The sequence below is a fragment of the Hyaena hyaena genome, unplaced genomic scaffold, assembly GCF_003009895.1.
Source record: "Hyaena hyaena isolate Hyena2069 unplaced genomic scaffold, ASM300989v1 scaffold_231, whole genome shotgun sequence".
Classification (NCBI taxonomy): domain Eukaryota; kingdom Metazoa; phylum Chordata; class Mammalia; order Carnivora; family Hyaenidae; genus Hyaena; species Hyaena hyaena.
The window spans coordinates 651913-1767638 of record NW_024080862.1 but is presented as its reverse complement, the minus strand read 5'-3'; the positions used below and the strand labels follow the sequence as shown (position 1 = coordinate 1767638).

General features: G+C 49.1%; 30 protein-coding genes and 4 non-coding genes across 69 annotated transcripts; 17 read left to right on the top strand and 17 right to left on the bottom strand.

The window, feature by feature from the left end:
* The first annotated feature begins 21675 nt into the window (after window positions 1-21675).
* TKT (transketolase) lies at window positions 21676-47653 on the top strand. Of its 2 annotated transcripts, XM_039243644.1 has the most exons (14): window positions 21677-21883; window positions 31904-32021; window positions 32922-33035; window positions 33820-33917; window positions 37709-37900; window positions 39990-40108; window positions 41557-41750; window positions 42611-42775; window positions 43875-44031; window positions 44162-44292; window positions 45170-45253; window positions 45360-45453; window positions 46557-46679; window positions 47373-47653. In XM_039243644.1, exons 1-14 carry the CDS (start codon window positions 21777-21779, stop codon window positions 47546-47548), a joined length of 1872 nt encoding a protein of 623 aa, XP_039099575.1. In that variant the 5' UTR covers window positions 21677-21776; the 3' UTR covers window positions 47549-47653. The 2 variants fall into 2 exon arrangements, with proteins under 2 accessions (XP_039099577.1, XP_039099575.1); XM_039243646.1 differs by lacking the exons at window positions 46557-46679; window positions 47373-47653 and adding an exon at window positions 46142-46550 and having other exon boundaries at window positions 21676-21883.
* A 19259-nt stretch (window positions 47654-66912) lies between these two features.
* On the bottom strand, window positions 66913-96570 carry PRKCD (protein kinase C delta). The gene is made up of 19 exons (XM_039243653.1): window positions 96365-96570; window positions 92691-92804; window positions 80467-80600; window positions 79153-79352; window positions 77777-77837; window positions 77444-77606; window positions 77322-77353; window positions 75924-76009; window positions 75503-75632; window positions 74733-74833; window positions 73935-74022; window positions 73598-73695; window positions 73261-73434; window positions 72971-73062; window positions 72299-72361; window positions 71138-71276; window positions 70787-70975; window positions 70107-70235; window positions 66913-67633 (listed from the first exon to the last, which is right to left on the bottom strand). Exons 3-19 carry the CDS (start codon window positions 80579-80581, stop codon window positions 67475-67477), a joined length of 2019 nt encoding a protein of 672 aa, XP_039099584.1. The 5' UTR covers window positions 80582-80600; window positions 92691-92804; window positions 96365-96570; the 3' UTR covers window positions 66913-67474.
* Window positions 96571-125751: 29181 nt separating this feature from the next.
* Window positions 125752-161305, top strand: RFT1 (RFT1 homolog). The gene is made up of 13 exons (XM_039243596.1): window positions 125752-125855; window positions 129584-129669; window positions 131995-132111; window positions 133222-133411; window positions 134206-134307; window positions 138454-138591; window positions 145850-145928; window positions 148946-148996; window positions 149944-150074; window positions 151206-151350; window positions 155135-155240; window positions 160121-160370; window positions 160931-161305. Exons 1-13 carry the CDS (start codon window positions 125793-125795, stop codon window positions 161096-161098), a joined length of 1626 nt encoding a protein of 541 aa, XP_039099527.1. The 5' UTR covers window positions 125752-125792; the 3' UTR covers window positions 161099-161305.
* Window positions 161306-192163: 30858 nt separating this feature from the next.
* Window positions 192164-320397, top strand: SFMBT1 (Scm like with four mbt domains 1). Of its 3 annotated transcripts, none has more exons than XM_039243693.1 (21): window positions 192164-192200; window positions 263377-263531; window positions 274263-274357; window positions 283193-283433; window positions 291626-291714; window positions 293894-294140; window positions 295037-295131; window positions 295621-295722; window positions 297183-297333; window positions 299640-299722; window positions 304141-304267; window positions 305293-305406; window positions 306307-306349; window positions 307864-307928; window positions 311337-311476; window positions 312218-312327; window positions 313059-313234; window positions 317095-317273; window positions 317457-317702; window positions 318747-318875; window positions 319724-320134. In XM_039243693.1, the coding sequence occupies exons 2-21, from the start codon at window positions 263504-263506 to the stop codon at window positions 319862-319864; spliced, it is 2601 nt and encodes an 866-aa protein (XP_039099624.1). In that variant the 5' UTR covers window positions 192164-192200; window positions 263377-263503; the 3' UTR covers window positions 319865-320134. The 3 variants fall into 3 exon arrangements, with proteins under 3 accessions (XP_039099624.1, XP_039099625.1, XP_039099623.1); XM_039243694.1 differs by lacking the exon at window positions 192164-192200 and adding an exon at window positions 192641-192870 and having other exon boundaries at window positions 307879-307928; window positions 319724-320397; XM_039243692.1 differs by lacking the exon at window positions 192164-192200 and adding an exon at window positions 192641-192870 and having other exon boundaries at window positions 319724-320397.
* A 6830-nt stretch (window positions 320398-327227) lies between these two features.
* Window positions 327228-381885, top strand: STIMATE (STIM activating enhancer). The gene is made up of 8 exons (XM_039243666.1): window positions 327228-327504; window positions 363938-363986; window positions 365778-365873; window positions 369479-369600; window positions 374182-374294; window positions 375347-375424; window positions 376191-376340; window positions 378204-381885. The coding sequence occupies exons 1-8, from the start codon at window positions 327345-327347 to the stop codon at window positions 378318-378320; spliced, it is 885 nt and encodes a 294-aa protein (XP_039099597.1). The 5' UTR covers window positions 327228-327344; the 3' UTR covers window positions 378321-381885.
* A 1337-nt stretch (window positions 381886-383222) lies between these two features.
* On the top strand, window positions 383223-385191 carry MUSTN1 (musculoskeletal, embryonic nuclear protein 1). Its single transcript, XM_039243667.1, has 3 exons — window positions 383223-383500; window positions 384588-384720; window positions 384889-385191. Exons 1-3 carry the CDS (start codon window positions 383492-383494, stop codon window positions 384993-384995), a joined length of 249 nt encoding a protein of 82 aa, XP_039099598.1. The 5' UTR covers window positions 383223-383491; the 3' UTR covers window positions 384996-385191.
* Window positions 385192-387517: 2326 nt separating this feature from the next.
* On the top strand, window positions 387518-403324 carry ITIH4 (inter-alpha-trypsin inhibitor heavy chain 4). Its single transcript, XM_039243597.1, has 24 exons — window positions 387518-387613; window positions 389138-389298; window positions 391351-391455; window positions 391587-391749; window positions 391888-391998; window positions 392469-392594; window positions 393186-393302; window positions 393565-393733; window positions 393835-393960; window positions 394154-394335; window positions 394431-394616; window positions 396704-396843; window positions 397096-397250; window positions 397524-397550; window positions 397828-397881; window positions 398041-398097; window positions 398360-398488; window positions 399067-399201; window positions 399321-399347; window positions 399434-399550; window positions 400588-400762; window positions 402278-402432; window positions 402549-402645; window positions 403106-403324. The coding sequence occupies exons 1-24, from the start codon at window positions 387524-387526 to the stop codon at window positions 403173-403175; spliced, it is 2874 nt and encodes a 957-aa protein (XP_039099528.1). The 5' UTR covers window positions 387518-387523; the 3' UTR covers window positions 403176-403324.
* A 2801-nt stretch (window positions 403325-406125) lies between these two features.
* Window positions 406126-420400, bottom strand: ITIH3 (inter-alpha-trypsin inhibitor heavy chain 3). Its single transcript, XM_039243725.1, has 22 exons — window positions 420308-420400; window positions 419695-419715; window positions 418390-418556; window positions 418204-418308; window positions 417158-417320; window positions 416636-416749; window positions 415556-415681; window positions 415151-415267; window positions 414732-414900; window positions 414032-414157; window positions 413609-413790; window positions 412187-412372; window positions 411884-412023; window positions 411009-411163; window positions 410321-410338; window positions 409241-409264; window positions 408944-408979; window positions 408671-408784; window positions 408057-408261; window positions 407026-407198; window positions 406706-406817; window positions 406126-406370 (listed from the first exon to the last, which is right to left on the bottom strand). The coding sequence occupies exons 1-22, from the start codon at window positions 420398-420400 to the stop codon at window positions 406241-406243; spliced, it is 2676 nt and encodes an 891-aa protein (XP_039099656.1). The 3' UTR covers window positions 406126-406240.
* Window positions 420401-424021: 3621 nt separating this feature from the next.
* On the bottom strand, window positions 424022-437184 carry ITIH1 (inter-alpha-trypsin inhibitor heavy chain 1). Its single transcript, XM_039243726.1, has 22 exons — window positions 437071-437184; window positions 436789-436809; window positions 436322-436488; window positions 435795-435899; window positions 435275-435437; window positions 434611-434724; window positions 433178-433303; window positions 432977-433093; window positions 432139-432307; window positions 431925-432050; window positions 430784-430965; window positions 430317-430502; window positions 429105-429244; window positions 428364-428518; window positions 428251-428265; window positions 427895-427915; window positions 427427-427507; window positions 427224-427337; window positions 426108-426309; window positions 425146-425318; window positions 424434-424545; window positions 424022-424301 (listed from the first exon to the last, which is right to left on the bottom strand). Exons 1-22 carry the CDS (start codon window positions 437182-437184, stop codon window positions 424172-424174), a joined length of 2733 nt encoding a protein of 910 aa, XP_039099657.1. The 3' UTR covers window positions 424022-424171.
* A 5364-nt stretch (window positions 437185-442548) lies between these two features.
* On the top strand, window positions 442549-484164 carry NEK4 (NIMA related kinase 4). 9 transcript variants are annotated; one of them, XM_039243674.1, is made up of 15 exons: window positions 442549-442808; window positions 444796-445062; window positions 445993-446190; window positions 446373-446480; window positions 448143-448297; window positions 450024-450165; window positions 452472-452849; window positions 459559-459708; window positions 460496-460642; window positions 461106-461172; window positions 461981-462090; window positions 463696-463784; window positions 465244-465449; window positions 465906-466039; window positions 482750-484164. In XM_039243674.1, exons 1-15 carry the CDS (start codon window positions 442716-442718, stop codon window positions 482840-482842), a joined length of 2337 nt encoding a protein of 778 aa, XP_039099605.1. In that variant the 5' UTR covers window positions 442549-442715; the 3' UTR covers window positions 482843-484164. The 9 variants fall into 9 exon arrangements, with proteins under 9 accessions (XP_039099605.1, XP_039099604.1, XP_039099603.1 ...); XM_039243673.1 differs by having other exon boundaries at window positions 460490-460642; XM_039243672.1 differs by having other exon boundaries at window positions 459559-459729.
* A 2885-nt stretch (window positions 484165-487049) lies between these two features.
* Window positions 487050-488993, bottom strand: SPCS1 (signal peptidase complex subunit 1). The gene is made up of 4 exons (XM_039243643.1): window positions 488604-488993; window positions 488242-488301; window positions 488052-488138; window positions 487050-487543 (listed from the first exon to the last, which is right to left on the bottom strand). Exons 1-4 carry the CDS (start codon window positions 488637-488639, stop codon window positions 487418-487420), a joined length of 309 nt encoding a protein of 102 aa, XP_039099574.1. The 5' UTR covers window positions 488640-488993; the 3' UTR covers window positions 487050-487417.
* Window positions 488994-489171: 178 nt separating this feature from the next.
* GLT8D1 (glycosyltransferase 8 domain containing 1) lies at window positions 489172-500629 on the top strand. Of its 4 annotated transcripts, none has more exons than XM_039243642.1 (10): window positions 489172-489297; window positions 493645-493698; window positions 493784-493882; window positions 496007-496220; window positions 497983-498100; window positions 498596-498680; window positions 498857-498969; window positions 499544-499710; window positions 499829-499941; window positions 500109-500629. In XM_039243642.1, the coding sequence occupies exons 2-10, from the start codon at window positions 493683-493685 to the stop codon at window positions 500297-500299; spliced, it is 1116 nt and encodes a 371-aa protein (XP_039099573.1). In that variant the 5' UTR covers window positions 489172-489297; window positions 493645-493682; the 3' UTR covers window positions 500300-500629. The 4 variants fall into 4 exon arrangements, with proteins under 4 accessions (XP_039099573.1, XP_039099571.1, XP_039099570.1 ...); XM_039243639.1 differs by lacking the exon at window positions 489172-489297 and adding an exon at window positions 491192-491305; XM_039243640.1 differs by lacking the exon at window positions 493784-493882 and having other exon boundaries at window positions 489196-489297.
* Window positions 500630-500741: 112 nt separating this feature from the next.
* On the bottom strand, window positions 500742-507758 carry GNL3 (G protein nucleolar 3). Its single transcript, XM_039243638.1, has 15 exons — window positions 507640-507758; window positions 506977-507035; window positions 506486-506623; window positions 506269-506382; window positions 505970-506053; window positions 504614-504746; window positions 503750-503865; window positions 503389-503512; window positions 502884-502971; window positions 502280-502454; window positions 502015-502157; window positions 501689-501825; window positions 501422-501603; window positions 501055-501118; window positions 500742-500970 (listed from the first exon to the last, which is right to left on the bottom strand). The coding sequence occupies exons 1-15, from the start codon at window positions 507650-507652 to the stop codon at window positions 500888-500890; spliced, it is 1653 nt and encodes a 550-aa protein (XP_039099569.1). The 5' UTR covers window positions 507653-507758; the 3' UTR covers window positions 500742-500887.
* LOC120239450 lies at window positions 502513-502589 on the bottom strand. Its single transcript, XR_005530430.1, has one exon. It is a non-coding gene; the product is annotated as a small nucleolar RNA SNORD69 (small nucleolar RNA).
* On the bottom strand, window positions 503626-503706 carry LOC120239451. The gene has a single exon (XR_005530431.1). It is a non-coding gene; the product is annotated as a small nucleolar RNA SNORD19B (small nucleolar RNA).
* LOC120239455 lies at window positions 504496-504572 on the bottom strand. The gene has a single exon (XR_005530434.1). It is a non-coding gene; the product is annotated as a small nucleolar RNA SNORD19 (small nucleolar RNA).
* Window positions 507759-507916: 158 nt separating the features above from the next.
* On the top strand, window positions 507917-625228 carry PBRM1 (polybromo 1). 6 transcript variants are annotated; one of them, XM_039243633.1, is made up of 32 exons: window positions 507917-508008; window positions 510371-510510; window positions 512553-512705; window positions 514892-514989; window positions 525122-525269; window positions 531251-531394; window positions 534106-534222; window positions 537930-537998; window positions 541006-541104; window positions 543570-543655; window positions 544401-544496; window positions 545132-545223; window positions 548057-548270; window positions 551972-552113; window positions 553223-553320; window positions 561501-561777; window positions 563611-563716; window positions 567943-568585; window positions 573195-573406; window positions 586813-586998; window positions 588115-588272; window positions 589683-589946; window positions 594885-595030; window positions 597367-597524; window positions 609115-609298; window positions 609864-610074; window positions 610697-610898; window positions 614278-614442; window positions 617812-617967; window positions 620995-621065; window positions 621176-621392; window positions 622834-625228. In XM_039243633.1, exons 3-32 carry the CDS (start codon window positions 512568-512570, stop codon window positions 623004-623006), a joined length of 5070 nt encoding a protein of 1689 aa, XP_039099564.1. In that variant the 5' UTR covers window positions 507917-508008; window positions 510371-510510; window positions 512553-512567; the 3' UTR covers window positions 623007-625228. The 6 variants fall into 6 exon arrangements, with proteins under 6 accessions (XP_039099564.1, XP_039099565.1, XP_039099563.1 ...); XM_039243634.1 differs by lacking the exon at window positions 510371-510510 and having other exon boundaries at window positions 512556-512705; XM_039243632.1 differs by lacking the exon at window positions 510371-510510.
* A 3735-nt stretch (window positions 625229-628963) lies between these two features.
* Window positions 628964-632887, bottom strand: SMIM4 (small integral membrane protein 4). The gene is made up of 2 exons (XM_039243616.1): window positions 632452-632887; window positions 628964-629258 (listed from the first exon to the last, which is right to left on the bottom strand). Exons 1-2 carry the CDS (start codon window positions 632600-632602, stop codon window positions 629167-629169), a joined length of 243 nt encoding a protein of 80 aa, XP_039099547.1. The 5' UTR covers window positions 632603-632887; the 3' UTR covers window positions 628964-629166.
* Window positions 632888-635191: 2304 nt separating this feature from the next.
* On the top strand, window positions 635192-643883 carry NT5DC2 (5'-nucleotidase domain containing 2). 3 transcript variants are annotated; one of them, XM_039243614.1, is made up of 14 exons: window positions 635192-635488; window positions 639248-639432; window positions 639574-639648; window positions 639888-639943; window positions 640063-640156; window positions 640335-640463; window positions 640575-640635; window positions 640715-640817; window positions 640946-641047; window positions 641248-641329; window positions 643003-643089; window positions 643161-643301; window positions 643383-643447; window positions 643526-643883. In XM_039243614.1, exons 1-14 carry the CDS (start codon window positions 635257-635259, stop codon window positions 643785-643787), a joined length of 1674 nt encoding a protein of 557 aa, XP_039099545.1. In that variant the 5' UTR covers window positions 635192-635256; the 3' UTR covers window positions 643788-643883. The 3 variants fall into 3 exon arrangements, with proteins under 3 accessions (XP_039099545.1, XP_039099543.1, XP_039099546.1); XM_039243612.1 differs by lacking the exon at window positions 635192-635488 and adding an exon at window positions 636217-636435; XM_039243615.1 differs by lacking the exon at window positions 635192-635488 and adding an exon at window positions 637481-638333.
* STAB1 (stabilin 1) lies at window positions 643743-670568 on the bottom strand. 2 transcript variants are annotated; one of them, XM_039243610.1, is made up of 69 exons: window positions 670452-670568; window positions 666534-666670; window positions 666076-666191; window positions 665774-665859; window positions 665635-665704; window positions 665204-665299; window positions 664785-664895; window positions 664115-664311; window positions 663743-663873; window positions 663434-663561; window positions 663052-663140; window positions 662700-662837; window positions 662417-662560; window positions 662166-662228; window positions 661772-661885; window positions 661634-661687; window positions 661316-661396; window positions 660709-660867; window positions 660286-660348; window positions 659967-660062; window positions 659690-659776; window positions 659088-659199; window positions 658468-658654; window positions 658264-658357; window positions 657997-658155; window positions 656359-656454; window positions 655419-655514; window positions 655220-655267; window positions 654912-655042; window positions 654646-654757; window positions 654189-654266; window positions 654008-654106; window positions 653777-653875; window positions 653499-653630; window positions 653229-653357; window positions 652984-653040; window positions 652574-652657; window positions 651857-652052; window positions 651659-651754; window positions 651524-651569; window positions 651346-651422; window positions 651015-651140; window positions 650765-650838; window positions 650547-650621; window positions 650174-650296; window positions 649824-649871; window positions 649533-649610; window positions 649273-649419; window positions 648797-648937; window positions 648634-648693; window positions 648097-648273; window positions 647926-648012; window positions 647668-647817; window positions 647507-647563; window positions 647229-647430; window positions 646782-646931; window positions 646588-646692; window positions 646307-646414; window positions 646043-646236; window positions 645797-645941; window positions 645583-645716; window positions 645328-645493; window positions 645128-645237; window positions 644915-645034; window positions 644675-644824; window positions 644492-644596; window positions 644256-644402; window positions 644053-644169; window positions 643743-643968 (listed from the first exon to the last, which is right to left on the bottom strand). In XM_039243610.1, the coding sequence occupies exons 1-69, from the start codon at window positions 670530-670532 to the stop codon at window positions 643912-643914; spliced, it is 7722 nt and encodes a 2573-aa protein (XP_039099541.1). In that variant the 5' UTR covers window positions 670533-670568; the 3' UTR covers window positions 643743-643911. The 2 variants fall into 2 exon arrangements, with proteins under 2 accessions (XP_039099541.1, XP_039099542.1); XM_039243611.1 differs by having other exon boundaries at window positions 662417-662557.
* A 2170-nt stretch (window positions 670569-672738) lies between these two features.
* Window positions 672739-705900, bottom strand: NISCH (nischarin). 3 transcript variants are annotated; one of them, XM_039243618.1, is made up of 21 exons: window positions 705781-705900; window positions 703551-703634; window positions 702781-702963; window positions 694625-694673; window positions 693487-693650; window positions 693027-693122; window positions 691578-691673; window positions 690043-690195; window positions 689317-689385; window positions 688627-688812; window positions 687898-688026; window positions 686647-686760; window positions 686171-686282; window positions 681868-681992; window positions 680756-680805; window positions 678465-679865; window positions 676328-676760; window positions 675667-675823; window positions 675042-675170; window positions 674385-674546; window positions 672739-673969 (listed from the first exon to the last, which is right to left on the bottom strand). In XM_039243618.1, exons 1-21 carry the CDS (start codon window positions 705874-705876, stop codon window positions 673359-673361), a joined length of 4599 nt encoding a protein of 1532 aa, XP_039099549.1. In that variant the 5' UTR covers window positions 705877-705900; the 3' UTR covers window positions 672739-673358. The 3 variants fall into 3 exon arrangements, with proteins under 3 accessions (XP_039099549.1, XP_039099550.1, XP_039099551.1); XM_039243619.1 differs by lacking the exons at window positions 672739-673969; window positions 674385-674546 and adding an exon at window positions 674628-674951; XM_039243620.1 differs by lacking the exons at window positions 672739-673969; window positions 674385-674546; window positions 675042-675170; ... (3 more) ...; window positions 680756-680805; window positions 681868-681992 and adding an exon at window positions 684525-685591.
* A 1770-nt stretch (window positions 705901-707670) lies between these two features.
* Window positions 707671-710589, top strand: TNNC1 (troponin C1, slow skeletal and cardiac type). The gene is made up of 6 exons (XM_039243715.1): window positions 707671-707694; window positions 709221-709251; window positions 709458-709604; window positions 709870-709984; window positions 710224-710360; window positions 710445-710589. The coding sequence occupies exons 1-6, from the start codon at window positions 707671-707673 to the stop codon at window positions 710474-710476; spliced, it is 486 nt and encodes a 161-aa protein (XP_039099646.1). The 3' UTR covers window positions 710477-710589.
* Window positions 710590-715754: 5165 nt separating this feature from the next.
* SEMA3G (semaphorin 3G) lies at window positions 715755-733203 on the top strand. Of its 5 annotated transcripts, XM_039243601.1 has the most exons (18): window positions 715755-715900; window positions 717659-717819; window positions 717920-717982; window positions 718244-718363; window positions 718638-718728; window positions 718850-718966; window positions 719195-719340; window positions 719544-719658; window positions 719752-719821; window positions 720113-720257; window positions 720535-720766; window positions 720878-720969; window positions 721640-721681; window positions 722605-722833; window positions 723099-723238; window positions 724621-725001; window positions 726301-726345; window positions 733036-733203. In XM_039243601.1, the coding sequence occupies exons 1-18, from the start codon at window positions 715786-715788 to the stop codon at window positions 733051-733053; spliced, it is 2322 nt and encodes a 773-aa protein (XP_039099532.1). In that variant the 5' UTR covers window positions 715755-715785; the 3' UTR covers window positions 733054-733203. The 5 variants fall into 5 exon arrangements, with proteins under 5 accessions (XP_039099532.1, XP_039099534.1, XP_039099529.1 ...); XM_039243603.1 differs by lacking the exon at window positions 726301-726345; XM_039243598.1 differs by lacking the exon at window positions 733036-733203 and having other exon boundaries at window positions 726301-727358.
* A 2575-nt stretch (window positions 733204-735778) lies between these two features.
* PHF7 (PHD finger protein 7) lies at window positions 735779-747841 on the bottom strand. The gene is made up of 11 exons (XM_039243617.1): window positions 747209-747841; window positions 745920-746032; window positions 745149-745198; window positions 744673-744764; window positions 739392-739493; window positions 738918-739042; window positions 738297-738456; window positions 737627-737733; window positions 737050-737166; window positions 736517-736641; window positions 735779-736308 (listed from the first exon to the last, which is right to left on the bottom strand). The coding sequence occupies exons 2-11, from the start codon at window positions 745961-745963 to the stop codon at window positions 736082-736084; spliced, it is 1149 nt and encodes a 382-aa protein (XP_039099548.1). The 5' UTR covers window positions 745964-746032; window positions 747209-747841; the 3' UTR covers window positions 735779-736081.
* Window positions 747842-748069: 228 nt separating this feature from the next.
* BAP1 (BRCA1 associated protein 1) lies at window positions 748070-757332 on the top strand. Of its 2 annotated transcripts, none has more exons than XM_039243669.1 (17): window positions 748070-748336; window positions 748436-748465; window positions 748617-748671; window positions 749889-750021; window positions 750400-750519; window positions 750978-751039; window positions 751123-751265; window positions 751508-751586; window positions 752097-752166; window positions 752459-752606; window positions 753105-753289; window positions 753788-753921; window positions 754481-754959; window positions 755067-755227; window positions 755492-755584; window positions 755706-755778; window positions 755958-757332. In XM_039243669.1, the coding sequence occupies exons 1-17, from the start codon at window positions 748300-748302 to the stop codon at window positions 756089-756091; spliced, it is 2136 nt and encodes a 711-aa protein (XP_039099600.1). In that variant the 5' UTR covers window positions 748070-748299; the 3' UTR covers window positions 756092-757332. The 2 variants fall into 2 exon arrangements, with proteins under 2 accessions (XP_039099600.1, XP_039099599.1); XM_039243668.1 differs by having other exon boundaries at window positions 748071-748336; window positions 752043-752166.
* A 444-nt stretch (window positions 757333-757776) lies between these two features.
* Window positions 757777-831816, bottom strand: DNAH1 (dynein axonemal heavy chain 1). Its single transcript, XM_039243684.1, has 77 exons — window positions 831481-831816; window positions 830395-830467; window positions 829050-829224; window positions 828273-828429; window positions 827217-827349; window positions 824474-824635; window positions 823644-823896; window positions 808440-808597; window positions 807462-807673; window positions 806049-806347; window positions 804533-804683; window positions 803956-804149; window positions 803635-803860; window positions 803024-803143; window positions 802566-802648; window positions 801302-801443; window positions 800754-800909; window positions 800173-800371; window positions 799840-800093; window positions 799068-799280; window positions 797367-797531; window positions 796519-796640; window positions 796313-796418; window positions 795651-795830; window positions 794869-795009; window positions 793881-794044; window positions 793578-793691; window positions 791762-791950; window positions 791362-791467; window positions 790536-790649; window positions 789937-790086; window positions 788469-788555; window positions 788173-788359; window positions 785778-785869; window positions 785429-785583; window positions 784186-784363; window positions 783184-783378; window positions 782977-783096; window positions 782548-782706; window positions 782282-782389; window positions 781080-781220; window positions 780768-780928; window positions 780193-780350; window positions 779443-779616; window positions 778870-778908; window positions 776621-776799; window positions 775434-775664; window positions 774578-774774; window positions 773968-774103; window positions 772845-773053; window positions 772583-772754; window positions 771667-771858; window positions 771017-771127; window positions 770020-770205; window positions 769415-769606; window positions 768070-768237; window positions 767786-767977; window positions 767532-767663; window positions 766880-767005; window positions 766141-766260; window positions 765879-766028; window positions 765600-765760; window positions 764566-764791; window positions 764235-764430; window positions 763753-763904; window positions 762891-763087; window positions 762508-762652; window positions 762058-762216; window positions 761843-761974; window positions 761289-761459; window positions 761027-761206; window positions 760774-760950; window positions 760014-760184; window positions 759728-759858; window positions 759027-759378; window positions 758513-758747; window positions 757777-758004 (listed from the first exon to the last, which is right to left on the bottom strand). The coding sequence occupies exons 1-77, from the start codon at window positions 831814-831816 to the stop codon at window positions 757883-757885; spliced, it is 12801 nt and encodes a 4266-aa protein (XP_039099615.1). The 3' UTR covers window positions 757777-757882.
* LOC120239452 lies at window positions 807119-807225 on the bottom strand. Its single transcript, XR_005530432.1, has one exon. It is a non-coding gene; the product is annotated as a U6 spliceosomal RNA (small nuclear RNA).
* Window positions 831817-858369: 26553 nt separating the features above from the next.
* GLYCTK (glycerate kinase) lies at window positions 858370-863922 on the bottom strand. The gene is made up of 5 exons (XM_039243718.1): window positions 863887-863922; window positions 861135-861550; window positions 860757-860908; window positions 859954-860129; window positions 858370-859617 (listed from the first exon to the last, which is right to left on the bottom strand). The coding sequence occupies exons 2-5, from the start codon at window positions 861509-861511 to the stop codon at window positions 858751-858753; spliced, it is 1572 nt and encodes a 523-aa protein (XP_039099649.1). The 5' UTR covers window positions 861512-861550; window positions 863887-863922; the 3' UTR covers window positions 858370-858750.
* A 22543-nt stretch (window positions 863923-886465) lies between these two features.
* WDR82 (WD repeat domain 82) lies at window positions 886466-905480 on the top strand. The gene is made up of 9 exons (XM_039243652.1): window positions 886466-886938; window positions 890960-891057; window positions 894471-894537; window positions 899151-899250; window positions 899751-899867; window positions 900091-900246; window positions 900700-900769; window positions 901555-901697; window positions 902690-905480. The coding sequence occupies exons 1-9, from the start codon at window positions 886778-886780 to the stop codon at window positions 902717-902719; spliced, it is 942 nt and encodes a 313-aa protein (XP_039099583.1). The 5' UTR covers window positions 886466-886777; the 3' UTR covers window positions 902720-905480.
* A 2368-nt stretch (window positions 905481-907848) lies between these two features.
* On the bottom strand, window positions 907849-912919 carry PPM1M (protein phosphatase, Mg2+/Mn2+ dependent 1M). 4 transcript variants are annotated; one of them, XM_039243720.1, is made up of 11 exons: window positions 912370-912440; window positions 912097-912194; window positions 911573-911696; window positions 911191-911445; window positions 910614-910726; window positions 910189-910273; window positions 909964-910082; window positions 909739-909802; window positions 909401-909508; window positions 909143-909291; window positions 907849-908778 (listed from the first exon to the last, which is right to left on the bottom strand). In XM_039243720.1, exons 2-11 carry the CDS (start codon window positions 912117-912119, stop codon window positions 908634-908636), a joined length of 1185 nt encoding a protein of 394 aa, XP_039099651.1. In that variant the 5' UTR covers window positions 912120-912194; window positions 912370-912440; the 3' UTR covers window positions 907849-908633. The 4 variants fall into 4 exon arrangements, with proteins under 4 accessions (XP_039099651.1, XP_039099650.1, XP_039099652.1 ...); XM_039243719.1 differs by lacking the exon at window positions 912097-912194 and having other exon boundaries at window positions 912370-912919; XM_039243721.1 differs by lacking the exon at window positions 912097-912194 and having other exon boundaries at window positions 911573-911682; window positions 912370-912403.
* Window positions 912920-921374: 8455 nt separating this feature from the next.
* On the top strand, window positions 921375-939202 carry LOC120239421 (twinfilin-2). Of its 3 annotated transcripts, none has more exons than XM_039243665.1 (9): window positions 921375-921530; window positions 925091-925168; window positions 927427-927605; window positions 927981-928076; window positions 928288-928392; window positions 928553-928678; window positions 930446-930596; window positions 930739-930860; window positions 935706-938842. In XM_039243665.1, exons 1-9 carry the CDS (start codon window positions 921506-921508, stop codon window positions 938796-938798), a joined length of 3975 nt encoding a protein of 1324 aa, XP_039099596.1. In that variant the 5' UTR covers window positions 921375-921505; the 3' UTR covers window positions 938799-938842. The 3 variants fall into 3 exon arrangements, with proteins under 3 accessions (XP_039099596.1, XP_039099595.1, XP_039099594.1); XM_039243664.1 differs by lacking the exon at window positions 935706-938842 and adding an exon at window positions 931265-931866 and having other exon boundaries at window positions 921378-921530; XM_039243663.1 differs by lacking the exons at window positions 921375-921530; window positions 925091-925168; window positions 927427-927605; ... (3 more) ...; window positions 930446-930596; window positions 930739-930860 and adding an exon at window positions 934723-934811 and having other exon boundaries at window positions 935706-939202.
* A 5506-nt stretch (window positions 939203-944708) lies between these two features.
* On the bottom strand, window positions 944709-957994 carry ALAS1 (5'-aminolevulinate synthase 1). The gene is made up of 11 exons (XM_039243658.1): window positions 957849-957994; window positions 956656-956875; window positions 953660-953887; window positions 952726-952875; window positions 952081-952303; window positions 950750-950934; window positions 950047-950226; window positions 949545-949709; window positions 946953-947221; window positions 946112-946274; window positions 944709-945023 (listed from the first exon to the last, which is right to left on the bottom strand). Exons 2-11 carry the CDS (start codon window positions 956852-956854, stop codon window positions 944863-944865), a joined length of 1923 nt encoding a protein of 640 aa, XP_039099589.1. The 5' UTR covers window positions 956855-956875; window positions 957849-957994; the 3' UTR covers window positions 944709-944862.
* A 25465-nt stretch (window positions 957995-983459) lies between these two features.
* On the top strand, window positions 983460-1054474 carry POC1A (POC1 centriolar protein A). 2 transcript variants are annotated; one of them, XM_039243723.1, is made up of 11 exons: window positions 983460-983806; window positions 986545-986629; window positions 987587-987758; window positions 988125-988304; window positions 989213-989320; window positions 990243-990358; window positions 998465-998598; window positions 1008857-1008925; window positions 1011365-1011463; window positions 1035851-1035994; window positions 1054269-1054474. In XM_039243723.1, the coding sequence occupies exons 1-11, from the start codon at window positions 983789-983791 to the stop codon at window positions 1054365-1054367; spliced, it is 1224 nt and encodes a 407-aa protein (XP_039099654.1). In that variant the 5' UTR covers window positions 983460-983788; the 3' UTR covers window positions 1054368-1054474. The 2 variants fall into 2 exon arrangements, with proteins under 2 accessions (XP_039099654.1, XP_039099655.1); XM_039243724.1 differs by lacking the exon at window positions 983460-983806 and adding an exon at window positions 983860-984068.
* A 16988-nt stretch (window positions 1054475-1071462) lies between these two features.
* On the top strand, window positions 1071463-1078811 carry DUSP7 (dual specificity phosphatase 7). Its single transcript, XM_039243697.1, has 3 exons — window positions 1071463-1072113; window positions 1073595-1074029; window positions 1076723-1078811. The coding sequence occupies exons 1-3, from the start codon at window positions 1071597-1071599 to the stop codon at window positions 1077028-1077030; spliced, it is 1260 nt and encodes a 419-aa protein (XP_039099628.1). The 5' UTR covers window positions 1071463-1071596; the 3' UTR covers window positions 1077031-1078811.
* Window positions 1078812-1115726: the final 36915 nt, after the last annotated feature.

Here is a 1115726-nt window from a genome sequence, read left to right as displayed (position 1 = left end):
TGTGTAACTTAGGTGAGTAGACAGCTAAAGAACTTCATTTACTCTGCTGTGGTTTCCCCAGACACAGGGTATGATTTTTTTTTTCCAATTTTTTATTTAAATTCTAGTTAGTTAACACACTGTACAATATTGGTTTCAGGAGTAGAATTCAATGACAACAACCAGTGCTCATCATGATAGAGGCTACACTTGTTTTTGTTGTTTTTTAGAGCAAGTGCAAGCAGGGGGAGGGGCAGAGGGAGAGAGAGATTTTTCCTTTTTTTAAAAAAATGTTTATTTTGAGAGAGGGGGAGCAGAGAGCATGAGTGGGGGAGGGGCAGAGAGAGAAAGGGGGAGAGAGAATCTCAAGCAGGCTCCAAGCCATCAACGCAGAGCCCATCATGGGGCTCAATCTCATAAACTTTGAGATCATGATGTGAGCCTAAATCAAGAGCTGAACCCACTGAGCCACCCAGGGACACTGAGAGAGGATCTTAAGCAGGCTACATGCTCAGCATGGAGCCCTCCTAAGGGCTCTATCCCATGACCTGGGATCATGACCTGAGCCGAAATCAAGAGTCGGCCACTCGACTGAGCCACCCAGGTGCCTCTAGGTTACACTTGTAATCACAGCCAAAAGCACTGTTCTGTAGGAGACTATGATCTGGGTCAGTTCCCACGTTCGCTCCAATCACAAGTACCGAGCTATCAGGTGCCAGGCATCTAGGATGGTAAGAAGGGAAAGAGAGGGAGGAAACTCAAATACAATCATTATAGGAAACAGAGAAAAGTTTAAAGAGGAAAAATGGTTAACCATCCACCTCCCTAACGACTATTAACATTTTAGTAATCCAAATGAAGTTTAGTTTAACTAAGTTGTCAACAATTTAGTTTCCAAACAAAATTCTCCATAAAATGTTTGTTATAAGTGCCTACTTAGGGCAGAGGATAAGTAAGCCTGTGCTTTATGACTGTTTTTACACACACACACACACACACACAAACCAGTCATCACTGACAGCCACATGCTTCTTCAATACTTAAGGATTGCTGTTCCATTACTTTACTGATCTTCACAGTGAGCCATTTTAGGGAGAAGGAACCTGAGAGCAACTGAGGTATGTGCCAAAGGTCGCTTATTAAGCCAGAATGGGGTCACAGCCCTGAAGCCAAGCGGGCCAGAGAGCTGGTCTATAATTCTCTTCTGGACTCTGTTGTCCCCGTGATCAATCATCCTGGATTGCTTTCTGTAGTTTCTTCAGTCTTGTTACCACTTGTGCCAGTGTTGATTAAAAGCTGCTGGTTTGCATTGTGTCAGCACCTAAGAAACCAGGTAACTAAGTTCGTTGGAATTTTTTGGAAAACTAAGTTCAGTGGGTCCTGAATAAGAGCTGAAGCAGGTAAGTTTTAAGTTTCTTGGTTGTCTCTAATCACGTTTGTATCTTTGGTTTTGGGGGTTTTGTTTTTTGGGTTTTTGTTTTTGTTTTTGGCAGAGGCACTGGCTGTGCTTAGACTGACATCAGTCCATCAGTCAGAAAAGGGCCCCAGGATGTCGAGCCCGGAAGGCAGCCACAGTCCACAGGAACTATTTTCTTACCAGGTCCCTGTCACTCCAGAAAACCGAGTCTGGTGCTGCCTGAGCCCTGGCAAAGCCTGGGTGGCGCCCTCAGCCAACCCCCCTCCCCCCCCACACACACCATCTTCTATGAAGTCTCTCGAAGATTTGGCAGCGGTGTCCTGGTTTCTGAAACGGGTGCAAACCCAACCCCTGGACATGTTGCCACCCAAGCCCCACTTTGTTGTTTCCCTGACATGTCCCTGCTCCTAGAGACTCTCCTCGCCAGACCTCTCACGGGCAGGGGTCTCTCCCTGAACAGAGCTGGACACCCCATTCGTCCTGCTGGCACTGAGAAGCTTTCCCGACGGAGGCCCACCCCCCACCCTTCGCCAGGCCCTCTGGGTGGGGAAGGGGAGTCTAGCAATGGTGTGTGGGCAATCGCCCCCACTGAATGTGAACGTCCAGGGGCTCCACCCCAGCAGGCACCTCGCTTCCTTTTTAAACATATTTTGTGACTCCTCCTTTACTATCCTGACCTGGAACTCACGTAGAATAAACCTATGCCTGCACACACAATTTTAAAATAATACCCTGGGGCACCTGCATGACTCAGTCAGTTGAGCATCTGACTTTAGCTCAGGTCATGATTCTCACACATTCATGAGTTCAAGCCCCAACATCAAGTTCTTTGCTTTTAGCATAGAGCCTGCTTTGGATCGTCTGTCCCTCTCTCTGCCCTTCCCCTGAGCGCTCTCTCAAAAATGAATATTTTTTTAAAAAATAAAATAAAATAATATCCTAATTGTGATATAAAGGAGAAATTTTAGGGGTGCCTGGGTGGCTCAGTTGGTTAAGTGTAGCTCTTGATCTCGGCTCAGATCTCATGTTTTGCAGGTTCAAGCCATACTTCAGGCTCTGTGTTGACCATGCAGATTCTCTCTCTCTCTCTCTCCTCCTACCCTGCTTGGCGCACACACACTTTCACTCTCTCTCAAAAATAAACAAAAATAAGTAAACCTCGCCTCCTTTTTAAACATATTTTGTGATTTTTTTTAATTTAAAGGAGAAATATTTAAGCATTATAAAATTCTCCATATTACGTAAATGTTTGGGCATAAATACACACATTCCCAAAATTTGTAGAGAAGCCCTGCTTCACTCTGACATTTCTCCCCACCCCACTCAAAAGACGGCTACTCTCTGGGCACCTCTGGCTCAATGGGTTAAGCCTCCGACTTCAGCTCAGGTCATAATCTCGTAGTTCATGAGTCTGAGCCCCGCATCAGGCTCTGTGCTGACAGCTCAGAGCCCAGGGCCCGCTTTGGATTCTATGTCTCCCTCTCTCTGCCCCTCTACCACTCATGCTCTGTCTCTCTCTCCCCCTCCCTCTCTCTCAAAAATAAATAAGCATTTGAAAAGTTAGATAAATTGGATCACCTGGATGGCTCAGTTGGCTGAGCGTCCAACTTCAGCACAGGTCATTATCTCAGGGTTTGTAGGTTCGAGCCGCGCGTGGGGCTGACTGCTGTCAACCTGTCAGCAGGGAGCCCGCTTCATATCTTCTGTCTCCCTCTCTCTGCCCCTCCCCTGCTTGTGCGCTCCCAAAAATAAGTAAATATTTTAAAAATCATCAAACAATCAACATCTTCAACACATTTTAAAAACCAAAGATGGCTGCTCTCCCACAGCCACAACGGGGAGTGGCCAGAGCCCGCACACCTGGGAGTCAGCACGCCTGGCTCTGCGCCTGTCCCGGAAAGGAAACCCAGGAGCCGGAGAGCGCGGTCATAATTAGCACTCCTGGAGGACCCTGGAGTCCTGGACCGCCCGGCCGGGGCCTGGCTGCCGCTCTCCCGACCAGCCAAGCCAGCACCTCCCCAGGCGCGGTCGCAGGGAGACGGCACAGGAAGGTGGTCAGAAAGGCGGGAGAACGGCACACGCGCCCACGCTGCATGTTAGTCCTAATCTGAGCCTCGCGGGACGGACATCTGCTCTTCAGCCCCAGACGCCGAGCTTGACACCACGTGTGCGGAGGCGCGCACACCCACGCATGCGCACACACCCACGCATGCGCGTGCCGCTCCCAGCACACCGCGGCTCCCTGCGAACCCGCACAGCTCCGGCCCCTCTGCGCCCACAGGACTGCGCCCACTGTAGAGGTGCGTGTTCCAATTCGTGGGAATGGAGTGGATTTCCCCCTTAGGACCACCTGGGAGACGCAGGTTGTTACGTCATTTTTCCGATGAGGGAATTGGTGATTGAGTCATTTGCTTAAGGGAATCAGCCCACGTTCACCCAGATAGAGGGCAGCAGAAGCCAGAGTTGAACCCGGCCTGTGCACGCCACCTCCCTCTGAGTCAGTGGTTTGTGGAGAAAGCCATGGAGGTTCCTAGACCATTGAGAAGAGCAGTTTGAAATGACGGTGGCGTTGCTCCCCCTGACAGGGGCCGTTTATCTGTTAAAGGACTGCTTCACCTGTTGTGATTACTCCCAGTCACCCTCACACATGTGGCTCTCTCATAGGGCTTCCTCAGCCCTAGGCCCGAAGAGGACAGGGCAGGCCCAGAGGCATCCTGTCAAGACAAGCAGGGAAACTGAGGCCCAGGGCAGGAGGCGGGTGTAGACCCAGTCTGCTTTGCCCCTACACAGCCATTGCTGCTTTCCAATTCAGTGTTTTAGAATTTGAAATGGGTTTACTGTGTTTTAAGAAAAAAAAAAAAAAAGGCACAAAATGGAGTTACTTGTTTAAGCCCCAAGTCAACAAAGTCAGGACTTAGTACCTAACCTCCTTGCGGATTCAACTTCTCCTGGGAGTGGAATTTTATTTTTGTTGTTGTTGTTGTTGTTTCAAATTTTTATTGAAATTCTAGTTAGTTAGCAGACAGAGTAATATTGGTTTCAGTACTGATTGTTTTTGCCAGGAATGGAATATCAAACCAATCAGTCTGGAATCAATCAACACTGGTAAAATAATTATGATAGACCTCAGCCCTCTCCCCAGAGGAAGGTGACCTTGCCTGAAATAATCCTTTGTTTTGTTTGTGACCTCCTTGTCCCTGCCCACTTTGCCTAGAAAAGCATTTGACTTTGTACAGCACCTCTATGCTCCTTCTCCTTGCTAGAGGAGATGCTGCCCCAGTCATAACCCACTAGATCTCAAGTGCACTCCATTAAATTTTGTTTTTTAAGAGATTTGGTGGCAGCAGTGGGATCTAGGTGAACTTCCACCAGCATTTGGGGATCAGAAACACAGGTGTGGTACCCACAGGAACCCTGTTTTGATCCTCTTTCTTGCCATTTCTGAGGGCTATGGTAAGTTCTTCTTGGTCCTGAGCTCTGCCCTCTTTGTGTTGAGGACCTGATCTAACTGGCTTTCTAATACAGGGCTGATAAGCTTGAGCTGGCAGATGGTTCTGCCTGGAGCCAACCCCCTAGCTTTCAGACCAAACTCCCAGGTTTCTGAGTGGAAGACCCTCAATTGTTAGTTCTGTCCAAAGATCCACACAGGAACTGTTAGTGTCACACACATTTCCCCATGCAGGTGCAGCCCGAGGTCCACAGCTTGGATCTGGTGGTTCAGGGCGCCATAACTCCTACTGCTTCCCTCTGTCCTCCTCTCAGTGCTCAATCTAGTAATCCTCTGTCCGAATGGCCTTTCCACGTTTACTTATCTTTTGAAATAATACCACCTGACCACTACAGGGGAGCCCCTCAGGCATCTCTCACTCCTCAGTCAAAGGCCAATCTAAGGGCTATGGCCATGTTGTCCCTTCATTTCCAAGTCCAGGCCACTGGTTATTGATCTTTGTGGGTGACTCTAGATCTTATGAAGACGATATTTTCTGCATCTTCTTTGAGGTTGCCTCTTGGGTCCATGGGATTGTTTAATACTGCCAGAAATACTTGACATTTTGTAACTGAGTCCAACCTGGTTACACTAGATGCATGAGAAGGCAGTAAGTAGAAGGGCAAGATATTGGGGTAGGGAAAGCCAGCAAAACCAGGAGATGGCAGACTACTGTCCCAAATAACCATTTCCCCTGGGCATGAATTTTGAGCTTCTTTTTAAGTCAGAAGGAAGGTGGTGGAGTCAAAGGTGACTGGCATCTGTAGACATCCAAGGGAAGTCCCGTAATTTCTTTCCACCTGTTCATTTGATCGTCATATATAGGAATCTGTTCATGTCACTCCTGTAAATATTAAATATTGCATAGTCATTTCTGTACTTCCTTATCTCCTTGAATGAGGCTGATTTCGGGGAAAAAGAGACTCTTGCAAATGTCAGCTGTAAAAAAAAATTCCTTCGATGACTAACATGCATATGTGCAGGGCTAAGCAGAAGTTTCCAAGCTCTATGTCACAGCAGCCAGGGGAACGGAAGCAACACGGAGTCAGACATGCTAAGTTTCTCCCTGTGACAGTTTGTCCCAGCTAAACACTGACAAGATATGTAAAGAGCTTTGTAAGTCTCTGTGGTCAGAGGTTGGCCAGGTTGGGGTCCTTATTCAGAATCTGGTTAGAACTTTTTTAATTAGGTCTTTTCCCCTAAGCCTAATGTATCCCAGAGGGGAATAGACATCCCAACACAGGTGGGTGGGTGTGTCCATCCTTTGCTACCATTTAGACAGTAACACAATTCTTTGAGGAAATAAAAGCAGCAGCACTTGTGCTTCTAATCTAGTTACTGTGTGAGACCAGAGGTGTGGCCCAAGAAACAGTTCAGAGTCCACCAATCCTTTTTACCAATCCCAAACGTCCCCTATTTATCTCAAAAGCCTAGTCCTTGTGCCTTCGGGATGCAAATATCCTACGTGGTCTTCTCCATGCATGTTCATGTGTGTCCAACATAAATGTATGGGAAATGTATGGAGATTTATACTTCCAGGTGGTATTGCCAAAATTAATTTGTAGAAGAGCTCTATTTTAATTGGCTTCAAGAAAATTATGTGCTTACGTATAGGAGGATTAGGAGGAACTTGACGGAGGAACAAGGGGGAGAAGAAGGGGGGAAATGGTGGGGGAAAGGGAGAGAGGCAAACCATGAGAGACTCTTGAATGCTGACAAAAACTGAGGACTGATGGATGTGGGGGGGAGGAGGGACGGGCATGGAGGAGGGCACTTGTGGGGATGAGCACTGAGTGTTATGTGGAAACTAATTTGACAATAAACTATTTGTAAAAAACAAAAAAGAAAAAAGAAAATTATGTGCTTAAATAAGTTAAACTCTTAGAAATATAAGAGAAACTTAATCCAAATGAATTTCTGGGTCACATGATCTGGGAAATTATTTGGTATTAAAGCTGGTTTAAGTTCGCTGGCTTAATTAAAACAGGCATGACTTTTTTTTAAATTATTTTTTAATGTTTATTTGTTTTTGAGAGAGCAAGAGTAGGGGAGGGGCAAAGAGAGAGGGAGACACAGAATCCAGAGCAGGTTCCAGACTCTGAGCCTGTCAACACAGAGCATAACCAGGACTTGAACTCATGAACAGTGAGATCATGACCTGAGCCAAAGTCGGATGCTCAACTGACTGAGACACCAGGAGCCCCTAAAACAGGCATGTCTTTAGAGTTATCAGCATTAAATATAATACTTTTTTCCTACCCAGGTTTCCTAACTGGTCAAATGTTGTATTTGTGTAGGTATATTTTGTCAGTGTTCCAAAAACCGTATGAAATTCCTAAAGTCTGATATGTCCTGGCATTAATGTTATCATCATAATTTCAGTTATTTTAAAATACTGTGTTTCACAGAAATCACCCAATTTCCTTTTCAACTCCTTAATAATGAATTCTCGTCAGATCTTTAACAACATACATTTCTATGTCTTTGTCATTTGCAAAGAGCCATTATTTTACTCTGATGCTTTGTGCCTGCAAAAGTATTCCATCTCTGGCAGACTCATGAAACATGCTCTAGAGTACAGGTTCTTAGTAGCTTGAAGATCATAAAACTGAACTGGTAAGAATTTCCAGGAGGGATGGAAAACCTGGATCCAAGGAGAACAAGAGTTAATAATACGAGATTGAACTGAAGAGCCTGATTACAGTTGTTAGGACACACCTGTAATTGGACAGAGTCCTGAATTCTAGTTTCCTCTGTCTGGCTCCAACTCAGCAAACTAATATTTCCAGTTTTCTCCCATCCTTCCAATTTGGAATCACTAAAAACAAAGACTGCACTTAGGTCTCCTTAGAAGGGATTACATCAGGTCCTCCTCACCACCCAGATGGGAGCCAAACTTCAGGAACTTGATACACTTCCATTTTTTTTCTTTAAGATTTTTTTAAAAGTAATCTCTACACACAATATGGAGCTCGAACTCACAACCTCGAGGTCAAGAGTCACACACCACCAACTGAGCCAGCCAGGTGCCCCCCACTCAGATGTGCTTCTCACAGCTGAAGGAGGCTCCACCAGACACCTGGTCCTATACGGACCTGTATCTCCAGATTGTTGCTAGGGGGGCTGGGGGGGATAACCTTTCAGACTGCTGGATTTGTCTTCAAAAGCTCCAATCTGTCCATGATGCTAGGGACCTTCTGGTCTGTTTCCCTATATCTGGTTAACAGCCCCAAACTTGGGGAGCATTGTATCCTAGCTCTATGTAAAAAAGGACACAAGGGGAGCGCCTGGGTGGCTCAGTTGGTTGGGCGTTGGACTTCGGCTCAGGTCATGATCTCACGGCTCATGGGTTTGAGCCCAGCGTCAGGCTCTGTGTTGACAGCTCAGAGCCTAGAGCCTGCTTCAAACTCTGGATCTCCAGCTCTCTCTGCCCCTCCCCTGCTTGTGCTCTCGCTCTCTCTTTCTCTCCCTCTCTCAAAAATAAATAAATATTAAAAAAAAAAAAAGACACAAGGAGGGGTAACCCAAACTGCCTGTGTAATCTACTGACCCTTAAAATTATACAGGCCTCCATGGCTGTTACCTTTCCAGTCCTGACCCACAGAGTTAAATGGGAATTACCCAGAGGTATTCATGATTCAACTTTCACTTCTTTTGGCAGGGGCCTTGCTTCCCTAGTTAGGAGTAAATGCAAATGAGGCTATAATCAGGAACATCTCCTTTTTTTGTTTGTTTATTTATTCCCATGAGTCCTGAGATCATGACCTGAGCCAAAGTCAGAAGCCTAACCCAACTGAGCCACCCAGGTGCCCCAGGAACCTCTCCTTCATTCTCGAAAATATTACAGAATCTGCTGCTTAAAGCAATAGCTGTCCAACAGAAATCCTTAGACTGTCTGACCAAAGTTGTCTTGATATTTTTTTTAATATTTTTATTTATTTCTAGGAGAGAGAGAGAGACAGCGTGAAGGGGGGGGGGGGGGGGAGAGGGAGACACAGACTCCGAAATAGGCTCCAGGCTCCGAGCTGGCAGTCAGCACAGAGCCCAACGCAGGGCTCAAACCCACTACTGCGAGATCATGACCTAAGCGAAAGTCGGACGCTTAACCGACTAAGCCACCCAGGCGCCCCAAAGTTGTTCTTGATTACAGGATAGCCCTTGACTGTCTTTTAGCTGAGCAAGGAGGGCCACGCTGGGGCCCACACCACCTGCTGCACACAGATTAACACTTTTGGGAAAGTTGAAACTCAATTACATAAGATCACTTAGCAAGCTACTCAGTTTAAAAAGGTGACTCCTGGGGAGCCTGTGTGGCTCCAGTAGTTAAGTGTCCTACCCCTGATTTTTACTCAGATCATGATCTTCTAGTTGGGGAGTTCAAACCCCATGTAGGGCTCTGGCAATGCGCAGCTTGCTTGGGATTCTCTGCCTCCCCCTCTCCCTGTCCCTCCGCCGTGCATGCGAGCATGCGAGCAAGATCTCCCTCTCTCTCTCTCTCTCTCTCTCTCTCCCTCTCCCTCACAAAATAAATAAATAAACATTTTTTTAAATGTGACCCTTCAAGGGAGGTTGACTTATTTTATTTTGATTGCTTTGAGTCTCGGCTCCTAAGTACACTCTAGATGTTGGGACTTATCTGTTTATAATAGTCATAGTTACCTCCCTGGCACACTGTATTCTTGCCAAAGCTTTAAATGCACATTTGCAGCTGCTAACCACCAAGCCAACAAACTCCCTAAAACTGGAATTTCAAGAAAGGAATAAATAAAATAACCAACTAAAAACTTGTGAGCCTGAACTCATGACTTATGAACCCTACAAAATCCAGCAAAAAAACAAAGATGTCATGACCTGTGAGTGTCTCCCAGAGGGTCAGGAAAAGCTAGAAGAATCGCAGAGCAGTAGCTAAGAGTGGCTGGCTCTGATGTCATAAATGTGGAGCACATCTCCCTCAGGCTGAGATTTTATCAAAATGGGGGAATTATTTTTTTAAAAATGACCCCAAATGGAGTAATTTGTACTAAGCTTCACATCAGCAACCCAAAACTTAGTACCTAAACTAATTGTAGATCCAGCCTCTCCTGGGAGTGGAATTTTAAAGCAGCCTGGAATTTCCTGACCAGCACTAGTGAGGTCACCTTCATGATAGATCCCTGGCCTATAACCTGGCCTTCCTGTTCCCACAAAGGAAAGTACCTTTTCTGAAATACTCCTTTCTTTTGTTTGGGGCTTCCTTGTCCTGGCCCCCTTCTGCCTGCAAAAGCCTTTCACTTTGTACAGCTGTTCTGAGCTCCTTTCTACTGCTAGATGGGATGCTGTCTGATTCCTGACTCCTCGAATAAAGCCAATTAGATCTCCAAATTTACTTAGTTGAATTTTGTTTCTTAACAATTGTCTCAATCGCCAACACCAGCTTGGCACTGGTACTTTTTTTTTTTTTTTGCAGAGAATATTATTATTTCAAAACTTGCTGTCGATGGTCACCTCTTCCTTCGTGCCTTCCTTGATCTGCAGCCTCAGCAGGCAATTCTTTGTCCAGATCACAAGACAGGTGCATGTATGGCCCCTGCTAACCTGTGACATCCTCAGATCCAAATGCAGAGATAGAATCACCTTCCTTCTCGGAGCCCCTAGCACAGCACCAGCACATAGGCCTGGGTACACGGGAATGAACGAGTGAATTGGTGAGTGAATCGCGGGCCAGTGATGGCAACAGCCCTTCCTGTCCCACTGGGCATGGCTGCAGCTGCGCTTCTGGTTTGCACAGGAGCACAGAGCGAATGCTTTCCGAGGCCTCACCTAAGTCACCAGAACAGGACAACTGACTGGGTGCCTGGGTGCCGTTGCTAATTCTGGGGAGAGATGGTAGAAGGCCTTGTGTTTGGGGGGCTCGGGACGTTATCTCCTAATCCTCCCACTCCACCCTCTGAGGGAGGCCCTGCTAATGGGTTCACGTTTCCTGGGAGGAGCTATGGCTCAGAAGAGGAAACAATCCATCTCCATGCCTTTCTCCAGAGAGCTTTGGTCCTGCCCTAAGTAACCATTCACTTCAGCTAGTCCTCAACACCCCCCAGGACAACATCCACTTAATCTCTCCACAATTAAACAAACACAGTCATCTTTAACATCCGCGGAAACAGTCTGGCCACCTCCTCCAGCCTCCTCACTCAGGAGCCAGCAGAGAGAAGGACAAGGCTGAGTGAGGTGCCTGCAGACCATGCAAGGCAGGGCCCAGCTGCCCTAAACGTGCCCTGAGTGACAACAGCGCTGCCCTAGCCGGGCCTGGCACTGTGCCCCTGGGAAGGAGCTGACGGAGACTGTTGAGGCAGCTCCCTGCTCCCCACCCAGGGAGGCGCCCAGGCACTGCCGTTCACACTGCAATGACTAGGCACCTTTCCTTTGTGCATGAGGAACGTGGGCCTGGCGGCGCTTGGCTGGGCTCCACACTGGTGCTCACCTTTCATCAGCACCAGGTCCCTCCAGCCCCAGGCCTTCCTGGGCAACTCCCAGGGTCAGCCCCCTGGTTTAGTCCTGGGATTGGCCAAGGAGACACAGGGCCCGGTCTGCAGGAGCAGCCAGAAAAAAAGCCTTCTCCCAGAAGCACAGTGCTGGCTAAAGGCAGAGCACAAGTATTGCCCGTTACACTGTGAACCCAGGAGCAATGCAAGCATCCACCCAAAGGGGACAGCAGCTGACCTTCCTCTGAGCCAGTGACAATCCTGAGTGAGAAAAGCACGCAGACTCTGTGGGGAAAGACTTAAGATGCACAGTGACGAAAACAAAAGCAAGATGTATAAAGGGTTTGAGACCTTTTTCAAGTGCAATTTTAATTTTTAATTTTTTAAATTTTTTCCAAGCAGGCTCCATGCCCGGTGCAGAGCCCAGCATGGGGCTTGAACTCATAACACTGAGATCAAGATCTGAGCTGAGATCAAGAGTTGGATGCTAACCTGACTGAGCTACTACCCAGATGCCGTCTTATTTAATTAAAAAAGAAATTGTTTTTATTCAGTAATCTCTGTGCCCAACGTGGGGCTTGACATCGTGACCCCAAGATCAAAAGTCAGATGCTCTACTGACTGAGCCTGCCAGACACCCTGTGACCTGGGGTGGAAAAAGAGGGGAAAAGGAAAAACAAAGAGACTGGAAGGAAATACACAAAATGTTGACCGTGATGATCTCTGGATGGTGTGATTATGGGGGATTAAGGGACCCTTCTGTGTGTGTATCAGCCAAGGTCCAAGGAAACAGAACTCAAAGGAGATCTGTATTAAGAGCTGTGTTGCAAGGGACTGGTTTATCCATCGTGGGCACTGGCTTATCCATTATGGGCACTGGCCAGGCAAATCGGAGACATGCAGGGCAGACACTGGGAAGGGCAGCTGGGCTCTTAGTCACTGCTGCTACAAGCACAACAGCTTTTTTTTTTTTTAATAAGATTTTCTTTTTTTTTTTTTTAAAGCTTATTTATTTCTTTTGAGAGAGACAGAGACAGTGCATGTGGGGGAGGGGCAGAGAGAGACGGAGACAGAGAATCCCAAGCAGGCTCCACACTGTCAGCTCGAAACCATGAGGTCATGACCTGAGCTGAAATCTAGAGTCACTCAACTGATTGAGTACCTAGGTGCCCCTTAAGATTTTGTTTTTAAGTAATCTCTACACCCCAACACAGTGCTTGAACTTACAAACCCAAAATCAAGAGTCTCATGCTCTACTAACTAAGCCAGCCAGGTGCCCCACTTTTTTTCTTTAGCCTTTCAACTGAATGAATTAGATCCACCCAGGTTATAGCTACAATAATCTCCTTTACTGAAAATCAACTGATCACAGACTTTAGTCACAGCTATAAAATACTTTCATGGCATTATCTAGTTATTGTTTGAATAACTGGGAAACTATAGCCTAGCCAAAATGACACATAAAAATGGACCATCACAGTATTTTTGTTAATTTTCTACAAGGAACATGTGTTACTTATATAAGGTGGGTGTTGTTTTTTTTTTTTCTGAGAGAGAGAGAGAGAGAGAGACAGCGTGAGCAGGGTAGGGTCAGAGAGAGAGGGAGACACAGATTCCTAATCAGGCTCCAGGCTCTGTGCTGGCTGTTAGCACAGAGCCCTATGCGGGGCCCGAACCCATGAACCGCGAGATCATGACCTAAGCGAAAGTCGGACGCTTAACCGACTAAGCCACCCAGGCGCCCCCCAATGTGGGTTTTTTAATTTTTTTTAATTTTTTTTCCAATGTGGGTTTTTTTTAAAGCAATAAATGACTACCACGAGATACCACTTTGCAACTACTAGATGGTTAAAATTTAAAAAAACCTGGGGTGGGGCGCCTGGGTGGCTCAGTCGGTTGGGCATCCAACTTTAGCTCAGGTCATGATCACATGGTTGGTGAGTTTCTGAGTTTGAGCCCCACATTGGGCTCACTGCTGTCAGCACAGAGCCCACTTCAGATCCTCTGTCTTCCTCTCTTTGCCCCTCCCCCATTCTCACACACACACATTCTCTCTCTCTCAAAACTGAATAAACATTTATTTAAAGAAAAAATAAAAAAGACACAATAGACCCAAAAGGAGTCATTTGTGCTAACCCCCACATAAGCAAACCAAGACTTAATACCTAACTTAACTGCAGATTCAGCATCTCTCACGAGTGGAATTTTAAACCAGATCAGTCTGGAATCTCCTGACCAGCGCTAGTGAGGTGATGTGTGTAAAAGACCCCTTCACTCCCTTCCACCACGAAGGCTGAGCTTGCCTACAATAATCCTTTGTTTTGCTTATGACTTCTTGTCTCTTACCCCTTCTGCCTGTAAAAGCCTTTTCTGCTCCTTTCTACTTGCTAGGTGGGATGCTGCCCGACTCATGATTCGTCAAATAAAGCCAATTAGATCTTCAAATTTATGCAGGTGAATTTTGTTTTTTAACACAAGTAGGCATAGAATTGCTGTATAACCCACACCTAGATGTATGCCCAAGAGAATTGAAAACCTATGTCCAAGGGCACCTGGGTAGCTCAGTAGGCTCAGCATCTGACTCTTGGTTTTGGCTTAGGTCATGATCTCATGGGTTCATGAGTTTGAGTCCAGCGTCGGGCTCTGTGTTGACACTCTGGAGCCTGCTTGGGATCCTCTGTCTCCCCCTCTCTCTCTGCCCCTCCCCTGTTCATTCTCTCTTTCTCTCTCTCTCTCTCTCTCTCTCCCTCTCTCTCCCTCAAAAAATAAATAAATAAACTTAAAAAAGAAAATATCTATCCACACAGTTTTACGTCACCATTTAAAGCAGCATTATTCATAACAGCAAAAATCTGGAAGCAACTCAAATGTCCATCAACCCATAAATGCATGAACAAAATGTGGTCTGTCCCTAAAATGGAAAATGATTCCTCAATAAAAAAAAAAGGAATAAAGCACAGATTCGTGCTACATACAACATGGATGAGCCTTGAACATATGAAGTGAAAGGAGTCATTCCCCCAAACCACATATCGTAGGATTCCATTTATCTGGTACATCCAGCATGGGCAAATTCATGGACACAGAAAGTAGAGGTAGCCCTGGCCTGGCAGGGAGGAGTCAATAAGGAGCAACTACTAATAGGTGTGAGTTTCTTTTGGGGCTGATAGAAACGTCCTAAAACTGGATCGTGGTAACCATTGCACCATTCTAAAATTCTATGATTGCACAATTCCAAAAATCACAAAATTGTATACTTTAAAAGGGTGAATTTTGTGATGTGTTAATTATATCTCAGTGAAGCTATGGTTTTTAAAAAGAATTACATGAGAAAGCAAGAAGCCACGTGTGTCTGGGTCCAAGCAAAGTCAAGGAGCTGGTACATTATGTCCTGTCTCCAGGTTCCCTTTCCCATCCGTGCCTCCTTCCCAGGTGGCCAGGGCCCCAGGGTCTGCAGATATTCAGGAGAAAGCCATCTGCAAAATTCAATTCAGAATTCTCTTGTCTCACTGATCTTCCCTTGGCACATGGGCCACGTGGGTCTAACACCTCTTACTGCCGGCGTAACACGGCCAAGAAGAGCTCCCGAACCTGTGAAAAAGACAGAGCCTTGCAGCCCTGCTAAACTCACTTGAATTGGCTTCCTGCAGGCAGAGAGTAGTCCCACAGGGCTCTGACCAAGCACTCAGGGCCTGGCACAAAGGGGAAGCTCAGCCTCTGTGTTGCAAGAATGAGCCCATTTCCTAGATGTGAGGAAATTGAGGTCCCGTTCAGAAGGGCAGGGATCCACCCAAGGCCATGCTGGTTTCAGATTCCCTCTTCCACTGTCTACCCCGAGCACATGCTGGGACATCTCCAGTGAGAGACAAAGGTGACTGAGTCACAAAACCACTTTCTAGAGGGCTCTTGCCAAATATGTATCAAGAGCTCTAGAAGGGTTGCCACCCTCTGACCCAGTATTTTCCTATTTAGAACTCTGGGTTCTGGAGATAACCTGCCAGGAGGACAAAGGTTAGGCACCAAAATGTTCTCTGCAGGGTAATATAGAACGGTGAAAATGGACACACTCCAAATGCCCATCGCTAAGGGGCGGCTAGTAAGTGCAGACGTCGCTCTATGACAGGACAATACACAGCTAGTAAAATTGAGGTCTTGGAAAATTTTTAGAATGCTAATGAGAAAATGTAGGGGAAAATCGCAAACTGTATACGATTCTGACAATGTGTTAAAAATAATAATTTTTAAAAAGAACCCACTCTACTTGTTTTCAGCCTCACCTGATACCTCGGGTCCAGATGTGCCCTGTTCCAACTCTCCAGCCCCTCTCCAGACCTTGACCTTTGACCCTGTTTTATTTTCTTCAGAACAATCCAAATAAATCAACATTCCTCAAATGAACGAAGAACGACTTTTAACAGTGGGCTTCTTTAGGTGGACTTATGCATCATTTTAGTTTACTTTTAAATTTTTCTATACCTTCTAGGTGTTTTTTTAACTAATTAATCAATTTATTTTAGGAAGTCTCCATGCTCAAATGGGCCTTAAGGCTGAGAGTCACGTGTTCTACCAGCTGAGGCAACCAAGTGCCCCTATACCTTCTAGGTTTTTACCCAAAACATGTTTTACTTTTATTTTTATTCATTAAAAAATTTTTAATGTCGGGGCGCCTGGGTGGCTTAGTCGGTTAAGCGTCTGGCTTTCGCTTAGGTCATGATCTCGCGGTTCGTGGGTTCGAGCCCCGCATCGGGCTCTGTGCTGACTGCTGGCTCAGAGCCTGGAGCCTGTTTCAGTCTGTGACTCCCTCCCTCTCTGACCCTCCCCTGCTCATGCTCTCTCTCTCCTAGAAATAAATAAAAATTAAAAAAAAATTAAAAAAAAATTTTTTTTAATGTTTATTTTTTAGAGAGAATCAGAGCATGAGCAGGGGAGGGGCAGAGAGAGAGGGAGACTCAGAATCTGAACCAGGCTCCAGGCTCTGAGCTGTTAGCACAGAGCCTGACATGGGGCTTGAACTTGTGAACCGCAAGATCATGACCTGAGCAGAAGTCAGACTAAGCCACCCAGGCATCCCAAAAAACTGTTTTTAAAAAGAAAAACAGGGGTGGGGCGCCTGGGTGGCTTAGTCGGTTAAGCGTCCGACTTTCGCTTAGGTCATGATCTCGCGGTTCGTGGGTTTGAGCCCCGCATCGGGCTCTGTGCTGACTGCCAGCTCAGAGCCTGGAGCCTGTTTCAGTCTGTGACTCCCTCTCTCTCTGATCCTCTCCTGCTCACACTGTCTCTTTCTCTCTCTCCTAGAAATAAATAAAACATTAAAAAAATTAAAAAAAAAAGAAAAAAGAAAAACAGGGGTGCCTGGGTGGCTCAGTCGGTTAAGCGTCCAACTTTGGCTCAGGTCATGATCTCATGGTTTGTGGGTTCGAGCCCCACGTCAGGCTCTGTGCTGACAGCTAGCTCAGCCTGGAGGCTGCTTCAGACTCTGTATCTCCTTCTCTCTCTCTGAGCCTCCCCTGCTCACCCTGTCTCTCTCTCTCTCAGAAATAAATAAAACATTTAAAAAAATTTTAATAAAAAAGAAAAAACAAAAACAAAAGTCAACTAAAAAAAAATCAGAGTTTTCATGAGTTGAACCTTATGTGATCTCACCTTCCTGGGGGCAACATTATCAAAAGAAGCATTTTCCCAAACATGACCTCCAGAAGGAAATTTGGGGCGTTGAGAGGAAAGATGGCTTTATGAAAACTTAATCAATCTACAAGCCTCTAGAAAATGCCCACAGTGGGTCCTCTACCTGACCTCGGCAAGCATGCTCACATAGGAATTATCCCAGGCCCCTGCAGGCTGCAGCCCTGGCTAGGAGTCCAGGGAAGTATCTGGAGGCCCCAGACTCGGATGCTGGCTCCGATGCAAGCCCAATGCCAGTGCCAGCCCAGGCGTGCCCCTGGAGCACACACATGGGCCCAGAGCTGCCAAAGCGATGCCCAGCCCTGTCACTCAGGAATGCAGCTGCTTGGGACTGTTCACGCCTCATCAGTGCCTGCTCAGCGGATGTGCAGGAGCACATCAAGGCAGCTCTGCCCCGAGCTGCACGCGGGGAGCAAAGCAAGGACAGGAGGGTGAGCACCCACTGCCTGGAGGTGTGCTCCCAACCCCCAAACAGCCAGGGCAGCAGCCTGCCTTATGAAACACAGGGGCAACTTTACATAATCATGGGAAATCATGAGAAAGTGTGTCTTCATGAAAAGGCATCCTCTGACCTCAACAGCATTTTTTTCAAGGTAGAATTTTGGTTCGCTTTTCTTGGATTAGCAAAGTCGCCCATGTTCACTGGCACTAAATCCCTACAAAAGAGAAATCTGCACGGTACAGACGGAGAGTCTACCTGGCCCTCTCTGCCGGCTCTCCATGTCGTCCATGCAAATTTACAGCACGCACATACAGGGGCACGTATGCACACACATGCTTTTATCTTTTTTAAAAAACTTTTTAAAAAATGTTTATTTTTGAGAGAAAGAGTGTGAGCAGGGGAGGGGCAGAGAGTGGGGGGAACAGAGGATCTGAAACGGGCTCTGGGTGGATGAAAGGCAAGATCATGACCTGAGCTGAAGTCAGATGCTCAACTGACTGAGCCTCCCAGGCGCCCTGATTTGTAATGTCTTTGAATGAAGTAGGATTACGCTCTACCTGCTGTTCTATAGCTTGCTTTTACTCTGTTACCAGCATATCACAACTTCCCCGCACGTGCTGAAATTTCAGTGCCTAACCGGCTGTAGTATACTCAGCCCTAGAGGGCACCTGGCAAGGCACCAGGTCTGTTCAGCTCCAGAAGCCAAGTCCTAATGGTTTTCTCGATGTTTTCCCCTGCAAGCTCTTAGAACCCTAAAACAGAATTGCCTGAGAATCTTCTTAGAATGGCAGGCCCCACCTCAGAGACTCTGATGGAGAAGGTTACATGTGGTACCCACGGACCCTCGAGCTAACTGCTTCAGGCAATTCTAACGACCTAGCCACCTAGGGGACTGCCAGGTCTGGTCGCTGGGGCCATTAAGGAGCTGCATTTCCCCACAGGCCCTCCCAGTTTTAGTCCCCAAGTCAATATACTCTGGGTAAATGAGTAAACCTATTTCTGAGGAGGTTCAGTCTTCATGCTGATCTGGTAAAATGACCGCTCAGGCCCCTGCCAGCCCCTGCCCTCTGTTGCCCAGACCTGTTTGCAGCTGGGGTTTCCGTCAGGACCATCTCCCAGGCCTGGAGCCCGCTGCCTAAGGACGTGAGTGTTGTGGGAGGCTTTGTGCTGGGAGGGCTGGCTGGATGCCATGGGCCAAGCAGCAGGAGGAGCTGGGCCTTGGCTCTGCCCTGTGCCTTACTTAAGGCACACGGTCTATACCGGGGGCCCTGAAGGTGCTGTGGCGGTGCCGCCTGCACTCTCCAGGGCAGGCAAGATAGAGGGCAATGGCTTGTATGAGTGTGTGTGTGTGAGTGTGTGTCTGTGTGTGCGAGTGTGTGTGTGTGTGTGTGTGTGAGAGAGAGAGAGTCACATGGTTGTGGCCATCTCTACCCCCTCTCGCCTGGGCCTGGCTCAGCTCCCTGCAGTACCCAGCAGAGGTGGGAATGTGCATGCCTCACACTCCCAGCCTCTGCTCAGCAGTGCTGATTTCCTGCCATTTCCTTCTGAAATGTAGCTCACAATTCTGTGGTCAACATTCAGCTCCAGGCAGCCATCACAATCCACCAGCACTGTCATGGTGACCAAAAGCCACCCCCAAAAACAGTGCTAGGCTGTATGTTACCCCTCAGCAAAACCCCCTTTCCCTCTCAAGCCCCTCCTGGTAATCCTGGAGGTCCCTGGGGAGCCCGCTGTGGAGACTCCGATGGGGACTTGCACTCCCCAGGCTGCCCCAAGAGTGCCCTTCTCCTCAGCTGCTGTGTGGGTCCTGGGGATGGCTCAGCCTCCTGCGTATGGCTCTGCTTTCAGGTCGCTGTGGCCTTCTGCTGACACCTGATGCTGGCAGCAGGACGTCAGTGCCACCTCTTACCTCCAACAGAGCTCCTTTGCGTCCCAACTCCTGAAAAGCCAGATTCCCTGCCCTGATGTCTCCCCAGAACACTCTTTCCCTGGGTGCAGCTCTAGCAGTTGCTGGCCTTGGATAAATCATGCAACATGATATTTTCGTTCCACAAGCATTTACTGAGCACCTACTGTATATGAGACACTCGTAGTCCCTGGAACAGAGCTCTCCAGGAGATGGCAGAGGACACCACAGATGGGAAGGAGGGCTGCTCTAGATCCAGGGTTCAGGAACGGCATTTCTGGCTTGGGGAATAACATATGCAAAAGCCTCTAGGTGGAGTGGGCTTAGTGTTTTTTAAGTGTTTCAGCCTATGAAAGGCTGAAATGTGAAATGGGGTGGGAGTGGGGGCACCTTCAGAGGACAGGGGAGAGAGGTGGGAGGAGCAGAGCATGCAAACCACAATGAAATGTGTTTATTTATTTAATTTTTAAAAAATGTTTATTCATTTTTGAGAGACTGAGTGAGTGGGGGAGGGACAGAGAGGGAGACACAGAATCCAAAGCAGGCTCCAGGCTCTGAGCTGTCGGCACAGAGCCTGATGTAGGTATTGAACTCACAAATCGTAAGATCATGACTGGAGCCAAAGTCAGATGCTCAACCTACTAAGCCACCCAGGTGCCCATGGAAATGTGTTCTAAGGGTGGAGGGGGAACACTGGGAGCTTAGCTGGGAAGCAGCAGGAGTTCTCTCTAACAGCCCCAGGGAGCATAACTGGGAGTCTGAAAGAGGATGGGGGTGGTGGGAAGGGAGCAGAGGAGCAAAATGGCAGCCTGAAGCCAGGCATAAAGCTGTGACCAGCAGGACCCAAGGTCTCCCTCCCGATTGCTATGCGATTTATGAGATGCTTGTGGCTGAATAACGTGACTCAGGACCTGGGGACAGGAGTACCCACCCACTTGGACAAACACCTCCAGTCAGCCCAGGATTCTGGTTCTGAAGTGGACCCTGGGAAAAGCTAACAGCCTCTGAAATATGACTGAAGCCAGGATGAAACAGATCTCATTCACCTGGACCCAGGATGAGAAGCTGCCCCCAGGGGACCCTAGAGCCCCATGGCAGGGGCGGGGAACTCCATCACTACTGGGTCTCCAGAGCCTCATTGAGTCTCCTGCCTTCATCAGAGACCAGAGTGGGTGCAGAGTGGCAAGGATTAGTCCCATCAGGCAGATGGGGATACTGAGGTTTGGAATAGGAAACCACTGCTCTAAAGGAAATAGAGTTGTAAGACACAGAGCTCTCAAATGGTTTCAAAGTCATGTCCTCTTTTTAAAAACTCTTTTAATGGTTATTTATGTTATTTTGAAAGAGAGTGCAAGTTGAGGCGGCGGGGGGGGGGGGGGGGGTGGGAGTTGCTCAGAGAGAGAGACAGAGACAGAGACAGAGACAAAGAGAGAATCCGAAGCAGGCTCCAGGCTCTAGCCATCAGCACAGGGCCTGACCCAGGGCTCCAACTCATGAACCTCGAGATCATGACCTGAGCCAAAATCAGATGCTTAAGTGACTCAGCCACCCAGGCACCCCTAAAGTCATGTCCTCTTTTATCAGACTCTGCCAGGCCTCTGACCATGATATACCCTGGTGATATCTCCCCCTGATCCTGCAGCCCTTAGGCCCTAATAATTTGTGAAAGGCCTGCCACTTGTAATTTCTTAGTTAATGTCAGCTGGTACTATCATTACTACTACTGTTAATTCTCATTTTCATAATCTCCATTTTATAGGCCCCCAAAGCCCTGGGGCTGGATCTTGTAGACGGAGTCATTCTGCTAGGAAAGACCTTCGCATCCCCCAGCCCTGTGATCTTGGCTGGTCTCAATTTGCTCATCTGTAAAATGGGTTACCAATGAGGCCTCCCCTCTCAACTTCACCCAGAGCTGTGTAGAGGAAGGAGACTGAACGTCCTGCAGTGAAGATGTGAGTCAGGTAAACTGAGCTAAGCCTAGAACCTGGAGTTATTACTATTACCTGTGTGTATAGTTAATTCCGGCAGGGCAGTTGTGTTTCAGGAGCCTGGCAGCCCCAAGCTGCCAGCAAATGTCTGGGTCCGAGCAGGGGGAGCGGGGAGTCAGGCAGGTGGATAGAGTGGGGCTGGGTCCCCAGGAGTCTGGGACAACAGCGGCCTGGGGTTCCCGGAAGGGGGCCGGAAGGCTAGGGGGCGTGGCGGGGGCGGGACCAGGCAGGCCCTCCGCCGCACAGCGGCCTGGGGTGATGCCGGCGCCCCGCCCTCGTGGGCGGGTCCGGGAAGTCTTAACTCGCCCCCTCGCGGCGCCGGGCCTAGGCTGCTGCCAGTCGCCGCTGGAGCAGCAGTGCAGCCCTTGAGTCTTCGCGTCCTCGTCCGCCGCATCCGCCTGCCAGGCCGGCCGCGCCATGGAGGGCTACCATAAGCCTGACCAGCAGAAGCTGCAGGCCCTGAAGGACACGGCCAATCGCCTGCGCATCAGCTCCATCCAGGCGACCACGGCGGCCGGCTCGGGGTGAGTGCCAGACGCGTGGCCGGGGAGGGCGCCGTTCCGGAGGCCGCGGTACCTGTGGGCGCCCCGGCTCCGTGTCGCGCTGCACGAAGCCTCCTCGAGGGAGACGGCCGGGGCTCGGTCAGAGGGCGGAGGCGCGCCCCTCGCAGGGCCCGGGCCGGAGGCGCCTTCCGCCGCGGCGCGGGCTCTCGCACCGGCTTCCATGCGGTGGGCCGCGGCTCCCGCTGCGTCTCGGGCCGGCCCTGCCCCTCGCCGGGCGCCGCCTCCCTCGCTGCTCCGCGGCGCGGGGACTGCGCTCGGGAATCCTGAGCCGGGAGGGCCACTATTGTGGCGCTGTAGCCGAGAGCCCAGCCCTGTGCGATGCGCTCGGCGCGCGCGGCCCTGTGTGGGCCCCACCGCCAACGTTCCACCTTGCGGATAGGGAAACCGAGGCCCCGAGTTTGAGTCAGTTGCTCAAGGTGACACACGGCGAGAGCTGCAATTGAAATGCAAGCTGCCCTTCGCGAGAGCCTCTGTTTTAACCCTTCGTTTTGCAGGGTGAGTGGGGCCGGGCCCTCTCTTCGCCTCACACGACCCTTCCCTTCGCCTCTTCACGCCACCCTTGCTTTTGGGTCTGATTCTGGAGCAGGGGTCTGCTGAGATGCAGAGTGGGGAGAAAGTGGCCACGTGGATGCAGAACCCCGGCGCGCGGCGTGCAGGGGAGGTCTAAGACGTGACCTGCGGGCTGGAGGCGGGAGGGACGGGGAGGGGAGACTTGGAAGGCTGAGAGAACCGAGGATTGAGGACAAGGTCCCAGGGCATGGCCAGCCGCCAGAGGCAGGGGCGGGAAGCCCATCCCCCAACATCCTTTCCCGCCAGCCTTTCCGGCCGAGAAGGTGCTGAAAGGCTGCTGCTGATCCCAGGGAGCCGCCTCCCCAAGGTAGCAGGGACAGTGATAATAACAGGACGCTGTGCTCGCTGAAGGCGGTCAGTGAGGTCGTTGAGGGGGTGGGCCAGTGAGTTTCTCACTCTGTAAAATGGGAACAATGGTAGCTCTGCACTGCGTGGTCTCAAGGATTCCAGCGGCTCCCCTGGAGCCTGGCTCGAGGCTGCAGAGACTGCCTTGTGCTGAATTGATGAAGTTGATCTTGAGGGTCGGGTAGGGGTGATTTTCCAGGAATCTCTCCAACCAAGCTGTGTGCTTAGATCACAAAATTCTAGCTTCTGGCCAGTGTGATACATTAATGAGTAAATTCCTTTTGACTTTCAGGATGGGTACTCACTCACCTTTTATCCCTCCAGATATCCAGTCTCAGAAGGGATTAGACCTCCCCTGGTGGGCAGCTTCCCCTGCCCCCCGTGCATTGGTTCCATTATTTCTATCAGGTTTATGTCAGACTTACCCATTCTGTGTGGCATCCCTTGCCTAGGCAAGGATACGGCTTACTCGCAGCCCAACACACAGTAGGTCTGCACACCTTGTGTTGCTTGTTTGCTGGGTACCATTAGGTCTCCTTCCCTTGACCGTTTCAGCGGGGTCATTCACCCTGCAGGGCCGTATTGAACCCTACTGTGTGCTAGGACCAGTCTAGCCAGGCTCTTGCGGATCTAGCTGGAGAGACAGCAGTTACTCGACTAAGTAGTGTTACAGGGCTAGGGCTAGCTGCACCCAAATAGGTATCCCTGGCGTGACACAGAGCATCCTTTATCGCTAATATTGTCTCATGCATTTCGAGAATAACCGTATGAGGTAGATGCAATTACCTTCACACTTTACAGATGAGGAACCTGAGGCTAGAATGTTAAGTGAGTTGCCCAAGCTGGTCATTGGTGGCTGGCTATTCTGTGCTGCCCAGTGAGGGGCTTGTGTTGATAGGAAAACTAACAGGGCTGGCGGGGAATGCCAGGCTGGAGAACGGAAGTTGGGGAAAGGAGAAGGTTAGATGCAGTAATGGCAGGTGTCAGTCAAGTCAGTTTAGAAATGAAATAACATTATACTGGGAGGGGGTTCCCAGAGGGAAGTTGGAAAAGGGAAGATCAGGTGCAGTGATGGCAGATGTCAGTCAGTCTAAAAGGATCGGCGGGTCTCCTGGGTCTCTGTTGCATAGTTAAACACCTGCAGGAAGAAGATACAATATGTGGCACTGAGCGATATACCCAAGTTTACATTGTAATGCCTTTTGGAGGAACTCCTTGAGCTCAAAAAGTGTCCAGTTGCCAAAAGGAAAAAGAGCGTAGTAGACATGATTCCTGTGTTTGTGAGTGTGTAAAGACGCAGGAGAGACTGAGAGAACACGTCTTTTTCAGAAGGAAGTAACACAGCTACACAGCCCCCGTCACGGGGGGTGTTTGAGGGTGTGTGCTGAGCTCTGTGTGCGCACAAAAGATGGCAACAGAGGCCTCGAGGTCAGGGCAGTGTTCCGGTCCCTGGATGTTCACCTTGAGGCCCTACCCGCATCCCACAGGGAGTGCGGCCCTGGCCCAGTCTGGGCAGCAGCCTCAGCCTGAGTGACCATCCCTTCAGGACACCCCTGTTCTGGGGAGCTTGTGCCCTGGGGGAGAAACAACGCTTTGCCCAGGTCTTTTCATGCCCCCCACCCCCAGCTTTCCCATCCCTGTGCCATCGCTGACCCCATGTCAGATCCCCAGGCCCCAGGAGGTAAGGACACTGGCCTCTGTGTCAGAGGCGTTGAGGGACAGAGCCTCACAGAGGGCTCTTTGTGAAGGCAGCTTCAACAATGGCCAGGCTTCTCTGGGGTCCTGTCCCTGCACATGCTGAGGGAAGTGTGGCAGGGGACCAGCTCATCGAGGCTTTAAAAAAGTGAAAGCCGGTGGCCTTGTCAGGAGTGGCCTGGCTACTGAGGCTGGTGAGGAAGACTTTGTAGTTCTCACTGACCGGGGCTCTGGGCTGTGGCGTCATCCAAATAGCGCTGAGTGTTGTCTGAGGACACCTTTGGAATTAGGCCTGAAGAAGGGGGGCAGCGGGGGATGAGCTATGCTGTAGGGAATCCCTGGGGGCTCTGACCCACAGTGTTGGGAGGGATACCTGGGAATACAGTGTCTGGCCAGACATGGCTGGTGGGCACAAGGAGACAGGAACATACCCCTGGCTTTGTTCTGAGCATCTGTGCCCTTGTCAGAGAGGCCTTTCCCATCCCAGGGAAGTTTCCCCATCTTTAAAGGAGAAGTCCTTGGTTTGGTGGTTTTTTCAAACTGGGTTTTTTCAACCCCTCAGGAGCAGGACTGGGGGAGCGGACTGAGCAAGCTCTGGCGTCCTGCCACCTGCCGTTATGAGCTTCACTTTCTGGTGGTCCCTGTGACTTTGAAGTGACAGGAAGCACATTCCTGCTACCCAGCTTTGTCTGAGTGCCCAGAGGGCCCCTTCATGGCCCCGGGCCCCTTTGAGTCTCTGGCCCCGTGTAGGCTCTGTCTCTCCGGGCAGAAAGCTGCTGCCTGGGCTTCCTCCTTAGGGGCTGCTTTCCACCCTCTCCTGTCACTGACTGAGGCAAGAGTGCACACAGCCCGTTGAGATTTCCCCAGCAGCAGCATTTCCCAACTCGGTGTGAAAACACCATCCGAGAGTGACTCAGTTCTTTGCACGAGTGACCTTTGAACTCAGCAAGGCTGATGGTCAGTGTTTCTTGAAACCAGGAACCAGCTTAAGGTCTGGCCAAGATGTCTCATGGTTGGCCATCAGCTCTGAACGCATTGTGGCCCCCATCACAGCCCTGATCCCCGGGCTTTATTTCCTTAGGCAGGCCTGTGGTCACTAGCACCTGGTCCCTCAGCATCCAGAACTTCCACGGCTGTCTGCCCTGGATGCCTGGAGCCCTCCTGCCCTGAACAGTGATGCAGAGTCTGCCCAGGGTGCTTGTGGGGGTCTGGGTGACTGACTCCAGCACCAGGCGGCCCTGGCTGGCTGGGGCCTGCGTGGTTTGGACTTCTTGCTGAGAAGTTGTACTTGTGGCCTGAATGAGTCCCTGCGGGCTGTGCTCCGGGACAGGGGAATGTGGACATTCGAGAACTTCCCCACTGGGCACTCCCCACCCTTTTCCTCCTTTGAAAAACAAATCTAGGGGCACCTGGTGGCTCAGTTGGTTAAGTGTCCAGCTTCCATTCTGGTCATGGTCTCTCAGTTGGGGAGTTTGAGCTCCACAGCAGGCTCTGCGCTTCTATTAGTAAGAAGCCTGCTTGGTACTCCCCTCACCCCTGCCCCCACTGCCTCTCTGCCCTTCCCCTGCTCACTGTCTTTCTCAAAATAAATAAATAAACTTAAAAAAATCTGCAGCAGCTCTATTGAGGTATAATATGCAGATCATAACATTTTAAGTGTACGGTTCAATGGCTTTTTAGTAAATTAACAGTGATTTACTCTGTTTTAGTGAATCTACCACGTACAATTTTTAGGACACTTCATCACTTCTGAAAGGTCCCTCATGCTTGTTTGCACTCACTCCCAGCTCCCAGGCAACCACTAATCTACTTTCTGTAAATTTAATTCTTCTGGACATTTCCTATCCATGGAATCATACATAATGAGATCTTTAGGGTCTGGTTTTTTTTTTCCAGTTAGCATAATGTCTGGAAGGTCCTGCATATGCTAGCTAGCTATTTTTATTGCTAAATACCCCATTATGCTGATATACCACATTTTTTCTGTTTATCAGTTTCTATTAGTGTTTAAAAAAACATTTTTTAACATTTATTCATTTTTGAGAAACAGAACGTGAATGGGGGAGGAGCAGAGAGAGAGAAGGAGACACAGAATCTGAAGCAGGTCCAGGCTCTGAGCTATCAGCACAGAGCCTGATGCAGGGCTCAAACCCACAAACCACAAGATTATGACCTGAGTGGGCGGCCTGAGTGGCTCAGTCGGTTAAGTGACCGACTTCAGCTCAGATCATGATCTCAGGGTTCGTGAGTTCGAACTCCATGTTGGGCTCTGTGCAGACAGCTCAGAGCCTGGTGCCCGTTTCAGATTCTATGTCTCCCTCTCTTTCTGCCCCTCCTCCACTCACGCTCCGTCTCTCTTTCCTTCAAAAATAAATAAACCTTTTAAAAAAAGATTATGACCTGAGCTGAAGTTAGACGTTTAACCAGCTGAGCCACCCAGGTGCCCTAATTTTCTCTTAGCAGTTTGCGTTTGTCCTAGCTCTTCTGATGGTAGACTTTGTGACCTTGGGCAAGTCACTCCCCTTCTATGAGCCTTAGTGGTTCCATCCTCAAAACGAGGAAGATGTTAGACTTCATCTCTGATAGGTTAAGTGCAAATATTGAACAACTGCCATTTTTCTGTACACTGTGCCAAGCTCCTTACACATATACTACCTCATTCCGCGAGCTTCTCTTAACTATCTCCGTGTTTACCAAGGCTCAGGGAGGTCACATCCTTAGGGGCTCAGAGCCAGGGTACATCATTTATTCATTTGTGTCCTGTGTGTCGGGCTGTTCAGACCCGAGGATACAACAGTGAAAAGGCTCAAAGTCCCTGACTTCATGGAGCTTGTGCTGTAGTAAAATAGACAGGCAGGAAATAGGCAGATAATGCCAGGTGGTGGCAGTGTAAATGCAGGGAAGAAGAGATCTTTCTACTTTATTTAGAGAGAGAAAGTGGGAGGAGAGGGAGAGAGAGAATCTTAAGCAGGCTCCATACTCAGCACAGAGCCCAATGCAGGGCTTGCTCTCGACCCTGAGATCATGAGCCAAAAACCAAGAGTCAGACGCTTAATGGACTGAGCCACCCAGGCACCCTGAAGAGTTATTTTTAGATAATGTGGTCAGGGAGGGCTTCTCAGAGGAGGTGGCATGGGATAACGCTGGGAAAGTCTGGAGGCAGAGTCTTTCCAGGCAGGAGCCAGCTAGGGCAGTTCTAGGAAGAGGAAGGACTGCTTCCAAGATTCACTCCCACCTTCCATCCTGGGATTCCCTCCTGAGTATTTTTGTTGAAATAAATGTATGCCTAAAAAAGAATATAAATTGGGGCGCCTGGGTGGCTTGTCAGTTAAGCGTCCGACTTCGGCTCTGGTCATGATCTCACGACTCGTGGGTTCGAGCCCCGTCAGGCTCTGTGCTGACAGCCTGCTCAGAGCCTGGAGCCTGCTTCGGATTCTGTGTCTTCCTCTCTCTCTGACCCTCCCCTGCTTACGCTGTCTCTATCTCTCTCTCTCAAAAATAAATTTAAAAGTTTTTTAAAAAAAGAAAATAAAATAAAAAAGAATATAAATAATGCTGGGGCACTTGGGTGGCTCCATTGGTTAGGCGTCTGACTCTTGATTTTGGCTCAGGTCATGATCTCAAGGTTCATGAGAAGGAGCCCCACACTAGGATTCTATCTCCCTCTCTCAGCCCCTCCCCTCCTCCAAATACATAAACATTTTTTTTTAAAAAGAATATAAATAATGCACATGTTATAAATAATACACTGTACGTATCAACCACCAGGCTTAACAACTAGGACATTACAGTGCTTTAAAATTCCTGGGTGTCCCTCCTCCAGAAAGAGCTACACCCTGAATTTTGCATTTTCATCCTATTATTTTCCTTATTGCTTTATAACATTTGTATATCTCTGTAAATAGGATGGTCTTCTCTGGTCTGCAGATCCTTCAGTCGTATACTTTGCTCACATGTGGGTGTTGGGTCTGTGGGTGGCCTCCAGGAGTGGCCATTGCAGACACAGCTCCTGCGTTTCCTAGAGCACTCGGTTTGCTGGGGGACTGTCTTACCAGTGGGGTTGCTGGGCCTTCTTGAATGTGCATCTGCAGCTGCTGATTGGTCCCTTTGTAACAGTTCAAAGATTACTTGAGTTTTCTATTTCTTCTTGAGTCAGTTTTGGTAAGTTATTTTTTTTCCTAAACATTTTCCGTTTTGAAATGTATTTGCATCAGGCTGTTTGGAGTCTTGTATCATCTGGTATGCCTGTCCTTCCATTTCTGACACTGGCCTTCTCTTTTTCTGGATCTTGCCTTATCAGAAGTTTACTAAATTTGTACTCTTGTGAAGAGCCATCTCTTGGCTTTGATTTTTTTTTTTCCTTATTGCATATTTGCTTCCTACTTTATGAATTTCTGTTCTTTATTATCTTTCTACTATCTGAGCTCACTCCATTTTTCTAAGCTTTTAAGTTGTTTCTTGGCTATGAGTTTTCAATGCTTGTGATTTTTACTTCATTGAGTACTTCCTTTCTCTTTACAGTAGATGACTTTGTACTTTTACACCTTGGGGTCTGCCTTGGTGAGGCTGTTTGGCATCCTGGTTTGTTCATTTGCTCAGAAGCCTTGTGACTGCTTGTGATTTGGCCCAGCTTGAGTATGGCAGGAAAAGGGTCATTTTTATGGAGACTTGAAGCCACGTTGATAATGGAGAGCAGCCTAGCCAGAGAGGTGAGGGACCTTCCTGCACTTTAACTGCGGGGGAAATGGTGAAGAGGTAGAGTGCGTGCTAACGGGAAGAGAGGGGGAGCAGCTGGCAGAATGTGTCTTCTGCTAAGTGGGACCACGGAGGCACTTATTAGGCCTTTCTCTAAGCAGCCAGTACCCCCTTCATAGATTGAACAAAATGAACCTGAAAGTGGATTTTTCACTTTGGACAAGCTTGTAGCCTGCATGCATCACAGAGAGTAGGATGTCAAGTCCCCTACAGCCTACCCAGGGCCTGCCCTACCCCCCTGTCACTAGCCAGTTGCATCCCTGGGTGTGTCACAACCCCAGAGGGTGGGGCCTCCACCCACAGAAGTCCTCCCCAGGCAGGCTGGGGTTGCAGGGAAAACTCAGGCCCTGAAGCAGACTCCATACACTTTCGGCCCTGGAGTGCCTGTAGGAGGTTGAGCTTACAAGTAACCATCTCCGGTGTGCTCAGCGCTCTACAGTTTACAGCCACGTCTCAATCTTTGGCTTGTTTCTTTCCTCCTACCTGCCCCACGGTCAGCAGGGTGTCACGGTCCCAGCCAGCGCGTGAGGAGTTGGAGTGGCCCTGAGAGGTTTGGCATCGGGTCTTCCAGCGGATGGTGTGGCCAGTGGTGAGAGATGCACTGTCTCACCCGGCCTCCCGGCGCCCCCCTCCCCCCCCCCAGCATCCCTGTTTACAGGCCAAGGAGCTGAGCCTCAGAGAGGCGAAGCGCTTGTTCTGTCTTTACTCTGTGGGCACAGGCACACGGCCGGCAGTGAGGCCAGGATGCAGGCTTGCAGGGAATAACACAGCAGGCTCGCTCGGCATGGACCTAGCAAGGAAGGGTTAAAATCAACTACTCTTCAACTTCTGGTGTCTCTTCCTGGCTGACCTTCTGCCTCCATCCGCCTCTACTCTGCCCAGGCCTGGGCATGATTCCACCACTTGTGGAAAGGCTTGTGCCTCACCGTTCATCCCTGGGGGGCCCCCTCCCCGTGGGGAACGTCGCCCCGCTTCACATGGTGGGTGGGGCGGGTGATGTTCCTGCACCTGCCTTCCTTCCTCCTTCTCTGAGAGGTTGGCTCACTCTCCACCCACCTCCTCCCCCAATTCCTCATCAGGGGGTCATAGCTTCTGAAACAGGGGTCCTCAGAGGCCTGGCCGCCCGCCCCCTGGAGTCAGCCTGACTGGCGGTGGTGGGGATATCCTCCAGCTGAAGTTCGGCGAGGAATGGGGAAGCGGGGTCCCTGCCGGGCAGGGCAAGGTTTCCTATTTACATCTCCGCACCTCCCTCTTTCAGGCCTAGTGTCTTTCCCCCATGACCAGGAGTTCATAGAGATGGCTAAGTATAAGACGGTTGTGTGCCGGGGATGTGGTACTAAACCAGCATGGACAGTTCTCGGTTTCTCTACTAATGTGTCTGCGCTGGGAGTGACTCACCCCTAACCCAGTGGGGGGAGCCGACAGGCAGGGGAGGAGGGAGGCGTGCGTGAACTCCAGGTGTTGCATGTGCCCTTGGGTTTGGCATTGGGCATGTTTCCTCCGAGCAGCATCAGAGGGCTATGCTACGCTGCATGGAGCGGGCGGCTGGGGGGCACGGGCCCTGAGGCTAACATATTGACAACTGTGGACCAGGGAGGCGTCAGGACCAGCCAGGAGCTACAGCATGTCCCCCAGTCTCTAGCCCCAGTGCTAGGGTGATCGTGTGGGTCCTAAAGAGACCCGAACAACTCTCAGCTAAGATAGAAACTTTGCATTTTCTGTTGTTAAAGCAAGTTGTTGTTTCCTCTCTCAAGTAACTGTATTTAATATAATAGAGCAAGAGGCTAAAGAAAGGGGAGACCCCTTGACCCCACCACTCCAGGGCCGCAGGGGCAGTCTCTTGCTTCCGTCAGCGCCCCTGCAGCCCTTGTCACAGAAAGGGTTTCCATTTTTTCATGACCTCAGCCTTTGTGGAGATGAGATTATGTTTTGCCTTTTAAATTCTGCACAAAGGCTTGGCTCCTTTGCCAGCCTTTAGAATGCCTGTTGGAAAGCTGCCAGGTAACCAGTGATGTCTTGGAGAGCCCGAAGCCCCACTTTTCCGACTGCGGACCCTGTGTACTGAGGCTGCTGGGAGATTTGGGTTCATTCTGTGAGCCTTGCTCCCTCACCCCCTGCCCGTGGCCTGGGAGAGCCGGCATGCCTGGCCGCCTGCGAGGGCAGGACACCCCTCGCGAGCGGGCACCGTCCTAAGCAGTGCCTCCGGGACATAGCTCATGGGTCAGACATACAGGGGCCACTGCTTCTGGGCTGCTGAGTCCTCCCATCTGCTGTTAGGAGCCGTGAGGCAAGAACTAGGCTCTCCCTGCCAGCCTCGACGCTGCCTTGCACCGGGTCTTCTGGGCCCAGTCTCTGGGGTCCCTTCTTTCTTCCTCTAGTCCGGCCCCAGAAATACTCAGTTGCTGTTTCTCTAGGGCTCTGGCCTGCTGAGCCCCAGGAGGGTGTGACCCTGTGCCGCCCGCCCAGGAACAGGAGCCTGCGGCTCTCGGATTAGCCAGGCCTGCGACTCCTTGGCACACGCACCCCTCAGGTCCCCGAATGAAGGCCTGGGGTGAGTGCTTTAGGTCAGCGGCCCAGGGCCATCCATGATGCGTGCGTCTCTCTCCTGGCCCACAGCCACCCCACGTCATGCTGCAGTGCCGCGGAGATCATGGCTGTCCTCTTTTTCCACACCATGCGCTACAAGCCCTTGGACCCCCGGAACCCTCACAACGACCGCTTTGTACTCTCCAAGGTAGGAGCCCGGCCTGCCAGCCTTCACCTGGGCCAGGTGCCTCATGGGCCCTGGAACGGCGAGAAGGTGCTCCCTGAGGGGACCTACCCCCTAATGTGAGCCTGCCCCGGCCCATGCTCTCGGCCCACGGGCCGGTCTACCCGCCGGGCTCACACTTACCCCCCACGCTCCCTGCCCACGCTCCCGGTCTACTGGCTTGGCCCACGCTCCCGATCTACCCGCTCGGCGCAGCCGGCCTCTTCTTGTCTTCGTCTGTGCTGACCCAGCTGGTACACTTAACCCAAGTTAAGAAATAAACAGCTGAATCAATAGGGGATCGTGAAAATGATCTGCCAGGTGCTCTCCCCATTTCATGTCGACAGGCAGGACTCAAGTCCGCATCTGGGGTGCAGCTCTGTGGCTTTGTGCACACACCTTTCTGTGGTGGGCCAGCGCCCCAGGGCCACTGCGTGCTCCCTGAGGAGTGGTGCACCAGAGCAGGGTTTGGGATGAGCCACTTCGTCCTGCCACTCATGCACGAGAATCACAGGCACAAACCATGGCCCGGGCCCCTGACATCCACCTGTGCCCAGCCCTGGCTCAGCGGTCTCTGGGCTCCCAGGGCAGGCATGAGAGCTTAGAAGTCTGTCCAAGTCTGCTCACATGCCAGAAAGCAGGGATTAGGGTGGCCTGCTGCCTGCTGGGGTTTTGGCATCGGCCGGCCCCACAGCTGTGCTGCCCCTGCACCTGTCCCGGGCCCGCTCAGCCTTGGCTGTTGGGAGCTTCGGGCTGGAGTGGGACGAAGGGGGATGTGGCCTTCCCTTGCTACTGCCCCGGAAGGGCCGCTTTCAGTGCGTGGCAGGAACGGTCCGTGAGTCTCGGCTCCGCAGCTGACGCCCCTCCGCCTTCATCCCCTGTCAGGGCCACGCGGCCCCCATCCTGTATGCTGTGTGGGCCGAGGCCGGCTTCCTGCCTGAGGAGGAGCTGCTGAACCTGAGGAAGATCACCTCGGACTTGGACGGGCACCCTGTTCCGGTAAGCAGCCCCCACCACGAGCAGCCCAGTCCTCTGTCTCCACTTCCTATTCTTCAAGGCATGTGGGAAAGGGGGGCAGGGTGCTCACTGAGAATCGGATGGTGTTGAAAGGGGGAAGAGGGCTTTGAGGTGAAGACGGAAGGAAGTGGAGTTTTCCGGGGCACACTCTTCACCCCAAGCTGGTCCTGACGGACGAGCAAGGCCTTTTGAGGCCCCAGCCCAGAGGTCAGCTGCAGAGAGGACCTCTCCTTGGGCACCACACATCCAGCCTCCCTGCCCCACTGGGCTTCCCTGGCTGTGTAGACGGGTTCACCGGGAAGTCAGTGAGGGGGGTCACAGCAGGACGCTGGTGACACCCCAGGGAAAGGTTCCGGCTTTCTCCTCGAGGTGCTGGTCCCTGCAAATGTTTGGAGTTCATGGGTCACCATGAAAACTTGCCCGCGCCCCTCCCACTGAACCAGGCACCCACTAAGGCCAAATGTTTCATCCGTCTTTTCATGGACTCTTCCGGACACTGTGTAGTCAGGCGGGTGATGTGGGATCTTGAGGTCACACAGCAAGCTTGTGAGCGGGGCTGGTATTTGAAGCACACCCATGGTTACCGTTACGGGAGAGGGAGAGGTCACACTCTGGGTGGAGGTGGCCTACCCTGCACACCGGCTGCACCTGGGTCACCTGGATCAGCGGGGAGGGAGGCCCTGAGGCCACGTCCTGGGAGGGTAGTTGGGAATTGCCATTGCCTGCTCTCTCCCCCATGAGTGACTGTGGACCTCTGCTGTGACAGAAACAAGCTTTCACCGACGTGGCCACTGGCTCCCTGGGCCAGGGCCTTGGGGCCGCTTGCGGGATGGCCTACACAGGCAAATACTTCGACAAAGCCAGGTAACACTCCCACTCCCCTACCTTACCCTCAGTAGTTTTGGGAGGGGTCCCCGGTGGCCCAGCCTTAACTATTGCACCCAGGTACCTCCCCTTGTGGTGGGGACTAGAAGCTGAGTAACCATACCTGTGGGACCGGGACCGGCCCCATTTCCAGATGAGGAAATAGCCTCATAGGAGCAGAGACTTGCCAAGCGTCCTCTCCCAGTGACAGCAGGGCCAGGAGTTCACCGAGAAGTCTCAGAAGGCCCCATCCCCCCAGCGGCTGGCCACATGCCTGGGTTTGAGCCACGTGCCTTCATCGTAGGGAAGGAGATTATGTGTCCTACAGGGTTCTGGGCATCCCCGAGCCCCACCTGCCAGCCACCTGTCAACAAACACTGGGGAGACTGACCTGCAGAGGGTGGGCAGAGAGGTTTGCCGCTGCGGCCTGGGGAGGTGTGGAAGAGAGCCCCCTTGTGGCAGGGCTCAGTCACAAGGCTGTGCAGTGTGGCCGTCGGGGGCCCGCAGACTGGTGTCTTTATGGTAGGAGGGGGCAAGAGTTGGCTGCAGACTCAAGGAAAGGATGCGTCGGGTGGTTCCTTCGTTCCTTTACTGACTGGGACCCTGGGCTCTGTGCTTTCTAGGGTTTCACTTTGACAAGTCCCCTATGGGCTGGGTGGTCACATGACTACATTTACCCCTCTCACAGATGGGAACACTAAGGTAAAATGCTTTCCTGGTGGTGGTGGCGGCGGCAGGATTTGCACCCAGGACAGGCCCCGGGCAGCTCTGAGGAGCCCAAGGAAAGCAGATTCTGGGAGCCCATGAGTGGGAGGAGTCCCCGAGGAGGCACCTCCCAGCGGCCTGGCAAGGCCAGGACGGCAGCCGGGGCAGTCAGGAGGGTGCGGTGGTCACTGTGGGCCCAGGGAAGAGAGGGGATGCGGGGAGCCTCACTGGATGTGACGCTGCGCGCGGGGAAGGGGCGCCCGACACCACTCTCCGGGAGGTGAGCTGAGGTGCTGGGGGCCTTTCAGACCCTCTTGGGGCCAAGCTCAGCTCCACCAGAAGTGATTCACCGTGAGGTGAAGAAAGGCACAAAGAAGGGGATGTATGTTTAAGAGTATTTTATTTGGCCCAGAACCAGAGATGTGAGTTAATTATTCCCTACAGATGCTTGAAATAATTCCCTGTGAAGGGTCATTTCCTGACCCTCACATAATGGAACGAGCCAGGGTAGAGAGAAGGGGTTTAGCTGGGTTCCCAGAAGCCAGGGTTGGCTAAGGCTCAGGCCCTTGGACTGTACCTTGTCGGGAGGGGGCGGGGGCGTCAGGGGAATTACCGGCTCCCGAACCGGTGGCCTGCTAGAGTAGGATCTGGCCTCGGGTCACGTCTGTCCCACCATCCGACCAGGAAACATACATCAAGTTGGCTCGCGTTCATTTCTCTTTTAAATAATTTTGTTTGAGTTGTCGAGTACAGTTACAGCTCATGTGAAAAATATAGAACAGCATTAAAAAGAAATGAACCGTTTTCCTATTCTCAGCTACGTCCCATTTGAATCTCATTTAATGTACCCTATTTCTTTCATGTTATTGGGAGAAGGAACTTAGAAATTTGTAATCCTAGTATGCGTACAATTTTGCATTCTGCTTTTTAGAAAAATCTAAGCATCACGAACATTTCTCCCTTAACTATCAAGAGCTAGTTTTTTTCTTTTTAATGTTTTTATATTATTTTTGAGAGAGAGACACACACACAGAGTGCAAACAGGGGAGAGGCAGAGGGAAAGGAGACATTCAGAATCCGAAGCAGGCTCCAGGCTCTGAGCTGTCAGCACAGATCCTGACATGGGCTTGAACTCATGACCTGAGCCAAAGTCGGACGCTTAACCGACTGAGCCACCCAGGCGCCCTGAGAGCTAGTTTTAATGACTACGTAATGTCCTGTTTTATGGATATAAACCTGTTAGGCGGTCCTGTTGTTGGACATTTGAGGTGCTCTTCAGACACCTGCAGCAAACATAGATCTCTCATTAGAGTTCCTTCTCCTCGGTAGTTCATGACTGTGGGCATTTGCAGCCCCCTCTCCAAATCCAGCAACTTGGGTACAGAGCCTCAGGGTTAGCCTCAGCTTCTGCGGGGCCGCTTTCCTGCTCACAGGCCTCCCCCGTGTCTCCTCAGGACCTTAGCACGCCCTCCTGATCTAAGCCTGAGGCTGCGCTCCACCCTTGGCCCGATTTTGACTTCCGCAGAAGTGGGTGTGGGGTTGGGCAGGCAGCCCAGTGCTTCCCTGCAGTCTCCTCTGGGGGCAGTCAGGTTCCCTGCAAGTCTCCATCAGGCTACTCACTTTTGGGGCGCTGCGGTGCCAGGGGCAACCCCTGCAGCATCTCTGGGCCCCCTTGCAGCCCACAGAGGGGACAAGAGACCAGCTTGGGACAGAATACGGCTTCCAATAGGCCCCTTCGAGTGTGGGCCCCGAAACCCCTGCCTCCTGTCCCAGGACCCAGTGGCCTAGCCTGCTGGAGGCCATAGAAGGGAAGGCACGGGCTGCGGAGGATGCAGGAGCCGTCCCTGACCTGGCGGCCGCAGAAGTGCTGAGTCATGCTGACAGCTCACCCTGGCCGTGCCCGCCTCTTCCAGCTCCCCCGCCTTAGGCCTGGAAGTCAGAGGCCCTGGAGCTAGAACAGTTTAGCTGCAGCGGGCTCCAGGGCTTGTCTGCTGCAGTGGCGGGCAGCTGGGGGCCCTCTGAGCCTGTTGGGCACAAACCTCATTCCCTGGGGCCTCACAGCTGGACGCTGGGCCCGGAAAGTGGCAGGTCTCCATGTGCTATCACTGCTCCATCCGTGTACGCTCCTAGACAGCAAGGAATGGACAGTGTGGGCTAAGGGCCCCAGCTGCATGACCTTTAGACAAGCCCCTTGACCTTTGAGCCTGCTTTCTTGTCTGTGTGATTTGGGGACAACAAGGGCACTTACCTCAAGGACAGGGCTATTCAGTACAGAGAGCCCCTAGGTGCCACGCACAGGCCCGTGGATGACGGGGTCAGTGGATCTAACACCTGTGGCCCCTGCCCCTCAGCCAACTCCATCCCCTCCCATCTCAGAGTCTCTGAACTGGCCTCCCTTCCTCTAGCCTCATCCCCTTGGCTCCACCCTCCCCGGGATCCAAGGAGGGCTCTGTTTACTAGGTAACTTGCCTCCAAGTTCAGTTCTCTTTTTATCAGGTCACATTGCCTTTGAGGCCATCATGGTTGCCTTGTCGACTCAGGACAAGGCCCCACGGGCAGAGAAAGAGCCAGGCCTAGCATGAGTCTTGGGGTGAGAAGCAGCCTTGGAGCCTTGCAGAGAGCTCATCCTGGGAGGTGCTGTCCTCACCATGGTCCCGGTCCTCAGATGCCCCTGTTAGTGACCCCTCTCCCACCTGACAGGTTGCCCTGGTATGCTCCTGGTGCCATGTCTCGGCCTCCCCAGCCTGCCCCTGGGATCGAGTCCCCAGGACTCCCCAACACCCCTAGTTCCTGGGCAGGTGGAGAGAAGTAGACCCACCCCATGCAGGTGTCGCAAGCCCCGTCCCCCCAGTGAGAGTAGTTAACCCCACCAACTGTTCATTAACTCACCCCCTGACAACCCCTGTTCTTGTGGAGCAGAACTGGGTGTGGCCCCGGGTGGGCAGCAGGGGCCTGACTGAGGCACTGTTGGATGTCTTGCATGGCCGCCGCTCACTTGTCTGGGGACAGGCTCTCCGGGAGGGACGGGCTGGAGCACGGTGCCCCCGGTGAGAGGGGCCATCCTCTGACGCACTTCCTGTCTGCAGCTACCGCGTCTACTGCTTGTTGGGAGACGGGGAGCTGTCGGAGGGCTCTGTGTGGGAGGCCATGGCCTTCGCCAGCATCTACAAGCTGGACAACCTGATCGCCATTCTTGACATCAACCGCCTGGGCCAGAGCGACCCCACCCCGCTGCAGCACCAGGTGGACGTCTACCAGAAGCGTTGTGAGTCCTTTGGGTAAGTACGGGCCTGTGGCTTGAGCACGCTCGTGGCATAGGAGCCGTGTCAGCTGGAAGCTTTTCAGGCTCAGGGGCTGAATCAGCCACAGGCCAGGCCCCGTCTAAAGAAGGTGTCTGTTTTTCAGCATTCGACTCAAAATTTCAGACTTAAAGTGGCAACCTAGGCCGCCAGCCTGGAGTTGTGGGCTGAGGCCCAGTGTAAGTGCTTTCCTTTATTGGTGAGACTGTGGGACACGATAGTTCTCGAGGAGTTTGAGCATCTGTGTGGTGGCCACTACCTGTGTGTGGCCCTAGCCAGCCTGAAGGGCAGAGACAGCCCCCCTCTCCTAGTGAGGTGGGCAATAGGGTTTTCAGATTTCCTCAAAGGGCCGTGAATGGTTGGGAATTTGGGGTCACATGCTACCAAGCAGGAAGGTCATCTGGGTGGGTGTTAGCCGGGGACCCCCACCTCAGTGTCCCTCCCCTGCCCCAAATGAAGGCTGTGCTGCAGTGAGGGTCTAGGGAACCCGGGCCCCCACGCTCAGCCTCTGCTGAGGAGCCTGAAAGACCCTGGGCTGAGGCTGCACAGGGTTCTGGGGGCCGAGGGCCTCCAGGGCCACCCTTTGTAGTGGAGTCTGCCTGGCAGAGGTCAAGGTGGGATTGCAGTCGGGGGGGGGGGGGGTTACATAGCAGTTGCAGATTGTTATCTCTGATGACTGACCTGATAGAGGAGGGAAGAGAGGAAACACTCTGTTGGACAGAGGAGAAAACTGGGCCTCCAGTATCTCAAGAGTCTCCCCAGGCCACGTTGGCTGGGGACTTGGAGCATAACACAGGCAGTGGCCCTGGGTCTGTGTCCATAACCTGTGTCCTCAAGTCCTGGTTGTATCGACAATTTGCATTGAGAACTTGGGCAGGCTTGTTCCATCCTCAGTGCCTCAGTTTATGTATCTATAAAATGGGAGAAACAGAGCGCCTGGGTGGCTCAGTCGGTTGAGTGTCCAGCTTTGGCTCAGGGCATGATCTCGCAGTTACTGAGTTTGAGTCCCACGCTGGGCTCTGTGCTGACAACTCAGAGCCTAGAGCCTGCTTTGGATTCTGTGTCCCCCTCTCTCTCTGCTCCCACCCCCTGTATCTCTCAGAAATAATAAACATTAGGGGCGCCTGGGTGGCTCAGTCAGTTAAGCGTCTGATATCAGCTCCGGTCATGATCTCACTGTTTGTGGGTTCGAGCCCCGCATCGGGCTCTGTGCTGACAGCTCAGAGCCTGGAGCCTGCTTCAGATTCTGTGTCTCCTTCTCTCTCTGACCCTCCCCTGCTTATGCTGTCTCTCTCTCTCTGAAATTAAAAAAAAAATTTTTTTTAATTTTTAAAAAAAAGGAAAGAAATAATAAACATTTTTTAAAAAGTCTTTTAAAAAAATGGGGGAAACAACAGTGCCCAGCTCAAGGGATTGTGGCAAGGGTTTGATGTGTAGTGCTCAGCCCATGCCCACCCAGAGCGGGCACTCAGTGCACTGAGTGCACGTTAGCCACTATTTTACTGGTACTAATCTGACAGAGTCCCAAAAATGATGGCCTGAAAGAGAAAGTTCGCCCTGCGCGGGCTTCTTCCTGTCTTTGATAGCCTGGCTTACGTTGTGAGTGTTTCCAGCACCACATCTAGCATCTGTGTGGTAGTCACATGTGTTCCCTGAATAAGAGTCAGGCCAACAGCAGACACATTCTAGAACAGTGCTTTGGCCCCAGTGCAACTTTCAGGAAATGAGTGGATTTCAGGGAAACAGCTAGATCAGAAGCGAAAGAGAAAATAAATGGACCAAGCTTTGCATTACTTAGGAAAAAAATCTATTCAGAGACAAGTAAGAGGAAGTAAAAGAATGTGTACAAATGAGAAAGAAAAACAGAAAATAAAACCAAAAGTGGTAACAGAAACTCTAAAGTCTTTTTTAATGTCTATTTTTGAGAGAGCAAGTGGGGGAGGGGCAGAGAGCGAAAAGGAGACAGAATCAAGGGTCGGGCGCCCAATCGACTGAGCCACCCAGGCACACCCAAAATTCTTGAGTGCTTCCCGGCCCTCACTGCTCACTCTCCTCTCTCTGTCCCCAGCTGGCACACCGTCATCGTGGATGGGCACAGCGTGGAGGAGCTGTGCAAGGCCTTTGGCCAGGCCAAGCACCAGCCGACGGCCATCATCGCCAAGACCTTCAAGGGCCGGGGGATCCCAGGTCTGTGTGCACACCCTGCCTCGCTCACCCCACCCCTGGGACTGGGCCCTGTGGCCAGCGGAGGCAGTAGGGCCTTCCACGGCAGGGAGGGGTCTCTGAGGTCCTGTGTCTGGGGAAGTACCAACCCTTTGCCACCTTACACCGCGTGCACCAGGCTGGGGAAGGGGGTCCAGGCGATGCTGTGCTCCGTGTAGTACTCAGTGGTCAGTGTGGCTGAGCCATGATTGGAGCCCAGGTCGGGCAGGAGGAGAGGAGGGCCTTCAGGAGGACTCATGAGTCACACAGTCCCCCCCACTCTTCCTGGTCATCATCTGCACTGCATCCTTGGCAGCTCCAGCTGCCTGTCCCGAGCGGAAGGGCCGGCGCAGAGAGCCCAGAAAACCTCAGAAGACCGGGGAAAGTGCTTCCAGAGTCCTACATGGGCGGAGAGCCTGGAAGGGTCTGGAAGATGGTTCCTGGCTGGGCCTGAGAGCAGGACGCAGGTGTAAGCTGCTCCTCCCCAGCACCCAGGGCCCTGGGGCTCCAGACCCCTAGGGCTGAGGCAGCCTTGGCCCGTGGTAGGCGTGGGAAAACTTGCCAGGGGACCCGGGGCGTGACTGCCGACCCTGGGCCAGTGTCCCTGCGCCATGTGCCGTGGCGGCCCACCTGCCCACGTGGACTCGGGAAATGAGGATGAGTACCGCTGTGTGGCAGAAGGTGCATGGGGTCTGGAGCCTTCCGGGAGGGGTGGACGTCGAGGAGAGGGCCCTTGGGTATCCTCATTGCCCTGGTGCTGCTGCCTGGCACTGATGCCTCAGGTGTTACCACCACGTGAGATCTGGAAACCTCAAAGCTTCTGTGGGGATGCTGCATGCTACGTGGGAGGGTCAGTCCCTGGCTCTGCCTGGGTTGCAGTGACCTCTGAGATGACCTCAGAGGAGGGGGCTCTTAAGCCTTGCTGGTCCTCACACAGCAAGGCAGCGTGGTGAGGGACGCACCTGAGTGCCCTTGCGCTGCACACCAGTGCATTGGGTGACCTTGACCGTGCTTGCTCTGCTCTGGGCCTCAGCTTCTCCTCTAATGGGCAGCCTTCCTCCTGACCAACCCATTCAGCAAACTGAGTAGGATTTCTACAACAGATCCCTCCCTGCGGGTCAGGAGGTGGTACAGCGGCCCGTGCGTGCTCCCCTCCCCACTTGGCTGTGAACTCCTGGAGAATAGGAAGCTGTTGAGTGGGTGCTAGGCCTGTGGACTCCTGGTCACCATGACCCTCCTTTCCTGACCCCCTTGGCTCCCAGCACGGGGTTCTGCTTCACTGTGGCGAAATCATACCTGCCCCGTATCTCCCCATCCAGGGAGGCCTCTCGGCCTGCCCTCAACTGTTGGAGAGTCAGGCCCCCGGAGCAGGTTCCTGGCCCCCAGGAGCTACTGCCTTACTGTTCCCTCTGCCCTGCTCTGTCGCACCCCAGGGATAGAGGATAAGGAGGCGTGGCATGGGAAGCCCCTCCCCAAAAACATGGCCGACCAGATTGTCCAGGAAATCTACGGCCAGATCCAGAGCAAGAAGAAGATCCTCGTGACCCCGCCGCAAGAGGACGCCCCCTCGGTGGACATCACCAACATCCGCATGCCCAGCCCCCCCAGCTACAAAGTTGGCGACAAGGTACAGAGTTGGGCCTTTTCTGGTCTGGCTGCGCGGCCGTGGTTCTCGGGTTTTCAGAGCCCGGGGCGGAGATGTATCTTTGGGAGGCTGGGAAAGGGATTCGTTCAGGGTGAGGAGGAGCCCCGAGGTGTTGGTCCTGCCAGCGCTGGCACTGTTTCCCTGCACGGGCTCAGAGAGGACCAGAGACCTGCCCACAGCACACAGCAAGCTACTGGCAGTGCTAGGATCAAAGCCCACAGCACCTGAGTGGAGTCCCCGTCCCTGGCCCTTCAGCCTGAGTCCCCTGGTATCTGTCCTTCTCTGCCTGACTTACTTGACGTGGCATAACACCCTCGAATTCCATCCACGTTGCTACAAATGGCAGGATTTCATTCTTCCTCACTGCCATGTAGTATTCCATTGTACAGATAACCTACATCTTCTTGACCCATTTGTCATTGATGGGCATTAGGCTCTTTCAGTTATTTGGCTATTGTTGAAAGTGCTGCTGTGAGCATTGTACCCCAGGCTTCCTGACTCCCAGGCCCTCCGTGCATTGCTGTGCAGAGTGGGGCGGGTCCACGGACCCCTGTCACAGGGGTGGGGGACCTGGGGTGTTAGGACGTCTGCAGCTTGGAGGGCTCACAGCTGGGCTCAGGACAAGAGGCTGCAGGCACTTCAGAGATGCTCCATGTAGAGGTTCTCCTTGGCAACCTTACGGAAGTTATGTTTCCACAGGGCTGTGTGTTGCTGGGCTTCCTTTTTCTGCCCCTATTTTCCTCCTTTTCTTCCCTAAAAGCTGCAGCCCCCCGAGGCCGAGCCAGGCTTCAGGCCACATGCCTACCCCGGTGCTCAGAGCCCTCATGCTGTGTCCCCCACAGATAGCCACCCGCAAGGCCTACGGACAGGCCCTGGCAAAGCTGGGCCGCGTCAACGACCGCATCATCGCCCTGGATGGGGACACCAAGAATTCCACCTTCTCAGAGATCTTCAGAAAGGAGCACCCAGACCGATTCATCGAGTGCTACATTGCTGAGCAGAACATGGTGGGTGCTCAGGGTGGGCAGGTGGGTGCGGGGCCAGCCACAGCCTTGGGGCTGAGGCCCCCCCATTCCCCTGGGGTGGTTATGTTGTCAATGCCAAGTGCCTGCTGGAGGCCAGCCCAGGGAGGCCACAGGAACTGCTGGGACCCAGCGTTGGCCTCCAAGAACTATAGTGACAAGGGAAAGGAATGTGTGTGTGATCGTTGGGTGCAGATGTCCTGGGTGAGCACACAGACTGGAGTGGCAGGCGGGGGGGGGGGGGGGGCTGCAGGCGCACACAGGAACTGCTGTGTGGAGGCCATGAGTGCTGGTGAAAGGTGTGCAAGGGCCTGTCCTCTTGGGTAAAGGGCCTTCCAAGTGGTCGGATAGGCACAGTCACAGGCTAGAACAGAACAGGTCCTCAGGCCGAACTACCCAGCCTGCCCTACAGGCCCCCAGCAACTGGGAGCTTCCTCTGTCTGAAGGCCATCTGGCTCTACCATACCCAACGTTCTTTGTCCAGCTGAACTTGAAGTTCTCCCTGGGGCTTCTAATCTTGGCAGCTGGAGGGTCCAGACTCCGCTGGCGGGGTGTGTGGGTGAGGGGGGCCCAGGAGCTGGGGCAGGAGGGCTCACATCAGGTGGCAGGTTGTAGAGCCTGGAGGAGGCACCAGTTTGGAGCCACTGCCTGCATTCGGTGCTTCTAAGCTGGGATTTGGGTCTGGAACTTCCTCAGGCATAGAGAGGGGTGGGGAGGACCAGTCTCCATAGAGGGCTGGGGGTTGGCCAGGAAGGTGGGGACTGGGGTTTTGCAGAAGCCTGGGAAGGAACGAACATCTGTGTCCAAACCTATTAGCCTACTCTGTGCAAGGTCTTGCTTATTTGCTAGGAAAAAAAATGATCTCCTGGAAAATAATTTTAAGAGAACTTTTGATGTGGATCTTTCAAGTCCAAGGAGTTTGATGTTCAGAAACAGACTGGAATCCATGGGTACAGGAATCTCTTGCATGGGGAGAGGAGACTTCACTTACTAGAATGACCAAGGGGTGTGAGGTTCTGGGCTCTCTGGCCACCCTCTCCCTCCTCTTTGGGGCTGACACTGACTCCGCCCCACCGCCTCACAGGTGAGTGTGGCGGTGGGCTGTGCCACACGCAACCGGACAGTGCCCTTCTGTAGCGCTTTCGGAGCCTTCTTCACACGGGCCTTTGACCAGATTCGCATGGCGGCCATCTCTGAGAGCAACATCAATTTCTGTGGCTCCCACTGTGGTGTGTCCATCGGTGAGTTGAACAGGGCCAAGACGCTTGCACCTGTAACTTCCCCGGACTCTCAGACCAGGAGGTTGGGGGTGCGGGATCCCATTCCATGGGTGGGGGGCTTGCTTCAGTTGTATCCTTTTCCACACCCCAGGGGAAGACGGGCCCTCTCAGATGGCTCTGGAAGACCTGGCCATGTTTCGGTCAATCCCCACTGCAACGGTCTTTTACCCAAGTGATGGTGTGTCTACGGAAAAGGCAGTGGAATTAGCAGCCAATACAAAGGTTGGTCACATAGCTATTTTTTTTTTTTAATGTTTATTTTTGAGAGAGCTTGTGGTGGGAGAGGGGCAGAGAGAGTGGGACAGGATCTGAAGTGGGCTCCATGCTGACAGCAGACAGCCTGATGCGGGGCTCAAACCCATGAACCACGAGATCATGACCTGAGCCAGTCACTTAACCAGCTGAGCCATCCCGGTGCCCCGGTCACATGGCTATTCTGTCCCGGGGTGGGGGTGGTGTCAGCATGCCAGCCAAGAGCTGGTCTGGTCATTCACTGTCTCACAGTGGTGTCTCCTGATCTTGCCACTGGAGTTTGTAGCTTGTAGAGGTTAGATCAGGAAAAACAAGATCTACACGCCCCTTCCTGCTGTGTAGCAGACATTGCTAACGCATCCCTGTACCCTCTCCCCACTGAGAATCTGCAGCCTCTGCCCCATCGAGCCATCTATGCCTGTCTGCTCTCTGAGCTGGGCTCTTCAAAACCGAAAGAACATAGTCTTGACCAAGAGCCGCAATGCCATAGACGAGAGTATCCCAATGGGGCCCCTTCCTTTGCCAGATGCACTCTGGGGGAACAGCCCCACTCAGAGACCAGCCTGCCTGAAAGAAAAGCCATTGTCTGTCTGAGGCTTGGGGCGGGCCAAGCCGCTGGGCTGCTCTCGCTCAGGAGGAGTGGCTGGAGAGGTCCACCCTGTTGAGGAAAGAGTCCCGTTTCCTGCTTGAGGGGCAGCCAGTATGAGGTGGCCTGTCACACGCCTGTGGAGGGGCGGCGGGGTGGAGATTCCGCGAGTGAGGAGTGCTGGCCTTTCTAGAAGGAATCCACTCCCTGAGGTTGGCTGTGCCACGCCCTATAATCCTTTGTCCCTCTGTTCCGTTCCAGGGTATCTGCTTCATCCGGACCAGCCGCCCAGAAAACGCCATCATCTATAACAGCAATGAGGATTTCCAAATCAAACAAGCCAAGGTCAGGGCCATTCATGCCCCAGTGAGACCCCCAAAGCGTGCCCAAAGCCAGGGCTCACCCCAAGCCACCAACCCCTGAGCCTCATTGGCACCCATGTCCTCCCCAGGTGGTCCTGAAGAGCAAGGATGACCAGGTGACTGTGATTGGGGCCGGGGTGACCCTGCACGAGGCCTTGGCTGCTGCCGACCTACTGAAGAAAGGTGAGGGGGGAGAGGCCCAGCAGGTCCTAGATCGGGCACCAGTGGTGCCCTGGGTCTTGGTGGGGAGAAGAAGGCCTATCTAATGTAAATGCTGGGGCTGCAGTGACCGTTGGCCCGGGGCCACGGGGCAGGACTTGAGGTGCCTCAACACGGTTGTCAGATCAGAGGCCTAGAGCCTCCCATTAGGCCTGAATCGCCACTTAGAGGGGCACTAGTTATTAAGCATCACCATGCCTCAGTTTCCCCATCCATAAAATGGAGATACTGTCACCTTCCCAGTGGGGCTGTCCTGAGGATTTAATAAGTGTGACCTAGCAGTATTGTGACCATCACCGCAGGCTCACAGATGTTAGCTACTGATACGCTCGGGGAATTAGGCCACACACAGCCCACAGAACCACAGCAGGGGCCCCGTCGTCGCCGTGCCGAGCAGGAGGGAGAAGGCAGGCGTGGGTGTCCTTAGGCAGATGACCGCAGCGGTGGGTAGGAACTGATAAGCCGAGAGGGCAGCAGAGAGGGCCGGGCAGAAGGAACAGCGTGTACAGAGCTCCAAGCTGCTGGAGAGAAGCCCCGCCCTGTCAGGGACGGAGAGCCAGGGGAGGGCTTGAAGCAGGCACGGGGCAGTGTGACTTGTCCTTCTGAGGCCATTCTGCTGGGCCCCCGCCTGACCTGGCACCTGTACCCACAGTCCCCTGACCCCGCCCCCCGTCACACTGGAGCTGCCTCTGGGAGGATGGTGCGAAACTACAGGCCCTGCCGCGCCACTCCATGTTCTTCGATGCTGCAAAGGCCAAGATCCCCCGGCCCGGGATATGAGGGGAGGGGGGGGGCGCTTCTCTTCCCTGAGACCAGGTGCTCCCAGGTCGGGGGTGCAGGATGCCAGAGGACGTGGGCGTCACAGATGAGCAGCGACAGCAGTCAGGCCCCGGAGGGTTGGCAGACCCTAGCTAGGTAACGGGAACAGGGACAGCGGTCTCCCCAGGAGAGGGAGCAGCTGTGCAGTGACTCTTCGGACACCTCCGCCTGTCCCCACCTGTCAGAGGACACCCCCAGCACCCAGGCCTTCCCCCCCAGCCACGCCCTGCTGTTTTGTCCCCTCACAGAGAAGATCAACATCCGTGTTCTGGACCCTTTCACCATCAAGCCCCTGGACAGGAATCTCATTCTTGACAGCGCCCGAGCTACCAAGGGGAGGATCCTCACCGTGGAGGACCATTACTACGAAGGTAACAGGCCGTGGGCTGGGGTGGCGGGGCAGATGGCTCAGGGAGGGCCAGGGCCCCAGGACCACAGTCAGAGGGCTGGAGTCCCCCCATCCCCCGCCCCAGGAAACCCAGAGCCGGCCCATTGAGCAGCTGGGACTCAGCCTCTTACCAAGCCCCGGGCTTGGCAGGCGACCCGGCCCACGCAGCCCCTCCCACCCAGGGAGCCTATGAGGCTCTTGACCTTGCCTCTGAGAGTAGGAAAGGTGGCTTGCATCGCTGACGTAGTTGGCTGTTAAGGCTGTTGTACGAGATCAAATTGGGAAAGCAACACAGAATTTCTGTCTCATGCGAGTCCTTCGCGAAGCAGCTCATTGCTAGCACGCCCCATCTGTCCTCCGGGGCAGGCCCCAATCTAGGGGAAGAGATGGGCCTAGCCTCTGGGTCAAGTGCAGGTGCTCATTCATTTATGACAGCTGCCCAGAGGAGGGTGTTAAACTGATCCAGAGGCTACATTCAGGCTTATGGAAAACCCCAGTATCGTGAGAGATGGACCATGTCTGCTGTGGCCACAGACCTGGGGGAGGGTGGCAGGTTTGCTGTCTCTGTCATCTTTGCGTAAAGCAATAAACTCAGATCAGCAAAGGGCCGTGGAGGAGGCGTCCCCCACGTCCCCTGCGGCCACATCACCTGACGCACCTTCTTCCCCTTACCCAGGTGGCATAGGTGAGGCGGTGTCCTCTGCCCTAGTGGGTGAGCCTGGCATCACCGTCTCCCGCCTCGCTGTTGGAGAGGTGCCACGAAGCGGGAAGCCAGCCGAGCTGCTGAAGATGTTTGGCATCGACAGGGACGCTATCGCACAAGCTGTGAGGGACCTTGTCGCCAAGGCCTAGTAAGGGTGAAGTGTGCAAAGGGTTCTACACATTCCTGAGATCTGGCAAAGGTGCTCGAAGATGCAGTGAGAGGAGTAATAAATTTATGTTTTGGGAAAAAATGAATCGTCCCTGAAGTGTTTATTTGGCGTGAATGCAACCGTACTGGTAGAGGGCGAGGTAAGGCATCTAGGTCTTGGTCAGTCTCCCCCGGGCCAGCATCTGTCCCCAGATGCCACCAGATGACGTTAAACCACAGCCTGCCTTCCAGCCCAGAGGCTAAAACCCAGTCTCGCCTCACCCTCAGCCAGTGAGCCTCCTCATGGTCCAGAGGGCCCCTCAGGGCCAGCTCCCCTTCCTCATGGCCACCCCCCCCTTCCTCAGGCCCTGGGGTCAGAGGTCTCCCGGGAAGTGAGGTGCATTTGCGTATTTTCCCAGCTCCTCTCCTCTTAACCAGTAGCCTCAGGGAAGCAGAGAGAAACAGGGCAGTTGCTGTCCTGGGGAAGGTGACCCCCTCAAGTTGGCCTCAGAGCGGGGTGGTGAGGCAAATGAGGAGGCTCAGCTCCTACCCAGCACCACAGCCAGAAGTTCTCAATCCTGGGTGCAGATTTGTGAGGATGCAGCTTCCCAGGCCTGGCCTCTGGGGCCTGGGATTCCATCTGACAGCGGGTCCAGCAGCCTGTTATCACCTTTGGAGAGCTGCACAGACCTATGCTCCAGGTGCGCCCCGCCGCTGCCAGAGGATTATCTCCCTCTACCAGCCTGAGCTCAACTGGCGGGTCCAGGCACTGCAGAAGGCCCATGTGGGGGCACTGGGAAGCAGTCTAGCCCCCTCTTCCTGCATGCAAAGTTGGGGTGGGGGATAGCTCTCAGCCACAGCTCTGGGTCTTGATACAAGTATGAGGCCCCTTGTATAATCCAAGATAAAAACAGCAAAACCATAGAACAAAAATCACAAAGGCCTGCAGGCAGCAGCCCGGAGAGAGGGAGAGCTATGGTAGGTGTGCCACCTGGTGGCCATGCCTGGTACCGCGATGCCTTCGAAGCACAGGGAAATTCACAGAGAGCTGGGGTGGGTGTGCCACCTGGTGGCTATGCCTGGTACTACCCGGCTGTGCGAGGACGGCTCCTGCCTGGAACCAATGAAAGGCCCTCCCAGCCCAGCTGGCAGAGAGTAAGCTGGAGACATTTCTAAACACCACACAGTCATGCATGTGACATGCCTACAGGGTGTAGGGGGTCATTTACACAGTCCACAATCTGCTCAAAGGAGGCTGCAACTTGCAAGCCTGGCAAAGGGGCAGGCAGGGAGGCGCAGCCTCAGAAATCACCACAAACCAAAACCCTCTGGTGTAAGAAACCAGAGACCAGCATTCTGTTCCCACCTCCACCACCCTCCACTCTGCCACTGGGGGGTCATCTCCCCAAGCCTCAAGTTTCCTCATCTTTGAAATGGGAATAATGGCAGCATCTCCTAATAAGGCTGCCATGAGGATGCAGTAAGGGATGCAGGAATACCATCAGTACTGTGCCAGAGAGCTGAGGACAGTTCCAAGTCAGAGCGAGTCCTAGGCAAGGGCACCAGCTCAGACAGTAGAATGGGCACTGGGCTACGTGTGACCACAGACATGTACTGAGGACACACAGGGTTCCACCTGCTGCAGCGCATGCTGGTTTCTGACACCTGTTGGGTTTTCGCGGCACTGTACGGATATACCATATTTTATTTATCCATCCATCAGTTAATGGATACTTGAGTTGTCTATATACATATATATATATATATACACACACACTCAGGATACAAGTTCCTTATTAGATTTATGATCTGCAAGTATTTTATCCTATTCTGTGGATCTGTCATTTTTAAAAAATCTTTTTTCTTGGGGCATCTGGGTGGCTCAGTCAGTTAAGCGTCTGACTTCGGCTCAGGTCATGATCTCACAGTTTATGGGTTCGAGCCCCGTGTCGGGCTCTGTGCTGACAGCCAGCTCAGAGCCTGGAGCCTGCTTTGGATTCTGTGTCTCCCTCTCTCTCTGCCCCTGCCCTGCTCACTCTCTGTCTCTGTCAAAAAACGAATAAACAGTAAAAACAAATTTTAAAAAAATATTTTTTCTTTTGAATTATAGATTTACAGCAAGTCACCAGAAAAGCATAGCTGTCTCTTGACCCATCACCCAGCTCTCCCAATGGTGGCAGCTGATGTAACTAGCGCATTACCAAACCAGATAATGGACATTTTCACATTGTCTCAAGTGACCGCAGACTGACTCAGATTTCCCAGTGTTCATGTCTTTCTCATTCATAGGACCTAAGGGTTTTCCCTTCTCCTCTTTTCGGTGAGAAGGATGGTGAGACAAGACTGTGAGATGCATCATTTGCAGTTCCGGGGCAGGGGGGCCAAATGATCACACAAACACACACACACACCACACACTCACACACATGCACGCTCACACTCCGGCCCAGGCACAGAAGATTCTGAAAGCCCTGAGTCCTGCAGGACCTGGACGGACGGACAGACGGATAGACACACACACACACATATACACACACACACCCACACACACACACAGCTGGACGGACGGACAGACGGATGGACACACACACACACACACACACACACACACACACACACACACCTGCTTCCCAGGGGCTGAGATCCACACAGACGCCCCTTGCTGCAGAGCTGGGGTCGTCACCGTGCCGCCTGATCCCACCAAAGACTCCCTCCCAGACGGGGCGCTGGAGGTAGGGACCCGGGTCCTGTCACAAGGAAAGCTACCACCTCAGTCTATCCCTACTTCCCAGGCTCCCGGCTCCAGGGTTTGGGAGGTATTACTTTTATAACTAAAGCAGTTTAGAAACAAGTTCCAGCCCCCCCCCCCCCCCCGCCGAATATGGCCCACCTGGGGCTTCCCTATGCGCTCTCTGTCCCCCTCCAGGAAGGGGAAGAGGTAATACGAGATCAAGGGGACGCCAGACAAATGCCTTGGGCAGGATTCCAGAAATCACTGACCCTCGGGGATCTGGGTGTTAGGGATACATGGATTTGAAGTATGGATCACAGAAAATATGTAAGTGCGGAGAGTGGGAAGAAGAGGGGACCACCATAGGGCTCCTTCCTCTGCCCCAAGTGGCAGCTCAGTGGGGCCCCCAGCAGGGATCCCGCTCCCACCGCCCACTCCAGAGAGGGGGGTCAGGGGAAGAAAGTTTCCCCGGAGCCGGGTCCATGTTGGGAGCACAGGGTCTGTATCATGCTGATTTTGTGCTGACATCCTCGAGGCCAGACGGGACTATGGGAAGAACGAGCCTTTGGTCCAGCTGGCAAGGCAGGAAAGCGCTGGGAACTTTCCATGGCTGTCCTCAGGGTAGGGGATCCTGCTGCTGCCTATGACCCCGGCCTCACACGGGGTATCCTGCTCCCAGCCCCTCTGGGAACCAGGAGGGACAACGTCAGTGGTAGGGAGGGGCCCAGAGCTGCGGAAGGCTCTAGGTCAGTCGGCTCGGGCGACCACAGCAAAATCCCACAGGCAGGTGGCTTCAACAACAGAAACTAAGTCCTCACTGTCCCGGAGGCTGGGAGGTCCCAGACTGAGGTACCAGCCAGCTCCTGGTGAGAGCCCGTGTCCTTCTTCCCTCCACGAATGCGTGGACACAGCGTGTGACCTGGGGCCTCTTCTCATAAAGGCACCAGTCCCACGGGCCAGGGCCCCACTGCTCATGACCTCATTTGACCTTTAGGCACCTCCTTAGAGGCTCCACCCCCAGATGCAGTCACACTGGGCTTAGGGCTTCAACCTATGAATTTAGGAGGGACATAGTGCAGCATGTAAGAGCCTCTAAATGGGCCAAGTTCACAGCGTGCCATCTGTTTCTGCCCAAGTCTCCATCAAGGCCCCAAGGGGGAGTCTGCTGGTACGCGAGTTACACGTGGCCTGTCTTTATGCTCCTGTCTGTGACTTTGGATCTGAGCATTCAGTGAATACGCTTGTCACATATTTTCTTGGAGGGGAGGGTGGAGGGCAGCTGACCAGGATTTTAACAGAAACTTCCTATCCACACCCCACACCCTAAATTTGGGGGGTTTCCGCCTCTGCTCCTCCGTGCTCAAAAGACAAGAAACCACTACCCAATTCAGAACTGGAAGAGAAGCTTTCTCCCCACAACAGAGTATTTGGAGACAAGCCAGGGTCCACCAGGGTAGACGTCGGGGGGAGAGGTCTAAAGTCGAGACCCTACTGGAATTGCACGCTAGCTGATCTAGGGGACACAAGTCTCGGCCGCTTGCCAGTCTGGCCATCAGCAGAGGCCCAGGGTGCATATCCTGGAGGAGGAGACTGGACTGCCTCGCACAGGGCCAGGGTGGGCCGGACGGCTGCTGCGGTGCCTCCAGGCAGTCACACAGCACGGAGACTGCGAGACACCTGCTGGCACGGAGAGGAAGCTTCCAGGCGGCCTCCAGGAGACAGCACAGGGCTCTCCCCCACTACCCTCCAGGTACTATAGATCTGACTGCCTCCATGACCCTGGTGTGCACCCTGCCTCACCCTAGTCCAGAACTCCATCGCCTCTGCCTGCTCAGGTGACGGTCAGTGGCCTCCAACCACCTCTTGACCTCTTTCCATCCCCTCAGCTCTTTCTCCATGCGGCAGCCCAAGGAACCTTCTAGAACCTGGTACAAGCACTCTCCTGTTCAACAGCCCCCATCCCACGACTCCCACTGGGTGAAGCCAGACATTGGCTGTGGCCCTCAGTGACCTCCTCCTTCTCCCTGCCCAGCCTCCCTTCAAACCATCTTCCCCTCGGTGCCCAGGCCCCAGTTCCAGCCAAGTCTCTCTCACGTCTCTCCCACTTCCTCTTCTGCCTCTTACCCCTCCCCAGTCTGGGCTGGTGCTGAAACACTTAGGGCTGAGGAAAATACAAAGTCAGTCTGGCCCAGGAAGAGAACAGGGACCAAACAGGAAGAAGCGAGAGACTGGTGGGGGTGGAGGGTGCGATCAGAAGAGGCTTCTGGGAGGAGGTGGCATCCAGGAGACAGCCTGGATCCTGACAGAGTGGGCTGTGTGTGCACCAGGGGCAGGCGAGGGCGTTCCAGGAGGAAGGCGCAGGCTATCTGGGCGACAGCAAACATCTAGCTTGACTGGAGCCCTCACGGAGCGGGTGGAATGATGTGGCCTTGAATACTTCCGATTTTGCTCTTGCAGAAAGAGGAGCTTCTTTCTCTCCTTCTTCAGTTTTTACTGAATGCTTTCCACGCCCAGGCTCTGTGCAAAGAGGAACCCAAAGGTGAGCCAGCCCCAGTCCACGGCCTCTAGGCCTGTGACTTCCCAAAGCTGGTTAATGAAGAGACAGATTTCCTTCCTCAGGGGCCAAGTCCCAGGCCCCAGGCAATGCCTTCCTGGGGCTTTCCTTAGCAAGGACAATGCAAGTGACAATTCTCAAAAAGGGGTTTGCTAAACCAAGAGGAAATAAACACAGGGGGTACTTGCAGTCTGAAATTAAATTCTAACTAATCAGACTTTCCAGAAGTTCCTCAACTTCCCAAACCAAAATATCATCTGGCTCTCCGTTTACACCCCCCACACGCAGGAGAAGTCTGTGCACAAAGCCCAAGTGCGGTCATAATCTCCGAGGCCACTCACCCTCCCAGCAGCCTCTGGAGATAGTTAATCTAGACATCTCAGTGGCAAAAACGATCTTCCCCCACTCTGCTGCCTCCCCGACTGTGCTCATGTCCCCCCTCTCTCCTCCCTTCTCAAATAACAGAAGGTGCAGGGAGGGGAGGATGAAGCAGAAAGAGAAATTTTAATATTTTAACCCAAAATTTAATCTTTAAATTTTTAAAAATATTTATTTTTGAGAGAGCCAGAGAGAGTGTGAGCAGGGGAGGGGCAGAGAGATAGGGAGACACAGGATCCAAAGCAGGCTCCAGGCTCTGAGCTGTCAGCGCGGGGCTTGAACTCACAAACCATGAGATCATGACCTGAGCTGAACTCGGATGCTTCACCGACTGAGCCACCCAGGTGCCCCAGAAATTTAATATTTTAATAAGAAGTTGTCAACCAATGACAAATAAGATGCAGCCTTTCTTCATTAAATATTTTTAAGTTCTCAGGGCGCCTGGGTGGCTTAGTCGGTTAAGCGTCCGACTTTCGCTTAGGTCATGATCTCACGGTTCGTGGGTTCGAGCCCCGCGTCGGGCTCTGTGCTGACTGCCAGCTCAGAGCCTGGAGCCTGTTTCAGTCTGTGACTCCCTCTCTCTCTGATCCTCCCCTGCTCACGCTGTCTCTCTCTCTCTCTCCTAGAAATAAACAAAAAACATTAAAAAAAAATTTTTTTTTAAATATTTTTAAGTTCTCATGCTTCAGAGGGTTACCTAGAAAATGGCCTTCCTGAGATCTCCGGCTAGGAGAAATTTCTTCCTCCCTTCTCCTTTCATAAGGGAATTCTATTTATTACCTTCTATCAAAGCAATATGTTCTGCATGGTAAAATCCTTAAAACCTGGGTAATTTTTTGGCTCAACTTTATTTTCTCCATGTAGCCAGGACCATGTTTTTGTACAGGGCAGATGTCACACGAATGGCTGTCCAACAAAGTGGGTAATCAAGAAAGGAGTGGCAAAGTAGTACATCAGCCTGAGAACACTTGTGATGGTGGAAGAGTTCCATGCACAGACACAGGGCTGAAGATTTCCTGCGGTTCATCGTCTCCACAGAAACATAGGAGCGCGTCCACTCCTACAGCGGGAACAACTTTTACTTTCATAAAGGAATGTTAAATCATGTGACCTGTGGGAGGGGTTTGCCTGCCTATGCAGCTCCAGGTGAGAGGTGCTGAAGCTTCATTACTGTGCCAGGGACCCACATGGTCATGGTCGCTGGTGTTCTATGTTCCTTGGTGTGGATCTATATTTCCATGTGGAATAATTTTTCTTGTGCTTGAAAGTCTTCCTTTAATATTTTCTACACCTGCTGGAGGTTAATTATTTTGGCTTTGGGTCTGAAAAACTTTTTTTTTTTTTGGTAAACTCTGCTCCCCAACATGGAACTTGAACTCACAACCCCCGGATCAAGAGTCACATGCTCTACTGAATGAGCTGGCCAGGTGCCCCTGAAAAACTCTTTATGACACCCTTGCAGGCCATAGAATTCTGGGTTGACACTGTTGGGTTTTTTTTTTCTTCCTTCAATATTTTAAAGATCGGTCCTCATTGCCACCTCACTCACATTGCTTCCAAAGAGAATCCTCTTGTTTTTTGGCTCCTCTGTAACATGAGGTTTTCTCTGGCTACTTCAAACATCCTTATCCCTGGTTTTTAGCAGTTATTTATGTAATTCATTGGGATGTGCTTTGGTGTGGTTTTCCTTCTGTCTGATGTGCTTGGGTCCATTGAACATCTTGGCTCTGGGGGTTTACAGTTTTTATCAAATTTGGAAATTTTTCTGCCATTATTTCTTCCAACATTCTTTTCTTTTGCACCATCATCCCCTCCTCCTCCATAGGTTTTATGTACATGTGTGTGAGATTGCTTGAAATTGTACCACAACTCAGTGGTGCTCTGTTCTTTTTTTTTTTTTTAATTATTTTTTTCTCTGGGTTTCATTTTGGTTACTTTCTATTCCTGTGTCTTCAAGTTTACTAATTGTTTTATCTGCAGTGTCTAATCTGCTGTTAATCCCAACCAGTAGGTTTTCCATTTGAGACATCATGGTTTTTCATCTCTAGATGTAGGATTTGGGTCTTTTTATATCCTCCATCTCTCTTTTTTTAACGGGCTATAATCTTTAGAGCAGTTTTAGCAAAACTGAGTGGAAGGTACAGAGATTTCCCATATACCCCCCATCTCCACGCACACACAGCCTCCCTCACGGTCAACACCCGCACCAGAGTGGTATATTTGAATCAATTGATAAACTTACACTGACACGTCATTATCACCCCAAATCCACAGTTTACATTAGGGTTCCCTCTTCGGGTTATATATTCCGTGGGTTTGGACACACATACAATGACGTGTGTCCACCATTATACTATCAGAATAGTACTGCTGTCCTGTGCTCCTGCCTAGTCATCTTCTGTATAACTTTAGAATATGGAATATAGTTATAATAACTTTAATGTCTTTGATTATTCTAATATTGTGTTGGTACTGGGTCAGGTTTTTAAAAAATTTTTAATGTTTCTTTATTTTTAAGAGACAGAGAGACAGAGTATGAGTGGGAAAGGGGCAGGGAGAGAGGGAAACACAGAATCCAAAACAGGCCCCAGGCTCTGAGCTGTCTGCACAGAGCCTGACTCAGGGCTCAAACCCACAAATTATGAGATCATGACCGGAGCTGAAGTTGGACACTTAACTGACTGACCCACCCAGGTACCCCTAGGTCAATTTTTTTTTTAAGTTTATTTTGAGAGAGAAAGACAGCGTGCAAGCAGGGGGTGGGGTGCAGAGAGGGAGAGAAAATCATAGATAGGGTCCACATCAGCGCAGAGCCCAATGTGGGGCTCGAACTCATGAACTGTGAGATCATGACCCGAGCTGAAATCAGGAGTCAGTTGCTTAACTAAGCCACCCAGGCACCCTGGTTCTGGGTCAGTTTTAATCGCTTGATATTTCTCCTGATTTCTTTTCCTGTCTGATTACTTCTGATTGGGTTTCAGACATTGTGAATTTTACCTTATTGAACACTGGATATTTTCTGAATTCTCAGAAATTATCAGGCTTTTTTCTAGGAGGTACTTTCTTGGTACTTTATATAGTAACCCCTGAATCATGAGGTTCTCCAGTCTGGCTTCTGGGAACAGGGCCTTTCTAACCCTGCGGGAGTTCTGAGGATTGTTCCCTGTGGTCCACACAGAGGGCTCTCTCCTCCAGCCTTGGGTTTTTTCCTTGCGTGCACGCACCAATGGGCACCCAACTGAGTACTCAGAGAGGACCCTGGGGAGCTCTCCTGCCTTCTCTCTCCCCCCTCCCCAGCCACCTCAGCTACACTGTGAATTCCAGCCACCTCGGCTTCCCTGAACTTGAGGAGCACCACCTGTGTTCCCCTCCCTGTCCTCCGCCCAGAGACTGTCTCCAGGCAGCAAAGCCAAGGCAGTCAGAGGGCTCACGTCCTCTGTCCCCATCTCTCAGGGAGCACCACCCTTCACTGCCTGATGTCCAACATCTTGAGAACTGTTGTTTCATTGATTTTTTTTTTTTTCTTGTGTTCTAGTTTTTTCAGGCAGGAAGGTAAATACAGTCCCTTTTACTCCATCTTGGCTGAAAGCAGGATTCTACATCATTTATTTGGATAAATAAATCATGGTGAGTTTGTAGGATGGAATAAACATGCATGGAAAGGAATGCTTTAACCAGTCACAGGACTACATATTGCACGATTCTATTTATAGTAAATGTCATGAGAAGCAAGTCTACAGTCAGAGTCAGTTAGTGGTTATCTAGGGTTGGAATGTGGGAGAATGGGGGGGGGTGGAGGCTAAAGGGTGTGGTGTTCTTTTCTGGGTGATGAAGCTGTTCTCACCATTATTGTGGCCATAGTTCCACAACTCCACAAACACACGAAAAACCATGAACTGCGCACTTTAAATGGGTGAATTTCAAAGCACTCACAAACAGAAGAGAAAGGCATGTGAGCTACAAGACTTGGCAAAAATCAATTTTGAAAAAATGCTCAGGGGATATCCAGGGGCAGAAGGGTCCTCAGGACACACATACTGTTTGTATGAAGCTTAAACACAGGCAAAACAATTCCCTAGATTGAGTCCAGTGATACCTATCGGCCTGTGGGGTGGAGAAATGATCCTCATACTAAAAGTGGGTTCTGGTCCCTCTGGAAGAATAGAGAGGAAATGACAGGGGTGGGTGCTGGGGAGGGAAGTACAAAGGGGGCAGTTTTATCTCCAATGTTTTATTTCTTAGGGGTGAAATCTTTCTCTATCCTGTATGCCTTAGAGTTTAAATTTTTTTAATGTTTATTTTTGAGAGAAAGAGAAAGAAACAGAGACAGAGCACAAGCAGGGGAGGGGCAGAGAGAGAGGGAGACACAGAATCTGAAGCAGGTTCCAGGTTCCAGGCTGTCAGCACAGAGCCCAACACAGGGCTTGAACCCTCAAACCGTGAGATCAGAAGTCGGAGTCAGAAGTTCAACCAACTGAGCACCAGCTGAGCACCCCTGAGAGTTTTCTTAATAGGATCAATTACTCTGCATTCCCCCTGCCCCCCATACTGTGCCCCCAAACCCTCCCTCCTCCCAAGTTGGTGCCCTGCTTCCTATATAGTCAGTCCAAGTCTCTCTCCTGCGTCTGACTTCCCATCGCACACAGGTGCAGAGAGAACACCAGGAAGTTTAAGAACCCAACCTTTTCCACCTGAAGCTTGTTTTTCTTTCCCCCCGAGTAATGCAACTTTGCCATCTCCCTTGCACGTACCGCGTGTTTCCCCACCTCCCGGAAGTCCAGGAAAAAGCCGACCCAGCTCCTAAAGACAGCCCAAGGGGAACGTGTGGAGTGCTCCTCTGCACCACCACCCAGGGATGCTCTGCCCTTCCCCCATCAGTGCAGCCACACACACCCCCACCTCCAAGAAATGCCAGGCCCCTAGTAACCCCCACCTTTAGGCCACACGCCCGGCAGGCACTGCTTGAAGGACTTCGCTGAAGCCATCCTCTCCTGCAGCTGCTGTCCCTCTCCCTGAGAGCTCACTTTCCAGCCAGCCTCCTGCAGCCTTGGGGCTGAATCAGGCCTAGCCCCCAGGGGCCATGTGGGGAGAGGAGGGCCCAACCCCAAGTAGGCGGGGTTGCTACTCAGGGGACCAAGTATCCCTAGGAGACCTGCATACAGGGCTCTGACCAGCTCCCAGGCCTCTGCTCTCACCCTTGCCTGAGACTGCTTCTCTGTCCCCCAGTCTCTCACCTGCTCATTTTTTTTTAAACTTAAAAACTGAAAGGTCACCTTCATAAAGAAAAGCACATCGAACAGATAAACAGTGTGACAAATCATTATAAAGAGATACCTGGGTAACCAGAAGTCAAGAGACAAAATGCCTTTAAAAATGACGATACATTCTGAACATAAAGATAGGCACAGAGTTTAAAGCAGCATCCACAGACCCTCCCCTGAGTTCTGTGAGCCTCTAAAGGTTTCCCTTACACACTTAGGATTTGTCTTAAGAGGCAAAACATTACAGATGGAAGCTGAGCCCTTCAGGTACGCCCCAGACCCCAGGCATCTCCCTCACCCCCAAGAGGTGGCCAGTGTCCTGGCCCCACATTCCCACATCTGGGCTGTGAACGTGCACTTCACAAAGAACTACAGCCTGAACTCCACGCAATACGATTTCATCGCTTCACACTTACCCTTCCACACTGTGCTCGGCCCTCAGCTGTGGATCTGAGATTTCATCAGTGTTGAAGCCTTGAAGCCGGTAGCTTTCCCCCCCGCCGAGAAAGTAGATGAACCAGTATTCTGCCGCAGGAATTCACCTGCAGTTCTTGATCTAGGCTCCTGTTGAGGACATTTGGGTTGTTTCCAACTTTGTATTTTATAAACCACGAGGCAATGAACATTCCTGTGTCTGTGGCTTTCCATGTCCCCACCAAGACTTTCTCCAGCAGTGCAGACTCTGGGTCCTCAGCATTCCCAAAGAGCGCCAACTGCTTTCCAGGGGAAGGGGGACAATTTACAGTCCCACCCTTGCTAACAGGGACCCACTGCTTCCCATTTCAGCAATTAGCAGATGGTAGGTGTTGCGGGGACCTACTCATTCTTTACACCTCCAGATTAGAGGGCTCCTCTTCCAGAAGGCCTTTCCCAGTCCCTGCTGCTCTCCCTGGAAGAGGCAGCACATCCTCTGTGTATCCACAGCCCAGCAGGCGTCCCATCCCATGCCCTCCCCACCCCACCCCTGCAATTGTCTGCTCACACACCTGCCTCCCGAAGGAGACCAGGAGGCCTGTTCCTTGTTTGCACCATCCTCCTCCTACCATGCAGAGCCCCTGACATACAGTCAGTGCATACTAAATGCTCACAGAATGAATCGGCCTTCATCTCGGAGTCATGACCACAAGTGTACTAGAAAAGCCACCCGTGCAGGATCTGACCTCCGTAGCTACTCTGGACATCAGTGTCCCCTGCAGATCCGGCAGCCCAGATGCTACCAGCAGGGGGTGCCGGTGGGGGCCTCCAGGAGGTTCTCCAGCTCTGCCTCTACAACACCCTGGGGGGGAGGGGGGTGCTCAGGAGGCTCGAGGAGGGATTACAGTGCGGGGTGTAAGACCACACAGGAGGGGGCAGGTTTCTGCCGCAGCCATAACCTTCAACAGAATTTCGTGACAGTGGTAATTACCGCCTTTCAAATCGCTTGGTTTTAATTTGTGCCAAGAGCGGGGGCATTTGACATTCAAATTTTCTTCTTCATAATTTAAATCCACACGAGACCCACTCACCGTTCATATCAGCCTTAGACCCTCATTTTCCTGCTGTCGAGCTAACTCATGGCTCAGAGCTCAGAGCGAGGGCGGCAGTGAAGGGCCTGGAACCCGCTCCTGACCCACAATCCACTGCTCTTCACTCCCGACCCAGGAAAAACACGACTTTTCCCTTTCTATGGGCTTCCTGGATGCTACCAGCCTGGGCTTGTACTTAGAGCCTTGTTAGAGGCCAGCATGCAAGAAGTAAAACATTCACCGAGCTCATCAGAATAAATAGTGCTTGATCCCTGCGTGCTTCCCACACGTGGAGCTGCGGGATGGCTTCCGTGCGCCAGCTTCACAATCTTATCAAGAAGGTGCTGTTATGCACAAGCTCCAGGTGAGGAAACGGAGGCTCAGAGCAGCGGAGCGGCAGCTGGGGATGGGTCAGGCAGGTGTGGACCTAGACCCAGCTCCACACCTGCATCCTCTGGTTTGGCCATTAGCACTGCCACCTTCTGGCACATGTTAGGCCGAGTATGAATACGAGCACAACACAAACAAGGGCATTTGATATCCAGCCATTGACAAACCTGAATGAGGATTTAAAGACAATCCTTTTAAAAACTTTTTTTTAAGTTTATTTATGAGAGGTAGAGACAGCATGAGTTGGGGAGGGTCAGAGAGAGAGGGAGACACAGAATCTGAAACAGGCTCCAGACTCTGAGCTAGCTGTCAGCACAGAGCCCGATGCAGGACTCAAACCCACAAACCTCGAGATCGTGACCTGAGCCGAAGTCAGATGCTTACCTGACTGAGCCACCTAGTCGCCCCAATCTTTTTTCTTTTTATACATGTATTGTTTTCAGGGCACCTGGGTGGCTCAGTCAGCTGAGCGTCCGACTCTTGATTTTGGCTCAGGTCATGATCTCATGGTTTGTGAGATCAAGCCCTGCAGAGGGCTCTGTGCTGACGGCGCAGAGCCTGCTTAGGATTCTCTCGTCCTCTCTCTCTGCCTCTCCACCCTCAAAATAAAGAAATAAACGTTAAAGAAAAATAAAACCACTGGTACATTTAGAGGAATAGCTTTAAAAAATACATTGTTTCCAAACAGGGCATTTGAGAACATTTAAGCTTAACAAAATCCATTTTTAATTCAAAGCAAGGCTTTTATGAAATGCATTATTTTTAACTTGTTATTTGATGCAAAGTAGGCTTAATTGTTTCTGAACTCATGATTTAAAACCCAGGAAGTTGCTTGAGAGGACTTGCCAATATTATTGAGGGAAGGTTCCTACCGGTGTGACCTGTCGCAGCTGCCTTGCCCTTGAACAGGGTCCCAACCCTCAGCAGAAGCTCTGGGCTGATGTTCATCTGGTGGACATCACCTTCTGAGGTCCCTGTGCTTTGGTCACCTGCCGCTGCTAAGGCCACCAGGCAGGACTGGCAGCCTCCCCTGCTGGTACCTACTTACCCTTGGCCCCTCCCTATACTGGGGCAGGGCAGGGGGGCAGAGAGGGAGGGGCAGGACAGTGCTGGGGCTACAGCACTTGCTCAGTGGATGCTTCATGCTCACTTGTGTTCATTCATCAGCGTTTCCTGACTGTCCGCTGTGTGCCAGGCTCAGTGTGAGCCTGAGTGGGCAGAAAGGAGGAGGCACGCTGCTGCCCTATGGGAGGGAGAAAGTTGGGGACACAACTGACTGCCCCCCCCAGGGTGTGCCTTTGTCCCAGCTTCTGCCTCCCTGTGTGATCCAGCCCGGCTCCTTTCCGTTTTTTGGGTTTTTTTTTTTAAATGTTTATTTTTGAGAGAGAGTGCAAGCAAGGGAGGGGCAGAGAGAGGGGGACAGAGGATCTGCACTGGGCTGCATGCTGACAGAAGCAGGCCTGATGCAGGGCTTGAACTCACGAACCACAAGATCATGACCTGAGCCAGTCAGTGGCTCAACTGACTGAGCCACCCAAGTATTCTACCCCTTTTATTCTTTAATCTCAGTTTCCCATCGTGAATCCACAGGGATCCCCACTGAAGATCCACGATCTCTGAGGGTCCTTCCAGCTCCCAGGCAGCTTGCCCATGCCTCATCCTAGCTGCCCTCCACTGTCCCTGCCTGTCACCAGGCCCACCTACCCTCTTCCTAGAGCCTCTGAGGACCGGTGCAAGGGCCCCATATGCTCTCCCTGATGTCTCTTGAGCAAGCCCTGGAGATGTGGGAGACCTCTTGTCTCTGCAGAAAACATCGCAACAGAGCCCCCAACCCAGAGCCCCTGGGCGAGTTGTCCTTAACCTCTCAGAGCCTCAGTTTGCTGATTTGTAAAATGGGGAGACTACCAGTCTTTTCCTCATGGGGCTGTTATGATTAATTGCCTTCAGTGACATAGGGAAAGCTTCAAGCACAGTGCCGGACCCAGAGTGCCCCTTCCTGAGCTCCTAAAACCCACCCAGTGAGTGCTTGAGCAGCCCTGGTGAGCGAGAGCTCCAAGTGATGCCTGCTGAGCTCCCGGCACAGAGCAGGCACCCGTTCTGGGTTGGAATGTATGAATTTGGTATCAGAGCCCCAAACTGCCATGCCACCTACAGCCCATGTGCATCCGCCATCACAGGTGAAATCAGTAGAAAGCTAAACTCCCCTCTCAGGAGAAGAAAAAGGAAAAGTATCTTCCCCAGAAGACTTGCAGCTGTGTATGGTGCGCAATGTGGGCTGAGCAGTAAATGGCAGGTCTTTCAGAGTATGCATTTCTCAGCAAGGAAAGAGAATAAATTCGGGGTCTTCTAAGGTCACTGAAAAAGCCTGATTTGGGGACTGGTATTAAAGTTTCAAAGGCTTAAATCAATGAGACTACAGAGGGTTGAATTCAATCATGTGAAAGACCCAGGGAGTGCCTGAAACCTCACAGGTCTGGCCTCACCTGAGCTGTACTGACTCAGGCCTAGATATTGCTTTTGAGGGTCTTCCTTTGCCCCTCTTCCCCTCCTCTGCTCCCAGGTGCCATTTTCAGTGGTATTCATCTCCCCTTCACCAGAACCAAGGAGACACGAAAGTGCCTGGGAAGGTAGTCAGGACTCAGAGGAACCAGCCTCTAACCCCACACAGGGTAGTCTGAGGTCACCTGCTGGGCACAGTCAGGCTGTAGGAGGGAGCCAGAGGTCCTATCCAGCTTGGAGGGGTCAACGAGAAGGCAGGTGCATGGTGGGCTCAGAGGTGCAAACCCCCAGCCTGCTGGAATGAGGCCAAGAGCATAAGTGGGAAGTCCTGGACTCACTAGCTGCTCCCACCCTGGCAAATTCGACACACCTTGTTTCCTGCTATCAAAACCTGCGGAGAACAGGAACCTCCCAGCTCATATCAGCTACGCACACCTTAATAAGGAGTAAATTAAGGAAATGTGACTGTAATGTTGGGATGGATGCCAGAAAATGGGTTACAGATATGGACTAGCCCCAGGTTCCTCTCAAAGGTCAGGGCAGACGTCTAGAGGTATAACTTTTGCATAACTGAGTCTCTGAAAAATGGTCCTCCAGCATCTCCTTGCTGGAGTATTTCCCCAGGGACTAATGACATGATGTGGGTTAGGAACTCAACACAGTATCTGGCACAGAGTGGGTCCTCCCTGGCCTGAGCTGGCAACGGAGCCAGCCATCAGGGGCCAGTGGCCACCACCAGAGAGCGCTGTAGCACAGCCAGCTTCAGGCTTTCTGGCCAGAGACCTCCTGGGCTTGGGGTCCCAGCGGTAAAGGCTGGTGACTTCACCTTCCAGGGTGTGGCCTGTTCAGAGCAGAGTTTCCTTTTTATTTTTTTTTTAATGTTTATTTTTTGAGAGAGAGAGAGAGCAGGGAGGGGCAGAGAGAGAGAGGAACAGACGATCCAAAGTGGGCTCTGCGCTGATAACTCAGCTGGTTTCAGGCTTGAACTCAGGAGCCGTGAGGTCATGACCTGAGCCAAAGTCAGACTTTTAACCGACTGAGCCATCCAGGCTCCCCAGAGCAGCGTTTCCTGACTTCCTTCAGTTGACTGGGCAAAATGCAGATTCCTGGCTCCTACCCAACTGGCTCCCAATCCTGATGCAGGTTGGACCCTCCAGAGAGCTTTAAAAATACTGATACCCGGTCCTTCTCCAGAGAGCAGCATTTGTATTAGACCACAGGCAGCCTGGGCACGGGGCTTCAGTGTGCTGTCAGTGCTGAGACGCGCTGCTTAGAACTTGGCAGGGTGGCCATGTCTCATCAGTACACGCTGCGCGCAGAATTTGACAGCCTTAAAGGGACTTGTGGTCTGGGCAGTCTGTTCATTCATTCATCACCCTCTGTAGCCCCGCCCTGTGCTCCCAGGCCTATGGAGGCCTTTGTAAGTTGGCACATGGAACTCCAAGGTGGAATCACTGAATCTTTCTAACTTGCTCATTTCAGTCTCCTGGCCTTGTACCACTTTTTATGTCAGGAAAGCATTCAACCAGCTCCCCAGTCGCTGGGCTTTCTGCTTACTTCCCAATCAGTCCACGCAGTGCCAGGCATGCCGGGCCAGCCTCCTGGGGCCTGTGGGTGAGGTTTCTCTGCACAGCTCTGCCTGAGAAGGGGGATGCTTGGGACATGGGGCGGGTGCGTCTTAGGTGTTAGTCGAAACTGCCAAGTTGCCCCCCACGGTCCAGTCAGAGGCCCAAGAATTCAAACTGCACGTGCAGCTGGTAGGTGCTCTGTCCTGATTGAGGGAGTGGAATCACAGTGGCAGCTGTCGACTAAGCCTATTTTTGTGTCCTGAGTCCACGGGGAGCTCGTACAGACCTCGGTGTCACTCACAAGCAGCAGCATGGTTTTCCCCACTTCACAGAAAAGGAGGCTGAAGCTCCAGGAGGTTGTCACTCCCTGAGGTCACCAACGAGGGACAATTAGGAGTTGAACCCAGAGCCATCTGATGGCAGAGCCGTGATCCTGCCCCCAGGCCCTCCTGCATCTGGGTTACCGTCCCTGCCCAGCACCGAGTTCAAGGCCTGGCACACATTGTGGGCAGGGTGCAGCGCTCCATCTGGCCCTTGTGGGAAGGGGGGGGGGTGCCCGAGCTCACTGCTCCGTTTGCACACCTACTTGGTAGACGGGAACAGCGTGCCTGCTTCTGGACCCCCAGGTTTCAGTGTAAGTGTGGGTCTGGGCCCAGCCCCGAGAGGCATTTCTGGAGGCTGCCGGGTCAGGCCTGGCACCCACCCAGCTCTGAGAACAGGCCAGGAGCCGCATGGCCTCTGGGGAGTTTGGCAGTCCCGTGGCATTTACTTCCCCATCCCAGGCTGCTTGAGGTGGGCCCCACAGGCCCAACCCCTGCCCTTTCCTGGGCTCTGCCTAGCCGTGTGGGGCACCAGCATCAGTCCTTAAGGGGCTCCCCAGAGCCAAGAGCTCCTCAAAGCAGCAAGATTGTCCCATTTTACAGATAAGGGAACTGAGGCCTGATGAGAAACCTTGTGGATGGCAGAGTGGAACTCGAACTCCAGGCTCCTGACTCTCAGTACCACGTTCTTCCCACCACCCTCTGCTGCCTCTGACCCGTAAACCACTCACCCCTGCTCCACGCAGGAGGGAGCTGGGGCTCTCCGTGCAAGGCTCTGCCTTGGAGCTGCAGAGCAATGGGGAGACTTGGAGTTCACACACCAGCCATACTTTTGTTCTAAACCTACTCTGGACAGCCCCACGGGGTCTCTCGGGGCCTGTGTGTATTGCAGCAGAGGTAGGGGTCGGGGTCCCCCAGCACAGCCCATGCCACGCTCTCTTCCACCAGCCCATGAGACCAAGGGACAAGGCTTCCCTTCTGGGGTTTTCACTGCTGTTCAGCAGAGCAGAGATTCAACAAGTGCTTTCCAGAGAGGACGGCTGGTGGATGGAGAGGAGAGGTGAGCTTTAGTCTCTCTAGGGAAGAGTTTGCTGCTCCCACCCCCGCAGCCCCCTCCCCTGGCCAGCACCAGCCCCACCTCATCCCACCTCTCCAGCCTTGGAAACTTGTACCTCAGCCCAGAAAAAAACGAACTTGCTGGCAGTCAGCTGCCTGGCTGTCAGGGCCAACCAATCAGGCACTGGGGCATTTTGCCCACCTCCAAGGATGAAGGGCCAGGGGCTGGACCAGAGGGGCTGGAGGGCAGGCGCTGCCTCAGGCCTGTGGCCCGAGATGGGGATGGTAGAGAAAGAGGGAGGAGTAGGGAAAGAGGCTGAGAGGAAGAAATGGGAAGCCAGAGAGCGAGAAACACTGAGGTGGCGAGAAGGGAGGGCTGCCCATGCTCAGGGGTCACTGGCCGCCACCCTTGTCTCTTGGAGCCTGTGTCCTCACTACACCGCGGGCACCCTGAAGCATGGCGCTCAACCCCCACGCAGCTGCTCAGCATTTTCTCAGTCACCTTCTCCGGCCCTGCCTCCCTCCCCTTCCCCAGGCAGGCAAGGACTCTTGAGAGGTAGATTCTAGAACTCTAACAAAGGCTCCTCTGTGGCAGGGACAGGGGAGATACGGAATTCCATCTAGTATCATCTCGTCTTGTCCCCATTTTACAGATGAGGAAGCTGAAGTTTAAGATGATTAAGTGGTATGCCTACGTCTTTCGATACTCTGGGGTTTGAATCTAGATGGGCCTGAAGCCTCAGCCCCATTTCCTTCCTCTTCTCTGTCCTTCCTTCCCCAGTCTGGGCCAGCCTCCAAGCCTTCGCTCATGTCTCTCTGCTCTTCCAGACTGGCCCTCACCCCCTTGACACAGTCTGCAGCGGGTGTCACCTCCTCCCATTGCCCCACACATTCAGGGCTCCATTCAGCCACCCAGGAAAAAGGCTCTGCTTTAGGCCCAGGGCCTTAGAGGCACAGGAAACCCATAAATACAAACACATTTGCATGAAAACCCAGGGGTCTGTGTCTGCAACTAACAGCTCTGTTAGCTTCCAGGATAGAGCTTCCAGAAGCAGGAGCAGCAGCTACCAGCTTTCCTGGGACAAATGTGTCCCGACAGCCAGGTCAGTACCATTTGGTGTTTATTTAGACACACAGATAAAAGAACCTGGTGGTTCAAACAGCTTGTGCTCTTTTTTTGTTTTTGTTTCTGTTTTTTGGTCACATATATGTATGTGTGTGTATATACGTTTGTGTGTATATATATATTTTTTCTTTAAATCAATACATCACCAGTCCCTCATATTTCTTCTCTACTGAGCAATATATACAGCCTATTATATATATGTGTGTGTGTGTGTGTAATATATTTTTTCAATAGATAACTACATTCAAGTAATGAAACACAGGATTTACAATTTCCCTCTGATGGCAGAGGAAAAGCAACTTCACACACAGTTCACAGAAGTACCGTAAGAGCTCAGCCAGACAGGAGCTGAGGCCCCTCCTGGGGGGAAGGGGGTGGCAGCAGCAGAAATCAGACAATCACACTGTTGCTTGCTGTTGGGGGGGTTGGGCAGGTGTCGGTGAAGGTGCCTAGACTGCTCTGCCCCAGGCTGGGTGGGCAGGCCGTGCTGGCTGACCCAGGCTCCCCTGCTGCGGAGGGTTGGGGGCATGTCTGGAAGCCTCACTTTTCCAGGAGCCTCTCAAATTTGGGGTTCACGAAGGAGAAGCCAGCAAATGCTGTTTGGTCCATGGAGTCGATGAGGTTCTTGTCAGTGTAGGAGAGGCGAGCCTTCTCGTTCAGGAACTCCTGGTCAAAGTTGCTGTAGTCTCCAGGGGACTTCTGCAGGCAGAGGGCAGGGGAAAGTGAGTGGGACCCAGGGGTGGCCCTCCAGAGGTCCCTGAGTTCCCAAGATTGCGTCCCAAACACCTCAGAATCTCCATGGTGTTGGGCCAGACCAGAGCCAGCCTGTTTGTTTGTTTTTTTAACGTTTATTTACTTATTTATTTATTTTCAATTTCTTTTTATTTTTGAGAGAGACAGAACATGAGTGGGGGAGGGGCAGAGAGAGAGGGAGACACAGAATCCAAAGTAGACTCCAGGCTCTGAGCTGTCAGCACAGAGCCTGATGTAGGGCTCAAACTTGTGAACTGTGAGATCATGACCTGAGCTGCAGTCAGATGCTTAACTGACTGAGTCACCCAGGTGCCCTGAACTGGCCTTATTAAGAACAGAAAAGGGAGTCTCTCCCAAGAGCCTGAGAGGGTCCCAGCTGGACAGTGGGTGCTATCTTCCCAGGGAGATGACGGAAGCCTCAATGAGCTCTGGGCCTGGATAAGGAGAGGTGGGTGTCGTCCTGAATGGGGTTCTAGCAAACTACAGACTACAGCCCGTGAGCAAACCCACCCACCAAAAGCTTTAAGAATGGCTTAAAAAAAAAAAAAAAAAAGAATGGCTTTCACATTTTTAATGTTTAGGGAAAAAATCTAATGGAGATTAATATTTCATGATATGTACAATTTAAGTAAAATCCACATTTCTGTGTCTGTAAATAAAGTTTTATTAATACAAGACTATCCCCATTCGTTGACGTATCTTCTATGGCTGCTTGAGACTGTCTGGCCTGCAAAGCCTAAAATATTTAGCACCAACCTGTTCCAGGAAAAGTTTGCCAACTCTGCTTCTGGGAATACAATGGAATGATACTAGATCTCAGGCTGGTGGCCTTCAGGTCAAACTGAGCAGGCAGGTACGATATTTTGACTAGTACTGGGTTTTAATGGGATTTGAGCCAATTATTTCATTTATTTTTAAAAAGAGATATATATATATATATATACACGTATATACATATATATAATGTTTATTTTTGAGAGAGAGACAGAGCATGAGCGGGAGAGTGGCAGACACAGAATCCAAAGCAGGCTCCAGGCTCTGAGCTGTCAGCACAGAGCCCGACGCAGGGCTCAAACCCACGAACCACAAGGTCATGACCTAACCATGAGTTGGATGCTAAACACACTGAGCCACCCAGGCACCCTAGCCAATTATTTTAAAATTGGGCAATTTGACAAAAAAAAATCCAGATTTCTGGCTACTTTTGAAAACCGGCAGAGCAAGCAGCCTTGGGCCAGCTTCCCGGCGTGTCCACTTTTGGCACTAACGCCCCTTGGACAGCTCACCAGAGGCCCCAACCTTCCCACTGACCGGGGCTGTTGACCTGCACACTTGCCCTGTGTTTTTTAGTGCAGAGGAAGAAATAGGCCCCTCTTTTCTTTCAGAGATTTCTTTCAGAGACTGAAAGCAGGCTGTGTGGTTTTCCTATAGTCGGCCTGGCTTGGTAATAAGGTGCCCAGCCCAGGGGTCCCCCAAGTTTGAGGTCCCTAGAGCAGGGGCGATGCTCTCTGGTGACAAAACACAAATGTGGGCACATGACACCTGCCTGGTGGGCAGTGTGTCCTGACAGAGACAAAGGGAGCGTGAGGGAAGGGCTGTGGTCAGAGAGGGGCCGCAGAGTCTAATTTCTTACTGAAGAATTCTGGCCCCAACCTGCCTCTGCTCTCCAGCCGGCTCCTAGGGGCCTCTGTAGGTTCTGGGCCTTCGTGCGAACATTCCTCCTCTGTCTGGAATGTCCCAGCTGCCCTCTGCCCGGCCTAGTCTCCCCACCCTGCCCATATCTCCCTTCTTCTCAGACCCACTCTGTTCTCTGCATCTGGGCTCCTGCTAACAGACCTCCCACACCCACCCAGTGACAACTGGTCACGTATGGCCTTGTGGCAGCTCTCGTATTATATTCTCCTATCACAAATGATCAAGTTTCATATCTCCCCCGGGGGCTGGAGCTCCTCTGGCTCCTCTGGCCCCCCACTTTGCAGTACAGCTCAGCACAGTGCCCAATAGGCACTCAACAGGCACCCAGCAGGCACCCAGCATTTCCAGTATTTCTTGGAAGATAGATGGGATGGAGGGATGGAGGGATGAGGGATGGAGGGATGAGGGAGGGAGGGAGGCCTTAACCCTGCTTCCCAAAGCATAGTCGCCTGCATACAGGGGGCCTTAAAGAATGTCTGTTGAAGGATGGCTGGATCCACTGTTTGTTGACTGATTGAGTGAGGGAGAGATGGGGGAAGAACACAAGCATAGAGGCCATGACTGAATGTGCCGAGGAGGCTGGGGAAGCAGGTTTGCTGGCAGAATGGAGAGGAGGAAGGCATGTAAATGAAGCGAGAGGGAGGCAGAGCAAAGGACATGCCCACCAGGAAGGCAGTGGAGGGCAACGTCAAATCGGGGCCCCCATGGGAGAGGGATCACCTACCACTTTGGGCTTGAAGGGCGGCTCCACGGCTCGTTTCTCCAGCAGAGTCCAGTTGATGGTCTTGAAGAAGGGGTGGATTTTGATGTTCCCTGTCACTCCCAGCCTCTTGGTTGTATCCCTTTCAAGCAGCTGCAACCCAGCAGGGGCCCTTGTTAGCACCTGAGGGCTGCAGGGAAGCAAGAGCCTCCGCAGCCCCCCCGAGCAGGCCCAGGGGTACAGCCCAGGCACTGCTAGGCCCCTCAGAGACGACCATCCATGGAGTAGGCTTGCCAGGATGCCCTGCTGGTGGGACCATGTGTAAAAGCAGTGGGGCTCACTGGGTGTTTACTGTCTGCCTGGCATGGGGCTTAGCACCACACATTTACGGTTTTTTTCCCCAAACTCTGAGAGGCAGGCTCCCCTATAGCCTCCATTTTACAGATAAGGAGACAGACTCAGAGTTGAGCTTCAGGTCTGCCTGTCTCCTGACCCTAAGCCCATAACCACTGTACAGGCCGACTTAGCGCTGTGGACTCAGGAGCCCCCAGGAATGTAGAGAGACAGCGATAGCCCCCACCCCCCACCGAGTGTTAGGGCCGGAGCACCGGCGAGGCTACCACTCCAGAGATGAGGGGCTTCGGGCTGTCCCGCAACCTGAATGTCTGCTGACCCTGCCCCGGCCAGCCGAGCCGGGCCCCCACCTTCTCCAGGATATCCTTGGACTCCTTGGTGACCCAGCGGGGATAATGTGGCGTGTCCACACGGATGGACTCAAACAGTTCGTCTTCATCGTCACCGTGGAAGGGGGACTGACCAATGAGCATCTCATAGAGAAGGACTCCGAAGGACCACCAGTCCACAGAGAATGAGTACTTCAGGCCCTGCAGGATCTGGGGCAGGAAAAGGGGTGCCGGAGCTGAGAGGCCCCCCCAGGCATGAGCAGCCCTGGCCAGGCCTCTTCACCCTCCTGGCTGTGGTTCGGACATCACTGTCCCCACCCCACTGAGACAAGGTGTCTCACTGGGCTGGTGGCTGGGAGGGTGCCCTCTCACCTCGGGGGCGATATAGTCAGGGGTGCCACAGAAGGTGCTGGCCTGCTTCTCCCCGAATATGTTCTCCTTGCACATCCCAAAGTCGGCAATTTTGATGTGACCATCCTGGTCCAGCATCACGTTGTCCAGCTTGAGGTCCCTGAGAGGAGGGTGCAGGAAGGGGAGTCATTAGGGAACAACCCCCCTTCCCTCCCCTCAGCCCCCATGGCCCCACTTCCAACCCTGGAAGCCTAGGAATCTCCCCAAGGGGACATGGGAATGACAAAGAGGAAAGGATGCAGATGGAGAAAGATGTGCTAAAAAACAGGTGTTTCCAGCAAAACACCTACTGGTGTGCTACATGCTGGATATACACCATCCTATCCTACTTCCTAAAGCCTGAATCGAGGCTCAGAGAGGTGATGTCCCTCACCCAGGGCTGCCCAGCTGGTCAGCAGCGGAGGTGGCCCTGGGCTTGGTTTGGTCTGACTCCACGAGCACAGAGACCATGCTGCTCTACACAGTTTGCAGTCTGAGGAGATACTTTACGCACATGGTAACAAGTACTAGGGAAGCACAAACAGCACAAAGTCCATTCTCACTAACCTCGATACCCAGCGTGACCCCAGGCATGGACAAGCACATTACCATGTGCAACTCGCCCCCATCTCTTAAAACCTGAACCCTAATATTCAAGGCACACTGTTCCACGGATTCATAATCCACTAGGCAATGTATCTTAGCCCTGCCCTACACCAGTGCACAGAGCTTAGCGTCAGCCCTCCTGATGGGTCCTCACTAACCCACTGCAGGATGGGACTGTCATTTATTGGGTGAGAATTGATGGAACTTGTCCCTACTGATGGAAGTTTACACTGCTCAGATGGGGCAAGATGGTTGCTCCAAGGAAGGGAGACACGACCAGGTAGTGTACATGTCTCCCAGTGGTGCCAAGTATGGGCAATGAGCCCCCAGTCCCTGGAGCTGGGCCAGCCTCAGTTGAGGGGCCACAGGAATCCCAGCAATGGAGTAGGAGGTTTAGGCGAATACCCAACTAAAGACAGACTCCAAGCAGAGATGGGGCCATGGCTGGGCTGGGCCTCACTCAGAGCATGGTGGGGGATATGATGGGGTTGCAGCTTTGCCTCCTAAAAGCCTCCCAACCACTCCCCCTCCTTGTACCTGTAAATGATCCCTTTGTTGTGTAGAAACTGTAGCCCACAGACAATCTCGGCCGCATAAAACCTGGATGACAGAGAGAGACAAAGTGTTCTGGGATTTCCATGACCAGTTCCTGCTTCTTCCTGGGCCCTCATCTCTACCCCCAGGGATAGAAAATGCTGCAAATCACCCCATGGACCACCTGGGTCTGATTAAGCACATCTTGTATCAAGCAAGAGGGGGAGAGGGGGCTGGCAACCAAACAGAAAATTATGAAGGAAAAGCTCCAAATGAGACAATTCTGTTATGAGTGTATGTATACATTTATACAGCCATACATATGTGTGTACAAACACACACACACCATATACACACACCACACACAGTGTCTGGGAAGGGGTACATGCCAGTCTGGGAGCCACACACCAGGGTCCTGTGTTGTACAGCATTACCATCTGCAACGCTGCCCAGGCGGAGGCTCGAGGTGGGGGACAGGAACCCAGCACGCCTGTGCTGTGCTGCCAGCCCGAGCTCCCTCACCACCCGTGGCTTCCCATGTGGTGGGGACAGTCCCAGGCACCCCAGATCTCTCCAGCCCCAGCTCTAGCCTAGGCTGCCTTCTCCAGGCACAGGAAGAAGGAGCAGAGGGCAGACCGGCAGCGGGCTCTTCCCCCCCACAGGGCCGTCACATACGTGGCACGGTAGAGCTCGAAGCGGCCTTTGTCCTGGATGTGGTACATCAGGTCCCCCCCATTGAGGAACTCCATCACGAAGAACAAGTGGTCCTGGGGCGGAAAGCGTGGTGAGCAGACGCACAGAAAAGGACAGAAGCAACTCACTGAGGGCCCCCAGGGGCAAGCCCCAACAGGAAATAGAAAACAACTCTGTGTTGGAGGACGCAAGCAGGGGAGACATGGCCCTGCTGGGAGGCTAAGGGGCGGGGCTGTGGCTCCAGAGGCAAGGACAGTGCGAGGGCTGGGTACCTTGGTCTGGAACGTGCAGAAGAGGTGGGTGAGAAAGGGATTCTCCCAGGCGAGTGCCAGCACCCGCTTCTCCACCATGGTGCACTCCACATCATCATCGATCAGAACCACGTCCTTCTTGAGGGCCTTGACCGCAAAGAACTCCTTTCTGCCCTTCAGCTCTGCAAGCAGCACCTGATGGGTGGGCAGGACGCTGAGCGGGGGGAAGGCCAGGCCAAAGGCCAGGACACCACGACCCCACCCCGTCAGGCAGAAGCCGGGCAGGGCGGAATGCAGGTGCCCCTGGGCTCCTGGGTCCAGGTCCACGGAGCTGCCCCAGGGCCAAACAGCCCCTTACCTTCCCAAAACTGCCTTTGCCCAGGACCTTGTGGAAGGTGAAGTTCTCAATGTTGCACCTGGTGCTGCCCTCCCAGATCTTGCCGTAGGTGCTGCTGTCTGCCCAAGAGATGGCACTTTAGACTCAGGTCTCTGTTTGCTGAGTCCCCTCCCCTGGGGCCAAGAGGTGGGGTGCGGTAAGGGGCCTCAGTGAGGCCTCAGTGAGGCCTCAGTGAGGAAGGGACTCCCTCTCCAGGGGTGGTGTCTCTCCAGGTCTCAACCGGGGAGGGAGGTTGGGCCCCATCTTGGTTCCTTGTGGGGAGTGGGAACGTTCCTGGGGGAAATGGGCCCAGCTTTACCTGGGACAGTATCTCCAGAGATTTCTGACTTCTTCTCAAAATTCTGGTAGATCCCAACAGGCTCTGTTTCTGACTTCCGGGTGGGTCTCTGGAGGAAGGGACAGAGGTTGGGGAGCCAGCCAGTCAGTCATACCATGATCAGAACTCCCAGGCACGAGGGAGGACCCCAACCATCCATAGCTCCACTCTCAAAACCAATGGGGGGACAGCAGGGGCAAAGCCCAGGACTCCAGATAGTGTGTGTCTACACACATCTGCGTATACACACACACACACACACACACACACACACACACACACACACACACTCCGTAGCACAGGGATACCTTGATGGCCTGGAAGGCACTGAATGCAAAGAAAAGTTTTATACACTGAACCCTCCTCACCACTTACTCAATGGATTATTTGTGTTGCCCTCACTTGTAATTGATTCTAGAATTAAAGTTTTATGGCACTTCTCAAGCTCCACCCACACCCAAACACCCAAACATACACACAACACACAACATACACAACACACAGAACATACACACAACAAGGGCTCTTAGTTCCCAGCATCCCAACCTCATGGCCCTTCAGGCTCACCAAGTACGAAGCCGCTTGAATAATTTCTTATATGAGAACGAGCCTACGACTTTGTGCTAATTCTTGGACCAAATCTTCCAGAAGTGGGGTCTTGAATACAAATGCTGCCCCCCGCCCCACCCCTACCCAAGGGTTCCCTAATAGTAGCACGAGCCCTGACAGCCCGCCCCCAATCCTGCCTCCCTGTCCAGGGTTCCCATGGTGTCTGCCTACCTGGCTCACTTGGTTCAACGCCTCAGCCAAGAGCTTCTGGTTAATGCCGCAGAGGTTGGCCACTTTCTTCTGGCATTTATGGTGAACGTTCATGCCGCAGTCTGAGGTGAAGGAGACACAGGGCCATCAGGGTCCCCGCTCAGGCAGGGCCAGACAGGCTGCCGGCAGGCTCCGGGAGAACTGTCCCCATTCCCCCAGGCTCAGCCAAGTGCAGGGAGAAGGAGAGGAGAGAGTAGGAGGAAGCAGGGCTTTGGTGGGGTCTGCTGGGTTTCCAGTCTTTAAAACAAAATGCATCTGAAGCCAGCATGAGCACTTTAAATCTTTCATTATTTAAAGAAGAAAAAGAAAAAAAAGGCAGAAGATAGGAGACCTAACTCTAAATCCTTCAAAGAAGGTCTAGGACAACCTAGACAAGCCACTTTTCCTCTCGGGGGTCTCCTGTTTCTGCCTCACCAATGCCTGGAGCCGGAGAAGGGGTCTGTGAAGCCTGTTTGCTCAACACCTTCCGCCTGCTTGTCCCCCAGTGATTCTCTGGGCCCTACTCTCCCCTACCCCTATCTTACACTGAGGACACTGAGCTCAGAGCGGTGGGGCGTCCTGGTCACACAGCAGTAAATGGGAAAGCCAGTGCGAGGGGCCATCGAGGCCTTCCCCAGCAGCGGGGCAAAGGCAGCATTAGTTAGCAGGAGTTTAGGAGGTCCAGGTGGGTAGGCACCAGCTGGGGGTGCCCTCCTGCCCAGCCCTGGGCCCCAGAGCTGGGTAGCACGCACCTTCACATTTTAATCCCTGCTTCACCAGCCCCCACAGCAGGCTGCCACAGTGGTCACAGAAGGTGGGGCTCATGTAGTTGTAAACCTTGAATCGGTGAGGCATGTCGATGTTGAAACGTTCTTTCTGGAACTGGGAAGGAGGGGTGTCACAGGTTGAGGGTCACAGACCAGCTCTAGCTCCTTCCTCAACCCCTAGTCCTCCTCTAACCTAACCCCATGCATGGCAAGATGCCCAAAAGGTCTCCACTGAGCCTGTTGAGGGGGGAAGGGCAGGGGGGGGAACTGGACAATCTGGAAGTCCAAAGAGGTGACCAAGAAAAATGGGGAGAAGGGTAAGCTCCACAGGGAAGGGGTAGGGAGAACCCAGATCCCTCCCAGCTGGCCAAGCCCCCCGGGTCCCCCACCCTGGGCCCGGCCTCACTATGGTGTCCCGGCTGTTGGCTGCGGTGCCGGTGCACCGGCCGATGATCTTGTCGATGCATTTCTTGTGGATGGCAGCGTTGCATTCTTGAAGAGGCACAGGCCAGGAGGGGGATGGGGAAGCACCAGGAGGGGCAGGGCTGTGAGCTGGCGTCCGCTGGCCCATTCCAGCCCTCTATACAAAGCCACTGTTCTCCCTGCTCGCCCACACCCTCACCCCACAGAGGCCTGAGGCCCACAGCTTGCTTTTTCTCTCCTCCTGCCTGCCCTCCCTCACAGGAGGGGCCCAGAAAGGGTAGAGGCAGGGAGGGCAGGCCAATCGGAGGATCTCAGAGATTAGAGAAGGCTCAAGGGGTCCTAGCGGGCAGCAGGAGGCAGCAGTGAGGGGCACAGAGTATGGCAGCGAGAGGGCTGTAGGCAGAGAGCCCCTGTCCCTCTGCTATGCTTGGGACAGCAAACAGGTCCTAGACTCTCATGCACATGCACGTACGTGCGCGCGCGCGCGCACACACACACACACACACACACACACACACCACCAAAATATTCACACGGCTGCGTAATGACAAGAGGCTCCCCATGTAAATGCTTACTATGTGCTAGTCACCTAAAATGCAGCTTTATAGATTTTATCCCATTTGATCTTCATAATGGTTATTATCCCCATTTTACTGAGGCACAGAAAGGTTAAGTCACTCTAAGGCCCTACAGGTAGGAAGTGGCAGAGCTGGGATTCAAACCCAGGCCATCCAGCTCCAGAGCTTGTGTTCAATTTTCTTTTTTTAAACGTTTGTTTGTTTTTGAGACAAGGCAGAGCGTGAGCAGGGGAGGGGCAGAGAGAGAAGTAGACACAGAATCTGAAGCAGGCTCCAGGCTCTAGCTGTCAGCAAGGAGCCCACCATGGGGCTCGAACCCATGAACCGCTAGATCATGACCTGAGCCGAAGTCGAACACTTAACCCAGTGAGCCACTCAGGCGCCCCCAGAGCTTGTGTTCAGAACCAGCATCAGTGTGCTCTCTCTCATGCATGTGTGTACTAATACACACACGTCTAAACAAAAGCACATGTGCAGCCATGGGTATACCATGTCTAAGAGCCTCTCCAGGGGAAAAGAGCCGTGATCTGCAGCATTGGCTGGTTTATGTGTCCATACTGCACCGAGGCTGGGAAAAGATGCAGAGAACTGGCTTTCATGAGCTAGACCAAGCCCGCTCACACACCCACTGAGCGTGGCTCTCCTATGTATACACTATGACATGGAAAATCTCACATGCGCACACACAAGCACACAGGGTCTAGACATGGGGTCCCTGCGCAGGGACACGGGCTTTCCTGAGAACGCACACGGGCACTGGCAGACACATGTGTGCAAACAGACCGGGCAGCGGAGACACTTACGCCTGCATTTGTAGCCTTGCTTGTTGAGACCCCTGAAAGGCAAATCCCCAGGGAGGGTGAGTTCTGGGTGCAGGGCCCTCCCTCCCCAGACCCCACTCTCAGGAGGCACAGCCAGCCCTCACCAAACAAAGTCTTTGCATACAGAACAGAAGGTGGGCTGTCTGAAGAAGGTGGCAATAAACTCATGGTTCTTGATGTAGTGGATCTTGGCCTGCTTGATGGCTCCACGGCGGTTCATTGTTGGGAACTTGGCCTCGTCTTCACTCCGCATAGACTGTTTGCAATCTGGCGGCCATGGAGTAGTGAAGTCAGCCCCAGCGCCAGGAAGGATAACATTCCTGTAGTCCCTCCCAGGGTGGCTCTGGACAGACTGACGATAGGGACTGCTCCCCTAAGCTTCCATCCTGGCTCTGACCTCTGAACCTAATCCCCAGCCCAGACAGGGAGGGTCTTACCTATGTCTTCCAGGAAGTACTGCACAGACATCAACACCTTTGCTTGGGGTTGCAGGTCCAGCTGCAGGTGAGGGTTGGGAAGGGGTGGGGGGTAGGGGTCAATGAGGGAGGGCGGGCTCCAGCCATGCTGGATTCAGAACCCGCCCCCATGGTTGGTCCCCCATGGCCAAGGGAGTCCTGGCAGCCTAGCCAGACACATGCCTGCCCAGTGTGGGCACGGCCCCGCCCTTGAGCTCCGCCCCCACCCCCTACCCAGGGGTATTATTACATTTGAGGAAGTGAAAAGATCCAGCCCACACCCAGCCGGGCCACATGGCCCAGGAACAGAGTGGGAAGGGAAACTCCCCACCCCCACTCCTGGCTGACCCCTTAACAAGGGTCTTAGAATGCCCTCCTGCACCCCAGGCCCTGCACACACAGAGACACTGACACATGCATGCTGCCACACCCATGCTGGCTCTCTCTCTCCAGTCTCTGCATGCCTAGTCTCCTCACACAGACTGGCTGGTTCTGAGGGCATGACCTTCACCTCTCCCAGGATCCATGCCTGGTGACTGATATTGTTCCTTGGTGGAGTAGACAGACAGCACAGCAAGTATCTCTGCCTTGACCAGCCAATGATTGGTACAGCCCTAGGTCAACTTCTCTCCTGGCCCCTTCATGCCTCATTGGAGGCTCACCAGAGTCCCTCATGGTCATAGGGTCTTTTCCAGTGGGGACATCATGACTGCAAGAGCGCACATGTAACCCCAGGGGGCAAGAGGTGCTCTGCCAGCACTGACATCCTGTGGCCATGAGGGCCACATGGCCACATGCATGTGCGAAGTCCAGGTTTCAACAGGTGAGCAATGGCCATCATCCTTCCCCTTCTCCCACCTGCTCACTGTTGAAGAGTCACTGTTGAAGACCTAATGGTTGCTGGGGCCTAGGATTCCTATGAAGGTTCCAAACAGAACTTGGAACGATGGGGCCCGCAGAAGGGGATGCGGTGCCTGGTGGTGGGGCCAGGACATACCCTTACATACATTTTGAAATGTTATACCTTGTGCATATCCCGCTTTTACAAAATTAAAAGGGAAAAAAGTAGTGGCGATGGCAAGGATGGCTCCCTTCAGCACCTACTATGTGCCCAGTGCTACAGTAGCCCTTGGCATCCAGTGACTCATTTCACCTGAACAAGTGACCCTGAGGTAGGGGCTTTTGCTAGCTTCTCCATTTACAGATTCAGAACCAGGTTCAGAGGGGCTGGGATCTGGTAAATCACAGAGCTAGCACGGGTCGCAGAGCTGCTCTGGTGGCCAGACAGGACCCGCACCCTGCAGCCAGGCTCACCCAGGGGCCCACGCACGTGCCTGCTGCAGCCCTCGCATCCTCACCCAGAACTCGGCCTTGCCGTTGTTCTTCTTGCAGCGCTCGGCCAGCACCGACACACCCACTGTCACCTCGGACATTGGCTCTTCGGCTGCCCGCATCAGCACAATCTGGATGACGCGGCCCTCATAGATGTGGGCGTCGAATGTGGACTTCCACTCGGGGTACATGGTGGGCTTCTTCTGCACCAGCGTCTTCCCGCGCTCTGCAACATGGCAAGGCAGGCAAGGTCTGGCCAGGGTCCCTCTGTCCCTCCTGCCCCCACCCCCACTCCCAGACTTCCTACAGCCTTCAGCCTGGAGAGAATCTGCTGGGCTCTTCCCCTGAGGATATTTCCACTCCTCAGCCTTCACAACTGTGTTCTCTCACGTCTCCAGCCTCGTGTCATTCCTAACACACCCCAGACACAGAACTGTGTCTGGCCCCTCTAGGAAGCTCTGCTAGGTCCCACCTCCGGGTCTTTGCTCCTGCTTTTCCCTCTTCCTGTGACCCTCTTCCCTAGCCCCACTTAGCTGTCACCTCCCCACATGCACTCAGTGAACACATGCGGAGGCCCATCATGCCAGCCTTGGCATTTGGAGGTGATGAACATGGTAGAAAGAAGAGTGAAAACCAGTGCCTGACTCCCAAGAGTCCAGGGCAGAGACATGAGCCCGTTCATCCCTCAAGTAAATGTTAAATCACAGCTGTGATGAGACTGAAAAGGGCAAGGCCAGGGCTTTAGACCTGCTCTGGGTCATGGTCCGGTGGCATGACCCCCGCCTAAGGGTCAAGAAATGCTTCCTGGAGGAAGGATCAGCTCAGCAGGGACCTAAGGGATGAGCCAGGGGCTCAGCAAGTGAGGGCAGAAGCAAAGAGGAATGGTGTGAGATGTTTGCCTCTCCCAGGAGGACCCTGCTGAGCCCAGCCTGGGACAGCGCCTCCTCTGGGCTTCCCCATCACAGTTCGCATTGTCTGGCTCCCACACCTGACTGTGAGCCCCATGAGGGCAGGGCCAAGTCAGCTCTGGAGCATGGCAGTGTCCCCAGTGCCAGCACAGAGGCTGGCACAGATGGGCATGAGGAAATTACTGGGTGAAACCACCAAAAGGGGAAGAGCCAAAGGCCTCCCTCCTGCCCCTCAAAGCTCACCCTGGAGAAGATTCTACACAGCCAGTGCTAGAGACTCTACAGGCACTCAGCGGCCTCCATGGTCCTGCATCCACAGCTGGGCTGGGCAGGGAGGTGAGGACAAGGAAGAGAAGGATCCCTCGGAAGTTCTAGAGGAATAAGGCATGGGCCGTGCAGGGCCTCCCACCGAGCCTAGATTCTCAGTCCTACCTGTGCTGAGGGCCTCCTTCATTTTCACGGCACAAAAGGGCGGGCTGGCATCATCTGCGGGCTGCAGGGAGCCGAGCTCATAGGAGGTGAAGGCGATACGCAGGAACGGTGCCATGCTGGGGCCTGCAGTGTGGCTGTACAGACAGAACAGGTGAGGCCAGGCAGCAAGGGACATCCCAGGAGGTGCTACTCAGGTGCCCCTGGAGAGCACTCACCTCACTGAGTTTGGCCCATTGAGTTAGTGTTCACAGGGCACTAGTTCTAGTTGCTGTTGTTAAAACTGAGTTTTCTGGAAGTCTGGATTTGTGGCATTCCCAGTAAAACTGGAAGATTTATTTCATTTATTTGGGGAGTCATTTAAGGTCTCCTTTAAAACCCAATTCCTGTGCACCTACTATGTGCTGGGCACTCAGTATGTGCTGCGCTCCAGCATTTCAGCGCCAGCCAAGATGGGCCCAACGGTACCCCCGCCTCCCTGCACCCTTGCAGATCTCCCTTGCAGATCTTCTTGGTTTTCAAAGTTAGTTTTTTACTCACAACTACACAGGAGAAGAAATAGGGCCAAGATGACCACCCCCACTTCAGATGGAGAAACGGAAACCCTGAGGCTGAGCCAGAAGATAAAGTTGAGATTCCACTAATTAAGCACCCACTTCATTCAGGGACGGGGGCAGGGAAAGGCCCCGCCCTCACCCCTGACCTTCTGAACCTGAGCCCCTCGGGTCAAGTGCCTCTCACCCTACAGAGGTTGCCTGCACTTTCCAACTAATTTTTTCCAAATATAAAGCTATTTTAACGTTGAATATAACACTGAGTTTGTTTTTTTAAACCACACGGGTCAGCCCCACATCTCGCCCTTTTCCTTGCTCTTCCTCAAATCAAGGGTCAGTAAAGGAGGTGACTCTGAGGGTCTTTCGGGTTGTCATTCGTGGAGGAGGGCCACATGTGCAAGCCCACAGGTGTGTCTCATATACCTGCGTGGACACTGGCTCTGGGCCCCACACACGAGGATGCTCCATAAACGTAGTTGAATGAACACTCACTTGTGTACATGCACGTACATACGTACTCACTCCGTACTGAACGCAAGCCAGCATGGCGGCAGCGTCAGACACGTGCCCCTAGCCCCCCACACATACACATGAGCATGCAAGAGCTGCCCTGGCCCAGGATAGTCCCCCCAGCTCTTCTGCAAGGCAGCCAGAGTAGCCACTGGGGCTGCGGAGAGCTCCCGGCCCAGATGAGCTCACAGGAAACACTGACCTCAGCCTGCAGCCCAGCCCTGGGGCCCCACCGGCCTTCTGAGGCCAAGAGCCAGAGGAGAGGGGAGGGGCGCCAGGCGAGGCAGACCACCACATCTCCTGCCCAGGCCTGGCTCCTACTCAGAGGGAGCAAGAATGTGTGTGTAAGCTCACATCCGAGCCCAGGTCCCAAAGCCTTCAGCCTCAGACAAGCCACGCCAGCCGCCATTACCTCTGGGCAGACGAGGAACAGGAGCCAGACGTGGGGAGCTGCTGGCTCCTCCCTGGACTCAGGCGTGTGTGAGTTGGTGTGTATGAAGGTGTGAGCAGGTGGCACATGGTGGGCACTGAGCTAACGTGGAAGAAAAGAGAACAGGCTGCATGGGTCTGGCTCTGTGGTGTTTGTGTGTGTGTGTGTGTGTGTGTGTGTGTGTGTGTGTGTGTGAGAGAGAGAGAGAGAATCTGGGTGAGTGTCTCAAGCTGTCAGGCAAAAAGGACATCGTGCCCTTCCTGAGGCCACCCTGCTGGGCCTGGGGATCCAAGGTGTAGAGCACCCGGCTGAGTTCTCCCTAGGGGGTCCAGAATGATCAGCAGGGTCCCTGCACAGCACATGCTTGCCACATGTCTGCATCCACACTCCCCAGGCCTGACCCCAGCAGACATGCTGGGCTCTGTGCTTCCCAATAGGATAACCCTGGGAACCAGGGTGGGGGCACTGACGGGCTTTCTGAGTGTCTCAGAGGATGAGGGCTGAGTGGGCACACAGGGACAAAGCAGTGATAGTCATGCTGCAGGGGCCTGGGTTCCTGTGAGAGAGCGGGTCAGGGTAGCCTAGGTGACAAAATGATCTGGGCATTTGGGGCAAGTGGTCAAGCTGCCTCCCCACCGCCTCCCCCTGGGGCCCAGTCCAAACGGTCCCCGGGCTCCATGACCTCGCCAACCTCTGTGCATGGGGACCACTCCAGAGGGCTGCATGGAGGAGATGGAATCAGAGAAGCCTGAGAATATGAGGCAGAGCCCAGCCCTCCAGGCCGCCATCCAGCTCTCAACGGTCACACTCAGAGACTGGCTGCTGCTCAGTTAGAAGCCACTGGAGGGAAACCACAACCACAGCAAGCCCCAGCCCTGGCCCCAAGCCTGTATGGCCAGGCCACAGTGCCACGAGAAGGGGGACCCCTGGGGCTACCCGGCAGTAACTCTAGGATTGGGTCCCCCAAGCCCCAACTTCCTAGACTAAAACTAGAGCATGGGCCCTCCACTCCAACTGCACTGGCCAGACCCCAGGGGGGGACAGACACCATGAGCCAGGGTCCTCTTGCCATGTGACCCTGGGACAGGTGCTGGGCCCTGCACAGTGGAGCCTGTGCTGCCCATCTACGTTGCACGGTCTGAACACTGGCGGGGAAACCAGGGACTGAAGTGACGGCACAAAAGCAAGGTGTGCCAATTATTTATAGCCCCCATGCAAATAGGCCCAAGCCCACAGGCCCCAAAGAAGGCCACTGGCTCAGCCTCGCTGCCGCTCTGCAGGGCCATGAAAGTGGTGAGGGCTCGTCCCACGCAGACCTCCAGGGGGACCAGCCCCCCCCGAAGCCGCCTGAGGCCAGCCAGGCCTTTCCCAGCTAGCAGTGGGCTCTTAATCTCTATCCTCTCTCTCTTCAGCCCATAGCAGAGGCAGCCCTATGAAGCGGGGAGCACTGGACACAGAGTCAGAGGATCTGGGGGTGAATCTCAGCACCCCCACTTGTACAAAGGATCATCTTTCCCTAAGGCCAACACATACCAGATTAACCTCATAATGGCATTAGCTCACTTCGTCCCTGTGCTGGTTCTGGAAGTGGGTATTTTACTGATAAAGAAACAGATCTGGAGAGGCTAAATGCCCTGCCCAAGCTCACACAGCCAGTAGGTGGTAGAAGGATTTGAATCCAGGCTGCCTCATCTTGCAGCCCAGACACTGAGGACAGAGGAAACAAGGAGCAGGGTAAGGGCGCCCCTCTCCTGGTGCCTTAACCAGAGTCTGTCCGCCCAACGCCCTTTGGGCCGGTCCTAGACCAGGCCATGAGGACCTCCTCCTTTTCTGTACGAGGGTGGGACAGACCCCTGACCTCTGCCTCCCCTCCGTCCCCACCCCTTGGGGCAGCTCTGGTGCTCAAAACCTGGGGAGGGCCGAGCCACACTAGATTCCAGTCCCAAGGCATGGGGGCCCACTGACTCGGCTCCCCAGACCACCCCAGGCCGGCCACCCAGGGGTAAGGAAAGGTGGTGCTGGGCAGAACCAGAGCAGGCAGGTCACCTCCTCCAGGGCAATGGAAACGTGCTCCTGGCCCGTCCAGGGCAGTGGGCGAGGCCAGCCTTGAGGTGAGCAAAGTGACCGCACTGACTGGAGCTCCTGGGGCACAGAGGACAATGAGTGCTGCACATCCACATGTGTGCCCGGGAGTGTGCCCCAGCAAAGGGTGTGAGGTGGGAGACATGGCCCAAGTGTGCCAGCCGGAACAGAAACGAATTTTCTAACCCTTCTACAGCAATCACGTCTAATTTGTTTGATAACAAAGGCGCTAATAAGGTGAAAAATAAAACCCATCAAGTCAAAACGTATCCAAGAGATGGGTCTTTCTATAGAGACTGACCTGCCCGTCTCCTCTTTGTAGGGAGGGGGAAACCAAGGACAAGGTCCCGCAATGAGAGTCTCCAGGTCCCCAGATCCGACCCGATCCCCTCTACCCCAGCCCTTCCCTAGCACTGGATTCTGCCTCACAGGCCACAGGGTCATGCCCACTGGCCTGAGGAGCAAAGTGGGGCCCTAAGAAGAGAGACCTGGCCAGGTCCTTGGGGAGTGTGTGCAAACCTAGATGGAGGCTTCCTCAGAAAATCTGCCAGAGAAATAAGAGGGGGCAGGCTGAGGTCAAGAAAGGCAAGCAAGCAGAGCTGGGGCACCTGCTGGGCCTACAGACCCTAGGGGGCAGAAGACGCCCCCCTCCCATGCAACCTTTTCCCACACATATCTGCCCAACCTTGGGGCCAGCCCCTGTCGCCTGCCCATGGAAGGCACCACCTGCTGTCGGTCAAAGCTGGGCGGTGGTGGCTGCAAAGTGGAGGCAGTGTTGGCCCAGGCTCTCCTAGGGACACAGACCTGGCCTGTGGGGTAGTTCAAGATCTAGCCCACTTGGGCCTTGAAGGATGAATGAAGGAGGGAGGACACATGAGGCCCAGAGAGTGGGAGGGACGGAGGGAGGGTAAAACGCAGTGTGATCAGTAGTATGCAGCAGGGTTGGCTCTGCCAGAGCCGCAACAGGGCAAGGGGGCTGGGCTTGGCAGGGAGGCTGGCCTCCTCAGATGGCCTTCCCAGACGGAAGCAAGGCAGGGAGGCCACGAGGGTTTCACAACCCAGGAAATGGGCTCAGCAAGAAGAGAAGGGGGTGGGGGAGGGGAAGGGCTAGCAAGGCCCCTTCTAAGGCCCTGCCCACCAGATCCTGTGCCCCAGCCTCCATATGACCTGCCTTGTCTTGGAGGCACAGCTACGATCTCAGATCATGGCCAAGTCCCAGAGCAAGGGATGCTCCAGACACTTGCTCTTAACCCTCAACCCCCACTCGTGCTCCTTCCTGCCCGGCCCCTCACAGACCAACCACTGCAGTGGACTCTCCTCCCTTTCCCCAGCGACCCCTCCCAGTCACAACCAACCCGTGAAACCTCCAGGGCTCCCACTGCCCTTGGAGAAACCCCAGACCTCAGCCTGGCCCTGGGCTGCTTCCACCTCAGATCTCACCTCTGGCTCTTCTCTGAACTCCTGTCTCACTTTTAGGCCCCCCTCTTTTGCGTATGCTATTCCCTCAACCAGAATGTCCTGAATTTCTACATATCTTTCCAGACAGTTCTAAAGGCCAACTGGGGAATCATTCCCCCCTCCCCAGGAAGCCAGATCTTCCCCCACCGCATGTACTCCCTACAGGTACCCTGTGCAGTTAGTTGTTTGGGAAGTGCATGCCGAGGACCTGGTCTGTTCTCTGGGCACTGTCTCGGTCCCTGGCTCGGGCTTCTCAGCCCTGGCCACACATATGAATGTCCTGGGGATATTAAAAAATCATACTGCTGGGCTGACCCAGCCCACAAGGGATCCACTGGGAATCACAGGTGAGGCCCGAGCAGCATGAATGAAGCCTCTGCAATTGCAAAAGGGGTGGCAATACCCTGAGAACCAATGAAAGACGTGGACTCTCTTCCCAGGAAAGCACATACAGGTGGTGACATAATTCTGCATATGATGGGGTGGGGGCTTTAAGTCCCAAAGGCCCAGCCCAGCCCTCCTTAGGCCCAGCCAGCAGGCACCACAGTGACAAGACACACCAGGCCATGGAACTCACAGCTTGGAAGGTGGGGGACAGTCACATGAATATGTAATTACAGAGGAGGATATGACGGCTGCTCAGGCAGTGAGTGGAAAGGAGTGAGAGGGGCTGGGGTAGAATGGGGATCAGGACGGGCTTCAATGTGAGAGGTGTCCAAGGAGCAGCTAGTCCAGCCAGTCAGAGGGTCTGGAAGGGTCCAAGGGGCAGGACTTGGGACCCTGGCCATCACTGGCTCACACTCACTCCTGCCAGCACTTGGTAAGGGGAGGGATGAAAATAGGATCTTCTTGGGGGCATAGTCCACACCAGGCTCAGGCCTTGAGTCACTCAGCTAGTCCTAGGATCAGGGAAGCTTTGGGCTCAGTCCTAGGGAGAGTTCCAGGTACCCCCTGAGGAAGAAACAAAAGCCCTTTCATGGCAGGACTGAGGACAAGGGGGCCTCTGTGAAGAGCTGGGGTGGGGGGTACATCAGGGCCTCTCCCAGAATAACCACACATGTGTGCACACACGGGCACACCCACCAACCCAAACACACAGCTACACATGGGGGACCCTTCTTGCAGTTAGACACACGCAGATGGTTGTAACCACAGGCTCCTAGGATGACTCAGTGACACACACTGAGAAACACCTCCCCACCACAACCGCTGTCACCTGTGGACAGACATCAATACCCCCGTGCTCTCACCAGCACAGAGAGATCTGTGTGCACACAGGGTACCACCAGCACGGTGGACAGACACGTAGATGAACACACAAGCCTGGAAGCACCCACACACGTCTGGCTGGGGTCTGACACCAGGGAAATCCACACGTAGCCTTTTCTACCACAGTCCTTGGGTCACAGTGGCTAAGGAGGGAAATGGCGGCTGGGTGCCAGGCAGGCTGGGCCTCCCCACGGAAGGAGGCAGAGAAAGTCCCTCCTGGCCCAGGGCAAAGTCCAAAGTGCACAAAGGAAGCAGTAGGCCAGTCAGGTACATCACTAGGCAGGCCTCCCCGCCCACCTGAGGGGACAGCAGAGGCTAAGGAAAAGGCTGGGGGTCAGAGGTGGCAGCCCTAGGCCTGGCACAAAGGAGGAGGGGAAGACTCACACCTGTCAGGTGGGACAGCCATGCCAGGCAGCCCACACATGACCTCCACTGAGCTCCAGGCTCACTGAGCAGAACTTAACAAAAAGAGATACAGCAATTCACCCAAAGCCGCAAAGCCAATGGGGCAGCCCCCGGGGGGAGGCTGAGGGGGGCCCTCCAGCTCTAACTCTGGAGCTGGCTACCTGGCCTCCTGTGGGGTGAGGTGACGGCATGTCCGTGTGCCTGGGGTGGGAGGTTCCTCCACCAGCTGCCACAGAGGTGGGCCCCAAGTCTACTTCCTCTGCCTTGTCCCTCTGCACCCACAGAGGCCTCCTTCGAACATCCCATGGTTCTCCCCATTGTTGACATTAATCTCTGTGTTTGGGAAAAGGTAAGATGGGCGCCTAAGGCTTTTGCCACCCATTCCCACAAGGGGAGCAGGGCTCAGACGATGCTTCCCCACTCTGGGGATCGGGAGAAGCTGGGAGAAAGGCAGGGCCATGGCGTGCCATCCCATGGTGGGCCATGGACACAGGACTTAGGAGTGGGGTCCTGGGTATGGGTTGGACAGGTCTAGTTCAGACCTGGTCTGTTCCTCGGTGCCCTGTGAGCCCGGCCAAGTTGCTCTGGCATCCTCATCTGTTAAAAGGGAATGATCTTGCCCTGCCTCGGTTGTGCTGAGTGTAAGACCTGGGACCATCATCCGTTTCACCACCTCCATCCTCACACCTGGCCCTCTCCGCACCTGCCCCACTGCCCATTTCCAGCCGTCCTGTAACCATAGGTGACCCCTTGGATCAGTGGAGGAAGGAGCTCTCTCAAGCCTCCCACCCCTGCAATGCCCTGCTCTGGACTGCTGCTCTGGGAAGAGACCAGGCTGGACAAAGGCAGTCTGAGACCACTGACAGACCCTGGGCTAGCTGCTCTCTCTGCTCTCTCTCTCAGGGCCTCAGTCTCCCTGTCTTGATAATTGAGACCCTCAAGTTTCTCCAGCCCTAGTACCGGAAGGCCCTGTAATCCTTCGGTCCCCCTCCACCCTGGTCTGCATTCCCAGCCCCTGAAGCCCACACCAAGCAGCATCTGATCCAGCCGCTCTACTATGCCTGTTTACCCAACAAGCCAGTGACATGATCCAAAGCTTCCAGGGCTGTTGTGAAAACAGTGGCTCAGCCACCACAAGCCTGCCCTCCTGAGCACCTCGGCAGGGACCTTCGAGGGACAGTCATCCCAACCCCGTACCCAGGGCCTCTTGAACTTTCCCACCAAAGACCCGCCAAACCCTGCTCTCCCAAGCCTGGGCTTGCATGCTACCTCTTGACTCCCAGGTCTCTGCTTTCAGCCTAGCCCCCCGAACTCCAGGCCTGCCAGTGGGCCCGTCTGTCTCCCCAGCCTCACCACGCTCTAGAGGCACTCAAACGCACCCAAGCCAGGCTTCCTCGTGTCCTCCATGCAAGTGCCCCCTCATCTCCTAGCAGGGCCAACACTGGCCCCGTGACACCAGAGGAGGTGGGCGGGTTCACCCACCCCTTCCTCCCCACATAGCATCGCCGTCAGTTCTGCCCTGCATTCTACCCTGAAGTCATTTCTTCTGTCCACCACTGTCCCCATCCTGGCACCCCATCACCTCCCCCAGGCTCTGCACCTGCTTGCTCTCCATCCTCTGCTCTGACCCCACAGTCCCTCTGTCCCAGCAACTAAGAAAGATCTCGTCATTCCCTGCCCAAGTCCCCAGTGGTTACCTTTTCCTTCCCAATAAGCCTAAGTGCCTGCCCTGGGCCTGACCCACTCAACCTGCCCCCATTACCTCCCTGACCTCCTCGGCCGCTGCCTTCCCCTCACTCCTCTACCCGGGGCCACAGTGACCTCTTTCAGTTCCCTGAACAGCCAAGTTCCTTCCTGCTTAGCAGTCTCTGCACTTGCTGCCCCTCCTCTGAAACACACACTGGCTCCTTATCATTCAGGTCTCAGATGGACAACTCCTTGATCTTCCCATTTTACAGATGAGGCAACTGAGGCTCAAAGCAGTCTAGTCCCTGGCTCAAGAATACACAGCCAGTAAACATCAAGTGAGAATTCGAAACCAGGTCTGTCTGATGCTTGCAGAGGTCTCGCTCCTAAGCGTTCAGGATATGCCCTCACTCAAACTCCTAGCCCAGGGCCCTGCCAATCTCCAGCCCTCCAGCCTTCTGGTCTCCGCCTACCATACCACCATCATTACCACACCAGCACCCGAGGTCCCCAGCCTCTGAGCCCTGAATAGCAAAGGGCTTCCTCTCACTGTCGCTAGCACAGGCATGTCCCTGCCACCAACTGCCACGTGTCAAGGATATATGTATGGATATGTGTATAGGGGGACTTTCTATCCCCAGATGTCTACCCCCTTCCCAGTCCACAGGCTGACTCCAGGGGTCCAAAGGGTAGGCAGTTTGGCAGGAGGACTCACCACCCACCCTTCACTGCCAGTGTCAGTTTCTCCAAGCCCAACGTCCTGCAGGGGACCAAAGTCAGGGAAGGGGCCCAGGGGAGGCCTGAGGGGGCAGCAGGCAGCTGCCTTTCTCTTCCCTGCATCCATTTGTCAGGAGATCTATTTTCCTCCCTTTGAAAGGGAATGAGGGGGCTGGGCTGCTGAGTGGGCACAGCTGCTCCACCCTGGCGCTCCTCTCCTCAGAGGACGGGGAACAAACCCTCCCCACCCTGCAGCATCACCACCGGGAGGCAGAACGGAGGGGGAGTGAGGGAAGCTGAGGCCTGGCTTCTCAGCCCGGCTGTGTCAGCCACCTGGCCCTGTGACACTGGGTCAGTGCCCAGGCCTTCAGACAATAATAACCCCACCATCAGAACCACTTGCTGTTTTAGGAGATAGTTACCACAAACTGAGTGCTAAGTGCTTTACATAACTCCACTTTTTACCCTTTAAACGCTAATAAAGTGCCAGGCAAGATGCTAGCTACTTTGCATACATTATCTGTAGCTTCCAGCACAACCGCAAGAAGACGGATGCTATCATTGTCTCATCTGTCAGAGAAGAAAGATGAGGCACCAGGCACCAAAGCCACTTGTCCAGGTTCATTCGTACAGCTTGGAGCCGGCTAATCCCTGAAACGCAACCCAGCCGACACCAGTTCACGCGAGGAGGCTCTGCCTGCCAGAATTAGCGCCTGAGCCTCAGGGTACAGCTTAGAGGAAAGGAGGAGCTGGGGTGATGGGGGCTGCAGGGGACTTCATAGCCTCAGCCCCCCGAACCCTCTCCTTGGACCTCCGTCAAGGCCTGGTCAGCCCTGGCAGTGGGAAGCCTGGTCAGTCAGCCTAACCCACTGGCCAGGCACTGCTCCCCTCACAGGCAAGGCTGGGGCGGGGCAGGCCACAGCCGGAGGGCTGGTCAGTCCCACTCTGAAACCACTTCCTGGGCAGCCCAGGGGAAGTGAGCCTCCGGAAACACCTCGGATGGACAGGCCTCTCCCTGGGCCCAGGCCTTGGAAAGTGTACAGACCGCCCTGGGAAAAGTACCCTGCTTGCCTCCTGGCCGCCAGAGCCCAACAATTCACTTCCACTGGGCACTGACACTGCGGGGGACAGAGGAACTGATTGGACCCCCACCCACCTTCAAGCACCTTGGCCCCATGACCACAGGCAGCCCACTTCCTCCTTGCGGCAGCAGCCACAAACGGTGCCAGCACAGCTGACGTCCCCCCATCGTCCTTCCCACCCCACCCCCATACCAAGTCCTGGACAGCCTGGGGGTCTGGCCCAGGTGAGCAGGATGGCTGGTGAACGCCTGGGCAGGCAGCGCCCACCTCCCAGTGTGGCCCAGCCCGCTGGAGCACCTGTGGTCACAACCACACCTCAAACCTCACCCTCAGTGCCAGACACAGGCTGGGCCGTGACCCTGACCAAGGACCCCGCTTCCTGACCCAAGATGGGCAGTGTGGTGTGTGTGGGCAGGCTTCTAAGTGCAAGGATGGCTGGCCGAGCACCTGCATGCGTGTTTCAACATGCCTGTGGATGTGTGCATGCATGTGTGGTGCCCGTGTGGGCACTTGAGGGTGTGCAGGCCTGGGCACAGAGGGCAGCTTGGTTTCTGTATCCCTGTGTGAGCACACCTACGTCTGCGCCAGCTGGGGAGCTGACGTTTGAGCTTTGAAAGTGTGCTGGCTCCCAGACTAATTGATTGAACTTGTTAGGGAATGAGGCTTAGTGCTGGGAGGGGGTGGGCCCCAGACCTCAGGTAACAGAGGCTCCCAGCCAGGCAAGGACATGTCACTTCCTCCCCACACCAGGTTTGACGGTAAGTTGAATAAACAGCAGACCCAGTGATGACCCTGCCCTTGTTCAGCCCCCACTCCCATCCCCAGGAGCCAGGGCCCTGCCCTCCTGCCGTGCTTCCCCTCTGAGTTAAGCTCTGAGAGCCCAGCCCCCACTGATCCATTCACCACCCCCACCCCCACCGTCCCCTGCAAACTTATAGATACCAGTAGGGGCAGGAGCAGGGCAGTAGGGGCAGGAGCAGGGGTTGATCAGGGAGGCCTCTGGGAGGAAAGACCACCTTTGCCACCCCTCCCCACTGTCACCACCTAGGTTCCTGGTACCCTCAGCAACACCCCCACCCCAATTGCACTCCCAGAATCTTGTCCACTGAACTTTGGACACTAGAGGGGTAACTCTCAGGGCTGTTTTCATTATAATGAAGGCAAAAAGAAGGAGGTCTGGCCCCAAAAGAAGGAATCTTTAGCTTTAGAAGGAGCCTGAGAGGGTGCAGCCTTCCCCAGCATTACTTAGAGACTGCCTAACTCATCTGGGGGCTGAGGAGGAGAATTCTGAATCTCTCCTCTGCCCCAGAGAGGCTGGGCAAATGAGGGAACTGGGGTGTGGAAGAGAGCGCAGGAGAAGACTTCATTCCATTCTCGGCTTGGTGTCCAACCCACTGTGGGGCCCAGGGCAAACCTCAGTTTCCCCGTGTGATGACGGTGACAGCCTGAGACAGAGACAAGGGGCCACAGAACAGTGGATACATCCACCCTCAACCCTTGGCACCTACCCCACCTTCTTTTTTTAAAAAAGAAGAGACAGAGAGAGACAGAGCATGAGCAGGGGAGGGGCAGAGAGAGGAAAACACAGAATCTGAAGCAGGCTCCAGGCTCTGAGTTGTCAGCACAGAGCCTGACGCAGGGCTTAAACTCACAAACTGTGAGATCATGACCTGAGCCGAAGTCGGACACTTAAGTGACTGAGCCACCCACGTGCCGTGACCCCACCTTCTTTCTAACTAACCAGCAAAATGTCACCCCTCCTCACCCCAGACGGCTGGTGGGCTCCAGGCCTCTGAGCGCCAAGGCCACAGTCTTTTCTGGGACAAAAGCCAGTGCCAGGCAGGGAGCCCTCATCAGCAAGGCCAAGCACTGCCCCTTCTGGGCACCCAGGCCCCACACTCAACCCAAGGACTTTGTGTGACCCTCCTCCTAACCGACCTAACCCATCCCCAGCAGATGGGGAAGAGACAAAAGAAGAGGGCTATCCTTGCACACTGTCCATATTTCCGTCTGTCTAGGAGGATGCAGTCTTACCCAGGGCTCGCGGCTCCCCCTTGCCCTCAGTCCTGGCTCCTGCTGCGGCCACCGCCACACAACCACCACCAGAAGTCGGCCCGCCGCCTTCACCTGGGCCAGTTCCAGGCAGACCTGCAGGAACAAGGGAAAACAGCTGAGCTGGGAGGCGCTGCCAAACAGGCTCTCCCCACCAGTCAGCCCCAGAACGGCCAACATGGCCCGGCTCAGCCCCGTCTGGCTCTGAGACCTCAGCCTCTTTGGACTCAGCTTTCTCTTCTGTGAAGTGGGATGTTGGGCCCAACTTCTCCGGGGCACCGGCCCCATGTCCTCTCCATGCCAGGGGCTGGATCACTGTGTCTCAGCCCTCAGAGCATTTCCAGACTACAGACGCTGCAAAAAAGCGACGGCTGTCTGCAAGAGGTTGCCCTGTGACTTAGGAGACCTACCGGCAATGGGGGGTGGGGGCACTGCTCTGTGGCCTGAGGCAATTTCTCTGAGCCACAGTTTGTTTTATCTTTAAAATGAGGAGAGTACATCTCTCCAGGCAGAGGCCCCAGTGATGTGGCACAATATAGCTCTCCTGCTGGACTCACCTTGGGAGTACTGAATGAATAGTGACATTTTTAAAAAAATGTTTATTTATTTATCTTGAAGGAGGGGACAAAGAGAGAGGGAGAGAGAGAGAGAATTTTAAGCAGGCTCCATGCTCAGCACAGAGCCCTACAAGGGGCTAAATTTCTGGACCAGGAGATCACGACATGAACCAATATCTAAAGTTGGACACTCAACCGACTGAGCTACCCAAGCACCTTGTGACACTTTTTTATTCCTTGTTTTGCACCTTCTAGTTCAGGTGATTCTCATATTAATATTGTGCCCATTATACAGCTGAAAAAAACTGAGGCCCAGAGAGATCCTAGAAGGAAGGAATGGCAAAGACAGCAAGGTGTCCCAGGTCTCCTGGCTCAAAGACCTGAGTGCTTTTCCTGCAGGCCAAAAGATTCCTCTCCCCAGATGTGAGCTCCTCCTCCCCGCTGAAGACCTCCTCCCCCCACATCACGTCACTGCTCCCTAGGGACTGAGGCATCCTCAGGCTTGTCTGTACTTTATTTCTAATTTTAATTTAAATTCCAATTAGCTGTGGCAGCTAAATGGTGTCAGCACCCTGCAATCAAGCTCCAAATCACCCCCCCCCCACCTGCCTTATCTCCCCCACCAGTGCTGCTGACACTGGACAGGTGTCAAGTGGGCTGAATAAGGCTGCCGGTCTCTGCCCACCCTTGGCCCTCCCGCAAGCAGTCTGGTCAAGGGCATGGGAGGGGGCACCAGACACATCACTAAAAGGAAACTGGGTGGGGGACTATCTGGGCTTTTATTAGCCCAGCTCCCAGGAGAATGGAAACCAGAGAGTAGGCAGGGGGGAGTGGTCACCAAATAAGACTTAGCATGTGTCGAGCTCTGACTGTGGGCCAAGCAAACCTGTGTTAGAGGGCCATTGACACAAGACCTTGAGCCCCCACAGCAACTTTCTCTCTTCTGCAATTAAGGGGACTCAGCCTTAGAGAGGCCTAGCTCCAGTCTCCTGCCCTTAAGAGGCACAGTGAATATTTGAGCCCATCTTTCCTCTGGGTCCAGAGCCCTAGGTCTTGGTCACAACACTGCAAACCCAAGGATTTGCCCTCAGGTACCCTTCAACTTGGAGAAGCAGAGGAGGGCGAGAGATGGAGGCCTTCCCCGCCTCCCCAGGAACCTGGGCTGGCCTTGAGGTGCCCGTGCACATCCACACCCTCACAGTCTCCCACATTATCACACACCAGGGGGCTCTCACCTTCCCTCCCAGCACTGTCACCTCAGGGGGTGCAGGCACCACACTCTCGGTTCCCTGCAATCAAGGGACTCCCAAGCACACAGACTAGCAGTTTCATACAGTCAGACTGAGTCTCCCACTAGTCACACACTCACCAGCCAATCTCACCCAGCCACAGTTCTAAACACACCAGATCTCTTATACCAGCCTATGGCCAGGTACAGCTGTCCAAACATCTGTACATCTCACACACACACACACACACACACACACACACACACACACACACAGGGCTGCCCTCTACTGGCCTGTCCACCGCACCCCAACTCAGTCCACAGCAGGAACGAGGAAACTCAAGGGACCAGTCCCCTCCCTCAATGACCAGGTCAGCCTGGTCACAGCGGCTCAGTAGCAGAAGGAGAGGAAGAAAGAATGTACACACATTCCCACACTCAGACACACACATGAGCCTGGTGGGCTAACACAGGCTCTCAAAATTAACAGCTCAAATGTATATGGCCAGTGGGTCACCATGGCACCCTCAGTGTGCAACATAGGACAGTCCAGACACACAAGGGACACAAAGGCACACAGACACACACACACACACACACACCGCAACACACAGATGGGAGTCTGGTCATAAAGAACACACCAAGACATAGTACACACATCCTTGCAAAGGGCACACAGAGCCTCAGGACACACAGACATACACACGTGTATACAAGCAAGTCACACATGTGGGAAAGGACCACAGAAGCAAGCCCCAGACACCGTGACAAAGAACACACACGCAGACAGGAACAATGTACCTATATGTCCAGATACAGGCGACTCGTTACAAGGAGTCAAGTCCAACCATACACAGTAGGGACCAGAGGAGAAGAGGATGCCCCTATGCACACCAAATCCTTCTGACCAGGTGTGAGTGGGGGGCTTAGTGGGGATCTCCCTTCCCAGACGGGAGGAAATGAGAGAGTCTGGGAGGTAGAACAGTTCTGATGGTGCCCACCTCCAGCCTCTTCACCCTGAATCTCCTCCACTCCCTCCCCTCACCTGGCCGGGGCCCCACGGGGCGGGACGGTGGCCTCTGAATTGCTGAGGGGCTAGGACCGACGGGACCTGGAAGTGGCCCCCAGGAGAGGGGGGCTCAGAGGGGCGTAGGGGCGGGATGGTAACGGGGGGGGGGGATGGTGGAGACTGGAGCCACGCCCAGCCGGAGACAGATGGAGAAAGACCGACGGAGACACCCAGACTGAAAGGAGAGAGAGAGCGAGAAGGAGGCGCCGCTCGGGCTGGGCCGGGCAGAAACCCAGGGGCGGGCGGCGAGGCAGGGCAGCCGGCCTGGCTTCTGCTCCGCGGTAGAAAAGGAGAGGCGGCCGGACCGGCAGGGGGCGACGAGCGTGGGTTGGGGGCGCGGCTCCGGGAGGACAGGATCCAGGGGGCGGCGGGAGGTGCGGTGGGGGTGGGGCACGCGGAGGGCTAAGGATAGACAGATTGAGACTAGGAAGACTCGGACGCGGGAACACAAGAGGGGGTGGGGACAGATGGACCGACCGAGGGCCCCAGGGATTCGAGGGGGACGGGCGGACGCTCGGAGGGTCTGGGGACACTCAGGCGGGTAGAGGGGCCGGGAGCGGACCCACAAGAGGGCCTCGGCCCGTACCGCTGAACGGAGGGACAGACCGACGGACGGGGGACGGAGGCACCGACGGACGGGGGACGGAGGCACCGGCGGGTCTCGGAGCGCGGCGGGACTTTCGCTGGCCGCGGCTCAGTTTCTCAGTTTCGGAAACGGGAACCGGATCGGAGAGGGGGAAGGGAGGGGCGGCGCGCCCTGAGGGTAGCCCAGGTCCCTCGTCCGGTCTCGGCCCTCACTCACCTCCCGCGCACCGCCAGGCGCCAGGGGTCGCGACGGCTGGGGTCCAGCTCCCTGCGCGGTTCCGGGGCGCGCGCGCGGACGAAGATGGATGCGGGCCCGACCGGGACAGGCCCGTAGGCCGGTGAGTCCCGTCCGGGCCTCAGCGCGGCGGGCGGATGCCGAGGGTCGCTCCGGGGATCCCGGTGCCGCAGCCTCCCTCTCACGAGCCGCTGCACACGGAAGTGCAAGGGGGCGGGGCGGCGCGACCTCACCCAGGTGCCTGCCCCGGCCCCGCCCCCGCTCAGGGCCCGCCTTCACAAGGGCCAGCCCCCCTAAGGCCCCGCCCCCGCGGCGGAGAGGAGGGGGGTCCCGGCCCCGCCTCCCGGTGGCGGTCGCTCTCTGCGGGTCTCGGCGTGCCTCGGCCCCTGCCAGACCTCGGCGCGCGCACCAGCCCTCAGAAGGGGCGCCACTTTACAGAAGAGTTCGCTGAGGCCCGCGGGAAGGGGGCGCTCTCTCAACCCCTTACCCCACTCTCCACCCCTTGCACACCGTGGCCAGGGAGGTGCCGGCGGGGCTTCCCCAGCTCCCAGCGCCCACGCCCGGGACTCCCCACCGGCCAGCTGGCCCGCCGCGCCCGGCCTCTCTCTCTTTCTCTTTCTCTCTCTCTCTTCCTGTTGGAGGGAGTGCGGACGCGACCGGGCCCGGTGCCCGCTGCCAGGCCGGCTGGTCCCGTCCCTGGTCCTGAGAGGAGCTGAGGAGGCTCCGGGGTGGGAGGCTCTAGCTGGTCTGTCACTGCTGGTCGAGCGATTTTGGAGCAGCCTCTATCTTCATCCTGCAGGCTTCTGTTCCCACCTTCCAGAGCTCCCCACCTCCCCTAACAGGCGCCTGAGTTTCCTTTCCATACTTGAAACTTGGGTGTCAGGTATAACTCATTCACTCATCTATTCACTGGGTACCCTCTGGGCCTAAAGTCTGGGGATGGAGAGAGACCCAAGGAGTCCATTCCCTGGCCCTCAAAGCTCAGAAAGGAAAGAGCTGATGACTGCACGCTCCAAAGAAATGTCATTTTCCAGAGGCAAAGAAGAGGATTCCAGGTCCCAGGCCTTCCAGTGGGAGCCTAATGGTTGGTTGGAAACGGGGGGCAATTCCTGAGGAGGCCCGAGTTGACGTAAGGGGCTTATGGCAGAGACTTGGTTTTCTCACGGAGTAGGTAGGGCAGCTGTTACATTGGAGTGGTCTCCTGGGAGAATGGATGCGGACAGAGGGGGTGCCACGTTGTGCAGGTGGGAGGGCCCTGGGTTGTGGAAGATGTGTGGGGAGAACGGGTCAGACCAGGTGGGTCATGGAGCTGTGGGTGGTTTGGGAGGAGGAGGGGTTTAGTGAGACCTCTTGGGATGGAGAGCCCTGGCAGACATGTGGATCCCAAAACTCTGTTTGAAGAGGGGTGGGGGACTGGGCTGGACTGGAAAGAGAAAAACTACAATGATTCTTTTCACCACAGAGCAAAAGGGGACCCTGATATCCTATACCTGGAGAGGAGGGCTTATTTTGAAGACTGGTTTATGTCCACGTTCCTAGACCTGATGCCCCACTGGGGCTGGCTCTTCCCACCAAGCCGGATCCCTCTTGACCACACTGGATAGCATCTGGAAAATAAACCTTACGCCTTACCCCTCACAACTGGATCTTTGAACATTCTATTCCCTGGGCTCCAAATGCCATTTCCCACCCACCCCCATGTCTCTCTACCTGTCTTGGTTGTGTCCACTCACAGGACACTCCTCCCTGATGCCCAGCTGTGAATCTATGGTACTTCCCTGAGCTAAGGGACTGTATTCATTAGTGTGTTTTGTGTCCTGTTTCTCTCACCACCACCCCACCCCCTAGCCCATGGCTTCCCTGGGGTTGGGCTGGAGGGAAGATGAGCTTCAGGTGACTTTTGTCCACCTGGGATCAAGTTTCCTTTCCGGCTCCTCCCTCCAGGTCTACCGCAGCTAAGTAGTCTCTCCCTCAGCATCAACAGTAGGCCCACCCTGTACCAGGGACAGCTGGAGGGAGGGCAAAGGAGGGTTGACCCTTGGGGATCTCCAGATCCAGCCACCAGAATTTTGCTCCCACACCCTGCGGTTCACCTTAGAAAACGGAAAGGAAGAATAATGGCTATCACTAATGGTGCTTCCCCAGTGCCAGGCCCCATGCCCGCTATTAGATTCAATTCAATCAGTTCTCAAGACCCCATAAGGTAAGGGCCACTGTTAGTGTCACTTAGGATGAAGAGCAAACTGAATCTCAAAGAGAAGCAAGGCCACTTGCCCAGGGGCACACGGCTAGTGAATGGCAGAGGCAGGCTTTAAACCAGAGTCGGCCTGGCTCCCAAGTCCAAGTTTTATGTCAAGTGTTCTCAATCTCAGCACTACTGTCCTTCAGGCCAGCTAATTCCTTGTTATGAAGACTGTCCTGTTCCTTGCAGGATGTCTAGCAGCATGCCTGCCCTCTGACTAGATGCCAACAGCACTCCTCTCCCTCAAGTTGTGACAGATAAAAATGTCTCCAGACACTGCCAAATGCCCCTGGGGCAGGGGGAGCAGGCAAAATCACACCTTGTTGAGAACCAGGGCTTTAGAGCAGGGCTGGTATGTGGGAGCAAGACAGATTGAAATTAGACACCAGGAAGTACTTTCTGGGCCCTCAGGATTAGGCAGACACATGGGCTCAGGGGCTGTGAGCATACACTGACTTCAGCCAATCTTTCTCTTCTGGAGACTTCACGGGGGAGTCTGATAACCCAAAAGGGGCAGAGAAGCTAAGGCTGTGCAGGCCATGCTGTGACGAGGGGAGAGGAAGGATGCAGAGACAAAGCTTGAGACCAGGGGCCCCAGGGAGAATCGGTTTGTGTGGGATCCAGGGAGAATAGGCTTGTGTGGGGTCCAGGAGTCCAGACCAAGGTCAGCTGGAGCCACTATGCATGGTGGAACTATTCCTGGATGCCACACTGGGTGGGCCAGGGCAGGGTCTACACGAGCTTCCCTCATAACTTGCCTGCTCCTGGCCTTCGAAGGGCCTACTGAGGCCTGGGAGCTAGCCTGGGCGCTAGCCTGGGATGTATCACATGCTAACTGTATGACCTCAGGCAGGCAACCACACCTCTCTGATCCTGAGTCCTCACCTGAGAAAGGGGCTGATGACAGACTCACGTCAGGGGCTGAGTAAGGGTTAGGTGAGATGATGTGCGGGAAACCTCAGCCAGGGTGGACGCCTGGTGAGGGCTCAGCTCACACTGGCCAGGGGCACAGGTATCATCACTTTGCTGAGTCACAGGCTGTCAGCCCTGGAAGAGCCCTTGATGGCCTCTCATGACATGGGGTGTAAATCCCCAAGCAGGGCTGGGCCCATGGCAGTCACCAGGAAGTGGTACTTTCTCTTCTTCCTCCTCCGGGTTTGCAGCCAAGGAAACAGGCCCATCACAGATAGTGGTGGGCAGCTTCCAGTCTCCTACCCCCAGCACCCACCCAGGGTTCTTCCTCTCCGGGCTCCCTGGAGGGTTTGTCTAGAGGAGGGCTAGCATGACCAGTGCACCCCCTACCCAACCCATAGGCCATGAATGCTGGGAGGGCCCCAGGCCCCTCCGCAGGAAGTCCAGGACTCAGCCAAGCAACATGGAAAAGACCCGAACCTTCCTCTGTCCCTGGGGCCCACCTAGCTGAGGGAAGGATGGGGTCCCCCCACCCTTGATCTCTGCCAAGAGTTGGTCCTTGTCCTCGCCTCTCTGCCTCTGGCTCTCTGTTCTGCTTCTTCGTATCATCATCCTTGTCCCTGAGGCTCTGGCTGCCAGCACTATCCTCATCACACCCAGAGTGCTGGCCTGGCCAAGGTAGAGTCACTCATGTTTCTGAAGCAGGGGGCCCAGGCCAGCAAGGATGTTGCACCTGGGTGATTTCTGGGGATGGCAGAGCTGTTGGGAGATGCAGGTTGAAAGGGAACATGGCACATGGTCCAACCTGTGGCTATACTCCAGGCCACCAAGAGGGTCATGAAATCCCTCTTTTCAGCTTCAAGCACTGGGTAGGGGGCAAGTAAGGCAGTGGGGCTTTTGGGAGCAGCGCCACATGGTAGGAGAGTGCCAGGCCAAGGGCTTGAGGGGCCAGGTTCACATCCTCATCACCTGTGACTTAACTGTGCCTCAGCCTCCTCATCTGTGGAATGGAGATGATAAAGGTAATACTGGCCTGGTGGGTGGTTGGGAGGATGGGAGAGACCAGGCTTACAGGCACTAGGCATGAGACTCGGCCTATGTTGGTGTTAACTGCCAAACAGAATTGATGAGGCCCAGCTAATAGTCCCCAAATTCAGTACTCAATACATTCGTGTTCAGGTGAAACTTGCGAAATACTTAGGGTAGGCAAGGGGCAGGTATTTTCTGAGGGCGCAGGACACAGGGATTTTCTGGGGCTTTTACAGTACACAGCCCCTGGCCTGCCCCAGTCCTAACCTTGACCATGGCACAGCCCCGGCCCGCCTGAGTCCCCACTTCCAGCTCCTCTGCCCCTCTACCCCCAAAGGGGTGTGGAGGGGGCTGGATTGACATCGGTGCTGTCAAAGGCAGAATCAGAAAGAAGGTTTTTCCCTGGCTCCCAAGGGAGCCCCCAGCTCTTCTCCACCACCACCTCCCCCACCCCCATCCCGCGCACACGCAACAGCACCCTTGCTCTGATCTGCTATATCTCACACTAGGTTCTGACACCTGGGAGTTTGAGCAGCCCAGTCACCCACAGAGCTCGCTAGCCCCCTGGCCTTCTGGCCTGCCCATGCCTCAGTTGCTCCCCCGCAGCGCGTAAACCGAGCCATTTAGCCCGTAAGGATCTGGGGCGCAGTTTCTGCGCGGGCCAGCGGCCCTTCAGGTGGGCAGGGGAGGGAAGAACCGGAGGCACAGCGGCGTCCACCTTGCGGCACACACATCCCATCAGCACCCTGACAGCTGCACAGGCCCCCGCAGGCACGTCTCGCGCTCGGGTACCCACTCCCGAGCCGGCCCCGCCCCGCCCCGCCCCAGGGAAGCCTTTCCCAGACGGGCCAGAGTCCCCGCCCAGCCCCGTGACGCACGCCCGACTATAAAAGAGACGGCTCTATTCCGGGTTGGGCAGCCACCTGGAGGCTGAACTGGCGCCGACACCTGGGCTCGGGCGCCGGGTGGCGCCTGCTTCTCCTCGCCCTTCCCCGCTGCCGTCTCAGACCCGGAAAGTCGGGAAGACCTGAACACGCCCATTTCATGGGTGGCGCAACTGAGTTCTTGGGAGTGAGGGTGGTCCAGCATCCTGCCCCCTGGGCTGAAAACCTGTAAGAAGATCGTGAGGACAGGGGTGGATAGGGGATAAGCGATAGGGGGGAGAGAGTCACAGAAACCTAGAAAAGTAATGATATACATTAACTGTTGCTGATGAAAAACAGAGCAAATAAGGAAAATAAAGACTAGCTTTCAGAGGAAAGTAGAAATCTCCCATAATTCCTCCAATAACTTAATCTCCCCGGACAGACCTACCTTCCATGCTGTGACTGTATGTTAGAAATTGTTGTGTTGGAGGTCCAAATCAGGGCAGGCTTTCTAGAGGAGATGATAGAGCATTCTGGGGCTCAGGACCCTTTAGTAATTTTGCCCTGAGATCAGGATTGGGGGATCCTAGGCTCCTGACCCAAACTTCACCCAGAGTTTGCCAATAGCTCTTAGCATGACTGTGAGCAGGGCCTGAAGAGAAGTGGTTGGGCCAGTTGGACCAGCAGAGCTTGAGCAAAGTGCCCACACACTCCCAGAGCCAGCACCCTCTATCCCAGGTCCTCCAGGGGTATAAGAGGCCCTGGGGCACCAGGACACCCCAGCCAACCCACTCACCTATGTCCCCCCCCCCTCACTGTTCATCAAAACCCCTGCCTCTCCTCAAGCTGTGCTTTGTCCCTGGAATGCCATTCCATCAAGCTCTTTAACCATCTTAACAAGGACCCCTACAAAAAAGTCCTCCTCCAGGGAGCCTCCCAGATGTCTGTCCCCTAACCAAGGAGGTCCTCTGCTTTCTATGAGCTCTCCCCTCAGCTCTACGCACTCCACCCACACTGTCCAGGGCCTCTCCTGAGGCACCAACCACATGGGGCAGAGGCTCCAGAGTAGGAAGAACTAACATGCAGCCTCCACACTAACTGGCTATGTGACCTTGAGTAGCCCCCTTGGGGCTCCCTTACCCCTTAGGGCTGCTCTGAGGATGGACTGAAATGTTGGGAGCAGGGATGCCTAAGTGGCTCCGTCGGTTAAGTGTTGGACTTTGGCTCAGGCCATGATCTCGTGGTTTGTGAGTTTGAGCCTGGCTGCTGGCTCTGTGCTGACAGCTCAGAGCCTGGAGCCTTCTTTGGATTCCGTGTCTCCCTCTCTCTCTGCCCCCACCCCTCTTGTGCTCTGTCTCTGTCTCTCTCTCAAAAATAAACATTAAAAAAGAGCAGAGGACCCAGCCTGTGCCTACGACTAGAAACAGACTGCTGGGCTATCCATGCCCAGCTCTCCAGATTGTGAGCTCCCTTGGCCAGACAAAGCTCTGACCCCATGCCCAGCAGCCTACAGTGGGCAGAGGCAGAGGTTAACCTCCCCAGGGATTAGGGTCTCGCCCTCAGTCTACTGCCCACCCCAGCACCGTCACACGTCTGAGCCCTGCCTCTACCCACAGGCTTCTGTGGGCACAGGCTGTGGCTACCTTGGCCACAGCAGCTAGGCAGGGAGCCAGGCCGCTGGGCAGGCCTGGGCAGCAGGAATGGTGAGCCCTTAGGGCAAGAGACACAGGCAGTTCCCAGGCCAGCCCCTTGGGGCCCGTGAGCACTGGGCACTCATCCCAGGGCAGTGGAGGAAGGGGAGGAAGAAGGCTGAAGTTTCTGGATAGAGGATGGCACTTGGGTCAAGGGCTGGGGTACACAGTCTAAGCTGTCAGACGGATTTCATGTGGGGCCCTTTATACTTCCACTCTAGGCCAGTGGGGTGAAGACTTGGGGTAGCCGAGTACAGCTGCACCAGGCTTCCCCAGGGTAGGCACTGGAACAGAGGCCTCAGCCTCAGGTACCAGGCCCAGAATCACAGGAGCTGCCAGGTGTGGGGGAGATCTGGAATCACGCTTGGGGGCCTTGCAAAGAAGATGAACTAGACTTTCAACTGGGCCTCAGGTTTCACAACCTGGAATCCCGAGCAGTTCATGCTGGTGTCTGCTCTAGTTCCCTCATGTTACAAAGCAGCCATACTGGTGTGTCCTCTGGGCTGGGAAGGGTAGCTCCCCTGGGCCTGTGTGTGTTTGGGCACCACTCCTCTCCAGGGTAAGCCAGGAGGGGGGATGAAGCAGGAGTTGGGGAAACTGTGAGTGGGTCTGAATGCTGGGCCTTCGGGGCTGTGGTGGGAGTGCTCTGTGGCATCTGACTTTGGGTTCTTGTGTATGTACCTAAGGGCCAGATGGGGCGTGTGGGGGTGGGTGGGTGGAAGGAAGGGGGGCGGCAGAAATGCCCAGTTTTCCCTCCTGTTCCTCAAGCTCCCTCCTTCCATACCATCCTCATGAAGCCAGTGGCATCTAGAGAGGAAGGCCCCAAGGAAGCCTTCACACACCCCCCAACCCCCAGGCTTTTGAAAAGGCAGATGGTAGCCAAACTTCAGCCACTGTTGGAGGTGGTGGTGGGGGGGGCTGGCACAGTCATGCTACAAAGTAGAAAACAAAAACAAAAACAAAAACTTTTCTTCCCTGAGGGAGAAACGTTGTTCCAAAAGAGGGGGAAGGGAGAAAGGATTCCTGGAGGCTGGGATGGGTTGAAGTGGGCCTGCATTAGGCAGCCTCTGGTCCTTCTCCCATGTTCATTTTCCCCACACACAGTGGTCGCCACCCCAGCCCAGCCCATACAGGTATGTGGAAGCTCATACAGGTGTTTGTCCCCTTGGAACCTCAGTCTCCCATTCTGACTTCTCACATTCCTTTGTCCCCACTGTTGCCATCCTGGCCAGGGCCACCAGTGTCTCTCATCTGGCCATCTGCAGTCTTGTCTACTCAGAACCCTACTGCCTCACCTCCTCAATTTTTTCTCCTCACAGTAACACAATCCTCCTAACATGTCAAGGAGTACACACTCCCCAACCTGAAGGATCTCTCAGGACAAAAGACAAAGTCCACACATGACCACCAGGCCTAGCATGCTTAGCCCCCGAACTCCAGCGAGAGGAAGCTCTTTCAGCTCCCACCGGACGACAGCCTGCAGTTTCTCACCTCGGGCATTTGCCTGTGCCATTCCCTTTGCTTGGTGCTCCACACCCAGCTACCTCCTTCTCAGTCTCCGGGCAGGTCCTCCTCCAGGAAGCTTTCCCTAACCACTTGTACCCAGTTAGGTAGACCTCAGCCGTCAGGGCAGAGTGTGCCGTCTATCCCTGGGGAATACCACCACCCAGGATTCCTTCTTCATCCATCCCTGTCCAGCTGCCAAGCCCCAGCCTCATCCCTGAGGTCTCTGAGGAAGAGAGAATAGAGTACAGGGAGAAGTAAAGGCAGGGGACAGCCAGGGGGCCTCGGGATGACTCCTGGAGCCCTGTCCCATCTGCCCTATAGAGCCTCACCTGATTGCTGGTCCCCCAATGATCTCCCGAGTCTGCTTCCACCAGAGCTGCCAGGTCTTGGGTTACCTGGACCTCGGGGTCCTCCCTCACTGATCATAGTCCCCTAGCTGAGCCCCAGCTCAGAGGAAACCCTAGTAGCCGGGGGCAGGCCTGGCATCCTGTGTCTTGTCTCATGGGAGGCAGGCACAAGGTAAAGCCTCTGGAGAAGGACTAACCAGGGGTGGAGCCGCGGCAGAGCTGAGACTAAGGTGGGCCCCCAGGGGACACCCATGGGGAGATGCCTGGGCAAGCACCACAAGGCTAGGGGCTTGGCCTGCCATGCCTCTGACTCTGGCTAGCTGCCCGATCCCAGCAGGCCCTGCCCCTCCTGGCCTTGATGGCTCCAGCTGTATAGGGAGGGGACAGCATAGTACATATCGACTCGTCACTAGGATGATAGTGGGCCCTGCCATTCGAAACAGCCTCTCGTTTAATGCTCAGGGCAATCTGCCAAGTCAGGGTAGCCCCAGTTTATAGGTAAGGAAACTGAGGCTCAGAGAGGTGAAGCCAGTGCCCAAGGCCATTTGGCACATTAGGTGGCAGGGCCAGGCCCCCAGTTCTGTGTGAGGCTACAGGAGGCTCTCAGGAGGATGACCTGGTGGCTTTAGAGGTAGGAGCCCCTAGTGATTAAGCCTGAGCCCCAGGCAGCCAGGTTTCCCCCCAGTTCAACCCTCACTGGCAGGTAGTCCAGCTTCTCTGAAACACAATGGAATGACCACGAGAGACCTAGTTTTCTGTGGCCACAAGGATTAACTGACCAAGGGAGGAAGGAGGAAGATGATTTCTGCCTTCCCCATCTCAGTCTCTCCCTCCTTCCCAGGTGTGCATGAGGTCTGCCGGGGGCACAGAGAGGAGTGCAGTTTGAGAGGTGCAGGAATCCTCTGCAGGCTCCCCCGCCTCCACTGAAAGCCCGGTAATTGCTGTGTAATGGCCTACACCTGAGTCGAGCAGGCATTCTGATCCTCTTCCACAAGTGAGGAAACTGAGGCTTGGATGAATCCCTGCCTTAGGCCACACAAGTTACTGGAGGAGACTGGGGCAGGAGCCCAGGGCCTGGTTTGTCCACCTGTCCTGCAGAGGGTCCCTGGTCCCTTCCCTACCCAAAGGATGGATGCTGAGGTGGGGGCAGGCTCTGCCACCCAACAGGTGGTTCTGACAGGGGCATGGCCAGGACAACTTCTTGGGAATCTAGCAGGATTTAGGACCAGGCATCTGTTTCCCTATGGCTGGCAGGGGTCCCAGGCTGGAGCACCCCTGCTGCCAAATGCATGAGTGACTGCCCTCCAGAACCTCTTTTTCCCTTCTACGTGCCTATGGGGTTCCCAGCTCGCAAGGCAGCCAGCCCCTGAGCCTGAGCCTCCTGAGATCATGGTCAAGCATTAGCAAAAGGGCCTATCCTTACAGCTTAGGATTGGAGGGCAGTGGCTAAGCATAGGAGGCCCTGGCAGGAGATCGGGAGCCCCCTGGGATGACGAGGGCTGGCCTTCTTGCAGGGAGTTGAGCCACTGAGCTGTGTGACCTTGGACAAGGCACCTCCCCTCCAGGCTTCAACTCCCTTATCTATAAATGGGGCCCTTTGTACCCCTCAGAGACTCCCAGAGTGTGGACCAGACAAGGGTCTGGCAGTGCCTGGATCAGATGCATTCTCCGTAAATCACCGTGACTTCTGCTATATGGTTTAATTTTGTTATTATCAGGGTGTATTGGGGGATGGGCAGGGAAGTTTCCATAGCCTGAAGCCTCTGCATAAAATCTAAGGTTCTTAGAAGCTTAATGCAAGCCATTTCATCCAATTCTCATCTAGCACCGTGTCATGGGAGACCAAGTTCCCAGCAAGCAAAGTGACTTTCCCAGGTTACCAGCAACAGACTCCAACAGAGCTGAGAATAGAACACAATTCATTGTTCTTTCCTTCCTGCCATCATTTCACGGGCATCTACTGTGTGATAAGCTTTGTACTGGTGCTGAGGAAGCAGGGAAGACTTCACTGCAAAGGTGCCCCTGGCCCAGGCCAGGGCCAAGGAGGTGGGGGTGACGAGGCAGACAAGGCACGCCAGGCAGAAGGGACAGCTGGAGCAAAGACTCAGAGCTAATGAACTCACTACATCCAAGGCCAATTCCAGTAAACAGGGAGGTAGGCCTATGGGGCTTGGACAGGCTAACTCAAGGGTCAGTGTGTGGGGTGGAGGGAGGTTCACATTCTCAGTGTCTTGGGCACCATGACAGTAAGCCTGTGCTGAAGACAATGGGAAATGAAGCCTTGGGGAAGGGGTTTCCCAGACAGGAATGAAGGGAGAAGATCAGGAGAATAGAGCTTTCTAGGCAGAGGACACAGCAAAAGCAAAAGCCTAGAGGCAGGAGTGGCTGTGAGAAGCACCTTTAAATGAATAAATGGATAAATGAAGGCATGACCTTTATTATTCATATTCATACTGCCTGGCTTTCCTGGGGCCCAAGGAGCAGGGACCAGAGTGCCCTGCCCCATGCTCTTAATGGCCCTGGCCCAGTCAGGGTGGAGACACAGAGAGAATTCTACTTGCTCAAGTGCCCAGCTCCCCTCCCCCAAGGCAGTGCCTGCAGCTGACGACAGCCTGCTCTTTGAGCACAAGCTTTGGCTACCTGAGCAGGCTACCTGAGTGGGTGTGAGTCCAAGGAACCCTCACCAATCTTTGCCCTTCTGACCTTTGCTCTGTGAGCTCAGTGGCTCAGCCCTCACCAAGGGCTGCTGGAAACCTGACCAGCAGCTCGACAGTAAGGGTGTGAGTGTGTGGAGGGGGCTCCTGGGCCACCTCAAACATGCTTCCTTTCCTTCACTGTTGATCCTGGAACTTTTGTCCATGGGTCTCCGACTCCCTGGTGCCCCCATTCTGGCATATGACCATCTTGGGGCCTAAAGGGCTGCAGGGTCACTCCACTGAGGGCCATGTCTTCTGCTCCTGGTTACTCTCTATGCCACCACCATGTGGCACCACCCTGTGAGTGCCAGAGACATGTAGTGACACCAGAGACATGTAGTGAAGACCAGCTTTCCTGTGGTGGCAACCCCCCACGCCCAGAGACGCGGCTCAGAAGCGTTTGTCCACCACACGTTTCTTGGCTTCCCCAGCTCTGTGTCTGCCCTTGAGGCACCCCTACTCCTAGTCACCCCAATGGGAGTCATGCCAGCATCTTCCTGCATAAGACCAAAGCCTGGGTGGCTAAGGGGCAGGTGGGGGAAGGGGAGACCAAAGGAAAGGGGACAAGGACAGAGAGTCTCCTGTGAGTCCCTGGCTCCCCAGGCCCGACACTCTGGCTTTACACTGTGTCCGGGAGTGCCCTGGGCGCTCCCCATCAGCTTTCCCAAGTGCCCCATGCTTCCCAGAGCAGGGGTGAGTCTGGGGAGACGTGGGCTCCTGAACCCTTGCACCCTGAGAAGTCACCCTTTTTTGAAGGGCCTTCTTCCCAGATAACTCAACCTTTCTCCATATTAGGCGATGGCCGCTGGTATGGGGCGGCCCAAGAGCACTGTCTGGGCATCATAATAAAACTTGACAGTAGCTGCTCTGCTCAGTGTCCCAGTGCTCCTGCACTGACCCTGCTAGTAACCTGTTAGTGCTGGAAGAAGACTATAAGTGGCCTGGGGTGGCCGACTACCCACGGCACAGGGCCCGGCCAGCCCAGGGGCCCTGCAGCCGCAGGAAGTCCCTGCCTGCCTCATCTTGCTCTGCCCCAGGCCTTCGGGTTCAGAGCATCCCAGGTCCTCAGCACCAGGGCCTGCCACCAGCCTGCACACCTACCAGTCTTGGAAGTGGTCCCCTGGGAGTCTGGATGGAATCTGGACTCTGCAGAGGATGTGGAGAATGTGAACTTGGTTTCAGATTAGAATAATAATAATTCCAGGCCCCACCTATCAAGTGCTCACAAATCTACCAGGCCCTGAGCTAACACTTGTTCTTTAACTGACAAGCCTCTCACGGAGCCTTTATGATGTGGGTACCATCAGTAGCCCCATTTCATAGGAGGGGACACTGAGGGCCGGGGATCCTAAATGACATGCTCAAGACACAGCATAACTGAGCCTCACACCCCACACTGCTCTGAATTCCAGGCCAGAGCTCACACCCATAAGGCCAGGCGGCCCCTAAAGCCATAGGAGCAAGGCTGGACAGTCGGTACCTGGCCGGGTGGAGCCAGACAGGAGGCAGGTGTGGAGGCATTGGCAGCTGGCAGGGGGAGTACAGAGCTCCCCTTCTAGAGGCTTCTTCCCCAACTATGAAGGCCTGCGCAGATGCTGCCTGTGTGGCCCCATAGGGTGAGTGTCCAAGGGGCAGTGCGAGTTGGGGGAACCAGGATAGCACACACTGTCTGGCAGCCTCACAGGTGGCCCTCTCGATCCTTCTACCTCTCTCAGGGGTCCACCCAGACTTTCTCAGCCCAGAGGGGACGTCCTGCCCATCCCTACCTGCCCTGATCCTGCTAGATTCTTCCCCCACAACTTGGAAAACTGTGTGAGGGCAGGGCTCACGCAGGAGCCCCACCGGACCCTGTGTGCCCCTCGTACGACCTGGGCCCAGGGGGGATGCCTGGGTCTGGCAGGCATAGAGAGCTGGGCCTGCTCCCTGCAGCACAAGGCCCCAGCGCCTGGCCCTTGTCTGGATTATCTCTGGAATTTGCCTTGGAAAACTCTTGGTTCCTGCTGACTGATGAGGGCAGAGCCAGGCCTGCCCTTGTCCCTGGACTCAGGGGCTCGGTCACATTGCCAAGAAATCCTTATGAGCATCTGACTTCTCACTTGCTCTCTGCTATTCTCTCCCATTCTCTTCTCCGTGTTTCCTTCCTGGCTCTTCCAGATACACTGGCAAAGAGACCATGCGTTCATATGTCCATCTCCATAAAGGGTAATTCCAAATGACTTCTGCACTGACCTTGTTAGTAACCAGCAAGGAACCCACCACCCTTCACTTTGTCCTCCTCTGTGCAGAGTGCTGGGGAGAAGTCAAATGAGGAAGCAAATTCCGAGGTGGGCTAGTGTGTCCCACTCTGCTCGTGGCAGGTATTAATAATTGATCTCAGCACTTCTTGCTGAGCCTGGAGAGATACAGCTCCGAATCCTTCTTTTATATGTGTATATATGTATATATATATATATATATATGCACACATATATATAATATAATTTAACATTTTATATATATAAAATAAACAATAAAAAATTTTAATTTAATTAATAAAAATTTTTATTTATTTTAGTTTTGAGAGAGAGGCAGAATGTGAGTGGAGGATGGGGAGAGAGAGAGGGAGACACAGAATCTGAAGCAGGCTCCAGGCTCTGAGCTGTCAGCACAGAACCCGACGCGGGGCTCAAACCCTTGAACTGTGAGATCATGACCTGATCCAAAGTTGGACACTTAACTGACTGAGCCACCCAGGTGCCCCTAGAATCCTTCTTAACACAGCTTCAGGGAGCCATCAGCAACCAGCCGGAATTGACACACAGGTCGAAACCAATTTACCCACCCTTCTGCCGCCCACCTCCTGCTGAGGATTGAGGCCAGGGTCAGGCCAGGGCTACTGTGCAAAGGTATCCTTGTCCTGTCCCACCTTGCGCTGCCGGTGCCCTAATTTCTTTGTCCTCGTTCTCAGCGCCTAACACAGGATGGGAAGAGGGCAGACAGGATCATCTTTCTTCACGTGTCAGGTCCCTGGGAGGCAGTGACGGCCTGGTTAGGGACTTGGCCCCAAAGCGGTGAGTCCCAAGGCATGTGGGCCACCGCATCTGAGCACCTTCCACAGTCGCCTCCATCTGGGACCCTCTCCTGACACAGTCGTTCCCAGGGCTACCCTGGAACCCAGGAAACACAGGTCCCGTTGCCTGACCTCCTGCTCCCCAGGCCCACACTGTGCCTTCCCGCCCAGGTTGAGGACAAGGTCCTGACCATGGCTTGCCTTTTGTAGTCTTTCAAGTCTTTCATACACATAGATTAGTCCCCACTGAATGTCAGAGCCTGTGGCAGGAGTCAAGGGCCTCCCTGAGCAGAAACAGAGGATTTCTGACTCAAGGAGCTTGAGGTGTGCAAGGAAAAGAGGTGTGTTCCCAGATGGTGTTTTTTTTTTAATGTTTTATTTATTTCTGAGAGAGAGAGAGAGAGAGAGAGATACAGCGTAAGCGGAGGAGGGTCAGAGAGAGGGGGAGACAGAATCTGAAACAGGCTCCAGACTCTGAGCTGGCTGTCAGCACAGAGCCTGACGTGGAGCTCGAACCCACGAACCCTGAGATCATGACCTGAGCTGAAGTTGGACGCTTAACCGACTGAGTCACCCAGGCGCCCCTGGGCCTCAGTTTTCTTGTGTGTGACATCGGATTATAGTAATAACACAGTAACACCTGCCTCGTGGATTTATTTAAGGATTGAACAAGATAACATTCCATCTTTCAACATTATTTGTTGAGCACTTCTGTAGGCCAAGCCTTGCATTAGACTCAGGGGATGTGATTGCTCTCTTAGAGCTGGCAGAGAGAGAGCAGGCAAATCACCAGGAAAAGATCTCACAGAGTGAGCAGAGCCCAGATGGGGGAAGCCTAGGCACTGTGAGAGCCAGAAGAACCCCTTACCCACCCAGAAAATCAAAGAAGGCTTCCTGGAGGAGGTGACTCCTGAGGGAGGAGGATGAATAGCCAAACTTAGGAGAAAGGTGTTCCAGGCAGAGAGAGCAGTGTGAGCAAATGCTAAGCAGTGAAGATAGTGCATAGGAAAGTGCCCAGAACTGGACTTCAACCTTTGTTTTAAAAATACAAGGCAAGAGACTTGCCCAGACAGAGGCTGGATGTGGGACAGATGAACTGGGTTGAGTGTGTCCAGGGAGCTGCATTATTTACTGTCCCAGCTATAAAATATTTACACGGGCTTCCTGATGATTTATGGTGTTTGCTTTCCTACCTCCGGGCTCCTGGCAGGTAAACCATGTGCCCTAAAGCTCACCCTGGGAGGAGTCCCGAGGCGCTGATGCCAAGCACCTAACTGGGCCAGGAGGAGGGCTCTGGGCCAGCCAGCCAAGCTGTTCAGCGGCTCTGAGTTCTAATGAAATGTGAGCCCCACAAGCCTGAAACCCCCGCCCCCAGGTCCCCAGGGCAGAGCCAGGAACCCAGGGCGACAGAGGTCCAGGCTGCGGGGAGAAGCAGACCCAGACGGTGGCCCAGGGCTCACTAGCTATGTGGTCTTAGACAAAGTGCTGGACATTTCTCACCTGTTTTCTCCCCTGTAAAATAGGGTTAATAGTAGTATGATATTTTGAGTAGATTGAGATCATGTGGCACAGGATGTGAGCTCAGTGACAGGAAGCTTGAAATTCCTACATGTTTCACTAAATGTCTGCAATGTGTAATATTAGGACAACTTGTCAAATGCAGCACTCTTATAAAGTGATTCAACAGTGTTTTGTGATGTGGGAAAGTGGGTTGAGAGCTGAGCCTGCAGAAACCTTAGAAGGGTCTGACCTCAGTTTTCATGGGAGGGAGACCAGCTTCCTCTGCTCCAGCTCCTCTCTTGGACTCTTTCTAGAAAGTGGCCCAGCTTCCTGCTCATTTCTGGAAAAGAGGAAAGGAAGAGCCCCAGACAGTGGGAGGGCAGTGGGGTAGGAGCCTCAAGTGGACCTCTGTCTAGGCCAGATGGTGCCCCCTTTTCCTTTAAGGGGAAGTAGCCTCTCAGCCAGGCAGAAGGCGGAGCCCTGGATGGCTGGAATCACTCCTGGCCCTGTGGGTGGGAAGTCTAGACCAGGGCTGATGGACTCTCAGGCTTATGCAGATAGGGCGACAGGGAAAAGTGGGCACAGGACCGGGTCTACTCCAGCCTGGGACAGCAGGATGAGTGGGACATTAGGTGAGGAGGGAGGGTGAGGTCAGTACATTCCTGAGAGGGGCTCCTGGTGAATCGTGGCCCAGTTGTGGACATGGATCAGGGTTTTCTTTCAGGGCCCTCCCGGACCTGTCTGACCAACCTCCCCATTGAGCAGATGAGCATGCCAAAGTCAAAGAGAGAAAGGATCAGAAGGCCACACAGGATCAGAAGTGGGACCAGAACCCAGGGAAGTCACACCCTTGCCCTAAGAGTCACAGATCTGTGGACTTTCACAGGGCCAAGGTCCTCAAGGACCATCATTTTCTGATCCCTTGTCACAGCACACAAAAGAGGAATGTGCACATCCTAGAACTGTCAGCCTTTCCCATCTCTGATCTTTGTCAATGGAAGGGGCCCAATCTTTTCAGGCTGCATTCCCCACACTTCCATGTGGCTTGGTTTAGCCTGTGGGGGTCTTATGGGGGAAAGTGGACCAAGACAGGAAGAGAGACACCTTAGGCAATGTCTCCAACTGTGGTTGCATCTCCTTCATGCCCTCAGACCCCCTGGGCAGACCCAATGAGGCTTTAGCTTCTTCTGGATGACACACATATCAATCAGTAATACTTTAGTGAGAATCAAATGATAGGTTCCTTAAATTCAATGTCTTTCCAGACAGACTTCCATAAAGCAGAGAAGCTGGCACAGAGCTGGGATGAGGAAAGCAGATCTCCAAAAGGAGAGGGGGCTGAGGAAGCAGAGATTGGGCTGCCACAGGCAAACCCCTTCATGCTGGGCAAGTAGCCTCACCTCTCTAGACTTCAGGGTCTGGCCGAAAAAGAGAAGCCACTCTAGGTACTTCAAACAGATGGAATTAAATGTAGGGAATCCATTACACAAGTCATGGAAAAGTGGAGACGTTGTACAGGGAATGGAAAGGCAGCCCGGAGAGAAGCATCAGCAGGCAGGCACCACTCACCCCAGTGTAAAGGGACAAAGGATGAGGCGGTGGTGTGCATGTGCTAGCCCTGGAGATCCCCTCCCCAGAGCTCAGCAGCCTGTTGGATTTTCCCCATCATGTTTCTCAACCGGGGTGTTTGTGGCAGCAACTTCCCCATTTTGCACATACTTCCGTCCCTCGGCTGCAGCTCTAGGGCACATGGTCTTCTGGAAAACTGCTGCTTCATCTGTCCAGCTTGTCTGGGACTGGGGAGGCTGTGGTCTGGGCATCACTCCTCCAGTGCCCAGAGGGGGTCTGCTGGGCCTTTACACCAGGGACCCCGGGGAGAGAGCTGAAGATTGAGGCCCTCTGATGAGCAAGGCCCTGGAAACCCAGAGAGTTGAAATCTCCATTCCACCATCTAAATTCCAAATAGCACCAGCCCCTCAGGATCTTGAGGCCAATGCTCCATCAGCCAGTGGACCCACAAATCTTTACTGAGCACCTACTGTGAGCCAGGCATCTTTATGTCACCTTGGTTTTACCTGACTCCGAGCCTGTGAGATGGGTATTATGATATAAGCCCATTTTACAGATGGGGAACTCGAGCCTTGGAAGGGTTAAGTCACTTGCCCAAGGTCCCTACACTAAGATGAGGCTGTACTACTTTACATTTATTCCTGTACAGCCCTGAGGTACAGACGTGGAGAGCACTTGGCATTCACCATTTCAGCGTGAGGGGTTTCAAGTGTTTAAGAGTAACCGCAAAGGCCAGGGATTTTCTGTCATTCGTGGCATGGCTGAGGCATGGATTTGAACCTTGTATAGGTCAAGGCAGGTGATGGGAGGCTTATTTTGAGGATTAAGTGAAGTGAAGCAGGCTGAACTCCTTGCCAGTACCCTGTGAGAAGGCATGGGGGCTATCAGGCTCTGGGGTCAGGTTACCCCCCACTCCCACCCCAACTACAGGTTGCCTGTGATCCTCAGCTGGAAGATGAGATACATAACCCTGACCTTGAAGGGCTCTTGTGAAGACTAGGATCACATATGTAAATGTCCTGATGCTCCGGGCACAGAGTAGGGGCTGCGGGGATAGTGAAGTTGATGTGGCCTTGTGGCCTAACTCGTGGCTCCATTGCAGGCCATAAGGCCTCAGTCAGAAGGAGCTCCAAGGCAGCCAGGGTGATTCTAGGGGTCAGGGAAGTGAGAAGCATCCATGCAAGTGAAACGTGGAGGTCAGGCAGGCAGGAGGGCCTGAGGTGTGTGCTCAGAGTCTCTGGCCTTGGGGATCACAAAACCCCTGGGTACAAATGGCGGCTCTGCCCCTTCCTGGTGGTATGACCTTGTGCAAGATGCTTTAATGGGGCCTCACTTTCTTCTGTAAAATGAGGGTGTCCTCAATGCCTATTTCCTAAGGTATGTTGAGGAAGTGAAATGCAATAATGTACCTGAAATGCCCAATATGTGCCTGGCGCATGCTAAGGGCTTTAACTAACATTGATAATAGCTGTTATTTAACATCCGTGGTTACTGTTATTTTCATGATGACTGGACAAGAGCTTCAGGGCATGAATAGATGGAGACTGTCCTCCATGGCTCCAGTGGTATTTCCTGGGTCCTGAGGCCCACTGGCTTCTCGGCTTTGGCCTTCTCTGAGGGAGCATTCCTCTGGTCCCCATCACTTCCCATCAGACTCAGGCTAGGGAAGTGGCTGAGGCACTTCTGACAATTTTACCTACCCCTACGAGGTCAAGGTCACTTAGGAAATGGATCTGAATACCTGACTGTGAGTAGCTGGCTCCCTGCCCTGGTCTTCGCACTAATGTCACTCTGCAGAGGCCCTCCCTGACCACCCCACTGAAGGAGGCCTCAGATCACTTCACCCTGCCTTCCTGACTTCAAGGCACTTATGGAGATCTGGAATTATCTTATCAACATGCATACTGGTTTGTGGTCTACCTCTCTACACTGGGAAGAATGCTCCTTGAGGCAGGGTCCTTATCTGTAGCTTAGCTCCCAGTTTGGTGTGTAGCACTTAGTGGGTACCTGGGAAGCACTTGCTGAATGCACGGATGAGCGATGACAGGGAGGCAGAAGGTGCACCTTGCCGGAGGCATGAGAAGAACACTGGACAGAGGCGAGAAGGCCCGAGTTCCAAGCCCAGCTCTGCCTCAGCTGTGTGGCCCTGGGCGACCCCATGTCCATCATGAAGTCTTTGGGAAAAGGAGCTCGGAGATCCTTTCAGGTTCCAACATTTTATGCCTCCAAGGGGCGTCTGCCAAACTGCAATTCAAGGAGGCAGAAGGTGCACCTTGCCGGAGGCATGAGAAGAACACTGGACAGAGGCGAGAAGGCCCGAGTTCCAAGCCCAGCTCTGCCCCAGCTGTGTGGCCCTGGGCGACCCCATGTCCATCATGAAGTCTTTGGGAAAAGGAGCTCGGAGATCCTTTCAGGTTCCAACATTTTATGCCTCCAAGGGGCGTCTGCCAAGCTGCAATTCAAGGAAGCCTCCTCTGCCACTGGGTAACAGGAAGTCCCTATGACAAATGCAACCAGGCCCATATTGAAATATGCTCTAGGATTGGCTATGTCTAAGCTCTGAGTGACTAAGTCCAAAGAATTCTCCCTCTCCTCAGGGCTGCTTTCCACAGTGGGTGGCTTGAGGCGCCCACACACAGGAGCACATGCACACACACATTATTCACACATGTGCACAAGCTCACGCACCCACACAGGCACTCACATAATCTGTATGCACAACTTTTACACCTGCACATACATACTCATGTATACCTGTTCACACACATGCAGCACACAACACAGGCAAAAACCCACATACGTGCTCTGTACATGCTTACTCAGACACGTTCACACACACACGTACAGATGCTTACTCACACATTTACATATACCCTCTCACACCTGCACACTCACACACACACACACACACACACACACTCACATTTGCTGTCACACATGCTTACTCACGCAGTCAGGTACAAACTCATTCAGCCACATACACACGCACACACTCATACACAATCACACACACCCTTCTGTTGCACAAGCCCAACCCCCACCTGTCTGGCAGCTTGTCCTTCTAGAACTGCACAGGCCTGGCCTCGTCTGGTGGCTGCTCCCTCCTCTCTTTTCCTTCTTGGTTCTATTTATTTTTCTTAGTCATGATGAGCATATTTGGAGAAGGATCTATTTTCACCCTATCTGGACACGTATTTCCCTTTGGCCATGAGCTCGGCAGATTAGTGAGAAGGCTCCAGCTGCCATGATGTAGGCCAGGAGGGCTGAGGCAAAGCCAGGATGGAGACCAGAGAGCTCCAGAGGCTGGAGGGCTTCCTGGGGTGGTCTTTCTGCCCAAGCTGGGGCCCTAACTCTGAAATCCCTTTTGCGTGACTCTGAACTCAGGGCACTCGCTTCGCATAGAGGTAACTGTGGCTGGGGGAGTCTGGCACCCTCTTTGCTTCTTCCCTCTGACCTGGGGGTCTCCCTAGCTCCTTATCAACCTCTCTTTTCTGTAAGGGAGTCAACTTTAGAGATCATCTTGTCCCTCACAGTTTCCAGATGACAAAATAAAGAACAGGAGTTATATTTAGTGAACATTTCCTCCGCCCCAACCTGTGTAAAGGCCTTTGCACGCATCATTTCATTTCAGCCTTACAACCACGTTGAGAGATGGGACTAGTATTTTCCTGTTTCACAGATAAGAAAACTGAGGCTCAGAGAGGTCAAGAAACATGCAATAGGCACACGGCATTGGGGACAGAGCAGGGTCCTTCTGTCTTCCTATTGCTCAGGCCTCAGCAGCCCCACTGTCACCAGCACCTACCCTGCAGAGCTGCCTGGAGACGACCAGGGGCTATGTGGCTGGCCGTGGCTGGGTAGTAGTAGGTTTAAACTGAGAATCCCTAAGGAAGTGAACTCAGGGGGTACCTGCCACTCCAGTCAGCTTCTGGCTGCACGGTATTAATCACACGGGTGTCAGGTGTGGCAGGGCAGCCAATGGGCAGGGGAGGCCACTGGGAGGGTGCATTGCATGAACAGAGCCTCTGAAACCCGAGGCCCTTGTCCAGTCTGTGCCTCCTCCCCTTTTAGGAGTGGTGTCCCTTCCTTCACACACATGCTCCAATGTGACACTCCTGGGAGACAGAGCAGGGCAAGCCTTCATGCCCCGAGCAGAGTCCCTAAGTTATGTCAGCACAGAGCAGGTGCTCAGTAACTGTTGGCTAAAATAAAAAGCATTTTAAAATGGGCAAAGGATTTGAACAGACACGTCTCAAAAAAAAAAAAAAAAGACATGCCAAATGGTCAATAAGCAGATGAAAAGATGCTCAACATCATTAGTCACTAGGAAAATGCAAATCAAAACAACGAGATACCACTTCACACCCACTAGCACGACTATAATCAGAACATGGACAGTAGTAAGCATTGCTGAGGGTGTGGCGAAATCGGAGCCCTTCGGTGCTACTGTTGGGGGTGTAAAATAGTGCAGCCACCATGCCAAACGGATTAACATAGAGTTAGCACAACCCCACACCCGTGGACCTACCCAAAAACTGAAAACATGTGTCCACACAAAAACCTTTACACAAATGTTCATAGCGACAGTATCCACAATAGCTAACAAGTGAGAACAACCCGAAAGCCCATCGTTGGCTGAGCAGATAAACCGCACAATGGAGTATCATTCAGCCAACAAAAAGGAGGGACGTCCTGACACATTGTGCAACACGGATGATTCTCACAAACATTATGTTAAGTGAAAGAACCCAGATGTAAGAGACCTCGTTCTGTATGATTCCATTTATATGAATTACCCAGAAAAGGCAAATCCAAAGAGAAGCAAAGTAGATTTGTATCTGGGAGCTGAGAAGAAGTGGGAAAGAGAAACGTCTGCGAGTGAGTCTGGTGTTCTTTTTGGGAGTGATGGAAATGCTCTGCATGAGATCATGGGTGACAGTTGAACAACTGTATGTACACTAACACACACTAGATTGTACACTTTCAAAGGGGTGAATTTTCTGGTACGGAATTATGAAAATAAATTATATTTAAAAACATGTAAATAAGGCTAACTAAAAAAAAAGTACAAAAGAATCTCTGTGGGGGTGGGAGATGGAGGTCCAGAAAGATTCAATGCTTTGTCAAGGTCACAGGGAGAAATGATGTCAGCCCTGTTGTTGCAAATCCGGTGAAAATGTCACTGATGGCTCCTGTTTGTCAGGCACGCTCATTCCGTGTGCCTGGCGGTGTGGCGGCCTCTCCACGCATGACCTCATTCAGTTCTCACCGTAACTCTCGGGACAGAGGCTATTATGACCCGCATTATACAGATGAGGAAGGGAGTCTCAGAGAAGTGAGATGACTTGTCTCAAAGACATTGGAACTTAGATCAGCCCAACTCCATGTGGTAGGGAAAATGACTGGGGAAGACCCTTTCGTGTGTTGTTGTCTGTTTTATTTTATTAAAAAAATTTTTTTAATGTTTTTTAAATTTATTTTTGAGAGTCAGAGAGAGACAGTGCCAGCAGGGGAGGGTCAGAGAGAGAGGGAGACACAGAATCCAAAGACCGGCTCCGGGATCTGAGCTAGCTGTTAGCACAAAGCCCGACGCGGGACTCAAACCCACAAACTGTGAGATCATGACCTGAGCCAAAGTCGGACGCTTAACTGACTGAGCCACCCAGGCGCCCCCGTTTTGTTTTTTAATGCGGCAACCTGCATTCTGCCTGCAGGAAGAAACACAGGAATGCAAGTCGGTGCTGCTACAGCTATCAGGCTGCTAGGGCCCAGGGAGGGTCTGCCCTGCTTCCCGGCTCCACACTGGTCCCCAGTCGGGATCCTGGCCTTCTTCAGCGGCAGGTGCTGCACAGCAGCCTCCAAAAAAACTAGCATGGTGGAGTCTGGGACAACTCTCCATGCTGGGCTGCTGTTCTAAAGAGCAGGACACACCACATTGCTCAGACTAGGGGCCTCTTGCTGGCTCCAGCCCAAATTCTTTGGGGTTTTGGATAAACAAGGGGTGCCCCATTTCACCGCTGTGTGACCTTTCTCCATGTGTAGCCACGGGTCACAAGAACCAGGCCCCAGGGACAGTGCCTTCCCACTTAGCCCATGAGTAGCCCTGGGTATTTGTGCCACATCCAGGCTGGCTAAACGCCAGGGCATCTCCTCACCAGGAACTTCATGACTTGCTCAGCAGCAGCTTGTAGGAAATGGCAAGGGGAGGGCCTCTGGGGTCCAACAGCCTGGGCTTAGCCTTGGTTCTGCTACCTGCTGGCTGAGTAACCCTAAGCAAATCACTTGGCCCTCCTGGGCCTCCACTTCTTCATCTGTAAAATGGGGATAATAACAACTGAGATTATTATATAACTACTATAAGCTCACCTCATAAGATTGATGAGAGGATGAATTAAAGTGATGCATAGCAAATGGGGCCTGATCCTAGGACTTTAACCGTTATTACACTCATGGGGGCTACTGCTCTCTGGGCCCAGCATGTCCCTCTGTTTGACCAAGCTCTCTTGTCCTTTCAGGCACAGCTTGAAAACAGCCCCTACCAGAAAGCTTCCCTGATGCCCCAGCCAGAGAGATCTGTACCCTCCCCCTGAATTCCCCTGGCCCGTTTTTTCCGTTTTGTCACACCTGTTTTCCTGGAGAGGGACCCTGGGGTTCTGAGAGGGCGGTGGTTGTGGCTCATTCGCCCCCGTGAGCAGCACAGGGGAGGCAGCGACTCTGAGATAGGGGCTGTTTTGAACTGAACCACAATGAGCATGACAGGTTACCCTCCTATCTCTTCACAAGTCAATGCCCAGAGGAGCCAGCAAAATCAGGGTCCTGGGGCTGCTCACCCTCAACCCATGGGCAAACCCTGGGACCCCAGTTCTGCACTGTACACCCTTCCTGGCATGGAATACCTCCAAGGCCCTCACCTAGGCGCTGCCTGTAGCCCCCGCTGCCCTGCCCACTGACCCACAGCCGAATCCTGACAGCAAAACCCCTGCAGGCTGGACAAGCCTGGAGACAGATCTCAGGACTTGCTTTGCCGGCTTTAAGCGGACAGACTCTCAGCTCATCAAAGGAGGCAGCTTTTCCAGGGTGCCTGAAGAACTGCCCTTAGGCAGTGCTTCTCAGAGTCTGGTGCACTGTATCAGAACCATCTAGGGTGCTGGTTAATGCATGTATTCCCAGGCCCACCCCAGCCTTCTTGAATCAGAACTGCTGAGGAATCAAGTATTATCAATAAATACTCTAGTTTAGTCCTGGTTTGGGATCTGAGAGCCATATCGCCAGGAGCAAATTCCAGCACCACCATTTACTAGCCCTTCGGCAAGTCCCTTAACCTTGCCTAGCTTCAGTTTCCTAGTCTGTAGATTGGGGATAGATAATATTGGTGCCTACCTTGTGGGTCTGCTGTGGGAGTAAAACGAGATCATGAAAGCGAAGTGCCTGGCACAGTGCCGGCATGGGCTCAACAAATATGGACTATTAGCCACACAGCCCCGTTCTCAAGCCTGGGACCTCTGAGTGAGGGGCAGAGCCTTGAGGTTTTCCTATAGGGAGGAGACCCTGGGGGAGGCCCTCAGCACATGCAAAAAGCCTTGGTAGAGCAGGGCCCCATTCAAGACCCCTGCCACCTAGTGGCTGGTGTATGGGACCGTGCCCAGCTCTTCAGTCTGCAGAGGCCCGAGGCAAGGCTTGCCCTAGCTTCTCCCCTGCCTCACCACCGCCTGGCAGCCCCCCTCCCTACCCTGCTGCCTGGGGAGCCTAGCTGGCTTGGCATCAGCCCTGGCACTCCCTCTAGCCTTGTAATAAAATAGCCTGCTTGGGTCAGCTTTCCCTGTCAGGGAGGCGACCTGGCACAAAGGGCAGGATGGAGGGCGAAAGCCTGGGGAGACAGCTCCTTCAGTGACCCGCGATTATAGTCTCATATTCTCACTGGTTCCTCAAATCAGGTGACCCAGGGAAAGAACCCTTCTTGTCTTCCTTCTTTTTCTAGAGCTTCATCATTCATTTATCCGTGCATTCATTCATTTGATAGCAAAGTGCCTCATGCATGTCAGGCACTGAGGCTTGACAGTGATCACCAGGATTGGCAAACTTTTTCTGTAGAAGGCCAGATAGTAAATATTTTCAGGTTTTTGGGTCACACTATTCTGCTCTTGTAGCAAGACAGTAGCTGTAGATGGTGTGTAGACAACTGGGTAGATGTGGCTGTGTTCCAATAACACTTTATTTGTGGACATTGGAATTTGAATTTCATATCATTCTCATGTGTCATAAAATATTCTTCTTTTGGATTCTCCGCCCGCCGCTCCCCCCCCATGATTTGAAAATGTAAAACTGATTCTTAGTTCACAGGCTGTACAAAACAGGCAACAGCCAGCAGGGAGCAGTTCTCCGTCCCTGAGCTTAGCCCTCCACCCAAAAGCCATGGAATATGTCATGCCCTGTGGGGCCCATGCTGCTAGGACGGGCGAGGCCTGTGGAGAGGCTCAGCTCGGAGGTGAGGGAAGCTCCAAGTCCACTGCCGCTCACCCACTGCAGCCCTCCCAGAGTCCATGCCCTCAATGCCACATAAGTTCCCTGGGGTTTACATATGCAGACTCTTAGGTCTCCTTTGGGACCAGAAGCTTTTTTTTTCTTCAAGTTTATTTATTTTTGAGAGAGAAAAAGCACAAGTAGGGGAGGGGCAGAGAAAAAGAAGAAGACACAGAACCCGAAGACACTGAACGAGGCTCCAAAGTCTGAGTTGGGAGTGCAGAGCCCAACGTCGGGCCCTGAACTCACAAATCATGAAATCATGACCTGAGCTGATGTCAGACACTCAACTGACTGAGCCACCCAGGCACCCCTGAGACCAGAAGCTTGCTGAGGGCAGGAACATCTTCAAGCATTAAGAGTCAGAAAGCATCTGGGTTCAAATAGCAGCGTGACTGCTCCCCAGCTGAATGACCTTGGTTGGGTGGGTCACTAATATTTGTGTGTTTCATTGTCCTCATCTGTAATATCCACCCCTGAGTTGTTGAGGGGATAAAGGCGTTAAACTACGCATGTACAGTGCACACAGTGAGTGTCTGATATGGAGTCGGTGGTCAGTGCTCACTGACACTGAGCACAGTCCCTTCCTCCACCCACTCCAGCACCCAGTATGGCTCTGGGCACAAAGTGTGTGCTCAGTCTCTCCTTACTAAGTCCTAACTTCCAGAGAAAAAGGCCCCCAACTCCATGCCCAGGAACTCCTCAGGGTCTGTATCATAGACTCCCACGGGGCTTTGACCCTTGGACTTAGCTTGGAGCATTTCCCTTTTGGCTTCTTTGCCCCCAGCAAAATGATCTCCTTGTCTCTCCTAGACCTGCCCAGCAGGATGCTCAGGGTTTGGCATACGTGGACATGAAGAGCTCTTGGTTGGTTCTGCTTCAGGGATGAGCTATAGTGGAGGTGGCTGCTTGGCTGGGGACAAAGGGAATGGAAGCCTATCTTGCCTGCCAGCCCAAGGCCCATGGGGGTGGGCAGGCTGCCCAGGTCAAGCCCTTGGGCATCTCAGCCATTAGGCCAAATATCCCAACCCCCTAGCATTTTTGCCCTCTTTCTAGGTACACTCCTCTCCCAGGTGGGTGCCTGATTTACTCTGCCTTCCAGAATAGCATCCTGTCTCCCCCTCCAAAAGCCTCTATTACCTTACTTATTTCATTTTTCATAGCATGTATCATTATGTGAAATTTTATTTTTGTTTATTTTTTAAAATGTCTATTTATTGAGAGAGAGAAAGAGAGAGAGAGAGAGAGAGCAAGCAGGGGAAGGACATAGAGAGAGGAGAGAATCCCAAGCAGGCTCTGCACTGAGCCCCACATGGGGCTCAAACTCACGAACCTTGAGATCATGATCCGAGCCAAAATCAAGAGTCAGACGCTTAACAAACTAAGCCACTCAGGCACCCTGAAATTTTATTATTAGGACTTTTCCAGTATCCTTTCCACTAGAATTTAAGTTCCTTAAGGGCTGGACTTTTGTCTGTTTTATGATTACCTTCAGAGAACAGGTGGAGAATCTCTCTTATTTAATACGTGAGCATACTGGGGCACCTGGGTGGCTCAGTTGGTTAAGGGTCTGACTCTAGCTCAGGACGTGATTTCATGGTTCGTGAGTTCAAGCCCATGTCAGGCTCTGTGATGACAGCTCAGAGCCTTGAGCCTGCTTTGGATTCTGTGTCTCCCTCTCTCTCTGCCCCTCCCCTGATCATTCTCAGTCTCTGTCTCCCTCTCTCTCAAAAATAAATATTTTTTAAAAATTAGTAAGCATAATGAGGTCACCAGGTTAGTGAGTAGCAGAATGAAGATTCAGGGCCAGGTCTGTCTCATAGTCAAATACATTCTGAACCTTTGCCATAAGACAGAGCTTGATAAACCTGGTAAGATGGAGTGGGAAGGAGAAGGCATAGGCCTTGAGTCCTGTAGTTTGTTTCAGCTATAAGAGGGCAGGAGGCATTTACGGAACTTCTAGGAGCCTTCTCCAGCACTGTTGCAGGAGGCAAAGTCAGGTGGGCTTCACTCTTGCCTTCTTGAATTCAGATCATGGGCTGTTTAGACAGAAACACACTTTCTAGCCTCTTCACTGCCAAGCAGACGGTGCTAGAAGCTATAAAGGTCAAAAAGTGCTTTCCAGGTGCTGTCTTAGTCTGCTTAGACTGCTGTAACAAAATGCCATGACTAGGTGGCTTTAACAACAGGGATTTATTTATTGCAGCTCTGGAGGCTGGAAAGTCCAAGACAAAGCACTGGCTGGTTTGTAGGTGGCTGCTTTCTTGCTGTATCCTCACATGGCAGAGAGATAGCATTCCTATTCCTCTTTCTCTGATCTCTTCTTACAAGGGCACTAACCCCCCATTCATGAGGGTACCACATTCATGACCTAATTACCTCCCAAAGGCCCCTCGTCACTTGGGGATTAGGCCTTAAACATATGAATTTGGGAAGGGCCCCAACATCCAGTCCACAGCAGGTGCTGACTGTATTACTCAGGAAAGCCTGGACAGTGGGGTCTTGGAGAGTGGCTGCTGTGGGAAATGCCGTCAGGGAAGGCACTTTGGGCAGGGGGCAACAGGAATAACGGCCAATGAGAGTGAGGGCCTGTATAAAGAATGGTAAGGGCTCCCACGGCCAGGTATGTAGAGTGCTGGGGAATGGCAGTGATGGTGTGAAAGGTGGTTCAGAAGGTAGGCTGGAGTCAAATTACGGAAAGCCTAAAAGAGACTGAGAAAGTCCGCTTCCTAGGGAGCATAGTAGATAAGAACAAGGACAGAGCAGCTGATGCTATGTGTTAGGTGCTTTACGTTTAACAAAGCAATTTCCAGACATTCCTCTGCCCTGTCCTCACAGCTGGAAGCATGCAGGCCAAAGCGGCAAGTTTAGGATCAGGAGCCCACGGCCCGCTCCATTCAGGCAAAAGTTGTGCAGACTTGAACAAGTCACCTCGCATCTCCACGTCTCCCCTTACTCCTCTGACAACAGGGCCCAGTTCTCAGAAGTTCAGGAAGGATTACACAAGACCATACACGTGAAAAAACAAAATGCTGCATTTATCTTCTGGTCCTCAGTCCTTTCTTTGTAAAACGGGTACAATTCCTGTCGTGCCTAATTTAGGTGGCTGTGGCGCAACTTTGTAATCAAGGCCAAAAGGGAAGAATCTTATTAACGAGGCCAGAAAAATCAGTGTTTCTTGGTTAGCAGGCTGAGAGCCTCAAGGAAGACGCTTTTGGCTCGTTTAACAGCTTCTCTTAACTTATTTGGGACTGGGAGGAAGAGCACAGAAACCGCCTCAACTCACACAAAAGGAGAAGAGATGCGGCGCTGAACACTGACGTCACTCAAGCCTCTCACTTAAAGGGCCAGAACATTTCGTGCTCCGTCTCCGCCTCCCCGAGATAACCAATCAGAGAGCGAGCCGGGCCGTGACGCTATCTCTCCGCGACGAGGCCGGCTGGCGGCGGCGTTTCCTGGTGACCGAGGCGGGGCGCCGAGGCGATGGGCAGCCGAGAGGTGCTGGGCCAAGCGGCCCGGCTGGCCTCCTCCGGTCTGCTCCTACAGGTACTCTGCCCGGCCGGCTGCAGACCGACCTGCAGCCGGACCCGCAGTCCGGAGGCGCGAGGAGGTGGCCCTGGGGCCCTTGAGAGCGCGCTTTCGGGCACACCCAGTCCCGGCGTGGACCCCACTACTGAGGGTTCAACAAAGAGGCGGTGGCGGTTGAGAACGGGCGCCTGGGCAGGAGTTCAGAGTCCTGACTGGGAGACTGCAAACATGTCGCTTTCCTTATGAGCGTTATATTTCCCATATGGTAGTAGGAGAGAATTAGGTGGCAGGGGCGCCTTCGGTGCTCTAGAATTTGATGTTCTTAAGGCAAGGGGTTCACACCTCCCCCCACCGCTGACCCTCAGACACCTTCTTCAAGCTCTCGGACTCTGAGTTCACAGAGACAAGATGGCATAGCTAAGAAAAAGATACCTGGGCTGCCTAGATTGGAAACCCGGTTCTACCATATGTTTTCTGCATGAACCAGGACAAAGGTTTTCTCTAGCTAAGCCTCAGCTCCTCATCGGGAAAATCAGATGAGTAATTGTACCTCGCTCATAAAGTTTCTATGAGGCTTGACTGGAGTCATTCAGATAATCGTATTTAATGGTGTACCTGGCTCTTGGTAGGCACCTAGTAAATGTTAGCTGCATTTTCCGTCTGGCTATGTGACCTTGGATAAGTCACTTGCCCTTCCTGGCCCCAATTTTCATCATCTGTCAGATAAGGTACATGCCAGTTGGGCCAAATGGTGTTTAAAGATTCTTTTAACATTAGGAGCTCGTCATTCTAAGTGGCTCAGTTTTCCTGTGTTGCACTCTTGAGCCATTCAGCCCTTATTCAGAAGAGTCCTGAATCCACCCACCCCCTATATTTTAGAGGCAGCATTTCACTTGGATATTAGGAGAGACAACCAGGCACACTTGAGCTCAAGTTTGGTCCTTGTCACTTGGTAGTTCCTACTCTTGTGAAAATCGCTTTACTTCAAGTATCAGTTTCCTCATCTTAAATGAGAACATTAATACAACCTCATAGGGTCATTAGCAAGATTAGATGACGTGCCTGTTAAGTGCCTGGTGCATTATAAGTACTTAGTGAATGTTAGGTATTTTTATTATGGTAATAAGGATTTTTTAAATGGTCATTATAGGAATGGAATGAAACAATCTGCATAGAGCATGTAGAAGAGTTCCTTGCACAAGTTATATGCTTAATAAACATTCACTTAACCCTAAATTAGCTGAGCTGAACTCTGAATGTACCAAGTTTTTTTCTTCTATCCATGACATAAAAAATGGAGTTCAATGCTTTATCCACAGTGCTGATTGTTCAGGTGTTGATGATACCTTACCGCCCAGATTGGCTTCAGAAAAAGAAAACAAGTGTTGGGACACCTGGGTGGCCCAGCTAGTTAAGTGGTCCAACTTTTTTTTAAAAAATGTCTTTATTTTTGAGAGCCAGAGACAGAGGGAGTGGGGGAGGGGCAGAGAGCGAGAGAGAGACACACAGAATCTGAAGCAGGCTCCAGGCTCTGAGCTGTCAGCACAGAGCTTGACGGGGGCTCGAACCCACAGACTGTGAGATCATGACCTGAGCCGAAGTTGGACACTTTAACCAACTGAGCCACCCAGGGGCCCCTAAATGTCCAACTTTTGATATTGACTCAGGTTGTGATCCCAAGGTTGTAAGGTCAAGCCCCATGTTGGGCTCTGTGCTGTCAACATGGAGCCTGCTTGGGATTCTCACTCTCAGTCCCTTCCCTGCTCACACGCACATTCTCTCCCTCTCTCCAAATAAATAAATACTAAAACAAAAGAGAGGGAGAGAGAGAAAAAACAAGTCTTAGCAGAAAACATAGTGGACGAGGAGTCAGGTGGCCTACCATAAAGCCAAGCTGGGTCATATGATTTTTATGTGACATCGGGCAAATCACTTTGCTCTGAGTCTTAACTTACTTCCTGTGCATTTATCCAGTTGCTTTTAAGGATCAAATAATTAACAGATATGAAAGAGCTTTTTTTAAACTGTAAAGTCCATTACAAAGTTAAATGAAGACTGTGTTGCTACTAAGGGCCACTTATGTGGAGCAAATACTAGGTCACATGAACAACCTCAGAGCTTCATTAACTCAACCCTTTCTTCAAACCAATTAGGTTTAGACCATGATAACTTTGACAGTGAAGTTAACTAAATGTATGTATGTCATTTTTTAAAAACAGCCATAATCTAGGCTTTCTGAGTGTTTTAATCTGGTTTTGGATGTCTCAAATTACAATGCAGACATTTGAGGTAGGTTTGCAATTGTATTGTATCCTGCAAGAATTTGAGCTGGCCATAGTGAAAGTATTAGTCCTTTTAATTGTTTTTTAAGTTTATTTATTTATTTTGTGAGGAAGAGAGCTCATGACCGGGGGGAGGAGTGGAGAGAGAAGGACAGAGAGAAAGAATCCCAAGCAGGCTCCACACTGTCAGTGCAGAGCCCCACATGGTGCTCAGTCCCGTGAACTGTGAGATGACCTGAGCCAAAATCCAGAGAGGCTTAACCAACTGAGTCACCCAGGCGCCCCAATGCCTTTCACTTGTATGCATTTTATAAAAATGCTTTCACCTCTAAGATCTTGTTTGATGCTTATTATCAACCTATAAGATAGGTAGCCTCATTCAACAGAAGGAAATTGAGGCTTATAAGAGTTAGGAGACAAGGGGCCTAACAGCTAAATGGTGATTTGAGGCTCTCAGTTGAGTGGTTTTTCCATTCAGGGCTCCATGAATTGGCTTCAAATGTCTAAATTTGAGTAAAACAATTGGTAAGTAGGTGTGTATCTGCATGATTCCAAGGAGAACTAGAGTTTTCATCAGACTCTCAAAAGGCCACCTTTGACTCCATACTGCGATATCTTGGCTTTGGAGACCTTGATGCTCTGACACTTCAGGGACAGTGTTAAAGTGCACTCTCCTTTTTTGGTCCTACCTTTCCCCAGAGATTTTTAGACTGTTGTGGTCCATTGGCATATTTTGATTGAGTCTTTCAAATTGCAGCTCTTCACAGAGACCTCGGAGTGATTTGTCATTTGCTGTGGATCACACTGTGCAGTTACACCTGTTGTGCTTCCTGGCTGCAGAGGGGCGCTGAGGTTTGCCCCCTGCTCAGCATCCACATTTAGCATCCCCACTTAACGCCCTGTTCTTTGTCTCATGGAAGAATTCCTTGCTCAGGTGGTTTTCTTGCATTGACAGGTTTGAAGTCTTGGGATATATTCCTTTCAAATGGCAATAGGTGGGAAGAGATTAAATGTCATTATCAGAATCCCCAGATATTGCTAGGCAGAGAAGAGAGATTAGACCTGTGATTCCTAGAGACTGACATTCCCTGCAGGCTCCCACTTGCTAAGTGTGTGCTATTTCTAAACAGGCTGGAGGGAGGGCCAGTGTGAAGCACTGACTAGAATTCTCTGTCTCCTGAAGTGCCTGACTTCGAGCCCAAAGAATTCACCATGTCAGGGCCTCCCTCTTATCAGTAAATTAGATTTCCAAGTGCCTTTGTGGGCTCTTCTACCATCACACAGGAGGGCTGAGGGACCCCCAAGGAATGAAATTTCACCAGAAACACAGGTGGAGCGTTTTCAGGAGGGTCTCTGTGGCAAAGCTGCTGTATGTCAGTGGGTTATTAGGAAGAGCAGCCATGTTGTTTTCATTTCAACAAAATAGATATTACGAACATAATGTATTCTCTTCTTTCTCTGTAGGTGTTGTTTCGATTGATCACCTTTATCTTGAATGCATTCATTCTTCGCTTCCTGTCAAAGGAAATCGTTGGCATAGTGAATGTGAGGTAAGAAGGGAGTACCCTGGCATCGCCCACAACTCACGTTCCCAGTCAGGGTACCTGTGTGTCATCCTTCGAGTTTAGAAGCGTGGACCTTTACCAGAAGCAGAGTGTTTTAGCAGTGGGCTGAGGAAAAGCATGCCGGGGTTGGGGAATGAGCAGGCAGAGCTGCTTTTAATGGATCCATGGAGTGTTTTCCATTAGCAGCCTCCAAATGCACATTTCTCTGCCAGCTGTTCCGGTTTGTCTGCTCTTAGAACCCAGGAGAGGAGTGGGAGTAATTCGTTGCAAACCCTGTCTCAGGTATAATCCTGTGTTCTCGTCCCGCTGACAGCAAAGGAAGTGGGAATCCTGCAGCCGGTAAGGATGTGCTCGGTAATTACGCGGCTGGAGCAGCCTGCCTGCCCTCCTTAGTGACTTTTATAATCAGAAGATGGTCGTTAGGGTGAGAGTGTGTGTCCTGGTCATGAGTCCCTTGGCAGCTCTTAGAAAGCTGCCTTGCTTTGTCTTTTAGACTTCATTTGTTTCTTCTGCTCTCCTTTCTGTTCAAGGGCACCCACGCACATTCTGTGTTCACAAATGACACGGAAGTATACGAAGTGATGTGAATGCTCAGGATAGCTCCACTTCTCAGGTGTATCTTCATGTCCTGATAAATAAGACAGTATGTTCCAGACAGCATTTTCCATTGAATATCCACCAAACATATGCTCTGGGCTCTGTCCTCAGAGCTTAGAGAAGGTTCTCACCGACGGGCAAAGGAATCATCTGGGGGAGTTTTGCACTGGGCAAGGCTGAGAAGGGATCCAGGAATCAGTATTTTGACAAGCTCCTTAGGTGATTTTGAAGCAGGGGCCATATTTTGAGAAATACTGTTTTAAAAGAGAGAAGGAGGGCACGTGGCTGGCTCAGTGGAGTGTGTGACTCTCTGATCTCAGGGATGTAAGTTCAAGTTCCATGTTGGGTGTAGAGATTACTTAAAAATAAAATCCTAGGGGTGCCTGGATGGCTTAGATGGTTGAGCATCTGACTTTGGTTTGGGTCATGATCTCATGGTTCGTGGGTGTGAGCCCCACATTAGGCTTACTGCTGTCAGCACAGAACCTGCTTCAGATCCTCTGTCTACCCCCTGCCCCGCCCCTCCCTCTCTGGTTCTCTCTCTTCATCTCTCTCTCTCTCAAAATAAATAAACTTAAAAATAAATAAATAATAAAAGCAGGAAGGAAGAGGACCAAATCTCTTAGGTGCTCAGGTTTGAAAGCAGTTTGGGCCTCTTGCCATCTGGTTTTCTCTAGATTGGCGGTCTCTGCTTAGCATATGGTTCAGTCTCCTCCTTCCCAGTGTTGGACAGAAGCACTGGATAGCAGCATGATCCTTGGACGTCCTCAGAGAGACCTTAACCCTGGGCTGTGCCCATGCTGGCTTCATCACCCATGGCCTATCGGTGAGGGAAAACCTCAGCTACTACTCCTGCAGGTGCAGGAGGGTCCACCTAAATATCGCCCACCCGGGAAAGATGGAGACAAGCCTTGCTGACCTGGGCTGCAGCGGCCTCTGTAATGGCCCCAGCCTATTACCTATTACCTATTGCCTATTGCCTGTCCTGAGATGCTTTTGCCCAGGGCTGCCACTTAGAGCCTCAGTTTCTGTCATAAGAGCTGATCGGTCACCAGTCTCAGGGGGACCTAGAGGTCCCCTTGCTCTGTGTGGTCATAAAAGCAGGAAGGAAGAGGACCAAATCTCTTAGGTGCTCAGGTTTGAAAGCAGTTTGGGCCTCTTGCCATCTGGTTTTCCCTTTCTCCTCCTATTGTCAGAGCTGTACCTCTGCCTATAGCCGTGAGGCCTTAGGCTTTGGGGGCCACTGGGGCAGTTTTTGTCCCAGGTATGATGCCTATAGACACACACTCTGGTGTCCCTTGTTTGGTTCCTAACTCTGTTATTCAAGTGAATCAGACTAGTACCAGGGCCGTGTAAAAACTCACTACCCTTCACATCACCACCAGTGATATAGGACCACAACATTTTCTTCCTGTCGCTGGCAAAATCTCAGAAATTCTGTCTATGAAAAAAAATTAGAGTCATTATTGATTTCTTCTTTTTTTTTAATGTTTGTTTATTTTTGAGAGAGAGTATGAACAGGGGAGGGCCAAGGCGGGGGAGGGGGGGTGCAGAGATATCCAAGCAGGCTCCAGGCTCTGAGCTGTCAGTACAGAGCCCAATGTGGGGCTCAAACACATAAACCACGAGATCATGACCCGAGCCAAAGTCAGAAGCTTAACCTACTGAACCACCCAAGCGTCCCCATTATTGATTTCTCCTTTTTCTTTAAAGGCTAACACTGCTTTACTCGACCACCATCTTCCTGGCCAGAGAGGCCTTCCGTAGAGCATGTCTGAGTGGGGATGCCCAGCGAGACTGGAGCCAGACCTTCAACCTCCTGTGGCTAACGTGAGTTGTGTTTCAGCAGGAGACCATGCAAAATCAAGTGTCCTAAGTGTTGTGAGTTAAACAGCAACACTTACCCAAAGCTAAATTATCTCCAGTTTGGGTTTCTGGGACCTGAGCAGGGGATAGGAGGGAGAAGGCATCCATGTGGAAGGAGTTTCTTGGCTGCTTTCTCTCTGGATGGCCAGGAGCCAGGAGGAGGCTCTGGGTGGGGGTTTCAGGGCCAGGTTTCTACCCTCTTGGGAGGTTGTTTCTGCCGTTCCTGATGCCCACTCTGGGCCCCAGTGGGCCTTTACTGTCTTCTTTATTCCTAATCTTCCCCCCTCCCTGTGGTCTTCTCTGAGCTTTTAACAACCACTTAGAATTTTTTTTGAAAACCTTTTAGGGCTTTCATTATATCTTTCTTCAATTTTGTTATGCTGATTTCAGTTCTCAGCCCTTTAGAATATTCTTGAAGATCAAGTACATCAGCTAAAACTTGTAATGGCTTTTCTGCAGTTAGATTCCTGCAGGGAGGGCTGGTGCTTGAGGTTTTTTTTTTCAGTGCTGCCTTCCATAACTCCTTTTTGCCTCATGGAAATGACTGTCACGAGGCTGGTAGGTGTTTGTTTTATTACAGGGATAACTATTGGCTCCCCTGTCATTTTGAAGTGCTCTGTGCTGCACATGCTAGGGGATACTGTGCATTGGGCTGCTGTTTATTTGGGTACAAGAACTGACCTTATACACTCTGTTAGTCATTTGTGGTGCAAACAACAGCCACATACTTGCCGGGGTTTTTGTTTATCTTGTCAGTGTAACACAGTGCATAGGAGTGTAGCCTTATGAATTAGATGGGTAGTGGGTCCTGCTTCTGCCCTTGGCTAACTGTCCATGACCTTGGCCAAATTCCCCAGTGCTTGTCAGCCTTAGTTTCCTCATCATTTCAATGGGGATAATAGCAAGATCGTTGTGAGGTGTCTGTGAGGTAGAGGGGGTGGATCTGAGGCCTGGCATGTAGTAAGTGCCTTAATAAGTGGCAGCTATTTTTTAAATTCTACTTCTTTCTGTTCAGTGTTACTATTTTACTATTTTTATTTTTAGCATATTAAAAAACATTTTTTCTTTTTCTAGAGTCCCCCTGGGTATGTTTTGGTCCTTGCTCCTGGGCTGGGTGTGGTTACAGTTGCTGGAAGTGCCTGATCCTCATGCCGTCCCCCACTATGGAAGTGGAGTGGTGTTGTTCGGTCTTTCAGCTGTGGTGGAGCTTCTGGGAGAACCCTTCTGGGTCTTGGCACAAGCACAGATGTTTGTCAAGCTCAAGGTCAGCATGCCTTCTGCTTTGATGGGAAATGCGAAGAATAAGGGAAAGAGTGGTTTCTGAAGAAGATCTTCTAGGAGTGATGATTTTTTCAGATTTTCATTTAAAAAGAAATTTCGAAAAAGGTAACATGATCAGTTTAATTCATTCCCTTGAAATTTGGCAGATGGGCTAGGCTTTAAGTTTACATCTGCTATACTATTAATGCAAAAATAGGTTTACTAATAGGGAAGTCATTTGCTTAGATAAGAATTTAAGAGGACTGTAAAGGTTTTTCAGATTTTCTAGTGATTCTGTTCTTAATTATTTACTAATTAATTTTCATCTTTTAAAATCTTTTGTTTAATATGTACAAAAGAATATACGCTGTATGCGTAAATCTTTTTTTTTAAAGTTTATTTATTTATTTTTGAGAGAGACAAGGACAGTGTGAATTGTGGAGGGCCAAAGAGAGGGTGAGAGAGAATCCCAAGCAGGATCTACACTGTCAGTGCAGAGCCTGATGCAGGGCTTGAACTCACAAACCCATGAGATCATGACCTGAGCTGAAATCAAGAGTCAGACACTTAACCAACTGAGCCACCTGAGTGCCCACTGTATGTGTAAATCTTAAAGCATGATAATACTGAAAATCCTTGAATTTACTACCCAGCCCAACTAGAACATTATCAGTGCTGTCTGACCACGTGCCCAACCCCCACTGCCAGGGTAACCACTATCCTAGATTTCTATTTGTCATTCCTGTGCATCTTTAGTTTTTAATAATGTAAAGTACACCCTTTACTACATATTTGCAGGTGATTGCCGAGAGCCTGTCAGTCATCCTCAAGAGTGTCCTGACAGCTTTTCTTGTGCTATGGTCGCCTCACTGGGGGCTATACATTTTCTCTTTGGCCCAGGTAAGAGTTATGGTTTTTCACTTTGGTATAATCTGTGTTTCAACATTTGATTTTTTCTTTTTTTCTTTTTTAAGTTTAGTCATTTATTATTTCTGAGAGAGAGAGAGAGAGGGTGCGTGAGCGCACAAGCAGGGGATGGGCAGAGAGAGAGAGGGAGACACAGAATCCAAAGCAGGCTCCAGGCTCTGAGTTGTCAGCACAGAGCACCACACAGGACTCAAACTCAATAACCGTGAGATCATGACCTGAGCGGAAGTCAGACGCTTAACTGACTGAGCCACCCAGGAGCCCCTGATTTTTTTTCTTCTTGTTCTGTTAACTGTGTGGTTTACATTTGCAGTATTCGTGAGTGTGAGGCAGGCTGGAAGCTCTAGTAAGATGGTCTTGACAGTTCTTTTCCTTTGGCTGTCCATCCTACTCCACGTGCTGATGCTCCTGGTTTCCCCAGGGGCCTGGTGAAGGCCCTGCACTTGGCCTCATTGTCAAACATAACAACTCTTTTAGATGTTCTGTGAGCGAGCCAGACCAAACTCACCTTTGATTGTCTTACTGTCTTAGGGAGGAGGGAGAAGAGCAGTGAGGGAGTGCGGGGGTAACCAAATTGCACGTGTGTTTTTTTTTCCCTGGATTTTAATCAGTTGTTCTCAGAATAGGAAGAAACTCTGCCAAGCCTGTTTGAAACTTGCATTGAAATCTTACACAATGCAGAGCATATGAATTGAGTCTTAGTGGGCACATTCTCACTTTCAGAGGCTCCGGCCTCGTTGCCATACCATTTTCTAGTTCTAGTTCGTGTCTGGAGCTCAAATAAAAGTACGACTAGAGTACAGTGCTCATTTTAAAAACAAAACCTAAGATTAGATAGTTACCAGAACATCTTATAGGACAAAGCAGTTTGTAATTTTTCCTAATGTATAGCAAGATAAGTTAAAATTCTTAGTCACAGTTTTAGTGAAAATCTTTCCTGTGTCCTAAGTAAAAACAGCAAATGTATTTATGAACACAGAAAAAGCAGATTTAAAAATAATACTATAAGAATGAAAATTACCTCCCCAAAGCAGTCTGCAAACAGCTATATATTTTAGAGAAGTTATTTGTGATTATTTTTGCCATGTTTATTAGATCTGGGACTACAGTACTCTGCATTCATCGTGTTTTTGATATATTCTCCCTAATAGAACAGGAGGCCATGGAGACGCCTGGTTATTGGTTGGCCCTTCTTGGGAAAGGCACTTGCATTATGACTTTCTGATGGTCATAGCTCCCACTCAGGATTCATCATAGGTCAGCAAGGCCCATTCTAAGTTTACTTGCTTTCTTATGATAAGACTTCAGAGAGCTCTTCTCTGCTACGTTCTCTGTCAGTGTCTGTGTGAGAGGCCTGAGAGCCAATAGCACCTCACCTCAGCAGGTGATCCCTGCCCAGGGCTCTGGGATTCCCCTTTGTCTAGCTTGCCTCTAGGTTCCTCCCTAAACAGCCCCTTACCCCATTATATATCAAGTAAAAGGGTCATTTCAGAATATGTAAAAAATTCTTACAACTCAACAATGAGAAGATAGACTACCCCAAAAGTGGGTAAAGGACCCGAATAAACATTTTTCCAAAGAAGATATACAAATAAATAGCCAATAAGCACATGAAAAGATGCTTAATATCATCAATCACTAGACAGATGTAAGTTAAAAACAATGAGATGACTACTTTATACCCATTAGGATGGCTGTTATCAAAAAAAAAACCCAAAAAAACCCACAAACAAACCCAGAAAATAGCAAGTGTTGCTGAGGATATGGAGAAATTGGAACCCTCATACCTTGCTGCTGGGAATATAAATGGTGCAGCCACTGTGGAAAACAGTTTGGCAGTTCCTCAAAAAGTTAAAATGTAGGGGCGCCTGGGTGGTTCAGTTGGTTAAGTGTTGGACTTCGGCTCAGGTCCTGATCTCCTCCATTGGGCTCTCTGCTGTCAGCACAGAGTCCTCTTCAGATCCTCTATCCCCTCCTCTCTCTGCCCCTCCCCTGCTTGTGCTCGCTTGCTCTCTCTCTCTCAAAAATAAGCATTAAAAAAAAAGTTAGATGTAGAACAGATGCATGCCCAGTGGTTTGACTCCTAGGTACATACCCAAAAGAATGAAAGAGTGTGTTCAAACATCCTGTACACAGATGTTCATAGCAGCACTGTTCACCACAGCCAAAAGGAGGAAATAACCCAGATGTCCATCAGCTGATGAATGGATAAACAAAATATGACATATCTATGCATGGAATATTACTCAGCCATAAAAATAATCACGTGCCACAACACGATGAACTTTGAAAACATACCAAGTGAACGAAGCCAGACTCAAAAGGCCACCTATTGTATGATTGCATTAATATATAATGTCCAGAATAAGCAAATCCATAGAGACAAAGCAGATTTTGATTGCCAGGGATGGAGGAATAGAAAGTGACTGCTTAATGGGCACAGAATTTCCTTTTGGAGTGATGGAAATGTTCTGGAATGAAACAGGGGTGGTGGTTTACAGCACTGTGAATGTACTAAAAGCTACTGAATTGTATATTTTAAAATGGTTAAAACAGTCAACGTCATGTTGTGTGAATTTTTCCTCAATGGAAAGGGGGGAGGGATCACGTAGCTGGGATTCACTGCATGAAGACTACCCACAGGTTGTCACTGCCTCCCCAGGCACTGCTGTTTGGGGAGATGAAGGGAGGTGGGGAAGGGGCCTCACGTCACAGAGGATGTTGCAGCTGGTGCTGTGGCTCACAGCAGAGCTGCCGTGTCTTAAAGGGCTTGAGGCATGAAAGAAGGACGGTGGATGGCGGGCTCTGTCCGCCGGCATGGATAAGGGTGGAGAGCTGAGGAGCCTGAACCCTCTGGACAAGACTTCCCTTTCTCCTTGCTCTGTGCCTTTGCCACAGGAGCAGGCCTGGCATTACTGGATTGAAAGCGGGGCCTGGAGGCCCTGTTGCTTCCTGAGCTAGTGCACTTTGCTGTTCCCAGCGGGGAAAGAAGGGAGAAAGGAGCTGTGAAAGGGGCTGTTTGGATACTCCTCCCAGCCTGCAAACAAAACCCCAGGCTGCTGCTCCTGGCCAAAAGCCACCCTTTTGTCCTGGGTGAGTGGAGGGAAGGGTGGGCCCTCTTAGCGCCCCCCTGACTCCCTCCCCTGCCCTGTAGTAGCTCTGGCCCTGCCCGCACACCGGGCCAAGAGGAGGGAGCCAACAGCTCAGGTCTGCTTGTAATCACAGTGTCACAGGCTTCCTGGGTTTATGGAAAAGCCCCCATCCTAAATGACGGCAAGTCCCGGATATTAGCACAGCACACATAGGTGGGTCCTCACGGTGTGCTGTCTGGGCAGGAGCCTCGTTCCTGTAGCCAACTGGAACATTTGGAGAACATATGTGACATTGCTGCGGTGGTGGCACAAAGGAATGTCTGTCATGGGAATTACATTCTGCCTGCCTGGAAGTACTGTTCTCCCAGTCAGCTCAAGGGTTTGGAGCACTTTCCCCAGAGATGCCCCAACAGTGCTGGCTCTTTGTGAGTAGTGCTCCTTTCCAGAGGGTGGGGCATCACTCACTAGAAGGTACAGTTAAAAAAGACAGGTCTAGGGGCGCCTGGGTGGCTTAGTTGGTTGAGCGTCCGACTTTCGCTCGGGTCATGATCTCGCGGTTCGTGGGTTCGAGCCCCGCATCGGGCTCTGTGCTGACTGCCAGCTCAGAGCCTGGAGCCTGTTTCAGTCTGTGACTCCCTCTCTCTCTGACCCTCCCCTGCTCACGCTGTCTCTCTCTCTCTCCTAGAAATAAATAAAAATATTAAAAAAAAAAAAAAAAGACAGGTCTATTTCCCTCTCTCTCTTTTTTTTTTTTTTTTTTTTTTAAGATTGATTGATTGATTGAGAGAGGGAGAGAGAGAATCCCAGCTGGTTCCAGACCATCAGCAGAGGCTGATGTGGGACTTGAACTCACGAACTGTGAGATCATGACCTGAGCCAAAATCAAGAGTCAGACGCTTAACTGACTGAGCTACCTGGGTGCCCCAAGACATTTCTTGATGGGCCTTGGAGGTCAAATTCATAGGTATATCTTAATTCTGCCTATATTAAAACTGTGCAATTTAAATCCACTATTTTCTTTTCACAGCTTTTTTATACTGCAGTTCTGGTGCTCTGCTATGCTATTTATTTCACAAAGTTATTGGGCTCCTCAGAATCAACCAAGCAACAGACTCTTCCTGTCTCCAGAATGACAGATCTGTTACCCAGTATTACAGGAAGTAGAGTAAGTAATACATTCAATCTCTTATCGTTTTAATCACAGATCCTGATTATCCTTGAAAGAAAGAAACCGTTACTTTGCTTATTGCTATAATAGCAAGGACAGCTTCATAGCTCATATTTATTGAGTGCTCACTATGTACTAGGCCAAGGTTTCTCAGCCTTGACACTGTTGACATTTTGGGCTGGATAATTCTGTGTTGTGGGGCTGTCTAGTGGATTATAGGATGTTTAGCAGCATTCTTGATCTTAACCCACTAGATACCAGTAGCTACCACCTCTCAGCTGTAATAACCAAAAATGTCTCCAGACACCAATGTCCCCTGGGGGGTAACACTGCCCCACCTTGAGAACCACTTTGCTAGCCCCTATGCTGTTGCTTTACATGCCTTATTTAATACTTATACCCACTCTGTGAGGCTGATGTTATTATTACAATTTTAGGGTTGAGGAACTGAACCTTAGAGACTAACTATGTGGCCAAGGTGAGGTTCAGAGTGAGGGCAGGAGCCCAGAGTGGCTTGATTCCCCATAGAGCACAGGCTGTAACCACCGTGCGCCACTCTCTATGTTCTGCTGTGTCTCGGTGTTTCCCAGGACTGACCTCCAGCGCAGACAGTCCAGCATGCTGACAGAGCAGGGATGGCCCCAGCACAGCTCCATTACCTAGTATCGGGCCCATCTTTCCGGTGACCCACTTTCCTGTGTAGACCACTGAGGATTCTAGCTGCTGATGTGTGGGAGTGAGGAATAACCTTTCTCTTCTTTACTCTCCAACTCTCAGTCCATTTGCCTTTTATTTCCTAACTCTGGTGGGGTCAGTGCTCTGTGTGTGGCCCCAGAGTTGCACACGTGATAATATGCCACGTTGCCTCTGCTCAGATGCTTTGTGAGCTGGGCTGACTCACTTTCCCTCACTTTCACTATGTGTTTGCTGCACGTAGTGGAGGTGAGGCTTCAGCTGGACTTCTCCTTATGCCTCTGTTGTGATTAGTTGAGAAAATAGGAAAGTATTTGAGATATAAGTCTCAGAACTTACGGAATCCTGTTATACAGCTTTTCAAGACCAGATGTTATGTGACAAAGCCAGATATGTTCTCATTTGTTAGATAAGAGCTCTCCATTCTGATCACACAGATCACCTCTAACCTAAATCAACATGGCAGTTTTGAGATACCAAGCTGCCTCATCTGCGGGCTTAGTGGGTAAGGACTTGGGGTCACTTCTCCTGCCTGGCGCGTCTGCCACCTGCCCCCAGAGTGGCTTTTCCTACTGTGCCAGCCCCTGTGCCCAGCAGTATTTTGGAAAAGAGCATTTGGACTATTAATACAGGCCAGGAGATAGAGGGTAATGAAAAGAGCCTCCGTGTGTATTTAATTCTGTGGTGGGCTTACACAGCTCTCACACACACATCTGAGCTGCAGTTTCCGTATCTGTCAGATGGGGATACTAAAAGTACCTTTCTCTTAAGGTGCTTGTGGGAACGGGATGAGACGCAGCATCTGAATACTTAATACCATGGCTGGCGGAGGTAGGTGTCCATAAGTGACAGGTGATACCGTGCTGCTGCTGCTCTGAGTAGGGTAGCGCCACCGGCACATCCTAACGAGGCAGACACCAACAGCATTGGGGTGGGAACCCAGTGGTTCAATCTGGCACTTGTCCAGAAAGCACCCAGGCTCATACTTCTGGACAGAAGTCTTGACCATGAGAAGGTGTGTGTCCCTGTTACACACAGTGGCGCTGTTCCTGCTGACAGAGCACAGTCCTGTGCCAGGTGCCGTCTGGGATACCGACATGTAAGAAGGTGATTGCTGGGCCTCAGGGAGCTTCTGTGCTTTTGGGAGGAAGTAAGTGCTGATGGGAAGCCTCCAGGACTCTCCAGACCTCAGGGTCCTTTTTTATTTATTTATTTATTTTAATGTTTTATTTATTTTTGAGAGAGAGAGGCAGGGACACCTGGGTGGCTCAGTCGGTTAAGCCTCCGACTTCAGCTCAGGTCATGATCTCTTGGTTCGTGGGTTCGAGCCCTGCATCTGGCTCTGTGCTGACAGCTAGCTCAGAGCCTGGAGCCTGCTTCAGATTCTGTGTCTCCCTCTCTCTCTGACCCTCCCCTGCTCAATGCTGTCTCTCTCTCTCTCCGAAATAAATTTAAAAATTTTTAAAAAAGAGGGGGGGGGCAGAGAGACAGAGAGAGAGAGAGAGAGCATGAGTGGGGGAGAAGCAGAGAGAGAGGGAGACACAGAACCAGAGCTGAAGTCCGACACTCAGCTGACTCAGCCACCCAAGCTCCTCTCAGGGGCTTTATTTTTTTATTTTTATTTTTTTAAATGTTTTATTTATTTCTGAGAGAGAGAGACAGCGTTGAGCAGGGGAGGGTCAGAGAGAGAGGGAGACACAGAATCAGAAGCTGGCTTCAGGCTCTGAGCTGGTTGTCAGATGCTGGGCTTGAACCCACGAACCGTGAGATTATGACCTGAGCCGAAGTCAGACACTTAACCGACTGAGCCACCCAGACGCCCCTCAGAGGCTTTATTTTTAAGGTGAAATAATTAGTCTGCAAAACCTGTGAGGCCCCCTTTGAAGACTTAAAGAATTGTGAAAGTATTTGAACTTCAACAAAGAACCGTTTATAATAACTGCCACTGACTGCATGCTTACTCTGAGTGGCACTATGCTAAATACTTTACATGGACTTGTGGGTTTATTTTTTTTTTAAGTTTTTTAAAAATGTTTTATTTATTTCTGACAGAGAGAGACAGCATGAGCATGGGAGGGTTAGAGAGAGGGAGACACAGAATCTGAAACAGGCTCCAGGCTCTGAGCTAGTTGTCAGCACAGAGCCCGACACGGTACTTGAACCCACGAACTGTGAGATCATGACCTGAGCTGAAGTCGGAGGCTTAACCAACTGAGCCACCCAGGCACCCCTGGACTTGTGTGTTTAAACCTCCTAATAACCCTATGAGATATTGTCTCCATTTCACAGATGAGAAAACTGAGGTTCAGAGTAGTTAAGTCCCCAAACCAAAATCACACATCTGATTTTGGACCCACTTCTCTCTAACTTGTGTCTGTGGACCAACCTTAGTCTGTGTGTTTAATCTCCCTGCTGTGTAGTCTTCCAAAAGAAATTGGTTTATTGTCCAAAGTAGTTACTTGTTGACTTCATGATTGGGAAAGTCTAGGTGGAACAATTCATTATTCAAGTTTATTTTTTTTTAAAGAGAGGAGTGAGCTGAATCTGAATGCAGTGGATGACTTTACCAGCAGCACCGTGTGCCTGCCTTCACTCTTGGAGCAGCTCTCTGCACTGTGGGTTCCCGCATACAGAGCTGGTCAATTCTACTCATAATCAATTTGACCAGATTTGGAGATTTATTTCCTGTACTTGTAGAATTCCATCTTCTCCAAAGAGACTTATTTAGCCTTAAAATAAATAGGCAATATTTCATATAATGGATGCCTTTAGATCTTTTCTATTTTTTGACACTTCTGAGTGCTTTCATATGAGAGATTTGCTAACATTTAAGAAAGGCTGAGGAACTTAACACAGCAAGTATGTCATAAGCAGTATTCTGTGTTAAGCACTGTACCAGGTGCCCTGAGTGGGGTCCCCGCCCTCAGAACTTGCATTGTGATGGCAAGGTAAGACGTGTACTCACCTAACCATTGCAAGATAGTGTGCGTGTAGTGTTAACAAAATAGAAGCACAGGGAAAGGACTGATGAACTCCATATAGGAGCATTGAGGAAGGCTTCTTGGAGGAAGCTACTTTTGAACTGGGGCTTGACATATGGGTGGACAGAGATGAATGGGCATGTGTGGTAGAAATGCTCATTTATGGCTGTGTGAAGAAGATGTTTGCTTGGGACGCATTATCTCCCCATCACTGTGTTGGCATTGGGATTGCAGAGGTGACTGGGGTACTTTGGTTTCCTCTCCCCTCCTCCACTGTCCAGCCAACCAGTTGGAGAGGAAACAGGTGGAAGGAGGTTGTGGCTTGCTGGGTGGCCTTGGTGCTATGGAGTGTGGGCTCGATTCAGGGGCAGCAGCACCTAACGAAAGGTTTGCGAACAGAGCCGTGATCCAGATGCCTGTGTTGAGGCACCTACATCTGTTTCAGATTTATCAGGTGTCTTGTTTTCTCTTATTCAGTCCTCATACCAGGAGATAGGACTCCTTATCCCATTTTGCATATGAGAAAACTGAGGCTTAGCACTAAGAAGTGGGGAGCTGCAGTTTGAGCCTCAGTCTCTGAGCTTGACTCCAAAGCCCGGACCCCTCAACAGAATGGGCTAGAGATTAGGTCGGAAGTGAAGCAGCTCACGAGGAGGCGGTGGCAGTTGTCCAGATGAGAAGCGATAAGGACAGTCGGAGGACATGTGAGCGTGAACACATCTGGGGCCGAGGCCGTAGCCCCATAGCAAGAGGGAGAGGAGAGGGTGCTGTGTGGGATGTGGAGGTGACTCGGAGACAAGACCGTGACTGCAGACTCCCCAGTGACTCTTGTCAGTGCGGGAGTACGTGGCTTCTGGACCATCCTAAGGCAGAAGAGTTTGGGAAGGGGAACAGTGACTCATATTAAAACATTGTGAGCCCCCAAGTTCAGATTGCAGGTATTCCCCTGTGGTTCTGCACGTTACCTTTTGCCATCCACGCCTCCATTTCTCCATCAGTACAGAAAGCAACGGAATGGCTTTTTCGTCAGGGGATTCCAGAGAAATGCACTGCCACATAGACCAGCTAAGCAATACCAACCTAGCTCTTGTGAAAGAGGCCTCTTTGACCTCCTCCCAAGTGACGTATCTGTTCTAGACAAAATGGTAAAAGCCCAAAGAATGTGCTCTTCTTTTCTCCCACTTCTCAGCAGAGACCACTGAGAAGAAACCCATTCTGATTAAATTTCCTGCCTCTGTGTCCTGAATGAGCATTTAGGAGATAGTAAGCAGTGGGACCATTCCTTCTAAACTTCTAAACTTTAAATTCCATTTAAATTGAAGGCATTAGGAGAATGGAATGCTTACGTGTGAGCTTTCAGGTCAAATGCACTGTCAAGATTTCACTCTGGTAAACAATCTTTTAGAGAGCTAAGTCATCTTCCCAAACCCGTTTACAACCTCCTGACACATAGGCTTCACAAAAGCCCATGGGCAGCTGTGACTGTTCGTTTCCTTTGAAAAGAGCATAGGCACTGCTGTGCAACCCCCCACCTTCCCACTCCCAGCCAAACAAGACCACCTGGAATTGGGGTGCTGGCGTGCTGCCTATGGCTCCCCTGGAGCTAAAGGAGGGATGGATCAGTGCTGTGGACGTATGGCTCGCAGTGCCCCCTAGTGGTGGTATGTGCTTTGGCGGTCTTTGTTCTCCGAAAAGGAGGTGCCCAATTCCCAGGATTGTACTCCTGGACTGGAGCTCCCCCTGCCATCTGCTCCAGGTCCAGGGATGCTCTGAGGGCAGCGTGGCTTGGGAGATTGAGGCCTGTCCTCACACCATCTAGAGAAAGGCTCTGAAACGAAGGGGTGAAGAGATTTGAAGCCTGAAATTGACCCTCGTTTTTAAGGGATGCTCTAGACTTCCTCTGTCCTGGACAGTGGCCACCTGCTGCATGTGGCTGCAGAGCCCTGGAAATCGAGATGGGCTGTAAGCGCACCATAAGCACCAGATTTCAAAGACTTAGTATTAAAAAGATAATTTGGGGGCACCTGGGTGGCTCAGTCAGTTGAGCATCCAACTTCGGCTCAGATCATGATTTCACGGTTCGTGGGTTCGAGCCTGGCATCGGGCTCTGTGCTGACAGCCAGCTCAGAGCCTGGTGCCTGCTTCTGATTCTGTGTCTCCCTCTCTCTCTGACCCTCCCCTGCTCATGCTGCCTCTCTCTCTCAGAAATAAATAAAACATTTTAAAAATTAAAAAAAAAAGATTATATGAAGTACCTCTAATATTTTTTTACATGTTGAAATGATAATATTTTGGGTTAAATAAAATATATTAAAATAATTTTATTTTTCTTTTCCTGTTCATCGTGGCTGCTATAAAATTTAAAACTATATGTTTAGCCTGCATTGTATTTCCACTGGACATCAATGCTCTACATAGATGGTCTTTGGGCTAAGGTCAGGGGCTCATGTGACTGGGACAGTCTCCACATCTCCCCTTGGGCCAACTTCCATAGCTGTAACTGATCTTTTGGAGAGGTGGAGTGGACGTGGCCTTTGTGATGCGCCCCTTTCCTCCCAAAGAGTCCCCTGAAATCCTCCTTTTCAAAGGCATTACTTTGAGTTCATAAGAATTTTTCTTTTTCTTTTTTTTTTTTTTTAATGTTTTTATTTCTGAGAGAGAGAGAGACAGATCCCACGAACCGTGAGATCATGACCTGAGCCGAAGTCGGAGGCTTAACCGACTGAGCCACCCAGGCACCCCCACAAGAATTTTTCAAAAGGCAGGTGTCTGAGATTAAGAACCTAACACCTAAACTGATCTCTGGGATCTCAGGATGCCTGAGAGAGAAGGGGGCCTCCAGAGGGACCTGAGGGAGATAGAAAGGACAAGTCACATCCAGCCAGCTGCCTCATTCCTCCATTTGGTGGTCAGCAATCTGGCCTTGAGACTGCCTGGCTCTTACAGGTTGAACTCTGCCCTTCCTAAGCATTTACTTCCTCTTTACCCTCCTTGTCCTTAGGAAATAGGCAGCTTGGTGCCTCCCTGGGGGGTTTTGGAAGAGCCATATCAGAAGTTTGGGTTTGTTTTTTCCTTCCCTCTGTCATAACAGTTTTGAGTGGTTTGACTGACCTGGGAAGCCTGGCTCCCTTTCGAAACACACAAGCAAAGCTTATATACTTTGTATAAAGGAACCCTTATAGCATTAAGATGTGGTGTGTATGGAGCAGAATTTGTTCTGCAGCTTGGCATGCTTCAGACATATCTCCAGGAGATAAAGGCCTGTGAGCTGCATGTTAGATATGGGCAGCTTGCCGTCTGTGCAACAAAAGGACAGCACAGTTCCTTAGTGGTCTCAGTGAAGAGCCTCTACAAGAGAGGCTCTTTCCACCTAGGACTTTGTCTTCATGTTTAGCAATGGAAACTCTTTGCCAGGATTTGTTGGATGCCTTCTGTGTGCTTAGCATTAAATGAAAAATTAGTGGGGACTCTTCAAATAGGGATTTAGGGACCAAAATGAGTTTCCCTCTCATTGTAGCATTATTATACTCTTAGACTTGCAATGCCTGGGAGCTTTTGCTATGTTTTGTTTTCTTTTCTAGGCTTTTGTAAATTGGAAAGAGGCTAAACTGACTTGGAGTTTTTTCAAACAGTCTTTCTTGAAGCAGATTTTGACAGAAGGTAAGTGAAAGGTCACTCTGAGCAGTCTGGACACCATAATATATATAAGTGAGGGAATTTCATAGAACTGCTGATTACGTAGACCCAGACCACTTGTTTTCTAAAGGCCCCTGTTCAGATGAACCTCAGAAATAGGAGCTTTTTAAATCAGGAGAGGGACAGTAACATTTACTCACTGATGGTCAGTGCCATTGTATAACTTCTGTGGTGTCCTACAATAATGAGGAACAACTTAATTTGAATCCAAAATCTCATTATCCTGTTCTGACTTTTTAGACACTTCTTTTGAATTTTTTTTTTTTTAATACTGGGTTTTCATCATTTTATTTTCTTAAACAATCAGAGTCACTCTTATAGTTTGGCCAGACTTCCAGCTTCTTAAAGCCTTCCAGTTTAACAGTGACCAAGCAGTGCAGGCAGAGGGCTGGCGCAGAGCTACACATACATCCAGATTTTCTGCGTGTGTGTTTTGGTTTATTTATGCCCAGCTATAGTTCAAAGAATGAGGTTGGAGGCAGCTGGAAGCCGGTAAAGGCAGTGGTTTCTCGGGGCACCTGGGTGGCTTAGTTGGTTAAGCGTCCGACTTTCGCTTAGGTCATGATCTCACGTTCGTGGGTTCGAGCCCCGCATCGGGCTCTGTGCTGACTGCCAGCTCGGAGCCTGGAGCCTGTTTCAGTCTGTGACTCCCTCTCTCTCTGACCCTCCCCTGCTCACGCTGTCTCTCTCTCTCCTAGAAATAATAAATTAAAAAAAAAAAAAAAAAAAAGGCAGTGGTTTCTCTACACATAAATGTCATATGTCTGTACATCCACATGTTTGTGACTGCACCTATTTTTTTTTAAGTCTTTTCAAAAGTTATCTTTTAATTATAAAAATAATATAACTTATAAAAGTTTTAGAAAATAGAAGAAAGTTCCCTATAATTCTAGCATTCTAATATAACTATCATTATTGTTATCTCATTATTTTTCTTTTCCCCCATCTTTATTTTTTTTTAATTATGCTTCCAAAGGGAAGTAGCTCCCCTGAGCCCACTTTCACCATCTGTGAGTTAAGGCATAGAAACAGGAGGGTTCAGAGGGCTCTTGAGCCTTGACAGTACTTATTTCTGGCCTGACTCTGTAACGCTGCCATTACCAAAGTGAAACTCACTCACAAGACTTCTGGGAGACGTAAGGTCAGAAGCCTTTGGAGAGCTGAGTGCAGGTGCCTTACCTCTGTGTTTCTTGGGAGCAGGATGTGCCGTTCACCCACCATCTCCCCAGAACCCTGCTGGGGCTAATTGTGATCAGTGTTCAACAAATCCTTCTTGATAAAGAAAGGTATCTGTAGTGAAATTGTATATTGTGATAGTTCACATAGTTAGAGCAGGAAAATCAGTGGAGGGAGTTTGGAAAGGGAGTTTGCTTTTACGTACTTTCTTTTCCTCCCAGAGTTTTGAGAGCAGTTGAAATGAGTTAAGGAATGGATCCTGTCCGAGCAGCGGCCTGGTTGTCTGGATTGCAGTGGCCGGGCATGTGTTGGTGGCAGCAGGTGTTAGTTAGCCAGGCCTGCACGTGGTGCCGAATGCTTGCTCACTCCACAGTTGGGTCGCCCTGGCCTGAGTGGCACAGGGCTGTTAGGAACCTCTCAGGGCTCCCATCTTCATGGCTGTGAAACAAAGAAGTGGCTGGACAAGGACCACCCCCACAAGGCTCTTTTTATCTAAAAACTACGACTCTAAACAAAGTTGAAATCATTCATTGTAATAGCAAAAATATATATGCTGTTACCTTCTGCCCCCACATTTCCTGAACACTGTGTGCCAGGTGCTGAGAATACACAGATGAATGAGTTACAGGCCACAGCCTCAAGGAGCTCATTCTCTCACCAGAGACACAAACATTTGTGTGGTTAGCTTCGAACCGGGGCTGTGAGAGCTATACTTGGAAACATTAGCTCTTTCGAGTGCCCTTGCACTTCCTGGAGCTCTGCTAGGAAACCAGGGACAGCAAGCTGGGGGAGATGTGGTTCCTGCCCCCAAGGAGCTTATAGAGTTGGGAAGGAGAAACCAGTTGTGCCAGAACACATAGAGGTTCCTGTGGAAAAGCCAGTCTCGGTGGGCAGCATGCTTAGAGCCGAGGCTGAGAGCAGGAGGGGCCCAGCCTGAAGCAGAGCAGCTGGAGGGGCTCAAACCTGGTGGGGTGAAGCAGAGGATGACCATGTGATGGTAGGTGGGGATGAGGTTGGTGAAGGAAAGGCAAAAAGATAGCCTGGGGTCAATTTACAAAAGGCCTCAGAGCCTGGACTTTCTGTAAACATAAAGAGCCATTTAAAGGTGTGAAAGCAGGGAGTCGCCTTAAGATCTGTATTTGCAGAAGCTGGGACTGTTCACAGTGAGAATGGATCAGAGCAGCGCAGAGACATGGATAGGAGCTAGCGATGGCCCATGGTCCTGTGCACCGAGTCTGAGAGGGTGCAGGGAGGACCGAAGGGAGACTTGAGAGAAGGTCCTCACCGCTTCTGGTCTCTGAGTATCACTTTCCTTTTTGAGCAAGTTGCTAGGAGGTGAGAACTTGCCCTTTACGGCTGTGGGCACTGCTCAGAGCTCCGTCCATCCACAGTGGGCCACGCAAGGAGGGCACTTGGTGCTGTGCACATAATTATGGACCTTTCATTTCACAGAGCATATACTTCAAATTTGGAACATTTTTATTGTTAACATTTTAGTAATCCTACCCTTCCACCTTTTTTAAAGTTATTAGACTGGTTTTATTGATTTTGTTTTTGTTTTTAATTTGACTGGTTTGGAGATTTGCTGTCAATAAATCCCCCATCATTTGCCCAGTTGTTACTGTCTTGAGATTATGGGTGGATCTTATTTGAAATCAACATTAGGACCAGGTCTTTAACTGACTGTATAATTTCTCTCCTTTGAGGGTATTTGCCAGCTGGAAAGTTAATAGTCGATAAGAGAAAAGGAAACAAGAAAGTAACGTGCTCTTGCAATGCTAATTATTTTGCTTTTCTGTTTGTAGGCGAGCGATATGTAATGACCTTTTTGAACGTGTTAAATTTTGGCGATCAGGGTAAGATGAAATTCTGTCATGAACACTGTTAATAGATAATTTGTAAGTTTTTTTCTGAAGTTTTAATACATTTAATGAAAAATAAACCCAATGATTATAAAAGACGAAGATTGTAAAAAAAAAAAAAAAAAATGATTCCTAAAGATTGAAAGTTGTTGGTCTCTGTAAATACATGCAGTGTACTGACTGCTGCCTCTCGTGTGACTCGGGTGGCAGGTCCTCTGTTGAGACGCCCTGGTTCCCGCAGAGCTCTGGTGCTGTTCGGGGTTCGGGGGTGCGGAGAGCAAAGGGAGCTTGCCGTCACAATCACAGATCTGCCCTGTGATCGTGTGGCTGATAGGTCTCAACATTTTCTTCATATTTATTTTTGACTATAATCCTGAAGTAGTGGGAAGAAAAATTTTTATTTTTTTTATTTTTTATTTTTTTTAAATATTTTTATTTATTTCTAGGAGAGAGAGAGAGAGACAGTGTGAGCAGGGGAGGGTCAGAGAGAGAGGGAGACACAGATTTTGAATTAGGCTTCAGGCTCTGAGCTGGCAGTCAGCACAGAGCCTGACGCGGGGCTTGAACCCACGAACCGCGAGATCATGACCCAAGCGAAAGTCGGATGCTTAACCGACTAAGCCACCCAGGCGCCCCAAGGGAAGAAAAATTTTTAAAAATCAACTTGGCATTAATGATTGTTATAAAAAAGTGCCGGAGCTGGAAATATCCTGTCTTGACCGTGTCAGTGTCCGTGTCCCTGCTGTGGTGCCGTGCCCTGCTCTCACAAAATGTTACTCTTCGGGAAACTGGGTAATGGAGCTGTTATTTCTTAAAACTACATGTGGATCTATTATTACCTCAAAAAGTTCAATTAAATTAGAAAAAAAATGTTAATGGTGCCTTGAAAATTCAAATCGGAAAACCAGTAAGATTGTTGTTTCTTCTTTTTTGTCTTGTAGGTGTGTACGATATAGTGAATAATCTCGGCTCCCTTGTGGCAAGATTAATTTTCCAGCCGATAGAGGAGAGTTTTTACATATTTTTCGCCAAGGTGCTGGAGAGAGGAAAGGATGCCACCCTTCAGAAGCAGGTAGTCTTGGTTCTTAGGTCATTGTCTCTCCCGTGAATTCTCCAATAGCAGGATAAACAGACTGAAATGTGGAGCAGCCAGTTTCCCTTCTGTTTGATCTGAAATTTCCTTCTAGATTTCATTTTTCCATCACCTTCTGAATGATGGCAGGACTCTGAGCTCACTTCTTTTGAAGTCTCCTCTCTTTGCCCTGCCTGGCCCCTCCCTTCTCATTCTTAGTCCTGTGTAAGCTCACTCTTGATCCACCCTCTCAGAACTCTTGCAGCATCCCCAGTGCAGTGCATACCCCTCCCCCGGTCTAGGCTTAGCTGGAAGAATTAAGGTTGCCTCCTCCATCCTCACATCCTCAAGAACTACAGGTGAGCTGAAGGATGCAGAGTCTGGGGCAAGGCTCCCATAGGGCGTGGGGAGGAGAGGATGTGGTCATTTGGTGTCACTCACCACACCAGTTGTTGAAGCTTCTTAAGGACCGTGAAGTGCCCAGAGCTACACTCTTACCATGAGCATATACATGTTCCTAGTGATAAATAACAGAAGAGATTTTAATCCAGGCGTATTTGGTTGTCGCAACTTCCCTTTTTCTAAAACCATCGAAAATGTCTGACTTATCTTAGAATTGAAAGGAAGCTAAGTCACGCTCTTACGTGTCTTAGAAGACATTTGCAAGATGCAGTCTATGCACGATATCTCAAATAAACTATTCTGGTTCTCAGTAAATTTAAGAATATTTTCCTAAGCATACTTTGACAGGAACATTAGGATTTGGAGACATTTGTCGGGAGAAGCATACGGACAAAGCTAGCCTGCTAGCAATGTAAAAACTTGCTGTCCATTTAAAAATAAATATCAGAGAGGAAAGTGAATGTTCCCTAAGCAATCTTTGACATAACTTACCCTGACTGAGTTAAAAAACCCAGCCTCCCCTGAACTACCTAAGGAGGCACAGATTGTCTTTTTTTCCTTCATTTCCTTCGTGCTAATTGACATGGAAACAGCACCGGCTGCAGAAAAATAGCGACGCCTCTCAGCAGGTAAACGAGTGATCTGTAAGACAGCGAAGAGAGGAGGCCAGATGTGAAGTTGTTCTTGAGCTCATGATTTCCCTCTCCCTTCCCTCTCCCCGTGACCCAGGAGGACATGGCTGTGGCCGCCACGGTGTTGGAGTCACTGCTCAAGCTGGCCCTGCTGGCCGGCCTGACCATCACCATCTTCGGCTTTGCCTATTCTCAGCTGGCTTTGGATCTCTATGGAGGGGTCATGCTTAGCTCTGGATCAGGTATGCGCAAGAGTTTTGCCAGATTCATTCTAATTTCTGAGCAGAAATAGAAGAGTCTTAAGAAATTCAAAAACTTGCACACATACAGGTTGATACCTGTCTGTATAGGAGATGTTGTCAGCGGCTGGAGCTCTGAGGCCGTTCCCCTCACACAAGGTCAGAAACAGCTGGGTACCGTTAGGGGGCTTTGGCACCAGATCAGTCAGTCCCCCAACTTCACTTAGAGAAGCCATTATGAATCCTTGGCTTTCCTCCCAGGCTTAAGATGTGTTTTGCTGGGCGCTTCCCTGTGCACCCTCTCGGATGAGGGAGGAAGGCAGAAGCAGGCTCTAATGAGTCTCCACTTGATACTAACCACATCTGAAGGTAGTAAATGCCACATAAATCTCATGGCCTGATGCATGAGAGCCTTGGAAGGATAACTCAGAGCCATTTGCAGAGAATAAAATTGATCTCGGCAAGTAAAATGGTATATTTAATCCAGTGACTCTTGGTTTTTGAAGGACAAAATTATCGAACGTGTCTAACTTTGAAACACCTAGTGTCCAGGCCACAGCACTTGCTAGGCCCTGGGGGACTTAGCAATTTCAAAATGTGCTGGGCCACAGGCTGGCAGCCCACTTGCAGTGTTTCATCCTGGGTTCAGCAAAGAGGTTTCAGTTCCTCAGGTCACTCGACAAGAACTGTGGGGTCTTCTCTCTGCTACCCCATCTCAGTGTAAAGTGCTTTGTCAGATGCTGTTTTACAAGTTCACCGGCATGTTTTGGTCTCCACTACAATGGGCCCAAACTTTAGGTATTAGGGGAGGAGGGGCCACGTTTCTACACGAGAGCAAAGGTCATTAAGTTTGGAGAAACACCTGCTGTGAACCCAGTGAGGTGGTTTGCAGCTCCCTGGGCTTGTGCTGTGAGATGTGGGTTTCAGTCGCACAGGCAGGGAGGCCTCATTAGGAAGCCGTTAATATAAGTCGGTGTGCAGAGATGAGGGGCTCGACTATTTCACAGTAGCAGGGCCTCCTTAAAAAAGGTAATCACCTGGGGTGCCTGGGTAGCTCAGTCAGTTAAGCATCCAACTTCGGCTCAGGTCATGATCTCATGGTTCATGGGTTCGAGCCCCGCATCAGGCTCTGTGCTGACAGCTAGCTCAGAGCCTGGAGCTGTTTCAGATTCTGTATCTCCCTCTTTCTCTGACCCTCCCCTGCTCACACTGTCTCTATCCATTTCTCATTAAAAAAAAAAAAGTAATCACCAAGGAACAGCTTTTATTGTAATGAAATCGCAGGACATTTTCATGAGGAGAAGGCTGTCCCATCAATACAGTGTTCACCTGGTGGAGTAATTAGTCATAGAAGATACAGGAAGAGTCTGCTGTGATTGTGTAGCCCTTTGGCTCAAGTGAGAGGCTGGTGACAGTTTCCAGCATTGATAATAGATTTATCAGTTAAAAGGGTCAGTGTTAGTTGATTTCTGATGTAATAAATTCTGTTTCTAGTGGCTTATGTCAAAGTCATTAATAATTTTAGATTCAACATGATGAACACTGAGTAATATGTAGAATTGTTGAATCACTGTATTGTACACCTGAAACAAATACAACACTGTTAAAAAATTATAATTTTAGATTAAAAAAGATGTTCCTTTGGTATCTTCAGAAATAGGAGAGTCTTAAGAATTGTCTGGATTCTCAGTCTCTGAAAACAGTGTGCTGTTTGGTGAATCAGGACTGTTGTCATCTCCTGCCTGGCCCAGGGTTCCATCAGTGCCACTGTCCCAACAAGGTCTCTTAGCATTTTTCTCCTCGTGGTAGCTGTCTCTCACATTGACCAAACTTCCAGCGCTCTCTAACACCAATGGTGGCTTCTGGTAGTACGTCCCCAACCTTGGCCCCTGCTGGCTTTCCTTCTCTCATCTCCATGCCACCCTCATCTCCTTGCTCTGCTCCTGACTCTTTGGACTAGTGCTGTGGATCTGAATGCCTTTCCTGTGCCAGAAAACATGAGCACTGTTTTTCTTTGAGTGGCTAAGTTATTGAGGCCTAATTTACATAAAGTAAAATTCTGTACTCTTAAAGTACAATTTGATGAGTTTTGACAAATACATACACCTATATAACCAACATCTTGGTTGAGATATACAACGGTTCCATTACCCCAGAAAGTTCTCTCAGTATCCTTTCCAGTCATCTGCCTCCCTCAGAGGCAACCACTGTTCTGATTTCTATCACTGTAGATTAGTGCTTTTTAAAAAATGTTTATTTTTGAAAGAGAGAGAGAGGAGGGGAGGGGCAGAGAGAGAGGGAGACAGAGGATCTGAAGCAGGCTCTTGCTGTCAGTGCAGAGCCCAATACGGGACTTGAACCCACAAACTGTGAGATCATGCAATCAGCTGTGCCACCCAGGCGCCATAGTATTGCTTTTAAAAGGGACTTCATACAAATGAAATCACCTAGGGACGCCTGGGTGGCTCAGTTGGTTAAACACCCAACTTTAGCTCAGGTCGTGATCTCACAGTTCATGAGTTTGAGCCCCACATTGGGCTCTCTGCTGTCAGCACGAAGCCCACTTTGAATCCTCCGTCCCCCTCTCTTTCTGCCCCCCTACTCATTGTCTCTCTCTCTCAAAAATAAACATTTAAAAATAAATAGGAATTTTAAAAAAGTAAATGAAATCATAAAGCATGGACACTTCTTTCCCTCAATATACAGTTTTGGGGATTCATCCATGTTTTTACATGAATCAGTAGTTTTTTTCTCTTTGATTGCTTCTCTGAGAAGATTCCTTTATATGGATGGCCCACAGTTTATTCTTTGTCTTGTTGATGGTCAGTTTGGGCTATTACGAGTAAAACTGCTATGGATGTTTTTGTACAAGGGGTTTTGTGAACACGTACATTTATTTCTGTTGGATAGATATTTATGAGTGGAATTGCTGGGTCATAGGTTGTTCTATTAGAAGTTGCTTGGCTGCGGGGCGCCTGGGTGGCTCAGTCAGTTGAGCATCTGATTTCAGCTCAGGTCATGATCTCACGGCTGGTGGGTTCAAGTCTCATGTTGCTCTGTGCTGACAGCTCAGAGCCTGGAGCCTGCTTCGGATTCTGTGTCTCCCTCTCTCTCTACCTCTCCCCTGCTCATGCACATGTGTGTGCGCACATGTGCGCTTCCTCTCTCTAAAAAAAAAAAAAAAAATTAAAAAAAAAAAAAGTTGCTTGGCTGCCTCTTGGCAATGGCCCTCCTAAAAGAGGGGATCAATTCCATTTTTAAGGCTCCCAGTCTTTTGTCAGCAGATTTTTCCAAAGCGTGTTAGTTAGCTATAGAACATCACTATGTTTTAGAAGAAAATAACATGATAGTAACTCCAATTTGCCCTGCAGATTTGTGGAGGTGTTCTGTCTCTCGTTTTCTGCCGCTCCCGAGCCCTGGGCTTCTCCCCAATGTCTTTTGTTCAGGACCTGTTCAGCCGAGGTTCTCGTGCATGCAGGGCCACTAGTGGCCTTGAGTGCTCAAACCAGCAGACCTCTGTGCAGATTTACAAAGTGAACTGCTTCCTGGCCAGATGAGAATGTAGTTGTTAAGAGAGATTTGTAGGCTTAATCTTAATTGCTCTTTCATTTTGAGCTGTTTATTTTAAGCAGTGCCATGGAATACTGGGAGGCCTTCCAGATAGTCAAGGCCATAGGCTCGAGCACGTGTCCGCCGTCGACGGTACCGGCAGGGCTCCTGAGCCAGTTCTGGGACATGTGGGCCTTCCGTATGGGCTCTGGAGTCTCGCTGGGCTGTTTCCCCATAGGTCCTGTTTTGCTGCGTTCCTACTGTGTCTACGTCCTCCTGCTTGCCGTCAACGGAGTGACCGAGTGCTTCACGTTTGCTGCCATGAGCAAAGAGGAGGTCGACAGGTAGGTAACCTGAAAGACCCACCTCTAATCACGGCCTTCGGGCAAGTTGCAGTGACTTGCACTTCCTGCAGAGCAGAGCCCGCACAGCACTTCCTGCAGAGGTAGCGCCTAGCACTAGCGTGCCGCCGTGCCCGGGCTCTCCCGTGGCTGCGCACGCACCATCCGGCTAGTCCCCCCACGCACGGCCGGGGGCAGCAACCGCCCTTCGCCTCCCTTTGGAGGAGGAAGAAATCTGGGCCCACAGGGCAGTGTTGGTCCAGGTTTGCAGAGACAGGCGCAGGACCAGCTCTGCTCCCCCACCGCCTTGCCCAGCAGCCCCGTGTGTTACCTTGGAAGCTTCTTCAGGGTGCAGAGTCCTCCACCTGAGACTGATTTGTAGGCCTTGGAGAAACTCAGGGGTGTGTGACCTCTTTCCTCAGAGAAAGGCCCAAGTGCACATACCCATTTGCCAGCTTTTTCCCATCCATTGACCCCAGATCAGGACCTCTGCTCCGGAGCTTCACACTCGTTCTTAACACTGATCCTCAGTCAGGATGCCCCGTGGAGCTTGTTAGATGTGCAGATTCCTGTCCGCTCTTCTTCCTCCACTCACTCCTGGCACACTTACAAAACCAGCGGCCTCCCGGCATATGTTTTTTTAAAAGCTCCTCAGTGATTCTGACACGAACTCCTAGTTTAGAGCTCCCGACCCTCACGCAGCATCATTCATCTCCTGTGTCCCAGATGCCAGAAGCAGCATAGCAGAATCCAAAGGCCTCACTACAGGACCAGGTTGAGAAGGGTAAAACTGATAGGGGAAAAGGGAAAGATGGCAGAGGGGTGGGTGCAGGTAATGAGGCAAGTGGTCCTGGTGATTCCCTTGTCCCCTGAGGCCTGGGTCCCTTGTGGGAGGTCTTGTACTGCCTCTCCAAGGCCTTGAGCACCATCAGAAGCCCTGAGGCCCAGTGGTGGAGGTGGGACAAGAAAACACAGCTGAGACTCCGGGAACCGGCCTCTAGTTCACAGCAGCCTCTCTACGCTGCAGGATGCAGAGTCCTCTCTGTGCTTCCAGCCTGGGGCTGTCTCACAGGGAAGCTTGGCGACCTTGCCATCCTGCAGTTGAGAACTGGAGCCCAGGGCGGCATCTTAGCCCGGCCCCCCCAGAGTCCCCTAGGAATTCCAGCCCCGCCTAGATCAACTGAATTAGCACATAAGAGGCTGGGGCCCGGGAGTCTTTCATCACATAGCTCTGGGAGATTTCTGATGGATGGCTACTGCCTTAGGAACCACTGGCCCAGGCCAGCTTCTTAGTAAACACTACAGTGAGCACTGTGACCCTCTACATATTAGGTAGACATGACTGAGTGAAGCCTTCACAAAACAGTAAATACCCCAGTTATGTGCAGGACCCACTGATAGTTCTTAATTCTGTTAGATTTCATTTTTCAAACTGCCATGTCATGACCCACTAAACTGATTTCCCAGCCTACTTTTAAGTACAACCTGCAGTTTTCAAATACTGGTCCCGATAGGGTTTTTACTTCAGATAGTTTAATGTGTAGTGATAAAACTACTCAGAGTCCATCCTCCTCACCCTCTGTTTCCCCATGGATGAAAAAGTCTATTTAAGTTTAATTTTGAAATATTGTGTTTTTATTTAAAAGGTGCTTCAAACGTGAAATAATTTTTAGATATAATGTAAAATCTATTAAATGAGGCACTGGACTGCAGTGGAAAGAGCTCTGGACTAGGAATCTATCTCTTTGGAAGGAATTTTGTTAGAATAATTTCAGCATTAGTGTTGAGGGGGAGAGTCAGCACTAAACCTGCTTAAGATGTTAAAATGTATCTTACAATCAAATCCTGAGGGAATATAGACAGTGGCTGGCTGCTTTCTTTCCTCTTACATTGCAATGAACCAAAAGAAACAGCTTTCTAAGTTCGTTGTGATGGGATTTTGATGATATATAAACATCTGGAAAATTATTTTCATGGTATTAGTAGTCAGCATAGAGACAAGACAGAACCAGAGCGCCTTCGAATGCAGTTCTCATCTGTGGCAGCGCACTTCCCCTAAGAGTGAAGTGTGTTCTTCCTGCGGGGATTAAACCCCGCAGCTGGTTCTGCCCGGGCCATGGCCCAGCCCCCAGCCCTTGCGTGAGCGCATGGCCCCCGGCCTCATCACAGACTGTGGCTTTGTTATCTCTGTGAACTTAACAAGACGCAGAACTCCAGTAAGGATCTTATAGTGGGATGGGGCAGCTCAGTTCAATGTTATGTTTGATTTACATTGAGCGTTTTAGATTCTGAATTGGAAAAAAAAAATCCTGTATTGATAAAGTCCTGGGCTTTTACTTAAAACTTTAATCCCTGTTTTTCTAAATTAAAATAGGGCATTTGATGTTGGACCTGGAATATTAGAACATCCTTTGAATTCCAAGTTGCTTTTTTGTTAATAACCTCATAATGTATATGAACTCTGATTAATAGCTTTTTCATCTGCCCTGTTGAAGAATTTTTGTTCTGTTTTGTTAAGGAGCTCTCCATTTTTTTTCATTTGGCAAATGCTGCTTGAGCATTTACTCTCTTAATAGGCACCGTGTTAAGCTCTGGGAATACAGCAATGAAGAGACAGATGAGATCTCTGCTCTCCTGAAGCTGACAGTGGGGGAGGCAGACAGCAGACACGCAAATAAATAAGGAAATCCCATGCAGCTCAGATAACTACAACAGGGTTGTGCAGAGAGAGTGGGGCTCTTTTGGACAGGAGGCCCCCCTGAGGAGGCGGCATTTAGCCTGAGGCTGGGGGGCCAAGCAGAGTCTGCCGTACAAAGATGGGGCAGAGCCTGTCAGGCACAGGGAATAGGGACACAAAGGCCCAAGACTGACGGCTCCTTTGTCTGATTTCTTGGCCCTTGAATGTCCAGCATAGAGCTGGACTCCATAATTGTTGAGTAAAGGATGAGTGCCGTCTTCTCCTGTTGGCTCACGAGAGGGCCTGGTGCCGTCCTTTTCACGGCTGTGGAGGCCACGTTGATGGCTGTGCCTTGATGTGCTCAACCAGTGCCCACGGGGGGACACTGCAGCTGCTGCCACAGTCCACATTCTTGACCATCTCTCTCTTTATAAGCATGATTTTAAGCCTACTATTTTCTTGGGCCCATGAAGAAAATCAGCATTCACAAAGAATTTACTTCATGTTAACCAAACCTTATAGAATAGTCATTATTGTCACTAATTTTGAATTGATTTAAAAAGCAGTATTTTAACTGCATCTTTAAATTTTCCTTTTTTTCCTGAAGTGGATTATGCCTTTAAGGCTCTAGACTTGTGGGTTCTGGAAATTTCGACAGCTGCAGAGCCGTCTTCTGATGTTGAAAAACAGTGGACCCTTATCATTAGCTTTTCCCAGTGGCCGCACCAAAGAAGCCACACTGTTGAATTCATTCCTGCTTGGAGTAGCTACTGGTTTCATTCATTATTGACATTTTACTTGGAGTTGGGTGAGGATGACTTTGAAAGTTTTGGAATCTCTTGCCTCAACTCCGAGGATTCGTGTAGACTTGTCTGAGATATCTTCTGGGAGAAAAAAAAAAAAAAAAAGATTATATAGATCTACCTCTTTTTGGAAAAGATGTCATGTAACTGGTCTATGACGGTCCCCACTTTCAGTGGCTTGTTATGAAGTTGGCCATTCTGATCATTGATCAGTAGTTACTGAAAAGTACACCTCCCCTCCCCTGTTGGAGGAGGAGGTGTGTGTGTGTGTGTGTGTGTGTGTGTGTGTGTGTGTGTAGTATTCTTGTCACCTCTTCTGATAAAGTATATCTCCATAGCCCCTTGGGCTTGGTAAGCCTGAGAACCAGTACATGGGCATTCAGCAGATATAGTGGCTTTCTTACCGCGCCTTGTGTGCTGAACCTGAGTGGCCTGTGAGGTGTCCTAACCCAGTAGACCTAGCTGTAGGCCTAGTGGATTGGTTCCCTCAACAACTATGTACCTAGAATGCCTGCTGCTCGCTAGGCAGAAACCAGATGCTGGAGAGGTTTGTTGATGACTGTACAAGCCTTTTGGAAGACTACAGCAGCTCTTATCTTTGCTAAGACTCAGTGGCCCTAGCTGAGACCTCAAGGTAACTAAGCTTCATGCTGCTTGAAGCCAGAGAAGTGGAAGGGCAGCGTAGTCCATCCAGTCAGGAATCCAGAGAGCTCTGGCGACATGAAGAGCAGAGGGAAGGATGAGAACACTGCAGTGATTCAGGCCTTGCTCCCTGTGTGTTTGTCATTTTGGAGGCTGATCACAGGTCCCTTGTGGGTAAGGTCCCCTGGCTAAGGTCACAGGGCTTCTGCATTTCCCAAGGGAAGTGGTATTCGTTTCCCTAAGTGTAGGGCCCAGAGTCAGGTCACTCCTTAAGCAAATTACTCAGCCTCTTTGTGTCTGGTTTCCTTGTCCATAGAATGCATCGAAGCCTCAGAGCAAGGGCCACGTGTGTTCACTCACCAGCATATCCCCGCACCCCTCACAGTGTCTGCCACAGAGCTTGCGTTCATATATCATTACTACCCTGTCATATTCTTTGTGCCTCACATTGAAGACTTGGGCTGAACAGGATTTTTACGTGTTTTGATCACGACGTGTCACTTAAGCTAATCACTTGTCCTTAAAAACCATAAATATCTTAAATTGTTCATTTTCTTACTCTTCTATTCAGTGAGTGAGGGGGGTGGGACCGTGACATTTCCATGCTATCCATATAGCGTTCACAGTTACAAAAACCAGCTGGGTCATGGCAACTCGGAGGCACTTTATGTGACCTCATGTTCACAGCCACTTGTTTTGGAGCCGTCTTGTCTTGGGACAACATACCCACTGCCCCGCTTTGCTTGTCTCCCTCTCCGCAGGTACAGTTTCACAATGCTGGCCCTGTCCTCTTCATTCCTGATGTTAGCCTACCTCCTGACCCAGTGGTGTGGCAGTGTGGGTTTCATCTTGGCCAACTGCTTTAACATGGGCATTCGGATCACACAGAGCCTTTGCTTCATCTACCGCTACTACCGGAAGAGCCCTCACAGGCCCCTGGCAGGCCTGCACCTGTCACCAGCCCTCCTCGGAGCATTCGCCCTCAGTGGTGGGATTACTGCTGTTTCTGAGGTGAGAGTCCCGGCAGCCTTCACGCTACATGATTTTGCAGGCTGCCCGCTGTCCCTTGCTCTAGGCTCCCCCTTCCTGCTCTTCCTGAACCAGCTGGGCAAGTGCAGTACAACCTTGGTTTGCGAGCATAATTCATTCCAGAAACATCCTTGTAATCCAAAGCACTTATATTAAAGCAAATTTCAAGAACCATTAGCTCAGTTGTGATCATGTGACATTCGTTGTCACATACTAGTCGTTTTGTAAGTCATAGCTTGTTTATCAAGTTAACATGCATTAGAAATGTTTGCTCGTCTTGCGAACACTCGCCGAACAAATTACAATCCAGGGTTCTACTGTATTTGCCACCCCGTCCCCTAAGCCTCGGGGATAGCATCTTATGATACATGTGGCCAACCAGTGTTACCAGTGAGAACAGAGAAGCCCCCCTCGGCATGCGGTTGTTACCCCTTTTACCTGACCTGAAGCTGGAATAGTAGGGCCTCCGCTTTCCCTGGCCGACCCCAGAGGAAGGTCGTGTGGATGGCGGGCCAGGCGATGACCATGGTTTCTTTCCACAGGTGTGGCTCTGCTGTGAGCAGGGCTGGCTGGCCAGGCTGGCGCACGTTGCCGTGGGGGCCCTTTGCTTGGGAATGACTGTTGGGACAGCGCTCCTCACAGAGACCAAGCTGATCCACTTTGTTAGGACTCAGTTAGGTGTGTCCAGACTGGCTCACAAAACCTCGTGACTTCAGAGGCATGGACACCTGTGGCACCCAGACCAGCCGGGGTTTTGTGGGTGCAGAAGGGCCCTATCAAAGGTCTGCAGTGGAGTAGGACCCACCCAGGCAGGTGACACGTCAGAGAGCCGCCGGACTGAACGCCATCCGTTCGAAGCCTCCCACGGGAAGGAGCTCCGGTTCTAAGGGAAGACCAAAAAGCTCTTTTAAAATCGATACATTGTTTTTGTCACCAGTTTGTTCTAATCAGTATTTTTTCTTTTGATTAATGTATTCCTTTCCGGTGTGATTGACCTAAGGCGTTACACACACCAACAAACTATCTCCTGGATATTACAGTTAACAACCTGGCCCGGAAACAGATGTAGCCACTTTACCCTTCACGGGAACCTGGAACTTACTGCGTAAAAGCAGGAAGGAGACCTGATGTTATGCACTGAGTTGGAACAGAGGTGGCCCTGGAGTTGTGGCTTTCTCCATGTCAGCACTGTGGTCTGGGTTTTTAGGGAGGGAAAACGCGTACCTCAGTGAGAAGTCCAAGAAATGAAAACGCAGGCTACACTTCCCAGAGTTAGCTAGGGGGAGCCTTGTACCTCGTCTTAGCTGCTGAGTACCCCGGACCATGTGCTTTCCCACCTCGACGTAGGCTGGCTCGAGACCACGGCCTGGCCACCTGCAGGGAAGCCCTGAAGGAAGCGGGGAGCCAGCATGAGCTCCTGAAGGGAGCATTGCGCTCGTGGAGACCGCACAGGCGGCAGCTGAAGCGGAAGTGAGGTATTTTTTCCCTCAGAACAAAACAGGCACTTTCTGTGTGGCAAGCCCCTTCCCCCGACGCATTGCTGGCAGCACTGCTCAGTAACCCTGAGTGCCAGCTTCAGGACGAGAGTGGCAGGCCTGGGGGTCTTGTCCTCCAGACCACGGGGTGAGCCCTGGCGTGAGCCCCACGTCCCACACCCTGCAGCCAGCAGGCAACATCGTCAAGCCTTGTTCTTAGGTGGCAACGCATTTTTCTTCTTTCCTTGACGTATTAATTCCTTGTGGGTATCATTGACACAAACTGTATCCTGGGTGGTAATAGTGATCATCTGGCTCTGATGTCCCACACTTTCCGTTTATACCTAGAGAGCAGGGCAACTTGCGACAGGTGGTGGTTTGCCTAAAATGCACCCCTTTGATGCACACCCAGGGGCTGAGGATCAAGACCCACAGCATGTGGAGACTAGTGCCAAGTCACTTAGACTCAAAGGGAGAATGCTTTGCACTAATTGGAAAAGTAGCTACATGCAGGGTGCCATTGCCCAGAGGCTCTCCAAAACCGTGGCCTTGGTTGTGCTCTTGTAGGGCACGGTCAGGCTAGCTTAGAGCTGACTGTCCCATGGGGTAGGGGTTGGCACGCACTGAAGCAGTCCCCCCTCCCTCCATGGACTTACTTTTGTCTCGAGTGCACAGAAATGGACCTTCAGATCTTACAAGTTCCCCCGCTGCCCTTGGCCACCACTCCCTCCCCTGGAACCCTGTTGCCCACCCCGTGCCCACTTGACCCCACGCTCCTAACATGGCCCTTCAACTACCTGCCTCAGAGCCGCCTGGTTGCACTTTCGAAATGCAGCTTCCCAGGGCCCACTCCAGGCCTGTGGAACCACCATCTCTGGGGGCAGGGCACTGGGATCAGCTTTTTTGCAAACCAAGGTTGGCACACCCCGTCGTCCTCACCCGCATCAGGGCTCGGGACCGGTTGTACCCAGGTTCACGGTGTCCATTCTCTGCTCCAGGAAGAGCCACTGTTGCCACAGCAACATTGCCGACTCTGCAGCTCTCGGGAGCAGGCCCGCCAGGTTTCCGCTGTGCTCTCAGGCATGAGGCCGTGCCCGGCAGCCGGCGCTCTGGTCTCTCACCCCTCATCCCAGCACGTGGCCCCTGCTGTCAGGGCCAGCTCCTCTGGTTTTTTTTTAAGTTTATTTATTTTGAGGGAAGACAGAGACAGCACAAGTGGGGGAGGAGAGAGCCCAAGCAGGCTCTGCACTGTCGGCACGGAACCTGACATGGGGCTCGAACTAACAAAACTGTGAGATCGTGACCTGTGATGAAACCAAGACGCTTAACTGGCTGAGCCACCGAGGTCCCCTGGGGCCGGCTACTCTCGAAAAACTGATGCCTCCTGGTCCCTGCCTCTCCTCTGCACCACCCTGTCACAAAGGGGGGCCTTGGAGCAGGGCTCTGATGCCGTTAGAGCAGGCAGCGAGCAGGGACTGATTAAGACACGACTGCATTAGTCACATTGGACATGACAGCTGAGCAGCATGGTTCTGGTTCGTGTCTGGGAGACCCTGACACCCTTTTCAATTATGTGGAAGTAATAGTGTGTGGCTTCCACACGGCCGTGCCTGGCGAGGGAAGAGCGGTCTGGAAGGAAAGCGTGACTCACTGTGGGCTGCGCTGGTTTGTTCCCAGCTCACCTGCTCACTTTGCACTTGCTTTGGTAAATCACAAAAGGTGACGCAAGGGCAGAATGGCATACAGGGCGCCAGAGGGCCTCTCCCGGGTGGCCTCTTCGTTTCCAGCCTCGTCCCAGGAGAACTATGACACGACTCCGGGGACGCGTGTGTGAACCCCCCGGCCGCCCCAGCCTCTGAGCACTCTCGCCCAGCCCTATCAGCCTGGCATGGCCATGCAGGGGCAACCATGAAAACAGGAAGAGCGAGACTGTAGCCGTGACAGGAATGGGAAGGTTTTCCTCCACGCGTAATCCCAGCCAAACTAGGGAATGTTGCTGAAACCGCTTTCTGTCTCCCCTCTGGCATTAACACAACAGTGTTAGGAACAAACCAGATGAACAGCGCGTTTTTTATGTTCCTGAACTACAGCTCAATTCTTTCTTCCTCCTGTAGCTCATGAGATCCCTGAGTGGCATCTCTCCAATGACAAGAGAATGTTCTGGCAGGTGTGCAGATGTCAGGCTGTGGGGGGTCAATAGAAGGGACAGAGCTCCTTGCCATTTTTCCTTTTGTACCCGTGAGTGAAATCATGTGGCACTCTGGCTCCCCGGCAGGGCTGATGGCATGATGCCCAGGCACGCTGGCGACTTGTCCTCGCCTCCTCAGCACTCCTGCAGCAAACCTGCAAACACAAGGCTGAGAGCCAGGCTCTGGGCGGCGTCTCTTCCATCCTCAGGGTCACTGAGGAAACCCACTTGCGTCCATGTCTGCCTTCGGAAGCACACCAGCAGGGTTTTGTTTTCCAAATGGCATTTGGTGATGGACACATGCTGTCGGTTATATGCCAGCCTGGCTGCCCTTTCCTAACTCACTGGGTGACCTTCAACAAGTCTCCTTCACTCTGCCAATTAGGGAGCACTGAGCACGTGCCGGGTACTGGGTGACCACACACTTGGTATGTGTTAGCGGTTAGACCTTTAAGCTGCCCCATCAGTTGTCTGCGTGTTACAGGTGAGGAAGCTGAGGCACAGAGAAGTGGCCTGATTTGCCCTGGGCCACCTCGCTAGGAAGAAGGTGACAAGGGGCGCCTGGGTGGCTCAGTTGGTTAAGCGTCCTATTTCGGCTCAGGTCATGATCTCACAGTGTGTGACTTCAAGCCCCGCGTCAGACTCTGTGCTGACAGCTCAGAGCCTGGAGCCTGCTTCGGATTCTGTCTCTCTCTCTCTCTCTCTCCCTCCCTCTCTCTCTCTGCCCCTCCCCCATTCGCACTCTGTCTCTGTCTCAAAGATAAATAAACATTAAAAAAAAATAGAAGGTGGCAGAACTGGGCCCTGCGAGCCTGCTTCATGAGCCCTGCCCTGGACTCCGGCCCCACCTCCCTGATGTGTGGGCCTGAGCGGGTGCCTGCACTGACCTATTCCTGCTCGTGTACCAGTGGGGCCAGCACTACTTTTATTCGTTTTGAAATTTGGGGTTAGCTTAAGAGTTTGCTTGACAGAAAAGTTCTTTTTGTTAAAAAAAAAAAAAAAAAAGGAAACCCTGAAATCCACAGGGTTTGATGTTTGAGAGCTCTGACCTTCTAGGGCTCATTTTCCCCTGCAACTCCTCCCGGGCCTCAGCCTTCCTTTCATCTTGAAGAATGTAAGGTCGTTGCTTTGCACAGCCATTAGCATTGGCTTGAATAAGAAATATCTGGGAGAAATAAATCTGGCCAAAAAATGACACTGCATTACAAAGAAAAAGCTCTCTGAAGCCCACGGCCCCCTGTCTATGGGCGTCCTTAACCCCGGGTGACGCCACCAAGGAGTGGGAGGGCAGCTGACTTTGGGACTCCCAGGCCACTTCCTCACCAGGAGATCTTGCTCTCTGTCATCCTTCACTAGCCACCCCACAGGGCCCGGCGGGGGGGGGGGCGGCGGGGGGCCGGGCATGAAAGAACAGAGGCAGCTCGGAGAGCTGGAGAGCCGTGGGAAACGAAATGGCCCACAGCAAGGCTTCCTAAACACCGCGTGGTCCGGCCTTTCTCTTCTGCGCTCCATCCCCTGGCCAGGTTCGCTCTCTGGACACCCCACCCGCTGGCGTGCCCACCTAGGCTCCACTCTCCCACTCCGTGGACCCAACTCAAAGGCCTGTTTCTGGCCTAGCTAGCAGAGGAGAGAGAAGCACAGGCGTTACACCCTTGAAGTTCACTGCTTTTCCTTGCCTCTGTGGCCCACAAAAGGCATTGACCCAGAATGCACGGTATTATAAACACAGCCCGCATCCCTTTCCTCGGCTCCTGCCCCGGCTGATGGGAAGGGCGCCCGGGGGAGCCCAGCTGCTGTCTGCATCTGCTGTCCGGCCTCCAGCCCTCACACCTCTCCTTTCCTCCCCGGCTGCTGGCTCCTTGCCCTGGTCAGGCTCAGGTGCCTGTGCTTCTGACCTTCCATGCTGCTCTGTCCCCATCCCTTGCCTTTCCCTTTCTTCCAACAGTCCTGTTTTCCTTCTTCGGGTTGTGGTGGGAGTTCCAGAGAGGGGCCTGGAGGCAGACCCAGCCCCACTTCAAACTGTGTGACCTTGAGCAAGGCAGTTTCCCTTTGAGTCTCAGTTTACTCATCTAAAAATGGGCATAAGAGCACTTGCCACATAGGGTGTGGCAAGAAATAAAGGAGAGGCTGCAGGGGCACTGAGCCAGGGTGCCCAGCACCAGCCTAGTATTTGCCCTGTGAGTGGAATGATAAGTCTACCAGAGTTAGTGAGGAACTGTGGTCCTGGGAGCATGTGTCACCCCTACCTGCTTCCTCCTCCCCATCAAACCCCAGTCCACGGAAGCTACTTGTGGTAGCTTGTGCTTGTGGTTGAGAGTCCTTTCTTCCTTAAATAGAAATCTTTCTTTCCCCTTTCCTTGAAGGCAAAGCTACAACCGAAGAGGAAGTGAAAGCTCTTTCTCAGCCCAGCTTGCCCGGAGGGGCTTACGAGGCTGAGACGTGGGTCAGGGAGACTGTGCAGAGCCAGGCCTTAGGGCCCCTGAATCTTGGTGAACTCTGGTGGCCAGGACCAGAGAGGCAAAGCCCCATTGTCCGGGGAACCCAGACTGAGCGGCTCCTCCGAACAAGAGGGGATGCTTCAGAAGCTTGTTAAATGATTTTCAGCAACTTAAGAAATTGCCTCAGCTGGTTGTTTAGATTTCCCTGCAGCCTTAGATTAAAGCAGAAAGAAAAAGGGCCCCTGGCGATCAAAGAGAACGTGGCTTTGTCCCAGGAGGGCCAACCACTGTTGGCAGCTCCTAAAGAAGAACGAAGGGTCTGAGTTGGTCCTTCCCTGTGTGTGGGCGGCCACAGGCTCTGGCTCCTGTGGCCTCAGCTTTAGGCCTGGGCCGTGGCACCCCTACACAGCCTCACTCACCAGTTTGCCAGTGCCCTCACCTTGAACCCACTCATCATTGGCTGATCTATTTTTTTAAATTTTTCTTTATGTCTATTTTGAAAGAATCAGAAAGCGAGCCAGGGAGGGGCAGAAAGAGAGGGAGACACAGAATCTGAAGCAGGTGCCAGGCTCTGAGCTGTCACCACAGAGCTTGATGCGAGGCTTGAACCCACAGATCGTAAGATCATGACCTGAGCCAAAGTCGGATGCCCAACCGACTGAGCCACCCAGGTGTCCCTCATCATTGGCTGATCTAAAACCTGGGGCCTGGATGGCTCAGTTGGTTAAGCGTCTGACTTCGGCTCAAGTCACGATCTGACAGTTTGTTGAGTTTGAGCCCCACATCGGGCTCTGTGCTGACGGCTTGGAGCCTGGAGCCTGTTTCAGATTCTGTGTCTCCCCATCTCTCTGCCCCTTCCATGCTCATGCTCTGTCTGTCAGTAATAAATAAACGTTAGGGGCGCCTGGGTGGCTTAGTCGGTTAAGCGTCCAACTTTTGCTTAGGTCATGATCTCTCAGTTCGTGGGTTCGAGCCCCGCGTCGGGCTTTGTGCTGACTGCCAGCTCAGAGCCTGGAGCCTGTTTCAGAGTCTGTGTCTCCCTCTCTCTCTGACCCTCCCCTGTTCACATTGTCTCTCTCTCTCTCTCTGACCCTCCCCTGTTCACACACACTCTCTCTCTCTCTCTCCTAGAAATAAATAAAAATATTAAAAATAAATAAATAAACGTTAAATTTTTTTAACAAATAATAAAATCTATTGAGTTCTTTCTCCTCACCCTATAAAAACATGGAAACCAAGCACTGTCTCTGCAATCAGCCCATCATACTTAATCTCTGCAAACTCCATGTTTGTTTCTTGTTGTTCCCTTGCTGGACTGAGAGGAGGGTGCCAGGTGCAGATCAACCAGGTTTCTCCTTCTAGAAGCAGCTGGGAGGAAAAGAAAGGCCAGTTGTTGGGGGTACACAGCGGGTGCTGTCTTGAGCACTACCATTAAGGGGTTTCCTAAGAAGGGACATGTGTTCTGGCCACAGTTAGGGTTGTAGACAGCACAGAGGCACCAGACGTGTCTGGCCCTGGTGCTGATCCTTGGGGAAGGAGTAAGGCTGTTGACATTCAGTATCTGGGTCATATCTGAGTCGGGGGGTGGGGGGGCGGGGGCATCAGGCCTTCCTTTTGTTCCTCTCCCTCCGCTTACTCCTCCTCAAAGAACTGTGACCTGGGCGTGCCCGACTGTGACTCACACAGCCGGACGCTCCACACCCCCTATTCCTGTCTGCCTCTGTGAACACCTCCTCTCACCTCTGGTAGAGCTCCTGTTGCCTGCACAGCCTGGGAGACGTTTTGGCCCTGGGACCAGCTGTTGATCCAGATACCCAACAGAACCAGAGAGCCTGAGAATCACATTCGAACTCCAGCTCTGCCTTTGTTTCTTCATGAGGTCCTGGGGGTTAACTCAACCTCTTCTCCATCTCCAGAAGGTTCTAATCCCTGCCTTCTATTGCTCTGGGGCCATCATGGGAGCCAAGGAAAAGTCACTGTGCAGCATTTCCTGGGGGCTGGCGAGGGGAGCCGGAGAGTGGGCAGGCCTGTGCACTCCGACACTGAAGCCCGGGCTGTGTCCGGGCAAGGCAAGCCGACTGGAGTCATGTCTGCATGCACTCTTTGTCCTGTTTAGCGAATGATTTTATGGGCCGCCTGGGTGGCTCAGTCAGTTAAGCATCCGACTCTTGATTCTGTCTCAGGTCATGATCTCATGGTTCATGGGTTCAAACTCCATGTCAGGCTCTGTCCTGACAGTTGTGGGGCCTGCTTAGGACTCTCTCTCTCCCTCTCTCTCTGACTCTCCACTGTTCATGCTGTCTCTCTCTCTCTCTCTCTCTCTCTCTCAAATTAAAAAATTTTTTAAATGATTTTATCTCCTCCTACTATTATGTATTATGTATTTCATAATATTAAACTGTAAATTATAAATTATGCTGGGGCGTTATAAATTATGCCGGGGCAGTTGGGGCCCTGTAGCCAGTTAAAAAACCTGCATCCTGTCCATGGTCTCTTCGCTTTGCACGTGGTGCACTCACCTTGCCCCGGTCATATTGCCCTCTGCAATGCTCCTCCTTACCTCACAGTGTACAATTGAAGGCTGCCTGTGGGTTTTTGCTGTTATAAACTGTATAGCAGTGATTGTCCTGATGTGGAGACCTCTAAATAGCAGGCCGCCTTCTGCATTTTGCCTGCAGATTAGCCCTGATAGTGCACTTACTATAGCAGAGCAGTCACTGTCTCTCGGCACTAACCTGGGCCCAAAACCTGGAAGCCCGGGATGGAGAGAAGACTGCCTGGGCCACGCCGAGGTCATGATGGACCATCCAGCCTGGAGCCCCGGACTCAGGACCTGCCAGCCAGTGGACCAAATCCCTCCTTTCACTTGGGTTCCATGTCTGGAAAGGGCTATGCATGATACCAGGCACCCTGCAATGGTGGACATTAACTGTGGTGTCACGACAGCCTGTCATTTGGTCATTCAACCAACAATTGCCAAGGCCAGGAAAACCCTGGAGGAGCAGCAGGACTTGCCGTCCCTGGTGATGGCAGCCGGTGACCGGGACCTGATACCAGGCTCCACCGCACCCTTGGCCACAGACAGAAGGGTGCAGTGGGCTCAGTGCGGTGAGTGTGCGTCTGTCTAAAGGAATCGCTCCCCAAAAAGTGTCAGGAAAGTCACTGATGCCCCAGTTCTCCTCTCTTTAATCTGATTAATCAGCCTGGCTGAATGGGGGACTTGGGGACAAAAGCCACCAGTAAGCAGAAAGAAGGCGGAACAGCCTGGGAAGGCATCTCTGCCCCCTGCTCCCACTCTACCTTCTGGATGACGTGTCCTCCACGGGCTAGTGACTTTGGACCTTGTCTCCCTGCCCAGAAGCATGGCGTGGATCCCCTTAGGCTTGAGGACCGTTTTTGCAGCCTTTGTGGGCGCTTAGTGAGCTGCCCAATCCATAGATTGAGTCCCTAGTCTTGACAAGGTCACCCCAAGCTCTTGTGCCTTTGGCCACAGACCCGAGCGCAGTGCTGTCCCCTGACTCTGTGACCCTGGGCAATTACTCCCTCTTGGGCCTCAGCCGCTATCTAAACCCTACCCGTTTTTATTTTCAATTTTTCTTTTATTTCTCGATGTTTATTTATTTTTGAGAGACAGAGAGAGACAGAATGCAAAGAGGAGACAGAATCCGAAGCAGCTCCAGGCTCCGAGCCATCAGCACAGAGCTGACGTGGGGCTCGAACCCACGAACCGCGAAATCATGACCTGAGCTGAAGTCAGACATGTAACTGACTGAACCATCCAGGTGCCCCTTCAATTTTTCTTTTGATCAGAATAATACACATCCAAAGTTAAACGTGGGACAATATTACAAGGCTGATAGCCCCACACTGGCAGGTTCTGCCCACCCCCAAGTTCCCTCTCCTTTCTGTTCTGCTGGCCATTTCTTCTTCTGTTTCCCTTCTTCTTTCTCAATTTGCTTATATTGCTATTTCTTTTTTTTTAATTTTTATTTTTGAGAAAAAAGGGGGGGCACATGAGTGAGGGAGGGGCAGAGAGAGGGGTACAGAGGATCCAAAGCGGGCTCTACGCTGACAGCAGAAAGCCCGATGTAGGACTTGAACTCACAAACCGTGAGACCATTACCAGAGCCAACGATGGATGCTTAACCGACTGAGCCACCTAGGTGTCCCTATATTGCTATTTCTTGATTTCTCCCCCTTTAGAATATAGACCCCAACATATGGGAAAATGAGCTCTGATAGTCACTTCTCCAAACACTTCCCTCCCATCCTTCCAATGTCACAATCTGAGGCAAACTGATATTCAGTGTTTATGTGTTTAAAACTGTGTAAACATTGTTCTCTACTAAACCAAGTAGTACACTATTTCCTTTCCCTATAACCCATTGTTTTTCCTCAGGCTATTAATTATCTCTTTTTTTTCCCATTTGCTGCTTCTTTGTGTGTGTGTGTGTGTGTGTGTGTGTGTGTGTGTGTGTGTTATGCTCTCCCTTACAAAATCAGAAAACTCTGACCAAACACCATAAAGCTGTTCTCAATGTGACGAAGCCCTGCGGTATGGTGGATCAGTGGATCGCATGTTCTCCCCAGAGACATTGCCCCATTCCTCACTATCCCACCCAATGGCCCTCCTTCCCCAGAGGGAAAATACTGCGACTAAAACAAGTTGGGGACATAGCCTGACGGCATAGAGGTAGTAAGATCGGGTGGACATGGGGGCCTAGACCAGGAGACAGCCTCTTGTGCGAGGCTGCCACGGCCCAGTGGGGGTGGCGGCTGCGTCCACGGAACCTCGCAGAAGGTTTAGCATGCAGCAGGACTGCACACAAGTCCTGGGTGCGGAGGGCAGAGGCGGTCCTGCTGCTCATCCTGAAATGGCCCTTCCTAGGAAGGTGCCCTGGACCCGGGCAGACTTGACCATAGGTGAGGCCACGCCTTTCTCTGACCACCCTCTGGCTACCTTCCCTTAAATCCGCCAAACCAGGCCCCATCCCACTGCTAGGCTGAAACCGTGGAGAGTCGTGGCTGCCTTCCAGGAGCTGGGGATTCAGCATGAATGAAGGGGGCCTGCCCAGCCCCGGAGGCAGCTGGTACCCAGGGTAGGAGGTAACCCATGACAGCCCAAGTCCTCTGGAGAAAAGGACTCCATGCACGTAATGCCCCCACCCACTGCTCTGCATGCCTCCCAGGGCCACCAGTACCCTCCTCATCCCAGACAGGCCCATTCTTTCCCACCCCCAGGTCTCCCTCATCGGGGGATGATCTCTGACCCCATTCCCACCTTTGCTGGGCAGAGTGGGCTAAGGTCAGCTCTGGGGAAAGCGCAGACGTTAAAGTCATGCTGGGGGCCTGTGGGCCTGCTCATCCAGTTGTTCACACAAAGGCAACTGCCAGCCATGGCTGTCCAAGCCCCTAAAAGCAGCACACGCCCCTGAAGGGGACAGAGAGAGCCTCCTGAGTCCAGAGCTCTTGCCAGAGCCCATTGTCTGGGCCATGGTTGGCGCTGACCAGCTTACCTCAGAGGCTACACACCAGATGCTGTGCATGTGATCGAGCAGGTGGGAAGCCAGGTCTCAGGGGTCTGCCTCTGGGCCAGGACCACCCCAGGGGCACAGGAAGCAGTGCATGGCATGGCTCCCCTGCCTCAGCCATCAGGAAACAAGGAGTGGGTGTCAGAGGCACTTGGGAAATTGAATGCATAGATCTCTCGAGCAGCCACATGCTTTCTAAACAGACAACTCACCAGGATTTAATCTGCAACTCAGATTCAATCTGCTAAGTAGGAAAGAAGAAGGTGTGTGGTTGTCATGGCAACACCAAATTGCCCAGGACTGGTTGATCTCTAAGGTGGGGAAGGGAGGGGAGCAGAGCCAAGTCTCCCTGGCGGGGATGTTCTGGGGAATGGGGCCCTGGCTGGGCACATCTGCATTCTTCCCATCACCCCAGCTCTGGACTGAGGGTCTGAGCCGTGTGGTGTGGCACAAAGGGGGCTGGCTGGCTCAGGGCACTCACTCTGGGCTCTGACTGATTGAGGGAACAACGGCCTCGCCCAGAGAGTGCCAACCACAGCTGCACAGAGGAGGTGGGGTTGGTCTTCTAGTCACAAGCACACCATGCTGCCAGCCTGGCCTTTTCTTCCCACCAAGAACAAAATGGAGCCAGCCCAAAGGGTTACCAGCATGGTCCATGCCAACCTGGACTCAGGCCTGTTCCAGTGGCTGTTCCAGTGAAGGGGTTAAGCACCAGAATCTTCCTTCCCTGAGGCCCACCTTATCACTGGTCTGACTTAGACCATCCAGTGCCCTTAGGATGAGGTCCTGGCCCTCAGCTGGCCTCAAAGGCCCTGCTGATAGCCACATGTCATCTTTGTGGTTGCAGGGCCTGGACATAGGAGGGGCTCAGTGGACACTTAATGCATGAATGAGTGAGTGAATAAATGGATGGATGGATGGTTGGATGGATGGGTGTGTGAGGACTGGGAGCAGAGGAAATAAGAGTCCAGGTTGGGGTGAGTAGCTGGTGCGAAGGCCTCAAACATGAGGCTGAGAGGGGGCTGTTTGTCAGGCACCCCCCATCCCCCAGCTTCTGCTCTAGCCCTGGAGAAGCCCCCACCTTCCAAAGGGACCACTGGGGTCCCTGGCAGATGATGGCCTTGTCACTTGATCCCCCCTCAGAGAGACAGGGACCCTAGGGTCCATCCCCCAAAGCCTCACTCACCTGGCCTCTGGTGCAGCCTGTCTCCCTTGGACCCTGCAGACATGGCTGCTTTTGCTGCACACTCTGTGAGCTCTCCCTCTTGTCCAATTAGTGCTAATTGGGAAAGGAAGTGGTGGGGGGGGCACTCTGATGTCCTTGGCACAACCTAGAGGCTTCCTGGAACAGGCCCCTCTTCAGAGCTGCGGGGTCTCCTGTAGGACCCAAGTGAGATCATACCAAACCACATGTGCACAGAGTCCTTCTGTCCAGAGGGCTTGGGCTGTCCGGGCCACTTCCTAGCTAGGGTGCCAGCTGCCCCTGGGGCTGGGCAGGCCCACCTCATCCATGCTGAATCCTATGCCTGGCACCATCCACGACTCTTCAGCTTCAGACTCTAGAAACAAAAGGTAGAAGGATTCAGAGCCTGGCATGGAGGGGCTGGAGGCTCCTGAAGCTGAGGTTCTAGCCTCAACCCATGGCTCAGTAATGGCAAAGAAAGCCTTGCTTGTCCTGCCCAGGCACACACTCTTGCCTCCCTGGAGAGGTGAGACTTCCCCTTAGATTCTCCTCCTCCGCCACGTCCCCTGCCCACTTTCTCTTGGGGTGGAGATGGGGGTGTCCAGAGGCAAAGTACCTTTTGTGTCAAGCTGTGGGCTAAGTTCTCAACTCCAGTGATACTTCACCCCCTACAAGCACTGGTCACAGCCTGATGACAGAGGCTACAGTCGGGGAAGGCCCCACTCCAGCCTGGACAGGAGCACACTCCCCATTCCAAAACTAAGGCTCTCCTAACCCCTGGGGTGCTGTGTTTACCGTCTGTGAGTGCCTGATGCCTCAGGGCACAGGCAGGCATCCCTCATAGTAGACTTATTACACCCTGTCACCCTAGGACCATTCAGGGCCTTAGGCTGGGGGGCTCATATCTGGAAGCAGGCCCCTCAGGTCTCAAAGGTGCTCAGAGATTAAGATTCCTGGTATCTGGCTCCAGGGACCAGCTTCAGTTTCCAACCCTATGAAATGGGCTCATTCCTGTGCAGTAAGCAGGCACTAGAGAAGGCAGAGGGGGGAAGTTGGGCTCCTGTGAGGCCCAGGAGCTGGGGAGAGGCCCTGCCACCCGTGGCCACTAGAGGGCAGAACCTTCCCATGTGTTTCCTCCAGAAGGCTAGTGAGTGGGTGAGCGGGGCTGAAGGGAAACAATGGCCAGCGGGCCCCTGGATGCAGACCCCTACGCCATAGGCCGCTATTAGGTTCCAGCGGAGGCTGGGATGCTGGCCAGAAGGCCACCTAGGGCACCAGACCCCATAAGACCTCCCTGTGCCTTTAGGATTTCACTTCCGGGGGCGGCATGGGGGAAGGCCAGTCCTGAGCCTGCCCAGTTGGTCTCCCCTTCAGTGGGTGAGGAGCAATTAGAACAGACCCTCTAGCTCCTCTGGGTGCATTAAGGAAACTGACCCAGGGAAGGATTCACCTGACTGCATCCCGTCGTTTGGGTTGGGGTAGACATTTCCTGAGGGCTGACCCTGGGCTACGCAGCCACACAGTAACTCCTCGGGGTCAGTGCTGTTAGAATTATCCTACTTTTGCAGATGAGGAAACTAAGGTTCAGAGAAGCTTTCATTTGCCTAAGCAAGGGTGGTATCCAGGTTCCAGCCCAGGCAGGGTAACAGCAGAGCCTCTCTTTGAGCCACCACATGGTTTTGATCAAACAGGCAGAGACACCCTCCCGTAACCCCCCTGACATGAGTATGTGTCTGCATGCCCATGGGGCCCCTGGTAGCTATGGCAGGAATGGGTGCCTCTCCCAGCCTGAGGCATCTGCCCTCATCTGGACCTGGCCAACAGTGAGGCCAAGGAGCACTGCCTCTCGAGCATCTGCTCTGTAAGGATGTTCCCCACCCCCACTCCCCTGGGCAAGAAGCTGCTCCGTGCTCTGACCACTGCTCATTTAGGGCCCCTTGGTGCTATGCAGAAGTGGGTGCCAATTAAGGGAACCAATGGTAGGTTGCTGATTTCCTAAGGCTGTGCCTGCAGCCACAAGATCCAGGACCCACTTTGAGCCCTTTGCTTGGCCTAGCTCCTTCAGCCAAGCTTGGAGCTCTCTGAGCAGGGCAGGGGATGGGTAGCTCCTGGCTCAGGCAGCCCCACTTCTTCCCTGTGACAGAGAGGGAGAAGCCCTCGGGCCCTGGAGCTGCTGGGCATCAGATCCCTAGTGAAAGCCCAAACAGGAAGCTGCTCCTGGCTGTTCCAATTCTGCCAGGGAGCACTGGAGATCGAGTGTCTTGGGGGTCTGTTAGTGGAGCCGTTGCCATGTTGTGGCCCCTAAAAGCTCATGAGGTTGATTTGAATGGAGACCCCAGCGTGGCTGCTGGGTTGGAGTTCAGGGCCCTGTCAAGAGCTGGGGTCTGATGGGGAGGTAGCCCTGAAACCAGATCTTTCTCTACAGCCTAGACTGGGCCCTGATGTGTTAAAACCATAAGCATCAGGCAGGCCTGGGAGGGTAGCTCTACTGGCAGGTACAAATGAGGACATAGAAGAACCCTGCTCCCCAGCCAAGTATCTGGAGAATAAACGCTTCAGACTACAGAGTGCACCCCCATTAGTATAATGGTCCTCTCAGCAGCTTCAGGGCTCACAGGAGTCAGTGTTCCCATTTTACAGATGAGGACACCCTGGCTCAGTCTTCACCACCTTTTGGCCAGCAGCTTCTTCATGGGTCTCCTGGGCTTCAGTTTTTTCTTTCTCTTCCTTGTTTTCAGCTTTCAAAAAGAAATTAACTTCTAAAATTAAATAGTTTTTATTATATAAAAAATACACAAACATATCCTCATTTTAAAAATATAGTACATGGGGCGTCTGGGTGGCTCAGTCAGTTAAGCATCCCAATCTTGATTTTGGCTCGCATCATGATCTCACGGTCATGAAATTGAGCCCCACATTGGGCTCTGTGCTGACAGGGCAGAGACTGCTTGGGAGTCTCTCTCTTTTTCTCTCTTTCTCTCTCTGCTCCTCCCTTGCATGCTCTCTCTGTCTCTCAAAAAAAAAAAAGAAAGAAAGAAAGAAAATCAAAAAGAAAAGAAAAAAATGCATATGCATTGTGATCATCAAGAGAATCAACATATCCATCACTTCACATAGTTACCTTTTTGTGTGTGTGTGGTGAGAACTTAGGGTCCACTTTCTTTTTTTTTTTTTTTTAATGTTTTATTTATTTCTAGGAGAGAGAGAGAGACAGCGTGAGCAGGGGAGGGTCAGAGAGAGAGGGAATCACAGACTGAAACAGGCTCCAGGCTCTTAGCTGGCAGTCAGCACAGGGCCCGACGCGGGGCTCGAACCCACGGACCGCGAGATCATGACCTAAGCGAAAGTCGGACGCTTAACCGACTAAGCCTAGGGTCCACTTTCTTACAAAGTTCAAGTTCACAGTACAGTATTGTTAACTACAGTCACCATATTGCACATTAGATCTCCAGAACTCATTCATCTTGCCTAAGTGAAACTTTGTACACCTTGATCAACATCTCCCAATATAGCCCTTCCCCCAGACCCTGGTAAGCATTCTCCTCCTTGCTGCTGTGAGTTTGATAATTTCAGATTCCACATGTAAGTGAGATCATACAGTATTTATTTATTTTTTTTAATGTTTTATTTATTTCTAGAAGAGAGAGAGAGAGAGAGAGACAGCGTGAGCAGGGGAGGGTCAGACACAGAATCCGAAACAGTCTCCAGGCTCTGAGCTGGCAGTCAGCACAGAGCCCGACGCGGGGCTCGAACCCACGAACTGAGAGATCGTGACCTAAGCGAAAGTCGGACGCTTAACCGACTAAGCCACCCAGGCGCCCCATACAGTATTTATTTTTTGACGTCTGGTTTAATTCACTTGGCATAATGCCTCCAGATCCATCCATCTCTCCAGTGGCAAAATTTCCTTTTTTTAAATAGCTATATAATATTCCTGTGTGTGTGCGTGCACCACACTTTCTTTATCCACTTATCCATTGATGGACACTTCGGTTGTTATTGGCTATTGTTCAATGCTTGCATTGAACCTGGAGTATAGATGTCTCTTTAAGATCCTGATTGCAATTTCTGTAGATAAATAAGTACAAGTGGCATTGCTGGGTCATATGGTAGTTCTGTTTTTAATTGTATGAGGAACCTCCATGCTGTTTTCTGTATGGCTATGTCATTTGCATTCCTAGCAACAATGTATCAGGGTTCTCTTTTCCCCACATGCTAACCAACACTTATCTTTTTGTTGTTGTTGTTGTTGTTGTTGTGAAATAATAGCTATCCTAATAGGTGTGAGGTGATATCTCATTGTGGTTTTGATTAGTGATGGTGAGCACTTTTGCACATACTTGTTGGCTATCTGTCTTCTGTGTGTCTTCCCCGGAAAAATGTCTGTTCAGTTTTATTTTTTTGCTCACTTCTTAATCAAGTAATTTATTTTTGTTTTTGCTTTTGAAGTGTTCAAATTCCTTCTGTATTTTGGATATTAACCCTTGTCAGATACAAGGTTTGCAAACATTTTCTCCCATTCTGTACCTTGTTTTTTCTTTTCTTTTCTTTTTTTTTTTAGTTTTTAAAAATTGTTTATTTATTTTGAGAGAGAAACAGAGAGCATGAGCAGGGGAGGGGCAGAGAGATAGAGGGAGAGAATCTCAAGCAGGCTCTGCACTGTCAGCACAGAACCTGACCCGGCGCTCCATCCCATGAACCATGAGATCATGACCTGAGCCAAAATCGAGAATCGGATGCTCAGCAGACTGAGCCACCCTGGTGCCCCTCTAGGTTGCCTTTTCATTTTGCTGACTTGTCTTTTCTAATTTAGTGATCACTTTTATTTCCTCTTTTTAAAATTTTTTTAAGTTTTATTTATTTATTTTTTGTCTTTAAGAGAGAAAGAGAGAGAGACAGCACAAATGGGGGAGGGACAGAGAGAAAGGGAGATAGAGAATCCCAAGCAGGCTCCTCACTGTCAGCATGAAGCCAGATGTGGGGCTCAAATTCAGGAAATCGTGAGATCATGACCTGAGCCACAACCAAGAGTCAGACTGAGCCACCCAGGTGCCCCAAGTGTCCGTTTATATCCATGGTCCATTCCTCACTGTTTTTATCTTTCTCTTCCTGATCTGTAGCACTATGCATGAGGGATTTTAATCTTTTGTTACACATGTGGCAGGTGTTTTCTCCAGCCTTTCACTTGTATTATAACTTTGCTTATGGTGCCACTTGTAACACAGACACATACTTGCTTTCTAAGATGCATGCCTGACCTTGTGTCTTCCTTGCACAAATTCCTGGCTGTATCCACAGAGTGCAGTACAGGCCTGCAGCCTGTCGGGGGAGCTCAGGGACTGAAAGCCTGGGGCTCTACTGCTCGTTCACTGAGTTCACTGAGCCTCAAGGATCATCGCCGTCAATAGGGCTAATGACAGTCCCTGCCTCAGGCGGCTGCAGTGGGAAAATCACAGTGAGAGTGAGCCCTTGGTACCATCAGTGTCAATATCATTACCATTACCCGCATCGAGGCTCTTTGTGATCAACCCCCCAAACCATTTCCGGTCTTATCTCCTGCACTCCCGCCAGGGGCACCGCTCACTGTTCCCTGCACCTGCCCACGTCCCTACATCCAGACCTTGTCTCCACAGGCCTCATTCTTCTCTGTCCTTCCCTTCCCCAGGACTCTCACAATTTCTTAGTCTACCCCCGCTAAATATCCATCCCCCCGCCATTGGCTGAGACCTAGCTCCTTCACCCCACCCCACTCCAGGACCCCTCCTACTTTTCTCCCTCTCCTGAGGCCCACCCCCTGCTCTTGATCCAGAGCTGCCACGTTTGGGGCCCAGCTGGCCTTCCCTTTGATGATGCTCTTCTCAGGGAGGGAAGCTGGGTGTTAATCATTTCTGTTAGCCTCCCGGGCCCATCTGAGGATCTCGCTGGGGCCTGCAGCCTGTCGTGCCCTCTTACCTGAATTACCGAACCAAGGAGGTGCCTCTCACACTCAGCTCACACGGAGGCGCAGGGGGAGGTCACCCTAGGGTGACTTCTGCCCAACCCCATGGGATGTGCCCAGATTACAGAGATTGGAGACACATGGTCCCAAAAGTCTTTGTGCCTGCTGAGGCAGGAGCTGTCTGGTAAGACCTCTCAGGAAGCACAGCCTGCCTGCTCCTGATCTCGGCTCCTTCCCTGAGCCTGGGGGCCCCTGGAGACTGGGGTCAGCTGCTTGAGGGGGCCTCTCCTCCAAGCTGTACCTGGACTGCACCTTGGCCCCAAGTTCTCTCTGACATCTGACCCCAGGGCTGGCTGAAGACGCGGCTGGCATGGCCCTTGCTTGGGCCTAAATGTGACCCACTTGGAAAAGGTCAACCTTTCCTGGACCTCTGCCTCTGGATGAGTAATCTCATTGTCTCTGGCTTTACTTTCTGCCTCCAGAAAATGGGGTGAAGGGGCACTTGAGGCAGGAGGTTGAGAGGCTTTGGGCAGCTAGAAGGTTGGGCCTAGGTCCTGGGAACTCAGTGTGGATTCGAGGTGCCGGGAGAGGCTCCAGTGTCTTGGACCCTTCTCACTCTTTTCGCAGTTCCTCCCTGAGCTCGCTGGCCCTCTCCTGTGCCCTCCTACGGACAGCGCTTCAGATGTCTGGCTAGCCACCAAGGGCCCCAGGGAAATAGAGGGCAACCCCAATTGTGATAGAAAAGCATGTTCTTAGGAGGTCCGGACTCACTTCCCTTTGACCAAAGAAGGCCCTGAGTGGGAGGGGGAGGGCAGGGGGAGGGCGGGCCGGGCCTTCCTCCTACTGAGGCGATTTGGAGGTTATGTTGGAGAATGTCTGAGTAGATGGCTCACGGGCAGGTGATTGTTCTCTGAGCTTCTGTTTCACAATCAGTCTGTAAAGGTGGCAGGGGGCCTACTACCTACTTCCCAGGGCTGCGGCGAGGACTCAGTGAGCTGGCACAGGAACGGACCACGCGGTGCGGTGCTGCGCATGTACGATGTGGGCCACACTGATTGCTCAGCCGAAGTTGCCCTGGATTTAGTAGATCAATGCCCAATCCATGGTGACTTCTATCCTGGTGCCAGTTGTTAGTGGGGCCATGTCTGCAGCCCCCACGCACCCCTGTAAGTCCACACCTGTTGCTGTGGGTCCTCCTGGGATGTGTGTGTGTGTGTGTGTGTGTGTGTGTGTGGTCTGTTTCCATGTGAGGACAACCGTGTCTTGGGACAGATGTAAGTGTGGATCCATAGGGATCATTTCTCCTGTGGAACCAACGCTCAGAAGGCAGCAGGTAGGGGGCAGTCTGAGGAAGGCTGGTGCATGGGTGGAGGGAGGAGGGGACAGGTCGAGCTTGGGGAGAAACAGGGCAGGAAAAAAAAAAACAAAGACAGGTCACTCCATTTTGGGTGCTGTTGCTGAGGTCTGTTAGGCGCAAGCCCCGTTGCCTCCTATACCAGGGTGGACCCTCGGGAAAGGGTTGTGCTGAGCACCGCCTCCTGGCAAAGTTGGCTAAGTTGGCTTCCACTGGCCCTGGTGATCCACCCCAGCCACTCAGTCCAAGGGCCTCATGGAAGCAGCAGTGAAAGGTGGTCCAGCTCACTCGAGGGTAGGACATGGCCTATCAGGCTGTGATCTGCTGGCATGCCTGCGGTAAGAGCCTTCAAAGTCTCCATGCTGTTAACCCTCCAGACGTTTCTGAGCTCCTTTTCCAGCCAGTGGGCTAGATGTTCAGTTGTGACAGATACCCAAGCAAGGAGGATGGGTTCCCAGCCAGGGTCCTGCAGGATGGGGAGGAAGGCGGGAACACTAGAGTGTGGGTACAAGCCACCACCTGCTTTTCCCCACAGCTGCCCCTTCCCAAGGGCACACCCTGGAGGCTAACTTTTCTTATTGAAGAATAACTTCCATTCGGTAAAGTGCACTGATCATAACTGTACAACTTGATGGCTTTTATATAGACAGACACCTGTGTAACTGTGACCCTGAGCAAGATTCGTCATTCCAGAAAATTCCCTTGTGTCCCTTCCCAGGCAATATGTCTTACCCCAGAGGGAACCACTATTCTGACCTCTGTCGTCAGAGATTGGCCTTGCTGTCCTAGAATTACCAAGTAAATGAAGTCACACGGTATGTTTGTTTTTGGGTCTGTCTTCTTTTGATCAGTATAATGTTTTTCAGATTCGTCCTTGCTGTCATGTGTAACATTCACCCATCCCGTTTTATCACTGGTAGTGCTCCATTATATGGGCATGCCAAAATTTGGGTCTTTTTTCTTCTGTTGGTGGGCATTTGGGTTGTTTCCAGTTTTCAGCTATAATGAATAAAAGTGCTCTGAATGTTCTTGTGCAAGTCTGTATGTGGACATGTTTTTTTTTGTTTTGTTTTGTTTTTTTTTTAATGTTTTATTTATTTCTAGGAGAGAGAGACAGCGTGAGCAGGGGAGGACCAGAGAGAGAGGGAGTCACAGACTGAAACAGGCTCCAGGCTCCGAGCTGGCAGTCAGCACAGAGCCCGACGTGGGGCTCGAACCCACAAACCGCGAGATCATGACCTAAGCGAAAGTCGGAAAGTCGGACGCTTAACCGACTAAGCCACCCAGGCGCCCCTATGTGGACATGTTTTTATTTCTTCACCTATGAGTGGAGAAACTGGATCACAGGGTACGTCTGTGTTGACCTTTGTAAGAAACTGCCAATAGCAATGTATGCAAATTTCAGTTTCTCATCCTTGGAAGTTCTTCTGCTCCAAACCCTCAGGTGCCTCCAAGAGCCTGCTCCCTGGCCCCATCTGGAGATGAGCCTGGCTGCTGGAAGTGGCAGACATCCTCCAGGGACCCAGAATCCTGCTGCACTAGAAGGGTCTGGCTGACGTGGGCAGGTGAAGGTTACACCTTCTGAGAGGGAGAAGGGAACTCACATTTGGTGAGCACCAACTAAAAATCAAGCACCACACGAAAACTTTTAGGTACATGATCTTATGGAATCATCTGGTTGCTGGGGTCCTGTGAGAAAGGGCAGATAAGACATTTGCTGTTTGAAAACAGCCTGCCCCCAAGGCTGCCTGTCCCTAGCAGCCCTTCCCCTGGCACCATATTTGATATATTACGTGACCCATCACAAAGGCACTGAGAAGGTCTGTAGTGCCTCTCTCCAACCTGCCCACCCACCTCCCTGCACAGAGGAAGAGAAGGCACTGAGAAAGAAAGAATTGAGCCCCCAGAGTAAAAGCAGAGCTGGGCTGTGATTCAGATTTCCTGCTTCCTTCTCAGGAGAGGAAATTAGGCCTCCTCCCTTGGAGAGAGGCTTTTTCTATGCCTCTCTGTCATGAAAGCAACCCTAGGGAGAGCTCCACCCAGCTGGGAGCACCTGTGGGGGCAGGGCATGTTACAGTCCTGTCTGTGAGCATCAGTCCAGCCTGCACAGGCACACAGCAGGTGTCAACAAGAGGAAGGATGGATGAGTGCTTCAGTCTGGCTCTGCTGCTTGGAAACATGCTAGAAAATTCCTTCTTGAAATAGTCACAAGTGTGTTCACAGCTCAAATCCCTAATCTCAGAGCTGAAGACATCAAGTTCAGTGCTTTGCTTTCAACAGCCCAGGTGCTACCAGCCAAATTTTGAGGATAAAGTAATTGATATCAGGAAGTGAAGTGACTGTCTCAGGTTTTGTACTCCAGACCTGACTGGATGAAGACAGTGGAGAATGGAAATTGGAGGCCTTAGGAGCAAGATCCAGCATGAATGGAGATCACACATCTCAGGCAGTACAGAGTAAGTAATGAGAAAATTAGGATTCAATTGACCACACTCCATTTTGTATAAAGCCATTGGGTAAAGCAAAGGCCGTTGGCATTTTCCCAAATTATGTCTATATTATGCAGAAATCTCTTTCCTCCCAAATCTACCCAGTGCTGACAGGCAGAGACCAAGTTGAGGGCCTAGAGGCGGCACCATGCTTTTGGCTGGTGAGCCCAGCAAGGTAACTGTGAGGCTTTTGTTCATCAAGGAGATTAAGCCGCACTGTTGCTATAAGAGGCATCAAAGAAACATATTAATTGCCTTTGTTAATATTTTATGGATTCAAACCAATATGCTAACAGTTATTGTTTATAAGCTATACCTTAATAAAAAAAGGAAAAATGGCAGAATGGGAAAGGGTGGGGAGTGGGACACAGGTCTGTGACAGGTGAGGACTGTGGTCTCCAGTTACAGCAAGCAGGCAGGCTATGGACACACAATCCTGAGCATCAGAGGGATTCAGGCTATGTTTGCCCAAGCCCAGCAAGTGGCTCTGGCGAGAGAATAGGAGGGTCTGTGGTCATATCTCCCTTTACCTTTTCCTCCCCTGGTGGGCTTGAGGTGCTGACTCCTTTTCAAGGGCCCAAGAGCAAGTTATCTTCACAAAGGTCCTATCTTTGAACCTCCAAGAGGTCCATGATGGTCTGTAGAATGTTCTATGGCTAAGCTGGCTCTGCTCCCTACTCCTTCCCGGCCCTTGGGCTGCAAGCAGCCAGAGGTAGGAATCTTGGCCAGCACAGGGACACTTGGTGTCCTGGTGTCAAATGCTAGTCTCTCAGTCCCAACCTGACCCTGAGGTCTTAGGATTTGTCTTTCTAGGGTGGAGCCTGGGTGACTGTTTCTTTTCAATGTGCCATCCACAGGGAATGGGTAGAGGACCACAAGGAATGGGGACTAAATGGCCCATTAAAGACATAAAAATTAAACAAAAGGGTATGTTTATATATTTACATATATAAGTGCATGTGTATATACGTGATATGCATGACTGTAAATAAGGCATTTACGTATTGAATGTATTTAATACATATTATATTGTTATATAATACAATTATAGTACATACATTATTATAAAATTACATTATATTTTCATTTACATATTACATATTTCACATTACATACACAGATTCAGTTAATACTTTACACTACATTTTATTATATATTATATTTTCATAATTATGTTATGTTACTAATCAATAATTGTATGTTCATAATAGCCTTAACTGGAAAGAACCCAAATGCCCATCAACAAGGGAATGGATGAACAAATTGCGGCATATCCAGACAAGGAATACTACTCAGCAAGAAGAAAGAATCAGCAGCTATTACATGCAAAAGCATGAAAGGATCTCAACATCATGCTATATGAGAGAAGATAGGCAAAAAAGAGTACCTATCATATAATTCCATTCATATAAGATACTAGAACATGCAAACTAATCTGTAGTTAAAATTTTTTCTATTTTTAAATGTTTTTTATTTATTTATGAGACAGAGAGAGAGAGACACCATGAGCAGGGAAGGGTCAGAGGTGGGGGGGGGGGGGGGGGACACAGAATCCGAAACAGCCTCCAGGCTCTGAGCCAGCCATCAGCAAAGAGCCTGACACAGGGCTCAAACCCACAAACCATGAGATCATGACCTGAGCCGAAGTTGTATGCTCCACCGACTGAGCCACCCAAGTGCCCCTCAAATATTCTATTTTTTTTTTTTATAAATAGTTTATTGTCAAGTTGGTTTCCATATAACACCCAGTGCTCATCCCCACAAGTGCCCTCCTCCATGCCCATCACCCCCTCCCCCCCACCCCCATCAGACCTCAATTTGTTCTCAGCATTCAAGAGTCTCTCATGTTTTGCCTCTCTCCCTCTCCCCCACTATTTCCCCCCTTCTTCTTCCCCACAGTCCTCCGCTAAGTTCCTCCTAATCCTCCTATACGTGCAAACATATGGTATTTGTCCTTCTCTGCCTGACTTATTTTGCTCAGCATCACACCCTCAAGGTCCATCCATGTTGCTATGCATGGCCAGATTTCATTCTTTCTCATTGCCATGTAGTATTCCATCGTATAGATAAACCACATCTTCTTGATCCATTCGTCTGTTGATGGACACTTAGGCTATTTCCATGTCTTGGCTAGTTAAAATTTTTTTTAATGCCTATTTATTTTTTAGAGAGAGACAGAGACAGAGAGACAGAGACAGAGTGTGAGCAGGGGAGGGGCAGAAAGTGAAGGAGACACAGGATCCAAAACACGCTCCGGGCTCTGAACTGTCAGCACAGAGCCCGAGGCAGGGCTTGAACCCACTAACTGGGAGATCATGACCTGAGTCAAAGTTGGAGGCTTAATCGACTGAGCCACCCAGGTGCCCCAAAACTAATCTGTAGTTTAAAAAAGAAGACCAGTGACTGCCTGGGGTGGTGATAGAGGGAGAGATAGATTGCAAAGAGATGTGAAGACATTTCTGGAGATGATGAAAATATTTGTTTTCTTTATTGTACTGATGGTTTCATAGGTATGGTTGCATGTCAAAACCAATCACATTGTATAATTAAATATGTGTAATTTATTGTATGTCTTCATATACTCAGCAATTTTATTTATTTTATTTTATTTTTTATTTTTTTTAATGTTTTATTTATTTCCAGGAGAGAGAGACAGCGTGAGCAGGGGAGGGTCAGAGAGAGAGGGAGTCACAGGCTGAAACAGGCTCCAGGCTCTAAGCTGGCTGTCAGCACAGAGCCCGACGCGGGGCTCGAACCCATGAACCGCGAGATCATGACCTAAGTGAAAGTCGGACGCTTAACCGACTAAGCCACCCAGGCGCCCCCATACTCAGCAATTTTAAATAAGCATTTTCAAATCATTTTTTTCTTTAGTGATATCATTAATATAATTTTCTTTAATAATCATTGAATATAATATTCAATATTTTCTCAACTTCCTTTAAAATATGTATTTGCATATGTTTTATAATATATGTGATATTTTACTAGAATAGTATATATGCATAAAATAATATGATTTAATCATAAATGAAGGGGCACCTGCATGGCTCAGTCAGTTGAGTGTCTGAGTCTGCTTAGGACATGATCTCATGGTTTGTGAGTTCAGGTCCAGCATTGGGCTCTGTGCTGACAGCTCAGAGCCTGGAGCCTGCTTCAGATCCTGTGTCTCTCCCTCTCTCTGTCCCTCCCCTGCTCATGTTCTCTCTCTCTCTCAAAAATAAAGTAAACATTAAAAGACATAAATAAACATACTGGAGAGTATGTACTGAAAATGTCACTGGTGTGAACACAATATTTTGAAGACCAATAGAATAAAAAGCTGCTGAACTTCCATTCCTTGGGCATTTGGTATGATTGAAATAATATTATTTAACCTGAAATAAAGGAGTGATGGAACATTAGAATAAAAAAAAAAAAAAAGGAATCATCAGGGTGCTTGCTGGCTCAGTCGGTACAGCATTTGACTTTGATCTCAGGGTTGTGAGTTTAAGTCCCATGTTGGGTGTGGAGCCTACCTAAAAAGAAAAAATAATCATCTTCTGACTGTGGGTGAATCTCAAAAACAGACACAAAAGAGTACTACTCTATGATGAATTTTTAAAAAGCAGACAAAACTTATCTATAGAGATAAAAATCAGATCAGTAGTTGCCTGTGGATGGGGGAAACTCTGGAATGGGATGTGAGGAACTTTGTGGGGTGATAGAATGTTGTATCTTTTTTTTTTAATGTTTATTTATTTTTCAGAGGGAGAGAGAGTGTGAGCAGGGGAGGGACAGTGGGAGAGGGAGACAGAATCTGAAGCAGGCTCCAGGCTCTGAGCTAGCTGTCAGCACAGAGCCTGATGCAGGGCTCAAACCCCCAAACTGTGAGATTATGACCTGAGCCGAAGTTGGACACTTAACTGACTGAGCCACCCAGGTGTCCCCAGAATGTTGTATCTTGATTGCGCTGGTGCTCACCTGTCAGCACTTAGAGAATTGTAACCTATAAACTGCATGCATTTTATTATATGCAAAGTATATGTAAAAAAAAAGAAAAAGAATATTGTGAGCAACCTCACTGTGCTGCCCAAGCAATGTGCCACACAGGCCACATCTGACCCAAAGGTTACCAGTTTATGTCCTCTGTGACATTCAATTTTGACTGTCTCATAGACTTTTCTCATACATTAAAAATTTTTAATGTGTATTTGTTTTTTGATATTTACTTATTTTTGAGAGAGAGGGAGAGAGGGAGGGAGAGACAGAGTGTGAGTGGGGAAGGGGCAGTGAGAGAGGGAAACACAGAATTTGAAGCAGGCTCCAGGCTCTGAGCTGTCTGCACAGAGCCCAGTGCAGGGCTCAAACCCATGAACCATGAGATCATGACTTGAGCTGAAGTCAGATCCCCAACCGATTGAGCCACCCAGGCATCCTTCATAATTTTTTTAAAGTAAGCTTTCTGCCCAGTATGAGGCTTGAACTCATGACCCTGAGATCAAGAGTCAGATGTTCTACCAATTGAGCCAGCCAGGTGCTCCTCTCATACAATTTTTAATTGAGATCTTAGTCACATGCCATAACATTCACCCTTTTAAAGTGTACACTTTTGGTTTTTTTTTAGTATATCATGAGGCTGTGCAACCACCACTGTATCTAATTTTAGAACCTTTCATCACCCCAAAGAGAACCCCCAGCCCTGTTGCCCTTGCATTGCTGAGTGTCCGTGGTCTCCCCTTTGGTATTGTGAAGTCTGGTTAATGGATAAGAAGGTGAAGGTGCAAAAAGCCTTAAGAAAATACAGAGTCCAATAATATAAAATTGAGACCATTGTGCTCATTAATTTATTTTTCCCCATCAATTGAGAAAAAAGGGGTGGAGGCAGAGGGGCCCCTGGGAATGAGTGCAACATAGCCTTGGGCTTGTAGCGCTCAGGGATAGAAAATGGAGTCCTGAGACCTGTACCTTTCCCAAGATAGGTAACTGAGGAGAAACAAACGAAGTGACTTAGGTAGACAGAGAAAGAAATGGAGAGATCCTGAGAGGCCTCCTGGAGGAGGTGGCTTTGGGGCTAGGCCAACTATTTCTCATAATTCTGTTGTGCTTTATAGTTTGCAAAGAGCATTTGCAAACATTATGTCCTTGGATTCTCAGGACCCAGGCAGACAGGTGTCTTTATCCTCACTTTACAGAGATAAGGAAACTGAGGTCCAGAGAGGTGAAGGCTCCCGTAAAGAAAGTCCTAAAAAGAAGCAGTGACTAAATCTGGACTTGATCCCAAGCTGTCTGCCTCCAAGCCCACTGCGTTTTCCATTCCAACACAGGCTAGGAAAGAGGAATGTCTAGTGGGGGCATTTGCAGTCGCTAAGACGTGGCGGTGGAGCAGGGCAGGTGTTGGGGGAGCATTGGCAGTAGCCTGTGCCCCCGGGGCAGCAGGGCCAGCAAGCGGACCAGGCCTCCGTGGAGAGTGGCATGATGTGAGCAGTGGAGAGTGGCATGATGTGAGCAGTGACTCGTTGGTGGTAATCACCTGATCACTTGGGTAATTAGCCACGGGGAGTCATTATGTGACTTGTCTCACTTGGGCTGATTAAAGGGCGCTGGCTGCCCAGTAGCAATGGAGGACTGCTGATTGCTGACAGGAGAGCCTGGCAGGCTTCGGAACTTAATTAAGTTTTTCTGGGGTTGAAAACAGCCCCAAGCCCTGGTTGAGGGCTCTATCGGTTCCCAGGGTCCTGGCCTGGCCCTCATGTTCTCATTTGGAACAAGGCCCTGGGTGGATATACACCCACAGAGGGCAGGCAAGCACTCACTCCTTGGTCAGTGGGAACGGGAGGCATAACCTCTACCCCACAGAGCCAGTTGGAAGTAGAGACAGTGTTAGGAACGGCCAAGGTGCTTAGGGGTGTGCCAACCTCTGGTCTTAGATGCTGCCGGCTGACCTGGCAGTGAGACAGCCTCTCATCCACCCACTGCCAGTCAGGGAAAGGGCTAGCTTCATCTCCGCCCTCAGCGGGACTGAGATCTGCCTATGGGATTAGACAAGGTGACAGAAGCCAAACAAACGACAAATACAGAGGCAAATTATAAATACCAATTGTAAAGAAACAACTAGGAGGAAGGGAGGGAGGGTGAGAAGAGAGAGAAGACCTGATTACATGGGGTAGGTACGGAAGTCTTCTCTGAGGACACCACCTTGTTAAACAGATACTGGAACAATGGGAAGGCACCGGCCATGTGAAGGTGGGTGGAGGAGGAGAAATGAAGAGTGTTCCAGGCATTGGAAAGGAGTGTGCAAGAGCCCTGTGGTGGGAAGGACTTTGGCATACTTATGGGGTGGAAAGGAGATAGGCACAGTTGAACCTCAGCAAGCCAGGCAGTTGAGTGGTGACTGCTAAGTTTGGAGGGTGGGCAGGGCCAGGCTCATAGGTCAAAGTCAGTCTTTTGGACTTATTCAAAGTGCGATGGAAAGCCCTGGGAGGCTTTTAGGCTGGGGTGTGCCATGACCAGATCAGTTTTCTCCCGGCTCTGCTACGGGCTGCCCCTTCTGTGCATGAGTCCCACCTGACACTCCAAGCCGCAGAGCAGTTGAAGAGCGGGCGTACCAGGTTAGTGGCCTAGCTCTGCTGCTCAAGAGCGACTTGGAAGTTCTTGGTTTGCTCTTTGTCCACAGGGAGCACTATGATCTACCCTGAGGGACGGTGAAGGGTTAAAGAAGATTTTGTGCATGTGTACCCACACCCATAACCACGCCAGCCAGGCACAAGGCAGACTCTCCAATGGGAGGTTTTAAGTCTTCCTTGTGGCTCTCCTCTCTTCATCATCCTCGGGGGTCATGAAGTGGGGAGAGGAAGGAGTCAACAAAGAACCTCATTTCTGAGTTTTAAAATATTCAAATAAATTAAAACATAGCACATGTCCTGGTTGGGAAGATGAAATATTATAGGATATTTGATATGTTTAAATGATAGGTTTAATCCAACTCCATGCAAAAAAATCTGTTTTTTTTTTAAGAACTAAAAATATCAGTAACAACAGTTGACATTTACTGAGCATTTACTATGTGCCTGGCATTGAGCTTGTGAAGCAGGTATTACTTTTATCCCCATTTTATGTATTCCCTAGGCCTAGATGGGATAAGTAACTTGTCAAGGTCACAGAGCTGTGTTAGATCTGGATGGTCCCATCTTCAAAACCAGCATTCTTAATCCCTATATGTTAACTATAATGTATATGGACACAGAAACCAGTATGGTTACCAAGTGATATTCTGAATAACAGAAAATTCTATGAAGGGCAATATAGCCCTGTTTGATGTTAGAGCCTATTCTAAAGGACTGATAGTTAATCCATATGGTATATGCTCAAACTGAGGTCTGTGAAAAGAAATGAAGAATTCAGAAACAGATCGACCCAATCAAAAGCCTACCATAAAAACAGATTTTACTAAACAAAGGGTAGGGGAAAATTATTTAATAAATGATGACTGCATAAGCAATAAAAGCTGGTGATGTTGGTGATGAGTTGAGTCCATATTTTACTCCACACAGCAAAAGAAACTTGTGATGGATAGTCATCAAAGAATTAAATACAAAATGAAATTTTAGAAAACTAGCAGAAAATAGACCATCGGATGGAAGAAAGCTCAATTTGTCAGCATTCAAGCAATAAAATAAAAAAGGACTAGAATGACAGATTGAACATTAAAATAAAACAAAAAAACAGACTGGAAAACACTTGTATCATCGATGACACAGGAATAATATCGATAATATGAAAAATGCTTATTTAAAGTTAGAAGAGGTTCACGCACCCCAGCAGATGAATGGATATGAACAATCACTCACAGAAAGAGGAATGGATAGTGAATGATGAAGAAAACAGTTATTTTTAAAGTCATCTACAAAAGGCTAAAGTAACCTTGAACTATTAACAGACGCTAGTAAAGTAGGAGAATAAAAGGTGGTACCCACTGCTTACAGATGTGTACCACACATCCTACCATTCCTTCCTGGGAGGCAGTAGTAGCATGAGCCCTGCAACTCTTTGCAAAAGTTCTAGGGCACTGTGGAGCAAAACCCCTCTGCCTTGCTTGCACCTGGTTATTCAACAGCCAGGAATTTGTCCCAAGTGCAGAATGAAAGGACATATTAACCAACAATGGTAAAGAATCCAAATATACATTTTAGGAGACTGAGTGAATGCATGAAGATACCTGCACACCTTAAGAATGAATCGGGAACAAAAGAAAATGTTAAGTGATAGTAACAAACACAAAAGAAAATGTGTGGTTGATTGCAACTATGTAAAGACATGTATATAGATGGAAGGTTTTATTCTCTTCCTAGTATTATGGATACTTTATTTGTACATTTTCCTTTCTCTTGTTGTCAGTTGTCTTTCAAGTGGAGATTTAAAAAAAAATCTGGATTCAAATCCAGCCAGCAGCGGGACTTTGGGCAAGTTTGTCTGTAAAGTGGGGTAATATTTCCCAGCGCGGTGGTGAGGTCAACGGGAAGTAGCCTGAGACCGCGTTTGGGACCTCAAACCTCGTTCTTGCAGTGGGGGCGCCTCCTCCTTCCTGAAAGGTAGAAGACGTCAGCGCCCAGTCAGAGACCTCCCTGGGCCCGGGAGTCCGGGCACTCCTGGGTCTCTGCGGCAAGAGGACTCCCTTCCGGAGGGAACTTTCCATGGCAGGAGGGGAGGGGTCTGTGTGCCCCACGGGGATCTGCGCTCGCTGGGGAAGGGGCGAGCTCGGAGAACATAACAGCCTGTGGACACCTCGGGTTGCGAGTCCAGCCTGCAGCCCCCTTTGAGCTTCTGTTCCGACCCCGGGCCCCCAGCTCTCCTGCCCGAATCCGGCAGCCGTCTTGTGCCCCCTCGCTGGGGCCCCGAGCGGCTGGAAAACTCGGATTTACAGGGCGCCTCCTGCGGAAGCCTGGAGAAACCCAATGCGCTTGGGGGACCGTGCCGACTTCGTAGACAAGAGGCACTTGGGTACCCTTCCAGGTCTCGAAGGACGCACCAGATCCCCGACGTGGGTCAGGCGGGTGGACGCAGCCCTCTCCAGTGGCGACACACGCACACATCTGGGATCAGCCGCGGCTCCGTCCGTTCCTCCGCTAATGCCATCTTGCCCAAGGCGGTCACGTGCAGACGACAGCGGCGCGCTTCGCCCGGCCCGGGAGCCAGGACCCACCCGCGGACACCACTGGGCTCCCTGTACAACCCGAGGTGAGACGCGAGGGCCCTTCCCTCGTGGGTCGGAGAAGGGACAGGGTGGGTGATTGGTCCCTGGGTCGCGTCTCCCTGTCGGGGCCCGACCGCACGGGGTCGCCGCGCCGTCGGGGGCCGGAGGCGCCGCCGCGTGCCCTGCGCCACGGCCTCGAGGATGTCCGTGGCAAGTTGTGGCTCGGGGCACGAGGGGCGGGGGTAGCAGGCGGCGCCCGACCCCGGCCCCTCACTGCCCGAATGCCTCGCATCCCGCGCGGCCCGGGCCGGGCTGGAAGACTCGCGGGCCGGCTAGGGGAGGCCCGGCCCGGGGGCGCCACGCGCGCGGCGCGAGGGGCGCGGGCTGCCGGGAGGAGCGCGGATGGGGGGGGGGGGGCGCGGGCGCATGCGCCCTGCACCCGTGCCATATTGGAATGAGTCGGAGCGCGGAGCGCCGCCGCCGCCGCCGCCGCCTCCGCCGGAGCGCGGGTGGAGGGGGGCGGGGAGAGCTGCCGGCCGCCCCGCTCCGCCGAGCCCAGCAGGAAGGAGGGCGCGAGCGGGCGAGCGCGGGCGGCGCGAGCGGAAAAAGCGCCCGCGCGGGGAAGCGAAAAGAAGGAAAGAAAGAAAGAAAACGAGCGCGAGAGGACGGAAAAGCCAGCGATCGAGCGAGGGCGCGCGCGAAAACTCCCGGCAGGTAAAAAAGCGGGGCCGCCAGCTGGGCCTTCCCGCGCGGCGGCCTGAAGGGGCGGCGGCGGCGCTGGGGCGGGGGACCGTGGGGTGCCCACCTCGAACGGGCCGCGCAACTTTGCCAACGAAAAACCGCCGAGAGCCGGCGGGCGGCGGGCGCGCGGGCTGAGGCGCCAACGGGCGGCGGCGGCACGTTGGGGGCGGGGGCGGGGCGGGGGGGGGGAAGCGCGGCGCCCGCGCACGGCCTCGCGCGCCCCCGCGGCCCCGCGCGCCGGCCGGCCGGGCTGCAGGAGCGCGCCTGGGCGTCTCGCCGCGGCGGCGAGCGGCGGCGGCGGCCGGCGGCCTCGGAGGACCGCGCTGAGCGCGGCAGCCCCGGGGGCGTGAAAGGAAAGTGGCCGGGCGGCGGCACCGGCGGGCGCCCAAGTTCCCCGGCGCTCTGGGCCCGCCGCGCGCCCCTCCCCGCGCGTCCCGCGCTCCCGCCCGCCGAGCCCCCGCGGACCCGCCCCCCGGGCTCGCTCCGGGGCCGGGGCGCGAACCCGCAGCCGGAGCCGGGGGCGCGCTGGCCGCGCGGCGGTCCGAACTTCCGAGGGCCGAGGTGGCCGCTGCGCTGTGGTGGAGCGTCTAGCGGCGCCCGCAACCGGTTGCTTCGGGCCGGCGTGGTGGAGTGCGTCGGGCCTCCCTGGCGCCGCGCGCGAGCGGGCAGTGGGCTCGCCGGGCACCCGCCGCCCGACCCCAGCCGGACCCGCTCGCTCGGGGCCCGGACCTGCGCTCCGGAGGGCCGTGACCGTTTCGATTTCTGTTCTTAAAGTCTCATTTTGAACCGTGAGGAAGAGGCTGTCGAGAGGCGAGCAGAGTCCTGATTCGCAAGGCCTGCTCTGTGGGGAGCAGAAACGCCTTGTGAGAACAGAAATAAATTCCCGCGGAAAGGTTGTATGTTAAGTTTTTAGCAAGATGTCAGCTGTTCACTGGGCTCTAAAACTAAGCTGTAAGGCACAGGTCACCTGCAAGAGTTGTTATGTGCAGGGAGCCGAGTGGACACCCCAGGCAGACACAGAATTTTTGTTTAGTGGGTTTTTTTTCCCCAGCAGGTCACTCAGAGCTGTACTCCTGAACGACCCCAAGTGGTATTTTCATGAGTCCTACTTAGTGATACAGGTCTCAGAACCAAGTAACCATCAAAGAGATTTGAAAGGAAATAGGATGGATTTTGCCAATCCCTGCATATACCTTTTTCTCTTGAACCAGATTTTAAAGATGTCACACTTGACTGCATCACAAGAAAAATGCTTGCCTGCAAATATGATCAATTGTTTGCCAACTGTCCTGAGAGGAAGATGAGTGTGTCTTTGTGTATACACTTTGGGGCCTGTTGGCCTGGTGTTTTGAAGGCTGTGTTGAATCCATCTAGGCCACAGGTAGATCCAGACTTCATATTTGTTTACAGTGTCACAAAAGTAACGGCTTGGTGGAAACCGAAGTGACTCAAGATCAGGAAACAGTTCTATTACTACTGTTGTCATTGACTAGCTGCCTTATCTCTGTATGGTTCTTACCCTCAAGATTTGGTTTTCCTTATTTGCAAAATCAGAGGATGAATAGGTCATCTTTCTGCATGCTTTCGGATCTCAAATTTGGCAACTTTCTAAAATGAGAGATTAAAAAAATCATGGCCTGTGTGTTGACAGGTTTTACATAAAAGTGCTCACAATAAATAGATATTTTATTAAAATGCATTTGGAAAAAACATCTTAGTTGCTACATCTAGGATTATTTTATATCACTTGTTATTTGAACAGAGACATTTACAAATTTATTCAGTGTGTTCTAAAAATTCTATTTTTTTTTTAATTGAGGTCTGATTTACAGTAAGACCTTAAATGTGTATGTATATGCCCTGGTAACCACACTCAGATGAAGATTCACAGAATTTTCAGCCTCCCAATGGGCTCCCTTTACATTCCTCTCATTGAGTAAACACCTATCGCCTCCCTAAGGGGACACCGCAGTTCTGACTTCTGGCATCACTAGTGCATTTTGCTTCGTAACAGGACCCTTTTGACAGTAGGAGTTATATTAAGCTAAAGGACAACAGGTGTGTAAATCTGGAGCTCTGATCATTTTTGCCATGACCCTAAATGCTTTTATAAAAATTCTTACTGCTGTTTACTACCTAGAAAAATTAAAAATTCTGACCCAGGAAACTTCTTAGTCAGAAGGCCATTTTTCAGCTGAAGCCAGGCTTTGCAGATTTGGATCTGTGGTTGTGGGGCATCTTTGTGGTCACCGGCCCAGTATCAACATGTTTCTTCCCATTTTTGGAATACTGATGTCTTTCCAGACAGTAGGTTTGGAGGATGGATCATGAACTTTCCCAACAATTCAGTGTTTACGGTGTTAGTAGATGAATCAGTTCCTTAAAGCCTACAATTTGCTGAGAAAATTGAATGAAAATTGATTTTTTAAAGTTCAGTGAATTAAAGAATGTGGGCATAAAGCTCTAATAACCTTTTAAATGACAGCAATTAACTTGATTTATATATGCAGGATATTTGCCTGTTTATCAAGTCATTAAAACTTTAGTGATGAAAGCAAAAACAAAAGGTAACTAAAAATTATGTCAAGTGTGATTAATTTTTTTATTTCAACATGATTAGGATACCTTTTTAGCCCTCTAGGAAGTTGTTTGTTTGTTTGTTTTTTTAAATTCTTCACTTAAGCAAGTACTTCAGCAATTTGCTTATTCTTCCCAAATGCCTTTTAATATATTCCCGTACATTTTCTTGTTTCTGCTTCTGAAGGAGAGGAGTTAGAAATTGTAAGTGAATTCTTGTTGGCTCTTCACAGTGGTCTGTGTTTTTTATTGCAAGGATGTCTGTGTGATACAAAGTTGGGCACTGTCTAAGGCCTGTGGTAGTGATGTATGGGGGCATAGTCCACAAGTTCAAAGAAGTTCTTTGAGGGGTCTGGGTGGCTCAGTCGGTTAAGCATCTGACTTTGGCTCAGGTCATGATCACATGGTTTATGGTTTAAGCCCCGCTGGTGGCTCTACACTGATAGTGAGGAGCCTGCTTGAGATTCTCTCCCTCTCTCTCTCTGTTCCTCCCCCACTAGTGTGTGCACACGCGCACTCATGCGCTGTCTCTATTAAAAAAATAAACTTGAAAAAAAGATTTTCCTTTGTGAAATGGATTTTGCTGAATAATTGTTTTCTGTGACTAAGCCAGTCAATTGACTAGCCAACAGCTAAGCTAGATTTGGTTACTCCAAGATTCATAGCATCATTAGCTAAGACAGTAATTCATCACTTGGTAAATTGATCCACTGCTTGGTTGTGTGCACCACCTTTTTTTTTTTTTTTTTTAGAGATTTCTTAGCTTAAAATTTTTTTTAATGTTTTATTTATTTCTGAGAGAGAGAGAGACAGCATGGGCAGGGGAGGGTCAGAGAGAGAGGGAGATACAGAATCTGAATCAGGCTCCAGGCTCTGAGCTAGCTGTCAGCACAGAGCCCGATGCGGGACTCAAACCCATGATCTGTGAGATCATGACCTGAGCTGAAGTCAGACACCCAACCGACTGAGCCACCCAGGCGCCCTGAGATTTCTTAGCTTTTACATGATCAGATATTTAACTTAAAACTTACTAAATTTTGCAAGTCGTAACTAAAGATGCAAAATGACAATACATATGAAAGGTCATTTCCTCTTTTGATATTTGTTTCTTTGAATTTTAATTTTTCTCTTTAAAAATGCTTTTCCTGTCCATAACCTTGCTGCTTCTGTAGGATACTTTGGCTTTCACAGTGGTGATAGACTGGCCTTAGCTGCAGAATGAGGGTATAGATATAGGTATCATTTGACTTTAAAGTCTATAGAACAGGTGAACTGTCAAAACTTCATTGCCCTTTTGGTTAAGACTTCATGTTATGCTCAGGTTAAATAAATGAATATGATCCAAAAAGCAGACCATTATGTAGGCAGGTATTTTGAGTGCCAAATATTTTTATATTTCTATATATAAAGAGCACATGATCAGTAAATGGTGTAGCTTTGTTAGGGCAGGGCAGTTATCTTTCTGTAAGTAGCATTTGTTATCTAACTGGGATGCTTTGTAATTGAAAAAAGATTTTTCCTTATACATAGTTGTTAAATTGGGTGAAAGTCTTTGGAGGTTTTGGTTATAGAGAGATTTTGAACCATTAGATTTTAGGGAGTGGGATTTTGATACGATTCTGTTTCTTCAGGTGGTACCAGCCCCATTGGAAAGGATTTAAAATAAAAAGGAGGTGGTCAGGTTGTTGCCAGTTTTTTAAAAATTTCACAAAAGTAGTAGAGGATAAGAACTAAGACAAGTTAATAGAAAAATTATGACTTCACTGCGGAAGTTTTAACAAGTTTGAATGTAAACCTTTGCCTTTAATTCAGATGCACCTGAAGATTTGTGTATAATTAATTTCTAGTCTCTTATCCAAGAGGGTGTTTTTAACTTTATGGAGCTCTCTTAGTCTTTAGGTGATCGCTCAGGGGTGTAATTAAAAAACAAAAGACATAGTCTGTATGTTGTGCTAAAAGATATTAAGTACCACACTTTGTGGTTTGATAGTTTGGTCCCGTCAGAGCCAGGCATTTGGCTGTGCAGGGAGAGGCTAAGAGGGGGCATTTCTAACAGTGTACAGTGCTGGGTGTAGGTTTCTTCTTGACATTTTTGCTTAATTTCAAGAAAGGTTAGTTGCTATAGGAGCACATGCACCCCAATGTTCACAGCAGCACTCTCAACAATAGCTAAAACATGGAAAGAGCCTGAGTGTCCATCCACGGACGAATGGATCAAGAAGATGTGGTTTATCTATACCATGGAATACTACATGGCAATGAGAAACAATGAAATCTGGCCATGTGTAGCAACATGGATGGACCTTGAGGGTGTTATGCTGAGCGAAATAAGTCAGGCAGAGAAGGACAAATATCATATGTTTGCACGTATAGGAGGATTAGGAGGAACTTGACGGAGGAACAAGGGGGAGAAGAAGGGCGGAAATGGTGGGGGAAAGGGAGAGAGGCAAACCATGAGAGACTCTTGAATGCTGACAAAAACTGAGGACTGATGGATGTGGGGGGGGGGGAGGGATGGGCATGGAGGAGGACACTTGTGGGGATGAGCATTGGGTGTTATGTGGAAACTAATTTGACAATAAACTATTTGAAAAAAAAAAGAAAGGTTAGTTGCTAAACTGGTTGGGCAAAGGGCATTTGAGAGTGCCTGTTTGGTCTGGGAAAGTTGGGTCTGGTCTGAGATGACATTTGGAGAGGGTCTTAGATGAGAGATGGAAGGTGGCTTGTCGGCAGTTGTAAGCGCAAGACAGTCATATATTTGAAATGACAACATGAGATGGGCAGAGAAATTTAGCGATTATTAAAACACCTCAAGAGCCTTTCCTGCTGGCATTCATTTGAAATTATTAAACAACAAATATTTTGATTTGAATTCCAAATTATTTTTTTACCCTGAATAGTTTTTTTTTTTCATTTTTAGGTTTATTTATTTATTTTGAGAGAGAGTGCAAGCAGGGAAGGAGCAGAGATCAAGGAGCTGAGGTAAGCTCAAGAGTCAAGGAGGCTCAAGCAACTGAACCGCCCAGGTGCCCTTGGATAGTTTTTTGTTTTTGTTTTTGTTTATTTATTTATCTTGAGAGAAAGAGCATGAGAGGGACAGAGAGAGACAGAGAGGGAGAGAGAGAATCTGACTCAGGGCTCCATCCCATGAATTGTGAGATCATGACCTGAGCTGAAATCAAGAGTTGGATGCTTAGCCCACTGAGCCATCCAGGTGCCCCATTACCTTGAATTGTTTTTGTTTCTGTTTTTTTACATTTTTTAATGTTTATTTTTGAGAGGAGAGAGAGCACAAGTGGGGGATGGGTAGAGAGAGGGGAAGACAGGATCTGAAGCTGGCTCTGTGCTGACGGCTGAGAGCCCGATGTGGGGCTTGAACCCACAAACCATAGGATCATGGCTGAGCTGAAGTCTAACACTCAACTGACTGAACTACTCCATGCCCACACCCCATACCTGCAGAGTTTTAAAAAAAATATTTGAGGTGGTCGCTGTGTATAGCATCTCCTCAGCGGTAAGGCTACCTGTGAGCTACTGCTAGTTTTCTCATTCTTTTCCCATTAATTTGCTGCCCACATTAGAGTGCTTTTTGGCTTTGAGTCTTTGCTAGTTGTCTTTCTTATGGGTTATTTCTTGTAAAGCATGCTTTCTCCATGTGAAAAACAATCTATGGTAATTTGGAATCATAATTTTAAGGTACTATTTTGGCTCATTTTTGCTTGTTTCTAAATAAATAACCTTGGGGTAACTGGATGATGAAGACACAGACTCACTTAGCACGTCGTGTGTCTCGAACATAGTGAACACAGTGAAGAGGTAAATTGTCATTCAGTCTTTTTGGTTGTAAAGTGCACATAACATAAAATTTAGCGTTTTATTTTTTAACGTTTAATTTTGAGAGAGCATGGGTGTGAGGGAGGGAGGGGCAGTGAGGGAGGGGAACAGAGGACCCAAAGCCAGCTCTGTGCTGTCAGTAGTGAGCCCTATGTGGGCCTTGAACTCACTAACCACGAGATCATGACCTGAGCTGATGTCAGAGGCTCAACCTAATGAGCTCCCCAGGCACCCCCCCAAATTTATAATTTTATTTATTAATCTTTTTTTTAATGTTTATTTTTGAGAGAGAGCATGAGTGGGGGAGGGGCAGAGAGAGAGGGAGACACAGACAATTCCAAGCAGGCTCTAGGCTCTGAGCTGCCAGCACAGAACCCGGTGCGGGGCTCGAACCCACAGACCTTGAGATCATGACCTGAGCCTAATTTTGACACTTAACTGACTGAACCACTCAGGTGCCCCCTTTAAAAAAAAAATTTTTTTTTTGAGCAATTGTCACCACTATCCATTTCTAGAACATTTCCCAAATTGAAATTCTGAGCCCACTGACAGTAACTCCTATTTCCCTTTCCCTGCTAGGCCCTAGAAAATATCATTCTACTTTCCATCTTATGAATTTGACTACTCTGGCCACCTCCTATATGTTGAATCGTACTGTATTTGTCCTCTCATGAGTGGCTTGTTTCGGTATAGTGTCATTGAGGGTCATCTTTATGTACTGTAGCATGTGCATCAGAATTTCCTTTTGAGGAAATACATTTTTTTTTTTTTTTTTTACAAATAGTTTATTGTCAAATTAGTTTCTACATAACACTCAGTGCTCATCCCCAAAGTGCCCTCCTTCATGCCCATCCCCCCCTCCCCCCCACATCCATCAGTCCTCAGTTGAAATACATTTTTAAAAAGATTTTCACAGCGTGTAAAATAGAGGTCGCAGAAATCTCTAGGTTTCTCCACTAGGAACGTTGATCTCACGTGGAAGAACTCTGTGGGTTGCCAGCAGAGCTGTGAGACCAGGTGCCTTTTCCTCAGCTGCAGTCCTGACACACTTGGTTATTGGAACGCCGCAGAGGGATGGAAGCAGACTGTGCCAACAAGGTGGAAGAAGCAGGGGTCGCTACAGTGTGGGGTCTCACTTGGGTGGGGACAGAGAGTGTTGTGTGTCTTAGGATCACATCTTACTGTGTAATCACTGGTGTTCCCAATGTTGGTCTGAGTCAGAGCGTCTATCCAGAACAGTTAACCAAAAAAGTTTGTGTATTCAAAGTTGTAAATAAGCTTTCAGCTATCTGAGAGGCATGATTAGTCAGTGACTCATTGACCAGCTGTTCCGGTTAGTTGAGGTTTTGCCATATTTAACATCTCATTTCTGTATTAATGGAAAACTATTGAGTGTTTAAAGAGCCTCAGCCTACTTAATAATGATACTACATAATTAATGCTTTATATTTTATATTTATTATATTACTTTAACTTTGCATTTGTAAGATACAGGTATCCAGTCATAGAGGGAAAGCAGGTTTGACAGAATTGAGGATTACATGTTGAACAGTTCACACTTTCAGAATGGCTAAAGAGCTGTATGCTTTTTTTCTCGTTATTGTTTTAACCCTTATTGTTTTAACACCTGTATTGGGGTAGTAAACATGGGGTGAGTCTCCTGAATACTCTTTGTTACTGGAAGAGGGCAGATGGCTTTGGGGCATCTCTTGATCACCGCTTCCACCACTACCTTCTTGACAAGGCTGCTTTTGACTATCTTTCTTGAAACCGTTGAAAAATTGACAATGGCATGAAGTCTTTTTTTTTTTTTGGTGCCTTAACTTACTCCTCAGTTCTTAAGGAAATCAGAGTGGTTAGTTGCTTTCTAGTGTTAGTAAGGCTTTTCAGAATGTGTCAGTTTCTTTGGCAGATACCGTCCCTAGGACACTAGTGAGCACCTCTTTTACACCATTCTCGCGCCAGTTTGGGTCATTGATGCTCCTGAATTGTCAAGATATTTTCAACATACCAGAGTCAGTTTGTTAATTTTAAAATAAACATTGGTGTTTGTGAGTAAACTGTTAGATGAGACATTCTTTTTTTTTAAGTGAACTCTCTGAGATCGAGATTCGCAACCCTGAGATTGAGTTGTATGCTCCACCAACCCAGCCAGCCCCATTCTTTCCTTTAAAAAAAAAAAAAAAATTAGTAGGTAGGGGTTCTTTCCTGGAGTGTGGTTTCCTTTTGATCTGTTTTCATTTTTATTATTGAGCAAAATGGGCAGGAGTAGGTAGTCTGGTAACTAAAGGTAGAAATTTGAAAAATGAAGTGTTTTGTTGTTGTGATTATGGTCATTTATGATATCTGAACCCCTCAATTTCTCAATGTAATTAATGTTTGTTATTTCCATTTTGCTTCCTTTTTAAAGCTAGTTTCCTAGTCTTCAATCATGAGTTATATTTTCATTTAAAATGTACATAGATTTTATTATTAATGCAAATGACATTGTACACAAATTGGGAAGCAGACTTAGATCTGCTCCTAGATATTATGGGGTGTGGGAGTGCCTTTTCCTTAAGGATACACAGGGTCTCCAGGGTGAACTGAGAGCAGCTTTAAATGACTCTCTTGCCAGATCCCGTTGCTGGTAGTGGGCACGACAAGGGAATGGAGAGCTGGGTGGGCTCTTCCAGCCTTCCCTTGTAGGGTGGGTCTCCCTTCCTGGCAGTGAGTGCTTGCAGAGGGTTGCATGACTCCTGCTGTCAGACCCAGGGCCTTAAGGCACAACAGGGTTCTGAAGACATTGTCCCAATATCCCCCCTGTCAGTCTTTACCCTGATCTTGGCTTCCTATTAGCTCTAAAAGGAGCTCTTTCCAGAACACCTTTACTAGTGAAATCTTAGATTCTGATGTAGTATTTTTTCTACAGCCTCCTCAAGAGGCTTCCATACTTCCCCATCTCATCTTGGACCTCATTGTGATCTCCTTTTTCTCTCAGAGTTCCAGCCTCTTCAGACCTGCACCCATTGTCCAGTCTTCCACTTGCTTCATAGCCAACACCCTTACTCTTACCCCCTTGCCCTTCTATAGCCTCAGCTTTGTAGAATACCACCTCCAACCAGACTAGCCTGCGCCCTTTCTGCTCCCGGACACAGGCTACCCCAGATTCAGGGTCTCCTTCTAAAGTGGCCCTGTGTGTGGCTGGCCCCACAGGGTCCTGTCTTGTGGAAGACCTTTTTGTTTTTGCTTTCCATGACCTTTTCAGACCCACTCTTGTTTCTCTGTTTTATAGCTCTCTTGGTGGATTCATCTACATTTAGACCTCACCGAGCACTCTTAAACCTTTCTGTTAAATCTTTGTATCCACATGTCCTTTGCTATCTGGTCCTTTCCAATTTGAATGCCCCACTGGCCCCTCAAAATCCACAGGTCCAAAACAGTTCCTCATTCTACCCCGAAGCTGCCCCGCCTCCAGTAGGTCTATCCGCTGAGGCCTCCTTCTCTACATTCCTCCTCAGTGATGGTAGTAATGCTGTTTGTTTCCTCCTGAGGCAACTCTCCTGTGGAACTCAAGTCTTCTTTAATTGCCAGCCTCTGACTTAAGAACATTCATGCAGTTCAGACTTGTTGCCTTTCAAACATTTTTAAAGCTATGGAAGCCTTTGTTCAAATGAAATCTTTCTAGGAAGCCCGATATGTAACATAAATGAAACTAGAGGTCTCCTGGGGGAAAAGAGTAAAGGGCCAGCATCCCAGTGCTGCCTGCCTTCTCCCCCGCCCCTCCTTCTCCTCCTCCCGCCTCCTTTTCTCCCTTTCTTTCACTCCCTTCTTTTCCTCCTTTTCCCTTTCCTCCCTTCTCCCTCTCCTCCTCCTCCCCTTTCCCCTCCTCCTCCTCCTCCTCCTCCTCCTCCTCCTCCAGGCAGATTTGGCACCGGGCCCCTGGACTCTGTACACAGAGCTCCTGGAGTTACTTCTAGTACTGCCCTGAGGGCAGTCTGTATTTGAAAATTGCTTTATGTTTTGCACCCCACCTCTTTCCCATTGGTTTTCCTTTGGAAATTTTTAATTGTGACTGATAAACATAAAATTAATGCCAGTGATGAATCTTGCCAAGGAAAAGGAAAGCCACTTTGGAAAGTGAAATTAGGTATTAAAAGAGCCAGCTCCATTAAATGCTGACACCATCAGAAGTGCCCAAGGGGTTCCTTTCAAAATTTACATGTCTCTTCTGACTGTACCTTTCTGTCTTTAAAGCTGCATTTCTATAACATGAACATTCAGGATAATCTTAGTTTAGTTTTACTATTTTTGTTTTGTCCCTTTACCAGTGTAACAGGTTTATTCAATACAATGTAACTAAAATGTTAAATATTTGCAGTGAAAAATATAAACATTGTTCTATTGATTCTAAATGGTCCCCCGTCTTCCCTGCTCTCCAGTTAATCTGACACACTGTGGCCAGATAGAGCTTTCTAAACAAACTTGATTTTATCATGCGGAACTCTTACTGCCAGTAGGGTGAAGTCCAGACTTCTCCAGAAAGCATGCAGAACCTTCGAGGAGCTCATCTTGTGTGACCTGTCCCGCTCAGCTTCGTCTCTCTCACATGCTTCCTCCCGAGCTGCACCGAGACCCTGCTCTTCTGCAAATCCTTTTCCATGGACGTCCCTCTGTCTAGAGTATCCTTCCACTAACACAGCACTGCTGAAATGTCAATCTTGCCTGTACCACTTTCACACTTTTTGTCATATTCAATTATCATAATCATTATTTTAATATTAAAAATTTGACTTTTAAATATTTGATTTTTAGCTTAAATTTTATAAAGTATTATATTTAAAAACGAAAAATAATGAAATACAAATAACAAATCTAATGAGTTTATTAAAATACATTCCTTCAGTAAGGTTTTCAACAAAGCCCTTTCTTCATACTTAAATACTTTTATTTATTTAATTATTATTTTTTTAATGTTTATTTTTGAGAGAGAGAGCATGAGTAAGGGGGTCAGAGAGAGAGAGAGAGAGGGAGACACAGAATCTGAAGCAGGCTCCAGGCTCTGAGCTGTCAGCACAGAGCTTGACTCAGGGCTCAAACTCACAAACTAAAAAAACTCCCACAAACTGCGAGATCATGACCCGAGCCTAAGTTGGACGCTTAACCGACTGAGCCTCCCAGGCTCCCCCGGAATTGTTGATTATTTTTCTTTTTTCTTTTTTTTAGGTGTGTTAATGGCATTGTGATTATATAGGGGAATGCCCTTGTTCTTCGGGGACTGCAGCTGAAGCATTTAGAAGTGAGGTGTCATGATGTCTCCAACATTTCCGAATAGCTCAGGAAGTGTACGTATATCTGTACATATACACAGATAAAGCTAATCAGGAAGTTGTTAATCATTTTTTAATCTAGGTGAAGAGTATTTGGAATTTTTTCTTTGAAAATTTTGATGAAAGCCCTTTTTTGCTGGGGATGGGGAAAGTAGAAAAATGGCTGCAAGAAAAGTTGGTATTAATAAAAATTTTAAGGGCACCTGTGTAGTGCAGTTGGTTGAGCATCTGATTCTTGATTTTGGCTCAGGTCATGATCTCACAGTTTGTGGGATCAAGCCCTGCATTGGGCTCTGCGGTGATGGCATGGAGCCTGCTGGGGGTTCTCCCTCTCCCTCTTTCTCTGCCCTGCCTCTCAAAATAAGTGAATAAACTTAAAAAAAAAAAAAAAGCAAGTTTTTAACCTCAGCTCATGTTGAGTAACAGACACACACACACAGAACACAGAAGTGACATGTGGACTGCTGCATTTTTGTGTGGTGGGAACACCACATAATTAAAGTTCTTTATAAAAGATAATTAACTTTAAAATTGAAGTACAATTGGCATGCAACATTGTATTGGTTTCAGGTATGTAGCATAATAATTCAGTATTTGTATATTTTGGGGATGGTCACCACAGTATGTCTAGTTAACATTCTTCACTATCCACAGGTAAAAGTTTTTTTTTTTTTGTGCTGAGAACTTTTAAGATCTTCTCTCTGAGCATATATGCAGTACAATATTATTAACTATAATCACCGTGCTGTCCATTACATCCCAGGACTTAATTTATTTTATCATCAGAAACTTGTGCTTTTGAAGTTTTTAATAAAATTTTATTTAAGCAATACCTGTGAAGTTACAGTTGCAAGTTTTACATATTAACATTCTCCCACCTTCATTCCACCATAAAAATCCTACATACTATACTTTAAAAAGAAGAGTCTTTACAGCCCCTACATTTTCTTATGTCCCACCAGTGGCTTGGGTATTGCATAGAGGGGAGTGCGCTAAGGAAAGCCCTGCTTCCCTGTAAGACTCCAGTCGGTTGGGGTTGGGTCGCGTATGAGGTCTCCCTTCCTGGGCTCCTCTAGGCCACATTAACTACCCTCTACCCTGGGTGCTCCCGTGCTAGTATTCTACTCTTACAAGCATTACAGTTGTAATTATGTGTTCAGTGTTCTCATCTCTACCAGACTGGGAGCTCAAGGTCACAGACCCTGTTTTACTCCTCATTAGTACCTTGCACACAGCCTAGCAGAGAGCAGGTTGCGGAGAATTGCTGCTGCTGGAGGCACACAAGCGGTGCTGCAGTACTGCCGTCTGTAACATTCTTCCCACGTGAAAATGCATTGTGTTCAAAGCAAGAAGCTCTTATGTTTAATCAGATTCCCTCTTGTCACTCCTAGGCCTAGAGCCTGCTAGTGACTTTCCACCGTCATTACAGTAAAACCCAAACTCCTTTTGTGGTCTATAATGCCCTTTGTGATTTGTCCCCTGCCTGTCTCTGCCACATTTCTACTGCTTTCCCACAGTACAACCACATGTTTTTCTGTCCCTCCAAGCAAACCAAGTTTGTTAGAGTTAGTTCCTTTTCATCACAGGGGCTTCAGCTCAGCGGTGAAACTTTCCTCAGACATCCTTACCTTCACTCCAGGCACTATTTTCTCATTATTGTTTGGTTTTCTTTATGGCATTTATCACTGGATGAGATTATCTTATTTTCAGCTCATTTTAGTATTTAAATGAAAAAATTTTAAATTATTATATATGCTCTGAAGGCACATTATAGAGAATATTAAAATCTACTCCAATGATGTTTTTCCTTATTGCTTCTTGTGAGAGAACTAGACAATGCCCTGATGCGTTCTTTTGTTTACTATTGTGAACTTCATGAAGACAGTAACTGGGTCTTTTTTTAAAACTAAGTTTTCAATTTTAATTCTAGTATAGTTAACAGTGTTATATTAATTTCAGGTATACAGTACGGTGATTCAACACTTCCATACAACACCTGGTGCTCATCACAAGTGCCCTCCTTAGTCCCCATCATCTGTTTCACTCCCCCCCTACCCCATCCCCTCTGGTAACCACCAGTTCTCTGTAGTTAAGAGTCTGTTTCTTGGTTTGCCTCTCTCCCCCTGCCCCTACTTGCTTGTTTTGTTTCTTAAATTACACATTTGGGTGAAATCATATGGTATTTGTCTTTCTCTGACTGATTTATCTCACTTAGCATTATACTTTCTAGCTCCATCCATGTTGTTGTAAATGACAAGATTTCATTCTTTTTTAAGGCTGAGTAATATTCCACTGTCTATGCATACCACATCATTCATTTATCTACTTATCCATTCATCAGTGGACACTTGAGCTGCTTCTATAATTTGGCTTTTGTAAATAATGTTGCAATAAACACAGGGGTGCATGTATCCATTTCAGTTACTGTTTTTGTATTTTTTGGGTAAATACCCAGTAGTGCAATTGCTGGATCATAGGGTAGTTCTATTTTTAACTTCATGAGGGACCTCCACACTGTTTTCCACAGTGGCCGCACCATTTGGTATCCCCACCAGCAGCGGAGGAGAAAGTATAGGATCTGTCTTACTCAGCATGACATGCCCACTACTGAGACAAATACATCTATGTTAAATGGAGGTGTGAATAAACTGCCGACCTGTAGATGATCCAGGGAGTCATTTTCCCCCCAGAGTGCAGAGATTTTTGCACAGTGTTATAGTTTAATTATGGATGTTTTGAAATTTTTTTATGAAAAGTCAGTATTTTGTCATATTTTGCTGCTTAGAGTGTCTATTTTGATTAATGTCTTAGGTTAGCAAAAATTTTTCCCTTCATTATCATCTCAACTTAGCAGTTTTTCCTAAGATAACTGCACATCTATAGATCTTCAACAAATATATTTCCATTAGTAAAAATCCAGTTGAAGGGCATTAACTCCAGTCGATTGCTTTAACGTTTCTGGTAGTAGTTGTAGAGGTTGTGAGCAGTCTGGTTCTGTGTGGGTGTGGGTGTGGGGTGGGGCCGTGCCACCTGCCACTTCATTTGCCCAGGTGGGACTGATGCGAGCCTGTTACTCACAGGTGCATGAGCCCCGTGCTGAGCTTCTGAATCAGATTGAGTGGCTCCTATCACTGTTGTTAACCGAATCGGTGCTCTGGGGGTGTTCTGGGGTTCTGGGGACCAGGAGACGCATCTACAGAGGTAGAGGAGGTTTGGACACGCTTACTGAGGCCTTGCCTGCATTCCCTCTCCCCTGTCCTGCTTCGGAGAAGCTTTGGGAATTTTGAAGCTCTAGGGAGAAACCCTCTAGTGTTTTACTGAAGTGACTTTTGACTGGGGTGAGTAGGAAATTTGGACTCTTCAGTAATTCTGAAGTTCTTTGTAAGTTTAGAGACAAGAAGATCTTCTGTGAAACTGTTTCCTCATAAAATCTGATTGGAACATGGTATTAACATATGAAATGTAACTGATTTTATTATTGACTTACTAATGTATTTGAATTCTTGAGGGGCACCTGGGTGGCTCAGTCGGTTAAGTGTCCGACTTCTGCTCAGATCATGATCCCACGGTTTGTGGGTTCGAGCCCCGCGTCGGGCTCTGTGCTGACAGCTCAGAGCCTGGAGCCTGTTTCAGATTCTGTGTCTTCCTCTCTCTCTGTCCTTCTCCCACTCATGCTCTGACTCTTTCTGTCTCAAAAATAAATAAACTATTAAAACATTTTAAATTTTGGTCACATTAGAGCCAGACATGTAAGAGATTTTTGCGTCTTGGTTTGAGAAGCAAGTGAATTTTTTTTTTTTTTTTTTTTTTTTTTTTTTTTTTTTTTTTTTTTTTTTTTTTTTTTTTTTTTTTTTTTTTTTAGCATTATGGCAAGAAATTGGCTATGGCTTTGGAGGAGGAAGGTTGACTTCTATACCTCTCTATATCCACTCCACACCTGTTTAGATAAATTCAAAATTTTTCCACAAAGAATTTAGAGATAGATGAGATTGCTTATTATTATTTTTTAAGATTTTATTGTTGAGTAATCTCTACATTCAACATGGGGCTTGAACTCACAACCCTGAGATCAAGAGTTGCATGCTATATTGACTTAGCCAGCTGTGTGCCCTGAGATTGCTTTTAATAAGCAACACTTTTTCTTCCATTGCTTTAATTTTATCATAATCATAGACTTAATTAATAATTTTTTTTTACAGGGATCTGTGTACCTAGTAAAATTTTTTTTTCTTTTCTTTTTTTTAATGTATTATTTATTTCTGAGAGAGAGAGAGAGAGAGACAGTGTGAGCAGGGGAGGGTCAGAGAGAGAAGGAGACACACAATCTAAAACAGGCTCTAGGCTCTGAGCTGTGAGCACAGAGCCCCACACAGGGCTGGAACCCACAAGCCATGAGATCATGACCTAAGCCAAAGTTGGACACTTAACCAACTGAGCCACCCAGGCGCTCCTAGTAAAATGTTTTCGATTGTGAAAGAGTATATTTCCAGAAAAATTCTGTTTGTGTAAAAACAGGTATTTCTGTACCCACTTAAAAATGATTGGTAGTGGTCTTTTCACTTATTTTTTATTTTTTTAAAGTTTATTTTCCTTTGTTTTGAGAGAGAGAGAGAGAGAGAGAAAGCAGGAGAGGGACAGAGAAAGAGGGAGACAGAATCCTAAGCAGGCTCCGCACTAATGGCAGATCATGAGATCATGACCTGAGCCACAACCAAGAGTTGGATGCTTAACCGACTGAGCCACCCAGGCACCCTTTTCATTTAAAATATCTGAGGTATATCAATGTACACAAAACTCTGCCTCATTCGTTTAATGATTGCCTAGGAGTTTGTTATATGGATGTACCTTTATATTTTTCTTCCTCTTTTTCTTTTAAAGTAGGCTTCATGGATGCCTGGGTGGTTCAGTCAGTTAAGCATCTGACTTCAGATCATGATTTCACAGTTCATGAGTTTGAGCCCCACATCAGGCTCTCTGCTGTCAGCACAGAGCCCACTTCAGGTCTTCTGTCTCCCTCTCTCTGTTCTTCTTCCGCTCTCACATGCTCTCTCTCTCTGAAAAATAAACATTAAAAAAAATGTTTCTTTTAAAAAAATAATAAAGTAGGCTTCAGCCTAGCATGGACTTGAACTCATGACCTCGAGATCAAGAGTCTCATACTCTGCCTACTGAGCCAGCCAGATGCCCCAAGGATGCACCTTAATTTATTCAGTCAGTTCCCTATTTGTATACATTTTGGATTATTTCCAGTTTTTTTATGCTACAAAGAGTACCATGGGTTAATGATAACTGAATGTACTTGGATTAAGATGAGCTTTCTAATATTTAAAGTTTTTTTTCTGAGTTAGTGTATTTGTAGAGAAATGTTCTCCAATCTGTCCCTGTCCACCAAATCCAGAGAAAAGAGGAAGTGGGCACAGTAGAGTAAGGAGACTAGGAGACAGAGGCCTGTAGAGGCCTTCTGCCTGCCCCGCCCCTCTCGCCCCTGCCCCCCACTGCAGGAGAGGCGCTGCAGGCCGAGTTCCTGAAGTGTCTACAGACTTCCACGGACGTCTGACGTGCAGACCAGGCCTGTAGAGCTCAAGCCCTGAATGCATGCTGCTTGTTACAAATTTAGATAATTTGTTTTGGTTTTTGGTTTTGAGACAATTGCAGTGCGTGGATTGGCTAACAAATTATATCACTATTTGGAGATGCATTTGTCTCTTTGCTCGTTTGGCAGATATGTACCTAAATTAAAAAATGAAAACCAGTTGATTTTTATTTGAGCTACTTGGCAAGAAACTTTAAACATGATGCTTTGGTTGCAATGCAGCAACTTCTGAAAAAAACTGAATTTGGAATTTTGAGGCATTCTGTAGTTGAAGCCTACAGTATTATGTACCTCAGTAGTCTGAGTTCTTAGTTATGATGCCTCAGAACACTACTCAGAGCACAGATCCTCATCCCCATCATTGTCTCCTCTGTGGACTGCTGTTGCTTCTAAAATACTTTCCTCAAAACACGTGTGACAGTTCTTGGTAGTGTCTTCTTTCTCTTTGGGTTCATATAGTCGTAACCCATGACTATTGTTGTGTGTTCAGAGGTCACGCATGCTGAGCCAGTGGTGGGCGGGCATGTGCTAGTGGTGTGTGGGCATCAGTGCCCTTGCCCGTAGTGGTGCTCAGCCACTGAGGTGCTGCTGGGTGTTCCTGAGCCAAGTGTGTTTGCTCTGATGTGGCCTTTCTGCCACTTTGTGTTCTAGTGAGTAGTTCTGTCCCATGGAGTTAGGCAAAAGGATGTGTAGACCTGTAGACTTGGGTTGTGGCAAAGAAAGTGCCACATAGTATCACATACTATGTCAGAAGGCAAGTTTTATGGTTTGATAAGGTGCCTACAAGGAGGGATATGAGAAGTATAGAAGTCAGTAGGTTAGTTGGATTCTGTCTTGTGAAAGGCTTTATAAGACCACAGGACAGCCCTGTGAGTTGGATCATCAAGTGTTTAAAGAACAGGTGGAGGAAGCGGTGGCTTGAAGACATATTTTCACTTGAATTTGAAGGGCAAGCAGATTACTTGTGGATAATGCCTGATACATTTATACAGGGACTCTGTTTTAATGACCTCTCACATCTTCCCTTCATTCTGGTTGAGAAAGGTGCTCCTGATTGCGCACACTAGGGTGAGTCCCGGGTACTGACCCGAGGCAGACGGCTTGCTTTCTCTTGTGAAAGTGCCATGCTCCTCCCTGGTAGCAGGAGTGTTAACTGCTGTCTTAGAAAGTTGTATTTTTTCCCCTTAGTACCAAATCAGAGGTACCATGATACTATGGCTAAAGAGCTATGAAGTGAAGCATTGGTGCCGGGCGTTTAAGGAATGCAAGGTGGAGTGAGCTCCCTGCCCTGGAGAAGCTTGCAGCACTGTGGTAAGACAGGCCACAGAACAGCTGGTGTTTAAGTGCTGTCAAAAAGCTACAGAGTGCCTCCTGGAATGTATTTTGACAGGGGTGTGGGAGGGGCTCATGTCTTACAGGGTATTGTTTTGGGAAATAAATTTTTGTGGGAGTAAAGGTCAGGGAATGAGTGATCAGGGAATACTTATACATTGTATTGCTAGTGTAAGACTTTCTAATAAACTAAATTATTTTGTTTTTAGTGGAAGAAATGTCCAGTGTAAAATAAGAAAATAACCCTGAATTTTTCCTTTACAAATCCTTTTCTGAGCCTTTATCTTTAGTGCTGCTTCCTCCTAAAGCTGTTTAACCCTGGTGAGATTCCTTCTAGCTCGTTCTTTTTGAGAGTAGGAGAGGAAGCAAAGAGCTAGCTCTAATGTTTCCTGGGCTTTTCCCATCTGGAACTTAGGCAGGCCTACAGGGACCACCTGGACCTGGAGGAGTGGGTAGAAGTCAGGACACGGGAATGGGGGGAAAACTGTCAGCTTCTGGCCATGAGCACGCGGCGTGGCGAGAACTGTATTACACCCTTAGCGGGCCCCAGACTTTTTACTGTATGTTATCCGTTGAGCTCTTGTATTTGCTTTTTAATTGCTGAGGGAGCTTATTATGTTGAGTGCTTATGTCTGAGTCATTTACTGTTCTGATTTATGGTTCTCCATTTTTGTGAATTTTCCCTTTCCAATACAGCTTAACCCTAAACTTTTTTTATTATTAATTTTTAAAATAGTTTGGGTAGAATGGTTGTAAATGGACCAGAAATGTAAGTGTATGTCAGCTGACTAGAGAATTTTGGTGGGGTAGGTTGTAGATGAAAAGAAGTGGCGTTTATTAAAGCTTGTTACTTTCCTATTTATACTTTTTGGATGTTTAATTTATTTTTAAGAGAGAGAGAGGAGAGAGAGAACACCCATGTGCATGGGGAAGGGGCAGAGAGGGAGAGAGAGAATCTCAAGCAGGTTCTGCACTGTCAGCATGTAGTCTGACTTGGGGCTCGATCCCATGTACAGTGAGTGATTATGACCTGAGCTGAAGCCAAGAGTCTGATGCTTAATGGACTGACCCACCCAGGTGACCCTTCTATTTATATTTGTAAGCTCTTGTTTGAGAAGGAAGTATTACCTTGGCAATTTGCTTTTTTTTTTTTTTTTTTTTTTTTTTTTTGAGAGAGAGAGAAGGAATGAGTGGGGAGGGAGGGAGGGAGGGAGAGCGAGGGAGAGAGAGAGAGAGAGACAGAAGACAGACAGACAGACAGACAGTATCCCAAGCAGGCTCCACAGTGTCAGCCTGATGGGGTCTTGAACCCATAAACCGCGAAATCATGACCCGAGCTGAAATCAAGAGTCAGATGTTTAACTGACTGAGCCACTCTGGTGCCCCAGCAATTTGCTTTTATATGTGGTGGTATTTGTAGTGTTAATCGTCAAAAGTTAATTTTTCTGTAAATAATTTTAAACTTTATGCTTTCTTAGAAGTGATGGATTACATTTGGGGGCAGAACTTTTTCTAAAGGACTGCATACACTTTGCCTCTCCAGCCATCCTTTTGGGAGCAAGCTTCATTCCCACAACACAGCCCAACACCTTGAACAAGTAAAATCTATTTTTAAGTGCTGGCAATAATTGTTATAAAGTTTGTGTGCCAAAGCTGATTGTTTTTCTTCTTTGGTTCTTCTCTATTCTCACTTTTGTTTATGAATGGGTCCAAACTAGTTTCCAGTCTCCTGTCAAGTAGACCCCTTCAGCGAGAGGACTATGAGTGGAGATTGTCAGGGCTGCATAGTGGTGGCAGCAGTTAGCAAAACCCAGCATTACTTTGAGGCTGGACATAAGGGTTCTTTTGAGAGGCTGGAGTTATCAAGGAAAACTGAAAGTGTGTTCGGGACACTCACTCTTAAAGAGATAAGAAAGTAAAAATATATTTCAAAAACATCTCCATCCACTGTTAAAATATGTTTTGGTGCTTAAAGAAGGGCCAAGCTTCATTTATATCTGGGCTTGTTACCTTCATCCAAAAATGAAGGGAATGGGACTTTCAGATTTCTTCTAGTTTTAAAATTCCTCATTGCAGGCACTTGGTTGGCTCAATCAGTTGAGCATCTGATTGTTGATTTTGGCTCAGGTCTTGTTCCCAGGGTTGTGGGATTGAACTCTATATCAGGCTCCCCACTGAGCATGGAGCCTGCTTAACGTCCTCTCTCTCTCTCTCTCTCTGTCTCTCTCTCTCTGTCTCTCTCTCTCTGTCTCTCTCTCTCTCTGTCTCTCTCTCTCTCTCCTCCTCCTCCTCATCCTCCTCCCGCCTGTCTCTGGCTTATGTACACACTTATGCACTCTGTCTCTAAAAACAAACAAAAAAAAAGGAAAGAAAAAAAATCCTCATTGCTTTCTAGAAAATTTACATATGATTATTTTCCTCTTAGAAATATAGTTATTAATGGGGCACCTGGGTGGCTCAGTCAGTTAAGCATTTGACTTCAGCTCAGGTCATAATCTCATGGTTCGTGAGTTGGAACGCTGCATCAGGCTCTGTGCTGATAGCTCAGAGCCTGGAGCCTGCTTTGGCTTCTGTGTCTCCCTCTCTCTTGGCTCCTCCCCCACTCACACTCTGTCTCTGTCTGTCAAAAAAATAAACATTTAAAAAAAAAGAAATTAGTTAATAAGGTAATACTTTAATCTGGTCAGCTAAATTCATAGGTACTATAAATTCTATATTTCTATATTGATTCTTTACATTTCTATAAAAATATTAAAAATTTTATAACCCTATCATGTTATATATTAGCCTTTCCCTATATTGACTATTGCAGAATGTTAATTTACAATTACTTAATTTTCTTTGGCTAAAGCAATTATTTTCTCACTATAGAAATTTCTGTTGTGTGAATTCCAGCATGATTCATGGACCAGCCCTTGACTTTTTAAGGATCAGGTAGGAGTTCACAGTCTGTTCAGAATTTGCTCAGCATCCTCATTGTCACCACCTTGGTCCTAGCTATCATCCAGTCTCATTTGTGCTATTTCAGTAGTCTCCTAATTGGTCCCCTTCTTTCTGTCCTTGCCATCTCCAAGTCTGTCCTTGACAGAGGGATTCTGTTGATAGGTAAGTCTTATGATGTCACTCCTCTGCTCAGAATCTACTACTGTAGCTAATGTCTTTACTGTATCCCACAACGCTTTGTGGCCTAGCCCCCCACCTCTCAGATTTCCCCCCTTTATCTGTTCTGGTCACCTAGGACTGCTGCTTTTCTCTGTCAGGCAAGGGGGCTCCCTCCTTAGGGCCTTTGCATATGTTCCCACTGCCCGGAATGCTCTTCCTCTAGATATGTGCATGACTAGCTCCCTCACTTCCTTGGGCTCTTTTCCTAGAAATTATCTCCGTAATCTATGTATCTAAAATTTCAGCCCTCCTCCAACATTTCATATCCCTGCCCCTGCTTAGTTTTTTTTTCCTCCTTTGCATTTATTATCTGACACTGTGTATTTTATTTATCTGTGTATTATCTCTCTCTTCCACTAGAATGTAAGCTCTTTGAGGACAGGGATTTTTGTTTGTATTGTTTACTACTCTATCTCTAGCACCTATAACAGGGTCTGGCCTCTGGTAGGTGTGCAGTAAAAATTTGTTGAATGAATGAGTATTTCTTAGCACAGAAATAGCATAGATTAACCCTGCTCTGTAAAGTATATAAATTCTGAATTCAGTGAGCTGTCAGTCAGTGTCTAGTTGGAAACCACTCCAGGTGCTTCAGTCAAAAAGGGGTATAACTCTAGGAATTAGATAGAAGGGCTGGAGGAACAAAATGGGAAATGCGGTATTACTTAGAGCCCACACACCGCCATTTTGCATTGATGCTGCTGGGGTTCACTGCCACTAAGCAGGAACCTGTACTCCTGTCAGGGCTGCTGCCAGAGCCTCGTGGGAGCCCAGCTACAGGAGGCTGGAAATACAGATTTCAGGCCTGCTGATTCAGAGACAGTCTCGAAGGGTAGGCTTAGGGCTAAGTAGTGACACAAACTGTCCAGCACAGGGGGTATTTATTTAATTCATTTGGGGAGATAAACTTAGATGTGGGACAAACTAAATTGAGTAGTTTGGGCTGTGATGCCAAATTAATAGCACAGGGTGAGATCTGAGATCATGAGTGAAACATTAGAAAGCTAAGAATTAAATCCCAGCTTAGCCTAGTCACATCCATGTGTTGAACCACAAAACTGAACTCAGCCTCTAGAAATGGAACATGACAGGAAACATATCTTTACTGTGGCCATGATCTCTTAGCATGATTAAGTGCTCATTTCCGTGAGTTCAGTAAATCTGTGTTTAGGCCCAGTTGTGTCCCAGATTAGATCTCTGTCACCTAAAGGATCATGCTGGCCTCTCCTAATCTGATTACAGAGTGCTTACTCAGTCTTGCTGTCATGTACAGGCCTAGGATGTGACAGCCTTGTATTTATGGTACCTCTGACCAAGTGCTCCTTTCTTTGCTGCTGAAACCATCCCTAGCTCCCCACTCCCCAAGATGAATTGCCAGTATCTTGTTCCTCTTCTCCCTTCCTTTCTCTTCTGACTTTATAACAAGAGCAGCAGAGTCTAAATATATTTGATTGCTAACCATATTCATGTTCAGTATTCATCAATATTTATGACATTGATCTATCAATAATAACCTTATTTTTATTAGGATGATAGCATTTTTAAAAGTTTATTTACTTTTGAGAGAGAGTGAGCAAACGAGCAGGGGAGGGGCAGAGAGAGAGGGAGAGAGAGAATCCCAAATCTGCTGTCAGTGCAGAGCTCTACATAGGGCTCAAACCCATGAACTCTGACTGAGCTCATGACCTGAGCCAAGATGAAGAATCAGACATTTAACCAGCTGGGCCACCCAGGCAGCCCAGATGATAGCATTTTTAATCTCTCATGATGTGGAGGGAGAAAATAGTGGAAATGGTAGGAATTGATGGGACCCCTGTTCCCTTTGTCCTTTTCCTCACTACCCTAGGCCCCAATTAAAACTGGCCTAGGGATTTAGGCTGAGTGAATGTTTCTTAGATGTGAAATTTGTTGTTGATAGATGAAGAAAGTACCTCCTCTATCTGTCCCGCCCCCCAACAAAATGAAATCCTATGTAATAGTTATAGCTATAGATTTGGAACTCTACCATTCGTTTTTTATGAAATTCACATCCTTTTTTTCTTTAACTGAAATTCTAAGGTATATTAATGTGTTAAGTCTCTTCAGAGAATAATTTATCAGGTTTTTTGATGAGTTCAATAATTTATGTTCAAGTATCATCTTATTTCATTCATCAGATTATTTTGGATTTCTGTAATGCTGATTACTTTTATTTGAGGATAATCCTATGCTACTTGTAAACATAAATTAATGAATCTTTCATGTGCTGATTTGGATCCACCTCGTCATGTTCATGGATTCACTTGTAAGCATGTAATTGATCTCTTAAAATTGTACCAGTTGCAGTCCCTAACTTTGTAATTAAGTTTAAAATTTAAGATTTAAACATTTTAAATTTTAAGATTTAAAAATTATTTTCTTCATCCAAACAAACTGAAAGTAAGCTTCTGTTATTTTTATTTTCCCGCACACCAGAATGATTTCTATAGCAAAAAAAGTAACCACCAGAGCAGCTTAGGTTGTTGTGTGCGTTGTGTCACCCAACAAATGAAGGCTTAATATTTGCGCCTCTACCGACAGCTGCGGCGTTTATTGAATGCTGTAGAGCTGGAGTCCTTTCAAGGGAGGACTATGCTGAGGGGTGGGAGGGACGCTGGCCCCTGCTGTGTTTGCCTGTTTAGTCTTCTGAAAGTCCCTTTCTGAATATGAAACACCATATTAGAACTATTACCTCATTAAAATTCTATGAGAAAAATGTTCTATTTGAATTTAAGCAAAAATCATGTATTTTCCTCTTCTGCGTGCTTCCACTACTTTCCCCTTTTAAATGATTTTATTCCTACCCTGAACTTGCTCTGGTTTTGAACCATGGCTCTTGGAGACTCTCTAGGAAGGTGCTGGGCTGACAGTGCAGGAGCTGGGAGGCTGTGACCCAGAGCAGGTGGGGGGCCAGTCCTGCTTTCCTATGTCCTCATGTGTTCTCAGATAGTTGATGTCTTATGACAATACCTGTAGAAACTGTTATCAGTTCACTTAAATTAAATCTCCAAGTGGCAAGAGAGTGCACTTGAGCCACGAAAATATCTGTGATCCAGAGACCCTTACTCACTTTTGACTTCTTTGAGGCATTTGCTTTTATTTATTTCACTTTTTATTTGGGGACTTTTTAAATTAAGGACATTTTATTTAATTTCATATTTTTTAAGTTTATTCATTTATTTTAAGGTGGGGGTGGGGCAGAGAAGGAGGGGAGAGAGAATCCCAAGCAGTCTCCACACTGTCCGCACAGAACCCGATATGAGATCATGACCTGAGCTGAAGTTGGACATTTAGCTGACTGAGCCACCCATTTTATTTTATTTTTTTTATTTTATTATTTATTTCTAGGAGAGAGAGAGACAGCATGAGCAGGGGAGGGTCAGAGAGAGAGGGAGTCACAGACTGAAACAGGCTCCAGGCTCTGAGCTGGCAGTCAGCACAGAGCCCGACGCGGGGCTCAAACCTATGAACCGCGAGATCATGACCTAAGCGAAAGTCGGACGCTTAACCGACTAAGCCACCCAGGCGCCCCTGAGCCACCCATTTTAACATATACAAACAAAGAGATAGTAATATAATGTATCCCCATTTACAGATCATCCCACATTAATATTTTGTTACTTTAGAGACATTGTAATGAATTTAGGCATAAAACACTGGGATTTTATATTATCTTTTCTTCTTGGCATTGTGTTTTTAAAAAAATTTTTAAAGTTTATTTTGAGAGAGAGAATGTGCGTGTGTGTGTGTGTGTGTGTGTGTGTGTAGGGGAGGGAGCTGTGGGGGGTGCAGAGCGAAAGGAAGAGAGAGAATTGCAAGCAGGCTCTGCACTGCAGAGCTCAGCCCAGGACTCCATCTCACAAACTGTGACATCATGACCTGAGCTGAAATCAGGAGTCAGAATGCTTAACTGACTAAGGCACTCAGGTGCACCTCTTGGCATTGGGTGTGCCCTAGTAACTCCTGTGGCTAGTTATAGAAAAGCAGTAACTGAGCTTGATCTTTGAATGAATAGAAATGCACTGAGTATGAAATAGATTGCAGCTAGAGCTGTACTTTACGAATAGGTTAAGTTACATACAGAATATTACTGGTAGGCTCAACTTAGCCAACGAGGAACCTCTGCTTTCAGTTACAGTATATAAAAATTTATGTTGTAAAACAGGTAGAACCTCAGTATAGATTGGAAATGTTTTCTGTCCTACTTTTTCTATTTCCTCTGTCCTTTGTTTCTTCTTTCTGCCACTCATTAAACAGATATTTATTTATTGGCACTGCATATCCAGCCTAAACAAAGTAGGAGCTTATGCTGTGTGAAAGTTGGGAGATAATGAGCGAGTAGGGACGTAAATAGAATCTGGTATTTGTGTAAGTACGTGGCAGGTAGACTGAGTGATATATTAGAGAATAAGACAGGAATGTGCTCAGTAGGCTGATAAGAAAAAAACTTCATGTGCTGGTGATTTTACACAAAGATGTGAAGGGTGAGAAACAGCCCTGAGGAGAGCACTTTGGGCAAGGGAATAGCACTTATAAAGGCCTTGAGGTAGAAAAGAGTCTGTGCTGAAGTAGGAACCAATAGAGGGAGTATGAATGGAAGCAAAGTGGAGTGGGACCAGTAGGGAGCAGATCTTGCAGGGCCTTGTAGGTCTTGGTAAGGAGTTTGGAGTTTATTATTTAGTTAGCTACTGAGAGACTGTAAGTAGGATTCTAGCAGGCTCAGCACAGAGCCCGATGCTGGACTCTAACTCAGAAGCTCTGAGATCATGACCTGAGCCAAAGTCGGATGCTTAACTGAATGAGCCACCCAGGCGCCCCACTGCTTTGCCTTTTAAAAAGATATCTGGCTGCTGTGTGGATAACAGATTTCTGAGAGTGAGAGAAGAGACATTTTGAAGGCTACTGCAATAGTCAGGCACCTCGAATTAGGATGATAGCAGTGAGAAAGGAGAGAAGTGGTTGATGGTCAAGGTTTTTGTGGTGACAGTAGTCTCAGTAGGATTTGCTAACGGCTGGGGTGAAGTGAAGGGGCCATCGGCAGTGGTTAGTGTTTGGGCTTGGTTGGTTGGTTGTGTAGTACCGAAGTGGGGAAGCCAGGAGAGTTGAGTTTGGGAGAAAATTAGAGCTCAGCTTTAGTTGTCTGTGCAACACTGAGGTAGAGATTCTGAATGAGTACTTGGACATACATGTCTGGAGCTCAGGGAGTAAGTCCTCATACTATTGGTAGTACTCCTAGCCATGAATTTGCAGGACATCACCTAGGAAGAGAATGTCGGTGTGTGGGGGGGAGAAGAGAGAACTCCCCAGCTCCAAGGAAGTCCAGGGTTTAGTTTGTGTGGTTCTGGAGGAGCCAGCAGACTGAGGCCTGGACTGAGGGGAGGACGGAGAGCAAGTCACAGTCGCTTTGATGATAAGGGACAGTTTACCTTGTGGAGAGACAGTTACTGTGTTGGGGGCCTAGATTGGATTAGCTGAGTGGAAGGTCACAGTGGCCTGGCCAAGAGCCATGTAAGTGTGTTAGGATAGATGGTAGCCACACTGGGGAGGAAGTGAAGAGTGGCACGTGTGGACCAGCCTCTGAGAGGAACACTTCCTGTGCAGGAAACAGAGAAGGGCAGGAGGGTGATAAGAGGCTTTCTTTTCTTACCTGCATGGAGCATTAGGGTGCATTCGCCTGTTGCTCTAAAGGCAGTACCAAAGGGATAACTGAAGGTTTTGTGTTATTAAGTGGGTGGCCAGGGTGGAATTTAGAGCCTCAGGGAAGGGATTTCCTTTTGTCTGAAGGATGGGAGCGGATGCAAGCAGGTGGTGGGAAAATAAAGGACGTTCTTGGCACCCTCACATTACTCTGCATAAATAACTTTATTCTTTCCTAGCTCTTACGCTCTTCAGTGTTCTGAATATGCATAGACATCCAATTTGTATTAAAGAAATGAAGTAGCAGAAGTTTATTGCTACTTATTGTACATTGAAATTCATCTTTTTTAAGGAGAGGAGAAGGGTTTAGAAATAGCGCAAGATGTACATAGATGCTTATGAGGAGCGAAGGTATAAGCTGCAAGAGAAGGGAAGAGGCATGGGGATGCTTTATTTCATATGCATGCTGGAATTTTTCCAACTTGCTATTTTGGTTCAACTTTAACCTTGACAGTGAACATGTTGCAGTCCTGTCCTTCTGCCCTTTGAGGGGGTTTTCTTTTTTAAATGTGTAATCCTAAGTTATGTGGAAGGGACGTGGGAGATTGCTATGAGCAGGTTAGATTGTAATCCCTCCAAAGACAAAGACTTTGTTTTATTCACCACTTGATAAGTGTTAATGAATGAATGAATTAGTGAGCTGTTAAAGTAAGCATCACTATATTAGTAGTGGACAGTAAAATAACTACAGCATTTTCAGATTTTTAAAAAATTTCATTTTTGGGCTAGAGATCAAATTCTTATATAAAACATGCAAATTAGAACACAGTAAAATACCATTATGCACTCACTAGATTTGCAAAAATGTTTAAATCTCACTGTAGGAAGTAGGTATGTGGAGCTGTGGGAGATTTCTTCACTGATGGTGGCTGGGTGTGAGAGGTACAACCACTTCGTGAAAGTTGGACTCTGTCTGCTTTTCAGAGCGCACACGCTTGCCCTGACCTCCACCGGACTGTGACTGGAGGCTGGCTCTGCCCTCTTCAAGGCTGTGACTTTGGGTTCCTAGAGTCCAGAGGCCGTGGGGTCTGATGCTGAGTGAGCAGGAGCTAGGAGTGTGAACTTCAGAGTTCTAGTACTTTTTCTTCCATTGTCCTTTAATTTATTAATGACTGTGTTATGTATCTTAGAATGTTGTATATTTTCTTTTGCTGCTAAAGGTATGACACTAAAAAAGACAGCAGTCTAAGAGAAAAAGTTATATTGGTTTTGATGAAATAAATCTTCCCTACTGCATACCTTATCATCTGAGGTAGAATATTAAAAGACAAACAATTGTAGACTTTGTTTTTTCTCTTATTTTAAAACGTTTTATTGAGATATGATTTACATATCATAAAGTTCAGCTACTTATACAATTCACTGGTTTTTAGTATATTTACAAAGTGTGCAACTATCATCATAATCTAATTTTAGAACATTTTCATTATTCTAGAAAGAAACTTTGTACACATTAGCGGTTACCTCCTGGCCCTGCTGCGTCCCCCCCCTACCCCCCCGTTCCTCATCCAGAGCAACTTCTACTTTTTATCTCTCTAGATTTGCCTATTCTTGATGTTTTGTATGAATAATAGATGTGATCTTTTGTGATTTGCTTCTTTAATTTAGCATGAAGTTTTTGAGGTCCATCCATGTTATAGCATGTACCAGTGTTTTATTTCTTTTTATTGCTAGACAATATTCTACTGTACGTATATAATATATTTTGTCTACTCATCAGTTGATAGACATTCTGGTTGTTTCCACTTTTTGGTGTTATAAATAATGGTGTTATGTACAAGTTTTGTGTGTAATATTTTCTTGGGTATGTATCTAGGATAGACCTGCTGGGTCACATGGTAACTCTGTGTTTAACTTTTTTAGAAATTGCCAAACTGTTTTTTCAAGGTGGCTACTAGCAATATGTGAGAATTGCAGTTTCTCTGTATCTTTGCTGATATTTGTTACCGTCCGTCTCTCTTTCTCTTTTTGTTTGCAGCCATACTTGTGGCTTTAATTTTTTATTATTATTATTATTTATTTATTTCTAGGGGAGAGAGAGAGACAGCGTGAGCAGGGGAGGGCAGAGAGAGAGGGAGATACAGACTCCGAAATAGGCTCCAGGCTCTGAGCTGGCAGTCAGCACAGAGCCCGATGTGGGGCTTGAACCCACGAACCGCGAGATCATGACCTAAGCGAAAGTCGGACGCTTAACCGACTAAGCCATCCAGGCGCCCCTACAGCCATACTTGTGGCTTTAATTGGGGGAATAGAGATTAAAACACAGTGAAATGCGAAGAAAAAAAAACCAGACCATACAAAGAAGAAAAAACACAGTGAGATGCCATTACACAGTCATCAGGCATGCTAGTAGTTTTTTTTTTTTAATTTTAACATTTATACATTTTTCAGAGACAGGGAGGCGGGGGGAGGGAGGGGCGGAGAGAGAGGGAGACACAGAATCCGAAGCAGGCTCCAGGCTCTGAGCTGTCAGCACAGAGCCCAACGCAGGGCTCGAACCCGTGAACCCACGAGCAGTGAGATCATGACCTGAGCCGAAGTTGGACGCTTAACCAAGTGAGCCACCCAGGTGCCTCTGGCATGCTAGTAGTTAACAGTTCACTGGAAAATGAGTAGATGGAGGTCTCTTAGTTTTTATATGACTCAAAGATGATTTTGGTTTTTTAAATAATTATTGAGGTGAGGTTGTTTTATTTAAAATAATTTTTTTAAAGTAAACTCCATACCCAGCATGAGGCTGGAACTCGCCACCCCAAGATCAAGAGTCTCAGGCTCTACCAGGTGAGCCAGCCAACTGAGGTTGTGTTATGTTTTCATTTTTGGGGCCCTCCCACTTCATAATTTCTCTCTGCTGTATTGAAGTTGATGCAAGCTGGGTCTGTTCATTGACGCAGTCACTCCATCAACACTCAGTGAAGGCCTATCTCCTCTCAATAGTCCAGTCCCAAGAGAGCCTGGGACACCCCTGTCAGCCACTAGGATGTCTGATTTTGTGATTTGGGAGTAAAGAATGTTGTAAGTGGCTGTACAGTTATAGAGTAGGCTAGATGTGCTGCTGTTCTTCAGAACTTTTTACCAAGAAATACCTGTTACCCATGACAACTCTTAGATGGATTTTTAATTTATTGTTAAATGATTCATTGGTGGTGGTTCTAAAAACTTTCTACAGAGTGGTCTGTATTCTTTTCTGAATTGGGGCTTTAGAATGTGCGGTAAAATATCTAAGAGGAAATGACAGAGGATGAGGAAATCCATTCTGGAAAAAGTTTATGTGTGAAGATTGATTTTTGAGTTGTAGCCTGGTATGTGGAGAATGAACTTAGGTTTTAGATTTGGCTGTCACTTACTGGTTGTATAACCTTGGGCAAGTTAAAAACTTCTTTAAGCCTCAATTCCTTACCTTTAAAATGGGAATATTTCAGGGGTGTCAGGTTAGCTGAGTCGTTTAAGCATCTGACTTCGGCTCAGGTCATGATCTCACTGTGGGTTTGAGCCCTGTGTCAGGCTCTGTGTTGACAGCTCAGAGCCCGGAGCCTGCTTTGGATTCTGTGTCTCCTTCTCTCTCTGCCCCTCCCCCACTCATTCTCTGTCTCTTTCTCTCTCTCTCTCAGAAACAAACATTAAAAAAGTTTTTAAAAATAGGAATATTTCAAAGGTGGTAGAATGGATGGGGTATCATGGTGTAGCGGCTTATGCTGGGTGTCATAAGGTGTCAGCTCAGCTGTCTTCTTCCTTCACCTCAGGAGAGTTTCTACAGAAAATGACTCTTCATAAATAAGCCATGTTCCTTCATGAAATAACGATACTAATTAGCTGATTGTTCTCTAATAGTAACAACATTATGAGAAAGTTTTGGCAAAAGAAACCAAAGTAAACACAGTAATATACCTATACTTACTTATAAGCATTTCCTAGCATATGACTAAAATGATGCAATTTTAAATCGTTCTTAATTCTTAGAAGTCATGCTGTTTTTTTTGTCAATTCTAGATTCTTCTATTTCAAGATATAAGTCATTAATTCTTCACAGAAGATTTTTAGAAGTCATGATTATATTCTAAAATAAAATGCGTTTTTTTGCGACAGAAATTTGTAAAAATGTTTCTGATAAAAGGCAGAGGGAAACAATCATCAGTTCATCCTTTTCCCCCCATTCTTTTGTTGAAAATCGTTAATATGTCTTTAACTAAGAAGGCATCTTTAAGGTAAGATGGTATCAGATCGTTTTGTAACCAGTGAGGTTTGCATCCTGAGTTCACGACTCATTAAGGATAGTGAATGTCTGTTATAGTTTGAATGAACTTAAGAATCTGCAAGGAACCTGTTATCTGGAATTCTTGTATCTGGTGGCATGGTTCTTGCACTGTGTTCAGTATTATGACATTTTGAAACAGTGGTGGATAGAAAGGTGAACTTAGCGGAAGGCTTGCCTCTGGTCAGCTCTGAACAACTCAGCTGTGTATGCCCCTGAGAGTTGTGCCCATGTTGCCACATCCTGCCCTTTCTTGGTTTAACTGTTAGTTATGATGACCCCTCTGTTAGAAGAGTTTATTCTTTAGGTAAAGGACTGAAGAAATGAATAATTTCATTATTTTGAGTACAAATTAACACAAGAGTTATAACTTAGCATGTTTTGTAAATGGGTCAGACTATCTCCACTTAAGGCTGTGTACTAACAGCAGGTGAAAAAAGATTTTCCGTTGAACCAGTGGGTGTTTTTGCCAACATTATAATCAAATCCTATAGAATTTTCTAGATTTTTAAAAAGATTTTATTTTTAAGTAATCTCTATACCCAACATGAGGCTTAAACTCACAATCCTGAGATCAAGAGCTGCATGTTCCACTGGCTGAGCCAGCCAGGTGCCCCAGCAAGTTGCTAGATGATTTTGATTAGTCTTTTGGATGTTTTATTTATAATAACATGATTTAGGATTTGGGAAATGTAGTATAAAATATTTAATTTCTTAATAGCATAACAATCTCTGTGTTTTTGTATTGGTCTCCTTAGCACTCCTTTTTGAGAGAGGTTAGTTTTCCAACAGTTAAGCAGACGGAATATGCTCTAATCAGTGTATGTTAATTTATTGTATTGATAGCTGTACTCTATTTGTCGGTCATGGAGTTGAGCTTGCAAAAATGAAAATGTGCCTGTCACTTTCCTTTAGTTTGAGCACCTTGAATAATATGAAGTGTGGGCCCTAACTCTTGACCTTTGCACTTAGTGGTCAGTGTTTTCCTGGTTACTAAGATAAACAAAGGATTGTGAGAACCGCACAGCACGCTGTCCTTTTTCAGTGGCAATTAAGCCTTGTTCACTTGCTGCCCAGATACCTAAATATACTCTTACCTGCCATTCATTGAATTCACTTTGAATTCACTCGCTCCTCAGCCACTCACATCACAGCCCCTGTCTCTACCAGGCAGCAGGGGACCTTCCGGAGGGGAGTTTGCCTGCGGTCTTCACTTTGGCAAGACCAGTGCCCTTTTCTCAGTCTTCATTCTCCCTTGAACTTCCTTCCTACTTGGCTTTGTTGGTGGCTCACTCTTGGTGAGAGGAAGTTTTCTTGCTTCTTACCTCTTGATTTCTTGATTTCTCCGTGTAATGTATACAAGTTAATGAGTCGTCTAGTGGCTGACAAAGTGTTACTTTCTCACCCTCTTCTCCCCCTTATTGTTATATCCTCTTCTTCATCCTTTGTTCACTCCTGGAGATTTTGACACCCAGCTACCTGTGCTCTGCCGATGGACTCCTTCACCTGCAGCTCAGCCTCGAGTTCTGTCTGCTGCCAGCACTCTGGCTTTCAACTGCTTCTGGGATTTTCCATCCGGATAGTGTCCCAGTGGAGAGCTTCAGAGTGCTTGCCCATGCCCCACTCTCAAATCTCAGTTCTTCTTCGCTGTTTGGCCTTTGACATGATAAAACTTGGAGTCGTATTTTGAATTTTCTCTTTTTTCCTACTTTGAAATGTCTCTCAGGCTGTCTTTTCCTTGCCATTCTGAGGCCTGCTTCTCTGTGCCAAGAACTCATCCCTGGGCTAGTTACTACTTTCCTGCTGGTCTGCCTCTAGTCCTAAGTGCCCTATAATTGTGTGTATGTCAGGTGACAGATAAACTTTAAGATGTAGCACTCTTTAAAAATGTAGTCCTTCCTGCTCAGTGGCTTTTGTGGAGTATACAGCTTTTGCATGTTATATACACTCTTCTTTGTGGCTTTGCTATTCTATATACCAGGAGACTGATTTCTCCTGCCACCTTTACATGCAAGCATATAACCCCTCCTCCCCAACCCCAGCCAGCTGATGCCAGCCTCATGTTACTTTGCTGGCTTTTGCATGCAGCTTGCTCTGTTGGGAATGTCTTCTACCCTTTCCTCTAGCTTTCCAAGTTTTTTTCCATCTTTCAAGGTGAAGCTCATGCTTTGATTTTGATAAGCTGTTTGTAGCTATCTTGACTCACAGTTAATGCTCTTTTCTCTGTCAGCTACTTCTCTAATGTCTTGCATTTCAAAAATTCCCCCAGTGGCTCTGTCACTAATTGTAAAATCCTTTAGGGCAAGGCAAGACTGAGCTTTGTAACTTGTTTGGCTACCCCTGGGGTAGTGCCAGGAACAAAGGAGATGCTCATTAGTGGTCAAAGGTAAATTGTGAGAATGGTCAAGAAAACAGTGTAAACAGGAGTGCCTGGGTGGCTCAGTTGGTTAAGCACCTGACTTTGGTTCAGCTCACGTCATGATCTCACAGTTCACGAGTTTAAGCCCTGTGTCAGGCTGTGCACTGATAGCTCAGACCCTGGAGCTGGCTTCGGATTCTGTGTCTCCCTCTTTCTCTGCTCCTTCCCTGCTCACATGCTCTCCTTCTCTCTCTCTGTTTCTCTCTCTCTCTGTCTCAAAAATACATAAACATTAAAAAAAAAATGTAAATGTTTTGGTTTCTAATTGTGTTGGTAAATATTGGGAGACTTCTAAAGACAAAGCTATGAAACATGTTATAAGTTTAATTGTCTTTGCCTAGGATAGTTGTATCTTTTACTTGGTGTCCTTTTGTTGATAGTATATAGCAAATATTATGGGTTTAAATGTCAGTGGGAGAAACTTTGAGCACATTCTGTATTTAAATATTTTGTTTTATGAGTTAGGTTCTGTATATATTGACAGAGGCCTGTTTGTCACTTTCAGAGTCAGATACTGTAAAACAAATATTATGTCATTAGGCAGGCAGTACTGTATTTTGGTTGACAAATTAAGTGAAAACAAGGCTCCATGTACCCCCATGTGTATTTTTCCTATTTATGCAAAGAAAATTAAGCAAATTTCCTGTGTAAATTCCTTTCCCTAAACCATGTTAGGAATAGAAAGGACTGGGGGTGCCTGGGTGGCTCAGTAGGTTAAGCGTCCAACTTCGGCTCAGGTCATGATCTCGTGGTTTGTGAGTTTGAGCCCCGCGTCAGGCTCTGTGCTGACAACTCAGAGCCTGGAGCCCATTTTGGATTCTGTGTCTCCCTCTCTCTGCCACTCCGCTGCTCACACTCTGTCTCTCTCTCAAAAATAAACAAACACTAAAAAAAAAAAAAAAAGGAATAGAATAGAAAGGACCTAACAGCTCAACAGAGGGTTGAATGGGGACCCTTGCGCTGTTCCCTTGGCTGGACAGCCGTGTGTAGTCACTGCCTAGCTGCTCCCTCTTCATATCTGTCTGCCTTTGCCTCCCCCCCCTCCCCTTGCACTCCAGGCTGTAGGAGCAACTGAGATCTAGCATAGTTTTCTCATTCTTCTCCCTTTCCCAAATGTGCCCTGCTTGTTCATTTGGCCAGAATGAAAGAGTCCACTGAGCTCAAAGGTTTCTACTGTCCTTCTCTTTTAGTATTTAAGTTATTCTACCTTGTTACTTGCTTCTGTCTTCTCTTCCATTGCAAAAGAATGTTCATCTCTGTAGTTGCTACACAATAGAGCACAGTAAAGGAACCAGAAAATATTGTTGAATGAAACTCATGTTGTGTTTAAAAGCCAGATTTACTCACAGAGTAAAGGATTATATTGTCCGGCACCAAACTTTCTTTCCTGTATTCTCTCAAATTCTCAGGAGTTAACAGCTTTGTTGTTCAAAACTAAGGGTTCTTAAACTTTTTGATATTCATGTACTCCTTTGGTAAACTAGTGAAGTGTGTAGACCTGTTCTCAGGTTAATCGGTTTAAATACACAAAATACATAGGATTACAAAGGCAATTAGTCATATAGATCTGTAACACCTGTAATGTGATATGAAACTATCTGTTCTTTCTGTGGTGACAGAGATAGTTACTGTTAATGTTACTATAATTTGTTGCCTACACTCATATTTGAAGGCAATCTTTGGCACTCCTGAAGGCAATCTTAACTTTAGTTTGAGGTGTTGTAGCTTTCTTTTGTTCATATTCTTGGACCCCTGAATTCTCTTTGTAGACCCTAGGATTCCAGCTCAAGAACCTTGCTGTAGGGACACCTGAATGGCTCAGTCGGAAAAGCAATGCAACTCTTGATCTCTGGGTTGTGAGTCTGAACCCCACATTGGGTGTAGAGATTACTAAAAGAAAACCCAAAAAAAGGTGGGACTAGGGGCACCTGGGTGGCTCAGTCGGTTAAGCATCTGGCTCTTAATTTCGGCTCAGGTCATGAGCTCATGGTTTGTAAATTTGAGCCCCATGACAGGCTCTATGCTGACAGTGCAGAGCCTGCTTGGGATTCTCTCTCTCACTCTTTCAAGTGCCTCTCCTCACTGCTTTCTCTCTCTCAAAATAAATAAACTTTTAAAAAAGTGGGAATAAGAGAACATATGAAGGTAGGAAGACATTTTAAGAAATTTACCTATTTTAGCACTGTTGCTGATTTTCAGTAAAAAGTCTGAGATAGGAGAATGAATAAGATTATTGTAAATTGCTGAGAACGCTGATAGATTTAGGGCTTAAGTAATTTCTGTTTTACAGTGATAACATTTTGGGAACAGTGGGAGTAAAGGACTAATAGCTTGAGTCCATAGGGCATAGAAAAGCTTTTATTTGTTTATTTAGAGATTGAGAGGATAAATGGGGGAGGGGCAGAGGGAGAGAGAGGAAGAGAGAGAGAGAGAGAATGAATCCCAGGTAGGCTCCACACTCAGTGCAAGGCTCTGAGATGCAAGGCTCAGTCTCACAACCATGAGATCATGATCTGAGCTTAAATCAAGAGTCAGATACGTAACTGGTTGCGCCATCCAGGTACCCCCAGAAAAGCTTTTAAACTTATGCATGTGGTATATCTCTTTCTTTTTTAACGTTCATCTATTTTTGAGAGAGGGGGAGACAGAGGATCCAAAGTAGGTTCCATGCTGACAGCAGAGAGCCCAATGTGGGGCTTGAACTCACCAGCTGTGAGATCATGGACAGAGCCAACCAGGCGTCCCTGCATGTGGTGTCTTTCTTAATCATGTTTGGAAATAACAGAGATGGCATATAGTGGGAAATTCATGAATTCCAGAGTCAGAATTCTGAATAAGTTTCTTAATCTTGCTTGAGCTTTGGTTTCCTTATCTGTCCAATTATTATAGTATTTGTGTACAAGTTCTGTGAAGATGAAATGAGAGCATATGCAAGTGCTCGGAGCTCCAAGCCACTGCTGGTTTCTCTGTGATGGGAGGTGGTTCGCCTCTGCCTAGCAGGAGTCAGGGTCTCATTTCCTTATCTGTAAAGCAAGAGTATTGGAATAAAGGGATCTTTCATATCCCTTTGGCTTAAAAAGCTGTTTGGTGTTAGTAAGCCTACTTCTCAGGTTTACCAAGATGCCAGCTTACCAGTTAGACACAACTGTGAATCGATTGCTTGGCGCAGGAGAGAACTAATTAGTTTTGAGTGCTATTAACCTGGAAGGCACTTTCAGACATGCCATCGTATTTCAACCTCAGAGCCACTCTACAAAAAGGTGGCATTCCCACTTTATAGCCTGGGACATTGAGGCCCAGACAGTGAAAAATCTTTCAAGGTCATAAATTTGTATGTGATGAACTGGAGTTTGAAGGTGGGGTTACTATGTGTAAAGCCTGTTCTTTATCATGCAGCACTATTTCACATTACTTCACTAGTAAGTGAGACTCACTGTGTACAGTTCATACAAAGAGAATCCTTTGTAGTTAGAATTCTTTCCTCTGCTGGAAAGAATATGTGTATGTGTATATATATATATATATATATTTAAAAAACCACATATATTGATATATGTGAAACCTACAACTTACTGCTGAAAGTTGGAGAGGTGGGGAGGATTTCTCTAGTGTACTTAAAACTTTTCTCTGCTTTTTACTGTTTCAAAAATTTTTAAGTGTTTTAAAAATAATATCTCTCCAAAATGAAAGTAATAAATATAATCTTCATATATACACATATGGGGCACCTAGGTGGCTCAGTTAGTTAAGCATTCAGTTCTTGTTGGTTCAGGCTCAGGTCATGATTTCATGGTTTCTTATGATTTCCGTGGGTTCAAGCCCCATGTCGGGCAGTGCAGAGCCTGCTTGGGATTCTCTCCCTCTTCCTCTCTGCCCTTCCTCTGCTTACACTGTCTCTCTCAAAGTAAATAAACTTTAAACAACAACAACAACAACAACATAGGGGCTCCTGGGTGGCTCAGTTGGTTAAGCATCCAGCTCTTGATTTCAGTTAAGGTCATGATCTCACGGTTTGTGGGTTTGAGCCCTATGTCTGTGCTTGCAGCATGGAGCCTGCTTGGGATTCTCTGCCTTCCTCTCTCTCTGCCCCTCCCCTGCTTGCACGCGTGCTTTCGCTCTCTCTCTCTCAAAAATAAATAAACATTAAAAAAATAAACTCAGGTTATGAATCTTTGGCAGGAATATCACAGAAATGGTGCTGTGTCCCATATCTTATTGGTAATTAGTATTTTGTGAGTATTTTGAAACTATCTTATTCCTCATCAGTCTTTAAATTTATTAATTTATCATAATTTGTATTCAATATGGACTCATTTTTTTCTATTCTGTTCAATGAAGCGTAATCTTGCTCTTCTCATTACTTAAATTGTTGTGTAAATTATCCCGGTTTTGGCCAGTGGGAGCCCTCTCAAGCACACTTTCCATTCTTCTCTGGAGCATTTTCTTGCTTTCTGCCGCAAGTGTTCTAGGCCAGGGTTGCTCACCTCAGCACTGTCAGTGCTCATGTGTATAATTATTTATCTTAGTATCCAGTCCATTATGCAAGACAATAGAACATTTTTGAAAAAATAACTACCCAAGGTCAACCTTTTTTGTATTCTTAGTAATATATCCCTTGGAGTGACTTACTGATAACTTCTGTGAAGGTGGGAGAGCCTGCTTTTGTGCATTTTTTCTTTCCCCTTAAGGGAAAAAGAGGTATTTTAAGAGGTACGTAAGGAAAAAGTATTGTGATTGTCAAAGCCTTTTTATTGTCAGAACAATCATTTGAAACAAATCAGAACAAAATAAAAAACATTTTTGGTTGAAAAAGCATTTCCATGTCATTGGAACAAGAGTAGAATAAGGAATATGCTCTTCATTTGCTGCCTCTTCTATCACATATGTCGTAAAGATCTATTGGAGGCAGGCTCCAAGCAGGGCCCTTTGCAAGGCAGCAGGCATACCAAGCAAACAAAACCCTACATGATCCCTGCAGTACCCTCATCGAGCTTACAGTCTAGTGGTTAAGATATAAGTAGTCACAGAAACATGGAGTGACAAACAGTCCTCAAAGGAAATGCTCTGAACAGCAATTCTTTTTTTAATTTTTATTTATGTCTGAGAGAGAGAGGGAGAGAGAGAGAGGGAGAGAGTGTGAGCAGGGGTGGGTCAGAGAGAGAGGGAGACACAGAATCTGAAACAGAGTCCACGCTCTGAGCTAGCTGTCAGCACAGAGCCTGATGCGGGGCTTGAACCCATGAACCATGAGATCATGACCTGAACTGAAGTCGGACGCTTAACTGGCTGAGCCAACCAGGTGCCCCTGAACAGTGATTCTTATATATGAAAGGACACATGGTCCACTGCAGATGTTCTGAGGGTAAAATGAGAACATTTAAGCAAAAGTTCTTTGTGAATTGTAGATGTGTTATGAAAATGAAGTATTTCTGGGTCACCTGGGAAGCTCAGTCACCTGAAGCGTCCGACTTCAGCTCAGGTCATGATCTTGCAGTTTGTTATTTCGAGCCCCGCGTCAGGCTCTGTGCTTCCGGCTCAGAGCCTGGAGCCTGCTTCAGGTTCTGGTGCCTCCCTCTCTCTCTGCCTCTCCCCTGCGTTCTCTCTCTCTCTCAAAATTAAATAAACATTAAAAAAATTGAGGTATTTCTTTCCCGTCACTTCCCCTTCTCATATTTCTGGTCTTCTAGAATTACTAAGGAATCATCCCCTGAACCAGTTTCTAGGCTCTTCCTGTCCATCTGAGCATCACTTCCTGTCTCTCTGGGTGCACACTACCACTTACTTTCAGGTCACTTAGCCTTGTTCACAAACCTTGAGTGTGCCCGTATTTCCTTCAGATTGGAGTCCAGCCTAACTTTCCAGTCTTGTCCTGACGTGTCTGGAAGCCCTCAACCCAAACCAAACTGGTCAAGATGCTGTGTCTGAGACACCATCACACTTTCCCTTCTCTGTGCCTTTGCTCTTATCCTTTGCCTGGAACTGTCTTCATCTTGCCTGTTTTTCAAGATTACATTCTCATTCTGGACGCCTTTTAAATCCAGGCCTCTGTGTACCTTTACTCGTCATATGTACAGTCTCTCCTGGGCGGTCCCCCGTCGTGTGTGCGGCCTCTCCCGGGCGGTCCCCCGTCGTGTGTGCGGCCTCTCCCGGGCGGTCCCCCGTCGTGTGTGCCGTCTCTCCCGGGCGGTCCCCCGTCGTGTGTGCGGCCTCTCCCGGGCGGTCCCCCGTCGTGTGTGCGGCCTCTCCCGGGCGGTCCCCCGTCGTGTGTGCGGCCTCTCCCGGGCGGTCCCCCGTCGTGTGTGCCGTCTCTCCTGGGCGGTCCCCCGTCGTGTGTGCGGCCTCTCCTGGGCGGTCCTCTTTGCCCTCTTTTGCTGCTTTTAGGATTTTCTCAGCTGGCATCCAAGCCCTCAAAGTATAGGGACCATATTCAGTGTGCTTTTTTCTACTTGATAAGGAAAGTGGTCTGACTACATTTAATCCCACTCCCAAGAATTTAAAAACAGAAACACAAAATCTGAATTTGCACTGAAAAAAAAAATACTACTCTGTACTAATACTGCATTTTGTTAAGTCACAGCACATCTGACATCACTGTCCTTTTGCCTCAGCAAAAAATGAATACCTTAGTGCTGTGAGTGAGTACCTTGTCAAGAAACTGAGACAGTTGTGACCCCTTTTGTCCCTCCCTTTGACCCATTTTGGTATCGGATGGATCGCTTCAGCTTAGCAGACACATGGAGTGGCTGAGAGATCGAGTTGGATGTTCAGTGTGGTACAAGTGAATGATTATGCTACTCAAGGCTTGAGTGGCTTAAGATCCACGTGAGGGATAAAGAAGTTTGTCTTAAAACCTCAACAATTTGCTACTTGATTACCTACCATAATTAAAAATGAAAAGCAGGGGGTGCCTGGGTGGCTCAGTCATTTTTAAATGTCTGACTTAGGCCCAGGTCATGATCTCACAGACCTGATTCAGATCCTCTGTCTCCCTCTCTCTCTCTCTGCCCCTCCCCTGGGCGCTGTCTCTCCCTCTGTCTCTGTCTCTCAGAAATAAACAAAGATAAAAGAAGTTAAAAAAGTGAAAATCAGGATAAAACTATCTAAGTCATTAAGGCAATTCATTAAAAAAGGAAGTAGAAAGAAATGCCCCCTGAGTATTATGAAGGAAGAATGTCCCATGCAATGAGAACATAAAGCAGGAGGAACAATGAATTTCTGTTTCATTAACTAAATGTGAGCTAGCAGTTGGTGATATTGCTTCTTTTTTAGTTAAAATCCCATATTTATAACTTCAAAAGATGGATTTCCAATGATAGGCTAGTTTTTTTTTTCGTGCTATTCTAGCTTCAGCATTCATTGTTGAAAGAATAGGTGTTTGTCCAAAATTGGAAATAGCCACATAACAGTGATGATCTTTTAGTCAATACATACTTGTTAAATAGCATTGATTTTCCAGAAAGATCACTAAAATACAAACTGTGTTTTGGGTATAGTGCAGTGTAATTTGGATGTTAGTCCTGGGAAACACCTGTCTCATTACTCAAAGTGCAGCAGTCTTCTCCAGTAGGGTAATAGCACTGTGAGTATCACAATGTCACTTAACACGTACTCTTTTCACTTCTGTGTTTAAAACAATTAATGGTCATGCGGCTGCTGCTTTGTTGTAACTTCTGAGAAGGCTGACTTACCAGTATAATTTTACTTCATGATTTACTTTTTATTATGGCAATATTCAATATACAGAGTCAGAAAATCCCATTACTGGCTTTCCTCAGTTCTCAACATGTGGCTGGCTTATTTTATGGATACTTTCCTCTCTGACAGGTACACAGTTTTGCCTCCTTCATTGCATCATTTTGCAGCAAATCTTGAGTATTACATTACTTCATAAGGAATTCAGTATTTATCTCTAAAATTATGACTTTTTAAAACTACAACACCCTTTATCACATGTAAAAATAAGTTAATTTTTTAAATAGTATTAATATCCAGTTGGTATTATCAGTATTTTAAGTTCTTTTCTGTGTGAAGATTGCAATTTGATTTGTGGTATTGGCGGTTATGCAGAACCTATAGAAGTTTTTTCGTTTGAAACTAAGATATAAAAAGAATAGCTCTGTTTTGGAATGAAAATGTAATATATTTTTGTAAAATATTTTGGGCAAAGACTCAAACACACTCACATACACGCACACACACACAACCAACTACTGGAAATCTACATATAAATCATAATTCTGATTAAACTTGAATTATTTTATTTTTTTACTGTTTTTGTACTTAATAACATGTAACTGGAGGGGGGAAGGGGGAAGAGGAGGCTGTTTCAAAAATTTTTGCTCTGGGTTTAGCAAGCTGGTCCTGACTAGGTGAAGAATTTGTAAGGTTCTCAGTGGCAGTCAGTGGTCTCGGACTGTGGGTTTAGGGCCCTTAGGACAGGCATCAGTTTTTGCCCCACTTATTCAGTGCAGGGCATATCACTTAAATGAGCACTTACTCTATGCAAACTAAACTGGAGAGAATACCTCCTAACTACTAAATATGGAGTTAGTTTGAAATAATTCTCTTACTTTTGTTATAATTCAGAAATACATAATGCAGTTAATATTTAAAACTTTCAAAGAATTGGGGCACCTGGGTGGCTTAGTCGGTTAAGCGTCCAACTTTCGCTTAGGTCATGATCTCGCGGTTCGTGGGTTCGGGCCCCGCGTCGGGCTCTGTGCTGACTGCCGGCTCAGAGCCTGGAGCCTATTTCAGAGTCCGTGTCTCCCTCTCTCTCTGACCCTCCCCTGTTCACGCTGTCTCTCTCTCTCTCTCTCCTAGAAATAAATAAAAATATTTAAAAAAAAAAAACTTTCAAAGAATAAACTGGACAGTGACACAGAAAACAAAGCTTAAAATAGGTGATGTCTTCTTTTCTACACTCATTTCCTTCCTTAGCTAGAACAGTAGTGTGGTTCCTGTGTTAGGAATGCAGAGCTGCTCCCTGGTGAGAGTGCAGGGACTGTGAGCTGCCAGTCACTTTCTATTGGATTCAAGATGTTTGACTGTGAGAGATTCTTCTGCTCAGGATGACTAAAGGATTTAAGAAAAATTGAGGTTTCTGCAATGTTGATATAGATATGCAGCTGTTTAGGTGTTATAGAACCCCTTTCTCCATGTTGATATTATTAATTAAACTAAGTGTAATTGATACAATCATGCAATTATCACCACAGTTCAGTTTTAGAACAGTTCCGTCACCTCCCAAAATGATCTTGTGACCATTTACCAATAACCCCTGCCTATGTCCTGGCCTCAGGCAACCACTGATAGCTTTTCCTCTACAGTTTTGCTTTTTCTACAGATTTCATATCAGTAGAATCATTCAGTATGTAGTCTTTTCTGTCTGGCATATTTCATTTAGTGTGATGTTTTTAAAATTTATCTCTGTTATTGCAAGTATCAGCAGTTCATTTTATTGCTGAGAATTATTCTGTTGTGTATGTTTTCACTAATAGATGGCCATTTGGGTCATTTCCAGTTCATAGCAGTGAGTACTTGTGTAAATGCTTTTTATGAATATATATATTTTTTTAAGTTTTGTTTATTTTGAGACAGTGAGCGTGAGCAGGAGAGGAGCAGAGAGACAGAGAAAAAGAGGATCAGAAGCAGGCTCCACTCACTGTCAGTGTGGAGCCTGATGCGGGGCTTGATCTCACGAACTGTGAGCTCAAGGCACCAGTGTTGTGTGAGAGCTGCAGTCTCTTTACATCCTTGTTAACTCTTGGTATTGCTTTGCTAGTCATTCATTTTAGCCATTTTCATTGGTATGTAATGATATTTCGCTGAGGTTTTTTTTTTTTTTTAATGTTTATTTATTTTTGAGACAGAGAGTGAGCAGGGGAGGGGCAGAGAGAGAGGGAGACACAGAATCTGAAACAGGCTCCATGCTCTGAGCTAGCTGTCAGTACAGAGCCCAGTACAGGGCTCAAACTCACAAACCAGGAGATCATGACCTGAGCCGAAGTCGGATGCTTAACCGACTGAGCCACCCAGGTGCCTCTCGCTGAGGTTTTAATTTGTTTTTCTTAATGACTAAGGAAGTTTCTTTTCATATGCTTTTCATATGCCATTCATACATCTTCTTTGTTAAAGTCTCTATTCACATTTTTTGCCTGTTTAAAAAAATTGGATTGTTTATTGAGTTGTAAAAGAGCTTTTATATGCAAATCTTTTATTGTTAGGTAAATGTTTTGGAAAATTTCCCCTAAAGTTTGTGACTTCTTTTTTTAATAGTTAATATTTTATTTTATTATTTTGTTTTTACCTTTATTCATTCATTTTGAGAGAGATAGAGAGTGAGCGGGGGAAGGGCAGAGAGAGGGAGAGTGAGGAGAGAGAATCCTAACCACGCTCCACACTGCCAGACACGGTGCTCAGACTCAGCAAACCGTGAGTGAGATCATGACCTGAGCCGAAATCAAGAGTCCAGAGTTGGCTCAACCAACTGAGCCAATCACGTGCCCCTTGTCGTCTTCTTAATGGAATCTTTGAATAGCAAAAATTTTTAAACTTTGATACAATCCCAGCTTACTGAATTTTCTTTATTATTTCTGCCTTTTAGGGATCATATGTAAAAATATCTTTGGGGTCACCTGGCTGACTCAGTCAGTAGAGCTTACTAGTCTTCATCTTGGGGTTGTGAGTCCAAGCCCCACACTGGTATGGAGCCTATTGAAAATAAAATTCTCTTTAAAAATAAAAACTAGAAAATCTTCACCAATCCAGGTCAAAAAGATTGTCTCCAATTTTTTTTCTAGGTATTTTATAATTTTAGCTCTCTCTCTTTTTGTAATTTTAGCTCTTACATTTAGGTTTATGATTCATTTTGAGTTTTTATATATGGTGTGAAGTAAAAGTTGAGGTCACCTTGGTGACGTTTATCCTGTTCCTCTGACTTCTCAGTTGGATCTAGAAGCTCCATCCATCCAGTTCTGGTTTGGTTCTTCCCCCCTCCCCAAGACTTTTTCATAGTTGGTGGTGTATTCTTTCATCGGGGGGACACGTAATGTTTCAGGTTGTCTTTTGTGATTAATGTAAGCTGTTATTGATGGTCAACACTTAGCTCTATTAATTGATTTTATTTGAGATTCTGTTATCCCCTCATCATTTATTAGTTGGATTACTTTTGTTAAAAGAAACATCTCCTTCTCTTCTATTTTGTTACCCAGTGGTATAGTTGCATATAATCTCTTTAGTTACAAATGCAGTGACTCTTAACAAGTTGTTTGTAGTAGGTATTTTTTCTAATGCACCGTTTCCCAGTTGAATTGGCAAACAGTTGCAACTAATTAGCAAGTTGAAAGTTTTTCTCTTCTCTCTGCATAAATGGCTTATGAACAAACCCTTCTGTTGGAAATTCTGTATAAGAGTGTCCTTCTTGGCTTCTTTATTTGTAGGCAAAGACTGTATGTATGCTGAATTATTGCTTTATAAGAGCAAATTACAATCTCGACCAAATTTTTTGCCAGCATAGTTTTTGTAACGAGCATATAGTAATTGGTTGCTGCTGCTTTTTTTTTTTTTTTTTACAGGTTTGGTTATGATGCTTCTGTCTTTTATGCTGCTTTATTGTTATGAAATGGTTTTCTGTTCCTTCCTTGATTTTAACTATAAATAAGAAAAGTTACAAAGTTGATGTAAATTTGATTGTACTTTTACTACTTATTACTTTTCTCACTTTTTGTATCTTAGCCATTAACTCCATTTTCACAGTTCGTCCCAAATGGGATGATTTTTTCCCCTTCTTTTGGCTGTCAGTATATCTGTTTTAAACACTAATCTAATGTGACAGTAACTTTATAGCATGTTGTAAGTAGATAAACTGTACTTTGAATAAAAGGAGCAGATGCTCAGAAGGGGCAGAGCTAAGTGAATGCAGGGGGACAAGAGTGGAGAAGGTTTGTGATCAGCCAAGAATTAGCCGTTGAAGGTGTAGAAGTTGAGTGCAGCACAGAAAGAGCATGTGTTTGGTAAGTAACTGCTGTGAATGTAGCAGATATTAAAACAGTGCAGTGGAACAGCTAATCTGTGACACACTGTAGAGTAGGCCAGGTTTTAAAGTAATTTGTATTCAGGTAGACTTTTATATGTTACGTAATGTATCAGATGATGTAACAGCTTTGGCACAAATAAAAAATACTGTCAAAGCTGGGTACCCGACTAACTCACTTAGTTGGAAGAGCATGCAACTCTTGATCTCAGGGTCATGAGTTTGAGTCCCACATTGGGTGTAGAGATTACTTAATTTTCAGAGTTGAGATGCTTTTCAATGTTTAGTTTCTTGGCACTTTTTAAGTTAAAGGATGATTATGAGAAGTATTGAGAATAGAGACTGGGATTCCATCTGAAAAGATAACAGAACTATCCCCATTGATTTTATTGAGCAGACCACAGATTGAACGCTTATGGCGGCCAGGCATGGCACCAAGCCATAGAGACTGGGGCAGCAGTGGGCCCTGAGGTGCAGGTGGGCTGGAGTGCTCCTCTAGAAGGGTGCACAAAGTGCTGTGGTCATTTTTAAGGGAGAGAGTTGAATTCTGTAGGGAATGTGTGTTTAACTCTTTTCCCCTTCACGTTGTAGGGTGTTCAGATCTACCTATGATTTTTCTTTATTTTTTACTTTTTTCCTATGATTTTTCTTAGTTTCTCCTGAAAGGTACAAAATGATTGTACCTTTTCTTTTTAAAATGATTGGCAGGTTTGTTGTTTTTTTTTTTTTTTTTGAAAGGCAGTGCTCAGACTTGGGAATCTGAAAATTTTAAAATCACAAACCAGCAGCCACCTTAGATCACTTGAGAATTGGCTCCTTTTCCTTCTGTGGCCTTTGTCATTTCCATCCAGTTCCCTGCTTCTACAGTTATAACCTCAAGATGCTAACTGAGATCCTGCCAAGAGAACCAGCTTCTGCCAGATGCTGGGACTAATCTTCACCCCAGAGGAGATACATAAATGAATTGCTTGAGTGTGGCAATAACTCACTACTGCAGCCTTACTGTTGAGTCTTTTTTGACCTTGGTAATAAGGTTTCCAATAACGGGATCCTTGCCGTTTCCCCTAGTTATATAATGATTCCATTGTTGCTTTAGACTCCTGAATACCAGTGGCTAAATTTTGCTCTTGAAACTTAATTTTCTCAATATTTCTTCTAAGTCTCTACATAGGCCACAAGCCTATTTGCTTGTACCTGTTTATTATTTTGCATTATCTTGACCTGCATAAATTTTACTTTCTTACACAAAACAAATCTTTTCGCTTTGGAGTTCTTATTCCATTTTTCTAACTTCCAAACATATGTTGAGTATCTATTTGGAACTGGGCTAGAGAGAGAAATTAACCACATCCCTGACTTTAAAGAGTAACTGTGGGTATCACTGTCAACATTCCTTTTTACTCCAGTTTTATTGAGATACAGTGGCTTATAGGATTGTATTAGTCCAAGGAGTACAATATAGTTATTTGATATATGTATATATTCCAAAATGATGACCACAGTAAGGTAACATCTGTCGCCTCACATTTTTGTTTCTTATGACAATAACTTTTAAGATATACCTTCTTAACAGCTTTCAAATATATAATACAATATTTTGTTAACTGTAGTCACCATGCTGTATGTTACATCCCCAGGACTTATTTACCCTTTAACTGGGAGTCTGTATCTTTTGACTATCTACCCATTCACCCATTCACACACACCCCTCCCTCACCTCTGGCTACCACCAGTCTATCCTCTGAATCTATGAGTTTGGTTTTTTATTTAGGTTTTATTTTATCTTATTTTTACGTATTTGAAAACACTTTTTAATGTTTATTTATTTTTGAGAGAAAGAGAGAGAGAGACAGAGTGTGAGCAGGGGAAGGTCAGAGAGAGGAGGGAGACACAGAATCTGAAGCAGGTTCCAGGCTCTGAGCTGTCAGCACAGAGCCCAATGCAGGGCTCGAACTCCTGAACGATGAGATCATGACCTGAGCCGAAGTTGGATGCTTAACCAACTGAGCCATTTAGGCGCCCTGTTTGGTTTTTTAGATTCCACATACGAGATCATACAGCATTGTCTTTCTCTCCTTTCATTTAGCATACTGCTCTCAGGGTCCATCCATGTTGTTGCAAATGGCAGGATTTCCTTTTTTTTTAATGGCCAAAGAGTATTCCTTTGTATAAGTATAGTATGTTTTCTTTATCCATTAATCTATTGTTGGTCACATAGTTTGCTTCCATGTCTTGGCTATTATAAATAATGCTGCAGTGAACTTGGTGGTGCGGATATCTTTGGAGGTAATGATTTTGTTTCTTTCAGATACTTAGAAATGGAATTGCTGGATCATATTGTAGTGTTATTTTTAATTTTCTGAGGAAACTCCTGACTGTTTTACATAGTAACAGCACCAGTTTACATTCCCGCCAACAGTGCATATTGGTTCACTTTTCTTCACATTCTCCTCAATACTTTATTCTTTCTGTCTTTTTGATAATAGCTATGCTAACATGTATGAGGTGATATCTCATTTTGGTTTTGATTTTAATTTCCCTGAAGATTCATGATGTTGAGCACTTTTCCGTATACCTGATGGCTAATTATATATCTTTTTTTGGAAAAAAATATTTAGTTCTATGATTGGTTGACTTTAAAGGAACACATTGAGAAAGGAACCATTCTTTGTTCCATTAAGCCTGATTACCACTATCTCAGGATCAGGGTCTAATAAACTGAGCATTTGAAATATTAGCTTAGCTAATATTTCAAACTTAGCTTTGAAATATTTTGCCTGGTCACATAAGTAGTAGGCTATTTAGAGTGAAATCACAGGAACGCCTGGGTGACTCAATTAGTTAAGTGACCAACTTCAGTTCAGGTCATGATCTCACCATTCCTGAGTTTGAGCCTTATGTTGGGCTCTGCACTAACAGTGCAGAGCCTGCTTCAGATTCTCTGTCTTCCTCCCTTCCTTTCTACCTCTACCTCTCTCTCTCAAAAATAAATAAACATTAAAAAAAGAATTCTTTAAAAATATAAAATGAAACCATAATCATTTTAAGGCTTTCATTTATTCTTTCGTGTCCTGTTGGAATACAGATAAACTGAAATGTGTTTCAGAGGAAGTTCAGGATGGTGAGGGAACTTAGGACCTGTCTTTGGAATAACTTGTTAGTTCTCTCAGCTGTGTGAAGGGCTTTTGTGTGAGCAAAGGTACAGACTCATTGTGAGTGGGAAATACCTATGGGTAGAAGCCTTTGGGACTGGGGGCAGTTGAACGGATAGACTTTGTGGTTGAAGCAACTCCCAAGTGGAATAGATTGTCCCAGAAGGTATTGGTGGGAGTTTTTTGTCACTGTGTCATTGGTGGTGTTTGGCATAGAATAGACAACTTCCTCCTCAGTGGATAACTTCTTCACTCAAGGATGTGTCGATAGTTTCTCCTCAAGGAACATGCTAGAGAATAGAGAAGCACCCTAGGTTAATAGAGAGGAGTTATTTGTGGAAATGTTGGGGCATGAGAATGGTGGATAGATAAACACAAAACTGTGAGGATCATTGGACTAAGTGCTATCTATTAAAGTTTCTTCCAGCTTTTATTTTATTTTTTTAAATTTTTTTATTAAAAAAAATTTTTTTTAATGTTTTATTTATTTCTAGGAGAGAGAGAGCGTGAGCAGGGGAGGGTCAGAGAGAGAGGGAGTCACGGACTCTGAAACAGGCTCCATGCTCTGAGCTGGCAGTCAGCACAGAGCCCGATGCGGGGCTTGAACCCACGAACCGCGAGATCATGACCTAAGCGAAAGTCGGATGCTTAACCGACTAAGCCACCCAGGCACCCCTCTTCCAGCTTTTAGATTCACCAGTCTCCGTTGTTTAGTGAAACAAAGAAAGATTTTTTAAACATCACCCAGGCAGTTGCATTCATGCACATGAAGGTGCAGTGTGTGGTGTAGTTCCTGGCGGTACTAAGCAAATATCTGAAAACAAGAGTGATGTGAGCATAAGTTACCGAATTATTGGGGGGGGGGGGGTGGAAATTAGCAAAAAGGAAAATGTTTATGTTACTCATCATTTGAGTAAAGTAGGAAAAATTTCCTCTTCATCCTTCACCCCTCTCCATCAAGTATCCCTCTGAAATTGCAAAGTTGGCTGGGCAGCCCTGGGGCAGTCATGTCTGTTTGGTAGTTTTAATCATTTGCTTTATAGATGTCTGTGTTTAAGGCAAAAAATCCATGGTGCTAAGTCCTCACCATAGTGTTTGTTAGAGTTGGGAAAACTGTCTTGACAAGACTTTTTCATTAAGGTGGCTCTTTGACATCTAACTGGCAGTCTGAATTTGACATTTTGTTTAAGATTCAGGTTAGGAGTAGTGCTGTGCTGTTTGAATGGCTTATTGGTACTTTTTTCCCCTTAAAACATAGTTTTGAGTGGAATTTGAAGTCAGCTTAAGACTTTTTGTTAGTTAGATTTGACATAAAACCTCCTCAAGCTCTGGGTTTCCTGGTCAGCAAGGATTGACTGAGAATCCTTCTCATCTTCTGGTTGGAGGCCATGAACTTCCAGACCTGATGTGGCTAAGCTTGTGGTCATCTTCAGTTTATCATTTGGGAGGGATTTCATGTGAGTTTAGATAACTGAATTGAGTTTTCTTTTATACTTTATACTTTAATAGAGAATAGTACTGCATTTACAGTCTCACATCTTGTAAGAAAATATTGAGGAAACACATTAATGATTTAGAGTGTGTGCTTTAAGTTGTGATGATGATGTTTTTCCTGGGTGTTTTAATGAACTAGCTCATTTATTTTCTTGACAGTTTAAATACAACAATTAAAATAATAACCTTGTTCTGCCCTCTGCCTCCTCCATCCACACTTTGGAATATAACTCAGAAGAATTTTCTTTCTTTCTTTTTTTTTTTTACAAATAGTTTATTGTCAAATTGGTTTCCATATAACACCCAGTGCTCATCCCCACAAGTGCCCTCCTCCATGCCCATCCCCCCTCCCCCCCACATCCATCAGTCCTCAGTTTTTGTCAGCATTCAAGAGTCTCTCATGGTTTGCCTCTCTCCCTTTCCCCCACCATTTCCCCCCTTCTTCTCCCCCATGGTCCTCAGTTAAGTTCCTCCTAATCCTCCTATACGTGCAAACATATGATATTTGTCCTTCTCTGCCTGACTTATTTCGCTCAGCATAACACCCTCAAGGTCCATCCATGTTGCTACACAAGGCCAGATTTCATGGTTTCTCATTGCCATGTAGTATTCCATGGTATAGATAAACCACATCTTCTTGATCCATTCATCCATGGATGGACACTTAGACTCTTTCCATGTTTTAGCTATTGTGGAGAGTGCTGCTATGAACATTGAGGTACATGTGCTCCTATGCATTTCTGTATCCCTTGGGTAAATTCCTAGCAGTGCTATTGCTGGGTCATAGGAGAGTTCTATTGTTAGTTTTCTGAGGAACCTCCACACTGTTTTCCAGAGGCGCTGTACCAGTCAGAACAATTTTCATAGATGGTGCTGGAAATTTGCTCCTCTGAAATAGACATCAATACCCATTGACTTGCCTCAAACCCATCCTGTGTTAATTTGCAAATAACAAAGGTTTGAATTCTTGTGTTTTACAATGTGTTTTACAATGTTTTAAATACATTGTAAGTGTATTTAAGTTTACTTAAATAATTAATGGTAGGAAAAAACATTGTTTTTAGAGAAAGAATATAAAAGTAGAGGAGGAGACATTGTTTTTTGTTTAAAAGGAGCAGACTTAAGCAAAAATTTCTGTGTCTTTAACATAAGCACTTTTAATTCTCAGAGGAAGTTTACTGTATAGGTTAATAGATGTGGGTATTGAACTCTACAAAAGCAAATGACAAGCTGTAACTAAATTCTAATACTGAATAAACCACAGGCTGCCCCGCCCCCTGCTGAGCTCTAGAGTAACAGGTCAGACTGTTCTGCTGGTGCAGCGTTTGGTTTTACTTCTTACGTATGAGTTTAATTAGTTCCCTAATAATCATAATTTAGGCTCTTTTCCCCTTATGCCTATTTAGCTTTTTTGCACTGAATTATTTTACACATGTAACATGTTCCAGTTTATCTCTAGTAGTAAACAGAGGTTTATTCCTTTCCTGGAAGCACTTATTTTAAAAGCTACTAAAGAGTTGTTTTGTTTTCTGGATAACTTATGCTTTTTCTAAATACTTAACCCTTGTTCCTTGCATCATCAATATTAAATGTTCAACATGCTTCTTAGGTTTGTGGAGCATGACCTGATGGCCCGAGTTTTGAAGTAGACAGTCGCCACACAGTTTCCCAGGGATGCCCCAGGGGCGGCAGCATTGCCCAGGAGTGGGGAGACATTCCCAAGGCACTGGTTTTTATCTGATCTGATCGTGCCGTTACTAGGTGTGTATCGTGATTTTGACGGGTAGTAGCCTATCCAAAGATCCTTGGCATTTACAACTGATGATCTGCATCTTTTAGGGCCTTAAATGTCTTAAAACATCCTAACGAATTAATTGTACAGCACATGTAGTTGTAGTCCAGGAGTCTTTAAAGTCTGACATAAAGCTTCCAAAAATACCTGTGTGCTTAATACAACAAAAGAAAGCAGCGGAACCCCCAAAGCATCCTGCCTTAACATCATGCCTGTGGTTGAAGGCTTTGAGAAGAGTGAGTAGAAGTTTAAGTTTAGTGAATGGTGAATGAGATTGGACAAAAGGCAGCCTTCCAGGGATCTGGAAACATTAGTCACTGCAGCTTGCCTGCCACTCTTCTCCAGGCCTCTGGGGGTAAGGAAGAAGCCTCTTCACTCCCTTGGGGACAGAAGCTTTGTTTATGTGCTTTCCTGCTGATTCTAAGGTTTTTGATGATGGTTGTGTTTATCACACTGATTTTTTTTTTAGCCTTTTGACTGTTCTCTAAACTCCATGTCCTTCCATTCTATCAAATAATTAATAAAACAATGTACATTAATTAAAGAAAAGTTACTGTAGAACTTTGCTAGGAAGAGTTAGAAGGGTATGGTAAGCAAAGTGAGAGTATTTCAAGTACTGAAGGGTTGAGAATCATCCTTGAAATAGTATCTTCATTCTTCTACTAAGAGGTTTTGTTAAAGCAAAAATAGCTAATCTGCTCTGAGAGGTAATGGTGCCATTAAATTTTACATGCATTAATTGATTGGATATTCAAATAACTATGAGATAGGTGCCATTGTTAACATCTCCATTTTATAGATGATGACACTGAGGCATAAATTGGTTACACAACTCATCCAAGGCCACACAGCCAGCACGCCGTGCACCTGGAACTCATAGCCACCAGTCTGGCTCCTGAGGCCTCATGCTTCCTTATCAGGACTGTCTAGTTACTTTTTGATGTGGTGTTGATCATTCCTACACCTTGGTTTTCTCCCCTTTAGAAGACTAAGTTACCACTTAAATTTTTTTTATTAAACATCTGTACTTTTGGTTCAGTCACCTCTAAAATTGACGACCCCTTACTTCCTTAGCTGAGAGGACACAGTTGTATGGGAATATGAAGCTTTAGACATAGTTCTAATACTCTAATGAATAGGATTTATTAGGTGCCTGCCATTTGTGTGGTCCTGTATTCTGTGTAAATTATTAGTCTTCACAGCTGCTCAATTTATGTCTGTTTCTGTGTAACAGCTAGGGAAGCTGACTAGCAAAATTATGGCCTGAGGAACTTAGCAGGGTCTCCTTTTTATGGTTTGTCTAGTCCACTCTTGCTATTTGCCGTTCCCCAGCTATGGGTCTTGTCCACTGTTCAGAGAAGCATTTGCCCAACCAACGAAGACAAAGGCACAAAGTCAGAGAGACCTGACTTCCCTTCTGAGCACCCTTCTGGTTTTGTTCAGTGATCTTTTTAAAGATATTTACTGTGCTGAACTTTGGGTAGAATAAATTTAGTTGTACTCATTATTCAGCTTCTGTTGATTCTCATTCTCTTCAAGAGAATAGTCTGCTTTTAATGAAATATAATTGGCTTTTATGTTACTTCCAACAGTTCATGTACCAGAGAATTTGCAATAACATATCACATCTGAGGCCACTAGGAATTTAGAGGGAGAGAGAAATGTGGGCTGTCACACTGAGGTTTGTTTTAGCCTCATCTGGTGCAGGGTTTTTTTTCCTGGAGTGTGTATGTGTACTTAGTCTCTCCTCTCATTGACCTGCCTTTCCGATTTCTAACGTAGTTATCAGGGAGTTTTCAGACCCTCCCCCTTCCCCTCACAGGAGGCTGCCTATAATGAGATGAGCACATGGGTAGCTATTTGGGAGGTAAAGACAATTAAGTAACTTTCTAGGCTTGATTTGAACTTTTGGATCTTTTTGGTTCATGTTGATTCCTTAACCTTGAGCTAAGAATTTCAGAAACATTTGGAGGGCTTTATTTCAGGTTTCTGTTTATTCTGCCTGTAGCTGAAATCAACAGTTAAACTATATTAGTATTTCTGGTCTCTTGATGATCCCTTATAAGTATTAATCTGTCCCACTGCCAGATTCTCTTCTAGCTTAATGTAAATTTGATCAACTTTCTGGGAGTTTTAGGCCACCTTTACCAGATGTCCAAATTACAGTCATGTTCTTCTTGGTCATGGTAATTGGAAGGAGAATAGGGGAATAAGGAGATCAAAATTCATGAATAATTAAAAATATTATTTTGTTTCCAGCTCTGACTTCCCCTTTTTACGTTTCACAGTAGCTTTTTTAATCAGATTTTGAATTCTGATTTACTTATTTTTTTAAGTTTTTAAATTTAATTTTATTATTAAATAAAATTTTTTAATGTTTATTTATTTTTGAGAGACAAAGCATGAGCATGAGCAGGGAAGGGGCAGATAGAGAGACACACACAGAATCCGAAGCAGGCTCCAGGCTCTGAGCTGTCAGTCCAGAGCCCAACGTGGGGCTTGAGCTCATAGACCGCTGGTTTATGACTTGAGCTGAAGTTGGATGCTTAACTGACTGAGCCACCCAAGTGCCCCTTATTATTTTTTTAAATTTAATGTTTTTTTATTTTTGAGAGAGAGAGAGGGAATGAGGGAGGGAGACACAGAATCCAAAGCAGGCCCCAGAACTCTGAGCTGTCAGCACAGAGCCCAATGCAGGGCTGGAACTCATGAACCATGAGATCATGACCTGAGCTGAAGTCAGATGGCCAACTGACTGACCCACCAGGCACCCCTGAATTTTGATTTAACTTTTTATTGACTACTTCTCTTTAAACATATTCCTTAGAGGCATAGCAAAATTAATACTGAAGGGACATTTTCTCTTTCAGTCAGCACACACACATACACACATATATATTTTATTTTGAGAGAGACAGAGTGAGTGGGGGGGGGTAGGGAGGGAGGGAGGGAGAGAGAGAATCCCAAGCAGGCTCCACACTGTCAGTGCAGAGCCTGATGCAGGGCCTGAACCCATAAACCATGAGTGAGATCACAGCCTGAGCCAAAACCAAGAGTCGATGCTTAACCGACTGAGCCACCCAGACGCCCCAGACACAAAGTTTTTGATGAGACACTGAAAATTGTTTATAATAAGTATGATTGCCTGCCAGTACTTTTTGGATACAAATTCTTTGGTATCAAAAAAAGAATGTGTGTGTGTGTGTGTGTGTGTGTGTGTGTATTCGACTATATAGCAAAAACTGCTTGGTCTAGAGGTACAATATATACAATTATCTGAATATTAGTTTCCATTAAACTTACAAGTTTTACAACTTAAAAATGGTTCTATCAAAGTTTTGGTTCAGTAATTGATCATTTTAATTTGCAGTTTATTCAACAGATGTTGAGTACCAGCTATGTTTTAGGAGCACGGACATTATTAGTCTGATTTGTTCATTACTCTGCTGCCCAGCACAGAGCCTTGCATCTGATTGGCATTCAGTAATATTGACTGAATGAAATGATGCATGTCCTCATGGAGTGTACATGCTGGTGTTACACCCATATCTAGCACTGAAAGAGTCCCAAGAGAGGTAGAACATGTAGTCTGTATTTTAAAACTATCTTGCTCCTCTCATTGGGAGTGAGCGTTTGTTTCCCAGAAGCTCCCCAGCAGGCTTTTTCTTTGTTTGTAGCCAGGATCAGGTCCCACAACCATACAAAGGCCCAGAGCACAGCTATCTGACAGCAAGGCGTGGACTGACTGAGTGTGGTCCATAATGTGGAATGGGGCTTTTCCATGCTGAGCAGATACATGATTCAGTGCAAGTTAGAGAGATGGAAGGACTTACTAGGCTACTAGGAGTGTGACTTTCAGAATTGGAGAGGTGAATGTGGACTGGGCTTAAGTTTGTGCAGAGCTGTGAAGAAAGTGGTTTCTTGGTGCGTACAGAGGTAAACTGGAATTTTAACTTATTCATGAACAAACTTTAATCTTAACGCTTGAAGCAAAAAAGTGTTATAAATTAAATAAATTTAAATTTATTTTATAAATTTCTTTTAAATCCTTTTCTCTGGAAACACTTCAAGATTAGTTTATCATGTGATGCCTGGGTGGCGTCCGACTTCGGCTCAGGTCATGATCTCACGGTTTGTGGGTTTGAGCCCCGCATCTGGCTCTGTGCTGACTGCCAGCTCAGAGCCTGGAGGCTGTTTCGGATTCTGTGTCTCCCTCTCTCTCTGACCCTCCCCTACTCACGCTGTCTCTCTCTCTCTCTCTCTCAGAAATAAATAAAACATTTAAAAAAAAAAAAAGATCAGTTTATCATGTCATTTAAAGAATAAGGACCTTCTATTTTCTTTTTACAAGTATTCAGTAATTCGGAGATTTTGTTTTAATTAGGCTTTTGTTCTTTCATATGAACTAATCTAGTTTAAGGACCTATTAGAATAACATTTCAGAAAAAGTTCATAAATGGCAACGCTTAGGTGCCATCCAGACTCCTGGCTATTCCTTATTCTGCTAGAACAATGTAGAACTTTGTAGTTGAATAAATAACAAATGAAAGAACTAGAGTATAAATTATGTAGAGCCATCATATTATGGTACAGGAGACATACCTCACAGTTACCCTCACTGCCTGATATCTGAGAAAAGCCTGTAAGTCTAGGGGAGTTCAGGCTCTGGGGTCAGACTGGGGCAGTCACATGCTGCCCTTGCTGTTTGCTTATTAAAAAAACCTGACAGCTTATTTCATTTCTCTGAGCCTCAGTTTCCTCATCTGTAAAATGGGGTTATCATGTATAGAATACATAGAATGGTTAGGATTAAATAAGATAGAATTTGAAAATAGTTAACACTTATGCATACCATATATTATTGGGCAGTGTTTTATTTACTATATAACATACAAAAAGTGCTAGGCACATACCTAGTAGGTATTTAAATAGAACTTCTTTTTTTTTTGGTAAATGGTTAACAAGGATTTGTAGAGTTGGAATGATCTGTCATTTGATGTGAGAAGCCTGAGAAACAGCTATTATGAAATTGCACAATAATTTCAAGCCTTTTTTATAATGAACATAGTCTATTTGTGTAATCATTTTATAATAATATTGGGCATTGAAGAGGGACTTGTTGGGATGAGCACTGGGTGTTGTATGTAAGCCAATTTGACAATAAACTATGTTTAAAAAATTAAAAAATAATATTGAAATCAGTACATTTTTGGCAATGTTTATGTTGGTGAATTAAATACCTCCTTATTTAATCAGAACAGAGACATACGGACTATTTCTTTAAAAAAATTTTTTTTAATGTTCATATATTTTTGAGAGAGAGGCAGTGCGTGAGTTGGGGAGGGGCAGAGAGAGAAGGAGACACAGAATCTGAAGCAGGCTCTAGGCTCCAAGCTCTCAGCACAGAGCCTGACGTGGGGCCAGACCCACGAACTGTGAGATCTGACCTGAGCTGAAGTCAGACGCTTAATCGAATGAGCCACCCAGGTGTCCTGAGACATATTGACTATTTCAGCATGCACTCATGTAACTGGTTCCTATAAATGAAGCCTGTCATCCATGAAGAATGTGGCAATATTTGTACTCTAGAACATCGACTGTTTCTCCAGCTTATAAGATAATATAGGGATAAAGAAATGATTTTGAAGTGCTTCTCTCATATCTTGGCACAACGAAAGATCATGTCAGAACTATGATTTAGTGATATTGGTATGTGGTGTAGGGAGTACAAATATGGTCACTATTAGCAATTTGTGAGGAAACAGGGCTGTGAAGTGGGCCTACTTACAGCTTGAACCAGGAATTTATAAATTGGTCAACATGAGATTTCCAACATCATGATAGTATAAAGTCAGTTTTTAAAAATTATTTATGCTTGAAATTTTTGAAAGACATGTATTAAAGCAGGGTTAGAAAAGTTGACATTTAGGTGGTTTTAATGGAAAATTTATGGGTGTTGAAATTACCATTTTAAACACTAAAACAGCATAAGTTACTAAATTGGTGTGATGAAATGCCTTCATGGATGACAGGTCAGTAAACCTAATGGAAAGAAAGGTGAAATATGAGAATGGGGACTGAAGCTTCCCATACGAGAAGGTTCCCAAGTTGTGAAATAAAGATTGAAGCCATTCTAGTTATTTTAAAGAGTTTTTATTAAACTTGAATGAATTATGGCATATGAGAAGAGCTCATAAATTGAGAACACTGTTCATATAAGGAGTGTTAATAATTATACTTTTGTTGACTGAAAAAAATTTTCCTGGAAACTCAAAGAGTGAACCTTTAATAATGAAGAAATTAATCATCCTGCCCGATTTTCCATTGAAACCCCTGATTTTTTTGTTCTCAAACCATTACTCCTTCAAATGTTTCCCCTAAGTGGCAATTTCATCCTTTCTATGGCTTAGGCCAAAAACTTGGGAGTCAACCCAGATGCTGCTCTATCACGCCGCATGTACAGTTTTTCTACCCTTTTCAACCTTTTCACCCATGCTCTAGTAGATCTGGCCACTGACATGCTCACTCACGTTGTTCCAGGATCTTTTTTATTGGTCTTCCTGCTTGCTTCTGCTCTTGCTCACTGCTCAGTCCATTCTCCACACGGTTACAGAGTGATCCTTTTGAAAGAGAGGTCAGATTATGTCCATTCTCTGCTCAAAGCCCTCCAGTGGTTTCCTTAAAACCAAGATCTTCACAGCAGCCTGCATGTTTGTATATAATCTGGTCCCTGGTACCTTTCTGAGCTCATCTCCTAGCATCTTTGCCTTGATTGTTCTCCTTCAGCAACAGTGGCCTTGAAAGTGCCACACAAGCTCCCACTTCAGGATCTTTGCACTTTCTGTCTGGAATGTTCTACCCCAGGTACCCACTTCCTTACTTACGTGGGTGTTGGCTAATGTCACCTCACCACTAAGGCCTTGTTACTCTTTTGAAAGTAGTAACTCTGTGTCCTTCCTTGCCTTATTTTTGCTCCTAACATTTATTTTCATTCAGCTTACTATATACTTTCTTACCTATCTCCCCACACTAGATTGTGAGATCCATGAGGGCAGCTCCTCTCATTTGTTTACCTAAAACAGTATGTGGCAAATAGTATGTGCTCAGCAAATATTGATTGACTAATTGCAATTCCAGTGCAGTTCATTAGTATCACTGCTGTTGATTCATAGAGCCTTTTTATTATTTTTTTCCATAGAGCCTCTTTAAACAAAATCACTGATAGTATCTGTTAATATAAATTATAAAAAATGGTAGTTCTAATTCTAAACACTCATATTTAATGGTTGGAAGTACTGCATTATGGTTCCCCACTTCCCTTATAGTTAGATGGGGTCATGTGATTTTAACAATAGAATGTGTGTGGAAGGACTGGATGGAGACAACCTATATGAATGCTCCCTATGCTTGATAGATATGGGGAGGCTGTGTTGAAGATGCAGAGCTATGGGCAGAAGGTGCTTGGCTCAATGAATTACCATGTAGAGGAGAGTTGCCTACTCATCAGAAACACTTATATGGGCTTTCTCTGAGTGAGAAATAAATACCTGTTGGATTAAGCAACTGTAATTTGGAATTTATTGATTAAATCACAGCATTACCTTAACTAAAACAAACCAATGACAGATAAATTCTCCTTGTTCTTGTTGGATATCCAAATGGTACCCAGATTCCTTGTTTCTTTTTGTCATTGGCTTCTGTATTTGTAAATGGAAATAATGTTATTTTAAAAGTTTATTTTTTTAAGTTTATTTTGAGAGAGAGAGAGAGTGCATGCAAGAGGGGGAGGGGCAGAGAGAGGGAGAAACAGAATCCCAAGCAGGCTCCCTACTTTCAGAGCAGAACCTGACGTTGGGCTCGAACCCACCAATCATGAGATCATGTCCTGAGCCAATATCAAGAGTTGAACACTCAACCGACTGAGCCACCCAGGCGCCCCCACAGTTGTGTTGTTAATACAAATAACTTTATTTTTTTGCAACTTGATCAATATAGATTTCACATACCATAAAATTCACTCATTTAATGTGTACAGTAGTGCAGTGTTTTTTTATTATTGAAGTATAATTGATATACCATGTCATATTAGTTTCAAGTGTACAACACAGTTGAATGGTTTTTATTCAGAGTTGTAGGGCTCTTGTGACAATCTAATTTTAGAATGTTTCAGTACCCCCAGAAGAAACTCTGTACAGTGGTAGTCTTTCCCTCTAGCTCTTGGCACCCTCACTACTCTACCTTCTGTCTCTCTGGACTTGCCTGCTCCAGCCATTTTATACAGGTGGAAGCATGTAATAATATGTGGCCTTTTGTGTTTGACATCTTTCACTTGGTATATTTTCAAAGTTATCTAAATTACAGCATGTATCAGTACTTTGTACCTTTAAAAAATTTTTTAATGTCCATTTTTGAGAGAGAGAAAGTGTGCATGTGTGTGCACAAGCAGGGGAGGGGCAGAGAGAGGGGAGGACAGAGGATCTGAAGTGGATTCTGTGCTGACAGCAGAGCACCCAACCCAGGGCTCTCACTCATGAATTGAATTGTGAGATCTTGACTTGAGCTGAAGTGAGTCGCTTAACTGACTGAACCACCCTGGTGCCCCACTTTCTTTGAAAGTATTATGCTACAGGGTGTCTGGGTGGCCCAGTTGGTTAAGTGTCTGACTGTTGATTTTAGCTCAGGTCATGATCTCATGGTTTGTGAGATCAAGCCCTGCATTGGGCTGTGCACTGACAGTGAGGAACCTGCGTGGTATTCTTTCTCTCTGCCCCTCCCCTGCTCATACTCTCTCTCAGGATAAATAAATAAACTTTAAAAAAAATGTTATGCTACTTATTTCTTTATTTTCAGTATTTTAATTTTTTTTAATGTTTATTTTTGAGAGAGAGGGGGAGACAGAGCATGAGAGGGGGAGGGGCAGAGAGAGAGAAGGAGACACAGAATCTGAAGCAGGCTACAGACTCTGAGCTGTCAGCACAAACCCTGACATGTAGCTTGAACTCATCAGCCACAAGATCATGACCTGAGCTGAAGTCAGATGCTTAACCAATTGAGTCACCTAGGTGTCCTTTCTTTGGGTATTTTTCTGAAATAGATATTGGAAATGGAATTGCTTGGTTTGTAGAGAATGCAAGTTAAGATTTTTGGTGGAATAAAATTTCTCTCTAAAAGGGTTATATCCATTTGTGCCCTTCAACTAGTAGTGACAACATCCATTTCTCCATAATTTCACCTATATTGGATGTTATTAATTTTTTATTTTTGTCAGTCTGAATGAAAAATAACTCATTTTAGCCTTTGACATTGAACATATTTTCATATGCTTATTGATCATTTGCATTTCTTCTCTGAAATTCCTCTTCATACCTGACTTTTGTTCTCCATTAGGTTTGGCCTTTTTTTCTTTACTAATTTATAGATGCTTTCTACTATTAATCTTTTGTGTATTATATATGCTGGAAATATTTTCTTCTAGTCTGTGGCTTGGTGTTTATATAATTTATTTTTTAAATGTTTATTTTTGAGAGAGAGAATACGAGTGGAGGAGGTGAAGCGTGGGGGAACAGGGGATTGGAAGCTGGCTCTGCACTGACAGCAGCAGCACACCTGATATGGGACTCGAACACACGAATCAAATTGTGAGATCATGACCCAAGCTGAAGTTGAAAGCTCAACCGACTGAACCACTCAGACCCCCTGGGCTTGGTTTTTAAAATTGTTTATGCTGTCTTTCTACCAGTCAGAAGTTTTAAGTAATTTTAAATGTTCCATTTTATGGCTTCCTTGCTTCAGGATGTCTATGCTGTCCCAGGGTTTGTAACCATATTCTCTTATTATTTTTTAAATTTGTTTGGAGTCTTGTTTTTCATGTTTTGCTTTTAATTCACCTGCAATTTATTTATGTGGCAGCATGAAGTAAAGATCCAGTTTTTTCCCTCTCAGACTGGATAGCCATTCTTTAATTCCTGTTTTACTGATGTATTTGTCTTTTCTTGTACTAATACCATACTATTTTAATATTTTGATAGAAGGAACTATCTCATCATATATCTTTTACAAAAATGTAGCTAGGTTGTACATTTTCTCCTTTAAATACATTTTTAAATTTGCATTTTAAAATAGAATACCCTTTTGGGATTTTTATTAAAAAGAAAAACATTTTTCTAACACAACTTTTAAAACAAAATTTTTTTAATGTTTATTCATTTTTGAGAGACAGAGGCAGAACGCAAGCAGGGGAGGGGCGGAGAGAGAGGGAGACACAGAATCTGAGGCTCCAGGCTCCAGGCTCTGAGTTGTTAGCCCAGAGCCCAGTGCGGAGCTTGAACCTATGAATCATGAGATCATGAGCTGCAGTCAGATGCTTAACTGACTGAACCATCCAGGTGCCCCCCTAACATAACTTTTAAAAAATATTTATTTTGAGAGAGAGAGACAGAGAGGAAGGAGGGAGTGAGAATCCCAAGGAGGCTCTGCTTTGTCAGCACAAAGCCCAGCGTGGGGTTCAGTCTCACAAACCATGAGGTCATGACCTGAAGTAAAATCAACAGTCCGATGCTTATCTGACTGAGCTACCCAGGTGCCCCTTCTCTAACACAACTTTTAATTTTTTTAAATGTTTTTAATTTATTTCTGAGAGAGAGACAGCATGAGCAGGGGAGGGTCACAGAGAGAGGGAGACACAGAATTTGAAACCGGCTCCAGGCTCTGAGCTAGCTGTCAGCACAGAGCCCGATGCGGTGCTTCAACCCACAAACTGTGAGATTATGACCTGAGCCGAAGTTGGACGCTTAATCGACTGAACCACCTCAGTGCCCCCTCTCTAACGCAATTTTTTTTTTTAATTTTTTTTTAATGTTTTATTTATTTCTAGGAGAGAGAGAGAGACAGCGTGAGCAGGGGAGGGTCAGAGAGAGAGGGAGTCACAGACTGAAACAGGCTCCAGGCTCTGAGCTGGCAGTCAGCACAGAGCCGGACGCGGGGCTCGAACCCACGAACCGCGAGATCATGACCTAAGCGAAAGTCGGACGCTTAACCGACTAAGCCACCCAGGCGCCCCTCTAACACAATTTTTAATGGCCATGCAGTATTATATTGTATGCTTATGCCATATTTTACTTAAATATTTCTCATCATTAGTCCAAAACCACACTTAAAATATTGCCTCATAATTTAACTTTTTAAATTGAGATATAATGTTGTATTAGTCCAGGGTGTACAACATAATGATTTAATATATGAATATATTGCAAAATGCTGATCACAGTAAATTTTGGTAATATTTATCACCACATACAGTTACACAAGCTTTTTGTCTTATGATGAGAGTCTTTAAGATTTACTGTCTTTTGAATACAGTGTTGTTAATGGTAGTCATCATGGTGCACTTGATATTTTTAGGACTTATTTTTTAACTGGAAATTTGTGCCTTTTGACCACCTTCATCTATTTTGTCTGGCAATCACCAATCTGTTCTTTGTATGTATGAGTTTGGGTTTGGGTTTTTAAATTTTTATTCCATGTTTGAGATCAAACAGCATTTGTCTTTCTCTGTTTGACTTATTTCACTTAGCATACTGCTCTCAGGGTCCATACATGTTGCAAATGGTAGGATTTTCTTCTTTTTTATGGCTGAATAATATTCCAGTGTGTGTGTATGTGTGTGTATAACACATTTTAAAAATCCATTCATCCATCAGTAGACATGTAAGTTGCTTCCATGTGTTCTGTATCATAAATAATGCTGCAGTGGATATGGGAATACAGATATCTTTTTGAGTGTTTTTGTTTCCTTTGAATAAATATCCAGAAGGGTAATTGCTACATCATATGTTATTTCTATTTGTAATTATCTGAGGAACCCCTATATGGTTTTCCACAGTGGCTGCACCAATTTACATTCCCACCAACAATGCACAAGGGTTCCCTTTTCCCACATCCTTGCCACTGTTTGTTATCTTGTCTTTCTGATAATAGTGTTCTAACAGGTGTGAGGTGATATCTCATTGTGGTTTTGATTTGCATTTTTCTCATGATTAGTGACGTTGAACACCTTTAAAAAATTAGCATATTCTTGAGTTCTGAGGTTTGTTTAGGAGTTTTATTGGTTTTATAAATTCATTAGTACTGATTTGTTCAATTGAGATAGACATGCCCTGTGTTGGGTTTACATAATCGTGGAAAAGTTCAATTAGGGTCAGATTTAATTTAGATGATGTGAGTGGCTAAGATTGACTTTTTTAGACTTAATTAGTTTTTAATCTCCCTAGTTAGACATGGAACAGTGGGTTAAAAACAACAGGAATAAACAACTTAATGAAACAGTGGAAGATTTCTATCTTTAATAATCAAATTACATTGACATTTGACAGATGGAAGCAAAACATTTAATTTAGGTATCCTGTCAGATAAGATGTATACAGGGTCAGGGAGTGATGATTGACTATTGTAGAGAGTAAAAAGCCAGCAGGAATCTACATCTGTTGGGGAACAAAAAAACCACAGTGACTCTACCACTAACATTTGCTGTCAAGGGCATTTACTTTGCAAATATGCCCAAAATGGAGCATCTAATTTGCTGAATTGTTTGCATATACCATATTTAACAGCATAGTTGAAATTATTACTGGACTTCTATCTGTTAAGCTAAGGGATAGGAGTGAAAATTCAAACATCTCAATGGGAATTTTCCTTTTTACTATCCCATAAGTACTTACTGAATTCATTAAAGTATTTTCTTGTTGTTGTTGCAGCTACTATACATATTGGATACATATCTCTGGAATCACACTGAGTTCCTGTCCTTCTTCCCAAGTGCTTTAAGAGTTATTTATGTTGGATTTGTTAAATCATTTAGCTGAGGATCCATCCTATAGAAATCTCTCTTGCATCATTGTAACTTTTCCATGTAATAAATGCTCTTATTCAGTGTTTAATCTTAGCCTTTAAAACAAGGTGCATTACTGGGTGATAGGGGAGTTCTATTGTTAATTTTCTGAGGAATCTCCACACTGTTTTCCAGAGGGACTGCACCAGTTTACATTCCCACCAACAGTGTAGGAGGGTGCCTGTTTCTCCACATCCTCACCAGCATCTAGAGTTCTCTGATTTGCTCATTTTAGCCACTCTGACCAGTGTGAGGTGGTATCTCAGTGTGGTTTTGATTTGTATTTCCCTGATAAGGAGGGATGCTGAGCATCGTTTCATGTGTCTGTTGGTCATCTGGATGTTCTCTTTGGAGAAGTGTCTGTTCATATCTTCTGCTTATTTCTTCACTGGATTGTTTGTTTTTCAGATGTGGAGTTTGGTGAGTTCCTTATAGATTTTGGATACCAGCCCTTTATCTGATATCTCATTTCAACTGTCTTTTCCCATTCTGTCGGTTGCCTATTAGTTTTATGCATTGTTTCCTTTGCCGTGCAGAAGCCTTTAATCTTGATAAGGTCCCAGTAGTTCATTTTTGCTCTTGATTCCCTTGCCTTTGGGGATGCATTGTTAGGAATTTACCCAAGGGATACAGGAGTGCTGATGCATAGGGGCACATGTACCCTCTCATAGCAGCACTCTCAGCAATAGCCAAAACATGGAAAGAGCCTAAGTGTCCATCAATGGATGAATGGATCAAGAAGATGTGGTTTATCTATATGATAGAATACTACATGGCAATGAGAAAGAATGAAATCTGGCCATGTGTAACAACATGGATGGACCTTGAGGGTGTTATGCTGAGCTAATTAAGTCAGTCAGAGAAGGACATTTATCTTATTTTTGCATGTATAGGAGGATTAGGAGGAACTTAACGGAGGACCATGGGGGAGAAGAAGGGGGAAAATAGTGGGGGAGAGGGAGGGAGGCAAACCATGAGAGACTCTTGAATGTTGAGAACAAACTGAGAGCTGATAGGGGTCGGGAGGGAGGGGAAGGGGGATGATGGGCTTGGAGGAGGGCACTTGTGGGGATGAGCGCTGGGTGTTATATGGAAACCAACTTGGCAATAAACTATTAAAAAAAAAAAAACCAAAACAAAGTGCATTAATGTGAAGCCTGGTAGTAGTGGCTTAGGGTGTGGGCTGCATGTATAAGCTAAAATAAGATGAGAGCTGTTTGTTGTTCGTAGGACTTTTAGGTCTTTTAAAAGAGTGTTAAAAGGGAATTATTGCATGGTTTTATACTGATGTATCTTCAAAAATGAAATAGTAAATTCAGTTTCGTTTTATTCTGCCTGGGTTTCATTTTCATTTTTGTTTTTGTGTGTGTGTGTTTGACCTCAAAGTTTATTTTCTACCCTTAGCTTTGCTTTTTAAAATTTTTATGTATATTTCTTAGAATATTTCAAATTTTAGTATGCCTCATACTGATAGTACTGGCTTCAGTTTGTCTTATTAGAGCCCTCTGTAAATATCTAGGCACTGTCTATTTCACTGAAATATTCTATTTTTTAATGTTTATTTATTTTGAGAGAGAGTGAGAGAGAGAGAGAGCATGTATGTGAGCAAGGGAGGGACAGAGAAAGGAAGAGAGAGAATCCCAAGAAGGCTTCATGCTGTCAGTGCAGAGCCTGATGCCAGGACTCTACCTCATGAACCATGAGATCATGACCTGAGCCGAAATCAAGAGTCAGATGCTCAACTGACTGAGCCACCCAGGCGCCCCTCACTGAAATATTGTAAATAAGATTAGCAAGGTTCAGATCAGTTAGTTCATGGTAACTTATTTAAATGCATAACTCTAATGTGTTCTGGTCACCAAAAGAGGAATTATCACCAAAACCAGTGATAAAATAAACAAAGACAGTAAAACAATTTAATACAAATAGGAAATAACTGAAATAAAAGGAAATAAATGAAAAGTGAGTTAAATTTCCATTTTCTAAGCTCCTGGATATTTTACTGTTTTTTTCCCCTTCATTGCATAGAAAGCACACTAGCAATAAAGAAAGAGATTTAACAGATGTTCTATGGCAAAAAGCTTCAGCAATTTCTCATAATCCTATTAAGATGATGAACTGATTGTTCATTGGTTAAAATCTTAGTGATGCTGTGAAATTGAAAAAAATATCACAGCCTTATCTTTCAGCTTCATAAGACTTGTGGTTTCCACTTTCTCTTGCCTTTTTTGATTATTATATATTTGAATATGTTATATATTCAATATTGCCATATATATTATAATTTTGCACTAGGTGGCTCTTTGCACGAAATGTGCTGGCATATTTCAAGAGTTTATGAACATAAGCAGTGGGTGACACCTTCAAAGCAACAGATATTTACATAGCACTGGCTTTGCCATGTCAATCCCATGATGTAGTAATGGGGTGTTCTGTGTAGAGATGATGCACTAAGTGCCATAGGAACTCGAATCAGGCAATATTGTATACAGTTAGTATTAGCTTGGTATTTGCCATTGCTCTCTGCTGAGTGCTTTTCATGGATTGCCTTACTTATCCTTATAGCAACCCTCTGAAGTAGGTACAGAACTAGTCTCCTTCTTTTACAAGTGATGCCTTTGGCACAAATGAGTTAAGTCATTTGTTAAAAGTCATGTAGTCGAGTAAACAATGGACACAGGATTTTAAAAAGTTAATATAATGTCCTTCACTTGATTTTTCCTCTCAGCAGTATAGACAATATTTCCATGTGCTTTTCTGAGTCCACCTAAATTCTTCTAATGATTGTAGACAATATCCTAGTATCAGTATATCATAGTGTATGTGGCCATCCCATTCCCATTTGGTAGACATATAGGTTGTCTGGTTTCTCACTGTTAAAGATACTGTGGCAAAACATCACTGGTTATGAAGCCTTCAACACATGTGTTTTGTATGAAAGATTCTTTTATTTTTTTAAGTTTATTTATTTTGAAAGAGAGAGAGAGAGAGAGAGAGATGGGGAGGGGCAGAGGGAAATGGAGAAAGAGAATCTCAGGCAGGGTCTGCACTCTCAGCACAGAGCCCAGTGCAGGACTTGAACTCAAGAACCACAAGATCATGACCTAAGCACAAATCAAGAGTAGGACACTTAACTACCTGAGCCACCCAGGCATCCTGAAAGATTCTTAATACTGGAATTACTGCTCAGAGAGTTTGTGTCTTTTAAATCTATATAGGTCAAGTTAGTTTTCATTAAACTTGTCTTCAAAAAAGAGGTACAAATCTGTACTCCCAAGTTCTCCCATTCATCTACCTTACTTGCCAACAAGTTTTTTAGTTTTAAAAATTTTACCAATCCGAAAGGTGAAAAAAATAGTATATAATTAAAAATTATTTTCATTGCTGCTAATGAGACTGAGCACATTTTATAAGCTTTAATTCTTTTTTTTAAAATGTGGATTAGTTACATATTTTGCTCATTTTTCTTTTTTGATGTTGAATTATAGGAGCTTGTATGTAGAAATTAGCCCATTATATTTTCACCCATCTCATTTGTCTTATTTATTTATTTATTTTTAGTAAAGTATAATTGACAAATAACATTCTGTTAGTTTCAGATGTACAACATAATGATTTGATGTTGATATACATTGCAAAGTGATGACTAAACTCAGTCTAGTTAGTTTCAATCACTATACATAGTTACAAAATTTTTTTCTTGTAATGAGAACTTTTAAAATATACTCTCTTACTTTTGAACTTTATTTATGATATCTTCTTTAAAACAATTTTTAAATTTTAGAGAGAGAGTGATCAGGGCAGGAGGAGAGAGAGCGAGAGAGAGAATCTCAAGCAAGCTCCGTACTTGGTATGGAGCCCAATGTGGGGCTCGATCCCACAACCCTGAGATCATGACCTGAACCGAAATCAAGAGTCAGATGCTCAACCTACTGAGCCACCCAGGCGCCTCATTATTTATGGTGTCCTTTGCCACATGGAAGTTTTATGCTTGTATGTTGTCTTTGCTGTCACTCCCTATGGTTTCTCTATTTGGGTCCAGAGTGATCTTTTGTAAAACACAGATTTGATCATTTCCTTTCCACAGTTAAAGAAACCCTCAGTTCTTCCTGTTGAGAGGGGGTAAAATATAATGTTCGAGGACATGGACTACAGACATTTTGCTTGGTTTGAAACCTGGTTCTGCCGCTTCCTAGTTGTTGGGCCTTGGGCAGGTCAGGTACTTTTCTGTGCCTGAACAGAAGTGAGAATGGAGTTTTTTTCATGGTAATAGAAATATTCTAAAACTGGATATAGCGGTGGTTACACAACTCTGTAAATTTACTAAAAAACTGTGGAATTATACACTTAAAGTGGGAAATTTTGATATGTGAATCATATCCCAATAAGGTTTTTTAGAAAGAGAATACATTGGTTCAGGGCTCATTTTGGAGGCATTCCCTTGGTAAGTGTAACTGTAGACTAAGGTAGTTGATAAGTTTTGGTTCTGCGTAATATTCTCGATAAATGGAATGGAAAACTAGATAAAGTAATATATCCTTGAACTTATTCATTGGGTAAGATAGAACATTGAAAGCTACCATTTTTCCCTCAGGCATTCATTAGGAATTAGAGTTTTTGTGGGTAGGAGTCATGGTGCTAAGCATTATAATCTGAGTTTAAAGGGTCATGATTCATATAATGTTAATTTGTTGCAATTTTTAGATACCAAGATCTTGATAGCGCTATCTCTACGTATACACAGGTACATTCACACCCACACATACATTCTTCAAAATTAGGGAAGGTATCAATTTTTTCTATAATACCATCTCTTCTGCCAATGTGTTTCTGTTTCATGTGCCCTCTTAACCGACTGGGGTGGCAGGTCTTAGGAGTGAGTAAACACACTGGGGCCTTAGACTGTTGATGTGTTCTTTTTTATTTTTCAGCACTTTCATTTGGACCCTTGGATGCCCATTGAACAGATGCTTGAGACTGGCAAGTAATTTTCAGACCATAGCAGAACCATAAAGCCTGTCCTCTGTGTGGGGAGAAGATAGCCCATGTTCTGTGGAAATGAACGGGGAGCAGCAGCTTGATGCAGGTATTGGTTTTGCTGAGCAGAAATCATTTTTATAGTGCGTAGTGCAGAGTTGTATTACTTACCTGTACTATATTGTCTGACTTGTCTTTCTGCCAGTGAACAGAAAGCTCTTTGAAGGTGTGAGTCATCTTTTTCTGTACCTAGCAGAGAACTCATAATGTTTGCTGGAAAAGCAAATAAATTTTATGAACAGACATCTTAAATTTTTTAAAAAATTTTGATAGTTAATATTGAATTATTTTGAAATAGTAATAGATTCATGGGAAGTTGTAACGATGGTACTAACAGGTCCTGTGTACCCCTCACCCAGTTTTTACCATTTGTTACATCTCATGTAAGTATAGTACAATACAAAAGCCAGGAAACTGACATAGGGATAAAGCATATGTAGTTCTCTGTCATTTTATCACATGTAGATTCCTGTAACCACCACGTCCATCAAGATACAGAACTATTCCATCACCACAAAGAGCTCTTCTTTACTACCCCTTCATAGTTACGTCTCCCCCTTACGTTCCTCCAACCTTCTCTAACCCCAGGCAGCTGTTAATCTGTTCTCCATGTCTGTGTCGTTTCAAGAATGTTACATGAATAGAATCATATTGTATGTGACTTTTTTTTAATGTTTGTTTTTGAGAGAGAAAGTGTGTGTGTGCGTGTGCATGTGTGTGCATGCACAGGCACCGGGACAGGGCAGAGAGAAAGAGGGACAGGGGATCCAAAGCAGGCTCTGTGCTGTCTGCAGAGAGCCTGATTCGGGGCTTGAACTCACGAACCATGAGATCATGACCTGAGCTGAAGTCAGACACTTAACTGACTGAGCCACCCAGGCTCCCCAGTATGTGACTTTTTGAGATTAGCTTTTTTCGCTCAAGATAATGCTCTTGAGAGCTCTCCAAATTCTTATGTGTATTAGGAATTTGTTCTCTTTTATTGCTCAGCAATATTCCACTTACTACAGTTTGGTTAACTATTCATCTATTGTAGTATGTTTTGTTTGCTTCCGGTTTTTGGCCATTACAAATAAAGCTGCTGTGAGCAAGCCTGTACGTAAGAGTTCACTTTTCTGGGATAAATGCCCAGGAGCACAATTGCTAGATCATATGTTTAATAAAGAAATGGCCAGGGCGCCTGGATGGCTCAGTCGGTTAAGCGGCTGACTTTGGCTCAGGTCATGATCTCACAGTCAGTGGGTTCGAGCCCCACATCGGGCTCTGTGCTGACAGCTCAGAGCCTGGAACCTGCTTCAGATTCTGTGTCTCCCTCTCTCTCTCTGCCCCTCACCCGCTCACACTCTGTCTCTCTCTCAAAAAATAAAATAAAAACATAAAAAAAAAAAAAAAAAGAAATGGCCAAACTACTTTCCAGAGTATCTGTACATTTTTACCAGCAATGGATGAGAGATCTCACATCCCTTTTGCCTTTTGGTATTGTCACTGTTTTTCAGGTCATTCTGATAGGTGTGTAATGACAGCTTTCTGGTCTTAATTTGCATTTTCCTAATGGATAGTGATGTTGAAAATGTACTTGTTTGTCATCCTTATATCCTCTTTAGTACAGTGTCTTCATGTCTGACTCATTTATTATGTTGTTTCTTTGCTTTTTAAATTAATAATTGCTTTTTTTTTTACTATTGAGGTTTTTGAAAAACTTTACTGAGGTTTTAAAAAATTTTTTTTTAATTTGAGGGAGAGAGAATGCAAGCAGGGGAGAGGGGCAGAGGGGAAAAGAGAGAATCTTAAGCAGTCTCCACATTCAGTGTAGAGCCTGACATGGAGCTCCCTCCCAGGACTCTGGGATCATGACCTGAGCCAAAATCAAGAGTAGGATGATCAACTAACTGAACCACCGAGGCACCCCTGTTTTTGTTTTTTGAGATATAATTCACATACCCATTTAGAGTACACAATTCATGATTTTTAGTATATTCACAAAGTTATGTGACCATCACGGCTAATTCCAGAATCTTTCATCTCACCCAAAGGGATACTGTTAGTAGTCATTTCTTATTCTATCCAGTCTCTGGCAACCATTAACTTACTTTCTGTTTCTATGGATTTACCTATTTCTGTTTTCTTTTTTTCTTCCCCTTTTGAAGTTAGTTAGTTTGTTTCTTTATTTATTTATAGAGTGGGGAGCGGCCAAGAATGGGGGGAGAGAGAGAGAGAGAGAGAGAGAGGGAGAGAGAGGGAGAATCCCAAGTAGGCTCCACACTGTTAGCGTAGAGCCTGACACAGGGCTCAGACTTATGAACTGTAAGATTATAACCTCAGCTGAAATAAAGAGTTGGACACTAAACCGGCTGAGCCACCCAGGCACCCTGGCCTATTCCTGTTTTCTTTTGATTAATGTTTACATGATATATTTTTTCCATCCTTTCATTTTCTACCTATGTCATTATGTTAGAAATTTCCTATAAAACATACACCCATTTAAAAGAGTTTTAGTCTTATGTTGGTGTATTTAGACCATTTACATTTAATGTAATTATTAGGACTCAGGCCTGCTGTTTTTGTTTATTGTGTTTTTTTTCTTTTTTGTTTTTTGTCCTCTCTCTGCCTTCTTACGGGTTACTTCAACTTTTTTAGAATTCCATTTTGATTTGTACGTTGTGTTTTTTAATGTATCTCTTTGTGTGGCTTTTTAGGGGTTGCTCTAGGTATAACACTATATATACATAATTTATCATACTTTGCTGGTGTCATCATTTTATGAATTCGAGCAAAGTGTGGATACTGTGCCTCCTTTTATATTGTTTCACCTTTATAATTGTCTTAAATATTTCCTCTGCATACTTTGAGAGCCACATCAGGCACTGTTAAAATTTTTACCTCAACTGTCAGACATAATTTAAAGTCAGGAAGAGAAGGAAACTGTTTTATATTTTCCAATATTTTTACCCTTGAAGTTGTCCCTTATTCCTGATTTTCCAAGATTCCTTCTTTTGTCATTCTATTTTCTTTTTATAGAATTTTCTTAAGCCATTTTTTTTTCTTAACAGTTGATCTGCTGGTGAAAAATATTTTACCTTCCTATGACAGTGTCTTGATTTCGCTGTTCATCACTGAAGGATATTTTTGCTGGAAATAGAATTTTGGGTAGAACAGCCTTTTTTTCATCTCTTGAAAAGTACTGTGCATTCTGGCCTCCATGGTTTCTGAGAAATCTGCTGTCATTGGAATCCCCTCTCCCCCATTCATCTTAAGAGAGGTATTGTTTCTCTTGCTGCTTTCAAGATTTTTTTGTCTTTAGTTTTCAGAAGTTTGACTCTTGGTGTATCTTTGCACATATTTCCTTGGGTTTATCTTGTTTGAAGTTTTCTTAGTTTCTTGAATCTATAGGTTTATTGAAAAATTTTTTGCCAAAATTAAAAAATTTTCAGCCATTATTTCTTCAAACACTTTTTCAGCACTGTCCTCTTTCTCTTTTTCTGGTACGCTGCTGGCACGAGTGTTAGATTTATTTTGTTGCTATTCTACAGCTCCTTGACACTCTCGTCATTTTTTTCAGGGTTTACTTTCTGTTGTTTAGATTGCTCTGTTTTTAATTTTAATTGTTCTTTCCTCTCTCCTCCTTATTCGGCTAATGAGTTTACCATGGAGTTTTCTTGTGGTTAGTATATTCAGTTCTGAGCTGAGGAGGGATGAGGAATGGGAATAGCCCTGGTTTAAAAAGCCACAACCCTCCTCTTCTAACCAGGTCCAGTAACTTGTCTTGAATAGTTACTTTCAGTTTGTTGTGTGTCTTCAGTTAATTTACAACTTTGAAATGGTTGATTGTCATTGTTGAGTCAGTAATTTTGATATTTTTGTGGGAGAGTAGGTTCACTGAGGTACTCACTGTGCCATTTAGAAAGTTGATTTATCTTGTTTTATTTATTTTTTTTTTAATTTATCTTTTTTAAATGTTATTTTTTAAAAAAAGTTTTTGGTCTTTATTTTATTTTGAGGGAGAAAGAGAGTGAGTGGGGAAGGGGCAGAGAGAGAGAGGCAGACACAGAATCCTGAAGCAGGCTCCAGGCTCTGAGCTGTCATTACAGAGCCCGACATGGAGCTCAAACCCATGGACTGTGAGATCTTGACCTGAGCCGAAGTTGGACGCTCAACTGACTGAGCCACCCACGTGCCCCTTAAATGTTATTGTTAATTCATGCATTTAAAGCACACATGCATGCTTCATGCCTGTGCACGTGCACGCACACACAGACAAATTTGATGAGTTTGATTCTATTGCTGTCATCATTCATTTGATGATCAAACTGCCCATTCTAGAGCAATGTGAGTTCTTTCAGATTATTTCCTGTGTTCTTTTGATATGATGTCATGTATCTGTGATAATTCTAGTTCTTGCTTTCTGGTGTAGATTTCCAGGTACTTCTTGAAAATTTTCTACCCCAGGCTTACAATCTGCCATTTCTCTGGGGAACTATTTTTTCTTTTGGACAGTGGATATGATATTTAGAGATCATGGTCTGGGTGCTGAGGTGCCCAGTGATACTAGGTTATCATTTCTTATAAGCCATATCCATAGACATAGCTAGAAACTACACATCTTTAGAAAAGGTGGCTTCATTTTATAATTATAATTTTATTTATTTTTTAATTTATTTAATGTTTATTTTTTGAGAAAGAGTCAACATGAGTAAAGGAGGGGTAGAGAGAGAGGGAGAGAGAGAGAATCCCAAGCAGGCTCTGCACCATCAGCACAGAGCCAGATGTGGGGCTCGAACTCAGTGAACCACGGGATCATGATCTGAGCTGAAATCAAGAGTCTGATGCTTGACTAAGCCACCCAGGCACTCCTATATTTACAATTTTATTTTTTTATTAAAAAAATTTTAATGAGTTTCTTTATTTTTGAGAGAGACAGAGTGCAAGTGGGGGAGAGGCAGAGAGAGAGGGAGACACAGAATCTGAAGCAGGCTCCAGGCTCTGTGCCAACAGCTCAGAGCCTGACACAGGGCTTGAATCCACTAACTGTGAGATCATGACTTGAGCCAAAGTTGAGTGCTCAACCGACTGAGCCACCCAGGCACCCCCTATATTTACAATTTTAATATAAAATTACACTAATCGAAAGTTACTTCTTTGATTTTATGCTTGCATCTATTTTCTTTTGGAAATGTGCTTCATAATGATGTTAATATCATCACTTATTTTTACCCTACCATATTTTTTATTGTTTTTTAAAATGTTTATTTATTTATTTTGAGAGAGAGAGAGTGTGTGTGTGTGTGTGTGCGTACATGTGCATGTGTGCAGGGGGAGAGGCAGAGGTGGGGGGAGAAAGAGAATCCCAAGCACACTTTACACCGTTAGTGCAGAGCCCCATGCAGGGCTCCATTTCATGAACCTCAAGAACAGGACCTGAGCTGAAATCAAGAGTCTGACACTTAACCAACTGAGCCACCCAGGCATCCCTGCCCTATAATATTTCTATATTTTTTTCAACAGTACCAGTATTCCAAGTATTAGTAAGATAACAACGTGAGGTTTAAAGTTTCTTTATGGTTTTTGCCTTTAAATATATTCCCCTGGGGTTTGCAGTCAAATGCTGTATTTTAATATGATGTAAAGTAATCCTGTTTTCCTTGTGGTTTTGCCACCAACAGTTAGACATATTTGTTTCAGTTCATTTTCATTTGGAATTTTTTTCTTTTTTCTTTTTTTAATGTTTATTTATTTTGAGAGAGAAAGAATGTGTGAGCAGGGAAGGTTGCAGAGAGGATGAGAGAGAACTCCAAGGAGGCTCCATACTGTAAGTGTGGAACCTAGTGGAGGGCTTGATTCCATGAACCATGAAATCATGACCTGAGCGAAAATCCAGACTCAGATGTCTAACTGACTGAGCCACCCAGGTGTCCCTAGAATTTTTTTCTTTTGATGTAAATATGTTTCTAAATTATAAAAATATCTACATAGTTACATATAATGCATTCTGATACTATTCATCCTTCTTATTCTTTGTATACACAGCTGGTTTTATTACTTTATTACTCATTTTAAAATTATAAACAAGTATGTGTGTATGTACATATATATTCATATTCATATCTCTTCTATACTAGATATTATTCCACATCAGTATGTGGTAATCTTTCTCATTCCTTTTTCCAACTGTATAGATGTATCTACCATATTTAATTCAGCCAGTTCCCTGCTGGTGGACATTTGGGTTGATCCCAGTCTTGGTATTACAAATAGGACTGTAATGAATAGCTTTGCACATATGTCTTTTTGTATTTTTGCTAACATATCTTTGGGTTAGATTCCTAGAAGTGTGGTTGTTGGATCAAAAGGTAAATACATATGTATTTTGCTAGATATTGCCAAGTTCTCTTTCACTAGGGTTGTGTCCTTATGCTTTACCTGCTTAACTACAGCCTCATTGTAGAGAAGAGTATGTTGTCAAACTTTGGCATTTTTTTTCCAATCTGATACATCAGTGTAGTTTTAATTTGCATTTCTTTTAAAAAGCTGTAAATTTGCACAGCTTTCCATGTTTAAGGATCACCTGGCATTTCTTTTCATGTATTTTGCTCATTTTTCTTTTTTTAAAGAAAAATTATTTATTTTGAGATAAATAAATTATTAATTTTAAGAGAGAGTGCGTGTGTGTGCACAAGCAGGGGAGGGGCAGAGAGAATTCCAACCAATCCTGAGGGGGCTCAATCCATAACCGTGAGATCATGACCTGAGCTGATAGCAAGAATCGGTTATTTCCAACCAGCTGGTTGCAAGCCAGGTGCCCCTATTTTGCTCATTTTTTGATCAGATTATTAGTTTGTTTCTTCTTGGCTTGTTAAGGTTTTTAATTATGAGAGGTTTTAGTTCTTTAATTCATTATTTTTATTATTTTTTTAGTGTTTGTTTATTTTGTGAGAGAGAGAACGTGAGCTGGGGAGCGGAGAGAGAATCCTATGTGGGCCCTGAGCAATCAGTGCAGAGCCCAACACGGGACTCGAACCTACAGACTGAGATCATGACCTGACCCGAAATCAGGAGTCAGACACCCAGCTCTCTGAGCCATCCAGATGCCCCTTTTGTTGTTTATTTTTTATTTGTAAATTAGCATGCTGTTTGAGGGAGTAGGTCCCTGGCTAAGGACCATGAGTAGTCAGCCTTGTTATGTTTTAGTAATGGAAATTGAGTTTCTACTGACCCATGCTTCCGGGATGCTGTCCATGTAGTCTTTGTTGGCTTGTTACGTTTCTGGTGAAAAATTTCAAACATGTAAAAACAAATGGAAAACAAGATAACAAACATCATGGATAAACATGAGTGGAAGACAATGTAACAAAGACCTGTAGGGCCTACTGTGAAGAATTAATGTTGTCCAGTATTTGTTTCCATTTTTTTTTTTTTTAATATTTTTATTTCTAGGAGAGAGAGAGAGACAGCGTGAGCATGGGAGGGTCAGAGAGAGAGGGAGTCACAGACTGAAACAGGCTCCAGGCTCTGAGCTGGCAGTCAGCACAGAGCCCGACGCGGGGCTCGAACCCACGAACTGCGAGATCATGACCTAAGCGAAAGTCGGACGCTTAACGGACTAAGCCACCCAGGCGCCCCGTTTGTTTCCATTTTTAAAACTGTTATAAAAAGTCCTTAACACAGAGTTTACTTGTGAATCATTTTTAGGTATACAGTTGGTGGCATTTAGTCCATTCACACTGTTGTGTGTCACGGTGGTGATCTCCAGCCTTTTTTTTTTTTTTAAGTTTATTTATTTATTTTGAGAGAAAGAGAGTGTGTGTGTGCATGTGAGCAGGGGAGCAACTGAGAGAGTGGAAGAGAGAGAATTCCAAGCAGGCCCTGCACTGTCAGCGTGAAACCCGACATGGGACTCAAACCCACAGACTGTGAGATCATGACCTGAGCGGGAATCCAGAGTTGGACACTTAACTGACTGAGTCACCCAGGTGCCCCAGTCACCACTTTTTCATCTTCTCAAACTGTAACTCTGTACCTAGTACATAATGATAACTCCGCATTTCTCTCTTCCCCCAGTCCTTGGGAACCACCATTCTGTCTGTGTCTCTGTGGATTTGAGTACTCTAGCTATTGCATGTAAGTGGAATCATATGGTATCTGTCCTTTTACAAGTGGCTGACTTCACTCAGCGTCACATCCTCAGGTTCATTCATGTTGTCATATGTGCAAGGATTTCCTTCCTTTATAAGGCTGAATAACATTCCATTGTATGTAGACACCACATTTTGTTTATCTGTTCATGTGTTTATGGACACTTGAGTTGCTTCCACCTTTTGGCTATTGTGAATATTACTGCTATGAACATTTGTGTACAAATATCTGTTTGAGCTCTTGCTTTCAATTCTTTGGGGTGTATATCCAGAAGTGGAATTATTGGATCACAGGGTGATTGTATTTTTAATTGTTTGAGGAACCACTGTGTAGTTTTCCACAGTGGCTGCACCATTTTACATTCGCAGATCAGCAGTGCACAGATTCCAATTTCTCACATCCTTGGCAACACTTATTTTCTGCTTTTTGGGATAATAGTCATTCTAGTGTGTATGAGGTGGTATCTCATTGCGGTTTTGACTTGCATTTCCCTAATGATATTGAACATGTTTTTATGTGTTGTTTCCATTTTTTTAAAGAAATAAAGCCTAATAGAGTTTAAGCCTCTTTTGAACTTCCATTCCTGTTTTCACCTCTCCATCGCTGAAGGTAGCACTGTTGATATATATCCTTCCCACCTTTGTTGTTTTTATACTCTTATTAATATGCATGCATTTATAAACATTTATACTGCAAAGTTTGCTTTGAAGCCTACACTGTATCTTGTGCTTTTCATTCTGCACTTGCTGGTTTTTTTGATGTGGGGTATTTTGTTTTTTTTTTTTTTTGAGATTTATCTATGTCAACACTAGTTCATTCATTTCAACGGTGACATAGTACTATTCCATTGTAGAATTGCCATAATTTATCTCTTCTCCTACCAGTTCCTCTGGTATGTTGCTGTCACAAACAGTGCTATGGTGAGCTTCCTTGTACTTGCCTCCTAGTGTGTGTGAGACACAAGGGGTTTCCTAGGGTGTATTCATTCAGGAGCTGTTTATTGTGAACTTGCTGGTGCCCCACATTGTTTTGGGCAGTGGGGATACATCAGCAAACAACACCCTGCTCTTAGAGAGTTTATGTAAATTGGGATTTGGATTTTGAATATTTGAATCTTTGCTCACTCAACAAAAATTTATTGAGTCTGCCGTGACAGCGATATAGGAGTGACCAGAACAAAGTCCTGTCTTGGTAGATCTCTTTTCTCATGGGGAGGATAAAAAGGTGTATGGAATACTGTCCAGTAGTGCTGAATGCCTGTGAGATAATGGAAGCAGAGTCTGGGGTTTCTGCTGTAGAGAAGTAGCGATGGGAGGCCTTTCTGGAAAGAGGACATTTGAGGAGAGGCTTAAGTGAAATGAAGCTGTGAATGACACTGGGGAAGGAGTCTTTGAGCTGAGGAAATCAATGAGGAAAGAACATGTTTAGAGAAGAATAGTAAGAATCCCAGGGTCACTTGAGTGCAGTGAACACACAAGAGGCTGCTTGGGGATGAGGTGACAGGGAAGATAGCTAGGGCTCAGACCAGGTTGGGCCTTCACAGTCTTCCAAAGAGTTTAGATTTCATTATAATTTTGATTAAAAGGTGAAAGGATATAGTGGTTAGGTCTTGGGCTAGAGAGGGAGCAATAAAAATGGTAGGAAGTGATTAGATTTGGAATGTATATTAAAGTTGATACCTACAGAGTTTTCTGATGGTTTTGATATATCTGTAGATATGAAAGGTTGGAAAACAAGGATAACCATACATTTTTGGATTGAGCAAAAATATGGACTGGTGGTATCTTTTACTCAGTTGGAAAGTAGTAAGGAAGAATCAGGTTGAAAATTTAAGTTTGAGATGTCTTTTAAGGCACCTTGGTGGCTTAGTTAAGCGTCTGACTTTGGCTCAGATCATCTCACAGCTTCTGAGCTAGAGCCCTGTGTCAGGCTCTGTGCTGACAGCTCAGAGCCTGGAGCCTGCTTCAGATTCTGTCTTGACCACTCTCTGCCCCTCCCCCCTCACGCATTGTGTCTCTCTCTCAAATATAAATAAACATTTAAAATAAAGAGAAATGCCTATTAAGTATCTCGAGTAGTTGGCATTAGATACTAAGTTATAGTCCAAAGTGATTGTTATAGTTACACTCTCACCAGCTTTAATGTGGCCCATTTGGGTGTCTCCCTGATGGATCCCAGGAGACAGCATGTCACACTTCCATGTTGTTGAGATTCATTGATCATCAGTGCACAAAGGGAACCTGCCATTTAAAACAAACATGTGAGGGGCACTTGGGTGGCTCCGTTGGTTGAGCATCAGATTTCAGCTCAGATCATGATTTCACAGTTCATGAGTTGGAGCCCTGTGCCAGACTCTGTGCTGACAGCTCAGAGCCTGGAGCCTGCTTAAGATTCTGTGTCTCCCTCTCTTTCTGCCCCTCCCCCGCATGCACTTCGTGTGTGTGTGTGTGTGTGTGTGTGTGTGTATGTCTCAAAAATAGATGTTAAAAATTAAAAACTAAACAGATGATTATTTTGTGTGTAAAATCAAATCAATTAATTTGATGTGAATTAAAGTGTGTAAGTTAGGGTTACTAAGTTTACTTTTTATGCTTTGGGTTTTCTTTAATTAGGCCCCACCTGTTTTCTTTTGTTCTGATTTTAATTCCAGATGCTGGATCTGGTGTGGAAGAAGTGGAATTAAGCTGGGAAGATTATCTAGAAGAGACAGGGTCCGCTGCAGTACCCTATGGATCTTTTAAACATGTAAGCAGTACCTGTATTTGTTTTACTGACTACATGTTGTTCCTTTGACTTAACAGTACCATCATTAGAGGGTTTAGAGTTATTTTAAGTTGGGACACTTGAAAGGATTTGAGTGCTTTTTCCTTTTCTCTCCTTCTGCCACCTTTGTTTAAAAAAAAACTGGACACAAAGATTTTATTTTTAAGTAAACTCTACACCCACCTTGGGGCTCGAACTGACAACTCTGAGATCTAGAGTTTTTTTAAAGTCTTTTTTGGTTTTGTGTATTTTCTGCCACTCGATGCAAGACTTTTTCACTAGTCATGAATATTCCTTTATTTCTGTTTTTAAAAACCTCATAAATTGAAGAAAATGGTTTATTTTCTTATACTTTGTTTTATGACTGTTGGTTTGCACATTGAAAGTCATTCAAGTAAAGTCATTATGTTCTCTCATGTTGAGCAGAAACATAATATCATCAGTAGGCCATATTCGTGGCTGGGGCAGTATAGTTTATGTCCTAATAGCTCAGTTTAATGCTTAATCCATTGGCTACATATTTGCCCTATATGACGCCTTTAGAATGTAAGAAAATAGTCCAAATTTTATTAATAATTTATATTCAGACCTAGTTTTTGAACCTTTTCAAAAGGTTCAAACAGAATTATTGATCTATTGATTTCACGTTTGTCTTAGTCTATTCAGGCTGCCATAGTCTGGGAGGTTTGAACAACAGAAGTTTATTTTCTCACAGTTCTGGAGACTAGAAGTCTGAGTTCAGGCTGCCAGCAGGGTTAGGCCCTGGTGAGGGCTCTCCTCCTGGTTTGCTGACAGCCTCGTCACTGTGTCCTCATAGGGCAGAGAGTGAGTCAACTCTCTGGTGTTTCTTCTCATGAGGATGCTAATCTTGAATCAGGGCTCCATGCTTAGGGCCTCATTTACCCTTTACTACCTCCATAAAGGTGCTGTCTTTAAATACAGTCACATTGGGAGTTAGGATTTGAACATACGAATTTTGGGGAGACATAGTTCAGTCCATAGCAGTGTTCAGCAGGCCATGGTTTCTTTGTTCTAGGATTTGGGAAGACACAAATGCTCACTCAGAATTTTGTGAGGTTAAACTGTGTTCTTACAAGTGTTATATATGCCAAAGAGTCTTGCTATTTTCAGTTTGTGTAAAAACTCAGTCATAATAGTTGACCTATCTGTTTTTTAGTTCACTTAGGCCTTTCTTAAATTGAAGTGGTGAGAACTACATTGTTTAAGTAAGGATTTCATTTTATATTCCATTGACTAAGTATTTTCTTAACATGGGAAATCTATTCATGATCAGTACCTTTAGATTCTTGTTTTTAGTGTTGTTACTAATCTGATGGGTATTTATACACACTTATTTATTTATACTAAAATGAAAATGGGGGATACATTTCCTGACCAAAATCCTGGATCTAAAAAATGTCACTTTAACATTTTTTTTAAAAGTTTATTCATTTATTTTGAGAGAAAGAGCGCAAATGGGGAAGGGGCAGAGAGATGGAGGGAGAGACAGAAAATCCCAAGCAAGCTCTGCTCCAGAAGTGCAGAGCCTGATACAGAGCTCGAACTCATGAAGCATGAGGTCATGACCAGAGCCAAAGTTGACAGTTAACCAACTGAGCCACCCAATTGCCCCCAGAAATGTCATTTTAAAGAGATAGGTTCCACCTCTCCTCTTTGAATGTCAGAGCAGCAAGGAGAATGAAAAATAGATGTATACTTTCTGATCATCAAATGTAGAAAATATTTGTAAGCTTTAATCAGTATATGGTGAAGGACTGCCACATACGGAGAAAACCAAGCACAGGTATATGAAGATGATGAGGAGTGCCTGTAGCTAGCCAGTCACAGCCAAAGCTGCTGGAACTCAGATCTCCAGCATGTGTGAGCCGCTGGCAAGTTTTATAGTACCCAGTTTGGAATGAAGAAGGGAGGGAAGGCGGGGCTGAAGAAGAATTAGAAGTAAACCACATTTGCAAGGAGGGCAGTTTTATGATAGTAAAAAGTTTTCCTCATAGTACATGTCTGGTGAAGGAAACAGCACAAACTATGGAAAAGACAGTAAGCTTTACCTGAGTCTTCTAGAACAAAAGCTTTAAGCTGCTAGGGGAAGGAATGCAAACCTTTTAACCGCCCCCCCCCCCCCCCCCCCCCCCCGGGTGCAGGTGAAGGTCCATTGCATCCTGGGGATAGAACAGAAGAAATAAAAGCCCTCTGTCCCTGGAGAGGGGTAGGAATACATGCTAGAGCATTAAAGGCCCCCTACAGTTGGGAGAGGGGTAAGATCACTGAGAACTTTGCACTCAGGACACAGAACCTGAGACTGAGGCTGAATCTCAGAGAGTGCCCCTTCCTGCTTGTCTTTAACCACTGAGTTAGAAAATGTTGGGTAACAGAGGTCTGTTTGTAAGGGAGAAGCAAGAGTGTGGAGATAGATGGTCTCTGAGATGCAGTCACAAAGAGAAGACGTAAATCTCAGGGTGGAGCAGCAAATATTGAGGGGGAAAAAGCCCTCTGGCAAATGAGCCTATACCCTCAATAGAAAATGCTAATGTAGTTTGGAGCCTCTGGTGTACTATGTATAATCACACAACAGAACCCAAACCCAGTTGCACTCCTCACTACATTGACTTAACCTTGTCCCTCAAATTTATGGCCTAAAAAGAAACATGCCCATGTCCAGGCATACATACTATTTGCCTCAACCTCAGTTACTATGTACAGGATGTCTGGCTTTCAGTGAAAAATTATGGGACACACGAAGAAGCAAGAGAAAAACAGCAAACTGTCAATAGACAAAGCATTCAACAGAACCAGACTCATAAGGCCCAGATACTGGAACAGCCAGAGAATTTTAAATAACTATGAGTAATAGGTTAAAGGCTCTAGCAGAATAGGTGGACAACATGTGTGAACAGAAAAGAAAAGTCAGGGGTGCCTGGGTGGCTCAGTTGGTTAAGCATCTGACTCTTGATTTTGGCTCAGGTCAGGATCTCATGGTTCATGAGACCAAACCCTGCATCAGACTCTGTGCTGAGAGCACAGAGCCTGCTTGGGATTCTTTCTCTCCCTCTCTCTCCACCCCTTTGCTACTCATGCACTCTCTCTCTCTGAAAGTAAATAAACTTAAAAAAAAAAAAACAGTGATGGACACTGTTAGACACACAGTCAAGTGGAAATCGTAGGAATGAAAGACATGGTAATAAGAGATGTTGAATGCCTTTGACAACCTCATTGGTCATCCTCACACAGATGAAAAAGAGTCAGTATACTTGAAAATAAGTCAATATAAATGGCCCAAACTGAAGTGCAAAGAGGAAAAAAAGAGTGGGAGAAGAAAACAGATCAGAACGTCCAACAGCTGTGGACAGTATAAAAAAAGTCTAATGCATGTGTAGTTGGAATCTCAGGAGAAAGGAGAGAAAGTGAGGAAGATACATTTGAAGAGCATAATTCACTCTAGTAGTAGAATAAAAGAGAAAAACACATTATCACCTCAATATAGAGAGAAAAACAATTGGTAAAATTCCATACCCACTCATGATAAAAACTCTTAGCAAACTATAGATGAGAATTTCTTTAATTTGCTAAAGGATATCTATAAAAAATCTACAGCAGACTTTATTAATAGTAATATGATGTATACTTTATATATGGAACAAGATAAAAATGTTGGCTAACCTAACGGACACATGAAACGATGCTCAGCATCCCTCCTCATCAGGGAAATACAAATCAAAACCACACTGAGATACCACCTCACGCCGGTCAGAGTGGCTAAAATGAGCAAATCAGAGAACTCTAGATGCTGGCAAGGATGTGGAGAAACGGGCACCCTCCTACACTGGTGGGAATGTAAACTGGTACAGCCCCTCTGGAAAACAGTGTGGAGGTTCCTCAGGAAACTAACAATAGAACTCCCCTATGACCCAGCAATAGCACTGCTAGGAATTTACCCAAGGGATACAGAAATGCTGATGCATAGGAGCACATGTACCCCAATGTTCATAGCAGCACTCTCCACAATAGCTAAAACATGGAAAGAGCCTAAGTGTCCATCCATGGACGAATGGATCAAGAAGATGTGGTTTATCTATACCATGGAATACTACATGGCAATGAGAAACCATGAAATCTGGCCTTGTGTAGCAACATGGGTGGACCTTGAGGGTGTTATGCTGAGCGAAATAAGTCAGGCAGAGAAGGACAAATATCATATGTTTGCACGTATAGGAGGATTAGGAGGAACTTGACGGAGTAACAAGGGGGAGAAGAAGGGCGGAAATGGTGGGGGAAAGGGAGAGAGGTAAACCATGAGAGACTCTTGAATGCTGACAAAAACTGAGGACTGATAGATGTGGGGGGGAGGGGGGGTGGGCATGGAGGAGGACACTTGTGGGGATGACCACTGGGTGTTATGTGGAAACTAATTTGACAATAAACTATTGTAAAGAAGAAAGGAAGGAAGGAAGGAAGGAGAGAGAGAGAGAAAGAAAGAAAGAGAAAGAAGGACGGACGAACGAACGAACGAACGAACAGATTTCAGGGGGAAAAAATGTTGGCTAACCTGACTTCTGTTTGATACTGTTTTAGAGGTCTTGCTAATACAAGAAGGTAAGAAAAACAGTTAAAATGTGTAAGGATTGGGAAGGAAGGAAAAATGTCATTATATAAAGATGAATAAAATAATTTACAGATATAGAATTAATGAGTAACTTTAGCAAGATTATTAGGTACAGGGTAACATAAAAATTTATTTTATTTCTATATACTAGCAACAATGAAAAGTGGAACTGAAAGGTGTAATTTACAATAACATAAAAACATCAAATGACTAAGAATAAACGTAACAAAAACCTGTGAAGTAACTTCAAACCATTATTGATATAAGTTGGGGCGCCTGGGTGGCTTAGTCGGTTAAGCGTCCAACTTTCGCTTAGGTCATGATCTCGCGGTTCGTGGGTGCGAGGCCTGCATCGGGCTCTGTGCTGACTGCCAGCTCAGAGCCTGGAGCCTGTTTCGGTCTGTGACTCCCTCTCTCTCTGACCCTCCCCTGCGCGCGCTCTCTCTCTCTCTCTCTCTCTCTCTCTCCCTCCCTCCCTCCCTCCTAGAAATAAATAAAACATTAAAAAAAAACCCATTATTGATATAAGTTAAAGGAATATGCCTTGTTTATGTAATGGAAGACTCAGTATTGTAAAGATGACAGTTCTCCCAAATAGATCTATAGAGTTACTGCAACCCATGTCAAATACCAAAAGAAAATTTAGATAGAAATTGACAGTCTGATTCTAAAGTTCATGTGGAAATATAAAGGAGCCAGGATAACCAGATACAGCTAAAGAATAAGACAAAACAAGAAGACTTGCTGTACTAGATTTCAAGCTTAATTAAGGCACTGTAGTGCTACCCTAAGGAAAAACAAATCAGAAACAGATCCACTTTTGTGGGGACCCTTGACTTATAACAAAGGTGGCAATTTCCAGTGTGGGGGGGAAGGTCAGTTGTATATGCATCTTCAAACAAATAAAACCTGACTTCTACCTAATACCATACATGGAGAGTAATTCAAAGTGGATATTAGTTCTAAATATGAAAGACTTATGAAAAATAATGCATCTTTATGACTTCTAGGGATAGGGAAATTTTGTTTTAAAAAAAAGGAAAAAGCACTAACTTTTTATTTTTTTTTATTTTATTTTTTTTAAATTTTTTTTTTAATGTTTTATTTATTTTTAGGAGAGAGAGAGACAGCGTGAGCAGGGGAGGGTCAGAGAGAGAGGGAGTCACAGGCTGAAACAGGCTCCAGGCTCTGAGCTGGCAGTCAGCACAGAGCCCGACGCGGGGCTCGAACCCACGAACCGCGAGATCATGACCTAAGTGAAAGTCGGACGCTTAACCGACTAAGCCACCCAGGCGCCCCAAGCACTAACGTTTTAAAGGAAAAACATTGATAAATCAGAGTACATTAAAATTAAGAACTTCCGTTCATCAATCAAAACCATCAAGGAAGTGAGGTGATATTTACAACATAAGTAACTGACAAAGACCTGATATCCAAAATATAGACTTGACCCAAAATACGCAAGAATCTTAGCCATTTCCCAAAAGAGAAATGTAAATGGCTAATAAATATTAAAGGTTTCCATCTTCTTAATAATGAAAGAATCCAAATTAAAATCCCAGTGAGAGGGGCACCAAGGTGGCTCCATTGGTTAAGCGTCCCACTCTTGATTTTGGCTCAGGTCTTGATCTTACAATGGTGAGATTGAGCTCTGGGTCGGGCGCTGTGCTGACAGCAAGGAGCTTGCTTAGGGTTCTCTCTCTCCTCTCTCTGCTCTCTCTCTCTCTCTGAAAATAAATAAATAAACATTAAGAAAAAATCAACTCACAATGAGATACATAACACACCTTCCAAAATGGTTAAAATGAAAAGGACTGAAAACAGACAAATGTTAGCTAGAGTGTTGGAGCAAAAGGATTTTTTATATTACTGGGAGAGTAAACTGGTGCAACCACTTTGGAAATGGTTTGGCCGTATCTGTTATTGCATTCCATGTATATATACACCAGAGACACAAAAATATTTGTGTTGTCATGACACTATTAATTATGGTCTTTGAAAGCTGCAAACTTTTCACAGTGTCTCCTATTTGTAGCATTAGAATGGATACATTGTGGCATATTTGTATAATGGAATAGTAATACACCAGTGAAAAGAAATAGATTGTTAAACGTAACATGAATGAATCCATAAGCAGTGTTGGGCTGGAGAAAAGCCCACACAGAACAACATTCATACTGCATAATTCTACTGATACAGTGAGGAGTGCACCAGGGCAGTTGATGGAAAGGGCAGGGGTTTTTGTACAGGAAGTAGGACTTTCCCTCCCTGGCTGTCTTTCCAGGACTCCCCTCACTGCCCGGTGTTTGTGATTGCTGGGTTGCATTTCTTTGTCAGGTCTGCATGGTCTCCCCTGGTGTTTACTAGTTCCTCATTCCTTCTTTATCTTTCATGGCCTAGGCATTTTGAAGAGCATATAATGTATCAGTTATCTTATAGAATATTCCTCAATTTAGATAACTCATAATTAACTTGAGTTTATGCAGATTTGAGAAGAATTCATAGAAATAATATTGTGCTTTTCTTGTTGTATGATATCAAAGGTGTTGATACAATTGATGTTTTAGAACCCATGATGTTAACTTTGATCAGTTAAGATGGTGTCTGCCATAGTTCTTCACAGTGATGTTACTGTTTTCCCCTTTATAATTGTTAAGAATTTTATAGGAGACCCTTTGAGATTATGTGAATATCATAGTCATTTTTGCACTGATCCATGATTCTTGCCTGTAGTGTTTATTTCTGTGTTTTTTCTAATGATGGTTTTCTGTTTCTATCATTTTTCTCTATATTAATTGGTCTTCTATTCTAAGGATGTATCCCGTCTTCTCTGTTAAATATTTTTTTTACAGTGTGGACTCAATGGTTATGGTTTAAGTCTATGGGTTATAATCCATTAGTCTTATTATTTACTTTATTGTTCAAATTATCCCTAATGTGACCATTGGGGGGATCCTTCTGGTTGGCTCCCATGTCCTTTACAAATGCCCTCATCGTTTTTGGAGCATTTCCTTATTTTCTGGTATCACAAGATAATTCAAGGCTCTTAACTATGTTTTCTCTACCCCAAAATTGGTATCACTTATTTCTCCATGGAGCCCTTGTTCTTTTTATTGGAGGATAGCATTTGGGAATCAAGATGTGTCCAATGAATTTGCTTATTGTTGATGAGTATCGTTACTTCCAGTTCCTGTCAGTTCACCGAAGTGGGAGATGTGGGAGATGTTTTCGCACACACATACATACACTTCTGTACTATTTTCTGTCATTGTGATCTTGTTCCGATACTGCTGATTCCAATTCAACACAAGTTTCATTCTAGTCTCCCCTTTCCCTGTTTGTACCTGGCTCTCATTTCTCACAGTTTATGTATGTACTTTAATCTTAGTATACTCATGAAGTAGTTCACCCATGCCTTTGTGACCATATAATTTATGATCTAAAGCAGCCCACTTGAGAGAGAAACAGGCCACTATTAAATATCACTCAAGGATAACAGGTATAAACAGAGACTGTTTCAGGGAAACTGGGTGGTATGGGTCTCTAACATATGGTACGTATTATACTAATTTATTATCTATTATCATCATAGCTTATTTTGTCTTTCTCCTTTTCTAGTATCATAAAAGTTTTTGGAATGATCTAGAAATCACTCTTGAAAACATAATGTGTCGAAGGCTATTAAAATAGTGAACATTTAGTGATTTATGTACTTAATATAAAACATTTTCTGTAATCATAGTAGACTGCTTTGGTGAAAATATTGAGTTCTATTAAAATTCGTTCAGAGTCGCCTGGAACTGCTGTTCCTTGTTTTATTTGGATCACTCCTGTGAGGTAGAATTGGAATTTCTCAGGTTTCCCTTGAGAAGACTTCATTGCATTTAGTGCTTCAGAATTGTAAGTCTTAGAAAAGAATGGTGGAAGGGCCCCCTGGGTGGCTCAGTTGGTTAAGCAGTCGACTCTGGATTTTGGCTCAGGTCATGATCTCACAGTTTGTGGGATTGAGCCCCGCATCTGGATCCGTGCTGTCAGCGAGGACCTTGCTTGGAACTCTTTATCTCCCTCTCTCTGCCCCTCCCCACCCTCAAAATAAATAAACAAACATTTAAAAAAAAAAAAAAAAAAAGAACGTTGGCAAAAGAAATACTCCTTTAAGATACTTATCTGATGGTTAATAAAATCTCCCTGCTTAGGTGGATACACGCTTGCAAAATGGATTTGCTCCTGGGATGAAGCTGGAGGTGGCTGTGAAAACAGACCCTGAAACCTACTGGGTTGCCACCATCATTACTACCTGTGAGCAGTTGCTGCTGCTCCGCTATGATGGCTATGGTGAGGACCGGAGGGCAGACTTCTGGTGTGACATCAGGAAGGCCGGGCTATACCCCATTGGGTGGTGCGAGCAGAACAAGAAGACCCTTGAAGCCCCGGAAGGTAATGAGATACTTGTTATCAAGAGATGATACACTGCTGCCATGGCTATGCCCTTGAGGTTTTCATTCTCCCCTGCACATAGCTTTTTCTAACTTTTTGGGTTAGCATTTTGAATAAAAATATTTATAAGGAATAATGCACATTTCCCTATCTTTAAAAATTATTTTCTGGGCCTCACAAAGCCTTGCGTTTTTTATGATACTCATTGGGAGTGTCAGTTGCTTATCATCCTGTAAGACCATGAGGCTCTCTGACTTTGGGACTTGTACGTCTGTGTGTCTTTAAGTACATTGATTGGGCCAGATTGCTATGATGTTGATGCTCAAAATCTTCAGAGTTTATTGCCCTCCCTCTTCTCACCCCTAGATTGTCTGGGACCTATGAACTCTTAAAATGAGTCAACTGAAGTTCCTTTCCAGGAAAGAGCCTTACTGAGAGTAGAATCCAAATTAAGTACAGAGACAGTAGGGCAAAAGGAGGAAGAGGGTCATGTAAAGGTAGAGAAAGGGAAGAGAGGCTTCAGGCTTCAAGAAAATACCAGAGCTTATATGTTTTTCTTTACTTATTTTGATAAAATTTTAGATTTACAGAAACGCTGCAAAAATAGTATAGAAAATTCTTAGAGACTTTTTGCCAAGTTTCCCTAAATGTTGACATTTTACCACACTTAACATTGTCCTTCCTTCTCCCTCCATCTCTCTCACTCTCATACACACATACCTGCATGATTTTTTAATGAATCATTTGAAAGTCAGTTATAGACATGATGCCCTTTTACTCACACTTTTAATGTTCTTTTAAAAATAAGGACGGGGCATCTGGGTGGCTCAGTCAGTTGAGTGTCCAACTCTCAATTTCAGCCTACGTCATTATCCCAGGGTTGTAGGATCGAGCTCTACCTCTGGCTCTGCACTGGCCATGGAATCTGCTTGAAATTTTCTTTCTCTCCCCCTCTGCCCCTCTCCTACTAACATGCACTCTCTCTTTAAAATAAAAAAATAAATAAATTTTTAAAAAGGTTATATCATCTAATAAAAATTTTTTTTAAAAAACCAAGGACATTCATTAGTACAGTAAATAACAAAATAAGGAAATTAACTTTGATTTAATACTATAATTTGTAGATCTTATTCAGTTTTTACCCAAAATGTTTTTATAGTAAAAGGAAATCCCAGAGCATGTATTTTATTCATTTGTCATGTCTCATAAGATTCCTTTAATCTGGATGTTTCTCAGACTTTGTCTTTTGTGACTTGGACATTTTTGAAAGTTATAGGGCAGTTTTCCCAATAATGTTGATTATGCCTTGTTTCTTTTCCTGGTCCAGGATTCAGTCCAGGAATTACACATTGCATTTGACTGTCACGTCTTTTTACTTCTCTTAACCTTTCTTTGTCTTTCTTGGTGTTGATGTTTTTGAAGAGTACAAGCCAGTTGGTCTTTTGGAATATCCCACAGCTTGGGTTTCTCCGATGTTTCCTTAGACTCAGATTGTGCACTTTTGGTAGGAGACCTGCAGAAGTGACACTGTGTCCTCTAGGGCATCACTCATTATTAGGAGACACATGCTGTTGGTTTGTTCTGTAACTGGTGGTACGTTAACTTTCATCGCTTGATTAATTTGGTGTATTTCAAGTTTTTCCACCCTAAAATTACTCTCATAGCTTTTAATTAATAAGTATCTTGTAGGAAGATACTTTGAGGTAGTGTAAACACCTCATTGCTCTTCACTGTTACCCACTATTTTTAGCATTGATCGATCATTTTTATCTGAAACAGTTATTACTCTAATATTTATCAAATGGTATTTTCTAATTCTGTCTACATTTCATAATTGGCTTTCTGCAATAGAAAGAGCTTTCCTTTCCCCCCATTTACATACATATACTTAATGTATGTGTGTGTATTTATGTATGCATGTATGTCAGTGTAGACTCATGATTCTTATTTTACTCAATGGGTTATGATCCTTTACTGTCATTATTTATCTTGATGCTCACATTATCCTAGATTTGGCAAGTGGACACTCCTTTAAGCTGCCACTAATGTGTCCTTTGTTATGTTCCCATCATTCTTTGAGTAGTTTCTTATGTTTTAGTTCAAGAAGCTTTTCTCTGCCTCAGCACTGAAATCAGTCATTTCTCCAAGAAGTCCTAGTTTCCTTTGGTGAAGAATGGTATTTTGAAATGAATATTTAGGGGGTTCCTGGGTGACTCAGTCAGTTAAGCATCCAGCTTTGGCTCACGTCATGATCTCGTGAGTCCCATGTTGCGCTCTGTGCTGACAGCTCAGAGCCTGGAGCCTGCTTTGGATTCTGTCTCCCTCTCTCTTCTCCTCCCCCACTTATGTTCTCCGTCTCTCTCTCAAAAATAAATAAACATTTAAAAAATTTTTGAAATGAATATTTAGGTGTTAGGGTTCTTGAGGATCTGTGGGCTCCTAGCTGCCATATTTTTAAATGTTTTGTGAAAAAAACAGCAGAAGGAAGCTCTAGAGACATGAAGCTACCTGGCCCATCATCTCATCTTGAGTCTAGGAAAATTCATCTAATTTAAATGATTTTAGTTGAATACAAGGTTATTATAATGAGAGAGAGAAGGATGGAATAAAATACCTCTGGAGAAACATAACCACAAAAGAGATAAATACTGTGTCACATAAAAACATTTCAAAACAATCTAAGAGAAAGTAGCAACAATAATAGAAGCAGTGAGAAAAAAATATAAATAAAATTATAAAAATTCAGAAATGAGATGATTGGAGAAGAGAAAGAGAAGGTGAAAAGGAAGAAAATTTGTAAAATAAAAAAGAAATGAGCAAAGACGGGGTAAAGTCCCTAAAGAAAACTGCAACAGAAAAACAATAAGATACTATAAACTGTAATTCACGAAAACTTTACTGAAATAAAATAGGACTTGAAATACATCTAGAAAGGGCTCACTATGTCCATAGGAAAATCCAGTGAGAACAGCTACATCAAGATGTGTTGTAATGACACTTGGACTTCAAAGTAAAAAATAATCCTAGGCAAAAAGTCTAAATTTCTTAAAAAGGAAGGAAAACAAGATTGTCATCAGACTAATTGACAATAGTGCTTTTTGATAAAAGATAGTAGGGTAACATAGTTAAGAAATTCAGTAAAAGAATCTATGAGACAAGAGTTTTGCATCTCGTCACACTGAACTTTAGGTGTGAAGGGCATAAGCACACCGTTGGGAAGATGTGAAGACTCAGGTTCCTTTGAGCCCTTCCTAAGATATCCACTGGAGACTGAAATTTAGGAAAACCCAGTAAATGAAGAAACATCAGCCTAAGAACTGTTACTGAAACATTAAATATATGTGTAGCTATAGTACTTGGAACTAAGTGACAGGTATGAAGGAGACAGTGTAATATATAAGAGTTACACACTGACCTGTAGATAGTGTCACTATACAAATGTGGGACAGCAGAGTAGGGAGGGCACGTGCATAGAGATAAAGCTCACTCACTGCCTTTTTTTTAAAAAACGCTTTATTGCAGAGTAATTTAACTAATTGTTTTTTTTTTTTAACTAATTACCTTTTAAATGTTAATTGAGAATAAAAGGCTGTTGCCCGAAATGAGATGGTAAAGAAGAGGAGACAAAATAAGTTTTGGCTACTGTTACTACTGTTTATCAGACAAAGAAGTAGAAAATAGTCCAAAAAAGAGAACTAAAGTGTTATATAAAGGTATTAATATAAAGGGAACTAGGAGAATAAAAACACAAACCTTTCTAATTGCCAAAAGATAAATTTTAAAAAGAAAAAGTATATGTTCAAATAAAATAGATCACATAGTGAAAGACTATGTATACATACACACACATACCAATAATTGATAAGGTATTTAACAATATGACAGAATTGAGGCCATACCTATTGGTAATACCCATAAATGTTAATGGGCTTACTCTTCTATTAAAAGTAAAAAGACCGTTCATGTTAAACCCACTTTTGTGTGGGTTTTTTTATTAATTTTTTTTTTTAAATTTTTTAAAAAATGTTTTATTTATTTCTAGGAGAGAGAGAGAGAGAGAGACAGCGTGAGCAGGGGAGGGTCAGAGAGAGAGGGAGTCACAGACTGAAACAGGCTCCGAGCTGGCAGTCAGCACAGAGCCCGACGCGGGGCTCGAACCCACGAACCGCGAGATCATGACCTAAGCGAAAGTCGGATGCTTAACCGACTAAGCCACCCAGGCGCCCCAACTTTTGTGCTGTTTTTAGGAGACATATATAACTGGAGATATTCTGAAAGGTTTAAAATACAAGGATGGACAAAGATATATAAAACCAAATCAAATAGAAAAGAAAGTAGGAGTGTATTTCACAAAGGTAGAATTCAGATTAGAAAGCATTATAAGACACAAAAGGATACTCTACATGCTAAAAGCTGCAGCACATGGTAAAAAGAAATGGGGACCATCTACCTACAGGTGGGGAGTGTTCTCCAGGATATCTTGTTTTTTTGTTTTTTTTTAAATTGAGTTCACTATTTTTTTTAATGTTTTTTTATTTTTTTTTATTTTTTTTATTTCTAGGAGAGAGATAGAGACAGCATGAGCAAGGGAGGGTCAGAGAGAGAGGGAATCACAGACTCTGAAACAGGCTCCAGGCTCTGAGCTGGCTGTCAGCACAGAGCCCGACGCGGGGCTCGAACCCACGAACCGCGAGATCACGACCCAAGCGAAAGTTGGACACTTAACCGACTAAGCCACCCAGGCGCCCCCAGGATATCTTGTTTTATGAAAAGAGAAAATGTGTACAGAAATGAAGGAGGGGGAGAACATATGAATATATGTGAAGTTCATTTTTTGAAATAAAAGGATAAATCATTTAAAAAAGTTACCTTTGGGGAAACAGGAAATGTAATGAAGTGGGGACAAGGATAGAAGCCAGATTTCCTGAATGCATCTATTTTGTAAATTTGAATTTTGAACAATGTAAGTATTTTATATAACTATAAAACAAATTTTAAAGAAATTTCTTTTTTTTTTTAATTTTTTTTTGAAGTTTTATTTATTGCTAGGAGAGAGAGAGAGACAGCGTGAGCAGGGGAGGGTCAGAGAGAGAGGGAGTCACAGACTGAAACAGGCTCCAGACTCTGAGCTGGCAGTCAGCACAGAGCCCGATGCAGGGCTCGAACCCACGAACCGCGAGATCATGACCTAAGCGAAAGTTGGACGCTCAACTGACTAAGCCACCCAGGCGCCCCTAAAGAAATTTCTAAAAAAAAAAAAAAGGCAGAGAAATGTAACTATGTATACAGGTCAAGAAGTGACCTCTCAGAGAACTATTTCATTGGCTTTCAAATATAGTAATTTAAAGGTACATTCCTAATAGGGATATAGTGTAACAACAACGAAAGTAAGCTATTTTTAGTAATCATTGTTGATTGCAAAGTTGATATTATTTTGAAATAATATTTGGGTATTATGGGATAAAGTCATAATGAAATGTATAATTAAGAACTAGGGGTTTCAGCAGGAGAGAAAGGAAACAGAGCTTAGATATATGAAGTTAAGTAGAAACAATGTCTTCATGAATTTGTATTGGAAGTGTCCATATGGACTCCTACAGTGATATATGTCTTTAAAAAAAGATCTTTCTTAGTTCTAGATACTGAAAAGAACTAGAAACACAAGCTTAGTATAAAGAATATTTTTAGAACACAAGCATTCTCAGCACCCTAATTGTGAACTCCAGATACCACTTTCACCCAGACAAATTCAAACTCCTTGGAGAAGGAGCCAGTTCTTGTACTGGGGCAGGAAAGGTACAAGCTGAGCCTGGGACACCGTTTATACCGAAAGTAAGGAAGATGTCAGTGACTATTTACTTCCCAAAAGAGACTGCCTCTGGTTAAAGACAGGACAGTGTGAGCATCAGGACAATAGCTGTGATGACCTGAAACATATCGTATGTACTTTAGTCTATAATTTTCTAGTGAGGCTTTTAAACAGAACTCTCCTTGATCACCTTTGGAGGATGCTAGGGAAGCCGCTGATGATTTTGAAAGCTGGAAAATACAGGGAAAGGTAAAGAGAATCAAACATGTATCCTGCTTTTTTTCCTGTGAACTATAACTCAAGGTAATGAAGTAGTTAAAGAAGAGAAATTTTTCTTTATAGAATACTTTTTGGTTAGTATACATGAAAGAGATGATGGGAAAATCACCATTTTTAGCCCCTGATGAATCAGTGTATCTGTGTAGTAACCATTTAAAAAAATTTTTTTTAATTTTTTTTAATTTTTTATTTATTTCTGAGAGAAAGACAGCGTGAGCAGGGGAGGGTCAGAGAGAGAGAGGGAGACACAGAATCTAAAACAGGCTCCAGGCTCTGAGCTGGCTATCAGCACAGAGCCCAACGCGGGGCTCGAAACGCTGAACGGTGAGATTATGACCTGAGCCGAAGTTGGACACTTAACCGACTGAGCCACCCAGGTGCCCCTGTGCAGTGACCATTAAAAGATGCTAACACCATAAAAGGAGAGACAGCCAGACTGAATCCGCTTCTTGATGGAAGTGATGGAAGACTACCACTCCACTTATGAACAGTTCTTGACTCCCCCTCAAAAGAGTCAGATCTGAATTTTGGCTGTAGCTGTAAACACTGATTTATATGGAATACAGAGGTCAGTGGAACAACCAGCTACCACCCACAGGGAGGCTACCAGTAAAAGCAGACTCAGAAAAACACTAAACAGACTAAAGGCTCTTTTTCAATAAATACGCTGCTAGAAAAAGAGAGAAGGGGGAGAAGGAACATATACATTAAAAGAGACTTAAGCAATAAATCAACCATTTGCAATATATGCGTCTCATTGGGATCTGGATTTGACCAAACAAATTGGAAGAAACTATTTATGAGACATTTGGGGGTATTTAAACATGGACTAGATATTTGATATTAAAGAATTATTGTTAATTTTTAATAGTGTGATATTGTGCTTATATAAAAAGTTATTATTATTATTATTTTTTTAGAAATACATACTGAGGAGTGCTTGGGCAGCCCCGCTGAGCTTCCGACCCTTTTTAAGTTTATTTATTTTGAGAGAGAGAGAGCGTGTGTGCATGTGAGAGAGAGCAGGGAAGAGGCGGAGACAGAGAATCCCAAGCAGGCTCCACACCCAGCGCAGAGCCAACATGGGGCTCGATCCCACTACCGCAAAATCGTGATCTGAACTGACATCAAGAGTTGGACGTTTATCTGAATGAGCTACCCAAGCACCCTGAGCATCTATCTGACTCTTGATTTTAGCTCAGATCATGATCCTAGGATCATGGGATGGATCCCTGTGTCAGGCTCTGGGCTGAGTGTGGGGCCTGTTTAAGATTTTCTTTCTCTCTCTCTCCCTCTGCCCATCTCCCCAGCTTGTGTGCTGGCTCTCTCTCTCTCTCTCTCTCAAAAAAAAAAAAAAAAACCACTGAGATTATATTGGATGAAATTATATGATATTATATGATACAAATATATCAGGAATTGGATTCTAAATAATCTGTGGTTGGGTTGGGTGGATGGTGTGAAGGTATAGACCAGGGATTGGCAGAATATCTGACCAAACGGTAAATATTTTCGGCTTTACAGGCCATGTAATCCCTGTAACAGGGATCTACCTTTGTGGTGTGAAAGCAACCACAGATGATATGTAAACAAATGGACATGGATGTGTTCCAGTTAAACTTTATTTACAAAAGTAGACAGTAGGCCAGAGTTAGCCCAAAGGTAGTTGTTAGCTAACAACTCCTGGTCTGGATGGAAAGATTGACCATGACGTGACAATTGTTGAAGCTAAGGTACATGGAGATTCATTATACTCTTTTCTCTACTTTTATATATATTTGAGAATTCCCATCATAAAAAAGTAGTGGGGCACATGGGTGGCTTAGTCAGTTAAGTGTCTGACTCTGGATTTTGGCTCAGGTCATGATCTCACAGTTGGTGAGATCAAGCCCTGCATGGGCTCTGCTGAGAGTGCAGAGCCTGCACTCTCTATCTAGTGGGGGATTTTTTTAAGCTCTGAAAGAAGTAATACGTTGGACTCAGATATTAAAAGTACAAATTACCTCTAAACCACTTTCAGTGGTTTAACGTCTGTGTATTAGTTTTTGTTTCTCTGTTCTGCAGCTGACACTATGAATAATCACCCATTTATTCCCTCTTATAGGCATCAGAGACAAGGTGTCTGATTGGGATGAGTTCCTGCGGCAGACCCTGATAGGAGCGTGCAGTCCTCCCGTTCCCCTGCTAGAGGGCGTGAGTATTACCGCTTGCGGAGCCAGTGTGCAAAACCATTCTCTTCAGTGATGTTTCTTGTCCAAGGAGTCTTAAAATTGGTTGCTCGTTTAGCACTCTAAAGCAATAAGCAATATTACTACAGGCACAGATGATAGGTATTCTTGGGTATAAACTTATCCTCAGAAGTTGCCAACTGGCGCCTTACTTAGCACCTAAAATGTTCTGAATTAGTTGCTAACACGTAAAAATCTAGTTTTCCAGAATCTTTCATGAAGTCAGAAAATGTGGCCTTTTGGGGCTCTCTGTAACTGAGCAGGTATTGATTCTACTTCAGGAATTTGTTTCCTACCCCTGCTGACTTGAGACCCCTTTTCTTTCACTCAGAAGACCCTGGACCTATAATATCCTTACCACCTATCTGCTTTCAACAGTCCTTTTAAATTAGGGTAGCTTCTGAGCTTGTTAGTGAATATAATACAGATTTCTTGTTTCTGTGAAATCAGTTTATTGGTTGTGACATTTCTAAGTTATATTTTGTTGCTTTCTGTCATAGCAGTTACATGCTTTGTGGCATATGTGAAATGCAGTGTATGGATGTTCCAGTTTCTTTACATCTTTGCCAACACTTGTTAATCTCTTTTGGTTATAGCTATGCTAGAGAGTATGAAGCAGTATCCAATTTTGGATTCGCATTTTCCTAATGACTAATGATGTTGAGCATCTTTCTCTGTACCATTTGCCGTTTGTATATCTTTTTAGACGAAGTGTCTTTGCCCGTTTTTAAATTGGATTTTTTTATTATAGAATTGTAAGAGTTCCTTATATCTGATAACAAATCCAGATCAGATATATGATTTCCAGATATTTTGTGGATTGCCTTTTCACTTTCTTGGTAATATTGTTTGTAGCACAAAAGTTTATTTTGATGTAGTCCAGTTTATGTTTTGCTGCTGTTGCTTATGCTTTTGGTGTCGTATCTAAGAAGACTTTGTTTAATGTAAGGTCACAAAGATTTACTGCTATGTTTTCTCCTAAGTGTTTTAGAGTTTTGACTCTTAGGTCTAATTCTGTGATCCATTCACATTCCCCTTCAAAACTCGATTGGTGGATACTCTGTTTCCGGCTGATCTTTGTATTTTATACTCAGACTCATTTCACTATGCTTAGCCAGGGCCTGGCACATATACCAATAAACAGTAAAATTTTGATGAATGTATAGAATCATGAATGAATTAATAGATACCCAACTCAACATTGACCATGATTCTGACATCCTAATATTTAGCTGTGAATGTGTTCCTCCATTTGTTCGTATGTTCTTTTGCACACAAATGAGTATGTGAGCACTGTCATAGAGCAGTTCTTATTAGGGAAAAAAAAAGTTAGTTTGAATATTAAGAAGTGTCTAAGTGATGATATTGGAATCAGCATTCTTTTTTATTCTTTATTGTAGCTTTTAATATATTTCTAGAGTAATAATTATACTTTTTCTTTCCAGCAGCATAATCAAAACACTGTGTTCATAGGAACATTGTTGTGAAATGAGTAAAAAGTCAGAAACAACTGAAATGCCATCAGTAGATAAATAGATAAATTACTGCCCACTTATACCACAGAATATCAATAAAACAGTATAAAATAATGAAGAGGACTTTGTATGTATTATAATAGGAAGATAGCTGTGGTGTACTCAGTAACAAACACAAATTGAAAAAGCGTATACAGCGCTCCCATTGTTCAGAAAATACAAGACAGCGAGACAGACACAGGTAGATATTGACTTGTGTGTTGAAAACCCAGTGTCCGAGTGGGTGCCAAGGTGCTTATCGTGGTTCTTTCTTAGAGGTGATATTGGGAGAAATTTTGACTTCTGTCTGGTTTGATTTTTTGTTTAATGGTGGTCATAATTGCTTTTATAGTCAGACTGAGTAATGGTGATATTTTTAAAATTCTTACTAGATGAAACTGTATAACATAGTCTTAGAAATCTGTTAGAGTAGTCTCACTGCCTTGTAAGTAAGATTTTCTGGAATATAAACATTTTCATGCCATCTAGAAACAATACTGTAGATACTTGTGTGATATTACGCCATTCAGTGACATGGCTTTGAGTGGATAAAAATATAAAGGCTCATTTGAGATTATTTAAAACTTGACTTTTAAAAATACTGTGTTAACTTCTTGTCTGTACCTACAGCTCCGTAATGGGAGGAACCCTTTAGATCTCATTGCCCCAGGCTCCAGGCTAGAGTGTCAAGCTTTCCGGGACTCATTGAGCACTTGGATCGTTACTGTAGTCGAGAACATCGGAGGAAGGCTGAAGCTGCGCTATGAAGGACTGGAAAGTTCTGACAGTTTTGACTATTGGTTGTATTACTTGGATCCATTTCTTCATCACGTTGGTTGGGCTGCTCAGCAGGGATATGAGCTTCAGCCCCCATTAGGTGAAGAGTAATAGAACATTTTTCCTTTAACTGTTACATTATGGTTATAGTATGCTTTTATTAATGTTGATAAGACTGAAAAATGCATTATTCTACATATTATGACAGCCTTTGTGCAGTGGAGAGATTGTAAAAAATGTATATGCAGTTAAGTACCTATAGTTTTTTTCAGTTTATTAACTTAGTAATTTGCCACACATATTGATGTACTCATGGACTCCTGCCCCAGCTCATACTGACCCCTTACCAAAATTGAAGAAAAATTCTCTAGGTAGCATTTAGGTAGGTATAAGAGTAGGATAGGTCTTGGTTCAAAATGAGTTAAAGTGATTAAAAGAAATAACAGTGAGATCAGAACGGGACTTACTGTTAAGCAAGTTTGGATGTTCTGTTATTTTCTGGCCTACAGCAATCCTTATAATCTACCTGTAGGTATTTTCACCAGACTTGCTACTCAGGTCTGAATAGAGGAGACAAAGTACTGAAGTTAATTCTCAGTGGGTTTTTCTTGTTTTGTTTTTTTAAAATGTTTTATTTATTTCTGAGAGAGAGACAGCATGAACAGGAGAGGGTCAGAGAGAGAGGGAGACGCAGAATCTGAAGCAGGCTTCAGGCTCTGAGCTAGCTGTCAGCACAGAGCCCAACACGGGGCTCGAACCCACGAACCGTGAGATCATGACCTGAGCCGAAGTCGGACGTTCAACCGACTGAGCCACCCAGGTGCCCCCAAAGTACTGAAGTTAAGATGCAAGTTCTTTGAATGAAGATGGTATAAGTGGGCTGGAGTCCTTTCTTTTCCCCGGGGAAAGTGACTTTTTGTTTACCCAAGTGCTTTCAGAAGTTATAAAGTGTGTAAGTTCTCCTCATTTAAAACATCCTGTCTTGTTTTACTAAAGCCATTCAGCATCTAAAGAATGAAGGTGAGTGGCAGGAGATCCTGGCCAAAGTGAAAGAGGAGGAGGAAGAGCCATTGCCTTCATACTTATTTAAGGTAAGAACAGAAACACGGTGGGTAGCACTTAACTTCTCACAGTGGGGTGGAGCACAGGGACCCCTGGTCCGTGAGCTGCTGTGATGCTCCGAGGAGGAAAGAGGTTTGAAGGCTGGAGTGATGGGCGGCCTGTTTTTCTTCTAAGGGTAGTCTAGGTTTCCTCCCAGAGCTCTCTTCAAGAATTTGTCTTTTCCACTTGTAACTACATAGCCCCACTTGTTATAAAATAAACTTGTTTTCCTCCAGATGGCCTTTGTGTGCCAAATAGGGAGAGTAGGAGTACTTCGTAGGCTTTTTTTTTTTTTTTGGAATAATTTTTTCTGAATAATTTTTTTTCTGAATAATTTCTTCCAGGACAGAAAATTATAGGATTAAATTATTTAAGTTGGACAGTTATGTTATTTTAATTAAGAGTAGTATTTTATACATGAGTATAAAATTACTGTGAAAATACTATAGTTTTATTCCCTCTTGATGTTTACATTTCAGGACAAACAAGTGATTAGCACTCATTCATTCTCTGTAAATATGAAATTGGAAGCTGTGGATCCCTGGTCTCCTTTTGGGATCTCTCCTGCTACAGTTGTTAAGGTAAAATGGGGGCAGCTCTCTTGGTAAGAATTCCTGTCAGGGTGACTGGTTTAGGAAAGTGGTAGTGTTTTGATCTTTAGGCTCTACTGATCTGAGCCATGTTTTTCCTAAGCTGTGAGGCTAGAATGACTTTTGTGCATATTCTGCATTTGCACCGTCCAGGTCTCTGTGGCCCATTCCTTCTTCTGGGCCGGGTCACCCCAGCTAACCAAAGCTCGGGTGCCAGAGTCATGGGGCATGGTCTTGGGAGCAGGGCTTGCCGTGCACTAGAGGGGGCTTCACATGCCAGGCAGCTTGCAGGGTCTGAGAAGTATGGGCACAGGCATCGGTGTTGGTGTCCACCCAGGTGCACGGCTCACTGGGTGAGGGATGTTGGGGGAGCAGGTGGTCCATGGCATGCGATCTGCCCAGGATTGCTCCAGCCTGGAGTCCAGACTCAGACTTCAGTCTTTCAGAAGGTTGACCGAAGTAAGGCTCTGGTTGAGAGTAACCACAGGAGCTGGGCAAGTTATCAGGCCCTGGCTACTCAATTACTGGAACCGAGGCCCAAGAGAAGGGGTTAGTTCAAGACTGGAGCAGAAGCCCATTTACCCAGAGTAGAACCAGAAGACTAGCATGACTAGTGCAGAAGTTGCTTGGATGCTGAATTGTTTGATAGGTTGAGATTTAAATTGTTTAGCTTTAGGAGAGGATTATTTTTAGAACAGGAAGGGATCCTCAACCTACAGTGGGGTCAGAAGGCCCAATCTGGAGTCTAAAGGGCTGTGGGGTGGCCAGGAGCCAGAGAAGGTTAATAAAACCTTTTAGGCATTTGAAACTCGGCTAGGATCCAAAAATCTAATATTCAAGTGTGGCCAGCTCTTCACTAAACTTAAACTAAATTTTGTTTGGAGCCCAAGTACTTAGATTTGAGCCCAGGTTCTGCTGCTGCTTTGCTGGGCAAAATGGGACAAGTTATTTAACTTCTTTTTAAATCCAGCTTCCTTATCTACAAAATGAGGTTGATAATGGTACCTACCTTATTAAGTTGTAAGGAAGATTAAAACTGAATTGATGTGTGCAAAGCATTTAATTAAAACAGTGGCTGAGGGTGCCTGGGTGGCTTAGTCGGCTCAGGTTATGATCTCACAATTTATGAGTTCAAGCCCTATATTGGGCTCTGTGCTGACAGCTCAGAGCCTGGACTCTGCTTCAGATTCTGTGTCTCCCTCTCTGCCCCTTCCCCGCTCGAGCTCTGTCTTTCTCTCAAAAATGAATAAACATTAAAAAAACAAAACAGAAAAATAGTGCTTGACACGAAGGTAACATTTATTGAGTGCTTAGTGTTATTACTCATACCCACCGTGGCTGTAAAGTTTTATAATGTTTGTCCTTGCTGAGGAATGACACACGTGTGTGTGTGTGTGTATACATACACATAAAATCATTTGTCTGTGTTGTCTGTTCAATTGTACGTACAGGTTTTTGATGAGAAGTACTTCCTGGTGGAAATGGATGATTTGCGCCCAGAGAATCATGCACGGCGATGTTTTGTGTGTCATGCTGACAGTCCTGGTCTTTTCCCTGTGCAGTGGAGTCTGAAGAATGGTTTACACATTAGCCCCCCTCCTGGTATGTAGCTGGTCTTTTCTGAAATGCCCATCAGGGGTTTCTTTTTGAAATGGCATTTATCAGATGGCATCACCTGGATCTTTGTGCTCTCTCTCTGTCTCTGTCTCTCTCTGTCCCCTCATGCTCCAATGTCCTTATAATTTTTGGGTCCCAAAACAAGTATAAGTGAAGGCCTTGATTCCATGTATTTACATATTTGCAAGTTTTAAGTTAAGCTAAATGATTAAGTCAAGTATGTTCTGTCTGCCTACCTTGACAAATATATCTTCGTAACACCTGGGGTCCCCTGCAGGTTCCTGGTCGGCCCCTCCTGCGTGTGTCGTGAGGGCACAGAGGAGTGAGAGTAGGACGCGCAGGGAGTGTCAGCTGGGAGCTGGCAGAGGAGGGAAGGCCTCAGAACCAGAACTGGGAGGCAGGCGGCAGGTGTCAGATGACTTTTAGGTTTCTGGGCATCCCCCTGGAGTGAGGCTCTTCAGACTTGAGAGGGAGATTTATAATTAAGAGTAGGGCTCAGAGAGGCTGTAGGTAGGAAACCAGCAACTCATTTTCCTGGTGTTTGCAACTTTGCAAAATATCTTTGATCCTTTAATCAATGCTCTTAAATATGACTTTGTTGAGCTTGACTGAAATTTTTATTCATTCTAGCATATAATATCTGGACGTGTTAAATGTTCATCTGCTTTTTCTATTAGCATATCAGATTTCTTGATTGGAAGTCTATGGAAATCTATGTATCCTTTATAGTAGACTTGTGGTAAATACAGCTTCACTTCCCAATCAGTGAGTGCTAGAATACTGAGCTGGAATCGCTCTTGTGTGTTAACAAGAGTCAGAAACTCAGAATCTTTTGCTGTTTATTCAGCCTTCATTTATCCACAAAACATTTATGGAATGTTTGTTATGAGCCAGGTATTGGGCTGGTCTGTCACTGGGGAGACACAAGTGAGTACGATGGTTCCTTCAAGGAGCAAGTAGGTGAAACAGTAATGGGGCCTCCCAGGTTCTCTCATCAGTGAACAGACAGTGGGCACACCTGCCTGGTGGTGGTGGCAGAGGGGGACACGCCTACAGGAGGAAGTTCTTGCTTTGCTGGAAGACTCTGGACATCCCAAGTTATTTATCTTACCTGGTGCCTTTGTGTGAAAAGGAAAAAAACCATTATTAAAGACATAGGAGCTTTCAGCTCTGTTACAGACAACTCACCTGTCTTTGTAAGTAGGAGGAAGGTAGTGGGTTATGTAACTGAAAATGGCAACTAGTTTGCTGTGAGGAATAGAGGTGGAGGCAGAGCGGGAGCGCGGTGCTAGTGTGAGTTGAGCAGAGGAGGGACCACAGGGGCTGTGTGGCTATATGGTGGTGTGGTATGGTAGCCTGCTGTGTGCTCAGCTCTGCGCGGCGGAGAGCCAGTCCAAAACAATGAGGCAATTGGGCAGATGGTGTTGCCGGGGCATCAGGTCTCAGAGGCTTCTACCAAGAAGCATGGTGGACTTAAGCAGGCAAGTAAGCTCAACTGTTTTCTTCTGAAATGAATTCATGATTCAGGTTACAAGATGGTGTTGCAATTCTGTAGAACATGAATCTGAAAACAGTGCTGAGACTTTTATGTCAGGAGTGGCTAAGACGTTTAAGGACGTAGCTTCATAAGAGAAAAAAGATTATTTGCTCTCCCTTCCTTTAAAGCCTAAGTTGGAATAGAATGGATAGTAAGACTGAATTTATTAGTACAAATCAAATCCAGTCATAACTGTCTTAAATTCTTTTGGTAAACTGCCAGCAGCTAATCATATAAAATATTATTGAAAATAAATGCCTAATTTGAAACTTGAAAGTTTAAAAATTTATTCAAAGAGGTGCGCCTGGGTGGCTCAGTTTGTTAAGCCTTGTGCTCTTGATTTCGGCTGAGTTCATGATCTCACGGTTCATGAGATGGAGACTCACACAGGGTGCTGTGCTGACAGCAAGGAACCTGCTTGGGATTCTCTCTCCCTTTCTGTCTCTGCTTCTCCCTGCACCCCTCTCTCTCTCTCTCTCGCTCTCACTCTCACGCTCTCAAAATAAATAAATAAACCTGAAAACAAAATTTTTAAAGTTTATTCAAAGAATTTTATTGTATTGCTATAGTTTGACCAAAGTTGCTCTGTTTTACAGCATGACTGACGCTTTTGATTTATTGGGTGTTTTTCCTCCTCCCTAAGAAGAGCAAAGTCCTCACATTAGCCGATGAGAAGTTGTGGGTGGGCGCCTGGCAGAATGGAACAGCCGGGCAGGCGTGTGTGGTACGAATCTGCTCTTCTGTTCTTGCCTAGGCTTCCCGGGCCAGGACTTTGACTGGGCTGACTACCTCAAACAGTGTGGTGCCGAAGCTGCTCCGCAGAGGTGCTTCCCTCCGGTGAGAACCCCGCTCCCCCCATCGCTATGCTTTGGGGCCGCCAGGCTCGGCTGCCTCGTATTCATTCCCCTTGCTCAGCTCCAATAAGCATCTCATTGATTGTAATACAGTGGTCCAAGGAAAATTCATTCACTGTGGAAGTTAATTTGTTAATTTAATTAGTTTGTAAAGTTTCTCAGGTTTTTTTGTTAGCTGAAATCGTGAATTTTTTTAGTTCATAATTATTTTTGCTTGCTTAAAAATATGAAAAAGTGCTGCCTAAGTGGAAAGAAATGGTTAAACTTATTTAAAAATACTTCTATGAAAATATTACATGTGTATCGTTTACAATGCCAAATAGCAGTAAAAAGCTTACAGCATAAAACGATAGGTCCCTGCTCTATCCCTTTGCATGGTCTCCCTTCCCGGGAGTATTCGCTCACATTGTTCTCACTGTTATTCTCATATTTATACTTAAATCATTTTCAAAATAGTATGCTGCCATCTATGAGTCATTAATTTTAGACATGTCTATGTTATGGTAAATGAACACTTAACTATTTTATATTACCTTTCTCTTCTGTCTTACCCACCTCTTTCTTCCTACAATTTTTGGTTAAATCTGAATTGATTATATACACTATGATACGTATTCAGGTATTATTCACAGCTGAGCACTGCAGTATTTTATGGTTTTCTCTTTTTTATTTATCCTCAAGTTAATAATTGCCTTATTTTTTATGGCTCAATTTTCTCCGTTTCTCTTGGTAGTTGTAACTTCTCCTGTTTCTACAAAGGCAATCACATCAGGAAATCTGTCATCCTCCCTTCCTGCCCCACCTTTATGAAACTTACAGTTTATTTGAGGGGTGGAGGAAACATTATATATGCAGAAATTCCCTTACCTGACTCTGTCATTGAAAGTCATCTAAATCAGAGAGTCATCCTTTGATGAAGCAGTTTATTTTACCTTAAGATGTATAAATCTGCATGCATGTGCTAATCTTTTGGTAAGGCTTTTCCCTTGCATATGAACTGTCATCTAGTGTTTCCTTGAGTCTTTTCCTAATATATACATAACATATACCCTATATACCCATAGACATAACATGCATCCTAGGATTTTTAGTACAATGAGAACTCTGATACTTTGAAACAATATGAATGCAAATTTCTTCTCAATTTTTTCATTACTTTTCCTTTTCCCCGTCCTTTCATACTTGTCTTGCCCACCCATTTTGGCAGCAGTTTTCCAGTTATTCCCATGTATTATTCTCAGTAGCAGCTATAGCTATGTTTGTGTGTGGTGGAGGAAGGCAGCTGTCTCACTCATAGGAGCCCAGGAGGACCAAGAAAAGGCTCTGCAACCAGCCACTCATGCCGGCGTCTCCGGTTCTGCCGTTAGCACACGTTGCTTTCGCTCCATCCATCTCAGGGGCGGGCCCTGACCGAGAGGAATGTGAGAGGCACGGGCGTTTGTGCCTGGGTCCTAGCTCCATGTTTAGAGCCAGAGGCTCACATTGCCACCCTGTAGCATTTTCCAGCAGTCTCTTTGGTCCATCTAGACCTGTGTATATTTTTTCTAGTTAAAGTTATTTCTTTGTATTTTAGGGTAGAAGGGTTAAAATACAAGATGTTCTCTAGACATGTTCTCTATTCCTCATGTCTATGACCACTTAGATACCCTGATGTAGGAACTTTGTCATTTCTTTTTTGTTGTAGTTTTTAATTTTGTTTTAATGTATGGGAGAGAGAGAGAGAGAGCCCGAGCTTGAGCAGGGGAAGAGCAGAGAGACAGGGAGACACAGAACTCAAAGCAGGCTCCAGATTCTGAATTGTCAGCACAGAGCCCCATGTGGGGCTCTAACTCAAAGTCACAAACTGCAAGATCATGACCTGATCCAAAGTTGGATGCTTAACCAGCTGAGCTACCCAGGTGCCCCGGAACTTTGTCATTTCTAAGATTTTTCCGAGACACATCCCTCTTAGCAACCTTCATTCTCTCTCTTTCTTTGGACAGGTTGCTCACCAGGCTTGCCATAAAATTTTAATCCTGGGAACTGCCCATCAGTGTCACCCAGGGATTTGAGATTCCTGTTTTATATGTCTAATGGCCTCCTCCCTCTTTCTTGGTTTATTCCCTTGTTTGGTTGGAGTCTATCTCCCAGTAGCTTCCTGAAATGGAATACAGGAGAGGTAAATTTTTGTAGTCTTTGCATGTTTGAAAAGGTCTTCGTTCTATTAACTTGACTGATAGTTTGGCTCAATGTGGAATTTTATGTCAGAAGTTACTTTACCACAGAATTTTGAAAACACCATTGAGTTATTTTCTACCTTTCTACCAGTGTAGCTATCAAGGGGTTGATACCTATCTTTATTCTTGATCTTTCATAGATGTCCTGCCTTTTAGTCCCTCCCCTCCCTGGGGGAGTTATAGAATCTCTTTGTCACCATGTTTCATAGCTAAGCCATGGCATGGCCTGTCTTCATTCACTTGCTGGGTTCTCAGTGAGCACATTCTCTGTAGATCCTTGTTCCTCTGTGCTGGGAAGTTCTCTTGAATCTCTTCTTTGATTTCCTTCCTTTCATTTTCTCTCTTCTCTTTTTCTGGAATTTCTTTTATTTGTATATTAGCCCTCTGGGTCAGATCTCTACTTTTCTTACCTTTTTCTCTTGTTTTCTGTTTCTTAGTCTTTTTGCTTTGCTTGATGAAAGATTTCCTAAACTTTATCTTTCAGTCCTTCTTTAGAGTTTAAAATTTTTAATATCACATTTTGTTTTTTTTTTTATTTTCCAGAACTATTTCTGTTCCCTGAATATTTATTTTTAATGGCATACTATTCTTGTTTTAAGGATGTGATAGTTTTTCTGATCACTCAGGGGATGTTAATTACCCCTGCCTTTTGAGAAATTTTCTTCTTGCATAAGAAGTTTTCTCCGTGTTGCTTGTTTTGTCTATTTTGATCCCTAGCTTTCATATTTTTAGATATCTGGTAATGCTTGGTGGTTTGCTTGTGTTTAAGAATGGGGGACTAATCACTGGGTGTTATGTGGAAACTAATTTGACAATAAACTATTTGTAAAAAAAAAAAAAAAAAAGAATGGGGGACTAAAAAAAGATAAAGCTGATTGGAAGTTCTGAGCATGTGGGTGGCGCTTGTCAACCCTAAAGTTCTCTTTAGGTTGGGGTCTGGCTGGCCATTTGCTGGGGACTCCTAACATATCTTCATGTGTTTTTTCCTGGGCTTCTCATATTACCATAAGAAGTCTTTTCCAGTCCTTGCCTGGAGGGTAGAGGTGAGGGCTGGACCTCTCAGTATCCCACATGCAAACCCTTGTTTTGGGTGCTGCCTGCATGCCCTCAGAGGTTCCTGTCCTCCTGCCCAGGGGTCTTGTGTCCTGTCTTCTCTGAATGACAAATCTCATTTTATATACAGGAAGGAATGGGATAGTTGCCGTGGGGTGTGGAGACATGGCCTAAGTGCTTCTTAAATGTTTTCAACAAATTAGTTATACATACTGTTCTGAATTTTAACTTCTTTATTTTAAATTTTTTTTTTATTGTTTTATTTATTTCTGAGAGAGAGAGAGACAGTGTAAGCAGGGGAGGGTCAGAGGGAGATACAGAATCTGAAACAGGCTCCAGGCTCTGAGCTGGCAGCACAGAGCCTGATGCGGGGCTCAAACCCACAAACCACAAGATCATGACCTGAGCCGAAGTCAGACGCTTAATCGACTGAGCCACCCAGGCACCCCTAAATTTTAACTTCTAAAATGCTGCTGTTGTCTCCTGTTAAATCCATCCTATAGATTTATGTAAAAAAACAAAACAAAACAAAAACCCCACTTTAGTATTAGTGTCAGAAGGAAGAGAGAACAATCAAATACGGAAGTTCAGTTTTCCATTTTGACCTAAAAGTTGAAAATTTTCAAAACGCATATTTTCCATCTGTTCATAAGCAGTATTTATCCTGACTGACTTTTATGAAATATACAGAAATAGGAACCAGGCAGCTGATTGTGTGATAAAGCCCTTGGTGAGGAGGGAAGCAAACCAGCAGTGGGTGAGAGAGCCAGTTGGTTCAGGGCACAGAGCCTTAGGTACTTTATTTATTTATTGAAAACTCATAATAACCTAGTGAGATAATGTTCACAAGGTCATCTGACAGATGATTAAACTCAGGCAAAAAGAGGTTCCACAGCTTGAGTGATGTCACACAGGTAGCAGTGAGATGGTTATACCTGACCTTAGAAACCATACTGCTTATAACATCAAAAGAGACAGACATTTTTCCTTTGCTTCTTTAAGAAACAAAGCAAAATACATTTATAGCTTTAAGTGTTACTCTAGAGTTAAATAATACTTGGAACAAGTCTCTCAGATGAGTACATGAGTTAATACTGAGTATGTGTTTGGATTTGATTCATGTATTTTCTAGTCAATTGCTGAGCATGAATTTAAGGAGAATATGAAGCTTGAGGCAGTGAACCCTCTTCTCCCAGAAGAAGTGTGCGTTGCCACCATTACTGCAGTGAGAGGCTCCTACGTATGGCTCCAGCTGGAGGGTAAGTGCCACATCCCTGAGAAGCCTTCCTGTGGCCCACTTTTCTGAGCCTTCCTGTTTACCCCTGTGATGTAACTGGTTAGACTTAATCAATTAGCTAATAAATAGGGGCTTTGCTACAAGTCAGAGACTTGTAATTTGAAATGCAAATTCTTAGCTAAAAATTTACCTTCCTGTCCTTGAGTTTCAAATTTTAAGAAATGAATGTAAATAAAAAGCTTTCACTTCAGATTCTCCTATTTTCTTCAAGGGAAAGTATAAGTCAAGTGGCATATGTTTTGATGTCACAGAATATATGAGCTTGAGCATTCACACATAGCTTATTTAAGAGATAATATTTTGTTTGCTCTAACCGATAGAATCAAAAAGTATGTAAAATAGAAAAGACATACTAAAAGTAACATTCAATGATTGGACAGGTTTGTGGCTGGAGAGCATTAAGCAAGTACCCAGCTGCAGTTAGTGAATATGGCCTGGGTTTCTTTCTTGTTTGGCTATGAAACAGTCAGACTGGGTACCTACTGTTTCCAGTTTGTAGATCTGACATTTAATGCAGATGTCAAAGATGGTGTTTAATACAGACTTTTATGCAACCCCTGCTGGGCAACCTCACTTCCTAATTGGAATCCACTGCTCTGCCTGGCTTGTTCCCAAGTACCAGAACCAGTGTTCTCATTGTGTAGAGCTGCCACTGTCGCCTTTTGTTTCCCAGTTACTTCATGGAATTGAATGTATTTGTCCATCTGAATGATATTACTGGTAGTTCCAGTTGCGTATTTGTTGGTCTGTAACTAGGAGTCATTCTGTGTATTCACTCCCCACTTTCATTTTTATACAGCTATGTATAGAGCATAGTTTACCTTTTTTTCTTAATGTTTGTTACACATGAAAAAGTATGACTTCTGTGTAAAAGGAACTTACTGAAAGACTTTGTGTCTGCATTATTGCAACAGTAGACTGTTGTCCAGGAAGTAGTTTATGAAGAAGGCTATTTAATGGTCTAAAAATTTTTTTTAATTTGAACAGGTTCTAAGAAGCCTATACCTGAATGTATTTTGAGTGTGGAATCCATGGATATATTTCCTTTGGGCTGGTGTGAAACCAATGGCCATCCCCTCAGTGCCCCTCGCCGAGCACGAGGTAGCTGTCTGTTTCTGGGCCAGAGGGTTGATTGTTAAGTAATCTGTCATGTGGCTGCCACCAATTAGGATGAAGCTGGACGTTTCAGAGAAAAGCAAAGTGGTGTTCTGGTTGTTTATTCCTATGTAGGACATCACTTATTACAACCTGTCTGGATTGTCTTAACGGTTTCTGTGGGTCAGGAATGTGGACACGACTTAGCTGGGTGCTTTGTTTGGATCCAGGCCCCGCATGAGCCTGCAGCCGAGGTGTCAGTCATCTCCGGACTCAAGGCAGCGAGGCTCTGCCACCAACTGTACTCAGATGATTGTTAACAAGATTCACTTACTCATGGCTTTTGCACTGAAAGCCTCAGGTCCTCGCTGGCGATCGGTGGGAGTCTTCCCTCAGTTTCTTGCCATCTGGGCCTCTTTGTAGGGGAGCCCACAGCAGGGCAGCTAGCTTCCATCAGAACCAGCTGGGGAAGAGGGCAAGGTTGAGGAGGGTGGAAGCCAGGGTGTTTTTGTAACCGAACCTTAACAATGACATCCCACCCCATAAAGTTCATTTATTTTTGAGAGAGAGAGAGAGAGCGAGAGCGCGTTGTGAGCACTCCCGAGCAGGGGAGAGGGGCAGATAGAAAGGGAGAGACAGAACCTTTTCCTGTGTAAAAAATATTCATAGGAGTCAACTGACTTGGGAGCCTTGAAAATATTATTTTTGGTCTTTGTGTAAAGATTCCTTCTACCCAGAAAATGTGCCTCAGTCTAGATATTCAGACATATCAGCACTTAATTCATAATACTAGTTAAATATACATGCAACCGGGTTTTTTAATGTATTATTATTAGCTTAATACATATATAAACTTGTCCTTTGTTTATTTTTCTTGACATTTATAGTTTTGTTTTCTTCCTACAGTACACAAACAGAGGAAAATTGCAGTGGTTCAACCAGAAAAACAGTAAGTAATAGAATAGTATAACAGTATGTTTAAATAATTGACATTTGAAAATTAGAATATCTAGAAAAAGAAATCACTATTTCAGAGAGTATATCTTATATTTTCTCAGGTGAAAGCATAATTCTTTAATTCAGCTTTTGTTAGATTACATACTTTTCCTTACAGCACATGCATTTTCTAAAATGGCATCATATACAGAAGGGTAAAATGCCTTCTCAAGATGTTCCCCCAGTTGGGTCTTCTTTGTCTTTTAAAGCCTGAAGACATTTGAATAAGAGAAGAAATAGAATCTCTGTGCTATTATTTGTTAAGGAAGAGCAAAAATTATAAATTAGGATATGATTTGTCACAGTGAAAAAAACCCTGAGGTGGAAGGCAGCAGCTGTGTAAGAAAAGGTACACTTGGGGTGCCTTTGCATCCCATTGAGAAACCCTTTGTAGCATACCTCCATACACAGCTTTTGGGAGACATTTAATTAGTGGGGCCTTAAAAATACATGTATAGGCATATATTTCCAGATACCTGGTTTTCAAGTCTCTGTTAGTTTTCTCAAGCCGCCATAACATGATGCCATGGACTGGCTCAAACAACAGAAATTTATTTTCTCCCAGTTCTGCAGGCTGGGAAGTCCGAGATCAAAGTGCCAGCCCGATTCCAATCCTGGCTTGGCTCTCCCTACAGACTGCCAGCTTCCCATGCGTCCTCACGTGGCAGCACCAGCTGGAAGGGAGAGCCAGCCCTCCTCGATCAGAGTCATGCCGTTATTTACCTCATAAGAGCTCTATCTCCAGACACAGTCACAATGGGGCTAAGGGACACAACAGATGAATTTTAAGGGGACACAATTCAGGCGATAGCAGATTTTCTGTAAGTTATGGCTGTTTTTGTGGCTGTGTGAGTAATAAAATGGACAGCAAAAGTGGAGAGAAAGGCCACAGACTTCAGTCCCAGGCAGAGAAGTGAGATAGCAGTGTCAAAAATCTGGCCTTGGACATCTTGACTTAGTTGTCAAGATGGATCCAGAGTTTTAGTCGGGAAATATTCCCAAAAAGATAAATTAGCCTTTTTCATTGATTGGTGAATATAGAATAATTCTCTGATTTTCAAAACATAATTTGTTTTTAATTTTGAAACTGATAAAAGAAGAAAACAGACCCTTACAAGGAATGTTTTTGTCCTTTGACTATTGAAAAAAAATGGAACAACTTACTTATGGTTTGAGAATCCCAGAAGGAATTGTATAATTTGTTGTTCACATGAATGAAGGAAAGTTGATTTCAATATGCAGTATTACAGCACTGTCTGCAGACTGTCTTTTGGCTCGTTAAACCATGTACATAGTTTTAAAAACAATTGTTAAAAAAAAAAAAAAGTCTGAGCAGGGAAGCACCTTCTGTTATACATTTTGCAATCTGCCACGTTTGCTTTCTTCTTAGATCTGAAGGAAACTAACCTTTAAACTTCACTGACCATAGGGATTATCTCACTGTTTTGTTGTGTTATATTGACCCAGAATACCATCCTCCAGGACTGTCCATGAAGGTCTGAAGAATCAGGAGCTGAACTCCACAGACTCAGGTAGAAGTATATGCAGTCTTACGGAAGAGAGGACCTCTAGTTTCTTGTAATGGCTGTATTTTAAACAGTTTATTTGATTTATAGGATGTAGCGTCATACTTTTTTTAAGATTTTAATTAATTTATGTCTTAAGTTTATTTATTTTGAGAGAGAGAGAGAGAGTGAACACGAGTGGGGGAGGGGCAGAGACAGGGAGAGACAGAATCCCAAGCAGGCTCCATGTTCCACGCTGAGCCTGACCTGGGGCTCAATCTCACCGCTATGAGGTCATGATCTGAGCCAAAATCAAGAATTGGCGCTTAACCAACTGAGCCACCCAGGCACTCCAAGATCTTATTTTTAAGTAATTGCTACACCCAGCCTGGTGCTTGAACTCACAACCCTACGATCAAGAGTTGCATGCTTTACTGAATGAGCCAGCTAGGTGCCCCCAGAATGTAGCTTCCAAGAGGGGTCTCTCTTTTTTTTTTTTTTTAAGTTTATTTATTTATTTTGCAAGAGTGAAAGAGGGGCAGAGAGAGAGCATCATAGGCAGGCTCTGCACTGTCAGTGCAGAGCATGATGAACCCACAAACCGCGAGATTGTGATCTGAACCAAAGTCAGACACTTAACCAACTGAGCCACCGAGGAGCCCCTTTAGAGGGTTCTATTTTAGTTTAGTTTAGTTTTGAGAGAAAGAGCGTGAGCAGGGGAGGGGCAGAAAGAGAGGGAGACACCGAATCTGAAGTAGGCTCTAGGCTCTTAGCTCTCTGCACAGAGCCCGACACAGGGCTCAAACTCACAAACCTTGAGATCCTGATCTGAGCTAAAGTTGAACATTAACATTACTGAGCCACCCAGGTGCCCCAGGGGTTCTTTTAATTGTGACTTTAAAGGCTTGTAATTGTCCAAGGTGTATCTAGTTTAATAACTGTCTCTAAGATGATATTTCTGTCCATTTATGACTATTCTCTAGTAATCATTTGGGTGCCAAGATCTCTGGAGGTCAATATTCTCATCCCTGAGTTTAGAGAAAGAACCAGAGGCTTTTCAGGCAGTGAGCTTTCTTAAGCTGTGTGGTTGGGAGGTAGATGTTTATTGTTCTTTAAACCTTTTTTGTGATACACATTGTGTGTATATATTTCACAATTAAAAAACAGTACTGGAAAAACAGATTGTCCCAGAGGCAATGCCTGATAAATGAAACAATTTTGCTGGAGGCCAAAGCCTGTTGTCAGGGGGTCTCTCCCTGGAATTGTTCTTGGCTCAACCTCTGCTGGTTGTATGCGTAGCATCTTGGCTGTGTGTATTCTAGCACAGATTATGCATTGGATGGTATTTAGTAAATGCTTAGAAAAGAAAAGAAATCAAAGCTCAAAGAGGCCACACAGCTTTATGAATATAGATGGGTCAAAAATATAACTTGGATCTTTCTTCATTCAAAACACAGACTTTTGTCTTTTCCACCCACTGCCTTCTCATTATGTCACTTACACATAAAAAAGTAATTAACTTTAGTATAATAACCACTTTACAATGCTTGCTTACTTTTATTTCCTTATAGCTCCTTATAAGACTTTTCCCTCTGTTTAACAGACCTGGTGATAGTGGCACCATTGTTTTATTCATATTAAAAAAAATTTTTTTTAATGTCTGTTTATTTTTGAGAGAGAGGCAGAGAGAGAGAGAGAGAGAGAGACTGAGCATGAGTGGTGGAGGGGCAGAGAGAGAGGGAGACACAGAATCCAAAGCAGGCTCCAGGCTCTGAGCTGTCAGCACAGAGCCTGACGCGGGGCTCAAACTTGTGAACCGTGAGATCATGACCTGAGCTGAAGTTGGATGCTTAACCAACTGAGCCACCCAGGCACCTGTATTCATAATATTAAAGGGAAGGTATTAAATCTTTCTCTATTATATAGGTGACTGGCTTGTAACTGCTAAAGAAGTTCCCTTCTACTTCTGGTTTTCTAGGAACCTTGGTCATAAACACATGTTCACAGTTCACAAAATAATTTTTCCTTAGCCTTGGATGATCATGTGATTTTTATGTCTAAGCTTATTAATGTAGTGCATTTCAGTGATAGATTTTTTTTTCCTAATGTTGGATCATCCTTATATTGCTTGCTAGGGTAACTCTTATTTGATCATAATGGTATCTTTTGAGTACCCAGTAGAATAGCATTAGTAAATATCTTTTTTAAAATTACCCATTTTTTATTGAGATGTAAGTGACATATAACATTATATTAGTTTTAGCAGTGCAACATAGTGATATGATATTTACATATATTACAAAATGATCAACACAGAAAGTCTAGTTAATACCACATAGTTATACATTTTTTTTCTTGTGATGAGAACTTTTAAGATCTCTCTTAGCAACATTCAAATGTACAATACATGGGATTATTACTACACTCACCATGCTGCACATTACATCCCCAGGACTTATTTATATTTTATAATGGGAGGTTTGTACCTTTTGACCACCTTCATCCATTTCACCCACTCCCTGCCCCTGCTCTGGCAACCACCAGACTGTTCTCTGTATCTGTGAGTTGTGGTCTTGTTGTTGTTGTTTAGATCCCACATGTAAGTGATATCATATGATATTTGTTTGAATTAGTCTGTCTGAATTAGTTCACTTAGGGAGTGAACTCTGGGTCTGTTCATGATGTCACAAATGGCAGGACTTCCTTTTTTTTATGTTTTTTTGTTTTTATTTTGAGAGAGAGAGTGTATGCATGGGAGCAGGGAAGGGATAGAGAGAGAGAGAGAGGGAGAGAATCTCAAGTAGGCTCTACACTGTCAGCACAGAGCCCGACGTGGGGCTCAATCATGATCTGAGCCGAAATCAAGAGTTGGCCGCTTAACCGACTAAGCCACCCAGGTGTCTCTGGACTTCTTTTTTTTTAAATGGTTGAATAATATTCCATTCTGTGTCCATTCATCTATCCATGGACACTTAGGTTGCTTTCATGTCTTGACTGTGGTAAATAGAGCTGCACCGAACATGGCAATGGTAGGTGCAGATGCCCTTTCAAGTTAGTATTTTTGTTTCCTTCAGATAAATTCCACCCAAAGTGGAATTGCTGGATCATATGATAATCCTATTTTTAACTTTTTGAGGAACCTCCATACTTCTTTCCGTATTGGCTGTACCAATTTACATTCTAATGGTGTACCAGTGTTCTCTTTTCTCCATCACCTTGCCAACACTTGTTATTTTTATTTTTTTAAGGTTATATTTTTAAGTAATTTCTACACCCATCATGGGGCTTGAACTTACAACCCCAAGATCAAGAGTTCCATGCTCTACAGACTGGGGCCCGATGCCCCAACACTTGTTATTCCCCCCAGGAACCCAACTTTGGAAGCACAGAGTGGAAAATGACTCTTGTAAACATTTGTTTCTCTTCATTCCCCAGTTATGATCAATGGAAAATATTGCTGTCCAAAGATATACTTCAACCACCGTTGCTTCTCAGGGCCATATCTGAACAAAGGAAGAATCGCTGAGCTGCCTCAGTGTGTAGGACCTGGGAACTGTGTTCTAGTCCTCAGAGAGGTGAGGTTCTTGCCTTGGGCAAGAGAACTTGGAGGTTTCAAGGCAGCCTCAGAGACTCGTGCACACAAGGGTCCACACATGTGGCAACTCTGGGGTTACTGGAAGCAGCTCGCTCTTCTTATGAATTGTTCCACGAATCGGACACGTCATTACTTTTGCTAACGAGGGACCATCACCTAAGCAGTTCTCCACATACAACAGCAGGTTCACTTCTGTCAGCATAGACAGCTTTTTTGTCAGAGGCCACCTGGGAGCTGGGCAAGGATGAGTGGAGGCGTAGTCTGGGAGTCAGGCTGTGTGGCGCTCATGGGGACCATGAGACGGCTGCTCGCTGGCTGGACCTGCTGAGCTTTCCAGCCAGGTCGCCGCGCACTGTGCTCAACAGCTAGAAAGACTGTCGGGGTTTTTAGTCCATGGGGTGACAGGGCAGGGTCTGGGGAGGCCGAGCTTCTGTGTATACATGACTGGCAAAGGATTTAGAAGCATATGCCAGAGTAGTTTTTAATTCATGGTGCCTCTTTCTTCCTGACCATAATGTTTTGAATGTCTAAGAGGGTGTGGTTATTGTCTTATTTGCAACTTTGGTCAGAAGTTATATCTTCAGTGTTTTGATTTCGTTAGGATATATTAATTAATATGATTAGAATTAATTTCCTAAATGACATTCTGGGGGATAGCAAGATTCTAATGGTCTGCTTTTCTCATTCAAACCCATATTTCTGCTTTAAAAACGGAGCACAGGTCCTCACTTTACTTATCAATGCAGCCTATAAACCCAGTCGTGTCCTTCGGGAGCTGCAGCTGGACAAAGACTCTGTGTGGCATGGATGTGGGGAGGTCCTAAAGGCCAAGTGAGTGCACTTTTCTATCCTTTATTCTTAATTTGTCTTTAACAGGCCACAGAATCCCTTCTTGCATGAATAATGTTAGAATGGTTATGTTCCCTCCAACAGTTCTTCAGCTGTTTGTGGTGAACGACCAGGTTTGTTTTCTTTTTTAAGTTTCTATCCTATTGTGGGCCAGCACTGTTATAAAATATGGTAAAAATGAGTTGCAAGAAATAGGAAATTTAAAGGACATAGAATGCAAGAATAACTTTGTGTTTTTAGATTTAAGAGCCATGAAATTACTTTTGCAAATTACTGTGAAAGTTTAAAAACACTTGCTCTTGTTTTCTGACCTGGTCTTGCCAGGCATGGATGGGGGACAGTTGGCAGGTCAACCTGGTCCATGACTACACTCTAAGGATCACTGCCCAAGGGTAAAGAAAGACTTCCTAGAAGTCACTTTGCTTTTAGTAGTTAGTGTAGAAGTACCTATTTGAAAACCTTAAAATGACGAACCAGAAACCAAGAGCCTTATTTGCTACTGTAAAAAATTCAACGCTTAGCTATCATAGCTACTTAGGTGATAAATTTTATTTAAGTCCAATATGCATAATCTCATATTCAGAATCTTCAAACTATAAAGGGCATAGACTCTTCTGAAGAGCAAAGATACTTTTCACGTCTGTGAATGTATTTGATTTTTTCTGGGTAATCATTAGCCGAGTAAACTCTGTGTCTGGCATCTTCCATGGCAGATACAAAGGAAAGAGTTACCGGGCTACCGTTGAGGTAGTGAAGACAGCGGACCGAGTGACCGAGTTCTGCCGGCAAACCTGCATCAAACTGGAGTGCTGTCCTAATCTCTTCGGCCCACGGATGGTTCTGGACAAGTGTTCTGAGAACTGCTCTGTGCTTACAAAGACCAAATATAGTGAGTCAGGTTTTTCAAACTTGTTAACGGTAATAGCTGGCCATACGTTATATCTTGGAAAGTTTTTATTCTGCAGACATTCACCTATAGCAGAGGTATACAAACTGTTTCTGTAAAGGGCCAGATAATGAATATTTTAGGGTGTTAGTCATATGGTCTATGCTGCATATTGTTGTCTGTTTTATTTTATTTTTACTTTTTAAAGAACACTTTTAAAGATGTAAAAGCCATTTTTAGCTTGAGGCCATGGGCCAGATTTGGCCCACAAGCTCAAGTTTGCTAACTTTCACATACAGTATGTATATAAATTAGCTATTGCATTGAATAGGATATGTAATTCATTCATACAGTGTGCAAGTATTTATTATGTGTCCACTGTGTGCCACCACTGCCCTAGCACTGGGATTGGGATGCTACAGTAAAGAAAAAAATTCCTGTTCTCATTGAGTTTTCCTTTTAGTGTGAGAGACAGATAATAAACAAGTGAGCAAATAGAGATGGGTACCGTGGAGAAAAGTAAAGCAACTTAAGCAAGCAAAGTAGGGGTGTGAGGAAGGCTAGGAGGTGGGGTGCTGTTCACAGATGGTTAGAGAGGTCTCCGTGCCAGGTGACAAGCTGAAAAAAGCAAGAGAGCCAGCTGTGCAGACCGCAGGGTGAGAGTGCTCTGGGCAGGAGGTGCAGGAGCGTGCCTCCTGTCGGCCGGGAGCAGCACAGCAGCCTGGGCGGTTGACAGGCATCAGTAACAGGAGAGGAGGTAGCTGTGGGCCTCACTCAGAACTGTCACAACACCCGTTCCCTCTCATTGCTTATCTTCTCCTGTGTGAAACTGCACCAAAAGAAAAAAAAGTAAAAAAGTCATACAAGAGGAAATTTCCAATTTGAAACCTTGTCACAGCATTGTTGCCCAAAGACGAAATTCTGATCCTACACTTCCATAAATTTTACAAGCCCTGATATCACTTGGGAGACTTAATACAGAGAAAGATTTTACCTTGTTAAATTTGAGTATTTCTTTTAGGAACCTCTAATCCTGTGCCTCTTAAGCTTTATCATGCATGCAGATCAGTTGATGATCTTGTTAAAGTGAAAGTTCTGATTCAACAAGCCTGTGGGTACCTGGGATGTAAATGTGTCTGCTTTTCCAACGAGCTCCAAGACACTGTTGACGGTGCTGAGCTGAGGTCATTTAGCATGATGAGCTTGCTAATCACTGTTTGAATCACAAAATCATATAAGAGTCCAACCTTGTAGTTTCTATTTGTATGTGTTGGATTGTAAACTCTTTAAAGGCAAGGATTGTCTTAGCTCATGATTGTGTCAGATTCAACACTAAGTTTAGCATATCGCAATTATTAGTATCTAAGTTAAGTATACTGTTCTCTAAACACATGATGTCACTTTGAGCTTATGGAAAATATGTGGATTTTATTATGCTTTTCCTCTAAATTTATTTTTCATAATGATATAAGCCTAGACTTTGGAGAGAGTGTTTATAATTTTTCCCAGTTAGTAATTTGAGTAATATCAAATTGATTTATATACTTTAGAATTCATTTTTTAAAATTTTTTTTAAAGTTTTATTTATTTCTGAGAGAAGGAGAGAGAGAGACAGCATGAGCAGGAGAGGGTCAGAGAGAGAGGGAGACACAGAATCTGAAGCAGGCTCCAGGCTCTGAGCTAGCTGCCAGCACAGAGCTCGACGCAGGGCTTGAACCCAGGAACCGTGAGATCAGGACCTGAGCCGAAGTCGGATGCTTAACCGACTGAGCCACCCAGTGCCCCTAGAATTCATTTTTTACAAAAAATTACATTCTACTTTGTTATTATTTTAATATGTATCATATATATATATATATATTTTAATATTTTTATTTATTTCTAGGAGAGAGAGAGAGAGACAGCGTGATGAGCAGGGGAGGATCAGAGAGAGAGAGAGATACAGACTCTGAAGTAGGCTCCAGGCTCTGAGCTGGCAGTCAGCACAGAGCCCGACGCGGGGCTCGAACCCACAAACCGCGAGATCGTGACCTAAGCGAAAGTCGGACGCTTAACCGACTAAGCCACCCAGGCGCCCCTGTATCATATATATATTTAGAGCTAGAATATATATGGTTCATTTTTGGAATTGTCTTTATATTCTAAAATTTATATGAAAACCCACAGGATCTAGAATAGCCAAAACAATCCTGAAAAAGAATAAAGTTGGAGAACTTACTCTGACTTCAAGTTTTACCATAACAGTAGTGGGGTATTGATTAAATAGTTACACGCAGTGATGGGACAAAACATAGGACCCACACATAGACCCAAATTTATGTGGTTATATGATTTTCAGCCAAGATAAAAAACATAACAGGGAAAGGAAATTCAACACATGGCACTGGTACAATTAAGATTTCCAAATCAGAAAAACAAGAACAAAACTCCTTGGCTCCTACCTCACTGTATTTGAAAACTAATTCAAGGTATATCACAGACCTAATGTAAAAAGCTAAAACTATAAAGTTTCTAGAAGAAAACAAGATAGCCTCAAGATCCTGGGGTAAGCAAAGATTTCTTAGATTGGACATAGAATGCACTAACATGAAGGAAAAAAATCACCAAAGTTAAAAACTTCTCAGAGAATTCCTCTCCAGAATACAGTAAGTACTCTCACAGCTCAGTAATAAGAGAAGTATGACAGCCACAGAGAGCTGGTAGTTGTATGACACTGTGAGTATGCTAAATACTACTGAATTGTACATTTGAACACAGGTTAATTGTATGTTATGTAACTTTTACCTCAATTTTTTAAAAATCAAAAAGAAAAAGAAAATGTTCTGGAATTAGATAGTGGTGTTTGTTGCACAACATACTGAAGAGTGTACTTTAAAAACCACTGAATGTGTACACTTTAAAATGATGAATTTTATATCATGAATTAGATCTCAATAAAAAAAGAAACAAAGAGAAAAACATTTTAAAAATGAATAAAAGACTTGAATAGGCACTTCACAAAGAGATACACACATGGCCAATAAGCACATGAAAACGCGCCAGTACCATTAGTCCAGGGAGATGCAGAATTGATCTATTATGAGAAATTACTGCCCATCCAATAAATTGGCTAAAATGAAAAAGACCTGATAGTCCCACAAGTTGGCAGAGGTGTAGAGCAACTTATATAGTGTTGGTTGGGATGGCAAATTATGCAACCCTTTTAGAAAACTGGCAGTTTCTTTACAAGTTAATCATACATCTGTGGTATGATCCAGCAGTTTTACTCAAGGAAAGTGAAAACATGCCCACTAAAAGCCTTGTACAGGAATGTTCGTTGCCACATAATAACAGCCAAAACCTGGGAACAGCCCAGATGCCTGTCAACAGGAGAATAGTTAAATTAGTATATTCTATGCAATGGAATGCTGTTCATCAATAGAAGGGAATGAACTATTTATACACACTGCAGCATAGGTGAAACTCAAAAACGTTATGCTGAGTGAAAGAAACCTTGTCCAAAAAGTACCTACTGAATCATTCCATAGATGAGGCAAAGCTGATCCATACACATGAAAATTAGAATACAGTTGTGGTTGCTTCCCGTGAGGGGGACTGACTAGGAAGGGACCCTGGGAACTTTCTAGGTTGATGAAGACATTCTGTATCTTGGTAGGGGGAGGGTTAATTCAGGTTTATGCATTTGTTAGTACTAATTATACTGTACATTTAAGATCTGGACAGATGAGATTACTCCACGGGACAGAGTTTAACCTTAGTTGAATACACTGCACCTGTTCTCTGCTGTATTAGTAGAATCTCTTGTGGTTGAGGTGTACAGAAGTCATGAAGTTACCTCATTTTTCTTTGTCATTCATATTTAGCACACTATTATGGAAAGAAGAAAAATAAGAGAATTGGAAGGCCACCTGGTGGGCATAGTAACTTAGCATGTGCCCTGAAAAAAGCCAGTAAGAGGAGGAAGAGACGGAAAAATGTGTTTGTCCATAAGAAGAAACGCTCCTCTGCATCTGTTGATAACACCCCAGCAGGCTCCCCGCAGGTATGAGATCTGTGATGTACCCATCTTGTCTAGAAGCCAAGATTGCTGTTCTCTAGTACAGACACAGAAGGGACACCTGCAGGCCTTTCTAACCCAGATCCCTGCCCAATGGAAAGTGGTTTTGTGGCCTGGGAGCTGGTTTGTCTTGAATTTCAGTAAGACTTTTCTCTCCATTTCCTCTAGGGAAGTGGAGGTGAAGATGAGGATGACCCAGATGAAGGGGATGACGATTCCCTAAGTGAGGGCAGTACATCTGAGCAACAAGACGAGCTACAGGAAGAGTCAGAAATGTCTGAAAAAAAGTCATGCTCTTCCTCTCCCACCCAAAGTGAGATATCTACATCACTGCCTCCAGACGGACAACGGAGAAAAAGAGAGCTTCGCACTTTTTCATTTTCTGATGATGAGAATAAACCTCCTTCACCAAAGGTACCAATTTTAAAATGCACTGTCATTTTTTTCTCTGTCTGGAATTGCCCTCTGAGGAAATCATTGTTAATGATGCTGGCATTCCATTTATTTCAGTGGCTGCTTGTTTTAAGTTAAAAAAAAAAAAAGTTTCATTACTATTTTATCTGTGGTAGCCTGTTATTTAGTTTAGGGAAAATGGCCTTTTTTTTTTTTTTTTGTATTTTTTATGATTATATGGTCCTATAGAAATAAATTATTTTTCCTTTTGATTCTTATTATTTTGTTTGGTATAGTTAACAACGTATATATATATATATATATTATATGCATATTACATAACATACACACTACAAGAATGGCAGTTAAGTTAGTATTTTAAAACTGGGTTGTAGGTGTGCCTGGGTGGTTCGATCGGTTAAGTATCTGACTCCTAGTTTCAGTTCAGGTCATGATCTCACGGTTTGGGAATTCGAGCCCCGCGTTGGGCTACACACTGACAGTGTGGAGCCTGCTTGGGATTCTCTCTCTCTCACTTTCTCTCTATCTCGATAAATAAGTAAATAAATACATAAAATATAAAAATAAATAGGTAAAATAAATATATTAAAAAAATAAAACTGGGTTGTATTTTAAATGTATTGCATGAACTGAGGCAATAAATGATTTCTCCTGATGATTAGTTAAGCCTTTTCTCTTCCCAAGTAGCATCGTATTCGCTTCAGCACCCTACCAGAGACTGAGCTGAAATAGACCAAGGAACAAATGAGAAATTTAAAAACCATTTTTCTCTGTTAAGTTGTCCAAATTATTTGTGCTGAAACTTTGAGATAAATTCTTCCCCATTGATATTTATTATCAAGGACAGACATTTCCTGAGTACGTAACGTATCTGGACCTTGGCCATCTTTGCTGGGAGAAATCATGCCCTAAAGCCACTTTAAGTCTTGCCTCAAAGGGTTATAAATTTATAGAGAGAGACTTTTTCTTTTCTTTTTTTTTTTTTTTTTTAAGAATAAAATAGCTCTGACATCTTTTGGTTTGTTTTTGTTATGGGGAATGCAGGAAATAAGGATTGAAGTTGCTGAAAGGCTTCATCTGGACAGTAACCCTCTGAAGTGGAGCGTGGCAGACGTTGTTCGGTTCATCAGGTCCACCGACTGTGCACCATTAGCAAGAATATTTCTAGACCAGGTAATTTTAGAGACCTTTACTTTTTATTAATTTGTCTCTTTTTTGCAAAGGACTATGGATGTAACAGTAATTTATTTGCAAGTCAGAAGAAAAATACTTCTATCCAAAAGGAAAGAAATGTATTTCCCCTTTTAGGAGTAGTAGAAAGATGATTTTAAAAGGTTATTGATCTGACTTGTTCCACAGTTGAAGCAGATTATCATTGCATTGCCATTTTTCCTAAGACTTTGTTTCCATCCCCCAAATGTTTAAATGGCTTAAAATGAAGCATGCCATGCTTAATTGTGCTCTTCTTTTCCAAAAGAATGATTTGCTTCTTTTTTAAATAATTAACATCTGTAATGTGTTAGGCTTTAAAGTGGTCATCGGTTTGGAGGCAAGTTTTCTGAAATGAATAGTCTTTGACCTTAAATAAATACTAAAATAAATTTTGTTTGGATAATTGGGGAGATTCCAAACTGAACACCAGCCTTTTTTTTATGAATGCTACAGAGTAGGAAAATGTTAAAGTTTATAATTAATATTTTCTTTCAGGTTTAGAAAGAGTTCTCTAAAAAGATGCTTCTTTTGGCACATCTAGTTGCCAGTTACAAAACTAGTTTGTTTCTGTGGAAACTTGGAATGGATTCTTATCCTTGGTAAAAGTTTGTCATTAATTCTGAAGACTCATTAGTGTGGAGGACTATGAGGGGCACTTACAAGAAACTGTGTGATACTTGTTTCAAGGGAAAAAGTTATAAAGGAAAGCACAGGGACTCCGATTGTGGCACAGCCAAAGTGAAGGCTGACTTGATGGAGCTGCCATCCATGTGCACATCACAGATAATTTGTATTTTATGCCTTAACAGGAAATTGATGGGCAGGCCCTATTGCTCCTTACCCTTCCCACTGTTCAAGAATGCATGGACTTAAAATTGGGCCCGGCCATCAAACTCTGCCATCACATAGAGAGGATCAAGTTTGCTTTCTATGAGCAGTTTGCCAACTGAGAAGGACAACCAAAGTGAGCTGTGTCTTCGAAGCACAAATGCATCAAATCCTTCTCCCCGTTCTACAAGTGGCGCTGACACGGTCTCGGGCTCCGGGCCCTGCAGAGGTCGGCTTGCTCTCTTTGCACTTTCAGGGAAGGAGGACCCACACTGAGGAAGCAAACACCACATGGAAGTGGCTCTCCTGCCAGTGGAGAATTGGGCATCTGTTGGTCAGCAGATTGCAGTTTGGAAAAAAAAAAAAAAAAAAGGTTGTGAAGAAAAGACTCCCATAAGAAGCATAAGCATTTCCAGTGGCGTGGCCTGAAAACGAAGAATAATCTAGGCTGCTGGAAAGCACCCTTATGGTTGTTTTCTTTTTGTTCTGTTCCTTCCCATTGTAGATTGAACTTTGTTCTCTGCTTTCCCTTTCTTGGAAAGAGAGGACATAGCTTTAAGTCAGCACTGATTTGGGACTGTGCCTAAGGCACATCAGTGCTTCATTGTCATTGTGTTTTTAAGCTTTTTTAAATTAAAACTGTTCATTTTGGGGATGATTACGTGGCTCTAGGGTTTTGAATGTACAGTCACACTTTGATCCATTTTAAAATCTATTCTTAGGAGTTTCTTTGTTTACTACCTCTGTTGATGATTGAGCTTACAGCCATGTATAGGTTTTTTGTATGATGCCATTTTTAAGCAACATGAACACTAAAACTATGACAGAAGCTGGAGGGGGGGAAAACAACAACAACAACACTGTTTGCTTTCTTAAAAATCATATGTGAGCACTTACACGGTTCCTGACCTGATCTGAGAACGCTGCTGTCATTGTTCCCCCATCTGGACCCAGCATGGGCTCCCTGTTTTAGGTGGTTTCTCGAAGATTGTGGGCATTTCCAGTTAGTTGCTCTCTCCCCATCACAGGGACTTCAGTGGCTTTTAATTTATTTTTACCTTTCTCTACAGTTGTCTGTTTCCTTTCTAGAGCCTTCACTTTGGGTAAAAATCAGTAGGTGTTCCTTGGGCCCACAGTAAGCCCATCTCCCTTTCTTTCCCGGGGTCTCTGGGCAGACAGAGTAGAAGCACAACAGAGAAAACGTTTTAGGGGGTGATGCAGCGCATGGAATTTCTGTAAGATGGTGTTCACATGTCCTCAGTAGCTGCATAACGATTGAGAGGTGGTTAAGGTTTCTGGAAACCTCTTTCCCTAGTCACATTTACATGTCTTTTTGGTTATACCTTTAAATTGAATGTAATCTACAAGCTGAGGGTTCCTACTCAGCAATTCAACAACGTGGTTTTCTTTTAAGTGTTTCTCTTGGCCCAGCTCAAGTTAACATGAAACTACAGGCAAATTTTCACTTAAGATCGTACTGCTAGCTACCCTAGAGTAACAGCGTTTGCTGTGCCGTTCAGGCTGTGAGGAATGAGGAAAGACACGCACACAGGTTGCTTCCTTTAAATGGTTTGCATTGCCGAGTGTTTTGTTTTTTAATTATCCTAGTCACCTGCAAATTTATACCTAATCATCTTCAGGATTTAAAAATGTTTTAAAACTACAAAACTGAATTTACAGAATTCTCAACAGCTAACCAAATAGAAGGTAATGCTATAACAAATTTAAACAGACTGATATTTCCTTTCTTCCTCTGCCCCCCCCCCCCACACCAGTCTACAGACATTGACAGACATTCTATAGTCTGTAACCCTGTCTTCATTGGATCATTTATGAACCACCTTAACTCAAGCCTCCAACCAAATCGTATATTAAAGCATCTACTCTTTGCTTAGGTTACCACCAGGTAGACCTCGAAAGAAGCTTCATTTAAGTAAAAGTTAATATTTTTGAACTTACTTAGAGATCTGAGTTCTAAAATTTTAATTCTATGCCCATGAAAGAGATGTGTATATAAAAGATGCTTGGGAACAATTAGTATTAGATAGATTCAGGGGAAGGAGGCGTATCTTACATAATGAAATTTCTGGAGAGCTCAGCAATTAAGGCACTAAGGCAGAGGAGGTTCCTTAAAGATCTGTGGGAAAAAAGAAATCTAGACTTAATTAATGATGTTTTATTTAGGGAAATGAGATTTACTTCCTATGAGAGGAAATTTACCAAATGCAACAATGATTATGTTATATTGTCTCTCTTTGCTTTCTCCAGAAACCATAGGTGAAAAGGGGGGCAAAGCCCCTGGAAAGATGAAACTCATAGCCCTGATTGTCTTGGATCTGGATATAGTCTGGGCTCAGCTGGCTTGTCTATACCACGATTCTTCAAGCTTAGCTTTCTCTTAGAAGCCAACTCGAAGATGGGTTTCCCTTAATATTTCTTGTGTTCTCATAAGTGAGATATAGTTTCTCAGGCAACTGCATTAAAGAGAATTATATACCCCTACCCCACTCCTAGGTATTAAATGAGAGGAGAGAAGATAATTGTTTTGGAATTTGGTCCAGGGCTTTTATTATTATTATTATTATTATTATTGTATAAATTTAGACTCCACTTTCCTTTACAAAGCTGCTGGGGCTTGGCTGGACAACAGTGACAGTCTGATTCCTGTGATTCTGAAACAGATTTTAAACCTGATGATAACTCACCATGTTTGGATAAAATGTTTGTATATTGCACCATGTGCATGGTACATGAACTTTGTTTTTTAAAGCTTTCAGCCTCTTAAATTTATGAGAGGCACATTGTGAGGGGCTACATTTGTCTGAATTTCACCTTCAGTTGGCCCCGCAGCTGCCCGGAGTCAGAAAGTTTTCCATGATCCACTTTTTGATCCTGAATTGACAAGCTCACAAACAGGTGAATGGACTTTTAGCAGCCCCCTGGAACTTGACCACTATTAGCCCATGTTAGTGTGTTAGGGAATGCACATGAAAATTTGCTGTTACGTTTTGACTATTTTGTGGGCTTCTGGGAACTGTGCTCTTTTCCTTTGTAAAGTGCCCTCATCCTTCTCAGCTGAAGGAGAGTTGAGGTGTCTAATGCAGGGGATGCATTACTGGGGCTTTACCTATCTGCCTGTCTTTAGCAATGTACGTGACTCCCAGCATCTATGTTGTAGATACATGAGATCAGGGAAGGGTACCTAGCAACCTCTGGAAGAGATGGGCCTCTTGATAAATGTTTATTGGATTATGATAGAGGCAGACCTGGAAAACCAGTTCAGAGCTCGGCCTTTATATGCCTCTTCTCCTGGAAGTAAAATTATTCTCACTGTGAGAGAGAGGGCCTTGGACCAAAGCTTCCTGAGGACTTGAATATATTTTACTCACTCTTGTATTAATCCTGTCACTAATGTGACATCTGAATACAGATTAAAAGCTTTAGGAGGCCTTAGGTAGAATGGGACTCACAACCATTCCCCTCTCTCAAGCCAAAAAGTAGTTCTAGGGGACACACAGAACATCAGGGAATTGTTAACAGTAGGTAAGAATTATCTAGATGGGAACACTGGGAAAACTCACAGATGCTTACATTTACTTAGCACCTATCACCAAAGATTTATATTTAGGACACCATTCACTAGTTTGATTGATACCCACAGCAGCTCTGAGAGAGATGTTAGGAGCTGAGTCTCAACAATGGAAACACATACTTGGTTAAACACTGGTCCTGTATTCTAGGTAGGTAGGTAGGTGTGTGTGTGTGTGTGTGTGTGTGTGTGTGTAAGTTCAAAAGTGTTCTGTGCTATAATTTGGCCTTATGAAAATGAAGGAGAAGACATCACTAACAAGTGAAGTATAAATCTTGGTGGGAACCAGGGACCCCGTTTTAAAGTTTGAATGTCTTGGACCTGGGTCCACTGTAAGTAACCGTGTGTTATGGTCATGGTGCTGTCTCAGAAACTATAGAACAAAGCCTCCTGCGAAACCAAAAAAAAAAAAAAGTCCATCCCTTTCATGCAATTATAATCCTTTCATGACTTTATTCACTTTACAATCTTTTGTTAGTAAATTTTATGATTCTCACCCCTTGTGTGAGAATGTATGTACTTTGGAAATTTGAATCTATCCAAGGAAGCCACCGGTGGACTTGGAGTTTTTGCAGAAGAGTTCTAAACTCAAAGCCCAGTCCATGTGCATCTGGTTCCAAGCTTTCCCACTTGGAGATTCCTCCATACTTGTTCCAGACCACATAGGTACCCTTGTTTCTGAGGGCTGCCTTTGGGATAAAGGTATAGAAAAGGTGGTGGGCACTAAACGCACTGGAGGTTTTCTTGCCTCTGGTGTTTCAGAACTCTTGGATTTTTCACAAGAACCAGCAAAACCAGGAGATGGGGGAATGGAGAAATAGGCCTAAAACTCCCTCCCCTTACATCTTTCCTGACTTAACACACTGGGTCTGTCCTGGTGCTATGGCCTATCACAAAGGACTGTTTTAAAAGGAAAACAATCTACAGCCTTGCCGGATAAGTCCTCAACACCAGCAGTCAAGAATGGACCCTGAGCCATGGGAGGCAAGGGTCTCTATTTTGGGGACAAAGGGTAATATTGACTAGTGAAATGATGCCACTGTTGCTGATGGTGCCTGTTCTCAGGGTGTGTGGGAGCTCAGTCCTGAGAGGTTTCTACATGGTTTAGTCAACCCAACTGCGTGCCTGGCTTGACCAAACGGAGGTGGCCAAATAGTGCTTGAAGGATGAGGGTAGGCTTTAGGGGTAAAATCAAGTCACAAGGCAGATGATGAAAGAGCCCCTACAAAGCTGAGACAGAGTTAACACTGGACAGTTCCTTATCTCCTTTTGCAGAAAGTTTCTAGGGAAGTGTAGTTGAATGTTTCTTTTGAGATTTTAAAGCACTCATTTCTTTTCCTTTCTTCCTTTTTTTTGGTTGAATATTCTCTAAAGACAATCAGAGGCCTGCCAGGGTGGGACTTCTGGCTGGTTCCAGCACTCTCCTTAGGTCTCTTTCTAATAGTAACTTGTTGGAACTGATGCACTTTGTTTAATGTATGCTGTCCTTTTTTTTTTTTTTTTTAAGCTGCTTGTTTGGAACAAAACAAAATGCATATTGCATTGTATCCTTCCTGCTTGCTGTTTTTCTCTTAATTTTAAAAGTTATGAGTTGAGGATAAAGTATAAATAAGGAGAAATATGCACAAGAATACCTATTAAAATAACTCCCGTCAAGTTTGATGGGTTTAACTTCAAGGGATTAAAAGATAACTATTTTGGATTAATACTTTGCGTGGTTTTTTTTGTAATTAAGAGTGTATATAAACTCGTGGTGTGTTATGGCAGTTTTAAGTGGTTGTAAGAACATTAAAACAGGTCTTAAGCTGTGTTTAACTTCATTTGACAGCAAAGAAGACATCTTGGCCAGAGTAAATCCAAAACTCTTTCCAGTGGGGCCTCAGAATCATCTTTGGAAGGAGGAGAAATTTCCTTTCTACTTTAATAAAATGAACCTTTCCAGAATTCTCCCCCTTCTCCTGCTGTCTAACCTTTACCCTCTGGACTTAGGGGCTTTTTAATTGCAGGTCAGGAAAGGTAGGAAGAGCAGAATTTCCCCCCACAGCAACCTTGCTCCTGGCATTGGGAAATCTGCCCCTGATCTTGGAAGAATGCTTCTTGTCTACATTTGTCTTGGTACAGCAGCAACAGGCCTTAAGGATCCCTCCACATCTGGAAGTGCAGAGCAGTACTTTGTCAAAAACATCATTCTTCAGCTCTTCTGTGCAACTTTCCTTAAGCTGCCTATATCTTCAAGCAATTAACAGTCTCCTTATACCCAGCCCACAATCTCTTCTGCTTTAAGTACACATCCTCTTGTTTGATTCCCTCTAAACATGGACTGTAACTGTTGAGCATCCCCATAAGAGACCTTCTTAGATTTAAAGGCAGTAATGCAATTTTCCCTTACCTATTTATTTTCTTAACCTGATTTTCTGTATTTTCCCATGGTCGCTACTTGTGGAGAGTTTTAAATTTTATAAATTAAAATTCAATTTAATTTAAAAAAAGTGTTGCCATGTTCTGTGTGCCAGGCGCTATGATGGATATACAGGTGAATAAAAACCAGTTCCCGCTCTGGGAACTCACATAGCTGTGTGAGAGAGACATGTAATGCCATCTAATTTAGCAGTATGGAAAGTTCTAGTGAAGCAGTATACACAAGGTAGTGTGGAAGCCCACTGGAGAGGGAGGTCAGGCAGGCCTTCAGCATGAGTAGCAGTTCATTCAGCAGAAAGGGGAACGAACAGTAGTACACGTGGCTAAAATGCCATTTACGACCAAGAGCTATGAAATGCATTGTAAGAGAAGGGCTAGAGAATTGGCTCTAAAGAACCAACAGCATTTCTCTTCTCTGGATAATCAGGTTAGTATTCCTGTTAGCCAAGAAAGCTTTTGTGTGGCATTTAGCTCTTTTATATAATTGGAATTTGCTGGTGACTATCTTTTAGCGAAAGTTTCCCTAGATCAGTATTTATTATTCCACAAATATAGCCCAGGGTCTATTGGAATAATACCATGTGTATGTGGCCATTAAGTGGAAGGCCAGCAGGAAGGCCAGGGACTTGAGAGCATCGACAAGAAGTATCTGCAGAAAAGGCAGAGGCGCTGGGTGGGTAGATGAGACAATAGGAACTAGAGGCCCTAGTGGATAGCTCCTTGCAAGGAGTCAAAGGGTTAAGGTGGTAGTAAGCGTGCATGTGTGGAGGGAGGCGTTAGAGATTCAGAGTTACCCAACAACTTGGCTTTATGAAGCACGTTCAAAATGAACAAGATGGGGATATGTTCACATATTTTCGGTATAAACGACCACAACTGGATTGAAATCACCATTTACATTATGTTCGGGGAAGGGGGAAAAAAGTCGACCCAGGCAGATTGAGGACTCTAAGATAAACTCTTGGCCACAATATTCGTACTAAAGGAAAATAGTAGGATGCCGAACGTCTGAGCTGGAAGGAATATTCCTGTGTGCAGAGTCTTGGATTGTTTGGCTCACTGCCTCCTTCGGAATAATCTAGGCCGCTTGCTGAAAATGCAGATTATTCCGCTGGGTCTCAGAACTACTGAATCGGAATCTGACGATGGAATCCAGGAGTGTTTTTAATAAATTCTGCAGGCTAGGAGGGCTTTATCTTGGAAAGGAAAAGAATTTAGTCGCAGACGATCCCTGCTCCTGCCTTCCCGACCTGGAACTCACGGTCCCGGGCTCACCCTGGTGCGTGCATCCCGGCTCACCTGGTCCACTCTACCTGCGGCCCGGACGCACGACCCCGCCCCCACGCCCGGCCGGAGCCCCGCCCATGGAGGGAGAGGGCAGGAGCGGCCGAGGCCCGCCCCCACGCCCAGCCGAGCCAATCGGGCGCTGCGATCTCAGACGTTGGGTTACGCGCGGCGGCGAGTGGGCCGCTGGGCGGAGGTACAGCTCCTATCTCAGGTTCCCGGCCCGGGGCTCGGCGGCCTGGCCCCCGCACGCAGCGAGCCCGGGCGGGCGGGCTGGCCGCGGCACCCCGCGCCCTTCCGCCAGGCCCGCCATGCAGGGCCCCGCCGGGAACGCGAGCCGCGGGCTGCCAGGCGGGCCACCCTCCACCGTCGCGTCCGGTGCGGGCCGCTGCGAGAGCGGCGCACTCATGCACAGTTTCGGCATCTTCCTGCAGGGGTTGCTCGGCGTCGTGGCCTTCAGCACGTTGATGCGTGAGTCCCGGACCCCCACCCTCCTGAGGCCCTGTACGACCACCGTAGGCCCAGCCCCTCCTCAGGGACCGTCCTGCCTCCAGAGTTAAGGCCTCACTGGGGTTCCTTCTGCCCGCGAGCCCGGGCTGAGCATTCCCAAACTAGAGGAGGCTCTGGCTCCCGACCCAAGGTCCCGAGTCCCTCGCCTTATCGCTGCAGCCTCTAGCCAGGGTTCACCCCACCTCTCTCCTATAGCTTGCACACGCCTCTCTTCTGAGATACCTGCCTAAAACTCGCGCCCCTCCTCCCCCGCTACCCTGTCATCGCGAATTAAGGCTACTCCACTTTCGGGCCCCAGGCCGTGAACCTCCAATTGAAACAGTCCTTTGTGCCCCCTCTTAGAGTCTCTTCCTAGCCTCCCCTTCTCACTTTTAACCCTCATCTCTAAATCCCCAATCTGATGCTGGGCTTTTTCCTGCTCTTTCAATCCTCAAAGATTTGCTGTCTCCTTTCGGCTTTAAATCCCGCTACTTTGCCATACCTGGATTGTAAGGCCGTGCATTCCCTTCCCAGTACTACTCCTGCCTCCTCACCTTTTCCCCCAGCTTTATTTTCTGTTTTGGTTGGAGCAGGACCCACTGAGACTGCCTTCTCCCCACGTCTCCTCTTTCCCCTCCTTCCTGAACAGGGCCACCTGTTCCGCCCGTGTCCCAAGCTTTCCTAATTAAGTTGCTTCTCAAGCCTCCCCGGGCTGTTCCCTTTCCCAACCCACTTCTGTTATTTGTATTTCAAGTGTCTTTCCTTTCCATGAGACTTGGACAACCTAGTTGCTTCACGAAGGAGGAGGCTCAGAGGGTCTGGGGAGGTCTCGGAATCCCTGTACTAAGTCCCAGTTGGTTCTTCCTTGAGAGTTTCCTGATGGGGAAGAAAGCCCCAGGTGGCCCTTCTGGAAAACTAGAAGTTCCACCCTGTTGTCATGTGTGCTGTGTGTCATGGGTTTGTCTTGTTTTCTTGGCACACATCCTTCCCTTTATTCCAGTAACAGGAGGCTTTGGTGGGCTGTAGGCCTAAGAGTGCCCCTGTGATTGCATTTTGGGGGAAGGAAGGGTTATAGCTATCTGTACAGAGGCATTAATTCCAAAATGACTGGTTCTCAGAACTTCCCCACTGTGCTCACGTGGGCAGAGTGGGAAGTTTCTGCAGAGTGTGCTTCTTAGCACTGGGGAGGGGTCCAGCCGTTGTGTGCGTCTGTCCTATAGGATGGAGTTGCTGGAGTTAGAGTTCTGCTTCTTGTAACACAGGGCTTATTTGAGTGAGTTACCCCAGGCTTCAGGTAACCCTGAAGAGGCTGTTCTTGCGTGCTATTTTCTGCTGGTTGCCTGGCCTTGATAAATCTTACATCAAGTGCCCGATTGCATATGTTTGCCACTTTTTCTTTCCTTTTTAGTCTATACTAGCCTTGCTGTTTTCCCTGCTGAACAGATACCCACTTGTTTCCCCCAGGAATAATTTGTGACAACTTAGCCCAAATCAGCTGCTGACTTGGGTGCATGAACTGTATGTGTGTGTTTTCAAGACATTGTGCGTGGGGCTCCGCTCCCCTCCCACTTCGGCCACCTCCGGCTGGTTCTCCTTTTCTCTCTGAAGGAACTACAGGCTTACTTTGCACTGTGGTCCCGAACCTAAGATTTCCTAGCCTACCTCTGGCTATTTCCGTGGATTTGATTAATGCTGATGGCCTGATTTCTTCCTGAGGGCTTGATACTTGTGGTTGAGAGAGTGAAATGTAATTATGACGGGGCAAAGTGGCCCGCCGCTGAGAAGTGTGCCAGGTTGCCTGTGTTCAGAGTGATGGCACTGGCCCCGAAGCCTTCAGGGACACACTCGCTTTGCTTAATCTTCTGTGCGAACACGTGTGCAAACCCCACTGCAGTTGGTGCTTTCTGTATGCAAAGACCGGACGACAGCGTGGCCTTTTGCTCAGCGTAAGTTTGGACGTGGAGGGAGCTTGTGGAAATAGACGCGGGGTCCTGGGACAGTGAGGAGGAGGAGGGACGGGGAGAAGAGGTGGAAGGGCAAGAACTGTGTCTGCCCCAGCTCATCTCCCTAACTTGTTGCTTCTGCCCAGAGAACTGTGGGGCTTTTCCCTCTGGCCTTGCAGGGGTGGGGAGGCGGTCTCAGGGGGGCTGCCTTACATTCCGCAGTGACTTTGCTGGGGACAAGGAAAGAGGGTGGAGGGGGTCTCAGGGAAGTCCATCTGTGAGCAGTTTGGCTCTGCCCGGGCTTTGTCTTCCCAGACACGGCGTCGGTTCCCCAGCCCGGCAGAGCTGCTCACCAGAGTGCCAGGCTCCCACGACAGGGGCGTCCACCTTGCGGCCCTTGCGGGAGGTCTTGGTTTGTGAAGATGAGGCCACTCCATCCTTCACCATCAATTCCATTGTTTGTTTTATCAAGCATATTAAAAATTTTTTAAGTCTTTTTGAGAGAGCGCATAAGTGAGCCCAGGAGTGGGGGATGGGCACAGAGAGGAAGAGAAAGAGAGAGAAGCCCAAGCAGGCTCCTGTGAGCGTGGGGCCCGAAATTGGGCTCGATCCCACTAACTGTGAGATCACGACCTGAGCCGAAACCAAGAGTCTGATGCTTAACCGGCTGAGCCACCCAGGCGCTCCATTGTGGAGCATATTTTAAATAGCAGCCTAACAGTCCCTACCCTATTTGGGGTCACAATCTCTTCCCTCCTGAGTGCTTTTGTCCCCCTCCGCAGTGGGCTCCCTGCCTCTCTTCCCTGACGGGTCCCCAGCTCTGCGGGCAGGTACTGTCCCATTTTCCTGTCAGACCAGCTCTGTGCTGTCAGCCGCCACACAGGCTGAAGGACTTTTCATCACTTCACATGCTTGACTTTGGTGCATCCTCAGACCACTGTCTATGTTTCTTTTCCTACCCAGATCGCCACTTCTCCATTTACAGGTTGTTGTGTTTTTTACCTGGAGGGTTTTGTCCTGGAGGACAGCCTCTGATATATATATATAATCAAAATCCTCCTGAGATGTTAATATATATATTAATAACAATATTATATATAATAATATAAAATATATAGTTTATAACATTATTATCATATATGACATGTTATAACAATATATGGATTGCTACACAATATAATTATTATATTAATAATTAATAACATTATAGTATTATGTTAACATCTCAGGGGAGGATTTTGATCCTCAGATCTCCCATCGCAGTGCTTGGCTCTGTTGTGGGAGTTTACAGACGGTCTCGGCCCAGACGGTTGAGAGTTTGAGTGCCAGGTGTTGCATGCAGCCTTTCTTTGGGCTACACCAACTGTTACGGACCAGCATCCACAGGCACGTTTCAGTGTCAGCAACGCCTTGCTAAGTGGCGAGCTTTCCAGAGGCTCCGCCTAAGCTACCCTCTGTATGTGAGGAAAGCTGAACACACTCAGAGGCAAGCTTGTTAAGGGACTTCCCACTCCAGTTCTCCTGGGACGTCACTGAGAAGCCTTGGTGTCTGAGTAGAAAAATATGCTTTCAATGAGGGACTTGGTGGGGGTTGGGGGAGAGGAGGGCACCTGTTGGGATGAGCACTGGGTGTTGCATGTAAGCAATGAGCCATGGGAATCTACCCCCAAAACCAAGAGCACACTGTACACTGTTTGTTAGCCAACTTGACAATAAATTATATTTTTTAAAAAGTCAAAAATAAATAAATAGATGAGGGACTTGTCGTGACCTGCCTGCTGAGCAGTTACTCATGTTTTGGTGGCTTTATCTCCAGCCTGTGACTCGATGAAGTCACTCAGCCCAGAGTCACAGCTGAGCAGAGCTGACAGTCCCAGAACTCAGCACACAGGTCTGCTGCAGGACAGTGGCCCAGCTGCCAGCCAAAGGTCAGTGTTGACCAGTGTGTGTGTTGGCATTTGGGAGTGTTTACTCCCAGGACGTGTGATGCAAAGCAAACGCAAGCCTCCTTCACTGCGCACAGTTGAAGTTCTCGGCTGAAGTATAGACAGAATTGGTTTTTAGCACAACAAGCATTTTGAGAGCTTGGATAAATCTACCTGTGCCCCTTTTTGTGTTACAGATGTGAGGACTAGCCAGCTGGGTGAGGGTGTTGGTGTTTTACAAAAGCACTGCTGGCACTGAGAAATGATAGTGTTCCTGAGACTCAAAGTAACATCACAAACCAGTCTGCGCAGCCTTGAACTCTTAATCTTGTACAAGAGCCCCTGGCATTTTCTCACGTGGTGCACAGCCTTCCTCTGTGCTCTCTTCACATAGACCTGCTGGGACCACCCCTTCCTGGAATCATGTCTGCCTACCCTGTTCCAGTTTTATCGTGCAAAATGTCGAACATGCAGCAAAGATGGAAACTAATACAGTGCTAATACCATATCTGCCCTCTACCTAGGTTCAAGAAACTGTTCGTGTTTTGCCACATTTGTTTTCTCTCTTGTACTTTTCTTTTTTCTTTTTTCTTTTTTCTTTTTTTTTGGCCAAGCCATTTGAAGATAAGTTGCAGCCAGGATCATACTTTACCCCAAAAAATTTCAGCTGAGTCTCCTGAGAATGACAGTCTTCTACATAATCACAGTTTCACGATCATGCGTAAGAAAATGGATAACTCCACAATATCATCTAATATCCAGTCCATGTTCACGCTACCACACACGTCACAAATCTCTCATAGCTGGAGGTTTTAAAAACTGAGCCGGTCATGTTCCACACGTTCCATTTGGTTGTGTTTTGAAGTTACTTTAATGGTAGAAAAATCTCCCCCTACACACACACGCTCTCACACACAGTGTTGTTGTTTGTTTGTTTTTAATGGCCTTGCCATTTTTAAATTTTTTAATGTTTATTTTTGAAGGAGAGAGAGAGCACGTGCTTGCAAGTGGGAGAGGAGCAAAGAGAGAGGGAGACACCGAATCCAAAGCAGGCTCCAGGCTCTGAGCTGTCGGCACAGAGCCCAATGTGGGGCTCGACTCATGAACTGTGAGATCATGACCTGAGCCAAAGTCGGACACTCAACCGACTAAGCCTCCCAGGCGCCCCTTCTCTCTCTCTTTCTCTCTCTCTCTTTTTTTTTTTTTTTTTTTTTAAATTTTAACAGTGCAGGTGCATCATCATGTGCAGTGTCCCACATTCTGCAGCTTTCTGGGTGTTTCCTTGTGGTGTTTGAGCTGTTTCACTGACCCCTGTGTTTCCTGAGTTTGGTCTGGAAGAGGTTTTTTTTTTTTTTTTTTTTTAAATTTTAACAGTGCAGGTGCATCATCATGTGCAGTGTCCCACATTCTGCAGCTTTCTGGGTGTTTCCTTGTGGTGTTTGAGCTGTTTCACTGACCCCTGTGTTTCCTGAGTTTGGTCTGGAAGAGGTTTTCAATTAAGGTAACCTTTTTCTTTTTTTTTTTTTAACAGCAAGAACACTTTGTAGACATGGCTGTGTGCTTATTACACTGCACCAGGAAGCATGTAACATCAGGCAGACTTGCTATTAGTAATCATAAGGCTGATTACTTGGTGGAGGGGTGAGGTTTCTGGATCTCTCCCTTGTAAAGGTACATTTTCCACTTTGCGATGAATAAGTTTTCTCTGTGGTGGTGATGATATGTTGAGATGGCATGAATATCCTATTCTGTGGTAACTGTTCACTCAGTGGTCACCTGGTAAGATAATGAAACACAGTGATGGCTGAACTGGAGCTCAGGAGAGAAGGCACCTGTCTCTGGGCCTGGCACTCAGCACACACTCAATAAACACTCAATAAATATCCGTTTCCTTTCCTCCCTCCCGAGCGCCAGCCAAAGCTAAGGAAGACTTCCCTTTTTCTTTCCCAAGCTGGTATTGTGCCCACAGGGGAAAGGAGGACGGCCAATGTTAGTGTGGTGGCCGGTTAGGAGTCTTTAGTTTTAGAAAGTTTTCAAGGTTTCTAAACACTGATTTATCTGGTATAGCGTGGACCCATAATGGTGATCTACTCCTTTATTTATAGTAAAACTTAATTAATTTGGAGTAAAATCTGGGCAAGAGGGAGTTGTCTGAATTAGAGGACAATCTGAGTTGTAGAATAATTTAAAGAAATGCATTTTTTTAGCCTTTTAAATACATCTGTTTGTCAAGCGTTGCCCTATAGGGGCCTGTAAAGCCTCTACTGCTTTAATCTGTTTAAAATCCTTTGCAATTAGTATAATATTTGCATGAAGATAAGTCCCTTTGAAGGAATTTTAGGGGTGGTTAAAAATAGCAGGATCCCTGGCTCTAGAACCAGTCTGACCTGGCTTCCACGTCTGCTTCTGCCACACTGTGCCCTTGAGCAACCTATGTATGTTTCCCGAAGGTTCCCTTTGCTCCCCAGTAAGAGGAGAATCAGTTTTCTGGAACTGTGGGGATTGGAAAGAATGTCTGTAAGGAAGCTGGATCAGTTATCAGGCTCATGTAAGGGGCGGGGGGTGGAGTCATCCCCATTGTTAGTACACTATTTGCACTCGTGAGTCCCATTGAAGAACATTTCACAAGTGCTTGAGTAACTCGTTTTCTGAATTAGGTTAAAAATTTCCCTTGCCGTCTTGTTTGCACAGCATCTTTACCTTCAGCCCTATTTTCATAGACTGCACAGTGGTAGGAAATGTCAACACAACCGGCACAGAGCTGGTGAATTCCAAATTAGCATGTACCCGAAGCAGGTGGCTAGAGTTCAGGTAATGTTCTCCTTTCATCACCTCGCCCTGCCCTGTGTTTTCACCTGCAGAGCCTCACATGGGCCTGGAGAGGGCAGTGGATGGAATGAGGCAGCCCGGTTACAGGTGGTTAACCTGTGTCCAAGTCCCTGGCGGTAAGGTGTGATCCTGTGGTGGCAGGTGGTGGCGCCGGCCACTAGAGCCGATGTCTTTCCTGCTGCTTACTCTGTACTGTGCTGGCTCTTCTGCCCAGCACTTGATGGACCTCCCAGGTGCTCTGGAAGGAATGGGGACAGTAAACAAGGTCCTGGTTAGTAGCTGTAGAGCTGAAATGTAAGCCCGATCCATCAGACTCCAAACCCCCTTAGACGCTTCCTCTACTCCAGCCTGCCTTCTTCTGGCCTCTCTTTCCACACAGGCGCGCCCTCTGATTCCCCTAACCCCTGCCTACTTCGCCTCGTTTTTTTCCTGTTTAAACTACTCTGATTTTCTTTCTTAATAATTTTTTTAATGTCCAAAATGTTATCGGGAACTTCAGGCTGCTTTATGGCCATTGATCTCATGAAAATATACATTTGAACTGACTTAACCCGTCATCTTGTGCACGTACGAGTTACATCCAAGGTTTGCTTTCCCAGCCCGGGCCTTCGTGCGGGTTCTCTGTGGCTGCGTGAGGATGGTGGTCGTACCCAGGGACGGAGCCTCCCGGAGCCCTGGGGAGGGGGTGCCCAAGTCCATTCAGGAACTGGTGAGGAGGAGGCCTATCCACAGCCCTCCTGCTGTGTTTCCCTGGGGCCTAAGGAGTACGGCTAATACCCTTGAGTTAGAGATAGCCCTAAATTCTCCTCTTCCTCACATGTGCGTAGAAGTAGCCTGTGAGTCTCTCAGACACTCCACTACTGGAAAGGTACCCGTCTAACCCAGGGTGTTTCACCTTGACACTGTTGACATTTGGAGCTGCAGGGGTTGTCCTGTGCATTGCTGGCTGTTCAGCATCCCTGGCCTCTGCCCACCAGCTGCCAGTGGCACCCTCCTCCCTCAAGCTGAGGCAGATAGAACTGTCTCCAGACCCTGCCCAGCGTCCTGGCGGGGAGGGTGCACAGCTGGCCCTGTTAAGAACTGCATGTGACCAGTTTGTGGATCACTCAACGAACTCTCGGGGGAGCCCAGGAGAGCAGATTTGGTCAGTATGTTGCCCCTGAAGGATGAGAACGGTGCACCGTCAGGGCTTGTTGAGGGCCTGGGTGCCACGTGAGGTGCTGGGTGCTGCCTCGACAAGGGACTGCGGGCACCCACACCCCGTCCTTGGGGGCTTTTGGCTGGAGTGGGCTGTGGCCTGGACAGGGCCAGGGGGGTCATGGAAGCTTCGGGGCGGGAGGGACAAGGGGTTCTGCCTGCAGCTGGAGAAGTGACCCTGGGGGAGCCCTGCTTGAGCTCAGCGCCAGGAGGGAAGCAGTGGGAAGGGAACATGTGGCAGTGAAAGCCGAGGTCCAGAGGAAGTTGTGGGCAGGGCCGTCCTGGGGGCTGGAGAGCACGGGACACAGGCTCCCAGAGAAGGTGGCCGAGTGTTCCAGAGGCTTCTAGACAGCTTTCCTTGTTCGGCTGTGGGCGTCTTTCCCTATAGCTTGCACTTAAGAAGGAGGGTGAGTTAAATTATTGGATGACAAGTCGGCTTCTGCATTTACCTCATGCTCCATTTGGACTATTTCTCGGAGAACCTTTCTTTTGAAGCAATTTTATCATATCCCAGTTATTTTTTATTTTTGGTTTTATTTTTTTAATGTTTATTTGTTTTTGAAGCAGAGAGAGAGAATGTGTGCAGGGGAGAGGCAGAGAGAGACACAGAATCCAAAGCAGGCACCAGGCTCTGAGCTGTCAGCACAGAGCCCAATGTGGGGCTCGAACTCACAAACTGAAATCATGATTTGAGCCAAAGTCAGATGCTCAACCGACTGAGTCACCCAGTCGCCCCTGGAGAGAGATTCTTAAGCAGTCTCCACGCTCAGTGTGGAGCCCAACACAGGGCTGGGATCATGACCTGAGCCGAAATCAAGAGTCAGTCGCTCAACTGACTGAGCCACCCCTGCTCCCCCATCATGTCCCTTTTGGATCTCATGGGGTCCCCCTGAGGAACAGGCTGTCCAGCTCCAGAGACCTTGCTTTTAGCTAATAATCGAAGCACTTCCTTGTTGTTAACCAGCTTTGTTGGCTGTCCACCACATTCCACCCAGGTGTAGAGGAAGCAGGCATGGTCCCGGCCTTGATCCTGGACAGCTGCCAGGTGTGGCCGCAAGACTGATGTCAGGGCGAGCATGGTCTGTGAGCATGGTCCCAGGTTTTGGTGGGCTTGGGCTCTGCTAAAGAATGTCTTATGAGAATGCCAGTTATCGGTACATTCTAGAAACCCTGTACCTACCACAGAAGGGTCATCAGTCACTGAAACCACCTCTGTACCTATGACAAAAAGACTTTGAACTGGAGTTACTGCAGTCCTGTCTTAGCATCTGACACATCCCTCCCACCTCTCCTTTCGTGTAGAGTGTCCTCTTCATTCTAAAGGCCACGTCGTGCTGTAGTCATGCCCAGAGCCGCTTCGTGTGAGGCTGGGCCTTACCTGGGGTGGGCTTTCATGTGGGGGCAGAGGAGTGGCACGCGGGTAGGGGAAGAAGTGTCACTCGGTTGGCTGGGGCACTCGACCAGTGTTTTTTCTTGACTCTAAAATTTCTTTGAAAGACTTGGTGTTGCGTTATCTATGGCTTTTCCTATCCTCAGTCAGTGAGAGGTGTCATGCTTTGTCTTTAGTTTTCTTTTTCATGGACAAAGTTGTATGCACAGTAGTTCAGGACACAGACAGGACCAGCCTTATATTTTTCATATGCTCACTTCTCTCAAAATGCTTTTCTGCCCCCAGCTTTTGTTCTAGTCCATGGACTTCTCTAGACTCTTTTTTTTTTTTTTACATTTATTTATTTTTGAGAGAGAGATAGAGACAGTGTGAACAGGGGAGGGTCAGAGAGAGAGGGAGATACAGAATCTGAAACAGGCTCCAGGCTCTGAGCTAGCTGTCAGCACAGAGCCCGACGCGGGGTTCGAATCCATGAACCGTGAGATCATGACCTGAGCCGAAGTTGGACGCTTAACCGACTGAGCCACCCAGGCGCCCCAGACTCCTCTAGACTCTTAAGCTCATCAGTGTTCCTCATGGGCTTTTCTGTTTTCTTAGAAGACATCTTAGTAACATGAAAAATGATGTAGAGCACGAGGTACTGGCATCGTCCCAGTTAAGCGACGAGCTCAAGAACGCGCTCCTGCAGGAGCGAGGCACATCGCCTCTCTTGCCCAGACCTGAGTGCCGTGTGAGCCTCTTGACGGAGGGGGCGGCAGAGCGCCAGAGCGGGTTTTCTATCTGGGTGATGAGTTTGGGCCCAAAATATTTGCAGGTCGTCCTGAGGCAGCCAACTTGAAGATTATAGGTCTGCTGTTTCCACTGCTGTTCCCACCCTCTGTCTGAGTTCTGTAGGGAATGGGGCTCCAGAGCCTGGGAAAGAGAGAGGTGGCTGTGGAGGGTCCTGCAGACACAGTGGAGGGGGCCTGGGTAATTCTACCCCAAATTTCTCTGAGAAATCTCATCAGTTGCTGGGAAAAAGCAAAAACAAAAACAAAACAAAAACATGAAATGAGAGTTAACAAGAATGTTGTTGCCTTTCAGTCCACTGAGCAGATTACATACGGGTTTGTTTTTTTCTTCAGTGTGTTTAAGTAAATAACTTACCAATACCCCTGCTGTAATAGGTAACAATCGTCAGTGAATACAGCCGGCAAACACACTGTAGTCTTGCTGTGGACCTCCGTAGTTCAAGGGCCACTGCTATGGATGAGACAATATTCTGCGTACAGCTTTTTTATACTGATCTTGTTCCTCCCAAAACGGACATGCTTGGGCTGGGCCACTGTGGACGTGGCTTAAGCTGAATTTTGGTCTGTGGTGATGCGAGGGACGAGGGTGAGGAGAGGTGATGGGGGGCGGGCAGTTGCCGTCTGAAGGTGTTCATAGCTGGTGAGCCGCTGAACCATACCAGGGAGCCACTTTGTCCTCATTCACGCTGCCCATAGGTGCCAGGACTGTTATGTCGCAGGCCCTTCTTTGCCTTGAACTCAGGTGGTGTGACGTCCTGGCGTCTTGCAGGACAACTAGGCTCCTGGACCTGGGGCCCCATACTCCCTTTTCTGAACTCTTTCCATGCTGCAGACAGTGCAGCCACCGTGGTCTGCCCTGTAGCCTAAGCCAAGAACAGTAATGCTACCGGACACTAGGAAGCAGCAAGATGCCCCGGGCCGCACTTCTCCCAGCCCCTGCACCTGCCAAACCTGTTCCTGCCTCTTCCCCTTACTCAGAGCCTTTCCCCTGAATGCTTTTCTCCTTCCTTCCCACCTAGCCACATCCTCTCCAGCTTCCAAGAAACCTCCCCCTAATGACCTTTGCTCATACTGGTCTCCTTTGAAGTTGCAGGACAGTCATTGCTAATCAGGTACCACCTCCATGTGACTCTGCCTCTCATTGGGCCTCGGCCGGCTTACCGGCCAGGCTCGGGGCTGGCAGGTGCTGGTGCTGTGACTGGGTGCTCCCCACCCAGAAGCTGGTCAGGAGGACAGCAGTGAGACTTAGGGCCCATAGTCTCTTTTGGTCTTAGACTAGACCCTCCACCTTTCTTTGTTTTTCTTGGCCTTGACACTTTTTTAATTAGTTAATTTTTTATAAGTTTATTTATTTTTGAGAGAGAGAGAGAGTCTGCAGGGGAGGGGCAGAGAGCAAGGGAAAGAGAGATCCAAAGCAGACTCCACACTATCAGCACAGAGCACGATGACGGGCTCAAACCCATGAACCATGGGGTCATGACCAGAGCCAAAACCCAGAGTTGGATGCTTAACCAACTGAGGCACCCAGGTGTCCCTGGCCTTCATGTTTTTGAAGAGTACGGGACAGTGGTTTTATAAATGTCCCAGACTAGGTTCGTCCGATGTTTTCTCCTGGTTACATTCCGGTTGGGTTTTTTTTTTTTTTTGGGGGGGGGGAGGGCGGGCGGGAGGGTTGCTGCATAAGTGCTGTTGTGACCCCCTCAGTGCATCAGAACTTGAGGCACCTGACGTGGGTTTACCCCAGCTCTGGGGAAGTTCTCATGATGATTTGAGGAATGTGGTCCCTCTAGGTCTCTCCACCGAATGAAAAATGTTTCCCTCTTGTAATTAATAAGTAAATTGTGGGGAGGTATTCTGAGACTGTGCAAATGTAAGATGTGTTTTCAGTCTTGTTGTAAAGCCTCCCCTGCTTGGGAGGTCAGAGCACAGGCTCTGAAGGTATTTTGGCCAAAGGTGCTTTGGCCAGTGTTTGATCTGATGACAATACTGAATCACATTTTTTAGTGCTTCTTATGTGCCAAGCCCTGTAAGTACCATAAATATATGTTAACTCATTTATTTCTCACATTAGCCACATGAAGCAGGTACTCCTGTTATATTGTATACCTGGGGAAACCGAGGCACACAGAGGCTGAGTGAACTGTCTAAAGTTGTGACAGCCACTAAATGGAATCCTGGATTTCAGACTGGTGGGTTTCACCACATTGTGGGGACTTTCCACTGCTCTGCCCACCCGTTGTGTGCAGTGTTCACGTGTAGTTCATGACATGGGGACACTGCTTTCCTAACCTCTATGGACTTCCTGTCTCCTCTGCACATGGAATTCCTTAATACCATTCAATTCCCATTGTCTTTCATCTGCTTGGTTTTCCTTTGAGAGCATCATTGGAATCATTTTTGTAGTCCTGATAGGTGTGCCAGGAAAAAGCCATAGACTTTTCCTTTTGAGATTGGAATCCTGTAGGGCTTGTCATTGAAGTCTGAGGACTCTCTCCCATGTGGGTAAATTTAACATTTGAGCCTGTACAAAAGTGGGTAAAGAGACTTTTGCCAGTGAAGGAATCACTGGTATAAAGCTTGCCCATCTTCTGTAAGCAACCAGAAAACAGACCAAAACGTGTGAAACAGCTCTTTGTAGATACTGGGCAACAGGCAGCTCAGGATAGGGGTCCCTGAGAGAAAGAAAATAATGAGGTGAGAGCCCTGTGGTCTTTATGCTGGAGGCAATTTCCAAATCCCAAGCAGAAACCCAAGCAGAGCCAGCAGCCTCGCCAAGTTGAGAAAACAGAGTTGAGGAATGCAAGCAGTTGGAATTTCCAGGGACAATGTGGAGAAGAAAAGAACTACGTAGAAGAAAAGCTCTAGACATTTGCTCAGGGGTCTCCTCAAGTCTCTTTCTGAACATTGATCTGTGCGTGCATGAGGTAGAACTCATGCGGTAAAGCCAAGAACAGCTGCTGGGAAGCTGTAAGCTCAACTGTTTCTAGGGCTGGGAGACGTTTTTCTTCCCAGTTAGGTAAGAGGCCTTGTTGAATGCTGGAAGCATTGGGTGGACACCTTAGAAAGATTTTATCTTATCTGAGAAAGTTGCTTTGCATACTTAACTGCCAACCCGGGAAAGGGCACAGAACTTAAAAACAAGCCTGATACCGTACACAGAAATTGACCGGCAATATATCACAGATCTGGATGCAGAAGTAAAATCTCTGACACTTCTAGAAGGAAACATCAGAGAATGTCTTTGTGACCTCGGTATAGGCAGAGAGATCGTAGGACACAAAAAGCTTGAACTTAAAAAAAAAAAAGAAAAGAAAAGAAAGAAAGAAAGAGAGATAAGTCAGACTCATCTAAATTAAGCATTTCTGACATTCAAAATAGACTGTAAAGAAAACAGAAAGGTAAGCTGTTGACTGGGGAATAAATATCTGACAAAGGACTTGCATCTAGCATTGGTGAAGAATTCTAACAACTCAGTTAAAAAGCAAACAGTGTTATTTAGTAATAGGCAAAGGATTGGAATAGGCATTTTTCTGAAGATGTGCAGGTGGCTAATAAGCACATGAAAAGGTATTCATCAGGGAAATGCACATTAAACAACGATACCACTGAGTACCCACAAGGATGGCTAAAATTAAAAAGAATGACAATACCAAAAGCTGAAGAGAATATGAACTTTGGCATCCTTGTATATTGATAGTAGAAGTGTAAAATGATACAACCATTTTGGAAAACTGAAAGTTTTATTAAGAAAATCACACCTGGCATACCACCCAGCAATGTCACCCCTAGATGTTTACTTAAAACAAGGCCACAAAAAGGACTTGTACATGAATATTCATAGCAGCTTTATTCATAATTGCCCCAAACTGGAAACCATCCAAACGTTCATCAGCATGTGAATGGGTAGACAAATTGTGATCTATCCGAATGAGGGGATATGGTCAGCAACAAAAAGGAATGAACTACTGATTCGTGCAACAACATGGATGACATGCTGAACGAAAGATTCCAGCTCAAGAGAATACGTCCTATGTGACTCCATTGATATGAAATTCTAGAAACAGACTCTATAGTGACAGCAAGCAGATTAGTGGTTGCCGTAGAGTGCCAGTGGTGAGACCAACCACAAAGGAACAGGAGATAACTTTTGGAGGTGATGGAAATTACCATATTGGTGGTAGTAAGGGTCACATCAGTGTATACATTTCTCGAAATCCTTGAACTGTATTTAATAGGGGTGCATTTGGATATATAAATTATACCTCAGAATTGATTTAAAAGAGAGGGGGGAAAGGGGTTCCTGGGCGGCTCAGTAGGTTGAGCGTCCAAATCTTGATTTTGGCTCAGGTCATAATCTCACAGTTTGTGGGCTCAAACGCTGCATTGGGCTCTATGCTGACAGCACAGAGCCTGCTTGGGATTCTCCCTCCCTCCCTCTCTCTCTCTCTGTCTGTCTGTCTCTCTCTCTCTCTCTCTCTCTAACTGCCCCCTCCTCATGCTGTCTGTCTCTCTCTCAAAATAAAAAAAGAAAAAAAAGAGAGAAGGGGCAGAAGCCTCAGAATGATCGAACTGTTTTATAGACCTAACTGCTTACTGCAGCAACCTCGGTACTCACTAAAGGAAGGCCACAAAATCCAAATACTTAACAATGTGGCAATCATAATATATAGCTTCTAATCAAAAATTACGGGACAGATGAAGAAGCAGAAAATTATGACCTATAATCAGGAGAAAAGTCAGTCCGTGTAAATGAACTAAGAATGGAACACAGGAGGAAGTCAAATAACAAACAGAGCCCCAGTGACCCATGGGAAAATAGCAGAGGGCCAACCTGTAATTGGATTTCTAGAAGAGGCAAAAGAAAGGGCAGAAAAGATATTTGAAGACTAATGGCTGAACATTTTCCAAAGTTGATGAAAACTGCAAACACAGATCCAAGAAGCTTCATAAACCCCAAGCAGATGAACCACAGAAAGTAAATGACACTAAGCCACATCGTAATCAAATTGCTGACGAACAATGACAAAAAGAAAATTGTGAAAGCACCAAGAAGAAAAAAACCTCAGTACAGAGAAACATAAGAACTGATACATACTTTTCATCAAAGTATTCAAACCAGAAGACAGAGGAACAACATCTGTAAAGTGCTGAATGGAAAACCTTGTTACCCTAGGATTCTCTGTCCAGGTAGAAATAGCTTTCATAAACAAAGGCAGGAAAGGGGCGCCTGGGTGGCTTAGTCGGTTAAGCGTCCAACTTTCGCTTAGGTCATGATCTCGCGGTTTGTGGGTTCGAGCCCCGCGTCAGGCTCTGTGCTGACAGCCAGCTCAGAGCCTGGAGCCTGTTTCAGAGTCTGTCACTCCCTCTCTCTCTGACCCTCCCCTGCTCACGCTGTCTCTCGCTCTCTCCTAGAAATAAATAAAACATTTAAAAAAAAAAAAAAAAAGGCAGGAAAAAAAAACGGATGAAGGCACTTTGATCCTTCCTTACCCAAAGCAAGTGACCCCAGTCCTTACATACTATCTTATCAACTTAGCTCTTGGGCCCTTTTACAAATTTTGTCAACTCCAGTTGTAATCTCAGGAGCTATGTCTGATGGTAGGAATTATATAAATTGGGGAGAAATTGAGTCACTTTCCTAATTTTAAAAAATCACCAGTACCACACTAAGAAGAAGCAGTGCAACAGTGTGGCTCTGGGCTCCGAGAGGCCATGTGGGAAATTACAGTCCCAGTGTCTCCGTTTGTGGTCAAATAGTCTGCCCTGCCCTGCTCAGCTGACGCAGGCCATAAGTGCCAGGACCTCGGCCCTTCTTGGTACCCCTCCCTCCATGGGAATATTTGGGTCCACACTGCCCTAGTCAGCAGACTTCATTGCACTGATTGGATGCCCCCTTGTTTCGGCAAGCGAGAAGCTGAATTTGGCTGAAAACACCTTTTTGGTTGTTTTTAGTAACTACCAAAGGGGAAGGGAAAGCTCCTGTAGGGTTGGACAGAAACACTGGTGATTCCTTCTAGTGCCTGGTTCGGTTTTCCTTCCTTGGAGGGTGTTAGCTAGCCAGGGCAACAAAGAGCATGAGTGTGTTGGCAAAGATGGAATTGAAAAGTAAAGGAGCAGCTTCCAGGTCCCCCTGAAAATGTTCATCCATTCCACATTCAGTAAAAATTTCCTGCGAACATAGAAGGGCACATGTGGCAGCCAGCCTCCACAACAGACCCCAGTGATCCCCACTCCTGATATTCACACCCTGTGAATATCCCACATCGCATCAGGGTTAGTCTCTGTGACCAATAGAATATGGCAGAAGTGATGGTATATCACTTTGGAGGTTAAATTTTTAAAAACTGCAACTTTTGTCTTGGGTGTACTCCCTCTTGGATCATTTGCTCTGAGAAAAGCCAGCTGCCATGTCTTGAGGACACTCAGACAATCTTTGGAAGGACCCTTGTGGTGAGGAGCTGAGGGGCACATCCAACAGCCATGTGTGTGAACCTTCTTGGAAGTGGCTCTTCCAGCCCCAGTCCAAGCTTCCCATGCTTTGTAAGTTTGCAGCCTTTTAAGAGATCATGAGCCAGAACTACCCAGCTAAGCTGATTATAAATCTTCAGTGTTTTAAGCCACCAAGTTGTAGAACAATGTGTCACATAGCAGTGTGTAACTAATACAGTGAAGATGTATGTGAGAAAAGTTTAGGAGACTTGATCCCTGTTCCCCAAGAGTCTGTGATCTATTTGGAAGACAAGTCACTTGAACCAAGTAACTAATAATTCCAGACTTCTATGCTGAGTGGCCAAAGAGGGTCAATTTTGGTACATCTCTATATTGGGTAGATAAGTGAGAGCGTATTGATTGGATTTCATCTTGGTGAGTGGGCTGAGCCCTCAGAGGTGGTTGAAGCAAGCCCAGAGACACCAGTGGCTATCTCATCCAAGACAAGAGTTAGCTGCTTCTATAACCTTTCTTTTAAATTTTTTTTCATGTTTGTTTATTTTTGAGAGAGAGAGAGAGAGCTGGGGAGGGACAGAGAGAAAGAGAGAGAATCCCAAGCAGGCTCCACACTGTCAGCACAGAGCATGGAGCTCAGTCTCACTAACCAAACTGAGATCATGGCCTGAGCTGAAATCAAGAGCCAGATGCTCAACACACTGAGCCACCCAGGTGCCCTGGCTGCTTCTTTAGTCTTAAGAGCCTCAGAGAAGCAACTTGTCACATTTTTCTATTTGCCAAGCCAACCTGCTTGCTCACTGCTTGTATTTTAACTGGTAGGAAATCAGAATTTCTTCAGTCCACACAAGATTATTGAACAAGATACATTTCAGACTAATTTGTATAATGAGCCTCTAAGTTATGTGTGGGAGGAAAACGGACTAGTAATTGAAATGGAGCCTATTCGTTCTGTGTTCACAGTGACTTTTTACATGTGTTCAGTCTTCTCAGTACCTTTTTTGTAAGGACACAGTTGATGGATCTTCCTTTCCACCCCTCTTCCAAAGATACCAGCAGCTCAAGGAATTCATATTTCAATGCTGAGAGAGAGGAAGTGCTAAAGTTCTGGCTTGTGTACAGTATAGAGCTTTGTTCTGTAGAGTCTTTCTTTGTATAGAATGTTTGTTCACTGCCCTGAGACCTCAGTAAGTCTCTTCCTAGCCACCTGCTCTTCCCTTGTCCCCAGCATATACATAGGCATGGTCACCTCTCTCCTGATACTTGTGTCAGGTTATTTTGGTCATTTCCTGACAGAGCGTTCTGCTTTCTCTGGGTTGTGTACTTGCCCACCCACGTGAGTGGCACAGCCACTGGTGCCTCTTGCGTGGCCTCAGATGTGCCAAGATGCTTATCATTTAGGTCTCCTGCAGGTCGCTCAGTGGACCAGCAAGCCCAAGGGAAGCATGCTCCCTGGCACTATCGCTGGGTTGGAGAGTCTGAGGACAGGTAGGGCCCTGTGCCTCCTTTTCTCCCAGCATCTCATGAATTGTGTCTGGTCTTCCTGATAAAGAGCTGGCATAGGCAGGCCTGTTCGAAACAGCGAGTAGCCAGTCCAGGGTGTTGTGATTTTCTGAGATGGGTATTTATGTTCGTTCTAGACTTCTGAGAAGGTGGAAGGCAGATGTGTTGTGAGTCCCAGAACAGCACCCAGCAAGCCCCTCTGTAAAACCCAAGCTGCTCAGACAGCTTTCCCTCACTGCCTGTGGCTGTAATTTGTTGCCCCTCCTGCCCCAGGAGAAAGATGGAAGCAAACCTCCCTTTTGACTTGCTCTTCATCCAGGCTGTCTGCCTAGCCTGCATCCCTGCGGCCACTCACTCTGCAGTCTGTGTAATGGGACGATTGCAAAAAAAATTTGAAAGTGCCTCTTGTGACCATCGTGCCACATGATGGTAGTTTGTTAGTATCCTCATGGAAGAATTGGAGGGATCCCACTAGACAGGTGGACAGAGTGAACACTGGGAGTTGAGAAATGCTAATTTGACTCAGATCCGCCTTTCTTAGGGCAGCCCAGCGCTCCTGGTCCTAAGAGTCACAGTCCCTTTACGTCCTTCCTCTTCCTTTACTGGTGTATGCACTGCTCACCTGTCCCTCTCACCCCCTCCACCTGTTGTTCTACATGGAGAAGAGGAGAGATAGCTGTGAGCAGAACCCAAGGCACCTGCAGCATCCACCAGACCACTGTGGACAGGATCCCCACTGCCTGCCGAGGAGGACTTCCGATGTTGTAGGTGCTAGGCGCCTGATGACCCAAAAAGTAAGGTCTCAAGCATCCTTGAGGTCAGCTTATTATTGCAGAGTGAAGTCTCCTCAGCTGCTCTCTTCCCTGCTGACTTCCAGGCTGTGGGACTGGGGACATGAAGTCTGTTGCTTCTCTTCTGCTGAGGTTCTGGCTGGTTACACACCTTGGATTGCTTGAAAAGAGATGACTCTGGATACTAATTGGCCGGGTTGAGAAGCCAGGGAAAAGGCCTTAAGTGTAGCTTTGTAACTCTGATATCAAGAGAAGAGCCAGTCTCCTATTAATTTTTCTGCTGCGGGTGCTTATTAACTCACTTCCACTAATAAAATTCAAAAGTGAAGCCCAGTGTGAAGTCCCAGTGTGGCCCAGACAAAGTCTCATGCTGGACAAGTGCATGGTACTCTCACAGGAGACGTGGTGCCCCTCACGACTGCCATGTGACATTACAGCTGTGCGACTTCATCCCCTGAGATTGTTTCTTGTCCTCAGCGTGAAGGAGGTGGTTACCTTTTTTCTTTTTTTTCTTTTTTTTTTTTTTAATGTTTAGAGAGAGAGAGAGAGAGAGAGAGCAAGTGCACAAGCAGGGGAGGGGTGGAGAGAGAATCCCAAGCAGGCTCTGAACTGTCAGCACAGAGCCTGATGTGGGGCTTGAACTCATGAACTGTGAGATCATGACCTGAGCCAAAATCAGCGGCCACTGGAAGGTGGCAGAGAAGTGTGGTGATGGAGGAGGGGGGTTGCACACTCGTGGTGGCCTGGGCGGGGGGGGCTGCACATGGTACCTCTGAGAAATGCAAGCTCTGGGGCCACGTCTTCTTCTGTTTGATTAGCCATGAGGTCGCAGAGGCTGAGGTGTTTTTTGTCCTCAGGGAGTTCTGCCTGCTGGAAGCTTTTCTCTCAGAAGGAGGCTTGCTAATGAGTTAGGTTTGAGGAAGGCTTTTAATGACCTAATGTGCAAAATTGTAATTTTGTCATTTTTTAATTCTTGTTTTTTCCCCCCAAGTAACCTTTTTTAAGACTTTTTTTTTTTTAAACTACAAAAACAATGCATGCTCTCTGTCAACAACTAAAACACTATGGAAATAAATACACAGCATAAAATGTGAAAGTTCCATGTAATGCCATCCTCTAGAGAGCTAACCATGGTTCACAGTTAATGTGTGTGCTTTGAAATTTCTGTTTCTATAAATTACTTAAAAAAATAAAAGTAGGTTCACATGACACAGTTACTGCTTTGGTGGCTTGCTTTTTTCCCCATTTAACAGGGGCATTTTTCCATATCAAAGCAGATAAATTTATCTGACTTTTTAAGTGGTTTTGCTGAGGTGTAATTTACATGCCATAAAATCTACCCATCACAAGGGTAGGGCACGCTCTCTGCTAACTTTTTAAATTTACATTTAACTCCTCCCCATCAATGGACATTTAGGTGATTTTTAAATCCTCCACGCTTATAGGCAGTGCTGTAGTACACCCTTTTACGCAGATTTTTGGGCATTTGTGTGAGTGCAATTAAAAAAATTCTAGGAGTTGGGGCGCCTGGGTGGCTTAGTCGGTTAAGCGTCCGACTTTCGCTTAGGTCATGATCTCGCGGTTCGTGGGTTCGAGCCCCGCGTCGGGCTCTGTGCTGACAGCCAGCTCAGAGCCTGGAGCCTATTTCAGAGTCTGTGTCTCCCTCTGTCTCTGACCGTTCCCTGCTCATGCTGTCTGTCTCTCTCTCTCTCTCCTAGAAATAAATAAAAATATTTAAAAAAAAAAAAATTCTAGGAGTAGAGCTTCTGGATCACAGCATATAAATAGTTAAAGTCATAATAGATATTCCCAAAATACCTACTGCAACTTTTCAAGTGATCTCTGGGTCGATGGGGGAAAAAAACCACACACATCTCCATCTGCTGTGAGATCAAATTAAATTCCTACATTTACAGCCAGGGAGTATGGGTCAGCAGTGCAGGGACAGCTCAGGGTGAGGGCAGGTACAGCATGTCTCCAGGTTCCCCGATGCTGGCTCGCATGTAGGGTCCTTCTCAGACAGCCCATTTCCCCTTGGTGCCTCCATCAGTGTGGACGAGGAAGTTACACTGACAAGGTGACTTGTCTCCCCCTCCTGCTGGAGGCGTCGGTCCTGCCACCTCCAACACATCCCCAGCTCCCAGAGGGCTCCCTTCACTGGGGCCACCCCAGCACCAGCCAAATGTTCCCTCTCTGGGGACCGATCACCAAGCCACTCCCCCACACATCCCAGAGGTCGTACCATTTACCTTCCCACCAGCAATTTAGGAGCCCCTGTTTCCTAATATCCTCACCTAGTGTTTTTGTCTTTGCTAATCTGGCCGAGGGTAATTATTAATTCACAGTTTTAAAGCCCACCTTATTGGGGTTGCATATCTTCTTGTGTGTTTATCAGCTATTCCTATTTCTTTACATCACACAGAGCCCCACGGGATGCTCACACAGGGACAGTGCCCCCCTCAGCCCGGCTGAGGTGTCATCATTGTCAGCAGATGGCGCCACTGCCCTGCTCCCAGGGGAAGCTGCGGTCCTAAGGAAGCCCCGTGTTTAGAGAGCTAAGCATATTTATTTGCTACACAGTTTGGTTTTTTTTCTTATTTCTTCCTCAGCCTTTGGTAGAACCCCCACATAGGAGCATTAAAGCCAGCTAACTGTGAACCTTGGCTTCATCTAGTCCTTACCAAAAAATGTTCATGAGCACTTCAGCTGTTTGCAGACCCAGATTGTCTGGTTCTTGCATCTAGGGCAAAGGAGGGAGACCTTGACGGGCTGGTTCTCCCTGCCCTGTGGCCGGTGAGGAGGAAGAGAGGTTTTGCGTGGCTGTCCTTTGGGAGTCTTGTGGGCAGTTTACTTTGTCCCAAACCAAAGAGCTAAGCAACTTTGTCCTATTGCAGGACGAAGGGCTTGCAAGCTAAGTTTCAGCGAGAAGCCGTCATGCAGATTCACAGACCTTATTGAATTAAAAATAAATACCCGACAGTGTGCTAAATATGTCTGAGGTGACAGACCAAATGAATTCCTTTGTTCAACAGATTGTTCAGCTACCTGTTAAGAGCCAGGCAGCCTCTAGATGCTTAGGAATATGGGGGCAAACAGAACCAAAGTTCCTGGTCTTGCAGAGCTTCCTTTCCAGGGGGAGAAAAAAGATAGTAAAGAGATGAGAAGGCTAATTGTGGGAAAGAAAATAGAGCAAGGAAATGAGAGAGAAATGGGGGCAAGGCAGGATGTGCATACCTGGGCGTGAGGTGATTGGGAGGGGCCTCCAAGGAGGTGACCTGGGATCCAAGACACAAATGAAAAGAAGGAGCCGCTGGCTGGTTGGCAAACTGGGAGAAGAGTGTTCCAGACCGAAGTCCAATGTGAGCCGGGGTGCTGAGGTGGGATGCAGCTTGGTGTGTGTGGTGCATGGAGAGGAGGCCCATGTGGTGGTGGGGGGGAGGGGGGCCAGAGGCAGAGTCCTAAGTCATACGGTCCCTTGGCCAGGAGAAGGAGCCTACATTTTATTCTAGCTGCTGTAGAAAGGCACGGGAAGGATTTGTGATCGTTTTGTTGTTAAATTTTCTGTGGAGGTATCATTTACATAAAGTAAAATGCACCCGTCTTCAGTGTAAAGTTTGGCTTTTGACACATTTATGTGTCATGGAAGTTTTAAGTGGAGCAGAGGGTGACATAATTCTGTTTACATTGAGACCTCTACCAGCACCCGTGTGGAGGATGAATGGGCAGCTGGACAAATGGAGCAATTAATTGTGTCTTACTACATAAAACATAGTGTGAGTCTGAGCAGGACGTTTTGGGGCCGAGAGCCATTGCAGGTGGCCTCTGAAGCCCTCTTCCTCCGCTGGCCCTGCTCCGGGAAAGGCTAAGGGGCCGATGTCAGGCCGGGACTGCACAGTCTGTGCAGCCTCACACTCGCTCCGCCCACAGGCTCTTCGGTTCCCCAGTGTCATTAGCAGTTGCTTCTGCATAGACGAGGCCCTTGTTGACTGTGTGGAGGAAATCCAGCCTGATGTCTCCTCTACTTGGACCCAGCCTTTTCTCTGCCCGGGGTAAATGTCAGTCCTGTAATCAAAAGGCTGTGGTGCCGACCCATGGGTGTGATTTTTGAGGTCGCTAGAAAGGTCTGTCTTCAAAGATAGCTTTTGCATCAACCTTTTTTGGCACCTGAAGTTCCACCATTTAATGTCTTGGTTTTAGAAACAACAGGCGTAGGTGAGAATGTGGAGAAAGGGGAACCCTTTTGCACTGTGGGTGTGCATGCAAACTGGTGCAGCCTCTCTGGAAAAGTGTGGAGGGTTCTTACAAAGTAAAAGATAGAACTACCCTATAACCCAGCAATTGCACCACTAGGAATTTATCAAGAGAGTACAAAACCACTAATTCAAAGGGATACATGCACCCGATATTGATAGCATTATCTACAATAGCCACATCATGAAAACAGCCCAAGAGCCCATCGATGGATGTATGGATAAAAAAGAAGGGGTGTACACACACACACTCACACACACATACACAGACAGTGGACTATTACTCAGCTATAAAAAAGAATGAAATCTTACCATTTACAACAACATGGATGGGGCTAGAGAGTATAATCCTAAGCAAAATAAGTTAGAGAAAAATAAATACCATATAATTTCACTCATGTGGAATTTAAGAAACAAGTAAAGGGAGAAAAATGAGAGAGGCAAACCAAGAGACTATAGAGGGCAAACGGATGGTCACCAGAGGGGAGGTGGATGGGGGGGATGGGTTAAGTAGGTGTTGGGGCTTAAGGAGAGCACCTGTGATGGACACTGGGCAACATATGAAAGTGCTGAATCACTATACTATACACTTGAAACTAATATTACACTGTTAACTAACTGGAATTTAAATTAAAACTTAAAGTCTACTCCCATTTGAAAAAATTTTAAATATCTTAATTTTGAGTGTGTGAAGCTACTCCCCAGTCTGACAGGGATGGTGGTAGTTTTTTTTATTTGCTTCCCAGTGTAACAGTGGAAGGGAGCAAGGTGCAGGGCAGGCGGGTTAGGTTTGGGGACTGGGAAGACCCTGGGCCTGCGGCCCTCTGTCCACGTGAGGGGCTGGCATAGAGGCCAGGAAGGCCAGAGTGTGCAGGAGTGCTGAATGGTGCCGGATTCTGGGGTGCCCGTCATCCTGCCTGCACGGGCTCCGACCTGCTCCTCCTCCTGGATCACAGCCTGGTGGCAGGTGTCATGCCTCGTGGTATTTCTCGAACCAGTGCCACATCGGTTCTAGTTTTTTCCTGACACTGATGATAGAAGAAACTCTGCAATGCCCGGACTTGATTTCCCAGTGTGTCTCTTCTCACCAGCTGAGAGTAGTACGAGGTAGGACAGGAACCAGCCCTGTCCAGCCAGTGGTCTTCCGAGCCTTCACAGTTGGTCTTGAGCCCCTCTCTCGCCAGCTCTTAGGCATTTCTGCACCACCCCTGGGTCCTGCTCTGCGAGGCGGGAGGACAAGGCTCGTGCCGTACCACCCTGCCTGAGTCATGCCTGTCACTGCTCTTGTATGCTCACCTCGGAGAGCCCCCACACTTGGACAACTCTGAGTGACCAACCTTGGGGGCCGATAGAAGCTGACAGAGGGAGCAGAGCACAACCTGACTGGGCTTTGTCCTGCTCCCACCTGGGACGTATAGGCCCGGGGGAGCTTTGGAACCAGAGCTAAGGTGTTATAACAACCAATGGGCTTGGTTGTATTCAATGGTTACATTTTAGATACTTCTCTTTAGTTTCCAAACTTGTTACAGTGATTTATAACCTAAAAGGAAGGAGAAAGACTCTAGGGATGCACAGTTTATACTCTGATGTGTGCTTTGCTGCTCTCTGCTCTGGGCTTTGTGCCTGAGGATGGCCTCTTCCTCCAGCAGTAACAGTGCAGCTGCTCCCTGCTAAAATGTGCACGGTACTGGTGAAGTACTCTAATACATTGTCCTATTAATACTCGTAAGAGGTGGGTACTCTGATTTCTTCCATTTTACAAAGGGCAGATTACGGCCCAGAGAGGTCAAACAACTTTCCCTGGCACCGCAGTAAGTGTTGCAGCGAGGTTTTGGAGCAGAGGTTGCATTCCCCACGCTAAGCTATTGCCTCCTCTGACTTGTGCATTCTTTCAGTGTGTTCTGCTCCATTCGTTCTGGTTAGTGGTTAAGTGCCTGCTTCTTTCCAGGTACAGGGCCAGGTTCTGAGGTTAAAAGTGTGATTAAGAGAAGGTCCCTATCTGCTTCCTTAACCTAATTGTCTGGTGGGAGAGACCGATGGATCCTCAGTTTTGCATGGGAAATGTCAATACAGAGGTATGTGTAATATGCATAGGAAACTTTGGGGAGCCACGCGGGTGGACACTTAGCTCTACTGCAAAGGAGGAAAGTCTGAGAGCGGCCAGAACTAAATGTGGATGGTTGCTTAAGTGTTGTCTGGGAGAAGAAATGTGAGGGCCCTCCCAAGCCAAAGTGACTGTGTGAGTGACAGCATCAAGGAAGGTGTCAGGCCCTGGGCACAGCCCAGTTTGTGAGCCCAAATAGCCTGAGTTGTGTTCCCTGAGGAAGGGGAGGTGGGACACACACTGAAAGGCTTGACCAAGGCGGGTATCAGGCTCAGTTCACTCCAGCTCATGTGAGGGAGGGTTTAAGGGAAGAAGATTGGAGTCAGGAGGCCTCCCTGTTGAGGGGATGGAGATGGCCCTGGTCTCAGGAAGCCTCCAGGGCACCAGAGCGATGCCCTTTCTGCCCTACGGCTCATCCACACCAAAACCTTGGTTGCCTTGTACTAGGTGTCCTCAACACCATGGGGGTAGACGTGGGCTTTACAGTCAGACGGCCATGGATGTAGACCTTGCTTGTGCCATTTTTGACCTTTCCTATAAAATGAAAATGATTGATACCTTTCAGGGTTGTCATAAACGTTAGAAATAATGATGTTAAGTACCTGTCATGTAGCCAGTGACAGTGGCCACAGCTGCAGATGTTTTTCTCCCCACATTGACCCTCTTAAGTAGACAGTTGAGGAAACTGAGACCCAGAAAAGTGACTTGCTTAAAATAATAACATTTTTCATAAGGCAGGGACTAGATTTCAAGGTAACCCCAACTTGACTGCCTTTAGTTCCTTGCTATAAGAATCACTAGGCCCCTCATTTCTCCTTGAAAAGTGATCCACCCTGTGTTTAACACTCTTGTAGGCTGGGACTTAGTCCTGTGGTCACCCCCAGCTGCAAGGTCGGCCACAAGGTCACAAGGTCATTCCCCCAGCTGGGAATGTGGTTTGTCAACTGTGCAGCTGAGTTCTTAGGAAGGGAAGGAGGGAGGGAGGGAATGAGGGAGGGTCGAGGTTTTGGGGAGGCAACCATCAGTCTACCTCAGTGACTTTCTGGGACTTTTCCCTGCCCTAAAGAAACTGGTACCTCTGGGGTTTTCCTACCACTGTGGGTATTAAGGAGGTTTGGGATAGGGCTTGACTGTGTATAATTTAGGGAAAGTAAAGAAACATTTTCCTTGATTGCTGGTTCTGCCAGTGAGGGTGGATTTGGTCACCACCACACCGGACAGTTTCTTTCATTTTCGAGCACTGGGGTCCTGGGCTTACAGAACCAGCAAAGTGTGGCTTGAGGTCTCTGGCCCAGCCATGGCCAGTTGGAGGAAGAGGCTGGCTCAGGTGGCTTGTATGTCCTCCCAGGTCCACTACTAACTACCTCTTGATCCTGGACAGACCACCCCTTTCCCACTGTTTTCTCCACTCTTTACACAGGGGGTGTCAGACCCTCAAAGACCCTTCTGACTGACTTAGAATCCAAACTGCCTACTTTATGAACCAGTCCCTCACTGGCATTAGTGGCAGCTGCTCTGCTGTGGACTTGCTGTTGAGCTGGGGCTGGGCTGCTTGCCATTCACCCTGGTGAACAGTCTGTCAACCTCGATGGAAGCCCGTCTCGGACAAGACACTGGCCTGTGGTACACCTTGAGAAAGGAGGCCATCAGGTCCAGGTCAGGGGTGTGTGGGTAGAGAGAAGGCTCCAGAACTGCAGGGTTTTCTCTGGCTCAGGCCCATTGGAAGAGGGATAAGCAAGAAAGCACATCGACTTCTGGCATGAGCTCATGGTCTCTGGGGCTCCCTGATCCTGTGGGGTGGGCATCCTGCTCACATCCCCAGACCAGACCCGTGATCTCACAAAGGGACCAGTGGTTTTGCGGCCCCAGTGAAGAATATGTGTCTCTGATTCCCTGAAGCCTATGGGGCAGAGCCATCCAAGATGCCTTCTGTTGTATCACGTTTTGAAATAGAAGCTAACGTGGCCACAGTGTGGTCTGTGATCACCCTCCTGCTTCAAGATGATACTTTGGATGCAAGCAGCACATGAACATTCCACACATTTATATTCCATAAGTAATTGGATTGCCTCCGTGGATTTTCACAGCAGAGAGTAGTTCTGTGCGAAGAGCACTCCTGGGGTCAGGAGTCTTCCTGTGCCATATCCACAGTGTGGGACAATCTTCCCTCCACATGCTGGTGTGGGAAATGCCCTCAGGTCAGGAGAGGCGCAAGAGACCGCCACCGCCCAGTAACGGAGTCTGCAGAATCCCTGTTAACCCACCTCCATTCAGCCACAAGCCTCTCTTTCTCTCCCCCTGATGACTAAGCAGCCTCTTACTTATCTCTTACATTCCTGGTAACTCTGCTTCTCTCGGGCTGTGCCTGACATGGACCAAATGGCTCTTAAATTATGTGGTTTAATTTCCAAACAGTTGTGCTTTTTATGACTCGGTTTCTAAATAAGACTACATGGTAATTGTTCCCCTCCTAACCCCCATGATTTTTTTAAAATATTTTATTTTTTTTTTTTAATGTTTTATTTATTTCTGAGAGACAGAGACAGTGTGAGCAGGGGAGGGTCAGAGAGAGAAGGAGATACAGAATCTGAAACAGGCTCCAGGCTCTCAGCTGGCTGTCAGCACAGAGCCTGACACGGGGCTTGAACCCACAAACCATGAGATCATGACCTGAGCTGAAGTCGGGTGCTTAACCAACTGAGCTACCCAGGCGCCCCTAAAAGATTTTATTTTTAAACAATCTCCAGTGCCCAACATGGGGCTCAGACTCAGAACCCCTGAGATCAAGAGCCACATGCTCCACCAGCTGAGCCAGCCGGGTGCCCCCATCAAGCCCACCTCCTAGGTCTTCCTTTTTTTTTTTTTTTTTTTTTTTTTTTTTTTTTTTTTTTTTTTTTTTTTTTTTTTTTTTTTTTTTTAAAGATTTTTAATGCTTTATTTATTTCTAGGAGATAGAGAGAGAGACAGTGTGAGCAGGGGAGGGTCAGAGAGAGAGGGAGTCACAGACTGAAACAGGCTCCAGGCTCTGAGCTGGCAGTCAGCACAGAGCCCGACGCGGGGCCCGAACCCACGAACCGCGAGATCATGACCTAAGCGAAAGTCGGACGCTTAACCGACTAAGCCACCCAGGCGCCCCTAGGTCTTCCTTTTTTTAACACCACCTCCTAGGTCTTCCTCCTTGTGACATGAAAGAAAACACCTGTATGTGAAACTCAGCTGTCCTCTGTCACACAGCAAGTCTGTGGGGGCACCGCAGGCAAGGCTATGAAAGGGAGAGCGAAGTGGGGCACCTGGTCCCCACCCTGTAGATGCTGGCTGGGAGAGGTGTGAGCAGAAGCAAGCGACAGCCCTGTGTGAGCAGTGAGTGTGCCGGCTGCTGGGGTGGGCCAGACCCGCGGGGTCAATTGCCTTCCCGTGGTGTGGCACCAACAGCGCAGAACTTCTGCAGGAGGGAGCACTGTGCCTTGTCCCCTCGAGGGAGGCTGGGAGAAGGGGGTGGATGTGAGGGAAGGGGGCAGGTGGGGCCTTGCCCCCACGCAAGGTGCTGGGCGGCAGCGAGCCCTGTGGGTGCCTGGGCACCCACATGACCCGCTTAGTACACGCTGAAGCCACGTGGACACAGCCCATCCGGCGACCAGGTTAGTGAGGTTTGCTGCTGCTCCTCGCGGGCACTTCTGGGACTTGCCACACCCCCGCAGAGCTGAGTGACAGAATCAGCTGCACGTCTGCCTCGGGGCATTCACCCACGTGGGCGTGGGCGGGACAGGCCTCAGCAAGGACGTTCACTGTGTGTTCACTGTGTGGTGCGCGGCCAGCCACGACATACCACGGAGCCACGGGTGCAGGAGGTGACATTTCGGTGAGAGCGGCAGGTGCAACGTGTGTAAAGTCTGGGGCTGTCCGTGTTTCTCTAAAAAGAGACGTGTGTCCGTCTTTGGTTTCACATGGGTCTGGAAGGCTGTGCAAGGTCTGGGTGACAGTGGCTGGCTCTGAGAAGGGAAACAAGGCCTGGGATGTCAGACGGAAGGGGACTTCTCACTGAGTATGTTTGTACTCAGATTTTCTTTGAAAAGAAATAAATGCTTTATTACTTTACTAGGGATGCCATACAAATACAAACTTCTTGGCTTAATGCAACGGAAGTTCTCTCCTTTCTGGAGCCCAAAGCCAAGAATGGAGCTGTTGGCCGGGCCACACTCCCTCCGCTGAGTCTGGGGGTGAATCCTTCCCCATCTCCTCCTCTTCAGGGGTTCCTGGCGTGCGGCTGCAATGCTCCAGCCTCTGCCTCTGTCTTTACCAGGCCTTCTCCTCTCCATGTGCCTTCTCCTCTCTCTCAAGGACACTGGTAATTAGATTGAGGGCCCACCTCATTAATCCAGGATGGTCTTCTCTCATGCTCTGTAACCTCATCACCTGTAACAACCCTTTTCCAAATAAAATACATTCACAGGTATTGGGGGGGGGGGGCGGGGGTCAGGATTTGGACATCTTTTTGGAGAAACTATTCAACCCAGCACAATTGTGAGCCAGATTTATGGGAGAAAGCTCACCTATATGCTGTTTCAGTAGACCCACCTTAAATATAATGTTGGAAGAAAAAAAAAAAGAAATTAAAGATGATAGACCATCCAAATACTAACCAAAAGAATGTACTCTGAAGTTTGTATACTTTCCATATGTTTATCTCTTCCAAAAGATATATTTTAATTTAAAAATGCATAAGAGGGGCACCTGGCCCGTTCAGTAGTTTGCTCGTCCGGGACTCTTGATTTCACCCCAGGTTATGATCTAGGCCCGTATCAGGCTCTGCACTGAAAGCCTGCTTAAGATTCTGTCTCTCTCCCTCCCTCCCTCTCTCTCCGTCTCTTCCCTCTGTCTTCCCCCCTCCCTCCCTCCCTCCCCCACCCCCCTCGCCAGCCCTCTCTTGCCTTCCCTCTGCCTCTACCCCATGTGCTCTCTCTCTCTCTCTCTCTCTTAAAAAATGTGTAAAATTAGGAAAGAAGGGAGCAGTGTTTCAGGCAAGTCAACAATGATGTGCAGTGTTATGGATGGAAAGTTCCCTCAGGGCAGGGACCTGGCTATATTGTCCAGTGATGTGTCCCCAGCACAGTTGGTGCTCAGTGTAGGTGGAGGGACGCACAGGTGGGGGTGGGGGAGCAGAAAGCCCTGTTAGGAGGCATCTGCTTAGCACAGGAAAGCGGTCCTGAGGCCCTGACTACTTTGGTGCTAGAAATGGGGGAAAGGACACGTCCCGAAGACTTGAGTTGCACAGTTGGCAGGGGCGAACGACAGTTGAGTGGGGGAGGAAAGTAAGGAGCCCCAAAGGGGAGGATGCATCCGTTCTGTGAAGCCATGGTGAGGCCGGGCAGAACTGGGGAGCCATCACCCTGGAAATCCTGGTTACAGGGGAACCTGTGGAAGGAGGACAGAACCATGGGGAGGCAGAAGAGAGATGCCGGGGAGGACTCAGAGCACTGGGGCGTCAGCCCGCGGAGGACAGCAGGGCTGGGGAGCCCTGGGACCTACCCAGCGTTTAGGCCCCTGTGGGGAGGTTGGGCAGATGGCAGACCCAAGGTCACATGCTGCTCAGGGACCCAGAGACTCAGACGAGGTGGCTCAGCCCCAGGCCTGGGGAGAGTAGACACCGAGAGGAGGAATGGGAAGGCAGGCCAGGGCAGGGACCCCTGGGCGCAAGTCACTTTCCTGAGCATGTGTCTGTGCTAGCATCTTCCATCTGTTTGTTCTCATGGGATCCTGACACCAACCTGGCAGCACCCCTCTCCCCGCCTCCCTCCCCCCCCCTTTTTTTTTTTTAACATAAAATCAGTTGGCTACATAGTAGCAGAGACAGAACTCCAAGCTATATCTGTCTGGCTCTTGGCTGCTACTCCTTTTCAGAAGTGACAGGACCCCATGCCTGTCTTCAGGACACACGTGCGTAAACGCAGAGCACCTGCTTAGGAGCCCACCGCAGCCTGGAGGTGGTGGTGCACAGTGTCGTCCGAGGAGTGGAATGGGGCCTGTGTGCCAGGTCTCAGGGACAGCCCCTCTCCTGCCCCCACTCTCTGCCCCCAACTCTGCCCCTTTCTTTTCCTACTGGGGGCTCTTTCAGGCTGTCAGCCTGGGATCCTGGGGTCCCGCCTTCAGGGCCCTGACCTACCCTTGAACTGTGCTCTCCTTCCCGACCTCCTTCCCCAGGCTGTGTGGCGGATGTTAGGGTGGATTGTGCTTTGCTTTGGCTTCTGGCCCCATCTGAGTTCTCTGCATCCTGCAGAAGCACCATTAATTGAGCAAAACTCAGCTGTCCTATGACACTGACAATGAGGTACTCTCTGCGTGAGCCTTTTTGTTCATGGCTTCCCAGGGAGCAGCTGCCGGGCCCCTGCAGGGAACGGGCTTGTTTCCATAGGCCTGGTGCCTGGCTCACCGTCCATGAGGGACTCGGGGGTGGCCCTTTGTTTCTTGTGCACAGAAGTCTCGCGTCCTCCAACCAACCGGAAATGGGCAGAACCACCTCCAAGTCATCGTGGATGCATACCGCATCCGCCTTGTCACAGGCTCTCCACTGAAGGCGCCGTGGGCTCCGCCTCTGCTTGCGCTCTGGTCCACCACCCAGGCTGGGTGCCCAGTCACCCAGGGGTACTGGCGTGGCCTAATCCGCCCCTCTGTTCCCGCCTTGGTGCCTCAGGCCGCTCTCAGCACAGCAATAGTAGGCCACAGCCCCCCTGCCCTGGCCACCCCCACATCCCCCTGGCCACGAGGCCTGGGATATCTGACCTTGTGCCCACATTCCCACCGCTCACTGGTCCCAAGCCGTCCACCTGAGGGGTCTTCCGCAGACACCTGTGATTCACCCCTGCCTTTCTTTGGACTTTGGCTCACCTTCCAGACCTGGTCTACAATCTGCAAACCCATCCCCAGCCTACTCTCTTTTCCCGCTTTGATGTCACAGTCTCTGTCCTCCGCGTAGCCTCTCCCCTCCCCGAGAAGGCCAGGAGTGCAAGGATTGTGTCGACTTCGTCTCCTGCTGAATGGGGCCTGTCATGCCGCAGGCCCCTCAGTATACCATGACTGCATGGCGGAGCAAGGTTTCCAGAGTTTCCCTGCCACGTCAGATCTGAAGGAGCTCTTCTAATGTTTCTTCTGCCTTTAATTAAAAAATAAAAAGATTTTACGCTCTGAAATATTCTAGGGGGAGGGGATGGCAGACGGAGAGAAAGAGACAGGAGTCACACTGCTCCGTTCTGGGGAATCCAAGTGGGTTCTGAATTCTGTCTGAGGTGCTCCCGCATGAGGCTGCCACCCTACCCGCGAGCATGGTCAGCACGCACATACATTCTTTTCTCTTCTTGTCCCAGAGGCCCCCGTGACCCACACCACATCCCCCCATGCCCCACTTTGCTGTATTGGCACAGGTGTCTGACAGGTTTCTTTTATTTTTAATTTATTGAAATAAAAGCAGTGTGAAATTAGAAGAATGTTTCAAACCATTCAGAATGATGTAGAAAGTCTGCTCCCCTGATCGATAATTCCTTTCACCAAAGGCAGCTCTCCTTAATAGTCACATACCCTTCTAGGGAAAAGACATGCGTAACACCGACATAAATGTATATCCTTTAAAAATGATATGAACAGGAGCGCCTGCGCGGCTCGGTTAAACGTCTAACTTTGGCTCAGGTCATGATCTCGCAGTTCATGAGTTCAAGCCCCACGTAGGGCTCCGTGCTGACAGCTCAGAGCCTGGAGCCTGCTTCGTATTCTGTGTCTCCCTCTCTTCTGCCCCTCCCTCCCTTCTCTCTCTTTCTCTCAAAAATAAATAAACGTTAACAAATTTTTTTAATTTTTTTTTAAAAAATGGATATGAACATGGGCACATGGCTGGCTCAGTAGAGCACGCAGCTCTTGATCTCAGGTTTTGAGTTCAAGACCCATGTTGGGTGTAAGGATTACTTAAAATCTTGGGGCACCTAGGTGGCTCAGTCAGTTAAGCATCCAGCTTCAGCTCAGGTCATGATCTCACAGTTCATGGGTTCAAACCCCGCATTGGACTCTGTGCTGATAGCTCAGAGCCTGGAGCCTGCTTCAGATTCTGTGTCTCCCTCTCTCTCTGACCCTCCCCTGCTCACGCTGTTTCTCTCTCTCTCTCTCTCTTTCTCTCTTCTCAGAAATAAATAAAACATTAAAAAAAAATCTTTAGGGTCATCTGAGTGACTCAGTCAGTTGAGCTCCCAATTCTTGATTTCAGCTTAGGTCATGATCTTAGGGTTTGTGAGTTCAAGCCCCGCATCAGGCTCAATGCTGATGGCACGGAGCCTGCTTCAGATTCTGTATCTCCCTCTCCCCTCCCCCCCCCACCCCCCCCCCGCTGTACTCTCTCTCTGTCTCTCTCTCTCTCTCTCAAAAATATATAAACTTTAAAAAACCTACCCTCTTAAAAACTAAAAATAGTCTTTTTTAAAAGTTAAAAAATGGATATGAACAGAATCGTAGTAGGCATATTATTCTGCAATTTATTAATATAATTTGGAAATCTGTCCACATGAGTCCACACAGATTACCTTATTGTTTTCAGTGACAGCCTAATGTTGTATCGTGCCATGATGTATGTACCCAACCGCATACTGACAGACATAGGTCTCTTTCCAGGTATTTGTTAGGACAGCATTACAGTGAAGACCCCTATATATCTTGGCACATATTGTAATAATGCCTGTAGAACACACATCTGGCAGCGCATTGCAGGTTAAAGGGGTCTGGGCACTTACAATTTTGATTGATATTGCCAGATGGACCTGCGAATGGTTGTACTAGCGTATGCTTTTACAGTACGTTTTCCTCTCACCTTTTTATTACAGAAATGTTGGGGCACTCAGTCAGTTAAGCGTCTTTCTTCGGCTCCGGTCTTAATCTCCCGGTTCGTGGCTTGAGCCCCACATCAGGCTCTCTGCTGTCAGCATGGAGCCAGCCTCAGATCCTCTGTCTCCCTTTCTCTCTACCCCTCCCCTGTTCATTCATTCTCTCTCTCTCTCTCTCTCTCTCTCTCTCTCTCTCTCCCTCCCTCAAATAAACATAAAAAATTTTTTTGAATGTTCAACCTACAGAAAAGTCTAAATAGTAATTTAATGAATACTCAAATACCCTTCATCTGGGTTCTCAGATCACTGTGTTGCCGTAAAGCACCACAGACTGGAGGACTTGAATACCAGAAATTTCTTTTCTCAAGGTCTAGAGGCTGAAAGTGCCAAGTCAGGATGTGGGCAGGGGTGGATTCTTCTGAGGCCTTTCTCCTTGGCCCTCAGATGGCACCTCACATGGTCGCCCCTCAGTCTGTGTGGGTCCTAATCTCTTAGCAGGACACCAGTCATGTTGGAATAGGGCCTCATTTTACCTAATTACCTCTTTTAAGATTTTGTCTTCAACTACAGCCACATTCTGAGGTGTACCCGGGGTTAGGACCTCCCCCAGTGTGAATTCAGGGAGCAGGGACACGATTTGGCCCATGACACCACATTTGCTTCCATTCATATGTTATATATCATATTAATGTAATAGGCTTATTATATAATTACTGAGATTGTATTTATTATGTTATACCCTTTATAATATACAATTACTTTATACGATTATATAAGGTATAGTTTTTTCCCTAAACTAACTGCTGGTGAATTGCAGCCATTCTGGTCCTTCAGCACTTGGCTCCTCAGACAAGGAAGCACGGCTCATCAGGACAGGTTTATTGTACACTGATGAGGACAGGTTCCCCTGAGGCAGAAGCACAGATGCGCCTGAGATGGCTCTGGTCCGAATTGGGGGCTTTCCTTCCAGACTGCTTTGTCCTGGCCCAGTTTCCTCTGCATCTCCTTCCTGAGCACCAGGCCCTCAGTGAGACTTGGATACTCATGGGGAGGAAGCCCCCTGCCTTTGAGGACCCTTTGGGCGAGCGGGACCTCCTGGCCCCACCTCCAGATTCTTTGACACTGTCGATACTTTGGATGTGTGATGTATCAGCAGAGTGACAGACCTCCTCACATTTCCTCCTGCTTGTTGGTCTATCAGAATGTCTCTCTGAACCCCAGACCTGTTTTCTTTCTGTGGACAGACAGTCTTTGTGTGGCGAACTGCAGACAGCCTGTTTTCATTTAAAGATAGGGTCCGGTGATTCAGGCACAAGTTCTCCCTCGCTGTGTCCTCCTCCTGCGCCCTCAGTGGCAGCTCGGGGCTCTGCTATGGTTCTCACGCACTGCCCTGGTAACATGCTCCCTCGTGGGCTTGCGCTGTTGTGTTTCATCCTTGGTACTTTTGTGAGAGGCGGCATCACACATGCAGCACTTGCGGTGTTTGTGTTAGCGGACAGACTCGTGGAGACCGTCTGCAGACCCCAGGTGAAGGTGCCAGTCTGGGCAGTCCTCTGCCACCTGAGGTCAGCCTGCTGGTGAAGGAGCGCCCCACCCCTACTGGCTATTCTGTAGCTGGGGACACCCCTGCCTGGTGCTGGGGCTCAGCCAGCATTTTCTCCAGCCCCAAAAGCTCACCATCTATATGATTCGGAGCTGTTTTTCTAAAACACAGTCCCAACCATGTCTTTGACTCTGCTTTGACTCTGCCCTGGCTTTTCCTTCCCTATGGGATTCATTCCAGACTCCCTGGTCTGTTTGCTCAACTTTTACCCAACCTTCAGAACCTGGCTTGGCCACCTCGCACCAGTGAAGCCTCTCCTGACCAGGGCCCTCCCTGGCAGCCGGACGTGGTCATCCTTCCCTCGCGCCCTCACTCTGCCTGGGACATAGTTCTTCCCTAGCACTTCCTCACTATATGGTGGTGTGCCTGCCCTCCCGCTGGGCTGCTGCCTCAGCCTTTGTTTCAGTGCCTAGCTAGGAGGGGGCACTAAGCGAATGTTAGGATTTGTCGGTGCATAGAGCGGATTCTGACTTTGGAGGTAGCTGCATTCCACTTTGTGGTCTCCAGGCCCTGAGAGAACCTCGTCATGAAAGAGAAGAAAATACAGTTTTCCACACGTTGTGAGGAGTCGTTCTTCCTAAGTGTCCGGTTCTGAAGAGTCTGTCCCAGTCAGCAGCCAGTGCAGGGCCTCTGTGACCCTCACAGCTTATTGTACGTTGGTACATGTTAAAAGAACGAGTACCTTAACTTAGTAGTGTCAGCCCCAAGTGTACCACTAACCCACTTGTTGAATGCATTGTGCTTCATTGTCACTGTGGAAAGCCACTGAATGGTGTGTGTTTTCTTCCAGTCAAGCGCTTCAGAGAGCCAAAGCATGAGAGACGGCCGTGGAGGATATGGTGCGTATTTAAATATTAACACCTTCCTAGAATGCCATGGGCTATTTGGGGTTTAGTTGCGGGGAGGGGGGCAATGTGAGAGTTTCTCCAGAACATAAAGTGTTAGGATCCCTTAGTTGAATTAATCATCAGGAACTATGAAAAATATGAAAGCCTTCTATTTCTCCAGCTAACATTCAGCTCTGCCTTTATTCTATCACCACACCGCTGTCCAGTTTTAGAAAATGGAAGATTAGATACATCAGCGTGTGCTGCAAGCTCCTTTAATTATGTCTCCTTGGTGTTAGATTGTGATCAGTCCTCAGATTCTGTAGTCTGTGTGTGTGAGCAGAACATTATCTAAATTTGGAGATTGCTCAGATATACCATGTATATGCTTCTCTCCCCCAAGCTAGGCTTTCCTAGTCCTGGGATGACCCTGTGGTAGCAGTTTTTTCTTCATAAAAGGCTGGTAGAGCTTCAGGCACAGCTTCCAAAGACAGCCCTCCAGAAAATGAGGGGACAGCCAGCTGTTCGGGACAACATGATGTCCACAAGAAGCTGACTTTCTTGGGCTGCCTTAGGCTTGCAGCTCTGTTAACAAAATAGCCCTTTTCCCTCCAGAGAAGACTTCAGATAAATCACTGTGATAAAGGCCCTTTATAACATTTTAAGCATCTCCTTATTGATCTTCAGTGCATTATTTGTGAATGTTGATCATTCTTGTTTTTATTTTCCACAGTCGGTTTCTCTTGAATCTGGGTTTCTAGCTTGGGCCGGGGAACCTGGGGAGGGTCTGGAGCTGGGGCACTCTGTGGGGTACATGTTCCCCTTTGGGGGGCGGGACTTCTTCTTTGCCATTATTTTAGGAAATGATTTTCAAGCTTCAGTCACAGGGTTGGTCTGGATAATCTCCAAGATCTGTTCAGCCCTAAGACCCCAAGGCCAATTACCCATGCCTATGTGGCCCTTCACACCCCCTTCAGTGGCCTGGCCCAACCCGGGATGCCCAGCCTGGGAGACCAAGAGAGTTGGCCACAATCCAGAGACCACCTGGTTTCCAGGTGTTCGTGACAGAGGAAAAACTAAAGACCCCTCGTGGATGGGGCAGTGAGGTGTGTCCAGAGTGAACACCCTGCCTTCTAGCCCAAGGGTTGGCAGACTGCAGCCCACAGGCCCAATCTGGCGTGCTGTCCATTTTCATAGTGTTACAGGAATGGCGGCCTCCACAGCTGCTCTCACCCTGCAGTGCCAAGGGGTGACCAATTGCTGCAGAGAACAGTGGCCTGCAAAGCCTACAATATTTACTCTCTGACCTCTTACAGGAAAAGTTTGCCCATCGCAAGCTAGCCCGGGGTGTAAATGCAGCCAGAAGTCTTCAGGGTTTTAGCTGCAGTGCTGGATTTGGGTGTCTCGTTAGTCTTGCATAGCATTTAGCTCTTAGTGAGGTTGAATGGGAGCTCTTTAATACGGAGACCCCTTGGACTTCATCACACAGCTGTGATCAAGCATTTCATTTTGAAGTAACAAAAAATGAAAAAGTAAACACATCTAATTTAAATATATGTTTAAATATGTGTTATACATCAGTGGCCTTTTAGGGATTTCAGATGCAGTGTTATTGAAGGTTTCAGAAGGTAGCTGAGATGCCAAGCCTGAGTTAGTGTTGATGCCAGAGAAAGGGGTGACCAGTACTGGGGAGGTTGAGATCTCGCTGCTAGCTTTCTTCCCGTTTCAGACTTCTCATTTTCCCTAAATTGGATATTACCCTCTGGTGAGGGCGATAACAAGTGCCGATCCTATTTTGTGCAGGTTTTTAGACACTTCGAAACAAGCCATAGGAATGCTGTTCATCCACTTTGCAAATGTGTACCTAGCAGATCTCACTGAAGAGGACCCTTGTTCACTGTAAGTGGCCCATATTTGAGTACAGACATCACCCACCCATACACTGAAATTGTAGGCTGGTCTTGCTTTCTGCCACCGGTCATGTTCCCTCTAGCTTGGGGAGGGAGCAGTCCCCCGTTGTGCGCTGTGCTTCCCCACATGACCATATTCTGTGTGCTGCCTGTGGTTGCTCAGACACAGCTGTCAGTTGACTGTTGGGGCTTTGCCTGCTTACGGTTGCCCTGTGTGTTGGCTTTCTGCTCATCAGAACTCTGGCCCTTGGTGTTCTGGCACTTTTATGCCTCCTGGCAGGGAGCAATCCCTAGCAGGACAGCATCGTGCCCTGAAGGAGTATCTCTGCTGGAACTGGACACACAAGGGCTCCTCTGTGGTGCCACTCGCTCAGGGTCAAAGCCATTGTTGACTATCATTGACCTCTTTGACCTGAAGACCACAGATTGTTCCAGCTCATCCCTGCAGTGTACCTTCCACACAGTCCCCCACCCCAGGCAATCTGACTGAATCCCCCAGCGGCGCCTCTCCTGGCAGATGGAGTGGAGAAGGAGGCTTACCGGCCCTATCCTGGCTCCATCTCCTAGCTTCCTGGCTCAGACTTACTCCAGCCAGTGCTGTGCTGTGACCCTCAACCCCACCAGCTACCTCCTGCTTCTGTGCCTTTGCTCATGCTGCCCTCTGCCCTTTGTGGTCCCCTCTGCCCCACCCCTGGCCTGCCCTGCCTCTGGGAGAGCAGGGCAGATGGCTGGTGAGTCCCTTGCCAAGAGGTTTAGTGTGCATTTAAGATCATGTGGACTGGAAGATTCTTTTATGCCTCCTTCCTTGGTGACTATGTAGATTCAGATTTCAGAAGGAAGTTGTGAAGTCTCCCAGAATCTTTTTCTAAGATCTGGACAGGTTGTGATGTGTTTGGATGTTTGGGTGTATGTAGCCCCAAAGTGGAGGAGTGGAAAGTGTAGGGGAGATGGTAAGGAAAGGGCCTTGTCCTTCCAACTCTTGCCTCCCCAGCAGGCTTGAGTCATCCTCTGATCTTGTTAATCGTCTTGATGTCATTGACCAGGAGAGACTGAGAGCCAGCTGCTTGCACGGGAGGCTCTAACCTCACTCCTGGCATAGCCTTGGCCATGTGGCTCTCTCTTGCAGCGCTTCCATTGCTCGTCTACAAAAAGAAGATTATACAGCTTTAAGAGGAACATTGACAAACTGAATCACAGCCAGGATGGAGAAAGGGCTGTTGACAGATCTTGAGTGCTCAGCCTGGAGCAGAAAAGACCCAAGATGGAGCTTGGTATGGTGAAGGCACTTGACTGAGAGGCCAGACTGAGCCATAGTTTGCTCCCCTGTCCATGTGTCCTGCCACATCCCCAGGATTCCCGTGAAAGTTTAAGGAGTTGATGGGTATAAGCGCCACTGGAAACCAACCACGGGGGCACTTCTCAGTGAGGAAGTTAACAGTTCAGTTAGAGGAAGTTGTTGTTAAAACTTAGGAAAGGCATGAGAGCCCCAGCAGCGGGTGCAAGAGCTGGTGGTGCTCAGGGAGTAGAGGGGACCTGGGCCCTAGGAAGGCTGCATGTGCTGGGGTCTGTTCCGGGGCCTGCCATCCTTGTTCTGCCCTGTGACTTTTTACAGGTGGGGGCTGGGCTGGGCTGGGCTGGGCTGGCCCTGGGGCATCTTGGGAGTCTGCAGACCGGAAGGGAAGCCAGCCTCAGCTCAGGGAAGAGAGACACTTACAAACAGAAGGAGATGAGCTGCTCCCTGTGGCTGCAGGGATCCCTTGTGCTGGGGACTCTGCTCCTTGCTCCAGACAGCTTTGCGGGGGTAGAGGATTGTTAAGCTTTTGTGACTCTGAGGGGCTATGATTCAAAAACACATTTGTATAGCATCTGCTAGGTGGCAAGCACTGTTCACGTGTGTTGATTCATTTGATCCTGATAACAGCCCTACAAGTTAGATACTTTGGTTATCCTCATTTTACAACTTGGGGAACTGAGGCACAGAGAGAGGATGTAAGTTAAGTTCACAGGGCTCAGTAGTGACGGAGTGGAATCTGAAGCTGGCCAGTCTGGCTCGGGGCCCACTGCTGTCTGCTGGTCTCATCTGTGTTGGATACAGAGTATGGAGCTTTCTAAAGTCTTTGTTCCCAGGGCCTGGAGCGCAGTAGGCATAAATATTTGGTGAGGGAATGAATGAACTGACGTGTGTATGTGTATCAGGTGTTCTTGTTATTTTCAGGGTGAGCCTCAGATGTGAGAACCACTTGAAACCAATTAGACGTAAGCATCCAAGAGCAGCTTAGCTTAGGGCCAGCTGTGAACTTGGAGAAATTGCCTTGGCAGCAGCAGTTGCTATGCCTTGGTCTCTGGTCTGAGAGTGACCCCTTGTGATTTTAAAGAGGAAGGGCAGGCAGCAGAAACCACCTTTCACCACTCCAGGGCCGCCAACTGGGCCCTGAGCACAGAGGAGCAGGGCATCCCTCCGGTTTCAGTGTGCTGTGTGTGTCGCTAAAGCCTGGGCCTTATCTTAGGGTGTGGGTTGTGAGTCTGCATAAAATATCTTAAGCCTCAGAAAGTAGAAAGTGCCAGTTGATCTGTGGCATCTGGAACTACTTTGAGGGCTTTCTGAGCCACTTGGCATCCCAGAGGGCTAGTACCTGACCCAGTGGTGGCCTGTCTCCTGCTTTGTGTGGAGAACTGGGGTCTGTGGTCAGGGTGCCCAGCAAGGTCTGGGTACGGGCCCTCGAGGGAGGCCCTTTCCTTGGTGAGGGGAGAGGCACGTATCAGACACATGGGAACAGACCTTACAAAAGAGCACATGATCAAGGTGGGAGTGCTCTTCCAACCCTCCCCTCTCTTCCCATCATCGTGCCTTTTCCATGGGAGTAAAGCTGTCTCCTTAGAAATATTTGTACTTGCCTCAGGGCACCTGGGTGGCTTAGTCGGTTGGGCGTCCGACTTTCGCTTAGGTCATGATCTCACGGTTCGTGGGTTCGAGCCCCGCATCGGGCTCTGTGCTGCCTGCCAGCTCAGAGCCTGGAGCCTGTTTCAGTCTGTGACTCCGTCTCTCTCTGACCCTCCCCTGCTCACGCTGTCTCTCTCTGTCTCTCCTAGAAATAAATTTTAAAAATTAAAAAAAAAAAAAAAGAAATATTTGTACTTGCCTCGATGGTAGGCTCTGAATCTGAAACATGGGAAAGAAGAAGGGCCACATGGCCCCGACCTGTTTGGTGTAAGAAACCCCAGAAACCATTTCCTGAACTGCCCTGGAACAGGAGCACTGAACTGGACCGTCAGGATGTGAACAGTGTCATGGAGCAGACTTCTTTTACTGAATTAAGTTCTGTTTCCCTGTTGACTTCCTTGACTACTTCCAGGCACTCTGTCTTGTGTCAGGTCTTCATTTGCTGGGAGTATTTGAGGTCTCCCAAGCTTCTTTGTCCCTGATGAGTGTCAGCACACTGTCACAGGGAGGCTTCGCTAGGGTTCCTGGGAGTGAGCCCCACAGCCTCTTGCACCGGCCCCCAGAACAGGCCAAAGTGCTGGGGCATCAGGCCTGTAGTCAGCCCACCAGTGGCCCTCGCTTTCTGACAGTACTGCTGTGTCCTCTCCTCCCAGGTACCTCATCAACTTCCTCCTGGATGCCACCGTAGGCATGCTGCTCATCTACGTGGGCGTGCGTGCTGTCAGCGTCTTGGTGGAGTGGCAGCAGTGGGAGTCTCTGCGTTTTGGCGAATATGGTAACGTAGCACGGACATTGGTAACACAGCATGGAGTGTGGAGGGGGCTTCTTAGAGGGGGCTCTGCTCCTTCTCCTGTACAGCCCACTGGGCCTGTGGATTCAGGGATTCAGGAGCCAATGGCTGTCTCCTTTGTGTGCTTGCGGGGCCGGTTCTGGTCCCCTGCTAGCGTCCAAATCCACACGGTCTGAGGTGTGTAGGTACACACTTTACTGCCACTTGACAGCAGGAGCCAAGAGCCCTGGACACACGGAGGGGCACGGCATTGGCCTCTTCCACCAGAGGGCACCGGAGGCCACACCTGCCGCTCTAAGGCCACCTCACTGTGCTGAGCTTCCCACAGAGTACACAGAGTACACACACCTCCTTAGAGAAGGGCCGGCTCCAGGTTTGGGAGGTGCTCAGTAGGGAGCTGGCCCTCTTTCTGCTGCATGTCCGTACATGTCCTGTCATTGGGCCATTTCACTACAGGGGCTGTAAGGTCAAGGCGGAGGATCTGTCCCTCCCGGGGCCAAGTTGCCTTGCTGTCTCCTGACAGTAGGCTGGCCCCCCACTAGTGTCTAGCATGTACAGTCACCAGGGACACCGGGTCCATCCTCCCTCACAGAGACATGGCTTGAAACAGGTGACCTGTGGCTGCTGGCTCACCTTTGACCCAGTCCCCTCTCCTCAGACCCCAAGGACAATAGCCTGGGCAGGAAGTTCCCCTTCACACTGTCTTCCAGCACAAACGCATCACCCTTGACTTTGTACTCCCAGAGGAGCGGCCGGCTGTGGCCTGAGCACGGCTGCCATGATAGGTGCCTCCTTGAGGCCTTGCCACACTGTAGGAGTTCAGGACCACCTTCACAGCTGGCCCCTGCTGTCTGGGAGCAGGGGCTCTTTGTCTCAGTGGGAACAGTACCAGCGGGGCCTTGGACACATAGGGGCACACACAGAACAAAAGGGAAGGAATTCTGGACCTCCGCTCTCCTTTCCTACTCACACCTTCTACAGAGCTCATGGGTCTGGGCCTCAGGGCTGGTCACTCCTAGATGACTGAAGACTCACAAGGCACTAACATGTAGAAAGGAGCCGATTCTTGGAGCCGGCTGTGCGTCCTTGGGTATTTCTAGAAATCTTAAGTAATTGTTTGTCTCTGTTGAGGGGAGATGAACTCAGGGGAGGGCTTTTCTTAGCCCCGTTACTCAATGCCTGATGAGTCACGGACTTAAAGATAGTGTCTGACACACAGTGTGTGCTCCTTTGGCTCAAGGTAAGGCTTCTCAGAAGCCCCGAGTCATGACACCTCAGCTTAGAGGACGCATACAGACCACAGCGGTGCCATCCTCATAGGCTCATGCCCAGAGAGCTTAAGTGACATGGGAAGCCAGTGCACAGCTGGGATAGAGGGGAGGTGGTCTCCTCTCCCACCACTTCCAAGGACAGTGCTGCTCACTGCTTGCCACTGAGACCCATCCTGGAAGGCAGGGCTCTGGTCTGCGCTGTGGTGACCAGTGCTGTCGGAGGTGCATCCACAGCCCCTCGGGGACCCGCAGGAGGCGAGGCCAGGCTGGTCATGACGCAGCAGGCCCTGCACCCGTCCCCAGTGCGTCACGGAGGCAGCGGCTGCTTGAGCCACTTGCTTCCATGCCACCCTGTCCTCCCACCACTGTGTTTAGGAGCCAGAGCCTTCAAGCCAGGTGTCTCCAGATGCAGCTGCCCTTTATCCAAGACTGTCCTGAGTCCTCCCTCAGCCTGGGGAGGGAGCATGTGTCCTGTTACCTCATTTCTGTTTTTGTCCACGTTACCAGTTTCTGTCAAAGCTATAAAAAGTTGCCACGAAATGAGTAGCTTCAAACACCACGGATTTCTTGCCTTACAGTCATATAGTTCAGACGTCCCGCCTGCATCTCCCAGGGTAAAGTCAAGGTGTCAGCAGGAATGGTTTCTTCTGGAGTCTCTAGGGGGAGACCCATATCCTTGCCTTTTCCTGCCCTTAGAGGCTGCCTGCACTGGCCCCTTCCTCCCCCCGAGGGGCCCGCAGCCGGCAGCTCCTCTCACACACTTTCATGCTGACCTTCCAGCACCTCCTTCCAGTTTGAAGTGCCCTTGTGAACATGCTGGACCCACCCGGACACTGCAGGGTACTCTCCCTTTCCTAGAGTCAGCTAGTTAGCGGCTTCCTCCCCTCAGCCAGGTCACCTGCCACGTGCACAGGGTCCTGGGACTAGGATGCAGTCGTCTTGATGGGGTCGTTGTTCTGTCCACCACACGTGTTGGCCAGCCCCACTGCTTGAGGCCGTGTTTCCATGTAACCCCCAGAGCTCTCTTCTCAGCTAAGTGAAGAAGGGCTTGTTTTCTAGGTGCTTCCTTTGTCCCTAGAGGAGAGGGTGAACTTACTGACAAGCACATGGGACTTGAGGAATCAGCCACAGGCCCTGAGGAGCGAGATGAGATGCAGGTGACAGGTGTGCTTGCCTGAATGACCAGGCAGCTTCTCCCCAAGCAGAAGCCATGAAGGCAGGGTCTGTGCCCCCCGGGTGTTGTGGTTTGTGGGTTTTGCTGCCTGCCTCTGTCCTAATGCTTCCTTCCTGAAGCCTTGAGAGACAGACATGTTCTGTCCGTTTGTCCCCTATTCCTATGATTTATCCTGAGGAAATTATTCAACAAAAACAAAACACCCATGTAGGTATCTGAGGTTGTCCAGTGTGGTACAAAGCAGGACACATCGAGAATGCCTGGCGTGTCTGTCCTGAAACGATGAGACAGTGGGGAATGTCTGGAAGGCTCTCAAGTGAAACAAGTCTGAAAAACAAACGGGCACATGCGTCCATACCAGCTGGGGCTGCATGTGGTCCGGACAGAGCAGAGGAAGACATGTGGGAGCAGGTTTGCACAGGGTTTGTTTTTTTTTTTCCCCCACCACGTTCTTTATTAAAGCGTGTAAATGAAACAAGCCACAGCTGCGGCTAACCTTCACAGGGCAGCACGAGGGGAGGGAGGAAAACACGTCCCCCTTTGTCAGTCCCCTCAAGCCGAAGGGCAGAGGGAGCAAACACACGGAGCAAGTAGGTTTTCTCTTGACATTAAGTGTGGGCCCTTGTTCAGTTGACTCTAAACATGCGGTTGCCATTCAGAGATACTGCCTGCTAGTGTTTTCTGCCTGTTTCCAGTCTTAATGATTTTTAACAAACATTTTGATTGGTTATTTCTGAGAACTTTTCTCAGTAAGGTCACATAGTTTACTGAAGGGATTACAGAACTCCATTAAAAGTCTGGCTAGGAGAGATTGTGCTTCTGAAGTGGTTTCTTGGCTCAGATGTGTCTAATCCCAGAAGTGAAAGTAGACAGGACGAGCTCAAAAAAAGGCCCTTTGGCTTTCTGCATGCTTTCTGCACCCTTCTGCCGAGGCTTTCCAGAAAAGGGAATGGCCTGGTGTTGTGTCCATTACAGCTGCGTGAAGGCATTCACTCGCGCTTCTACTGTGTGTCGTTGGCAGGGCTGGGGCCTGTGCAGGGATGGCTACAGGAACCGTAGACTCCGGCATGAAGCTGGAGCCTTCTCTTTGGGTCACATTCTCTTCTCACTGCCTAGTGTGGGGCCTTTGCCTCCTCTGGAAAGCTACCGTCCACCCCGCTCTTCCGGCCAGCCAGCGGTGGTCACGCCAGTGCAGGAGAGCTCCCAGAGCCGGCCTCAGGGGGACCCGCCCCACTCCCTGCGTCTCCTGCTTTTGTGAGGCATGTGTGGCTCCCCGGGGGCCCATCCCTTGGGTTCTGCCTGTCCCTGAGGATCCAGATCCTTCCCTGGGGCTGGACTCCCACCCTTCCTTCTAGTCCCTGTTGAAACATTCTGGAGGCCCTCCAGGCCCTGTGTGTGCCCCAGCTTGGACTGTTGGGATTTCTCCATTTCTCAAACACAGTGACTGATGGGGTCACAGATAGACCCTTGGCACAGCCCCAAGGCACGGCCCCTCACTGCTGTCCCCTTGCCACGAGGGCTGCCCACTTTTCTTCTTTGTCCCCAGCCAAAGCTGTTTGGGGCTGCTCCGTGTAGACAGAAACAGAGTCCCTCCAGTCCAAATTCTGCTTTCGGGGCTGAGGACGGCAGGGACAGCGGGGAGGGTGGGCGGGGGTAGCAGATGAGCAATGAGGTTATCTGCTGCCATCACAGTCCCAAACATGCCAGGCCACAGATGGAGGAAGGGATGGATGGCACCACAGTCACTGGAAAAATCAACAATGGATAATAATAGCAGCCTTGCTGCACACAGCTCTGCCAGTGGACAAAAAGAGCCAACTCTCTGAGCCCCAGCAGTGAGCACTTACTAACTTTAGTTTTTTTTTAATTATATCTTAGAATCTCTTGAAAGAAATGCCACTCTGGTATCTCCAAATTAGGAATTCTCTGATTTTGTCTTAAAACACCCACAATTGTCTACTTGGGCTGAAGTGATTCTTGGTGCTTTGAGGGCTTATTAAGTGGCTTTAGAGCCAGGGTTCTGGTGTGGGCTGGGGGCATGAGGGCTCACAGGAGCGGTGGGTACGGGACGGGGGCGTGGTGTCCGGGCCCCACGTGACAGCACACCCACTGTCCCCGCAGGAGACCCTCTGCAGTGTGGAGCCTGGGTTGGGCAGTGTGCTCTTTACATTGTGATCATGATTTTTGAGAAGTCTGTCGTCTTCATCGTCCTCCTCATACTTCAGTGGAAAAAGGTTTGCTCTTGTCCCTTCTTTCCCGCTCCTTGGGACACCAAGCAAGACAGTACTTTTTCCCCTACCACCCACACACTCCCAGCCTTATTAGAAAACCAAATTCGTTGTTTCTTTTTTACTTCCATGAATGCAGCCTGGATTCGGTGTGATAGGGCCGCCTGTCGAGAGCATGAACTTGTTTTTCCGCTTAGCCTCCATCTCCTTAAATCACGTAAACTCTGCTCCAGGTTAAGCCTTGGGACACATAATGGAGAGAAGAGTCCCTGCCCTCGAGTTGCTTACTGGCTGATGTGGTCTTCAGGCCTCATGACTGTAACTGTCAGGAGGGTGTTCCCTTCATGTGCACGTGTCCTCACACACCCCTCTCTGCCAGTGCTTTAATTGAGCCCTGTGGTGGCACAGGAAGCTGCTGGTTGCTCGTTGCCCCCGGGATTCCCTCAGCCCTGCCCTCTAGCCCCGGTGCCACTGCAGACTAGCCTCAACCCCCATTTCCTCCACGTGGCCACATGAAACCAACCAAAGAGCCTTCAGAAACGAGTAGCTCAGAACTTAGCCTTCCTTTGGTTTTATTTGTATCTGAGTTTTATTTTTTAAGAGAATAAACCAAGGCTTTCCCGAGCTATTGTCTGTCCCTCAGGAGGTGGTTGGGGTGCAGGATTTCTGTTAGAAAGCGGCCTGGCGCCTCAGTGCTAGTGTCTGTAATGAGCATCCACTGACTCTGCTCCCTCTAGCTCCCCAAAGCGCCCACCCCCCCATGCCTCCTGGTGGGTGGTCGTAAGCCCACTGCACTTCAGGTGCAAAGCCCTGAGCAAGCTGTGAGAGCCCTGACTGCTCCGGGTGCTCCCCCGGGGCTGCCTTGTTAGCAGCCACACCTGGGGACGGCTGTGCAGCCCCAGAATTAGGGCGCTCTACCCATCCAAGTTCTGGGGCCTGTGGTCTAAGCTACGCTGCCCTGCTCAGGGCTTCATGGGTTGATTCGTGCTGCCACCCCCACCCCCAGGTGCCTTCCCTGTGGTCTCTCCCTACCTCACGGAGTCTGCTTCTCTTTACAGGTGGCCCTGTTGAATCCCATTGAAAACCCAGACCTGAAACTGGCCATCGTCATGCTGATCGTCCCCTTCTTTGTCAATGTCAGTGCCATGTTGCATTTTCCTACCCCCGTGTGCTCTCTGGCTTCCAGTGTCCTGTTCACAGTTCAGAGTCTGACAGAGAAAGGCCCTTACGGCCCCTACGTCCCTCTGTGTGAGCGTCTGCCCCTCCCCATCCCCACTCCAGACGAGGAGATGGCAGGATCGCTTTCTCAGCAGACCCTGTGCTCCAGGCCCCCTGTGCAAGATGGAGGATCCGGGAACTTGGTCTCACCCTCCCTGCCAGGGGACCTCCCACCACACACATAACAAGGATTTCTAGATCAGGAAGTCCGGCATCCATCTCTGTCATTTACACAGAACTCCAAGAGAAGCTCACAAGCACACTGGCTAGAAGTTAGGAAATTGTGAGAAGAGATGCTTCAGGCACCTGGGGCTGACAGACATGGCTGACTGTGCGGGCCAGCCGCTCAGCCCATCGGAGGATCCCTATCCAGGAGCCTGGAGACCTTGCTAGTGGCTAAGGCAAAGGCTCAAGGCAGGCTGTCCCCATCAGTTATCACCACTCGGGGTGAAGAGGGCCAGGGCTTTCTTGCTGGTTCTCTGATAAGAAAGTAGAAGCAAAGGAAGTAGAGAGTGGGCCTCTCTTTGAAAGCTTGTGACAGAGAGCAGGGTGGGCTGGATGAGGGTTTTCTTCCCCTTGTTCTGGACGTTGTAATCTGGAGCGGGTGGGAGGGGTGGCGAGGAGGTCCACTCTGCTTTCACAAATGGCTTATCCCAGGGTAACACACAGGTTTCCTCCCCACAGGCTTTGATGTTTTGGGTAGTGGACAATTTCCTCATGAGAAAGGGGAGGACGAAAGCTAAACTAGAAGAAAGGGGAGCCAACCAGGACTCGAGGAATGGGAGTAAGGTCCGCTACCGAAGGGCCGCATCCCACGAGGAGTCAGAGTCTGAGGTAGGGCTGAGCCCCCGTGCTGCCACCTGACCCAGGGAGGTCTCTGGTCTCTCTTTGCATCTGGTCTTGTCAGCCAGGGGGAGGGAGAGGAGGCTGACAGCTTCCATCCCGCAGGGACCTATCCCCGCAGCCGCTGGCCTTCCCAGGGCAGGAAGGTGGAGCACCCAGTGTGGTGGGAGCTTGCCTCGGACAGTCCGTCCCCAGGCCCTCTGCCAGTGGAGGAAGACAGGAAGGGAGGGGCTGCCTTGTTCCAGGGAAGCTGGCAAGGACTCTCCGGGGCCTGATCCTTGACCTTTAAGCACACAGGTGTTTGAATTCCTGCCCACCACTACAGAGCAGTGGAAATGTTGGCTAAGCCCGCTAGAAACGTCTAAAACGTAGGGGTAGCCAGACCTTTCCAGGGAACCTCATCTCCCCATATTTTCAGGTTTCCTAAGTTCAAAGGTTTGGACTTGAAGGAGACTGGTAGTCATAACTAGGAGCGTGGAGGCAAAGTTGTACTCCCTGGGCACCCGCCTGTGTGCTGCGGGGTGAGACCAGGGCTGCCTCCTGAGCGGCCTCGTCAGCCACCATGGTGTGCCAAGCTCTGCACTGAGGGTGGGGCCACAGAAATGGCTGAGGTAATGTCTTCCCTGAGAGACCTTCAGACTAGATGAGGGGAATGTGAATGTCTGAAAAGCTGCCTATAAGACTGATGATTTTGAGATTGAGGTGTTAACAAAAGCCCTGTGAGGACTCTGGAACAATTTGCTTAACTCCTGGGGGCATCCTGGAGGGAGTTTTGAAAGCTGGGTAGAAGAGCAGGACAGAGGGTAAGCCCGTATCTTCTCTAGATGTCCCTAGGATCCGGCCTGGGACCGGGCTTGTCGTGCTGTACAAGCCTGGTGAACATTAAGTGAATGACAAACAGCACAACAGGCAGAAGCAGTGACTCATGAGCAGTCGTGGTCATGTGGTGCGGCATCTGGGTATTGTGAAACCCTTCATGGCCAGAGCGGCCTGTGTTCCTCAGGGTAGGACGGGATGACAAGAAATGAGGTACAGGCAAAGGTCTTAGCATGACAGGCAAGGTGCTTTGTGATTGGGGTGCACCTATACCAGCAGTCGGGAGCCAGAGAGAAAGTTTAATCTGGGAGCCCCAAGGGAGTGGTCCAGGGAGAGGTGATGTCCCCATCCTGCCTCCGGGAGGGCATGAGCTCATGGTCCCCTGTACAGATGCCACTGTCCCTGTCTTTCCATGGTACCCAGAGGACTGAGGTGTCAGGTTGGCAGTGAGTGAGTGTGTTTGCCCGGGATCCCCTTACTCCGTGGCTGAGTCATTCCACGGGCTCAGAAGAGTGAAGGGGCTCCCGTTTGTCTTCACAGGTTACAAAGTTGGTTCAAAGCAGCTGCTCTGAAGCCCGCCTGCCTTGTGTGTGGTCCACAGATGTTCTCTTTTCCTTTTGAGCAAGGGGGCTCTTTAGTTGCTCCTGCTGTATTTAGGGCAACCTCAAAGACCTGTGATGCCCCTTGTCAAGATTGGGCTTTTTTGCCAGGATGACCTTAGGGTGCAAGTCCTTGCTGAGTTTGCTCTGCCTGGGGTTCCGTTCCAGCTGGAGGTTGGGTGGAGAAGGGAGCGCTCCAGAGGGGCGGGCATGTCACCTGGATGCTGGTTTCAGTAGCCGTGAATACACTGAGAGTAAGTTGAGTCTGGGGTGGTCTCACTCTGTAAAGGGGTCTCCCCATCACCCTCTCCTAAAGAATCACGAGACCAGAGGCCTCCTACAGGGGTAGGCACCCTGGTGCCGGGACCAAGGGAGGGCAGAGGAAGAAGGCACGGCTGGCGGTGACTCAGGCCATGCCCCTCCCCACCCCCCGCCTCAGATCCTGATCTCAGCCGATGACGAGATGGAGGAGTCTGACACAGAGGAAGACCTGCGCAGACTGACCCCCCTGAAGCCCGCGAAGAAGAAGAAGCACCGCTTCGGGCTGCCCGTGTGACACACTCCTGTGCTGGGGTCAGGTTTGGGGGCCCAGCCGGCTGCCGGGCCCTTCCTTCCCTCCTCTCTGCCCTTCCTCTTCTACCTCCGCCCCTCTTGCCGCCTCCGCCCGCTCCCAGACTACTGTGACTCGGCAGAGGGAGGGCGGGCCAGCGCCGAGGGGTTCGCGGCAACCGGAGGCTCCCACTCAGTTGCACTACAAACACTGACCAAATATGCAAGTGAGGCGTTTTGTCTGTCTGTCGTTGTCCCAGACGGTGTCGCGAGGGACCCAGAAGCCCCGTCCTGTGTCTGGCTGGGTGGCATTGAGGAGGGAACCGTGTGTGCACACGGGCTCTGGGCAGAGCCTTTCCGCAAGGCTCTGGGCGCGTGGACGCATAACACGTTTTGGGCTAAAAGTCACTCATTGACCAAGTTGGAACCGCAATGCTTTCTTACTCGAAATGGCTTTGTAACTACTGATTTCTAAAGCCAGTTTTATGAGCTGTCACAGTGTTAATGTTTTTTGAGTATGTGTTTATTTCCTATGGGACTAATGGGCAAAACATAGATTTTTAAGTCTTCCGTATGCTGTTGACTTTTATATTTTTAAGTTATATTTTCATACTATTGTATTTAAGAACTCTTTTTAATCCCCAAAGAAATGGGTTTGTTTGCCTTCCGTGAGATGTGAACTGGTGGGAAGAAAAAGTCAGGAGTTTTTTTTATTTGGAATATTTTTAGGTGATCTGCGATAAGATGAGGTAAATGGTCTCAGCAGGAAGGGAGATGAGGCCTTATCTGAAAGGAACAAATCCAGTGGGTCTGTGTAACTCAGGCCTGAGCAGGAGGCAGCTGGTCTGAAGGTCGACCTGGGGCCCCGGTGCATGTGGGACAGGAAGTGCTCTGTCCACTGGCTTGGCTTTCTGCTGGCAGGTTGAAGTTTTGGTTAAATGTGACCAAGAAAAGAGCCTAAGAGGTCTGTGTCCAGAGAAACTGCGACCTCGAGGCCACCCCTGTGTGTTCCCTCTCTCAGAGCCTCCAAATCTGTAGTTTAAAATTCAGTCTGGGCCTCCGCGCCTCCCACTGGTACAGCCTTCAGAACCAGCTGCTGGACCAGCCCCTCTCAGGCTGCCCTCTGCCTGTCATCTTACTGTCACCCCCTTGTTTTGCACAACAGTCTGAGGAATGCCTGTCTGACCAGTGATCCTGTTTCTCATGTCCTCCAGAGTCAGGGCAGCCAGGGACGGGGCAGGCCAGGCGCTTCTAAGCCCACGTGCCCTCCCTGGGGAGTGGCCCCCACTCCTCAGCGTGGCCACCAGCCCCTGTAGCTTTGGGAACCTGCTGACCACCGTGGAGTGCGTTGGCCCGAGCACTTGCCCTGCTGTGGAAGCAGCACGGTGGGGCAGCCAGTGTTTTATCACAGCCCAGAGGCAGCCACAGAAGTTACGGGAACAGAAAACTGCACCACTAAAGTGCAAGCTAGAAGTAAGATGGGTGCAGGGAGCCCACCTGGCCCAGAACCTTCCTTTCATACCTACATACAAACATGTTGCCCTTAAGTAGATTGGGTCTGAATTGTAGCATGGGAGCCAAACTGTTAAGTGCAGGGCCTGCCTCACCTCTCAGAATCCCACCCAGGGGCAGGGCACGGGCAGTGGGCTTCTCAGCCCTTCTTCCCCTGGGAGTCTGGAACCAGAGGGCTGAGAGGAACGGGGACCTGTCACTGCTGTGGGCCACAACTCTGCAAAAGTGGGCATCTGCAGCAGGAGGAGAGATTGTGTGCAAGACTAGAGGCCGTGTCCGCTTCTGCCCTCATTTAGGCTCTTAACCCCCTCCCATCCCTGCCATGGTGGGGTGTCTCCCTGGAGAATCAGTGCCGGGGGAGACCAGAGCTGATGTTGTGCCTGCCGTAAGTCAGCCCCTCGGGGCATTGCTGGCTCTGTACCTTTCCCTTCTGTTCCATCTTGTCTAAACAACCTGTGCCCACCGCTGTTTCCTGCACCCTCCTGAGCTCAGAAGCAGAGATGTCCTTTCACCCTGGAGCTCCAGGCATAGTGAGTGGGGGAGCCACAGTCCATGAAAGGTGGAAAGTAGGGGTTGTGTAGGCCTCGGACAATCTGCTCATCTGAAGGCCCTTCCCAGTGCCTGCTAGGCAGTGGGTTTAAGGGGCAAAGTGGTGGAGAGTGAGTGGTGGTTTTTCCCTATATCCTGATTTTCAATAAGGGCTTTAGTCTCTGAGCCACAATCGTAGAGCTGGCCGACTAAGGGATGAGTGTCTAATCATAGAGGTCCTTGTGGTATGTGGGACTGGACAGTGTAGCCTTGCCTGTTTGGCCTTATCTTCCTGTGTGTATGTGCACGGGTGTATAACACACACACACACACACACAGTTTGTATTCCCTGGAGTGTTTCCTGTAGTCACTGGGGTTTTCCTGTGGTTAGTACACGGTCTCAAGAGAGACCAGATGCAGAGGCCATGGTCAGAACCTCCTCCTGAGCTGTCCTCCCTCCATGGGATGAGTCTCCTCACCACCTGCCCCAAGGTGCCTTATGAGGTACAGCTCTTTACCCGGCCACATGGCAAGTGTCACTGTGCTTGAGAAACAATGGGACACCAACTGGACACTGTGTGCTATCCATCTGATCTGTCTAAGCGTGGACCTTGGCCGAGCCACACATGACGAAAGCTTATAAGTCAGGGTCATGAACAAGTTTTTTGTAACTGATGGAAATAACTTGATGAGGTAAAACGGTCACATCTCAGTGGAAGGAATCATTGTTGGCCTTATTTCCTTTTGTTGTCAGTGGGATGTGGACAGTGGCAAGCGGGGGTGGGGGGATGTTGGTGAGATCCTGGGCGGCAGTGGTTTGTTGGTCTGCTCAGAAGACCTTCGAGATAAGGGCCTGTGGCCCATCAGTTAACTCACAGGCATGCTGGTGGCCTCCTGCCTCAAGCTTTAACGCATGCCCCTTCCTGGAGACGGGGAGTCCTAGGCGAGGATTGCCCTGTCATGTCTTTAAAGGGAAAAGATAAGGCTCGAGTCCTAGGCAGTGTAGTCCTGTGGCCTGCAGCACAGCCCCATCTTCCAGCTGCCCAGGAGCCCACTCTGCCCTCCAGATAACAACTCCCTGGCCTTTCCACAGCCAGGCCAAAACAGACTGCTCTAGGAACTTCTTGTTGGCCAAAGCAGTCACCTTGTAGAGTGTAGGGTTGGCGTTTAGATGTTGCACACACTTCCAGCCAGGAGTGGAGAGCTTCTGCTTTGCCCTGTGCGGCATTGGCAGCTCTGAAGGGCTTTGCTCTCGGTGAGGAACTTCCGGTCCAACAGCCGTCAGCTCCTTGAGCTCCTGGCTGGGTGGGTGGGTTGGTTTCATTTGATTTCTCTTTTCATGAGGTTTATTAGAACTCAGACCAATGTGAGTGAGCCATGGCCTGTTTCCACTGCCCTTCTGGTGGGGGTGTTTAATCAGTGACGACACACAGAAACCCATTTTTGAACTGAAAGGGAAGATGATGTACTTAACATTGTACAATGGTTTACAATAAAGTTTCACATCTTAATACATTTTTTAAAAAAACAAACCATCACTTGTGGTTGTTGGTTGTGTGTTCTTTGGAGTTGAAACGGCTTAATGGGGTCAAGAGAATTTCCAGTGAGTTAGAAGATTCTCCCCCAGGAAGCCAGGTGTGAATGAGCCCACATCGCCTCGGGACAGGGACACACACAGGAGCCAGAATCAGCCAAGGGGACAAAGTGCTCTTGCCTTTTCCACCTACCTGCTAAGGCGAGTAGGAGCTGCTTTACCTCCCCCTGAGGAGCAAGTGGTGCTGGGAGGATGAGGGGTGAGGAGCGAGGCCACGGGGCTGGAGGGCAGGCACCTCCTTGGGCAGAGCTGGCGGGGGGTGGGGGGCAGTGCCAAAGCACCTCGGTGCCTCGGCCCCTTTTTGCAGCCCTGGGTCTGTGCCCCTGAGCACTGGTCTCAGATGGAGCCTGGCAGTCCTCGCATTGGCCTCCTGGGGCTTGGAGGGGGGATTGGAGACATGACAGCAGTGGCGTGGCATTCAGGATAACCAAATGTCAGTGCCTGGGGTTCCGTCTGCCTGGAGCCTCCAAGGATAAAAATAGTCTTCATCACAAACTGACAAGGAGCTGGAGTGTGGGTGACCTCCCACCCACACCCGTCTCAGGTGGGGAGGCCTGCCTTGCGCCCCGAGGGTCCCCCCTTCAAGGATGGGCTATTAGGGGCTAGCAGAGAGCTAAATGACCTTCAGGAGAGACCCCGGGCCTGTCCCTCTCTCCAGAGCTCAGTGCCATGGGCTGGGAGATCGCCTACCTGCTTTGAGCAACCTAAATGTCAGGCCAGGCACCTTTGGGTGACCTCGTCCAGTCAGAGGCTCTGTGCCCTTCCCTGCCTGCACTCACCGGTGCCCTCACCACAAAGCAGGTTTCCTTCTGGTCCTTTCTGGGCACTTTACCCCCTGCCTCTTTGTCCCTTGGCTAACCTTGCACTAGGAGCCAGACAGAGGACAGGCACAACAGCAAAAACACAAGCGGCTCCCTGAGCTTCTCTCTCAGCCTCAGTCGCTCACCTATGAACTGTGAGAGGCTGTGCTCACTGTGAACAAATGCCCCCGAGTGTCACACACAGGAAGCCTCTACCCTGCTGCGGTGCAGGGATAGAAACTCTCTTTCCTCTGGAATACAGGGAAGGGTAGAAGAGAGAGAAAAACAAGCTGAGAGCCATCCAGCCCGGCCCAGGGCCCTCCCTTTCCTCTGGGACACCCGCCACATTGAGATAGACTCTCCCAGGTGGGCAGCTGAGGCTGCCACACACATTCCAGGATCCATGCTCATGAACACTCTGCCCACTGCCAGGGCCGGCACCTCCCGCCTGCATACAGCAGCTGTTCCCGAGGCCACGGGGTCTCCCCAGCAGTCCTCTTCCACCAGGGCTGCGGCCCCCAGGCAGCAGTGCTCCGCAAGCCCCTATCATCTCTAAGAATAAACTCTGAAGCTACAGGCTGTGTGGACCTGAATCATCGGGAAGCCCGTCGAGGAGGGGAGTGGCTTTCCAGGGCAGGCAAGTGGACTATATAAGCCCCGGAGGGCCGGCGCTGCCCCATCTCTCCCACCAGCTTCTGCCTGCCAGGGGGACGCCTTTGGAGCAGCTCTTGCAGGACACCCACCATGTCCCAGGTAGGAGGGCCCGGCACAGGCTGGGTTGGTGTGGGGGGCAGGATGGGGGCAGGGATGGACAGCTGGACACTGTCATCTCTGACAGTCGTGTCCTGAGCTGAACTGCAGGCGTAACAAGAAGCTCTGTGAGCCCCTGAGAGACTGGGGCTCAGGAGGGGCAGCCCTGGCCCCAGCTTGCCGGGGGTTTGGCGGTATTCTGTGGCTTGTCTGGAGGGTAGAGACAACATGTATGATACTTTGAGTCTGCGTATACCCCTGTGTGTGAAGAAGCTGACTGTAGGACTTGTTTGTAGCTGTGTGTGTGTGTGTGTGTGTGCATGTGCGTGTGCGTGAGCGTACACCTCAGGCAGGATCTGTGGGTGCACAGCTTCCCTAGGCATCTCCCTAGCAGGATATATCTCTGTGCAGGGGGTGTAGTGTGCTGCCCCAGGAGCCCAGCCCAGACTCAGGGACCAGGAAGTCCCTGCACCTGTCCCCAGGGCTTAGGAAGGAATGACGCCCCAGACTCATGGGCGCCTGTAGTAGTCCTCAGTGTAGGACGAGCACTGAGACTGAATATCCCCAGTACTGGAGGGACAGACAGACCAGCCTGCCAAGTGGAGGGTTCTCCTTGCCTGCTCCATGGGTGGGTACTGACTTCCGAGTGACTTCACGGGCATCTGATTCTTCTACCATGTTCCCACCCCAAAATGCACAAGGCAAATGCTGGCAGTTTGGGGGAGACCGAGGCAATCCCTAAGGGGCCTTGCCACCTGATGAAGTCTTGGAATTCACCCAAGGAAACTCCACTCAAAACCAGTCCCTTTCCCCTTTGCCCTTTGTGCCCAGGCCTGAACCTGGCTAGGCAGGCAGTGTCAGCCACAACAGCCATGGTCCCCACACTCCCGGTCTGTGGGAGACGTACAGAGAGACTTGGAGGTAGGGGTGGGACATGGTTGGGAAGGCTTCCTGGAAAAGGAGTGGGGCCTTAAATTGGCTGGAGTTCAGTGACCAGTGAAGAGGGGTCTCAGGGCCAAGGCAGTGAGGTAGGAAGGGGCTTTCAGCCTTGAGGCCTCAGGTTGTAAGATGAGGTTCTGGGGTCTCCGAGGCTGGTGCTCAGGATGCCCCCGTCAAGAAGAAGCGCCCCCCCATGAAGGAGGAAGATCTGAAGGGGGCCCGTGGGAACCTAGCCAAGAACCAGGAGATCAAGTCCAAGACCTACCAGGTCATGCGGGAGTGTGGTGAGTATCCTCCTGGGCAGTGGGTGTGGAGGGCACGGGTGGGTGCCAGTGGGAGGGGGGGATGGGGCGAGGGGTCCCAGCATCCTTTCCTGAGGCTCCAGAGCTCCTGAGCCCAGAGGGGCGCTCCCCACAAATGCCCCTGCCCACACGCCCCGATCCTCCCCACAGAACTAGCTGGTTCCACCGCCCCATCGGTGTTCAGCGGTACCCGGACCGGCTCCGAGACCGTCTTTGAGAAGCCCAAGGCTGGACCCGCCAAGAGTGTCTTTGGCTAAGAAGGGCACACCATTCCTCTTGCCACTGCCAACTCCTACATGCAAGAGCCTTTTCCCAGAAACTTTTTTATGCCAGAATGCACCTTCTCACCTGCTGCCTCTGGGACTGCTGCCTGCCCCTCAGAGCCCTGGCCCCTCAGCCCAGGGACTCTGCACCAGCACCTGGGGAACACCAATAAAGAGGATGTCCGGTTGACCCCAGCGTTTGGAGGGTGTTGGTTGGTCACTGGACATGGCTACTAAGTGTAGGGGAGGGGCAGGTGGGGTAGGGAGTGGGGCTTGTTCTGTACACTTTGGGGGCTTTTGAGAGGTCCCAGAGGATAAGGCGGGTGCCATTATGGCCACTGCCACATGCTAGAAAGTCTTGGACGTGGTGAGCTGGCTCTGAGCTGTGTGGCTTCAGACCTGTCTCCACCGTTCTGAGCCTCAGTTTTCCCTCCCACTTGACAAGGGGTTAGAGCTGGAGCCAGTTGCATAAAACGGGCCAAGCAACGCTGCTCCGAGTGAAGCAGGTGGGGGCCCGAGGCCCACCCCTGGCCCTGCCTTCCACAGAGCACTTTGAGATGCTTCAAAGGACCCCAAGGCTCTGGAGGACCAGGGACCTCAAAACCCCTTTTCCCCAGGCCCTTACTTGCACCACCTCCTTGCCAGCTCACGTCCCTCAAAGCCAGGTCGAGGCCCCTCTCTGGCCAGCGGCAGTCTGCTTACTGAGCTGCTCCTCTCTCAGAAGCGGGGTGAGCCTCCCCCTCGCCACTCCCACAGCTCCGCCTGCATTGTGAGAACTCCAGATCCTTGGCTCTGGGCAGTTCTTCCCTCCTCAGGCTTCAGTGTCCCCTGTGTGCGTGCAGCTGTCAGATCCCGGGGACTGCAGAAGTCTGTCCCGCTGTGACGGCAAAGCCACAGGCGGTCCTGCCTGCCTCCTGCAGGGAAGCCTGCCTGTCCCCTGGGCACGTGGGACTGGCTGCTTGGAGCCTTTCCCACGTTCTCGGCCAGGATGGCGTCCTTATATAGCTGTCTTCAGGCTGGGCCTGTGCTCTGTGCCCCAAGGAGCAGGCCTTCTGTGGGACAGGGCCTGGGCCTGCTCACTGGGCTCCTTGGGGAGGCTCCCTTCTCAGAGTGCTGACGAGGTGTGACGCCCCGGATGATCCCAACCATATTCAGAACCAAAGGGCAAGCAGTATAGACGCGCACAGAGATGCTTTCTGGAGGGAAGCATTGACTTGCAGCTGGAGACAGCTCCAGAGTCTCTGCTGATCTTCCCCTGGGCTGGATGCTGCTGGCACTGACGGAGGAGACCCTCAGAACCTTGTGTGGGCCCCCAAAATAGCAACTCCCCTCCGCACCCCCACCGACCAGTGTCACCAAGTCATCCTCCTCCTTCAACCCAGGGTTTGGCACCTGGCCACACTTTCCTGAAGCAACTTGACCTTATCTCTGGCCAGACTCGGGAGCTGGGCTTTTCCAGAGCTGCCAGGGACACAAGCACCAGCTGCGTCCAGATCCCCTCATATTTATTCACTTTATTGCTATTTGTTATAAAAGCAGCATGTCAAGTTTATTAAAGAAAAATTGAAAAAAGCTACTGGTAATCCTACCCCAGGCCCTCGGGTGCATTCCTGCGGGTCTGGGCTCAGGACAGTGGCACTGCCTTGGTGTGCTGATAGCTGGGTGTTCTGCACTTTCTCACGCAAGCAGTGACTCATGGGCTCCCATGGCACGACTGACCTCCACAGGCCACCTGAGTGCACACACCACCACAATGAATCACCCCTTCAGGACTTCTGTTGCATGCTTTTCTATCAATAAATTACCCGGAAGGAGACTTCCGGGCCACAAGGTGCAGGCATCTTTTTGGTTCTGTTTGTATTGCCAAAGTACGGGCCTTGTTCTGGGGGCCTTGCTGGAGTTGAACCAAGAGCTCAAGCTAGCTTAATGGTGCCTGGCAGCAGTCGAGGACCCAAGGAGAGAGAAGGGGACTCCTGGACCCAGCCCCTCCCACCCCAAAAATGAAGTGTCTCCATCCTGTGTTGGCCCCAGCAGATCTTGCCCAACTCAGACGCTCCAGGGGCTCAGAGCCGTTAGGGCCCTCACTGCCCTGTCACATCAAGCTGGCCTCCAGCCCCCCTGCCTCCTGGAAGCCAGCCCCTAGCCCTCCTGTCCTGGGCCATCCCTGTTTCCCCCAGGCTGGGCTTCTGGAGCATATCTCCCAGACCTAAGGAACTGACTGGTGCAGTGGCTGCTGTGAGGGGTGGTAGTGGCCTGGGGTGGTTCTAGACCTTTCAGAAGGGGTGCCATACCCAACTCCCCAACTCCCACCTGAGCTTGCTTTTCCGTAGTACATGTTCCTGCCCCAACCAAGGTCCACAGGACACTCACAGTTTACTTATCTGAGGCAATTGCAGTTTTTGGCTTGTAGATCCCAATTTCCCAGAACCTGCCCCCACAGGGGCGGGACAGCAAGCATGTTATTAATTCATTCCCCACTTCCTCTCAAGTTCAGAAGCAACCTGCCAGGCATTGGAGCCAAAATGAAGACTTCAGCGCCTGGCTGCACCTGTGGTATCGCTCTGGTCCTGCTCTCGCTGCTGGCTGTCCTTCACACCACCACCGCCCAAAAGGTAGCGGGTGTCTGTGGGTTCCTGAGTGTGAGTGTTGTGAGCTGATTAGCAAGGAGAGCCTCTGCGTGTGCAAGCATATGCGCACAAGTGAGCGTGGATCAGTGTGTGTGCAAAGAATTGGTGGTGACCATCCACCGGGCACTAGCCCAGCCTGTATGGTTCCTCTCTTAACAGTAGAGAGATCTAAATCTAGTCCCATTTTACAGGGTGGAAATGCAGCTGCTAGACTTGAGTTGCTGTTAGAGGCTGGCAGTGGGGTGGGGGAGGCGGGGCGGGATGAGAATGGGCTTCACAAGGGGCACCCTGGAGACTCAGGGGGTTGGGCTGTTTGGCGTCCAGCTCCGGCTTAGGTCATGATCTCAGTTCATGGGTTTGAGCTTTGCGTTGGGCTCTGCACTTTTGGTGTGGAGCCTACTTGCAATTCCTGCTCTCTCCTCTCTCTCTGACTCTCCCCCACTTGCACTTTTCCTCCCCCTCAAAATAAATAAATAAACAGCAACAACAAAAAATGGGCTTCATGAGCTCAGGTCTACCTCTCCCTGGCTGAGTGGCCATGAAGGAGTTATTTATTTAAAGTTTATTTATTTTGAAAGAGAGAAAGAGAGTGCAAGTGGGGTAGAGGCAGAGAGAGAGAGGGACAGAGGATCTGAAGCAGGCTCTATGCCAACAGCAGAGAGCCCGATGCGGGGCTCAAACTCACAAATCGCAACATCATGACCTGAGCCAAAATCAAGAGTCAGAGACTTAGCCGACTGAGCCTCCCAGGCGCCCCAGGAGTTATTTATGTACTCTGTGTCTGTTTCCTCATCTATAAAATACTAAAAAGAAAAGCTATTCAAACCTGTAACATTTATAAAGAACTTAGTACAGTGCCTGCCACCCAGCAGACACTCCCGTGTGTACATAAGCCACCCAGCCACTCACTTGTCTCTGTGCTAATCTGCATGTGCACCTGAACATGCCATGTGCAGGCAGCTCACATGCACACAGATCTGGAAGAGAGCATATGCCTGGGGACAGTCCATGGCTGTGGACTGTCAAGGGGGCAAAGAGGAAGGCTCCCAGCAATTAGAGACTGGGTCCTCGTCACCTCCAAGTTCTCCTAGCTCCTGTGAACACCTGGTGGGAGACAGGCAAGAGGCTGCTTTTCCCAGTTTCCATGAGGCCACGGTCACCAGAAATCACAGGACTTATTCACTACCTTTTCGGTGGACAGAGCTAAGATCAAATATGAAGCTTCCTGACCTTTCCAGGGCTCTCTGACCGAGGAGTAATTGAGAGTTGCTTCCCAGACACACTGGGGCGCAGGCTCCACCATCGTGGCCCTGGAGGGCGGGGAGCAAAATACACTGCTGTCTCTTACATGAGGCTGGTGCTCTCATGCGAAGTGCCTCGGGTTTGGCTGGAGGCCTGGTCAGTGGGTCAGTCGGGGATGGGGGCCAGGGCTTGGTCTGGGACTCAGAGTGCTGCCTTGAGCTGGGCTGGCACTGAGCCAATCCCATCCCTCCTCCTTCATTGGTCCAGAATGACATTGACATCTACAGCCTAACTGTGGACTCCAAGGTCTCATCCAGATTTGCCCACACGGTCGTTACCAGCAGGGTGGTCAACAGGGCCGATGTTACACAGGAGGCCACCTTCCAGGTGGAGCTGCCCAAGAGAGCCTTCATCACCAACTTCTCCATGTAGGTACCTTCCTGCCCTCCTCCTCGTCCCCCTCTCCAGCCCAACGTCATGACACGAGCTTCCCTCATGACGGCCGATCAAGAAGAGCGACCCTCTTCCTGATGTGAGGTGTGCTGTGGATGCCTTAGGGATGTGTGTGTGTGTAGGCAGCACAAAGACCCGGGGGCTTCAGCCACAAACTTCAGTGTGTTCTCAGAAATATTCCATACCTCCACCCTCCACCCCTCCCTCCCTCTGTCTATCCCACCATCCATCTCTCTATGTACGATCCCCAAATGCTTCCCAATTGACAGGTGGAAAACCACAGCGTCTTGGTTTCTTTGCCTCTGAGGAGTACAGAGTTGGGGCATCCTGAGGCCCAGGCCCAGCCAGAGGGAGTCCCCAAAAGGCAGCGTCCAGCTCAGAATACAGAAGACTTCCTAACTCCAGGACTGCCCCGCAATGGAGCAATGCCTTGAGGAAGGGGATCTCTTGGTCACAGGAAGTTCCAAGCCAGGCTAGTTCCCTCCCTCCCACCAGGGATACTGCAGAAGGCATTTCTGCTCTGGGCCAGCGGCCGAGAATTGGGAGGCCCCTGGGATTCCTGTGGACTCTGTGGCTCAGTGCCGATCCTCACCTTGTCCTCCTCCACCCTTCCCGAATATTTTGCAATGTTTGTTCAATACATGAGAACCCTCTCCGTCTGTCCCTGTCTCCACCAGAGAGGCAGTGATTGAGGGCAGGCCAGAAAGAGGCTGATCCCAGCAACTCGGGGGGAGCTGCATGGGGCAGAGAGTGGGCTCAGCCGGGGTCCCCAAACTATCCTGAGACCTCTGACAAACTACAGTGCAACCTGAGTCCCTGTGCTCGGCTCCTTCCTCTCTCTCTGCCACTGTCATCAGCAGCTCCTGCTTCTCCTAACCCTGGGGCCTGTACTATGTGAGCACCTGTGCCGTGTGAGCACTGCGTGCTGTGTGAGCACTGCAGGCAGCACCCAGCCTCCCACGTGGGCGCCAAAGCCAACAGGCTGCCGGCTTCTGGGCGCATCACATTCACTGAGAGCCCTTGGCTGGCACTGCTCTCTGGGCCCAGATCGTGTTGCTGCAGGATATAGGGAAGCAGGGGGCAGGGTGCCCTGCTCCTTGACCTGTCTGGGAGCCCCAGCTGGGCGTCTGGGAGGAGGAGCCCTGTGGCCCACTCAGCGGCCCCATCCCTAGCCCAGGGTTAAATTATGACCAGGAAGGTCAGGAAGGTAAGGAGGAGGGACACTGGGTCCTAATGCTCTGGCTATCCCCTCCCCCTCTCCCCTGCACACCCTTTCAAGCCACCCCCAGGTGGAGCAGGGCTGTGTTTGCCTGACACATCCCTGCTCACCTCCCAAGGAGGATCTGGAGTAGTCATTTCCATTCCAGAGGAAAAGCCCTGGTAGTTCTTTCTAGTCCCAAAGAATAGCCGGACTGTGGGACCCACACCCCTGGGAGTCCTTTCCACTAGTTGTCCAAAACCTACTTCCCCAGAGGCCAACCTCTCTATAGAGCCCCCTCTGCTGTCCTGGTAGTGGGAGGGGTCAGAAGCTTCCGGCACTGCATTTCCCACTGCCCTGGGAGCCCAGCATCTCCCTCCTCCTCCGTCTACCCCACACAGCTGCACACAGGCGCACCCCAGAAAGCACTCACTGGTGACTGATCAGTTCTGGGAGCAGGCTGTGAGGTGGGAAGGAAAGCTGGGATGTGGGGCCAGACTGCAAGGGTGAAGAGAGGCGGGGACTTAGCTCAGGCCTGCCCCCTCTGCAGCCTCCCTCCTCTGTCTGTTCAGTAAATGCGTATTTACCAACACTGCACACCTCAGGGAAGATAGAGGCATGACATAGTATGCAGAGCTCCCCTTCCCCATCTGGGGTCCTGCACAGAGTTGTATATAGTAAGTACATAATAAACAGGGGTGGACTCAGGCAAAGACAGGAGTCACTTTGTTAAGAGGCACACCAAGTCGAGGGAGGCTCCCTGGAGGAGGTGGGATTGGAGTGGGCTGCCCCTATCAGGCCTTCCCCAAATCCTCCCTTCCTGATGCAGGATCATCGAAGGTGTGACCTACCCAGGGAACATTAAGGAGAAGGCTGCAGCCCAGGAGCAGTACAGCGCGGCCGTGGCCAGGGGAGAGAGTGCCGGCCTCATCAAGTGAGCCGAAGATGGGGGAGGGAGGACCCCCAGGGCGGTAGGGCAGAGGCTGCCTGGCCTTCAGCCCTTCAGCCTCCAGTGGCCATACCTGCCTGGCCTGGAGGGACAGACGTGACATCCTTCTCTCCCAGGGCCACCGGAAGAAAGATGGAGCAGTTCCAGGTGTCAGTCAATGTGGCCCCCTCTGCCAAGGTCACCTTCGAGCTGGTGTATGAGGAGCTGCTCAAACGGCATCTAGGAGTCTATGAGCTGCTGCTGAAGGTCCAGCCCCAGCAGCTGGTCAGGCACCTGCAGGTACTGGCACTGCCTTTTCCGGAGAGGTCTCCGGGAACACACCTGCTGTGCTGAGGGCAGCGCCTCCTTCCCCCTCTGCCTCCCTGGGGGACCAGCCCCAGCTCCCTGCCAACCCAGTGACCTACTTCCTGCCTCCAGATGGACATTCACATCTTCGAGCCTCAGGGCATCAGCCTTCTGGAGACAGAGAGCACCTTCATGACCAACGAACTGGCAGATGCCCTCACCATCTCACAGAACAAGACCAAGGTGGGCATGCCATTTTCAGCAGGCAGAGGTACCAAGGGGACTATTGTCCCACCAGCCTTATAAGTCTGTCCAGAGAGAGGGACCATGGGCAGAACCTCTACGCTGGAGGGACTCACGAGGTCTGGTCTTTGTCCATGCTGCCGCTCGGCAGAGGTGGAGGACGAGGCCCAGAGAGGGGTGGTAGGTGCTGGTGTGAAGCCCGAGATGGGGAGGAGCCTGAGGAAGGGCCCCATGGGTGGAAAGGGGCAGCCAGCTGGATCACGCACATCCTGAGCCTGGCCCCTGCTGGTGCAGCTCTAAGAGCAGAGGTTCACTCCCCCACTCTCCTATGGAGAGTCATTCTCTCCAACAGCTCAGTCTCAGGGAACATTCCCTGGACTGTGGCCCAAGGCCATATCCTGGAATTCTTGCTTCAGATGGGGTGGGTGTGGCCATGGGGCTCCTCTCAACCCCAGCCTTTCCTTCCCCAGGCTCACATCCGATTCAAGCCCACACTCTCCCAGCAAAAGTCCCCAGGGCAGGAGGACACAGTCGTGAATGGCAACTTCATCATCCGCTACGATGTGAACCGGACCCTCTCCGGGGGCTCCATTCAGGTGTGTGGGCTCCAGGCGAGAATGGGGGTAACCAGAAAATCCATCCACGCTCAAGAGCTTGAGCTTTCATGTTCTAGAAGGAAAGGCAGAATAACTACCTCTACTCTTCAGTGTGAACCAGTGGCAGCACAGACCAAAAACAAGCAATTTTATTATGTTGTCCCTAAAACAATTTTCTTTTGGAGGTGCTAAAGTTTCATCTCTGCTAAAGAGAGGACTTGCAAGATTTCACTTGTTGCCTTGGCTGCCAGGAGGCTCACAGTTCAGTTTGATGTTCAATGGCAGTAGTTTCTTTCATATAAGTTTCTTTGTGCTGTCCCTTTACTCTTTTGATGGGCCTTTTTTTTTTTTATATTTTTTTACATTTTTTTTTTGAGAGAGAGACAGACACAGTGAGTGCGGGGGAGGGGCAGAGAGAGAGGCCTGGACTGAGCCCAAGAGGATGGTGAAGATTTGAGGAAGTTAGCAGTGGGACAGAAATGGATGGGGCTGCATGAAGACAGGAACCCAAGGATTAAGGTGAGAAGGCTGGTTGGGGGCAGGTCAGGGCTCCAGCTCTTATTACCTGGGTTTGTTTCACTCTGATCACAGATTGAGAATGGCTACTTTGTGCACTACTTTGCCCCTGAGGGCCTACCCACAATACCCAAGAATGTGATCTTTGTCATTGACAAGAGCGGCTCCATGTTCGGCAGGAAAATCCAACAGGTGGGTCCCGCAGGTTAAGGCCACAACTCTGGAAGCCCACACATGCCTCACGCCATCACCTCTGGCCTAGTAGGCAGATACTCCCTCCCCCATCTTCCTGGGTATGGGGAACCTGGGGGTTGAGATTGGTCAGAGTATGGACAGGTCCTGCCTCTAGAGCATCTACCGCGCAAGTCCGGGAATGCCAGCCCTAGTACACAGGAGGTCAGCCCCAGGGGGGTTCCACTGAGACACCCACCTTGTCTCCCATCCTCCTGCTCAGACCCGGGAAGCCTTAATCAAGATCCTGGATGACCTCAACCCCAGAGACCAGTTCAACCTTATCAGCTTCAGCGGGGAAGCAACCCAGTGGAAGCCATCACTGGTGGCAGCCTCAGCTGAGAACGTGAACCAGGCCAGGAGCTATGTGGCCGGCATCCAGGCCCAAGGCGGTGAGTGCCTCTGCAGCCCTGCTGCAGTGTGGGGGCTTCCGGGGCACCAAGCCCAGCCTGAGGCCCTGGGCTGGAAGCCACGCTGAGTATGTGCCCCCCAGGGACCGACATCAATGAGGCCATGATGATGGCCGTGCAGCTGCTGACTAACGCCAACCGGCAGGAGCTGCTGCCCGCGGGGAGCGTCTCCCTCATCATCCTGCTCACTGACGGCGACCCCACTGCGGGTGAGGGCACCACCGGCAGCTCTGGGGCACACTGCCCAGAGGAGGCAGCTGAGGCTTTCCCCTGGCTCGCTCTGGAGCCCGAGGCGGGGTGGGGGTGGGGGGTGCCGGAGGCAGCGTTTAGAATCCTGAAATCCCCACTGAACAAAGCACTGTTTTCTCACGCCCCACCCCCTTCCCACACTACTGGGCCCAGGAGAGACCAACCCTGCGAAGATCCAGAAGAACGTGAAGGAGGCCATAGCTGGCCAGTACAGCCTCTTCTGCCTGGGCTTCGGCTTCGATGTCAGCTATGCTTTCCTGGAGAAGCTGGCACTGGACAACGGTGGCCTGGCTCGGCGCATCTATGAGGACTCGGACTCCTCCCTGCAACTCCAGGTGCCCGACTGTCCCCGCTGAGCCCCTGAGTGAGGGATGGCCGAGAGAGACAGGCGGACTCCAGCCCTGTACTCGTGACACCCCCCACCTTGCAGGACTTCTACCAGGAAGTGGCCAACCCACTGCTGACAGCAGTGACCTTTGAGTACCCAAGCAACGCTGTGGAGGAGGTTTCACAGGACAACTTCCGGCTGCTCTTCAAAGGCTCTGAGATCGTGGTGGCTGGGAAGCTCCAGGACCAGAGCCCTGATGTGCTCTCAGCCAAAGTCAGAGGCCATCTGGTGAGTGTGCCCAGCCATTCTGCAGGGAAAAGTCCACTGGAGCAGGGAGTCAGAAGGGCTGCGCTCAAATCCCAGCCCCACAGGCTCCAGCAGTTGACCTTGACAAGTCACAAAGTGCCCTCTCCCACTTAGAGATGACACTCAGTAGTCAGTCTGTGCTGCTGCTGTTCCTGAGAGAGCCAGGTGCCTGGCATTCCATCCTGTCCTCACACCACCCTCTGAGGTTGCAGTGGGGCAGAGAGGGCTGCTCCCAATTCACAGATGAGCAGACTGAGATCCAGCAAGGCAGACGACTTGCCTTGGGCCCCTCTGCAGCCAGGTCAAGAGCCTGGCGCCTCGCATGATGCTGTCTCTGCCCAGCCTTCCCTGCTTCTGTCACACAGGAGGCCCTGTCATCTACAGAGAGAAACAGCACCTGCTCTGTGCCAGGTCCTTCTCTAGGCCCTGGGGATACTATCCTCACGACAGTGACAGTGACAGTGCATGTAAATCGTCACACAAACAAGGAATTGCGGGGTGGGATGTCCCTGCCACAGCAGACTTGGGAACTGAGGGAAGCAGCCCTGGGATCCCAAACCTGGTCTGGGAATCATGGAGGGCTGCCTGCCCAGCTGAGACTGAAGGACGAATAGAAAGTGGTAGAGGCCAGATGGTGGAATGATGGAGGAACATTCTAGGCTTGCATGGCAAACAGGCAACATGTGTGGGAAGAACAGCAGGTGCGTGAGTCAGAGGGGAACGGGGGGCCCCAGGCCTCGCCTCAGAGGAAGTAGCCAAGTATTGGAATGGACAGTGCCTGACCTGTGGCCAGCCTGCCTGGGTTCAAACCCAGCTCTGCCACCTCCCAGAGGTGAGTCCTGGGCAAATCACTTAACCTCGCTGTGCCTCAGTTTCCTCCTGTGTGAAAATCAGTACAGGTCACCGCACCCACCTTGTCAGGCTGTTGTGAGGGTTACAGTCTGGCCCCACTGTAAACACTTCATTCATGTTAGCTGCTAATACTAACCTAAAGGCCAGGCATTCCCAAAGTGTAGGACCACGGTGACTCAGGGTCGTTCACAAACATGTTTGTTTTAGTAGTTGTGTATTTATTTGAATGTGTTTCCTGAAAACTAGAACTTGAACCTCAGACCTAAGATTTCACAGGTATTATTGCTTGAGACAGGGCCAAATAAATAGTATTAGTCTATTTAAAGTTCATTTAAGGAAAATCATCAAACAAGTAGCTCTATGTGTGGATAGGGCAAAATTCATGCTGGTGACCTGCATGTGACAGTGGGGCTGGGGGCGAGCCAGCTCTGGGTGAGAGACTGAGGAGGTAGTTCTAGCATGGGTAGGGGGGATCTGATCCACACTGTGAAGGCCTTTGGCTGCTGTGGGGAGCAATGGGGAGAGGGGTGGGGTTTTTCTCTGTTCCCCGCCCTCCTACTCTGCAGGCTGCGGGCAAGCCAGCCAGACCGGAAGGCCCTTCCCTTGGGAAGGACGCAGCAGTCACCCAGAGCTCGGCACACGCCCTACTGTCACCATCCTGCAGTGCCCAGCCCCAGCAGAGGGCACCAGCTTGGGCGGGGACAGCTGGTTGGGGTGGATGGGGCCCCAAACCCTATCAGGGCCATGACACCTGAGTCCTCTTCTCAACTCTGCCACTGACCGCTGGGGAAGGCTCTTCCCTCTTGGTCTCCTCGAGTCTCCATCTTTGGGGGGAGCATGGAATGCGTCTGGGGACCCTTTCTGTCTGCATACCACACTTCACTTCCATCCTGCTGCTGATTCTACACTGGCCTGGGGTTCACATCGCATTCTCATTTCCCTTTCTCTGGAAGGGTCGGGCTGACCTGAGCTCCCAGCTCTGTGTCTGCCATGTGGCACTTGGATAGTTTGCTACCTTTTATCTCTACCTCCCTCTCATGTTGGGAGGCTCTGTGACCGAGGCTCTTGGACCCCAAACTCCCTCCCCACACCCCACTCTACTCAAAGGTAGTTCAGTCCTTGCATGGACTGCCCCAGCTCCAAGCAGGTTTCACGTGGGAGCGCTTGGAAGCCCCAGGCCCTCACAGCCCCTGCCCCGGCCGGGCCCCTTTTTCCAGCACATGCAGAACATCACCTTCCAAATGGAGTCCAGCATAGCGGAGAAGGAAGGAGAGTTTCAGAGCCCCAAGTACATCTTCCACAGCTTCATGGAGAGACTCTGGGCATATCTGACCATCCAGCAGCTGCTGGAGAAAATGTGGGTAGCCCACACCTTCGAGGGCCCAGCGGGACAGCCACACATAGCCCGAGCACCTTCCCAAGCTTCCCGCTGGGAGGGTGGGAGCTGCGGGCACAGGGTATCTCCCAAGCACAGAGGGAGGGGTTTGTGGCACCCTGTGTGAGCTATAGACTCTCCCAGTGGAACCCTCTCAGAAGGGTCTGGAAGGGAGGGGGGAATCTGACAAGGCACCCAGGGGCCTGCTGAGCCTGTAATGTCCTCAACCTGCAGGATTTCTGCCTCTGATGCTGAAAAGCAGGCCCTCGAGACCCGAGCCCTGAACTTGTCACTGCAGTACAGTTTTGTCACACCCCTCACGTCCATGGTAGTCACCAAACCAGAAGGCAAAGAACAGTCCGAAGTTGCTGAGAAGCCCCTGGAAACCGGTGGGTATGAGAGGAGAACCCCAGCCTCCTTGGCAGCACAGCCTTCCCCTGTATCCCAACCAAGACCCCGACCTTGCCACCCCTAATCTCCCAGGAGCCCCAGGAGACACCTCCCATTTCATTGATATGGCAGCTGAGGCCAGGTCTCCTGACCCCAGGGTTCACTGCACCTATTTAGTGCTGGGGTTGGAAAGCAAGGTTAAGTACAAGCATGTCAGATTTATCAAAATCACTCTAACAGTGTCTTTCTTTCTCTCTTTTTGTTTTATCCAGAAAACAAGCACAAGCAGTTCCAGTTTGGTAAGGGCCTCAAAGGCTGGCCTGGGGGACGGTTGACTGACACAAAGCCTAAGGCACCAGCCCCGTGAGGTTGCGGGCCCGGGCATCTCCAGCCCCACCCCACTGCCAGCAGGGGGCGACATCTGCCTAAGCAAATGGGTGCATTTAGTCACTCGTTCATTCAGATACTGGCTGCCACTTGGGTCCTGCCCTGGGCACTAGAGATACAATCCCCATTCAACTGCAGGCCCCAGAAAGGTATGTCTAACAAGCAAACCCAGGTCCCTCTGATTTCCAGGTCTTCCTCTCTCCAGATTTCGTACCATGGGAGACACAAGGTCCAGAATAACAGGTGGCAAAGGAGAGGGGAAAGGGGAGAGGGGTGGGAGAGTGACAGAACGGTGGCCCTGGCCACAGACTGGGCTCTGCCCTGGTTGTTGGGGGAGTGGCTTGCCTGGCACACCTGGCTGGCTGGCAGCGCTGGGAGTCAAGTCCAATTATGTCTGATTAGGGAGCAGCTATCCAGACCCCTTCCTTACCGAAAGAGGCTTAAGAGGACCAAGACCAGGTAATTTGAGTCGGGGACGGGGCGGGGGGTGGGGGGGAGCTCAGTGGTGACAGAGGCCAAGGAGTTCAAGAAGGGCCCTTTGTTCCCACTTTGAATGTCTTCTGGCCATGGGAGGAGAGGCTCCCAGAGTGAGGAGTGCAGGGAAGGGAGCCATCGGCCCTCTCTGCATCTCTCGCCCAGGAGGGGGTGGTCTCAGAGCCCAGGCTGTGGAGGACCCATAATACTACTTCAGAGAAGACTCCATGTGTCCATTTTTCCAAAGCTGGACCTCTCATGAAGGTGTCTAGTAACTCAGGGAGACACGGACCCCAAGGACCTCCTCATTCTCCTCTTCCTCCTCATCTAACCTACCTTGGGGTTAGGGAATCGCTGCTGCCAGAAGTGTGGTTAGGTAAGCCACTTTCTGACCCTCTAAGAGTCTAGTTTCCTTCAAATGATCATTATATCTGCCTGTAGAGTTAGAGAGGTAAAGCACCAGCACAGAGCCTGACATGGGGCTCAAACCCATTAACTGTGAGGTAGTGACCTGAGCCAAAGTCAGACACTTAACCGACTGAGCCACCCAGGTGCCCCAAAGTAACATGTTCTTTATTTTCGCTGGATCAGATTCATGACACTCTGGAGGCTGGCTGAGGATGGAACCTTCTAGAAAGGGAAGGCTTCCTCCGTTTCCAAAGCCAACAGTAGTCCCTTGAGCTATTTCTGATCCCAAATCTGGACTCAGAAACAGCACAGAGCCAGGCTAGACCCTATGTCCTCACATTTTCCCTAATAGCATGCTCTCCTGTTTGAAAATCTCATTACAAAGGCTCTTCTAAGTTGGATGTATGTATGCAGGCGTTGTGGGGCTGGGTGGGTGGCGAGTGGCAGTGATGGCTGGAGGATGTGAAGATTGCCCTCAATCCTGACTGCCTTCTTCCTTTCTGTTTCTGGCTGCCTCTGCACTAATGCCCGCTTCGGCACCATCAGCCCCCTCCACTCCTGATGAAATGTTTCGTAATGTGGATTTAAGAACTAAGGCCAGAGCCCCTGACACACCTTCTAACACTATGACCCAGAGACATCAGGAAAGGAAACCCTCGGGGAGCTCTACGGGCTTGTCACGTGGGTTTCCCAGCATTGCGGTTGAGAGGGAGCCCTGGCCCCAGGCGTCCACTTCTCAGTCCCTCCCCTGCCACTGCCCAGGAAGGGGCTGTCTAAACCCAGCCTTTTTCTTCTTTCAGAGTCAGCCAAGACAGACTCACCCCCAGGTAAGTCGCCAGCCCCCCTCAGCCCCCTTCCTGCCTTACCTCCCAGCCTGCTCTGCCTGCTCTAGGAACGACACCTGCTGTCCCAGCCCCCATCCAGGCACCTTCTGTCATCCTGACACTGCCCGGACAGAGTGTGAACCGCCTCTGTGTGGACATCAAGCACTCTCAGGGGTCAATGAACCTGCTCTCAGACCCTGACCAAGGTGAGAGGTGCAGATCCAACCATCCACCCAGAGAAACCCAGACACCACTCCCCACCACTCACCACCCCAGAGACAATGATGAGACACCCGCCCATGGAGACATACCTTACCCCGTGCGGGCCTGTCTCAGACCACAGTGTAGCCATGCCTCTGAGCACAGACACTTGCACTTACAAGTCCACCCCACAGACTTTGCCCTGAGCATGACATACGCAGGTCTGGGTGACCTGGGCACTCCAGGGAGACCAGATGTGGACTTGTCCCCGGCACTGCCATACTTCAGGGGTGGGGGGCATACATAAGCTCAGAGGCCCATAGTCAGTGCCCAGAGTGATGTGGGTGATCCCAGAGGAGGAGACAAGAGCTGTCTGAGGATCGGGGGGCTTCACGGGGTCATACAGGAATGACTGGGCCTTGGCAGACAAGTGGGGGCCCCCTGGGCAGAGGAAGGTACTGATAGGACTCTGGAGGGTGTAGAGCAGCTGAATGGGAGGAGGAGGTAGGTGTGCTAGCCAGGCCTGCATTCCCAACCCCCGGAAGGATCTTACTGGCTGAACCGAGCATCAGGTCAGATGTGAGGACACTCTGCCTGCACAGCACGTGGGGATGCCTGCATGTGCCTGCAGAACCACCCAGAGCCAAGGAGCACCCGCGGCTCCTCATTCCTCCCAGCACCACGCAGTCTACCACTCATCTCACCAGGCTGTGGCCTGTTTGCTCCCACAGCCTGGGCATCACTCCTTTTCCATCTCGCTCTCGTGCGGCCAGCCACACTGCAGGGGCTTTATGAATATTTGTTGATTTCAGACAGGCTCTGCCTTCTCAAAGGGCTCGTCTTGAGGTGGCCATCACTGAGGATTTGGGGGCCTTCCAAAGCCATATGAAACCAGGGGGTCAGGGAGAGTTTGTGGGAGGAAGTGTTGGGAAAAGGGGACTAAGAAGGTGAGCTGGTGAGAAGGGGTTTGGGTGGACCTCTCATCCAGGCCAATGCCCCACTTGGGCCATGGCCTTGACCTCTCTGCTCCTGGCCCTCTCAGGGGTTGAGGTGACTGGCCAGTATGAGACGGAGAAGGCCCAGTTCTCGTGGATTGAGGTGACCCTGAAGAACCCCCAGCTGCAGGTCCGCGCCTCCCCTGAGCATGTGGTAGTGACTCGGAACCGAAGAAACTCTGCCTATAAGTGGAAGGAGACGCTGTTCTCGGTGATACCCAGGTAGGCCCCTGGCTGGGTACCTCTGTGGCTACATTAGTTCGCTGGTGACAGTGCTGACGGGTGACCTGGGCCCATGGGCCTGGGGATGGGGTGGCTGAACGTGAGTCTCTTGCAGTGGGACTGGGCTCCGCAGGAGGGGCTGAGATGCGGAGAGCCCTGCCCTTACCCTCCTGCTCTGGAGGGCACAGAGGGGTCGTGCTGGGACCCAGCTGCCCTCACACCTAACACGGGGTCGCTACCTGATGTGGGGCCCAGTGTGGCTTGGAGCTGGCTCTATGGCCAGTCCTGTGTGACTCTGGGCAGGCTGCTTAGCTCCTCTGTCTCCTCACTCATAACCAGAGGGCTGAGGAGAAGGTCCAATGAGACGATATGATCCAGGAGTACTGTGCCCGTTGGACAGTGTGGTGTCCACTGGGTACCGTGGAGGGCCATACTGTCTGTGTGGTGAGGCAGTGATGACAATAACGAGAAGCTGGAGAGTACTGTCCCCTGGGTGAGGCTATGAATGTCATCCTTAACATACTCCTGGAGCTGTGACAAGACAAGTCTATCTGGCATCAAACACTGGGCAGCTGGTGGGTAATGGAGGTGGATGACCACCTCTTCTGGGTGAGGCTGCCCCACCACAGAGCTTTCCAGAGGCAGCCTGCCAGCTCTGGAGGCCACCAGGGGCCTGAGAGCAGGGCCGAGGAGCCTGGCCCTCTCTGAGCAGTGCACAGACCCCCAGCCTGTACTGAGTACAGAGAGCCTTGCCCTCTGCCCTCTCACTGTGCCGCACTGTAGAGACTGATTTCCACTTGACAAATGAGTGGGTGCCTAGGAAACCTGAGGGGCTCGCCCAAAAACCATCCAATTTCATGAAAGATCTTAAAAGTTTCCTATTATCTGATAAATACACGAACAATGACAGAGTTTGTGTGCCTTAGACATGCACACTAGATGGTAGAATAAAGAATTTCTATCACCTGCAGTGAGGGAAAGTCCAAATACTTTCATGAGCTACAGAAGATACACCTCAGGGAACACAGACCACATCTTGTACATTGAATCAAGGACAGTGTAAATTTAAGGCAGTTCCATTTAAAATAACCTCAGAGGTTATTTTAAATAGCAGGGCCCTATTCAGCATGCTTACAGGGGCCTAACATTCCTAAGAAAACAAAAAAGGTAAGAATTTCAAAGATTGTCTTAAGTAAAAAAGGACGGGATAGAATGAAAAGGGACCTGCTCTTCTAGACATAAGTAACACTGACCGTCAGAAGGAAGTGACACTAGCTATAAAAATGAAAGGGATAGAATGAATGTATCAGACAATTGCCTAAATCATATAAAACTAATTTATAAGAAACTAATCTAAGAAAACCAGGGAGGGAAAGGAATCCGTTTTATTTTATAAATAATACGCCAAGATGGTCCCAGTTTACCAGTGAGGAAGGTGAAGCCCAGAACATTTAAGGGACTTCCCACCCAAAGCCACTCCCACCTCAGTTGCTCAGGACACGGGTGTCCCCACAGCCTCAACATGACCATGGACAAGACGGGACTCCTGCTGCTCAGCAGCCCAGGCAAAGTGACCATCGGCCTGCTCCCCTGGGATGGCCCTGGGGCAGGACTGCGGCTCCTTCTGCGGGACACCGACCACTTCTCTAGCCACGTTGGTGGGACCCTTGGTATGTTGCCCATGGCTCAGGGCACCCTCAGAAGCCACCTCTGCCTGCGCCCTTCACCTCTGTGTGTCTCCCAACCTCCATCTTTGTTCTTTGCTGACCCACCCTTTGTGTCTCAGGCCAGTTCTACCAGGACGTGCTCTGGGGGCCCCCAGAAGCGGCAGATGACAGCAGGCGAACACTGAGCGTTCAGGGCCGTGACTACTCTGCTACCAGGTGACTCCGCGGGCAGGCCGCTGAGCCTGGTGGGGTGTGGGGGCTGGGAGGCCAGGAGCTGGGCTGGGCGGGCGGTCCTACTCCTCTGTCCTTGCCTGGAAACTAGAGACAGTGAGGGCAAAGGCTGATACTTTAGAGATCTCTGACCCGGCCCTCAGTGACCTCACAGAGGACAGTCAGCTCAGACTTACTGAAAGTACCCCAGCCCAGAGATCACTAAGGTGAGTCAGGGGCAGTAGGGAACTCCTCCCGAATTCTCAGAGCCCTGGGCCCTGAAGACCGCACACAGCTGGGTCCACTTGGGTGACCGGGCCTTGTCACCCTGTGCTGGAGGAAATTTTAAGGCCCCCCCAGACTCTCTACCCTCCACGTTCCTAACCCCAGCCGCCTCCGTCCCTTCCCACCACACCTGAGATTTGGTGACCACCTATCTTTCTGTCTGTCCATGTATCCATCCCAGAGTGCTCAAGCTGGATTACCAAGAGGGCTCCCCAGGAACAGAGATTTCCTGCTGGTCCGTGGAGCTGTAGTTATGTGGGAGGGGTTATGCCCCTCCCCCAGGTGGCACAGAGAGCTGCCACCCTATGACTAGAAGACCGCCTGTGTGGGGCCTGGACCGTGATGGGGAGGGATATTCCTACTCATTCCAAATAAAGGTGCTGCGAGCCCAGGAAATGGACATCTGTGGTTGCGTCTGGCCACATCCCCAGGCCTCAGAATCCCATTAGAATCTTCCACTGTGAGCCCCTCGAAGATCTGTGGCCAGTAAGGCCCATGAAGAACTTTCAGTCCAATCTCTTCATTTTACAAGCAAAGAAACTGAAATTTAAAGAGATTAAACCACCCATTTAAAATGTTACTGCAGCCCTCGGCTGGGAGTCTGGGGCAGGAGAACATTCTCTGAGAGCAGAGGTTTAGTCTGCTTGATGGTCACTGAGTCCGTGAAAACCAGTTTTGACTGAAAAAACAGAAAAAGAAGAAGAAGAAAAAGCGTGAAGTGGGTAGAAGTTCTTGTTAGAAACACAAATGGCCTTGAGTGGGCACAAACTGGGTAGCAGTTCTTTACAGACCAACTCTCCAACTTCTCAGCAAGCTCTTGGGCCCCTTGGTGATGGGATTTGCATGACACAGTTTGATCTTCACACCCGTGCTCAGGATCAGGCCTGTCTGCTCACCGCCTGGTCAAGAGGCTAGCACTGGTAGATGGGGGAGACAGAGATGAGGTCCTGGGCCCAGGGAGGAAGCAAGCATCTGTCCTCAGGAGCCTCGAGTCTCATGAGGGTGCTCCAGAGCCCTGGGCTGCTGGGGGTCTGCTCTCCCATCCATGCTCCAGGGGTAGGCACCCCAAAGATTTCACCCCGTTCCTGCACAGGCAAAGCATACCTAAACATTTACAGTTCCTCCACCTACTTCTTTAAAAATGACACATGTCTTTGGCTTACAAATAAAAAGGATGAAGAGAACAAATGCAAAACCATGAGAAAGAGAACAAAAAAAATAAAAATAAAAAAAAAAACCAAGCAGGGGAAGAGCTAGATCACAGGCACCAGGGTAAGGCAAGCTACAGCAGCACAAAGCTTTGTGCTGAGCTTCCTGGCAGCCAGGAGAAAGGAGAAAATGAGCTCGCTTGCTTGCTGAGAGGAAACAAACTAGATCAGTGAGGAGAGCATTCTTTTCTCAGCTCTAGAGCTTTATAGGATGTGTGCAGAGTGGGTGTTTCTAGAAGGATCAGGGGAGAGCCCAGTGGGAGGGGTCTCCAGCTACAGATTTGCCAAATACACAGGAACACTCCCACTGAGTCACTGCATCTCCACGGAGCCTGGGGGGCAGTTTGGGGTCAAGGCTGCGTCGCCTTGTGAAGGTCACTCAGAGGGTCTCAGACCAGGGCTCTGATAAACTGGGTTGCAAGATGAGTACCCACCCCAAACTCACCCTCCAGACCCCAGCAGCTGGGCTGGGCTGTGGAACTGGTGAACACTGGAGGGGTCATGGGCAACTTTCTGGCCTGGCCCCACTTGCAGGGCAGGTATCCTCTGTGAACAGGTGAATGGAGCTCCGTACCCTTTGCTGTTTTGTTCACTGCCATCTGGCAGGATCTTTCTCTCCATTTTACAGATGTGAAAACTGACTGGTTTAAAGTACATGGTTCCTCAGTCAACCTAGGACCCAGTGGGGAGTGGGGCCTGGCCACTTAGATTTTTTCCTGGACTGGCCTCCCCAGTACTCTCTGCCAGGCCCCCAGACCCTGGGGAACTCTGTTCTGACTCAGGCAGATGGGACCCTGGAGTGGGAGGTAGGGGAACTTCCTGGTGACCCATCGCCAGATCCCCCCCCCCCCCCCCCCGCCCCCACACCCGCACTGGCATTTGTGGCCATTCCCAGTCTAACTCAAACCTCATCCAGGAGGTTGTGGTCCCTGCTTTGCCATCAGGCAAAGCTGCCCACTGCTTCTTGCAATGGGTGCCCTCTGCCTGGCATACCCATAGCCCCTCAGGCAGTGAGAACTGTGGAGACAAAGGATCTCGGACATGAAGGGCTAGGTTCGTGGAACTGGAAGCAGTCTGTGTGTCTGGAACCCTGAAAGTGAGGGGAGACACCTGGTATGTGGGGTTGGTAAGGCTGGACAGGCCATAGGTAGGACAATGGCCTTTCTCCTGAGATCAGTGGGTGAGAGGTGTCATTGATAGGGTTTTAGGCAGGGAGTGATGATCAGTTCTGCTCTACAGAGTCTTTCTGTGGAAGCAGGGAGACCAGAGAAGGGCTGTTGCAGTTGCCCAGGTGAGAGAGGGTTGTCTAGGCTGAGGGCCCTGAGAGCCTCTACTCTGGGAATCTCTAACTGACCTCCGACCTCACCCAGGACTTACCGTTGGGGTGGAGTGGGCAGTCACCATGATTGGAGGATCTTAGGGATTTCCAGCCTAGCCGCCGCAAACTTGGGGCGCCGACGCAAAGAGGAAATGGTCACTAAGCTGTGTGGCCCCAGATTCTAGCCCAGAATGTTGGGTTTATCTGATGAATGGATAGATGGCTGGGTGGCTAGTGGACTGGTGGGTGGGTGGGGGTGGATGGCTAGATAACGGGAAGATAGAGGGCTGAAGGACACCTGTCATGAGCTGCAGGCCATGTCTGCCCCAGAGCACTCCCTGCTTCTGCATCATAGAAGGATCTTCAGGCCTGTGGGTCCTGATGGGGGCTACTAAGCCTGACCTCTGACTTTTCTTATTACCCTCCTGGACTCTGAAATGCACTCAACTCTTCTCCACTTCTCAGCCCCTTCACACCAGTCCATTTTTGTTTTTTCACTTCCCAAACCATCATACCTGTGGCTCCCCAAAGTGCCAACCAACCCCGTCTTCCACCCACATCCATGGAGAGCCCCAGGGAACTGCCTTTCTAGAAGCCAGCCCCTTACTTGAGCTACCTCGAGGCCCAACTGCCTGATCCCTGGAGCCGGGGCTCAGAGAGGCATGCAGAGGCCGGTGGCTGTGTCCTCGGGCTTTATTGTCACAACCCTCCCTGAGACCCTGGTCCATGTCCCTGTTCCAGAGGCCAGGTGAGCTGGGCCAGCTGTCTCAGCAGGAGCTGGCACGTCTGCTCAGAACAGGTCGGGGACAATGTAGTCACTATGGACACCGTCAATCAGCCCTTGCCCGTTGTTGTGGACAAACCAGCAGGCGACCTTGGTGCCGACGCTGACATCCTTCCTGTAGTCTTTCTGGGAACCCCTGGGAAAAAGGAAAGAGACACTGTGATATATCCAGGGTGGGCAAGATGGCTGCTATGCTCAAGGACCTAAGGCTGGAAAAGGGCATGAGTTCTGAGTCCAAAACTCTTTGGTCAAGAAAGAGATCAAATGATTAACTCCCTCTGGGGGGCCAAGTTTGGCCTTTTCCTGATTAGGAGGAGCCTAGAGGGGGCGAGGAGGTCAGGACCCCAGAGGGAAATGAGAATAGATGCCCCACAGGAGACAAGAGACTTCCAGGCCAATGTGTATGGGTGGAGAGGGCTCTCTCCTCTTGTCTTGTTACTGGGCAGGGTGAGGATGTCAGAGTTCTGTCACCTGGTGACCGTCAGCCGATGGTTCTTCACCACCATTGTGGCATCTGGCTTTGTGGGGTCAGAGCCTGCGTGGATGTTGGACACTTTAAAGTCCAAGGGATGGAAGAATTGTCCTGGGAACAAAAACATTCACTCTGTCAGCCCCTGCACACTGTCAGCCTCTGCCATCACCATAAGTATGACAGCCACTAGCCTTCCGGGATTGATGCAGAGGCTGACTGGGTGTTGCGTGCTCAGTCCAGGGCAACTAGGATAATCTTTCATGTGGCTTTTCCCCTCTACCATGTGTCCTGAACAATCTGAAGCTGGAACATTCCATACCCAGCAGCCCATGTGTTTGTGCCGACATCCGGTGACTGTCCACCACATAGAAGCCCAGAAAGTCTTGGTGGACAGGATGCTTCTTCCACACCTGGTGCAGGACAACCACAAAAGTAACCCCATCTCCAAAGGATATCACCATATTCTTTTTCCTGTTGATTGTCACAGACAGCCTAGGAGAGAAGAAGAAGGAGGTCAGCAAGTGGGGCCCAGTGGCAGCCATGATACCGGGTATCTGAACCAAAGGCATCTCGATAGGGCCTTCTCCTTACATGGCACCTGAGCACACACACTCTGGAAATTATCTCAGAGGTGTTGGAGAAGAGATGCCTCACGCGTGTTGACTATGCCCTCTACTGAGTGGATCCTTGTTCTTCCGTAAGCAGAAGACAGGGCTGTCCTGGGAGTCTGGAGGCATGGGATCAATCCTCAGCTCAGCCACTGGCTTCCTGTGTGACCTGGGGTAGGTTCCACACCTCTCTGAGCTTCACTGGGAGTAATGCCCCTGCCCTATCCACTAGGCTCCCAGTGACTTGAAGACCTAGGAGAGGCTGAGCAGTTTAGCCAGAGAAGTTGAAGATGAAGATTAGTGTGTTATCAGATTGTAGGTAGGTCCCCTAATGCTTATGTCCACACAGCCCTTCCCTCAAGATCAGTCCTGTGGGGGCACCTGACTGGCTCAGTCAGTTAAGCGTCTAACTCTGGTTTAGGCCTAGGTCATGATCTCACGGTTCGTGAGACTGAGCTCTGAGTCGGGCTTTATGCTGACAGTGTGGAGCTGGCTTGGGCTTGGGATTCCCCTCTCCCTCTTTCTTTGAAGATAAATAAACATTTTTTTTAAAAAGATCAGTACTGTGAACTGTCCAGCTACCACTTCTGGCTGGGGCCATTGCGGTCACCCTTCCCTGGGCAAGGGCTGAACTCTGAGGCCACCAGTCTCTCCTGTAACCTCTGTGGGTCTTCTGTCCTGGGATTTGTCCAAATCCCTCAGAAGCTCCTTAGACCTCCGAGATCCAAGAGCGGGGCTATACCCATCTTGTGTGATTGTGACCGTGTCCAGCCAGCTGAAGGTGCTCTGTGCAGCTCCATTCCACAGGGTGATCTTCTCCGGCGTCACCTCCATCTGGAAGTCCATGTGAGCATTGGCAATGCCCAGCTTGCCAAAGTAAGTCTTTCTGGTCTTGGAGTCAGAGTTGCCTCCCTTCTCGCCAATGATCTGCCCGTTAACTGTGAGGCCTGCCGGAGGGATGGGGTGGTGAGGGGCCAGTGAGACCTTTCTGCGTCCAGGCTGGTTTTTAGGATGCACTTTCTCCTCCAGCCAGACCTGCTGGGGGTGGGGCAGAGTGGGGTCCCCAAGATGAGACCTGGACTTCAGAGCCAGCCCTCCCTGTTCCTAGACAGTCCTGGGTCCCGCTGGTAGTCAAGGGCCTGAACTGCAGACCTGTGTGTTCAGAGCAACACAACTTCCTGGACACAGGCTTCACCTGGGCCACTCTCACCCCTAACCATCTCTCCAACACCACTGGGTCCTGGGGACTTGGTGAACCTGTGGCTACAGGCAGCCCCTCAAGGAGTAAGCCACACAGAAAGAGGGTACATCAGGGGCAGAGTGAGGACCGCCCCAGCTCTGGCCTGCAGTCCCCACCTGTGATGGGGTCCTGGATGAGGCGCAGCACTGTGCCTGGCTCCTCATCGATGTTGAAGCAGATGGCATCGTCCTTCTGCGGGACTTGGATGATGAAGTGGGGGTCCCCATCCACTGAGAGCACATCAGAGAAAGGGCTGGCTCCCCAGACCTCTCACTGTTCCAGGGGGTCCTCCCCTGCCCTCTTGGCCCCTGTGGATAGACTCCTAACAGGTAGGAGGCTTGGGGCTCTGGGGCCTGGGTCTCACTTTGGGAGGAGCCAGGGGAACTCACCGTAGTAGTAGGGCGTTTGAGGAGGCTGGTAGCTGGCTGTGGACCCAAAGGGAGAGAGGCCGAGCTAAACAAGCAGGCCTGGGAGGCGCCAGGACCCCATCAGGACTCGGGTTCATGCACCTTCCCTTCCCGCTTCCCCATACTCTCAAACCAACTCCCATCTCCTCGGGATCCCAGCCATCTGCCTGTTGCAGAGAGTGGATTCAGGAAGGAGTCTGGAGGAGAATGCGCAGGGGGCCACTCTCTGGGCAGATGCCCTGTGGGTAGGGGGTGCTGGGGCTGCTGCCATATACTCACTCAGGTAAGCCATGGAGCGGGCCACTGAAAAAGGCAGCAGAAGGGCAGTCATGAGCTGGGTCCGAGGGCTCCCTCTCCCCCAGCCCCATGCCTTCTACCTGGCTTGGGGCTACCAATCTCCAGGAGAGCCCCAACCCGGGCAGACAGAGGGCTGGACTGTGACTCCTCATATAGGCTTTAGAAATGGGAGCATGCCCAGGGAGTTCCTTTCTGGGGCTGGTGGTAATATGGATGTCATTTTTATGCCATGGGCATGGCATTGGGATGTGCTACTAAGTATGCCATGAGATCGTCTGCTTCCCTGTCGTGAACGGTGTTCATGGCAGACACCATCCTATACCCCGAAATCCCGCTCTCCAGTTGGGGGTCCCAGATGGGGTGAAGCTCACAACTGTCTGTTGTCCTTGGTAGTAACCCACACACACACATACTCATGCACACATGTGTGCACACCATGACTACATTTGACAGGGCTGTGCTGAGGGAAGAGCAATGACCTGGTCCATATGTGCTGCTCGGATTGAACCACCTATCAGTGGAGGTGGCCCAGGCTGGAAGGGGCTGGGAGGCCCTGCCTGGTGGTCGTGGGCTTACTGGGGGGCAAGGATGCAATTTGATAACAAGAGATGCACAGAGTGCTGTGAGTAGGCACAGGCGCCAGGCTGCCTGGGCTGAAATCCCAGCTTGGCCACCTGCTGACTAAGTCCTCGAACAAATAGACTTAGCCTCTCCAGGCCTCAGTTTCCTCACTATAAAGTGGGAACCATGAGAGGACTCCTTTAGAGGGTTGCTCTGGGATTAATGGAGTGCCAGTGTCTGATGTGAGAATTTGCTAATTTTAAAGGTCACAGAATGGTCTCATACTGATCGTCCCTCCTTAGTAAGGGGAAGCCACCTCCAAACAACTGATGAGAACCTGATGAGGCTCAGAGAGGGCAGAGCCTGGACCAAGGCACCTCACAGGTTGGTGGCAGACCAGGACCTGATCGCAGGGGTCCTAAGGGCCCCTCCCTGGGATGGGCAGTTGGTTCTCTTGTCCCCCTCCTAGGACACCCCTTCCAACCGCTGGCTGAAGCTCACCTTCTGTATCTGCAGGCCCTGTGTGGGAGGAGGAGGAGGAATGTGTTAGGAGCCACAGACTCCTGGTGTCGGCATCAACGCCAGCCCCAGGCTGTGGGCCTCCCAGCCAACAGCAGACCCCCCACCCCCAACAACTGTGTGTCGCCTGGAGCCAGGAGCTCCTACAGGCCAGAGGCTGGGCCTAGACCAGCTCTTTGGCTCCTGTCCCTGCCTGTGCCACCCCCCGGCTCCCCGGGCCCCGGTACAGGGATCCTTAGGAGTCCCCTCTTGGAGTCCGGTTGAGCAGGCTGGGGCCAGCCCCCAGAGCACAAGGCCCTTTCCTCTCACAACCCCCACGCGCGTGCTCTGGGACTAACTTTCAAGCTGCAAAGTGCTGCTTCCGGTCTAACTGAGCCCTTCCAGGCTACAGCCAAAGTCTCTTTCCTTGAAATGACCCTGAGCAAGGTGTCCCGTGACTCACATCCCTTTAGAGACCCAGAGGCTCCTATTCCCACCCCCACTCACTGTCCACGCCGATGGATTCACCACACCCTTCCCAGCCCTTGGCCACATCTCCCTCTGGCCCCCTGGACCTGCCCCTCTTCTGCAGGCCTCGGTCTCAGCAGCCTGGCTCATTCCTCTTCTGGGCACTCAAGGCCCCGGTGGCCTGGAAGCCCTTCAAGTTCTGGCCTCCACTCTCCATGCCCACCTTCTCCGGGCTTGTCAGCGATAGCTGTCTGGTCCTCATTGTCCTCAGGCTTGGTCACCACCATGGAGGTCAGCGGAGTCACAAAGTGGTACTTGAGGGACAGGTCCAGGGCCTGGGCTGTGAGGTTCTCCTTCTCCTCACCATGGGCATTCTTGCTGTGGGGAGGGGCAGGAGAGTCAGTCCAAGAACCTTTCCCTGCCTGACCCCCTCTGCTGTGACTCCCAGAACCAGGACAAGAGCCCCAGAGGCAGCCTGGGAATGCCTTTCCCTGGGGTAGAACCCACTAGCACTGAGAAAAAGACTGGTTCACCAGCTCCCTGGGACAGATGGACAGGCTGTGTCTGAGGCTGGGCCTCAGTTTCCCCACGATAAGATACAAAGGGCATGAAATGGTATCACAACAATCACTCATGATAGTGTCCGTGTCCTGTGCACTCAGCGTGTGCCAGACCCTGCACCAGGGGCGTTAGAGGCAAATCCCACCTAAAGGAAGGCTGACATGGTGCTTGCAAATGGACCCAAGCTCTGCCTTCTGGGGACTGAGGGCAAGGCTCCAAGCCTTTAGTTGTGCTCAGCCTCACCGTCATTGTGGGCCCATGCCAGGTATGGAATACAGGGTGCTGAGGCCCACCCCTGCCCTCAAGGTGCTCCCGGGGTGCTGTTGAGCCCCCAGTGTCAGGCTGTGCTGTGCCTGGGAAAACGTTCTGTGGGGCTGGGCTGAGGAGAGGGCAAGGCAGCTGGGATGGGTGAGCCTGAGTCTTCCTCCTCTTGTGCTCCCCCAGAGCAAAGCCAGCACGGGGGCAAGCACAATAAGTGGTGGGGCAGTGGGGAGGCCCAGGTGTGGGGCCTGGCTGTGTGAAGGTCGCCAGGATCACCGTTTCTCCAGCAGCTGCTCAATAGTGAGGTAGGCCCAGAGCCGCTCGATGTAGTTCCCAAAAATGTAATCCTGCTCCTTCAGGGCCTTTTCCATCTCCTTCATGTCCACCTCCTCTGTGAAGGTCAGATCATTGATGGCCTAAGGTGGGGGTGAGAGGAGGCCAGAGGCTGGAGGGCTGGAGGCCTGGACCGGCTGGACCCAGGTTGGGGGCCGCCACCGCTGGACCCTCAGGCAGGAGGCTGAGGCCCATGGGTGCCGATCCCCCATCCACAGCACTCGTTCTGGCCCTGGCCCAGCTCACCCCGTGGCCTTTTACATCCGCCTTAAAGTTGTTCATGTCCTCGTCCAGCAGGCGCCCAGCCACCACGATCTCAGAGCCATCGTAGAAGTGCTTGTAAGCATTCTGGGTGAGGTCCTGGATGGCATTCTCCGGGTACTCCACCTCCACGCTTGTCAGCAGTGGGTTGGCCACCTCCTCATAGAAACCCTGGAGTCCAGAAGAGGGACCTGGTCATATCAGGCCACAAGCAAATCTGGAGAGGACGGGGTAGGCGGGTGCCCACTGGCGCCTCCCTGCGCGTTGAGTCCCCCAGGCTGGGCCAGTCGTCGCTCCTGATCTTCACTTCCTCGTGGCCCTGATGGTGTCCTTCAGTTAGTGGGAGCCTTCCCACCCCCCCTCCACCAGGTAGAGCCTGGGAAGAATAGAAAGGTAAGGACCTTGTTCCTGGCATATAGAAAGTGCTCGAGAAATGTTTGTTGGAATGAAAGTAAAAAAGAGAAAAGGAAAGGAGGAGAGGCCGACCAGAGGAGCAGGAGCACAGAGATTAAGAGAGACAGGCAGAGGCACAGAGTCATGGGGGGAAGGGGGGGGTCCACTGCAAAGGTTCAGCCACCGTCACCTGCACTGGGGAGGAATGGGGTTGCCGAGCTTCGTAGATGAAAATACAGGACGTGCAGCTGCAGCTGAATTTGAATGTCGGGTAAATAACGAATTAATGTTTAGTCTAAGTTTGTCTGTTATGAGATGAATTGTGTGCCCCCAACATACATGTTAAAGTCCTTCTCTCAAGACGTGACCTTTTTGGGGATGAGGGTAGTGACAGAGGCGATCAAGTTAAAATGAGGCCTTTGGGATGGGTCCCCATCAATATATCTGGTGTCCTTAGGGAAAGGGGGAAACTTGGACCCAGAGACAGACAGGCCCATGGGGAAGATGATGGGAAAAGACAGGGTTGCCATCTACAGGCCAAGGAGAGAGGCCTGGAACAGACCCTTCCCCCCCAGCCCTTAGAAGGAAACAGCCCGGCTGACAGGGTCAATTGGGCTTCTAGCCCCCAGAACTGTGAGGCAACAATTTCTGTTGTTGCAGTCCCCCCACCCACCACGAGCATGTGGTACTTTGTTATGGCAGCCTTGGCAAACTAACACAGCATGCTATGCAATATTTGGGTGCGTGCTTACACTAAAAATTGTTCACTATTTACCAGAAACCCATATTTGGCCAGGTGTCCTGTATTTGATCTGGCAATCCCGTGGGGGAAGCAGGTCTATTGTGTGTAGCCTGAGGACGAAATCAACCACCACTGATGGATAAGAGGGAGCTAGAGGTAGATTTCAGCCCAAGAGGAGGCCCTTTTTAGCAAGTGAAATGGTCACTCGGTGGAACAGCTGTCTGAGGAAACAATGAGCTCCTCGTTCCTGGGGGTATGCAAGACAAGCATACCTGCAACTGCAAATTGGCATCGGAATCTTCGTAAATGCGCCGGGCCAGCCCATGGTTCTCCAGAGCCATGCTCTCCAGGAAGTTATAATTCAGATTGTTGCCAAAGCCCAGGTTATACAAGGGGAACTTGCCCCCAATGGCATTGCGTACATTCTCTTGGATTTTTTCGGGTCTGCTTTCACCTGCAGGAGAAAGGGGTGTTCACACCCCAGCCCCAGCCCCAGCAACTAGCTGGATCGGCTCTGTTTGGAGATATCTGACGTCTGCACGGGCCCAGCTGGTGTTTGGGTCAGGGGTGGTCCTTGGTAGGGAGTGGCTGTGCCCTTGAAGGGTTCACAAGTCCCCATGGGGGACTGTGGGGAGAGCGACCCAGAATCTTGCAGCACGCTGGCTTTGGTTCAGAGCCGCACCCGCCTGCCTCACCAACATTGGCATCCCCGTCGGTCAGCATGATGATGATGGAGGTGCTCCTCTCGGGGACTTTGTGTTCCTCCCGGGCCTTGTTCAGCATGTCGATGCCCCTCAGCAGCCCATCGTTGATGTTGGTCACTGGCACACAGACAGACAGAACAACGGGAGGGTGTCCTCAGTACCAAGGTGGAGGAGATCGGGACAGCAGGCCCTGCTCTTGGGCCTGAGGACCCTGTTAGCCAATGAGCCCTGGTACTCAGTAGATATTGATGGAGTGAATCAGCAAGTGGTGAATCACTGGGGACAAACGGACCAGCCTGTTGGGGCTGCCGCAAGGTGATTGTAAAAGCAGTTTGGAAAACTTATCAGGTGAACTGCCAGGCCCGCTGGCTGGGAGGAGAGGGGAACAGTGTTGATGTCATTTGTCATTTTCCTTAAGAAACAGCCCAAGATAAGGGTACTCTGTGGCATTATCTTGCCAGGACCAGTGGGGCTCCAGGATCATGGATTAGAGAAAGGAAGAATGGACTCCCCTAGACCGCAAAGAAGACACCCCAATAACAAGCCTGAGCCGCCCCCCATCCCACCTCTACCCCCAGCTGAGGTCTGCAGGACCTAGACCAGGAGAGGCTCTGTCTCAAGGCACAGGGGAGGCAGACTGCTCGGGCCAAGGGGGATGACAAGATGCGTCTGCCCTTCCCTCCACTCATACTTCCTCGATCATCAATGTTCTTCACAAATGCCCTGGCCTCCTCGATGTTCTCTGGGGTGGCTTGAACTAAGGTGTCTTTCCAGGTGGTCACATCCCCACTGAACAGGATGAAATTCAGGTAGTCATCCTCTCTCATATCCTCCAGGATCTTGAGGAGGGCATCCTTTGTCTGGGAAAGAGAAGGGCGTCCAGACAGGAAGCTGGGAACGAGCCGCGGACGGCCAGCTGTCTTCCCGCGCGGCTGGCGCTGGGGCCTGCGCTCTCTACAACCAAAGGGGCCAGATGCTCTGTGTCCCCCTTTTTAAATTTTTGGATCCTGTCCCTCTTCCTCCTCTTTCATTGGAAATATCAGCTTCCTCCACTTACAGATAAATATGTCTCCCTCCCCCTGCCACCCCCACTTGCAGTGAGAAGCACACCTGCTCCATTTTCCGACCATGCATGGAGCCACTGACGTCAATCACAAAGACCACGTTCTTAGGCACCACGGGAAGGCCTTGAGGTGCAAAGAAATGCACAAAGTAGCCATTGACTATCTGGAAAGGGGAGAGAGAGAGACTGCAGATAATCTGCTTTTAGCAACTCTTGCAAATAGAAGCCAGACATTTACCAGCTCCAGAAAGTGCTGTTCTTTCCCACCCACCATGGGATGCCACGCAAAGGCCCTGGACTGTCCTCCATCCCCAGGCTGCACAGAAAACTTGGTCTTGGGCAGAGAACGGGGGTCTGGGGACAAGAGGCAGCTGCAGCTCCTCCCACACCAGTCCTCACCCCATCGGGGTGATGGAGAATCAGCCATCCCGGCAGAGCCAGTTGGCAGGTACCTGTATGTTGGCCGGAGACTCTCTGTTCACGTCGTAGGTGATGATGAAATCTCCGTTGAGGAGGGAGTCTGTGCAGGTTGGGCACGAACGCTGTTGGTCCATGCTGGGCTTGAAGGACACGCGGCCCTGCGGGAGGTGGTGGAGGACCTCGCTCAGCGTGGCCAGGGCCTGTCGACTCTGCTCTGCCCTGGGGAGTGAGGCCAAGCCCCCACAGGAGGAGCCCGCAGGTAGGCGCCTGGGCAGTCCTGCCGCCAGCCGTCATGCTCTGGCCTTTCGGAGCACCTCTCTCCCCGTCGGACCAGGGGCTCCTTGGCAGGCAGGGATCTTGTCCGGTTCAGCCTTTGTCTCTTCCTGTTCACTGGGCCCCACAGGCTCCTCAGCTCAGCACCGAGAAGCCACTCAGGGAGGGGTTTGCACCATGAGGGGGAACTTTGTGTTGGGTGGTATTGCGTGTATTGGTGGCAAGAAGAAGGGGAGGGGAAAGATGGGGGGCAGGGGACCCAGGGCGAAAGCGCTGCCCTGCAGAAGCCAGGAGCCATCTGTGCTGTGCTCCTCTGGCTTCCACTTGGGAGTCCTGAATGACTAAGGTTTGCTATTCTTGTAAACATTTATTCATTCACTGCCCACAACAAACAAGGCGCCTGAAACAGCTGGGGACCTCGGGAACTGGAGCCAACCACCTGCGCCAAGAGATTCCTTTTCATCTGTCACCCCTCAGAGTGGCGTCAGTAGATCTACATGACTCCCCCTGGCCTCAGTGTCCTTATCTGTAAAATGGACAATAACTTGCCCCACCTGCTTCCCAAGGTAGAACAGGATTGGGCCTTGCAAACGATCCCTCTTTCTCTGCGGTACAGATGAGACCCCAGTTCCTCTGGCAGATCGACAGCTAGCAGCCCCTGACCCTCACTCCTGACCAAGGCGCCCCAGGAAAAAGGAAATGGCTGCGGACATTTCCCCCGCCCCCTCTCACACACACACTCGCCTCGGCCAAACCCCAGGGTTCACACTGTCCTGTTAGCATCAGGCTTCCTGCCCCTGCCCACCACCCCCCACAGGCCTGAGAGGCATCTCCACTACCTTTTTCCCTGAGAAGGACTTGGTGAGGGCGCTGCCCAGGAGGTCATTGGTGATGAATGAGGCCTCAGCGTCCAGCGTGCTGATACCCTGGGGCTCGAAGATGTCTGCCTCAATCTGGAGTGGGCAAGAGTAAGGAAAGGAAGGGTCACTCAGTGACAGTGTAGAGGCCAGCCTCCAGGCCAAGGCCAAGGCGACTGAGATGGTCAGTGAGGGCGACTGAGATGGTCAGTGAGGGCGCAGGGACAGCCTCCAGACATCTCATGAGGACTAAGCCTGGTGTCTGCCACCAAGAAAATGGCCTCAAGAGTTATAGATGGGTCTGTGACCCCAAGGCTCTTCCATCACCCGCCATATTGCCCTCCATGCCACCACTAAAGTGTGATGGCCTTCAGCATCAAAGCTCCTCAGCCATGGTGGGGCCGGACTTCTGTGTTCTTGACCCTGCCCTGGGCTCTGCCCCAGGGCCCTTCCCTACCCCCACACCCCGGCAGATTCAGCAGGGGCTGCAGGGTGGTTGATTACCTCAAAGTGCTTGACCAGTTGCTTGGGCTGGACCTTAAGGTACATCTCGTACTTGCCCTTGTGCCTCTTGAGCAGCTCCTCATAGGTTAGCTCAAACGTGACCTTGCTGCCCGCTGCCACATTGACCGAAACTGTGAATTTCTCCAGCTTCCTCCCTGAGGCCCTGAATGGGAGTGTAAGACAATGGCTGCCCTGCAGTCCTTCTCAGGCCCTCGGTTCAAATCCCCGGCCCTTGGGAGAGACCCTACCCTCTCTGAGCCTTGCTTGCCTCCACTTCAAAGTGGGATAATGTTGTAAGAATTATGGGCACCTTTTCCTCTGGAAAACAGTGTGGAGATTCCTCAAAAAATTAGCGATAGAACTCCCCTATGACCCAGCAATAGCACTGCTAGGAATTTACCCAAGGGATACAGGAGTGCTTATGCATAGGGGCACATGTACCCCAATGTTCATAGCAGCACTCTCAACAATAGCCAAATCATGGGAAGAGCCTAAATGTCCATCAACTGAAGAACAGATCAAGAAGATGTGGTTTATGTATACAATGGAATACTACATGGCAATGAGAAAGAATGAAATCTGGCCATGTGTAGCAACATGGATGGACCTTGAGGGTGTTATGCTGAGCGAAATAAGTCAGGCGGAGAGGGACAAATACCATATGTTTGCACATATAGGAGGATTAGGAGGAACTTAACGGAGGACCATGGGGGAGAAGAAGGGGGGAAATAGTGGGGGAGAGGGAAAGAGGCAAACCATGAGAGACTCTTGAATGGTGAGAACAAACTGAGGACTCATGGGTGTGGTGGGGGAGGGGGGAGATGGGCATGGAGGGGGGCACTTGTGGGGATGAGCAACTGGGTGTTATATGGAAACCAACTTGACAATAAACTGTTTGTAAAAAAAAAAAAATTATGGGCTCCTTTTGCTATAATAATGAAATAATAACAGCAATAATAATAATGGCTCTTGCTGTTGTTGTTTGCATCTCTGAGAGCCCTTGTAGCCCAGATGTTCTTCCCTAAGTCCGGAGCGCCCACACTTACTTGACCAAGCCGGCTGTCTTGCCCTGGGACACAGCCTTTTCATACTGCTTCTTGGCGACTTCCTTCTCCTTGACATTCCCAGGGTAGGTTACACCGTCGATGGTCCTGTAAGAAAGGGGAGTTGGGGGCTCATGCTGAGCCAGACTCCCCTCCCCACCCAGGGCCAGCTGCCGTGGCGACACCCACAAGGTGAAGTTGGTGATGAAGGCCGTCTTGGGCAGCTCCACGTCAAAGGACACCTCCTTGGCAGTGTCTGCGCGGTTGACAGCCCTCGTGGTGACAACATTGTGAGCAAAGCGAGAGGTGACCTTGCAGCTGATCTTGGTGCTGTAGACCTCGATGCCATTGACGACCTGCAGGAGAGGGCGGTGATCTGCTTTGGGGGAACCAGGCCTTCATCCTGGCTGCTCCCCTTCCAGGCTCCCTGAGCACAGCCCAGAACCCCTGCCTGGTAAGTGGCCCCCCAGTTTTCCAGTCACTGTGTCTAAAGCCTGGGCAGCATCTTCCATCCTCATGTTCAATCATCTACCCTGGTTCTGGAATTCTCTGGCCTTTCTGAGCACCTCTCTCCCCCTTGGAGAACAGGGGCTCCTTGTTGGGCGGGTCCCTTGTCTGATTCAGCCTTTGCCTCTCCCTGTTCACTGGCCTCACAGGCACCTTAGCTCAGCCCCCCTTAGAGCTCAGCACCAAGAAGCCACTGGGGGATGGGGCTTTACACCGTGAGAAAGAACTTCATGCTGGGCAGTATTGCGTGTGTTGGTGCCAAGAGGAGGGGAAGGGGAAAGGGCTGGAGAGGGAGGGGGCCCTGTTCCGCCTCCTTAACCCTGGGTCTGTTTACACAACATGAAGCAAGCTGTAGTGGGGAGATCTGCTGCTCCCCATCCCCCTTAGGACGGTCTTCTCCATGGCTCTGAGGTCCTGCAGGCAGGTCCTGGCTCTCTGATCATCTGTGCTCCAGCCACACCAAGTCTCTGGCCCTAGAGCACCCTAGCTCCTCCCGCTCACCTCCGCTTGGAAAGAAATCACTTCCGCACACGCCCACCTTCCTCTCCTTTGGTAATTGCCTCATTCTGTCCCCAGACAAGGGGAGTGTGTGGGGACGACCTTCATGCCCCCAACACCTTCTCTCCAACGCGGACAGTGGACTGAGGGAAGGTCTAGGGAGACATCTGGCAGGATATAAAGATGCTTCATGAGGACGTGTGTCCTGTGCACAGGCCCTGGTACCAGCAAGTGCTGGGTAAGCATTTGTGGAGGGAAGGGCTGGTGGAAGAGCGGTCCTGTGCTGTATCCAGAGGGGTCCGAGAGCGTGGTTCTGTGGCACTCTCTCCCAGGGGTCTTGAGTCGCCTGGGGGTCCGACAGGGCAGGGGGCTGGGAGCTATTTGTCCAGTGTCAGGGACCTGCCATTATGGCCCACCCCTTCTGCTATTGGGCAGCCAGCTCTGTCCTGCCCTGACTCACCCCTCCCCATCCCTGGTGAAAGTTCTCACCCCTTCCGGGAGGCTCCGTTTCTGCAAAAACAAAGACAAACACAGGGATCAGGCCAAGGCCAGGCTGCCATGGCCTGGGAGCAGGCTCTGGGCTGAGGGGCCCACATACACACACCTCTTGAGGGGCCTCTGCACATAGGGCCCACACAGAGCTACTTCAGAGTAGGAAGGGCTCTGAGTAGATGGGGAAACTGAGGTTCAGAGAGGGCTGGTCTCCAGGTTCCTCAGAGGAGCAGGGCTGGGAGAACTAAACCAGCTCTCTCCCTGCCCCACGTACCCTGATCCCTCTGCCTTGCCCTTGGCCCAAAGCCCCTGAGGCCTTCCCCCCAGACACCCCTACAAGGCTCAGCTCAGCCTTTCCTGGAGTCCTCTGCCCTTGTCTCAGATGTGGACCCGTGAGCCCCTCAGTGAGGTGAGCAGTTCCTGGTGCATCACCCATTTAACAGGTGGGGAAACAGAGGCCCAGGGAAATTTAAAAGCCCAACACCTAGCCCTGTCCCCTGTTGCTCACTGCCTAGCCTTCTGCTTCCTCCTTGCCCCACATAGAGGACCATCTGTCTTGTCGCCTCTGCCCATGTGACAAGCCCAGATGGTGAAGAGGGGGCAGACTTACCCCCAGTGGCCGGGAGGGGCTTCTTGGGAAGCCAGAGGCCGCTGAGCCGGAGAGCAGGGCCAAGATGAGGCAGGGCCACCAAGCAGATGCCATCGCTGAGCACGCGGGCCTGGCCTGAGTTCCTTATATGGTGAGCCTGGTGTTTTCCAAGCGGGGTCAGTGACCTGCAGTGTGGGATGGGAGGAGAGGAGGCGGGGGGCTCCCCCGGGAACCCAGCTTGTGGGTGGAGTAAGAGGCCCTAGATCTGCCTGTACCAAGGGGGCCCACGGGGATTGTCAACAGTGTTGGGACGGGGAGGCTCCGGGCGAAAACAGAAGCTGTGTGTTGGCAAATGGGCCCGGGGCTCCCTGGGTGGCGGTGATGGTGACAGAACGTGGAGTCCCATTGAAAGTCAATGGCAATGTTAGCCATCAAAAAGAATGAAATCTTGCCGTTTGCAACAATGCAGACGGAACTAGAATGTATTACACTAAGTGAAATAAGTCAGTTCTGAGAAAGACAAATACTGTATGATTTCACTCATATGTGGAATTTAAAAAACACAACCTATGACCATAGGGGAAGGGAAGGAAAAATAAAATAAGATAAAAACAGAGAAGGAGGCAAACCATAAGAGACCCTTAACTACAGAGAACAAACTGAGGGTTGTGGGCAGGAGGTGGGTGGGGGATGGGCTAAAGGGGTGGGCTTAAGGTGGGCACTTGCTGGGGTGAGTACTGGGTGTTAAGTGATGAATCACTTAATTCTACTCCTGAAACCATTGCTACACTGCATCTTAACTAACTTGAATTTAAATAAAATCTTGGAAAGACAAAAAAAAAGATAGCCAAAGGCATCTCAGCACTGTTGCCTGTTGTCTGTTACCTGCACCACCTACATGGCCTTGAGTCTGACCTCCTGGACAGAAGCCTTCCAGCCTTCTCCAGGGAGCCAGGGCGCAAAGCCAGGCCAGTCACAGTGAGGTTCAGACCTCCATGACCAAACACCTTGCTCATTACTCTTCTTGGGTTCTCACGGCCCCAGGGAAAGGACAAACCCCAGGTCTTGCGCTCCGGCGCTCTCGGTGATCTGGCTCCAACTTGCTTTTCCAAACTTCCTCTCTTCCCACTGGCATGCCCTGCCTTCTCTGCACTCGCACCTCTCGCCCTGCCAGCCTGATATCCTGTCCCAGAAGCCATCCTGTTTTGTCCCCTAGCTGACCCCAGGCAGCCCTGCTCCAGGCTCCATCTTACCTTTTGTTGAGGCTTATATGCCTGGGTCTGATTGCCCCTCTGGAGTCTCAGCTCCGGGAGGGCCAGGCCATGTCACATTCATCCCTGTGTTCCTGGGGGACGGCATCCTGGAGAGTCATTCTCCTAAGAGTCTCCAGTGAGGCTGGAGCTCTGGTCTCCAGGACAGTGGGAGCTTCAGAGGAAGAGTCCAGGCCCGCCCTGGGTCACACCAGGGCCCTGCCAGCTCCCAGACTTTCCAGCGTGGCCGCCATGTGCCTACCATATACATGCTCTTCTGAGCAAAGTGACCAGTGGCTCTCCCGCAGGGCCACCACTGAACAGTGTTGACGAGGCTGCCTAGGCACAGGGCAGCTAATTTGTGATGTACTATGGCCTTGGCTGAAAGCTCCCCACCCGACTGTGAGTTTTACAGAGAGAGTTGACTGCCTAGGGCAGAGAAAGAGTGAGAAGGTGGAAAGAAGACTCCATGAGGCGGCAGAAGCCATGAGGAAAAGTGGACTAGCGGCTGGAGGTGGCATGAGCCACGGAAGCAATGATGGTTGCCAAGTCGGCAAGATGACATTGGACCAGGTGAGCCAGCCGCTGAGATGGTCACCACCTGTGGGGGAGGCCAGCGGGGGTGCCTGTGCTCCCCAGGCTTCTGGAATCCTAGCACGCCCCCGCTGTCAGCTGGTGAGCTCAATGCTGACCCCTGGAGCAGAGCGAAGACCCCCCCTCAGAGCTGGGCTGTGGCCTAGCCACGAGGTTCCTGGCTTCCAGGACATCTCATCCATGTGGTCATTCTTAGGGCCCATGGTCACTGACTGCTGGGTGACGGGGACTGTGGCAGAACTGTTGTCCTGACAGCGGTATCTGGTGGCTCTTCGTGACCCCGCAGCTGCCTGGGGAGCCTCCCAGCTTTTCCTCTAGGTACCACCCCCTCCCCAGTTACTTGGAGTTTTGTGGGAGGGACAACTCGAAATAGGACTTCGGAAGCTGCTCAACAGGCACCGGAGGGACAGCTGGGGACTTGGAGGGACCCAGAGTCACCATGCAGACTTGAGAATTAGACGGAATCTAAGAGATCTTTGGGCTCCCCCCTTTTCCACTCTACAGGAGGGCCTTGCTCAGGGCAGCCAGCTATTTGGCAGCCCACAGCTCAGCCTCGAGAAGCCCAGGATGCTCCAGGTGGTGGCTGGACTCTGAGACTGTTGGCCACCCTCCCCCACCCCCCACCGCCTGCCACTGAGGGCTCTATGTTCCCTGGGCCCGGGGCAGCCCTGGATCTCAGCATTTGTGTTACTTTAAAAAAAAATTTTAATGTTTATTTATTTTTTGAAGGAGAGAGAGACAGAGCATGAGTAGAGGAGGGCCAGAGAGAGGGAGACACAGAATCTGAAGCAGGCTCCAGGCTCTGAGCTGTCAGCACAGAGCCCAGTGTAGGGCTCAAACCCACAAGCTGTGAGATCATGACCTGAGCCGAAGTTGGACGCTTAACCAACTGAGCCACCCAGGCGCCCCAGGATTTGTGTTACTGATCTGGGTCCTCAAGGGCCTCCGTTGCAGTGGGAACTGGAAGAAGTCAGCAGAGAAAAAGTAGAAACCTTTGGAAAAGAAACACCCATCAACCTTCACCCAGAGAATTAGAAGCTCCCAAGGTATAATATAGACTCATCTTTCTGCACCCTGTGACATTGAACTTTCACGGGGTCCCAAGGTGAAGCCAAGGGAAGGAGCCCTGAAAGGATCATTCCAGACATCAGGATGGGGAGCCAGTGGGCTGCCATTACTGGCTCCCTGAAATCACAGCTTCTGGGGACTGGCTGTCTCAGCCTTTGGAAAGTATCCCCAGTATCAGGGGTTGCAAAGCCACAGTTGCAGAGTCGAGCTGAGGGGGAGGCCCTGTGCCCAGAGGTACAGCGGACAGCTCTCAGCAGGATGACCTTGGGACCCCAAGTCCATATATGGTTTATGCCTTTCTTACGTTCATTTTGGTGATGCTCTGGAATACCTAGAATCCAATCCCAAGGGATTGCGGCCATCAGCTGCCAGCCTGACGGGAGTATTCACAGTGGGGTACGTAAGCACACAGATGCTGGCACCAGACAGCATGGCTTCAAATCCCAGCTGGGCCACTCGGGAACAATTTGGGACAAGTCACCTAACCTCAGCTTCCTCAGCTGTAAATGGGCATAAGAGTATCCCCCTAGGGCTGTAGGGAACGTACATTTAGTTAATTCAATGAAGGCACTTAGAACAGTGCCTGTATAGGCTGCCAGTGTCCTTTGGGCCTTGGACCTCTAGGGATAGCTGTGTGCAGGGGACACTCCAGGCACTCAGAGGGCACGGGGTCAGGCAGCTGCAGTGAACAGGGTGGGGCGGTGGTGGAGTTGGCACGGGCTCCCTCCAGCCTCCAGGTCTGCTGTGACCGCTGAGCCCTTCCTGGCGGCGGCATCTTGGATTGCCTCCCCGCCATCCTCCCTCCCAGAAAGCAGCCGGACTGGACTGGACATAGCCTCTCTTTAATGGAAGTCATGGGTGCTTTGACACAGTGGGTCAGCTTGAGCAGCAGGATGTGGCCTGAGCAGTGGGTCAGGACGCTGTGCCCCACTGCCGCGGTCCCAAGGAAGGACAGGCGTGTTGGCCAGGGGGCTCAGAAGATGTCAGGGACGATATAGTCAGTGTAAACACCATCGATCAGCCCAGCCCCATTGTTGTGGACGAACCAGCAGGTCACCTCAGCCCCGTGCCGGGGGTCCTTGCTGTAGTCTTTTTGCAAGCCCCTGGGGAGATATAAATCAGCTGGGGTTACCTTTTGGACTCAGCAGGGCTGCACCCCCTCCGGGAAGCCCAGTCCATCTATGTGACACCCAGAAGAAGGCCCCAGCAGAGATCTGGGAGAGCCACCCACCCACCTGGTGACCGTCAGCTGCCGGCTCTTCACCACCATTGTGGCATCTGTCTTTGTGGGGTCGGAGCCTGGGTGGGGGTCGGACACTTTGTAATCAAAGGGGTGGAAGAACTGTCCTGGAAAGGCACATTGGAAGCAGCAGTGACCATCAGGGGGCCTTGCACTCAGCAGGTGCTCACGGGAGGGTTAGGGTTGCTTGGAGGTTTTTTCTTAAGGGCATGACTATTTCCATCAATACATTTTGGCATCAAAAGCCTCCTTTAGTTTACCTGCTCCAGAGAAGCAGATATATGGGCAGGTGGTTGTAACTCCTGCCTTTTTGGACTGATGCCAAAGGAGTGTGGCTGGGGAGAGAGGGCTGAGGGGGAGGTGCCCACAGAAAGCAGGGTCTGCAGGAAGGTCCCTGGGGGAAGCAGTGTTGCCCAGTGACCCATCACACCCAGGAGGTCCTAGGGAGCCTGGTCTGTTTGGACTCTCCTGCTAGTTGGACCCCTCCTGCTCGCCCTCAGGTCCACTTGAGCCTTAGTTTCACCTTGTGTGTGGTCACCTTTCTGAAGGATGAGACCCTCCCTAGGAAAAGCCCTCTTTGGACCTTTGAGCCCGATGGCCAAGTTGGAGGGAAGTCTGCTCTGGTGCTCAGCTGCAAGTCTGACCCGCGGCGAGCCCGCTGGCTACAACAGCGTACCCCACAGCTCTGCCTGCCTAGCGGGTCGTACCCAGCAGCCCGTGTGTCCGCGCCGACATCTGGCGACTGTCCAGCACGTAGAAGCCCAGGAAGTCCTGGCGGATGGCACTCCCCTTCCACACCCGGTGCAAGACGACCTCAAAAGTGCCCCCGTCCTCCACGGACACCACCAGGCTCCTCTTCCTGTTGATGGTCACTACCACCCTGCAGGGCCGGGTGGCCGTGAGTGCAGGTGCAGCCACAGTACACCTTTCTCCGTTCAGCCACCCTCGTCCTCTTGGACCCGGCTCCCATGAGCTCCCCACCCTCGCTCCCACATGGTGGGTGTTACCGGCTGCACGCTCCTCCTCACGTGTTGCTATTGTGTGTGGGGCCCCTACAGGGTGCTAGGCCCTGTGCCACGCCCTCCCTACAGACTGCATCAGGCAGTTCTCACTCTGATCCTGTGAGGCTCAGAGAGCTTAAGTAACCTGCCCAGGGCCACACAGCTGGAAAGCGGTAAAGCCAGGACGTGGACCCAGCCTATCTAGTATCAAAGTCTGTGTCCTTTGACTGCCACTCATCATCTGTGTCCTCCACCCGGGACTCTGCCTACCTCTTCCTATAGCTCTCTGCCCCGGGTCAGGCTCTGGTGCCTAGCAGAGTTTGCTGAGTGAATGAGTGAAGGAAGGAACAAACACAAGGCAAGGCATGCTAATACAGGTGCTGAAAGAACACTCTGGAGTGTCAGGGAACAGGTAGCCTTCACGTAGGGCCCGGGAGGTGAGTCGTCTTTCCTGGCATGTCCGGGATCTGAAGGAAGTGCGTGGAGTGCTCTGACCACATGTCTGCCCAGATGACAGGGAGGCCACATGGATGTCACTCACTGCCATGGCTCAGGTGACCGGGGCCCGGCAAGCTCAGGCAGCTAAGCTGGCTCTGGGGCTTCATGCCGTGTCCCTCCCCACCCCAGCCCTTGCCTCGCCACCCGGTCCCCGGGCCCGGCCTGGTTACTCATGCTGCCGCACTGAAGCCTGGTCCCTCCAGGAGAACACGGGTCCGCCCAAGCCAGGGTTCAGCGTAATGTTCTGAGGAGTCACTTCCAGCTGGAAGTCTGTTGCGGGGTTTGCGATCCCCAGCCGCCCAAAGTACGTGCCCTCATGCTGCCCGGGGCTGCTGGCCTTGTTACCGATGAGCTGCCCATTCACTGAGAAGCCTGCAGCCGGGGGACAGGCCGTCCGTGTCAGGGAGGGGCCCGCTCTTGCCAGAGCCCCACCAGCTTGCCTTTGCTCATGCCGCCCACACTCCACCCGCCTGGCACCAGCTTCGAGGGGCTCCCCTCCTGCGGGGACTTTCAGGATTGGTGGAGGCCACACAGTACCACTTGGCTCCCCTCCCCTCCCACCACACTACCTGCCACTGAGCCCTCGCCTCCAGGCTGTGAGGAGGTCTTGCGGGACTTGGGCCTGCTCCTTCTCTGCGGCCCTCATCCCTGCCACAGTGGCCTCCTCTGACCTGAGCAGCCCCAAAGCCCCCTCGTCATCTCCCCTTCCCTAACACAGCATGCCTCATGCTTTGAGGCTGTCATCTCAGAATTTGCTTGTCTGTCTCCCTTCCCGAAACTCCACAAGGTGGGGACTTATTGCACCCATGGCCCCCAGGAGGTACTCAACGAATCCTTGCAGACGGCCTGACTGGACTGGGAGGGGGCAGGAGAGACAGAGTGGCCAGAGCACTGTCAGGGGATGGACTCAGAGGCCCCCTTGGCGTGGCTGAAGGCAGGGCAGGATCACTATGTAACTTGTAGATCTTGGTACAAAATGGAAGTAAGGGGCCCCTTGTTCAAAAAACATTAAGAATTTCAAAATAGTTAGAGCAGAGTATTAAACCAAGCATGGGCCCTTCTAGGCATAGGGTCCTGTGTGCCTGCCCTGGGCACACATCCATGAAGCAGGTGCCATCTAGGGCAGGTGGATGGGAGAGAAGGAGGCAGCTGAGCCCCACCAGGTGACTGGGGCACAGGCTGTGGGAAGTGGCGGCCACTGCCTCTGTCCTATCTGTAGCTGCACACTGAGGGCCGAGGAGTCCAGGCCCCACACTGTCTGGCAGAGGTAGTGATGTCACCCATACCTGTGTCGGGGTCCTGCACCAGGCTCAGGACCACACCAGGCTCCTCGTTGATATTGAAGCACAGGGTATCCTCTTTCTGGGGCACGTGGATGAGGAAGTGGGGGTCAGTGTCCACTGGAGACATAGCATGGAGTCTGTTAGATTGGGCTGGGGCCGGCCAGGAGCAAGGCGGGGGTGTCCCCCAGGCCCTCCCCAGGACTCACCGCCAGTCACTCGGTTTGGCAACTGCTGGATGTTGGAGCTGGGTCTAGTCGGGGAAGGCTGCAAGGCCGATAGCACGAATGCTGGCAGGGAATGAATGGGAGTTAGGAGGATGGCACCCCACTTCCCTGGGGCCACTGCCTCCTTTTCCCAGGCCCCTCCACCCAGGTGGCCGGCCTGAAGCCACAGGAGCTGTGACCCCGAGCCCCTGATGCCTCCTGGTGTGCTGGCCCCGGGTCTGCTTCCTTCCATGGGCGCCTGATGGAGTTGCTGGCATAAGGGGAGGCCAGGCAGGGCCAGAGGGCAGCTCCGAGGAGCCCAGGAAGAGGCAGTGAGGAAGCCTCAGGCAGGGTGTCATTTGGTCCTCAGGAAAATAGGGGCTTCGCTCAGGACTGAATGCACCGCCTGAGGGACAGCAGCACGAGGAGGAGAGAAGCGGAGATGTGTGTCCGTGGGATGCCGCCACTTACTCTTTCTGTGTCCCAGCATCTCTGTGGGGGACAGCGAGAGAGGACAGCATCACCCTCAGCGCCCTACCTCAAAGGCATACTCCCCAAGGGCACCCCAGGCCCAGAGGCCAAGCAGGCCTGGGCTCCCAGGCCTCCCCTGCCCCCCCACCCCGCCGCCTGGCAGACACAGGCTCACACGGAGGCCCGGATGGAGGAGGCTGCACAAGGGCTCCCCAGGCACACGGGCAGCAGCTGGTTTGCGGTGAGAGGCTGGAGGACGTGGAGCAGGGGATATGCGACCGGGGGCTGGAGCACCAGCTGCTTGCCCGGCCCCCGGGAGCCCCTCCAGAAAAACCAACATGATTGAAAAAACTCACCCAAAGGCAGAGAATCTGAAAGGGAGAGAAAGGGAAGAGAATCAAAGCCCAGGAGGGTTTTGGCCCTCAGAAGCCTCTGCAGACCCACAGCCTCCCCTTTGCAGAGCCCCTACCCTCGGGGGGCTTGTCAATGATGGGCTCCAGGCCGTCCTCATCCGTCATGCCTCTCATGATCATGGAGGTCAGCGGGGTCACAAACTGGTAGGCCAGCGACATCTGCAGGGCCTTGGCCGTCACGTTGGCCTTCTCCTTCCCCTCCAACTTCATCCTACAAGGCACACAGCAGCTGCAAGCCCTGCAGCCTGGATGACAACGGACTTGCACTCCCGGATCCTTTTGCTCATTTGTTCACTCACTCACTCATTCAGCAAACACATACCAGGCACCTGCAGTGCCCCTGTTCCGTGGCTGCCTTCAAAGCCTCGTGATTTCAAGCCCCCCCCACCCGGAAAACCTGGAGATTTGGCACGGTTGGGGGAATGCGCTTCAGAAAGACACAGGATTTAACAGCTGGAAGATTCTGGGCCAGTGGTCTAACTTCTCTGAGTCTCAGCTTGCTCATTTGCGAAACAGGGATAATGAGGAAATTCCCCTGCAGGCTGTGAGGATTACACAAGCGTGTCTGGACGCGGAGGCCCCCGCAGTAAAGGGCAGCCTCCCCCCACACCCGGCGGCTCAGCGGGGGCAAACCGGGTCCTGCCCACGCTGTTGACTAACTGGTTGATATTAACTCAGCAAAGCCCAAGGCCAGTCAAGCTGACCTGCTCCCGACCTTGAAGGCCCAGCACCACCCCTTCTCCTTCACCTCATTGGTGCAGAGGCCCTGCTGTCCGCCCCAGCCGCAGGGGTCCTACCGCTTGGCCAGCAGCTCCTGGACGGTGAGGTAGGCCCAGAGCCGCTCAACGTGGTTCTCCAGCATGTGGCCCCGCTCCTGGAGCAGTTTCTTCATCTCCTCTTCATCCACCAAGCAGGTCGCCTTGAACTCTTGGCCCTCCTGAGGGTCGTGATGGGGAGAGGGGCCGTGCACCATGAGGGGCACGACCACTGGCTGGTGCTGGAGGGTCCGGGGGCCCCGCGATGTCTGGGCTCTGCGATTCTTTCTGAGCACCGCCCTTCCCTGAGTCTGCTCTCCTCACCCTCACTCATCCCTTCATCCCACACATGCTTTCTGGGCCCTCTCAGTGAGCCAAAGTGGCCTCAGCTCTGGGGATCCCAGGCTGGGAGGATCAGACCCTGCCCTCCTGAAGTTACTCTCAGTGGGAGATGCCGTCAGGCATTCAGCTACTTCCACCATCTAGCTGCTTCCACCATGTCCACCCCCCCACCCCCGGGCTTCAAATGCCCACTGCGTCCGCACCCGCAAATGCTATTCTCTCCCCAGCTACGATAATGGGGACGTCACTTCCTGAGGGCATCCTGAGCTCCAGGTACTGCACACATACATTACACAGACTATTTCACTTACTCCACAAAACTCTCCAGTGCAGTATTACCCCATGGTACAGAATAAGAAACTGAGGCCTGGAGAGCTGGACTCATTTGCTCAAGGTCACCCAGCTGGTCAGGGTAGAGCCAGGGTCTGGTGCAGCTTTCCTCACTCAAAGCCCTCGTTCTGAACACTTGACTACATGGCAAGGTTTGAAGCTACCCCCAGCAGGGCAGCGTGCATGTCTCACATGCCTGTGACCCCCACAGCGTGCACACGCACACATGTGCTTGCACTGTGACACAAATTTGGGTGTTTGGGAAAAGACTGTCAAGTGAAAAGGAAGAGGTCGGCCTCTTGCTCTCTCTTGGCTTTGGGGAGAACGATGTAAGGAGTAACAGGAGATTCATTTTGGACCAAGGGACTAAACCCAAGGCTGGGTTCCATCCCAGCCTGTCCCCTGGATGCCTACATGGAGGAATGTTCTGGCCTGGGGTATGTGTGCCATGGTGCAGGGATGGGACACTGCTTTGGGGAAAGAGAGGCCTGGGGGCAGGGGGGACAGAGGTGGAGACCAAGTATGGATTTGGAGCCTCTGGGAGCTGCCTGACCTCTCTACCTTCCGCAGCCCACTGTTTACCCCACGGGCCAGCACGTCGGCTTTGAAACTGCTCAGTTTGTGGTCAGCGATGCGCCCAGCCACCATGATCTCCGAGCCTTCATAGTACTGTTTATGGCGGTGCTGGGTCAGGGCTGAGACGGTGTCCTGGGGATAGAGCAACTCCACATCCACCAGTAGGGGGTTCGCTACCTGGTCGTAGAAGCCCTGCAAGGGGGTTGGGGAGCACAACCTCAGAGCTGATGGGCCACCAGGGGCACCCAATGGGGAAACCCCCTCACAAAGTGGAGTATTGGGACCCCCATTTTATAGATGGAATTGCAGATTCACAGGGGTTAAGTAACTGGTTTGAGGTCATGCAGCTGATTCAAACCGCATTCCAGAGCTTTATCTGTCCTCTGGATGGATGGGCAAAAGGCTGCTAAGACCCAGCTCCCCCATGGCATGCCATTGGTGGTGCATTGGGGGCCAGGGGGGTAGGAGGAGACCTGTAGCTGCTGGGTGGCATCATGGTCCTCGTAAATTCTCTGTGCCCTTCCATTGTTCTCCATCGACATGACCTCCAGGAAGTTGAAGTCCACATTGTGGCCAAAGCCCAAGTTGTAGAGCGGGAACCTGCCCCGGATGGCGTTGCGGACGTTCTTGAGGATTTGGGAACGGTCTGTCACCCCTGCAAGCCACACACCCATGCAGTGACAGGATACCAAACACAGGCATGTAGGTGCGCAGTGGGCCTTTGGGGCACACTCCCTGGGGGCCAAGCCTTCTATCTCAGAGCACCCTCATCCTCAGTCCCCACCAGCGTCTTGAGGCAATGTCTCTCACTGGCCCCCAACCACTACATCAGCTCCTAACAGCCTCCCAGGGAATTGCCCAGGTATATGGCTCTATCATAAGGAGATCGGATTCTGCTCTAAACCCTCCCATGGGTCATTGCCATGGCCTGTGAGGCCCTGCGACCTTCCCACCCTTGATTCCCCTATTCTGCACTTTGCACTTGCTGTCCTTAGGCAGGCCCTGTCATCGCACAAACTTTTTTTTTTTTTTTTTTTTTTTTTGCTCAAGCTTCTCCCTCTGCCAGGGATCTCTTCCTGCTCCTCCTCTCCTCCTTCCAGCCTAAGCTCATGGGTCACCTCCTCCAGAGAGCCTCTTGGGACCCCGCCTGGGCCAGGTGCCCTTATCTACAGTCCCGCAGCCTCCTGGCACCCTGTTCTTTCAGGGCCCTCGGCAGAACTTCTGTTCCTTGGTCAGCCTCCCCCAGTGAACTCTGTGCTCCTTAAGGACAGAGACGAATCTGGTTCTCATGGTATCTCTTCTGGGTCCCTAGTGCTATGTTTGGCACACGGTCAGCGCTGAATACACAGTTCATTAAATTCCATCTAGGAAACCTGCCTGTCGTCCTGGGGTCTGTGCAACCTTGGGTCATATAGATACTTCTCCAATTTCCCAGCTCAGCATAGAAGTATGCCTTCTCTCTCCTGCAGACGTTATAGTCTGAACTCTGTCTTTAGACCAAGCTTGACTTTGCCTGGAGCCTTTCTGCCCCGCAATAGCACCTCCAAGCTCAGCTTGAACGCCTTCAGTCGCAAAGAGATCACCACCTCCCACCACGGCCCTGGAGGTGCTTACCCTCTGTGGGCTCGCCGTCTGTCAACATGATGAGAACTGAGGCGTGATTGCTGGGTTCCGGGACGCTCCTGTGCGCTTGGTTCAAGATCTCGATTCCCCGGAGCAAACCTCCATTCAGGTTTGTGGCTGCAAAGGAAGGAAAGTAGGCCAGCGTATGACCTCATTCCAAGGAGACAGAAGCGACTCCAACGTGGCCCGAGACCCCTGCCCTTACCCCCAGCCAGGAGGAAGCGCCGCACAAAGTCTTGAGCCGCGCGCAGATTGGCGGCAGATGCCTGCACCAATGCGCCCCTCCATGATTGCACTTCAGACCCAAAGAGGACCAGGTCGAAATAGTCCCCTGGCCGCATGTCCCCCAGGATTTTAAGGAGCGCCTCCTTGGTCTGTAAGGAGAGGACAGTAGTCAGTGGAGGAACAGCCCCAGGAGAGTGCCTCCCGTCAGCACCAGATGCCCCTTTGAGAGATCCCCAAGGCAGAGGTACACAGTGGACAAGTGGGGGGGTGGACAGGCCAGCCAGGTGGTCCCGGGAGAGGAGTGTCTCTGGAGCCCTGGGGGTGGATGGGGGGATGGAGAAGACAAGGGACCCAGCATGGGAAGAGGAAAGACCCAGGAGCTTGAACAGGGCAGGATCAAGAAAGAGGACCACAGGGGGCTCAGTCTCTGACACTCAGCCATGGTCTCCCTGCACCGTGGGCAAGGCACTGGGTGGGCTATTCCCTGCTGCGAGACTCCTCGTGGACAGCATGCTTGTCCCTGGCACATTCAGCAGAAGGCTTCATCTTCCCAGCACCCTCATCTCCAGACTCATGACCCCATGGGCATTGCTTTCCTTATTTTGCTACCAAGAAGTGAATGCACTTGCCACGGTTGCACGGTGAGGGGGTGGCTGATGCCAGAGCCCCCACCGCGGGGATTTCCTGTGAGATTGCCCACCTCTGCCTCCAACGGAGGGACAGAAATCCTGAACCCAGACTCTGGCAATAACACCTTGGGGTGCATGCCAAAGGTGAAGAAGCCTCTGCTGGCTGAACTGTTTACAGCCACAGTTTACCTGCTTCACTTTCTGGCCTTCCATAGAGGTGCTAATGTCAATCACAAAAACCAAGTTCTTGTTCAGGTTTGTCAGGTTTTGGGGGGCAAAGAAGTGGGCAAAGTGGTTATTGGCAACCTAAAACACAAAGGAACAAGTGAGGCCCCTGTGACAGCACCCATGCCTGCCCTCTGAGTCTCGGGTCAGTAGCTTCAGGCTCACCAGGAGGTCACAGAGTTTGTCTCGATTGACATCGTAGGTCACCTTGAAGTCCCCATTCAGTAAGGATGTGGAGCACGTGGGGCAGGACTGCTGCTGACCCACAGTAGGGCGGAAAAGCACATGACCCTGGAACCACAGAGGGTGTGAGGCATTACTGGCTTGTGCAGCCTGCAGCCGGGGTGTTCGCAAGCACAACATAAGGTGTGTGTGTGTGTGTGTGTGTGTGTGTGTGTGTGTGTGTTGCATGGGCATAGAAATGAGTCTGGTGGGCCCTCTGTTTCTTTGCTTACATGCTTCTGATTCACTGGGCTTTTCTACAACAAGCATCACCACTTTGGGTACAAAATAATAGCAGTAGAGAACACGAGAGACATCAGTTAATGCAAACTGTGGAGTACGGAAGCAAGACTATAATACTGTGCTGGAAAACAGGGCCCCCGCCCCCTGCCAGGTAGACAAAGAGGGGAGGCTGGGAGGAAGGACCCAGGGCAGAGGCTGAGGTCTGGTTTGACTTGGTGTTGGTGCTCAGGGAAATTAGGGATGGTTTTCACTCAGTGCTTTTCTATACTTTTCTAACTTTCCATTTTTCCTTAAATACTTTAAAATTTTTACTTTGTATTTGTTTGTTATAGAAGTAAAATATACTTATCAAAAAGCCCCCACAAAACTTGAAAAGGATTGTTAGGGAGACACAGACCCACCTCTTGGTCTCCTACTAAAAGCAAGCATGTTGGGTAACAATCTGGGATATCCTATTTTATTTAAAAACAAACCCCTCCAAAACTGTAAGAAGCATTCCTTTTATGTGATTATTGTGGGGTCACTACCAAAGGTAGGTGAGGACTAAAGGGCTTGTTCCTGGCTCCAGTTGAGGGCAAGTTAGAAAGCAGGGCACTAGCTGGGCATCACCCACGCAGATGCCACACCCCTCTGGGACCTGGGGAGGGGCAAGCAGGAGACCGTGCGGAGTCCTGCAAATGGGAGGTGAGTGCCAAGTGGTAAGTGGCAGGGTAGCCCAAAGGCCTTCCCAAACTTAGTTCTGTTTCCGAGAGGCCTGGAGCTTGGACTCCTGACTACAGCAGCACATGGGATCTCCTCATGGGCCCTATGTCTCCCTGAATGCTTTCCCAAGCATGCAACACCGGCGAAGGGAAAACTGAGGCTCAGGCAAGTCAGCAGCACACCCTAGACCCTGTAACCAGCATGGATGCCTTCCCCAGCTTCATTCAGCACTTGGGATTTTGCTAAGTCACTGGAAGAACCAGCAGTGCTGAGTTCCCCGGGGTTCCAGCCATAAAATGCCTACCTTCTTCACCCCTAGGGCAGCCTGCAGCCCCTGGCTGGTTCCCAGACCAAGCCTGACACTTCGTGAGGGGCTGGACCTGGCTGAGAAGTCTTGGGGGCCCGCCACCACCCCCAGACATGCCACACACCTTTTTCCCCGAGAAGGATTTCGTGATGAGTTGGCTCGCCAGTTCCTTGGGGAGGAAGGACGCCTGGGCATCCAGCTTGCTGATCCCTTGGGGCTCAAAGATGTCCACGTCGATCTGCATCATTGAAGCACCCAGGCTCCCATTCGGGCCACCATCAAGTCTCAGCCAAGAGCCAACAATGTCCTGGCCACCTACTGTGGGCCACACCCACCCAGCCCTCAGCACAGGGCCTGGCCTGTTGTACACACTCAAAAAATATTGGCCAAACGAAGGTGTGTGTGCCTGGGCCTCTCAACTCGGCCACCACTGAGGTGCCAGCGATGGTCACAGCCCCTCAGGCTGCTGGGGACTTCCTAGATACCAACCACCTGGATATTTAATATCTGTTGTGACCCTTGTGGCAGCTCTGGGGCACACAGGAAGCCCCATTTAACAGATGAGCAAGCCGAGGCTCAGAGAGGAGGAGGAGACTGGAGGGTTCAGGTAGCTTCCTGCCCATGAAGAACCCACTAGAACCTGCCCAAGAAGTCAGTCCCTTTCCTATGTGCTCAGGCCTGGGATAGCACACAGTGGGTCCTGAGCCAGTGCTCTGAGCCATGGTGACAGAGAGTCAGGACCCCTGCTCCAGATATGGTTCCCCTGCATACAGCCACCTGCGATCTACCTCAAAATGGTGCACCAGCTGCTTGGGCTTGACTTTGATGTCAATGTGGTATTGTGTGAGTCTTCGCTTCAGCACCTCCTCATAGGTCAGTCGGAAGGTGGCCTTGCTCCGGGGACCGATGGTGAGGTGGATGGTGAATTGTTCCATCGTTCTCCCCGAGGCCCTGCACATACCACCAGCAGCCATGACACACAGACAAACGGTGAGTGACATGTGGGTTCTTGTCACCTAAAGCACGGCCCTCAGAATCACTTTCTCTTACATTTATGCTACTCCCAGATTTCTTTGCCCTTCACCCTAGTCTTAGCTGGCTGGCCAGGGTCAGGGCTCAAGGACAGGGTCCCCTTCTCTCAGAGGCTGGACTGGGAAGATGGGCAGGTCAATGCCAGCCTTATCCGGTGCACCTGTGCCAGCATCTGGGTCTGGGCAGTTTGCTCACCTCCCATCAGCCTGGGGCTGCTCTCCACCCAAGGCTGAGGAGGACAGCACCAGAGACAGGGCAGCAAGGCCCACAACTCACCTGACAAGGCCAGCATTCTCTCCTGAGACGGCGGCTTTCCGGTACTGCTTCCACGCAGTCACTTTGTCCTTTATGTCGCCGATGAATGCTTTTCCATCTGCTGTGCTGTAGGGAGGAAGAAGCCCTCAGGGGAGGTGCCCCGCCCTTGACCACTCAGTCCTTCATCTTGGAGGTGCTCCTAGCCTAGGCCCTGAGAAGGCCCTGTCTGGGTGAGTGCTCATGGGAGGCTCCTCCCACTGCCCACAGAGGTGTTCAGACGCCCCACAGCAGTGAGGTGAGCAGCCAACAGCTACAGAATCCAACAAGAAGCCTCGGTGCCTGCCTTTGGTCCCTTGGCCCTATGCTGAAAACATACTGTCAGTGGCTCCACTTCACCTCCAAGATGGAAGACCTAGAGTGCCGGGGTTGGCCTGTGGCTCTTTGGGACAGAGAAGATGGTCTGCACCATCCGGCCACCCTGAGCTGTGGTTTGGGGCTGGGCTGGTGCACGGACAGCTCTGCGTGTGGGAATCGACCAGGGCACGCACATGGCAAAGTCACTGATGAAGGCCGTCTTGGGGATTTCCACATCGAACGCCACTTCCTTGGCTTCATCGGCATTGTTGACCACTTGGCTGGTGATGACATAGTGGGCGAAGCGAGAGGTGACTTTGCAGTTGACTTTCAAACTCCGGATGGTCACGCCGTCGACACTCTAGAGTGAGATGTGAGGGGCTGTGGCAGTGATGGGGGGTGGGGGCTTTGAGCCAGTGAGAGGCCCCCCATGTTGTGCGGGGGCTCAACACCCAGCTCAGATGCCAGGTGCCCAGAGAACAGACCAGATCTCCTGGGAAGACCCGTTCTGTCCTCTCTGCCAGAGACCACGCAGTGGGGCATGAAAGCCCCTGTTTCTGGGAAATCGAGTCCCTCTGCCCAGGGCGCCCCCTGAAGCACGAGGGTAAATAGGCTCTAGTATGGCCCCACCACAGACCCCTTTGTAGAGACTCTCACTCACTGTGTCCACAGTCTGTCGCTTCTGTAAAACAAAACCGGGACAAGTATGAGTGGGAATGTGCAGGGGACCGTAGTTATCGGCCAAGGGATGGGAGTGGGTCACAGCTTGTGTCCTCCACTCCTTTGCCTCACCTTCCCTGAGCTGCTGGGACATCACCTCTCCACTCAGCGGTGGTCGAGGTGGATGGGGGTGGCCCTGGCCCCCGGGGTAAGGGTCTTGTGTCCCTCCCGGGTCCATTCTGGCCCAGCTGCCTATTTCTGGCCTGAGGGTTTACCCACATACCTTGCTGACTTTGGGCCTGCCTGGGGGTGAACCCTGAGTGGGCATGGCCTGCGGGATGAGGAGGGAGGCCAGGCACACGCACAGTAGCACCCGCAGCCCCACAGTGCCGTCCATGGTCTCAAGGCTCCTGCTGCCTTGTCACTTCCCTCAGACCGTTAATCAATAAGGTGCTGGATAAACATGGATTAAACATTAGACAAGGTGAAGGCAAATATTATAATTTGGAGGGATCAACATTTAGCAGTGAGGTCTTTCTCCTTGGGGGGATTCCCGGCGGTGGAAACTCCTGATCAGACTCAGACCGTGTCCTTCATACAGAGCTGCGCTCCACCACCGTGAATGCCAAAGACCCCGCGGGCTCATCTCATCCTGGGTCTGGCTCGCGCAACACTAACGATGGTGACATGTGTCAAGAAGCCACAGATAAAAGTGGACTTTTGAACTTTGTTATGTGTTACTTTCAAAATTTTTTAAGTATCAACAAACTTCACAGTCACACTCTGGCCCAGGTGGCAGATGGTGCAGCACAGACACGGCCCACACCCACGTTTCCAACAGCGCCAGCGCTAGTGTCTGTCCCGCCAGAGGCAGGCTGGCCAGTCCTGGGGACGCGTTGTGGGGGACCCATGCTTTAGGACGGTTGCTTCATCCCTCTGGACCTTCTTGTCCAGATTTGGAAAGAGGAACAGAAGCGAGCCTCACCACTCCTCCACCTGGGCAGGGATGCCTGTAGGTGAAGGGGAGACGAAGATGAATGCTATGTGTTCATGATGGAGGGCTGAGTATGCCTTTTGATCTAAGCCTTTTATCATCTCATTTATCCTCATGGTGGTCCTGTCCCTGGGATATTGGTCCTGCAGCAGATGAAAGACAGGTATTCAAACCCAGATCTTTCAGACTCCAAAGCCCAAGACTATCACATAATGACAGAAATGCCCTCTGCATTATTAGGAAGGAGAAGTAGTTGAAACCCCAGGGAGAGCTTTGGACCTTGAATTTCTTAATTTTTATGCCCAAAATGTCCCTGTCTCCCACAAGCCACAGCACACAGGGTAGACATGGTCCCGGTCAATCCACTCCATGGCCCTGGGTGGGATGTGCTGGCCACTATGACCCTGATAAGGTGAGGGGGCCCAGAGGCCACTTTGATCTCTGTTTGCTTGTCTTGGACTTTGTCTCACAGAGCAGATTCTGGGAAAAAGTTTATCATCCCTAGGCCAGAATGACCTTCTGGTCTGTTTTCTGGCCTTTGTGGAAGATGAGATGGATCAACATGAAATTGCATTTGAGGCTCTGTTGATTTCCTGCACCAGTATCAACCGAGCCCCATGGTGGGCTGGGCATGGCACCAGGCACCAGAATACCACAGTGGTGAACTCAAGTGCTTCTCTGTGTTCAGTGAGCTGATGTGTTGGGAAAAGGAGCCCGATAACTCAAAGGAAGCCCAGTGAGTGCCAGGAGGGTCAGAACCTAAGAGGAGCACGAAGGGGCTGTAGTAATCTGGACGTGGTAGAGCTCGCTCTCACGGAGCTCCAGGGAAGGCTCTTGGAGGAGGTGCCTGGGAAGCAGAACAGCCCTTGGGCAGGGGGAGGAGAAAAGAGAGGGAGGGAAAGCAGATGGGTAGGTGTGAAACATGCTTGGGAAAGGTGCAGTTGTCTATATGATGAAAGCAGGACCTAAAGAAATGGGGTGGGGGGAGAGGCTGGGAAGTGGTTTGGGACCAGCCTGGCCAGGAAGTAGCCAGTCTTTTTGGAAAACCCTAAAGATCTTTAATACAGAGGTGTGGTAAGATCAAGACTGGACTGTTGGGAGACGAACAGCACCAAACTTGGTCCACAGAAGGTTCGAGAAATACATTTATGTGGCCTGAAGGGAAGGAGAACAGAAACTAGCGTCTGGCCCACATCTCAGCATCTGTGTCCTATCTCACGGAAGGAGGATGGTGGATACTGTTATTCTCCCCCTGTTACAGAGGAAGAGGATAGGTTGACTCACCTTGTGGATGTGGAAGGTGGGGGATGGATGGACAGGAAGCAGGTGAGGTGGCTGAGGGTTGAACCTGAGGGCCTGAGAGGGGGTTTGTGCTGCTGGTGCAAAGGGATGAGACATAGGACACAGGACACCCCAGGCCTGCTCTGAGCTCCACCCACACGCCAGCTGCCTGCCTGATTTGCTCAGAGCCCCTCCACCTGACATATCTCAACTGAACTCATGACTTTCTTTTCCCTCCTGCATTCCACCACCAAGCCTGGTCTTCCTCTCTTGTTGTCTACCCCAGTGAAGGCCACCACCATCCATCCAGGCATCCAAGCCAGAGTGCTGGGTGGTATTGAGGGTGGCTTCCTTCCCTAGACTCCCCACCTCTCATCCCTCACCTCTGACTCTCTAAATATCTTTCTAATGCATTTACTTCTCTCCAAATCCCCAGTCACCACCAAGTCCAAGCCACCCTCATCCCTCACCTACATGACTGCCCCCCCCACTTCCACTCTACTCCTACAGTCTACTCTCTGGCAGCAGCCAGAGTCATCATTTTAAAATGTTGATTTGCTTGAGACCTGTCCTCATCTAAGTTCTGAGTGGTCTGGCCTCTGCTGACCCTTCCATCTCACCCAGCCATGGCCCCCATGAGTCTCTCAGCTTCAACCATGGAGACTTTTTCCCAATCTGTTTAGGCAGGTGCTTTTTCACTCATTCATTCATCAGTCCCCACTTCATCCACTCACACTTGCTGTGTGCCAGCCCCACGTCAACTGCTGGGTTTGGAGTCTTGAAGCAGGCAGGCCTGGCCCAATGCTCAGAGAGTTCCCACTGCAGCGTGGGGGTAAAGTCACAAAATAAGTCCATTGGATATTAGCATATGGTGCTCCCTTTGCCTGAAAAAGTGTTCCTTCAAACTTCAGTTCAAGCAATGATTGCTCGGGACAACCTCCCCTGGATGGCCAGGCTGAGCCTGGTGACTTTTCAGCATGGCACTGACCTCAGTTGATAACTCTCTCTCTCTTCAACCCTAAGTCCCCCAGGGGCAGGGCTTTGTCTGTCTTTTTCACTTTGTGCCTCCAGGGCAGGGCGCTAGTCTTGCAGGGTGCAGGCTCATCCTAAATGTCTGTAGACTGAATGACAGATTTGAGGAAGAGCAAGTTAGAGGAGGCAAAAGGTAGAGAGAAGAGTAGAGAACCTTGGGGAGCCTCAAACCAGAGGGGATCATGAGAAGTCAAAGGGGGGAGCAGGAGAACCAGGAGAGTTCTAGAAACCAAGAAAGGAGAGGATTCACCAAAGAGGCAAAGGGGAAGAGGGATGGAAGAAGACTAAGAAAGTCATCTAGAGAATCTGAGTCATTTTTCAGGAAGCTTTCTCGAGGGCAGGTGTGACCAAGTAACTACAGGGATTTTAGGAGTGAGCAAGCCATAAGCCATATAGAATGTTGTTTTGCATGTCGACCAATGAAAGAGAAAATTGCAAGCTACGAAATAAAATGTGTGTGTTTATTTGGGGTTTTATGGATTGCAACCCAGGAGACACAGATTCGATCAAAACTGAAAGCATGCTCTGGAGAGACAAAGGAGTTCAGAGCTTTTTAAAGAAGAAAGAGGATTTACATAGTCGTTTTGAACAAAATGTAATTTGTGCTCGTATAGCTATAGTTACACTAATATCTATGTGATTGCTTGCTAGGGCTAGTGTTAGGCAGAAAGCCTATTTATGTCCTTTTAATATGTAGCAGGTGCCTTGGCTTTTAGCTGAATTCAGCAAAAATTGCAAGAATTTGAGACAGAAGACATGTATAGGCTCCACATCCTCAACATCTTCCTGGTTCCATTTTTAAAAATTAATTAATTTATTTACTTATTCATTTTTAAAATGTTTAAGTTATTTTTTAAAATTTATTTAAGTAATTTCTACACTCAATATGGGACACCAATCCATGACCCCAAGATCAAGAGTTGCATCCTCTTCCAACTGAGCCAGCCAGGTGCCCTGATTTTAAATGACCCTCTTAGCAACGCTGACTCCATTTTAGTCTCTCCATTAGCATGAGTTCCCTAACTTCCCAGAGGCCCAATTTTCTTAACTGTAAAATGGCGATGATAAAAGTATCAGCCTCATAGGGTTGATATAAGGATTAAAGGAGCTGATGTATTTGACTCTAACAGGGAAGTGGGGATTAACTGGGGGAAAGCATGAATTAACTTTCTGGGGATAACAGTATTATTCAAAAAGAGACAACAAGCCCCAGATGGTGTCATTCACCCCCTTCACTGCCCCCACCAGCAAACCAAGAATTAATTACAGTTTCAACCAAACCCAAGAATGTGACCTTCTACCAGTCAGCCTGAAATTTTTCCCAGATCAGCACTCTGAGATAATCTGTACAATTAAAAACCCCACCACTCCCTTCCTCACAAAAAGGATGTCCTGGCTTGAAACAATCCTTTCTTTCAGTAATAACTTCCTTGACCTGTCTTACTTCCAGTAAAAACCTCCCCTTTTGAACAACTCCTTAGAGTATCTCTCTACTTGCTACATAGAATGCTGTCTGATTCATAAATTGCTTAATAAAGTCAATTTGATCTTCAAATTTGCTCGGTTGAATTTCTGTTAACATTACCCATTCTCAACAGGGGCGATATTGCCTCCAGCTGCGCAAAAATTGGTTCTTGAATGTAGGCGAACTTTACATTTCAAAGGGATGGATTTCAGGTCCCTGAGAAAGGTGCTCCTAGGTTGCCGGAGACACCCATGTATCTATCTAACAGGAACGTAGGAAAGATTCACAATTGTGATCTTTTAGGTAAATGCTCTAGGAAAGGGAAGGGAGGTGTCGGCTGTACCAAACAATAGATTCTTTTGGCAGCTTTGAGCTTTCACACACGAGCCTTTTAAGGAGGGTCCTCAAGCTGTTAAAAACCATGTCAGAATTTGGTCAAGTCACAGTGCAGGGGTTTGGATGGTTATGAGAGTTATTCGCATTTCTTTTTTTTTTTTTTTAATGTTTTATTTATTTCTGAGAGAGAGATAGCATGAGCAGGGGAGGGTCAGAGAGAGGGAGACATAGAATCCGAAACAGGCTCCAGGCTCTGAGCCAGCTGTCAGCACAGAGCCCGACACGGGGCTCGAACCAACGAACCATGAGGTCGTGACCTGAGCCGAAGTCAGACACCTAGCCGACTGAGCCACCCAGGCGCCCCGAGTTCTTCGCATTTCTTAACGCACAAGCTGAAGTGTTTAGGGGCGAAGTGTACTGGTATCTTCAATTTCTTTTGAAATGGATAAAACCAAGATGTATCCCTAGATGCATATATTAACGACCGAAGCCGAAGGTGCGCGCAAAGACCAGCGGAGTCGCTCTGGCCGTCCTGGGCCTGGGCTCTATGGCGGGTCCTCCCGGATAGCGGAACCGCTCTGGCCGCCTGGCGCTTCGGCTCTGTGGTGAAGGTTTCCGGGCCGCCGGAGCGTGCGCGGTGCTGCGCTGGCTGGGATCGCCATGGCAGCGGCGTCGCTGTGGGCCCGGCTTCCGTACTCGCATCCGGGCCCGGCCGTCTCCGCAGTCTCCAGTACCGCGGCCTTTTGGGCATGAGCGGGGTCTCCCGCCGCGGCCCGCTACCCTGGCCGCCGCATCCCAACTTTGGGCCGGCGCCGGGAACATGCCCCTGGCCGCCTACTGCTACCTGCGGGTCGTGGGCAGGGGCAGCTACGGGGAGGTGACGCTCGTGAGGCACCGGCGGGACGGCAGGCAGGTCGGCGGGGTTGGGGCCCGGTAGGGGGTGGAGGGCAGGCGGCGACCGGTTTGCGGAGGCCGGCGTTCAAAGACTAGGCAAGGGATGGTCTGAAGGGGACTCACCTCGATGCCATTTCTTCAGCGAAACCGTCCCATACCACGAAGAGTAGGCCAGGCTGTACTGTGATATGCGCCCCAAACTGCCTGTAGTTCTCCTTTATAATATTAATTGTTGTGCTTGGTCTACACACCTTCCCCACTCTGACAGTTCCGTGAGATCATTCATTCCCAGGATCTCACACAGTGCCTGGCGAGGATTTCTCTTTGGATGATGGACCCCCATACATCTGACCTGGAGACTTACCGGACTCACTTAAAACTCAGTTCATCACCTTACCGCCAGACCTTCTCCCATGGTCCCCATTTCAGTGGGTGGCACCACCAGCCATCCAATTGCCCAAGCTGGCCATACCCAGGCGTCATTCTTGACACATACCACGGCCACCGTTCATCTGCCCACTAAGCCAGCAGGCTTGTTCTCTCTCCACTGGTACCACCCCAATCCAGGACATCATTGTCTTCAGTTGAGTTGTGGCCATGGCCTCCACTGATCCTCCCTGCCACATGGCCTACTCTTCAACCCATCACTCTCATTGCCATCTCAGTGATCCTTCTAAAACTTACCTCTAACGTTGTCACTACTTCCTTTAAAGCACTTTGTCCCCTGACCCTCAGGATAATGAGCCAGTTCTTTAAAGTGGTTTATAAGTAGGGTGGCCATATAATGTATCATACAAACTGGGACAGTTTTGAAACTAAAAGGAGGTGCTCTTAATAATGACACCAGGACAGGGGCAGTGCCCCAGGCAAGCTAAAAGAAGATGTTCCTTCAAGTATAAGGCCCTCTAGCCTATTCTGCCTGGTGTCAGGTGCTGGTAGCTCTGCCTGGAACACACGCTCAGGCATAAGAGATTTATTCAGTAGAAATAGGGGAGGTGGGGGAGGTCATTAGATTTTTTGAGTGGAGAATGGGGTATTGGTTGTAATGACAGCCCCTCATATTTGAGCGGCAGTTTACGTTTTACAAAGCAAGTTTGTTGAATAATGAATTATATGGACTATTAATTGGTCAAGGGCAATGTATTAGGTGTCAGAGGATACTGATTTTTTTTTAAATGGGAATAATTTTTAATGTTGAGAATCAGTGATTTTTTTTACATTAATTTTAATGTTTATTTATTTATTTATTTATTTATCTATGTTTATTTATTTATTTATTTTTTACAAATAGTTTATTGTCAGATTAGTTTCCACATAACACTCAGTGCTCATCCCCACAAGTGCCCTCCTCCATGCCCATCCCCCCCTCCCCCCCCACATCCATCAGTCCTCAGTTTTTGTCAGCGTTCAAGAGTCTCTCGTGGTTTGCCTCTCTCCCTCTCCCCCACCATTTACCCCCTTCTTCTCCCCCGTGGTCCTCCGTCAAGTTCCTCCTAATCCTCCTATACGTGCAAACATATGATATTTGTCCTTCTCTGCCTGAGAATCAGTGATTTTTAACCTTATTAGGCCATGGATCCCTTTGATTATCGAATGCAGTCTGTGGACACATTCTGTCTGCAGGTGTATTTTCAAGCCATATGTTATATACTTTTGTAGGGGAAACTTAGAGGTTAAGGAATCTCTGCCACAGATTTTATGACGAATGCAGTTGTATGTTCACATGGACCCATCTTTTATCCATTAATGAAATTATAAAATGCAGATTGGAAGTATAACTTTTTTGTCACCCTCCAGCCTGCTAGAAGTCTAACCTATTGAAAGTATTAGTAAGTGACAGCAAATCTTTTTCCCAAGTTTGCACTTTGTGAATAACAAAATGAATAGGTTATCTGACAGACTCCGGGAGGTTGGTTTTGAGGACATTCAGGAGAACCCTTAAATACTCCTAAACCTATAAAACTGTATGCTTATTTGCACCCTGTAAAATCATGTTTTCTCTGTAGTACGTCATAAAAAAGCTGAACCTCCGAAACGCCTCCAGCCGAGAGCGGCGCGCTGCTGAACAAGAGGCTCAGCTCCTGTCTCAGTTGAAGCACCCTAACATTGTCACCTACAAGGAGTCGTGGGAGGGAGGGGACGGTCTGCTGTACATCGTCATGGGCTTCTGCGAAGGAGGTGATCTGTACCGAAAGCTCAAAGAGCAGAAGGGGCGGCTTCTGCCCGAGAGTCAGGTGGTGGAGTGGTTTGTTCAGATCGCCATGGCTCTGCAGGTACTATCCCAACCCTGAGCATTCCACTTGCTCCAAGGTGACAGGCAGATGGCAGGTGGATTTTAGGAAAATGCTTCATGAAAACCGAGAATGTATTTTTTAAAAACTCCATTTATGAAGTGGACCCAGTCCCTCTCACCATAGCATTCGAGTGTTTCTGAATGAGCCATGTCTCTGTGGAAGCGGATGTGGACTTCAGTTTGCGGGGGATGCCAGTTCTTTGTTCATTTACTGTTCATAGCAAAGCCAATTTTAAGGGCCCTGAGTCAACAAAGAGCAAAGAATGACCGTTTCCGTTATCAGCTGGTCGGCTGTGGCATACTGAAAGGTGGTTGGGCTAATTAATATGCCGAAACTGGGGATTTGGGCTTTAACCCTGCTGTGGCACAGGGAATAGAAATGCAAAACATGTTTGTGTTTGAATATATGCATAGTCAAAAGTAAGACTGTTTATGAAATACTACTTTGGAACTGAGCAGACTGGTCCAGAAGTGATTGACCTTGTTTAAATTCTAAGATACTCTCTTTAAACAAAAGTGATCTTGTTATATTTGAAAATGTTATTAAGCTGAAGATTGCATGAGTGTGAGGGGAATGTGTATCTGACTCTGTACAAGCTGTCTTTCTACCTTCAGTGAGAATTTGTAAGTGTGTTTTAACTGGATCCATTTAATGCTAAATGGTAAAATTGTCAAGATATCCTAGAACGATTTTGAAGACTATTGGGCGAACTATGCATGGAACTTAATTCCTTGCTTTGGGAAGTTGTGAATCAGACTTTTTGTTTAGAGATTATAAAACAATAGTGTTTTGTTACCTAGGTAACTGAGACTCTTTAACTCATGCAGTTGTTGCTGGTATATAAGAAGACAGGAACAAGTAAGTAGGTAAGTATATTTATATTTAATGAAGTTTTATTTCTCTCCTCAGTATTTACATGAAAAACACATCCTTCACCGAGATCTGAAAACTCAAAATGTCTTCCTAACAAGAACGAACATCATCAAAGTGGGCGACCTAGGAATTGCTCGAGTGTTAGAGAACCAGTGTGACATGGCCAGCACTCTCATTGGCACACCCTACTACATGAGCCCTGAATTGTTTTCAAACAAACCCTACAACTATAAGGTAGGATTGGGCGTATGCCAGTTCACTTTGTCTCTAGAACAGTATTTGTCACTTCAGAACCCTTCAGATAGAAGAATTATGTGTGAATTGGCTCAAGGAAAGTGTTTTGGTTTTGGTTTTTTAAGGGGGAAAATAGAAGTAAAGCATTCTGACATTTAACTTATACTGTTTTTCTTTTCTAGTCTGATGTTTGGGCTCTGGGATGCTGTGTTTATGAAATGGCCACCCTGAAGCATGCTTTCAATGCAAAAGACATGAATTCTTTAGTGTATCGGATTATTGAAGGAAAGGTAAAAAATATTCTGGAACTAATTGTTTTTAATATTTGGAGCAAACTTAATGCACTTTTTTAAGTAGCTGTTGGCAAAAATGAGTAATTGATGTCGGTTGGATAGGGAAAAATGGTAGGTCCCTTCTATGGGGAAGGTTGAACTAGAAAGAGACAGGATTAGAGGCATCTGGGTGGCTCAGTCGGTAGTGTCCGATTTTGGCTCAGGTCCTACATGATCTCACAGCTCATAGGTTCAAGCCCCATGTGGGGCTCTGTGCTGACAGCTCAGAGCTTGGAACCTGCTCTGGATTCCGTGTTGCCTTCTCTCTCTCTGTCCCTCCCTCACGCATGCTTTGTCTGTCTCTCCAAAAGAAAAAAAAAATATATATATATATATATATATATAAGAAAGAGAGGGGATTCATATTTTTTAATATTAATTTGTAAAGGTGGCTTAATTGTTCTGAAGAATTGGCTTTTTGAAAGCCTCCACCTTGTAGCCACAGAATGTGCAGGTGCCCTGAGATGATATTGGAAGCATCTTCTAAGCACTTTTGGTTAAATGAACCCCATCTAAAATAAGTCTCCTCCAGGGGCGCCTGGGTGGCTTAGTCGGTTGAGCGTCCGACTTTCGCTTAGGTCATGATCTCACAGTTCGTGGGTTCGAGCCCCGCGTCGGGCTCTGTGCTGACTGCCAGCTCAGAGCCTGGAGCCTGTTTCAATCTGTGACTCCCTCTCTCTCTGACCCTCCCCAGCTCGCGCTGTCTCTCTCTCTCTCCTAGAAATAAATAAAAAAAAAACATAAAAAAAAATAAAATAAAATAAAATAAAATAAGTCTCCTCTGGGCAGAGGTACCCATTCCATTCCCAGCTTGCTCTGTACCTGCTGGTTGGAAGACACTTTGTAACAATGCAAAATAATAATAATAATAAATAAAAATAAAGTGAGTCTCTTCATTGAACATTGAACATGTTGCTCCTCTGATGATCATCACAATCACGAGCAAGCAGTTAAGAACTGCAGAAAGCAATGCGTGTGATATAGACAACCTTCTGTGTCAGCTCCATGAGTCTGGTTGTCCTCTAGTGTCAGGCGTCTGTACACACCATTAAGTTTTAAAGCTATAACCCACTTACTGATTTTAATATTACGCCAAGACTCAATTTCTTAATTTCAAATATTGAAAACACAAACAAAAAAGTGAAATTTGCCCATAATTCCACTACTTAAAGACTCGAACAAGAAAGGAGTGAAATTGCCCTCTCCTTCGAGTCTCTTCTACCCTCTGGAGCTAACCATTACTAACAATTTTGTGTGTAGCCTTCCTAGCATTTTCCTGTCTGTATGAAGACATACATGTCTTTATTATATGTGCACATTCACACACAGGTACTTTTATTTTTATTTATTTAGTTTTTAATGTTTAGTTTTGAGAGAGAGCGCATGAGTGGGAGAGGGGCAAAGAGAAAGTGGGGCCGAGAATCCAAAGTGGCTCTGCGCTGACAACAGAGAGCTCCATGTGGGGCTTGAACTCATGAACTGTGAGATTATGACTTGAGCCGAAGTTGGATGCTCTTGTGAGTAATAACTTTAAAGAAATATTGGGAAACCTCTACCTTTTCTTTCAGACTTTCCTTCACAAGACCGTAGTCGTAATTGTGATATCATTTCTCTTTGTAGCTGCCACCAATGCCAAAAGACTATAGCCCAGAGCTGGCAGAACTGATAAGAACAATGCTGAGCAAGAGGCCTGAAGAAAGACCGTCTGTGAGGAGCATCCTGCGGCAGCCTTACATAAAGCGCCAAATCTCTTTGTTTTTGGAGGCCACAAAAGCGTAAGATACTTCCCTTGCAAATTGGTGGCTAGATACATGGAGTAAAAGAAGGTAGCTTGTATAATTTTCATGTTAGAATTTATGGGGATTTTTATATTTTTATTTGTTATTTTCCTAAGTTTATTTATTTTGAGAGACAGAGAGAATGCGTACAAGTGAGCTGGTGAGGGCAGAGCGAGAGAGGGAGAGAGAGAATCTTTGTGCTGTTAGCACAGAGCCCAACGAGGGGCTTGAACTCACGAACCTTGAGATCATGACCTGAGCTGAAATCAAGAGTCATATGCTTCATGGACTGAGCCACTCAGGTGTCCCGGTGATTTTTTTTTTTTAAACATGAAAGAAAATTGTGTGCTTAGGGCATGTGTTGAGGTTTATTTAATTGCTAAAATCAGAAATCTAGAGAACCATTTAGAGAATGACTTTAATAGTCCTCAGAGGATTCTAAGACCTATCAAGTATAATTCTTTCAAAAGAATATATATTTTAGAAACCATATGAAGGTGAGATTATGTAAGAAGCCTGTTACATTATGTGCCATGTAAGATAATAGTCATGTTTAAAACTTAGCACTCAAATTTGATCACTTTTGTAAGTTTCCATCTTCACTCATATAAATTTCCCAACAGAAAAATTTCTTTCTTTGACTGGCAGGTGTTACCCTCACTAACCAGCTGTTTCAGGATCTAAGAGTTAGGGCTGGACAAGAGCTTCATGAGCTCTGCCTTGTGACATGTTAGATTTGAGAGCAATACTAGAGAGGCCCCAGGGGAGAAAGAAAGACCATCTTTTTATTTACATTGTCTGTAATTTTCCATCAAACAGACCTTTGGCCTTCCACAGCACCGGTCTCACCTCCCATTGAACTCTCCGAAGGGTTAGGTAGCTCAGTTGTAGGACTGTCACGCTAAGAGTTGGGGATATAAATCCTATACACTTCTATTCTGTAAGTCCAGGCTGAGCATACCCTCAAACTTGGCAAAGCAGTTATGATTTAGTCACAAACACATGAAACTTGAAAATTATGCTGGTTCTTTTGTACATGAGGTAATTTCTCAAAGATTTTTTATTTTGGAATAGTCTTGTCTTTATAGACAAGTTGCGGAGATAGTGCAGAGAGTTTATGTATACCCCTCGCCCGGTGTCTCCTGTCATAGACATCCACATACCATAAATGGCATCAGTGCCTTACTGTTGACTGAACTCCAGACTTCATTTGGCTTTCACCAGTTTTCCTACTCAAGTCCTTTTTCTATCAGGATTCAGTCCAGGACCCCACGTTACATTTAGTCCTCCTGTCTCCTTGGTCAGCTTGTGTCTGTGTCAGTTTCTCTCTTTGTTTTTCATGATCTTGATTGTTTTTGAAGAGTCGGTGAAGCATCTGACTCTGGATTTTTGCTCAGTTCATGATCTCGTGTTTCGCAAGATTGAGCCTTGCATTGGGCTCTGCGCTGGCAGCACAGAGCCTGCTTGGGATTTTGTCTCTCTCTCTCTTTCTCTCTCTGTGCCCCTCCCCTGGTTGCAGTCTCTCTCTCTTTTTCTCAAAATAAATAAATAAACATTAAAAAAAATACTGGTCAGGTGTTTTGCAGAATGCTGCCTGGTTTTTGAAAGACTATTCTCTCTAAATGGAGCAGTTCTTTGATTCTTGCACACATTTCCTAATATACATAAAAACCTTTAATCTTCACTATACTAATAATAATTTTTTCTTTTCTTCTTCATAAAGAAAAACCTCCAAAAATAATATTAAAAATGGTGACTCTAAATCAAAACCTGTTGCTGCAGTGGTGTCTGGAAAGGCTGAATCAAATCATAAAGTCATTCCCCTCCAGCCTCACTCTTCTGAGAGCTCCAAGACATATGTAATGGTATGTTTCGTTTTAAAGGGTATGTGCTTTAAAATAGTGGGTATTCAAAGCAAGTTATATAACATAAAGTTAACCATTTTAAAGTGAGCCATTAGTTGCATTTAGTACATTCACAATGTTGGGCAATCACCTTTTCTATCTAGTTCCAAAACATTTCATATCACCCCAAAAGGAAACCCTAGACCATTAAGTAATCATCATCATTTCCCTCTTCTGTTCAGCCCCTAGAAACCACCAGTGTGTTTTTTGTCTCTATGGATTTGCCAATTCTGAGTATTTAATATTAATGGAACCATATGGGGCGCCTGGGTGGCTCAGTCGGTTAAGTGTCTGACTTCAGCTCAGGTCATGATCTCACGGTTTGTGGGTTCAAGCCCCGCATCGGGCTTTGTGCTGACAGCCAGCTCAGAGCCTGGAGCCGGTTTCGGACTCTCTGTCTCCCTCTCTCTCTGACCCTCCCCTGCTCACGCTGTCTCTCTCTCTCTCTCTCAGAAATAAATATAACATTTAAAAAAAAATAAATAAATGGAACCATATAATATGTGGCTTTTTGTGTCTGGCTTCTTTCACTCAGCATGATGTTTTTGAGGTGTCGTGTGTCAGCACTTCCTCAGTTTTTATGTCTGAGTGATAATTCCATTGTATGTGTACACCAGAGTTTGCTTATCCATTCATTCACTGGTGGGTATTGAGTTGTTTCCACCCTTTGGCTATGGGTGTGAACATTTGGGTACAAGTCTTTGAGTCCCTGTTTTCAGTTCTTTTGGGTATATATAGAGGAATGGAATTGCTGAGTCATGTGGGAATTCTGTGTTTACTTTCTGAGCAGCCACAGTGCCATTCTCCAAAGTGGCTGCACCATTTTACTTTCCTACCAACAGTTCACAAGAGTTCTGGTTTCTCCATGACCTCACCAGCTCCTGTGATTTTCTACTTTTCTGATTCTAGTCATCCTAGTGGATGTGAAGTGCTGAGTGTAGTCTGGATTTGCATTTCCCTGATGACCAGTGGCATAAACTACCTTCCCATAAGCTTCTTGGCCATTTGTATTTCTTCCCTGGAGAAATGTCTCTTAAGCCCTCTGCCCATTTTTTAATTGGGTTTTTTGTATTTTTGTTGTTGAGTTCTGAGAGTTCTCTCTATATTCTGGATACTAGCTCCTTATCACAGGTATGATTTACAAATATTTCTTCCCATGCTATAGGTTGGCTTTTCACTTTTTTTTTCCACTTTATTTATTTTGAAAGAGTGAACACGAGCAGGAGAGGGGCAGGGAAGGAGGGGTGAGAGAGAGAGAGAATGAGAATCCCAAGAAGGTTCCACACTGGCGGTACAGAGCCAGATGTGGAGTTCGAACTCACAAACCGTGAGATCATGACCTGAGCCAAAATCCAGAGTCAGATGCCTAACCGACTGAGCCACCCAGACACCCTAGCTATTTTACTTTCTTGATAATGTCCATTTATGCACAAAAGTTTTTAATTTTGATGAGAGCCAATTTATCTTTTTTTCTTATGTTTCTTGTGCTTGTGGTGTCCTATCTAAGAATCCCTTGCCAAATCCAAGTTCATGATGATGTATGCCTATGTTTTTTTCTAGGAGTTTTATAATTTTAGGTCTTGTATTTAGGTTGTTGATTCACTTTTAAATTAAAGTTTTTTTTATTGCGGTGAAATATATATGAAAGAATATGCCATTTTGAACCATTTTTAAGCATACAATTTAGTGGTCTTAACTACATTCACAGTGTTGTGCAAACATCACCACTATCTTCCAAAACCCTTTCATCGCTCCGAGTAAGCTCTATACTCAAAAAGCAATAGTCCCCCCATTCCTCCTGTTTCCAGGCCCTGGTAACCTCTAATCTACTTTCTGTCTCTATAGTTTGCGTGTTCGAGATAAGTGACTCATACAATATTTGTCTTTTGTGTCTTGCTTATTTCGGTCAGCATGTTTTCAGGGTTCACCCATGTTGTAGCATGTGTTAGTACTTCACTCCTTTTAATGGCTTTATACTATCCCATTGCATGTGTATACATATTTTGTTTATCTATTCATCTGCTAATGGACATTGAGGTTGTTTCCACCTTTAGGCCATTGTGAATAGTACTGCTCTAAACATTGGTGAGGAAATATCTGAGTCCTTCCTTTTTGGTTCTTTGGGATGTTTACCTAGGAGTGAGACTGCGGGTCGTGTGGTGATTGATTCTGTGTTTAACTTTCTGAGGCACCTGCTGTTCCTTTTTGACGTAATTTTATGGGGTATGAGGAGTGCTGTAATAAATTAGAAGCATGTTTTCACTCAGGGTGAAGACAAATGTTTGTCCCAGGAGAAACCTGTGGTTATTGGCCCCTTGAAGACACCAGCAAGTCTGAAAGGCCACACCTCCAAGCTGGACGTGAGCAATACTGCAGAATCACTAGCCACGATCAGTAGAGTGAACATTGACATCTTACCTTCAGAAAGGAGGGACTCACTGAGCGATGGCTTAGTTCAGGAGAATGAGCTAGAAGGTAAATGCAGCACTTCCCAAGTGAAGGAGAAGCTGCAGGATGGCACGAAGCCCAGTGCTCACCCCAGAAACCTGATTCCCACATGGTCCTCTGATGATGTCGCTGTGGGAAGGAACGACCCACTGACTCCTCTGCAGCCCCTAAACACAGACCAGAAGCCAAAGGACCAGGTGAGTGCTACGTAGGGGGTGTTAGTTTCAGAGAAAAGACCGGAAAGTGCAGTTACGCAGCTGCGGGTCGTGTTCTTTGTCGTGCTCTAGTTGGTGTTTTGGGAAAGTCAGTTACTCTGTGTACCAGTTTAAATGTTATACAAACTGGGGCGCCTAGGTGGCTCAGTCACTTAAGCATCTGACTTCGGTTCAGATCAGGATCTTATGGCTCATGAGTTTGAGCCCCATTTTGGGCTCTGTGCTGATAGCTCAGAGCCTGGAGCCTGCTTTGGATTCTGTGTGTCTCTCTCTCTCTGCCCCTCCCCCACTCACACTCTGTCTCTCTCTCTCTCTTTCAAAAATAAAAAAACGTTAAAAAATTTTTTTTAGATAAGCATTATACAAACTAAAGGATAGGACTCAGGGCTTCTTAGATCCCTTCTGTGTCCTGGCATAGGGTATTAATGGGAGTAGGGTACTTGTATGTTTTTTCCCATTGCTTTGTCACTCTTCCTTAGACCTCCACATGGATGGGTATTCCAACAAGTAGGTAACATATTTCTTCTTGGAAAGTTAGTGATTGATCTGATTTCTTAAGAATAAAAAAGAAATTTATGTGTTGGAACCAAAGGGGAAGGAAAAGAAGAAAAAAAGGAAATGAGCAAAAGGATTTTTATACTAAGAGACTATTCTGAGTAACTTTAAAGGTTAACTTTTTTTTTAACATTTACTTATTATTTTTTTTTTTGAGAAACAGAGACAGAGTATGAGCGGGGGAGGGGCAGAGAGAGAGAGAGAGAGAGAGAGAGAGAGAGAGGGAGGGAGACACAGAATCCCAAGCGGGCTCCAGGCTTTGAGCTGTCAGCACAGGGCCCAGTGAACCCACAGACCTCAAGATCATGACCTGAGCTGAAGTCGGACGCTCGACTGATTGAGCCACCCAGGTGCCCCAAAGGTTAACTTTTACTTGAACTTGGAAAGAAGCCTGAGTTAGGTGAAGCATGGTAATAGCTGAGGATTAGAGAGAAAGCCAGAACGTTTGGTGAACTTTTCATTTTTATGTGTAAAATACTCTAAAAATATATTTAAGATGTATATTGACTAGTTTTATAATCTATGTTAAATATACTTAAATTTGATATATTTTTGTATTTGATAAAATCTTTTACATAGATATGTAAAACTATTTTATACACTTATATTCAAATTTTTTAAATAAGTTTTTATTTTTGTGGGAAAGTCCAAGTATAATGCTCTTGTCACTTAAAGTCATTGGACTGAAATCTTAAGCTTTCTTTGGACACTGGAATTCTTAGTACTTTGTAGATAAAATTATGTGTGTTCTGCTTGGCTCTCAAATTATATTCAGGTACACTTATTTTTTTCTAATTTTATAGTACTAATTTAACGTTCTTAGTCTGTTTATAGAGTTATACAGTCATCACTGTCTAATTCCAGAACATTTTTTGCAATGTTTATTTTCTTTTTTGAGAGACAGAGAGCACATGGAACCAGAAGCAGGGGAGGAGGGGCAGAGGGAGAGAGAGAATCGCAAGCAGGCTCCATGCTCATCATGGATCCCAGCTCAGGGCTTAATTCCACCACCAGGAGATTGTGACCTGAGCCGAAATCAAGAGTCAGAGGCTTAATGGACTGAGCTACCCAACTGCCCCAGGAGATTTTTATAACCTGGGAAAGAAACCCTGTACCCACTAATAGTCACTCTCTATTCCTCCTTGCTCTCAGCCCCTGGCAGTCATTATCTGTATGGATTTTCTTATTCTGGGCATTTCATGTACAGGCATACTTCAGAGATATTGTGGTTTCAATTATAGGTCATTGCAGTAAAGCGAATATTGCAATAAAGGGTGTCACATGAAATTTTTGGTTTCCTAGTGCATATAAAAGTTACGTTCACACTATAGTCTAACTGTCATCTGAGCTTTTAGGAAATCATAATCTTTTTGCTGGTGGAGTGTCCTACCTCAATGTTGATGAGTGTTGATGAGTGTGAAGTATGATGCATTGGTCGACTCTTCCTTTACTTGACCACTTGAAGCCATTATAGGATTAGTAATTGGCCTAATTTTCATACTGTGTCTCAGGGAATTAGAAGTCCCAAGAAGATGGAGAGGTGGGGGAAGGGCCAGTAGGTGGAGCAGTCAGAACACACACATTTATCAATTAAGTTCGCTGTCTTTTGTGGGCAGTTTGCGGTGTACCTGAACAACTACGATAGTACCATCACAGATCGCTGATGACTGTAACAAATATACTATTGAAAACATTTGAAATATTGTGAGAAGTACCAAAATGTAACAGTCATAAAGTGAGAAAATGCTGTTGGAAAAATGGTGCCTTAGACTTGGTCGTTGCATAGCTACCACAGACTTTCCATTTGTAAGAAATACAGTATCTGTGAGGTGCAACTGAGTGGAGTGTAATGAAATGAGGTAAGCCTAGAAATAGGATCGTACAATTTAGGGCCTTTTGTGTCTGGCTTCTTTTACTTAGCATAATGTTTTCAAGATTTCTTCATGTTGCAGCATATACTAGTGTTTTGTTCCTTTTTAAATTGCCAAATAAATTCACTGTCTGTATAGACCATATTTTATTTGTTCATTCGTCAGTTGATGAACGTTTGGGTTGTTTTCAGTTTTTGGTTACTATGGATGATTCTGTTACGAACATTCTTATACATAAGTTTTTGTGTGGATATATGTTTTCAGTTCTCTTGGGTATGTATCTACTAGTGGAATTGCAGGGTCATACATACGCTAATTCTGTGTTTTACTTTTTGAGGAACTCTAAAACTGGTTTCCAAGGCAGCTGCACCATTTTACTTCCCAACAACATACGAGAGTTGCCATTTCTCGACATCCTCATCAATACTTGCTATTTTCTGCATTTTTTCCCCCTAGCTTATCCTAGTGAATGTGAAGTGGTACATTATTGTGGTTTTGATTTGCATCTCCCTAATGACTAATGGTATTCAGCATCTTTTCATGTGTTTATTGGCCTTTTATATACCTACTTTGGAGAAATACGTTTCGGATCCTTTACCCACTTTTTAACTGGTTTATTTATCTTTTTATTGTTGAATTGTAAGAGTTCTTTATTCTAGATGTCAGTCCCTTACCAGGTATAAGATTTGAAGATACTCTCTTTCTGTGAGTTCTCTTCATTTTCTTGATGGTATCCTTTGAAGCACAAGAGTTTGTAATTTTGATGCAACCAGTTTTGTCTATTTTTTCTTTTGTCACTTGTGCTTTTGGTGTTATGGACACCTGTCCCTATGCTTTCTCCTAAAAGGCTATAGTTTTAGCTCTTACATTTAAGTCTGTGATCCGTTGGAGTTAAATTTTTGTGTATGGTGTGAAGAAGGGGTCCAGCTTCATATTTTTGTATGAATATCAGCTTGTCTTAACACCATTCATTAAAAGATTATTCTTTCCCTGTTGAATTGTCTTGGCATTCTTGTTGAAAATCAATAGACTATAAATGTAATGGTTTATTTCTAGACTCTCAGGTCTGTTCCATTGATCTGTGTGTCTGTCCTCTTGTCAGTAACACAGTCTTAATTACTGTAGCTTTGTACTAAGTTTCGAAATTGAGAAGTTGGAGTCTTCCAACTTTTTTTTTTAATGTTTATTTTGGGAAAGAGGGTGTGCGCACATGTGTGCACACATGCAGGGGAGGGACAGAAACAGAGGGAGACAGAGGATGAAAAGCAGGCTCTGTGCTGAGAGCAGATAGCCCATACAGGGCTCAAACTCACGAACCATGAGATCATGACCTGAGACAAAGTCAGTCACTTAACCGACTGAGCCACCCAGGCACCCCCACAATTTTATTCTTATTTTTCAGTATTGCTTTGGCTATTTGGGGTCATTTGCATTTCCCTATGAATTTGCAGCTTGTCAGTTTCTGCAAAAAGGGCTGAGATTTCAGTAGGCATTGAATCTGTAGATCATTTCCAGTATATTGCTATCTGAATATGTAAGGCTTACAGTCCATTACATGAGATGCCTTTCTATTTATGTAGGTCTTTAATTTCTTACACTGATTTTTTGCTGTTTAGTGTACAAGCCTTGCACTTCTTTTATGAAATTCATTTTTAGATATTTTATTCCTTTTGATACCACTATAAATGGAGTTATTTTAGTTTTATCTTCATAGTGTTCTTTGTGTATAGAAATACGGTTCATTTTTTAATATTGGTCTGATGTCCTACAGCCTTGAACTCATGTATTATCTATTCTAATATATTTTTTTAATGTTTATTTAGAGAGAGAGAGTGCAGGCACAGGAGGGGCAGAGGGAAGGAGAGAGAGAATCCTAAGTAGGCTCTGTGCCGCCAGCACAGAGCCCAACGTGGGGCTCGATCTCACAAACCTTGAGATTATGACCTGAGCCGAAATCAAGAGTTGGATGCTTAATGGTCTGAGCCACCCAGGCGCCCTTGAATTTTTTTTTTTTTATAATGAACTGTAGAATTTTTTGAATATAATATCATGTTATCTGCAAATGGAGATAGTTTTATTTCTTCCTTTCAGATATGGATGCCTTTCTTTTTCTTGTCTCATTGCCCTGGCTAGAACCTCCCGTACAGTGTTGAGTAGAAGTGGTGAGAGTGGACATCTTTGTCTTATTCCTGATCACAATCTTTCTTTTTATATATCACAGGGGTTTCTTGTTTTTCTGATAGAACTTCATGTCCAGCATTTCCTCTTTTTTTCTTGTTACTGTTTTTATTGATCAAGGTAGAAGAACTTTTTTAGGACCAATTGGAACTCATAGAGAAATTCCCTAAGTCACTTGTTGTGTCATTCCTGTACCTGTATAAACTTTATTTTGAACAGCCTATACTTATCAGCAGAGAAACATTTATATCACTGTGCAGAATTGTATCACTGTTGATTTTCATTGGTCTCCTTGTTCAGCTAGCTTATTGTGTAATATTGCAAAAATGTAATCATTTGCTGTATTTTATGTATAATGCTACATGTACTCAAAATAATAAATTTGTAAATTATTTTCTTTAAAAATTTTTTTTTAATGTATTATTTATTTCTGAGAGAGAGAGACAGCGTGAGCAGGGGAGGGTCAGAGACAGAGAGGGAGATACAGAATCTGAAACAGGCTCCAGGCTCTGAGCTGGCAGTCAGCACAGAGCCCAATGCAGGGCTCGAAACTACGAACTATGAGATCATGACCTGAGCCGAAGTCGGACGCTTAACCGACTAAGCCACCCAGGCGCCCCTGTAAATTATTGTCTTACAAGAATTGTTAGTTTGTGTTTGCCAGAGAATCTAAATGGTAGATGATAATGACTCGTAGAAAGCAACTTCAGGGCAGGGCACCTGGATGGCTCAGTTGGTTAAGTGTCGGATTCTTGATTTTGGCTCAGGTCATGATCTCATAGTTTGTGAGTTCAAGCCTCATGTTGGGCTCTGTGCTGACAGCATGGAGCCTCCTTGGGATATTCTCTCTCTCTCTCTCTCTCCCTCCCTCCCCCCCCACCCCCGCCTCTGCCTTCCCCTGCTTACACAAACTCTTACTCTCTCAAAAAATAAATTAATAAACATTTAAAAAATTTAAAAGAAAGCAACCTTACCTTGTATTAACATTACATTGTTTTGCTTTCTAAAATGTATCACACAGAAGCTCTTGATTGAATGAGATTCAATTAACAGTGTCCGTCTACCTGAAAAGGTAGATGTTCTGAGAGTTAAAAATTGTTTAAGAAGTAAACATAAAGGCCACCTGGGTGGCTCAGTTGGTTGAGCATCTGATTATTGATTTTGGTTGGGGCCATGATCCCAGAGCTGTGGGGTTGAGCCTCGCGTTGGGCTGCACGCTCAGCATGGAGCCTGCTGGGGGTTCGTTCTCTCTCTCTCTCTCTGTTCCTCCTCTCTCTCTGTTCCTCTTCCCTGCTTTTGCATACTCTGTCTCTCTTTAAAAAAAAAAAAAGGAAAGAAAGGTAACTATCTATTTTATTTTTATTTTAATAATTTGTATGCATTAGTTTCTAAAACCAGCTATCCAAATAAAATACTAAGTCCTTTGTGATCTTTATAACTTAGAAGGTAATTTACTTTATCATCACTACTGCTAGTAATAGCTCCCATTTTTTGAGCATCTAGTATATGCTAGACAGAGTCCTGAGTGCTTTAATGCACCATCTCCTTCAGCCCTTTATGAGTCATGCAGTGTGTGAGGCATTATACCCCTTTATCGAGGAGGAAACTGAGGTTCAGGGATATTAAGTTTCTTGATTAGGATTCCACCCGACTCCAAACCCAGTGCTCTTTTCTTGGTGCTTTCTAGGGTGTATTGAAATAACAGATGTTTACTTGGGAAGTATGTATTATTAAATTGGATTTCATTTAAAACATTTCCTAGTTTTCTGAATAGAAATCTCATTAAGAGTTATGAAAAAAGTTTTTAAAACATGAATTGAACACCAGTAGTTTTGGGTAATAACAATCTGAGTAATTTAATTAAAATACTTACTTTTATTTGGGAAAAGAGGAAAAAAAGCCAGAAAATGTGGATAACCAATGTCAGCATTTAGTCTTTGCCTGTCCACACCAAAATGAGCATTCATTTTGAGAAAGACATTCCTCATTTCCATTTATAATTTTAGAATAGTTTGGCCATTTGGAAGTTCAAAAGACTATCTCATTATTGTTTCCTTTTTTGTTTATTTCATTTTATTATTTTTAAGGATCAAGTTACTGGTGAATGTGTTCTAGGAAAACCAGACAGGACCAACCCAGGTTTACAGCCACACACCTCCGGGTCTGAGCCTTCCCTCTCTCGACAGCGACGACAGAAGAAGAGAGAACAGCCTGGACACAGTGGGGAAAGGACACAGGTCAGCAGAGATCTCTTTGGAGTAAGTCATTGTGCTGCTGCTTGGGAAATAGACTTTATTTAGAATGATTAACAGTTGCCAGAAAGGCACATAAGAAATTCAAGGAATGTGTGGAAAGGGGTAGCAATGGTAAGAAGCTAAATACTAGTTTTCAAATGTCATTGAGTTGGAAATAGAGTAAAGATTTTATCTTTTCCATCAAAAATGGACAAATCCGGGGTGCCTGGGTGGCTTAGTCGGTTAAGCGTCCGACTTTCGCTTAGGTCATGATCTCGCGGTTCGTGGGTTCGAGCCCCGCGTCGGGCTCTCTGCTGACTGCCAGCTTAGAGCCTGGAGCCTGTTTCGGAGTCTGTGACTCCCTCTCTCTCTGACCCTCCCCTGCTCACGCTGTCTCTCTCTCTCTCTCTCCTAGAAATAAATAAAACATTAAAAAAAAAAAAAAAAAAAGAACAAATCCTCTTGACAGTTAAAGGAACCGGCTAACAAGAGTAAATCTCTGATCCCTCCTGTGTTACACTGGTGAATAGTTTCTCCCTTATCTTCTGCATAAAATCATGTCGACACCTCATTTCTTGAAGTGACTTTCACCAGTCCCCTGTCTATAAGCTTTTCGGATGGTAATTCACTTTTGGCAGAGTTTCTTTCCAATAAAATGCAGTGTTTTGAAGTTTTTGAGAGTAAATTACTGTCAAATACATAGGAGACTTCCTGGTAGGGGAACTTTGGAGATGGTTATATATGAAATGGATAATTCCCACCTCCCCCTTTTTAATTATTTAAGTTCCAGGAGGCTCCTCCTCGACTTTTGCCTTCTCTTCCCACTATTGGAAAAATGGATATCACATTATCACAAAAAGATGCTGAAAATCAAAGTAAAGTGGTCATTGGGTCTGCTGCGAGCTGTTCAAGGAGCAGGGAGGTGCAATCCTCAAAGGTTTGTGGGAGTGTATATTGGATTTTTTAAAAACCTTATAAAACCTTTTAGTTGTAAAAATCCTACATATATTGTGAGGTTTTCTGTTAAAACATCTTAGCCCTGCTTTTTGCCAAACAGTGGAGGGGGATAAATTTGTGATTCTCAGCAGAAGCTTTGATTGAAACGGACAGGTTCTGTAGTTCCAAAGATGGTTGCATCCACTTAATTAAGGAGGGCAAAGTAGATTCTGAATGTAGGAAATGCAAAATTTTCCATTTACCCTTCCAAAAATGAGTACTTCCCAGAAATGAGGGTTCTGATCATTCTAGCCAGTAGTTGTAACCATGATGTGGACTGGTTTTAAACAGACACTCCTTTCAAGGCCTGTGGAAGGCCTGTCCTATAGTGCCGGATGATAATGTCATGTATTCCAGCTGTTATAAAAATAGTAGGAATGAAAGTAACTGACTTTCTTTAAAAGGATCGACCATTATCAGCAAGAGAGAGGAGGCGACTAAAGCAGTCACGGGAAGAGGTGTTCCCCTCAGGTAAAGTTTTCTCTTCCCTTCATCTACTGGAGGTTCTTGGTATGGCTTATGGATGTAGCATCGGTTCTGACTGTGAGATGTGAAGAATTTTCAGCATCAGTAGATGTGAAGAATTTTCAGCATCAGTAATCCACCTGGGAAACAGATTTGGGAAAATTTTTGGAATTTCTTAGTAAAGCCTTTTAAAATACTGGCATATGTGGCTGTTGGGTCTGGAACTTGTATTATCAGAGGAAAAGGATATTAAAAAGAGAGCAAGAGGGGTTTGAGTGGCATTAACTCCTGGGAGATTTCAGACAGGAAATGGAGTGAGTGTTCAATTTGTTTCCATGTTCAGATTCTGCTGGTCAGAGTGCTCTCTTCTCAGGAACAGAGGGAGGAAGCTGGGAGAATGGTGCTGCCCTGGGCTGAGGGCTGCAGTCATTCTTATCACTATAATCTAAATGCAATATTAGCAGTTTACATGTATTGAATGCCAACTATGTCTCAAGCATTATGGTAAGCCTTTTAAGAGCATTCTCTCATCTCATGTTTACCGTAGCTGTCAAAGGCAGGCAGCATTATCTCCATTTTGCAACTGAGGAAACTGAGGCTTGGAGGGCTTAAATAACTTGCCCAGGGTCACAGCACCAGTAGACCTAGAGCTGAGGTTTGAACTGAGGTGTCAGACACCAGAGTGATGATGAATATGCTGTCTGAGGTACTTCTGGGCTGGCACTTGGCAGGGTATCCTTCATATCCCATGTAAAGCCCTCTTCTGTTGGGGCCAACCCACCACAAACAACCACTGGGGTGGTCACTTTTTCAGGCCCTTCAGTGAGGAGAGCTTCTCTGAGTGCATCAGGACCAGGGAAACCACCAGAAGAAGGCCAGCCCATCTCTGGCCAGTGGTTGTCTTCTGACTGCAGTGTGGCTCAGGTATATTACATAGTGCTATGGAAAGGGGGACATGTCTAGCCTAATACATGACGAGGTTAACACAGTAAGCCTCGTAACTGTCAGCTCCATTTATTTCTGGGACAGAACTGGCCTACCTTTTCACTCTTTTTTTATTTTGAGAGAGAGAGAGAGCGAGACCGCACGCGAGAGAGCGTGCATGTGAGGTAAAGGCAGAGGGAGAAAGACTCTTAAGCATGGACATGGAGCCCAACATGGGGCTTGATCTCACGACTGTGAGATCATGACCTGAGCTGAAATGCTTAACTAACTGAGCCACCGAGGCACCCTACCTTTTCACTCTTGGTAAGGGAGAAAACTGGTGAATAATAATTAAAAAGATTATTTTGCACCATTAAGGGGATGAGTTTTACAGATGCTCTTATAAGCAATTGGCAGCTTAGTTACTATCTTTTCTTTAGATAGTCTTTAAAACAAGACTTTAAAGGGCTTCCTCTAGGTAAGATTTTGCTTATCCTACTATGTAACCAATATACACGCTTGCCTGGCCAAATTTTAGTCTCACTTGCTTATCTTTGCTCAGTTTCTTGTTTGTGTCAACAAAACTTACCTTCTCACCTAGGGATGATGTAGGGGCAGCATCTGGTGGCTAAATGGGTAATTGCAGGTTTCCAACCCATGGTCACTTTTCTGAGTAATGATACCCTAGGAATGATGATCCGTTTTTCTGTATTGCGCTTTATGACATTATTTCTAAGAGTATATAATTATTTTTTAAAAAAAGAAACTCCCTGCTTTTGAAAGTAAGGAAGACTTGTTTCTTTAACAATATTCTATGAATAAGTTGTTTCACTAATTATGGCAGTCTTCTCCATTTTCCAGAGTTGTAAGGTTTAAGGGTCGGCTTTAGCTCAAGCAGTTACTTCAAGCAGTTACTTCGCATGTGGTTGTTTCAAAGTTGTAAGGTTTGCGTGTAATTAAATCAAGTACTCCTTTAAAGTACTTTAGGGGCGCCTGAGTGGCTCAGTTGGTTAAGTGGCCGACTTCTGCTCAGCTCATGATCTTGCAGTTCATGAGTTCGAGCCCCGTGTCAGGCTCTGGGCTGACAGCTCAGAGCCTGGAACCTACTTTGAATTCTGTGTCTTCCTCCCTCTTTGCCCTCCCCTGCTCATGCTCTGTCTCTCAAAAAAATAAATAAGTGTTAAAAATTTTCTTTAAAAAAGTATTTTAACAAAGAGTCTCTGATATAAACAAACTGAGGTTGCTTTTATTTAGGTGGCATTTTTTCTAGTTTAAAATTCTTTAGGGCATCAGACCTCTGCTTGGGAGTTGGAGTACTGGAACTGTTTGTCCGTTCTCCTCCCGAAAGGACATTTCTTCATAGTTGAGACTTTCCAGGGCCTTGTAAAATTTCACCCTCATGTTCTTCATGGTTCACTTGTGTTCTTTATGGGTGAACTGGGACATCATTTGGGGAAAGTAACTTCAATTTTTATATCATTAGCTTGTCCTGTTAAATTGGAGCTACGTGTGTGTTATATGTAGACAAGTGCTTCTAAGAGTGTTGCTTGCATTACATTCTGGTTGTGTTGTCATGTGGAATTGTGTTTTTCCAAACACTAATAGGAAAGGAAACTCATCCACTGTCTCTCTGAGGATGAATTAAGTTCTTCTACAAGTTCAACTGATAAATCAGATGGGGATTCCAAGGAACGGTAAGTTCTTGTTTTTCTCTCTCTTTTCATAAACAATTTCTATTTGAATTAAACCTAAGTATACGTTTATCGTAGTGTTCAGACCTGTGGTGTCATCATTGATAGTATTGTAAATGGGTTTTGGTACATGTTAGAGCTAAAATATCTCTTCTAATGAACATATCTGATTTCATTAGGAATTCTTATAGAATGTTTTCTAAGATCTATGGGTTTATAATTTTCATCAGATTTGTAAAAATTTTAGCTGTTACTTCTTCAAAAACATTTTGGATCCCCTCTTGCCTTGAGGATTTTAATTACCTATATATTAAGTTGTTTAAAGTTGTCCTTGGGGCGCCCGGGTGGCGTAGTTGGTTAAGCGTCCGACTTTTGCTCGGGTCATGATCTCGCGGTTCGTGGGTTCGAGCCCCGCGTCGGGCTCTGTGCTGACTGCCAGCTCAGAGCCTGGAGCCTGTTTCAGTCTGTGACTCCCTCTCTCTCTAACCCTCCCCTGCTCACGCTGTCTCTCTCTCTCTCTCCTAGAAATAAATAAAACATTTAAAAAAAAAAATAATAAAGTTGTCCCACAGCTGACTGATGGTGTTCATGTTTTTCAGATTTTTTTTTCTGTTTCGTTTTTCGTAGATTCTACTGCCATATCTTTGAGTTCACTAGTGTTTTCTTCTACAGCATCTAGGTTGTTAATCCTATCTCATATATTTAACACAGTGTACTTTCAATTTCCAGGAGTTCCATTTGGGTCTTTTTATATCTTCCATGCTTCTCCTTAAGATGTTAATGCTTTCCTCTACCTTGGACATACGGAATATATTTATAATAACCACTTAAAAGTCCTTATCAACTAATTCTGTCACTTGTGTCCCTTTTGGGGCTGTTTCTATTAACTGATTTTTTTTCCTCTTTATAAAAGTGTGCTTTTTCCTGCTTCTTTGGATGTCTGATATTTTTGACTGGATGCCAGACATTGTCAATTTTATCTCATTGGGAGCTGGTATTTTTGCATTGCTTTAAATATTCTTGAACTTTGTACGTGGATGGAATTAAGTTACTTAAAAATAGTTGGCCAGAATTTATACATAGAACCTGGAGCTTCTTCTTTCTGGTTCTTTCTTTTCTAAGATTTCTCTCTCTAGCGGCCATGACTGAACTTCGTCCTTTGGTTCTGCAGGCCAGAAAGACTGTGGGTTTTGTACTGTAGCTGCCTATGGTCCTTAGGCTAAAAGATGTTGACGCTCCCTCCAGAACCTGTTTACAGGTTTTGTATATTCTCCATTGTCTTCACATACTTGGGTTTTGTATTTTGTTGGGTTTATACTTATTATTTATGGAAGGGTCTGTCTATAAGAGCTACTTGCCTATTTAAGGCAGAACTTCCTATAGGTTGTTTTGCATCTAATTTTTTGATGAAAAATTCTCATAAAGCCAGTGAAATCACAAGGGGACTTATTTTTCCCCCCAGGAAAGGTCATACAAATGAAATGAGTGACTTGGTCCAATTGATGACTCAGACCCTAAAATTGGACCCTAAGGAGAGCTGTGAAGATCTCCTGGTTCCAGATCCAGTGTCAGAATTTAAACTTCATCGGAAGTATCGAGATACGCTGATACTTCATGGGAAGGTTGCAGAAGAAGCTGAGGAACTCCATTTTAAAGAGCTACCTCCTGGTGATCAGTTTATTCTTTTTCAGCAAACTGGAAAGCATGTTTATTGGAGAAATGTGTCACGCCAAGAAGCTAATGCTCTCAAAAGTTTTTTGCTTTTTTTATTATTTGGTTTGAATAGCTCCATAAAAGGCATATCTTATGTTATGCAACATTTGTGTTCCTCAAAAGTTGCATGCAAATTGTTTTTAAAAAATAAATATAAATAAAATGCATGTTAGTATTTTTATGTGGCTTTTCTTCAAATTAGATAGTTGTGGATTTTAGGTTTATAAGGTTGGTAACAAGACATGAAGTGTAAGCTCATGTATATACTTGTAGTCATTAAAAATACATTAAGTGATTAAACCAAGCTTTTCTCAAAATGAAAAGAATCTTAACATGACAAGATTTTGACAAAAACATGTTCTTGCTGCAATGAAGTGTTTATTTTTCCCTATCTTTGTTATTTCTCTTTAGCTATCATGCCAGGTTCTGAAAAGATCAGAAGAATGGTTGAAATCTTGAGAGCTGATGTAATCCAAGGCCTGGGGATTCAACTTTTAGAGCAGGTGTATAATCTTTTAGAAGAGGAGGATGAAGTGGAGAGAGAGGTGAGTGTCCCATCAGCCTAATGTGTCAGTTGCTTATACTGTGGAATTCTTTTTAATGGACTTTTGAAGTATAATTAACATACTATACCTTTCACCCATTTAAAGCACATAGTTCAGTGGTTTTTAGTATGTTCGCAGAATTGTACAGCCATTACCACAACCGATGTTAGAACATTTAATACCTCCAAAACAAAGCCTGTACTCATCACTCTCCATTGTCCCCCAAGCCCTCCACCCCTGAGCAACCACTGATCTTCCTAGGTCTATAGATTTGCCTATTCTGGACATTTCATTTCATTTAAGTGGAATCATATGGTCTTTTGTGATTGGCTTCTCTCAGCATAAAGTTTTCAAGATTCATGCATGTGGTAGCATATATCACATCCTTCATTGTTTTATATAGTCAAATGCTATTCCATTCTATAGCTGTCCCATATTTTGATTATCTGTTCATCAGCTGATGGACACTTAGGTTGTTTCCATTTTTTTGGCTATTATGAATAATGCTGCTGTGACATTTGTGGACAAGTTTTTGTGTGGACATAATGTTTTCATTTTTCTTGGGTATGTACCTAGGAGTGGAATTTGCTAAATCATATGGAAAGTGCGTTTAACATTTTGAAGAACTGCCAGACTGTTTTCCAAAGCAGCTGCACCAATTTACATTCCTACCAGCAATGTGTGAGGGTTCTAATTTGTCCACATTCTTGTCAGTGTCATCATTTTGATTATAGCCATCCTAGCAGGTAGGAAATGAGATCTCATTAAGGTTTTGATTTGCTTTGCCCTAGTGGGTAATGATATTGGCATCTTTAGTGCCTGATGGTCAGTCGTATGTCTTTTTTAGAGACACATCTATTCTGACCTTTTACATATCTTAAAATTGTTATTTATCTTTTTATTGTTGAGTTGTAGGAGTTGTTTACATATTCTAGATACAAGTCCTTTATCAGATATGTGATTTGCAAAAAGTTTTTTTTTTCACTTTCTTGATGGCATTGTTTGCAGCACAAAAGGTTCTAATTTTGTTGAAGTCTAACTTACCTATTTTGTTTTTTGTCACTTGTGATTTTGGTGTCATATCTAAGAGGCTTTGCCTAAACTAAGGTCATGAAGATTTATTGCTATCTTCTAAGAGTTTTATCATACAAATTCTTACAAGTAGGTCTGTAATCCCTTTGAGTTAATGTTTTGTATTGTATAAGGAAGGGCTGTATCTTCATTCTTCCACATGTGGATAGCCAGTTGTCCTAGCACACTTCTTTTCCCACCAAGTTGTTGTGGCATCCTTGTTGAAAATCAGTTCAAAAACAAAAATGTAAGGTTTATTTCTAGACTCTGAATTATGTTCCATTGATTTGTGTCTCTGTTTATGTCTATACTATATTGTCTTTCTTACTGTAACTTTGTAGTACGTTTTGAAATCAGGAATGTTAGTTCTTTAACTTTTCTTTATCAAGACTGTTTTAGCTATTATTTGCATTTCCATGTGAATTTTAGGATCAACTTGTTAAAAATGCCACCTGGGGGGTCCTGGGGTGGCCCAATCGGTTGAGCATCTGACTTCGGCTCAGGTCATGATCTCATCGTTCGTGGGTTTGAGCCCCACGTCGGGCTCTGTGCTGACAGCTAGCTCAGAGCCTGGAGCCTGTTTCAGATTCTGTGTCTCCCTCTCTCTCTGACCCTTCCCTGCTCATGCTGTCTCTCTCTCAGAAATAAATAAAACAATAAAAAAAATTTTTTAAAAAATACCAGCTGGGATTTAACCCAGCCTTAACCAGCTGGCACCTGGGTGGCTCAGTTGGTTAAAGATCTAAAACTTGATTTCAGCTCAGGTCATGATCTCGCAGTTCATGGGATTGAGCCCCACATTGGGCTCTGCTCTGCGCTAAGTGCGGAGCCTCTGTGGGTTCTCTACCCCTACTGTTTCGATACTTTTATTCTCTTATATGTATGTCTCTAGTTTGCTGTGTATATACACATCCATCACATCCATATATATGTATCATACCTTTTTTTTTTTAAGCCAAACAGAATTATACTGTACTCAGTTTTATAGCATGTATTTTTACATAATGGTACAACTGAGCTTAGAAGCACAGCCAGCTTCTTGTGGTCACAATCACTTGATCAATCCTGTACTTTTGAGACCACTGCTCTTTTCCTACTGTCCCAGGGCTATTTCCTGATTGGGATGACCACTTGCTTTGGGTCATACAGATTATTCTCCAGTGAGTCAACTGCATTATATATTATATAATATATTATATTATATATCACAACCTGCATTAAGAAAACTTTCAGAGTAGAGGTACCAGGGTGGCTCAGTCAGTTAAGCGTCTTGACTTGGGCTCAGGTCACGATCATGCAGTCCATAGGTTCAAGTCCCACATCAGGCTCTGTGCTGACAACTCGGAGCCTGGAGCCTACTTAAGACTCTGTGTCTTGCTTTCTCTCTCTGCCCTTCCCCCACATATGCTCTGTCTCTGTCTCTTAAAAATAAATAAATGTTAAAAAAAAAAACATAAAAAGGAAAAAAAATTTTCAGAGTAGTAGAAATGCCTGAACAAACATTTTTTTGACTAGCTTTACTTTATAAAAATTTGTATTTCTAGTTGTTTGGTAATAATAATAGCAACAATAAAGCCTTAAATTCCTAGAAATACAGTTGCTTCTCCACCAGTTTATATTATTTTTGATACATTACCTTACTTTATCCAAACATCAGTATGAACACACATGTTCTAAGAACACTCAAATAATAAACCAAATATAAACAGATGTTAAAGATTGGTCTTCAAATATTATAGCCAACAATGCCATGCTTACCTATGATCTCCCTGACATAAAACCACATCCACACTGCAGTCTCTATCAAAATAACACCAGCATTCTTCACAGAGCTAGAACAAACAATTCTAAAATTTGTATGGAACCAGGAAAAACCCTGATTAGCCAATGTAATATTGAAAAAGAAAACCAAAGCTGGAGGCATCACAATTCCAGACTTCAAGCTGTATTACAAAGCTATAATCATCAAGATAGTATGGTGCTGGCACAAAAACAGCCAGTATGGCCAACTAATCTTGGACAAAGCAGGAAAGTCTTTTCAGCAAATGGTGTTGGGAAAACTGGACAATGACATGCAGAAGAATGAACCTGAGCCAAGGGATAGAGGTGTGACCCATTTTCTTACACCATAAACAAAAATAAACTCAAAATGGTTGAAAGATCTAACATAAGACAGGAAGCCATTAAAATCCTAGAGGAGAAAACAGGCAACAATTTCTTTGACCTTGGCTGCAGCAGCTTCTTACCTGATATGTCTCTGGAGGTAAGGGAAACAAAAGCAAAAATGAACTTTTGAGACCTCATCAAGATAAAAACCTGCACAGTGAAGGAAATAATTGGCAAAACTAAAAGGCACCGGACAGAATGGGAGAAAATATTTGCAAATGACATATCAGGTAAAGGGTTAGTATCCAAAATCTATAAAGAACTTATCAAACTCTTATCAAACACCCAAAAACCAAATAATCCAGTGAAGAAATGAGCAAAAGACACGAATAGACTTTTTTCCAAAGAAGACATCCGGATGGCTAACAGACACATGAAAAGATGCTCAATATCCTTCATCAACAAGGAGATACAAATCAAAGCCACAGTGAGCTACCACCTCACACCCATCAGAACGGCTAACATTAACAACTCAGGCAACAACAGATGTTGGTGAGGATGCAGAGAAAGAGGATCTCTTTTGCACTGCTGGTGGGAATGCAGACTGGTGCAGCTACTCTGGAAAACAGCATGGAGGCTCCTCAAAAAATTAAAAATAGAATGACCTTATGATCCAGCAATTGCACCACTAGGTATTTATCCAAGGGATACAGGTATGCTATTTCAAAGGGGCACATGCACCCCAGTGTTTATAGCAGCACTATCGACAATAGCCGAAGTATAGAAAGAGCCCCAGATGTCCATTGACAGATGAATGGATAAAGAAGATGTGGCATATGTGTGTGTATATATATATATACATGTATATATATATATATATATACACACACACACACACATATACACACACACACACACACACACACCATGGAATATTACTTGGTGATCAAAAAGAATGATATTTTGCCATTTACAATTATGTGGATGGAACTAGAGTGTATGATGCTAAGCAAAATAAGTCAGTCAGAGAAAGGAATATATGATATCACGTAGGTGGAATTTAAGAAACAAAACAGATGAACATAAGGGAAGGGAAGCAGAAATAATGTAAAAACAGGGAGACAAACCATAAGAGACTCAAATACAGAGAACAAACTAAGGGTTGCTGAGGGTGGCGGGTTTGTGGGGGATGGGCCAAATACGATGGGCATTAAGGGGGGCACTTGTTGGGATGAGCACTGGGTGTTATATGTAAGTGGTCAATCACTAAATTCTATTCCTGAAATCATTATTACACTGTATGTTAACTAACTTGGATTTAAATAAGTTAAAAAAAAAAAAAAATCCACACCTCAGTGGCGACCAATCTGTTCAGCAGTTTCCTTGACTGTGAGCTGTTGGAAGCTGTCAGTCTGAGCACTCTTGACTATTTTTTTCAAGCCCTGAGTAGATGTAGGGATCTCAGCAGAGACTGGTTCGAGAAACCAGCATAGTGCCAAAATGTGGCCAGTCAGTGCTTAGAGTAAGTCACAGCAGCACTGCGGCCTTCTCTGCAGGGTTATAGAGAAACTGGGCCATGGTTCCAGGATGGAAAATCCATTGCTCTGGACAGCCACTGAATCTCACTTCTCCAGCAATTTAATAATAAATGGGCTTATTGTGTTGTTTTAATTTTTTATTTTAAAATAATTTTAGACTAACAGAAAGTTGCAAAAATAGTATAAAGAATTCAGGAATACTCCTTATCTATATTCCCTAATATTACTATTCTACCACTTTTGCTTCATTATTCTTTTTTCCACACGTATAATTATTTTTCTGTCCATTTGTTAGAATGTTGTAGACATGATGGCCCTCCACCCCTGAATTCGTCATTGTATTTCCTAAAAACAAGAATACGTCCTTACATAACCACAGCACAGTGATTAAATTCAGGAAATTAACACTGATATAATACCACTACCTAATCTACGGACATTATTTAAATTTCATGAATTATCGTACTGCTATCCTTTATAGCAAAAGAAAAAAAAATCATTCTGTTCTAGGATTCAGTTGATTCAACTCAACTGTGATTGCATTAAATAAAGGATTACCTTTTAAAATAGTTTTTAAAGGTGTAATTCACATAACATGCAATTCACACATTTTAAAAAAATTTTTGTTTTTTAATGTTCATTTTTGAGAGACAGACCAGAGTGTGAATGGGGAAGGGGCAGAGAGACCGAGCGAGACACAGGATCAGAAACAGGCTTCAGGCTCCGAGCTGTCAGCACAGAGCCCAGTGCGGGGCTCGAACTCTGGAACGGTGAGATCATGACCTAGGCCAAAGTCGGACGCCCAGCCAACTGAGCCATCCAGGCGCCACAGTTCATGCATTTAAAGTGTACACTTCAAGGGTGCCTGGATGGCTCAGTCAGTTAAGTGTCAGACTTTGGCTCAGGTTATGATCACACTGTTCATGAGTTTGAGCCCTACTTTGGGATAGATCCTCTGTCTGCCTCTCTTCCTGCCCCTCTGCTGCTTGTGTTCTCTCTCTCTGTCAAAAATAAATAAATGTTAAAAAAAATTTTTAAGTGTACAATTCAGTGGTTTTTAATATATTCAATATATATTCACAAATATATATATCATTACAGTCAATTTTAAATATTTTTGTCTCCTTAAAATGAAACCTTAGGGGCGCCTGGGTGGCTCAGTCGGTTGAGCGTCCGACTTAGGCTCAGGTCATGATCTCACAGTGTGTGGGTTCAAGCCCCGCGTCAGGCTCTGTGCTGACAGCTAGCTTGGAGCCTGGAGCCTGCTTGGGATTCTGTGTCTCCCCCTCTTTCTGACCCTCCCCTGCTCATTCTGTCTGTCTGTCTCTCTCAGAAATGGAGAAAACATTAAAAAAAAATTTTTTTTTAAATGAAACCTTGTACTTTTAGCTATTGGTATCCTATCCTCTCTTCCTTCCAATCCTAAGAAACCACTAAATCTGCCTTCTCTCTGTATAGATTTGCCTATTTTGGACATTTCATTTAATAGAATCCTATAAAATATATAGTTTTTTGTGACTGACTTTTTTCACTTAGCATAATGTCTTCAAGGTTCATGTGTATAGGAGCAGGTATCAGTACCTCATTCCTTTTTATGGCTTAACAGTATTCTGTTGTGTGGATATACCACATTTTGTTTACTCTCTTTATCAGTTGATGGACATTTTGGTTGTTTCCACCTTGTACCTGTTGTGACTAAATCTGGTATAAACACTGGTGTGTAAGCTTCAGTGTGGATTCAGTTCCCTTGGATGTATAACTAGGAGAGTGGAATTGTTGGGTCACATGGTAAGTCTACATTTAAATGTTTGAGGAGCTTCAGACTATGTTCTTTTTCATTTTTTTTTTTTTAATGCTTAGTTTTGAGAGAAAGAGAGACAGAGAGAGAGCACAAGTGGGGGAGTGGGGTAGGGACAGAGAAAGACATACACAGAATTCGAAGCAGGCTCCAGGCTCTGAGCTGTCAGCACAGAGCCCGATGCAGGGCTCAAACCCATGGACCATGAGACCATGACCTGAGCTCAAGTTGGATGCTTAACCAAGCCCCAATTCCAGACTGTCTAAAGCAGCTGCATCGTTTTGTTCTGATTTCTTGCCATCCTAGTCAACATTTGTTAGCCATCCTAGCAGGTGGAAGTGGTATTTATTGTGGTTTTGATTTGCATTTCCTGGATTGCAACTAATGATGTTGAGCATCTTTTCATGTACTACTTTGCATTTTGTATATTTTCTTTGGAGGTATGTCTACTCAAGTTCTTTGCCTATTTTTCAATTGAGTTATTTATATTTTAATTAATGAGTTGTAGGAATTCTCGATATATTCTAGATATAAGTCATAGTATCAAATATATGATCTGTAAATATTTTTCCCCATTCTGCAGGAATGGAAGAATGTCTTTTTTCTTTCTTGATAGTGTTCTTTGAAACACAAAAATTTTCATTTTTGATGAAGTCCAATTTATTTTTATTTCTTAATGTTTATTTTTGAGAGATGGAGAGAAACAGCATGTGAACGGGGTGTAGGAGCAGAGAGAGAGGGAAACATACATGGAGTCTGAAGCCGGCTCCAGGCTCTCAGCTGTCAGTATAGAGCCCCACACGGGGCTCGAACTCACAGACTGCAAGATCATGACCTGAGTCGAGGTCGGATGCTCAATTGACTGAGCCACCCAGGCGCCCCTATTTTTCTTTTGCTGCTTGTGTTTTTGGTGTCATCAACGAATCTTTTGCCAAATCCAAGATCATGTAGGTTTACCTCTATGTTTTCTTCTAAAAGGTTTATAGTTTTAGTCTGTACATTTAGGTCTTTGATGTATTTTGAGTTAATTTTTGTATATTGTATGGAGTAAAGGTCCATCTTCATTCTTTTTTTTTTTTTAATTTTTTTTTATATTTTTATTTATTTCTAGGAGAGAGAGAGAGAGAGAGACAGCGTGAGCAGGGGAGGGTCAGAGAGAGAGAGAGTCACAGACTGAAACAGGCTCCAGGCTCTGAGCTGGCAGTCAGCACAGAGCCCGACGCGGGGCTCGAACCCACAAACCGCGAGATCATGACCTAAGCGAAAGTCGGACGCTTAACCGACTAAGCCACCCAGGCGCCCCCCATCTTCATTCTTATGTATGTGGCTATCTTGTTGTCTGGCCACCATTTGTTGGAAAGACTGTTCTGCCCCCTGGTCAAAAAAAAAAAAACAAGTTGAGCATATATGCTTGGGCTTATTTTTGGACTCTCAATTCTGTTCCTTTAATCTGTGTCTGTCTTTATAGCAGTACCATACAGTCCTGTTAATTGTTGATTTGTAGTTAAGTTTTGAAATCAAGATAGATGAGTCCTCCAACTTTTTACTTTTCAAACTTGTTCTAGCTATTCTGGGTTCCTTACAGTTCTATGCATTTTAGAATTTGCTTGTCAGTTTCTTCAAAGAAGCCAGCTGGGATTCTTATAGGGATTGCATTAAATCTGCAGTTTAATTTGTGGAGTATTATCGTCTCAACAAAGTTAAGACTTCCTATTCAGAAACATGAGGTGATTTTAAGTTTATTAAATTTTAGATCTTAAATTCCTTTAAACAGCATTTTGTAGTTTTCAGAGCATAAGCTTTTTACCTCTTGTTAAATTTATTCCTGAGTATTTTATTCTTTTTGATGCTAATGGAATCTTCTTTTATTTATTTGGGATTGTTTACTGCAAATGCATAGAAATAAATTTGATTTTGGAAATCTTGACTCTGTGTTCTGTAACCTTGCTGAACTTATATATTGGGTTCAATATCCTTTTGCGTATGTGTGTGTGTGGACTCCTTGGAATTCTTCTCTAAATAATACCATATCATCTGTGAATAGAGTTAGTTTTACTTTCTAGTCTGAATGCCTTTTACTTCTTTTTCTTGCCTCATTCCCCTGGCTAAAACCTCCAGTACAGTATTGGTTAGAAGTGGTACAAGTGGAGATCCTTGACTTGTTTCTGATCTAGGAGGGAAAGCATCCAGTCTTTCACCATTAGTTGACTGTGGGTTTTTATAGATACCATTTATCAGTTTGAAGAAGGTTCCTTCTTTCCTGGTTTGTTGAGTTTTTTTTTTTTTAATCATAGAAACTTATTAGGTTTGTCAGATGCTTTCTATTTCAATGATCATATGGCTTTTGTTTTCAGTTGTTGATAGGGTGTATAACATTAATTGATTTGGGGATGTTAAACCATCCTTGCATTCCTGAGATAAACCTCACTTGGTCATACTACTACTACTACTACTTATATGTTTCTGGAGTCATGTTTCTAGTATTTTGTTGAAGATTCTTTTGTCCATATTCTTACAAGATACTGGTCTTTAGTTTTCTGTGATGTCTTTGGTTGTGTTATCAGGGTAATAATGGCTTAATAGAATGAGTTGGGGACTGTTCCCCCACTTGTTTTTTTTGGAAGACTTAGTGAATAACTGGTATTCTTTATTGTTTTAAGTTTATTTATTTATTTTGAGAGAGAGTTCATTTTTTTAAGATTCTGCATATAAGTGAGATCATACAGTATTTTCATTTCTCTGACTTATTTCACTTAGAATAATGCCTTCAAGGTCCATTGATGTTGTTGCAATGGCACTACTTTGCCAGATAAAAGATTCTTGGATGACAGTTGGGTTTTTATTTATTTTTTTTGTTCTTTTTGTTTCACTTTGAAAATACTGCCCCACTGCCTTCTGGCCTCCACAGTTTCTGATGAGAAATCTGATATCATATTGGAGATCCTTTGTATGTGATAAGATGCTCCTTTATTGGTGCTTTCAAGATTCTCTGTGTCTCTTCAGCTTTCAACAGCTTGATTATAATGTGTCTGGGTAGGAACAGTTTGTTTCATCCTACTTGGAGTTTATTGAACTTCTTGAATTAGTTTATATTCATGTATTTGTTAAAACTTCATACATTTTGGCTATTATTTCTTCAAATAATCTCTCTTCCTCTTTCTTCCCCTTCTGAGACTCCCACTATGCGTATATATCAGGTTTCTAAGTCCCCTGGAAGTTGTTTCAGCTGGAGGGGAGGGGTTTGTAACTGTCAGTGAGGGCTTCAACAGTGGTTGCCTGCTTCTGTGTTTGCAACTCTGTGATCAGAAGCAGCAATCATCTGTCCATACACAGACCCCCAGGACTTGGAGGATAAATTCTTACTGCCTACCCTGGCTCTACAGGCTGTGTGTAGGTTGCTCTAGGAACATCTGCACAGCTGCCTGCCACCAGGCTAGGGGTGCTAGGAACTGAAATTGACTGAAATTAACCACAGTTTACCAGCCTTCCCCTGGAACTTACAAGTCTTCAATAGACTGCAGAATTCCAAAATAGTTACATCAGGCATTTTGCCAGGGTAATTTTTGTCCATGTGAGATGAAGTCCTGGTACTTCATCCTCCTCTGTTCTCTTTCATACCTATTGTATAATTGCTTTTTTTTTTTTAATTAAAAATTTGTTATGTTTGAGAGAGAGAGAGAAACAGGGTGTGAGTGGCGGAGGGGCACAGAGTCAGGGAAACACAGAATCCAAAGCAGGCTTCAGGCTCTGAGCTGTCAGCACAGAACCCAATGCCAGGCTGGAACTCCCAAACTGCAAGAGTCCTCCCCCTGGCATGCCAGGAGGGCTAGTTTCCTGCAGATCAAGCCATCTGCTGGTGCCAGGCAAAGCTGCCTCTCCTGGCGCTCCAAGGTTCGTGTCCCTGGTGTCAAAGGATGTGGAAATACACTGTCTCTGAATCCCAGATGAGCTCCCAAGTAGTGTAGCAGGATTCTCCCATAGAGTTGTGAGGCTGAAGCTTTTCTTTCCAGGAAGCAACTTTATTCCTGCCGGAACCACTCAGTTGGGTTCCCAAAGAACTGAGCCCCAAACGCCACGTGGTGTAGCTTTTTATATATATTTTTACTTCTTTGTCTCCCATATATGGTAACATACAAACATGTAGTCTGATTAAGTGACCCTGTGTTACAAGGTCATGAGGCATGTTATCATATATGCATATAGCCAGGTTGCATTGAGGTTTTTTTCTTTCCTTAGGGAGGAAACCCTACCACACTCTATTCTGTTCCATTGATCTGAGTGTTTTTGTGCCAGTACCATACTGTCTTGATGATTACAGCTCTGTAATACAGCTTGAAGTGTGGGATTGTGATGCCTCCAGCTTTGGTTTTCTTTTTCAAGATTGCTTTGGCTATTTGGGGTCTTTCCTGGTTCCATACAAACTTTAGGATTGTTTGTTCTAGCTCTGTGAAGAATGCTGGTGTTATTTTGATAGGGATTGCTCAGCTATTATTTCTTTAAGTAATTTTTTCTGCTTCTTTCTTGCTCTTCTCCTTCTGATGGTACCATTACACATGTGTTGGTGTGTTGAATGATGTCCCACTTTTCTCTGAAGTGATGTTCACTTTTCTTCATTTTCTTTTCTCTCTGTTCTTTGATTACATAATCTTTATTGATCTATCTCCAGCCCACTTAACTTTTCTTTCTGCCAATCAAATATACTGTTGAGCCTCTCTGTTGAGTTTTTCATTTGTCATTGTACTTTTCCACTTCAGAATTTCCATCTAGTTCTTATAACTACTTTGTTAATCATAGTTTTCTTTAGGGGCGCCTGGGTGGCTTAGTCGGTTAAGCGTCCGGCTTTCGCTTGGGTCATGATCTCGCGGTTCGTGGGTTCGAGCCCCACGTCGGGCTCTGTGCTGACTGCCAGCTCAGAGCCTGGAGCCTATTTGAGTCTGTGTCTCCCTCTCTCTCTGACCCTCCCCTGCTCACGCTGTCTCTCTCTCTCTCTCTCTCCTAGAAATAAATAAAAATATAAAAAAAAAATCATAGTTTTCTTTAGTTCTGTGAACATGTTTCTAATGATATCTTTGCCTGTTAATCTGGCATCTGGTTGCTCTCCTAGGTAGTGCCTCTCTTGCCACCTTCTTTTCCCCAGTGTATGTGTCTTACTATCCTGTTTTTCTGTGTCTTATAACTGTTGAAAACTGGACATTTCAGAAACACTATTGTACAAGTCTGGGCACTGGCCTCCCCTGGGAGGAAGACATTGTTTCCAGCAATGTCCTGGAGCTCACATTGCTCCACAGACTGATCCAGTTAAATTTGGGATTCTTTGAAGGGATAGTTCCCAGGGTCAGTGTTTAAAATTTGTTTTGACCCCAGGGGGGCCCCTCCCAGCTTCATAGTTGTCTCCATCAAAGTAGGTGGCCCACAGTTTAGCCTATATATCCAGCGAGTCTACCAGTCTCCTCCTAGTTGCCATTCACCACTACTTCCAGTTTTTGAGAGCACTTGTAGGTTTGAATGTTTCCATTCTGTTCTAAATGAGGTCAGCCCATTAAGGAAAAGTTTTGGTGTTGTTTTTTGTCTCGCTTTTCACCCCAGGCAAAGTCTCTTGAGCACAGCTGGGAATGAATACAATAGCATACTTGTCTATGAGTGACACTCCTACTTTGGGAGCTCAGTGTTGGGTGGGTGGGGGTGGGGGGCTGGTCTTCTTGTCAGGCTTCACCTAAACATGAAATCTTCACTTTATGGTCTGGGGCAATGGTGATTGGGAACCCAGTATTTTCATTAGCCTTGCTCCCATGATACAGCCTCCATCGTACAAGTCTAACCTGGTATAAAAAGGAAGTTCCCACCTCTTGGCTGCACTCTCTAAAATGTATCCTTAACCACAGATGTGGGGAGGGAGGCAGGATGAGATCTGATGTCCTGCCCCTCACAGGAAGATTGCCTTTGGACTAGGAGCTGATAGAAAGGGAGGCCTGTGTTGTTGCCTACAGTCTTGGATAGAGTTTTTGTCTCACTCAGCAGGGACTGGGGAGGGAGGCAGTTGATCTTATCTTAGATACCACCTGCTCTCACTGTTCTTTTTTTTTTTTTTTAATATGTTTTTTATTTATTTCTAGGAGAGAGAGAGAGAGAGACAGCGTGAGCAGGGGAGGGCCAGAGAGAGAGGGAGTCACAGACTGAAACAGGCTCCAGGCTCTGAGCTGGCTGTCAGCACAGAGCCCGACGCGGGGCTCGAACCCACGAACCGCGAGATCATGACCTAAGCGAAAGTCGGACGCTTAACCGACTAAGCCACCCAGGCACCCCTGCTCTCACTGTTCTTAATGGGTTTTAGTGGATTTTCTTGAGAAAAAAAAATGTCTTTATTTGCTGTATGCCCTCAGGACCACTTCCAGAGATTTTAAATGGTTAGTTTAAAAAATAATTTTTACCAGTTTCTGTTGAGGAGGGGGTCTTCAAAACTTCTCAAGCTCTCATGCCAGATATGGAACCGACTGGGATTATATTTATTATTTCTCATTTAATCGGGAACAGTTAGGACATTTTTGAAGAGTTATCGGCCATATGTTTTATAAAGTGACCCTCGGTTTGGATTTGTTTGATGTATTTCCTATTGAATAAATTCAGATTATGCACTTTTGGCAGAAATACCACAAACACTGTGATACTGTGTCATTTTCTGTGCACTGGATAGGAGGTGTGTGACATCTGTTTCACACATTATTAGGTGTTATTTCAATTCCAGGCATATATTGTCATGTCATATTTATTTTTTTATTATTAGATTGAAATTTGTTGTAATTGGTTATTTGTATTAATTTGTGAATAGCTTTGCTGAATTATCTATAGGATTGATTTTGTTATTTTACCAAGTATTGTTATTTTACCAAGTATAATGTTCTAATATTGTGTTTTACTGATTCTAAGAGCTCAATTTTTTTTTAAATAGGGAAACTCTGTGCTGTTTAAAGTTTATTGATTTAATGAGAGAGAGAGTTGAGGGGAGAGGCAGAGAGAGAGGGAGGGAGAGAGTCCCAAGCAGGCTCCACGCTGTCAGTGCCAAGCCCAACACAGGGCTCGAACCCACGAAGTGTGAGATCATGACCTGAGCTGAAACCAAGAGTCAGACACTTAATGGACTGAGCCCCCCAGGGTCCCCCAAGAGCTCTATATTGTATTAATGGTATTAATTCTTTGGCATGTATGTTGTAAGTTTTCCCCAGTGTATTATTTGTTCTGTAATTTCTCATGATTTTATTTTTTGATATCTTGAAGTTTAAAATTTTTTAAATATGACAGTATTTCCCATCTCGTTTCCACCTCTGGAACCATGCTTAGAAAAGCCCTTCTTTTTTTTTTTTTTTTCTTGAAAAGCCTTTCTTCTAAATGGACTAATTCCTAAACACACACACACACACACACACCCCAAAACTCAAACAGGAAGAGATAGAAAATCTGAACAGACCCATAGCTAGTGAAGAAATGGAATCAGTTATCAAAAATCTCCCAACAACTAAGAGCCCTGGACCAGATGGCTTCCCTAGGAAATTCTACCATTTAAATCAGAGTTAATACCCATTCTTTTCAAGCTGTTCCAGAAAATAGAAATGGAAGGAAAACTTCCAGACTCATTCTACGAAGCCAGGATCACTCTGATTCCCAAATAAGATAGAGACCCAGCAAAAAAAAAAAAGAGAACTACAGGCCAATATCCCTGATGAATATGGATGCAAAAATTCTCAACAAGAATTTTGCAAATTGAATTCAACAGCATATAAAAAGAATTATCCACCATGATCAAGTGGGATTCATTCCTGGGTTGCAGGTCTGGCTCATTATTTGCAAATCAATCAACATGACACATCACATTAAGAAAAGAAAAGAACCATATGATCCTGTCAATAAATGCAGAAAAAGCATTTGACAGAATACAGTATCCTTTATAAAAACCCTCGAGAAAGTTGGGATAGAAGGAACTTACTTAAACATCATACAAGCCATTTATGAAAAGCCCACAGCTAATATCATCCTCAATGAGGAAAAACTGAGAGCTTTCCCCCTGAGATCAGGAACACGACAGGGATGTCCACTCTCACCACTGTTGTTTAACATAGTGCTGGAAGTCCTAGCATCAGCAATTAGACAACAAAATGAAATAAAAGGCATCAGAGTTGGCAAAGATGAAGTCAAACTTTCACTTTTTGCAAATGACATGATACTCTACGTGGAAAACCCGACAGACACCACCAAAAGTCTGCTAGAACTGATCCATGAATTCAGCAAAGCTGCAGGGTACAAAATCAATGTACAGAAATCGTTTGCATTTTTATACACCAACAATGAAGCAACAGAAATAGAATCAACTGATCTCATTCACAGTTGCACCAAAAACTGTAAAATACCTAGGAATAAACCTAACCAAAGATGTAAAAGATCTGTATGATGAAAACTATAGAAAACTTATGAAGGAAATTGAAGAAGACACAAAGAAATGCAAAAACATCCCATGCTAATGGATTGGAAGAATATTGTTAAAATGTCAATACTACCCAAAGCAATCTACACATTCAATGCAATCCCAATCAAAATTGCACCAGCATTCTTCTCAAAGCTAGAACAAACAATCCTAAAATTTGTATGGAACCACAAAAGACCTGAATAGCTAAACTAATATTGAAGAAGAAAACCAAAACAGGAGGCATCACCATCCCAGACTTTAGCCTCTACTACAAAGCTGTCATCATCAAGACAGTATGGTATTGGCACAAAACAGACACACAGACCAATGGAATAGAATAGAGAACTCAGAATTGGACTCACAAATGTATGGCCAACTAATCTTTGACAAAGCGGGAAAGAGTATCCAATGGAAAAAAGACAGCCTCTTTAACAGATGGTGCTGGGAGAACTGGACAGCAACGTGCAAAAGAATGAAACTAGACCACTTTCTTACACCATACACAAAAATAAACTCAAAATGGATGAAGGATCTGAATGTGAGACAGGAAACCATCAAAACCCTAGAGGAGAAAGCAGGAAACAACCTCCTTGACCTCAACCACACCAATTTCTTACTCAACACATCTCCAAAGGCAAGGGAATCAAAAGCAAAAATGAACTAGTAACACCTCATCAAGGTAAAAAGCTTCTGCACAGCAAAGGAAACAATCAACAAAACTAATAGGCAACTGATGGAATCGGAAAAGATAGTTGCAAATGACATCAGATAAAGGGTTAATATCCAAAATCTATAAGGAACTCACCAAACTCCACGCCAAAACAAAACACAGTGAAGAAATGGGCAGAAGATATGAACAGACACTTCTCCAAAGAGGACATCCAGATGGCCAACAGACACATGAAACGATGCTCAGCATCCCTCCTCATCAGGTAAATACAAATCAAAACCACACCACACTGAGATACCACCTCACGCCGGTCAGAGTGGCTAAAGTGAAATCAGGAGACTCTAGATGCTGGCGAAGATGTGGAGAAATGGGCACCCTCCTACACTGTTGGTGGGAACGTATACTGGTGCGGCCCCTTTGGAAAACAGTGTGGACGTTCCTCAAAAAATTAACAATAGAACTCCCCTGTAACCCAGCAATAGCACTGCTAGGAATTTACCCAAGGGATACAGGAGTGCTGATGCCTAGAGGCACATGTACCCCAATGTTCATAGCAGCACTTTCAACAATACCCAAATCATGGTAAGAGCCTAAATGTCCATCAGTGACAAATGGATCAAGGTGTGGTTTATATATACAATGGAATTCTACATGGCAATGAGAAAGAATGAAATCTGGCCATTTGTAGCAACGTGGATGGAACCTGAGGGTGTTATGCTTAGTGAAATAAGTCTGGCAGAGAAAGACAGATACCTTATGTTTTCACTCTTATGTGGAATAGGAGAAACTTAACAGAGGACCATAGGGGAGGAGAAGGGGAAAAAATAGTTATGGAGAGGGAGGGAGGCAAACCATAAGAGACACTTAAATACTGAGAACCAACTGATGGGGGGTGGAGGAGAGGGGAAAATGGTGATGGGCATGGAGGAGGGCACTTGTTGCATGGAACACTGTGTGTTATAAGGAAACCAACTAAACAATAAACTATAATAAAAAAGAAAAGCCTTTCTTCTAAAAGATTAAAAAATATTCTTTCTACTACATACTGATTTTCTTTTTGTTTCTCCACTAGGTACGTTTGCAGAAGCACATGGGTGAAAAATACACAACTTACAGTGTGAAAGCTCGCCAGCTGAAATTTTTTGAAGAAAATGTGAATTTTTGATAATTTATTCTAATCTGCTAGAACTAAAGACCTATTTTCAATGGTTTTTGGCTTAAACAGAAACAAACCTACAATAATGGCTTGAGGCCATTCAACATCCTCATATCTTTTTTTTTTTTTTTTAACTGTGAAAGAAAATGGGATGGAACAGAGTAAAATGAAGCAATGTCACAAAACAAAGGAAAAAACCTTTGGCTAATCTTACTCTTGATGAGGAAAATCTGTTATGACTTTTGTTTGGTTACTGTTTACTGAGCCTTAAACCACCAACTTTATAGTTAGAACTTTATTTTTCTAAGGTACTAATTAGTTTGATACATAAAGGCCATAAAATATTAGAAGTTTTATATTGTACTATAGTGATAAAAGCAATAGGAGAAATGACATATGTCTAGTGATGCTAGTTGTCATGGTTAATAACCTTAGGTAGTAATTGATAAATTATTTTTTTAAAAAATCAGTTCATGATTCTGGCAGTAGATATAAAGAGTATGAAGCAGTATCTAGTACTTGAGTAGTTGAATTCCTTTTTTACATATTGATGTTTAACCTTTTATTTTCATTTAATATGAACCTCATTTAGGATATGCAAGAATTGAAACTAAGAAATAATTTGGCTTTGTAAGTCAGTGTTTTTGCTTTTTTTTGGAGTAACTTTTCACCAGTGAAAACATTTCTTAAACACTAATCCCTTTTCCAATTAAGCGATTTGTAAGTCCAGCTCCTTTTAGTTATGTTGGACATACTTACCTCCTGAAGTCCGTCTTCTTGTCTGTCAAATTATTCGTTATATTAACCATGTTTTAAACGTAAGACTGTATATTACATATTTTATTAGTTGTTTAATAATGGGTAATTCCATGTGGGAAATAAATGGTTTTTATAAAATAAAAATCTTGATTAGTAAATTTTCACTTTTGTATTCAAGGGACTTTAAAAATGAAGGCTGCTCTAGAAATGTTTTCACTTTTTATAATTAAAAGTGTTAGCTTACCTTCTTTGAAAATTACACATGCATAAAATAATGAAATGTTCTCCTTCCAGTCACTTAACAGATTTTTAGTTTTTACTATATGCCAGGTGCTATGTCAGGAGCTGGGGATATGGTGGTGAGTAAAACACTATCCCTGCCTTTATGGTGCTCATAGCCTGGTTTCTGAGCTCTTTTATTTTCACTTTGAAGGGTTTCTTAAACCTCAACAGTAAAACCACCTCATCCCAGTCCCAGTCTGGGGCAAAACCTTGGCAATTTATGGGTCTTTCTGAACTATTCACCATTTTTTGTATGTTTTATGAATACCTCTTTCTGGAGAGATAGCAGTTTTAGTTTTCTCACTAATTTGTATAATGTATCTATTTTCTTAGAATTAAAAAATTCCTCCCCATATGTTATTATTCCCATTCTCTATATTTTTATTTTGTTTACACATTCATTTGGTTTTCATCTCATTATCTTTTGGTTATTCTGTGGTTTTTCTTTTTTTTTTTAATTTTTAAATGTTTTTTATTTATTTCTGAGAAAGAGAGAGAGACAGTGTGAGCAGGGAAGGATCAGAGAGGGAGACACAGAATCTGAAACAGACTCCAGGCTCTGAGCCAGCTGTCAGCACAGAGCCCTACACGAGGCCTGAAGCCATGAATGATGAGATCATGACCTGAGCTGAAGCTGGATGCTCAACTGACTGAGCCATACAGGTGCCCCTCTGTGGTTTTTCTGAGTGCTTAATCATTTTTTATCTTTCTTAAATATAAAACACCTTTAACAGTATGACTTTTTTTCTCATTATACCTTTGGCCATATTTTCGCCTATATTTTTGACAGGATTTAAATGGTCAGTAATTGTTTTTTTCTCTTTTAAGAAATATTCCTTAATTTCCATACACATATTTCCCTTGTTATCCAAAAAGAGCACTCCTATGAAATCTTTGGTAAGCTGAAATGGTGAAAAACAAAGAGTATCTCCCACTTTCTAAAAGTTCTTTGCTCTTAAGACCTACAGTAGCACCTGTTCTTGCTAACTGAAAGAAATCTGAAGAGGATTTTCGCTTTTATGAAAAAAACCATTACTGTAGTAATGTAAGACTTTCAGAAAAGTGAAGTGGCATGAAATGAGCTTTTGGAAAGTAGGGGATACGTGTATTTAGAAAGCCAAAAAAAAAATTTAGGGCATCTGGGTGTTTTAGTCAGTTAAGCGTCTGACTTCTGATCTCAGTCAGTAGTGAGATCAAACCCTGCATTGGGCTCTGCACTGAGCATGGAGCCTGCTTAAGATTCTCTCCCTCCCTTTCCCGCTGGTTCTCCCCTGCTTGTGCTCACTCACAGGCTCTCTCTGGCAGCGGGGCGGAGGGGTGGGGAGAAAGCCAAGAAAATTCTCTCTCCTTGCTCCAGCTACACTGCAGTATGGTTACTGAATATGACCTGCATTAACTTTTATTTCTTGGGATTGTTTTTCACCGTGGCTCAGTGCCAATAGATGGAAAGGTCCTATGGGCATTTAATAAAGGTGAATTGTTATGCACAGACACAATCACTTGCCTTTATCTATTCAAACCTGTATAAGACCTGATCAGTAGAGTTTAGTGAAGATGGAAATGTTCTGTATCTGTATTCTCTGAAAAGGTAGCCACTGGTCATATATGGCTTTTGAGCTCTTGAAATGTGGTTAGTTTGAGGGACTCAACTTTTAATTTTAGTTCTAATTAAATTTAAATAGACCAGGTGACTAATGACAACATATTGGATAATGCAGCTCTGAATCATTCATTATTTATTGACCATCTACAATGTCTCACCAACTCTTAGAAGTACTGGGCAAACAGCAGTGAGCAAAGCAGGATCCTTGTTCCCTCCCATGGAGCTTACATTCTGTGGAGGGAGACGGGAGCAATGAAAAAGTATATAATGTGAGATCTATCAGTGCATATAGGATGGGGCATACCACTTTTTTTTGATAGGGCAGTAGGAGATGCTTCTTTATAGTCCTATCAGACCTGAGTGAAAGGAAAGAACAAGTCCCATATATCTGGGAAGATGTTCTAAGATAGAGAACAAGTGCAGAAGTCTTCCTTTCAATACCTGCCCACTTACCTACCAAAATCTGAAAGGTAGTTATTTGTCTCCTACCGAATGAATGGGAGCGTTGCCAAACTCTTACGTAAAATTCTTTTTTTATACATTTCATGTCTTTTTTTTTTTAATGTTTTTATTTATTTATAGGAGAGAGAGAGAGAGAGACAGCGTGAGCAGGGGAGGGTCAGAGAGAGAGGGAGTCCCAGACTGAAACAGGCTCCAGGCTCTGAGCTGGCAGTCAGCACAGAGCCCGACGCGGGGCTCGAACCCACGACCCGTGAGATCATGACCTGAGCGAAAGTCGGACGCTTAACTGACTAAGCCACCCAGGCGCCCCACATTTCATGTCTTATTTAATGCATAACGATTCAGAACAGCCACATTTTGGCAGCTATGAGAGGTCCCTCCTTGCTGCATTTCTGACGTTAAGTATTTGGCTTTCTACTTACCCCTCTCTTCTGCATGCATCTGCCTTATATATCCTTTTTCCAGTTTTCAACCTTTGGGTGAGGTAACTTCATTTTTTTTTAAGTTTATTCATTTTGAGAGAGAGAGAGCATGTGTGCAGGAGGGGCAGGGGGGTGGGCAAGAGAATCCCAAGCAGGCTCCATGCTATCATCGTGGAGCTCAACTTGTTGCTCATACCCATGAACTGTGAGATCACGAGCTGAACTGAAACAACAGTTGTTCATTTAACCGACTGAGCCACCCAGGAGCCCCAAGGTAACTTGACTTTTAACACTATTTGGGAGCTCCTAACTTTTAAATCACATTTATTACTCTTAATTATGTTTAGTCTTATTTATGCTGTTTTAATTTTTTTTTTTTTAAGCCTTCCTGACTTTGGTTTATTAAGGTCTTTGTTCTCATTTTTTAAACTTGTATTTTATTAAGTCCTATATTCTTGTACTGAGAAATAGAATATTACCTATAATAACTCTCCCACTCCCATTCCACACACAAAACCTTTAGAACACTTTTCAGGCCTCTGGAAAATTTCAAGACACAGATTAGGAACGTGCTGCTAACAGAAAATAGAAACAGTGCTCAGTTACGCTTTCAGAACCACAAACTTCTAACTCTGGCTTTTACTAGTAGGTTCGCTTGCAAAACAATGAATAAAAGACTCTTTAGACATAGACCTGCACTGAGTTTTAATTGAAAACCTTAAAACAATTTAACCACTCACAATGAATTATAAAACTTTGACAGTCAAATTATACTTTTATGAGGCATTTATTCATTATTTTTGTAGACCTGAAAGAAATTTTGCATATTTGGGTTTTCTGCAGTCATTTCAGAGAAAGATTATGAAGAGAAGGTCTAAAATAATTACATGTCAAAAGCCAACTAAGTTAGAAGTGAAATATAAAGAGAACAAAATCTATACACAGCTGCACTGGAGGAGCAGAGGTGGGTTTCAGCTCATGTGGATATGAAAACAATTTAGCTCATCTCACACAAAATGAAAGCAGGTGCAGTAGTCAAGCTGAATCATGAAAACCCTAATTATTTTTAGCATGCCTCTTAATTTTTCTTTCCCCTGGTTTCTTGTCTTCAGAGCCTGAATCTTGAACAGGTAACCACTTGAGGGGGTGCCGGCGATAAATAGGCCATGGAGGAAGTGTCAACTGAGCCAAAACAGAAAAATCCATCAATATTAAACATTCAAAGTTTAAAAAAGCATGACGTGCAATATCTGGTTCCCAAATAACTCCTCTATGTTACTAGAAGTAAAAACAACAGCAAAACTGACATTCCAATGAAAACTTGTCCACCCAGACAAGATACTTTAAGGACTGCAAACAGGCCTCACCATTTACACATAGGCTTTAAGAGCTAAAAGGTGAGGAGAGAGCACTGTGAAGACGGTAAGAAATTACTGCTAATTTTGAGTTTAAGATTACTGCTTGGAGCAGCTGCCATAAAAAATGAACTGTGTCCTTTTATGCAGCTTAACTTTATCTGACACTTATTTGGTATTCTACTTTTCCAGTGATGGAAACAGGGTGAAACGCTGATGGCAAAAAGGAAGTTTTGAAAAGCTGGTGCTGGTTCTCACCGCTAGGTCCAACCAAACCAACCCAATTTAGAAAACTTAACTTGCCACGGACATCCAAATATCCACAAACTTCTTACCAAACACGAAAAAGCAAATCCGGCCATAACTATATAGACAGTCCACCCGAACTGTTCAGCCACGTACCCGTAGATAAATCCAACTATCTGGAGATAAACGAAGTACGTTAAATATAGTCAAGCTGGCTGGGGGGGGGGGGGGGGGGGGGGGGGGAGAAAAGAAAGAATACTACGCAAAACCAATACTTACTGCAGAAAAAAGAATAATTCCCTGAAACATCTGTTCAGCTAGCTTCTGCCCCTTGTAATCCTAGAAGCGAAGGAGAGCAAAGCAGGAATTGGTTCCCCCACAGAAGAGGCAAGTTACTACCCTGGCCTGACAACTCTGGCACCGGGCAACCCCAACATCAGGGGCCTCCCCAAGAGCTGGGCAAGGAATGAAATTCTGGGTTTTCTGGGGAAGCTGAAGCATCCTAACGGCGCATGAGCAGGGAGCTCCTCGCGGGCGAAGAGAGATGGGGACCCGGGAAGCACAATTTAGGGAAGAGACTAGGTCCACGGAACTGGCAGCTCGAGAGAGGCGTGCGGGGAGTCCTGGGGTCGAGCCCTCACCATTTGTGTAGGCAGCGAGCTCAGATGCTCCAACATGACTGGCTGAGAATGCTGGCAGCAGGGCGAAGGCAGGAGCGACTCAGGGACCGGGGTCTGATACCAGGTGCAGCACGGCGGAGTCGCAGAGCCGGGCAACGCGAGGGCTTTGGCCCCGGAAGCGGATGTCTCCCACAGACCCGAATGGCCGGCGGCCCCGCCCCGCGCAATCGCTAGGCGACTTGCTCTCTGAGAGCCGGCTGTAGCCCGGCGCACTGCCCGCGAGGGCTGAGGTGGTGACGGTGGTGGTCGAGCGGAGGCATCGCGCGGCCGGGAGGGCTTAGCCGTCAGTAACGTTGGGTGCCGGGAGCCGCGGCCCCGGCCCTCCAAACTGTTCTCCTCGGCGTCCCCGAGGCCTAACGGCTGCCAGCGCGCGCCCCGTCTCCATGGCGACCGGCATTTCTCGGCGAGGACCCCGGCGGCCGGGCTGCCCGGCGCGCCTGTCTGGCGCCACGCTCCTGCAGTCGGAGCCGCTGGCGGGTTTCGAGTTTCGGGACTGCTCGGCGGCCGCGGAGCTAGCGGAAGGGCGGGCTCGGTCCGGAGTGCACGGGAGGCGGGTGGCCCGGCGGCGGACTGGGCCCCCGGGCCTGCCGCGCGGGTGCTGAGCTGGCGGGGCGGGCCGGGGCGCGGACGGTGGCTCCTCCCTCTCTGGCTGCAGGTAAGGGCGGCTGCGGGGAGCATCCGGGAGGAACTGCTTGCCCGGGCCCTAACCCGGGGTCTCTGGGCGTGGGGGTGGGGTCCTCCGGAGCGTCACACTGCCCCTATCACCTCTAAGCGTAAGGGACCCCTATTGGCCCTTATAATTTCGAGGGGAGTACCCCGGGCCACATTGTCGATAGAGCATCATCTCAAAGAGGGGACCCGCCCTCGGCCGTCCCTTGCACCGAAATGGAGAGATGGCTCCCATTCGGAGTCTCCCGGGTTGGCCGTCCAACACGCTCGCCGGCTGCATGGGTCTCTCCCTATGGGGGCCAAGGGTTCGCTTTGCCTCATTCAAAGCTGGTGTCTACCTCAAAAATTTAGGCCCTCCCTTGTTCCTCTGAGCGGTATGCGGTGCCCACGCTTTGGAGAGAAACCGCCCTACCTAACCTGGTCCTGTGAATCCCAGGTGGCTCCCTGGCCCTTGCTGTCTTGCGTGTCAGGGTCGCAGACAGTGGGATGCTCAGCTCTCCCCGGGCAGGCTGCCGTCCACATTCATATGTTCAGCACATTCGTGGTACCTTTTTCTCTGACATGCAGTGGGCCTAGGATACGGCTGTGACCAACATCACACAGATCCTTACCTTCCTAGAGCCGAGAATGTGTCAAGTGAGACAATGGCATAACCCTAGAAATAAATGGCAGCCAGATTTATTCTGGAATAGGGAGGGCTAGGGGATGTGGGAGCTCAGGGCAGGTGCAGCTTGAATGTGGGGTTTGGGAGAGCCTCCCTCTAGTCCGGAAAGCCAAGTAGGAGTTAGCCAGATGAAGAGGTAGGAGAAAGTGGGTATATATCCTTAGTGCCGTTCCACTTTTCAGCCTGGCAGAGACTTAATAGACTTTGTTGTATGTAGAAATAGACATATCCCTCTGTATTACCCCCCGTTCCTTTTAAAAATATTTAGGAAATCTCTACACCCAAAACGGGCACCAGCTGACAACTTGGGGTCAAGAGTTGCTTGCTCCTGCGACTGAGCCAGCCAGGCACCCCTGTGTTATCCCTTTTTAAATGCACTTTACAGTGTGTCAGTTGCTATAGAGGCATTATAGTATTTGAACTATGAAGATATGATGAGAAAAGGAAGTTGCTTGTCAGCTTCCATTTGAGAGAGATCTCTGTTGGAATCCATGTCGTTCCTTATGTTGAAATGTGTTTTCATGACCATTATCAAAGATTGTGTTCCCTTTCTGAGCTGAGAACTGACTTCAGCTCAGGTCATGGTCTCAACGTTTGTGAGTTCGAGCCTCGTGTCAGGCTCTGTGCTGATAGCTTGGAGCCTGTACCCTGCCTGAGATTGTGTGTCTCCCTTGCTCTCTGCCTGTCTCCTGCTCATGCTCTGTTTCTCTCTCTCAAAAATAAACATTAAAAAAATAAATGAGAGGATTTCGTAATTGAGGGGATGTGGTAAACTTTGCTGATGGCTTCTGAGGGGATGGATAACAGGACAGAAAGATGACCTTGGCATGAGATACAGTTGTGAGATTGAGCTCCGTATTGGGCTCCTCCCTGGATGTGGAGTCAGCTTGAGATTTTCTCTGTCTGCCCCTCCCTCACTCTCAAAACTAAATAAACATTAAAAAAAAAAAAAAAAGATGACCTAGTCTTTGGTGACCTCAACAAGATCAGTTTGAATGGAGCAGTAGGGACAGAAGTCTGGTTGGAGGAGGCTAAAAGAAGAGGAGGAGAGGAAGTGGAGCTAGAGATGCAATGTTTTCAAGCGTTTAGAGTGAGGGGAGCAGAAAAATGGGTCTGTGGGTCAACTGGGGGAGGGGAGTGGTGTCTTTTTTTTTTTTTTTTAATTAACTGGAAAGTGTAAGAGCATGATAATATGCTGATGGGTGTGATCCAGCAGAGAGTGAAGGAGCTTGCTGATGCCGCACCAAGGAAACAAGTAGAGGTTAGCTTACAGAGCGTCGGTGGAATGACCTTTCTTGGGATTTCTGCTTTCTGAGGGAAAGCAGAAAAGGTGGGTACATCTGCCAAGAATGTGGGTACTAATGCTGGTAATTAGCAAGTTAAAAAAAAAATGGTATTCTTTCTCCCTCAGGTTTCTTCACCCATTATTTTTGGATATGCTCGCCCTGGTTGTGTGTATATGCATGTTTTGTGAGTGATTTGGGAATGTGAAGGTTTTATAATTTCTAAATAAAAAATAATTAATTTTCCTAGCGAAAAATTGAATATTGCTGGTCAAATTGTTCATAGCTGTGTACTCTTACAAAAACATAGCCACTATTACACATCCAGGGTCGACATGAGGTTTTGAGAATTCTTTCTAACCAGATCAGTGAATTTCATTACAATGAAAAGCAACAGGAAAGAAAATATAGATCAGACATACTTCATAATAATTGGCATTTTGCAGATAGATAACTGTGGAAGAGTTCTAGAAGCAAATAGTATCTGCCATGCTAATTTAGTTAAGCACATCAAGTACCTGCCAGGATTGTGGTTTTCTTGTGTCTAGCTAATTGTTAAGAGCACAAATACACGTACCCCTCAATCCATATACTATCTCTAAGTAACTTACTGGATGTTGTTGAGCTAAAATACTGTCCCTTGTAATATTAAGTTAAATGAGATTTATTCAAGTGAGGCAGTTCTCTTTAATTGTGGTGGAAATTGGCTCCAGACAGGCAGATGTTAAGAGTTTTGTCTGTGGGGCTTCTGGTCAACCAGTTTTTGTAGGTAAGGCTCAGCCCACCATGTGATAACTACACTGCTCAGGGTATATAATGCATTCTTTAGAGAAGTTCATTGGTATAATGTACTTTATATATACTACTCTAGAAAGAAATGAAAGAGAGGGAGAGAGTGTGTGTGTGTTTTGGATTGTTCTTTGGGAGTCTGAATTATTTTCTCCCAAATTTGTAGTCTGGTCTATGAATCTCAATTCTTAAAACAACACTTCAATATATTTCTTTTTCAAAGGCCTTGAGAAACCAAGTGCCTGATAGGCACACACTTCAGATGAAATTAATTCAAACTTACTTTGATTTTATTTTTTAATTTTTTTATTAAAATTTTTTTTTAACATTCGTTTTTGGGAGACAGAGTGTGAATGGCGGAGGGGTAGAGAGAGAGGGAGACATAGAATCAGAGCTCCAGGCTCTGAGCTGTCAGTACAGAGCCCGACGTGGGGCTTGAACCCACAAACTGTAAGATCATGACCTGAGCTGAAACCAGATGCTTAACTGATTGAGCTACCCAGGCAGCCCTACTTCGATTTTAGAAATATGCTATAATTCAAGGTGCTTTGTGAAGTTAATAGCCTTATGTAAATGTTAGGTGCTTCCACTGGGGAAGATGAAGTAGAAAAGGGTAAAGGTCTCAAAGATAGGAGTATAAAACCCCTGGTTGGATAAATCTGTTTTTATAAGGAAACATTACCCAGAGATTGTTGTAGAAATCAGATCATTTAATTTTGTTCCACACACAATCTCACTTTCATTAAATTATCTTTATTATTATTTTAGATTTTTTTAAATTTATTTTTTAAGTAATCTCTACATCCATTGGCAGAACTTGAACTCACAACCCCATGTTCTTCTGACAGAGCCACCCAGGCCCTCCTATTATCTTTTTTAAAGAGAAGGCATCAGATGAACTGAGGAGCATAAGCCACAGGCTAAGTGACAGTATTAGATGCCACTTTAGGAAGAGATGAGTGTTAACCAACAGAAATGAAGCCCTGAAAAAGCTTTTTTTTTTTTTAGCGGATTTTTAATTTTTGAAAACAGCAATCTCAGCTTTTGATAGCAAAATTGGGTTTTGTACATTTTTGAAATTAATGTTTCTCTGCTTTAAACGGATTTCTATTTAAATGAAATTTTGTTTTAAATGAATACAGAAAATTTTTTCTCTTTAATTCCAGTTAAACCTGAATGGGATACAACTCAGAACAGGGACATTTTGTGCCAGTGAGGCTGACCTCAGGTTCTAGACAACAGAGTCCATAGCTAATTTAACTAGAAATTTTGAGTAGAAATTTATTCAGAAAACATTTCCATAGTGGTTAGACCTCAAGTAGTCTTTTTGGTGGAATTTATTTTGCTTTTCATCTGGTGACATTTAATATACAAGGCTATCTGTTTCCCCCAGGTTATTTGCAGGTATTTTATTACCATGACTACTATATAAAATTCAGATCCCAAATGGGGTTCTTGGAAACTATTAATTCAGAGTGAGCTTCTGGCAGAAAATACTTGTATGCATTTCTTGTTTCTACCTAAGTAAAATGCTGAGGCATTTCAACAGCCATTTTCATGTACCTGCTGACTTTGGGCGCTTGTTTTTGTTTTGTAGGATTAAAAACTAATGCATACGTAAGACAGAAGAGAAAGATGTCATTCCGTAAAGGTATGCTCTTTCTACAAATTTTGTTGTTTTTATAGCTGCTCAAAAGGTAAAGAGATATAATGCAGGCTTTTCCTCTTTGTCTTAGTAAACATCATTATCCTGATCCTGGTCGTTGCTCTCTTCTTACTGGTTTTGCACCATAACTTCCTCGGCCTGAGCAGTTTGCTAAGGAATGAGCTTTCAGGTATGGGAACCCTTACTAATGCTTTTGCGTCTGTTGAGGACCCAGGGTTCCCTGTGTCCCACATCCTAAAAGTTAAATCACTAGGCTAAAGGAAAAGGTTTCTTCCTGTCCTTATAAAAGCTGCTGGACTCTGGGAAAAGGTGATGGTGACTGTGGAGTTCTTACAGCCCCACCCCCACTTCCCTGTTGTGTGGAGATTTGCTAATTGTTTGATCTGACAACAGCACAGACCCCTTTTCACCAAATTAGAGGCGAGCTATCTGCTCATTGCAGAGCTGCAGGGCTTCAGAAGGTGGGGACAGGTAGGTGAGGCTTCTACTGGATGCCTGCCCTGTTTACTAGTGTCAGTGGGGTTCGTTTCCTTCACCTGTTTTTCCTTTAATGTGTGGAGCAGTAGTGCTGGGACTGTAAGTAGTAAGACAAAACCAGAAGCCCTTATTAACTGATTTAAAAAAAAATCACTTTATTGGATGATTCCATTGCTTTACTTCGGTATTGGGAGGTTTCAGGATGCTTGTCAAAAATCATTTTGCAGTTGCTACCCACCCTCATTGACCAGAACAAGAAAAGACTAATAGCTTTTGCCTCACCTTTATGGAGTGCTCTGACAGCATGTTTTATAACTGTGTATTTACATATGTATGTGTAACGTATACATAAAGTAATCTATGATACGTATAATGTATACATAAAGTAATATATGGTGGGAACATTTATAAAAATGAAAACAGCATTCAAGCTCCACCAGAATAATTTGTTCACTGCTTTATCTCCCATGCAATTAGATGATGGCTAGTACACAGGAGGTGCTCAATAAATATTCATTGAAAATTATTTCATTGCTGAGATATAGCTATTATTAAAATTTTGGCTTAGTGGCTTCCTTGCTTTTTTTCTGTGTATATATTTTTTCTTTTATGAGATTATGTAATATATAAACTACAATGACATGTTTTTCCATGTGATTATATTTGAAGCAAGTCACCGTGATGGTAGATATTCTTCATATATAATTTTATTAAAAAAATTTTTTTAAATGTTTTATTTCTGAGAGAGAGAAAGAGAGAGAGAGAGGCAGCATGAGCAGGGGAGGGTTTTATTTCTGAGGAGAGAGAGAGAGATATAAAATCCGAAGCAGTCTCCAGGCTCTGAGCTAGCCGTCAGCACAGAGCCCTACACAGGGCTTGAAACCACGAACCATGAGATCATGACCTGAGCGGAAGTCAGATGCTTAACCGACTGAGCCACCCAGGCATCCCCATATATAATTTTAACGCCACATAATTTCTTTTCCACCGGAAAAAAAGTCTTGGAACAATGTGACTCAGACTTTTTTTTGATGGCATCCCCACAATAAGAAACATATTATATATAGCACCCAAATCTACACCTGTATTTGCTTATTGTCCATCTGCCCTTCATTGTGGTAGAGATTTTTATTTTATTTACAGCTACAACCCCAATGACTAGCTATTGCCTTGCACATATTAGGTGCTCAGTGTCCAACGAATGTAAATGAATGAATATATATTGTAAGAGGCAAAAAGGAATGTTTACAACAGTACTTAGAATTGCAGTGTGTGTGTGGTCTGATACTTTCCTGATTTGGTGCTCTATTCCAATTTAGGAACTGCTTTTCTACTCACATACTGATCGTGACCCACCAAATTGATTATTTATGCAACATAATTCATGGTTTGAAAAACAATGGTTTAGCCTGTTTCTAGGTTTTCACAATTATAAACAAACTTTTGACTTTAGATTATCTGTCAGATTTGTCCTTAAGAGAGGCAAAGGGAATTTACTGGGTCAGAGGTCATGTACCTGTTTAAGGTTCTTCATACAAATTGCTAAAAAGACATTCTGGAAAGATTCTGTTGTATTCCCACCAGTAGTGTATCAGAATTCAGTCCACCAATTTTTTTTTTTTTAATGCTTCTACTTTTCTAAAAGCTTTGTTACGTATAGAAAAAACAATTTCTGGGCTATATGCCTCACGTTGTAATGGGAGAAGAATGAAGTAAGTATAATCCTCACCTTACCTCTTTTCATGTCTTGGGCTGTAGATCAAAAGCTTAATGAGGTTTTGTATCACAATACTTTCCTTGTGTGTGTTCTTTGCAGATTCAGGAATTGTGGGGTTTCAGCCCATAGACTTTGTCCCAAATGTTCCCCGACAAGCTGTAGATGGGAGACAAGAGGAGATTCCTGTGGTCATTGCTGCATCTGAAGATAGGCTCGGGGGGGCCGTTGCAGCCATAAACAGCATTCAGCACAATACTCGCTCCAATGTGATGTTCTACATCGTTACGCTCAATGGTACAGCAGACCATCTCCGGTGAGCTCTGCTTGCCTGATGCCTCTGCTTCTAGAGGATGCTCTAGACCAGGCCAGCTGCCAATCCAGGAATGTTTTTTTCTATATGTATATACTTCTATAGAATTGAGACCATACCACATAAAAACTATACATGACAGCTTTTTCCGTTGATTGTATCATAAACATGTCCCTGAGGTAGGAGAAAGAATATAAGGAATTTGTGCCAAGATGTAAATTGTGTCATACATACATTATCAAATCAGTTATTTTTTTTTAGTAATAAGTTTCTCGGCGAAGGAAGCAATATGTTGATTTACATTCTGTTACAAGTTCCTTATCTCATGGACACATCTTGAGTAGTTAGTTCTAGAGTGGAATGGGTAGGGGGAGCAGTGGCAAGGTGGGATGGTGAAGTGAGCATATAGACACGGAATCCATATCCTGGCCTGGTGAATGGTGAGAATTACTTAACCCCTTGGAGCCCATTTCCTCATCTTTAAGTATGGGGTGAAAATATCCAACTTAGAGGATTACTGTATTGCAAATGAGGAAATATATTAAAAAAAAAAACCATTAAGAACATAATAGTAAACATTCCTTTCTATAATTGTGATTGGTCATAGAATCCTAATCTGATGGTCTCATCCAGGTCTTGAAAATGCTCTGAATTCAGATTTATGATATTCAAAGAAGTATCTTATTTAATAGGCTAACAATTGTCACTGTTCTAAAACATTTCTGTCCTTGTGGCTTTCTCCATGGTTCATGTTTAGTTTGTGAAAGTTATTATTTTTTCCATTTTTAAGAACTCCAAGGGGTGCCTGGGTGGCTCAATTGGTTAAACATCTAACCTTGGCTCAGGTCACAGTCTCACGGTTTATGGGTTCAAGCCCCACATGGTGTTCTGTGCTGACAGCTTAGAGCCTGGATCCTGCTTCAGATTCTGTGTCTCCCTCTCTCTGCCCCTCCCTTGTTCATGCTCCTGTCTGTCTCAAAAATAAACATTAAAAAAATAAAAACTCCAAAACCATCTAAAATAATGTAGAAACAAATACTGCATTTGCATAGACTACAGGAAAAATGTGCAGACTTACAGCTAGTACCTTAGACACAGGTGGAAGAATTACTTAGTCATTACAGTGAATTAATCAGTCTATAAGAACAGGCTGACTACCAGCATTGTCGACAATTAGCTTTCACTGCCATCATATTTTGACTTATTTTCTTCAGCACGTATTTGGAAAAACAAGAGTTGATTGGTCCGTGTGATGATGGGATGTCCTCAACTTATTTTTCTCCAGCAGTGATCCTTAGTGTGAGCTTGGTGGGAATACTATCCATCACCACAGAATCTTGGTTCAGGCAGGGACTGTGATGGTCATCCCTTCACTTAGATGAAGAAACCAAGGGTCACAGAAGTAAAAGGGCTTGAAGATATCTATTTGGTGCCCAGGGTTTCTTTTAAACTACATTATGCCCTCATTGGAAGGCACAAAGAGAAAGCTGTAGTTTGGGGACATGGTTATTTATTTGTTAAAACTTTTAAATGTTTATTTTTGAGAGAGACAGAGCACAAGTGGGGTAGGAGCAGAGAGAGAGAGAGACAGAATCTGAAGCGGGCTCCAGGCTCTGAGTGGTCAGCACAGATCCTGATGAGGGGCTTGAACTCACAAACCATGAAATTATAACCTGAGCCAAAGTTGAACACTTAACCAACTGAGCCGCCCAGGCGCCCCTGGGGACATGGTTATTTAAAACTGAAATTTGGTGATTTTCATCAGGTCCTGGCTCAGCAGCAGTACTTTGAAAAGCATCAGGTACAAAATTGTGGATTTTGACACCAAACTTTTGGAAGGGAAAGTAAAGGAAGATCCTGACCAGGGGGAGTCCATAAAACCAGTGAGTTCCATGTATCCTTGTTTGTACTTGGGAGTTTGGTTGACTCAAAAACAGGTTTGAACTGCATGGGTCCACCTATATGCAGATTATTATTATTTTTTTTTTGATATAGCACTATAAATTTTTGTTCCTTACAATTTTCTTAACATTTTCTCTAGCTTCCATTATTGTAATACTGCATATAATACATACAAATGTATTATTATAGGTAAGGTTTCTGGTCAACAGGGGGCTATTAAGTTTTGGGAAGAGTCAACAGTTGTAATGTGGATTTTCGTGCAAGGGGCCAGTGGCCCTAAACCTCACATTATTCATGAGTCAACTGTATTAGGAAATGACTGGAATACCTGGGTATGGTTCCCTGGGGACCAAGTTTGGGCAGTTCTAAGAGACTTTCAGCTCTTATCCTGCATGGGTACTGAGCACGCTGGGAGTTTCTGATAAAGGCATAGCCACTGATGAATCCTATGCCAATGGCTCTTTTTCCTTTTCCAGTTAACCTTTGCAAGGTTCTACTTGCCAATTCTGGTTCCCAGTGCAAAGAAGGCCATATATATGGATGATGATGTAATTGTGCAAGGTACCAATGACTGTCGCCAGTAGTGCTGTTCTCTGTCCAGACCATGGGTGGTAACAGTTATTTATTTATGGTATCCTATAAAAGGTCATCCTAAGTGGGAGGAATGGGTATCTTGATGTAACTCAAAGTGTAAATCTTAAATAAATAAATCTAATTTTATACCTTGTCTGTTTCAGGGGATATTCTTGCCCTTTACAATACACCACTGAAGCCAGGGCACGCAGCTGCATTTTCAGAAGATTGTGACTCAGCCTCTACCAAAGTGGTCATCCGTGGAGCAGGGAACCAGGTAAATTACTTATTAAAGATCTTACATAGACACGCCATGCTGTATGTTGCAAGGTAATGGGGAGAGGCAGCAAAATCAAGGCGCTCTTTCTTTTTTGCTGCATTTTCCATTCCCCAGTTCATCCCAAAACTCAAGGCTGCTTTTCTGTGAGTTGGCTCATGATTTTAACCTAATCTCCTTGAATATCTGGCTTATGTTTATTCTAGGTTCCTATTTTAATTTGGAATCCCAAATGTCATGTTTTTTTAAAATAATTTTTTTAAATGTTTGAGAAGGGGAGTACAGGTGTACATGTGCGCAGGGGAAGGCTAGAGAGAGAGAGAACATCCCAAGCAGGCTCTATGCTGTCAGTGCAGAGCTGGATCCCACAAGATCATGACCTGGACTGAGATCAAAAGTTGGACACTTAACCAAGCCACCCATGCATCTCCCAAATGTCATTTTTCTTTGTTTTACAAAGAGCCCCTTTGCTAATAGTCTGAGTAGTTTAATAAGCAGGTTTTTTCTTTATTGGCTATCATTTACATCTATTCTGTTTGAAGCAGTAAACCTATCTATCCCATTTGTGTTTTAGTACAATTACATTGGCTATCTTGACTATAAAAAAGAGAGAATTCGTAAACTTTCCATGAAAGCCAGCACCTGCTCATTTAATCCTGGAGTTTTTGTTGCAAACTTGACAGAATGGAAAAGACAGAATATAACCAACCAGCTGGAAAAATGGATGAAACTCAATGTAGAGTAAGTACACAGCTGACCAAGCTGTAAAGATGCTTATTTCAACCCGGGTGATCTTGTCTAAGAGGAATTTTTAAGAATTCTCCAGTAACAGCTTATATTTGTCATTTGTCCCCCCAAGAGAGGGACTGTACAGCAGAACATTGGCTGGCAGCACCACAACACCTCCTCTGCTGATTGTATTTTATCAACAGCACTCTACAATCGACCCCATGTGGAATGTCCGCCACCTTGGTAAGTTGAAAAAATTAACCAAAGGTCTGACCTAGTAAAGAATTAAGTGTCTATTCTCAAGGATGGATATATCCAGTTTCCTTTAAGTTTTCTGGAGTTTGATGTAGCATTCATACTTCTGATTAGTACTAGGTATAATCATTTGGCTCTTTTTCTCTCAATGTAAGGTTCCAGTGCTGGAAAACGATATTCACCCCAGTTTGTAAAGGCTGCCAAGTTACTCCATTGGAATGGTCACTTTAAGCCATGGGGAAGAACTGCTTCCTATTCCGATGTCTGGGAAAAATGGTATATTCCAGACCCCACAGGCAAATTCAGCCTGATCCGAAGACATATGGAGATCTCAAATACAAAATAAAACATAATTTATGCTATAAGCATTTCTCAGGAAATCCTGGAAGACAGTATGCGTGGGAATTATCAGTTGCAAGGCTTCAATGCTTATCTGCAGCAACCCATGGAAAGAAGGACCTTTCAGCTGGGTAAAGAGGACAAACTACCCTGTTTAGCAGTCAGCTTCCCAGATAGGCTATGTATGTCTCCATCTGCCTTACCACATGTTTGCTTACTACCGTGCTGAAAGACTGACAGGGATGGTATAGCTAGTTCAACACTACTGCTTGGTTTTAATTTTGTAACATTAACCTGTGGTCTGATCTGTTAATAAAGTGAAACCTACATTTTTCAATAGGTGTCTGATGCTTTGCTTCCAAGTAATTATACTTCTATCCAGTTGTGTGTTAAGAGCGGTGCTTCTATAGAATTCAGACACTTTATGAATTGCTTCATTTTTAAAAAAATGAGTGTACCATAGTATATATTTACAAAATTTACACAGCTTGTGGCATACAGCAACAAGCTATACATCACACACAATACAAGAGCTTAGTAGTCCGCTCAAAATGTTTAAAAAAAAAAAAACACCTTCTAAAAAGACAAGGTTCTGTTATACATAGTCTGTGCTGAAGTCATAAGCATCATCTTCCTCTTCGGTCATTTTATCTGAGATGTAAGATAGTGCTGACTCATCTATATTGGAGAAAAAGAGAAGTTGGGGTTAAAAATTCAATAACATGCTGCTCTGTCATTAGCAAATCCCTCCACCCAGCCCACCTGCTTGAGACTCCTCAGGCAGTGCCCAGGACTCCTCTTCTGGGACCATGGCTAAGCTCTCTTCCTGTGGGACAAAGAGAAAGAGTGCAAGATTAGTAGCCCTTGTCTGCTCATTAATCTAAGTAACTGCACATCTGGAAAAAGACTCTGAAGGTACCTGTAATGAGATACACAAAATTAAGACTAATGATTCCAAACCTTAAATACTAAACCTTAGGTTTTCTTGGGGTTTTTTTTGGGGGGGGTGGGGGTGGGGAGCAGTCTGTCATGAACTGTTTAATTTCTACCTTCAGCCCCTTCCCATTTGTTAAACATTAATGCTAGAAAATGTACTTAAGCTTCAGCAACTTGTGTGCAACATACTTACATCAGCTTCTTCGTCAACACTCTCCTGGTCACTGTTGAGGTCGAGGTGGTCCTCCCCCTCCCCTTGCTGTTTCTTTTTCTGTTTTGGCAGTTCTTCAGGTATGTCCATTTCTTCTATTATTCCATTTGTTAGACCCGAAGACTGGAAAAGGATGCTACTGGCTAAACGAGGGCCCCTGATGCCTAGGGAAGGAACATAGCCCGTGTAAACAGGAGACCTTTATTGCACCATCAGCCAACGAAGACAGCAAACCCAAGTCCTCCTTACTGTGTATGCTGTGTGCGTTGTTCTTTTCTAATTCTTCTAGATTAAGGCCCTGTTTCATCTCTGTCATGATGCCCTCGTTAAAATGCGGAGGAGGAGTCCAGGATGTAGGGGGATGGCAATAGTAACCTAAAGAGGCACTAGTGTTCAAAATAAGATCTGTCAGTTATGTAGAAACTAATTTGACAATAAACTATTTGTAAAAAAATAAATAAATAAATAAGTAAATAAATAAATAAGCATTTAAAAAAAAAAAATAAGATCTGTCAAAAATCAGTGCCTTCTTCATTCCATGTGGTCCTTAAAATGCCAACAGAAAGAAGTCTTACCCTGTCCACTCAGACCACATCAGTTTGGCCGCACCTTCTACATTTGGGCTTCCACCTCTTTGGTGCAGTCCTCTTCTCTGAGCAAGCAATGTAAAAAATTCCAGAGGATTCTTAAAGTCTGGGACGGTAAATTTCAGTACTACCTTAAAAAAAAGAAAACTGAAAATGTCATTCATCTCATATAGTGTAAAAAGCCTTGAAAAATCTCCCAATTAAAGGCTTATGATGAAGAGAAAATGGAGCTCAAGGGAAGAGGTTCTTATACCTGTCGAGCATCTGCCTGGGACAAGATGGCGCTAGCAGCCTCTACTGGTTTCACCACTTCAATACTCGCTGGACTCCTCAGAGCAAGTGTGCTGGCAGAGTTAAGCGGAGACACGATGCAGCTTGGACTGTCTATGATTGTGATCTGTTTGTCCAGGGTGACAACCTGCATGCACCTAGAACAAGAGGGATGGTAACTGATGGGAGCACTGGTTTATCTGAACGATGAGAGAGAACACGAAGCTCAGGGTTGGATTGAACAAACTCAGCACCGTCTGTCAGATCCAGTTTATCATCATTTGCTTCATGTTTTATCTGAAACTCTTTAACAGTGCTCCATCTCCTTCTAAAGAGAAACACTACATTACAGCTTATCTACTGACCTAAACACATGCTGTTTCCTCTGCCATAAATAATAATCCCCCCCAATCTATTTGCTTGTCTTTCAAACTAGATCCATTCTTCCCTAAACCTAGCACTAACTTAACCCTATTCCTTTCCCTGACATCTCTAAAGAGTAGAAAATGGTCTTTCTTGAGCTATCCATAATAAAATATTGATTCAACTATGATAAAATATTACAATTATGTAAGAACTCAATTTACCTTGTAAGCCCCATCGATACACCAACATTACATATCCGTTCTTGTTTCAAGCTATTGATGATGCTGCTTTTCCCCACATTTGGGAAACCTACAAATGGGAAATCCACAGAACAAAAGGCATTATGTTTTATATTGGAATTAGAAAATTCCCACTGCCTTATTTTAGATTTGCTTGACGTTTAGAGCAAGATCAGAGTTGGATCTGAGTGTCTTCATTTCAACACTAAGACCAATCTCAGCATCTTCATTTCTTGCACAAGTAATCAAGGATAGGATTATTAATTCACGTAAAGTAGGAGCTTTCAGAAGCCAACCTCCTACAGTACACATCTGGCAAAAAGACTGAAATAGGCAGCAATTAACATTTTTTGTGTGTGTGTTTGAAATGGGCAAGAAGCTAATGTTTGAATGAGCCTTTTATTTAGCACCAATCCCACACAGTTAGCATGGAAAAAGTCTTGGCACATAAGAAGTAATACATAAAATGTGTTGAACTGAAACTCACCAATGACTCCAACCTGAATGGCTTTGCCGTAAGTCTCCTGAAAACTTTTAAGCAGCTTCCAAAGGCCTTCCTTCCCAACACAGCCTTCATTTCTGAATGGAGCTCGCTTCCTTAACTTCAAATGCTACATAAAATTCCAAATAAGTTTAACTACTTCTGGTAACTCACCAGATAAAACCCAAGCAATCTGGCTCCAGAACCCAGCTATTAAAATCACACTATTATCTTTCAGATTATCTGTGGATGAAATCAGAGTTGGATCTTATGAGTTCTCATTTTTAATCAAGATTTTCTACACTCATCATATTTCAGCCATCCGAAATCTGAAAGAACCATACTTCCCACTAACAGTGCAAAATACCTTGATTATCTTCTTGCCCTTGTCCCTCAGATTTGTTGAGGCTCTGAACACCACTGTTGGTAATTCCTTCTTCAAATAATTTAGCCAGTTCTCCAAATTCTCCTTTGGTACCAAATCTAATAGGAATTAGGAATAAGACACATGCTCCAATTTGGTCATTTTATTGACAGGAATATGCATTATCTGGATTTCACTCTGGTTTGTTTCTACAGCTTTTTCAAAATGATTTAAGTGGAAGATGGGGAGAGAGGATAAGCTCCCTACTATGCTGCCCTTATCTCAACAGATTTCAGTATCTATACCTCCGTATTTCTTCATTTCTCCTCTGTAAGGCTTACCCTTTCAAGTTTAAGTCAACCTGTAGATTATTACCCTACTAACTCTAAGGCTATGTTTCCAAAATTTCTGGAATGTTTACTGGCCCCAGCAATAACTGTGGAACCCATTCTTACTCTCTGCTTCCCAAGTTTTCCCGGCCCTGATGCTCAAACCCATATGTACCTGCACTTCACATAAATACTATTACATATGGACATTATGCAGGTGTTGGGAATATGGCACACTGCCATTCCTTCCTATGTGAAATACATTGCACAGTAAGCTGTATACAGAAGCTTACACTCCTACATAAGATAAAGTGCTAAGTAATGAATGTCAAAAGGATAGCTGAAACCAATTAATCACTTATAGAAAATTATCTCCACCCATTGCCCAGTATGGTCTTTGGCAACAAGACCATATGCACTGGCTTTATTGAGATCAGAGTTGGATCTTAACAGTCTTCAGTGAAAATCAGACTGTTCACATGTTTTCCTCATACCTCGCTAGTGCATATGGAACAAAAAATGCATCCCTTTTGCTCACCTGATTTATTTAATACAAGTACCAGCTTTTTCTGTCCACTCTGGATAATGGCCTCTTCTACCTGGGGACACCTGCAACCGAGAGGATCTCTGGCATCCAACACCTCCAGCACAATATCTGAGGCTTCAATCACCTGTCAAGACAGAGACTATCAGAGGAGCATCCCTTACTCTGGCAACACCTTCATACAAATATACTAGCGTTTCCCACTTTGCAACAGTGTGAACTCGATGTTGGATCTTTTGTCTTCTCTTTGGCATGAAGGATGTTCACATATCCATCATTTCTCACAGGAAAGTAAAAAACACGTTTGCCTGGCAGCCTCTGGTCTCTCATCAAAGTGGATTTCAAAGGTGGAAATACCCGACTGTCTTGAACCCTCCCACAGTGAATTATGTAGTTTGATAGGCCCCCTGTGGCCCTGCCAAGACTGCTGAGTAGCAGTCCTGTTCTGTTCACAGAGGAGAGTGAGCTTGGGAAAACAGGCATTTGGGATGGGAGTTCTGGGGAGCAGCTATGCCAAGACACTCCTTGATCTCCTTCACGTGGGCTTCAACAGAGCATTTTAAAGACTTTTTCCACACTGGTTGCTCTAATGTATTCTCCTCTATTTTAAGTTTATTTTGGGGGCGCCTGGGTGGCTCAGTTGGTTAAGTGTCTGACTTCGGCTCAGGTCATGATCTCACGGTTTGTGGGTTTGAGCCCTGCATTGGACTCTGTGCTGACAGCCAGCTCGGAGCCTGGAGCACGTTTTGGATTCTGTATCTCCCTCTCTCTCTGACCCTACCCTGCTCATGCTGTCTCTCTCTCTCTCAGAAATAAAAAACATTAAAAAAAAATTTTTTTTTTAAAGTTTATTTTTGAGAGAGCAAGCACCAGTGCCTGCATGTTGGGGGAGAGACAGAGAGAGGGAGAGAAAATCCTAAGCAGGCTCCATGCTAAGAGCATGGATGTGGGGGCTTGACTGCACAAAACATGAGATCATGACCTGAGCTGAAATCAAGTTGGACACTTAACTGAATGAGCCACCTAGGCACCCCATATTTTCCCCTATTTTAAAAAGCCCTACACCGTCATGTTCCTTTAACATAAAGTGCCACTTTTAAAAATCATACTTATAGGAAATGTGTTCCTATGCAAAAAGTTTAAACCATAAGAGTATCTCCTTTAGCTAAACAGAAGAGGCCCTAAATAGACTAAGCCACAATAAACAAATAGGATAAGCCAACTTTCTGAAAAATTTTTCTAGCTCAAGTGAATTCCACTTTCACCGTTTCACAGTTGTATCAGGAAAAAAGGACTCCAGTCTTTCCCAACCTCATTACCATTTTTACCCACTGACCTAGACTAAAATACCTTTTTAAGTTCCTGACAATACAACTTCTTCGGATTCTGTTTGCCTGACTTGGTTTTGTTCTTAGCCTTGCATTGCCCAGATTCCTACAAGATAAAAACAAACAAAAAAAAAGGACACAATTAGCAGTTCAGTTGTAACATCTTTCTCCACTTCCCGCAGCTAATTAGGGACATTCCAATTGTTATTTCCATAAATAAAACAGAACTCTTTTTCTGCCCAGGAAGCACAATAGCCCCTGCCCTGAGTGTGCTTTTACTTCTACAGTAGAAGTCTCATTCACAAGGAGACTTAATTATACCTCCTTCACAGGTTCCAAGTTAGATGCCTTAACACCAGGGTTAGTTTCAAGTTTCCTTTTCTTTTCCTGTTCTTTATGCCTATCAAGTTTCTGCTGCTGTTTTAGTTCTTCAAGCTGTAACCAAGAGAAATGGGTGAGCCAAGGCAATTTACTTTACTTTCAAAAACTACACATACCCACACGTCACTTGTTCAAAGTTTCAGCTAACATATCTTACTCGCTGTTTCCTTAGCTCTGCTTCCCGGAGAAGAGCCTCCTTAAAGGGAGCACTGTTTGGAACTCCTGGGTCTTTTCTAGGCTTTTTGTGACCCCGTTTTTTGGCCTCCTTCCTCAATTTTCGATGGTGCTCTCGAACCTATCATGATAAAAATTTTTACTTAGTTTATGAAATTTACTAGCCAATGTGGCTAAAGTTGTAACTATATATACAACATGCATATTTATGTATAAAATAGCAAAGAAAAAAAAAGGCACCAGTTGAGTCTCTGCAAAGGCTAACGTACTGATCAGAGTTTACATTCTTTCACCAAATTACTGCACATCACCACAGCCATATTCCTGATGCCTACGAACTTGTGCTCATGAAGAGTCTAAGTTCGATTTCATTAAGTGAAAACCTATTAATCCAGACCCTCTAGTGGAGGAGAGGTGGAGCAGAAATCATATTAGCATTATCTCTAATATAGTTCTCCCAAGCACAGGACTTACCTTTTTTTGGATCTTATACCGCTTATGACAGGTCATGCGTTTACTTGCTTTCTTTAACTCTACAAAGAAACCCGTCACAGAAGGATTAGACACAAATGATCAATTTGTTTCGTTTTTAGTGGGTGTGCTCTGGAATCACGTCCCTTTTCCTATTAGTTAATTAACTCTCAAACCTAAGTATCATACGTGGTGGATAATAAACATGCGCCACTCTAAAATCCCAGAAAATTTGACTCCATAGATGCAGAGCAGAGCCCAGCTTCCTTGCTCCCACTCTTCCCATATAGACGAGTTGCATACAAGAGCATGAGACCCCTAACGGCAGCCACTTCTCGTCAAACACCATGAAACAAAAGTTACAAGCAAACAGTGGCTTTCAGAGGCGGATCTCAGACCTCACCAGGACCAAAATGAACGTGGCCGAGGAGAAAAGTCTGGGCCCGAAACCTGGTTCAGACACTGTTTCCTCGCCTAGTCTCCACTTATGTCTTCGTTTCGTACTACAGGCGCGCGGCGAACGTGGGGCCTTCCCCCTTTCGGTTCAACTGTGGACCAGCACGACGGCCTACCCGCAGGCTCTCCATTCCCGCAGAAGAGCGCCCGGTGGTGCATAAGCTAGCAGAGACAGAGTCCCCTCCACACCCGCTTCCCGACGCCACTCACTCGGTCGCTTCATCCCGGTAGCGAGAAGGGAAGTACCCGAAGAGGCTGCGGCTACAACGTGCGTCCAACACAGCCACGTGTGAACTACAGCCAAGCGCGAGCGCCACGCACTGACGCTACCGCCGTAAAGAGCGCCGCCGCCCGCTCGCGTGCGCGCGCACGCAGTGTCGTGCGGAGCTGGAGTCGCTTGGCGGCCGCGGGATTGGTTTTGCGGCGGCACCGGGAGGGGTGAGGGCGGTGAGGGCGGCGGGTGCTGGAGCGACGGCAGCGGCCGCAGCCGGAGGAGCAATAGCAGCAGCCGTGGCGGCCACGGGGCGGGGCGTGGCGGTCGGCGACCGCGGCCGGGGCTGCAGACGACGGAGCGGCTGGGTAAGGCCGGGTCCGGGGCGGGTGGGGCCGCTCCCACTCGGCCGGCTGCCGGGCCTTTGTGTGGGCCCCGGCGGGCGGGAGCAGCAGCGGAGGCCCCGCCCCGGCCGTGGGGACGCGCCGGTCGGGCCCGGCGCGCGGGGCGGGGCTCGGCGGCGGGCGTCGGGACGGCCCGGCAGCTTTGCCGCACCTGCTGGTGGGGACAAAGGCGTACCGCGGCCCGGAAACTTCGCTCCCATTTTCCCGCCCCGGCGGCTGGCCGAGCGCTTGTCGCGGGCAGCTTCAAAGCTGTCAACGTTTCCCTTAGTCCCCGTACCAGTGACAGGTCCGGAAAGTCTTTCATTTCTTCCGCAGGTCAGGGCCTCCTTTTTTTGTTGTTGTCGGTTCGGACGCAAACTCAACTAGCGATTCTTTCTTTCTTTTTTTCTTTTTTTTACATTTTACAGATGATTGTGTTAAGACCGAGTGTTTTATCAATGGCACTTGTATTTATAGTAGAGGCTATTTATCTTATTTATATGAAACCACAAAAAATTGAGGTTTTAAAGCTGTGTACGTTTCCTGCTTTTTAATTTTTTTACTGAAAGAGAAGCGTAGTTTTGTTGTAATACGGTAGATTTTGGTGATTAAAAGAAGAAAGATTGGCAAAATGTAGAAGAAATACTGAAAAAAGACAAATACATGGTATAGCAGATATAGAAATTATTGCTATAGTTAGAGAAACATGTTGGAATAAAACATTATTAACTTATTTTCCAAAAAACTAGGGCTCCTCAAAAATGATTTTGAGGTGATTTTTCCCCATTAAGAGTAATATGATTTTGCTTTATTACTTGTTAACATATTGTTGTATTTTAAAATTCAAAGGAAGATTAGAAAGTATCTTTTGAAGAAATACTTACAATTAAGACAGTAACAAATATGTGTGTGGGTAAAAGGAAGGTCCTTGATCGTTTTCTTTGGCTTTTGGGTCTACACAATACCTCACATGTTAATATTCTATCCAAAATCCCAAGATTAGTAAGTTGTAGTGTATCTATATGATAAGCTATTATCAAGCCATCAAACATCACGTGGAAAAATGTTGACTCAGAAGAATCGTAAGTTAAAACACAAGTTACAAAATAATACATAAGGTTTAACACTTTTGTTTTAAAAAAAAAAAAAGGCAAAGCATAGAATAAATACAGAAAGCTGTGAATGCCAATGTTAAGGGTGTTTTTTTCCAGAAAGGATTATAAGTTTTTTTCCCTTGGAATTCTGTTTTCCAAGACTCTTGTTTTAAGCATGCATTACAGTATTGAGTATCAAGAGAAATAAAGGAGGGTACTAAAAGTTAATAAGCTGTCAAAATATACCATATGGTTGTAATGAGTAAATATTTTCCTAGTTGCACATTGTAAAGTTATTCTTTAGTGTCCACTGTAATTTGTTGGTTGTCAGACTTTTTGACATGTAATTATAATCAGTGCCATTTTAAAACTTGTAACTGAGCTCCAGAATCTCGAGCTCCAGAATCTATTTCCTCTTTGTGGGAAAAAAATTGCTGAAGGGATGCTCATCATAATCTTTTTAAATTGCACAAACTTTAAATGTCCCACTTATGTATACTTTTAATATGTTATTAAAAAGATGAATTGATCTTTCATATTATACCAAATACTATTTTATAAGCCAGTGCTACAAAAATGAATAAAATGCTTTTCCTGTTCCCAGGGGAGCATGTAATCCTACAGTTGAAACTTCTTTGCTGCGCTTTGAGGTTTCAAAGTGATTTCATGTACATTTCACAGCCCCAGTAATCTAAAGGAGATGTGTAGATCTGACTGCTCTCATTTGAGAAGTGAAGAACTGGATCCAAAAGGTTGTGACTCAAGTAACATCAAACAGATCATGTGAGGTGGGGGACTTGAAACTCACATTCTGGTCTTCTGATCTCAATGTTACCTTTCCCAGCTGCCAGGTCACATTGCCTTTCTTGCCAGCTTCCAAAATACATTTAAAAATGTGTCCATTGAATAAGAAAATAATTGAAAGTTATCCTGAAGTTGCATCTTTTTCTTGTTTTACCAGGGAAACTGAATGGTTTAAGGACTTTGGGATATTGTGTGGTCTAAACTGGTTTACACATACCAATGATTTACATTTTTTTGTCATTTGCTTTTCACTGGATTATTTATTAAGGTAATTTTGATCTGACAAAATGATTGAAGGTTTTGTTTTTAATCTTTCTAAATGTGTGTGTGGTGTCTTTCCAATGATGTTAGGACTTTTGGAAAGAAATGTCTTTCTCTGAATTTTTTTTTAGGGGGGGGGGGCGGAGTTTTCCAGACTGCTCACATGGGCCATTCTTGGTTTGTTCCAGCTTGCCAACACTTGGGGTCATATGTGAGCCTTCCACATGTGTTCACTCTCCATTCCAGCTCTGTGATTGAACTCTGCTCTTATTGACTAGGGGGCATTTGGGCAGGCATGCTTCATTCCTGGAATTGACAGTCATTCCATGTGAGTAAAGGGGAATATCAGTGAGCCTTATTTAAGTATATGAAAAGCATTTGGTTTTAAAATGGAAAGAAATGTCAGGTACTGTTAGTGCCTGAGCCTTTGCAGCAGTTTGGCTCAAGAAAATTGATATGCTTATGTTTTCCAGTTCTCTTTCTTTAGCAGTTCTACTTGAATGTTTTCTATCTATTCGTACTCATTTTTATTCCTTCTGACCTTTTTTTTTTTTTATTTCCCCTTTCTCTGCCTTGTTCTTCTCTTTCAGTTTTGAATATATTAACACTGAATCAGCACTTCTAAAGCCCTTCCTTCTCCCACTGGCTTCACTTGGCCTTCAGACATAATGAGGAGACTGGCTTTTCGAGGCGCTGGTTGTGCTCTGGTAAAGCTGGTAAATTACTGATCATCTACACCTTTTCTCTTTTCTGTCCTTCCTTGCCTTTTGCCTTCCACTTTTCTTGAATTTTGTTATCAGTTCCATAAAGAGTCCCTCCTCATTTTCATCAGATTCACTTGTGTCCTTGTCATAGCTTGTTTAATTAGGTTTGGTCCTTAGTGTCTTCACTTTAATGAATTAAGGCCAGTTGATCAGCTTTTATAAACAAAAGAAAATCAACAAAACTTGGCTATCCTTGGCATAAGCCCTTTGAACATTTAAGCCACGTGTAGCCAATTGCAAACTAATATACCATATAATGAACCAAAGCCTAGAGGAAGGAATATTGTCATAGAAGGCTGTTTTAAATACCATGTGGACTGTGTTTCAGAGGAAGACATAGGGGACTCCTCTTGTTTCTTAGTGGTTACCAGAATTTTTTTTTTTTTTTAATACTGGTTTGTTTTGCCCCTCGTTTCTGTTCCTGAAGATGCCCAATTTTTTCCTCCATACCTACTGGCAACTCATTCTTTCAGCTGCTGGTGTCTTAGTTTACTGAAGTTGAATGTTGATGAGTGAAATTAGGATAAGGTTTTTCTTTTAGCTTTAGAGAAAGACCTTTGGAATCATAGTATGCTATTTGATACTGTTGTTAAATTGTATAAGCATTAAAGAACCTTCTCAGGCATATACCCTTTCCCTGTAGCTGTAGCAGATCATTTCAGTGGTTGCATTTTTTGTGTTACAATCAAATGTGTACCTTTGTAAAGTTGTGTTAATATTAGTTACTAGACACCTACCTAACCCTGAAAGCAAATATTTATGTACTTCTGAAAGACCGAGTAGGACCTAAAAGTTCACTTTTGAGCTGCTATTCCAAATCACCTACTGGAACTTAAAGCTATGATTTCAAAATTTATGAGCATGGAATACCTCATATGACTGAAAAGGAGATCAGTCTGATTGACAGAAAAGCTTCAAAGTAGTTTTACTACTTTGACACAGGTGTGGTAAGTCACATTAAGTGTTTTCCAGGGATATGTGTTGTGGCCTTCTTTAATAAGTGGAGGAAATTCATTTTCAGTGCATTATTCTTAGAGTTCATCTAAAATGCTAGAAGATTAACTGTCCTCTACCTTCTACACTGTGCCAGTACTTATGTGCCTCAAGCACTGATTGCTATTTTTTCCATGTCATGGCCCACCTGGAAAATGATCATTATTGTAAGACACACTGGGGAAAACAGATGAAGCTGCTGACTCCAGAAGTGCTTGCCTTTGGGCTTCTGTCCCCGTGGCCTGCCTGGCTGCCTCAGGGGCTTGAGGGATCGGTACTTCCACATTGCATTACATGTAGGTTTTTAAAATCCAGTGAGGAGTAAATTTGGAACCAGATGTGATTGGGTCATTCAAAATTGGGTGCTACATAAAAGGGTATACTTTCGTTGAGTTTGTCCTATCTGAATTGAAAGTGTAGCATTTTGGTAAGTGAAGGGGCTAAAACCAACAAGGTCCAGAATTTCCATTGAAAAAACTGACAGTTAAATTTCTTTACAACAGTTAAAATATCCTTGTAAGTGAACCAGAGTCGTGGTAGCACATGGCTGTCTGAGGGCTTGGTGGCAGTGTCTAAATTTAAGTATAAGAACATGGCTGATTATTTCTTATAGAAGAAGTTGGATTCCATGGGTTCCAAGAGAAGACGAGCTACCTCCCCATCTAGTAGTGTCAGCGGGGACTTTGATGACGGGCACCATTCTGTATCCACACCAGGCCCAAGCAGGAAAAGGAGGAGACTTTCCAATCTTCCGACTGTAGATCCTGTGAGTAACTGGCACCACAGTTTCTGCCCACTTTTCCTGTTCTTCCTTTAAGGATGAGCAGTTAAGATCCAGGGCCTCACCACTTCTTTTTTCTCTGGCCAGATATTCTTAATCTTTTATGAAAAGTATATATTTAGCTAACAGTCTTAACAGTATTAGGACAATTCAGTGTTAAGAAATAATGGTGGGTGAGTGTGGGTGGGTAAAATAGGATAATGGGACTAAGAGGTATAAACTTCCAGTTATAAAATAAATAAGTCACAGAGATAAAAAGCATAGGACAGAGAATACAGTCAATAGTGTTGTAATAACATATGGTGATAGATAGTAACTGCACTTATGATGAGCAGTGAATAATGTATAGAATTATTGAATCATTGTTGTACACCTGAAACTAATATAACATGTGTTAGGTATACTTCAGTAATACATTTTAAAAAACAAGTATTCAGGACCTCTCAAAAATAATTACTCTGAATACATTTAGAATGAGAAATTTGCATAAAATTATTTCTGTTTTGACAAAAAGATGTTTTTCTAAGAGTATAATCTGCTAAAGCACTTACCTTCATTCTAATTAAAAATAACCAAATAGGTTTAGGAATTCAGCGGATCAGAGAACGGCAGACAATGTAATAGAAATATATACAAAAACATTTTTTGTAGTTTTGAGATATAATTGACATACAACACTGTATAAGTTCAGGGTATACACTATAATGATTTGACATATATTTTGTGAAATGATTGCCACAATTAGTTTAACATCATCATCTCATATAGATGACCCAAAATAAGGTCTTTTCCTTGTGATGAGAACTCTTAGGATCTACTCTTTTGGCAACTTTCAAATATACAGTATAGCAGTATTAACTATAGTTGTCATGTTGTACTTTATGTTCTGAGTACTTCTTTATAATAACTGGAAGTCTGTACCTTTTGACAAAAAAAGAAAAAATGTTAGTATTCACATTATATGTTCATTCAAATAACTTTGTGCTTGTCATGTGCCACGCGCTCACAATTCTGATGGTTGGGATATAGCCATGTGTAAGATAAGCCAATTTTTCACATGGAGCTTAGATTCTAGTGCAGCAGAAGCAGAATGTAAACAGATGAACAAATAGCTAATAAAGTAACCTCAGCTAATAATAACTGCTAAGAAGAAGAGTTCGGCTGATTTGGCCTGCTTGGGTCCAAACCTTGAGGCGTTTCTTTGTGATGGAAAGGCATTGGCCCCACAGAATAGTGGGGAACGGTGTTCCAGTGGGGAGGGACCCAATTCAAAAGAGCTAGGTCAGGAATGAGTTTGTTGTGTTGTGATTACAGAACGATGGTCAAAAGGGAGAAGGAGACTGGCAGAGTCTGCCCAGCCACAGTATGTAGTTACCCTACCTACTCTGTGGTCATTATTACAAGTTTAGATTTTATTCTCTGATTAGTAAGAAGCCCTTCTTTTGGATAATTTTAAGCAAGAGAGTGATACAAGCTGATTTAGCTTACAGGAAAAGAATAATCACTAATAGCATAAATCTGATGGAAGATAGCAAAAAGTTTAATAAGTTAAATTATTTTATTTTTTAAAATGTTTATTTGAGAGAGAGAAAGAGAGAGAGAGAGAGAGAGAGAGAGAATCAATCCCAAGCGGGCTCCATGCTCAGTGCAGAGCCCATTGCGGGGCTCAGTCCCACCACTGCAAGATCATGACCTGAGCCGACAGCAAGAGTTGGATGCTCAACTGATTGAGCCACACGGGCACCTCATGAAGTTAAATTATTTTAAAACTTTTAATGTTTTGGGTTTTTTTATTTTTGAGAGAGAGAAAGAGAGAGAACATGAGCAGGGAAGGGATAGAGAGACAGAGATAGAGTATCTGAAGCGGGCTCTGGGATGATAGCAGTGAGCCTGATGCAGGGCTTGAACTCATGAACCGTGAGATCATGACCTGAGCTAAAGTTGGATGATTAACTAACTGAGCCATCCAGGTACCCAAGTTAAGTTATTTTAAATAAGGAGATACTGTCAGCACATTTCAGACTTGGGATCCTGTGTGGCAACTTAGGCATTTCTCCATCTTCTCTGCTTGCCTTTTATGGGTATCTTTTTATTAAGGATAATCCTTATACATACATTGGCTCTCTCTTCACATTTCTGGTGATTTTTTTTTCATTTTTTCACATGTGTAGATTGCTGTGTGCCATGAACTCTACAATACCATTCGAGACTATAAGGATGAGCAGGGCAGGCTCCTTTGTGAGCTCTTCATTAGGGCACCAAAGCGAAGGTGAGTTGGAAGGTGAGTGGGAGGGATTTGGTCCTGGGTCCATGTTTGTGGTATTTGGCAGTTGAGGTTTTTTTGTTTGTTTGTTTTTTGAAAGAAATGGTTTAAACGATACTAGAGTCCAGATTTTAGTTTTAGTTGTCAAGATGCAGTGGAGCATATTTTAAGAAAATCTGTTTATTGTGAAATACACAGAATGTAAAATTTAGGCATTTTACATTTTTAAGTGGACAGTTCATTGAATGTTGTTTATTCACATGGGTGTACAACAGATCTCCAAAACTTTTTCATAATGCAAAATTGAAACTCTATGCCTGTTAGAGAGCTCCCAATGCCTTTCCTCCTGTCCCCAACCCCTGGCGGCCACCATTACACTTTGTTTCTCTAAACTTAACTATGTCAGGGATTTTATGTAAATGGAATCATACAGTATTTGTCTTTTGTGACTGGCTTCTTTAACTTAGCATAATGTTTTTAGTGGTCATCCATGTTGTAGCATGTATAGGATTTTCTTTCTTTTAAAGGCTGAATAATATCCATTGTACATCTTTTGTTCATCTCTCCACTGATAAACACTTGGGTTGCTTTCACCTCTTGGCTATTATGAATAATGCTGCAGTGAACATGGGTGTATAAATACCTCTGATTCTGCTTCCAGTTCTTTTGGATATATACTTAGAAGTGGCATTGCTGGATCATACAGTAATACAGTAATTCTATTTTTAATTTTTTGAGCAACTACCATACTGTTTTCCATATCACTGTACCATTTTACATTCCCACCAACAATATACAAGGGTTCCAATTTTTCCATATCCTTGCTACACTTGTAGTTTTGTAGTAAAAATCAAAAGTATGAGTCATTGTGATGGTTAATTCTATGTGTCAGCGTGGCTGGGCTACGTAAGGGATGGCTCACATAGCTGAGAGGCATTTCTGAGTGTGTCTATAAGGATGTCTCTGGAAGAGGTTAGCATCTAAATAGTTAGACTGAGTACAAAAGATGGCCTTAACCAGTGCATTTGGATATCATCCAGTCCCCTGAGGCCTTGAATAGAACAAAAGGGGGAAGGAAGGATGAAGTGGTCTCTGAGCTGAGACATCCATCTCCTTCTGCCTTCAGATCTCAGAGCTTCTGGTTCTTGGGCCTTCAAACTCATATTGAATTGTATGTACCACTGGCTTTTCTGGTTCTCTGACTGGCAGATGGCAGATCCTGCGCTCCTTGGCCTGTATAATATCATGAGCCAATTCCTATAACGTGTGTGTGTTTGTGTGTGTCTCCTGTTGGTTTTGTTTCTCTAAAAAACCCTAATACAGTCTTTCAACTTTGTTCTTCCTTTTCAGGGTAGTTTTGGCTATTTGGGGCTCTTTGAAATTCCATGTCAATTTCAGGATGGATTTTTTTTTTTTTTTTTTTTTTTCCTGTTTCTGTAAAAAATGCTGTTAGGATTTTGATAGCCATTGCATTGAATCTGTAGATAGCTTTGGGTAGTATTGATATCTTAACAATACTTAAGTTTTCTAATCCATGAACATGGGATATCTTTCCATTTATTTGTGTCTTTAATTTCTTACAGAAATGTGTAGTTTCCAGTGTACGAGTTTTTTAACTTATTGGTTAGCTTTATTAATGAGTTTTTATTCTTTTGATGCTATTAAAGTTGAATTGTGTTCCTATTTTCTTTTTGGATTGTTCAGTCTTAGTGTATAGAAATGCAATGAATTTTTGCATGTGGTAATTTTGTATACTGGAACTTAGCTGAATTCACTTATTTTACGTTTGTTTTTTGAATCTTTAAGAGTTTTCTGCATATGAGATCATGTCATCTGTGAACAGAGATAATTTTACTTCTTCCTTTTCAATTAGGAGGCCTTTTCTTTTTGTTGCCTAATTGCTTTGGTTGGGACTTCCAGTAATGTGCTGAAAAGTGGTGAGAGCAAGCATCCTTGTTTTGTTTCTGAACTTAGAGGAAAGGCTTTCAGTCTTTCACCATTTTGAGTATGATGGGAGCTGTGTGCTTTTCATATATGGTCTTTATTATATTGAGGTACTTTCCATCTGTACCTAATCTGTTGAGAGTTTTTATCATGAATTTTGTCAGATTCTTTTTTTGCATTAGTTGAGATGATCATGAAGTTATTTTCCTTCGTTACTGTGATGTATTACTTTTATCAGTTTTCATAGGTTGAATCATTCTTGAGTTCTAGGAATAAATCCCACTTGTTTATGGTATATTATTCTTTTTTTTTTTTAATGTTTTTATTTATTTCTAGGAGAGAGAGAGAGAGAGAGAGAGTGAGCAGGGGAGGGTCAGAGAGAGAGGAAGTCACAGACTGAAACAGGCTCCAGGCTCTGAGCTGGCAGTCAGCACAGAGCCCGACGCGGGGCTCGAACCCACGAACCGCGAGATCATGACCTAAGCGAAAGTCGGACGCTTAACCGACTAAGCCACCCAGGCGCCCCAGTATATTATTCTTTTAATATGCTCTTGAATTTATTTTGCTAGTTTTTTGTTGAGGAATTTTATATCAGTGTTCATAAGGGATATTGGTCTATACTTTTCATATAATATGTTTGCTGGCTTTGGTATCAGGGTATTGCTGGCCTCACAAAATAAGTAAATTTTTCCTCCAATATTTTGGGAAAAGTTCAAGAAGGATTAATGTTAGTTCTTTAAATGTTTGGTAGAATTCACCAGTGAAGCCATTAGGTCCAGGACTTTTCTTTTCTGGGAGATTTTTTTTTTTTAATTAAAATTTTAAATTCCACTACAGTTAGCATACAGTGTAATATTAGTTTCAGGTATACAATATAGTGATTAAACAGTTCTGTACATTACTCAGTGTTCATCATGATTATGATGTATACTCTTTAATCCCCATCACCTAGTACACCCATCCCCCACCCCCACCCCGCCCAACCTCCATTCTGGTAACCTTCAGTTTGTTAAGAGTTTCTTGGTTTGCCTTTCTCTTTTTTTTCCCTTTGCTTGTTTGTTTTATTTTTTGAATTCCACATATGAATGAAATCAGATGGTATTTGTCTTTCTCTAACTTATTTCACTTAGCATTATATGCTCCAGTTCTATCTATGTTGTTACAAATGGCAAATTTCTTTCTTATAACTGAACAATATTTCATTGTACATATATACTGTTTCTTTTTTTCCATTCATCTATCAGTGGACACTTGGGCTACTTCCATATTTGGCTATTGTAAATAATGCTACAATAAACATAGGAGTATATAGCCCATTGAATTACTGTTTTTTTAATTTATTGGCTAAATACCCAGTGGTTTTGCCAGATGATTTTTGGTTAACTGGTTCCATTTTTTTTTTTTAATTAATGTTTATTTTTGAGAGAGAGAAAGAGCATGAATGGGGGACGAACAGAGAGAGGAAGACACAGAATCCGAAGCAGGCTACAGGCTCTGAGCTGTCAGCACAGAGCCCGACACGGGGCTTAAGCCCACAAACTGTGAGATCATGACCTTAGCCGAAGTCAGAGACTTAACTGACTGAGCCACCCAGGTGCCCCAGCTGGTTCAATTTTCATATTTGTTATGGGTCTATTCAGGTTTTCTGTTTCCTCGTATTTAGCCTTGGTAGGTTATATGATCCTAGGAATTTATCCTTTTCTTCTAGGTTATCCATTTTAATGGCATACAGGTATTCATAGTATTCTTTTATAATCCTTTTTCTTTCTTTGACATTGGTTGTAATGTCCCATCTTTCATTTCTGATTTGTTTTGAGTTGTCTCTTTTTCTAATTCATCTGGATGAGGGTTCATCAATTATGTTGATCTTTTAAAAAAACTGACTCTTAGCTTTATTGATTTTTTTTTTTCTATTTTCTGTTTCTTTTATCTTTACATATCATTTCCTTCCCCCTGTTTTGGGGTTTATTATATTCTGTCTCAAGTTCCTTGAGAGTGAAGCATAGTTTTAAAAATTATTTATAGCCTTTAAGATAGCGTTGAAGTTGTAGCTATTATCATTAAAAGGAGTAAATTTTTCAAAATGTACAGAGAGTCTGTGGTCACTGTTTTCATCATGCTTTTTTTTTCTGTCCCTGTACTTTTGGGTTTGACTTCTGTGGTCCAGTGAAGCAAAAAAAATGCTGGCCTAGTATGCACATTGTACACACCTCCCTGTGGAAGCTGTGTTCTCCCTGACTAGAGCTTCCTCCTCTCTTGCTGTCAGAATAACATCAACTATTCCCTTCTAACTCGGGAAGTTGAAGTTATTTGTTCTGAAAACATACAGAATGATGGCCCCCAAATATGTCCATGGTCCAACCTCTAGAACCTATGAATATGTTGGATTACATACCAGAAAGAAATTAAGTTTGTTAATCAACTGACTTTGACTTGGAGAGATTATCCTGGATTATCCAGATGGTCTCATTGTAATCACAAGGGTCCTTAAACAAAGAGGAGAGAGAAGGAAGAGTCAGAGTCAGAGAGAGATTTGAAGATGCTATACTCCTGACTTTGAAAATGGAGGAAGAGGGCTACAAGCCAAGGAATGTTAGGCAGCCTCTAGAACCTGGAAAAGGTGAAGGAATGGATTCTTCGCAGAGGAACACCAACACCTTGCTTTTTAGCCCTGCAAGACCCATTTTGGACTTCTGTAAAATAATACGTTTCTGTTGTTTTAAGCCATTAAGTTTGTCTTATTTTTTTTTTTTTTTAAATGTTTTATTTATTCATTAAGTTTGTCTTAATTTGTTACAGCCGCTTTCGGAAACTGGTACATTGAGTTAACTAAAGATGTAGGTTCATTCATGGTTGTTAATGCCACAGTGCATAACCAACAAGCTGAAGGGTGAGCTGAAGGCAGACTTTTCACCTCAGAGAGCAGAGCCGTTAAGAAAACAGTGCAACATCCTGAATTGAAGGATGTAAATTAGTCATGGCTAAAAAAGAAAGGCTCTTTTTTAAATGAGGTAACTGTCATGGGCGTCTGGATAGCTCAGTTGATTAAGCATCGGGCTTTGGCTCATGTCATGGGGCGCCTGGGTGGCTTAGTCGGTTAAGCGTCCGACTTTTGCTTAGGTCATGATCTCGCGGTTCGTGGGTTCGAGCCCCGCGTCGGGCTCTGTGCTGACTGCCAGCTCGGAGCCTGGAGCCTGTTTCAGTCTGTGACTCCCTCTCTCTGACCCTCCCCTGCTCACGCTGTCCCTCTCTCTCTCTCTCTCTCTCCTAGAAATAACTAAAAAAAAATTAAAAAAAAAAATGAGGTAACTGTCTCCAATTTCAGTTGTTTTATCATAACTGTCTTTTAAAAGTTATTTAATTAGCATATGATAATAAAAGCCCATATATATTACTTACCACATACTAGACACAGTGCCAGGCACTTTCTTTATATTGTTTAAACTTGTAAAATATTATCATGGTTTATGGGTGAGAACTTGCACGAGTTCTCAGAACTACTAAAGGATAACCAGGGTACAGACTCCAGTCTTTCTGATTCTAGAGCCAGTATGTAGTATAGAGGAGCAGCTTTGTACTGGAGCACACAAGCTTCTCATTGACAAGGACTGCCCATCTGCTGCCTGCCACCCCTCAGCAGGCTAGTTAGTCCTGAGGGCTGGAGGATATAGGCCTTGGGTGCTAGAGCACTGTCTTCTAGCTTCCCCACATGTGGCACCCTGTGAGCACTGATTGCCTTCCCCCAGTGCTGTGCCAGAGAACAGCTCTGGCTTCCATGGAATGTATGTGTTTTCTTAAGAGTTTGTGGGAGGCAGTAATGCTCAGAGCTACACAATTGTGAATCTTTTCGAGACTTTGTTTGGATTAGTATACTAAGCTACTTGTGCTAAGACATCCAAATTAACAATGGGTGAAACAAGAAAAATTGCTTTTTCTCATATAAAAGTTCTGTCCTATAAAGTCCTCACGGTCTAGGAACTGTCTCTTTCTTCTGCCGTCCTTGGGTTATCACTCTTAGCTATATGGTCTGAGACGGCTCACCGGCACAGCTGTCTTTCAGCACATAGGAAAAAGAAGGCCTGTTAAGGATATGGTTCACCCCAGCTCTTGTATTGTCCAGAACTTGGCTGCAGCAAGGCTGAGGAATATTCACTTTAGTGCCTACACAGTAGCTCAGAGTGCAGCCATCCTGGGGATAAGGGAAATGAATTTGGGGGTAGCCAGTAGGCTCTGTCTATTAGGCCGATCACTTTTCTGGTTAAAAATTTCAGTTATGGTTTGGCTGTTCTGTGGCCATTTCATAGCAGGGTGCCCTCACCTATTGTTGGAAGAGAAAAGTACATGCAAGAACATGTACTTCACAGTGCTATTTGTGTGTGTGTATCTGCAAGTCTGAAAGAATACTGATTGTGTGGTTACCTCTACGTGAATAGGGACAATATTTATTATTTTATGCTTTTCTGTATGTTGATTCAAGTGGGAAAAATTAGTAGAACTATTTCATTTTGAAAAAATGAGGACCTTGTTTTAACCTTACCACATAGAGTGGAATGTTGGGATCTTGATGTCCCTTTTGTCTTTGTGGTAAGTCCAAAAATGTTTTTGAGGAGCCGTCTCACAGGGCTTCTGGGAGAGTGTTCATTCTAGGCACATGTCCTCATTAAGTGCTCGGTTGTCTACAGATAATCTCCTAAGCCTGAAAGGCTGCTAAGGTCCAGCCTTAGCAAGGAGCATCGGACAGGACCCATCAGGTCCAGGTAGAGAGAGCCATTGTGGACATCAGGTTAACAAAGCCGTAACACTCATCCTGAGAAAGTTCCTTGGTGCCAATATTAGGCCTGGATGGTCTTTTGTTGTTCTTCACTAAGACCTTTATGTTCTTATACTTTCTCTGAATAGCAGAATGAGTACTCCTTTTATTCCCCTCATACTTAATTTTATAGTTCACTATAATTATAAGTAATTGATGAGAGTTTAGAAAACTCAATTTGATCTTCCTCCTCATTTCTCTTCCTGAAGAACTTAATCCAGAAGCCATTAGGTGAGACCCAGAAAACTTGGCATCTACAGGGAAGATAAGTAGTGGGGTATTGGGGAGAGGGTTTGGACAGTAGCAATATCACATCACAGAGTGTCAGCTTGGGCATGGGAAAGAGGGCGGTCATGTAGAAGGACTTACTGGCACAGGGTCTTGAGGCCTAAGTGGAGGGAAGAGGATGTCCATGTTGGGAGAGTGTTGGTGGCAGTGGCCTTTCATGGATGGGGCCAGGAGGGCATCTGCTTAGGTTGTGGCCTAGCATAGGCAAGTGGCCATAGCCTTATTGAAACGAGAAGAAGACTTGTGGGGTGGGAGTAGACAACAGCAAGAGGAGATTGGTTACATACAGGAGAATAATTATGTAAGTAGATATGTTGTGAATAATATTACCCAGGCTTCTCGTTATCTGAGAAAGGGAGTACAAATATGGAAAGGAAACTAGAATGAACTCTGGTGTAGGATTGGAATTGGAAATGTTGGTGTGAATTTATGATTCCCAACATACATAAGTAATAGAAATATAGATATAAGTGAGCTTATGTCTATCCCCAGCTTTGTCCATTGAGATAGCCTGGGAGTGGCAACACACCAGCAGTTCTTTGGGGAAATGGCTGATTTTAATGGCAGGAAAAGTACAAGATGAACCTGTAATATTTTAGGCTGCCAGAAAATAAGCAGATGTTCAAAGGATGATGGGAACATGTCAAAAGGACATAGAGAATAGAAATCATCTTGAAAGGACTCCAACTGCCCCAACCTTAAGCAGATTGAACTTCAGAATAATTAGAGTAATGGGTTTTAATGACTTCCAGATAGGAATCCAAGAATCCATATGGATGTAAATAAATGAGTAAATTGATTAGGAATGGGCTTAACATAGTCAGGAGGTACCGCTCTGTGAAGTACAAGGAGAAAAACAGTAACTTGGTCAATTGAGAAGCGTGGCAGATATCATTAAAATCAAGTGATCAAAATCAGCTTCACCTAAGTACTTGGACAAATTGAAATTGTGTGCCACCTGATAGGATATTGTGTGACAAACATTGTCTATCATGTCTGTGATAGACCTGCCAAAGAAGTGTAGCCTGCATTTATTCATCAGAAAAACAGACAAACTCAAATTGAGGGACGTCCTATAAAATAAATGGCCCATAATCTTCAAAAGTATGAAGATCCTGAGAGTTGAAGAAGGACTTAGGAACTGTTTCAGAATGAAGGAGACGAAAGAAATAGAACTAAATGCAACATGTGATTCTGGACTTGATCCTTTTGCTATAAAGGACAGTTTTGGAACAGTTGCAGAATATGAATGGGGTCTGAGGATTAGATGGTGGTACTATCAAAGTCAGTTTCCTGATTTTGATGGTTGAGCAGTGGTGCTTGTCTGTAGGAAATACTAAACTCTTCAGGGGTGATAAGACTCATGTGAGTAGCTTTCTAGTGGTTGAGGGAAACATGTTTTATACTCTTGGAATTTTTGTGTCAGAATAAAAAGGTTTTAAACATTAAATACATTCTATATGTGTGTATATATATACACACACACACACGTATGTATAACATGTCACCCAAAGTCCCAAGAGAGATTAAAGCCTTAATGACCATGACATTCTTTGTATATTAACATGTTTCTTATACATCTAGAATGGAGTTACTTACCTACCCCTGAAGGAGAATTGAGAGAAATAGTCACTTAGATAATTTTTCAGGTTTACTTGTCTCATGAAATTTCATTTAACAAAAAGCCAGAAAGAAGAAGAATAAACATCCCTGAACTCAAAACCCAACCTAAGATGTTATCATTAGAACTGCCTTTGAGGGCCACCTGGGTGGCTCAGTCACTTAAGCATCTGACTCTTAATTTCGGCTAAGGTTATGGTCTCAGTTCGTGAGTTTGAGCCGCATATCAGGCTCTGCACTGACAGCATGAAGGCTGCTTGGGATTCTCTCCCCTCCCCCCTCACTCTGCCCCTCCCCCCTTCTCTCTGCCCCTCCCCCACTCATGCTCTCAAAATAAATAAACATTAAAAAAAAAAACCATGCTTTTGAAGGGGCGCCTTGGGTGGCTCAGTCTGTTGAGTGTCCAACTTTTGGTCTCTGCTCAGATTATGATCTCATGGTTCCTAAGATCAAGCCCCACTTCAGGCTCTGCAGTGACAGCCTGCTTGGGATTCTCTGTCCTCTCTCTCTGTTCCTTCCCTGCATACATGTGTACGCTCACTTTCTCTCTCTCTCTCTCTCTCTCTCTCAAAATAAATTTTATTTTATTTTAATGTTTTTATTTCTGAGAGAGAGAGAGATAGTATGAGCAGGAGAGGGTGAGAGAGAGAGGGAGACAGAATCTGAAACAGTCTCCAGCCTCTGAGCTAGCTGTCAGCACAGAGCCTGACGCGGGGCTCGAACCCACGAAGTGCGAGATCATGACCTGAGCCAAAGTTGGACACTTAACCAACTGAGCCACCCAGGTGCCCCAATAAATTTTTTAAAAAACACAAAAAAGAACTAGTTTTGAAATTTCCTGTATGACTATCCTGGATAGTCACTATCCTCCCTTCCAAGAGATAATTACCATCCTTGGTTTTGTATTTGCCATTACTATGTGTTTTTCTTTTTTTAATAGTTCAATCATGTTATTTGTATCTTAAGCCCTTTTATCTTTGGTAAACTCTTTGTGTCATGGACCACATCTTCTTTGTAAGTTTAGTAATTGATGTTAGAGAAGTATGTATATAACAGGCACTTGATAGTACTTGGCAGAAAAAGCTCTGTGATCACTAAGTGAAGAAAGACAATCTATTTTGTAAGTTTATAAAGAGTTTTGAAACCTGAATCTGTTTTCAGCCACTATTAAACATGAAAGGTAAGTGATTTTCATTTGCAGAATATAACATTGATATAGTTTTAGTGCTAGTACCCTAAATTTTAAATATTTAGCATATAAATGATCACTGATATTAAGTAGGATTTTTACGTCACTGACACATACTTAGAAAAGGGCTTACGTATGTGCCTTGCTTTTGTTAGTCCCCTTTAGTTCTAATGGAATAAGTCTAGTATCTTCTGTCACTTGGAATGTTAGACATTACCACAAATAGTTTTGAAATAGAAATTTTTATGGGCTTTGGACTAATACCTTTTGTAAAAAAATTATAACAGAAATCAACCAGACTATTATGAAGTGGTTTCTCAGCCCATTGATTTGATGAAAATCCAACAAAAGCTAAAAATGGAAGAGTATGATGATGTTAACCTGCTGACGGCTGACTTCCAGCTCCTTTTTAACAATGCAAAGGCCTATTATAAGGTAAGAAACCATCAAATTTGGAAGGTATCCTATTTGGTAAAAATTTGGCCTTTTAATATTTATCAATCTGGTAGGTAAGTAGTGTTTACTCATTTGGTGGTTTGAGTTTGTTTCTCTTACTACGAAAGAGACCAGGGGCACCTGCGTCACTCGGTTGAGTGACTTTGTCTCAAGTCATGATCTCACAATTCCTGAGTTTGAGACCCACATCAGGCTGCTGTTGTCAATGCAGATCCCACTTTGGATCTTCTGTCCTCCCCTCCCCTCCCTTACTCGTGCTCTCTCAAAAATAAACATATACTTAAAAAAATAAAATAGACTGAAGATTCGTATAACATGAACCATTTTCATTCCTTTTGAGTCTTTTCAAATTTTTTGCTCATTTTTCTCTGGAGTTGTCATTTTCATATTTTTAGAAAATTGTTTATATATTGTAGATACTAATCCTCTTTGGTTGTATTTGTTGCAAGTATCTTCTCCCACTGTGTACAGTTTTTATTCTTTGTGATGTCTCAGTGAATAGAAGATTGTTATGTTAATATAATCAAATTTATTAGTCTTCATAGTTTGCTTTTGTGTCTTGTTTCAGAAGTCCCTCTTATTCAGACATTATAAAGATAGTCTCTCTCTCCCTCTCTTTTTTTTTTTGGAAAGAGAGGGCACAAGTGAGCAAGGGACAGAGAGAGAGGGAAAAGAAGGGCTCACCAGGGAGTCTTGTTTTACCCAGGGGTACGAGCTCACTCACTGTGGGACACGAACTCATAAACTGTGGGATTATGACCTGAGTTGAAGTCAGGTGCTTAACGACTGAGCCACCCAGGTGCCCAAAGATATTCTTCTCTTAAATATTACATTATATGTTAACTAACTAGAACTTAAATAAAATCTTGAAACTAAAAATGAGAAGAAAAAGATACTGTTATATTTTCTCCTAAAAGTTTAATAGTTTTTTGCATATAAGCTTTTAAGGCAGCTCATATTGGATTTTGGTGTCTTCTGTGAGGTAGGGATGCATTTTTTTTCCTAACAGGAATAAGCAGCACCTTGAAGTGGCATCGTCTCCATATTTGTCTGCTCCATCAGTGCTCACAGCATTTCCATGTACTCATGGGTCCCTTTCTGGCCCTTTATTCTGTTCTTTCGGTCCTGGCAAGTTTATCTATTACTGGGCTATTACATTCTTGCTTTAATTATTATGCCTTTATAATTCCTTATTAGGTAAGAAAAGCACTGGTTATTGATTATTCTTGGTTATTCTCGGCCCTTTTCTTATACATTTATATATTAGCGTGTTAGGTCAAGCACAAAAAAATTGTTGGAAGTTTTTTGGAATTACATTGACTCCTTAGATAATATTTTGGAGAACTGACCTAATTGATGCCAGCTTTTCCAGTCTTTAAATTTGAGATGTCTTCATTTATTTTGGTCTTCTTTAATTTATCTTTGCAAAGCTTCCTAAAGGTTCTGCAAAATTTTGTTAGATTTATTCTTAATACTGTGTAGTATGTATAGATATGGTTTTTTTCCCTTTGAGATATAATTCACACACTCTTTTTAAAAAGTGTAGAATTCAGGGAGGGTTAATATACTCACAAAGTTGTACAAAGATCACCATTATCTACCTCCAGAGTATTTTCATTACTCCAAGAAGAAAAGTATACCATTAACAGGTGCTGTCCATTTCCCTTCCTCCCTTCCTCTGGCAACCACTAATCTATTTTCTTTCCTTGTGGATTTGCCTGTTCAGCACACTGCATATAAATGGAATCCAATACTGTATGGCCTTAAGTGACTAGCTTCTTTCACGGAGATGTCCTCAAGGTTCATCCATGCTGTAACATATGTTAGTACTTCTTTCTTTACTTTTATTTTCTTTTTAATGTTTTATTTATTTTTGAGAGTGAGCACAAGCCGGTGAGGGCAGAGAGATGAGGGACAGAGGACCCAAAGTAGGCTCTGTGCCAACAGCAGTGAGCTCAACTTGGAGCTTAAACTCAGGAACCATGAGATCATGACCTGAGCCAAAGTCAAGATTCAGATGCTTACCCGACTGAGCCACCTTGGAGCTCTGCTTTATGTATTTTTATGTATTATTTATATTTTATTTTTTATTTTTAATATGCAAATGGGAGCATACAAATTTACAATTTTTATATTGTCCTAGTAAATTCAATTTTGGGGGGATTATGTAGTTATCATTACTAGTGTCTTTTGTTTGAAGTCTGTTTCATCTGATATTAACGTAGTTATATCAGCTTTTATTTTTATGTTTACCTAGTTAATCTTTTCCATTGTTTTCCTTGAACATTTTCATGCTGATGTATCTCATGTAAAAAGCATATACATATATTTCTATTAATACAGGTGATAATCTTTGCCTTTAACTGGAACGTTTCATCTCTTTACAGTTTTAGGAATTAACATTATGTTTGGATGTATTCCTGTCATCTAAATTTCTTTCTATTTCATTTGGTAATTTTTTTTTGTATTTTGTTTTTCTTTCTGCCTTTTGGTTTTATGTTATTATTCCCTCTTTGTGATTTGGGGATTGTAAGAACTGTTGATAATCTACTAGTTCTTATTCAAGAAGTTTTAATATGCATAATTAACTTATCAAAGTCAAAAATTAGCATCTTAAACCTCTTTCTGAACAGTACAAAAATCTTAGTGTAATTCAGCTCAGATCTATTTATGCTACTGATGTTTTGTATTTTAGTTCTTTTGTGGCAGGTTTTTGTTAAAGATTTTATTTATAAGTAATTTTTATACCTAACGCAGGGCCAAAACCCACAACTCTGAGATCAGGAATTCCATGCTCCACCGACTGAGCCAGCCAGGTGCCCCTGTTATGGCAGCTTTTTAGTCCCATAAAGTAATGTTATTGTTTTATATATAGTTAGTATTTGTTTTTATTTGCGTTATACTCTTTGTTTAAAAAAATTTTTTTAACGTTTATTTATTTTTGAGAGAGAGAGAGGCACAGCATGAGCAGGGAGGGCAGAGAGAGAGGGAGACAGAGAATCCAAAGCAGACTCCAGGCTCTGAGCTGTCAGCACAGAGCCCAATGTGGGTCCAAACTTACAGGCTGTGAGAATCATGACCTGAGCCAAAGTCAGATGCTTAACTGACTGAGTCACCCAGGCACCCCTTAAGTCTATTTATTTATCTTGTGTACTTTCTATATCCAACATGGGGCTTGAACTCATCACCCTGAGATTAAGAGTTGCATACTTTTCCTACTGAGCCAGTCAGGTGCTCCTGTTCTTTATTCTTTTATTGCCATCGAGATGTTCTCTGTTTTAATTTTAGTTCCTTTAAAGGTTAGCTATCTTTCCTTTCTGGCTGTCTTCGGTAACTTCCTAATGTCTCTTGTGTTCTGTAGTTTCGTGGTGATATGTTTAGATATGAATATCTTTTTCTTTGTGTAATTTGGGAGTTGTAGGGCTTCCTAAATCTTTGGATTGATGTTTTTCATCAACTGTGAAAAGTTTACAGCTATTATGTTATTGTACACTGCCCCTGCCCCCCTCTTCTCTCTGTCTCCAGTGGAATTCTGATTGGAGTTCTGTTAGGCCCTCTCAAGTCTCTGTCTCTCCTAACCTTTCACAGTCCCCTTTATAAAAGTGCCTGTGTTGGTTGTTGTTTTTTTTTTTTAATGTTTATTTTTGAGAGAGAGAGGGTAAGGGAGAGGGACAGAGAGAGAGGAAGACACAGAATCCAAAGCAGACTCCAGGCTGTGAGCTGTCAGCACAAAGCCCAACGTAGGGCTCGAACCCACAGACTGAGATCATGACCTGAGCAAAGTCAGATGCTTAACTGACTGAGCCACCTAGATGCCCTGCCTGTATTACTTTTTAGGTAATTTCCTTAGTTCTGCCAATTTTCTTTGTAATCTGCTTTTAAACTAATTTATTCTTAAATTTTAATTTTATATTTTTTGTATTTTAGAAGATTCTTTTTCAGGGTTTCCTGTATTTATATTTTCAACCCAGTTATTTCTTTAAACACGTTCAACCTAATTACTTTTAAAACTATGGCAGTTCAGATAGTTCCAGTATCTGAAATACTTGCATGTTTGATTTTGTGGTCATTAATGATGGCTTTTCTCTTGTGCTTCTTTCCCTCTTAGATTTCTTGGAACTTGATCTCTAGAGATTCTTTGAGGCTTAGACTGAAGTTGGGTTCATTCAGGGAAGTCTTTTGCTTACCAGGCGCTGGCCTGTCTCTCTTAGGGTTAACTTGTGATGAAGAGTTCTCAGAGCAGAGTCAGCTCATGCCTCTCCTTCTCCCTGCAGTGCCATGGTTTGAGATAGGCACAGGTTGAGCTGGGTGGAGGCTGAAGTGGAGGCTGAATTGTTTTGAATTCCCACTTACACAGCATCTTCGGCCTTTGGAGTCCCAGCTTTTGGTGGGTCTTGATCTCTATATACTGTGCTTGTAGCCTCGGAAAGCCTTAAAAGCTAAAACTTAGATTTATCTTGTCTTACAAATATCCTCAGGTGAGGGGCACCTGGGTGGCTCAGTTGGTTGAGTGTCTAACTATTGATTTCGGCTCAGGTCATGTCCCAGAGTAACAGATACGGAGCTGTGTTGGCTCCACACTGAGCATGGAGCCTCCTTGAGATTCTCTCTTTCTCTCTAAAATACAAAAACAAACAAACAAACAAACAAAAAACCCCACAAAACCAAATAAAAAATATCCTCAGGTGAAGATCAGCTTCAGTGTTCTGCTTATTCATCTGCATTCCTGCTTTTACTCTACTCTTGCTTTTTTGAACATAGCTTTTTTAGAACCTTTGTTTATTTGATTTTAAAGCATTGCTTTAACTGGAAAGTTTCTGTTTGAGTTCATCCTCATTACACTTCAGGAAAAGAAGTCTTCAAATAAAACAGTAAAGAGTTTAAAAAAATAGAAGTGGGGCGCCTGGGTGGCTTAGTCGGTTAAGCGCCCGACTTTCGCTTAGGTCATGATCTCGCGGTTCGTGGGTTCGAGCCCCGCGTTGGGCTCTGTGCTGACTGCCAGCTCAGAGCCTGCAGCCTGTTTCAGTCTGTGACTCCCTCTCTCTCTGACCCTCCCCTGCTCACGCTGTCTCTCTCTCTCCTAGAAATAAATAAAACATGAAAAAAAAAATAGAAGTAGTATTAGAACAATCATTAGCTTCTGTCTTTTGCACTTATATCCCTTAAATTGGGTCTTACCTTTTAATTTGTCTTTCTTGGGGCGCCTGGGTGGCTCAGTTGGTTGAGCATACAGCTCTTGATTTGGGCTCAGGTTATGATCTCATGGTTCATGAGATCAAGCCCCATGTTGGGCTCTGTGCTAACAGCCCAGAGTCTGCTTGGGATTCTCTGTCTCCCTCTCTCTCTCTGCCCCTCCCCTACCTGTGCTCTCTCTCAAAATAAACAAACATGAAAAAAATTTTTTAATAAAATTTTAAAAATTGTCTTAGTGTATGACTAATAATTTGTCTTAATTTAGCAAATCATTTATATTCTCAAGTCTTTCTGTAATGAGATAGTAGGGCCTAAATCAATAAAATAATATGATTCCAGAATGCCTTTAAAACAAACACTCAGTTCAGAGGACAAGTTAAGGCCCATGTATCTTTTTTATTTAAATTTAATTAAAAATATTTATTTTTGAGAGAGAGAGCTGGGGAAGGGCAGAGAGAGAGTGAGACCTAGAATCCAAAACAGGCTCCAGGCTCTGAGCTGTTAGCACAGAGCTCGACACAGGGCTCGAACTCAGAAACCACAAGATCATGACCTGAGCCGAAGTCGGACACTAACCGATTGAGCCACCCCGGCACCCTGAGGCCCGTGTATCTTAAATCACAAGGATTTCTAAATTTGTAATTAAGTTTCAAAGTTATCTCTTAGAATACTAGTCTCTTTTGGATTAGGATACTTAGTGGTCATTGCCTTACAATAAAATAACTGAAGTGCTATTTTTTATTTCTCTTCTCTTTGTTGATGTACAGCCAGATTCTCCTGAATATAAAGCTGCTTGCAAACTCTGGGATTTGTACCTTCGAACAAGAAATGAGTTTGTTCAGAAAGGAGAAGCAGATGATGAGGATGATGATGAAGATGGGCAAGACAATCAAGGCACAGTGACTGAAGGAGTAAGTATGCAGCTGCAATGGGTAAGATGGACCACTGGGAGGTAGACAGGGCCCCTGTCTATGATTTCTTCTGTGCTGCTTGGGCAGCTGGGCTGCCTATGGAGTTGTGTTGATAACTAGGAGGCCAAAGGGGCATACAGCCAGAGATCCCCACTGCAATTACAAGGGATACTAGCACATCCTGGACAGTGTGTGCTATGATGGTGGTTTCCGTGAGTTGCTCTTGCATTAATGCATATATCCTGCCCAGTTTTAAGGAGAACCTTCATATTATCAAGGAATGTTCCAGTATTGTTAGATTGAGATATCTTATAAGAGTGGGCAGTGTTGTGATTAAAAGTTGGAGAGTCAGTAGAATCACCTTCAGGATATTTTTGTAGATTAGACAGTACTGTACCTAGAACATGCCAGGTATGCTTCTGCCTCTGGAATTTTGCAGTTGCTCTTCTGCTTAGAATGTGCTTCCTTTGGCCCCTTTCTGTACCCTGCTCTTTTTCATGATTTTTTGTTTTGGGGAGGAGGGGCAGAGAGAGAGGGAAAGAGAGAATCCCAAGCAGGCTCTATACCGTCAGCACAGAGCCCAACATGAGGCTCGAACTCACAAATGGTGAGATTGTGACCTGAGCCAGGATCAAGTGTCAGACATTCAGCCAACCGAGCCACCCAGGCATCCCTCTTTTTTATGATTCTAACATCCATTAAAACAGTGTCAGCTAGGAAAGGACTTTCTTGACCATCTGTCTAAATTGTTTCCCTCACATCCTCCTTTCCCATCATCACAACACTCTGTTCTGTGGTCTTTAGTTTGTATCACTGTGTGTGAAATAGCTTGTTTTTGTTTACATGTCTACTTTCTGCCTTCTCCCACGGAGATTGATAGTTCCACGGAAGATATTGCCTTATTCACCTATTCCTGGCATCTAGACTGTGTGTGACATGTAGGTACTATTAAATACTTGATGAGTGAACACACACATTTAAAAAAGGAAAAAGGATAGTAAAAGGAAGAACATCTCTCTCCTATAGCTAAATAGTGAGATATCCAAAGCAGAGCATTCCCCTTTCTTCCCTAGTTAATCGAAATAGGCCTTTTGTGGAAACTCCAACAGAAAAAAAGAAGTAGTAGGTAAATTTCTCAAAAATGTTAACTACGTGGAGTCTCAAAATGCACTTTCTAGGCATCTTGTCCATTTCTTTCTCGCAGTTAAATGATTAAAATTAGGTAGAAGGAAGTTAACTATGGATTCCCTGGAATTTTACTTTCTGATATTAATGTAGGAACAGCAACTTACCCCTTGCTTTCTCACGTATAGCATTACCTACAGAGGGCTCAGCCTTATAGGCTTTCAGGGTTCCAGTCAAAAAATGAAATTGCCTCTGTTTAGGACTTGGCCTGTGTTTCTTTTGGTAAAAAATTAGGAGGATCTTGCACATTCATATTTATACCTCCCAAGCATCTTCCTTGTTCTAAGTTCTTGTGAAGAGAGAGGGAATTTTCACGCTTCTTATTTTTAAATTCAGATGATTTCCTTGGAGTTTTCCCAGTTGTGAAGATAAATTTATGAATGTATTCACACACTCTGTTCCCTTTGTCCCCTGCAACACACATATCCAAAGTAGCTGAAGGGGTTGGAAGGAGAGGGATCTTGGCTGCAAAATAGAACTCTCCTCTTTTTGAAGCTAACTCTGTGGTGCTGTTTTAGCCAGGAAGTAAATGACTTAAACATGGGTTTAAACTGCTTTCATCAGTGTTCTGGTAGTTCCCTAAGCTTATATGGTTAGGGACTAGCAGCTAATCACATGTTTTTTATATGTTAAATATTTGTTATGTGTCTGCTATTGCCACATACGATGCATAAGGCCCAAGAGTTGTTATTGCTCTCTCTGTAGAGTTAATGTTGGACCTTAAAATTGATACTGTACTAAATAAAGAAGACATATTGGATGGATGAGGACACACATAACAGTACTTTTATGATTTAAATCAGAAATATCATTAATCTTTCTATTTATATGTATAAAACATGTTTTGGACATGAAGTACATTTAATATAATCCTTGACTGACACATGCCATGGCTCACTATAGAAACTGGCTTCAGACTCAGACCCTTCCTAGCCAAGTACTCTTTGGGGCATAAACTTTCCCATGTTGAAACGACGGCTAAGGTAGGAGTAAGTCAGCCAGTCTGCAAAGCAGAAGTGATGTGCTTTCGTTGACTTAACAGTACTTCTTCAGTTTTGAGATAGATTAAATTCTGTTGTTAGATCTGGCTATGCACCCTGTGGGTAAAAAATGTACGTCGTTATTGTACCAGAATATCAGCACTTGAGCAGCAGATGTAGAGATGGTCAGGAGTCATGGAGCATGTTTTCTCTATCTCAGTTGCTCAGACCCTAAAAAGGTAAAAAGAATTCCATCATTTCACCCATACGGCACCATTAGAGTTCAGTAAAAGGACCTGATCTAGGAGGTTTAATTACGGAACTAATACAAGGAGCGTCATTAGTTTCACATACGTCATTCTGGTGGTCCATCGTCAGACCATTTTTATGGTATTCTTGAAACTTATATTTAAAATAAGTACTGGTTAGAAGTTGTTTTTTCATTTAGCTTTAAAATTTAGAAGCTGTTTAATATTAGCACGCATTTTGGATTTTTCTCACAGTCCTCTCTCCTTTCTCTGCTTCCTGCTAACCCCCTCCTCCTAGTCTTCTCCAAGTTACTTGAAGGAGATCCTGGAGCAGCTTCTTGAAGCCATAGTTGTAGCCACAAATCCATCAGGACATCTCATTAGTGAGCTTTTTCAGAAACTGCCTTCTAAAGTGGTAAGTGATGCAATTAAAGACAGAGGAATCACATGAAGTGTTTTTATCTTAGTTTTTTGTTTTTGTTTTTGTATTTCAAAAAATTTATTGGTTCTTAACAGATAAAGTAAGTTAATTCAAGGCATTGGAGGCTGCCAAGAGATCTTCCTTGTGGCCTCAACAGCAAGCACAGAAGACATGTTCTATAATTTTACTTGGCCTAAAGGTTGTAGATTTTTTAAAAGATTTGTTTTTGATTGGTAATTCTTACTGTTTATATTTTGTTTTCCATTGTTGTAAAATATACTTTTACATTAAAGGATTTACCATTTAACCACTTTAAGTATATGGTTCAGTGACATTAAGTACATTCATATTGTGTATCTCTTCATTTACTGAAACTCCGTATCCGTTCAACAATAACTCCCCATTTCTTCCCATCCCCCAGCCCTGGCAACTACCATTCTCTGTTCTCTCTCTATAAATCTGACTACTCTAAGTACCTGATAATAAGAGGACTCATACAGTATTTCTCCTTTTATATCTGGCTTATTTCATTTAGAATAATGTATTCCAGGGTTCACCCATGGAATTTCCTTCCCACGGTTCATTCATGGAGTCCTTCCTTTTTAAGGAGTTTCCTTCCTTTTTAAGGCTAAAACTCCACTGGGGGTGCCTGAGTGGCTCAGTTGGTTAAGTGTCTGACTTCAGCTCAGGTCATGATCTTGCAGTTCGTGGGTCCTAAGCTGTGCTGACAGCTCAGAGCCTGGAGCCTGCTTCAGATTCTGTGTCTCCCTCTCTCTCTGTTCCTCCTCTACTCTCACTCTATCAAAAATAAACATTAAATAATACACTGCAGTATGCATATATCACATTTTGTTTATCCACTCATCTGTCATTGGACATTTGGGTTGTTTCCAAGATTGGTAATTTTTAAATAACAAAGTAAGTATCTAAACTAAACCTTTTATGTATAAAAGGGAAGGAACATTCTCTTTGCTCAGGAGACAGAATGAGAGGAAGATTTTATCGAGTTCTTCCTCTTTTAGTTCTCTGGATTTCCTGCTGATGGAGAAGAGAGAGACTGACTTGTACTCTTCTACCCCAAAGAGGAACTTTCTAGACTAGTGAGACCCTTTAAAAGTGGCAGGGCCTCTTGTGGCTTCATATCCAAAAGGCAATGAACATAGCTAAAGTTCTGCTTTACCTGTGGAGCTACAAAAATTTCCATGACCTCAGCATTCTTCTATTTCTAGACAAGGATATACTTTTAGAGGTACTCCACTATAACACATAACTCCTTTGTCATCATTTACTTTTTATCTACCTCCTTCCCTGATCCCTGAATTTAAGAAAGAAGATTATATCATATTTTCTTTTGTGTTCCTGCCATGTAGTTGGAACCTAGCATGTCCTAGGTGTGTGGGAAATGCTTATTGATGGATGAGTGACTTGCAGCTTTCCCCATTAGTTACCAACAAGACCGGGTGTTTAGAGGGGTGTTTAGAGGTGTGTCTTGACTAGTTGGACAGTCCTCACATTAGAAATAAAGCCTGGAGCACTTGGGTGTCTCACTCCATAGAACATCGGATTCCTGATCTCAGGTTTATGTGTTTGAGCCCTATGTTGGGTATAGACTTTATAAAACGAGAAAGCATATATGACTACTGCTATCTATCCTAAGTGTGGATCTCATTAGAAAGATACAGTGATTATATTGGTCATATGTTTAAAAATTTTTTTCAAATGTTTAAATTTTAAGTAAAAAAGAAAGCAGTAAGATGATTTCTCAAATAATTAAACATAGAATTATCACATGATCTAGCAATTCCACTTTGGGTGTATGGCCAAAGGAACTGAAAGCAGGATCTTAAAGAGTTATTTGTAAAGCTATGTTCATAGCAGCGTTATTCACAGTAGCTGAACTATGGGAGCCACCCATATGTCCCTCGGCAAATAAATAGATAAATGAAATGTGGCATATACACACAATGGAGTGTTATTCAGCGTTTAAGAAAGAATGAAATTCTGACACACACTACAGTAAGAATGACTCCTGAACACATTATAGTAAGTGAAATAAGAGAGTCACAACAGGACCAATATTGCATGAGTCCTCTTGTAGGATGTACTTAGAGTAGTCAAATTCATAGAGAGAGAAAGGAGAATTGTGGTTTCCAGGGGCTGACAGGAAGGGAAAGGGGGGAGCTGCTGTTCATTGGGTGTGGAGGTTCAGTTTGGAAAGATGAAAAGTTTGGGTGGTGGATGTGGTGATGATTGCACAATAATGTGAATGTACTTAATGCCACTGAACCACACACTTATAAGGGTTAAATGGTGAATCTTTTGTATCTTTAATAAAACTAGGAGAAAGGAGTATAGTCTTTACTCAAAATCTACTGTTGAGTAGCAGGAGATCATCATTAGTGGTCAAGCCACGAAAGGTGACTTGGAGCAAGAAAACATCGATACCCTGTTCCCCCATTCTGGGACAACATGCAAGGATACCACACAGCAGGAGTTGGTTGGACAAAGCAGGTTCCCATTGGTCCCTCAGGGAGTGACAGTTTCAAAGACAGTAAGGACCGAGGTCAGGAGTGGAGGGCAGTTTTTACCTGGGAGGGGGGGGTTGTGACTACTGTGGGCCCAACAGCTGGGATTACATGCTATCCCAGCCTGGGTGACCTTGCTATAATTTGTCTTCTGAACCGTTTCTCAGAATTAGAATTGCTTAAGAGGGTGGGAGGAAAGGGGCTGGATCCAAGCAAACAAAAAACCCACACACACAGTAGGGGTTAAAAAAGAAAGATTAAGCTGAGGACTTAGAAGAGAGGAAGCATCCCTGAAATCATGTCCTCAGCCCAGCAACTGAATGAAGGCCGTAACCTCCTGCTTTTTGTTATTGTACGAGCTGCAAGGATTTGAACAGGTTGGAAGAGCATGGAGAACACAGCCTCACCTCTGACACCTCTCTCACCAACCAACTTTTGATTTTTGGTCAACTTCAGTCATTTCCTCCAAGGAACCAACTGTAGGAAAGGCTCAAGGCAGTGAACACACTGTGGGCTTTGTGAGACCCTTCAAGGGCATTCCTCCAATATGGCTTAACTTCTTTACTTGTGATGATGACCTGATCTTTGATGAGAAAGCAGAAAGTGCTTATAATTTTATGTTTTTTAAATTAGTTTCACTTAAAATGTGTTTTATTTTATAAATAATTAATTTGACCGAAATAAGTGAAAACCTTAAACCTGAAGGTAACAAGCGTGCATCCTTACATCTTGTAGATCCTTAAAAATTTTATATGAAATAGGATAATATTGTGTGATTTAGATTGCACAGTTAAAAGATTTTATGAGAACATTCAGAAGCATTCCCGTACTTCGTTGTCAGGCATAGATATGTTAGAACCTTAAATTTAAAATTGTGTAATTCTGTGAATTTAGAATTTTTTAAAACCTTAAATTGTGGTATGTTAGTTGGGTAATGATAATTACCAAATGCTAACTGTAAACTCCTGTACCATGCTCTTGTGTATTTCATAAAGCTTGTTAAATCAAATTATGTCTGTTTCAAACAGGGCAAACAATATGCTGTACAGCTTTGTCAGTAACCTTGCACTTCACAGAGCTGTTCAGTTGATTAACACATCGTCAATGTGTTTCTTTGTTTTCTCATTAGCTGGATACTACTCATTTATTTAGCATGCCTGGGTTTTTGTCTTCCAGCAATATCCAGATTATTATGCAATAATTAAGGAGCCTATAGATCTCAAGACCATTGCCCAGCGGATACAGGTATGAAGATTACCATATGTAGTTTAGGGAAGATTAGTCTGTGGTCTCTTTTAGAGGCTTTTAGAAAACAGAGAAGCAGAAGTCTCTGTAAGGGGTTTGTAGCAATACAAATGGATTAGAGTGGTGTAGTTGATTATAGCTTTGGAGGAGGCAGCATAGTGTCTATTTGCGTTTTTTCCTATAAGGAGGAAGCAGAATTTTCATTGACATAGTAAATCTTGCTCTTAGGGCAACAGTTAAAAAGCTTTGGGCATAGACATTTCTGGTTGTGAAAGGTACACTGGCAATAAAGCTTTGTTATTTATTCTTACCTGCTTCCAAATAGCTTTATGATATCTCAGAGTAAGTTACCTGCAACATATTTTAGAGTATAAGGTCAGTGAAAACAGAGACTTTGGTCTCTTTGAGTGCCTTCCTCCCTGTATCTCCCACAATAGCAGCAGCTAACACTCACCTGTCATTGGTAGGTATCTGCTCTGTTCTAAGTGCTTATGTGTATTAGCTGATTAATTTTTATAGCTACCCCATGAGGTGAACTGTGTTATTATTCCTGTTTTACGATGAGGAAACTGAAGCACAGAGGTGGTAAGTCACTTGCCCAAGTCATCAGCTAGTAAGGAGAAGGGTTAGGATTTGAATCCAGACATTCTGGCTCCAGAGTCTGTGCTCTTAACCCCTACCCTGTTCCTGCCTCTCAATAGATATTTATTGAGTGAATGAGTGACTGAAATTTAAAACTTGATGATCAGAAGTTAAGGAAGGTGTAGGGAGAAAGCTAAATTTTAGGAAAAATCTAGTTTTTAGAGTTGTGCTGACTTGGGTTAATTTCCTAGCTCTCCTCCTTACTAGCTGTGTCACTTCAGTCAGGTGACTTGCCTGTTTCCTCTGCTGTGCACAGAGTGTAGTATTGCCACTGCAGAGTTGGAGGGGGCAGTGATCATGTGTGTGAAGCGTTTCACACAGCACCTATGGGATGTGACCTTCGTCCATATCAGTAACTGATCCTCCCAGAGTAAGGAAGGTTTGGGGCTTCTGGTAGATAAAACAAAAAGGAAAATTTAATGTGTTGCATGGTCTCATTGAGAAAGGAGACTGGAAGCTCGTGGGTTGCCAAAAGGGAGAAACTTTATTGGCTTTAAATTTCTAGGAGAGTAGTAAATAACAGTGTAGTAATTATTGGTACTGTAATACATCTTCACAGAATGTTACAATACAGATTCCCCAGTGTATCACCTGGTTTTTAAGGCAGCTCCCTAGCTGCTGCTGCTGGTAATGACTTAGTCTCCTGGAACCTAAATCCCTGGGGTTCCTCATGTCTATCTGGGGGGAAGATGTTTTTATAATTCTGAAGTTCAGATCAAATCTTTGGATACCCCTGCCCCAGTCCCAGTCTTCTCTCCAAGACCTCACTTCTTATCTTGTCTCTTCTTCTTTCCAGAAGCCCCATAGAAGCACCTCCTTTTGCCATCACCCTAATCAAGATCTCATCCAATTATGTCCAAATTATTGTAATAGTCTTTCTTACCTCTCTGATGAAAGACTCTCTAGTCCTTTCTGCATGTTGCTTCCTGACCGTAGCTTCCTTCCTTTCTTTTCTTTTGATTCCACAGCCCAGAGCCCTGTCACTTGTTTTTTAGTGCCTCCTGCAGTGAGTCCCAGTTTCTTGTACTGGTGCAATAGTGGCCAACTCTGAATAACTCCAGTAGAAGGGGAATTCATTGAAAGAATACTGGGTAGCTCATGGAATTGTTGGGAATGCAGGCAAGAGAAGTAGAACTTAGGGAAGTGGGAAGAACTCAGGGACATCGTGGTGCAGCTGAGGTCAATGCAGTGTCTTTGTGGGGCCATTGCTCTTCCTAATGTCACTTGCCACTGTGGGCTCTGGACGCTCACTGCTCCACTCTGCTTTACTTGCCCTCGGGTTTAGGAATTCATTTTCTCTATTCCTTTGCCCTCGCTGTAGTCCCTCAAGACTCAAGCATGAATTATCTACCCTTGCCTGGGTGCCAGGCTGCTACCATCTGCTTACTTCTACCCACTGTCGTGGAAGATAGGTCCCTCCCACCCACCTGTGCAGGGGTTTTCTCCAAAGAAAGAGGGTGCTCAGGGGTGCCTGGCCAGCTCATTCGGTAGAGTGTGCGGCTCTTGATCTTGGGGTTGTGAGTTCGAGCCCCATGTTGGGTTCAGAGATTACTTAAAAATAAAATCTTAAAAAAAAAAAAAAAAAGGATACTCACATGTTTAGTATTCTCACATGGCAAATAACCAGCTACTCTCCTTCGTCTGGCACCTGGATTCTGCCTTATTTATCCTCATCTGTGCAGCCTGTGTTTATGGTTCTGTCTTCCCCAACCCTCTACTCAACTTAATTTGGTTTTCTCAGTCTTTCTAGAATGTTTGTTCATTTCTGTGTCCTTCTCATTAGCCATATGTACCTTTTGCCTAGAGTGTCTCGCCTTCCTCCTTTTCTATGTAAATTGAAGGAAGTTCTAAGTGTCCCTGGGTTATTTGGGCTTAAGTGAGCTGTAAAATGTAACAGCTCTAACATGGAGCCTAGTGCATAGTAGGTATTCACAAAATGTTAACCTCTGTGCTAGACTATTTCATCTGAAGTAGTCTGTAAAACTAGAGGAGTTTTACTTCACACTCTTAAGTCCATCTTAATGGATTAGTATTCATTAAAGCACTTAGAACAGTGCTTAACACATTGTAAGCACTACATGTTTGCTAAATTAAATGACATTTACCTTCTTTGATCTTTTAAAATTATGGTTTTATGACTCAATGTAGCTCTGGTTTTGTTATCTATTTTAAAAACTTGGGTGTAAATGGACAGTTGTAATAGTTTATAAAAGAGAAAATGACTTTATATATTGTTCATGTGTATTTTCCAATAAAGTGTTTGAATATGGTGACAATTTAAAAATATGTGGAGTTTTTTTTTTTTTAAGGTCATACTGATTAACTCTCAATAAGAGGAACTGCTTTATTTTGTTGTTTACTCTAGAATGGAAGTTACAAGAGTATTCATGCAATGGCCAAAGATATAGATCTCCTAGCAAAAAATGCCAAAACTTATAATGAGCCTGGTTCTCAAGTATTCAAGGTTAGTTTTTTATTGTTGTTTTCATTGGTAAGAGTGATACCTTACTTTGGAGCCAACAGTTTTTACATAATGACTTTATTGAGTTAAAATTCACATAGCATACATTTCCCTCCAAGGGTGATTTAATGGTTTGTAGTGTGTTCACAGAGCTGTGCAGCCATCACCACGATCAGGTAGCGGTCACTTCATTTCTCCCCAGTCTCCCCAGCCCTAGGAGCACTGCTCCACTCTCTGTCTCTGTGAATTTGCCTTTTCTGGACATTTAATATCAGCAGAATCATACAGAATGTGGTCCTGTGTGTCTGGCCTCTTCCCCTGAGTGCAGTGCTTTCATGGTGCTCATGCTTGCAGCAGGCGTCAGTACTTCGTTCTTGTTTACCCACTTGTCAGTTGCTAGACATTTGGGTTATTTCCACTTTTTGGCTACTAAAAATAATGCTGCCGCGAACCTTCATGTGTAAGCTTTTATAGCGACATAACGTTTTCATTTTTCTTAGGTACATACCCAGGAATGGAATTGCTGGTCCACATGGTTAATTAATATTTAACTTTTTGAGGAACCACCACATTCCACAATGTTTTCCAAAGTAGATGCACCATTTTACATTCCCACTAGCAATGTGCAATTGTAATTTCTCCACCTTCTCCCTAACATTTCTTTGCCATTTTTGTTTTTATGATAGCCATCTTTGTGGGTGTGAAGTAGTATCTAACTGTGTTTTGATTAGTATTTCCCTGATGAGTAGTGATGTTGAACATCTTTTTATGTGCATATCGGCCATTCATATATCTTCTTTGAAAAAATTTCTGTTAAGATCCTTAGCCCATTTTTTAATTGGGTTACCTGTGTTTTTATTGTTGAATTGTTAGATTTCTTTATATAGTCTGGACATTAGAGTAGATAATATGATTTACAAATATTTTCTCCCGTTCTATGGATTGTTTTCACCTTCATGATAGTGTCCTTTGACACAGAGTTTCTACTGTTATTTAGTGCAGTTTGTCTGTTTTCCCTTTGGTTGCTCATACTTTTCAGTGTCATATGTAAGAAAGCATTACTTAATCCAAAGTCACAAAAGATTTACGCCTTTGTTTTCCTGTAAGAACTTTATAGTTTCAGCTCTCTTTTTAAAAAAATTTTTTTAACATTTATTTATTTTTGAGAGGGAGACAGAGCATGAGCAGGGGAAGGGAAGAGAGAGAGGGAGACACAAAATCCAAAGCAGTCTCCAGGCTCTGAGTTGTCAGCACAGAGCCTGATGTGGGGCTCAAACTCACAAACAGTGAGATCATGACCTGAGCTGAAGTCAGATGCTTAACCAACTGATCCACCCAGGTGCCCCATAGTTTCAGCTCTTAGAGCTAAATATACCCATTTTGAATTAATTTGTGTATACCTAAGGTACATGTGACGTAGGGGCTCTACATTGATTGTTCTACAAGAGGTACTCATTTGTCCCAGCACCTTGTATTGAAAAGACTATTCTTTCCCCATTGAGTTGTGTTGGCTAGAGGTTGACTATAAGTGCATGGGTTTGTTCCTGAAAGCTCAGTACTCTTCTGTTCATTTATATATGTCTCTCTATGTCAGAGGTAAGGTTTATTTTTGAGCCACTTTTTAGTTAAACATTGATTTAATGTCTCCTTTTAAACCTCATAAATATGAAAAGCAACCTTTGTAGTGTAATACACAATATAAAATGACTACTGCTTTGTGATGTGATTCTTTCCTAGAAATTTCCTATAACACAGTTGCTTTAGAAATTTCTTGAATTAATAATATGTCATTGGGAATTTAGCAAAAGATTCTCAAAAAACCTTTTGGGAGTAAAATCATTTAGACTTCCAGAATACTGATTCGTATATAGTTGCTTTTGGTAGTTCATTTATCTTGCATCTTTTAATAAACCTTCATCTTTTAAGAAACTTCGAGTGAAAATCAGAAATGAACTATAAAGTTTTTGTATTTTTAGTCCTTAATAGAACACTTTAATATTTGTTGATACAGTTAAGATTGTACTTCTTGGTCTGGTTATTTTCTCTAAAATAAATTTTAGAGAAAAGAGAAACTATATTGGTCTATTGTATGCTACTGATTTAAGCAAGTTCATTCATCCTAAATTTGTGCGTATAGTCTTTAATCTTTAATCTTAGAAGTATATCTTTGTGCCTATTTTTAGGTCAATGGACACAGGTAGAGTTCGTTTTCACTCATTTTTCCTTGTTCACTGTTGGATCTTTGTGCATTGCTTGACTAATTGTGAAAGAGGTAGGAGGCTTTTTAGCTTCTATAGAATTGAGGCTGTGTTTTTGAAGGTTGTGGAAAGGTTAGAGGATGCAGCTTTATGGGCCTTGAATGGAAGTCTACTCTGTATACTTTCCGTGCCATAGAAAGTGTCCAATGCGTGATTGACTGCATTTTAAACAGTCCTTTTTTTCTAAACCAAATAATCTTATGTTGACAGGATGCAAATTCTATAAAAAAAATATTTTATATGAAAAAGGCAGAAATTGAACATCATGAAATGGCTAAGTCAAGCCTTCGAATGAGGTATGTTTTTAAAATGTCTAAAGTCCTTGTGCCTTTATTATTTGCCAAATTTTCTAGTTAGTGGAAACAAGGTGTATGTTGCATTCGAAGGTTATATTTGCGGTTGATAATGTGATTCTGAAGAGAGTAGAGATTAACTCTTACCCAGCCCCTTCATTGCAGCTGAAAGCTTTATTTTAAAAGAAGCAATTTTTGAGGCTTAGCACCACTATCTACTTTTATTGCTATATGTGTATATATTTATCTTCATGTGTATTATATATGTACATAGGTTATACATGATAGGTGCATTTGTAATATTATAGTATATGTAACGTATAGTAGTGTATATTTATATCAGCAGCAAGAGCATATAGCCAGGTGTCAGGAAATCTAAAGTGTCACCTGGCTCTTCCTTGTGCAAGGACCAGGACTTTGAACAAGTCTTACTTCTGGGGTTCCATTTCTTCCTACTGGAAATGGAAGCTGGAGTGGGTGCTTTCAAAGCTTTCTTCTGACCCTGAGATTTGTTTCATTACCAGATCCTCTGGTCACTGCGGGGACCTTGAGGTCTCTGGGACCAGCCCTGGTCCATTCTCTTCTGCAGAGTTCTCAGGCTTTGTAGCAAAGCCTGCTGTAGAGGCTCAGAAATATTTGAGCATTTCTGTTTAAAAACAAACCAAAAAATGCTTGTTTCCTTTTTGTTTACTCAGCATTCTGATTTCAGCTGTCAATTTTCTAAGGTGTTTTATCTTATCTGTGATAGGACCCCATCAAATTTGGCTGCAGCCAGGCTGACAGGTCCTTCGCATAGTAAAGGCAGCCTTGGTGAAGAGAGAAATCCCACTAGCAAGTATTACCGGTGAGAGAGTGAGTGTATTTAATCTGAGAACTGACCGTGTTTATGAGGCAAGGCATATTAGTGTTTGCCTGATGGCTGTCTTGAAGTAATTCTTTTGGGTATAATTGGGTATTATGATCATTGTTATCAAATACGTTTTTAAGAGTTAAGTGCTATAGTTGGCCTGACCTCACCTCTGGAAAATGCATAGGCAGAAGTTGCTTGTCAGGTAGTGTTAAATATTTGGAATGAAATAAATGTGTGATAAAATACTAAAAGATTTTGTATCAAAAGTAAGATTTGTGTTCATTGTAGAACATGAGCATCTTAGAAGAGAATTTACCAGTAATTATAAATGAATCTGTAATTTTCATAAAATAAAGAGTAGTGCTACATTTAAGTAACACGCAATTGCAAGTAGCCTGCTTTAGGCTTTCTACACCACTCCCTCTTTTCTGAGAGAGAAAAATTGGTCTTCTCAGCTTAGATTGATTTTGGGGAATATAAAAAGTACAAAGATAAATTGAGCACACAGTTGAATAGAAATTCTTTTTTTTTTTTTTTTATGTGAATGCTTTGTTAACAGTTCCTATTTCCTATAAAGTAATTATTATAACATTTTTTCCTGTCTTCTGATTGCTTGTTTTTCTTTGTAGTAATAAAAGAACTGTCCAAGGGGGTCGTTTGTCAGCAATTACCATGGCACTTCAGTATGGCTCAGAAAGTGAAGAGGATGCTGCTTTAGCTGGTAGGCATTAGGTCTTGACTAGTTAATGCCTTCTCAACTGATCCTTCTGGAGAAGGAAAATTATAGTAACTTTGGTCTGTCTGGGAGTTTGTCAGTTTGGGAGTACATGCTATTTTGTTGCATTTTGATTACACTCTTTGGTTGGCAGACTTATCAAAAACTTGTTTATGTTATAGCTTGTATCTAATAAGAAAATACCTCTTAAAACAGTTGATTTGCTAGCCTTAGCACATCCTGTTTTCCAGCCTATAAATGATAAATAGTGAGCACTAGTGATGCCATTGGGAAACCCTAGAGAGACGTCCATACCATCTTAGATTTCCAGGTCACTGCCTTATATTTTCAGTGAGCTATAATTTCTTTTTGGCAAGAGCTTCTGATTAAAGATAGATGTAAATTACAATCAGAGCAACCTAAGCCAACGAGATTAATATAAACAGACCAATGTTCTGCAGTTAGAGAATACATCTTCTTCTCAGATTCATATAGAACAATCACAAATATTTACCACATACTTAGCCATGAAACAAATTTCAACCAGTTTGAAAGTTGGGTATTTTACAGAACAAATTTCTGACCATAATGCATCTATGGTAAGCACCTAATCTTGAAAAGATAAAATTTTAAAAGCCAAACACTTAGGAAACACAAAATTTTTCAAATGTTTGAGTTTCTCTTTTTAAAAAAAAAATTATAATAGAAATTTAATTACCTTAAATTGAACAATAGCAATAATGAACATAATATATGTCAAAACAGTAGGGATACACTAAAGGAGCATTTTGGAGGGAAAGTGATAGGGCTGAATGTTTCTATTTAGCAAAGCAACTGAAAGTCAGTGAACTAAGTAAGCACTTAACATAAGTAAATAATAAGAGAAGATAGCAGAGACATTAGAAATAAAGGTAAGAAAGCTAAGAGCAGAAATGAATTTGTTTGAAAGGAAACCTATAGTAGAAAAGATCAATGAAGTTTTCTGTTTTAACTATTAATAAAATAGGCAATCCTGTGGTAAGATTATCAAGAAAGAAACCGAAGGAACAAATAAAAAATACTAGGGGAAACAAGGAGCATACAGATTAAAAAGAATGTATGAACCACTTTACACAAACAAATTTGAACATGAAATGGGCAGATTCCTAGAAAATGAAAAATACCTGGGGCACCTTGGTGGCTCAGTCAGTTGGGTTTGCTCCAGGAATGCTAAGTCATTTAAGTAAGAATATCGTTATCTTTTTTTGTCAAAGGACTAGCCAGACAACAATGAAGGAGTAAGAATCCGAAAAGAAGAACGATTTATAAGGGTTACAGTCGAAAGATTGTTTTTTGAGTTTTCTACTCAAAAGACTATACAGATAAATTACTGGAATTAATAAGAATAATAAAGTGTTGGGGCACCTGGGTGGCTCAGTCGGTTAAGTGTCCGACTTCGGATCAGGGCATGATCTCTCAGTTCGTGGGTTCGAGCCCTGCTTCGGGCTCTGTGCTGACAGCCAGCTCAGAGCCTGGAGCCTGTTTCAGATTCTGTGTTTCCCTCTCTCTCTGACCCTCCCCTGCTCACACTGTCTTTCTCTCTCTCTCTCTCTCTCTCTCTCTCTCTCTCTCTCTCTCTCTCTCTCAGAAATAAAAACATTAAAAAAAAAGTGCTAGATATAAGAGTATCTAAAAATTAAATTTCTAGAATCAATCACAAAAAGAAAATGTCATTTTTTTAAAGATAAGATTTACAGTAGCAGCAAAACATATCTAGGTATAAATCAACTACATACGTGCAAGCTCTCTACAGAAAAGGTCAGCAGTAGTAAGGTCAGAAAAAACTAGTTACAGATCCTTTCTTTGCTTCTGGCTCCGTGACTAGATCCAAATATTCTCTCAAATCCCCCGAGACTGGTGTGTGCCCATCTCTTAACACTGTAAGTAAGTACTTAATAAATGATTGTCATTCTTACCTGGGAGCAGTCATGATTTTGATTATACAGATCTCTCAAGAAAAACTTAAATTATGCTCCTTATATGCTGTTAAAGAACTTAGGGTGATGAAGAATATGTTTTGTTCTTTTGTAGAAATGATTATATGTTGTTTGTTTTGGTGTTTTTATGATTAGCTTCTGTCTAAAAATTCCCTCAATAAGAGAAGACTTAATCCTTAAATGATGCTATGGATCAGTGGGGCAAAGTCATGGAGAGTTAAAGCAAAACCAGATCTACCAATATCAACCCAACATCAGTATATGTTTATATTGACATAAACTACATGCTTTTGCTTTAGTTCTGAGATCTGTGTATGGCTGGTTGCTGCTTTTCTTGGCCAGACACATACAGAAAGGGAGTCTCTAAAGGAGGCACATTGAAAAAAAGAAACTTTTTGGGGGCATCTGAGTGGCTCAGTCCTTTAGGCGTTCAGTTTTGGCCCAGGTCATGATCTCCCCATTTGTGAGTTCGACCCCATGTCGGGGGAGCTCTGACAGCTCAGAGCGTGGAGCCTGCTTCGGATTCTGCGTCTCCCTCTCTCTCTGACCCTCCCCCACTCATGCTCTATCTCTCTCACTCTCAAAAATAAACATTAGAATTTTTTTAAAAAAGAGAAAGTATTTTGTAACCTCAAAAAACAGTGTAACATATTCTGTGTAACATTTTATTCTGTTTCTGTGTAACATTTTTCTAAGTAAATATACAATTAAGCATTACTAACAGTATCTTTAATAAGGGCTAGAAACTAGTCTTTTAGTGTATGTTTTCTAAAACATACATAGCTTAAGCTGGAAGGTAGTTAGAAGCTTTAAAGTATGGTTCTCTCTTCCCCTTTTAAGTACCTTTTATGTCTTTTATTTAGCTGCACGTTATGAAGAAGGAGAGTCTGAAGCAGAGAGCATTACTTCATTTATGGATGTTTCAAATCCTTTTTATCAGCTTTATGACACAGTTAGGAGCTGTCGGAATAACCAAGGGCAGCTAATAGCTGAGCCTTTTTTCCATTTGCCTTCAAAGAAAAAATACCCTGATTATTATCAGCAAATTAAAATGCCCATATCCCTACAACAGATCAGGTAAGATGTCTTCTACATTACTCCAAGAAATCCATTTTCTTGTGGTTGAATCCTGCATATCTATCTCCTTCCTAAAATGGATAAGGATATTAAAGGTAAAAATGTTTGCATGTGTAGGGTATGCTTGAATATCACTCCTATATGAAAAGTGAGAAATAAATTTGATTAAATACAAATGGTATTCTGAAAGGTATTCCAACTAGGCATTTGTATGTCAGATTATAGACTGTAAAAAGTCACATAGCTCAGAATTTAACTGTTCATTTTCTTAAAACTGAGCAAAACACAAAAATCTTTCTGCTTATACCTCTCATTGACATTTTAATTATAACAGTTTAACTGTATATAAATTTTGTATCTATAGTTGAGCTCCCAGAATGAGTATATTCAGCTCTTAGAGAATTCATTATTTGAAACAGTACCTGAAAGACGGCCCATCTTGGTTTCCCTTTTCTATTTAGAAAATAGTATAAAATAGGGGCGCCTGGGTGGCTTAGTCGGTTAAGCGTCCGACTTTCGCTTAGGTCATGATCTCGCGGTTCGCGGGTTCGAGCCCCGCGTCGGGCTCTGTGCTGACTGCCAGCTCAGAGTCTGGAGCCTGTTTCAGAGTCTGTGTCTCCCTCTCTCTCTGACCCACCCCTGTTCACGCTGTCTATCTCTCTCTCTCCTAGAANGAGTCTGTGTCTCCCTCTCTCTCTGACCCACCCCTGTTCACGCTGTCTATCTCTCTCTCTCCTAGAAATAAATAAAAATTTAAAAAAAAAAAAAAAGAGTATAAAATAATCAGGAGTCCCTGGATGGCTCACAGTTAACCAACTGTGAGCATCCAACTCTTGATTTTGGCTCAGGTCATGATCTGACCACAAACCCAGTTTGTGGGTTCAGGCCCCTTGCGGGGCTCTGTGCTGATAGTGCAGAGCCTGCTTGGGATCCTCTCTGCCCCTCCCCTGTTTGTGTGCATGCACTCTCTCTTTCTCTGTCTCAAAAGTAAATAAACTTAAAAAAGAAAATGTTAAAATAGTCATTGAGGGATGACTGAGTGACTCTGTTGGTAGAGCCTGTTGATTCTTGATCACAGGGTTGTGAGTTCTAGCCCTACATCGGGCATGGAGACTACTTTTAAACAAACAAGCATTGGGAATTTAGCCAGGCAGGATACTGAAACCACCACATTATTAAAAATAATAGGAAATAAGTAATATTGTAATTCTCACAGTGCGGGTTAGGTTTTACAGTATACCTAAAAAGAGACAACAATACAAAAATATCTTAACTGGGCAAAGTCAGACTAAGCTGATACTGCCAGGGCAGATAACTCACTTTCCAAATAATAGGAATTAAAATTCTTATACTTGCTGGAGTCTAGAAAATAAGGTTGGCTAGCACCAGATGTTTCATGGTTTTGCATTTGTAATCTCCATGTTCATCTTTTGATCAGTAAATTTTATGATGTTTTTACTTAATCCAAACTAAAGAGGTTTTGTACACAAGTAGGATAATAGACCATCAGTTTATTTTGCCCTCTTAAAATAACATTGACACGAAAGCTGCCATTCATAAAGAAAATAGTTTGGAAGTTGTCTTTTATACTCTTTGTGTTGGAAAAGGTAGTGACAGTTTTCTAGATGTTGAGAAGTTCCCTTTTAACTCAACAGTTTTGTCCTTAGTTTCTTTTCTCCCTCAGTCTTTTTTATTGTTGTTGTTCAGTCTCATTAATTAGTTTAGTTCAAAAGAAGACCTATCCTCAGGCCAACTCAATCACCTGCCTACAACCTTCTTGTTAAAATGTTCTAATATAAATCTTGCTTTGTTAAGTCAATAATTCTACACCTTCCCCTTTTTAAATTTACTTTCTGACAGTTGTCTGGCACACAGGTAGGGGAGTGTGAGGAATAGAAAAGTAGCTAAGGTCTAGCTGGGACACACTACCAGAATTCTGCAGGGTCAGCTTTTAGGATGACTAATCTACCTCCTTTCTAAGGACATGCAAGCCAGTAGTGCCTTACAGGAGCTGGACTACCTTCTCTCCATAGGAGCAACAGGGAAATCAACAGCAGTGCTGCCAACTAGAACTTTCTGTGATGGTGGAAATGTTATTTTCTCTGCCCTTCTGTTATGGCAGACACTAGTCACATGTGACTGTTGAGCACTTGATATGTGGCAGGTGCAACTTTGGAATAAATTTTAAATTTTATTTTGATTTAAATAGCCACATGGCTAGTGGTGACTCTGTCATACAGCATAGTCCTAGGAAGATTTGTTGTCAGAAGGATGATAGCTGAGTGTCATCAAAAGCAGCAGAAATGGAAGAGTGGTCAGGAGCTAGACAGTGTGACTCCATATACCACTTTACACTGTGCCAGGGCTTGTCAGCCCCATCGTTTATTCCCCATTCTGCCCATTCTGCCCCTGCTCTGCTTGATTAACATCAGTCTGATGAGTATCTGAGGATTTATTATAGATTGTCATTACAAGTTTGAGTTCCATGTCTGTTCTTCGTGGGTGTTGAGAATACTCAGCACTTTACCCCTGGAGTCAGCCCAAGTAAGTCTGAGGCTATAATTTAAGATCTGGTGCTGGCTGCATAAGCTGGTACGGAGAACTGCATTTCTGTGTCGTCGTGTGCTTTACTCCAGAGATGTCCTCTAACACTCGTATCTTTTTAAGTGCACATGGAATCTGCACATAGATTGCAGGTGCTCCCATCAGAAGATTTCAGTCTATCCTAAGTGCATATAGTTAGGGCAGACTGACTCTTGACTTTGTATAAAATGTATAAAGGAGTTTATGAGAGTTCATATTAGCAGTAGCCATAGTGTCTGAGAGACATATCAGAATTCTTAAGACTTTTGGGGCGCCTGGGTGGCTCAGTTGGTTGAGCGACTGCGACTCAGGTCATGATGTCACAGCTTGTGAGTTTGGGCCCTGTGTCAGGCTCTGTGCTGACAGCTCAGAGCCTGGAGCCTTCTTCAGATTCTGTCTCTCCCTCTCTCTGCCCCTCCTCTGCTTGTGCTCTGTCTCTCTCTCTCGCTCTCTCTCTCTCAAAAATAAATATTAAGAAAAATTTTTTTAAAGAATTCTTAAGACTTTTAAGTAGAATAAATAAAAACCTTAATTTTAAGTCATCATAATTACTTACAAATGTTTGTATTGGAAGGGTAGTAGTGAGTGGACTCTGACATGTGTGCCTCTTATTTACCATCTTACACTATCTTCATTGTACATATGTGTATCCATCCCCCAGAGTTGCTCTTTAATGGTATTGCCAGTACTTTCTCTTTTCTTTAACCTTTTTATTTTCAGAAGTGGCTAGATCACCATGGTTCTTCATTAAGGTAGCTTAAAACCTCCTTGATTTTTTCCCCCCTCTTCTTGCGGTTTGAATGTTAGCCACTAACAGGGGTTTTCCATTAGGATTTTTGCTAGTTTATGTCCTTTGTAATTGACCACCTTGACACCCAGGTCCTCTTATTACTTCTAGTGTTTTTCTTCTGGATTTTCAGGTAGACTGTCGTGCTGTCTAACTATGATGGTGCTTTTGCCTCCTTTCTGTATTGAAAGTGTGTTTACTAGGCCTCTAATTAGTGTCACTAGTAAAGAGGCCAGCTACTGCTTGTTAGGAGTTTTGAACTGGACTTTCAGTAAGGATGTTTCATCATTTTTGTAAAGGCAAATGGTAGCTTTGTGTTTGTCTTTCACAGAACAAAGCTAAAGAACCAAGAATATGAAACTTTAGATCATTTGGAGTGTGATCTGAATTTAATGTTTGAAAATGCCAAACGCTATAATGTTCCCAATTCAGCCATCTACAAACGAGTTCTAAAATTGCAGCAAGTCATGCAGGTATGACTCTTGGATTTGCTTAGCTGTGGTATGTATAACTGAGGTAACTTTGCAAACTATGAGGATATACTTTCAAGAGGTGTGATTTCTCCCAGCAGTATCACATCATTTATTTCAACCACAAGTCCTGCTGAGTATCTTTTTAGAGTTGTCAGGACCATGTAGAGTAAAAATACTAATTTAGAGTGAGTTGCCTTTGTGGAAAGAGCAGGGATTTGTGCCTGGGGAGTAATTTTACAGTCCTCAGGAAGTTTCCTTCCAATCACAGATGATATTCTATTATTTAGATTTTATTTCTTTGGTTCTAGACCTTGTTAAGGTAGGATTAGTCCTAGGGGAAAGGACATCTTAAAGCTAATTAATCATTGTACAGTGTCCATGAATTTATCAGATCCTTTCTGATGTGTATCTGGAGTCATGGGGCCCTTATGGGTTTTGAAACAGAAAGACATAGATATGAAATACAAATTGTGTCTATTGGTTTTGGGTAGAATGTTTCTGGAAAGAGAGTCTCAGAGCAAGGAAGCAACAAAAGCCATTTTAGATCACCTGTAGAATTTTCATTTTGTATAGTCAGTACTGGCATAAATGCTTTGGATTTGAAGTATTTTCTTTCAGTACTCCATATGTATTCTCTAACTGCAGTGGTTAGACTTTCAGCTGTTTGGCAGAAGGTCTTTAAAAATGCATGTGTTGAAAAGTAGATCTTCTTTCACCTCTCACATTAAACTTTCTTCTTAGCCACACTGTTGCTTAAGAAGTCATGAGTACCGAAGACTGTCTTTGAATTGGCTTTACTTAAAATGGCCCCTGGGGCCAGATGCCCCTTCAACTTGCCTCAGTGCTTTTAATGTCAGTGCCCTTTGTAGTCTTGCATTTTAGCTAGTGTTGAGTCCTCGAACCTCCGGATCCATTTTTTAACCTACTTTTCTGTCATGCAGGCTTCTGCTAATTGGGTTATTGAAGATGTTTACAGACTCTAATTTTTTGTGTCCTACATGCAGTTGTGTTTTTCTAAGAGAATCTGAGATGTCTACCTCGTTAATATGCATATATTCCAGGAGTGTTCAGCAGGGTGAGCTTGACTTCCTGGATCTGCTCTGTTTCAGACAAAGAAAAAGGAGCTTGCCAGAAGGGATGACCTTGAGGATGGAGATAGCATGATCTCTTCAGCCACCTCTGATGCTGGTAGCGCCAAAAGAAAAAGGTACACATTCTTCTCACAGCTGGAGACACCTCCATTTCTATTATTTTATTTTTGAGAAGCGCAGAAAAATGTGTTTTTAAGCTATCAGGTATGAATTTTCTTATAAACTTTAATTATTTAATAATACATCTTTTAGAATTTATTTGTAAATCTTATGATTAGCACTTTTGTTGGCCAAGTACTGTACTGGTTTTAGATGATTGAGATAAAAGTGGTGACTCCTTATGTAGCTTGGAAGAACGTGTTCCTCTTTTTGCTGTCTGGGTCATTTTGTTTTAATGTGGCATTTCCAGAGTGCCACTTAAATGTAATTTAGGTAATCTCTACATGGTGAATTGCAAAGCATTCAGTACTATCACTGCAGTGAAGTATGTCACTCATACTCTTACATCTTCATTTTTCCTTATGAATCTGATCTTTATTTGCCATTTTAAGGATGTCAGATTGTAAACTACCAAGTCATAACTTCTTGTAGATCATAAAACGCTAAGCTAGATGTTTGGTTTTCTCCTCTTTCTAATCTTTCTCTGAACTTCCCTATCGCTTCCTTTCTCTCACGGGTTGTGTGGAAGGGCACCTAACTGTGAGATTCTGAAGCTGGACTCCATAAAAAATTATACAAGAACATCTCTTTTGTCTACGCCTCCCACACAGTTTCTCTGGCTTGATCTTTGTGGAACACCATATTCTCCCTCAGCCTTAACTGTTTCACCATCTCTGTAGCAGCAATCACCCCAGAGAGGACACCTTAAACAAGAAGTAAGCTAATCACTAATAGCAGGGACAGGTTCAAAGTTGAATGAAGAAATACTAGTAACTGTTGACACTGTTCTGTTCATGCACTAATAGATCCACTAAGATCAGAGGATTAAAAGAAGTGGTTTACAAGAGAAGCTATCCTGTCTTTTCCTCTTAGAAATAGCATTTGGGAAAATTGTGTTAGTTTTGAAAATAACTGCTGTGCTATGCCATGGGAACTAAATCGATTGGTGTGCCCTGAGATGTGAATCTCCTCCATTGCTGGCCTATGAATCTCATCCTTCCAAGTTCTTAATTCCTTGTTATACCAGGGACTACGGAGGAAAAATGTGAAACCAGATCAGAGACATCAAATCAAGAACATCTTTGAGTATAATTATATAACTCTACTACAGCATCACCTGTGTTTTCCAGATCAGTCACTCATCAAAGATAAAAACTTCTAAGGCAAAAGAAGGTAATGGAGGCAAAAGTGATGGTACAATTAGTGCCAACACTGAATGAAAAGAGAGATCTTAAACTAGCTGAGTGTTAAAAAAGCAGTTCCGAAGAAGCATTAGCCCAGGCCAGATCCTTAAAAAGTACCTCTGTCTCTCTGTGGCTTGTAGTTTGTGGGACAACCCAAGTACATCAAAGGAAAGTTATTACTCTAAAACCTCCCATAAAAACAGAAATAAGTATTATGTTGTTAAAATCATAAAAATCCCACTTCAGACAAAAAGTCTCCATGAGCGGGTTTCTTAGGAAGTGTTTTGAATAATAAGGTGAAAAGCACAAATAAGAAGAGCAAACACAAATCCTAGCTCAGGCAGTAAAAGAACATACTTGGTTTTAAAATCTAGTCATGAGTGGCCATTAAGAAGTTGAGAGAAGCAAGTCCTATACTCTGGACTGTGTGGCAAAGGAATAAACATAATGAGCCTTTTTGAAGGTAGTTAACGTTAAGAGGTTTTGCTAATGAGAAATAGACTTTTCCAGAATTCAGGCAAACATAGCTGTCTAATACTTGTCCACAGAAGTCAGGACCAGGTTTTCCAAGTACCACTCAACTTGACTCCTAAATATTGTGTATGACTCGATCTTTGCCTTATTTTTTTTAATATCGAAGAATCTGAGAACAATTAATACATGTTTTCTTCATTCTGGGAGTGCATTCTTCTCCCCCACCCCTTTGCCCAAGAATCTACCTGCTGTCTTCCGGGTTAAAATGTTCCAAGTATTCCTAATATCTTTTATCCTTTGGATTGAAGAATCCTCTTTTTTCTCAACCGTATTTGGTTTATACGTGATCCTCCGATGTTGCTTGTTTTATTTCTCTTCACATGTAATGTTTGTTTCTGCTTTCCCAGGAACACTCTTGACAGTGAGATGTTGGGTCTCAGGAGGCTCTCCAGGTGTGCAGTCCTTTTTTATGCATAAACATATTTTTAAAAGTATAACTTTTGTGGCATGGTCAGTACTGAGTAGTGAAAAGTGAAGTCTTAAGCATGTGAAATGACAGTGTTTATTTGGGGGCCACTTTATTTTATGAATAAGAAAGCAGTATTGTTTAGAAGTATAGTTGGTAAAACCAATTCAGAATTAGTCTAGATAGTTTGGAAGCCTTCCTTTGTTGCTAGCTTTGCCAGGGGCAGCAAGCCCCCTCACAACTCGTTGTGCTTGTGCTTGTGCAGCAGAAGGCCGAGGCTGGGAATACAGTGGCAGCGTCAGTATCCAGAGGCTGGCGGATGCTGATTCCCTTTCAGGGATGTCTTCTTACAGATTGAGGGGTGGTGGAAGGATCAAAATCAATGTTGATAATCTGGGCGATGTTAGCCTGTGTTGGCATCTGTGCATTTGGGTTAGTGCTTCTCAAGCATGAATACATTTCCTCAGTCTCTGATCTTGCCCATGTTTTGTTTCTTTGAAAGCATCCATTCTTTTGCATGTTTCTTATGATTTGGAAAACAGCCTGCAAGTTGCCATTTTATAGTCCCAGTGATCATTGTGTGGTGCTTTTATTTTCACCTTAGCCTTCTGGCATTCCTGGAGTGTCCATTGCTTGCAGAACACCAGACTCTGCTCTTCCAGGCCATGAAGGAAAACGGTTAGGCATCATCTCTACCTGCCAGGAACTTACTGGCCAGGAGAAGAGGCAGGTTGAAAACAAATGAAATTATGTGGGAACAGTGTAAGAAAATAATTGCACAAGGTACACAATTGTGTAGTTCTATAGAACTACATGAATGATTGCCCAGGTAGCTCTAGGAAATATGATTTCCCTATTGTGCTTAAGAAAAGGTTTCTTAAATCATAAATTTTAGGAAAAGACCATTGGTTGTTATTTCTCTTATATCATTCATAGTGTATGGCACTAGCTCTGGATAGTAGTAGAAATAGAAACATGGGGCATCATGGAGTAGTGTCATACTCCCGAGCTCTAGAACTTAACTGCCCAAGTTCAAATCCTAGTTATTCTAATTAGCTTTGTGATCTGAGCCTCACCTCAATTTCCTCATCTAAAAACGGAGTTGATAACTATACCTACGTAAGATAGTTGTGAGGACCTAACTGGTTAGTGTGTTTGAAGCCCTTAGAACTGGGCCTAGATGCAATTAGTACTCCATCAGTGTAACTGTGATTATTTTCTGGGAGTATTTCCTGCGACATTAAGATTAGGTAGACTTCATTTTGTGTTTAGGCCAGTGTCTAGTCCGGGAAACTCATTAGAAAAGGTTTATTATTTATTAAAAGGTTTTAGCTATTAAAAGATTTTATTCCTTAAAGATTTGAAGATGCAGTAAATGTAGCACACCTTGTAAAGGAGAGAACCTTTGAGTTTACTTACCTTAACAGCAGACATTACTGAACCTCTGGGACCAGGATGTTAAATGCTGGTAGACCTGGAAGCCTACGAGGGTAGAGAGGCTCTTGGTAAGTGCTGACTTTTGAGAAAGGGAGCAACATCATAAAAGCAGTCTAGTCTCAGTTCTCATTGCTCACTTTATGCCCTTAGGTACTTGCTTGATTTCTCTAATTCTCCAGTTTTCCACCTGCAAAGTTGGGATTATAAGTGTACCTGGTTCTTAGAGTTTGAGGATTAAATGTGAGTGCACGTATAGTGCTTATTAGCACAGTCCCTGGCACATGGTAGAAGTGTTGACTGTAACTATAAATGGGAATTTTGTGTGTTTCTATGCAAATATGAATACATATAATAATAACTTCAGAGGAAGAATACTATTAAGACATTTGAGGAAGTAGTCAGGCGCAGAGTATGAGGGTAAGGACTAACACTGAGGCATGAAAAACTGAAAGGCAAGATCAGACCCAGAAGGGCTTTGGAGACCCTCTAAAACTTGGAGATAAACTAAGAGAAGCAAAAGGTGACAGTGATTACAGTGTTTGAGGCTGGGTTGGGAGTCAGGGGGATGTGATAGGCCCTGGAAAATCAGGATTTTCAGGATGGCCCTGGAAAATCAGATTCAGAACAGAGCTTCTAATCTTTGAGCAAATTAGAAAAAACACTCATTTCTCAAGACACTTTCATTTGTTAGAAAATTGCTATAATAGAATGATTTTGTTACCACAGAACCCTTTATGGCCCGTCTCCTGTAAAATTCTAGAACTGCATATTTATTACAACAATGTCTGTTATCTGAATTGGCATCCCCTTAAGTGTGGCATTCTTAAGTGCACAATGATAAACAGCTCTGGATTTGAACTCCCTTGAGATATAGTTTACTTCACTGTGTTCAAAGGTACTGATTAAAAAAAGAATGAGTATGCCAGTTACAAGGTCTGAGATTTATGCACCTTTCCCAAAACGGGGAGAAGTAAAACAACTATTTACAGTTAGTGGTCTGCGAGAGGCGGTAAGACACATGGAGGGGTTCTAAGAAGAATCTGAAAAGCAAAGTAACATCGAAAACAGTGAACAGAAATACCAATTAGGGGAATATGGTATCTGTCTTTTGTAATATATAGTTTACTCCTTTCAGAAAGTACCTAAAGTTACTTTCAAAAGTCATGCATGTAATGAAGTTCAGCATCCATATTGGAAAGAGATAAAACAAATACACCCAAGCTAAAGCAGTTACTATAGAATATGAAATTTAGCTCTTGAGTTTTTCCTGGAAGCCAGATTAAAACTAATGTGCCAGTAGTTCTCAATCACAGAGGCACTATAAGGATCCAGAAAAATGTCAACAAAATAACAAAACTGGGTTTGTTCAGACAAGATTATAAGTGGCCGTAATAACAAAAGTTTTGCTTGCCTTTGGGGATGAAAACCAGTTACACATCACTCTCTTAAAGAGTGAATAATACAAATGGGAAAAGGATACTATTGGTAATAAAAGTCCTAAAGCAGTACCTTTTAGTTATTAGAGCAGTCTCTTACATAAATTCACATTTCACATTTTGAATATATATATTTTTAATGTTCTTTTTTATTTTTGAGAGAAAGAGACAGAACACATCGGGGAGGTGGGGGTGGGGTGGAGAGGGAGGGAGACACAGAATCCAAAGCAGGCTTCAGTCTCTGAGCTGTCAGGACAGAGCCTGACACAGGGCTCGAACTCAGAAACTGTGAGATCATGAACTGAGTTGCAGTTGGATATTTAACCAACTGAGCCACCCAGGTGCCCCAGATTTCATGTTTTGGATATGTCCCATTTAAAGCTCCCTGATGTCAGAGTTATCCCACTTACCATTCTTTTTCTTTGTTGACCCTTTTATTTTGTTGACCCTAAAATCCAGTTAAAAGCTTTCCCTCCTCTTCAAAAACCTAATGAAAATCTGCCCTAGATCCACTGTCAGTATTTGTAGCTTCATATAGAAAAGTCCACTGGTAATTGGGAGTGGTGGACTGGAATTAGGAAGGGAAGGGAGCTTACCTGGACTAAGTAAGGAACCTGGAATTGTTGTGTGTGGTATTCCTGGAATGAGGAGTGATTTCATTTTGAGTTGATTATTGAAGACATTTTTTAAGCTTGGTTTCAAAATCGGATTTCTGTGGATGGAACTGGAAGGTATTATGCTAAGTGAAATAAGTCAGTCAGAGAAAGACATATATCATATGTTTTCACTTATATGTGGATCTTGAGAAACTTAACAGAAGACCATGGGGGAACGGAAGGGGAAAAAAGAGTTACAAACAGAGAGGGAAGGAGGCAAACCATAAGAGGCTCTTAAATACAGAGAACAAACTGAGGGTGGATGAGGGAGTGAGGGAGAAGGGGAAAATGGGTGATGGGCATTGAGGAGGGCACTTGTTGGGATGAGCACTGGGTGTTGTATATAAACGATGAACCACAGGAATCTACCACAAAACCAAGAGCACACTTTACACACTGTATGCTAGCCAATCTGACAATAAATTATATTTTAAAAAGGGAAAGAAAAAAAAAGAAAACAGACAAAAAACAAATTGGGATTTCTGGGTCTTCATTTTGAAGCTCTACCCCCCACAAGTGAGACCTGAAGAAACCATAACTATCTTTAGTAGTTCTAAGCGTAGATTTATTTGATTACAGATTGAGATTCTGAAATTTTTCTTTAGAATCTTCCTGAAGGTTAATGTCATCTGTGTTCTAATCTCTGCCCAGATGTGGAGCTCTGTGGTTTTGGAGCTCTGTCCCAAATTCCCCTTCCATTCTCTGCTTGCTAGAGTCCTGGACTAAGAGGACTCTTGTTCTCACATCATTGCCCCAGATGTCTCTTCAGGGAAGTAATTCCCACTGTATGAAACTTCTGACATATCTAACAATTGCTTATGTGATACAGAGATACAAAAGTACCAAGAAGGGAAAACAGCAGAAATGATCCCAAGGCCACTCCAGATTACCCAAGGGAAATGAGCAATCTGAGTGAAGACACAGGAAACAGGTCCTTTTCCCTTCCTAACTGACCACTTTCAGGCTGTCTTAGCTCCATGATGCTTGGAAGATAGGCATTTTTGCAACATTTTATTATTGATTTTTATTTCATTTCTGACACATTTTTTTTAAGTTTATTTATTTTGAGAGAGACAGATAAAGCATGAGTGGGGGAGTGGCAGAGAGAGAGAATCCCAAGCAGGCTCCATGCTGCCAGTGCAGAGCCCGAGGCAGGGCTTGAATCCATGAAGCTGCGAGGTCATGACCTGAGCCAAAACCAAGGCGACTGAGCCACCCAAGCGCACCTCATTTCTGACACATTTTAAAAGCTTGGAGGAGAAAATATCTGGCCTTTGGCCTCATAATGAGGCAGCAGTAGAGTGAGTCACTGAACTGGGAGACCCATTTGGCCACGTTGTTTCCTTCAGAAATGAACTTCCTTCTATTTATAAGACAGGAAACAGATACAAAATATTTATCTCTAAGTACTACATTATATCACCTTATAAGTGTTGGTTGAATAGGAATTCAGTCATAAATCGTTTCTTTTTATTACCTACCTGAGTGTTCATCTTGAGCCTGCTGGTTTGAGTCTCACTAGAATTTATCAGTGTCCTGAAAACATACACAGAGTGGGACAGAAATCATGCTGGAAGATCATCTCTTCTAATAATTCACTGGACCACTCACCTTGGACAATCATTTAGCCTCTCAGAGCCAGTTTCCTCAACAGTTGAGAAACAGCCTGTCCTCTTGGGCTCCTTTTTAACTCAGGTTCGAATCTGTGGTTCCTTGACTTTGTTCCACACTACACATATTTGTTGCTTCGTATCACATCTCACTGGGAGAACCTGGAGAACAAGACAAGGATTCACATTCGAGATGAAAATTTTCCCAAGAGCTCAGGTGAACCACCAAGCATTTATTCCTTAGGTGAAATTGGGACATTGGATGCTGACAGAGCTGGAGGGAGCAGGGACTAACGGAGGCAGGATTGATGTGGGAGACCGCTGTGTGCATTGTAGAGACTCTGGTCTTGCAGATAGCCTCTCTTTGTTTTCTGGTAACCAGGATATGCAGGTGCTGAGTGGTTGTCTTAAGAGATGGGGTATTCTCTGTGTGAGTGTTTGGTTTTGGTGTTTTGAAGTGAGGACTGTTAGTAACAGCAGGGAATCAGTAGCTTTATTCCACTTTTGCTGTGTTCTTAAAAACAAAATGTATTATTTCAACTGATAGTAGAATTTCATTTTCTTTGGATGTTAGAGAAGGCTTTTTATTTTTTTAAGTATTGTATTTCATAAATATTCTAAACAGGTTTGTCTGGTGTTCATTGGCTGCTCCTGCCAGAGTCACTATGTTTTAATTTTAACTATTTGGAAATTCTCCTAATATTTGCTTATAGCTTCCAGCATGTTTACTGTGTTTGTGGCATATGTAATCAATAAGTTATAATCATTATAAAGCACCTTCCCACAAGTTTAGTTTGTTTCATTTCATATTCATCCCTGTGTAAAGAAAACTGAACCTCTTTTCATTTCTCCCCTTTTCTACCTCCCCCAACAGTAAAAAGAACATAAGAAAGCAGCGAATGAAAATATTATTCAATGTTGTTCTTGAAGCTCGTGAGCCAGGTTCAGGCAGAAGACTTTGTGATCTGTTTATGGTTAAACCATCCAAAAAGGACTATCCTGATTATTATAAAATCATATTGGAGCCAATGGACTTGAAAATAATTGAGCATAACATCCGCAATGACAAATATGCAGGGGAAGAGGGAATGATAGAAGACATGAAGCTGATGTTCCGGAATGCCAGGCATTACAATGAGGAGGGCTCCCAGGTAAAAATGTGTAGGAATCCTGCAGGAGGCACATTTTCTTTTGGGTGCTGGTAGAGTAATAACATTTTGAGAGACCAGATCTGGAGGCCTCACTCAGGTTGCTCCTCTCAATGACTAGCTCAATATTTTGTCTTTTCTTAATTGTTTAAAATGGGAGACAGTACATTGTATAGGTTAAAAGTTTATACTCTGTAATTTGACATCCCAGATTTGAATTCTGCTCTGCCAAATTTTGTGAAAGTAACTTATCTTTTCTGAGCCTCATTTCCCTCATCTGTGCAGTGGAGATAATAATAGTACTTGCAACACGGTTATCGTAGGATTTAAATAAGAGAATGTACACAGAGCATATAGCATGTTGCCTGGTGTTTAAATAAGCACTCAAATGAAAACCAATGACATTAAAATCTTTCCTCATTATTACTACCCTTAACGTACTTCTCCAGGGATAGTGCACAAAATGGTATAGTCATATAAGAATCAGGATATATATTCATAAATATAGCTTTACATCATTGATTTTGTTATGCAGCATCTTGATTTTCAGTTCTGTATCAGTATAATTATGATATATTTTTCTTTTGCTTTTTATTAAAATTGCATATTCTCTATTGACTTTATTTTTTATTGAAGTATATTTGACATGTAACAGTATATTAGTTTCAAGTGTACAACATAGTGATTTTATATTTGTATATATTGCCATGTGATTACAGTAAGTCTCGTTAATGTTTGTCATCATGCATAGTTACAAAATTTTCTTCTTGTGAAAGCTTTTAAGATCTACTCTCTTAGCAGCTTTCAGTTTTAATAACTAGTCACCATGCTGTACACTATATCGTATTTTCTAACTAGAAGTTTGTGCTTTTGACCTCCTTCATCCATTTTACGTATCCCAACCCCTCTCTCTGGCAACCACTGATCTGTTCTGTATGACTTTGGGGTTTGGGGGGGATTTTTTGTTTGTTTAGAATCTACATATATGTGAGATGATACGGTGTTTGTCTTTGACTTATTTCAACTAGTATAATGCCCTCAGGGTTCATCCACATTGTCACAAAGGACAAGATTTCATTTTTTTTAATAGCTGAATAATATTCTCCCTCTCCCTCTCCATGCGTGTATGTGTGTTTTCTTTATCCATTCATCTATTGATGGACACACAGTTTGCTTCAATATCTTGGTTATGGTAAATAATGCTGCACTGAACATGGATGAGAGTGCATATACCTTTTCAAATTTCCTTTATCTACGTTAAATCTCCCAGAAATAAAATAACTTTAAAATCATGTATTTCCTTTCCTTTGCTATCGCAAAATAAACTAGACATTGAAGGTACTTGTGATCAAACTCCCTATCATAGGGGTTTACACTCTCCTTAGTATCAGTGGCTACTGTGCCACTTGTCTGCCACTGATCGAGAAAAAAGCCACCTTTAAGAGAAGTAGCCAAAGAAGAGAGAGCATTTATAATTTTTAACTCCATTGAGCTAAGTCAGCTACCTTGAGGGTCCAGTGGTAGAGAGATTTATAGAAAAAGCAACACACATAAATATGTTTTAGAAGTTCTATAAAAACTTGCAGTGATTCTTACTGAAGCTGAAGCATGCATGTCTGGACATTGGAATCACCTGGAAAGCTTAAACAACAAACCATTTGAGGCGGAGGCCCACCCTTCAAAGATGTAATTTTGTTGCTCTATAGTGATCTCAAGCTTTATTTCTTTAGTTCTCAACTATGCCAACCTGTGTCTTTAAAGTTCTTTATAGATGAGTGTTATACTTCAGTAGAACATTTTTTAGAAAATAATTTTAAATATATTTATGGAATGTAGGTGTACAACGATGCGCACATCCTGGAGAAGTTACTCAAGGATAAAAGGAAAGAGCTGGGCCCGTTACCTGATGATGATGACATGGCTTCTCCCAAACTCAAGCTGAGTAAGGCAGACTCACACTTGTTATTCAGTTTAGTCTGTGAGAGATAGATCACTGATTTACCAAAAATAATACTTAATTGATTGGTGAATATGTTTGGACTTAAACTCTAGCATGGAGTTTCTTCTGTTCCTCTTAAGCACTCTCTTCTATATTTTAAGTAGTTAAAATGTGAAAAGCATGTGGAGAATAGTATATAATGTCAGAGGTTTTGTTTACTTTCTTAAATGCTGTGGACATTTTGTAAATATTAAGTGGTAAGAATAAATACTTTTCCCACATACTATGCCTGCAAGAGTATAGTAGATTTGGTATTTTATATGTTTGTTTGTTTGTTTGCTGATTACTAGAATTAAATGAATCTCAGCAGCAGATCCTAGATAGAATTTGAAGTGTTAGATTCTCAGCCACTGCAGTTGCCTTGGTGATTTTATTAAAACTGTGAGGGGAGAGGGGCTCCTGGGTGGCTCAGTCAGTTAAGCATCTGACTTCCACTCAGGTCATGATCTCGTGGTTTGGGAATTCAAGTCCTGCATCAGGCTCTGCGCTGACAGCTCAGAGCCTGGAGCGTGCTTCAGATTCTGTATCTCCCTCTCTCTCTGCTCCTCCCCCGTGCTTGCTTGTTCTCCCTCTCCCTCCCTCCCTCTCACACTCTCTCTCCCCCCGCCTTTCTCCACCCCTCTCCCAAAAATAAATAAATGTTAAAGAAATTAAAAACAAAACAAAACTGAGGAGAGAAAAGACAACAAAAGCAGTTAATAGCATTGGGCTAAACAAGAGGTTTCTGCCTTATTAACAATATGTAAATAAAATAAATACCACTATGATAATGGTGTTGTCAGATATTCTTTGGAAGTATATTTGCTGAAAGAGGAAAAACAAACAGACTTTGCTTTTTTATATGAAGAGTATTATAATAGTTTTAAGTATGACTTATTGCTGAGTGATGATTCCTTCATATTAAGGGATTTATCTTTTTTTTAAATTTTTTTATAGTTTATTTATTTTTGAGACAGACACAGAGCATGAGCAAGGGAGGGACAGAGAGAGAGGAAGATACAGAGTCTGAAGCAGGCTCCAGGCTCTGAGCTGTCAGCACAGACCCTGGCGCGGGGCTCGAACCCACAAACCGTGAGATCATGACCTGAGCCGAAGCCAACGCTCAACCGACTGAGCCACCCAGACGCCCCAAGGGATTTATCTTTTTATGGAATTGAAAAAGCGTGCAGTTTTGCAGAAATGAAAACCTTTGTTTTGCTTTTTAGGGACACAGTGCCTTTTCAAAATAGAATTAATTCTGGAAAGCACCAGGCTGGCTCTGTGGAGCAGGTGACTCTTGATCTTGGGGGCATGAGTTCAAGCCCCACATTGGGTATAGAGATTACTTTTAAAAATTAAGAGGCACCTGGGTGGCTCAGTCAGTTAAGCATCTGACTCTTGATTTTGGTTCAGGTCATGATTTCACGGCTCGGATCAAGCCCCATATTGGGCTCTCCACTGACAGAGCAGAGTCTACTGGGGATTATCTCTCTCCCTCTCTTTCTGCCCCTCCCCCCTAAATAGGTAGGTAGGTAGGTAGATAGTAAAATTTTTAAGAGTTAAAAAAAATAGAAGTAATTCCATAAGTTGAGTTAGAAAATGGTAGATAATTTAACAGTAAATACACACATACTTTTTTTTAAATTTCAGGGAAAGGAAATTTTAATGTATAATGGTGATTTCCTTTTCATTTCTCTGTTTTGTATTGTGAAAAATTTCAAACATCAACAAATATGAAGAGTGGTACCATTACTCTGCATTTATCAAGATTGTTCCTGGGGCACCTGAGTGGCTCAGTCGGTTGAGCATTTGACTTTAGCTCAAGTCATGATCTTGCAGTTCATGAGTTCAAAGCCCCATGTCGGGCTCTATGCTGGCAGCTCAGAGCCTGGAGCCTGCTTCAGTGTCTGTGTCTCCCTCTCTCTCTGCCACTCTCCTGCTCGTGCTCTCTCTCAAAAAAAACAGTGTCTTGCTTTTTCCTATATCCACTTTTCTCTCTCTCGTTTTTTTTAAGCTTTCTTTTTTATGTTTCTTATTTATTTCTGAGAGAGGGACAGTGTGAACAGGGGAGGGTCAGAGAGAGAGGGAGAGACAGAATCTGAAGCAGGCTCCAGGCTCTGAGCTGGCTGTCAGCACAGAGCCCAAGGCGGGGCTCAAACCCACGAACCGTGACCTGAGCCAAAGTTGGACACTTAACCAACTGATCCACCCAGGCACCCCTCTCGTTTTTTTGTTCTAAGTTATTTTAAAGGAAATTCAGTCATGTCACTTCATTTCTACATAATTCAGTATGTATCTCTAAAATTTGCAGATATTTTCTTAAATAACCATGAAATCATTGCATCTAACACAACTAAGCATTTCTTGGTTTCATCTAATACCTGACAAATTTTCAAATTTTACTGATTGTCTCACAAATGTATTTTTACAGTTGGTTTCTTCAAATCAGGACCTAATTAAGTTCTTTATATTCTATTTGATCATTAAATCTTCAGATCATAATCTAGAGCAAACCCCTCCTTTTATTTATCGTCAAGGCTTTGACTCCAAAAACCAGATCACTTTCTTGTACACTTTCAAGTTCTGGATTAATCACTTCACTTCTTTGTGATAGCAACTAACTTTTCCCTTTTTTCCTCTCATTTCTTAAAAACATTTACTCCAGACATTAGATTAAGTTTCAGCTCAGCAAGGATGCTTCATAATAGGTTTTCTATACTTAACATTGCATCACAGCTTGGAGCAGTGTCTGGTTGAGGTAGAATCTAAATAAAGTCCTCATACTGCATTTGATTGATACTTCTTCTGACCCATAAATTCCCCATCCACCTTTCTTTTTTTGCCTTCCAGTTTATTTGTTGAAGAAATTGGGATTGTATGTAACTTCCCAGAGCCTCTGTTTTGCTAATTGCATTCCTTTGCTATAGTTTAACATGTTTTAATTCCTTGACATTTCCTCTAAATTGGTAGTTGGAGCAAGAGGCTTGATCAGATTTAAATTAGATTTGATCCTCGTCTCCTTATTTTGGTACAGAAACCAACTTCACAGGTGGTATATGGTCTTTCACTGGGGGGTCGTGTAACAGCTGGTTGTTTCTCCCATGTGTTAACAGCTATTGATGCTGACTAGCTTAATACATTAAAGAGGGATAAAATAGCAATAGTGTGATTTTTATCATTCCTTGCTCATTTACCAACTGGAGTACTTCTGCATAGAGAGAGTTTGCCTCATCCAATATTTGTTTACCCAGTGGTAGTTTTTGTTTGTCTTGTTTTGTTTTGTTGGTTTTTGGTTTTCTCTTTTAAAAGGATAAAAGATTCCCTCCTCCTTTACTAGTTTTCAAAATAATGCATTGATTTCCCAGCATCCTCCAACATTTACCTAGTTTGTTTGTTCATTTTTATATATCATTTAGAACTACTAAACTTAGACATGTAGCTGGGTTTTAACCCATTACAGCTGCCCTTATTGATGTTCCTGTGGTCGCAAGCTGGCTGTTGTGTTCTTTTGACATGACCATAGTGTGGAGGCAGTGATAGATTCTTTACCATCTCATGTTTCAAGATACATGAGATTCATCTTATGCCAACTGGGCATCTGCCATTTGTTGAAGAGCTACTGGTGTACGTATTGGAAATACTTATTTCAAAAATAGTCAAAACTACATGGGGTTATGCTGCTACCAGATTGGTCATTGTTTCTACGATTTTCAGTGGACAGAGAGAAGAAATTTTGTGTTTGTTTTATATTTAAAGATAAAATACATCATACTGATGCTCTTATACAAATACATGTACTGATGCCTTTAACTGAGCTTTATGGCTATAAGATTTTTATGCAGTATTCTGTTTTAACATCTATATCTTTTTTCCTACTGTGATAAAAATCTCAGTTCTCAAGGATACTATAGTGGTGGAATTAGAATGCCACATAGATATTCATTTGCTTTATTCTACCTTATTCACAACTGTCTCAACATGGTAGTGCTTACTCTCTCACTAAAAATGATTACTGAAAACAGTTTAAATTTTTTTCCAGTTTTTTTCATTGTCCCTATGATATACATTAAACTGAGTTTTATGAACCATTTGTAGTAGTCCCTTTGTTATGGGTATGCTTTACCAGCTGTATACAAATTTGGGTTCATTTATTTCATTTTACCCATTTAACATTAAATCTCTTCCTTTAGGTAGGAAGAGTGGCATCTCTCCTAAAAAATCAAAATACATGACTCCAATGCAACAGAAACTAAATGAAGTCTATGAAGCCGTAAAGAACTATACTGATAAGAGGGGTCGCCGCCTCAGTGCCATATTTCTGAGGCTTCCGTCTAGATCCGAGCTGCCTGACTACTATCTGACCATTAAAAAGCCCATGGACATGGAAAAAATTCGAAGTCACATGATGGCAAATAAATACCAAGATATAGACTCCATGGTTGAGGACTTCGTCATGATGTTTAACAATGCCTGTACATACAATGAGCCTGAGTCTTTGATCTATAAAGATGCTCTTGTCCTGCACAAAGTCCTGCTTGAAACTCGGAGAGACCTGGAGGGAGATGAGGACTCTCATGTCCCAAATGTGACCTTGCTGATTCAAGAGCTTATCCACAATCTTTTTGTGTCAGTCATGAGTCATCAGGATGATGAGGGAAGATGCTACAGTGATTCCTTAGCAGAAATTCCTGCTGTGGATCCCAACTTTCCAAACAAACCTCCTCTTACTTTTGACATAATTAGAAAGAATGTTGAAAATAATCGCTACCGGCGGCTCGATTTATTTCAAGAGCATATGTTTGAAGTCTTAGAAAGGGCGAGAAGGATGAATCGGTAGGTTTTCAAAGCTATTTCTTTTTGAGAAGGTGTGATATTTAATGCAAAACAAAAGAAAATTCTGCTTTGATATACTATTTCAGTTTAGGTGCATGATTCCAGTTGGTAGGATGCTGTTTTGAATTGTAATTTGCCACAACTTGTAGAGAGATGCAGGGGAGAGAAGTCACAGTACTCAATCATCGAGGTCAGGACCAGTGAGAAGGAATAGAGCACAGAGTTGAAGATCTGTTGAAATGCATAAACTCTTAAAATATAGCCTTTCACAGAACACGTTTTTAAAGGATAAAATACTTATAAAATGAAACAGTATTGTGATATTTTTTAAACTTTGAGTTCAACCAGAGCGTGCTTTAAGTAAACAAAGATAGCCCTTAAGTTCTTGATCTGAGGTTAGACTGATTTAAATTTATAACCATTTTCCTTTCCTAAAAGGGTGGCTTCTCTTATTTTTAATCTCAGATTTCTCACTTTTAAATCCCCTTTGCAGCATTACAAGCACTGCAAGAAGCAGTTAAGTTTAATTTTCCATAAAACTTGAATTCCCTTTTAATTTTGATCTACAGTATATCTTTGCCACATAACACTGGTACAATCAGTTATTAAAACAACTTTAGTTCAGTGTTACAGCGTGTCTTCTGGTTGCTCTTAGAGTCACTTGGGGAAATATAAAAAGCTAAAGATACAAACCTTTCTGGAGCTTATAGTGTACCATGCTGAAAGGAGACTTTTAGGCTTTGGGTATGAAGCAATTCTAGCTGGGGAATCTGGTGAAGCCTGCATTTTTTCTGGATTTTGAAAGAAAAATTAGTAATAACGTTTGCTCTTCCCATTAAGCATCTGCTCTTTGTAAAGCACCGTGCTAAACACTTTATGTAGATAATCTCTAACCCTTATAGCCACTCTAGATGATAATCTTCCCACTTTGCATATGAAGAAATGGTGCCTAAACTTACAGAAGTAAGTTGCCACAAGTCACACAACTAGTAAGTGGCTCATCTTATTCCCCACCACAGAGCCAGTCACCAAGACACCAGTCATGGAGCCCAGCCATGGATGATAAGGCTTGTGCTCTGTGCTCTAAGAGCTTGAAGTCTGACAGTTGGGATAGGTCCTATGCTTGGAGGAAAATGATTCCAGGCATGAGACAACATATAACAACTTGATAGGTAGTAAAGATGGTGGAGTAGAAAGTCTGCACTGGAGCCTTTCTAAAAAAGGCATGAGGCATCAGGGAAGAATGGTGGAATGGGTGGGATGCAGATAAGGCAAGTGGTTTGAGGAAAGGCATAGGGTTAGAAAACTAATGTGTTCAAGAGATGGGTGAAGTTCAGGTCAGATTGGAGAGTACCTTGAGTGATGACACAGTTAAGAAATGGTCCTCATTGTTCAACAGTGGAAATACAAATGAAGAGAAAGATGGGGAGACATCTTGCAGTCAAAATTTGCATTCATTATTTTCATTTATTCAACAAATGTTAATTGAGTGGGCTACTAGTTATAAGTAGATACATAGGATGTACCAGTGGACAAAACAGACAAATCCTGCTTTCATGGAGCTTAGACTTCATTTTTATTCTCATTTTTTTTAAATAGTTCTTTTTTTTTTTAGAAAGGAATTTTTTTTTTTTAATTTCTTAGGTCTTTATTTTATTTTGAGAGACAGAGTGCGAGCAGGGGAGGGGCAGAGAAAGGGAGACACAGAATCTGAAGCAGGCTCCAGGCTCTGAGCTGTCAGCACAGAGCCCAATGCAGGGCTCAAACCCACAGACTGTGAGGTCATCACCTGAGCTGAAGTCAGACACTTAACCAACTGAGCCACCCAGGTGCCCCAAATAGTTCTCAAGTCTAAAGTCACTCCTCTCCTCCACCTCTGCCCCATCTCCATTACATCTTGGGGTTAGTTCTGTGAGTATTCTAAAAGTGCATTTGTCTCTTAAATCATTAGCAGCTTTGTGTATCTTATATAGATGTGACAATTTCAAGAAATAAGCAGGTTTGTATCTCTAGGAAATGAGCTCTTTTCATTTTCCCATTGTTGACATGATTAATAATTTGCTTTTGAGGCCTGAGAAGTAGAGTCTAGGGTACATTATTTACATGAGATAATGAGGAATTTCACTCTTGTGCCCAGAGCATTGCAAAACATAAGGGAGGCCATTTTTTATCTTTGTGAATAAAGCTCATATTATGACTGCTTACAGTACTTAAGGGTAACCCCATGCTGCTGAGGTGGAGATGCATCAGTTTAGTTGAATGATATAAACCATCATTTTATCTACTTTGCCAGTAATGAAGATAGACATCTTAGGGGTGCCTGTTGGCTCAGTTGGTTAAGCATCCAACTTAGGTCAGGTCATGATCTCACAGTTGGTGAGTTTGAGCCCCACTCTGCTGTCAGCGCAGAGTCTGCTTCAGATTCTCTATCTCCCTCTCTCTCTGCCCCTTCCCCATGTACGTCATTTATCAAAGATAAATAAAGTCTTTTTTTTAATGTTTTATTTGTTTCTGAGAGAGAGACAGTGTGAGCAGGGGAGGGTCAGAGAGAGAGGGAGACACAGAATCTAAAGCAGGCTCCAGGCTCTGAGCTGTCAGCACAGAGCCTGACACGGGGCTCGAACCCATGGACCGTGAGATCATGACCTGAGCCGAAGTCAGACACTTAACCAACTGAGCCACTCAGGTGCACCAATAAAATCATTTTTTAAAAAAAACATCTCAGAAACACTAAGTTCATGAATTTAATGAAGTCCATATGCACTAGATTTCCATGTTGATATCCAACAGTGTTCATGCTTCTTCACACTCACCCCTACCCGCCACTACTAGTCAGTATCACCTAGGACTTTACACCCTGAAATGGAAGGAGTCTGAAAAATGAGGCATAGAGAAGTTCATTCAGAGGACAGTGGTTTGCCCATCAGCAGTACTTTGTAACAGCACAGCGCTGACTCATGCCAGTTAGCTGCTGGCTTGCCTAATGTGTTGGCAGTATTCCTGAAGTAAGTTCTCTGACTACCTTAGAGGGCTTGGGAAGACCAGGAAAAGGGAAGCAGTAAGAGCTTCCTATACTCTTAATTATTTCATTCTACTGAATGTCTGCTTTACAAATAAAGATTACATACCAGTAAGGGAATAAGAGTTCTTTCTTTTGCCATCTTAAGTTTTTGTTCTTGTGCGTACAGGGAAGACTGAGCCTCTTAGATTAATAGATTCTTCATACTTTGTTTAAATAAAACAGGAAAGATCTGTCAGATGTTTAATGGCTGTGTAAAGAACTTCCCTTACTAGACAGCATGACATGATGGAATTAAGAATCTCGCCTTTCAGTGTAACAGGGATTATCAAAGATGCATTTTCACTTTTAATTTTATACTTAAAATTGTAAGCTATTATAAAATAAATTTTAATGTCAAGTGAACAGTCCTTCAGACATATCTTCAGAAAACAGGCATCAAAGTATCATAGGACTTTCTTTGACCAGTTTTTGTATTGCTTTCCTACAAGTGTTAGTATTTCTGTAATTTGAAAGGATCTTTAAAACCTTTCCAGAAACATTCATTTAAGTTGTTGTTGGCAATGTTTTTAGAGTGTTTGCCAGTTCACTTTTGCTGCTGAGGAGAAGCATTCTGGAAGCTTCACTAAAATGTGATACTGTAGCGGTGGATTGTCAGCAGGGGCTCCTGGGCCCGTTACGCATGCCACACTCCCCTGACCAGCACATGTCTGTAGATGTTGCTGAGACTTTGTATGTGGTTTCCTTTGTGAATGACTTTTCAGACCTGGGCTTCTTAGTTAATAGAATTATGTTTAAGTCATCCCCAGACCACAGTGGAATAGAGATAGTAATAAAAGTTCTTTCAGTCTGAATTCTGAAGTTGATTTTGCCCAGTCCTCTCATTCTGTAAATGAGGAAAGAATTTTTAGGAAGCCTTCAGCATGACATATAATTATTTTTCCCTTTTTCACTGTGTGATCTCTGCTGATTCCCAGCATCGTGTAGCTGCTGCTGCTGCGAAACTAACATGAACACTGACTTTGAAGCCTGTCACCATTGTAGGATGGATGCCCTCATGACTTTGCAGTTTAGGGTCAGATTTTTGCTGGGGCCTCCCAGCCTAGGCAAGGATGGTATAGATTTAAAAGAAAAGAAAACAGACTGCCTAAATCTTCTGTTAACACTTTATATGATGTGTTGGTCTCTCAATTAAGAGAAAGTAAAAGTTAATCAAGGATTAGATACAAATAAGTGCTGTGCATGGTCGGGAGGCTCAGTGTAGTCCCTGATTCTGGCTGCCCCCTTCTCTGGCCATAATCAACTGATAATCAGTTGATTTCTCCCCAAAAACTGTATGAGGTCTTTTCTTTTATATGCGCCATACAAGGAGTAAACCATAAGGAAAAGCAAACTAGTGGGCATGGGGCTCCTCGAGGTCAAACAACACTTCAGATTCTGTTGTAAAACTTTTCAAGGAGATTCCCTGCTGTACAGAACAACCCTTGTGCCCTGTAACATGTTAAAAGAGCATTTGGTAATTTGACATATAATTGAGGTATGTAAAGGAAGCAGCTCATATGTCAATGCATACTCTTGATCCCCTTATAGGACAGACTCCGAAATATATGAGGATGCAGTAGAACTGCAGCAGTTCTTTATTAAAATCCGTGATGAGCTCTGCAAAAATGGAGAGATCCTCCTGTCACCAGCGCTTAGCTACACCACAAAGCACTTGCATAATGATGTGGAGAAAGAGAAAAAGGAAAAATTACCAAAAGAAATCGAGGAAGACAAACTAAAGAGAGAAGAAGAAAAAAGAGGTTGGTTTCTTTTCATTTTATTAAATATGAGGAAATGTTATACTCTGTTCTAGTTTTGGTTCTCATCGGGAGCTGTGAGCATGAATCCTGTGTGTATAAATGTTGACTCTTTCAAAATGACACGTTGATAGAAAATGTTTTTATCGTCATCCGTTTGGTCATCAGACAGTTAAATTGGAAGTTACATGTGGCACAGCTATTATCCTAGTATTTCAGGAATGGAGTCCATTCATTCACAAGTGTGGGAGCTCAACAGGTCATATCCTGTGGGGAGATAAAACCTAAGGAGCCCATCTGGAGCTAGAAAGCATTCTAAGCAGTGAGTGTATCAGGGTGCTACCCCATCATCTTGTAGACTGGCTTTCCTCCCACAGACTCAGGCCGGGTTAGTAGATGATGCTTTGGTTGAACCATAATACTAGGAGGAAATTTTTATTTTCATTTGTATCAACCCAAAAATGTTACTTTGAGTCACTTGCCAGAATTTAGAAATATTTTGACAGAGGGCTTTTATTAGAAATTTGACCGTTTCTGGACTCTCACTGGAGTCACCACTGTGGCTGACCGAGCCAGCAGGTCCACACTCGCATGCACGCTGCTGCCACCACTGCTGCCCGCGAGGACATGATGTGCATGGCCTGCTTCCAGACGCACGTCTACGGCTGGGCAGCAATGTGCCCTACTTCCACTTGAGCCCACTGCCACAGTCGGTGGGCAACCTGCAGAAGAATCCACATGCTATGTTCCCCATGTCTGTGGCACAGACTGACTTCTACAGGAAGCATGGATTTGATCCCCAAAGTCCCCTGTTCGCTCACACAATACTGCCAGGAATTGTTACAAAGGTAAATGAAATGGAAATAGTCTTTGCCAAGGGTTCACTGTTCGTCTGACACCCTGATTTGAAAACCTAGCCTTCCAACCATCATTGGGTTTTTTTGCTAAGTTGAATGTAGCCAACGCCCAGGTCCTGGACCAAAAATAGTGACACCACAAGAATATTATAATGTCATATTTCAGTGAAGCAGAATATAGCAAATTTAACAGTACACGTGAGGTCGCTTAAAATGGCTCAAATCAGACTCCAAGGGTTTCTCTGTGGATGGAACGTTTCCCAGATTAACCATTTTCTTTCACATGCTGGTTTGTTTATTTGCTTGCTTGCTTGTTTAGAAAATAGAGTTGGACTATTCCTGGATTTCTTGGAAGATGTGGCTGCTAGACTTTTTCTTTTTTTTTTTTAAATGTTTTATTTATTTCTAGGAGAGAGAGAGAGAGACAGCGTGAGCAGGGGAGGGTCAGAGAGAGAGGGAGTCACAGACTGAAACAGGCTCCAGGCTCTGAGCTGGCAGTCAGCACAGAGCCCGATGCAGGGCTCGAACCCATGAACCGTGAGATCATGACCTAAGCGAAAGTCGGACGCTTAACCGACTAAGCCACCCAGGTGCCCCTGCTGCTAGACTTTTTCATATTTAGAAGCCATTCTGATAGAGGTGTATCTTTCATTACAAGTTTTTTCCGTTCAATTCCAAATAGTTTTGAAACTGCTCCTTGAAGAGGAGCAAGTACCAGATTCAGATTGCCCACATTGGCATTTGAAGGTACTCAAAGAAGTGTCCTTAATTCCTGAAAGCCACAGTGCTGGAGAGAGGACCTCACCCACAGCTGTGCCTGAGCTGCCCAGGTCTGACTGGCGGGACTGGCCTATGTCACTGTGCACAAGCCACACCTGCTGAGACACAAATGGAACTTCTGCCTCGTGGTCCATTTGTGTCTGACAGGCCTGGGTTTTGTTGATCCAACATAGGGCACTTCTTAAAGAGAACTTTTTTTCACTTTTCAAGGCTAAAGAAATAATTACCTTACCTAGAACAAAAGAAATTCATAAAACTTTTCCTGAATTTGATTTCCTCACCCAGGTGGACACTGCATAATCCGTGTCCTCCACTCAAAACACATACATACTTTTATTTCACTTTATTTTATTTATTTTATTTTTACTTATTTATTTATGTATTTATTTCTTTATTAACCCTAAATAGGCTTGCAAAAGCAAAAAGGATGCAGGGAACTTTTTGTAAGTCATTTTTGGTGTTCTTCTGTAAGGTGTACCAGACATGGACCAACTTAATCCAGGCCCAAAACCCCATGCCCCCAACTGCACTCTGTGGCTTTTTAAATAATGCTGCTCTCAGTAGTGGCCTAAGGCTTCCTCAGTCACTGTAAATCTTTAAATGGCTCTCATGCTGTTACTGCCTTAACTGGATCATCAAGGAGAAAATAATGTGACTTTAAAAAAAAACACATTTCTTCAGAAAAGAAGAGACCGTTTGCTTTTTTTTAAAATCACCTGTTTACATGATTTCAGAAGATGATGTAAGGTCTCATAAAGAGGTGTGTCAGGAACTAAGCTGCTGAATCCTTACATGGCTAAAAGAAAAGAAGTTGAATATGAGTCATTATGTTTGAAAACTACAAAATGGATTTACCTGAAACCCAGCAAATAGCTTCCGTTTAAGAAAAATGATTTATATTAAACTTGGTAGAATAGGTTTTTTACTCAGAATAATAAAAAGCATTATGTTAATGGAAAAAAATTTGACCATTTCTTGTAAAGTTTTTATCATTATTATCTCTTTTCATGAGATAGCTACCTTTTTTTTTTTGAGCATAGTTGACACACAACATTACATTAGTTTCAGGTGCATATCTTGTAAAGTTTGAGTTCACATGGATACCTAGAATATGTGATTTTCTAAGAGTTGTATTAGTCTTCAACATCACTTCTGCTCCTTAGGGCCTTTTTTTTCCTAGGCAAGAAAACAAAGTTGATTTGAAGCAAATTCTCATAAGCAATGGCATATGCAAAGAAGAGAAGGGAACCTGATTGGTGAGAATAATTTACCAGCATAAGGCTATGCAAGACCTTGGGGCTTTCCTGCCAGAGGAGATGTACTCATTGAGGATGGCAAGAGTGTATGGGGCAGGGGATGTCTTTGCCAGCTAAAAGTGGTTGATGCAGAGATAAACGAGTAAATTTGCAGCTTTGCTGGCCAAGATTACAGTTGGAAATGAGGATTATTATGGAAGTCAGCCATAGAGGAATAAGCTAGCTCTCACACATTCTTGGCCGACTGGAAACCATGCCTGTGCAAGGGTGCTGGGAGAGCCATTTTGCAAGCAGAATGCAAGCAGTCTTTGAACATTGGTTATAGCTTTGACTGCATCCCCTAAGCCACATGCACATCAGTCAGCAGAGGGTGAATCCTTTTAAGTTTGAGGTGTTTGAGGACACTCTTCACCTAAATCATTGGCTGACCCATAGCTAAGCAGACTTAGGAGCAAACCCTCATGCCATGATTCTACTATACTTATATTGGGAGTCTCAGAGGACAGAAGAGAAAGAAAGTGGGAGGGAATACTTGAAGGCATAATGGCCAAAACTTCAAATTTGGTGGAGAACATTAACCTGCAACTCTAAGAACACCAAGAGAACACAAAGAGACCACATCTAGGTACATCATAAACTGCTGAAAGAGAAAGTCGTGAAAGCACCAAAACAACTTCTCAGGACCAAGAAAACAGTAATATGATAATGGTTCATAAGAAATCATGGAGACTGGAAAGCAGTGTACATGATACTCAAAGCACTGAAAGGGACAAAAACTGAACCATCAATTGTATATCAAGTGACACTGTCCTTCAAAAATGAAGCTGAAATAAGACATTGCTAGATAAACAGAAACAGAATTCACTGCTGGCAGATCTTTCCTATAAGAAATCCTAAAGGAAGAGCTTCAGCCCAAAAGAGAACACCACCAGATGGTTGACTCAAATCCATAAGGATTGAAGAGTGGTAGAAATGGTAAATATGTGGGTAGACATAAAACACTATATATTTTTTCACTTTTCTTCTCTTAATTTCTTTAGAAAACATTAGACTGTTTAAAGAAATAGTTACATCATCAGTGTTAGGATTACAGCATTTATAGAAGTAATGTATGTGAACAATAGTAGCACAAAGGAATGGAGCTGTTTTGGAGCAAAGTTGCACTATTTAACAAAATCAAGTCAGTATTAACCTGAAATAGATGGGGGCGCCTGGGTGGCTCATTCGGTCAAGGATCTGACTTCAGTTCAGGTCATAATCTCATGGTTCGTGGGTTCGAGCCCTGCGTCAGGCTCTGTGCTAACAGCTAGCTCAGAGCCTGGAGCCTGTTTCGGATTATGTGTCTCCCTCTCTCTGACCCTCCCCTGCTCATGCAGTCTCTCTCTCAGAAATAAATAAAACATTAAGAAAAAATTTAACCTGAAGTAGAGGGTGATAAGTGAAAGATGCATATTGTAATGCCACTAAAAACAAATAGCGATAAAAAAAAAAAAAAAAGTAGAATTAAAATGGTACACCAGAGGGGCACCTGGGTGGCTCAGTCGGTTAAGCAGCCAATTTGGGCTCAGGTCATGATCCCGCAGTTCGTGAGTTTGAGCCCTGTATCAGGCTCTGGGCTGACAGCTTGCAGGCTGGAACCTGGAGCCTGGATCCTGCTTCGGATTCTGTGCCTCCCTCTCTCTCTGCTTTCCCCTGCTCATGTTCTGTCTCTCTGTCTCTCAAAAATAAATAAATATTAAAAAAATTTTTTTTTTAATGGTACACCAGAAATACTTGCTTATTAGAAAAGAAGACAGTAAGGAAAAAAGTAACAAAAAACATAAGACATGTAAAAAGAACCAAATAGAAAATGGTAGATGTGAATTCAGTCATATCAATACTTATATTACATATTGCAAAGAGGCTAAACACTCCAGTCAAAATGCAGACTGAATTTTAAGAGCTCCAACTCTGGGCTGTGTGTAAGAGACTCATTTTAGATTTGAAGACACAAATAGGTTAAAAGGAGAAGGAAAGGGAAAGATAATACCATGCCAATAGTAACTGTAGTGAGTTGGAATGGCTGTATTATATCGAATGGACTTCTTTTGTTTTAAGTTTATTTATTTATTTTGAAAGAGAGCGAGCACTAACAGGGAAGGGGCAGAGAGAGAGGAAAAGAGAGAGAATCCCAAGAAGGCTCTGCACAGGTAGCGCAGAGCCCGGCCCAGAGTTTGAACTCATGAACTCTGAGATGATGCCCTGAGCTGAAACCAACAGTTGGATGCTTAATCGACTGAACCACCCAGGCGTCCCTCAAATAGACTTTAAGGAAGAAATATTGCTAGAGACAAAGAGGGATATCTCATAATATTAAAAGGGTCAGGACATTGGAACATACAATATTTATAAATGTATATACACCAAACAGTGGAGCCTCAAAATACATGAAGCAAAAACTGACCATGATGGAAAAGAGAAATAGTTTAACAATTATAGTCTCAATACTCAGCAATGATAGACCAAGTACACCAAAAATCAGTACTCTTTCCTCAGCAATTGATAGACCAACTAGCAAATAGTACAGAAGACTTTTTTTTAATATATGTGCTGCTAAAGTGAGCACAAAAAAAAGTACAGACTTACTTGAACAGGAACTGAAAGTTTATGTCCCCCCCTCTCCCCCCGCCAATTCCTATGTTGTAGCCTCATCTCCAGTGTGATGTATTTGGAGGGAGGGCCTTTAGGAGGTAATTAGGTTTGAGTGTGGTCATATGCTGGAGCTACCACAATGGGATCGTTACCATTATAAGCGGATGAAGAGCAAGAAGACAACTGTCCATGAACCAGAAAGTAGGCTCTCACCAGACACTACGTCTGCTGGCACCTTGATCTTGGTTTTCCTACCCTCCAGAACTGTGAGAAATCAGTGTCATTTAAGCCACCTTGGCTGTGGTAGGTTTTTTAAAGTAGCCTGAGCTAAGATGGACTGTCAACCAACTTGATCTGACTGAGGTGTGAAACACTGGATGCTGGGTCTGCACAATACATGCACACAGGGAACATTATCTAGGAGGGACCATATGTTAGGTCATGAATCAAGTTTCGAAGATTTAAAAGGATTGAAATCATACCAAGTTTGTTTTTTGAACACAATGGGATTAGACTAGAAATCAGCAACAGAAAAAAAAAGCTGGAAAATCCCCAAATATTTGAAAATGAAGCAGTACACTTAAATAATCCATGGACCATAGAAGATATCCCAAGGATAATTAGGAAAATCTTGAACTGAACGGGATTGAAAACAAAATATATTAAAATTTATGGGATATAGCTAAAGGAGCTCATGAAAGGAAACTTATAACTTAGATATATATACCAGAAATGAATAAAGATCTAAACTAAGTCTGTGTTTCCACCTCAGGAAGTTAGAAAAGTCAATCACACTTGAAGTAGAAATTCTAAAAATCAGAATGGAAATCAGTGAAAGAAAACAGAAAATACCAGTGCTGTAATGGGTATAATGTTTAGGACGATCCATGTTGTTTCTACTGACAAAATTTTGTATGCTTGGGATTTTTTTTTTTTAAGTTTTGTTGACACTTTTCCTGGTGATGCAAAATTAGTGACAGCTGCTTCTTGAATTTCTGTAGGACAGTTCTCAAAATGTGGCCTAAAGGCAAGCAGCATCAGCATCCCCTGAGAACTTGTTAGACATACAAGTTCTCTGGTCCCACTCCAGACCTACAGATTCAGAAACTCTGAGGGTGGGACGCAGTCTGTCTTTTAACAAGTCCCGTAGGGGGTTCTGATGCACGCTTAGTTGTAGGGCTCACTGCTTCTTAGGACTTGGATCTAATAGAGGGGCAGGAACTTAGGACCCCTGTCTTGCTTCATGGTGGGTTAGCAATAATATATGGACCCATTACATAACCCTGGTACATTCTAGAGAAAAAGCAGTACTGACATTTTAGATTTTTTAAATGTTTTTATTTATTTTAGAGAGAGAGGTACAGAGTGTGAGTTGGGGATAGGCAGAGAGAAAGGGAGATACAGAATCTGAAGCAGGTCCAGGCTCTTAGCTGTCAGCATAGAGCCTGATGCAGGGCTCGAACTCACAAACCACAAGATCATGACCTGAGCCTAAGTCAGATGCTTAATAGACTGAGCCACCTAGGCACCCCAGTACTGACATTTTAAAAAGACTGTTGGTCATTGCCCTTTGATTGATCCTTTGCTACCAGGAAATATTAGTCTGTGAAAAAGGCATGTGGTAGAAAAGTAGAGCTACATAAAGAAAAAGACAGTAGGAGGGGCGCCTGGGTGGATCAGTTGGTTAAGCATCTAACTCTTGATTTCTGCTCAGGTCATGATCTCACAGTTCATGAGTTTGAGCTCTGCCTCAAGCCCTACATTGAGCTCCATGCCGAGAGTGGAGCCTGCTTGGGATTCTTCTCTCTCTCTCTCTCTCTCTCTCTCTCTCTCTCTCTCTTTCTCAAAATAAAAAAATAAAAAACTTAAGAGAACGTAGGAAATTTTCTTTCCTTTCCCATCACTGTGCCTATCTCAGGAGCCTGCAGGCTTTTGTTAATGAGAGAAGGAGCCCTGCTGCCCAGAGCTACTTTCTAAGGCTGCCAAGACCAGCTGTTAACACTTTTTTAATACCAACTCAGGGACTATATTTCCTAGCAGTGCAACTGGGAAGTAGGTAAGAAGTGGTGCTTTCCCATACAACATGAAATCAGTACTGGAAGGACTGAGTAGGAAAGGGGACCCAGAGGGTTATTGTAATTAGTTATTACTAGCCATGAGACAACTGTAGTCTGCTTCATATCATCCTATGTTGAGTTACTTAATATTAAAAAGGCAGCAAACCACCAGAAAATAGTGTAGGAGTTGTGTGGGTCAGTCACCCTTCTCTGTCTTTAAGCCACAAGAGGAGTTTTCTTAATAATGATGGAAATTGAGGGAAACTAGATCTCACATACTGTTTTTGTATTAACTACCAGAACTGAGTACTCACACAAAGGTAAGTAAGCAAAAGTAAAACAACATGGAGGACTTATCACCTAACTGTGGAAGGTTGTATACACGCCTACCACTAGTGTATCCCAAAACACCTCTAAAATGATGGAAAACAGATTTTAAAGCAAAACAAAAGGCATAAATGTAAAGCATCCCACTCAAAAAAAGAGAATGGAAACCATTGAAAAGGAGATCGTGAAGTGGGATCTCCTTTTGGGAATGGGAATTCCCAAATGGGAATTTGGGAGCTAGAAAATGTGCAGTAAGTTGCTAACTCTGGCTTCAGTGCTGGCATCAGATGAAGGTAGGCCAGTTCCTGTCTAGAATGGTGCAGGGATTAGAGCATCAGGTACATCTATAAATGGAGGTGCTGAAAATAGGATTAGTTAACTCTAAATTTGAGTTCAACCTCCAGATCACTTCCCAACCTTTCCTGTGACTGTTTGCCTTCAAAAGTCTAGACTGAGGGACAGCAGCATACCGAAAGGTTAGTGGTACAGTTCTGAAGAGGGGGATCATAAGAGGCTTTAAACTAAGTAGTGAGACCCCTTGAAACTTTTTTCTCCTAGAACGCTGGCAGTCAGGCTTACAGTTCCGAGACAGAAGACTTTTTCTCTTGAGAAATGGATCGGACAGTGGGGCAAAATCATGTACATAGTGAGTTTCTAGTTGGGTTTTTTTTTAGCATTTTGCTTTTAAGTAGGAACAGGTACTTACTTAAATAGGACCAGATATTTAAGGCAAATCTCTCAGATGTAAGATAGAATAAAACAAAAAGAAAAAAAGGACCTTGGGGAAAAAAACAAGGCAGGCAGAGGAAAATTTAAAAAAAAAAAAAAAAAAGCAAAGCAAAAAAATGGGTGGCTCAGTTGGTTGAGCACTGACTTTGGCTCATGTCATGATCTTACAGTTCATGAGTTTGAATCCCACATTGGGCTCTCAGCTGTTAGCACAGAGCCCGCCTCAGACCCTCTCTGCCCCTCCCCTGCTTGTGCTCTCCCTGTCTCTCTCAAAAATAAATAAACATTAAAATTAATAATAAAATATATATAAACATTAAAAAACTAATAAACTGGGGTGCCTGTTTGGCTCAGTTGGTTAAGTGTCTGACTTCAGCTGTGGTCATGATCTCACGGTTTGTGGGTTCGAGCCCTGGAGCCTGCTTTGTATTCTGTGTCGCCCTCTCCTTCTGCCCTTCCCCCACTTGCACTGTTTCTCAAAAATAAACATTAAAATATTTTTTAATTAAAAAACTAATAAACTAAGATTTAGACCTTCAGAGACATGACAAGCTACTGCATCCATAAAATAAGAACAGGAGGTCATAAAAATGGACATTCACAGAAAAGAAAATTTCTTGGAAATTGAAAATGTGGCAAACCAACAGAATGAAAGAAAATATTCACAAATCATATGTCTGACAAGAGTCTGATGTCAAGGATATGATGTAAATTCAGTAACAAAACAGTTCAAAAATGGGCAAAGTATGGGAATAGACTTATCTCCAAAGAAATTAAACAGATGGCCGTAAGCACACAAAAAACATGTTCAGCATCATTAATCGTTAGGGAATGCAAATCAAACCTACATTGAGATACCACTTCATTCTTTTTAGGATGGCTATTATTAAAAAAAAATAGCAAGTGTTGCTGAGGATGTGGAGAAATTGAAGCTCTCATACACTGATAGTGGGAATGTAAAATGGTACAGCCATTATGGAAAAACAGTTTGGCAATTCCTTACAAAGGTCATCATTGAATTACCATGTGATCCATTAGTTCCTCTCCTGGGTATATACCCAGACACCTGAAAGCAGGGACTCCTACACATAATTGTACACCAATATCTGGAACAGCATTATTCACAAGAGGCAAAAGGCAGAAACAACCCAAGTGTCCATTAACAACAGATGAATGTGGTACATATACACACAATAGAATGTTATTCGCCCATAAAAATTAATGAAGTGGTGACACATGCTACAACACAGATGAATCTTGAAAACATTATGCTGACTGAAGTAGGTAAAACATGAAAGGACAAATAGTGTATTATTCCACTTACGTGAGGTACCTGGAGTAGCAAATTCATAGAGACAGAAAGTAGAATAGAGGTTACCAGGGCTTGGTGGGAACAAGAGAGGAGTTCATGCTTAATGGATACAGAGTTTCTGTTTGAAATAAAAAGTTTTGTAAATAGATAGCAGTTCTGATTGCACAACATTGTGAATGTAATTAATGCCACTAAAATATGTACTTAAAATGGTCAAAAAATGGCAAATTTTATGTGGTATATTATCACAGTTTTTTTAAACTAGTAACATACCAAGAAACCAAATTGTACACTTTAAAAGGGGGAATTGTGGGCACCTGGGTGGCTTAGTCGGTTGATCGTCCGACTTTTGCTTAGGTCATGATCTCGTGGTTCGTGGGTTCGAGCCCCGCATCGGGCTCTGTGCTGACTGCCAGCTCAGAGCCTCGAGCCTGTTTCAGTCTGTGACTCCCTCTCTCTCTTACCCTCCCCTGCTCACGCTGTCTCTCTCTCTCTCTCCTAGAAATAAATAAAACATTAAAAAAAAAATTAAAAAAGGGAGTTGTATGTGTGTGTTGTGCAAATTATATCTCAATGAAACTTTTTAAGTTTATTTACTTTTGAGAGAGACAGAGACAGCACAAGTAGTAGAGGGGCAGAGAGAGAGAATCCCAAGCAGGCTCCGCACTGCCAGCACAAAGCCCAATATGGGGCTTGAACTCATGAAGAAGCCGTGAGATCACGACCTGAGCCGAAACCAAGAGCTGGACACCTAACTGACTGAGCCAAAGGTGCCCTTCAATGAAACTGTTTTTAAAAAATGATAGCAGAGGGGCTCTGGATGACTCATTTGGCTGAGTGTCTGGCTCTTGATTTCAGCTCATGTCATGAGCGCACAGTTCTTGGGTTTGAACCCTGCATCAGGTTCTGCATTGACAGTGCAGAGTCCACTTTGGATTCTGTCTCTCCTCTCTGCCCCTCCCCTGCTTACGTTCTCTCTCTGTCTCAAAAATAAAAATTTTTTAATAAAAATTTTTTCAAATAACGTTCCCCTTAAGAAGAAAAACAATAGAGTAGGGTGAGGTGATAAGAGTGATGGTGTTTAAGAGTACAGCCTTGTAAGGAGTGGTAAATCCATGGAATGCTAATGCACAGTAAAGTGAATATAGACAATGGTACTGTACTATGATTAAGTAATCTGGTTAAGTGTTACTGCAGTGGCAACAATATATAAGTGTATTCAAGTATCTAGTTGTACAGCTTAAATTTACACATTGTTGTATGTCAGATTGATTTGTTAAAAAATTTTTTTTAATGAGGAACCCCCCAGGCAGCTTAGTCCATTGAGTATCCGACTTCAGCTCAAGTCATAAGTTCCAGCCCCACATTGGGCTCCCCACAGAGCCTGCTTCAAGTCTTCTGTGCCCCTCTCTGCCCCTCCCCTTCTTGCGCTCTCCCAAAAATACATATATACATACATATATACAAGAAATACATACATAATTTTTTTAATGACAGCAGAAAGGAATCATTTAGAGAAGGATTAGAAGATGAAGAAATCTGTGAGGTAGTAGAACGACAACAAATGAACAAAGGAGAAAGATAACCAAAGATCAGCCCAGGAGGCCAGAATCCACATAATTGCAGAACATAGTTCTCCTAAGCTTCCTGTCACTGTGTAGCAAGGATCCCCTTTCCAGTAACATTGTCTTCATTTCCATCAGAGCCTTCTACTGCCAAGTCTTTAATGTCCATTTCTCTACCATAGGCTATGCAAGGCAACCAAGGCCTTTGCTCTGCTCAAAATTCTCCCAGTTTCTGCTACTGCCCAATTCCAAAGTTGCTTCCATATTTTGTAGGTATTTGTTGCAGTAACACCCTGCTGCTGGGTATCAAAATCTTATCGAAATATTATCAGCTTTATGAACTCAAATGCTTCAGATCTTATTAAAATCATTTAAATTAGTGTATATAGGTGAGGCTCTGGGTATGACCCATCCTGGGACACAGTTCCTCTCACTCTGTGGACCTGTGAAACCAAAAACAAGTCCTTTGCTCCTACAATACAATGATGGGACATACATATAATAATAATTAAGAGACATTTCCATTGAGAAAGGGAGAAATGGATGGGAAAGGGTCTTCAATTCCAAGCAGTCTTGAAATCCAGCTAGGCAGAGTCATTAGGTTCCAAGGCCTAGAAATAGTCCTCTGTGGCTCAGGACTCTGCCCTCTAAATCTTTCTTTTTCATATTTGAAGTTGAGTTTTTTTATCATCCTGTTTCATGTCTCTAGAATTTGGGGGCTTTTGTGCTCTCTCTGTCCTTTTCCATACAGTTGACCGTGTTCTTGATGGTATATAGTCTTAAGTACCTTGTGAATTTCTTGTATATGTTACAGGGATTCATTTGACTAATCGAATACTAGATAACATTTCTCACTAATACTGGCAAAACTTTTAAAAAATTAGAAATGTTGGAGCACGAGAATGGAGAAACCAACCCTTGTAGCCACACAGTGAGGGACTTAAATTGGTACAGAATTTTGGGAGTTGGTTTAGAATAGGCATTTCAAAAACAATTAAAATGCTTCTTTCTAGCTGTTGCATTTATAGAAAATTATCGTAAGTAAGTAATCAAAAATATGGGCACAGCTTTATCTTCAAAAAAAACAACCCTATGGTATTCGTAAATGATGGCTTGTATGGGAGCCGTTAAAAATATTATTTAGGGGCGCCTGGGTGGCTCAGTCGGTTGAGTGTCTGACTGCAGCTCAGGTCATGCATGGTCTCACAGTTTATGAGTTCAAGCCCCTTGTTGGGCTCTGTGCTGACAGCTCAGAGTCTAGAGCCTGCTTCATATTCTGTGTCTCCCTCTCTCTCTCTGCCCCTCTCATGCTCATGCTCTGTCTCTGTCTCTCTCTCTCAAAAATAAATAAACATTAAAAAATTTAATATTAACAAAAATACGTCTTATTGAAAAGCATTAATCTCAGGGGAACAGTACAGTTCTATCTTTAGTAGAGACATGTATAGTTCATGTTATATTGCATAATATGCATATTCCATATCTTCTCAGTTCTAAGATTCCATTAATGGTGACATACACATATAGTAACTTAGGGAAAAATTCTTCAGAGGCATTAAGATGGAGAGGAAGTACATATGAGATTATTTCCAGGAATACATGTTTTATAGATCACCTATTTTCTTCTTTATACTTTTCTGCATTATCCAGAATGACTATCTTGAGCATTTATTATTAAGGCGGTTATTTTTAGTCTGTAGATCCTTTGTTTATTTATGTATCCACTTAAATTAATGACTATTGTAATTCAAAAAGGCACTTTTGAATACCTCCTCTTGGGAATATGGACCTTGAAGGTCTAGAAAAGAATGAAATGTATTAGTATGTGTTGTTTGAATCCTACATCTGATTCTACCATGCTTTTAACTGGAACCTTTTTCTCTTTTTCACCGAAGAAGCTGAAAAGAGTGAAGACTCCTCAGGCACTGCAGGTCTCTCAGGCTTACACCGCACGTACAGTCAGGACTGCAGCTTTAAGAACAGCATGTACCATGTTGGAGATTACGTCTATGTGGAGCCTGCAGAGGCCAGCCTGCAACCACACATAGTCTGTATTGAGAGACTTTGGGAAGATTCTGCTGGTAAGTTCGTTTTAAATCAAAGGACAGATTGGTGACATGTGACTCATGTTTACTCTTCCTTGGTTCTCAGGGAAGAAAATTGTAACTCAGGCAATAGTTGTTATGTAGTATATCAGTAAATATGAGTAAGCACCCACTATATGTAAAACATGGGATCTAGCACCCTTGGGCTGGTGAGTGGTACAGTTGAGTCAAAAGAAATGCAACTTCTTGAAGGGAGGTTAAGATTCATTCACTCCACTGGTGTTTATTAAAAACACACAGTAAGCCAAACTCTGTAGAATGTCAGAGACTCGCATGAACTAAAGCCTCACATTTGGCTCGTGACAAAACCACTATGGCATAAATCACAAATGAAAAAGAAATTATTATAGAGTGACATGTGCCTTGGCTTAGAAATTGATTTCAGAAAGGTGTCCTAGAACAGTTGCCTTTAACTTAAGACCCAGAGAACAAATAAAAGTGAATGAAGCCTGGAGTGCCTGGGTGGCTCAGTCGGTTAAGTGTCCGACTTCAGCTCAGGTCATGATCTCACGGTTTGTGGGTTTGAGCCCCGTGTCGGGCTCTGTGCTGACATCTCAGAGCCTGGAGCCTGCTTCAGATTCTGTGTCTCCCTCTCTCTCTGACCCTCCCCTGCTCACACTGTCTCTCTCTCTCTCAGAAATAAATAAAACATTTAAAAAAAAAACAAGAGTGAATGAAGCCAGAAGCAGGCAGCAATATGATCCGGGCAGTCCAGCTCCCTCAGCTTCCCCTCATGAAGTACCTTTGTATCCCTTGTCCTGAGCGCTACCTGTGTCCTGTAGCGTGCCGTGTCCTCCTCAGAGCAGGCAGCGCTGGGCGTCCTGACTCTGGCAGAGCGGGCCAGCTGTCTCGTCACCCTCCTCAGCCTCTGTATTGCACCTCTTTTCATATGACGGAGGGGAGTAGCATTTTTGGGGCCTCATTATACTTCATTTTAAAGTATCGTTTCTTCTAAGATAATTATTTTTAGGAACTGTGGCCTAAAAAGCACATTGCTGGGTTCAGGCCATGGGAGAATAGATGGAAAATTTGCTCATTTTGCAAAGAATGTGTGATTTCTGTTAATGGTAATTCTCTCTTTTTGTTTTTGAGGTGAAAAATGGTTGTATGGCTGTTGGTTTTATCGGCCAAATGAAACATTTCATCTGGCTACACGAAAATTTCTAGAAAAAGAAGTTTTTAAGAGTGACTATTACAATAAAGTTCCCGTTAGTAAAATTCTAGGCAAATGTGTGGTCATGTTTGTCAAGGTAAGAAACTCATTAGTCCCCAAAGTAGATATCATTCTGTGAAAATAAAATTTACAAACACAGAAAATTGGTATTTACAAATTAGGAGTTCTGTTTTAAACCATTTGAATTTTTTTAACTGAATGTGTATGGCTCTCTGTAAAAGATTTGGGAAGAAATTAATCTGATCATGATGATGGAAGACCATTGCTGCCTGCACTATATAGCTGAATGCAGCTAGCTTAAGGGGTTTTGTTTTATACTGCAAGGCTAACTTTTAAGGATGACATTTTTTGAAACATAATGTTCTGAAAACTGTCAGTATGCTTTTTAGGTAATAAAGTATACTTTTTGGTTTTTTTTGTTTGTTTGTTTGTTTTTCCAGAATTGAATACAGAAATTTATTTACACAATTGATTTTTTTTTTTTTTACAAATAGTTTATTGTCAAATTAGTTTCCACATAACACTCAGTGCTCATCCCCACAAGTGTCCTCCTCCATACCCATCCCTCCTCCCCCCCACATCCATAGGTCCTCAGTTTTTGTCAGCATTCAAGAGTCTCTCATGGTTTGCCTCTCTCCCTTTCCCCCACCATTTCTGCCCTTCTTCTCCCCCTTGTTCCTCGGTCAAGTTCCTCCTAATCCTCCTATACGTGCAAACATATGATATTTGTCCTTCTCTGCCTGACTTATTTCGCTCAGCATAACACCCTCAAGGTCCATCCATGTTGCTACACATGGCCAGATTTCATTGTTTCTCATTGCCATGTAGTATTCCATGGTATAGATAAACCACATCTTCTTGATCCATTCGTCCGTTGATGGACACTTAGGCTCTTTCCATGTTTTGGCTATTGTTGAGAGTGCTGCTATGAACATTGGGGTACATGTGCCCCTGTGCATCAGCATTTCTGTATCCCTTGGGTAAATTCCTAGCAGTGCTATTGCTGGGTCCTAGGGGAGTTCTATTGTTAGTTTCCTGAGGAACCTCCACACTGTTTTCCAGAGGGGCTGTACCAGTTTACATTCCCACCAACAGTGTAGGAGGGTGCACGTTTCTCCACATCCTCGCCAGCATCTAGAGTTCTCTGATTTGCTCATTTTAGCCTAAAGTATACTTTTTGTGTATCTATCTGATACAGGCACATTGAGCCCTGCCCCAAAGCTTTCAGGAACATTATAGCTATATTATGAAATGCTAATATATTTTCACAAGGGCTGTTGGTAAGCTAAATAAGCTAAAGGGTGTATTATAAGGCCATTTTGTAGCAAGGAGTTGCTCCTACATCTCTAGCCATTTACTATTTGTGGTTAACTGTCAGAAAGTTTAGCTTTTTTTTGTTTGCTTGATTGATGTGTGGTTTGGGTTTTTTTGGTTAACTGGTTTTCAGAAAATTCACCTAACTAATTAATTTTATTGTATCTCCCAGGAATACTTTAAATTATGCCCAGAAAACTTTCGAGATGAAGATGTTTTTGTCTGTGAATCACGATATTCTGCCAAAACCAAATCTTTTAAGAAAATTAAACTGTGGACCATGCCCATCAGCTCAGTTAGGTTTGTCCCTCGGGATGTGCCCTTGCCTGTGGTCCGAGTGGCCTCTGTGTTTGCAAATGCAGATAAAGGGGATGATGAGAAGAACACAGACAACTCAGAGGATAGTCGAACTGAAGACAATTTTAACTTGGAAAAGGTATGTAGTTAAAAGCCACACAGGGGGCGCCTGGGTGGCTTAGTCGGTTAAGCGTCCAACTTTCGCTTAGGTCATGATGTCAGCGGTTCATGGGTTCGAGCCCCGCGTCGGGCTCTGTGCTAACTGCCAGCTCAGAGCCTGGAGCCTATTTCAGAGTGTGTATCTCCCTCTCTCTCTCTGACCCTCCCCTGCTCACGCTGTCTCTCTCTCTCTCTCTCTCTCCTAGAAATAAACTTTTTTAAAAAATTAAAAAAAAAAAAGCCACACAGAAAAGAATTTTACATTTCAGAATACCTATTTCAGAAAATGAATAAAGCATTCAAAATCAGAATTAGAAAAAGAGCAACAACATAAAACCTTAGGTAAACAGAAAGAAGGGAACTATAAAAGAAGGACAGAAATTAATACGTAGAAAAGAACAGTAGACCTGAAAAGTAAATCCACGGACACCTGAAAAGTAGAGCATGAGACTCTTGATCTCAGGGTCATGAGTTTAAGTCCCCCACTGGGTGTGGAGCCTACTTAAAAAAGATTAAATAGGAGCACCTAGGTCAGTTGACTCTTCATTTCAGCTCCAGTCATGGTCCCAGGGTCATGGGATTGAGCCCTCTGTCAGGCTCCACACTGAGCATGGAGCCTGCTTGAGATTCTCTCTCCCCGCTCTCCTGCTGAATTATGTGCATGGATGCGCACACGTGCTCTCTCCCTCTCTCTCCCAAATAATAAAGAAAGAAGTAAATCCAAGTGCCAATCATTTGACAAGTCCAGTGTGATAAACTACCAACTATCCTAATAAAAAAAAAAGGGAATTAAGCTCAGACATACAAATGTGGAAGAAATTTAAAGACTTACACATTTTTGTTAATAAATTGAAATCCTGAGTAAAATGAATAATTTCCTAGGACAATATAAGTCACTAAAGTAGAGTCAGGAAGAGATGTAACACGTAAGTGGACAACAACAGGAAGAAATTTTTTTTAATGTCTTGAGAGCTAATCACAGAGTACTCAGATCAAATAATTCTGTAGGTGAGTTCTTTTAACCCTTTAAGAGACCTACAATTATGGTTTAAATTATTTTAGAGCATTGAGAACAAAGAAAACTTCCCAGTTTATTTTACAAAGCCAGAATAATCTTGACTTCAAAACCTGACAAAAACAGAAAAGCTATAGTTCAGTCTAACTTATGAATATTAATGCAAAAAACACTTGGAGAAAATATATTTTTATAATTGAAATCAAATTAGTTATTTAAGAATAATACGACAAGTAGGTGGAAGTTCATTCTAGAAATGCAAGGATTGGTCAAAATTAGGAAAATTCAGTAAAACATTTCATTACATTAATAGATCTAAGGAGAATTTATTTGATAAAGTACAGTAACTCTTCATTTATTTAAGTCTTTAGATGGATATTTCCTCAAAATGGTTTTTGAAAATTATATTTGTTTCTCACACCTAAACCTGCTTGCTCTCCTGTTACCTATATTTTTCTGAAAGTAGCCAATGCAAACACAAATAGTAAAAATGTTGACAATAAAGAGGCAAAACTTTTTTTGCAGATAATAGGGGAGAAATTAACTGAAATTTTGAAAACCAAGAATTCAATAAATAGGAATTTCAAAATCCATATACGAGTCACTAGCTTTCCGATATAATTCACAAGACTCTTGAAAGTAAGATGAAAATGTTGAATACACTTTAGCAGCTGTTAGGAAAGTCATGTAGAAGAAAATATCTAATTCACCTTAACAACAAAGATACATTAAGAAATAATCTTGAGGGGCGATACTGGGTGGCTCAGTTGTGTGTCTGACTCTTGATTTCGGCTCAGGTCAAGATCTCATGGTTTGTGAATTTAAGCCCCATCTTGAGCTCTGTGCTGACAGTCTGGAGCCTGTTTGGGATTCTCTCTCTCCCCCTCCCCACTCATTTTCTGTCTCTCTTTCTAAATAAACAAACAAATATTAAAAAGAGAAAAAAAAAAAAGAAACAACCTTAAAAGGAATGGATGGAATCTATAGGAAGAGAAACAGTCTATGCAAGGACATGAAAGACTTGTTTTTGGAACCTGACAGAATTATACTGGCATTTTTATGAAAGGATAAACATGTTAGTCACCAGGAAAAGAAGGGGAGAAAGTAACCAAAGTGCTTTGCCCTGCCAGATAGTTTATTTTATAAAACTACATTTTTAAAAAATTGAGATAATAGCTCAGGACCAGTCAGTGGAAGGAATAGACTTTCTATAATTAAAATCTAGAATATAAAAGTAGTATTATAAATCAGCAGGAGAGGATAGAATCAAATGATACTGGAAAAAATGGTAGTCGTTTCGAGAAAAAAAAAAAAAAGAAAAAACCCACCTGAATACTCTCTCACTTGATACTCCAAAAAGTAAGATACAAAAAAAATAAGAAAGAAAGAAACAAAGTACTAGTTGCTAACATAAGCATATTTACTATTATTTATCTATATTCTTTTATTTATGTATATATTTATTTATAAGCTTGGAATGGATCCTTTCTATACATGATATAAAACCAATATCTATAAAAGGGGGGTAAAGGTTATTTTATCAGTATACAATGGAAAATATTCATTAGTTTAATAAAAGTCTAAGGACTGCCATTCTTAACACAAAAAGCTCTTGGAAACCTAGGAAAAAAGCTACACTAGAAAAATAGACAAAGAACCAAATACATGATATATAAGAGGAAAGACAGTCAAAAAGGTAAGAAAATGTGTTGATCTAATAGTTTTTAAATGCCTGGCAGATTGGCAAGAGTTCTGTTGACTGCTCATACTGGGCACACCTGGCGTGGGTGTGGGCAGCACCCTTCTCTCCCATCCATGACATTCCCTTTGACCCTACAATTTGATGCCAGGGGATGTGTTCCAGCCCAGTGCTCATATAGGCGTACTAAAGGGTCCTTTACAAGGAGTGACATCCATGTCACTTGTAAAACCAAAAACCCTTGACCAAACCCAAATGCCCATGAATAGGAATTGAGTAAGTTGTCAAACATCCATAGCATGCTAACTGTACGGCCAGTGAGAGTCGTGAGGGACGTTTATATATGCCATGTGGAAATTTTTCCAAGTCCTGTGGTAGGAGGGTGTTAATGATTAACAGGTGGCAGAATGGGATGCGGTACCGTCATGACTCAAAACAAAGAAAAATATATTTTTACATACATGAATGAGAAAACGAAAACAGCATGAAACACTGATGTATGCTAAACTAGGTGCTTATCTCTGGAGTTGGATCACAGAAGATTGTTTTTAAGTTTTACATGCTCTAATGTTGACTTTTGCCAACAAATGTACTTCTTTTATATAATCAAAGATAAAACTTTTAAATTGTTAATATAAAAACTGGAAAAAATTGAATTCTTAGTGTCATTTAAGGAAAAAAAAAAAAAGTCCATTTTAGGGTCCTGACAGTGTTACAAGAGAAAGGGAGCTTGGGAAAGAACATGATATTTTTTATACTTTACCAGTATGTCTGGGAATCGTAGAGACATTAATTGTGAAAGAATAAGAAATACCAAAGGGAGCCAGTGTGGGAATAACATAGATTTATTCTTCGTTTTCTTTTTTTTAAATTAATTTTTTAAAAATTTACATCCAAGTTAAGCAGTTTTTTCTTAGAATTCATAAGTCCCCAGGCTCCTCTCTATACACACATTTTTTTTTTCTTTTTCCTCATATCTTTATTTTAATTTTGCCTGGCCAAAACAGGTCATTCCTGGAACGTTTAAAAAAAATACCTTCAGCAGGTAGAGCGTGCAGCTCTCAATCTTGGGATTGAGTTCAAGCCCCACATTGGGCAGAAAGATTATTTAAAACAAAACAAAACAAAACTTCAGAACAGAGCCCATTCCTAAAAGAAAAAGTTATTCTTACTGTCAGGGGTTACTTTATAGCTCCCATTCCTGCACCTGCCCCTCACCCAGTGTGTGTGTGACCTTCTCTCATTCTTAAGGATTTTCCAGGAAGAGCATTTAGATAGCACATTTAAAGTTGTAAAGATAAAAACAAACTGGACCTTCTAAAGGAGATATTTTTGTTTGAAGTTTCAGATATTCTCAAGGAGATGCAGTAGAAACTTTGAGGGTTCTGGGGTTTCCTCAAGGGGCTTTTATATGTTTTGAAATTAATATGTTTAAAACACTTTGTGCTGTGACCACTATCTGCATCAAATCAGAACTTTTTTTTCCCTTTTTCTGCCAAAACTGTAAAACAATAATAATGAACGTTAAACTGCTTTTCATAAGTCAGGCATTGTTCTGTGTACTTAACATGGAGAACATTATTGAAGCTTCCTAACAACCCCATCTAATGGGCACACTGTCTTCACAGATAAGGAAACTAAGGCCTAAGAGGTGAAGTAATTTGCCAAATGTCACAGTAGCCAGTAGGTGACAGACCTTGTAATTTATTAAAAAATTGAGAGTATGTGTTTATGTCACAGAGGCTGTACTATTCCTTTTCATTCTAGAATAAATCAGAATGATAATTTTAAATCTATCACTGTTAATGTTAAGAAATAGAGAGCTCAGCACATGTGGTGAAGAGGAAGCTTATGCAGTCTTTGCTCCTCATCTTCCATAGCAGTGTATGAGTGAGTCTGCTCCTGCATGCTGCTAAGTGCTCTCCAGTGCTCTTTTTGCACAGAGGTTTCGGGGGTAGGGGATAAAAGCATCTTGGAGTAACATTTTATGAAACGTAACTAGAAATTTAAAATAAATATAATATTTGATAAGACTTAGTTTGGTTTCGTTACCCTAATCCTTTAGTTTCTGATCTCCATCAAAACTTCTATTTATGGTTATTTTTTCCTTCTAAGTTAATGTGAAGTCAGCTTTCCTTTCTTACCTTCTCTGTCTGGGCCTTGATTTTGAGCTGCCTATCTTCAACCAGTTTCCTTTACCACAGGAGAAAGAAGATGTCCCTGTGGAAATGTCAAACGGTGAACCAGGTTGCCACTACTTTGAGCAGCTCCGTTACAATGACATGTGGCTGAAGGTTGGTGACTGTGTCTTCATCAAGTCCCACGGCCTGGTGCGCCCTCGCGTGGGCAGGTAAGTGTTACTGAAGCAGGGAAGATGCAGTTGGGTCAGAAAGATTTGGAGCACGTGGAAATTCATCACTCTTTAGGATGAAGACGCACGTCCATCATCACCCTCCCTGCCCCCCACAATCCTCTGACTTTCCCAGCTTCCTTGCACACACTTATTCGTCTCTAGCCATGCTTTTTTAAATTCTTCTTGTGAGCTCTTTTTCTCTTCTCCTACCATTTACTGAACTCTCAACCCAGAATCTCCCTGCCCACCTCACATGATGAATTCCTTTAGCTTAAATTTAACACTTCCTTAAGGAAGCTTTTTCTTTGTCCTCCAGACTGGATTAGGTCTCCCTGATTCTCAGAGCACATGTCATGTTATTTACTGTCAGGTTTCCATACCAGACTGCAAATGCCCTGATAGTAGGGCCCCTGTCTTTTTGCTCACCTTTCTCTTCCCTGCTCCAAGCATATAGTTCTTGAAACATAGTAAGGGCTCAGATATTTGTTGAACAAGGGAATGGATGGAAGTGTGGTTGCATGGCCTAGAACAGCAGTGACGGGGTCAGGTACAGGATTGGGCAGTAGAGGATAGTGGTTAAGAGTGGTGGTTGGTTCCAAGAGATCCTGTGCTGGTGGTAAGTCCCAGCCCTGCTACCTTCATGTCCTTAGGCAAATGATTTACTTCTCTGAACTTCAGTTTCCTAATTCCATTTTTTCCTCACTCAGTAATCATTTATTACAAACCTACTATTTGCCAGACTCTGAGGGTACATTAATGAATAAAATAAGTATTCTTAGTGCAAGAGATCTTTGTTCCAGTGGAAAGACAAACAGTAAACATCATGAATAAGTAAAATGTAAGGTACATTAGGTCATGAAAAAATAGAGTATGTTAGCACTCAGGAGTGCTGTGGTCAGAGTGAGGAGGTACAGAAGTTTAATGAGTGTGGTGTATATAGGCCTCACTGAGTTGATAGTTGAGTCAACACTTGAAGAAACTGAGGAAGTAATGTGAATATCCAGGAGGAAAGCTTTCCAGGAAGTGAGAACAGCCAGATAAAGACCTGAGGGAGAACCGTGCCTGGCCTGTTCAAATCAGGAGAGTTTGTTACAGGGAGAGTGAGCAGTGCATGGAGTTAGACAGGAGATGAGGGCCACGGCATACGTGCGACTCTTGTGGACCTCAGGCACCGCTGTAGGTACTTGGGCTTTTACTGAATTAAAAAGAGTACCATTGGATTTGTTTAAGTATCAGGGTGGCATCTAAATTAGTTCTTATCAGGATTGCTCTGCCTACTGGGTGTTGAGAATAGACTTAGAAGGTCAAAGAAAAGCAAGGAGATCTGCTAGAAGGCTGGCTCTTGCAGTATTCCAGGCAACAAAATGATGGCGGCTCAGGCCAGTGGTCAGATCCTGTTTTAAAAGGTTGAGTTAATAGGATTCCTGATAAATGGGGTTTGGGGTCTGAGAGAGAGCGAGAAAGGGAAGAGTCAAGGGTGACTTCTGTGTATTGGCTTGAGGAACTGGAAGGGTGGCATTATCAGTAACCGAGATGAGGATATTGCTTCTTCTTAGGAACCACAAGACTTTGGAGACAATAACACCAAGTTGGTGGGGTGATTGTGAGGAATGATAATAGTACCTGGCACATAGCAGTCACGTGTGCATTTTTATTTTTTTCTAGGGAGATAGTATCTGGCTTTAGTCAGATTTTCAAAGGGTGAAGGGCTCTTATATCTTGGCACTCAAAAAGGCCATGAACCATTGCCTTACAGGAATATCTGCCATTCGTGTTAGCTGATCCCAAATATTGATGGTTTGCATGTGTATTCAGCTGACAAGTCCAATGACAGATGATTAGTTTTGTTTCATCTTGAGCATCTCAGGGAAAACACCTGGGAGCAATGCCTCAGTATTGTGTTAAAATTGTTTTCCCCATGAGTAGCCAAATGTTCATTTCTCTTTCTGAGTATTTTCTCCTGTGCTCAAAGAGGGCAAAACATCAAGGAAATTGTCTTCTTATCAAAACAGTCAATGAAACTTCTCTAAAATAGTATATATCATTGGGATGCCTGGGTGACTCAGTGGGTTAAGCATCCTACTCTTTTCAGTTCAGGTCATGATCTCACAGTCATGAGATGGACCCCATGTCAGGCTCTGTACTGGATATGGAGCCTGCTTAAGAATTCTTGCTCCCTCTTCATCTGCTCCTCCCTGACTTGCACTCATTCTCTCTCAAATTTTTATTTTTTTAAAATAATAAATATCATTAAGTTTTTGGCTAACAGAATTTTTGGTAGATTAATCCTTCAAGAATGAAACCTAGTAATTCTACTTTATTTTTCTCCCAAGAATTGAAAAGGTATGGGTCCGAGATGGAGCTGCATATTTTTATGGTCCCATCTTTATTCACCCAGAAGAGACAGAACATGAGCCCACAAAAATGTTCTACAAAAAAGAAGTGTTTCTGAGTAATCTGGAAGAAACCTGCCCCATGACATGTATTCTGGGTAAGTAGTTATTATACCTTTTCATTTAAACACATTGATTCTACAAGAGTTGACTGAATACTCCTTCTGTGTTAGGCACTGTTCTAGGTGCTAGGTATACAGCAATAAACAGACCAGAGTTAGTAAGTGAAATAAAATTAAATCTATAGAATATAAGGTAGTAGTGAGAGCTCTGAATGAGAATAGGCAGAGGAAGAGGGTAGAACATCATGTTGAGGGGAGGTCTTGTTTTAGGTAATGTGGTCACCAAAAGCATTTGAAGGCAGTCAGGGAGAAAACCACCCAAATTCAGGCATGCTTTTATTGTGCTTTGCTTTATTGCGCTTCACAGATGCTAGGTTTTTTACAAATTCAAGGTTTGTGGCAACCCTGTGTCAAGCGAGTCTGTTGGCGTCATTTTCCCAGCAGCATTTGCTCATTTCATGTTCCAGTGCCACATTTTGGTAATTCTCAACAGTATTTCAAACTTTATTGCTATTATATGTGAGATACTGCAATCTTATGATAAAACTTTAATGGAGGAGGAGTTGCTTCTTATGGAAGAGCAAAGAATATGGTTTCTTGAGGCAGAATCTCCTGGTGAAGATGCTGTGAAGGTTGTTGAAATGATAACAAAGGATTTTGAATATCACATAAACTTAGCTGATGATGCATCAGCAGGATTTGAGAAGATACTCCCAATTTTGAAAGAAGTTTGACTGTGGGTAAAATGATATCAAATAACATCACATGCTACTGAGAAATCATTTGTGAAAGGAAGAGTCCACTGATGTTGCAGGCTCCACTGTTGTCATATTTTAAGAAATTGCCACCACTACTCCAGCCTTCAGCAAGCATCATCCTGATCAATCAGCAACCATTCACATTGAGGCAAGACCCTCTACCCCCAAAAAGGTGGGGACACCTGGCTGGCTCAGTCAGTAGAGCATGCGACTCTTGATCTCGGGGTCATGAGTTTAAGCCCCATGTTGGGCATAAAGTTTATTAAAAAAAAAAAAAAAAAAAGATTTTTTTCCACACACTGAAAGCTCAGATGATGGTTAGCATGTTGTGGCAATAAAGTGGTTTTTAATTACAGTATGTATATTGTTTTTTTAGACTCAATGCTATTACACACCTAACACACTACAGTATAGTGTAAACATTACTTTTATATGCAGTGGGAAACCAGAAAATCATTTGAGTCACTTTATTGTGATATTTGCTTTATTGAGGTGATCTGGAACTGAACCTGCATTATCTCTGACGTATGCTTGTATCTGAGATTTTACTCCTTGTAGGCACAGCAGACACGAAATGCAAAGCCCTTAAGGCGGAGTAGCTGGGCATGGTTGAGACACAGTAAGAAAGCCAGGTGGCTGAGGCAGACTAGGAGGGTGTGGTAGGGAATGAGCCCCCTGAGGTGGCTGGAAATACAGTCACAGTAGGTCTACTAAGACAGTGCTCAGATAGGGTTTGGAGCAGATGGGAAGTCCTGTCAGGGTGTGAGCAGAGCAGCAGTGTGGGCCAGCATACGCACTGGAGGATTCCCTGCAGCTGCGGTGTGGGGTGTATGAAAGAATTAGGTAGGAATCAAGGGAAAGTGTTTTCTAGTTTCTTGGCTCTTAACCCTAGTAATGTTACTGTCCCTGATCCAGAAATGTGCAGGGCTCATGCTGAGGTTTCCATTCAGTTATCCTGAGTGTTCACACGCACTCTGCTTCTCAAACATAGTTCTATGCATCATGTACTGTCATTATTTTTCAGCTATTGCATTTCTTCTGGCCCAGAGTTAACACTACAGCTTACTTACAAACTGGCTACTCTTTCCATCTTTTGGAGTAGTTTTCCAAAATGTTACTAGACACAAGCTTTGTATTGATTACACATGGTTATGAAGAAGAAACCACCATGTTTACGTCCAAGAAGAAATAAGTATTTTACACTTAGACTTTATTTGATCACTTTAATGATACCTAGATTGTTTTAATGGGTTTTTTTCAGAATTGGATATGGTAAAAATATCTGAATGGCTGATAGTTCAACACATTTTCCTCTTTCCAACCTGGGGAGGGGGAGGAATGGCGAGTAAAGTTATTCTAGTCCTTCTTAAGTTTCTGCAGTAGAGAAGATCCTCCTTTTAACTCGTGATCCAGAATGAAAAAGTGCCCTAGAGCCTTTCTCGCTGGTGTAAACCCAGCCAGAAGACTGAAAACTTAGCAAAGGTGAAACTAAAGTTTCCTTTGTTGGGGTAACCATACCGTTTATTGCTTTTTTTCCTAGTGGTTTTCTTAGTGGTGTTACACCAGGAATTACATCTTAAGTTTGTGGCAATCTAGTTTAGCTTCAATAGTATATTAAACTCTGCTCATCTACAGTGCCATCTCTCCCCCTTTGTGTTATTGTCAGGATGATATCTTTCTGCTGTGTGTGCCCATGGACATATATTTATAAATATTGCTATATACATTTGCCTTAATCATATAAGAGAAAAAAAGAATTAGAAACTAAATATACAGTATTGGCTTTTATATTTACATTTATAGTTATCTTTATTGGTAACTGTTATTTCTTTGTACGGCTTTACGTTATTATCTGATGTCCTTTCATTTCAACCTGAAGGACTCTCTTTAATATTTCTTGTAGGGCAGGTCTACTAGCAACAAACTCCTTTGTCTTTTGTTTGTCTAGAATTGTCTTGAGTCTGCTTTCATTTTGGAAGGGTACTTAAGCTGTGTATACAGTTCTCTATTGACGGGGTTTTTTTCTTTCATGCCTTTCATCAACTTTGGGGAGTTTTTGGTCTTCACATATTCTTTCTTCGCCTTTCTCTCCTCCCTCTGGGACTCCCATTATGCCTACATTGGTGTGCTTAATGGTGTGTCACCAGTCTCCTAGACTGTTCATGTTTCTTTATTCTTTTTTACTTTCTGTTCCCGACTGATCATTTCAGTTGGCCTGTCTTCAGGTTAACCGATTCTTCTGCCTGCTCAAATCCTCTGATAAATTTTCATTTCAGCTGTTGTACTTTGTAGCTCCAACATTTTTATTAAGCTTTACAGTTCCTGACTCATTCTTGATATTCTCTGTTTGGTAAGCCATCATTCTGATTCCTTTAGTTCTTTGCCCATGAGCTTTAGCTCTCTGAGCATATTTAAGACAGTTGATTTAAAGTCTTTGTCTTGTAGGTCCAATGTCTGGGATTTCTCTGGGATGGTTCCTGGTCATTTCTTTTTATTCTGTGAATGGGTCATACTTTTTTTTTCTTTCTTTTATTATTTTTTTTCCTTCTCTTTTTAGGGGGCAATTTGGCAATTTCTATCAAAATTTTTAATGTTTTTATTTATTTTTGAGAGATAGTGGGACAAAGTGCAAGCTGGGGAGGGGCAGAGAGAGCAAGACACAGAATCTGAAGCAGACTGCAAGCTCTGAGCTGTCAGCACAGGAGCCTGACGCAGGGCTCAAACTTGTGAACCACAAGATCATGACCTGGGCCAAAGTCGGCTTCTCAACTGACTGAGCCATCTAGGTGCCATGGGCCATACTTTCTTGTTTCATTGCATAGCCTTATAACTTCTCATGAAAATTGGACATTTTGAATATCATAATGTGATTCCTCTGTAAATTAGCTTCTCCCTTTTGCTCAGGCTTATTGTTACTGCTTATTGTGGATCATAGTTGCTTATATGGTGACTTTTTAAACTAGTTTTTTAAATTATGTTTTCTTTTGTGTGTGGTCACTGATGTCTCTTTTAGTTTAGTGGTCAACTAGTGGTTTAACAGAGATTTTCATAAATGCCTGGATCAAAACAAAACAAAAAAATTCCTCAGTCTTTGCAGCTGGAGGCTGTGTCTGTGTTGGAGCATGCCTTCATCACTCAGCCTGGAAGTTTATGCTTTCATCTTGGCTTCCTGCTTGTGCAGGTCAGGGCCTGACAGTCAGCCAAAAGTGGGAGTTTCGGGCTTTCTTGGGTCCTTTCTGAGCTTGCACCCAGCGCTGTGGCATGTGCATGGCTTTTAGATCCCCCTAGATATGTGGAAGCTTTAAAAAAAAAAAAAAAACAAACTTATTCCCCAAAGCATCTTACTGCCCAGCTTTTTCTGCGAGGCTTTTTGACATTTCTGCTCTTTGCCCCAACTGATAACCTTTGCTCTGTCTGGCAGCATCTGGTTCATTCTCCTTCAGATCTTTCAACAGAAGTATGGTAGCCACTTCCCTGCCCTGAGAGCATTCTCAGTTAGGTGACATAGAGGCCAGACCTTTGCGCTAGTGCCTCAGGAAGCCACCCATGATGGTCAAAACAGATAGCCATGGTTCTTTGAAAATAAGGACTGCTCTGCCCCCTCCAGCACCAGAAACTCACAGTGTGGGCTGTCCAGAGAGGGTGGGCAAGGATAAATTAAAATGCCACAAAGCTCTCCTGCTTTCAGTCACTTTTTTTCCCTTGATTAAACATTCGTGTAGTCGTTGTAAACACCTTTGTTGTTTGTTGTTTGGTTGTTTTGCAGAGTTCTAATAATGTTGATTCTGACAGTTTTTGTGGGCTTTTCTCCATGTTTCTGTGAGGGAATGGCCCTCGAATCTTCCTACTTCACTATTTTCACTGACATTATTTGGAGTAATTCCTTTTTATAGATGCCTAGTAGAATTTGTTGAGCTCTGTAGTTTATAAACCACATATCTAGGATCTCATTTATATCTCACCATGACCCCGTATGAAAGATGCTGTCATTCTCAGAAAAGTGAAGTTACTGTCCAATACATGGGCCAAAACCAAACCCATGTCTTTTCACTTCTATTTCTGTACTGGTGTTTGGAGCACATTTGAGAATGAAAGGAGGTGCTAGTATTATTAGGCAGGATACCAGGCAAGCAGTGAGATGTATGGTTACTTCATCTTGAGAAAAAACCCAAAAGGAAATGCATCTAGTGGTCACAAAATGGGATTTCAGCCCGGCTTGTGCATTTCTCATCTTCTGTCATATAGATCTGATGGGCAGATTTCATTCAGGAGACAGTTCTGTTCTGTTAACTGTTATACATAGGCTTTTTGTTCATTCCCTTCAGTAACTTAAATGGTAATCAAACAGCCACAGAGAAGTTGCTTTTAGAAATAAATATGGCCACACCTGACAGAAAGTGCCTCTGTTCTCAGGCACTTGGATCATAAAATTTCCAGGAACCTGGGTTTCTGAAACATGTCCATTCCTAATGTATTTGCTGGTTCTGTTTTCTTCGTAGTAGATTTTTTTTAATGCTGCATTAATTGAAAACTGTTCTTAATAAGGTAAGAAAAATAAAAGGTTTTTAAAGATTAGAAAGGAAAAATAAAAAGGATCAGGCTTAGCAAAGAGATTATTAGGTACATAAAAAAATTGAAAAGGTATTTGGATAAACTATTAGAATTAATAAATGAGGGACACCTGGGTGGCTCAGTCAATTAAACATCTGACTCTTGCTTTTGGATCACGTCATGATTTGCTTAGGGTTCTCTCTCCCTTTCTGCCGCTCCCCCACTCGTGTACATTCTATCGCAAACATTTAGAATTAATAAATGAAAATATCAAGATTATCTATACCTTTATTTACCATCAATGAACAGAAAGTTGAAGTTTAAAAATATACATTTACATTAAATACCTAGGTATAAATCTTTAAAAGAGATGTATAAGACTAGTGTCGCCTAGGTGGCTCAATCGACTAAGTGTCCAGCTGGCTCAGGTCATGATCTTCATGGCTCGAGAGTTCGAGCCCCACATTGGGCTCTGTGATGACAGCTCGGATAAATAAATAAAAAAATGTTTTAAATGTATGAGACTCCTGTAAACAAACACACACACACACACACACACACACACACACACACCCCTCTGAGGAAATAATTGAATGAAATTAAAGAAGAGGAAATAAATGAAGTGATTCATTATGTATTATAAATTTTTTTGCAATGTTTATTTTTGAGAGTGAAAGAGAGAGACCAAGCATCAGCAGGGGAGGAGCAGAGAGAGGGGAAGACACAGAATCCGAAGCAGGCTCCAGACTCCAAGCTGTCAGCCCAACACGGGGCTCCAACTCACAAACCATGAAATCATGACCTGAGCTTAAGTCGGATGCTTAACCAACTGAGCTACCCAGGCCCCCCAAAATTTCAGTATTTTGAAGTCATTTCCTCCCATATTGATCTATCAATTCATTGTAGTTCCAGTCAGAATCCAGCAGGTTTTTATAAATTTTGTATGATTTATTAAATGTAGCTTCTGGGACACTCAGTCAGTTGAGCGCCTGACTTTGACTCAGGTCGTGGTCTCGCAGTTCAGGGGTTTGAGCCCCGTGTTGGCCTCTGTGCTGGCAGCTGGGAGCATGGAGCCTGCTTTGGATTCTGTGTGTCTCTCTCTCTGCCCCTCCCCTGCTCTTGCTCTCTTTCTCTCTCTCTCTCATATATAAAATAAAACATTTTAAAAACTTTTTAAATGAAGCTTCCTAAGCTGTCATCTTTTCCACGTCTTCTAAGGGCCTGGAAGGAAGCCCAGGTCAGCACAGAGAGACCACATCCGTTCTAGGGCTACCAGTCAATTTTACTCTTTAGATGTGAGCACAATTCTTACCTTTTCCAAATCTCTTTTTCCTTCTGTGAAAAAAGGAAAATAGTAAGTATGCCTCTTCTGAATTGAAAAGAATTTGGATCGTATAAGTCAAGTGCTATAAGTCCAAGGCAGCGATAGTAATTATAGCTCTTTTAAGCTTCTAAAATGTTTCTGGCCTGTTTTTACATGTTTTAGCTATTTTGCATGTAAATGTTTAATAAGTTATTAGCTATGAACACTTCTGTTAAAGTCAGGAGCAAAATCAGGGTGTTCTTATCATTGTTATTTAACCATATTCTGGAGGTACTAGCCAGCACAGTTGAAAGTAAGAAACAAAATCTACAGTGAGGAAATTAAGGAGGTGATAATTCAAGAAGATCAACTAGGAATTACTCCACAATAGGAGAAAATTGGGGGCTCCCAGGTGGCTCAGTTGGTTAAGCATTCAACTCTTGATTTCGGCTCAGGTCATGATCTCACAGTTGTGGGATTGAGCCCCACGTGGCGCTCTGCACTGACAGTGTAGAACCTGCTTGGGGTTCTTTCTCTCCATCTCTCCCCTCCCCTGCACACTCTCTAAAAATAAAAACCTTTAGAAAAATAAAAAATTTGGAGCACGTGGGTGGCTCAGTTGGTTAAGTGTCCAACTTCAGCTCAGATCATAATCTTGTGGCTCGCGAGTTCGAACCCACGTCAGAATCTGTGCTGACAGCTCAGAGCCTGGAGCCTGCTTTGGATCTGTATCTCCCTCTTTCTCTTCCCCTCCCCTGCTCACACTCTGTCTTTCTCTCCCTCAAAAATAAACATTCAAAAATTAAATTAAGAGAAGTCAGATAAGATTGAGTGTAACATGGATAACAAAGCAACTGCCTTAAGAGATTCAATAAAAATGAAAAGATAAAATACTTTGGGATAAATTTAACAAGATACATGCCACATCTATATAAAGAAAGTTTTTATTTTTTTATTTTTAATGTTTTTTAATGTTTTATTTATTTTTGAGAGAGAGAGGGAGACAGCATGAGCAGGGGAGGGTCAGAGAGAGAGAAGGAAAGAGGGAGATACAGAATCTGAAGACAGGCTCCAGGCTCTGAGGTAGCTGTCAGCACAGAGCCCGACACAGGACTCAAGCCCATGAATCGTGGATCGTGACCTGAGCCGAAGTCGGACACTTAACCGACTGAGTCACCCAGCCGCCCCTAGAGAAAGTTTTTAAATGCTGTTTTTAATGCACTTAAAAGGGAATGCTTGAACAAATTGAAAAGCATACCATGTACTTGAATAAGAAGTCTCAACATCATAGAGATGTTGATTCTCCCTAATTTAATCTTTAATGTGATCCCAATATATGTATCAATGGGAATTTTCTTTTTTTTTTTTTTTAATATTTTTATTTATTTCTAGGAGAGAGAGAGAGACAGCATGAGCAGGGGAGAGTTAGAGAGAGAGGGAGACACAGACTCTGAAACAGGCTCCAGGCTCTGAGCTGGCAGCACAGAGCCCGACGCGGGGCTCGAACCCACAAACCGCAAGATCATGACCTAAGCGAAAGTCGGACGGCTAGCCGACTAAGCCACCCAGGCGCCCCTCAATGGGAATTTTCTTATGAGGAGCCCTGATAATGTCAGGGTGCCTGGGTGGCTCAGTTGGGTAAGCATCAACTCTTGATTTTGGCTCAGGTCAAGCCCTGTTTGAGGTTCCACACTGATGGTGCAGAGCATGTTTGTAATTCTCTTTTTCTCTGCCCCACTCCCTCCCAAATAAATGAACTTTTAAAAACTAAAGTAATGTCAAAGAGAAACAAAAATCAGAAAAATTCTAAAAAGTATAGTGGGGGGTGAGGTTCTGTCCTTAACAGATATTAAATATTATAATAATTAAAATTATGTATATGATATATAAGTACACAGATTATTTGAACAGAATAGAAAGTTTAGCAGTAGACCCAAAATGAATTAGCTTATGATAAAGGTGGCACTCCAGGTAGGTGGGAAAAGATGGATTTTTCTCTAAGTGGTATTTGGAAATAGCATAGACATTTGGAAAAAATAAACTTGTATTCGTCCCTTACATCAACTTCAGAATAAATTCCCAGATGAATTACAGGTTTAAATGAACATAAAGTGAAACAGCAAAGACCCTAAAAGTAATGATGAGAAAGAAATTTTGATAACCTTTGACATAAACCTAGAACCCCTACAGAAAAGATGGATAAATTGGACTATGTAGAAGTTGAAAATGTTCACATAACCAAAACTGTGAAAAACAAAGATAAATGACAACTTTGGGGAAATACTTGCAATGTATGTCATACATAAAAGTCAAGTTTCCTTCACATATGAAGAGCTGTTATAAAACCGGCTCAGGTTACAATCCCAGTGTCCTAGGATTGAGTCCTGTGTCATCTCTCTCTCCCCACCCGCCCCCCAGCACTCTCCCCTGCTTGTGTGTGCATTGTCTCTCTTTCTCAAAATAAAAATAAAAATAGAAAATGGGGCACCTAGGTGGCTCAGTTGGTTAAGTACGTGACTTTGGCTCAGGTCATGATCTCACAGTTTGTGGGTTCAAGATCCACTTCGGGCTCTGTGCTGACAGCTCAGAGCCTGGAGCCTGTTTCTGATTCTGTGTCTCTCTCTCTGCCCCTCCTCCACTCCTGTCTGTCTGTCTGTCTCTCTCTCGATTAAATAAACATTAAAAAATTTTAATAAATAAGTAAAATTAAAATATCAACATCAAACAGAAAAATGGGCAAAAGATAAGGACAGAAGTTACCAGTGGTTCTTAAATGAAAATATGGCCAACCTCAGCCATTAGAGAAATACAGGTTAAAAGTACCCAGATGCTCTTTTTCTTTATTTTAATTACCTATCAGACTGTCAAAACTTCTAGTGTTACTAGTTGACAAGAACATAGGGAAGTGGCATTTGCCTACTTGGTGGTGGGTTCATGAATTAGCACAACTTTTATGAAAGGTAATTTGATTATACCTATAAAAATGAGTGTCTATACCTTTGACCCAGCTTTTAGAAATTTATACCTCAGTTATATTTACACATGTACAATTTGATATATGTCTTAAATTATTTGTATCAGCATTATTTGTTTCAGTGGGAGAGCAAAATATTGGAAACAACCTAAATGTCCATCAGTAGGGAACTAGTTTCAATAAATGTGTTAATACCAGCAGTGATCCTTTTTTTACAGCAAAATTTAGATGTAAAATAATGTAAATGATACACTACCATTTTTTCACTGTAAAGTACATAACATAAAATGGAATGTTTTAACCATTTATAAGTTATAGATGTACAATTCAGTGACATTAAGTCCCTTGACAGTATCGCACAACCTTCACTATTCATTTCTAGATTGTCATCTTCCCAAATAGAAACTTAATACCCAACAAGTTGTAACTACCCACTTCTCCCGGTCCTTGGTAATATCTGTTCTACTTTCTGTCTCTATGACTTTTGTCTATTCTAGGTAACTCCTAATAGTGAAATCATGTGATATTTGTCTTTGTGTCTGGCTTATTTCACTTAGCATAATTTTCTCAAGATTCATCCATAGTGTAGCATATATCAGAATTTTATTCCCTTTTATGGCTGAATAATATTCCATTGATGTGTATATAACATTTTGTTTATTCACTCATCTGTAGATGGACATTTGGGTAGTTTCTACCTTTTGGCTGTTGGGAATAATGCTGCTGTGAACATTGGTGTACGAGTGTCTAATTGAGTTCTTGCTTTCAGTTCTTTTGGATATGTATCTAGAAATAGAATTGCTGAATTATATAGCAACCCTGTTTAACTTTTTGAGAAACTGCCACGCAGTTTTCCACAGCAGTTGTAGCCTTTTACATTCCCACCAGCAATGCATAAGGGTTCCGATTTCTTCACATCCTTGCTCACACTTGTCGTTTTTGTTTTTTTGTGGGTTTATGGTGAAATGTTTGTTCAGATCCTTTGCCTGTTTTTTAATTAGGTTACTTGTCTGATTATTGTTGAGCTGTAGGAGTTCTTTGTATGTTCTGGATATTAGACTTAACACCAGAGACACAATTTACACCTATTTTCTTCTGTGGGTTGCCTTTTCACTTTCTTGATAGTGAGCTTTGAAGCACAAAAAGTTTTCATTCTGATGAAGTCCAGTTTATTTCCTTTGCTTGGTTGTGATTTTGATGTCACATCTGCCTAATAGAAGGTCATAAAGATTTACACTTATATTTTCTTCTAAGAGTTTTATACTTGGAGCTCTTATGTTTGGGTCTTTGATCCATTTTGAAGTTACATTTTGCATATGGTGTGAGGTAAGGTTCAGAGTCCACTCTTTTGCATGTGGAAATTCACTTATAACAGTGTTAACGTGACTCTTTTTTCCTCCCATCAAATTGTCTTAGCACCCTTGGGGTGCCTGGGTGGCTCAGTCGGTTAAGTGTCCAACTTCACCTCAGGTCATGATCTCACAGTTTGTGGGCTTGAGCTCCACATTGGGCTCTGTGCTGACAGCTCAGAGCCTGGAGCCTGCTGTCTCTCAAAAATAAATAAACATTAAAAAATTTGTCTTGGCACCCTTGCCAAAAATCAGTTGCTTGTAGAGGCGCCTGAGTGTCTCAGTCGGTTAAGCATCCAACTTCAGCTTAGGTCATGATCTCTCATGGTTTGTGAGCTTGTGCTCCACATCAGGCCCTGAGCTGACAGTGCAGAGCCTACTTTGGATCCTCTGTCTCCCTCTCTCTCTGCCCCTTTTTTGCTCATGCTTGCGCACTCCCCCCCTTCTTTCTCTCTCAAAAATGAGTTAAAAAAAAATCAATTGCTTTTAAAATCTCAATTGTGTGGGTTCATTTCTAGACTTTTATTTCTGTTCTGTTGATCTGCATGTCTATTTTATGCCCATGTACAGCTTTTAAATCTTCTGACTTTTGAATCATGTGAAGGTATTCATTCAAAAATAATAAAATTTTAAAAACTGTTAGCTATGACCACAATTTACTCCATTTATTTCCCTCCAATTTGTCTTTCAGGAAAGTGTGCTGTGTTGTCATTCAAGGACTTCCTCTCCTGCAGACCAACTGAAATACCAGAAAATGACATTCTGCTTTGTGAGAGCCGCTACAACGAGAGTGACAAGCAGATGAAGAAATTCAAGGGACTGAAGAGGTTTTCGCTATCTGCTAAAGTGGTAGATGATGAAATTTATTACTTCAGGTAAAGCTTGGAAAACTGAGGAGGAAAGAACTCTTCAGCTCTTAATAGGAAAATTGATACCCAAATAGTTATAGACCATGGTGGTTTTTTGTCTTTCTTATTAGGTCTTAAACTAGAGCTGTATACATTTTAAGTAGAAAATATTAATTCAGCTATAAAGGAAAGGAAAATCCTCATTGTCAAGATGTAATAACTGCCCTTGTCATAGACTCCAGTAACTATAATTTGGAGGTTGAAATCCTTGGTTCTGGATTATAGCCTTTAATAGGAGACCTTTCCTAGTTCCACAGTATGAAAATTCTTTTCACTGTATTATATAGCAACTAGATCCCAACTTTGGACCCAGTACTTTTGTGGATATTCAGCAGAATTCTTTGAAAAACAGGCATCTCTAAATAAGTGTGACTTTATAAATACACATTTAAATTCTTTCCTTTGCTGACTTAGACTGTACATTGCAGATTGCAGGAAGTCTTTTCTAAATATTAAAGCAGAGTATTACTTTCTGACCAATCCTGGGTGGTATTTGGTGACTTTATTATTATTTTTACTTCACTTCTTTTAGAAAACCAATAGTTCCTCAGAAGGAGCCATCACCTCTGTTGGAAAAGAAGATCCAGTTACTAGAAGCTAAATTTGCTGAGTTAGAAGGTGGAGATGATGACATTGAAGAGATGGGAGAAGAAGATAGTGAGGTCATTGAGCCTCCTTCTCTGCCTCAGCTTCAGACCCCGCTGGCCAGTGAGCTGGATCTCATGCCCTACACGCCCCCACAGGTGACGGTGACAAGTTCCTCTTACTTGTCTTACTCTCAGCTTTGGTTCATAGCACACTCAAGCCAAAGGAAGGATATATCCAGCCCCCACATACGTGAGCTTCAACCTAGAATTATGCAGGAAGGAACAGATTTTTTTTTTCTTTCTTGATGCCACAAAGAATTTTAAATTTCATGTCATTTTAAAATTTGCACAGTTAGCTATTTTTAATGGCATGTTTTGTTAGAAAGCTCTGCCTACTTTGTGTTGAAGGTGAGCAGTGAGGAGCAGCATCACCCTGTGACTTTAGCCTTTACTGCCCATATCTTTCTCATCTCCTCCTTCAGACCCTCATCTGGGTGGAGGTGATTCCTGTTGGTATCTTCTTCTCATTTAGAATTTTCCCAAGACATAATTGTGAGGTCACCATTACAGATTACAGTCATGGAATTCAGAGAAACTTTCATTTATTTCTTAAATGGTAAGAGGCAAGAACTGTTTAGAGCAAGAAAATGGCCATCTATAAACTAAATGTGTCTGCAAAATAGTAACTATTGAATCACATGTTCCTGGCTTCCAGAAACCTTGAGCAGTTGACTAGATGCAGTGTTCTGATGCACTATAAGAGCTTTCTGTCTTACAGTCTACCCCAAAGTCTGCCAAGGGCAGTGCAAAGAAGGAAGGCTCCAAACGGAAAATCAACATGAGTGGCTACATCCTGTTCAGCAGTGAGATGAGAGCTGTGATTAAGGCCCAGCATCCAGACTACTCTTTTGGGGAGCTCAGCCGACTAGTGGGGACAGAATGGAGAAACTTGGAGACAGCCAAGAAAGCAGAATATGAAGGTAAATAGAGACTAGGTGCAACTATCTCAGCTTTCTAAGCAAGGGGTGTTTTCAGGAATGCACGTGCGTAGACAGGTTTTACTCTCTTGTTCTTACCACTTGCACATGAACTGTGTGTTGGGGACGGTCTCAAGTGTCTCCCAGACAACAGTTTCAATGCCAGCCTTGTCCTGACTGAGCAAGCACTGCCCCTGACTTGGCCTTTGATCCTGGTGGTTTGTTTGTTTTCAAAAAAAAATTTCTCAAACAAATATTTTGTTATTAAAAATTGCATGGTTTTCTTCTTTCGTTGAGTCCTATAAGCACACATGTGTTGAGCTGGGGAATGTTTTTATAAGAATGTTAAATAGAATTTTGGTTAAAATTCATCCAAAAGGAAACATTCAAAATCAGAATCTGTTATGGCTCTTGATAAGCCATGTTTAAGCTCCAGGCCGAGGCTTAGCTGAAAGCTCTTGGTTTCCTATGCCAGTCCTGGCCTGTGCTATATTTCCATTCATAGCTACTTTTAAGGCACGTAGTTCAGCTGATAAAATTCAACTGCCTTCACTTTCCTTTTACTCTGTAATTAAGTTATTTGGGGCCATGAGCTATCATTTAAAGATTTGGTGGTTCTTAGTGAGCCTTTAGGGACAAGTACTTGAGAGAGATTTTTGGGTTGGGGGGTGTTGTTTTAAATGTCAGACATACCTTTAATAAAGAAATGAGTAGTGAGCATTAGATTAGGCGGGACTCTTGCCTTGGAGCTATATTTTTTCCATTTGGAATTGTACATATGGTTCATTTTGCCAGTTTAGAACTGTCTCTCTATGGTTCACCACTGTGATCAACCATGACTCTTCTTGGCTGGGTCTAAATCCGCTATTTTCCAGCAAGCATAAAAAAATTAATTGTTAAGGCTGCCTCCTTTATTAAAATTTATGGTATTTCCCAAGAAAAATTTTCTAAAAAAAGATTTTACTCTTTTCATTTATAGCAATTGATTGATAATGGTAAAGTTATCTGACAGCCTTCCCCAAAGATCTTCTGCAGAATTCTAATCCTACCGGATGCTCAGACAGAAAAACCTTTGCAGCAAAACCAGTTTGAGAAGCATTCCAAACACTTTCGCTCTTGGAAACTTACAGTGCATATTCCCTTAGTAAAGTCTTTAAGATCTACCATAAACACCTGTGTTTTTTCACCTGGCATTTTCTGAATCTTGACCAAGTATTCATATTAGTACCTTTAAATATCATAAATAACAAAGATTTTGCAGTACACTCTTTAAGAAAAACCCTAGTCACTTCCATAAAAACCTCGAAGTTTTCTTTGGTATTTCTGACCTTACTGAAAGGTAAGACCAAATATTATCACTCCATTGGAGGAATATTGGAAAAGAAGGTCAAGTGGATATAAAGCCCGGTGTAGGGCAGATGAAGCCAGTAGTGTGTGGCTGGTTATTTAGAGTGTGAACAAGAGAGACAAATGTGCTGGATGTAAAAGTACAAATGCTGGAGCAGGGCTGGAGAGAGGGGGAAAAGGATGGCTTCCAGGAAAGTCTCCTAAATTCAAAGGGGAGTCTGAAATTCAGGGAAGACCAAGTGACGATGAGTTGGGTATGACTCAGCAGTGTCTGCCTGAGACATAAAATCTGAACTTGTCGTGTTTGAACCAAAACCCAATGTGGGTTTGAACTCAAAACCCAAAGTTTGGAGTTGGGCTGGCTTCATTTAACAGTCCTCTTTTCCAACACAGCCCATTGGGCTTTTCCCAGAAGGAGCCAACAGGTAGCCAGTTCAATATTCAATCCACAGGCCTGAATTTTCCTTTTTTCAACTTCCTTTTTTTTTGCTCTCCCATTTTACTGTGTCATTTGTGTAATGAAAATACTAGAATTTAATGGGGTCTAGGTCATTCATTGTTTTGTTTTGTTTTTTACTGCTAGCACAAGGAAATGGGTTGTTCCAAAGGCCTTTGTCCCTCACGTTCGTTGTACAGAGGATCTGTAAACTGGGACAGTGTTAGTGAGTGATGACAGGCCCATACAGGCAACTCTCACAGTGAGGAAGCTTTGACTTGCTTGACTTTCACATTCTTATACTCACGGAGGACTGGAGCTGTTGCTTCTTGATTCTCTTTAAAGCCATGTGATCTCGAGCTATTTTCCACTCCTTAGATCAGCCAACAAGTAGCCTTTTGAATTCCATGTTGGAGGGTTAATGTGTGGCAGTGGAATGTGCTATCATGAGTCAGGGCCACATGTTGCTGGTTCTCTCTGTATCCTTGGACAAGTCACTACCTATCTCCCAGCCTCAGCTTGCCCATGTGAGGAGTGGGGAAGATTTCCCGTTTATGAATGGTAAAGCAAAATAAGCCCTGTATTGTGGGAGCTTTGGGAATACACATTTGTCGACTTTTCTAGTAAGGATCCATCCTGCTAGCTCCAAAAAAGGCTGGGAATGTGATTGTTGGGACTACTGGCTATGGAGGGGTAGGACAGAGCAGCTCAAAGGAGTAAGGGGTACATCACGCGGTGCTCCACAGCCCAGAACTGGCACAAGCAAAGGTTCCTCTTGCATTTTGGATGAAAGAAGAGTGAATACTTGGAACTTTTGCTGATTTTAGGGTGATACTATGGTCAATATTGAACTGCTCAGCTTTAGGAAACCGGGTTCTGTCAGTACATTGTCCATTGCTTCATATGTGTATATATATTCCCTGCTTCTGATGACTGTAGCCTGGAGTATCATGCATTTTTTCCCCCTCAGGGTTTATTAAACGTGACCTCTTTGCTTCATTAGGGTATAGAAAATAGCACTTATTTTCCCTAAAACCTTGTGGAGGAGGCAGTAAGCTACTTTTCCCTTACAGAGTTAATTTTCTTCAGCTGCTAAATCCCATGACACTAATGACGAGAGTCCTCAAATCTTAGTGAAATTGGGTGCAAGGAATGAGGAAAATAGTGTAAGTAACAATTGTGCCAAAAATTATAATGGGCCATGGAATTGCTTCATGTTGAAATTATAAATAATTTATAATGCTATTAATACTAGAATAATGGTAGCGCTTCTCATCTTCAGGGTGCCTTGTGAGATTAACCACGTTGGTTACGCTGGTGACGTGTTTAAATAAAACCTGTGCTTTCTGAATGTGTGTTGCAGTCTTAACATTCTTGAAATCTTTGCAGACCAGTTCTCAAGATGGGATAGGAAAGCTGGACGCTAGGTTACCAAGTGAAATCGGCCCGACTCCTCCTGTGTTGAGACTAGTCATCTACTGTTCCTTCCGTTGAGACAGAACTGTTGCCTGTGTTTTTACTAGTCCTGTTGAATGCAATGGATGGTATTTTGAATTCCTGGGTTAAAAACAGAATTGAAAATCTGAAATGCCTTTACAGAGCGGGCAGCTAAAGTTGCTGAGCAGCAGGAGAGAGAGCGAGCAGCACAGCAACAGCAGCCGAGTGCTTCTCCCCGAGCAGGCACCCCTGTGGGGGCTCTCATGGGGGTGGTGCCACCACCAACACCAATGGGGATGCTCAATCAGCAGTTGACACCTGTTGCAGGTAAAAACAGGAGCTAAGACCATTTTTTTCCACTTTAAGAAATTCCTTCATTTTTTTTTTTCTCCAATGAGGAGTAGGCCACAATCTCTAGGCTTTTCTCATGGCAGAATCAAAGTTTCCAGTCGTCCATGTTGTCCTTCTGTCGCCTTTCCCATATGGGCAATGCCTCCCCTCCGCCCCAGAAATGGGCCCTGGGCCCAGCCCTGGGAATTAGTAGGGAGCAGCTCTAGCCTGGCTGTGGGCATAGTCTGGCGATACTCTCCACCCCAGACTGCTCTGGATATAGAGCCCTATGGCAGAAAACCTAAACAGAATTCTGTTCTGGAGGGGCTCCCAAGAGAAAACACGAAACTAGCATTTAGGTGATGCCGATTTTCCTGTCTCATTCCAGGGTTCAGTTTGCCTTGTTCTGCTGCAGCCATCCTTAAAAGACTGACCATTTAAAAGGATTTTTGACAGTGAATTCTAAATCCTTTCTTGGTCACTAATGTGCATGACTGCTAAGTGGAGTACAAAGTCCTTATTCAATTCATTGTGCCCACTCTGTAATGCTTTTCTATTTAATTACATTAAACTGCATTTTCTGTTAGTATCCCAGTCACATATTTTTAAAAAAAGAAAAGAAAATGATGAATGTGGTTTGCTTGTGTGTGTTGTCTCTGGTTCTGGTAGCCATAGCAAATTTGGCTATTCTTGAATTGAATATCCTTGTCTGATGTGTCTCCAACGAGCAGCCCGCAGACCACTTCTCGGGTCCCTCCTTCGTGATCTCCCTAAGCCTGGTGAGGTCCATACAAACACCTGAGTGTCTTCTGAAGCAAGCGGTCTGACTTCTTTTCGCAGGGAGTCCAAGACAGTGTTGTTCAAGGCAGGCTCATTGGGACGCTGTTTTTGTTTTTGCTTTTTTGTATTTGCTTTTTAAGGTAGAGTAGCATAGGATAACTTTTTCATTGTCGCTCTTACCTTTTGTGATGGCAAGTTCTCATATGCACTGTCGCTCAACTCAGCAGTTGCACTCGCCAGAGCACATCTGAATCATGGCTTTTCAGTACTTTCAGTGTAACTGATGTTGATCTAACAAATCTCATAATCGCCTACTCTATTCCATGGCCCATTTTGGTTAACAGGGTTCCAGAGGGTTTTAGAAATCAGGCCTTGAACATGGGGACTTTGAAAGTTAGAATTCCCTCGTGGACATCCTGTTTTGTCGCGTTTGATATGTGATACTGTAGCACTGTGCCCTTGACTAAAAAGCCCAGGGACACATTAACAAAATGAATTCAAATAGCTAAAAACATTAAAAAACAGCAGCTGCAGCATTTTAGCTCCCTGTTGGGGAATACCATCATAGTGCTCTGAGGGGTGAGGATGGGGGGAACCCCTTCTAGAAAGACCCTGCTCCATTATTAAGCATATGCTGCCCAGATTCCGGGCCATGGGAATGAAGGGCAAGGAAGCATCCTGTACAGTCACCAGTCTTGTTCCACAGTGGGAACTTTGCAGCTGACAGGGCAATTTTTCTTGGGTTTACAGATTGCTTAGGGCCTAAGTCTTAGCCTTGTTGCTGTCTGAGACCAGCTTTGCTTACAAGCATTAAAGCTCATTTGAACACATGTGACTGGGATAATAAGTGCCAAAGTACAGTTTAATGAAGACAAGTGTCATGTCTTTCAGTTCTTAATAATTTCTTCAACCACAGCCCGTGAAGGCTGCGTTCAGATGGGCTTTTGTAATTGAAAGCAAAGCCTCCTAACGTCCTTAAACTCCCACCTACTATCCGTCAGAGCTGGAGCTGGTGGTGTGGTTAAAAGGCAGTTTGGCAGTTTTGTTTAAGATGACGGTATCTGTTCAAAAGTAGTTTTTACTCTCTGAACTCTCATTTTAAAAACAATGAAACTCATAATCCTATTTCATGTATAGAGGTACTGTTTAAAATTCGCTTTATTGGTTTGTGTGATTTTAAGCTTTTCAGTCAGCTTAGATATGACTAATGAAGCAGGCTGAACCAATCTCAGAATTTGCAGTAATTTTATAGCTTCAAAAGACTAAACTTTTATAAATAAATACCTCTCAAATAATCCTTAAGGGAAAGTCAAAGAGTAAAGTCCTTAGAATCTGGAGTTTTCCACTGTTTCCCAGGGTCCTCCTACAAAGAGTATTTTATAAAAATGAGGTTTGGCACCAGTCCCTTAAGCTTCCCTTTGTGCAGGAAGCTGCGACCAAAGGTGATTCATTCTGGGGGGAGCCTTATGTTTTGTTTATTGTGATCATTTCAAATCCCAGAAGAGTCAAGTTTTTTTTCTTGCTCAAAAAAGATGTTGTGTGGCTTTAAAGGTCTTTTGATAGGTGAGTTTTTGACAGCTTGAAATTGATTGTCTTTCTTTTCACTCCTTCTGCCAAAAATACTTGTTTCCTGAAACTCTTCCCTAGCCAGCAGAAAATATTTTGTGTTGCAGAGATACACTTTGAAAATAAAGGAATAAAGGCCTCTGTTCACAGAAAGTCTACCTCATGTAAAATGTTCCCTGTTAACTGAAGGTTTACATGAGGGCATTTGTGAACTTTGGAGACAGTAATGACATTTGGCATTTCTTACGTCAGCAGAGCCTGATTCTCCAGCCATTCCTTCTGAGGTCTGCGTGCCCTACCAAGTGACCTGGGCTTAGTTTGGCTTGGGAGGGTTTAGGTTTTATCTTTGTTTTACATGTTTTGAGATCTAAAGATGAAACATCCATTGTGATGGCTCTTCTCTGTTCCCCAGCTCAAGCCTGAACATGATCCATTTTCACCAAGTAGTGATGGGGCTAGAAGGGAGGAGGAAGCCTTGAAAAGTTCCTCCCCACTCCCCACTCCCCTCCCCCACCCGCCCCAAGCTGGAGAACCATGCTTTGTGATCAGGGCTGTGCGCCTCATTTCCCTCCATTCCAGTGTCCCCTCATGTGTACCCATGACAGGCATAAGAATGTGGGCAGAGCGGGGTGATGGGATTTAGACTGTTCAGTTAGAACCACAGTCACAGAACTGGTCACTCTGTTTGAACAGCTTGCAATAATCATGACCTTGGGAAGGCTGTTGCTGGAACTCCTCTTTATTATTATTTAATTAAAAACATGCAGCATATTTATCCCAGGGAAGATAACCACAAGTAATCATATACTAAGTACTAATTCATCCACAAATGTTGGATTTCATATTTGTAACTTTTTATTTTGTTCATTATTGCAACAAAATAATTGCACTAATTGCCGTTATATCATGCAGTACTAAGGGCGCTTTATTCATTGGTAGTGCATGGGGTGGGGGGTTGTTATTACTTAGCTCACGTTGCATGTTAATGATGCATGTCTGAAATTTGTTGTGTCCTTCAAGGCATGATGGGTGGCTATCCGCCAGGCCTTCCACCTTTGCAGGGCCCAGTTGATGGCCTTGTTAGCATGGGCAGCATGCAGCCACTTCACCCTGGGGGGCCTCCACCCCACCATCTTCCGCCAGGTGTGCCCGGCCTCTCGGGCATCCCACCACCGGGTAAGAACTTCATCCTCCTTCACTCATTAATCTCATCTTCATATTCTCTTTTTTCCTCCCTCAGCCAGTTGTTCCAGGAGGTACCTGCTGCCCACTGTGGCCAGGCCTTTCCTCACTGAGAATCCCAGGGATGTCAGCAGCAGGGCCTGTCCCATGTATTTGAGCAGGTGGCTCAGCACCTGTGCCCTTGGGCACCTGGCTGCCTAGCAGCAGAGGACACATGGCAGAGACCAGACTCAGCAGACCAAGGGGCAGAAGGCATACGCTCACGCCACTCAAACAATATGACATGTGCTCAGAAAGTCAAATACAGCCAGGGAAGGTCATGCCCTCTTTATCAGTGAATGGTAAATGAATGATCAGTGAATGATATCCCAAATTGCTAGTTCTGAGTCAATAGAAAAGCACTGTGGGTCCTGAGGGCACTTCTTCCTCTGGTTCAGTTCTTACCTCACAGGGTCTTCTGTATGGAACCCCTGCTTCATCTCTTGCTTCTCAAATAGCCCTTCTGAAGGGATTGCAGAGTCACTGATCACGGTAAATAAATCTGTCAGCCAATTATTCTAGGAACAAAAAGGAGGGAGAGAACAAATTTGCAGTGAACACATGTTCTGTATATGAGCCCCCTAAGAAGTATGACAGTAAGACCTTGAAGTGCAGCACAGCCCTACTCTACTCAGTGTGGCCACTGGTTTATCTGTCAGCAGAAGCTCCGAATTTATTTCATGTAGAAGCATATAAATGGAGTTCAGAAAATAGCTACAGATTTACTTTATAAATAATAAGTTGAAATATTACTTTATTGTGAAAGGAAAATCACAGATTCCCATATTGATTGCCATCAAATGCAAAAGAACTGATCTTTAGCTGTTATCTAGATGGAGGGAATGTGAACTCAAGATAACTTAGAATAGCATTTGGTCCATTATCCAAAATATCAGCTAAAGGCCTGGCCCAGATGACAAAATGTAGACATGTTAAACTTGTTAGTGTTGGGTTATACAGAGTTCCAAAAGTGCTTCAGAGGTACACCCAGCAGTGGGCAGGGTGAGTGAACCTGATGGCTTGGCCTAGAGCCTCCAGCCACACTCTTGTGAGTATTGCCTAGAGAATGGTCATAACTCCACACAAGTGTTTGGTCCTGATGTACCCGAAGAGGAAAGGTTTATGGCAGTGGGTACTTCGTTATAGAAGTGGTGGCCTGTGTGGGAGTTACTCTTGCAGCAAAAGTCAGTCATAAGATAGGTATGCCCCTGTGGCAAGAGGGATTGGCCTTAATTCTGTGCCCTCTCATATTGGCACAGGGTATCTGACTGACTCAGACCAGGTTGGAGTTGACTTCTGGGTTCCTGTGGTACTCAGTGGGAGCCACATCTGAGACCAGTACCCTCTAACTAGCAGATACCTTTTGTTGGTGGGTATTGAGCACAGCTGTGTCCCTCCCCTGCACCCCGCCCCCCGCCCAGCTTTTCAGGCTTTTAAGTTGCATTGAAGGAGGCACACACTTGATTTTAGTCAGGGAGACAGGGAAGAACTCTTAGTGCCTACACACATGCACGCACACACCTGCTTAGGCTTGGAGGAGAGGAGGACTCCGGGAGCTTCTCTGGTGGCTCAGCCCATGCTCTCACTGGCTGTCCCCTTGCATGGCATTTTAAAACGGAGGCAGAGGGGATTGCTGAGTTGTCTGTGCTCCCCTGCAGAAATGGAGAAAGACAGCTCAGGGGAACCCCCCATGTTGTGGGATCTGAGGAGGGTGAGTGTCCCAGTGATGGGGGGTCCACAGGGGTTAGTATTAAGTTGCTGGAGCAGCGCTTACCCACCACAGCCTCTTAACCCAGTCACAAATAATCTTTACAATTCTTCTCTGGCGATCCGGAATATAAAAATCCCTGCTTTGTAAACAAAGTTTATTTGTACTTGCTACGTTCTCCATAACAAATGTCTAATACTTCCGGAAGTGACGGTTCAATTCGGAACCTTAGAATAGTGTACTGATGCTGCCTGGCCAAAATAGCAACATTTTGAATCCAGGAAATCTAGTATGTGATGAAATGAGCTCCTTTTGATCCTTCTTTGCAGCCAGCAAGATTTGTTTAGAAGTTTAAACAGGGTTTTGGCTGTAGTTTGTTAGTTTTTAATGAACTGGGACCCTTCCTTATTTCAGTGTTTTATGAGAATAATAAATGGATGGTCCTGAGATGAAAACAGCCCCAGACACTAAATTTAGGACATCTTACCTATCAGCTAGTACCTGTGGGACAGAAATTGCTTCTGAGGAATCTTCAAGGGAAGCTTATAAAATTATACCAGACACAGAGTACAAATATAGTAGGACTATGAAATCTTTTCTTTCCCTTTGTCATGTTTGCATTTGAAGTGATAGCAACGAGGCTGATCTGCTTCCAGATGATCCTTTTCCAAGTACTGCTCTACCAGATGGAAGTGTCCTGTCTGCCGGTATTAGTGACTCCAGTTAGAACCAGAGATGCTGGTGGCCTGTGAGTGGACCGCAAGGATGTGCCTCCAGCCTCCACAGAGCTCATTTAACTGTGCGCTTGCACAGCCTCTCCCCTGTGTCCCTGCTGTCCGAGCACACCGCCTGCTGCTGAGTCCGACTGCGGCACCATCACTGCCCAAGTGAAACATGGGCTCCAGTTGCAGGAAAATGTGTTGTCAAAAGAAACATATCTTGAAAATAGAGGTGTTTTCTGACGATAGTTTACCTAGGGAAATACTGGAATTTTATGCAGGGTTCAGATCATTTCTAAGCCATGAAAAATTCATGTACATCTGACAAGCTGTACTACCTTTGTACTTAAAATACCTAGAAAACAAAAGAATGTGAACTTTGTATTTGAATGCTGCATCCTGTTCTGGGTGCTTAGGGTTCTTATCCACAAAGATTCAAGGGTAGAGATCTATAGGTTTGCATTATAAATGGCATCATTTCGTATCAGACAGTAATTTTTCAGCAACCGTCTCAACTCAGAACCTCTAACTGTGCCATTGCATTCTGAATTATAGGTGTGATGAACCAAGGAGTGGCCCCTATGGTAGGGACTCCAGCCCCAGGCGGAAGTCCGTACGGACAGCAGGTGAGCCTCCCAGTGGGATTCTCTAGGACTTGACAGAATTCAAGTTATCCTCTTTCTCAGAGCATGTGCCAAGTGTTTTTCCTCTCACCGTGTGCTCTGTGCTCTTTCAGGTGGGAGTTTTGGGGCCTCCAGGGCAGCAGGCACCACCTCCGTATCCTGGCCCACATCCGGCCGGCCCCCCTGTCATTCAGCAGCCGACAACGCCCATGTTTGTGGCTCCCCCACCCAAGACACAACGGCTTCTCCACTCAGAGGCCTACCTGAAGTACATTGAAGGACTCAGTGCTGAGTCGAACAGCATTAGCAAGTGGGACCAAACCCTGGCAGGTAAAGAGAGTCCTTCTCAACAAGCCTTTGTGAAAGCCGTGCATCATCCAAGTCCTCGCACTGTGGTCGGCATATTATGTCGTAGGGTGGAGATCCACTTTTCATATATAACTACAATAATTTTTATATTTAACAAAAGGGTTTGGAACTTTTTTGTATAGGGATATCACTCACTGAAAATGGTGGGGCTTTTTGCAATTTCTAGACTTCGTGTTGTCATAAGCATCACGGCTATCCTTTTAAGTATATTCCGAATTTTTTCAGCGAGTTTTCAGGCATTTAAGCATTAGCACAGATGCACTTGGATAAATTAAAAATTACCTCAGTTCAGTTTTAAAAAAGAAAAAAATATTGGAGAAATGTTTCAGATAACCTGTTGAGTCTTTATTTAGCTCAGAGGACTTAATGTGTTTTCAGTACATACTAAAATAACTTGCCTGGCTTCTGGAAAGAAATGTGGAAGTTCCGGGGCGCCTGCGTGGCTTAGTCAGTTAAGCATCCGACTTTCACTTAGGTCTTGATCTCGCGGTTCGTGGGTTCGAGCCCCGCGTCAGGCTCTGTGCTGACTGCCAGCTCAGACTGGAGCCTATTTCAGAGTCTGTATCTCCCTCTCTCTCTGACCCTCCCCTGCTCACGCTGTCTCTCTCTCTCCTAGAAATAAAAAAATTAAATTAAATTAAATTAAAAAAAGAAAAGAAATGTGGAAGTTCCTACTCATTCTTCATTTCGAAACCAAATTTGATAATTTGATTTATTTCAGATTTTCTTTCAGAGTAGTATGTTTTTCCCTTTCCTCACATTTACCTTTTTAGGAATTTTTGTTAACACTAAAGAAATCATTGATTATCAGGACTGCCTACAACAAAATAGTAGTGATCAGACGGTTTAAGTGTTTGTGCAACTCTTGTGTTCCCTTTCATAGAGAATTATGTTATATTGTGCAGCTCTTTTGTGAAGTCATTATTATAAATTAAATAATTTCTAAAATACAAAGCATAAAACAGCAAGACATCCTTAGCTAAGTAGCTTCATACCTAAGCACGTAGTTTTCTAAAAACCAAGATGCCTAATAAAATAATAGGTATTTGCTTGAAAATACTCTGCAAGGTTAAAATTCACAATATTTAATAAATAAGTGTTAAGGACGCCTGGGTGGCTCAGCTGTTTAAGCATCCAACTCTCGGCTTCAATCCAGGTCACAGTCTCACAGTTTGTGGGTTTTGGGCTCTGCTCTGTCAGCGCAGAGCCGGCTTGGGATTCTTTCTCTCTGCCCCTCCCCCGCTGGAGCATGCATGCGCTCTTAAGATAAATAAACTTTAACAAATCTTTAAAAAGTAATAAATGTTATATGCTTTAGTAAATCTTTCAGACCTTAGGACTGAGGGGGAAATTGTTACCTTAAAATTCCTACTTACATTTCTGTGTGCATTTTAATTTTCAGCTCGAAGACGCGATGTCCATTTGTCAAAAGAACAGGAGAGCCGCCTACCCTCTCACTGGCTGAAAAGTAAAGGGGCCCATACCACCATGGCAGATGCCCTCTGGCGCCTTCGGGATTTGATGCTCCGAGATACCCTCAACATTCGCCAAGCATACAATCTAGAAAATCTTTAATCACATCAATTACGTTTCTTTTATAGAAGCATAAAGAGTTTTGTGGAACAGTAGCCATTTTAGTTACTGGGGGTGGGAGGGAGGAACAAAGGATGATAATTTTTATTGCATTTTACTGTACATCACAAGGCCATTTTTATATAAGGACACTTTTAATAAGCTATTTCAATTTGTTTTTGTTATATTAAGTTGATTTTATCAAATACACAGAGAATTTTTTTGCATATGTTTCCTTCGTTTAAAACCAGTTTCATAATTGGTTGTATATGTAGACTTGGAGTTTTATCTTTTTACTTGTTGCCATGGAACTGAAACCATCAAAGGTTTTTGTCTTGGCTTGGGGTTTTTGTTTTTGGTTTTTGTTTTTGTTTTTTATAAAAGAACAAACAAAATGAAAAAAATACACACACACACACACACGCACGAGTTTACAGATTAGTTTAAGTTGACAATGAAATGTGAAGTTGGTCCTAGTTTACATCTTACAGAGGGGAGTGCACCAGTGTCTGCTTCATGTGCCTGAGTGTCTCAAGTCACTTTAGCAGAAGTGAAGGGTTGTTATTTGGGTTCTAGGTGTCTGGCAGACATGGCACATTTGCTCTATGAACTCAAAGGCTTGCTCCAGAAATCTGAAGTCAGTGCTGTGCATCTTTCCACAGCTAGTGGATCGCCCAGACACCTGCAAGGCAGAGCACCGCTTCCTATGCTGTCAGTCATGTATGGTGTCAGTTATTTTTGCAGAACATGTGCACATCCCTGAATTGTATTTAGTCTTGGCAGGTAAGTTTAAGGGTACTTTTGATCTATTTATATTGAATTCACAATTTAATCCTATATTTGTTAGATGATTTAAAATTTTAAATCTCTTACATTGAAAAACATTGAAGTTCACCTTGAAGAAAGCATTGAGGTGTGCAGAGAGGTGATTTATTCTTCAAACCTAATACCTAACCCAACATAGGGAAGGGAGTGTATAACCAGATATGAGCTGTGTCAGAAGCATAATTGTAAAAGGGTAGATTGTCTACATAGGCAAATATGTTTTCGTACCTTTATTTCCTCACCAGATGTGGCAGTTTTTTCCTTCTGACTTTCAACGTTGTAATTCTCAACCAGAAATTTAAGGCTTTCTAGAATGTTTTTTTAAATTTAGCTTGTGCTTTTGAATTTCAGGAGAAAATAATTATAATTTAAGAAAATACTCATAAGAAAAGACCATTACAGATCCCAAACACTTGGGTTTGACCCTGTCTCTCTTAGGTGACCCTAGAAGAAATATTTCCAGGCAGCGTATGATGCTCAGACAGGTAGAAAGCATCAAACCTGGAACAGTATTTCACTCCACAGTTTTGAACCCTGCTTTTTTTGTAACAAGATGGTCGCCATGTTGGTGAGCTTCCCTTGCTGTTTGTGAATGGAGAGAGTGACTCTCACAGGATACTAATTCTTCTTTTAATCTGGTGTGAATCGATACCTGGATATTTAATTGCCATTCTTACTAAATCATGGGGACAAAAAGTGTAGAATGGAAAAAATGTCTCTTGTATCTAGATACTTTAAATACAGGAGGCCCTTGTAACTTAATTGCCTATAGTCAACCACTGGATCTCAGTTTGCATCAAGTATTTTAAATAATTCTGAATTTTAAAAAATGTATTGCAGTAGTATGTCAGTACCTTATTGTTAAACTGAATCAGAGAAAGAAATCTTCAGTTCCTAGTTATTTGGGCCATTGAATCATCATGGACTGTATAATACAATCAGATTATTTTATTTCTAGACATTCTTGAATTACACCAAAGAACCTGAAATCTAATTTTGGTTAAGTTATTTATTTATTTCATGCACCCATTTTATTTCTCTTCTTAAGGTCTGGATGAGACTTCTTTGGGAAGCCTCTGCACACTCTTCACTGTGGGCTAGGTGGGGCAGTGGAAGCCAGGGCACTTCTCCTCCTGGCTCCTTCCCAGTGTCTAGAGGTACTTAGAAACCAGAGATTGAGCCAGGGGCTTCCCGAAGGCAGTGCAGAGCCGGGCCAGGGGGCCGGTAGGGAGGCCCTAATTAAGCTTAAAAAAGTCTATGTATTTATTTTAGAATCATGTCTTTCTGTATATTAACTTGGGGAATATCAGTTAATATTAGGATATAAGATTTGAGGTCAACCATCTTCCATAAAAGATAAGCCCAAAAAAAAAAAAGAAAAAAAAAAAGTCCTGTCTTAAGAAAGTACAAGTGAACTTTATACATCTTCCCCCCTCCCCCGCCCGCCAATGAATTTTAGGAACTAGTGATATGGTTTAGAAAGTATAATGGCCTAAATGTTTTCAAAATATAAGTTCATGTGGAAAAGAATTTTGTTTATATGGGGGAAAAACCTATCGGTTTAAAATAGGAAGTCAGCCAACTGATTTAAAAGGCCCTGAATTGCTTTGTTTTGAACCCCACTTTCTTCCTATGAGGAAGAACTGAAAGGGGACACTTCCTTGTGTGAAATCTCAAACTGGTGTTGTTGACTTTTGAGCTTGAACATTTTCAGACCTAATTAAAACTTGGTTTATTCTAATTTCTGTATCAAAGGAGGTTTAAGTGGGAACTAGTCTTATAACATGTATGTATCATATGTTTGTTCATTTAAAGCTTTTTAATCCAAATAAAAATGGAGTTTGCAAAGTGATTTGGATTAACCAGGTTTGGTTGTTCTGTTAAAGCTTGTGTCAGATGTAAGTGTCAAGCAGATTTAATTCCTGCAAGTCTAGATTTTATGCTGACAGGGACACAGCTGCCAATTTAAGGGAACAGAGCCCCTCAGGTGGAGGCAAAAGTCAATGACCAGACCCTGGTTCAGGGCTCACGCTGCATTAACACAAGCTGAATGTAGTCACACCGCAGCTTGATGTGCCCCACGCCAAGCCTTTCAGGCAGGCAGTCAAGGAATTCTTGACATGTCCTCATCCTGGGTGGAAATACAGGTCGAAGTTAAAATTGTAGAGTTACTGATGGTGGAAGGTAAGGAAAGCATGTCTTGTATCATAAAGCAGTGTAGCAGTGTGAGCCATTTCAAGCAGCTGTCTGTGGCCAGAAGAGACCAGCGGCCCAGTTGTGTCTTTAAACGTGCTTATAAGCTCTTAAAGACATGACCACACTTTTAACAGACAGTGTTGGTAAAATCAACCAACTGTTTTCCTCTAATATCACTTTGCAAATCCCTGTGGCTCTGTTCTCCTAAGTGTTTAGGGCTATACTGCATCTATGCTCATGGGTATATTTTGAATGATCATTGATATATCGTTATATATATCATTCCTGCTGAACACCGGGAGCAAACAAATACCGTTACTGTGTTCCTTTTCAGTTCCATTTCAACGCTAGGTCAGCTGAATGAAGGTTCAGAACTGAGCAAACTAACAAACTATCTCTATCCCCACAATAGACGTATTTGCTTTTTGTGGGTTGCACATAAATGTGGCGAGAAGTTCCAAAGGTGAAGAACTGACACTGTACTGCTTTTTCTAGGAGGGGAATTACTTTGGAAAACACTATGGTCCAAGTGTGTATTTTTTAAAGAGAAGTAATTTGGTGTGAAAAATTCAGACTTAGAAAAAGAGAGGAAGAGAGATTAATGTGTTTAAGTTGTAACATCTTAGATTTAGGCAAGACTTCCAGAATAGAACCGTTTAGACAAAGATAGCTCCCCTTTATGATTTACTGTGTGCCTGACTTAGGTACTTCCCTATCCGTTCACATGAATAAGTGAAGCTCCAAATCCACATCCTTTACCCAGCACCACCGTGGAAGCAGATTTCAAGCAACAAATGCTAATTCAGTTTTTGTCATTCTAGAGGTATTACAGTTTTTAAAATGTGGGTTATTAAATTTTTTGCCTTGTACTTCACACTAGGGGGCAAAGCAGTTCTCTAATCAGCATATAAGAACATTGCTCTTCACATTATTTAAGTTCCCTTAGTAGTTCCGGTGTCTGATAAGTAGGGTAGAGTCATATTCTGTAATTGGAGGGTTAAAATTTTTTTTTTGAGGTGAAGCTTAAAAGCTTCCACATCGGTTAACAAAGATTGATTCTTACTTTCTAGCACCCAAACTTATGTACTCTGGAAGTATCTTCAATTTAATGCAATAATTGCTAGTCTCCTTGCCTCGAAGTGAGACATTCCTTATCATCTTCAAAGTTCTGTTGTCCTTCAGTAAATCGGCACTCTGATATATATTTTACAAAGAAGAACAAAGAAAACTCTAAGGAAGGTTAACATGAATTTTTAGGTGTGATTCTTTCTGGGGTGCAGGCAGGGGGGTGGGCCAGGGAAGGAGCCCACAGCAGCCACAGAAGTCAGCTGACAGTTTTATTGGCAGTTGTAAAAGGTGTGTGAGTTACCGATTCTCTGTTATCAATACTAAACTTCTAAAACTGGGGTAGGGTATGGAATTGGGCCATATAATTGAGAGAATCCTACTACAATTTAATTCCTCATGCTGCAGTCTAATCACCCAAATGCCTGTAAGGTTCGGTTCACCAGGAACTCTCCAGGCCTCAGTGCACAGAAGAACCTCCTCCTCTCCCTGGTGCTGTGGGTCATCACTGGTCTTTGCACTCAAGCCCTCTCTGAGCAGTGACCCTGAGGTGGTGTGGGTAGTGCTTTAAGGAGATTGGAGTAGTCAGTGGGTCTTTATACTGAATTGGTTCTAACATAAATGGGCTAACTTAAGTTAGAAAAAAAAACTAGAAAAACAGGAAGAGATGTTTGTGGCAGAGGTTCTTGAGAATGCCCTGTGGCCTTAAGCATCTGCTTCTATACATGCGCAGTCATTAGAAACTTTTGAAACTTAGTCTTCTTTAATATGCGGGTATGTTCTTGTTTGAATAGATGTTGAATGTAGTTACCATGCAGGGAATAAAAGGGTAAAAATGGGTAAAGCCTTTGTTTTTCTTTCCAGCTGACCCAAACTTACTGAGTCAGATGACTAAATCTTTCCCCAGTAGACGGAGCCTCTGATTCAGATAAAGTCTGTGGTTACTTTATGGTTGCTTTACAGTGTGAAGGTTCACTCTCTCAGGGAAGAGGCAGTGTCTTTATCTTTAGCAGCTGGATGAAAGCACATCTTCATCACAGAGGAGTGTAAAGCCTGTCCCCTCTGGAGTCCTTACAGAGGTCCAGCCCTTGTGTATTAGTGAGGACAGGCAAGGGGGAGGGGTTATTTCTGTTCACAAGAGCACCTGATGTGAGTGACATGTGAGGAATTCCCACCACCCTAGCAAATGTGGACAGATTGGTAGTTGGCAGAAATGTAATCTGCAGATTTATCTTGGTTTAAATAAACTTGCAGTAGAGATCTTACTTTTATATCCATGTTTAAACCTGAATTCTGCAAAAGAGTAAATAAGGTTATCTATCATTTGTTGCCTAAAACAAAAGACTTCACAAACAATTCACACAGAGATTGTACTAAAAAGCATCCTGATGGATGCTTGAATTGTTTAAGAAATATTTTCGTGGAGGGGCGCCGGGGTGGCTCAGTTGGTTAAGCTTCTGACTTTGGCTCTGGTCATGATCTCACAGTTGGTGGGTTTAAGCCCTGTGTCAGGCTCTGTGCTGACAGCTCAGAGCCTGGAGCCTGCTTAAGATTCTGTGTCTTCCTCTCTCTTCGCCCCTCCCTCTTTCTTGTGCGGTCTCTCTTTTCCTCTCTCTCTCTCAAATAAACATTTAAAAAAATTTAAAGAAGGGGCACCTGGGTGCCTCAGTCGGTTGCATGTCCGACTTCAGCTCAGGTCATAATCTCACAGTTTGAGCCCCGGGTCGGGCTCTGTGCTGACAGGTAGCCCAGAGCGTGGAGCCTGCTTCGGATTCTGTGTCTCCCTGTCTCTCTGACCCTCCCCTGCTCACGCTGTCCCTCTGTCTCTCAGAAATAAATAAAACATTTTTAAAAAATTTTTTAATTTAAAGAAATATTTTCATGGAATGGATTTAATGGGCAATAGTGTTTCAGGAGGAAATAGTTTTTTTTCTGCAAGTGCCATCCAACAGTGACTTGGGAAGTATTCAAGCAGAGACAGGAAAACTATAAAAATTCTTTGGAAAGGCAGTTCTAGTAAGAACAAGAGAACAAGTACATTTTCAAAGGAATTGAAACCAGTAGTAAAATTTCACGTTCACTTTACTGATGGCTGAAGTTCCATTTCCGAAGCGCCTTCTAGCCGCCTCTGGTGCTGCCGTTCCGAGGCTTTTCTACGGTAGACATCATCTGCACCAAGTAAAAATTTCACTTAGGTTTTTAAGAAACAGGATTAAAAGTACTCAGATCTGACCAATTTAACCAGTAGTCTAGAGCTGTCAAGCTCTTCATGAATCTCACTGCTTAACTCAAAGCCAAAATAAACTTCATCGAAAAGAAAACGAGTTAAATGAGGCCTGTCTTAATGCGGTTCTAGACTTCAATGGCATGTTAAGAGTCCGTGTCTTCAAAGACAGGCTCGTGTCCTGGCAAACCTCTAAGCGCTGTTTTGACTTTCCTCACTTCCTCTCCCCGCCCGCCCCCCAAAATGTCTTTCTCTGAAATCATCCTTAACTGAAGTGCCTCAAAGGCACTTCTTGCCCTGCGGCCCTCTGCTACTCCCTCACCCACATGGGGAACTCGGGGTGGCGGGGGGGAGTTGCCTTGTTCTCAGCAGCTCCCCTTGGACACTGCAGATTCTTCACCCTCTTCACTTGGGGCTTTGGCCGTTTGCCACAATCTTCTCTGCATGGGCACCTGGCTCCATCACTCCCCTTTAGTCACTGAAAGTGCTGGCATCTAGCTCAGGCTCCTTGACCTGTCCTGTGCCATCTGCCCAGGCAACACCACCTGCCATGGGGGGAAGCACTAGCCCCTTCACCTCCCTGACGTCTCCACCTCTGCCATCTACTTGCGGTGTTCTCTGAAGCATTAAGTCCAGCCTGCTCTGACCACAGCCTCTACTACCTTGCTAGTCATTCTGTCCTTGGGCCTCTAGCAACATCTTCCGCAGGCCCTTGCCCCCTGAATACCTCCTCAGTCCCCTCATGCTCTGTCTTCTGCCCAAACCAGCTGCAGTCCCCTCTTAATAACTTCTTGATGCATCTTCAAAACCACAACTACAGACTAATTCAACTGCCTGCCTCCTGCATGCCTCACTATGGTGGCTTTGTGCTGTAAGGCCAACTAATGCCCTCACTGGGTCCACTGTGAGGCCTCACAATCCTGTTTCCTCAGTCATGACCCTGACCCTTCTTCACTCACCCCCCAGAAGGCCATGAACTCTTCTTCACACAGCTAGGTCATCAGTAAAGAATTCTTCCAGCTAACTTCCAAGGGCTGCTCCCCTGGCCCTGCTCTGATCCAACCTCTCCCACCTTCTCAAGAGCCAGGCAAGTGTAGCGTCTCTCCACCTCCCTTTCCTGACCTGAATCTCCGTATCTTCAGGTCTCTCCTAGTGGTGGAAAGGGAGGGCTGACCTCCCCCACCCCCATTCACAGCATCAGATTCCTGAGACTCCTGTCTTCTGTGATAAACCCTCCTGGTTTCCTCCTTGCCTCTCTGGCTACTCCCAATCATCCTTGAAATGTTGGATTTGACTCTTCCATCACAATCTGCTTTCAAATGACCCACAAACCCATGACCCAGATCTACCTGCTGAGCTTCAGATCTATAGAACCATCTCCACCTCAGCACGTCCAAAAAGCATGTCTGTCCTGACAGTGGTCCCCCTGCCGCGGCTGTCCTACCAGAAGCCTCCACGACTCCCCACCTCCTGAGTCCACTCAGTCCCGGGCCCTGTCAGCACCATCTCTCGAGTGTCTCTCAACTCCACTCTTTGGCATCTCATCTTCTCCCACCTGACCAGGCCCTCGTCTCAGACCTGATCATCCAACACCCTGTGTTCTTGCCTCCTCACCATAAGAATCTGCTCTCCTGTGTTAATCCACTGCCGCTTAAAACCCTGCAATCCTTTGGGTACATTCTTGGTTCTCCAGTGCGTCTGGACACACTGGCCCAGGCACATTTCTAACCACTTCATCCCTCACTCCACTCACCTTCAGTCCCTTAAACAGTAAACTTTCACACCATGGTACTAGCGTGAGACACTTTCACCTCCACAAACGTTCCCCTCATCTGGTTGACCTACTCAATCTTCAGGTCCCACTTGACATGCTAACTCCTGGAAGCTTTCCCCACACCATCTGATCTAGCTGAGGTCTCCACCCCCCCTCCCAAGACTTCCACTGCCTCCTGCCACTGTCCCCTCAGTATTGATCACACTTGATAGTAACAGTCTTTATGATGGTCTCTGCCATTAGAGCTCTTCTGAAGTGGAGGACACTCTGCCTTGTTCATTATACACTCTCATGGTGCTTATTAAATACTGATGAATGGATGAACAAAAGGACTAAGTATCTTCAGAAAGCACTAATGTAACAATGTTTTTAAAATAAGGGTTGGTGGGCACCTGGATGGCTGTGTACCTGAAGCATGCGATTCTTGATCTCAGGGTTGTGGGTTCGAGGGGACCCATGCTGGGGCTAGAAGATTGTTTAAAAATAAAATCTTTAAAAAAATTTTTTTAAATAGGGGCGTCTGGGTGGCTTGCTTAAGCATCTGACTTTGACTCAGGTCATGATCTCACGTTTGGTGGTTCAAGCCCAACATCGGGTTCTCTGTTGTCAGCGCAGAGCCCCCTTAAGATCCTGTCTCCCTCTCTCCCTGCCCCTCCCTCGTTCTTGCGCCTGCTCTCTATCAAAAATAAACATTAAAAAAAAAATTTTTTTTTTTAAATAAGAGTTGGTAATTCACAAGTGATAACGTGTTTCTGGAGAGGAATAAAGCAGAAACGGCCTAGAGGGTGGGGAAGTTTTTCCAGAAGGGGAAGTAGAGCCAGTGCTCATCAAAGCAATGCCAGGCATTCTTCTCACAGTGCTGGGCCCTGGTGTCAAATGACTCTGCCCGCCAAGGCTGCAGGCCAAGACTGCCATAATCCGCTGGGCCAGGCGGACGGCTCCCTCCAGGGTTTGGACTGAAGAATCCAGAGAGGGCTGGCCGATTAGCGATTCCTTGAATCTTCAGGATCCCACTCCCTTCACGGTGAGGGAAGCAAATGTGTTCCTTAGGACCAAATGTCACTGGAGGGCAGGGACGAAGGGCAGGCTTGAGAGGAGGGCGTTCCGCGTGGAGTTACGTGCTCTCCCTTCAAAGTGCAGGGAAGGTCCCAAGGTTGGAAGCCAATGTGCTTTTGTGCCCCGCTTACGAGAGAGCCCGGGCCGCGAATGGAACCGTACTTGCCCTTCTGACAACGGTAAAGGCACCTCAGCGCTTCAGAGTGGAATGAGCGGTCTACAACCTAAGACTGTCCCCCAGGAAAACAGGTCCCTTGCCGCCTCCCGCCTTCCTGAAATGAAACAGACGCTGCTGCACCCCCACTTACAGAAGGTCTCCTGGCCCACGCGCAGTTTAATCATGATCCACTCCATTGTTCCTCCCAGGACAAAAAAGAAGGGCAGGAACCTGTAAACGCCAAATCGCTGCTTCCCGGGAACCCGCTGCAGGATCCGCTTCACCTTGGCCCTGGAAAACATGCCCGACCCAGGTCGTGGACGGGAACAGCGGAACCAGGAGCGACAAGAGTTGCCCCAGCTCCTGGACTGGAGCGCCCAGCGGAAGCCGAGTCCCGCGGCCGGCGTGCGCCACCTCCAGGCAGGTGGAGAGCTGTAGGAGCTGAGGTCGGACACCCTGACATGGAGACTGGGCGGCTCCACCAATCAGAGTGTGCTGGAGAGCGAGGACCCGCCAATCCGAATGCGGCAGAGTGCGCGTGCTCCTTGAGGTCGAGCCCAGCCTGAGGGAGCTGGCGCAGGCGCCTAGGCTCTGGAGGCGGAGTGGCCTAGGGGGGCGGGGTCTCCCACGTGGCGTCCACCCGGCTCCGCCCCGGCGGCCCGTGTGCAAGCCAGTGCTCCGAGTTGGCGGCGGCGCCCCCTACTCTGCCACCGCCATCTTTTTCCTTAAAGTCCTGATAGAAGTGTCGACCCTCTCTTTTGGACTAAACGTGTACCGCACTGTACTCTAAAATGCAATTATGCAATGCTTTGCATTTATTTCGGGATTGCGACTGGTGACAAGAATTCTAAAAATAACAGAATTTGAAATGCATTGTTGAAAGCTGAACTCTATCACAACAAAAGTCCAACTAATCACCTTGTGACAACCCTGGTATTAATAAAGCCATCCGGGGCACTTACCGTTATACAGGGACTTGTAGGTGATTTTTATGCATCATTTCCTTATTCACAATATTCACAGAAGAGCACAGTGACTCAAGAGCACCGGCTATGTCAAACCACATCCCTTCCTCCACAAAATGGGACCCTTTCTCTGATGCTGGGAGGATTTCGAGGTAAAACAAAGCTTACCGCAATGCCTGGAGCATAGTAACTGACAATTGTCATTAGCTAAAACAGGATGATGATGATGATGATGATGATTATAGTGATAATGACTTATTGAGTGCCACTTCTTTATATGCACCCTAAAACCTAGGGAAATTCGCCTCTATTTGCATCATCTCCTTTTATAGATGGGAAACAGAAGTTAAGAGCCAGGTACTGGCAGAGCTCTGACTCCAGAGCCTTCACTCTCCCTAAGTCACTAAGTCTCTGTGCTTTGTTGTTAAGGGCTGTTACCTCATTACCTAAGGTTAAAAAAGCACTGGACCGTATCTTTGAGAAGGGAGACAACTATTCCACGAACTAAAAAAAAAAAAAAAATCAAATGAAAACTTATTCAATAAAACAGTTTGGTAACATGAACACAAAATATACACAAATAGGCTGGAGCAGAGGGAGAAAGCAAGCAGGGCCCCTGGCAAGAGTCACAGAGTCCGGCGCTGGGCAGCCGGGCCAGTGCTGCTGCCTGGGTAACCTGCCTTCTCCAGCTTCCCATACACACTGGCTTGGCGCTCACTCGTTTCTGTTGGTGGCTCTGGAAGCCTGTCACCGCGGAGCACCCATCTCCCGCCCTGAGGAGACTTACTTGTGGCCAGGTCCTCAACGCCCTCCTAGCTTACTGTGGCTCCCACAGGCCTACCCTTCCGCCTCCATCCTGCCCCAACACCTGGCCCAGGATCTGGCCCACCACATGCAGGTGCTCAGCCAGGATGCAGTGTATATCCACTGCGCACACACTCTTAATCTGGGAGGAGCACCCCAAGGAAACAAGAGTGTCCAGCTGGCCAGCTCCCCACCGGGCAGGGCCCACCGGTGCTGGGTGGGCCTCCTCAGGGCCCAGTGCACCGCCTGGTACGCATGCGGGCTCAGGAAACAGATGTGAGTAGAAGAAACACAGGTGGAGAGTGGTTCCAAGCAGGAATGCAGAATTTCGATGGAAAGTGTGGAGACATTGCTAGAAGAGACAGCAGCATCTCCATGGGGGCCGCGCGCGGAAAAGCGGAGAGGGGGGTCGGTGAGGCCATTTGCTGAGGTCAGAACCAGGCAGGCGCAGTGACCCCGGGCCCACAGCTCTGCCCCGCACCGCCCCGTGGTCCTGCCCCGAGTTAAAAGGGGTCACCTGTGTGCGGTACAGAGCGGAAGCGAGGAGGGGCTGCTTCAGCGGCCTTCAACGGCGCTGCGGGTGCCGGGGTCTCACCCGGAGTGGGGTGGGCTCTTTATCTGCTAGAGCGAAAACTGGCCGGCCTCTGGTCTGCAGGGAAGAGGACCCCCGCCGCATGACTGGCCGGGAGCGGTGGCGGAGCTGAGGTCAAGAAGGACGGAGAGCGGGAGGGTAGGGGCAGGAGGACCCGGGAGAGGAGGGGGAGACAGAGACCCGGGGCGGGGGGGTGGGAGGGGTCGAGGTGGACCCGCCGCGCTCCGGCCCTCCCCTCTACATGCCCCGGCCGTCCGCAGCCTCAAGGAGATGACCGTTCTTGGGTCTTCCGACCTCCCGAGAAGGAAGCCCAAGGAGCGGCCATTGCCGCCGTGGCCACCGAAGGGGGGCGCAGAGTCCCTCTCAGCCTCGAGGAGACGGGGGAGGGGGCTAGGGAGCCCGTCCCGCCCCGCCCCGTCCCGGGACCTCCCGCCCCCCCGGGCGGAGGGGCGCACCTATTGGCCGGCCGGGCTCCGCGCGCCGCACCCATTGGCCGGCCGCCGTGAGGAGCACGCGGCCACCGTGGCGGGCGCGCAGTCGGAGGGCGGCGGACTGGCCGACGGGCCGAGGGCTGCGCGGGCCGCGCGCGGCGGGCATGGTGGGTGCGGGGCTGCGGGCGGCCGCTCGGCGCTGGCTGCCGTGCAGGGGCCACGGCGGGCCGCGAGCCGCGTCATCCTCGCCCTCCTGCCCTGGCTGCGGCCCCCCGGGTCCCGGTGTCCACTGCCCCGGCGCCCCGCGCCCCGCGCCCGCCCCGACGCCCGCCGGCGGCGCCGAGCTCAGCGCGCACCTGTGGACTCGTTACCAGGACATGCGGAGACTGGTGCATGGTGGGTGAGCCGGGGTGGGATGGGCGCCGGGGGTGTATCCGCGCGGTGGCAGGCGCGCGCCCAGGCGACGGAGACACCGGCCGTCCCGAGCCGTCCCGGGCGCCGCGCTTCGGGGGAAGCACCCTGGTGGGGCTCGCCGGGGCCCCGGAGCCCGAAGGCGGAGGCAGCTCTTCGGGAGAGGCTCCCGCTGGTCGTCCCGGGGCCCTCTCGGGCCTCCCCGACGCCCGGAGGCAAGCAGACCGACGGGAGGGTTTGTTCCCTGGCTCCGTCTGAAGGAGCTCGGGGTTCCCGAAGCGGCCTCCGGAATGCGGAACCCCCACCATCTTTCCTGGTGATCCCGCCTGCCGGGATGCTGCGGCGGAAATGCCCCCTACCCCTTGTTCTCTTAGGGGCCCTTAGTTGGGGCGGGAGCTCCAGGGACAAAGCCGGCTGGCGGCGCTGCCCACCCTAAGCGGACGCGGTCTAGACTTTGCAGACACCTCTAGATTGCCACCGAGGTCCCGAGCACTCTCAGCCCAGGAGGAAAATGTGTTGGTTGGAGAAACGAGACCAAGCGCCCCAGGACCCTGGAGTCCACAAGGGTGGCTTCATCTTTGGCCAGGACACTGCAAAATGGGTTAATGAGGCGTCCCCCAGAGAGACTAGGCTGGGATGCCCTGATCAGGCCAGAGGTCCGAGAGTGCCCGATATTTGTCTCTCCATGCACCGCCGCCCCCGCCCTCCGGGCTCTTGCTCTGTGGCAGGCATATGTGGTTTGGGCTTGACTCTTATCACTGACCAGCCGGTGGTGCTCAGTAGGCCGCCTCCTCTTGGACCCTCAAAGTCTACTGTACAAAACACAAACCCACAACGCAGGGCTGTGGTGAAGATTCGGAAGGAACCAGGCCAGGAAAGGGCAGGGGAGCTTCTAGAGGAGCCCCCAAGGGTGATGCGGCTCTCATTGTCTGGTAAGACAAAGTGGCCTGTCTGGAAGATGCCAGATGATTGGAGCTTCCACTCTAGCTGTGTGGAGAGCTGGACAGGACTCGCCCGAGAAGCCCAAGGCAGAGGAATTGTGGTTCTGAAGCCCTTGGGTCTCTTTCGGGACCCTGCCCCCACCCCCACCTCCTTCAGTGGAGAGGACAGGCCTGGGATGCTGTGAAGGGGATGTGTTTGCTCTAGGTCTGGAGAAGACCTTCCGTAGGTCTGCCTTGTAGGTGTGGGAGAGAACACAGGGGGGCCTGCTGGGCTTTGTCACACCTGGCTCACCCGGATCTTCAGATCTTCACAGAGCCACCCAAGCTCCTCTCGATGTGAAAGCTCCTCTCGACGTGCAAGTGTCCTTTCCAAGATGCCAGGATGAGCCAGACTTGCACCCCTGAGTCCTAACTCATTCCTCTTGACTGGGTTTTCTGGGGGAGATTCTGGGCATTGAGGTATGCCTTGGGCTAATGCCTGTGGGCAAAACTTCACCTGGGAGCCAGGCCCCAGCCCAGTGCCTCCCCGCCAGGGACGCTGAAAGGCTAGGCCTTTGGGACAGAGTGATTTAAGGCAGGTGGAGTGACCCAAATTTTAATCTCAACTGCATTGCCTACTGCTGGATGGTTTAGAGCAAATGACTTCACCTTCCTGAGCCCATTTCTTCCTCTGGATGGTGGGTGCATAAGTGGAACCACCTCACAGGATTGGAGTAAGGCTCAAACAGGATGGGCCTCTAAGGCACCCAGCAAGTGCACCCAGCAGCATCTGGGAGGAAGGCACCCAACAGTGAGTCTTACAGCTGCCGTGGGGAAGAGCTGGCCCTGGGGCAAAGGTGGGAACTGGGGGCTGAGAAGAGGAAAGGAAGGTGAGGTCTGCACAGTGAGCCCAGTGAACTTGGGAGGCCAGTGTAGGTGAGGAGTAGATCCTCCCCCACCTGGTCCTGTGCACCACCACAGTCCCATGGAAAGGCGTGGGACCTCGTGTCCCCCAGAGCTGTGCTTTCCTCCATCCAGAAATCAGGTCAGAAGGGCAGACCCCATGGGCTGCGTCTCTATCCAGCTTTGTTCCTCAGAGGATTGTCCATCCCAGGAACATCTTTGAGGACAGAGGCAAAGCCTGGCCTTGGCCAGGGCTCTGCCAGCAATGAGGGGCTACACTGCCAAGCAGATCCCTCCCCTCCTGGGGGCTACTCGATATGGTACCAAGAGTCACATTTGGTACCCAGGAACTCAGGACCGTGGGGAGAGTGAGGCCCAGGGACCTAGTGACATCAGAGAGGCCTCCAGAAGCAGCTCCCTAGAGAGCTGAAGGCAGCTGTCTCCCGTGCATCCAAGTGAGGAGTGTTCTGTCTGCACCCACCAGTCTGCGAAACAGCTGCTCTGTGCCAGGCTTACGTTGGCCTGGGGCCCCTAGAGGAACCAGCCACACTTGTTCCCCCACCCACACCCTGCACTTGGCTCCAAAGGAAAGGGGGTAGGGGTGGAGCCGTGTTCCAAAGGGGCCTCCAAGGCAAATGTTCCGAGCGTGGGAGCTCGTGGGTGTCTGCCTCCGCGCACAGGCAGCTGCCAGGCCTGCTGCGTGGCCGAGGGCTTCTTCAGGCCCTTCCAAATCGTGTGCCTCGTTGTGTCCGAGACAGGAATTCCGTGGCGGCTTGGGCTGTGGGTGTGGGCCTTAGCCACAAGCTGGTGGTCTCAGGAATGGGACCTGGAGCCCCTGCAGGGTGGCGTCCTGTGCACCTAATCTCACCTGGTTCCGTCTCCCACACCCTGCTCCTTGAGTGATGCAGGGAGATCCAGGACAGGGAGGCCCATCGCCATTTAATCCTACGTTTGCCGTGGGTGCAGAGCAGGAATGCTGCACAGAGCACGTTCAACAGGACCTCTCGGTAATTCTCCAGGTTGGCAGTTTTGTCCCCCCTTCAGAAATAGGGAATCTGAGGCACAAAACATGAGGTAACTTTTCTGAGGTCACAGTTGTAAGAGGGAGTATTTGGCCTGGTCTCTCTGACCTCAAAGCCTGGTGCCTTTCCCCATCCACCTCCCCTACTGTATAGATGGGGAAACTGAGGCAGAGGAGCCTGGGACCCCTCATCCTCCTCTGCCTCCCCAGGACTCTAGAGCCTACTCTGCACAGTGTCCCACTCAACCTGTCTGTAGCAGCCAAGGGCTTGGGGTGGCCACGACCACATTCCCAGAGGAGAGCAGCCTGGGTACTGCCCCACGGCCTAACATCACACATCCTGCCTGTCGTAATTAGCAATGTTCCCTGGCCAGAAGCAGCAAATGTCATTATATGGACTGGCGGGCCGCTGAAATCCAATTAGAGTGGCCTTGCTTCACAGGCCATGGCAGGTGCTCAGAGCCGGTAATGCGAGCAGCAGAGGAGCTACCCCATACCTGTCCCCCCAACTCCCATAATGTTCCTCGGTCCCAGCCCAGGCTTCAGGCAGGGTAGAAAGGGTCCAAGTGTGGCCACGGGTCCGATGGGGCTTATGAGAGCCTGGAGGGAATGTGGGCTCAGTGCACCTTGTGGGCTACAGGCAGGGGTGTAACCCAAACCCAAAGCTGGGAGCTCCAGCCGTGGCCTTGTCTCATTGCCAGCTCTGCCTTACCCCAACCACGTGACCTGGGCAAGTGGCATTTCTGAGCCTCAGTTTGACCATATGCAGCCTCGGGCTAAGATTGCCTGTCCTGGATGGTTTCATGAGGCTCCTAGGGCTGGGCACCTGGAAAGTGCCCAGTGACCATCTGCTGCCTCCATGTTCATCTTCCTCCTCATACCTGCACCTCCTCCCTCCAGACCTCCTGCCCCCTGAGGTCTGCAGTCTCCTGAACCCAGCAGCCATCTATGCCAACAATGAGATCAGCCTGCGTGATGTTGAAGTCTATGGCTTTGACTACGACTACACGCTGGCTCAGTATGCAGACGCGCTGCACCCCGAGATCTTCAGTGCCGCCCGCGACATCCTGATTGAGCACTACAAGGTGAGGCTGGCCGGGCAGACGACTCAGGCCCCGGTGGAACCTCATGCTGAGTCACGGGGGTCCCCTGAGGCGACTGCCCAGCCAGAGGTCTGGTAGTGCCACTGGCTCAGGCCGGGCCTACTTCCCCCTCGCCCCCAACAGTACCCAGAGGGGATCCGGAAGTATGACTACGACCCCAGCTTTGCCATCCGAGGCCTCCACTACGACATTCAGAAGGTGAGTGCTTAGGCCCTAGACCCCACGTGGCCCATCCTGACTGGTGTGCTTCGACAGTACTTCCTTAGCCCCAATCCTCTGAAAGGGGCTACCCCTGGCCTCACAGCTGTAGCTTCACAGGCACTTAATCCCCTCGGTACCTGCCAACTGGGGCTTCAGCACAGGGGCTGGAAGAGGCTGGCTTGGGGCCCATGTGAACCCCTTTTTTATCCCCCATCCCATTCCCCTGGTGCTCCCAGAGCCTTCTGATGAAGATTGATGCCTTCCATTACGTGCAGCTGGGGACGGCCTACAGGTCAGTGCAGACTGCCCTGCCTGACCCTGCTGTCCCCCAACCCCCGCCCCACCCTGCATCTACACTGTGGCCTCGGCTCAGAACCACTTCAGACTCATGATGTCTGTGCATCCACCCAGGGGTCTCCAGCCTGTGCCTGATGAGGAGGTGATAGATCTGTATGGGGGCACCCAGCACATCCCACTGTACCAGATGAGTGGCTTCTACGGCAAGGTACTTGCTCCATCTAACACTGCCACTGGCCAGGGCGGTCAGCTCAGTGATCTCACTGTGGGTGCCCGTGCCCTGACCCTCAGGCAATTTCCCTCTACCAGTGTCCCAAGGCACACTGGTCTCCAGGCGAGGGGTGGTAGGGCTAGAAAGGTTGCTGAGGTGACAGCTCCCTCCGCAGGGACCCTCCATCAAGCAGTTCATGGACATCTTCTCGCTGCCAGAAATGGCACTGCTGTCCTGTGTGGTGGACCACTTCCTGGGTCACGGCCTGGAGTTTGACCAGGCGCACCTCTACAAGGATGTGACGGTGAGGATGTTGGGCCTGCCTCTCTGGGTGGCAGGGAAGATCAAGTCAGCCACGGTGGGGCAGGCCTTCCTACGCCCCACTACACCTTCACAGTCCCTCTCCTGCCCCCAGGATGCCATTCGAGATGTGCACGTGAAGGGCCTCATGTACCAGTGGATCGAGCAGGATATGGGTAAGGGTAGACAGTAGTCCTGCTGTGGCTTCCTGGGCAGGGGGCCAGGCTGGCCCTCACAGACACATCTCCCCGTTAGAGAAGTACATTCTGAGAGGGGACGAGACCTTCGCCGTGTTGAGCCGCCTGGTGGCCCATGGGAAGCAGCTCTTCCTCATCACAAACAGTCCTTTCAGCTTCGTGTGAGCTGCCTGCGGTGGGGGGTGGGGACGTGGGGGCTCCTGGGAGGGAGGGGATGGGGTGGGGCCCAGGGAGGAGCCTGCCTCAGCCCACCTGCTGCCTGTTCCACCTCTGTGTTACCTCTGCCCAGGGACAAGGGGATGCGGCACATGGTGGGTCCCGACTGGCGCCAGCTCTTCGATGTGGTCATCGTCCAGGCGGACAAACCCAGCTTCTTTACTGACCGGCGCAAGTATGGGCCTAGCAAGGGGTGATGAGGGCGGGGAGCAGGCACTGGCCTTCATTCACCACCTTGCATGCTTGGGGTGGGGACACCCCCTTGTCAGCAGACACCCAGCCTTTGTGAGCAAGTAGCCTTTGCAGACTGGGGAGGTAGCTGCCCCTGGTCCTGCCTCAGACTGGAATCCAAGCCCTTTACCCCTTTGACCCCAGGCCTTTCAGAAAACTCGACGAGAAAGGCTCCCTGCACTGGGACCGCATCACCCGCCTGGAGAAAGGCAAAATCTATCGGCAGGTGAGTGCCATCTGGCTGGCCTAACCACAGCCCCAGGCTGCAGAGGGGACAGCAGCACAGCCTCCTGGGCCCTGCCCAGTCACCACACATCTGCCGAGGCTCTGCCCCTTGCACCATGTCCAGGGGCATCGGGGAATGGCTCTCAGGGCACAGGCCTGGTCACGCTACCTTCATTTGAATTCCAAGTTTACTACTCAATAGCAGAGGGAATCTGGCCAAGTCACTTGGCCTCTCTCTTTTCCTCATCTATAAAAGAGGTATAAAGTAAGGTAAAAAAAAGTATAATGTCCTACTTGAATGGTGGTGTACAAGCCCTTAGATTGGCCAGGCATTTACTAAATACCTGGTAAACAACACTGTCATTCCTTGGTGCTGACCACTCTGCTACAACCAGACAAGCTGGTCGGAGCAGTTCACGGGCCTCTGGGGACCCCTTTTCTTGCCTGGTGGCTAGGAAGCTAAGAAGGGGGCCTAGTGCTAGGGGTTGGGTGGTGATTAAGGCATTTGGCCCTGGATGGAATGCAGACATCCTGGCTGAGCTGGGCTTCTTTGAGGGAGGGAGTCCCAGGGGCTGGGGGCGGGGGGGAGTCAGCAGTCAGGTCGGGAGCAGCCTGGGGTACCCAGGGCAGCAGCCCGGCCTGTAGGCAGTACTCCTACCTGGGCAGCACCCAACTCTCCGTGGCCCCCTTGAGCGCAGGCTCTTAACCTCAGCTCTGAGGGCAGCTCTCCTTTGTCTTGGCATCTTGGCTAATAAGCCTGAGAAGGGTCATGTACCTACGCGGGGAACATGGGAGTTTTTCTCCTTTAGCAGCTTTAAGCCTTTTCTTTATGCCTTATGATCTGAAGTTTCATTTTGTGTGTGCACCGGATCCTGCTTGGTTCTTGTCTGTCTTTATGCTCCCTCCCTGTCTCCCCTTGCAGGAACCCAGGCTCCATCTGGCCTGACTCAGCACCTGTACCTCGAGATTCTCTCTAGGTTCAGGGCATGTCCTCAGTGCTCCGCCCACTCATACTTGATTCTACAGCCTCCCCACTTGAGCTTATTTCACCAATTCTTTCACGGCCCTGTGTCTGCCACGCGTGGCTTTTTCCCCCCAGCCTCTCACATGCACAGACTACTGTAGTAGCTCCTTTGCTGAGTGTGAATTCTGTTCTTTTCTGGGGTGTGGGCTGCTGCACTTCCTGCTTTGGGCCCCCTGCCCCATTTTCTGCTCTCCTGCAAGCTTCCTCTGTTGTGTTTGAGCTTGACTGCCTTCATCTTTTCTCTGGCTTTGGAGCAGGAGAGGCAGATGGCTTTGCAGTGAGGTCTGCCGGGTCCCTCTGGGCCCAGGCCAGGGAGGACAGGAAGGGCTTCAGGGCCACGGGCTTGCTGCTGTAGTTTGTTTCCCACAGCGTGGGATCCCTGGGGTGGGTGTGAGGCCACAGGGAGGGGAGGCCCAGGGCACCATGCCAGGCCGACAGGAGACCTTCCTGTGGCAGGCAGACCCCCTTCCTGTGAAGGGGGAGGAGACGGGGCCAGAGCCAGGGGACAGTGAGGCCACGGGAAAGGGCGGCTGGAGGGGCCGCACTTCCCCTGGGGATTTGGGAGGAGGGTGGAGAATATGGCGTGGCTCTGGCAGCCCCGTGGTACACTGTGCTCAGTGGTGCGCCCCCCCCCCCCCATCTCTCTCCAGGGAAACCTATATGACTTCCTGCGCCTGACGGAGTGGCGTGGACCCCGTGTGCTCTACTTCGGAGACCATCTGTACAGTGATCTGGCGGTGAGGGGCGCAAGGCTGGGTGGGAGGGAAAGGGCCTGCCGGCTGATGCTGAACCCTGTCCTCGCCCGCAGGACCTCATGCTGCGGCACGGCTGGCGAACCGGTGCCATCATCCCCGAGCTAGAGCGCGAGATCCGCATCATCAACACAGAGCAATACATGCACTCCCTGACGTGGCAGCAGGCACTCACGGGGCTTCTGGAGCGCATGCAGGTGTGGGGGCGTGGGGTGGCCTGGGGGGAGGGCAAGGCTGCTGCCCAGGCACACACCCAGCACCCGCTTTGTCTCCCCCAGACGTACCAGGATGCTGAGTCGCAGCAGGTGCTGGCTGCCTGGGTAAAGGAGCGGCAGGAGCTGAGGTGGGCAGGGTCGGGCAGGAGGGGCTCCCAGCCTCACTCCTGTGGTGCCCGCTCGAGTGCCCCGTGTCTCCTCCTCAGGTGCATCACCAAGGCCCTGTTCAACGCTCAGTTTGGGAGCATCTTCCGCACCTTCCACAACCCCACGTACTTCTCACGGCGCCTCGTGCGCTTCTCTGACCTCTACATGGCCTCCCTCAGCTGTCTACTCAACTACCGGGTCGACTTCACCTTCTACCCACGCCGCACACCCCTACAGCATGAGGCGCCACTCTGGATGGACCAGCTCTGCACCGGCTGCATGAAGACGCCCTTCCTTGGCGACATGGCCCACATCCGCTGAGGGCACCTTTATTGTCCAGAACAGGTCCTAACCCCTCCTGCCCCACCCGTGCTGGGCGTCTGTTCAGGGCGGGCAATAAAAGTAGTCTCCCTCCTGCTCGTGCCTCTGTTCAGTCCTAGACGCATCACTTGACTGCGAGGATCCGCTGGGTGTCCGGGAAGTCGTCCTCCAGGAGCGAGTCCTGGGTGGTAGGAGGGCCATCTGTGGCTGGGCCGATAGCCAAGCCCTGGGGCCCCTTCTGTCACTCCTTACCCCCCATACTCACATCAAAGGGTTCACAAAAAGCATCATGGCTTCCAAAGACAGGGTTGGGGACAGAGACTAGGGTTGGGCTGGTCCCTTCCTGCCATGGGGAGAAGTCGTCCTCGGCATCATCTTCCGCCTGAGAAGAGAGGTGCGTGGTGCGGGGCCTCGAGCAAGATCACTGGACCCAGACACCCCCAACGTCCCCACCCAAGACGGCTCTACCTGGAAGGTGGAGAAGCCAAAGCCCGTGGCCTGCCCTCGGGCACGGAGGTAGAAGGCCCCAGCCACCAGGCCGAGCAGTGCTCCGGCAGCCACCACAGCCCCTACACCTGCCACCACGGGTGGACCCTCAAGTGCCACCACCGCCCGCTGCAAACAAGAAGAGCGTCAAGGGCCAGGACCGTCCCCTCACCCCTTGCTGTTCTGCCTGTTGTCCTCCCCACCCCTCACCAACTCACAGGCTGTAGGGGCGCCAGGAGGGGCCTGGCCAGAGCATGGATGATGCCGTTGAATGCCATGATGTCCCACACGACGACGTGGCTAACCATAACCACCCCTGGGGCCTATAGGAAGACCAGAATCAGGCCTGGTGAGTGTGTGAGGACTGGGGCCAGCAGGGGAGATGCAGTAGCCAAACTCACCACAGGGGCCCAGGAACTGTTGTCAGGGCCCACAGCACTGAAGACGAGCCTGAGGCCCGAGTGGGCGGGGAGCACAGTATCCCGGCTGGCATTGGTGCTCAGGAAGGTGGTGTTGGAGGCATGCAGCTCCAGGTCTGGGCCGCTCAGTGTCTGCGGGCAAAGAAAGCAAGGCCTGTTAGCCTAGGCCAGCCAGAGGCATCAGTACCGGGTCTGGCTCTGTCCACAGCCCCTGCTGGTTACCATGTTATCCATGAAGCCTTCGTTGACAGGGACAAAGAGTGTCTTATAGGTGAGCTCATCATCCAGGAAGTCAAGGAAGTCAAGACCCCGAGGGGTGGCATTGGCATAGCGAAGCAGCATCTGGGAGGGGGGAAATAGGACTGTGGGCAGGCCCCATCCCCAGGGACCCCCAGCTGCCCACACCCTCAGCCCTGAGGCCGAGCTGCTGCGCACCCCATAGAAAGTGGAGAAGTTGGCAGTGGCGGCCAGTACGTCGAGCAGCTTCCCGTTGCAGACGCTTGTCCCGTCACCCACAAAGCCCTGGCGGCACCGGCAGGCCACGTCTGTGGGACAGGCAGTTGGGTGGATCAGTGGAAAGGGGCCGAGCCGGGGCATGTGTTGGGGGTGGGTTTCTGGGGGCCGGGGGGCTGCACCTTGCTCGCGGTAGCAGTAGGCGTCCCAGCACTCAGAGTGGTTCTTCCGGAGGCCCAGGCTGACGACACCCACCTGCCCACCACCACAGTCTGCCGCGGGGAAGACGACTGGGTGGGCAGCCGAGCCATTGGCCAGCCAGCCCACATGGCACAGGTGGAAGCCGAGCTGTCAGGGCAGGAGGGGATGCTGAGACGAAAGGCCCAAATCGAGGGGGCCCCCATGGGCTTGCCTCCAGATGCCTGAGCCCCACACACCTTCTGGGCAGCAGAGAGCTGAGGGAGAGAAGCAAGAACGGCTCCCTGGGCCCCACATGCTGCCTCGGCCTCTGAGAAGTTCAGGCTGTAAGGGCCGCTGGGGGCCTGGAGGTGGAAGACACCAGCCTGTTTCTCTGCAGAAGGGAGGGACGTGTGATCAGCCCGGCAGCACCGAGGTAAAGCAGGGGCACAGGGAGCGGGCAGGGAAGCCCACCCTGGAAGTGGAGGTCAGTGCACACAGCGTCCACGTGACAGGGTGGCGGCTGGCCCAGGCAGCGGTCCACGGGCGGCTCAGGCTCCTCCAGACACTGCAGTCCATCTCCCACGTAGCCGGCATGGCACACACAGCGCCTCGTGTTCTGGGGCGAGAGAGTGAGCAGGTGCTCTTCAGGGCCCTGAGGGCCGCTCTGTGGCGCCTCCCCACCCTGCCACTCCGCTCCCCGGCTGCTCGGCTGCTCACCGGGCCGGTGTTCAAGCAGTCGGCGTGCTCGCTGCAGCCCCCGCGGCGGCCGTCCGCACAAGGGTCTCGGGCCCGGCAGCTCCAGCCGTCACCCTCGTAGGAGGGCAGGCAGGTACAGGTGACCACCGTGCCTGCTTGGCTGCAGTTGGCGTGCTCACTGCAGCCGCCGTGCCCATCCCGGCACAGGTCCACCACTGCGGGCAGGGACAGAGTGAGTGGCAGGACCGAGAGGGGAGGGGGCCTCCCACCTGCCCCCCAACTCACCTGTGCACGAGCGGCCATCCCCTTCGTAGCCCAGGCCGCACTCGCAGCTGTTGCCCGCGCGGCACACGGCCTCGGGGGCGCAGGGTGGGGCACACACAGGCTGCAGCTCTGTCCCCCAGGTACCCCCCCCCACATATCCAGGTTAGGAGCTACCCTTCTGGGTGCCCCTGGACCCCTCCCACCCACCACAGATGGCTCCACTGGAGTGTGCAGTCGGGGCACACCGGTACACACGAGCGTACGAAAGCACTCGGGTGGACACAAATGCAAATAGCACTCACTCAGCTGCACCTCACAGCTTGGCCCAGTCCAGCCTTCCTCACAGAAGCAGGAGCCAGAGCCCCCGAGGCCTTCATCACAGCGGCCATGGGAGGTGCAGCGGCAGGCTGGGGAGACACCAGCAGGCGCATGGGGTTGGCGTGTGGGCCGCGGGGCTCAGAGGGCAGGGTAGGACAGGTGGTTCAGGACAGCCCACCTTGGCACTGGGGCCCAAAGGCACCCGAGGCGCAGAGTTCACACGCTGTCCCTGTAAACCTCGGATGGCACTGGCACTGCCCGCTGCCACTCATGCCATCCATGCACATGCCGTGGCCACTACAGGGGCTGCTGGCACCGCCAGGGCAAGCTAGTGAAAGGTGAGAGAAGTGAGGGGGGTCCAGGGCTCTTTAGGACGCCCAGCCATACCATCCGTCCTGCACCCAGGGCAGCCAAGCCTCCTCTGGAAGCTGCAATCCACCCAAGTCCCCTCACCGATAAGAACCCCCGCAGCCGGCCCACCAGCCTCTCAGAGCACTCCCTCCCAGCCCAATCCATTCACCGCCCAGACCTGCCCCACCCCAGCACCCCGACACTTCTCCAAAGCAGTGGCCAGGGCTGTGCCAGAAGGGCCCACTAGAGATACCCACAACCTTGGGACGCTCACCTCGGCACTCGCTGCCATAGTGGCCAGGGCAGCAGCTGGGCTTCCAGGTGGTGGTGACGCAGTTGCGGTGGCAGCCTCTGCCCAGGCCTTGGGGCTGACCCCAGAGGCTAGACCGGGCCCAAATGCTGCGCAGGGCCAAGGAGTGCAGTGGGGGGGATGTCCAGAACTTTGAGTAGTACCTCCAGCAGGTCTCAGGACTGCCCTGGGCAGAGAGGAGTCAAACAGCCCTGGAGTCCCTGGGCCCCGCCCAAACCCGCACCCAGCTCCCAGGCCCTTACCTGCTCCCGCGAGCCCTCAGGACATGGCGGTTCTAGCCCACAAATGCTGCAGATCTTCTGGAAGGAATAGAGGCCAACACAGCAAGGTCAGATGACTGGACGATCAGGTCCCTTGGCTAGGATCCCGTGCCCCTCCACCTCTGACCTATGGCCTCCCTCACCAGCCGCAGAGGTCGAGTCTCGAAGCGGTCACAGCGGGCACCAAGGCCAGGTGGCTCCAGAAGCTGGTCGATGCCATAGGCCAGGCCACCCTCGAAAGGCAGGTGCCGCTGCACAATGCGGGCGTCCTCCTCACCCACTGTGAGCTCACCCTGCAGGTGGAGAGGGAGAGTACACGGGGTCACAGGTGCACTGCGGCCCCGCACTGTCAGAGCCTCTGCCTCCTGCTGCCCTCATCCAAGCCCTCTCCTCACACTCACCGGCCGGACACGGCTGCAGGAGAAGGAGATGGGGGTCCCATGCATGGTGCGGAGAGGGCCCAGGTTGGGCAGGTCAGACGCCAAGGCCTGAGCAGATAGAGCTATTGGTTGGAGCTGGGCAGGCAGGCTGGGCAGCAGGCCGTGGGGACCAAGGGCTGGGGGTGCACCCACCTCAATGTTGCGAATCACGTGGCCCCGCAGAATGGCTGCCAGCTTGTCCCGGTGGTCTTCATGGTACAGCCAAACCTGGCGGTCAGGGGGCAGGGCTTGCAGGGCAGCGTCTGTGGGCCACAGCATTGTCAGGGGCCTGTGGGCTGCATCCTGAAGTAGGGGCAGGAGGCCAGCCACCTGGCAAGAAGCAGGGGTGTGACAGTCAGAGACTGGTGGGCAGAGGTGGGGGGCTGGACCACAGAGACCAGGAAGGGGATCCAGGGACCAGGTGGCCAGCCGCGTTCTGTAGCCAGATGCACGTGGACATACATGCAGGGATAAGCTTGCACACGCCTTGACTATTTTCAGGTCTGTGGACACACATAAACATACCCTTGTGTTCACACTGGGAGGCTCACATACACAGTTGGCCTGTACACACACACGGGACAGGCTGACACACATGTAAGTGTGCAGACAGGTGAATATACACTCACATTACCACACACACACACAGGCACAAATACACACTGACCGGCCCACACAGGGGGGCAGTACCTTCACGAGGCCACTGAAGATCTTGTAACCAAAGCTCTCAGCAGCGGCGGTGATGTTTCTCTGCAGAAAGGCACTTGTGAGCCTTGAGGTCAGACAGGGAGGGAGCGACTGAGGCCCCCAGCAACCTGCCCGATAAGCCTCCAGGCCTGTGCCCCAGTCATACCCGCAGGAGAGGGGCAGCGTCAGGCTTCCAGTATAACACATCCGGCGGCAGCAGGACCTGGTCGATGAAGTGCAGCACGCCGTTCACAGCCTCGTGGTCACTGCTCACCACACGAGCGAAGTCATTGAGATAGATGCTGCCCTGGGGGTGGGGCCCAGGACTGAATGAAGCTGATTTGTGGGGTACTCGTGCCGTGGGTGGGGCCTGAGGTGGGGGCAAAACCTGCATTGGGTGAGTCTTGGGGCAGAAGGTGGGCCCAGTCAAGGCAGAAGGCCTCCAGGTATGGCCCGTGGGGGTGAGGATATGACCAGGGCCTGGGGAGAGGTACTTGGTAGTGGGCAGGGTCTGGAGCTGGTCTCCCTGCCACTAAGGCCTGCCCAGGCCTAGCGGAGGACAGAAGGTCGTAACTGGGTTCAGGGCACAGGGGCAGGTACTGTGGGTGGGTTAGGGCAGGAGAGGGCCGGGCCCAGGCTCACCTCCCTCTCGTGGATGCGCAGTGTGTGCCCCGAGAGCGTGGTGACGTAGCCCTCGTCCAGCAACTCCTGGCTCCTCAGCTGCCGGCAGCTGACCACGTGGTAGCGGAACACAAGCTGGCGGTGGGTACGAATCCGGGCCAGCTCGTCCTGGGGTGGGAGTCCAGGAGGGTAGCGGGAGGCCCCTGACTGCGGCCTCTGCCCACGCCCCAGAATGCCCACCCCCTCCCAGCCTGGCCAGGGGTGGGAGAGGACTGCATTACCTGCGACAGGTTGGTCATTAGATCTGTGCGAGGTACAAAAACTGTGAAAGGCCCATCACCCTTGAGCTCCTTGTATTCCTAGGGGGAGGGGGAAACAGCTGGAGTGGAAGAGGGGTAACTTTCGACCAACTCGGGGCTTCCACGGATCCTCGTGGAAAGACTTGGACTCTGAGATCAGAACTGCCAAACCCCCTGACCAAATAAGAACATGGAGGCCCAAGGACCGGTGGGACCGGCAGATCAGAGAGACCCAGGCAGGACTGAGGAAGTGGAAGCCAGCTGGTCACTCACCAGGAGGCGGAGGCTGAAGAATGAGGCATGTCTGTCCCGAAGAAGCTCCTGGGGGGGGCGAGGATCAGCTCAGATTTTAGGTGGCCCCCATTCAGGGCCTGGTGCCTGTCCCAGCACCTGCGGCCCAAGGTCTGGCCAAGGCAGAGATGAGGAAAGGAAAGCCGGGGGTCTGAGCTGGGGTTAGGATTAGTTTCATGGATCATAGCTGGGTCAGACCCAAGTACAGTCAGGGGTCAGGGTCGTGGTTAAGGCCAGGATCAGGATCCAATCTTGGGTCTTGATATCATGGGTGAGGCCAATGGGGAGGCACAGCCAAGGTTGGGTCAGGGGTCCAACTTGGGCACCATTACCAGGCCAACTCGGGCACGGCAGGTGAAGCCATCACCCACAGTGTGGGCTGCATCACAGGTGCACGTCCTCTGGCCGTCCCCTGTGCTTTTGCACACAGCATAGGGGCTGCAGCCTCCGTTACTCTGAGGCAGGGACAGGAGAGAGAGAGAGGCGTCAGTGGCTCCCAGACTCCTCTGCCCCAGCCATGGTAAGGGGCCATGAAGACCCCTGTCCAACCCCCAAAGCCCAGTTTGCTACTGATCAGTCAGACTGGAGCTTATGGGAGGGCAGCTTACCCTTCAGAGGCCCTTGGGACCCTGATGGGGGGCAAGGAGGGCTGGCTCCTGCCTCAGTCCCCTTCCCCTAGGAAATGAGGTGGGGCTGGGCCCTGACCTGGGAGCAAGGGTCCAGGAGCTCACAGGTCCGGATGCCATCCCCACTGTAACCCTCACGGCAGCTGCAGGAGACCTGTCCCAAATCCTAATCAGTGTGGCTGCTGGGACCCAAGAGCAGGCCAGCAGCCTGGACAGAAGGAGCGCCCCACCTGGTTTGAGGGGGCCCCCCCTACAAGGGAATGGCACAGCCCCAGTGTCCACCTCTGTTGTGCTGACCTGCTGGGGGCCTGTGGGGATGCATTCAGCATGCATGTGGCAGCCCCCGTGGCGGACGAGACAGCTGTTAACTTCTGGGGGAAGAGATGCGGGGGTGAGAGGAGGCCCTTCATTCATCTGTGCAATCAGGTACTCACCCCCACGCTCTCAGGGGCCCCCGTGGGCCCCTCAGCCTCTCGTAGTGTGACTCACAACACTGAAGCCAGAGCCCTGGCCCCACGTATGCCCAGGGTGTGGGTCCCAGCCTCACCCTGGCACAGCTCCCCGTCTCCTGTGTAGCCATTCTGGCAGGTGCATGTCCGCTGCCCAGGTGCCACCTTGGTGCAGTTGGCGTGAGGGGAGCAGCCTCCATGGTCACGGGCGCAAGGATCCACCTCTAGGGGGAGATGATCCCAGAGAGCTGTGAGGAGCTGGCACAGGGACAGAGTGGGGACGAGGGAGGAAGGCATGGGAGGGAGAAAGGAAAAGGTCAGAGGGCAGGGTAGGCCCTGAGGTGGGACTGGGGTTAAAACTAGACTCAGAGGGACCGGAGAGGGCTCTGCAGGGAAATGGGGGCCAGGAGCACCCATGTGTGACTGGACCTGAACAGTGGATGCCGTCGCCCGAGTACCCCGCAGCACAGACACAGGCCGGGCCTGCAGCCGAGTCCTGAATGCAGCTGGGAGGGGTGGCGACAGCTCAGCCTCTGCCTGCCCAGCCCCTCCTTGCCCCCAGCGCCCCGACCCACTTGCCCACCTGTCCCAGGCTGAGCTCACTCACTTGGCATTGGGATCGCACTTCTTTGGGCACGGAGGGCTGGTGATCTCTAGGGGATTGAGAAGATGGTTCTGGTCATTTGGACTCAGGAGCCACTTCCCCAGGAGTCACCCACCTATCCCCCTTAAGGCCACTCACTCTGGTCACAGCGGGGGCCCTGCCAGCCCACATGACAGACACAGCTCCCGTCCCCTCGGAGTCCCTCCTGGCACAGCCCGTGGGCACAGCTGCAGACTGGGAGCAGAACGAGGGGGGGCAGGAGTTACCCAATGCTCTTGTCTTGTCCCTGCCGGTCCGTCCCTGTGCCTGCTGTCCTCCGCCCTCCCCAGTGCTCACCTCCAGCACAGTTGGGCCCGTAGCGGCCCAGCTCACACATCTCACATGCCGTTCCATGGAAGCCCTCATGGCAGCGGCATTCCCCGCTGCCCAGGAGCTGGTCCTGGCATTGCCCATGGCCCGAGCACACACCACCCAGCCCCCCGGGGCACGGCTCACACAGTGTGCCGAAGAAGCCGGGGCAGCAGTCAGGCACCTGTGGGGAGGGGGTAGGGAGAGGCCCCGCACAGGCCAGATGTAGGGGGAGGGAAGTGGGAGTGATGGGAAATGTTGGAGGGGTGGGATGGGGACAGGCCACAAAGCCATAGAATGAAGCAAGCTGGAATCACAGGGTTGGAGGCTACCTTCTACAACCCTCCTCATGGCAGGGGCGAGGAAACAGAGCCTCGGGCAGGCGATGGCTGTGCCGGTTCTCACAGTGAGGGACAGAGCTGGGCCTAGCAGCTGCCCCTGGGGCCTGGTTGACAGTGTCCAGGCTGAACCCCTTTTCCCTTCTCCCCGCCCATACCTCCTGGGGCATGGCCATGGAGACAAACACTGGTCCCACTGACCTTAGACTTCTCCCCCTTGCCCTTCCTCTGGGCCCTTGCCCCCTGCCTCAACCCTAGCCCCAGTCCTGCCTCTGCCGTTGAAATCTAGGCCAAGTTCCTCCCCTGGGCCTGCACTCCCACCTCCCCCTTTCTGGTTAGACTTAGGGGTGGGGATGCCGCAAGGCACCTGGATCTTCTTGGCACACGTGTAAGAACAGCCCCGGGAAAACGAGTAGCCAGATCGGTAGACGCAGCTCTTCCTGGGAGTGTTCTGGAAATGGGCAGGCAGGAGAGCTCAACCCATGGCTCAGGTAGGAGCAGGACAGTGAACAGGGAGACACAGACTATAGGTATCAGTGGGTAAGATGGAAGAGCAGGACAGCAGAAAATTAGCAGGCGGGACTCAGGGCTGCAAGTGAATGAGGTCCTCCTCTCAGACCTGGGCCTGGGCCTCCTAGCCTCTACCAGGGAGGTCAAGCAGCCCTTGCTGTCCCACTCCCCAGGCCTGGGTGAGCCGACTGGGCCCTGTAGGCTCAGACACCTTGGGAGCGGAGAGCAGGCCAAGCTCAGACACAGCCGTGCTGAGACCATCCTCACCTCCAGCTGAAAACCCTGAGCGCAGCGGAATTTCCGGGTACAGTTGACACATTTCTCCTGGGGGGAGGGAGGGCAAGTTTTCAGGTGGTCCTGGGATGGGGGGCCCCCAAACTCACCTTCCTTCCTGTCCCACCCCGATCAAGTGCCCCTCCGTGCCAGCCAGGCCAGCCAGCACCTCCCACCTCTGAACCACAATCCCCCTCCTCCCCTCCCCGGTATCCTCCCCACCGGCCTCAGCCGCTCACCCGCAGGGCCTCAGCGTGGCTATGCAGGCAGCGGCTTGAACCCACGCTCAGGACCCCCGACAAGCCAAACAGTGAGCGGCCAGGGGCCTCCAGCACAGGGCCTTCCAGTGGCATGTGGTTGACCTCAGGCTGAGGAGGGTGGTAGGAGACTGAGTCCACCCCCCACACTACCACCCGCACCTTGGGGCTAACAGGTTCCGGGGAGAGTCTCCAGGCTGGGTGGTCTCTGGGGCGGAGGTTACAGGCTCCCACCCCCCGACCCCTGCAGACCTGGCCGCTATGGTTGTAGAAGACAAGCCAGTGGGCAGGGCCCAGGAGAGAGTTGCGGTGTCCCCCTCGCTGCAGGGATTCCGAGGAGAGGGCTTCTCCCAGGATCACGTGATGTCGCACTGTGTCTGCATCCTGGCAGGAAAGCAGCTCAGGGACTCCAGGGACTACCAAGTGCCCAGGACAGTACATTCCACCCACCTTGTCCCTTTGTTATAGGATGAGAGGCTCACCCAGGTTTTCACCCTCCCCCTTCAGTGGCCCTATCCCAGTGACCTCACCAGGCTGCTGCTGTTGCCCTGGGCCTCCAGAGAGCGGTTTGTGGGCACAAAGATGGTGTAGGCCGTGGCGGCCTCAATCTGGGACACCAGCTTGTGGTGCTAAGGGCAGGGGGCCAGGGTCACCAATGAGCATAATCCTCCCCAGTTCCGACCCTGGGGCCAGCCAGCTCCCTCCAGGCCCTGGGGGAGGATGCTCCGACCAGGCACACTCCTCTCTCCTCTGTTCCTTACCTTCAGCAGCTCCCGGAAGAGATGGAAGGCAGGCACCGAGTCTAGCTGCTGCAGCAAGCCCTGCCCATGCAGCATGTCCCCTCTTGGAGGCAGTAAGACCTGCCATGGAGCATAGGGGCTGGTCAGTACGTCAGTGCCCCTCAGCTCAGGATGTTCCCCGGGCACACCCTTCCGGCCATACCTGGCTGAGGACATGTAGGACACCATTGGTGGCGAGGAGGTCAGCCACATCCACGCTGGCATTCTGCACCCAGACCCTCTGGAAAGCAGCAAGCAGGGCTCAGTCACAGGGAGGCACAGGTGGACACTTAAGAGTGGGTACAGCACCCAGAGATTCTGCTGGGCACCCAGGCAGCTCCCAGTGGCCCCCAGCCTGGCCCAGACACCCTCAGAACCTGCCAGATGGGTACACAGACCCATATCAGGACCCATGCACAAAAGGGACAGGTATGCACATGCAGACAAAGACGGACAGCCCCTGGCAGGCCAGTCACTACTGGTCCCAAGACACTGTCCTGGGTATGCCCTCTGCCGGCCCTGCAGAGGTCAACTCAATCTCATCATGGGGACCCCTGTCTGGGAAGTACCCCCCGCACGTTCCGCACGACCCCCTCTCCTGCCCAGAGTTCACCAAATACCCCACTGATGTTGTGAATCTCCCAGCGTGTGGTGGGGCTCAGGGTGGCCACATCCTGCCCACCCAGCCGGGCCAGCTCCTCCTCAGAGAGGGCACCCTGGAGAAAATGGGCCCTGTGGGACACGGAACCAGGTTAGTGTAACCTATCCTTGGGACTGGGCTCCACCCCAACAGGTACACATAGGTCAGAATGAAAACCTCTGGGGAGGGGCAGGTTCTTGCACAGAAGTCCCTTCCCCACCCCAGCTTCCTGCCATGGCAGCCCACCTGACCAGGTGAGGCAGCATCTTTGGCTGCAACCAGAAGGCTTGGTCCTCAGGGCTCAGCCTCCGGATGGCAGACTCAGAGGGCACCAGGGCTGTGACTTGACTGTTGGTAGGAAGAGTGATGCCAGCACTCTGTGTGTGTGGTGACAGAGGGACAAGGGGAGTGATGAAGGCAGCCACCTGAGATTGCTTGCTCCCAGCCTGCAGGCCTGCCCCCATCTCCACCTCTTGGAGACATTATGTGGTACCTCTGCATCCAGGAGGACTCCTGGATTTGAGCCCCAACCCCAGTATTCTGCCCTGTCCTACCTTGATCCACTGGTAGAAGACAGAGAAGTGGGCATTTGCCTCCAGCTCCTAAGGGGGGGAAAGAGCTGAGGTCATCAGTCTAGGGACAAACCCAAGCCCCCTCCTCACCAGGACCCTGAACACTGCCCCTTCCTACCTGAGGTGCATGAAAGGACCCACACACACACACACTACCACCAAACACAGGGACCCTACTCACCCGGAAGATGTCTCCGTAGCAGCTGAAGCCGTCACCCCCATAGCCAGAGGGGCATGTGCAGACCCGCTGACCTCCCCCTACTGCTCGGCAGGTGGCCTGGGGTGGAGGTGGGGCAAAGAGACAGTACCCAGATGGCAAGCTGGACAGCACCCCAGCCTACATCTCTCTGTTTACCCTTATCACCTCTCTTTCTGCTGCCTGCCTGTCTTGCTACCCAGCCCCACCATCTGCCTATCCAGCCAGCCAATTTGCATTCATGTTGCATTCAGTATGCCTGGCCATACTCTCCAAGGTCACTGAGCATTTGACATGAGTGACCCCACATCATCATGACAGATGGGCTGGGAAACCCCAGGGCTGAGGGAGCATCCAGGAGGAGAGGCCTGCCCTGAGAGCAGGAGGAGCTAACTGAGGCGCCTGGGTGGCTCAGTTGGTTAAGCGTTCGACTTCGGCTCAGGTCGTGATCTCACAGTTCGTGGGTTCAAGCCCCGCGTCGGACTCTCTGCTGACTGCCAGCTCAGAGCCCGGATCCTGTTTCAGATTCTGTGTCTCCCTCTCTCTGACCCTCCCCTGCTCACACTCTCTCTCTCTCTCTCAGAAATAAATAAAACATTTAAAAAAAAAAAAAAAAAGGAGCTAACTGGGAGGCCTTCCAGAATACATGGGCAGAGGTGCAGTGGTGTTAGAATAGTCAGAATAGTCAGGAGCCAGACAGCAAGGGGCTCGGAGCAGCCACAGGAGCATGGAATGGGTTGGGGGTCAAGGGTGGAGATAGGAGGTAGGGCAGGGGCTGGGGCCTTAAGAATGAGTGAAAGCTCTTTACTGTGGGCAAGGGGGTGACATGGTTTAGATCTGTGGCTTAGAAAGATTCCAACCCTGGCCATAGACAGGGACACCCAGAGAGCCTCCCCCCAGGTTCCAGGCCCTCTCGCCCCCTCACCAGGTCATGGCAGCCACCATTGCCTGCCCGGCAGGGGTCAATAGGACTGCACACATAGCCGTCCCCTGCGAATCCCAGCTTGCAGGTGCACCGGCTCTGGAGAGGTTAGAAGCAGAGGACCTCATCTCACCAGGGGTACCCACCCCTCTCCTCCACTCCCCAGCTCTCCATGGGCCCTATGCCCTGGGGATCCTTGTTCAGACCCATGGAGCTCCTCCCAGCCCCATCCACGGTCCACATCAGGAGCCGGAGGCCCTGAGGGGAGGCTGGCTCTTGAGATGAGTCCACAGAAGTGATGGCATTGGCAGGGAGGCATCCATGGGGACCTGGTACCCCTCTGCCCTCAGGCCTGGGAGAGGGCGACAGCACAGGGTGAGCAGGCAGGTGTCTGCAAGGCTGGCCCCAGGGCTGGCGGCACAGACTCACCTCTGACCCTGCCCCCTGCTCTGATCCTTCCCACTGAATGCCTGTGTCTTGGGCTTGTCCACACTGCAGCTGAGTGACTGGTGACATGCCCTAGATCTCAGCTGCCCTTGTCTGCAAGTTGGGGGCATCTCCACCTCCTTACTCTGGTCCTCGGTTCAGGACTTTAACATTGTATAGCTCTTTGTGGAGCGGGTAGTGCCAGCCCTCACAGCCAGTTGGGTGTTCGTCACGGACACCCCACAGGTAGGTGACCCCAGCCATGGCAGGACAGTCTCTGCACACACACATTGACCCAGAGGCAGCCAGGCCTGACCTCCCAATTGGTGTATTAGACACTTGAGTGCCACCCAGTCTTCAGGTTCACGGGCCTGATGTGCCTCACAAGAAAAGCTGCAGATGCTCAGGCCCTGTGGCTGGGGTCTGAGGCTGCAAAGCTCCACAGCTGGATTCCCATGAGTCTAGAGATTTGGGGATGCCAGTCTCTTTGGGCAGGAGTCTCCCCCTGCTTTGCTCAGCACTGGATTCCTAAGTCTAGATCAGGGACTAGCATGTAACACACACCTGGTGCTATGTGGGAAACCAGTGAATGAACGAGTGAACTCATGGCCAGGAGACAGCGGCCCCGAGGCCAGGTGGAACAGAGGACTCGTGGACTCAGTTACAAGAGTCCTCGTCCCCGAGGGACGGGAGCCACGGCCTTCTGATTTGGGAAAAAGGCAACCTTGAACTGGTGGTCGAATGCACCTTCCCTTAAAACTGTCATGGCCTTGGGGCGCCTGTGTGGCTTAGTCGGTTAAGCGTCCGAATTTTGCTTAGGTCATGATCTCGCGGATCGTGGGTTCGAGCCCTGCGTCGGGCTCTGTGCTGACTGCCAGCTCAGAGCCTGGAGCCTATTTCAAAGTCTGTGTCTCCCTCTCTCTCTGACCCTCCCCTGCTTATGCTCTCTCTCTCTCTCTCTCTCCTAGAAATAAATAAAAATATTAAAAAAAAAAACTGTCATGGCCTCATGTCGTCTCCAGCACACGTCCGCTGTTTCTAGACTGTATGACTCAACCTTCCAGCCCTGCATTCTCACTTGTGTCTGAGGTTTGAGACCCTGAGCTGGAGTTCTTGGGAGTGGATGTTCCTGGAGCCAGATGGGGTGTGGTGAGAGTCCCCTGGAACCAAGACCCCACACCCCACTCTACTGCCTCTAGGCTTGCTGTGCCTCACCTGCCCAGGTCCCACGTAGCTGCAGAGGGCGTCGGCGTGACAACCACCTCTCACATCCAGCTCACACTCATCAATAGCCACACAGACACGGCCGTCCCCGCTCCAGCCTTTGTGGCATGTGCAGTGGTGTTTGCCCAGGGCCTCAGGGACACACTCAGCCTGTGAGAGCCACAATCAAACGACTCAGATCTTCAGGGCAGTGGGCTGAGGGAAAGGAAGTCCCTCTCCCACCTGTCAGGGCTTCAGGAAAGAGACAGTGAGACTGACATTTTCTGAGCAGCCACCACGGTCTGGGTGGGAGCAGGGGTTGCTGGGGGTACAGGAGAAGCCATCGCCCTCGAAGCCATCAAGACAGACACACCTGCGGCAGGTGAACAGGAGGCCTCCAGTGAGCCTCTGGAAGAGGCCGGAGGCCAAACAAACTGACATGCATGGTCATGGATGAGACAGAGAGGAAACATGATTCCTCACCTGGTGACACCACCCTGGCTAACACAGCGGGCGTGCAGGTGGCAGATCTGGGCCTGTTCTGCGGGCCCACAGTGCACAGTGGACTCATTGCAGAAGCGGCCGCTGAAGCCTGGAGCACACGTGCCACTCTGGCACACACCCCCACTGCCCGGACGGTTGTCACAGAGACCATGGACACAGCCACAGTCTGCAGGGAGGAGATGGGAACAGGAAAGCTGAGGCAGGGGCAGAGCTGGCTGGGGACGGGGAATGGGGTGGCTGGCATAGATTTGACTTCAGGGTCACAAAATCAGAGGCCATCCCAGACTCAGTGGGCAGGCAGAAGAAATGCAAGCAGGGCCATTCATTGCTTTCAGTCACCCCACTCTAGCTTCCCCGCCTCAATAGCACCATCAGAAAGTTCTTCTGTGTGTCTGACTTAAATCCCACATGCTTTAGATTGAACCACAGTTGCTGTCCTGGCGTGGGTGAAGGAGACTTCTATTTTTGTCCTCAAATCCTCCCCTCCTCCCTCTGGCCTTCATTCTTCCTCCTGGGGCTCTATTCCCCTTCTTGGGAGTCCCCAACTCCCATCCCAAGTCTTTTTTTCCTGGCAGGCAGCCTGGGCCAGGACCACCCACCTTCCTGGCACTGGTCTCCATGCTTGTTTGGGTTGGAGCAGATGTGGCAGGCGATGCCTTTGTAGTCCGGGAAGCAGAGGCAGGCCCCATTGCCCCGGACCCCATCGCTGCACTGGGGGTGGGCAGGAAGTGAGACCAGTCACGGGGTGGGGGCTGTCCTCCCCCGCCCCCCACACTCTCTCCCTCTATGGGATGGCTCTGAGCTTCTGCTCCCCCCCTGAAGACCTCCCCCTGGAAAAGACCAAGCCACTGATGCTGTCAAAGAACTGGCCCCCCAAAAGACACCCGGCCCTAGAGGCTTCAGGGATAACCTCTGTATAACCTAGAAACGCACAACCCTTAGGGTGTCTCCCCTAGCCTCGATGCTACCAAATGGCGAAACAGAGCACACAAAACGAGCACTGACAAACAGCCTTCATGAAAATAGGTACCCAAATCCGTCGACTTCTTTATTTCTAATTAAAATACTAAAAACAACATGGTCCACCTCCCACTGCCTAGATCTCAGAAACCCGAGGCCAGAGAGAGGCAGGCTTGGCTCAGACACACAGGGAGTCACTGGCCAACTCCTACCCCTGACCCCAGGGCAGTGGAGGACTCACGGTGCCTTTGCCATAGCAGGGGTTGGAGAAGCCCCCAGGACACTGTATACAGTCAGGCCCAAAAAACCCCTTGCAACAGCCAGGTTTCTGTAAGAAACAAAAGTGTGTCTGAGGGTCCATCGGGGGCTACTGCCACTCCCTGGTCCCATCTCTAGAGCAAGCAGGTGGGTGAAGCCCCTCTGGGATGCAACCCAGCTCTCTGAGGAAGGCAGCCTGCTCTGCCCCAGAGGGGAGGCTCCAGCTCACTGGGCAGTGAGCACCCCACCCCCAGGCTCACCAGGATAGTCTGGTTGCAGTAGTGAGCACAGCCTTTCTTCAGGACGTTGAGCCCAGTAGGGTCATGGGTGTAGACACACTCCTTGGGGAAGATGTCCTGGGGTGGGCCGCGCAAAGCTGGTCAGCAGGCGTGGGGTCTGAGCCGGCCCCGTGTACCAGGCAGCTCCGATACAGGGACTGCTGAGTCCAGCACTCCCACCCTCAGTGGGGCCGAGAGGGCCTGAGCCTTCAGGTCCAGCCTCACAGCGCCTTCGCCTGACCCTGACCCAGGGTGGAAGTCTTACTGAACAGCCCCAAGGGCCCGGCCAAGGGACACTCACCAGCTTCATACTGTTTGGGGGGCATGTGCTGGTGTTCAGGGCTTGGCAGTCCACACAGGAGCCCTGGGTAGGGAAGGGCCGGTGGGGGTGGGAGGAGAGTGGTCAGTCATAGTTTATTTGTACAGCAGACCCTAAGAAAGTGTCATGGAGCCAAGCCCCGAGGTATGAGAGAGTCAACGACAGGGGGGCCAGGGCAGAAGGAGGAGCTTGGTGGGGGAGTGTGAGAACTGTGGCAGAGGGACAGGAGGGCCAGAAGGTGCCGGAGTGATCCCGAAGGAACCAGCAACAGGACGGCTGAGGCCTGGTGTGGGGGAGGCGGCACATCTGTGGGGTCTGTACCCAGGCCCCAGCCCCAGGGCCACTGGAGGAGAACAGGCGGTGCCGGGGCCCCAGGAAGGCTGGGGCCGTGCGGCGTGTGCTCACCGCCACGATCTTGTGCTGCTCCTCATTGCAGTGCTTAGGCAGGATGGGCAGGATGGTCGGGGGCAGCAGGATGCCCTCCAGCATGTGGATCACACCATTGGCGGCCAGCACGTCCACTCTCCGTAGTGGGACCCCCTCGGGTCCCAGCAGGATGCGCCCCTGTGGTGGAGCCTGGTGTGCAACCTCTCCAGCCTGGCAGACCCCTGGGCCCACTGCCCCCTTCACCCCTACAGCCCAGCCTGCAGGCCATCTCCTCTCCCCTCTCCCTGGCTCTCCAGAGCCCCTTGTTCTGGCAAAACTGCTCCAGCCTCTGTGCCATGTCATTTCTGCCTACGTGGTTTCTAGCCTCTGGGCCTGGAGTCACATGGAATACGGCCCCCTCAACCCCACCACCCTCGTGCCCACTCTCCATGTCTTTGGAGCCCTCCCACTCTGTTGGACCCTGGGAGAATTTGATGTGTGCCTGCCTCCCACATAGCCCCACCAGGGCCTGCGCTCCATGGGGCTCGGACTATAAGGGCAGGGCTGAAAGGGACCACATAACCAGCCAGTCATCACCAACCCCTCCATTGATCCATTCACCCCAGATTTTGTTTGCAGAGCTCACCTCCTCAGAGATATTCACAGCCAGGACCTGGTTTGCCAAGGTGAGGACTCGACCCTTGGAAATGAGCTTCTCAATGGTCAGCTGGGGTGGAGGAGAGTGTGGCCTCAGGCTGGGCATTAGCCACATCGTAAGGCCACACACAGTCCTGCGTGACTCACAGCCTCCACCTGGGTCCCCAGACTCTCTTCTGTGCTTATAGAGTCCAAATGGATGGGGAGAGGAAAAGGGGCTCCGAGGGAGGCCGGGACCTACAGACAAACCTCGAAAAGCCCAGCAACAGGTATAAGCTGGTCACCCTTCCAAAGAAGAGCCTCTCACCTGGCCATGGCTGTAGATGTGGTACTTCACCAGCTCCTGTAGTTTGGACAGACCCTGAAAGGAGAGAGACGGCTTGGTAGGGGAGGGTGAGGGCCCCGGTACCCCGTCTTCCCAGCCCCTTCACCCCACCGAGCTTACCGCTGTGAAGAGGTAGATCAGCCGGCCATCACGCAACATGTCCACAGCCTCGTTGCTTGGGACAAACACTGTGAATGGCCCAGGTCCATCCAGGATGGAGGGTAGCCCACAGTTCTGTGGCAGCAAGAAGGAGGCTCAGGGAGGCTCTGCCTCCACCTCTGAGGTCGGCCTGGGCCCCGCCACCCTCAGCCTGCAGGGAACGCCCACGAGGAGTAAATGGGAGACCATGGCAATGGGTCCATGCTAACACAGAACCTCAGGATGGTGATGGGTAGGTTAGAGGATGGGGGCACGGGCAAAGACCCATACTACCCCAGAACCCTAGATCCCTGTCGGTAATGAGGGGTCCCAAGACAAAAGATCAGACAGGCTAGGATCATACACCCAAACTCACCTCCAGGATGGTTTCAAACCGGCTGAAGGCCTCAGTAGAGGCAAGGATCTGGCCGACGGTTCTCTGTAGCAAGGGACAAGCATGAGAGCCCCAGGGAAAAGGGTGAGGCTGCTTGGGCCTCAGAGGGGAAGGAGGGGAAGGAGTTCTGTTCCAGGCCTGCCCAGAACTGCCCTTGGCCAGTCTCTGAACTCTGTGGGAGTCAGAGGTCACCCAGTGGCACGTGGTGGAGAGAGGGGAGGGCACTGTCTCACCTTGGGGTCCTCGGGGAGCTCTGGTGGGGGCTGCCACTGCAGAGCGGTGACCAAGTGGAAGACACCATTGGCTGCCGGGTAGTTGGCTTTTTGGATGGTGATTGTTTGCTGGGGGTGGTCTTTGTACTTGTACGTGTACTTCTGCTGAGACAGGAGACCTCTGGCTCATATGGCACATGCCAGCCTCCTGTTCTGAGGCTCTGTTCCACCTCCATACCGTTGCTCAGGCAGCATCCCCCAACTGTGACACCTCTGGTGTCCAGGCTGAGATAGCCCCCCTTACCACGAAGCGGTTGAAAGTGACGGTGATCTCCTGCCCATCCAGTGTCCACCACCTGCGTGTCTGCTGGGTCCCCAGTTCCTCCAGGATGTGCTGTCCCGCAATGATGTGCTGTTTGCAGAGCTGCCGGGCAATGGATGCCTGTGGGCACAAGGGGACCGGGGTGCTGAGTGGGCCCGTGGTGGCCAGTGGTCATCATGCCACCCTGCCCAAGCGATGGAGAGGACAAGGGGCGTCCCAGGCCTCAGTTCCCCAGAGGGTAGAATGGGGACTCTCTCAGGATGCCAAAGTCTGGGGCAGGGTCCAGGGAGGAGGCAAGGGCTGGCAGCCAGCTCCTCGAGGGGAAGAGGCTCACGTTCATGGTCCTGGAGAAGACTGACGAGAGGGATGGCACCAGCACCGTGAACGGGCCCGACGTGGTGAGGATCTCGTGGCAGCCCTGATCTAGAAGCCGGGAGAGGGTGTGTCACAACAGATCTGGGAAAACTTCAGGCGTCAGTCCTATGTTTTGGAGAGTTGGGTAGGGGGCACTGGGCCTTGGTCTGGCGTAGAAGAGAGGCATCAGGATTTGGGTGGCTAGCTCCCACCTCCGATCACACACCACACAACGGCCCACTCTTCTTCCACAGCTCTTGGGCAGAGAGACAGGGCATCTTTGCAGGGTCTGCCCCTCCCTCCCCAGTAAGAATGTGGGGTATGAGGGACGAGATCACAGGGAGGTGGTAAGGGTCACACACCCAACATGGCCAGGGTGACTCTCAGCCGCGGGAACACCACACCCAGCTGGCTGACCTTCTGTATCTCATGGAGCAGGTGTCCATAGCAGGCACGCCCATCCCCTACCTCGCCCTCCTTGCACACACAGCTAGGGACACGGATAGAACTGGTCAGGGCAGGGGGTATGGCCAGTCCCCACCGCCTGGCCCTCACCCACCTGCCCCTCAAGGCCCTTGAACTGAGTGTGCACATGCGTGCACACTTGTCCCTGCCCAGCCCACCCCCCTCTGCTCTGCCCCTGGTGCCCACCCTGTGGCCCTAGTACCTACCTGGTCTTCCCATCGGGGGTCACCTGACAGGTGGCTGAACGGTCGCAGGAGTGAGGGAAGCAGTAGGCAAAGCAGCCCGCAGAGGCATTGTGGTTGATGCTGACCAAGCCTGGCTTACACTGGCAGGAGGCCTGGGCCACCAGGCAGGGGAAGGAGGGTGACATCACATCTATGATAACCACTGGTATCTGTTGCACCCACAAAGCTATGCTCAGCCCACACACCCACCAGCTGAGAAGAGGGCTGCCATCCTCTTCCCATTTTACAAAAAGGGCAACTGAGGCTCCCAAGAGGTCTGTGATGTGCCTAGGGTCCAGTAGCCAGTGTGGGTGGGCGGACCATGGGACAGGCCTGACCCAAGACTCGGCTCACCTTGCCTGATCTCAGGTACAGACACACGGTGGAGTTGCTGGGGCAGCCACCATGGTTGATGGTGCACGGGTCATGGGGCAGACACACCGTCCCATCGCCGTGGTAGTCCTTGGGGCAGCGACACTGTGCCTGCCCCGTGGGGCTCACCGAGCACTGGGCCAGTGGGGAACAGGGCGATGGCTGGCAGGGATTAGGGGCTGCCAGGGCAGAGAGAGAGCCCACGTGAGCTGAGCACCCAGGAGCCCCATCACGTCTGCAGCGACGGCCCAAAGGTGAGGTGAGCAAATTGATCTAGAACTTGGAGACAGGCCCTCTCTCGGTGGCAAGCTATACTTGCTTAAATGGCCAGATTGTACTTGCTGGTTTAAAAGGGGGCTCCTGGGTGGCTCAGTCAGTTAAGCGTCCGATACTTGATTTTGGCTCAGGTCATGATCTCACAGTTGTGAGACTCAGCCTCCAATCTGGCTCTGTGCTGCCTATGTGGAACCTGCTTTGGATTCTCCCTCTCTCTTTCTCTCTGCCCCTCCTGGGCTTGTGTGTACTCATGCTCTCTCTCTTTCTCTTTCTCCCAAAATAAATAAATAAACATTTAAAAATAATTTTAAAGGATGTCTCCCCAGCCCCTGGTCATTCTGAGCTTGGGCCTCTGACATCTAGGTCGCAGACTTACCTCTGCATTCTCTGCCCTGCTGCGTGTGGCCCGGGAGGCAGCTGCAGGCGGGGGCCTCTGCAGAGCACTGGGAGTTCTGGGGACAGTTCAGGGCTTGGCAGACTGGCAGCTCTGAGTGAAGAGTAGGGAGTACTGTGGTGGCTCAAAGCCCCAGGTTGGACAGGAAGACAGGAGCGAAGGTGTTCTGCCCAGTTTGCTGTGCTACTCTGGCCAGGGCCTTGCTCTCTCTGGGCCACTGGGCAGTGTGGGTCTCAGATGACATTCCCTCCCCCTGACCAGTTGTGTGCCTCTCCTACTTAGAAAGAAATTGGGCTTTGGGTAGTCCTACTGAGGCTCAGGCCCCATCTCTTACCTATTGGCCTCTCTTGCTCTGGCCACTGAGTACCTGCCACACCCCCCTGCCCAGCATCCCTGCCCACCTTGGTCACAGCGGGCTCCAGTGTATCCAGCAAAACACAGGCAGCTTCCATCTCCAAGCGGCCCTCGGCTGCACACGCCATGTACGCAGCCACACACTGGGAGGGACACACAGGGACACACGTGGACATTAAGTCCCTACCCTCTCCATTTCTAGAACTCGGCTTCAGCTGGCCCCATCTCAAGAACACAGGGCTGTAATGCAGGACTATAGGGGTGATGGGAGCCCAAGGGAGACTCCTGGCCTAGCCTGGGGGCCCAGGGGGCACTGCCTGGTGAAGGCCTCTGGGAGTAGCACGGGGCTGGGGTATGAGGAGGCAAAGCTCATATCCTGGGAGGTGGAGTGTCAGGCTGAGGGCCTGGGAGGGAGACTGCTGGGGACTGGGGACTAGGTAGGCTGTGGCCCTTGCTCCCCTGCCCCGCCGGTACTCACCTGACTGGCAGTTGGGCCCAAACCGGTTGGGGTCTTGGCACTCCTGGCAGGCAGAGCCACTGAAGTTTTCCTGGCAGACATTTGCAGCAAGTCAGTACAGCCCTCCCCTGTCCCCACCCCAGTCCAACCAGGCCCTTACCTGGCACACGCAGGTCCCGTTCCCATCTATGCCATCCAGGCAGGTCCCACGGCCATTACACGGAGTCTCAGCACCCCCAGGACACTCTGTGAAGCCCCCCCCGTCGGAACTCAGCTATGCCCCTAAGAACTCATGATTCGCCCCTGACCCCAGAAGCTCTGGGCAGCCCCGGCCCCGACCCCTTCCCCAGGCAGCCAAACTATGCTGGCACTTGCTAAGTGTCCATTTACTGAACCAGTGGAAGGAGATGCAAGCAGATGCTGCAGACAGGGGAACCCAAGGCTGGGGCCCCCACCCCATACCATAGCACTGGGACCCCCAGAAGCCAGGGCAGCAGGCCTTCTCCACCACATCCTTCCAGCACTCCATGCTGCAGCCTCTCATGGACATCAAAGAGTCCCCCAGCTGCACCTGGTAGCTGGGCACAAAGGTGGCAGGGTGACTGGGCAGGGTGACAGGAGGGACTCCCACTCTCCAGCCCCCAGCATGGCCTCCCCACACTGGGTTCCCATGCTCCGGCTCCACCTCCCCTCCCTCTGCCTGGTCTGGAGCTGAGCATGGGGCTGGCATGTAGTAGGTGCTCAATACATACCAGCTGCCCCCACCTCCTCTCTACTCCCTATTTCTGCCCCACTGGAGGGGCCAACAGACATGTTGGGATAAGTGAGTCCCTGCTCTCACCACCCAAGCCTGCCAGGGGTGGCCCTCCCCCACCCCACGGGATGCTCCTGGAAGTGGGCAAGGAGGTGGGGATCCGTACTGGCAGTCCTGTGAAATCTTCTCGGGTATCTCCCGAAGCCAGCCTGGGGGGCACATCCGCCTCCTGATGGCAGAGCACATGGTACAGGGTATGTGCATGACAAACTTGGTCTTCACATCGCAGCGTCTGGACTGCACCTGGGCAACAAGTGGAATTTGGAGTGAGGGGCCTGGACCCTGCACCCAGTCCTGGTGCTGCTCTGACCGAGGCAAGGCCTCGCATCTCTCTCCAGGCCTTGGTTTCCCACCTGTTCCAGTGAGGACAGGGGAGAATGTGAGAGATGGGGAAACCTGCCTGTCACAGGTTGTCCCTGCCACACTGTGTTCCTATACCACAGCCGCCGACTTCTGTCCAGGGCCACAAACATATGTCCAGAAGCCTCAGAGTCTATACCTCCTGACGTGATGAGAACCCAGCCGTTTTCTTAGGCCTTAGCCCATTCAGATGAAGAAACTGAATCCTGGGCCCCAAACCACCCAGAGACTGGGTCTGTCAGGGACCAGAACTGGGACTTTCAACCTAGTGTCCATTATCACCTCTCACTTAAAAGTGAGATGCCACAGCAGACACTGTTTGGGAGAGCACAGCAATTCAATTCCCAGGCACAGGCAGAACCCCTTTGGTCATTACTTTGCCCTGAGCGTGTCTCCACTGTGCCACTAAAGGACCCTCTCAGCTGCCCTGGGGATAGAGACCCAACAGCCAGCCTCAGACCCAAGAGGCAGGCGTGTGAGCAGATGTGCAGGGAGTCTGCGTGGGTTCCCTGAGCCCTGACCCAGATGTCTACAACTTGTCATCGGGTGGGCAATGCTGCCCGTGAGGGAGCCGCGAAGACCAAGCGGCTTCCCAGGGGAGGGGGGACAACGGAGCTGGGGCTGAAAGATGCCTAAGAGTTGGCCAGGGTAGTTCCCCTGGTAGAGGGGACGGGAGAGGCAAAAGCCAGGAAGTGCGAAGGAGCGGGTGACCAAACATGACAAGGCAGAGAGCAACCAAGGAGAGGGGCCAGTGGCCAGGCCAGCTGGTTTGTTTTAAATGGGTCTTCTGACTGCACAGAGAGCAAAAGCCAAGGTCGGGGCGGGGGTACGGGAAGAGACCATCCCCTGTGGGATGTTGGGTGCTGAGAAAGCCAGCCCTGTGGTCCCACTCCCTGGTCTGCCACAGTCCCTGCCAGTCTACCATCCCAAGGGGCCACCCTTGGCAACAAATTCCCAAGACCAGTGCCATGCCCTGGAGGGATGGAAGCTTAAGCCTTGGTTGTAAGTGGGAGAAAGGACCATAGGAGAGTGTGTGTTGATGGAAGAGAGGATTTGGGGGCCTGTGGCCCAGACTAGAGAATCTAAAATATTCTAATCTAAAAAATGCTGAATATGCTGCGGTGCAAAGAGAGTGAGCCCAGAACATCTCTTTCCTAGAAGGTTATAGATGTGAGGCCTCTCAAGGCAAGAGGAAAAGAGAAACAGCAGCTTGATACTTTTTTCTAGGAGGAGAACACGAGGGGCCGAGGGCCACTCTCTGCTGCAGTGATTTGGCCCTTTCCGCTCATGCTTCTGCGGTCTGCAAAGAAGGAAGTTGCCAAGAGTGGCCTCAGGCCCAGCCGTGGGGCTGAGTGTTGTGGTCTCATTCCTCACCCTGGGGCTCAGTCTTTGCTGAGCCAGGGAATGGCTAGGAAGTTGGGTAACTCCAAGGCTGGCCAGCTGCTGGCTCAGGGCAAAGGCACCCCTAAGGGCCACCTGGCCAGCTGGGCCCAGTTGCCATTGTGGCCACCACTGGCCCGGGGACTGGCTCTCAGAGGAATGAACAGGTCTGGCTAAGGGCTCGAGGGAGAGAGAGCACACTCTGCTCTTTGCAGGGCGGTGGGATTTGGAGTGTGGAGGTGAGCACAGGAGGAAGGTGGCCCATGGGGGACCTCACTCCCAGGCTGTTGCATTGGGGAAAAATCTGTGTGAAATGGTGAAGGGTGGATAAGTCAGTCGCTGAATCATACTTCCCGTGGGGAGTATAGCAGACGCGGGCACCAGGCCCCTCTGCCCTACAGCCTGGAAGGGGCACCATTCTCCCCAGAGCAGTGTCGCTGCTGGTCCCTCTGAGTCACAGCCCGGTGCTGAATCAGATTCCCCTCTTCCCTGGGCACATCGGGACCACCTGAGCCAGGCCCTGAGTGCTGCCCCCTCCCTGTCCTGATCCAGAACTGAGTTTGCAACATCTGCTTCCCACAGCGACAGACGCTGCTGGGGAAGTTGAGGAGACACAAGGTGTAAAGCCTGTTGCAAGGTGGGAGAAATTCCCCCAAGATGGGCCCTGGGGCCCAGAACCCAAACTCCCCACTCCTGTGAACCCCCAACTGCTTTCTCTGCCCTGGATCAAGACCCTTCTCCCACCAAACCTCAGCTTGAGACCACAGGCTCCTCCACCACCAGCACAGAGGAGACACTAAGCAAAAGGCTTTTTGAATGGACAAGGACTAAAACTCCCCGTCCTCCGGGAAGCCTTCCTTGCCTCTACTGCCTAAGTTTGAGTCCTGCTTCTGCCCCTCACTGGCTGTGTGACCCACAGGTCATTCTTATCCCCTGGAGCCTCAGTTTCCTAATATTTAGAGAGGGCCTCATGCTACAGGAGGGCTGAGTCACTGAGGATGTGAAAGAAGGCCAGTATCGCCACATCCCTATTTACAGGAGCCCCAGGGACCATCAGCCCTGGCCAAAGTTGGCTAAGCCCCGGTCCTAGGATACCAACTGAGAGGTGGTCAGAGCATAGGTCTCCAATAGAAAAATTCCCAGCGTGAGGCCCCTCATCGACCCCTGTCCCCAGAACATGGGGAGGTGGCAATGAGCAGCCTAGAATCCTGGGATCTTCCACCATCAGTCACCCCTGCAGCCTCCAACCGGCCCAGCCCCAGCCCCCACCTGGCCCCGCCTGGCAGTGGAGTCCTAGACAAGTCCTTCCTCTGGATCTCAGCCTGCCCACTAACGATAATGGGGACAGCAGCAGCTGCCCCAAGAACCAGATGAACGTGGCCTCATGGTGGAGGGAACCCACATCTGTAGGCAGACCCCAGCCGGGCAACTCTATCTCCACATTCAGGGTGGGACGCTCTTCCTGAAGCTCCAGTGGGGACAATGTCCCTGTTCCGGGGCTCGAGCAGACCTGAAAACGGACAGCCGTGAGGTGGCTGGCGCACATGGGACCTGACAGCCACACACTGGGACCCCTTCTCTGAGGAGTCGCAGGCAGTGGTTGGGAGCATGGCTCCAGAGTTGGACAGGCGGATGTCCATCATCCTTGAGCTTGAGCTCCCTCAGGCAGAGAACAGGACCACTGCCCAGGGGTCACGAAAACTATTCCAGGGGATAATGCCGGGTGTGCCCAGGGCTGTGCATTTGATAAAAGGCAGCTCTTAAGTTTGAGAGTGTTCTTGTAGGCTGCTGCTTACCCAAAGGGACTAGGGTTGAGTAGACCTCATTCTACCCCTGGGGCCAAACACAGGCACACATACACGTGTGTTCCACAACCCTCCAGGGTTGGGGTGATTTTATCTCCAGTCCCCAGGACAGGGTCACAGAGAGACCAGGGCCCAGTCTGGACAGGGAGGGCAGGAGGACGGGCCTGGCTCTGTACCCTCAACTTCAGGCTGGGGAGCCCTGGGATGGCTGCCCAAACCACAAGGCTGGCAGGCGGGGCGCAGTTATAGGAGGGCAGGCCAACACACCCCTGCCACCCGAGGCAGCTAGACAGAGACCTCTCAGCCTGTGGAGGTAGGCACAACAGCCCAGCCCTCTGGTCTTGCTCAGAGATCAGACAAGTATCGGCCACCCCGTGTGTCCCCCAGACCTGTGCCCAATCTGTGCACACTTTCCTCCCTGCTCCCACCCCTGGCCAGCGGGCCTGGATACCAAGTCCCCCACATTGGCTCCTACTCACCTTCTGCCCCCTGGTGAAGCTGGAGCCTGCTAGGCAGAAGGCCAGGAGGCAGAGCAGGAGGAGGCCCCGGGGCCCTGCCATGGCTGGTGGCGGCGCGGGCACGCCGTCCAGGACAGCCAGGACAGCCAGTGTGGGGAACGAGCTCCAGGAGGCAGGCACAGGGCAGGCAGGCGGAACGGGGCGGGCAGTCGCTTTAAAAGCAGCCTGGAAGCCCCGCCAGTTCACCCCCCACAGGAACCCGCCAGGATTTCCTTCTGCTATCAGCAGCCTGCAGGCGGAAGGGAAGGTGCTGGCCGCTGACCCCTGCATGGTCGGCCTGGGCCTTGCTTGGGGTTTCCTGGCCTGGGACCCTCCTCTTGGCATCACAGCCCCCAAGCCCACCATCAGCCACAAGCCTGGGGCTTATCAGAGGGAGTGAAGCAAATCTCAATGCAAACAACTGTCCGGCCCATGTCTGCAGGCCCGGCCTGTATCATTCAGAGGTTCTGGTGGTGGGGGGCTCTGGCAGTTGAGGGTACGGCAGCCCCTCATTCAGGTCTATCTGTCTTGACCTTTCCAACTGCTGAGAGCAGCCATGAGGCCCGTGCTAAGCAGACAGCGCATCAGACCCTTCTTTGGCTCACCTGCCCCAGCCACACCCTCCACCGTGTCCCTGCACCCTCCTTCTCTCCCCAAGGGGCCTCCTGGGTTCCCACTGTACCCTAAACCCCTCTACCAGCCCCTGACCTTGCCTGCTCTGCCACAGGCCTCTCTACTCCCTAACCTACTGCTGTTCCCCTAGATCCTTTCACAGGGCCTCACCCTAAGGTCAACCTCAGGTCAAGGGTCACCAGCTGTCATCCCCTCCTAGCACTTGCCACCAGCTGACACTGTGTATTTCATTTATTCTCTGTCCTCTGCTGGAATGTCAGCTATGGGAGAGCAGGGATGGTGTCTGGCTGCTTCTCACAGGGGATGCTGAGCACAGATTTGGGGAGTGAATGAAGGCAGGCAGGCAGGCACCTTTATCACCCCTGTTACTGGTGGGGAAACTAGACTCAGTGCTGGGGCACTTGTCTAAAGTTGCTTGGCTAATCAGGATTAAGGTCCCATCGTCAACGCTTAAGGTCGGCTGCCTACAGGGCCCTGTGCACTACACGGCACAGCCTCTTGCCAGTAGGCTCTGTCCTCATGGAGCCAGGCAGGGGTCGGCTGTCATACTGGTCTATGGGGCCTTGTAACAGTAGCTCAGATGGTGAGGCCTGTGTATGTCATACCTACGGGTGGTGGACCCTGCCTCCGGTGGGCACCATTCCCATTTACATACAACAGATAGAGGCAGGTGGCCATGTAAACATCTTCAATAAAAGCCTAGTAAGGAGAAAACCTGGTCACCTGCCTCCTCCTCCTAAGCAGGCCTCTCCCCTTACTGGCAGGAGGAGCCACTGACCGGGCTAGCTTTTGAAACCCGGCTGGGGAGTGGTAGGTGGGGAGACCTTCCCATATGTGGCCCCCGCCCCCACTCCCCACGGCCTTCTTGAGGCTGACCAATGCCCCAGACCCTCTGCAGGCCCCAAGGACGAACATGAGTTGCAGGCTGGAAGCTGGGCTGGCCACCCTCCTCTCAACTCTTCTCCAGTCCTGCCTGGCCCAAATGGCCCCAGGGCCTTGGGGACTGAGGCTCCTCGCTGGGCCAGGATTGAAGAAACAAGTGGGGCCCCAGGGCCCCACTCTGGCGGTAGGAATGGGGTAAGAAAGGGTGGGACACGAGCTGGCTCCCAAAGACATCCCAGGTCCTCATCTGGCAGGGCTCCCTGGGGCAACCCCTGCTTCTCTGAGAACAGGAACATACTATCTACCACCTGGAGCCACCACAGGCCGTCTTCCTCCTGGTGCTCCTGGTAGACAAACCCCCCAGACCCCACCCTACATAATCCCAGGCTCCAGGCCTTACCCTCACAACACGCTGCAGCTTCCGCTGGGGCCGGGCGGGGTGGGGTGTTCCAGGACCTGCAGGAGGCAGAAAGACCCTGTACCAGTGCGCCCGGAGGCTCACGGTCTAACCCCAGGCCAGCATGGCCCCACCCCAAGGGTCCCCCAGCACCTTCCCCGTGCCGGCACTCCCCTGCCAGCACCACCCTGGGAGAGCAGCTACTTTGCCCTCTGTGCCCTTCTCCCTCCCCCCGACCCCCCTAGCCCCAGAAGCTCACCTTCCTGCTTCTCTAGGATACCCTCTCCCTCATGCCAGCCCTGCCCAGATCCAGTGCCCTGCTGGGACCCCAGTGGCCCGTGAAATAAAAGACCCAGACTGTGTCAAACTCTGCTTTATTGGAATAGAGAAAACAGGCAACAGGAATCATACTCGGTGCTGGTAGCTCTAGGTCCCCTGCCCCCACCCCTCTCAGCCCCCAGGCCTGGGGACCCCTGTCCCCATGGGGCTCTCCCACTTGTCTGGACCAGCAGAGGCCTCCACTTTGGAAAACTGCACGGGGCAGGAGCTTCTGACGTGTATTTTGCCACCAGCTTCACGATTAGCAGCAAACGGCACAATGACGGCACGTGACTGGATTGGACATTTCAGGAAAGGACACAAAGAAGAATAAATTGGACCCACGGTGCCACACGTTAATAACGGCCCCACGATAGAAGACACGACACTAGAGTGCCAGCTACACCACAGCAGGGCAAGCGACAAACCACAGGAGGCTGCCGGCACACGGTGGTCCTGGAGGGGCCCGGCGCTTCCACTCCCATTACTGGAAAGAAATAACTGAACGCCTATGTTCACGTTCTCTGTGAGGACAGTCAAATGAAGGTACCCAAAAGGGAGGAGACAACACTTTAAAAACAACAAAGAAAGCCTGCTTCCCACCCTGCGTGGACGCCAGGGTGGGCATGGCAGGCAGCAGGGGCTGGCTGCGGTCTGGGCTAGCCGGTGAGCTCAACAGGCAGCTCACGGCCACACAGGGCCTCCCACTGACGAGCCAGCAGCGAGATGAGCTTCTCTCGGCTCTCGGCGCTGGGGACAAACACCTGCCACTGGACCTCACGGCCCTGGCCACCGCTGGCCGGGCCACCTGGTACCTCCCCAAAGTGGTCCGGGGTGACGCTGCCCATGAGGTCACGGCCCTGCACATCGTCAAAGATGAGGGTGAGAGCCTGTGGGTAGGTCTGGTAGCCCATGAGCACACGGTCCAGGTCTCGGACACGGCGGCCGTCGTCCAGCCGGTACCGGTCTCTCTGTGGCGGCTCTTTGGCAAACTCAGGCAACGGGTAGTGGACGAAGTCCTCGTCCAGGAGGAAGATCTCGGCGCTGGTGAGCAGCAGCGTTTTGGGGCGCAGCATGCCCCTGCAGCGCCCGGGTGGTGGCGCGCCCACCTGGAAGGCCTGCACATACAGCAGGATGCTGAGGGCCGGCGCCTTCTCTGGGTCAGCCATCTTCTGGGCCACAGTGAAAGTCAGGTCCCCAATCTCCTCCTCACTGGGGTAGGTGAACTTGACACGGCTCGAGTGGATCAGCTCGTAGTTTTCCATCTTCCCTGCAGAGAGAGACGGCCACCAGGGCTGGAGCCTGGAACTTGCCCGCTGTGGGGCCTGGAGCACCAGCAAACCCAAGCCACCCAGAATGGCAGCATAAGGGGCTGTCAGAAGCAGGGGAGTGCTCCAGGCCCCCATGCTTGGGAAGGAGACCCATGGGCCAGCAGCTCAATGCTGACCAGACACTTGAGATGCATGTGTCAAGTGGCTGAGGGTTTGCCGGGAGAGAGGCTCTGCGGTGAAAAAGCTCATGTGAAACCCCAGCTGGCTAAGCAGGAAAGACAAAAAGTGAGAAGGCAGAGGGGATTCTGGGCACAGAGAGGTGCTCTGGGGTCTGCTGTGGCCCTCAGGGTCAGGGAGGAGGTCGGTGACATCAGCCCAGGTGGCCTGTCTACAGCCTGAGTCATGTGGGAGTACCTGTGGTCTTGTTTCCAAACTCAGAGTAGAAGTCCTTGTCGACGGGTTCAGGGGAGGGTGTGCGCTCTAGGGAGGAGAGCACGGCCATGAGGTGCTGGAGGAAACAGTGTGTCAGGTAGCTGTCCCGTGTCAAGCATGTAACCACCTGGACCGGGGAGGAGCCTGCAGGAGAAGGGGCTGGTCATGGTTGCAAGCTGCCACCCCCAGGCCCCCATCCACCCCCCACTGCCCCGCCCCACCGAGACTACAGAGCTGGGAGGGCCCACGTGGGAAAGCATCACGAGGCCCAGGGAGATAGCTATTTCTCAGGCCGGAAGGGCTGTGACATTTTTCTGGAAGGGGATGCAGAGACATTAGGGGAAAAGCTTAGCTTTCTCTCTTCAGGAAGTATGAGTCAGAAACATCCTGCCCGTGAGCCCTGGGCCCACTCTGCCTGCCAGCCGGCCACTTGGTTGCCTTGGTCCCCGCCTCGCGCTTGAGCCCTGGGGGGGTTCTGCACGCTCAGCAGTTCCTGAAGCTGCTTCCTCCCGCTCCGGTGAACTGACTTGTGAGCAGAGATAATTCAGCCTGCGATAAGGCACCCACATGTGGAAGGTGGAATCCCACTGGTGACGCTGGCCTTCACCCAAAATCGGAAAAAGCACAGCGGTCACTCACCCGTCAGCCGGAAATACTGGTCGAAAAGTCCAACGTTGACTGCCTGCAAGTCACTGAGCTTTAAAACAAAGCACTGGGAGATGTGGAAGGGACTGTTGTTGTAGTCCGTGTTCTTCTGATGCCAGAAATCTACGATGGAAAGACAGGAAGCAAGCGTGGTGCTGGCTGTGCCAGGCGAGCATGAGGGTCCCAGGTGTGTGGCTGTGTCCAGCAGGAAGGGGTGCCCCTGGCCAGCCTGGTCTGCTGAGGCCTGGCAAGGAGCCACTGCCACCTCTTATGCACACGAGGCCTCACGGGCAATGCCTTGCCTGGCTCAGCAGAGTCACAAGGAGCCCTACGACAGGCCACTGGCTCAGCCTCCCACTCAGGCCCCAAGCCCTCCTCGTCACTGCCAGTTCCTAGGGACTCACTGGACCTGCTGCACTCAAGCCCTGGCCTCCGGTCTGATGACAGCTCCAGGGGAAAGTGTGGTTATCAACCCCCTTCCTCAGACAAGGGACACTCGGCCTGGCAGTGCTGACTCGCTGCTGCATGAGGCCACACAGCTGGCTCTAGAGACAGAGCCCGGCCGGTCTCCTCAGGCACTGCTCTGAGCTCCGGGGTGCCAGCAGGCCCTGGTGCCTACCCTGTAGTGGCTCTGAGAAGTAGCGGCGGAGGCCGTCGTGCAGCACGAAGTACACAGCCTTGGTGGAGAGCAGCACGCAGGCGGTCACCTCCAGCCCCGGGGTCTGGTAGAACACCACTGAGGACCACATGAGGTGCCTCAGTTCCTCGTTTTCAACCTGGATACAGAAAGGCCAGGTCTGGGCCCAGGGCACACAACCCTCTTCTAGGCTGTACCTGAAAACAGAGCTCTGGACAGGGAAATCCCCACCAGCCCCACTGCCCTGGTGACCTGCATGTACCAGTGACATGCCCCCAATCTCAGAGGAAGAGACACAAGACCCTCATCGCATCTTGTCAACACATTTATAAACTTGGAAGCAGAGGAGAATTCGAGGGTAGGAGATAAATGTGGGGCAGGATAGGCCTGGAGCTGAAGGCTAGGGGTGGCCACAGGGTGAGGTGGTGACAGAGAAGACAACTGACCAGAGGAGAGCAGCCCAGGACCTCCCTCCCCAGGTCCTCAAAGCTGTGACCAGCTAAAGCCAGGGAGGAAAGCCAGCACAGAAGTCCCAGCACCTGCAGCTGACCCCAAGCTGAGCCCCGCTGCAGCCCCCAGGACCAACTGTGCTGCCTTTCTCCACACGAGCATCAGCCAGCGAGCCTGGCTCTGGGGCCATTACCTCAGCAATGCTGCTGTGAAAGAGCTCAATGATGGCACTCCCGTGCAGGCTGGCGATGTGACGGAGCGACGGGCAGGCAGGCAGGTGGGATGGGATCTGATTCTCCTCTGAGGTGGACCGGATCAGGTGCTCGCTTGGGTACTGGGCAGGGGCCTCCGCTTGCACCACAGGCTCTGCTGGGCCCGGAGTGGGGGCCTCCACAGAGCCTGAGGCTGGGAACTCCGCTGAGGACTCCTCTGGGCCCGAGGCCTCTGCTGGGGCCAATGCTGGAAGCGAGGCCTCCACTGGACCTGGTGTCTTCACAGGGTCCGAGGCCTCTGCTGGGGATGGAGCTGGGACCTCCGCCGGGGCTAGGGCCAAGGCTGGCCCCTCCACCAGGTCCGGGGCTGGAGCTGGAGCCTCTGCCGGGGCCTCCTGGGGACGCTCATCATTGCTGCATCCCCCAATCCCCAAGAAACACCGTGTTATCACAGGGACCCCAGGTGGAGGGTCATATCACACACACAAAACCTCATGTCCACCAAGTGCCACATCTGAGGTCACCTGGAGATGTCATCTCTGGGTTCCCTACAGGAAGACAAAACAAAGGGAAAGTGCCAGGCCCTTTTTTCTTGTAAGGGAGATGGGTAGAGGGGAAAGACAGGCCTCCTGGTACCCCAGGGCTGGGATGGCCAGACTTATGTGGCCCAAGGACTAAAAATGCATTTTCAGAAGGTGGTAGAGGTATCAGAAATGCCACTCCAGAATCTGTACAGTGGACCAAGGTGCCCAGGCCTGGGACCTGAGTGCAAATAGACATGACAACCAAAAACAAACTGTTCCTCAGTTTGCCTCTGGGTCCTCCTGAGGTAGCCCACCCTCTCAACCCACCAAGCCACCATACAGGTGGCCACACTGGGTTTTGCTGGTTTAAGTACAGACCAAACAATGTTCAGAACTCTTAAAGCTCAGGTTAGGATCCTTGAGGTTGAGAGGACCCTACAACTGGCCTACATGCCCACACGCCTGTGCCCAGGCTGAAGGGGTCTTTTGGACATCAGCCTCTCTGTTGGGACAGCCCAGCTGTTGAGAGAAATCCCTAGGACCCTGATCTTGCAGAAATCCCTGGGCTGTCTTCCTACTGTCCTGCAGCAGAGATGCATCTGCTGGAATAAAGCAGGGCACCTGTTTTCTGCACTCGGTCCCTACTATGGGCAGGTTTCCAGCCAGGCTTGGGGACAGCAAGGAATTGGAGACAAGGAGTTACCACTCGAAGCCTCAGCACAGGAGCAGGGAGGGGAAGCACCTGAGGACACTGAGTGTCTCTCTGGAAGCCACAGGACTTGAGCTGAGCCCAAGAAGGGTACCCAATTCATTCAGGGAGAGGCTGGAAGCCCTTTGGGAACATCAGTTGGGAGGCAGGGACTGGAGGCAGGCTGCGTGAGATGCTGGGGTGAGAAAGGGTCTCCAGTGCTCACCGAGATGGAAGAGAAAATGAGGTAGGCTGTATCTCAGAGAAAAGGAAGACCAATAGATGAAGGGTTTTCTTGCTCAGGATGGGGAAGCCCCAGCCTATGTGAAGCTGGGGGGCAGGTATGCCCTCCAGGGCACAAGGTCCCTCTGGAGCCTTGGGTTGGGGTGAACTGAGGATACGACTATGGTGGCCCACAGGCTTCCTTCTAGCCTCGGCCCCAGATGGCCCTGAAGGAAACCCAGGGAGGGAGATGGGGGAAGTCTGGCTCAGGCGACAGACCAAAGTGAGGAAGAACAGGACAAGGCTGCCACTACTTCCCTGTCTCCCCTACAGCAAGAAGGAAAGGAGCTTTGAACAAGGGGACCACCCAGGTCACAAACACCTTCACACCTCGCCACTCTTAGCCAACAAGTTCCTCTGGAAGGAATTTACAGAATGGTACGGAGAGAGAGAGCCCCTCAGCAGCCCAGTTCTTGCAGGAGAGGGGTTTCTGGCTCACCACCAGGGTAAGGCTCGGCACCGGGTGTCAGAGGCAGCCAAGAGCAGTGCTGAGGCTAGTCACAGGCCGAGGAGGAGCAGAGGAGCTGGGCCCACTCACACATGCAGGTGCTCAGTGATTTGGGGCAAACGGTCTCAGAAATGGTCCCCCCTGCCACTTCCCTGAGAGCCTGTGCTCAGTCTTACCTGGCCCTGCCCTCAGCAGGCTTGCCATCCACAAGGGGGCTCTGGGATGGGGCCCCAGTCGCAGGGTTCTTGGCGATGACCACGGTCTTTAGGTCCTGCAGCGAGGCTCGCAGCTGGTTGTAGATACGCAGGAAGTGGAACTTCTCGTGGGGCAGCACAAAGATGGCAGTGACAAAGCGATAGCCCACGAGCAGCTCAAGCACATGGCCATCTGCGAAGGCGCCCCGTGGCTGGGTGCAGCTGCGTGTTGGGTCCAGCAGCACTGTGGATAGTGGCACACGGCTGAGCTTGAAGCTGTTGCGGTTGCGACAGTTGTGGGTGCCACGGTTGGGCATGGGGTTGAAGTCGGCCTTGATGACGTTGAGGTGCTGGGGTGTGAGCAGCAGCCAGTAGGGGATGGCAGCCGACTTGACGGCCTCGGAGGGCGCGCAGCAGGAGCGCCGCACAGCCGAGCAGAGCGTGCAACTGGCCCACTCGATGTTGCCCGAGTAGTCCCCGGCGGCGGTTTGCACCATGCGCTTGTCGCTATACACCAGGTAGACAGGAAAGCAGCCCTGGCTGCGTTCCTGGCCGCCGCCCGCCACCTTGTAGAAGGTGAGCAGCTGGCGGAGGAACTCTTGCAGGCTGGTGTGGCTGCCATAGAGCACGGGGCTGCACAGCATGGCCATGTGCTGTGGGGCGAAGCACGAGCGCAGGTCGGCATGGAACTCGTGCAGGTTGGCAGCGTCTGAGATGATGAACAGCGTGTTCTCACTGTGCCGCACCTTGAGCACCAGGCAGAGCTCCGGCATGAGGAAGCCGAACTCTGTGAGATCACCATGGGGGAAACAGAAGACGAAGCGCAGGGACGAGAGGATGTGCTGGCTGCTGCCCCGTGACTCCTGGTGTGGGATCTCAAAGACGGCGATGCCAAAGTCGGTGAGCACAAGGCAGGCTGCGAACTGGCGGATGCTGCCCTGCACGTGGATCAGGAAGCACCAGAGCACCTTGAGGATGCGGATGTGCTCCAGCAGGAAGTCCTCGTCTGCGCCCAGGGCCCACTCCAGAGCTAGACGCTCCTCCTCGCCCTCCTCCTCTTCCTCCTCCTCGTCTTCTTCTTCTTCCCCCTGGCCACCCTCCTCCTCTTCCTCCACATCTGGGGGCCCCATTTCGAAGTAGCGGTTCTCAGCAACGTCCTCCTCATCATCGTCATCCTCGCCCTGCTCGCCCCGGCCCTCCTCCCGCTGGTTGGCAGCCTCGATCCAGGCAGGCAGCTGTCGCTCAATGGCCTGCCGGATGAGTGTGCTCAGGCGCTGGATGAAGTCCTGGTTGGTGGCTGTGTAGCCAATACAGGTAAAGGGCAGGAAGATGATCTGGCCAGACCCAGGAACCACCTGGACCTCTGGCTCTGCATGTTCCAGGCTGTGTGGGGAGAGGCCAAGTCAACGGCATGCTGGGCTGGGCCATCGCTACCACCCCCACGCACAGCGTGCTGCTGCAGCCTGGCCTGGACAGACCGATGCAAGGGTCTCCCGAGCCTTCTCAACAGCTGAGCCTGTTCTGAGCCTACAGCAAGGGGCCCAGTGGGGAGCCAAGGTGCTGGAAGGCTGGGACTGCCAGTTCGTTGAAAGCCCACACTCCCAGCTCAGCCCATAGGCACCAATGCTGTCCTACCCACCCCACACAGGACCAAACAACAGAAGCACCACAAAGACTTCTCAGTCCTTCAGATGCTGACTGTGAGCCCCAAAGACAACGAGAGCTCAAGGGTATGAAGTCACTGGTTGACAACAGCTCCCTTCAGGAGTACCCAGGGGCCTCTGGGATGGAGTTAGGCAGTAAGCTAGGTGGGTCTTAGGACTTTCCACATTTAAATACTAGCTTCTCTTGGCCACTGTTCCCCTTGTGAAAAAGCAATATAGAGAACAGCATTGGGAAACTTCTATAAAAGGTCAGAAAGTAAACACTTCAGGTTTTGGGGGCCACCCCACCCACATGTTCTTTTTTTAATAGTGCTTTAAGAACAGAACAATCATTCTTAGCTCACAGGCTATACAAAATAAAAAAGGCTGTGGACCAGACTGGCCTTAATCTGCTGACCCCCAGTGTGGGATAACGTTGTCAAGCAAACTTCAGAGATTAGAATTTGGAAACAGACCAGAGCCCACCTCATTACTGTTTGTTTATTTAAAGGAAGAAAGTTTTGAAGGGCTTCTATGAACAGATCCTTAAAAAAAATCCAACTGGTTCCCACTAGCCCACAGCTGGGCATGTGCAGGAGGCCTAGAATGCCTTCTCTACCTCTTCCTTACCTCACACCACCAACAGCTCCTGGCACGTCCCGTAAATCGTCAGAAGGTGCCTGACAGAGAAGGACATGGAGTGAGCCCCCTACTTGCTACAGCCATTCCCTGGCATTCACTGGGTGCCTGGCTCAAGGTCAGGCACCCCCTGCCCCCCAACATCCCCATGCTTCCCTCAGGGATGGATTCTGGGGCCCAGAAAGAGACTCATCCAGTCCCCGCACCAGTGCACAGCAGGGCTGAGACTCCTGTCCATGCCCCCAAACTGCAGCTCAGCATGTGTTCTAGGTCTGGCATCTGAGTGCTCCTCATGACACTCCAGAGCACTCCACACGGTCAGTCTACCAATCTGGCAACTGGCCAGCAGAGGACTCAATGAGCAGAGGCTAGGCAGCACTTGGCATGGCACTCCTAATGGTCTCTGGGCAGTGTGTGACCCTGGGGAGAGTGAAGGGAAGAGTGCCAAGGAGTGTGGGGACAGAGTAAGAACCCCACAGACTGCCCAGGGTCACAGGGCCATGACCCTGGACTGCTGAACACAGCCAGGGTTCGATGGAGGCCCAGGTACCAAGCATACTCCCTACACACGAGACCCTCACATCATCACACTTGCCGTCCTCCTCTCTTCCCAGGACTCAGGGAAAAGTTCCAGAACCCTCAGTTACAGACACAGAGGAGGTGCTGGAGTCACAGTGTGTCCCAGACTACTAAGGTAACATGCAGGAGCAGGCAGAATAGCCCAGGGTGCCAGGCAACAGGGGAGCAGCTCTTCCTGATGGGAGTAGGACCCAAACAATCCCTGCTTGGGGACTTTTGGACTGCCTTTCGCAGGGCAGTCCACTCACAGGAGCTAAGGACCACCTGGCTTTGTCCCCCAGGGCCTAGTGAGAGAGAACTGCCTGTTCCTATCAGCCCTGAGAGACAGGTGGATAGACAGACAACAGATGGAATATAAACCGCTCATCACAAAGCAGAGTGGACCAAGCAGCAATTGCATCTGCCCCAGCTCCAGCCAGACCACCTCCTACTTCCGGCCAAGGCACCTCCTACTTCCGGACAGCCCCAGGCAGGAGCCGGTCCACAGAGATAACCAAGCCCCCGCAGCAGCAGGAGGGTGTTACCTGTCCTGCAGGGATGGACTCTAAGGAATCAGAGCATCCCCGGGCAATGGGCCGGTCTTCAGGAGTCAGACTGTCGGTGGATGAGAGGCTGCTGGCCAGGGCCTCCTCTTGCACGAACATGATTCCTGGAGAGACCAGGGGCAGGCGGGCAGGGCAGGCAGGGAAAGTAGCCATTCAACACACAGGGCTGGGCCCTCAGGCTACTGGCACTGACTGGGGGCCTTTTCAGACCCCCTACCCCAGCCGCGTGGATCACAGAAGAAAACATTAAAAATGGAAATCTTTAAGAAATCTCTAAGAAAGAACAAATGACTGCTTATCTAACCTCAGGGCAGGGACAGACTTTCTAAACCTAAATCCAAAGGAAAAAAATGAAGATGTGTATGACTATGTAACAACCAAACTTCTGTAAGAAACCTAAGACATAGCAAAGTGAAACGAAACGAGAAAAAATTACTTGCGATACTTGGTAAAGGCGTGTGTCTTTAATCTACAAAACGCTCTTCCAGATAACAAAAACAGGAGGGGAAAGCTGGAAACCCCGTTAGGAGACCACAGGATGATGAAGAGATGTCCCCAAAGGAATGGCCACCAGAAAGAATGCAGGAAGCGATGCGCACTTGCACAGGGAGCTACAGAAGGGCAAGTGGGAAGACGACCTCCGTTTTGCCTCACTTTGGCAAGGGCCTGACTGAATGCATGGCCTAGACTTGGCCTAACTGGGCAGAGGTGGGCAGTGGGGCATGAGCTGGCCTGCCCGCTGGGAGAGCAGTTTGGCAGTATGTCCATCAAGAGCCTGAAACGTGTTCACTCCTAGAGCCTCTTTCTAGGGAAATCACTGAAGTTGGCCCCATCCCCCCAATAACATAGCATCTCTGCAGCGCTTCACAGACACATAAGGGCTCAGAACCCCCCGTTCGGCCAGGCCTTCTTCCAGGCTGTTTTCTTCTGTGGCTGGCAAGGACAATCCGTGCTTGGCACCCATGGCCTGTTTTCTGCAGGACACCCCCCACTGACCCTCCCTCTGGCCACCTCCATGGACAGCACACTGACTCATGCACCCCAGAACCACATGGTTTTCTTAAATCCTGATGAGTCTGTTTTATGAACACAGCATGTCCCAGCCTGTTACTTTACTCCAAACGTTTTCTACACTGATGGAGGATAAAGACTTTTTAAAAACATTCCTAAATGCAGCTAGTTGGGAGAACACTGAGCACTCACTCCAATTTTGCAGAGGTTTGGAGCTTAGGGCTTGCCTCCACAGCATGGCTTTGCCAATAGTCACCATGGTTCGATGAAATGACTGAGCTCCAACAGTCATGGACCCTTGTTCAGCTCAACTGCACCCCAGGGACAGGACAACTCATGCAGTCCAAGTCCTTTGCCCATGGGCTAGCCAGGATGGCAGCCCAAGCCCAGACACTCCCAAAAGCAAAGCAGCAGGCGCTGTGCAGAGGCAGGAAGGCAGCAAGCACACAGCCATGCGTGAAGCGCACTGTTCTCTCCTGGAGTGCACCCCTCTCCTTCCCTCACTCGCTCAGATTCTGCCATCCTTTGAGGTTTACCTCACATACTAACCTCCACGGGCAAAGCTCTCTCTGCTCTAGGCATGGCTCTCTCTTCTACAAATGCCCCATCATTCCACCCTGTTCTCCCTTGGGTACACAAGGTCACCTCCCCCAAGATATTCCAAGTTCCTCAGGGGAACTGTCTTGGTCATCTGGAAACCTCTGATAAGGATGCAGGCAAGGGAAGCCCTTACTGACCATTTCTGCTGAGCCAGGAGCAGTGTTAAGCGCTCCCCCAGCATTAGCTCATGCACACCTCTCATTATTTACCACAGTTCATCAAATCTAAGATGCGTGGGTGGGGCGCCATCTTGGTCTTAGCAGGTGTCCACGGAAGGCTTTCACACGACTCCATCACGAATACCAGCTGGCTGACAGCGACTACGAGATGCCACTGATTGAAAGACGCATCTTAATTTCAGACAAGTCACAGGGTGGAAACGGGTGCATCTTAGAATCGATGAAGTAGGGTGTATCCACTTTACAGTTGAGAAAACAGAACTTCAGAGAGGCTGCAAGTTGCTTGAAGGAACGCGGCCATGGAAGCTGGGATGCAAACTGAGCCGAATGCCTCCCAGGTGCCTGCTCCTAACCACTTCTCTACAGACCTGGCTGAAGCGTCAACTCTGGCATTTCACACGTCAGCCCCTACTGGTCACAATCCTCCATGGCTCCAACAAGCTGGCTAACGGCTCCTGAGATAACCAGAGGCCTGGTGTTAACTGGAGAGCACCCAGCTTATTCACAAGTATGTTCACCTCTATAGGCGGGAGCAGGCTGGGAACATAACTGCTCCCTTCGGGAGAAATCCTGGCCATCCAGGCAAGACCCTGGACGGGCAGCACACAGCTGAACACAAACATTTCTCCACCTTAGTGAGAAAAAGCATTTTCTTGCCACTACCCACCCACACCCTGTTTGGAACTGAGGAAATGTGGACAGGGACAGTCTTTCTGCTTCCTTCCTGGACCATGGACTGTACAAACAAGTGGTCAGGAAGGGTCACTCAGAGGATGAGACGAGAGGCATCAAGAGTGCCTAGATGGGGCCCGAATTCTGTGGTTTCTCACAAAAAGGAAAGAGATGTGCACACAAAGACATCCACTGCAGTTTTATTTATAAGAGGTGCAAATCTGGAGACAACGTCTAAATGTCCGGTAGCTGGGAAAGGGAGAGCAGACTACAGCGAGCCGCCCTGTGGCATGTCCCCAGGAGTGGGGCAGTGGGGGAGGGGCTGCCTGCAGCTGTGGCTCTGGGGACAGACACCTCACATCCCCCTGCCCACAGTCTACACTTTATCTGGTTTTCTGCTTGCTTGTTCACTCACACGCTCACTCGTTCATCGATTCAACACACTGACTGAGAACCAGCTGGTTCTCGGCCTCAAGGACCAGTTTCATCTCCCTGCCCCCAAGAAGCCTAGTCACACGGCTCCTCCGCAGGCCGGCCAGTGCTGTGACACGGCAGCTCGAAGCAGTGGCCCCCAAGGGGGCTTTGGCCCAGCGGCAGGGAAGCTTCTTCACTGGGATACAAACCCTTGCCCCTTTCAGGTAAAAAAATAACCAAAATTTCTCAGTCAAGGGTGTTATAAAAGCAGACTGATAATCACTCTGGCCCCTACCACCACCACTCCATTCTCCTGAACTCTCTTTCCTATCTCACGGTCATGACCTTGGTGTGCTCCCCTGCCACGGGCCCTCCGATTTAACTCGAGCGCTTCCCCTTTCTTCCTAGCCAGGTCCCCTCTCTCTAATGTCATGGCGGCAAGAGTATTTTGTACCACAGCTCAATCTCCTTTGCATCCTCTGACATTTGTCACATCTCATGTTTTGCTGGCGTAAATAACGCTGCAGTGAGCATTTCGCCTCCCCCTTCCCCATTAACTCAACCCGCTAAGATAAAATCCCCACCATAGGGGTTACCAGGTCAAGGGGTGGGAACGGTTTTCTGGCTCTTGAAACATAGGGTCAAACTGTTTTCCCAAGACCTCACACCAAGTTCTGCGTCTCCAGGAGCCCGGGCGGGCGGCGTTCTTTCCTGTGTGTCCCGAGCCTTGGCTCCACTCGGGACGGCACACCCTCCCCTCTTCCGTGGGGGCCGGGCCAGCAGACACTCTCATGGGACCTGCTTCACTCACTCATCTCCGAGGATGCCTGGGTTCAGAGGTGAAAGCCCTTTGAAAACGCTAAGACAGTGGGCGGGTGAAGGGAACTGGTCTTCCATGGGTCCATGGACAGCCCATGCTGGCCCCACACACAGTGTTTTGGGGCTGGATCACACCGCGAGAGCCACAGAGGTGAGGCAGTGATAAAATAAAGTTCCCTACACAAGGGTCAGGGTGCCCGATTTGGAAAGTCACTGGGCCCAGCTTCCCGTTAACAAGGAGCCAATCTGCCCACGATGCCTGCCAGGGCGCAGAGTCCTTATCAGCAGCACCCCCAAGCCTGTTAAGGGCAGCTCCCCGGCCCCATCAGAAACCCATGGGATCCTACAGGAACTGCATTGTGGGCATTCAGACCAACTGGGGGTACTTGCTAAGCAAATAACAGAGCTGAACTCAGGCCAGCACCCCCCACTGTGCCACCCCGAGGCGCTACCGGTAGATAGCACCATGCCTTCCCTGTGTCTGAACCCCATAGGGAGCAGGTGCCGGCATCAGCTCCAACCCCAGCCAGGAGGCCCAAGCAGGACCCGTGTGACTCTGCCAGGTGGAAAGACACACACACAATTACCTTGGTTGGAGAGGATGGGCTGGGGCAGGGAGGCAGAGGTGGGAGCCACGCTGGGAGGGGAGCCACTGGGCCGGACGCAGGAGGCAGCTGAGAGCCGGGAATCCTCACTGATCTGAGGAGGAGTGCTCAAGTCAGTCCGGGAGAGGAGAGATAGATCAGGAAGCACAGAACCTGGCACAGCCAGTGGGGAGTGGGGAGGAGGGAGGAGCTCTCAGCTCTCACAAACGTGGTATTGGTGCAGGTAGTCCGGCCTAGTCCACAGCTACCCAGTGTGGCAGGTGCTGCCACCACCCTCTTCGCACAGGTGAGAAGAGAGGGGGGTGTGGCTTGCCCAAGGTCAAGCAGCTAGGACACGGAGGGGCACAGCTGGGATGCAGTGGACCTGAGCACTCCATAGCCTGGTTCCACAGTGAGCCAGCTCCTTCCTTAGCTGGCTCTTCACCATCACTCTGGTCACCTCCCGCATAAAGACCCACCTTCTTCTCTGGGTTGTTCAGCTTTGACTTGACCTCCTTGGCTTTCTGAATTGCTTTCAGCACTTCCACAGTATCTAGCTCCTTCTCTGTGGTTGCTGTGTTGTCCAGACAGACCTATGGAGATCAAAGAATGGGGTCAGCATAGGGGCTGATGGCAACAGACTGGCAGGAGCCCTGCTGAGGTGTGGGCTAGGCCCCAGCAGGACACAGGATGCCAAGGGAGTCTCCGCCTCCTGGCAGGTGAGCCCTTTACCACCCATGGAAATGACCTGGGAGCTCCCCCACCGCCTGGTCCATTTCTCAGAGTCCCTCTGAGAAGGGGAGGGTGCAGGATCCACCATGAAGGCCTCTTGGGTGGCAGAGAGTGGGCGAAGGTGGCGACCTGAACCAAGCCCCGGTTATGGCAAAACTCAGATCAGTGAAGAGCAAGGGGAGGGCCGTTAGGAGGAGAACCAGGCAGAAGAGTAAGGACCCCCATCCGCAAACACAGGAAGGTGCTGTGGCTGGCAAGCAGTGAGGGGTGGCAGTGTGCTTGAACAAGGGGTGGTCCCAAGGACCTGTGGGAGGAGCTGATGCCACAAAATGCAGCCTGGGAGGGTAGGAGGAGGACATCTTGTGAACATGGTCTTGGTGACGGTGTGAAGATAGGGGCACTAGGGGCTGAAAAGAGATGAGGAGTGTGGTGGGGGAAGGATGCAGACAGACACCCAGATATCTTCTGGCCTGGGATTTGGGGGAAAGGGGGCGGGGCCTGCTTGAGGCTGAAAAGACAGGTGAATCTGACTAAGGATGTGTCTGTTTGGCATGGTGGCAGGTGGCCAGATTACACTTAGTAGGCAGCAGACGCTGGGCTAGACTACACTGGCAAAGGCAGGCAAACCTTTTAGGTTTGCAGTCTACAAAATACAGTGTGGCTTTTTAACAAGTGGAAGACCGTCCTTCCACCCTCACTCTGTGCCTGTTGGTTCATGGGGAGCCCTCTTGGCCTGAAGCTGCCAGAGAGGGCATGGGGGAAGCCAGCGGGAACCAGGGCAGCTGGTGTCCCCATAAAAGGAGCAAGAAAAAGAAAGCCTCTTCCTGGGGAGGCAGCAGAATTCCCAGAACTAAAAGGCCCTTAAGGGCCAGATGTCCTTCCGAAGCAGGCAGGCATAAAACAGTGAATGTCCCCTCTAGTGCTGCCTGTGAAAAGCCAGACTCCATTGGGACCATCTCTCTGACAGAGCTGTCCCCCGCCCTGCCCCAGCAGCTTACCTCGGAGGCCCTCTCTCCAAACTGAGCCAGCACCTTGGTCCGGTAGTCAGGGATGATGCTCAGAGGATTATTCAGTAGGGCCACGTGCTCCAGGCACGGGAGGCTGCCAATGCTCTTGACCTCCTCCATCTGTAAGACAAAAGTTCCCTGTCATCATCCCTATTTTGATGCTTCACCAACAGGGCGACATGTCTGATGGACTATTTGCAGTGAAAGACAGCTTCCCACTCTTCTTTTATCTTTTTAACGTTTATTAATTTATTAAATGTTTATTTCTGAGAGAGAGTATGTCAGCAGGAGTGCAACAGAGACAAGAGACACAGAATCTGAAGCAGGCTCTGTGCTGATGACTCAGAGCCAGACATGGGGCTCAAACTCATGAACCACGAGATCATGACCTATGCCGAAGTCGGACGCTCAACCAACTGAGCCACCCAGGTGCCCCAATGTTTATTTATTTTTGAGACAGAAAGAGAGACAGAGCATGATCAGGGAAGAGGCAGAGAGAGGGGGAGTCACAGAATCGGAAGCAGGCCCTAGGCTCTGAGCTAGCTGTCAGCACAGAGCCTGATGCGGGGCTAGAACCCATGAACCGTGAGATCATGACCTGAGCCAAAGTCAGTCACTTAACCGACTGAGCCAGCCAGATGCTCCCACCCCTCTTTAAAGTGACAAACACCAAGGCATAGCCATCCCAGAACCCCAAGATCCTCCTGGGCTGTGGCTCACCTGCTCGATCCTGTTGTCACGGAGATCCAGGTTGACCAGGGAATAGAGTTTGTGCAGGCCACTGAGGCTCTCCAGGAGGTTGCCTGCCAGGTTCAGGGTCTTGATATTCCCCAGTTTGGTGTGAACCCCTTCCAAGGAGGAGAGCTTGTTGTAGGACAGGTCCAGGTGTACGAGGTTGTACAGGTGCTGCAGCAGCATTGAAAACAGGGTATGCTGGTTCGAGTCGAAGCTCCCAAGAAAGCAGGCTGTCACTAACAATGCAGCGGGACTTCCACCCTCAAATGCCCACTTCCCTCGGACAGTTATTGGCAAGGGAATCCCTTTGCTTCCCTGCATGCACCATAGCCCAGTGGCAGCCCCCAAAGAGGCATCACGGACTCCAGGCCTGGCACTGTCCATCGTTGTGATGGAAGCGTATCATTTTCACCATGCTCGAGTTTTATTTCCATACTTTCTCCTATTCTTTGAAACTGGAGCCAACAATCACCCAGTGCATCACTGAGACTCTAAAGGAACACTAGCAGCCCCTGGCTCTATAAACTTCTAGTGTACCCAGACACCTTTGGGGTGCCTGTGAGAGAAAACCCCAGGATATGGCCAAACCCCCAAGGCTGCATTAGCCTCCTGAACTCTCAGGAGACCGGGACCTTGAGAAGCCCACAGGTGGTGGTCGTTAAAGACATGAATTACCTGCAGGTTGTCCACAACCAGCACTCCATTGTGACTCAGGTCCAGGAACTCAATCTTTGGAATCAGTTTCTTGTGAAAGAAAAGAGATACTCGTGGTTACTCTGGGAGGTGGGATCCTAGGTGGCCCTTGCACCTGGTGGGTTGCTTCCTCCTAATCACGGACCCCTCAGCTGGACACTTCTGCAGGGCTGCTGCAGTGACCTCTTCCAGTGTCCACCACTGCAAGTCCCAGGAGCACACTGGGCCTCCAGTGCTGAACGTGACCCACTGTTTTTGCAGAATACTTGGCTTGTGAAAATGACAAATGGCAAGGTCCCAGACAGGGAAGGAAGCCTATCCCTCTTCTATAACCCTGTCCAACCCCACCAAAAGGACAAATACAGGAATTACTCTCCTATTGCCCAAATATCATCTGGATCTCACACTTATGCAGGCACATCTGGAATCTATGGAGTGATTTTTCCACTCTACTCCCTGGGCATAAATTTCTTCACTTATTGTGTTTCTATATCAAATGTGCATGCACTCAGTGGGATTCATTTGGCTCTGAGCAGTACCTCACCTATTTTATTTAATCCCACTTGAAATTAACTTAAAAACTGCAAGAAATGCACAGAGCACTGGATACAGGTTTTCCATGGTCCTTCTAGAAAAGGCCAAGTCAAATACTCAATGTCGGGGTTTGATCAGGCAGAGAAGCCCCTGGTGCCTGTGCTGAGAGCATACCACAGACTCGTCGATGTTGGAGATGCTGTTGTGGCTCAGGTCCAGGGTCGTCAGTGCTTGCCATGTGGGGATGACAGCGGTCACAGGGCCTTCCAGGGCAGTGCCTTCTGGCTCCCACTCATCAAATTCCGAGGCTTCGGGAACAAGGACTTCCTATGTAAGAACATCTGTTGAGCACCACACTTGGCCCTCACGCAACACAATCATTGCAAAATTTCAGGAAGGGCTTCAGCATATTTAGCATGTGGAAGTGAACTTGCGTTAAAATGGGCTTTAGTTCATACATCTTTAAACGATTGCAAAATAACTGTAAAGCTTAGCAACATAACAGCTGCTTAGGATATGTTCTGACCGTTTCATTAGCAAATGCTTTTCAAACCCAGAAGAGCCTTTTGTTACATATGATGCCTTTTCTGGCTTAAACCTCAGGAGCTGAAGATCAGAATTCATGGTGTTTCCAGGCAACTGTGCTTTCCAGACTGGCACTATGGTCACTACTGAGGATAGTAAGTCCTTTTAGCAGCATGGATGCAGGGACACCATCAAGGGGCAGGAAGGCAGGCCCTCCTTATTTTACCCAGAAGACCTCTCCTCCCTCAATGGATCAATCTGGGCCCTTTCAGACAGGCAGCAGTGAGTGCCCTGGACAGGGGCTGAGTTCCCCCACACCCTTGCTCGTTACATAAGTCTCCTATTTCAGCTAGCGGCCTCAAAACTTCACCAAACCCAAATCTGGATCATATACTGTAAGTCACAGAAGTAGCCACTATGTTTGTTCTGTACTCTGAGATGGACTTCAACACTATTAAGGTACATGAAATGATAAATAGAAAAAAACAAAACAAAACCCTTACATTCTCAATTCGAGCATTTCTATTGCTCACACACAAATGACAGGGACCAGCACTTCCACAACCTACCTACTTCAAGTCCACTCAGAACAAGATATGAACAAATGCTAAGCCAGGGCTTTTTCAACATTTTTATTGATCTATTAAACATTCTGCCACTTGCCACTGCCTAGCAATGTGTTCACATCCAAAACCAGTGACTTTTTGGGGTGGGGGAGACCCAGTTCCCTCAACTATCTTGCTCAACAAGTGTTGATTTTTTTCTTAATGTTTATTTATTTTTGAGAGAGAGGATGTGCGCATGAGTAGGGGAGGAGCAGAGAGAGGGAGACACTGAATCCAAAGCAGGCTCCAGGCCCTGAGGTGTCAGCATAGTGCCTGACAAAGGGCTTGAACCCACAAATCACGAGATCATGACCTGAGCCAAAATCGGTCGTTTAACCGACTGAGCCACCCAGGCGCCCCTAACAGCGTTGATTTTGATGAAGACGAAGACTAAAGTGTCCTGGGAACTGTCAAGCACCAAAAGGACCCACACGAGTGTGTGGCTGCCCAGGGGAAGATCCAACGTCTGGTGTCTGACAGGCAGCAGTGATGCTCACACCCATCCTCAGTGCAGAGGGGCCACAACGCAGGACCCTGCCTCTCGGCCAGCGCCCCAGGCAGGAAATGGATGGAACTTACCTTCATAGAGGTTGCGGAGTAGCGCACACTCATTGTGGCTAAGGTGGGCTTTGACGCAACTAGCCCCCGTATGTGCCTGGCACCACAGTGACTTATCTGGAACAAAGAACAGCCATGTCTCAGAAATGGCATCATTACTCCATCAGGAGTCCGGGAAAAGTGTGCTCATCACCCATACACAACAGAAGCACAACCATCACTAAACCCAAATCCTAAGAGGCAGGAGGCGAATCTAGCCGAAGTCTCTCTTTTCCCCAATTTTTAGTGCTAACTAAACATTCTCCGAAGAATCTAGCAATGTGCACAGTGAACCACGAGCTCCATGTTCCGTTTTCTCTGTAAGGGCTGGCAGGGGCTTGTCAGGTGGACAGGAAGTGTGAGCTCTGGAAAGCAGGGCTCTCATTGAGAGCAAGGGGCTTCTCTCTGCCCCTTCTGCTTCTGCTCTTCTGTGACGGGCCCTCCTGCTCATCCAGCCCCACTTCACTGGCCTCGGCTGTCCTGCAGTGAGGGAGGCTGGGCCACAGGCCAAGGCACATGCATGAGTGCCACCCATCTAGAGACTCCGACTCTGGGGCCTCAGCCTGTGCGAGCTGAGGCTGGGTGGGCCCTCCTCTCACTTCCCTGCCCTTCCTCAGCCAGCAATGGTTGAGGCACACACCGCAGGTTCCCAGCAAGGGAAGTGGCCCCCAGCTCTCCGAGACTAGCCCGGAATGTGCAGGCAGCATAGTCCAATGGGTAGCCGAGACTCTGGAGTTAGACTTGGCTGGATTTCGATCCCAGCTTCATTAACTGTATGGTCCTGGCCAACCTCTTTACTTCTCTAACCCTCAGTTTCCTCAACTGTAAAATGGGAATAAAAGTGCCCATTTCACAGGGCTGTTGGGAAGCTTCCACCAAGAAGTGTACATTAGGGCACAGGGCTGAACGCAAAAGCCATGCCCGAGAAACAGATGCTTTGAAGCATTTTTTAAATTTGTTACTGGGTCCCCTTTCATTAAAAGAATGTTAACAAAATTGGCATCATGAGCCCAGGAGTTTAGTAGTAAGCGATACAAAGTGTCAGGCATGGGCACACCAGAGAGCAGAGAGCCCTCCAACCCCTCTGCCAACCTACCCTGGGAGGTACAGACTTGGAGCCAGCTCTGTCGGACGCCTCCCAGCACTTGAGCTTCAGCAATGGGAGGAGGGAGCTGACCACTGATACCCTGTCCTCTCCAAATGCTGCTTGTGCCTGGAGTGGAGACACGCAGACCAGCTGAGGGCAGTGAAGGCCCCCCTCTCTCTACCTTCAGATGGGCCAGACTTCCCTAGACAGAGTCTACCACATACTGATGAACGTGAAAACTGCCTTACAGGTAAATCCAGACACTTTCCAGTTACAGATAGTCAGAAGCAAGACACCCGTGTGGGCTCAGCCCTGCCTTATACTCCAGGGCTCCTGTGCCTTACCTCCACCTGATGAAGAGACTTAAATATTGACAGATCAAAAGGCAGGAGCTGCTCTTGAATGTTGCTGGTCCCAAAAGGTCCTTCTGTGCCAGAAACCTGTGGCCAGAGAGAGGGCCTGAATTAGGGATGCTGCTGCAACTGTTGTCCGGCCATATTCACGGGGCAGTGCCGCAGCAGCTGACGAACCCGACTCAGCAGGCGCACACCTCCACTCACCACGTGCATGGTCAACAAAGCAGGCTAGAGCCGAGGTTTTGGGCGAGGGGGCAGTGGGTCACAACTGCCCCCTGGTGCTCACAGCCAGAAGCACAGTGTCAAGAACACCAAAGGCAGCCTTTCTTCTCCCAGGGCCCTTTCAGCCACCTTCACACACGCTGCCAGCCAATGAGCTATTAGGCCCCACATGGGCTACATGCCCGCAATGGAGTGGCTCTCCATTACGAAGCTGCCACAGCTTTACCTTAAGGTACTTAAGGCGACAGGTGAAATCCAGGATGTGCCCGAGGTCAGTCTTGGCGTCCCCACTGGCACAGGTGGGCTTTCCCTGCTGTAGCTGCTCGGTGACCGCATAGAGCTGCAGGGGCCCGATGGCAAAGACCTCGCCGGCCCCCAGGAGCTGTTCTCCTGCAACAGCCATGCCCCACAGGGTGAGCATCCAGCGCCAGCCCCACTGTGCAGCCAAGGCACCTGCCCACCTGGCCAGCAGTTAACGAGCACTTGGCAAGCACCCTCAGGATGAAGCTATGGTCCTGAGCTCACGTGGGCACAGGGCAGACCAGGGACACGTGATTGCAAAGGAAGGGCCATGAGAATGTGTGGCTAGGGAGGCTCCATGGGGTGAGGCCAAGTCAAAACCTGAGGCACTGAGCTGGGATAAAGCTGATGCGAGGTGACATTCAGGCAGCAGACTTATAGTACAGCCTCTAATATGCAGACACCCTGAGGTCAGGTGAGGCCCAAGATGCCAGCCCAGTGCAGGACCTGTGAGCAGGCAGGGTTCTCAACCAGACAGACTGGCACTTGGACCTTGCTCTCCTCCTGCTGGCCATGTACTCTCAAGCAGGCTCCTGGGCCTCTCATCCTCAGTGTCCACATCTGCACCTCCTGGAAGGAAGGCAGTGAGATGCCCAACACAGGGCTGAACTACTGGAAATGCTCATGAACGTCAGCTACTGTTACTATGCTCTCTGGCAGGGCCACGACCCAGAGTTAGCCTCTGTTTGACATGTAAACTCTTTCAGGTAAGGACAAACCAGGTATAAGAGGGCAGCACTGTCACCCACCTTCCAGAACTCCACCTCAGGTCTTGAGACTAGATCCTGAGCCTGGGGTTAACCTCCAACACAGAGACTCAAGAATACTAAGGTCAAGGACCACAGCTTCTCAGACCTGGCTGCCTACAGGGTAGGGAGGCAGGCAGGCTCGGCTGTGGACCATTTGGGCAACCCCAGGGAGGTGGCCCTTGGCTGGGACTCATCAGCCCAGCACAACAGATGTGGATGGAGTTCCATGGCACCCTGGGTCCCCGGCGGCCTAATAGGGCTGGGAGAGTTACGGGAGAGTTACACCCAGTATTTCAGGGATTCCTAGCCACGTACCTTTTTCAAAGAGCTCCTCAGCCAGTGCCGCAGTGATGCCATTTATCTCCTGCAGAGAAAACAGAACCCAGTCAGGAAGTCCCCCTGCCCCCAGTCACTGGGAAGTGCACATCCCCTGCTATCTACCCACCTCTGTGGCTGCAACACCAGCTCTCTAGAAAGTTAATGTAACAAACAGACATTATAATATACAACAAAGGAGAAAGTAAACTAGAACTCTGAGTGCCCAGGAAGGGAAACTGAATATCTCCAGTTCTGTAGATATTTGGAATATCACCTCAAAGGCAGAACAGAAAGCAGACTATCGTGGGGACTATCAGCACGTGAAGGCCCTGGCAGATACACAAGGCCCAGCAGGCTGGCAAAGCCTGGCCATGCAGAGACCCAGCTAGGAAGCCAGCAGCTTCCAAAACTGGCCCCAGAAGACCCTGGGAGAGGGCGTGACAGAGAGGAAGTCCTATTTCTTCTGTGAGGGACCGGACCTTTCTACTCCCTTTCACATTCCAAGTGAGCACTTGCTCTCTTTCTGCGCTCATCCGCTCATCCTTCACGCCCTGCACCAGTCCACTTAGCCCCATGTCATACACAAGAAACAGGAAATGACTTCTTTAATGAGGCCTGACAGGCAAGGCCCTTGGTCACAACAGCTGGTGTGTGTGGGTCTGAACCCCAAGCACTTGCTACATACTGGCACACTCAGGTTTCCCAATGCTGCCCCATGTGAGGAAGATGGTATTTCACAGATGAGGAAACTGAGGCGGAGAGGTGCTGTACTCTCTGATTTTACAGACGCTGGCCAGAAAGCAGCAAAGCCACTCGGCCTTGAAGGCTCTCTGTATATCACCAATTGCCTCAGTGCTTTGTGTGTAATCATGGGGACAGTAGGGCACCCCAGCTGTAAATCATGCAGGTAAGAATTTTAACAAATTGGCAGATGGCAGCCAACAGGCCTTCTGGTAAACAGGCCCAGATGGAGGCCACACAGTTGGCCACATTACCCATGGGAATATCTTTGCCACTGGGACATGCGATTCACATATTTATGGGACTCAATAGGCACCAGGTTGTGGGAGACAGAGTGTCCTCTTCTTGTTTTTCTCTGTAGTTTATCTGTGTCCTTACCTTTCATACACAATGGACATGTTAAAGTTATTTATATGCTGTAAGTATCTTCTCCCTGTCGTGCACACCTTTTACCTTTGTTTGTGGCAGTTTTCCTGACACAAGAGTTTTTTCTACTTTATAAAAGTTGTTTAATCTGTGATTCTTTGTCTTTGTGACTTCAGGGCTCCTCCCTAACCCCACGATTATATAAATATCCCTCTAATTTTTTCTTTCAGTACTTTATACTCACTTTTAAAAAATGTGTTTATTTCTTTAAGCTGCTTAAAATTCAGTTTACATATACTGTGAGAACAACCCCCTTTGGCATCACAAATGGACAAAACCCCAAGGGAGAAAAAGGAAGAAACACGGCCCCAGCAGACGAAAGGTCAGATGAAAAGGGGCCATCAGGGCAACACAGGCTCTGAGCAGGACAGGGCTCCAGCTAGGGAGGAGAGAGGCTCTCCATTCATGGTGAAGTTCAACTTCAGTCTCTTGCAACAACTTAAACTCAATTATAGTTTCCTTGACTGCTGTGAAGAACTGAAGATTAGGAAGAGCTTGGAATGATCCAAAGGCTTGTTTCTCTGCCAACAGTTTTGAGAGCCGTGGCCCATCTCTAAGCCAGCACTTCCCCAGTCCACTGCCCTGAGCATCACCTGGTGAGCCCTGAAAGAGGCAGGTTCCTGAGCAGCAACTCTCTAACCTGGGTTAGTGACCTTGGGGCTCCCAGAAGGTCTCCTGCAGGAAAGGGCTCCCTACCCTCCATCTGCACCTAACAATGTTGCATTTCTTCGGGCAGCTTGCCTCAAGGCCAACCCTGCCAATGGGACAAGGCTGGCATTTCTGGAAAACACAGTAAACTGAAAAAGATAGTGGGAGCCGAGGGCTGATGCTAAGCAGAAAGCAGGGTTTTCACTTCGGAGCAATCTAAGCAGCAAACTATGTGACAATTTCTTCCCCACTCTTTGGGGCACAGGAAGTAAACACTGCTGCGACACTGCCGACTTCTGCAACACTATCTACTTTGTCTCCTAGGCTCATCTTCACCTGGGGAGACTTCCTCCGAGAGGAGCAAAGGAATGTCTCAGCCTCTGAATTCAGAGTTCAAATCTCCTAAGAGAGAAGCATTTTGTTGGCCTCCTCAGAGTGTTCTAGTTAGGCTGTGCAGAGCAAAGGTGAGCAGAGTCAGGCCTTCACCTGGTGCAGGAGGGTGGGGATGGGATTCAGTGCTCCCCCCACCATCATACCCCCCATCTAAACCACTGCATATTCTGTTAGGTCACCTGAGGGAACAGGTGTTTTCCACACACCTCACCCAATCTGGGTAGAGGTGACATAAAGTGCTTTAGAGTGCCACAAACATCTGAATTGAGATACTTTTCAAGTTCTTTTATTTAGAGAGAGAGAGAGAGAGAGAGAGAGAGAGGAGGAGGAGGAGGAGGGAGGGAGAGGAAGAGAGGGGGAGAATGAGTGGGGGAGGGGCAGAGAGGGAGAGACAGAATTTTTTTTTTTTTTTAATTTCTAGGGGAGAGAGAGACAGCGTGAGCAGGGGAGGGTCAGAGAGAGAGGGAGTCACAGACTGAAACAGGCTCCAGGCTCTGAGATGGCAGCCAGCACAGAGCCCAACGCGGGGCTCGAACCCACGAACCGTGAGATCATGACCCAAGCGAAAGTTGGAGGCTTAACCGACTAAGCCACCCAGGCACCCCATGGGAGAGACAGAATTCTAAGCAGGCTCTGTGCTGTCAGTGCAGAGTCTGACACAGGGCTTGAACTCACAAAATGTGAGATCATGACCTGACCTGAGATCAAGAGTCAGACGCTTAACTGACTAAGCCACTCAGGCGCCCCAAAATGCATTTTTAATAAAAGACATTCTTTATAGCTCAAAAAAGTTTTCAATAAAATTAGTTATGTTTACAAACCATTAACACCCATCCCTAAGTGGGTTCTAGACCAATCAGCCGCCTACCAGGCATGTAGGTATGCGCCCTGGGGGAGTAGTATGAGCTGCACACAAAAGTGCCATGAACCAGTCAGGCTGTGGCTCGCCAGCTACCATCTGAGCATGTGTGTGCATGTGGAGCCCCATGACCCAGCGCACCCCGCATCACATGTGCCTGTGGTCAGGCATAACCCTGGGCCAGCACAACGCTTCTGCTTGGGCAGAGCAGAATGCTTGTTAACGGGGCACAAACAAGGACTCCATCACGTGTCACTGTGTGGTTCACACACATGTGCTAAGAGTTCGGAGGCCCTATATAGCTCTTATTTCATGACAGTGATGAGGCATTCTAGCAGGAGTCAGGTATGTTATGTGCAATTCGGCTTTAAGTAAAAATTCCCCAATGAGACACTCAAGGTTAAATATTTACTGGAGAGAGCTCCAAGACCGTATGGACGCTGCAGAGAAATCTGCTACTCACGCCTCAGTACCTTGCCACTAAGACAAAGGATGGATGCGGAGGCTAAGGCTGCTGTCAAGGTGGTAACAGTCCTATCACAGCTCCTGATTTCAAATTTCAAAAAGCACCTTTGTCCTAGTCAACTGGCTTTAAAATAAGAAAATGATAGAAATGCCACCTTTGACGAGAACTGGGTGCCTTTCCTTACCAGAAAGCCGGTACTGGCCGGCACTTGGTGAGCCCCCGTTGGCCCCCTGCTCTTCTAGGCCCTTTACCTTCACTGCACAGCCTCCACAAATTCTCAAGCTTGGGGGACATCACCCCTAAGATTACAAAGGAAGGACTGAGACACAGAGAGGTCAAATGACTTTGAATAAATGGTCAGGAAGTGGCCTGCTTCCCAAATCTACTGGTTGACATCTTGCCTCAAAATGGTGTGCTAGAATTCTCTGTGGGGTTCCATTTCACTGAATTTGAAAACCTCTGCCAGGGGCGGGGGGGGGGGGGGGGGGGGGGGGGGGGGGGGGGGGGGGGGGCGGGTTGGGATGAGGTTTGTCACTGAGAATTCCAGGAGTCCTGAGCCACAGCTATCTGGAGAGAAACAGCACAACAGCACCCAGCCCAGTGCTGAGGTGAATCCACTCACTACAACACAGGGGGCTGGGCTGCCCCAGGCCCTGGATTCTTTGGTTCCAAGATGGCCACGGACAGATGCACCACTCTCTTGCCTTGCCGCCAAAATCCACACTGCAAAGGAATGAAGTTGGACCCTCACCTCACACCATAAACAAAACTAACTCAACATGGATGAAAGACCTAAACATAAGAGTTAAAATCATAAACTCTTAGAAGAAAACAAAGCTGTAAAGCTCTGTAACCTTGGATTAGGCAATGCTTTCTAAGGACATCAAAAACACAAAGGACCAAAGGAAAAAAATGGATGAAATGAACTTCATCAAAATCTAAAACTTCTGTGTCTCAAAGGACACTATCAAGAAAATGAAAAGACAATTCACACAATGGGAAAAATATTTACACATCACATTTCTGATAAAGGTCTAATGTCCAGAATATATTTTAAAAATTCCTAAAACTCAACCACAAAAACACAAGTAACCTAATTTTTTTTAAAGTGCCAAGGAGGTGTACCTGAGTGACTCATTTGGTTTGGGTGTGACTTCTGCTCAGGTCATGATTTGAGCCCCGCATGGAGCTATGTGCTGACAGCTTAGGGTCTGCAACCTGCTTCAGATTGTGTCTCCCTCTCTCTCTGTCCCTCCCCCTCCCCCTCTATCAAAAATATACATTTAAAAATTTTTAATTAAAAATAAAAAATAAAGTGCCAAGGATATCTGAATACATTTCTCCACTGACGGTTTGCAAGTGACAAATAAACATATGAAAAGAGGCAGCCTCATTAGGGAAATGCAAATCAAAACAACAAACCACCACTCACACCCAAGGATGGCTAGCAGATGGCTAGCGAAAAAGTGGACAGTACCAAGTTCGACAAGGATGTGGGGGAGGAGGGCCTGTACACTGCTGATAGGAATATTAAATGGAAAAATTTTAGCAGTTCCTCAGAAGTCAAAGTTCCCACAGGACCCAGCAAGGCCACTCTTTATACATCCCAACAGAAAGGAAAACGCATGGTCCACACAAAAACTTCTATGTGAATGTTCATGGGAGCATTATGCAAAACAGCCAAAAGGTGGACACTCAAGTGTCTGTCAACTGACAGATAATGTCGTGCATCTAAACAGGAGAATATTACTCAGCCACAAAAGGATCAGAGAACAATACAAATGGACCTTGAAAGCATCATGCCAAGCAAAAGAAGCCCATCACAAAGGCCACATTTGTATGATTCCATTATATTAAATGTCCAGAATAGGCAAATCCATGGGGTGTAGAGACTACATTAGTGATTACTGGTGGGTACACAGTTCCTTTTCAGAATGATGAATGTTCTGGAATTAGACAGTGGTGATATCTGCATAACTATATGAATATACTAAAACCAGGGAATTGTATACGTTAAAAGAGTGGATTCTATGGTATGTGAATTCCATTTTAACGAAGGAAAAAACCTCAGACTCAGGACAAGTGAGCCCGCCCTGCCCAGTGTCAGCCCCACAAGAAGCGGAACATGTTGGGAACAATTTGAGAGGACGCTGAAGGGACATCGGCCGGCAGAAACATCCCCTTAAGAGCTTCCAGCCTACAGAAAAGGCTGACAAATCCTTCAGGTCCTGTTTGTTTAAACTCATTTGAAGATCTAGTGGTTCTCGATCAGGTGCAATTTTGCCCCTCAGGGGAATATTTGCCAAAGCTCGTGAAGCCATTCTGGTTGCCAGAACCGGGGGCGGCTACTGGCATCCAGGGGGCAGAGTCCAGAGATGCTGCTCAGCAGTGCACAGGACAATCCTCACATCAATCATCCAGCCCCAAAGGTCAACAGTGCCACAGCTGAGAAACCAGGATTTAAGGTAATGATGGGTCAGTTACTTTTTTAAAAATCCTGGCATGTATGCAACCCAGGGGCCCTTCTCTTTGTTATTATTATTATTTTTTTTTTTTTTGAGAGAGAGGCAGAGAGCAAACTGGGGAAGGGACAGAGAGAGAGGGAGATACAGAATCTGAAGCAGGCTCCACACTCTGAGCTGTCAGCACAGAGCCTGATGCAGGGATCAAACCCACGAACTGCGAGATCATGATCTGAGCCGAAGTCGGACACTGAACTGACTGAACCACTCAGGTGCCCCCAGGGGCCTTTCTGATAACAATAATTTCAGTATGTCCAATATGTTCCAAACAGTAGAGCATGCCTCAAACCAGAAGCTCAGAGGTGGGCCAGCCCAGGCCCACCTCAGGCAAACTTATCTCAGAAGAGTAGTCCAGGCCTTCCCGTGCCAGGAGACTTGTTCCTCAAAGGTCTAGGTCTTAAGCGATGAATTATACTTTCAAAGGGCTGCTTACCAAGTTTTAGCTTTTAATAGCTAACCAAAGCTTTCTTAAAGTAACAGCATTTCCTAAAATACTAACCAATACAGTTTCTCTAAAAAAAACTCACATAAGGAATGGAAATTTCTCCTCACATGTGGAAAGAAAACGTAAAAAAAAAGACAAAATATACATACAACAGGAAACTGCTAGCCACGTACACTGCTGGTATATGCTGAATAAAATCCAAAGCATATATACAGATACAGGTCATCTGTAAATGTTGCCCTTTTTTCCACACAGCGCCTCCAAGCTTAGTGACCCGACACTAGCGCTAACACCAAATTTCCAGGCTCCATCTAGCACTCCAAGAAAGGTTCAACTCTCCTACTCTGCAAGTACTTCAAGAAAGTTGTGTTTTGAACGTTATTTGAGCCTTTAAGACCACAACCCACAGGTCCCTTCCTAAAAACTATGCCTGAAAATGAAATGGATTCTTTCATATCTTCATTACATAAAGGGAAAACAATTAAATGTCAATTATCCAAAAAGCTATTATCCAGAGATTACTCCTAGTATTGTGGTATATGACCTTTCAGGATTTTTCTGGACAAATACACCCACATAAACTTCTTATCAGAAAAACAGGACCATTTTATGGCCTCCTCATTTCGTACAGCAATATACTTATTTTCCTTTGTGTCAATAAATCCATAGCTACACCACCACTTTCTAGCACAATATCTGATTACACGGTTATATCCTTTGATTTTTAAAAAAAATGCCTCCACTGGACTTTTGATAGTCTTGAGTATTTTACTACTATCCTGGAATGTACCTATACCCTTTTCTTTCTTTTTTTTTTTAATTTAGAGAGAGAGAGAAGCTAGGGAGGGGCAGAGAGGAGGAGAGAGTGAGAATCCCAAATAGGCTCCACAATGCCACCAGAGCCCAATGTGGGGCTCACACCCACAGTGACATTGTGACCGAAGCCAAAATCTAGAGTCAGACTCTTAACCTACTGAGCCACTGACTGAGCCACCTAGGTGCCCCATACCTATATCCTTTTCACAGTCACTTGATTTTCCCCCACTAGAGTAAATTCTCAGAAGTGGAACTGTCAGGTTCAATGTTTGAGTTTCACACGGCTGAAACTTCCCTCTGTGAAGTGTGACAACTTGTCCTGTCACTAGCAGCCCATGAACGTTGTTCCTCTCTCCAAAAGGAGTGCAGAGCCCCTCTAGGGCATATACTGGAGTCTATCTATGGACACCCAGCACCGTGGACCTTGAAGATACCCTCAGATGGCAATATTCTGCCAACACAGACTGATTCCTTAGTCCTGAGCTGTAAACCAACAATGAAACAATACCCTGTGCCAGGTGTCAGCTGTTTCTAATCTACCCCCATCCATTTGGAAGGAAAACTAGCTAGCTTCAACACCCACAGGCTGTTTTTACTCAACAAAATGCCATGTGGTAAAGGAAACCCTGTCTATGGCCACAGTTTAATTTAGAGCAAATCTGTCAATAAACACGTTCCTGCCCACACCCTGTCCCCACCAGGAGGATGTTCCTACATCCTCTAACCTCGGGGTCAAACTCCAGCCCACCTCTCCTGGAAACTGAGACTGAACGCTGGTTTGCTGCCTCGAGGGGTGGTGGTTGTGGGCTCGCAGGGGGAAACCTGGGAGGAACTTACATAGAAATGAAAATGTAAGAAGTGGGCCAGCACGCTGGGGGCCACGCCAGGGAAGGTAGCCAGGAGTGTCTGCAGGTATATCTCCAGATCCTTCTCTCTCTTTTCCACCAAGCTTCTTGAGTTTTTCCCAATTATCTTTTTGGGCGGAAGTAGGTTTTTATCAATTTTTCTTTCTGCAACCAGCTGTAAGAAAACACAAGCATGATCAACCGCAGACCAAGAGCTTCTGCAAAGGTGCAGGACCAAGGCAAGCAGCCTGAGGACAGGTGCCTGTCACAACTCCCACAGCCTGTCTTGGCAGCAGTATCAGAATTAGTGACCAAAATAATGCATCAGGAACTTGGCCTCATCAGAGTCCACTAGGATTAGAAATACCAGTACAATCCCGGACTAGGAGCTCCATCTGGCGACTGTGGAGGCATTCAGAAAATACCTCCAGGCCCCTAAAAACCATCATCTTTTCCAAACCAGAATGAAAACTAATCAGGGTGTACCATGTCTTTAAAACACCTATGTTGCAAATGACCCAGAGAAAGGCGGCTCTCCCCAAAAACAAAGATAGAAATGGAATCACAGGCAGATATTAAAATTTAGGCTCTGGAAGAGCTATAGTCAGGTGGAACAAGTTCAAACCTGTTTCCTCCCCGGGAAACTAAACATTACAGGCATGGAGCCAGTTTTGTCGTAAATTTAATGTGTGGCACAATGGGAATTTGGCCTAAAAGCCCCCCAAGGCCCTGAGACCCAGATCCCCAGTTGCCAAGAGTTACCTTTTCGTGCAGATCATAGAAATCGCTGTAGCGGTGCTTGACTGTCCATTCATGGCTGCCAACAGTGACCTGGATGACATAAACCTACAAGGGAAAACCGACAGTCCTTGCCCAGCTGGCAAAAAAGAAAGCCTCGTCCTCCCCCCGCAATAGCTGCGGGCCACCCAGACAGTCCCAACACCCAGGGCAAAGCCAGGCTGCCCTTGCCCGTTAGCTTCTGCATCTGACCCTAAGAAGCAGGATCCCCTCTCAACCTCCTCCACAGTCCTAGCACTGGCTGGCAGGCACATGGAATCAATCTGTGGCTCTGTCCAACAGTGAGGAACAAAGAAGGTGACCATCCTATCAAGCCATCTCTTTAGTTTTTAGGGGTGTTTTGTTTTGTTTTACTTCCAGCCTCCAACCTGAGCTGCAGGCAAGGCCACCCCTTCCAAGGGAGGCAGAACAGGGTGGGGTCTGGTGGGACTAGCTTCACTACTGTATATTTTTCCAGGTGCCCTGACTATATCCTAGAAGTAAGTCCCTTCCCAAAGCTTTCAGCTGGTTCATGGCTATGATTTCTGCTGCTGAGCCAGGAGTCAAAGTACTAAGAAGCTGATGGGAGGGTGGGGGAAGGGCAGTGATGAACAATCAAGACCCAGCAGAAGACAATATAGCTTAGTGGTTAAGGGAATGGGCCCTGGAGTCAAGGAAGACCTGAGTTCAAAACTTGGTTCTGCCATTTCCTGGCTGTGGCTTATATAAGTGACTGGGAGCCTAAATTCTCTGAGCCTCAGTTTCTCCATACTAAAATCTGATAGGCTTAACAATCGAATAATGCTTTGTACAAGGCCTGACATGTAGCAAATGTTCAACGTAGGTGTGTTAATAATATTCAACTCAGCACAGCTGGAGACAAGCCGTAGGGCCACCCTGGATCACCACTTCCCCCGTACCCATGCGGAAGGCCTAACACCTAGGAATAATGAGAGCTTTTTGGAGCTGACGTCCCAGTTGAATGCTGCTTAGGGGTGATGCCAGCCAGCCATCCGCTCAGAGACCTTAACCCTCGCCTGGAGTGGCCCCCTGGTCCCAGGGTCCTGCCACTCTCTGCAGTTTGCAGGGAAGGGGGAGGAGAAATAATCAACTCAGCTGAAGCCTCCAAGGAAGAGCAGCCATTTCTCCAGGGCTGGCCTGTTGCTCCAGGATCCGTCCCCAGCCCCTCTTCCCAGCCTGGCAGCTTCCCTCTCCCTCCTGCTGCCCAGGAAAAGAAAAAGAGCCAGAGAAATGACCCTCAGGAGGAGGGTTAGGATGAGGGCCAAAGGGGTGGGGTGAAGGCACAGCCAAAGCCCCCCACCCCCACCACTTCCCACCCTCAGGAAACAAAGAACAGGAGGCTGGGAGATGCTCAATACGCCCCCACCCCAGGGCCAGTCCGGCAGCCTTGGCGACCAACCCCATCCAGACCCAGAAAAGCTTCCCAACTCCATCACAGCCTGGAACTCCATCCCCCTTTTCTGTCCTCCACCTCCCCCACAGCCTTCAAGTGTGTGGGCGGCTTGCTGCCCGGACAGCCCGCCCTCCGCACCCCGCCGCCCAAAGCCATGAAGACCCCTGAGGTTCCTGGGTCTGATAGTTTCAGTCCAGAGGGGCCACCTCAATTCCCCCGTGTCACGGCTCCACTCCTCCCCCATTCTGGTCTCTGCCTGACCCCCTAGGGCCTTGGGGCTCCAGATCCCCTCATTTTTAAAGTAAATCTCAACTGCGACCCCAAGCCCCCACCCCCATCAAGGCCCCACTCCTCTTCTTCATGGTCTGCAGGGCCCCCCGAACCTTTCTCGTGGTTCCATCCATCTGAGACCCTTCCCCTCCCAGAGCCACTGTCACGTCCTCCCAGGCGGGCGCCCCTCCAGGCCTAGAGAATCTAGAAGGGCCTCCGCATCATTTACACTCCGGGCTTCCGCAGACCCCCTTTATCCCCAGATCCTCCCCAGCCCTAGCCTCCTTTTCTGAAAGAGTATCCCTTCCCCAAGCTCCCTCCCCAAGCTCCCTCCCTGGGACCCAACTCAGGGCCCTGTTTCCGGACCTGCGGAACCGAGACCCCCCTTCCCCAGATTCCTCTCCTGGAAATCGGGGCCCCCGCTACCCCCTCCTCACCGGTGGCGGGGCCCAGATACCCCCTCAGTCCTCACGACTCGAACTCCGGGTTCCAGCCTCTACCCCTAGTTCTGGCGCCCGCACCCCTGCACACCGTATACGTGTCCACGAGCTCAGAGCCCACGACGCGCGCCTCCTTGACCGGCTCGGCCTCTCGTTCGGGCCCGAAGCTGCGCGCCGCCGCCGCCATGTTGCCGGCTCCGTTGCTGCAGCCGCTGCTGCCGGGCGCAGACTGGCAGCAGCAGGAGGCGGGGTCAGCGTTCCCCCGCCCCCCGGCCCCCACCACTCGCTCCCATCGCGCGCCGCTCAGCCATCTTGGCCCCGCCTCCTTCTCGCGCCCTCGCCCCGCCCCTCTCGCGTGATTGACAGCTGTCGCCGAAGGCGCGCGTGCGCAAGCCGCAGAGGCCTGAGAGTTTGCATCATTTGTGATCTGTGTCTTGCGGCGCTCCCTGCATCCTGGGAGAAAACAAGCACTGGGCCGGGGACAGCCCTGTACATTGCCACTCGGTGCCCTGGACGGGAGGACAGAAGACCCTGCACCTCCCGGGCTACCTGAATCAAGCCACTGCTCCGCTTGGCCTCAGTTTCCCACACCGGAAAAGGGGCAGGTCGAACCTGGCTTTCAGGCTCATTCCCTGTAGGATACGAGGGAGTTAAAGGAAACATATGAGCTGTGCTTAGAGCCCAAGCTGGACACAGGTTCTTAACCTCTCCAAGGCTTGGAGATCTCTTCTATCGTACTGGGTTAATCAATGCAGTGCCCAGCACTCAAGGCAGGGAGCTGATGTGGTTATCAAGTGGGGGCTCTGCATGAAGGGATATGTGCTGGCCATCAAGTGCAAGACTCCCAGATAGTGGCCTTCCAGAGCTCAGAAGGAGGGGGTGACAGACTGGCCCTGGACCCAGAAACTATGGAGCTGGGATGGGAGAAGCACAGGCACAGAGATAGAATCCTAACTGGGAAAGCCCAGACCCTGAAGAGGGAGATGATAACCCAGCTGGAGGGGGATAGTCTAGCACAGATGGGGCATCTGTGTTTATTGAATGACTAAGTGAAGGTTCCTTAGTGCCAGAGCACTCCCTGGGGAGATGAGAGGTCTTGGGCATGGATCCTCTGACACCCCTGGCTGGCTCTAGACCACTCTGTACCAGGGTGGATCAATAACTTCCTTCTCCGGTGGTACCTGGGTGGCTAGTCAGTTAAGCCTCCGACTTCGGTTCAGGTCATGATCTCATGGTTTGTGGGTTCCAGTCCCGCATCAGACTTTGTGCTGACAGCATAGAGCCTACTTTGGATTCTGTGTCTCACCTCTTTCTCTCTGCCCTTCCCCCACTTGTATGCATGCCTTCTCTCTCCCTCTGCCTCAAAAGTAAATAAACTTCTAAAAATTAAAAAAATAAATAAATTCCTTCTTCAAGAGTTCCACAGCACCATACTCTGAGCTTGGTGTTTGAAGCTTTTCTTGGCACAGCCTCTCCTTGCATACTGCCGGCCAGCATCCCACCCCATCCCCCAATAGGCTTAGCTTAAGGCAGGGGCTGCCAAGTCGGTCATACCTTGAGCAAGTCACCAGCTCTTCCAGGAGCCTCAGTTTCCTCAGTTAAAAACTGTGGTTAACATTACCCACCTCATCAGATAGGAGTTACCATATATAGGAGCCTGGCCTGGGGTCCACTACTTTGCAGCACCTGTCTTGTCCTCAGCTCATGTTTTCATTCATTCAGGAAACCTTTCCAGAGGGTCCCCTGGGGGCCATGGGGAACAGAGGCGGAAAAGATGTGGTCCTTGCAGCCCTTCATCTGCTCCCTGAACTGAGCAGAGGACACAGGGACTCAGGCCAGCCTGAGATCACCAGGGCTGGGGGAGGGGGTGGAGGAGACTACAAGCAGGGGTGGGCTGGGCCAGCTGGAATGTGGTGGGGCAGGGCTATTTAAGCCCAGGACTGGCTGGCAACACCAGCAGTCTGCCCTGTGAGCCGCCAGCATGGATGACATCTACAAGGCTGCGGTGAGGGACTGGGCTGGGCAGGGCTGGGGTGGGTGGGCCCACTGAGGGCTCACTCAGCTCAGTATGGGGGGGCGGGCACCGGAGTGGTAGGGACCCAGGAGAGGGCCCCCAGGAGAGGGCCCGTGCACTTTCAGCCCAGGGCCTCAAGGGGACAGTGGATCTGGCGTTCCAGTTCCAGGGTGTGGAAGGAGTGAGGGGTTCAGGGTCTGGAGAGAAGCTGGCAGGTGGGTGGAGAAGATCACAGCTTTTAGCATTGTGTCTGTTCCCATCTACAAGTGCCTGTACCTGTGTCACTGTCTTCTGGCCACGTCTTCCTTCACTTGTGTCTGTGGGTTCTGGACCTTTGCCTTTCTTGCCTTTCTTACTCTTTTCCATCTCTTTGTTCCTCCCAAGCTGTCCCTCTGTCTCTGCTGCTGTTTCCCTGTCCCCCGTCCCCGTTCCTGACCCTTACATTCTGCTTCTCACACTCACAATCCCCCACCCACCTCCAGTTCCTTGCATGGCTGAAGATGCTGTGGAGGGTGGAACAGGAGTTTGAGGAAGGGGCTGGAGAGCTGGAATCCTAAGCTGGAGAAGGGGCTTTGAAGTTTGAGGTAGGCAGGGAAGCACTGGCCACAGGGGAGAGACAGGGAAACAGGAATAAAGAACTAGGGTCCCAGCCTGTATCAGGCCTGGCAGGCTCAAGGCTTGGTGGTTCAGCCAGGGGTTAGGGCTGGAGTGTGGTCATCCCAAGTCCCTGCAGCATCCTGGGGGCACGGAGGGGTTTTAGATGCTAGTCGCTCAAAGGAGGGGGGTGTTGCTGACCTCCCCCTGGCCCAGAGGCAAGGACATTCGGCATAGACAGCTGCCCCCAAGGGAACCCCTCCCTCTGCCCTGGGAGGGCAGCTCCCCTCCTGGGCAGGGAAGAGCTACAGCTGGCTCTGGGGTCGTCCCTGCCTATCCCGCAGGAGTCCATGGATCTGGAGGGGGGGGCAGCCCTCCACCCTGTGCCCATACAAGGCCTGGCGGGGCTGGGGACTAATTTTGGCTCCTGAGGCACCAGCAGGCCAGGGGGCCAGATAACGCTGCCCCACCCCCTGCATGCCAGAGTCCCCAGAACAATCACCAGGTTTAACTTTGTCCCCCTGTTAAAAATAGCCCAGTGGCTATCCCGGTCAGGTTACTGTGGGTGGCTTTGCCCATCCCTACACTGGTTTTATTGTCCCAACCTGAGAGACAGCTGTCCCTCAAGCCACTCAGCTTGGGTTTCAGGAGGGGGGGCAAAAGGGCATTGAGTGAGTGGTCACTGACTATTGTTACTCAGGGTCACCTTGGCCCTGGAGGGGGCGCCCACCTGTCACCCTGGCCCTAAGCCCAGCCTTAGTGAGGCCAGCTGGGTCACCTCAGGGCTTTAGGGGCAGGGAGGGAGGACTGAGGACTGTGACTTGGGAATGGCCTGCCTATTCCTGGCTTCAGTCTTCCTATCTGTGGAATGGGTTGGTTTCTAAGGCCTGAGTCTGAGTCCTGAGATCTCTTTTCCTCTCTAGGTAGAACAGCTAACAGAAGAGCAGAAAAATGGTGAGTGCCCGAACATATGTGTGGGGACAGCAGGGCTGGGCTGGGGGCATGAGGACCCCGGAGGCTGGGGCCTCTCTCACTGTGACCTCAAAGGTCTTGGAGGGAAATAGGCAAGTTGGAAGGTGGCTCCAGGGGTCTGGCCTTCTAGGGTCTTGACTTCTGAGCCCTGGCCACTCCGTACTCAACACCCCCCTCTTTGGATACAGAGTTCAAGGCAGCCTTTGACATCTTTGTGCTGGGCGCCGAGGATGGCTGCATCAGCACCAAGGAGCTGGGCAAGGTGATGAGGATGCTGGGCCAGAACCCCACACCCGAGGAGCTGCAGGAGATGATCGACGAGGTGGATGAGGACGGTGAGCCCCTCTGTCCCCCAGGGCCCCAGACCCATATCACCCTCTGCTTGCTGGGGACCTGAGTCCTGGCTCTGCCACTTATTACTCTGTACTCTTGAAGGAACCGTATTGCCTCTCTGAGCCTCAGTCATCTCATCTATGAAATGGGCACAGTGAACACACTTGTCTCACAGAGTTGCTACAAGGATGCAGTAACAATACTAGGGTCTAACGTCGAGAGCATTGTAACCGTCCCTCAGTAATGGCTGTGCCGCTAACCTTGTAGGCAGTGGCACAGTGGACTTTGATGAGTTCCTGGTCATGATGGTTCGGTGCATGAAGGATGACAGCAAAGGAAAGTCTGAGGAGGAGCTTTCAGACCTTTTCCGCATGTTTGACAAGTGAGTGCATGACCCTGGACCTCTGACCCTGAACCTAACAGAGCTGGGGAAAGGGGGAGAGTTTGTGACCTTCAGGCCTCAGTCTCCCATTTTGTGCAGTGGGGGAATGGAATACCCCACCTCCCAGTGACCCTGCCTTGCCTCCTGCGGTCATGGGTGGGGCTGCTTCTTCCCTTCTTCTAGCCCCCACCATGAGCTCTTGAGGTCCCCTTCACCCTCTCCACGTCCTCCACCCCCAGAAATGCTGATGGCTATATCGACTTGGATGAGCTGAAGTTGATGCTTCAAGCTACAGGTGAGACCATCACAGAAGACGACATCGAGGAGCTCATGAAGGATGGTGACAAGAACAATGATGGCCGCATTGACTATGATGGTGAGGGGGTGTATGATGGCATCCCTGTTGCCCACACCCTGCCCAGCCCCCTTCTCTGACCGAGGCCTATCTTTCTCTCCACAGAGTTCCTGGAGTTCATGAAGGGGGTGGAGTAGACACCAACCCTCTCCCAGAGCTGCCTGTGCCACATGGCGACTCCAGCCGGGCCCTGGGGTGGGGGTGAGGGGCCAGGGTCCCCAGCATGTGAGCTTGGGTGTGTCCTCGACTGACCGTGGTCCCTCCCTGACTGCCTCCTCCATCCCTGTCCTCGGGAATGCAAATAAAACCCTGCTCCCTGGAGGCCTGGTGTTTGGCTTTCATTCCCTGGGGGGCTGTGATGCTCCACACCATTTCCTGCCTTATCCCAGAGGCTGTGCTCTGCCCATCCCTGTACACTGTCTTCTGCCAGAGGGGTTAGATTAGATTAGAGATTACCATGCTCCGGGCCCATTGACTCCTTTCTATGACTGCCGATGTCCAGATGATTCAGCATCTGGAAAGGGTGGTGGCCCGGGAATCCTGGCGGCTGTGGCTTTGATCACCCAGTTCAGTTGGCAGCTGAGAGGTCCCGTGCTTGGAGAGAATAGGGCTCCGTGCTAGGCCATGGAGGGGCGCAGCTCCTTCTTGGCTCTGGTTGGGGAGAAGCAGGATGCTACATGGGCTCAGGGGCTGCAGTACCAGTCCGTGTGTCTACTCATTTGCATTTCATGCTGGCAACACTGATTTTCTGGGACTGAGGGACACACCGTCTATTCTCCTTCCACTCACCCATTCGCCAAGTAAGACTCCAGCACCCAGAGAGGTACAGGGGCCTGTCAAGGTCATCCAGTGAGGCTGTCAGAGAGCAGAGCCACCTGGCTCCCAGGCTGGGGCTCTGTCTGATGAAGCAGGTCCAGGCGGGTATAGTTTCCAGTTCTCCTGAACCTCAGAGGCTCCAGCGACCCACTTTCCCTCCCGACAGAATGGAAGTATGAGGCTTGGTGGCTGTCAGCTTAGTGCAGGCCAGAGCTGCAGCCAGCACACTGAGTGGCACTGGCCTTGAAGAGGGGGCCACAAGGACATGGAAGTATCAGCAATGATGTTTGCAGGAGCGACAGCTGCCACGGTGTGTAGGCTCCAGCCAGAATGCCAGCAGCTGTCCTTGCTCCGCCCAGCTCCGAGGCCTCTCCACCTGTGCCCCAGCCTTAGCACTCCCCAGACAGGCCCCACATTCCAGAGAGACGGTCTTGGAATTCTAGGGATGCCTCCAGTGGAGACCAGAGCCACAGGAGCTGCCTGGTCCCTGGGGAGGCCTGAGGGCGAGCTGAGGGGTCCCTTCAGGCCCACCCTTGGGAGCAGGAGAACTCAAGGACCTACACGTACACCCAGGAATGACGACATTCCAGGAGAGGAGGTAGGGTCACAGCAGGCCCACCTGCCAGGGCACCATTCCACAGTTTTGGCACATACCTACCAGTACCTGGAGTGGGCTATATGCTGGACCCCTTCAGAGGGAAGCCTAGCCCCTAATTTCATGAAATTTCCCATCAACTCAGGAAGACAAGAGAACTATGAGTGCAGTGAGGAGAGCAGTGTGAGATGGAATGGAGATTGTAGAGATGTGATGACCAGTGGTCCAGGAAGGCTTCCTGGAGGAAGTGCATTTCTGGTGGGACAATCACAGAAGAGATGGAGAGTCTTTTGTCCATGCCGCTGGGACAGGGTGGTGGGGATGTTAAAGTGGGGGCAGGAGCTAAGTGAGAGGGCAGAGAGAGGACTATAAACTCAGGTATCATCTGAGTAAGAAGGGAACGGAGGCACCCTGGTCCTGGATGAGGGCCCAGGGGAGAGAGGATATAGAGAGAGGTGGCCCACGACTGGACACTGGGCATCCCACATAGGTAGTTCAAGAAAGGACATGTGGCTAGGGGGATGGGAGACACCCTAGATGAATGAGGGGCCCCTGGGAGCCAGGAGGGAAGGATGGGGGCATCAAAGGTGGCCAGTTACCCTGGGGTTAGGGCACCGGAGGTCCCTGAGGCCTTGGCCACCTGGACATAAGGGTTTCATTGGAGCAATGGGATGGGAGCCCAACTGGAGAGGATCGAAGGAGTGAGCCAAGGCAAAGGGGAGATGGTGAACATGGACGATACTGGTGAAGTTTTACAAGAAATGCGCTGAAGTTGCAGGGAGGTGTGGGGTCCAGGGAAGCTCCTTGAAGGAGGTGGGGCAGGGAGTGCTTGGGGGAAACCGAGTGAGCTGGCAAAGGGTGATGCAAGACACAGAGGTGAGGCTACAGAAGTTAAGTGGCAACGTGTCTCTGGCGAGTGTTTTAAGGGCCCGCGTCTAAGTGCTGGGCCTGGATCCAAGCTGGACAAGGGGACGGGGGCTGGACTGGAGGCAATGAGGGAAGAACTGTGGCAGTGGGGCTCCTGAGTGCAGGAGGGGGTGCCCAGTGGAAGAGATGTTCTGAACAGAGACGCTGAAAGTCATATTCCTACTGATGGTGAGCTGGAGGATGGATGGCTGACGTGGGGGCAGGGGGAGGTAGTTGTCTGTGAGGAGAATGAGGGGCAGGGGAGAGGGGGGTACCTGGGGGATGTGGGGTACTGTCAGGATTGGGAAAGGAGAAGAGAGAAACCCCAAGAGTTAAGCTTTCTGTGAACAAAACAGGATGGCTGGGTCAGCTATCAAGAGGTTACATGGGGGCAGGGGGGTGGCTGGCTGTGCCTTAAAGAGGGGTCCACAGTCGGAGGGAGCCTGTGCGATTGTCCCAGTGTCTCTGTTCTAGAACGAGGTTGGTTGGGGAGGAACCAGAGGCATCCATTCCTTCCAGGCATGCCCACCCCAGAATTCTAGCTGGGAGAGGCTGGGCTGTGACCCTCCACGTACCCACCACCCACCTGGTGACACTTGATGGGTGAGCACACACATCACACACGTATACAGCCACAGGCTCACAAGCTCCCATCAGCACATGGCATTAAGCTCCCCTACATGTATCACCTAATTTGACTGTTTTGCTGTGCTCTGTCCTCTCTCTTTTTTTCTGGGCTGTGTCATCCTTTGCCTAGATAGTGCTTCCTCCATGAAGCCCCCCGCCCCTTGATTTCTTGATCAGAATCAATCACCTGCCTTTTCGTATTATGATTGGTTGCCTCGTGCTGCGCCAAGAGGCTTTGGTTTCTACTGAGTAGCCCCACTGCCAAAGCACAGGGCCCGACACAGTGGGCAGCTTCAGGACCTCCTGCAGTTCCCTCTTTGTCCATTAGATGGCACAAGATGCTCGTAGCTGGGCCCATTGATCTGAGGTATCAAGGGTACCCTTTGGGGTCTTAGAGCCAGCAAGTAGTGGCCTTCACAGAAGATCCTTACCCCCTTCCCTGACTGGGAAAATGAGGCCCACAGAGGGAGAAGACCTGCTCAAGGCCATACAAGTTAATAGTAGACCCGAGGCTCTCAGCCCCTGCCACAGGCTTTTTTCTGAAGTGTGGAGTGGACTCCCCGGTACATCCTGCTCCAAAAGACCCAGGCCTCTGCAGCCCCAGCTGGGGGCCTGGCTAAGCTGAGACCCCCAGGGTGAGCCGGCAGACTGAGGAGCTGTGGGGCCTCCTTCCCACAGCTGGTGGCCACATGCTAGTTGAGGGGCTATGTCCAACCTAATCTGCAGCCAGACATTGGCCCCCGGCCTGGTCTTCAGGCTGAAATATCTCCCCGGGGAGATGGAGGCAGAGGGACTCCAGGCTTCTGAGGGCCCATGACATAATCATCACCATGGCAGGCCCTGAACAAGCACACCTCACTAGTGTAGAGCCTGTTACACCCAACGTGGTTGCTCCCTGCCCATGGAAGGAGGAGACTAAGGCCCAAAGAGGGAAAGGCTTTAACTAAGTTTCTCCAAGGAGCCAGAGGATGGGTGGGCTGACACTAATTCCTGGCCTCCCTGAGAAGTCCCTTGCCCAATGCCAGGAGGCATCTGCCCTGGGAGGAGCCATATATGTATTAGGGGGAGATGGAGACAGGGAGACAGGGTTCCAAGCCCTGGGCCGTTCTCATGCTGACTCAAGGAGCCAACTTGTTTCCCTTGCAGGGATGAGAAGGGGGGCGCAGGATCTCAGTATTCCAGAAGCCCCAGAAGATAGAGTCAGTCCCAGGAAAGGCCAGGACTGAGCCGAGCCTATTCCCAGCCTGCTGTGTGGCCTGAGCTGGGTCCTTCCCTCTCTGATGCCCTCAAATTTCCTGATCACCATCTAAGGACTCAGGCTGGTCCACCTGGGAGGCCTAATCTGTGGGAGTTTCTAGAATCCTTAGAGTGCCAACTCCAGGTGAAGTTTGAAATCTTACTGCCTAGAGCCTCAGATCCTGAGTAAAGGGCTCTAGTGGAGTACAGTGATAGCTCAGGGCAAGGGGGTGCAGAGACAGGAGCTGGTGTGGGATGGGGGACATAGGGAGGTCCCCTTCCTTGCCTCTATTCAACCCCTCAGCCTCGTGTCTCCCTTGCCACTCTTCTGTGGCTCTCCTGCCCTGAATCAGTGTGCAGGGTAGAGGGAGTGAGGGTCTGAGTGCCTCACCTCCACATTCACTCCAGAGGGATCGTGTAGATGTAGAGTCTGTGTGCAGAGGGGAACTCGAGGAAGAACCCACCACTCACCTGGTGACATTCTGGGCCCAGGGGCTCTGGTGGACCAGGAGGGCTGCGGGACGCAGGGAAATGGGAGAGTTCCCTAGCATGGAATGGATCCTGTCCTCTGCCCCAGTGAGCTGGGATGGGGCCTGGAGACCAGACAGAGACAGGCTTGGGTGGAGGAGGCTGGGCTCATCTCTTGCCAACCCCAGATCTATGAAGTGTAGCCAGACTTCCAGCCTCCACCCAAAGCATGGCGTCCGTTGAACTGGAATGACCCTCCCAGGCAACTTGGGCCCTGCCAGGGGAGCCGGGGAGCAAGGCCGGTGCTTTAGGGGGCTGGACTTTCCTGGTATCAGGACTCTGGGCCCAGAGTCAGTTTGTCTTTGTTGTGGGGTCTCTGTCATGGGCAGGGAACAAAGAAGAGCTCAGTTAGACCTCTGGCCAGCCCTCCAACCTCTGATCTCTGACCCCTGACTTCTCTTCCAGGCTCTCTCTGGAGACTTGGGTTTGTGAACATTTTGTGTAAGCCACCCACATCCCAGCTAGGAAAGAGTCTCCCCAGTGGGGAGCCGGCCAATCTGACACAGAGACATTAACAGGGCTAGCCCTGAGGGGGAGTGGGGGAGAGGGAGACGGCAGGTGGATGGCAGGGGGGCCCCTCCCCCATCTCCTTCCCTCCTCTTCCCGCCTCCTTGGCCCTACACAGGGTGGAGCCGCTGCCTTATAAGTGTCAGGCCTGGCGGCAACGGAGCAAACTGCAACCAGGAGCGGGACCGAGGGCAGCTCTGCTGGGCAGCGTGGTGCCCTTGGTTCCCCAGCATGGCCTCCTCACTCTGGGCCATCTACTGCATCCTGGGGGCTCTCCTGCTCCTCGGGGGCAGCCCCAGCCCCAGCCCCGGCCCCAGCGTGCCTCGCCTGCGGCTCTCCTACCGAGGTACTGGCAGTGCGCACTCTGTTCATGTGCGTGTTTGTGGGACTCTGGGACTCTGCTATCCCCAGCTGGGAGGCCCCACCTAGCCCCGGGCAGGGGCCTCTTCTGCCAGCCAGAGGTCACTTCCACACAGCACAGCCCGTGGGAAGGACTTCATGGAGACGGTGCTCCAGCTGAGTTGCCGCCAGAGGCAGGAATTGGGAAGAGGACGGGGGCTGGGGCAGGTCCCAGGAGGGTGGAGGTGGGAGAGACAGAGACACAGGGGACAGCCTGAGGGGGCTTCTGAGAAGAGGAGAGGGGCATGGAGACCCTGAGAGGCCTCCTTAGAGATGGGCAGGGAGAGAAGGGGAGGGATGGAGAAGACAGGTCTGCAAGATCCTGAGGTTTGCACTCAGCCTCGGCTCCTTGCCCAGGGTGGACAGTGAGAAGCAGGGCAGCAGCCTGCGGTGGGGGCCCACCCCTATCGCCACAGCCTTGCCCCCTCCACCTGCAGCCCACTTCACAGTGCTGGCCTTTGTTCTTCCCTCTCTGTCCGAGGCTCTCCGCAGCCCAGCAGTGATTCCAGCCTCCTCTCTTGCCCATCCTGTGCCGGGGGGTGGGGTGGGGGGTGGGGGTGGCTCAGCAGATTGGACCTGATATTCGGTGCTGCAGCTGGCACCGCCTCCTCTGAGTCTGTGGAGAGGGTCTGTGGGAGAGGGCCCTGAGATACAAGCTATCCATGATTCTTCTTCTTTGGGAAACCAGAGGGGTGACCCCTTTCCCTGGGCACTCTGATCCAAGTGGGGAGACCCAGGCCTGCTCTGGGGAGCCTGAGAGGGGAGACATGGCTGCACTCTGGAGAGTCTGTAGCTGGTTCTGGGGGCAGAATGTGGTCCTGCCCTAGGAGCTATGGGTTGAGGGAAAATACAAAAAAAAAAAAAAGTCCAAATAAGACAAATTGCCTCCAAAGTACTGTCAGCTATGGAGGAGTTCCTGGAAGAGGCTGTTGATAAGTTTAGGTATGGAGTGGGTGCTGGGCTTGCCATTTTGGATGGGTGAGCAGGCATAGGATAGCCGGCCTTCCCAAGGGTAGCCAACGCTCAGTCCTACCATATCCTTTTGCCTGCCCCCTTGGCCGCCTGTTACCTCCACCTCCCTAGCCAAACCCCAAGGACCTATTTCAGGATCCTCAGCTCCTGGGACCAGCATCCCCAGCCAGCCACCCTCAACCCGTGACCCCTGGGAGGGCAGTGTCTATGGAGGAGGAAGTCTTCCTTCATCACATCCTTGGACCTGGGCTCCTCGTGGCCATACCTGGCCTTTGCCAGGTGGTCTCTCTACTGGGAACGCTTTCCCTGTCTGTGCAGCTTGTCCCACTGAGTCCGCCTTGCACACTGCTCAGACTAACCCACCCTTCCTCCAGGCTCTTCCAGCATTTTGCCCAGCTTGCTACCATAAGTTCTGCCAGAGGGGCAAACAGGGCCATCTTCCCTGGGGACTGGGTTAGGGCACAGATGGGCCTGTGGGAAGGAGATGTTAACTGAAAAATCAAGGGACTAAGGAATGGAGTGGTAGGAAGCAGGGCTCAGGGCCCCTTGTCCCACCCACCCCCAGGAGCCAATTCCCAGAAGCCCTCCAGCAGACCTATGAATGGAAACATCTTCGAGATTGAGTTTGGGGGTGGGGGATGAATGCACAGCTGGGACCCTCCACCTCCACACCTTAGCTGGGGAAGTAGGCTGAGCAGTAGGCACTGACCCCCCCTACCTTGCTCCCTCCTAGATCTCCTGTCTACCAACCGTTCTGCTATCTTTCTGGGTCCCCGGGGCTCCCTGGACCTTCGGGCCATGTACCTGGATGAGTACCGGGACCGCCTTTTTCTGGGGGGCCGTGATGCCATCTACTCTCTGCGGCTGGATCAGTCATGGCCAGATCCCCGGGAGGTGAGCTGGACTGACAGACGGGAGGGTCTGTCTGAGAGCTAGGAGGCCAGCTAGGGAAACTGAGGCTGCGAGGGCAGGAGTCAATTAGGCTGTGTTTCAGGTTCTGTGGCCACCGCAGCCAGGACAGAAGGAGGAGTGTGTTCGCAAGGGAAGAGATCCTTTGGTGAGTGCTATCAGGAGTGACTACCCCCTAGCCCTGACCAACACCCAGGTCTTGACCCCCAGGATAGCCTATGGCCACTCCCCCAGGTATTTACACTAGGGGCATTTGGAGTAGATCCTGAGGGTTCTTGAAGGTCTGTGAAGAGTGTCACCCCCAGCTTAGACCCGCAGGGCTGATCAGCCAGGCAGGGCTGAGCCTTGGGGCCCAAGGAGATGATAAACACACCCTCATCCCCTCCACCCTGCCCCTTCTCCCTTCTAGGTGGAGTGTGCCAACTTTGTGCGCGTGCTGCAGCCTCACAACCGGACTCACCTGCTGGCGTGTGGTACTGGGGCCTTCCAGCCCACCTGTGCCCTCATCACAGTCGGCCACCGTGGGGAGGTGAGCCTGGGGCAGGCCCCACAAGGGACTGAGAAGCAGTGACATTTCCTCCCTGCTGTCTGAATGCTCCCCATTGAGCCTGGCTCAGGGCCGAGGGGTCAGGAGCCTGAAAGGCATCTTTGTGCCAGGCTGACCCCTTTGGCGGGGCCCTGAATGAGGGCGCCTTCCGCCCACCCCCACTCTCATCGCTGCACGCGATGGTCACTGCCCGGGCGGGGGGCGGGTGCTGCTTTCCTAGGTGACACCCTTCCCTCCCTTCCTCCCTCTCTGGCAGCATGTGCTCCACCTGGAGCCCAGCAGTGTGCAAAGTGGGCGGGGGCGGTGCCCACATGAGCCCAGCAGTCCTTTCGCCAGCACCTTTGTAGGTAGGTGACGCCCGGGCCTGGGCGGCATGAGGAGGGTGGAAGACCCGACGTTGTTGGGAAGTGTTGGGACCAGCTATGGGGCCTGGCCCTCCTCCCTTTATTCTGCCCCACCCTTACCCAGGTGGGGAGCTGTACACGGGCCTCACGGCTGACTTCCTGGGGCGCGAGGCCATGATCTTCCGGACTGGGGGTCCCCGACCAGCCTTGCGTTCTGACTCTGACCAGAACCTCCTGCATGGTGAGCCCAGGGTCCACCCAGAGCAGGGCAGGGCTAGGATCTGCCCCCAGCAATGGCAGGGAGGCAGGAGAGCTGGCACTGGAGTGGGGATGGCCCAACCCCACTCTACCCCCTGGGACCCTAGCCTCCAGTGGGGTCCCTGTGCCTCTTTCCCTCCCTGCTGGGTTCAGCAACCCCCCATCTTCCCCTGTAAGGCCCCCCAACCAGCTGCACCCTGTCACCTCCCAGACCCCCGTTTTGTGATGGCCACTCGGATTGCTGACAACTCTGATCAGGATGATGACAAGGTGTACTTCTTCTTCTCGGAAACTGTGCCCTCGCCGGATGGTGGCCCAGGCTGTGTCACTGTCAGTCGTGTGGGCCGTGTCTGCGTGGTGAGAGCTGTGAAGAGGCGGTGAGGTTCAGATCCTCACCACACCCCCTTCCTACGCCCATCCCCACCAGCGGTGGGAGGGAAACTGAGGCAAGGGTGTAAAGCCAACATCCAAGCCTTTGCCCACAAGGGTGAGGATGGAGGAACAGGAAGGGGGCCCCCACCTCCTGGGGCTCGAGGCTGACTCTGGCCTTCCATCCCCAGAATGACGCTGGTGGCCAGCGAGTGCTGGTGAACAAATGGAGCACCTTTCTCAAGGCCAGGCTGGTGTGCTCGGTGCCTGGCCCTGGTGGTGCCGAGACCCACTTTGACCAGCTGGGTGAGGTCATGGCCAGGGGCAGGCCTGGGTGTGGGTGCAGAGGGCTCAGAGTCAGTGAGTGTAGGGCATTGATGGTGGCCTTCTGTCTCCCAGAGGATGTGTTCCTGCTGTGGCCCAGCGCAGGGAGGACCCTTGAGGTGTACACCCTGTTTAGCACAGTCAGGTGGGCGCATGGGCCTCCTCTCACACCCCCACCCCTGGACCCCCAGCATCCTCTGTTAAGCCTCTGCTTACATGTCCTGACTTTACCATGGGTCCCTGTCTCTGTCTCCAACTCAATGACTCTGAGGCTCTATTCTCTATCTCCCTCTCTTTGTCTCTGCCTGGGTGTCCTCGTTTTTCGGTCTCTGTTGACTTCAGGCACTATCATCCTCTGTCCTGTCTATGGACAGGCTGCCCCCTTCCCACCTATGACAGCCACCCTGGCCTGACTGTCCCTGTCTGCCCTCGGCAGTGCCGTGTTCCAGGGCTTTGCCGTCTGCGTGTACCACATGGAGGATATCTGGGAGGTCTTCAAGGGGCCCTTTGCCCACCAAGATGGTCCCCAGCACCAGTGGGGACCCTATGGGGGCAAAGTGCCCTTCCCTCGCCCTGGAGTAGTGAGTATCTGCCTGGAGCCAGGCCAGGGAAGAGGGCTGAGCCGATACCAGAGGAACTGTACCTTGGGAGGGCCTTGTGGCTGAGCTGGGGCTCCGGGGGGGTGAGGGTGGGGGGGCAGGTAGCGTAAGGAGGGGAGCAGAGCCCTGTCACATTTAAGGAGCCTTGGCTACAGCAAGAGCAGTCCCCCTACGGTGGGCATGCCCAGGCAGCCAGGCCTGGAAACAGGCTGGGGTGGTCCCAGGATGTTTCAGGTGCTCCCTTTGCTGCCACTCACAGTGCCCCAGCAAGATGACAGCGCAGCCAGGAAGACCCTTTGGCAGCACCAAGAACTACCCAGATGAGGTGCTGCAGTTTGCCCGAGCCCACCCACTTATGTTCCGGCCCGTGCGGCCACGGCGGGGTCGCCCGGTCCTGGTCAAAACTCACCTGGCCCAGCAGTTGCGCCAGATTGTGGTAGACCGTGTGGAGGCAGAGGACGGGACCTATGACGTCATCTTCCTGGGGACTGGTGGGTGGACTGAGTGGGGTGGACGGGCTGGGGAGATGAGCCGCTGTTGGGGGGGTTGGGGCAAGCTACTCCTTTTCCTCCCATTGACCCCTTCCTCCTGCCCTGCCCCAGACTCAGGCTCCGTGCTCAAGGTCATCGCCCTCCAGGGTGGGGCCTCCACTGAGTCCGAGGAGGTGGTTTTGGAGGAGCTCCAAGTGTTTAAGGTGAGGGGGGTCTTGGGGAGGAGGGTCTTGGGAGGAGTTCCCTCCAGCTCCACTGCTGGGTCTAGCTCTGGCCACAGGGACACAGGAGCAAAATACAAGAAGGAGATGGGCCTGTCTTTACTGAACTTGCAGCCAGTGGGTGGTATATGTGAGACACTGGCTGCTGCAGAGCCTTGCTCATGCTTCTATCTAGCCGTGGGGCCCAGAGAAAAGTTGGAGGGCCCAGGGAGGAGTGTCCAGGGAGGGGGCCCTGCCAGACTCAAGTCACAGTGAGGGGGTGGCTGAGACCCCAAGTCTCCACGGGGTTCTGCTGGGCCCTCTGCAGAGCCAGGCAGGGCATTGTGTGCATCCGGGGGACTGCTATGCTCCCAACATGGAATGGGTGATGTGGGACAGCTGTCTCATTGCTGGAGAGCAGGACTGTGGGAGGGGACACTGGTGCTTTGTGCTTTTCGCCAAGCCTCCTCCTTGGAGGCCAGCCAGCACAAGGGGACATTTCCAATAACCCGACATCTGGGAAAGATCGTCTGGCCTTAGTTGCCAGAGAGTGCGCTGACCTAGGCTGGGAGATAGGTGGCTCCCACGCAAGGGCTGGAGGAGGCTGAAAGCAGGGGTGCAGGGGAGGTTTGGCCCCAGCCCACCCATCTCTGACACCCTGCTCCTTCCCCAGGTGCCAACACCCATCACTGAGATGGAGATCTCTGTCAAAAGGGTAGGAGCAGCTGCCATCCCTCTCCTCCTCCTTCCCGCTAACCCCTCACCTGAAGCTCTGGGCAAGGCTGCTGTCTGCTGGGAAGTGGTGATGCAGCAGGCCCTGGGGCTGCCAGTTAGGCCTTGCGATGATGCTCGAGAGTCCAGAAGGGAGCTGAGACTCCCATGCATGAAACCATGGGCAGTGGGAGTCCTGAGTAAGAGAGACTGTGTTCAGATAAGGAGAGATCCACAAAGGCCAGTCCCTCTGGGGAGACAGGAACATGCTTGAAAACAAAATCCAGAATTTATTTAAAAAAAATTTTTTTAATGTCTATTCATTTTTTTGAGAGACTGAGCATGAGTAGGGGAGGAACAGAGAGAGGGAGGCACAAAATCCAAAGCAGCTCAGGCTCGAACGTCAACACAGACGTTGAGATCATGAACTGAGCTGAAGTTAGCCACTCAACCTACTGAGCCCCCCCACCCCCCGTGCCTCTGTAATTTAAATCAGATAGGGGAGTGCCACTTTATAGAGGCCTGCTGTGCCCTTTCACAAGTGGCAAAATCTCACGTTTATCTGCCCCAGTTTATCTTTGGGTAAATCCCAACTTTTGTATTGGGATTGCGTGAAGCAGAGTGCACCTCTAAGAGGTCAGAGGCAAATCAGGATAAAGGTCATTGAGGCTGAGGGCAAAAGTCAGCAACAAGGAGGACCTAGAGAAGCCCCTTAGAGAAGAGCCTCCGGGTCTGCCCTGTGCCTTCCGTGTCCTAGAACAGGATCTGGTGCATGTCAGGTGGGCGATAAACATTTTTGGTTTCTGGGGATACATCCAAGAGATTCTGAAAGACAGCTTGGGTCTCAGGAAGCCCAACTGGGCCAAGAACCTAGCTGCTTCTAGGTGGGACCCAGGCTCACCTTGGCTCTGCTTGTGTCCCTCCCAGCAAATGCTGTACGTGGGTTCAAGGCTGGGAGTGGCCCAGCTGCAGCTGCACCAGTGTGAAACCTACGGCAGTGCCTGTGCCGAGTGCTGTCTGGCCCGAGACCCATACTGTGCCTGGGACGGTGTCTCCTGCACCCGCTACCGGCCTGGCACCAGCAAGCGCCGGTTCCGCAGGCAGGACATTCGGCATGGCAACCCTGCCCTGCAGTGCCTGGGGGAGAGCCAGGAAGGTGAGTGATGGCAGGCATGGGGGCTCCTCCTCACCTCTCTGGCCTGGGCTCAACCCTGGTGAAGTGTGGTCTCAGGCTGGTCCTGTTTTAACACCCAGCCCTCAGTTTTCCCACGTGTGCAGCTCCTGTCAGTATACTGGGGGAGGAAGGGTCTTTGGACAGAGTGAGCGGCTTGTGGATTGATGGACCCTTAGGTCCTTGTCATGCTGGTGGGGGCCCTGGGGGCCCACAGTCCTGAGCTGAGTCTCCCTCCATCTCCCTTCAGAGGAGGCTACAGGCTCTGTGGCGGCCGCCACGGTCTACGGCACGGAACACAACAGCACCTTCCTGGAGTGCCTGCCCAAGTCTTCCCAGGCTGCTGTGCACTGGGTCTTGCAGAGGCCAGGGGGCGAGGGGCCTGACCAGGTAAGCAAGGACCTTGCCTCCAGCCTGCACATGTCTTCATGTCACATTCCTCCCCGACCCCAAGTCCTGATCTCTAGGAACGGGCTCTGGGGGGGAACCTACCGAGATCAACTAAAGAAAAGTATGTAGTAAGTCCCTGCAGTGCCTGGAAGGAGGGGCCCCTCTTCCTGCCTCCAGGAAGACCCAGGCCAGATGTGGCTGCAAGCCCTCCTGTGACAGGGAGCCCACTGACTCCCAGGCACTGAACTGAGCTCTGGGAGGTGGGTACTAGAGACGGAAGAGAGAGAAGGGAGTCTGGGCTAGTCAGGAAGCCCCCCGTGCTTACCCGTAGGGATTATCTTTGCAAGCGTCTCTTTCCCATGCGTTTTTGGTTCTCCTCTCCCCCAGGATGGTGCCTAAACCACTGACGCTTGCGCGCGCGTGCACGCGCGCGCACACACACACACACACACACACACACCCACACTCCCCTACACACACACACCCACTGCCTAGCCCCACATTTCCTCCCTGGAGTCCAGCTGTCTGCCCAAGCCCTCTCCTCCCCCATCCGGAAAGGTCTGTCAACCCCAGAAATGGCTTCAGTCTGGGGCCTGATGAGGGTGTGGGTGGGGCAGGGTGAGGAACCATTCTCCAGCCTCTCCCAGGGGCAGAGAAGGGGAGGGAGTGGGCTGATTACAGGAGGGGCTCTCCTTCCAGCTTGGGAACTGGGGGAGGCCAGCTTTGGGCCAGCTGTCAGGCTAGGCACTAGGAAGACACCCCCAGGGGGCCAGGCACACGGAGCAACGAGATGGTTACACAATACTTACCACCCAAGCAGTCCAGCCTCACTGTACAGATGTGCAGACATCCAGGGGGGATCAGAGTAGCGCTCCTGCCTCCCGCACTGTGATGGGCACTCAGCCCACCCATGGCTGGGGGAGTGAACAGTGCCGACAGGGACAGGGAAGAGTGTGTGTGTGTGTGTGTGTGTGTGTGTGTGTGTGTAAAGTGGAAGGGACTTCTAGTCCTAGGGCTAAGGGTACAGCCCTCCCTGAATAAAAGCCTATAAATACCCCTTTGCCCATCCTGTTCCCAGGGACTATGTGGCAGGCCCCCGTAAGGCCAAGGTAGGTCCCACAGAACTCTGACTAGGGGAGAAACCAGTCGGTGAAATCTTTGAAAAGCCTCCTCTGCAGGCTCTGCCCTGGGTTATGGGAAGGTGAGACCCTGCCTGCAATTGGCTCACAGTGCTGAGGAGGCGGGCCTGGAAGGGGAGATGGGGAGGGGAAATGCTTAAGCACCAGGTCCTGAACTGCGGAATTTGGAAAAGCAGGGAGAATAACCGATGGTGTGCATGCCCTGCTGCACGTCCCCCTCATCCCCTCCCTCGCCCCCCACAGGTAAAGACAGACGAGAGAGTTGTGCAGACAGAGCAAGGGCTGCTGTTCCGCAGACTCAGCCACCTGGATGCGGGCATCTACACCTGCAAGACACTGGAGCACGGCTTCTCCCAGACTGTGGTCCGCCTGGCTCTGGAGGTGATTGCGGCCACGCAGCTCAACAGCCTGTTTCCTCGGGAGCCAAGACCAGAGGAGCCCCCAGCCTGGGGAGGCCTGACCTCCGCCCCCTCGAAGGCCTGGTATAAGGACATCCTACAGCTCATCGGCTTCACCAACCTACCCCGGGTGGACGAGTACTGTGAGCGCATGTGGTGCCCCTCCAGGAGCCGGGGCAAACAGGCCAAGGGCAAGAGCTGGGCAGGGCTGGATCTGGGGAAGAAGGTGAAGAGCCGGGTGCAGGCCGAGCGCAATCGGACGCCCCGGGAGGTGGAGGCCACATAGAAGAGGATGGAGGAGAGGGGGGTCGGGATGGACCCAGTGGCCCAGAAGCCCCCAGAGTCTCCCACCCACCCAGCTAGGGCTGAGGGGGGAGCCAACATGCCTGACTGCCTCTTAAAGATGGGAGTCTCTGCCCCTGTACTTCTACCAGGCTGCCCGCTGGAAAGGCTGGGGCCTGGTGAAGAGCCCTGTGTCCAAGGCCTGTTCTTGCCCCTCTGTGCTCCCGGCCCTAGGCTGGAGCCAGCACCCTCTGTCTGCTGCCAACCCCAGGGGGCCTGTTGTTTGTTTTCAGACATGGCCCCCAGAGCACATTTCCGGTTGTGCCCGGAGGTGAGAGGCCTGGGTGGTTCTTTCCCAGCCGACAGAACAATGGCCATTCTGAGTGACCCTTGGAGTGGGCGTGTGGGTGCGTCTGAGGAGGTGTCTGGGCAAGGGGCCCTTAGGCAGCCGGAGGAGGATGGAAGTTGCCTCTAAGCTAGCAACCATTAAGAGGACCTACTCTGAGTCAGGGCAGAGAAGAGGAGGTGCAGAGAAGGTGGACCAGCAATCCCCTCCCCCCACTTAGGGTGGCTCCCTGCCACTGCCCACCATTTCTCCTCCATGACAGAGTCATAGAAGCATTGACAGTCAGAGCTCCCTGGGTCCCTGTGTGTGGTCCGGGTCTCGGGCACTACTTTATAAACCAAGCAGTGTCTCTACAGCCTGACTTCTCTTCCCCAGACCCCAAGCTGCCAGGCCAGATTTCCTGGGATGCCCAGACCTCTGACCGGAGTCCCTCTCTCCACCATCGGGGGCTCCAAGCTGATGAAGGGAGAGGTTGGGCTCTAGGGGAATGTCATCTGCCATCTCTGTGGACTAGGGATGGGGAGAGGGGAGCTGGGGAGGTACAGGGCAGGAGGAGGGGGCTGTCTCTCACAGGGCACTACAAGCATGCTCACAGCTGGGGAGGGCGGGAATGTGGCCGCTCCCTGAGCAAGCTACAGCTGGTGGGCAGGCGCAGGCCCAGGGCTTTGCCAGGGGCCGCAGAGGATTGAGAGACTTCTGAGGTGGAGAGAGGGTGAGAGACCCTAGGATGGGCTATGGAACCCAAGAGAGGCATTCTCAAGAACCCAGTATAGCATCCATTAGCTCCGGAGCCACAGGGGAAAACAGATGTTTCTACCCTGGGATCTTTGGTTTCTGCTAAATAATGGTTGGTTATAAATGGTTTCATTTATGAAGGCTTTTCTCTTTTGAGGGAAGAAAATGGAGGGGAAAAAAGCTGCTAAATCCTGCTGGTTCTTGGAGGTGAGGCTCAGGTGGCCAGGATGCATTTTGTCTGGATGTGTAGGGAGGTGTTTTTGCCAATAGCAGAGATGTGTTTCTTGGGCTGGGAAGCTCAGAGGGGGAGGAGAAGGAGGACTAAATGAAAAATCATTCCCAGCCTGCATATGAGCAAGTTAATGACGCACAAAACTGACAGGAGGAGGACAAGAGCATCAGGTTCGAGATTCCCTCCATGAAAAATACCAAGATAAAGAAAGGAGGAAAAAAACAGATAAAAAAGCAGGATAGGGCTTCCTGCTCCATTGAACTCAAACCCAGATTATACATCTGCCTTGGCGACTTGTCTGAGTCACCCCACCACACCCAGAGAACTGGGATCCGAAATAGGCCCCCCTTCCTCTTCACAGTAAGTGAACCAGAGGCATTGAGATTAACCTTGAGAAGCCTCAGGCCTGGGGTTGCTGTGGCTGGGAAGTCAGCAGGTAAAAGCAAAGGAGAGGACCGTTGCTGGGGGTGGGGGGGGGGGGGCTGGAGCAGGGAGGGGGAGGTAGAGGCCATGGAAGAAGGGGAGGAAAGAGCACAGAGCCCCAGGGATGGGTGTATAGAGCTGCAGCCCCTCTATCCCAGCAAAACCAGGGAGAAATGACCAGCCAGACTCTCAGTGGCCTCTAGGCTGGGCCCAGGCATGGCTGGCTCCAGGCAGGGTTCTCTGGGGAAGTTACTCTGGATAATGGAGGAGGAGTTCACAATCCTGAACAACGAACACCTGCACTTAGAAAATCATGGACAGCTTCTGCCAACTCCCCATACTTCCCATGCCCATGGTACTGTGTGTTATTGACTCCTGGAAATGCTTTTATGTGTGAATTCTATTTTTATATTTGTATGTTGAGCTTGGCCTTGTGGTTTTGTCTTCAGAGCACACTTCTTGTAATTACTATTGTTATTTCTATTGTCATGACTGCCTCTGTGCTATGATGAGGATATGAGGTGGTCTACCACACAGACCTATAAGGAAAGCAATGGAGCTAATATTTACATCACATAATTATATCATTATTGTATCTCTGTATTTTTCTGTTCTAAATTGATTGATACCATCTGTGTGAGCTGGAAATGAAGAGCCTTTCCATCCATTCCAGGAGGGAGAAGGCTACCCTAGGTTCTATGTTCTAGGAGAGAGGGAGATGGGCCCGAGGGGAAGGAAGGAGTCAAAGGGCTTTGTCTAGGAAACTGAGATTGCTTATTAAGTTAGGAAACTCCTGCCCCTCTGGCTTCTGAGACTGACCTTCTTGGACTTCAGGAAGATCCTGAGTCAGAAAAAAAAATGCTGGCAAAGGGCAGCTGGGCACGTAGGCAGCCCTGCTCCTTTTCCACAGTAACACTTGACGTGTGTAACAGCGATACTTGGCCTGGTGCCTGTCTTCCTTGCAAGCCACATACCAACGTATATTAAGGTCCTTGAGCTCTTGCCTGGGGCGCTAGGCTGCGCTGTGGGGGCTGCAGCTTCTGAGGAGGAGGGGAGGTCTGGACGAGCTGCTTCTGAGGGTGCCTCTGACCACAGCTCCCACTCTCCCAGTGACATCATGTCTTTGCATGAAGAACAGAGCCCACTGGTGCTGGAGGGAGATGGGAAAAGGCAGGGGTGGTTTGAAGATGGGAGGGACATCATGCCACCTTGCCAGGGAGAACTAACGTCTTGCTTCCCTGGGCCCCTCAATCCATACTATAGAGTAGAGGGGCTTAATAAGTCAGTCACCAGTCCCCCCTTGCAGCGCTGGAGCAGGGCCCCTCCTTTTGTCCCCTGGGCCTGACAGAATTGAACCAATATGTCCCACCCCAAGCCACCCCAAGCCACCAAGGCTGCAGCAGCCCCCTAAGAAACATCACTGGCACCCACTTGGTGCTGAGTGTGGGGTTGGGAGGGATGTGAGAACTTGACCTCCACAGTCCCTTCTCCCCCAGGCCATAGCAGCTGTGTTCCTACCTTCCCGCCCCTAGGGTCTGGACTTCTCCCTCTCATGCCTCCCATCTTGAGCCCCATTTCCTGCCTCAAGGGCTTCCCTCTCACTCCCTCTGGCAGCTTTTTCCGCAGTCATACCTCCCATAGTCTTTGAGCCTGTGTCATGATTTCCCAAACTGGTTAAGCACAAGAAGGGGGCTTGGAGAAAGACACAAGGCAAACATTTTCCAGAATGATGTCCTGTGGAACATGAGATCTTCCATGACAAGGGTCAAGTAAATACGGGGATTTCTGCCCCTTTAGCCCTCGCGGAATTGCTGTGTGCTGCCTGTTTGCCCTGTGAAATCCCCAAGAAGCCCACAGTGATCTCTCACTAATTTGCATATCTGTCATGAGCTTCATGAGTCTCCCAAACCTGGGGTCCTCTATCCCCTTTTTCCCATCAAGTAATCACCACTTCGTGTTTCTAAATGTTTTGAAGCATACTTTGGGAAAATGCTGATTTGATTAATTCCCTCCTTGGACATGTGAGATTAGTTTATTAATCTCTGTTTTCTAAGCCTGTAAACTCTGGAGGCCCTGTCCCCCCGCCCCTCGGTCGAATAGCCACGTCTTGACTTCCCATGGCAAGCGCTGGAGCAGGACCTGCCACCCCGGGGGCCAGGGCAGCCAAGCGGCCAGTCTGCTGGCCCTTGGGCTTGGCCTCTGCCCATCCTCCCACACTCAGTCTGCCTCAGCAGCCCACTTCCTGGCAAGGTCCTCTATGGATGGCTAGGGTTCACCCCAAGCCTGTGGCTGTCCAGAAGTCTAATTAATAGCCGCACTTCTAAGGGAGGGAGGGAGCAGAATAGGGGAGGGAAACAGCTCTTTTCACTTTCTCAAATGGCTTCCTTACACTCAGCTAAGTCCAGGTCAGCTTTTAGACACCCTTGAATCCCACAATTGGAGGAGGGGGCAGGTAGCAGCCATCAGGACCCAGGCTGTCCTCTCCATGGGCTGGTAGGAGCCCCGGGTGCAGCTACAGGGGGATGGGGTGAGGTGGGGTGAGCAGGGAACTCCGTCACATGCCTCTGCCAGTGAGACACTGAGACTTCTCTAGCCAGCCACATCTCCTTCTGAGAGTTAGGAGACAGTTGCTCAGAAACAGCCCGATTTCCATCCTAATTAGGGATCCACCCCGTCTTCCTCAAGTGCTGGTTCTCAGGGGCTCCCCAAAGAGAACTTTCAGCACACACCAAGATCAAATCTCCAGGGTTTTCTAAGACTACAAACTTGGCCTTGGGGAGTGTGAGTGGGTGGGGCTAGGTTTCCTTACAATTCCTGACTAGGGCCTCAAGGTTTGTTGGGCCCCCACCCTGGCTTCTCTTCCAGATTTTAACACATACGTGCCCCCCCCCCCCCCCCGGTGGACAGGAGATGAGGCAATAGCAGCTATGGCCCTGTGCCCACTTCCCACTGCCTGGCCCCTGCCCACTCTTGCCATGGGTACCACTGCTGGGCCCATTCCCTAGATTCCCTGTCCTAATGAAACCTTTCACTTTCCCCGCTGGATTTTCACTAAGGAAACTCCTGGTTTCTCTATGCAGCCTTTTAAAACATCATTTTCCCTGTGTGGAGGACAATTAAAAAAAAAAAAAAAAACTTTAAAAAATCATTCTTCACTGAGGATGGGAAATGCTGCACAGACTCCAGGGAGGCTTTATAAGGGATGTCTGCCCCTAACCTCACACCAGGCCTTAGCAGTCAGCTAGTAGCTTACATTCAGGGACTCAGCTGAGAGGGACTCAGGTGACCAGTCTTGACCACTTTCCCCCAGGGAGGAAGATGACTGGAGTGCACCTTAATCCATTCCAACAGGGTGTGTTTCACTTTCATAAGCATCTCCTTGGGCAGAGAAGACCAGGACAAGGGGACAGTTGTGGGCTGGCAAGGGTTCCGAAATGAATCAACAGAGGCCTGTCTGTCATCAAATGGAAGGAACTACAGTAGCAGGAACACTCAAAGCCCAGGTTGGCGTGTTAGGAGGACAAGGGGGGCTGTGCGCTCACAGATAAAGGTATAGAAGAATTACGTGGCAGACCAGAAACTTGCTTTATGGACATGACCTCATCTGTTCATGCTGCCCCCCACCCCTGGCTGATAAGAATCTGGTGCTGTTTCCTGTAGTCCAAGGGTCTCAGACAATGGTGTGAACGGCTAGGCCTGCTGGAAAGGACATTGTTTAGGGAAGAAAAAACAACACACCAGCACAAAGACAGGGCAGGACCTATCTAAATGTAAGGGCCTGTTTACAAATTCCCGATTTCCAAGGAGGGGAACACAATGGGGAATTGTTTTTGGTGAGGCTGGAGTCCCCTCCAGAATGCTCCTGGGGCCTGGGGATGACTTTGATGGCCCAGACAGGTCTCAGATGCTCTGAGGGGGATGGACATTGATGGCGCAGATGCTTTCCTGTTTATCAGAGGTGTTCACAAGGGACCTCAAGGGTCAAGGAACAAGTTTACACCAAAGACAAGGGGGAGGAGCCCTGGGCCTCTCTCCTTCCATGTGGGCCTCATGCTTTGCATGTCCTAGAGGTGGTTTGCCACAGAGAAGCCAGAACAAGGTTTTGGTTTTTGCTTTCTGAAAAAGATCAACTTTTTGGTTTATGGCCTCCAATTGCCACCTTACTTTTTGGAAAAAAAAATGTACAAAGCATGAGATCCTTCCAAATCACAGACCCTTCTGGAATGGGGTGTCCTGGCTTAGTTAGTAGGGAGACTTCTCATACCTGGGGGCCCCAAAGAGGCTGCAACTCACCTCCAGCCCTAAGCACATAGGACCTAACATAGGGTCCCTGGGGGCCGGGCCAAAGGAGATGCTATTTCTCATAGTAACCTCCTGCCTGGTCCATAGGTTAGAGCCATTGAGATCACTAACTAGAGGGAGACCTTAGTGTGTGTGTGTGTGTGTGTGTGTGTGTGTGTGTGTGTGTGTGGCAGAGGGTGGGGCAGAAGAACAGAAATGTTTCACCCATGTCCCTTGGGACTGGCAGTCCTCATTTTTTGGAGATAGGAGGGCAGCTGGAGTTAGAACGATCACTTTGGGTCTGGTCAGACCATGAAGGCAGACCTGTCTGATGGAAGTGTCGTTAGTAACTTTTATACTAACCTCAAAACCCAATAGGAGCATACCTCATGAATAAATGCAAATGAATGTATTTAGAATGAATGAAGAGCAGTAAATCCTATATAATCCCAGAATAGAAGCAAACTTTTTCAACCTTCCAACTTCCAAGAGTTATAACCTCCTCCTCAATATCAAGATGACAGTGCCCTCTGGTGTTTGGCAGTAAAACAACAGGCTTATGAATACAAGGTATAAGCACTTGCGTCAATTCAGTAGACATCAAGTTTCCTCTGAATGTGGGGTCCAGAGCCCAGACACCACAGAGGGTGGGGGGAGGTTAATAAGACAGACAGGTCCCTGACTTTAGGGGCTTCCAATATGGTGGTAGAGATGGATCCACAACTGTAGGACCAGGTGAAGAATGATGCTAGCTCTAATAGAGTATAAGCAGAGACCAGTGAGAGTGCCTAAGGGTGAAGAAATGGCCCTTAGGTTGGGTTCAACAGGCTGAGGATAAAATTTAAGGCTCTCCAGACTGCAGACTTCATGCTCAGGGCCAGGGTTCCAGGGTAGCCAGGGCAGAGTCCTGTGGGTGGGGTGTCCAGGGAGATGCAGAGGACTAGGGCCTTATTTGTGGAAGGTCTTGGATGCCAATCTCAGCAGAACCATTCTAAGTAAAGAGCTAGCAGATGTTTTATGGCAATTAGCAGAAGGGAAAGGAGCGGATGTGTCAGCAAAGCAAGCAGACATAGGAACCCATGAAGAGAGAAGGCTTTTGCTGCAGTCCCCTGAGGCACAGGGGTCTGAGCTGAGCCCTGGCAATTGGGATAGTGAGGAATGCAAACATTTGTAAAACACTGAAATTGACAAGAAAGAGGGTGGTTGAGGATAAAGGGAAATAGGAAATTCTGAGATTTCTGGCCCTCGTTTATGGTTCCTACAAAGGTAAGAATTAGAGAAAGTAGAGAGGGTGCTTTGGGGAATATCTATGTAACATCTATTTCTACCCTCCCCAAGTGAACTATTTGTTTTAGGACCCAAGTTATAAAACAGTAATTATTTCTAATAGACGCACCATTTGTGAAAACATATATTTAAAACATACGAGATGAGCCTGGCGCATCTTGTAGTACCCAAAAGTAAAGAAGTGCTCAGAAAAACAACAGCAGAAAAAACCCACACACAATAATGGGGGTATGTGAAAAGGACATAGGAACTCCCAGTGGCCAAAGCTAGAATAACTTTAGCAACAAAATAAATCAAGTAGTACTGGATTGTAACTCAGAGTATACTATACGTATCCCTAAGTCTAGACTGATATAAACAAATGACTGAATAAATAAATAGGAGAGAATAGGTAAATCTCCCATGCAGAAAAATTCCAAATAATTAGATATTCTGTCTTCAAGGGGGGAGGGGGCATAAATCCCCGCTCATTAATCGTGGGCAGCAGAGTAACTTCCTTCCAAGAGGCACAGTCTGGAAAGGGGAGAAAAGAAGTAACCCTTTACACTGGAGAAACCTGACAAACACTCCTCCACCAGATGATGAGAGTCACCATCAGCAGTAGAAGACCTGTTGATAGTATGTAACTTGTATATGATATGATGATAATAACCTGTGTGGTCTCCTTCTCCCAGGCCATAATCCTGGTCTAATCAAGAGAAAAACTTCAGACAAATCCCAACAGAGTGATCTCAAAATACCTGACCAGTACTCCTCAAAACTGTCAAGGTCATCAAAAACAAGGAAAATCTGAAAACTGTTATAGCCAAGAGGAACCTAAGGAGACATGATGACTCAATGCAACGTGGTGTCCTGGATGGGATCCTGGGACAGAAAAGAGACATTAGGTAAAAACTAAGAAAATCTAAATAAACTTTGGGTTTTAGTTGATAATAATATATTGGTTCATTAATTATAACAATGTACCATATTAATTTAAGATGGTAATGATGGGGTAAATTGGGTTTGAGATATTTGGGGACTTCTTGTACTATCTTCACACTTTTTTTTTTTGTAAATCTAAAACTATCCTTAACTAAGAGTTCATTTAAGAAAAAAAGCCCTGTTGTTTAGTGGAGAATGACTGATTAGGCCCAGATGAAGAATACAACATTTCAAAGTTGGGGGCTCTCCAGACTACAAGAATGGTATTGGCTATTCATATAAATGGAGGGTAAAGGTATAGAGATGAAGAAATACTTAATAGGAGGGAGTGTGTGTGTGTGTGTGTGTGTGTGTGTGTGCGTGCACAAGCACACACACCTGCTGTTCCCATAAGAATGTACTAGGTGCTCACAAGATGTTCAGGAAGCAGAATGTCTGGGTGACAAAGGCACCCCCATCTCCCACCCCACCAGAAGCTCTACTTCCTGCCCACTGCAGCTAAAGCCCAGAAAGCACTATTAGAGGCCCACTACTTTCAGTTAAGATGGTGCCTCTCACACTTGAGTAGTATACAAGTATATAAGTGGATTTTTTTTAAACTTTTTGAGAGAGTGAGGGTGGGGCAGGGGCAGAGGAAGAGGGAGATGGAGAAAGAGGATCTTAAGCAGGCTCCATGCACAGCGTGGAGCCCCACATGGGGCTCGATTTCCCGACTGTGAGATCATGACCTGAGCAAAAATCAAGAGTCAGACACTTAACTGACTGAGCCACCCAGGTGCCCCACAAGTAGATTCTTTTTAAAGGGAACAATACTACTCCAGATGTCTGAGAATATGCCTGCAGACCCAAGTTATAGAAATTCTAGATTAAGAAACTAAAGTGCTAATCTTGGAAGTATCTTTCAGTTGTGAATTATAAGAATTGAGTCTTTAGGATAGGTAAAATATCATTTGTTTTTGAAATGAAAATTCACAATTTAAAAACTTTCTTGTCACTCACAGAGCTCTGACAAGGTGTCCTTGGAAGCCCAGGTCAGGAAGCACAACACTGACCAGAGAGAAAAGGAAGAAAAAAGGCACAGTCATGGGCAGCCCTAGGGCATTAGCCGTGCAGTAGGCCTAGTGAGCACCAGCTCAGGAGGAGACTCTAGGTGGCAGGTCTTCCAGAAAAGAAGGGCAGCTAATAGTAACCTGATGTCTGGCCTATAAGGAAAATTCTATTTTGAGGTAATTGTCATGTGGAACATTTCGGAAGAATTAACCACAGGTACATAGCAAATTGAGCAAATAACAGAGATAGGCATTCATTTCAAGAAAGAACCAATGTCCAAGAGAGGAAAAATAATCCTAGCTCAGAAGTACACAGCATTTACATAGTCATAATAGGTAAAACTGAAGGTTACTAATGTAAACACTGAAGGTTAATTTAACAAAGATTGTGATACAATTATAAAAGATGGACAGAATGAAAATGGGAAGGCCTTAAAGGTGCTAGATCCTTATGTAACAAAATAGGGAGTCAGTAATATATAAGATTAATAGATCAAGAAATGACTAAGAAAATGGAAGGTAGTTGCCTATAGGGAACGAGATAAGGGTAGGGAAGGGTAATTCAAGAGACCATTTTTCATTATATAGTACTTTCCTTTTAGTACTTCTCAACTTAAGGCTTTTAAAATTCTGTATTACTTTACCTATATACTTTAATGACAAAAAGACAAACACCTCATCCCACACCGCATGCGATTCCAAATGAATCTGGTCGTATCTGAAAGTGATCACTGTAAACACCAAGGATGTACGTCCCCCGGGGTCAGCAACATTGGAACTGAGAACCCTGTCCTCTGCCATTGGTGACAATGACTCAGTGAGACCCTGAGAACTGAGTATCTGGCAAAGGTCCTGAGTTTCCCCCACTAATCTAAATCCCACAAAATCATTAAAAACAAACAAATGTGAGATAGGTTCTCTTCAGTTTCTCCCAAGACCTTCTGCCAGGTTCCCAGCTGCCTTGTCTAACGCGGCTGTTCTGGCACGACTCCCTTACGCGAGATAGAAATGCCCAAGCCACCGGGCAGCGAGGTTTTCAGTGCAGGTACGCCATCGACCGCACCGCCTGAGTGAACAGAATCCTTCCACCCAGTGTGAGCACGGCAGCCCCTGCGCCGTTGGGGCCCAGGATCCCAAGCCTTGCAATAGTGGCCCATTCTCAGTCTAGTGTAAACTCCTTCGCGCGCTCACCTCCCTGATGGGAGCCTGTGTTTATTTGTGCAATGATGAAATCCCTGTCCCCACCCATCAACCCAGAGAAAGTTGATTTCTCTGCAAACTGCTTCCATCCAAAGCAACGTGTCTATGCTCTGAGCTGAGACTTCTACATTTATCCACTGCATTTTATAGATTAGAAGCATGAGTTTTCTATTTTCTCGCTCTGCCCTCTGGATTCTTCTGAATGCTAGATAAATTCCAGAGTGAATTTATGAGGAGACGCCAATGGAGAGAAAACCTTTATTTGCATAATAACAAACGTGGGTGAAGTAGGGAGAGGTATATGAGAACCAGACTAGGGTGGGAGAAGAGAAGAGGGCTCTCTGGGCAGAAAGAGCAGAGGCGCTCTTGTAACCACTAACACGTTCTGAGGTTGGCATCTCCCGGGGACTTCTCTTTCCTTGGTTCATACTCTCACTGCTGGCCCCCTTTCCTTGTCTCACAGTCCCAAAGGGCTCTCTCCCCAAAACCCACTAGAGGAGCAAAGCTTCATAGTCAAACGTGCTCAGCAGCAACTACTCAGAAGCTGTTACTTGGATTTTTTGGTGCTCTTCGTGATTTTGACACCCTTGGACTGCCAGGAGTGGCCTCTCCTGCCACCAGAGGACTCTGGTTTTTCTAGTAAGGAAGGTCCTGGCCAGTCAGTCCAAGAAGGGCCTGGATTCTCTTCCAGGCTGGTGTCTCTGCAGAAATGCCCCCGGGAGTGGAAGGTGCTGCTGAAGCAAGGGACGGCACCTGAGTTTTCAGGTGTGTGGTCTGTGGTGAGAGAAAGTTGGGAGAGGAAGACTCAACCCTCTGCCCCTCAGGCTCAGGTCCTTAAGCCCCTCCCTAGCCACTTTCCTTCCCAAAATGAAGGCACCAACTACAAGTCCCCATCTGGTGGCAAGCCCTCCCCCTTTCCCAGGCACCACAAGTTCCCCCACCTGCACCCCAGTTCTTAGATCAGACCACCGGAGGGTCCCACCTGTGGCTTCAGCAGAAGGTGCACACTCCTCACACTCCCATTTCTTACTGTTGGCTCTAAGGGAGGAACAGTCCCTGTGGGTCCCGTGGGATCCGCATGTAGCACACAGAATGAGGCGCCACCTCCTGCAGGAAGAGCCAAGGGGTGTGGAGACAAGTATCACACTATCACTCTCAGGAGGCTAGCTACAGGCCAGGCCTTTGCCGAGGGCTTCCCAGGCATTTTTCACCATATGTTTTACCCATGACCCACATGTGGCTGAGTGCCAAGTCCCGGACCCTGCAGTCGGGCACAGACACTCAAAAAGTGGATTTGGGAAAGAACTGGATCTGAGGGTTTCTGCCCTGGGCACGAGGAGGAGAGGGCTCCGCAGGGACCTGTCCACTTGTGCAGGAGTGTGTCCTGGGCTGGTCGAGAATGGGACCCTGAGGTCTGCAGACAAGAGCGGATTTCTTGCTCCTAATAACTGTGTCAAGGTCTAACCCTACGATGGCACCAATGAGAGATCTTTCTAACCAGGAGCCTTTCCCTACCCTTCGTCCTCAGAGCTGTCTCTGCCTCCTTCATACAGACAGATGGGGGCATCACAATGCTGGTAGCGCTGATACAACTCCGAGAAAGCCCCTGGCTCGAGTTCCCAGGCAGCATCTCTACAGTGGGAGAAGAAACACTGAGTAAGGGTCACATAATCAGTGGTGAAACCTGGGAGAAGCTAGAAAGAACTCGAGCTAGCATAGGAAAGGAGTGCAACAGGCTGCCTGAATATTTTAAACAAGATGCGCTGAGCAGCCTGGCAGTGGGAGAGGGTTGAGGCAGGATGAGTGGAACATGGGTGTTCCTTAGTTCCCCACTGGAATTCAAGAACCAACCCACCAGGGAATTCTGATCCCCAAGTACCCTTCTCAGGAACTTGTCTACCCCAACCCCCATGGTTCCCCACTCCTTTTCTTTTTATAACTGAAAAGCCCTCCTTCCATTCCTTCTCTCTTTCCCATATACGAAGGCATGGATTGCTTCTTCATTTTCTGAACTACCCTCACACTCGCCTCCTCTCTAGAAATCTAGGCAACCCACTCCCTGGCTCAATTCCTGCCTTAGAGTTTCCATTACCTGTCTGGAATATGAATTCCCATTCTTAGCATTTCTTGAGGAAACTCTTCTCGATTGTTACACTGTGGACATTTGAAGAAATGCTTTGCTGATGTGTGGGCGTATTTCTGCAAGAGAAACATGGAAGAGCGTTGTGTTTATAAAAACACCATCTTTGATCACCTCCTCTCCACCCCAACCCTCATTTCACAAAGAGGATGTTGCTAAGAGAGCTTGACTGGAGGTTTCCACTGAAGAGCTGTGGGTAAGCTAGTGTGAGGGGGTGCAAATCCAGGTATTAGACCAGAGACCTAGCTCAATTCAAGAAAGCTCCCAGGAGTGCCTCAGCTGTCATCTCTGGCTGTGGGGCTTGGCAATGCTGACCCATCTGGGGTCCTGTCCCTTCCATCCCAGGAAGCAAGGCTGATTTTGAGGCTGCTTGACGTATTCTAGGTTAAGCTCATTTGCTCTAGCCATCCTAAGGATTTTGTTCAGTCTAAATGTTATCATGAATCAGGTCTTACAGGTCATGGGTGACGAGAGACTGGGCTGACTTTCCTCTGACTGCCTGGAGCCAGCCCTGCATACAGGCCTCCAGGATGGAGCATGGAAGCCAAGATTGCCTGAGCATTCCCACGGTGCTCTGAACTAGAGAAACTGTGGAAGGTCCCCAGGGCAGAGAAAGCCGCACCTGTATGCACTTGCGGTGGTAGATGGTTTGACTACAACACGGACTCTGGATGTTTTCAACACTTGCTTGGGATAAGTCTTCACAACATAAGACACAGCTTTCCTCCCCTGCCTTCCCCTGCTGGATGTTCTGTTTTGGGCGATGTTTTTCGCAAAATGATCTGTAGCAGAGTAAACAGACTTACTTGGCTTGTTATTGATGCTGTCTTCCAACTGCCCAGCCTAGGAAGGGCAACCACCCAGGCCGATGCACAGTGAACCCCCATGCATGAGGAGGAGGAGGACCAGGGGGAGGAACAGCCCACATGCCTCCTCATAGCTGTTCCCCGACTGAACAAAACTCCCGGGATCGTCTCCGCAGCCTCCTATTCCTGAAAGGCCCACTTAGCTCTGAGCAGCTGTCTAAGAAGCCCAGCTGTTTGTAATTTAAGAAGGGTCTGGGAAGCAAGAAGTAACCCCTGTGAAATTGCCAAGCCAACACACTGTTTCTCATTATTGAATGGTGGGACAGATTCACCAGTGAATCAAAAAAGGCCCGTGAGAACTGGACTCTGATTTCATTAGTGGCTAATTAAGAGCAACTTGTGAAGGGGCAGCCCAACTTTTTCCCTTCGTCACTCACTTGTACTCTCCAAAAAATTGTGACAGGCAACCCCTTTCTTGGCCACAAGGAAGATGGAAGTTTCTGACACATTGATCCTTCTGGCAGTTGATAGCAGCTCCCTTTTTTTTGCACACAAAGCAGATCTGCAAATGAGATCCCAGGCGTGCTCAGGGCCCCAAGAAAGATGGACAGACACTCTGTGGCACATCACTCTATGGAATGGAAATTCTGTGAAGCAAAAGCCATTCCCTTTTCACAGTTGACCTGAAAGCTCTGGGGGCACCCTGAACTTGCACTTCAAGTGTTTTCCCAGGATGTTGCTCACTTAGGATACTACACCCCAGAGAAGCTTGCAATTTAAGAGGACGGCCAGTTGGAGTCCTTTGACTTCTAAACTAGCAGCTAGGGAAAAGAACAGAAACAGAGACTATCAGAGAGGTATGGGAAGAGGCCTACCCCCAGGCCCAGGCCCCCGTATTGGGGGATTCTAACCTTCCTAGAAGCCCGGGCTGCCTCCTTTTTGATGTCTTCAGGCAGGAATCCATGGAAACCTCTGTTGGAATGGCCTCTCTGAGGCAGCTTGCTAGATAGGATCTGGGGGAGCAGTAGAAGCAGGCTGTCAGCATTGATGATCAGTGAAACAGTGCAATGGGGTGAGGAGGATGAGAGGGTATATAGAGCTAGACAGGATATACAGCATATACGCATTTACAGGATAATTTACTGCACAAAGGCTTACACAGCATTAACTGTGTAATGTGTTGGGTGTTCTAGGTGCTTTTCAAATATTAACTCATTTAATCCTTGTAACAACATCAAAAGGTAGGTACTGTCATCATCCCATTTTATAGAAAAGATTATGTGACCTGCTCAAGGTCACAAGACTCCAGAAGCTGAGCCCTTACATATCTTTGTGTTACACTGCCTCTCATTTACTGAGCTTTGCTTTGGTGTGCTGAGTCCTTTGGGGAAATGCTCCCTGTGTATTGACTCGTTTTATGTTCACTATAATCCTGATACAGATACTATTGTGGTCCTCCTCTTACAGAGGAGCCCATTGAGGTACAGGATGGTAAGTGACATGGCTGGGGTCACACAGCAAAGAGGCAGCAGAGATGACATTCACACCCAGGCCCACAGATCCCACACTCTTAGCCCACCCACTGTACTGCGCCTTGGTACAGAATATGCTCTTCTCAGAGTATATTCTTTACAGAAAGGGAAACAGGGCTTTAATATCTGACTATAGTCATTCTGGCCTATTGGGGAAGAGAAGGAATTAAACTTTCTTTAAAAACACACTTTAAAGGTACTTTTGTTTCTGAAACGCCACCAGAGCAGATTGTAGAATGGGAAATCAAGGGAAAAAAAAGATAAACTGTTTATGTACCCAAAGACTTTTATTTGTACGCACATTGGAAAAATGTCAGCACTCAAGCCCCACCCCAAAAATCTCCCAAAAATATTGGGGAGGGCACTGGACTGCCTGCAGCAATTACATGTAATGTGTAATGGGGGCTCAGATGATTTTATTCTGACATCACATAAAGGTGACCCGACAAGGCTAGATGATTTGAGGATGCTTGAATTATAGATTTATGTTCCCAATTAGCCTTAAAACATATCTATTTAACACTAATTATCTCAGGGCTTTACGACTATATGAGTGATTTGTTTTTTATACTTCTATTATTAATGTTTTCTATAATGAGCACCTATTACTTCTATAAAAAGAAAATCAACCGTAGAAGATTATAAATAGTCTAAATGTCCTTTAAGAGCAGTTTGTTTTAATACTCTAATCCCCCATTACCATGGAATACCAATTACCTATTAAAAAGAAAAAAACTAGATCAATATGTTCCATATGGAAAGATCTTCATAAGTATTAAAAGATTAAAAACAAAACAAGCAAAATACAAAACACTGTGTATAGTATATTTATTTTTATGTTGAAAATGTATATGCTTGTAAAGGCATTAACCAAGACCTGGTACCCAAACCAAACAGGACTTACAAGAGAGGAAAATCACAGACCAATCTTTCTCGTAAGTATAGATGTGAAAAAGAAACAAAATACTAACAAATTGAATCTAGTACTATATAAAAAGGATAACACATCACGATCAAGCAGCATTTATACCACAAATGCAAGATTAGTTTAACATTCAAAAATTCAATTGATGTAACAAACCACATTAACAAAATAAAGGAGAAAAAATACCATCTCAATAGATGCAAAGCATCTGACAAAATTCAACACACATTTATGATATCCTCAGCAAAGAAGAAATAAAAGGAAACTTCTTCAATCTGATTAAAAGCCTAGAGCTAACATCATATTTTAGTGTTGAAAAATAGGATGCTGTTCTCTGATGACGGAAATAACATAAGGACATGCACTCATATAACTCCTGTGCAAAACTAGATTGAAAGTCCTAACTAGTATAATAAGGCAAGGAGAATTAAAAGAATTTAAAGATTGGAAATGAAGAAGTAGAACTGTCTTTATTCATACTACATGATTGTGTACACAGGAAATCCTTAGGCATTTACCAAAAATTTTAAAAATAAAAACAAACTACTGAATAAGTGAACTTTTAACAAGATTGCAGGATACAAAATCAATATACAAAATAAACTGCATTTATATATGCCAACAACAAACTTGAAAGTGAAAATTTTAAATACCATTTATAATTGAATGAAAGTCACAAAATATTTAGGCATTCATTTAATAAGAGATGTGTAAGACTTCACTAAAAAAAAATTGCTGAATAAAAAAATAACAAAAAATTTTTAAAAAACATTACTGAGACAAAATTTAAAAGGCCCAAATAAATGGGGAAATATATGACATCCATGGATTGGAAGATTCGATATTATTTGTCAATTCTTCCCAAATTGATCTTTAAATTCAGTGCAACCCCAATCTCAATCCCAACAGGTTTTTTTTTTCTTTTTTAAGGAAAAACTGACAAGCTAAATATAGATTACATGGAAAAGGACTTGATAGCCAAAACAATATTAAAAAGACAGTAGAACTTACAAATCTTACTTCAAAACACTCTAAAGCTACAATAATCAAGACAATGCAATATTGTTATAAGGATGATGCATAGATCAATGACATAAAATAAATCATCCAGATCCAAAGGTATAGGGTCAATTAATTTTGACAAATGCACCAAGGTAATTCAATGAATAGGCAAAGATTTCTTGGGACACACACTAACCATAAAAGAAAAAAACGGATAATCTGAACTTCACTAAAATTAAAAACATTTGTTTTTCGAAAGACACCATTAAGAAAATGAAAAGGCAAGCCACAGACTTGGAGAAAATAGTAACAAACCATACAGATACCTGAAAAAGGATTTATATTCAGAATATATTTAAAAACTCTTATAACTTGATAAGACAAAACAGCCCTACTTTTACAAAGGAAAGATATCTGGTCAGACACTTCACAAAGAACACAAGTGAATGGCCAATAAGCACACAAAAAGAAGCTCAACATCTTAAGTCAACAGAGAAATGCAAATTAAAACTACGTGAGATCCCAATATACCCCTCATAGAATGGGTAACATGAAAAAGATTCACCATATCAAGTTCTACAAGAACTGCAAGAATGTGCAACTGGAACTCTCAGAACTTGCTAGTGGGAGTGTAAACTGGTAAGATCACTTTGAAAAGTGATTTGGCAACTTCACATAAAGTTAAACACGCAGGGAGCATACAACCAGTAATTCCACGCTGAGGCATTTGCCCAAGTGAAAATGTGGGTTCACAAAAACACTTGTACAGGAATATTCATCACCACTTTATTTATAATGGGCCCCAAATGGAAACAATTCAAATGTCCATCAGCAGATGGATAAATAAGCCAATTATAAAATATTCATAGAACATGCATAGAGCACATGTACCCCAATGTTCATAGCAGCACTCTCAACAATAGCCAAAACATGGAAAGAGCCTAAGTGTCCATCAACGGACGAATGGATCAAGAAGATGTGGTTTATCTATACCATGGAATACTACATGGCAATGAGAAACAATGAAATCTGGCCATGTGTAGCAACATGGATGGACCTTGAGGGTGTTATGCTGAGCGCAATAAGTCAGGTAGAGAAGGACAAATATCATATGTTTGCCCATATAGGAGGATTAGTAGGAACTTAACGGAGGACCATGGGGGAGAAGAAGAGGGGAAATAGTGGGGGAGAGGGAGAGAGGCAAACCATGAGAGACTCCTGAATGCTGAGAACAAACTGAGGACTTATGGGTGTGGGGAGGGAGGGGGGAGATGGGCATGGAGGAGGGCACTTGTGGGGATGAGCACTGGGTGTTATATGGAAACCAACTTGACAATAAACTATTTGTAAAAAAAAAAAACAAAAAAACTCAGCTTTGGAATGATGAGAAAAAAATAAAATAAAGCATGGCCAGGAGTGTTGAGTGTTATGCCATGAATGTGGAGGAAGGATATATATATATATCCATTAATGTAAAATTACATACATGAATAAAGAAATGCTAAAAAGTAAAAAATAAAATAAAATATTCATAGAACAGAATACCATTAGGCAACAAAAAGGCACAAGCTACCGATACATGCAACGACAGGGGTTCATCTCCAAAACACTGCATTGAGCGAAAGAAGCCAGACACAAGAGTATAACTGCTGTATGATTCCATTTGTATAAAGTACAATAAAAGGCAAAAGCAATCTATAGATCAGAACAGTGATGATCTCTGAGGGGACTGACTAGAAGAGTGGAGGAGGGAACCTTCTGGGGTAATGGAAATACTTACTTTGATTGGGGCAGTGCTTACATGAGGATATACATTATATCCCCATGATAAAAGAGCTTACAAAAATTCATCAAACTGTACACTTAAAAATGGGTACATTCTATGGTATGCAAATTATAGCTAATAAAAAAGTGTTAAAAATAGCTTGAAGGACAGCTGATAGCATGTGCTTCTGGGGAGAGGGGAAAGGATTGGGAATACTGTTTTGAGAAGTATTGGGAATACTGTTTGAGAATAAACTGTTTACTTGTACATACTTTATACTGTCAGGATTTTATACCAGGTATGTATATTACTTTTTAAAAACTAGGTTAAAAAATTTTTTTAATGCTTATTTATTTTTGAGAGAGAGAGAGAGAGAGAGAGACAGGGTACAAGTGGGAGAGGGGCAGAGAGAGAGGAAGACACAGAATCTGAATCAGGCTCCAGGCTCTGAGCTGTCAGCACAAGAACTCGACAAGGGGCAGAGCTCAACAAGGGGCAGGGCTCGACGCGGGGCTCGAACTCAAGAACCACAAGATCACAACCTGAGCCGAAGTGGGAAGCTTAATCAACTGAGCCACCCAGGAGCCCCTAAAAACTAGGTTTTAAAAAGAAAAAAAGCTATTGGAGTGCCTGGGTGGCTCAGTCGGTTAAGCATCAGACTTCGGCTCAGGTCATGATCTCACAGTTTGTGGTTTCGAGCTCCACATCAGGCTCTGTGCTAACAGCTTGGATGGAGCCTGGAGCCTGCTTTGCATTCTGTGTCTCCTTCTCTCTCTAACCCTCCCCCACTCACACTCTGTCTCTCTCTCTCTCTCTCTCTCTCTCAAAAATAAATAATAAACATAAAAAAAAGAAAAAAGCTATTAAGAAAAACAAACAGGGCTAGAGATTGAGGCTAGATGAAAAACAGAACAGACTGTATAGCAAATGCCATGAAACACTGAAAAGAAAGGGGACCTTATACTCACAAGACAAAAATAATGCACACTGAGATTGTCTTTCTGAAGAAATTCCCCCAGTTTTTCGGGATCCCCAGGTTCTTGAAGGCATAGCCGGCAAACTGGAAGAGAGAATGTTAAGAATTCAATTTGGGAGTATAACAATCTAAGTATAAGGAGGAGTCTAGTATTAGGAAGAGGACATTTTGACAAGGATGGAGGTTGGGATGAAGTGTTACATGGTATCAGGTATACATTTTGGCCACTTTTGAAGGAATTGGCTACAACTGCACATTTCGTATACTTTTGTCTCAGGTGGCTTTAATTCACTTGTTTCTTGAACATTGGATGAAGCATTTCAAAATTGAAGGACCCTGAGTTCTTTAGGATCTTAGAGAATCTGGGAAGTAGGACAGACAGAGAAGCAAGTCTGTTGCCACCCTACATAGGTGGCCTTTGCTGAGGGCAGAAGGCAGTGGCTGAACAGAGCCTCCAGTCTTTCTTACCAGGCCCTGAAGACGGCTTCCTTTGGGTTACCCTCGTCTTGGCAGATTTTCTATACAAGAGAAGGAAGAAGTACAAGGTGGTCTTTGAGGATCCTGTCGACTACCATTGTATCATTTCCCTCAAAATGCCTCCATGAGTCTGATGAAGGGGCAAAATATCAAAAGGCTAAGACATTGGTTTCTTTTTTTATTGCATATCTTTTGACAGCACAAACTGTACCCACTAAATTATTTGAATTATGTGAGATTGTACTTTTCTTCCTGTTCCCATTGGCTGTGCTGCCTGTGTAGACTGAATGAATGCAAGAGTAAACCCCCCCTCTACTGTTTCTTCTGCCACATACTCTGAATCTCTGGTGGTACCATGCTCACAAAGCATCAAAAAAAAAATACTAAAGTTGAGTGTAAATTTCCTATTGTGAAGCACTATTCTTGCCAGTAAGCAAGAATCTACAGAAGGCTCTAGAAACGGGTGTTATTATGATGTACATTTTCCAGATGAGGAAACTGAGGCATAAAGAAATGAAGTAACCTGGCCCAGGTCACCTAGTTTAGCAAGCGTTAGAGCCAGGATATGAATCTAGGGTTAGGGCTCCAGCACTTCATTACTAGGGATAGCCCTGAGAGCACAGGTGACTGGACAGCTTCCAGGGGACCACTGGTGCCTGCCTCCATACTCCCCAACCTCAGCCCCCAAGGCCACACAAGCGTAGCATATACCACAAGCCTTTGGACAATTTCTCCCAAATTCCCTTATGTCACCTCCTCTACCTCAGTCTTTGACGTTCCTTCTTCTTTTCTTTAATAGTCTTCATTCGCTGCTGCCTCTCTCTTCTAACTTAAATTCTTCTATACTATTATGAGGACAATATAGGCTCTTCCAGCTATAAATATAAATAGGGTTTGGTCAGCAATTTAATTCTACATTTGGTTCTACAGGGTCAAAGTAATAGTGTACTTCACCTCCTAACGCATGTGACATAATAAAAGGGACCCACCCAGTATCAAGGCTAGTATTAGCCAACAAATATTGTGTTAACTGTTCTAGGCACTTTACGTGTGGTAACTCACAAACACTCCCATGCAGGAGGTACCACCGTTATCCCTATTTTCAAGATAAGACTGAGGCACAGAGAGGTCACAGAGAGGCACTTGCCCAAGATCAGTTACTGCTATCACTCAGCAGAGTAAGAATTGGAACTATTGCTTGATCTAAGTGGGTCTTTGTTTTCTTCGTGCCTACCAAATGCATGAGGTAGTGCTCAGGGGGGAAAAAGGGCTCTTTTTGCCTCCAAGTACAGGTGCCTTAATTCTACCCAGTAAAAGCTTAGAGAAGGTAGCTCTTTCCTAGTGAAAAGAACCCCTGGGATTTTGACTGCCTAAAGCAAGAACGCCCTCTAGTGGGAGACAAGAGACTTTGTCTGACAAATCACCCCTTAGCTCCTATCGCTTTTCACCAGGCTCAGCAGACCATTGAGGTTTGGTCTGTTCCCAATCTCTGTCTAGATCTGACCCAAGAGTAACATGTCCCAGAGTGGAGAGGACACCCTGCACTCCTCCCCCCACCAATGTCAGCCGACTGAAAATTTAGTTTTCATTGGTTAAAGGGGAAATCCATGAAAGAGACAAATGAAAAAGTCATAAAATCCACTCCCATGAAGAAAGGGAGGGGAGGGCAGCATTTCTTCCAAGGAGAGCTGAGTGAATCAGGTCACTCCAGGGACAGACCCTCCAGCACCCATGTCCTCAGATCAGAGCTGGGGAGTGTGAACATCTACAGGGACTGTTAACTGTTCCCTGCAGATACAACTACTAAGGCAACTGGCTGTTCAGAGAACTAAGACTAGACCGTTCTTCCTCTATGTTTGTTCCATCTCCTCCTCTGACCCATGAGTTGCACTCGCAGGAGTAATGACATTTGACGGCTTCTTATTCAACAGAAACACTCGGACGGGCTGGAAGAGGAGGAGGGCGTACACTAGGGGGATCCACTTTAGTGATTACTGAGCAACTCTGGGTTGCTGGGGAGAAAACCGGGCGTCTAGTAATAGAAATAAAACCTTGAAACGTCAGTTCTTTGCATCGCTGGACCAAGACGTTCCTTGAATGGGATTCTGGGCACACTGGTAGTTACGGGAAGACTAACTGAAGACAATCTTCAGAGCGTTTGAGGAGGGACGTTGCAAATGCCGGCTTCCACAGTCCTAGACTTCCTAACCCAGCGGATGCTCCCTTGAAATGGTTATCAAGCTGTTTCACTGGATGAGTGCTGGGTAAAGTCTCGCTGAAAAAATTAAAAATAAATTAGCGTCTTCGGCCCCGCCGCCGCAAGAATCAACAATGATTTATTTGGAAAATACGTGTCGGTGTGGCCACAACCGTCCCCCGGAGGTAACAGCCGGAGAAGGGGCTCAAGGAGCATCCCGCATATCCCAGACCAGGCTCATGTCGCGCCTGCCGGGCGGCTGGTGCGGGGCCGGGCCGGAGGTAGCCTCCGCCGCTCGCTTCTCCCGGTAGCGCACGTTCCGCTGCTGGAGCCGCCCACCCAGCTGTCGCCGAGGGCGCCGCTGTCCGGTGAGTTATTCGTTGTCACAAGCCGTGGCAGCTACCTCGCCGGCGGCCGCCCTGCGCGGTGATTGCGCCGGCGAAGGGGGCGAACATGCAAAAGGGGGCCGGGTCACGCGGACTGCGACCCAGGGAGACTGAGGCCGTGCGGACCACCGCGTGACTGACCGTTGTCAAAGCAGGACCGCTAACGGCCGCGCGCTAACGGCCGCGCGCCCGCCCCGCCCCTTCCTCTCGCGCAGTCTGCGCCGGACCCCGCTCTCGCCCCGCCCCCTCATCTCGCCCCGCCTTTTCCTCTCGCGCTGCCCGCGCCCTGCGCCGCTCTCGCCCCGCCCCTTCCTCTCGCCCGGCTCACCCGGGCGAGCGCCGGGACTTAGGGAGTCGACGCCCCGGCAGCAAGCCCAGAGGCGGGGCAGAGAACGTCGCGCCGTGGTGACGTAGTGTCGCCGGCGCGGGCGGGTGACGCTAAAGGGGCCCGTTGTCTGTGTGTGGGGCTAGGGGCCCCGGGGCGGCGGGGGCTCCCGGCGCGGGCGGCGGTGGGTCGGAAGGGCCTGGACATGGCGCTGAGGGGCCGCTCCGCGGGAAGATGAATAAGGGCTGGCTGGAGCTGGAGAGCGACCCTGGTGAGGAGGGTGCCGGGCGGGCTGGGGTCTGGGGAGGCCGGGTGGGCCCGAAACACCCCTGCCTGACCACCAACTCGCTCCTCTTGTCGCCCCACCCAGGCCTCTTCACCCTCCTGGTGGAAGATTTCGGTAAGAGCCTCTCCTAGCCGTCGGATCCGGGCTATGGGGTGGGGGTGGGGGGGGGTGGGGTGGGGGGGGGTGGGGGGGGGGCCCAGCCCTGTACCCTCGCTCCACAGCCAGGGTCTGCCGTTCCCCGACTTCTTTCCTTCCCCGATCGCAGGTGTCAAAGGGGTACAGGTGGAAGAGATCTATGACCTTCAGAGCAAATGCCAGGGGTGAGTGGCTTGGTGGCAGGGCCTTCCCTTACACCCTGAGGGCAAGGGAAGGGCCGTGGCATGAGTCCCCCCTCAAGGGAGGTAGTATAGGAATTCCAAATTATAAAATCTCATACGTGGAAGCACCCCTCGGCTTTGGGTGCCCTCCTGGACAGGGGGATATATTTGTTTTCTCCCAGTCCTCCTTCAGCACTTCCCTTTGTGTAATAGTCCCTTCCCCCCAGTACACCTCTAACCATCCTTTGGAGTACAGTTCAGCTGCCTTGTCTTGTCTTATAGCAGGAAGGCAGCCCCTTCTCTTGACTCAGATCACACAGTGTCTGCTGTAATTTATTAATTGCTGCTTTCACGAGCTCGTGTGCAGCACCTTTAATTCCTTCACAGAGGTCTTGATTGGTTGGTGTGTGGCATCTGAGAAGGTCCCTCCTGGGTGATCAGACTCACTCAGTGCGCTTGTCTTGGTGGCCCTACAGAATAGAGGGGTGGAGGGACTACTGTGCATGAACAGAGAGGTCTGTTTTCATCTCCCAGGAAAGAAGGGACTGGTGGGTGTTCTTTGCTTTCTTGACTGCACTGGGGTCCAGGCCTTGGGGTTCACAGTGAGAATTAGTGTTTAAATTCCTCCATCAGAGTTTGTCTTTTTGCCTTACCTTCTATTCCTACTCTGTCCTGGGCCGTGGGCTCCAGCTTTTCATCTCTTTTTTTTTTTTTTTTTTTTTAATTTATTTCTAGGAGAGAGAGAGAGAGAGAGAGACAGCGTGAGCAGGAGAGGGTCAGAGAGAGAGGGAGACACAGACTCTGAAACAGGCTCCAGGCTCTGAGCTGGCAGTCAGCACAGAGCCCGATGCGGGGCTCGAACCCACGAACCGCAAGATCATGACCTAAGCGAAAGTCGGACGCTTAACCGACTAAGCCACCCAGGTGCCCCCAGCTTTTCATCTCTTATCCCGGATCCGTAGACTTCATGAGGACCCAGGGTGTACCTCTGGAGCATCACAGCCAGAAGTTGAGGCTTGACTCTGCCTGCAGCAGGCTCCTGGGATGTGAGGGTTCAGGGCCTCTTTAGGCAGTGTTGGGAGGAAGCCACGGTAGAGGTGGGATCATGGGAAGGGCACCTGAGTGGTAGCACAGTGCATGGGAATAGGAGGGAAAAGAAAGAGGATGCTGATTGCCTTCCCCCACTTGGCTGGTCTGACTCTGTCCCTTGCTTTCCCCAGCCCAGTGTATGGATTCATCTTCCTGTTCAAATGGATCGAAGAGCGCCGATCCCGCCGCAAGGTCTCTACCTTGGTGGATGATACGTCTGTGATTGATGATGATATTGTGAATAACATGTTCTTTGCCCATCAGGTCTGCTTGGCTCTGTGTTCCATCTGGAGGGTGGGATGCTGCTATTGTCTTTGCTTGGGACATGGGAGTGGGGGAAAGCAGGAGAAGGAGATAGGCAGATACCAGGAGTGGTGGTTATAAAAGTTCCCTGGCAGAAGGAACTAAGCTCTTAGTTATTAAAAAAGGGAGTATCTTTAGAGCAGGATAGTGTCTGAGTCCACTCTGTAGGTCCTCAGATGCCTGGTGGGTATTTAGTTGAATGAACAAAGTTGGGTGGAGATGAGGAAAGTTGATGAGTTTTGTTATCCAGATATGACTGTCCCTCCCTGGGTCCCCATTCTTAATGAGTATGGCTGGGGGTGAGTGACTCTGTATGAGTGACCGTTCTTGGTTTCACAGCTGATCCCCAACTCTTGTGCCACTCATGCCCTGCTGAGCGTGCTCCTGAACTGCAGCAATGTGGACCTGGGGCCCACCCTGAGTCGCATGAAGGATTTCACCAAAGGCTTCAGCCCTGAGGTATGCTGCAGTGCCTCAATCCTGGCTCATAGCTTGCTGGGCAGATCTGACTCCCAGGCCCACCTGTAATGCTACTACATTGCATTTGACATTTTGAGGCTATTTCCTTTTCAAGTGACGCACATTACATTTGACCCTTAAATTTTAGGCTCAATTGTCAGGAAAGACTGAAGAGAGAAAGAAACATTCTTATAAGTGACACTATGTTAAGACTTTTTTTGTCAGGTCTTTATCAGGCCACGCTGTTCTCCAGTGTCCGCTCATTACCATGTAAGACTAATCCCGTCTTTCTGGGGCTCCAGAGTTCTTTTCTGTCCACACTAACCTTTCAGGAGTGTCCCATCTATGCTTCTTCAGCTTCCTAAAATGCCTCCAGGCCTGTTCTTCTGAGCTCTGCTTCCCACCCAGAGGCCCATCTGAGAAATTGTTTTGATGTCATCTTATTTCCTTCTCTCTAGAGCAAAGGATATGCGATCGGCAATGCCCCAGAGTTGGCCAAGGCACATAATAGCCATGCCAGGTGCGTAGGAGCTGTGGGAGCTGACGGGAATGGGGGTGAGGACGGGTTGTCCTATCCTGGGCCCTGAGTGTGTTCTTCCTTAGGCCTGAGCCACGCCACCTCCCTGAGAAGCAGAACGGCCTCAGTGCAGTGCGGACCATGGAGGCCTTCCACTTTGTCAGCTATGTGCCTATCACAGGCCGGCTTTTTGAGCTGGATGGGCTGAAAGTCTACCCCATTGACCATGGTAGGCACTCTGGGCTCGGGGCCCATTTTCTGCTTACTTTCTAGGGTTAGGGTCCTCAGGTGTTGGGACCCAGTGGCAGGGGGCTGGGTGTTGAGGACATCTGTCTCTGGCTGGATGGCACCCTGCACCGCCTGACTTCCCCAGACTCCCTGGCTCAGCTGCTCTCCATCTTCCTTCCCACTCCTGGCCTGCCCAGACTCAGGGTTCCCCACCTGCTGACTCCTCATCTTGGTCTTCCCTAGGGCCCTGGGGGGAGGATGAGGAGTGGACAGACAAGGCCCGGCGGGTCATCATGGAGCGTATCGGCCTCGCCACTGCAGGGTAAGGGCTCTGTGCTTGCCCTACCCTCTGGAGCTGTGCCCCTATTGGGAGGGACACAGAAAAGGGAAGGCAGAGAAAGGCCGGATGACTCGTGCAAGGCCATATGATGAGTCTGGCCGGGTCAAGCTTAGATCTTGGGCTTCTACCTCCTTGCCCTATTTCTCACCCAGGCTGCCTATGGCCTGCTTTGGGACAGGCTGGGGAGGGGCAGGCCTTGTGGAGCCCTACGTGGTCCAGATGTCCTGGGTCACTTCCTGACAGGCCCCTCACACAGCTCATTGGAAGGCACCAGCTCAGGTGCCTGGTGTGCATTGCTAGCTCCTGCCCACCTGTTGGGGTGGAGCCTGTACCTATGGTTGTAGTTGTGACTTCAGGGAGCCCTGCCAGATTGTATGCCTCAACCTGATGGCGGAGCTGGGTTGGGAGCTGCTCTCACGGCTGCGGCTGTGACTGCAGGGAGCCCTACCATGACATCCGCTTCAACCTGATGGCGGTGGTGCCCGACCGCAGGATCAAGTACGAGGCCAGGCTGCATGTGCTAAAGGTGAACCGTCAGACAGTACTGGAGGCCCTGCAGCAGGTGGGTACACCTCCTGCCATTCCTTTTCCCCCCACTGGGGCATGTGTCTCTGGTTCCCAGATCACTCATTATTGTGGGTCTTTTGAGCTTCAAGTGACCATTCCTTTCCTTTGCCTTCCTTGTGGGAAAGCTGGGACTTGAGGTGGGAAGGGAGAATAGCTTCCCTGTTTTGTGTTTGTGTTTGGCTGCTGTATTTCCTTGTGAGCGAACAGAGAGAGCCAAGGCCCTTTGCTGTCCAAGGGAGTGGCTGGGCTCTGCCTTCATTCCTCTGAGCCTTGGGTTCTGTTTTTAGCTGATTAGGGTGACGCAGCCAGAGTTGATTCAGACCCACAAGTCTCAAGAGCCACAGCTGCCTGAGGAGTCCAAACCAGCCAGCAGCAAGTCCCCCCTGGCGCTGGAGGCAAGCAGGGCCCCAGCAGCGTCCGAGGGTACTCACACAGGTACCAGGGATCTTGGGACCTCTGTTGACCTCAGAGCAACTGCATCATAGCTTGAGCTGGGAGGCCCAAGCAGAGCAAGTCTTTCTGTATGGAGGCACTCGGGCAGTGGTTCAGAGGCTCCTATGGGAGGCATGAAGCTCGGTGCCTACAGCCCTCTTTGGAACACGGAGGGAGAGCAGTCCTTCCCTAAAGAAAGGCGCCTGTAAAGGGCTGACACTACCACAACCCCTGAGCCTTCTCTATAATAGATATTCCCTTTTTGGTTTTCTGAAGAGGCTTTTTTTTCTCTGCCTCCCTCCATTTTCCTATCTCGTCCTTCTCTGGTTGCTGTGGGCCCATGACCTAGAGCTTGCAGACTCTTATCTCACCAGCTCCCCTCTTCTCCAGCAACGAGGGAGGAAGCAGTGTTGTGTCATGACACTGGAGAAATGGTGGGCTGGGGACAGGTTCTCTCGAGGATCTGGCTGAAGGTCCTGCCTGTGCTCCTTGCCCTCTCAGATGGTGTGGAGGATGTGGCTGGTTCATGCCCCCAAGCCCCAAGCCACAGCCCTCCCAGCAAACCCAAGCTGATGGTGAAGCCTCCAGGGAGCAGCCTCAATGGGGTTCCTCCCAACCCCACTCCTATTGTTCAGCGGCTGCCAGCCTTTCTGGACAATCACAACTATGCCAAGTCCCCCATGCAGGTGAGCTGGGAGCACCGTTGCAGGAGCCCCTTCAGGATTCTCTTGAGAGGCTGCAACAAGCAGTTCCCTCACATGGTTCCTTGGTGTTCGCCCTATACGTAGGCCTAGGTGGCCAAATTCTTCTGCTACCCAGAAGCCCCCGTAGGAGCTTAGAGAAGCAGAGAGAACTCTGACCTTCAATCCACTCACACAGCAGTGGGGCAAAATGTTTAGGGCATGTTCCTTGGCACTACTCAATGAGTTAGGTTTTGCTGGCAAAATAAAGGTTTGTGCTTCAGGGAGCTCTGTTTGTCTTAGAAGCCTTGCATAGGCGGGTTGTGTAGGTGGGCAGCAGCCTCCCCAGGAATCAGGGGGCGGTGGGCTCTGGAGCACCTGGGCTTCAGTGGACTTGACCTGGAGAGCCATGTTGGCTTTCTTTCCGGCTGTGAGTGCCATGCCCCCAAGTGCCCAGCCTGGGCTAGCTGGCCCCTGCTCATGGCTGTCCTGGCTCTGCTGCAGGAGGAAGAAGACCTGGCAGCAGGTGTAGGCCGCAGCCGAGCTCCAGTCCGCCCGCCCCAGCAGTACTCGGACGATGAGGACGACTATGAGGATGACGAGGACGACGATGTGCAGAACACCAACTCTGCCATCAGGTCAGCCTCAGCTCTGTAAGGCTTCACACTCTCAGTGCTGCAGATCCTATTCCTGAATGTTCCAGCCCACATCTGAGGTTACCCGTTAGCAGATAGCACTGAGCACCTGCTGAGTGCAGCAGCCTGTGGGAGGCTGGCTTGCAGGGGCTGACTCCAGAAAGACTCCAGGAGGGCTTGGGGAAGTGCTGAAGACATTTAACCAGACAACAAGGCTTGTCCTGTTGGGAGGTGGCCTTTTGGCTAGACCTCGAGGGATGGGATGTAACAGGGATGGAGGGGATGGGGTGGGGAGCGGCTCTGTCAGAAGACATGGCACTGGCAAAAGGCCAGAGTGAGGCAGCTGGAATAGAGGTATCCTTTGAAGACACGTGGCTGTGGCTGTGGCTGTTGGAGGTTAGGGTGCCAGGCTCGGCATGGCCAGGCCAGGCTGCAGAACCAAGTGTGAGGAGCTGCACTGTTGGTCCCTGGAGGCTAGGATGTGTTCAGGGCCACTCTGGGCACTGCTGGGTGGGGTCACCTGGCCCCTTCCCTTGGCTCACCTCTCCTTGGGTCCCCCCAGGTACAAGCGAAAGGGGCCAGGGAAGCCGGGACCACTGAGCAGCTCTGGGGATGGGCAGCTGTCGGTGCTGCAGCCCAACACCATCAATGTCTTGGCCGAAAAGCTCAAAGAGTCCCAGAAAGACCTCTCAATTCCTCTGTCCATCAAGACCAGCAGTGGGGCTGCGAGCCCAGCCGTGGCAGTTCCCACACACCCGCAGCCCTCGCCCACCCCCAGCAATGAGAGCACGGACACAGCTTCCGAGATCGGCAGTGCTTTCAACTCACCTTTGCGGTCACCCATTCGCTCGGCTAACCCGACACGGCCCTCTAGCCCCGTCACCTCCCACATCTCCAAGGTGCTTTTTGGAGAGGATGACAGCCTGCTGCGTGTTGACTGCATCCGCTACAATCGCGCTGTACGAGACCTTGGTCCTGTCATCAGCACAGGCCTGCTGCATCTCGCTGAGGACGGTGTGCTGAGTCCCCTGGCACTGACAGGTGGGCCTGGGACTGGCTCACTGACCACTTGGCCAGAGGAGGGAGGTGTCCAGTGACCACTAAGCGTCCTGCACTTTGATGGGTCTTCTCGTGCCTTCTCTTCCCAGAGTGTGGGAAGGGTTCCTCACCCTGCAGCAGACCAAGCCAAGGCAGCCAGGGCTCCAGCAGCCCGGAAGAGAAGGAGGTGGTAGAATCTGCGGACAGCAGAGAGAAGCCTGGGTTGGCCAGGCCCGGTGAGCCCTTGAGCGGGGAGAAGTACTCACCCAAGGTGAGACCCTCTGTGGCTTTCTCTTCTGATCTTGTCAGTGGGGAGGGCCTGGGGTACTGCTGCCCAGGTGCTGGGTCCTTGGTTGGAGTGCTGGTGTGAGGATGAAGCAAGGCTCCAGGAAGCCTGCCTGGGTTGGGAAGCGGCAGGGGCCTCGGTAGGCTCTGTGGACCCTGGCTGCTCATCCTTGCCTCCAGCTGCCTCCTGGCGGCGGGGGTTGGATGCTGGCCAGTACCCCCTCAGGAGCGCACTGCGGGGTTTTGGCAGGAGCTGCTGGCACTGTTGAAGTGTGTGGAAGCAGAGATCGCAAACTATGAGGCCTGCCTCAAGGAGGAAGTGGAGAAGAGGAAGAAATTCAAGGTGGGTCATCTCTCCAGCTGCTGGTCCTCTGCCATGGTCTTCCCAGAGCTGTGACCCCAAGGTCAACTGATGGCTGCTACAGGGCGATGGGCTGTAGTGTCCTCATCCTTCTCTCCCACAGATTGACGACCAGAGAAGGACCCACAACTATGATGAGTTTATTTGTACCTTCATCTCCATGCTGGCCCAGGAAGGTGAGTAGACGCACTGCATGCCCTGTTGAGGGCCATGTCCCTCAGGCCTCTTTTGGGGCTTGAACGTCTATGGGGCCAAGGGAGCAAGAGCCTCAGCTCTTGCCCTGAGGCTGTGGCCCATTGAGTGGGTGGCTGCTGGGCATCTGGCCACCTGTTGAAGGGCCTCTGCCTCTCTGCAGGCATGCTGGCCAACCTGGTGGAGCAGAACATCTCGGTGCGGCGGCGCCAAGGGGTCAGCATCGGCCGGCTCCACAAGCAGCGGAAGCCTGACCGACGGAAACGCTCACGCCCTTACAAGGCCAAGCGCCAGTGAGGACTGCTGGCCTGTACTCTGCAGCCTGCTCTTGCCGCATGGGCCTCACAAGGGCCCCTTTCCTGCCCCACTTTCCTCTTCCCAGTATTACTGAATAGTTCCAGCCAGAGAGCCCAGACCCCAGGAATGGGTAGGCTGGATTCCCCGCATTGTGTCCCGGGCCTGGTAGGGCAGGGCAGCCCCGTGGCGCTTCGGAAGCAGCAGCCGGAGCTGGGGCACAGTGAGGTGTGGCAGCTTCCTCCACAGCCGGCTGTGGAGTGGCAGGACCTGGCCTTTCTGCCTCGGCAGCAGAGTATATATTTTACCTACAGAGACGTCTATTTTTCTGGGCTCTAACCCATCTTGCCACCACTGTGTTGACATAGCCAGCTTCCTGACTGCGTTCTTTCCAACAGTTGTCATCCTGGTGGGCCCAGGTCCCCGCATCATGCCCGGTCCTGCCTGTAGGGTCACATCTGGAGGCCTGGGGTAGGGGGGCATTGGGCCCTGCTGCTCTAGCCCCACCCCCCAGTTGTCCCTATTGTGAGGAAGCCAGGTCTACTCTTCCTTCCTCCTGGGAGAGCTCCAAACTCAGGAACCCGGCTGCTGGGCTGGATTGGGAGTGGGGGTGTCCTAGTTGGGGTGGGCAAGAGGCCTGTTGGGGTCCCATGGCCTGAGCAGAGAGAAGTGTTTGAGCTATTTGTTGGCCTGTAAACTCCCTTCCTGGCTTCAGCTGGGCTTGTCAAGACTGCTTTCTGCAGCAGGGCTCTGGGGCGCTTTGCCTTCAGTGTTGTAGCCCTGGCGATGGGCTCTGTCCCTGGAGCCTGGGCCTCAGAGGAGCCTCTGCCCAGCCCCTCAGTATTACCGTCTCCCTCCTAGGGATAGCAGAGACTGGGCTGCTTCTAGGAAGCTGACCCCACTCGGCTGTCCCTGCCACGCCAGCTTCCTCAGCCTCTGCAAGGCACTCAGGGTGGGGGACAAGAGGACTGAGAACCAGTTGGAGCCCAGTGTTTCCAGAGAGCCCAGTGCCAAGGGGCAGTGGGCCCAGCACTGTCTCGAGCTGGGCCCCAAACATAGCCCCATGAGCGCTGCCAGATGGCTTTGAAGGTGATCTAAGCAGGCCCCTTATCTGTACATAGTGACTGGGGTAGGGGATGGCTGGCCAGTACAGCAGCTGCCTCTCTGTGCTGAGCACAGCCTGACTTCTCTGGCCCCTGTAAATATTGGATCAGTAAGTGAATAAAACTCTCCTAAGAAATGAACTCTCCTTTGGTTGCTGGCCTAGGACTTACAGGCTAGACTGCGGTGGGAGTAAGGACCTAACCAAACCTGGGCCCAAGGCCCCGAGACCAGAGAGGTGAGAAGTATGCATTCTCCGGGCCTAGATTCTTGGAACCCTAGACCCAGGATTTAGGACCTGAGCTGAGGAGGGGCTTTGTGGGGGCTGCGGAACCTGAAGAGTCGTGTGCAAGGTCCACTTTGAGAGGAGAGAGCCATGGTCTTCATCCAGTTCTGATGGCCTTGTAACCTGAACACAGGCCGGGGCTCTAGGTTGAGGAGGCAAGTCCCTGGAGGGGGCCCTTGGAGGGCTCTGCTCTACCCTTGTTGCATTCGGACAGGTCTCGCAGTCAAAGCTGCTACCTCTGCCACTTTCCCACTGCTAAGCACTTTCACTCTTGAGGCTGCCTTAGCCCCTGACCCTCACCGTTTGCCTGGCAGCCATCCTGCAGAGGGGCCCTGATCTAAGCAGCTGAGGCTCAGCCGAACTGCTTAGAAAACAACTTTAATGGCTCCGACTCTTCTGTCTTGAGTCTAGTAGTCCAGGGCACAGATGAGGGCTACCCCACGCTTTATCCAGTGTCGCTGGGGCTGGTCAGAGGGGATCTCCACCGCAATGATGTAGTTGGTGGAATGGCCCGTGGTTGATAGTGTTCCTACAGCAGGCAAGAAGTGGGGAGGGTTAAGTTGTCTGCCATAAGAGTAGGAACAGGGTAAAGGCAAGGGACTCAGCAGACTGAGCTGGGGACAAGCAGGGGTCCTGACCCAAGAAAATCTGCCTGGTGAATGGGTCTGGCCAAGGCTTACCCCTGTCCGGGGTTATTGCACTGATAAGTGAGGACAGCAATGGGAGAGTTGATACCACTGCTCTTTCCCTCTTGGACCCAGCCCTGACTCCAGCTCTCCCCCAGGCCCTAGTTACCCCCCTGAGACTTCAATGGCAGGCTGGGGCTCCCAGGACCCGCTGGGTCCGCTGAGGGAGGCAAGAGGATGCTGAGCTCGGGCCACTTCCCACAGACCAAGCCCAAGCCCTAGGCATCCCCCTGCCTGCTGATGGTCCAGCTCTGTCCCAAACCGGTCACTGCCAGGAGTGCTGACTGACCTCTGCGGCCCAATCGTGGGCCCCCACCTGTGGTATAGGCTCCCTGTCCCCCATGCTTGTACCTGCCCGGGTCAGCGTCTTGTAGATGGGGCACAGGTAGAAGTCCTGGTCCTGGATCTTGCGGTTGGGTGTAGGCAGGAGCCAGATGACAGCCATTTCTGTGTATAGCTCCTTGGGCCGAGATTCAGCCAGCTGGAAGGCCTCAGGGTCCCAGCGGGCCCCTTCCAGAAACAGTCCATGGATGTAGCACCCCTCTTCGGGCCTTTTCTTGAGTTCTGACACCGACTGGTGCATTACCTGTGGTGGGCATATAGGCATGCCCCCACCTGCATAAACACTTGGAATCTGGGTTAGGATTTGGGTCAGAAGACAAACTCCCTCCTGAGAGCCCTGCCTGCCCACCCGTCACCCACCACATTAGCTGGTGTCCTGCCCCTAGGAATTTCCATGGGGCTCATGGACTTGTCTGGCTTGGCTCTCCCTGCCCCCCAAACCCTACTTGGGGCTACTGACTGGCAGCCAGCTGTGGCTTCCTGCCTGGGCCATACCCTGGCCTGACCCTGGCTGTGAGCAAACCTTGAAATCAAACGAGATGGTATCGATGGAGATAACAGACTTGCGGGCAAAGTTCTGCAGTGTTCCTGTCAGAAAGGCCTGGGGGAAGAAGAAGCCACTGATCCAGAAGACGGCTGGGATGCCGCCCTGGATCCAAGTCTGCAGGAAGTCCAGACGCTGCATCAGATCCATGACCCATGAGGACAGAGGCTTGAGCGAGGGGTAGGCCTTAGCTTTCCAGAGCTCAGGCACAGTGTTGTTGTACAGGCTGGTAGCCATCAGCTCCAGCTGTGAGGACATCACAACCAGCCCCTTGAGTGCCTTGAGCAGGTCTCGCAGCGTCTGGGTGATCACCTGCAGCAGCCGGTTGTACCTGTAGGTCCAGTGGCAAAGAAGCAGACAGTGGTCTGGGGCCATGTGGCAGTATCTGAAATTCCCCAGTTGTAAACCATAGACTGAAAAACAATGGCAGAACATGGGGGCTAAGAGCACAGAGCTGGGTCGGGCAGCCTGGGTACTGATCTTAGCTCTGGTTCTTACGAAATGTGTAACCTTACATCACTTAACCCTTTTGGGCCTTGGTTTACTCATCTGTAAAGTGGGAATGATACAATGTGGACTTCTAGCACTTGGCATGGCACCTGGCCCATAGTAGCTGAGCTGTCATTTCTTTATGCCCCAGTGGCATCATAACCCAGGACTGGGAGTGGCAGGGGGATTACCGAATGACCTCCTGTACTAGCACCGTGTTCATTGACTCCTCATACAGCACTGGGTACTTGGCCGTTACCAACTGCAAGTTGATGGGCTCAGGAGACTGGAGCAGAATATTGTTGGCTACATCCTCCACTATCTGTGGGGGCAAAGAGACACAGGGAATCAGGGCTTGGCTCTTAATTCTTGCAGGATTCCATATGTACAGTCCCTTCCCACAGGGGAGCAGGTAGGATAGTGGGTGGGAGACTGGCCCTGCCCAACCCCTAGCTCCTTTCCCCTGCTGCCACCTACCTCCTCCCGGCCCTGGCCACCTATGGAGGACGATTTGGGTTGCAGCTGGATGATAGCACCTAGCAGGGCATAGGTCTCGTTCTGGGCGAAGGTAATGTTGGCATTGTCATGCAGGCCAAAGATCTCAGGCATGTCATTGAGAGGGAGGCCCTTGATGTAGGAGAGGTAGCCCTGGAGGGTGGGAGAGCCGCCGCTGCAGCCAATGGAGGGCACTCTGGCAGAGCATAGCTCCCACCTGTTTCCCCTAGTTGTAATCCTCATGCATCTCCCTCTCCTTGGGGCCGCATGGCTTCTGAAACACAGTGTGGGTGACCTTTGCTTCCTGCCCAGCCCTCTTCTTGCCGCCGTCCTGCTCCCTGCTCCCTCATTTGGCTGCTCAAATCAGTCATGCCTCCCTCCTTACAATGATGACCCGCACTCTGAACACCCAGCCCAGCCCTGGCCAGCTCCTCATACCTCTTAGCCGAAGGACCATTTTCTCTGGGAGCCCTCCCTGACTGCATTACCTGGGTCAGGCTATGACCTTGGAGGAGCTGCCCCTGCCTCCACTGAGTAATTACACTCAGGCAGTGGCTGAGAGGCCAGAGTTCACTTCTCTCCACTCAGCCTGAGCTCCAGGGGGCAGGGACTGGGCCCACCCCCCTTACTGTGCTGTCTTTGTGGGGTGGAGTAATCCATGAAAAGGAGCTGCTGCTCCTGGTGTTCATGGCACCCCAGAAGCCAGCCTGGCAGGCTGCCTGGCCCTTGGGGGTATGCTCACATTGAGGTCGTAGGTAGGCTGGATCTGGTGGTAGATGCCCGAGGCGCTGTAGCTGTGCTCATGGAAAAGCACAGAGGGGCTGTAGTAGTCTTCCAGGATGTTCATGATGCAGCGACGGTCCCAGTCGTCGGTGACGCGGCCCCCATAGTTGATCTCCCCGGCCGTGTACTTGAGGACCTACAGGGTGGGTGGGTGAGGGCCCCCACAAGCGCCCAGCACCACCCTCCCTGGCCCCGGCCTGGCCCCGGCCTACCTTGTATGGGATGTCATCATACTCATCCAGGAACATCTTGAGTTGGCTGATACAGATGCGCAGGTCCCCGTCTGTGAACTCATAGGGGATGTTGAAGCCCAGGGGTCCAAATTTGCGGCGCTCCAGCGCGTTCCCATGGAACAGGCACAAAGACAGCAGCAGGGACTTGAACTCCATCACCTGCGAGAGGCGGTGGGGGCAGAGTGAGGGGCAGGGCCTGGTCTGAGGCACATGGGGTGGGCATGCACCCAATGCCCTTCACCTTGCGGCAGGAGTTGAGGAAGTCATCGCTGAGGCTGCTGTAGGACTTGAGCAGGTTGGCCTTGACACCACGTGGTGGCTCAATGGTCATCTTGGAGCCATTCTGCAGGATGGACACTGGGAATTTGTTGCTGGGCAGGCTGGTGAGCCACAGGCGGAAGTCCCGGTGCACCTGATGGCCATGCTCCACGTGAGCATGGAGACCACCCCACACCAGGTTCCCTCCCACTGGGAGCCTTGGGCCACCTGCAGTCTGACCAGGTGGCTCAGACCACTGATTAAGAATATGGGTTTTGGCAAGTCCCAGGATCAACAGTTCTGGGTGAACTTGGGCAAGTCACTTCACCAGTGGTAATAGTAATTAGGGGAGCCACTTAGAAGATGAATCTAGCTGAGGCCTGTTTCATATGTCCCTTCTTGAGTGCTCACTGTATGCCCAGCTGGGCTGAGTGCTCTGTGGGACGATCTCATTAAGCCTTGTCACTCCTAGATGGACATGTTAGTAGTGCTCTCAGCAAAGGAGGCTTTGGACCTGTGGCAGGCAGGGCAGTGCACCTTATCAGGACTGATGTGCTCGATGAGGCGCTCCAGGGCTGGCATCCAGCTTGGTGCCAGGTGGCAGTTTTGGAAGAAGACCCACTTGCCCCTCTCGATCGAGCTGCGCATCATGGCTTCTGCCCGAGGGCCCTGTTGGGGCAGAAGTGCTGAGCGGTGCTCTCATCACCAACTGGCCCAACCCCGGGCCCCATCCCTGTACCCCCTGTCCTTACCTGGCCCTGGCCCAGAGAAATGGCAGATAGCTTCTTGGAGAACTTCATCTCTTCGGCAAACTTGTAGAGGTCAGCAGCGGGGTCAGTGCCAGGCGACAGCACAAAGATGAGGGGTGTGGTGGAGCTGGAGTCTTTGAACACCACCGACAGGTTAGCTGTCTGCAAGTTAGGGAGAGATGCTGAGTCACCTGGAGTGAAGGAAGGGCAGGGACCGGGGCAAGGCAGGAGGTCCTGGGGCTTCTAGAGAGCTCTCAGAGAGGCTTCCTGGTGGGGCCTGGAGCCTCCCAGAGCCCACGACTAGGCTCTCCCAGGAGAGAGGGCTCGACTCCAGAGGGCACGACTAGGAGTTCCACCCTGATCATGGCTGCAAAATGGTCTGTGAAGGTGCAGCCAGGGACCCTGGGACCCATATGTGGGGATAAGTCCAGGGCACTGGCTGATGGCACTTGCCTGGGGCTCAATGAAGCGTGGCTCCAGGTTGGTGGCCACGAAATCCTGCATGGCATTGGTAACCTTGTCCCCACGCAGGCAGCGGAGAACCAGCAGCTTCTGGAACTGGTCCAGGTACTCATTCCAGATGCCAGGCAAGGGCTCCCTGCAACAGAGCCACAGTCCCTGACCTGTGTGAGGGCACTGGTCCCGGGGACTCTGCCAGCTGGATGGTCAGGGAGAGTGGAGTGCCTGGAGGGTGCATGGCTGGGAGCACAGAAGAGATGTGGCCACAGCTGCAAGGAAGCCCTCGGTGGCTCCTCTGGGAAAGCTCCTTGCAGGCCTGTTCCTGGGGTCTCGCGCCTCCATGTGCCTCCCCTGCCATGCCCTGGGGTGCAGCTCACCGGTGGGGCTCGGGACTGTCAAAGATGGCCTGGAATTCTGAGAGGTGCTTTGTGAAGTCATGGGCGAAGTCTGAGAAGGCTGGCAGGTTTGAGAGGGCCAGGATATCTCGCCAGGCCCGGTCTGACAACCAGTCAGGTGCCGGATTCTCAGTCATGACGTGGATGGAACCTCCGGACAGGAGGTAGCGCCATTCACTCTGGCAGGGGACAGGGGGAGACTAGTGCCCAGACCCTGTGACTGGCCTCCAGCACCCCAGCCAGCCATGCCTCCCCTATCACCCCTCAGCCAGAGAAATGGAGTTCTCCCTGGGGGTGGCAGTCGGACAGGTCTGGGCTAGTGTCCTCACTCTATGTTTTCCTGACTGTGTGTCCTTAGGCAAAGGATGGGCCCTCTCTGAGCTTCAGTTTCCTAACTTTGGGAAGTAGGAAGAATTAGAATTCTAGCTGCTCCACAAAAGGTTTGTGGGGTTGAGAGTGTACCCATTAGCCTGGCACCTGGCACACAGTGAGATCTCGAGCTGGAGGGGCTGTAGCACTCAGTCTCAGCTGTGATTTCCGACACACCGTGGGGCTCATGAGAACGTGAGCGGGGAAGTTTGTGACAATCCCTGCTCACCAGCACACCCACGGCTCTGAGAAGGCTGTGCTCACAGAATAGCCTGGGCCACAATGAACCTTAGGACTCCAGGCTGTTGGAAGCAAGAGCTGTTTACTGAGGCCTCTGCCCCCTTGCTCTTGCTGTGCCCTTAGGCCTGGCCTTCCCTTTTCTTTCACCCTTTCCTCCAGGCCCTGCCACAGGCTCCCTTCTCAGGCCATCTGTCCTGAGTCACCGGCCCACCCAGTTACCTCTCTACTCATGTACCTGATCGATCTTGGCCTCATTCATCATGATGCGGGCACATAGCAGGAAGGCAAACATCAGCTTGTGCTTCTCAAAGAGGCTGCGGCAGACGTTGCTGTAGAGGTTGTAGGTCAGGTGGCGGTTGATATTGGCAATGCGCTTCTTCAGGTTGTCTGCAGGGCAGGGAGGTGAGGGCAAGTGCATGGGGAGAGGTGAGGGAAGCAAGAGCCTGGGGGATCAGCCTAGCCCAGCCAGTCTGCCCTGAAGCCAGAGGGCTGGTATGGGCATCCCCTTGGAGCCCACGGAATTCCCAGTAGAGGGGCTCTGAGGAGGGTTGGGAGGGGTGTGCGTGTTCTTATGTCTGATATGAGAGTGTGTGCAAATGAACATGGACATGAGTTTATATGGACGTGCCCATGTAGAGATGTGTCCACATTTCTCACATCTGTGCCAGGGTGGGAGCCTGGCATTTGTGGCACCGTGTACATGCATGCCAGCGCTACCTGCCCTCTCCGAGTTGGCGATGCCCGAGAGGAAGATGTTGAGAAACCATTCCAGGGAGTACTGGTACATGGGGTCCACGTTGGCCAGGTCAGACACACAGAAGAAAAGGATCTGGGTGCGGACGGCCACCGGTATGTACTCCATGCGCGTGAGGTCGATGTCCTTCTCTGTCTGCTCTGCGATCCTGACTTTGGCCTGGAGGTGCAGCCAGGGAGTGGTGGTCAGGCCCAGCTAGACTGGCAAAGAGCAGCAGGCAGAGGTGGGTGGGGACGGGGATCGAGTCTAGGGCGAGAGGCAGGAAGTTGGCAGGCGGCGGCAGGCAGTTCTGACCTGGATCTCAGCAGCCTTCATTTTGGAAGCTTCCAGCACCTTAATGAGCTCCATGTCATCTACAGGGTTGCCTTCAGAGGAGCTGAGCCTGTACAGGATCTGGTCTTCAATGTCCTTCAGCTCCTGGCGCATCTTGGCATTGCTGACAATCAGCTGGTTCTTAGCTTCCTCCAGGTCTGGCCTCTCCTCAGCCACTACCTGGCCCAGTAGCTGGTCCTCTAGGCCACTGCCAAGGTCAGGGGACACCATGTTGGCAACACCTGGTTGGCCCCAGAGTGTCAGCCTTGAGCCTGCTCACCTATCTACCTGTGGCCCCAGGGCTCCAAGAGCCCAGTATCCCTGCCAGTGTTAGCCAGGAAGGCCTAGCCTCTGCCTCAGGCTGCAGGGCCAATGCAGAGCCTGCCTGCAGAGTGACCTGTTCTCAGTGAGACCCTGGGTCGCAAACCGGGATCCCAGCAGGGGTCTTTGAAAAACTTCCTCAGCAGGAGGGGCATGGGTGAGTGGTAGGGATCAGCCTTAAGGGCGTTTTCACCACCACATCTGTGGAGAGGTTCATAGTGGCCACTGACATGCAGGCCCAAGCATGGAGCGGGCCTGTGGGCTCTGTGTGAGTGGCCAGCAAAAACCATAGTGCCTGGGCTCATGGCAGCAAGGCAGGAAACAGGGCTTGGGTGCAGGCAGGCAGAGTATGCCTGGCTCAGGACTCCAGCACAGCTCTGGGGTGAGTGCGCAGGGGCTGGCAAGGGCTGAGCTGCAGAGAAAGGGTATCTGGACAAGATGGGGCTAGTGCTGATGAGGGGCTGAGGGGTCCTGACGAAGGATCAGGGGCTCTTGATCTTGGGGGTGGGAATTCTTAGCTGGGAGTGGTGCCAAGTGAGGGGAGCTGGTGGAGGTACTAGGAAGGCCTGGAATGCCAGAATGCCTTGGAAAAAGCCACAGGAGCCTCTGGGAGAGACTCACCGAGTCTCAGCCTGAGGGTGGGAGTGGGACAGCCAGGCAGCGCTGATGCTCTGGGTTCAGGGTTGGGGACTTACCTGGGCGACAGAGTGAAGTTGATGAGAGTGAGTTTAGTGGAGATCTCCGGCGTGTAGTGTGGGTTGGGCAGCTTGGTGGTAATATACATCCTGAAGTCCTCGTGGTAGGGGATCACCGTGTCCCCCAGCTTCAGCACTGTATTCCCCTGCTGCTTGTATGTCTACAGTGGGTGGGATGGGCAAGCACCGTGGCCAGTGCTCCACCAGTGAGGCAGGGAATGGGTTGCCCTCTCCGCTGTCCAGGCTGCCCCCACTCCCCTGCCGCCACTGCAGGCCCACCTGCTTGAGCAGCACAGGCTCCAGGGCCGGGTCCAGCTCCTCGCCCACGTTCTCCAGAAGGCAGGGCTTGCCGAAGCGGATGGCATTCTCCATGCTGCGCAGGAAGTCTCGGTCACTCAGCTTAAATACATCCAGCCCATTGTCCTTCTCCTGTGAGCACAGGGGGCTGGTTGGGGCTGTGGGCAGGCTTAAACCCTGCTCCTGCACCTGCACCTGCTAAGCCCGGCTGTGTGGGGTGGCGGCACCACGCAGGTGGACTCACCATGTTCTTGATCCACTTGTTGGCTTGGCTCTGAGGATCAATGAAGTGAGTCCAGCGCTGGGAGTACTGGTTGATGACCCCGTTCTCCACTGACAGTGTGTCATTGGGGAGGCCAGCGATCTGTGGGGCACCAGGGACCAGACCGAGTCAGGGCTCTCACATAAGCAGGGTCAGCTGGGGCATCAGCTACTCCCAGCTTTGTGCTTGGCTATCTCTTCCTTCTTATTACATCCCCTTCAAGGTGCACAAATGTGCACAGGCGTCAGCCCGCAGAACCCAATACTCTCTCCTGCTTCTAGGCTAGCTCCCAACACCCTCCTTTCTCTAGTCCTCTCTGCCCTCTGCCTGCTGAGTCCTCACTCAGTCAGACCATCTCCCCAGAGCCCACAGGCCATTGGTGTCCTAGCCTATGCTCATCTTTGGCCTCTGCTCATAGCCTCTTGGTTTTCTCACCGACTAAGCCACCCAGGCGCCCCCAGGGGAAACTTTCTTAACCTCACTCTGGGTGCAGCTCCCCTACCCCAGCCCACTCTTAAAAGCACCGCTTGAATTCTCCGCCCACAGTTAGCTAGATCTGTGCCACACCATGTTCAGCTTTCTCTTCTCCTTTCTCCTCTCCCTTTTGCTGGGCCCAGGTGGATTCAGGGGAGGTGCCTCTGAGCACTCCCAGGAAAGAGGGTGGGAGGGAAGCAGGAGGCTCCTGGCCCAGCCCAGTCACGCCAGCCCCCTGGGTGGGCACCTGCCATGAGCGGATCTTCACAGGATTTCCCAGTGTCCCGATTAGCGTGGGCTCAGAAGTGTGTGGGACCTTGTGTCTTGTGAGCTGCTTGACCCAGTGGTCGTAGAGCACTGTGCGATACTGGCCCTGGGGAGATGCCAGACTCAGGACCATCCCACCATGACACATGTGATGCCCTCCCACCTCCCTCTGTCCCCTCAGCGCTCAGCTCAGGGTACACAGAGGTAGAGCTCAGATGTGAAGCCAGACACCCACACTCAGGTCCCATTCTGGGTGACTTCCTTGGCCTCCATAAAACTCAGCCCCTCTTTGGTAAAACAGGGGCAGTGACAAGAAGGCCCACCTACCAGGGAGGCCGGGAGGGTTGAAGGAAAGCACCCAGCAAGCATAGAAGTGCAAGCTCCTATTTTCCACTAGGAAATCAGCCCTGCTGGGGGCAGAGGGGTGGGGCGGTTCTGGCTGTTTTATGCACCGCCCTGTGCCTGAAACGGCACCTGGTTCAGATGGGGCACCTGAAGAGTGCTTGTTGAATGAGTGAGTGAGTAAGTGAAGAAGGAGCAGCCCTCCAGATTCCCCTTGTGGAGTGAGGCCTCAAGGTGGGTCCTCTTTGGGGAGGTGAGGCTGCCCCAGGCAAGGTCAGAAGGCTCCTTACTGTGAAGGGGCCCAGGTAGGCCACGAAGCCAGCAGCCAGCAGTACGTCACCAGAGATGTTATCAAGTGTATGCTCCAGGTTCTCCACTGTTTCCTGCCACCGTACCTTCTCGTCGGACAGCCCATTGATGAGCTGCAGGGGCAGCCCCATGGGACGGGTGGTGGTTGGCCAGGCGCAAGGGCTGGGGAGGGCGCAAAGGGCCTACCCCGCCCCCCCAGCCCACACACCCACCCTACAGGGAGGGATGTCAGCACCTTGTCTGCACGGCCCAGCCGCTGCTCACACTGCTCACACTTCAGCTCCAGCTCCTCCTTCTTGGTGATGCATTCCCGGTACTTGGTCTGCATCGTGGCGATGCCATCCTCCACCTCACGCAGGCGCTGCTTGGCCTCCTCCAGAATCCTCTGTGTCACCTCTAGGTCATCCTGGGCCTCCCGCAGGGCTTGCTGCCGGCAGAGGGCCCAGGGCCAACTTGTGGCGGGAGCTCTCCCTGGGGCTCTCCTGCCCTGTCCCCCTCCCCGCTGTACCGAGCCCTCACCCGCTTGGGCTCCACTGCCTTGGCCACAAAGTGGTACTTGTGCATGGCGCGCACCCACTGGCAGATGGAGGTGCAGGCCTTGGACACCTTGGCGATGGCGGCTGGCTGGAACTCCTCGTTGTCAATGTACGGCTGGATGGCTTTGATCACAGCTTCCCCAATGTTGTCCTAGGGGAGGGGAACTGTGGGCATCAGAGGGTGCTTTGCAGGGAGGAAGGGATGGTGGGTCCTGCCAAGGAACACCTTGTTGCTGCTGAGTCCCATGCCCCATGTAGGCTTCAGCACAGGTGTCTTCCTTTGGGAATAATCATGGCCCAGAAAGGCTGGTCGGAAGGGGAACTTCTGTGTTCCAGGATTTCAGATAATACAATCAGAGACTTTGTCCTTGAGAAACCACGTAGCCTTGAGGTCTGATAATATGCAAGCACCATTTAAAACTCTTTTAGCAACAAGGGCTCTTTCCTGACAGGTGTGGAGAAGAGTGAGTGATTCTGATGCCCAAACAAGCTCATGTTCAGGGTATTAATCCTCACCCCAAGAGCTCACCACACCCTCAGGGTTCCTGTCCCACCCTAGGAGAGTCCAACCCTGTTGTTCAGGATGAGGCCAGGAATCTGCATGGTTCATGAGCTCCCAGGGCTCAGAGCCTGGGACCAGGGGAGCCTTCGCACTGGCTGTGAGCTCTCCTGATTGGGAGTTAATTAGGCCTGTGGGGACTCTGGTTTCTAGACTGATGGAAGAGGAGGAGGAAGGATAGGGAAGTCTATAAGGGGGTCTAGCTGCCTATGGGCCATTGTCTCCACCCTCTCAGTGCAGCCTGGAGTGTCCGGGGCCTGATACTGACACATGGTGGTGGGGGATGGCCCATGTCTACAGGAAGTTGTCCCCGACTCAGTTGCTAGGCTGAAGAGGGTCCTCCAAGAGGGTGGTGGGCTCCAGGCTGATCTAACCATGAAGCCACCTCCCGAGAGAGAACATAGGCATGGACACAAAGAGCCCCAGATAGACAGCAGACAGAGAAACCCAGAGGCAGACAGGAGAAGCTGAGCCTCAGGTGAGGCAGAGGGAAAGGCAATGGTTGCACAGACAGTGAAGGTCTAGGCCAAGGCCATAGGGGTCTCAGGGAGGACAGAGCACGAGGAGGGATCTCCAGGCTACAGAGCTTTAGAGTGACTATGGGTGACATCTTATGGGGACAGGAGCCTGCCTGTCACCCCTGTGGCCACAGGGCTGTGTGTGTTGCAGGAAGAGGGAGACAGGACAGAATCCTATGCTGTGTGGGTGCCAACTCCTCTCCTTGCTGCCCTGCCTTACCCACTGGCCAGCCTGCACCTGGCATGCTCACTTTGTCGAACTTGAAGAGGCTATCGAGGAAGCGGCCAGGGTCTTGCAGCAGCCCTTTGCCGGGCTCCCAGTAGTCATCCACCTTGGAGCCAGGCTTCTCTCCAGGCACCTTCTTGGGCTTGATGCCCTTCATGATGCATACAGCCTCTATGACCAGCTTCACGCCTGGGGGTGGCCGCTGCATGGCCCGCACCTGTGGGTCAGGCCAAGAGTGGGGGAGACCCATCAATGCCTGGATTCCCCTGGGGCAGGGACAGCTGTCAGACAAGGTGGACCCCACCAACCCCGTTCCTACCACAATCGACAAAGTGTGCTCTGAGATAGTCCCTGAGGTCTGCCTGTGGCTCCTCCTGCTCCCCCATATACCCAGGCTCGACCATGAGATCCTAGAGGCCGATTTCTTAGGACCTAAAGCCCTCCCCATGTGCTGGCCCAGGGCCTGGGGGTTGGTACAGGAGGTAAGGACAGCAGCTGGGGTTGAGCACTAGTTCTGCTCACACTTCCCAGCATGCGACCCCCAAGGGATGTGGATAGAGGGGGCCTGGGGCCCAGGGGTGCTGGGCTAGATGCCAGGGTGGGGGGTTCCAGGGCTGCCTGGCCACCCACCTCAGTCACATCATTCTTGTTTAGGTTGCGCAGGCTGGCCAGGGCCGCATCCAGGGCCGGCAGGGCCTCATCCAGGTCCTTCTGAGCATCATCAGCAATAGCTTGTGCCTTCCTGGCCTTTTCATTGGCCTTCATCTCCTCTGCTTGCACTGAATTTCGGGTCTCCTGGGCAATGGCGGTGTCTACCTGGAGACCGAAGGCAGGGAGGGCCCAGCTGGTGGCATGCCAGGGACAGGTGTGGACCCTCCCCTTTCTCCTCCCTGCACACCTCAATCTCCCGAGGCAGAGGGAAATGAGGGCAGGGATACGCCATTCTCCAAGGGCCCTCTCAGCTACAATAGGCCATGGAGCTCTGGGAATGTAATAAGCCCATTCCGAGTGTTTGCGGCGGGCCCGGATTGGGGCTCTGGGCTTTATGTGCTTGAGCACAACTGCTCTCCCCCCCCAGGGAAGGACCCCCTAAGCCCTCAGGGCACCACCATACAAGACAGAGAAAGGTGCCCTCCCTGCCCCAATCACGTTCTTTCCAATGTCTTCTGGCAAACATTTTCAAAACACTGACATTGCAGAGCAGGATGTGACTGCTTCTACCAGAGAGCTGTCATAATGAACATACGAATCTGAGATGGTGGCTGGGAGGACCTGACCCTCGAATTTGGGGACCTCATGAAGACTCAGAGGGTCTCAGAGGGAGACTCAGAGTTTGCACAGGTGCCTGTGGTGGCCTGCTGCTCAGTCTGTGCTGTGACTATCACGGTTTGGGCTTCCTGTCTTGTTCTTCATCTCGTCCCCTACCCTGGGCAGTGCCCAGCACAGAATAGGTTCCAAGCAAACACTTGTTGATTGAACCAATGACTACTGACTGAGGAAGACAAGCACTGAGAGGCTAAGCAACCCACAGCATCAGGCAGCTGGTGATCTTGTGGTTGCATGGGGACACCGAACATCCTCAGACATGATCAGACATCAGGGAAGAGAGCCAGGGAGCACCCCTGACCTTAATCTGCTCCATAGTGAGCATGGTGTCCTTGGCAGCCTCTTCCAGCAGGGGGCGCATCATCTCTAGCTCCTCCTGCATCTTGGCCACATCTTCTGAGGTACGCAGCAGCTGGGGGAAGGGGGTGTACAGAGAGGAAATCAGGTGTGACAGGGAGTCCCAGGAGGAGAGCCAGGGAGTGCCTGTGTGGCTCAGTTTGTTGAGGATCTGACTCTTGATCTCAGTTCAGGTCTTGATCTCAGGGTCTTGAGTTTAAGCCCCCTGGTGGGGTCCGTGATAGGCATGAAGCCTACTTTAAAAAAAAAAAAAAAGACAAAAGAAAGAGAGAGTCGGGCTTGGAAGGGTCTGGGGGGAGGTTCCTGCAGGGCCACATGCCCTCATTCATGAGTGAGAGGCTGTGGCTCGTTGCCCGGTGAACCCTGGAGGAAGGGAGCAGTCACCTGAAAATCTGTAAGGTAACCCGCTTTGGCCTTGCTCTTGGCCAACAGCTTCTGTTCATTTGTTCATTTGGTAAGGGAGGAAGCCACCCATTTCAACGCTGCAGGCTGCTGACTGAAGGGGTGGGCTGGGCCCCCCTGGGCCAGGGCTAAGCCAGAGCAGGCAGAACCATGGGGTGCTGCCAGGGCCCACATAGCCCCGCCCCGGCCCACCTTGTCAAGGCCACTCTTCATGCGGTTCTTAGCAGTTTTCAGCTCCTGTTTCTTCTGCCCAATTAGGATGGAGAAAATATTAAGCAGCTCCAGGTAGCTCTTGGGGGTCACGTAGTTGTGGCGGGCCAGCTCGGCCAGGTACTCAACACACTTCTTGGCCACCGACTGGTGGATATACACGCAAACCTGAATCTGTAGGGTGGGAAACCACTGATGCCAGCAGCAAAGACAGGGCACTGGGTGCCCTTGAAGCCACTGCAGCATGGTCCCAAGGAAGGGGCCACATGTAGGAACCTCAATGCCTCTCTCACTGTGTCCTATGATCTTCATAACCTCTGAGGTCAAGGTCAAAAGAAAATCCCATGACCCAGAGAAGTCAAGGGGCTTGTGTAAGTTCACACAACTGTCAAGGGCAGAGCTGCCTTTGAATGTGGACTCAGGTGTCTCCCAGATCTTGCCCTTGTCACAGCTCCCAAGACCTGCCTCTCCCTGAGAATCCTAAGGTGGGACCCCTCCCTGCCTTGGAGGCTGGGTCTGGGGAAACAGAGGGCCCAAGGCTGCCGAATAGCTAGACAAGGAAAGGGGCTCATTCTAGCTCTTGGCCCCCTGGTGACCATCACTCTCTGTTTGAACAAAACAAATATGGCCCCCCATCTGTGGCCTTTGGTTGTGTCAGGGGCTCCGTGAAGAAAGTTTCCACAAAGCCCTCAAGGAACAAAAGAACCAGTGACTGTGAAGTGTGTGTCCAACCTCCTATGTCACTGCGACAGCCTTGTGACATCCCCATTATACAGATGAGCAAACAGGCTCAGCATAAGTAACTCACCTGCCCAAATGCCCATCAGCATGGGGCCTGGGTGAGAGTCCCAAACCTAAACAGTCCCCACAACAGCTTGCTCGTCACCAAGACACCTACCAGTCCTCCGATTACTTCAGAGGTGGCTTCCAGTTCTGGGATCTCGTTCAGGGACATGGTGGCCACAGACTCCAGGGCCTCAGCTGGCCATTCGTTAAACCAGTCAATGGTACAGCAGTTGACCAGGGAGGGGAACTGCCTCAGGCGGGCTCGGAAGACCTCTCCGATTGGGCTGGGGGGCCAGGAGTCCAAATGAGATGCTGACTTCCACCCTCAGGAGCCCAGGACCCTCCCCATGGTGGGCTGCGACAACCGCCTATACCTCATGCACAGCACCATGTGGATATTGCTGCGCACACGCCCAGTGTAGGCGGCCATGAGGTTGGCCTTGGTGGGCTGCAGGCCCTGCTCCTGGATATATGGTCGCATAGTATTGACAATCTGGTCCTGCTCATCTGAGGAGTAGAGGTTGGGAATGTCACCCGCATTCAGGACGTTGTTGATGTCCTCCAGGAAAGACTCGTTCTTGATCTGGGGAAGAGATGAGAGTGCAAAAGCTAAGCCTTGATGATGGCCCCTGGGTGTTGGTCTCCTTGGACCTCCATAGCAGCCCTATTTTACAAACCATGCCGCTGAGGTCCAGAGAAGCCCAGGATCATACAAGTGACCCCATAAGTCATTGTCTAGGACTCATATCTAGGCCTACCCTGTAGCAGAGACACTGAACATCACCACTGGGCTATGAAAGGGCCCTGGGTCCTGGGTAGGAGATGTGGCACCTTATTCTTCACTTTCCAGGCCTCTCCATACCCGTTTACTCACAGGAGGAAACCAGACCACAGGCCTGCCAGGTCCTTGCCAGGTGACATGAAGGGACTCTGGGGGTAGAAGCAGGGCTGGGGACAGAGAGGACCCTGAACTGGGTGGGACACATTCCAGGACTTCAGCCTCGGCCCAGTTCTGACCCCCAGGAGGTTTAAGTGCTGCTCTATTTGTCTTGAGATCCCAGAGCCACAACCTCGCCTTCTCTTAGAGACCTAGGGACAGGACTCATGCCTATGGAGCTCTCGAGGGAGCAGCCCCCAAGAAGGGCACCAGGGGCACAGCACTTTGGGCACAAGTCCTGTGGTCCTTGAGGTGGGAACCCTTTGGCCAGTGAGTGTGGTGCCACTTGTGGTCAGCTGTGATGCCAGAGGCCTTCTTTACCCTTAGGGTATGGTAATGATCTATATCTCCCTAGCCCTGACAGGCTGGGTTTGGCCCCATGTACCTGACCCACCCAACTATGGGCTCCCTCACCCCCAGTCCCAGCTGTCCCTCAAAATAGCCACCCGAAATGACAGCGACCTGGGATTGAAGGACTGACCGCCTTCTAGGACACCATGCTGGGATGGGGTTGTTTCCACCCCACCCTGGACCCTGCCCAGTGCCTATGCCAGTGGCACCTGGGTGTCAGAGAACAGGAAGGTGATGGGCAAGTTATGCAGGCCAGCCTTGAGCAAGACCTTCTTGACATCTTCACGCCACTCAGTCATGCCATAGTTCTTGGATAGCTCGATCTGGAAGCACTCGTACTCAGCCCTGGAGACGGAAGTTTGGGTGGAGGCCTACCAGAGCTTGAGGCCAAGTGCTGAGCAGTAGGTGCCCATACCCCACCCCAGCCATCCGGAGTCTGGCTCCCATCCTGGGCAGATCTGCAGACTCTCCAGGCCCCGAACATGCTCTTACCTCCAGACCTTTGCTTAAGCTGTTCCCATGGCCTGGAATGCCCTTCCCTTCCATCCTCCCAGCTCTGATTCTGAGAGAAAGCCCATGGCCATCTCATCTAGGAATCCCTCCTGGATGTCTGCAGCCACATTTCCCTCCAAACCACACCGCGGGGCACTGCTGTTGCCTCTCCTTGGGGCCTTGCTCCTGTTCCCAGTGTGATCAGAAGCCCATGGCTGGGGGTCCCGGCCCAGGTGGCACGAGGCTCCCCAACCTGTAGAAGAACATAATTGGGACCAACAGCCTGCCTCCAGCCACCCACTGCCCACCACTTCCGGGGGCCCTCACATGTGGGAGGCCAGCCGTGTGAGGGAGCTGCGGCCACTGCCACCCACGCCCAGCAGGAGCGCGTTGCCCAGCGCCTGGCGCAGGGTGCGGCTGATGCGGCAGATGTGGCTCATGGCATCCATGAAGAGGACCAGCTTCAGCTTGGCTGTGTTGATCTGGTTGTAGTCCTCCATGTACTCCTCAATCACCTGCATCATCTGGGGCCAGGGAGGATGGGGAGATCTGGGTCCTCTCTCAGTCTCTGTGCACCAGAGTCCCCAACAGAAAGCACACCCCTTCCTCTGTGCTTGGAAGGGTGCTGTGCCTTCAGAAGACAGCTCCACTACATAAGGCCTGACCTGTCAGATACATGAAGGCCTGAGGGGCGGGGTCAGAGCCCTGTCTGTTTCCTCTGGGCTTTACCAGGTGTACTGACCCAGGGCTCTGGTGGGAGCTCCTAGGAATAAGGAGGGATGTGTGTGGAGGGAAACCATTGGGAAGGCCGCTCCAGCCACACAGCTCTGAGGCCCTTGAAGAGGTCCCTTCCATATCTCCCTGGTGTCGTGACTCAGACTTGTGGCCCCAGGGGCCCTGCTGCCCCTCTGTGGGCAGGATGATAGCCCCTCCAACAGGCACAGCACATCCCTGTTTACAGAGCCTGTCTCACATGGACCACAGCCTCATCCTCAGAGGTGGGCCAGGGAGGGCCTGCTACACCCTCTTGACAGGTGAGGAAATGGGACCTAGAGAGTCAAGTGCTGGCCTTCGAAGTCAGCGTCCTGCCCCCCTGGCCACAGCATGCTGGTCTGTTAGCAGCGCTGCAGAGGGCCTGGGCCTGGGGGCCCCAGGAGGGGTAGGTCTCAGACGGGCCCCTCACCTTCTTCTCACTGGTGATGAGCTCATAGGACTTGACATCAGAGCCTGGCGACATGAAGTCCCCATAAAGGATGGGCTGGAAGGGACAGACCTCGACAAAGGTCACGTCCCAGTGCTCCATGTGGCTCTCCAGTAGTTTGTCGAACCAGCCTCGGTCCTCATCGTTCACCAGGCGGTCACGGAACACGCGGCAGTTCTCATGGTACCACAGTCGTAGCAGCTGTATCTTGTCCTGCAGCCACCCCGACATCAGTGCTTGCCTCTGCCGCTGGGGCCCCGGGCAGGGCCACACACAGGGCAGCTGGCCAACCAAGGACCCTGTCCCTGCGCCTCTCCACCCCCAGCTCCAGGCTCAGGTGGCCAAGTGCCTGCTGGGACCCGACTCCATTAGCTGGTCATCACTTCTCCCCTCTTAGGGCCCCAAGGGTTCCTCGAACCCCAAGCTGGGAAGGAATGCCCAGTTCTCCTTACGCCTTTCCAACGCCCCTCTGACTCTGCTCCCATTTCTGTGTCTGCTACCACCTCCATCCCAGTTTTCCTGCCTCTTCCTGGGTAAGTGGCTGGCCCTCAGGAAGCTCCCAGCCCTTCTCTCTACCTCTTTAGCTATAGCTTGGCAAGGCCAAGTCTGGCATCTGTCCTGTTCACCAGGTCTTCCCAGTACCAGGTTCTGCACACACTGATCCATCCCACCCCCCACCCCCATTCCAAGGGCAAATCTGTCTCCTACCCACCCCCATGGCTCCCATCACCTTCAGGATCCTGTGGCCCCCACAGCTGACAGTCTGCCGCAGCCCACCCAGCCCACTGGACAGCCCACTCCCTGCTACAGTCCTGTTCCTGCCACCTGGGCATTTGTTTCCTGGTGTGAGTCCCACTTGTTCTTCCTCCCGAATCTTCTCCCACACAGGGCCTCCAACAGGAACCCCTCTCTCTCTTTCTTTTCCCTGGTTCCTCATTTTGTGTGATCCCCAATACCACTGCCATTCTAAGCATGGATTTGGACTCAGCTATAGGAAGGCAGGGGGCCTGGAGCCCACCATGCCCTCAACCCCACTCAAGGTCTGGCCAGATCAAGGCTGGGCAGTGTTTGAGCAGTAAGGCCTAAAATTGAGGGGCTGGGAAGGACTGTAGAGTCATGGTAGGTACTCCTCTGCCAGACACTGGGAAGGGAGCCCACCAGATCCTCACCTCGACCTTAGCCGGGTCAGCCATGAGTATTCCCTGGAAGACCTTGGAGAGGTCCCTCAAGTTGAAGGTATAGTGGGACTTGGCTGGGGTGGGCAGCAGCTGGGAGGTGATGGTGGAGTATACCATGATGGTGGCTTCCACGAGGGGATCCGCAAAGTGAGTGATGGTGGGGGCCCCAGCTGTGGGAACAGGAGGGTGGGCCCAGGTCACACAGGTGGGGGCTCCCAGTGCGGCCTCTGTGGATCCTAAACCCAGGCCCTTGCCAATGCCTTGTTCTCCCCCAGATGCCCTTTCCTCAGCTTGTGGGCCTCACTTGCACCCATCCTTTAGCTCCTCTTTGATGCCACCAACTCTGCAAGCTCTTCCTGATGTCCCCTCACTTGGGGTGAGGAATCTCCTGCTCGGAGCTCCTCACTTTTACATCCTCATCATACACTGGGGCACCCATGGGACAGGAGGAGTCAGTGCCAGTGAGGCTGTCCCCCACACCTGAAACATGCCAGCTCTGAGCCAAGCAGGGGAGGGTTCATTTGGCCCACACACGCTTCAGGAGGGCATCCTGGGGTTGCTCAGGGCCTGGAGTCGCCATGATATGACCTGCAGGGCTTTGGTAAGCCCCTTGGAGCTGCTGCAGCCCCCAGCCTGTATTTTCATTACTCACAGAATCGGTTTTATTGTTCTTTAAAATCTACTCAATTCTTTGCTGGGAACCAAAATTCTGTCAGTGGGAACTTGGGGCAGAGGGAATCCCCTGAAGCAGAAAAAAGTAAAGAAGGGGCAGGAGGGCAAGTTAGCCACACAGAGGGGCTCATCTGTCAACACAGGCACTGTTCTAGGTTCTGGGCACAGAGGGCAGTCCCAACAGGCACACTCGTCACCCTGAAGCCGCCATTCCCAAGGGGAGGCAGGGAACGAACAGACCTGCAGCAGAGCGGATGGAAAAGAGCTGTGGAAAGGCCTGTCACAGGAGACAGGTGTCGGGGGACCCGGGGCTGGGGGCATTTGGCATGATGCTGGGAGAGGCCTCATGAGGAGAGGCACTGGAGCAGACAGCTGAGGAAGGGAGGTATAAGCAGGTCCAGGACAGTGAGGAGGAGGTGAGAGCAGAGAGGTGACAAGGGGCAGGGATGGTGCCACCTGCCACTGTTGGGACTTGAGCTCTTGCCTGCAGTTGGGCAGTGGAGGAGTGTGATCCAAATGAGCATTTGAATGGGTCCTCTGGCTGCAGGTGGAGATGGATAGATGGGTGGATGGGAGGTGGGGTGGGGTGGGGGCATGGGGGTGGGGGAGGATTCTGAGAGGAGGGACCACCCTCCACTGACAGTGACAGCCTGGGACAGTGAGGACTGAGAGCTGGCCTTTGGTCTGGCCACACAAGGCTGCTGGTGACAAGGGCACTCTCCGGGGAGGGGAGGGGCAGCTGGTCTCAGCATGAAGAGACAATGCTCTCGAGCTGTGCTGTCAGCATGAGCAGAGAAATAGAGTGATGGCCAGGATGGGAAGGGGTCCAGAGTGGCTGTTTTGTGTTTCTTTGTGAAGATGGGGGACAAGTATGCTTGCTGATGGAGCGGCCCAGTGGAGAAGGGCCACACACGAGTGTACTTGTTCAGGAGCCACGTCCTCCAGCAGACAGTCTGGGGATGGGATCCAGGCTTAAGAGAAGGGCTCTCTGGCCTTGATGGGCGCGGGACAGTCCATTCCCAGCCACAGGAGAGAAGACAGGGCCAAGGGGGGCCTGGGTGCAGGTGAGCAATGGACATGGAGGCCTAAGGAGGGCACTCTCTTCTGATGGCCTCTTTCAGCTGAGGTAGGGGAAGAGGGGGGACGTGAGGTGGGGCTAGAGTTCTGAAGGGGTCAGTTGCTCTGCTGCAATGACTGACAGACCGGCCCTGTGTGAGGCTGCCACAGCAGAGATGCCTGCTTCTTGGATAGGGGCAGCCTCTTTGGAGCCTCTGCTTTTTTACACAGGGTGGGGGCTTGTTGGATTCCTTTATCCATTCCCTAAACTCACATTTCCTTTGCTTCCACTACGGGATGGACGTAACCGAGGAACTGAAGGACTGGCTGCTATACGAATGGCCGAATGAGCCTACAAAGGCATTGGCTCTAGCCCAAGGCCCTCACATGAGCCTGAGGATGGTTTACTGTGGCCACTGGGACCCAGCCTCAGCCACATCCAACTGGAGCTCAGGCCTCCCCCTGGAACCAGCACCTCACCCCATCCAGGGCCTGTCCAGGCTTGCACTTACGCACGGGCTCCCGGTAACTTCTCTCCCCGAGGCGTCCATCTAGAGGGTTGAGGGAGACACATGGGGCCCTAAGTTAGGTGGCTCCCTTGCTGCCCACCTTGGCCAGGTGGGCCGAGCCGGGCAGCTCCCAGAGCAGCCACCTGCCATCCACCTTCCTCAAGCATTGTGCCCCTCCCCCCCCCACCAAGCTGGGCCTGTAGGCAAGTTCTGACCTATCACCCCCGGGGGCAGGGCAGGCCAGGCCAGAGGAGGGAAAATCTGATTCCCACCCGCCCCCCCCAACCTGACACAGTGCCAAGGGGAGCTCAAAGGTCAGAATGTACATGCAATGTCTTATTAAACTTTCACAGTATGGGTGGTGGACATTAATATCATCATCCATTACACAGATGGAGAAATGGGCTCAGAGAGGCTCATGAATTTGCCAACAGGGACACAGCTGAGTCAAGGTTGAGGTCAGTGCCTCAACAACTCCATCCTTTCCAGAAGCTGCCCAGCTGTCCTAGGAGTAGCTTACCTGGCTTAGGCTTCTGCCTTTGCCCATGACCTTCCCCACTTCTGCCCAATGCTCACCCATCCAACTGCCCAGGATGGTGGAGAAGATGCGCTTCTTGCTGACCTCATCCATCTCAGCAAAGGACAGGTAGTTGAAGTGGCGTGTTAGCCGTGGGGTGATGGCATTCCTGCCTCCACCTGGGGGGCCCATGGCACAGACAAAGTTGATGTCCACCAGGTTCTTGAAGGCTCCTGGAGTGGAGGCAGGAAGTCAGGAGGGAGCCTTGCCCAGGGCTGAATTATGACTTCTGTGGGCCCTAGGCACTTGGCCTTCAAAGGTCTCCACTCCTCCATAAAAAATATTAAAAATTCTAATTTATAACAGTATTAAAATAAGACAAATATATTAATATTATACATTAAAAATGTTCTTTGACCTAAAAGTTCATCTTCCTGGTAATTTTAAAAGAAATCAAAACAGGGGCACCTGGGTGGCTCAGTAGGTTGAGGGTCCCACTTCAGCTCAGGTCATGATCTCATGGTTTGTGGCTGACAACTTAGAGCCTGGAGCCTGCTTCAGATTTTGTGTCTCCCTTTCTGTCTGCCCCTCCTCTGCTCATGTTCTATCTCTGTCTGTGTCTGTGTCTCTCTCTCTCAAAAATAGATAAACATTAAAAAATTTTTTTTTAAATGAAAACATTTCTGTGGACCCTGTAAAAGAACCGTGGGCACCAGTCGCTGTGCCTACCCTGCCTAACAGATGAGGTGCCCTGTCCTGCCCGGCACACCCAACCCATGCCTCACTGGCCCAGACCAGCCGGTACATACCAATGACCCTGCGGTCATACCAGCCACCATGGTCCATCCACTGGCGCAACAGCTCAATGGGTGGCTGGGCACCATATGTCTCCAAGGCTGGCATGTTCAGGTCATCGATGAAGAAGATGAAATTGCGCCCCAGGGGTGGTCCGAACACACCCTTTCGCCTGTGGGGAGGGGCTGTGTGAGCTGAGCATCCATTGGTACCAGGTCTTCTGGGAGCCCAGGGGTAGCAGGATGGCAACAACCTTCAGCCTCCTTTGAATTGTTGGATCTCTTGAGCAGCCTCTTGCCCCATTCTGAACACCCTAGGACATCACACTTGGCTGCCCTGAGTCTGGGCTCCCTCAAGTGGGTCTTGCCTCCCAGGCAGACATATCACAAGACCCCAGGGCAAGCCCCCAGGGCTGGGCCTAGTAGGAGCTCCTGATGGATGATGGCTCCAGAGCAGTCTGCAAAGGAGCCCAGGGCCCTCCAGGAAGGTTCCGGTAAACCCAAGAGCATAACTTGGTGAGAAGCTGAGAAAGCAGCTCATTGAGCCAGGCTGAGAGGATATGGGACATAGGAAGGAACGAGGTGCCTGCCTCTTGTCCAGCTTGCTGTCGATGAGGTCCTGGGTTTGGTTGGCTGAGGTTCGGGCTGAGAAGGTGAGGAAGTGGCTGACATACTCCAGCGGCAGGTTCTTGAGGAGCTTGTCGGAGATGGTGAGGGTCTTCCCTGTGCCTGTCGGCCCGACGCACAGCACCTAGGAGAACAGGGGTCATGTGTTCAGGACTCACACAGGGTTTGGCGCAGCGGGAGCTGCCAGCCTCCCATAAGCTGGCCCTTATGGGAGGCCAGCTGCCCCCTAACTTGGCCTTGGTTTGGGTGAGGCAGGGCAGGGCAGGGGCACTCACGGGCCTGTGGCTGGTGAGAAGCAGGCCCAGCAGGTAAGACATCTGCACTGTGTCCATAGTAGGCACGATGATGTTGCAGTAGTTGGTATCTGGCATCATGGTGAACGGAGTCGAGGAGTCCATCCACTTGACCCAGGCAACCTGGAACCACAGATAGCTCAGGGCTGGGCCCAGAACCCCACTCTGGCCAAGTGCCCCAGGAGGCCAAGGAGCTGCACTGGTAGGCCTTGGCAAGAGAGCCCAGGTGAGGGGCTGTTTCTGGCTGAAGTAGGAAGCCTGTGCCCTGCTCTCTGCACACTGTGAGGATCCCAGAACTGACCACTGGGAGTAGGGGGGCTCTCTACATATAGCTGCCCCGGTAGGGAGCTTCCTAGGGAAGCCATGGGTCTCTGCATCAGGGAAGTCTTCTGGCAATTGGACAGCCCAGAAGTCAGGCCTTCACTGTTTAGTTTGAGGCCACCCAAGGGTGGGGGGGGGCCAGAACCACAGGTGCTGAGGTCCCATGGCCTTGTCTCCCCCCACCATCCCTACCTGCATGAATTCCTTCACCCACAGCCTTGACCCAGCTTGCAGACCTCCCCTGATGAGGGTGCTCACTATAGTCAAACACAAGTCATACTGTCAGACTCAAATGTGCCCTTTGAGGTCCCCAGCAGGACTGTGCATAGTGGCCATCTCCACAAATGCCTCTCTGCCGCCTCCTCCTGCTGGGTTGGGATCCTGATCCTGGAAGCAGAATAGGCTCACAGAACCTTCGCTGGCTGATAGGATGGATAGGACACCAACGCAGGCCTTGAGGTCTTGCTGCCCCACTCTTAGGGTGCCCAGCCCCTAGGAAAATGGTACTTTTTATTAGAATTGAGATGACCATCCCTGGTCTGAGCATCAACATGGAGGAGTCAATGCATATGGTTGGGAGGGAACTCCAGGAACATCTCCCAGTCCAGGTTCAATTTCAGCTCTGCCACCCACTACCTGGTTGTGACTGTTATGAGCCTCAATTTCCTTGTCTGGAAAATGGACACAACAGGTGTGCTGTGGATCTTGAGGATACATGAGATAATGCAAATAACTGCCACCTAAAACCTGTGGCTATCAACAAGGCCTCCTCTCTGTAGTCAGTATTCATCAAGGAGGATAGCCACCACCCAGTGGGACCCTTCCTGTCCCATCCTGTCCCCTCAGCACAGCCCTGCATTCACCTGCTTGCCTTCCTCATCTTCATCCTCATCGTCATTAGTGCTGCTGATGCCAGCATCCTCCAGCCTGTAATCGAACACCAGCCCCTCCTCCGGGAATTGCATGGTCATCTGTGAGGGACCAGAGGAAAACCAGGCTGTGAGGCCCAGGAGTTTGCGTGGCTACTTGTCTCTGTGGCCCTGGATCCTGTGGGTGGTCCCAGAACACCCGGCACTCAGCACACACATCCTGGACTTGGGAGCCCAGCCTGGGGGCTGCCACCTCTCACTTTTTCTATCTTCATCTTGATCCTGAGCCAGTAGCTGAAGTTGACGCGGCTGGCGCTGTCCCCTGTGGCACCCACACTCCAGATTAGGGAGAAGATGAACCAGGGCTCAATCAGCTCTGAGATGCGACTCAGCTTTTCTGGGGGTATTTTCTTGACGCCCTGGGGATAGTGGGAACAGCATCAGGCCAAGGCAAGAATAATGCCAAGTAGCCTGAGGAAGCAGAGGTTGGGGGCATGCTTCAGCCTCTGCTGTATAGTTTGGCATCTCTGCAACAGACCTGATGGGGGTGATCTCATGACCCATGTGAGCCCATCTGAATCTCTCTTCCAGGAAGCTGGGCTTGGGGTTCAGGGTCCTTGAGTCCCCAGGCAAGGAGACCAGGGGGCAGAAAGGAGCAGGCACCCAGCCCCACTTGCTCAGAGCTGTACCTCTTTAGGCAGAAAGGGCTTGAAGAAGCAGTCCAGAAGCTTGAGGAGACTCATGATCAGGTTGCTGTCGGTTGAGGCAATCACCTCCTTTACTGAGTGCCGGATGAAAGTTATGGCCCCCTATAGAGGATGAGCATCTGGCTCTTGTGGCTGGCAGCCATAGCACCTGGCTGCCCCACCTGGGCCAGGCACACTGGCCTTGCTTACCTCCAGGAAGCCAACAAAGAGGGCCTTGAACTGCTCCTCATAAGGCTTGAATAGGTGAGGGATCGTCCTTAGCCAGCACTCGACAAAGGGCATGAGCCCCAGGATGCTGGGCTCCAGGTACACCATGCCACAGCGGGACACTGTGGCTGGGGAGGCCACTGCCAGGTCCTGCACCTCGAACATCATGGTCATCGCCTGGCACCAACATGAACTGTGTGAGTGGGCCAGCCACCAGCTCCAAGGGCCACAGAGCCATGGGGAGCAGTTCCTGTCCTGCAACTGTGGGCAGCCTGTGGGCCAGGAGCAGTGCTGAGGTGGTGGGGACGGAGGAACCCCTTGGTCCTCAGCTGATAAAATAGCTCCCTGGAGTCTTGAGGAGAACCAAAGTCAGGAGATTCCTGATTACTCTCTGGCTAGCGTAGGACTGGGGCATTTTGGGGTCCCTGGAGCCCTCGAGAAATCTGACAAGAGCTGTCTGCTATACTCCAGAATCTCCGGGTGTTCTCAGAAGGGCTCAAGAGATCAGCTCAGTGATCTGCTGATGCATAAGAACTGCTCTTATGCCCAGATGATACCTCCTTTGCTGAGAACTGTACCTCACACACCAGGCAGGTGTCCCTGTGGCCAGGTCTGGGACCACTTGTCTCCCATACTAAAGGCACACTGCTAAGATGCCTGACCCAAACTGGGCTGACATGGCTGCAGGTGGGCCTGGGAGGCACAAGGCAGAGCCAGCCAGAGAGCAGTGTGTGGTCATCCTGGACCTGGGCCCAGAGCATCACAGAATGTGGGTCTGCAGACAGGCAGCCCTGAGCAGCTGCACGAGGCATGGCTGAGGTGTGGGAAGCTTGGGATGGGGAGGGACATCAAAGGTCATGAGGATGACCTGAGATGCAGCTGTGGCCCTCAGAGGGCAAGGGGGACAAGGACAGCCAGCATATTGCAGCCGCTGGGCCCACCCAGCTGTGGAGGAGAGCTAGGGAGACGGACAGGTAGACGTACCTCTGTGAGCTTGATGATCTCCCCAGAGCTGAGGCACAGCTTCTTGTTGTCGTCCAGCACCGTGTTCATGTTCTCTATCCAGACAGCGTCCACCGGCCCATCGAACATGTACCACTTCTTATTGGTATCGGAGGCGACGGCCCCCGCCCGGATGAGGGAAGAGAAAATCCCATCTGTCCTGCAGCCACCAGGAGGAGAGGGCTGTAGGCGCCCAGAAACAGGGCAGCAAGGACAGCTTGTCTCCCAGGGACATCTGACTGCCAGTCTGACCCTGCTCTGTGTTTTTTTTTTTTTCCCCTTCAGTATCTTTATTCATTTAAAAACTATAATGGGGAAAATGGAACTTTTTGGTAGAACATGGAGTTATAAAAATGTGTGCTTATATTCCTTCTTTGCCGAATCTCCATTCAAGTTATAGTAAAGGAAGATAAAGGGTGATGTTCTGGGGAAAAGAAAGGAAACGGGGGAGGAGGCAACAGGAGAAATGGAGGTCCACATCGTTCGGGGACATGGCAAGGGAAGAAGAGGTCAATGACCTAGCAGAGAAAGCAAGGGATGAGTCATGAGATGTATCCAGTTCCCTCCACAGAACCCAAGAAGGCTCAGGTTTCAAAGGCCCCAAACGCCAGTGAAACTGGTGGGTAGGGAAACCTTTTTTTTGGTCTGATCTCCCAGGCCCCCCACCTACCCATGCAGGAACCTGGAGTGGCTCTACCAGAAATGGGGGAGCAGGCTAGACTCACATTTGGAAAGATAGGTGAGTGCCCCTCTCCAGTGCCTAACTGCCACTGGGTTCCCAGAACACTGGAGCCAAGCAAAACCCCCAGCAGAGACTAGAAACTTATCGAGAGAAACGGAATCACCCCAGAGAAAAGCGTCCCACGTGCTGACATTTGGACAGTCCACCGTGTTACCCCGCTCCAGCTCAGGGCACTTTCCCTGACATGTACATATCTGCCTGGGCATGGAGGCCCTGAGAGGGACTGCTGACACTCTAGGGTCATGACAGCAGGCAACATTTACCAAAAACTTGATATGTGCCATGCTGTCCAGACATCTTCCTTATGTCAAGCTCATTTTCTCCTTACCTCAATCATGGTGCCATTATTACCCCCACTTTGCAGAGGACAGCACCAAGTCTCCTGACCTCCCACTGGGATGGGGGGGTGGGGGGACACATGGCCCACAGCCTCTAGAAGTCTAGGCACAGGGTGACAACTGCAGAGGGATTGGGACCACTCACCACTCATGGGTGAGCAGGTCAAATTCTCCGTACAGCTGGCCCATCGTGATGGACTTTGGGTTAAGCACATAGTAACTGACAGCCTCGTACACACCACCGCTGATGGATGGCTGTCCTTTCAGCAACGTCATGGCGGCTGCCAGGACTCTGTAACACTGGGGATACAGCCACCAAGAGTGAGCCTCCTGGCTCCCCAGAGAACCAGGCTGGAGTGGGCTGCAGGCTACAGGGGCAGGAGGGGTATTCTAGAAGCCACAGAGATACAAATGGGGGCCAAGAGCCCTGCTAAGGCCCCACCACCCTCAGGCCCGCTGTCTGGGTGCTGGATCGCCTGCTTGGCTCCACTTACATTACTCTTGCCGGAGCCTGTGGGCCCGACCAGCATGAGGCCATGCCTCACCACTGTGGTCTCGTAGAGCTGGATACATTTGGTCAGGAAGCCTGGAGGGACAAGCAAGTGGAGCCCAGGGGGCAGAGCATGGGCTTGGGTCCTGGTCCTGCCCCTAGCTCACTGTTGCCCTGAGGTGGGTCACCCTGAGCCTCAGTTTCCTCATCTATAAAATACAGCTGGCAATAGTGCCTACCTCATAGGAGGGGGAAGGTGACGCCATGAACACAGAACCTGGCACAGAGTAGGGACTCTGCTAATGGCCAGCCGTGATTGCCACTGTGACTATTAGTCCCTAACACCCATCGGTCAGGTATCCAGCTGGCACAGGCCCTAGAAGCAACATCAGCGCCTGCTGAAAGCACTACCCTGAGTAAATTTTGGCCAATACATGGCAAAATCCCAGGGACAAAACTGAGAGTCAGGCAGGAGCTTTGACTGGCCAAGACCAGAGCTGTAGGGACAGCTGCCAGTTGCGGGCTGAGGGCCAGAGCCACAGGTAGGAAATGAGCGTATCACTTGGGCCCAAGAGTGGCTTGGGGAAAGGGATAGAGCTATGGTATCACATGCCTGGGGGTCCCTGTATATCGGACAAGGTCCAATTGTTCAGTCATGGCTAAGCTAACCCAAGGCCATGAGCAAGAGACTTTGAGGCTTCATTCAACAAGCCTGCTGGGACCTGGTGGGCAGGAAGGGGCATTAGAGTTGCATGTGGAATGAACAGTGGAGGGTAGAGAGGCCTTGCAGCATGAGCACATAAGGCCCAGAGGAGGGCCCCGTGTAGCCAGGGTGGCCAGAACAGCCAGGTGTGACTTCCTGGGGGAGCACCTACTCCACAAAGGACTGGCAGGGAGGGTCTAGGAGGAGAGGAAAGGTCAGCTGGGCCAGGGGATGGTGGGACCCGAGCTCGAGCTGCATGGCTATGCAGTGGCTGCATGGAGACCCCCCACGTTCTATCAAGAAAGACAGCTGGGGTCAGGGGGAGACTGATGGTGGCATCCCCCAGAGTTCTTCCAAATGTGTGGCGGTTTTTGTGACAATCTAGTTCAAGAAAGGCACGAACGCTCCTTAGCCCAACAACCACAGGGCCGCGTTCCACGAGGAGTATGAGCAAGTCCTAAAGAAGGGAGCGACATGCTTTGCTCTAAAAGAGGGGAGTTGGGGTGGGACGAGGTGGGGCGGTGGATGTGGGCAGGCCACAGCTCACCATTTCCCCAGTGATTCCCGCCCCAGGCAGGTGAGGATGGGGCAGAGGAGAGCCTCTGTCAGGGAGGCACAGGGCCCAAGAGGGGCCCAAATGCTGTGACTGCTCCCCTCGTGGGGAGAGGGACTACAGCAAGAGGTGTGGGGGAGCCAACAGGATTTGCTGCCCCAATGTAAAATAACCAGCAAAATATACATTGGTCTCTGACCCGGGGTCCTGATGCAGAGCTCCTCCAACCGTTCTAAATAGAATGCTAGGAAAATCTTCTTTTCTAAGACTTAGCTTTTGATCCTGGTGCCTGACACAGAGCTCCTAAAACTTTTGTCATTTCCTGAGTGCTAGAAATGTCTTTTCTTCTAATGAGGCACCTCTTGGTGGTGGGCTCCTGGGAGGGGGCCGGTCACCAGAAAGACCAAACCATGGTTAGATGCTTAGAACTTTCATGCTCACTCTCCCATTCTCCGGAGAAGGGAGAGGAGGCTGGAGGTAGAGAACAATTGGTAATAATTAAGAATTTATCATGCCTACATGATGAGGCTCCATAAAAGTCCCCACAGCATGGGGTCTGGAGAGCTTCCTGGTAGGCGAGCACATCCATGTTCTGGGAGGGTGGTTCACCCCAGACTCCAAGGGGCAGACCTCACCCTATGTATCTCTTCATCTGGCTATTTGTCTGTATCCTTGCTTAAATCCCTTATTATATTATAATTAGTAAACTTGTTTCCCTGAGTTCTGTGAGTTGTCCTAGTGAATGGTGAAACCTAAGGAAGGGGTCACGGGAACTTCTGATTTGTAGCCAGGCTGGAGAAAAGTTGTGGGGAACCTGGGGACCCACTACTTGGGACTACTTGGGACTTGGGACTCTGATTAGTGTCAGAACTGAATTGAATTATGGGACAGCCAGCTGGTGCTGAAGAACTGGGAAACTGGCACATCTGGTGTCAAACGCATGAGTGGGAGAGAGGACATTTTCGTAGACAACTATTACCTGAAGTTTCCACTGTAGACAGGGCTGAGACAGGGATTGCTTGGCAGAGAGCCCCAGCCTACGGCACTCTTGTCTGGGTGTGAGCGACTCAGAGATGGTACTGCCCTGTCTCTGTGCCCCTGCCCTGGATCCCTGGGACTATTAGGGCAGGGCCTGGGGCTTACCATCCACATCCTTGAGGTTGCTCTTCTCGCAGGCCTTGCGAATGGCCTTGTCCAGGATGCCATAGTCAGTCTCCTCCTCCTTGATGGTAGGGAACAGGTCTGATACAATCCCAGAGAAGAGCTTGAGGTCCTCCTGCAGGAACTTGGGCACGTTCACGTCTCGGATAGCCCGGAGGCATATCAGCTCCTGCAGCAGAGGCCGGTGGGGGCTTCAGGGGACCCAGGTCGGCCATCCCTCCGGCCCCTCTTGAGCCCTCCTGGAGGCTGGCCCGGGTGTGCCACTGGATGGAGCTCACCTCATTCATGTTGGGGTTTTCTCGCTTGAGGTTGCCGGCAGCCGAGATCACAGTCTTCACAGCTCTCATCCCGAAGTCATAGTGATCCTGTCACCGCCGCACAGGAGGAGGGGTGGATGGGCATTGTCCCTTTGGGGGCTTCTGCCTGGAACACTCTACCTCCCACCTGGTACCTGGCCCTCACCCAGCTGGAAGCTGCAATGTCACTTCCCCTGAAGGCTGTCTGCGACTGCCCACAGGCCCCAGCCTGAGCCAGCTACACTTGTTTGCACTCCTCTGGCACCTTCTTTTTACCATCCCAGTAGCCCTCTCCCTTCACAAGTTTACTTATCTTGAATCCCCTGCTTGACTCTTGGCCCCTGAGGGTGAGGACTCACACAGGCAGAGTCCTGCAGTCCAAGCACTGCACCAGGGACAGGGAGGCATGTGTGTTTGTTCAAAAAGTGAAAGAAGGGGTTCCCATTGGTGCCACAATAGGGGTAGCTCCGAGGGCTTTTGAGCTTCCTTCTAGCATTCTCTCTTAATGTCTCTCCAGACCCACCCTTTTGGCCACACCACCACGGCTTTTCTCTTCTTTGCTGCTGGTTCCGTTTCTCTCAATTATATAGCAGGCATGTTGGAAACAGTTAAATTTATCATTTTTTGCCCATGGGACCAGACCATGAGAGCTACATCCTGACCTGACCCACAGAACAGCGCACTTCCCAGAAGTCTCAGACTTGGAGCAAGATGAAGAGACTGGGCTAGACTTTGAGTCACCGGCACTTAAGAAAGGTTGACTGCCTTTCCAGAAACCATGTGTGTACTGTGAGTCTGAGGGGAGGGCAGCATCTTTGAAAGTGGATGGTTACAAAGAAGGTGTGTGGGGGCGCTGGCTCCCGGGCTGCACTGTGGTGGGCAGCTGCTGCTTCTCCCAGGAACAGACTGCATCTCCCCCAGCACGTGAGTTTTGGTGGCCGCATGGCTTCCCCCTGGCCACAGTGATTGGTGTTCATGCATGAGCAGGTCATCTAGAAGGGGCCCATTAGGATGACACCAGGGACCTTTTCACAACTATTAAGAAAGAGAAACTAAGCTTGCAGCATGTAAGCCCAGGCGAGGCGAGGCTCTGCCACTGCAAAGGGGAACACTGCCTGAGAAGGGAGCTGGACAGGAAAGCTTACCCACCAGTGCTGGTGTCGGCACCAGCGGCAGCTGTCCCAGAAGCTGGGCTCAGCATACTGACTGGATGGCCCATGGTGCGGGGGGCGGGGCATGGCGTTACTGTCCTGCTCTGGTCCCGTAAGACCCAAGGTACCTGCTTCTCAGCCTTGGGTTCTGTGGCCCATGGTTTCCTAATGCTTGACCCTTCCTTGCACCTGAATTAGCCCTCGGATGAGAAGTAGGGATGTAATTCCTATCTCATGGGGCTCACTGGGAGCAGAGAGCAGCTCTCACACCCTGGAACCTGGTGGGGGCAGGACCTCACCTGCGAGCTAAGCTGCTCAGAAGACAGCTTGAAGGTGGTTGTGATCTTCTTGGCCAGCACACTGGCCTCGTTGAAGCCAAAGGAGTAGAGCGAAATCTCTGCGATCATGGCATAATCCGGGACCATCATGGCCACGGGCCGGAAGAGTGCCTGGGGCATGAGGTACACAGGTGAATGGAGAAGCAGGTCTCCCCTCCCAGACCACAGCCTACTCTCTGGACTGCCTGGTCCTCAGAAGGCAGCCTCACCACCCTCCTGCTTCACTGATGCTTGGATCCCCTCTGCACCTCGCCTGCCATAGCTGAGGCGTGTCCTCCCCTGTGGCTGGAGCACTCTGCTCATTAGAACCTGGTCCTTTGTATAGACCTGAACCTGCCCCCTGACTTCTCCCAAGCCTGAGGATGAGCCTGGGGCCTCCTCTCCATGGCTGGGGGTGGGTCTCAGGACACTGGGCAGGAAGGTTACCACGGGGAATCATCGTCCCTGATGTCCTGCAGCTGCGTGTCCTCACATAAGCTCTGTGGCACTTCTGAGGCCACAGCTGCAGGGCTTGCCAGTACTCTGGGAAGCCGCTAGGGCTGCTCTGTGCCCAAACTCACCTTCAGGTTATCGGGAAGCTCGGTGCGGCCAGCGTATCCTGGGTTCATGGTGATAAACACGGCGCAGGATGGAACGAGTGGAATCTCGACACCTTCAAACATGAAGCGTTCCACCTAGGTGGTGGAGGTGGGGGAGGGGGTGACTCGCCTGCCTCCTCTCTGGCTCGGCCCCCTTGTTCCCTGTGGATGCCCTGTTCCTGCTATAGCTGCTTAGCCCAGGAGAGAGGGTAGCCTCCTCTCTCAGGATCTGGCCTAAGACTCTGGTCCTGGTGGCTACCAGCGGCCTCCCAGGTCCTGGCTCCCTGAGGTCTTCACACATCTCCTGCTACCCACACCCTACCCCCAGCTCCTGACACTCATTCTACTAGACTTGGGCAAGCTCAGCTCTGACTGGGACCCAGTGCCCTACTGGGGTGGGGCAGGGCACCTGCCAGCCTCCCAGCTCTTGTCACCAGGAGACTTCTGGCCACTCTAAACGACGCTAGAGAAGGGATGAATGGCTGGGACTTCCCATAAGGGTCAGGATGTGGGAGGGACCCCTTCATCCACCACCCAACAGCCAGCCTGAAAGTTACCCTTGGAGTGGGGTAAGGGTGTGGGTCTCCCTGACTGGCTACACAAGCCTCTCAGGGACAGTTGCACAAGGGGGAGTGGGACTGCCCAGTCCCCTGTGAGATGAGACAGGCTGGGCTCAGGGCAGGCCTGAGTGCTTGGCTTTTGGTGCTGCCAGGATGGGGAGCCACGTGGCAGCATGGGCATGCTGGGGATAGTGAAGAGATGTGGTGGTAACTTGAGGGAGGCATGGGGTGGAGCCCCGGATGCTCACCCGCTGCTGCTGAGCCTTCTGGATGGTGGTGATTTGCTGTGCTACCACAGATAACACCTCAACATCAATGCGATTGAACTCATCGAAGCAGGCCCAGGCCCCAGCACTGAACAAGGTAAGGACAATGGGGGGATATGAGCTCAGAGCTCACCTGACATCTTCCAAGCCCCCCTGTGACTCTGCTGAGAGGAAGCCTCCAATGGTCATCTCTGCCAGCTTGGCCATATTCCCAACACCCACCACCTCACCCCAGTGCCCACTAGGGACTGAGTCTTTGACTGCTATTATTCCATCCTGTCCCCTCCTCCACACTGTGATGCTCCTGGGAGCCTCAGGCAGTGTCCCTGGGAGAGGTCAGCCTTCCTGCCCTATCCTGGGCCAACCTAATGCCCAGCCTCACCTGGCCAGGCCCTTGAAGAACTTGCCCATGGCCATGAAGTCGAGCTGGTCAGAACAGTTGAACACCACTGTCTGGATGGCCAAGGCCTTGCCCAGGTCTTTGGTGGTCTCAGTTTTCCCTGTGCCAGCTGGGCCAGCTGGGGCGCCCCCAAACTTGAGGTGCAGGGCCCCAGTCAGAGTCAGGTAGCACCTACAGGAGTGAGAGGAGGTAGATATGGGCCACGTTCCTTCCTCAGGATTCCCAGAGACACAGGGAGAGAGAGCCTTCTGGTGTCGGACCTCATGGATGGTGTCTCTTACTTCTCCCTCTGTCAGGGTCCCAGGTGTGCTCGCCTTGGCTGCCAGGGTCAGGACTAGAACCCTCGGCCACCTGCGCCATGCTTCCCCCCACCCCCATGGCCCTGCAGAGCTTTGCTCAGGGACCTGCTGGGATGGCTGACCTCTGACCACACTTCACTTTCCTTCCTCAAAACCAAATTTGAAAATTCAGCTGCTGCTAAGTACAAGTGGCCAGAGGAAATAACTGATTATTTTAGAAGAGAGTTGTTCACTCTACAAAAGGGTTGCCTGTTACTTCTCTCAAGATCAATTCCTCTGGTACATTGAAAGGAGGCTTTGACTGATGAAATTAGTAAAGCTCATACCCGTTAGGTGCTACGGAGTGCCACACATATACTAAAAGCTTTACACCTCAGCTCATAAAATTCTTATAACCATGTTGAGGAGGCTGCAGAGGAAACTGGGGCACATAGGGTTGAGTCACCTGTTCAAGGTCACTCAGCCTATGATGGGCAGAACTGGGTTTTTTTTGTTTTTGTTTTTGTTTTTGTTTTTTTACAAATAGTTTATTGTCAAATTAGTTTCCACATAACACCCAGTGCTCATCCCCATAAGTGTCCTCCTCCATGCCCATCCCCCCTCCCCCCACATCCATCAGTCCTCAGTTTTTGTCAGCATTCAGGAGTCTCTCATGCTTTGCCTCTCTCCCTTTCCCCCACCATTTCCCCCCTTCTTCTCCCCCTTGTTCCTCCATCAAGTTCCTCCTAATCCTCCTATACGTGCAAACATATGATATTTGTCCTTCTCTGCCTGACTTATTTCACTCAGCATAACACCCTCAAGGTCCATCCATGTTGCTACACATAGCCAGATTTCATTGTTTCTCATTGCCATGTAGTATTCCATGGTATAGATAAACCACATCTTCTTGATCCATTCATCTGTTGATGGACACTTAGGCTCTTTCCATGTTTTAGCTATTGTGGAGAGTGCTGCTATGAACATTGGGGTACATGTGCTCCTATGCATCAGCATTTCTGTATCCCTTGGGTAAATTCCTAGCAGTGCTTTTTCTGGGTCCTAGGGGAGTTCTATTGTTAGTTTCCTTAGGAACCTCCACACTGTTTTCCAGAGGGGCTGTACCAGTTAACATTCCCACCAACAGTGTAGGAGGGTGCCCGTTTCTCCACATCCTTGCCAGCATCTAGAGTTCTCTGATTTGCTCATTTTAGCCACTCTGACTGGCATGAGGTGGTATCTCAGTGTGGTTTTGATTTGTATTTCCCTGATGAGGAGGGATGCTGAGCGTCGTTTTATGTGTCTGTTGGCCATCTGGATGTCCTCTTTGGAGAAGTGTCTATTCATATCTTCGGGCAGAACTGGTTTTGAACCTGAAACCCATGCTCCTAACCTTGCACTGTTTTGAAGACTGGCTCATCGTGGACTGACTGTACCTTGTAGTGCCCAAACTCTTAAGCTAGCCAAAGCTGGGGGGAGGCTCCCAGGGTAGGAGGGTACATGGGGAGGGTGGCACTCACCTGTCGGTCAGGGGCGTGATCACAAGCCTCCCACTGTTGCCTAAGTACTCATAGCCATAGACGAACTCGGCATTCACAGCCCGGATGTACAGGTTGTTATTCATCCAGTAGTACCTGACATTGCAGGGAGATGGGTTCCTGGGTCATGGGGACCATGGATCACTGGGTATGTGGCCAAGGTGAGGTGGAGAATGAGGGCATCAAGGCACCCTGCCCAGCTTGTCCCAGGGCCTGATGTAGACCAACTCTCCACCCTGCCCTGGCCTTGGGCATGGCCGGGCCCAGGGGCCCCTGAATCCTCACCTCAGTTGTGAGATCCACTCAAAGTCGTTCACACTGACTATGTTCTCCTGGATCAGCTTGCTCACCACATCTTTGGCATGGACCTCAATGACAATTAGTGCTGACAGAACAGCTCGTTGCATGCGGGACAGCTTCCCCCGCACCAGGGCCACCAGGTCACTGAGCTGCAGGAGTGGAGGGACACGGTCAGATATCGGCATGGTCACACTGCAGGTAAGCTTTCCCTCCTTTCCACAGATGTTGGGCTTCTGTCAGGACTAATCTCTATTCTGGGGGCTTCTTTAATGTTTTTTGTTTTTGAGACAGAGAGAAACAGAGCATGAGTGTGGGAGGAGCAGAGAGAGAGGGAGACCGTAATCAGAAGCAGGCTCTAGGCTCTGAGCTGTCAGCACAGAGCCTGAAGGGGCTCGAACCCATGAACCATGAGATCATGACCTGAGCTGAAGTCAGACGCTTAACCAACTGAGCCACCCAGGCGCCCCTCTGGAGGCTTCCTATGGTCTAGGATGGGAAGGGGCACAGAACAAGACAGAGGAGGGCAAGCAGGGCATTGGTCACCTGGGGAGTCTGGCAGGAAAGCAAATAAAAGCGGAGGCACATGCATGGCCTCCGGCTCCCTGCAGCACACAGCGTCACGTGAGCTCCGAGGGAGCTGGTGCAGCCTGGCAAGGGGCTTGAGGAAGGAGTGTGGTGAGGAGCCAGTGCACAGACCAAGGAGAGCCCGGGAGACAGTGCAGGAAGGCTCCAGGTGTGTGACTCCCTCCCTGACCATTGGGAGAGGGGCACTAGCTTGGTCTCAGAACTCTTCTCAGACCCCTAGTCCCTCCCACCATGACTGGTTCTGAGACACTCATCTTCGGGGCTGTCTGGCCTATTGTCTCTATCTCACTCCAGGCCCCTTACAGGATCAATATAGGAAAACCTCCTGGAGGGACTGGGTTCTCTCGGGGTATGGGGTGTATGGGGGGAGCAGATGGTGACCTCCCACCTGCTGAGTGAGCTGGGGGAACAGCTTGTTACTGAGGTTACCGGCCTCCAGGGCCTCTGCCACCTCCATGGTCCAGTAGGTCTGGCATCCAGCGATGGTCACCTGGCCAGGCCAGTTTAGAACCCACTGGGTCCTGGGCATCTAGAAAAATAACATAGGCAGGACTGGCCCAGGAGGCTGTCAGCCCCAACTCTGCACCCTCTTTTTTGCTTCAACTTCGTCTGTGCTTCTAGGCCCAAGTAGTTAATTCCACCTCAGAAGTAGAGGAGCCATTAAGCTCTAGGCCTCTTTGCAGAGTCATTTGGGCAGAATCATCATTTCCTCAGCAGAGGAGACTTTGCAGCTGAGGGGTGGGAGCCTAGGATCAGGGAACATGCAGTACTGGGTTCAAATCCTGACTGCCACTTTTAAACCACGTAGCTTTGGACAGAAAATGTCTCTGACCTGACTCTATAGGCTAAGGCTTAACCCATAGGCACGCTGCTGGCCGTGGACTGAGGGAGGTAATGTGGGAGAGGCCCTGGGCCAGGCCGGGCTCACAGTGAGCATTGAAACACAACCACAGTGGCTGGTTGTTATCAGGGGCATGTCTCGTTTTTGGATTGTTTTCAGATTCCTTCTCCTCCAGTGACCTCAAGGACCGCTTGCCCCCTGGCTGACTGTGAGCAGCAGTGGTCAAGGCAGGGCTTAAGGATGAGGCCGGCCGGGAGGAGGCAGCCCTGTGATGGAGTGGCGGGGGCAGGGCGACACAGCCTGTGTTGGCATGGGAGGCACAGGCTCACTGTGGGGTAGGCCTTGATGGCCCTCTCGATGATGTCCCGCACGCTGGCCTTCATGCTGCGCTCCACCTCCTGCAGCCAGTCCTCCACGTTGCTGGACGGGTAGATGGAGAAGGACAGCTTTACCTCTTCACCCTCTGCTGAGTACATGTGTGTGATCTCCAGGTCCTCCTGGAACAGCAGCTGTGGGGAGGGGTGGGGTGAGAGCAGCCTTAACCACTGTCCCCAAGGACCCCGACCAGCACAGCCCCCAGAGCTGGCCCTGCTGCCTCCACCCGCCCCTCCGTCTACACGTGTGCGAGGTGGGCCTGCCTTGTCCCCAGCTGCAGGCCAGCCCACTTGGGGAAGGAGCCTGAGCCTGTGCCTTTCAGACAGACTTGTGTGGCCTCCTTGGAGATGAAGATGAGGATGAGGTGATTCAGGCACCTTGGCTTCCTGGGTCTCTCGGCCCAGCCAGCACCTCAGTGTACTAGGGGGACAGGAGTCCCCTGAGCTGAGGGTTCTACAGCTGCCCTTCTTCCCACTGGCCCTGCCTGTCTCCAAGGCCAAGAATCTCACTTGTCACCTCATTTCCTGCTAAAAGGATTTGGGGCCAGAGAAGAGCTGTCCTCCTTGGGAAGTTGCCCCGGAGCTCCTGGTCCTGAGTCACAGGCCCAATTACCCACCCGGGCGATGTTCTCGAAGCACTTGCGCAGGTGGGGCTGCACGGCTGTGGGGTCCTTCGTCTGGGACAAAATCTCAAGTAATTCATCATCTGACAGGAAGTAGAATCTGCCAGGGCAACAGGGTGAGGGAGTGAGTCAGGCAGCCTCTGTGCCCCGGCCTTATGGGCAGATACTGCCTGAGTGGACACGGGCCAGGTGTCGCCCACCTGGGGAAGGCGCCCCGCTTGGTCTCCAAGTACTCGCTGAGGCCCTTCTGCACCATGTCCAGCAGCTTGTTGCAGTCCCGCAGGCTGTCCAGCAGCCTCTGGTCAGAGCACACATTGATCACCTGCGTGACCAGGCCAGAGAGAAAGCAGAAGTGAATGTGGTCTGGGTGCCTGTGTGGCTTAGTCGGTTAAGCTTCTGACTTGGGCTCAGGTCATGGTCTCACGGTTTGTGAGTTTGAGCCCCACGTCTGGCTCTGTGCTGACAGCTCAAAACCTGGAACCTGCTTTGGAGTCTGTGTCTCCTCTCTGCCCTCCCCCATTTGCACTCTGTCTCTCTCTGTCTCCCAAAAATGAATAAATGTTAAAAAAAAAATTTTTTTAAAAAGAAGTGAGCATGGTCAAACTGGGACACAGCAAGGTGGGCTCAGAGGGCACTCATGTTGGCCAGAGACCACCAGTAGGAACTGGGAAGGAAAGAGGGCAGGAAAATGGCCCCGAGCCAGGGCCCACATCTATCACCTCTGTCAATCCACAGAAAAAAAAGCCTATGGTCAAAAACGTTAGGGTTAAACAAAGCCAAGGAGCTTGATTTGTTGCAGGACTTGTCAGAGACTTTAAAATGCTAATGTAGACTGCAAATCTCCAAGAAGAAAACCAACTGTTGTGTTTCTGAGGAGTATCTCTTGAGACTGGGGAGCCAAATCAGGGAGACACAGGACTTGGAACTTGTCCTTCAGTCTTTCTTATTCAGGGAGAGAAGAGACCAGGAGGCTCCCAACAATGTGACCAGGGCCCTCAGTGGTCCCAGCTGCCTCCCCCCCCACCCCCATATCGGCAGGTGAGCTCGCCTCCCGGTTCTCGTAGGCATTCTTCATGATCTTCCTCCAGATCCGCTCCATTGTCTGGTAACGCTTGCTCTCCACAGGCAACTGCCGATTGATGTCCTCAGAGCTGAAGATGGGCTCCAAGTACAGCCAGGACCGTTGACAGTTCAGCCACTCCTCCAGCACCTCCTGGACAGGGCATGGACTGTCAGGGCCTGGGGTCTAAGTTGGGTCCTGTCCTCCATGACCTAGAGATTTCACCCCACCAGAGTGCTCAGCAGACCACTGGACACCAGAGCCAGCATCCACAGGGGAATTTCTAGATGGCACTGCCAGCCACAGGACCTCAGGGAACAGAGGCTGCACAGAGGCCCTGCCCTCCAGAGAAACCCCAAGTGCCCCACAGGACACCCAAGCCTCCAACAGGGCCAGGGGAGCCACTCTTCCCTATGAGAGAAACACACTCACACCAGCAAGCCCTGAAGTCACAGAGGGAAGAGGTCAACACATGGAGTATCAAACCAGTCTCCTTTCCTGGGAGGACTTTTGGATCTATGACCCCAGGATTCTCTGAGGTATCTTGAGACTTGAACATGACATCTCTAAAATGCTCTCTGAAACATCAGTCCAAGAGTGAGATACCTTCAAAACAAGCCACTTTCCACTTCTACCTCCAAATTCTTCTTTAAGGATTTATTTCTTTTCCTATCAATGCAAATTCCTTCCTCCCTTCCTTCCTTCCTTCCTTCCTTCCTTCCTTCCTTCCTTCCTTCCTTCTTCTCTTCAAGAGATGTGTGTTTCAGCCAGTTCTATGCTGGGCCTATGCCATGCCCATGTGAGAAACAGAGGGAAACAGGATGTGGTTCCTGAACTGGAGGTGTCCATGGTCCATGAAATAGCCAGTTCTGCCTTTGACTCACCAAGGGCCCAGCATGGGTGATGGGCTCTCTATAAGAGGTACCAGGGGCCATCTTTCAGGTGGTTGTGGGGGAGTCAGTGAGGGCTACTGGATGCTGAGCCTTGGAGGAGACTGCAGGAGAGGATGGAACTTCAGGTGGAGGGGACGGTGTGACTCAGGGAGACCCAGGGATAATGCTGACGAACTCAGGAATCTCTGAGTGATCCAAGGAGCACACAGATAAGGCCTCCTCACTCAGCTTCTGGCCTTCACTGGAGGTTTCTGAACACTCCCAGGAAGGCCCCAGGGAATGGTCTGTAAGAATCATAGCAGTAGGCCTAACCCCAGGACAGTCCTCCAAGGCTCTGCACACAGCTCCTGCCTTGGCCTTGAGAGCCCTGAAGAGGGGCAGTCTCCAGTGCCCCTTCCCTCGGAGCCAGCTCCAAATGAGATGGAAACGGGAGGCTCAGGGCAGAGCAGAGAGGGCACTCAGGAGCCTCAGGGCCTTGTGGCATCCTGCCCAGAAAGTTCTGGGACTGGAGGTGCTGGTGTCAAGACCAGGCATCTCTCTTGCCTCTCCCCAGTCATAGCAGCGGCCCAAACTCTAGCCCCATCCTCACATCCGGGATCGCCTTCTCTGGCGGCAGAACGTGAGATGGAGAGCCTCACACTAGCTGTTCTGCTCTGAATGACAGAGGCCTGTCAGAGCTCCAGGAGCAGGGCAAACCTGAGCAAGGCACTCTGCCGCTTCGAGTCCCACCCAGACGCCATAAAGGGCTGCCTGTGTGAGGCCTAGGGAGGGGTGAGTGAGGACAGGGAAGGCCCACCTGGGTCAGCTTCAACTTGTTCTCCCAGGAGTTGATGCGCTGCTCGAAGGGCTTCTTGTAGGGTGAGAAGGACATGCTCTGGGTCATGACAATGTGGTCATCAAGCAGCTGTGAGGCCTCGTCTGGGCTCTTGAGGATGTAGGTCTCTGTCTCCTTGTAGGGCAGCACATTGAACAGGATGGTCGACCACTCCTTCTCCATCTTGTCCAGTGCCTGGGGGGTGGGCAGGGAGAACAAGTCAAAGCGGGGTCCCGGGAAGGAGCTGGCCCACACGTCACACGACCAGCACTGGGCAGGGAAGAGCAGGCTCTGTCCGGCCTTGACTGTGGCCCTCTGGTAAACGCCCTCTGCTTGTCTGGTCAACAAATTCCCCCATGGGCCCTCGTCTGAATTCAAGGCCAGCTGGTATGCACACGCATGTTGCATGTGTTGGGAGGAAGCTAAGACGCTGGTTAGAAGCTCTGTTCCCAGGTCTAGCCCTTACAGGCTATGTCACCCTGGACAGGTCCTGAGCTTCTCTGAGCCTCAATTTACGCATCTGTTATCAGCTCTTTCCTGGGCCAGGCAGTATTTGAGAGGAGTAAATGAATAATAACAGGGACGGTGAACAAGGCACCAAGCACTTTATGTACATGATTATTCACCAAATAGAATGCACCTCAACCCCTGTGCCTAGTGAATGGCCCCAGGGATGGGGCCCAGTACTTTCAAACTCCTGTGCCTTCAGGCAGGGCCTAGGTGGAGCCAGGTGGACCTGCTGGTGGTCACCCACCTGCTCAATGGCATACTCCTTGCCAGCCACCTCTGCCACCTTGCTGATGCTCTCGATGTGGTCCTGCAGGTTCATCTCGAGGCAGCGGGCGAAGGTCAGGTTGGCCTTGGGCCTGACGTTAATGTTGATCTCATTGGACAGCAAGTCCCAGTGCCGGTTCCGCATGCCAGGGTTGCGTAGCCCCTGGATCAGTGGGATGTATGGCTTGAACTCCTCGATGCGGGCCCTGATGTCTAAGGCCACTTCCTGGCAGGCTGCCGGGCAGGACAGGCAGGTGTGACAAACAGCCAGCATAGGCAGGGAAAGAGGGGACAGGCCAGCTTGGCTGCCTACCTGGGATGTCCTTGAACTGCTTCACGCACTTGTGCATGGTCTTAAAGGACTCGATGACATTCTTCTCCAGCTGCTCAGAGTCGATGGCTGACAGGGGGTCATTCATCCAGCTCTCAGACCAGCGCAGCCAGTCAGAGGCTGTGGTCCAGAGTTCCAGGAAGGGCTGGAAATCCTTCACCATCCTGGAGAGCTTGTCGTACTACAGGGGCAGACAAACCAAGGCTGTCTTGGGGTACTTCCAGGTCTCTGTCCAAACTTGGGCCAGGTCCCCTCCCCCTCCTTGCTCCTAGCTGCTGTCCCTGATTCTGTCCCCACGAGCCCTGGCCTGGCCTCCCTTCTTCTTGCTGCACACAGGCTCTGGGGGTCTGAGTGGCTCAGCAAAGCCTCCTGCCTGCTTCCAGCTGGTCTCCTTGCCCTGAGGGCCAGGGCTGGGCTATTTCCTCTCTGCAACCTGCTCAGCCCTATCCCCCAAATGCCAGGGCCCTGCCACCTGGCAGCCGGGTTCAGATACGGCCACAGATGCTGCAGGCTCTTCCTTGAGCCCTGGGGGCTGGGGGCCGGCGTGCCCACAGGAGGCCTACATTGGTGATGGGCAAGCCGAAGATACGCTCGCGGTTGTTGTACAGCATCGCCAGCTGTTGGCAATCCTTCAGCTGCTTTTTGACCCGCCGCACCTCGTTGGCGATCTCGTGTGCTCGTGCAATCTCCACATGCATGGAGAAGCCAGCTACCACCAGCTGTGGGCCGAGGAGCTCGGGTCAGAGGCCTCTGGGGCCCCAACCATGTGCATGCATCCCCCAACACACCCAGAGGCCCAAGGTTCCCAGCACAGTAACACAGCAAGATCAGAGGGAGACCCAGTACCCTGAACACTGTGCCCATTGCTCACAGGGGTCGGAGGATACAACAGAAGAACTAGGGCTCTTTGCAACCCTGAATTTTCTGGACCTTGCTGCCTAAGCTCCCGTCCAGGCTTTCAGCTCATTCTTTCAGCCATTCTTTCATTCATCCACCAGTTCATCCATCAAACATTGCCACAGCCCCTCCTGCTCGCATGAAGCCAGGCCTGGGCCCAGAGCACATGTGTTGGGGGGGAGCAAGTCCTAGAAGAGCTCTCAGCCAGCCCCACCTGCAGTCCTTCCAGCTTCTCCTGGAAGTTGTTCTGATCCATGATCTGGATTTTGTGGAACTTCTCCTCATCTTCTATATGCTGCTGCCGCACCATCTCTATCTGCCCAAGGATCTTAGAAGGCCAGTTGCTGGCAGCCCATCTGGATGGTGCAGGGATGGGGGTGGGGGGAATGTCACAGCTGAAATCATGGGGTGACCAGGCCAGGCAAGGACACCCAGGGTGAAGGGGAGAATGGAGGAATCCAGGTGGCAGCTGGAGCCATCCAGGGCCAGGCAGCCAGGAAGCAGAAGTGAGCTGGAGGCAACCATTGCCACCATCAGGTGCAGGCCTGCCTGGCAGGGGAGGTAGTCCCTGCCCTGTGACTGTGGTTTGGGAGCTGTGCTCAGCATCCAGGGAGAAGCAGGTCCAAGGTACCCAGTGCAGTGATGGGATGAGAGGGAGAGGGGCATTGAAAATAAGAGAGGAGATGCTGAATTTCCCTGTTACATTCTAGGGTCTGGAGGAGCCTCACCTCCCATGAGACAAAGCAACAGCCTCTGTCTCCATTTCTTTGGTGACCAACCTGGACTACCAGGCCAACTTCCTTCATATCAGACTAACTCCCTTTGCCTGGCTGATATGGGAGCTCTGTAGGATTCGAGGATTCTGCCTGCATCTAGCCTAGGAATGCTGACCCTGGGGGAGGCCCACCCCGGGTACCAGGATGCCTCGGACGGTTGATGCCTTGGGGCTCTTGGCAGGGTTCCCAGGAGACAGTGTCAACCTCTCCCAGGACCTAACATTCTGAAGGCACCCCTAGTCTGTGAGGCAGGGTGGACAAGAGATTTCTGGGGGTGGGAAATCCAACCTAAGGCCATCTCCTACAAGGCTCTTGAGCTGGGTGGGGACATGTGCTCCCCCCCACAAAGACTGACCACCAGGCTGGCTTTGCCTTCACTCAGTGCTCCCAAGGATCCCAAAGGGTCCCAACCACAAATAAGGGGATCCTGGGCCCATGAGAACATATGTGTGTCAGGCTGACCATATACAGAATGGAGACAGGGTAAGGGCGCAGCAGGGTCCCTAGGCCAAGAGGTTCAAATGATTTCCTTCTGCCCCATTGGCTACCTGGCCCTGGCCCATGTGGAGCCATGGTCTCTGACAAGTTGTCAGGCATTTCTGGTGTAACCACACAGCCTATGGCCTCGGGGATATTTGAGAGCCATGCATCTTGGCTCGTTTTTTCCCTATCCTCTGGGCTGGAGGCCAAGCTCCCACTCACTTGTCATTGAAATCTTCTGTGCTGAGGTTGTAAAGGAATTCATCCATGACCTGGTAGTCGTCCATGACCTTCACAATCCGCTCCTGCATGGACAGGTGGCAATGAGAACTGCATGTGTGGGACTCCAAAGTGGTCAAGAGCTAAAGAAAGGCTGATCTCTTCCAGAGAGGTGAGGCCTGGGGTTGGAGAGGAGGTGTAGGGTATACAGCCAGCACTGGGTTCAGGGTTCCAAGGGCCATGGCCACCGCACCTCCAACCCCCAGCCCCTAACCCATACCTTCTGCACTCTTGGCCTCCCAGATAGCATGGCTCTGAACCCCCACCATGCACCCAGCCTCATAACCCTCTAACCCCCCATCCTCTGGGTCTACCTCATCTCTGGACTCCTGGGCTCCTGATCTCCGAGCCCCACTCTGTCCCCAGCCACCAGCCCGTGGTCCCTCCTGCACCTGCCTCACCTCTAGCCCCACCAGCTTCTCAGGGATGCCCTTCATCCACTCGCGAAGCTCAGCCAGCTCCTCGATGCTGTTGGGCTTCTCATAGATCTTGCGGCTGATGCTGCGAAATTCCTCACAGATCTGGTGGTGGGAAGAGGGTGCTAGGGAGGCCATGCACCCTCCCTGGCCATTCCTGGGGACTGCTCCTCCTTCTTAGACCCCCATGTCTCCCAACAGGTAATTGCCGCCATCCACCACACCTTGCAGCTGACTCGCTGGGGAGCCAGGCCCCACCCCCAGCCTCCTATGTCCAGCGAACACATGCATGGGACTCCTGAGGTCTGCACTTGCATGTCCTCAGCTCCATGAAATGGCCTGTCTTTGGGAGGGGCTCCTAGGTCTTTCCAGGCCTAGGGAGAGAGCTAACAGCCCCCATTTCCTGAGACCTTCCACATGGGACAGCTCCCTGCAGGCAGGGTCAAGGCAGGGTGACTTCCAGATCCTGCCATGAGCCTGGGCATCTGCAGACACCCCTGACCGTGCCTAGGGACACCTTGTCCATGGGCGCTCACCCTGTATGCAAGAGTGCATGTGCTGTTGCAGTCACCAGGGCCAGGTGGCTGGGCACTTACATCATCCACCTCCTTGTGCAGGTTCTTGGCCAGGATGTCCAACATGGAATTGGCCAGGGCCTTGTGCTTCTTGGACAGGCTCTGCTTGACATTATCAACGTTGACGTAGAAAGGCCCAATGATGACACTGCTGGGCAGCGAGTTGTCCAGGATCTCTTTCTCCCGCAGGTGGGTAAGCACTACTTCCCTAACCACCTCAGCTGATGGGCACTGTGTCTGGTAGGCCCTGTGGACAGTGGGCACACACGAGGGGCAGAGGGTGGTAAGTGGGTGGCCTGGGGTCACACTGAAACACAGACACCCTCAGATGCATGCACGCACTTGAGGAAGTTGGTGATGTCATTGTTATTCAGCTCCAGATACTTTTGATATTCCCTGGCGTAGGCCTGCAGTGGGATCATGGCCTTGCGCATAGCATTGGCGATGACGGCCCGCAGCTCCTCCACTAGTGGCTCGTGGAGCCCCACAGACTCCAGCAGGGGGTTACCGCTGATAAAGATGTCCTCCATCACCAGCTGTGGAGCCAAAGGCAGGGAGTGAGCCATGGGGCAGGCAGGTGGGCAGACAGGTTGGAGATGGGACCTGAAGCCTGAGTGGACAGCAGTGTGGCCAATCACAGACAGCGTGGTGGGGGTCGGGGAGAGGGTTTGCTGTGGTGTCTCTGAGGGCAGGCTGTGGACTAATATAAGGCTGGAAGCCCTGTGAGTCCCACAAAAGGCAGTGTCTTCCCCTGCCTGGGTCTGACTCGGTCCAGTGCCCAGGAAAGCAGAAAGGGCCACTGGTCACTGATGGCTCTGGCTAACCAGCAAGGGAGATAAGAGGGGCCTGAAGTTTCAGAAACTCTTGGGCCGCTAGCAGCCAGGGCATCAGAGGCCCTGGCCTCAAGCTGCAGCTGTACCTTCTCTAGCTGGGGCACCGCGTGTGTGGCCAGGATGCCCTTGTCGAAGAGGTTGAGCAGAGATGTCTCGAACTGCTCCAGTGATGTGCTATAATGCACCCCTGAGCTATCCAGCACCAGGTCCACAATGAACAGGGGATTCTTCCGGGGCCTGTGGGGCAATGGCTGGGCTGACCGTGGGCAGGGGCCTGAGGAGGCCTGTGAGCAGCAGCCCAGCCCTCTGCCCTTCCTGCCAGCATGATGGCTCTTGAGCTTCTCCATGCATGAGAATTGCCTCCTCCCTCCTCCCAGAAACCTAAGTTACCAGAAAACCATTCCATTTCTGCCACTTGCCCAGGGAGATGGATGTCCTGAGGTCATCAGGGCAGGTCACCTGGGCACTTGGGGCCCCCATGTTCTCCTTGAGAGGCCACCATCTTTGGCTTCAGATGCCCAGCACACACCAACAACCCTCAAGCCTAGATCCCAGCCAGGCCTCCCTGCTGCACTCTGGATTGACAACCACCACCCTCCCAGACCTTTAACGGGCATCTCAAACATTCTGTGTCCCCTGACTCCCGCCAGCTCCCCCCAGGGCTCAGAGCCAGCTGTGGACCCCAGGAGCCAGATCGTCTCCTCCCCTGCCCTCCTCCCACAGGACATCCTCCTGCAGCCAGGCCCGCAGCACCACCACCTGTGCATGGCCCCACATCTGCCTCCCAACCCGATCCAGACCCATCTGTCATCCCCCTCATCTAGGCAATGGTAGGAGACTTGATCTCACTTGTCTTCTGCCTCACTTGCCTCCACAAATCCAGAACATCGTTTCATCAGATTATAACTCCCCTCTGATGGCTGCTAACCACACTTAGAATAAATCCAGCCCTGGACAATGACCCCAGAAGGCTCTGTGATCTGGCCTGTCCCTGCAACCTCTCCCATGCCATCCCGACCAGCCCTCCCCCTCCAGCCACAGCTCTGGCCTTTCCTTCCTTGACCTCCCCAAGCTCTTCCTCTCCCTCCAAGCCTCTCCGCATGTGTTGGACCCTCTACCAGTGCCCTTTCTTAGCATCTCTGCAGCCAGTTTCCTCACAGTCTCAGGTCTTGACTCAGATGACCCTGAGCCCCTGGCAAAGTCCCCTGCCCCACCCAGGGTCTGTCACAGCCACCTGCCATGGCCATGATGAGCTATTGATTCATTTGCTTGCGGTCTGTCCCCTCTGAGAGCAGGAGTCATGCCTCTCTTGTTCTCCAGAACCCCACCTGGTTGGTGGCAAGTGCTCAAAGAATAACTCCTGACTGACTCAATGACTGACAGAAAAGGAAGGTCACCCAGAGACATGCAAGCCAGAGCTAGTGGGACATTCTCTGGCCACCAGGGCAGGAGCCGGGTTCTCCTTGCCAGCCAGGACCTGGCAGTGCTGGGCACCCTGGTCCTGGGTGTCCTGCTCCCTCCACCCTGCACCAGCCTAGCTCCTGGGGGCTAGCAAGAAGTGGCAGTGGGGTCACCAGGCGCCTCGGCTCAGCCAGGCCCCACCTGTAGGGGCTATTGATGAGGTCCTCGCCCCAGACCATGTCATCAGCACAGTCGAGCACGCTGTAGCAAGCATCGCTGATGAACTGCGAGAAGCTGACCAGCGAGTCCTGCACCAGGAAGCGCAGTGTGTCCTGCAGCATGTACTTGATCAGCTCCATCAGCTTGCGCAGCTTCGACATCAGGTACACCTCCCAGTTGGTTTCATAGAGGTTGTACCAGCCCTTGCTCATGTCACGCAAGCTGCTACGCATGGCCACCTTGAGCGTGCTGATCCAGCTGTCCTTTAGGAACATCTGCACCTGGAATGGCCACAGGTGGTATCAGGTGGCTGCCCCAGGAATGTGCTGCCCACAGCTACTGCACCCGGGGACTATGCACCATGGTGCTAGGGCAGCCTCAGGACCCAGGTGACCACAGAAGGATCTCCCCCCCGCCCCAACTTACAGCCAAGCCCTACCAACCAGCACCCTCCCATGACCCTGGGGACCAGGGATGCTCTGGGGGAAAGGGAATGGGAGCAGCAGAAACCGGGGCTTTCCCTCCAGCCAAGGGAGAGACAGAGACTGAGACACAGGAAATGAGCAGAGAGACACAGAATGAAGCAGGGAGGGGTAGCTTCTCTCTGGGCCATCTGGTGATGGTCTCCCACAGGGCTGCACCCTTCTTCCCTTACACCCCAATTCTTTTTTTTTTTTTTTTACAAATAGTTTATTGTCAAATTAGTTTCCACATAACACCCAGTGCTCATCCCCACAAGTGTCCTCCTCTATGCCCAACCCCCCTCCCCCCCACATCCATCAGTCCTCAGTTTTTGTCAGCATTCAAGAATCTCTCATGGTTTGCCTCTCTCCCTTTCCCCCACCATTTCCGCCCTTCTTCTCCCCCTTGTTCCTCCGTCAAGTTCCTCCTAATCCTCCTATACGTGCAAACATATGATATTTGTCCTTCTCTGCCTGACTTATTTCACTCAGCATAACACCCTCAAGGTCCATCCATGTTGCTACACATGGCCAGATTTCATTGTTTCTCATTGCCATGTAGTATTCCATGGTATAGATAAACCACATCTTAAAAATATGGAACGCTTCAAGAATTTGCGTGTCATCCTTGCGCAGGGGCCATGCTAATCTACTCTGTATCGTTCCAATTTTAGTATATGTGCTGCCGAAGCGAGCACCCTTACACCCCAATTCTTAGTGGGGGGATCTGCTTCAGAGGCCACCAGGGTTGGCTGGAAAGTGATTACCTTGGGGCTCCTTTCCTCTCTTAGACGAACCATCCCGCTGGAAGCTCCCCATTCCCCCACAAGGTCTAGGTTTTAAGGAGAACAGGAACCCACAGCCTTACCCCTAGCCAGTCAGCTCCAAGGCTCTGGCCTGTGTGTAGCCCTCTATGCCCTTGATGACCACACACCTGAGAGAAGGTCTGTGACTGAATCTGTTCAAACTCTTCCAGGCGGCTGTACTTGGAGAGGTTCGAGTGGAACAGGGACATGGCAGTCACCTTGTTGCACTCAGCCCGCACCTTGCTGAGGGCCGTGATGACCTCTGGCCGTGTAAGCAGGGACACAAAGGTGAAGTCCTCTTTCTGCTCCCGAAAGGGGTACTTGGGGACACTCACCAGCCCTGCAGGGGTGGCATTAGAGGGCCAGTGTCAGATTGGCCTGGGACACATCAGGGGTGTTGATGGAGAGATGCAACTCCCTTCTCCTCCCAAAGAGACTCCCACATCCCCAGAATCCCTCTTTCCCCCAGACCTGCCAGAGTGGCCCTACAGCTTCACAGTGAGCTGCCCACTCTGGGTAAGTAAATGCATCCTGTCTAGAGCCCTCTGGGTCACTGACCCCTTTGAAGTGCATGAGAACCACAGACCCTCTCCCCCTTCACTCCCACCCACGCTGCACATAACCCAGCACCAGGTGAAGGAGATGTGGACACCAGGACCCTCTAAGTGCCCACTGCCCATGCACTGCCCCCAGCTTCCTGAGCATTTCACACATGTGGAAGCTGGGTCCAGGAATGAAATTCACAGGTATCAGGGAACTCAAAGAAAGGAAGGCTTGGGGGAACTAGTGTCCTACTCTGAGATTCAGTCTGCCGCAGGTCAAACGGGGCTGTAGCAATGCCACTTGCTCCTGCTACTGGAGGAAGGGCAGGTGGTATGTCCTTCAGTCAGACCATCAGAGCCCTTTCATCCATGTCTCAACAGTTGCTGTCCTAGTATACATTTACCTGGTTCCTTCTGCCCTGCTCAGACTACTGGTTTTTAAAAGAACCTTCATCAGTGCCCACCCCCACCCCAGCTCTCCAGGCAGTGGGGGAAGAAGCAGAGAAGGGCAAGAGGGCTCAGGCCAGGTGGGTGACCATGGGGCCTTTGTCCAACCCCTCTCACCTTGCCTGGGCACCTTCTCCTCCTCCTTCTTAGGCAGGGTCACGTAGGAGAATGTGTCAGGCTTGGAGGAGACAATCTGGTCAAAGTTGATTTTGTTCATGCTGCGCTCATAGTCCAGGTTCACTTCTTTGGAGAGATTGCTGAGGTGCTCCAGAACCCTGACGATGGGGAAGGGGGACAGGGGAGTCAGTGGGCTCCACATACCCCCCCATATGGTGGGCTGGCTGGGGCCCACTCTCCTCTGCCGTTGACCTGTGGGCATGAATTTGGGACTTCCCCGCCCCCCTCCCAGATTCACACCTTCCACCTGGCCACCAGCCACTAACCTCCATCACCCTTGCCCCCTGCCCCTCTTTCAGGCCACCTCCTCTTCCCTATCGCATCAGTCCGAGTCTGCCTGTTTTGCTTCTCACTTCTCAATGTCATCACAGTGAGGTACCCTCCCTGCCTGGTCACCTCACTTCCACCCCTGTCCATTCCAGTCCACTCCCCACAAAACTCAAGTATAAGCACCTCCTTCTCTTCCTAAAAATACATCCTGGGTCCCTGCATCCTAGGATAAAGCCAAACCTCTTCCTGGGCCCCAGGAGGCCCTCTAGCCTCTCTCTGTTCTCCTCTCTAGTCACTTTAGTGTCCCTCCCCCACCCCAGCCTCAGACACAGGCAGCCCTTCTGGGTTCCTAGAGGCACTGAGCTCTCACCTCAGAGCCTTTGCATATACTGTTCCTTCTGGTGGCCACACTCTGATTGATGCAGCCCCTACTTCTGCCTGACCAGCCCAGGCGCCTCCTTTAGGGTTTCTATCTAAGATGAGCTTTGCCCCCTCTGGATTAGGGCAGCCTCATTTGGGCCCCCAAAGTGCTTCCCCTGCCTCAACACTCCTGACCCCCTAAGGGCATTTCTTTCATTCATTCACTATTGTTTCCTCAGCCAGGCTCCTGCTCTCCCCTCACTTTTTTCCAGGACTCAGCTCAAATGTTACCACCCCAGTGAGGCCTTCTCTGACCACCTAATGTAAAGGAGACCCTCCACAGTATCTCTATTCCCTTGTCTTGCCTGGTCTCCGCAATACCTATCAAAACCCTGAATCACCTAATTTTCTCACTGTATATCTTTCTGGCCAGACTGAGAGCCCAGGAGGGCAGGCCCTTCATGGGGTGTGTTCACTGCTGCACCCCCATGCCTGGCACAAGAGAGACACTTGCCACACACATGTCTGCCTGCCTGACATCTACTTCCTCCTAATTGTACCTTACTATTATTCTAGAACTCTCTCCTTGCTCACTTGACTTAGAAGAAGATGACATGTCCCAGCCCCAGGTGATCTCACCTGTCTAAGCCAGTCATGGTAGAACTCAACCTATTAACTGGCTTAGGAGTGGGAGCAAGATCCAGTTATAATCAACAACTAACACCAAGCTAGAAAATCAAGCCCCTTGTCCCATCTTCCTCAGGACAATTTCTGGTGAGTTGTTCATGCTCCAGAGTCCCCTGTGAGATCAGAAGCTGTACTTCTCCTAAAGCTGCATCTTGGGGCACCTGGGTGGCTCAGTCAGTTAAGCGTCTGACTCTGGCTCAGGTCATGATCTCACGTTTTGTGGGTTTGAGCCCCGTGTCAGGCTCTGTGCTGACAGGTAGCTCAGAGCCTGGATCCTGTTTTGGATCCTGTACCTCCCTCGCTCTCTGACCTTCCCCTGCTCACGCTGTCTCTCTCTCTCTCAGAAATTAAACAAACAAACAAAACCCCACATCTCTGCTGCTTCCTCCATCACATCCTGAGGCCTTCGCTCTCTTAGAGATGTCTCCTGAGAGGACTTCATCAATAAATCAGTTGTATAAGAATCGCTCACACAGGCCCTGCTTCAAGGGGATCCAATCTACGGCAGGACTCAGCGGACTCTGGACTTTGTGCTTCTGAACATGCTGCTGCCACCATGCCTGGAGGTGAAGCACACACTGGACACAGCCCTGACGCACTAAACTGGTATGTCCTGCGTCCAATTTCTAGTTACAGGCGAAACAGTGGGTTCCCCTACTGTCGAAGCCAGTCTGAGCCCAGCATATTTGTTATAAACAGCCAAGCACATTCCCAACAATATAAAGCTCAAGAAATGGAATTCTAGACAACTAAGGTAATGGTGGCTATATCAATTCCAGTTTCTCAGCATGCTCTCAAAAAAAAAAAGGAAAGAAGGGGAAAAAAGAAAAGGACAAATAACGTTCCCCAAACCCTCGCCTTTAGCATAAGCAGAATAAAGAAAATGCCCAAACTTCATATTATCTTTAACTAGAAAAATAATCATCTGTTCCCAGTGAGCTACAGCTCACCCTTCCACTGCCACCCTACCTGGAGAATGAGGTTGTCTGAAAAGAAAAACAAAAACAAAAACAAAAACCAACTGTGCAGAAGAGGGGAGCAGTGACGGCCTGAAGCTTGGTCTAAGATCCTGCCAGCAAGACAGAAAGTCCCTCCCACAACTGCCAGAACACTGACTGCGTTCTGGAGAAGCAGAGCACTTAGGACAAGGAAGGGGCCTCCGTGCATGCATTCAAGGTAACATTTTGTCTTTTAAAGTTTATTTATTTATTTTGAGGCAGTGAGAGGGACAGACACCAGCAGTCTCGGCGCTGTCAGTGCACAGCCCAACTGACAGCATGCAACCTGAGGTGGGGCTCGGTCTCACAAACCCTGAGATTGTGACCTGGGCCAAAATCGACAGTCAGACGCTTAACCAACTAAATCACCCAGGTGCCCCCAAGATAACATTCCTTGAAAGACATCATGACATATGAGGGGGAAGGTAAAAGACAAGAAGAGGAATACTTTGGAGATTGAAGGGTGATAGAAATGGAAGCAAAAGTAAAAATTTAAGAGTCTTGCAAGATAAGAGAGAACAAACAACTTGGAGGACAAGCCCTCTCTCTCTCTCTCTCTCTCTCTCTCTCACACACACACACACACACACACACAGACAGAGCCATTCACTTAAAAAAGAAAAAAAACTGGGGCACCTGGGTGGCTCAGTTGGTTAAGCGTCTGACTTCAGTTCAGGTCACAATCTCACAGTCCGTGGGTTCCAGCCCCACATCAGGCTCTCCGTTGTGCAGAGCCTGCTTGGAATTCTTTTTCCTTTTCTCTCTCTGCCTCTCCTCCACTTATGCTTTCTCTCTCTCTCAAAATAAAATGAACTTTAAAATTTTTTTTAAATAGTTTGCTATGCTAACAGAAGAGGGCGCCTTGGAACTAGGAATCTTGTAAATCACCCCAAATTCCTGAACTGAATAAGTGAAAGTAGACAACACTTACAAAAAGCTACTGAAAGAGAGAGCACCTGATGAAAATTCTCACCTACCCCTCAAAGAAAAAACAAAGACAGAGCAGAAGAAAACTAACATAACACTTCAAACTGAACCAAATATCTTCACACAAGTATGTGAGCATATGAAAAACACCTTGAATCTGAAATTCACAACTGAAACACAGAAATGGGCAAACAACAGGAACAAATGAAAAGTTATTTCATTGAACTCAGGGAGCAGGAAGGAAATGGAAGAAACAAAATTATTTCTGGAAGGAAGGCAAAATTATGAGGTGTCTAAGGAAGAATAGAGTCAAAAAAATTAATAAAGTACAGTGAAGAAAGGCAGGAATATAACCAAGAAAATGAAAATAAGGCAAAAAAAAAAAAAAGAACTAAAAGGGACAGATAGTGGTTAAATTAGAAATAGGTAAAGAAGCAAAATAGATTATAGATAGATAGATAGAGATATATGATGGAATTGGTAAAGAAAAGCAGGATAATGGAACAGAACTAAAATTTAAAACTATAATCCAAGAGAAATTTCCAGAAATAAAGAATATCTCAATATATGTATTTAAAAGGCCCATTTTAAGAAAAATTGACCCAGAATGATCAACTCTGGGATGTACCTTTGTAAAAAGATTGTTAAAACAAACAACAACAACCCAAAAAAACCCACCAAGGCCTCCAAGCGAAAAAATCAAACAACTTATGAGGGAAAGGGAGTGAGGCTGGCATCAGGCCTCTCAAAATCAACATTCAAAGCAAGGCAACAAAAGAGCAGTATTAAAAAAACCAAAAACTCAAGCAATAAAAGTGTGAACCACGAACTATATTCCAGTCAAGTTGTTTGTCAAGTTTTAAACATGCGAGAACTCTAGGAACACTATACCCTTGAACCCTTTGTGAGGAATCTACTAGAAGAGTAGCTTCATCCAATCAAGAGACTGATGAGGTTCAAGACATACTCCCCCCAAAATATGGTACCTTGGCATAGTGAATGTTTTAACCTGGAGCAGTTGGAGAAATGACCTTCCCCTGAAGAAGGTCATAAGATCCCTATGTGAGAAGTGCCCTCCTTACACCCAGAAGACAGGATATCCTTAGCTCCAAGATGGAGCGACACCAAGAGGAATCCCAACGAAGAGGCCTTGCTAAGTTTTCCTCAGTTTACTACCCTTAGCTCATATCTTTTTGTCTTGCCACTACCCCCACAATTGTCCACTTTTCCTCAAATCTAGTGTAGGTTTAACCTCCTCAGGTCTTCATTTCCTTATGAAGGCTCCCATGTTAAGGGAAACATGTAAATTTGTAAGCTCTTCTCTTGCTAATCTGTCTTGTATTACAGACTTCCAGCCAAGAACCTAGAAGGGTATTAAAAAAAAGGATTGTTTCCTCCTGGTCCCCTACAAGATGATAGGAGAAACTTCAGAAGAAAGGCTGATACACTTAATCCACGTAATTGTAGATTTAAGACTAAAACAGAGATAGAAGCTCCTGGCTGTCTCAGTCCTAGAGCAAACTGTGAGCTTGAGCCCCATGTTGGGCATAGAGCTTACAATCAATCAACTTTACTTTTAAAAATAAAAATAAAACAAAGATAAGTATGAGAATGGAAGAATATCATATTAAAATAGTAAGGAGAAAAAAACAACAAAAAATGAGAGGAGAAAGGAATGAGGAAAGTAGATTAAAGTCAAGATTGTTACAAAGGAACATGAAGGGAGTCGAAGGATACCATTAAAAACTGACAAAGTGGATATTAACAAGTTAAATAAGAAAGCAGGGGATTTGGGGCACTATAAAAGGTTTAACTACAAAAGGAACCACTAAAATAAGGCACAAATCTTCTCAAATACCAAAAGAAATTTTAAAAATGAAAGAACAAAGAAAATACATCACGCAAAGAAGGAAATACAGAATTGAGATCAAACATATTAGCTCTATAAATAAATCTGAATGTGCTCAACTCACTTATTACAAAAGAAAGATTTTTAATTTGACTCACAAAGTAAGACCTGACTATATGTTAATAGCAAGAGACCTGTGTAAAACAAACTAACTTAGAAAAGCTAAAACTAGAGTGCTAGGCAAAAATATATCAGGAAAATGGAAATAGCAAAAAAATCAGGTTACAATTCTGATATCAAACAAAATAAAATTCTGGTCAAAAAGCATTTTACCTGATCAAGGACACTTTGTTCTTTTTGGTTTATTTATTTATTTTAAGACAGACAGAAAAAGTGTGCAAGCAGGAGAGGGGCAGAGAGAGAATCTCAAGCAGGTCTCACAAACTGTGAGACCATGATCTGAGCCTAAACCAAGAGTCAGATGCTTAACTGACTGAGCCACCCAGGCACAGTCCTCAAGGACACTTTTTAATTCTAAAAGCCACAGTTGATAATGACAGTGTAACACACCACTCTTTGTCGGCAAAAATAAGTAAAGATATAGAAGGCATAAATAACATAATCAATATGTGTCTATATAAAACTCTTAAACCCTAACTATAGGGATACACCTCTTCTCACGTGCAAATGAAACATTCAGGAAAAAACTGACTATACATTAGGTCACAGAGAAACATCAGCTCTGTAGAGTAGAAATATTATAAATAATACTCCCTGATCTCAATGCAATAAAAGTAAAAATTATTAACAACAAATTTTAACAACTCCTTTCCACATGGAAAATTGTGAAACCTGACATTAAACAATTCTTTTTTTTAAAGTGTTAATCTATTCCTGAGAAAGAGAGAGAGACAGGGAAAGGGAACGGGGCAGGGGCAGGGACAGGGGCAGAGAGAGGGACAGAGGATCTGAATTGGACTCTGTGCTGACAGCAGAGAGCTGGGCTTGAACCCATGAACCACAAGATCATGACCCAAGCCAAAGTTGGACACCTAAATTACTGAGCCACCTAGGTGCCCCTAAACAATTCTCTAATGAAATGGGAAATACAAACCAAATTTTTGGAATTAAAAAAAATGAAATACTACATATCAGAATCTATGGACTATTTTTTAAGCAGTTATCAGAAGTTCAATAGCCTTAAATACATTTATCAGTAAGAATGTAAATAAGTGAAACATAACAAAATACAAGCCAAAAGGAGGCACAAGAAAGGAAATAATAAAAGTAGAAATTAATGAGGTAGATATAGAAAAGTCAAGTTAATAAATCTAATTTCTATTTTTAAAAAATTAACACATCAAACAAATCACTAAGTAGCTCAATAAAGCAAAGAAAGAGAGTAAGAAGTGACAGTACATTATCTAACTCGAATTTAAGTAAAATTTGAAAAGAAAAAAAAGAGGTGATAAGGGGAAGTCAACATTGAAACAGAAAAAAAATTTTAATTCATAAGAGACCACTTTGCAAAATTCTATGCAAATACATTTTAAAACCTATAAAACATGGATGAATTTTTAGAGAAACAAAGTATGCCAAAACTGACCTCCAAATTGGGAATACAAAGCTTAAATAGACCAATTCCTGTTAAAAAAAAAACAAAAAACAAAAAACAAAAAAACTTCTAGAGAACTATCCCACCAAAAACATCATGTCCAAATGATTGCAGAAGGGAATAACCACATAGCCTTAATACACCAAAACTTGTTCCAGATTATGGAAAATGAAGGAAAACATCATATTCTTTTATGAAGCAAGTATAACTTGCTTCAAACTTGATAAAGACAGTATGAAAAAAAATATGGACCAACATCCTTTCCATCAATGCAAAAGCTCTAGAAAGCATGCTAACCAAAAGAACCTAACAATACCTTATTTAAAAAAATGATACGCCATGGCCAGGTAGGATTTATTAAGGGAATACAAGGAATTCAATATTAGGAAATCAATTAATAAAATACACCATGTTAATAGATCTAAGGAGAAAAAAATATATGATTATCTCCATAAGTACTTCATTTATTATTTTTTTTGAGAGACAGAGAGAGAGGGGGAGAGAGAGAGAGAGAGAGAGAGAGAGGGAGCATGAGCGGGGGAGGGGCAGAGAGAGGCACAGATTCCAAAACAGGCTCCAGGCTCCGAGCTGTCAGCATAGAGCTCGACGGCAGGACTTGAATCATGAACCATGAGATTATGACCTGAGCTGAAGTCACTTAACTAATTGAGCCACCCAAGTGCCCCTCTCCATAGGTACTTTAAAAGCCCATGATTTAACAAACACTTAAGAAAACAGAAGTTTCAATGGATACATGTATAAATTATTACATTAATGTTTATTTTTTGAGAGAGAGAGAACGAGAGCAGGGAAGGGACAGAAAGAGAGACAGAGGATCCAAAGCAGTCTCTGTGCTGAGGGTGTAGAGCCCAATGTGGGCCTTGAACTCACAAACTGCGAGGTCATGGCCTAAGCTGAAGTCAGAGGCTTAACTGACTGAGCCACCCAGGCGCCCCTAAGGTTAGCATTTTCTTAAGGGGTAAACTTACTAGAGGTACCTCCACTAATATTAGGAACAACATAGGGATGACTACCATCTCCACTACTATGTATGGTACCGGAAGTATTAGAAAATGCAATTAGACAAGAGAAAGTGATTAGAGGAATAAGAATTGGAGAAGAATAAGTAAAACTCTATTTATAGGTCATGTATATTTAGAAAGCCCTGGAGAGGTGTGCCTGGGCAGCTCAGTCAGTTAAGCACCCAACTCTTGATTTCAGCTCAGGTCATGATTTCAGTTTCATGAGTTCAAGCCCTGAGTTTAAGCCCCATGTTGGGCTCTTTGCTGACAGTGTGGACCTTGCTTGGGATTCTCTCTCTCTCTCCCTCTCTCTCTCTGCCCTCCCCTGCTCGTGCTCTTTCTCAAAATAAATAAGCAACTTAAAAAAAATAAAAAGAAAAGAAAATCCTGGAGAATCAATAATAAAACACATTCAAACAATTCAGTAAGGATTGTTTGTAATAGGATACAAAATTAGCATACAAAAATCAGTAGAAACAATAGTAGAGAAAATCCCATTGATAATAGCAACAAAGAAGACAAAATACTAGCAAATATGCAAAATCTATATGAGAAACACTTAAAGCATTCCTGGAAAACACAAAAGTAGTCTTTTTTTTTTTTTTTTGAGAGAGAGAGCCCGCCCACGAGAGTGTGGAAAAGGGGTAGAGGGAGAGAATCTTTTTTTTTTAATAGTTTATTTATTTTTGAGAGAGACAGAACATGAGCAGGGGAGGGGCAGAGAGAGAGGGAGACACAGAATCTGAAACAGGCTCCAGGTTCTGAGCTGCCAGCAAAGAACCCGATGCGGGGCTTGAACCCGCAAACTGCGAGATCATGACCTGAGCCAAAGTTGGACGGAGAATCTTAAGCAGTCTCCACACTCAGTGCAAAGCCTGACACACGGCTTGATCCCACAATGCTGGGATCATGACCTGAGGTGAAATGAAGAGTCGGACGCTCAACCAACTGAGCCACTCAGGTGCTCCCAAAAGTAGTCTTGAACAAATGAATGAACATTCTTTGTTCTTGGATAGGACAGTTCAAGATCCTAAAGATGTCGGCTGTACAGAAGGTAATTAAAAAATATAATGCAATCCTATCAAAAGTGTTAAGTGTTTTTATTTTTATTTTTTTATTTTATTTTATTTTTTAATATTTTTATTTATTTCTAGGAAAGAGAGAGAGAGACAGCGTTAGCAGGGGAGCGTCAGAGAGAGAGGGAGTCACAGACTGAAACAGGCTCCAGGCTCCGAGCTGGCAGTCAGCACAGAGCCCGACACGGGGCTCGAACTCACGAACCGCAAGATCATGACCTAAGCGAAAGTCGGACGCTTAACCGACTAAACCACCCAGGCGCCCCGCTAAGTGTTTTTAAACTGGAGTTAGAGGAGTTGATACAATGTTCGTGGGGAAATAAGCGTGCAAATTCCTATCAAAATCTCAACAACATTTTTTGCAAAAATAAAAAAAAATCCATCCTAAAATTCATATGGAATCTCAAGGGACCCATATAGCCAAATGATCTTAAAAAAGAACAAAGTGGGAGGACTCACACTTCCTGATTTCAAAACTTACTGTAAAACTTCAGTAATCAAAACAGTATAGTACTGGCATAAAGACATATAGACCAAAGGAATAGAATAAATAGTCCTGAAATAACTTCTGGAATATATATGGGTCAAATGATTTTTGACAGAGGTGCCAAGACCATTTAATGGGGGAAAGAACAGTCTTTTCAACACATTGTGCTGAGAAAACTGGATATCCGCATGCAAAAGAAGAAAGTTGGACTCTTATGTAACACCATATACAAAAATTAATTCAAAATGGATCAAAACTCTAAAGTAAAAGCTAAAACTATAAAACTCTCAGAACACATAGGGGTAAGCTTCATGATACTGGACTTGGCAGTGATCCCCTGGCTATGACACCAAAAGCACAGGCAACAAAAGAAAAAAGAAGACAAATCGGAATTCATCAAAATGAAAAGCCTTGTGTCCTGGTAACATAAAGGACACTATCAACAGAATGAAAAGGCAAACCATGAAATGGGAGAAAGTATCACATATCTGATAAGGGATTGGTATCCAGAATATATAGACAACTCACAAAACTCAACAACAAAAACTAAACAACGAGATTCAGATACGGGCAAAGATTTTTAATAGACATTTCTCCAAAGAAGGATCTACAAATGGCCAATAAACACATGAAAAGATGCCCACACATCACTAATCATTAGGGAAATGCAAATTAAAACCACAATGGAATACCACTTCACATCCATTAGGAGGACTATTACACAGAGAAAAAAAACAAGACACGTTGGTGAGGACGTGAAGAAACTGGAACCTTTGTGCCCTGCTGGTGGGAATATAATACAATGCAACTGCTGTGCAGCTAGATGATGGTGTCCCAAAAATTAAAAATAGGGCTTTGCACATGCTTCTGATGCCACCAAGAGCTGCCCTGTGCCACCCCATCATGGTCAACCCCACGATGGTCTTCGACATCTGCTATCAACCATGGGCCCTTGGACCATATCCTTTGAGCTATTTGCAAAGTTCCAAAGATGGCCAAAAACTTTTGTGCTCCGAGGACTGGAGAGAAAAGGACTTGCGTATAAAGGTTGCCGCTTTCACAGAATTATTCCAGGGTTTATGTGCCAGGGTGGTGGCTTCACATGTCATAACGACACTGGTAACAAGTCCATCTAGGGGGAGAAATCTGATGATGAGAATTTCATCCTGAAGCACACAGATCCTGGTGTCTCATCCATGGCAAATTCTGGACCCAATGCAAACAGTTCCCAGGTTTGCATCCACACTACCAAGACTGAATGTTTGGGTGGCAAGAATGTGGTCTTTGGCAAGGTGAAAGAGAACCAAGGAGTGATTTGGGTCGAGGAATGGCAAGACCAGCAAGAAGCTCGCCATTGCCAACTGTGGACAACTCTAATGAGTTGGATGTGTGCTTTTTCTTAACTACAAGACTGTTCCTTCTCCTATCTGCTCATAATAGCCTATAATCTGTGCTCTCACTGCAGCTCTTTAGTTCCACGTTTTCCTTACTCCCCCTTCAAGTCTAGCTAGACTGCAGAGTTAACATTATAATTATGAAATAAAAACTAAACAACAGTAACAAATAAAATTACCACATGGATAGCGAGTCCACTTCTGGGTATACAGCCACAAGAACTGAAGGCAAGGACATGAGGAGAGATTTGTATACCTATGCTCACATTATGCACAAGAGCCAAAAGATGGAAGCAGCCCAAGCAGCCATCAACAGATGAACGGATAGGTAACAAGCGGTATGTACATACAATGGAACATTCAAAGGATTTTTTTCCCTTTTAATGGAAAGAGATTCCGACACATACTTCAGCATGATGAACCTAGAAGACATTGTGCTCAGTGAAAGAAGCCAGACACAAAAGGTCAAATCCTGTACGATCCACAGAGATAGAAAGTAGAAGGGCAGTTGCCAGGAGTTGGAGGGTGATAGGAACGGGGAGTTACTGTTTAACAAGTACAGAGTTTCACAAAGTTCCGTGGATGGATGGTGGTGATGGTTGCACAACAATGTGAATGCACTTAACTCCACTGATCTGTGCACTTAAAAATGGTTAAAACGGTAAAATTTACATTCTATTTTCCCACAGTTTTAAGAAATAACCCGTTCAAACAAACAAAACATGCCAGAATAGCCAAAAAAACACTGAAAGGGAAAAGCTACAAAGGGGGGTCTGGTCCTACAAGACATTTAAAAATACTATAAAACATCTATCATTAAACCACAGTCCAACTGCACAAATAGACAAATGGAACAGAAGAGAGCAGGAAGTCCAAAAATAGACCTGAGTGCATCTGAAAATTAGCGTATGATAAAGGTAGCATCTTGAATCACTGGGCCAAAGATGGAGGTTTTAATAAATGCTGATGGACATTTAATAAAACCACTTCATAAATGCTGGTCATTTAGAAAAGGATAAAATGAGATCCATACCACATACCATACATAAGGAAGGGCATCTGGGTGGCTCAGTTAGTTAAGAGTTCGACTCCTGATTTTGGCTCAGGTTGTGATCTCACATTCATGAGACTGAGCTCCACGTTGGTCTCTGGGCTAAAAGCATGGAGGCTGCTCTGGAAAACAGTGTGGAGGTTCCTCAAAAAATTAACAATAAAACTCCCCTATGATCCAGCAATAGCACTGCTAGGAATTTACCCAAGGGATATAGGAGTGCTGATGAATAGGAGCACATGTACCCCAATGTTCATAACAGCACTCTCAACAATAGCCAAAACATGGAAAGAGCCTAAGTGTCCATCAACTGATGAATGGATCAAGAAGATGTGGTTCATCTATACCATGGAATACTACATGGCAATGAGAAAGAATGAAATCTGGCCATGTGCAGCAATATGGATGGACCTTGATGGATGGTGTTATGCTGAATGAAGTAAGTCAGGCAGAGAGGGACAAATACCATATGTTTGCACATATAGAAGGATTAGGAGGAACTTAACGGAGGACCGTGGGGGAGAAGAAGGGGAGAAACAGAAGGGGAGAAACAGTGGGGGAGAGGGAGAGAGGCAAACCAAGAGAGACTCTTGAATGCTGAGAACAAACTGAGGACTGATGGGTATGGGGGGTGGGGGGAGATGGGCGTGGAGGAGGGCACTTGTGGGGATGAGCACTGGGTGTTATATGGAAACACTTGACAATAAACTATTTGTAAAAAAAATAAATAAATAAATAAAATAAAAGCATGGAGGCTGCTTGGGATTCTCTCACTTGCTCTCTGCCCCTCCCCTACTATTGCTCACATGCTCTCTCTCTCAAAAATAAATAAATGTTAAAAAAGAAGGATGAAACAAAGATATGAATCCATACAAGTTCTGGAAGAAACTCTCACTGTGGGCAAAGTTTATCTAACTGTGATTCAAAATCTAGATGTAATAGAAGAAATGATTAATAATGTTGATTAGTAAATATTTAAAGGTTATATTGCAAAAATTACCATAAACAAAGTAAAAATACAACTGACAAACCAGGAGAAAATATTTACAACATACATCACAGATGAAGGATATCCCTAATATAGAAAGAACTCAAAATCAGAGGGAGGAGGGGCGCCTGGGTGGCTTAGTCGGTTAAGCGTCCGACTTTTGCTTTGGTCATGATCTCGCGGTTCGTGGGTTCTTGCCCCGCTTCTGGCTCTGTGCTGACTGCCAGCTCAGAGCCTGGAGCCTGTTTCGGTCTGTGACTCCCTCTCTCTCTGACCCTCCCCTGCTCACACTGTCTCTCTCTCTCTCTCTCTCTCTCTCCTAGAAATAAACAAAACATTTAAAAAATATATCAGAGGGAGGAAAAAAGCCCAAAAGCCTGAGAGAAAAAAAATGGGCTACAGACATGAATAGATGGGTCACAAAAATATATACAAGTTGCCCTTAATCATAGGAAAAGATGTAAAACATGCACGGCCTCACATATAACACTTCAGACTGACTTACCTCACTTCCTTACTTATCTTTCAGAATGTCAGAAAATTGCATAGCATGACAACACACTCTCGGCAAGGCTGTGGGGGAAATGGCACTCACACACTGCTTGCAGGTATGTGAAATGGCACAACGCTTGCGGAGGGAAATTTGGCAACAATTGACAAAACTACATCTGTGCTTCTCTTTGGACCTAGCAATCCCACTTCTCAGAATTTACCCTAAAGTTATCCCTCTGTCAATATGAACATATAAATGCACAGGGTTATTCACTGTAGTACTGTTTGTGATTACAACATACTGAAAATGACATAATGCCTATATATTAGAGAACGGCTGAGTCAATGATGGTATGGGGCACATTCACACAATAGACTACTATGCAGCTATAAAAAAAGGATGAAGGAAATCTCAGTGAACTAGTAGGGACTGATTTCCAGGATGTACTGTAAGTGAGAAAGGCAAAGGACAAAATGATATCTATAGTGTGCTGCTCTTCAAGTAAGAAGGAAGGGAGTATAAGAAAATGTACTTGTGGGGCACCTGGGTGGCTCAGTCGGCTAAGCGTCTGACTTCAGCTCAGGTCATGATCTCGTGGTTCATGGGTTCGAGCCCCGTGTCGGGCTCTGTGCTGACAGTTAGCTCAGAGCCTGGAGCCTGCCTCAGATTCTGTATCTCCCTCTCTCTCTGACCCTCCCCTGTTCACGCTGTCTCTATCTCTCTCTCAAAAATAAATAAAACATTAAAAAAAATTTTTTAAAAAAGGAAAAAGAAAATGTACTTGCTCATTTGTGTAAGAAAAAATACAGAAAGGATAAACCAGAAGCTGGTGATACTGGTTACCTACGGGCATGTGGTGGGAACAAGGTGGAAAGGGGAAGATGTGGATAGGATAGAACTAATGGGGGTGGAGAATGACAGATCCAAGAAACCTTTATGAATACTACATATCAGTGAGAGAAACAGATACGGAGAATATATACATTTTATACATACGACAAATGGACCGCCACCATGCTGTATTTCATCAAATGAACATATCCCACTGAAGGGGTGGGAAGAACTAAATCAAGACATTTGAATATTGCATTTGGACTAAATGCTCCCAGGGTAAAGAGAAAAAGAATCAAAGTCTACTTAGTAAGGTTTTTCTTCCAAAGAGTATGAATTAGCAGTTTGAAACTACTTTCTGTGTATTCTAGGACTAAGCAAATAATTATACTATGAACAATGGGAGCTGGTTTTCTTCTGGAAAAAAAGTAAGAGATGTGTGAGAATGAGCTGTGTGGTGTTGGGGTCAATTTTAAGGTATCATTAGGAACCCATGGTTTTTAACAGATAGAAAGACATGGGTGTGTGGGGGGTAATATGCAATATAATGTAATAATAATATAACAGTATAATAATATATATATTTCCCAGATTTGTCTGGCCTAAGAAGCTCACAGCAATCATTTTCCAGTAGCAATGAGCATATCTAATGCCTAGATCTTGGCTTCTAAATTCCTCACTGAAAGGAAACAGGGGTCCTTGGAGAAATAGCTGATTTCAGAGCTGGGTCTGGGGAAGTACAAGATGAGCCCAGAACTTCTTACTATTTCCAAAATTAAAGACACACTCAAAGAACAATAGGAACATATCAGAAAGACACAGAAATCAGCTTGAAGAGACTCTCTCTGGCCAAATCTGGGACAATTTGGGCACCAAAATAAAAAATAGTAATAACAAGTTCTATCCCTTTGAATAAAATAAGAACCCGTGAGTTGATACTGATAATGAGAGATCTGGAGATGAACAAGACATTGCTTGGGACCGAAGAAGTCCACAATGCAGTGGGCAATATGGCCCACAGGTCAGCATGGAGGGAGCACTGCCCCCCGGGCTCCTGGAGGAAGTGGGGATAGGGAAGGGTCTAGTGGAGACTCACAAGGGCCCTTTGCGTATCCGGGGTGTGCTCATGGCCCACTGTTTGATCTTGCTCAGGCTCTGCTCACTGATGAGCTGGTGGCCCTCGGAGGGCATGCAGTCCACGTACAGATTGTACAGCAGCAGAGCCTCTGTGTTCTTGCGCAGGGCGTTGGCCTGGACCACACGCTGTGTGAACACGCGTGGGTCCTCAGCACAGAAGAGAAGCTGGATCCGAGGCACCCAGTACTGGCAGGCGAGGAGGGGGTGCCTTCCTGGGCCAGGCAGGAGCGAGAAGGGAATGCACAACACAGTCAGACTCTCTGGGCTAGAACCCAGACTCTGCTACTGATACATGGTGGCCCTGCACACGTGGGCTCCCTCTTCTGACACCCCGTCACATCTGCAGAATGGGTATGACAACACTCCTCTCCCTGCCCACCTCACAGTTGGCCATAGATGGATGTGAAAGTGCTTTGAAACCATAAAGAGCTGTGCACAGACAGACAGTCACACAGGGGCGACTGCTGACATGCCCATTCCTTGCTGCCACACTCAAGGCAAACATCACTACTGATGGGCCTCAGATGCCTTCTCTGCATCATGTTGGAAGTGGTACCATCAGCTGCTCAAAGCAGGCATATCAAATAATGGCCATTTTCGCTTCCTGGGGTCTCTGTCTGAGTAATGGATCCTCTGGTTTTCACTGGCCAGGGAACAGATAGCACAGGACGTACAGAGCAAGGAAGAATTCAGGCCTGACGTGGCTGTGCCATGCGTAGGGGGTGGCCTCAGTCATGGTCCTGAGTTGGGGGGGCGGTGTCTGTGTGGGGTGGGGCAGAGAGCCTGTACCTTCAGTGGTGACCCCTCCGTTCAGAATGGGCCTCCCGGTCTCATCTCGCACCAAGCCGTTCTCATCTGTCTTGTGCACCAGGTACAGCTTCTTCTCCTTGTCATAGTCCAGGACGCCGACATTGCACCATTCATACTTCAGCTCCCGACTTTTGGGGTCCTCTGAAACAGGAGGGGAACCCACCAGTGCTCTCTGCTGTAGGGTGAGTAGGGGACTCTGAGTGTGGGAACGAGTCTCAGGGGCCACTGGTCTGGCCTCCCTCCCACCAGGGTGACTCCCTCTAAGCTCCAGCAAAGCAGGGATCCTGCTTCCTCCAGCTGAGCTGGCCTTTGGGGAACCCCTGGTGGCAGGAGAAGCCAGAAGGACCAGGCCTTTGTCCATGTGCTCTGTATGACCCCATGGGGGTAGACAGAGACACAAGCCAGCAAGGCTAGGACAGGAGGCAGCAAAGCCCCAGGCACACAGCGACCTGGTGAGGATGCAGCCGTAAAACTCATCATGTTTGAACTGGACCCTTTCAAAGTGACCAAGACCAGAGTGAATCCCTTCCCATGGGCTGCACATGGCAGTTGAGCCCCTAGGCCCCTTATATCAGGACAGGTCAGGGCAAGGTAAAAGATTGCTGCCCTGCAGTGGCCCCAAAGTGGGCCTCAGGGCCTGTTTGGTTAGGACGGGCCTCCCACCCACTTCTGGGACTGAAGGGCTTTGCACCACCTCTCCAGCTCATCTTCTGCCACCACCCACCCTACACATTTCTCTCTCCAGCCATACTGCATGTCTGGCTATTCCTGTGACTTTGGAGCTTACTCCTGCCTCAGGGACTTTGCATTGGCTATCCCCTCTGCCTGGAACAGTCTTTGCTCAGGTCACCTCATTGCCAGTTTGTTCCTTGCTCAAATGGCTTCTCCTCAGAGAAGCATCTCTGCCTCAAAGAGTGCCTTTGCCCCAGGCACCCTCTGACTCATTAGCCCTTTTGTGTCCCTCACAGAGCCTGAAGTCATACTATGTACACATACAATCCTGGTTCTCGTTAGCCCTCACACACCAAGGGCAGCTCCCCCAGGGCAGGAGCAGCACTGTCCAGCACTGCCTTGGTCACAGCTGTGTCCCTATACCCAGATCTGCTAACTAGTAGGTGCTCACAGCACTTTGTACAAGGAAGGTGCACACAGCACAGTGCCTAGCAGAAGTGACTTAAAATAAGCTGATGGGTTCTACAGCCTAGGTTGAAGAAGAACAGCTGGAACTCCAAGGAATTGCTAACATGCTGGTTGACGCTGGAAGGATGCATGAAGGAATTTGCTGTGGTCAATCTCATGGTGTTGGCTCTGTTTTGCTTTCCCCTTCCCTTCCTATATGCTTCTGTTTTGAAAATGCTGACCTGTCTTGGCTAAACTTAGAGAAGACGATGTCACAAGAAGGCCCCAGCAGAAAACCAGAGGTCTCCGGCAGATATGCTCCCTGCCAGTCGCCCCCCCCCCCACCGCCCCCACCAGTGCCACGGCCCAAGGCCAGGGCCCACGTGAAGGAGTGTAAGCAGAAGCACTTTGGGGAGGCTGGTACTTGGTACATTTAAGGTTAATACAGCCCCACACCTTCTGGTTTTATTGCCAGGAATTGGAGATCTGGGAACAATTGAGTTAAATTATTTTTGTAATTAAGTCCAAAGTAAAGGGAACATTCTGGGCTTCTTGTCTAGTTCAGAGAAATTGATTCCAGCATTAACATGTTTTTAAATCGAAACATAAACTTACAGCCTGCTCAATGGACTTGCTGTGGGGCCCCCTGGAAGCTGAGAAGTCTTAAAACCAACCAGCATGGCTCTCAATCCTTGACACAGCCCATGGAGGGGCCACTCCCTGTCCCAAAGCAGCATATCCACCATGGGGCAGAGAGCAGAGTGGCCCTCAGCCTTGCAGAGAGGGGCAGCCATCTCCAGTCTCCAACCTCATAACCCAGATCTTCCTCAATGCTCACTCAGAGGCCAGCCATGCAGGCCAGGGCAGCAGCCAAGGAAGGTCACCCTGGCTCAGTTCCCTACAGCAGCAAACACGGCCCCAGGGCAGATGTGGGGCCAAAGGAGAGACAGACACAGACAAGGCAGAACTACAGTCATCCATGAGGCATCAGTGCAGGTACATGTGTGTGTGTTGGGCAGGGTGGGGGGGGGGGGAGGTGATAGTGGCCATGAATGGGTGACAGGAAGTATGTGAGTATATGTAGTATATGTAGTGAAAAGGTGAGTGTGGGGGATGGTGTGTGAGTATGATGGTAAGTGTGCTTCTGAACGTGTTTGCAAGCAGGTGTGTGAGTACGAGGGTGTGTGTTGTCCACGCAGAGGTGCAAGCTGAGAGGTCATGGGTACAGCTAGAGCAATGGTGATTTCTAGGTGGCAGGAAGGAAGGCTTGAACTGTGCCCCTTGTACACATTTGAACATTTCCATCAAGTTTGCGTATTTTTTACTACCAATAAATCAAAGATTTTTTTAAAACACTAGACACCACCCAGCAGTCCCTTCCCCAACCCTCCCACAATGTCATCCCTAGTCCTTGTATTTATTGCCTCTATATGGCCAGCCCCTTAGTCATTATCCCAACTGGAAGTCCTCAAAAGGTGGGGGACCCTCCCCTCCCATGGCTGCCAGCCCCCAGGGCAGCCCAGGAGCAGATGATTGGGCTGCTTGCCAGACAAGGATGTTGCAGACCAGGATTCTACCCCTGACCTACGCTGGCCCTGCTCACCATGTCCCAGGATGTCATCAGTGGGCAGGAGGGCTTTTCCAGGGACAGGTTTCCTGTTCTGAGACCCTGGTTCCAAGCCCATGTTGATCCACTCGCTGGGAGTCCGGCAGTCAAACTCCTCATTGTCAAATACCTGGAAGAAATGGGCAGAGGTCTGGAGGAAGCAGCTGTCCCCTAGAGGGGCTGATAGGTTGGGTGTGGCAGAGGATGAGGGTGCCTAAGTAGGGTCCTCTTCAGATGCAGGAGCTACAGAGTGGAGGCCATGGGGCCAAATGTCACCCCTACTATTCACAGGGGTCTGTGAGGTCTGGCTCTGTGAAACCTGGATTCCCACCCAACCAGACTGCTGTGATGCAAGCAGAGGCATATTTGGGGACTCAGAACAGGATATGAACTCTCTCTCCCACTGCCCAAGGATCATCCAACTCAGCCCAAAGGAAGAGGACGCCCTTGGATTTTCCTGAGCACTCTATCTACATGCAGAAATGAAGGAGATTCAGGGTTGTCAGGAGGCCACCCTTAGTAATGTGGATTCAGCTCTGCCTACCCACAGGGACCACCAAGTAAGACATACCCAGGCTCATGGAGAGGAAGGGCAAGGAGGTCAGTGTAAGCTAGAGCAGGCTATGCTCCTTCTTTCTCCTCCTTGGACTCAGTTTCCCCATCGGTATCCCAAAGGGGCAACGATGATTCCCTCCTCCACCTCAGTTCCCACATCTCAGTGAGTCCAGAAGCAGTAGTCAGGGAGGTCAGTATGCTACTCCACAGTCTAACTGGACTGCTTCTGGTGCCTTGAGGTTGGCAGTTGGGGGGATAGAGATTATATACACAGGTTCCTCAATCTCCCAAGAAAAAAGCAGAGTCAGCATCTCAGGGGTTCTGGGGCCCTTCCTGTCCCAGCCTAGGATGCTCAAAACCCCTGGCAGGGAGGTCCAATTATGCTTGACAAGTGAGTGCTTATGACTGCCACGGATCCCCTTTCAGGTCTGATCTCTCAGCCGGGGTCTTGTACCCCTCCCACCCCAACCATCAGCCTGCTATGGAAACTAGGCTCACCTTCAGTGGAAGATAGATGGGAAAGAGCGGGTCATGGCCCTGCTCAATGGTCTGGGGGTGGTGGGGGTCTGGATGCCTGGGCATGAGCTTGTCAGAGTCGATGCCCTCATGAGCCAGTAACTGCTCGATGTCCAGACTCAGGTACAGACGCTTCCTCCTGGCCAAGGGGGGACAAGGGAATCTCATGACAGCTCAGCTCATGTGAGATGGCTTCAGGGATGCCAGCAAGGGTCCACAGGGCTGCAGTGGATAGGGGTGTGGCCCAGGGATGCCTCCAAGCCCCCCACCCCTCTGGAATTCATCAGTAAGTGGTGTGGTAGCTGTGACTGTTGTCCTGGGCCCCAGGTGCCCTCCATCCTGTCTAGTAGGTCCATTACATTGACCTAAATGCCACCCTCCCCAATCCTACAGCAAGGAAAGCAGTTTGTTCCTATAAAGAAACCAAAGGGTGGCTCAGTCAATTAAGCAGCCAACTCTTGATTTCAGCTCAGGTCATGATCTCACGGTTTGTGAATTTAAGCCCCACGTTGCGTTCTGCACTGACAGCATGGAGCCTGTTTGGGATTCTCTCTCTGTGTGTCTCTCAATATAAATAAATAAAATTTAAAACAAAAACAAAAAAGAAACCAAAGGGCTAAAAGATTTGTACACAGACCCATTTTAGTAACCTCTGCCACGAGGATGGTCACCTAGTTACCTACTGTCCCTCGCCCCTTGAGTTGGGTGGATGCCGCCCCCCCTAAGGGACCAGTGCTCCCACTGCCAACCTGGCCATACCTCTCAATCTCAATCTTTCGAGGGCACTGGCCTGGCAGCACCAGGAAAGGCACCTGCACCTTGGGCTCGTAGGCCTGCAGTGGGAAGTCAGTCTGGGTGAGCACCTGGGTGGTGGACCCGATGTGCTGCTGCTCCAAATATTCCTCGAAGTTCTCAGGAATCTCAAAGGTTCTGACTGCAGGCAGAGGCAGAGGCAGGAGTGGCAGGGGCTCAGGCCAGAGCCCAATACACCCCGAGACAAAGTGCTAGGTACCGGATATGCACACCCCAGGGCAAGGGAAGCTCAGAGCTTGCCTGTGGCTGGCAGTGGCCACGAGAAGCCAGGTTTGGCACCAGGTACCTAAGGGAGTGCAAGCCTAGAAGGACAAGGGCCCCCAGGGGGTATGTTTTGGTCCTGCTTTTCCTCAGGTGGGTGGAGATGCAGAGCTGCCGAGCATCCCCACCCCACCCCACTGTGGATGGTGGGAGCACCCCACAGCCCTTAGATCTGTGCTCTGTAAGCATTTTCTGGGCCACAGATGTCTGTGAGACGGTACAGCCCAATAGACTGGATCCTCAGCTCACTGCACAAATGCGCGTACATGTGATATTTCCTGGGCTACTTCTAGGGCTTCACAGACCCCACAAGGTCCATGGGCACTGAAAAGACTAATCTGGGCAGGGCCAGCAAGGAGCCAGGCCTCTCCTGGGGCTGGGGAGGAGAGGCAGACAGCTGAGACTTCTGAGCCTGATCTAAGAGGGTATCCTATCTGCCAGCCAGGTGGGAGGGCCCCTACCCAATTCCTCACTCAGGGCCCGCCTACCTTGCTGCCTCTCCTGGAGCCAACCTATCTCCCCTCTGCCACTGGAGACTGTCCCACACTCTGCAGACCTGCCCCAAACCTTACAGGACTCAGTGCAGAGCCTGAGAGGAAAGTCTTCATTCCCCTCTTTAGCAGAGACCTTCTGGGCACCTTCCCATGCCAGGCCCTATTCTAGACGCTGGTGTCCCAGCAGGGAAATCTCAAGACACAGCCCTAGCCTCCTCCAAGCTCTTGTACCAGGGGAGGTAGAAAATGTAACGTACACATGTGAAAACCCTAGTGTTCTCAGCTGGGCAGAGAACCGATGCCCTGGCCCTCAGAAGTCCCGCTCACAGTGGTGCCCTTGTCACAGCTCAGCTAAGAGGAACATAAGCTGTGGTTCACTGAGCACTAACCATTAGCTTGCAAAGCACCTTACATCTTATTATCCCCTTTTTATAGCTGAGGAAACTGAGATCCCGAGCCAAGAAGAAACAATCTAAGACCAGAGGTCCTGCTTCTAAATGCACCCATTCATCCACCCTGCCCTTCTAGGCACTGACCTTTTGGAGTAAACTTGTCAAGGTCGGCCTGCCGCAGGAGATCTTGGTTCATGCAGGGACCACGGCATACCTCCTAAAACCAAATCCCAGAGCTCTGAGGGGTATAGACATCCTGGGGACAGGCAGGACCAGGGAGGGACCACAAGGCCAAGTGTCTCCCCCAAGCCCACAAGGGAACAGGAGAATCGGGTAGAACAGTGAGTTTCCACAATTCCTCATTCAGAGGCCATAGTGGGCAACATGCTCCAGCCACTCGGGACACCCCTGGCCTCATCCCCTTCTGATCCTGCACAGCGCCCTCCTCACTCGGAGGATACTGCTGCTGTGTCCAGGGGCTGAGCCACTAGATGAAGGGACCACAACCCCAGCAGGTATCTCTGTGCGTGTCTCCCCCACCAAGGGCGACTCTGACACCCCCAACATCGTGGAGATCCGTGGATCCTTGCCCTATTTCTCTTGGCCTATTCTAGCTAGAACTTTCCTAAGGCTTTCCAGGACTACAGGGCTCTTTGAACTCTCCCCAAGTCATCCCCTGTCCATTGCCCCCTTACCCCAAGCCTCCATCTGCCCTCTCACATGCTCTCCTCCTTCTCTACACAGGCCATGGCCCGTTAGGGTCGCCAAGCCTCTGTACCATCTGTTGCCCTGCCTGGAACATCCCCTCCACCTCCCGCCAGCCAACCAGTAAACACATAGGATGCCACTTTGTCCAAAGACTCCCTCCCCAATCAGAGCTGGGGGATGACTTCCCCACCAAAGCCATTGCCCCATGACAATAGGGACATGGATATCTTATCCTCACTGTCACCACCGTGTAGTCCAGGGCCTGTCACATAAGAGATACTCAGTAACGAATTGTTGAATGAATGGACAAATGGATGGGAGGACAGATGGATAGATGGGCAGAAGGATGGATAGGTGGGTAGATGGTGGGTGGATGGATGGATAGACAAATTATTAGACAGACAGATGGCTAGATGGATAAATGAACAAATGGACTGATGGTCTGAGAGATGGATGGAAGGAAAGGTGACTAGAACCCATAAGGAGGGCTTGGGCTTGGTAGGGGACAGCTACCACACTCACCCCCATTTGATCCAAACTTCCAGGGCTGAGCATGTCAGAGTAGAACCCACGCTGCTTCATCAGGGGGTACTTCTTCTCAGTGCCTGCCAGGGGCAACTTCCGGGGTTGCCCCAAGTCTGAGAGCACGGATGGGGGCAGAGGTAAAGGCAGGGCATTGGGGTCAGGGCTTAGAGCCTTGGACCCAAAATCTTGTCCCAGAAGAATCTTCCCCAGGTTATACTCTAGGTCTGGCTGTGTCCTCTTCAGGCTACACTCTTGGCCTACAGGAGTACGGCTGCACTCGGGGATCTGAGGGGTCCTTTCTGGGCTGAAGCCTTTTCTGTTCGGCTGCTCCATGCTGCTTCTTGGGGCGCTCCTAGGAGAAGATACTGGCATCACTGGGCCCTTGCTGGCTTCTGTTCAGGCTTCAGGGGCGCCGGGGCACAGGGATGCCTCATCCATATCCTGCAACCAGCCACAGCTTGCCACACAAGGGGTGGGAGAGGGAGGGAGTGGTCTCCTAATCTGGACAGACATGCAGTGCCAGGCAGGTCCCACCAAGAGACAGCAGGGCCTTCCTTGGATGTTGCATGTGAGAAATGAGCCCCCAGAGTCAGGGCCTGGGTGAGGAGAGTCAGGGAAGCTCTGCAGATGCCCCCACTCCAGTGTGCCTTCTGCATCTGCTCACCCCTCTCCTCCAGGTGAGGCAGCAAGGCCCAGTTTCTCACAAATGAGACAAGGAAGGAGGCCCATATTTCACTCAGTCAAGGGCCCTGTTTGGTTTTCCCCAATACGACTTTCAGCAGGAGGCAGCCCTGGGCCCCCAGCCCAGCTGGACGGCCCTGTCTCTCCCCAGCGTGGGGCGCTGGGCCACACACTGTCTCCCCCACCTCTGCCTGCCCCACACCATAACCTAGGAGCCAGAGGACTAAAGGGTCTCCCCGGAGGGATCCTGACCTTCCCATGACCCACAGATCCCGCCGCCAGCTACGGAAGGATATTCAGCCACCCTGGCTCTCAGGGTCAGCTCAGCTCACACAGTGCATCCCCTCCTGTCTCCCCAGCAGGAACAGCACATGCACCACGGGGTTGCAGGCACATCCACCATCCCAGGGGCACAGGTTTGCAGAACTTTTACCGCGGGTGAGCAAGCCCTTGCCAGGCCACTGTTGCTTTTGGCTACCTCAAAACGCATCACTGGGGGAAATATTTGGTCAAGGGAGAGTTATAAGAAATTGGACAAGGGTATGGTGATGAAGAGGTTTTCATGTAATGCTGGTACAAAAATAAAAAGGGAGTGAGTCTACAATTATCTCAATACAATGTCAGTTAAAAAGAGAGGGTATCTTGTTACAGAGAGGGAGGGAGGCAAACCATAAGAGACTCTTAACTACAGAGAACAAATGGAGGGTTGTTGATGGGAGGGGGGATGCAGGGGAGAGGGGAAAATGGGTGATGGGCATTGAGGAGGGCACTTATTGGGATGAGCACTGGGTGTTATATGTAAGTGATGAACCACAGAATCTACCCCCAAAACCAAGAGCACACTGTATACACTGTATGCTAGGCAACTTGACAGTAAATTATATTTAAAATAAATAAATAAATAAATAAATAAATGTTAAAAAATGTTTTAAAAAGAGAGAGAGAGAGGGTAGCTTAACAAAAGGATACCCTGACCCAAGCAACATCCTCCCCCCGCCCCATCCCACTTCCCAGCGCCTGCACACGAGGACAAGGCAGCCAGGAGTTTGCAGCACAGGCCTCTGTTGGCTGGGTGCTTCGTGCCCGATTGTCTCCATTTTAGGTATGCTTGGCTGGTGTAGGCAGCCCCGTTGGATCACTGCAGGGGAATCCTGTCTGGATTGACCTGAATGAAAGGCAGGGTGGGTAGCCGGGACTGTCTGGATCAAAGCTACTCAGCAGTGCTGAAGCAGTCTGAGGTACTGAGTCCATTTCTAAGAAGGAGGTGGTGAGTTGGCAAGACCACTTTAGGGCCCATGAAGGGCAGATGGGGCTCTGGCAGGAAGCCCTAAACTCTGAGCCCAAAGGCTGGCCAGTTTCTAGCCAGTCAGGGGCGTCCTACGAGAACTCGGCTCCCTGAATCCACTCCCTGGTGGCCAGCCACCTCCTGGGGCAGGTCCTGAAAACAATGTTGAGTCTGGCCTACCCGCCTGACAGTCACCAGCCCTTCCCAGAGCACCCTAACGGATAAAGGACCCACTGGGGATCAGCCCCGTCATGGCTGCAAACCCAAAGAGGTCTGCTCATCTTTGAACAAAATCACTAAACAGAGCAGTTTCTTAGAGAGGTGGGGATCCCCACTCCACAGGAGGGCATCCCGCTCCCTGGTTTCCCCAGCTCTCAAAGTGCTTGAATATGTTTGGCTGCTGAGCTGAGGTTCATCAGGCTCGGCCAAGATGACATTTGCAGAAATGTCCAGGAAAGTAGTGTTACTATAGGCAAAAGGAGGCTGTGTTGGGGGATTCTTTCTCCTGTGAGCCCACTCCTTCCGAGCAGTTTGGCAGTGGAGGATCCATACAAGCTCGTCCCAGGAAGGAAGGCATGAGAGCGAGCTGCAGACTCAGAATCCTGTCTTTCCTCCATCCCTCAGCCCTTTACAAAGATCCACGGCTCCCTTCCCATCCCACCCCAGCTCTGGGAACCTGTGCGCAGATACACAGACAGACCCACCTCTGTCTCCTATCAGCCCCACGGGTGGTGGCTGACTCTATGTGGGAAAGAGCATGGCTGGAAAGAGGGTGAGCACATGGTTACCAGTAAGCCTCTGCCTCTCACTCTGGGCACTCTCCCCTATTACACAAGGAAACTGACCAGTAAGATGGCAGGAGTAGCTCAGCAGACACAGTGTCAGAACAGTGAATGCTATTAGGGGCTTACATGTAGTTTGTGCAACATCTCATTCAAACCTCTGAGGTGAGAACTGACATCATCCTAATTCCTCAGAGATGGGGAAAATGAGGTTCAGAGAGGTTAAGGGACCTGTGCAAGTTCAGATAGCCAGCAAGTGGCACAGATGGAATTTAAATCCGAGGCATTCTTCCTCCCCAGTCAGATCACCTGGGAGTCCTAATAGCTTGAATTGGAGGAAGCTTGAGGTTGGATTCAGTGACATTCAACCCCATGTGACCCAACCACCCACCAGGCACTGGCAGGATGGACACAAATGAAGAAGGGTTTTTGATCCTCACAAGTACTACTACCACCACCAAACCACAGACAAGGAAGGTCCAGCGAAGTCAAGAAACTTGCAAAGGATACACAGCCAGGAACTGACAGAACCAGAATGGAAACTGAGGTCTTCACTTCTGGCTACCCAGAGGTCCATGTTCCTAAGCAACACCACAGTGGTTCTCAAACTGTGCGCCAAAGAGCCCTGAGGCTCTGCAAAGTGAGTGCTTGTGGGGAGGAGGGCCAAAGCAGAAGAACTTCGGAGTCACCCAACCCTGGATTCAATAAAGACCCTGTATCTGTTTCACATACCAGGTTCTGTGTAAGGTGTCATCTAACAGATCGGTGGATTAAAGAATTTTTGAAGTCTCTTCCCTTGTTAGGGTTACCTGGCAAACACTACTGAAGATGATAATAACCCAGACAGGCGTGGGGTTCTCTCCACCTTTTTGGAGTACTCACCTAACGTGAGCCCCTCCGTACTCCCACAGCTGTCTGAGGCTCTTCCCTTCACTGAACACCTCCCTGTATTGTATGTGCACATCTATCCTCCCTGCCAGGTGATCATGAGAGCTGCAAATGCAGGAATTTTGGGGTGACATTGGTCTCTGGAACCTCGGCACCTAGCACAGAACTGGCACAGGCTTGGCACACAGTAGGTGCCTAGAACGTGTTTGCCAAATGATTTCATGAGTGAAGGAAGTGAGGAAGGAAAGAAAGCTAATGTCTGTAACGAGTCTGTGAGATAGGGACAGCGGTACTCTGCGGACTTACAGATAGGGACACAGAGGACTAAGGAGACTGACTGCAGGTGGCATCAGGAGAGGGACTGGCTGCGTGGCCGTTGAGGACGTTGGCTCCTTGCCTGCAGGGGCCTTCCACAGGGCGGGGAGTTGTGGCTACATTCTCGGCGTGTGGGGGGAAGGGCAAAAGCCAGTCTAGTAAGTACAGGACTTAAATGCAAGGTTGTTTAAAAGTGCGTCCCGCCCCCCCCCCCGCCCCCACTCCCTTCCCCCTGGCCAAGGTTCAGAAAACTGAGTGCGTAGTCGGAGACGGGAATGTGCACCCTGGGCCGGGAGGGCGTCCTCCTTCCCGTCCACTCGCCCTCTGTGCCTTATCGAGGTGCCCCTGCCCCTGCTCGCCCTGCCATCCCTCGCCACCGACTTACCGGCTCCAACGAGCAGAGGGCAATCTGGTGGCCCGTCTCTAGGGAGGGACGCTGGGCCTGTTGCTAAGGGGCGGGACCATCCGCGCGGCGGGCGGGACTTCCGCCCCCGAACTCTCCCGGGTCTTCAAGCCCCCTCGCCCGACACTCATGCTGGGATTTGGTTCCTCTGCCCTGTGCTCCTGGCTTTCCTGAGCGGAATGGGGACAGTGGCCGCCCTCTAGGCTGTCAAACCCAGGCTCCATTACTTGTCTCCCCTCCCTGACTGTTCTAGAGTAAAGAGACAAAACAGCCAAACGCTGTGTGAGGACTTTGGTTGAATCCTGGTAAAAATAAATAAATAAAATAAAAAGTAAAGTTATGTGAATAATTTGGGGGTAATAATTGAGGAAGTTCATATCTAAGCCACAGCTGCAGGCCAGATGGTCAGGTCGCTGCGAATAGGGTCGCTTCTGTTCTCTGGAGGTTCAGCTTACACACACACACACACACACACACACACACACACACATACACACACACACAAATCCTGGGCTGCTTCTGTTTTCTGGAGGCTCAGCTTACACACACACACACACACACACACACACACACCAGGTTGCACCTCAGCCTCCTCAGGGTGGGCAGTGGGTGCTCCTGCCCCCCATCTTTGGCCTCAGGCGCCCATCTGCTCCAAGGACCTGGCGTGAGTTCAGGCTTTGATCCTCCTGTCTGTCCTGGATATTGAATTTTTGTTAATTTTCTTAGATGTGAAAAATGGCATTGTGGTTGTATAGGAGACTGTCCTTGTCTTAACTGATGTGGGCTGTAAAATTTCAGGACAAATGTCAGGATGTCCGCTGCTGTGACTTCCTTTCAAATGGTTTGGCTAAATTTATATACAGATAAGTATAGATTAGAGAGGAGATGAAGCAAAAGTGGTCCAATACTAACAACTGAGAAATGTGAACGTTTACAGATGTCCACTGCACTAGTCTTAATTAAACATTTGGGGGCGGGAGGGGTCAGGGCAAGAGGTGGGTTACAAACCAAAGAAAAATTAAAAAACCATCCCACCTCAACCTGAGAACCCTTACCCAGAGAGCTTTCTCCATGTTGGTCCCATTTCATAGATGGGGAAACTGAGGCTTCGAAAGGCAGGTTGGTGTCGGGGGGGGTGGTTAAGAGGACCTGAGGTTTATTAGACAAATGTCCAATTTTATTTGACATTTTAGTTACACTGGCTTAGTGTCAAGTCAGTGCTGGGCACTAAGCATTCAGATTTAAACTGGTTCCTGCCTTAAAATGCCTGTTGAAAGAGAAAGCCAGAAAGGCCAGGCCATGAGGAGCCCAGAGGCTGAGTATAAGCTGTGGCTGGAGACGGTGATTTGGCCTTTGTACAGGTTTCTGCGTCCTCTATCCAGAACACCTCTCTCCACCAACTCCTGCTCCTGGCCAACTCCTATTCATCCTTCAACTTTCCCTAAGCCCAAACTGTAGTGTTATTTGCTTTTCTTGTTGGCATTCACACAGTAGGTGCTTACTGACCACTGTGGAAGAAAGGAAAAGGTATGAGGGGGATTGGAGGCAAAGGTGACCAAAGCTCTTCAAGGAGATGAAGACCCTCAAAGCTCTGTTTAGGGCAGCCTGGCTCCTTTGTGGGTCTGGGGATAGTCTGTGCACCCCATTTGGCATAGAGAGAGGCACCTGCCTCTCGGCTTTTTCCTGGCACTCCCCACACTGGGTATAGCTGTCCAAAAAGCTGCAGTACCCATCCGGGTTGCCAGGGCAACATCAGCCCATGGTGGGACGTCAGGGATGACAGGGGCAGAGTGCTAATCCTGGAAAGTTGCCAAGCAACGCAGTGGGTCGATGACATCACAGGGGCCATGGCTGCCAGACAGATGGATAGGCTACTGCAGGAAGGGTCTACTCTCAGAAGGTCCAGCCCACAGATCCACTCACTCCCCACCGTGAGACAGTCACTGCTGCATCCCTCACCTGGGGGGTGGGAGCCAGTGGGTCGGCCTCTCCCAGCAGTCCTGCCGCCTCGACTTTGCCCCTCTGTAAGTGTGGACAGTGGGTATGACCGACTCCCTCCCTCCCTGGCAGGACACTGGGGCCAGTCCCTGCTCTCTTGGGTCTCCAGTGTCCACTGTTTAATGCCTTCATCTTCTCCAATGGTTGAGCATGGGTTCAGGCTTTGCTCTTCCTGTCCTACCCTGGAGGCCACCATACCTACTTGTTCCCTGAGGGAGGAGTAGGGGCTGAGCCATGACCCCACCATGGGATCCCACCCATCCTGTGATAGGAGGGCAGTCTTTTGCTCTGTATGGGCTGGAAGGGAAGCCAGCCTTGCTCTTGTTGAAATAGGAAAGACTGGGTTCTGCAAGAGCTTGTGAGTGGGGGGTCCTCTGCCCATTGCTGGTAGCCTGGAAGCTTAGGGCTTGGGCAGCCATGCTGTTTAGGGCCCCCAGGCTCATGCCTTTTGGGCTAGAGGTCTGAGGGCATGGCAGACCTGGGCTCCCCCTCCCCTGTGCCTTCCTGCTGGCAGTGCTGAAGCTGGGAGCGATGCTTCACTGGCTGCGGAGATGAAAGCCCCATGTGAATAGGCAGCAGAATGAGCCCTTCACGTGGCTGGCCAGCTGGAACTGAAGGCGACAGACATCCAGACAGTATGGCTGGAACTATCCACTCCCCCACCTGACCCCAGCCAGCCTCTTGGGCCCCCAAGATCTTCCTCTGGTTTTCTAGGCCAGGGGCTCTGAGCTGCTACGAGAAACGAGTCACAGGCATGGGGGCTGTCAGAGGGCTAGGTAAGATCTGGGTTTAACCACTCTCCCTAGGCCGTCTCTGACCCTCCCCTTCTCTGCCATCGGCCAGCTCGCTTCAGCATCTCTGACCAGCACGTTCTTTGATGAATAAAAATGGAGACAAATTAATTTTCCTTTGATCTATGAGGTCAGCTTGACAGACAAGACCTTAGCCGCTGAGACTTCAGGGAGGAGTAGGAGTTCCCAGGAGACTGGAAGGTTGAGGACCCCTGGCCCGTGAATGCGGACGCCTTATCCTAGCCCCTAACCCAAAGCCATTCCCACCTGTACTCACGTGGAGCTTCCTAGTTAGAATTTCCTCCCTCTCAGCTTTTCTACAACTTCCCATCCCATCTCAGGCCACACCTCCTCAGGAAGCCCTCCCTGATTGCTTCAGCCCATAGAACATGCTTATACTCTATTCAGGGCCCCCCAAGGACCACAGTCAGTACCACTTGATAGGCAGCCATACATTGGTCACTGCTGTGTCATCCAACTGAAGGGCGGGTTTAAACAGCAGGAATGGTGGGGAGGGGGAGTGCTGCTTTTCCTGGTGGCCCTGCCAATCCATCAGTCCTGGAAGAACCCTTAGGGAGGTGAAAAGGAAACAGAGTAATGCACATGAGAGCCACCGACCCAGAGGTGGTGACCACTGACCAGCGGTACCAATCCCACCTTCATACCCTCTCCCCAGTCTACCTCCCTCTGACCCGAAATTCCAGACCATGCCCCCACAACAGGGTCCAGGATGCTGAGTTTCTGCCCTCCAGGAGCAGGGGCCAGGAGGGGGTCCCAGTGATAGACCCCAGACAGTGATATCTTCCACAGAACATTTCCATGGGGCCCTGAGGAGACACACAGGGAGCTGTTTGTCACAACTAGGCTGTGAGTACCTCTGGTTTCCCTTGGCCCCAAGGAACTCACTGAGCAGACTTAATGATCTCTTGACAGACTGGGGATGGCCTCATCATCTCGGCTCCATGACCCACCAAGTGCCCCCACCCCCCTCCTCCAGGGAGCCTGAGTTTACTGAGTCTGGGGACCAGACAACCATTCTGACCCACCCCTAGAAAGTTCTATGGACAGGGCAGTAGGCCTGGGTTCTGCTGCTGACTCACTGGGCAAGTCTCTTCCCTTACTAGGCCTCAGTTTTTCCATCTGCACCATGGAGTCCACTAAACTTGCCAACCACCTGTACAGAATGGTCTGAGGGACACCAGGACTGTTGTGCTGCCCCAGATGCCTCCCTCCCTGGCAGAAGCTTTCCCCCCGTCACACTTCTGGGAGTATGTAAGAAATTCCAAACAGGTCAGGGCACCTGATGGCTCAGTCAGTTAAGCAGTTAAGCATATGACTCATGATCTTGGCTCAGGTCATGACCTCATGGTTCGAGAGTTCAAGCTCCATGTCAGGCTCTATGCTGGCCATGCAGAGTCTACTTCGTATTCTCTCTCTTTCTGCCCCTTCCCTGCACATGTACTCTGTCTTTCAAAACAAATAAACATTAAAAAAAAAAAAAAAAAAAGAGGGGCACCTGGGTGGCTCAGTTGGTTGAGCGTCTGACTTTAGCTCAGGTCATGATCTCGCGGTTCACGGGTTCAAGTCCCACGTCAGGCTCTGCATCAGGCTCTGCGCTGATAGCTCAAAGCCTGGAGCCTGCTTCAGATTCTGTCTCCCCCTTTCTCCCTGCCCGCTCCCCCACTTGTACTCTGTCTCTCTCTGTCTCAAAAATAAATACAACATTTTAAAAATTAAAAAAAAAGAAAGAAATTCCAGACAAGTCAGTAAGGATAGTTTGCTCAAGAGAGGAAATTCCTCATCAGAGAGATGGGGTGGCCATCTGCGGCCAGGATGGCTTGGGGGTCTTTCAAACAGCTGGGGCAGCAGCTGGAGCAGCAGCTGGAGCTGACCACCTCCTTGGAAATCTGCTACACTCCAGGTGGGTAAACGGAGGTGGAAGGGAAGGGCCTCACCCAAGGTTACAGCCAAGTATGAGGGGAAACTGGGTCTGTCCCATAGGGTGTAGGGAGCCACTAGAATGTGAGCCACAAGAAAAAAAAACAGTCGCCATGGGAATCCCCATCCCTTTCCAGGAGCAGTTGGGGCATTGGTGGGCACCCCACGCCTCCTGCTCTCTCTCTCCATGCCTCCCTCTGGTGGTGGGATACCAGACAGCCAGAAACTGTAGTTCCTAGGGTCTCATTTCCTCACCTGGACTGAACTACTGGAGGGCGAGGCCCCTCGGGCCATCTGCTGGGGGTACGCACTCTCCCTGTTGTGGAAGGGCATCCTTTAGTACTCCTGATGGGCCACTCAAGAACCTGGTACTGATGGGGTCCCTGCCCAGATCCCCTCGACCTCTGAGGCTCTCCTGGAAAATGCCCTCTCCTGCTCTGAACTGTGACCCTTAAAGTGTGCAGGAAGACATTCAGGTCTCCAAGTGGTCTAACAGAGATGGCCCTGAGAATATGACCCAAGATGACCCTTTCCTTCTTCTCTTTCCAACCTCACTGTCTGTCCTGACCCAGCTCTGGCAACATTCTGGCCTCAGATCTCCTTCCAAGCAGAAATAAACTGACTCTTGGTAGGCCCTGAGGGCAGGAATGGCTGTTCCCATTTTACGGGTGAGGAAACTGAGGCCCTGAAGGAGGTCTTGTCAGGAGCACATGTACTGCTAGTCAGGCAGAGCTGGCTTGGCAGCTGGACCCTCCACCCTTGCCCAGGGTCCTCCCTGCGACCCCTCTTGCTTCCACTGCCCCTCTTGGCTGGCCCTCAGAGCAGGCAGCTGGGCCTGGAGATGGGCAGAGAGGACCTTGGGAAGGGCGCCTGGGCTGGGGAGCAGGTGTGGGATGGGGGCAGCAGGTGCAGGATAATGGGGCCACTGGGGGAGGCCCAGGGAGCAGGTGCTGCCATGGAGGGGGTGAAGTTGCCATTGTACGCCCAGTCCTGGTGGGCCCAGAATGGGAGGGGAAATCCCTATGAGCCCCTGGGCCACCCTGGCTTACGCTCAGAGGTCATCCAGATGCCTGGGCTCAGGCACACAGCCAAGCCCCTCCCCGGTTCTCAGCAACTCTCGGGGTTGCCATGACAACCAGCACTTTCATCCCTGTCCCTTTGTCTGGTCACGGTCCAGCTTTTGTGACCAGCCATAATTAGCAGGGGTGGGGAGAGCCTTGCCTCAGGATGCACTCAGCTGGGGCTGGGGTGGAGCCGGGAACCCAAGGCAGAGGGGGCTGGAGGGCAGGTTAAAGAACACCAGATACCAGAAACCCTGGGCTTTTCGGGCAGCCCCTGCAGCTTCCTCTCCTGGCTGCTGAGCACACCCTCAGAGCTGGATCTACAGGCCTGGGGGTGAGCTGGGCCCCAGGCATTCCTGTCCCCTCTCTGTACAGAGCTGTGGACCCACCTGTCTCCCCTGTGCGCTGTGAGGAGACGCAAAAGAGTACAGGCCAAACCTCAGTTTCTGAACTCCCCTGTACAACTGGGGGAAACCAAGGCACAGAGCAAAGCTGGGCCTTGGCCTAGGTCAGGCCACAATAAGCAAGACCTCCTGGGGGGACGCAGGACGCCCAAGGCAGGCTCCTCAACCAAATAAAACTGAGCCCAGGAGGCTACGTAGTCCCTCCTCTGACGCATCCCATAGGGAGGAACCTAGCCACCAGGATTTGGCACGGGTGGGAGCAGGCTGTGGTGGCCCAGGTCCCACCCGCCACGTGACTTTGGCCATATCCCTTCTTCTCTTGGAGCCCCCAGTCTGTAAAAATATCAGCAAGCTCTCCCTTCTCCAGCCAGGGTGAAAACGAACCAGGCCCACCCGGCCCAAAGCCAGCTCCTTCCCAGCCTCACAAACACCCCACATCCCCTGCTCTCCCAGAATCGCCGCTGGCCCCCCAGCACCTGGCATCTCTGCACCACACCCCCTGCCCCAGACCTCTGCACCCTTGGTTTGTCCTCATTGGTGCTCTTGCCCCTCAGACCGGAAACCAGAGCTCCTGGGTCACCAGGAGCTAGTGAGCACAATCACCGCGGCCTTAAATCTGAAGGAGTGCCCTGAGACAAGCTCTGTTCCTCAGCAAGGAACCAGCCCCTGAGCCGAGGCAGAGAGCACACGGCTCCTGGAATGAGACAGCACAGAAGGGGGCCACAGGATGGCTTTAGGGACTAGGCTACGGGACCGCTTGTCCTTCCGTCCTGGGCTGGCTTTTCTGACTCTTGGAGGGAGTCAGGGATTCCTGCCCCAGGCTTCCCACACTTCAGTTTCCCGCCAGGAGCCTGGTAATGATCCGCACAACTGTGCCTATTTGGAATGAGCTTCCGTAGGGACTGCCCCCATCTGTGGGATCCCGGGCTCTGCAAGTGGCCTCAGGCTCAGGAGCACCCTCTCCACCAGGACAGCCCCACAGACACGACGGGGGTCTAGTGATGTGCCCCAGAGATGCCTATTGGCAGACACCTCCATCAGGGTAGGTCTGCATCCCTCCTTCTCAGACACCCCTTGTCCCCGAGAGACTTGAGGAGAAGGGGGCCGGAGGCGAGGCGCCAAGGCTGCTCCTGCGGTGGGAGTGAATACTGAGCAGAGAACCAATTCAAACCAGCAGGGCAGACCCATACCTCAGCACCACTTGGTCACCCCATGAAAATGTTACTCCCTCTTCCCCATGAACATCGTCCTCTGGGATTAGCTCTGTGTCTGTGCTGGATGTGAGAGGGTTACAGCAGAGCCTGCTGCCTGAGGCCAACAAGTGAGTTCTGGGGCCTAGGCTGAGGCTACAGCACTGGGCAGCCCACACCAGGAGGAGGACAGTGTCCACCTGTGTAGTTATTCAGTTGTTATCAGTGAGTCACCCATTATTGAGGAATTAGTGTGTGTCTTGAGGTTTATGCACATCAGGTCATTAATCCTCACACCAACCCTAGGAGGTTGTGACTAGTATTATCTCTCCTTTCACAGATAGGGATATTGATGCTCAGAGAGGCTAAGCTGTCTTGGGAAAGGGGATCAGCAGACCCACCAGAGGGGTGGGAAAGGGTCAGAGGCAGAGCCAAGGAGGCCACTATTAGGTAGAAGACACTGCAAACCTCCAGGTTTGGGGAATCAGGGTAAAACATTTTTTATAATGGCTGGAGCCAGGGGACTAGGTGCCCAGGTGGCAGGGAGCTTCCTGTCCTAAGAGGCATGCAGGAAGAAGCTGGATGGGGTACTTGTCATCTTGCATCAGAATGTAAATGGAGTAGATGTCCAGAGGATATAAGACCCTAACGTGTCAATCCTGGCCCCACTCCAGCCCTGGAGGGTACAGAGAAGGCAGCATCTCCCAAGTAGGGATTAAAGGACAGAGCAGGGAGGGACCCCTGGATGGCTCAGTTGGTGAAGCTTTGACTTAGGCTCAGGTCATGATTTTGCTCTCACGGTTCATGGTTTCCAGCCCTGCATCAGGCTCTCTGCTGTCAGCACAGGGCCTGCTTCAGATCCTCTGTCCCTCTCTCTCTCTGCCCCTCCCAGCCTCTCAAAAATAAACATTTAAAAAAATGTTTATACCCTTTAAAAAAAAAAAAAAAAAAGACAGAGGGGACACCGTGTCCAGAATTATCCTTCTTGCCCCATCCCTAGAGGTGGCTTCCACATCCTTAGTGAGAAATTTCAGAAGGACAGGGCACAGATGGGGGGATGAATACCCCCAATTTTGCACCCTAGACCCTTCACTTGCCTCACCCTAGTCCCAACCCTGTGGGGGTCTCAGAACCCAACCCCACTCCCAAAGCCCTTCCTCAGGGAGCCCAAGGCTCTTCTTTCCCCACCCCTACAGCCAACCAGTGAACCAAGTCCAACCCCTTCCACCCCTAAACTTATTCCTCAAATCCAGCCACTCCTCCCTGGCCTCCCAGCCACCAGCTAACGGTTACCAGTCCCTTTCCTACCCTGGAGCTCTGCTCAGACCCCTCCATGGCCCCCCAGATCTGGCCCCTCACTCTCTACACTCCCTCCCACCAGGAGGCCCTTTTAGCTTCTGGCACATGCCAGGTGCCTGACCCCTCCTCTCCTGGATCATATCCTCTGCAGCTCAGACATCTTTCCTCCCGGGTCAGGGGTAAGCAAGTCCACGCCCTGCTAGCCGTCACAAAACTGTGTGACCAGGGACATTAGTATGTCTGCCTCCTCAGAGAGACCCAAGGTGCCGTGGGGCAGGGCCCAATCTATCTCACCCAGCCTTGTGTCCCAGCCCTGGCCTTGCTGCCGGGAACAGAGGAGGTGCCTAGTGAGTGACAAACGAATGAGTGAAGGGGATGTGACCAATGATGAAGTTTTGGGGTGATGGGGGATCTGTGGAGTTTGGAGCCAACAACCAAGAAAGAATTCTTGAAGGCATCCTTAGTGCAAAAAGGTAATTTTATTAAAGCATGGGGACAGGACAGGAAGAGCTGCACTCGGGTCACTATGGGTAACTCATTATATACCCTCCGGTTGGGAGGGGGTCAGGGATAGAGTAAGTCTCCAAGGAATTCTGGAAGCAAGATTTCCAGGACCTTGAGGGGCTAACCATTTAATAAAACCTCAGCCATGAGACCTTTCAAATGAATATCGGGGGGCCATAAGCTTGGAGCATGATTGCCAGCATGTATCTTGGGGCAGTTGAGATAAAGGAAGTGGACTTGTAGGATCCTCGAGGCTTGGATAATGTTAAGCTAAGGTTCTCTTTTGCCCTCAGCGAAGTGTCATCCTTGAGGCAGCTGAGCTCCTGGAGGGAGGTCACTCTGCTGGTGTCAAGGACCTGTCAATGGGCTGTAGGCAGTAAGCGAATTTAATTTTTCATTTGCCTTAGTTTCCCACATCACCATGACAAGCACCTAAACCCCTTTCCTTTGTTCTTGGGTAGCCAGGAGTGGCCCAGGAATATCACACTTACTTCTCCTGGGGGTGGGGGCGTACTGTTAGTCTGCACTTTGCCCTCAGCCTGCCCCCTCGTCAGACAAGGCTGGGAGGGCTGTCCTACATAGGTGAATCCTGAAACCGCTGCAGGACGCGGGTTTGGGGAGACGTCTGGGGCAGGAGACAGATGGGGCCGGCAGGTTCCCTGCAGAGGCTCCAGACTTGTGGGGCCCCACTCCTGCCTTGAACTGCAAAGCGAGGGCATCTCTCTGAGCCCGCACACCTGCAGGAGAAAGGAACAGGAGTTAGAGATTCGAGCCAAACCAAGGGGGTGATTTAGGTGGATTCCTACAGATCTTACCCACCGCCTCCGCCTCCCAGTCACACATTCCCCTTTAGCAAAGCCATTTGACAGTCTTCATGGGGACCACCATGGGGTGTGAGGGAATCCAAAGGACAAGCCACGGTGCACTCGCACCCACCACTCTCCGTCAGGGGGGAGGATGCCTGTTGGTGGCCTTGTACTCCCCGTCCCTGGCTCCCGCAGCCCCGGACACCCCAGCAGAGAGCGCAGGTTTCCCTGCCCCACCCCCACCCCCACTGACCCACAACCTCTGGCTATACAGCTCTCTGTGGGTGGTCCAGGCCCGCTTGGCTCCCAGCCCCTCTCCAACTTCCTGGCGGGCTTCCAGGCCTCAGAGGAAGCCACCGCCTTTGCCACCACCATTACCACCGCCGCCACCGCTGCTGCTGCGAAAATGCAATTACAGCAAACAGCCGCCGCCTCACTTGAGCCTCGCCATCCACACCTGGAACTAATTAACTTAATTAGGTCTTAATGAGCTACACTGGTCGGAAGGCCTATTTTTACTTAATTATCCCCTAATGTGCTTGGCATGGAGGAGCGAGGGACCTGGAGGATGGCTTTGGCGGTAGCAGCCACGTCCTTTCCCTGCAGAAGGGATACCCAGGAGTGATGCCTGTCTGCGGTGAGTTGGCCCCAAGGAACTGAGAGTCTGGAAGCGGGAGTGAGGCAGGGCCACAGGCCACATATGGAGGGACAGTATTCCTCCCCCAGCCCCATCATTCTGGCTGTCCTGCCTTAGCTGAGGCTGAAGGGAATTTTTCCTACAGCTGCCTCCAATGGGGAGGCCAATGCCCAGAGAGGTCGGGGGCTTACTTGAGGACACACAGCTAACTCTTGGTGACAGAGGTGAGTAGTCCCAGACGCTCTGAAGGAGCATTTTAAGCCATGGTGGGGCCCAGTAAGGGTGGGCTCTAGACCTTCTCACACCAAGCCTGGTTAGAGAGGGCAGAGGATCACCTGACTACCTAAGCCTCCCGGGTTTCCATGGCAACGCGGTCCAGCCCATTTGGGCCTTGGCTCAAGAAAGCCAAGTTTGCGGAACCAGCTTACTTTTGCGGCCTTGGGGTAGGGTGAGCTGGCCTTGGCTCACCTGGCAAATATGAGGGAGGCGTTGAAAGCAGGGTCCTTCCCAACTGGCCCCTGCTTTGGTCCTTCTGGAGGCTTCCAGATGATTGGCTCATTTGAATCTCTGGGCTCCTGGGGCTGGAGGGGAACCTTGGTTCTTGCGTCTCCGCTAAAGATGAATCAGCTCCCTCTGGAGCTTTAAGTCTCTGGAACTCCAGACTTTTTTTTTTTTTTAATGTTTTATTTATTTCTGAGAGAGAGAGAGAGAGACAGCATGAGCAGGGGAGGGTCAGAGAGAAAGGGAGACACAGAATCCAAAACAGACTCCGAGCTCTGAGCTAGCTGTCAGCACAGAGCCCTACGCGAGGCTCGAACCCACAAACTGTGAGATCATGACCTGAGCCAAAGTCGGACGCTCAACCGACTGAGCCACCCAGGTGCCCCTGGAACTTCAGACTTAAACCTGATGACTATTTCATTGCTGCCTCCAGCCCTATCCAGCTCTCCATCTGCCTCTCACTAACCAGTTCTTCCCAGTATTCTCCTCTTCGGAAAACGGCCACATCATTGACTCATGTGCTCAAGCCAGGAACTGAAGAGCTGCCCTGACAACTTTCCCTCACACCCCACAGCCAACCATCAGGAGTCCTGTTGGCCCTGCTTTCAAACCGCACCCCAGATGCCATCTTCCCGTCCCCTCCCAGCAAGCACCCCAGTCCTGGCTGCCATCCTCTCCCATCTGGACAGCCATGCCCTGCTCCTCCAGCCTTCACTCCCCACTTTAAACCCTTTAATGACTTCCTATCACGCACAGAATAAGTCCATGGGCCTCAGCCTGAGCTGTAGGGGCCTGCCTTCCTGATCTCATCCACCTCCTTTCTCCTCTTTCCCTTGCCCCAGTCATGTGAAATGTTCTTCAATGCCTCAGGGACTTTGTACTTGCTACTCTTCTGCCTAGAATTCTCCTCCCCCAATCTCTGGATCCTTAAGATCTTGGCTTAAATGTCCCCATAGCCTTCCCCGGCCCTATAGCCTCCTGCGTCTCCCAGCCCTGGCACCGCACTCTGTTAGGATCCTCTGCATCACACCTGCGTGATGCTGTTCCTATCTCTCACAACTGAAGCACAGGCTCCAGAGGGCAGGTACTGTATTTGTCTTGGTCCCTACTGAATTCCCAACCTAGAACACCATACGCCTAACACACGAAGGGGACTTTTGGTTGAATGGATGTTGAGAGAATGCCTTGACCCTCCCACAAACAACCAGAGTCCCCAGCCCCTTCCTCAAGCTCCCCAGAGCCCAAATTCCTCACACCTGAGGAGGCATCCCCACATCCTACTCTGGCCTCCCAGCCTCTGCTCAAACTACCACCCCCTGAAGCACACCCTCTGTGGACTGAAAGCCTTGCCTCCCACAGGCCTGCCTGTGCTGCTTCTCCTGACCAGACAGAGAGGGTCAGATCTCTACTCAGTGTGGTCCTTAGTCTTGGCTCTTCCTGGCACTTATCTTTGCCTACCCTTTGGAGGACACTCCTTAGGTCTGGGTCTATCTAAACTCTGAGGTCATGAGCCCCTGGAGGTAGTTCCCCTCATCTCTGCCTGCCCATCACTTCCCATCCCTGCCCCAGTAGCCAGGCCCAAGGTGCCTGGCCCATAATCAGCAATTAGCAAACAAGTCAGCCCTGCCCTGACCACATTGCTGTAGACCTAGGGAGGAGCTCAGATGAAAGCAGAGTCCAGCCATCTGAGGGTATCACCTATAAGATGGGGCACCACTGAGTGGGAGAGTCTAAGAAGGCCCCCAGAGCCCAGGCCTCCCGGACAGGAGACAGGGATTCCCCAGTTCAGAAGGGCAGGAAGTCCAGCCTGGAACAGACAGAATTGCCAGTCAGAGCTGCCTCCCCAGGGGCCCTGACCACTAGGCAGGGCCCAGGTGGGACACAAAGAGGAGGGACAGCTATGATGACATAACTTAGAGGGAGGTTAAAAACATGTCAAAGTGGGCCCCACCTCCCCAGGGGTTCTGGACAGTCCCAGGATGTGTGACACCAGGGGTCACAGACTCTTTCCTTTCACACAGGGAAACTGATGCCTGAGGGAGAGGATAGCCCAGGTGACTCAGCCAGGCAGGGAGTAGGTTTGCTGAGGCCTGATTTAGATTCCTTTTGAAGGCCCCGGAGCCTCAGTTTCCCCACTGGCACAATGGTAGCACCACCTCCCATCTTCCTTCAGTTCCCTGACCAGGAAAGCAGAGAGGCTCACTGAGGGGAAGGAAAGCCATGGATGGTCTCCTTGCCTCCCAGCCTTGTGGAAGGGAGGGGAGGCTGAGGGAGCAGGGGTCTGTGGACCCCTGTTTCTCTGCCCCCTCTCAGGGAAAGGAGCCAATGGAGCAGGAGACGACCTTGAGGCTGAGGGTGATCTGCCTCAGCTTGAGAAGTCTCCACCCAATGTTGGGCTTCCTCTTAGGGTCAGCACTACCATGATCGGTTCTACCACCTTCCTTGCTCTGAGCCTCAGTTCCCTACTAGTCCAATGAGGATAATAGTAGTCATTACAGTCCTTCTAGTCTGTGGCCTCACACAGCCACCATGAGCAGCCACCAGGCCAGTGGGTATGAGATGGTGGCTCTTGTGAGCAGCAAAGCCCTAAAGAGAGAAGACACATCCTGCTAACGGTGGCATCTTAGGGGCAGGAGGGCCTGGAGTGGTCAGGCTCCCTGTCTCAGTCACCCCGGTCAAGCCAGAGCCCCTGCCCTGGGGTTATGGGGGTGGCAGCACACGTAAGTGATGGGAGAGGCAGGGGCGGTCAGGGACTCCCTCAGCCCTGGCAACTGCCTTTCTGCCCCGCCCCCCGCCCCCCCCTCCTGTCCTATGCTGTCTGTGGCTGCCTGCAGTCACCCCACACACACAGTGGCTGCTGCCTGCCTGCCTCCCAAGCAGAGGCAGCTGCTCCGGCCTCCATGCTGGAACCAAAATTGAATGAGCTTTTCCACAATGTCGCCTCCCGCTGACGGCTCCTAATTGCATGTTGAAGCCATGTGATGGAGCCCAACTTACACTAATTATGTCATTACCCTAATTAAGTAAATACTGTATGTGCTAATTGGCAGAAATCTCTTTGGGGGATGGGCATGGGGAAAGGAGGCCAGCATACCCAGGGCTTTCACATGGGTGGGCAGGGGGCGGGGGGGGATAACAGATGTAGGGGTTGCATTTCCTCCCTTGGTCCTGCAGGTCCCGCAATCACCCAAGGGTTTGGGGAAGACCCTCAGCCTCCACCCCGGACAGGCTTGCCCATGCTACAGGGGAAGAAGCACAGGAGGTGGTCAGAGACCCAAGCTGGAGGCCTGCTGTTGCCCTGACAGGCTTTACCTTGAACCAGCCTTTCTCCTCTCTCAGGGAGATCCCCTTGCCCAACCCCACCACCACCTCAGCCAGCCCCGAGCCTGTGGACCTTCAGACGGCGGGCACAGGGGCATCAGAAAGAATCAATGTCCTGGCAGGACTAACCATGCCAATGCCATCCATCTGTGGGACAGCAATTATATGCCTGGCCTGAAGCAACAGGAGGAGAAAGGCTGATGACAGAGCATAGCCCTAGGCCCTGATTTAGCACCAATGTGAACCAGTAAAGGAACAAACAGGGCTGGTATTCCCCAGAAGTCATGTGAGGTGGGAAGATCTAAGGAAGTCTGGAGGGCTTCCTGGAGGAAGAGGAATTCACCTATAAGGGAGAGAAAATCAGGGCTTCAGAGTCAGATCATCTTTCACCATGTGATTTTTCCCCCAAAATTTATATAAGTTTATTATCATGACTGTCATTTCATTTCATTTTATTTTACTCAATACAGGAAGTTTTAGTGTTTTTTTTTTTTCTTGTTTTTTTTTTAAGTAAGCTCTACACCCAGCATGAGGCTTGAACTCCTGACCCGAGATCAGGAGTCACATGCTCCACCAACTGAGCCAGCCAGGCTTCCCTCACCATGTGATTTTTTTTTAAGTTTACTTATTTATTTTGAGAGAGAGAAAGAGGACAGAGAACAAATGGAGGAGGGGCAGAGAGGGAGGGAGAGAGGCAATCCCAAGTGAGCTCTGTGAGTACAGAGCCTGATGCAGAGCTTGAACTCATGAACCAAACCGTAAGATCATGATCTGAGCCGAAATCAAGCATCAGATGCTTAACTGACTGAGCCACCCAGGCGCCCCTCACCATGTGATTTTTAAATGCCACACTTAACCATAACCTTCAGATGGGGGTTAGAAGGGATAAGAGAGAAGTCATCTGAAGGTCAGCCTCCACATGGAACTCCAACCCATTTGAAGGCACTGGGGGACAGAAGAAATGCCAGCCCTGTGACCCACGGCCAGAGCCCCCGTTTGCCCTCTCTAAGCCAATCAGCACGGACCAGCTATCAAATGGGGGGTGGGGGTGGAGGACCTATCCCTGCGCTGTCCCTCATGGGGCTGTGGGGAGGGTCCAAAGGCAAGAATTCAAGGCCTTGGCACTATGCTACGGCTTCCGGCAGCCGGGGCTTCTAAAGCCCACTCAGAGCCAGGCAGTGTGCCCATCTCCTGAGTGTGCCCAGCTGCCCCAGCATGGGCATCCCTGCTCTTCCAGCTTTACCCTACCTGCCCGCTGCCAGCCCCACAGACATGCTGCAGCTCCACACCGGGCAGACACCACAGGCTGGCTCTGGTGGGAAAGGGCTCCCTGCTTCCCAGGCTGGAGGGGAGGAAAATGAGTGGTGCCTCCCCCGGGACCAGCCCAACTCTCAGGTGGCCTTAAGGGCCTCCAGTTCCTCAGGCCTTGAGCTCCTAGTAGGTGATGTCCGCTCATCCCTCGCCTGTCCCAGGCCTTCATTCATTGCACACGACGTGGCCTGGGCTTCCTCAGGCTGGCTCCAGGAGACGGAAACAGATAGGAAACCACCCTTTCAGCTGCCATGCCTGTAACTTACTCTCAAATGGCTCAGGAAAAAAATTATGGTATCTCTCTCTCTTACACACACACACAGAGGGAGACAGAGAGAGAGCAAATATATAGAGAAAGCAAGTAAAGCAAGATATTACAATAGTTGCATATGGCCAAAAAAGGGTATATGCATCTTAGGCTCTTCTTATTTTGACAACTTTCCTGTAAGTTTGAAATTATTTCTAAATAAAAAGTGGAAGGGAGGAATCAAAGATTGGAAGGAAGGGAGGGAGAGGAAAAGGAGGGAGGAAGGTTCCAGTGGCAGCTGTGTTGATGCGGCCCTGCTTAGTGGGGCCAGGCGGGCCTCCCTGAGGCAGTGGTACAGAGTAGGGCTATACAGAGTCTAAGGGGCATCTAGTTCTCAGTCTTTCTGTGCAGGATGGGACAGGCAGCTGAGTGTCCTCCTCTCTCCCTGTCATAGCTTCAGGCCAGCCCACGCCTCCCTCTCCTTTTCCTGCTCTCCAGAGAATGAAGGTGCTCTGGAATTTGTATAAGGAGTCCCCAGTGGTACAAGAAGAGGACCTTCCTTTGGTCAGAAGGCTTAGGAGGACATTCTGTGGCTCTGGGCGTGAAGGGAGACTGGGCCAGCCCAAGGCAATATGCCCAGGGCCGGAGAGGGATGGGACAGCTCTGGTCAAGGCAGACCTGCCTCCCCTGACCCCCTGTGGCACTAACACAGACTTGTGACTGAGCAGCCCACACTGGCTTGCCTGTCGCAGCAGTGCTGAGACACAGAAGGGAAGTGGCTCATTATCCTATCCCATCTCAGGCAGAACTGTGGGGTGTGCAGAGGGAGGCCTCTGCTGCTGATGGGCCTGTTGAGGGGCAGGGCTCTGGACCTGCCCGGCCTCATCCCTGAACTGTCCCCAGCTCCCCTCTCCCTTCATCCCCATCCTTCCATTTCCCCACGGTGCCCACCACCCCTCCACCTCCCCTGCATCCCCAAATCCCAAATGCTTTTCCCTAAAAGGGGACTTGCCCCGCCCAGCTCTCAGGCCAAGCTTCAGACCCCATCAGCCATCCCCTCCCCCAAAAAGACAGCTTCGCGGGCATCCTGATATGTGGTCAGTCTCTGCAGCCGGCGCCTTCGACCTCTCAGAAGGAAGGGGCCCTGCCCACTCCCATAGCCCATCCCCTCTTCCCTTGACCTCAGGCTGCCACTTCAGAGCCTGGACCGCCCCAGAGTGGACCTGCCCTCCATTCAGGAGACTCTGTCCAGGACGCTCAGGACTGCGGCACCCAGAGGTCAGCAGGGGCTGATTCCTCCACTCGGACACCTTTGTTCTTCTCCCGCCTTTGTCCCCGGCCCGTCCTCCCAGCCAGCCCACCCACCAGCCCAGCCCCTTGGCCCTCGCCTGGTGGCCCACCTCTCTCCCCCATTCCCCTCCGTGGCCTTTGCCCACCCAAGTGCCTGAGCAGGCAGAGGACGGGTGGGGCCCCCTGCCCACCCCACCCGGCCCAGCCCCCAGCCCACAGTCGGCCCAGCAGTCCCGCCTGTCACCCGGCTCCCTCTCTGGCCCACGCCCCTCACTGCACAGCCCCAGGAACAATCTCTCCCCTCCGGGTCCCCTCCCCACTTCCTCTCCCCTCAGCGCCGGCCCTACAGTCCCAGGAGTCAGACGCGATCTCCCTGCGTTCCCCTCCCTCCTGTCTCCTCCCTCACCCTCTCCCTTCTCTCTTCCCCTCCAGCCTCCGCTCCTTCCCGCTCACTCACCCTCTCCCTCTCCGCTGCCCCCCTCTCTCTCCCCCACCTCTTTGTTTCAGCGGAGAACTGGCTCCTCGGGACAGTTCCCACACTGCAGTGCCTCTGGTGCGGAGACAGCGCCACCGAGGTGAGCGGGGAGCCGGGACGCGGGCGCGGCAGCCGGAGCTTTGGGGAGCGGGCAGGTGGGGACACGGGCAGTCCGGCGCGGCACCTCCCAGCCCGGGGCAGCGGCCACTGCACTTGGAGTGCCTGAAGCCCTGGCGGTCAGCAGGAGCCGAGGGCAGAGGGGCAGCCACTTGGCTGCCGGGGGGCAAAGCTGCTCAGGAGCCAGCAGGCTCTGTCCCTGCCCTGGTGCCTGGCTTCTGCGGGTGTCCTTGGGCTGAGGGGGACCCGCAGGGGGGCCTGACTGGGTGGGCGTGGGCTGGTCTGCCCAGAGTAACCACTCCTGAAGGTTCGAGTGTATGCTAGGTCTTGGAGTCCAGGGCTCTGAACCCTGCCTCTGGCAGGGCTGTGGCTGTGAGGCTGCCCACAGGGCTGTGACCCTTGAAGTGCCTGTCCCTGCTGGGATTCTGGTTGCCCATCAGGAATGTGCTGGGCTGTTCCCACTGCCCAGGTCAGGGGTGTGGACAGAGAAGGAGAGATCTGCCTGCTGCCACGGCTGGCTGTTTTCACCCCAAGCTCCTGACCACCAGACCCACAGAGGCACGTGTGGGGAAGGGCACTTCTCCCTCTGCTAGGGGTCTCTGGCCAGCTCCTTCAAAATAGGATCCCCAGGATGGTTTCACCCACAGTAGCGAGCAGGAGGGATTCAGGCCAGAGCCCAGAGATGATCCTGTGGTCAGCTTCCCGAACTGGACAGGGAAGAAGGTGGGGAGCAGGGGGAGGAAGAGAATAGGTGGAGACAGAGCCCCGGTTCTTGCGTGAGGCTACAAGTGCAATTACTGGAGATGACCCAGGGTTACCAGGAGATCCAGAGACCCTGAAGCTGGGCAGGTGGGTGGGAGTGGATGGAAGGGGCAGAAGCCAGTACCGGGGCCCCGCCCCCTTCTCAGCTGGAGCTAGGGATGGAAAGGCAGAACTACATGGGGACAGAGTGTGCTGCTCACACTTCTCCAGAGAGACTAGTAGGGTGGCTCTGCTGGCTGCCAGAGGAAGGGCAGGAAAGGCTGGGAATATTCAGGGACCAGGGGGTGGATCTCCCCAACGGGGTGCATCTTGGGTGTCCAGCCTCTGGCTATCTGGCCAGGCCAGGGCCAGGTTCTATAGCTCCCTGAACCCTCAAGGAGTCAGCAGTGGTCAAGATTATGGGGGGTAGTGACCCATAAGGCAGAGCTGCCAATGGTATTTGTCCCCCTAGGACTGGTCAAATGGGATACTTGTTTCCAGGGGCTAACTCTCCCTCACCCTCTTCCCTAGCCAGAGCCTCCTCATCTGAGCAGGCAACAACCCCACATGGACCAACATGTACAGAGAGGTGGAATCAGAGCTATGGGCATCAAGTCTCAAGGGCCTGGGGGTTCCTCCACAGCCCAACCCATCCACCTCTACAGGCCCAAGGGCAGCCCAAGCCAGGAGAAGTGGGAGAGCAAAGCCTCAGGACTGGTCCCAGTGATTACCCGGGGAGCAGCTGACCCCCAGACATCGCTGTCTCAGGGGGAAAGCCCACTCTTCCCAGCCTGGACTCAGCTCCCACAGCCCCACCACTCTCATGCAGTGGCCTGCCTAAGCCATTGGCTTCACCCTGAGTGGTGTGTCAGTATCCCCCTGCCCTCCCTTATCACACCCCAATTCTCTCACTCAGCTAAGGGACTCCTAGCCTGCAGTGAAGCCAGGTCTCCCCCACCCCAATCTGGGCCTCATCATGTCCCTCACACGTTCCAGATCCAGAGGGATCAGGCTACCTTGTCCATTTTTTCTGAGACACAAGGGGGCTCTCTCCCAGGCTGGGTCAGCTTACTCTAGCCTCAGCTGACTGCCCCGCCCCCTGCCACCACTCATTGGTTCTGTGACGTCTTAGGGCACTGTACCCCAGAAGCCATTTAAAACTCAAATACCACTCCTTGTGAGTGCCAGTCCAGTGCCAGAAGGCCTCAGTCAGTGAGCACCAAGGCCTTACTGAGAGGATGCACCTCTCACCTGCAGCACCTCCTCCACCTCCTGGGGCGTCCCCAGATATCCCCCACCTCTGCAGTAAGGAAGGCCTCAGAGTCTGTCATGAAACAGCCTCCTGGCATCGCTCCTTGCCAAAATCCCCATGAAGCTTGCCACCACTGTCATTGTGAAGTCCGACCTCTCAGCCAGGCACACAAGGCCCTTTGCCAATTGGCCTCTGTCAGCTTTCATGGCCTCCTTACCCAACTTGCTTGACTAGATGTCCAGAAGGTAACCACACCAAACTGTGTCCTCACCCTGGGGTGGGGCAGAGCACAACCCAGAGGCCCGCTTAGGAACTGGCTGTGGGTTGAGCTAGACACATACATGCCCACACGTGTTCCCACGCACACATAATATGGATATGCATACGGATGTACACACACTTCTATGTAGAAGCCCATCACCCAACTGCACGTGGTTTTCTACCAAATTGTACCCACGATGGAATGTGGACTCTGCACCAAGACAGGACTGACAAATCTGTTTTATGGTTCCCAAGGGTAGTCATGTCATTATCTCTAAGCCCTTGAAGGGCATCAGGGAGGCAAGAGTGAATCCCTGACTCTGGCTGAGCTCTCTCCGGGCCCCAGGATCTCTGAGCCCCAGTGAGTCGGCAAGCAGGTCCTGGCCAGACTCTCCTTCTAGTTCTGTGGCAGATTTGCTGTGCAGCCCCAGACAAGCAACCTTCCCTCTCTGTTTCTCCAGCTATAAAACAAATGGATTTGGGTTAGCTGACACCTAAGAGCTGTCCAGGCGCACTGCCCAGCTGTTTTCAGTTCATGCCAAGTACAGAGAATAAAAAGACCTGTAAAGGTGGCAGCAGTGGGGGAGGGGGGCACCTTACACGGCAAAAGCCTCCAGCTGGGAATGGAAATGAGGCAGGCACAAGGGCAAGAGGAACCTGAGCCAGGACTGGACCATAGGATGGGAGTAATTATGACCCATAGCTGAAATTTATGGAGCAAAGAGTTAATCCTATTGAACACTGTATGGTGAGTACCACACAGCATTTTTCTCATATTTGCATCTAGATTGAGGCCAAGTAGATCTTTTCTCATCTTGGGGATGCCAAATGAGCCAATCTAATGGGTCGGGCCAAATCCGGCCACTTGCCTCCCAGCACCCACAAACATAGATGTAGGGCAAGAGCCATAGCAGCACAGGGGAGACCTCTAGTGAGACCCCACTCACACCCAAAACCCTAAGCAGGCAGGCAAAAGACCTAGTGTGTAAGCAGCAGCACATCCATATCCCCAGCCACCCACACCTGTGTGCTCATATGCCACCACACACACACACACGTGGACACCGCAGACAAGTACTGTGCCTCAAGCCCTGCCCTCCTACCCCACTCTTGCCTGGAACTGGACATCCAGCACTAACAGTCATGTCTGTATGGGGAAAGACAGACACAGGGCAGATCTAGAGGTTGCCAGAAGAGCAACAGGGCACAGGCACTGCCATGTGGGGACATTCCCTAGACTAATACCCCCACCCAAGACAGTGGGAACTCCATGCCTATACAGAAGGAAGCGGTGCCCTACATCACAGAGAGTACAAACTCCCCTCTTCCCTAAGGCTCCCTGGCTTCCAGAGCCTGGCTCACATTGTTCACTTCGCCTTGTCCCCAGGTCATGAACGATCTGCAAGCTGGACTGTCCAGAGTCCAAGTAGGAAAGGGAGGCTCTTCCCAGGGGGAGAGCATGCCAGCCTTGACCCAGAGCCCCTCACACCTTCAGAGAGGAGGGTATAGCAGGGGTGGATGAGGGGGCCACCAGGAGCAGCCCCAGGCCTCGCTGTTCTCTATGGCTTTTTATTCCTATGTGATTCTACTGCTCATTCATATAGGGATTGGAGCCGTGGCGCACGGCGGGGGCGGCCAGCGGAGGGCTCAGCTCCTGAACAAGGGGGCCGAAAGAGAAGTAGCTGCTAGCCTAACCAAGGGGACCTTTCCTCTGCTGCTCTCCCCACCCCCACTGACCTCTTCCCTGCCCAGCTGTAACAGAACGGGCAGGTGGCTGCTGGATCCGAGCAGTACTCCTACCCACCATCTCAGCGCTGGAGACCACCACTGCAAGGCTGGCACTGGGAACTGGACTATGTCCCAGAGGAGCAGCTAAAGGAACTGGGATGTTCAGCCTGGGAAAATGGGCCTGACACAGGAAACAAGGTCCAGAATCCCATGTGGCTGAGAGTAGCCCATGGATAAACAAAGGGCATATCAACCAAAGATGAGGTCTGTGCCTAAGGGCTGTCCAAATACAGAAGGGAAGGACAGCCTTAGTAGGTAGTAAGCGTTGACCCAGCAAGGCACATAGCAGAGGCTGGAGATCGTGACAGGGATGCCACAGGGGAGTCACAGTTGGATAGGTGGCCAGTTGCTCCTGGACCCCATGTCTGCAGTCCTTAGATATGTCTTTCCTGGGGTGCTTGCCACCATCGAGTGTGTCAGAAGCCAGGCTCAACAATCCTAGGCTCCTGTTTAAGTGAAACAAGTGCTGAGTGTACCTTGCAGAGAGGGGTGTGGCGAACTCCTATAGGGTTTTACTGCCGGGGCTGCAGCCTGACCCCACTCCCCTTCCCAGCAGCTCTGTGTGAATCTTCACTTGAGGGAAAACACATGGAGAACCCATAGTGTGGTTCTTTTTATTTGCAGTCCTTCTTGCTTCACCCCACAGAAAAGACACTCAAGAGCTCAGCAGAGGGGCTGTTGGGGTCGGGGGAGAAGACTGGGAATAGCAAACTGGCCAAGGGGCTCATCCTGGTCCTCAGAGGTACATGCTGTCTGTCATGGCAGAAAGTAGGGAGAAGAGAACCCCCATCTGCCAGTCTGGTTGGAGGAATGAACACAGAGCAGAGGCCATGGGTGTGAGGCATAAGGGCCAACCAGGCAGCTAGGGCCAAGGAAAGAAGGGGCCCTAAGGCCTGCTGAGGCCTTGGAGAACAACCTTGGTTGGCTCTAGGATGCTGCCCTGTAGGCCTCCTATGTACTCCTAAAACACGACCTACACCATCACCATGGCCTCAGGAACAGAAGGTGGACATCCATGACATTGGTGCCAGTCAGCCCTGTGTGCAGCAGGTGCGCCCCACCATGAAAGCAACGGAAGAAGGTATGTGAGTCATTGTGAGATAGGAAGGTGGCCACGTCCAGGCCCTCAGCAGCAGCCTGGCTGGCCAGCTCAGGCATGACCCAGGCCCCGGCTGCCTCTGTGGGCCCATCCTGCCCATCGGTGCCACCACTCAAAAACAGCACATCTACAGGCCCCAGTGGCCGTTGTCCCAGCTCAACTCCAACACGCAGGGCCAGTTCCTGGTTCCGGCCACCCTTTCCTGAGCCCTGCAATTGCACTGTGGGCTCACCACCAGCCAGCAGGCAAACAGGGCCCCCAGCTCCCACCACAGCCTCCAAAGCCTCCTTCAGCTGCAGGTCTGGGAGCTGGAGCTCAGCTGCCAGCTCCCAGAGTTGTTCGTCCTCCTCCGCAGAGGCTCCAGCCCCAGCCGGAGTGAGGCGGGCTCCAGCCACCTGGGCGAGCAACCCGTAGAACCGGGCTATACTTTTCACATCACCCTGTATGGATGCACTCAGCACCGCGGCCCGGTATCCCAGCACCTCAGCCTGCCGCTGGGCCTCGGCCAGTGCCAGTGCGTTGGAGCCAATAATCACATTGAGCACGTGGCCACAGGTGTGTGGCCCATGAGGGTCAGAGTCAGCTCGAGCCAGCACAGTCTTCACGGAACGTGGCAGGGCAGCACGAAGGCCGTAGCGATTGAGGATGTGCAGGCAATCTTGCACGTTGTGGACGCTGGCCACAGTGGGGCCACTGGCAATCACCTCCACAGGGTCCCCCACCACGTCTGACAGAATCAGGCTCACCACCTGGGGTGGGGTCGCAGAAGCAAGGCTCAGTCCCTCCCAGCCCTCACGACACAGCCATAGAGGACAAACCGCCACACACCCCCTGCCATGTATCCACAAACCCTCACGCTGTCCAGTGTGTTTTCTCACCCACTTCTAACCCCTCTCAAGGGGGTTTGCAGAACATGTGGCCTTTTGGACCCCCAATCCTCTCTGATATCCCTCTCAGCTAGCCTTATGGACTCCCACACCAGGCCCCTGCCAATCTGTATGCTGTTCTAGGCTTTCATCTCCCTGGCGCATGTGGGCCAGGCTCCTCCAGCCCAGGGCTCCCTGGGGTAGAAACAACCCATGTACCTGGGCAGGGTAGGCAGCCTGAGCCAGCCCCCCACCCTTGAGCTGGGACAAGGCCTTCCGGATTGTGTTCAGCTCCTGGATGTTGGCTCCGCGGGCCGCCAGCAATTTGGTGAGTGTCTGCTTTTCCTCCAGTGTGACTGGTGGGATAGGGGCCGGCAGCAAGGCTGAGCCCCCACCTGCAGAGACAGTGAAGAAGTCAGGCAGATGGCACAGAACTGCAAAGGAACCCCCCACTTAGGGCAGCAGGCAAGCAGTGCCCATATTAGGGAAGGGGATGCTAGAGAGGTGGGATTAGGGTGCCCCCATGTGGACATGCAGTGACCGTGTGTACAGTCCCCACACCCTGGGCCCCTGAGGCTGTGCCCTGCCTCAGAGTAGCCCAGGTCCCAGCAGGCACTGGAAGAACTATTCCTTAAGAGCTTGGAATAGGGGGCAGACCAGGAGGAGATGGGGAGACCAAGGAGGGGCTCCGTGGGGGCTAGAGACCTGGGCTCTAGCCCCAGATCACACTGACACAGCAGCAACAGCAGGGACATTTCGCCTGCAACACCCTGAGTCAGATGTTCCCTGCATGCCCTCTCATGGTCACCCAACAAGGTCAGTCAGGGGAGGACCCCCTTGGCTCCAGGGAGGCCAGATACAATGCCCAGGGCCACTCGGGAGTCAGCCATCCAGGTTCTTTACTGCCTCCCTTGCTGTGACCCCGAGGGCTCAGACCAACCATTTCTCACAGACCTGGTATTTGGAATACCACCACCACCATCCCCCAAACTGTCCCACATGAACCAATCTGGCACCCACACCTGAGATGAGCACAAGCAGTAGGTCGTCAGCCGTAAGGCTTTCAGCCAGCTGCCGGATGGCCAGTGCGGCCCGGAGTGCATCACGGTCTGGGAGGTTGTCCTCTGCGCCTTCAAATACCTGGACCCGGCTGTGTGGCTTCAGCAGCATTTCCCTGAAGAGATAGAGAACAGATAGGAAGAGATGGGGAGGGCTTCTCTCCTTCCATCTGATTTCTCAGCTGTACAGGTGAAGGATACCAACTGGCACCCATCCTGGAGCCAGTCCAGACCCAGAAGGAAAGGGATGCTGGTGAGAGAGGGAGGCCCGATGCAGCCTGAGTCTGGGCCTAGCTTCCCTGCCCAATGGACAGTGGGCAGCAGCCCCCCAAGGCTCCTTACTGCTTGCCAGCATGCTCCATGGCAGCACGGATCCCCTTGGGAACGCTGATCACACCCTGCACGAGATGCTGGCGCAGTAGTTCCTCCGCTGCAGCTGCCATGCCCAGCACAGCCTTGCCAAAGCCCACCAGGTAGAGGTTTTGCCGCAGCTGAAAGCTCCGGTCCCGCACCTTCATCTGCCCACCGCCAGGATCCAAGGACAGTGCCCGGTGAAGCATGGGGCCTGGAAGCACGGCACCCACAGCGCTCTCAAACAGCTGCTGTGCCTGCTCTGCGAGGGCCATGCCACTGGCCAGCCGGACCACCGCGCCCCCCGAGAGGAGTGGGCGCAAGGGGGCTCGGGCCAAGCGGGGCAGGACCTGCAGGACTGCAGCCATGCCCCACTGCTCTCAGTACCACCTGGCACCCATGGCTGCCTAGGGGGAAGAAAGCACTAGTAAGGTCGCTGCAAGACCAGAATCAGGCCCCCTCCCCCCAGCCACCTCTCTGAGGGCTTGGGGCTGCTGGGCCCCACAGTGGTTGCTGCAATAGGCCATCTGTCGTCCAAGACTATCTGAGGCCCTCAGCTGCCTGATCTAACTCTAGTTCTTGGAGCCCAAGCCTGCCACCTACCATGTCCTTCTCTTCTGCAGGCTACACTCTGGCCCTCTGGACACTCTGCCTCGAGTCCAAAGGTCCTGTTAGGTGAGCCCTCCCCTAGGCCAACTGCTTTGGCTGAGAGTTAATCATTCACAGAGGGAGCAATTCCTCTCATTGGGCTCCTGCACCACCCCTTTTCCACCCCCTGCACTTCTGAGCCCTCATTCAGGGGCAACACCCCTTTCTGGCACTCCTTCCTTGCCTCTTTGCCACTTCTGTTGCCACGAGGTTGCTGGCTGTCCCACCAACTGACCCTGAGCCCGATGACCTGCATGCAGCCTGCTCTGTTTCATTAGCTCGTGGATCTGGGCTGGGGAGCCTGGGAAGGCTAGGTCTGTGTGGGGAGGCTGTAGACTCACAGGAGCACTGGCAGGCAGACCCAGCGCACATCCTCAGGACACAGCCTAAGGGATCCCAGTGCTCAAGGCCAGTCCAGCAAAAGGTTTGGGTTCAAGTGAGAAATGGCAGCAAAGACTGGCTCATGGTGGAACCTCAGATAAGTCCCTAGATACCACACTAAGGCCATATACCTTGGGAGTCATGCTGCAGGACAGAAAAGGACACCCTTCCACCTACTTGGCTAGCCAGATTCACCCCTGCCAAGAACATGCCTTTCGCTCTGACAAGTCTTGGGTCACACCATCCACAGGAGTGAGAGCCTAGTGTCTGGAGCAGGAAAGGCCAGGCTTCCAGAGCTGAGGCCAAATAGTCATTCTCCCCAATGGTCAAGGTAAAGGCTACAGAAGCCTTGGGGTGAAGGTCAGGAGGCTGTAAAGGAATTCAGAGACAATAAAGCCTCCAAAGAGCTCGTCTCTAAGAAAGGCATCTGCTTTAACAATGCCCACCATAAATGCTGCCAGCTGACTGCAGCAGCAAGTATGCACAGAGCAGGGGAAGGAAGCTAGGAATCAGGCTTCAGCTCTACCAAAGACTCAGTTCCTTTTCTCTCACTGGGCCTCACATACAAAATGAGAGGTGAGATGAGAAGATTAACACTCTGCCCTCAACATCCTTGGTCTCTCTGAAGCTGCCCACTGTTAACACAGAAAAGCTGAGCCCTACTTTATCCCACACTCAAAAACCTAACAATGTGTAGCCCTCAGCCACTTAGACAGCATGGTTCTCAGCTTTTCCATAAGACCAATGCTGCCTGACTCCAGCATGAAAGGAAACGCAGAGAGTGCTGCCATAGGGACTCCGGAAAATGGGCTCAACTTTTGCCAGGAAGCCCCTGGGGCTGGCCCATTAGGCTAGGAACTAAAAGCAGCTTCGAATGTAGCAATAGCTTGACAGCCTGTATGAACTTTGTACCTCTTTCCCAGATGCACCCAGGCCTAGAGGATTCCAGCCTTGCCACAGCACACCAGAGCTCAGGGGAGGAATGGGAGAGGGGTGTTCAAAGCAAAGGTGACCAGTTAAAATATAAGATGTATTTGAATTTCAAATAAACTAGGAATTTTTATTTTTTTATTATTTTGAGAAAGAGAGAGAGAAAGAAAGAATGAGCAGGGGAGGGGCAGAGACAGAGAGAGACAGAGACAGAGAGAGAATCACAAGCAGGCTCTGCACTATCAGCACGGAGCCTGACCACGGGCTCGATCTCACCAACCTGAGATCATGACCTGAGCTGAAATCAAGAGTCCGACGCTTAACTGACAGAGCCACCCAGGGGCCCCTCAACAAGGAACTTTTAAAATATAAATTATGTTCCATACAATATTTGAGGCATTACCTACACTAAAAAATTGTTACCTATCTGAAATTCAATTTTAACTGGACGTTGTTTTTTATCTGCTAACCAGCTACTCTTTACTCAGACATCCTCCCTCTTAAAACTCCCAAGTACTCCAGAGAGAAACCCGGAAACACCGAGAAGACCCTCCTTGACTCCTCCTCGACACCAAGTGGGGCTGGCGCCACTTCCGGCCTTTTCCTGCCCGCACATGCTCCGGAAGTAACGTCATCCTGAGGCCGGAGCCTCAGACCTTTCCGAGGGAACTTCGCTGCCGCGTGATGCCTGGTAGTGACCGAGAAATAAATGCCTGCCACCACCTGGACCTGCCACTGCTCCGCCCAAGGACGGCTTCTGTGGGACCTCACACAGTCGACTTACCGTCCCAACGCTCTGGGTGGCGGCTTCCGGTGCCAGAGACCGGAAGTACTCGCGGGTGGGCGGAGCGGAATCAGGAAGTGTGGGGTGAGAGGGGCGGAGTTGGGGTGCTGACGGGCTCACGCTGCTGTGGGAAGGGGTGTGGAATTAGAGCGAGTAGGACTCTGGCGTTTCCCCCGCTCTGATTTTTGGGAGGCTTGGGTGGAGTCACTGTCAGGCTTTATTGCTTTCATCTCTGCAATGGGGGCAATAATCTCTGAGTCACCAGTTGCTTTAAGCGTCCCTTCCTTTATCCCGTAGGATGCTATCAGTCAGCAAATACATTTCTTGCTCCTGTTAGGTGCCCGGCACTGTACTGCGCAGAGGGACTGAAAATTACAACTTGCCCACAATTCTCCCCTCCTGGAGCCAGATTAAATAATCTCGGCTCCTCCCCACCTCTATAATCCCACAACAACTCTTTGTGTTCTCCCCTCTCCTTGGCCAACCAAGTAACAGCTCAGACTCAATTGCGTGATCCTTGAGCGCACAAACTGCGTGTAAACACGAGTGACCCTGGACCTCCCTTACTCTCTCCACTCTCAACCTGTATCCATCCTTGAGCCTGACTTGATGCCTTCCCACATTCAAAAGACATGTCCTGATCAGACTCCAAAGACACAAAAGAGTGCTTTTTTTTTAACTGATACTTTCTTGGGGAGATGGGGGGGGGGGGGAGTTACATCACAAATCACACATCAGACTTTCTAAAAATCTTAAAACATATTTCCCCCCTACCAGTTCCCTTTTGCAGCTGCCACATCTTTCCATAAGTCTCCAAACCATGCTCTGCTCTCATGAACTTCTCATACCCACTTCCCAGCTGTCTCCCTGGGTTTTTCATTCCCTTTATAATAGAGGAACTTTTATTCCCTATCACCCTCTCCCAAACTTCCCCACTCCGTCATCAAAACAAAGGCACCTTCAGGAGAATCTGCCTTCCTTAGATGTGTGGGGAGATTGTCAATGCGTAAAATTTCAGTTTTTCCTTGCTGGTAGTAAGCAATCTTCGTTCAGCATGCATTTATTCATTCCTCCATCATTCACCAGACATTCCCTAACCTTCTATGTAGGTCAAATACTATAACTACTGGGATGAGTAAAAAATAGTACTTTGAGTTGAGAAGTTTACTCTGCTTTCATAATAGCAGTCCCCCGCTACTGGAGGGAATGTATATTTGAGCGCCTCTCTCATTATTTACTGCCAGAGACTCATGAACAGATACCATTTACTATGCCAATGCTGTTCTGTCAGACTGTAAGTAGGAGACTAATTATACCCATTTTTTAAATCCCCCTCCTACCCCACTACTCACAAGATGTATTTAACAGCAAGGTTTAAATGCCCACTGGACTCTGAGTTCTTGGAAGGTCTTGGTCTAACTTATGTTTGCATCTCTACTGCCTTGCATAGGACCAGGCACTAATAAAAGCTGGAATTTGGTGGGTTTTTTTCCTCCCACCCCCACTTTCTTTCTTTCTTTACTATTTTTTTAACAAATTAACAAGAGAACAGTGAAGTACTCAGCTGCAAAGTGCTGCAGACCCAAAGTAGGAAGATAAAGATTGCTGTTAGTAAGCAAAAGAAACAGTGGAGAGAAGAAGTAGGGGTCTTCATGAAGCAGTGGGATTTAGGTCTAAGAAAATAATTAGGCTCATCAGAATGCATACACATACCTTGATAGTAGGTATGAATATGCCTATAGTCTTTTTAAGTGCCCTTTGACAATAAGTATCGATGTCAAAAATGAGGGGGTGCCTGGGTGCCTCAGTCAGTTAAGTGTCCGGCTTAGGCTCAGGTCATGATCTCATGGCTCGTGGGTTTGAGCCCCACATTGGGCTCTGTGCTAACAGCTCAGACAGAGCCTGGAGCCTGCTTTGGATTCTATGTCTCCCTCTCCTTCTGCCTCTCCCCCACTTGTACTCTGTCTCTCTCTCAGAAATAAACATTAAAAAAATGTTCTTAGTTTTAAAAATGTGATAGGCAACTTCAGTACAAGGAAATAACTGGCTGTGTAGATAAAGATGATGTAGGGAAGGAAAAAGATTTTGTCCTCTATTCTCTTAGGTTCAGTGGCTGAGGCCCTACAAACTAAACTGACAGAAGACAGATTAACAGAAAGGAAAAGTTTATTTCATATGTATATGGGAGGGGCCTCACAGAAATGAAGTAAAAACCCCAAAGAGGCCATTAGGCCTGAGAGCTTACATATATACCAGTTTAAACAAAAGGGAATAAATTTGAAAGATGTGACAAGACAAAAGGGGTTCAGGCTTCTGACGGTAATAAATTGTGGGAAACTGTACACATATATATAGGACATATATATATGAGATATATATGGGATATATATATGTGGGAAATATATATGTGAGATATATATGTGTAGATATGTGTGTGTGTGTGTATATATATATATATATATGGAACTAATGGAAGATAAGGATTGCTGTTAGTAAGATTTGTTTGTACAGGTTCACCTTGGCCTTGGTTCTCCCTCTCCTGGTAAAGGGAGGACTCTTTCTCATGGGAAATTTACATCCTACTTTTACATAGGAAGGAGGAGGGCAGGGAGCCTTTTCTGCATCTGTCCTGATATTTCTTCAACTCAAAGTAATCCTTATGCCAAAGTGGCATATTTTGGGGTGGGATATTCTGATCCCCTTTAAATAGACATAAGATATTCAGCCCAGAGTTGTTATGAGTATAAAGCAATCTAAATATCCATTGAGAAGAGAATTTAAACAAATAAGTTATAGTACTTCCAAACAGATATTTAAAATGGTATTCTAGTAAGGCTTACATATGTGTTTCTTTTTGCAAAGCTATTTTATGTTTGAAAAGATAATTTAAGGTATGCCTGACTGGCTCAGTTGATAGAGTGAGTGACTTTTGTGATGTCCATAGAGAATGTGACTTTTGATCTCAAAAGTTGTGAGTTCAAGCCCCACATTAGGCATAGGGCTAACTTAAAAAAAAAGAAAAGAAAAGGAAAACAACCATATAAGTCAAACATATAAGCCTTCTGCATTATTCAAGCAAGGTGAAGGAAAGAAGGCATATTCTGGGGTACATTACTCATACCCTATTGAGGGAGGGTTTACTGAATTTATTCATCAGATTAAATTTCAATTAAAAAAATGTTTTAAGTTTATTTATCTTGAGAGAGAGGGAGGGAGAGAGAGAATCCCAAACAGGTTCCGTGCCGTCTGTACAAAGCCCAACGTGGGACTTGAACTCAAGAACTGTGAGATCATGACCTGAGCCAATGTCAAGAGTCAGATGATTAACCAACTGAACCACCCAGGCACCCCGGATTAAGCTTTAATTTAAATGTTCCCTTTTAAAGTTTTCTTTTAATGTTTATTTTTGAGAGAGAGGGAGAGAGAGAGAGAGAGAGAGAGAGAGAGAGAGAGAGAAACAGAACATGAGCAGGGGAGGAGCAGAGAGAGGGGGGGAGAAACAGAATCTGAAGCAGGCTCCAGGCTCTGAGCTGTCAGCACAGAGCCTGATGCAGGGCTCAGACTCACTAACTGTGAAATCAAGACCTGAGCCAAAGTTAGACACTTAACCAACTGAGCCACCAGATGGCTCTAAAATGTTCCCATTTAGAGCAAAGGAGAAGGTTTTTCCTGGGTGATGTTCGGTCATCAGTGACCAGGGGAAGATGGCAATAATGGTACCCATCTTCACTAACAGTGTTGAATCTCAGGAATTCAACATGGGTGAAGCACTTGGTCCCTATAACTCTGAAATTCGCACCCCCGCACCCCACTTCCCTCACACAAGATCAAAGAGGTCATCAGGGTAGTGAGTGGTAACATTTGTGAGAACAGTGCTCAGTCTTGGGCTTTCTGACTTGGAACTTTGCTGTAAATAAGCCCTGCTTGTTGAAGAAGCTGATCACACATGATTGCAGCCATTTGAGGTTTCTGATGCCTACGGAGGTTTGGAGTGTTAGTGCACGTTGCCAGCAGAGCCAGCAGCCATTCCCCTAAAGTACCTGTCCCTCTATTGACATTCGCCCTGTTGTCCTCCAAACTCAAACTATGGTGGTATGTACTAGTGCCATTTACCACCGAAGTCCAGTTCTCTCCCCTTCTAGCACTTCCTGGCCCTCTTGTGGTTAAGAAGAGTCATTTGACTAGTAATGGCCAATGAGTAGCGAGTAGAAGGGGTGCAGCTCAGTTAACTGACCAGGTGAGACCTTCCTGAGTGACAGGTGGGAAGAGCCATCCTGCCAACCCACAAAGGACACGAATTGAAAGTAGAAAATAAACCTTTGATGTTTAAAGCTACTAAGATGTTGGGGCACCTGGGTGGCTCAGTCGGTTAACCATCCAACATTGGCTTAGGTCATGGTCTCACATGGGCTTGAGCCCTGCATCAGGCTCTGTGCTGACAGGGTGAGGCCTGCTTTGGATTCTGTGTCTCCCTCTCTCTCTGTCCCTCCCCGCCCCCCCATGCTTTGTCTCTCTCTGTCTCTAAAAAATAAAAAAAAATTTTTTTTTAATTTTAAAAAGCTACTAAGATGTGGGGGGTTGTGTTATTGCACCATAACCTGGCCTCTGCTGGCTGATATGCACACTTTATCCTGTTGCAAATTAGTTTCAGTAATCAAAACCTGCATCTGCATCTTAGAATCCTGATCTACTCTTGATATCATATCATCTGGAAAATGTTGGTTCTCACTGACATTCATCTTGCTAGATGCACCAAGAGAAAGAACGTCTTGCTGTATTTTCTAATTCAGGAGAGTCTTGTGCACTAATCAACACCGCAAGGCAGGAGCAAAAAGCAGAAGGCAGCATTCATGAGGAGAAATTCCTTACATCAGTCTTGGGATTCTGTGGTGGGGCAGATTTTTATTCAATCAGTTCATGTGGCCTCTGGGGTTCTCTTCTTTTTCTGCATTTTAATTGTGACTGGACAAAAATAAATAATTGTAGTAAGAATTCAAGAACAGCAAGAAATGTAAGATTGATGTAGAAACAAAAGTAAAAATAGTGAATGTGAACATGTTCAGTCTTTTCTCCAGTAAGATATACTCAGTTTGGTTATTCAGTCTAAAAACTGTTGTGAATTATTATACTGCATCCATAAGAGAAACCTGTAAAATGTTCTGCCACCTTAAAATCCACTGTAAAAATAAAGTAGTGATTTTTTTTTTTTAATTTATGCAATACCTGGGATAAGTCAGAGGTTCTCCGTCATCATTTCCAAACTGGAGGCAGCTGCCTTCTCAGGAAAGCACTCCTGGTGCCCAGGGCCTCTCCTTCACGTGTCCTTGACATCCTGGACCTCTTCCTTAGCATTCAGCCCCTAATGCCTCATGGAGGTGGCACTGAGGGGTAAAGAGATCCCTTTTCGGGGCTTCCGGGGCCAGCTCTACAGTGAGTTTTCAGGAGCCTCCTCTTCCACCCTCCACCCCTGCTTTTGTCTCTGCAGCACTAGACACTTCTCCAGGGCAGGCCCAAGGTGGGTGCCCTGGGAGAGCCCCGAGACACCAGAGCTCCAATGTGGGGCTGGATAGGGTCCTGAGGCCAGAAAGTGTGGAGTTTTCTTTTTCTTTTTTTTTAAGTTTTAAAATGTCATTTATTTTGAGAGAGAGAGAGAGAGCATGAATGGCAGAGGCAGAGAAGGAGAGAGAATCCCAAGCAGGCTCTGCACTGTCAGCACAGAGCCCCATATGGGGTTCAAACTTACAAACTGTGAGATCATGACCTGAGCTGAAATTAAGAGTCGATGCTAAACTGACTGAGCCACCAGGCGCCCTATGAGTGGAGCTCTCCTAAGTGAAAGCTGTGAAACACCTTGAGGCTATTTTTCTTGCAAGGAGGGGTGGGGGGGTATAAATGCACCCAGAAGCAGCACTGCTGTGACAGATCCAGGGTTGCTAAAGCACAGCAGGTTGAATTGTCAAAAAGGATTTTTAAGCCTTTTGAAATAGTTCTGTGTGTTTGGAAGCAGAGGCCCTGGGGCTCTAGGCAGTTCTTCCTGATTTGAGCGGTCTAGGCTTATCTGGGAAGAACCCATCCCTTCCTTCCAGAACAAAAAGGCATTGTTTACCAACAATGGACTTTGTTAAATGTGAATGATTACCTACCTTTGCCCTAGAAATCAGGCTGGAACTTTCCAGTCAGAAGCAGAGTGTGAATCCATACTTGGCTTACTGGCTGTGTGACTTTGGGAAAGTTATTTAACCTCTCAGAACCTCTCAGTCTTCATCATTAAAATGGGGTTAAGATTATTAAATAAACAATATGTTTAAAGTGCATGTAGACGGGGCGCCTGGGTGGCTTAGTCGGTTGAGCGTCCGACTTTCGCTTAGGTCATGATCTCGCGGTTCGTGGGTTCGAGCCCCGCGTCGGGCTCTGTGCTGACTGCCAGCTCGGAGCCTGGAGCCTGTTTCCGTCTGTGACTCCCTCTCTCTCTGACCCTCCCCTGCTCACGCTGTCTCTCTCTCTCTCCTAGAAATAAATAAAAATATTAAAAAAATAAATAAATAAAGTGCATGTAGAAAGGCGCAAAGGTGTGGCTGGGTCAGCTTATTGGGTATGTGACCTGTGTAGTCACGCAGGGAACCAAGGTCAGAAGGGTTCTGCACTTGAAGACTGAATACTATCGGATATTCTACTGTTGCTGTCTTTATTGCATTTCTTAACAATTTTTTAAGGAGGGGCCCATATTTGTATTTTGTCCTGGGCCTTGAAAATTATGTAGTCGGTTTCAGACCCCCTCCTTTCAGACCCCCTGGTCCTGGAGCTCAGGACCTTTCTGAGGAATTCCAGTAAGTGACCACGTTAGGAGGACCCAGTGCTTCACACTGTGGGGAGCCGAGGTGGCACTGTGGTTCCCGGGCAGTACTGAGGCTGTGATGAGAACATCTGAAACCTCCCCCCCCCACTATGACAGGCATGTCCTGGCCACTGGGCCCAGGAGAGCTCTTTAAGCAAGAGACCTAGAAACCCTCACTCACTCAGTAGCTAAAGGCCACACCTGGGAGTCTTACACAGGCTGATTCCTTGGGGAAACTGAACCCTGCATGTAATTCAGGCGTGGTACAAGCCACATGAATTAAATGAAATCAGCCCTGGGTTCCTTGGGGGGAAAAAATCAAATGTTCTAATCGTTTAAAGTACTTTTAAGTATATATTAATTTGACCAACTGAAGGAAAAATCAGAAACAAAAAACAGTAGAAAATACATTTCACTGAAGGAAATCACTGCTGAGGCTGCCTCTAATGCCAGAGAAAAGGTTTGTAATTTCCATTTGATGTAAAATGTTACCTCCACGCGTGGCCATCGTTTCCTATTGGTGGTAAGTGAAATGAAGCATTCATTTAGCAAAAGCAGGCAATTTGTCAGGTGAGAAGTGGTTCTATATGAACAGTGACAGCTGAAATGCACTGTATGCAGTCACCATGGGTTGCAATTGTGTTCCAACATTCTGCATGTCCTCTGTGGCAATTATGTTCACACATGCGCGTGCACACACACACACAACCTTCCCAAAGAGTCACACGACTCTAGTTATTGTGAGGGCTTATTTAAGACGTTGAGGGGGAGTAGAAAACACAACCCCAGAGTGTGCCACTTGGGCATGTAGATTGTTTTGAACTGAAGGAAAGTAAGCTGACTCAGGAATAGCTTCTTCCTTCTCCCTAAACCGTCCAGAGAATTCAGATAGGCAGCGTTTAACAGGAAGAGAGCTGTTACCAGAGATAACTGTTTACATCAGAAAGATTTATCTGTGGGGCGCCTGGGTGGCTTAGTCCCTTGCACATCCAACTCTTGGTCTCAACAGTCAGGATCTCACAGTTTGTGAGGTTAAGCCCTGCTTTGAGCCCCCGTGTTGACAGTGCAGAGCCTGCTTGGGATTCTTTCTCTTCAAATAAATAAGTAAATAAACTTTTTAAAAAATGCTGTTTAAAAAACCCAGAAAACATATCTGTCTGGCATGGCAAACATTTGTTTATTGAACATTTGCTCTTCTCATCTTCTTGTGAATTGTCTTTCTCCCCCTTGAAGCCCTAGCCCCTACACTTTCCTCCACAGCTCAGGATGGTATACAAACCTCAACGCTGGGGCACCTGGCTGGTTCAGTCAGAAGAGCGTGTGACTCTTGTTATTTATTTATTTTGAAAGAGAGAGAGAGAGAGAGAGAGAGCACTGGCAAGCTCGCATGCGAGTAGGGGAGGGGCAGAGAAAGAGGAACAGGGAGAATCCTAAGCAAGGATTCTGCACTGTCAGCACAAAGCAGGACGCAGGCCTTGATCTCTCATGGTTCATGTGATGATGACCTGAACCAAAATCAAGAGTCAGACACTTAATCGACTGAGCCACCGAGGTGTCCCAAGAGCATGACTCTTGATCTCAAGACTGTGAGTTTGACTCCCATGTTGAGTGTAGAGATTACTTTAAATGAATAAATAAAAACTTTAAAAACAAACAAACACCTCAGTTGCCTGACTGCCTGAAGGGACTAAGGGCAGGCTACCCCAAAATGTGCCAATTTGATACATTGATTATTTTAATTTTTTAATCTTTTTAATGTTTTATTTATTTTTGAGAGAGAGAGACAGAGTGTGAGTGGGAGAGGGACATAGAGAGAGGGAGACACAGAATCCAAAGCGGGCTCTAGGCTCTGAGCTGTCATCACAGAGCCCAATGTGGGGCTTGAACCACAAACTGTGAGATTATGACCTGAACTGAAATCAGACACTTAACTGACTGAGCCACCCAGGCATCCTGGTATATTGATTATTTTAAATAAAATTGACTCAAGAAACAGCCTCTGCAGGAAGGACACTAGACTCTTCCCCTGAAAGCAGAAAACAAATCTCCCAGCTGAAGAGTATCCTCCCTGTACCAGGAGCTAAAGAGACATTCTTATCACCAGAGATGGGAAATTCAGAGCCCAGAAGGCTGTATAAATAACTCTTGTTACTTTTTACTAACTTATGACTCCAGCCCAAATTCTGTTTAGAAATTCTTACTAATTGAGGCTCCCAAAGTTAAATTTTCTTTGTTCTGTCAATTCCTCACAGATTTATTGTTTCTTTGTCTAAAAAGTATGAAAACTGCCTGCCTTGGTCATTTCTTGAAGTCTCAATTCCATAACTGGGCTTCTGTACATGTGTAATGAAACTCTGGCATTTTCTCCTGTTAATATGTCTCATGTAAATTTAATTCCTAGTCCATGGGGCGCCTGGGTGGCTTAGTCGGTTAAGCGTCCGACTTTCGCTTAGGTCATGATCTCACGGTTCGTGGGTTCGAGCCCCGCGTCAGGCTCTGTGCTGACTGCCAGCTCGGAGCCTGGAGCCTGTTTCAGAGTCTGTGTCTCCCTCTCTCTCTGACCCTCCCCTGCTCACGCTGTCTCTCTCTCTCTCTCTCTCTCCTAGAAATAAATAAAAATATTTTTAAAAATAAATAAATAAATAAATTTAATTCCTAGTCCAGCTGGAAGATGTTGGGAGTAGAGGAGAATTTTTCCTTCTCTTCAGTTGGTGTAATTGGCAGGTACTTTAATTCACTGGACATCTATTGCTCCAGGCACTGTAGCAGCTGAGAGATTCCTGGGACATCTGACATCGACTGGCAAAAGGTAACATCTCTTACCATGTCAGCCTCCTGGAATTTCTACAGGGTCCAATGGAGCTAGAGTGGTGAGAATATTTTTTTCTTCCTCTAAATTTAGATTAGCAGGAGAAAATATTGTGGGACTAGCTCCTTGAGCAACGCTTGAGCTGGCCTCAGAGACTAGTGACTTAAAGGTTCTCATCAGACTAGCATCCATTTAGACAAACTTTGCTGTGAATCCTCTATGTAAAAATAGAATGAGGTTTTTCCTTTTGTTCTGTGTTCTAAGAGTTTGGTTTTGTGGCCCATGAAAACATTCTCTCTGGTTTCTGCCTTCGGGAAGGTACACTTACGAGGGTGTACTTTGGTGGCCTGTCGAATAGGGACACATAGTTACAAGCTGTACTCTCTGGCGAGGCCAGCTCGCAGGGGAATTTGTCATAAAAGATCCTAGCCCATAAGGAGCCTTTGTTGTCCAAGCTTCGTTGCTTGTCAGTGTTAGAAAAATCCCATTCCAATAGCACCTGCCCAGTGTCAAAAATTAGAGGGTCTGGTGACTGGAGGCATCTCACCATTTCATGGGAGACTGGAGACATCCTTACCTCCTGTGCAGCAGAGGTTTTCGTTCTTAGACTAATTTTGGGAGTGAACTTTTGGATCTTGGGGGCTGTATGTCTATGCCCTCTCGGGACACCCCCTTGTATCTTTGGTTAAACAATTAAAAGGCTTATTGGTTTGAGTCCCTAGATCCTACTCATCAATGGCCAGACAATAAATCCTTTAAATTGACTGTATTTGAAAAAAAAAAAAATCCTGTATAAAGAACTCTCAATTGCCTTATTAGAATAATGGCTAGGCTTAAGGACTCCCTTGACAAGATAAAAATTAGATTTAAGATGAATAAATGACCACATCCAAGCTAAATTTCCTTCCTTAAAATCCAGATTTCAAATCTGCCTATTTTAACTTCCCTTTCCCTACAAGATTTGCAGAGAGCATTCCAGCTTAATCTCTAGGTTCAAAATATACAGGCTACTCTTGTAAATGCTGAAAGCCAGAAAGTGAATTTAGCAGAAGCAACTGGGACAGGCAGTAGGGCTCACTTTGCTGTAATCAGGTCTACCAGCTTCAGGCATTTTTATGCAATAACCTTCACAGATGTATCCTAGACAACACACCCCACCGTGCCCCTCACTTCAAAGAATTCATATCCCTTGAACAGCAGCAGATCTTTTGAATTATAAAGCCCTTTTCCCTCCACTTTCAAAAGATCCTACCAAATTTAGAGAGGAATTAGAAAGATTCATTGCTATTCACAACCCTACTCACAGAGACCTTGACTGGCTGCTAAGGGGAGTTCTTCTGACCCAAGATTAAACTGGTTATTAGACAGGCCAGACTGCCCCCTGAAAAAACCACCCTTCACAAAAGAAACAGGTGATCAAAATTTCTCCTAGGCCCTCCTACAAATAGAATACCTACAATTTTGAATACCTGCAAAAGGCCAGTATTCAGAGATGAACAGAAGCCTAGGTTAAATTGTGTACTCAGTACTCAGAAAGAAGGCTTTTGTTAAAATGTTTATGCAGACTTTACAAAGGCATAGATCTTTTGATTCTCATTTTAGTTAAAAATCTCCATGATATAAACAAGTTTAGTTTAAAAGGTGGGCCAATCCCTTGATATTCAGGCTATAATCCAGTTCTTTGGGGGAATTAAAAACCTGGGGTGCCTGGGTGGCTCAACTGGTTGGGCGTCCAACTTTGGCTCAGGTTACAATCTCACGGGTTCGTGGGTTCGAGCACCGCGTCGGGCTCTGTGCTGACAGTTGGCTCCAAGTCTAGAGCCTGTTTCAGATTCTGTGTCTCCCTCTCTCTCTGACCTTCCCCTGCTTGGAAATAAATAAAACATAAAGAAAATTTTTTTAAAAAAACGCCTTTATTTTACAAATATCTATAAAAAATGAGAAATTCAACCCTGGAAACAAGTCACAGCCGACCTATCTTTACAAACCTCTGCTATTTCTCTTAAAATGTTTATGGATATTTTACTTTTTTTTTAAGTAGGCTCTACACCCAACATGGGGTTTGAACAACCCTGAGATCAAGAGTCACATGCTCTACCAGCTGAGCCAGCCAGGCGCCCCTATTTATGGATAAAAGATCAAGATACTGGAACAAAACTGTCCTATACTTAGGGGAAAAAAAAACTTGCGTTCTTTCTCTGCCCCTTAAAGTTATTAATCTTCTGTCCTTGTGAAATAACATAGCGTACAACTGCCTGAGAATAAAGGGAAAAAAGGAGCGAGGGGAGTAGACCTTTTAAAATACAAGCTGCTAAAAAGGCTCTTTTAATGGCACCTCTGATAACAGGTAGATATGCTCTAAATATTCACCTCAGAGAAAACATGGATACTTTCTTTGTAAATTTACTACCCCCATCTTCTCTAGGACTTAAGAGCCATTTGCAAACTTCAGGGAAAAGTTTTTCAACAAAAAGAGAGAGTGGGGAGGCCTGGGTGGCTCAGTAGGTTGAGTGTCCAACTCTTGATTTCAGCTCAGGTCATGATCTCACAGTTTCCTGTGTCCAGCTCTGTGCTGACAGCATGAGCCTGCTTGAGATTCTCCCTCTCTCTCTGCCCCTCCCCTGCTCTCATTCTCTCTTTTCTCAAAAAATAAATAATAAATTTAAAATTTTTTAAAATTCTTTGAAAAAGAGAGGGAGAAGTATTTGGAAATTGGGCCTTTAATATAAGTATTTAGTTTAAAAAAAAAAAAAAAGCTATGAGAGGCGCTTGGGTGGCTCATGTGACTTTGGCTCAGGTCATGATTTCCCGGTTCTTAAGTTTGAGCCCCACATCCGGCTCTGTGCTGACAACTCAAAGCCTGGAGCCTGCTTCAGATTCTGTGTCTCCCACTCTCTGTCCCTCCTCCATTCAGCTCTTTCTTTCTCTCTCTCTCTCTTACTCTCTCTTGCTCTCTTTCTCTCAAAATAAATAAAATAAATTTAAAAAGTGTTAAGAAAAAAGACTCTACAATCAAAAAAAGCTGTGAGATTTTTGTTTGCATCTTGTCTATGTATATATGTCCATATATATATGTTGTAAATGTGAGATTTTGTCTATCTCTGGATGATCTTGCTAAAATAAATTTGTAAAAGACCTCTATTTAGTTGGCTTGAAGGCAAGTGCTTGTAAAGACTGAACATTCTGAAACTCAGAAATCTAGAAATTAACCCAAATGTTTTTCACGTTCATGTGATCTGGGAAAATATTTGATACTAAAGCTATGTCTTTAAAGTCATCAGTATTAAAATTAAAAGTCTTATTTAAAAAATGTTTTTATTTTAGAGAGAATGTGCAAGCAGGGGAGAGGAGCAGAGGGAAAGAGAATCCCAAGCAGACTCCATGCTCAGTACAGAGCCCAATTCAAGGCTCGATCCCACAACCCCAGGACCATGACCTGAGCCTAAATCAAGAGTTGGATGTTCAATTAACTGAGCCACCCAGGTACCCCTAAAACTCTTATTCCGCCTGTGTTTACTTAAAATCAAATAAGTTGATGTTATCTCTGTTATAAATTGTTTAATAGTTTGGAAGGATGACTAATTGAAGTCTGAAAGTTTTTATGGGTAATCTAAACATAATTTTCAAGAACAAGTAAATTAAATAGATGTAAATAAGATTAAAAGGTTTTGGGTAAATTTTTAAAATAGTTTCTCCAAATCTTTTTGGTAACATGAAAGATTAACATTTTGCTAAGTTAGGGGCACCTGGGTGACTCAATTGGTTAAGCATCTCACTCTTAATTTCGGTTTAGGTCATGATCTCACAGTTTGGGAGATGGAGCTTGGTGTAGGGCTCTGGGCTGACAATGAGGAGCTTGCTTGGGATCCTCTCTCTCCCTCTCTCTCTGCCCCTCCCCTGCTTGCATGTGTACTCGCTCATGTGTGCGCGCTCTCTCTCTCTCTCAAAATAAATAAATAAACATTAAAAATAATTTTTTACTAAATTAAATAATTCATTTAATATCTAAGTCATTTCCAATAAGATAAAAATTATAATATAAGTATTGAACATAAGTTTATCTACTTTTCTCTTATTACAGAGAAACTAAAGATTAATTTGTGTCTGCTAGAAAACATATCTTGAGCTCTAATGAAAGATTGTACTATAAAGAGACACATATTTCTAAATTATGAAATGTATTATAAATTTGCCATGCTAAGGCATTCTGGTGTAACAGTTCACAATTGCTTACTACTTAGTTTTCACTAGAAATTAAGGCTTGTGAGAGTTAAGAATTCTAACAAATGTAATTAAGACAACTAGAAATAATAAGGGAAACAATTCTGTCCATAGGAAAGTAAGACATAAGTAAGACTTTTGGTAAGAAAAGTATGAGAAGGGGTGCCTGGCAGTTAAATGATCAACTTCAGTTCAGGTCACGATCTCACAGTTGGTGAGTTTGAGACCTGCATCCCGCTGTCAGGCAGAGCCAGCATCGGATCCTGTCTCCCTCTCTTCAGCCCTGCCCCTGCTCTCTGTCTCTCTCAAAAGTAAACATATATAAATTTATTTTTTTTTAAAAAAGAAAAATCTATAAGGAATGGGAACACATTTTCATTGAAAGAAAAGAAAATAATTTTGTTCTAAAGTGAGACTGATTATTTAAAACTTAGGACAAAACTGAATGTAAAAAGAAAACTGTAGAAGGTTTATGAAAAAAAGAAACCTTTGGAAAGAAATTTATGTGTGGTCAGTAATGGCCACTTAGAATAAATTTATTTAAAATGAGTTTTAGGGGCACCTGGATGTTTCAATCAGTTGAGTGATGGACCCTTGATCTCATCTTAGGTCATGATCTCACAGTTCATGAGTTCAGGCCCCACATCCAGCTCTGCACTGATAGTGTGGAGCTTGCTTGGGATTCTCTCTCTCCTTCTCTCTCTGCCTCTCCCCTGCTCCTGCCCTTTCTCTCTCAAAATAAATAAATAAAATTTAAAAACAATAATAAAAAGGGTTGCCTGGGTGGCTTGGTTGGTTAAGTGTCGGAATTTGGCTCAGGTCATGATCTCACAGTTCATGGGTTCCAGCCCTGCATCGGGCTCTGTACTAACAGCTCAGATTCTGTGTCTCTCTCTTTCTGCCCTTCCTCCCTCCTCTCTGTTTCTCTCTCAAAAATAAACACTAAAAATTTTTTTAATAATAAAAAATAATAAAATGAGTTTTAGGAGTGCTTGGCTGGCTCAGTTGGTGGAGTGAGCAACTCTTGATCTCATGGTTATAACTTCCTGGGGTGCCTGGGTGGCTCAGTCAGTTAAGCATCTGACTCTTGATTTCAGCTCAGGTCATGATCTCACAATTTGTGTGTTCAAGCCCTATATCAGGCTCCATGCTGACAGTGCAAAGTCTGCTTGGGATTCTCTCTCTCTTCCTGTCTCCCTACCCCTCCCCTGCTCAAGCTCACTCTCTCTCAAAATAAATAAACTAAAAAAAAAAAAAAAGAGAGAGAGAAAGAAGGCCACTTCCTGGCAGGTGCAGGAACTCAGGATATTTTGAGGACCTCGAAAAGAGAGGTATTAACGCAGCTGTAAGTATTGCAGATTAAGTCTGATGGCAAGTATTTGGCTTGGCTTCTGGCCTCAGGTGACTAAAAGTTCAACCTCGAGGGGTGCCTGGCTGGCTCAGTTGGTAGAGCATGTGTCTCTTGATCTCAGGGTCGTGAGTTCAAGCTCATGCTGGGCTTAAAGCTTAAGAATAATAAAGTTCAAAGATACATTAAAAATAAAGTTCAGAGATTCCTTATTAAAAAATTCCAGCAAAGCAGGTTTTAAAAAGCCTATATGACCAATCACAGTCTTTGCTGCAGTTATAAAGAATCAGGCCAAGTTTTCTGAAACTAGACTTATTTTGTAAATAATCTTTTTCAAAAAGTTTTATTTATTTAAGTAATCTCTACACCCTGAGTGGGATTCAAACTCACAATATAGAGATTACTTAAATGAATAAAACTTCCGCTGAGCCAGCCAGGCACCCCGCAGACTAATTAGTGTTAATTTGACTATCTTTGGTAACAAGGAGGGTGACCATAGAGAGAAAAATTATGTTCCAATAACACACTTTTGTAAGTATTAGATTCTAATACAACTTATTATAAACTGGACTAGATCCTGATTTCTTCTAGTTTCTTTCAATGCTTGGCCACAACTCTCCAAACTAATGGTTTTTAATTTTTTCCCCATCCTTTTGACTTGGAATCATTATCATTTGATAACTAACACTGTTCATTTTCCTGAAGCCCTGAAAACTAAATATGAATGACTTGATGTAAACTTCAGAGAAATCGCCTCAACAGCTTTTATATAGATAATCTTTATGCCTGTTGCTTTGTGGGCCACTCAGAGGTCACCAGAGACATTGGAACTACCAGGAATCTAGGAAACGGTCAAACTGCCCCTGCCTGCTCTATCTGACATCTAGAAATCTTGGCTGGCTGGCCCAAAACTCTAAAACTGGCTTATAACTTGATCAAATCATTAACCATTATTTTTCTTTTGTTTCCATAGGAATGGCTCTTAACACCTTACGTGAATCATAGGCTTAATTTTTAAAAATACACCTGCATCCTCACCTCCTGAACTGAGTTTAGCTGAACTGATCTATTGTCAAGACTAAGAGACTGATTCAACAAGATGAAATAATATACCAGCTCAACTCTGAATGTGTGAAATTTCCAGGGAAGTTTCTAAGGAGGGAACTGTAGGGGCCAAGGGCAGGCTACCTCAAAATGTGCCACTTTGGCATATTATTTTAAATAAAATTGACTCAAGAAACAGCCTCTGCAGGAAGGACACTCAGACCCTCCTCTGTCCCCCTGAAAGCAGAAAGCAAATCTCCCAGCTGAAGGGTATCCTCCCTGTACCAGGAGCTAAAGAGACACCCTTCTTACCAGAGATGGGAAATTCAGAGCCCAGAAGGCTGTATAAATAACTCTTGCTACTTTTTACTAATTTATGACCCCAGCCCAAATTCTGTTTAGAATTCCTTACTAATTGAAGCTCCCAAAGTAGTTTTTCTTTGTTCTGTCAATTCCTCACAGATTTATTGTTTCTTTGTCTAAAAAGTATGAAAACTGCCTGCCTTGGTCATTTCTCGAAGTCTCAATTTTATAACTGGGCTTTTGTGCACATGTAATAAAACTTTGGTTTTTTTCTCCTGTTAATTTGTCTCATGTCAGCTTAATTCTTAGTCCAGCTGGAAGACCTTGAGAGTAGAGAATTTTTCCTTCCCTTCATGCCTTTGAGTCTGGCTTTGTGGGGCTCCCGAAACTATATAAGTAATTACATTTGTTTTTATCCTGTTTTTTTTTTAAACATTTGTCTTTATTTTTAAAATTTATTTATTTTTGAGAGAGAGAGATAAAGCACAAGTGGGGGAGGGGCAGAGGGGGAGAGAGAGAGAAAGAGAATCACAAGCAGCCTCCATACTGTCCGTATGGAGCCCGATGTGGCACTTGAACCCATGAACCATGATATCATGACCTGAGCTGAAGTCATGACTGACTGAGCCACCCAGGAGCCCCCTGACTTTTTTTTTAAGTTTATTTTTTAGAGAAAGTAAGTGGGAGAGGGCCAGGGAGAGGGAGAGACAGAGAATCTGGAGAAGGCTCCATGAGTTTAGCTCAGAGCCTGATGTGGGGCTTTAACTCACAAACCATGACTGAGAGCATGACCTGAGCTGAAATCAAGAGTTGGATGCTCTACTGACTGAGCCTCCTGGGCGCCCCAAGAATTTGGCTTTTTGACAAGTTCTCAGGCAGGGCTGCTGGCTGCTGGTCCTAAGACCACCTTTGAGAACAGTGATTTAGACTAATGAGGATTTATCTCAGGGGAGCAGGGTCAACGTTTAGAAAAGGGATTGCTATCCAGAGGAGGGAGGAACACCTGAACAAAATCAATATTCCATCAGAAAAGAGCCAAGAGGAGGACACTGTTGGGCAGGCAACCATACAGTGGCCAAAAAACAGCTAGGAAGAGACAAGGAGTGTGTCCAGACTGGTGAAAAGAGAGTCAGCAAGGAAGATGTCAAGAAAGCCATGGTAAAGAGATTGGGAATGGTCAACACCATTAATATCACAGATAGCAACAGGAAGGTAAGCACTGAAGAGTGATCCCTGGTTTGGACTACTAAACTATCTTTAATGATCTTAGCAAAAGCAGTTTTATTTTGAAGACAACACATAGGAACAGTTATACAAATGCAAAAATATTTACATACCATTATCTGCTACTGATGCCAAGTGTTAGCACTAATTTCTAGGGCTGGGATTGGTTTGCTTAGAATCCAGGTAACTAGATGAGCAATAAGAAGAGACAATGGAGTTTTGGTTTACTGCTAAACAATGAAATAAGTTTACTGAGATAGAAGTCAGTATTCCGAGCTCAAGTTCAAACACAGCCACATCTTGAGTCCTAAGTTAGATGAGAAGTCATGATTGTGGGAAACAGTTTGCATAACCTCATCTATTTGCCTCATCTCTTTGTCCACACATCTGTCTCTGCATATATTCAGATACATCTACTTATCCATCAACTCCCAACTACTCTTCTCTATGCACATTTATTGTCAATATTCACATATATACATAGGTATCTACAGACAAATCCAGGTTCTGACACTTGCTACCGGAATACCTCTCTTGGCCTCCATTTTTCACATCTATAAAATACAAATAATTGTGGGGTGTCTGGGTGGCTCAGTTGGTTAAGCGTCCAACTTCAGCTCAGGTCATGATCTCACGGTTCATGAGTTCAAGCCCAATGTTGGGCTCTGTGCTGATAGCTCAGAGGCTGGAGCCTGCTTTGAATTCTGTATCTCCTCTCTCTGCCCCTCCCCCCCTTAAAAATAATTTTTAAAAATTAAAAAAATAAAATACAGATAATTGCATCTCTTATAGAGTTGTGAGGATTGAGAGATCATGTGTATAAATAAAAATATGTATGTATGTAAGGTAATTGTTATTATGGCTACACATCCTTTACTTTCTACACACGTAACACTGCCAGCTAGTGATTGATTTTCAAGTGTTGGATGGCTGCGGTTTTTAAAATATATTTATGTTCTTTGATTCCAACCATATGACATTCTGGAAGAAGGAGAACTATGAAGACTTTATAAAGATTAGGATTTGCCAGGAGCTGTGGTGGGGGTGGTAGGGATGAATTGGTAGAGCACAGAGGATTTTTAGGGCTGGGAAAATACTCTGTGTGATACCATAACGATAGATACTTGTCATTATGTTTGTCCAAACCCACTGGATGTATAAAACCAAGTGTGAGCCCTAATGTAATTATAAAGTTGGGGAGATTTTGACGTGTCAATGTAGGTTCATCCCTCATAATAAATATATCACTCTAGTGGGTGTTGTTGATAATGGGAGCCGCTGTGAATGTGTGGGGGCAAGGAGTATACAGGACATTTCTGTATCTTCCTCTTAATTTTGATGTTAATTTACAACTTCTCTAAAAAAATTAAGTCTTAGAAGAAAAAGAGAAAGAGAGAAAATGGAAAAAAGATAAATGGGCCAATCAAATATCTGAAATCCTATGGTTAAAGTCACCTATTCAATTAAAAATACAAATTGTGGGGCACCTGGGTGGCTTAGTCGGTTAAGCGTCCGACTTTCGCTTAGGTCATGATCTCACGGTTCGTGGGTTCGAGCCCGCGTCAGGCTCTGTGCTGACTGCCAGCTCAGAGCCTGGAGCCTGTTTCGGTCTGTGACTCCCTCTCTCTCTGACCCTCCCCTGCTCACACTGTCTCTCTCTCTCTCCTAGAAATAAATAAAAATATTTAAAAAATAAATAAATAAATAAAAATACAAATTGACCCAGGGGTACCTGGGTGGCTCAGCTGGTGGAGTGTCCGAATCTTGATTTCAGCTCAGGTCATGATGTCAGGGTCATGGGATACGCCCCATGTTAGGCTCCCAGATGGGCATGGAGTGTGCTTGGGATTCTCTCTCTCCCTCTCTCTCTGGCCCTCTCCCCTGCTCATTCTCTCTTAAAAAAACAAAAAACAAAAAAATTGAGCCAGACCCTGGCTGGACCTGAGATAAAATGGTAAGCAAAATTACTTCACAAACACATGATGGAATCATATGTAGCCATTCAAGATGTTCTGTACTTATTGACCCAGAAGATGTTCATACTATTGGATGAAAAGAGGTTATAAATATTAAATTATGAGCCCATTAAAAATATATTTCAAGAGAAAAATCTGAAAAGTTCTACATCAAAATGGTAAAATTTATGCCATGTATATTTTACCTTAATAAAAACCCACTGGTTTTTTATTGGATGCTGTTTGTTTTTCTTGTCACTAATTTGTATTTTTTAGTTTTTCTGCAATGAATATATATTTGCTTGTGTGAAAACTAAGTAAATAAATGAAATCATGATTTTGTTTTAGACTTATTTATTTTGAGGGAGGGGGAGAGAGAGAGAGAAGGAGGAGAGAGAACAAGTGGGGGAGGGGCAGAGAAAGAGGGAGAGAGAGATTCCCAAGCAGGCTCTGCAGAGCCCAACCTCACAAACCCCAAGATCATGACCTGAGGTAAGTCAAGAGTAGGACATTTAACCGACCGAGCCACCCAGGTGTCCCAATTTCTTTTTTTAAAGTAGGCTCCATGCCCAATGTGGGGGTTGAACTCACAACCCTGAGATTGAGAGTCACATGCTCAACTGACTAAGCCAGCCAGGCACCCCAAATGAAAAATGATTTAAAAGAAAAGGAAAAATAAAAATTTAAGTCTGATGTTCTTCAAGAAGTTTGATGTACTTCTGACTGCAGCATTCCCGTCTACCCATCCCCCACTGGAGCCAATCTTTCTGGGTCACCTTTTAAAGTCCAGCCTTTAAGGCACCGTTGGACTGGAAGCTAGGAGAGCCCCATTCTAACACGGCAGGAAGCCAGACAAGGAATGTGAAATAGGCTGAGCCATTTCAGGACACTCTTAAAATATGAAGAAATGACTTTTCCATCCCCAAAATAATTCAGGGAGTCAAGTCTTGGGAGGAAACTTCTGTCTTAACAGTGAAATCTGGGAAAGGGACAGGGAGTACAAAATTCGAAAAGATTTTCTTACAGCTGACAACATTCAGTTGTTTCTATCTCTGGTTGTCCCCCCCCCCTTCCCCTAGTAGGTTAAAAGGGATCAAACAAATGGTATCTCACTTGGTGTATTCACTTCTTGAAAGTTCCAGGACATGGCACCAAATCTGTCCTTATTGCCATTTAACCATTCAAAACAGACTACATTGGCCTTTCTAGCCAGTAAATAAAGAAGCAGAAATTGCTGGGAAGTGAGAGCTCCAGGGCACAGAGGACTTTTCTTCCATTGCTTCGTAGTTTGGAAAATTGCCATCCATTCAGGTTTCACTCAAACAGGCTTTTGCCAGATCCCAGAACAAATTGTAGCCAGAAGTTCTGCTCTTTGTCTGAAGGCAACTGCAGCCCAGACTTAGCCAGGATCTTGCCCACTCCTTTCAAAGAACAACTTCTCTTTATGTGTAGGGATCCTGGCTCTCCTTTCACCCAGGGACATCCCTTAGTTCTTTCTAGAAAGACTGAACTATCAGGGTTTCTACTTTGTTTTTACCATTGTCCAGGTTATATCTGGATCTCTGGATATCACATCTTCTTAATATCAGTGATTTTAGTGTTTAAGTCTTTTCTTTTTCTTCGTCTTTAGCCACTGCAGTTTAGCAAGGCAAAATAGACAGGTCTGTCTTCATTGTTAGAGACCTCAGGCAATTAATATTTGAGTCACTGACCATAAGTTAGAGATCTATGAACTCTCACAGATTGCACAGAGTTTGACCTCTTGTATAGAAAGTTAAAGCCAAGGTGCCTGGCCCTTACCTATTTTGTGATCAGATATCGCTTTCCTTTGTTAGGTATCAACTTTCCTTCCTTTTAAGGTAAAGTGTCTCTTAACAAACCAGAGGGCAATGCAACTGTTTTACATCTTGAATGTGGTGGTGGTTGCACGACTGAACATGAGTGTCAAAACTTATAAAACTATCCATTTAAAAGGCTAGTTTTTACTGTACTTAAATTATACCTCAATTAAGAACACCACCACCAATTTGGTTTACTAACACGGGAAAATGTGCAAAATACAATCCTAAGCTGTGTGTGTGGGGGGGGTGTGTGTGAAGAGAATGATGGTTACATTTATAAAGTTTATGTAGATATACGGATAAGGAGGAGGAAATCGGGAGAAAATATGTTGAATAAGAGATAACTTTGCTTTTAAAAATCTTTTGTAATCCATGTTATGAGTTTTGAAGCTGTAAATATGTCTTAAAACTGAAAGGTGTTTCTTAAAGTGTGTAGAGCTATACACTTAAAATTGGTCCACTTTATTCACTTTATGTTATATGTCAATTAAAAAGTTTTCAAAGAAGTCTTAAAGTTCTGGGTAGTAGTCGCAGGGGTATATATCCAAATAAAAAAAAAATCACTTAAAATTTGTGCAGTCTATCGTATATCTCAAGAAAACGAAAAACAACAAAAAAACGCCCAAGCCCTGAAATTGAAACTATGCTTGCGATATGTATGGTGCACTAGCAGTCAAAGACCACCAGTGGTCAGTGCACTAACTCACCCCCAGGCCTCCGCTCCGTGGGGTAGCCAACCACCGAAGTACCTGCTCCCAGTGGCCTACGATCCCGCACAAAAGCCCACAGCTTCCGGGCACTCTCGGCCTTCCGTCCCACCACCGGGAGAGCCGTGGACATCCCCACCCCTCGCGTCCCACTGCCCGTCAGGGACTCGCCGCCTCCGGCTACATCTCCACTCCCTTCCTCAGCGGCCGCACTGACGTCACTGCCCCGCCGCTCCCTCTCGCGCCGCCGTTCTGCCCCGCCCCATTTCCCGGCGTGCGCCGCGGTGAGGCTCCTCGTCCTCAGCTTCTGCCTGTCGTCCCAAGATGGCGGACACAATGAGCCGGCGCCGCGCCGGTTGGCCCTGAGGCGACTGTGAGAAGGAACGCTCCGCGAGACCCCGTAGTCCCGGCAGAACAGCGCCTCACGTGCAGGGGGAGGAAGAGGTGGAGGCAGCCCGACTGTCGGCCGCCTTCCCGCTCGCCGCCGGCGCGGCGCCCGCCCCGCCCGGGTCGGCCCCTCGGCAGCCAGCCCGCCCGCCCGTTCGCCGCTGGGCCCCGCCCCAGCCCTGCGCCGCCGCCGCCGCCGCCTACAGCAGCCGCCGCCATGAAGCTGACCGACAGCGTGCTGCGGAGTTTCCGCGTCGCCAAGGTGTTCCGCGAGAACTCGGACAAGATTAACTGCTTTGACTTTAGCCCCAACGGCGAGACGGTCATCTCGAGCAGCGACGACGACTCCATCGTGCTCTATGACTGCCAGGAGGGCAAGTGAGTGCGGCGGTGGCCCTGGGCCCGGGCCCGAACCCGGGCCCGAGTCTGTTCGTCCGTCCGTCCCTCCCTCTCGTGGCCCAGCGCTCGCCTCGCCGCCCGCCCCCGCCGCCCTCCGCGGCGTGTTTTGCACCCGCCGCCGCCAGGGCCGCTTCCATTCCGAAGCTGTCCAGGAGACCTTTTAAAAATAATAATAATAATAATGAGAGTGATACTAGCATCATTATTATTTTGTATGCTTTCGGCCTCCTGGAAAAGTGCTTCCGCATCTCTTGCCAAACCCCACATTGACCTTGACCTTTAAACGCCCGGTCCGCCCACCTCGGCCCCAGCAGGTAGCTTTCCACCCCTCTGATTCCGTCAGAGGTGCCGGTCGGCTCTGGTCCCCCCGCGCGGAATCGCAGAGGCTGCCCTCCTGCCTCAGTCAACAGCGTCACAGCTCGCTCGCTCTGCCCTCGGTGACCTCGATTCATCCCTGGCACTCCGCCCATCCCCTGCCTCTCAGCTTCCCGCGGCCTTGTACCGGAAGGCCGCCTGGGTTGCCGTTCTTAGCTGTCAGGATTTATTTGTTGTGCCTGTTTGGGCCCCCTGTCTTTTTCCTTTCGGGTCTAAATCATTCTCTTACTCCCTCAGACCTGATGCCCACATCTGTAGTTAACTTTTTAACAACATCAGAAACTTTTCCTTTTTGCCAGAAAAAAACTAACTTGGCTGTCCCATCCCGACCTGAATGGGAACCTGCTGTGAAAACAAAGAAAGCATCCCAAAACAATTTTATGTTTCCTTTTACTTTTTTTTTAAATTACACTTTATGGTCCACTTGGAATTACCAAAATACAGGGTCTGATCGTGAAATTTCTGTGTTGCCCACTGCACTGCATCTCTGTAAAGTCTTATAAGCACATTTTGCCTTTTTCTCTGGGGACCTTGTCAGCCTCACCTCACCCTTTACAGACCTGCTTTACTTTATCCTTGCTAAATTGTGAACTCCTTTGGAGCAGATACTGGCTTAGGCTAGATTTGATTTCCCTCAGTTACCTTCTCCAAGCAGGCTTGTGGATATGTGGTTTAATTCAATGGCTAGCGGTTTTGTCAGATTTCATTTTGTTACCTAATTCCAGATCTTATTTTTTGAATCCTTGGGGTTTTCTCTATCTTTCCCAACTGTTCCTTTTGCCTTTTGTTTTGTATTAAAACTAATGCCTTCTATAAACTTTCTTTGGAACTTGTCTCTTCATTTGCGAATTTGGCTATCTAAAGTAATGTTGTTTTGGTCTAGGCTGTATCTTCTCCCCAATTTTTTCCCCCTGGGGGCTATAGAAAAGTATTATGTAACTGGCTCTGGATCTGCCTGCAGTATGCGGAAGAGTGGCCTATAGTGGTGGTCCTAGGGGAAGAGAGAACTGTTAGCTGGACCAGTGCTGAGTTGAGTCAGCGTTACTCATTTAGTAGATGTATTTCTGTCCAGGTCTGGCCACTTGCATCAGCTTGAAAGGGAGAGTAACATATAGAGCTGGAGTGGGGATTAGGGTCGCAGGGTCCTGGGACTAGAAGGACTGGCTGCCTTGAAATGTTTAGTGCTTGTGCACAGATTAGAACCTCTTCCTGGAACCTTGATGGAGATGTAGATTCTCATTCAAAGAGATGAAGGTTGTGATAACATTTCTTAGTAGTTTGTTTCTAAGTGTGGCCTAATTTCTACTTGTTGGGAGCAATGACAGTTGACTTGAAAGTAAAATGTTAATTTTATGATATACAGTTTATTTACTCATGTAGTTTTTACATAATTACAAACTAACAGAAAAGTTCAGCAGCATTTCAGAGATCCCAATTATCATCCAATAATCAGTTACATTTTACCCCTTTTGCATTATAGCTCTCTGTGTTAAGTATTTAGGTATGTGTTTTTTAACGAACCATTAGGGAATAAGTTGGAGGTATCAAGCCCCTGATCTCTAAGCACTTCAACATGGATTTCCTAAGCACAAGGACATTCTTTCATACAACCTGGGCACAGTTATCCAAATTAGCGAATTTAGTATTGATAGTATAGGCTACTCTTAAATTTTCTCTTATCAATTAATTGTGACCTTATTTCATTTTGGTTTATGGCAAGGGAGTGGCCTGGTAATTAGGAGACCTGGGTTCTAGTTTGGCCTTGTGACCAAACTAGACCATTTGGTATGTGACATTGGTTAGGTCATTTCTCTGAATATTAGACAACCTCTTTTGACTTTAAGAGTCCATGATCCTAAATGGTAACGTGAAGAAAAAAATGTGCCACTAGTATAAGTCAAACCAACATTGGTAGAAGAGTAGTGTTTCCTTGGAAGTCATGGTATCTCTACTAGACGGTACTAAATGTTAGAATTTGGGAGTTTGAAAATGGCTAAAACAAGATTCTTTATACTTAATATTTTCCAATTTTTTGTTCCTTTTGTCCACACTTTTGTTCACCCATTGAGTGATTTTTCCTTGAAAGACTATAAAACATATTATCTGCTAGGTGATGAAAATTATTCATAATATTATTTATTCATTCCTGATCACCAGAATCATAGTTTGTGGAAAGAAGCTTACCAAAATATTCATGGAAAATGTGCATGGGCTTAGTAAAGATCCTCTGAAATGGATAAAAAAAATTAGGCTCTTGTTTTCAAACTAGGAAGTGATAGGAGGTAAAAAGATTTGTTATTAAAAATAAATCTCAGGTTAGTGTTTGAGACAAATAGGCCATACATAAGTGGAACTAAAAACTTCCTTATTCCATTCCCTTTAACATTGACTCTTCATGATATGTCTTCACTATTGTAGACCAAATTATTAGGATAAGTAAGCTTCTTTTTCCACATGTAGAAATAAAGTCAACTATTTTTTGAGAGCAAGAACACATGTATATGCGTGCATGTACTCACTCACTGTTTCCCACCCAGTAAACCCACAGCAGAACCCAGGGTGGGGGATTCAACAGGGTAGCCTTTGAACTGATCTTTTTAACTAAGCTTTCAGTTAAAGGTGAGAATGTGGAAAATTCAGTGTATTTGGAGTGAGAAGTCTTGTTAGGTAATGGGTTTTGTGTAGGGAAACCCTTGACCTCACTGATGTTAACAAAAATTGAAAGTGCAAATATGTGACTTATTAAAGATGCCTGGGTAATCTGATTGTTTAGCATCTAGGTTTCATTGAGAGGGTGAACTTTCTTCTTTTTCAAAATTGGAACTATTTGTAAACATTGGTACAGGATTGATGAAATCCTCCTATACCTTAATGTAGAACATTGTGAAGCTTTTGGTTAAAGATTTTGCTGAGATCAGTTTTAGCTTGATCTTTGATTTTCAGGGTTCTATAGAGGAAGACATTGAAGGAACTTCATATTGATTTGTAACTCCTAGCTTAGAAGTGTGTGATTTTACATTAAAAAGAAAAGAACCGATGACTAGTTTTTTCTAGGGAGAATCAGCCTTGCCTTCTAAAAGCCTCAGTAAGTACTTTGGACTTGTAGAATAAGAAGGATAGATAGTTTCTGCAACTGCAAGTTATATTAGGAAAGACCAGCAGTTTTGCATCTGGTTTCAATTTTGATAAAGCATTTCTTCTTAAGAAAAGACTGTATTTCTAAGTGAATGGCTCAAGAAAAGTTTGAGCCTCACTAATTTAATATATTCCCATATCCCTCTTTGTCATAAGTTATGACTTGTGTTTTGTGTGCCTTTGTTTCCAAGAAGATGTACTTTTTCTCAAAACTTACTTTTGAACATTGTAGTAAAGACTCAGTTGAGCACTCAGATTTACTTCCACTTCCTAACCTCAGTATTTGGTGTTCAGAAGTGAAAGTCTTTTGCGCTTGATTGATTCCATTTTTCTCTCGTTTGGAAGAAATTCTGTTTCTTTCCAGTGTTAGAGCTTCCAAAGAATTCTCATCCTTGCCACATCATTCAAATTCTTCTCTTTATATGAAGATCCTAGATTTTGATGATGGAGGATTTTGATAGTTTTCTTTCTCTGTCTATTTCCTCGTCAGACCAAAGAGAACCCTGTACAGTAAGAAATACGGCGTGGACCTCATCAGATATACCCATGCAGCAAACACAGTCGTTTACAGCTCTAACAAAATAGACGGTAAGCAAGCTTTTTTTTTTTAGGAAGTAATGGTTTTGGTTTCTTTTGTTAAGTAGTTCTTGGAATCTTTGTGTGAATATTTCTGCTTTGCTTAGAGTTTCTGTAATTTAAAAATATTTTCTTAAGATGTTAGAAATTGTTATGACTGAAGGGATGCCGGAAACAGCCACCAATACTTTGAAAGACTTGAAGTATGAAAGGTCTCTAGATTAGAATGGAGAGTGGGTATAGGAAGCAATGAATTATATTTATAGTCTGTACTAATTTAAACTTGAAAGAATACTTTGAACAAATAAAAGGAAAGTACTTGACATACAGCAAGTAGCAAATAACCACCAATGTTTGAGCTGTGGTAGTTTAGGGACCGTAGATGAGTTTTTGGTATATCCTCTACTTTTATGGTCTGTGTCATAAAGGACAGTGTATTGGCCTTAATTATGTTTAATTTTAGGGACAATTTTTATTTTTATTTTTTATTTTTTTAAATATTTTTATTTATTTCTAGGAGAGAGAGAGAGAGAGAGAGACAGCGTGAGCAGGGGAGGGTCAGAGAGAGAGGGAGTCACAGACTGAAACAGGCTCCAGGCTCTGAGCTGGCAGTCAGCACAGAGCCCGACACGGGGCTCGAACCTACAAACCGCGAGATCATGACCTAAGCGAAAGTCGGACGCTTAACCGACTAAGCCACCCAGGTGCCCCTTTAGGGACAATTTTTAATCTGAATTTTGTCCCTTTTCCATTTTACACTATTTTTAAAGATTTTTATTTTTTTTAATTAAAAAAATTTTTTAATAGTTTATTTTTGAGACAGAGCATGAGTAGGGGATGGGCAGAGAGAGAGGGAGACACAGAATCTGAAGCAGGCTCCAGGCTCTGAACTGTCAGCACAGANATTTTTAAAGATTTTTATTTTTTTTAATTAAAAAAATTTTTTAATAGTTTATTTTTGAGACAGAGCATGAGTAGGGGAGGGGCAGAGAGAGAGGGAGACACAGAATCTGAAGCAGGCTCCAGGCTCTGAGCTGTCAGCACAGAGCCCGACAGAGGGCTCAAGCCCACGAACTGTGAGATCATGACCTGAGCTGAAGTCAGACGCTTAACCAACTGAGCCACCCAGGCACCCCCTAAAGATTTTATTTTTAAGTAATCTCTGTACCCAAGAGTAAAGAGTTATTTTTATAAATTAAACTTGTGAATTTCTTTATTTAATAAATGATTTGTTTTTACCTGCATTCCCCCTGGGATAAGTCATTCTCAGTTGACAGTTCATCTTGGTAATTGAGGACTTTCATCGTAGGGTTCTTTTTTTTTTTTTTTTAATTTATCTCACTGATTGTCTCACTTTTTGCAGTAAGTTTTTCTTTTCTTTTTTTAAATTTTAATGTTTGTTTTTGAGAGACAGAATGTGAGCAGGGGAGGGGCAGAGAGAGGGAGACACAGAACCCAAAGCAGGCTCCAGGCTCTGAACTGTCAGCACAGAACTTGACGTGGGGCCCCAACGCATGGACCGTGAGATCATGACCTGAGCTGAAGTCGGACACTTAACCGACTGAGCCACCCAGGCGCCCCTGCAGTAAGATTTTTCTAATGTCATCCACAAAGATCACTTAGATTGCTGTTTTGGCCGTGTTTATCTCAGAGCAGATAGGCAGAAGTCCTTTTTTTTTTTTTTTTAAATGAGACTTTTCTGCCTGTACATGATTTTAGTAAGTATATCATTTCTACTTTTCATGCCTCTATTTCAGAAGTGGTTTTCTAAGTAAAGCAGTGCAATTGATGCTTTTGGACAAGAATATAAAACATTAGGATCCTGAGGAAACATATCTGTGTGATCACCTGAATGACTGGTATACTTCTTCTGTTGGGGTGATTAAATGTGAGGATTCTCCAAATATGGTGCAAAATGAGGCAAATGTGTGGCACTTGCAGCTTTGCTGCCAGGCCTCTGCTGGGAGGATGTTGCCTTTCCTGTCTCGAGTGCATCCTGAAGAGTTCCTCCAGCGCTCCGTTTCCTTTTGCCTGATTCCAGGCTGAGGTAGTAGTTTGTACAGTTTGAGGGTCTATGATACCACCCGGTACAGGAGATAACTGTACAGGCCACTGCCTTGCCAGGAACAGCGCACCAGCTACTGAGTGGGGCGGAGAGGATGGCGACTCCCTGCTCATCTCTGGGAAACCAGGTAATGGGGAGGAAAGTCTTCTTCTGCTTAGGGCAGGTGAGTAGTTACTAGTAGTAGAACAACCAGGAAGACTTTGTAGTTGTCATTCTAGAACTTTGAAGACTTTCAAGGAGAACTATACAGAGTGCAGTTCTGGAACATAGGACGAGTGCGGTTTTCCCTCTCCTGAGTTAAATGCCCTCTTATTAGAAAGTACCCCTGTGAACAACTAGAATGACTTGGTGCTGTCAGCCTCGTTTCTGTGTTCTGTTTGCCTCTAGAATGTTCTTTCTGTGCTTTCCTATCTGTTTTGGCACCATTTCCTATTGCTTTTTCAACAATTGCTTCTTATTCCTAGTCTTTTGCAGGGCATAGTACTTTCCAGTTCTGTTCTTTATGACACTTCATTCCCTTTCCACTGCCATCTTTTTTGTTTACTTTTTCAGGTAGAATCACTTGGTTTTTAAGAGTGTTTGTCTTTTTCTGCCAAGCACAAATCTATGATTATTCCTTTCTTTGATATTGACAGAATCTCACAGCTATGACTTACTGATACATTCATAAGTTTGATTTTTAAATGTTTTAAAATCTTTTTAACCCAAGTTTCCTGATTTGTTCTTTTGGACACTTTATTATTTTTTTTTTTAACTGACTTCTCTGATGCACAAGCTACCAGTGGGTAATTGGTTAACTTAAAAAGTAGTAGGATATTACTTCTCTTTCCATTTGTTTAGTTTTGATGTGAATTATATATCCAGTTAAAATTTAGGTCCCTAATACACTGTTGGAGAACCCTGGACAAAAATAGTATGCCAGAGTTCAGCCTGATCCTCAGTTTAGCATGGCTACTTAATTCTTTGAGCCTGCTTCCTCAGTGGCTACATGTTTTTCTTTAAGGCTTGCCATTCTGTGGGCACTAAAACTATTGTATTTTGCCGGGGTGGTGCAGGCAGGGTATATTTGCAGGACAGGTTGCATTGTAACTATGCAGAAGCCAAAGATTGGTGGTAACAATGATTTTAAAAATTGCTCTCTATGTGCTGTCAATTTAAGAACAAACTCTCCTTTTGAATTATGTGAAATCTGTGGTGCCCATTCTTCAGCAGTGGCGAGGATTACTCAGACTTATTTATTCACACCTTGCTTGAGTTACGGAAAACAATGAATTCTTTGACCTTGGCCTCAAGATGAAAATGTACAGTAATTCCTTTAAAAGTAATAGGATTTCATCATGGCTTATTTGTCTTCTTACAGATACTATTCGTTACCTGTCCTTGCATGACAACAAATACATCAGATACTTCCCTGGACATAGCAAAAGGTAAGACCCAAATGTTACAGACGTAGATAGTTGTTTTACCCCTGAGGTTACCCAGAGATTAAGGGAGAAAAGAGATTTTATTAGTGAACTAAAGCTAGTTCCTTACTGCTGTTTGGCATTCCTCTTAGTCTTCTCTTGTTAACTCTCCCTAAAACAGCCAATACTTGATTAACCAAGGTTGTGTGGAAGCAGGGGCAGGACTTCATAGATAAACTGAGATCTCAGTTAAAACATAATTGGGGGAAAAGTGGATTAAAGATACTCAGTGGAAACCTGTGTAGTACAAATTACATTTATCATTGAGGAACCCCAATTATCAGATGTCCCTTAACAAAAGGACCTGTGAGGCCTCTTCCACTACTGGCAGCCCCATTTCAGTAGGGCCCTACTCTACATAAACATGCTCCATGTGAAGATCTTAATGAGAGTGGAAAAAAATTAATAAATAAAATTGTCCTTTGTTACTTTTGAAAGTCCAGAAACTTGTTTCCTTACTCTATTTTGGAATGCATTTTGTTTCTGTCTCCTACCCCAACTCCCCCAGTGTTCTTTCTCCAATTTTTCAAGTTTGGGTTGAATGTTGAGCACATTTTCCTTTGGATGATATTTTAATCACTGAAGGTATTTCCTCCTGCTTTTGTTTACAAACATACATTAACCCAGTACAACTTGGAGTGGTACAGAATCTTGACAGGAGACTGACCAAGAGCACCCAGATTTAGGCTGTTGATTGGGCAGAACATACCTGTGTTGCTGACGATGAGAGCTGGCAGCTGGTAGTTACTGGGTAGTTCCAAACAAATGGTGGCTTGTGATAAGTAGATGTTTTTGCTTGTTTGTAGTCAAATTAATGTTCACAAATGATTTGAGTTGATTGTAGTTGTTTGAAATTCTTTCCAGTCTTCCTGATTATCCAGCCTTTTGATGTCCTGATTCTTAGGAGATAACTTTGTTTTTCTCCTAAAAAAGAAAGAACTTTCTTTTTTCTTTTTTTCTTTTTTTTTTTTTTTTAAGAAAATCAAGCCATCCAAAATGAGTTCTTTTCAACTTCCTTGAAAAGAAATAGCCTTTCTTCCTTGATAAAACCAACCTCCCTCTCTCTGCTTGCTTCCATCTTTAACTAGACTTTTCCTTGCTGCCTACAAACTTACTTGGTCTTCCTTATCTTAAATCTATTTCTTGAACTTATCTCCCACTCCTTTTTAACTGTCAAACATGAAAGAATCATCTGCATACTCCCATCTCCACCTCCTCACTCATTCACTGTTTAAGTCATTTTGTCTAGTCCCAGTGTCATTTATGGGGCTTTTTTCCAAGCTGTTTTACTTTTCTTTCCCTGCTGCCTCCAGTTAAAATCTAGTGTGTGTGTTGCGGTGGGCAGGGGTTGGGGTGTTGGGTTTTTTTGGCTTTTTTTGGTGTTAAGCTTCTCAGTAACTTTTTCCCCCCTTTGGGAGCTTACTTTTCCCATCTTGGTTCCACTCTTGCTATTCTTGGCTTTTCTTTCTCCTTTTGTCTCTAAAGTAAGATTTTTACTCCAGCTTTTCTTCCTCTCTCGATATTTTCTCAGATCTTCATCACTAATTTCATTCACCTCTACTCACATGGCTTCCCAAATCAATATTTTTAGCCCTTGTCTACCCTGATTTCCAGACTCAATTTCCACTTCCAGGTTTTATGTACATCTACGTAGATGTCTCTTACATGCTCCCGCCTGACAGGTCCCGCGTACCATTTGTCATTGTTAGATGCTGTGGGCCGACTCCTCTCTGTCTGCCTCATGTTTCTTTATCACTGTCCCTTCTAATTATCCTAACTCAAAAGCCTCTGTTACTTGTTCATTTTCTTTCCCCTGCTTTCACATCTAGTGAGTTGTTAATCCTATTGATTCTACATAAGTTTAACCTTGTGTGTCACTCTCTGTACTCTTTTCTTCTGCCCTGGCTCATGCATTTTCAAGTGAATTATTGTCAAATCCTGATTAATCTCCCTATCCCTCATCATTCCTGCTTTAGCATCCTGTATTACAGTTCTGACCACTTCATAGTCTATCAGGAAACTTTAATAGTTCTCCACATCTGTCTGCCCCCTCCCTTTGGAGGCAGGCACTCTGGCTGTGACTCATTTTCCCAATATTATCTCCCACCACTCAAGTTCAGGTGAACTCTGGGATGCTTCCTAAACATGAGCCTCATGCCTTCCTGTTTGGTACTTTTTCTGTAAAGGCATCTCTCATTGAAATTCTGTCCACCATATGTGCTGCTTCTTCCAGAAAAGCCTTCTCTGACCCTCTCATGGAGTTCACTGGACTGGACAGTTAAGCTTTCTTAGAATTGAGGTGTCTTTTTGTTGTTTCTGTTTTTGTTTTTAAGTTTATTTTGAGAGAGAGAGAGAGAAAGCAGTTCAGGGGCTGAGAGCGAGGGAGACAGAGGATCCAAAGCAGGCTTTGTGCTGACAGCAGAGAGACCGATACGGGTCTCAAACCATGAGATCATGACCTGAGCCAAAGTCAGACCGACTGAGCCACCCAGGTGCTCCTAGAGTTGAGGTTTTATTCCTCATTGTATTCTCTTTACCTCTCAGCATAGAGCCTTGTGCCAAGATAGACTTTCTCTCAGCTTTTAACCTGAATACCATGACGTAAAATTACATGTCCATATGCATTCTGCTCAGTGTTTTATTACCATCGTAGCATTCCCAGGAAATTTTGGCTTATGGTATCTATCTTTCAATGTTTAAGTTGAGGAACTAGTATGATTGTTAATTGAATTATGTTGGAAGAAATTTTCTTCAGGTAAAAACTTAAAAAAGTACATTTTCTCATTTTCTCTTCATGGCATAAATTTTAATTCTTTCCAGTGGAACTAAAATCTTCTGAACCCCTTTCAGTGTCATCCAAAACTTGAACTTCCTGTGTTTCTATATAAAAGATCCATTCACAAATGAGCTGTGCAATTTGGTCATCTTTTTGACTTCAAACTTTTATCAAATGAAACAGCACAACACCAGCATTTCCTTTATAATCTTCATCTGTGACACCTTCTCCTATATCTATGAAGTGTTTTACAGTCAAGCCAGAATGTAGAACTACTCTTCCATAGTCCAGAAGGAAGAGTTAACCAAGTATCTATTTCCACAAGGGCCTTTCCTATAGGTGGTGATGTAGAATCATAGGCAATATATACATACAGGTCATAGCTTGTGACCCTCAAGGAAACCTCTGTTGAGGCTGTGGTAGAGCCACATGCTGTCCTTCATTGCAGGCCAGGCCCAAATGCTTGGGAGGTGGCTGATGTCTTCATAGCAGAGGTGGCAGAGTGAGAATATGAGCAAAGGGGACAAGAGAGCTTGGTGCCCTGGGAAGAAATGGTTTTTAGTGAGCGACTCTTGGTGGTATAACCCTAAAAGGGGATCCATATGAGAAATACAGTTGTTATTAGCAAAGGCTTAGGAAGTGTGGTGCCCAAACCGGCAGTCTCACCATCACCTGGGAGCAGGTTCTCAGACCTACTGGATTAGAAGTTCTGAGAGTGGATCCCAGTAGTTTGTGTTTTTAATCCACCCTCAGGTGATGCTGATGGTACTTAGGTTTAAGACTGTTAGTGTAGTCCACAAAATTCTAGGTTAAGTAATTAAGACGGGGGTTTATTTGTAGGTTTTGTTTTTTAATTGAGATATAGTTTAGTGCCATAAATTCACCCCTTAAAGTATACAGTTTGGGTTTTTAGTATATTCACAGAGCTGGGCAACCATCACTGCTAATCCAGAACACTTCCATGACTCCCAAATAGAAACCCTGTATTCATTAGCAGTCACTCCCCATGCTTCCTCCTACAAGTTCCCTGTAACCACTAATCTACTTTCTATCTCTATAGCTTTGTTTATCCTGGACATTTTTTATAAAAGAAATGAGACAGTTTGTGTCTTTTCATGTCCACTTCTTTCCCTCACCATGATTCCAAGGTTCATAACATGTTGCAACATGAATCAGTACTTCATTTCTTTTTATTATAAATATTTCATTGTACAGATATACCACATTTTGTTTATCCATTCATTAGTTGATGAGCATTTGGGTTGTTTCCACTTTTTAGCTATAATGAATAATGCTGTTGTGAACTTATTGGTACACTTTTGTGTGGAAATATGTTTTCATTTTTCTTGGGTATATACCTAGAAGTGGAATTTCTGGGTCATATAGTAACTATCTTTTCAGTTTTTGAGGAACTATAAAACTTACAAAGCAACTGCACCATTTTACATTCCAACCAGCAATGCATGAGGGGTCTAATTTCCCCATATTCTCACCAATACTTGTTATCTCTCTTGTGATTCTAATTATTGTAGTAAGTGTGTAGTGGTGTCTCCTTATGGTTTGATTTGCATTGGATCTTAAGATTTTTATGCTGTAGCTCTAAGTTTGTTTTTTCATTATATTATTTGCTTTTGGTTATTCCAGATTGCTTATATGTATATGTATATGTACGTTTCTTAAAAGGGCAGTGTTGGGAGAATAGGTATATATAATATAGCTAGGCAGGTAGAGTGGTTTAGAGTTCACATCTAATTTTTGCAAATATTTTGCTTCAACTCCTATTTATCTTGATGCATTGCAGGGTGGTGGCCTTGTCCATGTCACCTGTGGATGACACTTTTATTTCTGGGTCTCTTGATAAGACCATTCGACTCTGGGATCTCCGGTCTCCTAACTGCCAGGTAATGGTACCTCATAGTAAAAGTTTGAGTGTTTTCTATGGTAGCCGCTATCATCAGCTTTTCCTCTCAAAGAAAGGAGAAGTAATCGTTCCCTTGTGAGATCACTGAGTCTTTCTAAACTTTGGAGAAAATCTGTTTTCCTGGTAGGTAGCTGGTAATTAAGCTAATACTCTAATTCAGTGCGTATTGCATTACGCTTTCTGGCTTTTGGCTTTTAAAACCATTTTTCTGAAACCTGTGAGCTACAGCTTTTACCCTCAAGGGATTTGTTTTTATTTGGATTCAGTGTCTATGGATTTGTATAGGTAGGGTAGATGAAACCAGTTGTATGGAGACCTGTTTGTAAAAAGCCTCATGTTAGGTAGGGTTTTTTTACCTTTTCCATTCTCTAGGTAGGCAGGTATCTGTTAGTGTCCCTTTGTGGGTTTTCATTGGAAAAAGTAAATTATATGGTGGTAAGATCCTGGGTTCATTAACTGTTTTTTTTATTTTTTTCATAGGGCCTCATGCATCTACAAGGCAAGCCAGTTTGTTCCTTTGATCCAGAAGGGTTAATTTTTGCTGCAGGTGTCAATTCTGAAATGGTCAAACTTTATGATCTTCGCTCTTTTGATAAGGTAAATCTTTAAGTCTTGGAGCTATCTTCGTATCATGGAGGTTTTGAAGGGTAAGATGAGAGTCTTCCATGGTAGAGGAGGTATGTGGTAGACATTGGAGAATGTCAGAGCAATTGTTCTTCCTTTAGCCCAAAAGGAATCTAAAGGGACAGAATAAGAATTGGCTCTGGCAGAAGGAATATTGATGGGCCTTTGGCTGCGGCTGCTGTTTTTATCATTTCAGGGGCCATTTGCGACTTTTAAGATGCAGTACGATCGGACTTGTGAGTGGACAGGACTTAAGTTCAGCAATGATGGTAAACTCATCCTCATCTCCACCAATGGCAGCTTCATCCGTCTCATCGATGCATTTAAGGGAGTGGTGATGCACACCTTTGGGGTGAGCTGACAACCTTTGAGCATGGCTGTTTCCATGCTCCTCCCTCCTGGGCTGAGAATTGTGGTAGCTGGTTGATAGAGACCAGTGGTTAGCCTTTACTCACTGATGGAAGCATGGACATGCATTTTCATTCTGAACATGAACTAACTTCTCTTGGATTCTGAGACATTCACTTCTCTCACATAGTGTCCCAGGTTTGGAGTTCAGATACAAAGTAATTCCTTGCCATAATAATTTTCTAGTTGCACTGAATATGGAGTTGTGGGTGGGGTGAACTGTAAAGGTTGGCAGCCAAGTTTGGAACCTTGGTGGCACTATGCATCAAGAGGAGAGGGTTTCATGGAAAGGAAGGTGATATGTGTGCTGGGTAAGTGCTTACAGGCAATTATTTTGTATTAGGGCTTTTATATTTATATTAGGGCTGTGATAAGAGAACTGTTCTGCTTTTTTTAGGGTTATGCCAACAGCAAAGCTGTCACTCTGGAGGCCTCATTTACTCCAGACTCCCAGTTTATTATGATTGGTAAGCTTTCTTTATCCCCCATGGGGGCTATTTCTCTGTACTGTGCATTTTTTTATTTGTATTTTTGTTAGTTTGAAGTAATTAAGGTATTATCTATCCTTTTGGTAGATGTTCTCACCTATCTCACTTTAACGTGTAGTGTCTTTATTCTGCTTTTGCAGTTCTTTACTGGGACCTGGCATTAATGCTGGTTGGACCAGCATAAGAGTTAAACTCCACAAGCACAGTCTTACCTAGTAATACTGACTTTCTGATTTAACCCTGCATTTGGTTTTCAGTGGCTCAGTGTTGGTGGGATGTGATGGTATTTATTCCCCCCCCTCTTTTTTTTTTTTTTATTTTTTTAAATGTTTGTTTATTTTTGAGAGACAGAGCACAAGCAGGGAAGGGGCAGAGAGAAAGGGAGACACAGAATCCGAAGCAGGCTCCAGTCTCTGAGCTGTCAGCACAGAACCTGATGCAGAGCTCTTAACCCACAAACTGTGAGATCATGACCTGAGCCGAAGTCAGACACTTAACCAACTGAGCCACCCAGGTGCCCCTTAGCCCCCTTTTTAAATGAGAAAACTGAAGTTAGAGGGGAAATGACTTGGTTGGGAACAAATAACTATGGTCAAAGTCAGTTTCCAAAGTGTCCTTTCTTCACTGCCCCCTTTTCCCTCAATTTCTGATGAGGACGAGGTCCTGAAGCTTGACTTTTCTCCAGATGTCTGTCTGTCTGTCTTTCCCACTTGTCTTTGCATTGTGCCTTCAATTGTTGTATTTTCCTTAATCATTCTTTTTAGGTTCAGAGGATGGCAAAATCCATGTCTGGAATGGAGAGAGTGGTATAAAAGTGGCTGTGTTGGATGGCAAACACACAGGCCCTATTACCTGTTTGCAGTTCAACCCCAAGTTCATGACCTTTGCCAGCGCATGTTCCAACATGGTATGTGAACATAGGAGATATCTTCCATTTAGGAGCCCTTTCCATTTGGGGTGGTGGGTGCTTCAGTGAGCTGTGTTCTCAGTAGTTGTGTGATAAGCATCCAAGTTCTTGTTTCTCAGCTGGTGGCTTCCCTGGTTCGACTCCTATTATTTGATCTCTGGTTGGACTAGGTTTTCACTTTCACTTTTGTTTCTGTGATCTGGGATCACCTCTGAGCTGCTGGGAGAACTCAGGCCTGTTTTTGCTCTGGTGCCTGGTTTTATGACCAAACTACTTGGGACTATGCCTAATAATCTTTTGGCTTACTTTGAACCCGCCTATTGTGGTTGCAACCTCTCTGCCATTTCTTTCAGTTTATGCCGAATTCCTGGGAAATTCTTACAGTTGATTATAATTTACTACTTAGAATTTTCTCTAGGTTTCTTATCTTTCTAGGCAACGCTAGCAGAACAAAGTGTCAGTGTGTCTCAGCCTCAGGTTTCTTTTTAACATCCCTTAAATATACCTGGGTATTTGAGGATGAGGGATTTCACTACTAGCCTACCCAGAACACATTGCCCACCCTGCTCTTTTGTTGTTTTTGACATTGAGAAAACAGTGTCAGAAGGAAATGCAGCAAAACCAGCTCAGTTCCTCTCACTTTTTTACAGCCCAGGAAGGAGAGGGCTTGTTGGAAGTCACCTGGCAGATCAGCAGTGAGGCCAGGTTACCCAGATACTCCCCTCCCCAGACAGCTCTTGTGTGTTTTCTTCCCACTGGACTGCTGGGGTGGAAGGTAGACTGTGCTGGAGACAGAACCAGCTTACTTTGGCAAAGAGGGGGAATGTTTTTCCATAGATTGCCAGAATTGATTGGTCACAAGGGAAGGCCACCAGCCAAAATCCTCCACTGTTGGGGCCAGCACCTTGATGATAGGGGTCCGGTGGTGGTAAGAACTCTCAGTGAGGAGACAGGCTTGACTTTTAAAAGTTGACTTATGTTTCTCCTTCCAGGCTTTCTGGTTGCCCACTATTGATGACTGACCTTGGTGCTGCTCGGCTGTTTCTGTACAGTGAGGGTGGCCAACAGGAAAAAACTCAGAGGGGACTGAGATAATGGATCAGATCATTTGACCAGGCTGGAGAGCGTCCTTCCACATGGCCTTCCCATGGATGTGCTGTACATCTGCTCAAAAGAAAAAATTACTTTGCTGAGGTTCTTCAGAAAGACTGTTGGTGTGGCAGATTCTGTCAGGACTTAGATTTTCCAGCTGTCAGTGCACTGAGCTCCTCCAGAGGAGTGACCAGATTCATGATTAGGGTATCCTGGGGCCCTTGAGACGCCTTCAATTTTGAATGTATTTGCTGCTGAGGAGCCGGTGAAGTTAATTCTGCACATCCCTTCTCCCACCCCCATAAATGCATGGGAAGCCACGGTTCTGGTTTTGAGATGCTAGGGCAGCTCAGCATCCCTTGCCCTCACCCTGCATGTCTTGTTACTGGGTCTCCCTGTGTCATTGTTGCAAAATTCCACACCCATCATGTTACTTAGGTGCCAAACATTTACAGAGATAAGTCTTCATATATCTTGGGGTCAGAAAGGGACAGATAAACAGAAAAGGACCTTGCTTGCCAGGAAGCCTAGCGAGTTAGTCACGTGAGGGTGGGTGATCTGGGCACACCTCAAGACTCTGAGTGTGGGTGAGAAGTGGCCCAGGAGCCTGAGCGGGAGGGAAGTGGGGGTTGCAGGTGAGTTCCATGGCTGGGAGGTTCAGCAGTAGCCTGGTGTGATCCCCCATCATGAAGACAAACCTGCAGTCTTTCTGGGTGCCTACCAAGCTTGGTTTTGTACAAAAGCAAGGTGGGAGTCTATTTTTGTACATGAGATACATCACGCTTTCCTGTGGGCCAGTATTGTGGAGTCTGAGTTGTTTACACTGATGCCTTCCCTGCCCACCACAAATTGTGTACAGAGTCTCCAGATGATACCACCCCTCCCCCAGCTCCCAAGCAAGAGCTGGATCTAGGCCTGTGTTATATGTTATATTTAGCCTTTTTATATATGATATGGGGTTTCTGTTGTTTGTATTTTAGCAGTGTGTACACCTTCATTTAAATATATCCGTGTGTGCATACATATATATGTATATGTATGTATGCATATATATATTTGTATATAAAATATCTGTCATTTCTCAGAGTTCAGCAGAAGGAGGTGGAGTCCTGCAGCCCGAGAGAAAGACTGCATCCTTGCTAATAGTGTTTGCCACAAGTGTTAGTGAGTCTTTCCTATTACCCTTTTTTCCTTTGGGAGACAGAATGAAGCAAAGCTTCAAGTGTTTGCTGTTCCCATGGCAGCTAAATGAGGGTCTGGGGATAACTTCCCTTGTATTCCTCAAGCCGCACTTTGGGGCCCTCTCTGCAGTATTAGCCCCCTTTTTGCTTGGTGATGCTCTGTCTGTGCCTGTACGTGTGTGACAGTCACTTTTGCATGCCCTTTGTGTCTGGCTTCCAGCATCTGGGGACAAGATGGTGGAACCAGAGCATTTTCAGGTTTGTCTGAAGCTTCTTTTCCAATTACAGGTCATTCCTGTTTACCTGGTATGTCTGCTTTCTTCTTTTCCTTGCCTTCTCTCAGAAGAGGGGAGAGGTCCTGATCAGGGTTGAAATGACCTACAGTTGGCTCATGGCCTTTGCTTCCCCTGCATGGCCTTCTTAGAGCAGGACCAGTGGCATGTTATCTCACAAAGTTCTCAAACATTTAAGCAGGTCATAGGTTTTCTGCAGATACAGAAATGGGCTCCACAAGGTTATGACTTGCCCAAGAATACATAGTTGCTAAGGGGGAAGCAAGCCATTAACTGCCTTTGTTCAGCATCAGGAATAGGCTCAGCAATTGCCAGCAATTACTGTTTTGTTTTGTTAGCAATTACTTTAGACTGGTTTCTCAAACTTAAAGTGCAAGGGGCATACATCTTTCCAAAACACAGACTGGAATCTGCAGCCTTTCTGCAATGCCACCCACTATACATAGCTCTGCCTTCTCAAAATGGAGGGACTTTTAGAAACCAGATGATCTGAGCTATTACTGCCGACTTCTGGCTCTCCAGTGGGGAAAATTCACGGTAGGAGTAACTGTTCAGAGAGTGCTTGAGACTGGGTTTATAAGAAGGGCTGCATAATAAACACCCCTGCAGCCAGAGCAGTCACTTGCCTGTCAGCAAGGAAGGTGATTTCTCGCGAGTTCCTGTGTGTCCAAAGCTGAGGTACCATGTTCTTTGAAATATGCCCCCCACTGCCCCTCTTTCTAGGGACATATGGCTACAGAGTGGCTCCTGAGTTGGGAAGGAAAGGGGAAAACTACAGCTGGAAGTGACTGGAGGTGATGTGGTGGGAATAAAGGGAGCAGAGGGGCTAGGGCTGCAGGGGTGGAGCCAGGGGTGCTCTAAGCTCTAGGGTGGGAGGGACACACCACATTCTTCATGAAGAGTCCGGGCCAAAGCCACCGATTTGTGTGGGACACTGCACTGCTCAACCACCAGCCAGTGGGGTATTGTTTATTTTATTTTTCTAAGAAAAAACTTCCCTGTTGCATTCATAATTAATGCTTATTGAGGAAATTTGGGAAATTTCAAAATGAATCAGTTTGCCATCCAATGCTACCACTGTTAATCTTTTGGTGTTAAATGTTCCTCTAGAAATTTCTGTGCATAGATTTTTGGTGTGTTTACATAGTTGTTATTCTACTGTATATACAATTTTATGTCCCTTTTGTACTTAACATATAAACATTTTTTCCATGTTATCAGTCTTAAACAGAAGTTTATGGCTGTAGCCTCTCTGTTGAGTTTCCATAGCATTGTTTGCCAGGTTCCTAGAGTTGCGGGGAGGGATGGGTTGTCTCCTGTTAGTCCTCCTGACTCCCCTTCGGACTCTGGTAATGCTGTGTGGATGGACTATTCAGCTCCCTGGGACTGCCCCTGCCTGCCCTTGGTGACCAGGGCCTGTGAGCTGCTGGGAAGGACCTCAGCGCATAGCAGCCTGGGTCTCCTCAACCGCAGGCTCTAATAAGCAGCCACGGGGCCAGAAATGAGGGACTGGGAAGAGCCAACCAGTCTTGGTCTTCAGACCATTTGGCACATACCTCAGGCTGCCTTTCACCCTTCATTGTACCTTAACCCTTGATCAGATCAGCAGCCTCCAGCTAGAATAAGGTTTGTCCTGCCAGGCCTTGGCTTCTGTGGGGCGAGGGTAATGGAGCCCCTTCTTTTGAGGCTCTTGCACCAGTTCTGGCAGAGGACCTCGCCAGTAGCTTGGTAACCCACTGCCTGGCTGGTGAGTTGGCAACTCCTAGAGCCTGTGCACCAGCTCAGTATCCTCAGAGCCGCAGGACCTGCCGCCTGCCACTTTGCCCATGGTCATTGGAGGTTAGCTAGCCAAATATGAGGAGCAGCAGAGGGAACATCCCAGCTTGTGAGTGATAGACTGCTGAAGGAGGGAGCGCATCAACCTCTTCCCCCTCCCCGCCGCCCCCACCAGCCTGGTGGGAGGGCTGCTGTAGCATTTGGCTCTACTGAGCTAGAGCCACACACGGTTGACCCTGCAGTCGCTCCTGTCATTTGGCCATGCTTGCAGGTGAGAGATGCACTGTACCCACTCGCTGGGTTTTGGCCTTGTGTGAGGATTAAGAGCAGGCAGTGGGCTGGGTCGGAAGCAAAGCCAGCAGGCTGCAGGGCCAGCTGCCTCAGCAGTTGATGTGGGTGAGAGGCAAGTACAGGCTGCTGCCCACACTCTGCAGGGGGGAGTGGGGGGGAGGGCAGGGGTGGTTGCTGAAGACAGAGGAAGTAAAACTGCAGGCCTGTTAAGGTGCACTCCTGCATTTGCCAGCCGCCTAGCTAGAGCAGGCCTGGAGAGGCTGCCTGTTGCTTCTGGAGCCACCAGTCTGTCAGGACCTCACTGGACAGATGGAGGACCAAGAGCGCTGAGCTGCGGGACAGGACTGAAAAAGGAGAGATGTGGTAGTTTTTCCTGTCTCTTCCCTGGAGAAGGTATATAGGAAATGGAGTCTAAAATGAGCTAATTAGGAGGTGCCTGGCTGGCTCTGTCAAAAGAACACGCGATTCTTGATCTCAGGGTCATGAGTTCAAGCCCCACGTTGGGCACGGAGCTTAAAGAAAATAGAGTGGGCAAATTAAATAAGGGGCGCCTGGGTGGCTCAGTCGGTTTAAGCAACCAACTTTGGCTCAGGTTGTGATTTCACAGTTTGTGAGTTCAAGCCCCACATCAGGCTCCCTGCTGTCCACGCAGAGCCAACTTTGGATTCTCTCTCTCTGCCCCTATCCCAGTCACACACTCCCTCTCTCTCAAAAATAAACATTAAAAAAATAAATGAGTTAATGGGCAAGAAAGGGGGTCTGAGGACCTCCCCAATAAGTTAAACATTAGTTTTACCATCAGTTCTGCTGTCTCCTAGCCCATGTCCCTCCTAGCCCCAGTCTAGGGTATGAGTTGCCTGGTTAGAATTCATCTCAGTTGTAAACTAAAGTAGGAAAGCATCAGGGGAGTTTGGTAAGGCTGAGGTCAGAAAGGTGGTCACCTTGTAATTCAAATACTTCTGAGCACCTGAGCTTTGGCAAGTGCTAGGTGACAGCAGTCTTGTGGGGAAAGTGAAGAACTAAGCTGCTCATCAAATACAAGCCCTGGAGCCCTGAGTGACATCTCCAGCTAATTCTTGCTTCAGAGAAATTGGCATTGGCATTTATAGAATTGGCCAAGTTATATGCACCCCCTTCTGGTACATCAAGCCCCGAGTTTACAGATGGTGGTAGAGACCCTTCTGTTCCCTGGACCATAGTTCTCTCATGGGGGCTCACTTACATTGGGAACTAGGGAGGCCTGCAGAAAAATGCAGTCCTGACTACAAGCAAACCTGGAAGGTGGAGCAAAGACTGATTCTTTGAAAAATAAGGGCAAAAAGTATACTATAATGTCAAGCTTTACAGTAATTCATGATTCACAAGGGCTCTTCCACACACACATATTTTTTGTTTAGTTTATTTCTGAAAGAGACAGTATGACCAGGGGAGGGTCAGAGAGAGAGGGAGACACAGAATCCGAAACAGGCTCCAGGCTCTGAGCTAGCTGTCAGCACAGAGCCCGACGCGGGGCTTGAACCCACACACTGCGAGATCATGACCTGAGCCAAAGTCAGATGCTTAACCGACTGAGCCACCCAGGTGCCCCCACAAACATTTAATAATAGGGAGGTGATGGGGGGCAACAAAACCAAAGGCATTGTTGGGGCATCAGCCGAGGGCAGGGCTGGGGCCAGAGAGGAGTGGTCACAGGACATCCCCCCTCAGCAAACTGGGCTCCTCTTGCTTCTTTCTATTCTGCCCCAACTTTAGTCCCAGGGCCTATGCCTCACCTCCAGTGGCAGAGGGAAGCAGAGCAGGACCTGAGCCCAGGGCTGATTCAAGATGTCTGTTTGGTAGATAGGAAGCTGCCCACAGCTTTCCATAAGGCACCATGCGTGGGCTTTGGGGGTTATTGAGTAGATACCTTGACATTGATGATTTAGGAGACCTGAATCCAACAGGCTTTTCTGCCCCTCCTGGCATTCTTGGCCAGTGAGTGCCCTTAGTCTGGCTGTTCCCATCTGGGAATAGCACTGGGCTGCTAAGGATCCTGTCAGAGGAGCTTCACGTGGGTTTCCTACGTTGTAAAGGGATGTTACCATTGACAGTGTGCTCTTTCCTGCCTGCCGAAGAGGGGTCCTGGGCTCTCCATACTCTTCCAGGTTTGATTGCCTGGTATAAATGCTCCCCATGAAATGGGGGTGGGGGAGTCAACCCATTGTATCTGGGGGCAGGGCAGTTGGCCTGCTGTTGACCATGGTGGAGGGATGCCCAGGCTACACGTGGCCCCAGGGTGGTTCTGGGATGTGGTGTCTGAATCCTCAGTGGCCACTGCTCCTTTGGCCCTGGCTGTGCAAGGGAATCACGAACACAGAGATGTCATCGTAGGACACCTGCCCTTCCTCTGTGAGACCGTCGTTCTTTCCCTGTGTGCTGTGTATCAGCATTTGGGCCAGCTCCGAGAACCTGTGGGGACCATCTGCAGATGCACATTGGGGCCAAAGCAAAAAGGCAAAGCCAGCCCTCAGGGAGAACTTGCTGCACAGGGCTGGATACAAGGGGACTCAATGCAGTCCAGCTCTGGGGCCAGGCAAGCTACAAGCATGAGAGGGCCACAGGTTGGACCACGGAGATTTTTGGCCCCAGAGATTTCTGAACCCAGGGATTTTGGGGACCCACAGTCATCCCCAGACACTTGAGACAGCCCCGATCCTGACCACCTGCCCTGAGCCAAGCTCATTGTCAATGCTGTCTTCTCAGCCATAACTACTTCCTGGTGTTGCTGCTGACACCAACCCAGGCCCAGGCAGGTCCCCAGAAGCTCCAGTACCTGTGTGGGTCCTCTCGGTTGCCAGGGAGGAAGCTCCGCACTAGCCGTGCCACCTGCTCATTGGATAGGACATCCCAGAGCCCGTCAGTTGCCATGACAACCACATCCTCCTCCTGCAGCTCCAGCTGGTCCACATCCAGTACAGTCACCTGCAAGTTAAGACTGAGGATCCTCAGCACTCCCTTCCCAGGCTCCCGCCAGCCTCATCATCTGCCTTTCTGGACAGACGGAAGCTGGTGTGGGCTGTTGCCCACTCACCTGTGGGACAGAGAGCAAGAAGGGCTTGAGCTGAATGTCTGTGTCCAGGACTCTGAGCTGATGGTCTCCCAGACCCCGGGAGACGGCCAGTGTTCCCAGTAACCGAGCCTGGGGACAAAGGAGATGTGAGGTGACAGCAAACAGCCCCAGAGAATGTGCAAGTAAAGTACACAGAAGTGTACTGTGGCCCTTGGGTGCCCTGGATTGAGGGACAACCATCCTATAGCCTTGGAGCAAACCCTATGACCCCAGCCATGGCCCCCAACAAGGGACAAAGGAGCTCCCACTTCTGCAGGGAGCAGTTTAAGAGGGGTTCTTAGAGGGCGTCATTCACTGACCTGCCTCCCCTGCCCATGGATCAGTGGGTACTTGAGATCCGACTTCTCCACACACTTGTAGCTCCTACCAGGAGCAGACCCAGCATTAACCCAGGCCCTACCCACCCCTCATCTCCCCACAACACAGAGCCCACCATGCCCAGGGGGAAGAGGACTGCCCCAAGCCCACACAGTGGGCCTGACACCAGGGCTCTCCCCACTGTCTCCCAAACCCTCTCTGCTCACCAGCCTCTCATGTGGTGATCCCGGAACAAAACCTTCTGCCCTAAGTCATCCCCCTTCAGTCGCCGAGGGAATTCAAGTCGGGTGAACTCACCAGCCAGAAGTTCAGGGTAGACAAAGGCCTGGGAGTAGGGAGGAGTGCTCAGATGAGGCTCTCTCTGGTGGCCTCTGGTGACCCTAGACTCAGGAAGTAGGGCTCCATAACCTCCCTCTGCCAAAGGCACCTACCAGTTGCTGAATCCTCTGCCGCTCAGTCTCTGGGGTAAACTCAGAGCTCAGGGGCCGTACTTCATCTTTCCGTACCAATATGGCCCTGGATGGGGTTAGGGAGGAGAGGGAGAGGCCTGTGGAGTAGGCTCCGCCCTCACTCATGACCTCCCTCCCGTTGGCCCCTCCTCCAGCCACCAGGAACCAGCTCAAAGCCCCCCATGACTACCTATGGCCTGCAAGGAAAAGGCTCGGCCCTTGGACCTAGAGCTTGAGGTGTCTGCCCTCCCTCGAATTTGCTGTCCACTCATACCTTGACACACCAGGTACACAAACAACTCAGCCAGTCAATCCCCACTTCCGTCCCTCCACGTCCAGCCCCTTTTCACTGTCCCCACTGCTTCTGATGCCTGCCTGCCCAACCCTACCCTCCAGGTCTTACTCACCTGCTATCCCCGGCATTGGCCACATACAGCTTTCCCTGCAGGGACACAGCCACCAGGGCTGTGCAGCCGCCCACCTGGCCTGAGGCCTCCAGCTCCCGCCCGATCACCTCATCCTGGGGCAAACAGAGGTCACTTTAGCTGCTGCTTGTACTGCCACCATACCACTCTGTCCCTAATCCCCACCCTACCATTCACTTCCCCACCAACAAGCCTGGCAGTCTCAACCCAAAGTCTAGCTATGACTCCAGGATGCCTGTGGCTAGGAGATCTAGATATATTCTTTGGGAGGGAGGGAAGTCCTATTCAAAACTGAGGATGGGAAACCAGCCTCCACACCAAGGACCATCAGGGTGCACAATGTATGATGCACATAAGAACACCTAGCACAGACTAGGAACTGGATAAAAGGGAGGGGTCAGTGGTAACAATGATGACCGTTACTAACAGACCAATCAACCCAATCTTGTCCTCCCAGTGCAAAGATTCAGGGAGACCACCACTGTGTGCAGGGACGTCCCACAACCCAGCATCCCACCACAGGTGCCCGGTCCCTTCCCCAGCCAAAGGCCACACTCACACATTCCTGGAAGGCACTCTCCAGAGCCCCAATCACCAAGTCTTCTGCCCTAATGCCCTTCTCTTCCACAAACTGGGGATCACTGGGGCAGATGCTGTGGCCGCTGAGGTGCATGGGGGGCTGAGTGGCCACCATGCCCTCTACCACGGCCTCCAGCTGCCGGCGGAGGCAAGAGTGCAGGGTGTTGGCAGCCAGGATGGCTGCGGCTGGCCCACCATGCCCATCAAACAGTGCCCAGTAATGACCTGTCAGGAACTGTACAGGAAGGGCTTGGTGTCAGGCTCTGCCTGGCTTCCCCAGTTGTCCCCCAGCCCGGCACGGGAAACTAGAGCAAGAACCGGTCCCGGCTTGTTAAGACGGGTTCAGGCCCAGCTGCACTCACCTCCTCTGGGCACAGGGTCAGCCACTCCTGGTCCTCGTCAGCCCCAAACTCACATCTCCGGATGGCTAGCTGCCCACAGGCCGCCTGGTCCTCATTGAACTCAGATTTCTCTGCATTGATGATTCTGAGGCCAGTAAGTGATCAGAGACCCTTCAGGGACACACCCATGTCCCCATGGGCAGAGACCAGAGCTGGTACACAGGGGGAGGAGCCCTACCTCTGAAGCAACAGCTCCTATGCTGTCCCTGACACACACCTGGACATAGTGTAAAGTTTCCTAACTGTTCAGTAACCTCAGAGTAAGACAAAACTCAGGACCCAGCCCCTCTGCGCTGACCTGGGCTGAGAGGTGAGGATGCGGCTGTCCGAGGAGATCTGGGGCTCCGTTGCCTATTCTCCACCCCGTCTCAGCCAGATTCCCTGTCCCGCACAGCACAGGCCACAACCCAGGGTGAGGCGCTGCGGGCGTGTGAGGAGTCTCCAAAGCCCGCAGCGCGGAACTCTACCCAGGGTCCCTGCCTCACCTTGGAAGCCCCTCATCTTCCATGTCCTTCCCAACTAGCGAGCCTCCCTGAGAGAGGCTGGAGTCCCAAAGAAAAGGCTGTGGTGGGGCCGGAGGAAGCTGTCAAGGAGTCCCAGGTGAGGACAGGAGGGAGGTAGCCACAAGGAGGGGTGGGGGGGGCGGGGGCACTGGCTCAGCTTAGGCTGTTTTCCAGGGCCGCCAAGGCGCCGAGGCTGGCCCTGCAGGGCCGGGACGGGGACCCAAGATTGGGGGGCAGCGGGGGGCGGGCACTCACTCGGCATAGCCTGCGTTCCAGGGCAGCGCGCGGCCCCGCGCTGGGCTGCGCACCGGCCGGGCGTCGGGGCGGCGCTGGGCGTCGGCGGTGCCGGGGCCCGAGCCGGAGCCGCGCAGGAAGCGGGGCCGCCGGTAGGGCACCGGGCTGGCGCGCGGCCTGGGCGGCCGCGGAGCGGGCAACGGACCCCCGGGCAGGAAGCGGCGCCGGAACCAGCCGGCGGACATGGCGCGGAGGCAGGGGGCTCCCAGGCTGGAGGAGGAAGCGGGCCGGGGGCGGGGCCGGGGCGGAGCGGTGACGCCCCCAAACCCCTGCCTCCCGCGGGGAGTGCGCGAGCGGCCTGGGCGTTCTCGGGCTTGCCGGGGACCCTGACGACCCCCAAGAAGCAAAGGCTGTCGTCACCCCCACTTCACAGGCAAGAACACTGAGGCCTCCAAAGGCGAAGTGGCTTGCCCGCGTAGCACAGCCACATGAGCGGGCCTAGTGCTGCGCCACACGCGTGGGGTGCTGGCCTTTGCAAGGGAAAAGCCCTCCTCGCCACCCAGCGAGGTGACGGGGCCCTGGAGGCTGGGCTTGCGTCCGCGGCGGAGCCTCCGGCCTCCTCCCGCTGGGCCCGGACCTTGCGCAAGGGTTAGATGGGAACAGGATGTGCCTGGAGGTGTCAGACTGACACGTTGAGTAAGAGTCTCAGAGCACAGGGTTCCCTTGGGTGGCCTTCATTCTCCGCCCATGCAGTCTGTCACCCTCCACCCCCAGATGAGGCTTGGTGGCCACCTGGCCTTCCTTATCCTGAGACTCCGCTTCCCCACTTCGGGGATAGCCTCCCAAACGACTGCCTCTCCAGTCAAGATGTTGTCTCTGGACAGACAGCAGGATCCTCACTAGCATGTTCGTGGCTGGTGGGCAAGAGGAATTTGTGGTCCCCAGAAGGCTCCAGCCGGTCGGAGTTCAGACCTGGAACTAAGGGAAGTGAAAGACTTGCATCCCTTCTGGAGGCAAGATGTTGCAGTCTCTTAACCCCTGACCAGCTGTCACCGTGCGGTCAGCAGCAGTGTCTCCCTCCACATCTGCAAGTTAAGAGAGTGCTTCGTCACCCTTCTGTCACTTAAGCGCAACTCCCTGCATGGCGCTGTTATTTCTGTCTCTTGAGGAGGACTCTGAGGCCCAGAGAGAGGAAGTGTCCTGATGCCCAGGGCTCTGCTGTTTCCATTATGACAGTTCAGCTGACTCAAACTCTCCACAGCGGATTTCTCTTCCCCTTTCCTCCTCCAACTCAAACCCCCGAGGCCCATAGCCCAGGGTCCCCAGGGAGAGCTTCAGGAGGAGTCCCTACCTTTGCCTGGGCTCCCTAGCCTAGCACGTGTCCCGAGGCCCCACGCTGGGTGCAGGAGTACAGCAGTGATGGAGATAGGTTCCCCAGCTCTGAAGGCGAAAGTCTGGTGGATGGTGCTTGATCCAGCTGGCAAGGGGGTGGGGGCAAAGTCAGAGAAAGCTTCCCAAAGGACACCTGAGCTATGGGCTATCGCTGGGACAGAAATGGACCAGGGACCCAGGGTGAGGCAGGCCCAATCCAGTCTGTGGGGCCACCTCTTCATCTCTACCAGCCAATAGCTCAAAGGTTTTTAGTCTAAAATGAGAGGAAACAACACAAGCACAGTCTTTTCCTCCACCCCACTGTCTTGGACTTCCCTGGGTGGGATGAGTCCTGTCCTCTGAAGTGTATTCAGAGAAGCTTCTGAGAGGTCACAGGTGGTCTGTTGCTCAGCGTAGCCATGGAGCCCTATGGGAGCCATCTCGTCCTCCCTGCTCCAAGGAGGCCTGAGTGTCCCTTTAGTGCCACTGAGGCTCCTCTGGCTTCTAGGTGGCTTCTGGGAGCCTCTATTCTGGCTTGGATCCCAAGCCTGACTTTCTTAGTTTTCTACCTAATTTTGCTGAAGCACATCCTCTAACAACTCTCCAAGAAAGGATGACTGGAAGGTGATTTCCTGGGTCCTCCCAAGTCCGAAAGGCTTTGCCTCAAAAGTTTGTTGTTGTTGTTTTTAAAGTAAGCTCTACACCCAATGTGGGGCAAAAGCTTTTGTTTTTGATTGATATTTTAGCTCAGAATTCTGACCTCTCTGTTCATTGTCTTTTGACTGTTGCTTCTGCTGCAATCCAGTGTCCCTCTCATTCCCAGACCTTTAGAATGGCTGTTTGCCTTTTTCTGTCTCCAGACGTTTCCAGTCTCTTCTGTCTCCAGTGTCTGAAATTATAGGGGAGGTTCCTTGGGGGGGGGGGTGTCTTTCTTCATTCTTAGCCTGAGCCCTCTCTAGGGGCCATGCAATGCCTCACCCCCAAGTGACATCCTTCTCTGGACACCCTTTTCCTAAACATCAAGTGAATCCAAGCTTGTTTCCTTCCTGGCCAGACCTCTCCTCAGCTAACTCAGCCAGCATCTGAGAGATAGGGATGGGGAGGAGGAAGTTTAGCAAAAAATAAAAAGATGGTTATGCTACATTTTCTTTCCACTCACAATGAGAATAGGTTTTGTTGAGTCCCATGACTCAAAAGTCAAAAGGTGGGGCTCCTGGCTGGCTCATTTGGTGGAACATTCGATGCTTGATCTTGAGGGTGTGAGTTCGAGCCCCACACTGGGCACAGAGATTACTTAAGAAACAAAAACAAAACAAAAAATTTTTTTTAAAACCCACAAAATTCAAAAGGTGTAAAGTATATTTACTAACAAGTCTCCCCCACAACCCCATCCCCTGGCCATGTAGTTCCTCTCCCTGGAGACATCCAATATTACTAGTTTCTTGTGAATCTGCCCAGAGATGCCAGGTATTCTGTGACAATTCAAGCCAAAAAAAATTACTTATGAGACAAGAAATTATGAGTGTTGGCAAGGATGTGGAGAAAAGGAAACTCTTGTGCACTGTCAGTGGGGATGTAAACTGGTTGCAGCCACTATGGAAAACAGTATGGAGGTTCCTCAAAAAATTAAAAATGGAACTGTCATATGATCTATCAATTCCATTTCTGGTTATCTATCTGAAGCAAGTGAAATCAACATCTTGAAAACATATCTGCACCCCCATGTTCACTGCAGCATTATTTACAACAGCCAAAACATGGTAACAACAAAAGTGCCTACTGACAGATGAATGGTTAAAGCCAATGTGGTACACAACTACACACACAGGAATATTATTCAGCCATAAAAGAGAAGGAAATTCTGCCACTTGCAACAGCACAGATGGACCTTAAGGGAATTATGCTAAATGAAATAGGTCAGACAGAGGAAGATAAACACTGTATGAACTCACTTATATGTGGAATCTAATCAAACAAATTTCAAATCCATAGGCACAGAAAATGGACTGCTTGTTGTTAGAAGTGGGGGGTGTGGGTGGACAAAATGGGTGAAATTGGTCAAAAGGTATAAACCTCCAGTTATAAGTAGGTTCTGGCGTGGGGGGGAGGGCACCTGGGTGGCTCAGTCAGTTCAGGTCATAATCTCAAGACTCATGAGTTCAAGCCCTATGTGGGGCTCTCTGCTGTCAGCACAGAGCCTGCTTCGGGTCCTCTGTTTCTCTCTGCCCCTCCCCTGCTTGCTTTCTCTCTCTCTCAAAAAAAAAAAATATTTTAAAAAATAAGTGAATTCTATGGATGTAATCTACAGCATGGTGACTATAGTGAACACTGCTGTACCGCATATTTGAAAGTTACTAAGACAGTAGATCTTAAAAGTTCTCATCATAAGAAAAATAATTTTAACTATGTGTGCTGATGGATGTTACCTAAACTTATTGTGGTCATTTCACAATATATACAAATATTGAATTGTATACTTAACACTGATACAATGTGATTTGTAAATTATATCTCAATTTAAGTAATTTAAAAATTACATATATGTAAATCTTTCCTCCTCCCCTCCTTTTCTTTCCACAAATGATAGCATACTCTATGCCATATCCTACACCTGAAATTTTCATAAAAGATACCTCTTTTTTTTGTATCAGTCCTTGAAGAGCTACCTTACTGTTAGGGCTACAGAGTAGTCTCTGCAAAAATGCAGATGTGGGGCACCTGGGTGGCTTAGTCAGTTAAGTGTCTGACTTCAGCTCAGGACATGATCTCACGGTTTGTGGGTTCGAGCCCTTCATCGGGCTCCGTGCTGATAGCCAGCTCAGATCCTGGAGCCTGCTTCAGATTCTGTGTCTCCCTCTCTCTCGCTCTCAGAAATAAATAAAAAACATTAAATTTTTTTTAAATGCAGACTTAATGTAGCTAGCCCCCTAGTGATGGACATTTAGATTGTTTTCAGTTATTAGCTCTATAGTTTTTGTGGAGGCGATATTGGTAGGATCAGTTCCTCACAATGGAATTGTTGGGTCAAATGCATTTGTTGTTCATAGCAGCACTATTCACAATAGCCAAAATCGGAAACAACACAAATGTCCATCAGCTGGATGAATGGACAAATTGTGGTATATATGCACAGTGGAATATTATCCAGCCATAAAAAAGAATGAAGTACTGATAATGTGCTACAATGTGGATGAACCTTCAAACAATTATGCTAAGTGAAAAAAGCCAGATATAAACGGTCACGTTTTATGCTTCCATTCATATGAACTATCCAGAATAGATAAATCCATGGAAATAGAAAGCAGACTGGTGGTTGAAGGGACCAGAGGAGAGAGGAATGGGGAGTAACTGCTTAGTGCGTAGTTTCCTTTTGAGGTGATGAAAGTGTTCTACTTTTTTTTTTCTTCTTTTTTTTTTGGTAGGCTTCACACTCAGCACAGAACCCAGTGCAGGGCTTGAACTCATGACCCTGAGATCAAGACCTGAGCTGAGGGGGGGTGGCTCAGTCAGTTAAGTGTCCAACTCTTGACTTCAGTTCAGGTCATGATCTTGTGGTTTGTGAGTCTGAGCCCCGCATCGGGCTCTGCACTGACAGTGTGGAGCCTCCTTGGGATTCTCTCTCTCTGTTTCTCTCTCTCTCTCTCTCCGCCCCTCCCCTGCTTGTGCTCTCTTTCTCTCTTTCAAAATAAATTTTAAAAAACTTTTTAAAAAGGAGCTGAGATCAAGAGTTGAACACCTAACCAACCGTGCCACCCAGGCACCCCAATGAAAATGTTTTATTTATTTATTTTTATTTTTTTAAAATATTTTTATTTATTTCTAGGAGAGAGAGAGAGAGAGACAGCATGAGCAGGGGAGAGCCAGAGAGAGAGGGAGTCACAGACTGAAACAGGCTCCAGGCTCTGAGCTGGCAGTCAACACAGAGCCTGACGCGGGGCTCGAACCCACGAGCCGTGAGATCATGACCTGAGCAAAAGTCGGACGCTTAACTGACTAAGCCACCCAGGCGCCCCTTATTTATTTACTTTTTAATGTTTTATTTATTTCTAGGAGAGAGAGAGACAGCGTAAGCAGGGGAGGGTCAGAGAGGGAGTGACAGACTCTGAAACAGGCTCCAGGCTCTGAGCTGGCAGTCAGCACAGAGCCCGACGCGGGGCCCGAACCCACGAACCGCGAGATCATGACCCAAGCGAAAGTCGGACGCTTAACCGACTAAGCCACCCAGGTGCCCCCCAATGAAAATGTTTTAGAACTGGAGATGGTAGTTGCACAACATAGTAAATGTACTGCCTTGATCCATTTAAGATGGTTAATTTTGTTATGTAATTTTCACTTCAATTCAAAAAAAGGGCATACACATTCACAACTTTGTAGATATTGTTCTACATGAAAGTTTACTCTTCCATCAGCCTATTTTCCCACAGTACTTCATTAAAGTTTTCAATCTTTCTCCATAGATAAAAATGTGGAAGTCTAGTTTGATTTTCATATATCTTATTAAGAGGGGATAACCAGTTTTCTAAAGGTCTGAGAGATCTATCTGTATTTCTTTTTCTGTGGGTAGTCTGTACTCATTTGCCCAGTTTCTGAGTGAGACTTTGGGGTTATTTCTTACTGATTTATGAGAACTCTTTATTTTGAAATGAGTTACAAGTATGTTGTTTGTAGCCAATTACAGTTTGTTGTTTGTGTTTTGGCTTTGATGGTGGCTTTTTCCATATAGACTTTTAATTTTTTTAATGTTTATTTATTTTTGAGAGAGCAAGAGTGTGCAATTGGGGGAGAGGCAGAGAAAGAGGGGGACAGAGGATTTGAGATACACCAACAGCAGAGAGCCCAATGCGGAGCTTGAACTCAGGTTGTGAGATCATGACCTGAGCTGAAGTCGGATGCTCAACTGACTGAGCCACCCAGATGCCCCTAGACTTTTATTTTTCTTTATTTAATTTTTAATGTAAATGAGTTTATAGATTTTTTCCTTTTTTTCAATTTTTTTTCCTTTTATGCCTTCTGGGTTTGGTGACATACTCAGAAGGCCTCCTTCACTCCAAGATTCTACAAACTTTTCCCTTTGTTTCTTCACTATTTTTATAGTTCACTCTTGTTGTTTTTTAACATTTAAACGTTTGACCCACGTGAAAGAAACCCAGTATGTTCTAAGAAGTTCAATGCCTGACTCTGTGTTGAGAAACATCAGAAAGAATGGAGCAATCAACCTGTTCCTGGATACTGTGTTCATCCCAGGACTTGTCTGAGGAGCTATGTGCAGCTTTCTCATCTTTCTGCCTGAAACCAGATCTCACCCAGAGATCTGTTTGGGTACTCTGCTGGCCCTTGGGCTCCGTGCCTGCATCCCAGGCTCTGAAACAGAGCAGGACTGGGCTCAAATCCCAGCCTCCCAGGGGGTTTCTTTTCCTGGTCAAACCTTCATCATTGAGGTGTGAGATACTGATGGAAGGTGCAAGGGCCACTGATCAATAGGATTTCTCATCCTTTGTTCCATGTCTTGAGTAAAGGAAACTAAGGTTCTTGCAGAGACTCACTGCCTTGTGACCTGTATCAAATCACTTCATCTCTCTGAACCTCAGATTCTTCAACTGTAAAAGAGGGACAGTAACACCTATCTCATAGGGCTGTCAGGGGGATTAAATGTGCCCAGTGCATAGTGAGTGTGCAACATAAATACTTAAATAAATACATAAATTACTTTTAAGTAAACTCTATGCCCAACATGGGGCCTGAACTCATGACCCTGAGATCAAGAGTTGCACGCTCTACTGACTGAGCCAGCCAGGTGCCCCAAGACTCTAATTGTTCATTCATTTGTTTATTTGGCAAATAATACTGAACACTTACCAATGCTGAGCACTATTCTAGGTGGGGATACAGCAGGAGCAAAACTTAACTACTGGTAAAGGGAAGACAATAAACAAATAAGCAGGTAAATATATGTATCAGGCAGTGATGGGGCACCTGGGTGGCTCAGTCAGTTAAGTGTCCAACTCTCAGTTTCAGCTCAGGTCATGACCTCATGGTTCTTGGGTTCCAGCCCAGCGTCGGGTTCAATGCTGACGGTGTGGAGCCTACTTGGGATTCTCTCTCTCTCAAAATGGATAAACTTAAAAAAAAAAAAAAAAAAAAGAGGGGCAGGGGGAGGGAATGATGCAGTCAGTGATCAGCCAGGCAACAAGGGAAACCTTGCAGTTAAGGTAGTCACAGTTCATCCAGTGACAAACATTTCTACAGGGAACATAACATTATTGTTTTTCATTAACCTGTTTTCTTGGCTAATTCCTGTTTCCAAGAAACAGGATGCTCTTATGCTTCCGTAGAATTGCCAGGTGCTCTGATGGAAGTGCCCAGGCCTGAGAGCTGATGTAACTGTCGGCTCTGTGTTGCTGTCCCATCTGTGCTGTGGCAGGGCTGAGTTGGGGACTTGCCTATGAGCTATTCTCCCAACAGCAGGCTGTGAGGCCACATAGAGTTTTTAGTTTCTATTGTGAGTTCCGGGGTCAAGGTGAGCATTACACAGGTCCAGTTTTCAAGGTGTGCATAGGAAGATAAGTAAGAAAATCCTTCAATTTTGTGTTCACTGTACTCTCAGGAGATGAGAAGCCAGTCCTTGAGGCACACAGAGGAGGGCACGATGCTGCTTACTCAGCATGTGGTAGTGAGACAGTGAGCAGGGAGCTCAAGCTGGGGCCAGATGCAAGGCAGGCCCCATGCTCCATCATCAATTCTCAGCAACCCCAGCCCCCAAAGGTGGCCTCCTTCCCAATCTTCCCAACCAATATCCTGAGACAGGCTCTGATTGGATTGACTGTGGTCTTGTGCTCATCCCTGGTTCACAGTGGCCTGGAAGATACATTATGTTGACTGGCTGGTAACAGCGGGACTGGTGTCAGAGAAGGCAAAGCTGCTGGGTGTGGAACCAGAAGTAGATCAGGAGTTGGGAAGTTCCTCACTCGCCAAACTCTGGCTCTCCTTCAACCTTTGAGCCTTTGCACATGTAGTTTCTTCTTCTCACAAAACTCCTCCCTCCGCTCTGCCAGGCTGACCTCCAGGTCTCCCCTCAAACTTCACCTCCTCCTAGTGGCTCCTTGCTCTCTGGGCAGGGCCCTTGCCACCACAGGTTCATTCGGTAACTGCCAGGTAGGTCAGTCTGACTCCCACAATCAGCGCAGGGCCTGCAGCCAGGCCCATCTCGAGGTGCCAGTGCTTCACAGGGAGTGCTCAGGGAACGTCTCTAGGAAAAGGGATGCCGCTCAAAAATACACGCGCTTCCATCCTCAAGCAAACCCCCTCCCCGCCATAAATGCGGGTACAAACGGATCTCACCCCACATGGAAACCCACCTAGCTTGGGGCGCAAAGACTCGCGTGCGCCCTACCTTTCTCGCCCCAGCCACAAAACAGTCGGCTCAGGGTCAATAGACAACCTCGCTCGTGAGGGCGCCCACGCATGCCCGACCACACGCAGGCCCTGTTCTTCGCCACAAACAGGCACGCGCAGGCGCGCGGACACGCCGATCAACTCCCCGCGAAAGGCTCACCCGGAACAAGACGCACGGTACGCGCGTGCGCGGCCCAGAGTCTCCGCCCCCTCCCGGCCTCGCCCGTCGGGGGGCGGGGCGCGCTGGGCCGGGTCCTGCGGCACCGCCCGGGAAGCTGCGCGAGGCTGGGCGGCCCCCGCCACATCCTCCTCCTCCTCCGGGTCCTGGCGAACGGAGCTGGTCCAGGGCTGAGCCGAGGGCTCTAGGGGCGCTGGCGGAGCGGAGCACGGAGCCATGGCGCACCAGACGGGCATCCACGGTGAGGGAGGATGGTGGGCGGCCGGAGGGCCAAGGGTCTCTGCTCGAGGCTGCGCCCCCTCCCCGGCGCTCAGCCATTCTCTCCTCCCTGGGACCAGCCGGGGGAAGCTTCCTGTTCCTTTTTGCAGCCGCCGGTCGCCTGGGGTGGGCACATATGGGGGCGTGCGACTTACTGTGCATAGTTCGGAGTGGGTGTGCATGTACGTACGCAGCTGTAGCGGAAATATCTGTGTGCCCATTTGAGGGTGTATGTTCCTGTGTGTGCCCATCTGTATATTTTTGTTCCTTTCTGGGGGTGGGTGTACGCGGATGTGCACATATGGGGGAGTGTGCACGCATGTGCACTTGTGTGTGGAGTCCTGTGTATGCACATCTGGATGAGACTGTGTATGTCTAGGGTCGTTCATGCACATGCATTAATAGCTGATTGAATGGCCACTGTCGCATGGAACCATCTTTAGGCATCTGTTTTGTGACTGTGTGCACATGTCTGTGGGTGTCTGTGTGCACAATTTGGGTACATCTCAATGTGCATTTGTTCTCACGGATGCATGTAGCAGAGGTGTCTGTGTAAGGATTGTATGGGTTTGTGTCTGTATGAGGAGGGGTCGCTGACCTTTGGCTCCCCCCAGGACCCTCACATACTTGAGCACGCTAGACTGGGGAAAATCTGGGACTTCAAAGTGGGGTGGGGAGAGTTGCCAATCTGACCTTGACCTCTGACCTCCCTACCATTTTCCAGTCTGATTTCCTGAATCTGCCCCAGCCAGGGTTAGAAGGTCCCAGCCCCAGGCTGAAAGCAGAGAAAAGGGTCTAGATTTGGGGTTTGTGAGCGAGGGTCCTGGCTTTAGAGACTCCAGGCCAGCTCCCCCTACCCCAAGCCTCTCCAGCCTAGAGCATCACCCCCTTCCCCAAGGGCCTAGTTTCCTCTTTATGCTGGCTGGGGAGAAGCAGCGGCCAAGAGCCAGGTGTCCTGACCCTTCCTGGGCCTCAGTGGCCCCCCTCTGTCCCTAGCCTGGGAGGACTGCCTGGGCTGTGGGAAAAGCCCAGGCTGCTTGCCCAGACAGCCTGGTGGTTTGGCCATCAGCCATTCCTCCCACCACATCAGGATCCCCAGCCCGGGGACACCACCACCATCGACCAGCCTGGCTGCCTGGATCTCAACTTGGCTTGTGGTTGTGGCTGCTTGGTGGCTAGACCGCCTAGAGGGTTCCCCTGGCCCCGCCCCACAGGACCAAAAAAGGCCAGAGTCTGGGTCAGGGCCAGCCTCCTACCAGGTGGGCCAGCTTCTCCAGAAGGAGCTGGAGGAGCTGGAGGGGTGGCTTCATGACTCAGCCCACAGAAGGGAACAGCTGCCCCCTGGACCTGCCTCTTCCTTCTCCTTTGTCTGGTCACTACTGCTGCCTCCATCTGGGAGGAGATAGGAAGTTGTGGCGCCTCCTCACTGCTCGGGGCTGACAGGTCCTGTGGCCAAGGCGCTGCTTCATTCCTTCATTTCCCACGTGGTGAGACAAGCCTGGCTAGGGGATCACTGGGGACTGCCCCCCTGCCCCCCAGCCCTCCTGCCTATGAGCAGCCCACTTCTTCCCATTTTTGGCCTGGGGAGGTAGAAGGTGAGATCAATCGCCCTGGATGCCCAGATGCCAGCCCACTTGTAGCCATACCTGTGGATCTGGTGACCTCAGAGCAGGGTGGGGGGGTGGGAGGACTTGTAACTTGAGGCTTATGGGGTGGGGGGAGAGCAGGGCAGCAGAGGCAGGGGCAGGGAGGTGGGGGAGCATGAATCTTTGATGATAGAGGCTCAGATGTCCCAGGCCTGGCCTCTGGATTATTGATGGTGGCTGAGGAGTCATGGGCGGGGGGAATGTCTCTTCCACTACTGGGGTGTCACTTTGTCCTAGTAACTCTAGAAGGGGTGTGGCAGCCTCTCCCTTAGGGGAGCTTCTTGGCTTTCCCTCCCAGAAGGTCTGAGCAGGTGGAAAGGGCAGCTCAGCGCAGCCTGCCCCGCCATTATTACAGTAGTAAATTTACAGTGGTAACATTTAACAATTGTTATTTGTAAAGTCCTCACTAGTGAGGATTTTTTCCCATCTACTCCTCAGAATAGCCCTCTGCACCTTGAGCGTATTAGCTCCACAGTATAGATGAGTTTGAGGCTCAGTGAGGTCAGAGGTCACACACAACTATGGAAAAGGTGGAGACCCAGAGGCCAGGCTTTTCCTCAGGGATTTGCTTGCAGTCTGCTGATAAGCAGCTCTGTCCTGGCCCAGTGGGACTGTGTCTCCCTGCCGTGGTACTTGGAATTGGGACCCTGCTCCCCCAGCGGCCATGGAGGATGGTACATAGCCTGATTTCTCAGGCTCAGGGTCACCCTGCGGGAGGGGCCCCTGAGGACATGACCAGAGTTTGTTTTCCTAAAGGCCCCCACCCCCTGGCCTCAAGCTGCCCAGTCTGGTCCCTATAAATACTCTCTGACCTCAGCTCTCCAGCTGTGTTCCTGCAGAATTCTCCTGACCCCTGGATAGCCTCAAGGTCATGCTGGCCTGGCCATAGCACACGTAGAGACCCAAGTCGGGCCCTTCCTCACATGAACTTTGGTTTCTGCGTCTTTACCACTGGTAGATCTGTGACATTCCTGGTCCTCACCTCTGCGCTTGGGTCCTTGGTCATTGGCTGTCACCTTCCAGCTGTGACCAAGACAGGGTCTGTTTTGGAGATTCCTGATTGCCACTCTTCCGCTAGGAGCATTCTGGACTGCCTAAGGGTTGGGGACTTAGTGCCCCCAGCAGGGCTGTGCTAGGGCTGGGCTTAGGACCTCTCAGGGTTAGGCAGCCTGGCTGGTGGGCTGGCTGTGCATGCCTGTGTATTTGTGTGTATGCTCTGTCCATCTCTTGCCTGGACACATCTTAGCCAGGTTCTACAGTTGCCTGTGTGTTTGTTAGCACTCTGGGGACTGTGTCCGTGTATATGTTTGTATGCCAAAATGTGTGTGTCCATTTATGTTTGACCAGCTGAGTGTGTTGTCATGAGGGTGTTTGCATTTCTCCTCCACTGTGTCACGTAAATGTTTATATGTTACATTCACATATGCTGGACTGACCCAGTACTCGATGGCACATGCAGCAGGTGGTGCACGTGTGTGTATGTTAACGGACATAGTGGTCAGTGCATTCTGGGGGTATGTGTTCATGTATTTCTGTGTTAGTAGATATGACAGAACTGGGAGTGTCACAGGCCACTTCAGTGCTGGGCTTTCCTAGGGGGCAGGGGACGGATAGGGGCCATTCACTGTGGTTGGCCTGGCCTGGCCCAGAGCCCGCCCCTTCCTTGAGTGTGCTGGCCCATCCCCACCTACCCCGTCACCAGAGCTCTCCTGCTGGCTAAATTTGGGAGCTTATGTTTGTGGACCGTGTCAGGTTCCCAGTCACATGGGGGGCCGTATATAACCCGGCTCCCAGCTCTACCACCAGACCCCACAGGACGGAGCGGGCCCTGAATGCGTCCCTGCCCACCCTGCTCACGCTGCCTGCTTATCCTTCATCATGTTTCTTGTTCTCATAGCCACCGAGGAGCTGAAGGAATTCTTCGCCAAGGCACGGGCTGGCTGCATCCGGCTCATCAAAGTCGTCATTGAGGACGGTGAGTGCCCCATACTGCCCCCTTTGATGGGCTAGGGCATAGGCTAGGGGCTAGACCCAGTTGCTTCTCTGGGAGCTGCTGGGACATTTGCCTCCAGCCCCTTCAGGATCTCACTTGCTCCTTGTGGGGATAGGAGGTGCTTTGTAGGAGAGCGTTGCTGGTGGGCATGATCATTTCTCCTCTTACACAGAGCAAGAAACAAAAGCTCAGGTGACAGCAAGGAGAGCCCTGCCCAGGGGTCCTGTCCAGCTCCCCAAGGGCTATGTGGGGGTCAAAGTCCTAGCCATGATGCTAGGGTGGGCATGGGAGCAGGAGATCAGTGAGGCTAGGCACTGCCCCATGTGGCGAGTGCCACTCACCTTCCTCTATGATCGGCAGACTGGCTTGGCCCTGGGGGAGTCCCAAGGAGAAGCCCGGGCCCTGCCCTTGGGAAGTGCCCCTACAACAGGGCAAAGGGACTTGTGCCCAGCTTGCTTTGACAACATGATGGGGGGATTCCAGGCTTGGCTAAGCCTTGGCTTGGACACTGGGAACCTGAGCCTTGCACAGGGTGGGTGCTCAGCATATTGGGGTTGGGGGTGGGTGAGCTTGAGCTGAGGCTTTAAGTGGGGAGAAGGTTTGGGGAGGCAGAAGATTAGACTGAGCCTTGGTGGCGGTTTCTCCCCTTCCCTTCGTGCTAAGGGTTGTCCCTAGAGGTGAAGGGTACAGACACTGGCAAGGGCTGGGCCCCCCATGAATCCTTGGTAGCCAGCAATAGTGGGCTCTTTCGGAGGCCCCCAGAATGGGCTTGGTGCCCAGCTAACTTTTCACCCATCGAATTGGTACAAAGCAAGTTCTGCCCAGACCCAGAATTCATTCCAGGCTTTAGTACCAGAGCTGTGCTGAATTTTGTCCAGGGTCCTCAAGTTCAGATGCCCTCAGAGGCCAGGTCATGGTCACTGAATGAAGTAGGTCAAGAATGAAGGTTTCCTGTGGTAACAGGACAGCCTCCCTGCCCTGCAAAGAGATAGATTCATTGACCTTAGCTCTCAGCCCTCCCTGTTGCCTCCGACAGGACACCCCTGCAGGTGTTTACCAGGAGGAATCTCTAGGTGGGCTCTTATCTCTGTTCTGCATTATAGTTGTTGGGGCACCTGGGAGTCCCCAGGAACCTTCAGGCACCCTGACAGACAGCCATTGCCCATCTCCTACTGAGTGCAGCTTGAGGTCCTTCTAGAGAATCCGTTAATTCCACTTATTATGTAAAACTTCCCATTTTGAAAATGTTGGCAACATATTAAACACTGTTGGCAGTGCTGGGAGGCCAACTGTGCCTGCTGGTTTTGACCCCATCTGCGTTCTAGGAGGATAGGTGAGGAGGCCAAGGCCTGCAGAGCGGCAGCGGGGCTGGGGGACCTGGCACATTTGGGCCTCATCAGGAGGGCCTGGTGGTCAGGTACCCCCTGGCCAGGTGGTGATTAACCCTTGCCCCAGTTCTTCCACCACCCTGGGCCTGTGCACACCTGGGCTGGTACTGGGTGCCCAGCTAAGGCCCTGTGGATGGATAGGTCAAGTATATGTCCAGACTCAATGGCCCATTCAGCCAGTGTGCACCAGCCAGGTCGGTGGCCAGCCTGTTGACCCCAGGCGTTAAGAGGTTTGTTAATTTGTGGGGGAGGGGACTACGGCTGGCCAGGGGCAGCAGGGTACAGATTTATACAGTATCTGATAGGAGCCCCTGTCTCACTCTTTCCCACACGCTTTTGCTTTTGCAGATCCTTGTGGCCTGAGGTTAGACCCTACCTCCTTCAGCATAGTTGTTCTGAGAAGCGTGTGCTGGGGGTCTGCTAGAATCTCAGGCCAAGGGAGGAGGGGAGCAGGAAGTGGCACAGTGGGGCTGTGCCTGAGCAGCTGTGCTGGGGGGGGGGGTTGGGTCTGAGTGTGTGGGTGATCGTGAGGAGACCACATTGTTGGTGGCTGTGGGCAATGCAGCCACGTCTTCTCGTGTTTGTCCGTGCTTCGTCATCTAAGTGGGCACGTTCTCGAGGCCATTTCTGTGCATGTGTGTGTGCGTCCGTATAGCTGGCAGCTTTGTGCCTCATTCATTCATTCACTCATTCACAGATTCAGTCATGTAGCCTCATCCTCCAGGGATTTGGGGGCTCCAGGGGAAGGTGAGTGGAGGGGCCGGCAGATCTGAGCCCCAGCCAAGAAGGTCCACAGTCTGAGGTGGGAATGTGAGATGGCTACTCCTTGGCTCACCCTGCCTCTGCCCCCAGAGCAGCTCGTGCTGGGTGCCTCGCGGGAGCTGGTGGGCTCATGGGACCAGGACTACGACAGGGCCGTGCTTCCGCTGCTGGATGCCCAGCAGCCCTGTTATCTGCTGTACCGCCTGGACTCACAGAACGCCCAGGGTTTTGAGTGGCTCTTCCTCGCCTGGTCACCTGACAATTCTCCTGTGAGTCCTGGGGACCCCTGCACAGTCCCCAGATCAGGGGAGAGGGGATGCTGGGTCTGAGTGAAGGAACAAGGCCCTGCCCTGGGAAGTCCAAGGGGAGAGATACCAGGTCCTTCCTCAGAGTCTGAGAGAGGGCAAGGCCCTGTGCTTGGAGCCTGACCTCTCCCAGAGGTCCCCCAGCCACCTCAGCCTGGCTCTGGGAGGCAGAGACTTGGGCTGGGGAGGCTCCACCCCCTCACATCCTTGCACCGTGCTGCGCCCTCTGCTGGGCATGTGGGTGCAAAGCGATGACCCGGTCCCCACCCAAAGGCTCCTCTGCCTGCTTCTGGAGAGAGAAGCAGTGATGAGTCTCACAGCTTAGCTCCTGTCCTTCAGGTGCGGCTGAAGATGCTGTATGCAGCCACACGGGCTACAGTGAAGAAGGAGTTTGGGGGCGGCCACATCAAGGATGAGCTCTTTGGGACTGTGAAGGTAGGCCCCCCAGGCCAGGCCCCACCAGGCTGGGATCACAGGCCCACAGAGTGTGGGATGTTATGCAGGGTCACACAGCAAGTGGGTGCCAGACTTGGAGAGGAGGAGAGAGGGCTGGGAGGGTCCAGGGCTGCAAGCTGGGGTGCTCAGTGGGCTTTTGCCAGCTCAACAGCCCAAGGTGCCCATTTATGCTTCTGTATCCACCGGCCAGGACGACCTCTCCTTTGCTGGGTACCAGAAGCACCTGTCATCCTGTGCAGCGCCTGCCCCGCTCACCTCGGCTGAGAGAGAGCTTCAGCAGATCCGTATTAATGAGGTGGGTGCACCAGATGGGCGGGCACAAGTCCCAGCCTGAGGCCCTCAGGTGGCGTGAGGCCCTCAGGTGGCGTTAGGCCCAGATGGCCAGGCCTGTGCTCCAGTAGGGCTACACCCTGGTTAGGCAGGCAGGGCCTCACTCACTCTTCTCTCGCCCCCAGGTGAAGACGGAGATCAGTGTGGAGAGCAAGCACCAGACCCTGCAGGGCCTCACCTTCCCACTGCAGCCCGCAGCGCAGAGGGCACTTCAGCAACTCAAACAGAAGACCATCAACTACATCCAGCTGGTGGGTGCCCATCCCTGCCCCGGGCACACGCACAGGGCCCACCGTGCCCCTCCCCTGCTCCTGCTTAGACATGTGCACAGATGTGTGCACAGCCCCCAGTCTGTCTCCTCCAACTCATCCATGTACTTGTGAGGACCTGCTGTACCCCCACCCCCTCCCCTGTCCCTCCCTTTTCCTGTTTTGACTATGGACGCCTCATACAGTAGGTGCACCGCGTTCCCCTGCCTTGCCCGGTCCTTGCTCGCATGCAGGGACATCTGTGAGACAATGTCCCTCATTCTGTCCCCTCACCGTGTACCCATACCCAGGCTGGAGTTCACACTGACTCCTCAGTCCTGAGCCCCTTCCTGTCCTAGACTTCCTCTGCAGCTCCCCTAACTGCCCTCTTCCCCAGGGTGGGTCTTTCTGCCCCCGTGCCTAGGCTTTCTGCTTTCTTTCTTTTTCTTTTCTTTTTTTTTTTTAGTGTTTATTTATTTATTTTTGAGAGAGAGAGTACCTGCTCATGTATGCATGAGCAGGAGAGGGGCCGAGAGGGCAAGAGGGAATCCCAAACAGGCTCTGTGCTGTCAGCACAGACCTCAATGCAGGGCTCGATCTCCGAACCATGAGATCATGACTTTAAATCCAGAGTCAGGGAGCACCTGGGTGACTCAGTCAGTTAAGCATCCGACTCTTGGTTTTGGCTCAGGTCATGATCTCATGGTTTGTGAGTTCGAGCCCTTAGTTGGGCTCCACAGTGACAGCGCAGAGCCTGCTTGGGATTCTCTCTCTCTGCCCTTCTCCTGCTCAAATGTGCGCTCGCGCTCTCTCTCTCTCTCTCTCTCTCCATCAAAATAAATACATAATCTTAAAAAAAAAAATGGGTGGGTCCCTGAGTGGCTCAGTCAGTGGAGGGTCCGACTTCAGCTTAGGTCATAATTTCTCAGTTTATTAGTTCAAGCCCCAAATGAGGCTCTCCACTGTCAGCACAGAGCCGGCTTTGGAGCCTCTGCCCCTCACTCTGCCCCTCTCTTTGCCCCTCCCTTGCTCGTTTTAAATAAAACATTAAAAAAAAAAAAAGAAATCAAGAGTAGGATGCTCAACTGACTGAGCCAGCCAGGTACCCCTTCTTTCTTTTTTAATGTAAACTCTGTGTTCCGGGCACCTGGGTGGCTTAGTCAGTTGAGCCTCTGACTTCAGGTCATAAGCTCATAGTTCAAGGTTGGAGCTCTGTGTCAGCTCTGTGCTGACAGCTTGGAGCCTGGAGCCTGCTTCAGATTCTGCCTCCCGTACTCTTCCCCTCCCCTGCTTGTGCTCTATCTCTTTTTCTCTCAAAAATAAATAAAAACATTAAAAAAATTTTTTTTAAGTAAGCTGTATGCCCAGTGTGGGACTTGAACTCATGAGATCAAAAGTCACATGCTCCACTGACTAAACCAGCCAGGTGCTCCTAGACTTCCCCATTCCAAGTAGAATAAAGTGTTCCCCAAAGGGCCTCTCCCTAAGGTCAGGGTCCTCCCCACTGTCCTGTCCACTGCCCCTGGTGGGACTTCCTCCTCCCGCAGAGCTTTCAAAGGTGGAGAGGTGGGGGCCCAGGAGTAGCCTCTTCACAGGGACCCCCATGGTGGATGGCCACTGGGTTGGGGAGTCCTGAGAAAGGGAGACCATAGGCAGGCTCTGCCCTGGCTCCTGCCTGTCACCTCGGGGATTTCTTGTTTGCTAGGGTGGGTCTGGGCCCCCCACTGCTCAGGGCCTTACATGCCCTCCCCACCCCCTTGCCCTTGGTAGAAGCTGGACCTGGAGCGGGAGACCATTGAGCTGGTGCACACAGAGCCCACGGAAGTGGCCCAGCTGCCGTCAAGGGTGCCCCGAGATGCCGCCCGCTACCACTTCTTCCTCTACAAGCACACCCATGAGGGTGACCACCTCGAGTCTGTGGGTGAGTGCCCACAGCAGGGCCCCACACCCGTGGCTGAATAGAAACAGCACTGGCCTATGGCCAGGCGGGCTTGCTGCAGGGGGTGTGGGGGGCACAGGCCTGTAGGTCCCCCAGCCTCAGCTCACTTCTCCATCCCCCACAGTGTTCATCTACTCAATGCCGGGGTACAAGTGCAGCATCAAGGAGCGCATGCTCTATTCCAGCTGTAAGAGCCGCCTCCTCGATTCCGTGGAGCAGGACTTCCAGCTGGAGATCTCCAAGAAGGTGGGTGCCCATTCCCCAGAGCCTCACCTCCCAGGGGCCTCTAACACCACCCTCCACACGGGGGCATTGGAGTCCCAAGACAGTGGCAGGGCAGGGGTCATTGTCGCCTTGTGGAATGGATGTGGATGAGGCCCAAGGGGTATTGCCCAGGGTGCCCAGCTGACTGGTGGCATGGACAAGCCCTCGTCTTGACCGCCCATGACTCTCGTCTCCCAAGGTCTGAAAGACATGCAGGACATTAGGTCCCAGCAGAGTGTTCCTGGAGGTGGCACTCCAGGTGGGGGGATCTGGGAGGAGACCCCCGGGCTGGAGTGTGAGAGGTCAAGGGGCTGCCCCAGGAGTGGAGGTGATCAAGGGTGGTGTGTGGGCGGCCCCCGACCAGACCACTGCCTTGCCCCATGCAGATTGAGATTGGAGATGGGGCGGAGCTGACAGCCGAGTTCCTCTACGACGAGGTGCACCCCAAACAACATGCCTTCAAGCAGGCCTTTGCCAAGCCCAAGGGCCCAGGGGGCAAGCGGGGCCACAAGCGCCTCATCCGTGGCCCTGGCGAGAACGGGGATGACAGCTAGGTGGCCGGACCTGAGCTGCCCCGGCATGCGGACTGTGGGGCTGTGCACCCCACTGCTCCCGGCCATCTGCCTCCTTCCCAGCCTGGGCTCCAGGGGAGGGTTGCTGCTTGTGGGGCAGGAGGGCTGCTGACAGAACATTCTTGCAGCTTCCGAGGGCCACTGAGCTGTCATTTTTGTGACCTTCCCCTGTTGCTGTCCCTGCCTCTCATCTGTGTCCCCAAGGGGTCTGGGGACCCTGCCTGTCTGGCTCAAGGGGGCTGGGTACGGAGCCTAGAATGAGCTTGGCCCCCAGGGGAACTGAGACTAGGGCCCCAGCACATCCCAGAAGCCTTTGGCCACAGGGGTGGGTTTAGTCAGGGCTGGGGTAGGGGTTCCCTGCAGGGTAAGATGGTTGAATGCTGTATTTTTTAAAGAATAAAATATTTTTAAATCAACACCTGAGTCTGGCCCTGAGGGATCCACGTCTGACACTGGAATCGGAAGACCCTGTGTATATAACTGCGCCCTTTCATCTTCGAAGGGGCCTGTCAGCCTGTTAGGTGGGCTACAGGTATGTGGGAGAACGTGTGTCTGTGTGTGTGAGGACAGAAGCCTCACACAGGTCCCCTTGTTGACAGGAGCTCGGCCCAAAAGACAGCCACACCTTTGCCGTGATGGAGCATCTGGGTGTATTAGTGTCCTATGGCTGCGGTAACAAAATACCATAAGCTTAGCGGCTTGAACCCCCACATATTTACTATCTTGGCAGTTCTTGTGAATCTAACAAGGTCAAAGTCTGACAGGGCTGAAATCCAGGTGCTAGCAGGGCTTGCTCCTTTTGGAGGAGGCGGGGAACATCCGTTACCTTGTCCACCTGGAAAGGCTACCTACATTCCCTGATCCCATCGTCAAACCAGAGGGGGAGCCTCTCCGATTCTGCTTCCGGTCACATGCCTTCTTCTGTAGTCAGATCCCCCTGTGCCTCCATCTCATAAGGATGCTTGTGGTTATATTCACCTCCCCACTTTCCAGATACTCTCCCCACTCAGGATCCTTCACCTCCTCCCACCTGCAAGGCCCCTTTTATTATGTACAGTAGCATATTCATAGGTTCCGGGGATTAGGGTGTGGATCTCCTTGGGGCATTCTTCAGCCTGCCACACTGGGTGTGCCCACCCCACGGGGTTTCCAGGCCTCTTTGGGGCTGTGGCATGGAACTTGGAGTCTCTGGTTCACATGTGCACGTATGTGTATGTGCATGTACGCATGCACACATACATGTGTGCATACCTGTCAGCTCATTGGCCCTCTCATATTTGCTTTTCTGTCCACAAGAGTCTGGCTCCCTGGTCCCAGTGTCTCTGGCAGGGTCTCCTGTAGGTTTGGGATCCAGCAGAAGCCAGGAATTCAGTCTGTGCCTGAGACCCCTCCTATGCCAGGTGGGAGCTGCGCACAGATGGGGATGTGGGGGTCAGTGGCTGGGATTCAGGTGCTGAATGGGCACTGTCCTTTCTTTGGGGAGCATGTGTTGGGCTGGGGCTCAGGGGAGTGTCCCATCCCTGGGGCCTTTCCCAGCCCCTACTAAAGACCCTAGAATTACAGAGAGGAGAGCTGGAACCCCAGCCAGGATCTAGAGCGGGCTGCCTGTCCTCATCCACCCCCAAACACTGGTTCCTAGGTGGGCAGGAAGACCGTGCCATTACCCCCACACTGCTAAAGTCCTGGGCCTGTGTGCCAGCTGGATGCCTGGCAGCTGGGGTCTGCCTGCCATGATAGCCACCCAGAGGTGGGCATGGAAAAGCAGGGTGGCAGGTGTCTAGCCCAGGCCAAAGCCCTATTTGTTCATTCATTAATTCATCCAGCCATCATTCAGAGACATTCTGTGCCTGCCCAGAGCTGAGTGCTGGAGACTCATGGAAGCAGCAAAGAGAGACCACCTTATGATGTTCTGGGCACTCTGGGCCCTGGGTATACAGACAGAAAGACTCTTGCCATTAAGAAGCAGACATTCCAGCAGGGTAATAAGACAAAATACAATAAACCATGGAAAATCAATGATATGATGTGTTAGCAGGTAAAAACTTAGGACGAAGAAAAGCAGCAGGTAAAGGGGCTTAGGAGTGCCAGATCCAGGGTGGAAGGTTTAAAAGAAGGTCGGGAAAGGCCTCCAGAGGGTAATGTGTGAGCTGAAATATCTAGGAAAGGGGCTTCCAGGCAGAGCGAACAGTAAGTCCAAAGGCCCTGGGGCGGGAGACTGCACAGGAGTATTCAAGACAGAGCCAGGAGGCCAAAGTGGCTGGGGACTGGTCAGGGAAGCGATGGGAGGCCAGATCCCATAGGACCTTCTTGGCCATTATGTGGACTGTGCCTTTGATTCCAGAGAGGGCCAAGGAGGAGTCTGAGCAGAGGAAAGACCTAATGTGACTTAGGGGCTAAAGGTGAATAGGCTGTGAGGTTATGAGAGCAGAAGCAGGACAACCCATGAGTTGGTGGCAACTGCACTGGTCTAGGCGAGAGATGATGGCGGCTCGGGCCAGGCTGGTGAATGTGGCACCTGTGGGCAATGGGCAGATTCTGAAGGTGGAGCCAACAGGACTTGCTGAGGGGCCCAAGTCCCCTGAGGCCTTGGGCCTGAGTAATCTGTTATGATCTGCTGGGTCAGAGGGAGTGTGGGAAGATCCGCCCAGCTGGCCCAGCCGTGGGGTGGGGTAGGTGCTAGGACGGGGCCCCAGACACACTGGGAACGCAGATCAGGAGACCCTGCTCCAGGAGGAAGTGGAAGGCTGTGGTGGAGGCAGGTGTAGCCTGGCTGGGGCCAATGTGGCCGCACTCCCTGGTATGTTCGGCCCCGCAGAGCTCTGGGGACAGGTCGTAGTGGCAGGAAAGGGCAGATGTGGGAACCACTGGCCTGAGAGAGCTCCCTTTGGGGCGGGGCCAAGGGGCTGAGGTGTGAGAGTGAGAGTCCTCTTGGGACAAGGGCCCTGACATGGGTGTCAGCATGCCCAGCCCACGGCTGGCACTGCCCTCAATTCCAGTTTCACTGGCCTAAGCCTGGTCTCTGGGCCTCTGTCTCTCCCTGATAACAGCTATGAGACCCTCTGCTGTAGCAGATTGTTGGGATAGGGTGGGGGGCAGTGAGGGAGTGGAAAGAGGAAGGAGTGAAGGGGCTGTCTGCCATCTGCCTATGCAAATGGCCTCTGACTCACCGCACCACCCCACCCCTTGCTGCGGGCAGGGTGGGGGCGAGGGAGGGGGCTACTGTGTTATTTCTAAATTCTCACTTCCTCTGTTCTCTGAGCCAACGCTGTGGGAAGGGGCTGCGAGCTCCAGGCATTCCTCCCTGCAGTAGCTGCCGAGTCTGCCATCCAGACCCTCTGGAGAAGCCCCCCTCCCTGTCATGGTAGGACAGCAGCCCTCAGCCCCCCAGGGAAGGGGGGCAGTGGGAAGTGGTGGGGGGGAGGTGGGTTTGGTGGCTACAGACAATAGTGAAAGGGGTTATCCCCCAACCTGGCCCTGGGGACACTCACTGAACCCTGAAGATATCAGAGCAGGAGCCTGTCTCTAGGCAATGAGACCCAAACCCATTATGCGGATGAGGAGGCTGAGGCCTAGGGCTTCACTCAGTGGTGGTGTGGGGGCTACAAGCAAGGTGGACGCAACAGGACTAGGCCCTGGCTCGTTGCTGCCCACCCCCTCTGATCCGTTGGGACCTACAGTGGGTTGAGTGCTTGGGCTGGGAGAGGTGGGTAGAGGAGGAAGAGCTGGGCAGTGCCCGTCCCAGGCAGGGTCCTGGGTGGTCCTCAGCCTGGAACCCAGCAGAAGACCCTCATTCCTTCCTGGGACTTGGCCAAAGGGAGGGGGAGGAGTTGGAGGAGGCTCATGGAGGACACCCCGGTGTCCTTTTCAGGATGGCTGTGTGGAAGGGAGCCAGAGGCCTCCTTGCTCAGGAAGGAAGAGAAGTGATCTCTGAGGAAGGGAAAGGGAAAGTCAGGGAGAACCTGGTGGGCCTGCTGCCTGACTGCCTGGCTCTCCTGTCTGACGGGGGTTGGTTTGGAGTGAGAGTTCTAGATCGTGAGTCTGGATTCCAGGTTTCAGAAGCAGTTCTGAGTTGAAGGCTGGGTCTGAGACCTGAGTTAAGTTCTCCGTGAGGCCTAGAGGTGGGGTGGGTGCTGGGCAGAGAGGCAGGAGCTTCCCTGGGGAAGGCTTGGGGAGAGCGTTTGGGAGCCCTGTTGGGAGACCCCAGGAAGGGGGACAGATGGAGCTGTGCTGGGGCTGCACACTCACAGTCCCGCAGGGCCCCCGCCGTGGCGCCCTGCACCCCCTGTCTCTCCTGGTACAGGCCGCCGTGTTGGCTGTGGCCTTGGCCCAGGGCGCCCTGCCTGCCTTCCTGCCCTGTGAGCTCCAGCGCCACGGCCTGGTGAATTGCAACTGGCTGTTCCTCAAGTCTGTGCCCCACTTCTCGGCAGCAGCACCCCGCGGTAACGTCACCAGCCTTTCCCTGTATTCCAACCGCATCCACCACCTCCATGACTCTGACTTTGTCCACCTGTCCAGCCTGCGGCATCTCAACCTCAAATGGAACTGCCCGCCCACCAGCCTCAGCCCCATGCACTTCCCCTGTCACATGACCATCGAGCCCCACACCTTCCTGGCTGTGCCCACCCTGGAGGAGCTGAACCTGAGCTACAACAGCATCACGACGGTCCCTGCCCTGCCCAGTTCCCTCGTGTCCCTGTCCCTGAGCCACACCAACATCCTGGTGCTAGACCCTGCCAGCCTCACAGGCCTGCATGCCCTGCGCTTCCTATTCCTGGATGGCAACTGCTACTACAAGAACCCCTGCCCGCAGGCCCTGCAGGTGGCCCCAGGTGCCCTCCTTGGCCTGGGCAACCTTATGCACCTGTCGCTCAAGTACAACAACCTCACCATGGTGCCCCGCGGCCTGCCCCCCAGCCTGGAGTACCTCCTACTGTCCTACAACCACATCATCACCCTGGCGCCTGAGGACCTGGCCAACCTGACCGCCCTGCGTGTGCTTGATGTGGGTGGGAACTGCCGCCGCTGTGACCACGCCCGCAACCCCTGTATGGAGTGCCCCAAGGGCTTCCCACACCTGCACCCTGACACCTTCAGCCACTTGAGCCACCTCGAAGGCCTGGTCTTGAAGGACAGCTCTCTCTACGACCTGAACCCCAGATGGTTCCGTGGCCTGAGCAACCTCACGGTGCTGGACCTGAGTGAGAACTTCCTATATGACTGCATCACCAAAACCAAAGCCTTCCAGGGCCTGGCCCAGCTGCGCAGACTCAACCTGTCCTTCAATTACCACAAGAAGGTATCCTTTGCCCACCTTCGTCTGGCGCCCTCCTTCAGGAGCCTGCTCTCCCTGCAGCAACTGGACATGCACGGCATCTTCTTCCGCTCGCTCAGTGAGACCACGCTCCAGTCGCTGGCCCACCTGCCCATGCTCCAGAGGCTGCACCTGCAGATGAACTTCATCAACCAGGCCCAGCTGAGCATCTTCGGGGCCTTCCCTGGCCTGCAATACGTGGACCTGTCAGACAACCGCATAAGTGGAGCCACAGAGCTGATGGCTGCCACGGGAGAGATGGATGGTGGGGAGAGAGTCTGGCTGCCGTCCGGGGACCTCGCTCTGGGCCCACTGGACACCCCGAGCTCCAAGGGCTTCATGCCGAGCTGCAAGACCCTCAACTTCACCTTGGACCTGTCACGGAACAACCTAGCCACGATCCAGCCAGAGATGTTTGCCCGGCTCTCACGCCTCCAGTGCCTGCTCCTGAGCCGCAACAGCATCTCGCAGGCGGTCAACGGCTCACAGTTTGTGCCCCTGACCAGCCTGCGGGTGTTGGACCTGTCCCACAACAAGCTGGACCTATACCACGGGCGCTCCTTCACGGAGCTGCCGCAGCTGGAGGCCCTGGACCTCAGCTACAACAGCCAGCCGTTCAGCATGCAGGGCGTGGGCCACAACCTCAGCTTTGTGGCGCAGCTGCCAACTCTGCGCTACCTCAGCCTGGCGCACAACGACATCCACAGCCGTGTGTCCCAGCAGCTCTGCAGCGCCTCGCTCCGGGCCTTGGACTTCAGTGGCAATGCCCTGAGCCAGATGTGGGCCGAGGGAGACCTGTATCTTCACTTCTTCCAAGGCCTGAGGAGACTGGTCCAGTTGGACCTGTCCCAGAACCGCCTGCATACCCTCTTGCCACGCAACCTGGACAACCTCCCCAAGAGCCTGCGGCTGCTGCGTCTCCGTGACAATTATCTGGCTTTCTTCAACTGGAGCAGCCTGGTCCTCCTCCCCAAGCTGGAGGCCCTGGACCTGGCGGGAAACCAGCTGAAGGCCCTGAGCAACGGCAGCTTGCCTAACGGGACCCAGCTCCAGAGGCTGGACCTCAGCAGCAACAGCATCAGCTTCGTGGCCTCTGGTTTTTTTGCTCTGGCCACGAGGCTGCAAGAGCTCAACCTCAGTGCCAATGCCCTCAAGACGGTGGAGCCCTCCTGGTTCGGTTCTCTAGCGGGCGTCCTGAAAGTCCTGGATGTGACTGGCAATCCCCTGCACTGCGCCTGCGGGGCAACCTTCGTGGACTTCTTGCTGGAGGTGCAGGCTGCGGTGCCCGGCCTGCCCAGCCACGTCAAGTGTGGCAGTCCAGGGCAGCTCCAGGGCCGCAGCATCTTTGCGCAGGACCTGCGCCTCTGCCTGGACGAGGCCCTCTCCTGGGACTGCTTTGGCCTCACGCTGCTGACCGTGGCCCTGGGCCTGGCCGTGCCCATGCTGCACCACCTCTGTGCCTGGGACCTCTGGTACTGCTTCCACCTGTGCCTGGCCTGGCTGCCCCGGCGGGGGCGGCAGCGGGGTGCAGATGCCCTGCGCTACGATGCCTTCGTGGTCTTCGACAAGACCCAGAGCGCGGTGGCCGACTGGGTGTACAACGAGCTGCGGGTACGGCTAGAGGAGCGCCGCGGGCGCCGGGCGCTCCGCCTGTGCCTGGAGGAACGTGACTGGCTACCCGGTAAAACGCTCTTTGAGAACCTGTGGGCCTCAGTTTACAGCAGCCGCAAGACACTGTTTGTGCTGGCCCACACGGACAGGGTCAGCGGCCTCTTGCGCGCCAGCTTCCTGCTGGCCCAGCAGCGCCTGCTGGAGGACCGCAAGGACGTCGTGGTGCTGGTGATCCTGCGCCCCAATGCCCACCGCTCCCGCTACGTGCGGCTGCGCCAGCGCCTCTGCCGCCAGAGCGTCCTCCTCTGGCCCCACCAGCCTAGTGGCCAGCGCAGCTTCTGGGCCCAGCTGGGCACCGCCCTGACCAGGGACAACCACCACTTCTATAACCAGAACTTCTGCCGGGGCCCCACCACGGCGGAGTGACAGCCCAGCACCCCTACCCCTCTACACCTTGCCTGTCTGCCTGCAACACCTCTGCTCTGCCGCCCCCATTCCCACCCCTGGCATATAGCAGGTGCTCAATAAATGCTGCTGGTAGGTTGAACGGCTAACCCGAGCTCACTGGAGGAGTGAGTGGGAGGAGAGAAGAGATAATTCACCAGGCTTTCCTTCCTAATGTGAGGAGGGGCAGAGGTGATTTGGAAGAAATTGACAAAGAGAAAAAGGGAGGGCCCACAGGACACAGGTCTCCAGGGGAGGGAAACTACTAAGGGCAGCTGCTTGGTCCTTCCCTGAGGGCAGGCCGGGTCTCCTGCCCCTTTCAACCCCTCCCCATGTGCCCTACTGTCCCCAGGCTAGGTCAGCACCTCTCTGTTGGGCAGAGAACTTTTTATGTGTATATATATCTATCTCTATCTCTATCTCTATACTTCTATATCTATATAGAAATCTATATATGTGTATATCTAGATCTAGATCTAGATCTATATATATCTATATCTAGGTATAGATAGGTATAGATATAGATATACACATATATAAATGTTTAATTACTTTTGAGAGAGGAAGAGCACATGGGCGGGGGAGGGAGCAGGGGGAGAGATGGGAGCAGGGGAGGGACAGAGAGAGAAAGGGACTGAGGATCTGAAGTGTAGCTCGAAGAAGCACCATGAGATCATGAAGGAGCATCACAAGATCATGACCGAAGTCGGAAGCTTAACTGACTGAGCTACCTGGGTGCCCCAGGCCTGCTTCATTTCTGCCCCTTGGCAAAGTCTAGAGAAGCAGCCGCCCTAATGAGTATTCATTCCCAATCCCAAACCGGAGTAGGGGGGTGGGGAGGGGGGGAATGTCTTTGTGGGAAGTTCAGAGGGACATTTGCGCCCTCTTGTGGCCATGCCTGTGCTGTACCCAGGAGGCTGGCCCGGCAAGGAGCTGGGAGCCATAGAAGATTCTAGAGTGAGCTCACAATCAATTCCCTTCTGTTTTCACCTAGAATGCATGCTGGGTCTCTCTGTTCTGACATCAGAGGGACACCTGGGTGAGCCACTACCTGGCTCCAAAGGTGGGCCTGCCTTCCCTGCTCTTGCCTTACACAGCTGATTGCGTTTAGGTGGGAGACACAGGCACATGTGATGAGGGTTGCAGTATGTGTGTGAATTTCTAGTTCCGATACCCAGTGTAGGGTTCCAGACATTGCTTGAAGCACCAATGACCAGTGTTTGGAGACAGTCTGATAGATGATAGAGTCTGCACTCACGTGTGCGGGGAGTTGTGGATCATGTCAGGCCTAGAGCCCGAGAAGTTGCTTTGTCCTGAGTTGCTGCCTCACTGTCTCCACAGCTGAACCTGCCTTTTGAGGAGCAGAAGGGACACGTGCAGCCAGACAGTTGGAGCTGGGGCCTGGGGTGGCAGGAGAGTGGAACCGGCTTGGCTGGCTCAGGACAGCTGGAGGCCAGCTCAGCTGCTCCAGGACTCTAGGGCAGAAGCCTGGAGCTGGCCGCAGACTTGGCTGATCTTGCAGCCTGATTGTGGGCAGTCCTGGGGTCGAGGTGGGGAGGCTGCTTTTGCCCCTCCCCCCAGCCCCCCACCCTCACTCCAGGGCATAGTTGGGAAAGAAATATGGACTGCCTTCCTTTTTCTGACTTGGGCACAGGGGCTCCTGTGGTAGGCTGGTGGCCCCTGTTATCTGCTTTCCAGAAAGACAGAAAGGTCTGATCCACCAATCAGAAGTCCCACATAGGGGTGCCTGGTGGCTCAGCCGGCTAAACAGTTAAGCATCTGACTCTTGATTTCGGCTCAGGTTATGATCTCACAGTTTGTGGGGATTGAGCCCTGAATGGGGCTTCCTGCTGACAGCACGGAGCCTCCTTGGGATTCTCTCCCCTCCACCCCCCGCCCCCAAAATAAATAAATATACTTTAAAAAAAACCTGTCCCACATGGGCTCTGTCCTGTCTCTTGAGAGGGCCTCTCAGCTTCTGGAGGAGCAGGCTGGAGGAGTGGCATGGCCCTGTTACTTCCTTGGCCTGTGCCTGGGAAGAAAAGAAAACAAGAACTTTCCCTCAGGCTGGAGTCTAGGGGAGGGCCCTGCCGAAGGCTCTTAGGCTGTTGCGCCACACCTAGGAGCAGGAGCAGGAACAGGAGCAGGAAGAGGGCCCAGTCATTCTGCATGCGGGAGTGGGAGGCACAATTTGACTGTATCTCAGGACAGCTGAGTCTGCCCCCAGGCAGTTCCCAGAACCCTCGTGTACCCACCCACCCACTCATGCTCACAGTCCTGGTTCTTCTGGGGCCTCGGATTCAGAAGAAGAGCATCTTGGAGATGAAGCATGGGGGCTATGGTAGAATGACTATTGGCTTAAGGGAGTCTGAGAGTCCATGACCCTCAGTTCAATCTGCAGACAAAAGTTCTGCTGTTGTCTCCAGGATCAGAAGGGGCAGAGCTCCCTTAGCCCAAGTCCTGGGCTCAGGTGGAGCTGCTGAGAAGGGCTCCCAGTGCGCTGTGATCAGGAAGGGTGCCCGTGGCTGGCTCCAGGCCCTCTCCTCCGCGCTGCCTGGCACGGAGTGTAAGTACCAGCTGCGGCCTGCCACTGCAGGGCTGGGGAAGAGTGGCACTCGGGTCAGCTTACCTGGGCTAACTGCCGGCTCTGCCATTTGGATTGTCTGGGGGGGTGGGCGACCTCCCCTTTGGAGCTTCAGTTTGCTCATCTGTACATAGGGGTGGCCAGGGTTACTCTGCAGGCTGTTAGAAGGCTTGGTGCTCACGTGTGTGAAGGTCTGAGAAACCTAGCAGCCCCCAGTCATTATTAGGTAAGGGGCTTATGCTGATGTGGCTTCACTTTTTGATCTCTGCACCCAGAGACTGACCCTCCACCCAGAGCACTGAATGGGTTTTGAAGAGAGATGTGATTGAATCAGAGGCACAGGAAGCTGGGAGTTAGGACCGTGGTGTTGCCTCCTGTGCTTTTTGCTGTGGTGGGGCAGTGAGTACTAGACAAACAGAAGTCTGGGCACCAGACTTAGGGAAATCTGATAGGAGGAAACTTCTATGTAAGGAAATTCTCCCCACTAAGATTGGAAACTACAACTCACTCTTTTCCCTCGAGGATCCTTTAATGCTCTGGGTGTCTCCATAGTCTTGGAAAACTTCTATGACATCAGACATTTCTACACTCAAATCCTTGTTAGAAGCCCAGCTTCTCATTTTTCAGCAGTTCACAAATCCCATCCACTTCCTGCGGATCGTACCACCATCCTTTGTTCGCATAACCCCGAGTAGCAGTGAGGAGAGAAGGTGGGTGACCACCTCATTGACCCAGCTGGCTCTGGGCATTACGAGAAGGAAAGGAGGTCTTGCTAAGTGTTCAGAGAGAATCATTACCCACGCTAGAGGAGCAAGTCACACTGGGAGGAAAAAAGGTGGAGGGAGTTCCTGGCGTGGGAACACGGGGTGAGGCGGGGGGATAGTGGGAAAGCCCAGCCGCTCATGTGGGAACAGGGCTGGGAAAGCGAGTGAGGCGTGTTTCCCGAGCAGAGAGGAACCATGTGGTGGTTTCGAGGTGCCGTGACTCCCAGCATGCCCAGCAGATGCCTAGATGTGTGGCTTTGATGGGACCAGAACTCAGCCCCTTTCTCCCAGGCCAGTTCAGAGAGGAGTGCACCCCAGGCAGGTGTGCCAGCACAACTGTGTCCAGGGAGGCGAGAGCCACAGCTGCCCTTCTAGAGCTAAGAGAGGGGAGTGAGGCTGGGCATTGTCTTTGTCCTCTGACTGCTTGGGGTTCCTTCAGCTCCCCTGTGCTTTCCAGTGAAGCAGACTTGGTTGTTACCCTTGGTCCCTGTTGTGGGCTGATTGTGTACTCCCTGAATTCATGTATTAGAGCCCTAACCCCAGTGTGGTGACATTTGGAGGTGCAGGCCTTTGAAAGATTAGGTTATAAAGTGAGGCCCTCATGGTGGGATTAGAGACCTTAGAGAAAGAGGAAGAACTCTCTCTGCACATTCTGAGGAAAGGTCATGTGAATTTATGGCAAGAGAGAGGTCTGCAAGCCAAGAAGAGAGCTCCCACCAGGAACTGAAACTGTTAGCAGCTTGATCTTGACCTTCCCAGCCTCCACAACTGTGAGAAATGGATGTCTCCTGGTGTCTGGGGTGTTTTATTACAGCAGCTAGAGTGAAGAAAGCTCTCTTTCATTCGGCACACACTTGCTCAGTGCCTGCTATGTGTCAGGTACTGTGCTGGGCACTGGGGATATATAAGTGAGGGGACATATGAGCAACAGGGGAAAAGTCATTGCGAGTGGTGGCCAGGACTCTGAAGGGCAGCAGAGGTCAAGTGACAGTGAGAACACTAGAGGGGCTGGGCTGCCTTATTCCAGGGCTCAGGAAAGGTCTCCACAGGACTCTGGTCTTATGTAAAGAAAGGCAGGCACGCCATGACTCAGGTCGAAAAATGTAGGCAAGAAACAAAAGCTAACAGCAAGCCCCAGAAGCTAGAGACCACCTGGGAGGTCTGAGACCTAGGAGAGCGTGCCAGCGCACGAAGCAGAGTGAAGAATGGAGAATGGAGGTGGGATGGGATCCCGGCTGCAGAGAATACGGTCAGCCTGTGTGAGCAAGCTGGGATTTAATCCGACTGCCACTGGAAGGCCCAGGCAAGTTGTCTGCAGGGGAGGACATAATCTGCTTTACAGTTTTAAAAGCTCTGTCAGGCTGCCGCGTAGGGTCAGGGTTGGGGCAGATGCCAGGATGATGGCATGCCTGGGATGGCAGCAGCAGAGGTGACGGGAAGTGGGCTGGCCTGACACGTATCTTAGAATATAAAGGACTTTGCCAACAGTCTCATGTGAGGAAAGATAGCTGACTTCTCCATGAGGGACCAAAGTAGTGGGCAGCCCCAGGTGTCCCCTGGACCTGTGGGTTCGAGGTGTTTGTCCGATAGCAGTCAGCAGCGATCAGCTGGACCAGAAAGCCCAGGGCTGGGAGAGATCACGTGGAGCAAGTGAAGTGCTAAATGCAATTAGAGACGAAGCTGGTGGGTGCTCAACATTCAAAAAGGGACCAGTTCGTGAGGGTGTTCAGTGTTCGGGAGAGGCTGGTGGCACAGGTCAGAGCGGGAAGCTGTGAAAAAGCCAAGGACAGCCACCTCAAAGACCACAGGAAGAGCCAATGAAAGGGAAAACACTGGATTTGGCAAGATAAAGGCAAGATGTGGCCAAAAGAGTAGCCTCCACAGGCACAGGAGGGAGGACCAAGCAGGGCAGCTAAGCAGGAGAGAGGGAGAACAGAGAGGACTGGCAACAGCCCGAAGCAGGTGTAGACTGAGGGAGAGCTGGCTTATTTGTAGATGGGCGACAAAGCCAACAGGGACAAATTCATGACCTCATGACCGAGGAGGTTAGAGGTGGTTGTAGGAAGGTGCTAGAAACCACAGGAATCAGAAAAAAGGGAGAAGGAGTCAGAGGGAGGAGGACAGTCATGTGCACAGTCTCTGGAAGGGACACGATCACAGGTACAGGGGGCAGACGGGCTGGAGGACTCAGCGGGGACAGACAAGCGGTTCCCTTCTGACTGCCCTACTTTCACAGGGAAGCGCGAGGCGAGGGCAGTAGCTGAGAAGGGAAAGCAGCGAAGGACACCGCTGTGGCAGGACCACGATGAGAGGGGAGGAACTGGAGTGAGACGGCCGCCATGGGGTCCAGCCTGCTCAGAGCTCCTCAGCTGCAGGGCTGTGGCGGCGGCGGGCAGTGAAGACAAGCTGGGTTCACGCTGGGCAGGAGGGTCCGCTGCCACTACCAGAGGGCCAGGACACACCCATCATTTCACACATCTCAGCAATACAGACCACGTTGAAAGGGATGAAGAAAAATGATTTTTCTGATTCAGTGGCCAATAGGACCTGTCACTTAAACAAGAATTTATTTTCAGGACTGTGCTTTTACTATAGATTAAAATTTAATATAATTTAATTCACATATAAAGACAACTCTGAAGACTATGTGGCTACGACATGGCCTGGGGTTCAGTGAGTAACTGAGGTCATGACACACTCAGGCCTGGGCAGATACCAACTTGCTCATGCCAGAGAAGTAGGATTTCTCTCTTTCACTCATCACTTCAAAATGCAGTGGCCTCCTGCAGAAGTTGCACTCGGCTGAGGAATGTGGCTTGAGTTCCAGACCCACTCGCTTCCACGTGGCCAGCAGATTCTCTGTGAGGAAAAAGTTTTTAAAAATTGAAAGGAATATGTATGCAACAGAAATGCAAACATCGGCCCACGCAAAAAGTCAAACACAAATGTTGGCAGTAGCATTATTTTTGTAACAATCAAAAAGCAGAAACAACCTAAATGTCCATCAACTGATGGATAAACACAGTGTGGTACATCCATACAAAAGAAGATTATTCGGTATAAAAAGGAAGTGAGAATTTGGGCTACAACACCAGTGAACCCTGAAAACACTGTGCCCTAAAGGACCCAGGCATAAAGAACCCAAGTAGGGTTCAATGCCAGTTACGTGAAATGTAAAGCATGGGCAAATCCACAGAGGCGGGAAGGGGGTCAGCAGCTCGGCTGGGGAAGGAGGACAGCATGGCTGCTCACGGGTATGGGCTTTCTCTCTGGGGTAATGAAAATGTCCTGGAATCGGAGAGTGGTGACGGTTGCACACCATCATGATGGACCTAAGACCCCCAGAACTGTGTACTTTAAAAGGGTGAAATTGTGGTATGTGAGTTGTATCTCAATACTGTGGTTTTAAGGCAGCAGGACAACCTGCGGCGGCTCAGGAGGCAGAGGCAACCTGAGGCTGAAAGCAGCCTCTGGATCTGCCTTCAGGCTGGGCGGGGGGAGTTGGGTTGGGCTGTACAGAACCACAAGCAGGATAAAACACTGAACAGTTATGCTTATCAGAAGGTGTTAGGCGGGGGTGGGGGGGCTTCAGGGACGGGTCCTCAGGGGAAGAGAAGCCCCAGGCGGAACTCCAGAGGGCCAGGACAGGCAGAGCCTTCAGAGGCCGCTCTCTACTCCCCATCACCATGTGTCTTTGAGTCATCCTGACAAGGGGGCACTGGCAACACTGAGTGGATGAGCAGTCTCCCTCAGAACTTCCAAAAGCATGTCTACATCCCCTAAAGTGAATCAAACAAATGTCTTTTATGGTTTTATAACATCTGAGAGCATTCTTAATTACCTGGAGAAACAGTTCTGAATGCCTTTGAAGGGCTTCAATTATACACACCGCAAGGACTGCTTTATGCAACTCTCCAGCGGGGCCCCGGCGCTCCCCAGGTACTCACCAAGGAAGTAGTTCATCATCTGCGGTGTGTGGTGAGGAGTGGGGGCGATCCGCAGGAGCTCCTCGCCCCGGGGCACCGTGGGGTAATTGATTGCTTGGACGTAAATGTTATGTCTGCTCATTAGTTCATCACACACTTCGGTGTTTTTCGCGGCATCTGCAACCTAAGTTTGACAGCAGAAGGTAAGGCCACAACAACACGGACCTCCTCTTAGCAGCGATTCTGATGCACATAGCACTCAGGAGGCTCAGGCCCGAGCAGCCATGCAAGCCTGCAACTTAAAGGGCCCAGCTGTGTTTAGTATGGACCGGGGGACTGAAACCACTTACGAAGCAAATTTCACACTGCTTGCCCTCCCAGGCTTCATCTTCAGTCAATGCCAGCAAATTCTCAGATCCAGGGATGTGTGTACCATGGGAATAAAGCAGCTTTGATTGTACTAGCTGTATTAATTCTACTAATTCAACTATGACACCAACAGAGCTACCATTTATAGTGGAAAGGGCAAGACCTATTTCAAAATTAACTGAATAGAAACTTATAGTTCAAGGCTAGCCAAGTTTGGGATCCTGGAACTTTTCAGACAGAAGCTCTGTGTTTACCCTTTTAAGGCCAGTGTTCTGGAGAAGGAACCTCTACCCTAGCCTGCTAGGTTCAAAGGCCTCATGCTCACTGTAAAGTCAACCAAAGGCAGAAGCAAGCAGAGGGCCACTAACTACAGTCCCCTGCCCCAGCAGCCCCCCTGCCCAGCTCAACTTCAAGAAGGTGTGAAACTGAACATCTCACACATCATGTGCAGAGGCACAGCCCCCAGCAAGTCCAGTCACGGACAGGTCATTACCCGGACAGGGATGATGTGACTGGGGCAGTGGACAACCGGCAGGCCCGCGTCCATAAGCATCTGCCTCATGAGCTTGACGTTGCGTTGGTGCTGGCGACGAAGCGCCCGCCCCTCGGCGCTCTTCAGGATCCGCACAGACTCCAGGGCTCCAGCCAGCAGCATGGGTGGCAGGGAGGTGGTGAAGATGAAGCCAGCCGCATAGGACCGTACGGTGTCGATCAGAGAACTTGTGCTGGCGATGTACCCTCCAACACAGCCAAAGGCTTTGCCTAGGAGGAGACAGCCTCATTTACTACAGCAACTGCCCCTAAATGTACCAGCAAGATGCTGCAGAGCCTCAGAGCATTTTTCTTTATCCTCTAAATGTGCCCTAAGACTAACGTAAAGGGATGCCCCCCCCATTTCTCAAAGGGAGAAAGTTGAGATTATGAAGGGGTCCTCCCTGAATTCACATGGCGACGCTAGTATCTGACTAGGATCAAAGCACAGGTCCCCAGAGCAGACCTAGCACTGAGGGACCCGTCCTGTGCGCCTGAAGAGCACACTGCCGCATCTCTTCCCACCTGCCTTTCCCACCCAGACTGGCTGCTCTGCCAGTGGGCAAGGTGCCACCTCCCACGCTGTGCACTGTGTGTGGTGCATGTTCTCGGGGACAGGATCACAATCGTGCTGCTGGCAACGTCCTATCACTGTGAGCATTTCCCTGAAGACCAGAATGTAACCCAGCTAAGACATGAACGGTTTTGGTGTGACCAGAATGATCTCTTACCTAAGAAAACACTGAACTCTTGACAAGCAGCATTGCCCAGAGAAGTAGGAAAACTCAGAACCTGTTACGGTTGATTTAGGACCCACCTCATTTTTTGATTCTCCTTAAATCCCTTTGTATAATCTGCAGCTCAAGTTTCAGGATTAAGGGTTCCAGAAGAGTCCTTCTAGATGTTAACATTGTGTTCTGGAATTAAAATTCCTGCTTGAACCCCACGTGGGGCTGGGCTGCTATAAGCTCTTACAGTGGAAAATTTCCCTCTCGAGCCTGTTCCGGCTCACAACGACTATCCCTTCACAGAGCCTGCATTACAAGAGCTTTTTAAAGAAAATGGTTGTTGGAATTACGACAGATGAACAAGTGCCCTTCTCTGGGCAGGGGCTCTGCCCTGCGACCCCCGGACCTCTCCTGCTTTGCCCAAGGTTCTCAGCCCCTTGAGAGTGGGACATTCTTTTAGGCCCACCCTTCCTCTATGCAGGCTGTAAACTGGCATTTTAGTAGAGTGCTACACAGGTCTCCAATTGCCTTACTAACTTTTGAAATCTTCAGATTTTTATAGTTCACATTTTCATCTCCTCAGACTCCTCATAGGCAAAGAGAAGGTCTATGGTAATTGCTTGCACATGATTTATTTATCTTCTCCACAAAAACTGGGAGTAGGACCTGTTCCTTCGTTATACAGGTGTCCCTACTTTTCAAAAGTTGTTATGCCACTCTGCTTTTATGAAAGACCTACACTAGTACTTGGTTTTCACTCACCGGAAGAAATCTGAAGAGGGCTTTCACTTTTATGAAAAAAAGTGGAAAGTGAAATAGCCTTCAATGTTTGGCAGTGCGCACCCCAAGCAACGAAAGCAGCCCCGCCCAGCCCCTTCCCCGGGAAGCATACTTGGCACCCCAGCATCAGGCCACCACAGCTTTGACCTGGGTCTGTGAGCACCTGTGTCTTTTGTTTATGCCATTTTGTCTTACAAAAGGCTTCAAAGAGACCACTCTACTTTCAGGTAGTGGGGAAACCTATATTGGTGAGGAAACTGAGGTGCGGAGAGATTAACTACCAGCCCCAGGTCACACAGCCAGGGAGCTATGCAGACGGGATTTACACCCAGCAGCAGGCAGCACCGCCACAGCAGCTAGCCCTATGAGATAACGCTGCTCACCTAGGAGGAGCAGGTACAAAGTAGCCAGAGTGAACTGCAATGGTCTCCGTGCTTCACAACACCTGAACCTGTGGGTCCCAACAAATGCTCTAGAACACCACTAGGGTTCTTTAATACGATGGGACATTTTGAAGCAGAGAGGAAAGGCTGTTGCCATGCATGGCATGTAGCTAGAACCACAACTATGTTTGGAATGAGCTCGGATGGCAACAAATGGTATTTGTCATGTTAGGCTGTGAGATTTAATTCTGGGAATCATGCCTCTATGATTCAAGGGATTCTGCTAAGCTGTGGTACCACTGAGAATACACAAACTCATCCAGAAAGTGGCCCAGGCTTTAAATGCTATCACACCATCTTCTCACCTGATCCCAGTTACTCCTTGGGCCTAGATAGGAAGATATAATTTTATTTAAAAAAATTTTTTTTTAAGTTTATTTCTTTTGAGAGAGAAAGAGGAGCATAGAGAGGAGAGAGAGAATCCCTAGCAGGCAGGCTGTGTACTGTTAAGTGTGGAGCCTGATGCAGGGCTCAAACTCACAAACCATAAGATCATGACCTGAGCTGAAGTAAAGAGTCAGACGCTTAACAGACTGAGTCACTCAGGCGGCCCAAGAAAATACAATTTTGGTGCAGATTACAGAATGTGCAGAGTATACATACCAAGTGTTCCAGAAATGATGTCCATTTTGGGCATAACTCCATCCCGATCACCAATCCCTCCACCTCGAGCCCCATACAGTCCCACCGCGTGGACCTCATCCACAAAGGTGATTGCCCCAAACTCATGTGCCACATCACACAGCTCTTCCAGTGGGCACACTGCCCCTGAGGAAAGAACACAGACTGCCACTTAACAAATTTCTGTTTGGTAAGAGTCAGCCCAAACAAAATAGCTTATGTTTTAAAGGTATCATTTTTTAATATTGGGAAAGACAATGAATTTCCCCCAGTTTCTAGTTTATCTAAGGTTCTTAGAACCTAGTAAAAGCCAGAATTGAAAAACCTATATTCACCCAAACCTATACAATGTCCACCAAATACAAAATCCTAGCAGAGTGAAAAGAAAGGGCAAAAACAAAATAAACATCACACTCTTTAAAGAGTCCAGGCCCAGTCTGTGTTTTTCATTTAAGGTTTCAGATTGGCCTCTGTTTAGACTTACCATCCATTGAGTGGACAGTTTCAAATGCGACTATCTTGGGGACCGAGGGGTCAGATCTTTGCAGCAGTTCTCTGAGGTGGCTCACGTCATTGTGTCGGAAGATGTACTTTGGCACTCGGCTGTTCCGAATCCCTTGGATCATGGAGGCATGGTTCCCAGAGTCGGAGTAAATCTCACAGCCTAACAGGATACAAAAAACCCGCTATTTATCAAGCCATCTGCGCCAAAGACAAATTATTTCCTAGATAGTCAGGGACAACAGACTGCCCTGAAAGTGCTACTCTTCCCAGTAAGAAAGACACTGCTTGCCAGTTTCTCCCTGGGAAAACCATGAACTAGTGCTTCTCTTTTGAGAAGGCACATCAGTGTACAATAGAATAACCACTGGGCAGACAACCAATCTGCTCTTAAATCTGGCCGCCTCATTCCAAATTTTATCAAAAGATAATTACAAAAGATTAAGAGAATTCTCCAAAGGATTTTCCAAGCGTACAAAGCACACTTGGAGCAATCAGCTTAAGAACAAGCCCTTCAAATCTTTAGTATCATTTGCTGCTGGACTTCATACTCAATTCACGGAAAAATGCTTCCAGATACTATTATTGCTCTTAACTGTTTTTGCTAAGCTCTCTTTGTTATCAATATCCCTGCTATTACTAAGCAACTCGAAAACCTCTAAGGCACCCCTCACAGGCTTCCTTACCCGGCATCATCCTAGCCAGAGTGAACAGGGTTGAGTCGTTGGCCACAAAACAGGAGGAAAACAAGAGTGCTGCATCTTTCCCGTGTAAATCAGCCAGCTCCTGCTCCAGGTCCACATGGAATTTACTAGTTCCTGAAATATTTCTAGTACCACCTGCTCCAGCACCATGCTGTTTCAAAGTGTCCCTTTTATTAAGAAAAGGGGGGGGGGGCAGAAAATAAATCTCATGGTTCTGAACAATATGTGAATCAGTCCTCTCTCCAGGAGCTAAAACACTCAACCTTACATTGATCTAGCGATTCTCTCATGGTGAAACTGGGGGCCAGAAGTTTCAACTGACTTCATCTTTAGACTAGGTGGCATTTGATGTCAACACTAGGGTGATGATACCCTAATGATACCTCTAGGGATCAAAAACAAGTGTTTGTTTATCAGTCGCTAAATACTTAGTATTAGCTGAGTTAATTTACTAAAGTTTCTTTACTCTGACAAATACCCTTCTCTCCAAACACAACATCAGTCTCTACAGGGACATCTTGGATGGAGGTTACCTGAACCCAAACCCTCCAAAAACCAGTCATATAATGTTAGGAGTTACCTATCACCACATCTCAGACTGGACTCTCTTTAGCAAGCCTCCTTGGAGACTTTGGCAAGCCAACTCTCTCAAGTGCCCCTAGCCAGGCGAACCTCCTAAAGAACATGAATGGCAGGATCTACCATTGTTTTAAATGTCTTTTTGAAATAGCTTTTCCTCCAGTGCTGCTAGATTTATAGTTCTCCATCCGAGGCTTCAACAGGGATGCCTCTGTGCAAGGCTGCCTGGTGTTAAAGGCATCTTAAGGAGTGGTAGGAGGTGAACAGAGAGGAGTAGTTAATGAGCCAATAAACTTAAACCCTCACACACAAAGGGGCTCCACCAACTACTTGTGCATTTGAGTTCTTTTAAAAGTAATCTGTAGAGGGGCACCTGGGTGGGTCAATAAATTAAGCATCTGACTCTTATTCCAGCTCAGGTCATGATCTCATGGTTCGTGGGTTCAAGCCCCACATCGGGCTCTGCACTGATGGTGTGGAGCCTGCTTGGATTCTGTCTCTCTGCCCTCTCCCTTCACTCAAACTCTGTCTCTCAAAAATAAATAAGTAAACATTAAAATTTTTTTTTAATTAAAAAAAAGTAATCTGTAGATATTATCAAAGGCTAAGAATAGTATTTTCTATGGTACACTTTTAGCTGTTAAATATTCCCCCCATAAAAGATCCAATCCCTCTAAATCATCAATGTCTTGCCAAATAATGTCAGTGGTATCCGAAAGCTGAGGGCTACTTACATGACTGCTCCACACACTCGTGGGTGGCGACTCATTCCTAGGTAGTCATTGCTACACCAGACCGAGACCTGCTTTTTGGTGATAAGAGAGTCCGAATAGTCATCCGCCATGGGAAAGATGTGCGCCCTCCGGTTCACAGTTTTAAAAACTCGATAGGTATGGTCATTTTTTTTCTCATCAATTTTCTTCTCAAAGAAACGATCATATTGAAAAGTGGAAACAGCTAAAAACCAAACAAAAGATGAGACCGTCTGATGGTTAGGAAGCACATCTGGGCTTCGGCAAAAGACCTGGGTTCCAACCCCAGCTTGGTCGTCAAATAACAGGGAGATTCTGGACAAATTAATGAAGTACTCATGTGGGCAAGTTACATGACATCCTCATCTTGGGATCGTGAAGGTCTCAAATGAGACTGTATAGGTCAACTGTTTAGTACAGTGCTAGGGCATAGAAAGGTAGGTATTAAGGGAGAGAAGGCAGGTTACCAATAAGATTTGTATTTATTATGGCCAAGAACACCTACTTGCATCAAGCAAAACACAAGTCTTTTAAATCCACAACTCACCATGCAATCTTGTATTTAATCTAACGTATGTTTAAGTTAAAAACCCTCTCCTGCATCAGGCAAGTAACAATGAGACTTACATTTTGGCAAGTTATCTTGAAGAAGATGCGACACTCTTTCTGGTCTCTGCTTTCGCATGATATCCTGGAAGTTCTTCAGCAACCCACTTGGCTCCCCACCATCGGTCTTCACACTAATCACACTGGGGTTCACTGAGGTTTGGGCAACCTCTGTTAACAAAAGTAACAAGTAAAGGGGACCAACATTCTATTGTGAGTTCATAATACTTTCTAGAAATACTGTCAAAAATGAATTACTGCCTAGTTTGCCACAAAAAGCTGATCATAATCAAAGTTAGTAGTAACTGAGTGTTTTCTCCCTCCCTTTTATTTTAATGGCCAATGCCTGGTGTTGTTTTGTTTTCAGAGCTGCCAGACAGCTTTAATAAAAATTAAAGTCCAAAGCTTTCTAGCCGGTTGGCATGCATTCCCCACCTTCCCACTCCACCGAACTGTAATCTCAATTTTCTTCATGGAAAACAATTCCAGCCATATGCATCATTTCTGCTGGTGAGGTTTTCTGGGGACATTGGGTGCTCTGTGGATATAGCCACAACTGGCATTAGGGTTGCCTCTTAATCACCATCAGTAAGACACACAGCTTGGGAGTCCTAAGACCGTCAATTATTGCAGTAACACTGTTTTTTACCTTTTATCCCACCAGATAGAAGGAAAGAAAGGGCAGTTTGGTAACAGCTTACGCCATCAGGGTATTTTCAGAAATGAAGCAATTACTATAAAAGGTGGTCACATCCTACACACACACCAGAAAGAAAGTCCCACATTTTGTCATATGGTTCTTGGACTCCTATCTTGATGACCTTCTTCCTTGGCCCTAAAAGAGGAAGTTTCTATACAAACACTACCCTAATAATAGCTCATACATAAATCTGGAGGATCAAAAGAACCAAAAGGACCTCTGCACTCTTCCTAATGGTTCCAGTCATCTGTTTACCTTTCCTCACGGCATGCATTTCCTGCACATCCTCCTGAAGCTCTAGACTGGCTTTGCGGAAGACGCTGCTGCCCTTCTGGCTCATCTGGGCTGCCAGGAAAGGGCATTTGCTTGCAGTGCCCTGGCTTGTGGCAAGGGAGGGATGTCCAGACGGAAGCTGGGTGCCATCTGGAGTCTTCTGGGATCCATCAGGAACCTGCTGACCCTCGGCTTTGGCAGTTTTGTCCTCTGGGGGTTGAAACGGAAAAACTGAAGCATCAGATCTGTCTGCACAATATGCAAGAAAACCCCTTGTTTCTTTCTCTTACTGCCTCAAAGACAAGCTTTATATTTACTGTACCCTACACTTTAGGCACAAGTTTACTATTATTACATTCTGCTAATTGAACCGTTTTCTCATCTGCCTCACTGGAATCAATGTTCTGTGAGGAGTTAATTGGCATGATCTAGCAACCTTTCAAACCCACAGTACTTCTTCTCCTTTATAAATCCACCAAAAGTAGTATTTTCTAGTTTCAGACAGTAGAGTTCTTGAGTTGGATTTCAGTAAATCTACCCTAAAGACACACAACATATTTCAGGAGAGGACACACTCTTAAAGGTAAGGAAAAATGTTTATACAATTTTTTCTCTGTATATATTTTTAAAAATTTTTTAATGTTCATTTATTTTTGAGAGAGAGAGAACAAGCAGGGGAGGGGCAGAGAGAGGAGACAAAATCTGAATTAGTCTCCAGTTCCATGCTGTCAGCACAGAGCCTGACACAGGGCCTAAACTCACAAACCCAAGATCATGACCTGAGCCAAAGTCGGACACTCAACTGACTGACCCACCAGGTACCCCTCTGTGCTTATATTTTCAAAACAAATTCTTGACAAAAAGGCTTGCTGTTGCTTAACATATAAACTACTGATTTTCATCTTAACAAAATTAGGCTAAAAGTGAAGCCTTTATATTTTTGTCTAATAGAGTTCAGATTATTAGTATGCCAAGAAAAAAAACACACAGATATCACATACACCACATCTAATTGCTCATCTAAATACATCAAACTAGTTCACTGACTTAACACAGCTGGCGGCTAATCGTGCTTCTAGTCACAATGACTCTCCTTTTCCCTGAAGCAAATTCATTCACCTTTCTTTTAGTAGTTTTATTCTGTATCATCCTGGAATACTGTGAGTCAGAGGCTAACTTCTATAACTTGGCAAGATGTCTCAGTGCAGTTTTCATTAAAATTCTCTACAAAATAAATTGAAGTTCATGTTGCTCATTATAAAGTAATAAACACTGTGGGAAATCTAGAGGAAAAAAGCATTCTATCATCCAAAACATAACCAATGTAGGCATCTTGGTAAATTATGTTTTTTTACATTAGTGCAAGTTAAAAAAAAGTTTTACTTATTCTGCATGCGCTTGCTTATTTTGCCCTTTTCATTATAAAGATCTGCCAGAGCTAGTAAATAGCTTGTGAATATCATTTGCAACGGCTGCAATGTCTGTTAAGGGAATAAGCCACGGTTTACTCAACTTCCTCTATACCAGGGACAGAACAGTAAAAGAGGATTTTAACTGTTCAGCAAAAAAACATAAGTAACTCCTAAAAGAGTAAAGAGGAAAAGAAATCCTACACAGGATTATATCCTTTTTGCTTACAGAAAAAATGCCACTCCTTTCTTATAAAAAACACATCCAGAGAACACACCTAACAGAACTTACAAGGTAAATTATTCTCTAGGATTATGTGAAACCTGAAAAGCCACAACCTCTCCTGGTAGAGCCAGAGTGAAACTAAATCCAACTCTGAACTCTCTATTAAAAACAAAATTTAGGGGCGTCTGGGTGGCTCAATCAGTTAAGTATCTGACGTCAGCTCAGGTCATGATCTCATAGTTTGTGAATTCAAGCCCTGTGTCGGGCTCTGTCCTGACAGTTTAGAGCCTGGAGCCTGCTTTGTGTGTGTCTCTCTCTCAAAAATAAATAAACATTTAAAAAAGTTAAAGATTCATACATAAAGATACATGTATTTACAAAATCACTATTTTAACGAATCCTATATGATTCCATTTATGTGAGGTTCCTAGAGCAGTCAAATTCAGAAACAGAAAGTAGAATGGTGTTTGCCAGGGGTTTAGAGAGGGGAGTTAGTCTTGAATGAGCACAGAGTTTCAGTATGGGATGCTGAAAAATTCTGGAAATTGGGTGGTGGTGACAGATGCACAATAATATGAATGTACTTGGGGTGCCTCGGTGGCTCAGTTGGTTAAGTGTCCAGCTCTCGGTTTTGGCTCGGGACATGATCTCACAGTTTCAGGAATTCGAACCCCGAGTCAGGCTCTGCAGTGACAGTGCAGAGCCTGCTTGGGATTCTCTCTCTGTCCTTCCCCTGCTCATGCTGTCTCTGTCTCTCTCAAAAGAAATAAATAAACTTAAAAAAATTTTTTTAAATATGAATGTACTTAACACCACTGAACTGTACAATTGATAAATAAGTTTTATGGTAGGTGCATTTCACCCCAATTTAAAAAAATTTTTTTTAAAAAAAGAAAAAAGTCACAACTTCAAAGGCCAAAAGCTTCCACTCAATTTTGCTGCAAACCTAAAACTGCTCTAAAAAATAAAGTCTATTAAAAACAAAAAAGCCAAAGGGCCAAATATTTAAGGAAGGAAAGGTTGAAAGAGAACATTCCAACTTTATATTTATGTGACTGAGGTACTGACGAACACCAAAATTCCAACAGACGTTGAATACAACCCAGAAACCTATAACGTATTCACTGGCCACCATCTCACCTTTCCAGATTGGAAAACTAAAAGTGTGTACTTGCAGGGTTAGGATGACAGCTATGAGACAGTCCATGCAAAGAACCAAGCCTGGCACAGAGGAACCCCCTTGGTTACTGTGCCCCTCATCACCGCTGTGGACTAGAAGTGCTTCTAGTCTTGTGATGAATGCTAACACTGCCACTTCCAACTTTATTGCCAATGATACTTACTCTCATTAGCCGGAGGGGTTTCTTTGACCTGCTGGCAGTGTACTGCTGAAGTGGACAGGGCTCGAGCGGCTGGCTTGGCCCCAAATTCCATCATCTTAGGACAGTTTTGGGCATAGAACAACAGAGATTTGCCTGCCTTCTGCAGAAAGGCCTGAGGCACTCGGGACAAGAATGGGCAGCGACGAACAACAGTCTCCATGTCCGAGAGGGTGCACTGATCCTATAGAAAGACAATGAGTGGCATCAACACTTAATAATCAGGCAACTACTATTGCAAGGTCACTGGGTTCAGGTGTTGCCCACCGTTTATAGCAAGGGTAAATAACAAGTCTCACTCAATAATGTCTAAGGACAGCACTCATGTGGAACTCAACTAATTAGTGGTGACCATACTCTACCCAGATCACCAACTTCTACTTTCCTTCCCCAGCTCTACACAAAAGCACCAGCAAAGCAACTTTACCAAATGAAGTAAATGCTGATGATTAACCACCAAGGGCCTGAGACAACAAGGGACAAGTCAGGAACAGGTTTGGGAGGTCAGAGCCTCCTTGAGGGAGATGCACAGTGCAGATAAAACACATTGGCACACACCCAGGTGGAGAAGTGAGGCTAGGGAAGACACTGTCATCCATCAGGCAGAGGATTCGCAGGGATCCTGAACTTCTCCTGGTCCTCACATCCCCAGGCCTGAGGAAGGCACCCAGCTGGGCTCTGGGTTCCTGAGGCAAGGATTTTCCTGAGGTCATCCCCCACAGTTCTAACAGGACTGAACTGAGAAAGGAGGGGACATAAAGAAGGGCAGTAGTACAAGGGGAAGCGCGGCTGGGGCTAACTGGGGAGAGGCAGGAACTATAAAATCGAGGGCGTTGGGTCTGGAGTTATAGTAGTCCTGGGCAGGGAGAGGTCAAAGGTTATCCTTGGGTCCAGGGCTCGAGAATAACGGAAAGGGTAGGAGAAAGGAATTCTAAAGAAGCGGCCGGTTAAACAGGAAATGTAAGGAGGGAGCTGAATAGGGGAAACTGAGGCAGTCCAATGGGCTAAGGATGTGGGAGATGAACGTTGACCCCGAGGAGGCGGGTGACGGGTGCCGTGGGGGATGGGGTCCCACCGCCCCGACGAGTGGGGCACGGGCTGGCAGGACACGCGGGGGCTTCCTTGGCTGGCGCCGCACCCAGAGCGCGAGCTCTCACCTGCGCGGGAGACTGTAGAGGCGGCGGCGGCGGCGGCGGCGGCGGCGAAGTCGGCAGGTACCCAGAACAAACCGAACCAAACCGTTGCCCTTGTCCCCGGGAACCCTCAGGCCGCGAGCGCCGTCACCCTAATATACACCCGGAGTGAGCGCCGCGCATGCGCCTTGGGCGTGGACGTCTTCCGCGCAGGCGTACCGCGTCGAGCTCTTAGGGTAGGAAGGGCGGGGCACCTACGCGAACTCTGCAAGTCGGCTGGGATCTGGGCTTTCCTGGATCGCCAGCCAAGAGGAGGAGGGGCACGATGGTGGATCCTATACCGTCTTCTCGCTCTCTACCAATTGCCCTATGCTTCAGAACTCTGTAAAAGGGCAGAGTGGGTGGGGAAATGTCCCTGAGGACAACTGGGACGTTATAGGGTTGTAGCAGCTGGTGCCTTGGATATAGAAGAAGGAGGGTAAGGAAGGGGTTCCGGACCCTGGTCTAAAGCAGGATTCACCCTGTCTGTGACGAAGGGCTTCCCAGAAGAGGTGGGGGTGTATTTGCCCAAAGATTGATTGGTTCTGGGGGTAATGTGGGGAGAGGATGCGGCTGGAGGGGGCCCCTTGGAGTCCGAGATGAAGGGACTTAATCTGAGGCAGAGAAAGGGCCAGAGGGGCAGGGCTAGATGGAACCCATGTACTACACAGCTCTGAGCACTGGGGGTAGTGTGGAGGCACAACGGCTCACGTAGTTAGGGTTTGACACATATTATTACTTTTTTTTTTTTTCCATCGCGGGCAGTCTAAAGCCCCTTGGTGGCCACCGTGGGCACCAACTGGGTGGCTCAGAACTCAATCCCAAAGTTCAGAGTTGGTCCATGGCTCCTTTGGGTCTCCCCCAATCCACACCTGCAGGGTAGGGTGAGGCAAACGCCTCTCAAGAACACCAACCTGGGGGTGCCTGGGTGGCTTAGTCGGTTAAGCGTCCGACTTTCGCTTAGGTCATGATCTCGCGGTTCGTGGGTTCGAGCCCCGCGTCGGGCTCTGTGCTGACTGCCAGCTCAGAGCCTGGAGCCAATTTGAGTCTGCATCTCCCTCTCTCTCTGACCTTCCCCTGCTCACGCTGTCTCTCTCTCTCTCCTAGAAATAATAAAAAAAAAAAAAAAAAGAAAGAACACCAACCTGGACTCCTTGCACCCTTCCCAGCTTTACTTGAGCTGGGTTGGCCTGGGCCTGTGCCAGGCACAGCTGCCCTCCACTCTTGCAGGGACCATGCAGGTTGCTCCTTCCTCAGTGGGGCATTAATAAGAGGGACAAAGTCCCTTGGTGATGGTGACCAAGATGTGTCCAGGTACTTGTTAATTCCCTCTGAGTCTCCAGCCAGCTGAGAGGCAGGCAAGATGAGTCTCCACATGCAGAGGAGGCAGCTAGGTCCAGAGTGGTGCTGGGACAAGTTCAGGGGCCCAGGAAGAGGGCTCTGGCCTGGGAGTCCTGGGCCCAGCTCTGCCCCATCCTGCTGAAAGGAGGCATGAGGAAAGGTCAGCACTGGACTCAGACCCAAGTGCACCTAGAAGTGGGAATGGTAAAGATGGTGTTGAGTATTTTGTCCATCTCTGGGCCTCACTTTCCTTATCTGGGCAATGGGATCATAATCCCTGTTCTGCCTGCCTCACAGGGCTGTTTGAATGATCAGAGGTAAAACAGAAGCAGAAAGAACTGGACATTGGAACTAAATATGGGTTCCAACCCTGGCTCTGAATCTCACTTGGCCTTGGGCAGGCCACAGCCTCTCTGAGGCTCATTTTCCTCATTGTAAATCTCTCCCAGTCCTGCCACTTGTGGTTGGCAGGAGGGTCAGGTGAAGTCATGAATTTCAGAGGCTTATTGTTTAAACCAGCAAGTCTCCAGCTCTCTGGGAGTTTCCTGTTTAATAGACGGAAAGGTTGAGAAACAAAAGAGACTCACTTGGAAAGTGAAATAGAATGTTGTAAACAATTCCAGATGGAAGATGAGGCTATTACTCCCAGACACTGAAGGAGGGGGGATCCCAATCACCAAGAAACCTTCCGGAAGAGGGGTGCCAGCTGGAAGGGTGGGTCTACATGGGACTGGGAGACTGATAAGTGGAGCCTTCAGTGGGAAAGTCCCAGGCGTGTCCTGGAGGGTTGGTGTGAGTCAGCCTGAATAGCTGGGCTTTGGGATACAGCTAGAATGTGAGGTCAGGAGGTAGGAGAGAAAGGCCATAAAGGGGCCACAGAGATTCCAGTGTCAGGGCTCAGGAACCACCACCAGGGCACTGTTTAAAATGCATATTCCCAGGCAATGCCCCTTTGACTCTGACCCAGGAATCTATGTTTTCACCAGGACTCTCAGTGATGTGGGGGTGGCATATCTTAGGGCCACATTTTTGGGAAATGCTTCCTGAATGGTTTTCAGTTTGAGACTTTGAAGGGCAAGTGCTAAAGCCGTGAGTTCTAATCCTGGCTCTGCACTTTCTGAACCTGAGTTCATCGGCAAAATACCCCATATCCTAAGCCTCAATTTTTGCATCTATGGAGTGAAAGTACCTGCCTCGCTGATGAGTCTGGGTAAGTCCCATTCAGACTTTTTCCTCTCCTTGTCTCTCCCTCCCCTGTTCTTTTTCCTTTCTTCACTCCATGCCTCCCTTCTTTTTCTCCCTCACTGCTGTCTTGCCTCCCACCTCAGAGCTGCAGTACAGACTCCTCTTATCACCCTGGTTCTGGGCAGGGGAGCCCAATCTGCTGGAGTTCAGGCAAGGTCAGGCCCCATTCTGGGGGCAGTGCTGGGGCATGGCCTTCCCCACTTCTTCCTTCCACCCCTGTCTGCGTCATCATCGTCGTCATCGTCAGGGGCTGCTGCACACAGCACTCATCCAGCGGTCAAGGCAGAAGGAAAATGTCAACCCCAGCCCCAGAGTTCGTCCTTTTCCACCCTGGGCCCCAGAAACTACTTGTAGTAGTGCCTCCCTATAAGGGTCAAGGAGCTGACGAGGGACCTTGGACAAGCTTACTGCTTTCCTCTAGGCCTCAGTTTCAACATCTATCAGCCAGACAAGAAATCCCTCCAACCCCCCAGCCCAAGGAGATCCAGATGGACATGGGACAGTTTTGAAAATGAATAAAACCTCTAGCTTGTGCTTCTGATGGTTGGTGTGGCCTTGGCTGTGAGCCAGCCATGATCCTTGGGATGTTAGTGTGTCTGTCTGGCAATGAGTGAGAGATCAGCTTTGCAGAATGGCTAGAATTTCTGGAAACAGTTCCGCTCTGCCCTACAGAGTTGGAAATGTGAGCCCCAGGGTTTACAGTAATAGGGTCCAAGAATTAGCATAGGAGGTAGAATCTAAGGATTGGGCAGGGCAGGAGGGTCCCCAACACTCACCTTGTGCTGGCCCTTCCTTTGGAGCCCTCTTAAGCTCTGGCCCACCCAGAAGACTGGCCTGGGCCTGGGTTTATAAAGCCAGCTTTGGAGCAAGAGGTGGGGTGGGTTCTAATTGGCTAGAGGAGAAAGGGTCTGGATTGGAACAAAGCCATCAAAAATGCTCCAGGAAGTGTGTGTGTGGGGGGGGGGGGGCAGGGTTGTACACAGGGAATAATATCCCTACCCCCAAAGAGCAAACACTATTCTCCAGAAAACCCCGGAGGACCCTTGAACCTAGCCTTCCAGGATAGAGCCCACAAACTATGTCCCAGACATGTTCTCTTTGACCCATACAGTGCTTTTTAAAAATATAGATTAGTTAACAACATTTAACAATCAGGAGATTGTTAAAAGATTTCCCAGTTTTCTTGAGGGATCAGCAGGTCTGGAGCCACTGAGCTGGCCCAGGCAGAATGTGTTCTCCAGTTCTCCACCAGCCCTCCCGTCAGTGGGTCCCCAATCCTAAGGACATGTAATGTCCAAGCAATAACATCTGTCTGGCTTTGTAGTCATCTGAGTATGTGTCTGTAGCCCTAACCCATTTTAGAGCCAGAGTGACTAAGATCCAGAGAGGGGAGAGGACTCGCTCAAGGCCACACAGCAAGAGAGATTTGGGCTGCAAGGGGACCCAGGTGTCCCACTTTCTAAGTCACACACTGGGCTTTTCTGCCCTCACAACCTCTGGAGGACAGTCTGAGGCAAGGGGTTAGGGGAAGGATCAGGCTGGTTATGAGGACTCTCTGGAGGAGACTGACTAAGAGGTGAGTTCCCTAGTGCTTGTCCTCATTCGTGCCCCACCCACAGCCCCTGCATACAAATCAGGCCAAGGCAGGCCCTGTGAGGTGGTGGAGTGGTGATGGAATGGAGCAGGCTAGGCCCCTGCCCCTCTGGCCTGTGTTGGATGCACAGGGTGGAGGAACCTTGTTCCCTGCCCTCCTGGGCTGCTGGGGAGACAGACACCAGGGAAGTACCTATCTGAGACTGTGACCAGTATGGGCAAGGGTACGGGGACAGAGAATGGCAGGGAGGGAGACCCACCTCAGAGCTGGATCCTGGTGTCAAGGAGATGCTGCCTTGGACAGGCCAGCTAGGCTGAGGGGTCCGCAGTGAAGGCTAGAGGAGGCTGGTGGGAAGGGGGACATCAGGAGGCCAGGGAGGCTGGGGCTTAGAGGGAGAAGGAGGTGTGTAGTAGAGGGTGGAGGAAGGTGGAGTCCCAACTAACTGCTGCCAGAATCCCACTGTTATCAACAATGTGATTATCAACCAAGGCAAGGCCCTTAAATTCTCTCTGGTCGCACAGCATTTAAAAGCCTGCTCAGCAACCCTTCTGCCCAGACACGGAGGAGCTGGAGCGAAGGAGGAGGAATAGGGAAAGAGTAAGGGAGGCTCAGAGAAGTGGTACTGGACAAGGGGAACTGGGAGAAGGCCAGGGAGGGATTATAATACAACAGTGAATGGATAATGGCAACAAGAACAGCTCTCCTCAATGTTCTGGCCTATGGCTGTGATTATGTGCACAACCTCAGGTCCCCTGGGAGCAACCCTATAGGTCAGTGGAATGAGGAGACCATCTGTGGGGCAGAAACTCAGAATGGTTAAGTGGCTTGCCCAAGTTCACACAGCCAGCAAGTGGAGAGCGTGGCTCACCTGTTGGCCTTGTGCCTTCTGGTCTAGTGTTCCACCCCAAGGAGGATGAGGAAGCTGGGAAGAATAAGACTGGCGCTGTGTCAAGGGTCAAGGTCTGAGTGGAAGCTTTTCTCTACTTCTCGGAGATCGGTCTGGTTTGAGTAGGCAGATGAGAGTGCCCAGCCAAGGAACCAGCCAGCCTGACTCTTAGTGAAAGCATTTACTTTGGGGGACTTCTGGGCAGCCAGCCATAGCCTCAGGAGGTAAGACTCCATCCAGAACCCACACTCTGGTGGACGCTGTCTTCCCTCTCTATCCCCTGCACCTGGGACAGCAGCTCTGGGCCCAGATGCTTAGCACTAGGGCTCACAGCCTGGCAGAGACCCCCTTCTGCCTTCCTCTCTTTTTGGGGCTCCTGGAAGGAGGAACGGGGGCTCTGGCACTACAGGCTTTCTGTCCTGTACTCCAGAACTTGCCTCCTTTCCTCTCCCAGGCCTCCCAGCCATTCCAGCCTTCAGTGCTAACAGCGTCCCTAAGAATGACCCCGTCGTGCTCAATTCTGCCTCTGCCATAGGCACGGGCCTGGCACTTGGCATGTCTCACACCTAATTCCCGCACATGCCCTCCAAAGTGGTGATGCACTGCCCGTTCTTAAGAGAGTTGAGGCAGGATCCTGCTTGTCTTCAGCTCCCAGATCTGTTCTCTGTGTGCCCCCTGGCCTTTGGCAGATGCCACAACCTCTCTGAGCTTCCATTTCTTCATGCACAAAGAGGGAGTGGTACTTCCTATGATGGTTGAATGTTATGTGTCCACTTGACTAGGCCATGGTGCCCATTGTTTGGTTAAACACGAGTCCAGATGCTGCTGTGAATGTGATTAATATCAACAATTAGTTGACTTTAAGTAAGAGAAAGTATCCTTGATAATGTAGGTGGCCCTCATACAATCAGCTGAAGGCCTTCAAGAGCAAAAACCAAGGCTTTGTGGAGAAGGCCTTTTGCTGCAGGCTGTCTTATAGGAATCCCCCCTGAGTTTCCAGGCTGCCAGACTGCCCTGCGAGTTTCGGATTTGCCAGCCTCCATAGTCATCTGAGCCAATTCCTTAGAATCAGTTTCTCTCTTCATATATCTACATATGTCTTATTGGTTCTGTCTCTCTGGAGAACTCTGACTGATAAGCTTTGTGAAAAAACACACAAGGTTGACATGAGGGCTCACTGAGCCACTGCCTCTGTGCTTGTGGGGGGAAGGGATCCGCACCTGGAAACAGCATCCAGTTAGTATTAGTTGGTGGCTATGGATGAGGGAACTGAGCCTTGGAAAAATAACTTGTCCAAAGTTTCAGAGCTCGCAGCAGTATTTGAGCCAGGCCTGCCTTCCCACCTCTCTCAATGTGTCCTTGCCCTGTCACCCTCCTCCTTGCCAAGAACCTTGCGTGGAGGTGGCTCCTTCTCTCCAGGGGTCCCCTTTGGGTTGAATGAAGGCCCTCGAACCCTGGTGGGGGAGGTGAGACCGGAGGCACTGCAGGGGCCCAGCTGATACTGAGTTAACAGGTTCTTGTGCAAGACTAGCAGGCTTGTGACATGCCAACATTCAGCAGCCCTAGAGCTGCTATGACCCTGCTGTGGTCTCTGGAATCGTTGGAGTGAAATCAGCACAGGATTGATGGCCAAATAACGACCCTTCTCTTTGGGGAAGGCCTCTTAGCACCACCGTCCACCCTGCAGACCTAGCAAGCTAATCCCTGTGCCTCATAGACTTGGGGTTAGCAGCACAGGGGTCCACAGGGACCAGGTCCGGGAGGGCAGTGGGTGCCCTGGGATCCTCTGCATTTCCGCTCTTCTCACTGTCATCCTCAGGACACAACCTAGTGTGGCTGGGCCCTCTTACCATTTTTCAAGAGTAGCCTCGTCCAGATTTTGATGTGAGCACTTGGAATTCTTACATTTTTAAATAACAAAAACTTAGTTGAGTAGATAATATTTGAATATGGCTAAAATGCAAATAGTATGACATGGTAAAAGAGATTTTTCCCTCATCCAAATCTGTCCCTAGACACAACCACTGCTTTGAAGTTCTTATGGGTCTTTCCAGAAAGATCCTACTCAGTCATACAACATTTACCAGTTGATTGCCTACTACAAATGAGCTGCATTTATATAACACATTCCTCTTTGCTCCTTGTTTTTTGTATTTAACACTATAGCTTGGAGAAGGTCCCATAGTGAGCAGAGAGACTTCTTGTGGGCTACCTCCTCTCTAGTCATTCCGTGGTTTCCAGTAGGTTGCTCCTACAAATTCTTGAATGTGCTTCCTTGTATGGGGTGAGGACTTCTGTGGGATATTTAGAAACAAAATCACTAGGTCAAAGGGCAATCCAAAGGTCAAAATCTTTTTTTTTACATTTTTAATGTTTTATTTATTTTTGAGCGGGGTGGGGGGAGAGAGGCAGACAGGGATGGGCAGAGAGAGAGGGAGACACAGAATCTGAAGCAGACTCTAGGCTCTGAGCTGTCAGCACAGACACTGACACGGGGCTTAATTTCACGGACCGCAAGATCATGGCCTGAGCTGAAGTTGGATGTTTAACTGATTGAACCACCCAGGCACCCCAAAGGTCAAAGTCTTTGATCCTAAGGTTGTTTTTTCTCTCATATTGAATTGCATGTGTTCTTGTGAGCAGCCTCAGACACCTGAGTAAGTGAGGTAGTTTTCTGGAAATGGATAAATAGGTTTATTTGAATATTCAGCAAATACTTACTGAGCACCCACAGTTTACCAGGTATTGAACTAGGTTTTAAGACAGAACAAGACAAATGTAGTCCTGTTCTCATGGGATGGATGGTCTAGTGGGAGACACTATATTTGCATATATGTGTATGCAATACATATATGTATACATACACAGATACATGTATATACATACATATACACATGCATGCATAATAAATACAAGCCCATGTCAACATGTGATCACAGAGTGAACACTCACATAGATGGTCTGAGTGACAAGAACAGGGGCTGCTTTATTTGGGGTTTGAGGAGGCCTCTCTGAGGAGCGGATGTTCAAGGTGAGTCCTGATGGATGAAAAGGAGCCAACCAGGTGATGACTGGGGGTGGAACAGGCCAGGCTGGGGAATTCATGCCCTTGGCTGCCTCCAGCCCTGGCCGGTGCACTTTATAACATGGCAAGTTGGGAACACCAGCCGTCTTGCCCAGGGCTGAAGAGGCATGAGTGTGTTTCATTATATTACTGTTACTATGACAAGTATGTGAGCATGGAGACATGGGTGAGAAGTCTATGGGAGGTGGGCTTGCTCAAATGGGTGCTCTAGAACTTTGAGGACCTGAAGAGGGAGAGGGGAGGAGCGGGAAGGCCTCCAAGTCTCTGAGCCCTCACTGAAGTCACAGAAGCTGGTGTAGCTGGTGGGAAGGGGCAAGAAGGGCAGCAGAGGCAGCCTGGGCTCAACTGAAGGGCCATGAGAGCCAGACGAGAGAGGGACCTTGTGTGAAGTTTGGGATTGAGGGACAGCTCTGAAGCCTTGGGACTCGACCTCAACTGAGGCTGGGGCATGGGGCGAGGCCACCCATGACATTTACCCAACCTCTGGACCCCATCCTGCTTAAACACAGCAGCTGGTTGTGACACAAGCTCAGTGCTTCCCTCCAGCTAACTGCCACCATGCTCTCCAGCCCCTAGGTTCCTCTTTTCTGAGCTACCCACATCAAGGTCTATTGGGATTTTGCCTTCATTGCTCTGACTTGGGAAGGGGTTGCTAGAGGGGGTCAGCAGTGCTGGTGGCTCACAAGAGGTACTTAATGAGCATTTGTTGCATGAATGGATGGATGAACGAACAAATGCATGTGTGAATGAATAAATGAAACGGGTAAATAAACGAGGATTTGCTGTGGATTCTGTGTGAATGCATAAGTGTGTGTGGGTTCTCAGGCCCCAGAAATGGGGCAGTTTGTGGGCAGGTTGTGTCAGCAGAGGGGCAAGTGTAGAAAGCAAGAAGCAGATGGCGGCTGGTCGGCAGATAGCCCAGAGATGGGAAGGGGAATCTGCGAAGTCCTTTATGGCACCTGCTTGCTTGTGGGAGCCTGCCCTGGGGAGATTTGTGAGCACCCATATCCTGAGCATCCTGCCACCACACCTCTTCTCATCCATATATAAGCACGCACTGGGGGGCTCCTGGGGAGCTCAGTCAGTTAAGCATCCTACTTCAGCTTGGGTCAGGATCTCACAATTCGTGGGTTCGAGCCTCTCATCAGGCTCTGTGCTGACAGCTCAGAACCTGGACCTGTTTTGGATTCTGTGTCTCCCTCTCTCTCTGCCCCATCCCCTGCTTGTGCTCTTTCTCTTTCTCTATAAAATAAACAAACATTAACAAGCATGCATAGGCCCTCACAGGTGTCCAAACAGCCTCCTCCATGCCCCCCTCTGTGCTTGTCCTGAGTCAGGCTATCTCTGCTCCTGGGCCTGGTCTGTGGACTGTGTGTGCGACCGGGATCCCACTGAGGCCCCATGGATCAGACCTGGGGTGGGGTGGGGGCCGCAGGACAGACCACAGAACAGATAGCAAGTCTTCCCCATCCCAGACCTTTGCCCCCTTTTGTTGTCTTTCTCCCACCGTCTTGTATGGCCAGCACATCAGAGGATGACCATGACCATGCAGCAGGAAGGCTCTCGTTTACCTCTATGTAACTACATTTAGAAAACAGTTTTTCACAGTTTGCCTGCATTTCCACTGGTAGCTCTGAAGTGACACATCAGTTTTGTGACTTCTTAGGGCCAAGTTTCTGCCAGAGCAACCTGCTATTCACTTTCAGAGGTGCACACACTGGAGATCTCTCAAGTTTATGCATGGTCTCAGGCCCACAGGTGCTAGAGTCACTGACACCCCCTCTGCACAGCCACATGCCCAACCACTCTGATCATAGGGACAGTAACACACATGCTTGCAGCCATATATATCTGCAAAGTCACATTGTTACAGGCAGGCATGCTAGGACAGCCACAGTGCACCATGGTTGTGACATTGTCATACATGAGCCACATGTGGGCTGAGCTGTGGAGAGTCACAGGGTTGTGCACATTACTTTGCCCCTCCCCCTTACCACTATCCCAACCTCCCAAGTGCTCACTACCTCCCTGGGATGTGTCATCAGCATCCTTTCCCCCACCCACATCCCCGATGAGGTCAAGGCTATCATGAGCCCCGTCCTTCCCTCAGCCTGCCTTTTCTGTGGTCAACATTCTCACAGATGCCCTGATGGTCCTGTACAACTCTGGAAAGTACCCAACTGGCCTGTGTGGACTCTGGGGCACTACAGTCAAGCTGTGTAACAATAACAGTCTCTTCTTTCAGGACCCAAATTTTTTTACCTGTTTAACGAAGGCATGGACTTGGTGGTTCCGAGTCCTTTCCAGCACTCGTGATAGAGACAGCTGTGATCCTGTGGCCCCTCAGGTACTTCCTGGGCTGTGGGCTCCTTGGAGCCCCCCGGCTCCTGAGTTTCTACTCAAACCTTAAGGCAAATGTCTCAATAATGAATGGGCCCCCAGTGAGGTTTCCTTGGGAACAAAGGAGAGTTCCACCTTGCTTGAGGCCTCAAAGGGGCCTCTCACCACAGACCTGATACCTGGTTGTCTGTCAGGCTCACAGGAGGAGCCATCGAGCTCCTCCTCATCCAGATGGGGCCAGAAAGTCTGACCTCTGGGGACTCACCCAAGGTTCCTACAAGCAACACAGTGGCAAAAAGAACCTTCTAGAAAAGCTGCTATGTAACTCAACTGCATAAGAGACAGTCTGATTTCCAGAACTGATTGTTCTGGAGAGGCCAAAGAGGCAGCCCCTCCCTCTTCCCCTTTTTGTTCCTGATCTTCCCAGACCCCTGGGGTTCCAGGGCAACCAGTATGTCCTCCTGAGCTCTGGGGAGGTCAGTAGGTTTATAAATCACCAAAGTCTAGTCAGGATCACCATAGGGAGATTTGTGTCCTTTCAAAGGGTGGTTGTTGAGTGGCCAGTGTGTGCCAGATGCAGTGCAGAAGCCCAGAGAAAATAAACCAAAGTGCACCTGAAGAGTATTGGTACAGGAAGTTTAACAATGTTCTCTGGGAGAAAAAAAAAAAAAAAAAGTTCTGTGGTCAAATAAGTTAGGAAAGCCTATTATATAATTCAGCTGGGTTGAACAAAGGTAAACCAGTTTCTTGCTTGTGGGTTTTGGCAGAGCCTGTATCAGGCTGTGTGCTGCAATAGTGCTCTGGGCGTGGGTGGGGATAGAGCGTGAGTCTCATTTCCAGCCTGCTTTCTTCTCCAAGCCGCTGGTCGGGTGGTAGACCTTGAGCAATGCTGCTTGAGGGGCACCAGGATTCCAGATTCAGCAGGGTGCTGGGGAATCTGCATTTCTGCAAGTTCTCAAGTGCTGCTGCCAGGACGTCACTCAGGAAACCACGGATCTTATCTCAGAGCAGCTAAGGGGATCTTTCTAAGCAGAGGTCCTCCTCCGCTCAAAGCTCTTCTGAGGCTCCCTCTCACTCAGCAAAGCCAAGTCCTCATGGAATGTATAAGGTCCACCCACCTCAATGACACCCTCCCTCTACTTGTTTCTTTGTCCCTTAACCCTACCCGGCAAATCCGCACCTGGGGCCTTTGCTGTTGCTGTCCCTTTCACCCTATATAGTTCTCCTCTCCCAGATCTTGGTGGGGCAACCCTCCCCCATCCCTTCATTCTCACCCCCAACCCAGCCTTTTACCCCTGCTCTTCTAAGAGGCCCTCCAAGACCACTGCTGTTTCCACACCCCTGCATGTTGGCCTCATGAGGTCAGGGCTGTCTCACGTGCTGTCTCATGACTCTGTTCCTAGCACCAAGCACAGTGCTCAGCAAAGGTTGGGGGGACTCTTAAGTGAATGGAGCCCAGGACCCCAGCAGGGCTAAATCTTGGGTCTTCCAGGCCAGACAGGCCTGAGCAGCTGGGAGCTCTCTCACAGGTGGACTCTGGATGGGGCCCTCTGGTCTGATGCCAGGTCTGGTGCCCTGGGAGGGGCCAGGGAGGAGGGCAAGGGCAGAAATGTCCAGGCTGGGGCCATGGGGAGTGGCCCTATGGATGCCAGGTTCTGTCACTAGCTCCGTGAGCCTTATCAGTGCCAAACTGCGTCCTATCCTTGGAGCACTCTGTGTTCCTGGTGTTTCTCCCCAGAGGTCATGGCAGTGCTGATGAACTTATGATCCTGATGAACTCAGAGGGTGTCTGTGGCAGAAACCAGAAGGTTCTAAGGAACGGGGGCCAGGCCTGTCTCTCCACTGCAGCCTCCAGTGGCTCTGGCTCAGCCTAGAGGTAATCCCAGTGGGCAGCTGGGGGAAGGAGGGTTAACCAGGCCTGTCTGACTGCTAGATGCAAAGGAGGTATAGGGAGGTGTGGGCAGTGGTAGACCCTCCTCTGACCTCCTCTTCTGTAAGGTCGGCAGGGGTGGGGTGGGGTGGGTTGGTAGCTGCCCAGGATTTTCACCAGGGTCCCGGGGGCCTGCCTGATTCTGTGTCTTGTGCTGGCAGTCCCCTGTAGCCCTCCCCCATCATGTCAAGGCTGTGTTTGGGTAGCCTTGAATAGCCCCCCACAGGGACTGTGTGAATTTGCACATGATATCAGTGATGGCCTTGTTCAGGATTCCCAAGGAATTTTCTGGCAAGCAAGGCTTTGACTTTGGGCCTCCTGCCCAGTGAACTGACATTAGGGCCTGAGCCTTGCTCAGAATGGCTCTGCCTGGTGGGTAGACTGAGGGCTGGGGCCACCTGTCCTGGCCTTTCTGGGTGGGTATAACTCCCTAAGCAGTGTTTTGCTTCCTGTGTACTCATACTGCCAAGGCGCACACAAGTGTGTATGTGTTAGTACGTGGGTACCTGTAGGAAAAGCCTGCCAGTCTGAGCTCCTACAGTCCCCCTCAATATGCCCTGCTTTTTTAAACCACCATTTATTGAGAGCTTACTGGTGCCAATCCTGTAGTTTAATCCTTTCAGCAACTCTGTGCCTGAGGGTTGTGTCCCCTCAAATGGGTATGTTGAAATCCTAAACACCCATATGCTGAGCGAAATAAGTCAGGCAGAGAAGGACAAATACCATATGTTTGCACATATAGGAGGATTAGGAGGAACTTAATGGAGGACCATGGGGGAGAAGAAGGGGAAAAATAGTTGGGGAGATGGAGGGAGGCAAACCATGAGACTCTTGAATGCCGAGCACAAACTGAGGGCAGATGGGGTGGGGGAGAGGGGAAGGGGGGTGATGGGCATGGAGGAGGGCACTTGTGGGAATGGGCACTGGGTGTTATATGGAAACCAACTTGACAATGAACTATTAAAAAAAAAAAAAGAAATCCTAAACACTCAGTACTTGTGGATGTGACTTTATTCAGAAATAAGATCTTTGCAAATGTAATCACGTTGAAATGAGACAATATTGGATGAGAACGGGCCCCAATCCCATGACTGGTGTCTTTACAAGAAGAGGGAAATTTGAACACGTAGGGAAGATAGCCACTTGAAGAAAGAGGCAGAAAGTGGAATCATGTGGCCCCAAGCCAAGAACTCAGGGGTTGGAAGAGGCCAGGAAGGGACCCCTTTCCTCCTGCTGCTCCCCAGGTTCAAACGACCTGGGCTGCTCTGTTCTAAGACCTCTTCCTTTTCTGGAGGGACTTCTTGGGGGCTGTCCTGCTGGGACCTCCATGCTCTCTCTTTGCCAAGCACAACTCCCCCAGATGCTCAGACTCCTGTCTTACCCCAGCTCCTTGCCAGTGGCCATCAGACCAAGCCAGTGAGACCTGGCATTTCCCCTTTACCCATTCCCATGAATCCCCGACCCCAACTCTGTCCCAAAAGTCCTGCATTCTTACACTTTTCTGAGACAGTAACTGGCTACCACCTCTCCCCAAAAAGGAATAGCCCCCTGGCCAGTGTCAACCCATGCACGTCCCCCTTAGCCCTGGACTGGTCACCTGTCACACTTAGGGCTTTGCTCAGTCTGCCCAGTTAAGCACCTTCTCTGAGTGTTCAAGTTTCCAGTCTCAGAGTGGTCCCTCTGAAGGGGAAGGCTGACTGCACCCCTCACTGGCACACCAAGCCTCTAGTGCTCCCCCACTGCCTGTAGGATAGAGGCTAAGTTCCCCCTGCGTGGCCTTTGTGGCCTTTCCTGCTACTGTCAAGGCTCCTGTGGGCAGCAAATTTCAGACAGATGAAGTCTGGGTTCTAGTCCTCTCTGCAGTAGGGCCTTCCCCGGTTCCCTGCCCCCAACCTGCTTGATCCCCTGCCTTCACCCTGGCCCAAGGGCAAAACTGTCACTGCCCAAAGCAGGTGCAGGCCTGTTTGGCCAAATCTGACACAGGCCTGGCATGATCTGGCAAATCCTGAGCCAGCCTGGTTGAGAAAGGGAAGGAGGGCAAGGCCAGCACTTGCCTGATATTGTGCTGACCTTCCCTGGACAAGCAGAAGTTTGCACAAGAGAGGTCACCGGAGTCCCTGTGTCTATGTGGCATAATATGGTGCCACACGCAGGGTGTAGCGGCTTGTGTTGGTGCCCTTCCTGGTCCCCTCCCACTTATCACTTTCATGCATACAAGGCTAACTCCCTTGCTGGTACCCCAGGCCCTGTGTGGAGGGCTTTCTTCCCCCAGAAGGCCCTAGGCCTGGTGAAGGAGAGCCCAGAAGTGCCTGACCTCCACCATGGCCATTGGGAATATGGGGATAAACTTCTTGTCTCCCTTATCCTCAGGTGGGAGGGCCCCAAGACACGTTTTGCATTGTGTCCCTGAGCTCTCCCGCATGATCAGGCCCTGGTCACCCACAGTGGTCACTTGCTTAATAACACTTTTCGCTGGCTGCTTTCCTTCCTCTGTGTCACTACCCTCTCCCTACTGCTGTTTCCTAGAATCACCTCCCAAATAAATTACCCCTGAATCCTTTGTCAGGGTGAGCTTCTGGAAGAACCTAAACTAAGATATGCGGCAAACTAAGATATGCATAAAAAGTCTCACACAGGCACGCATACACAGAGATCCTCAGAAGACCCAGCCCCCATAGCCACAGAAGGGGAATCTGAGCCACTTGAACTCCATGGGTCCCTGAGGAGAAGGAGCCTTTCCTTCTACCTGTGGAGGATGGGGACATTTGAACCAAGGGTAGAGGGTAGATTTGCCCCGAGGGGCTGAACACTGGGGTGTCCCAGGCAGAAGGAATAGTGTAGACCAGGCACAAGCGTGGGAAGGTCTGGCCCATGAGGTGAGGTGAGTTGCAAGGCAAGGCTGGAGCGCAGACAGAGCAGATGGGCTGTGGGGAACCTGGCCTTATTCTGACCAGAGGGGAGCCAGGGATGGGTTTTGGGTGAGGGAGCACATGGCAAGGAATACTGACAAGTGTAATCATCTCACATCTACATCAAACCCCTTCTCACCTCCTTGAGGACCAGAAGACAAGTCCCGTCCCCTCTGGAACTCGATGTCTCCCTTTCACAAGGCAGATGCTCAGGCCCCAAGCATGTGAGTAATCTGTAGGGGGTGAACCTACCTGGGACCCAAGGATGACTCACCACAGGAGGCCTTTGTCACCTGGATGAACCTCTTGGCTCCTAGAAGCTGGGATGGGAGGGGCCAGTCCCCAAGGAACAGGGGAACAGATGGGTGGTAATTCGGCAGTGGAGGTGAGTCCACACCAGGAAGGCCTGTCACTGCTCAGCTCAGCCCGGAGGAGCTGTGTATCTCTTCCATCCCATACCTTCCCCTTCTGGGCCTGGGATGCCACAGATCTTTCTCTGTGGAAGATCTGGTTGTCCTTGAAAACCATCTGATTCCCCACATGCCTCCTCCTGGAAGCCTTTCATCTTGTCCACAGAGGGAGGCCCCCCCAGTGCTGAGCTGAACCCCTCGGACGACACTCACTGGGCTCAGTTTGCTTGATGGCTCCTCCTATCTGAGTCCCCTGATGAGCCAGGCACAGGGGATGCTATGCACCTGACCCTCCAGAATGTGGTGATCCCAGGATAGGGCTAGGCACACAGCTGGCCCTTCACAGATGATTGTGGAATTGAATTGCCTGCCCCCAACCCAATAGAAAGCGCCTCCCTAAGTTCGAGCATCACTGGGGCCGTTGAAAGGGTTTCCTGGTTTCCCTTGGACCCAGTGAGTCTGGAGACTGAACTGTCAAAGTTCAGGTGACTTTTCCCTGTGTTGGGCCAAGAATGAGTGCCCAGCACCATCCCCTGTGACCCAGGGAGATGCACAAGAAAGCAACAGCTCATAAGCAGCGTGGAGGCTGGAGGCTGGAGAGGGTTCCTGGGGCAAGGCCAGAAGAGGTGTCTCTAAGAGTTAATGTTCAGGCTGAGACCTGAAGGTCCATGTGTGAAGGAAGCCATGATCTCAGGGAAAGGCAGGTCAGGCAGAGGGAATAGCCAGCGCAAGGGTCCCTGGGAGGGCCTGAGCTTGGAGCATGGGAGGCCAGTGTGACCAGACGAGGAGGGAGAGACAAAGGAGGCCTGGTTAGGCTTGCCTCCAGCCACTTTCCTCAGGAAGTCTGCCCAACTACATCCACACGTTGAGACCAGAAGGGCCTTAGAAATTCCCTATGGATGTCCTTATTGGACAATGGGGAAACTGAGGCCTGAGATGTGACCACAGAGCAAGTTGGGGTCAGACTTGAGACTTGTCTAGTCTTGGGTCCCTGGCCAGAGCATCAGAGGTAGGTGAGAGCTCCCTCTGAGGGTGGGGCAGGGCAGGGCAGGGTTGTCCAGGTCCCCGCTGTGCCCAGAGCTTCCTGGTGAGTTACCAGGACCATCACATAAGAATCACCCAGACCCATGGAGTCAGACTCTACAGCTGGCCTTGAATCAGCATTGAAACCAGCTGTACCCTGGATTCTGGAAACCCTATTCCAGGTCAGTTCACTGCACCACAATTCAGGATTCCCTGGAGGTGGGAAATCCAATTGTCTTCTGACTCTGGGCCCCTGGGCCCAGCTTCTCACTCCAAATGCTCTGTGGGCAGCCAGCAGAGTCCTGCTATGGGGCCCAAGGGCTGTGGCCTGCATCCTTCCATTTGCCCACGTCTCTGGAGTTGGGCTGGTGATTCCAACTACCCCCACCCCTCCAGCTGGGCAGTGGGGCACCAGGACAAGGAGTTACCTTGGCTACTGTGGACTGGGCCTACGTTCCCCATGGCCTCACCAGAAGACTGAAGTCCAAGACGCTCCATGACTTGCCTGAGACCACAGAGCCAATTCATAGTCTTGGGCTGTGCTGTCCAATACAGTGTCCACTGGGCACATATGGCTTTTACATTTAAATTAATGAAAATAAAATACAATTTAGAATTCATTTCTTTAGGCCCAGTGGCCACATTTCAAGTGTTCAATAGTCACGTGTAACCAGTGGCTACTATATCAGACAGTGTAGATATAGAACATTTTCATCATCATGGAAAGTTCTCTTTTACATCATGGTCACTCTCGTTTACAGCAGCCTGGGTCAAATGGCCTCACCTGGGGCTCTCGCAAGACACTAGTGCCTGGCCCCACCTGCCAAGGTTCTAAATGGCAGCCGGGGCTGAATACTGCTTCTCTGAAGCCCTGTCAGCATTATCTACCAGGAAGGTTCTCAGGTTTGTGTTCAGACCTTTCATGGCATTTGCGCCCCACCCCCAGTCCACCTGTGCAGAGCCAATGTCAGGAGGCCTCAGCTTTGTGGGGTTTTGTTCTATCACAGCTGGGCTGCCCTGGGCTCTCCTCTTTTCCTTGGACAATGTGAAACGGAGGGCTAGCACCTCCCAAGGGGTTGCTTGGGGCTGTGGGAGGGAGGGCATTGGTCATGCTTGTGGATAGAAGGACTCAGCACACAGCGGCGTCCCCCTCTGACTTGAGTGTGTGATATGGCATAGTGACTGTATCTTCATACCTCCTGGAAACTGGTCCCAGGTCCAATGACATCACTGCCCCCAGGAATTGCCATAACAGCTCTGGCCATGCCATTCACGGTTTGCAATGTGGTAGGACAGGCTCAAGGTGGACACTCACCTAGAGGGACCCCTCAGTGTCCCCACCAGTGTGGGCTTCTTACCAGAGTGGCCAATGCTGTTGGATGGAGGAGCAGGCCTGAGTGAAGACGAAGTTAAACCTCTCCCTGCTTTGGCATATGGCCTGTCTTTAGAGAAGTTTGCCTACAGGGGTGGCACCATTTCCACAGTGGTAAGACCGAGGCCCAGAACTGCAATGAGACTCAGAGGGAAGGTTCTCCTGCAGGGGTCACTCCCAGTCTTGCTATCGTAGCCTCATCTGTGAGGGGTCTCTTTTGGGTCACCTCAGCCCAAGGAGGGGACAGATATGTGGCCAGCCCCCTGATGCATTGAGACTGTTCCCCATGATTCTCATCAACATTTGTGACCTTACGATCTGGCCCTACTTCTGAGCCCACCTATTTTGTCCCTGCTATCCAGATACTCCACCCTCGATCCTGTCACCAGACCTTTGCCTTGTCTGTTCCCTGCACTGGAATTGTGCCCATCCTCTCTCCTGTCTACCTATGCCCTATTTGTGCTCTGAAGTTCAGGTTTCCCTGCCCCCGCAGAGAAGCTTTCCCCAATTACCCTAATCCCTTCTTCTTCTCTCCTGCTAAGAACAAGTCCTGCCCTTCACAGACCCCATTACCTTCTGCAAGCAATCTTGTCACATTTCATTTACTTAATTGGCAAATATTTACTGTGACCCCACTCTGTATGGGCCCTGTGCTGTGTGCAGGAATATAGTCACATCCTTTCCCTGGAGCTAATATTCTAAGAGGGGAGAAGATAACAAACCAACAAGTTCAGTGTGTGCCAGATGGCAATGCCTCCGGTGGAAAACAAAGCAGACAGAGGGAAGGCAGGTTAGCATTTTAAGTAGTGTTGCCAGGGAAAGCCACAAAGAGAAGGTGACATATAAACAAGGTCCTGAGATGGCTGCTTGGCTCAGGGTTGAGCCAAGTGGACACAGGAACAATAGACAATGCAGAAGTCCTGAGATGGAAGAACGCTTGGCACATTCTTATTCAAGGAACAGCAGTAAGTCCAGTGTGGCTGGAGCAGAGGTAGCCAGGGGAGAGAGGTGGGAGCAGAGGCAGAGAGGTGTCAGCTAGATTATTGGAACAGAGGAGGTATGTGACGTGACTGAGGGCATAGTAAAAAGTCAAATGTATTAAGTGGCACCTCAGCATCAAGCTCTGACATTAATTAATAGCTCATGGAATGCTTCCTCCCCCATTGTTGTGGCAGGGATGCTATGATTATTTTATAATGACGGACATGGAGGCTCAGAGAGGTGGTATAACTCCTGCTAGATCACCCAGCATAGAGGTGGCAGGGCCTGGGCTCATCCCAAGATATGCCTGACCCTGGGACAAGCCCTGAGCTGGCGTGCTGAGTTTCAAGCCCAGGCCACACTGCAGGGCTGAGTGACAGAACTGACGGGGCTTTCCAGGCACTGGTTGGACTGGGCTATGTGGGTGGATGTGATCTCTGCCTTTCCTCCTGCTTTCTCTGCCCCACCCTGAGATGTTGGCTCTTGGACAGGGGGTCTGGGAGTGATGACAGGGGGACAGTCTCTTGCAGGGGTGCCCACTCATGCGCTTTATAATAGGATAGAAACATTCTTGCCACAAGGGGGCTTGAAAAAGAAGCTCTCTTCTAGTCCCCTTCAACATGGAGGTCCCCCCAACATTGAGCAAAATGGAGTCCAATCTGATGGAGGTGGCACAGGGTGGGGGCTATTCGGTCAGAAAGCAGAGGGACCAATCTTGGTTTATGCGGGTTGTGGCAGTGGTGGATCCTGGCTTATCTCTGTGGAGTTGGCGAAATTCGGTGTTGCAATTTTGGGAGATTAAATCAGCTCCTCTTCTGATGGGTAAGGATAGAAAATAGTGGGATCTGGAAACACTAGGGAGAATGAGTGAACTCTTAGAGTGCCTGTTACTTTGAGCAAGCATGACATTTGAAAAAACATTTTACAAAAGGGTTTCTCTAAATTCAATTTTGTAGGTTGTGAGCTTTTATAGACCAGGGGTGTTCCATAGCTAAAATTATACAAACAAAACCAAAAAATACTACCAATAACAATGATGAAACAACTCTAAGTTTAATGGATAGATTTTTCTTTAATTTTTTTCTTAATATTTTCACCTTGAGTGTTTGCATAGCAGGCAGTATAATAGCTGAATAAGGTGAATGTGGGTGAGAAGATTTAAAATTATCCTTTGGACAGTGTTGAACAACTTCTGGGTATATGATACAATACTTGTATTTTTAAAAATGTTTATTTTTGAGAGTGTGTGCATACCACGCACATGGTTGGGGCAGAAAGAGGGACAGAGGATCTGAAGCAGCCTTTGCACTGACAGCAGAGAGCCTGATGCAGGGCTCGAACCCACAGACTGTGAGATATGACCTGAGCTGAAGTTGGATGCTTAACTGACTCAGCCACCCACGGACTCAGCCATCCAGACACCCCACAGTAAATATTTCAAGGAGAATTTCAGTGTCTAAGTTAAATGAGCCTGAACATTTGTAATGTAAAGAAACCAATTCTATGCCAAATCACAGTGAAGATGAGATTAAATGTATCTCTGTTTCTTCTTTATGGCCCCAGACATTCCAGGTCCAAAGGAGAGACCCACTCCTCTCCATGCCAGCTATCTACACGTGCCTTTTTCTGAATATGTTCTGGTTTGGAGGTCCACATAGACACCATCTTAGGTCTCAGGATGTAGTAAGAAACCTCAGGGTTTGGCCAGATCCTAATCAGTGTTGGAGTCTGGCCAAACTGGCCTGTCCAGGGGAGGTGACAGAAGGTTCCTGAATATTGCAAAACATCCGGTGCAGGTCAGTTCCAGGTTGGGAAGGTGCCTGGAGTGAGACAGGGTGGAAAGTCTAAACAAGGACAGCCTGGACTTTCCGACAGCAGAAAGTGAGCAGGGATGGCCTCTAGTGGCCAGGCCCCTAGAAAGTCTCCTTTTCTCTTACTTTTTAATTTTATTATTTATTTTAATCCAGTGTAGTTAACACTGTTATATTAGTTTCAGGTGTATGATATAGTGATTCAACAATTCTATACATTACTTAGTGCTCATTGTGATAAGTGTATCCCTCTACCTATTTCCCCCTATGCACCTCCTCACTGATAACCACTAGTTTGTCTCTTTTTTCCTTTCTTGTTTTGTTCCTGAAATTCCACGAGTGAAATCATATGGTATTTGTCTTTCTCTGTGACATATCTCACTTAGCATTACATTCTCTAGATCCATTGATGTCGCTGCAAATAGCAAGATTTCATTCTTTTCTATGGCAAAGCAACATTCCATTGTATAAATATGTCACCTCTTCTTTATCCATTCATCTATCGATGGACACTTGGGCTGCTTCCATAATTTGGCTATTGTATATAATGCTGCACTAAACATGGGGAGGGACATATGTCTTTTCAAATTAGTGTTTTTCTCAAAATGGATAAAGGACCGGAACATGAGACAGGAAACTATCAACACCCTAGAGGAGAAAGCAGGAAACAACCTCCTTGACCTCCACCGCAGCAACTTCTTACTTGACACATCCCCAAAAGCAAGGGAATCAAGAGCAAAAATAAACTGTTGGGACCTCATCAAGATTAAAAGCTTCTGCACAGCCAAGGAAACAACCCAGAAAATTAATAGGCAACCAACGGAATGGGAAAAGATAGTTGCAAATGACATATCAGATAAAGGGTTAATATCCAGAATCTATAAGGAACTCACCAAACTCCACGCCCGAAAAACAAACAACCCAGTGAAGAAATGGGCAGAAGACATGAACAGACACTTCTCCAAAGAGGACATCCAGATGGCCAACAGACACATGAAACGATGCTCAGCATCCCTCCTCATCAGGGAAATACAAATCAAAACCACACTGAGATACCACCTCACGCCAGTCAGAGTGGCTAAAATGAGCAAATCAGAGAACTCTAGATGCTGGCGAGGATGTGGAGAAACGGGCACCCTCCTACACTGTTGGTGGGAATGTAAACTGGTACAGCCCCTCTGGAAAACAGTGTGGAGGTTCCTCAGGAAACTAACAATAGAACTCCCTTATGACCCAGCAATAGCACTGCTAGGAATTTACCCAAGGGATACAGAAATGCTGAGGCATAGGAGCACATGTACCCCAATGTTCATAGCAGCACTCTCCACAATAGCTAAAACATGGAAAGAGCCTAAGTGTCCATCAACAGATGAATGGATCAAGAAGATGTGGTTTATCTATACCATGGAATACTACATGGCAATGAGAAACAATGAAATCTGGCCATGTGTAGCAACATGGATGGACCTTGAGGGTGTTATGCTGAGCGAAATAAGTCAGGCAGAGAAGGACAAATATCATATGTTTGCACGTATAGGAGGATTAGGAGGAACTTGATGGAGGAACAAGGGGGAGAAGAAGGGCGGAAATGGTGGGGGAAAGGGAGAGAGGCAAAGCATGAGAGACTCTTGAATGCTGACAAAAACTGAGGACTGATGGATGTGGCGGGGAGGGGGGAATGGGCATGGAGGAGGACACTTGTGGGGATGAGCACTGAGTGTTATGTGGAAACTAATTTGACAATAAACTATTTGTAAAAAAAAAATAAAGATAAACTACCTCTTCTTTCTATAAAAAAAAAAAAAAAGGATAACACAAGACTGACTTCTGATCAGCATCTATACTGACTGGCGAGAGTCATATATCCCCCGTTCTCTACATGTTCCCATCCGAATCAAATAAACAACAAGGATGGTATTGTGCTTTAAAAATAAGAGGATCCTAGCACTGCTAGGAATTTACCCAAGGGATATAGGAATGCTGATGCATAGGAGCACATGTACCCCAATGTTCATAGCAACACTCTCAACAATAGCCAAAACATGGAAAGAGCCTAAGTGTCCATCAACGGACGAATGGATCAAGAAGATGTGGTTTATCTATACCATGGAATACCAAATGGCAATGAGAAACAATGAAATCTGGCCATGTGTAGCAACATGGATGGACCTTGAGGGTGTTATGCTGAGCGAAATAAGTCAGGCAGAGAAGGACAAATACCATATGTTTGCACGCATAGAAGGATTAAGAGGAACTTAACAGAGGACCATGGGGGAGAAGAAGGGGGAAATAGTGGGGGAGAGGGAGAGAGGCAAACCATGAGAGACTCTTGAATGCTGAGAACAAACTAAGGACTGATGGGTGTGGTGGGGGTGGGGGGAGATAGGCATGGAGAGGACACTTGTGGGGATGAGCACTGGGTGTTGTATGGAAACCAACTTGACAATAAACTATTTGTAAAAAAAAAAATTAGTGTTTTTGTGTTCTTTAGGTAAATAAAAACATGGCAGATCTATTTTTAATTTTTTTGAAGACATTTCTACTGTTTTCCACAATGAGTGCACCAGTTTGCATTCCCATCAACAGTGCACAAGGGTTTCTTTTTCTCCACATCCTTGCCAACGCTTGTTGTTTCTTGTGTTTTTGATTTTAGCCATCTGACTGGTATGAGGTGATATCTCATTATGGCTTTAATTTGCATTTTCTCTATTGATGAGTGATGTTGGGCATCTTTTCATGTGTCTGTTGGCCATCTCTATGTCTTCTCTGGTGAACTGCCCATGTCTTCCCTCCACTTAAGAATTTTTTTCTAACGTTTATTCAATTTTGAGAGAGAGATAGAGAGAGAAAGCATGAGCGGGGGGGAGGCAGAGAGTGTTGGAGATACAGAATCTGAAGCAGGCTCCAGGCTCCCAGCCATCATCACAAGGCCTGATGCAGGGCTTGAACCCATAGACCTGTGAGATCACGACCTGAGCCGAAGTCGGATGCTTAACCAACTGAACCACCCAGGTGCCCCCAAATTATTTTTTTAATGTTTATTTTTGAGAGAGAGAGAGAGAGAATGTGCGCGCGTGTGCGCTCAAGTGGGGGAGGGGCATAGAGAGAGAGGGAGACACAGAATCCAAAGTATGTTCCAGGCTCTGAGCTGTCAGCCCAGAGCCTGACACGAGGCTTGAACTCATGAACCGTGAGATCATGACCTGAGCTGAAGTTGGATGCTTAACTGACTGAGCCACCTGGGCACCCCCTTCCACCCGTTCTTTTTTTAATGTTTATTTATTTTTGAGAGATAGAGAGAGCGTGAACACGTACACAGGTGGAAGAGGGGCAGAGAGAGGAGACAGAGAATCCAAAGCAGGCTCCAAGGGATCAGTTCAAAGCTGGATATGGGGCTTGAACCCATGAACCCATGAAATCATGACCTGAGCCAAAGTTGGTCGCTCAACTGACTGACCCACCCAGGCGCCCCTGCCCATTTTTAATTGGATTATTCAAATTTTTGGTGTTGAGTTCTATTAAGTTCTTTATATATTTTGGATACTAACCCTTTTCTCAGATATGTCATTTACAAATATCTTCTCCCATTCAGGAGGTTGTCTTTTAGCTTTGTTGATTATATTCTTTGCAGTGTAGAAACTTTTTAACTTGATATAATCTCAATAAGTTTAATTTTGCTTTTGTTTCTCTTGCCTCAGAAGACATATCTAGAAATGTTTCCTTTTCTTTTAAATGGAATTTATAAACCCTCCTCAGAGCTGAAGAGACCAGAGAGGGGCAGGGTGCATCACACTCCTTCCAATTATAAATGGGTAAACTGAGACCTGGAGCAGAGGTATTCCCCTTTCCCATCGCCCCCCACCCCCAGGTCACAGGTCACAGAAGGAAGCAGCAATAACAATAGAATCTAGATTTCTTCACCCGTGAATCCACGTGACTGGTGTTCTTCTAAATTGACACTTGGTGTGCTTTACCTTTTTAAATTTTTTTTTAATGTTTTATTTATTTCTAGGAGAGAGAGAGAGACGGCGTGAGCAGGGGAGGGTCAGAGAGAGAGGGAGTCACAGACGGAAACAGGCTCCAGGCTCTGAGCTGGCAGTCAGCACAGAGCCCGACGCGGGGCTCGAACCCACGAACCGCGAGATCAAGACCTAAGCGAAAGTCGGACGCTTAACCGACTAAGCCACCCAGGCGCCCCTTGGCGTGCTTTATCTTAATGTTTATTTATTTCTGGGGGAGGGTCAGAGAGACAGAGGTACAGAGGCTTTGAAGTGGACTCACCGCAGACAGCAGAGCCTGATGTGGGTCTGGAACCTACCAACCACGGCATCCTGTCTGAGCCAAAGTCACACTTAACCGACTGAGCCATTCAGGCGCCTTTAAATCAACATTTGTTTTAAGTTCAGAGGAGCGAATCATTTAAAGAATCTTTGAGGGACGACTAATTGGCTCTTAAGGCATTGGGAAAAAAATACCTGGCCTCAAGGGCCCTTTAAAAGAACAAGGCCACATGATCCACGTGTCCTCCACTTCCGGGATCCTTGCTACAAGTAGTTAATCCCGGCCCATCCTCAAGGTATTATGGGAAAAGTAGTTCCACATTCCGGCCGACACAAGGCAGCCGTCTTGAAACTGCATTTCCCAGAGGGCTCTGCTCGCCGTCTCGTGAACCGGGATACGGGCTAGTGGAGTGAACGCCTCATCCTGGGTTTTTAAATTTCTCAGGGCATGAGTGACGGTGGACAGAGGCCTTTGGCGGCGGCGTCCGTGAGCTGCCTGGTCTGTAAGCGCTGTACGCGGAGACCGTAGAACCATCCAAGCAACTCTGCTTCCGGCCGGGGACAAAAAGCCGAGGCGCTGCGTCTCCTTTAATCGTTGTGGGCGGGGCGTGGCAACGCGACCCGCGTTGCTATTGGCGGCGGTTGGGGGCGCGGAAACTGAACCTGCTGCAACGGCCGACGCTGTCTCGTCCGGCGCTTTGGGCGCCCCCGGCCCGCCATGGCTGCGACTTGCTCTGTGAGTTTCCGCCCGTGGCGGCTGTCCGGCCTTACTTTCTCCGCCGGGACTGTGGGCGCCTGGCCGGGGCGATGGCTTCGAGAGGGAAGCCGGGTTCCGAGCCAGTACTTTCCGGCCCCAGTTTACCGTCTGTGCAGGGGACACTGGGTGGGGACACGTAGTGAGTACCTTCTGCGTGCCAAACCCTTTGCGGGCTCCCGGGGCCGACCAACCAGTCCCAGCTCCCAGGATTTGCATCCTAGCGGAGGAGACACTGGTGCTGGTATGTTCCAACTGGAGGTCGAACTTGGGGGCATCGCAGGGCCTCCCTTGGGCTCTGTCTCGCCATCCTGAGCAGTGGATGGTTGGTTAGGGGCTTGTTTAGCGTACTCCTTGATCGGAAGGGGCAGCCCAGGTCTGCAGCATCTGGTTCGGATGCCCAGAGTCTCCGGTGCCTCTTGAGGGAAGCACTCCAAAACTCCTCTTTTTGAGGAATTGTTTAAACATGTCTGACTTTTGGGCTGGGTTCAGAGGAAGACTGGGTGGTACCCTTAGGTGTGTGGGGACTTGAACAGAGGGCCCAGGCTTAGGATCCAGGCTTTTTGTCCCCTAACCTAGTGCCCTTCCCATAAGTCCCTCCTCATTTCCTTCCGTATATAATCCACCTTTGGGGGAGATGAGGAAACACAGACCCTGGTGGGATGACGTGGGAAGGGTGTTAGGTTTCAGAGGCCGTCTGATCAGAGGTGCATCTGAACTTGCTTCTTCCCACTGAGCCTAGAGGTGAGCATTATCTTACCCTTGTTCTCCCAAGAGGTTAAGTGCCCTCCCCCAGCTGCCATTCCCTTTCTTGTTGAAAAGGGGACTCTGGCAGGTGTGCTGGGGGTGGAGTTGGGCACAGGGCCTTTATTATGGTTACAGCTTTGTGGAGGTGGCAATGGCCTTGCTCTTTCCCAAGAACATTTTTCCCCCCAGAGGAGGTTTTGCTGGCCTCCCTGGTGTGCCTGAAATGCTTTTTTGAGACTCCCGATATTTGGGGTAGGAGGAGATGTTTGCATGGCAGGGCTGTAATTCTTCAGATGCTAAGGCAAGCTGCTGTTGAATGGAGTCTCTGGAATATTATCTCCATGTCTTCGTAAGTAGTGTCCTAAACTATTGCCTTCTTGACAGTGAGCAGAATGGAAATGGTGGCAGTGCCCCTTGGGGCCTGTCTCGGCTGACCTTTGAGTTCACAGTGGGACTGAGGGTACAGAATCTGAATCCTGGGACAGGGGTGGCTGAAAGACTCCATTTTCTCTCTTTGGTTCTTTTAGAAAAATAGCTTTATCGAAATATTTTTCACACGCCATAGAATGTACCCTCTTAAAATGTAAAATTATTGGTATTCAGTACATTGACAGTGTTGTCTAATAATCGTCACTAACTCCAGAACATTTTTGTCACCCCAAAGAGAAGCCTGTACCCATTCAACAGTCACTTCCCTTCTCCTCACTAATCTAATTTCATTCTCTATAGATTTACCTATTCTGGATCTTTCATATAAATGGAATCCGACAACATGTGGCCTTTTTTACCTGGCTTTTTTCACTTAACATAACATTTTCCAGGTTCATCTGTGTTGTAGCATGTGTCAGTTTCTTCATTCTTTTTTACTGCTAAATTGTATTCCATTGTATGGAGAGATCACATTTTGTTTACCTATTCATCTCTCTCTCTCTCTCTCTTTTTAAATGTTTATTTCATTTTGAGAGAGATAGAGTGTAAGCGGGAGGTGGGGGGGTAAGGGGACAGGGTAGAGACAGAGGGAGACACAGAATCCAAAGCAGCGTTCAGACTCTGAGCTGTCAGCACAGAGCCTGACACGGGGCTCGAACTCACAAACTATAAGATCATGACCTGAGCCGAAGTCAGATGCCCAACCACTTGAGCCACCCAGGCACCCCTTTTTTACCCATTCATTTCTTGATGGACCTTTAGGTTTGTCCACTTTTTGGCTATCATAAATAATACTGCTGTGAACACTTTTGTACAAGTTTTTGTGTAAACAGCTTTCAATTCTTTGGGATATTTACCTAGAATTTTTTTTTAATAGTTTTTATTTATTTTTGAGACAGAGAGAGACAGAGCATGAGCAGGGGAGGGGCAGGGAGAGAGGGAGACACAGAATCTGAAACAGGCTCCAGGCTCTGAACTGACAGCACAGAACCTGGTGTGGGGCTCAAACCTATGAACCCCGAGATCATGACCTGAGCTGAAGTCAGACGTTTAACCGACTGAGCCAACCAGGCGCCGCCCCATCTTTGTTTCTTTCTTTCTCTTTCTTCCCTCCCTCCTTCCCTCTTTCTTTCTAGAATTTCTTTAAGCGTTTTCCATCCAACGTGGGGCTCAAACTTACGGCCCTGAGATCAAGAGTCATATGCTGTACTGATTGAGCCATCCAGGCGCCCCTCTTGTTAAATTATTTCTAAGTATTTATTCTTTCTCATGTGTCATAAATAGAATTGCTGTCATTTTTCAGATTGTTCATTTCTGGTGTATAGAATAGATATTTGTATATCGTTCTTATTTGTATCCTGCAACCTTGCTTCACTGGCTTAGTTTTTTTAGTGGATTCCCTAGGATTTTCTATATCCAAAATCATGCCTTGAGGCCTTGAGCATTTTTTAAATGCTCCTGGCTGCTATTGGAAGACTCTTGGCCCTGGGGCCAAGCTCCATCCTCATCCAAGCTTTCACTCATTTGACCCCGGCTCTCCGCAGGAGGACCCCTCACTGGAGAGGCATTTTAAGGGCCACCGAGATGCGGTTACCTGTGTGGACTTCAGTCTCAACACGAAGCAGCTGGGTAAGAGGAGGCATCTTTTCCTAGGCACTAGGTTATGAGCCGAGAAGGCTGGTTTTCTACCTGGGAGGTGTGGTGTGGGGGAAGTAGGGCACAGAGAGGACTCAGGTGCTTTATCTACACCTGCATCTTGCTTCAACTGGCCAGCTGTCTGGGTGCTCCATTCTGCATGCAGTGTGTGAGACTCTGAGGTGGCCTTGCCAAGGTCACATGGCCTTTCAGGGTGGCACCAGGCTCTGGGATTTTCACTGCGTATATCCCAGCCACCTCTTGGGTCTGGCTTACAGAATGGCCCTAAACAGTGGCTTCTTTTCCTTGGGTCCGCCATTCTGTTGTCCACAGTAATATGGGAGCATCCAGTGAGAAGAGTATGGAGTAGAGCGCCTTCTACCACTGCCCCTGCACAGCAGCTGGGTACCCCTGTTCTTTGGCTCCTTGGGGGCTCATACATAGCTGTCATGGCTGCAGCTTTCTTGTTTCTGTGGACAAGGCTCTCCCTTTATCCTATGGTCAGGGTCCTCTGTCAGAGGCTATTGGCCTTGTGGTCAGTGTAGATTAAGAGCAAACTAAAGTCATTTGATCTTTATTGGGGATCACTAGGCTTCTGATTGACGTGGGCCCTCTCAATGCTAAAAGGCCCATTGGGTTGGACTGGCTCCCCTGTGTTGGGAGGACTTGCTCTCTAGGGCCCTTAGGATGTGACTCTGTGGGACCCTGCGGAGGACAGGTGTTCTCAGAGGCCTGCAGGGTTGCCACCTGGGGCTGGCATGTGAAGGGCATCTCTTGGCCTGGCTCCCATGTGGGCCTGTTACCTGGAGAGCTGACAACCCGGAGATTCTCCAAACCCCAGCTTAGCTGTCACTGGAAGTGTGGCCTGTCGCCTGCCCCCTTAACTCTTTCGTCTTGCTGGAGGCTCAAGGACCACTGGACCTGAGGGTCACAGCGTCCCTACTTTCTCAGCCAGTGGCTCCATGGACTCATGCCTCATGATCTGGCACATGAAGCCCCAGTCACGTGCCTACCGCTTTGCGGGCCACAAGGATGCCGTCACCTGTGTGAACTTCTCCCCTTCGGGACACCTTCTTGCCTCAGGCTCCCGGGACAAAACTGTCCGGATCTGGATACCCAACGTGTGAGTCATAGACGTTGAGGGCTCATCTGAACCTGGGGCCCTGGAGCCAGAGCTGTCCACACTCAGGTCCCCATCCTGGCTCTGGCCTTGTCATAGTGGGACATCTGCCCTCCTTCTGAAGAGGTACCGTCAGAAGCTGGGGCTTCAGCCGGGGTGGGGCCCTCCGCCTGGTGCTGGGAGAGGGGTTCTGCGCTTTCCCCAGCCATCTGGAAGGAGTCCCCTCTTGACGCAGTCTGTGGGGCACTGGGGTGCGCAGGCCTGTGTCAGTTTGGAGGGGTTCCTGAAGGGTGGGGAGAGCTTTGACATGCTCCTGGGCCCTCGTGTCGCCGTTACGGGTTTCCTGAGTCCGAGTACCCACCCCTGCAGCAAAGGCGAGTCCACTGTGTTTCGGGCACACACAGCCACAGTGAGGAGCATCCACTTCTGCAGTGATGGCCAGTCTTTCGTGACGGCCTCCGACGACAAGACGGTTAAGGTGTGGTCGACTCATCGCCAGAAATTCCTGTTCTCCCTAAGCCAGCACATCAACTGGGTCCGCTGTGCCAGGTGAGCACCGCCCTGTCGAGACCCGAGGCTTGAGAGGCCCAGAGACGCTGCCAGGTGCCGGTGTTGTGACCTTGGGCAAACTCTTTCGCTTCTCTTTCATATTCCTGAGTCTCAGCTTCCTCATCTGTGAAGTGGGAACAAAGAAGTTGTTACATTGTCAATTGTTGAGAAGCTTCAAGCTTGTAGGGGATAAGTAAGTTAGTTTTTTGCTAGCCTTGATTGATCACCCCTGACATCGTGCTGGTGAGGCCCAAAGCGAGTCAGCAGGGGCTGTGTATGAGCAATAGCAACAACAAGATGATGTTGCGGCTGCCACTGTACGTTTTCTCGTCACTCTTCACGGCAGTCCTGCAAGCTAAGTGGTGCTTAGTATTCTCATTATGCATATAAGGACGCTGAAGCTCAGAAGAGTGAAGTATCTTGTGAAGTTAATAGCAGAGCTAGGGTTTGAACTCTCAGAAGTTGATTTTGCTTGAACTATCAGATGGGGACCCTGGCTTCTGAGGGGCCTAGTCTAAAGGTTGGCTCTCCCTTGTGTGTGTGTGTGGGGTGGGGGGAGACAGTATGGAGACTTGGGGGACCTGGGAACAGGATAATGGTGCTGATGGTGGGCTTTGGACCACCTTCCCGCTGATAGCATCAGAGGTCACCACGTGCATTGTCGTGTGCCACGTGCAGTGCTGGGGTCCTTGTGTGCACAACGCTGCTCCCTGCTCCCCATGAGGTAGGCGCCATTCTTACCATTTCACGGAGGGAAAGCCGCTTACCCAGGATCACTCGGGGTCCAGGCACGGTGTGTGGCTTTGGCTAGTTCTGGGAGTGGGTAGTGGGCGGTGCAGAAAGGTGGCTGTGGAGGACAGGGTGCAGCACCCCTGACAGTGGTGTGACTTGTGCCCCCTCTGGTTCAGGTTCTCTCCTGATGGGCGGCTCATTGTGTCTGCCAGTGACGACAAGACTGTCAAGCTGTGGGACAAGACTAGCCGGGAGTGTGTCCACTCTTACTGTGAGCATGGCAGGTAAGTCACCAGACCCTGTCTACCACCTGCACAACCTAGTCATGAGGGGCCCCATGCGGAGCCATGTCTCTGCTGCTCTCTGTCTCTGAAGCTTTTTCTGTGTGAATGGGAGGTTCAGCCTCACCCCCAACCCCACAAACAACAGGGGTGTTTAACTTCAAAGCATGTAACTCTTGGGGCCTCTCTTTTTCCCTTTATTTCTCCAGTTCTCCGAATTGTGACATGCCTGTCTGAAAGCAGGTGGCCCTGGACCCCCCTAAATCATGTTAGTATGTTACCTATGGTGATGGCTTTATAAAGGAAAAAGCTTGTCATGTTCTTGTAAGTTCTTGGAGGCTATTCACAAGGTGCCACGTCACCAGGAGAGGGACTCACCTACTCTGGGCTCCTCAGTGACACCCAGCGTCTGCTCTCCTCAGTTAGGCTGGGAGCCCCGAGGACAGGCTCCTGAGAGCTGGCTGTGATATCATCCTGGCTGTTAGGTGTGGGTGTGTTGAGGGCCGTTGGCCTGTCCCCTGGAGCTGGGTGAACCAGCAGCCCTGGGGTGCTCTTGGCCCTTGGGACTGGGCCTCAGCTGGCAGGCCTGCCCTGCCTCCTGCTCTGATGAGGGCACTGGCTCCCAGTCTGAAAACCCCTGAGCCATCAACTGACGTTTGGACTGAAGACCACTTTCTCTACTTGTAGAAGTGGATGTCGGGATTTGCTCCCTGTCGAGGCCACCTCTGCTTATTGCTAGCCTCTGTTCTCCCTCTCCTTGCTATTCCGTAGCCACCTGGTAAAGAAACAGGGCAGAAGAGAGGTATTCTGGGCTGAGGGGGCAGCCTGAGCAGGTACGTAGGGGTGGGAAAGTGCTGGATGTTTTCAGGTCTGTTCTGAGCCAGGACAACCCTCCTATAGCATGCGGTGGTCCCTGTCTTTCCAGCTTTGTCACCTACGTGGACTTCCACCCCAGCGGCACGTGCGTTGCAGCCGCCGGCATGGACAACACAGTGAAGGTGTGGGACGTGCGGATGCACCGGCTCTTGCAGCACTATCAGCGTGAGTGTCCACGAGCAGCCACGGCGGGACCATGTGGGGCCAGGTGTCGGGCTCATTGCCGTGGTGCTTAAATGGGCCCGAGGATGGCCCTGGTCAGTGGGGAGAAGTCCCAGGCCTGCTGGGATCGCCCGGGCGAGTAGTCTGTGTTGTGGCTATGCCAGGTTGGAGTGCTGGCAGATCATGGCACTGCCTGGTGTCCCCAAGCCCTTTGGTGCCTGCTCATGAGCTGGCAGGGTTTCGTGCAGTGCCGAGGAGCTCTCAGTGGCTCTCTGGGCAGGGCTCTGCCCAAGCGCCACTTCTCAGGGGCTGCCCCTGCTATTCGCCTCCAGGACTAACTAAGGTGAAGGGGGGCAGGTCTCTCAAAAGAGGTCAGTGTTCGTGAGACCTTGGCCACTTTTGGCTTCATGATGTCCTCCACAGACATGGAGCCATGAGCCGTATGGAGGGTCAACTTAGGCTAGAGGCCAGGATACAGGCCCTGTAGTTGTGTCCCGTGATCTAATTGTAGCCCTCAGGAGGCAGAGCAGCAGGCACTCAACGTGGGCCGGCGTCAGGCTGCAGCTGGGAGGTGGGGCAGGAGCAGACTCGGGTGTGATTAGGAGGCTCCCGCTCAGGGTACTGGCGTATGGAACTGTCCTGAGAGCAGTGTGACTGGGCAGGGCCATGAGTCACCTCAGTGGTGGGGATGCGGCCAGGGAAGGAAGCTGGTGAGGCGCCACAGGAGGCACTGGGGGCTGTGCAAGGAGCAAATGGAGGCGGGCCTGGGGGCCTGGCGCTGAGACCAGGGAGGGGCGGAGCTGGAGTTGTTTGCAGAGCTGTGGTTGTTGACTTGGGACTGAGTTTAAAGTCCATGGGCCACTTCCAGAATTCACACCTGAAAACAGGAAGGACGCATCTGGACAAAGCTATGGGGCTTGGCATTCAGAGCTCTCCTTTAAGCTCTTCCTACCTGATTCTCAGACAGTGAGGACAGCACTTTCTAGGGTAACCGAGGCACACAGACCTTCTCAGAAGGGATAGAGGCTCCTGGCCTTGAGAAGCACATGGTGGAGGGTGGGCTCCGCAGCCAGCCTCAGCGTTTCTGGTTGAGTGACATTGGACAGGTCACTTGACTCCTCTGAGCACTCTGGGGCAGTGTGATAGGGCTTCTCTCACAGGTCTGTTGGGAGGGTAACGAGTTGGTCCGTATGAAGAACTTAGAGAGTGCCTGGCACAAAGCAGAAAACAGGCACTATGTTCATGATGATGCTGGTGTTGCCAAGTCTTGGTCCTGGAGTCTGTTCTCTGGGCAAGGAGGGCCCTGTCAGTCAAGGCCTGCGCTACCCTACACCACCACCAGGTGGCAGGGGCCAGCCGCATAACTGGTTCCTTCCTCTGCAGTGAGCCCTGGGGTTTGTCACAGATACCATTTCAGACAGAGCTTCTAGAACAGAACAGATATGGGGTCTACCTGTACTTGGAGACCACACCTCTCCTTCCCCTCCTTCAGGCTTAGAGACCTCTCTCTGAGCCAGGCCTGTATTGGAGATTGGGCACATCTGTACAGTTGACTAGGGGAAGTTTGGCAGGTAAAAAGGAGTGCTGGGCAGGAATGCGCCTCTGAGTATGGGGTCAGGAGAGAAGGGAAGGTTAGGAGCATAGGCTGTTTCCTGTCTATAAAGGGGGTGGTAACAGTGCCTTATGGGGCTTGTGAAGAACTGTTGGGGGATCCACATGAGAATTATAGTAGAGTGCTGGAAACATGGTTTGTACCACATAAGACTTTCTTTATTTTCTTTATTATTTTGTACCACATAAGTATTGGCACTGGGGGGAGACGATCTCTAGCTGATCCTGGGAGGGTCCAGCCTCACCTCTGATGGATCAGGAGCCTGGGCCAGGTGTTTGTGGGGTGTACCAGCAGGTACCCATTGGGGAGGACCTTGAATGTCATACTCTCGCCCATGGTCCCAAAGATGCAGCATGGCTGGCAGTGGTGGGACTGTCCCATGGTTTGCGGAGTGAAGATATGTCTGAGAGGACAGCAGTGCTGAAATGTCTCTGTGAGTGGGTCTCAGCACTGCTGAGTGTCTGGATGATGGGCTGCCTGTACCACATGTCTGAGTGAGGGCTGGGCATCCGAGTAGGGCAGGGGTCAGGACCAGGGGATGGGTTTTGGAGATGGAATAGAGTCAGAAGGTAATGCTGTGGGTAGAGGGGCCATTCCTAGGGCTTGAGAAGGGCCCAGGTCATATCCTTGGTCTCTGCGATTGAGGGGCCATGAAGGGAAAAGTCCACAAAGCAGTCAATGTGAGGGGGAGAGCCCCCTCTCCCATCGTGGGAGGGCTGAGGGGGGCAGAGCCAGGGGTATGGAGGAAAGCAGAGTCTCCCGAAGAGGGTGGTCAGGAGGTGGAGTGATGCAGAGCAGTTGAGGGGGGAGACGGGTGCTGGAGAGGGGGGAAAAAACCCTGGGGTTTTTGAGGGAGCAGGCTTGGCAGTGGGGGGGGGAGTCCATGACTGGCAGGGCTGGGGAGGCAGTGGGAGGGCTCAGGTGGCATCAGGAGCCAAGTCCTGAGGGGACTTGGGGTGCATGAGGTTGATGGGCTCTGCAGAGAGATTTCAGTGAGTTTTTGCTCTTGTCCTTTCTTCTGTGACAGAGCTACGCAGTGTCTCGTTTCTAAACCACCCCGATATAGATCAGAGGCCTCAGGTGGCCTGGAGTACCCCGTACACTACCAGGTTTCCTCAGCTCCCTGCCCAGTGCATGGCGCAAGGCGGGTATTCACGGGGCAGCAGTTCTTCCCACTACTTCTAGACTCACCCTCTGGGGCTCAGGGAGAGCCAGGTGGATCTGAGCACATTGGTTGGGGGACGTACCCCTCACCCTCTGTGCTGCTAGAGTGACCCGACCAGGTCTGCTCAGGCCTAGTGGCTCCCCTTAAGAGCTCCTCTACCTGAGAGGCTCTCCCTAGCCCCTTCGTAGCAGCTGCTCCCCCACCCTTGGAGGTGCAGGGGCATTTGTTTGGAGGCTGATTCCCTGAGAAGGTCTTCTGGCCCTCTGACAGCAGACACCTGAGCTATTTTCTGTCCCCGATTCCTGGGAAACCCAGAGGAGAGTTTTTAGGGACACCGTGACACTTGGTGGCTCTGGGTGAGAACCAGGCGCTCCTGAGAGGGCTTTGGGCACATGAACTCTTGGGCTTTTCTGAGACACTTTGATTCATGCTACTGCAGTATGTGGTCAGCAGTTGTAGCTTGCCCGTGTCCAGCTGCCCCACGGCTGTGCTTCCTGGAGGACACTTCCTGTCCCGTGTTAGCTTGTTGGAAGTCGCTTTGGGCAACAGCACGCAGCTGGTGCCATTTTTCTCAGGGAAGGAATTTCTTGGCTCTGGCCTGTCACTGATGGGAGCAGTTTTGGTTTCCCAATTCAGCAAGGAGCTGGTGGGGCTGTTGGAGCCCCGGGAGCGCCAGTCCCCACGGAGGTGGGTTCGGTTCCATATGCTCTGAGCCCACATCAAGGCTGTTTAAACATCTGAGCAGCAGCCCCCATCCGGAACCCATAATGTGGTTTGCGGTTTACAGGCACGTGCAGGTCCTGGGTGGATGTCAGGGCTACTCCCCATTTCACAGATGGGGAGTTTGAGGCTTGCCCACGGTCACACAGCTGGGAAGCTGGGAGTCTGAGTCTCCCAGTTCAAGGCCTCTGAATCTGGCATTCTGTTCACCACTCCTTGCTGGCTTCTTACACTGTGTTGATTCTAGTCATTTACTTCCTGAGGCCTCTGGGAGGCCTTGGCCTGGGCCTTTCCAGAAATTCCAGTTAGAGCTCAGAGTCCCAGGTTCTCTGTCCATTGGTTCTTTCTTTTTTCTTTCTTTTTTAAATAAAAAAAATTTTTTTTGATATTTATTTTTTGAGAGAAAGAGACAGAGCAGGAGTGGGAGAGGGACAGAGAGAGAGGGAGACACAGAATCTGAAGCAGGCTCCAGGCTCTGAGCCATCAGCACAGAGCCCGACATGGGGCTCGATCTCACGAACCTTGAGATCATGACCTGAGCCAAAGTCAGTCGCTTAACTGACTGAGCCACCCAGGCAGCTCCTCTATTGGTTCTTAACACACCCTTCTGTCCTACCCCACATGCAGTCACAGAGGATTTTAAGGCATCTGTGCAGCCAGTGCGGCAGACCTGCACCCTTTGCTTGGTTTTTGAGACCAAAAGCATTGGTCAGGAGGCAGTGTACTGTCCCACCTGTCTGGTCAGCTCATTGCCTTTTCCCCCACCATCCCCAAGTGGGCATTTATGTGGCATTCACAAAGAGGAGGGTTTTGAGCACCCTTCTCTGCCAGTATCAGCATGTTCAGTGTATGAATTCGTAGCCCCTCATAAACCCAAAGTCATGGGACATGCCAGTTGTGCATTATGAGAAGCCACCCCGGGTGAAGTGAGCTGAGCCCTTTGTGATGAGGGTGGGGTAGGACTTGGTCAGGTGTGGCCCGCTGTAGAAAGGCACCTCCTACTTGGGTAACTGCGGGTTCTCTGGGCTCCTTGGGCAGTGAGCCAGATTTGCGAGGGCTTGTACACACGGAGCCATGTGGGAAGAGTGGATTGTGGGTGCCCTCCTTAGGCCACGTGCTAGCTACAAGCCATGGCCAGTTCCCAGGGCAGGGTCTGCAGTGGCCTCAATCCCTCCCTCTCTTGGCTCCTGGTGGCCTGTAGAATCTTGATGTTGGTATATCTTTGACCTTGAGTTGGAGTGTCTCCTTTGCCAGAAGCCCACAGCCGTGCCCAAATGTCAATCTGCCGTCAGTTAATACCAATAACTGCCATGGAAGCAAGATGAGGGCCTATGAGCTTTGGGCTTGATGAAATGTGGATTAATCCTGCACAGTCACTGCTCAGGACTCAATGGTAGGAGCCTACCTGGGGAACTATCATGCAGGGTTGACTCTTAGGACAGGGCCTCCCTAAATGGCTCTCCTGCCTCTATAGAGCCCAAGAGCCTGCCCCAGGCTGGTGGGGCTGTTGGGCAAGGCAGCAGAACAAGGAGGGAAAGGCAATAGGTCCTGGCGCCTGGTACATCTTCAGCCCCCAGTCTGAACCCTCTTCTGGAGTGAATGGTTTCAGATGTTTTTGCCACAGCTAGGAGGCCTTTGATAATCCTGCCATTTATAGTGGAGCCGGGCTCGCGGTGTCCTTCCTCTGTGGGAGAGTCCCTCCCCTGGTGAACCTGCCCAGGTGGGAGGGCCTGGCATGGTATGCACCTCGTGACCCCGCTGGCCTGGTGGTGCTGGGAAGCCTGGGCTTCCTGAGCTCACCCTCTTTGATCCACCCTCCTGACCCTGGCTGCTCCTCTTCCACCTTTGTCTCAGGTGGGGGGGAGAGGCGTGGCGTTCTTTTCAGTACAGGCTGCCAAAGGTCGCAAAAATGAGAATAGAGTGCCTTTCTCCAGGCTCAGGGAGGCAGACGTGCCAGGAGCAGCATTTGAAGAGGCCCAAGGGGAGATGGGGCATGGGGTAGTTGTTCTGCTGTGGGACTGGGGGGTCAAGGGTAGCAGGGCTCCCCGGGGGGACAGCTCACAGTGTTTTGGCCCTCCTCGCACCTCACTTCACCACCCGTGTGACCCAGCAATCTGGTGAGCACAGCTGGCCCCTTAGGAGCGCGGGGCACTAGTCCTTAGCCTATAGACTCATAACCCGAGGTGCTGGCAGATGCCAAGCTAGGCCTGGGCTCTGCCTCCCTGGACATAACTGTCTGTTGAGGGGAGGGAAGGATCTGTTTTGTTTTGTTTCTTAATGTTTATTTATTTTTGAGAGAAGAGGGAGAAGACAAGTGGGGGAGGGGCAGAGAAAGAAAGAGAGGGAGACAGAGAATCTGAAGCAGGCTCCAGGCTCTGAGCTGTCAGCCCAGAGCCTGATGTGGGGGTCAAAGCCATGAACCATGATTATGACCTGAGCTGAAGTCAGACACTTAACTGACTGAGCCACTCAGGTTCCTCCCACCCCCACACTTTTTTTTTTTAAAGTGTATTTATTTTGAGAGAGACAGCACATGTAAGTGGAGGAGGGGCAGGGAGAGAGAGGATCCCAAGTAGGCTCTGCCCTGTCAGCGAGGGGCCTGATGTGGTGCTTGAACCCACAAACCGTGAGATCACAACCTGAGCTGAAATCAAGAGCAGATGCTTGATGACTGAGCCACCCAGGCGCCCCGTTAAGGATTTGCTTTTTATCATTCACCCAGTTGTGTAATCACAGTGACTATATACTGATGGTTAAAAAAATTTCTGGAAGTATGTGGAGTAAAAATTCCCTTATTTCTATCATACCTATAGGACTGTATAGGAGGGCCCTACCTGGAGCTGCTGTCCACATCCCTCTGCACATGTGTGTGCCCCTCCACATGTGGGTGGTGACAGTCACACTCTGCATTCCTAATGTTCTTTCTGCTACTGCCTGTGGCTGGCACCGGTTCACTTCCTGCTGGGGTCAGCTGTGGCTGTATTCTTTTGCTCTCTGTGCCCCAAATCTAAGTAAACTGAGGATGCTGACCTCCCCCGCCGCAGACCCCACTAGTCCCTCTGCAGGCTGGCTTCTGGAGTTCCGGTGCTTAAAGAGTATTCAGACATAAATATCATGTTATGTAAAGCCTTGGCTGTCTCCCCCTAGTGTGCTTGGGAACACGTACTCACATTCCCCAGGCATATGAGCGTATCAGCTGGGCTGGTGTCTGAGGGGCTCCATGCACCTCTGTGGGTTCCACTGAAGTCCATTTTGTGGCGGTTGTGTTCATTGGCCTTCTTGCAGCCTCATGGGGCCAGGATGAGCGGTTGGTTTTAGAAGTTACCTTTCTGTTTGTGGCTGTTCTGATTTGGCAGGCCGCGGTTATCTTTTCCCCGCTGGTGTCCCCACCAGGACTGTATGGTGGGTGTGAAGGCACCAGGGTCTGCTTCGGCAGCTGCTTTAGAAGCTGCAGTGTAGCCGGTCCTCACATTGCCATCCCCATGTGACATGCCTGGGTCCAACTCACCCACTTACCCACTGCTTTCTGAGTCCTGCTCAGTGCCTGACACTGAGGCAAGGGCCCAAAGCAGCCCTTGCCTGACAGAAGACACAGTCTCATGGGGACCAGCCCTGAATCAAACAGCTACACGTAAATGTAAAACACTGCTGTGAGGCGTGAACCCACCGGAGACTCATGGTGCTTCAGGAGCACAGTTCAAGGGGGTGGCCCCAGGGAGGCCAGGAGGCTTCTCGGAGGAGGTACCTGAGCAGTGAGCTTTAAGGTCAGGGGAAGAGGGAGGCAGGAGTCCCCCGGGCCCATGGGGAGCACCTGGAGAGCTGACAGGGCTGGGCTGGCTGGATCTTGCAGAGTGAGGGACACCGGGATGGATGGTGGGGCTCGGGTCAGGCCAGTGAGGAAAAGAAAGTCACAGATGGGGTCTTGCTGTTGTGTGTTGGGTACGGTGGCAGGACCTAGAAGCTGCGTGTGACACCAGGGGCAGCAGAGAGGCATATCTGAGGGCTCACTCTGTACAGAGGCTTCATAGGCAGGCTTATCCCCTCAGCACCCCTAACACATGAGTGCCATGATACAGCAGGAGAAACTGGCTCACATGTGTCAGGGTGCTTGCTCAAGGTCATAGGTGGGCCAGCGAGGAGGCCAGGATTGGAACCCGGGCCTCACTAGCTCCTGAGAGTGTCTTACCATCTGCCCGCCTGGCCCACACTCTTGTAGGGCAGAAGCATGGTATTGGCCCTTCAGGGGCTTTCTTTTCCATCCACTGTGCTCCGAGTAGCAGTCTGACAGACAGATGGAGCATTGTGTTTGAGCTCGACACTCTGTGTGGTGAGTGGTGGAGGAATCACCTGATCCCACCGGCCTTGACACCTGTGCGCCCGCCTGTCCTACGTCTCCCGCTGCCGGTCCTCGCTCTGGACGAGTCTGCTCCTGTGCTTTGGCTGTGCTGCTCTTCTGGGAAATCCTTGTGGGGCTCCCTACAGTTTCCTTAGAGTTGTGGCCACCCTGGCCCAGCCCTGTGCCGAGCCTTGGTTGGCCCCGATTGCCCGTCTCTGGGCTTCAGCTGTATCCCCCGGCCTCCCAGCCAGTGCCTGACTGATGTCCCTTTCCTAGTGCACAGCGCAGCAGTGAATGCACTCTCCTTCCACCCATCTGGAAACTACCTGCTCACGGCCTCCAGTGACTCGACCCTGAAGATCCTGGACCTCATGGAGGGCCGGCTGCTCTATACTCTCCATGGGCATCAGGTGAGGCCATTAGTCTGGCACTGAGTGGCACAGAGAGAGACAGAGGTGCTGCCTTGAGACACATGCAGGGCTGGGGTTCACCTGAGGTGGGCCTTCCCTTGGAGCCCATTGGGGATGGCTTCTGTGGTCCCTTACAGTCTGGGCAGTGGAGCGAAAGGCAGAAACAGGTTTGCCCTTCATGGGACCTGTGAGCTCCGGCAGAAGTGCTGGGCCTGTTATGGCAACTGAGAAGGGGGTGCAGGAGCTAACTTGGTTGGGAGTGGGGCGGAGCCATCCAGACATGATTGGCACACTTCCCCCCAGGGAGTTGCATGGAATCTGCCCCCAAGTGACCTCAGGCATCCCTTGGTCTACTGGTCAAGTAGAGAGACCCAGACCCCATGCCCTGAATTGCCATTGGGGTCTCCAGGGGATTCTGTAGACGTTGATGCCTTGGAGACAGACCCTAACAGGTGTTTCTCAGAGGCAAGTGCTTAGGGTGGACATCTTCCTGTGTGTGTGTTTGGGAATTCCTGGAATTGAATCAAGGGACCTCTCTGAGTGACCTTCACCAATGCAGCTGGTGCCCTGGACTCCCTCAGTGGGCAGTGGCCAGGCACTGGACCATGGTGAGGTGGGCTGCCTGCCATGCTCTAAGCAGCTGGCCTTGGAGTCACCCTCTCACCCCCTCCCCCCAACTGCCCCCCGATTACAGCTGAGCTGTCTCCTGCTGGGCACAGCAGTCATTGGAATGTCCCCTGTTGGGACATAGTTGCCACACCCAAGTTGGACATGGGGTGCAAAGACCAGAGCTTTCAGTTTGTCCCCTTATCCACCTGTGAGCAGGGGGGCAGGCAGAGTGGAGGGTAGGGACGGGCTCCCGAAGGCTGAGGGAGGCCATGGGATGCCCATGTATCTCTGGCAGGAAGCAAGGTGTGAGGTGTCTGACCAGGGTTCTGGATCCATGGCCATCTGAATCAGGCACATGTGGGCCAGTGGCCATGGCTCGGTGTGGGAGCACGGGCCTTTTCTTCTGCTTCCTTGGGACCTGGAAGCCTGCTTGCTGCCCTCAGCCCGTGGTGGCCCCTTGTCCTCCATGTCACATGTCTGGAGTGCAGGACACGTTCCATCCCCTGTGGCTGGCACATCCAGGTGTAATATCTGGTCACTGGGCTGGGCGACCTCTGTTCTTGGTGCAGAGCCACCTTTGTCAGTTCTTTGGCAAGTCAGTTATTCAGATCTGTGTGTGACCAGTTTGAGATCTTACAACCAGGAGGCCATTTGAAAACCACACAAATGGTGCTGTCTCTCCTGCTCCCCATGGAAAGAAAGAGAAAGCAATATCCAGAAACATCATGCAAACAGATACATGCCAAGTGATCTGTTGTGCTGTGTGTGTGTGTGTGTGTGATTACAGGGTTCTTTAAACAGCTGACTCACCTCTTAGCCTCATAACCCTAGAAATGTGGTGTCTGAATGCCAGTCCCGCGTTTGGGCACAGCATCAAATACATAAAGGAAACCCACTGACATTGTTCTGGAGAAGTGAAACAGGGACCAAATGAGACAGCGCGGTTGCTTGTCTGCCGTTGAACCTGGAAATGTGGGAACCAGGCCGAGGGACAGCTGGGTTCGCATAGCCCCTTGCAGATGTATAGTCCTCTTGGGCTCCCTGCTCGTGAAGTCCATTCCCTGGCCTGTCTCTCCAGGAAGATGCGCACCGGGGCTATTTGGTGACGAGTGTTAACGTTCTGTGCCCCCATCAGGCCCAGCTGCCACAAGCCACTTCTTGAAGTGTGTGACTGAGCAGCCCCCGGGATCCCCACTGGATCCCCGGTGCCCAGGGATTCCATCACAGATGAGGACGGCTGATTTGAAAGTACTTTTGATCCAGGTGGGGCAACTGAAGCCCAGAGAGTGGTGTGAATTGAATTGCTGGGTCCCATGCAGCTTGGGGTGGCAGAACTGGGACAAGTATCCAAGTCTCTACAGTTTCTACCCTACTCACTTGCCTCACACACCCACTTTTATTTTATTTATCTATTTAAAGTTTATTTTCGAGAGAGAGAGAGTGCTCACACGCACAAGTAAAGGAGAGACAGAGAGAGACAGGGAGACACAGAATCCGAAGCAGGCTCCAGGCTCTGAGCTGTCAGCACAGAGCCTGACAAGGGGCTCAAACCCACGATCCGCAAGATCATGACCTGAGCCGAAGTCGGACACTTAACCCACTAAGCTACCCAGGCGCCCCGCCCCACAGCTTTTAGATGTCAAACTGTGATTTCACTCTTGTTTTTAGATCACTGGTCTGTGGAGGAGGCCAGCAGGCCTTGTGGCTGCTGTGTCCCAGCCTTGCTGCTACATGACCTCGTAATGGTTCAGCAGGAGGGAACCCCATGAAACTTTGGTTTGGACTTGGAGGACCTCCTTGTGACTGTCCCTGGGCGCGACCCAGAGAGAGCTGTGGGAGGGAAGACTATTGAGTTTTTTGGCCAAGTGGAGCACACCCCTCTTGCTTTCAGTTCCACACCTGGGAGAAAAGCAGGGCTGGCTGGGTGGGGGGCGGTGCACCAGCTAGAGAAGCTAGCCACAGGAAGCCGACGCTGGGGGTGAGACAGCCCTCAGCTGGGAGGGGGCTCTGGGTGTGTGCCAGGGAAGTGCCTGTGTCCCACATGAGGGCAGGGCCCAAGCCAGCTCCTCTGGGGGAGCACCAACAGAGCGTCAGGGAGAAGGGTCAGGGGAAGCAGTGCTATTGGGCTGACACTGTCTTACCTGGGTTGAGGCTGCCAGTCTGATATACCATTTAGTTGTCTTTTAATGTTTATTTTTGAGAGAGAGAGACAAAGTGCAAGCAGGGGAGGAGCAGAGAGGGGAGGTGTACACGGAATCTGAAGCAGGCCCCAGGCTCTGTGCTGACAGCACAGAGCCTGACATGGGGCTTGAACCCACGAACCGTGAGATCATGACCTGAGCCAAAGTTGGATGCTTAACCGACTGAGCCACCCAGGTGCCCCATCTATTTAGTTGTCTTTTAAAAGCACAGGGGCACCAGGATGGAGGCACTTGCCAAGTGCCAGAGCTAAGATCAGGGTCATCCAATGCAGCCCGGGTCTTCTGTACTGCATTGAGGGCAACTTGTCAACCCAGGCATCTGACCATAGCAGCAGTTTGGTGGTTCTCCGGCATGCAGTTGGTCACACCTCCTCTCGGCCCATGTGAGGCTGACTCACTTGGTGAAGTTAGGGGTGGACGTCAATTATAAGTTTATCGTGAGCCTCAAGGATTCTGGTGCTTTCCTTCTGAAGTCCTGGCTTTGGGACTCTCAGCTACAAAGGGCCGTTCAGGGGATGTAGCTGGGGACAGAGAGGCTCTTGCCCCATGGGAGCCTGATGCCACAGAGGCTGTTCCCTGGGAATAGTTCCTTGGCTGCAGCTGTGGCCCATGTGGCCCTTCAGAGGCTTCCACACGTGAGTGTCTTCACCTTATTGGCTACTGGATAGGGGGCCTAAGAGGCGAGCAAGCCCTTTGCTGGCTCCAGCCCCCCAATAGCTCTGCTGCTCCATCTGTGAGGGGCCTCAGCAATGAGGAGGCAGTGGGCGGCAAGTTTCCAAAAGCAACCTGGGCAGACGCTGACCCCTTTGCCAAGGCAGGGGTTGGGCTGAGCAGTAGGGTAGCTGTCTACCTCCAGCCTGATCTGCCCAGCTGGAAAGTGGACAGAGCAGGGAGGGCACTGTCAGCCTGGCTCTGGTTCATTGCCCTCTTCTGCCTTTGTCCCTGGGAACATGGGAGCAATTTCTCTCTCTATGGCTTGAGCTGTTAAAGAGCCTGCACCAGTCACCTTTGGCAACTTCTTTTTTTGAGGCCAAGTGCTAGGAGGAGGGTTCATATAGCCTTATCTGGTAGGTGATGGTGCCCAGCTTTTTAAGGAAACACTCCAGTATTTCCAGGAAGAAATAGCTTGTACCCACCTGTTTCTGGTTTGGAAAAGCCATGGGCACTCTCGCGTCTTGTTCAGCTGATAAGTCTGAGCTTCAGGAGGCTGCAGATAGAAGGAAAGGCCTTGGGCATCAAGGTCAGACCATTCCAGCATTGCCTCTTACCCTGGGACATTGGGCAGGACCTTGACTTTGCTAAGACTTTACTCATTTGTAAGAACTCCTCTATCTGCCTCATAACAGGAGAGGATGTGTCTACAGTCCCCAGCACCAGACATAGTAGATCCTCACAGATGTTGGTCCCTTTCCACTTCAACTCTTGGAAAAAGATCCCGTGTTTTAAAAAGCAGTTGAATGGGATGCTTGGGTGTCTCAGTTGGTTAAGCTTTCAACTCAATTTTGGCTCAGGTCATGATCTCACCGTCCGTGGGATCAAGCCCCACATTGGACTCTGCCCTGACTCACGGAGCCTGCTTGGGATTCTCTATGTCTCTGTCCCTCCCCTGTTTATATACTCACTCTCTTTTTCTCAAAATAAATAAAAGGCTATTGAACGTTTCTGTTATGGGCATGGTCCTGGCACCCTGGGTGGGCAGTCTGTCTTTGGTAGGAAAATGAATCCACGGTAGGGAATCTGATGACTTCACCCCCTTTGATGGGCACAGGGCCATAGCCATCAGCCCCTCCCCCACTGGGATGGGCGTGCCTGTTTTCCTTCCCACACTCACCCACAGAGTGTTTCAAGGGTTCATCTGGCTTTTTGTTTTGTTTAGGCTTGTCCTCATCTCCCCCAGAACATCCTCTTGCTTTGGTTTCTCTTTTGTCACTCAGCTCCTGAAATCTGTCCCTGTGGTGACTCCTCTGAATATACTTGTCCCCACCAGTTGCTCTGAGTAGGTGTGGCCTGCTGGTGCCTTGGTCCACAGATCTGTGTGCCATGCCCTTTATTAGTCCCGCCCACCAGGCCATGTTCTAGGGCCCGACTCCTGGAGGAGAGGCCAGGTATCTGTATCTGCTGGCAGGGGGCTGGCAGGGGTGCCAACGGCCTCTCAGGGGGTCTGGAAGGTCTTGCTCTGGGGATCTGCCATAGCTGGGACACTTAAGAGGAAGAGGAGCCCCGGATTCTTGCTGGATCCAGTATAGACTTAGGGGTGTCAGGGCACACAGGGCCCTCCCCATCCTGTCCCACCCCTCACCTTTCAGCAGGGAAGAGCAGGAGAAGGAAGGGCTTCCCCAGCAAGTGCAGCTGTTGTTCGGAGCCTTGTACCCTGAGCCAGGCCCCCACAGCTCTGGGTGGCAAGTGTGGGGGCAGTGTGCTAGAAATACAGATTTATTTTTCTGTATTTTCTGAAACATAATCTTGAGCCATGCTCATTTGGTTTAAGTCCCCAGAGCTATTTGGGAGAGGATGGTGGGCGGGACGTGGGTGGGAGTTAAATCTGGTGTTTATGGCTATGCAGTTGGCGTTCAGGTTCCTGTGGAGTGACTGAGCTGCACCGGGATCACTGGGCACCCCAGCTGGCTCACGGTGGAGGTGAGCAGCCATCCAACTAGGGGCCTGGAACCCAGAACTAGGGCTGCTGCCTGCCCCTGGGGCTGTGCTCCGAGGCTTGGTTGCTGTGAAACCACGGGCTCAGGGCATAGGATCCACCTATGCCCCTGGGAGCCTGTGCCATGCCAGAGCCTAGGCAGGAGCTGGGGAAGTGTCAGGAATGGGGTGCACACGGTCAAGGAGGAGAGGTGACAGTGTGACAGAGGCCTGGGATGCGTGCGTGGGCTGCCCCTTAGGCAGCTCCCAGTGGAAGGAGGTTCTCAGACCATGCTCCCCCACCCCCCACCCCTGCCACTTCGTTTCTTCTAGCGCTCTGCGGCCCTTGTGTAGTCATTTCATTCTGGAGAATTGTATTTATGCTTGGGAAGCTCAGACGTGGTTTGGATGGTTGGGCACCTCCTGGGAGACGTGAGGGGACATCACAAGGGAGAACAGCTCATCTACTCCAACCTGAGTAAACCAAGAGGTCTGCCTGGCCTTCTGTCCCCTGCCGGCAGCCCAGGGTTGAGGATTGGGAGCAGGTGTCCTTGGCCAAGGTCGAGAGAGAGCCTCAGCATTTCTGGGCACTGCCTCTTCCCAGAGCCCATTCCTTGTCCACAGGGCCACTACTCAGACATAGGAGCCAGCCCACAGGAGACGCTAGTGGATGAGTGCAGGGGCCTCCCTCGTGTGGGGGCTTGTGGAAGAAGCAGCCTGGGGAATCCGAGACCAGAGCACCCATGCCAGAGGCCGCTTAGGTCTCCTTGGTCTCCTCGTCTTTGTTGAATGGCCATACTTCTGTCATTTTTGACTCCAGCCATGTGTTGTGACCTTACTGTTTGTTGGCTGGTAGCTAGTGAAAAGCATTACAAAGCCTTGTGAGGCAGTGGTGGATGGGGTACCTGGCTGGGTCTTTGCCAGCATAGCTGTTGTGGGCACAGTGGTCAAAATTCAGGTGTGCAGGGGCCTCAGGGAGCCCAGTGGAAGTGAATGAGGAGAATGGAAGGGTCTGGACCAGCTGTAGGGGCCCTGGAGGGAAAGTCACGCAGAAGCTATGGGATCTAAACACCATCTTTCTTTCTTTCTTCCTTTCTTTCTTTCTTCTTTTTTTTTTTTTTTAACTTTCTTGATTGACACTCTGCTGTTCAAGAGTGAAGAAAGCAGACTTTGTGGGGCCCTTGGGTTTGGAGGTTGTCAAGGCAGAGATGGTATATGGTGAAGTGACCGTGTACGGATCGAGCCAACCTCAAGGGCCATTTGTGGCTGCCCAGGAGGGAGAGTGGGGTGGGAGGTCAGGCTGCGTCCAGGGCTCATGACGACTAAGCAGGATGAATGGTCTCACCAAAGACTGGCCAGATCTGGAGAGAGTGGGAAGGATGTGGTTGAGCCTGTGCAGCATCCCTGCCTGCGGACGTGACCTGGAGCCAGAGGACACCAGGATCTCAGGCAGGTGGACACCTCTGGCCATCAGACCACACTGCTAAAGTCTCGGCCAAGAGCTCAGAGTCATACTCAGGAGTCTCTGGAGAGGCCCCGGGGTCTTGCCTGGGAGAAGAAACAACTTGGCAACATTCCTGCCCTGAGCTGGTGAACTAATGCGTTGAGAGTGACTAATTAACCAAAAAGAATGAGCCACCTTGAAGGCAGAATGATCTCAACATGTATCACGTTGAATCACTGTCAGTGATAAAAGCTCCTGTCAAGCCCTCATGGTTTGGAAGCTAAAAAGCGCTCCTAAATGTAGCTGCTGGGCTAAAGAGAAATCGCCGTGGAAACTAAATGTTCAGAGGTGGCCACCAGTGACAATATTGTGTATTGGAAGCTTTGGGGATGTATCTAGGGTGGTAATCAGAGGTAAATGTGTAGCCTTAAAGGAGTTTATTTAAAACTGAGAGAGATTAAAGTAACTGAGTTAAGAGCTCAATGCCAGAGGTCACAGAAAGATCCTGAAGCAAGAGAAGACTGTCTGGAGCTCCTGGTGAGGAGCAGTGAGCAGGCCGGTGGGGCTGGAGCACAAGTGAGGGCAGGAAGAAGGGCCTGGCGAGGTTGGTGGGGGCCAGGCTTGTCTGGGCACCAAAGGGTTGGGATGATGATTGTCAGTAGTGGAGAAGCCCGGTCTGCATTCCGGTCCCTGCTGGTTTTGTCCCACAGCAGAGCCCAGGGCCAGCTGCTCCCTGGAGCTGCTTTTGTGGGCCACAGACAGACAAGAGCCTTTGTGGAATGTTGCTCTTTCCAGGAACACCAAGGTGCCTGGTGCGGGAGCAAGCAATCCTCTGGGTAAATGGGCACTGCTGGGGAGGACTGTGGGTCTCCCCCCTCAAGACTCCCCTTACTGCTTGTATGTTGCTGGCATCCTCCCCAGAGAGTTTCCTGGCATTTGGACTCTGGGGAAAGCTCTAGCATCTGCTTTATGGTCCCAATCCCCCACTAAGCCACAGGCTACCGGCTGCCTTCTTTAGTGGTACTGCCACTGCTTGGCCTCCAGCAGTTTTTTTGTTTATTTATTTTGCGAAGGGGAGAGAGAGAGAGAGAGAAAGAGAGAGAGAGAGGCGGGCGGGGGGAGAGACAGAGAATACCAAGCAGGCTCCACTCTGTGTCAGCACAGAGCCTGACACGGGACTAGATCCCACGTACCATGAGATCATGACCTGAGCCAAAATCAGAAGTCAGACACTTAACCAAGTAAGCCATCCAGGTTCCCTTGACCTCCAGAATCTTGTCCCCAACTTGTCATCTGGTGGTAGAGTGACAACAGGAAAGGAGACTGGCTGATGAATATTTGTTTGGTTCCTTAGTTGCTGTGACTTCTTGGAAACCCGCTATTCCTCAGTGAGCTCTGGGCAGGCAAAGAGCCCGTCTCTGTTGACACTCCGTGTCCTGGTTTCCTTCTTTTTTCTCTCTTCCTTTTTTGTTTTTCCTCAAAATGAAAATAGCTTTGTTGTTTTGTTTTTATATTAACATAGCAATACCATATACTCATTGTTTAAGAGTTCAAAGTGTGGGGAATTAGCAAAGAGTTCCAAGAATCAAGGAAAAATCACCTGAGATTTCCTTCCTGTGCCCCCCTTAAGTCCTGTTTACCTTGTTAACCCTTGGGGATTGTTCACCCAGAAGAGTATTAGAGTGATGCCTGACCTGCCCTCCCCCCTCCCTCCCCCCCCCGGGCCCCATACTCAGCCCTGTGCTTAGAGCCCGTGATGCCTTGCACCTGGCATTTCACACTCACTGGTGTAATCAATGTTCCCCATCATAAGAATGGATCTCCTTTGTCCTGTTGGATGGCCATGTAGGACTCCCGACTGCCCTGAACCCCAGGCCCTTGGAGACCCATCTGCGAGAGAAGGCAGGGAGAGGCACAGGCTGGAGGCTTTGTCTCTGACCTCTCAGGCCTTGGTCTTCTCTCTGGGACACGTCACCTGTAGGAAGTGTAAGCGTGCAGACCATCCTCTGAAGATGAAGTGGGTTAGTGCAAGTTAGTGTTAGCTGGCCTTGTACTTATTTTCTTTTTCACCACCCTCATTCTGGGCACCTTGGAGAGGAGGAAGCATGGATAGATTGGGGAAGTATGGGGGGACCTATTCCTTCCTGACTGGTGTGCCCAGGGGAAGCTTTCCACCTCCCTGTCTCTTCTGGGAAGGCAGAGACTGGTCTTGTTCCATGACTTTCAGATCCGTTTTCTAGCCCAGAACTTCCCTGGTCTCCTCCAGCATCGAGTGGAAGGGGTGTCTGTGTTCCTCTTGTCCCTGGCTCCACCTCTTATGTCTGCCCCATGGCCGGAGGCACCTCATCTGGGCAGTTGGGGCTCTTGCTGCTCCCCACTCTGGGTCTGGAGGAACCGAGGTGGCCTGTGTAATAGTGGCCATGCTGTCATCAGTTAGGAGAGAATCTCTTTTATCTGGTTTTGCTTCTGGAATGCCAAGTACTGCCACGCTGTAAGTTTGGCCAGGAGGAAGAGATGGTTCACGGTGTTGTGGGAACATATTCTTGGCTCCGTGCATCTTTCTGCAGTAGCTTTCAGGCATCTGGAGAAGAGCCCTCCCTCTTTACTGGGGGATTATGCCCCCCCTGCTCCAAGCCTGGATGTGCTCATGCACCCTCAAAGCACTGCATGGCACAGGTCTCGCATCTCCCTTCCGATGGTTGTGTGGACCTTCAGCACCTGGGAAGCCAGAGTGGGCACTTCTGCCCCCAAGATCCTAACATAAAGAAAGTTATTTGCACATTAGAGGGAGGTGTCTCGTTGCTCCTCTGCTCAGACACCTTTCATAACCCCTTCCCAGCCTCCTTCCTACCCTGACTCTAGCCTCTTATGTCACCTGGGCTCCCTGACTGCACCCTGTTTCTGCTCATTAGCTCCTCCTCAGGGCTGCACACTTCTCTGGTCAGCTGCAGGGCGGTGTGGGGGAGGAGCGTGGCCTGGGCCAGAGGGACCCAAGTTCTGGTGCCAGTGCTGGGCCTGGGATGGGTCAGTGCACCTGTCTGACCTCCATGTTATCCTTGGGAGGTGGGCACAGGGATGGCAGTCCAATAGGGCTGTCAGTGTATAGTGTCCTGCTCACTCCTCTCTGCCCACCCACAACCCCCTGACCTGGCCTTTGTGCTGTCAGTGGTGCTGGGGGACAGAGGCCTCAGCAGTGGCACTCAAGGCTGAGCTCTGCAGGTGCCTCTGCCAAGGGGAGGACTAGGGGCTCAGCGAGGCTCTCAGCCCTTTGTCCTGCTGCTGCTCCCATCCGGGAGCTTCTGCCTTTCTTCCTGTGCATTTAGCATCTACAGTGACCTTTGGTATTTGTTTTTTTGTTTGTTTGTTCTGACAGGGTCCAGCCACCGCTGTTGCTTTTTCAAGAACGGGAGAGTATTTTGCTTCTGGAGGTTCTGATGAACAAGTAAGTTGAGGCATGTTGGCTGATACTTATCAGGAGAGAACAGGCGACCAGAGCATCTTGAAGATGAGCCAGGTTTCACTAGCTTGGTGGCTTTCAGCAACCATGAAGGCTGGAACTTGGGGTGGGGTGCTCGGACCCAGGGTGCTCATCTCCCTAAAACAGGTCTCCTAGGGATGCTGACCCTGTGGCAGCACCTTAAAACCCTCACTGCTCAAACCAGCATGGGTTGGAAGGATCCCAAGCTATCGTTCCCATGAAAAAGTTAAAATGAAGGTTCTTAGTAACTCTTTTTCCTGATTAGAAATGAGTAATGAGATAATTAGGGGATACATACATAGCCTGGCGATGTGGGCAACGAGGCCGAAGCTTCATACTTCATTCAATCCTTATGGTGGCCCTGTAGGCAGGTTCTCTGGTCCCTCCATTCTATGGATGAGGAAACTGAGTCCCGGCAGACGACAGAGCTGAGGCTGCCCTGGGCCCCCAACTCTGTCATCTTCCTCCTTTGTTCTTATTCTACTTGTTCACTATATGAGGGGTCAGATTTTCGGACTGCATGGCTGCAAGGAGAAGACGTGTGAGGAGGTCCTGTCCCGTTTTGTCACCTTGTGTGCTCAAGCTTTCTGCCTGTCATCTCAGGTACCTCCTGCCGAGAATGTTCTCTCTCTTTTTTTTAATGTTTATTTATTTATTTTTGAGAGAGCGAGAGGGTACAGGCGGCAGAAGGGCAGAAAGAGAGAGAGAATCCCAAGCAGGCTCTGTGAGAGCTCTGTGATATCATGACCTGAGATGAAATCAAGAGTCAGATGCTTAACCAACTGAGCCACTCAGGTACCCCTAGAATGTTCATTCTCTTAATGCTGGGCCTCACAGCTCTGCTTAGCCAGGAAGGTCCCATTGGCCTGCCAGTGAGCCCCAGCCCCAGCCCCGTGGCCCGATCTGGCTTGAGTTTCTGCCAAGAAAGCAGAGGGTTGTTGGAAGCTCTTTCAGCATGGCCTGGATAAGAAACAGTGGACGTCTCCCCCCACCAGCACTGGTTCCTTTGCTAACCAGACAAGGGAGGTGGAAGACCAAGGAGACCCTTGAGCTGTCCCTGGGTGCGGAGGCCTGGTTCATTCCTTAAGCAAGGGAAAATAGTACAGTAAAGTCACAGTAGAAATAGTCATGGTAAAAGAAAGTCACATAGTACAAGAGGCGACCTGGTAGAAAGTAGGGCTTCCGCCCACTCTGGGCCCTCCTCAAGCGGCCACTGCTGTCAGCTCACTGGCTGCTTTATTAAAGTCTGCTCTGAGTCTTTTTGGAGACATTCGAATCTTCACATTCGTAATACTGTTCTATTCCTGGGAATTTTTCAAGACTAGTACAGTTACAAATGGCCCTGTGAACAAGGGGGTGTGTGCTAATTCTGTTTGTGGGTGGGAGGAATGGGAGGCCTTAATGGCCATGATTCAGGGAGGAGTAAACGGTAGACTTCTCTGGGAGTGGCGAGCAGCCTCAGGAAAGTGTCCTAGGTATGCTGAATTTTCATCTTACCTGAACACAGGCCTTTTCTGTGGTATCACTTGAGCACTGGCCACGCTGTACTGGAAGTGACCCTGTCCCCTCTGTACTGGAATTCCTGCTGCACTGGAAGTGACCCTGGCAGAGGGCAGCCACGTGGGGCTGATTCCCTTCAGTAGGAACGTTCTTGCTCCCCAGCAGAGCTGTTTGCCAAGCTTTTGTTGGAGGAACCTAAGGATGTGAAAACCCTTCAAGTGGATCGTGGAATAATTGTGTGTTGCCCGTGACTCCCTGGGTACCAGTGTCTGTGCCAAGCTGTCTCTTGTGAGGTTGGAAGATCATCCCCTTTTCACAAACGAGGAAACTGAGTCACAGAGAGGTTGAGTCCCTTGCCTAGAGCCACACAGTAAGGGACAGAGCTGGGAATTTGGCCGCAGTGGTCTGGTGTAACAGACCAGGCCACTACCCTCAGGAGCTTCTGTTTGAGTGGGGAGACAGATGATAAATGAGGAAGAGGGACAGAGAAATTAAATAACTACCAAGTCTGATGCTATGAAGGAAATAAGTAGAGAGCTATGATAAAAGGTAGTAGGAGGCCAAGGAAGCTCTCTCTGAGAAGATGCTGTGGAAGAGGACAATCTAGTTTGAGGAGACAGCTACACTTGGGCTGGAACGCTGCAGGGAGGGACCAGCAAGTGCAAAGGCCTCATGGCAGCATGCAGTGAGGCCGTCCTGATGGCGTACCCAGGTCTTCTCAGGGCCTGTCCAGAAAGCCTGGGAGGCGGAGCAGGTCCCCTAGTTGAGCTGGGGTGTATGGTGGGGACTCTCCTGCCACTGGCCTACAACTTTGGGAGTGGCCTCTGGGCTCGTATTTTCCATGAAGTAGGACTGGCAAGGGTTTTTCTCCCCCTGATTCTCTGTGCTTGTGGGTCTTGGCAGGTGATGGTTTGGAAGAGTAACTTTGATGTTGCGGATTATGGAGAAGTCATAAAAGTGCACAGGCCCCCAGCCACCCTGGCCACCTCCTCCGGGAATCTGGTAAGTGGCTCACCAGGTGTGTCCTGAGCCTAAAACTCTGGTGGTTATGGTGAACAGCAATAATACTTTGGTGCTTATACTTTGTTTCAAATCTAGAATGAACAAGCAAGACATGAGGACTGCGGGTGCCAAGGTCCTGTGCCATTTGATCAGGGGGTGTTTCCATGGTTGAGGAAAGGAAGGACCTGCCCCTGCTAAGCCTTGGGCCACAGGACCCAGTGGAGGGTTCCTAGAGGGCGTGGGGCCTGGGCCACAGCTGGGACGGATGGGAAAGGCCCAGCCCTGTTGCTCTCACTTCCCTTTTTTTTTAAACCATGGGAAGGAAGTTCCTCAGCCACAAGCCATTTTTAGTACCTTTGTCGGTAAAAGGGCATTTGGTGTTCCTGAATTAAAATAGTTAACAATATATTTTGACAAATATTTTTGTTTGAGAACTCATATGATCTCATTGAATAAAGTTGCATTCAGCTTTGGCTGAAATAAGCTTTAAAGCTAAGGCTGTGGAGCCCTGAGGGTTTTAAGTGCCAATGGCCGTAGGCTGTTTGAATCTCTCCCTCCTGGACCCTAGAGGCAGTGTAGCCTCTCCCACCCACGGAAATTGGCTTGAACAACAGGAAGCGGCTTGCCCAAGGCCCCCAGCAAGCCAAGGCTGGCCCAGAATAGAACCAGGAAGTCTGAGTCCATCCCCAGCTTTCTTTGGCTCCAGCAGAGGGATCCCCCACCCCAGCCTGAGACACTCACGTACCCCTACACCCCTCTAAACATACCCATCCTATGTGTTGGGTCTCCCTCTAGGAATGGGCCAGCTTGAGACTTAAAGTTTTCTTCCAAGGTTGCCCTTGGCCAGGAGGTTTTGTTCTCCTCCACATTTGCTAATGAGAAGCTGATTCTCAGCTTTGGGGTTTGTTGGCAGATGACTGGGTTGCATGGTGGTCTTTTTACTGCTGTTTGGTCTATCTAGAAAGACATTTTTCTTCTTTTCTTTTCTTTTTTTTCTTTTCCCTTCCTTTCCTTTCCTTCCTTCCCTCCTTCCCTCTTTCCTTCCTTTCTAAATGCTTATTTTTTTAGAGAGTGCAAGCCAGGGTGGGGCAGAGAGAGAGAGGACAGGATCCCCTGTCCCCTGTGCTGACAGCAGCAAGCCTGATGTGGGGCTCAAACTCAAACTGAGATCATGACCTGAGCCGAAGTCGGCAAAGTCCGACGCTCAATCAGCTGAGCCACCCAGACACCGCTAGAAGGCATTTTTCAAACTGCAGGACTGGGATCCTGCGGGGTCTGTGCCATCTCCCTTACAGCGCCCTGCCTGTTGGGCATTTGCACTGAACCAAGTCCAGCCAAGGCCTTTAACGTGTGCTGCCCTGTTAATCCCCTACCTCGTCAGGCTGAGTGGGCAAAGTTACTACCCTTATTCACAGATGAGCCATCTGGGCTTAGTCACTTGCCCCGGATGCCTAGACCTGCAGGCTCACCATGTTGGCCCCTCTGAGCAAGGCAGACTGAGCTAGAAGCTGCAGGTGGCAGAGGGCTGCCTGGCAGCTCTTCCCCATCCCAGAGAAGGGTCACTGCTACCTGTCTCTTGGGAATGGTCAGTAACCATCAGCAAGGGGAGAATCCTGTGCTCCTTTTCTTGTGGCTATTAGGGAAGTAGCTTAGGCAAGCTGCCTCTTGTCTCTTCAGTCCTGCTCAGATATGGGGTGTGGAGCACTCTTGCATCCCAGATCTGTGGGCCCTGATAATCTAGCATGAAGATGTTCAGGGTGAGGGAAGCCGGCAGGACAGGGCAGGGCTTGGTATGGATGGGCTAGCCCCTCACCAGTGCTCGGGAAGACCATTTCTTCCCCTACTACCTTCAGGCCCATGACAGAGCTGTAGTCACAGTTCCACCGGGCTGCACCACGTGGACTCAAACAGAGGAAAGGATATGGGCTCTAGGGCCAGAGAACTGGGTCTGAACCCTGGCTGTCTGGTCCCAGACAAAGCACCCAGCTCTTCCCAAGCCTCTGTTTCTACGATGGGACCCGTGTACCCCTATAGGCAGGCTCTGAGGACCCAACATACGACATAGCTGAACTCTGCTGACCCACATGGTGACTTATTAGTCCTAAAATTGTTCTTTGTTTATGGCTCTTCCCTTATTTGTCACAAGCCCCTTTGGGATGCTGAGGAGATGCATGGGCCCTCATCCAGACACACACCCACACCAAAGCAGACCATGTGGAGTACACTTGTAGGAGTGTCTCTGATCTCAGGACTTCCAGGCCAAGAGGAGAGCTAAGGGGTTTTTGTTTGTTTTGTTGCGTTTTATATACGTGACATAAACTGTCTCCTGTTAACCATTTTTACGCATACAGCCGAGTGGCATTAAGTACTCTCATGTTGCTACACAGCCATCACCACTAGCATCCATAGAGTTTTTCCATCTTCCCAAGCGCGGGAGAGCCAGTTGGTCCAGCACTGCCTGGTGGTTAGATTTGCCGCCGTGGTGGGTAGGGAAGCTGACAAGTATAGTTTCACCTTCCTGCCCAAAGGCTTCCATGGCACTGAGATACAGTGACTGATTTCATGCCTGGCAAGGGCGTCTCAGCTCCTCCGGGAGCCCAGGTGTGCTGCAGCCATGTGCCAGGGGCCGCTGCATCCGATGAGCCCCTGTCCCTCCGTCTGTCCACATACTGCCCCTCCAGTAACCCAGGGCTTCTCAACCTCGGCGACAGACAAATCTTTGCTACAGGGGCTGTCCTGTGCATTGTAGGGTGTTTGGCAGTATCCCTGGCCTCTACCCACTAGCTGCCAATAGCATCTCCCCACCCCCCTACTTGTGACAACCAAAAATGTCCTCAGGCATTGCCAAATGTCTCCTGGGAGACAGAATGGCCCCCAGTTGAGAGTCACTGCACTAATCCCTGCCTCAAGAATGAGCCCAGCAGGGTGGCTGCTGCAGCGGCGGGAGGAGTAGGGAGGAGTGTGGGACCACGGCTGGGGTTAGGGATGTCCTTGTGGCTGGAGGGGCACAGAGATGGTACAGAGGGCGAGCTGCCCCGAGTGTGAGGACCCTAGAGCTCCTGTGCCTGCTCAGTCGGGCTAGATTTGGGCTTGCCCCCACAGCTGTGGCTCAGGTCTCTAGCCTATTTCTAACACAAATCTGTTTTATAAAAATGTCATTTGGCCTGTCACACTTTGGAATCTTCCAGAGGTGACGGTGAACAACAAAAAAAGACCTTTAGCAACTTGATATTCTTCACTTACAATTGGAGTGTTCTTGCCCTTCCTGCCTGCTGCCTTCTCTGGCTGAGATAGTAACCGGTGAGTGGTTTGGTGGCTGGCCAGGGTGCGTTGGCTTGGCCTGTGCCCTGGGAGCTCTTAACTCTTGTGACCCCTCCCCCTCCAGCACCCTCGGACCCTAAAGCGGCATGAGACATGCCTGGGCATTTGGGGAAGCCACCAGAGCAGGTACCGCGTGTCTGGTGGAGTATGGCAATCTAAAGCCAGAGGCAGGCCCACTGACAGAGCATGGCAAGGGCAGCCCTGCGAGCACGTGATGGCCCCTCTGCCCTGGAAAGCCCCCTGGCCAGCACCCTGCTCGGGCCGCAGCATTCAGCTCTCACTCCTGGAATGAAGGCCATCCTTGAGCGCACTCTGAACAGAGCTCTGTTCACTGCCAGAGCTATTTTCACCCTCTGGTTGAAATTCACAGCTTATTTTTAGGCACATTTCATGTTGAAAAGCACAAGCCATTTCCCAGTCCTCTAGAATGAGAATAATGGGTTCCGTTTTCCCTCTGTTCTTGGCTGAGTTGTGGAGGAGAGGGTTGGGGACTGTGGCTGGTGGGGGGGGGGGGGGGGGGGCGGGGGCTTTCTCTGCTTGGAAGGCTGCAGAGGAAGGACTCCAGCCTAAGAGCTGAGCCGAAGAGGGCAGGAATCTCCATGCTCTGCCCTGTGACATACTGCAAGGCCAGAGGGAGGTTGGGACGGCTGCTTGTAGGCAGATGAGTGCCTCCCGGAGGGGCTCATGTCAGGGCAGGGGGTGGGGCCCCCACAAGTCATCTGCAGCAGGTGCTTGTGCTGGTGTTTTTAAGGGTCTGGTGCTTAGCTCTGTCCTGTGCTGCAGCCCCGGCCTCTCCCTCTTTCCTCCCTGCATTCATCTGCTCAGGTCATAGCTCCCTCCTGCCATTTGTGCTTTGGAGCCATCCCTGAGGTATCAGGGCCACTGTCTGTGTCTTGGCTGACGTTGGGTTTGGCCATTGACCGCCAAGTCCCAGTTACCATAGGACTGGTTTTTACTTCAACCATAGAAGCATTTTTAAACCACTTTTAACAACAAGGATGCATTTATTCTGATTTACTCTTACTCCCTTTCCTCCAAAATACCTGAGAGCCCATTATGCAATTGGGAAGGAAGGTTGTGCTCGGAGGGTGCGAAGAGAAGAATGCAGAATTCTAGGTAATTCAGGAAAACTGAAAACCACTTCCTGAGTTGTCAGGGATAGCTCCTTCCAGTTTAGAAAGTAACCTTGAGTTCTGGGGCCGAGGGCTTTTCTCCCTGAACCTCAGATGGGGAGGCACCAGGCCCTCCTTTCTGAGTTTTCACGAGGTGGGACACGCCAGGCAGGCACTTGGAACTGTGCCTGGCACATGGCAAGTGCTCACCAAGCTTTGGCTATTTTTAAAATGTTCCTCTTCCTTCCCCTGTCAGACTGAGGGCTGAATGAGCCCCTGCCCAGTGGGGTGATTGTTGGAGTTGGGGGACAACATGCCTGAAGGGGGCGATTCTGATCTAGATCATTTTTGATGTTGACTCTGCTCTGCATGTCATCTTTGTGAGGTCCGGTGAGGGTTTTAGACCTTTGCAGGAATTGGTTGTGCTTCCTGATAAGAGACCCAAGTCCTCTGTGGCCCCCACCCCCATGACTCCTCAGAGTAAAGTGCTGGGGGCCCCCAGAGCCTCAGTGCTGGAACTGTCCCCAGGAGAAGGAGGCTCGGTTAGCTAACAGTATCTGACCCGAGGCCTCAGCCTTCCCTGAGGATGGCCTGTTTCTTCTTCTTAATTCCTCTGGTTCTGAGGGTGAAGCCCCCACCACCTCCCACACCCATGTTTCTGCTCCTGCATTTCTGTCTTGGGGCACTTACACGGGCTTGGCTTAGGGGCTCATGGGCTCTGATCCCAGGCTTGGCACTGTGTCTTGCTCCATGCTGAGGATCTGTAGGTCCCTGGTTCTCACCCCAAGCACTTAGCCAGAGGAGTCATGGGGTTGAGGCAGGAGATGGGGTCCATTTCCACCTGCCTTATGGGTTTTCATCTGTTTGTCAGTATGGAGGGCTGGGTTCTCATGCTGACAACACAAATTTCTGGCTGGCATTTGCTTTCAATAGTGGAGAGAAGTATGGATTCAAGGGGGCGCTTGGCAGATAGGGTGTTGTGGGTGTTTATAGCAGGGGTGAACCCCAAATTTATGTGTCTTGGAGGGGAGCCTCTCCTTTCTCCCACAGACCCCCATTCTGGCTCTGAATTTCCCGATTGTTGTCTGGCTCTTGTCAGCAGGTGAGTCAGAATATGCTCACACACTGTGTGTCTTGGAAGAGGGTTGGGATCATGGGACCCAGATTCTTGACAGCCTATAACAACTTGGTGGGCAGTTTAAGAGCCCTGCTGGCCCTGTGTGTTGGTCCAAAATGAAGCTGGAGCCTGGCCTGGTGTGGCAAATCTCTCCTGTATCCTCAGGCAGTTGTCTTGATTCTCTGTACTCAGATTTCTCCCCACCAGCCTACATTACGTTCTTCAGGCATTTTCCATTTTGGGGGCTCACTGTGCAAAAGATCATCCTGCAGGCATAGGGATAGGGTGGCCACGGCAGCTTTTGCTGACTCTGGGCGGCAGAGGCCCTTAGACAAGATGTCTCACTTCACACTCGAGTTTCATTTTCCACACCTTTACCTGAGAGGAAGTCATAGAAAGTGCTCTGGGCTTCTAGTTTCAGTGGGAAGACAGAAGACACTAGAAATAAAGAAGATTCAATGTTTGTTACCAAGCTACAACTTAGTTATTGTGCAAGTGAGGGAGGGGCAGACAGAAAGGGAGAGAGAGAATCCCAAGCAGAGTCCTCACTGTACGTGCAGAGCTTGATGCAGGTCTCCACCTCACAAGCCATGAGATCATGACCTGAGCCGAAACCAAGAGGTAGATGCTTAACCGACTGAGCCTCCCAGGCACCCTATGAGTTACAATTTAAAGGCAGTTTCTGCTTGAATCAGAGCATCCTTGTACAGTGGCCAGTGGGTAACGTGGCTGTGTGAAGTCTAGGAGCACCAAAGATTCTGATGCTCCCTGCAGAGGGGCTCCCTGGGCCCGGGTATCAGTGTGGGGATCTGGGCCCCTTTCCTCAGGGTCTGACTTGTTGTGTCTGCTACTGGGAAGCAGGCAAGACCTTCTCTCCTCTTCCTTCCAGAGTCTAAAACTGACTTTACTGGGAGTTGGGACAGGGCTATACCAGCACATGTTAAATAATTACCATGTTTACCAGAAGGGAGAAGTTACCTTTGGCAGTGTAATGAGGAGTCAGGCCTTTTAACATTTGACATAGATTGTAGTCTCTTGCAACGGTTCTCAGACCTTAATGTGCTTCAGAATCACCCTGAGGCCTGTGAAACAGCCTGCCCCATCCCCAGAACATCTGATTTGGTAAGGAATTTGCAGTTTCTAGATGATGTTGGTGGTCCAGGGACCCACTTTGAGAGTCGCTGGCCTACTGGAAGACAGCCTAGCCAATTGTGACCATGGCATCCTGGGCAGGGATATAGGGGGAAGAAGAGAGTCTCTGTCCATCTTGGGAAGTTTCCATGGCTCCTGGGGACTATAGTTTGGGAGAAGCACTTGGGGGATTGGGGTCCCTTTCAGCCCAATTTGGAGAATTGTGGTCTGCTTCTTTCCAAAAGAGGAAAAGTGGCATAGCTTTGGTTCTAATCTCAGTCTAGTGTTAAACCCCACTGCTCCCCTGTGGGCTCTTTAAACCCAGAGGCACCCACTAGGCCCTGCTTACAGTTGAGCAGGCAGATATGTGGTTTTATTAGCAACCAGGATGCACAGGAGGGAGGATGGTACCCAGAACAGCTCTCTGAGGGCCTTCTGCCGCCTGTCTTCCTGTCTCGGCTCCTGTTCTGCCCGTCAGTGCTGCTGCACCAGTCCAGCCAACCTGCTCCTGAATCCATGTCCTGCAGGTCACCTGCCTCCTGCATTGTCCTCAGTACCCCTGACTCCTGCCTCTTGCCCTACAGACAGGGGTGCCTGTGTCAGCTCCTGTCCTCCAGAGCCTATGGGGCCTTTAGGGAAGCCAGCAGGTAAGATCTCTGGCACCTGCACCTGAGATGCACTTGGCCCTGGTGCTTATGGCTCAGCATCTAAGCCCCCAGGTGAAGGTCTTCTTTGCGGAGCCTTTTGGGGAAGTGCCTCCAGGCAGCAAGAGTAGGACCAAGTGCCAAAACAGCAACGGTAGTGGGGGCAAGAGGAGGGGTTGTGGGATGGGACAGAGGCTATGCCCCCTCTCTGAGTGGCCCCGTTGAGTGGTAGTTTTCTGTCCCTGGATAATTCTCATCCACTCCACAAGCAGGTAGGTCCTATCCAGAGGAGACTGGCAGGAAGGCCTATCCAGGAAGGAAGGAAGGCCTGTTTAATGACTTAAACCAACAGGAGGCATGGTTTCAGAAATCCTGGGCAAGCATGGTATTCCCACAGTGTCACGAAGTTGAAAGACCTGACTCTGGAATCTGCACAAGGCCCAGAGGGCCCTTGTATCTAGTCTGCGTGTGTCAGGGTACATCTGGAGCATAGACCTGGGCGCTCACACACACTTTTGAGAGCTCTGTTATCTCATTCAGGGCTCTCAGAACTGTCTGTTTTCCTTTCCCTCTGGCAGCCATAGTGTGGGTTCAAGGTCAGTGGAGATTCCACGTTGCATGTGGGGAAATGAGCCTAAATCATGGGACAGTGGGCAGTGGGATCCCGATACCGTGATGCCTTACTACAAAGCACGCACGACCCAGGACCACTGCTGTGATGCTGCCATTTTGCTGACAGCGGTAACAAGTGTCTACAGCCCTGTCAGGCCACGCTGATAAGTCTCCCTTCACACAAGAGCCAGCAGAGACTGTGTTTGGTTGCAAAACAGAGAGGGTGGGCAAGAACTGATGGGATCTGAGAGTCTTCTTCAGTTCTGTGCTACTTTTTCCAAACCCAGAAACCTGAAAACAGAGGAAATGAGCCACAAGTGGAAATAGACCCAGTTGTTTAAATCTGACTTAAGACTTTGGGCTGCACCCCCTCTTCCCCAGCAGAACTGTACTCAGCCTTTCAGCTTCTTTCCAGATGACATTTCCTCCACGTGGCCTTCCCCGGGAGGCCCGCGGGTGGTGAATTCTTCCTGCCCCACCTACCGGAGTGCTCGCCCTGCTTGCTGGAGTAGCCCCTCTCTCCTGTAGTCACTTATTCGCTGGTCTGTCCAGACTCCCCGTAGCGCTGGGGCCTTGGTCTCCTTGTGATGCCCAGCATGTAGCTAGAACACAGAATGCTCTGGAAATCAGCTCAGTGGACACATGCCTGCAGTCTGTGGGCAGTAGGGGTTGAACCTGTGAGGCAAGAGGCAGGCTCTGGCTCTTTTGGCATTTTCAATGGCCCCAGACTAAACGAAGGAAACTACTTTCTGGCCTGGTTTGCCAGTTTGGGACAGGTGCATGGAGTGGTATGGGCAGTGACTGGGCACTGAAGCGTGGTAGAATCTGCATATCTGGACTAGAAGTTTTAGTACTTCTCATTTTCAATGGAAAAAAGCCCTTTGCAGTTTATATTTTTCCAGATTGGATGGCAGCGTTGGCCCATGTGGTGTAAGGGTGTTAGATAGTGCTTGTGTTTATGTTCTCATTGGTTACCATGGAAAAAATCAGAATAGATGGTTTCCATGGAGATTATCTTAAAATTAGTTTCTTTGAAGGTCTGGACATTGCTGCAGGGTTCACAGAATGCTTGTGGTGCCCCTGCGGGCTTTCTCTATGGCATTGCCAAAGGCTGGTCTGAACATTCATGGATTCAGACAGATCTACCTCCTGGGTTTGAAAGTGCCAGGATCCTTGTTGGCTTCTTCCTGGGGTCCCACTCACCTGGCCTCAGCTCCACTGCTCATTCCAGTCACCTGGGAACTCTTCTTTTTATTAAATGAAACAAAACAAAAAACCTTTGTATTGTGGAAAATTTCAAGCTCACACAAAAGGTAGAGAGAATAGTAGAACAGACCCCCACGTACCTTTCATCTAGCTTCAGCATTTTGCCAGTCTGTTTTGTTCATCTCCCCCACCCCCACCCCACACACATTTTTTTAGAGGAGCCGGAGTATTTTTGTTTAATCCCAGATACATTATTTTACCCTAAATAAAGACTTTCCTTCGTTATGTAACTGCAGTGCTCTTTTCATATCCAACAAAATTAATAATTCCTTACTATCAAATGCCTAGTCCATAGTCACATTTTTCCACATTGTGTCAAGAATATTGCTTTATGCTTTTTGTTCAAATAAAGGTGTGGGAGGCTTTGAGAAAACCCAGTCTCTGCTCCCCACCATTCTGGTGCATGGAGGGATTGAGCAGTCTTGGCCCTGAGGCGCAGTTAGGCTGGGGTGCTGCTTCGCACTGTCCTTAGGGATATTTGTACTGTGAGCTGCAGGGCCCCCCTGCTCTGGCCTGGAGACGTGTCAGCTGCTACCAGCTGTCCTGGGGCGGGCATCCGCTGGGGGGCGCTGTCCCTCTTTGCAGCCTGCAGGGGGAGGCAGGCGGAGAGGTGATGTAACCTTGGTTCACAACAGCTGTGTGCAAGTTAATTTTCCAGGAAGGGGAGGCTGAGAGACCCCACGGGATGCAGCCTCCCTCGACTCCTCCCTGGGGGTGAGGGCTTTGGCCCATGAGAGACCTACCGCCTCTGCAAGGTGGGCAGAGCTAGCTGGTTATCTGTCCTGGCAAGCTTTGCTCGTGTCCTGAGATGCTACACAAAATATGAATTGCCAAGCCTGGGAGTGATGCCCGGGTGTGGTCGTTGCCTCTAACACTCTCCATTGAACTAAGTGCAAGGAGAGTTTAAAATAGCCAGCCTTTGTTCCCGAGGTTTTAAAAATTCAACCCCAGTAGTTACAATGAGCTGTCTTCAAGTGGATCTATAAATAAACTGCTACTGTTCCTCTTTGTCACCGAGAGCTTCGGCGTCTTCCAGAGACGTCGGCTCTGCCGCTCATCTTCATTAGCTGCCTCTCATCTGTGGGGCAGCTGCAGCCAGCAGCAGGCTGCACTGACGGCGTGGAGTTTGTAATGACAGCAACACGCTCCCTTTTAAAAAGCCACATTTTAAAAGCCAAGATTAACTACACAGGGAAAGATGTATTTTCGCATAGGAGAAACCTGGCAGAGAGGTCACCATCACCATTGATCAAGGTCAGCACCACTAATAATACATCCTGTTCACATGAGTTCTGTGATGTCAGGTGCTTGGCTTTTGTGGTATTCTTGTCAAAAATGGATAACCTCGATCCAAACATGAGAAAACATTGGACAGACCCAAATTGAGGGACATTTGACAACATAACTGATGAGTACTCTTGGAAGTGTCAAGGTCATGAAAGACCAGGGAAAACTGAGGAGCTGACCCAGGTTGCAGGAGACGAGGAGAAATCACTAAATGCAGCGCGAGGTCCTGGATGGGATTCTGGAACAGCAGGATCCAAGGACATTAGTAGGAATGCTGGTGGAGCTCAAATGGGGTCCTTAGTTTGGTTAATGGTATCGTCCCAAGGTTAATTTCCTGGTCTGATCATTATACTAATGGTTATGTAAGATGTTAGCACTGGGGAAGCCTGGGGGGAGGGATATATGGAAATTCTCTGTACTATTTTTTGCAACTTTTTTCTGAGTCTAAAATTAGTTCAAAGCAGTTTAATTTTTTAAAAGAAAATCTCCAGTCTACACTGGGCTTTAGCTCCCTCCCAGGGTGCCTCAGTTCAGGTGTTTGCTGTGGGAGGTAGGTGTTTCTGGCTCAAGGGAGGGAGTGGGCAACCCTGAGGTGCTCAGTGCCCAGCCTGGAGTGGACCCCCAGTAACATCTGTGGAACAGAACTGAGAAAGAGCTGGCCCCAGGAGGAGCAGGTCGCGTTCAGAGGGCACGCGCTGCCAGAGGCGTTGGTCACCGGCATGGAGAACGGGCAGCGGCTGCGCCTGCTGGTCTGTGTTGTCGCCATGCGAACGCTTCAGAGGTGCATCAGCTCCAGGAACCACGGGGCAGGCTCAGCGGATGCTCTCCAGCACGAGCACAGGCCTGTGACTGGCCTGCCTTCTCCTGAGGCCTCCTGGAGTTTTGTGGAAGACTCCACCCCCACTGCTGCCCGGTTCCTTCTTGGCCCTGGCCCTGGCCCCGGCCCCCCCGGCTTTGCCTTGAGGCCCCACCTGTGTGTGTTTCTGGCTATACCAGGTGTGATGGCCCGGAGGGCTTCAGCCCCTGAAGGCCTGGGATGTTTTCCGGCTCCCCCAGAACCCTTCCAGGGAGGAGGGCCAGGGATCCCCTCTATGCCAAGGAAAGTTCTTGCTGCGCAATAGCCTGCTTGCTTTTGCAAGGCCTCGCCTAGTCTTCCTCTCCTGGCTCATCCTTGCTCCTTTCTCCCCAGAGCTTCCCTTACCTGGCTGTGGTCCTGCAGTGAGACCTTTCCAGCTCCACTGCTTTCTCCCAGGGGCATATTTGGATGTTGGAATGACTTCCCAGGTCCTGCGTATCAAGGCAGTGCTTTCACTCCTTTGAAAACTTCAGCTTTTACACGTCAGGCCTCTTGTATGTGGGGCGGTACTTGGAAACTCCTAGAGAGTGGGGCTGGAGCCTGGGAGTGGTGGTTAGGCCCTGGGTGAGGGGGCCTCAGTCTGGATTTGGGTCTGGGTGAGGAGAGGGGGCACCTTGATTTGTGCATCTCCCATGTGCCAGGCAGGTCTGTGAGTGACACAGGTGTGATAGGATGCCACCTGCCTGAAAGGGACTGCTCCCTGAGGAGAGGACTGTGAGGTGAGAGAGTGGCCCTGAGCTATCTGCAGTCCCAGAGTGGGGCAGGCACATGGGTCCCTCATCCATTTTGGACCCATCCTTCAACCCCTTCACAATTCTTAGTTCAAAGAACACTCTGTCCCCTTCCCATCAGTGGGTGCCTGGAGTCAAGGGTGGCTTTTAACCCAAATGTGATCCGTCGTCATGGAGCATTTGATTCCGTTCTGAGACTGCCCTGTTGGCCCCAGGCCCCTGTGTTGCTGAGCCTGTTGGCTCCCTCTGTGCACACAGATGACCCAGCACCCCGCCTTCCTTGGGAGCCTGCTGTGGGTAGCACACGAAGGCACCCTGCACATTCATACTCTAGATGCAGGCCAACCCAGTAACCAAATTCCATACTGATACGTAGACTGGCTTGGAAGAGCATTGGCAAGAATACCGAACAATTAGATGATTTTAAGACACGAGAATTCCTCTTGGGTTCAGGGCTATGTTTAGAACCAGAAGTTTTCTCTCTTGTTGGACTCCAGGCCGGAACTCTAAATTATAGGGCAAACAAGACTGTTGTATATCTAGTCCACAAATATGTGTGGTGGATTCAGTACCAGGTTTCTTTTGAGCTCTGATTTGAGAAAGCGGCCATGCCTTTTTCCACTTGAAGAGCTGGAGAGGAGGGTGAGCCCAAGTGAGCTCTGTCCTGTTTTCTGCTTTCCCTGCCAGCATCAGGTTTAGCAAACAGAGGCAGGCAGACGTAGACATAGACACCTATTAACTTTTCATGAGGGCAAATTGTCAAAGCCAAAGGCCTGAGGCAAAGACGATAAGAAACGTGTCCATGAAACTCTGTACCTTCACTTAGCAGACTGTGCAATGAGCAGTTGAATGAAAGATTAAGTTGAAAAGAGATTTAATCATGGTGCGTGTGTCTGTCCATTTCTTTCAGTTTTGTGCTCAGCCCTGCTTTAGAAACACAGTGACACACTTTAGTGTTCTAAGTGGGCGGTGGCCAGCCGGGCTGGGTCTATATGAGTTGGGTACCAGTGAGGCAGCCTAGATCTTGGGTCCAGGGAGAGACTACCTTCCTCTCCCTTTTGTGGCCCAGAGTCAAACCATGGATACTTTTGTCTATTAAAGTTTCCAGAACAGACTGAGCAGGGGGCAAGGTCCAGTGTTAGAGATTAAGAAAAAAGGAGAAATTTCCATCTTGAGCAGATGTTAATAATTGACCACCCACTTACCATAGCGGGGTGTTCTGTCACCTCGGCTCACAGCATCTCTATGGTAAATCTCCAGCCACTCCTGGCTGCTGGCTCCAGGTTTGCAGACCTTGCGTGTTCATGACTGTCAAAGTGCATAGGGACCCTGAAGTGCCTGGGGCCTAACATTCCATAGACCTGGCAGCCACTGCTTGGGAAATGCTTCCTGGGCACCTCTGCTGATAACCAGGGAGATTGAGGCTTTGGGAATTGAACTGCACTGAAATGTGAGTCCGCTTTGAGACTATAACCTCATCTTGAGTCTTCAGCCTGGGGTTTGCCCACTGGTAAAGTCCAATGGAGAGGTAGTGATTTTTCACCTTGAATACAGAGGGACTGTGATGGGTAATGTCAAGCGCGGTGTCATGATGGGCAGGTCGGACTTCCAAGAGCATTTCAGTTGTAACTGCATCTTTTTTTAAACTCAGACTTGCTTATTTATTTATTTTAAAGCTTATTTATTTTGAAAAAGAGAGAGAGAATCCCAAGGCGGCTCTGTGCTGGCAGCATGGACCCCAGTGCAGGGCTTGATCCCAAGAACTGTGAGATCATGACCTGAGCCAAAATCAGGCGTTGCCTGCTGTACTGACTGAGCCAGCCATGAGCTCCAGCATTCACCATTTTAAAAAGTGAACGCTCTAGGAGTTTGGACAAACACCTACAGTTATATAATCACCACCATGTTCAAGGTGCAGAATATTTCCATCACCCAAAAGTTCCTTTTTGTCACTTTATATCAATCCACTCCTTCCACCTCCAGCCCCAGGCAACCACTAATCTGCTTTCTGACACTACAGATTAGTTTGTGTTTTTCTGGATTTGATATAAATGGAATCATGTAGTTATATATTTTTTTTGGTCTGGTTTATTTTTCGCTCAGCCTAATTATTTTGAGATTCACACATGTTGTCCATGTATCAGTAGTTCATTTCTTTTTATTGCTGAGGAGTACTCCATTGAATGGATATACCACAGTTGGTCTGCCTGTTGGTGAACATTTAGGTCATTTTTAATTTTTGGCTTTTTACAAATAAAGCTGCTGTTAATTTTATGTGCTTACCTTTCTATAGACGTAATTTCCCTTTTTCTTGGGTACATACCTAGCTGTGAAATGGCTGGAGCATATAGATATATGTTTAGCCTGTCAAGTAATTTCAGACTGTTTTCCCAAGTGGTTGTACCATCTTACATTCTCCCCAGCGGTGTCTGAGTTTGAATTTCTCTACCTCTTCACCAGCATTTGGTATGTTCAGTCTTTTTAACTTTAGACTGTTCTAATAGGTGCATACTGCTATCTTACTGTGATTTTAATTTGCATTTTCCTGACGACTAATGATGTAGAGCATCTTTTTATATATTTGTTATTTTTATATGTTCTTTGGTGAAGTATCTGTTCACATCTCTGCTTATATTTTTTTGAATTAGGTTTTTTTCTCATTGGTTTTGACAGTTCTTATATATTCTTGATATGTGACTTTCCTCCCAGTTTGCAGTTTGCATTTTCATTTTCTTTTTTTTTTTAATTAATTTTTTTAATATTTATCTTGAGAGAGAGACAGAATGTGGGCAAGGGAGGGGCAGAGAGAGAGAGAGAGAGAGACAGAATCCAAAGCAGACTCCAGGCTCTGAGCTGTCAGCACAGAGCTTGACATGGGGCTCAAACCCATGAACCATGAGATCATGACCTGAGCCAAAGTCAGACATCCAACCAACTGAGCTACCCAGGTGCCCCTCTTTTTTTTTTTTTTTAAGTTTATTTATTTATTTTGAGAGACAGAGAGAGAGAGAGCATGGGGAAGGGGCAGAGAGAGGGAGACAGAATCCCAAGCAGGCCCCATGCAGGGAGCTTCTAGCCTGATGTGGGCTCAAACCCACGAATGATGAGACCATGACCTGAGCTGAAGTTGGACAGTTGACTGAGCCACCCAGACATCCCGTGTTTTCATTTTCTTAACTGTCTTTCAAAGAGTAGTTTTGAATTTTAATGAAGTTCATTTTATCAGTGGTTTCTTTTATGGGCCATTCTTCTGGTATCCTATTGAAAAAATCTTTGCCTAATCCAAGATTATAAAGATTTTCTCCTATGTTTTAGAAAAAAATATGCAAATATTATAGTTTTAGGTTTTACATGTAGGTCTGTGATCCATTTTGAGTTGCTTTTTGTATATGGTATGAAGTATGTAACAAAGTTCATTGTTTTTTTACATGTGGATATCCAGTTATCCCACAACTGTCTTTACTAAGTTGTTTGTGTAACTTTGTTAAAAATTAATTGACCAGATATCTGTGGGTGTGTTTGCAGACAGTATTACCATGCTGTCTTGATTGCTGTAGCTGTAGACTAAGTCTTGAAATCAGGTAATGTGAATCTTCTAAATTTCTTTTTCTATTTGGAATTGTTTTGGTTGCTTTATCTTTTCTTACAGATTTTAGAATCAGCTTCTTGATTTCTATAGTTGATTTCAGGGAGAATTGACTTCTTACCAACATTGAGTCTTCAGTATATGAACATGGTACTTCACTTATACTGTTCTTCTTTAATTTTACTCATTAGTCTATGGTAGTTTTCAGCATACAGATTTTGCCTGTGTGTTGTTAGATTTATATCTAAGCATTTTGTTGTGGGTTGAATGGTGGCCCCCACCAAAAGATATGCCTATGTCCTGACCCCCAGAACCTGCAAATGTGATTCTGTATGGGAAAATGTTCTTTGACAATGGAATTAAAATAAATTTTGAGATGAGATTTTCCTGAATTATTTGGTTGGACCTAAATCCAATGACAAGTGTCCTTATAAGAGATACACAGAGGGGTGCCTGGGTGGCTTAGTTGGTTAAGCGTCCGACTTTCGCTTAGGTCATGATCTCACAGTTCGTGGGTTCGAGCCCCGCGTCAGGCTCTGTGCTGACTGCCAGCTCAGAGCCTGGAGCCTGTTTCAGTCTGTGACTCCCTCTCTCTCTGACCCTCCCCTGCTCACGCTGTCTCTCTCTGTCTCCTAGAAATAAATAAACAAAAAAAACAAAAAAAAAAGAGATACACAGAGAGAAGAGAAGGCCATGTGAAGATGGAGGTAGAGACTGGAGTTATGCAGCCATAAACTAGGGAATCCTGGAGCCACCAGAAGCTGGAAGAGGCAAGAACAGATTCTCCCTTAGTGCCTCCAGAAGGAAGGGATCTTGTTGATACCTTAATTTTGAATTTCTCTTCTCTAAAACTCTGAGAGAATAAATTTTTGTTGTTTTAAGCCACCAAGTGTGACAATTTGTTATAACAGCCATAAGAATGTAATAACAAATTCCCTAAGGGGCACCTGGATGGCTCAATCAGTTAAGCATCCAACTCTTCATTTCAGTTCAGGTCATATCTCAACAGTTTGTGAGATCAAGCCCTGAGGTGGACTTTATGCTGACAGCTTGGGGCCTACTTGGGATCCTCTCTCTTCCCTCTCTCTCTGCTCCTCTCCCACTCATCCTCATGCTCTCTTTCTCTCTCTCTCAAAATAAATAAACTTTCTAAAAATTCATGATTTTTGGTGCTATTAGAAAGATAATGACCAAGGATTTTTGAAAATTAATGAAAGATGTCAAACCACAGATCCTAAAAGCTCAAAGAAAGGACAAGCAAGATGAATAAAAAACAGAAACAAAACCCTGCACAACTTATATTCAAGTTTTTGAAAATCAAACATTAAGAGAAAATCTTGAAAGTCAAAAGGAAAGAGACATTATATACAGAATGATCAAAGTTAAGAATCACAGATGAATTCTCATATGAAACTACACAATCCAGGAGACACTGAAGTAATTATCTGAAAATATTGAAAGAAAAAGCTGTCAATGTAGAATTCTGTCCTTAGCAAAAATATCTCTTAAAAATGAAAGAGAAATAGACTTTTTTTCAGACAAAAGCTGAAAGAATTCACTACCAGAAAATTTGGTCTATAAGAAATGTCTCTTTTCTTTCTCTTTTCCTTCTAGGGATTCCACTCATACATGTTAGACAATTTGATATTGTCTCGCAGTTTATATGGATGCTCTGTTCTGGTCTCCTCCCCCACCCCCCATTGTGTTTCAGTTTGAGGAATTGATCAATGTTTTAAGGATATTGATTTATTTCCCTCAGCTGAGCTGAGCCTACAAATAGCCTGTCAAAGCCATTCTTCATCTCTGTTACTGGGTTTCTTATTTCTAGCATTTCTATGGACTCTTTCTTGTAATTTCTACCTCTGGTGGAATTTCCAAACTGTTTATGTGTATTGTCCACATTTTCTAATACAGCCGTTAACATGTTAGTCATTGTTATTTTAAATTGTATGTCTGATAGTACCAACATTGAAGTCATCTGATTCTGCTGATTACTTTCTATCTGACAGTGCGGTTTTTTCCCTTGTCTTGTGTGTCTTGCTATTTTTTATTAAATGCTATACATCATGGTTAGGACTGTAAAGACAGAAGTAAATAGTTATCAGGAGTTGAGCTGAGTTTAGTGTTACTGTGTACTTAGGGTGAGGTCTGGATGTTGGGGGGTTTTTCTCAATGTTTCTGCTTCACCCCCCTGTTTTCAACCTTCCCTGGAGGCCTGTCCCTCAGAAGGCATCTATTTTCATGCTCTTACACCTCCCCTGGCAACAGGCTGCTGGTGGCAAGGTTGTTGGTGCTGGCTGACTTTGTTGCAGGTCTTCTCTGTTATCCTGGCCCCAGCTTTAGTCTTAGGCAGGTTCTGTATCCCTGGGTCTCAGAAGTAGGGCATTCTTAGCAATCCATCCCTTCCCTCAGCCATAGGAAGCCTGAATGATCTTGGCTCAGGGTGGTTTTCTTGCCTCTCCCCACCAAGGGCAGAGGGGTTTTATCTGTCTTTGCTCTTCTCCTAATAGCTTATGGGTTTTGTTCTATAGGGGAGAAGGGTCCTGTTAGGGTTTTGTGCCTTTTCTGTGTCAACTGCCTTCCTCTGGGTCTGTACCCTCAAGGATGGTTTTCTCCCATCTCCTACCCTGTCCCCAATCTTTTTCATGAATTCCCAGTGGAAGTCTGTGAAAAACTTGTGAGTGGGTGCAAACTCCCCTTGTGTCTGTGGCTCCCAGGGGTTCTTCACTCTCACCCTCTCTACATTCACCTCTAGCAGTTTGTTGCTTAACTCCGTTCTTCCTCCCACGTGTCTAGCACCCAGTGTCCCTTCCTCCCATGCTTTGCCAGAGGTGAGCTGATGTTCACTTCCTGTTTTCCTTAGATGAGTCCACTTTTCCTTAGATTTCAGGCTAGCTATTTGCTTTCTGACTTCAGTTCTCTGATTTAACAAAGTTATGATTCTTTTAGATTGTTGGCGTTTTTCTTGTAAGGATGCAGTTAATGTTTTACCCAAGATTCTACATCCTAGACAGAGGCTCCTTATCCGTATCTGTATCTTGAAGTGTGAGTTCCTGGTGGCCTGTGATAGGCTGGCAGCAGAAGAAACTGAGACAACCCACTGTGAGAGCCCAGGATCCCACACCAGGGTGGAGTGAGAGGGGACACCTACAGACCCCAAGTGATATTTCCACAGAGTTAAATAGATTTGTCTATCCTGAGTTTTCACCTTTTTTAAAAAATATTTTTTAATGGTTTTATTTTTGAGAGAGAGAGAGCATGCAATTAGGGGAGGAGCAGAAAGAGAAGGAAAGAGAGAATCTCAAGCAGGCTCCATGCTGTCTGTGCAGAGCCCAGCGCAGGGCTCTATTTCACAAACCTCGAGCTGAGCTGAAATCAAGAGTTGGACGCTTAACCAAGTGAGTCACTCCACTTAGGTGCCCCCCCCTTTTAATGTTCATGTATTTATTTTGAGAGAGAGAGTAGAAGCGGGGGAGGAACAGAGAGAGGGCGAGAAAAGAGAATCCCTAGCAGGCTCCAGCACTGTCAGCATAGAGCCCAATGCGAGGCTCGATCCCACAAACCAAACCATGAGATCATGACCTGAGTTGATGTTAAGAGTTGGATGCTTAACCTACTAAGCCACCCAAACACCCCACTTTTTTTTCTTTTGTTGTTTAGATGTTTATATTTGGGGTGCCCGGGTGGCTCAGTCAGTTGAGTGGCTGACTTGATTTCGGCTCAAGTTATGATCCTAGGGTTGTGGGATCAATCCCTGTGTCAGGCTCCTCACTGAGTGTGAAAACTGCTTAAGATTCTCTGTCTCTGTCTCTCTCTCTCTCTCTCTGTCTCTCCCCCCCCCCCCCACCTTTGCCCCTCTCCCCCACTGGCACAGTCTCTCCCTCTCTCTCTAAAATAAAAAATAATAATAAATAATAAGGTGTTTATATTTGGCAAAAGTGAAAGATGACATCTTGGTGTAGCTCTGCAGGTGTGTACGTGTGGTCTGATGTGACTTTACTTATGCGTGCTGTACCTGCGAACCACCAGGCAGGGCCCCGGGACCCTTTGATGTTGAATGGGCAAAGCACTGATAGGATTTTTCTCCTTCAATGTTGCTGCAGTTATTTCGTCACTGTCATTACTCACGGCCCTGGCACGTGTGTCCCTTCCCACTCTTGTTCGTCATCTTATCTCTTGCTTATTGCGTGTTTGCCATGCTCCGGGAAATGCCACATCTCCAGGGTGCTGGAGTGTAGGTGAGTGGCTGTGATGCTGTGTCAGGTGGGGCTGCTGGCCCTTTGCCTTGGGAAAGTTTCATTACACAGGAATGTCACCATGGTGGGCTTGGCCCTTTGAGGCGTCCAGTGTGTATGGAGAGCCTGCTCTGTGCCGGGCAGGCATTCCAGGGCAGGCGGGTGGGGGAATGATGTAAAAAGTGTTTAACACAGGATGTAAGAGAATCTGGGCCCATGGAAGCAAAACTGCAGGCTCTGTCACCTGTCAGAAGCTGCCTGTCAGGGAACTGCCTGTACTTTGGGTTCTGATCCCAGCTCTGTCGTTTCCTGGGTGACTTTGAGCAAGATTTGAACTTCCCTGAACCTGCTTCCCTATCTGAAAAATAAGGTCAAGGGCCACCTGGGTGGCTCAGTCAGTTAAGCGTCCGACTCTTGATTTCGGTTTAGGTCATGATCTCACGGTTTGTGGGTTTAAGCCCCACACTGGCCTCCATGCTGCCAGCTTGGAGCCTGCTAGGGATTTTCTCTCTCCCCACTCCCCCCCACTCTCAAAAATAAATAAATAAACTTAAGAAAAAGAAAAGTAAGGTTAATAATACCTGCTGTGAAGGGCCCCTGTAAGGATTAAGTGAAGTGACACATGGTAGGTAACAGGTAGACAGCAGTGACCGCCATCTTTATACGTTGGCCTAGTGGTGTGTTAAGTGTCTGTTCTCAAAAGCAGACAAGGAAGTAGAAAAGGGCTATGTCCTGGTGGACAAGGACCAAATAGTGTGGCCAGAGGAGTAGCCTGGGGTGGGCAGGATCCTGGACCTCGTGAGTGAGGCTTGAGGCTGGGAATCTTCCAACAGTCACTTTCTTTCTGAGCCTCAGTCTCCTTGATTGTAAAATGGACGCAGCCTGTGAAAGCTTGGAGTAGGTGGGAAAACTTATAGTGGCTCCTGCTTCCCTTTCCTCCCAAGCGTCCCTGGCTTGGCCCACGGCTGCTGTCCTCAGTGCACTTTGGGAGCTGGCTCAGTTTGGGCTCAGAAGGAGGGTTCCTGTTGCGAGTCAGTGGTGCTCACCCCTCCTCCCCCCACACCCCCTCATCACTGGGCATCCAGAGACTCGGCTCAGCACTGTCAGTTTCTGGGCCGTTTTTCAGAAACACTCAGAATTTCCATTCCGTCCTTCCCAGGCAGCAGGCAGCGCCCGTCTGACCACTCCTCAAGGATGCTGCTGGCTGTCGGGACAGAGGGCTTGGCTCCCACCCTCCTCCTCGTGGCCTTTCCTGAGGGAGCCACAGGGAACTCACTGTCCAAAGGAAGAGTGTGCATGTCCGAAAGGTGGGGGTCCTTTGGAAGTAGTGGGCACAGGGCTGTGGCCACTTGTCAAGAAAGGCCCGCTGGTGATTTCAGATAAGTGCCTTTCACAGCCCAGCCCTTTGAGGGGCAGGCCCAATCATCACCCCCATCTCGTGGATGAGGAAGTGGAGGCCCAGAGAGGCTGAGCTTCTTGCCCAGGGCCACCTTGCGGGTGAGTGGAGGAGCTTGATGTCAGCCCCACCTATGTCTGGGGGCTGCTGCCGTGAGGAAGAGACTGGTCAAACTTTCTGAAATGTTTCCTTTTCGGATGGACTTCTGGATAGGTGTTAGGATCTAAATTGTGTGCCCGTCTGTCAATAACTAGTGCTGTGGTTGAACCGCCCCTTGTAGTTCTTATATGAAACAAGACGCCCATCAGCAGTAACCATCAGGAAACTTTGAAAAAATAAAGGTTTATTACTTACAGGACCTAGGAATAGCACACATGAGGCCAGACGGCGTGGTGGAGGGTGGAGGGTAGAGAGGATGGGTGTGCATAGACCTGGGGTTCTACTTTTATTGGGGTTGAGAGTAGGGGCTGGGAGTTTTAAGGGCTTACTATTGGTATTTGAAACTTAAGAGTGGGAATTTAAGAAAAAACAAGTGGCCCAATGGTCAGTTATCAAAATCTGCCAAGATCTCTAAGACAAAGGAGCCTCTGTGGTGGGAGGTGGCCTGGCTCTTTATCTAGTCGTGTGCTGCCAGTGTGTTTATTCAAGATAGCACTCTTCCAGCGGATGCCTCTTTGAAGTGGATGCCTGAGCGATCAAGCTGAAGTCAAGCACTCGCCTTACAAAAGAGAAGAAAAAAACAAACAACAAAAAAACCAAACCTATAACTGTCAGGACTTTCACTGGTGAAGGGCATTGATTCCTAGAGGCCTGGAGCCCCAGCGCTGGTGGACTAGGGTCTTACATAATGACTGTGGCACTACAGCAGACATGCCCACAGTGGGCTTACGCCCATGGCACTGTTCCTTTTTTCAAGAGTGTCTCACATTCAAGTTCTCTGTTACCTCCAAAGCCTGTATTTTCCCAGGTTCAAATGGACATGCACTAGAGAGTTTGTTATTTCTGAGATTGGAACGCTTTCCTAACAAAGGAAGATATGCAGTAGGGTCCACATGCTAAACTGCCCGCCTTGGCTGGGTGGGAATCCTCTCCTGGGGTGATACTTTTCAAGGACTCTGATGCCCACTCAGGTGAGCATGTCCAGAGCAGGTCATCTCTTTAGGGCTCAGCCACTGTGGGTTCATCCAAGAGATAAGCAGACTCAGAAATGGAAGCTAGTGCTGGTGGCAGGTATGCAGGCAGTCTTTTTGGGACCAGACATTAGGCCGGTGTGTAGGCATCCTAGGTGAACCCAGTCATAACCAGTATACTACTCCACTGGCCATAGCATTGGGGGTTGGAGGGGTGCCGGGTGGAGTAACCTCTCTGTGGGATCTGGGTGGTTGACAAACTTTGAACTCAGTAATGTCCTAGATTCAGAAGGGAGAGGGGTGATGAGTGTGGGCAGGAGAAAGAGGGACACAGACGCCTGGATGGGCAGCCAGCGGGCCCTGTGGGCAGGCCGGCATTGGTTCATCCCCCTCATGTGTCCTGGCCCTTGAGATGCAGTGGCTGGGGTGGGGCACAAGGGTGTGGGAGCACAGGGGAGCTTCTGATCAGGAGTTCAGGGTTGCAGGGGTGCCTGGGGGTTAAGCGGCCGACCTGGGCTCAGGCCATGATCTCACAGTTCATGGGTTCAAGCCCCATGTCAGGCTTTGTGCTGACAGCTCAGAGCCTGGAGCCTGCTTCAAATTCTGTGTCTCCCTCTCTCTCTGACCTTCCCCTGCTCACACTCTGTATCTCTCTCTCTCTCAAAAAACTAAATAAACATTAAAAAAAAAAAAAGATTTAAAAAAAAGGAGTTCAGGGTTGCAAAATGAGTAGAGGACAGGATGCTGGGGGCATGGGAAAGTAAGGGTGGATGAGGGGCCTTCCCAATAGGGAAGACCTTGGAAGTTGGGCGAGAGGGTGCAGAAGCAGAAGGGGAACTGTGAAAGGAGATAGGCGAGGTGCCTTGTCAAGGGTCTTGAATTTTCTACCAAAGGCAGCGGAGAGCCCTGGAGGACTAGCAAAGTCAGGGAGTGAGGTGGTGACATTTGAGATGTCTTTTAGTGCTGTTAGTGAGGTCATGGTTTAAAGCCCTGAGCCCTAAGTATGGCTGCATTTATGGGTTACTGGTGCTTTTGGACCAGGCCAAGAGTGTGAGCCTCACCAAGTACGTTGTGTCCGCAAAGGAATTAGAATCTCCAAAACCAAACTGGAGCATCTGCTGACTGTGTCCTTGGAAATCCCACCCTGCTGAACACGTGTGCAGCGCTTCCTAGGCTAGGAGAACCATTCATCCATGTGTAGACTGGTGCCTGAATTTGGGGGGACTCATGGGGGACTGAGATGAGTCCCCATAGGAAATCACTATGCTCAGTGGTTGCAGAGGTTAGGACGGCTTCTGCATTTGGGAGCGGAAGGATCTTACACAGAAACACTGATTCCTCACATTCTCGGAAGGAACCCCGTCTAAAGAGCCCAGGGTGCCTGTCCTGTGGATTCCGACTCCCACCAGCCATCTGGCCAGGATGTTCACACAGCATGCCTATTTTCCCAGGGGATGTGCACTAGGACGGATTGGAACATCCCCCCCAGTGCGAGGCTCTCCCCGCACGGGGGGTGGGAAATTGGCATTGAGCTGACCAGGAAGAGGGGTGGCTTCAGAGCCAGGCTGGACTTTGGGGTCTCTGGACTCTGAGATGCCTGCTGGAGAGTGTGGGCGGTACAAAGAGCCAGCAGCTGGCCTGGCCTCCCTGATGGCCCCCAGGAGCCAGCGGAGGGCGCTCACTGGCCCACCACACGTCGGTCCCAAACCCCTCTGGCCCTCACTGCCAAATGCTCTGATTGCGGTCCTCACTCAGCCTCTGCTCAGAAAGGAAGTCCTGGAAGGGGGCATGGGGCCTGGATGTGGGAGTACAACCTCACTGTGTTTCTCACCAGTATTTGGAACTCATTTTCTCTAGTTTACTGGTGGTTTTTTACTTAATCCTTCGGAGGGGCTCCTTTCTCTGTGTTTCTTTAAGCACTGAATGAGGACTGAAGGGCTCCCTTTCTTTTCGTTGTCTTTAGCCAGAAGTGGATTTTCCTGTCCCTCCAGGCAGAGGCAGGAGTCAGGAGTCGGTGCAGAGCCAGCCCCAAGAGCCCACCAGCATGCCCCAGACGCTGACCAGCACGCTGGAGCACATCGTGGGCCAGCTGGACGTCCTCACCCAGGTAGGCCGTGACGCGCGTGCATCCCCCCCATCTGCACTTGGCCTGGCATTTGGACCATTTGAAGTTGGCCAGCAAATGCTGGATTTTTAAAAAACATAATCATAATAAACCTACTTTCCAAGCCAAATTAATAAAGTGCAGTGCCTGCCCTGAGATCCTGGATCTCAGAACAATCCAAGCCCCGGCCAGGCCACTGGACCCTAAAATCAGCCATGCTGGATCCTGCCAGGGTGTACCCTCCCGGGGCTGGCCAGGGCTGCAACAGAGCTCTGAAAGAAACACTGTCCATCGCCAGGTGGGCACCCGGGGACGTGCCAGGGAACCGTAAGCGTGAGTCAAGGCGTCTCGGAGCCCAGGCTCTGGGTTCGAGCTGGCACTGCTCCTTATCCTCTGAGCAACCTTGGCGAAATCCCTTCAGCAATCCAAGCCTTGGCGTGCTCCTGTGTGATGTGCAGTGGCCGTGAACTCCATGTCCCACATTTGTGGTTGGGATTAAAGGAGATGAATCTGTGGGTAGTGTTTTGCTCATGCCTGGCTCTAGGTGGATGCTCAGTAAATATTACTGAGCATTATAATAAATTATATTGAGCATTATATTGTGGTGCTGACCACTGCCATCAAGATGAACATGGGCCACGGCCTCTGGAGCATACGTCCTAATATAGAATTATAGTGCAGCAGTTTCCGTGAGAGCAAAATGCCCGGGGAAGAGGTGGCAGCCAGCACCGTGGGCGTAAGAGCGGCCCTGGCAGAGGGAGCAGCCTGCCTGCAGGACTGGAGGGGGCCACGGGCATATTCAGGAAGTGGACAAAAGGCCCAGCTTGGCTGACTTGGGACATATAGGTGGTGGTGGTGGCGAGGCCAAGGCAGGATCCTCAGACCCCTTCTCCACCTGGGCTGTGGGTGCAGACCACCTTCTTCTGTGCCAGCTCACGGGTAGAGTAGGGCTGTGGAAAGAAGCAAAGGACACTTGAGTCTCTGACGGGAATGGAGCTGAAGTGGCGTGGTGTCCTTTCCCTCCCTCTGGATCTGGGGCCAAGTAAGAAAAGCTCTTCTCCATCATGTCACATGGTCCACGGTGTGTCCCAGCATCCCGGCTGGTGCTGCACACCTTGGGCCCAGTGAAGGAAGGACATTTGAAGGGAAAGGTCAGACATCAGTGGCTGGGAGCTGGGGGACTGTGGGCACATCATACAGACATTTTGGAAAGCCTGTTCACCCTTAAGGAGAAGGCACGTGCTAGGAGAGAGGTATGAGCAGTGTGCACATCCCCCACCTCAGATGCGTCAGAAACTGCCAGGCCCGCCTCATGTTCTTCACAGCCTTGTCAAGTGAGAGATCAGGGGAGGTGGAATCCATTAGAACTTTATAGGATAAAATTGGAAATTAAGTCTGAGAAGATGGTTAAAAATAGCTTCATTGGATCACTTCATTGGAGTGTAGCACTGAAAGCATTTCCCATCGCTGTATTTCAGGAGTGCACATGGGAGGTTCTGTTATGTGTTAGCAGTTCAGCGTGTGATCATAACTTTGTAAGAAACTGGCATCACGGAGAATAATGAAGGCTCTCTTGTGGCCTGGGCCGCTGGCCCACGGTCTGGATGGCTCTGGGGCACCCTTGTCCTACCTCGCACTGTCCAGCCCCATGGCAGATCCAAACAGCACTCCGCCCCAACCAGATGCCAGGCCCATCAGCCAGTCACCTGCTTTGCCAAACAGTGTGCATTCCTGAATGCCACCAAGTGAGACATGTTCCTGAAGGACTTGACACATCCTGAGGAAACTTGGGTTCCACAGATAAAGCCCCCAGTTGAGGCCTCAGCCCATATTCAAAGCAGTAAGAGGTGCATTTGTGCTAATTTGATGCTATCTTTGAGCTTGGGCACTGGTTTTTCCAGGCCTACCTCCTCTCCTGGATTTGGGGCTCTAGCTGAGGTATCCTAGCCACAGCCAGAGCTGTCCCCAGTGGCGCTGGGAGTTCCCTCCTCTTCTGACTAGCCTGGCCGTGGGCAGTCTCCTCTCTGGAGGCTCTCCTGAGGCCTAGAGCCAGGTAACTCCGCTGTATATAGCTACCTATGCAGGTCACTCAGCAGGCTCTGAGCCTCCTTGGTCTGTGGGTATTGGCCTCACGTGCTGCCTCCTCAATGAGTGCTCCTCACCATCCCGATGTGCCTCTCTGCTCTGGAGAGGTGCCGTCAACCACCCCAATCCCGGCTCCTACTTCAGAGTCGGCTGAATCATGCTGTTCTCCTCTACCTCACCCCTTCGCTGCCCCTCCTCTCCCCCACAAGGAAGTCTACTTCAAAGAGGCTTCTGAGAGGCAGACTGCCTTCCGGGTCCTTTGGTCCTCCATCCTGCAGAACATCCTCCAGGGAAGTACTGTGGGGGCTGCAGTGACTGGGGGTGTTTGCCTAGTGAGTCACAGAGCCTCCAGCCCCTGGGTGACACGAGCAGGACGCCCTGTTACGGAAGCCCCCTGTCCTCGGAGCCTAGCCTCCTGCTAAGTAGGCTGGTGTGGCCCAGGGATCGAGTCCCCCTCTCTGGGATTTCGTAGCCCGTTGACACCAGTGTGAAGGCCCAGGACCCCAGGGCCCAGAGGTTGGGCAGCTGAGTGTGCCCATGGAAAGATGTGACTCAGCTTGTTTGGGTGCAGATCTCAGTAACCTTGGGCAAGGTATTTAACCTCTGTGCCTCAGTTTCTAAGTCTGGAACACAGAATGATAATAGTACCCACTTCGTGGGCCTCTTGTAAGGATTAGATGCATCAGCTTGAGTGAGGCTCTTTGAGCAGTGCCATATGCTGCCCCTTTACATTATTCAAGGCCTGGCAGGGGTTGCGGGGGGATCACAGTGGCACCAGAAATAGCTCTCCCAATTTCCTACTACCTCCCTGCCCAGGAGAGCCATTCCTCAGCCTCACAGTGGGGGTGGCGAGTTCCCTTTAATCCTTGAGCCCTTTCTGTGTCTGAGGCCAGTGAGTGAGCTGGGTGGCTTCTCTCCCAGGCCAAAAGGCCTGTCATCCCAAGGAAAGCAAACTGTCCATAGGGCATGTGCAGCATCCAAAATACAGCCCTTTGACTCCCAGTTTGGGGTTGTACTGTTTTTTGTTTTGTTTTGTTTTACCTTTTAAAAAATATTTATTTTTGAGAGAGAGAGAGAGAGAGATTGCATGCACAAGCTGGGGAGGGGCAGAAAGAGAGGGAGACAGGATCTGAAGTGGCCTCTGCACCGACTGCAGAGAGCCTGACTCTCTGGGCTCGAACCCATGAACTGTGAGATCATCACCTGAGCTGAATTCAGAAGCTTAACTGACTGAGCCACCCAGGTGGCCCTTTACCATTTTATTTCTTTAGGAACACCTTTTCTATAAAATAAATACATTGTCTTTTCAAAAATGTACCCATTTGGGGCGATAACTTTGGAACATGTTGCAAGGGTCCACAGGTCTTTGTCCATCTCTGGAGTGGTATGCTCTCTGGACTGGCCTGGTCTGGCAGGTCTTCCTATGGTGTGTTTTAGATGGGAGGTCTACAGAGTGTGGAGATCACGTCCTCATTGTCATCTTCCTCCCCTGCTGTCTATCTGAGACCTACAACTTTCTAAGGGCTGGTCCTCATGGCCCTCATGTCATCCTCCCACCTGGTGCCCAGCAGCCGGTATCACGCCGGGTGCGGATTGGGTGAGAGTAACTGCTTGTGCCTGGGCCAGGCCCCAGGGGTCACTCAGCCTGGGGCTTCTCCGGGATGCTGGGTGATCCCGAGCTCAACCCGCTGTAGGCTGGGGCTTCCCACCTTCCCCTGCTAGACAGTTTTGGTGTAGTCAGGGATGGCTTCATCAAGGAGTCCCTCTGTAAGTCAAACTTGATCTTCCTGGAAGTTAAGGCAAGACGTTCTTGCTTTGTGATCACAGAGCTGGGCAACCCTTTGGTCCCTGGCCAGAGAGTACACCCCTTGCCATGGCCCTTCTTTATAGAGGAGACACCCCTCTTTATTCCTGTGAAGTTGCTTTTGGGGGCTTTGCGGATTCCTTCACTGAGGAATCCCCTCCTGGGGACCCTGATCCCAGCTGGATGCCATATTCTGAACAGCCGGGGTCTCTCTGACCTTATACACCCCTACCAGCTCGGGAGCAGAGTGAGCCACCTGCCCATCAGCCTGGACATACCTGCCCTCCTGAATTTGAGGACCAACCCCACCATTCATCACCTGGGTGACTTGAGGCAGGTGACATTGCTCCACAGAGCCTTAGTTTCCTCCCTTATAAAGGGGACAGTCAAGCCAGCTCGTGTCCTCTGAGCACTGTTGTGAAGCTCCTGGTTAGCTAGGCCGGCACCAGCCATTTCATGAAGCACAGCACGAAGTCGATGTACTCCCAGGAGAATGTGGGAAAGCACCAGGGAGGCCAGGTGACACAGGAGTGCCAGGAGTGGACATTCCACAGGCCTCTGCACCTGTTGGACTTGAGTCCCAGGAATGCTCTTGAGCTGCCAGTGAGACTCTAGGGGTCCTGGTAGGTGCTAGGACAAGAGGGAGAAAAAGGAGAGATCTCTCCCCAGGTCCAGGAAGGGGAGCCCAAGAGGTGACAGGGAACTGGGGTGCCCAGGGGCTGGTGAAAATCAGAGATGGTTCATGGGGCCCATTAGATGGGAGCCTTGAACCCAGGCACTAGGCCAAGACCAGGAGTCAGAAGCCCCAGCTGCTCTGGCCCAACTTTGCCTGTTTCCATCTGTGTGAATCTGAGTGAGCCTTAGGCTTACTCTATACAGGGGAGCCTTTAGGCACTGCCCATCCACCTGTCCCATGGGTCAGCATCTCACATGGGGCCAGGACTTCCCTCAGGGCCTTCTTTTCATGAGTCGCCTTTATATCTCCCTTCCCTGGAGGAAGGACTCCAGGGTGGGCCCTGTGGCTGCCAGGCCTGTCTGCTTGGTGATGGACATTCAGCATGTATCCAGACAGAGGCCCTGACCTTTCCCCTCATGTTTTTGTGGGGGTGTGTCGGGTGACCTAGGGGACCCTTTCACAGATGCTGGAAAACTCACCAGTGAGCAGGGAGAGGCTGCTTTCCACAACTAGCCCTGCTGCATGAGCTCACCTCCCGCGTTGGCTCCCTTCGCTTCCTTTGCGGACTCGTGAGTGACAGAGGTTTGGGTGGTGTCTGAGAGTTGCAGAGTCCCTCAGTCTTCCTCAAGGGCAAGGGGTGGGGCGCAGAGGCGTGGACCATGCCCAGGAGCTGGGGAGGCTGCAGCAAGGGGCCCTGGCCCAACAAGCGGCTTGGTGGTTTTGCCTCAGAAGCCCACAGCAGAGTTATTTTCGACTCCAGTTTCACATCTTGCTGCTTTTTAAAAATACCAAGCCATGAAAATTCCTGCTCCAACTATGTTTTTTTATGGCACCCGTGCTTCAGGCTGGCCACAGCGATGCTGTGATGTCACGTTTGGGTTCCTGTGACTCACCAGGGGCTGCTGGGCTCCGGGACCAGAACATGCATGCAGTGGGAAGCAGGGAGTCTGGGTCCCTGACATTTGAGTTTGTGAAATATCCAGGTTGTTGTAGCTCCGCAGACCTAACTCAACAAGGCTAAGGACTTTTTCTGTGTGCTTTGGGGAATTGGATAGAATGTCCTGTTTGTTTTGAGACATCCTGACTCCTCCCCCCCCAAACCCCACAGTCCTGGGGGTTCCCTATTTGATGTGCCGCCTGTGTGAGGTGCCTTGTTTCATGCTGGTAGGGAAGGCGGGAACGCTGGGCCTGCCCTCGGCGTGGGCCGAGTTGCCTGACCGCTCTCTGGGACTCTCCTCAGTGCTCCTCTTCCCTGGGCAGGCCAGCTGTTCGTGCAAACTCACTCCAGGTTTTAAAGCAGTTCTGCCTTTTTAGCTGGGGGCCAGCCCTCTCAGGTGCGCCCAGACTGAATTTGTTGGGAAGGTATAGAGTGAAAGGCACCCTGCCCAGCCGCTCCCTGCCTCCCGGTCAGGATCCCTGTTTATAGGGTGTGTGTAGCTCCTCATCACTCGCACACACTCACATGGGCAGTGGCATGGGGTGGTGGTTTCTACAAAAGTGAGCCCACTCCCCACATCAGCACATCTGGCCACCTGGCCTGCATAGTGCAGTGGGTGTCTAGCTGTCCTCCTCCGTATAGACATTCAAGAATTACCCTTGGGCCAAAGTCAAGTTCAGAACAGCCTGAACTCCCGCCACTTGGGGTTTGGAGACACGAGACTTGTTTTTCTTCTGTCAAGAAGCTGCTTCCTGGGGACAGGACACTCTCTGGTCTGTGTCAGAAGCATACTTGGGGTCTGACTCTAGCCACTTGCAGAGGGGCTGGGCCTTGGCCCTTTCCTAACCCTGTTGCTCTTTTTTGGCAATTCATCCACAGGCTCCCATGGCTAGCAGCCCGCAAAGACAGGACAGGCTCAAGCTCCATCTTCTCTGCCATCTGTAGTTGTGGTAAAAAGCACCCCTCCGCAGAGAAGCTGAAGATGGAAGGCCCCCGCCCACCAGATGGGCCTGGGATGGCTGCGGTTACCTCTAGGGCCTGGGAATGTTCACAGTCTTCCGAGATTTCTCCTGTGAGGCCCTGGCAGGCCTGGGGCCAGGGGAGGGGCATGGGGGCAGGAGTGGGATAAGAAGGTTCATGCAGGGACATCTCATTCAGACTGACTCTGGGATTACTCTAGAGGAGGGAAGGAAGATATGGACCCCCAGGTGGTTTGCTCTCTCTCCTCTGTGGACCCACAGCCATCCAAGGAAGGGTTAAGTACAGGCCACAAGAAGGGGCCTGTGAGTATTCTGGTTGTAAAAGGCAGTCCCAAGTAGGCCTTCATGACTCTGTGATGAACCAAGTCGCAGCTGACCTTGTGGCCATTTGGCACTCTCCCGCCACTAGAGCAGCATCAGGGAAAACTATAGTCAGGTCTGCCACTTCCTTCCACCCGCCCTGTGGAGGGCCCTCTCCCTGGGTGGAGGAGAAAAAAGCAGAAAGAAGCTTTAAACTGAGTGGGACATGCCTTTTGGGAGAGCGGTTTCATGTCCCCCTTTCTGATCTGGGCCCGGCTGGTGGCTTTAGCAAACCATCCAAGATGAGAGGCTAGGTTTCCTCCATGGATCGCTGGCTCCTTAGCAGGGCAGGGGGAGCCCCTGAGCCTTTCTTCCCTGGGGTGGTCCTGTTTGGCCAGGGCTATAGCCTGACTTGCCAGGCTGTCCTGAGGCCTCCAGCAAGCTACCTGACAGTCTCTCTGACTTGGGATGATTGTGTTTTATTAAGTTGTGGTAAATTAACTAACACTTTGGATTATGGATTATTAGGAAAGGCAACCTCTGAAGAAATGGAATGTAGGAGGTGAACAAAGCCAAGGTTCACAGCCCATGCTCAGCCCTGCTTGGACTCACCCCGGAGTCAGAGTACAGCACAGGCGCTGGGTGAGCAGTGACTGGCCTCCTGCACCTTAGGGCCTGTCCCTGGCAGACCCTTGCCTCCCTGGTGGCCTGCCCAGGGCTGACAAAGAGATGAGCTTGGACTCAGGCCAGTCTGGGCAAGGTATACAGCTCAGAACTTTTGTCCTGGTGTGGGTAGCACCCCCTGGGTCCCAGGAGCATTTGGTTTTATGGATAGTGGTGAGTGGATCTACTTTTTATAGCTTCTCTTTTGGGGGTAAGCAGTAATATGGAAAAGCCTGTGTTCATTTAAAAGGAGTTGCTCTAAAGCCACAAGGAAGGTAAATTAGCCAAGATTCTTTAATCCCATGGCTAATTCACCAATAGAAAATAGTGTTTCATGTACTTCCCGAAGAGAGCTAATCCTCGGTAGAGGTGGGGGCTGGGGGATGCAAAAACGTCAGAGAAACCCTATATCCCTGAGATAATGTGAAACAGAAACATGGACCTGTGGACTCGAGGAACAAAAGCTCATTTTGTGTTGTTAGCAAACATTTGGGTGAAGGGGGTTGGTTAAAAAGACAGTTGCTGAGCCCAGAGAGATTGGGAGGAATTTCTCTAGAAACATGTTTTGTTGTGTATCAGCTGTGTGTGATCCTGGGCAAGTTAGCATGTCAGACGTCAGCAGGAGAGGGAATCTCCCATTTCTTCCTCTCTGAAGTTCAGGCCTTGAAGCTGCTAGCCCTCATCAAATCAGGTCCGAGGTGGGAAGGAGAGGAAGTGGACTGCTTCCTGGACTCCCATCCTATTTTGCACACCCCCACATCCTGCTGTGGCCCAGCTGACAAGGGGTCTCTCTGGCCTACCTACCCTCTAATTCCTCCCCTGCTGTCCCCTCAAGCCTGCCAGGTCCAAGGCCCAAGCTGAGGGGAGTGTCCCTCACCAGCCAGGTGGGCTCATCTCCAGAGTAAGGCTGCCCCTAGGCTTGGGGACATGGGCTTGCTGGTGCAGTACCTGAATTCCTGCATCTTCATGGAACTCAGGGCCTGGCATTTGTCCATCCAGCACTTAGCGTGCACCTACTATGTGCCAGGAGCTGTGCCTAGAAGCAGGAAGACCACAGTGAGCAAGAATAGACAAACACCACTGTCCTCATGATGCCGGCATGATGGATGTCAGCAGGCTGTTGAGGGCCAGCCATTTGCACCTTTGACTTGAAGGCCCCTGTGCCTCGGACCACTGGGTGCTGGACAGAGGCTGGGGTGGAGAGGCAGAGCCTTGGCTGGTGGGAAGCGCTGGGCTCAGACCAGCAGCACCCTGAAGCCAGGCTGGCCCTTCCAGCCCCCATTCACCCCTGACATGTGGCAACTGGCTGGCCAGGGCACCATCAGCAAGACAGGGCCCTGCGTGTGTACACATACACACATACACACTGACATACACCAACAGACAAAGCTGGAGCTGGCAGGAGACAAGGCAGAGCTGTGCAGGCGCTGAGCCCAGCAGCCCCACTTTGTTTTGATAGCTCACAAGACCCCACAGCAAAGAGATTCCCCTTTTATTGCATCTGTTTTAGATCTTTAGAATCTGAGTGAAGTCAAAACCATGCTAGAGGGGAGATTAATTCCACATTTTTCCATCTTTGCAATGAAACGAAAGGAAAGTTAGACATTCTGTGCGGCACAGTCGAGATGGGCATTGAGCCGATAGCCAGTGCCAGGATGTTCCCCGAAGCCTGGCACAAGGGCCCCCAGCAGTGTGGCTGGGCAGCTGCGCCCTCTCCCTAGCCCCGGGACACCTCGGACACTTACCACCAGTACTCTGGCTTCTGTCTAGGGGGGAAGGGGTTGGGATGCCCCAGCCCCTGTGGGAGACCGTCTAGAGGAGCCAAATCAACCACAAGCCTGGAAATGATTAAAAGGAACTTTCCGTCAGAAGAGAACTTTAAGGAGCAGCCAGACCACCACGTGCCCTGATGGCTCAGACCCTACCAGGACTGACCACAGGCTGCCTGATGAGGCCCCGTCTGTGCCCGAGACCCCTTCCACTCAGAGCTCAGCCATGGGCCCCGTGAAGTGGGGAGCCATGTTGCCCACAGTGCACCCCCATGTCCAGAGCAAGGGCCACATAAATATTAGCTATTGATATAGTATTACAATGGAGCCTTGAGAGATGCAGTGTATGGATGAGGAATCTAAAGCCTTGAGTCAGATAACTTGTCCAAGGCCACTCAGTAAGTCAGCAGTCAAGTTCAGATTCAAACTCAGGCAGCGCAGCTCTGGAGCCTGTGCTCTTACCACACAGGACGAAGGTAGGGACCAAGGGTCTGCACTTATGCTATGGCCAGGACATCCTGGGAGAGGAGCAGGGCAGGCACCAAGTGTGGAGGTGAGCCGAGGGGGACTTCTGGGGAAAGAGGGCTGGAGTGGGGCTTTTGGTCGGTGGCTTTGGTCAGAGCAGTAGGAACAGGCAACATGAGTGTCATAAGAATGCTATGCCAAGGAGTTCGGCCTTTATCCCAGAGCTCCTGGACAGGAAAGGGACATGGCAGAAGCAGCATGGAGGTGGAGGGTGACCCAGGAGTCCCAGGAAGTTGAGGCGGAAGGTGGAGCCTGAGCAGAGTAGTCACCAAGAGGGAAACACCTAGAGCCTAGGGCACCCATCTCATGTTGGCCCTGGGGCAGGCATAGCCTGCCTAGATCTGGTGAGGACACTCATCAGACAGAACCCTGATGTGAGCGTGCTGCCCAGCCTGATTCAGCAGCCGGAGGGGTTGAGAAGGGCACGGTCCAGTCATGTGATTGCCTTCCTGCACCCCATCAGCCCTTCCCGCAGCGCCCACTGCTCTGGCGCCCAGGGGTGCTCACCACCAGCACTGCTCTCTCCCGACCCTGACCCAATAGCTCTCTCCCTGACTTTCCCCACGCCGTTGCAGCCCTGCCCCATACCTGCTTGGGCAACACCCCCCACCCCAGCTACTTAACCCTCTCACCTTGCTGGCCCCCTTCAGACACGGGTGGTCCAGTGTCCTGGCTTCCTGCTACACTGCCGCCCATTTTAGTTCTCCTTGCCTCGGTGCCCCCAGCCTGGCAGAGTGCTCAAGGGGACCTGTGGCTGGATGTTTGCTGTCTGGCCCAGCCACCCTGTCCACCTCTGGGCCACGTTCCAGGGAGGCCCAGGAGGGGATTCTGACCATAGAAACCACCTAAGAGGGCTAGGGCTCTGCTCAGAGCAGAAAGTGGACATGGAGAAGTGTCCCGGCTGGGGTTGGAGGGCCCCGGGATAGAAGGGCTGCGCTGGAGACAGACAGGAGTGGAGAGTGCTGCGGGGAGGCCTGGAGCAAGGCCTGCATGTGCAGGAGCATTCCAGAAGGAACTGGCCGAATATCTGAGAAATGCACATAGAATGGCTGGCTGGTTACCTTCCGTCTTTCCCCTTTCCTCCAAAACGTTACTCACTGTCGCGGTCGAGCAGCTTCGCCAAAGCCAGCCCAGACAGGACCAGTGCTGCGGCCATGCCAGTGCCCAGAAGCCCCTATGAGCCAGAGTCTCTTGGCTGCTGCATGTGGCAGACCAGACAAACGGGTAGGGGGGTGAGGTTGACAGGAGGGCCCCGCTGGTGTGCTGTGGCCCCTCAGGGCTTTGTGGAAGTTATGGCTCCAGTCTTCCTGCTCCATTTGCACGTGGGCTGTACAGGAGAGAGGCTTTCAGCAAAGACGATAGTAGTGGCAGTGCTCTACGAGGAGAAGCAGCTGCTGGAAGGCCCCTGGCTCACAGGGACTGCCCTTGTTTGGTGTTCTGAAGTACCAGTTCACTCCCTTCCGTTGCACCTCTGGCTATGGCACCTGGTGGCCGTGGTCAGTTCCCAGGCCGAGCCTCCCAGACTTACTCTAGAACCAGCTCTGAAAACTGGTCACAGGCATGCAGGAGCAGCACCATCCTACTGGCTCTACTTGCTCAGACCTGTGAGTGTGATAAGGCAGTGCCAGGGTGGAAGCTTCCCTGTTCCTGCCCCTTTTTGGCTAAGGGCCCAGGGCCTCTCCTCCACCTTCCTTGTGGCCACCACACACTCTTCCCTGTTCACCTACTCCAAACCAACCACAATGACCTCTTCGGCAGTGCCATATTCTTCTGTGCCTCAGGGCCTTTGCACCTGCTATACCTTGTGTTTGGAACACATTTCCTTCAGCCTGTCTCGGGTTGTTGTCTCCTCACGGAGGCCTCCCAGACCCTCATCAGAGTCAGAGCTCTCCTTCCCAGATCTCTCAGCCCCAAAGTAGGTGAGCCATGTCAGGGGTCTGGGCTTCACTTGGAGCTCACTCTCTGAACCCATCCTGCTCCTTTTCTTCTTGCCTTCTCCCCAAACACAAGTGAAAAGGGGATGAAAGAGACTAAAAAGGAGGTAGAGGGGCGCCCGGGTAGCTCAGTAGGTTAAGCATCTGACTTTGGCAGCTCAGGTCACGATCTTGAGGTTTGTGAGTTTGAGCCCCGCGTCGGGCTCTGTGCTGACAGCTCAGAGCCTGGATCCTGCTTTGGATTCTGTGCCTCCCTCTCTCTCCGCCCTCCCCTCCTCACACCCCGTCTCTCTCTCAAAAATAAATAAAACATTTTTTTTTTAATTAAAAAAAAAAAAGAAAGGAGGTAGAAAAGAGTACTAGGGGAAAGAGCTGAGGGGAAAAGAAATACAGGACGAGCCTGCCTCAAGAGAAAACCAGTTCGGGGAGAAAAAAAGAGACCAGCAGGGCTGAAAGAAGGGGAGGTCATGCCATAGGAAGTGGGGGGCTGGGAAGTAGGCAGTCCACTGGAGAAAGAAGGGACAAAGGAAAAGCCCACCAAGCCCGGGGAAAGTATGATGGCAGAACTGGCAGGGGGAGAGTGGTCATGAGAGGAGCATAAAGTGCTCCAGGAAGCGAGCGGGGCCTCCATGCGCTGGGTGAGCCCCACCTGCCCTTCTTCTGCTTTGTTGCACCACTTTCACTTCTAAGGGTGGGGGATTCATTCTCTCAGGGAATTCTGGACTCGCGCCTCCTCCATGCAACGCCCACACAGAGCCCGTGGGAGCGTCATGGCTTCCCAGCCCTTGCACCCAGCCCTCTTGGGCAGCACAGTCATGCAGAGGCCCCGTAGACGCACTTTGGCCTCTGGCAACACTTCAGATGCCTCAGTCCCTGTCACACATCAGGAGTAGAGACTCTCCCCTTGGCCACCTCAAAAGTCAGTGGAGATACATACCCCCAGGCTCTGCCCCACGCAGGGCACCTGGACTGGCCATCGGTGGGCATGGCGCCAGTGTGGGAGCCTGGCTCGAATCTTCCAGCTCCCAGAGCCCCGCAGCCGCGGGTGGGCATCTGATACTTTGGTACTGGTAGGGAAAAGGCGTCCAAGGCAGCGAGGTACAGACCCACAGTGTCTGTCGAAGTGTCCCTTGTGTTGTATTGTCTCCCACTTGGAGCTGGGGGCTCTGGGTGCCAGACGTGTGGCTGAAGACTGGCATTTTGATGCAACCTTGTCAGGTATCACTACAGTTTTTAGGGGACTAAAAAAACAAGCCTGTCACTTTAAAATGAGTTATTTTTAGACCCCACTCAGAAGGCCCTTCAGGGTGTTACGTGAACCGTCTTACACATCATGAACTGCTTGAACTGCAAGTGAGAGAAGCCACTTGCCCTGTTAATGTTGCCCTGACGGGACAGATCAGTGTCTGCTCTCCCCTAGGCGGGAGGGTGAGGATTTGAAGAGGATGCCTCTCCCGGAGGAGGTTCCTCTGGAGCCTTCAGGCAGCCACGCCCGCCTGGGAATGCTGCCCCGCCCCTCACACTTCAACTGTCCTGTGGGAGCCCATTCTGTGCCACTGGTACACACCCCCCTGTCCTGTGTTCTGTCCTTTGTTTGGGGCCTCAGGGAATGGTTCCTTCTCCCCTCTGCCTCTGGCTTCCCACCATGTGGTGGGGGTTCATACTTCCTTGGTTATCTCTGGTGAGGCCTCCAGACACCTAACCACAGCCATGTGCAGAACATCCCCTGGGGCAGCCAGAAGGGTCTGCTCCCCACTCGGCCTAGGACCACCAGCACTGTCCTCTGTTCTGAGGCTGAAGGCCTCCGCCACCACCTAGCATGGCCTGGAGGCCCCGGCCCCATCTCCTGCCTCCACGGGGCTCTTCCTCACTCCCGCACACGCACCCCCTTTGGTCCATCCCTCCTGCTCGTTACCTTCCCTGCTGCTTCAGGGCTCCGTGCTCGGTGATCCTTCGGCCCCAGCGCCCTTCTTGCCCTGCTCACCTGGTGAACTCCTCCTTAGCCTTTAATCACCCCTCCGTTCCTAGGGCTGTTTGCCCAGGCCAGACCCCTCGGTTCTCCCCAGCACACCCTGCTGGACTCTACCGCCACTTGGTACTTGCCCCTGCAGACTGGTGTGCACCCTGCAGGCCCAGCCGAGTCTGTGTGCACCGTTGTCCCCCCGGGTGACACGGCCAGCGCAGGGGTGCTCAGGGGGGATGGATGAGTAAAGAGTCTAGGGCAAAGGCCGGTAAATATCTTAACGGTAAATATCTGGCCTTGTGGACCATAGGCTCTCTGTCACAATTATTCAACCCGCCATCATAGCCAGAAAGCAGCCATAGGCAATACGTAAACAAATGGGCATGACAATAAAACTTTATTATTTACAAAAATAGACAGCAGGCCAAGTGCACCAAGCCTCGGTCTAAAGAAACAACAGAGTACATTCAAAGCAAACAGGAATGTTTCTAAGGGTACTGTTTCCCATGACAAGAGCTATGGCTTCCTGGAAATTGCTGGTAACAGCAGCAGAAGGTGGTTCAGAAACGAGCCCCCAGGTGACCCTCTGACAGGTGTGACTTTGAAGATGAAATTTCTGAGTCTCCTGTTACTTTGTCCCATGAGGCCTCCCCATGGCTGGCAGGTGAAGGCCATGACCTTGAAAGAGGACAGTGCTGGGCAAGGGTGACAGTGTCCAGGTATGGGGTCTGAATTCTGCTTCCTGTCCCCATGGTTCAGGGCTTATTTAGTTGAGGCTGGTCTTGTGAAGGGCGCAGCACCCAGCAGTGACCAGGGCAAGTCCTGGGGGTGGGGGTGTACATGTGGGCCTCGGGGGTTACCTCGCCATAGCCCTCAGGCATGGCCGGAGCGAGTGGGGAGGAATAAGGCCTAATCTCACCTTATGTGTGCTTGATGGGGACAAAGTGAAGGTGCAGCTCCCAGTGCCTTAGCCCAAACCCTGGATCCAGGCTGCCATGGTCACGGTCTGATTTGTCATTTATAAGCTGTGTGACTCTAGGCAAGTTGCTTAATTCACTGTGCCTTGGCTTACTCATCTGAAAACTGGGGATGATAAGGCTCCTACCCTGAAGGATTGTCAAAGAGGGCGTGGCATGATCCTGAGCACCCCCATGAACTTTGGCTGCCGAGAGCAGTGTGTGTCAGCAGTCATCAGGATGAGCCCCCAGGGCCTGTCCTGGGTCCTTCCATCAGTCTCCCCTGGAGTCTGGGCTCCACATCTCAATTACAGAGGGGACTCCAGAGTCAGCTGCCCGGATGGCACAAGGGCCGGGGAGAGGGAATGAGTTGCCTGGTTTCTCCAAGGTCAACAGACAGGAGGGACCTTTCTGGAGGTGTTTGGACCCCATCCTGCAGGAGTCCTGGGAGATGGGAGATGGCCCAGACAGGTCTGCCCAGCAGCCAGAACGCTGGCCTCCTCAGCCCTTTCTCCATGTTTCTTTTGCCCTGCCGAGAAGGCAGAGGTCCATAAACGCCCAGGTCAAGCACGGCTGCTTCCCTCATTGCCATCTGCCACCAGACCCAGCCTGTAGCTGCTCGGGGACTTTCTCTTGCCCCCTGCTCCTCTGGACAGAGAAAGGTGAGGGGCCGTGAGGGCCCAGGGGCTGCTTGCTAGGCCGGCTGTCATTTGCCTGGAGCGAAAGGAGGGTGAGAAGGCTGGCTGGGAGTGGGGGGTTGTGAGGAAGACTGTGGAGCTGTTTGTCCCAGTAGTACTCCTCCCCCAGGTCCGGGGCAGGCGTGCCTTGTCTGCAGACACTGTGTGGCAGGACCCAGCGCACAGGGCAGCGAGAGCAACATGCTTGGCATGGCCCTGCGCAGCAGAGAGGAACGGGCCACGGCCTCTGCCCTCTGGACGCTGAGGCAGCACATGATTCTGGGGCTTGCTGTGGGCCTGACACTTGGTGCCGGCACATTGCTCTGAAGCAGCAGGTGAGGTCACATTGTGAACAAGGCCCAGCTATATGTCCCAGAACCAGTCCTTGCTGGGGATGCCCTCGCCCACCCACACACTGTCCCAGATGCTTTCCCCTCCTCCCACAGGCTCCAGCAGCTGGGAAGCCTGCAACACCATGGTGGCCCAGACCATCCCTGCAGGTGGCCCACCTGCCCTCTTGCTGTCTGCACCCCCAGCCCTGAGGGTGTTTGATCTCTGGCAACCTTTCCATTGCTGTGGAGACCCTTCCCGTGGTGGAGGGAAGGCACATCAGCAGAATCAGATGTTGGGATTTCTAGGTTTCACTTTATCATGAGAGACACCATTTTCCATGAAAATTAAATCCAATGTTTCATTAGAGTAGGCTTATTCAAGAAAACTTGTGGAGCAGAGAATGGCCAGACAACATTCTAACGTACAGAAATCCAGAAATCGTCCTCTCCCTGGCCCATCCTTCTGGCTCAAACGGGGCTTGGGTGGGATTAAACGTGAGCTGGAAGGGCCTGGTGGACTTCATCCCTGGACGCTGGCTGCCACCCAGCATCTTGGCAGAGTATGCCGGGGGCACAGGGGAGACAGGAAGTAGAAAGAACACAGAGATGATGACTCTTCCAGAGACTTTCTCAGCTAGAAAAGGGGAGAAGTGAGAGAAAGGGAGAAGCAGGAGCTGTGGGGTTGAGGAGTAGTGGACTTGTGAAAGCCTTTTTGTCTACAACATGCCACAAAACACCCCATCAAAGCTCCCCCAGGAAGGGCCCAAAACTGGGCTGGCACCCTCCTTTCAGGGGTCTGGATATGAAAAAGGTGAGTTCATTTCTGTTCAAAGAAATTTAATATTGACAAATGGCCCTGTTTCTACCAAGCTAAAGTATGGGCCCCCCCATGGAACTAAGTGGAGGCCTCATGAAATGCGTGGCACCCCTGGTATTGACATTGGCTCAGCACCCGCTGCCTCCACATTTGAAAATTCAGTCCCTGTAAAAAGTTTAAAGGGACGGGGAGCGGGTGGGCAGAGAGGAAAAGCAGGCCGGCTCCCCCACTGTGGCCTAGAGTCCGAGACCATTGGAAAAAGTCTGGATGAAGAATGATTTTGGAGCTTGGCTCGGCGCGAGTTTCGCAGCAGCCAGTGGAAACTTCCAGGAATGCTGCTCTGGGCCAGCCAGGGGCTGTTTCCGCCACCACTGTTACGAGGTACAGACCCCTCGACGGCTTCTGACCAGCACAGGGGAGTGTGACTCTTTTTCAGCTCAGCTCTGCCTCGCAGGGTGCAGCACACCTTTTCAGAGCTCTTGCAGCCCAGACCAGCTCAGTTAGAAAGGGCTGGCCGCCAGGAGGAGCAGCCTCCGTGAGCGGCTGACGTCCGTGCGGGATGCTGTGAGAATTTATATCAGCCTTAGAGGGGAAACTCCCTCCCAGAATGTTTCAATGTTTTATTAAATGTATGAAAGGAAAGTTTCCTTTTCACTGGACCAAGGCCCATAGCCTCCATGGAGCCTCAGGGAAGGTGGTAAAACCTCTTGGGAAAGCCCACAGACAAATGGGTAAAATTAGTAGAAAGTATTGTTTCTTAATCTGAGCCCTTTCTGCTGGCTGTAGGCACAGGAGCCGAGCCTGCCTCGCTCGCAGCGGACTCACACAGTGCCCGTGCGGGCCTGACACGCACAGGCATTCGCCCAGCTCTTGATGGGGTGAATGTGAGCTCAGCCATAATGGCCAGCATGGGTCAGGCTGGGCGAGGGCTGGGGTTGGCTGTGTGACTGGTGGGCAGGCCCGGGGCGGGAGTCCTTGAGGGCAGTGGGCCAGCTGCTCCCTGGGGAGCACACTGGTTCCCAGATAGCAGCTGCCCCAAAGCCAGAGGACGTGGGCAGGGTTTTTGCAGCCACATCTGAAGACTGGCCCTGGCCCGTGAGGCGCGTGCAGCCCTAGCAGCTGGGGGCATGGGCAGGCTGGACAGCTAGGTCCGCGGGCCAGCCGTCATGCTGGGTGTGCAGGAGAGGCCACGATGACAAGCATTGCCAACATGGATCAAGCTAAGAAGTGCTGAGCACCATCCTGAGTCAACCCGTAGTCTCCAGGACTCCTGTGAGCTTGGCGTTATCCTGCCATTGCAGAGGGAAAAAGGGGCTCAGAGGCAGAGTTAGGGCCAAATTCCCAGATGACATACTCCTCCAGTGGTCCTCACCGGACTTGTACAGGCAGAGGCCCTCCTAGGCTCAGGGTCACTCAGTGGCTCGCCTCCCGGTCTGGGAAGTCCCTTCAGGTGTAGAGGTGAAGGGCCTGAGGCATAGGCAGGACCCTGGTGGGGTGTCGTTTTCTTACCTTTGGAATGGAGATGGGTGATGGTCTCCAGTTGGTTATGGACAGAAGCCTGGCCCAGATGAGGAAGTGGTTCTGTTCCAGACCCCAATCTAAGTGCCAGACCACCAGGGCCAGGGATTCTGACCCAGGTCTGTGGGACCTGCTGCCGGCCTTCCCTCACTGTGCCCTCCCGCTGCCTGCAAACGTCAGAGAACAGCCATCCAGAACCAGGAGGAGACACGAAGGCAAGAGTGGACCCAGCCGCCGCCAGAGCCAGGGACCAGACAGGACAGCAGGCCAAGCAGCTGAGCAGGACTGGCTGAGGGGATCCCTAGGGCAACTCTGAAGCCTGTCCACCATTTCTTTTGCAGACAGTCTCCATCCTGGAGCAGCGGTTGACACTGACGGAGGACAAGCTGAAGCAGTGTCTGGAGAACCAGCAGCTAATCATGCAGAGAACAACACCATGATCAGGGGAGCAAGAATCAAGAGCTCAGTCGATTTTGGGGGAGGGGGTGGCAGGCTGGGGATTGGTACTATGCGGCTTGGGTAAATAAATGAAGGGGATTCCGCTCTATGGGCATCACATCCATCCCTGAGACCCAGAGATGATGCCCCTGTCTCTGTCCTCTGCCTGCTCTCTGCACCTGGAGGCTCTCCACCTGGTGGTGGGAGCCCCCCATGGGCAGGGCCCACACGTGCAGAATGGACTGTGTTTGATTCAATGTGAAGGAGTCACTCAGAAATGTTTGCTACCTCAGAGTCCCAGTGAGCCCTAAGATCACAGCTTCCCCCGCCTCGGGAAGAGCCCATTCCTGGGCTTTGTCCACCTTTCTGTCATATGACTGGCTCTTCCCACCCATAGCAATGGACTACATTGGATGGATGAGCCAGGAGTTTTCCCAAAATCTGACAAAAGGCCCAGTGAGGGCCCATCGGAGGTTTATCCAGAAACAAGCACTTGCGGGGAGGTGGGAGCTTTGCAGTGGCCTTGATTTCTGCCTCACACATGTTCACTGGGGCCTGGTGGCTTCCTCCTCTGTATGCATGAGGGTGAAGGAATCTGAAATTAAAGTGGACTTTATTGAGCTTCTAAAAAAAGTGGCTTGTTCAGAGTGAGACCTTACCAGTGCCCTCATCCCCAGGGCCCATAAAGGGAGAATGAAAGTGGTGACTTCAGAGAGCCCCCGCCAGGTCACCTCAGGGTATTGGGGGAGCAAGGACAGCCAGAGTCTCGACACAACACCCACCACCCCCTGGCTGCCCCCCAAGCTGGCTTCCTCGATTGGATCCTGGAGGACTCAGGCACCTGCATTTCCACTTACTCCTGAGGGTTCCCATAGGCGCCTTCCTCTGCATCCCTGCAGGGAGAGCCAGGCAGTGTTTGCCATATGTCTTGGTGCTGTCCATGCTTTCAGCATTTGGCTTCTTGGGGCCCAGCCAGCCAGAGAGGTATTTATCCTTCAGTATACCTGCCTTGCCCTGAGAGCCCTGGGGGGCAGTGTTAGATCTCGGGAGCTGTCAGTACTGTGCAGCTAATGAGGTTCCCGGACTCTGTGGCTTCCGAGTGGGAGCAGAGCCTGAATGCCAGGAGCTTGGGCTGCCGAGGAGGCATCCTTTATGGAGCTCTGATACACGACGACGAGAATGGGGAAGCTGCCTCCTCCAGCTGTGTGGAGAGAGCCGCAGTCCCAGGTCAGGCTACAGATTCTGCCTTTAGCCAGCTGTGTAACCTCCACATGGTGACATAACCTCTCTGAGCCTCAGGTTCTTGTGTTGTGTGGTAGTGGTAACCACCCCTCCAGGGGCCTGTGAGGGAGGCACGCTCCCCATGAGCTGGGAGTGGCAAAGTGGGGAAGAGGCTGCTGGCTCAGGCCCTTCTAGAGGTTCCCAGGGACCTGCTGAGGCTTCCCACGTGGCCCTGCATGTGTAGAAGAGTTGGGCGGGTCTGCTGGTCAGAACTGGCAGGTGAGGTGCTCAGTTGCCTCTTTACGGGCTTCCCTTCTATAAAGGCCTTCAGGGCCTCGGCACCGCTAAGTGAGCCTGCTGAGAGGATGCAGCTTGTGGGACCAGCGCTGTCATCCCCTCCCATGCTGGCTGGCCTGCGGTAGCTTCCAGTCATGAAGCTGGAGGTCCCAGTGCTGGGGCTCCAGTGATTTGAGCAGCCATCCCAGGGTGAGGTCATCTCGAGAGACACAGATGGTACCCCCTCATTGGGGACAGCAGGACGGGAGCCAGGTCTCCAGGCACTGTCTGGCAGCTCTTGCCCTCGGGCCAGGCCTAGGCTGCCATCTCCCTGCCTTCAGTTTACCCCAGGATTGCGTTTTCTCTGTGAAGAAAATGTAGATGGAGAGCCTGCTAGGGATTTGGGAAATGGCCTGGGGGTGATGGTGTAGCATTTGACCCTGGGAGCCTCGCCCTAGTTTATCAGCCCCCCTCACCACACCCCTTGTAGGCCGGTGTCTGCGTGTTCTGAGGCAGGCCCGCCTGGGCTGTCTCACACGGAGGCAGCCACGGGCTGGCTGAGAGGACTCCGCTGGAGTAGCCCATGCAGGGTCTCCTGAGGGGTTTCCCACACAGTCACACAGCTGCCTTGATGGAACCACCAGCCAGACCCAGAACTGGGGGGAAGAAGGTTCTCGGAGGGCTGCATTTGTCTTTGAAACACCACAGAGAACCCACCTCCTCCAAGGCTCAGGGTCAGTGTGTCACACACACAAGGGAGAGCAATGAAAGGGCTAATTTCTTCCCCAAAGAGTTCCTTTTTGAAATTGCTCATGTGGGGCCTGACTTGGGACCTCACTGCTCTGAGTGAGGATCTAGGGGCCCAGATTGTTCCTGAGGAAGAGGGGACAGGAGACCCTAGGGTGCCCTGACCCCAGCCCATGAAGGTGCTACAGGACCCTGAGCTGGGCAAGACCGACACTAGGCTGTTTGGCTGTGGGGAGTCTCACGAGCAGGGGAGGAGTGTGAGGCCTAGGTGGGCTTGAGGGGGCTTGGCAAGGTTGGGGGCCACATGACAGGGCCTTTCTTGTGGTGGTGTCTCCTGCCAGCCCTTGCCGCTGGCCCCTCTGTCATAGGGGCTCTTACCAGCCCCCAGGCCCCAAACTGGTGCTGCTAAGCTCAACAGCAGCCTTCTGAAAATGCAAATGGCTCTGCTCAGCCACTGTATTTTCTGGTTGTGGATTTTGATAACAGCTCCCAAAAATCCAAATCGCAGCCATCTCCCTCCCCACCCCTCCCTCTCTCTGTCTGTGCTAGGAAGGTGAGATTATGTTAGGGGGGTTTTTGTTAGGAAGTATATCCTAGCGGCAGTTCCCACCGCCCCCTTCTCTCATGCCCTAATTTTCCGAATGTGAAATAAAAGAACAGGTGTCGGTGATTGGTGATTTAAATTGTGATCCCCCCACCTACCCTTTGCCAGATTCTTGGGGTTCCAGGATGAACCTGTACTTCTGCCAGAGAGACTGAAGGAGGCAGCTCAGGCGGGCTGGACCACCAAGCCAGAAAGCAGCAACTGCGTCCTGTCCTGGCCCATGGCAAGCCTGCTGCCCTTTCTCCCGAGTCTCCACTCCCCACGAGCCTCTGACCATGGCCTTTCAGAGACTCGGGTGGCACCAGCCAGCCTGCCCTGGAAACTCTGCTGTCCTCCCACCCAGCACCATCCTATCCCTCTGTCCCCGGATCCGCTTGCCACGATCCAGGACTTCTCCGTGGTGGTGGGCTGTGTGCAAGCAGGCTGCCAAGAGGTCAGAGCAGTGGAGTCAGGGGTCGCTGTGGGAGTCGGGATCCCTGGCCCACTGCCCAAGTCCAGATGCCAGATTTGCCACCTGCTAGCTCCGTGGTCTCGAATCAGTTCCCCAAGTTTGTAGACCCTCTGTGAGATTATATACCTGTGTCCTCAGGTACATGAGGTGCTCAGAGCAGTGAATGGCCCAGAGCGAGAGTGTGGTCAGTGTGTGACTCCCTGCCCCCGCCAGCCCAGGGTGACACTTCTGACAGGTCAGGCCCCTTCCCTGGAAGTTGCTCCATGTGTCAATGGGCTGATGGTCCGTCTGGCTCTGGAATTCTAAAATGGCTACACTCACGAACTCCTGATCCTGTGGCCCAGTGGTAAAGAGGGATTTGGGCCAGCAGACAGGGAGACTCAGGGCAGCCCCTCCCCCACCCGAGGAGGCAAGCACTCTAAGGCCACCTCTCTGCTGTCACCAAGGCCGCCACCAGGGCTAGCACAGGCTTGAGGGTGGGCGTTTGTGATTACCCGGAATCCCGGAAACCCAGCCTGCTGAGCGAGCGGGAGCGCGGTGAGTCACACCGGCCCTGTTGTCCTGGCTCCCTGTCATTAACCTCATTTTCCTAAATGATTTGCTCAAGATGGGTCCCTCATGGCTTCCGCCTTAATTGGTGTATGGCCGTTTAAGGGGGCCAGAAATCCACCCGGGCCTTGTCACTGAGCACCCCTGCTCCGCCCCACCCACCCCAGGCTGCTGAAGAAACCACTTTGCCAAGACGGCGGCACGGCGGTGGCAGGCTGTTGGCGGCCTGATGTCCTGGAGTGTCCTTCCACTTCCTGTGAGCACCGCACCCAGACGCGGGGCCTCGTCCCATTGGCTGGTGGGCTCCAGCCCACCCTCGCTGCGAGGCCCTGGCAACCCGGGCTCACTTACTTTCACTTACTCGGCCACGCAAGTCTTTTAGAAGCTTCACTCCTGACTCCCGACCCCTGAGGGCCCAGCGGAGCTCAAGATAAGACTGGAGCCAGGCCAGAGAGCCTGGGGTGAAGCCATTAGGAAGCTTTCTTGCCAGCCCCTCCTCGGCTGGGAGCTGCCATCCACTCTCCCAGAACCTATTTATAGGGCAAGGAGTGCTTTCACTTTAGGTGAGGCCACCTTAGCCCCATCTGCCCGGGAGCACTTCTTGCTGCAGGAATGCCACCCCCACCTAATGTCCTACCACTGATGAGAAATCTGAGTGCCGGGACAAGGAACCTGGGCAGGAGAGGAAGTCGGGTTCTGCCAGAGCTTCCCTTTCTCGGCCTCAAGCTTCTCCTTCGGGCCCAAGCGGGTGCCCAGCAGGAGCCAGAGCCCGTGCTGGCAGGGTTGTCCTGCTGCGTCCTGACATGCCCCAGCCTGTCTCCATCCTCCTCCCACTGGGTGCTCAGTGACAAGGCCTGGGTGGATTTCTGGCCCCGTTAAACTCAGCCTTGGAATCAAGACTCTCTTGGAGCCAAGGACGTCCCTCAGCATCGGGGCCCATGTCTTGCCAGTCTTTGTCGCTCTCTTGGTCTCAGGCCTGGCCAAGGGCACACGCACCCCATAGATGCTCTACTCAACTGGCCTCTTCCAGACCTTTGCCTTCCCCCTGCCCTCCCCTGGCAGGTCTCTAGAACCATCTAGTTCTCCCAGAAGAACTGTGATGCCCCATCCGACCTCTGCGCTGAGCCCCATAAATCCTGACCCCAGCCAGAGCCACCCCAAAGACATGCCCTCCTGTCCAAGGTTGGGATGGAGATGCTGGCTGTGCTCCTCACTCCCAGCTCAACCCCTAGAATCTTTCTCCCGTGACAACTGCTCCTGGATTGGCTCCTCAGAAGCCTCTGAAACTTGGAGCCAGAGAAGGGGGGTAATTAGTCCTCCCAGACCCTCCAGGCAGCAGCTCACATGCGCCTGTTAACTGGAAACAGAAGGTGCTTTCTGTCACAGAGGCCTGGGCCAGCCCATGTCTGGGCTGCTTCCAGGGACTTCTTAGCTGAACCGGGAAGCTGACCTTTGCTCCTGGGGTTGCCCTGGTCCTGGGGTTGGGTCTAGCTCCCTTGGTAGTTAGGGTGTGTTTGAGGTAGAGCCATTTGTGAGACCCCACAAGGATGCCCATGCCTTTTGAGAGGCACCCTGAAGTCTCCTGTTGGTCAGTAGATGCCTCTGGCCTGGGGTAGCTTCCACTCTATAGCCCCCCCGGTGAGGGATGGAGCCTCAGGCTTGTGCAGGTCAGGTGAAGGCCCTGTCAGCCTCCCCCAGAAGCTCGGGCCTGCCCACCACTCAGGCCATCCCAAAGCTAAACCCCCCAAGGAGCCAGGACCCGCTGAGATACCTGATCGTTTCCTGCCTGGTCTCCCACTTTCGCTCTCGTCCCACCCCATCTGTTCTCAACAGAGCAGCCAGAGACGACTAAGCTATCAGAATAAAAAGTAATAAATAATGAGAGAGCTGGTGAGATAGCTTGTGCCATCCCTGCTCCACCACTTCCAGTGGTTGGTTCCCCAGCCTCCTCCACAGTGAGTGGAGGCCCCAGTGCTCCCCACGATTCAATCCTGCCTATCCCCTACCCCGTCTCTTGCCACCCTCCACCCTCCTCTCATGCCCCTCCAGCCACACCGACCTCTTTGCTGTTTCTTGGACACACCAGGCACATTCCAGCCCCAGGACCTTTGCACCCTCTATTCCTGATGCCAGGAATGTTCTATATGTACCTCTCTGTACCTCAGCCTCCTCCTCCATGATATGGGGTAAGAGCAGGAGTGACCTCATAGGGCTGCTGGGAAGACTCACCAAGGCAATTCACACAAAGCTCTAAGAACAGGCCTTGTCCTTGCTGGGCTCCAGTGCATGGCCTGGGGAGAGGTCTGGAGGTGGGGGATGAAGGGCTGGGCTCCTGGCATCTGAGTCCTGCAGGCTGGCCAGCTGGCTATAAGGCCCACTCCAGGCTCCATCTTGGTCAGCTGGCTGGAAACCTGGGGCTCAACCAGTGCTCCTGGGGAGGGGGAAATCTGTCATACCCCGCAAGGCCCTGAGATTCTGCTCCCTACCCACCTCGGGTCTCTCTCACCAGACACCCCCACCCCACGTGTCAACATGGCTCCCACACAGCCCTTGTTTTTTTCTTCTTAATGAGGTTTCCAGCTACCAGGCCAATCCAGGTGTCCCACGTGAGTGGGGGTGGGGCGGGGCAGCCAAGAGGGGCAAAGTAGGGGGTCAGAGTTGACAAGTCAGTGGCCTTGCTGCACCCAGGGCTCTCCAGTGGAGTAGGGGAAGCCGGGTGGACTTTTTTGCTGCTGGCTGGCACTGGGAGGGGGCTTCCTTAGGTCCCCATGGCCCCTCCCACCCAGCTGGCTCTATCCTGCCCCTAGTGGCTCAGAACCCCCACTAAGCAGGGCTCGGAGGCTGGGGCTTTTTCCACCCAAGTAAAGGAGTAGGCCCTCTGAGGTCCCTCCCACCACTCTCCCAGCAGACTGGTGGCCTGGGGGCCTCTGACAGGGGCTTGGGGGCCTGGCAGTCAGCCTCGTGGAGGGTGGGCACCAGGACTTCTGGGAATAAAGTCTCCTCTTGCTGCTCCCCCTCTTTCTCCCCCACCCCTCCGTCATCCTCCGCATCCTCCTCCTCCTCCACACATGTTTCCAATCCTCAGGTCCCTCTCCCCTGCCCCAGCCCCTTCCCATTTCCTTTCTGAGGCATCCACTTGCATGTGGAACTCATTAGGAGACCCTCAGGGCTCGTAACCCAACTCTGGCCTGGGCTTGGGGAGGGGGGCCTGTCCGCAGCTCCCAAGCTGAGACACCACAGCCCTTCCATCCACCCCGCCCAGCCTGTGCAGCCTCGAGCTAGAGGCCACCAGAGCTGGTCAGGTCCAAGAGCTGGCAGCTGCTGGTTGGGGAAAACATGGCTGGGTGTCTGGCTTACCTCCTTCCTCTCCGGCCCATTGCCTAGCGTCCATTTATCACCCTCACCTTCCCACCAGGCTAGCTTCTGATCCCACGGGGGTGGCTGGACCTGCTGGCAGAAAGCAGACCACAGGGCCCTAAAGCAGGCCAGAAAAAGGGTATGGGGTTCTGAGTAATCACCTTGATGACCCTGAAGATGGGAAGCACAGTCCAGAGAAGAGAATGTGGTATGAACAGCAACTGGACAACATAAGGCCACTTTCTCCCCTGAAGGACGTGCTGAGGGCACAGTCCCATGAGCTGAGAGTGGAGGTTATGTAGGAAACTCACACTGTGGTTGCCAGACTTTGGAAAATACTAGATAAATAAATCCAGCTCGATCCTTACAGGACTTGTCAGAGCCTTCAACACACTCCTATGCTATGCAGCTTGGGCCAAGAGCTCATAGTGTTTTCCAGACATTTGACCACTTAACCTTTCTTACTGAGGTGTGCTGGGCCAGCCCAGTGTTCCATGGATCCCATTTTGGACAGCTACAGGAAAAGCCCTTGAAGAGGCAGGAGGTATAGGTCAAAGCCCCATGATGGGAAAGGCTCTCTGAGTTAGTTCAGAATAGGGGCTGTTGTCTGCTGGGTCTAAGCAAAAGGTGGGAACTGAATGGGGGTGACAGCTAAGGAAGGGTGAATAGAAGGCAGCAAGGGGCTGGCATGGCCGAGGCTTGGAGGTAGGACCGTGTTTGAGCCATGTTCAGGTCCTGATGACTCCGATTCCCTCCCTACCCTTCATCATGGGAGGGCAGCCAGGAGGGTGGGCAGGCGTGGCCGCAGAGTCAAAGGCAGGAGACCGGCAGGCAGGGCCTTGCCCCACGGGATGGAACCTGCACAGGCAGGCCCCAGGTGTTGGGAGCGCTCATGCCACCGCCCCTACCACGACATCAGCCTCAGGACAGGGCAGCCACCAGCTCCAGCATCAGAAGAGATGCTCTGTCTCCTCAGTCTCTGTTTCACCTCCCGGTCAGGCCCAGCCTCTCTGCTCAGAGCCCATTCTGCTCACATTCCCTGGCACAGCTGCTACACGCCCCCTTCTCATCCCTCTGCTCCCAGAGGCCTTCCCTTGGGGGCCATCACCTGCCCCCAGGGCCCTCCTCCGACTATCCAGGCACAAGAGGGTTGACCCAGGGAACGCGTGCTCAGCCCTTGGCTGGACTCTTCAGTGGTGGGCTTCCTCCTGCCTCAGAGCAGTTTGCCTGGCACATTGGACTCCCGGTTTACAGAGGAGGAAACTGAGGCCCAGAGAAGGGAGGCTGGTGGTAGAATCAGGATTAGAACCAGGTCTCTTGGTCAGGCGCCCCGGCCTCCACCCACCACCCTCCTCTCACTCCTGCCCTGTCCCAACACACATGACACACTCACACTTTGGCTCCTGCTCAGAGTCCCTTAGACTTCTCTCTCCCAAGAGACCCTCGTCTTTGCAGATTCTCCCAGGTCTTGGGGCACGTGCCCCTGTGGCAGGAGTAGGGCTGGGTAGGACCGGGCCAGGAAGGGGGGGCCTCCAGACTGTTTTCTGTTGCTGATACTGGTGCCCGTGTGCCTGGGAACACAGTATATCCAGCTCCGGGAGGGCAGCCTGACAGCTGAGCCCATGTGGGACGGCGCAGGGCAGGAAACCCTGGACGCTGAGGCCTCAACCCAGCAACCTCGTGCCTGGCCCAGGCCAGCTGGCTCCCAGACCATTTCCCCAGCCTTGTCATGATCATGTGGTCACCGTCACTGTCACCAGTGCCTCATAGGAGGGATTCCTGAAAAACAGGGCTGTGTGGGCCGTTGGGGAGGGAACCAGACAGGCCCGGGCGGGCGGCAGGCAGATACTAATGAGGCAATTAGGCCTGGCAGCTACAGAGAGACCTAGCAGTCTCCACCCCTTGGCCCACCCGAAGCAGACCCAGCCCAGGCCCCTGGCACTTCCGCCCTACTCAGATACCCTGGGAATTCCCAGCCTCCTCCACCCTCCCAGCCTCAAAGGTTGGGCTGACTTTACTGTCAGGAGCCTGCCGCTGCTGGCTCTCCCAATCATAAACCTACAGGCCGGTTCAGCAAAGACAGAACCGGGACACACACACACACACACACACACACTCACACACACACTCCTGACTCCATCACTGTTTCCTGCCTTTGCTCTGACTGGGAACCCCTGTCCAAGATGCCCTCCACCCTCCCACCCCTGCTTAGGCCCTTGGGCTCCAGGCCCTTCCTAGTAGAGGTTGCCTCAGAAGGATCAGAAGCCTGGAGCCGGAGGTCAAGGGCAACATGGTAGACAGATGGACAGGTTGTTAAGGACTCCTACTCCCAAGGCCCTGGCTTCCATCCCTCAGAGCCTAGGTGGGCTCATGAGGTGCTGCCCTTAAGCCCCGAATGTCACTAGAGGGAGGGGGGGATCAGTTCAGGGTAAAGACTCAAAGGAGGGAACCTGTGGCTTTGGGGCAGGGAACTGGCTCACCTGGGTTTATCTGGACTCTCCCTCTCTTCGGCCTTCTTCTGAGCACCCAGGAAAGCAGGCCCAGCCTGCCTGGTTTCCTGAGGCTGTGGAGCAGTTTCTGGCCCTCTAGGGATGGCCTAGGTGTCATTGGACGGGGCTCCCAGCCAAGTCTAGCCCCCAGCCCAGCCCCTCCTCCAGGGTCCAGGCTTAGGACCTCTGAATCCACCAGGAGGTGGGAGTTTGGGCTTAATCTTTGGAGAAAGTGTAGGCGGCACCTAGATGGCAGGGTAGGAGAGCCCTCTCTGAAACAGGGAAATTGAGGCCAACAGCCTGAGGATGGGGACGAGGTCCTGCTGGGCAGGTTGAGAGCAGGAATCCATCCCTTCATGGCAAGGAGCCTCTTCTGGCTCCAGTTGATCCCACTGAGTGACTCGGCAGGTCATGCAGGACAGGCTGACGCCCAAGTGAGAAATGGAAGTGAGAGGCTTCCAGAACCATCCAGCATGCAGGGGAGAGCCAAAGGCATTTTAAATCATAGGGCCATCAGCTTGGGGCTGACAACACAAAGTCTAGAAGGAGAGGGGCATTCCAGTGCTGGCCCAGCCACTTCCTAGATGCCCACCCTGGCTCTGGAGGACAAATGGGTTTGGGGAGAAGGGTAAGAAGGCATCTAAAGGCAAGAGCTGGAGGAGGAGGTTTCCAGCACAGGGACAAGCGAGTGCAAAGGCCCTAAACACAGAACAGGAGGACAACACAGGGACAGGGCTGGGCTGGGAGAGTGGGGGCTGTCAGAGAATCTCGGGCCCTGAGAAGAGGCAGGGAGGTGGAGAGAGGGGCAGAGCCACACCATCAAGGGCCACACTGGCCACAGTGAGGAGCTGGGACTTTGCCAGGACAGTGGGAAGCTCTAGAGCAGAAGGAGGCCAAGTCTGATTCACATTCTCAAAAGATTCCTCCGGTTGCCATGTGGGGAATGGAGTAGGGGCTGGGAAGGAGGCTGGGAAGATGGACCAGGGAGAAGTAGGAGGGCCTGGGAAGGCAGATCTGAAACTGTGCCATGGATTGGCCAAGTATGCCATGGAAGTGGAAAGAGCGTTTAATAGCACATAAGCTATGTGCTATAAGATATAGCCCCCTCTCTTTGGGGGTGAATAGCTGCACATGCCTCCCCCCCATCAGTCCCCCACCCTGCTGGCATTGGCCCCCTTCCACCCCAGGAATGGGGAAGAGCAGGTAAAGCAAGGGCTCCCTGTGGGCCATGCTTGGGCTCCTCCTACAGGGGCCTAGAGCCATAATAAGAGCCAGCTGGGAACCCCTCACCTAGGGGAAAGGAGCTCTGGGTTCTTAGTCTGGGGCCCAGCCCATTGCCACAGCTTGAGTGGTAACCATGGGCCTCAGTGTCCCCATCTGTCAAATGTGTTGACAGCCTTTCCAGAGCTGATGCAAAGCCTGGACACTCAGCCAGAAGGAAGAGGGTTTGAGACTGTCAGGCGTGCACCTGCCCAGTAAGCCCACTGGGGCCTGTGTGTGGCAGCTCATAGCTGGGAGTCCCAGGGAGCACTAACTCCTGTCTCCAAGATTGCCCTTCCCACTTCCCCGTGTTTATGTGTTTCCTTCCCATCACCTGGGCCACCATGACTCACCCCAGGCCCAAGGGGTAAGTGAGTAACTGGCTGGGCCTGCAGTCAGGCCCTTGGGCAAGACATTTCCCTTCCTAGGCCTCAGCTTCCCCACCTGTAGAACAGACAAGCCCTGGGCTCCTCACTGAAGAATCTTGCTGCACGCAGGGCTGAGGATGTAAAAGCTGCCATAGGATGAGGGCAGCACAAGGTGTGGCTTTGTGCCAGGACAGAAAGCAGGCCTGCTTGACATCAATCCCAAATCAGCCCTGAAAAGAGTAGAACCCCATCTCCCTTAAGGGAGCCCTCATGCTGGGGAGAGCTTGGAAGAGAGGGAGGGCAGGGCCACGAGGAAGGCATGGTTGGGCCCCAGGACTCTGGGTGACCACAGGGGGACCCCAGTGATGAAAGAGGAGCTCACATAGGTGAGGTCACAGGTGAGGCTCCATGGCTGGACCTGCTGTACCACAGATCCTTGCAGGCTGACCTGCCCTTAAGTGGGGAGAGGGCAGAAAATACACGGGGAGGACCAGAAGAAGGAGCAGACTCCGCTGAGATCAGGCAGGGCAGGCTTCCTGACACTGAGGCCCCTCAGAAGCTGGAGATGATTTCAGAGGGTGGGGTGTGGAATGAGGAAGTGTGTGGAAGCAGAGGTGTTGTGTCTGGGCACAGAGTAGGGAGCAGGGGGAGGTCAGGGTGAAGTGAGCTGGGGCTGAGGACAGAGAGGCCATGGCTGGTCTGCCTGTGTATTTAAGCCTTAGCAAATAGGTTTTATCTCCCTTGCCTACCACAACCAATCAGCTGGTCATGCCTGCTTGGAAGGGTTTTGAGGCCAGAGAATGGCTCAGCAGGAGAAAGTGCTGTGATTGACTAGTAATGCCTGCCAGGGACAAAGTAAGGCAGAGCCCTGTGTTTGTGTCCTGTAGTCTCTCTCCTAAGGTTGGCCCCAGTGGGCTGGGTATGCAGCTGGGAGAGGCACACTCTCAAGTGAGCGACGGGGATCCACATGGGGAGGTGGGCTGAGGGCCTGCTCCCGCTGAGTGGGGAGCAGGGAGAGGGAAGAATTACCTTGGCCCAGCTTCCCTCTCTGGTCCCAGTTGCCTTGCCCGCACACTCCCTGGCCCAGAGCAGGTGCTTGGAAATGTCTGAGCGTGAATGGTGGGGAGGTTCCACGGCGGCCTGGCTCTCCTCACTTCTTCCCCTTTGCCTTCTCCAGGCAGCCTTGGGGAGTTTCATCCTGCCGGGTCTTGTTCTCTGCTTATCCTGGGTGTGACCCTCTCCCACCTGCTCCCCAGGGCCCTGTGCTCCCACCCCTCTGGCCCACACACCTGGGCAGGGCAGGGGGAGGATGAATAGGCACGTGGCTCCCCAATGCTAGCTCCGTCCCGGCCACAGCTTCCCCATGCTGCACTGCCATCACCCAGGGCCCTGCAGCTCCCCACTAGAAGGAAGGCAGCAGCAAAATGGTGCCATTCAGAACTTGTCACCGCAAGAGACCCTAGCAATAGCCAATAGGACAGGGTGAGCCCAGGTGACTGGAGGGCTGGGGAGGGGAGTGCAGATTCTCCCGGCCTGTAAGAACCCTTCCAGGCTACGTCCAGTAAGAGCGGCAAGTGCCCCGACAGGCAGAGTCTGTGTGTGTCCACATGTATTGTGTACTTCTGCACACAGACATCTATGCTTGTGAGGATATGATACAGCATAGGTGTGTACAGTGTGTGTCCTTGCGTGGGTGTGTGTACACGTACAAGCACAGGACTGCACAGCAAGAGTTCTGTCCAGGGCAGGGGAGTTGCCGGGGCCTTGCCCAGTTCCCTTCTTACCCGTTCTGACTACAGGCCACACAGGCACCCCACCAAGGGATGGAGAAGCTGTCCCAAGGTTCGGGGACAAGCACAGTGACCCTCAGTTGGGCTGGAGTGCTCGGCTCTCTCCCCAGCCCCTGCTCAGCTCTCATGGTGGGATGTGAAATCCATCCTTATGCCCTCCTGGAAGCAAGCAGGAGCTCACCCTAAATTTGTGTTAGCCTTCTTAGGCCAGGAGGGCAAGGAACTGACCCCCCACACCCCACCTTCCTTGCACTCTGGCATATGCTGTTCAAAACGTATTGGCCCATGATCTCCCAGTTCATGGGTTCAAGCCCTGCGCTGGGCTTCGTGCTGACAGAGTGGAGTCTGCTTGAGATTCTCTCTCTCTCTCCCCCCGCCACATTCTCTCTCAAAATAAACTTAAAAAAAAATGTTGGCCTGTCTCTAAGAAATCTATGAGCTCCAGTGGAAAAAGGAAAGTTTGCTTCCAAGATACTTAAATTATTCTTGGTGACATAGTTCCTGGGTTACCAAGCCATGTGAATGTGCGTGTGGGGGGCAGGTGCATATCCGTTCATATCTGCTCAACTCACATCAAATGTCCCACTGTGGTAGCCAAGCCTTGCCCTGCTGAGAAGGCCCCTTCCCTGTGCTTCTGGGGCTGGATTATATGTAGACGTGCAGACAGGGAAGGTAGCTGCAAACACGCCTCATGGACTTAGGCCTGGCACCTCGGAGGAACAGGGATGAGGCAGATGGCGGGAGGAAGAATGGTCTTGAGGAGAGGTAGACATGCCATTGGGTGTCCAAAGGGAGAAAGGCTGGTGGGGAGTGTTGAACAGTGACAGTGATAGATTCCAGAGCAAAGATGAGGGCAGGGATCCCAGGGCCACCGAGCAGGGGGGTAATTCTAGCCTGGAGGATCAGAGGAGGCCTCCCTGAGAGTGACACCTGAACTGGGATCTTCTAGAAGGCAGGCAAAGGTGAGGTCAAAAAATGTGTGCAAAGGCCTGGAGGTGTGTGGGAAAAAGGGACGGCCTTCTGAGAGCTCAAACATACCCCACCTGCAGTTCCTCTCCTGAGACCAGCTCACCCCCCAGGAACCCAGAGGTTCTGGGGGCCCAGCCCCCACACTGGCCCTCAGGGAGACCCTGGTGAGAGGGGAAGAAGGGAGGTACAGCACCTCTCCTGGGGGCTACAGGGAGGGCCTGAACCCTGAAGGGCAGGAAAGGCCACATTCCTGAAGAGGAGGAATGTCTTTGATCCCAAGACCTTGCCCAGGGCACCAGGCTCCCTCTTCCAGGTACCCTTTCCCAGCATTCTTGAGGGAGGCTCACTGTTAAAGGGCAAGGTCCTGGCAGAGGCATTTCTGGTCTCTTGCTGCCTGAACAAGGGCAAGTTTCTGCTACGCTCTGTAAGTCAGAGGGTTCTGCATTCCCCCCCTTGCACACACATGCACACACATACACATACACATACACCCAGGACGTCCCTGCCCTACTCCACTTTATGCATAGTCGGTCAAGACTGGAGGCGGGGCTCCCACTCAGGAACCAAGGCTCCTCCCTGAGTGACGGGGCCCACACCCCCCCACACATGGCAGCCTATACAGCCATGCTAATTCTCTTCCACTCCTTTGCTTTTAATGTCACCCTCTCAGGTGCCCCCCTCCTCCTGTATGCATCAGAACCCTGCCTCTTACATTCCTGCTGGAGGATGCCCCCACCTCCTGGAGAGTTTCTCCATTTCCACACCCGGGTCCTCACAGGTCTCTCCTCTAGCGTTTGGGTACCCCCTGGAGCGGTCCTGAGGGGGAGGCAAGGGAGACATCACAAGTTAATTGGAGGGGTGGCAGGGGCCGCCTTTCCTCTATCCGGGGAGGTTCTTTCTCCTCCATGGGGGGGGGGGACAGGGACCTTGGGGACACACCGGAGCTCCCCATTTCAGTTGTGCCCCCACTAGTGAGAGCAGAGACCAATTTTCTCCTCAGGTACTGCTGTGTGCCTGAAGCTCCAGTAAGCCCTCAACAAGCCCGCTGAGGAATGTCACCAGCCAGCAGGTCCCCTCAGCTGGTGGTCCACTCAACCTTCTTTCTCACTCGTGGCCTCCATCTCCAACAGCCAACACCTGGACTGCCAGCCAAGGGCCCTCCCCCAGAGAAGTCCCTCACAGCTGGACAGATCTGCCATGGGCTTGCTGGGCTCCATCCAAACCAGCACTTCCCTATAATCCAGAAAACTGAGGCTCGGGTTGAGAACCACAGTCACAACTCATCAGCAAGTGGCAGGGCAGAGTCTGGTCTGGGCTTCTCAGGCCCTTGAGGCTTTTCCACAGGTCCTAGGACCCCAAGGAAGCAGACTCTCCCTGCAAGCCCCCGCCCCCCGGACAACCCTGGGCAGAGGCCAGAGACACGATTCTCCTTTCACCTCCTGGCCAAGGTATCCCGGGTGGTAAGACCATCTCTGGCTGCAATGGTCTGAAGTTTCTGGAGTGTGACTGAGAGAAAGACCTCTGCTCCTTTGCGACACAGCCCTGTGGCTCGGGAAACCCTTCAACGTCCACATGGAAGACTGGGGGAAGCGGGGACTGCTCTAGGGCCGCCCCTCTTCATGCCTTCCTGTCAGCGGAAAGCTCAAATCCTCCGGGTTCCAGAGGCCCTCCCTTCAGGAAATCTCAGGCACCTCCGGCCCCGCCTCTGACCCCGACTCCCCCCAACAAGGGATAGGTAGAGGCAAGGTGGCTGTTTGCCAGCCTCGGGCAGAGTGAGAGGGTTAAGCCGCAGGGAAGTTGGGACACTCCGCCCGCAGGGAGCGGATCGGGTGGACAGCGGGGCCTAGCCGCTACTTCCCTCCCGGGGCAGAGGACACCGGCTCGGTAGGGAAAGCGCGGCGGGCATTGCGCACGCGCGCCGCTCGAGTCAAACCGCTTTGTTCCAACGCTACCTGCAGCTCCATTCACCTCCTCCGCCCCGCCCTCCTGCGAGCCGATACACCGCGCTCGCGGAGACTCCACCCACTTCTCCGCGCTGGGTGGAACGGGTGATGAGTCCCCGCCTCCCTTCCCAGCCACCTCCTTCGGTCACGATTGGCCATCTGCGCGACGCACTCCCGCCTACCGCGAAACTTGATTGGTACATTGGGAAGGAGGTTGAAGAGGTAGAGCTGATGATAAAGGAGAGCTCCCTGTCCCACCCTCCCCAGTGAAAAAGTCACGTGGCGCTTCACTCGGCGCCTGTCACCTCCCCGCTTGTAAAGCTCTCTTAAAGGGCTCGCTCTTTCTTCCCAGGGCTGGTCCTTTCCAGGATTTCTCCAACTCTTGCCCGCGGAGTGTGGAACGGCCCTGGGTCCTCCTACTCTGCCCGTTCCCTGGTTGCTGATTCCCCATCAGGCCTGCTGGGGTAAGACCCCCTTTCAGGTCGCGGAGCCTATGGACATCATAAGGACTAGGCAGTCGCGTGAAGCGGTGACCTCCTAAGCACAGTGCCTGGCACGTAGTAGGCGTTCAGTTTCCAGTTGTTGAATGAACTCACTGAGAAAATAAATGAATGGGGTTGATAGACAGGAGTGGAGGAGGTTGGCTCAGCGTGACTGCCCCCACCGCCCCATCCTTGGGGAGACTCTGCTTCAGTGAAAGTGGGGAGGGGATGATAGGCGCAGGAAGCCTCTAGGGCAGCCCTTTAAGGTAGGACTCGGAAGACCTGGGAGCGCGGGCTTAGGGGGAAAGGTCTTGGCAGGGCACTCCCAGGCGGGTCATAGCCAGTTCCAGGCTGAGGCAGGGCGAGGGCCCAGGCAGGCGCAGGTCTCCGGGCGCACGGGGCCGCGAGCGCGCCCCCGTACTCTGTGGGGAGGGGCGGCGGCGGCGGCGCGGCGCCTTTAAGCCCGGGCGCCGGCCCCGCGGCCCCGCCTCCCGGAGAACGCCTCGGCGCGCGGCCGCCAGAGCCGCCGTTTAATTGGGGCTGTCAGGCCGCGGCGCGCGCGGAGGGCCGGGCGGGACGGAGGCCGGGAGGCCGGGAGGCCGGGGCGGCGGGCGCGCAGCTCGGCGGGCGGCGGGCGCCCGGAGACGCGGCTGGGGCCCGCGCGGCCGGGGCGCCGTCCCAGGGCAGGGCTGCCCGGCCCCTGCCCCGGGCCGCCCGGGCTCCCCATGAAAAACCAGCTCCGCGGCCCCCCAGCGCGGGCGCACATGTCGGCCTCGGGGGCGTCGGCTGCTGGGGACACCGGGGCGGGGTCGGAGCCCGGTGCGGGGTCCGGGTCCGGCGCTAGTACCGGCGCGGGAGCTGCGACGGGTGCGGGGGCCATGCCCTGCAAGAGCGCCGAGTGGCTGCAGGAGGAGCTGGAGGCGCGCGGCGGCGCGTCCCTGCTGCTGCTCGACTGCCGGCCGCATGAGCTCTTCGAGTCGTCGCACATCGAGACGGCCATCAACCTGGCCATCCCGGGCCTCATGCTGCGCCGCCTGCGCAAGGGCAACCTGCCCATCCGCTCCATCATCCCCAACCACGCCGACAAGGAGCGCTTCGCCACGCGCTGCAAGGCGGCCACCGTGCTGCTCTACGACGAGGCCACGGCCGAATGGCAGCCAGAGCCCGGCGCTCCTGCCTCAGTGCTTGGCCTGCTCCTGCAAAAGCTGCGCGACGACGGCTGCCAGGCCTACTACCTCCAAGGTGAGAGCAGCACTGAGACCCCTGTCCGGGATTGGGGCCCTCTCGCGACTCCCTGACGCCCCCGCCGGAGGCTACTTTCTCTCCCTGCGCTTCGCCTGCCCGGCCGGCGCCACGTCGCCCCTGGCCCGCATCTGCCTCTACAGGGAGCCCGGCCCCCGCAGTGAGCGCTTAGGCTGGCACGGGGGTCGCCTCTGCACCGCCTTCTCGGCACGAATCTAGTGGGCCGGACAAACTTTTCCTGGCCTGGGCTTTCCCTTTTTTTTTTTTTCCCTCTCTCCCCCTGTTGTTGGGGCCATGGCAGCGGCCAGTGTCCTGGTGAGCCCCTCAGAAGAGGAAAGGGCCTTCTCTGGGACCCGAAAGGCCACCGGGCACCCAGGTCCAGCTCCTCCAATCTAGAATGCGTGTCCTGGAAGACCAGGGTCAGGCTAGGGGAGTCTCTGGCAGCATTATCCACACCCCCAAGGTATAGGGACTGTTTGGGTTGGGGGACTCTGGGCATCTCGACATTGGTCTCACTCCATGAGGACTCGGCCACTGGGGGCAGGTCTATAAGCAGTGTCCCTTTCCCTGGCTTTCCAGGACCCCCGAATCCCCAGCCTCCTGCCCTAGAACTTGTGGAAGGGGGAGGTAGCTGGGGGGCGAGTGGCTGCAGCCGGTGTTTCCAATTAACATTCCAAAATGGCCTCTCGCTGGCAGCAGGCGGGCAGGCGGGGAGGGGAGGCCTGCAGCACCCTCGGGCGCAGGGCCCATGCCTGGCTGCAAGACGTTCCCTACATCTCTCTGTAAAGCCCCCACAGCCCTCCCCCTCTGTGTTTCCAAGGCTGGGGGTCTTGCGTTCTAAGGGAGAAAGGTGGAGTTTGGGACCCCTTTTACGAACTTGCTACTGTTGGGGGAAAGGGCCAACCAAGATTTCACACTGCCCTTCCTGACTGTTGGGGTGGGTGGCAGGCACTGGACTCCCAGTCCAGAGGCCCAGGCCCTCTGTGCCCGACTGACCTAGACGCAGCACAAGCCCTAGCAGTCTCATCTGTAAGAGGGGCTTGCTAACACACAGGTGCTGACCCGGGATGGGGTTGTCTGCTTTCCTTTACCATTTAGCAGTTATTGAGCACCCGTGGGTGCCAGGTATGCATGGGAACTGTGGAAGATGAATGAGCTGGGGCCCTGCCTTAAGTGGCCTAAAGCTGGTGATATGGCTGGGGCTCTGAAGCCTATGGGTAAGGGAATGGAGCTCAGGCATGTTACTTCACCTCCTGAGGCCTCAGTTTCCCATTCTGTCCAGTGGGTCATAGGATAGATATAGAGAACACAGGAGAAAGTACATGTGTAACAGACTTGGCCTGGCGCATGTTGGCTGTTGTGTTACGGTGCTTGACATGGGCAGCTCTGGCCATCTTTGGTCTCGTGCACCCCATTGGTCTGAGGGCATTGGCCAGTGGCATGGGCAGTCTCTCACCCAGGGCCTCTCATTCTGGCCACAGGTGGTTTCAACAAGTTCCAGACAGAATATTCAGAGCATTGCGAGACCAACGTGGACAGCTCGTCCTCACCAAGTGGCTCACCACCCACCTCAGTGCTGGGCCTGGGGGGCCTGCGGATTAGCTCTGACTGCTCAGATGGAGAGTCAGACCGAGAGTTGCCCAGCAGTGCCACTGAGTCGGACGGCAGCCCTGTGCCATCCAGCCAACCGGCCTTCCCCGTCCAGATCCTGCCCTACCTCTACCTCGGCTGCGCCAAGGACTCCACTAACCTGGACGTGCTCGGCAAGTACGGCATCAAGTATATCCTCAACGTCACGCCTAACCTGCCTAACGCCTTTGAGCACGGTGGCGAGTTCACCTACAAGCAGATCCCCATCTCTGACCACTGGAGCCAGAACCTCTCCCAGTTCTTCCCCGAGGCCATCAGCTTCATTGGTAGGTGTTGCTGTGCTCTGGGCAGGGTGGATGGGCAGGTGCGTCAAGGTGTGTACAGGACTTGGGTGTCACCCGCGCCCGACTGGGTACCTCTGGGCCTGTCGGAGCCTGTGTGTGTCCTGCATGTGCCAACGTATGCCCATGGGTGAACCCGTGCCTTCTGTGAGTCACCGAGGCCCTCGGTTCCCCCAGTCCTGGGCTCCCCGCAGCTGATAGCACCCCGTGGACTCTACTGTCCAACTTGTGTTTTTCTGGCTCTGCTGTTTTGGGCTTGGCTCGCTGAAACACCGCAGCTCTCAGGCCTCCCACGGGTCTTGCTCGCTCTGCATCACGCCTCAGCACACATGTCTCTCCAGGAGGGGGCTGTCACGGTGCCTCTTTGGGCTTTATTTTGTACCCAAAGGGGCTGAAGGGTGGCCCTGAAGCCAAAGGCCTACCCCAAACAGGCAGCTTTTGGAATGTGGTGACCCAGAGTGACTTGGTGGGGCCTTGGATGCTTCCAGCAACTTAGGGGGCTTGCTTGGAGTGTAGAGGCCCTCCTCTAGAGCATTCTGCAATTCTGCTGTTTGGCTTAGAGCCCTCAGCCTCCTGCATCCCCAGCTGACTCAAGCTCCACAAGTTGCCTTATCTTTGACCTCCCCATCCTGCTTCCTCCATGGCCAGCTGGAGGCTGTTAAACTACAGGTCATGTTCTCGGCCGTGGCTCTTCCCAGGGTGTGGGGAAGGGATATAAGATCAGGGTGTACGTAAACCCTTGGTTCTCTGAGCCAAGTGACCCCATGTTTCTGCCCAGCCTCCAATGGCAGAGGGGAGGTAGCCCGGACAGTCCTCTCCTGCCGGCAGCCGTGTCCAGTGGAGGGCGTTTTGCTGTCAGCTGGGCTGGGCTAGCTTTAATAACAGGAAGTGGGAGGCTTCCCCGCCTCATCCGCTTACTGGGAACCAAAACTAGGTGCCTGGCTAGGAGGAAGGAAGGAAGCTGAGGCCTGGGGGAGGGGCTGTGACCGGGCCTTAGGGAGCTTCCCAGCTCTGCCCAGAACGCAGCCAGCCGGGTCACCGTATGTGGATGCCGCCTGAGCATTCGCTCTCCCTCACTGAGAAAGGGGAGGGGAGAAGGGGACCCGCAGACAGACTCCCAGGGCTGAGCCTGGCTCACGGATGTCTTTATCCTTCTTGAAGGCCCCTCTGCATCTGGGGGTGTAGGGGTGGGGGAACACATGTGAAGGAATAGAGGCCCAAGCATCCCCTAGGACTCAGTGGGATAGGATCAAGCCCCAGCCCCCACACTGCTCAGCCACACCCTGAGAGTGCTAAAAATAAAGCCAGCGGAAGCAGTTTCACTTTGGATCACCCAGGAGTGGGTTTGGGGGCCAGACGTTCCCTATATCCTGGTGTGTCACCACTGGAGCCTCATCTCCACCGCCCCTTTAGCCCCAGGTCTCAAGGTCAGACCACAGGATTCTGTGCAAAGCCACAAAATCTGTCTCTTGCCCTGCTAGTCTTGTCCCTAGTCAGTCCCTGAATCTACCCATGCTGAGCCCTGGGTACCCTCATGGGGGTGAGGAGAGGAAGCTCTGCCAGGCCAGAGGGAGTGAACGCCAGAAGCGGAACAGCTTGTGAACCTGCGTGTCATCTTGTGCGAGTGCACTGATTTAGCACCGCCTGTGTGCCTGGCTCCCAGTGGTCTTAGAATCAGAGAGGTGGTGACCTTGAGGTCTCCAGAGGGCTGCCTCTGTTAATCTACATCTTTGGCACAGAGAGGGGCTGCTACCCTAGGGCCTAGGGGAGGAGGGATGACAGGACTGAGTTGTTCAGTGGCTCCACCAGTATTTATTGAGCTCCTACTGTATGTCAGTGGAGGTGCCTGGGAAGCTGGGTGGGTTGGCTGAAGCTGGCTGGCTGTGGGGGGAGATGTTACTGACGTGTGTGCCTGCTGGGAGAAGTCTAGTAAGTGAGGTGGGTGGGCTGCACTTAAGCAAACCTCACTTGTGAAGCCTTAAGTGTGCCCTTCCTCCCAGCCCCTGGCTATTCACCGGTAAGGCTAAGGAACTGGGGATGGGGCAGAACTGAGTGTAGGGCTGGGCCCCCGATTCCCTATTGAGGGCTTCCCTCGGCCTGTTTCCCAGGAGGCTGTCAAGGGGTACTCATGGGAGCCGCACCAGGAGAATAAGCTCAGCCCCCACCACCGGGTCACGGGCTGACTGTGTGTACTGTGCGTTAGGAGGAGCCTCTGTGTGGCCTTGGGCTGGTCACTTTGTCTTTGCGTCTGTGTCCTCATTTATAAAATGAACTTGCTAACAGTGGTGCAGATGGCCTGAGAGGACACGGGTGACACCCTCAGCACAAGCTGCATACTCAGCTGTAGCAGCAGCAGGACTAGCCGTGACCACAGCCATCACTGGTGCTGGTGTTTGTGGAGCCCTTTCTTGGCTCAGCTCCTTATACGAGCACTGAACAAGGGGGCCCATTTTATAGATGAGGAAACTGAGGCACAGGGATGTCCAGTGACTTGAAGGTAACTCCACAGTCACACTCTTGACTTCCACACCAAGTTGCTGTTCTGCTCGTGTGAGACTTCACCAGGTCCCTCAAGAGTCAGGCAGCACCAGCCAGTGGCCATGGCACCCTCTGTGCCTCTGCTCCACCTCTTACTCCCTGGAGGAGGCACCTCCATGACCCATGCTTGTGTGTTTCAGACGAGGCCCGCTCCAAGAAGTGTGGTGTCCTGGTGCACTGCCTAGCAGGGATCAGCCGCTCGGTGACGGTCACCGTGGCTTACCTGATGCAGAAGATGAACCTGTCACTCAATGACGCCTACGACTTTGTCAAGAGGAAAAAGTCCAACATCTCGCCCAACTTCAACTTTATGGGGCAGCTGTTAGACTTCGAGCGGACGCTGGGGCTGAGCAGCCCATGCGATAACCACACCCCCAGCGAGCAGCTCTACTTCTCCACGCCCACCAACCACAACCTGTTCCCACTCAACACCCTTGAGTCCACGTGAGGCCGGGGCACAGGTGGGTGGGGCCGGCCCCTCCCGACCCCACCTTGGGCCAGGTGGGCTGCCCACTCCTGCTGTGTCCGGCCGGAACCCAGACATCGTGGGACATGGCCCGTGCCCAGAGGCCCCGGCTGGTGGGTGGCCGAGCTTCCCTCGCCGCCCTGGGCAGGGCAGAAACCACAGCAAGGCCTCTCTCTGCAGGACTTTCTGGAGAGGCCCTGAGCTCTGGGACACACGGCCTCGGGAGTCCAGCAGGGCCTCATCCTTGTCCCAGGGTACTCAATCAGCCAACGGCCCAGCCGATTTGGCTAGTTTTTAAAGACACATCCACGGACCTGAGTTTACTTTTTACTTTGGGCAGGTAAATTCAAGCTCCCTGGAGCACGGCGAGTGTTCAAGCTCTTCCTGATTTTTCTTTTTTAATGAAAAGTGTTATTTTCAGTCTACATACAACAGTGGGTTGTACAAACCAGTATTTCATCCCTTCCTTGATCCTACGAGAGAGAGAAACGTTTCAGTTTTTGTTTTTCTTCCTATTTCAAAAAGCAATTCTTGGTTTTTGTTTTTGTTTTTAATGGAAAAGACAAACCCCGTGTTGATCTTGACCAAATGCGTTTTGCACATGTGTGAAGCCTCTGCTTCTGCAGCAGGTCCTTCTTGAAGGGGTGGCTTGCTGCTCTCTTAGTGTCAGACCCCCCCCAGTCATGCACACGTCTCTTGGCCCAGCCCCCGTGGCACTGCACTTGCCTGTGATGACCTCTGCAAGGCATGATCGGTGGGCTGCCCTGGGGGGGCTTCTGCATTCTCTGCCCTCCAGCTGCCCCTGCAGCCCCCCTGAGGCAGGAGATGGGAGGCCCTGCCGTTACCTGCTGGAGGCAGGGTCACGGGGGGACTGCCAAGCAGTAGCATTAGCCCTCTGGGCTCAGCCCGTAGGAGGGTCTGGGCTCTGGGCCCTTTCTATACCATACCTACGTACCCACTACTTCTGTCTCTCTCTCTCCCTGTTTGTTTGTGACTGAGAATGGAGGCGCAGCGGCTGGGGGAAGCTTCAGTGGTAGAGGCCCAGCCCTACCTCCTAGTCTCTGTCCCTCCGCCTGGCTGCTGCTTTGGTCCAGCTCCACTCCCAGCACCCTTGTCCCCTGGAAGCTTGCCCTGCACTCATCTTGCCCATGCCTTCTACTACCAGGAAACTCGCACCCGTTTCAATCCCAGGGCAGGGACGGAAGGGGCGAGGATGGACAAGTGAACGGGGTGTGGGGCTCTGTCCACCCCCTTCCTAGGATCCACAGAACAAAGCCACGGATTCCGTTATCTTCTCCAGTTTTGTTCCTTCTCCAGCCTCAGTCCCTCCAGGTGTCAGGACTGCAGGGACCCAGGGAGAGGTGAGTGGTCAGGTTGGGGTCCCTGAGCAGCCGGCACTTGGCATGTGAGTGAGGTCGCGGAAACTCTGCCCCACTGCATCTTACCTCATGGGGCGGTTTTCAGGGATTCTTTAAGGCAGCAGATTAAAATCTTGCCACAGTCGAGAAATTGACAAAAAGCTTCCATGCTGTACATGGTTCTTTCTCTTTTTTACTTTTAAAAAGAAAAATCCAGAAAGATGCATCAGATTTGTGTAAAGGAAAGTATGCCAAGAGGGTGGCCAGTTTTGCTTTATGATCTTATGAAGGAAAATTTGTGACCCTACATATATATATATACACACACACATACATATATATATATCCCGAACCAGCAACGGGACTTTGTTTATATTGCAAATAAATATTATTTTTTCTTTAAAACAAGTTGTTGTGTCCATTAAGGGGCTGGGCCTGGGCTGGGGGGTGACTAGGACAGGGGCTGTGGCCAACATCCCAGCACCTGCTCTGTGCAAAGTCTGCTAGGCCCTCACTGGGAGGAGCAGCCAGGCCTCACTGGGAGGAGCTGAGGTGTGGCATTTCCCCAGCCTTCAGGCACTGCAGGCAGGGACCTCAGGGCTTTCTCTGTGGCCTTTTCCTATATGGTTGACAGGAGATGGAGGCTCAGACAGGTATTGTGGACCAAGGTCACATAGCTGGACTTCTGCCCACCCTGAATTGCTCAGGGCTGTCCACTCAGGCATCACCCAGATCTGACCAGGGGCCCTGGGGCCCTGACATTTTCTCTTGCTGCTCTTGTGCATGGAACAGAGGATGTGCAAGTATCACCTTCTTATGCTCCCAACCCCCGGCCCCACAGTCCCTGGGAAGCCAGTGGGATGTAAAACCTGCCTGGTGGTGGGTCGGCACTGCTTTGCTCCTTGAGCTGGGTGGCCCCAGGTCCCTCAAGCCTCCCTGAGCCTCAGTTTCCATCTCTATAAAAGGAGAGCCAATCACACCCAGATACGCAGTGCTTTTCTGTGTGATTGGGACCCAACGAGTATGTTATGTTCACTTCCCGGTCTGGGCCTGGCCCTACAGGGAGGAACTGGCCATGCCTGACTTCTTCAGAGCAAGGGAGCATCCACCCACCAGGTAGGCCCCCCCCCCCCCCCCCCCCACTGGAGACTCAAAAACAGGGCCTGGGTGGAAGCACAGAGCAAGAAAGGGAATAGGCCTGGAGAAGGATGGTGGCCGTGGCCTGGGGGTGTGAGGCCCTCAGTGGGCAACACAGGTGCATATTACAGATGGGGAATGGAGGCTCCCAGAGGGTTTATGTTTCCTTTGCCTCTGGCTGGGTTGAGTGAGCCCTAGTCAGGGACTAAGTGCTGACTCCGTTTCCTCATCTCTGCCTCTCATCTGGCTTCACCCCTTCCACTATGACCAGCACTGGGATGGCCCCAGGTAGGCAGGCAGGTGTGTAGGCAGGTAGGATGGGGAAGAGCGACTTGCCTCCTTTCTATAGACTCCCAGTTGGGCTGTCCAGGAGACTGCTTTTTTGGTCTCTGCCCCATCTCTGCCTGTGAGTTATGTTCAGCCAGAATACAGTCATGCCTTCAGGCATATGATGAGTGGTCGAGGGCAGGTTCTTCAAGCAAAGGGACCTAGGTTCTAATCCCAGATATACGGCTACCAGCTCCTCACCCCTGTCACTCAGCTTTCCCATCTTTCAAATGGGGGAAGCTTTGTGCAGCCAGTGGGCCTGTGGAGGGGGGAAGGGGAGTCTCGCAGCCTCGGCAAAGGGGCAGGTGCTGCTTTTGCACTTGGGCTCCCTCGGGGCCCTGGTCCGTCTGTGCCAGGGGCAGGCAAGGGGGTGGGGGCTGAGCAGGCAGAGACTGGGCCTTTGTTCCCTCTTGCTGCCCTTGGCTGGGGCTGGGGAAGCCCGCGGGTGCTGGCCTGGGGGCTGGGCCCTCCACAGGCCGAGTAAGTGCCTGGCAGTGCCAGTGTGCCCCGGCACAGGGTGGGGGGTGGGAGCAGCATTGCCTCCTGAGCCAGCTCCTCAAATGGAGGACCCGGGGGCTTTACATCCTGTGTAACCTCAGGCCAGGTGGCCTCTCTGACCCTCAGTGTCCCCATCTGAGGAAATCACCTCAGCACCATATGCCTGGCTGTGGTTCCCTTCTGCTTCCCTCTGGTGGGGACAGAGGGCCAGGTCATAACTAGGTGGCTGGGACTCTAGGTCCTCACTCTGTGACTTTGGGCTAGGCCATGCTTACTCTGGACAGCTGTCTCCACCCTGGCTCCCAGGTTCCTACCTCATGGTCCCCCAATCTGTCTCACCTTCCACTCTGAGTTCCTGTTATTCTACCCTGTTTTGGCTGTGCTGTACCCCCATGGGCCCTGTCTGTCCCAGGCCATCACTGACCCTTGATGCCAATGTCCCCTGAGCTCCTACACACTGGCTCTCAGGTTGATCTGCTTAGTCTCTGTGCCCCAGTCCCATCTCCCCTCCTGACCCCCTGTTTGCCTCCCTTTGGATTCCTGTCTCTGTCTCCATCTCAGCCCAGGCCCAGGAACTCCCCCATTCACTTCTTGGCCACTTCCTAGCCTTCTCATGGGAGGGAGATCTGAGCCACTCACTCACTGGCACATTCATCCAGCAGCCATTTCCTGTACGGGCTGGGCTATCTCAGGAGTGGGAACATGCCCGAGGGAAGTTTGGTGATGTCAGGCTGGGTGGAAGGATAATGGGGCCCTCAGCTTGTCCTCTGATAAATGAATCAGGTGCAACAGCAAGAGTGACTAAGGCCGGACACGAGAAAGAACTTGCAGCACTATGAAGCAGTCTCCCTCCAGGGCATCTGACAAATGAGTATTTCCCTAGGGTGGTCCTGCTCTGAGCCTAGGGGAGGAGCAGGCAGCCCTTGGGAGGGGGGCCGCCCACGAAGGGCCTCTCCCCAGGGTGCAAACGTAGTCACCCCTCATGAACAGGGCAGAATGGAGGCGAGCAGTGAACCCATGCCAGAACGTGTCCCCTCCCCTCCCGCCACGGCCTTGCACATTCAGTCCTGCTCGCTGACACCAAGTCTGCATGAGGGCTGCCCTTCATGTCCGTGGGTCTGGATGTGGCTGGGAACACCAGCACCTACACCAAAACCCTTAGCCAAAGCCAGAAAGCCCGATGCTGGAGGCAGGTGTCCCTGGAGGGAACATGCTAACATACTGAACTCTGGACACCCCAGGAACCTGGGTCACATTGGTGGAGTGTCTGAGTCCTGATCTCTGACATAGTTCCTCTGCTGGTTCTGGACCCCACCTGAGCACAGCCCTGTCACCTCCTCCCAAAGATCTGGGATTGGTCCCATCAGTCTCCTGATACCCAGCAGACCTGAGAGCCTCAGGAGGACTCAGAATCATCCCACTACCCTCAACCCCACGCAAATAGGAGAAGTGAGGCTTAGATGGGGTCATAGAGTGAGTCACAGTAGAATCTAGGCTTCCCTACATTGCTGCCCTGAGTCTTTTTACTCAGGGCCTGCTTCCCCAGTGGGGCTGGGAGTCTTCTCTCTCTGGCCCTGTGAAGGACCAAACACATATGCATGTGCCCGCGTGCGTGCACTTGCACGTACACACACACACACACACATACACACGGCCCCCTCATTTCTCAGACAGGACAAGCCCAAGCAGGTCCCATAGTGATGCAGGAGCAGCCTGCCTCTGACTCCAGCCTCCTCTCATTAGGGCGCGGTGGGAGTGAGGTCATCCCTTCCCAGGCATGGCCGTTAAAGGCCATCATTAGCAACCCTCCAGAGGTAAAATGAGGCCTCTGCCCCATTGTCTCTGGCTGGGTCAGATTAACCCCCACAGGCAACATGGGGCTCCAGTAGTGCCTGCCAGAACATCCTATGCTCAGGCAGCCAACCCCCTTCCGTCACACACGTCCAGGGTCATCGTGTATCCTGTGGTTTCTGTGCACCTGTAGTCTCCCCATCGGCCCCCTCCATACCCACACCTCCTCAGGCCCCAGGGCCCTCCCATCCCTGCTACGGGTGAAGGAGAGGCTGCGGCCCCTTCCCCAGAGCTCGATGGGCCAGGGAGGAACCGGGTGTGGGCTAGGAGACAGGGGAGCCCCTAAAGAGCCCTAAGTCTAGTGCTCCCAGGGTCTGGTGGTCACTAGAAAAGATCCCCTGGCTGCTAAGTGGAGAACAGCCTGAGGGGCAAGCATGCAGGTGAGGGGACAGTGAGGCGGCTGAGCTGGTCCTGCGGCAGGGTGGGGGTGGGGGGGCAGTTAGGGGCCTGGACCACTGTGGATGACATACCCACAGGACTAGCAGTGTTCGAATCTCATGGGAGGCAAGACCCATGGTGTGGACAGAGCACCTGACTCCACGCCATGGCCTGAATGGCAGATACCACATCAAGTAGAAGGATGGGTCTTAGCCAGGACTTGTGTGGGTCCATGATGGAAACTTGGCCACTGGAGTCTGCGTTCCCACTCACCTGCCCCTCAATGTGTGCCCACACATTGAATACCCAGAGGGCGGCAGGGCTCCCAAAGGTCCTCCCTCATACTAAAGACTTTCCCGGCACAGCACGGCCCTGGTGGCCCCTCTCAGAACCTTGGTTTTCTTTCTGTACAACAGATATAAGAATTGTAGGTCTTAGGGTACCTGGCTCAGTCGGTGGAGCATGCAACTTTTGATATCGGGGTTGGGGGTGCGAACTCCATGTCAGGCATAGAGATTATTTAAAAATAAAATCTTTAAAAAAAAAAAAAAAGAACTATGGGTCTAAGAGAAGAAAGCAGGCTGTAGGGTCTTCTTCCCAGTGAAGCCTTGGGAATGTGAGTCATGGTGATACCAATGTAACTGTGACCACCCCCAGAGGACCACCTCCCAGGGCCAGCTATGACAGATGGCTGTGTGACCTATTTGTACAGATTCCCTATTTGTACAGGTGAGAAATGAGAATAATGATTCTGAGCAATCCAGCCCTCAGACTCGGGACTTGTGGATTATGGCCCAGATCTTCTCTTCTGTCCCAAGGCTTGGACAACCTGGCATCCGGAGTAGCTTAGGAGCCAGTAACCAGCCTGAAAGCAGAAGGCTGGAGTTCAGGGCTGGGAGACCTTGGGCAGAGTGCCTGGCTGGGGAGAGGTGGGGCAGGCTGGGCCCCTCTTTGATCCAGGAGACTCTTTTGCTGCAGCCCCTTGAGAACACTGTCTCCTTCCATCTACCTGCCCTAGGGACTCCCCCGCAGTGTCCCCTGGTCCTGAGTGCCTGAGAAACTTAGAGTGCTGCCAAGCAAGAGAGTTCCAGGTAAGCTGTGGCCCCTGGCTGCCCCTCCCCGCTCCAGCCCTGCCAAGGGATGGTCTGTTCAGGTGTTCTAGGTGTCTTCCTGGGGTTTTCAGAAAGGGCCTTGAGCTCAGTCCCCTCCCTCTCAGTCTATTGCTTTGTTCAGCCTGTTTTCCTACATTACTTGTCCAAAGACCCTCCTCAGCAGCCCCCCGCACTCCCAAGTCCTGCCCATCCGCAGGGCCTCACCTGTGTAAGCCTGCCTCCCCCATTCACGCCTGCCTGAGATCTCGCTGGCTGGAGCTGCTGCTTTTCTCTCCTCCACAGAGCATGGTGTGGGGGCTTGGGGCGGTGCCCCAGGTTGGGGCATAGCAGGAACAAAGGCCCGGCTCACACTGTCCCAGCCATCCCCGGAGCCAGGCCCCAGCAGCCCTCTCCCCTGCCCCTGGGAAAGAGACAGGCTGGACAGCACCGCCCCTCCCTGGCCGCTGGGCACTCAGGTTGTCTCTGTTCTTCATTGTCCCATCAGGACTTCTGGCCCTGCATTTCAGGTTCTTTCTCTGGGCCTTGTGCCCAGAAGTGGCATTTCCGGGGCAAACACCTGTGCTCCATTTTTCCAATTGGTTTCCGAGAGGAAAGCAGGATCATTTATCTTTTACGTTTTGGCTATTATTGTAGCTGCTTTGGAGAAGCCGTGTGTCGGTGGTGCCAGGCACCCAGCAGGGGCCCAGCCGAGCACGGGGGGCCTGAGCCTTTCCTCAGCCGCTCCAGCTGTTCCTCAGGTTGCCCTGCCGGGGAGTTATGCTGAGTAGCCGGTCCTCTGGCAACTGTAAGTGCAGTAAGAGTAATAATAACAACAAACGTATGTGGCCTTTGCTCTGGGCCAGGGTGCTTTGCCAGTTTTACATAATAAACTCAACTGATGCCACAGCAGCACTCAGAGGGAGGTGCTGGATTATCCCCGACGAACAGAGGAGGAAGCCAAGATGGAACAACGAAGCCTGGGGTCGGGAGTCCCTCCTCTCAGCTAACCCAGGCCTGAGGAAGGGGCGGCTTTGATCCTTTGACCCCTCCCAATCCTGATACCACCTGGGCTCCTGCCTGTGCCAACCCCAAGAAAGCAGCATCTCAGAGGAGCGAGTCTATAGGCCTTTCTGAATGGAGTGGGGTGCAGGTGTGGGTTTCTCAGGGCCGGGCAGGGAAAGCAGAGGGGGAGAGCTGGCCATTGCTCAGGAAGCAAGGGAAACGAGTGTTGTGTCAGGGCTGTCCTGGAGAATGAGAGCAGGGGGGTGGGGAGGGGGGATGGGCAGAGACTCAGGGACATCAATTCTAACCAGTAAGGCTGTCAGGGAGGCTTCCCAGAGAAGGGGACATCTTGTGGTGAAGAACTTCCTGCTGTTCCTTGCCTCTTCTGGAATGCTCTCTATCACCTACACCCCTCTTCAATTGGCTACCTCTCTCTACTCTTTTCCTGAGCTTGCCTCAAATGCCTTCTCCTCCAGAAAGCCTTCCCAGCCTCTTCCCCTGGCTGGGGATCTGGTGCCTCCCCTAGCTCCCATGGCCTTCTGTGCAGCCCCATCCCCTGGAGGCCCAGCTAGCCAGGGTGCTGGCTCCAACCGCACATCACCAGCCCTTCTGGCCATTGTCTGGGGTGCTTCTAGACATCTGCCCAGCTCTGGAGGTCAGGCCTGTGTGACCTGTGCCCGTGGACATGTACCTGCAGTACACGCCGCACTGTGTAGCCTCGCGTGCTCAGGTGTTGTTGATCCTGCACCCGCTCAGGCCTTTGGCGGTGCCCAGGAGGTGGGCCTGAGCGCCTCTGCACCACTGGCTGGATCTCCAGCCTCTGCAGCCCCTGTTCTCACTGCCTCTGTGCCCACCGCGATTGCCTGCTTTCCCCTTTGGATCCAGCCAGCCGGAGAAGGGTCTGGCAGCTCCTGTTTATAAATATCTGCTACTGCCACAGCTAAGTGGAGGGGTCTGGAGGCCACGCTAATTGATTAATTAAACCCTCTCGGTTAATTAGCTCCATCCCTCTAGGGAAAAACGTCTAGAGCTGGAGCCAGAGCCTCGCCTGGGCTAGGGGAGGGTTTAATTAGCCTGGGTCAGGCTGAGCCCGATGCCAGCTGCTGGGGGCAGTGGAGAGTCAGAGAGGAGAATGGTTCTAGACTTTGGAGCCAGCTGGGCCACCTGGGGAGAGGAGATGGGGCTCCAGCTTGGACCTGGACCACCTCTGCCCAACTTCCTGGCTCTTCACCTGAGCCCCGGAGGCTGGAGGCAGCTGGACCTAGAGGAGAAGGGGACCTGGAGGAGTGGCACAGAGAAGGCGGTCCCACAAGAGGGCGGGATCTGTGGGAACAAGGAATGAAGGTTGGATCTGGGGAGATAAAACAGTCTTTACTGTGGTCAGTGCTCCTACACAAGGGCTAAGGGACACTCCAGACTCTGGACAGGGCTTCTAACCCCTGACTGCTACAGCACAGTGAGGGCCTTGAATGCCAGCACCAGAGCTTGAACTTTCTCTGGTTGTGGGAGACCATGACAGGTTGGAAGCCAAGGAGGGACCTAATCAGTTTTGGGTTTTGGAAAGATCTCAGGGTCAGCTGCTCAGGGGAGAATGGATTGGAGGAGAAGGAGGATAGTGGCAAGGAGGGGGCTTCAAGAGTCCAGAGAGAATGGAGGTCCCTCAGGCGTGGGGACTTGGGAGCAGCTAGCCGGCGTCAGCCAACTGGCTAGTGTGCTAGTGCTGTGTGGCCTAGGGCCACCCAATTCTCTTCTCTGGGCCTCTTTCCCCTCATCTGGAAGGTTGAGGGGAGGGTCCCTGAGGTCACAGTCCCGGAATGTGAATGTCACTGGCAAGTTTCCTTCCCCCAGGACAAAGCAGCTTCTTCACCCCCCAAGCTCGCAGGCGTCCTGCCTCACATGGTTCACATATATGTTAAGAGCAGAATCTTGCCTCTCACACTGGGGGCAAACCCCATTCATGGTCTGCCATATCATTCAGGCGGGAGAGCTCCGTGGAGGGAGAGAACAGGAGGACTTTATGGTCAGTGGACACCTGTCGCCAGTCTGGCCCTGCGGGGTGGTGGCCCTGGGTAGGAGTCTGAGAGCCCAGGATACTCCGACTGCCGCAGGCAGCAGGCAGGGCTGCAGCCTTGGCATGAAGCCTGCTCCGGGTGGGTCCTCCAGCTCCCTGAGTGGCTGCCCAAGTGGGAACAATGACCCTTTCACGTCACGCCTCCTCCAGTCACAGCAACTTTGGCGCCGCAGGACAAAGGGGCCATTTCATCATTGTTGGGCTGGATCAACAGCCCGCCAGCCTGAGCCCTACTGCCCCCACCCAGCCCAGGCCCCGGCAGGGAGGCCGACTACCCAGCCTGGCCAGAGCCCGACACCCTTGCGCCATCTTGCCCAGTCACATCTGTCCCAGAGAACCTCCTTGCCTTCCTTACCTTTCCCTTCCAGCTCAGTCACAGCTGGGGCAGAGCCAGCCACAGTGAGGGCACCAGACAGCGTCCCTGGTTCTTTCCCTCACTGAGCCTTGGTCGCCCTATCTGTGAGCAGGGGGCTGGGTGTCGGTGACCCTAAGGGGTAAGACTTCCCTCTTTTGTTCCTGCCTCAGCCAGTGCCGGCCCCAGTGAGAGCAGAGGCAGGGAGGGGCCCCTGGCTCAAGGGGTGGGAAGAGCCGAGAAGGTCTCTCCAGTTCAGTCTCGACCAGGCCCCTGCCTAGCCTCTGCTCCCAGTGACCTTCCATGGTGTGGGCTAGCTCAAGGCCACCTTTGCTTGTCCTTGGGCTAGTCCCAGCCCCCCACGAGCACCTGGCTGTACAGGGCTCTCTCTCAATGCACACAACCTCACCCTCTGCCTCTCTTTATTTAGGGGCTGGAGGTTGGAGCCCTGAACCCTCATGCTTCCTCTTTGCTCTATATGGCCAGGGTTTGCTGGGCTTCTCTAGCAGGAGAGGGGTGGGACCTTGGGGAAAGTGTCCTAGACCAGGGACCAAGACAGAAACTGCCTCTCCTACCCACTGTGATCAGAGCTGGGTCACAGAAAGGCCTGAGAATCCAGACATCAGGGGTCCAGCACACTCTGAAACAGGGGCTGTGGGTTGGGGAGCAGCACTGTGGCAGGTGCTCACAGCCCAAGCCTGCGGGGGGCGGGGGGGGGCATGGTGTTGACAAATCACCACCCTGTGGAGGGCAGGGAGGCTCATTCGTCTGGGCCCAGCCAAGGGTGGGGATGTAGACAGCTCAGCCAAGACCAAGAGCTGGAGTATCACCACTGGGCACACCTGTACGACATAAACGTTCAAGCAGGCACTTTTGAGAGGGCCCTGCATTCTGAGCCTGGACCGCCCCTCTGTTCAAGTTGGGCAGAGACTCCACCCTGGTGGGCTCTTTCCCCAGGACCCTGAGAGTGGGCCAAGCTGGGGGCGGGGGGGAGGCTCCTGATGTTGGGGCAGGGAAGCCAGGATCATATGAGTTCCACAATTTTCCCACTTCACAGATGAGAACCCCAAGGCTCAGAGGGTTGAAGTGATCCATCTAAGCCACACAGCAAGTGAGCAACAAAGCAGAGACTCAGCAGCTGGGGAAGAGGGAGCTGGAGTCGGGGGTCGGGCCCTGGTCTCGGGTGACCTGCTTGGGTGCTGGGCAGTAGGCTGGCTGTTGAGGGCAGACATGATGTGTATGGCTGCAGGGGATATGCAGGCCCAGGGCCACTCCCTGGCTCCTACAGCTGCCGTCTTCCCAGCCCAGCCCTGCCAAGCCCAGCGGCACTGCACATACATTGCCCATTTGCCCTGCCTCACTTCCTCTGACTAAGGCTAAAGAATCACCCCTTCAGGGGACTGGAGCCTGGCACCCATCGGCAGGAAATGCCCGGCCCATCCCTCCCTGGAGCCTGCCTGCCCTGGCACCCCTTCTTCTGGGCTCCCAGGAGCATGTGGTGGGGGTGGGGCTGCTGTCCTGGTTACGGGGTGCTGGGTTCAGCCTGGGTCATGTCAGGCAGCCTGGGAGTAGAGGTGGGTGCAGTTGGCCAGGGGCCCCTCCTGTCCCAGCTACCCTCCTCAGAATCCCTGGTACCTCTGGCCTCCCTCTGCCTACTCAAGCCCAGGGCCTGGGAGGGGGTTAAGGGCTGAGCCCCTGCTATAACTCCAGCTGCAAAAGGCCAAGACCTGGCCTCTGAGCACAGTTTGCCTCCTTCAACTCCAAGGAAGCCCCTGAACTGTGCACCTTAAGGGAACAGAGAGGTTGAGGCTGCCTCGAAGTACCCGGGGAGAGAGGTAGGGACCTGGCCCATTGACACTGAGGGCTGTTCCCAGCAGGATCCCAGAATAATCCGCTGCAGCTGCCAACAGGGTGAGGTGGGGGGCACAGGGATGGGGCTTTGGGTAATTTTCAGATCCAGGCAGGGCCATAGTTCCAACGTAGCCCCCAGTCTCCAGGCTCTGCCCCAGTCTTGGGTCCCAATCGTGGTCAGCACCTGCCTGAGCTGGGCCTGTACTAAGCAGAGGAGGCTACTGAGGTCTGAGGGAGAGGCACCTGGCCTGGATGTCCCTTGGCAGGGCCAGGAGGCTATGGCTCTGGATTCTGACTCTGGCTCTGCTTCTGAAGGTCCTTGGGCCTATGGCTATGTCCCTGCCCTCTCTGGACTTCAGTCTGCCCAGCTGCACCCTGGCCTGACCCGTCGAGGATCTGCTCCCAGTTCAGACCCTCTGACTTCTTGTGTAACACCTACCGGACCAAACCCACCAGCATCTGTTAGGCAATGGGACCCCGGATGGCTGCCCCATCTGCCTCAAGGATTCCAGGGTAGAACCTGATCTGTCCTCAGCCTCCATTCTCTCATAAAGTGTTCCTCTGAGGAGGACATACAGTGCTCTGATGGCACCTTCCCTCAGCCCAAGACTCGCGGGAGCCTCTCTCTGTGTAGGTGTGCATCCCACTGCACCCTGGGCTCAGTGGGGCTCCAAGCTGTGTGATCCAGGGCCAGTCCTGCCTTCTCTGGGCCTCAGCTGCCAGTTCTATGCAGCGAGTCCACCCGCTTCTCAAGGACTGAGGTCAGGATCAGAGAGCTCTGATTGAAAAAAGCTCTGGAAACAGCCGAGCAGGAAGGTATCACACAGGGCTCGTGTGTTCCAGTGGGATGGGCTGCATGGCACAGCCACGTCTGGCTTTGCATTCAGACCGGCCTGTAGTCCCACCTTCAGAGGGGAGCAGCCGTGTGAACCTTCCCATCTCCGAGCCTCACTGAAATGGAGATAATAAAGATACCGGGCTCCTCAGGTGTGGGAGTAAGTGTCTAAGCCATCAGGCCCTGGGAGGACAGGTGTAGCTGTCATTGGGTGTGGCTGCTGGGAGCAGGCTGGAGGAGCTCCCGGACACCCCTCAGTGCCCGCTGACCCTGGGCCGGGGTAGATTCCTTCTGGATACACCTTCAGTTGCTATCCAGGCAGCCACACTCTGGAGGACTGAGGGGGCGGAAATGCTGCCTTAAAAGTCGGAAACACAGCGTGGTGACCATGCAGGTGAGTGGGAGGAGCAGGGTGCTGGACTGAGGGCAGAGAGAGAGGCAGGGGTCAAGTCCTCGGGGAAGGTGGTCCCCGAGGTCTCTCTGACAGCAGGACTCTGCATGCTGCGGTCTGAATCTGAACTCTGGTTGGGGGTCTTCCTGGGGCCTCAGCGAGTGGCCTGTGGGCTCAGACACCTGCTCCCAGGAGCCTTTTGCTTCCTGGGTGTCCAGGGCCTGGATTCTTGTTCACAGCTGGAGACTTCACGTGAGTTCTCCAAACTCCTCCACAAGGTTCTCGTTTTACTATAGGAATGGAAGCTGAGGTTGGGTAAGTTCAGTCCCCTGGAGTGTGGGGGAGGGGCCACCCAAGCCCTGGCCCTTGTCTGGGCAGGAAGGATGGAACTCAGTGGAGGTCTTCGTCCTGGGGTCAGCCCCAGCCCCAGAGAGGCTTAGAGACAAAGCAAACCCAAGGCCTAGCTGCAGTGAATCTCCCTTCTATCTCCAGCCAGCTGCCTCCTGCTTGAGCTGGCATTGCCTCTTTCAGGAAGTTACCCTGGCCCCAGACCAAGTTAAATGCCTTCACTGTGCCCACCACCCTGCCCACCAGTGCTGGAAGGCTCTTCTATCTGTGGGGTCCCCGTGAGACTCCAGGAGGGCACAGCTGGCTTGAACACTGCTATGTCCCCACAGAAGGAAGGGGCTGGTGAGGCTATAGGCCTTGATGTCCATGCAGGTGAGTCCTTCTACCAGTATGGTGGGGGCCCAGGTAGCTTTATCCTAGGCCACAGGTATAGAGCCTCCAGAGAGGATGAGGTGGCCTCTCCCCTTGTAACTGCCTCATAGCCCACCGAAGTCATGGGACCTGAGATACTTTCTGGAGGCCATGTGGCAACCTAAAAATACACATGACCTTTAACCCAACAGTTCTGTTCCTGGGAATCTGCCCTAAAAAAATCTCCACTTGAAGGAAAGTAGAAGCAGTTAGCCTCTAACTTGCTCTGGTGATCTTAGGAGAGCTGCTCTTTGGACCTCAGTTTCCCCATCTGCATGATGAAGGGCTGCAAGCACACAGCCATCAAACCTCATCTGGTCCATGGTCCACCTTTGGCAGACATGGCTGATCAACCTGACTTCTGTGTCTTCTAATGGGCTCCAGATGCCCTGTACCAAGGAAGCAGGAACCCCCTTTTATTCCCAGTATTGTCCTTCCAGTGCCCTCCAGCTCGGGTGTGCTGTGGGTCTAGAAGCCTTTGGGGGACTCAGCAGACCAGGCCTTCTCTGGGGCTAGAGGTGGGCTGGGCAAGGCAGCTCTGCAAGCTGTGGGAAGAAAACTGTCCTTCCAGAAGAAGCCCCTGTCATAGTGGGGGGCATCAGAGCACCATGTCTAGAAGCAGGACCTGAGTCTGTAACCCTTAAAGCCACCCACCATGGGCTCATATCAGTCCCAGAAGCTGGTGTCCAGAGGCCCCCGAGTGGACTGTTTCCTCCCACCAGAGGTGGTGTTCTGGTCCTGCCCACATACTACCGCTACTTGGGCCCGTGTCCCACATCCACAGCCCTTCCCTGTCCTCCCTCTCTCCTCTCTGGGACTCAAGCCTTCTCTCTCCCCAGTCACGGGACTTTCAGAGCCCTCCCTCCTCTAGGGAGCTTGCTCAGACTTCACCCCAAATCCTATACCCTGTTGCTCCCCACCCCCATGGAGGTCACCGGGGGACTGTACCCTGCCTGTGGGTCTTGATCAGGGCTGTGGTGGGGGTGGTTGACTCTGGTCTCCAAAGAGCTGTTTTGCCACTCCCTGCGTAACTGTGAGAGTTTCCGGGAAGATGTGAGGCTCACGTCCTTCTCCAGGAGGGGCTGGTGGGCCCTTCGACAGCACACCCCACAGGGATCCATTTAATGGTCACAGGGACCTGCCCTCCTGTTCCCCGTCTTTGGCTACTCCCCAGCCTTGACATGGCATTAGCCCACTGCTTGGCCTACCCGTGTAGGCCCTGAGAAGGCTAGGGCTAGACGGGCCCTCAGGAGGTCATCTGTCCCTCCCTTGTCTCCAGGCCCTGCTGCCTACAAACTCTGTTTTCCTCACAAGAAGTGAGTGGAGCTTCTGGCCCGGGTGCTCTGTGTGGGTCCATGAGACAGAAATACTAGCTGCTGGACACGGAGTACAACCCAGTGATTAGGTGATTGACCCACCAGTACCATGGGCTACACCAGATAGTTCAAGCCACGGCACTGCTCGCAGACCTCACAGGCCAACTGAGTCAAGGAAGAGGAAAGTACATGGATTCACGTTCCCATGTGCTGGGCTCTGCTCCAGGCACACATCACCCCACTGCATCATCATGGGGAGGGATTATCTTCCCCATCTTTTGGGCAACGGAAGGGAGGCTTACTGGAAGGCTGAGGCACTGAGCCACAGACCTGAGCTGTGATCCTGCAGGCAGCGGGGAGGGAGCCCTGGGAGGCATGAGAACAGGGGTGAAGGCCAGGTGGGGCTGACGGTGCCGCAGCAGATGCTGGGGGGTGTCTGCTCTGGCCTCTCTCAGCCATGCAGCCTTGGCCCTGGCTTCAACCCCACAGCCTCTGCGGCAGCCTCCGGATGTGCCTGGAATGCCAAAGTGGGGCTGCAGCGTCCACTTGCCCAGCACCTCCCCGGCTCCTGGCCAGGTCCGGCGCGCCTCCTGGCACCCCACATGCTGCAGTAGCATCGGCCTGACCTCAGGGATCCCTGTGTCAATGCAGCTGCAGCCTCCACCCCTGCCTCCCCTGGGAGAGGGGCACTGGGGCCCGAGCAGGCTCCTGCAGAGCCTGGCATACCCGGCTGGGTTCAGAGCCCACTCTGGAGGGCTACACAGAGCCATGCAATGTGCTTCATGTCCTGTGGGTTCAGACGCTTTGAGATGAGGCACCAGAAACCTTGTGCAAAGTAGTTTGCCCTCTGATGAGGACCACAGATGCTCTCCCTGGTGGGCTGAGCAGGTCGTGGGAATGGAGTTGTGGGTGCAGGTGCAAGACAGCCTGGATTTGAACTCCAGCTCTGCCACCTCCAGCTGTGTGACCTCAGGCACATTACTAACCTGGCAAAGTCCCAGATTCCCCATTGAGACAATGGGGATTGTCAGATCAATACCTCTGAGTTTTCCACGGGCAGTGCAGGGCCTGGCGTGATCATGAGAACACTCCCATTTAGTGTGGCTTTGCATCACACAGGCCCTGCACCAAGCATTATGTACACGTGGTGTCACTTCATTGTCACAAAGTTCCCATGAAATGGGCCTCACTCTCCCCATCTTACAGATGAAGAAACTGAGGCTCAGCAAGGCTGAGACACACCCTGTTTTCAGAGTGTGATGGGAGTCAGGATGTGAGGGAGTGAGTCTAGAGGGAGTAGCCTGTTGCAGCCACAGGCTGAGGGCAGGAATGAGGTGGGGTCAGAGGCAGGGGGCCTGTTCAGGCTACAGGAACAGGGAGGAAGCCGATCAAGCAAGGGCTGCTGCTGGATCAGCTTGTTAAGAGTCCAGAGTGGGGCTAGTCCCAAGGGACCTCTCACACTGCTGGGGAGGGAGGTGGTACAGGCCAGAGCTGAGGTCCTGGGTCTAGTCTTAGCAGACATCCCCCGAGTCCCCAGCTGTCAGAAGACCCTCATTCTCACTGCTCATTAGCGTAACTCAGCCTGGCCAGGGACAGACAAGCATGATCAGAGCTCAGGAGGAGGCAAGGAGACCCCGGGAGGCCAGGGATGAGGCCTTGTCCCAACCCGGGCTGCCCCTGAGCCACCATTGCAGTCCCTGCTTCATCCCCAACTTGCAGCCCAGAAGGACCAGCAGCTCTCTGCCTGCACATAGTAGCTGGCCACGCCCCCAGAGGGGTCATGGAGCAAGAAGGGACAACCTGCCACACCCCTTAGCAAAGGGAGAAATAGCCAACACCGGGGACTTCCTCTTGGGTCACTGCTGTGAATAAGCACCTGGAGCCGGAGACCCCAAGCCAAGCGCCCGCCTCACCTTCTCTTCCCAAAGCCCTGCCGGGCAAGTGTTCTGAGTTAGGCTCAGGGAAGGCACACAGCAGCTCTTCTCACGGTGTGGCATCGTCTTTGGTCCCTTGGCCAGTCACAGTCTGGAGCCCCACCAGGCTTGGTGTCAAGCCCCCGAGAGGCCCCTGTACACCTGGTAGGGGAATCTGGGGCATGGGAAAGGTGCTCTCCGGAAGAGCTTCTAGGAGGAGGCCTTGGAAGGAGGTGACAAGCTTCCATTACGGAAAGGGAGCAGGAGGGCAACACACCTGGGCCCAAAGAGAGAGAGAGAGAGAGACAGCATTTCCCCCGGGAGTGGTCCTTGTGTAGGCAGGCATTCTGAGGCACCAGGAGGTAATGTTCTTGGGCTCGGTCTGTGCCCTCCAGCACGCATGTCGGAAGGTGTCCCAGTAACCCCCGGTGCCAGCCTGGATGTTGTATCTATAACATATACACACATAAATGGGTTCCTCCTGTGCTGACTGCAACTACCTCCCCCCGGTGATGGGCTTGGACTGCTTTCGGCACCAGCTTCCACATCCTGTGCGTGAACCTGACCGGTGGCCATTTCAGGTTACCCAGTGATTCCTCTCACACCCCACCCTCTGCCCCATTCAGGATTCTGCTATCACAGATACCCTTGCACGGAGTGTGCTCATGTGCGACGGGACATGTCCTAGAAAAGCGCCATGGCCCCTCTGAGTGTGTGCACGTGCGCCTTTGGGACTGTCGATGCTTTGTAACTCTGGGCCTGGACTTCAACCCCTCAAGGCCTTGGCTCTTGTCTGTGAAACACGGACAAGCAATTGTGCAAACTTCAGAGGGTCCTGAGATTGCAATGAAATGAGAGAGAAGCCTGGCTTACGCATGTCTGGGACACACCAGAGACCAGCAGCGCTACTCTCCAGGGCTTTGGGGTTTCTTATTGTCAATATTATTGTCATATGTCTGCACTGTCCCTCTAGGGGCTGGAACAGCTCAGTGTGGGATTGGCCAACCCCCGCCCCCTCTCCCCTCACACAACCATCAGAGCTACTTCCAAGGGTGGCAGTGTTTCTGGAGGCTTCCCAAGGCTGGTCTCTGCTGGTTCGGGGGGCAGCCTGGTGCTTCTCTCCTGAGCACTGGGGGCCTGTATTTTCTCCTGGGTTGACATGAGGTGACCCAATCAGTGTCAGAGGGTGAAAAAAACCCTTCCACAACTGAAGTTCCACAGCCCCCAGATGGATTCAAGGAAGGGCCCCTCTGGCCGTGGGGACTCCTGCATTGCTGGGTGAGGATGCTGGCACTGCTGTGACTGTTTGTCATCCTCCCCTCCCCAACACAGCCCCTGTGGCCTCCTCTTTGTACAACTGTCATGTTCACAGGCTACCTCCCCAGACCCCAGAACCCTTCCCTGGGCCATGCATGGCCCAGACTCTCTCCATGCCCAACATGGCCCGGGCTAAAGGCTACCCAGAACGCCCCATCCCACCTTGAAAGGTGGCTATGGGCCGAAGGGCCCCAGTCATCTCAGAAGCCATGCCCCTCCGCCAGGGCCTGCCAGATGAATTCCAAGACCCCCTAGCGTGTCTCCCTCAGCCCTTTGTGTAGAAAATATTTTCCAGAAAAGTCTCTGCAGTTCAGGATCAAATCACTGCTGGGACCCTGGGGCTAAGAGAGGAGAGCCAGGGGTCATCCCCAGACTGGCCCTGCGTCTTTCCTGACACACCAGCCTGTAGTGCTCCCACTGGCGAAGGCTGCAGAGCTGCAGAGGTCTCCACGTGGAGCACGAGGAGTCCAGGCCCTGCCCAGGAGAAGGGTCTTCTCCTTCTTCCTCCCCCTTCTCCCCATCTCTGCAATCCAAGGTCTAGGCTCTTCTCAGCTTCCAAGGGTGGCCACATCTTTTCTGTTCCAGCATAGACAGACATGTCCCAGGCAGGGAGATAGCAAGACCAGTGTGTACAGCCCCCGGTACACCTGACCAACCCTAAGAGCTCATAAGGAGCAAAAGGTCATTATTTATGCTCCTGTGGCAGCTCATTTCCGACTTAATCAATTTCAGAAAAATTTACTGAGCCCTCCTGAATGCCAAGTTAGGGACTTGGGGTGAGCAGAGCAGCCTGGGGAAACTGACGATGTGAGGGGGTCAGATTTCAGCTGGGCAGAGGGATTCCAGAGCTGCTCTCTGCCCAGGGGGTTTGCAGATAATGCTGCTGAAGCGAGGGCTGCTCATTGGGCTTGTTCTGGCCTCTGCCAGGCACCAAAGGCCCCTCTGGGCAGACAGCAAAGTCAGTGGCCAGCTCAGGCTCTGGGTGCAGCTCTGAAGCCCCAAGTTTAAAGCCTAGTTGAGCCACCTCCCACTGGTTCAGCCTTGGCCTTGTGACCTCGCTCTCAGGCCATTGCCCTCATGTGGGAAAGGCAAACAAGGCAATGCCTTTTCTTCCCTCAGGGGATTGGGCACAGGGCAGAGGCCATGGGCCAAGTCACCCAGGACATAGTAAATGCTCACTGACACAGTGCCCTGTGGATTTCCCCTCCCACCCTGTGCAGGAGGGCTGAGGGCAGAGTTGGGACAAGAGCAGCCCAAAGCTTCCCCCTCGGCCTCAGCGTCCCTATCCATAAAGTAGGTGAGGCAGAACCATAGGGGCCCTGCTGTGGTACAGAATATGAAAAGGAAACATACTCCATGCCTGACTGAAGCCCGAGCTCCTTGTTCCTGGAGGACAGCAGATTTTTCCATGAGGTCAGACAGGCGGATGTCCGAGGTCAGCAGGCTTAGGGGCAGGTGTCCTGAGCGGGGTCTGGGGTGGCCTAAGGTTGGGGACAGGAGCCCTTCCGTGTCCTCTGAGTGACCGCAGGTTATCTCCTCCAGACAGCTCCTTCCGCCAACTCTGCCCTCTGGCTACTGCTTATCTCCCTGATAAATGGCCCCACTGTCCTGACAGAGGAAGAGCTGTCTGTGTCGTTCAGAGCCCTCCCTGCTTGGGCAGGGCACAGCTGGGTGAGGACTGGAGCCTCCGCACGTCAGCACAGTGCCTGAAGATCCCAGGCCACTGACCCGAGAGCCCGGCCAAGCGAGGACGGGGGCTCTGGCCTCACTTTCAGTCGTCGGGGACCTGGTTTAGGCCCTTGGGACTACGGGGCCTCTGGTCCGAAGCAGAAGACAAGGCCCTGTCTTGGGGAGTCTGAGGGGAAGGCAAAGCCTTTTTCTTCCAGAAAAAGGCTCTGTCTTCTGTGTGTCCTTACCCTCTCTGTGTCCATACACAGCAGGACTCACTGAACCATGACTTGGCAGCAAGGAGGGGCTTCTTTGAGCTGCGACCTGTACATGACCCTTATGTGACCCTCGACAGAAGCTGACTGGGGGCCAGATCCCAAGTACAGGCCGTGGAGTGGCATCCTGTGGAAGGGGGAGGCAGCGAGCCAGCTTCTGTGGGGCCCATTGGCCCATCCCAGCCCTAACAGCTGCTTGAACACTGGCTCTGGAGAGTGAGGGCAACTGGCCCAGGCCCCCAGCAGGGGCTGCAGTCTCCAAGCTCCCAGGCTGGCCTGGGTCTCTCAGGGCCCTGCAGGACAGGGCCCTGTGCCTCTTTGCAGGCGGCAGCTACACTCAGAGATGGCCTGTCCCATGGGAGGAAATGTCTTCCCTTCCCTTTGGTCAGAGGGGCGAAAGTGAGGTCCGCTGATCCTGCTCTTTCTCCTGGCTTCAGGCTGATGCAAAGGCAGGTCTGTCTGTCCACAACCAAACCCTCAGTGCTCAGCCAACCCCTGGCACATAGTTGGTGCTGAAGAAATATCTGCTGATGAATGAATCTTGGCTCCACATGAATGTTTGATACCCTGGGTTCTTGCATCCAAATATAATGTTTCATTGAAAAAACATTCTGTACTTATTTGGTACTGAGGTAGCTTCCAACACTCGGCCAGCGTCACTGCCGTTGCTGTTGACATCAAGGCTGCCTGGAACCAGACGCTGCCAGGGAAGCTGGCGCGGACCAAGGGTTGGTTACGTTTTAGGGGCCAGTGTAACCATCTTTGCCCCGTCCAGCACATGCATTTTCAATCTTGCTAGCCCCATGTGCCTGAACTTAAGTTTCTATTAATAGAAACACTGTGGTTTTTACACTCATTTACTCATCACTCAACATACATTGATTAAGCATGCGGTCCAGGCTCATCTGGGAGTGAGGCAATGGGATACAGCCGTGACCAAGAGAAACCGGCCCCTCTTGCTCTCCGTGGTGGCCGCAGATGCCAATGGAATAAGCACACAATTACAGATCTCATCGCAGGGGCGCCTGGGTGGCTCAGTTGGTTGAGCGTCTGACTTCAGCTCTGGTCATGATCTCATGGTTCTTGAGTTTGAGCCCCACGTCGGGCTCTGTGCTGACAGCTCAGGGAGGGCCTGGAGCCTGCTTCAGATTCGGTGTCTTCCTCTCTCTCTCTCTCTGACTTTCCCTCACTCACACTCTGTCTCTCTCTCTCTCAAAAAGAAATAAACTTTAAAAAAAAAAAAGAAAGAAAATCTAATCACAGGTTCCGTGAGTGCTCCAAGAGCTGTATAGGGGATGCAGGGACAAGCACCAGGGGGCCGGCACAGTCTGGAAGCCGGGAAAGCTGCCCAGGGAGAGGGCTGGGAAGCTGACTCTGGAGAGTGAGTGGGAGTTAGCAAGTGAAAGGGAGAGGACATTTTCCAGGCAGACAGAACTACCTGGGCAAAGGCCAGAGGGTCAGGGAGACCATTAAAACCTGAGAGTGCTCATGCTTTGAGTCGAGTTGAGTTCTGGGAGGAGCAGGAGGGTGGAGGGAGTGCAGAGCACACGGGGCCTCATGGGCCTGGCAACTGGGAGCCATGTCAGCTCGAGCACAGGGAACAGGAGACCAGAGGTGACTTAAGGGTCCCTCTCTAGCTGCTGGGTGGAATCTGGATTATGTAGGATTTTGCTCCCAAGAAGTCCAGAGCTGATTTTGCTGGTATGGCCAGCAATGCAAGCTTTTTACTGTGGTCTCGTGTCTCCCCCATGCCTGCTCAGACCACGGGCTCCGGAGGGCAGGGGTCAAGTTTGTGACAAATTTGTTCTGGAGGGCCCAGCAGCCATCACAAGACCAGACAGAGAAGACTGAGGGCGTGTGCGGATCCGGTGCCCTGCCCGTCTCCTCCTCCATGCCCGTGGATCCGTCTGTCAGGGCCTTCCTCTACCCACCGGCCCACATCCTCAGCCAGGCCAGGCTGGGTCATGCAGGATGTGCTGGACGCCAGAGCAGGCAACCAGGAAGCAGATCACGCGCCTCTCTTCACGTCCCCACGCTGGCCGGCAGCGAGGGAGCCTCTGGGCCGGAAGCCCTCCCGGCACCAGGCACAGAATTGCAGGTACCACCCACTCAGGACAGCCCAGCCCCATTGCCATGCAGTCTGTAGAAGCCCAGGGCCCATGGAGTCCACCCTGGACCCAGCCTCACCTCAGGCAGAGGTGAAGACAAGAGATGGAGGGCTGGTGGGGGGCGTCTGGTGGCTCAGTTGATTGAGCGTCCCACTATGGCTCAGGTCACGATCTCATGGTTTGTTGAGTTCGAGCCCTGTGCTGGGCTCTCTGCTGTCAGCACAGGGCCCCTTTGGATCCTCTGTCCCCTCTCTTTCTGCCTCTCCCCCACTCATTTTCTTTCTCTCTCTCTCTCAAAAATAAGTAAACATTAAAAAAAAAAAAAAAAAAAAGAGGTGAAGGGCCAGGCAGAGGTTAGGATTCAGGGAACCTCAAGTGGGTACTGGAAGCAGTTCAGGAGGAACCATAAATAGCTGCAGCTGGGCGAATTCATCACAGCCTGGAAGCAGTGAGCTCTCCGTCCCGGGAGGTGTGTAAGCAAGACCAGAAGCTGAAGGAACCCCCACCAGGTATCCTCTGCTCGACTGAGCCCTCAATGCCACCCCACACCCTCCTGCTCCTGGGAGGCCAGAGCCGAGGTGGTGGGGCAGGTATGTGGCCTGGTGCAGTGTCCCTCCCTCCCCACCTCACTCCCCTGTTCTGTGACACAAAAGTGGGCAGGTTCAGGGAGGTGGTCCTTTCACTCTGCACTTGGCACCACACAACAATTGCGTTTATTCTCAGCATCTACAATAATTTTCTTCTAAAACAAAACCACGAAAAATCCCAATTTTTAATTTAATCCCAATTAGCAAAAATATAGAAAGTCACCTTAAATTCAGGATACAAAGAAAGACCATCATCCTCCTATGTTTCCCTTGCAGCAAACTGGATTATTTCTCCAAAGACCTGAGCTGGAAGGGGACTGAGGGTGGCCAATGTGGGAGGTCACAAGGACCCCACCTGCACCCCTTTCTACCTACCAGGAGCCGTCGGGGTGCGGCGGTGCGACTCTGCCTCTGCACACCCATCCTCCTCCACTCTCCTGCTCCCAGACCTCCTCCCCTCCTAGTCCTGATGAAATCCAACCCCCCCAAACACGGCTGGCAAGGCCCCGGAGTTGGAAGAAACCAGGGCCCCCACCCACTTGTTGATGCCCACACACTCTCGCTATTCCCGGCCTTTGCACTTGATGTTCTTTGCTCGTGGAATTGTGTCCTCTTTTCCTCTGGCTCAGGACACACTCGTCCTCTGGGACTCTGCTTATATACCCCTTCCTCTAGGATGCTCTCCTTGACCTCATCAGGCGTTCCCACAGCCACTTCTTGCCCCCTGCCACAAGCCCGCTCACTGTCCCATACCTGCCTGGTCACACGTCTGTCATCTGCATTGCCACCCAGTGTCTCAGGGCCCAGCACAGTGCGTGGCACAGAGAATGTGTCTAGAAAGTGTTTATTGAATGAATAAGTAGTCCCCAAAATGTCCTCAGAACTCTGAGCTGGCCTTGAATAGATGTCCTGATTCCAAGCTCATTGTCAAATTCCAGGAGAGCACAGCCTTGCCCTGAACCTGGATGCTGGTCTGGGACCTAGAACCCGGGGTGGGAGAGTTGGGTGCCCAGAACCGTTTCCTAACGCGGTCCTGTTATTTGCGGATGGGCCAACTGAGAGTCCTCCGTGAGCAGGAAGTGGGAAGCAGAGCTGGGCCTCTGTTCTCCCACCCGATCCTCAATTTGGAGGCTATGCAGCCTGTAATTTGGAAGGCTAATTTGGTCTGGGGTTAGGAGGGAGCTCGCTGTGCGCTGGATGATGCCATACTCTCCCGAGGGAGGAAGTGTCCTCTCACTGAAAATCTGGGGCCTCTGCTCTCAGGCACAGGCCATGTCGCCCTAGCGTACCCGCCCCCAGGCCTCAGCTGAGACCCCCTAGAGAAATGGGTAGCCAGTCCTCAGCCAGGGGAGAGGGAGGGAGGAAGAAAGCTGGGTCCCGCCTCCTTGGCCACTAACTTCTCAGACAGGGTTCACCGGGATCAGTGGGTCCAGATATCAAAAAGAGCTAGCAGAGGGTCTGCAAGGACCAGGCCACATGGCAAACAGTGTCCTAGGGGCACCCAGCAGGTCATGCTTCTTCAGCTGCTCAGGAGAAACGTGGGGAATTGGCACTGTAATGACCCGGTCAGAAGAGGCCCTGCCCCTCACCCACCTCCCGAGCTGCTATTCCCAGAGCCCAGCTGCAGAGTCACTTAAGGTGCCTCTGGGCATGATAGACTATTGTGCTTTCTCCACCCTTTGAACCTCTTTTACCTCTTCCCCTATGAAGCCCTCTGGGACCACCAGGCTGGATCAAGAGCCACTTCCGGGCTCTCACAGCCCTGTGCTTCCCCCTTTGTGGCACTGGGCATTCTGACCTACAGGTGCCTGGTTGCCTCCCAAATCAGGAAATGGGCTCCGTGAGAGGAGGGCCTGATCACCGTCACCTCAGTGGCCCAGGGCCCTGCCCAGGGTCTGACTTGGCATAGTTGATGTGACAGGACAGGCAGAGAGACTTCTCCACTCATAGCTGTATAGCCTTGAGCCTCAGTTTGCTTGTCTGAAGGCCAGGCACAAGCAATATTTTAGCATTTGATGAACAAGTGAATGAATGAATGGGAAATAGACCTCAGGCAGCTCAAACCCTTTTCAGGGTCTCCCTCCTCACTGGAGCTGCAGGGTCTCTGCCCAGGTCCATGTCAGCAAGCACTGGCAGTGGCCTTCGGGTTGAGTGGGCCAGAAGCCCGGGGGATGGGCAGGCAGGAGCTGCAAAGGAGCCAGGAAGCTGGGACCTTCATAAGGCAACGGCTGACAAGTCTGGGGAGAGAGCAGGAAGACTTTGGGGTGACAGGTAAGGTCTCTGCCCCTGAATGCGCCTTGTGCCTGAGGACCCCCGCCTGCCCGCACCCTGTCCCCAGCTCACCCACACCCTGGCGGTTTCGCCCAAAACTTCTGCTCAGCGCTAACAGTCTGTCACCGGGGCTGGTGATTCACACGCGCCGCTCTTCTTTCCTCTTACCAACTAATTATAGCTCTTGGGTGTTTTTCCCCCTGGAAAATGTCTTCTTAAAAAAGTATATCCCCAAGCCAGCAGTAATTAATTTGGTGAGCACCACAGCATGCAATTCAGACTGACTCTGAGGACAGGAAGGTCCCAGGTGTGTGGGGATGTCTTCCATCCCCCAGAGGAAGGGATAAGCTTAGGACTCAGCAGTGGACATTGGGACACTTCCAGCAGCAGAGGTTCAGCCCATCCCCCACTCCACCCATCATGGCTCTGGGGACCCTGGGGAATTATGGTCCTGGTAACAGTAATGGGGAGTCTACGGAGTACTACTACGTGCTGGGCATAGTGCCAAGTATCGGCCAAGTGCGTTAACATGTCATCGTGTGGCACACGCTGAGGCAGGCCCTGCTGGCCCTGTAAAAGAGGAAACTGAAGCTCAGAGCTTGCCCAGGATCTCATAGCTGTAAGTGGTGCGGGAGGTTGGGAGCCTAGGCACAGACCGCGGCCAGTGGCCTGAACAGAGGGAGGCCCTCCAAGGGACAGGCAAGCACACGGCCCTCTGGCTGGTCTCTGCCTCCTGCCTTCTGGGAATCACAAACTCTCCCTGGGCCAGAACGGGGGTCACAGGTGTGGTCTGAGCCCTTACTGGGGCCCAGCAAATGGATGTCAGAGCTCAGAGCAGATGTCTCAGCAGCCATCCTGGCCAGGTAGGGAGAGAAGATACTACCAGGAGAGGGTCCCGGAGCAACAGTGACAGTAAGGTTGAGCTATCTGAAACCGGATGGGAGGGAGCCAGACAGAGAGGGCCAGAGATGGGCACTGAGAAGAAGTCACATCTGAGTGAGCAAAGGGCAAAGAGAAACGCAGACAGAAGGGACAGAGACCCAGGGGAGGAGACTGAGCAGAGGGGGCAAGCAGAGCTCAGGCCGGGCAGCAGGGACAGCTGAGATGGGAGCACCCCCAAAGCCGGTGTGCAGGGGGGTGGGTTTGGTCAGGGAACCAGAGGCCTGGGGGTCCAGGAGACAGCCATGTGGGAGGGAGCATGAAGAGGAAAATGGGAGAGGAGAAACAGAGGCTCAAGCCATCATAAGGTCGGGGTCTGGTGGTGGGAGCTCCAAGGAAACAGGGCGGGCAGGGCAGGGACACTCCAGGCCTGGTGTGGGGGCTCATCTCTATTAATCCAGGAAGACTGCCTGGGGGTGGGGGGCAGTTCCAGAGGAGTGACCACACGGGCATTTGGAGAGATGAGGGTGCATGGGGATAAGCGAGGGGCGGGGCCCATTCTGAGCCTGGCCTGACATCCACCCTCCGGTCCAGTGCAGAGGCAGAGACCCTCCCTGGGGATAGGAAAACTCCAGGCAGGGCTAGTCCAGCTCCTCTCCTGGATGTGCCGAAGGGAAGCCCTGGGGCTGTTAGTGTGGTCAGCCCAAGGCCAGAGGGCCCCTGCCTGGTCCTGCAGAGTCGTGCCCTTTCAGCTGCCTAGGAGAGACACTGGGGAATGCAGAGCTCCCGGCCTGGCAGCTGAGTGAGAACAGCAGGCCCCTCCCCCTCCAGGTGTCAGGCAGCCTTCCCTGTTGTGAGACGGGGACAGCCCCCACACCCCAATCCCCACCAGCCAGTAGGAAATATATCCCCTGTACCAGCCCCCCAGACTAGGGGTCTCTCCCCCTTCTCAGATTTCTCAGGCAAGGCCAGGTCTCTCTCAGTGTAGGATAGGACCAGCTTCCTTTCCCAGACCCTCAGGACAGGGCCCCATCTCTCCCCCAAACCCTCCAGGCCAGGGCAGGACCCCCACCACCAGCCCCTGGCCCCTCTCTGCCTTGGCAGCCCAGCAGGTGTCGATAGCCTCCACAACCACAGGCAGAGTGCCCGTGGCTCTAGCCATCCCCTCCCCCAACTCCTCTGGACACCTGACATGGCCATAGCCAGCCTGGGGTCAGGGCCCAGTGCCCAGGACCTGTGAGCCAGGCAGCTGTCAGGATTTCCGGCGCAGGGGGCCTCTGGGGCTGACACCTCTCAGCCACTTTCTCATGTAGACTCTCCCGGCCAAGTCTGCACCCTGCTGGGGTCTGTGTCTGGATCCTGGGGCGTCTACCCTGGGAAAGGAGGGGGACACAGCAGGGAACAGGTGGCCTTGGGTGGCCTTGAGCCCAGAAAACCAGCACAGACCCCCAGGATGTGCCCTTGAGTCCCAGGAATGAGGAAGAAGTGGCCGTAGGTCCCCGGGAGGGGTTTCACCAGTGCAGGAGGAAGGCACCTGGGAGAGCTCCTCGTGCTTGCTCCAGCCACCCCAATGGGCCTGGGACACTGTGGCAACTGGGACATTTTGATGAAAACAGCTGTTTCATGGATCCCCAAACAAACCAAGAAACCCCCTTTTATAATGATGTAATAAGAGGCAACTCCGGGTAGGGTTTGGAGTCTGACAAACCAACCAGGTTTATCCAGCTCAGCCTCCAGGGAAATAACTGAGCCTCAGTTTCTTCATCTATAAAATGGGGCTACCAATAATTATTCACAGCTGTGAATAATTGAGACTTCACACACGAAGCTGAAACTTGAATGGCTATGCTTAGGGGGCTCAGCACCCATGAGAGGCTCCGAACTTCCCCCTAAAGCCCCCTTTCTCCTCCAAGCCCCTTCTGGCAGGAGGAGACAGGGGCCTCCCTGTCTCACAGCCTCACTGCAGCCCGGGGCAGACCAGGCTAAGGTCTGAGGGGAAGTAGAAGGCCTGGGTGGGGCAAGGAATCAGGAGAACTCGGTGGGAGTCCCCTCCTGGGTGGGACCACTGACAAGCGCCTGCCCTCTGAGCAATGGGGCCTGGACTGGCCAAGCACCTTCCTACTCCAAGCTGAAATCCTCAGGCCACCCCTCGGGCTCTGTTACCCTTTGCACCCCCACCCTGGCTCCACCCCTTTCCAGGCCAGCCTGGCCTTTGGCCCCTTCTCCTCCAACAAGAAGAGAAGGAGAAGGCCTGGCTCACCCCCATCTCAGACCGTTTTTAGCCCCCGAGGAACTCGGCGTCCTCCCAACAAGGGTGCGTGGGTCGTAGTTGGGTATTAATAGCTCAACTGGAGGAGGTGACCGGGACTTTCACAGCCAAACCCTGGAGGCCTTGCACCCTGGGTGGGCAGGACAGCCCTCTAGCTGTCCACACGTCCTCTGTGGGCTCCACCACCCTGTCTCCTAGGGTTTCTCTCACCTTCCTCCAAACCGCCCGCCCCCTCACACATGCTCGTTTCCCCCCTTGGTTGACTCTCCCATGGTGCCCTAGGGAGGGGGGACCTCTGGTGTCAGGGCCCCAGTGCCGAGTGAATGGCCTGAGACTGGTCCGTGCCCAGGCCCCGTGGGAGATGAGAACAGAGAGGCCTGTGATAAGGCTTCCTCCTTGGCACCCTTCTCCTCTGCCTGCTGGCCTCTCATTCCTGCTTGCCTGCTCCACCCCCACATTCCCCACTGCTGCTGTGTGGGCTTGTCTCCACATATCTGTCCATGCTGGGCCCGGAACAGGGAAGAGGCGGGAAAACCCAGCCAGCAGAATGGAGGCCTGGAAAACCTGTGCCTGGACAGGCTGCTGTGTGCCTACTGCTCGGCTGGGGCAGCTGAGGCCTGGACGGCTGCAGGGCCATCTCTCAGAAGCAGCTTGGGAAGTGACAGGGCTCTGGGCAGTGACCGGGGACCAAGAGCCCTGGTGCAGTTCTGTCCGTGAGCCCCCCCCCCACCTCTGCCCCACGCCATGGAGGCATGGAAAGATCATAGATCCACACTGGGCATGTCATGTGGTTGCCTCGATGGCGCAGCCTCACTGTCAGCCCATGATCATGTCAGAGATGAACAGCTCAGGCTCCCATTCCTGAAGCAGGGACAGCCCTGCTCTAGTGATCTGGACACCGGATCTGCTCCCAGTCCTTTTCCGAGTCTTGTTGAATCCCTGGAAGCCCCCATCTTGCTTATCAAAGGCATCCCTCTGTCACTGGTCCTGCCTGGCTCATTTCCAGGATATAGGAAAGCTTCTTGGTCTTTGGGGACCTCCTCCTCAGCCAGCTGTGGCTCTCAGCCCCAGGCTGATCATGACTCTGACCTCTGAACGTACATCAGCCTGAGAGTCCCGACCCTGACCTCAGACTGAGCTTGGCTCTCCATCCTCATCAAGTTGTGAGCAACGGCTCCTGCCCTCTGACCTCGACTCCAAGCTAAGTTTGGACCTTTGACTGCTGGACAAGACTGAGGCCCAACCCTTTGATCTCTGACCTCAGCTTCAATTTGTCTGAACCCTTGGCCCCAGGTTGAATCTGGGCCACCAAGCACTGACTCCCACCCCAGGCTGAACCCCGGCCAGCGCCCAGGCCTAATGAGGACTGGCCCTCACTTCCTTTCTTGAGCCTCCGTCCCCGGCTCACCCCAGCTCCCAGCTTCGTCTCTCAGTGTGGAGGAGGCCCTGCACGTGCCTTACACTCACTCAGCCACCCCCTCCCTGGGTTTTGAAGCAAGGAGCACATCACACCAGGCAATTTATGACTTGGATGAGCAGAGGCTGGAAACATATGCTATTTCGGGGCTGGATCCTGTCGGTTTGGACTGCAGGGAAAGCAGAGCCCACAGCAGAGGGGAGGGAAACATTCAGGCAGATGGACCCTTGTGCACACAGACACAGGTGTGCAGGAGCCCTGGTAACCTGGCGGGGGGACCACACTCTCCTGGGGCAGAGAGGCAGGTGTGCCTGCACGCGCTGACCTGGGGTCAACAAGTTATGATAAATGTGACATCCCCTCTGACTCCTACACCTGGTTTTCTTTCCAGCCAAGGGACTCCTATGCCCTGGTGGCTCAGAGTAGAAACTGGTCCAGTCCCAGCTCCCCTTCCCACAGGCTGTGAGACCTAGGTCAGGCTGCTCAGCCTCCAACAGTCTCAGCATTCTCATCTGTAAAATGGAAATGTGATGCTACCTTCTTCACAGGCTTTTATGAAGACAAAATACCATTGTGGAGGCTGGGCCCCTGTGTGTGCCCGGCACGTGGCAAGAGCTCACAGAGCACCAGCTACTAGTATTTCATCAGAGATCAAAGTCCAGCTGCTCCAGTTGGGGGTCGGTAGCATCTCCCTTCTGTTCCCACCTAAGGGCTCCTGGCGGGGGGACACAGTTTGGAAACCCTTGACCTAGATTCTAGGCTGGCAGTAGGACCAAAAGTAGCATTAGCTGATGATTACAGGGGCCCGAACAGCATGGAATTTGTCAGCAATGGAATTAGGTCACAGAATTCTTAAAACAGAGGAGCCACAGAAGCCAAAAAAACTCAACATCTGAAGGCACAGTGCTCTCCCAGTTTAAGAATGGAGTGCACCAACCAGGAAAGGGTGGCTTCCTGCCTTGGGCGGCAGGCTGGGGCGCTAGGACTCACCATCAGCTTCTCACTGGGGGGCCTTGCACTAGGCGTTAGGAGAGCCCTTCGGCTCCACTAGGAGCTTCAAAGCCCCCATTTCCTGGGGAGTTGGGGATTTCCCATTTCCCCAGCTCTACTAGGCTCAGGTGCCTGGAAGATCCAGTCCCTCCTAGGCCTCCTTCCTCCACCCAGCTGCCTCTACTGACCCCTCCCAGACTGCCTGCCTGGCTGCTGAGTCCCCTGAGGTGAATCCCCGGGGCCCATCCCTGCCGCCTCCAGGAACCCTGCAGAGTGGGCTCTGGACACAACAGTGACTGGTTGGACACAATGGTGACTGGTGACCGCAGGCCCAACCATCTTTGGGTTCCCTCTCCTCAAGAGTGACGTAAGGGAGTTGGCAGCATGGAGGAAGGTGGGCGCCCATGCGCTGAGCACCTGTGGTTCACCAGGTGTTTTAGGTCCCTCATCTCTGATTCAGGAAACAGAGAGTCGGGGGGGGGGGGGGGGGGGGACAGGCCCAAGGCCACATTGCTGGGAAGGGCTGAGGGAAGATTTCATCTAAAGCTGCTGTCCTGAGAGGGGCGGCAAGAAGTGAACTCCCAGGNACGTAAGGGAGTTGGCAGCATGGAGGAAGGTGGGCGCCCATGCGCTGAGCACCTGTGGTTCACCAGGTGTTTTAGGTCCCTCATCTCTGATTCAGGGGGGGGGGGGGGGGGGGTGTGTGACAGGCCCAAGGCCACATTGCTGGGAAGGGCTGAGGGAAGATTTCATCTAAAGCTGCTGTCCTGAGAGGGGCGGCAAGAAGTGAACTCCCAGGTGTGGGATGGGCTACCTGTGAGCAGCAGCAGAGATCTACGGGCCTGCACATCCTCACCCTGACCTCTGGGGGTGGCCCAGCCTCCACCACGACCAGCTGAGCCCCGCCCTCTGTGCCATTCCACATGACCTTTCCAGGTGGCTAATGAGGGCCCGGGCACCACTCAGTAATTGGCCTCATTAGACGGCTGGGGCTGCCCGGGGGATGGGGTGGCGGATGCTGGGCCCTGTGGGGACAGGCCAGACAGCCTCCCGTTAATTACCTGAAAAATCAGACAATTAGGCCTCCTGCCACCCGCCTGCCCACGTCCTGCTGGCCCCTAATTACCGACGGCCGCTGAGCAGGCCGGGAGTGACCTGGATTTGGACCAAGGACCAGCCATTGCCATCTCCCCCATCCCCCTACCCTGCGTCCATCACAGGCCGTGGACCCGGAGGGGTTGGGGAAGCAGGGGAGTTGTCGGTCAGGGACCCTCCTGTAGCCCGTTTCTGCAGCCCTGGACCCTGCTTGCCCACAGTCTCTGCCAACAAGGGCAGTCCTGGGAGAAAAGCGACAAATGCCTGTGAGGTCCTGGAGGCCCGCAGGGAAGACGAGTGGATTGCTGGGGCAGGGGCAAAGACTCAGACAGAGGGGTCCAAGAGCGTGGGGAGTGAGGAAGTGACTGACCTCCTCCTTCTGCCTGGCTCCTCCAGGGGAAATACACCGGACTGTGTTCAGGAATAGGAATGGCCAAGGAGACAAAGCAAAGAACTCTCCTGTGGGCCCTGACCCAGCCCAGAAAATGCTGAGGCCCTAAAACTGCCCTTGGGGAGTCCCCCCACTCTGGAGGGGGGATGGGCCTAGACAAAGCACAACCAGAGTAAAGCCTATGGTGTTGGGGGAGGTGTGGAGAAAGGGGTCTGGCTTGGCTGGGGTAGTTCTGGAAGGCCTCCCAGAGGCAATGATCTTTTAGGTTGAGCCAGGTGAGGAGTGCACTGTTCCAGGCAGAGGGAACAATGATTGTGAGGGTCTGGGGTGGATCTTCCCCCGCTGAAAGACGCTGCAGGCACCAGGCAGTCTGATGGAGGCTTCAGGGAGGCAGACGGACACAGTGGGGGTGGGTGAGGCAGATGCACTGTCCCTTCCCCCTGAGAGTGCTGGGAGCCGCCACCTTTGCAGACAGGGCCTGAAGGAGAGAATCTGATCTGGGAGTGCTCCTTAGCGGTCCTGTTCCTTCCTAGCCCTAAAGCAGCTTGCAGGAAGTGCGGGGGCTCCCTCCCTGACTTGTTTCCTTTCCTGGTTTCTGTGCTAGGATTTCTCCTCCCTTGTTTCCCTGGGGACTTGGAGGCCCAAAATTGCCCATTGCACAGAGAAACCGTTTCCGTCCAGAGACGCCAAGAATCTAAGCTGAGGTCACGCAGCCAGCTGGCTGGAGTGGGCCTCAGAGGCGTCCACCCTGGTCTGCCAATCGAGATCTTGGCCCAGACAAGGATAGAACCACAGCAGCCGGATAGGAGAGAGGCAGGAAGAGACAGGACCTCACGGGGTGGCTGGACCCTGCATTTGGGAGCGAATTGCCCTGGCTGCCAAAGTCATACCAAACTCCTCTCCCAGCCTCGTTCCACCTCCAGTCTTCTCTTTCCCCAAACCGTCCCTGAGAAGAAATGGGGGGAGGGGAGCGAGACCAGACCCTAGAGGGATTCTGACCCTGAGTGTTTCCAGGAAATAGGACAGAGTCGGGGCAGGGGGAGGGTTGCTGCCTCCTGTGGCAGTTATGAGATAGGGAGGAGGTCCATTGGGACACCCTAAGAAAGGCCTCAAGGCAGACAGTTGTGAGAGGGAGGTTCAGAACATCCAAGTATTCCATGTAGGCAGAAATCGGCCAGTTCTTGTTGTTGCTACTTCTGTAAAGTACAGGGTAACAGGGTGTTTTTAAGTGACTCCTTCACATATTAGTTATGTGAGCTTCACATCTCAGACCCTCAGTTTCCTCATCTATGAAATGGGGGTGTGAAAAGAGCCTCCCTGGTAAGTTACTGTGCGAGTAAAATGAGACAAATTGTCAGTCATTGGAGGTAAGCTGTGTGTACCTGCTCTCAAGTCCTTCTGTTTCCCCATCTGTGAAATGGGCCCCACAGCCCAGAAAGTCAGAGGCAATTGATTTCGAACATTCTGCCTTTCTGGCCTTGGGCATCACTGAAATGTGCCAGAAGTTCCAGATTCTGGGCTTCTGAATGGCACCTCTCAGGGAGCTTGCATCCAAGAATGCAGCAGGGAGTGGGGGTGGGGAGTGGGCTTGCAGGCGTGGGGGGTCAGGGACAGCCAGGAGAGGAGGAGGTGGGGGGGGGAGCCCTTGAAGAAGGCAAAATAGGCCTTGGACCAGCAGTGGGACAGAGGAAGGACCTTCCTGGAAGGAAGCTTTCTGAGCAGTCATGAAGGCAGGAACGAAGCTGGCTGTGGTGGAAAAGGTGGCTTGGAGATTTGAGGAGAGAAGAGTAGACAGGTGTCAGGGTAGAAGAGTAGAATCTTTTTTTTTTTTTTAAAGATTTTATTTTTATGTAACCTCTACACTCAACGTGGGGCTCAAACTTACAACCTGTGATCAAGAGTCACATGCTCTACCAACTGGGCCAGCCAGGCACCCAGGAGCAGAATATTTCATACAATCAGTACTGTAGCAAGGATGGTATAGTATGTGCTGGGTACTTTACACACATGCTGAGTCCTCCCAAGAACTGATATGATCATCCCACTTTACAGATGCAGTAACTGAGGTTCAGCCAGTCAGTCACCTCCCTGAGGCCACACACGAGGAAGCAAGCAGAGCTGGGCATTCAAGGAACAATGTATTTATCCAGCAGGCACTGTGCTGTGTGCCAGGGCCCACGAGACAGAAGCATCAAGATGGCCTTCAGGGGGCGCACAGGTCATAGGTCTGGTCATAGGTGAAGCCCTGGCTTGGGGACTCCAAATGTGGGCTTAACCTGGACTTGCCGCCTTTGCCTTTGCTTTGAAGCCAGTTGTCCTGACTCCCTGAGCCGTGCTCCTTCGCTGGCGCCATTCTAAGTCTTGTGAGAAACCATCTTTCCAGCCGGGGAAATGGGAATGCACTCACTCTGCAGAGAATATTTGGAGCCAAACAAGGGTTGGGGCCCAGCAGTGCCCCTTCTAGGCATGTGCCTTTGACAGCCCTCACCTGAGCCTCAGTTTCCCCATCTTTCCCATGAGGCTGGAGCCATGGAGAAGCAGCCAGGAGGCCTCATGAGCTTCCTATACCTTGAGACTCGGTGTGGCTGGAGGTCAAAAGCTGCAGCAAAGTCTCAGTGACAAAGCAGCTGGAGTGCCTTCCTCTCTCTCCATCCCTTTCCACTGGCCTGGGTTTGCTGACAGTCACTGGTGTGACTGCCCTCTGCTCCATGATGCTAATCGCCATAGCTACCTGGGCATTTCCGGCTAAACACATTAATTTGCTGGGTGGCAACTGCTATAGGGATGTGGGGCCCCCAGGCTCCTGCCAACTGCTCCCTGAGAGTCAGAGCGCCATGACACACACACACACACCCATGCACACAAATATGCACCAAACCCTATAGACTCACATTGTCTTGTAGTGCTTCCTGCCCTGTTCCTGCTACCACCAGCCACCAAGCCATGAGTTCTCCCATAATCCTTCCCAAATGCCTTTGTGTTCCACCATGGTAACACTGAGGGTCCTGGATGGTAACCCTGTGGCTGTCTCCACAGCGGATGGGGAGCTTCTGGAAAGTAGCAACTGTTCTCTTTCACAGTTGGGAGACACTCCTTTAACACGAATATTTGTTAAATGGACAGATGGATCATTGGTTAGATGGACAGATAGATAAATGGATGGATATTTGGTGGCCTGACGGATTGGATCATTAGATGATGCATTAGTTTCCTATCTCTGTTCTAACAAATCACCACAAACTTAATGGCATAAATCAACACAAACTTATTATCTTCTAGTTCTAGAGGTTAGAAGTCTGAACTGGATCTCAGTAGGCTAAAATCAAAGTGTTGGCCGAGCTGTGTTCCTTTTGAAGGTTCCGGGGGACACTCCACTTTCTCGCTTTTCCGGCTTCTAGAGGCTGTTCATTCTCCTTGCCTTGGGGTTCCATTCCTTTATCTTTAGAGCCAGCAATGCTGCTATCATGTTCTCTCTTCTGATTCCCTCTTCCACCCTTAAGGAACCTTGTGATTTCATTGGGTCCACTCAGATAATCCAGGATAATCTCCCTATTTTAAGGTCAGCTGATTAACCACCTTAATTCCATCCATAATCTTAATTCCCCTTTGCTGTGTTAAGTAACATATTCACAGGGTCTGGAGATTAGAATATAGTCATTTTTGAGGGTCATTATTCTGTCTACCATAGATGGTTGTTCGGATGGATGTATAACATGTACGAATAGGTGGATTGATGAGTGGATGGACAGATGGATGGATGGATGGATGGATGGATGGATGGATGGATGGCAGACTGAGCCCCCCAAGTAGAGATGAAGAGCTTGAGACAAGGCAGACATGTTAACCTCCCCACTTCTGCCTTCTCTGCTTCATTAATGTAGTGCAAAAGCCCTGGGCCAAGGGAGAGATCTTTCCCAGGTTCTGTACTCCTCTCCATTGCATTTAGTCTTCCCAACCAGCTCTGCCTCTCCCAAAGGTCAGGTATCCTGCCCCACATATCAACTTGGGATTCCAAACCAAATTTCACCCTTGCCTTCCAATGAATGAGACAGTGATCTTGTGGGACATTCAACTGGGATTAGAGATTGGAGGGGAGATAAGGGTGCAGAAGGAGACTCCTTTTAGATGAATGTGATGGAATGTCAGTGAGAGGAGGTAAAGAGAGTAAGTCAGCCTCCAGAGCTCACCGGCCTTGGAATTTTTTTTTTTTTTTGAGGGAGAGAGCAATTAAATTTGTGTTTATTCCTTATTTATCTGTTTAGACATAATATCTGTTTAATGTAAAAGAATATCTGGAAGTGACAATGCATCATAATATAATGGACACTGGTGACCTATCACACAATACAAGAAGGGGAAGGAAATTTGCCTTGTAAGACTGTAAGCTCCTGAGGCCTGGGATTCCTGTCTGTCTTGCTCAGGTCTGCATCCTCTCCAGTATCAACAGTGCTTGGTACCCTGTGGGCTCCTGAGAGACGTTCACTGATGGAATTTTCCTGTGTGTACCACTCTACCCAACTCCTGCCTACCCCAGTGTATCAAGAATCTCACCTCCTGGATTCTGACACAGCCCCCACCTGCTCTGAGGATGGTCACTCTCTCAGCCTTGCACCAAGGGGGTGATGGGGAGCCCAAGGCTGCCTCTCCAGACTGATGGAGGAGGTGGGATTAGGAGAAGCCTCAGCAGGCTCAGGAGACAAGTACTTAATTTTGCATTTGCACCCAGTTTTCAAATGAGGCTCAGTGTCACAAGGCAGGGAAGGGAGAAATAGGGAACAGGAGCCCAGATCCAAGTCCCTGTCTGGGCAGGAGTGACAGTATATGGGGGGAGGGGGGTATCTCCTCCAAACAGACTATTGTGCTGGAAGGAGCAGGAGCCCGCTGCCACCATACAAGCCAGGCTGGTCCCCTTTCATGATGCAAGTCCAGGGGCAGGCCAGCCTTGGTCCCCAGCTCTGCTCCATAAACACTACGCTCTGGGAACAGGCCTGGGGGAAGCGGGTGAGAAAGGGCCACATTCCCTGCAATGACCTGTACCCCTTCATACCTGCCAGCACCGCTTTGCTCCATCTCCTCTCAGGGAACCCCCTCTCCAGGCTGCTGCCACGTTCCCACCCCCGCAGCCCCCAGGCCCCTCCTCCCGCCAGGGTGGGAGCACAGCAATTCAAGTTATTTTTAGCCAAGCCTCATCCTCCAGGAGAGGCAAGTCAAGGGGAAGCCGCCCCCGCACCACCAGGAGCTGCTTGTGGAAAACGATTAAAACCAGAGTGGCCAGGCCTGTGCCAGGCGGGCAGCCTGTAGAGACAGGCCCAGTCAGGATCCCTGGGCTCTCACCTGCTGGCTTCCAGAGCTGGGGCCTTGTCGCCAGGAGTGGTGGGGGTCTCACCTGCCCCTCATAGCAGCAGCTGCTCTTCAGCCCGCCCTCTCCTGGCCCTGCCCCCACCATCCCGGCCCAGGGTGAGGAGGGCATCCCAAGGAGAGCATCCCGGGGCACCCCTGCTCTCCCATCTCCCTCTGGACAGGGCACCTCGGGGGTGGGCAGTTGCCCTGTTTCCAGGAAAGATTTGGGGGGTAGGGAAGGACCCCCATAGCGCCTGCCAGGCCTCTGGCTGCTTCAAGCCTGGTCTCAGCAGGATAGAGATGGTGGCCAGGCCCAGCAAGAGCTTGGTAGGAATGGGTCCCTGAAGCCTTACCACAACCTGCCAAGTAGGTAGTGTCCTCATCTACCTGAGACTGAGACAGGTGGGGACACTGAAACACAGGGGGTTCAGTATTTGCTCAAGTTCACCCAGCTGCTACGTGTCAGGCAGGAACCTTCACCAGTGGATGGGTTGGGGGTGCCTGAGAATGTGATGGCCAGCTGATGGACAAGTGTGCGGTGGACACAGGAAGGAAGTACCCACCAGTGTTGTGCTGGGCAGATGAAATAGGCTCTCCACTCTCTGCCGCTTGCTGTGGATGCCAGGGGACACTCTATTGCTGGCTCACTCCGTAGCTGAGACATTGTCCTCCTTTTCCCTGTCACTAGCATGAGAGTCTCAGGCAGGGTCCAAGCCCAAAAGACCTTCCAAGAGTGGCTTTGATGGAGGAGAAGAAGCTGGTGACCCTGGGCAAGTCACTTCACCTGTCTCAGCCTCAGTTTCCCTATCTGCAACGTGGGAGGAACAACAGAAGCCGTGCTGAGGGTATAGTGAGGCCCGACGGTGAGCAGTGCAAAGCTGCTGGCTCCAGACCCCCGCAGAGCATCCTTTTCCCTGCTGAGCCCTGGGCTCAGGGCTGTG

Coding starts and splice junctions, on each gene's coding strand:
- TKT (XM_039243644.1), top strand. CDS start 21,777: ATGGAGGGCTACCATAAGCCTGACCAGCAGAAGCTGCAGGCCCTGAAG. Junction 41,751..42,610: donor GCTACAAAGTTGGCGACAAG/GTACAGAGTTGG, acceptor TGTCCCCCACAG/ATAGCCACCCGCAAGGCCTA. Junction 46,680..47,372: donor GGAGGACCATTACTACGAAG/GTAACAGGCCGT, acceptor CCCCTTACCCAG/GTGGCATAGGTGAGGCGGTG.
- STAB1 (XM_039243610.1), bottom strand. CDS start 670,532: ATGGCAGGGCCCCGGGGCCTCCTCCTGCTCTGCCTCCTGGCCTTCTGC. Junction 663,141..663,433: donor AGTCACCCTGGCCATGTTGG/GTGTGTGACCCT, acceptor CCCGGCTTCTAG/ATCAGGGCTGCCACGAGATC. Junction 647,431..647,506: donor CTGAGGGCTCGCGGGAGCAG/GTAAGGGCCTGG, acceptor CTCTCTGCCCAG/GGCAGTCCTGAGACCTGCTG.
- TNNC1 (XM_039243715.1), top strand. CDS start 707,671: ATGGATGACATCTACAAGGCTGCG. Junction 709,985..710,223: donor CTTTTCCGCATGTTTGACAA/GTGAGTGCATGA, acceptor CTCCACCCCCAG/AAATGCTGATGGCTATATCG. Junction 710,361..710,444: donor TGGCCGCATTGACTATGATG/GTGAGGGGGTGT, acceptor TTCTCTCCACAG/AGTTCCTGGAGTTCATGAAG.
- ITIH3 (XM_039243725.1), bottom strand. CDS start 420,400: ATGGCATCTGCTTGGTGGCCCTGCCTCATCTTGGCCCTGCTCTCCGGC. Junction 417,321..418,203: donor AAGACAGCCGGCTTGGTCAA/GTAAGTGTGGGC, acceptor ACTCCCATTCAG/GGCCTCAGGGAGGAAGCTGG. Junction 406,371..406,705: donor CATCGGCTGACGGTCACCAG/GTGACAGAACTC, acceptor CCTTTTTCCCAG/GGGTTCCCAGAAAGACTACA.
- PHF7 (XM_039243617.1), bottom strand. CDS start 745,963: ATGAAGACTATTAAAGAAAAGAAGAAGGAACGTCAAAGACTGAG. Junction 738,457..738,917: donor CAATTTTTTGGAGAGTACAA/GTGAGTGACGAA, acceptor ACTCTGCTACAG/ATCATTTTGCGAAAAACATC. Junction 737,734..738,296: donor ACCACCGCAAGTGCATACAG/GTGCGGCTTTCT, acceptor TTTCTCTTGCAG/AAATACGCCCACACATCAGC.
- STIMATE (XM_039243666.1), top strand. CDS start 327,345: ATGCAGGGCCCCGCCGGGAACGCGAGCCGCGGGCTGCCAGGCGGGCCA. Junction 374,295..375,346: donor TCATACTTCAGTGGAAAAAG/GTTTGCTCTTGT, acceptor TTCTCTTTACAG/GTGGCCCTGTTGAATCCCAT. Junction 376,341..378,203: donor ACGAGGAGTCAGAGTCTGAG/GTAGGGCTGAGC, acceptor CCCCCGCCTCAG/ATCCTGATCTCAGCCGATGA.
- PBRM1 (XM_039243634.1), top strand. CDS start 512,568: ATGGGTTCCAAGAGAAGACGAGCTACCTCCCCATCTAGTAGTGTCAGC. Junction 544,497..545,131: donor CCCACTAGCAAGTATTACCG/GTGAGAGAGTGA, acceptor TTTTCTTTGTAG/TAATAAAAGAACTGTCCAAG. Junction 552,114..553,222: donor AATTGCAGCAAGTCATGCAG/GTATGACTCTTG, acceptor GCTCTGTTTCAG/ACAAAGAAAAAGGAGCTTGC.
- GNL3 (XM_039243638.1), bottom strand. Junction 501,604..501,688: donor CAACGCACACAGCATACACA/GTAAGGAGGACT, acceptor TTCCTTCCCTAG/GCATCAGGGGCCCTCGTTTA. Junction 501,119..501,421: donor GTGTTGACGAAGAAGCTGAT/GTAAGTATGTTG, acceptor TTTGTCCCACAG/GAAGAGAGCTTAGCCATGGT.
- NEK4 (XM_039243670.1), top strand. CDS start 442,716: ATGCCCCTGGCCGCCTACTGCTACCTGCGGGTCGTGGGCAGGGGCAGC. Junction 446,191..446,372: donor ACAAACCCTACAACTATAAG/GTAGGATTGGGC, acceptor TTTCTTTTCTAG/TCTGATGTTTGGGCTCTGGG. Junction 459,730..460,489: donor TCAGCAGAGATCTCTTTGGA/GTAAGTCATTGT, acceptor TAATTATTTAAG/TTCCAGGAGGCTCCTCCTCG.
- LOC120239421 (XM_039243665.1), top strand. CDS start 921,506: ATGGCGCACCAGACGGGCATCCACG. Junction 921,531..925,090: donor GCACCAGACGGGCATCCACG/GTGAGGGAGGAT, acceptor TTGTTCTCATAG/CCACCGAGGAGCTGAAGGAA. Junction 928,077..928,287: donor AGCTCTTTGGGACTGTGAAG/GTAGGCCCCCCA, acceptor TCCACCGGCCAG/GACGACCTCTCCTTTGCTGG.
- DUSP7 (XM_039243697.1), top strand. CDS start 1,071,597: ATGAAAAACCAGCTCCGCGGCCCCCCAGCGCGGGCGCACATGTCGGCC. Junction 1,072,114..1,073,594: donor CCAGGCCTACTACCTCCAAG/GTGAGAGCAGCA, acceptor TTCTGGCCACAG/GTGGTTTCAACAAGTTCCAG. Junction 1,074,030..1,076,722: donor CGAGGCCATCAGCTTCATTG/GTAGGTGTTGCT, acceptor TGTGTGTTTCAG/ACGAGGCCCGCTCCAAGAAG.
- POC1A (XM_039243723.1), top strand. Junction 987,759..988,124: donor CGGATCTGGATACCCAACGT/GTGAGTCATAGA, acceptor CCACCCCTGCAG/CAAAGGCGAGTCCACTGTGT. Junction 1,008,926..1,011,364: donor CTGGAGGTTCTGATGAACAA/GTAAGTTGAGGC, acceptor GGGTCTTGGCAG/GTGATGGTTTGGAAGAGTAA.
- MUSTN1 (XM_039243667.1), top strand. Junction 384,721..384,888: donor CCAGGTCATGCGGGAGTGTG/GTGAGTATCCTC, acceptor TCCTCCCCACAG/AACTAGCTGGTTCCACCGCC.
- PPM1M (XM_039243719.1), bottom strand. CDS start 912,593: ATGTCCGCCGGCTGGTTCCGGCGCCGCTTCCTGCCCGGGGGTCCGTTG. Junction 911,697..912,369: donor TGGAACGCAGGCTATGCCGA/GTGAGTGCCCGC, acceptor TACTGGCCTCAG/AATCATCAATGCAGAGAAAT. Junction 909,292..909,400: donor TCTTGCTCTCTGTCCCACAG/GTGAGTGGGCAA, acceptor CTTAACTTGCAG/GTGACTGTACTGGATGTGGA.
- SPCS1 (XM_039243643.1), bottom strand. CDS start 488,639: ATGTTGGAGCATCTGAGCTCGCTGCCTACACAAATG. Junction 488,139..488,241: donor GAATTATTCTTTTTTCTGCA/GTAAGTATTGGT, acceptor GTTTATCTCCAG/ATAGTTGGATTTATCTACGG. Junction 487,544..488,051: donor GATTTGCTTTTTCGTGTTTG/GTAAGAAGTTTG, acceptor GTTTTGGCTCAG/TTGACACTTCCTCCATGGCC.
- RFT1 (XM_039243596.1), top strand. CDS start 125,793: ATGGGCAGCCGAGAGGTGCTGGGCCAAGCGGCCCGGCTGGCCTCCTCC. Junction 145,929..148,945: donor GAAGCAGATTTTGACAGAAG/GTAAGTGAAAGG, acceptor TTCTGTTTGTAG/GCGAGCGATATGTAATGACC. Junction 160,371..160,930: donor GGATTACTGCTGTTTCTGAG/GTGAGAGTCCCG, acceptor TTCTTTCCACAG/GTGTGGCTCTGCTGTGAGCA.
- ITIH1 (XM_039243726.1), bottom strand. CDS start 437,184: ATGGACGGCACTGTGGGGCTGCGGGTGCTACTGTGCGTGTGCCTGGCC. Junction 432,051..432,138: donor GCGCTTCCTCCTGGCTGGGG/GTAAGGGCAGGG, acceptor CTTCCTTTGCAG/CCACAAACCTGAATGGAGGT. Junction 430,966..431,924: donor AGACGGCGAGCCCACAGAGG/GTAAGCACCTCC, acceptor TGTGGCTTGCAG/GGGTGACAGACCGTTCCCAA.
- NT5DC2 (XM_039243614.1), top strand. CDS start 635,257: ATGGTGGGTGCGGGGCTGCGGGCGGCCGCTCGGCGCTGGCTGCCGTGC. Junction 639,433..639,573: donor TCCTGATTGAGCACTACAAG/GTGAGGCTGGCC, acceptor CGCCCCCAACAG/TACCCAGAGGGGATCCGGAA. Junction 639,944..640,062: donor CAGCTGGGGACGGCCTACAG/GTCAGTGCAGAC, acceptor GCATCCACCCAG/GGGTCTCCAGCCTGTGCCTG.
- PRKCD (XM_039243653.1), bottom strand. CDS start 80,581: ATGGCACCGTTCCTGCGTATCGCCTTCACCTCCTATGAGCTCGGCTCC. Junction 77,354..77,443: donor GTATGCAAAGACTTTGTTTG/GTGAGGGCTGGC, acceptor TTTGCCTTTCAG/GGGTCTCAACAAGCAAGGCT. Junction 72,362..72,970: donor TTCGAGCTCTACCGTGCCAC/GTATGTGACGGC, acceptor TCTGTCATCCAG/GTTTTATGCGGCCGAGATTG.
- ITIH4 (XM_039243597.1), top strand. CDS start 387,524: ATGAAGACTTCAGCGCCTGGCTGCACCTGTGGTATCGCTCTGGTCCTG. Junction 393,961..394,153: donor TGACGGCGACCCCACTGCGG/GTGAGGGCACCA, acceptor TACTGGGCCCAG/GAGAGACCAACCCTGCGAAG. Junction 394,336..394,430: donor ACTCCTCCCTGCAACTCCAG/GTGCCCGACTGT, acceptor CCCACCTTGCAG/GACTTCTACCAGGAAGTGGC.
- GLT8D1 (XM_039243642.1), top strand. Junction 493,883..496,006: donor GCTAAGGAATGAGCTTTCAG/GTATGGGAACCC, acceptor TGTTCTTTGCAG/ATTCAGGAATTGTGGGGTTT. Junction 498,681..498,856: donor TGATGATGTAATTGTGCAAG/GTACCAATGACT, acceptor TGTCTGTTTCAG/GGGATATTCTTGCCCTTTAC.
- SMIM4 (XM_039243616.1), bottom strand. CDS start 632,602: ATGTTTTCCAGGGCCAAGGTGAAGCGGATCCTGCAGCGGGTTCCCGGG. Junction 629,259..632,451: donor CGTGGGCCAGGAGACCTTCT/GTAAGTGGGGGT, acceptor TACTTGGTGCAG/ATGATGTCTACCGTAGAAAA.
- BAP1 (XM_039243668.1), top strand. CDS start 748,300: ATGAATAAGGGCTGGCTGGAGCTGGAGAGCGACCCTG. Junction 751,266..751,507: donor AGTCTACCCCATTGACCATG/GTAGGCACTCTG, acceptor GGTCTTCCCTAG/GGCCCTGGGGGGAGGATGAG. Junction 755,585..755,705: donor AGAAGAGGAAGAAATTCAAG/GTGGGTCATCTC, acceptor TCTCTCCCACAG/ATTGACGACCAGAGAAGGAC.
- SFMBT1 (XM_039243692.1), top strand. CDS start 263,504: ATGAACGGGGAGCAGCAGCTTGATGCAG. Junction 295,723..297,182: donor CTCCTGCTACAGTTGTTAAG/GTAAAATGGGGG, acceptor TTGTACGTACAG/GTTTTTGATGAGAAGTACTT. Junction 317,703..318,746: donor ATAAACCTCCTTCACCAAAG/GTACCAATTTTA, acceptor TGGGGAATGCAG/GAAATAAGGATTGAAGTTGC.
- SEMA3G (XM_039243598.1), top strand. CDS start 715,786: ATGGCCTCCTCACTCTGGGCCATCTACTGCATCCTGGGGGCTCTCCTG. Junction 718,967..719,194: donor TGACCAGAACCTCCTGCATG/GTGAGCCCAGGG, acceptor GTCACCTCCCAG/ACCCCCGTTTTGTGATGGCC. Junction 721,682..722,604: donor TGGAGATCTCTGTCAAAAGG/GTAGGAGCAGCT, acceptor TGTCCCTCCCAG/CAAATGCTGTACGTGGGTTC.
- WDR82 (XM_039243652.1), top strand. CDS start 886,778: ATGAAGCTGACCGACAGCGTGCTGCGGAGTTTCCGCGTCGCCAAGGTG. Junction 891,058..894,470: donor CAGCTCTAACAAAATAGACG/GTAAGCAAGCTT, acceptor GTCTTCTTACAG/ATACTATTCGTTACCTGTCC. Junction 899,251..899,750: donor TCCGGTCTCCTAACTGCCAG/GTAATGGTACCT, acceptor TTTTTTTCATAG/GGCCTCATGCATCTACAAGG.
- NISCH (XM_039243618.1), bottom strand. CDS start 705,876: ATGGCGGCGGCGGCGCGCAGCTTCGGGCCCGAACGAGAGGCCGAGCCG. Junction 689,386..690,042: donor CCAACATCGACGAGTCTGTG/GTATGCTCTCAG, acceptor TTCTTTCACAAG/AAACTGATTCCAAAGATTGA. Junction 675,824..676,327: donor TTCACAGCAGCATTGCTGAG/GTAATGGCCCCA, acceptor TTCTGTATCCAG/GTTGAAAACGAGGAACTGAG.
- ALAS1 (XM_039243658.1), bottom strand. CDS start 956,854: ATGGAGACTGTTGTTCGTCGCTGCCCATTCTTGTCCCGAGTGCCTCAG. Junction 953,888..956,655: donor AACCCCTCCGGCTAATGAGA/GTAAGTATCATT, acceptor TTCAACCCCCAG/AGGACAAAACTGCCAAAGCC. Junction 950,227..950,749: donor TCTGGCTAGGATGATGCCGG/GTAAGGAAGCCT, acceptor GTATCCTGTTAG/GCTGTGAGATTTACTCCGAC.
- GLYCTK (XM_039243718.1), bottom strand. CDS start 861,511: ATGGCTGCAGTCCTGCAGGTCCTGCCCCGCTTGGCCCGAGCCCCCTTG. Junction 860,130..860,756: donor ACTGCTTGTGCTCATCTCAG/GTGTGGGTGCCA, acceptor CTGTCTCTGCAG/GTGGGGGCTCAGCCTTGCTG. Junction 859,618..859,953: donor AGGCTGCCTACCCTGCCCAG/GTACATGGGTTG, acceptor ACCCCACCCCAG/GTGGTGAGCCTGATTCTGTC.
- DNAH1 (XM_039243684.1), bottom strand. CDS start 831,816: ATGGAGCAGCCGAACAGAAAAGGCTTCAGCCCAGAAAGGACCCCTCAG. Junction 797,532..799,067: donor ACAAGTTGAAGCTGACCCAG/GTGGGCCTTCCC, acceptor TGCCCTGTCCAG/GAGGTGCTGGAGGAGTGGCT. Junction 759,379..759,727: donor CTAGTACAGGAGGTCATTCG/GTAATCCCCCTG, acceptor CTGGACCTACAG/GTACAACCGGCTGCTGCAGG.